This window comes from Amia ocellicauda, chromosome 12, assembly GCF_036373705.1.
Source record: "Amia ocellicauda isolate fAmiCal2 chromosome 12, fAmiCal2.hap1, whole genome shotgun sequence".
Lineage (NCBI taxonomy): Eukaryota > Metazoa > Chordata > Actinopteri > Amiiformes > Amiidae > Amia > Amia ocellicauda.
In genome coordinates, this window is record NC_089861.1 from 21232226 (window position 1) to 22267500 (window position 1035275).

At 42.5% G+C, this 1035275-nt stretch overlaps 15 protein-coding genes and 2 non-coding genes across 19 annotated transcripts in view; 7 read left to right on the top strand and 10 right to left on the bottom strand.

Annotated features, from left to right (window-relative positions):
* Positions 1 to 7745, bottom strand: part of LOC136764105 (probable polypeptide N-acetylgalactosaminyltransferase 8) — a 52523-nt gene extending 44778 nt beyond the window's left edge. Inside the window, exon 1 of the mRNA XM_066717926.1 lies at positions 7463 to 7745. Coding sequence (XP_066574023.1) covers positions 7463 to 7655 — 193 coding nt within the window. The 5' untranslated portion in view covers positions 7656 to 7745. The remainder of the gene's footprint in view (positions 1 to 7462) is intronic.
* Positions 7746 to 16616: 8871 nt separating this feature from the next.
* trnak-cuu (transfer RNA lysine (anticodon CUU)) lies at positions 16617 to 16689 on the top strand. Its single transcript has one exon. It is a non-coding gene; the product is annotated as a tRNA-Lys (tRNA).
* Positions 16690 to 17086: 397 nt separating this feature from the next.
* trnam-cau (transfer RNA methionine (anticodon CAU)) lies at positions 17087 to 17158 on the bottom strand. Its single transcript has one exon. It is a non-coding gene; the product is annotated as a tRNA-Met (tRNA).
* A 12328-nt stretch (positions 17159 to 29486) lies between these two features.
* On the bottom strand, positions 29487 to 36877 carry LOC136764561 (stonustoxin subunit beta). Its single transcript, XM_066718725.1, has 6 exons — positions 36846 to 36877; positions 32344 to 32638; positions 32005 to 32037; positions 31533 to 31613; positions 30964 to 31023; positions 29487 to 30515 (listed from the first exon to the last, which is right to left on the bottom strand). The coding sequence occupies exons 2-6, from the start codon at positions 32621 to 32623 to the stop codon at positions 29989 to 29991; spliced, it is 981 nt and encodes a 326-aa protein (XP_066574822.1). The 5' UTR covers positions 32624 to 32638; positions 36846 to 36877; the 3' UTR covers positions 29487 to 29988.
* Positions 36878 to 41411: 4534 nt separating this feature from the next.
* LOC136764016 (adenosine receptor A1-like) lies at positions 41412 to 43658 on the bottom strand. Its single transcript, XM_066717846.1, has 2 exons — positions 43468 to 43658; positions 41412 to 41865 (listed from the first exon to the last, which is right to left on the bottom strand). Exons 1-2 carry the CDS (start codon positions 43656 to 43658, stop codon positions 41412 to 41414), a joined length of 645 nt encoding a protein of 214 aa, XP_066573943.1.
* A 5965-nt stretch (positions 43659 to 49623) lies between these two features.
* On the top strand, positions 49624 to 72343 carry LOC136764017 (protein mono-ADP-ribosyltransferase PARP14). The gene is made up of 13 exons (XM_066717847.1): positions 49624 to 49760; positions 54367 to 54551; positions 54649 to 54816; positions 54918 to 55652; positions 55945 to 56184; positions 60170 to 60394; positions 61624 to 61681; positions 64026 to 64172; positions 64782 to 64841; positions 68621 to 69256; positions 69509 to 69645; positions 70348 to 70525; positions 70894 to 72343. Exons 1-13 carry the CDS (start codon positions 49646 to 49648, stop codon positions 71178 to 71180), a joined length of 3171 nt encoding a protein of 1056 aa, XP_066573944.1. The 5' UTR covers positions 49624 to 49645; the 3' UTR covers positions 71181 to 72343.
* A 13733-nt stretch (positions 72344 to 86076) lies between these two features.
* On the bottom strand, positions 86077 to 95227 carry LOC136764562 (cytosolic phospholipase A2 gamma). Its single transcript, XM_066718726.1, has 5 exons — positions 95175 to 95227; positions 89874 to 89972; positions 89388 to 89542; positions 87623 to 87791; positions 86077 to 87171 (listed from the first exon to the last, which is right to left on the bottom strand). The coding sequence occupies exons 2-5, from the start codon at positions 89950 to 89952 to the stop codon at positions 86993 to 86995; spliced, it is 582 nt and encodes a 193-aa protein (XP_066574823.1). The 5' UTR covers positions 89953 to 89972; positions 95175 to 95227; the 3' UTR covers positions 86077 to 86992.
* Positions 95228 to 95794: 567 nt separating this feature from the next.
* LOC136764018 (cytosolic phospholipase A2 gamma-like) lies at positions 95795 to 115345 on the bottom strand. The gene is made up of 10 exons (XM_066717848.1): positions 115267 to 115345; positions 111460 to 111498; positions 105153 to 105295; positions 104547 to 104745; positions 104000 to 104111; positions 101981 to 102121; positions 101056 to 101121; positions 99433 to 99474; positions 96308 to 96415; positions 95795 to 95955 (listed from the first exon to the last, which is right to left on the bottom strand). The coding sequence occupies exons 4-10, from the start codon at positions 104739 to 104741 to the stop codon at positions 95795 to 95797; spliced, it is 825 nt and encodes a 274-aa protein (XP_066573945.1). The 5' UTR covers positions 104742 to 104745; positions 105153 to 105295; positions 111460 to 111498; positions 115267 to 115345.
* A 16887-nt stretch (positions 115346 to 132232) lies between these two features.
* On the bottom strand, positions 132233 to 157074 carry LOC136764563 (cytosolic phospholipase A2 gamma). Of its 2 annotated transcripts, none has more exons than XM_066718729.1 (15): positions 156989 to 157074; positions 156019 to 156041; positions 152336 to 152447; positions 151834 to 151976; positions 151510 to 151708; positions 147004 to 147115; positions 146499 to 146639; positions 145344 to 145397; positions 144763 to 144834; positions 143937 to 144056; positions 143233 to 143346; positions 141358 to 141462; positions 140648 to 140796; positions 137487 to 137655; positions 132233 to 133376 (listed from the first exon to the last, which is right to left on the bottom strand). In XM_066718729.1, exons 1-15 carry the CDS (start codon positions 157001 to 157003, stop codon positions 133216 to 133218), a joined length of 1689 nt encoding a protein of 562 aa, XP_066574826.1. In that variant the 5' UTR covers positions 157004 to 157074; the 3' UTR covers positions 132233 to 133215. The 2 variants fall into 2 exon arrangements, with proteins under 2 accessions (XP_066574826.1, XP_066574825.1); XM_066718728.1 differs by having other exon boundaries at positions 143215 to 143346.
* A 26341-nt stretch (positions 157075 to 183415) lies between these two features.
* On the top strand, positions 183416 to 208457 carry LOC136764019 (cytosolic phospholipase A2 gamma). The gene is made up of 13 exons (XM_066717850.1): positions 183416 to 183496; positions 189009 to 189151; positions 189372 to 189570; positions 193533 to 193644; positions 195537 to 195677; positions 197996 to 198049; positions 199084 to 199152; positions 199662 to 199781; positions 205011 to 205115; positions 205382 to 205477; positions 205993 to 206147; positions 206542 to 206710; positions 207455 to 208457. The coding sequence occupies exons 1-13, from the start codon at positions 183416 to 183418 to the stop codon at positions 207631 to 207633; spliced, it is 1623 nt and encodes a 540-aa protein (XP_066573947.1). The 3' UTR covers positions 207634 to 208457.
* Positions 208458 to 227697: 19240 nt separating this feature from the next.
* Positions 227698 to 286900, top strand: LOC136764020 (cytosolic phospholipase A2 gamma). Its single transcript, XM_066717851.1, has 17 exons — positions 227698 to 227900; positions 234553 to 234612; positions 244083 to 244113; positions 244769 to 244797; positions 249638 to 249749; positions 251506 to 251648; positions 251863 to 252061; positions 255191 to 255302; positions 260307 to 260444; positions 260908 to 260961; positions 262245 to 262313; positions 264675 to 264794; positions 265444 to 265557; positions 266625 to 266720; positions 269550 to 269698; positions 270667 to 270835; positions 285806 to 286900. Exons 1-17 carry the CDS (start codon positions 227698 to 227700, stop codon positions 285964 to 285966), a joined length of 1959 nt encoding a protein of 652 aa, XP_066573948.1. The 3' UTR covers positions 285967 to 286900.
* A 37930-nt stretch (positions 286901 to 324830) lies between these two features.
* On the bottom strand, positions 324831 to 327643 carry LOC136764106 (ADP-ribosylation factor-like protein 13B). Its single transcript, XM_066717928.1, has 2 exons — positions 326354 to 327643; positions 324831 to 325256 (listed from the first exon to the last, which is right to left on the bottom strand). Exons 1-2 carry the CDS (start codon positions 327477 to 327479, stop codon positions 325201 to 325203), a joined length of 1182 nt encoding a protein of 393 aa, XP_066574025.1. The 5' UTR covers positions 327480 to 327643; the 3' UTR covers positions 324831 to 325200.
* Positions 327644 to 333825: 6182 nt separating this feature from the next.
* On the top strand, positions 333826 to 347638 carry LOC136764564 (IgG receptor FcRn large subunit p51). Its single transcript, XM_066718730.1, has 6 exons — positions 333826 to 333936; positions 341235 to 341301; positions 344144 to 344416; positions 344561 to 344830; positions 345464 to 345658; positions 346143 to 347638. The coding sequence occupies exons 1-6, from the start codon at positions 333901 to 333903 to the stop codon at positions 346208 to 346210; spliced, it is 909 nt and encodes a 302-aa protein (XP_066574827.1). The 5' UTR covers positions 333826 to 333900; the 3' UTR covers positions 346211 to 347638.
* A 2602-nt stretch (positions 347639 to 350240) lies between these two features.
* On the top strand, positions 350241 to 356551 carry LOC136764566 (uncharacterized). The gene is made up of 6 exons (XM_066718733.1): positions 350241 to 350401; positions 351659 to 351836; positions 352433 to 352588; positions 354017 to 354153; positions 354432 to 354586; positions 355172 to 356551. Exons 1-6 carry the CDS (start codon positions 350392 to 350394, stop codon positions 355244 to 355246), a joined length of 711 nt encoding a protein of 236 aa, XP_066574830.1. The 5' UTR covers positions 350241 to 350391; the 3' UTR covers positions 355247 to 356551.
* Positions 356552 to 357071: 520 nt separating this feature from the next.
* Positions 357072 to 384821, bottom strand: LOC136764565 (pecanex-like protein 3). Of its 2 annotated transcripts, XM_066718731.1 has the most exons (36): positions 383764 to 384821; positions 382953 to 383387; positions 380603 to 380802; positions 379823 to 379928; positions 379400 to 379439; positions 378829 to 378924; positions 376701 to 378482; positions 376232 to 376367; positions 375799 to 375968; positions 375398 to 375455; positions 374999 to 375134; positions 374561 to 374718; positions 374289 to 374442; positions 374070 to 374102; positions 373746 to 373917; positions 372805 to 372915; positions 371979 to 372070; positions 371679 to 371788; positions 371408 to 371513; positions 371101 to 371193; positions 370703 to 370853; positions 369491 to 369635; positions 369140 to 369317; positions 368755 to 368863; positions 367185 to 367314; positions 366927 to 366985; positions 366240 to 366455; positions 365698 to 365951; positions 365352 to 365582; positions 365075 to 365178; positions 364843 to 364990; positions 363971 to 364201; positions 363549 to 363823; positions 363168 to 363343; positions 361675 to 362129; positions 357072 to 360435 (listed from the first exon to the last, which is right to left on the bottom strand). In XM_066718731.1, the coding sequence occupies exons 2-36, from the start codon at positions 383103 to 383105 to the stop codon at positions 360298 to 360300; spliced, it is 6906 nt and encodes a 2301-aa protein (XP_066574828.1). In that variant the 5' UTR covers positions 383106 to 383387; positions 383764 to 384821; the 3' UTR covers positions 357072 to 360297. The 2 variants fall into 2 exon arrangements, with proteins under 2 accessions (XP_066574828.1, XP_066574829.1); XM_066718732.1 differs by having other exon boundaries at positions 369140 to 369314; positions 382953 to 384821.
* A 2183-nt stretch (positions 384822 to 387004) lies between these two features.
* Positions 387005 to 420312, top strand: LOC136764567 (mitogen-activated protein kinase kinase kinase 11). The gene is made up of 10 exons (XM_066718734.1): positions 387005 to 389086; positions 401904 to 402084; positions 403816 to 403964; positions 404617 to 404792; positions 405174 to 405414; positions 407880 to 407993; positions 408868 to 409009; positions 409764 to 409849; positions 410148 to 410777; positions 414248 to 420312. Exons 1-10 carry the CDS (start codon positions 388330 to 388332, stop codon positions 414856 to 414858), a joined length of 3087 nt encoding a protein of 1028 aa, XP_066574831.1. The 5' UTR covers positions 387005 to 388329; the 3' UTR covers positions 414859 to 420312.
* A 46336-nt stretch (positions 420313 to 466648) lies between these two features.
* Positions 466649 to 963316, bottom strand: nrxn2b (neurexin 2b). Its single transcript, XM_066718736.1, has 19 exons — positions 963303 to 963316; positions 868341 to 868642; positions 852522 to 852545; positions 828888 to 829049; positions 817513 to 817951; positions 815761 to 816144; positions 813992 to 814195; positions 809247 to 809273; positions 785676 to 785795; positions 784565 to 784946; positions 782327 to 782517; positions 757361 to 757534; positions 755472 to 755591; positions 573844 to 574025; positions 516746 to 516917; positions 506725 to 506814; positions 492373 to 492695; positions 478321 to 478399; positions 466649 to 467879 (listed from the first exon to the last, which is right to left on the bottom strand). The coding sequence occupies exons 2-19, from the start codon at positions 868512 to 868514 to the stop codon at positions 466975 to 466977; spliced, it is 4152 nt and encodes a 1383-aa protein (XP_066574833.1). The 5' UTR covers positions 868515 to 868642; positions 963303 to 963316; the 3' UTR covers positions 466649 to 466974.
* Positions 963317 to 1035275: the final 71959 nt, after the last annotated feature.

Here is a 1035275-nt window from a genome sequence, read left to right on the forward strand (position 1 = left end):
AGGGTGCTAATATACACTCACCTAAAGGATTATTAGGAACACCATACTAATACTGTGTTTGACCCCCTTTCGCCTTCAGAACTGCCTTAATTCTACGTGGCATTGATTCAACAAGGTGCTGAAAGCATTCTTTAGAAATGTTGGCCCATATTGATAGGATAGCATCTTGCAGTTGATGGAGATTTGTGGGATGCACATCCAGGGCACGAAGCTCCCGTTCCACCACATCCCAAAGATGCTCTATTGGGTTGAGATCTGGTGACTGTGGGGGCCAGTTTAGTACAGTGAACTCATTGTCATGTTCAAGAAACCAATTTGAAATGATTCGACCTTTGTGACATGGTGCATTATCCTGCTGGAAGTAGCCATCAGAGGATGGGTACATGGTGGTCATAAAGGGATGGACATGGTCAGAAACAATGCTCAGGTAGGCCGTGGCATTTAAACGATGCCCAATTGGCACTAAGGGGCCTAAAGTGTGCCAAGAAAACATCCCCCACACCATTACACCACCACCACCAGCCTGCACAGTGGTAACAAGGCATGATGGATCCATGTTCTCATTCTGTTTACGCCAAATTCTGACTCTACCATCTGAATGTCTCAACAGAAATCGAGACTCATCAGACCAGGCAACATTTTTCCAGTCTTCAACTGTCCAATTTTGGTGAGCTTGTGCAAATTGTAGCCTCTTTTTCCTATTTGTAGTGGAGATGAGTGGTACCCAGTGGGGTCTTCTGCTGTTGTAGCCCATCCGCCTCAAGGTTGTACGTGTTGTGGCTTCACAAATGCTTTGCTGCATACCTCGGTTGTAACGAGTGGTTATTTCAGTCAAAGTTGCTCTTCTATCAGCTTGAATCAGTCGGCCCATTCTCCTCTGACCTCTAGCATCAACAAGGCATTTTCGCCCACAGGACTGCCGCATACTGGATGTTTTTCCCTTTTCACACCATTCTTTGTAAACCCTAGAAATGGTTGTGCGTGAAAATCCCAGTAACTGAGCAGATTGTGAAATACTCAGACCGGCCCGTCTGGCACCAACAACCATGCCACGCTCAAAATTGCTTAAATCACCTTTCTTTCCCATTCAGACATTCAGTTTGGAGTTCAGGAAATTGTCTTGACCAGGACCACACCCCTAAATGCATTGAAGCAACTGCCATGTGATTGGTTGGTTAGATAATTGCATTAATGAGAAATTGAACAGGTATTCCTAATAATCCTTTAGGTGAGTGTACATTCATAAGTTGTATTCAGTTTAGCTGCCTTCAGTTCACCTATTCAATGCAAAATAATAAAGAAATCAAACATTAAGCTGTACATTTACTTGCAGAACAAATATGCAGTTATACATTATGCTCTGTGCTGTCTTTGAAATTGCACAGTTTAAGAGTGCCCAGGTTACATTCAAGTTTTTGTCCCTTTCAATATGAATTGGCTGTATATTATTAGGGGGCCAAGCAACGAAGTTGCTGGAAGCCTATTGTTATTGTTAGGATTATTATTATTAGGGGGCCAAGCAATGAAGTTGCTGGAACCCTATTGTCATTGTTAGGATTATTAGGCTTCCATGCACGAAGTGCTGGAAGCCTATTGTTTCTGTTTTTATTATTATTATTATTATTTTATTTTTGTCCTTCCGCCAAAACTTCTAATGTCCCTAAAACGCTCATACACGCTCTGTGTTTATGTCTGTGCATAACTGATATACCTACTGATACAACATGGAAGCCTTAAAAGTTGCATTCAACTTCTAGTTATTATTATTATTTTTCCACCGTTTTTTTCAAACACCTATAAAAACCAAACCGCTTGACAAAAAATCATGAAACTTCATACAGTGATAGATGGCTATATGTCAAATGGTCTGGTGGCCATAGTGGCTTAAGTGACACATTTTGGAAAATCTACAAAAATCTTCTTGTCTGAAACCGCAGATGGGACAAATGTGAAACTTGGTGTGTGGTGTTATGTTATGGCCTATATTCAGATTTGTTCAAGACAAGTCGATAAGTCACATGGTTTGGCAGCCATATTGGATTGGCCAAGAATCTTCAAAGATCTTCTTCTCCGAAACGGTTGGTCTGATTGATACGAAATTTTGTACAAGTGACCTTGGCTAGCTCCTCTATCAGATTTGTTCAAAACAACATGGCTGCCATGAGCCAATCAAATTTCAGAGATGGTCAAGTTGCAAATAAATGCATATAGTGCAGTATGGAACTATGTTAGAATGTATTGGACTGATTGTTACTTGACAGGGTTCACCCCATAAGCAATATGGTGGTCACTGGTCATTATTATTATTATTATACTTATTTTTTCTTCTCTTCCACCAGAATATGTTCACATGCCTATAACTATTGCGCTTATGTTAGTACTTGATTTGGCTATTTCCAAAAATGTATAAGTCACATGGTGTGGCAACCATCTTGCATTATGCTGAACACTTCAGCCTCGATTTCTCATAAACCCTTAAACTGGCTGATGTGTGCTTTAGTATACAGTATCTTTGGGCTGTGTTCTACACACATTCTAAAAGAAAAGTTCCTACATGATGAAACAGCAGTAATGAACAAAAGATTTAGACTTACTGTACATTTTGTTCAATTTTAAGCCTGCAATGACACACTGTCACCACTGGTAGCAGCATATACCACAAACAGCTCTGAGATAAAAAAAAAAAAAAAAAAAAACGAAGCGGCTATCTTGTGCATGTACATCGTAACAACAAAACACTATCAGTCACTTGCAACAGTATTAGAGTGGAAAATATAATTTTAAACACAGACACTTCTGCCTGCAAATACAAATAGCATAAACTGAGATGTGTTTGTAGTGAGGGTTGTTTCAGCTGTAGAGAAAACGTGAAGAGAAGCAAGAGAAAACAAAAGTGAAACTAAAAAATAGGATTCAATGTGATTCACAAGAAATATGAATACACGTTTTATAAAATAAATACATGAAAATGAGCAGTGGTACAACAGCAATGACGTTGCTGAATCTTTAGCGGTGGATTATTGCTTTCAGTTGAAAGTAATTTCAAACTGAGATCACAACGAGTGCATTACTGCCTGTTTAAATAGTTAACGATGCAACACGGGGGGAATAACTTTGTCCTCTTCTCTTTCAATGAAATCGTAACTTATGGTGACATGTTATATACTCAACTGTGCAGGATCTCTGGCTCTATAAAGTAGAGTTGAAATTGTGAACATAAGACGTTTACTGTGGGAACTACACCGGACAAAACTGACCTACTAATTGAGGCGATTAGTATTATTAACTGGAGATATTTGCCCCTTTATAAAAAACATTGCATTTACAAGCTGTAATTATATATAACGTGCACATCGGTAATCAATGTGACAATACAATTAAACAAAGTAAGCAACTAAATGAGGTTTGGAAGGTAACTGTGAATTGAAAAGCTGCAGCAGTTCTAAGCTATACAGGTTTTATATTGATGTACACAAACGAGACCTGTAGATTAAAGTGTTTACTCTTTTATTATGATACCAGAGCTATTCATATTATTACTAATTTAATTAAAAATGATACATTGAAATCAAATCAGGGTTGTTGATTTTTTGAGATTAATACTGGCTTGTACTTTAACATATTTGACCACAAGAGGGGGAACTTGACCATGAAAACTGTGCCGATTTTGTCACAATTTACCTTCATCTGATTTATATTATTAGGAGTCTGAAACCATACATTTCTTGACTGGAATCACCTGGAAGCCTCAATAATTGCCTGCAACTAATAGATTTTATTAGTAATATTAAGATATTGTTTCTGCCGTTATTTTCAACAGCTTATAGAAACGATACACTTCATACAGTGATACACAGCTGTGTAGAGCGATGCCATATGTAATATGGAAGCCATATGTCACATGGGCTGGTGGCCAGATTGGTTTATGTGACACATTTTGGACAATTTACAAACGTCTTCTTCTCTGAAACCACAGCTACAATTGATGTGGAATATTGTACACATGCCCTTGGCTAGATCCTCCATCAGATTTGTTAACGGCAATATGATTGATGAAACTAGATGGTTGCTGTTGGGGTAAAATTGCCTTCTATGTATTTGTATATACCCACTGTATAACTGTTAGAAAATATACGAAACTTGCCAGTAAGTTACTAGTTAGGAACTGTGAGTTATTCATAACTTTACTTATTATCTATGTCTTATGCACACTGCTGAAATAGCTTGCAGAACTGCTTGTAATCCCTGAAGCTGTGGCAGACACAAAACATGTTGTTCGTACAATATGTGCTACACTTTCCCCTTCCCGAAATACACATATATTATGGGTTACACACATCCTCGGACAATAACATTCCCACGAGGCATGACGTGCACCTGCTTGTGGGAACACTGCAAAACTTTTTCTTTCCCAAACGCCTTAGCCAATGAATCAGTACTATTATGTTGTGTAACTATGTATCGGGACTGCCCCGTAACTGTCACTGAAGTTGTTTGTTAGACTGTATAAAGGCTGTGTGAAACTTTCAATAAACTGAAGATAAACAAACGGACTACTTCTGTGTCTGTGCATTTTTCTTCCCGAGCACTCGTCTCCTGCTGAACAGTCTCTCCTGTAGCTGAAACACTGACTGGCCTGACTGCCTGATTCACTGGGATCCGAAGGGTTGCTTCACCTGAAGCGTTGTACCTTAACAGTTGCCATGAGCCAATCAAATTTCAGCAATGCTTAAATTGCATAAAGTGTCATAAAGAGCAGGTCTGAAGTACATTAGAATGTGTTAGACCATGTTAGTACTGTGTAGATGTGTACGTGGCCCCCTGCATTGCTGCTTGCAGCTATATTTATTATTATTGCTGAATGAATGGAAGTCAATGGAGAGGGAATTGTCTCTATAGCCGTATATAAGGAAGGCGGCAACCAAAAATGTTGAGAGCTTGGTCATTAACTTATACAGGGGTAATGAAGACATACAGTCAAAGGTTGAAGGAAGATATACTGCCTGACTGGATTAAAGGAGCCCTTTTCTTTTTTGTTTGTGTGATTTAACAGGATGTGGATGGTGAGAGGACTTCTCTCAACACATTTTAAAGATCTTTGTGATCAACAAAGAACGTGCACTGGCGGGTGACAGCCTAGAGGACATTGGTGTCATATTTGAGGGTGAAGAAGTAATGTCCAGTATCAGTAATGTGCCACAGGCATGCTGCACTCTGTTAGGCTTTATATATGCCTTAAATCTGCAGTACCCAAAAGATCTGAAGTTTACATTTTAAGTGTTTCAGCAGGTTTTTCTGGAGCTGGATAATGGGAAACTGTCTCCGAAAGTGCTCTTGTTAGCTTAAGGATCGTAGTGAAGCCTGGTGGATAAAAATTGTCTGTGCTCTGACGTTTCCTGAAGTTTTATGTAGAGGTTAAAATTTTGTGCTGTTTTGAAGCAATGTGGTGGCTTTTTTTGTACCTTTTTTTAGTTTTGTTACTTAATTTACATGGCGTTTATAGTTTCTTGAACATACAGAGGGGTAACAAATAATGAAAACAGTCATTTCCTTTTGTTTTTTTACTTAAATTACATTGACACTGGTTGTAAATGGACAATGTCAGAACATACAGAGATACAAAATAATAGGGACACTTGAGTTTGAGACTTTTTGGATTCTCGGTTGGATTATTATATGAGCAGATTACATAAATCTGTCAGAAGCATACTTGTTTGTATTGTAATTCAACAGTCACAAAAATGTTTGAATAAAAACTTTCCTCTGAGCTGTTTGGAATAATTGATTTATTTGAGCTCTGAGGAAATTGCATAATTTTTAGTAGTGTTAAAGCAGGAAAATTAAGGCAACTGTTTGCAGGGAACTTTTTTAGTTAAAACAACTCAAAACACTTTTATTGTAGCCACTCATTATTCCTAGTTGCATTGACTAGGAAATAGAGATAATTCAACTTTATATTTTAAGTTGTCAGAACAAAATAAAATTAAGTTACACCAACCAACACCACATTAATATATGTTGTTCTGACATAACTGAATTGGGTAAATTGTAAGTTGGTTATATAAGTCCATTGTACTTAAAAAACACAGCAAGTTAAAACAACTCAAAAAGATCCATGCAAACTGTTGCCTACATTTTTTTAAGTAATTTGAACACTTCATTTTTTACAGTGTATCATTAGGATATTGACAGTGGAAATTGTCTCTTACAGAGCTTATTTTATTTCATTTTGATAATGTTAAGAAACATGAATAAACAATAAAGAGAAATGGAAAAACAGACCAACTAAACTTTAATCTTTGTAATCTGGGCTGTTGCTCCTAAATTAAATTCAACTTTAGATTTGAGTCACACAAATAACCATGGTGACTCAGATTCGGACTCGAACCATGGTTGACTGACTCAGATTCGAACCATGGTGACTCGCATTCAGACTCGTACTCGAACTATGGTGACTCGACTACAAGTCTGATAGAGATATTATAGTTTGCATGATTTATTAGTATATAACTTCTGGCAAATGTGTGACAATAGTTAGCATTACAAATGTCACCAAAACGTTGATCGTTTGGGGATCTGGCTTCCGGGATTAAAGGCTGAATCACATTCCCCTTGTGCTGTTTATGGTTCCTCTGGGAAGAATACATCTGTTGTATGAAACTTTCTCTTTCTTAGTATTTTGTGTTTTATGTAGCTGGTGAGTCCAGATAGCTATCACTAATGCAATATTTATTCATTTTGAGATATCAAAACTTATTTGGAGATATTTTATATTATATAACATATAATGTTGTGAACCCCTTGTTGACCTTACTTGCAAATTAAATGATATATTTGGCATCTGTTTTTCTGTGTGTTTTGACAACTTTTCCTCTCTCCATTATGAATTGATGTGATCCCTATCTGTTCATTAATGTCTACTAATTACAATCAAAATCATATTATCTGTACACTTTACTTAACACAGTTTTTCAAAATAATGTTGCCAAATCCTCCTACATATCAGTAGGTTGCTGTTCTATTCTTATAGCCCAATGGTAAGTGATGGCTTTTTAATTTATTATACTTTGTAACGTATAGTCAACCTAGACTATACTAGACTAGTCAATTAAAATTGCAAATTACATTTAAGCAATATGAATTTTAATTCCAATGGCACAGTAACACATTGTATTCACTGCACAGTACTACTTTGGTGGGTCGTCTCCAAGCTTCACATTGTGTGCAAATGTGAATTAAGTGTATAGTTTCCGAGAGGGTGGCTTTTACAGAGACTTGTTTTGATTCTGAACTTTTTCATGTTAGTAGCATTTGATTGTATTTTTTATTTAATTGCGCACTTTATTTTAAATTACTTAGATTTGTATCCATTAAATGGCCATAGTTAAAGATTCACCCAATGTCTCATTACTCACATTTAAGAAAGAGAGGAAAAAAAACCTCAATACATTTTTTAACTTACATGTTTTGTTGATTAATAGTTCCATATGAATCAGTCTTTGCAGGATATCAGCATTCTTTGCTCTGCCAATCTGGTGACTTATCTGCAATTCTTTCTGAAGAAAATTAGCCTCTTGCTTTGTAGTTATTATGTAAATTAATAATGCTGCTATGATCAGCAGGCTGGCTACACCTGTGTGCCAGCTTCTTCTCATTTTACCTGTTCTCACTCTTTCAATAATATTCCCTATACTGCTGTGTTTAGATATATGTAAAATAGCATACCTATATTCATTTGACCAACAAAAGGCTTGTTGTTATTTTATGAGTGTTGTAAAGAAGTTTAAAAGGTCAAAGTTTGATTCTATTAATCTAGGGGCAGATATAGTATTCTCACCACCTTATAAGGTGGGGGCTACCCGAGTCTCATACAAATAATGGCTCAGCCACAGTAGCACTCGGTGCAAGGATTGCACTCAGCACATACCCCAAAAACTCAAGGTGCAAAAATATTTACAGGATGAATAGACGGCTCGATTAAGTCAGCACATATGCTGACGCACGGTTTGATCCTGTGTGAGCGCCATATCCAGAAGTCAGAAATAAACAAACACAGATTCTAACAGACAGACAGACATTTTGAGTTCCTCTCAGAACACCCTCTCTGCTGGCATTGGGCTTTGGCTGGCCTCTGGAGCAATGCCAGCAGATGGAGAAGGTGTCTTGGATGGCGGGATGGCAAGACACCTTTTCAATGGGGGGATACCGGGTCTCCCAGGGCAGGAGTTTGCAGCTCAGGTAAAGTACAGGCCGTTCTTCTCCTGTCTTCCCCTGTGCTAACATGGCTCCAATGCCTGTGGCTGAGGCATCAACCTGCACCAAGAACTGCTGGCAGAAATCTGGGCTCTGTAGAACTGGAGTTGAACCTAGGTCTCACAGTCCTTGTTCCACGCCACTGGGTTCTTGGCTGCCTTGGTGTTGAAATTGGTCAAGGGCACAGCAATAGACACAAACTGGGGAAAGAATCGCCGATACCACCCATTGAGACCCAAGAAAGACCTATTTCCTTCTTGGTGTGGGGTATTGGGCTGTTACGGATGGACAGTGATATTTTGAAATGTACCTATTTCCAATGAGAAAATGGGTGAATTGATGTCTTTTCGTTCACATAAAGTCAGAAAAAAACAACATATGAATCCAAATTAACATGTATTTATACTAAAGTAATACAAAAATGACTACAGAAGATTTAGAAGTGAGTAGTTTTTTGAGATTTATGATGATACTGTAAATCACTTTCACGAATCAGCCACCAAATGTAGTCTCCCATCATATTATCATTATACTGACCTTGGTAGCGGCTGTTCAAAGTCCAGTATATCCAGGTGGAAGCACTGGCCTTGCTCCTCCGAGTACGCTCTCATGTTCTCCTCGAATTTATCAAGATGAGCATCAAGGATATGGACTTTGAGGAACATCCCATAGCCCATTGTGCATTAGTTCTTCACCAGAGTCTCAACCAGCTCCACATAGTTTTCCGCCTTGTGATTGTCCAGGAAGCCCCGAAACACTGCGACAAAGCTGTTCCAAGCCACTTTCTCCTTATTAGTGAGCTTCTTGGGGAATTCATTGCACTCCAGGATCTTCTTTATCTGCGGTCTGACGAAAACACCGGCTTTGACCTTTACCTCAGACAGCTTAGGGAAGCAGTCTGGAAGGTACTTGAAGGCTGCCGACTCCTTATCTAGACCTCTGACAAACTGTCATAACGCCCAATTTTATGTGCAGTGGTGGCATCAGCACCTTCCGGGGGTCCACCAGTGGCTCCCACATGACGTTGTTCCTCGCCACAGAGAACTCGGTTCGTTACTAAGGATGAATATACTTTAAAACCTGTTTTCATTTCACTTTTCACAATTGTATTTGTCCATTTAAATTGGAATCTCTCTATGAATTAACCTAGATCAGGTGAAAGCATATTATATGATATACTTGGATTTCCAGAAAGCTTTTGGTAAGGTTCCACACCAAAGACTGATCCTCAAATTGGAAGCTGTAGGCATTCAGGGTAATATAAGTAGATGGATTATGAACTGGTTGATGTATAGGAAACAGAGGGTGTTGATTAGAAGAGTTGCTTCTAACTGGAGTGAGGTTGTTAGTGGAGTTCCACAGGGATCAGAATTGGGGCCTTTGCTTTTTCTAATCTATATTAATGATCTGGACTCTGGGATAGTTGACAAACTTCTCAAATTTGCAGATGATACCAAAATAGGTGGCTCAGCAGATACAATCTCGTCGGCACAAGCTATTCAAAGGGACTTAGATAATATTCAGTTGTGGGCCGACACCTGGCAGATGAAATTTAATGTAGACAAGTGCAAGGTAATACATGCAGGTAACAGAAATGTCCACTATAATTACACTATGGGAGGAATAGAACTAGATGAAGTATCGCATGAGAAAGACCTAGGAGTTTATGTGGACTCCTCACTTTCTCCAACAAAACATGCTAGGTTATATTGTCAAAAGTGTAGAATTTAAAACAAGGGAAGTAATGTTAAGACTGTACAATGTGCTAGTTAGACCTCATCTGGGATACTGTGTACATTTCTGAGCACCACACCCACAAGAAAGATATCGCTGCTCTAGAGGGAGTTCAGAGGAGAGCAACCAGACTTATTCCAGGTCTGAAGGCAATGTCCTACTGAGATATTGAGGGACCTGAACCTTTTCACCCTGGAACAGAGGAGACTACGTGGGGACTTGAACTAGGTCTTCAAAATCATGAAGGGCATCGACCACATCAAACCAGAGGAGCTTTTCCAGATCAGCAGGGACACACGCACCCGGGGACACAAATGGAAATTGGGTTTCAAGGCATTCAAAACAGAAAACAGGAGACACTTCTTCACAGAGAGAGTTGTCACAATCTGGAACAAACTCCCCAGCGATGTGGTAGAAGCTGAAAGTTTGGGAACATTTAAAAATAGACTGGATAGGATCCTTGGATCACTTAGTTATTAATGGACACAAAACGAGCACGATGGGTCGAATGGCCTCCTCTCATTTGTAAACTTTCTTATGTTCTTATGTTCTATTCTTACTCCATCTAGTACAGATGAGCCTGAATCAACTTAGTTACAGAAGTTAGTTAGTATTCAATAGTTAATAATAATAATAATAATAATAATAATAATAATAATAATAATATTGATTTTATTTTAAAGCCTGTATGGTTGATTGGCTCTTAATGTAGCTGTAATGAAGATTGACGGGAGGGTGGGATGTTATTTCTTGTCTGTGATTGGCTGACAATGACAGATCTGACACCCTTCTGCAAAACTAGCAATGACAGAAAAGGAAAGAGGAGCAACAAACAAACTAATATCATTAAAACACACACAGCCAGCTATTGCTAAATATTTTGTTTTCACTGAAACTTGAACGCACAGGTATGTTTCCGAATTTATTTAATAACGTTGTTGTGTTATATGAGTATTTTAAAATAAAGTTCAGAACTTTTTGCAGTTTCAAAAATTGTCACATTGCATTTAATGTATTTTTTTTTAATGCGTTTACAAAATATTGCAGCAGAGAGTCCTGACGAGCTCGTTTACCACCACTCGATGACATTTTGGAGCTGCAAGTTATTCTTATGTATTTATTTAATGTAATTATTTTACCATAATTATCACATCATATAAACTGCTGTGTATTTTGATCTGAAACTACCAATTAGCAGCTTTCACAGACACTGCTCCCTGACAGTCCTCTATTCTGATTGGCCAGGATTGGATATGGAAGAATCCAGTAACTGAGACCCAGTTTCCACTCTTGTGAATCTCGACAGTACAGTTTGTTTTTAATGTGTGTAAGTGTACAAAAATATATCAGTTTATTTTGTGCAATTTCAGCGGGGCAGCAATCAACAGTTGTCAGATGCCCTCTGGGATTTCTTGTGTCTAGTCTTGACTCAGCTCTTTACCCACGCCCCCCCATAAAGGGTCTTGCGCCTCACAGTTTGTGAACCTCTGATATAGGCTACTGACGACTGTCTCTAAATGGTGGTGATGCAAACAGCACCAAGGTTTGAGTGACAGATAGAAAGTGGCCAAGTGTGTGCATCAATGGTATGATTTCAAATGTGTTTTCAAAGTAAGATAACAAAAGTATGTATGATTTTAAATGTATATTATTGTGTGCTTCCGCCCTTCCAGTTTACAAAATCATGATTTGGGGGCTCCCATGGTGCTACAGCATGGCCCACTCTGAGTTCCACAAGGAAAGCTGTTCAGGTATATGTAATAAACTTAATCAACTTTATCATCGCTCTTTGTTTGTTTGTTTACCTTAAACATGCTAATCTATGTATCCTTTCTCACAGCCCCACTCCAGCCCCTTTGCTAGGGCCTCTGTAAGTACTGTCCTCTTTGCCGTAGATGGACTTTTAGTGAATACTGAACTTCAATATCCATGCCTTGTCTGAAACAAACTTGTGTCAATTTGTATCTGTAATCTTTTACTGTTTTTTAATTAGACTGAGCTTGTTGCCTCTGCTGCTCCTGCCCTGGCTCCTGCCCTCACTCATGCCAGTGCCCCGGCAACTGCCCACCAACCACCAACCACTACAAGCAAAAGTGTAAAAACAGTAATCTTATACATAAAAACACATAAAACAGCAACTCAATATAATGATGCCAACAATAAAACATTGGGATAAGGAAAAAAAAGCATTTTGAAAACATCATATAAACAACACTAAAACACCCCCTTCCACTTCACACAACACTTTATTTACACACCACAGCAGCTCAAAGCTGTCCAAATCCTGCATAGCACAGTAGAACTGAAAATCTACCCTGAATTTAGACCGCACTAGATGTCTAAAAAGATGCACAGGATCCTGAGCGATAAAACCTTTGACTTTGTTCTTCCGGCTTTTTAAAATGGCAAACTTGGCCTCAGTTGAAAAATGCTTTGCCTCGTCTTCCTGTATTTAAAACCAAAAATAAAACTTGCCTCAGTAAATGGCAAACCCAGACCCCCAATCAGCATCTTCATCATCCTAAACAATGACCTCAGTCTGGCACAGAAAGAAAAGCAGTGAAAAACAGTTTCCCTCAGAAAACAGAAAGGACAATTGTCTGTAACTCCAGACTTAATGATGGATAGAAAAGAGTTGATGGCAATGATGGAATGCAAGATCCTCCACTGCAGATCCCCCAACCTTTTCTGCAGTGGAGGTTTGTACAAAGTACGCAAAGCTGGTTCAAAATCCTCCCCCACCCCTAACTTCCCTAACTGTCAGTTAACTGCTGGAGCTTCTGCTGGTGATGAACCTTCAAGCAAGCCCTGTACACATGCTTCCCCTCCACCTTCAGTTAATGCCCCAGCACCTCATGCCCCGTTTCCACTGGCTAAGCATCTGGACGCGTCCGTGTTTTGTGGAGGGTTAACAATCTGGTGCTGGACGTGTCCATAAGCATCCGTCACCCACTGAGGACATGATTTGCTTTCAGGAGAGAGGTGTGCGCTTGACTTGCAGACAGACAGGGAAGAGATCAGATACATTGTGTCGGAAGATATAATCTCAAGTGCCGTGTGCGATCACGAAGAAATTCGTTTTATTAGCAGCATGGAGTGAAATCCACATACAGAGACAATGACTGCTTACAGTTAATATCTGAGTGCATTACATTTCACAGGACCGGTGCAGTGCCGTGACAAGTTAAAAATAAATTGAAGGATAATAATCGGATCGGTAGCAGACAATTTTATTAATATTTTATGAACAGCTGGATGGTGTTTCAGGCTGTGTTTTGTGAATGGTGTGCAGGACAATCTGTAGAGACAATCAGTATGAATGCGAACACGATTTAGTTAACGTGCCCATTTACAAGTTAAATTAATGAATAAATACAGCAGATCTGGGTTTCCCTCTAAAACATTAAGGACTGGTTTAATAAATGCGTCCATAAACGCATGACTGAAACGTGCACACTTTAGTTAAATTATAACCTGCTATATTTTATCTGGATGATTAATCGTGAAATGTGTGTGACTGTTAAGTAAATTATAAATAATTCAGCAAAAAGTATTGTTTGCAGTTACAAATCTGCAGAAAGAGTAATAAGGGAGTCACGCTGTGCCGTTTAAAACACATATATACTAGCACAAATGATGACGATAATAATAACAATACATATTTGCTATTTAGTATTATTGTTGCACATGGAAACATTTTCTTACAGTAATATATATGAATATAATGTTGTCTATACACGTTTAGCTCTTCCTAATATCTCTTAACAGAAACGTGTATTTATTACGCTGTCTTCAATCATGTAAAGCAGAAATAATAAAACAGACACACAAGTCCTCTCCACGTCAGGCTGTATCGCTCGTAGTGTTGTTCTCTGTCTATGTTTTTAAAACGAAACACAAACGAAACCCACAGTTGCTGCTCCTCCCATCAGAGGGACGGACTTCACAATGGCCTGGTTTTGCAGAAAAAGCTCTGGGACGCGTCTGAGGACGGACGCGTCCGGCATGGCATGGCACGGCACGGACGCTTAAGCCAGTGGAACTGAGGCATTAGTGTGCTGACTGAGTGCTGGGGACACCGTTAACAAGGGGAACTCAGAGTCAGGCTGTGGGGCCCTCCTTTGCCTAAGCATTCTCTCCACCAAAACCAGTCCCTCTATTGGCAGCGCATTACGGACGTGGTTTAGAAACCACTCCACTACACAAGTTAATTGCCCAGCTCTGCAGCCAAAACCTCAGGCACCTTCCACCTATAATTACTCAAGTCCAACAAGCAGTGGTGATTCTAGAGTCTGTAGGGGCCCTAGGCAAAATATTTCCTGATGGTGCTTTCTCCGGTGAGACCTGTGGGGGCGGGGCTGACAGTGTTTTATACGGTGAGAGTGGAGGGGGGTGCTGATGGTGTTTTCTCTTTGGGAGCCCCCTTCCAGCTCGGGGGCCCCAGGCAATTGCCTGGGTTGCCTACCCCCTTGCGACACCCCTGCCAACAACTGCCCGACTTTCACCACTCCTGGTATGAATAACACACTCGTGAAATGCGACCGCTACACTAGCTGTGTTTGGAAAAAAGGATTCAGAATCAGAGGCTCCTCCAGTACACCATAGAAACTGAACCTCTCTGAGCATCTCTGCTGACAATTCTGAACAAGCTCCAGGCCTTCAGGAGACTACTGTAGTACAGAGGCAACAGGGTCACCCTAAGGCTATGCAGTTCTATTTGAAAAATACTCTTTCAAAAAAATACTCCCCCACATGTATGAACCCCAGAGCACTTAAAATGCCATTTATCTTCAGTACACCAAAAACATCACCATAAAGCAGCTGGATTTTCTCAATAAAGCCGACACTAAACCGAAAGGCACCGAGGACCTTCAACAAATACAATTGATCTACTCTATCAAAAGCTTTCTCTTGATCTAAAGCCATGATACCAGCTTTAAAACAAAAATGTTTAGACCCGAATCAAAAATTTACAAAAATGGACCTGTTAGGTATACAGTATGTCTGATTTGGATGCACCACCTCACTCATGACAGTCTTTAAGTGATTGGCTAGGACTTTCGAGATGATCTTATAATCTGTACAGAGTAGCGACACAGGTTTCCAGTTTCTTATGCTGGAGAGCAGCGTGATCACAGCCCTCCGGTAACTCAGAGGCAGTTATTTTCTTTGCAGGCTCTGCTCCAACACCGTCCCAAAAGAAAGTAAACACTTTCCTAAAGTTAGAGTGGTCGAACTTTACTTCTCTGTTTTCATCCCTGGAGCAGCGCCTCCACACAACAAGAGGGCGGCACCTCAATTTTCAGCTCCTCCATTCATGAAAGTGCTCAAGCCTGGTTGGGCCTTCACCTCTGACCTACAGCGACGGGGGGATCTGATAGGCTACAGCCTCAGGTAGCTGAGGTTGCTGGAGCTCTTGCATCTGATGTCAGGAAGTTTTAAAGAATCTCGTTTGTTTACTTTAGTGTACGTGCAGCTAGCCTGAACCATAAAGCTCCACTGTGCCACTGATACGAGTGGTACCTATATCTGTCTACATTACATTTTTAAAGAGACCTAAGCCCTGTTTTTTTTAAATAAATGTCTCAACCGTCATTTTGAGTGGCATGCAAACGTCTGGCGCACGACACCTGGCCCAATGAGCAAAACAACGACTACATCCGTGTTTTGACCTGCAAATGCTGATCCCCAAAAGTATCCTTTGCTCTTATCCTGTATCCAATGTTGCTCGTCCTCGTCCTGTAGCCCGCAGTGTTTCCAGAGTCCGTTCTTGCTGTTGTAGACATATATTGCAGAAGAGCAGAGCTACAATCACACTTTATCAATGCTTCGTTTTCTCACTCCCTGTGAGGTATGGATGCAGGAAGCTTGAGAGAGTATTTCTAAAATGTGTATTATGCAAAACACAGTTATTTAAAAAGCTGACGTCTTATATGTGGTCAACAGAGTCAAGCCCAATTAAAAAACGCATTTAATAATAAATAAGTAAATATGCAGTAGCCACTACAGATCCCCAGATCAAAACACAACAAAAGACATATATATAAGATCGTATACTCAAATCACTCAGCAGAGCCATTAAGGAATAATAAGCATCAATTGTATTCACAAATCTTGCTTCTAAGTGATCGAGTTCCTGAATCCTCTGGACACGTCTGGCTCAATTCTAGATAAACATAAAAAACTAAACTACAAGGCATTCAATAAGCCGTATTAAGTCTTATAACTGTAATTTTAATTGTCAGTATTGACAACTTTTAAAAAAGTTATATGAATGTTCCCTTCTGTTCTGTAGCCATTAAGTTACATTTGTGTGTTACATCGACCTCTGGGTTATGGGCTCAGCACGCTTCCGCTGCGCCACTCTGCTCACTTGTGGGAACTGGACTTCACGCAAAAGTGCCAATGATGTGCTCACGTCGAGCAGGCGCTCGTAGTTCGGCATGAACTGCAGCCTGTAACCCTCCCAAGAACTCTTTGGACCAGAATAGACGATTTGAGCCGAAGCCTCCGGATGGTGAATGCAGGCACGGAAGTCGGAAAGTATTGGACGCCCGTGCGTCCGTCAAGTGGCCGCATTTCCCCTTGCAGACTCCAGCGGGCTGTTATGCACTGCGGCCCCTGCAGAGGCCCGGGTAGCTCAGTCGTTAGAGCATGAGACTCTTAATCTCAGGGTCGTGTGTTTGAGCCCCACGTTGGGTGCCTCCTTCTGCTTGTTGCCTTTCTTTATGGTAAGGAAGTGTAGAGTGGCGAAGGGGACGGTAAAAGCCTGCTGGTTCAGGAAGCAGGCTGATGTGTGCACTTGTTGTCAGTTGAGACCAACGACTGTCAATGCTAGCTTCTCCCAGAGCTGTGATTTGCCTCGTCCTAGTGTTTCGCAAGGGCACGAGTTTGCAGGCTACATTGACATTCACAAATGTTGAAAGACAGAAATACAGATGGATGGATGGATAAATATTCCTTCAGTCAGCGTGAGAAGCCTTTTACGATTGCTTAGAAAACGAACTTGCTGCTGCAGTTTTTAAAGTCCTCAAGTGCAGGTGAGGTCTCTGAGAGCATATGGCTTTCTGTTACGCATCGCAAAGGAATCTAAAAGTCATAGCAGAGAATGGTTTCGATCCATCGACCTCTGGGTTATGGGCCCAGCACGCTTCCACTGCGCCACTCTGCTCACTTGCGGGAGCTGGCCTTCACGCAAAAGTGCCAATGATGTGCTCACGTCGAGCAGGCGCTCGTAGTTCGGCATGAACTGCAGCCTGTAACCCTCCCAAGAACTCTTTGGACCAGAATAGACGATTTGAGCCGAAGCCTCCGGATGGTGAATGCAGGCACGGAAGTCGGAAAGTATTGGACGCCCGTGCAAATCAATTTATAACTTTTTTGAAATGCGTTTTTCTGGATTTTTTTGTTGTTATTATGTCTCTCACTGTTAAAATACACCTACCATTAAAATTATAGACTGATCATTTCTTTGTCAGTGGGCAAACGCACAAAATCAGCAGGGGATGAAATACGTTTTTCCCTCACTGTAGTAGCAAACACACATAAACACACATATATACCTATATCTCATTGTTATATTTTTCAATAACTAAAGTCAAGTACACTAATTATCTTAGAGTGACACAGTGAAGCACCATTTGTGAATAGTTAAATGTATGAAATAATATATAATATATGTATATATCATTTGTTCATGTTCAAATGTATAGAGTTAATAAATACATACACACACACGATGGTGACTTTATGGTGACCATCATACATGGAATGTAGTCAGAAGTGGAAAAAGACTCCAAAGAAATGTGTACAGATACTTAAATAATAATTAATAATCATTAATGTCTGGTTCACAACACCAACATTGGACAGAAAGAAACACTGACCTGTATGGAGTAATGTCATTCCATAACATTTCCAACATATTCCATATATATCCTAGTCTTTTACTGTTGGCTTGAATTAATGTTCTTCCATCAAAGTTATACCAAATTCTTGCAACAAAGTACATGAGGTAACTATTGTAAATAAAGTGAGAAACACTTAAGGATATTGCAAACATTGCAAGGAAACATTGCAAGGATATAATAACCAAAAATGGTATATTCCTGCAAATTTTAAGTTTCATAAAATTATTTATATGACTTCTAGGAGTAATCTGCGAACTACATAGTGATGTAGAACCGTGTGGGAAATAAGTGGAGAAGTCACGGAGATAAAGCAAATAGAGCTTTAATCAAGCCGGCTCGGAAGATCCACGTCAGAAATAATTCCTTCAGTGAGACTTAATGTTTACAAACATGAGTACAACTTTATAGGAAAAATGACGTAACATCTTATGGCCGTTCATCCAATCAGAAGATACAGGTCCGGGTCCATTTATGATCTGTCCTCCCGTGAAGAGGTGATGGATACAAAGCAGATGTCCATCTTTGATGTGCACTAGGAAGATGCGATCCCACGGTCGTCATTTACCTAGTGTCAATCGTTCTTTAACAGAACCGGGCTCCCTTTGATTAACGCCTGTATCGGACCTGTGGCTTGTGTGAAATTAGGGATGAAAGTGCGGCAATAATTAAGGAGCCCCATAACTTTACGCACAGCCCTAACATTATGTGGTTTTGGCATATTTAGAATGGCTTCTTGCCTATTTTGCGTCATAGATTTTTGTCCTTGTGAAATGTTGTGTCCGAGATATTGAACCTTAGTTAGGCCTATTTGTGCTTTCTTAGGGCTTGCTTTAAATCCTGCCTTTTGTAAGACATCGAGGACTGTAATTAATGTGCCCAAGTGTGCAGTCTCATCAGGAGATGCAATCAAGAGATCATCCACGTACTGGATGATTAAACTATTCCAGGGTGACAGATCTATTCCTTCTAAAGTCTTGGCCATTGCCTGGTGAAAGAGTGTCGGGCTGTTGTGAAATCCCTGTGGCACTCTAGTCCATGTGTACTGTTTGTCACATACAGTAAACGCAAATTTATCTTGGGAATCGGAGTGGAGTGGCAGGCTCCAAAATCCATTGCTAATATCCAGGACCGTAAAAATAGAGTGTTCGGGTTTCAAATCGTTTAATATAGTGTTGGGATTGGCTACAATCGGGTGTAATCGGGGTGTAAATTTATTCAATTGTGTGTAATCAATTGTAAGTCGCCATGAGCCGTCTGGTTTTGCCACTGGCCAGATTGGAGAATTAGTGGTTGAATGCGTTTCGTGTATTATTCCTTCATTTTGCAATGTTTGAATAATTGTCTGAACTGCAGTAAAAGCTTCTGGTTTAATAGGATACTGTTTATGTGCTTTGTGTACTGGGCCTTGGATAACTATAGATTCAATTTGTGCCAGACCACAATCTTGTTTATGTGTTGCCCAAACATCAGGAAATGCCTGACATACGTGTCCAAGTGGTGTGTCTGGCCATATATGAGGTGCTGACGGTGTGAATGAGATACTAGCGCAATTTGTTGCGTATCTTTGTGTATCCTTTTTATTCCCTTGTGTATTGGTCCATATTATGCGATTATTATTAGCATCCACTAGTGCGCCGGCTTCTCTAAGGATATCTATGCCTAATATTGTCCCCTCTGGGTTTTTACAAACCCAAAAAGACACTGGTATTAGGTGATCGCCTATTTCTAGAAGTTGAGGTGTGCTGAGTGTGGCTGTGATACATGCGCCGCCTACACCCAAGGTCTGCGTTTAGTCAGTGGGAGGGGAAGATCGGTTATCGAGACAGAGGCGCCTGTATCCACCAACATTGAACACTGCCGACCCCCTAACAGTGTGGTTATGTGGAGGCGGGGATCTTCCCCTGTACCGACCTCGGGGGCCGAGGCGACCTATTTCCTATTTAGTTTCTCTGTCAGATCTCGGATGATCTGCAGAAGCTCAGCGTTTCCTCTGGGCTGACCGGGGTTTGTCTTGGTCTGATTCCAGGGCGCTTCGTGTTCGCCTGGAGCGCCTGCCTTCCAGCACTTGTCCCCCGTGTGCCCTGTCCTCCCACAGAAAGTGCACTTAGGGCGGGTTGATTTGGACTGACAGTCTTTAGCGACATGTCCTATTTTTCCACAATTGTAACATTTACCTCCGTTTTGTGTTATGGCAGATATAGCTGCCACAGCATTTATTTTAGCTTTTGACTGCTTGTTTTCTACCTCTGAAGCCCATTGCACAATCTGCTGATATGTGTTTCCTACAGGCACACCCATATTGAGGATGTCTTGGTGTGCTTTACTAAACCCTTCTTTTAGTAATTTTAAAAAGATCGCATTATCACGTTCGGTGTCCGGCATTCCGGAGTGTTCTCTAAAAGTAGTGTATTTTCGTTCCCCATAATCATAGCAAGTCTCTCCTGGCTTCTGTACGAGGCCACAGACTACACCCCAATTTCCCTGTCCTGCTCCGTGAGCTGTCTTTACAGCCGTGATGAAGTTAGTGATCCTTAGATTATTAATATCATTTCCAGCTGTTATCCAGGTACCATCCTGCTGGGCGGCGGTTAACCCGTCCCAGATTGGCCTTGGACATTTAGTTTTAATTATTATATGTACGTCTCTAGCGTGCATTTGGTGTACATCTAACATCTCATTAAATTTTTCCCAGAAATCCAGATTCCCATGATTGGGTTTAAGTTTTGGAAGATCGCTTAATATTGTGTGTTTCTCTCTGGGTGTGAAGGGGCGATGCACCGACGTTGTTAATGCATAAAATTGTCCGTCGGCATCGCGGTGTTGCCTAGTGCGCGTCTCTATGGGTGCTAATTTTACTTTCTCTGACTTGAATGAACTCAAATCTGGGTAAAGTTTAGACTCTGCTCTATTATCAGTGGGGTTGTCTGAATGTTTATATGGTGGAGGGGCAGAAGCACCAAATCCACATCCCCCATATTTTTCGCATTCATGTTCCCAGGCTTTTCGGTCTAAATCGTCCCAGTCGGGTTTATCGCCTTCTATATGTGCCCCCAGGGCGCTTGCGCATCGTTTCCCTACATTATTAGTTCGTTCTTTATTTTTCTCTTCCTCATTTCTAATTATTTTCTCATTATCTATCTCTATTTGCATCTTAGTGACTTTCTCTTTTAATTATTTTATTGTTGCTGTATTTTCCTCATCCATTGCGATTAGTTTCTTCTCTAATTTCGCACTATATTGACAAAGGATTATGGAAGCTTTATTGGTTTTCTCTCTCTTTTCCTTATTCCACCATTCTCTATGCTGTTTGGGAACCCAGTTAGGATCCCATCCTGCCTTTTCCATCTTACGTTGAAGTTTCTTAAACTTCTCTTGTAGGTATTCACATATAGACACGTCTTGTAATGCCATAATGCCAACCCTATCTTTACCAACGATGGGGCTATATCGTTGGACTTTACAGTACCTCCTGTTCCGTCTGGTTATTGACTGCCACTAACTCTGGCCCTTGCTTAACTTGGGGCTCAGCAGGCCTCGTCGTACCTTTTGGTTCCTTTGGTATCTCTCCCCGCAGATCTGTCTTACTTGGAGTTCACCCTACTGTGAACCTCCGCTGTACAGTCAACCTTTCTATTTTTTTTACCTCTACCTCTCCACAGGTTCTCTATAAATTACAATCTGATAGCCAAACACAATCCTGAGATCAAATCTAAATATACAGGGTGGTAATTTTTAAAGGTACTCACCCTTGCTTTGGTCCCGGGAGTGGAGGCAAGTCCAGATCCTCGTTCGTGACGCCAAGTTGTAGAACCGTGTGGGAAATAAGTGGAGAAGTCGCGGAGATAAAGCAAATAGAACTTTAATCGAGCCGCTCGGAAGCTCCACGTCAGAAATAATTCCTTCAGTGAGACTTAATGTTTACAACTTTATAGGAAAAATGACGTAACATCTTATGGCTGTTCATCCAATCAGAAGATACAGGTCCGGGTCCGTTTTATGATCTGTCCTCCCGTGAAGAGGTGATGGATCCAAAGCAGATGTCCGTCTTTGATGTGCACTAGGAAGATGCAGTCCCACGGTCGTCATTTACCTAGTGTTAATCGTTCTTTAACAGAAACAATTCCGGCCTATCTGGAGAAACGATTAAGTCATAAACAAATTCACAGCAGACATCTGTAGGCTATTTCGGCACTGTGTAATCTTTCATTACTGACAGGAGTTTCTAACAAATCGACCTTGTTGACCCTTTACTTGTCCTGCTAAATCGAATCTGCTCAGTCTGTATACAAAACTACTTCTAATGCTAGTATTAATATAAAACATTATATAATAATCACAAAACACTTTCTTCAACTTCCTATACAGAGTCTTCAGTGACAAATGCAATCACTCTTCAGGAAACACAGAACAGACAGAAATAAGCACAACATTGTATTTATATGACCCAAGACTAAACCCTGAAACCCTGAAAAATCACTACAAACTCTACATTTTTTAAAATGGTTTATTTTAGACACAGAAAAAGATAGGCTCACCCTCAACATATTCCAACAGTTACAAAAAGTATGATGTAAACTTAAAGGTTTACCAGTAGCACACGGGTATTATTAATCTATTAATCTATTAATGCAATTTTTAGACTCTTGTCTAATAGAGAGCCAACAACTGCATTGACGGCGCATAGCAGGGCTTAGACAATGCTGGGATTTAAAAGGATTCTGTAGGCCAGGGCTTAAAAACTTTACTCTCAAATTTGGCTCCAACCCCTAAAATGCTGGGGCATGTTTTTTTATATCATAAACATTGTAATAATATGTACATGGTGTGTTTTATACTTTTGATTTAAGGTGATAAACATAATTTTATTGTATTTTTAATTACAAATTAATATATGCAAATAACAAATACTATATAATAATAATAATAGTAATAATAATGCAAAAACATATTAAACAATCATATTTTTAATTACAACATAATATATAAAAATAACAAATAATAATGATAATAAATAAATAAATAATTAATTAAATAATTAATTTAAAAACATATTAAACAAAACTCACCCTTACATTGTCACGACCCCAGGATGGGGAACCTCTGCTGTAGACCCTCATCCACTCTTTCAACAGTTTGTATGTAACACAAGGGCAGAAACACGAATTCTCAGTCTTGGTGGTTGTTCCTGTCCAGTGGTCTGATCTGATACAACTGCGGCCATTAATTGTGCTATTAGCAGTCCTGTGTGGGAGGGAGGGCCATCCTGACCAGCCTTGTGAGTTTATTGTCTAATACAGTTTAAATTAGCCGGTGTGTTTGTGTCGTTGCCTCTGGACACTCAGGCAAGCCAGCTGAGAAGTTGCTCAAGTCGCCACAGCTAAGTATCGATTTTTCTCTTGCGTTACCTAGTTCAGTTAAGTTACATTGATTGTTTACGTCGTTTGTTGTTTAGCTACACATAGTATGTACACAGCGGGGTACAGGCAAGACGCATGCACCACCGCAACACAATGTAATAATATACTGGGTGGCCTCGTAAGGCAACGTACCGGGAGGCCACGTGACAGACCGTGGGAACACATCGACAGGGCAGTCAGCAAGCCCAGGAGCAGCTCCTGTGGGTGCTCGACTGGAAGGCATAGTCTGGTAGGAAGGTAAAACGGTTCAAACTAGCTCCATCCAGGATGCGCTAACAGGGGCAGACTGGGAATAGAGACCAGGAGCCAGAGCCCGCAGGCTACTGGGGCTCGACTGAAGCCAACACCAGGTTCCCAATGGAAGGGACCGGGCCCATCACATCCAACTTGTAGAACTGGACAAATGTTAGTGGTGAAGCCCAAGCTGCAGACGCACAAATATCTGCCAAGGGGGCTCCTTGAAAAAGGGCCCATGATGTGGCAATGCCCCGAGTCGAGTGGGCCACCAGGTGTCCAGGTGCTACAGGAAGACATGCAGAAGCAGATGCATAGTAAAAGAAAAGAGATAATGAAACTGAATTACTATAAAATAAAATCTGCAATGGATGGTGAACAGAGCTTAAGTGTGGCAGACATGGTTAGGGAGTTAAATGAAGAGGTGCTGTTCTGGCAGGGTGAGTATGAAGAACTGAAGGGAGAGTTTGTCAAGTTCTTAGAGAACAAGACCAAAACATACATGGAAAATAGAGACATGGATGCTGAAAGGGAAGTGTATATGGACTTAGTTGCTAATATGGGAGTTAGTATGCATAAGGCATCTCAGGTTAGAGTAGTTTTAGAAAAACTGTCTGGTACACAGATAAAAATACTTCCAGTAGACACTTTCTGCAAATATATGGTGCTGGAAGCTAGGAATGTATCTTTGCAGCATGTACAGAGTAGAATTCTTACAGGACAATGATTTGACTCTCTGCACAGATGGGACAACATAAATAGGTCACAAGTATGGCACTGCTGGCATCTTTTTTAAGGATGGTACAAGGATGCATTTAGGACTTAGGGAACAGGCATCAGGCTCTGCTCAGTGTACATTTCATACTGTCAGAGAAATGGTTCAGGACATAGTCAGACGTGGGGTGTGTGACTTGAATGTACATTTTTGTGGGAGTGAAATTATCACAAAACTTACAAATCTTGTGGGGAACAGAGCTGCAACTGAGAAACAAATCAATGACATTTTGTCTCAGTACAGATCAGATATTCTTCCAGAGATTGTGGAAGACTTTGAACAGCACAGTGAGGCTGATAAGGGGAAACTTAGACTTGTAAATGAGCTTTTCTGTAGTTTGTATTTAGTTGATGGGTTGGCCCACCAAGTTCATGTAACACTTTCTATCTGGGAGTGATACATTTTTGATGGGGACAAAGTAGGTAGTTTGTGCTTACATTGGATACACAAAACAGCAGGAGAACGCGGGACAGTTAGATTGATCAGAACTGTATGCAAGGCAGTGCAGGATAGAGGCTGTGAAAAAAGTGGAAAACCAGTACAATTCAAGACATTTCTGTTAGGCAAGGATAAATCTGAATTTGTGCCACTGGTACCATTCAAAGGTAAAATAATCAATGTTACGTTTTTCAATGCAGCTGTTTTTTTTTTGGTTTTTTACCTGTACTCTGATTTGCTGGAATTCAGTATATAAATTCAGCATGAAAACAAATTGTTGGAAGCTGTTTTTGCTGATCTAAATGTTAGATAGTACTTGAAAGGGAAGTAGGAAACTTGGATTAAATTTTTAAAATGGTGACAGAGCCCCTTTTGAGAGCTTTGTCAAGGAAGGAGCATATTCTTGAGATGAATGACAGGTATCAGGAACTTGTCCACCAACTGAAGGCAGTCAGATGGCCAGAGTTTTGTTAGAGGAGATGTTCAATTGTTCGTTGATGTAGAAGTGAGTGAGAAGTGCACCAAATGAGCACGATGGGTCGAATGGCCTCCTCTCATTTGTAAACTTTCTTATATGTTCTAATGATGGTAAAGCCTGTCCTTCAAAAACTTACAGGAGACTGCAGATTTTGACAGCATGACTGTGCAGGTAGTGGAGATAATTCTAGCTAGTCTTGTTAAAGTGTGCTGCAGGATGTTAGATGGTCTCCTAGAGCATGGGCGTTATGCTGAGGTATCAGCAGAGCTGCACAGTAAGCTGCAGTCCACTCCAAAAACCAATGCCAGCTCTGAGAGGGATTTTGGGATTTTTGACCAGTTGTTGAGAGAGAAGACGAGAGTGACAGGAAATGCTATTCCTTATTTTGTAATTTGACAAAAAGAGGTCAAATTACATAAAGGCAGAACTACATTAACTTTAACAAATGTGATGTTTGTTATTCTTTCAGAAAACTTTGAAATAAAGTGTTGATTAAATGAAAAGTTTCCATGGTTGATTTTTATTTTCTGGGAAGAATTTCCTGCTGTTTTCAATGTATGTATTTGTGTTTAATATTATTTTCTAAACTGTTTGCAATTACATTGTAAGCTATTTACAATCAATGTGATATTTATAAAACACTGATATAATTGTTTTGTTAGTGGTATATGAAAACAGCCTTGCAGTTATTTTTCTTGGTACTTGATCACGTTACAATAATGTGCTGCAAACATATTTCAATTCTCCTGGCAATAGATACGCAGTTTTAACGGGACATGATTATCATAAATGTCTTTGTAGAATCTCAACCGTCATTTTGAGTTGAATGTGAACGTCTGGCGTGCGAGACTCAGCATTCCACAGGAATAGCAAGGATCCTCTCTCGATAGGGGATTTTTACTAGTCTCAATCCAGTATGAACTACTGGTTATAATATCTGGTTTTCACTACCAAATACATATGACTAGGTATTATAATGTACTAATACAATATTAGATCTTCACTATATAAACACTATGGCACCATTCTGTGCCGTCTGTGCCCTGGAGGTCCTGCTGTACGTCAGTTTCAGTTTTGGTTTTAAAATACATCACACAAGGTTTATCTAGTCATTTTAATATAATTATCGTGATATATTATATTATTTACAGACTATTCGCTGTGTTGGTTTTTGTCCACAGGGCTTTTCCTCCACAGCGAGAGTATTAGCAGTGGCAGTAAACCCAAGCCCCAGCTGCCCAGCATAAACCTCGGTCTGTCCACTGTCCGTGTGAGCAGCCTCAGTTCTAGGCTGATTGCCTACTACCCTCGGCCCCCTCGGACCCCGGACCCCACTTCACCCAGTGTCCCTGGAAACCCAACACACGTGGTGTGGTTAAACCTACGGGCCTACTTGGCGCTTGTATTACTGTTTGGATACACAGCATTCTGTCCGGCAGCAAGGTTTGGTTGTGATTGCAGTTGTGCATTTGCCCCCGTTGTTGGCCAGTGTAGTGTTGCCAGGTGGAGACGTGCTTACAGTGGCCAGTCCTGCTAGGCACTCCACCTTGTCGCGAGGGTGTCCCAGTTGCTGTGTGCCTCTGGTGCCTGCACTGATCAGCGCCACCGCTGCATGCTCCTGAGGCACTCACATCAGAGCATGGAGAGACTCTGCTCCTCCTCTGCTCATCCGCGCTGTTGTGCTGCTTTCAGCCATCAAACCTTGCCCCTCCCTGGAATGGGAGAGGTCATCTGCCCTGTCTGTTTGCCGACCACAGGCACAGTTAAAATTTGGATCCTGACCCTGCTACGGCACGCCTCTGCTCCCAGTCATGTACAGAAAGCCGCCGCCATCACCTCCGCGCACTAAGACCCTCCATTTAGCGAGCAACAGTAGGGGCCCAGTAGATCAGAGTTCCACCTCTCCCTGAGCCCCCGTCTCCTCCTCCAGGCCAGCAGCCTTGGAAGCAGCCATGCATGATGCACCTGCTGGTCCAGCTGCGCCTGCCGTTCTTGCTGTGCGGACTCCTGTACAGGCAGCAGAGCAAAGAAGGAGATTATTGAAGTGGCACCTCTGAGCCCCCTCCTCTTCCTCACTCCTACGCCTTAACAAGGCTCCTCCGGAGCATGGTGCTCATTTAAAGGACTACACAGGGCTTCCTTGTTAGGACACCCTTGTGTATAGTTAGTGTTGTTTCAGCGGAGGCCACCCAGGCTGGCCCTGTGTAGCCCACTGTATATGTTGTCACAGGTGTGCATGTGTATTACTCTGCTACCCTGTTGTATACAGTTCACTGAGCCCTGTATTAAGCGAAGGACATGGAGCTGGTCTCCCTTTGCCCCGCTTTGTGTATTCTTCTTGGCCACAACACAGTAGAGGTTGCTGTTGCCCACTCCTTGCTGCGCTGGTCAGGCCAGTGGGAGCTGCTCCTGTGGTAAGCGAGGGCGCATGAGCTGGTCTCCTGTTGCCCCACTTCTTTATTTAGCCTTGCTGTCACAGTAGAGCTTGCTGTCACCCTGCTCCTAGCTGTGCTAGTCGAGCAGGAGGTGGCTACGCCTGTGTTAAGCGAGGGCGCAAGAGCTTTGCTCTTGCCCAGCTTTGTATATGGGGAGCAAGCTAGGTTTTTGGTGCTTGCTGTTTTGTTTGGTTTGGTGTTTTGTTCTTGTCCCACAGTGAAGACTTGGTCCAGTCTGTGTGTAGTTTGATTTGTTTGTTTTGTGTATCTTTTTGATTGGCCCTCGTGGCATTACTCTTCAGGGGTTGTTTCGACAAGATGACCTTCTTGATGAAGAAATGGCAGGCAGCAGCTCAGGAAACCAGGGTTATGATAATAAAGTAAAGATATCATTACAATTAAGACACATGATGCATGATACAAGTTAATTTAGCTTATTGCTATGTTGGTGATGCATTCATTGTAATTTTCTTTTAGGAGAAAATCCAGAGTCCTACAGAGATACCGAGGTATTCTGGCAAACCTAAGCTATCAGCACTTTTTGTGAACCACCACTAATTTGATATTTATCCAGGAAGTGGTACACAGACACAGCTCACAGAGCTTGGAGTTCTTACTGAAGTCAGATCTGGCATCATTGATAGAAAAGAGCAGAGAATTATTAAAAAACACCTAAATGTATTAGAGTGGTAATCAGTACAAAATTGTTACTCTTGGTATCTTATAAAATATATTTGCAGAATCATTACTTTAGTTGCCATAAGGAGTTAATAAAATGAATCAACCTTATTCATAATATTTTGAGGATCTCATTTTTGTCTTTCTCATTAAATCTTTGTCAGTTTTACCTTAATCTTAACCACTGTTAAACCAACCTAATCTAATTTAGACATAGTGTTTTGTTTATCTACATACATGTATTTATGTATCTACATTAATATTGTTTTTACTTTCTGACTAATATTTCAAGGTTGGTATTTGTTTTCCTGTAAAAATAATTAAACACTTACGAAGCATTCTATGTGTCCTTTCTTGTTAAAATGTAGACATATGGCCTGTTAAGTTTACGAAAATACACTTTTAAAGTGCTGTTCTAGATTAAAAATGTGCACTACTTTAGTTTAGGTCTTGCAAAATTATTTATAAAAGATTAACAACCGCTTATTAACAGTTATTTGAATCACCTTGAATTTTAGTAATAGGTCTATATAGTTATGTTTGAGTTTAAGTTTGTATTTACTAATATAAATAAAAGCAAGTAGTTGCAAGTTGGCAGCAGGCAATCCCTTTGCAGAGCTAGAAGGTTTTAGAGTTGAGTTTTCAAGTGTATGTTTTGAATGACATGGGCCAGAGAAGTTTTAGCTGTTCTAATAGGGTTTAAAATGAATCTTTATAGTATGGAGAAGTGCAACCTCCATAGTATGAAGATAATTTTAAACCCATAAGGGCTACAATGCAGGATGTGCTCTTAAGGAATCCAACTATGTAAAACATGTTTGATGACTACTAGCAAGCAATAGCAGTTGTAATAGGGGTATTTTGTTACATTATAATGATAGGTGACTTACCAGGGTTATGTAGTACCTCTCACAACATGTTCTAATAGGATATAGAATAAATTATACTATTCAATAGCAACTGAATTCACATGGTTATCAAGTATCCACAGGTCTGGGTGAAAGATATGGACACCATCTATTCACTGGGATAATGTAATGTTTTTATCCCAGTTGCATGTTTTGCAAGATATAAAAGACAAAAGTTACTGACTCTTTTTATTTTATTTTGTAATACATCAGAATACCTGGCAATGTAATGAGAAATACAAATAGATCACAATGATTTACTATATCATAATTATATCATTAGAAATTAATAGGAGCAAAACGTATTTATAAATGGTAATTATACGCTGATATTATAGGTAGAGCTATAGCATATAAAGCAGTATTCTTATAATATATGTAATTAAATAGAATTATAAGATGTTTTATAGCAGCTAATAAATGGCATGGCAAATTATAATAGATTGATGTTGGCATGTAAATGACATGTTATAATACATGTTATAAAGTATGTTGTTAAATATATAACAGCAAATAAATGTCTAATAATATATTTATAATTTGTAATAATAACATATAATAATTAATAACATAATTAATAGCATATTATAATGGATACCTAAACTAAAGTGTTACTAAGAAATTTGAATTAATATTTGGAGAAAATTACTTTTCTCTTAATGTATTTATGTTTCATGTGGTATACCAGGTACAGTACATTCAATTAGATCATATCAGGACACAGGAGGCTATTCCAACTGGCAGAATTTCACACTGCCATTCAATGAAAACCCAGGAAAGAGTGGCTTAGTGAAGGTGGTCTGAAATTTGTATAGGAGAGTCATGGTATCAGTGTCAGGAATTGTGTAGAAGGACAAAGTTCCAGCCTCATGATCCAGATACACTCCTACTCTGGAGGAGGCTGGAGAAGTTACTGCAGTTTCTTCATCATTGTGCCGGACAGAGAAACCAGAATCATGGCACTCCAAACTCCAGGACTTGTCATTGTATCCAAGGCGACACTCATCACCCCAGCCTTTCCTGCCAATTCCTTCATATGTGACACCAATATAAACCATTTCCCCTGTCCACTCAACCTCCCAATAACTGCGATCAGACAGAGCCTGTTTGCACAGGACTTGGGGATACCAGTCAAATCTATCTGGGTGATCAGAATATGTCAACTTCTTATTTCCCTCTGTCACCTCTCTGTTCCCCTCAGACAGACAGAGTTGTTTCTGAACTGTGTTGGGGTCCAGTGTGAGGTAACGGAAATCTAATGGGAGATTAGAGGAAAGGGTGTAGTTAGAGGCCAGATGGAAAACAAACTGTTTTTCAAAATGTCAGAAAACTTCTTCAAGTCTTAGAAGTAACATTAGACCTCTATTTTTCTTTGTTGCTATAGCTGAGTTTATTTTGGCATATCATTGTGCTATTGTAATTGTGGATTTGTGCATGGGGTCCAGTTGAGTACCATGTATGGACTGTAGGGGCCAGAGTAGAGCCAGCACTGTCTAGTCTATAAGGCCAAAATCGGGTTCAGGAAAATCTAAATGATATACATGTTCAGTTAAAAGCAATATTCTTTGTAAGATGTAAAGATGGGACCTACATAGAATGTGATCATTCCAAATACATGTATACAGGGAATTTGAAATATGTATTGAGAACTTTTTTCAAAATGCTGATTGTTACAGTGTGGTGTTTTGGTGAAACAGACTCACATTTTGCAAACTCTGATTTGGTCCTGGGCTGTGAGAACGGTTGACTCTGCACTACCGTAACTGAGGAAAACAGAGAGAGAAAAATATTTAAGTCTTCTGGATCAGTCCTGGACACAAACAGTACTCTGCCACATTGCTACTGACTCCAGTATATAGAGCCTTATGGCATGCAGTAACTCAACATTAAAGGCAAATCAATCATTCTAACTCATCATTTTATGGTTGTAGTTCTCTACTTTAAAATGAGTATTCTACTGAATTGTAACTATGACTGATATTGTAATCCTGCTTTATAGTAGAATGTTTATATATATATATATATATATATATATATATATATAATATGATCATTCCAAATACATATATATTTATTCTTTATCATACTCAGAACAGTGTGTGACAGCAACATAATCTGACATCCTATGTGATTATAGAGTCTGATGGTCTGATGGTACTACTTTGTTTGCTAATGTTGATGATTTTTGTTTTTCTTAGTGCTGTGTTGTGTCAGTTTTTTCTACAGGGAGCCGAACATCTGTAAGAAGAAAGTTTCAGTGAAACAGACTTACATTTTGAAAACTCTGCTTTGGTCCTGGAAGAGTCTGTTTCACTTAAACGTCCTGAGAACTGTTGACTCTGGACTTCCGTGACTGAGGGAAACAGAGACATTTCATGTTTGGGGGGATAAATCCTGCACACTCCAGTATCTATAGCCTCATGACATTTAGTCATTCAAACTGAAGGACAAATCAGACATTCAATCTTATTTTATGATTGTACTTTTCTACTTCATCATGATTATTCTACTGTATTGTAACTGTCCCCTATTGTAACATGACTGGTCTAGTGTACTCCTGCTTTACAGTGGAATGTTATTTTCATATTGTTTTTTATAATTTATGGTACTGCTATATATTCATTGTTGAATTTTAGATCTGAAGCAGTGGGCTACAGCAGTCCATAGCTTGTTTGGTTTACTACAAGATATACCAATAACCCTGTTTACCAAGATACTGAAGAACAGCCTTTTAGGAATGTTACCTGATTGAAATGGTGGCTCTAGTTTCTTATTTACTGAAACACAAAATAACAGAAGGTTAGTAGTTTATTAGTGCAACACACAATATTTTTTACAATGCATTTGATCATTATTTCTGAAAACTTAATAGGCTTTTTATGAAGAATGTTGTGGTTGCTTTTTTCTTTTGACACTATTCATAAACTTGTATAAGGGGACCAGGGCAGCAAACTCTACAGAAAACACTGTGTGTAAAAGGAAATCTGTGATGCATCCTCTCTGAACACTGTTTACAAGCTTGCACAAGTGGATCTAGTTTAGCTGTCTTATTAAATGTCTTGTATTTTTTTCTTGATCCTCACTTTTCTCCAGCTCTTGCTGCAGTCTTTGGACCAGATTCATTCTTGGAATATTCTTCAGGGTATCCTCCAGGATCTCTTCAACTGTCTTCATGTCATAGTGCTTCATCATCTCACCAATCATGTCATAACCCTCTTTGAGATTTTCCAGCTTGTTGTAGGGGATGTTGCCAAGATCTAAAGGCAGATTGTTCAGTTCATACTTGAATTTGTTAAATTCAAACTCTGTCAACTCATCCAAGATCTTCTCAAAGACTTTTCGCTTCTCGTAGTTCTCAGTCATTTCTGCTCTATTTACCTGAAAGTATAAGTATTAGTAGTAGTAGTAGTAGTAGTAGTAGTAGTAGTAATATTAGTGTAAATCATATACACAATTCTAACATTTTTCTGGAGAAATCTCAATTCCCAGCAACCTAAAAAAGAAAAAACTGCAAATAGTTAACTACTCTGCCACAGATCAAAAAGGTTACAGGCAGGCAAGACACCCATCTGCAGAGGTGCTGATCAGGACCATCACATCTCAGGAGGAGCCAGCTCCACAAATCAAAGAGGATCTTGGAAACATTCGTCTCTGGACAGATGGCTAAACAACAAAGCACCCCTCTCCAGACACCTTTGGAATGCAAGAAGGACAGCCATCAAGGGGACAGAGAGTAAGATGAGGCTCACCAGACAAGCCATTTGACACCCAGCACAACCCTGTCTTCTCTGCAAGCATACCAACTAAAACCTTAGAAACAAAGAATGGATAATTTCATATTTTGTAGCAAAACACCAAAAATCATACAATCAAACAGGACACTGGACCATGGCACTCAGACCAACTCCATTCAAGACTAAATTAACAGTGACAACAAAAGCCAAACACTATTCAAACACATCCACATATGTAATGTTTAGTCTCGATTGAAAAGGCATTCAACCAAATGAACGACTAAATAAAAGTTCCCACATCTATATCTTAAATAATGGACTAAACAAACCATAATGCTAGAATGCAACAGAGGCACTCCCTCTTAAGAGGACAGGAGGACACCTAGTGCCCAAGAGAAGAAGGGCACTGTGACAGCCCTTAAATGGATAGAAACAGACTTTCTTTTTAAATTCAACGATTACAATTTACTGAGATTGAAACCCTGCCTAGCACGTATATGTCTGAGGTCCAAAAGGGGGATTCTAAAGGATAACACAATCCAAAACAGTTAAACAACTACAGCAGCAGGAAACTTAAAGGTAAACCTTTATGATGTCAAAACATGCTACCTTGTTTAATATCAAATTAAAGAGGATAACTTAAGGATCTCAAAAATGTGAATACTAACCCCACCATACTTATACTAAGAAAGTTATCCATAAAAAACAATTTAGGGACAATATCTAAAACTCATGAAGGCTGCAACTTTCCAATACACATTTTAGCAAAAGGTGGAGCAGACAGCCCAGCAACAGGACATCTGAATTTTACCACACACGAACCAACCAATCAGAATTTGGAGGGACAAAGATTAGAATCTCTTTGTCTAAAACATAAAAACCATGGTTAGAAACTAGCAATTTGGAAAAGAACCCAGGAAGATTGGAAGACACCGAAGTGGAAACCCAGGAAGGAATCCTGACCAGAACTTCTCTACCAACAACCTGGAAGCTTTATTCAGCAAATATTATTTCTTCTGAAATTGATACCAGATAAAACGGAAACTCTAGTTTAAAGTCGGACAATCGAAAGTACTTACTAATAAAACAATAACCGTAATGATAAATTAAAACAATTTGTCCATTGCAACATTTTGGCTGTATCTTATCAGATCAGCACCCTTTCATTTAATTAAACTATTTAAAGGAGTAATCCCAAGATACTTACTTAATTACTATGTACAGCATTGAACTGAATAGCTAATCTCTAATCTTGAACATACTCAATTAAATCACTATTACTTGTTTGCACCAGAGAGAACCAGATTTAACTACCGTATTATCTCATTGAAGATAATGTATTAATATATGTATGGCCCTGCAAGCTAATTAAGGAACAATTCTTAATTTAGCAAGGGTAAAACACTTGATTTTAATGTACATTTATTTCCATGCCTGGCCTATCTTGTGCCCCAGTAACAAAAGAGTCATATGTTTCTGCTATAGATAAGAGCAGTGCAGGACAATCAGTTTTTTATGATCTGCTTTCAGTTTGAGCTGCCTGACTGTATTTCACATTATCCTGTCTTATACCCTGGAATAAAGAGATTTTGAACTTGCAAAAGAGTGATAGTGATAGCTCTGTATTCCATCCATCCATTTTCAAAACCACTTATCCTGGTGAGGGTCATGGGGAAGCCATGCTTTGATCTGTAATTCTAGACTGTATTGTACTTTTATAATGCTCTTATGTTTTGTAAGTCACCCTGGATAAGGGTGTCTGTTAAGAAATATAGATTATTATTATTATTATTATTATTATTATTATTATTATTAATAATAATAATAATAATAATAATAATAATAATAATAATAATTATTATTATTATTATTATTATTATTATTATTTATTGAAATCATCACAAAAAACTTAGTCATAATTCAAGGGTGAAATGTAGTGCAATGATGTGTGACGTGTGAGGGAAATATTAGATTTTTTAAATTAAGTCTCGCATTCATATATAATTACACATATACATATATGTAATGAATTAGCAAACAATGATATTATGCAAACAAGGATTCTCCAAAATTAGAATCCAGTATAGCAGAGTTTAATATTTTTAAGGAGCTCAGGAATGTATGTTTAAAATGCAATTGTACATGTTCTAAACAGCAGTTGAAATAAATGGGGGTTATGCAAGTGCAAACAATTTGAAATATTACAACCTCAGCTTACTGCTGTTCCCCAATGGCTCGCTCAAGTTATTTTCTTGCACATAGAGCTTCCATTTATGACACTCAAAAACAGAAGTATGTTATTACTAAATAATGCACATAATACACCTATTTAAGTGTATCTATATAACTATTAATAGTCATGTAATGATACATGTTTTTCACCTTAATCCGTGGACTGTAAATATTAACTATATCTTTAATCATATCCTGTCATCACTGTAAATAAATCACACTTTCACTTTCAGTTTTATTGCTGGTTGTCTATTGCCACCTTTTCATTCTCCCTGGACATCTTGTCACAACTACCATTAATAATAAATCCAGAACTTTAAAAGGATAAGACAAAAATGAAATAAAAACGACAATAAACATAAATGGATAAATAAGTAAATAAATGGTGTAAAAGCAAACAGAGACCTTCAACTATTAGCAATAAAGGAAATAACAGCTTTAGACATTTACTCCCTCTATTTCCAAAGACCCCACTCTCTTTCCACGCAGAAGCATTCGGCTCTTGGACTGGTCCAATTGTAAATATTCAAGATGTAAATCCCAATTAATATAAATGTATGTAAAGTACAGCAGTATCAGTTGTTTAAACATTTATAATTATGTTTCCAATGCAGGTATTAAAGCATTGAACTATAAACATAGTAAGAAACATACTCACTTGATGATGTAATAAGCCCTCCGACCTCTTTTTTGTCTGTTTTTTTATTATTTCTTTAATTGTTAGTTATGTTGTGGATAAAACCCAGTGATCATTTGTCACACAAAATCTATCCAGAAAATTATAAACTCAGTTATTCTCTTGTAAAGACCCAAATATTAAATCTGTCAATTTCAATTTACTTGACAGTGAAAATTAGACACAGCCCACCAGTTCCAGAAACAAGAGCTATGCTATGAAATACATTTCAACAGCAATAAAACAATTGAATTTGTAAGTAATGCTGTTCACCTTGTAATATTATCCGTATGTATAAACCTTTGTTTGGTAGTGATTGTTAAACTACAAAATCAACAACAACCATATTGTTTTAATCTCCCTGATCCACAGGTGGCCAGACAAACAACAGAATAAAATAAAATATACCTCTGCTCATCAGTGTCTTAATTGGACTGGAGATGTAACTGCTCATCTGTTTGAAAAAAACCTGTTTCCACATACACACTCTCTCACACACTGACTCTCCCTCTCTCAGTTATCATTGACCATTATGACCGCCTCGGGTTAAAGTCTGACTTATTTTACAGCCAGGCTGATGTAACAAACCTCCTCCTCCCTGTTCTCGCCGTTTCCTCTGTGTTCTGTGTTCCATATGTAACACTTTCCAGTGGATGAGCATTGTAGCTGACTACACCATTGGAGGAATACTCCAAACTAACACATAAGGACATGTAAACTCTTTTAATTGGGGGGCTTCAAAGTGAGTCACTTTCTACAGGCACAATATCACAAATTCATGGAAAATAATCTTTTATTAAAATTCAGTTTTAAAATTAAGTGTTTCTTAAATAGCAGCATTATAAGCAAATAGAGCACAATAAGCAGTGAAACCTCAATAGATATCTTACTAGCACATTAAATCAAACAAATTTACAGCAGAGGTATTCTATCACTTTCTTACCCCAACCACGGTAGGGCCAATTCCAACCTCTGAGATCACTTTAATTTATTTAATCTCGTCTCTTTCGGTTTTGTTCTCAACAATACAAGCTTCAATCCAGTTCAACCGGCACGTCCACTTATAACCACAACCCACCATTCACAGAAAGTCTGCCTTTTAAATCAATCAACATAACTAACAATCACCTACAGGTGACATGATTGATCCCTTTGCTGTCCCTTGATCCAAGTAACCAGGCTAACTAACGCACCAGCTAGAAGGATAAAGTTTATCCAAAACACCCGTGTTACACCTATGATCAGTGTTGGTGGTTTTGCAGACATGAAGAAGAAATCTCTTCTGAACTCTCCATTCCAGAATAGGGCTATCAATCAGATTCCCACTGCACAGTGTTTTAGTTCAATCTCCTCTCCACGACATAGCACTGTGTGAGTCTCTATTGTATCTAAGGACTGTCAGTGGAAGGGTGGGGGGTAGACAGCTTTTTATTGTTTGGTTTCAGTTTGAGCTGGATGACTCTCCTGACACACCAAGCTGATTGATAACCAGTAATAAAGATAAAAAAACTGCTCACCCTGTAAGATCTACTGAGCAGCATTTCACACGCACAAATATATATATATGTATAATCTCTCTCTCTCTCTCGCTCTCTCTCTCTCTCTCTCTCTCTCTCTCTCTCTCTCTCTCTATATATATATATATATATATATATATATATATACAGTAACCTCCAAAATAATTTGCATCCTTGATAAATAGCAACAAAGGCTGTATAAAATGAACAACTCAGATATATTGTTTTACATACTTACAGACAGACAATTTGACCTTTAGTGTTGTAATTATTGAGCTGCTGTCTGATTTACAAGATAACTGTCATCCAGAGGAGTCACAATGTCCTTGAAGTGCTCAAATTTTTATCGTGCACAAATTATGATTTGGTCTCAACCTGTGGGGGAGGGGGTGGGCATTTTGCCTATCAGCAGCGTGTTATGAAGCTTCAGCATTACCTGATCATGAGGTAATATCCCATACTCCCTTTTTGGGAACAATTTTATCTTTCAGATAATCATTGCCAATCAAACCAAAAAGTGAATCTATGTAAGAGAGTTTCACATTTTAGTGGTGTCATCTACTTTCCCTTAATCACCTGCGATTCTTGACTAGAAACACAATGTCCCTGTATATTCTTAAAGTGACAGCACACAAAGAAAGGATAACACATTTAAGAGCTATAGAGATAGATATTGTGATACAAATTACAAAATACAGAACAAAGCCAATATCCACTATCACATTTTATATATCTTTAAAACATGTTTTTTTTCTGGCCAATAAAGATCTCTTACACTATTTATCAGTGTGAGGCTGATGTGGGATCATCCCAATTTAAATTGTTGGGCAGCTTTACATTTTTTAAATAGCAATTTTAAGCACACGTTAATGAAAATTTGAATGATTTGATTTTTTGAAATATATATTTCCTTTAACTTTAACTTTGAATAAAAAGACAGATAAAGCAATCTGAGAGAGGGAGAGATAGAGACAGAGAGAGAGAGAGAGAGAGATGTACAGGTACTCATTTATTTAATTTTGATTGGCACATTGCCAATGTGTACCTTTCCATTTAAATGGGCGATTTCAGCATCTTAGTAGAGAAACACAATACAAAACCAAACACTACCACTACCACTAAAGATAGATGAATGAATAGCAAAATGTATTATAACAAATGAAGTTGCCAAAGAGATATGAGTTATCTTTCCTGCTTCATTATGCGTGTATTTACTTATCAAATAAGCACAGACCATGCTATCACCTTCTGTGTAGGAAGTGATATAAGGAAGTATAGGAAAAATAATATTCCTAATGGCATTTACATGTATGTATGTGTATTGTATATACATAAAAAGTCAGGGGTGTTACTTGAATTAAAGAATATAAAATGTGTTTCACACTACTTAAAAGGCAGAGTTAAATACAACAATGTATGTATTTGTATTTACAGTAATGTCAATGTACAATACATCTCAGTTTGACAGAGCTATAGCTTATTATACTCAATAAAAATACAATTTTAAAGAACTAGAATACCTATGTTGAATAATAATATGACTGAAATTAAATCCTGAGTCCTGAAGTAAATTAGCTGTGTTAATTTAAAGCTTGAGTTCTACTTTAAAGTAGACTTTCAAAAAAGTTGAATAGACTTTTTTGTTATTTTATTCAGTCTAAACATCAAGATTTTTTTGTTTCAATTTTTGTCCTTCTTTGAGATCTGCAAATTTAACTTAATAACTCTACCCAGAGCATTCATTTTTGTAATGTACAGCCTGATTAAATCAAAACTTTGACCACCTTATATATATATATATATATATATATATATATATATATATATATATATTAGGCAGCAAGTGAACATTTTGTCCTCAAAGTTGATGTGTTAGAAGCAGGAAAAATGGGCAAGCGTAAGGATCTGAGCGACTTTGACAAGGGCCAAATTGTGATTGGCTAGACCACTGGGTCAGAGCATCTCCAAAACTGCAGCTCTTGTGGGGTGTTCCCGGTCTAACAAAAGTGGTCCTAGGAAGGAAAAGCGGTGAACAGGTGACGGGGTCATGGGTGGCCAAGGCTCACTGATGCCCGTGGGGAGCGAAGGCTGGCCCGTGTGGTTCAATCCAACAGACGAGCTACTGTAGCTCAAATTGCTGAAAAAGTTAATGCTGGTTCTGATAGAAAGGTGTCAGAACACACAGTGCATCGCAGTTTGTTGCGTATGGGGCTTCGGAGCCGCAGACCAGTCAGGGTGCCCATGCTGACCCCTGTCCACTGCCGAAAGCGCCTACAATGGGCACGTGAGCATCAGAACTGGACCACAGACCAATGGAAGAAGGTGGCCTGGTCGAGTTCAAGTTTGGGAGTTTGGCCTCCAAATTCCCCAGATCACAATTCAATCGAGCATCTGTGGGATGTGCTGGACAAACAAGTCCAATCCATGGAGGCCCCACCTCGCAACTTACAGGACTTAAAGGATCTGCTGCTAACGTCTTGGTGCCAGATACCACAGCATACCTTCAGAGGTCTAGTGGAGTCCATGCCTCGACGGGTCAGGGCTGTTTTGGCGGCAAAAGGGGGACCTACACAATGCAGGTATGGCAGGTGGTCATAATGTTATGGCTGATCGGTGTATATATATATATATATATATATATATATATATATATATATACATATATATATATGTGTGTGTGTGTATTAATTGTTCATTTAAGTAATCGAGAGCTTGGTTTGAACTACTGCTTTCTCTCTCTCTCTGTCTCTCACTCTCTCTCTCTCTCTCTATGTGTTTATGTCTGTCTGTTTTAGTCTCCCTCTGTCTACATAAACAATTATATTACTAGCCAAACCTGGTAAAGGGAGATAAATATTTTATTATAATAGCCTTTGAAAACTCACAAAGATATTAACATCATCAGCTGATTCCTTTATTTATCTGACAGACCTTGTTTTACAATGTTGTACACTAATCAATCATTTTTTATTTAGTATAGCACCTTCGCAAGGTTGTCTGCAGAGTGCTTTACAAATTTTAAATAAACACATAGACAAATATTCAAAATACAAATAACCATTAGGCATGGAGGAAATAAACAAAACATATAGGATGGCAGATTGATATAGGACTTAAATCTGGGGGGTTAAATAACAGACTCAATGCAATGTAATACAATACATAAAAGACACAGACCACAGAACACAGACAAAATGTAGGCAGATATACAGAAGAGTTACAGACACAACAAGGAGACATAATCCAATACAGAGCATCTATACAACACACAGACAATGAGATACATCCACACATGTACACACAACAGAGTCCAGCCACACTTGCAAATCTATGGTGAAATATATATTTGAGATTATTGCAGTCCAGTCCAGTGAAGTATAAGTGTAGTCCAATCCAGTGCTGACAGACCAAAACACTCCACTTCATGTTACTCCAGTCCAGTTCAATTAATTACAGTCCAACCCAGTCGACAGAAATACAGGCCAGACTGACTGATTCCAATTACTTGCATTCAGTTCATTACACTCAACAATGCATACAATCCTTGTCCAGTGTTAAAAGTAGTCATGGAGTAAAATTCTTGTTTGCACATTTTTCAATTGCATAACTGGAAACATTTTTAGACTATAATTGCTGCATTAGACAATTTAAATTAGGATTTTTTTTTTAGCATCTGAACATTTAAGTAGACTTCAGTAGAACATTTATGCAACTTCTTAGAAAAGGCATTATTCTAATTAAAAACTGACTTATTGAATGGTTGATTGATTGACCTGGAACTCTTAAAAATAAAAAAATAAACAAACACAGGTGGTGCTCCAGGTTCAGCTTTGAAAATCACAGTTTTAGTCCAGTCAGCTTCACTTCCCTCCACAGTCCAGTCTGGTACCTTGCAACATGATCAGTTTAGTTCACTCCACCTCACTCTACACAGTATGAAGTGGTGGTACCTAGTCCCTTTCTCCAGTGACATCAGAGATGACAAGCCTCTCTCAGCGTCCCCCCCTTCTCAGCCCACCCTTCATCAGGTACAGCAGGGGGTTGGAGGCAGCACTAAAGATGGCAAACAGTATGGCGAGTGGGGGAGCCCAGGGTGGCAGTGGGCAGGAGGGACAGAGCAGCAGGAACAGGTTAAGGAGGTTGAAAGGTAGACGGGAGACAAAGTAGAGGGCAAAGAGTAGCGCAGTCAGCCCAGCCACCCGCTTCTGACGGCGAACAAATGGGGAGGGCCGGCGAGGGGAAGGAATGGAGCAGGGGAAGCAGAGGGGGGATGGAGGAGTAAGGGAAGAAAGGGCAGGAGGTGAGAAGGAGGGAGAGGGGGAGGGGGAGAGGTGGATGGTTGTTTTACAGTGTACCCGGATTGCCCGGAAAACCTGGCAGTACAACACAGTGATGGCAACTAGTGGCAACAGAACCCCGCACAGGAACACCACGTAGGTGAGATAGCTGGGAGACAGAACATTCAGGTACACACAGGGGATACGACAGGAGTTGGGATTACCATGGCAACCCATGAAGAGAGCAGGGGCAATTGTAGAGATAGGGGTCGGAGAGGGGGTAGAGATAGAGTAGGGGGTAGAGTTTGGGGAGGGGGCAGACACATGGGAGGGGAGAGTAGTGAGAGACATTGAAGGGGAATGGGTTGATCTCCGAGGGTCAATCCCCAGTCTCTCTAGTATAGTGTCAGAGTGACTCAAGGGTTGCCATATAAGGATTGATTTGGGGGGGCAGCTGGAACCCAATAATGCCTGATTTGATCTGTCCTTAACAGCAGAGGTCACTGCACGGTCTCTGTCCATTGTGCTGTTGTCATAGTTTGGTGTAGGCTGGGGGTAACCAGGTGTGTTGATTGTAGGTCTCTTCATCTTTTCAGACACAGGACTGTAGGTGGTCATATCTGTACTGGTGGGATGTCTGCAGTGGGCTGACACTCTGTATCTGGGTGAAGTTGTGTTAGGGGTTGGGGATTGGGTAAGGCGCACTGTAGTTTTGCTGTAAACTCTTCTAGGGCCATAGCTGTAGGTTGATTGATCTGAGTTGACAGGTAAAGTGAATTTCAGTCTGGGTCGCTCCTTGATTGTGGGGCTCCTGTTTAAGATATAGACTAATGTTGACATGCTGAAGTTAACTATGGGACTGACTGTGGGATCAGGTAGTAAGTCATCAGTTTTAACTCTATATGTATCAATATATGTATTTCCCTTTAGTGAAGTATGTCTGTAAGTTGAAGTAGGAAGGGATGTTGGGCTGTGATTGTCTCGTTGTGGGAGCTTGTAGACTAACACTGGTGGCAGATTTGTTTCCATGCCTATGTCTCTAATTATGGAGCTGTGATTTCCTGTAGTAACAGGTATTTCAAGAAGTTCTGAGTTGGAATTGGTTTTGGAGTACAGGGAGGAAGTCTGCAGAGCAGGGAAGTTGTTGAATCCAAACAAAGGCACGGAGCTGATGGCAATTCCACAAAACCAACACAGAGAGAGAGGGAGCAGTGTAGAACTGAGAGACACATTACTTTGGCTCCTAGAGAGAGAACAAGAGAATGAGGGGGAGAGGATGTGAGAAAAATTCCAGAGGGAAGAGAGATAGATTTCACATGCATAGATAAACAGATAATAACAGCCTAAGACTCCTCTGTCCATATACCTTCACCTTCTGTCTCCCTGCTCAACTGTAGTCCACTGATTACCATGATATAATGACAATACGTTGATATTGAAGTAAGAAGATGGTCATGTGTCTCTCTTTCTCCTCTTCCTCTTCCCTTCTCCCTCTGTCTCCCCATTGTTTGTGTTCTGCTGTCTGGTTCTGCCTGCACCCTTCCTCTAACTTCCAGCTGTGTCTACTATATAAAGACAGCCTATTCATATTGATGAAAGATGGTCTCTTTCTGTCTACAACCTTCATCTTCCTGCCCCTCTCTCTCTCCCTCTTTTTTCCTTTCCTTCTCTCCACCTGCTTACTCTTTGATAAATTAAGACCATCAATAACCCCTCCAGTTCTCCTCTATCTCCTCCACTCTCCCACTCCTCCATTCCCTCCCTCTCTTACCTGTGTGGATGAGTGACCAGCCTCCATCTATAGTAGGCCATCAGAAGGTGATGGAAGGAGGAGACCATGGCTCCAGCCAGAACAAAGCAGCTGAGTAGTAGACATGGGTAGAAGGGGACAGGTGAGCCCAGGTCCGAGAGCAGCGTAGCGGGGACAGCCACCACACAGAGCCCCGTGTCTGCTAGGCCCATGGAGAACAGGACTCTATCTGCCACCAAACCCTGACCCCTGTACACCCCCCCTTGACCCCTACGCCCTTTCCCTTTCCCAATGACAACCAGGATCCATACATTAAAAGCTCCAAGGAGAAACAGGATAGCCAGGGAAAGAGGGAGAGCTAGGCCAACAAAGAGGTCAGAGAGTTGGGAGCTGTAAGGCAGAGATCCCCCTGTTTGGTTAGCACTCCAGTTCTCTCTTTCGCTTCCTCCTGCTTTACTCACTCTCCCATCCATCAACCAGTCACAATTTTGTCTCCTCTGATGTTCAGTCTGATTGTTGACACTTCCAGTGTCTCTGTCTCTTCCTTGCTCTGATCCTCCCCAACTCTCTCTCACTGTCCAAGCAAGGAGGGAGTGATTCAGAAAAAGTTGCAGGCTTTGGATCTGACTGTCTAACTGATGCAGAAAATAAGACATGTTATCTTGTTTCTGATTTGGTTTATTTTCTATGATTTGCATTAGATTAATGTTTGAATTTCTCTTTTTCTCTCTCTCCCTTTTTTCTCATGCGCTCTTTATTTATTTTTTGCTTGTTTTATTTCCCCTCTCTTTATCAGTTCTGAAACTGAACTTATATACTACTCTTCCTCTTTCTCACTCAGTTACTCCAGTTACTATTGTTTCCCCACTTTCCCCACAAGCCCAATTTTCCTTTTCCTAGCTGAAGTCATCATTAATAATATAATAATAACAATAATAATAGAGAAATAATCCTCTAAAACAAATCCCTCACTATCAATTACTTGTAATAGGAATGTTATTATTTCCACATTTTCCTCAAGAATTATATGTATCTTAAAAAAACACTACTTACGGACTCGAACATGGATTGCAAATAATGTCCTTTATATAAAAAAAATACAACGTAGAACTGTAAAAAAAAAATAAGAAAGTTAAAATTTCCTTTGAAGAATATACATGGACATAAAGGAATAGATTAATTTGAATTCCTTGGGTCAAGTCCAATAAGAAAGTATTAATCCAGCAGGTATTCACCTTTACGCGCTCTCTCTGTGCAGCTGTCAATATCAGTGCTGCATGCTCCTTTGAGCACAAGGATACAGATGTAATGGGAGGGGAGTCAGAGACTATTTAGACAGGGCTGCCGCACCGACTACTGCTACAGTGATTACAACACTGCTACTGGGAGCTAGACCAAATGAACAAACCCTATCAAGTTTATTTATTCACCTAGAAGTAGTAGAAAGTGGCTTTGACAATACATTACATGATGATTTGGGTACTGTTTGTAGTTTGCTTTTGTCGGGTAAGGCAATTGTTTTGGGAGCATTTTCTTTAATAAGGCCTACATTCTAGTTTGTATTGTATGTAAAAAGGTTTTACAATATAAATCACAAATAGTTAATTCTACTAATCAATTACTAATTCTGCTGATACTGGTAATTATATATAATTATATAATATATTTACAATTATATATATTTTTATGTATGTCATTGCATATTAGCAGCAGGTCTTTCATTACCCATCCATCTAATATCTTAGATAAGGTGATTGATTGCACAACCTCTTAGAAGTCAACACACAAGAACAATGAGGGAGACGTGACCCGAATATGTCGAATAACTTTTAACACGGTAGGATAAACATAAAACAGAAACATTTTCTTTCTTCAAATATATATTTGCTGTTCATCTCTTTTTGTATTGTGCTTGTGTTTGGTTTTATATTGTGTTTCTCCATTCTGACCCGAAACTCACACATTTAGCTGCACTGGTTTGCGTTTGTATTTCGTGCAGTCATCAATTGGTAACCTATACGTGACTGACTCTCCCCCCCTCCTCCCACAATTTAATTATTTCCATCTCTCTCTCTCGCTCTCCCCTCCCCCCAGCTCTACTTTGCTCAGTACCTAGGTTTTGGTGTGTGCATCTGTGTGTTTTCTTTTGCATTTTTGTTGATAACTGTATGTGTGCCTTTTTTACTTGCACTAGCTGCGTGTATATTTAATCGTCTCTATACCCATTATGAGTACAGAATGCAGCAGTATCTGTAACTTCTTTGTTTGGGGAGGCAAGATAACTTTTCCAAAGAGAAGGTCTATAATAGTGTAGGCCTAATGTAATATAATGTATTGCTAATGTTGTATCCTGGCCTTTACAGACGCTATTGTAGCGTAAGGTACACTTATAAATTTCAATTAAAGAAGTGAATTTATAGTATCACCTTATCACGAATCCTGGAATCTTGTAGAACTCAATTTCTGTAGTAATTGGACGCAGACACCAATTCCAAAGATATAAATTGTCAAATGTATTCAAAACAAAGACTAAATGTAGCACTACACTAATTATACAAAAGGGAAAAACTAATTAAAATTCAACTCTAGATCAACAAATCAAAGACAAATCACTTCCGTGACCAAATCAAAGACCATGGGATCACATATGATAACACACAAATCGTTAAACAAAAAAGGTTATAAACACATTGACTACAATACCGGTTAGTAAGACGAAGGTGAGTCTCTCGTTACTATTATTAGTCAGACATTAAATAACTACGCAGGTTAGTATTTATGTCAGGTAACTTCTCGTTATATATATATCAGTCTCATTTACGTTTAGGTGCCGAGAAAGATCCTATCATTACTTGTTACCACAATTTCCCTTAACTGATTATTATTCAATGATTAAGGATAGGCAGGGCCACCAATAATCTAATGTCTATTAACTTGTGTCAATTTCAGACTAAACAGTTAAACAGGAATGAGAAGATATTTCTCGGCGTTGACAGATTTTATTTCTACAATTATCAACAAAACAGTTTAATGCAACACACATTTATATTTAAGAAAACTAAATGATATTACACATTCTAGAGTTATGAATCACAGATTAACATTTCTAATTGATTTCTCAAATGTCATGAATCATGAACTCCAAACTGTTAAACTTATCTGAACTTCGTCACAGAGAGGCCTCTCTGTCTTCGGGCTCAGATAACAGCACACGGCACGAGGTCCGTGTGGTTTGGAACAAAGGCAGTCCGGTTCGGCTTTGTCCAAGAACTTCCACTCAGTCGATGCACCTGGAAGTTGGGGTTTCGCGAAAGTAGAGTCGTTTCCAAACAGATTTTCCACTGGTTTGAAGGCTCCAAGGTTGTGCACAAAATCTTCTTTGTAAGCAGGGGTTCCACCGTAGTTACTTGAAGACGAAGTCTTTGAGGAAAGCAGGGCCCTGTTCGTTCCAAGGGTCAAGTTTCTTAAGACTCAAACAGCTATTTAAATGACTGACACTTTCGTGTACAGTCGACTTCAAAGTCGGCTGTAAAACCCCACTGATCAGGTGGGCACAGGCGGGCAGCGCAGTCTGTAAAGTTCTTTATTTAATAAAGTCCTTTAAAAGAATTTTTCGTACGGCTCAATCTCCTTCTCCCAGTTTAACTCTTCTGTTGCCGGCAAAGACTTGGTTGGTTTCTGGTTCCGTTTCTGGCAACAGAGCTACAGGTTGAGCTGTGGCAGCGAGTTACTGGTTCAGGTGAGAGAGAGAGAGAAAGACTGTCCGCTGTTCCTTATAGTCTGTCAGATCAATAGGTGATTGGTCCCTGAGTTCTTGAGATTGGATTTCGGTTTCAGCCCCCAGTGACCTATTGGAGGGGGGCTTGATTTATGACTGATGTCAATCCATGCCATCTTTTGGAAATGGCAGTTGGCCTGGGTTCGTAGCTCTATGTCGGGATTTCGGCTCTCATTCACTTCAAAGAGTTTTTATCACCTACAGGCCCCTTTCTCCAGATATCTCATAGCAGAATTCCAAACTATTTCGCCTCTTCTTGGTGCCATCCTCCCCAAAACTGTCACTTTGATGCAAACCAGTTCCAAGCTGATGAGCTAAGGAAATCTGATAACTTTGGGGGGGGGAGAGGTCTTCTTTAGATCAGTGCCTCAGCTCAGAGCCCAAATGCTCTTGTCCAAATACACCCAACATAACGCTACACTATGAAGCACATTTTATTTTCAGAGGCATCAAGTGATAGCCAAAAGTAATAACTTGTGTTATAATTAAAAATATTTTAATGAACTATTTATTGAATATGAATAATTATAATTAAAGAATAATTAAAAAATATACAATTTCATAATCTGATCATAATTAGTAAAAGTTATATTAGCACGAAGGTCCCCTTTTCAACTACAATAGTTTCATTCTGGGGAGCTATTTTTGGAACTGGAAATAGACACTGAAACTGCACCCCATGTTTCACCCCCGAGGCTAGCTTTCTAATATTTTAAAAAATACCTCTAAATAATTTTAAGTCTTATTTATCGTATTAAGAGTCCCCTTTTCAAATACAATAGTTTCATGATTGGAAGCTATTTTTGTGACTCAGAATACAAAGTTGTGTACCATATGCCCACATTTGTCTTAAATTGGGTTGCAAGTGTTCAGCAGCTATTTTTATTATTTTTAATGGCAGTTGTTAAACTACTGCAGTTTTATATAAACTCATGTCTGAAATTGGTTTAACCTATTAATTCGTTTAATTTTTGTTGTTGTTAACTTTCCAATATATTAAGAATTACCATGAATATCCTAAATGTTTTTCACATCATATGTTTTTTCCTCTAATGTTCCATCTTACTTTTATAGTGTAACGCTCCTGCTGGTGTGATCCAGCAGTGAGTGTTGGAGCCCAGCAGCAGTGTAGCGCAGGGTCTTATGGGAGTCGCCCCTGCTACTTTGAATGGATTGTGCACCCAGGGCAGCGGTCAGCACCACCTGTAAATAATTGTGTGAAGGACTATTGTATGTGGAATTGCCATACAGACAGTCCTCTATTCCCCATGTGTTCCTGTGTTTGTCTGCCCTAGCTGTGTGGTGAGTGACCATCACAGTATAGCTGCTAGCACTTTGTGGCAATAAATGTGTTCCCGTTTTTGAAATGTAGAACCTGTCGCCCTTTTCAGGCACACCCTGGTCAATCACTCCTATCCTGGAAACTACTCCGATGACTCACGGGAGCCAGGGCACCCCAAGACCAGCTCCCCGAATCACGGTGTCCATCCTGTTCCCGCGTAAGGTTAACCCATAATCCCTGAAACATTGTTTCACCACTGACAGATCCCCAAACGATCTGCCACACTCCTCAACACACAGAAACGACAGACACTGCAGTCCCCACACACAGTCCCACATTTTTAATTATTTTTTTATTCAAGTTTTGTATTTAATTGTATTTAATAATTACGCTATTAATAATATTATTAACTACTACTCCTACCACTTCTACTACTACTACTACTACTACTACTACTACTACTACTACTACTACTACTACTACTACTGCTACTACTACTACTACTAATAATAATAATGTATTGGCAGACACCTTTATCCAGGATTATTTACAGGATACACTAGCAAAACAAAAGTTCCAAAATACAGAACAAAATTAAAAATCAGGCATAATATAAACAACAATTACAGTTTCACAATTACAGAAGTGTAGGTAAAATATACAGTAAATATTGAATACAAGTCATACATTTCTGTTTTAATAGCTTGTGCTGGTGGACTGCCCTAATTATAAACCCCAAAGCCAGGAACACAATTTATAGGCATAGTTCACCTGAAAGTATTTATGAATTCAAATTTAAATCCCCTCTTACTCATGCACACATTAATTACCCTGTGCTATTTTTCCTCTGGGCCAGTGTAGTGTTACTTAAAATTGTTTGGTCTAAAAATACATACAATATACATAACATTGAGCATTCAGCCATGGCTACATTGAAAGTGAAAGTGAATGTAACTTCTCCAAGGAGAACAAAATACAAACAAACAGTTTCAGGGAGTGGTGTAAGCTGATTTGTTTAGAAGGACATGTGTATAGACTTACCTGGAGACCATTAACATGAAGCTACAATAAATATTGAAGGCACATATTAATAACAGAAAATACTTCGCTGTTCGCTGTTCAAACGGTTTTAGAGAGATATGGATAAATATCCGTTCTTTGTGTACTTCAATGTCCCACACCTGGAAGAGAAAGATAAGTTGAAAATCAAGGCATATTTTAACATCAAGAGAAAATCACAAGGAGGCGAGTGTGGTGAATAGAGGAAATTGGTGGCAACTGCTACAAGATTGGTTTCAAGGAAAAAGATGGTGGGTTTTTGTTTATCTTCTGATTTAAACACCCTTAACTACCTATGTAACTTATAAGGCAATTTATTAAGTGTATTGTAGAAACATCATTAATTGTCAGGCTATGGTGGTAAAGTGAAAGCATGTGTTGTAGGCTTACCTAATGATAGTCATGTCAAATGTTATGATTTGCATTTTGTTGTTGGTGAAATATAATGTTGGAAGTAGTAGCAGAAATGGTAAAGTAGTAGTCTAATTTAAACTTTTATTTTTCATTAAAGCTCAGTCCAGGGTGCTGGAACAAAAGGATCACAAGATCACCATATCTAGCGGGGTGCTCAGTCTGTCCGTGCGAAGTTCCCATGCACAGCAACAGACGCCGACGCAATCTTGTCCTACTCACACGGTAAATAAATTGAATGAGCGGACGACAGTGATATGGCAGAAGCACTGGTGCATATTCAAAGGATTTCTATTGAACATTTTGCATACAAGCAATCACAACATAAATTGATATGAAACTACTTTGGAACTTGTATATTGCAGTAGTCGTGTAATCACATGTTAAATTCATGATTATATTTAATCATACATATATATATATATATATATATATATATATATATATATATATATATACACTCACCTAAAGGATTATTAGGAACACCTGTTCAATTTCTCATTAATGCAATTATCTAACCAACCAATCACATGGCAGTTGCTTCAATGCATTTAGGGGTGTGGTCCTGGTCAAGACAATCTCCTGAACTCCAAACTGAATGTCTGAATGGGAAAGAAAGGTGATTTAAGCAATTTTGAGCGTGGCATGGTTGTTGGTGCCAGACGGGCCGGTCTGAGTATTTCACAATCTGCTCAGTTACTGGGATTTTCACGCACAACCATTTCTAGGGTTTACAAAGAATGGTGTGAAAAGGGAAAAACATCCAGTATGCGGCAGTCCTGTGGGCGAAAATGCCTTGTTGATGCTAGAGGTCAGAGGAGAATGGGCCGACTGATTCAAGCTGATAGAAGAGCAACTTTGACTGAAATAACCACTGGTTACAACCGAGGTATGCAGCAAAGCATTTGTGAAGCCGCAACACGTACAACCTTGAGGCGGATGGGCTACAACAGCAGAAGACCCCACCGGGTACCACTCATCTCCACTACAAATAGGAAAAAGAGGCTACAATTTGCACAAGCTCACCAAAATTGGACAGTTGAAGACTGGAAAAATGTTGCCTGGTCTGATGAGTCTCGATTTCTGTTGAGACATTCAGATGGTAGAGTCAGAATTTGGCATAAACAGAATGAGAACATGGATCCATCATGCCTTGTTACCACTGTGCAGGCTGGTGGTGGTGGTGTAATGGTGTGGGGGATGTTTTCTTGGCACACTTTAGGCCCTTTAGTGCCAATTGGGCATCGTTTAAATGCCACGGCCTACCTGAGCATTGTTTCTGACCATGTCCATCCCTTTATGACCACCATGTACCCATCCTCTGATGGCTACTTCCAGCAGGATAATGCACCATGTCACAAAGGTCGAATCATTTCAAATTGGTTTCTTGAACATGACAATGAGTTCACTGTACTAAACTGGCCCCCACAGTCACCAGATCTCAACCCAATAGAGCATCTTTGGGATGTGGTGGAACGGGAGCTTCGTGCCCTGGATGTGCATCCCACAAATCTCCATCAACTGCAAGATGCTATCCTATCAATATGGGCCAACATTTCTAAAGAATGCTTTCAGCACCTTGTTGAATCAATGCCACGTAGAATTAAGGCAGTTCTGAAGGCGAAAGGGGGTCAAACACAGTATTAGTATGGTGTTCCTAATAATCCTTTAGGTGAGTGTATATATATATATATATATATATATATATATATATATATATATATATATATATATATATATATATATATATATGAAGATTATATTTTGAATTTAATATAATTATTTATTTAGCACTGCTGTACATTGTTTAGGAACACACAACTTCCTGGTAAACATAACAAGAATACAGTCCTTTTTGTTTTTACTGATAATATCTCTGCTTATGCAAAAGAAGCAAAAAGTTGCCATACCAGTCTGGGAGTGACATTTAAAATTTACAATCAAAGTAATTTGAGATGTCGAGATTCCTACCATTCCTGTGCAGTCTTATCACCTCATAAAAATAGTGGGAGAATTTCTAAATACTCTACTGTATTTTTGCACTTGTATTGTATTGCTCTTATGTTTTGTATGTCGCCCTAGATAAGGGCGTCTGCCAATAAATAAATAAATAAATAAATGCAAATAAATACAATCCTGAGAATCCAGTACAAGGCTCTGCAAACTCAAACCTCTATTTATATATGGGATGTTTTGTTATTTAATTGTGTTGGCTGCCTTACTGGAAAGATGGGTCACATGTGAGGGAGAATTCTTTTTTGTAACTTGGCTGTTTGTATGTTTTTTTGTTTTGTTTTATTGCATAAAGCAGGTGCATAGCCTATGTATATTTAAGGATGGCTGTTTGTGTTCACAGCCATGGTGCTGGTCTTTTTTAATAGGTGGGTTCTAGGGAAACTGATGCAGAGAACAGTAGATGTGGTGTGAGAATTGATATACCATACCAACAAACCCTAGCTCCTAGTGGAGCTTATCCAGGGAAACAGAATATCAGACAAGAGTGAATACCCCTTTAGTTTGGAGAGTTAGTACTCTTGCAGTATTTCATTACATTTCCAAGTGCCTATTTAAAATTGAAAGGTGTTTCTGGGTGATTTATTTTAGCAATTGTGATAGGCTTAGGTTTAAGGGGGGACAGTGGGGACAAGTCCCCACCAATGTTGAGAGAACATTGAATAGTCCCCCCCAATAACTTTTGCCCAGCTCCATAGGCATAGTGGACACATTCCCACCAATTCTGAAACCAAACCTACCAAAACCCTAAAACTCTTAGGGTAAGTTCCTGTTTGTAACTTGGAGGTGGTGGTCACATGATCATTGCATGCAATGAAAGACTGTAACATCTTATAATAACAAGCAAAGAGGAACTGATTTATGTGAGTGATTTCAATTGTTGTTATTGGCCTATGGCTATTATTATAGGTTTTAACATTGTTATCATGATTATCTTTTTCAGAAGAAAATATTAATTAAAATATTTATATTATTATTTCGTCATCAGTTTCATATGATGTACACCTGGGAATGTCTGTAAATCAGGATTATTATTATTATTATTATTATTATTATTATTATTATTATTATTATTATTATTATTATTTTATTTTTTAATAACATCTGATTGTGCCCCAGTGCCCATAATTTATCACTAGTTGATTAACTAATTAATCCCTGGTGGGCCATCCCTATAGTCAGTGAAATCATGATCATAGTAGCCTACTAAGATTTGATCAGTTATAGTTTGTTACTTCGTCTCCTAATTAAGTTTGTTTTTGTTTTTTCCCAGGCCAATGAAGTTCCAGGATTTCTTTCAAGTAAGGTGTAATTAACACATTTGAAGTAGACAGTCCAAATGCATAAATGTATACGTTATTATCATTATTAATAATAATATTAGGTTAAGTAATTATATATATATATATATATATAAATGGCAACACATTTTCCATTTAATTTTCAACCTTTTAGAGGTTCTGTTAATCCATCTTTCACTTTAAACAATGAAGGACTACAATAAGAACAAAACACCAACACAAAAAATATGGATCACTGGTCTCTGAAAAATAACAAGAGCATTTCACTTTTCATTTTTTAACCTGTAGGTACATTTAGATTAGACCCAACATGTGAATCTGCTACTGACATAGCATTTTCTCTAGCACCTAAGAAGGTCTTAAAACTGGACACTTATCTCCTGCGCTACCTGCAAGACTGTCCCCAGGCTTCCAGAGACTTGCAGGGCCAGCTGTCCTCTCTCTACAAAGCTGAGTGTGGACACAGGAGAGGCGTTTGTGACTTTAGAAGGAGAACTACCGTCTTCACATTGGGAGACCACAGTGGAGACAGTATTCAAAGGCATTGATAACAAATACAAAATTCACTTCGAAGAAGAACCTGCTAAACAACAAACCCTACTGAGGACACCTTCCTTGTGCTCTGAGAACATGAGGATCTACCCAGAAATGGTACAAGGCTTCACAGTAATCGTGGGGATGCATACAGATGTAGATAAGTGCCTCAGGATTCTGGAAGCCCTGGTCAGGAGGACCATCCGCACAGAATTCAGGGTTTCCCAAGCTCAGTACAGTCTGGTGGAGAATGACTTCATGCAGGCACTGGGAGTAGAGTTTCCCAGTGTTGTGGTAACCAGGAAAGACATGCTGTCTTAATTCTTGAGGGCTTCACTGATGACATCAGAACTGGGCGGCTTAAGTTGCAGGAGCTGGTTAAACAAATCCAGGAACGGACAGTCCAGTTATGCCCTTTGTTGGTGTCCTTTCTGGATAAAAGTGGTGGTGCCCAGAAATACATGGACATGTTCTGCAGAGACTTGAAGAGCCCCATGACAATGGAGGTGGACTTGAACCTGACATTGTTCAGTTTCTCCCAGGAGGCTCTGGAAAAAGCAGAGAAGAAGAAGTCATGGGGATAGAGGGGAAACTGACATACCCTGATAACCTCTCAGAGCTGAAGGAATCCCTGTTGAAAAGTGAGATGCAGATGAACCAGGCAAAGATGAGAGTGCAGGTTGATTATATCCAAGATGCTGCCTCTAGGAAGGTCAATGTCCAGATAGTAGGCTACAGGGACCACTTCATGCAGAATTAAAGAGGGAGTCCTCAGCCACATTCAAAAGAAGGCTGTGACACAAGAAACACTTGCTCTGCCCAAGCCAGAAATGGTAGAATACTTCTATGACCTGTTGCATCAGCTCAATCTGGACAGTTCACAAGTGGATATTTCTACAGAGTGCTTGCCCTACCCTGCTGTCCACCTTGCAGGACCCACCCGCATAGTGATGGAGCTCAAGACAGCCCTGAAGAGAGCTCTAGATACTCTGGTCTGGGAGATCCTGACCATTAATGAGCCTGGGGCTTACAAGTTCTTCAAAGGAAATGAAGATGTAGTTGCTGTCGGTAGATCACACCACTGCTTAATTAGACTGACAAAAGGAGAACTCCAGCTGCTCCTGCTATAGATGCCACAGTGCTCTGGTGCAGCATGCATCTGGAAGGAGGGCTTACCCTCATGGTCCGGCAAGGAGATATCACCAAGGAGAAGGTAGATGCCATTGTGAACGCCGCAAATGAGAACTTAGACCACATTGGTGGAGTGGCTATGGTCATCAGCCAAGCCGGGGGCCCGTTGTTACAGAGCGAGTGCAGAGAATGGGTGAAGAGAAGGGGGCAGGTGCCAGCTGGCAAGGCAGTGAAGACAACCGCTGGCTTCCTGCCCTGCAAGATGGTCATTCACGCAGTGGGGCCCAGATGGGAGGGTGAACAAGGAGTGGATAAGGTCCGAGGCCTCCTGGAGTGTGCTGTCAGGGAGTCCCTGGAGATAGCCGAGCAGGAAGGCTGCCAATCCCTGGCCATTCCCTGCCTGAGCTCGGGGTTGTATAGTGTGCCTGTGCACATTTCTGCTCAGACCATTGTGGAGACGGTGAGGAATTTCAGCAGGGTGCCTCGTACCCTCCAGTCTGTCACCCTGTTGGATGTTCGCAGGGACACCGTCAGTGCATTTCAGACTGCCTGTGTGTCAGGGCTGTGGAAGGATGACACAACCTTAAGGTCACAAGGAAACCAAGACTACATGTTGTCTTCAAGACCCCATGATACTTTAGCACCAGATGTCTGTAGCAGATTGGAAGTCGTGCTGGGAAACCTTGAAGACCAACAGGTAATGAACAATTATTATATACCATTGGTCTGAATTTGTGACTTTTCTTTTCTTGTGCCAGTCTATTTTAAATGATAGACATAAGTATAATAATGTTCTAAGCATTATTAAAGTATTTATAATCCACCCCTTTATATATATATATATATATATATATATATATATATAGTTGTTTGGTCCAGCTACATGTAAAATCATTTTATTGTGCTTTTCATAGTAAGGTATGGTTCGCACTTTGCAACATAGATGTTGAAGGAAATATAAATTCTTGTTACTGGTTTGTCATCGGCAGGTGGATATTTTGGTGGCCCATATGATCAATACAGAACTGCGTTCCACCAAAGTTGGAAAATCTTTTGTTCAGAAAGGAGGGGACCAGCTCAAGTCCAGGTTTGCTCACACAGTTCAAGGGAAACAAATTCTGCCTGGGGATGTGATAGAAATGAATGGGGTCACTGGTCTGGCCTGCAAACAGATCTGCTTCATTCAGTGTATCAGGTGGGATGGGCTACATCAAGGAAAGGCTGTGGAGGTAAGCACATCCGAGTGGATTTAAGCAACAAAAAAAACATTTAGCTTCAATCTGGAATACAATTTACAATACACAGGTGCATGTGCATGTGCATAATGAGAAACATCCTGTAACATGTATGTATATATGCAGTTAATGCACAGCAATGAAACAATGATTCAGAAAAGTTGGGCAAAATGGTTATTTGATTAAATCAAACATAATGTTCTATCAACTTAATACAACATAAAACACTTCAGTTGCAAATACTTTTTAAAATTACATTAGTAGATTACATTACAGATGCATACAAATGCCTGTCTGTAATAGTCAATATATAATCAAACGATACTGTCATTAATTATTAAATATTAATTACTGTTACTTCCGGTAGGTTATAAATATGAATATTAAACCAGCTATATGCTTCATTCTGCAATTCCATAGCACCATTCATACATCAGTCACACACATTTTACCATTTGGGAAAAAACATATTTTGATTGGCCTTCACACAGTAGAAAGGTGGGGTCAATTTGACCATTTAGGTTTGTTTTCAAAGTAATATATATAATAATATAATAATATATAATAATATAAAAAAGTTTCACCACGCAGCTGCATGAAAAAAAAAAATCTAACGTTAGTAATGGGTATGCAAAATTAATAGTTTAGCAATTGCGTGGAAAAACATGCCGGTGAGTTTGATGAGTTATGGGAGAAACAGAAGGACATGGAGACCCTGCTCCAAGCACACGGCAAAGAGAAGTGAGTATTGATCTGAAAGGGCATGAGTACCTGTGTCCGAGCTGCAGTGCACCAATAAGTCGTGGTAGTGCAGTGTACAGTATTGTTTGCTTTCTACGATTGGAAATGCATTGTATTGGCATGGGTAAGTGTTATTTTGGTAATTAGCAACTGTTGTATGTTGCATTAGATCGATGGGTATTGTGCATGTAGCTGTGCATGTAGCTGTGTAGCATTGTCATAATGTTTTTTTTCAGGCCGGTTATGAATTGTCCATGTTGTAAAGCAGTGCAGTAACCTGTATTCTTGTGGCAGGTATAAGTCTCACACATTGCCCCTAAAATCTGCCCCTACAATTCAGTGACCACAAGGATTCATGTGACCTGATGGAAGTGCGCATGCACCAGCAGCAATCCCCGCTATCTGCCTACAGGAGCGCGTGATCACTCGCTTGCAGCGCAAAGCACGTCATTGTCAATAGAGAACACGAATGGGGTCAAATTTGCACCATAAGTATCGCATTAAAAAAAAAAAATTGTAAATTGTAAACAATATAATGGTGAGATCAAAAATAAAAAAAATTATGCAAAATGTATAGAATTGTAAACAAAAAAAAATCGAAAGCAAAAAAAACAAACTTCAAAGCAAAAAAGTGATTGTCCAGCTTTTGACTGCAGGTCTCTGCACACACAAGATGTTTAAGGAGTCATTGAATCGGGTCTGCTGTTGATACCGAGACAATCGAGTCCCATCCCACACAGAGATCACCAGACCAGCCCACCCTGCTCACTGATTAGGTTAGGAAGAACCGTCACTCAAACCTACTGGACCAATGGAGACCCATGATCCACGCCTCCCTGTAAATCCCGCCCTCACGGCAAAACAGCGCCAAAACTCGTTATCGAAAAAAAAAAAACGAAAGCAAAGAAACTGGCAGTGAAAACAAAAATTGCAGCATTGCAAGCAAAGACAGCGGCTGCAGGCAAGCGTGTCAGAGTTTTGCTCTTGATTTAACATTTTTTGCTTTCGATACATTTTTTTTGTTTACAATTCTAAAAATTTTGCATTCGATTTTTTTATTTTTGATATCAGCATAATTTTTTTCTCGTTTTTGTTTTGTTTACAATATATATATTTTTTAATGCGATACTTACAGCGCTAATTTGAGCCCATACTTGCGCTCTGCTGCAAACAGGAGCGAGTTTAGTGCTTCTGCATGGTGCATGGTTGTCTCATACAATTGTACATGCTGAATGGATTGTTTAAAAACAACAGCAACTATACAAATTGTTTATTGAGATGTGTGTACATTAGCTACACTTACTATATGTAAGTATATGTACTCTTACTAGGTTACTTTATATGCATAGTTAAAGTTGCAGTTCTTAGTACTTGAGTAAATCTGCTCTTACTGTAAAATTGTATTTTGTGTAAGTTGCCCACGGGTAAGGGTATCTGCAAATAAAAAAAGATAACCTAATGCAACGGATTCATGTAGGCAATTAAATTAAGTATTGTACAGTCTTATCAATCTACCGTGATTGAGAATATACAGCTTTCTTTTTCCAACTTGAAGTTAAACTATGAAGTTTTTAAATTGTTACAGTGTTAAATATGAATGTGTGGCCATTTCTCCATTTGATACACGAGATAACTGTGTATCAAAATGAACTACAATCTAGAAAATCTACTTTTAATTATATATTTTTGCCTTATTTGGGCCAGCACCTCATGGGAGTGAAGATACTGCAGTGCACAGATGCTTTGAAGTTATATACACTCACCTAAAGGATTATTAGGAACACCATACTAATACTGTGTTTGACCCCCTTTCGCCTTCAGAACTGCCTTAATTCTACGTGGCATTGATTCAACAAGGTGCTGAAAGCATTCTTTAGAAATGTTGGCCCATATTGATAGGATAGCATCTTGCAGTTGATGGAGATTTGTGGGATGCACATCCAGGGCACGAAGCTCTCGTTCCACCACATCCCAAAGATGCTCTATTGGGTTGAGATCTGGTGACTGTGGGGGCCAGTTTAGTACAGTGAACTCATTGTCATGTTCAAGAAACCAATTTGAAATGATTCGACCTTTGTGACATGGTGCATTATCCTGCTGGAAGTAGCCATCAGAGGATGGGTGGTCATAAAGGGATGGACATGGTCAGAAACAATGCTCAGATAGGCCGTTGCATTTAAACGATGCCCAATTGGCACTAAGGGGCCTAAAGTGTGCCAAGAAAACATCCCCCACACCATTACACCACCACCACCAGCCTGCACAGTGGTAACAAGGCATGATGGATCCATGTTCTCATTCTGTTTACGCCAAATTCTGACTCTACCATCTGAATGTCTCAACAGAAATCGAGACTCATCAGACCAGGCAACATTTTTCCAGTCTTCAACTGTCCAATTTTGGCGAGCTTGTGCAAATTGTAGCCTCTTTTTCCTATTTGTAGTGGAGATGAGTGGTACCCGGTGGGGTCTTCTGCTGTTGTAGCCCATCCGCCTCAAGGTTGTATGTGTTGTGGCTTCACAAATGCTTTGCTGCATACCTCGGTTGTAACGAGTGGTTATTTCAGTCAAAGTTGCTCTTCTATCAGCTTGAATCAGTCGGCCCATTCTCCTCTGACCTCTAGCATCAGCATGGCATTTTCGCCCACAGGACTGCTGCATACTGGATGTTTTTCCCTTTTCACACCATTCTTTGTAAACCCTAGAAATGGTTGTGCGTGAAAATCCCAGTAACTGAGCAGATTGTGAAATACTCAGACCGGCCCGTCTGGCACCAACAACCATGCCACGCTCAAAATTGCTTAAATCACCTTTCTTTCCCATTCAGACATTCAGTTTGGAGTTCAGGAGATTGTCTTGACCAGGACCACACCCCTAAATGCATTGAAGCAACTGCCATGTGATTGGTTGGTTAGATAATTGCATTAATGAGAAATTGAACAGGTGTTCCTAATAATCCTTTAGGTGAGTGTATATATAGTAACATCCTGGGGAGTTTTGAGATTCAAACCCAGTCTCCTGCACCACAGTGCAATAGATTACATTATAACAAATACATTCATTCAACTCTGTATATCACAATCAAGTTCACTTTTCAGCAATGTTCTTAAATGTTGTCAGAAAAATTAGTACCTTTTTGTATATCTATATTTGAGGAACAGATAAAAAAAAAACATTCCTAGCTACATTCAGGCATTCAGACATGTGGTGATGAAATTTGAATAATTTTTCCATTACAGGCGCTCCGCAAAGGGTTGAAGAGAGTCCTGGAGGTCTGCGAGAATCAGGCCCTGAACTCTATTTCCTTTCCAGTGATGGGTCCAGGAATCGCTCTTGGTTTCCCTCATGATGAAGCTGTCAGGCTTCTGGCGGATGAAATCGCTCAATTTGAACAGACATGGCTGACTAAACATGTGTCCACAATACGCATTGTCATCAAACCAAGTGAACAGGAGTCTGCAGAAGTGAGTGGTAGTTTGTGTCTGCTGCCTAGCATATGAAAACTGTTACTTTGTTCTATCACTACAGATTTTCACTCCTTTTCCGTTTCTATGCTCACACTTTGGCATCTATGATTTTCTGAGATTCATTTTCTTAGCATTAATGCGAATGCCCAGATCTTCCTCTCTTTTCCCTCCCAATTCCCACTTGCATCTTCCTGCCACCTCATCCTGGATGGATTTGCATCAGCTGGACCTTAACTAAAATTCAGCCTCCTCTACATGTCCCCTTCCTCTCTGTATGTTCTATTTTCAAATCCCTTGACCCCACCACCCTCTCCCCTTCTTCCTAATATACCATAAATCTTGTTTTACCAATTGATTCTTCTCTTTCCCTCTCAGCATATATCTTGCTTGGTACTCTCACTGTATCTTTCTGAAGAACACATGTCAAAAGTTGCCTGCTGCAACTCTGAGTACTTTCTCTTCACTCAAATGGAAATATGTAAAATGCTACACTGGCTGCTCATGCTGCCTGTATTCAATTTAATAACCTTGTCTTAATTCATTGCTCTTTTCACTAAGTGTCTGTTTAGTGTCTATAGTCTTGTGTTTCCTCATATATACCCACTGACCTACTCCACTCCTTTTCAACAAGTTGATTTAGTACTGGCTTCCCTCAGGTGACTAACTGCTCATTCTTTATCCTCTTGGTATGGAATTAGTTTTTCATAAGCCTTAGAACTGCAGAACTTTTTGATGCCTTCTAAAGATGCATCTATTTAGATTAAAGGCTACCAATAGACTATTCTGATAATCTCTAATACTTTGATTTAATTCACTCTAATATGTAAATTAATTATATAGTGATATAATTAACCTTTGTAATGCTGTAGAGCATTATATTAATTTTAATATTAATGTTCATGTAGAGCATTGCTTCTTAGTAATTATATAACCATGAAAGGGACCATAAATAAAAGCTATATAATCTATTATTATTATTATTATTATTATTATTATTATTATTATTATTATTATTATTATTCATAATAACTTCAAAGACCCCTTGTAACAACTGCATTCCCTAAAATCCCGCAGCCCTACATTAGAAATATTTTGTATGAATCTCTTTCTGTTCTTGGCCAAAGCAGTCACCCCCTTGTTTGCCATTTCATCAATAAATTCTAAGGCATAGGATTAAATGTGTTTTCACTACATAGTGAGTGTTTTAAGGTGATTATGTCTTACAGGCAATCCAAGATGCCCAGGAAGGACTTTTCTTAGATTTGGCAAACCAGTCAGGACCATGTAAGTGACTGAACTATCCACAATTGAACCAGGATCTACTAGGGGCTTGTGTTAGTGTGAGCTTCTTAATTTTGACATATAATTCGGCTTCGCTGACTTGACAGTGGAGCTGTGACTGTGGCTTCCTGTGAGCTGGCTATTTCCAAAGCAATCACAAACAGGAGTAGGTTGCCTAGCCTTAGTGGTTTGATTTGTGCTATATTCATTATAGCATACCATATCCCAGCTAACAACATATGTGCTGAGAGAACAGAGTGAAACGCTGTTGTTGCAAAACAAATGCTGTCACCAAACCTTCTCAACATGAAACTCCTAACACTTGGTCACCTGGTGAAGGCTGTGGTGACAGTGCAACTATATTGATCTTTTTGTGGATGAAACAATGTGTTACAACACAACACAAATGAATATTCTGAAATCTTACGCTGAAATTAGACTGTCTGAGGAAGCAGGTTTAGTATGCACTGTATATGTATATGTATATACAGTATATACAGTGGCTCTCAAAAGTATTCACCCCCCTTGGACTTTTCCACGTTTCATTGTGTTACAACATGAAATCAGAATGGATTTAATCAGGAGTTTTTGCCACTGATCAACACAGAAAATGTTCATAATGTCAAAGTGAAACATATAATCTGCAAATTGTTCTAAATTAATTACAAATACAAAACAGAAAATAATTGAATACATAAGTAATCATGCTCTTTGCTATGCACAACTGTCTTTAGAAGTCAGGTAAGAAGTTGAATCCACCTCTGGTCCACCTCTATGCAATTAAGGTGTGCCACATGATTTCAAGTTAAATATACCTGTCTCTGGGAGATCCCATAGTTCCTATTAAAAACTGTATCATGAAGAAGCAGGAACATTCAAATCAAATCCAGAATAAGGTTCTTCAAAGCACTAATCAGGGGTAGGATATAAGAACATTTCCAAGGCACTGAGCACAGTAAAGTCCCTTATTAAGAAATGGACAGAATATGGCAAAACTGAATCTGCCTAGATCAGATCGTCCTCAGGGAGGCCACCAAGAGGCCTATGGCAACTCTAAAGAGTCAGCAGAGTCCTTGACATCATTCCAGTGCTTACTCAAGACGCATCTTTTCAGACAGTACTTATAATATTAGTCCTTTTAACCTCCGTCAGATAGCACTTCACAGATTGTTATTATGCTTCTTGTGTTTTTAATTTGTTTCCTGCTTGATCCCTTTCCCGTAGCCCCTGACTGTGACCCCACATCTTGACAGCACTTAGCTTTTACCGTCCAGAATGTAGGACCTCACTTACTGTACTTGCCTGTGTAAATTGCAAATTAGAAGTTGTAAAATGTATTTTATTTTGAATTGCTATGTTTTATGTACATTGAATTTGTAATGATTGATGCCTTTATTGAACTGTATTTTTGCACTTTGTTTTGCACTTATGTTGTAAGTCGCCCTGGATAAGGGCATCTGCCAAGAAAAAAATAAAATAAAATAATAATAATAATAATAATAATAATTATAATTATAATAATAATAAAGGAGTTATAGTCTTCTATGGCTGAGCCGGGAGACACTGTGCATACTGCAACAATAGCCCAGGTGCTTCACAAAAGTGGCCTTTATGGAGCAGTGGCAAATCAAAAGCCATTGTTGAAAAAAATTGACATCAGATCTCGGCTAGACTTTGCCAGAAGGCATGTGAGTGACTCTGATACCAAGTGGAGGATGATTCTATGGTTCTATTCTATTCTATCCTGATGAGCAAGCCTTTTTTGGTGCATGCCTAACACTGCACATCATCCTGAGAACACCATCCCTACTGTGAAGCATGGTGGTGGCAGCATCATGCTATGGGCATGCTTCTTGGTGTCAGGGCCTGGAAACCTTGTAAAGACAGCGGGCAAAATGGATGCAGCAAAGTACAGAGAAATCCTGGAAGAAAACCTGCTGAAGTCTGCAAGAGACCTGGGACTTGGGAGATGATCCAACAGAACAATGAACCCAAACATACAGCCAAAGCCACACTGGAGTGGCTTAAAAACAAAAAAGTCATTGTCCTGGAGTGGCCCAGTCAAAGCCCAGTATAGATGCACATATTTACCTGTAGGGTGTTTATGGTTATATAGATAGTTTTTAAGTATTTGCATGTTAATATAACATTGTAAAGTATGAAAACAATATTCAACCATTTCCTTTCAGTACTATTGTATACTCAGTTAGTAGCATTCCTGCAGGGCTTTAACACCTTATACTGTACTTGTTAGAGCTGAAATGCAGACCATTGGACTTCATGCAATGTTGTCAGAAGGTATTGTGTTACCTGTGATGCTACACTGACCCATCGTTATCCTTCACAGCATCCTTCTTCCACTCCATCACCTCGGACCTTGATGAGATCACTGTGGCTGTGGGCAGGGTGCGGGTGCAGTTCGTGTTTGGCAACATCTTAAATGAAACCACAGATGTTATCGTCAACTCCACTGACTTCTCAACCAACCACGCAGGTAGACTAGTGGGTGATTGTACAATTACACATCAAAGTTCTGATTTTCATAATCTGAATTTTATTAATCCATATTGTATGTTTTCTTTCTTACTTGCTTTCTTTCCTTCTTTCTTGTTTGCTTTCTTGTTCACTTTCTTTCTTACTTGCTGACTTTTTCTTTTTTCTTTCTTTCTTTTTAATATAGGACAATCCCCTTTTGTTGTTTCTGCTTAGAATATCACATGCCATTTTTAAATTGTTCTGGAAAAGTAATAATAACAATTAAATGTTAATATAGTAATAGGATAGTAGTAAGTTATTTAGTCCAGGAGACCAAAGTGAGCATGTTAAATTGAATCCTGCATAGGAAATGATAATATACAGTAGCTTTATATTTGCCCTAGTTGCATAGGGGTTTGACTGTCATATATTCTTACACACCAATACATAATTACATAGAAAACATAAATATATGCCAAATATTTTTAAATTGGGTGAGATGATCTATATTCATGTTTTTGGTGCTGTTGATATTATGTTAAATGTGTTCAATGTAATATCTTTACTTTCTCTTCATGGTTGGTCTTGTGGGTTAGAAGTAATTGTCATTTTGTTTCATTCCCTATAGGTGTGTGCAAGGATATTCTGTCTGTAGCAGGAGTGACTGTCCAAAGGGAGGTGGAATCAGGTTAGTTTTTGACAGATTGCATATCAAATGGCAGGGGAAAGAAGTTTAAGCTGAAGTTTTTCAGAAAAAAGATAGTAACTGTATTATTATAAAAAAAAACTGAGGATTTGTCTCATGCAATTTGGGTCTCAGACACTCTCATGTATATTTTACAGATCACTCTATATCACCAATTGCAAAATGGGAACATATGCTAGGTATTTGTTAATTAGGTAAATTAATTTAAGTCAATTTACAGAAATCTGGGGCAATATTAGAATAATGTCTTAACTTGCCTTCCTACCTTATCTTCTAGGATAAGATTTTTCCTATATTGGTATTACAGAAGCACTTCCTTTATCTCAAGTAGCCACATTTTCCCAACTTCTCCAGTCTATCCTAAACTGATTTAGAAAATCCTATGTATCTCAATATGGGGACAAACCTGCTTTAACTCACTCACCACAAAGTACTTAAAACATTTCAGTCAGATATATTCCACTTTCCTGTTATGGTTGTCCTACAACAAAACCAACCACAGTTATCTGAAAAAGAAAACTCCCAAAGAGGACTAATAGACATTGCCTACAATTGCCTTTCAAAGCTGCCAATAGGCCCCTGTGCATTTGTCACCTGTACAGATGCATCAAGTGCCAAAATGCACTGAGCATTGTGTGCCTCTTCTTGAGGTGCACTGACTGGGGAAGGTGCAGCAAGGCACTGACTGCACCAAGTGTGTGGAAAGCACTGAAGTGGCTATGACCAGTATCAGCACCGAGCTCAGTGTCAGGTGAGACGAATACAGTATAGACTTTACTCTAGGCACTTTGTATTGTCCTTATTTTGTGAGTCTCCCTGGATAAGGGTGTCTGCCAAGAAATAATAATAATAATAAAATAAAATAAAAAATAATAATAGGCATTACGTGGGAGACTGAAAAAGCAAGGTAATGGGGAAAAATGATCAAGAAATATCTGAACTTAACCTACAGCTTCAGACTAGAATAGGTAACTGACGGGGAAGAGAACCCTCAACCAGGCTTGGGGTATTAATAGACCAGCTAGTGATCTCAAAGCAAATAATCTCAAAGCAGGCAAGGGGCCTGAAATCAGCAGATTTGAAATGCAGTGGTTTTCACCCATTCCCATTGTATAGGCAATTTCCCATAGTCCCCTTTGGGAGTTATGTTTCACTTGAAAGATAACTGTATTATCATTATTATGTTTATTATTCATATTTTATTAATTCTCATTTTGGACCAAAATGCAAAATTGTGTACACAACGTGAAGTGAATATTTTGTCTGGAATTGAAACTTCATTGTCAGTTTGTAACATTGCCATTTTATCTGTGTTCATAGGCTAATACTTATTTACTGAGTTGTTGGTGTTAACTGCATTTTGATTTATATTGTGCTTTAAATGAATGTTGAATTTACATGCATGATTGTGCAGATTGGAGAGTCTAAATCCTTGATCAAGGCTATAAACTAAATCTTTTGTATAACCAAATCTCTCTCTCTCAGCCAAAGTGGATTCTGGTGACATCTGGCAAACCAAACCAGGCAGTTTCCCATGTAAATCTATCATGCATGTGTGTGGGCAGAAGAATCCCAATGTGATAAAGAATCTTATCCACAAGATCATGTTGCTGTGTGAGCAAAACTATTTCCAGTCAGTCGCAGTGCCTGCTATTTGTGCTGGTGAGTTCATATCTTTGTCCACATTGAACATCAATCATCAACAAACGTACAGCAAAATAAAATACATAAATACAATAAAATAAAATATAGACCTGTAAACATTTTACATGATCTAGAATAAAGTGAGTGAACATTTAAGTAAATAAACCATTTAGGCACGGAGGAGAGAAAAACTAAAAAACTCCTATGGATGGCATGTAGGAGAAAATTTATCTCTGGGGGTCCACGGCTTAGGGCCTAGGCCTAATGGTTGCCTCTCCTCCAGGCAGTATAGTTATTACAGCAGCAAGGAGATCAGAAAGTTATTTATCGGTGCTGCTGGCTGTGGTCTTCCCTCTGGAGGAGGCCTTTCGCTGGCCATCAGGGGTGGGGGGGTTGGACCATCAGCAGACTTTGGGTTGCGATGGCTCTTCAGACCTTGGGTGTGGATGCCCCTTCTACCCTCCGTGGTGAGGTGCCTCTGGGGTGGGTTGTGCCTCATCAGACTTCCATGGTGGGGGACGAAGTGCCTTGTTGGACCCTCGGAGGGGGCTGTTGCTGGAAGACAAGAGGGCAGTCGTGCTCAGATACTGGTCATGCAGTGCAGGACATTTCCAAAGACAGTTGTGCAATTGCATGTCCACGGCACACCGGCGGCACTATGGGCTAGAAAAACGGAGACTGAACAGATGAGTCTTCATCATAAGAACATCATAAGAACATAAGAAAGTTTACAACGAGGAGGAGGCCATTTGACCATTTGGTGTCCATTGGTGTCCAATGATCACATCTAGTCTATTTTTGAAGGTTCCCAAATTGTCAGCTGTGTGAAATAACAACTCTCTGTGTGAAAATAACTAAAATAACTGTGTATCCTTCTTCCTCATCTTCTTCTTCTTATGATTATTATTGTTATAAATATTTTGCAATTATTTGAAAGATGCATTATTCAAGTTAAGTTATAGAGTTGCAACTACAAAATCATGAAAGATCATGACAGTACATAACAAATAAAGAACTATTAAAAAAAAAAAGGTCTTAATCGAGGAGATATTTTAGATTTGGATAGGAATGGAGCTCCAATAGATACATATAGGGCCCGATATTTGTAGGGTTTGCGCACCTTGCAGAGGGGAATGCACTTTACAAATGGCTATCAAGCAAAAATGTGCATTATTTGCAATATTCTAAACCCTGTTTAGCGAAGCACAAACAGATTTGCGAGGCACATGAAACAAAATCTTAATTTCAATGTTGCCCTTAGACTTTGGGCAATTTGTTTTGCAAGGCACACATTTTTTGTGAGGGAAATGCACAAAGTTTGAATATCGTGCCCGTAGTGTGCTTCCAATACATAAGTCATCAAGAATATATGTTTTCAGATTAATTTATCCATGTGTAAAGTTTATGTACAGTGAAATGCAGTCTGAAACTGGTTTCCTAGTATTGTTTTCTTACAGTTTTTGCCTAGAGTTGTTTTCATTCAGAGTTTTATACCCAAATTTAACTCTGCCCATTACGGTGAACAGAACTAAAAATTAACACTACACTTTTTTTTTTGATAGGCACAGGTGGACTGGATTCCATGGTGGTGTCTAAATCAATCCTTGATGGGATCTCTTCAGCAGTCAGCACCGGATCCTTTAAATACGTCTCTAGTGTTCGTGTCATCCTTCTGAAGATTAATGTGTTTAACGACTTCAAATCTGCAGTACAGCATCACTTCATGACAGCAACCACCAACACAGCAGTTTCTGGTAGGCTCAATACAGTGAAAGTATGAATGATCTGCACATACTGGACCTTTATCCAAATTGTATCTTTCAAATGTCCTTTAATTATCATACATTTTAACAGTAGTGATGTGTCAAAGGACCAGACTGGAACTTCACTAAAGAGAGAGTAATTATAAGAGTAAAATATAAAAACTGTTACAAGCTAGGATAGCAAAAATTGTTGAAAAAATAAAGAGAAATAGTAGATAGAAACAAATTTGAAAAGTAATGGAAAATGGGTCTTTGTATTGTAAATGTCCTAAAAATAAATGTATATTTAATATGGAAACAACAAGTCATGGGTAGGGACAGACTCTTTCTTTGATACTTTCCTTATTTCTGCAGCCCAGTCCAAGTTTCAGATGAAGCATGCTGTGCAAGAAACAGCTGTTCCTGCCTACACAGAAAATCCAACAATTAATCTCTGTGGACTGTTATCCGCCACACAGAGACCTTCCACGACAGCTGTCTTTGAAATCATTGGGCAGAAGGGAGACAATCTGAGAAAAGCTAAGGAGAGAGTGCAGTCCTTGTTTGACAGCCAAGTTGACAAACAAGAATTTCCCAAAGAGGACCTGTCCAGACTTACTGAGGAGGACATCCAAACCATTGTGCAAAGTGCTTCTAGCCTAGATGTGCAATTGGAACAGAGATCTGATGGAACAGTCATTTTAAAAGGGCTGAAACCCAGAGTCAATTACTTGTTGCAACTGTTTCAGAGGACTCTTCACGAAGGCCTGCTGAGGGAGATGACAGTGAAGGAGCAGAATTGTATGTGGTCCAGAGTTATGTGGTGCCTTGAGAAGAATGGAGATTGGGAACACTTCCCCAGAGAGGCCAACTACCTGCTGGAGACAGGGGGGTCATCAGCAGTTATGGATGCAAGTGGGGGAAAACTCTGCATAGATCTTCAGAAAATGGAGGCCACCAATGAGAGAACGGCTCAGGCCATGAGAATAAAAAGGCTGGAGAGCCAGTCAGGTGGGCAAAAGGAGGTTCTTTCTACCAACATGTTGTGTAAATTAATGCATTCATGTGGACTTACTCTATATTGCATTTACTGTACCGTTAATTTTGCAATCTAAGAGCATTTTAGCATCTTACAGGTATAACAATGTTAACAAGAAGCAGGATATAGGCTAGACATGGTCTGTTTTGGTATTCTGTGCTTTGATCATCCTGTCATGGAATGGGTCTATTTTTTGGCTGAATATTATTACTGTCCCAATTTAGATTTTACAGTCCCACTGTACTGGGATAATATGGGCAATAGAGAGACCTTAAAGAAAGTGGAACTACAGCCCAGCTCTTCAGAGTACCAAAGAGTGAAAAATGGCTTTCTGAAGACGGCAGGCAAAACTGTAATAAAAGTGAGTACCTAGCTTCAAGTTAAACACTATAGAGGACAGTTTCCAGTGACTGGTATTCTTTGCAATTCAATATACTGGTAATAATAAACTAAAAAGAAAACACAATAAGTTTTAAATATTTCAGTTTCTGCTCTTTTCAGCATCACACGTTGAAGATTTTATATTAAGTTCAGAATGTAATAAAGGTACTGTTCAGACCATTTTGCTAATCTGGTTCTGAATGTTACCTCTCTTATATTGTAAATTTACTATAACATTTTTCAACATGTAGTTGTTAATTAATGATATAATTCCATTACTTTATTGAAAGAACCCATAGAGTCAGCTTGAACTACACAGCTGAGGTGTGTTGCTGAGGCCCACACATCTTTGAAATAGTGATTAGTGTATAATAAATTATAATACAGTGTAATGTAATATAATTATAATTATAGAATAGAGCACTCCAGTAAAAGCAAAAGTGAGATGACTCAAAAGGCAATCTGTAAAGTGTATTAAATCTATTACAATTAGGAACAAGTATTTTATCTTTGAACATCAAATCAAAGGTGTTGGTTTTCAGTCTCATCTTCCTTAGAGTCCATATTACAACCAGTACATAATACTAAGGTAACATCAAAAGTGGTAATTTGTATTTCAATAATTACATTTATGTCTTATTACCTGCTATAGATGTAGCATTTTTGTTTGTCTCTGTTTCAGATCGAGAGAGTGCAGAATGTGCGTCTGCGACAGAGCTATGAAGTGCAGAGAAAGCGGTTTGAGGATAAGAACGGTGTAAGTGCTGTCTTTGAGAAGAGTCTGTACCACGGCACCACACAGGAGGCCTGCAGTTCCATTGAGAAGGATGGCTTCAACAGGAGATTTGCTGGACAGAATGGTAAAATAGCATACAGAGGGATAAAGAGGGAAGGTTAAAGGGCTAGTTTTCGGCTGATTTTCCCCCACAAGGATCCCTGAAAAGGAGAAAATATATGATTATTGTGTAGTCAAGAATCACAAACTTATTTTCCAGCCTCAAGTGGTTTTTACACTTAACCACCATGTAGTATATGTATCAGTACTAGTCTGGATATTAGACTGCATACGAGGATGAAATTATGATTGAACAATCACATTAAATATTCAATGTAAATATTCTGATAAAAACACTACAAGACAGACTTCTATTATCTAATACTTTTTGTATCTTGGAGAATGGATGTTAAAATCCCTGGTCTAAAGTCTGTTTTACTTTTCTTTTCAAAGGGACGTATTACGGCCTCGGAGTTTACTTTGCAGTACATGCCAGCTACTCCGTCCATGAGAGTTATGCGAAACCGGATGCCGATGGCCTGCAGCACATGTATGTAGTCCGGGTGCTGACTGGACACTACACCAAGGGGGAGGAGGGCATGAAAGTTCCCCCTCCACGCACCCCTGCAGACATAGATGACCGCTATGACAGCCTGGTAGACAACCTACTGAAACCAAACATGTTCATTGTTTTCCACGACAGCCAGGCTTACCCAGACTACCTTATCACATTCAAGTGACCCCAGAATACATCAGGAGGGGAATGTGGGCATTTATATAAAGAACTGACTTTTAATTATACCTATCAAAAGGTATATAAGATATATAATACCTTATTAATCTCTGCTGCTTACAGATCTGTGGCACAGTTCTTATTAGGCAATTGATGTTAGAATTGGTCTTGAGAAAAGTCTTCATCTACTCTTTTCCTTCTTCTTGGAGTTTTAAAAGATGAAATTGACCAATCACAATTATACACGTCAGTATGAGCTCATATAATGTGTGCATTGCATAAATTTCTGGCCTCCAAGAATGTTCAATGACATCACACAGCAAACCCCAATGTACAAAATTAGAGTGATTAGGAAGTTCTTTAGTCAGTAGAGCCTGGTTTATTGAAATATATCTAAACACAGCTGCATGAGCCTTGATTACCTATTTTCCAGATACACTTTTGACATGATAACCCCAAGACTACAAAAGCAGTATATTGCTACTTTTACTTTAATTTAGCTTTGTTTGCATGTTCCTTATATGTGGTTGTTTTTCACCAATCTTTGTCTATATATATCTGTCAAATTATGGTCTAAATTCAGAAGTAGGAAGATACAGTGGAGTGCTTCTGTGTCCTGGCTCTCTGAAGCCCTTCACAATAAATACAGTGAGAAAAATTTACTGTTTCTGAAAGTAAAATACTTTTTCCTAACTGAGAGAGAGAGACATAAAGATGGATGCAGATAAACAGAGAAGACTACAACTTTTTACCTTTTTGTTTAGACTTAGACTCTGATTAAAGTTTTGGGAGTTGAACTGGTTACTGTATGTCTTTTTATATTTTATATTGCTTCAACCCTCCCATAACAGTGGTCTGTGATTAAACAGGCACACACATAGAGTGCATGTTCATTATTGCAGAATAGGGGGACGTGCCTAATGTTAAATCTATGGGAAGGGTAGTGATTATGAAATGAGGGGAGTGATTATGAGTGATTTATAGTGATCATGAAAATGATTTTCATATTCTGGTCAGTACTCCAGCCTGGACTACATATGGTACAATCAAATGTAATGATTGGTCATGTCTGCATGGTATGAATGTTGCTATTGTTGTTTTAATGTTTTTTTTTTTTTTAATTACTGATACAATGGGGGAATAATATGGAATCTTCTAAGAAGTGATGGAGCCAGGTGCTGGACTATATAAAGCAGGTTAGAAGGGCTTCCAGGAGGTTAAAGTGAGGGAAAAAAGTATTTGATCCCCTGCTGATTTTGTACGTTTGCCCACTGACAAAGAAATTATCAGTCTATAATTTTAATGGTAGGTGTATTTTAACTGTGAGAGACAGAATAACAGCAAAAAAATCCTGAAAAACGCATTTCAAAAAAGTTATAAACTGATTTGCATGTTAATGAGGGAAATAAGTATTTGATCCCCTATCAATCAGCAAGATTTCTGGCTCCCATGTGTCTTTTATACAGGTAACAAGCTGAGATTAGGAGCACTCTCTTAAAGGGAGTGCTCCTAATCTCGGCTCATTACCTGTATAAAAGACACCTGTCCACAGAAGCAATCAATCAGATTCCAAACTCTCCACCATGACCAAGACCAAAGAGCTGTCCAAGGATGTCAGGGACAAGATTGTAGACCTACACAAGGCTGGAATGGGCTACAAGACCATCGCCAGCAGCTTGGTGAGAAGGTGACAACAGTTGGTGCGATTATTCGCAAATGGAAGAAACACAAAATAACTGTCAGTCTCCCTCGGTCTGGGGCTCCATGCAAGATCTCACCTCGTGGAGTTTCAATGATCATGAGAACGGTGAGGAATCAGCCCAGAACTACACGGGAGGATCTTGTTAATGATCTCAAGGCAGCTGGGACCATAGTCACCAAGAAAACAATTGGTAACACACTACGCCGTGAAGGACTGAAATCCTGCAGCGCCCGCAAGGTCCCCCTGCTCAAGAAAGCACATGTACAGGCCCGTCTGAAGTTTGCCAATGAACATCTGAATGATTCAGAGGAGAACTGGGTGAAAGTGTTGTGGTCAGATGAGACCTAAATCGAGCTCTTTGGCATCAACTCAACTCGCCGTGTTTGGAGGAGGAGGAATGACCCCAAGAACACCATCCCCACCGTCAAACATGGAGGTGGAAACATTATGCTTTGGGGGTGTTTTTCTGCTAAGGGGACAGGACAACTGCACCGCATCAAAGGGACGATGGATGGGGCCATGTACCATCAAATTTTGGGTGAGAACCTCCTTCTCTCAGCCAGGGCATTGAAAATGGGTCGTGGATGGGTATTCCAGCATGACAATGACCCAAAACACACAGCCAAGGCAACAAAGGAGTGGCTCAAGAAGAAGCACATTAAGGTCCTGGAGTGGCCTAGCCAGTCTCCAGACCTTAATCCCATAGAAAATCTGTGGAGGGAGCTGAAGGTTCGAGTTGCCAAACGTCAGCCTCAAAACCTTAATGACTTGGAGAGGATCTGCAAAGAGGAGTGGGACAAAATCCCTCCTGAGATGTGTGCAAACCTGGTGGCCAACTACAAGAAACGTCTGACCTCTGTGATTGCCAACAAGGGTTCTGCCACCAAGTACTAAGTCGAAGGGGTCAAATACTTATTTCCCTCATTAACATGCAAATCAATTTATAACTTTTTGAAATGCATTTTTCTGGATTTTTTTGTTGTTATTCTGTCTCTCACTGTTAAAATACACCTACCATTAAAATTATAGACTGATCATTTCTTTGTCAGTGGACAAACGTACAAAATCAGCAGGGGATCAAATACTTTTTTCCCTCACTGTATGTGAGTCACTCAAAGGAATTGGAATGCTGATTGAAAGACTTATGGTCCAGGAGTGTCTTGTAATAGGACACTTATGTTTTTTATATATTGTTTAATTCATTTTTCTTTTGGTTTTGTGACTAGCATTTGTTATGTTTTCCATTTTAAGGCTTACATTTTCCACAATTAAGCCAAAGTAACAGATTGGTTTGGCAAAAATATATTTGGGAAACCTGACCTTTAATGTGAAATCCATAATAAGAAATTTGGGGTATTTTTTTATTCTGGAATAAGCTTCAAATTGTATATTATACACATTACTAAATTTTCCTTTTATCAGCTGAGAAGTATTTTTACACAATGGTTATCTAGAACTGTTTAACACTGTTGATATTTTCTTCTTTTTATGTTTTTAGTTTTCTCTGTATTTTAGAATGTGTATTTAATTCTCTTTTTGTATGTTTTAACATTCCATTAATTGTATTTTCTAACTCTTTGCAGCTGCTTGTAGTTTGAAGAGTGCTATATAATGTTTATTATAAACAAATTAAACTCGATTTCATCAGCCTCAGAGCTGTTCTTGTTATTTAATAATAATAATACTAATAACAATAATAAACTCTCTAATTTGCAGGTTTAAGTTAATATTTGATAAGTATACAATTCCACCTGAGAGACAACTAAACCCAGACCGCAGTGGAATTGGCATTGACGCGGCCAGTCCTATTCACAAAGCGTTACTGAGCACCCAAAAAGGGTTTTGCAGAATCCTACTGATCCCATTGGTGGAGAAACGCAAATCTGCGATAAACCTATGGGCTCAAATTAGCGTCATAAATTTCGCATTAAAAAAAAAATACACTGTAAGCTGTGATTATTTAGCATTTGTTTAACATTAATACGAGCTATTGTTCAGTGCAACTCCGTGTGTCTGGCACTGTCTTTGTCTGTATTCAGATATTAAGCGGCCATTAATTGTGCTATTAGCAGTCCTGTGTGGGAGGGAGGGCCATCCTGACCAGCCTTGTGTTATTCAACGCAACACAGGTGTGCACTGTCCTCATTAGTTACAGGTGTCATATTTAACCGCCCCCCACACCTCTGCGCCAGCAGCCTTCAGTGCCCCCCTTCAGAAGGGCCACATCTCCAAAGGGCAGGGACTCGAGCTGCGGGGACTCCAGCGAGGAGAAGACTGCGAGGAGACACTGCACAGCAACAACAGGCAACCATGCCGATCTCTCCGATTCCTGTCCTGCTCTCTCCGTCTTTTCGGCATGCACCTGCATGCTATTGTTTCCCTAATCCCTCCAACCTCATCTCTCTGCCTCTCCCCTCCTCCTCCCTCCCCTCTACTCCACTCTCTGGGGGCCTGTGGAACTGCCACTCAGCTTCCAACAAGGCCGACTTCATCTCCGCCTTCGACTCCCACCAGTCTCTGGATTTCCTCGCTCTCACCGAAAAGGACCAAACTCCCAGCTGCCCTCGAAGTCTACCGCTCTCTACTGTCCACATTCTCCTCCTCTCGTACCTCAGCCAAGAAGTCTTACTTCCAATCTCTCTTCGAATCAACAACCCCCGCAAACTCTTCTCCACCTTCTCCTCCCTCCTTGCCCCCCCTCATCTTTCACTGCCTCCTTCTTCTCCTCCAAGATTTCAGACATCCGCATTCTCTTCAACAGTCCCCCCTCCTCTCCCATCACACCCAAACCTCCCTCCGATCAAGCTTCCTTTTCTTCATTCTCGCCTCTATCAGATGCTGAAGTTTCCGCTCTCCTCCTATGTCACAAACCTACAACGTGTGCCCTGGACCCTCTCCCTTCTCGCCTCTTCCAAGCAACCGCTCCTGATCTTCTCCCCTTCATCTCCTCCCTCCTCAACTCCTCACTCCTGTCTGGCTGTTTCCCCTCTGCATTTAAACAAGCTGCTGTCATCCCACTGCTCAAGAAACCAACCCTTGACGCCACCTCTCCTCAGAACTACTGCCCTGTCTCCCTACTCCCCTTCCACTCAAAGACTCTCGAGCGGGCGGTCCACCGTCAGCTCTCTGACTTTCTGTCCCAACACTCACTCCTTGATCCTCTGCAATCCGGCTTCCGCACAGCTCACTCCACTGAGACGGCTCTCCTGGCAGTCACTGCCTCAGCTGTGCTCGGGCAGCCTCCCTCTCCTCAGTCCTCATCCTCCTTGACCTCTCTGCAGCATTTTACACCATTGATCACTCCATCCTCCTCTCCTGCCTCGCTGACCTTGGAATCTCTGGGACTGCTCTCACCTGGTTCTCCTCCTACCTCAGTGACCGGTCCTACCAAGTGACATGGCGAGGCTCCTCATCCACCCCCCAACCTCTCACAGGCGTTCCCCAAGGCTCCATCCTGGGCCCCCTCCTGTTCTCTCTCTACACTTGCTCCCTGGGCCTCCTCATCACATCCCATGGTTTCTCCTACCACATCTACCACTTCATGGCTCTCCTACACCCAGCACATCACCACGCTGACACGCACCTGTAGATTCTTCCTGAGCAACATACACCGGATCTGTCCCTTCCTCACCGACTACTCGATTCAGCTGCTCGTCCAGTCACTGGTCCTCTCCCACCTGGACTACTGCAACTCCCTCCTGGCCGGCCTGCCTGCATCTACTACCTTCTGCTCCAGCTCATCCAGAACTCTGCAGCTCGTCTGGTATTCTCTCTGCCACGATTCGCACACGCTACTCCACTGCTCAGCTCCCTCCACTGGCTCCCGATACCGGCACGCATTCAGTTCAAGACTTTGACCCTCACCTACCACTGTCTCGACCACACTGCACCAAGCTACCTTCAGTCACTCGTCTCTCCATACATCCCCTCCAGACCACTGCGCTCCTCCAGTGCCAGAAGACTAACTCTGCCTCCTCTCCACTCTCCTTCCTCCAGAGCCGCTCCTTCTCATCCCTGGCCCCTAAATTGTGGAATGACCTGCTCACCAAAGTTAGAACAGCGAAGTCCTTGACCTCATTCCGGTGCTTACTCAAGACGTATCTTTTCCGACAGTATTTGTAATATTAGTCCTTTTATCCCTGCTAGATAGCACTTCACAGTTTTATTATGCTTCTTGCATTCTTTATTGTTTTCCTCCTTGCCCCTTTCCCGTAGCCCTTGACTGTGACCCTACATCTTGACAGCACTTAGCTTTCACCGTCCAGGATGTAGGACCTCACTTACTGTACTTGTGTAAATTGTAATGTGGAATTTGTAAAATGTATTATTTTGTATTATGTGTTAAATTGAATTTGTAATGATTGGTGCCTTTGTTTTGCACTTATGTTGTAAGTCGCCCTGGATAAGGGCATCTGCCAAGAAATAAATAAATAAAATGAAGGTGATGATAATAATAAACAACTGCAAATACTTTAGTAGAAGAAAGTTGTGTGAAATTTAACATACATACACATCTAATGCAATATAGCTGCCACACCAGGTAACCAATCACTGCAAAACTCACCCAAACATACATGTCATAGGCCTCTACCATTGTAGCAATTTAGGTTACTTTCAGTGTAACAATTATAAACTTTTTCAGTGTTAAGTGTTTGTGTGTTAAATATTCCAATTTCTATATGTCCAATCAGATTAGCTTCTGGTAGCTATGTTTTTCTGACACAGCCACTTGCCTTGTCTTGCCTTAGACAGATAGCCTTACCAGTATTATTTATGTAACGTTTGAGCATGGTGAGCCTGGAGATTTTGAAAAGGTAGATGTTTTAGTATGTGAATTTGTAAAATCATATAATCCAACATGTCTGCCGAACCACATGCACCATCAGCAATACTCTTGTTGCAGGTTTATGCAGTGGACTTAACATTACAAAAACACACCAAACGTGTACAGTTAAAACAGTTAAAATAATAATGGTATCTGTATTTGTGATTTAAGACTAACAACCATACAGGTTGTTACTGTGAATTTACAAATGATGATGGTAAAAAGAAATATATCTGTGGGGACAGTAGTGCTTCCATTTAATATGTGACCAAGTTTGTATACAAATGTTTTCCAAATGAGCGTATACAGTGCATCCGGACAGTATTCACAGCGCTTCACTTTTTCCACATTTTGTTATGTTACAGCCTTATTAAAAAATGGATTAAATTCATTATTTTCCTCAAAATTCTACAAACAATACCCCATAATGACAATGTGAAAGAAGTTTGTTTGAAATCTTTGCAAATTTATTAAAAATCAAAATCAAAAAAAGCACATGTACATAAGTATTCACAGCCTTTGCCATGACACTCAAAATTGAGCTCAGGTGCATCCTGTTTCTACAACTTGATTGGAGTCCACCTGTGATAAATTCAGTTGATTGGACATGATTTGGAAAGGCACACACCTGTCTATATAAGGTCCAACAGTTAACAGTGCATGTCAGAGCACAAACCAAGCCATGAAGTCCAAGGAATTGTCTGCAGACCTCAGAGACAGAATTGTATCGAGGCACAGATCTGGGGAACAGAAAAAGTACAGAAAATGTTCTGCAGCATTGAAGGTCCCAATGAGCACAGTGGCCTTCCAAAGAAGTTTGGAACCACCAGGACTCTCCCTAGAGCTGGCTGCCCGGCCAAACTGAGCGATCGGGGGAGAAGGGCCTTAGTCAGGGAGGTGACCAAGAACCCGATGGTTACTCTGACAGAGCTCCAGAGTGTCTATGTGGAGAAAGGAGAACCTTCCAGAAGAACAACCATCTCTGCAGCACTACACCAATCAGGCCTGTATGGTAGAGTGACCAGACAGAAGCCACTCCTGAGTAAAATGCACATGACCGCCTGTCTGGAGTTTGCCTAAAGGCACCTGAAGGACTCTCAGACCATGAGAAACAAAATTTAAACAAAGATTGAACTCTTTGGCCTGAATGGCAAGCGTCATGTCTGGAGGAAACCAGGCACCGCTCATCACCTGGCCAATACCATCCCTACAGTGAAGCAAGGAGTGGCTACAGGACAACTCTGTGAAAGTCCTTGAGTGACCCAGCCAGAGCCCAGACTTGAACCCGATTGAACATCTCTGGAAAGATCTGAAAATGGCTGTGCACCGACGCTCCCCATCCAACCTGATGGAGCTTGAGAGGTCCTGCAAAGAAGAATGGGAGAAACTGCCCAAAAATAGGTGTGCCAAGCTTTTAGCATCATACTCAAAAAGACTTGAGGCTGTAATTGGTGCCAATTTGTGCTTCAACAAAGTATTGAGCAAAGGCTGTGAATACTTATGTACATGTGCTTTTTTTGTTTTTTATTTTTAATAAATTTGCAAAGATTTCAAACCAACTTCTTTCACATTGTCATTATGGGGTATTGTTTGTAGAATTATGAGGAAAATATTGAATTTAATCAATTTTGGAATAAGGCTGTAACATAACAAAATGTGGAAAAGGTGAAGCGCTGTGAATACTTTCCGGATGCACTGTATGTGCATGCCAAAAATAAACAACAGGCCACACAAAAACTTAATGATGCGATGAATCATGTCACACAGTGGCTAAATCTATCATGCCATCAACAAAATGTGACAAAAACAGTGTGCATGTTTTTTAAAGGCATTTTGAGTAAAATTATAGGTGGTGCAGGAATTTAAATATATTGGCATTGTGAGTGATATGAATCTATCTTTCAAATCACAAATAAAGAAAGATGTGAACGGAGCTAAAATTCAATCTTTCCAACTTCCGATTCATTAGAAACTGTCTCTCAACTGAGGCAGCCAGAATTTACATGAACACCATGAGAATTTCTCACATGACATATTGCTAAACAAGCTGGGCACAAACCACCTAATCTGTACTGAAACCCCTAGAGTCAGTATATAAACAAACACTGAAGACGTTTGACAGAAAACCAACCAGCCATCATCACTGTAATGTGCTAAGGAAGCACAAATGACTTTCTTGGGGAAATATATTTAAGTATACAAATGTATGTCTTGTTTTTAAAATCCTACATGGACTGGCTTCACCTCCACTTGGGGCTTTCATAACACAGAAGTTATAAAAAAATCAAACAACCAGAGCTGTAGCTAGGGGGGATTGTGTCATACCATTCAGAAAAAGTGCCTTTAGTCAATCAGTCTTCTCTGTAAGAGCCTCTAAGCAACAAAACACTTTACCAATAACCATAAGAGGTCATTGCTGGTCATTCAAAACCAGTAGAAAGTTTAGCTCATTGAGAACAAAGCATGTGAACACTAATAACAGCACACCAATGATAATTTTCCATGCAGTTGTCTAGTAATTTGTACAATATCTCGTTAATGGGTTTGTTTCTGTAATGTTAGCATTTTGATGGTGTTGTTGTATCTGTCTTTGTCTATATGTCTGTTAAGAGTTGTGTTTTATTTTAGCTTGTATTGGTGTACGTCTAGTGTCATAGTATTGTCCTAAGTTTGTTTTAAAGTGTAATGTTATGTCATTTTTTGTGTGTTAGTTTTAAAAACAGATGAAAACAGATGAAAATTAGCCAATTGGCTAACTCTGACACATTTAAATGTATTAAATGTTGATTAATGTGCATTGTTCCTGTGAAAAAAGATTTTAAAAAGTAAAACATAAAAACTGAAGGACAATAATCGGAGCGGTAGCAGCCGATTTTATAAATATTTTATGAACATCTGGACGATGTTTCAGGCTGTCATCCTGTGAATGATGTGTAGCTCTGTTGTACAACATCTCCACAGAGACCATCACTGTGAAGTTGAACACAATTTAGTTAACGTGTGCCCATTTACAAGTTAAATTAATTAATTAATAAATACAGCAGATCTGGGTTTCACTCTAAAACATTAAAGACTGGTTTAATAAATGTGTCCATAAATCCATAAATGCCATGACAGATGCAATGTAATGCAATGTGCAAACTTTAGTTAAATTATAACCTGCTATATTGTAGCTGCTGCTACTGTATGATTGATCATGAAACATGTATTTTGTTCAACTGTAACTTGCCCTGGTTAAAGATATCTGTAAATTAAACATAATATGGCAAAAAGCGTTGTTTGCCGTTACAAACCTGTAGTAAGAGTAATAAGTAAGGGAGTCAAGTTGTATCATTTACAAGACATATCTACTAGCACATATCTTAACATAAGAAACATAAAGTTTACAAATGAGAGGAGGCCATTCGACCCATCGTGCTCGTTTGGTGTTCATTAATATCTAAGTGATCCAAGGATTCTATCCAGACTATTTTTAAATGTTCCCAAACTTTCAGCTTCAACCACATCGCTGGGTAGTTTATTCCAGATTGTGACAACTCTCTGTGTAAAGAAGTGTCTCCTGTTTTCCGTTTTGAATGCCTTGAAGCCCAATTTCCATTTGTGTCCCCGGGTGCGTGTGTCCCTGCTGATCTGGAAAAGCTCCTCTGGTTTGATGTGGTCGATGCCTTTCATGATTTTGAAGACTTGGATCAAGTCCCCACGTAGTCTCCTCTGTTCCAGGGTGAAAAGGTTCAGTTCCTCAGTCTCAGTAGGACTTTCCCTTCAGACCTGGAATAAGTCTGGTTGCTCTCCTCTGAACTGCCTCTAGAGCAGCGATATCTTTCTTGAAGTGTGGAGCCCAGAACTGCACACAGTATCCAGATGAGGTCTAACTAGCGCATTGTACAGTCTGAACATTACTGCCCTTGTTTTAAATTCTACACTTTTGACAATATACCCTAGCATTCTGTTTGCCTTTTTTATTGCTTCCCCACATTGTTTGGATGGAGAAGGTGAGGAGTCCACATAGACTCCTAGGTCTTTCTCATGCGTTACTTCATCTAGATCTGTACCTCCCATAGTGTAATTATAGTGGACATTTTTGTTACCTGCATGTATTACCTTGCACTTGTCCACATTGAATTTCATCTGCCAGGTGTCGGCCCACAACTGAATGTTATCTAAGTCCCACTGAATAGTCTGTGCTGCCAAGATTGTATCTGCTGAGCCACCTATTTTAGTATCATCTGCAAATTTGCTAACTATCCCAGAGTCCAGATCATTAATATTGTAACAATTGTGATAATAAAAATGAAACACACTTTCAGTGCTTGGTATTCTTTGAGGTGATTAAGAAAGCCAGGAACTCTTATCTATAATGTATTCTCACTCTTAAGTTTCATTTGAAGCATATTATCTTAACCTTTCTCTATGTGCTCACATTTCTATTACTCAAAGACCACTGTAGTTCTTTCAAGCAAGTGATATATTAATTTAACTATGTTAGCAAGTACATAAAGTAAGTAAATGATAAATAAGTACTTTCATTTCTGGAACTTATTGGAAAAGTTAAAATGGAAAATGTGATGTTTCTTGTTCTTGGGACAGTTGAAAGAAAATCACAAACCACTATATTTCATACCCTCCCGTTTCGGCCAGCAGGAGGCTCGTCATTCTGAGTGTGTTGTCTGTGCTGTCGAGAGCTTTGTGCATCCGCTATTGTTATACCTGCGGGTTTTGTGTATATTGTTTGTGTTCATCTTATGTCACTGGTGTGCAATAACACTGTAACACAGTTTTTGTTCCTGGGTAGTAAGTGTTATTTCGTAATTGCTTATGCCTCAAAAGTATAGAAAATGGCTATTATTCCCCACAAACTTTGCTTTTGTGACCAGGACAGTGATATTTTGAAATGTGCCTATTCCCATAGAGAAAACGGGCAAATTTGTGTCTTTTCGTTCACATAAAGTTAGAAAAAAACTACATGAATCCAAATTAACATGTATTTATACTAAAGTAATACAAAAATGACTACAAAAGATTTAGAAGTGAGTCGTTTTTCGAGATTTATGATTATACTGTACGATTAGTTTCTGGGGAATAATAGCCATTTTCTATACTGTGAAGAGGCACAGGTTCCCATGGAGAAATCCTACATTGTAGAAAATGTGCTGTACTAATATCTTACATAAGTACATAGTAAAATGTACTATTACATGGTAAATAACTACATTTCAGAGTCATTGGAAAAGGTAAGATAGAGAGTTTCTTACATTGTTTTTTCCCCCCAATGGACAGCTAAAAGAAACCCATTAGAGCACTCTCTCTGTGTAACAACAATTCTGCATATTCAAAAAAAAAATTGTCACTATATATACACTCACCTAAAGGATTATTAGGAACACCATACTAATACTGTGTTTGACCCCCTTTCGCCTTCAGAACTGCCTTAATTCTACGTGGCATTGATTCAACAAGGTGCTGAAAGCATTCTTTAGAAATGTTGGCCCATATTGATAGGATAGCATCTTGCAGTTGATGGAGATTTGTGGGATGCACATCCAGGGCACGAAGCTCCCGTTCCACCACATCCCAAAGATGCTCTATTGGGTTGAGATCTGGTGACTGTGGGGGCCAGTTTAGTACAGTGAACTCATTGTCATGTTCAAGAAACCAATTTGAAATGATTCGACCTTTGTGACATGGTGCATTATCCTGCTGGAAGTAGCCATCAGAGGATGGGTGGTCATAAAGGGATGGACATGGTCAGAAACAATGCTCAGGTAGGCCGTGGCATTTAAACGATGCCCAATTGGCACTAAGGGGCCTAAAGTGTGGCAAGAAAACATCCCCCACACCATTACACCACCACCACCAGCCTGCACAGTGGTAACAAGGCATGATGGATCCATGTTCTCATTCTGTTTACGCCAAATTCTGACTCTACCATCTGAATGTCTCAACAGAAATCAAGACTCATCAGACCAGGCAACATTTTTCCAGTCTTCAACTGTCCAATTTTGGCGAGCTTGTGCAAATTGTAGCCTCTTTTTCCTATTTGTAGTGGAGATGAGTGGTACCCGGTGGGGTCTTCTGCTGTTGTAGCCCATCCGCCTCAAGGTTGTACGTGTTGTGGCTTCACAAATGCTTTGCTGCATACCTCGGTTGTAACGAGTGGTTATTTCAGTCAAAGTTGCTCTTCTATCAGCTTGAATCAGTCGGCCCATTCTCCTCTGACCTCTAGCATCAACAAGGCATTTTCGCCCACAGGACTGCCGCATACTGGATGTTTTTCCCTTTTCACACCATTCTTTGTAAACCCTAGAAATGGTTGTGCGTGAAAATCCCAGTAACTGAGCAGATTGTGAAATACTCAGACCGGCCCGTCTGGCACCAACAACCATGCCACGCTCAAAATTGCTTAAATCACCTTTCTTTCCCATTCAGACATTCAGTTTGGAGTTCAGGAGATTGTCTTGACCAGGACCACACCCCTAAATGCATTGAAGCAACTGCCATGTGATTGGTTGGTTAGATAATTGCATTAATGAGAAATTGAACAGGTGTTCCTAATAATCCTTTAGGTGAGTGTATTTGTGCTATGCAGTTAAAAAAACTTAGGAAATTAAAAAACAATTAAAACAATTAAAAAATATGAAGTTGTTTGTGTTTCATTATACATTATTGTTGAGGTTCGGAATGACATATGTATATACCCCATAGGCGGGAATGGCAGGGAGGTGTCAGTTTTGGGCAACCTGTGGGCTATTCAAAAGCCAGCAACACTTACAATGACGAGAAACTGGGCCTTCTAAGGCCATATTCTATTCAGTAGGTGTCTGTACATTACATTTCACCCCCCTTTGCGGGGTGCACAGTCCTTGGTTTTTTCGGGAATGACATATGTATATTCCCCATAGGCGGGAATGGCAATACTTTTATTTTGAAACGACAAAGCCTTCTAGCTGTATTGCTTACCGGAAGTAGAACTCTTATTGTTGCTTAATGTTGCTAGCGTCACGTTTCTATGGTAAGTTCTAATTGTTCACCAAAAACAATCATGTTTAAATATACACATTTATTATTTGGATTTGAAGAACAAATTAAAACTATTTTAATATAAATTACAATAGTAGTAAAACCAGCAACACATATAACCTCAATTGATTTTACAAATATAGTTTAATGTCCACTGTAATGTTCTCCTTTTGTGCCATTCCAGAATGATTTCTGTATCAAATTTAAAGTATTGAGATTTCAAAAAACAAAAACAAAATTTAAGAAAAGACAACAAATATATTGACATTTTTGTCTCTCTCTCCTATTTATCCTTTCAGTTAAATTTTTTATATGATGCTTCAAATACACAACATGTAATGTCCTCTGTCGTGCTCATTGCCACTATCTCTCAAGCATTCTGTTTAACTTTTTGATAAATTAAATGCTTCCGGTGTCTCCTTAAATAACCTAATAGTCCCTATCAAAACTTCACAAAAATTCCATCCAATTTTATTCAAATCCTGTGTACCTGTGTGATGTCAATAGCATGTTATATAAAAATAATGATCAATTGGATATAATTTGTTAATTAACTATTATACAGTGTTTTACAGGTTGTTGATAAACTATTTAATCAAAACAAAATTAATACAATGTAAAATAGAAACAACTATTGTGGTTTCACCACAGCTCAATCAGATGTCTCAAGGGATGATTACTGCATTCAATTATTTTCTGTTTTGTATTTGTAATTAATTTAGATTATTTGCAGATTATTTTTTTCACTTTGACATTAGGGACATTTTCTGTGTTGATCAAAGTTATTGATTAAATCCATTCTGATTTCATGTTGTAACACAATTAAATATGGAAAAGTCCAAGTGGGGTGAATACTTTTGAGAGCCACTGTCGTTAATACAGAAAATAAAAAAAATATTTTCATTTTTTTCAGATGACCTTGAGATTAATGGCTCGAGCTCATGGTCTAATAATCCAAATCATTAACACATGAAACAAACTATACAACAACAAAGGGAAGAAACAAAAAATATTCTACTGTGTCTCAATCTCCTCTCTTTTACTGTCGTAGTGCAGGTGACTTTGTATCCTATCCTAGATTCAGAGTCCTCTGAAGAATTCTTTCCTACAGAGTTTACCCCAATCATGTTTCCTTAGTGGAATTCAGTTTACACCTCTGTATTTCCCTTGGTTAACATGACTGAAAATCTACAAAAGAGAGATGTATGCAGAAGCTAAGATATAATTTCCTTTATGTTATTATGGAATTACCATCCTTGGTCATGGTATTTTACAGCAGCCTGCTTGGTGCCTCTTAATTCATTACCAATATTCTGGGTTGCCTGAGTGAACATAAAATACATACAAATCTCACATGTAGACAGTTCCAATATGTGTAAATTTAATGCAGTTAAATTGTACATGTGGTAATAAAATGCAAAAACATGAAAAAGCAAATGGAAAGCAGTGATTATGTTGAAATCATTGTGGCACAACAGTTTCTCATGCAAGCAGGCCCAGAGCCAGATTCAAACAATAATTTTCCCCACCCACTAAAAGCAAACCACCTGTACTTGATAGCAGTTATATTTCTAAGCAGAAGAAAGAAGCATCTGATAGAATATTACGTTCAGATTAATAATCTGTAGCAGCATGACACTTGATTAATTAAAAGCAAAAAGTCCCATCACCATGAACAAATTATGAATGATATTTGATATAGCGAAACGAGCATATGAATGAGTTTGAATTCATGTTTCCATTGAGTTCATAAATGCTCTAATTTGTTAGCTAGAAAATGGTTGAATGATAATAATAATAATAAAACGTTATTTAATTAGTTCATGTTAAATGATATCACTTTTTTATGTCTTTTGTGTAGGGGTATTGGTAATCTTTTTGATAAATGAAGGGAACTATTAAGCTGAAACTTTAAATCTGAAATGAGTAATACTAGAGTAATACTTTTTCCTGTGGAATTCGTACAAATATGGTTTGGTAAAATATTTTAGATTTTTGATGTAATCAAAACAACAAATGTTGATGTTTTAAATATTTTAACTATAATCAAGAACTAATAATTAATTGATACATATTAATTACTTTGATAGCACACCAGTATATTGGAGACATGTAATAAAGTGGAATTAATAAAATGAAGTGCTTTCAGTGTCAAATTTTAAGCCAAAGCTATATGAAAAAATTAAAATAAAAGGTTTGCTGCAAAGCAGATCATTTTTGAAGCTAATTTCAGTGTTGCTGATGCCTATTATGTGCAGATAATCCGTGGTGCATTTCATTTCTGGTTCTTCTTCCATTCTGCCTCCACAGCCTTCTGTATCTCGGCGACAATCTTGTCATGGTTGTTCTGCACGTTATGCTTGCTCTTGTTTAATAGTGCTTGTATCTCATTCTTGCTGTAGGACGTTTTACGTGTACAGTATGTTTTCCCCATTGCCTTGATCTTCTTTGAGTCTGAGGGAAGATGGAATAGAAGTCTTTTTGTTTTTGAAGCCCAAAACGGTTTGATAGGTTTGTTCTCTATCTCTGTCATCAAAGTGCATTTAATTGTAAGTTTTTCTGTGTGATATATAAGCGAAAAAAACGTTTTTTTTTAATACAGGGACATAGGAAGAAGTTTATCCAGCTGTGTGTGGCAAACAATGCTGTTCATGTGATAATTAAACACCTGATGTTAATTAAACAAGTGTTGAAGTTTGTTACATTGAATGTTTTTTGCACCTTATGCCGTCATTCACTCAACTACACACTCTGTGACATCAGTAAAGGGTAACACACAATGCCTAAAATTGCCTTTATTCTGTGTACCTGTATTACATATGCTGACTGACTATTCTATGAAAGTCTCAGGGGACAAACTATTACTTTATTATGAATTTTCTACAGTCCTCATATCATGACTAACCTCCACAGTTGACCCTGTTGAAGAGAGGGAAATGCATCACAGTGGGCGTGTTCTTCCCTCTGTAGATGTAGCAGTCTGAGGGACAGGCCTTCTCCTCCTCACTCACTGCTGGGATGTCTGGGAAGGGAATGCTGTTCTTCTTACAGTACTCTGCTGCTTGATGGACTGTCTGTAGGACCAGAGATAGCAGGAGAATAAAGATAGATAGAGAGAGAGAGAGAGAGAGAGAGAGAGAGAGAGAGAGAGAGAGAGAGAGAGAGAGCTAGCTAGCTTCACACTCTTTCCAATCTGTCCAAATATCTTCCCATACATAGTGTTTCTACAATCAATTTGTCTGGCATGGACTATATTGTTCTCTTTGTTTTCATTTGATGCTGATGGACAGACCCTATGAAAGTATTTTGCTATGTATTATGTTGTGCTGTGCTGCTCTGTGTTGTTTTATATAGCTCTTTATATATTTATTATAACTGGTTTCAAAAACTTTGATTAATGCTAGGGTCACACTACATGATTTTTACAATCTGACCCAATTTTGAAAACGATTAGCAACTCACACTTAACGACCATTTTTCACAGAATTTGTGTCTTTTGCGTCGTGCAGGAATGCACACTACATGATCGTTTAAAAAAACTTAACGACTGATCTGAAATCGTTTGTCATGGGGATCTCCAACACAGCCTCTAAATTCCCCACACTTCGTGGAAACACACGTGATCCATCCAGAGACAAGGTAAACAAACACAGACCTGGACATTTACAGGTCACGTTCATGTAGCGCAGATGTCTGCAGTTCTGCGCAGATCTGCGCTGCTCCACCAATGGAATCAGTGGATTTCTGCAGATCTGTGCAGAACTGCAGAAATCTATGCAACAAGAAAACGACCACAAGCTCACCGCTGTTGTGGTTTGCGTTCACCTATGCAGACAAACACAAAAAGTGTAGCAAAAAGAGGATGTGGGCAAAGACATGGCTGGGGAGGCGAGGCCAATAGCCTGTATACTCTGCTGTGAGAGCTGGAGCTGAGTAACAGGCTATATCCTTTTCATTGTATGATCTATCGATCTATTGATTGTAGGTATCTTTATTTTGTGTCAATTACAGATACTAATTGGTATTTGTATGTGAAAATATTATTTTCCCTGTATTTGAGTATTTTTAAATAACCTGCCCCGAAACAACCATTGGTATTTGAAGTATTTTAAAAAATACATATGAAAATCAAATTCTTCTGTCATATTTAATCTTTCTGTTTATTTTTTCTTCTTCAGTCAGCTCTTATTGCTTATCTGATATCGATGCTGATCGAGTCGTAAATATTAAACGTTTTGAAAAATCGTAGGGGCTTTGACTAGCTTACGATTGGATCGGATTGCAAGCGATTGCATCGGACCGTCTCTCACTACTCAACGCATATCAAGCTGCTTGTCGTGAGGATCACTGCAGATTTATCGGGAGTGCCAAATCATGCTAAAATCGGGCTAACATTCGTGTGTCCTTAGCTTTACTCTAGTTTTGGACTACCCTACCTAAAATAATGGTGTTTTCTAAAACTAGAGCCAAACTGAGTGAAACCAGCTCCATATAATAATGTATTATATTGCGCTCCCTGCTGTACTATATATAACATGCCTTGTACTTCTCTGTATTTTTGCACTTATGTTGTAATTCGCCCTGGATAAGGGCGTCTGCCAAGAAATAAAAATAATAATAATAAATAATAACAATGTGTTGATCTTGGCAGTTTTATTAAGTATATTAACCTCAAATGGGTCTCCGGCACTGAAGTCGAAGGACAGGATGATCTGCACTTGTCTCTCTGGCCTCAGGACTAGCGGGTAGCCACAGTTATTGGACAGTCCAGCATCTATCAGGTAAATCTTCTCATCTTGGACCAGGTCGCTGGGGAGAATATTCTCTGAAGAGGGATTTATCAGAACAGGCATGTGTAAGAGCAGCATGGTGCTGTGGAGTCACTACACCAAACCTATTCACATCTCTACAGTTGACAGTTCTGTGTGCTACTTTGGTGCTGAAGGGAATTATACTGTATTACACTGTTCTTTGAGTCATTGTACATAGTTGTATTGTACTGTAATATATTATTGGTTTTATGGATTTTTTACAAATTGTAGTTGCATTTTACTTTTGATATTATTATTATTATGATGATGATGACTTTGTTCATGGGTTGACTTTTCTTATTTCTTCAATTGCTTTATCTGCACTGCAACACAATATATATTCACCTGAGTTCGGATACTTGTGCAGGAAGTTGTACTTGGTTCCCCAGATCCATTTGGAGAGGAGGGGGAAGATTTTCTCCATGGCATGAATAATACATTTTACTAAACACAAACAGCAGGTTAAAGATCAGCTTTCTAACTTAGCCCACTCTATATTTAGAGAAACCCTTTCTCTAATGTCACCCCTCCTCCCTTCCCCCAGCCCCCTTCTCAGGCTCAGTGCTGTGTTCATAAAGTGTGGAGTCCATACAGTGCATGTTTATTCCTTTCCCCATGTCCCTCTGTGTCTACAATTGACTGCTGGCTTGGAAATTTGCTTGGAAAAATTATGTTTGAGTGGAAAAGTGACTTTGTACGGTCCATTTAACACGTACATATAACTGAGGTAGGTTAAACAGTAGAGGTACTTACAGTCATTAGTGGATTTAGGTGTGTCAAGGAAAATTAGAAAGGGAACAAGTTTAACAAGAAAGAAAGAATACTGTTATTTTGCTTTTCTTGGAAAACTAGTGTTAAAGTAAGGAAGTGACATTCCCTATTAAACATAGTCAACAATAAATAAGGAATGCAATTTTAACAGTCTACTAACACTGAATTTAAACAATAAATGTACATATAATAAAATAATTTCTAAAGCTTTTCTTTAGTAGTATCTTTTTAACTGTAAGTAAAGGTATACAATTTAGCTGTGTGTGTTAATAATGACAGACATGACAGCTAAGAGAATAAAAACAAGGGACATAAAAAAAATCCTGCTTCAATATACTCCTGTTATCTCATTTGAGTTTTATTGAATTTCCTTTTTGACGAATGGCAAAAGTCACATTCTCACTCACACTCACTATTACACACCCAATCACTCACTCATATTCACTGATTTCAAGCCAAAAAGAGGCAAAATGAGGAGCGGGGGGGAGGTGCAACTGCCACCAGAAGGGATATCCTCCATCTGTTGCCGCAAAATAGATGTGTCACCCTTGTTCTTATAGATGGTGACAATTTTTGTATCTCGTCACTGTTGGGTGATGATCTCCTAGTCCCAGACCTCAGTGATGTACCGGTGGAGTATTCTGGGGCAGAAATTACCTCCGTGCTTGAAAGATTATGCCGGGATGCTGTCAATGGCAGGCGTCTTGTTATTCTTGAGGGAACCAAATGCTAATTAGACCTCTTGAAATGTTGGCGGATGGTTGAGGCCTTGGATGGGTTGGCGCATTGGCAGTTATCTTTCCAGTCAGAAGAACTGCCCAAGGGGGAGGGGTTTCTGCACACTTCCATAGGAACCTCATCGAAGCATCACATAGCTGATATTGGCCCCTGTGCCCATCACTCAAACGTCCCTTCCCAGTTCCTGTTTGTATAAAAGATTACGTCTGCACAGGAACTTCCTCTTTTGCCTCTTCACTGGACCCGAGATGTGAGACTCTCTGCGTCTTTGTGTTTGCAAATAGACCCTTTCCGCCCCATCTTGGATCTGAGGTGCCTGAACCGCCACCTCAAGGTGTTGCGCTTCAAGATGCTCAACCTCAACTAATGGTTTACCACAGTGGATCTGAAAGATGCCTACTTTCACAGGAAGTTTCTCCATTTTGCCTTTGAAGGCTGAGCTTTTGTGTTTTCTGTTCTCCCCTTTGGCCTGCCGCTAGCTCCTTGCATTTTCTCCAAGTGCAAGGATTTCGAGTTAGCCCTGTTGCATTACCAGGGAGTCCACGTCCTCAATTATCTAGACAACTGGCTGGTCTCTTCTCACTCCAGGGAGCAGGGTTAGAATCACGCTCATCTCTCCAAATTGGGCCTTCGGTCAATTGAGAAAAGAGCCGCATGACGTCAACACAGCAGACACAGTTCCTCAGATTGTTCCTCGATTCCGTTGCCTTGTTCGCCATGCTGGCGCCAGAGACAGTTGCCTCCATATTCAAGTGTCTCTGCCTCTTCCAGTTGAGAGCCCGCATCAGGGTGTCCCTCTGCATCACAGACCCTCCCCCTCAGCCTCCTCCAATTGAGGCCACTGCGGTGATGGTTCAGGTCTCTTCGGATACATTCTTGCTGAGATCACACACGCCAAGTCACAGTCACTCTGGTGTGCTGGAAGGCACTCCATTGGTGGCGGAGCCCTCATAATTTAACCCTTGGTGTTCCCCTGGGGCTGGTCTGGTACCGAGTGGTGATGACAATACATGCCCCCTAGGAAGGTTGGGGAGGAGTTTGTAATAGAGGTGGAGTCCGAGGCAGATGGATGGCGTCCACATGGCCCCCTGGGTCTTATTTCCTGGCTGAGCAATTTCTGAAGGTAGCTCATAGGCTGCAGTCTCCCTTCACCCCTTCACTGCCCGCATTGCACCTTGATGTAGTGCTGGACGCACTTTCCCAAGGACCATTTGAGCCACTACAATCAGCTGATCTGAAGCTGGTGTCACTTAAGACTGTGTTTTTGCTGGCAATTACCTCTGCAAAATGTGTGAGCAAGTTACATACCCTGTCCGTAAACCCATCATGTGTTCGTTTTGCTGGAGATGACTCCAGGGTTATGCTCTGGCCTAATTCTGCATTCTTCCCGCTGTATTTACTGTTGTGTCAGCTGTGGCTACTCCAATGTCTGACTAGCCAGCTGTGTATTATGTAGAATTACATTGGGTTTGTGGTCCCGCTCATGCGGGAGCAGGGGTCCACTGCCACGATGACGCACAGAGGGTGCAAGAGTTGCTCTGATTGCCCCACACTGTACGTATTGCAAGTAGATCTATGGCCTCGCTCCTAGATGCAGTAGGAGAGCAGCTGGCCTTGCTATTGTGGAGGGCGTAAGAGTTGACGTTGAGGATCCTGCAGAAGCATCTCATCTCTAGAGCTTGTATTCTCCTTTCCAACTCAGCTGTCAGGGTCCATGTCTCACAGGCATACAGAAATATGGAGCTAATTTAAATGCTGCTGTCCTTCCATATCCTGTTCTGTCTTTCAAGGGCAGAAACTTCCAGGGGACTATGGAAAATTGTGTAAGCTGCGGGACTTTTTGTGAACACACATACTCACACACAATAATACACTCAACCTGGCACACACAAACACACATTCACACTTCCACTTCCTCACCCTGACACTATCTCACTTTCACACACACCCACACTCACTCTCACATGTAGGCACTGTTGGCCAGGCTGTAAGATGTTGTGTGGGGGTGTGTATGTGATAGCCTTCTTTTTCTTAGGAGCAGGCCTGGGTAAGAGGAAGTGGGCAACACAGTACTTAATGGTTTAATTCCTTTAACTGCATAACTTTTGTTTTATTTAATACCATTTAAACCAATTATCTATACAGTACTGTGCAAATGTTTTAGGCAGGTAAAGTAAGTAAGTAAAAATGCTGTAAAGTAAGAATGCTTTCAAACATAGACATAGACAATTTCTAAATTGCAAACTAAATGCAACATTGATGATGTTGAGATCAGCATGACAACGACCCCAAACATACAGCAAAAGTCATTAAGAACTATCTTCAGCGTAAAGAAGAATATGTGATGTAATGGCCCCGACAGAGCCCTGATCTCAACATCATCGAGTCTGTCTGGGATTACATGAAGAAGTTCTCCAAGATGTTTTGGCCAACCTACCTACTGAGTTCCTTCGAAAACTGTGTGCAAGTGTACCTAGAAGAATTGATGCTGTTTCGAAGGCAAAGGGTGGTCACACCAAATATGGATTTGATTTAGATTTTTCTTCTGTTCACTCACTTTGCATTTAGTTAATTGTTAAATATAACCTATTAACATGTCTATTTTTGAAAGCATTCTTACTTTACAGCATTTTTTCACACCTGCCTAAAACTTTTGCACAGTACTGTATATATACACCAATCAGCCATAACATTATGACCACCTGCCTAATATTGTGAAGGACAGCCCTGACCTGTCGAGGCATGGACTCCACTAGACCTCTTAAGGTGTGCTGTGGTATCTGGCACCAAGACATGAGCAGCAGATCCTTTAAGTCCTGTAAGTTGCGAGGTGGGGCCTCCATGGATCGGACTTGTTTGTCCAGCACATTACATATGGCGGTGGCGGCGGCGGAGGCAGCCGCTGGGATCGGGATCGGGACCTCTGGTTCGGCGGCGGCCGGGATCGGGATCGGGATCGGCGGCGGCTGGGATCGGGACTGGGATTGGGACCTCTGGTTCGGCAGCGGCGGCCGTGATCGGGATCGGGAGCTCTGGTTCGGTGGCGGCGGCCAGGATCGGGAGCTCTGCTTCTGTGGGGGCCGGGATCGGGACCGGGATTGGGACCGGAATCGGGACCTCTGGTTCGGCGGCGGCGGCCGGGATCGGGACTTCTGGTTCGGCGGCGGCGGCTGGGATCGGGACCGGGATCGGGACCGGGATCGGGACCTCTGGTTCAGCGGCAGCGGCCGGGATCGGGATCGGGATCGGGACCTCTGGTTCGGCAGCCGGGATCGGGACCTTTTTCTTTTTCCTTCTTTTCTTCGGGACCTCTGGCTGGGCAGCGGTGGCCGGGACCTCCTCAGTCTCTCCCACAGTGAACGTCAATATACGCGACCAGGGTCCAGCTGCACTTGCCCTCAGGCAGCAAGAAGGCTATGGGCTCGTTTAGCCCCCAACGAAAAAGGTCCTTAAGGGAACTTTTGTTGAAGTCCACCTCGGAAGCCAGAGCGCAGAAGTCCTCCACATACTCCTCTATGGGCCGGTTGCCCTGGCATGTCTCAAAAAGCAGCGCAGCTGGGTCCATTTTAAGGCGAAGTTTTCTGTCACGTGTGCCTTGGGGTCTCGGGAACAGGGGACCCAAGTGCAGTGCTGGATGGTCGGACAGGCATGGGTCTGGTACCGGTAAACAGGGCAAACAAGGGCTGGGCGAAGACGTGGTCATGGTCACGGGCGATGGTCGAGAGAACAGGGCTCGGTGGAACAGGGCTCGGAATCGCAGGCAGTGCTGACGAAACTTTGCCCCGACTGAGGGAAGTGAGGGGATTATAAAGGGGAACAGAAACCAGGTAGGGAGGTGCAGGGTGAATAGGAACAGAGGGATGGAAGCAAGAGTGCACATGGTTGACCAGAATGTAAATAGACTGATTGATGTGAGCAGGGAGAAGGCAGGGAAATGATGACCCCTAGTGGGGATAGAGGGGGAGCGCTAGGGGACCATGACACCAATAAATCGACCCCATCAATCCGGGAATGACAAGCAGAAATGTTCACCAAATAAACCTTGAGCATGGATGGGAATGGGGATAGTTCACAGTAAGCAATGTTTTTTTTTTAAACACCATTGTTAAAAACTAGGTTAAACAGTAGGGTACTCACCTTCAGTGAACCTCTCGAGGTTGCTATCCTGCAGAGAGCATTCAGCTTTCTCTAGAAATGTACAAACAGGATAATATTTAGTTTATCTTAATAACACAAGATTTAAAGTCATATACCTCATCACCTAATAACCTGAATTAGGTGAAACAGTACTGGTACTAACCCAAAATACTTCTCTCAAGGTTGGTCATGCACTTTTCATCACGCACATTTCATCACCATCGTCAGTTCATCACCATTTTGCATATTCATCAGCAATATGCATATTCATTTACAAATTACACACAGTCTGTCTCTTTTGATTTAGATTGAATATTCCATTTAGAGCTAGACTCTCCTTCTGACTTGGCATCGATATTTAATCCTTAAAGGAATTTTAATGTGTTTTTGTGTGTCCTTATGTATTGATTGATTTCCTGCTAGTAGTTATATTTTGTTCCTGTGTTGTGATCACCCAGTTTATGCTGAACTGCCAGCTTGCTCACAGCTCAGTACTATCAATTTCTCTACTGCCTCTCTTTTTCTTCTATATTTTTTTTTCTTTATTTCATTAAAAAACAAACAATCAAACAAACAAAAATAACAATTTTCCAGTAATCCAAAATAATTCTGATATAATTCTAAAATGAAACCCCCTGCCTTTCTAGTGAGATCCACTTGCCTATAAATGATGAGCTCATTTCCTGGCAGAGGTCGGAGAGCAACTTCCTTGGTGTATCCTTGCTGTTCAGGTCCCATGTGTGCAGCACCTGTTGCATGAGTTTCTGTGCCTTCTTGTGGTCTTGGAGTTGGAGAAAAAAAACACACACAACATTACAAATAGAGCCACATGCAAACACAGAAATACCCATACGAACACAATCCCCCATATTAGCTATTCTAAATTGTAGGTAGTTGTGTGTTTGTGTGGATGCGATATACTGCAATGGACATGTAACATGGTGGACATGTAACACCCTGACTCACTCCTGCATAAAAGGAGGAAGCCAGTACACCTTTGTTGTATGTATGTGTGTGGGGGGGGGGGGGGGTAGTTGAAGGGTGAGAGTGTTTCTTTGGTGAAATATTTGAATACATTGTATTTGTATTACAAGCATGCATTTTAGTTATGTAGACTATGCATGATGATTCACCTTTCTGGTGGACCATTAAAGAGCTTAGAATGTGTTTGCAGTCTGTCCCATCACTGAGGGCCTCATGCAGGTCCAGCAGTAACAGCAGACATTCCACAGAGGGGTCCACTGTCAGAGAGAGACGCCAAAGGTACAATGTTAGATGCACACAGTGCAACATCATATGACATTCAAAGCACCAGGACACCGTTCACTCAGTCTGATCACTCACAGGCCATCAGTGCATTTTTCACAGCTGGCACCATCCACAATCAATCTCTACAGTCATGGTACCCATGCCAGTACTTTATTTTAATTTTCTCCATTCACTTCACATGTTTTCACTTCTGTATTATTAGGCACTGTGTCACAAGTGGTTAACAAGCCCAGACCTTATTGATTTGATTTTTAATTATTTATTATCATGTATATGGTTAATTACTTAATTACTTAAAGACTGGTTCCTTATGGGAAACGGCCGTGAGCAGCAAAGTACACATCTAGTTATGGATTATGATGGGAAGGGATTTAGGGGAAGTCTAGGCTATGGATGTAAACTTTCTCTTTAATTTCTGCAACACATGGATGTCACCAGCCCTGAGAAGAAAATGTTTGTTCTGCCATGTTGCAGGTGATCCTTTCGAGAGGGCTGGGACTTTAAAGAGGACATTGGATTGCTATTTCTCCCATTATGTATGATCTGTGTAATAATGGGGATCGATGTCCTGTGAGTATTTTAGCGAAGTGTTAATGGTTTAGGGTATTCTTTGGGGTTTTTGTATTTGTATTTTTCAGTTTCTTTGCTGCTATTGTAGGGCTATATGTAATCCGCGTTGCAGAGAACATGGACAGAATCGTGGAATTCAGGCACTGAAACACATTACAACAAAGTCATTTAAAAAAACCTATATTATATATGATTGGAACACATTAAAAAAATATTTTTAGCACCTTTCAGCCACCTTACACGACTTGTAAAACAAATTACAGAACAGCAGAACAGAACAGCAGAACAGAAAAGCGCCGCCTGCCTCTTGTGCCGCTTCACTCTCACTACTGGAGCTCCAGTATCGATTAAGTGAAATCAACAGCCAATAACTGAATAAGAGTTATAATGGTGGGTCTCGGAAGGATAAGAATCAACATTTTCATCCTTTATAGTCATACAATGTACATTTGTAAAGAAAGGACACAGCATATCAGCATGTGGCCAAATAACTTTTATGTAATACAATTTAAATTATATTTAAATATATTAGTATTTACAGGTTATAAAGTTTAAAAACAAAACATGACACTCATAACTTGAAGTCTGTTGAAAGATTGTTGTGATGGGACATTGAAAGCAATTGGTATGTATGTATGCATATAATTATTATTATTATTATTATTATTATTATTAATAATAATAATAATAATAATAATAATAATAATAATAATAATACCATTATTATTACTACTACAATGTATCAAAGGTGACAAACATAATTCATTTATAATTTAAATAAGCAAAAATAATCAATAATTTGTCAGAAATACAAATTCGGTGCACCGAAGACACTGTCTGTCCCTCTCCTTTCCAGGCTTTTTGTTTGGTTGTTAGATTTTTTCTGCTCATTTTGTACAGACTGTGGGTACAGACCTAGTTTTTAATCCACATCGCAACTTCCGTGGCATGTGAAAGCTGTCGGGGTGAAGTGAGCCCCAATCACAGAATCATCTATTGATCAGAGAAAATCCTTTTTACTTTTTCAAAAATGTAACCTGAACAAATCGCTTTATCTATGGGATTTTTTGTGTTCCACTGATGTCAATGCCAAAAACTCTTCCTGATTGCTGTTTCTTGGCAGTGCAACAAAAAAATGGTTTCAAATGCAATTGTCTTATATGTATAGCGCAAAACATTACATAAGCTTATATATATATATATATATATATATATATATATATGTGGGACCATTATACCAGGTCCCATTTGTCCAGAGATTGTATAAGTCAAACTGAGGGAGGATCGTCATGGAGTTGAGGCAAGGGAACCAGCAGGACTGAGAGACTGGCCAAGGACACAAAAGAGATTTTGACTCTTGATCCAGGACTGGGTTTCCTGATGTCTGTATACGTAAACATAAATGCTTTTATAGCTTGCTGAGCTTCAGAAGAGGGAAAGATAGTTATATAGACAGGGTTTTTCATTCCGTTGGTTTTGTTTGAGAGCTTTTTATTCTTCAAGAGTTTTCAGGTGCTGAGTGATGTACATGCAGTACTCCAGCCAGACAGAGGAGATGTGAGGCAGACACACATAGTGGAGGCCAGCGAGGGGTTCAGTGTGCTGACTGACAGGACTGCAGGGCCCTAAGAAGAGAAGTGTGGGAGACCAAGAGGGGTCTGAGGGGCCCAAATTCCTTTTAAGTGATTGTTTGAGTGAATGAGAGATCTCTGGCTAGGCGGAAGCAGCTACAGAATGGCGCCCACACAGACACGAGGCCCCTCAAATTACTTTTTTCAAATGTGACTTTTTAAACCAGTACTGTTTTACTTTCTACTGCGTTGATGAGGACAGTTAAAATCATTGTCATAGTTAGTATTTACAGTATTTTTTAGATTTTTCCCAACTTAAAAAATTGTAACCCTTGGGAGAGAGTTGAGTCATTTATCAATAAAATATATCGTTTAATTCCAAATGTCTTTAGTTGTTGTATAAGGTTCTGATCCTGCCAAGGTAATACATATTAATAAGGACATTTCCAGAGTTGCTTAAGCTCTCTTACGTTAAGGAAGTGTAGGTCATGACTACATAAGAAGTGTTCAGTATCAGAACCTACCCTGTGACACTGGTACCATTTATTCATTTGATGGCTGAAAATCATTACATAATTTGAAGTTATCTTACATTGAAAACCAATTAAATATTCAGCTTCATTGAAAGTTATGGACAAGGAAGACAGTATTAAATAAATGTTCATGTAGTGAACTATAATGTACTTTTCGTGTTTACAATATTTGAAACATCTAGAAATGAGTATTTCAATGAATAGCATTGACCACCACATCTCATACTAACACAAAACAACACCAGCACAAAGTGTGGAAAATCTGCTTGGCAGAAGACAATGTCATATGTGAAAAACAACATCACACATCCTCACCTTTAGATTTATGTTTGAACCAGGGGATGGATTTAAGCCAATCTGTAACAAGGAGGCTTCAGATTAGAACACAGGCTAAATTAAACATATACTTTAAATACACTTTCACATCTAGTTTATTTGAAAATAATTTGAATCATGATTCACTTGCAAACATTTTAAAAATTATTTTCAGTTCATTTTGTTTCATTTTGTTTTACACCAGGAAAATATAATCAAATTTGAATTTCATTGAATGTTAATTGACACTTGTTTGTGAACTGAACTTGCGGCTTCATGCAGACCAGAATTCTATTGGTTTCACATTGCACTGTTCCAAAATGCTCAGTTCACTTGCAGTTTACTGTAATACAATTTTCTACCACAAAAAAGAATATTTTACATGCTTTCATCTGCCTCTGTCTTTCCTTTATTTGTTGCTTTCCTTGTATAACCAAAGACAAAACTGTACATACTGAGAGAAATATTAGCAGTTTGTTGGGCTTCAATGGCATGGAAAGGCTGTTCCATCATGTTTGAGTAAGTCTCTTCCACTGTTTGGTTCACTATTTGGGGAAGTTAGTTTCCAAATGAACCACAATGCAATGCTTTCACAAACTTGGCATTGTTCACTTTCACTTTCAAACTAACAAAGACTACCTAGTGGTGCTGATTTGATCCACAGCTACATGTGATTATGTCACTAACAAAGATTTAACATATACATCCAAACAAAACGCACTTCAATTCACAACAAACCTAATAATGTTATATAAAATCTCCGAGATGAGGGGTTAGCAGTGGGACTTCAGTTGTATAGTCAGGTAATCAAAGTGTTGTTGAAGCAAATTAATTGGTGTTTATCATAAGAAAGAAATAGCAAACTTAAAACATCTCGTACTTTGGAACAGACAATTGTTAAAGGAATTGCCAAAGATTACATACATCCTCTGAGAAGTTGCCAGGTACACATGACAGTTCCTGAGATCACTACCAGGGGTCTCCAACATTCCAGCTCTGATATCACCTTTTCTGGTTTTGTTTTTTTCCCTGCAACTCATCATTGAAAAATTGCCCAATTTCTCCTAATCATTTTACTCACACCTGTCCCCAGTTAGCTATCCCCTTCCCTAGTATATATACCTCTCTGTTTGTTAACTTATTCACAAAGTCTTGTTTGGCAAATATAGCAGCATTTCTGAGCCTTACTCCCAATGTTTAACTTCTACAGTTTGCCATCACTTTGACTTCTTCGACCTTGCCTTTTGGATTACCTCTATTGTCCAGTTTGTCCAATCACACAACCTCCTGCTAGTGTCTTGACCTCGCTTTACGGATTACCTTTGAAATAGTGATTGCTATCCCCAGACCCTCTGCCTGTTTTCTGACTTTGTCTTCCTCTCTGCTACTGGATCCTTCACCCCTGTCCACTCAGGCGTAACAGAAGTATACCAATTGTTTTCCCAAAACAAGGCCACAAAGACTTGCAGGTGCCAAACAAGGAATGAGTTGCTGACATGGTGCCCACCACCTTGGCTAACCGTCTGTCTGAACTTTTGGACTGAATGTCCAAATGAACTGAACAGAGACTTTAGTGATTGACTAATTGAACACATTGGTAATATAATGAGTTAAATGCTGTACCTTTGATATATGTTATCATATATTTCTTGTCTTCAACCCAGCTTCCTAAGGCACTGCCACACAATCCTAGAGAAAGAAAGACAGCAGTGAGACATAAGGGAAAGAGTTGATGGAGAGTGACCAGTTCGTTAGAAGATAAAAACTGTCCAGAACAAGAATGTAAGAATATGGGTGGTGAAGAGTTAATATGAATAATCAATGCATTTATTCAATATGTACACCATTGCTTGTATTCTGTATAACTGTATAATTGTATTAGTGGCTGTCTACTCCAATTGGATAGAAGAGGACTGTCCTTTCCTTTTTTAGAATGCCTCTTCTGGTAGATAATATAACCACTTGTAAACAGGAAATCAACAGGCCTTGTGGCCTGAAACAGATGCAGGGTCTCAGTGTGAATTTATTTGAAAAAAAAGCTGATTGACTAAAACTCCTATCCCAATAATTAGTTAGTATAGTGTAGTCTATCATCAATTCTGGGGAATTCCATGTTTAACCCAAATGCACAAGAATTGTGGAAACAAATTTCAAAGATTAATTTTAAATGAATATTATCATTCTTAGAAAGGGGACATTTTGCCTGATTAAGACCCACAATTGGTTAAATTAAGCAGTTAACGATCTGGACAGAACAAAAACCTGTAGGCCCTGCGGATCTCCAGGACCAGGGTTAGCCCCCCTGCTATAGATAATATAGATTTTGAGCAAAACACCTGCTCCAATCCCACTCAATGTAAAACAATCAAAGTGTCAAAGAAATGTACATGAGTAAATTCCAGGATAGTTTAAATGGAAATATGAGATACGATCATTATGTCCTGTTTTGCAAAAACACCTGCTGTGCATTCAACAGAAGAAAAAGTAAAGAAAAGAGAGAACTTGCAAGAAAGTTTGTGGTATCAGCATGTTTAAAGGCAATAAAAACCTTGCAGGTACAGCAGATCCATCTCATCTTGCTGCTGAAGGATTTCCCCTTCTTTGAAAAAGCTGCCAAACTTTGATGTTTCTACGAAGGCACCACACCCAGGGTAACCTGATTTGTGACATGTAATCTCAAACCAGATTCCTTTAAGAGAGAGAGAGGAAGAGAGCATGTTTTAAACCATTGCAAGCAGCAATAATTTCAATGGAAATGTGCTTTTAACCCTAAAAGCATACTTGAGCCTGATATTTCAATTATCTAGTTTCCCCAGCATGTTGTGAGCAATAGACTGTACACATATGCCTCTCAACCTCCCGTGTATTCTGAGCATTTCAATACAAATAGATAACAATTTTGTGACTGTCCAAGTGAATTGTGATTCAAACTTAATAATCACAAATGTTGTAGCAAAGCATAATTATTAGCAGTTATATTTGTACTCTTATATATTATATTTGTTCTAAGGAGATAATGTTTTTCCTTTTACATCCATTGCATTGCATGCAGGATAGCCTAACCGTGTTTGAAAACCTAATCAACCAATCAGGAAAGATTATGGTCATATCTAAATCGCTGTGATACTATGCATGGCAATGTTGAGATTTTTTTCAGAAACCCTGTCTGGAACCTCTGTGATATGAGTATTGCGACCTTGATTGAATTGTCTCCACGATGGCAGCCGACAAGCCTAAGGCCTTGATTCCATCCTGTTCATGGGCCAGATACAAAGTTAAAGCAGAGCTGGATCCAGACACCACAACGTGCCTCGTGCTTGAGACAGGGGATCCGCTCACAGAGGGAGCTGACCAAGCTCTCGGCATAGCAGAAGAATGAGGGCAGAGAGTGTCACAAATAACACTGTCACTCTCTGTCTCCTGATTTTTTTCCAACACTGCTGGGAGTACTGGGAATTAGGGTTGTGCCTATAGCCAATATTATCGTATATGATCATCTTTGAAAATCTGTTTAATTTGCACTTTGCATCTTAGGGGGGTAAGCGCAGTGCGCTTCCTTGGTTCCGAGGGAGCGCATCTCTGGGGGAGATGGGGAGGCTCAGCTAAGAAAGTTGCCTTGATTGATTTTCTCTTCAACCTTCAAGCACAGCTTTATATTAAAAAAAACCCCACAAGATTGAAGATTTTCTCACCACACAAAAATAAATCAATAAATATAAAACATGTAATGTCATTAAAAGATACAAATAAAAGTAATATAAAACATATAGGCTTGTACATGCAACACTTTATAGGCGGTGGTGCACTTCTGCTACTCCCCACCAAGCTCACACCTGCGCAACTGCGCAACGCGCACCTCCCCATCTCAATAATATTGGATATCGTGATGTTTGCACATCCATCATTGGCAATATGTAATTGTGGATATCGCCCAACCCTAGTGGGCCAGCACACTGATCCCCAACACACCTGTCTGGTCTTGGACTGAGAACCACAGAGGGCAATGAGCAGACTATTGTGAGGTGAAGAGATCTACACTTGCCTTGCCGTACCTCTTGCAGATGCACTGCACCACCTGTGGATAAAGATGAAATCCTACTCTGACCAAGAGCTCTGTCCTTCACAAACGTCCATTCCACGCCCCGGAAGGGGGGGCTGGGGTGGGAGTGAAATTTTGGGTGGGTGGAGATTTGCCATATTGATAGTTTGCTGTGATGACATTTGGTGGAACAGATGCTGCTGGAAGCCTTCAGGGCCTGGGAGCTTTGGAGGAGGAGGCTTGGGCTAACCATGTGGACGGGAGAATGGGCTATGACATCTCTGACGTCTCTGCTTCGTAGTTCCCTCGGGTGGCATACCCTTTGTCTTACTGCTGCACCCTTATGAGGCACAGCAGAGGGAATGCAAAGGTACACCTGTGCCATCTGCTTTGACTGCTCTCGAGATCTGAAAGTGCAGTCAAGCATGGCCTCAACTTTTCTATATTTTATTTTTTCCAGGATCATTGCAGTAATATCTACAGAGGTCCTCGTAATTCTGAGCACTACTGTAACAATGTATCGCTTACCTTTGTCATGTTGATCTTTGTTCTCTAGTCTCCATCTGTCAATGGCAGCATAGATTGGGTAGGGATTCACCATTTTCTCATCTGTCTGCTCGGAAACATATTTTGTTTCTTTCTGTAACAAAACACAAAAATCTAAGATGAATAATGTTCTCTCCCAGAACAAAATGGATGTGTCATTACTGAGAAATATGTCCAGCTCTCTTGAATCAGCAGAATGAGAGAAAGGATTAAATTAAAAGTGCCGGGATAGACTTCTTCTCTACAGTCTTGTGTTCTGCTTCTCTCTACTACTTACATACTTTACTCAAACTGGCAATCAGACAGAGAGAAAGAGACACAGGAAGACACCTAAAGTAAAATATGGATACATAAACATTGACAAACAGACACCTGTATTGAGACAGATGCACAGACAGAAACCTAAAGCAAAAGATGGACACACAGACACCTACAGTGATACAGACACATAGACAGGCACCTATATTGAAAGATTGACACATAGACAAACAACTACAGTGACAAAAACACACAGGCAGAATGTTTTTACCCATTTCACAGCAGGATAAACAAACAGGGCAGTCCAGACATCTGTCAGAGAGAAGTTACTATCGTTGGATGCCTTATTTATCCTGGTCAATATGTCATGGAAAGAAATATTTTCATTTGTGAGTGCCTGTACCATCTCAGACTCTTTCTGCCCCACTTGAGTTGACCAATTCTCATCGCTGTACAGAGAAGACATACATCTGCAATGACAGAAACACACACACAATGGTACATTATTCCTTTTCTCTTTGTTACACTTTGTTTCTCAAGTTACACTTGAAGGATAGACTCAAATAGAGAAGTGGCAAGGTTGTCTCATCTTCTCAGGAATGAAAGAAAGAACCTGATCAGTGAATATACAGTAAACATTTATTTCAATTAGGAACAGCGAATACACAATCTGAATTAAACAGTAGTGAGAGAGATTGTTGTGTTGCTGAGTTAATGAAGACTCCACTCCACTCCACATATTTACAAAAAGAACCCAGTCTGCAAAAATTACTCCAATTCTTTGCACTGCAGCCTGCAGACCCTTGTCCATTGCCCTGGTACAGAATAACTCCACACTGTACCCCTCTGTCCATACACCCCAGGGCTGCAGACTCACCAGGTGGATCCTGACACTCCACACAGGTACATGATTGAATCCAGCAAGTCCTGGGCTCCCAGCTCACTTAGCGTACCCATCAGAGCCACCATGGCACGCAGACCCCCCCCAGAGCCCAGCAATGCGATCGAGGGCACGTCAGCCTGTAGGATACAATAGTTCCTGATGTGTACTTCCAGTCCCATTTTCATTTTTTTTTTAAATAAGTACCATATCACAACATATGCCACACAACATTACTTGACATTTATGATAATGCATTCCAATTGACAAGGAATATTCAATTTCTGCAGGGACTTTTGTATAGTGACTTTCCTCTGCTCAATGGCCTTTTTTTCCTCCTCACAGAGAGTGTGATGAGCTCGAACAGGACAAGAGCTGAAAAAATGTAGAATTTACAATGGGCACATTAACATGTGAAAGACGTACAGACAGTGACACAGACACACATAGCGTCACCACTGTTGGGATCGGATGTGCACACTATCATTTATTTCTGTATGGATGCAGTATATGAACACCTTTGGGAGTTGTGGGATTCAAGTTAAAATCAAGGATCCTCAGTTTTAGAAACATCCTTATTTTCAATGTATAAAAAATGTTGAAAAAGATATATTGTTTTATGTATGTACATATTCCTTTATTTTAATTCTGAATAAAATAAAAAACAATTACCCCTGTTATAAAATAAGAAACGATGTGCCCTGTTTCAGAACATGAGCTTAAAGATGCTCAAAACATAAATGGCAATTTTCATAAAAAACAATGCACTTTTTCTCAAAATGTCACTATCTTTTCTGGATTGTTTGTAGGACAATGGGAGGCAACAACATTCTGGTCTTAATTAGAACACACATTTCAATATTGTTTGTTTAATATCTGTTTTTACATATACTGTGAGACCTGACTTTGCCTTTCCAGTAGGACAGGATTCTTAATGGTTAACATTTCACACACCATCAAAACAGTTAGAGAATGAATGCAGGGAAGACAAAAGTGTGAGCATTTCAAGAATAGACAAGCTTTTCTGTGTGAAGGTGGCATTTCAAATATTATTAATGATCTCTGTGTGTGTGTGTGAGCTGATGGCCCTTGTAGCTACAGGATGATCAATGAGTCTAGTGCAGTTTTTAATTAACCTGCTGCTGGCTAGACTTTCTTGGCAAAACGGGAAGCCAAGTGTGTAAGTCTTCTATGCCAGTAAAGATCCTCTCCTTCATCAAGACCCCTACTGTGCCTCATGGTAATTGGTGTCTTGCAGCTCCAGGCTACATCAGTAGGGGAGCTGCAGTGGTCCCCAGAGGTGTATAACATCTTGCCAACCACTGTCCTACTGCCTTTTGGGTTATCTCCAGGTGGACTAAAGGCTAGGGAAGTAAACCCCAACATACAATTTATGGCTGGGGACCCGCACAGGCAGCATAGATATACCAGATCGCCGGCAGTCCCCTGCAGCATCGACCGGCTGAAGGTTGTCTTGAGTTCTCTTGCCACCCCTGATGGGGAGGGCCCTAAAAAATGTGGTCTAAACATTGCCTGTTCCACACTCTCCGGGCAGTTTACCGCAGCTGTCAGAGCATCCCCCTTATGCAGTCGAAAACCAAAGATCTATCATCCACTACAAATAGCTTCATGGAACGTCTGTACACTTCTCAACTCACGCGAACACTCCAACCACCCTCGTGGCTCACAAGCTGCAAAACATTGACATTGCAACTCTCAGCAAAACCCAATTCCATGGCAAAGACTATCTAACCGAGGGTTAAAACTTCTTCAGGAAGGCTGATGACCTGGCATATACCGCTAGCTGAGGGATGCTGCACAACCCTTATCAGCACATATGCCCCAACCTTGGACTCCGACAATGACAATAAAGAACCCTTCTACAGATCCTTGGACATCCTCAACCCACTAAAAAATGATAAGCTCCTACTTTATTGCAAGAGTCGGTTCAGAACACCTTATTTGGCCACGAGTACTAGGCAGATATGGGGTAAGGATGCTGAACAACAATGGGTTGCAGCCTCTCACCCTCTGCTCTGAACATCGCCTAGTTATAACCAACTTACTGTTCCAAGACACAAGTTCAAGACATTGTGGCAGCATCCATGTTCCAAGCACTGGCACCTCTTGATTACATTATCATTCATCAGAATGTCATTACCAAAGGTCTGGTCCTCATTATCAGAGCCATGTGGGCAGCTGACTGCTGGACTGACCACAGGCTAATCAGGGCTAAGCTCAGAATCACAATACCCTGGCAATACAAAAAAAACTCTCTGCAGTCCCTGAGGACTCTGACCCAAACACAATGTGGTCTTAGCTGAGCACTGCCATCCGTGATGTGGCCTGAAACAGTTGGCTTCTCACACAAACACCACTAGGACTGGTTTGATGATAATGCCCCCATCATCCACACCATCCTCAAGGCCAAATATGCAGCCCTTTTGCCAAACCCCACCTCCCTCACTCACAAACACCATCTGTATGCTGCCAGAACTGAAACTCAGCAAGCTCTGCACATCATGGAGAACAACTGGTGGGCCGAAAAATCCAGAGCCTTGTGGACTCCAACAAACCACAAGGGTTCTATGATGCAAGCAAAAACCTGTATGCCCCACTTAAACCAACCCTGTCCCCAGTCTGGTCAGCAGATGGCAACACCTTCCTCAAGGACAAGCAGAACATTTTAGCTCCCTCCTCAACCACACTATCCCTACCAACACCTCCATCTTGGATATACTCCCAAACCTCCCTCCCTCCATGCACCTTGATACACCTTCTCTGAGGTCTCCCTTTCAAGAACAACAAGAGTGCAGGGCTCGATGACATTCCGGACGAGATCCTAAAACAAGGAGGCTACCTTCTCACCCGCAGTGTATTCAAGCTCATTAAGACCATCAGGCAGACTGAGACCATCACACAAGATTGGAAGGATGCCAACATCGTAATCATCTACAAGGAAAAAGGTGACCGAGCATCCTGTGGCAACAGCATCATGCTCTGCCGGCAAACCCAATGTGGTTTCATTAAAGGCTGCAGCACCACAGACAAGTTATTTGTGTCCAAACATCTACAAAAAAAAATGTGTGAGGAAAACCAGGACCTATACATCACATTCATCGACCTTGCAAAGGCTTTTGATTCCTTCAACTGTAAAACCCTCTGGCAGCTCACTAAACTTGGGGTACGAACCAAGTTTCTTAACATCCTTAAGGAGCTCCATGCCAGAATGCATGCAAGAGTTCTGGTAGGTGGCCTCCAATCAGAGCCCTTTAGCATTGTCAAAAATGGGTGCATCTTGGCTCCAGTCTTCTTCAAAATTCTCCCAGCTGCTGTCTCCCAACTTTCCCACATCTCCCTCTGCAAGTCAGATGGCGTCAACCTCGGGTACTGGTTAGATGGGAAACTGTAGGCGTCTCCAGGCTAAGTTCAAGACAAAAATCCACCAGGTCTTTGAGCTGCAGTACTGTCAGGGTTCCCACTCGATTCAGGGTTCCATTTTCCATGACTTTTCCATGACTTTCCAGGACAATTTCCATTATTTTCCAGGAAAAAAGTAAAGTTCAAACTAAACATTTTCTATATCGCAAATATTTTTTCCTCTTTGACATATTCAGCCAATGCTCAAAAATAACATTAATAATGTGCATAATAACAGTCAGTGTGCATAATGATCATATTTGTATGCAGATTAACGGCTGCCATTACTAAAGGTCTATGTAAATAGTTATATGTAAGGTGCATGTTACTGAACTGATGCCATACTAAATCTCTCTACTCTATCTCCACCCTACCAAACTACTTCAGAAGTACAGTAAATGGGTCATTCCATGTCAAATGAACACAGAAAAGTGGATTTTGACCCTCATCATCTCAGAGTTATGAAATCAATGTTATAGTTAGTAACAAATATGGTAAGCACTCCTGCAATATTATTTTGTAGAAACAAAATAATCTCCAAGAAATTAAACTAATTGATGCTTTCATTTCCTAGAATTCATACAGTTTTCACTAAATATAGCTCCCAACATTGGATCTAAATCCAACATCAAATCTGGTTGGCGAGGGTAACCAGGGAACTCTTAATGTTGAGCCCTGTCCTGATAATGTTTCAGAAGATGAGGAACCAAAATAATTGGTTAAAGTCTACCACCCTTAAAGCTCACAACCAATCTCACCATTATGGACAGTAGAACAATAAAATTATGAAATGATGCAATCTCAAATTTTCACATTTAACATTGTTTATTAAATCTCAAAGTATATAAACTGGTAATCAGTTATTCAATCTTCCTTTCAGCCAGTCAGTAAGCACCAGTTAGTCAATCAGTACCAGTCATTTAGTAATTCTACACCAGTCTCAGTCCATACAATGCTGTTTTTTTTCTCAGCTCAGTGAGCTGATTTTCAAGAGTGTTGTACTCTTTCATTTGCTCATGAATTTTGATCCTGAATGCGTTTTGACTTGGCTAGCAATGTAAAATTATGCTTCAGCAGTCTTTGCCAACTTGTTGGCTTCTTTGGACATTGCCTCAATGCTGCTGTTGAGGATTCTTTTCTTGTAATCTATTTTTTTAATCTGTTCTTCCACAGCCTTTCTCTTCATGGTGTGCATCTCTGTTGTCTTAGCATTCCTCTGTTCCTCCAGATGCTGGTGGTACCTTGGTCTTGCTGCCCGGACATTAATCTTAAACTTCTGGGTTAGCTGGATCTCAGTAATGTGAGGCAGAGACTCGATAGCATCATAAACCATTCTAATGCCCACAAGGGTTCTCTCTTTTAATTCTCCACAATAACGTCTTTATTGACTGAGAAGCCTCTCTCTACAGATGCCTGACCATGTAACAAAGTGAGAAGAATCTTTACCAGATCCCATAACTTCTAGTATTTCTTGTACCCCATGTATTTTTGGAGGAAGATGTCCAGCCGGTCTTTCTTGTGTTCAAAGGACAGGAACTCTGCTGAATGCTCAGTCATGTCAGTGGAGAAGGACTTGTAGGGGGACAGCAGTTTATCACATTGTTCACCACAAAGCCATTTGCCATTTAGCAGTGTGGTCAAGAGCTTTCAAAACTTTGAAGAAAGGTCAGCCTGTTGGCTTGACAATTTGCTGAGGATCCACACAGGTAAGCTGGCCTAAAGAGGATATTTGAGTGCACATTTATCCAACATGATTTTTGTTTTTGGAAATATGATGATTTTTCCCTGACTTTTCCAGGTTCAAAACATTTTTGACCTTTCTCCCTGATTTTTCCATGACTTTCTAGGTCAATGTTGTTTTCCCAGACTTTCAGGTTTTTCCATGACCATGGGAACCCTGGACTGTGCCCTTCTGGCCTACACCCCTGAGGCCATGCAGCATGCCCTCAAGTAGGCCTCAATTTAATATAAAAAATAAAATGAAATAATCACCCAGCTCTCCAAATCATCAGTTTCAACCCCAACCTTAAACAACAATGGAACTCCCCTCAAGGTAGTTCACTTCACCTACCTTGGTGATCCATACCCATATCGCTAAAGCCTCTGCTGCTGTCTCCGCACCAGAGTCTTCAGCATCAACAATATCAAAACCAGTACCAAAGTCTCAGTTTAAACAGCAGTCTGCATCTCCACTCTCCTGTATGGCTCAGAAACCTGGACCCCTTACCACCACCACATCTCCTTCAGGCCTTCATCAACCGCTGTCTCCAGCATATCCTTGGCCTGTCATGCAAGGATTGTGGAGCCTGCACAGACATACAGTACTGTGCAAAAGTTTTAGGCAGGTGTGAAAAAATGCTGTAAAGTTAGAATGCTTTCAGAAAAATACATGTTAATAGATTATATGTATCAATTAACTAAATTCAAAGTGAGTGAACAGAAGAAAAATTTAAATCAAATCCATACCTCAACTCAGGAGCAGATGTCATCATTGATTTCGATGGACAGCCAAGAGAGGGTGTGTGTGTGTGTGTGTGTGTGTGTGTGTGTGTGTGTGTGTGTGCACTGCTCTGTAGGCAATATTTGTAGCTATAAAATAATTGATAATGAATTGTTTCTATTGGTGTGTCCATTCTATTGTGTAAGGAAATGTTCGCTCAAATTCCACTGCCCTTACTCTATCTACCATGATGATTGCACTCCATTGACTTGAAGTAGGCACATTAACGAAATGTAAATATACGTTACAAATAGGAATACTGGTATTCTGGTTTTAGACAGAGTACATACAGCCTTCCTCAAACGTAATATAAATCATAATTTGAAGCCTGTTGCTGATCCCTGAATATGGAGATCATCTTAAAATAGAAGAAGAGATACTCACCTGCTGGTAGGACTTGTCATTTTCAACTGTAAGATCAACCTGGAAAAGGAATATACAGACATCCAAGGTGCAGTGAGTACTATTCACCCATCTAAACTATTAGATTAGTTAGTTAGTTTTTTCTAGTAATTTCAGTTAGTCAGAAACTGAAAACAATCAGCATACACCTCATTAGCTATTTACTAGAAGCACCAGTACATGGGACACACAGTCCTGAATGGTAGACATGCTTGATTTCCTATTGGAAATTACATGTTGAATAGGGATATTGAAAACACTTCTTGTGCTTCTACCTCTTTCAGGTCATCATTTGTCCGTGGATTTGTGTTGAGCACATCCTAAAATGTACATACAATTTTCTATCAGTTCAGAGACTGCAGGGGTTAGCAGTACAAACAATCCCCTTGAACCCATAAGAATTACCAAATAATGGTGGGGTAAACCTTAAGTGAGTATGCTCTCTCAGTTTATTTGGATGTGTGTTGTCATAACTTCTTGGATAGCAACTTAGGAATCACCAGATTTGCCTTCTCCAGGGCAACTATTATAAAGTCAACCATGGTTAGCTTCATGGTCTTACTGCTTGGAAGTAAACTTATTAGGTTTACATTTTTAAAAGTGTGTAGTGAGTGGTATGCAGTGGCGGAACTAGAGTTTTATACATGGGGTGGCCAGAGGGTGGCCAAGGCTACTTCAATGGGTCCATAGACCATGACAGAAAATGTGTGTGTAACCCTAACCTGGCATCTAAGGAGCAAGAATGAATCCTATGATTGCTGATTAGAGGTAGAAGTGATAATTCACTTAACCCGGAGTTCTTCAATGTGGCAGATAATGTGGTCCAAAAGGGTTACTTCACTAGAACTCTTTAACATGCTATGAATAGTCAGTGTCTCTACCTCGGAACTGCAGCTCAATTTCTTTCTTTATCTCACACACACACACATCATCTACCAGCCTAAGTTACTAGTTAGATCATGGCTAGCCCTACTCTGCAGTAAGTAACTGAGGTAGCTATAATTTCTTACACCTTTACAATAGCAAACAGGCTATCTGCAAATTGTGGGAATCTTTTGAGTAATGTTAAAAGATTTCAAGTTCTGAGTTCAAGTATGAAAATCTAACTGAGTCAATGTATTTCAAATTGCTAAATGTTAACTTGCTGAACACTGACAGCTGTAGCCTACTAGTTACCACACATTATCTAAACATGCGTATACTGTAACTTACGACACTGCACTGTTATATGCGTGTATTACTAGCACAGATGTGAACATAATGTTAGGCTAAATTGGGAACCGATCTCTCTTATCTGATTAACTGTCTGTTAATGGAGCCAAAGGTCTAACATTACACAGCGACTCAAATTGTTCAGGAAACATAAACCCGATGCTAAACCTTAAAACTTCAAATATGATGTTTTCGCAAATCGCGAAAAGAGCTTGTGGAGCTGTGGAAATATTCTCTCTTCTTCTTCTTATGTTCTTCTTATTCTTATTTTTCTGTATCTTGCAACAAATGTTAAAATTCTCTTTTCCTCGTCTTCAATTTGAAAAATGTGCCGCCGAACGTCAAAATAAATTCTTCTTTCAACAAGAGGTGAAACGAAATGTCAATCATCATCAAACTGCCAGTAGCCACTGAAATTTTGGGGTGGCCCCAGGGTGGCCAATTAGATGTCAGGGGTGTCCAATGTGACCCCAGACACCACTCTGGCTCCATGATACCATAATTTCAGAATTACTATGATGTTTCCTTTAAGGACAAATTCATATACACCCAACTCACTTAAAATTAAACATATTCACTGCAAATTAGTTAGATCAAGCTTGTGTCTGATCTGGCCCCTAAACCCTATACCCCTGTGCCCTACAATCAAGAGCCTATTCTCCAGTCCCTTATACCCTACACATCAGACCTGCAAATGCATATATTTGATCCTGAAAGAGTATACTTAGGCATAGCTGTGGTATCCATGCCATAACATGTTGAGTTAAACCTGCGTAAAAACTATGGGCCCAATATTCAGAGGGTTTGAGCACCACACAGAGGAGTATGCACTTTCCAAATGTCTTGAAAAATGTTAATTATTTGCCATATTCAAGACCTGGATTGCGTGGTGCAATCCATTCTGTTCACCAAATAAATGTATTAATGGGGGACCAACACACAGGTGACAATGGAAAGTGTAGAACTGTCTCTGTGTTTATATGGTTGTATGTGTGCTGTACTAGAACAAGTTCCTAACAGTCTTTTTTTTTACAGAACGGCAATACGTACAGTTAGGTCCATACATATTTGGACAAGGACACAATTTTCATCATTTTGGCTCTGTACATTACCACATTGGATTTGAAATGAAACACTCAATATGTTCTTTTAGTGTAGGATATAAAGATATTTTTTATGATTTAGATATATCTCGAAATATTTGAAGATATTTTGAAATGCATTTAGAGATATCTCTACATGATAATTTGGCTTGCCATATGCCTGTGCTGCTGGCTGTTAAATTTACACACTTGCACTTGATTCCCTGAAATGAGCCCTGGAGATAAAGAGGGAGTGGCAGCACAACTTCAGAAAGGAACACCAGCAGAGAGAAAGACCAGCAGCAACAGCAGTCTGAGCAAAAGAGGCAGAGGGAGAGGAGAAGTGAGCAGCAGAATGGGGAGAGAGAAAGCCAGTCCCACAGCTCCAATGGCATGGACATGTTGACAGTCAGGGATATTCCCAGAGGAACCAGACATCAGTGAGGACACTTGGAATAGAATACATTACTTCTGCATGTTTGTTCAGAAATGCCCATAATTTGGGATTATATTTTTTTTCCAGGAGAATATTAACATGAACAAATTACTCAAAATGAAAATTACATTGTTAGCATTCAGTCATTTCTTTCCCTTCTGTCAATCTCACTGTTTTATTCTTTTAATGCATACATGTATTAAATTACCATTTATACTAATTGTTAGGTCAATACTAATGAGCCTAATTCGCAATTAGCATATTTCTTAATTGTGATTTAAATTACCATAACTGGGGAGGCTGCAGAGATATCTAGGGCATAACAGTTATTTAAAAACAGATTTGCAGAAAACAAGGGGCCTTACATATAGCATCCCATGGAAAAAAACTGTAAAATGGGCAAAGATATAATCAGATTCAGATTGCTAGAAGATCCTCTCTCTCATTGGTACTGTAGAGAACATGCCACTATATAAATGTGGATTATCTTAATTATCTAGTTAGTTAGTTAGTGCAGTTATCAACTTTAAAGGGTGGGTGGCACAGTGGTATGTTGGTTTGTGCTGCTGCCTCATGTGGGTTAGGTTGATTTGTCTCTTTAAATTGCCCTGTCTGTGTGTATTGCCCAGCAATGGAGTGGTGTCCTGTCCTGGGTGTATTCCTGCCTTGTGTCGTATGCCTGCCTGCTCTGGCTTTCCCACAACCCTAAGAAGGAAAAGTGGTTTTGAAGATGGATGGAACTTTGAAGGGCATTTTTCCCACAATCTCTTCTCTTCATATACTATTGTAAATCTGTTTTCTGGTAAGAATAATGCTTTCCTCTCCAATCATGTTAATATTACTTTAATTTGGGGACTGTTCTAATTCAGTGCCATAGGACAGTAACACATAAAAATAAATAAATCAGATGCACAACTGTACAATGAAATTAATGAAGCTAAATCACTGACTAAAATTAACAGAAAACCTTGGTTGCAATCTCTGTGGCTGAATCTGGTGTGGTTAGATGATTTATTTAGCTCTTGATAGTTACTTAGGTGTTAGAAAAAATAATCTTACCGTCTTAAACTTCTGCTTTTATTCTTCTTCTCTCTCTCTCTCTCTCTCTCTCTCTCTCTCTCTCTCTCTCTCTCTCTCTGCTGGCCTAGCTGCAATGATGCCAATACACTGACCTGGGACATTGAATTTATATACTTGATAAATGTTGGATTGTTTGTGTTTTTAAGTCTGAACCATCCCTTTTTTGAAAGGCGGAGCAAAGCAGATGTGCATGAATCTGGAGGACATTTTGGGACATTTGCCAACAATGGGCAAATATCTATAGGTGGAACTGCCTCCATAAAAATGTGTTTATGTTAATATCTGGTTAATGCTTTGTAATATTAGTCAAGCCCAAAAAATGTATTAAATAGAATGCTGATAGATTTTGCACAAATGGGCTTTGTAAAATAAGATATGATTTGGAATTCATAAAAAAAAAAAAAAATTGGTAGCAACCGAAATACTATTTTGTAAAAAATCTTATGAAGTTTATGTATAATTTATAACCAGAATGAATAATGATTCCTAACTGTTTTATAATTTTTTTTGCATACTTCTATTAAACCATTTTGGCCAGTGTTTTTTGATCTCCAATTTGCTAAATTTTGGTACGAATTTCTCCTGACTAGAGCCCTGCATTTCAGCCCGAGCCCGACGGGCCCCGACTTATTTACACCCCTCGGGCCAGGCTTCGGGCCAATTTTCACGTCATAGTTCACACGAGGGCCGGGGATCGGGCCTGTTTTAGGCTCCTCCTCCTTTTTTATATTTGAGATATTAATTGATGAAAAGAAACTATGAGAAGTTGATGATGGTAAAACAAACATATAAAGACGTTTTATAACCTATCACACTGACACGCATGAGAGTCTGCTCATGCACACACACGCACACAGGTTTCCCATGGAGAGCATGCTACGCACCTGCGCAGACCGGCTCGCACGGTGTTAGTGTCCCCGCCAGCGTCTTCAGCGCAGCTGGAAGAGTTAGAGAAGAAACACGACTGGACTGAAACCTCCACTGTGGATGCTGTGCTTGTTCTCCATGATGCTCTTTAAGAGACTGTTCTTCTGGCTGTAGCCATGTTAAGACTAGGAGGCTGTCTTGTTTTTCATTTGATTGGACTTTATTTTCATTAGTCTAACTGTTGGCAACTACTGGAAATAAGAATGGCCATGTTCTGTGGTGATGCCTTGATTTGAGGTAAGATAACCTGCGTGTTTTATTGTATTTGTATTTTTCCTCACGCCGTTGCGAGCAGCAAAGCAGCCTGGTCAGCTTGTCAAAAATGCCTTTTTACTGTGGTGGTGATAATGAACATTTAAACTAACATTGCGTGATATGCTTGAAGTGTTTTATATCTATGGATTTTATTATAGGCAAGTCAAGTGTTGATCAATTGTGATCAACTCACTGTCAGCCGCTGGCCGCTTGGTCGTCACTTTAAAAAACAAAAACTTTAATTTAACAAACATAAAATGCTCCAAACATTTTTCTAAATTAACTTAATAAAGAAATGAAAATAAATATAAATACTTTGCCATTAAAAACAAAACTGAGCTATTTTAATAGCTGCAACAATAGGATAGGCTGTGTAATGGGAAAAAAAAGGGCTGGGCTGGGGACTGAGCGTCTCGGGCCAGGGCCAGGGCCGCGCTAGGGCCTAGATTTGAGGCCCGTGCAGGGCTTTACTCCTGAGTAGTATATTCTTGAAATGTAACCAACAATTTTCGACTGAATCTGTATTCAGTGTTCCCCAATCTAACTCCTTCTCATACCTTCAAGGTTTGCTTTTCTAAAATTGTAGACCATTGCTTTAGACTTGGTCCTTGATTTTTGAAAGTATTCCTCAAAGCTAACCATATTGTGATCACAGTTTGCCCATGGTTCTCTGACTACTGCCCTTCTGACTCTATCTTGGTTGTTTGAAAATATATTTCTCTGGTTGGTTCCCTGACAAATTGAGTTAGACAGCAGTCATTTACCATCTCAACCATTTCTATTTTTGCTTCTGTAGTCCCAACTGAGCTTTCCTAGTCTATGTTTGGGAAATTGAAGTCCCCCATTAAAACAGTCACATCCTTGCTACATGTAGTCCTGATAACACTGTACAATGCAACATATTTCAACACAGTTGGGTGGTCTGTAACACACTCCTACCACTAATCTTCCAGATCTTTTATTCAAACGTTTAACCCACAGATATTCTGTTTCATTAGCATCTAATTTGAGTTCTTCTGCCTCAATATAATTTCTGATCTATAATGCTACCCCACCACCTCTTCAATTTTGCCTGTCTCTCCTAAACTGTGTATTCTTTCAACTTTTATACCTCCCCATCATTTTCTGTAAGCCATGTTTCTGTCACTCCTACAACATCATAGTCACATTCCAACACTGTGGCTTCTTGTTCCTTATACTCCTGGCATTGAGGTACAAACATTTCAGGACTTGTCTACTAGCAGTTTCAGTTTGTTTAAAGTGCAGGAGTGTAATCCAATGAAAATAAAGCTCTTATATAGCTCACTAAACTTGTGCAACAGGTACCTCTATAAACAGAGACACTAACAAAATAGACAGACAGAGACAAACCCAGCACAGCAAACAGTGCAAGTCAAACTCTTATGTTACTCATTAACTTAATTCAAATGTTGCAGTGTTATTGTCCCCTTTGCCTAAAAAAGGGGGGGAGGCCAAAATGGGGGTGAAGCGGAATGAGGAATTCACTGTGTGGGGAACTGCCCACATACTGTGATTCCACCTTTAGAGAACGTGCATGTGCTGATTCTGATTCCCTCTGTTGACCTCTAGCAAAGCAGCTCCAGAGTTTACACTCCAGTGACGTTGATCTCTAAATTCTGGGACATAGAATGAGCTGGACATGAGAAACTCACACCACAGAATATGTTTCTACTTATAGAATAACCTGAGAAAATACTGATTTTCTGTGCCACTTTCTGCCATAGGGGAATCTGCTAGGTGTTCTGAACTACTTGTGCCAGCAAGAAATTCAGCTGACATGTTGCACTCTGGGATTGAGATTGACAAACATTGAAAATGTTAAAGAAACTGTTACCCTTGAGAACATGGTGTCGTTCATGTTCCCTGATGGTGGCAAAGTGATGCTGTGTGTTCATGTCAGAGGTCCATTTCTGGAATGCCAATGCATTTAAATTGCAATTCAATTGTCACATGCAACAATACAGTATATTTTGGTAATTTCAATTTAAATACATTTTTGATGCTCTGTTTTGTTTATTGTGAATACTATATTTCTGAAGTGTAGTGTCACTAATGCAAATACAAATACAAATATTGACATTGATGTGGCCACAATGGTATTTGGTTAGCTGGGACTTTCCTCATTTATGAACCACAATGTATTAAAAAAATAAAGAAATGTCAAGCCATCAAATATTTACCAAGGAGGCTTGGCACTTTGGGCAAACTGACGTGCTGTTATGGGGCTCCTCATCACTGGATTACTGCCTGGCCATTGGAGTGAGACCATTCAGGCTTTTACATCTGGATGAAGGACTCATTTCGATCTAATTTGTATGTTTTGTAGCTGTTGTGTTTTGCCTTTATGTGTGAATTGTTCTTTAAAGCACACAGGGTTTTCTGTAATCAATTGCACTCTGCAAAATAATTGTCTTGATTATTATTATTAATAAAAGAGAAATAATACAAGCTAACAAAGGAAGTCAAAGTGTTGTGAAATCTTGTCAGGGAAACCACATCTTTAACAAAGGGCAAAATAAGCTAATTGCAAGTGAATTCTAAAACCTCCTGTCGGTCATTATATGAGGATTGCAATGTATTGCATCATGTGTCCATTGATGGCAGTTCCTAGCAGGTTGGAGTCCAGGGGGAACACAGAAGAGCATGGCAGGTATGGAAGGTGGGGTTAAATTCAAAGATGAATACATTGGCATGCAGATCCTTTATGGAAAATAAAATACAAACAAGCAAGTAAGAGAAACTCAAACAAAAAGAAAGCAGAAGCTCAAGATCTGATTATCCAGCCTTCTTAGGAAAAAAGCATTCCACAGGTTCTATTCAACCCACACATTCTTCACATTTTAACTAAGAAAATTTTGCTTTCTCTTTCTCATTCTTAGTAGACACCCTCAGCAAGGGTGACTTACAATTGTCATAACCAACACTTTAGCTCAACCAAAAAACATTAGGTTACATATTAAAGTAAGTGCAATAAAGAACATATAATACGCAGTATACACTCACCTAAAGGATTATTAGAAACACCTGTTCAATTTCTCATTAATGCATTTATCTAACCAACCAATCACATGGCAGTTGCTTCAATGCATTTAGGGGTGTGGTCCTGGTCAAGACAATCTCCTGAACTCCAAACTGAATGTCTGAATGGGAAAGAAAGGTGATTTTAGCAATTTTGAGCATGGCATGGTTGTTGGTGCCAGACGGGCCGGTCTGAGTATTTCACAATCTCCTCAGTTACTGGGATTTTCAAGCACAACCATTTCTAGGGTTTACAAAGAATGGTGTGAAAAGGGATAAACATCCAGTATGCGGCAGTCCTGTGGGCGAAAATGCCTTGTTGATGCTAGAGGTCAGAGGAGAATGGGCCGACTGATTCAAGCTGATAGAAGAGCAACTTTGACTGAAATAACCACTCGTTACAACCGAGGTATGCAGCAAAGCATTTGTGAAGCCACAACACGTACAACCTTGAGGCGGATGGGCTACAACAGCAGAAGACCCCACCGGGTACCACTCATCTCCACTACAAATAGGAAAAAGAGGCTACAATTTGCACAAGCTCGCCAAAATTGGACAGTTGAAGACTGGAAAAATGTTGCCTGATGAGTCTTGATTTCTGTTGAGAAATTCAGATGGTAGAGTCAGAATTTGGCGTAAACAGAATGAGAACATGGATCCATCATGCCTTGTTACCACTGTGCAGGCTGGTGGTGGTGTAATGGTGTGGGGGATGTTTTCTTGGCACACTTTAGGCCCCTTAGTGCCAATTGGGCATCGTTTAAATGCCACGGCCTACCTGAGCATTGTTTCTGACCATGTCCATCCCTTTATGACCACCCATCCTCTGATGGCTACTTCCAGCAGGATAATGCACCATGTCACAAAGGTCGAATCATTTCAAATTGGTTTCTTGAACATGACAATGAGTTCACTGTACTAAACTGGCCCACACAGTCACCAGATCTCAACCCAATAGAGCATCTTTGGGATGTGGTGGAACGGGAGCTTCGTGCCCTGGATGTGCATCCCACAAATCTCCATCAACTGCAAGATGCTATCCTATCAATATTGGCCAACATTTCTAAAGAATGCTTTAAGCACCTTGTTGAATCAATGCCACGTAGAATTAAGGCAGTTCTGAAGGCGAAAGGGGGTCAAACACAGTATTAGTATGGTGTTCCTAATAATCCTTTAGTTGAGTGTACATCCTATATAAAAAAGTTAAAATCAGTGCAACATGTGCAATTAAGTATGATAAATGACATCTATCAATCTATCTATTTATCTCTCTACCTATCCTTCCTTGACATACATAGACTGTAGTTGAATGGGGTGTTCCATCTGATAAGAGGTGTGTAACACTTTTTTCAAGCAGGTGAATAGGACAGACATAAAACAAAATGAACGCCTAACACTGCATGGAATTAATGGTTTACAAATGCAGTACATTTGCATACCAGTTGAACACCTTTGGTTTAAACATGTTTAAACGGTCATGGTAAATGTTTTGAAAAACTTACATTAGCAGTAGGTTTACCTATAACTAGAATAAGTAAATGTTTACACTGTATATGTAAACTTTATGCAAATTCTTAAGGTTTACACACTGTTTACACACACCCCAAACTGAAACTGAAAAATGTTTTGCCAAAATGACAAAAATCCTTATTCAGACTCTTAAAGAATACAGGTAAAAAATAAAATCAGTCCATCAAAACTTGATCATCTAATGAAAAGTTCTCTCCATCAGTCATTTAACAATGGCACAATAAACACTATGAGAAGCAATATGACATGGCCAGCATTGAATGCATGCTCTCTTTGTCCTTTTCTTCTTGTTTGTAAAATAAAGCATAAATAGTGAGTAAACATTTCACCTCAGCATGATCTGTACTCATGTTCTAATTTCACTCAACTAAAATACTTTACTATATTCAGTTACAGTAATGTTCTTGATACATTGAATGAAGCTGAAAATACTTCACAGTAAATATAAATCAAGTCCCCTGAAGATGCTCAGGACCAAGCTGGTTACGATGAAAAAAAAGAAAGAAAAAAACATAAAAAGCAAAAAAACTCAGTGTAATTGTTTCAAAGTTTGCCATATCAGGTCCATCTGCTCTCTCTTCAGGGTGTAAAATTCTATTGTACAAGAGTTCAGGGAATGCAGTTAGGTGTGCTTAGGGCTGGGCGGTATACCATAAAAATATGTATACCGGTATTCATTTACGGACCGGTTTGGACTTGTACTATACCTTCATATCGGTATCGGTACGTTTTCTATGCTAAATTGAATAATTTACTAATTACCGTGTCATTCAGTCATAGCATTCAGCTACCAATAAACTTGATCGCGTTCGTGTATCCCACAACTTCCTGTGCCGGCTGCTTGAGACTGCGCGGTCTGACATGAGACGCATCTGATCAAAGAACGCTGATAGTGTTCGTGTAACACACATTTCTGCAGATCTGCACAGAACTGCGCAAATGTGCGCTACAAGAACGCGACCACCTTTCTTCACAAACCCTGCAGAAATCAATGTAATTGGATGAGTTAATTTATTATTTTTATATTATTTTACTTTTTATTTAAAAAAATAGAATTGCCTATCATTTTTAAGTAACAACTTAATTATTATGCATCATAGATTTGCATTATATTTTTAAAAATAATGTATGTAATTATTTAATAAAGCATTGACAATGTTAAAGTGTTGATGTAGAATTCTATATCTATGGTTTTGACAGTAACTGTTAACAGCTTCATTGTGTAATGAAAGTTGACATTCGCCTCCGCTAACAAGGGGGCAGTAGTAGTTTTCATTCAACACGTCCCTCTTGATTTCTGCATAATCTTTTGTCTCAGCCACAGCTCGCCTCCCGCAGCAGCTTGTCAGCTGCGCAGATTTCTTGGGCGGGGCTTAGTGGTGGCACACAGAAACTGCAGTAACACGCATCTCTGAATCTGCGCAGAACTGCGCTTCTCAGCGTGACCCTTGAAAGGTGTGTTGTTGATAGTTTGGACATGATTTGGTTTCAAGACAACTGACACAGAACAGGGGAATGTAATTCAATGTAAGTTGTGTCCCATTATTTTTGCTTTACGAACAGTATAAATAAATAAATAATAAATACCGTCATACCATCGAAAATGTAAAAAATACTGTGATATTGTATTTTGGCCATATCGCCCAGCCCTAGGTGTGCTGTATTGTACGGGCCAACAGTAAAGAACACCTTCTCTTGAGATGGCCTTCTCTCTGGCCAGCACACTGACTGTGGCTTTTATGATCAATGAGGCTCCTCCCATGTCTGCTTACTCTGGGCAAGTTAAATCTCGCTTCATCTACGTACATGAATACACAGAGAACTCTCTGTGTGAAGAAGTTTATCCTGTTTTCTGTCTTGAATGCCTTAAATCCCAGTTTACTTTTGTGTCCCCAGGTCCGTGTGTCCCTGTTGACCTGGAATACCTCCTCTGGTTTGATCTGGTTGATGCCTTTCATGATTTTGAAGACTTGAATTAAGTCCCCAAGTAGTCTCCTCTGTTCCAGGGTGAAAAGGATCAGTTCCCTAAGTCTCTCCCAGTAGATTGTGGAGTAAAGCACCACAATGTATAGATGTGGTAACTATATATGTGAGTGTGGTCAGCACAGTGACTCCACAGCGCCAAGTGCTGCACCCTGCTGCTCCGACACCTGTCTGTTTTATGCAGTTCCTCTCCAGAGAGCAGTCTCCCCAGTGACCTGGTCCAAGATGAGAAGATTCCCCTGATCCATGATGGACTGTCCATTAACTGTAGCTACCCACTGGTCCTGAGGCCAGAGAGACAAGTGCAGCTCATCCTGTCTTTCGACTTCAGCACTGGAGACCCATTTGAAGCCAATATACTGACTTTTATTGCAGTGCAAAACAACTGAAAAGATCAACACAGTGTTATATATAGTATAGCAGCGAGTGCAATGTAATACAGTAATATATAGAGCTGTTTAAACACACTTTGTTTAGGAGGGGTAGATAAAGACCTAAAGGCTGATTTATACTTCTGTCTCTGTGTACATCCACGGGCATCGTACGCAGACATTTGGATAGGTGTCTGCCAACATACTTGCATATAATGTTAACGCGTCTAGAGGGGCAGTGTTGCATAACACATCGGAATCTACTGAAATCGAAACCCGTGTTCTATGGTGCACCTACGATTGTATGGATGTAAATCAACACATACTGTTAATGACGTTATTTGATTATATCACAGAAACTAGACGCACACACACACACACAAATACAAATTGCATCCTGTATGTGCAGATCTATACTGTCTTGCTATAGTTGACTAGAGACTTGACACTAGAACATACATACACACATCTCTGCGTATGTGAATTTATCCTGCATATCCATTCTTATATGTTACTAAAAATTGGTAATTAAATGCATATATGGCATTTCAGCTGTTAATCTCCTGAAAATTAATGAGCTATCAATGTTCTTCTCCAAGTGCCAGACTGGTAGTTTATGTGATAGGCTATCCTACTGAATACAATAAATATAGCCAACAATATGGGCTTTGTAATCAAATTAGTAATTGTGAAAGTTGATTGGTGATACACGCAATTTTCTACAAATCATATATTCCTTATTATAATTATTTATTGTATTAGATTTGCACTTGATATAGCTCTCATCTGATCGGCTCATCAATTTTCTAACTTTCCTTTGGAATTCAATCTTGAACATTGAAGAGGCTGGGGCTCAAAGGGTGGAATATTTTTGAGTGCTAAAAATCCTCCATATTGAGGAATTTAAGATGAGGAATGCTATGTGACTAACCCTGTCCTTGTCTATACTTAATCTTGTAGTTACTTGACCCTCTTTAAATCCTCCACCTTGAGGAAGTTAAGATGAGGAATCCATGTGACTAACTCTGTCCTTGTCTGTCTGTGGTTCTCAATCAAAATATTCTCGGACTGCTCCTCATGGTATGTGTTGTGATAACGGACTATATCTTGGTCATTTGGAAAGATCAAGTCAATACATGCACTCTCCCTGGTTGGTTCCCTGACAAATTGAGTTAGAAAGCAGTCATTTACCATCTCAACCATTTCTATTTCTGCTTCTGTAGCCCCAACCAGGCTTTCCCAGTCTAAGTTTGGGAAATTGAAATCCCCCATTTTAACAGCCACATAATTGCTATAAGGAGTCCTGATTACACTGTACAATGTAACATCTTTCTGAATATCTGAGTTTGGTGGCCTGTAACACACTCCTACCACTAATCCTCCAGATCTCTTGTTCAAAAGTTTCAACCACAAAGATTCTGTTCCATTACTGGGACCTAATTTGAGTTCTTCTGCCTCAATGTCATTTTTCACATATAATGCTACCCCACGCCCTCTTCGATTTTGCCTGTCTCACCTAAACTGTGTGTATCCTTCCAACTTGTATTCATCCCCATCATTTTCTGTAAGCCATGTTTGCGTCACTCCCACAACATCATAGTCACGTGCCAGCACTGTGGCTTCCAAGTCTAACATCTTGTTTCTTATACTCCTGGCATTGAGGTACAAACATTTCAGGACTTGTCTACTCGCAGTTGTCAGAGCTCCCTTCCCCCCTGGTCCCTAGTTTAAATGATTCTGAATTCTCAATTCTCTGCACATACGCTCTCCCAATGCATTAGCCCCCCTTCTGTTTAGATGTAGACCGTCCGGTTTGTACAGGTCCCATCTATCTCAGAAGAAATAGCAATGCTACATAAACCTAAACCCCTCTTCCCTACACCAAGATTTCAACCACGTGTTAAACTTTCTAATCTTAGCCTGTCTCCCTGGCCTGGCACGTGGTACCAGAAGTATTTCAGAGAAAACTACCGTGGAGGTTCTGCTCTTTAGTGTTATTCCTAACTCTTTAAATTTGTCTTGCAGAACCTCTGTCCTACCTTTTCCTATGTCATTGGTTCCAATGTGGACCATGACCAGTGGATTCCCCCCGGCTTTGGCCAGTAACCCGTCTACTAGTTTAGGGAGATCTGCAACCTGAGCACCAGGCAGGCAAGATACCATGCGGGTCTCCTTATCACTAGAACACACTGTGTGATCTACACCTCTAAGAATTAAGTCTCCTACTATAACTACCTCCCTCTTTTGGGGGGGAGTGGGCACCTTGATGCTCTGGTGCTCAACTGCCCTCCCATCATCCTCTGAGCTGCCACTGTCCAATTCGTTGTCTAGCACTTGGAACCCGTTGGGCATTTCTATTTCTTGGGGTGTCTCTAGGGGTTGTGCACGCCCTTTTCTGCAGCTACGACCTACTGTAACCCAGCAGTTCTGTACACTTTCCTGCTCTAAAGTCTCAACTCTCCTAGGTTTTGGCATGCATACCATCTCTCTCATGGGCTGATTGACCAATTCTTCCATATCACTAATATAGTGCAGATCAACAAGCTGAGCCTCAAGATCAAGGACCTTGATCTCTAGGATTTCAACATGCTGACAACGTTCACAAATGAAATCTTCTTCGATTAGTTCATCCAGGAAATTCTGCAAACATGACACTGTAGTGCTTCTACTTTTTTTTTTGGGCTCGTGGTTTCTGTACCCTGGTCAACTGACTTTTTTTGTCACCGAGAAACAGAACCGTGCCCGATGTGACGTGGGGTCCACCAGGTGATCATCAACGTGTCCCATGGCATTCAATTATATTATTTTTGTTCCTGGGTAGTAAGTGTTATTTCCTAATTTCTTATGCCTCAAAAGTATAGAAAATGGCTATTATTCCCCACAAACTTTGCTTTTGTGACCAGGACAGTGATATTTTGAAATTTACCTATTTCCCAGAACATTTCAGATAGATTCAGTGCTGAGTAAACTTGGAGTAACTTCTAGAACTGTCTAGAACTTTCCACTAATATAAATAGTAGTATAAATACAGGGGCCTTAAACCAACCAATTCAGTTTAGTTCCAGCTGCCTAAGTGGATACATATCTGCATTTTTCTGAGATGGCATCAAGAGGCTGCAAGCATCCGGCAGACACATTTTGCTATGTTTGTGACCAATTTATCAAGACAAGATTGAAAAAGTACTCCTTGGAAGCATGCCTGTTGGTGATCAAGACAAACCCTGGGCAACTCATTTCACCTGCGAGCACTGCAAAAAAAAAACTCCGGAAGGTAAGATAGACAATTCTTGATCAGAATTTTATGTTATAAAATTTTAATTTGTAAAAGTTTTTAATTTTAAAATGTTTTACAATTTTCAATGTTATTGAAAAAAATTGCAATTATTACAGTAAGCAGGAATGAAAGCAGGGCATTGAAGTCTGCAGTGTGAAACAGTGTGCAAAAATGGCCTTCAATTAAAATGGGCGATAAAAGAACTAAAACCCTAACCTAATGGAAAAGAAAAACAAATGCTAGTAAAAGACAATAAAAATAGCTATATACCACGCTGTTCTTAATAAGTATTAATAAAGATCCCAATATCTTTCCACAGACAAAAGAAACCAAATATACAATCATGGTAAGTATTTATCTAATCACTAAAATAATACTTTGTTTGGGGAGAAACAAATTTACTTGTAACCAACAGTGGAAACTAGAATAACTGTCTTTATCCTCCCTTGTATAGATGCTGTAGAAGGAGCTCTTGTCAGGTAAGTGGACAAGTTCTTAGATGAGCTGTACACGGGGGAGTACAATGTTAACCTTCTTCTCAGTTCCTCCGCTTGCAGGTTCCCAGCTGCCCTGCCGACTGCACGGAGAAACACCCCACAGCAACACAGCCTCCAGGTTAGCAAGTCCAGTATGTAAACAAACACTGTAATGTTCAATGTCTTTCCTCGATAGGTTGTAATCCAGGGAGGGGAGAGAGGGGGGAGGACAGCAGGAAATCAACCCACAGCTTGGCATCTTGAACTTCTCTATGTTTCCACACTCCTGAAGGTGCACTCACTGTAGCCTCTAGAGCAGGGGTGGGGAACCTTTTCCTATCAAGGGCCATTCGAGTGTTCACAAATGTATTCACGGGCCACAACCTTAATTAATACACCTACATCAAAACACTAATACAGATGCAATTTACATTCTAATGCGAAGGGGGATGTCCACTGAACATGAGGATGTTGCCACACGCAGGTGGTTTTCCAGATTGGAGTCTGTGAGTCTTGAACGGAGCTGAGTCTATGCAAGTATAAGTTTGGAAAAAACTGTTTGCAGCAGTAAGTCATTCCGAACACAGACGCCACTTTGAAAGCATGGTTCCTCAAAACGGGAAATTTTTCAGGGCTTACATACAGTTTATAAAATTCAAGCAAAGGGAGGCTGTTATACTTTGCTTTCAGTTCATCATTGTTTTGGTGTTCAATTATTTCAAGTTGGAAGGTGTCAGGCACATCAGCTGGTTCGATGGTAAATGGTGAACTAAATATATTCAACTCCTGTTGTTTGATTCGGACGCTGTGAAACCACTCACCAAATGTGTCAATGAGTTTTGCACACTCTACTGCGTACTCTGTTGTTGTAGCAGGCTTCTGTGGTTGCAGACTGGGAAAATGCACTGTATTGCCTTTCTCCAATTGCAGTAGCCACAACTTCAACTTGGCCTCGAATGCCTTGACATTGGATTCCAACAAACTGAGAAGCTGGTTGGGACCCTGAAGCTTAATATTCAGCTCTGACAGGTAATTGGTGCTGTCAACCATGAAAGCTAAATCACACAGCCACTTACTGTTGCTGAGATCTGCGACAGGCTTTCCCTTTATTTCCATAAACGTTTTGACCTCCTCTCTCAACTCGTAGAACCGCATCAGCATGTTCCCACGGCTCAGCCATCACACTTCAGAGTGGTAAACCAGGTCCCCATGCTCTGATTTAAGTTCTTTGAGAAACCTCTTGAACTGGCGATTGTTCAGTCCTCTGCTCTTGATAATCAAGTTTATGGTTGACACTACAGTTGACATCACATTGTTGAACTTCAAGGACTGTGCACACAGGTTTTCCAGATGTATGATGCAGTGGCATATGATTAAATCATTCACATCCAGACTGAGCCGACTCATCTTATTTTTTACCAATGCCGTCAACCCTTTTTGCGATCCAACCATGGCTGGAGCGCCATCGGTAGTAAGACCACTTAGCTTGTGAAACGTTAGCTCCAGCTTGTTCATGGCTGCGGTAAGTTCTCAAACATGTCCTCACCTCTGGTAGTGTCATGCATAGCTTCCAATGACAGCAAGTCCTCTCGTGTGTCAAACTCTGTAGTGATCCCGTGCATAAAAATGGCAAGTTGGGCTGTATTAGTTATGTCAGTCATTTCATCACAGCGCAAGGAAACAAATTTGAAACCTCCTTCAGTGATTTTTCAATATCTTGTGCCATGTCTGCAATCCAGTTGGAGACTGTTCTTCGAGAAAGACAGACACTCTGGAACAATTTATGTTTCTCTGGTGCTAGCAACAGTGTGGCTTTCACGATGCAGTCTTTTACGAATTCTCCATCTGAATGAAGTTTCAGGTGCTTCGCAATTGCCTCACAGTTCATAGCTTGCCTGGACAACTTTGTCCCAGTCACAGAGAGGTTTTGTTGAAAACATTTTGCTGAGCACTCAAACACTGCCGTAGGGCACTGATTTTATCGATGCGCATTTGTCCTTGCTAATCGTTAAGTTTGCCATGTTTTGAGCTGTAATGACGTTCTAGACTGGCCTTTTCCATCACAGCCAACGCATCTTCACAAACTAAACATACTGGCTTGCCTTTTACCTCAACAAACAATAAATAATTCGTCCATTTCTCCTGAAAAACATGACATTCAGCATCCACCTTCCTTTTCGCATATGAAATCTGATACATTCTGTGCATGTAATGTGACATGCAACGTGGGAAAATAAATAATATTTCGATGGCCCTTTGTTATATTTTGTTATATCATAAATATTTTAAATATTATTTTACTTTAATTTTAGGTGTCAGTAAAAAGAATTAAGTGTATGTCACAGAAATTATTTTTTTCAAATTGACTTTTCCTTTTTTGTGGAGCCAATGCTGTGAATTCTGTTTTGTTGCCCCTCGGGGGCCCCACTTAAGTGTTCGGGGAGCCCCCTTCCAGCTCAAAGCCCCAGGCAATTGCCTGGTTTGCCTACCCCGTTGCGACCTCTCTGGTGGTGACACCAGGAGAGCATAATAGGCCTCACTGCTTGACCCCTAAAGTGAAGGGGTCCGGAGGCTCTGTTATGCTGTGGGGGGCATTTTCCTGGCATGGTTTGGGTTAATTTGTCCCCTTAGGGACGGGTCACTGAAAATCATTACAAAGTTATTCTGAATGATCACCTATCCTGTGGTGAAACATTCCTATCCTGATGGGAGTGGTCTTTTCCAGGATGACAATGGCCCCATCCACAGGGCACGAGGGCTCATTGAATGGTGTGATGAGTATGAAAATGATGTGAATCATATGCTATGGCCTTCGCAGACATACAATTGTAAACAGTTGCGGCTTATTTTTATTTTTTTATTTGCTACTTTCTTCTAATGATAAATGTACAGGCTTGTAGTTTTGTATCAGCAAGGAGATTAATGCTTTCGATTTACAACACAGAGTGCCAGGTTTCTGTTATATACAGTTAAGACTGTACAAGGCACTATTAGAGCTCATCTGGAATACTGTGTACAGATCTTGGTATCACAATTCAAGAAGGAAATCACTGCTTTAGAAGCAGTTCAGAGGAGAGCAACCAGACTTATTCCCGGTCAACGGGAATGTCCTACTCGGAGAGACTAAGGGAACTGAACCTTTTCACCCTGGAACAGAGGAGACTACATGGGGACTTGATTCAAGTCTTCAAAATCATGAAAGGCATCGACCACATCAAACCAGAGGAGCTTTTCCAAATCAGCAGGGACACACGCACCCGGGGACATAAATGGAAATTGGACTTCAAGGCATTCAAGATAGAAAACAGGAGACACTTCTTCACAAAGAGAATAGTCACAATCTGGAACAAACTCCCCAGCGATGTGGTTGAAACTGAAAATTTGGGATAGGATCCTTGGATCACTTAGATACTAATGGACACCAAACGAGCATGATGGGTCAAATGGCTTCCTCTCGTTTGTAAACTTTCTTATGTTCTTATCCCTTCATGCACTGTCACTGTCTCTTGCAGGACCATTTGCAGCTTTTGCCCTTCGGTTTCTCTTCAATATCAAGCACTGTGATTTGCTCACGGTGCTCACGGTGCATGCCCATTTCGGAAACCACGCCAGCAAAACATGTCTCCTCTCAGTTTGCAGTCCTCATATTTTAGATTTAATGAGAAGCTGCACTGTGAGATTTCCTCCTCTTCCGCAACTTTTCCGTTCACATCTTGTGAACATTTTTGATTTAATACTGCTCGAAACTCTATTCATTCGTATCAGGTATCGTGAGTCAAATATCAAACATCAAGCTAGTTTTACTGCGGTCGCACACCCTCATGTTTTTATTCCAGGTAATACAGATGTCCGTTTCCTGAATAATTTCCCTGTAGTTCCCAAACCCACTTGAAGTAATTGAACAAAATTGTTCCACGATGCGGAAAACCTTAGTTTAAATTGCATACGAAAATATATATTTTTTAAGTGTTAACTTTTCCCACTCCACTAACTACACTGGAACGCACTAAAATAGAAAAAAAAAAGTTAATGTCTTGAGCTCGTGGATGAAAAATCCAAATGATTAAAAAACAATAATGAATGTAAGACACAAACCACTATTTGTAACTGGGTGTCCGTCTCCTCACTTCTACTCCCACAGTACAGAAATAAAACACTGCAGAGCTCACAAATTCTGGGGGAGCAAGCTGACTGATTGATGATTCACCAATGATTGAAGTTTGTTTTGTTAATCCAGAATACTCTAGCCTTTTGATTTTGACCGTTGCATAAAATTACATGAACTGCTCATAATTTCATTCATGTTTACACTCTATTTTTCCCTCAGGTAATATGACTGTAAGATCACATTAGAGAGAGGTACACATAGCAGTTAAAATTTTATGAATCAAAAAAACCTCATATAATGTCCCAATATATGGAAGGCATAATGGAAATCCAATACTAATGTACACCAATCAGCCATAACATTATGACCACCTGGCTAATATTGTGTAGGTCCCCCTTTTGCCGCCAAAACAGACCTGACCCGTCGAGGCATGGACTCCACTAGACCTCTGAAGGTGTGCTGTGGTATCTGGAACCAAGACGTTAGCAGCAGATCCATTCAGTCCTGTAAATTGCGAGGTGGGGCCTCCATGGATCGTGACCCATGACCCTGTCACCGGTTCACCGTTTTTCCTTCCTTGGACCACTTTTGATAAGTACTGACCACTGCAGACCGGGAACACCCCACAAGAGCTGCAGTTTTGGAGATGCTCTGACCCAGTCATCTAGCCATCACAATTTGGCCCTTGTCAAAGTCACTCAGATCCTTACGCTTGCCCATTTTTCCTGCTTCTAACACATCAACTTTGAGGACAAAATGTTCACTTGCTGCCTAATATATCCCACCCACTGACAGGTGCCATGATAACGAGATTATCAGTGTTATTCACTTCACCTGTCAGTGGTCATAATGTTATGGCTGATCGGTGTACATGTATGTGAAAAAGCAGACCGAAATCTATGAAACAGTTTCACAAGGTTTACCCAAAAAAAGTAAAAATAATTAATTCCAAAAAGCAAACATCAGAGTCTGGAGTCGAGCATATGTATCAATGCATATTTTATTTTGAAGGCTTCCGAAGACACAGGATACAACACAGAGGGCAGTCCTCGTACAATATCTCCTTCCCTAAAGCCTCACAGCAAGCCTAAACTATATATGCTTAAAAGAGTACCTAAGCAGTGTCTAAAAGGAAATAATCTCTGTATCAGAGCACATGCAAGGAAAGCAGAAAAACAGAAGCTGGAGAGATATTCAAGTTAGTAAAAGAATGTAAAAATCTGTGAACAATTAACTCCTGAATGACCTGAAGACTGGCTTGGTTTGATACCAGTATTGTGTTGCCTGTTCACTGTTTTCAGTTGAAACAGAGTACTGCTCTGGATCAAAACAAAAGTCCCAAATAGCCAAATAGAGCCAAATACAAATTCCATTCTGCAACCACACACACTTTGGGATATTTTATGAAACAACAATTGTAGTAATAGTACGGTAACAAAAATAACAGTAGGCATTTTAGTACACAATAACCATTTAAATAATTATAAGTCATGACTTGAGGCCAGGAAATATATTTCAGGGGTATACGTTTTCCATAAAGCTCTGGACAGACAATGCTGTGTCAACAGATCTATTTAATCGCATTATTTTGTTGTGTGTACACAGTATTATATTGCAGAAGAGTTGAGTTTCACAAAATTCTGTGAAAAATAAAATTTTGCTGTGGATTTGTAGCATTAAGATTTATAGATTTAATCAAAACATCAAATGTGGATTTCCCAGACATGTTCTAACAATTATTCAGAGCTTCCATTTCCATTTTATTTGTATTATTTATTGATTAAATTGTTAGCAACCAGAATGTGGCAGATATACTATAATGCATTATATAGTAAAATGAAGCATGTTCATGTTTCTTCCTTTGGTGCTCTAAATGCAGAAAGTTAAGCAAAAGCAACAGTAAAATCCAAAAAGTAAGTGTTTGGACTTATTATCAAAGTTGTTGTTGCCTTTTGTGTGCAGATGTCACAAGGGAAGCTGCTTCTTTATCTCAGTGATGATCTTGTCTCGGTTGTTGCGGACATTGCTCTTAGAAGCTGCTAAGAGAACTTCTATCTCCTTTTTGGTGTAATTCTGTAATCTTGCTGTGGTGTAAATTTTCCAAGTCTTCTTGATCTTTTCTGCATCTGAGAGAGGAGCAAATCAAAGAGAGGGTGGTTAGAAGAGTCCTTCTTTGAAACCTGAGACAATGCACTAGACTAACAAACCATAAAATTGCATTTATATTTAATCAACACATAATTAAAGAACTGCTACCCTTCTCTCTCAACTTTTCCATTCTGCAAGAAAAGAAAGCTTTTTCCAGAGGTTTCCTTCCAGCACCTCCTGGAAATTAAACTTATGGCCCAAAACCCTAGTATTTAAAAACATAAAATCTAACTATATATCCATACATAACTATGTTATAATACATTCAAATATATATATATATATACACATCATTTAATGTTTTGCACTATAAATATAAGAAAATTGAATTTGTAAAGTTGTTTTGTAAAGAAGTTGTGTACGTTCTTTTGCTGCGCTGACAAGAAACAGCAATTAGGATGTGTTCTTGACAGTGACTTCCCAAGCAGAACACAAACTAAAACCTCACCATTAACAAAACACAGAATTTCAAATATTATATAATTAATGATTATGGTTAAACCATGTGTGGTGAATTTTTGCCGGAACTCCAGTGTGAGTGAACATAGTATCCACGATCTCACAAAAGATCCTATAAATAAGGCAATTTATTAAGGTTAAATTTGTAAACAGATTATCCTGTGATTTGTGGGGATCACTTCACCCCCAACAGCTTTTCAAATGCTGTAGACGTCACTATGGAGTTTACCAAGAAATGCAGATTAAAAGCTATAACTATACAGCCCATATAAAATGAACAGAACAAAAATCTAACAACAACAACAAAATGCCTGGAAAGTAGAGGGACAGGCCGAGTGTCACTTCAGATTGCGCGCCACTGCACTCATTGCCCTCTGTAGCGTTAAGGGGGGGTGTATTGTGCTTTCCTCAAAGACTTTGTCTTCAAGTAACTACGGTGGAAAATCCTGCTTGTATTTTCTTAAATATCAATGAGTGCTGCATTAAACTGTTTTGTTTGACAATTTTAGATATAAAATCTGTCAACGCCGAGAAATATCTTCTCATTCCTGTTTAACTGTTTAGTCTGAAACTGACACACGTTAATAGACATCTTACTAACCAGTATTGTAGTCAATGTGTTTGTAATTTTGTTTAATGATTTGTGTGTTATCATATGCGATTCCATGTTCTTTGGTCACAGAAGTCTTTGATTTGGTCTTTGATTTGTTGATCTTGAGTGAATTTGAATTAGTTTTCCCTTTTTGTATAACTAGTGTAGTGCTACAATTTATCTTTGTTTTTAATAAATTTGAGAATTTATATCTTTGAAATTGGTGTCTGCGTCAAATTGAGTAGAAATGTAGTTCTACAAGATTCTAGGATTCTTGATAAGGTGATACTTAAATTCACTTCTTTAACTGAAATTTATAAGTGTACCTTACACTACACCTCTTTACCACCAGCTGCCAACAAGAAGCCACGTACAACAGCAAAGCAGTTCATAAACTGGTTATCCCCTAAAGGGGACTGGGTAAAACCCAATTTGATTTATAATTAAATAATTATTAAAACACTGTACTGTACTTTGGGGGTTTTCAGGCCATGGCAGGGAGCAGGGACTCAAACACAGACCTCCCGCACCACACTAGGCCTCTTAGCAAGGCTTCAGAATCGCTACACTACCCCGCTCAGTATTAACGCATCCTCGCCAAGGGTAGATCTTAACTTTTTTTCCCACTAGCCAGCATGACTAGTGGTTCTCGAGTTGTACTAGCCCGCACAAAGTTTCATTAGTCCGCCAATTCAGATCCAGGCATTATTTTAAATTATTAAAAAATTATTTTAAATATGTAGATAATGATTAATCTGCTGCTTCTTTGTGCTCACATTTTGTACGATTTTCTGTTGTATGTGATTGAAATTGACCAGTCCACCCTTGCTTGCCTAAAGTACATTGTGTGACAGTGTGACTGGCTGTAGACTCCCTGCACAGTAGAAAATATATTCAATGACAATATGTTACACTGAAATGTATACTATAATGGGGGCGGGGGGGGGGGTCTTTTCCCACCAGTTATAGAGGGGTAACCAAGATATTTCTCTCAGATCCTTTATCATCCCCACCACAGTTTAGGCCTGGTCAGAATTTTTGTTGAAGTATTTAAGGATTTATAGTTCTCTTGTTTGTGGCTTTGTTTGTACCCCTCCCCCACAATACCACATGTTCCACTGCAACAAACCTACCCAATACCAAATGGCCCATCCCTAACTTGCATAATTTATGGTGTATGCAACTGTGTTAAAGGATTTATACACAAGTTTTCTTCAATTTCATCCAGTACCCCGCCAATACCAAATGGCCCATCCCTAACTCCATAATATCAATCTCTATATCAGGGGTAGTCTATTATTTTGTGTCAGGGTCCACATATCTTGGTCAAGTTATATTCAAGGTCCACACATAAGAGGGGGAAATCACACATTGAAATTAGCCTTTTTGGAGACCTGAAAATACGCAATTCTGAGTCATTTCAAAGTCGAAAAAACATAGCTCAAAATCTCCATGATATCAGGCAGACTTGGACTTAAACATATCTTTGCTTCACAACCATATATCACTAACGCAAACTCACATATCAACCGATATTATGCAGGCAAATTAGACACGGTTTTTGGTGCTTGTCAATCACAGATCTATTTCGGTGGGCCTCTGTAATTGCAACTGGTGAGGTTGCACAACTCTCGATTTGTGTGCCTGCTAGAAATATGTGTCTTCATTGGAAATCAGCTGTTTCCACCGCTGATGTGGGAGTTTCTAGGTGAATACAAGCAATGGCACCGTGCACCCCCCCCCGGTCATGTGCATGCACTTTTATATTTTGGAGGCGAGGTTGAAATGTGTCCACATGACAAACGATCTGCAGTTTAGCTGTTCATTTATAGCAATCAGGAAAACAAACCGAATACAAGTGACGCTCTTGCCCCAGTCCAGAATGTGTATAGAGACGCCAAACCAGGAATCTGTGAGCAACCAACTAACTAATGGGAACACGAGTTCTATATAGGACATCCCATATTAATACGTAACATCCTATTGGCTAATAACCAGGAAGGGCTGCTACTGGGTTCCACACAATAACAAGCACTGAGTGCAACAAACCTCCATAACATTACATAAAAAAAAAAAAACAATCATGATAAGTTAATTAAAATTATCCTCACGGTCCAATCAAAAACGTCTGGCGGTCCAGATTTGGCCCGCGGTCCGCCTATTGACTACCCCTGCTCTATATAATATATAAGTTTGCTTATATCTTAACTTACTGTGTAGCTTATTAATGGTCTATGCAACTGTGTTTAAGGATTTATACACAAGTTTTCTTGTTTTCTGGCTTTGTTTTAGGATTATACTCACGTTTAATGACGCTCTAGTCACACCACAGACCACCTCTGTCATCTGCTGCAAGTGGTATATTTGATTAGATCTTGACGTGCGCGAGTAGTGATTGTTTCCAGTACATTTCTATATAAAATACTACCAGACTAAGGCAGGAGAACACAAACCAAACGCGATTGCTAGCATGTAGTGTACTGAGGATGAAGTTAACGATGTTTCATGGCACAAATCGCAGAAAAATCTATAAATTTCAATCATAACAGCTCTAAAACATTAGATAATATGTACTAATCACACAGACCAGTTCTAGAGAATCTGTGCAGGCTGACAGCAATCTGCACTAGCTATTGGCTAGCAGGCTAGCGTTAAGATCGACCCCTGCTCGTACTACCCATATCTCCCCACTCGAGATGGGTTGCTTCACGCTTGTGGATCTCTGTGGCTCCTGCCCCTGTCGCAGGTTCGGCAAACACTTCTGACACCATTGTAACACTTCGGGGGTTTTCAGGTCACGGCGGGTAGCAGGGACTCGAACCCAAAACTCCCATGCAACTACTTTACCACATCACTAAAAGGCCTGGATCCTTTAGCTTCAGAATACCTTGAGTACCTTGATCAACTAAAAGAAGTGCAATCATCAATCGGTCATCAATTTTACCAGGAAATAAACATATTTTTAAGTCTTTATAACTGTGGAAGAGGAAATCACCATTAATGGTGGCCTCATATCAGAGAAGAAGTGGTGACTGACCTCCACAGTTGACCTTGTTGAAGAGAGGGAAGTGCATCACAGTGGGCGTGTTCTTCCCTCTATAGATGTAGCAGTCAGATGGACAGGCCTTCTCCTCCTCACTCACCTCTGGGATGAATGGGAAGGAAATGTTGTTCTTCTTACTGTACTCTGCTGCTTGGCGGACTGTCTGCAGGACCAGAGAAAGAAGGAGGGAGTGAGGTGGAGAAAGAGGGATAGGATGGGAGGGGAAGGGGGGAGGGGCCATGTGGCTCTTTCACCGCAGATGAGATCACTACTCTGCCTGATACAACACAGCGCAATATGAGCAAAACTGTGAGTTAAAAAAACACCATAGACTCAGTTAAGGCTATGATAAACTTAATGTGATCAACATCAAGCCTGCAACATCACTTGTTTCATAGTCAATTGGTTAATTTATCTTGTGATCTGTGCCCCAAACAAATGCTCCATTTCCCTACATTGTGCAACTATATCCAATTATCAGCACAAAATCAGTCCCATACTATTGGAGTTTTCAGATAAACTGTGAACTAACTTTTCAATTAGATATGACAAGTTTAATCTGCCAACAGATGTAATGAAGTTCATTAGGGACCCGTTCTCTACTGATCCAAGTGGAGACTTCACCATGAAAGCTAAACAGGTGCTGATGCCCCTCAATGAGGGATTCCTCCAGTTGGAGCTGGTGGACATGCAAGTATCAGCTGACCTGATCAGCTGAGTCATGCATTTCAGTCTGTGGGCTGTGTGACATTTTGGACTGAGCATATTATTGCAGAGTGATTCCCAAACATGAGATCTTTGGCCTTTGGCCTATGTTTGGTTCAACATACACATGTGAATCCAGCTTCTCTCATATGAATGTCATAAAAACGAACACTCATTCCTCCTTGTCAAACGTGAATCGTCATCACTGCTTGCGAGTTTCACTGACCTTCTACAGTGAGGGAAAAAAGTATTTGATCCCCTGCTGATTTTGTACGTTTGGCCACTGACAAAGAAATGATCAGTCTATAATTTTAATGGTAGGTGTATTTTAACAGTGAGAGACAGAATAACAACAAAAAAATCCAGAAAAACGCATTTCAAAAAAGTTATAAATTGATTTGCATGTTAATGAGTGAAATAAGTATTTGATCCCTTATCAATCAGCAAGATTTCTGGCTCCCAGGTGTCTTTTATACAGGTAACGAGCTGAGAGAGTGCTCCTAAACTCAGCTTGTTACCTGTATAAAAGATACCTGTCCACAGAAGCAATCAATCAATCAGATTCCAAACTCTCCACCATGGCCAAGACCAAAGAGCTGTCCAAGGATGTCAGGGACAAGATTGTAGACCTACACAAGGCTGGAATGGGCTACAAGACCATCGCCAAGCAGCTTGGTGAGAAGGTGACCACAGTTGGTGCGATTATTCTCAAATGGAAGGAACACAAAATAACCTCAGTCTGGGGCTCCATGCAAGATCTCACCTCGTGGAGTTTCAATGATCATGAGAACGGTGAGGAATCAGCCCAGAACTACACGGGAGGATCGTGTTAATAATCTCAAGGCAGCTGGGACCATAGTCACCAAGAAAACAATTGGTAACACACTACGCCGTGAAGGACTGAAATCCTGCAGCGCCCGCAAGGTCCCCCTGCTCAAGAAAGCACATGTACAGGCCCGTCTGAAGTTTGCCAATGAACATCTGAATGATTCAGAGGAGAACTGGGTGAAAGTGTTGTGGTCAGATGAGACCAAATTCAAGCTCTTTGGCATCAACTCAACTCGCCGTGTTTGGAGGAAGAGGAATGACCCCAAGAACACCATCCCCACCATCAAACATGGAGGTGGAAACATTATGCTTTGGGGGTGTTTTTCTGCTAAGGGGACAGGAAAACTGCACCGCATCAAAGGGACGATGGACGGGGCCATGTACCGTCAAATCTTGGGTGAGAACCTCCTTCCCTCAGCCAGGGCATTGAAAATGGGTGGTGGATGGGTATGGGTATGGGCATGACAATGACCCAAAACACACAGCCAAGGCAACAAAGGAGTGGCTCAAGAAGAAGCACATTAAGGTCCTGGAGTGGCCTAGCCAGTCTCCAGACCTTAATCCCATAGACAATCTGTGGAGGGAGCTGAAGGTTCGAGTTGCCAAACGTCAGCCTCGATAACTTAATGACTTGGAGAGAATCTGCAAAGAGGAGTGGGACAAAATCCCTCCTGAGATGTGTGCAAACCTGGTGGCCAACTACAAGAAACGTCTGACCTCTGTGATTGCCAACAAGGGTTTTGCCACCAAGTACTAAGTCGAAGGGGTCAAATACTTATTTCACTCATTAACATGCAAATCAATGTATAACTTTTTTGAAATGCGTTTTTCTGGATTTTTTTGTTGTTATTCTGTCTCTCACTGTGAAAATACACCTACCATTAAAATTATAGACTGATCATTTCTTTGTCCGTGGGCAAACGTACAAAATCAGCAGGGGATCAAATACGTTTTCCCTCACTGTATGTGCCTACATTTTCTACTCTTACCCAATCAAAAAATTGCAATGTCTCCCATTAGTTGTTAAACACCAGTGTGTTAAAAATAAGAAAAATAAAATATGTTTAGAAGTCCGGTTACAAGGAAAATGTGTGATACATTTTCCTTGTAACCTTTATAAAGCACAAAAAAATTTAAAATGTTAATTCTCCCATTAGAAGGGAAAGACATGTGCATGGTTGTTACCAAAGTGTTACCAATAATAAGTGTAATACAGGAATAAAGGTGCATTATAAGCTTATTCTATTGTTTGCACTGTTTTTTATACTGGTCCTATGAAGAGAAATTATATGTAGAAAATGTCTGGCCTTCCTGACAATAATGTTTTTCAAATCTAGCCCCCGTAAGAATATAGTTCAATAGCCCTGCTGTAAGACATCATACAAAGGTGTTCCAGTGTATTGAACCACACTCTTCAGTTTCATAATGCTTCCTGTACTTATTTGGCATTTTTTGTATGACTATTATTTCAAACAGACACCTGCTGGTGTTTCAAATATACATCTGGTTGCAACAGTCACCATGGAAACAACACCAGCTGATCTTATCCAGGGCAACATATATTTAACATGGTGTTGATCTTGGCAGTTGTTTTTCACTGCACTAGAAGTCAGTATATTAACCAGGAATGGGTCTCCCTCGCTGAAGTCGAAGGACAGGATGAGCTTTACGTTTCTCTCTGCCCTCAGGACCAGTGGGTAAGCACAGTTATTGGACAGGCCAGCGTCGATCAGGTGAATCGTCTCATCTTGAATCAGTTCATCAGGGAGCTCTGGAGAGGGATTGATCAAAACAGACAGGTGTAGGAGCAGCACGGTGCAGAATCACTGTTCTCAGCCCATTCACATATATAACTGCCACATCTATAGGAGAGACAATTGTGCTTTACACTGCATGGTACGTGGACTGGGAAGAGAAATAGAAACCTTAAAGATGTATTACTAAGAGTCCACATTGTTCTAATAAGACAGAAAGTTAACCTCCCCCAGTTTGAGCTATTCACTGTGGTGTTTGAATCCCAGAAATCTGTGTGTGTGTGTCATGTACCGTCTTCTGCCTATTTGCTGAGTTTCTTTTGGGGTTATTCAGAAAATAGCATTAACCTAAATATTCAGAACCCTTCATTATTAGATAGTTTTATACTTTTGGTGTAATATATTTGTCTGTATTGTATGGTACAGTATAAGATAAGATAAGATATAACTGTATTAATCCCCAAAGGGGAAATTAGATAAACAGAGAAATAGATTAGTATAGCACTGTACTGTATTGTATAGTGTGTTTAATATTTCTCTTCTGCATGTAACATTTTATGGCATTATAATGTACTCACCTGGGTGCAGCAACTCACGCATGAAGTTGAACTTTGTTCCCCAGATCCATTTCGTATACAGGGTGCACATCTTCCTCAGTAGCTTCCTACCTTCAACATCATTATCTTGAAAAGTGCCCAAAAACAGTGAGTGAGCTATATTAAGTGTAATCACTTGAATCCTCTGACAAATTGTGCCTCTCTTCCCCTCAATCTTAATCTCTTAAGGTCTATTTAGGACATTATATATATATATTAAGATTGAGGGGAAGAGAGGCACAATTTGTCAGAGGATTCAAGTGATTACACTATATATATATATATATATATATATATACAGTGGTAGCAACACCGGGCTATGGTAGAGCCACCCCCCACCCACAATGAAGAATGGTATGTGCACAAGTGTTTTCACAGGTTTATATTATATGTATGAGGTGGAAAATACACAGCTGTATACTATGTTTCCCTGTACTGCATAAGACACAATTGAAACTCACTCCATTATATAAACCTGTGTTGGTGTGTTTTGCCCTAGAAATCACAGACGTAGGTATAGGGGGGACACGTGCCCCCACCCCCAATGTTGAGAGAGGTGAAATTGTCTCCACAATATTGTCTGTTCGGTAGGGGTGGGCGGATCGATCCCAAAATATCGATACTACAGATACTATGTCTCATTTTTGAAGATCGATTCTAGCGTCAACGGGATCGATACCAGTTTCATTTTGTCTCTTCTAGGTTGTACCCATTTCATCAAAGAGTAGACCTGTCACTAAGCGCAAACAATGCTCCGCTGTCTTGATGCATCTCAGCGCTTCTCCAGCTGCGCTGCTGCTGCGTGTCTGCGTACTCAAATAACGCGCATGCGCGGCGCACCCTTACGACAGGTGTTCAGTCGAAACATCCTACCCGTCAAGTTGTCCTACGTAGTGCTAATATTTGCATCATTTTTGTTAGGATTTTGGGTGAGTTATTACATGCATTTGTTTTTGTTAAACTTAATTTTTAAAGCATATATGTATAATTGCAAAAGCATGATATTTAACATATGTCATTGGTATTTAGTTGTTTTGGTTCTAAATCTAAAACAAGAGCGGATTATGTGAACAAGTAATCTGGTGAGTAACTTTCTACATTTGTATAATTTGCAAACTGCAAAATAGTCAAACTACTGAGTAAAGCTCGGTTAATGTTTTGTATTCATATGCACAGTACATAATGCACGTTGCAATACAGTGTTTCAATCCAAAAGTGTCAAATCGCGGTTTGCGCCTCTTCCCCACTCGATGTTGTCGCCACTGTTTGTGTTAGAACTGCCTACCTGACATACAGTATACAATGAAAGCAATATCGTGGGCTCATTACAATATACTAGGTTAAATGATTTAAGATCTGTTTGCACCATGTTTATCTCTGATGTCAAAAGTGATTTGCCACAAGGGCTGACATTTTTGCATTCTATATTAACAAGTAGGTCTTGTTTGGGATATGAAATTAGCGCGCAAACCCCACCCCCAGACCCACCCCCCGCTCCTCCCAAAATCTATGTCCCCCTAAACCCTGAAACCAAACCTACAACCATGCTAGAAATATAGACAAAGGAAAGAGTTTAACCCCCTAGCTTGCACAGACACATGTGGCCTACAATTTGGGCAAGCATTTAACCCCTTCCTATGAAATACAGCTGCCCCCCTAGCAGCACATTACTCCTTGTCTCTGTCTATCTTTTAGTGATGGTGTTTTGTTGGTGTTCATAGTTCAACCTATTATCCTATCTTTTAAGTTGCTTTGCTGATAGATCTATGAAATCAATAAAACAGATGACAATCACAAAAGCTTGAATATAGGCCCACACACAATGTCCCTTTAAATTACCTTTTTTTATGTACTTGCCTTGGATTGTTCCACACACAAAATCTGTGATTTCAGAGACTAAAATGTTTTGCTCCTCATCGATTTTCTCCTCCCATGTTTCGAAAATGTCCGACATCAGTTTATAGCCTTCCCCTGTACATGGGGAGGGGGGCAATATCACATCAAACAAACATTTATAGAGAGTGACAAATGTATACTCAATTAAAATAGAATCATTAAAAAAACACTAACGAACAACACAGTTGGAATTACACCTAATGTAGCAGACGGCAAAACATAAAAAACACATTATTAAAGGTGAAGAAGCGTTGTGATGCATCTGAAGAATATAGCCACTGATAATGCTACTGTGGTTGAACAGTAACATTGTCACCATTGTCTACCCATTACCTGAAACTTTAATAAATATCAAGTGTCACTTATTATTTTACCTGCATAACCTGCAGTTCAGTTTCTTGAACCTTTTGTTTTAATTATAATACTTTTCTCAATTGTTTTACATTTTAGACAACATCCTGTGAAGGTGGAAAATCATCCTGTCATTGTGTGGTCGCTTTATTACCACAACATAATTTGGTTGGCTGGATTAACACTTTGCAAGGGAAAAATCTGTGAAATAAATATACATGTACAAACTGTCAAAAGCCATAGCCTGATATCCCCTTGGGAAAAACAGAACTGAAGGATCCATTTTGGTTACAGGTTACGTGATGAGTTCTTACCTTCCTGGGTGGCCATTAAGGAGTGGAGAATGGATTTGCAGTCTTTCCCAGAATGAAAGGCCTCATGTAGCTCGAGCAATAGGAAGACTGCAGTGCAGTGCTTGCAATCACAGTGAACCCCTGTCAGTGAGAGAGGAGGGTAGAGGTACAAATACACTAAAACGACACTTTCAATGCATTGAGTTTGATTCAAATTGAGCCAAGCAGTGGATGCCATCAAAACAAACAGCCTTGTCTGGCAGTAAATAAAGTCATGTTTTGTCAGAATTAATTCAGTGACTACTGTTTGGACATCTGCTAAGAAATAAACAATAGTAAATGAAATCCATATTGTCCTGTAATCGCTTTCTACAGCCATGGTAAAGCAGGGTAGTCTTAATCTACAGTAAGCTCACAGATGTTTTATACCATTTGCTCCCTCCCTCTGCCCACTTTGTCCTTCTTTGCCTTTGTCCCATAATGGATGAGAATTGTTAAGTCATTTGTAGTAATCTGCATGTGAAAACTTGATTAAATGTACAGCTTCTTGGAAAGTTATGCACACTGAAGACTCCATCTTTGCTGTATACCTGAGGGCAGTATCCTAAAGCTAGCCCAACAAGCTGTATATGGAGAGATCCAGCCCTGTGTTATAATTTTTGGACACTGACCCAATTGTTATTTGTGTATTGAATTAGTAAATAAAAGTTCCTTTCCTGGAGCGTCCCCTGTCCATCTCATTCCATTTCATATTTCAGCTGAGGCCCACATAACAATATAAACCACACCAGCACTAAGTAAGTAAGGTTTTCTGAAGAAATGAAGCTTCATCATCCCAGAGCCTCACCTTTCTCAAAGGACATGATCCTGTTTTCTAACTCAACTGTTCCCCCTCTGAAGATGGAATGGATTATCCAATCTGTAACAGGAAACCTTTCATTAGAACACAGGCTAGCTACACCAACATATGCTTTCACTTAGTATAACATACCTAAATGAGGGGTTGGACTTCGGGCTAGACCAAATCAAATTTTTGACCTAGCAGCTAAGCACAAACTTATGTTTAATTTATTGTCAGAAACCACTTTCTACTAGATATAAATTAAGACACGATAGGGTACAAGTTTGAAATATTTAGGATTCTTGGCAAGGTCAACGTTTTGATTTGATCTAAACTCATAAATTGGCTTATCAGAGCTTTTTCACTGTTTTAAACAGACGAAGATCAAGTTAAATACAAAATGATATAAATCACTTGAATTCTCAAGCCCGTAGGAATAGGGCTGAGAAGTACTGAGCTTTATCACAGACCAGATTCAAAACACTGAAGTCTATACCAAACATGACCTTTATGTGTTGGAACTCTTAGGAGGCCCAGATTTGTTAATGTTTTTGTATTATTTTAACATTGTTTCTTAGAATCAGTACCTATCATAAATTTAATGTTGTGTCTCATGTTTCCTATGGCACTGCCACACAGTCCTGGAAAGAAATAGAAAGAATAGTGAGAAAACAGTGATGGAAATAGCCAGGGCTGAGCAAAATCTTCTATTAAAACATCACTATATTTTTTAATATAACAATCAATAAATCGATCTAGAACAAGAACATAATCTTGCATTGTACCATGCATTTTGTAATATCAAAACAGAATTCAAAATGACATTGGATTAAGTTTGAATCCTACCACTGCCACCAACTGTAACACAAATAAATAAAAAGTTGGTAAGGCAGATTTGTTTAATTTATAGAAAAATAAACAGAAATATTGTTAAAACTCTACATTGACAGCATGAACACGATAAGGGGAAAAGAAAAGCGTTAAAGGCAGTGATTGTTATAGTCACAGTACTACCCCTGTTATCCCAGTTCCTTCCTTTTATAAATTAACCCCAACAACCAAATTACCCTTGGTGCTGTATAGCAACATAAGGCTCTGTAACTTCCTGCCACAAAGGAACTGATGGTGCAGGTGCTCAAGGAGACACAAGGTGTAACCAAACAACACTATTACAATACAACAAACAAAATACCAACAGAACACAATCCAAGGGTACAAACACAACAAACACATTTAAATGAACATGGAATTCACTTCTGAATACCGCCTCATTTTGAAAAAGTGTAGTCTAATACATTGTCCACCTCATTCCTTTCTCTTCTCCATGTTGGCCTGGACATCACATCAGGTAATTCATGTATTCCTCATTTAATTCATTCTAGTAATGAAGGAACATTATTCTGTTACGCCTGGAACAAGACTGTTGTCCTGACCATGTGACAAATCAGCATCACATACTGAATAGAAGGGTGATGCAAAAGTCTATGTTTGCAGTATAGTGTGTTTCTGCAGCAGAGTGTATTTTGCTACATATTAAGATACACAATATCGGGCTGGCCAAGTGTCAGCACATATCAGTTCATTAGGCAGAACATTTTGTAGTTAAATGTGATGGCTTAGGACACTGCACTGACTAGCAATGATTTTGGACTGCATTGTTGGTGGCTATTTTCCAATTTAAACGTTTCACAAGTTTGTATTTCCCCTGATTTAGATACATGAGTTAGAAAAGAGGTAGAGACCTTGCAGGTACAGCATGTCCATCTCCTTTTTCGATTCAGTTATTTCTCCTGCCATGAGGCGGCTTCCAAACACTGATGTGTCTACAAAGGCACCATAACCAGGGTACCCAGCTTCATGGCGTGTGAACTCGAACCAAATTCCTTTGAGGAGCAGAGAGAGATAGATAGAGAGAGAAATGTGGCGGGGAGAGAGAGGGACCAGAGATAACATGCACATGGATTACCACTTTTACTGTCTGTCTGTCTTGGCTCTCTCTTTTACCCTTGTTCTCTTTACTCTTTACTTCTGATTGGGCAGGGAAGATGCACTGGTTCAAAAGTCAGTAAAGCCATAGGAATAAAGGGTCTGACGTGACGATAGCTGGCATGTACTGCCATATATTTTTTAATGTATACCAACATATACTAACCTATACATGCATCACTGCCTTATTTCTTATGAATACAGCAGTAATATTTACAGGTGACTTTATCCCCGGGGACCTGCTAACTGTGTGGGTTTTACCTTTGTCATATTGATCTTTGTTGTTCAGTCTCCACTTGTCCACAACTGCATAGATTGGGTAGGGATTCACCATGGTCTCATCTGTGTTACTGGAGAGATGCAGCTTGTCCTCCTGGAAAACAAAAAAGACATATCCATTAACAAGTCTGGAGAAGCAGGTCTTTCGGCCTATATTATTTTATTATTATTATTATTATTATTATTATTATTATTATTATTATTATTATTATTACTACTACTTCTAATTAATAATACATATATGTGTAGTTTGCATCCTTGTCTTACTCAATTTCAAAACTTGGTCACATGATGGCGTTAGAGGTCAATAAGGAATTGCATAATATATGTGGTTCAATGTGAAAAGCTCATATTCTGATTGGTGTAGAGCAGTTTTGTATCCCATCCACCCTAAAAGTAGGACATGGGTCAATAATGCATACAACATTTGGCATGTACCTTGGTTTTGGAGAAGATCATTTGTGAAAAACATATACAAAAATGCAATATGCAAAACCGTAAAAGCGGTTAAAGTTTTGTTCTGGTGTCAAATTTCCTAGAATGAAAATATGCAATGTTTTTGTGCATATCCACATGCCTTTTGCAGATTTGATAAATAACTGTTCCTGTGTCACTTTTGCAGAGTTTCAGTATACTGGGCTCTATAGTACCAGATAAGTAACCATTTTAACATGTTCACATGTAGAATGATCTAATATGGCACCAAAACCATGAACCCCATCATAAAAAAACATGAGAAACATCAAGTTTATAAATGCGCACTGCGCATCTCCAACCAGCATCTACACCACGTGACTTTGGTATATATTTTTTTTCTGCTATGTGAAATATTTTTTCTGGTATATGATATATCCACTTTGGTATACGATTTTATTTCCTTCTATGTGAAATATCCACTTTGGTATATGATATATCCATTTTGATATATGATTTTTAGTTTTTCTGCTATATGATATATCCACTTTAGTATATGATATATCCACTTTGGTATATGATTTTTTTTCTGCTATATGATATATCCATTTTGGTATATGATATATCCATTCTGGTATATGAATTATTTTTTCTGCTATATGATATATCCACCTTGGTATATGATATACACATTTTGGTATATGATTTATTATTTCTGTTAATTTTGAATTGAACGGCCCCTCATACTGAACTGCCTCTAGAGCAGCGGTATCTTTCTTGAAGTGTGGAGCCCAGAACTGCACACAGTATTCAGATGAGCTCTAACTAGTGCATTGTACAGTCTGAACATTACTGCCCTTGTTTTAAATTCTACACTTTTGACAATATACCCTAGCATTCTGTTTGCCTTTTTTATTGCTTCCCCACATTGTTTGGATGGGGTAAGTATTGAGTCCACATAAACTCCTTAATCTTTCTCATGCATTACTTCTTCCAGTTCTATTCCTCCCATAGTGTAATTATAGTGGACATTTTTGTTACCTGCATGTAATACCTTGCACTTGTCCACATTGAATTTCATCTGCCAGGTGTCGGCCCACAACTGAATGTTATCTAAGTCCCTTTGAATAGCCTGTGCTGCCAAGATTGTATCTGCAGAGCCACGTTTTTTAGTATCATCTGCAAATTTGACAAGTTTGCTAACTATCCCAGAGTCCAGATCATTAATATAGATTAGAAAAAGCAAAGGCCCTAATACTGATCCCTGTGGAACTCCACTGACAACCTCACTCCAGTTAGAGGCAACTCCTCTAATTGACACCCTCTGTTTCCTATACATCAACCAGTTCATAATCCATCTGCTTACATTACCCTGAATGCCTGCAGCTTCCAATCTGAGGATCAGTCTTTGGTGTGGAACCTTATCAAAACTTTCTGAAAATCTAAGTATATCATATCATATGCTTTCACATGATCTACAGCTGCAGTTGCATGTAATTGCAAATAAATTAGTAAGACATGATCTGCTTCGTCTAAACCCATGTTGACTATCTCCAAGAATATGGTGTTTAATGTATAATCATTTTTTCCAAAAGTAGTGCAGATGAGACTGATTGGTCTGTAATTTCCTGGCTCAGTTTTGTCCCCTTTCTTGTGGATTGGTATGACATTTGCATTTTTGCAAACAGTTGGCACATCCCCTGTTCTGAATTTCAATTGGACTATTTTAGTTAGCGGCCTATAAATAATTTTCCTAATTTCTATTAAGTACTGTTGGAAATATATGATCTGACCCATTTTTTTTTGTTTTTAATTCTGCTAGTCCCTTTAGTACCTTCTCCTAATTTCTCCTGATATATCTTAAACTTTGACTGGACTGATTGTTAACCTGTGGCATGTTATCTGTTTTTTTCTTTTCTAAAAACTTCTGTAAAATACTAATTTAGAACATTTGCCACATCTTGTTTGTTTTCCAAGATAATTAAATGTTTAGCTGTTTCACTTCTTCCTTTATTGGCCTATTGTTGTCATAGTATTGAAAAAAGCCCTTTGTATTAGTTTTAGCTCCAAGAGGTATATTTCTCTCAATTTTCCTCTTTGCTTTATTGATTCCTCTCTTAACATGTCTTTGCAGTTCTATATATTCTTTGCATTTTGTTTTGTCTGTATCCCTTTTGTATGCCCTATACAACATTTTCTTTCTCTTGATATGTTTTTGTATATTTCTATTAAACCATTTGGGCCAGTGTTTTTTGGTCCTCAATTTGCTAAGTTTTGGTATAAATTTCTCCTGAACCTCTAGTAGTATATTCTTAATATATAACCATTCATTTTCTACTGAATATGTATCCAGTGTGCTCCAGTCTATCTTATTCTAAAATTGTAGACCATGGTTTTAGACTTGGTCTTTCTTTTTGGAAAGTATGCATCAAAGCTAATCATATTCTGATCACAGTGTGCCATTGGTTCTCAAACTAGTGTCCCTTTGACTCTATCTTGGTTGTTTGAAAATATCAAATCAATGCATGCGCTTTCTCTGGTTGGTTCCCTGACAAATTCAGTTAGAAAGCAGTTATTTGCCATCTCAACTATTTCTATTTCTGCTTCCGTAGTTCCAACCGGGCTTTCCTAGTCTATGGGAAATTGAAATCCCCCATTATAACAGCCACATCCTTGCTACATGCAGTCCTGATTACATTGTGCAATGCAACACTCATGTAGCTTTCACATTGCACAGGAGCAGTCACCACCTGCCCAACCAATACAGCTAGGAGCGGGTAACAGCAAGCTCAACTGGTGCTGTGAACAAAGGAACTATATACAGAGTGGGGCAACACAGACCAACTCGAGTGCCCTCCGCTAATGACAGGAGGAGAATCTCTCACTCACTTAACAAAGTAAGGAGCAGACAGCTCTACTATACAGTAACAAACTATATATACAGCAGGGGGGCAGGAACCAGCTCTTGCACACTCCATGCAGCACAGTAGCAGTTGCCACCTGCTCTCTTAGCACAACTAGGAGAGGGGGACAGCAAGCTCTGCTATGTTGTAACAAACAAACTATATACACAGCAGAGGAACAACAGCCAGATCGAGTTCCATTCCAAACAGAATGTTAGGGTATATTGTCAAACGTGTAGAATTGAGAACAAGGGCAGTGATGTTCAGACTGTACAATGCACTAGTTAGAGCTCATCTGGATACTGTGGACAGTTCTGGGCTCCACACTTCAAGAAAGATATCGCTGCTCTAGAGGCAGTTCAGAGGAGAGCAACCAGACTTATTCCAGGTCTGAAGGGAATGTCCTACTGAGAGACTGAGGAACTGAACCTTTTTGGGAACATTTAAAAATAGACTGGATAGGATTCTTGAATCACTTAGTTATTAATGGACACCAAACGAGCATGATGGGACGAATGGCCTCCTCTCATTTGTAAACTTTCTTAATGAAATGCTGTTTGATTTATATATTTTTGACTCCATGGTTAAATCCTTTGCAGTTTCTTTTGAACACATCAATTTATAAAAATTACCATTTGTCCTAATCGTAATTCGTTTTTATTTTTCTAATTAGTCAAAGTGGGATTTCTTGATTTCTAAATTGCTAATTTAGTTTGAATTGCTGTGCGGACATTTAGAGCATAGCAGATGAATTACAACAGATTTTTTTTTTTGCAGAAGATGCAGGGCACTAATGATTACACGTTGAAGAGAAGCAGTTACAGAATAGTGAAAGTGACAGAAAAGTCCCATCATCATTATTTTAAGTTACTATATGTATTGTAAGATGTTTACTAGTTGAGAGGTGTTTGGGTGCTGTTGGACAGATATTCATGGACACAGGATTTCTCATTTAGTTTCCTTTTCTGGAGTGTGGCAGGCAACAAAAGAAACAAAACAAAGTCTTACAATCTGTGGATATAATTCACTTGTTTCCCCAAACTACAAACAAAAACAGGTTGTACCAAATAAACTCTGGGCAATTTACTATTCAAGGACCTCGCAGAGAAAAACAGACAAAGAGACACATCTAGGAAAAGACGTGTGACCAGACTGACAGACAATGTTTTACCTTTTTCACAAAAGAATAAACCAAAGTGCCAGCCCAGAAATCTGTCAGAGAACAGTTCTCATCCCACGCGGCCTCCGTGATTCGCCCCAATATTTTCAAAAATGAAACTTTTTCACTTGTGAGTGTTTTCACCATCTTCTTCTCTGTCTCCTCCACTTGAGAGGACCATTCCTTATCCTTGTACAAAGCTGACATACACCTGTAACCAAATGCACAGGCACACAGAGAAACACACCCATCAGAGCAGATCTTGTTCATGTGACTGTAGGCTGCACACTCTGCTACACATGCCATTGCTCAGTACAAACCCCCCTGCCGACTCACCAGGTGGATCCCGACACTCCACACAGGTACAGAATTGAGTCCAGCAGGTTCTGAGTCTTCATCTCACTCAGCGTCCCCATCAGAGACACCATGGCACGATTCCCCCCCCCAGAGCCCAACACCGCGATTGTGGGCACGCGAGTCTGAGGAAGAGACAGCAAGAAGAAAATCACTGGGAGTCTCACACACTCAGGTTACATACATACATATATACAAACTTATACAGACACTTGTGTGTGCAATGAAAACGTAATAAAAAATTAACATTATAAACTGACAAACAATACTTTTTGGATACACAGACCAGTGGTATATTTGGTAAATAAACAAAGAGAAGTTTGGAGGCAGATTGGGATTGCTTTTGGTCTGTTTTTCACAGTAGTTTCATAATCACATAGAAATTCAGTTCCCATTTTCAAATGCCCATCTACACTCCATCACAGAAAGTACCAGATCACACCACTCCACACAAAAATGTAGACGTGTGCTTCACAATGCATACCGCATCACAAGGAATAGATAGTTTCTGTAGGCACTTGATTACTGTGGCTTGTCTCTGCTGAACAGATGCCACCTCCTTCTCACAGAGAGACTTGGAAACTCTGACAGTTTTTCTGAAAGAAAGAGTATCTGATAGTAATTACAGGCATATGGCAACCCCCCCATCCCCCACCCTCTGTAATCTCTGTAATCCAGTACATTATCCCATAGAGAACCAACAGCTAAATTAAAACAACAACACAAACAAGCTAAATATGTATAATATTTCAGCACTACAGCAAACAGTATTCACTGTTTTCCTTTAGAGAGACAAAATGTTTTATGTAAAGACATTTTGGGTGCTACTGAAGTAGAGCTGTTCATGTTTGAATTTGCATCTTCTAAACGTTGGCCACAGAAAATTATATTAGGCATTGATCACAAGAGGATGATTGTGTGCAGGAATAACACTCAGTGGTAACTAAACAATCAAAATACATTAATTAGCATAGTTGTTCATGATTTAAAAAAGAAGATAATGAAGAAAAAGGAAATTCTCTGAAATTTTCAACAATTATGTCCTTTCCCACCCCAAACAGATTTCCAGGAATCTTGTTTATTACACCAGAAGCATATATACTTTATTTATATACTTTCCCTCACTTTCACTTCTTCTTAGGCTTTCTTCAACGCCCATAGTTTTGATACCTGTGCTGATAAATGGCCAGGTAACCGACCTGCTCAGACCACCTGACAGCCCACCAGTGGAGACTACAGCCCGGCTGGTTGCTTACTTCCTCAAAACAAACAACTAAAAACAACTTGATATCTGGATCCCTCAAATCTATGCCAGTACATGTCCAGAAGAACCGTTCCTAAAGCGAGATAGAGCGGATCAATAGTTTATCTCTTACCTACACAGTGTACTAGGGGTTGTGTTTTATTAATAGGGACAACAAAAATGGTTGACATTCAAATAAATTACAACTAATGCAAATTACCAAATTATTATCTTCTGACGAACTGGGTCATCTGTTTATCTCATATATAGAAAATTAAGGGCTTAGCCTCAGCAATGTCATTTTGTATTTAGTATTTAGTATTCTGTATAACCTGATACATTTACAGGCTTCCAGCATTCTCCAAAGCAGACAAGCAGTCAATGTCTTCTGATAGCTGATACAACCAATATCCCAGCCCTGCTGCTTTAAGACATTCTCTTGCCTTATTTTTGAAACACAATGACTCAATTCAATAGTCTAAAATATCTTCTCTTTTAAGGTTTGGACTTTTCTTGGACCTTTTTTTCTGAGCTTTTACCAATTCTTCAGTATCACTCCATGCTTCCAACAGACCTTGAAGGTCTCCCCTTTTTTCCTCATGATCGTAATTCACAGAGGAATACAATCTGGTGATTGTCTGGGTTCTGCGGTCCCAGAGCTCAATTGTGGGTAGGCCAACCCATTCTACAATATGTGTCTATATGTGAGTGGATAAGTCCTGGCCGGTTGCACAAAAGGTCTAAAATGCTTTTAAGACCATTTTGTAGGTCTTAATCTTAAATTTAAGCCCAAAATAAATAGGCCTGTTGCACAAACCAAATTAGAATCAGTTTGGTCTTAAATTTAAGTAATTTTTAAGTCTACCCTACACCAGGCTTACATGGGAAAAGGTATCTCTTGCTATAGAAACTGACATGAAACCAACATGGCAGCACATATGCCAGGTAATTTCGATTTTTTATATGAAAGGGCATTTCATCGAGAGATGAATAGCACAGGAGAATGCAAAAGCTCTAAAAAATAAATAAATAGATACTTAACTACATACAAAGTAATGGAAGTTTAACTAATAATAATTGCAACTAATTTGACACTGAAATGTTTAATGTAATTAATAAAAACTGTATTAATACTTTAGGTGAACTATTACAATATCAATTCAAATCTATTATCTAGTATCTATTATAACGAATGACAACTGTATTAACAACCAACAACTCTTATTAAATTACAATAATACTTTTCTCCTTCCCCTTTTAACTCGAATCTTGCCATTTTTAACTTTAACATTTTCATTTCTAGATCACGTTTTTCCCTTTACAACAAAAGATTTCCCTTCTGTAGCTCCAACACTTCAACGTAAAGGTCCTCTTTGAACCTAGTTTTTCTTTATTTCGTTTAAATGGGGCTGACGTGTTCAGAATCTGCAATTAAATAAGTACATGTCCTGTTGTTATGTAGTCGGTAAAACAGCTGTAAAATAATCAATATATATTAATAATTGTAACTATACAAATAGGCATACGTTAAAATGGGTATTTGTATTAAACACCACTCCAAAACAATACGCATTTATGTGATGCATTTATATATTTTTAATATAACAACTGTGAGGTTTGCCGACTGGGTTTGCACAAGCTGTCACTATCTAGAGCAAAAGCAGAACGTGTCGCCCCCTCGACGTGCTTATTAGACGTAGATGTCAGCCAGTGGTGTGTATAAAAACCACTTGTTGAACTCGTAAAAACGTAGTATACACTTTCCATTTAAACATAACATGAACAGTGACGCAAAACAAAGTGCCTTAAAAAACTAATTTTAAAATACATTTACAGTGCGCACTACATTTGCGTTTTGTGTTATTTCATTCCAGGCTTTATTTTTGTCAGCATTGCCCCCCTCATGTGTCCGTTTTCGTATGATTAGTATCTCAACTATCGCAAGTTATTCATCTTCTGTGAAATTTGTATTTTTCACTTTACAAGCAGCCATTTTTGTTTACGTTCTTCACAAAAATAATAAGACCAGACTGAAGTCTGATTTCCTTTGTGAAACCATTCCCACCATTTCCCCTTGAGAACCTGACAATCAGTTAAGACATGGTATGAATTACATGACACTGTGTAATTATCACCATCAATAATGTCACCCAAACTTCCTGAAAGCTGCTGATTGAAAAGACATGCTAAAGAATTATCTGTCTGTTTTTTTTTCCAGAGCAGATTCACTTCCTTGATCTTTTCAGAATCAGACTTGAGTCCTGATCCTGCTCAGGGGCACCATCAGAAATCGACCCATCTTTTAAACCAGCTGAGCACTGATCTGATTCGGACAACACAACTTGGCTCAAAATCAAACTCTGATCACAGAGCCTGGATTTAGTACAACCAGTCCCAGGAAGTGTGCAGAGTTGAGAACCATGGATTCAGTAGATTATTCTGTAACCTTAGAGTAAATGAACTACAATCCCTTTCCTTAATTTCGGTGTGTACTCTCTGCACTTTTAGTGAAAGCTAAACTGGTTGACACTGGTTTGAGCTATTAATGAAGAGCAAAAATAAGATATAAGTTTACCAATAATAACTTTATATAAAAGTATATGCCAGTTAGATTGAAGCCATATCTTAAAATTGTCTTTAAATGTATTATTATTATTATTATTATTATTATTATTATTATTATTATTATTATTATTATTATTATAAACAACAATCCTGGACACTATTATCACAAAACAATGTTATTCAGAATGTTATTATTTTCTAGGATTATCTCATTTAAAAAAAGCAATAGCAGACATACACACCACTATATAAAACATCATAATTTGGATCCATACTGTACCTCTGAGTTTGAACATTAAAACAAAACACAATCAAACAAACAAGTATTTCTTAACAATAGATCATTTAGACATACTCACCTCCTGGAAGTAGGGCTTTTCTCCTGTAAGAGCATTCAGAAAAAATAACAAATCACCTTCCAAACTGTCATTCCCTGTCTACATCATTGTAAACATATATATACAAGACCTGCCTTACTGTTATAAATGAAGAAGGCAAAAAAGTGATTGACTAGCATTGCCTGCAAAGCAATTGGCTCCATAAAAAGTGTTTGACAGTTACTCTAATTATCAATGCCAGCACTTCAAATCCTGTGTGGCTGTAGTTTGCCCGGAGAAGGAGCAGGTTTAGAAATAACGTGAGTGGGAGCAGTGCATACGTATCACATTGTGACTTAGGAGTGAAGGCTGGCTAAATGATGGTCAAGTGTCTATCATATGGAGCCATTTCATGAAAAGAAATAATGAAATATAACAAAATACGTGATGCACACAATTAATTCCTTTATAACAATATAAAACTCAATTTATGGCCTATGCAACAACGATTCCGTGCCAAATTTCAATTTGATGATCAATGCAGTTGAATTGTTAAGAATTCTGATTGATCCATCAATAAAACAAATTAATTGTTACACCCCTAATAACCAGTTTGCTACAGTTAATATTTAATTCTCAAAGTTTACTTACACTTAGTAATTATATCTGCTTTGTCCCTACTGCTCATAGCTCATCAGCACACCTGTGCTCATGCTACTTCTCAGCTACCCCAGTACAGGGATCTTCCACTGAATTTTTGACCATACCATGTTTTTTATAACATACTTTTTAATATATATATATATATATTGTGACAACCATATTTCTGCCACAAATAAAATAACAATAATCATACATTAATACATGACCAGTCCTGAGGTTTTCTAACATATTTTGCACAGAACTGCACACCAGGAAAAGTAGCAATAAAAAATACATCTGAAACTGAATTATCTATGATATATCTATGATGTATCTATGATGGTAATCCTGATGTTAAAACCCCAGCTACCTTCTGGTTGTCCATTTCATCCAGTGTCAGTCAAGAGCTTCTGCTGTTGCCTTGCTTCAGTGGACCTGTTAAAGAGATGGTACAGGACAAATACGTATGGTGTTTACATGCCACCTGTTGTGCCTTAAATTATACATTGAATGGGTGTGGCTACATTACAACAGTGATGTCAAACAGATAAGTCCTCACCACTTTTGGACATATATGGAAACTTCAGGAGCAACCTCTTAAGATGCCTAGTTTCAATGCCCAAAATCATACTGAAATATGCTAAGATCAAAAAGAAAGTCAGAATGAGAAAACAGGCACATTTGGGAGGAAATGCTGACAAAAATAAAGCCTGGAATGAAATAACACAAAATGCAAATGCCATCAACCCTGCTGTAGTGTGCACTGTAAATGTATTTTTAAATTAATTAAGGTTTTAAAAGTACTTCGTTTTAATTCACTGTTTATTTTATGTTAAAATACAGTACAATCAATAATAGAAAGTGTATACTACATTTTTATGAGGTCAACAAGTCGTTACCACACTATAAAAGCACTTTAAAACGAAAACACAGATGTACATACAAATCACTGACATCTAGGTTTAATATGCACTTGCTGCTATCGCTCATTACATTTCTTAACCCTCTAGTTACCGTGACAGCTTCTGCAAACCTACCAAGAGCGACAAACCTCACTGTGCATCATCTGATATAATTCTTTTAATTGATGTATTGTTTTGGAGTGGTGTTTAATACAAATATTAATCTTAGCATATGCCTATTTGTATAGTTACAATAATTAATATATATTGATTATTTTACAGCTGTTTTACCGACTACATAACAACAGGAAATTGAGTTATTTAATTGCAGATTCTGAATATGTCGGCCCCATTCAAACTAAGAAAAGTAAAACTAGGTTCAAAGAGAGGACCTTTACGCTGAACTCCAGAAGGGAAATCTTTTGTTGTAAAGGGAAAAACTTGATCTAGAAATGAAAATGTTAAAGTTAAAAATGGCAAGATTCGAGTTAGAAGGGGAAGGAGAAAAGTATTATTGTAATTTAATAAGAGTTGTTGGTTGTTAATACAGTTGTCATTCTTTATAATAGAAACTAGATAGATTTTAATTTATATTGTAATAGTTCACCTAAAGTATTAATACAGTTTTTTATTAATTAAATTAAACATTACAGTGTTCAATTAGTTGCAACTCTTATTAGTTAAACTTCCATTACTTTGTATGTAGTTAAGTATAAATTTAAGTCTAAGACCTAATAAATGGTCTTAAAAGCATTTAAGACCTTTTGTGCAACCGGCCCCAGGTACTGTGAAATTGTATTACCCAAACCTGATCAATTATATGTTTGGAGGGAAAGAATATAATTTCTTTGTAAGAGAACTTGATATGCTTGGATTTTCAGTCAATCTAAATAAATAGTTGAACTGAACACTCATAGGTCAATTTATTTATCTTTTATGACTCTTTTTAGAGGGAAGATGCAATCAAGTCACAGATGTACAATAATAATTTATTTATGACAATAATAGAAAACTAATATCATTCAATTATATTACTGAAAATAAGTCATATTAAGCTTCTACTGGATTACAGAAAGAAACAGTCTTCTCTTTGTTTGTCCCTAGTTTTATAATGTTTCCTTTCAACCAATCACATCTTGCCACCACCATGAGTTGGGTGCTTGATGCTAATGTAACTTAGAAGTGGGGGGTCTTTGGAATTTGGCTAGGAGCCAATCAGAGGACCGGTACCCTGGACTTTGTTAAAAGCTAGCCATTTGGATTGGAAGAGCCTGGGAGCAGAAAACCCAGGAGCAGAAATCCAGCAAGATTGGAGGACAGAGTAATAAATCCAAAAGGTACCAGTGAACCACACAGGTTGTATATTCCTGCGCCAGGCTCTCTCTATGTGCTGTGTGTGGGCACCAGTCACAGGATCCAAAAACACTCTGAATAGTGACTGGTTAACTGAAAAGTGCCTGTACCCCAGACTGTCCAAGACTCCTCTCCAAGGGCCTCATGTACAAAGACTTGCAATGAATTCATACTAAAACATTGTGTACGGACAAAGCTGTAAATGTGTGTACGCACAAAAAAAAACTGATTTATGAATCTCTGTGTATGCAGGATCCCACGCATATTCTCTTTGTACATCCCAATTAATGTGAAATTGAGTGCACATGCACGAGCACAACACCCCACCCTGTCTCCTCCCTTAATTAAATACATTTTAATATGGTAATGAGTCCACTGTGGCAAAAGCAAGCAGCAAGAAAATGGCAAAAGCCAGCAGCAAGAAACTAAACTTTATGGAAAGTGAATTGGAGGTGCTACTATTGGAGGTAGAAATGAGAAAAAATATTTTATTTGGAACTTTGTCCTCCAGAATTAATAACAAAAGGAAAAAAAATGAGTGGGAGAGTTTGCCTGACGCCGTCAATGTGGTGGGATCTGAAAATCGCACTGTAAATGACCTTAAAAAGAAATGGTCTGATATAAAGGTGGAAGTTAAGCGGAGAACTGCTGCGCACTGACAAAGTGTGGGCAGAACAGGCAGTGGTACAATTGGTCAAAAAATGAACTTTGTCTCTGATTACCATTTATATTGTTGCAATCACATGTTGATGGGCCTGAATAGCTTGTTGGTTGGGCTGCACATACATTGGTCCTGGGTCGGGGTCATCTAGCGGTGCCGCCACCTCAACAAGTGGTATGCCATGCCTGTGCGCGACATTGTGCAGCACACCACAGGTCAGCACGATGCGGCATACCTTGTCAGGGCGGTATAACAGCATCCCCCCGGTCCTGTCAAGGCAGCGCCACTGACATTTCAGCTGCCCAATCGCCCACCGAGTGCAAGAATGGGCATCATTGTAGCTGCGCTCTTGGTCAGTTTGTGGGTTGGTGAGGGGGGTTAACAGCCATGTCTTTAGTGGATAACCGCGGTCTCCTGATGGGCAGTTGAATAATTAAACGGCAAAAACAATAATACAACTAAAATTAGATAGAACCATAACTTTAAATGCATCACTCACCAAGAAGCCACCCATCGCACACCCTGCCAGCTTGGATCCTCATCCCAACCATGCTGTTTTTAAGGATGTGTGAATCATGGTTTGACCCAGGCCACCTTGCCACAATATTTGTTAGGCGCATTTGTGCATCACATATTATCTGCACATTTATTGAATGGAAATTCACATAAAGATTCACATATGCAAATTCTTCTTCAGATGGCACCTTTATAGCAATGTGTGTGCAGTCGATCGGTCCGATTACATTAATGTTTGGCTGGTCAACTGCATCATATGGGAACCTTATATACCTGGTAGACATGCGGATGATCCCGTCCCATACAGCTGGCATTGCGCAGCTCAAAGATGACTGGCTTATTCCTGAGCGGTCTGCCAGTTCCCTTTGGAAAGAACCAGTTGCCAGGAAACCAAGTGTTGTCAGCACCTGTAGGGGAACGGGTATTGCGTGACTCCTCGCTGTCTCTCTCTCCAAATTCGGACCCAATCAGCACAGAGCTCCAAGAGGATAGCGCTTGGAAATCTGAAACGGCTGATAAGCCAGTCAGCATCGTGGGCCAGAAAATCATTGTGGTCCCTAAAAACTCGGATTCTGCCATTAGCAAAGTCCTCTAATAAGGCCAATGCTGCCATTGCTAAGGACTAAGGGTTGTATCAATCTGTGCATGCTTTCATATGTTCTTACTTACTTCCATAATTGATAGAATATTCCCATAAGGCTTGTGTGACAATAGTATTTTAATTATTTTATAAATTGCAAATTAATAGCTATGCTTCTCACAGGTGGTGGTGCGATAGACTTGTACAACAATTCGTAGTGTAATGTTTGCAACTTCACTTCATTGCCTGTAAGAGTCGCCAATGGACAAAAACCATGAGAAATGTACGTACGCCAGACATGAAGTTGGCGTGGAGGAACGCACATTCTTGCGTTCATTTCACTGTTCGTACATCCGACCATGAGCGTGAAAGATGGCGTACGCAAAGTCTTTGTGCATACGCAGTGTTGATACATGAGGCCCCAGGCACGCTACACATTACTTATGATTGTTGTTGGCTGTTGGACACAATGTGCAATAAGGCACTAGGTTTTGCCTACCCCTCAGATAATAGGATTGCTGTCTTGTGGCCTCCTTCTGATGCACAGCATCCCAAAAACCCACTTTCATCTTTGTCATGTGGGAGCAAAGCTTCCTCTTCCAGTCTGATAAAACAAGAACAATTCTTGAAATGTTTTCATTATATGGATAATACAGTTTAACTGAATGTAACTATGAAAAGAGTCAAATAATTGATTTGATACAAAATAGTAAAATAAAGGTATTTATTACAACAATAGAACACTGACTTTATATTAAGTTTACTCCAAGCCAGATTGTTCTTGAAAGTAAGAGCTATAGAAATCACATTCTTTCCTTTTCATTTTGTGATGAGAGATTTTACACTTAATTTTCCTTCTCCGAAGCCTTTTGCTTGGAAGCCATTTGGTGAGTTTGAAACATTATTTTTGTATTTATTTTTTGCTGTGGGAGCAATAAACATTGATAACTGCATTTATAAATGCTTATAAAGTGGTCATTAAAGTATCAATAATGGGCTTTATAAACTATTACTAATTTCATTAATAAGTATCCCCTGTCAGTCCATGACTCCTTTCTTTTTAAGAACAGTTACATATTAAACCAGTTGAAATAAATATGGAAATGTCTGGCTATTAGGTAAGTATACCTGCTTTAAATAGCTGATGTGTAATTGATGGGACGTACAGTGATGCCCCTGATTTATGTTTATGTCGTTTTTGTGCTTATTATTAGTTACATGTGTAGAGAGGTGTGCTGTATGTTTGCACTGGCATCTATAAGTACATGTAGCCCAAGATGTCTGTTGCAACTTTCTGCTGTATCACAGCATTAGCATCTTTCAACAATCATAATGATAAAGAACAGCAGCATTTTATCAAAATGGGGAAGCTGCAAACCACAGAGAGGTGTGGAGTTACACATCCTGTCCAGAGAAGGAATAATGGTAACAGAGTCATTAATACATGATTGCTAAGTAATATATAAAACAATTAGGAACCATTAATAATTAAATTTAAAAAGCTTTATAATATGTGATTTATCATTTATCAAAAAATGTTTTTAACAAAATTGTGTTTTGTGAGCTGCCCAATCATTATCATTATGCTAGCTCTGCCTGGTTATTTGCCTGCCAGTGGTCTGATGTTGCACAAGTTCCTATCACATTTTGTATTCGATTTAAAAGAAAAAGGAGCAAATATAAATCCATTATTATTATTTCTTCAAAAATATGTCCTAATTGTCTTGCGTATCTTTACAGCACCTTCATTGAACACTTACATCTCATTTAATTGATCAGAGCAACTCATAAACTAAATGTCATTCAAAATAAATAATAGGCAAATAGACAAAAGTAAAGTACAACAAACTGTTTTCAGTTTCAGTTTCTTTGTAGAATGCACAATATTGTTAATCTTAGTCCTGGTAACATGAATGTAAAGAGAGACACAGCCGAGCAGAGCACAGAAAATTAGCAGCCATCTGCTGAGATGATCAACTAGTCTGTGGATACCAAAATATTAAAAACAGCTGGGAATCTGGCCCCATATAATTTCCACAGCCAATCTAAGTTCAACAAAATCAGCAGCTTACACCATGTAACAGGCCGTAGGAAACTGTAGGATATGTTGTAAAAAAAAATTAAAATAATATTACTTTAAAAGGTACTTTACAAAAATTGTAGACTTTTTATTACAAATAAGATAGTTGAAGATTCACCATCTACTACACGTTTAGAAAGAAAGGGTTTTGGTGAGTTCTTAAAACAAACTAGGCTTTCCAGTTGTTGGCATTATACATAACTAGGTTGAAAGTGTAAAGCTTGCACCTAACAGCAGTTAAAAATTTATGGTTTCTCTGTAAAAGATTAGTAAACCAGAATAAGTAGCATCTAAATGTTTAATGTAAGAACATGGTGACAGACGTGTTATGGCCTTGCGATGCTATTAATCCTAATTGAACCTGAATTTCAATATAATAAAGCCCACAAATAAAAAAGTCCATTATTCTACATATGGCACTCGGTATATATCTCCAGCACCTGTTAAAATGTTAAAATTATGTTAAATGTTAAAAAAGCCTCAAACTTATCTTATCAATATACTGCATACAATTAAATAGAAAAAAGGCTAAATGTTTCTCTTGAAACAGAGTAGGAAATTAAGAGGCTTCTGAAGATGCCTTGGCTCAGACCCTACCCCTGCAGAGTCACCTATGCTCCTCTTGAGGAAACCTCATGAGGAAATATTTAAAATTAAGTTATAGACAACAAGCCCACAAAACATTTTACAAAATTAAAAAAGTGCAATGAGATATGAATACAATGTAGAATCCCAGTTTCTGTTTGCTGTGTGTGTTTTGTTACAACTGTAAATTACATTGCTATAGAAAATATATTTTATAATGCATTTCACAATGCTAAACATTTGAGGAGAGTTTTTGACTATTGCATTGATACAATGTTGTCCCAATTTCTGTTTACTGTGCATGTTTCATTACAAGTGGAAATCACTAAGATATGACAATAAGCATTATAAGGTGAAAATGTGAAATGCAGTTTATGTCTAGAATATCTATATCGTATATGCCCTATTTCTGTTTGCTGTGCATGTTTCATTTGCATCATGACATTTTGACTTCTGTATTTGGTGGTTTGATTAAGATCTTTTCCAAGAATTGGAAACTTAGAAGTGTTTCTCACACATTCAGAAAACTGTGTAAATTGGTAAAAAGGAGAAGTCAGTCAAATTGTGAAAGACATAGAATGTATGCAGAATGTATTTTGAAAATGGTACAGAATTGAATAACTCAGGCAGGTAGCTGAGAATGACCACTAGGGTGTAGATGAGAGTCCATGGAGTTTTTTACAGGGTATTTGGTACTAAAATACTCTTCCTTATGGAATCTAGTTTTGTTAGGACAGTACAGTTCCCTGGGGCACTGAGACACTGGACATCCTGCTCCAAAATCCTTTACATTCTGCTTGATTGGTGTCAGGGTCTTATGACTCTTGTCTGTTGAATTTATAACTCTCCCTTTTCATGTCTTAGTATTTAAATTAACTAAAAATACATTAAAAGTCCTCTCCTGCATAACTCCTGCATATCTTTCAGTGTCTCCCTCATTACCTCTGTTCTCTATATTTCTCTCTCTGCCTGTTGCAGAAAAAAAACAACAGCAACAAAATGTGTTATCATATCTTATTAAAAACATTTACACCCTCTGTACTTATCTTTCACTGTTGCCACTGCTGTTGCTGCTGCTTGTTGTGTTTATGTTTGGTGCACTATACTGAGACTTAACTATAAAAAGGTTTAAAAAATCTTATTTTGTCCTTAAATTTTAAAATATTTTGTGTTTCCTAATTTACTTTAGTAGTATTTAATGTATTTTACTTAACATCATGGTGTGAAATATTTGAAATATATATATATATATATATATATATATATATATATATAGATGGACTGTATAGATTAAATATGGGGAGCCAAACAGGCCATAATACATCAGATTCCGTGAATTCTGTATTGGTTCACAACTTTGCATGCATACTACACTACCAGTCAAAAGTTTTAGAACCCCAAAATTTTTTTAGTTTTTATTGAAATTTAAGCAGATCAAGTCCAGTGAATAACCTGAAATGGTACATAGGTAAGCAGTAAATTGCCAGAGGTTAAAAAAACTGTTTATGTTACCAAAAACTGAAAATACATTTCAGAGTTATATACTGTTACTACACCCTCTTAAGCATTATTTGTCAGTGTTACGCGCAGCTCCTGTGCATAGAAGTTACACTGTATTCTTACAATGCACACATCGTTTGAAAGCTTTTTCTCTTGGCTACCAGCACATTTCATTCTCAAACACAGTTTCCATGTCACCCGCCCAGGGGTAAATGCACAATAGTGCCCAGGCACTATGTCAAACTCCCTGCAATGTCACATATTAGACACAAGAGGGTACTGGGTTTCGACCTCGGAATAGGTTCTTACATCAGGCATCTGAACTAACCCCATGTGCAGATAACATACAAGATCTTGCTCAATTTCAATGGGTGTGTGTTTTTATATACTTGCCACTTTTCTGTACACTGTGTAGATGTGTTTGATGAGCATTGTGTCTGTACTAATTAATAATAAATGCTTTGTATAATGTAAATTTGAATTTGTAATATTTGCTGCCTTGTACTTAACTGTATTCTTGCACTTTGTATTGCACTTATGTTGTAAGTCGCCCTGGATAAGGTCATCTGCCAAGAAATAAAAATAATAATACAAATAATAATAAGCAGCTTGAAGTACATTTGTGGAGTGTAGTTCATCATATCATCTGAAAGCTCCTGAGGTTCAGCACATTCAACATTTGGGGGTGTAAAGCCTACTTTCCGCCACCTGAACTGTCTATCCTTCCCCTTCTGCAGAGTATCTGTGGTTTTATCCTGCACTTGTGTACCTTCCTTCTCTACATTTTCAGTCAGTAATTCTTCCTTATCATTAGCTAAGCTGCTTCCTGAACTTTCTAAATTTTTTGGCACAGAAGCGTCATCACTTCCTGGACTTTCTGAATGTTTTTCACATCTCTAAAATTCACAACACAAATGGAGTATTGTAAATCTCCAATTTTTATTCAAAGAGACTGAATTGTCAAAAATGTATTTAAAAATAACGTATTCAAATATATTGTCACACTGTGGGGGGTTGCCATGATGCCGGGGCGTTGTAATAGGTGAGGCCTATTAATTATGAATATTATTTTTGAACATTTTTATTATCATTGTTTTAAAGTTATTACATTCTCCAATTGTTAAAATGTGTGTATACCAAATTTAAAACATGCTTAAATTTCATCAACTAAACTAAAACTAGGTTACGAGGTCTTGGCGCTTTATTTTACATTTAGTGGAAACTGACAGCTTGTCTTGAGTGGATATTTTTTTAATAGCTAGCTAGCTTATGGCTTCCAAAAAAAGAAAAGTGTAGGATGAAAACCGAGGATTCAGTCCTACGTGGACTGATTTGTTTGCTTTCACCACCAATGCTGCTGGCTTGTCTGTATGTTTGATACGTGTCGAGAAATTATCAAACAACAAAAAATGCAACGTCGAAAGACATTTCCAGAGCAGGCACACTGCATTTACAGAAACGTATCCTGTTGGGGATGCAAGGGAGAGAGCCCTTGAGGAACTGCAGCGAAAAACAGAGAAGAGCAGGGGTACTTTTACTAAATGGATGCAATCTTCAAACACAACCACTGCTGCTAGTTTCATGGCTGTCCAAGAGATAGTACAGTTTGGCAAGCCGTTCACGAACGATGAATATATTAAAGAATCATTTATTAAAATATCAGAGCAGCTATTCTCAGACTTCAAACAAAAGTGAAATAGTTCCGAAAATTAAAGTTATGCCACTCTCCGCAAAAACTGTCAAAGACAGGGCCATAAAAATGGCAACAAACATCACCATTCAGCAAATCCAGGATATCAATTCAGATCCATCACATTCAATTGCGATGTGGATGATATTGAGCAGACAGCGTTGCTCTGCAGATACGTGAACTCGGATGGGCCGCAGGAAGAAATCATTGAGTTGATACCGCTGAAAGGCCAAACACGAGGGGAGGACATTTGTGAGGCTCTTGTGTTGTGTTGTTTAAAAGACAAAAAAATAAAAACCAGCCACATGGTATCAGTGACAACAGATGGGGCACCTAGTAGTATGAGAGGGACACAAAAGGGGTTTGTGACTTTACTATAGAAGTCGTTGGATCGAAAGCTGCTGACGTTTCACTGCATCTTGCATCAAGAGGCTCTGTGCACCCAAACATTTTCCCCGAGTGTGTTGAAGTTATGAACCTTGTTATCCAGATCGTAAACAAAATAATGGGAAAAGGCCTAAACCACCGCCAGTTATGTGCATTGCTAGATAAGGTCAACAGCGCATATTCTGATGTCCTGCTCCATAACAAAGTCCGGTGGCTGTCAAGGGGGAAGGTGCTGAAATGGTTTGCCACTTGTCTAGACCAGGTAAAACTCTTCTTGCAAAGCAAAGGCCACATGTATGCAGAAATCAAAGATCCCAAGTGGCTGGAGAAATTGTACTTCATGGTAGACATGAAAACTCACCTAAACGAGCTTAATAAAAATCTCCAAGGAAAGGGGAATATGGTCCAGCTGCTGCTAGAAGAGGTTTTAGCATTTGAGCGCAAGTTAGCAGTGTTCGCGAGAGACATAGAGAGAGACACACTTCACTTCCCCTCTCTTAGAGTGTTTCAAGAAGGAAACAATCAGATTAACATTGATTATTTACAACGTGCAATTACTGGTATGCAAGACAGCGTTTGGTGAATGATTCAGCGAGTTCTGAAAGGAGAAAACAACATTATCCTTCCTTGTCACACCCCTGGCCATTGACCCATCCCTGTTGAACATCTCTGCATTCACAGAAGTTAGTCAACCAAACCTTGAGATGGAACTGGCCGACATTGCCGAGAAGGAGTTATGGGTGTCCGAGTGCATTTGGAGTCCTGTCCATCTTTGGATCCACATACTTGTGCAAGCAGGTTTTCTCAAGCATGAACTATATAAAATCCAAACATCGCTCCTGCCTCACAGATGAGAGCCTGAAGTCTTGTGTGAAGATCAAAGTAACCTCTTACAGCCCTGATATCCAGAAGATCTGCAGTGAAGTTCAGAAACAAAAATCACATTAAACTGGTGAGAAGTCTATTCTTTAATATTCTTTAGGCTACAATATATTGTATAAGCTATAATGTATAGCAAATTGCAATAAAGGCTCTGCTGTAGCCAATTGTTATTTAGCATGTTTAATAGGCAATAAAATGTTTTTAAATGTTTTCGTCATTAATTGAGCTGATATCGTTGTGTTGTATTGTCACCGGGCCCAGAGGTGACATGCTATGGAGCGCTATGGAGCGCCGTTTGTACCATCCGTCAATTTGGTAGTTCACTATCATAGCTTCTGGAGGTACTGGATACAACACAGAGGGCAGTCCTGTACAATATCTCCATTCCTAAAGATAGCCTCACAGCAAGCCTAAACTATATATGCTTAAACTAATACCTAGCAGTGTCTAAAAGGAAATTGTCTCCTTATTAGGGCATATGCAAGGAAAGCAGAAATACAGAAGCAGGAGAAAGATGCAAGTTAGTACAGAAATGTAAGAATCTGTGATCAATCAGCTAGCTCCTGAATGGCCTGTAGCATAAGGCTGGCCAGACCCGATATCTGTATTGGGTTTCCTGTTCACTGTTTTCAGCTGGTACAGACAGTACTGCTTTGAGCAAAGCCACAACTAAATTTCCAAATAACCAAATAGAGCAAAATAAAAAATCCATTCTGCACTACACAAACTATTGAAACTACGATTGTAGTAATACAACGGAAACACAAAGAACAGTTGGCATTTTATTACACAATAACCATTTCAATAATTAGGCATTGACTTAAGGCCAGAAAATGGGTTTCAGGGCTGTAAGTTTTCCATATATGCTATGCCTGAGCTTAGGACTGAGATCACAGGACTGAGTTATGTGTTCACTGCTGACATGGACATAGACATTATTACTTTCAGTTGAGGCCAAACCACTATGAGAAATCCCATTCTGCAGTGGATTCATAGCACTATTATTATTATTATTATTATTATTATTATTATTATTATTATTATTATTATTATTATTATTATTATATATTTATTAGCAGACACCCTTATGCAGGGACTTGTAAATGTATAGTTAATCAAAAGTTTCACAGAAATGCTCTAACAATAATTAAGAGATTCCATTTTATTTTAATTTAGTAGAGCAGCCAGCCTTGCTATTGTAAGCAGAGGATGTAAGAGTTGACCTATGTAGCCCTGCTTTGTATATGCTGATTGCAGAAAGTTCCCGGTAGAGCATGACAGCAGTCCTCGCTTCCTGGGCAGCCCAGGTGTGGCCCCAAGGGGCCTTTGTGGCTCCTGTCTGAAGTTGTGTTGCCGAGGCCCCCTAGCGGTACACCTCGGGGCAGGCTTCCTTATCACCTCGCTTGCCTCCTCCCTTACAACGGTTTTGTTATACAGTAACCCCTCCCCCTTGGGCAGTGCTTCCGACTTTAAAGATTGCAAATGCAACCCCGGTTATCTGAAAAAGGAAGCAATGCCCAAGGGTTGCAAGGTTGCGCGGGAGTCCTAGTTCCTGGCAAAAGAAGATGAACCTGCACAGACTTCACATTTTATACAAACAAGAAGTGGAAGGGGCCTGTTTGAGTGATGTGCACAGGGGCTGATTCGTGAATCGACTTTGCTCCCTTTGTTTTGGGATTGTGCTGTCTCATAGGTGGTCCGTAGGTTGTCCCTATTTTAATTCCAACATAAATGGCTGTAGAACAGTCGCTATTTTGAACTGGAAGTTTGATGAATCACTCCCGATTTCACTGTAAATAAGGAACTGTTGCAAAAAAAATCCTTAAACAGGTTGAAATAACAACACTTTGATGAATAGGGCTCACTGTCACTGATGCTGAGAGGTGGAGCCTCCCGCTGGCTCACACACACACATAAGAACATAAGAATGGATGGAAGTTGTTGATCATCGTAAGGGGTGGGATTTAAATACTTCAGGGCATCATGGATATGCTTTCTTCCTCAGCATCTCATTACAAGTGCATGTACACAGAATAAATAGGAGTAAACTGTGGTTAAAGTGGGACAGCACCAGTATGCATACAGTCAAACATATGTAATATGTTTTTATTAATGCACCCTGCATGCATATCTTGCATTTGGCATCATAGCCCATTGGGGTATCAACACTTTACCCTGTAAGGACGATTTTTTCATTTATTAACGAAGGGAGAGAAAAAAACTCCCACGAGCCCTCACTAGAAATATGTCTTTATGCAAGTGGCCTATATATTATCATTACAGACCCTCGGAAACAGTTTTGAGGTCCACCACCTACACAAAATGGATTTAAATATACATACAATAGCAACTCATTAAAATGAAATGAGGAAAACTACAAACCAGCATAGGTTCCTTTTTAAGCCTTCCAAATAAATCTAAACTTTCTAAAGATGAGCAACAAATATTGTTAACATCGACAGGTACATGTGAAGGTTTGGATGTTACAGAAGTACAAACTGCATTCAAGATGGAAAACAGGAGACACTTCTTCAAACAGAGAGTCGTCCCAATCTGGAACAAACTCCCCAGCAATGTGGTTGAAGCTGCAAATTTGGGAACATTTAAAGTACTGGATTGAATAGGATCCTTGGATCACTTAGTTATTAGTGGACACCAAATGAGCATGATGGGTCGAATGGCCTCCTCTCATTTGTAAACTTTCTTATGTTCTTATGTTCTTATGCTGTTGGCACCAGTACCAGTCCCGACAGGAAACGGGTAACTTGTACGTCCATTTCCAGACAGAACAGAAGTGATTCCTCTGGGAGGTTCACGTGATTACCCTGATTGTTATGAACAATGATATATTAATTACAGAGGGCGATAAGTCACACTATGTAGCTAAAGAGAACTTATTCCTGTTAATGGTACTTTAGGCAGCAATCTGAGTGAATAAACAGTAGAGGGCAGTGGCATCATATCACAACAGTGCATGAACAATATTAAATGTGTGAGTTTGTGATTAATCACTTGTGCTCAGTATTGTCTGCCTGAATTAAAAAGGTATATGAGCACCAAAAATCCTCACTGACGAAACAGCAGGTGTGCTCTTTTGTCCCTCTCTTTCTCTCCTGCTGTTTATTCCTGTTCTCAGTTGCCAGGGTGAAGCCATGATATCAAAGATTTAAAGCAGAATTTGAACTCCTCCAAAAGAAAGTACGCTACAGGAGTACTACACATGCATAACTTAATTCTCTCTCTTTTTACCTAATCTCTAGAAAAAATGTAAATGGACAAAGTTGAACCGTGTGCTGCCTGGGGCTCAACCTAAATGACCTGGAGCTTTTTGAGTATGAGGTGAGACCCTGATCACTGCACTGTACACTGCAGGCCCAAGGCTATGGGAGTTGATTGCAGTCTGTGCAGAGGAGAATGAAGAGCTGGTGAGGTCCCCTCTGGAGTACAGTACAGGGTTCAGCAGAAAGATCTCTGCTTTAGTCTACATCAATTACTTAGATCCCTGATATAAGTAGAGCATTCACTGCAATGTTTAAACATGCATTTTTCTATATTTTAAGAATAGATCCCTGAAAAGTCCAAAATTATGAAAACAGAGATGCATGGTCAATCAAAAGGAATTGAATACGAGCAGTTGCGCAGATGTTCAGGAGAGTATTATTATTATTATTATTATTATTATTATTATTATTATTATTATTATTATTATTATTTTCTCAAGAAAAGTCTAAGAAAAGTTGTGAAGTACAGGCACTTTTATGCAGACCTTCAGTTCTTCAACCCCAGAATGAGTCAAATGAGCCACACAGTTTCCCTCTCACCAATAATCTCCCTTCTGTTCCCTCTCTGTCTTTTCTTTTTTGTTTACTCATTCATGAGCTGCATGTGAAATGGGTCCAGACTCCGGTCTAAGGAGGTAACCTTCCTGTACTGATATTACAAGTTCCTAATTTTCCTGATGTCTGTCATGGTTAGGTTTGGCTTCAGTTTTTATATAAGACCAAAGTAAGTAAACACTGACCCTGGTAGGTTTATGGGACAAACTGGGGGGAATTTGAAGCAGAATCCAGATGGGGGTCTGGCATCACTGAGCTCCTGACAATTATGTAAGTGTGATATAAACAAGATGTGTACACAATTGTATTTGGCGTTGGTAAATACTGTTATAAGTGTATTGAAATGATAACTTTGTTTTCTTTATATACACGTTAATGTATATCATATATATATATATATATATATATATCAGATATCACATACAACAACGTGTGCAGGCAGATAGACAGTGGCCAGCGGGAGGGCTTTAGCGAGGCCAACATTGTCAGAGGGGTACTGTGAATCATCAAGCCAGGGATTTTTAAAGACATGCTAATGAACAAAGACGACTTGACTGTAGCTGAGCAAAAAGGGTTTTTACAATCACACCTGGGGGACCGAAGTAGCACAGAACTGTTCCAGGAACTGATGTGCACAAAACAGAGTGAGCATGAAACATATCAGCAATTCCTATACCGAGTCATGGGGTTGAAACAGAAGATACTTTTTGCAGCGAAACAAGCTGACTCAGATAGGAAGTATAATGCAGTAACAGTGTAGGATGTGTTTAGGTGTAAAGATATTCGTAGCGAGCTAAAACCCTTGCTAGCTGATAGTGGTGTAACCGATTATGCTATTCTCAGACACGTTATGAGAGTCACAAGTGATGAAAACGAGAGACTGCGACAACTAGGGCCACCAACCAGAGCAAAACTGCCTGTAGGTAGTATTGCCCAAGTTAGTGATGAACCAGACAAGGACGTGAGTGTTGCAAAAGAGCCCATTACAAAAAGGTGCCAAGACAATCCGATCAAACAACTTACCACCAGGATTGATGCTCTCACCTGTATGGTAGACGCCATGCAACAATCCAGGCCAGTATGAACTGAGGGTGGCTGCCAATGCTCTGCCAGCCAAACAACCACCCACCAAGTGAGCCGGTTGAGGTGCTGCCCACGGTGTGCGGAGGAGGGGCGACAGGGCTGTACACACTGTTTCATCTGCGGTGAGAACGGACACCGGGCAGTTGGGTGTCTACAACGACCACAACGGCAGGGAAACGGGAACCAGTCACTGCAAATGGACTACCAGTGACCGTAGTGCGAACATCCCAAACAGATGTTACTCGGCCACAGCCGGTCAGGCCGAGGGAGGGAGAAGTGCTAGAACCGAAACACACCCATCAGAGACTAAAGAGCAGATCGATGAGTAAGGAGGAGAGATCCAGGGATCAAGGGACAAGTAGTCAGGACCCCTGTAAGATCAAAAATGACACAATAATAAAGTTGATTGGAAGCAAGGCGCTGACCCAGTGCAACATGAGCAGCATAACAGCAAAGGCGCTTCTCGACACAGGCGCGCAAGTCAGTATGGTGGACCGTGCATGGAAGGAAGAGCATCTGTCAAATGCAGAGGTGAGGCCACTTTGGGAGCTCCTTGGATGTCAAGACGATCTAGAAGTCTACGCTGTAAACAGAGACCTCATTTCGTTTGACGGCTGGACAGTAATCACAGTAATGTTCCGAGCAAAAAGGTACAAGCTCTAGTCAGAGTGGTCCAGGCTATGGAGGAAGATTATGGAAACGGACACTTGAAAGTCGGCCAGAGAGATGCAGTAGTCCCGGCAGGACAGGTGGCCTGGGTGAAGTGCAGAATTCCTTTGGAGATGGCGTAGTTGAACTCAATGGCCTTGTTTGAACCTCATGAAGATAGTGCTCACTTAAAATGCTTGGACATTGGAGAAGGTCTCTTAGAGATAAGTCCCCAAAGAGACTCTTGTGTCTCCATCCCCATCGGGGATAGCAATGGGAACAACGTAACTTTGCTGCGAGGCACAGTAATTGGAACATTACAGCGTATTGAGAGGATAGTGGATTCTGGGCAGGTGAATGAGTCGAGGCCCACGACAAGGATCCAAGCTGCGACCACCCGAGGAGACAAGGAGAAAACATTGTTATGGCATCCACCTGTCAACCTAGAGCACCTGAGTGAGAGTCAGCGAGAGACCGCCCGGAGGATGTTATGAGGGGCGTTCAGCAGAGACGACGATGACATCGGGTGCATACCTAGCTTGCAAATGCCAATCACTGTTAACGACGGTATTCCAGTCCAAAGGGCGTACTCGGCAGTACCAAAACCCCTGTTCAATGAGGTAAAGGGCTATATACAAGACCTCCTAACAAAGGGATGGATTGTTAAATCGAAGTCACCCTATGCTGCTCCAGTGGTCTGCGACCACAAGAAAGATGGCAAGCTGAGGCTCCTGAACAGGAACACCGTCCCTGACCGACACCCACTGCCTAGGATACAGGATCTGATCGACACACTTAGAAGATATTCTGGTTCAGCATCCTCAATCAAGGCAAAGCCTACCACCAAGGGTTTATCGCAGAAGGCTCCAGACACATGACAGCATTCATCACACCCTGGGGGTTATATGAGTGGGTCCGTATCCCATTTGGATTACCCAATGCGCCTGCTGCCTTCCAACACAGCATGGAGGAAATGCTTGACTCACTCAGGGACGAGTGTTGTATCCCATACTTGGACGATGTCTTATGCTATGCAAGGTCATTCGAGGAACATGTTGAGAGCATCCGTTCTCACCAGTAGCCTATATAAAAAGCTGAAGTTTTTGTTTTTTTTTTACAAAAAAAAGGGAACACCCAAGCAAAGTTGGACAGCATTCTCGCTTTTGCAACTGGATCCAATGTAGTTCCACCAGTTGGATTTTGTCCCAAGCCATCTGTGGAGTTCCTTCATGGACAAGACATTGATATAGTCACTCTAGCCAAGTTTCCCAATTCAAACACCTGTGTGAACTGTCTGCGTTGGTCTCTTCTTGACAGATATGAAGATTTTAAAGCCAACATGGACTTTGCTCTTTGCAACATCCAAGGCTTTGGATTGGAGTAGTGGCATTGCATTGGGAATCTTGTTTTCAGTTTGTGTTTATCAATGCAGACTTTCCTTACATAAACTCAGTACTCGGCAGTGTTACTTTTATGGTTATGATTTGATTAAGGAAAAGTGACTTTTGCAAAACCTTGCTGGGGGAAAAAATTGTTTAAAGAAACCATCAAGCTGAAAATAAAGTAAACCACATTTGGATGCAGGTTTGCTTGCTGTTCCTAATTTTGAAATAGGTTTTAAATGTAAGCCTTGTATCAGAACATTTAATTGTTCTCACAAGAACATTTTGAGACAAGCAGTTTATGAGATAAAATAAAATGTATTGAAAAAAATAACCATAATTCAGTTGTCAAAAAAGCAATGAATGTAATTGTTTTACTCAATACTGCCTTAGCTTATTTTCTGAAGTATTTACTTTTTTACATGAAATTATGAAAATTCCACTGCGATACAAATTCTGCTGCTGCCCTTTGAATTCGAGGTAAGTAAATGTAATGAAGACTAAACAAATGCAGCTCATTTAGAGAGTCAAGTATGTTGTGCTCTTCCATGAACACAAATAAGCTGATGACGTGGGACGAAACTACTCTTAAGCTCAGACCACAGCCTTTCAATTCTCTGGTTGTGTATGCTATGCTGTCAATTATCTCTTTATTCAACTCGTTGTCAGAAATTGTTGAAAATTATCATGGAAAAGTCCCAAAAGGAGTCTGTGTCTATAAAGAGTACGTCGATGTATTCCAAAGATAACTGGCAATACTTTGTCATCTAAATCCAAGTGATACACAATGCTGAATTTGTTCATATGAAATACTATATTGAGGTCGACCCACAGTACCAGGTATACGGAAAGGATGGTTGGCAGGAAAAAGTCTTGCATTGTTCCGATTTAGGAGGAGAAGAAAATTGCTGTAAAGGCTTTCCAGAATCCTGAAAACTTCTTGTGTGTGTCCAGATTCATCATTGAAAAAACGGCACATGGAAAGAACTGAACTTATTATTCTAGTATGGTCTTCAAGATCTCTGTTGAGATGCTCGAAAACTATGTCTTCCTCGTTGATCTCATGTCTACTTAATTGTTCAAGGCAATGGAGTACTCAATATTGCTTGGCAGTAAAGTATTGCCTAATATCCTCTTCGTGTTTGTATTTTCCAACAAGGTATGTACCACAACAAAACTTAAAAGTACAAGCTTCATTTAAAAAAAAATAGTTTTAGCTACCATAAAACATGCCGACTAACTGATCTCCAGTCACAGTTTTACGGATGTTTACACATTTGTAGTGCATCTATTGTCAGATAGTGTAGAGAGTGCAAGCGTTTTCAGTGTAGAGAGAGTAAGTGTTTTTCAGTGATAATGTTCCTAACGGCGCCTCATAGGAGTGGCTGAAATTATGCATGATTCCTGCTATATTCGTAGCTGTGCACCATGCAAAAAACAGGTTTGCGACGCGCAATATAACACGTTAATTAAGTTAGGGTGGCGTTAACTCCATGCAGGGGACAGCGACTGGACAGCCACATTTCAGCGCACAGTCAACAATGGGTCTGTTTTTGTGTATGGTTGTATGTGTTCTGCACCAGAACAAGTTCCTAAAATTTTTTGTTTGTTTGTTTTTGACAGAATGACAATATGCATACATGCTTACATAATTACATACATAGGAAACATAATTAGTAGCATGCAGCGTGTCCGTGGTCATTTCTAATACTCGTGTTGTTTATATTGATTGCCCCTATGTCCCCTTCCCCTGAGATATTAACTAAGACTTCACATCTTGTCTACAATTATTAGCTCACAAATCTAGGATGTAGGATTTGTATGAACTGTATTCTCATGCACTCATGTAATTTGGAACTTGTAATTTGTACAGTTTTGATCTGTAATTTTCGACTGTATTGCACTTTTATAATGCTCTTATGTTTTGTAAGTCGCCCTGGATAATGTCGTCTGCTAAGAAATAATAATAATAATAATAATAATAATAATAATAATAATAATAATAATAATAATTGGTACAGTAATTCTGCAGTGTACACCCTGCAACAGCAACCCCGACATAGGCGAGGATATGCTGCAGGGTGAGCAGCCTCACACAGACATAATTTGCCCCCTCATACGTTCTCCACATGAGCAAATGTAACCGTGAGTGCATTCACTTATCATAGAGCCATAGAACATACACAAAGGTATATATGGCAACACTGTGGAGTAGTGGAAAGGGCTCTGGACTCATTACTGGAAGGTGGCAGTGCTGTTGTACCCTTGAGCAAGGTGCTTTGCTTAGATTACTCCAGTAAAATGCCCAGCTCTGTAAATGGGTACAAATATAAGATGCCCTGGATAAGAGTGTCTGCTAAATGACAAAAATAATACACACACATTTCTTATTATTTCCAAATAACCCTTTGAAAGCCCTGGAATGTTTACATTATAGCTTATAAACAATATGCTTTGCTATATGCTATGAACCACAATGTTTGTTTGGTAGCTATGGATTCAGAACAACTTCAACTGAAACTAGTATGCATGTATAATGTACTCATGCAAGGCAGTATTTGAGTGGAAAATGTGCCTCCGCCCCCCTGAGACACAAAGTGCAAATGAAACAGATTGTTGTCGATGATGTGCATCATAAAATAATGCAAGTGCAATACACAAATGTAAAATTACTGAAACATTAATTGTTTGCCCGTTTAAACCGATTAACTCTGGGTTTAAATGTTTAGTCAATTACATTTTGACTAAAATGTACAGCCCTAATTCCAATGCATTACATTGCAGTGCATGCACCCAAGCAGAGTAATGTGTAGGACCCAGTAAACCTAGCCTGTCTTTTGGCATGTGGGGGGAAGCTAGAGCACACCCACATCAACAAAGACAACAGACACATTGCACACATGGAGACACCCGTGGTCCACCCATTGAAACTCAGCTTTTAACCACTGCACCACTGTGCCACCCACACAGACCTCAGAAAAAATGAAATACCCAAAGAAGATAAACAAAGAAAACAACAATAATGCTGAATGCATTGCAACTGTTCATTTTGCAAGATAATAAATGTGTTTATGTAAACCCTAGCTGGGTAAAGGTTACTTCTGTGTAGGATCATCATTCACCACTTCAGTTTATCAATCAGACTTTTCTTCTTTGAAGTGATTATTTCTGATCATTTAGAACTGATTTTTTATGTTTTTCTCGTGTTATAGTTACATGACATAATTCCCCCCTGAGCTTGCAGTGTGTTCAAACTGTAGTGGTTTAAGTCAATCCCAGGAAACACAGATGAAGAAGTAACAAGTTTATTATACAAAACATAAATACAGGTTAATCCGGAGCTCTCCTCTCACATGAAGAACTCATGAGGAAAATAATTAAAGATGAGAGCTGGAAGAAGCCTCTTTGTATCTTTGATAGACAATAGGTTACAGCAAATCCAGTTACATCCAGCTGTATGAGTCCAATTTACCCCATGCATACTAATACAGATGTGTAGATCAGTATTCAAACTATAGACTATAGCTGTAGACCTATACATTAAGCAACAGTGACCCTTGAGGCATTGGTAGAGTGACATGAAGACAATTGTTTTGTATACAATCCAAGAAACCTTGAAGCGGAGGCAGGGTGACTTCTGTAGCATTCTTGCATGTAAACTAATCATTAAAGTAGTTCCCACGAAGGGCTAAATACAAACAAATGATTGGTGCATAGATACAACTGGAACAATGAATACTTAACAACATGAAACAATATATATAATATACAGAAAAATAAAAAAGTAAATTTTCCCACTACAAAACTCCCCCTCTTGTGTCAGGGCACATTGTGAAATTTTGTTTTTCTGGTGGTGAGGCTGTGCAGATCAGATTAGCACTTGGAGGTGTGCTTGATGGGCAGTATGATGGCACAGTGGCATCATGGTTAGTGCTGCTTCCCCACAGTTCTAGGGGTCCTGGGTTCAAATCTTGGCTTGGGGTGCCTGTCTGTATGGTGATTACATGTTCTCCCCATGTCTGTGTGGATTTCCTCTGGACACACCAGTTTCTTTCCACTGTCCAAAGACATGCTGATTGGCTACATTAAATTGCCTTCCCATCCTGGGTGTATTCCTGCCTTGCACCCTATGCCTACAGGGATTGGCTCCAGTGTCCCCACCACCCTCACCAGGATAAGCAGTCTTGAAAATGGATGGATGGTGTGCTTCAGATGGCTGGTTCAATCTAAGTGTGCACCTACATGCACATATCTATATTGATTATATTTACATGCATTTGAAATGAGATGCTGAGGGAAAACACATATCCATAATCTATGATGATGTATTTAAATCCCACCCCTTACAATAATTAACAACTTCCATCACGCACTCATTCCAATTCTTTATTGCTACAAGCAACATAATCAAAACTGGTTGGTCTGCAGTTACTTAAAAGAGGGATTCATAATTTTTAAGATTATGTAATACCTTTACCGATAGGAAAGACTTGAGTGATTCTCCAGAAGTGTATAAATATGCCAGTTTGAACAGACCTGTTGCATAAGTGTTGCATAAACCTACAACTGAGTCAGGTGAGTCTGAGCTGAGATTAACAGATGCTTTCTCTTTGATTGTCTCTTGTGTTTAGTATTAGAGATGTTAGAATCAGACTGGATATAATAGAGAGCTATTTGCAATGCAATATACTGCAGGGATGTTTCAAACTATTAATGGGATCTAAAGGGAATTATCTTGTACTTATTGTGTACCTGTTCTGTAGGTGACTTAGTCATTGATTATGGGTTGTTTCTGCTTATTATTACTATTATTAATATTATTGTTGTCATTTTAAAATTAGTATTTGTCTGTAGATATTTCCTTATATTCAACAGAAAAATTAGGCCTGAGCAATAATTTCTTGTTGCTCATGTTGGGAATTTTGCTGTATTTGTTTCTTATTTTCCAGTGATTGTTTTGTACTTTGCTTTGTTTTTGTCCTATTATAATGTTCATTCACAACAAAAATACATAATTCTGTTATATTGTTAATATTAATTAATTACTTGATCTTTACTATTAGCAGTTTAAATTGATCTGTAACTTCAAGAATGTCTTAACACTACCTCCTTCAATACTTTACATGTCTTCCATTTTAATCTATTATAGTATAGAACAGGTGGATGTCCCCCATTCTAGAATGGGTCAGTGGCGTATTTAGTGGTGGGGGGGAGCAGGGCCATGGCAATATTGAAAAAAATAAGTGTGAATGGAGCTCCTCTGGGGATTCAAACCACACACTGCAGACATTCCAAGGTCCCGAGTACTGTCCCAGCTAACACACAACGTTGCCACTTACCTTGCATGTGTTAGGCCATATTGTAACATGTACAGGCTTAACAATATATAGCTTTTTCGGAGGGTTACGTCACTTGTGATGTGCTCATATATTATACCAGTTATCACAGCAATAGGGGAGCGATCATTCAGTGCTCTAAAACTACTCAAAACATATTTGCGCTCCACTATGACAGAAGAAAGACTTTATCGGCCGGCACTGGCATGGTTGTGAAACAACGATATGTTTGATGAGTCAAAATCTGCCTGATTTTATGGATTTCATTAAGTTTTTCGATTCTAAAATGACCCAGAATCTGACTTTTCAGGTATTTAATTTTCAAAATGTTCTAGGGAGTGGGGACCCAGATGCCCCACCATTCAATAAAAAATTCCTCTTCACCCTCATTTTGCCCCTCCCCTCTGTGAATTCCTGGCTGTCACTGCTGGCAGGGTAGTCTTTCTGTGTCTGGGTGATGTGGCTGTGCTTTGTGGTACCATTGGATGGGTCTGCAGCTATTTCTGTTAGTGGAAGTAAATGAGAATTTCCTCTTGCCTCTTAGTAATGGCTGTTTTCCCATTTCATTTCACTATTACGGAGTTTTTTTTTTTTAAATCCACTGGAATGTGAAGCACAACACCAGGGAGCAACATGCATACATTGCCACAGCTGTGAACAAAAGTAGAAGATGGGCAGGGAAGGGAGCCCTCTACCCACTGGCGATATTGCTAAGGCTCGAGGTTCTTGTGGCCTGTGGAAAAAATCTTTAAAAACATACTCAAGTTTTACATATCAAGCCCAACATTAACATAACACAGAAAAGCAGTATATATAACTTTAAACATCTCACAACCCCATGCCGTTAACACAACAGAAATATGAATAATACACAGATTAATGGCAAAGGGATTAAGGTATACGATTTGTAAGCGATATGGAAAGGCTTCTTTTACTCACCAAAATGTATTGAGGTACTCACCAACCCAGTGAAAGGCAAATGAAAAGCAATATCTCTGCATTGGGATGAATAAAGCAAGCGGATGACTTGTCTGAATGACAGCACATAGGGGCTTCTCGGCAGCTTTAATACAAAATGATTTCACCAAATCCATTACAAAAGCACAATGTACACATACACTCCTGTGGGTTTTATTCTCCAATTATTCCAGAGCATTAAAAGTAAAGAAATACATAGAATCATGGGTGTCATATCATGGACAGAACTTTTTAAATATGGATTTCTGTCCTGGTGAAATTTTTGTCAGGGCTTGAATTGCTATGCTGTGTAATAGCCTACTTTTGTTTTGCGTTTTCATTTTTTCCCCAACACTTGTCAACTCTCAGAGGAATGCCCATGCATCTGAGGATTGACTACTGTCAAATAAATTTTTAATATATTTTTTAGACAATTAAATTGCCTAAAAACTTATATTACTAGTGTAACCAGGAGAGACCTTTTGATTTGTTTTTCTTTTTTTTTTTGGTGTGCAAGTATGTTTGATAAGTCTAAATCTGCCAGATTTTATGGATTTCATGGACATTTTTTTCGACTTCGAAATTACTCAGAATAGTGTATTTCAGGTCTCCAAATTTCAAAATTTTCAGGGGGAGGCCCCCCAGACCCTCCACCATCATTACCTCATTCCACTTCACTGCCAGTTTTCCCTCCTGCCTCCTGCAAATTCCTGCCTACGCCATCTAAATAAGGGACATGACTCCCTGGGGCACATGAATGCAAGCCTCAAAACTGGGATCGAGGGGACGGTATTTTCATTTTATTTCAAAATAAAAAGGCAGTGAGCATGTCAACAAGCAGTACCAGAAAAACAAGTTCAGATGTCACCTTTAAAGCATCCACGACCAAAACAACAAAAAATAAAACAATACCACAGAAGAATAGGCCTACTAGTAGTGAAGTAGAGAAGGGTGCTAAAATAGGAAACAGTAGCATCAGTGTAAATTCTTTGTATATAGCCAAAAAGTTCACCACCCCATCTAGCTCTTGTGTTAAAAAAACATGGAAAGAAAGCACCTTATGTTCAACTTCACAAAAGACCAGCACCTAAGAGAAGTGAAAATGCCAAAATACTATGTACAAAAACTGCAGTAAACATCAATAGTTTCCTAGTTATGTCTTTCCTCTTAGTGACAAATTAGTGTTTGTAGTATTCCAGTTCAGTTTTTGGGAAAATAAATGTATGTTCTTTACTTAAGAGCATTGTTAAAAAGACTATGTATTGACAGTAAGGTGCAAGTTATACCAAATGTGTTCAGTCCTGGAGGTGCTAGCACCCATGTATAATGCAAAGATAAATTAACTGAAAAGTAAAGAAAACAAAATGTACTGAATATATTTAAGGTACACAACAGAATTGCAGTTTATAAGAATTGAAGTTCCAGACTTGTGAAATGTTTAAATATTAATGACATACTGTGCTTCCGAGGAACTTGTTTCTCCAACATTTTTCTCCGGTCTTATTTGTCAGGTCCAAAATATAACTACAGACTACAACAAGATGTTAGATGTAGGGTGCTGGACTGTAGAGTGTAGGAAACCAGTATGCAGGCAACAGTTATAAGCTCATGGAAATCTTTATTGTCTCACTGTTCTAAATTGCACGTGTATGAGTTTCAGTGTTGTAGACAAGGAGTGACACTCACCAAATGATTATTGATTACATTTTCTGAATGATCTTACAGGATAAAATGACAAGTCTTACTTCCAGAAGGTGAGTATCTCTAATATCACTTTGCATTTCAAAATATTTTTAGAATTCAGGGTTACATCACATAGCTCCAGTTTGGCACCAAAGTTGACAAACATGTCAATTGTACTCTTTAATAATAATCCATGTACAAATAATTTTAAGATCAGGGAAATACACTTTTGTATATATACAGTAGTATGCAAGTTTTAGGCAGGTGTGACAAAATGCTGTAAAGTAAGAATGCTTTATTTGGTATTTGGTGTGACCACCCTTAGCATCAAAACAGCATCAATTCTTCTAGGTACACTTGCAGAAAGTCAGGGATTTTGTAGGCATATAGTCAGGTGTATAATTTGTATGATTTGATGAGCTGTGTAGGAGGAATAAAACTGTGTGAGGAACAGCCAAACTTGGCTAACAAGGTGAGGTTGCTGAAGACAGTTTACTGTCAAAAGTCATACACCATTGCAGAACTGAGCACAGCAACAAGACATATACTGCATCCGCAAGGTCTCTCCCAGGCAGACATTTCAAGGCAGACAGGGGTTTCCAGATGTGCTGTCCAAGCGCTTTTGAAGAAGCACAAAAAATGGGCAACATTGAGGACCGTAGACGCAGTGGTCGGCCAAGGAAACTTACTGCAGCAGATTAAAGACATCATGCTTACTTCCCTTTGGAATCAGAAGATGTCCAGCAGCGCCATCAGCTCAGAATTGGCAGAAAACAGTGGGACCCTGGTACACCCATCTACGGCCTGGAAAATTCTGGTCAGAAACAAAGAAACAAGCCGTGGAAACAAGGCCAAGCAACTCAACTATGCATGAAAACACAGGAACTGGGGTGCAGAAAAATGGCAGCATCTGCTCTGGACTGATGAGTGAAAAATTTACAATATTTGTCTGTAGCAGAAGGCAGTTTTTTCGCCGAAGGGCTGGAGAGCGGTACACGAATGAGTGTCTGCAGGCAACAGTGAAGCATGGTGGAGGTTCCTTGCAAGTTTGGGGCTGCATTTCTGCAAATGGAGTTGGGGATTTGGTCAGAATTAATGGTCTCCTCAATGCTGAGAAGTACAGGCAGGTACTTATCCATCATGCAATACCATCAGGGAGGCATCTGATTGGCCCCAACGTTATTCTGCAGCATAACAACCCCAAACAGCGACAGTCATTAAGAACTATCTTCAGTGTAAAAAAGAATAAGGAGAACTGGAAGTGATGGTATGGCCCCCACAGAGGCCTGATCTCAACATCATCAAGTCTGTCTGGGATTACATGAAGAGAGAGAAGCAACTGAGGCTGCCTAAATCCACAGAAGAACTGTGGTTAGTTCTCCAAGTGTACCTAGAATAATTGATGCTGTTTTGAAGGCAAAGGGTGGTCACACCAAATATGGATTTGATTTAGATTTTTCTTCTGTTCACTCGTTTTGCATTTAGTTAATTGATGAATATAATCTATTAACATGTCTATTTTTGAATGCATTCTTACTTTACAGCATTTCTTCACACCTGCCTAAAACTTTTGCACAGTACTGTATATACAGTGGATTTCAAAAGTATTCACCCCCCCTTGGACTTTTCCACATTTCATTGTGTTACAACATGACATCAGAATGGATTTAATCAGGAGTGCTTGCCACTGATCAACTCAGAAAATGTCCATAATGTCAAAGTGAAAAATATAATCTGCAAATTGTTCTAAATTAATTACAAATACAAAACAGAAAATACTTGAATGCGTAAATAATCACCTCCTTCAGTCAATATTTGGTAGAGGCACCTTCGGCAGCAATTACAGCCATGAGTCTATGTGGATAAGTCTCTACTAGCTTTGCACATCTGGACACAGCACTTTTTGTCCCTTCTTCTTTGCAAAATTGCTAAAATTCCATCAAGTTCGATGGGACCTTTGGTGAACAGCAACTTCCAACTCTTTCAACATATTACATTATTTGTCATTTAGCAGACACTCTTATCCAGGGCAACTTACATTTGTACCCATTTATACAGCTGGGTATTTTACCAGAGCAATCTAAGTGAAGTATCTTGCTCAAGGGTACAACAGCACTAGCCCACCCAGGATTTAAACCCACAACCTTCCAGTCATGAGTCCAGAGCCCTTTACACTACTCCCCAGTGCTGCCATATACACTCACCTAAAGGATTATTAGGAACACCTGTTCAATTTCTCATTAATGCAATTATCTAACCAACCAATCACATGCCAGTTGCTTCAATGCATTTAGGGGTGTGGTCCTGGTCAAGACAATCTCCTGAACTCCAAACTGAATGTCTGAATGGGAAAGAAAGGTGATTTAAGCAATTTTGAGCGTGGCATGGTTGTTGGTGCCAGACGGGCCGGTCTGAGTATTTCACAATCTGCTCAGTTACTGGGATTTTCACGCAAAACCATTTCTAGGGTTTACAAAGAATGGTGTGAAAAGGGAAAAACATCCAGTATGCGGCAGTCCTGTGGGCGAAAATGCCTTGTTGATGCTAGAGGTCAGAGGAGAATGGGCCGACTGATTCAAGCTGATAGAAGAGCAACTTTGACTGAAATAACCACTCGTTACAACCGAGGTATGCAGCAAAGCATTTGTGAAGCCACAACACGTACAACCTTGAGGCGGATGGGCTACAACAGCAGAAGACCCCACCGGGTACCACTCATCTCCACTACAAATAGGAAAAAGAGGCTACAATTTGCACAAGCTCACCAAAATTGGACAGTTGAAGACTGGAAAAATGTTGCCTGGTCTGATGAGTCTCGATTTCTGTTGAGACATTCAGATGGTAGAGTCAGAATTTGGCTTAAACAGATTGAGAACATGGATCCATCATGCCTCGTTACCACTGTGCAGGCTGGTGGTGGTGGTGTAATGGTGTGGGGGATGTTTTCTTGGCACACTTTAGGCCCCTTATTGCCAATTGGGCATCGTTTAAATGCCACGGCCTACCTGAGCATTGTTTCTGACCATGTCTATCCCTTTATGACCACCATGTACCCATCCTCTGATGGCTACTTCCAGCAGGATAATGCACCATGTCACAAAGGTCGAATCATTTCAAATTGGTTTCTTGAACATGACAATGAGTTCACTGTACTAAACTGGCCCCCACAGTCACCAGATCTCAAACCAATAGAGCATCTTTGGGATGTGGTGGAACGGGAGCTTCGTGCCCTGGATGTGCATCCCACAAATCTCCATCAACTGCAAGATGCTATCCTATCAATATGGGCCAACATTTCTAAAGACCTTGTTGCACCTTGCAGCACCTTGTTGAATCAATGCCACGTAGAATTAAGGCAGTTCTGAAGGCGAAAGGGGGTCAAACACAGTATTAGTATGGTGTTCCTAATAATCCTTTAGGTGAGTGTATACCTATGTGTATGTTCTATGGCTCTATGATAAGTGAATGCACTCACGGTTACATTTGCTCATGTGGAGAACGAATTTTGAATTTTGAATTTTAAATTAATAATTTATTGGTTTATTTAAGGTTAAATAAAAAATATAGTAAAATGATAAATTATATATTTATTTCCTTGCTTTCACTATATTTTTCATACACTGTGTAGAAGAGAAATCCACTGAAGATATTGAGGAGGAAGCTTCTGTTTACCTAGTGGGTGTGTGTCAGTGGGTGTAGGAATGTCATTGTTGTAAAGGTGTGCTTGCGTAAGTCATAGCATAGTTTCAGAGAGTCTATGACCATAGTGTGTGTGTGCGTGTGTACGTGTGTTTGTGTGTGCGAGTGCATGTGTGTAATATACTTGTATTTCCTATTTCTTTCAGTAAACCTGTCCGAGTTTCCCATTCTCTCTGTGAGAAGGAAAAAGAGGCTGTTCAGCAGAGAAATATCAAAATACAGAGGAGCCTGCAGAAACTGAATATTCCTTGCAATATGGTAGGCATTGTGATAAAGGCTTAAATTGGCTTTCACAGTGTCAAAACTTGTTTGATTGTTTCAGGAAGTGGTTTTGTTATAATCTTTTGTTTAATTAAATACAAATAAATAAAACATCTATTTAAACAAGGGCTCCAGGCAGGGGCGGAATGGGACCATATAATGGCTCTGGCCCTGGCTGCTGAATTCTGGGTCTCAATAAAGTGTGGTCCAGGGGGGCTGGCAATGTGTGGTTCTGATTGCAGACAAAGTGCAGTCTTGGGGGGGCTGGGATTTGGGGGTTTGGGTAGCTGGCGGTCTACAGTACACACTATGCCAACATAATGCGGTCCAGTAGTCTAAACGGGGTGATTTGCCAGAATTGCCCGATGGCCAGTCTGCCTGTGACTCCAGGACCAGTACATACAAAACAACCCCAAAACATAAGAAAATATGAAAGTTTAGAAATGAGAGGAGGCCATTCGACCCATCATGCTCGTTTGGTGTCCATTAATAACTAAGTGATCCAAGGATCCTATCTAGTCTATTTTTAAATGTTCCCAAATTTTCAGCTTCAACCACATCGCTGGGGAGTTTGTTCCAGATAGTGACTACTCTGTGTGTGAAGAAGTGTCTCCTGTTTTCTGTCTTGAATTGTCCTCCTGTTGTCCTCCAGACGTCTGTGCTGGATTTAGAAGGAAGATCAACCAAAGCCTATCTCTGTGTGAAGAAGTGTGTCTTGTTTTCTTGAATGCCTTGAAGCTTAATTTCCATTTGTGAAACCTAATATTTTACAGTAATCATGAGTCTTTCCTCAGCTTGAGCATCACCTTTTCAGACCGAGAATAAAACTGCTGAGCAGGTCCAAAAAGCTAATCTTTCCTTTCATGTGACCGACATAGTTCCCATTGTCATTCAAATGTAAGATGAATGAAGCCAAATTCATGCAGGTGACTTTGAATAGTAGTTTTCAACATTTTGTATCTTTTCTATTTCTATCTTTCTAATCTCCAATTGTCGCCTTTTGATTAACTACCGAAGCATTTGTCTCACAGCCTATGATGGGAAGATACACGTGTGCTTTTCCTGACAGAGTTGCTACTGTATAGATAGCCTTCATTTTTTAAATAATGAATGTTTCAGTGGAAAGTGATCAATTAAGTCCAGAATTTTGTTGTAGATGTTATATTTTTGCTGGATTTTTTTAATGGAATATTTGTGTGAATAAATGTGATCATCCTATTGTCAATAAATAATTACATTTATTATGGTGCAGTGGTTAGCGCTACTGCCTCACAGCTCCAGCAGTCCTGAGTTCAAGTCTTTGCTCAGGGTGCCTGTCTGTGTGGAGTTTGCATGTTCTCCCTGTGTCTGTGTGGGTTTCCTCCCACTGTACAAAGACATGCCAGTTAGGTTAATTGGCTATGCTAAATTGTCGTGTGTGTGCCCAGCAATGGGCTGGCATCCTGTCCTGGCTGTATTCCTGCCTTGTGCTCTATGCTTGCCAGGATCAGCTCCATATGTCCCACATGGATAAGTGGTTTCAAAAATGGATGGATGGATGTATTTATCCATCTGCCTGGATAAGGGTGTCTGCCAAGATATAATAATTTATTATATATTTTTTTCAGTGGGACATATTAACCACTACATCAGTCATTCATTCTATCTTAAATTTGGAGGACACTAGTGACAGTTAGCAATGGGAGGTATGTGAGGTAAAGTGAGGCACCATCCTCTTCATGCCTGCTCCACTTACTTATGTCTAACAAGCTGCCTGTTCTACACCTGAAACCGCTTTGCAACAAAGCCCTGTATAGAGGCATTTACCCTGCTTTACTGCATGGTACCGTATGGGAAGTGCAGGAAGGCGAAAGCAGTGCTACAAAGATATTTTTTGGATTGATCTCCTGTCTCCACCCCCATTGTCTGAGACCGCTTCTAAATCACAAACCCTGGCCTGGACATTGACAATGCTCACGGACAAAGACCCCTCCCTTTCAGGATAACGACAACAATACTGCCCTTTTGCTCAAACCTGCTGCTCTGTGTTATTGATTGGGAAATTGTTTAGTAGCCCCACCATAGGCAGGGACATAAAAACAGTGTTCTCAAGCGCCCAAACACGTGCTAGGTTTTACTTTTGTGTTTTCGCCTCCTTAAAGTTGCCTTTGCACTTTCGACTAAAACTAATCAGCATTTTCCGCAACTCCATGGCTGCAGCTTATAAGCAGGTTCCTTGTCCTGTGTCCTATGTAGTGTCACAGTGTCAGAGTATATTTATATATGTATACATATATGTATGTCTATACGATGGATGTGTGGATGGATGAATGTATAACCTGTATGTGTTTGGACTCCCAGTGATTTTCTCCTTGCCCTCTCTTTCTCAGGATGATGTGCCCCCAATCGCGGTGCTGGGCTCTGGGGGGGGTCTGCGTGCCATGGTGGCTCTGATGGGAACACTGAGTGAGATGAAGACTCAGAACCTGCTGGACTCCATCCTGTACCTGTGTGGAGTGTCAGGATCCACCTGGTGAGTCTGCAACCCTGGGGTCAGAGGTCAGGTGGGCACAGCATGAGCCTGGGGATTCAGGGCCCATTTTGAAATATGGAGCACAGCAGTGTCAATGGCAGTGGTAGTCTGCAATCATATGAGGTAAAGGTCACCCTGTGAGAATCAGTCCTGATGTCTCACCTGCTCTGGTGTGTTTTACTTTGTGTACGTGTTTTTGTGTGCCCGTGTGTGGTTATAGGTGTATGTCAGCTTTATACAAGGATAAGGACTGGTCCTCTCAAGTTGAGAAGAGAGAAGAAGAGATGGTGGAAACGCTTACAACTGGAACAGTTACATTTCGGAACAAGTGGAAGAGAGCCTTGGAGTCCGTGGATGATGAGAACTGTTCTCTGACAGACATCTGGGCTGGGATTATTGTTCATGATATTGTGAAAAAGGTAATACCCGCCTCTTTGTCTCGTCACATCTTTTACTGTATGTGTCTTTTTGTCTGTCTGTATGTCTGCCTGTCTGTTTGTCTCTTTGAGGTTCTTGAATATTAAAGTGTCTTGTGCAGGAGAGCTCATTAAAGAGCTCTTAACAAGGCAAAGGGGATTACCCCTGGCTATATGTTACTGACTTTTGCTGTAACATGAGACCAGGTAAACGAGTATCTGAAACATAGGTTGCCATGCAACACCAGGAATCTGAACAAGAGAATAACACCTAGAGGGGAATATGGCAAGTTGCATAAGCAGCAGCTTTAATTAATAATTCATAACAAAGCTTCTGAACATGGCACTGTCAAGCCCCTCCCTTGCATGGGTAAGGAAATAAAACTGCCTGGAATTAGAAGTGCAAGACAATAAACAATGTATTAATTGCACAGTTCTACAGAATAAGTTAAGCAAAGCAATTACATACAAAGACTAAATTATCAGGAGATGCACCTAACAAAATCCTGATATAGGTCTCTTGGGAAAAAAATATCTATATCCCTTTCCTTTCCACAGGAACCAGGAAATTAAATGTAAAGCATAATACACCACATAGCCATCATACTGCAATGGCCTAGAAGGCCAGGGCAGTGAAGCTGTAAATGAGAAACATGTATCATTTCAGAAAAAGAAAAGGGAGAAGGCACATAGCATGCAGATATATCCATTTTAACCCAATAACTGCCTAAACCTGTTTCAACTATCTCACCAGACAGAAACCCCACCTCTTTTGATTGAACCAGAAGTTCATGAGTGACCTTTGGGTGTTATTCTCTCCAGGATTGCATGCACAATGTATAGTTAACCCTCAGAGTATTACAGGGCCAAAAAATGACCCACGCTGTCATGTTGCTAGAGGACTAGAGGGACAATTTTCGTCCCAAACTTCTGCCCACACTTAAAGGTTTTTATTGTAAAATTCTACATAGTAATGAACTGTCTCAACCAATAGCAGAGAGGTTTGTTGTGGGTATTAACCAATCTTTTTTTTTTGTATTGGTTAAATAAACAAACTCGTCTCTTAGGGGAGATAGGGAAAATGGCAATACTCTGAAAGTGCTCATTACATGAAAGCCCTTTTAAAGGAGTCAAATGGGGGATGTTTTGAACATTTTACTGCTTCAGTGACCGATTAAAACTAAATTACACAAACTTCTTAGTATTGTAAACTTTTAATTAAGCACATTGTTCAGTATTGTAAACACTTATGACAGCGATTTGGAAGAGGGGAGGCAGAAGTTTATCACGAGAATGTAAATTCAAGGGGGTGAAAGTACAGATTAAGACATATCTAGGTTATTTCAACTGGTCAACCTAAATATCAGAATCCCCTTTTCATCCAAAATTACAGAATTCACACAAAGGAAAACCACTAAGAAATACACAGAAGTAATAGTTCGAAATGTATTCAACACGGCAAACCTGACTGGCTGATTTCTCAGTAAAGGAGAAAGAACACAGCTGCACCGAGTCGAACATACGCATTTACAATCAATGCAAAGTACATTTATTATTATTATTGTTATAAATAAGTATTACTGGTAGTAATAATGACAACAACAATAATAACAAGTACATTTGAAGATGCTTTTATATTTATTCAACAACGCACAACCCAACTGGCTGATTTAGTTTGTTTTGTTTCTGTTGTTTTTCTTGTACTTCTGATGGGCTTCTAGACCATGCACTGTGATTTGTGTGAGAGCGCTGTTGCCCTGTGAGCTAAGTGTTCTGAAGGTTAACTACAGATATCCATGAAGTCGAGAAACCACCCAGAGGTGGAGGGCCTATGCATATACCCATGGAAACTCTGTGAACGTATGCGTTTCAAGGCTGTCTACTGGACCAGGGGAGTGTGTCACTCCAGCAGACCCCTATAAATAGTGACACACCCACCCATACTTCCTCTTTAACTGGAGCTAGACTTCCACGTGACAACCAAGCTCTGGCCAGTTAGTAGCATGTTAGTAAAAGGGGCCCAGGGTGAAGCCATGTCACAAGTACAATGTGCCACTAGGTGCTCAGGCACTGAAAGTCCCTCAGACCTGTAGGCCATAGCAATCACATTCACAATCCAGTGGAACAGGCATTGCCTAGACAAGGCCTGTCCCAGCATCCTTGTCTCATTACACAGACAACTAGTCGAACATATGACGAAACCCCAGGTATGATCTATGTAGCACCGCAGTGCCAAATAGGGCACAGCAAGTGCAAACAGCGTTCCTGATCTGAAGAAAAGGCAGGAGGATGGAAGGCCATCAACTCCACTGGCCAATTGACATGGAAGGGCAAGATCACCTTCTACAGAAGGAGGAAAAATCATAATGAAACCCTGGAGCTATGATGAACTGCATTTCTTTCCCTGTGTGTCTGTGTAAACAAGGTCACTGTCTTGCTGTGCTACGGTACTGTGCCATAGTGCAACCTTGGTACCCAGAAGAACAGAGTCTGATAAGAACCAGTTTTCTCCAGCAATTTGGGGTTGATACATCTTGCAAACCCCCCTTATATTAAATATTACATATGCTTTAATTTTCCCAAGTTTAACCATATATGGGCTTTCCTAACAAGTTGTCAGGCAGAAACCGAACTTGCACTCATCACGGGACAGACATGTGGGTCCTGTTATCTTTCTCTCCTGTCTGGTCTGCATTAAAGTGCATCTAGTTTGTAGCTTCAAGACTGTTCTTGAGATTGCCTCTTGAACCTCTTCCTTGCAGCTGCTTGTAATAAAAACCTTTGATTGGAAATATATATCTCTCTCTGGATTTCTACGACTCTTCAAACTTTTCCAGAAAAGCAAGCACTGGAAGGCTCAGCTCATTCATGCATTTTGCAGACACAAAGGGTAGCAGAAGAGTGTCCTTTAGTAACAGAAACTTCAACTCACCCAAGTGAAGTGGCTCAAAAGGGGCCTTGGAAAGTGCCTCCTGCACTACATCAAGACACCAAGCGGAAGGGATACCATCTTGCTCCCTTTATAAACTGTGAGGCCAAGAAGAGGGTCAAACTCAAAACTGGAGCAGAGCCAGATTCAGATGCCACACCATCCCATGCACCTGAGGCAGGAGGTCAGCATGTGGAGGAAGCTGCCAAGGTTCCCCACACAGCAGTAGAATCAGGGCAAAGAACTAAGGTCTGCAAGGCCTTTGGAGAGCGACCAACAACACTATTACTGTCTCACTCCTGATTGTCTTCACTATCGCCTGGAGGAGCTGGAATGGGGGAATTCCATGGAGGAAACCCCTGAGTCAGCACAGCGATTTCCAGAGCGCCTGTCCGGTTTCGGAGAGAAAACCTTGGATGGGTAATCAGTGACCAGTGAATCAGTTTTTCACTTACTGTAAAAAAATTGTAATAGAAATATTTTGCAAAAATATCTTAGGTAAAGCTCAAGGGTGTTTCTAGACTAAAATTATTACCGGGCCTTTGAAATGGTGTACAGGATCTAGGGGGTGCTGATGATGTTTTTCAGGTGTCAGTCAGAGTGGGGGGAGGATTTGCTCACAGTGTTCTGTGCAGTTACTTCTTTGTTCTTGGATTCTTTTGTTGTATTATTTTTAGGGAGGCTGAGAGAAAATACAAGGGGCAGCTGACGGTGTTTTGACGGACTGTTTGATTGCACCATTCATTCATAATCGTGTTATTTTTAGGGGGAAAATACAGGGGGGCTGAAACCTAGCGGCACCCCTGGTAAACATGTCTGTTGTTGGAAAAAAAAAGAAAATAAAGCATGGTGGCATTGTGGTTAGTACTGTCTCATGGCTTCTGATACTTGGGTTTGATTCCGGACTTGGTTGTCTTCCTGTCTGTATTGGATGAAGCAGTTGAATACTAAATAAAAAAAAATGACATTGTCACTCCACTCCTTGCTTCTCCATCTTTGAAGGAATTAAAGATGTTCTTCCCCATTTTTTTCCCAGGAGGACAAACAGCATCTTTCCAGTTACACAGGAAAGTCAATGGTGAATCCTTACCCAATCTATGCAGCTGTAGACAAGTGGAGACTGGACAACAAAGAACAACATGACAAAGGTAAGGCACACAGTTATGACAGTGCTACAATTTTGGGGATACTGTTAAATTCCACTGCTATAATCTTGAGGACAGAAAGTGTATGAATGAAACACATTTATATGACATTATTAACTTACTTGGAAACAGTGCATCCTCCACAGCCAATCAGAAGGCTGCATATAACATTCATATCCTGAAGAGGGACATGTGTAATTGAAAGAATCCATCTGATTGGCTGAAACATATGTAGATGGTTCTTCTAACTGAGGAGTCAGACAGGTTCTGGAAGGGTGTACAAGAGTTGACTGACTATTGCTGTATGTAATTAATTAATTAATTGTCCCCGGGGGACAAACACTACCCCCAATTTTCTCAATAATCACCCCGCACAAAGCAACCTTTAATATAACTCCTGAGGCTATGCCACTTTCAGGTTTATTATGGTGAGGGGAAGGAAGCCTCATGTCACCCCTTACTATCCCCCACACAGGTTCCAACCAACATGCAGTCAGTCACCCAGGAAGCCACCATGGACGAGCATAAAATACAAAATGTTTTTTAACAAATACACATTGAGACAAGATCCACATTTAGCTAATTAAAGAAGGGAAAGCAAATACTTAACACTTAACTAAAATACACTAGATAACACAATCATAAATAGAAAACAAACCCTATATTAACTAAAACCACTTACTTTAATGAGACACAAGACAAAGACACAAACAAAAGAAAGCTAAAAAGATCCCATTTCTCTTAAGTCCCCTTCCTTTTCTCCCTAATAAAAGTCGTTTGAGCCATCCTTCCTTCGCCCCCTCCATGACTTCCTTTAATATTCAATGTTCACAAACTCAGAAGTCCATCTCATTCTGCCAGTGCAACAAGATCCAGGCACACCTATCCCCAGTTACTCCTTCTCATCAGAAAACCACAGGTCAATACGGCACTTATTTCCCCCCCATCTTCTAACAGCCCGATAACTATAAAATGTTCCAATAGAAATCTTAAAGTTACCATGCAGTGCCATCCAACTACAGCATGTAGAGGCCCAAGCTTAACCATGGTACTGTATTCCAGTTCCAATAGATCTCCTTAGAGCCCCCCGCCGACTTTCTGGAATACAAATGGCAATGTCCACTTAGCTCTTGGACTGTGCATCAATCTCTAGATAGGCTCTTGTGTCTCGTGTCTCAGGTCTCGGGTCTCATTCATCCATAGCACACGGCAGCCACCGATTTCTCCCTTGCCTTACAGCAGGACGCCGTACCTCTCCCTTCCACACATCCCGATCTCCCCAACTCTCTCTAAGCCCCTCCTTTTCAATCCGGGGCTCTCCCAAATCAAAAAAATGCTCAGTTATACTAGCTCCACAATAAAACAAATCTGTGAGAATTTTACCAAAGGAGATTTATTTAGATTCTCATCAGAATCTGGTAACAAGAATGATGCTTAGTTATTCCAACTGCACAAAAAGTATTGATTTCTCTTAAGAGGAACTACGACCATTTGATCGAAAGTACAAGGTTAGCTGTTCTCAAACAATCAATTGCAACTCTCAATTCAGCATCCAATTCTCCCCACACCAGATTAAATATTATTGAGATATGACTATAATGGGGAGATTTTCAGTTTGAAAATCTTTGATCAGACAAGTGTTTTAAATCCATAACCATAATAAAGAACAGGAGAATGATGATATTGATATAGCTGTGATTTAGATAGACCGTTTCAGTGTTAACTTTTTGTGAAGTGTTAACAGGTGAGAGATTGTCAGCAGTGGTGATGTAAAGGTTTTAAGTTTAAGCTGGAAAAAGCCTGTCTTGTCCTGTCATATCTGTAAAGGTACAATCAAATTTCTTCACCTGTATGCAATGCCTTGCAATCCACCACCCCTCTCTCTCTCTTTAAAGGAGTGTGGTTTGAGATCACATGCCATGAGGCAGGGTACCCCGGTTACGGTGCCTTTGTAGAAACGTCAGTGTTTGGAAGTCGGTTCCATGCAGGAGAAATTACAGAATGGAAAGAGGAGATGGACATGCTGTACCTGCAAGGTTTCTAGCCCTCTTTAAACTCACTGATCTAAAGTAGGGGAAACACAAACCTGTGAAGTTGAGTGACAGACTGTTTTAATAAACATGCCTAACACACATTGAGCATGCTATATCATGGTATTCCCATGGTCTAGTGTAATAATATAATGAATGCATGTTGAACACATACAGTGAGGGAAAAAAGTATTTGATCCCCTGATGATTTTGTACGTTTGCCCACTGACAAAGAAATGATCAGTCTATAATTTTAATGGTAGGTGTATTTTAACAGTGAGAGACAGAATAACAACAAAACAATCCAGAAAAACACATTTCAAAAAAGTTATAAATTGATTTGCATGTTAATGAGGGAAATAAGTATTTGATCCCCTATCAATCAGCAAGATTTCTGGCTCCCAGGTGTCTTTTATACAGGTAACGAGCTGAGATTAGGATCACTCTCTTAAAGGGAGTGCTCCTAATCTCAGCTCGTTACCTGTATAAAAGACACCTGTCCACAGAAGCAATCAATCAATCAGATTCCAAACTCTCCACCATGGCCAAGACCAAAGAGCTGTCCAAGGATGTCAGGGACAAGATTGTAGACCTACACAAGGCTGGAATGGGCTACAAGGCCATCGCCAAGCAGCTTGGTGAGAAGGTGACAACAGTTGGTGCGATTATTCGCAAATGGAAGAAACACAAAATAACTGTCAGTCTCCCTCGATCTGGGGCTCCATGCAATATCTCACCTCGTGGAGTTTCAATGATCATGAGAACGGTGAGGAATCAGCCCAGAACTACACGGGAGGATCTTGTTAATGATCTCAAGGCAGCTGGGACCATAGTCACCAAGAAAACAATTGGTAACACACTACGCTGTGAAGGACTGAAATCCTGCAGCGCCCGCAAGGTCCCCCTGCTCAAGAAAGCACATGTACAGGCCCATCTGAAGTTTGCCAATGAACATCTGAATGATTCAGAGGAGAACTGGGTGAAAGTGTTGTGGTCAGATGAGACCAAAATCGAGCTCTTTGGCATCAACTCAACTCGCTGTGTTTGGAGGAGGAGGAATGATCCCAAGAACACCATCCCCACCGTCAAACATGGAGGTGGAAACATTATGCTTTGGGGGTGTTTTTCTGCTAAGGGGACAGGACAACTGCACCGCATCAAAGGGACGATGGACGGGGCCATGTACCATCAAATCTTGGGTGAGAACCTCCTTCCCTCAGCCAGGGCATTGAAAATGGGTCGTGGATGGGTATTCCAGCATGACAATGACCCAAAACACACAGCCAAGGCAACAAAGGAGTGGCTCAAGAAGAAGCACATTAAGGTCCTGGAGTGGCCTAGCCAGTCTCCAGACCTTAATCCCATAGAAAATCTGTGGAGGGTGCTGGAGGTTCGAGTTGCCAAACGTCAGCCTCGAAACCCTAATTACTGGGAGAGGATCTGCAAAGAGGAGTGGGACAAAATCCCTCCTGAGATGTGTGCAAACCTGGTGGCCAACTACAAGAAACGTCTGACCTCTGTGATTGCCAACAGGGGTTTTGCCACCAAGTACTAAGTCGAAGGGGTCAAATACTTATTTCCCTCATTAACATGCAAATCAATTTATAACTTTTTTTAAATGCGTTTTTCTGGATTTTTTTGTTGTTATTCTGTCTCTCACTGTTAAAATACAACTACCATTAAAATTATAGACTGATCATTTCTTTGTCAGTGGGCAAACGTACAAAATCAGCAGGGGATTAAATTATTTTTTCCCTCACTGTAGGACGCCCCTGTAAAACTAAGGTAAAACCACAGTGCAAAAACCCTATTTAAAATCTACCTTAAAATCTTAAAGGTAAAGTTAAGTCTGAAAAGCAATTATATTCTTTTAAAAGTGTCAGTAAAACAGCAAAAATATTTTTTATTTTTTTATTTTTTGGAGGTACCTCAATGTGAATCAGAATTCAAAGCAAACTTATTAGAATGATGCAATCTATGTATAATGTGCATATTAATCATGAGAAATACTAGATATTTTGCAGCACAAGTTTTAAACTGCATATATCAGGCAGCCCGATATTTTGCTACTTTAATGTGTCACATATACACTATTCAGTGTGTACAGCCTTGATTTTTCTTTCTCAGTTTCATCACCATTCTATCCAGGTGTAATTCTGAAGTTGTTTGAAAAAAACAGATCCCTCATTTTCCAACCATGGTACAGAATGCAAGGAGGTTCTGGTTTGTTGTAGATTATTTTATTTTTATGTTCTAATGGGAGCTCTTCCTTTGTCCAGGCCATTTCCAACACTGGTGTCTCACTACTCTTTCTTTTTTTCCAGGACTATGTGGCAGTGCCATAGGAGACATGAGAGAGAACATAATTGACATCATAGGTAATTGCTTTTAAGTAATAATATTAAAATAATATTTCTATGGGTGCAACAAGTAAAGGGCATTTTTTGTATAGACATTTGTTTTGAATCTGGGAAATGGTACAGTTGACTGTAATCACAATTTCCCCAGATGCAACACACATGTATCCCTGCTTCTGCTGGCATAAATAGGAATTTGGTTGGGCAGCTGTGACCCTGTGGTGTGTTCAGTATGAGCTGTATATGTCCTTCTGGCATTGCTATGGTTTGTTGTTTGTTGCCATGTTAAAAGATTTATGCAGCCTTACAGTGACCGTTTCAGAGTGGTATGTTGTTGAGTTAGACAGCTGCACTCACTGAGTGTGAATGAATTCACAATTGTCAGCTCCAGTGTGGGACCCAGTTAACCAGATAACGTTGTGACGACATCGTCATAAAGTGACCACAGAACAAATGTGACATAGTGGTGAAAAAACATGACAGTGTTAATATAGATAAATGAAAAAAGAACACTGTGTAGACAAATGAAGAATAATAGAATCGATATCTACTGACTTTCCAGATATGAGCCCATGAAATGTGCAGGCAGTTTCGCAGTGCAACAATAAGAGACCAATAACACAATACAACATTTTAAACCACATTTGTCAAAATCAAAATACAATCAAACACCTTTGCTCAGCAGCCTGATTCACTTTCTATACATATAATTGTCAGGTTAATGGGTAGACACGAGACAAGTCAAATTAACTGTGTTTTATTTAGTAACTCCATGTGCACATTATCGCTATTGTTATTTCAGCGTGTTCTCTCTTATTCTTCCTGTGACCTCCGACCTCTCTTTCCAGACCTTAACTTTACTGGTTACGTACTGTTAAAGGCACAGTAAATAATTATAACAACTACATGACAATAATCACCTGACAGTACAAGTGTACAATCACCTGTATGCCTGACAGCCAACCATTGACCTTATATAACTGATCTTATATAAAGTAATTACCTTTTTATTTTAGTGTAGCCTAAATTCTAATCTGAAGCCTTCTTTTTTACAGAGTGGATAACCCATCACATTTTTAGTGGATCAGAAGTGTCAAAGGACATAACTTCAAGCTCTCAGAAAGGTGAGGGTGAAAGCATAAAAGCTGAAGTGTGAAAAGCATCATGCTATATTTCTTAAGCCAAGCAATGTCTCGCTACTTTGGGCTGGTGCTGGTGCTGTGTATATTAACCATCTGCAGGTGAAGAGATCCGTCCTCAGTGAAGAACTGCAATTGTAATTTTCACCTAGAATTTGTCCTAGATTAGCACTGCCCTGTGCTACCATGCCTGTTTATAGAGTTTACAGACATTGCTAGACGTGGAAAACCACTGCGGGAAATAACCAGTGGGTGATTTTAATGGAAACAAATATATATATATATATATATATATATATATGATTCCCAACTGCTCCACGACCAGGTTGATTTCTATATATTGCCTTATTGTTAACAATGACAATGGGAACATAGTGTGGACACTTTGTTCACTAATGTTTACTAACTTAATTTAGCACAGTGAATCTGATTTTTAAATGTAATGATTTTTTTCTCCATGTCTTTTTCACATTACCCATCTCTCTCTCTGACAGGAGATCGCTGTGGCTGCATGCACTGCACTAAAATCCTGTTACTGTTTGACCTACAGAAGGCCTTTTATTGTGACGAAGACTGTAAACCCATTCTCCAAAAAATAATGGCCACCCAGGAGGGTAAAGCATCATGTGTTCTGCATATAGCTATAACTGCTGCTTTCAAATGTATTACTTGTTTTCAAATAATACAAGGCTGTGGTTGTTGATGGTTTGTACATACAGTGGGGGAAAAAGTATTTGATCCCCTGCTGATTTTGTACGTTTGCCCACTGACAAAGAAATGATCAGTCTATCATTTTAATGGTAGGTGTATTTTAACAGTGAGAGACAGAATAATAACAACAAAATCCAGAAAAATGCATTTCAAAAAAGTTATAAATTGATTTGCATGTTAATGAGGGAAATAAGTATTTGACTTAGTACTTGGTGGCAAAACCCTTGTTGGCAATCAAAGAGGTCAGACATTTCTTGTAGTTGGCCACCAGGTTTGCACACATCTCAGGAGGGATTTTGTCCCACTCCTCTTTGCAGATCCTCTCCAAATCATTAAGGTTTTGAGGCTGACGTTTGACAACTCGAACCTTCAGCTCCCTCCACAGATTTTCTATATGATTAAGGTCTGGAGACTGGCTAGGCCACTCCAGGACCTTAATGTGCTTCTTCTTGAGCCACTCCTTTGTTGCCTTGGCTGTGTGTTTTGGGTCATTGTCATGCTGGATTACCCATCCATGACCCATTTTCAATGCCCTGGCTGAGGGAAGGAGGTTCTCACCCAAGATTTGACGGTACATGGCCCCGTCCATCGTCCCTTTGATGCGGTGCAGTTGTCCTGTCCCCTTAGCAGAAAAACACCCCCAAAGCATAATGTTTCCACCTCCATGTTTGACGGTGGGGATGGTGTTCTTGGGGTCATTCCTCCTCCTCCAAAGATGGTGAGTTGAGTTGATGCCAAAGAGCTCGATTTTGGTCTCATCTGACCACAACACTTTCACCCAGTTCTCCTATGAACCATTCAGATGTTGGCAAACTTCAGACTGACCTGTACATGTGCTTTCTTGAGCAGGGGGACCTTGCAGGCACTGCAGGTTTTCAGTCCTTCACGGCGTAGTGTGTTACCAATTGTTTTCTTGGTGACTATGGTCCCAGCTGCCTTCAGATCATTAACAAGATCCTCCCATGTAGTTCTGGGCTGATTCCTCACCGTTCTCATGATCATTGAAACTCCACGAGGTGAGATATTGCATGGAGCCCCAGACCGAGGGAGACTGACAGTTATTTTGTGTTTCTTCCATTTGCGAATAATCGCACCAACTGTTGTCACCTTCTCACCAAGCTGCTTGGCGATGGCCTTGTAGCCCATTCCAGCCTTGTGTAGGTCTACAATCTTGTCCCTGACATCCTTGGACAGCTCTTTGGTCTTGGCCATGGTGGAGAGTTTGGAATCTGATTGATTGATTGCTTCTGTGGACAGGTGTCTTTTATACAGGTAACGAGCTGAGATTAGGAGCACACCCTTTAAGAGAGTGCTCCTAATCTCAGCTCGTTACCTGTATAAAAGACACCTGGGAGCCAGAAATCTTGCTGATTGATAGGGGATCAAATACTTATTTCCCTCATTAACATGCAAATCAATTTATAACTTTTTTGAAATCCGTTTTTCTGGATTTTTTTGCTGTTATTCTGTCTCTCACTGTTAAAATACACCTACCATTAAAATTATAGACTGATCATTTCTTTGTCAGTGGGCAAACGTACAAAATCAGCAGGGGAACAAATACTTTTTTCCCTCACTGTATATATTTAAATGGGATTTCTTAGTAAACAAATTAACCCAACTATCCAAATAGCATTGCAGAAACACTGAACATCACGTCATGGGATGTTGTCTAAATGCTGCAAAATAAAGTTATACAATTATAAATCAAGTATATAGCTACATTCCGGAGAGAGAACATTCACACTAATTACAAAACACAGAATTAAATATATGGAGGAAAAATTAAGAACATTTGTCACAGTTGGTATGTAGCACAACCTTTATTATTGAAGTGTCTACGCCACTCAAAATAATTACAGGGAGGTTGGGGGACCTCACAACCACCCTCCCCCAGGCAGGTTTGGTCAACATCGCAGGACATACCACAGGTTCAGGTACTGACAGATATTATACAGACTATGTGTAGAAATCTGTAGTGCTACAACCCCCTGGGGAGTGATAAATTACCTAATCTAGAGTACTGTTAAAATATATTTTAATATTTTAATAACAATTGGCAAATAAAAATTAAACCCTACCCTAATCACAAGCAATATATATATATTATATATTATATATATATATATATATATATATATATATATATATAATATTGTTTTGAAACTGAAAGAACTGAAAGAATCAAAAGAATCGAACGAACTGAAAGATCTGGAATATGCGAAAGAACCAAAGTCTCCAGAAAGAAGCAGATCTTAACCACTGTCTAGGGGGATGTACTGTTACATCTCCTTACGAAGCCAGATGCAATGTCACTGCATTTTGAATTTTTTGTGTGAGATCCCATACGAGATTTCAACAAAATATGGGCATACAGTTATACTTTTACAAACTGGATTATGTTTAAATACAATATTTACATTGAGTTGTCCAATCTGATTTGCCGATCTGCTAGTTTAATAAATAAATTTACTTGACTAAAAGCAACGCTTATATGTATTGTTTATATTATTAATTTATTTATTAGCAGATGCCCTTATCCAGGGTAACTTACAAAACATAAGAGCATTATAAAAGTGCATAAGATAAATATACAATTAATACAAGTCATACTGGCAATGATAAATATGCATTGTTATTTATGATGTATTTGAAAGATTGCAGTACATATTTGGTTGTTTGCTTCATTGTCTCAATTGATGTGAAGTGATTAATTACATGGTTTAAAAATAAAGTCTGCCTGTTTTAGATTACGGGGATGTCATTTACATGCATGCTTCTTGTCAGTCCTTATATTCTCTGGACACTGTTTACCATGGTGCATTACTAATTGTAGAGCGCTCACTCATCACTGTGTTCTGTACAATAGAGTGGGCTGGCCTTCATTGTCAACACATAGGCTCTCTCTTTGGTACTTTTTAATTTACAAAGGTATTCTTGGTTTGACACCATCCTACCTTTGTGAACTTATCTGCAAAAAAGTTCTACGATCACAGGATCTGTATTTACTGGCAGTTCCGACAGAGATGGGCAGAAAAGCTTTTAGGGTTGCTGCTCCCACTGCATGGAATGGTCTTCAATCTGGCCTAAAAATGCAGGAGCTCGTAACACTGGGTGTGTTTAAAGCTAAACTGAAAATAATGTAGGAAGGCCTAGCTGGTTGTCAGTGCTTTTGAAGTCTTTTCTTGAATTGTGGCTGTGTTGTTTGTTTTTTTGTTGGTGCTGGATGGTGTGGTTGTCAAAGTCTATATATATATATATATATATATATATATATATGTTGCTCTGTTAAATGAATGTATTTGTTAAACCAAAAAATCAGGTTTGGAGAACTCAATGTAAATATTGCACATATCTATTTGAAATCACCAGGGTTTCATTCTTTCAGCAGCACATTCAAGATCTGTGTCTTTCTCTTTCAGTTCACCAAAGAATTGGAGACTTTGGTTATTTCGGTTCTTTCAGTTCTTCTGATCTGTCAGTTCACTGACTCAGAAGACACAGTTCTGGTGGGCAGTGGGCACCTGCACCATTGATAGGCTGATAACGTGAATTCAGCCAACCAGAAGTACTGAACGAAAAGTTCTTGATCTGCATACAGAACTGAATCAAAAGATCTCTGAAGAGAACTGTACTGTAATTCCCATCACTAGTGTGTCTCCCTCTGAGCTTCTCAGCTCAGTCTTTATAGGAGGCTTCTTATCACAGTGATTATGGAAGCCGAGGGGTCCAAAGCCAGGAGCTGCAACCACGGGAGTAAAAGGGGTGGTAATATCAAAATCGGAGCAGAACATCAAAGAGAAAACATCTGCAGGTGTTCTGACAAACTGAGCTACTTGTCAGGATGAGCTGCCTAGCGAAACTACGCATGCTTAGTGAACATGCCTCTAAATCTACAGTTATGTACAGTTAAAATGATTTTGACTTGTATTAGTGTTATTTCATAGTGACTAATTTGCTATTTACACATAGATGACAGGATGAGCTACCTAGGGTTTGAATGGTTAAAATACAGTTAGAGTGTTGAAAAACAGCTGGTAGCCCATGTTTTCAGTCGGGGCAGCTTATTCCCACTGGTAGCCCATTTTTTCAGACTTCCGGGCAGCTCATCCTCATAGGGAAGCTCAGTTTGACAGAACATTTAAATTAAAATGTTGTGCCAGAAATGATCGTACACAATTCCGTTTTCGTTCAATGTCAATCAAATCAAGAAGATGAATTAACTTGTAAATAAGTAATCATTCAGGAAAAACGCAAATGTCAAAATAACAAATGTTGGATAATTTACCAAACTCGCAATACAAAACTTTTATCTAGGGCTATGCCTTTGATGTTTAGTGCACATACAAGCAAACTGAATAAAATAAAGATTTATAAGTGATGTGCAAATGATTCCATTTCAAATTGATTGTTTGTGTTAGCGTTAAAATCTCGACTTTAAAAGCACTTTTTCAGATTCCAATACATATTCAAAAGAATGATGTGTATTTGACTTTTACATTTCATTTTAGAAACCTGTGCTTTCTGTTATGTTTGTATGGGATTTTTGTGTTAGAAATGCCTACGAGTCATTTTATTCCCACCAGCACTTGCCCATACACGACCGTAATTATGTTGCTAGGCCTATTTTAGGGGAGATTTAGGTATCAATAAATCCCCAGTCTTACCAGAGAACACCATCAGCAGCTCCTGGGCATCGTTTCCTAGCCCCCATAAACCTGAAGTCTAGCAGCGTTCCTGCCACTAATGTGCACAGGAGAACATTATGAGGGCAGGAGCTGGCCCGAGAGCAGGGCTAGAGAAGTGCAAAAATATATTTTTTGTATCAATATATGTGTTAAAACCAAGCTGCAACCTCTTACAACACTGCCAGAACTCCATGAGTTCGCCTAGCATTGGTGAATCTGTGGAAAATGTTTTCTGCAGCACTAATTTTGCTGTTTGGGAACCATACAAACCCTAGGGCGAGATTATATTTATGTATTATTATTTATTTTACATTTGTTTGTACAGTCCATTGCTTTAAGTGTGATTGTGGATCTGTGTAGTTTTGAATGATTGTGTTTTGTGTGTGCACTTGTCATTCTCCATGAATGTCTGTTTCATGTGTTTTTTCCTCTCTCTGTGTTCAGGGGAGGAATACAGACAGTTAAAGAAGACTCACAAAACATGGGATCTGCAAAAAAAGGAAGAGCAAAAGATTTGCATCACTGAGATGATTTTGCTTTTATTCAATGGCAAGTTACTTAAAAGGAACAGCCTTGTTATCTTAATATTATAATTAGTATTTTCTTACCTGACACATATGTACAAAAAATAAGAGGCAGTTAAAAATTAAACAATTAAGAAATTTGATAGTTGAGAACTGCTGCTGGAACAAAAACTAGAAGAGAGGTCAACTGCAGTCTGACACTGAGAGATGAAGATGGATATAAAGATACACAGGCAGAATAAGAATTACATTGGTCACTATTAACATGGCTCATTTAATGTTTGTGTTTAGGGAAAATGTGTAAACTATTGATGAAACTTTTGCATCTGATGATGAACTGGACCTGGGGAACCAAGTTCAACTTCTTGTATCAGTTTCCCAACACAGGTGAATATATATTATGTTGCAATGCTGTTCAATGCACTAATCAAATTAAACACAATACATAATATAGTACAATGCAGAACATTATCTTATAATAAAAGTATAAAGGTATCTTATTAGGAGTTCTGATTTCAGGATTTTAATCTATTTTATCCACTTCTGCCCCTCTGAATGCTATTTGCACAGCTCACTGTGGTTCAAATGCAACAGTACAGAGCTGGAGTCAGGGAAAGTAAACTGACTCGATAGAATCATGTACATACTGAGTATTACAGCTTTTAAGACATTTGTTTCTCTTCCCAGTAATGGTTTATCTTATCTCTTTGTAAAATAACATGAAGTGAGGAAGTTAACTTTTGTTTCGGGAAAAATTATAAAACATACAAAAAACATCTGAGAATTAGTATACAGCGTGGAATAAAACCACACAGTGCAAAGTAATGCACAGTGACTCCACAGCCCCGAGTGCTGCACCCTGCTGCTCCTACACCTGTCTGTTCTGATCAACCCCTCTCCAGAGAGCAGACTCCCCAGTGACCTGGTACAGGATGAGAAGATTTACCTGGTAGACGCTGGACTGTCCATTAACTGTGCTTACCCATTGGTCCTGAGGCCAGAGAGACAAGTGCAGCTCATCCTGTCCTTTGACTTCAGCGCTGGAGACCCATTCAAGGTTAACATACTAACTTCTAGTGCAGTGCAAAATAACTGTAAAGTGTTAAATATATGCAGTGTAATACAGTAACATACAGAGTTTGTTTCACAGGCATGGCTCTAGGTTTAAAAAACAAAATTTTATTTAGGGTAGAGTTAATCAAAGTTTTGAAACCAGTAGATGTACTAAAGAGCTCTATATAACACTAAAGAGCAGAACAGCACACCAGAATACATGGCAATAGACTTTCATAGGGTCTGTCCATCAGCATCAAATGTAAACAAATAGAGAACAATACAGTCCTTGCCTGACATGTAGAAAGACTTGCAAATATATGGAAGATGTTTGGACAGATTGGAAAGAGTGTGAATCTCTATCTCTCTTTCTTCTCCTGCTATCTCTGGTCCTGCAGACAGTCCAGAAAGCAGCAGAGTACTGTAAGAAGAACAGCATTCCCTTCCCAGACATCCCAGCGGTGAGTGAGAAGGAGAAGGCCTGTCCCTCAGACTGCTACATCTACAGAGGGAAGAACACCCCCACTGTGATGCACTTCCCTCTCTTCAACAAGGTTAACTGTGGAGGTAAGTCACTGATATGAGGACTTTTAGAATATTCATAATTAAGTAATAGTTTGTCTCACTGAGGCTTTCTTAGTAATACAGGAATTCCACCAAATGAAGGTGGTATTGGGCTGGGATTGGAATTCCAATCCCTGACAGCTATGGTAAATACCAGAATCCCTTTTCACTGTACTTACTTTTCTAACCATATTTTGAAATATTGATGATGAATTAATATATGTTAATTGTATTAGCTAAGTAAACCCTATACAACACACTGCTCTTCCACAGAAGTGTGCTGTTTTATACAGGGTGCCTTGCAGGGCACCTTCACTTGTTCCCTAATTTGGACATCCTTTAACATGGTGAGTTTTGCACTTCTGCTCCACAAAGGAAGGTAACAATGGAGCAAGGGAGCAATTTGGGACACCACCCTAGTTTGAGTCACAATCTTCCAAGAGGCGCAAAAGAAAACAGACTAAGTAGATAAAGGCACAGCTGAGGTGAAGGTGCTAATCGCAGTCCAGTCCATCACGTAGAATCTCACCAACATACAATCATAGGAATGGCATGTGCAGATACGGCAACATAGGCAGATGGGTTACCTCAAGGTTCCAATTCCAGTTCAAGTGCTCTCCCTCTCGGACCACTGTGTCCCACATTCCTTTTCATCCCCTTAGATTTATTATCTAAGTACTAAAAAAATTGGTGCACCTAAGAGCAATTTGATTAAATCAATTCCTCTTTCATTCCATTTTCTCTCAGATGCAGAAGAGATCAAAGCTGCGAGAAGTACTTTCCATACGAATAAAATGTCCTACAGCAAAGAGGAGATACAAGCTCTCTTAGCAGCCTCCAAGAGCAATGTCCGCAAGAACCAGGATATTATTATTGCGGAGATAAAAAGCACTGTAGAGTCAGTACGGAAGAAGAAACTGAAATAAAATGCTTCCCCATCTATACAAAAAAGATATCAACAACACTTCTATTAAGTTCAATACTGTTCTTTATTCCAGGAAACAAACTCTCTGATATCAAATCTACCTAAATTGGAAAAGTGCTTTAATTGTTAGAAATACATACAATTTGGTTTATTTTATGAAACCAAAATCACATTAATTGTTTTTGTATTTGTTAGTACACAAATAAGTTCAACATGTAGTGGATTTTAGTATTACACCCATTAAACACAACATAGCTTAGCATTTAATCAAATCGATCACACTTTACAATAAAGTACCGTGATTCATCATGAATTAATATATGAATACCACAGGATAAATGCATGAATATGTCATGCACTTGAGTTCTTCTGTTAATCACATATATAACAGGGTTAGGGTTAGGTTTTGGGTCAGGGTTAGGGTGAGCGGGTTCAATGTGCTCAACATCAGAACTCTGATGATGATCATGATGTATTGATGTTTAAATCCTTTGGAATTCATATATTTATTAATGAGTAAAGTGTTACCATAAAATAATCTCTGCAGCTGTCTTTAGTTGCGGCTTCATTTTTAGTAAGATTCCACTTTCTTCTAATCAGAAATGTAACCGCTATGATGTACAGGTTTGTAGTTTGCTATTAGTGGGTGTGTTAAAGTTTTGATTTAATCCGGAACGAGGTCTGCCAGCATGAGAAAGTGCTGTGCCACAATGTTCCAAATGTTATCCGAGCTTTGTACTTCCTTTTCCACTGCAGTTAAATAGGTCTGGGTGTCTTGAGTGTTAAGCTGCCAAAATAATTCTGCTTTGAGTGTGTTTAATAAAGCTGGGCAATTGAGAACTTGGCTGTGCCTCATGAATACCACAATAGCTCAACGTCGACCATTAGACTCAGAGGAGACACACTGATGTTTTATTTAAAGGGATACATGCACAGTTACTAGAATGATTGTTATGGGTAAGACTTTGGGGTGTCATTAATAAATTAATGTTAAATATTTTATAAAACAGTTAGGAACCATTCATAATTCAATTCATCAATGATAAGATAAATAAACCTTTATAAAATGTGATGCCAAGTTACACTGATGTGTTTCTGAACTCTATAGGTGATATATATATATATATATATATATATATATATATATATATATATATATATATATATATATATATATATATAATTTAACTGGATGTGAATGTCCTGGGAATGAAAGAGCATGCTGTGGGGAATTAGGTATGAGAGATTCATCTCATAAAAAAACGTAGACAATTGACAATAGTTCCTCTTACATCCCAGGGTGCCACGATTTCAGAATGCAATGTCAGCTGAATTTCTTGTTGGCACAAGCAGTTGAGAACACTTAGCAGACCACAAATTCCCTTTAGCAGATACAAGTACAACATGTCTATAAGAGATTAGATTTCCTTGCAGATTACCTTATCATGGGCAATGTACAATATGTACAAATACAATTATCCATTTATACAAATGTTTTACTGCAGTAACCAGGTACTGTTCTCGAGGATACAACAGCAGAGTCCCCCACCTGGAATTGAATCCACACCCCTCTGCTCAAGAGTCCAGAGATCTAAGCATCACTACACACTGGTGTTACAGCCTTCAGAGTCAACAGGAAGTCATTTGTTTACTGGCAACCAGTGAAGAGATGCTAAGAGTGGATGTGTATGACTTTCTTGTTCATGTAAAGACCTGTTCAGTACTCTTTTACACACACTCTCACTTCTGAATTAGCATTTGACAAAGTCCAGCAGGTGAATAATTACTATAGGACACACACACCCTGAACTCATGATTGATCAGACCAGGCCACCTTCTTCCATTGCTCCGTGGTCCAATTTTGATGCTCACGTGCCCATTCTATCAGAACCAGCATAAACTTTGTCAGCAATTTGAGCTACAGTAGCTTGTCTGTTGGATCGGACCACACAGGCCAGCCTTCGCTCCTCACGTGCATCAATGAGCCTTGGCCCCCCATGACCCTGTCACCGGTTCACTGCTTTTCCTTCCTTGGACCACTTTTGATAGGTACTGACCACTGCAGACCGGGAACACCATCACAATTTGGCCCTTGTCAAAGTCGCTCAGATCCTTACGCTTGCCCATTTTTCCTGCTTCTAACACATCAACTTTAAAGACAAAATTATCACTTGCTGCCGTATACGGCCCCTGAGGCTGTTTGCTCTGGCCCTAGAGTCCATTTGAAAAAAATAATTTCTATGACTTACACTTAACACTAGAATTGCAGAGCTTATGTAATAAACATCTCTACCACATTTTAAATGCATAAACACAAAAATAAATAAGTTATAAACACATTTACCTAGAACAGCCAAAATGGGGTTATTTTGACTGGTCATTAAAATACATAACAACTCAAATATAACCCAAAATCCTGCCTGCCCTTTACAAAAGAGTCAGTCTGGCGCTCAAGTGGCAATCTCTACCTGTCTACAGTCTTTCATGTGCTTGAAAAACACGCATTGTACAACATTACATGTGTCTTCTTACAACTGTAGTCAGATTGAGTGGATACAGTGATTACCCACAAATAAACATGGATTGGAAACGGAGACTGATGAGAGATCGTTTTGGACATGTGTGTATATGAACATGACTGATTCAGGGCATCAGTGATACTGCGAATGACAGATCATTCGTGGGTTTGTACCAGTGTTGTGAAAACATTGCGAGTGAAATGCCAGGTCCAAATGGGACCGAGTGCTTTTACTCCACTGATCAATACACAATTGCTACTACACATAGTACAGAGTGCAATAGCGCAGCACATCGCACGCAAAATAATGATTCATGGACATTATCAGCAGAGGAGCATTTATTGCGATGCTAAATATTCGTAAAAGTGTTCACCTGGAGAGGACTGTCAAAATGCAGTGTGAGGTATGAGCTCCTGCTGGGAAAGTGCTGAAACGTGTCCTGTGTGGATTGTCCCGAGCTGTCAGGTATGCAGACTAAATATATAGTAAATAGTTTATTGAAATACACTGATTTTATTCAATGCTGAAAACAAAGTTTACACAGTTTTGAAAATGTTTACTTTTGTCTACAATTATGTTTTGATAAATGCAATATAAATGCAGTAATAAAATATTGCTTTTGAGCATTATCCCAATATTTACATTTACACTTGTTTCATTCAATTATTGTATGCTGTTTTGAGCTTTTTGCCTGTTGTGGTCTTTTTGCTTAAGCATGGGCCACAATCTTAATTCATGTCTTGATGTTTAAGGTTGTGGCCCGTGAATACATTTGTGAACACTCAAATGGCCCTTGATTGGAAAAAGGTTCCCCACCCCTGAGCTTGAGGGACTGAACTAACAACCCTCCACTCCAGACTCCAGAGCCTTAAACTCTACTCCACACAACAATAGGACAGGTAACAGGCTCATGTCCTATGTCCAGTCTGTTATTTGGGTACTGCAACCTTGTAGAGGGAGCTCTTGCATAATGAATAGTCACCATAATGGCTGTTGACAGCTCCAGGGACACAAGCCAATCCCAATCAGAAACCAAACCCACAGTTGGTACAGAGCTGGGTCTGTGTGCCACAGCTGATTTTGTTCAGCAGTGCTGGGAGGAGCAGGAATGGGGGAAATGTGTAGAGGAGACAGCACAGCCACCTGTGGCCCTGTCCATCCCCAACTGGCCAGCCAGGTCTCAGATTTTTAGGTGAAGAGACTCCAGGACAGTAAGTACCAGATTACAGAACATACCACACCACAGTAATATTTACACATGTGCTTTATGCATACCAAATTATACGTAATATCCAGTTCCTGCAGACACTTGTGTATTTTGATTGTTCTCTGCAGAACAGCCTGCTTTTCCTCTTCACAGAGTGATGTAAAATTCTGAGAGATTTGTTGAAATTAAAAGTATATGACACACACACAGTGACACAGACACACAGTGATCATAGGATGATTGTTACTCATGCACACCTCTAGCACACTGACACTCACACACACAGACACCCACTGTGAAAATAATACTGTCTATATCTTCAATGGATTTTTCTAAGTTGAAAAAAGAGGAGAAAAAAAAATTAATATACCATTGATACTGTGGAAGAAACTCAGTCTTCAATCAGGTTAGTGTGTTCATTGCAATGCCTTTATTTCATGCAGCATGGAGAGGAACAGCGGATCAGAGTTACACAAAGATACAGAAAAGATAGAGATATGTATACACTAAAGTAAACAAGTAAATAATTAACTATAATATAATATTCACTTCCATCTTTATACATTCAGACTATTTGATCAAAGACTATATACTATATACTAGTATATACTATATACTAGTATATACTAATACTATACTAAAATAATGGAGACATAGCAATTATTTGGAATAAAATCAGGATGCTTCGGCCTAACCCTGCCTTACTTCTGACAGTTATATCTCCTTTCCATGTCAAAAAGCTGATAGAGTTGATGGCGTTCCATCCTCCTCCCTCTTCTGAGAAGGAGAGGCCGCTGCACCTGTTGTGCCCTGTGCACATGCTAAGATGCTACATGCATTGCACTTGGAAAATTTGGTACACAGACCAGCTATTTGTGTCCTATGGAGCATGGACACAGGGCCAGACATTGTCAAAACACTGTCTGTTACACTGGATCATTGACACTATTGCCATGGCCTATGAACCTGCTGGCATCCCAGTGCCTAAGCACTTGGTGGCACATTCGACTCTAGTGGTGGCATCTTCATGGTGTCTTTTTGTGTTGGCTTCAGTTGAGCCCCAGTAGCCAAACAGAAGCCACAATTCTTCACACAGAGAGTTTTTACAATCTGGAACAAACTCCCCATTGATGTGGTCGAAGCTGACAATTTGGGAACATTCAAAAATAGACTGTATACGATCTTTGGATCACTACATTTTTAATGGACACCAATTAAGCAAGATGGGTCAAATGGCCTCATTTTTAAGCTTTCTTATGTTACTTATGTTTCCTATGTAGCACGTGCTCCTGGCCTACCTGTCTGCAAGTGGTGTCTGCGCATCCTGGTAGGCCTGGGTCTCAGATGTCATTCTCATGAACCATTCTCTTCCTTCACTTATTCCTGAGACAGTTGAGCTCATCTTGGCTCCTCACATAGGTTGGACTGCCTGTTGAGCATTACTTTGTCCCTGCTCCCATCCCTGCTGATTGGGATCTGGTCACTGTTAGTTCCTGTCTTTCCCTTTGTCATCTCCAATGTACTTGTTGTTTTATTCCCAATGATGCTCTATTGGTCTGCTCCTGCTTGGTGAATGGTGACCAGTTGAGTTGATCTTTGTTCTGCTCCTGGGCCTGTTGAGGGTGGTCATACAGGTGCTGTTGCCCTGTCCATTCCACATTGCATATAGTTAGTTAATTAGTTAATGTCTTCAGTAGAGTGGATGCCTGTCTCGCTTCTGAAGTTTTTCAAGATATTTGCAAATTACTTCCTGTATGTTGGCTGAGATTACTTCCTATTTCCTCATTCAGTACCATATAAATTAATTAACTGAAATGATAATCTTGGGCTATATACAGGACGTAATTTGCAGATATCTCTAAATGAACAGGAAGTAATTTACAGATATCTTTAAATGATTTGCAGATATCTCCAAATTATTTTAAGATATCTCTAACTCCATTTTAAAACTGAAAAAATCTCATGACCACAACATATATATATGTAACGATGCACTCCGAGCCGGATGAAAATTGATGAAAATATGTGATGATTCAAGTTGGTCGAGATGTTAAACGAATCGCGATACACATTTTAAACAGTGGGGCGCTGAAGCTGTACACTTTGACCTCGCTTTACATACACAATGGAGCGAGCAAGTTGTAACGTTACCCTAACTACGTTTTAGTTTTGTCAACAGTAAAATGACGGCAAACCTAAACGCACAAATGGGTTGCATTCCCACCAAAAATAAACACTCCCGGAGCTCCATCTTTTCTTGCTCTCCTCAACTTTTATGAACAAAAAAATTGTTCACCTCAGTATATAGATTTCTTTCTGTATGTAATGTCAATATAATAGTGTTTGTGTGTATTTCTACATATAGAGGGGCTAAACATTCTCTTGGAAACTAAAATGCTATCACATAATAAAATGGTTCAGCAGCTCCACTCATTAATTTCACATTGATTCACATGTGGTCTAACCATCCTATTTGTGCAATAACAGGCAGGGATCAAGTAGGGATGTACTGTTCATGGTTATAGTTTCCACTGCTATCTGAAAATATAGGGGAAACATCAGTCTCTGCAATTATTAATAAGTATTTGTTATTTGTGTGACTCCACTACTAAACATGTATTACATATCAACATGATGCCAAGCAAATGATTTGTCAATGTTCAAATAGCAATTTACTTCGTTACGTTATGCATGTATCACTCACCCATTACCTCAACGATCTCTGAAACATTCTTCCATGCATCCATTTTTAGAATTGTATCTCTGTATGAAGAAAGAGACACATCATAAATAATGGGGATACCGGACACCATCATAATAAGTTTCTTGTCCATGTTTTAAGCCAGCGAGTAGAAAAGAGAAGGCACTTCCAGATGCAGAGAACATATGCCTGCCATCGGGAGTCGCCGAACTCCATCACTGCTGCTCGCTGGAAAGGAGCATGAAGTTGAACATGCTCAACTCTAAAGGTCCGGGCACACTGCCCGCTCACTGGCGCTACACAGCGACTCGCTCACATTCATTTCCAATGAGAGCAGCGCATCCCGGCGACAGAGGGTGGGGCTACATGTGGAGATGATCTGTTCCAGTGGCAGCGACAGTGGAGTTGAGCATCTTCAACTTCCCTCAATACCTGTCCACTCAAGTGGTGGAAAGAGAATGCTAGGCTGTACCCACTGCCTTCCAGTCTAGCAAAAGCATGTATCTCCATACCAGCCACCTCTGTCCCTAGTGAAAGAGTTTTTTCATCAGCAGGGGACATTGTGAATGTGAATAAGATCTCAGCTTCTGCCGGAAAATGTGGATATGCGGATATTTCTTTTAAAAAACATGTAATAGAAATTCCAAGCTAGGAAGAGCACAGGCAAAGCTTTAGTTTGTTTATATGAAGAGATGTATTTGTATTATTCATTTATTTATTTATTTGATTTGGGATTTGTTTTCAAATTTCAATTTAGTTTTGTTATTAGACATAAAATATATTTCAATTTCACAAGGAAATGTGCAGCATTTTGTTTGAGTGGGAAATAATAATTTGTCAAAATTTCATTTTGTTAAAAACAATCATGAGAAAATCGCATTGTGAAACCAGTATTGTGAATTGTATCGCATCGTGAGTTGAGTGAATCATTACATGCCTAATACATATATATAGCTCTGGAAAAAAGTATGGACTCAAAAGTATTTGGACAAATTAACATAATCATTAATTCAATTGTGAGTTTCAATACTTGGTTGCAAATCCTTTTGACTGCCTGAAGTCTGGAACTCATAGACATCACCAGATGCTGGGTTTCTTCCCTGGTGATGCTCTGCCAGGCCTGTACTGCAGCTTAGTTCCTGCTTGATCTTGGGGCGTTTTGCCATCAGTTGTGCCATAGAAATCAAAACCAACCAATCAGAGAGATAGCAAAAACATTAGGTGTGAAAAAATCAACTATTTCGTACATTCTTAAAAAAATAACACACTGGTGGGCTCAGGAACACCAAAAGGCCCAGAAGACCACAGAAAGCAACTCTGGTGGATGACAGAAGAATTCTTTCCCTGGTGAAGAAAAGCCCTTCACAACAGTTGGCCAGATCAAGAACACCCTCCAGGAGGTAGGCATGTCTATGTCAAAGTCAACAATCAAGAGAAGACTTCACCAGAGTAAATACAGAGGGTTTACCACAAGATGTAAACAGGAAACAGGAAGACCAGATTAGAGTTTGCCAAAAAACATCTGAAGAACCCTGTACAGTTCTGGAACAACATCCTATGAACAGATGAGACAAAGATCAACTTGTACCAGAATGATGGGAAGAGACGAGTATGGAGAAGGGAAAGAACTGCTCATGATCTGAAGCATACCACCTCATCTGTGAAGCATGTTATGGCATGGGCATGTATGGCTGCCAGGGAACTGGTTCCTTGTATTTATTGATGATGTGACTGCTGACAAAAGCAGTAGGATGAATTCTGAAGTGTTTAGGGCTATATTATCTGCTCAGATTCAGCCAAATGCTTCAAAACTCATTGGACGGTGCTTCACAGTGCAGATGGACAATGACCCAAAGCATACTGTGAAAGCATCCCAAGACTTTATTAAGGCGATGAAGTGGAATGTTCTGCAATGGCCAAGTCAATCACCTGACCTGAATCCAGTTGAGCAGCATTTCACTTGCTGAAGGCAAAATGGCCCAAGAACAAGCAGGAACTAAAGACAGCTGCAGTGCAGGCCTGGCAGAGCATCACCAGGGAAGAAACCCAGCATCTGCTGATGTCTATGGGTTCCAGACTTCAGGAAGTTTTTTGGATTTTTTGGATTTGCAACCAAGTGTTGAAACTCACAATTTAATTAATGATTATACTAGTTTGTCCAAATACTTTTGAGCCCCTAAAATTGGGGGACCACATATAAAAATGGGTGTAATTCCTACACCAATTTGGATGTAACTACCCTCAAATTAAAGATGAAAGTCTACACTTAAAGCACATCTTGATTGTTTCCTTTCAAATCCATTGTGGTGGCGTACAGAGCCAAAATATTGACAATTGTATTACTGTCCAAATATTTATGAACCTAACTGTATCTCTAAATGTACTTTTAAATAAGATAACTTTGTAGATTTCTCTAAATGATTTGTAGATCTTTAAATTGAGATCTCTTGAAATATTTGAAGACATCTTGAGATATTTGTAAATTAAGGCCAGACAACACAGTCAAATTGGCTATTTTTTCATTTCATCATATCACAATGAAACTGGTTGAGAGTATATAAAAATGTTTTTTTTTTTAAACAAAAGTTATATATATATATATATATATATATATATATATATATATATATATATATATATATATATATATAATTTTGATAAGCAAATCAGGCAGAACATAATTAAATATGCACTAATTTGCATATCACACAAATATATAGCATTGCAACTACATAGTAAATGACCATATAAGAACTAGATAATATTTTACTCCAGAAAACAAGCTTTTGAACAATATATGATTCAATATGGAGAGTTATAAAAATATCGGTCGAACTTCTACTTGAATATGCTAGCAAAGACAAATTTTATGTGAGATGTAGTTGATGGAGTTGGTATAAAATTATTAACAATATACATATTTTTATGAATTATAAAAGGTTTATTTGTACATTTCATGAAAGTAAGGAAGTCATAGTTACTAAATACCCTGAAATCTTAAAATTGATAGATCGAAGCAAAATCATAATTTTTTACTGTGGTGTCTCACCTTAATTATAGATCATTTTCATTTGGCTTGCTATTTTGCCCTCTAGTGATGTGTGTGTATGTGAGAGAGAGTTTTCTGCCCTGCGAATTACTGGCACTCTGTCCAGTGTGTACTATGGTGATTTACCAATCATTGAAGTTTGTTTTCTTAATCCATAATATTCCCTTGTCGTACCTTGGTCTTTGTGACAGTTGAATAAAATCTCAAACATCAGTTGACATGATCTGCTCACAATCGGGTTCATGTTAAAACCTGATTACTGGTTTACCTCAATAACTTGCCCTTAGTGGAATACAGTTTACCCTCTGTATTTCCCTCGGGCAACATGACAATACTGAAAAGCACACTAGGGAGAGTTATACAACAATTACAATTTAATGTGGAGAACAAACAAATGTATTTATCTTTATCAAACCTGTACTTGATAGTGGTTATATTCCAACCAGAAGAAAGAAGCAGCTGATAGAATATTAAGTTCAGGTTACTAGTTAGTTAACCTGAAGTTCAGTTTCAATCTGGCCCCATATCTAATATCCAGAATGATAAATATGTTGGACAATTGTATATAATGTCTGCCTGATCATACATACACTGCTGTTTTAGTGCTTTGTGTGTTGACTGCAGAGAGCTGGACATAATTGTATCACAAGTAATGCTGTGCTTTCTGTGCTGGTGAAAGGTACAATACAGTACATGCTGAAAACCCTGTGCTTGGGTGAGTTCACTACAATAATCTGTACCAGTATAAGATTTAAATTAAAGCAAGAAAGCCCCCTCACCACAAACCACTTAATTAAAACACTGCATGAATTACTCCTACATAATTCAAACTAATTTTTGTAATATGTTTTAATAAAACATTTTACAGATTTTAAATTAGATTTAATAACAAAATTAGCATATGATTGGCTTTGAATTTGTGTTTTTAAACCTGTTTACTTCCTGTGACTTAATTTAAATGCTTTCACTTTTTAGATAGAACATGTTTGCAAAAAATCTAATTTTGAAAAATCAAATATTCAAATAATTGAATATTTAAATTGATTTAATATTACTTTTGTTAATGCCTTTTGTGGAGGGGTACATTGCAATCCTTTTGTTAAATGAAGGGAAATACTAAACTGAAGCTGCAAATCTGAAAAGTGCAAAACAAGAATCCACTAAGTGTTGAACTGATTTTTGTAGTATAAAATGCTTAGTTTTTTATTTTTTTTTCCTGTGGAATTTTTACGATTGTTTTTGTAAATTATCTTAAATTGTATGTGGGTTCATAGCACCACGTGCATTATTCAATTTTAGATTCATAGACTTAATCAAAGGACCAAAGGTTGATGTCAGATAAATGACTTAACTATAATTAAGAGTTATTGCCTGAGTTATTATTATAATTATTATAATTACCTATTAAATAAATCAGTAGCAAATATTGGAGACATGTAACAAAACAAATGCTTTTCATGTAGATTTTTAAGCCAAAGCAATTTTGAATTAATATCAATATTGATGGTACCTGTCATTCACAGACTTTTTATTTCTTTTTCTCCTTCTGTTCTACCTCCATACCCTTCTGTTGTTGTTGCTCTAGAAGGCTGCCAAGAGATCTTGCATAATCACTTTGCTGTATGATATTTTATGCATAGCAAAATTGCTCCCTGTCACAAAGTGGGCACTGTATTTTATCAAGTGCAATCTGACTATGCCACCCCATAATTTCTGAGGTTTGGGAACCAAATTTGTGTACTGGCCAAATTTGACTGTAAAATAAATTTTCCCACTCAGGTTTAGCAGATTTCCCACACACTTAGATAACAGTTAAGTAGGCCTAATAAAAGGTGATATTTAAAGAATCAGTAACAGAATGGAGAGAAAAATAAAGAATTAATGCTTATCAGTCATGGTTCCATCTCTTTCCAACTTCTATAGTCCCGGTTTCTCTCCTGATGGATCTCTACCAATTTTTCATAGTTCACCGTGATGCTCCACAGGCGGTAAGAATCCACAGCCCACTTGACTACACAGCACTTTCTCCATGGGCGACCAGCGTCTAGAATCAGACTGCAAGGCAACTGCGAGGTGACAAGGTGCACAGGAACTGGGACCAATGCCTAATCCCTCTCTCTCTTCACTGGTGCAATAGCAGTATCTGTAATAGAAGAGCAGAGGATGCACCAAAAACACAAACATAGATCACTGTTAAATTAATGAAGTGCATTCAGTGCCTATCAATATTATTATTGTATCGATCTGGGACTGTGTATATGTGGAACTACACTGTGTTTGGGAGAGGAGTAGTTCATGTTGTTGTGGTTTGTTAGTCAGCTGGAAATTGTGATTTCATGGGTTAGCCCTGTGTGGGAACAAGGAGGTTGCCATGATTGGGGGAGTCACGGAGTGCAAGGACATAAACAGGGGTGCCCCAGTCCACACAGCAGAGAAGTAGTACAGTAGTGGTAGGGGAAGTAGTGCAGGGTAGTGGGAGGTTTTGAGGAATGTTGCTCCAGAAAGAATCTGTTGCACTGAAAATACGTCTGTAGCAGTTATTTGTTGTTTGAGTGGTGAACCCACATATATAAAAGCCCAGTACTATTGTGAGAGGGGTGAAGTTTTTTGTCTGGCAGTGCTACTGAAATTGCACAACTACACCATCTAGTGTTTCATATTGAACTGATGATCATCAGCACCTGTTTGGTTTAATAGTTTAATCATACACCTGACTATATGCCTACAAAATCCCTGACTTTGTGCAAGTGTACCTAGAAGAATTGATGCTGTTTTGAAGGCAAAGTGTGGTCACACCAAATATGGATTTGATGGAGATTTTTCTTCTGTTCACTCACTTTGCATTTAGTTAATTTATAAATATAATCTATTAACATGTCTATTTTTTTAAAGCATTCTTACGTTACAGCATTTGTTGACACCTGCCTAAAACTTTTGCACAGTACTGTATATATACATATACACTATGCGCCTTGAAACATCATTTACAATAGTGTTTTATTTTTATTTATTTTTTTACAGTAATTTGTATTTCTTTTACAAAGAACATTTTGGCAAATCACAATGTATTGTTTTAATATACTTTCTCACCATTATTGACTCAAAAACTGAATACCAGTAATGCATACCTCGATGTCATCTTCCCTCAAAGACCACTTACTCTTTAAACTTGTTTTGTGTTCTTTTGGGAAATGTATCAACTGGGGTGCAAATAAACATTATGTTACACATGTTCATAGCTCTTTTCGTGCCAATTTTGATGTAACTACCCTCAAAACAGACATACAGAAAACGGGGATAAGCAACACAACTACACGACAGTATCTTGGTTGCCTTATTAAAGAAGTATGTTATTTTACTTTCCTATGTTCTTATATGTTGTGGTTTATTGGGTTAATGGTTTATTGATTAATTGCTTTTATTGCCAAGTGCGGCCGAACAGACTTGTTTATATCCTCTGAGGAGAAGGGGGATCCTTCCTGCATTACTGCACTTTCCTGCGAATTGAGACTGTAATACATCGGTTGCTGCTATTTATATTTTATATAAGGGAAAGCTACATTTATTAAGTATTTGATTTAAAGTAAAATATACTATAATTTAAAACATTAAGAAATGTAGTGGGCTACATCGTTAATTAAATTCACAAGATGAGGTTAAGTTTATATTTTATTAACCAACAGTCTTTTAAATTATCTTTAATATTCTGAATTAATTTTCTTTGTATGTATGTATGTGTGTGGTGTTGTGGGTGTAACAGTAATAAGCAGTAAATTAATGCCCAGCACAGCAAAAAGGATAGTTTAAAGTACAGTATTATAGACTGCAGCACAGATAAATATGAATAATTGTGTGACAGGAAAGACTATATAGTACAGAGCAAAATTACACAGCAGTGGAGAGCATACAATAGCACATACAGATGAATGATCAATTCAAGAGGTGCATAAAAGCTAAACTTACTGTTTTGCAATTTCCTGCTTCCTGTAAGAGAGCACAGAGAGTCAAAGTAAGTGGCAGGCCTCCAGATGTAACACGGGCCTGGGGGTAAGTGGTAGTGGATCCAGGCGCGGAGCAGACACGGGGGCAGGAATCAATGTCAAGGGTGAAATGAGGTGGTCAAAGAACAGGCAAACAGGGCAATGTAGGGAATCCAAAACCGTAGGCTTACAGGGTAGAGAGGGCAATCCAAACAAGACAACAAAAGGAGACAGGGTCAGTACACAGGTTATCTTTCACTGTGTTAGACTGGCTCGGGATGTCACTTAAAGAGCACTGGTAACCATGGGGTTTAAATACTCTGCTGATGTGCTGGGGTGAGAGACAGGTGGGCTCCTGGGTCAATGAATTAAGTAAATGACTTGTTAATATACTGAAATACTGTTTTATTGGTTTAAGTATTTTACATTACAAAATAATAAAAACATTCAAAATTTTAATAATTTTTAATGATTTTTTTTTTTAAATCAAATCCAATCCAATTTTAGTTGATATACTGAAAGTCAGGAGGGAGAGGAAACTAAAGGAGGTGTACACTGCCATCTGGCGCAGAAAACTGGGAATGGTCAGGAGGGAAATGTAACACCAGGGCTGCGTCCCAAATCGCACAGCACAACGTCAGCACAACGTCACGTTAAGTGTACACTTGTCGAAGGGTGTAGGAGCAAGTGTGCGATTTGGGACGCAGCTTAGATGTGAGAAGCTCCAGGGAAATTTAACCTCAGTGTCTTCCAGTCAGCTGCTCACAGTGTCTAATCTGCACACTGACGGCACAGCTGGACACTGGATCAGCTAGTCTCCGCCTCTTTTAGTATGCAGCTGGGGATTATCCCAAGATAGTACCGTACTAGCTAGTATGCAACCTAGTACAGAGCTCCATACTAACTCTGCAATTTCATTGAAAAAGACCCATTATGATTATCTATATTATTATTATTATTATTATTATTATTATTATTATTATGTTGATTACTATTCATAATAATTATAATATTAATAGTAGTTTTCAATAATAAAGTAAATAAAGCTGTCTTAAAAAGGGATATTGTCCTGGGACAGGATTTTAATAGGACACTGGCATTCACTGTTATTTTCTGTACTGTAATTCAATGCACGGTAACATTGTCACAGTCTTTAATTCGCTGTAATGTTGTATAACCATGCAGATACATCTTATCATATTGAAAAAAGGGATTATGTGGATATATACAACATTGGTGAGAACATTGCTGTGTTGCAATATGGAGTTTTATACTAATGTTTTGGATGAGAAAAATCCCAATCTCAAGATAGATGTCTGCCTGCCCAAGAATAGGTATCACCCCTTCCTGGTATGTATTGCTTTGTCTCCTTCTCTCTACCTAAACCTCACCTTTGCAGAAGCTCCTTGATGTTTTCTGTTTGTCCTTAAGGCCAAGTCATCGTGCTCCCAGTCAAAGCAAAAAGTGAATCTATTTACCTTCTACTATAGACATGTATTTTACTTGTTTCCCCTATAGGAATGACTCTGTGGGATGTTGAAATACTACAAAAATATATTGATGTGAGTCCACAGCCAAATACAGATCTGAAGGTCAATGCATCACTGGAAGCAAGCTTTCTGGGTGGGGGGCTGGTCTCTGTGAATGGCTCAGCCAGCTATTTAAATGACAAGAAGTCTTGACTGCAGGCCACCTTGCAGTAGTGTACCACCACCAGGTTTGAGCAGCTCACTGTGGACCATTTAGGAGCCGGAAATGAGAAACACTGCAATGTCTTTGAGGAGGGATCGTGTGGTGACTGCTGTTCTGTATGGCGCCCAAGCCTTTTTGTTTTTGACAGAGAGGTGTCTTCACAAGAGAACCAGCAAGATATCCATATCCATCAAAAAGCAGCAATTAGAATGATTCTTTGTCTATCAATCAAAGGTGAAGTATCTTTCAAACTGATGAGGATGCTGACCCCTGTCCACTGCCGAAAGCACCTACAATGGGCACGTGAGCATCAGAACTGGACCAGTGAGCAATGGAAGAAGGTGGCCTGGTCTGATGAATCATGAGTTCAAGGTATTGACTTGGCCTCCAAATTCCCCAAATTTCAATCCAATCGAGCATCTGTGGGATTTGCTGGACAAACAAGTCCGATCCATGGAGGCCCCACCTCGCAACTTACAGGACTTAAAGGATCTGCTGCTAACGTCTTGGTGCCAGATACCACAGCACACCTTCAGAGGGCTAGTGGAGTCCATGCCTCGACAGGTCAGGGCTGTTTCGGCGGCAAAAGGGGGACCTACACAATATTAGGCAGGTGGTCATAATGTTATGGCTGATCGGTGTGTATGTATATATATATATATATATATATATATATATATATATATATATTATAATTTAATTGGTTTAATAATTAACTTTTAATACAAGCAAACTCATCATGCATATGCAGGTAATGCTCAAAAGCACCACCACAAGCAGAGAAATAGGCAAAAGATATGACTTCGAACTTAGGGTCAAAAAAATACACAAATATAAATATATTGGCGGGTAAAGACACGTTTTACACTCAAACAGTAATTGCTTTACAATAATGAATATTTACACAATAATTAAGAAAAAATAACACAATAAAACTACCACAATGCATTATGGGAAAGTTTAGTTAATTGGTTTTACACCAGTACAATGTTAATTCAACACTCTTTATCCGACCTCTCTCATTAGCAAGGTGCTTCGACACACAGAACTGACACTCACTGAATGTTTGTTGTTTATCGCACCATTCTCTGAGACTCCAGAGACTGTAATGCATGAAAATCCCATGAAGGCAGCTGTTTTTGAGATGCTGGAACCACCAAATCTGGCACCAACAATCACACCACGGTCAAAGTCACTTAGATCACGCATCTTCCCCATTCTAATGTTTGGTGAAACAACAACTAAACCTCTTGACCATGTCTGTATGATTTATAAATTGAGTGGCATCCACATGATTTGCTGTTTGGCTATTTCCGTTAACAAGCAGGTGTGCCTAATAAAGTGGCCCCTGAGTGTATATATACACATCTATATCATACAGCAGAAAAACATGCGCAGTACGCCCAGTTGGTTAGAGATGAGGGTAGAACCTGTACAGGGTCCCAGGCATTAGAGCCGAATGAGGGACACATCGATGCTAGCGTTTAGTAGCAGGAGAGGATCATTATCGCTGACTGTACATATGTACATTAATATGCACATATTATATTACAATTATAACAGTTTTTAAATTATTGGTACTGTATTTGTTATTTGTGATGTATTAATAGCTCTATTTTTTTATGTAATTTGGTGGTGACCAATGTGATGCTGTTCAAGTTTATAACAAATGGAGACAGCATCACATTGGCAAAACATATCGGTTAATAATCAAAAGGCAAACCAATCTAGACTCATGATTGCACAGTACTGCCCTTACATATGTATTGTAGTGCCCAGTGCGCTGGCGTAGTAAAAGCAGAGGCAACAATGCTCTTTATTTAGCTGCAAAAGCAGCACTTCTACACATGCACTTACTGTTTTATTGGTAAAGTATTTTACATTTTCAAAATTAAAAACACTCAAAATTTTAATACTTATTATTAAATTTAAAAAAACAACAACTCTAAAAAAGTGAAAACCCAAAATACAGTGCTTTTAAATATACTTTAAACAATCAAATAAAATGTGCTAAGATGGCAAACTGCCAAATAAACCTACATTAAACAAAATAGTCAAATGCATTGGAATGAACTGAAAATGCACCAGATAAATAAAATAAAAAAACAATTAAAAAAATAAAATAAAAACAAAACCAAAACAATGTGATGCATTTAAAATTAAAATCATAACGGTCAATGCATTTGACAAAAAAACTAAACAAAACAACCAAACAACCAAAACAACAAGTGGTTTTAAAATCAATACACTTCTATAAAAGCAATTAAAAATCATTATTAAAAGACAATCATTAGTCAATAAAAGAATAAAATATCTCAGACTCGGGCTCCAGCAGGGGGTTATGGCCATCCCCGGAGGTGGGGTCCCATCACGGGATCCTAAGCTCCCCCAGATCTTGAAGATGCCAGTTCTTGAAGGCTTCCTCCTTGCCCCTCTGATGGACCTCCAGATTGACGTAGTCCCTGACTAGGACCATGCCCTTCCGCGCGATGACGACTGGGTCCAGCTCCTGCTTGTTGAACAGACAGATGTTCCGTCCTTCCCACAGGGCCTGTTTCGCTGCGCAGATGACACAGCACCTCAAGGTTGGAGATGTAATTCCCTATGCTGGTCCATACAGGAATCAGTGGGCAGTTGCCCGCGCAGGAACGGCAAATCTGCAGAGGAACAGGAAAAACAGGAGCCTCTGTCTCCCTTCCCAGGCAGCCCTTGTAGGGGCAGGTGTCAAACAGGGCCAGGCCCCTTCTGTACATGAACACGGGTGGGGAGACATCGACTCACGTCCATCGAGGAGACATCTTTCTGCGTGTTTGTGAGGCAAACGTGCGTAGCTTTAGCACAGATAAACCGGCAGGTTTTGGGAGGGAAATCTTCTATTCGGCTGGTCTCCTGGGTAGATCTCATCTGACTACAGATGGTCTTGTAGACCAGCACGACTTTATGGAGGCCTACTTCGAGCGCAAAGGCTCGGAGCGCCCTGTAGAACGGCGGGGGATCCCACAAGTGTGGCCTGGTGTTATCCATGGCGCAGAGGCCAAATGGTCTCAGGCTGCTGGCAAAATAAAAGTGGTTCATGAAACTCACTTTCTTGCCAGCAGCCTGGATGTTCTTAAACACATATGCCAGCCCCTGCGCCTTAATAAGCCACACAACGTCTGGGACCCCCCTACCTCCATCCAGGGCACCCTTCATTGACAGCGGCCCCCGTTGCCCTGCAGAAGCCATCCAGCAGTTCCTCAACCCTGGCAACAATGTGAGTGCAGTGTTGCGGGTCCGGTCCCGATGTGTGGATTTTACTTCTTATGTACAGATTTTTGTATTGTTTTATTACATTTTTTGAATATATATCCCTGTGTTTAACTGTATCAGAGTAGAAAAAATAATTATAATAATTAATAAAGCGTTGACACAGCTGGTTTGTATTGAATGGCGTGTCAGTATCATGGCTCAGGGATTGGCCCTACACCACAGAAATAAACACATTGATGCACTAGACTTCCCACCATCCATCTTTAATTCACTGCGAGTGAGATTTTGAGTCTGCCACCTTGGGTAATAATGACCCTTCTTCTGAAAACACCAACATGATAAAAATATAGCCTATTAATAATATTAAGTACAGCATACAATAAACCATAGGAAGCAACATATACACTAGCCTCTAGCCACTAGTGTACACCTGTAAACTTTAATGTAGGCTTCATCGTGATGAATGCCTGGGCATTTGTTTTGGCATATATATATATGTGAAATATTATTTCTGCTATATGATATATCTACTTTGGTATATGATTTATTTTTTCTGCTATATGACATATCCACTTTGGTATGTGATTTCTTTTTTCTGTTAATTTTGAATTAAACGGCCCCTCATAAGTATTACCACAGAAATTAATAAACCATTTGCTGTTGAATTATTTAACATGAATAAGCACCGATCACGTTTAGTAAATATATCAATAATTTCCTTTATGTTAACAAAGGTATTTAATGCTATTTCATAAGATCATTACATCACTGTGGAAAATCTGGTGACTATTTTGACCACTCTTAAGATTAACAAACATCTAAATATGTTGTCCTTGAAATGAGTAATGTTTATACATGTTAACTAAGTCATCTGTTTGCATTAGTCTCACAGCCTCACTTCACCCTACATCAGTTCGCCATCAGAGGTCCTTCTCATCTGAGTACTAAACCCTGTCTCTCACATTCCCCAGCACCAGGATCAATCATCCTATTAACATTCCTCACAACCCATGTGCACTTGTTCCGGATCCGGTTGAGGCGGAGTGTGGAGAACCCAAAGAAGGTCTGCCACCTCCCCAGTACTATACAGATTGGAGAAGCTAGGGGGCTGGTCTACTATGACAGGATGCCAAAACTCTGCAGGCGGTATCAGGGCCAAGACCACGTTGTTGCCCAGTGCACAGCGGTGGTCTGCAGCAAGTGTAAAGGAGGTCACCTGACACATGCCTGCAGAGAAAAGATACTCTGCAACCTCTGTGGCTGTGGGGGCCATATTTATCAGAACTGCCCCCCGTCATACGCAAATAGAGTCGGGTCTCCCTTCTCACGAATTAGCAATTCCATTCCGGACCCTGAGCCGGAAGAGGAGGTAGGCCCAGCACCAGAGGAGGAGGGAGAAGCAGAGGAAGAAAAGCTATATGCCCTGGCTCCAGAACCCCCCCCCCTTACTCCAAAGGAACCGCCAAAAAGAAAGGGGGAACATCTGGAGGGGCGGGGTTGGGTGAAGGTGAGCAATAAAAAGAGAAAAGTGGTGGACAGAGAAGAGAATACTGCCAAGAACCCGAATAATGACTCCTCTCTGGAGGAAGCCCAAGATAGTCGAGCTCCTCCAGTCACCCTCCAGAAGTTCCATACCTGGAGGAAGGAGCCGTGGAGAAATTTACAGAGATGTTGGGGGCCAAGGCCTTCGTGACGGAGGAGGAGTCGAGAAAGAAGAGAGGGGAGAAGAGATACACCTACTCCCCCCCTAAGTCTGAAAAGGAGCTGAAAGGTACTCCTCCTCCTAACATGTCTGGTCCAGGGGTCCTAGGGCCCCCACCTCAGGGCCGCTCCTCAGGAGCAGAGCCCAAACTGACACGCTGGTCTCAGTGGTACAGACGTGAGTAAAGCTTCCCATGTGCACCCGGACTGGCTCTCTGTCTATCTCTCTCTCTGCAGGTCTGTGAGGAGCCAAGACGCCGGCGCCTAGACAATATCCACATAACGTTAGTGCGCCGGCGAGGCGACCACGGCCTGCGGAGACCGGAGCCAACCTGGAGTGAAACATCAGCACTGGGAAGCAAAGGAAGAATTTCTCCATCAGGACTGTGAGGGCCTCCTCTGCAGAATTGATTTCTTGATTGATTTAAGTATGTGTTTTTAAAATTGATAAAGAAAGACTGATTGTCTTTGTTTTAAATGTTTTTAAATGCACATGGTTTTGATTTTTTTTTATGTTTATGGTTTGTCTGATGTGTTATTAGACAGTTTTGTTTTAGTGATATGTTTTGGTTTATTATTTTGTCTAATGCATTTACCGTTTTAGAAACAACACATCAGATTGTTTTGTTTTGGTTCTATTATAGTCATTTTGGTAGTTTGTCATATTAACAGATTGTTTTGATATTTAATGCACTTTTGAATGCACTTGTTTTGTTTAAAACTTTTAAGGATTTTAAAAGTTTTAGAAATTATTTTAGAATTGTATTTAATCTAGTTTAATAGTTTTTAATCATAAGTATTAAAACTTTGTATTTTGTATATTGTAATGTAAAATAATTTACCCAATAAATAGTATCTTTGGAACCACCTGTGTTTTGACCTTTGCCATCTTTTCCTGACTACCTCTCTTGGATCTCCCTGTATAGCCTGTTTGCCTAATTGACTGACCCCTGGACTGTCCTTGTTTTTTGCCATTTGGATTCCCCCTTGTTAGATTGTTTGCCTTTTTCCCCATCTAAATAGTGAGCCTGCAATTGGATCCACCATCCTTGTCCTTGAGGTCATTACAGCCAGTTGCTGCCTCTGAATAGTCAGACCTTAAGACAGACAAACCAATGCATTCATTCATGCAGTAGTTCATTAATTACATTAGTTCATTAGTTACCATTAACAAATATGTTTCATGACTTGATGCATTACCTACTGGCTTGTTCATGTTAATTAACTTATTAGTTAATGTCTCACAAATGGGACATATTGTAAAGTGTTACCATCATTTGTTGATTTAATGAACAAGCCACATATCAAATGTTAAAAGGCTTATGACATTGTGCTTCCTAGTTAAATGTATTCCTGGTTTTGTACTGACTAATTAATATTCACAAACCTAAGTCACCTGATTTTAATTAAGAAAGAAATTAACAATAAAATGCAGGCTATGGTAATACAGTGATACAGGCTACAGTGGAGATGAAGCTCTTTTATAACAAAGTCAGAAGGTTCTTTTTTCCATAGTTGTGATGGAAGTGTAAGAGAATTTGACATGCTTGGTTTTTCAGTCAATCTAAATAAAACTCATAGGTCAATTGGTTTCTCTTTTAAGCTTCTTTTTAGAGGGAAGATGTCACATATGTGCAATAATCATTTATTTGTGACAAAAATAGAAAACTAATATCATTCAATTATATTACTGAAAATAAGTACTATGCTTCTGCTGGATTACAGAAAGAAACAGATAATACCCGATTTCTCCTCTTCTCCTCACAGGGCAGCTTAGGTCAGTCTGGTCAGGCAACGGGTGTCTCTCTCTCTCTCTCTCTCTCTCTCTCCCTCCCTTCCTCCTGCTTTTCTCTTGTTGTTGTCTTCTCTTTGATCTTATTGAACTCACTTCTCTTTGTTTGTCCCTAGTTTTATAACATTTCCTTTCAACCAATTACATTTTGGCAGCACGACACCATGAGAACTTAGAAGTGGGGGTCTTTGGAATTTGGCTAGAAGCCAATCAGAGGACATGTACCAATGATTTTGTACTAGTCATGTCAGGGCCTCCTTTGATCTTAGGGAACTAGATCAAAGGGGAGAAGTCTGTTTCCTCAAATATACAGTCTAACAAATAATATCTTACAGAAGTTATTATTTAAAGATACTAAGATGATGGAACAGAACAGAGGAATCACAGATCTGTTCTGTATACATTCCTACTGTCACATGAGTACACCTACACCTGTGGTGAGATCACTAGTTCCCCTTAAATGTCAACAGGCAATGCAACAAATAACCTTTTACACTGAATACAAATTTAATTTGTAACATCGATGATAGATTAACAATCAATTTGCACACAGTAAAGAAAAAATTAAGATAAAATAACTAGTATAGTACTAGTACTAGTTTATATAAATATGCATTTTAAATAAATAGGCAAGGTGCCAGCAAAGCAGCCAAGAAGCTGACAGTGGCAAAATCTTTCCAGCATTTTCAAGCATTTGAAATTTTTTGGACAGTTTGCATAATTGGCTACTGTTGGAGAGGGTTCTTGCTGGGTGATGCCCTGCAATGGACTGGTGTCCTGTGGGTGTATCCTGCCCCATGCTTGCCAAGTTCGGCTTTAGTGCACACAGTGACATTGTACTGGATGAAGTGTTGTTAGTATTGGATAGATGGATGGATTATTCAGGTCATCACTGAAGTTTTTATTGAGAGAACTTCAGAGCTGCTTTTAACGTTTTGAGAACCTTTCACTTGGCCTTCAGCAGCAAATAACGCAGCTTGTTTTCCTCTCACAATGACAAGAAACCATTGGCGTAGCCAGGATTTTGATTCAATTTCTCGTGGTGAGCATTGTGCACATAGTTTATTGAAAAGAAAAAGACAATCAATGTATAATAACATAAAACAATTGTGTAATTTTTAATTAGGCTTAATGCTAATGGCAAAAGAGACACCTTAATCTTAATGGGAAAGAAGGGAAGAACATGTTTCCACAAAGCAATCCATGCCCATTGAGATTGCAATGATTTAAACATTGAATTCAAATTTAAACTTGTATACAAGCACAATTATCATAAAATTGGATGCACCCCAGGCTACATCACTGCAAGGAACCTGTTTAGATATTTCTAGGGAAAAATGTTGATACACATTTGATTATTTTAGACAAGATTGTGAAACACACACCAATGCATTAAAATACACAACCTTTCTTTTTTGTTTGTTTCTCACAGTGATTTTTTTTGCTCCATTACCTAAGAAATACTTAAAATGATTAATTCTGTGACTCAGCTGTGTAATTTCAGTTTCTCCCATGCATTCCACTGTTGTAATCTCTTCAGGATAATTATGACACACCTCAGTGTCTAAAATAAGAAAATCGCTGCATTTCACCTAAACATCCAAGGCTTTTGCCTGGAGTTGTACATGGTTCTGTAATTCTTGGTAAATTTACTGTTTCTATTTCATATTTCATTCATGTCCTCTTGTGTCAAGCCTGACGTTTGGCTACTCACCCAAACAGCACATACCGTGGCATTGTGACTGCAATCCTTCATAACTGAACAAGATTGTAAAAGAAAGTTTTTGTAAATATACCTTTCTCACCTATAATATTTGAACGATTCCTAATGAATTACAAACATATCATACAAATCTTTTTTTTGTGTGCTATACAATTACCTGATTTACTTGAATTTGATGAAAGACCAATATAGTTAGCATAGCATAGTGAAGTCCTTCACGGGAGTATTATAAAGTTCCTAACTAGAGATGGAGCAAATGCAGGACCTACAATCAAAACACAAATCCGGGTGCTCTGTCAGAAGGGTTTAGGGTGTTTTCACACTTGGTTCATTTGAGCCGATTTAAGTGAAGAGGAAGTTCCTGTGTGTGTCACCTTTTATACAAACAGGAAGTAGGAAGGGACATGTTTGATTGACTGACACAAGGGACAGTGACAGCTCTGATAGAGAGATGTCTCGATCAGGTTACAACATTCAAAATAATCATAATTCCAGGAGCCGTGTGATTTCCGGGTCTGCATCAATACTTATACTTGAAATCGAGCGTTTCTCTCATGAACAGAGACCTCAGAACAGAAAACAGAGACGGCTGACCAATGACAGCACTTCAGTCCTCTGGGCGTGTTCAGAAGTTCAGAGGTCAAATTTAGAGGTCGGTAGAGCATGATCATGTATTTGCAATAATGTTTGCAATTGCATTTACATTTTGTTCACAAGACAGCATATGAGGTATGACATGCATTTGCAAAGAGGGGCGCTGTTTTTCTCATGTCACAATGGCATTCTCAATTTAATGAAGTCCATCTTGAAGCGGGGTTGATCATGCATTTGTAATAGCAGTCCTTGACCATGCATTTACAATAGCATTTCAATTTTGTCCAGAAAACTGCGTAAGAGCTAGGACATGTATTTGCAAAGAGGGGCCTGTTTTTCTACTTTCACAAATACATAATCATTTGAATAAAGTCCAGCATAAAGCGGGGGACATTTTTGAAAATGCAATTGCAATTGGCTTTTGTATTTACATTTTAATATGGTCTGCGAATGTGCATACTAGTGTATGGAAATGAAAATGCAAATGGGATTATTGCATTTTCATTTTCATTTTGTCCCAAATAATGCGTGCATAAATGGAACATCATTATGCAATTGTGGGATTGCATAATGATGTTCTATTTTGCATTTACATTTTAATTAAGTCCTCTATATGCTTCCATAAATAACATATGCATAAATACAAAATGAAAATGTAATTGTGGGATTACATTTGCATTTGAATGAAGTCCACTATATGCTTCCATACTGTTCTTGTAACCCATTTTCTTATTACAAAGTTTCAAGAGAGACTTTAATTTGTGACCATGACATTTACAATAGCACTTTGCGATTTCAAATACATCAATCAATCAGTCAATCAATATGTTTATGTTTTGCATCCGTCCACTAATTGTAGTAAACATCTGGCATCAGACATAATGCATAATGGTGTTAAGTAAAAAAAAAATACATGGAAAAAAATTTGACTAAAACTAGACTAAAACGTTTTTGTCAACTAATATTAACTAAATCAAATGAAATATTAAATTACTAAAATGTGACTAAAACTGATAAGCTTTTTAGTCAAAATAGTAAGACTAAAACTAGATTTAAAATAGTTGCCAAAATGAATACTGCAGAGTTCATTAATCTGCAGAGAGTGTGATTACCGACAGAGGGAATCTGCAACCTTGTCTTCGGAGTCTTCTCTCACACCACCCCTCGAACCACAACTCTTCCTCTTAGTCCTAGATCTTACTTCGGGGTCGGGTGGTCTTTTTACTTATTTTCAGGCAGTCCTCAGGCAGATTAAAATCCAAAATGTCAGTGGTGGAGGGACAACACTTGCTCTCGTGTACAGGCAGAGCTGTGGTCTCTCCCTGAGCAGAGCCCCCACCTCATTCCGTGCCACTTTCTGCCACAGGGGAATTTGCAGTCTGCAAAGTGTTCTGAACTGCTTGTGCCAACAAGAAATTCAGGTGACACCTTGCATTCTGGGATTGTTTTTGTTTTTGACAAACATTGAAAATGTTAAAGAAACAATTACCCTTGAGAACATGATGCTGTTAATGTTCCCTGAGTGGAATGCTAATACAGATCAAGAGTAATTAAATTGTTTCACATGCAACTATGCAGTATGAATTGGTAATTTCAATTGAAATAAACTTTTGATTCTCTGTATGAATTTGATTATGAATTCTGTGTTTCTGAAGTGTAGTTTCACTAATTTTGTTACATTATTTTACAATGCTTTCTGAAAGTGCCCATTTACACAAATATGTCGCCATAACCCTAAATCATTCTTAGTTCACTCATTTATTACAATGTGGCTACAACAGTATTTGGTTTGATGGGACTTTCCTCATTAATGGAGCACAATGGGTTAAGTATTACAAAATCAAAAAAAAAGTCATAAAACATCTACCATGGAGGCTTGGTATTTTGGGAAAACTGTCCTGCTGTTCTGTAGCCCCTCAACACTGGATTACTGCCTGGACATTGGAAGGATGGTGAGACCATTCAGGCTTTTATATCTAGATGAAGGAGTAATTTTTATCTAATTTATGTGCTTTGTAGCTGTTGTGTATTGCCTTAATGTGTGAATTGTTCTGTAAAGGTTTCCATAATGAATTGTGATGTCTTGCAATATAAATGTATCTTGATTATTATTTTCACAAGCTAGGGGTGGCCAAATTAGCTGTGCACTTACGCCACTCTCAGTTTAGTGAGTGAGGGAACTCGTACCACCAACTACCCCACATGTGCAGGCTTGGATCAGGACCCCAGATCACCACAACAGGACCAGGTATGAATTGAAACAGTTTATTTTTACAGGCAACCAACACAATTGCAGGGTTTGCAATTTGAAAACTGTACAAAATCACCTTTAATAAAATGCAGGGTAATAAAAGAGACTAAAACCCTAACTTAACTTCAAAAGAAAAACACATATAATGAACAAATTGTTAACAAAATAAATATTTTTGTGCCGCCACACTGTATTCAATGGTATTAAGAGAGATCTTCTCTTCTTTGTTGCAGAGTAGAATACGCAGTGCAGGAAATGATCTCTTTTAAAATACAACATTGTTCTAACTATCTTAGGTGATGCTTGGTTACTGTGAAGGAAAATGCAGATGCAATTAACAGTCTCCTCTTCTCTTGCCAGCTGCCAGCTACAGGATACACAGTCAGGTAAATAGCAGTATTCACAAGAAGTACAATGGTAATGTCCCAAATCTCATCCCTTTCTTTGTTTTTTCTTTTCCAGGTCCCCTCACCATGCTGCTAACCCACCAGGAAGTGGCACCCAGAAAGACATGGAAAGCAGGTTTGTAATGTCAGAAAAAGCTTCTTGAACTCTCTTCTCTTTAATGCCTGACTGCCTGCCTGCTAATTTGCTCAAAGAAAACAACATAATCAAAACACAAATGTAATCAATACAATAAGTGATTAATAAGTGAAAAAAACAACTACACAGTGAAGGAGGAATCTAAATATAATAGATACAAATAGATTTCAAGAAAATAATATACCAAAAATTAAACCAAGTGAAAATACCAATATAAAGTAACTAAAATAATTAGTGATCATTAAGCTTATTAAAACCATCCATGACATTATTCTGAGAAATAATACAAGCTAACGAAGAAAGTAAGGAAAGTAGTGAGTCACTGTGTTACACAGTCCAGTCATGAAGGCAATAATGGAAGGACTTTGATGAAGTGCAAAATAATAAGCTCATTGCAAGTCAATTCTAAAACCTCCTGTGAGTATGTTTATTAATAACCTGTGTCCATCGGTGGCACTTCCTAGCACAGATGTGCACAATTGGCGGACCGAGTCAAGGTTCTATCTGGACCTCGCCACATTTCTCATAAATAATTGTTAAATACTGATGAAGCGACGCTTTTTTTTTTTTCTTCAAAGTACACATACTGCGCTGGCTCAGCATAGCTGGGAGGGTCCCAGACAGTGCCCCGTACTACTGTGTGTTTTCCAATCACGTACGTTATTTAAATCACTTCACAAAACTCAGCCAATCAAAGAGAGTGTTTAAATGCATGTGAGAGAGAGAGAGAGAGAGAGAGAGAGAGAGAGAGAGAGACGGCGCGAGGAGCATAAGCGGGAGTGAGAGGAGAAGCTTTAGAATGGCGTGCGCAAAAATCTGGAAAGTCGATGCAGAAAATTGAGCTTTCAAAGAGGAGTGGACAGACAAATATGCCTTCATTCTTCCCGTAGCGAGTGTCAAACCACTCTGCCTGATTTGTTCAGAGACCGTGGCTCTAATAAAAAGTGCCAACTTGAAGCGCCACTACGAGACAAAGCACAGATCTTTTGAGCAATCACAGCAGTCTGAGGTGAGGGCATGCAAAGTAAACGAACTCAAAGCCCAGTATGATCGGTCCACCAGAGTCCTCTCCCATGCATTCACTGCCCAACAACGTGCAAATGAATGTTCACTAAAAATAGCTTGGATTTTGGGTCAACACCAAAAGCCATTTACTGACGGGGGAGTGGTGATGGAGTGCATGAATGCTGTTGCTGAAACTTTACTTGACGGTAAACAAAAAGACGAGCTGTGTGAAAAGATTAAGCAAATCCCAATGTCACGTTTTGCCAACAACAGCAAAAAAGAGTGAAATACTAACAGAGGATGTATTAACACAGCTTGATGATGCTATTCAGAGTGCACCATGCATAGCATTAGCTGTTGATGAATCTACTGATGTGAGTGATAATGCCCAGCTTCTGGTGTATGTTAGATTTTACCATACAGAGAAGAAGGCATTCTGTGAAGACCTGTTAGGTGTAACACAATTCGAGACACATACAAGAGGAAAGGACATATACATGGCCATAAAGGAGATGCTGAGAAAGAAGGGGATAGATCTAAAACAAGTGGTCTCTATCACCTCAGATGGGGCCCCTGCCATGATAGGAAGAGAGAGAGGAGCTGTGGCACATTTGAACCCTGAACTCACAGCTTATCACTGCATCATTCATCAGTCTGTCCTGTGTGCCAATCTGTCAGAAGAGTATGCTCAAGTGATGAATACAATCATGAAACTCATCAACTTCCTCAGGGCATCCTCATCTCATCAACTTCTGAGAGACTGCTGAGAGAATTCCTGAAAGAAGTTGAGGCAAATGCAAATGACCTACTGCTGCACAACAATGTAAGATGGCTCAGTAAAGGCAGAGTGTTGGAACGCTTTTGGTCCATTTGGAAGGAAATAACAGCTTTCCTAGTACAGCTAGTACAGAGAGCAAAGAGCAAAATGGATATTGTTGCTTTTTTTGACATCACATCACACCTTAATGAGCTCAATGTAAAACTACAGGGCAAGAACAATTCAGTTTGTGATTTGATGACAGCTGTCTGCTCCTTCCAGAGGAAAGAGATTGTGCACACTTCCCAAAAGTGCAGGAACAGATTCAGGGTGAGAGAGATGTTTCTCCTCATGTTGACTTCATAAATAAGCTGATTGGAAACTTCTTTGACAGCTTCAACCTCGGACAGCAGCTCCTTCTTCTCATTGTAAATCCATTCCTCATCACAGATGTCAGAGGATTTTCAATGGAGGTGACACAGACTTTCAAGTGGGCACATGCTGGGTCTCTACAGATGGAACTGATCGATCTGCAAGCAAATGTTGCACTAAGAGAGCACTTTCAACTAACTGATCATGACACTTTCTGGCTGCAGGCTGTGTCTGACACTGTTTTCCCTGGTAGCACTACACACCTTGACCATGTTTGGCTCCACATACAGTTGTGAGTCTTCTTTCTCCACTATGAACATCATTAAAAATAAGTACCGTTCTAGACTCAACAATGAGCACCTACATATGTGCATGAGAATGGCACTGACTCCATTCCAGCCAAGGTTCAAGTTACTGGCAGGGCAAGCAAAAGCCCATTTCTCTCACTAAAGAAGAGAGATGTGAAGAGTTCAGATTTGTTCAAAAATCAAAGCACTTTTTTCAGAAACAGGTACTTTTGTTATTTTGTTGTGAAAAAAAATAGTTTTGCTTGAAATGAGAACATTTGTGATAGGCCTACTTTTATTTATGATTAGGCTGCATATTTATTTTACCTCATGTTTAATGTGTCTGCATTGAAAATGTGCAATAAATATTGTTGAAATGTTATTGAAATGTAGTACTTTGTTTATTAGCTATACATATACAAGAACTACATATGCCCCCAAATCATAGTGCACGTTAGAGATTTTAATGGTTTGGACCTTTGGGGAGAGAAAATGTTAGTCACTGGACCTCTTTGAATTCTAATTGTGCACCCCTGTCCTAGCATGATGGAGTCCAGGGGGAACACAGAAGAGCATGGGAGGTGTGGAAGTGGGGTTAAATTCAAAGATAAATAAATAGGCATGCAGATAATTTAAAGAAAATGAAACAAACAAACACAATACAAGTAATAGAGAAACAAAAGGAGCAGCTCAAGAACAAGGTATATCTGATTATGCAGCCTTCCTAGGAAGAGGAATCTGTATGAACCTGTAGTAAAAATGTAAAACATGCCACAGGTTCTAATCCACCCACACGTCTTTTTAGCTTTTTGTTCTCTCTTTCTTAGCCAGGGTGACTTACAATTGACATAAAATAACACTTTTCTTCAAAGAAACATTACATATCACAGTAAGTGCAATAAAGAGCATATAATACACAGTATACATGTTATTTAAAATCTTAAAATCAGTGCACCATGTGCAATAAAGTATGATAAATGGCATATATCAATATATATATTTATCTATCTTTCTTTCACATACAAAGATTGGAGTTGAATGAGGTGTGTGAGGCTTTAAAGTTCCATCTAATAAGAGGTGTGTAACACTTTTTTTCAAGCAGCTGCATAGAACAGACATACAAGACAAACACCTTAGCTGCATAGAATTAATGGTTTACAGATGCAGAGCATTTGCAGACCAGTTGAAAACCTTTGGTTTACACCAGTTATACAGTTGTGGTAAACTACTTGAAAAACCTTATATTTACAATAGGTTTACATATAACTACAATAAGTAAATGTTTCTTTACAATATTGTGCTGTGTATGTAAACGTTGAGCAAAATATTTAAGGTTTACACACTGCAGATGTATTTCAAATGCCTTGTAAAATAGATGTTTGCATAATATTTACATGACCCTTATGCATAGTAAACTTGTTTTTTTACATGGTTTACACTACATATGTAAACCTTTTGTATTCCAACAATAAAATATGTTTAAACAATGTTTTACATGCATTTTTCTTATGAAAATTGTGTTTAAAATACATGTACATGTGACTTTAATAACCTATGGTATATGGTGGCTGACATAACATGTATGTGAATTCTTTATGTGTTAACCCCACTTAATAACTATAAGTATTAATTTTAAGGTAACATTAAATATTTTAAACAACACCAAAAGCCAGAGAAAAAGAGGTAAGAATGTTAGTTTCTTCAGCCACAAGGCCAAAGTTATATTTAGTAGTGCTACAAACTCCTTTTGTTCTTTGTTACCTCAACTTTTGGATTTGCCTTTGAAACACCTGTCTGCCTGATATTCTGAGATTGCCTGTGTACCTCAACCACACCCTTTATCTTCGTTTGCCCTGTCTTGCCGGTACATTGACTCCAGCCTGTTTCTGACCTCTTCTCCTCACCCCGCAACTGGGTCCTCTACTACATTGTGCACCCGAGCTCCACAGCCATGACAGCCGGGTAGAGAATTTCTATATAATATTTGTATTTTAATTTAATCAGAAGACCCATAGGTCCACATGCTCTTGGCTTGTGCTCCCTGCACATATTTTCTAATTACATTTTGCAATGGATAACATATGCTATTATTAATCAATTGTGAAACATTAGCTATGGACAATCATGTGCTGTATTTTGAGCAAACCCTATCAGTTTTAGGAATACAGTACAAGCATAGAATATAGCCATTACTTTACTAATTACTAAACCTAATTAACTTCTCCGGAGCAGCGGCCCCTAGCGGCGGGAGGTGACAAGGACCTTAGCGACGTCACCATTTACATTCTTCTTTGTATTCGTTTCTCTGCGGTCCACAAATTAGTTTTAACACTTTCCTTTTCTACCCTTTTAAATGACCAATCAGTGGGTATGCAAGCTTCAAACCGTATAGAGCTTAATAAGTTTATACATACATTAATTAAATCTAAATACAACACAAGGAAACTAAACTACAAGGAAAATAACTCTATAGCCAAATTTACCACTTGGCTACATTTACAAAGCAGTTTATACACTGTAAATTTAGTACGTTTGTAGGTTACTTGGGTTTACAAAGAGTTTGCAGGTTTTGTAAACTTTTGATTTCATGCAGTGCTAGTTTGTTTGAGTCTAAACTACACACACAATGAGTCCCTACACAAAGAACAAATAAAACATGAACACAACAAACAAACAACAGTCCAATCTGTTGCTGTAGTGGGTTTTTTGCTCTACTGGTGAGGCTGTGTGGGTCAGACAAGCAAAACTGGTTGATCTAAAATTACTTCGAAGAATATTTGAAAAATAGATTGTGTAATATGTACCTGTGCTCACATGCCCCAGCAGGGGTTGTGTATATCTCAGAGAGTGTATAAATACACCAGGTGAAACAGGTCTGTTCCATGGGTTTACAGCTGAGACAGGTGAGTCTGAGATTACATTAACTGATGCTTTCTATTTCATGTTCTTTTGTGTGTGATGTTAGAGATGATGAAATCAAATTTGATATGATAGAGGGTTTTTTGCAATGCAATATACTGCAATGATGTTCCCAACTATTAAAGACCTCTGAAAGAGAAATGTTGTACTAATTCTGTACCTGTTCTGTATGTCACTCATTAATTTGCATCTTCTAATTACAAAATTATGTCAGGAAAAGGTCAGGAATTTCACTGTATGTAATTATTATTTTTCAGTTCTTGTTGTTAAACTTGGCTTCATGTTTGCACTATAGTAATGATCATGTGCGAGACAAGTACATTATTCTGTTTTTTATTAATCTTAACCTATTCCTTATTTCATTATCTTTACTATTCACAGCTGAATTGATCTATAACTTCAAGAGCATTTTAACACTACCTAATTTAACTACTACTAATTTTAAGGTAACATTAAATATTTTAAACGACACCAAAAGCCAGAGAAAAAGAGGTAAGAATGTTAGTTTCTTCAGCCACAAGGCCAAAGTTATATTTAGTAGTGCTACAAACTCCTTTTGTTCTTTGTTACCTCAACTTTTGGATTTGCCTTTGAAACACCTGTCTGCCTGATATTCTGAGATTGCCTGTGTACCTCAACCACACCCTTTATCTTCGTTTGCCCTGTCTTGCCGGTACATTGACTCCAGCCTGTTTCTGACCTCTTCTCCTCACCCCGCAACTGGGTCCTCTACTACATTGTGCACCCGAGCTCCACAGCCATGACAGCCGGGTAGAGAATTTCTATATAATATTTGTATTTTAATTTAATCAGAAGACCCATAGGTCCACATGCTCTTGGCTTGTGCTCCCTGCACATATTTTCTAATTACATTTTGCAATGGATAACATATGCTATTATTAATCAATTGTGAAACATTAGCTATGGACAATCATGTGCTGTATTTTGAGCAAACCCTATCAGTTTTAGGAATACAGTACAAGCATAGAATATAGCCATTACTTTACTAATTACTAAACCTAATTAACTTCTCCGGAGCAGCGGCCCCTAGCGGCGGGAGGTGACAAGGACCTTAGCGACGTCACCATTTACATTCTTCTTTGTATTCGTTTCTCTGCGGTCCACAAATTAGTTTTAACACTTTCCTTTTCTACCCTTTTAAATGACCAATCAGTGGGTATGCAAGCTTCAAACCGTATAGAGCTTAATAAGTTTATACATACATTAATTAAATCTAAATACAACACAAGGAAACTAAACTACAAGGAAAATAACTCTATAGCCAAATTTACCACTTGGCTACATTTACAAAGCAGTTTATACACTGTAAATTTAGTACGTTTGTAGGTTACTTGGGTTTACAAAGAGTTTGCAGGTTTTGTAAACTTTTGATTTCATGCAGTGCTAGTTTGTTTGAGCCTAAACTACACACACAATGAGTCCCTACACAAAGAACAAATAAAACATGAACACAACAAACAAACAACAGTCCAATCTGTTGCTGTAGTGGGTTTTTTGCTCTACTGGTGAGGCTGTGTGGGTCAGACAAGCAAAACTGGTTGATCTAAAATTACTTCGAAGAATATTTGAAAAATAGATTGTGTAATATGTACCTGTGCTCACATGCCCCAGCAGGGGTTGTGTATATCTCAGAGAGTGTATAAATACACCAGGTGAAACAGGTCTGTTCCATGGGTTTACAGCTGAGACAGGTGAGTCTGAGATTACATTAACTGATGCTTTCTATTTCATGTTCTTTTGTGTGTGATGTTAGAGATGATGAAATCAAATTTGATATGATAGAGGGTTTTTTGCAATGCAATATACTGCAATGATGTCAACGATGAGGTCAAAGTTCAGTTCATTTGAACTCTCAGTGACGCGACCAGCGACTGTCACCAGAAAGTATAAACTGCACAGCGACACATTAACGATGATTGCTGGTCGTTTTGCTCTTCAGTGACGGTCGGGTTACAGAGTGTAAACTGGCCTTAAGTCTAGCAAGTTGAAATAAGCAAGTTGAAGCAAGTTGACTACACACTGATGTGTAGTCCTTCAATTATTGAAAGGCATAAAACCATTTCTGTCTGCATTAGCCTTGATGAAAATAAAACCAAACGTGTTTACAGAGCACTGCCCCAGTCTCAGCATTGTCTCATGAAAATGACAACACTTTTGTTTTCTCTGATAGCGAGAGATAACGTTATCTCGTGATCATGACATAATGGCCCGTTATGTCGTGATCACGAGATAACCAGGTGGGCTGTTTTTTTTTCATGTTCTCAGCGAGCCACTGTAAGAATTGCTGAACACTGCAGTATTATCAGAAAACTATCCTGTAGCTGCTCACTTTACCAATGCACAATACTCTATCTTGTCCCTTAGATAATATGGTATTGAACAGGTGTAACTCTCTAGGAGGGGTGGTGACTTCTCTTCTTCTTAAAATATAAGCTTTTTGGATACATAATCTCAGAACTCTGATTCCTAAGGGGATGAATATTGATTTTGATTTAAGACCCTTTCTATAGACTAGTCTTCCATGCAATTGGCAAAAAATATCTAGATTTAATTTTAATTTTTGAAACTGTTTTAAATTCCATTTTGTAATTTTTGTATTTTTTTGGATGACTAATATTGGTGTATGGGTAGAGTAGATTCATATATTGATTCGTAGGGGCAAGGCGTGTCTGTAGTTGATTGCAGTGTTTGGTTTGGGGACAGTGTGTGGTTCTGCTTCAACTGCAAATTGTTGGTGGTTTTGGTATTGCCGTGCATGGTCGCTAAACTGATTATGGTTTACTACGGGGTCCTTGCTGGTGCTGTGCCTCTTCCCGCTGAGTCGATTTGCTATTGAGACATTACTAATTACATTTATTTATTAACAATTACTGAATTTACTTAATTACAATTTACATCCTTACTTCTTTATGGACAGTTATATTGAATATATATGGCAAGCCAAATTATCATTTAAATTATCTTCAAATATTTCAAGATATCTTTCAATGCTTTAGAGATATCTGCAAATATTTCAAGATATCTCTAAATCATTTAAAGATATCTGCAAATCATTTAAATATATCTTATTTAAAAGTACATTTAGAGATATCTTTAAATGATTTAGAGATATCTTTAAATGATTTCCTGTATGTAGACCAAGATGATCACTTCCTGTTCACTTGTTCATTTATTTCTATGTAACTGAATGAGGAAACAGGAAGTGATATCAGCCAAAATACAGGAAGTCATCTTTAAATGATTTGCAGATATCTCTAAATTATTTAAATATATCTGCAAATCATTTAGAGATATTTTTAAAAACACCTTAATTAGGTATCTGTAAATTATTTGCAGATCATTTAGAGATATCTCAAAATATTTAAAGATATCTTGAAATGCATTTTGAGATCTCTCTAAATGATAATTTGGCTGTTTGTTTTTGCCAAATTACATTTATTTGGATTGCTAAAGGAGTTTGTGGCTTTTATTTTCATTTGTGTTGAACCCATCTCGGAAATAATTGGAAAAGTTGTTGAGATAAAGCAAATTGAAACTTCATTAACTAGCTAGCTTGATGGCACCACGTCAGGGAATTCCTTCAGTGAGAACTTAGTTTTTACAGACACAAGTGAAGCTTTATAGGAAGATGACGTGGAATGTTGTGGCTGTTAATCCAATCAAAAGGTACAAGCCCGAGTCCGTTTATGATCTGTCTTCCCGGGGGGATATATGGGATCCGCAATCTTTGATATTTTGCTGAAAAGTCCGATCTCACGGTCATCTTTTACAACTGTCCATCAATCGTTAACAAAGAAAGTTCCTGCCAATTTGGGGAAGCAATTAAGTCCTACAAACAGACTTTTAACAAACAGCTGTGGGCTATTTTGGCACTGTGTGATCTTTTATTACTAACAGGAAGTTCTAACAAATGTACCTTGTTGAGCTGAATACAAGCTATTTCTAATGCTTGTATTAATATAAAACATTATATAGTTATCACAAAACACTTTCTTCAACTTTCCAATACAGGGTCTTCAATTTGTAATTCATGTTTACCCATTTAAATGTGTCACTTAAGGATTTATCTTGTATTGTCTCTTCCACAGATCCACTGAAGCAACAGGAGAAGCACTTGAGGTAACATTGTAATAAAGTAAACATCTCAAATGCTACCAACATAGATTTGCACCAGGTGATGTTGCCTAAACATTGCAAAACAGCATTATAAAATAAAACATATAATACTATATTCCCGAGTGGCAATAATAACTAATCAGGAAATACACAGACTGAACATTTTAGTTCAATGAAAAGAAAAGAACACATAAATTAATACATTACATTAATGACACTGTGTGCTCAGGGTCAATCTGTTTCTTCAACATTTTTCTCATAGCAGATGCAAAATACAACCTCACTCAACTCTTCCAGAACTAAAATAGTAAGCTGGCATGTAAAGAAATTATATAGTTAGAGAAAAAATAGTAGTAGAGCATGAAGTTGGAATGTAGGGTGGAAGAGATGCTAATTTATTGTTTTGGGATCTGCTGTACAGGGTTTAAAGAACTGTGGAATAGGGTATATAGCTCTGGGATTTGTGGCAAAGGATGTTGGATGTAGGGCACTAGACTGTAGAGTGTAGGAAACCAGTATTCAGGCATCAGTAATAAGCTGATGGAAATCCTTGTTGTCTCACTGGTCTAAATTATATGTGTAGGAGTTTCCAGTGTTGTAGACAGAGAGTGACACTCACCAAATGATCATTGATTCAATGTTCTGTTTGATCTTGCAGGTTAAAATGACAAGTCTTTCTTCCAGAAGGTCAGTATCTTTGTTCATTTTTATATGTTACATACATGTGTATATTTTCAATCGATGCACGCACATGACAGATCATCAGCACCCTCCACCACTATACCTATTGTCAACACCCCCCTCCCACGCTCTATCTTATATCACTATGAAAAATTCATGTTAAAGCCATTTATCTGAGCAGTAAATGTTTATTTGTTTGAAAAAATATATATAACATTGGAGTAAATGCAAAAATCATTATTACAATGAATAGTAACAAAAACGTAATATGTTTTTATTTTAACTTCGTAAGTCAGTATTTTGTGTGGCCTCCCTAAGAATGCAAAACTGAAGCAATTTGCTTTGGTAGACTGTCATGTCATTTTTTTCAAGTAGTCCCGTGGTAAATTCCTCCAAGCTTCTTGCGGAATTTGCCATAACTCTTCTTTTGACTTTGGCTGCTTTTTGTTATTTTCCCAGTCCAAGTGATCCCACACAGCTTCAGTTATGTTGAGGTGGGGCTCTGAGGTGGCCAATCTAATACTGTGAGTGTTCCATCAGCACACTTCCACTTTAAGTAGGTCTTAATCGTGTTTTCAGAGCGTTTGGGATCATTATCGAGCCGAAAGATATAGTTTTTGCCAATCGGTAATTTTCCCGAAGCACAGCATGAGGAATCAAAATCTGTTTATGTTTCTCAGCATTCATGATTCCATCGATTTTGACCAGATCCCCAACACCATAAGCTGAAATGAACCCCCTGACCATTACAGAGCCACCACTGTGTTTCACAGAAGGCTACAGAGAGGCATCAATGTACCTCTGGCCAGCTCTTCTTCTGACTGGCATCACTGGTTGTCACTCCATGCTTTATGGTCTTTCGTGTAGTGCAATTTCTTCTACTTAATGCTTTTCCGCATCAATGGTTTCTTAGCTGCAACACTCCCTACAAGACTGTTTCTTGATCCTGAGCAAGCACTGGATTTCCTTCTGTCCCTCGAGGAAGTGACCTTTAAGTATTGTTCATCAGATTCAGACAGATTTTTGCATCCTCCAATGACAGCTTGAATGCCACATCTTGAAAATCTGTTTAGGTGGGCTATTGTTCTCTGAGAATTTGCTTTATAAAAACAATGATACAAAACTATGACTTTGTCTGTCAAACTGTATTAGTTTAGCCATTTCCAAACTCTCCTTGAGGCATTCAATTGATACCCATGCACAGAGTTCCAGGAGGGCCAAAAAAATTATCGACCAGGGGGGTTGTGGGGGGGAGATCTATGTCAAGCGGGAGGGGGAGGTCCTGGCGATCTGTCGAGCATGGTGGGGAATTTGTCAAGTGGGCGCACAGACTAATGAATTGTCATGCAACAAGACAGCACTTTCTGAGTGGCAGGTCAAAAGAAGCAGGGGCCATTGACCCTTTCACCCCACCCATGCACGTGCCTGATTCCATGTGTTTCTTAAATCCCACCACTAGCAGAAAATAAATAATAATTATTATTAATTATTCTACTGTTATACAGTGTATACAGAGCAAATTACAACCCCAATTCCGAAAAAGTTGGGACAGTATGGAAAATGCTAATAAAAACAAAGAGGAGTGATTTGTAAATGTACTTTGACTTGTATTTATACAAAAAATGTATAAAGACAAGGTATTTGATGTTTTACCTAATCAACTGCATAGTTTTTTGAAAGTAAATATTTATTTTGAAATTTGGGACAGGGGCAATTTAGGACTAATAGCGATGTGACAAGTTGAAATTAGAAGGTGCAGTGAAACAGGTGAGGCAATCGTGTAATCACTGTATATAAGGAGCCTCCAAAAAAGGCCTAGTCCTTCAAGAGCAAGGATGGGTCAAGGCTCGCCAATCTGCCAACAGATGCGTCAGTGAATAATCCAACACTTTGAGAACAACATTCCCCAAAGACAAATCGGTAGGATTTTGGCATTTCACCTTCTGCAGTGAACAATATAATTCAAAGATTCAAGGAATCTGGTCATATCTCAGGGAAGGGAAGGCCCGAAAACTACTTCTGAATGCGCATGATCTTCGATCCCTCAGACGTCACTGTCTTAAAAACCGTCATGAGTCTGTAATGGATATCCTGACATGGGCTTGGGAATACTTTGGTAAACCTTTGTCAGTCAACACCATTCACCACTCCATCCACAGATGCAAGTTAAGGCTTTACTGTGCAAAGTAGAAGCCATACATCAACACTGTCCAGAAGCGCCACCGACTTCTCTGGGCTCGGTCTCATCTGAGATGGACAGTAGCACAGTGGAATCATGTTTTGTGGTCCGACGAGTCAACATTTCAAATAGTTTTTGGACAAAACAGCCATCATGTTCTCTGGGCCAAAGAGGAATAGGACCATCCAAGCTGTTATCAGCGTCAGGTCCAAAAGCCAGCATCTGTCATGGTATGAGGCCCATGCCCATGGCATGGGTAACTTGCACATCTGTGAGGGCACCATTAATGCAGAAAGATATGTACACATTTTGGAGCAACATATGCTGCCATCCAGACGTTGTCTTTTCCAGGGACGTCCCTGCATTTTCCAGCAGGACAACGCCAACCACATTCTGCCCGGATTACAAGTGCATGGTTCCGTAAGCAGAGAGTGCAGGTGCAAGCATGGCCTGCCTGGAGTCCTGACCTGTCTCCGACTGAGAATGTGTGGCACATTATGAAGTGCAAAATAAGGCAACGAAGACCCCGTACAGTTGTGCAGCTGAAGAAATGCATAATGGATGAATGGGGGAAAATTCCACTTACTAAACTTAATCAACTGGTGTCTTCAGTGCCCAAATGCTTAATAAGTGTTATTTAAAGAAAAGATGGTGTTACACAGTGGTAAACAGTCGAATGTCCCAACTTTTTTGGAATGTGTTGCAGTCATTAGATTTGAAATTAGTGTATATTTTCAAAAATAAATTAAATTCACTAAGTAAAACATCAAATAATGTGTTAATAATGTGTTTTCAATATAGCCCTTAGCTGGAGCTCTGATCTAAAGAAGACTTCTCCCACAAAGTTACCACTTTGCGAACTGACGAGAGTCGATACCTAAGAAGTGACTATACTTTTTTTTTTTTTATAAAGACTTCGTCATCCAGATATGGTTAGATTTCTATTCATTTTATTTATGTAAACAGTAAACAGTAAAAAATATAAACACATTGACTACAATATCGGTCAGTAAGACGAAGGTGAGTCTCTCATTAGTATTGTTAGTCGGACATCAAATAACTACGCAGGTTAGTATTTATGTCAAATAACTTCTCGTTATATATATATCAGTCTCATTTATGTTTGGGTGCCGAGAAAGATTCTATCATTTCTTGTTACCACAATTCTCCCTAATTGATTACTGTTCAATGATTAAGGATAGGCAGGGCCACCTATAATCTAGTATCTATTAACGTGTCAGTTTCAGACTAAACAGTTAAACAGAATGAGAAGATATTTCTCGGCATTGACAGGTTTTATTTCTAAAATTGTCAAACAAAACAGTTTAATGCAGGACTTTATATTTAAGAGAATACTAAATGATATTACACATTCTAAAGTTTATGACTCACAGAATAACATTTCTAATTGATTTCTCAAATGTCATGAATAATAAACTCCAACTGTTAAACTTATCTGAGCTTCGTCGCACAGAGGCCTCTCTGTCTTCAGGATCAGATAAAAGCACACGCCATGAAGTTCCACAGGGTGGATTGGAACAAAGGCAGTCTGGTTCGGCTTTGTCCAATAGTCGATGCTCCTGGAAGTTGAGGTTTCGCGAAAGTAGAGTCTCTTCCAAACAGATTTTCCACTGGTTTGAAGGCTCCAAGGTTGTGCACAGGATATCTTCTTTGCAAGCAGGGTTTTCCACCGTAGTTACTTGAAGACAAAGTCTTTGAGAAAAGCAGGGCCCTGTTTGTTTCCAAGGGTCAAGTTTCTTAAGACTCAATAGCTATTTAAATGACTGAACACTTCTGTATTACAGTCGACTTAGTCAATTGTGCAGCTGTATTAACTCCACTGATCAGATGGGTACAGGCGGGCAGGCGAAGTTTCTAAAGTTCTTTACTTAATAAAGTTCTTTAAAAGAATTCTTCATATGGCTCAATCTCCTTCTCCCAGTTAAATACTTCTGATGCCGGCAAAGACTTAGTTTCCGGTTCCAGTTCTGGGAACAGAGCTACAATTGAGCTGTGGCAGCGAGTTACCGGTTCAGGTGAGAGCAAGAGATCATAGGCGATTGGTTCTTGAGTTTGCGAGGTTGGATTCCGGTGCCAGCCCCAAGTCTCCAATTGGAGGAGGCTCGATTTATGCCTGATGTCAATCCATGCCATCTTTTGGAAATGCCGGTTTGCCTGGATTCGTAGCTCTGTTTCGGGATTTGGCTCTCGCCCGCTTCAAAGGGGTTTATGACCTCCAAGCCCTATTCCCAAGATGTTTTCACAGAAGGGGTTCCGAGCCATTTGTCCCATTCTAGGTGAGCCGACTCCCAAAACTGTCACTTCGATGTAGAACAGTTCCTGGGCCGATGAGCTGAGGAATTGTGGTAACTTTGTGGGAGAAGTCTTCTTTAGATCAGAGCTCTAGCTAAGGGCTATAATGCTCTTCTCAAAATACACCCCCCCCTTAACGCTATATATATATATATATATATATTGGAAGAGAAATCCACTGAAGATATTGAGAAGGAAGTGTCTGTTTTCCCAGTGGGTGTTGGAGTGTCATTGTTGTAAAGGTGCTAATTAGAGTATCAGGGTGTCTATGACCACGGTGTGTGTGCATGCGCGTGCATGTGTGTGTGTGTGCATGTGTGCATGTTATATCCTTTCATTTCCAATTTATTTCAGCAAACCTGTCCGAGTTTCCCATTCTCTCTGTGAGGAGGAGAAGGAGGCTGTTCAGCAGAGAAATATCAAAATACAGAGGAGCCTGCAGGAAATGGGTATTCCTTGTGATATGGTAGGCATTGTGATAGCACATCCTGATTGTCTGTCACTGTGTCCAAACTTCAATCCGGTCACAAACATTCTGAGGCTATTGTCTGTCTGTATCTATACCTATGTGTAGATTTAAATATGTGCTGCCTAGACACTTGAATTAACTATTAACCAGTACGAGAACGTGGCAAATTGTTTCTCGTGTCAGGTTGGCCAACCAGTTAGTACTCCCAGGAAAACCGGGATAGATCCTTCTTCACAGAGATGGGGACTGAGAGGAGCAAAGCGGAGCTCAGAGCAGAACCACAGTTCCTCCTGTTGCTTGGTGGTGACTTTGATTGTTTCAGGCCCATGTGGTTTTGTTTTAATCATAATATTAATAAATAAGATATCTATTTTAACAACCCAAGCATCACCGTTTTCACCCCAGATATAACTGCTGAGTGGGTCCATAAAGCTAATCCTTCCTTTTATGTGACCGTAAGAGATTCCCATTGTCATTCAAATGTAGTTTGGCAAATTCTAGTCTCCTCTTTCTGTGGTTCGCCCTCAAAAGAGGCTTCTTCCTTGCAAACCAGCCATGAATGCCACATGTTACCACATGCCACAGGTAACTTCCAATACTAGTTTTCAACATTTTTAATCTTCTCTATTTCTATCTTTATACTGTGTTCAACTGTGGCCTTTGGATTAACATTTTCCTGCTGAAGCAATTCCCAACCTATGGTGGCGAGACACCTGTTCTTTTCCTTCCAGACTTGCCACTGTTCCAGTAGGCTTCATTTTTTTTAATAATGGACGTTTCAGTGGAAAGTGAATACATGTAAATGTATGACTTTGCTCTGTGCAATGCTAATACGATGACAATAACAAGCTGCCACCTGTTCTACACCTGAACCCGCTTTGCAACCAATCCCTGTATAAAGCAGTTGCTTCCCTGGTTCACTGTATGGCACTGTATGGGAAGAGCAGTGCTACAGAGAGAAGTATTTGGATTGACTCACCGTTTCACCAGCCCCCATTGTCTGAGATTGGCTTCTAAATCACCAACCCTGGCCTGGTCATCAACACCACTCACTGACAAAACCCCCCCCTCCTTTCTGGATAACAACAATGAGGTTGCCCTTTGGCTCAAGCCTGCTGCTCTGTGTTTGTGATTGGGAACTTGTTTAGAGGCCTGACCATAGGCAGGGACATAAAAACAGTGTTAGCAACAGTGTTCTGCTGTTGTAGCCCATCCGCCTCAAGGTTGTACGTGTTGTGGCTTCACAAATGCTTTGCTGCATACCTCGGTTGTAACGAGTGGTTATTTCAGTCAAAGTTGCTCTTCTATCAGCTTGAATCAGTCGCCCCATTCTCCTCTGACCTCTAGCATCAACAAGGCATTTTCGCCCACAGGACTGCCGCATACTGGATGTTTTTCCCTTTTCACACCATTCTTTGTAAACCCTAGAAATGGTTGTGCGTGAAAATCCCAGTAACTGAGCAGATTGTGAAATACTCAGACCGATCCGTCTGGCACCAACAACCATGCCACGCTCAAAATTGCTTAAATCACCTTTCTTTCCCATTCAGACATTCAGTTTGGAGTTCAGGAGATTGTCTTGACCAGGACCACACCCCTAAATGCATTGAAGCAACTGCCATGTGATTGGTTGGTTAGATAATTGCATTAATGAGAAATTGAACAGGTGTTCCTAATAATCCTTTAGGTGAGTGTATGTATGCATATACGGATGTATGTGTGTAGACTCCCAGTGATTTTCTTTTGCCCTCAGGCTTATGTGCCCCCCATCGCGGTGTTGGGGTCTGGGGGGGGTCTGCGTGCCATGGTGGCTCTGATGGGAACACTGAGTGAGATGAAGACTCAGAACCTGCTGGACTCAATCCTGTACCTGTGTGGAGTGTCGGGATCCACCTGGTGAGTCTGCAGCCCTGGGGTCAGAGGTCAGGGGGGCACACCATGAGCCTGGGAATTCTGAGACGAGTTTGAAATTTTGAAGAACAGCAGTGAAAATGGTAGTGGTGTTTCACATGAGGGAAAAGGTGACCCTGTGAAAATCAGTCCTGATGTCTAACCTGCTCTGATGCATTCTTCTTTGTGTGTGTGTGTGTGTGTGTGTTTGTGTTTAAAGGTGTATGTCAGCTTTATACAAGAATAAGGACTGGTCCTCTCAAGTGGAGGAGAGAGAGGAAGAGATGGTGGAAATGCTCACAACTGGGACAGTTTCAGTTTGGAAAAAGTGGAAGAGAATCTTCAAGGATGTGGATGACGAGAACTACTCTCTGACAGACCTCTGGACTGGCATTATTGTTTATCATATTGTGAAAGAGGTAATACCCGCCTCTCTGTCTGGTCACATGTCTTTTGATATATGTGTCTTCTTGTCTGTTTATCTTGCTGTTCATCAGCTCATTAATGGCCTGTTGACAATGGTAAAGTAGATTACCCATGGCTGTATGTTACTGATATTTGCTGCTTTGCTTATGTGGATTGAAAATGTATTGCAACACTGGAATGCAGACAATGCAGATATTGGAATCCCATACTGTGAAACATTTAACAGTAGCCATATTCAATCTGATATATTTATCATCCATTTCTTGCTTTGAGCCCTGGTAATCTATAGTGTGCAATGCTGAAGAAGGGAGATTAATGTGCATTTATATAGTTTGTTTATTTTCAGGGCACTGCATTGGCAAGCACATTTGTATTTGGCAGATCTTATATAGCAATATGTTTATATTCAGTGCCAGAGTTAGGCATACATTATGTAAGATACAGTTTACGTTTCAAATTATAAGGAGCCTCTAAATATACAACAAATATTATTACATTTTTCATAATCTAATGAGAAATGAAAGAGACGCAAACAAATCTTTCAAGCTGACATTTTCCTTCCGATCTGACAAAAATATACTTAAGCTAGGTTCACACTACAGGAATTTTAAAATCCAAACTGATATTGGTAACAGTGGGCAGCTCACACTTAAGGACCCACTTTCACTGAATTTATGTTTTCTGCATTGTGATGGTGTGCACACTACATGATTATTAAAGAACAGGGGGTCACACACTTTTCATACTGATCTCCGACACAGCTTCAAAACTCACATCTTCAAATCTCTCAGAAACACATCCATCCAGAGAAACAGAAAACAAACATGGATCAAGACACTGATGAGTTTGCCACCCTAGCTGTTTGTGTGTTTGTCTGTACAGACAATCAAAAAAGCGTAGAGAGAAAAGAAAATGTGGGTAAAGACATGGCTTGGGAGGCAAGGGCAATAGCCTGTTAACTCTGCTGTGAGAGGTGGAGGTGAGCAAGTCATAGGCTATATCCATCCCACAGTATGTTCATCGCATTGTAGGTATCGATATTTTGCGCAGACTTGGGTAAATTACAGATACTACTAGGTATTTGTATTTGAAAGTATTATTTTCTCTGTATTTGAGTATTTTTAAATCTGACCCAAAACAACTGTTTGTATTTGAAGCATTTGAATACATACTTCTGAAAATCAAATACTCCTGTCATTTTATTTTTCCTGAGTATTTTTTTCTTCTTCAAATCAGCTCAACTCTCAAAGACTGCTAACAGTTTCCGTTCTCAGAATGTGTCACTGATCATCTCACCCTACATGACCCGTGCAGATTGTAGTTGTAAACATTATACATCTTTGATATTATCGTAAGGGCACCGATGAGCTTAATTTTGGATCAGAGGGAAAGCGATTGCATCGTGACATCGTGGTTTTTGTTGTTATTTTAGAATATTTTAGAAAATTAAGCATAATAAAATAATATTACAATACCTTTCTCTTGTGCTAGTTTTTCCTTCAGTTTATTTTTAGGTTAGGTTGCATCGCAATCCTATTTTTTATTTAATTATTTTAATCTACTACACTGAATACACACAAAAAACAGATTGATGACAGGTTTCTAGAGCATAACTTATGTTTCATTCCATGATCAAAAATAAAATCCAATCTGAAAACTGATCACTGTGAACAATTATAGAAAATAATTGAAAATATATTATTTATTAATTTTTAGTTTTTGCTAGGGGGCCCCATAACGACTGGGGGCCCTAAGTGGTCAATTATGTCGCTTATGCCTAGAAATGGCTCTGATAAGTAATAAAGGTTATTTTAATAAAGTGGGCTACAAACTTGCTGTTGTGTACCACATATTATAAGAACCTGGCAGAACGGTTTTGATCAGTTTTGAGTGTGTCTAATTTTGATTATATGTGTTTATGTTTGGTTTATAGTAAACACTTTAGTTTGGAGTTATTTTATCGTATCCAATAGTCAAAGTTTCCAGTTCACATTGCATGAGTTGGCAGACTATTGAGTAATAAATACAAGTATTGAGAGTCAAACCTTGGAGGACGGCGGTTTGTGAATTGGAGAATTAATAAGTCAATTAAGTCATTTTATAAGGGGAATTAATAATTTGTTCTTGGTGATTTTTGGAGGAATTATGAATTTGGCAGGTTAATGAGTGGTGGATAAATGAGAGTGGATCTGTAATTTCCTTGATAGCAGAAAAACTACACATTCACCAGATTTATCATCCCTGCACCATCTCTAGTGATAATTATCAAATCAGCTGAGTGTCAGTGTTTCTTTCTCCATATTCTTACTCCTTGAAATTAATTACAGATGAGTCCATGATTTGGTTTGGACCAGGTCTTTAACTGTGAATGGCTAATTCCCAATTAGTACAGAGTGGACAACTATCGAAAGCCGTGTACTGTGAGTCAGAATGCTAGGAAAAGGTGAAACTCAGAGGCAAAGCTCAGTATCTCCATTTACATAGTTTTTTTAAGACAAATCCAGCGATATTGTAGCTGTCCCACTCTCCAGGAAGTTATCATACAACACATCCTAAAACCCCAAAAGAGCATACATGCTTGCTTTTGACCCCTGTAAATCTTTTTTTTTTTTTTTTTTTGTTCAATGTATTATCCTAACAAAGATTCCTTCACCCACGTTGAGAGATTGCTGTTGACTTTAAAATACCTCAACATCCTGCCATCTTTACAAAATAAATACATATGATAACATAAAGCAGTGGTTCCCAACCCTGGTCATGAAGGACAACCTACCCTGCAGAATTTTGTGCCAACCGAGCTCTCAGTTACTTGATTTACTTTCAACTTGTATTGAATCTTGCACTATATTTTGTACTGGATTTACCTTAGATAGGACTTATTGTATAGAAAGAGAGAAAAGGAAAGAAAGAAAGTTAGCGCGGCCTCATGACTCCTAGTACCCAAGTTCTGCCTGTGTTTATTGGATGAAGCGGTTCGTGACAATGGAATAATGAATGAGTAAATAAATAAATCACAATCCTGATGATTGAAATGGCATATGAATCTCTGTGAAGAGGATGATGCCACTCCATTCCCACCCTTTGGGAAGAAGATATTGAAATCCTTCCATTTGTTTTTCCAGGAAAACAAAGAGCATTTATCCAGTTGCACAGATGAAACCATGGTGAATCCCTACCCAATCTTTGCCGCCATAGACAACAGGAGATGGGTCAACAAGGCACAACATGAAAAAGGTAAGAAACACCTGGGTCCGTTTGTACTAACAGGATCAGAAACAGGATCGGATCCGGGCTCACTGGATCCAGATCATGTCAAGGCGCTATATGAAGCAGATCATGATCCAGCTCTGCTGATCAGGGTGTTTGATCCGGTTATTGAGCTGCGCTGCAGTGACTCAGCAATTTCCTCTGGACGTGAACCGGCTCATCAGTGTCTGAACATCTACCGATCTAATGACTCAGTACAATCATAAACCTTTCACAAAACTATACTGTGCTGTATTGCTGACAGGTTTATTAATTAAACATTAAATTAATTAGTACGTAATCAGAAAAGTTGTCCGTCAAGGACATTGCCCTTGGATCCGTTAAAACTGCACTAAGTACACAACCTTTCCAGTTTCTTGCACTGGTGTACATCTCACAAGCTACGCCACTGTTTCTCGTCAACTACAAAAATAATAATATAATAATAATAATTTGCCAATAATCAATTGTATTTATGTAATGTTGGGGTCCGGGCGGTGGTAAAGAGATCCCTCCTTTAATAATAATTAATCTGGTTTCCAACTGGTTATTATAAACGGGTTTTATTGACACTTCTCTTCCCCTCATACATTTCCTGTCTTACCCATACTGCCCTAGCATCAACTTAAATAACTTTATTTATACCTATAGCTAACAAACATTTATCACACAGTTTAAAGGTATATCATATAGTAAACATAAAGCTAAAGCTTAAAACAGGTGTTCAGTTCTTTTAACATATTAGTAAAATATATTTATTCTAAACAATTACTGAAACAATCTTACATTTATAATGCGCTTTTCTCATACCCAATAACCCAATAAGTCAGTCAAAACAGACAAGATCAAACAGGCAACACCGCAGTAGCAGCTCAAGAGTATTTAAAAAAACTTGCAACTAACAGAGATCCTGAACAGCTTTTTAAAAAGGTGAGTTTTAACAAATGTCTTAAAACTGTGGAGTGGCGCTTCTCAGAGCTGTGCAGCCGTGGAGCTGTCGTGTCGGCTCGGTCACCTTTCGTCTTCAGTCTGCAATGGGGTGCTGGAGAAATACATAAGAACATCGTGCTCGTTTGGTGTCCATTAATATCTAAGTGATCCAAGGATCCTATCCAGTCTATTTTTAAATGTTCCCTAATTTTCAGCTTCTACCACATCACTGGGGAGTTTGTTCAGATTGTGACGACTCTCTGTGTGAAGAAGTGTCTCCTGTATCAGTCTTTGATGTGGAACCTTATCAAAAGCTTTTTGAAAATCTAAGTATATCATATCATATGCTTTCACATGATCCACAGCTGCAGTTGCATGTTCAAAAAATTCTAATAAATTAGTAAGACATGATCTGCCTCATCTAAACCCATGTTGACTATCTCCAAGAATATGGTTTTCATTAAGATGCTCCTCTATTTTCTGTCTAATAATTTTTCCCAACATTTTACACGTGATGCAGGTGAGACTGATTGGTCTGTAATTTCCTGGCTCAGTTTTGTCCCCTTTCTTGTGGATTGGTATGACATTTGCTGTCTTCCAGTCAGTTGGCACATCCCCTGTTATAAGTGTCATTTGGAATATTTGAGTTAGAGGCCTATAAATAATTTCCCTCATTTCTTTAAGTACTGTTGGAAATATCCCATCTGGCCCAGGTGATTTGTTGGTTTTTAATTCTGCTAGTCCCTTTAGTACCTCCTCCTCATTTATCTCTCTTAGGATTTGACTGGACTGATTGTTAACCTGTGGCATGTTATCTGTCTTTTCTTTTGTAAAAACCTCTGTGAAATACTCATTTAGAACATGTGCCACATATTGTTCATTTTCCAAGATACCTCAATTTTTGCCCTTTATCTGTTTCACTTCCTCCTTTATTGACCGCTTGCTGTTGTAATATTGAATAAAGCTCTTTGCATTAGTTTTAGCTCCAAGAACTCTGTTTCTTTCTATTTCCCTCTTTCCTGATCCCTTTCTTAAGATCTCTTTGCAGCTCAACATATTTTATGTATTTTGTTTCATCACCATCCCTTTTGTATGCGCTATACAACATTTTCTTATACTTTATATTTTTTTGCATACTTCTATTAAACCATTTTGGCCAATGTTTTTTGGTCCTCAATTTGCTAAGTTTTGGTACACATTTCTCCTGAGCCTCAAGTAGTATATTCTTAAAATATATCCATCCATTTTCAACTGAATCTGTATCCAGTGTGCTCCAGTCTACCTCTTCTAAGTGCCGCCTCATACCTTCAAGGTTTGCTTTTCTAAAATTGTAGACCATTGTTTTAGACTTGGTCCATGTTTTTTTTTTACATAATTCTCAATGCTAACCATATTGTGATCACAATTTGCCATTGGTTCTCTAACTACTGTCCCCCTGACTCTATCTTGGTCATTTGGAAAGATCAAGTCAATACATGCACTCTCCCTGGTTGGTTCCCTGACAAATTGAGTTAGAAAGCAGTCATTTACCATCTCAACCATTTCTATTTCTGCTTCTGTAGTCCCAACCGGGCTTTCCCAGTCTATGTTTGGGAAATTGAAATCCCCCATTATAACAGCCACATCATTGCTATATGCAGTCCTGATTACACTGTACAATGCAGCATCTTTCTGAATATCTGAGTTTGGTGGTCTGTAACACACTCCTACCACTAATCCTCCAGATCTCTTGTTCAAGAGTTTCACCCACAAAGATTCTGTTTCATTACTCTGATCTAATTTGAGTTCTTCTGCCTCAATGTCATTTTTCACATATAATGCTACCCCACCCCCTCTTCAATTTTGCCTGTCTCTCCTAAACTGTGTGTATCCTTCCAACTTGTATTCATCCCCATCATTTTCTGTAAGCCATGTTTCTGTCACTCCTACAACATCATAGTCACACACCAGCACTGTGGCTTCTAGGTCTAACATCTTGTTCCTTATACTCCTGGCATTGAGGTACAAACATTTCAGGACTTTCTTACTAGCAGTTTCCCTTGGTTTTCTTTCCTTAGAGGAACATCTCCCATTGTCAGAGCTCCCTGCTTTAAAATTATTGTTTATCTGTGCTTAACCAGACTTGTCTACATCAATAATATTACCTATTTGCTGAAACCTGCCAGTTGCAAAATATCTCAACGCTAAACGCAGCTTCAGATGTTTTGGTAAGGCATGACTGCGCTTTGATGTAGGTCCTAAAACAGGATCAATTATGTCTGTGAGGTTAAATATGCTTCATGCTGTTAATCTATACCACTTTCAGATGTCTTCCTCCCAAAAAACCTCTAAAGGCTTTTGCCTGTCTTTAAATACCCGGGTTTGCGTGTTTGACGCCGGCGAACTAGGTGAAGTATACAGAGCTCCTGCATTTTAAAAAGTCGGAACAAGCTCTGATCCTGATCAAAAGCAGGGTCAGTTTTGAGCTCGGATCTGAGCTCAGATTGAGCCCTGATCCGTTTAGTACAACACAATTGAGATCAAGATTGGGATCGGATCGCGTTACAACCCGCCCATGGTTGCAGCAGGGCTACAAATGATGGGGGGACCCTGGTAAATACTACTGCTATAATCTTGAGAAAGAAAATGTATAAATAAAGTACTGACTTATGCAAAACTATAGAATTTATTTCAAATACATGACAGTACATATTTAATACAGTCACCCTAGTCCCTTTATTAACTTACTTGGAAACAATGAATCCTCCCCACTGAAACACAGTCTTCATTCAGGTTCTTGTGTTTATCAAACAAATTCCATATTCATGCAGCTTGGAGAGAGAAACAGTACCCTAGCAGTGTAACATTCCTCTCTGACTCAGTTCCTCTGAGCAGGGAGTTTAAGACAGTCAAATAAACAGTTATTAGATAAAGATTAAACATCTTGCAGAAAATAATCAACCCCCGTTTGAGTTGACAACCTGACTTGAAAAACACAAATCTTCCTAAACTAAAATGGGAAATAATGCTTCCTTTATATTTAGCAAACAAATTAACTTCCATACTTGTAACTATAAAAATTCAAAATTAGATACACGAATAAAGAATACAATTAGATAAAACAAGAATATGTAAGTCTTTCAAAATGTACTTCTGCACCACCCAATCAGAAGGTTGCATACAACCTTCAGATCCTGAGCGGAGTAAAGAAGCATCTGCAGGTGGTTCTTCTAACTGAGGAGCCAGACTGGTTCAGGATGGATGTACAGTAAGTGACTGACTATGGCTGCATTTCATGAATTACCCTTCACAAGGAAGTGTATTTGGGAACATTGAAAGCAAAGTGCCATTCCCATGAAGAGGTACAGAATAAGTGGTACCCTTAAGCAGATGTATACAGTCAAACTGGCTTTACACTGTGGCAGAGGTTTGGAGTGATTTTCCTATAGGTTTAACATTGCCTTCACTGGGCTTTACTACACTACACGCTGGGAATACCATGGTCAACATTCCTATTGTGACTATTGTAAACCAGGGTTTATTCATGGTAGAATGTAGTAAAGCACAGTGTAGGCATGTTGAACCCATAGGAAACCATTGTAATACTATGGTAAAACCACAGTACAAGCATGTTAAAGATACTATGGTAAGATGACCAGGGTGAACTTTCCTAAGAGCAGCTACATTAACAAAAGTGGCAAATGAATGCAGAGGAAGTAATATCAGCTGATCAAAAGTACAAGGTTCGCTGTTCTTAAACAATCAACTAATGGTCTCAATTCTGCGTCCAATTCTCCCGACACCAGATGACATGTTATTGAAATATGGGTATAATGGGGAGATTCTGAAAATCTTTGATCAGACAAGTGCTTTAAATCTATAAGCATAAAACACTGGAGAAGGGTGATATTGATATAGCTTTGATTTAAATTGAGATTTTCAGTGTTAACCATGTGAAGAGTTAACAGGTGAGAGATTTTCAGATCCCCCACACCCACCACTCCTCTCTCTCTCTCTCTCTCTCTCTCTCTCTCTCTCTCTCTCTCTCTCTCTCTCTCTCTCCCCCCCCCCCCTTCAATGAAGTATGGTTCGAGATCACACGCCATGAGGCCGGGTACCCTGCTTATGGAGCCTTTGTAGAAACATCAGTGTTTGGAAGTCACTTCAAAGCAGGAGAACATACAGAAAAGAAAGAGGAGATGGACATGCTGTACCTCCAAGGTTTCTAGCTCTCTTTAAACATACTGATCTAAAGCAGGGGAAACACAAATCTGTGAATTTGTGCATATTAATCATGTGAATAAGTAGATATTTTGCAGCAGAAGGTTTTTTTTTTTTTCAATTTCAATTAGGAAAATAGCTACCAACACTATGTATCCAAAATGTCCTAGGCCACCACACTTAACTTCTGTTTATTCAACTAATATGTGCTGACACCTGGGCACATTTTTCCACTATGTAAAAGTTACACTATTCTGCAAGTATAGCCTTGATCTGATTTCTGTAAACGTTCTGTTTTGTCATAATTCTGAAATTCTATTTGGAAAATACAGATCGTTCATTTCCCAAGCATGTACAGAATGCAAGGAGGTTGTGGTTTGTTCTGGGTGATTTTTTGATATTCTGATGGCAACTCTTCCTCTGTTCAGGACATTTCCAACAATTGCTATTTCTTTTTCTCCAGGACTATGCGGCAGTGCCATAGGAGACATGAGAGAGAACATAAAATGCATCATTGGTACTGGCTTTTACATAATATTAAAATAATGTTGCTTCAAAAATTAAAGTTGTCATTTTGAATTTGGGCTGTGGTACAGCTGACTGTGGCCCTAATTTCAACCCATATGTATATTTCCTCCTGCTGCCATCATGGGCATTTGTTTTTGTATTGTGTTCAGTAAGAGTTGTATATGTCCTTCTTCTATTGCTATGGTTCATTGCATGTTGAAAAGATTAAGGCAGCCCAACGGTTCCCATTTCAGATATGCATGTTGTTCATTACCAATTGTTAGTTCCAGTGCGAGACTCAACTAGATAATATTGTGATGAAATTGTGACCACAGAACAATGTGACATAGTGGTTACAGAAATTGTCAGGGGTATGTTATCAAATGTGAAATCACGTTACAAAGTGACATAGAATGAAAAAGCAAATATATGTAAAGTAAAAAGATTAAACAAAGTATATTGGGTAACACTTTATAATAGGTCTTCCAAATTACAGTTTATTAAGATAGTAGGTACTCATTAACTACACGTTAGTTACTCAGAAGAACAGTGTAATTAAGCATTAGTTAACATGTACTTAATGTGTAAAAATGATTAACGGTAAGTACACATTTGTCTGGTAAGGATGCCTTTGGAGCTATACCGGGCATCATAGGCATTGGTTTAGGGGGGGACATGGGGGACACGTCCTCCCCAATGTTGAGAGAACCTTTAAATCCCCCCCCCAATATTGTATGCCCAGCTCTATAGGCATAGGGGACACATCCACCCAATATTGACAGTGTCCCCTCCCCCAGTTCTGAAACGTAACCCAGGCCCCTGCCATGCATGGCCCACTTTTTACACATGAAGTACATGTTAAAAAATGCTTAATTACACTGATCTGAGTAATGAGTAATGTTCTTATGTAGTTAATAAGTACCTACTACGTTAATAAACTGTAAGTTGGCAGACCTATTGTAAAGTGTAACCATATAGGATGTATATGCATGAAGAATAAAAGATTTGCACTTGATATGTAATGACTTTCCAGAGATTTCACAGTGCAACAGTAAGAGAACAATAACAAAATACAACATTTAAAGCCACATTTGTCAAAACCAAAATACAACCAAATGACAGTCTCTAATGTGTCAGCTTTAGAACACTTTTGCTCAGCAACCTACTTCACTTTATACATATATAATCACCTGAAAGTACAACTGTACAATCACCTGGGTGCCTGACAGCCAACCACTGACCTTTATGATGTTATATATAGTAATTTTCTAATCTGAAACCTCCTTGTTGCAGAGTGGATAATCCATCACATTTTCAGTGATGCAGAAGTGATAATGGATATAACTTTGAGCTCTCAGAAAGGTGAGTGCCTGTAAAGTTGTTTTCTGAAGTGTGAAATGTGCCATCTTACATTGTTTAAGCCAAGCAATTTCTCCCTACTTTGTATTGGTGCCGTTTACTTTATATGAATTATCTGCACTCAGTGTCTAGAACAATTGTTATTTCCACCAAGACTACAAATGATGGAATGATTCTCATCCATCATGAGACAAAGACAAACAGCCGCAGGGCAGTGGGCAGAGAGCCAGAACAGAGCCGCTTCTAGGCATAACCGACATAAGTGATCGCTTTGGGTCCCCAGCCTCTAGGGGGCCCCCTAGCAAAAACGAATAATTAATAAATTGTATATAATTGATTACAGTGATCAGTTTTCAGATTGGATTTTATGTTTGATCATGGAATCAAATGTAAGTTATGCTCTAGAAATCTGTCATAAATCTGTTTTTGGTATGCACTAGAAAAAAAAAATTGTGCACCGAGATTATAATGGTGGAAAGAAGACCAAGAATGCACCAATCTGGCGCACAAAATCATAAAAATAAACTAAATTAAAAACAAGCACAAGACAATGGTATTGTAATATTATTTGATTATTCTTTGTGTTTACTGATGTACAGTAGCTTGCTTGCATGCTAAATGTTTTAATGATGATGACATTTAATGTGTAGCTAAACCTAGCTGCCTGTATGTTTTTTTTCTCCTAACTTTAACTGGACAGTCCGAGCTCACCTTACCTCATTGTAGCTTGGTTTAGGTCAAACTTTGCAGTGCGTCTTCCATGGGGGGTGCAGGAGTGTGTCAAGGAAGGCTCGAGCTAGTTACAGTTAAAAAAACCATTATCATTACAATATATACACCGATCACAATATATACACCCTGCGTCTTCCCACTCCCCTGCTGCGACCTACAACCCAGACCCACGTACGTAAGCGGCTGACATTGTGTCACAATATATACACAGATCAGCCATTACATGACCACCTGCCTAATATTGTGTATGTCCAAAACAGCCCTGACCCGCCGAGGCATGGACTCCACTAGACCTTTGAAGGTGTGCTGTGGTATCTCGCACCAAGACATTAGCAGCAGATCCTTTAAGTCCTGTAAGCTGCGAGGTGGGGCCTCCATGGATCAGACTTGTTTGTCCAGTACATCCCACAGATGCTCGATTGGATTGAGATCTGGGGAATTTGGAGGCCAAATCAACACCTTGATTAATCAGACCAGGCCACCTTCTTCCATTGCTCCTTGGTCCAGTTCTGATGCTCACGTGCCCATTGTAGGTGCTTTCGGCAGTGGACATGGGTCAGCATGGGCACCCTGACTGGTCTGCAGCTACGCAGCCCCATATGCAACAAACTGCGATGCACTGTGTGTTCTGACACCTTTCTATCAGAAAACAGCATTCACTTTTTCAGCAATTTGAGCTACAGTAGTTCGTCTGTTGGATCGGACCACACGGGCATCAATGAGCCTTGGCCGCCCATGACCCTGTCGCCGGTTTGTAAAACACTAAACCTATGTCATTGTTACAAATGCTTATGGACCCCAAAAGATTAGAAACTGCCCTTAGCCAGAACATGTGTGTGGTGACAACAAAGTAATGTAATGGAAACAATTTAACAATGGAAACATAAAATGTGATTCTCGACTGCTGCACAGCCACCTTAGATACTATAAACTGCCTCATTAACAACAAGTATAGTAACATTGATGGAGAGTGTGATCCTGGCTAAACGTGATATAGCCCATATGTAGTCACCTTGTTCACAGATGTTTAGTAATGTAAATAAAATCCTGAATAAGAACATAAGAATGTTTACAATCGAGAGGAGGCCATTCGTCTCATCGTGCTCGTTTGGTGTCCATTAATAACTAAGTGTTCCAAGGATCCTATCCAGTCTAATTTTGAATGTTCCCAAATGTTCGGCTTCAACTGCATCGCTGGGGAGTTTGTTCCAGAGTGTCTCCTGTTTTCCGTCTTGAATGCCTTGAAGTCCAATTTCCATTTGTGTCAATTTTTTTCTGTTTCAATACAATCCTCTTTAATGACACACACAGTGTGTGTCATTAAAGAGGATTGTATTGAAACAGAAAAAATAAAGAATACCTTATTTCATTTTTTGTCTATTCAAAACCAACATGACATGATTTGAGACACTTTAGTAAAAACCAGCCTACCAGCCATAGGTGCAGGTAGTGATTTCTCTGCAGACTGGTGAAAAAATGGCAGGCATGATTTTAAATGCTATATGCAAAAACTTCGGCAAAACAACACCAATCTTTTCTAAATGCCTCCATTGTTTGGTTGACTTACAATCCATTTAAATGTTTTTTTCTTCTTCATGTATTCCTCACATTACCCACCTCTCTCACTGACAGGGGATCACTGTGGCTGCAAGCACTGCACTAAAGTCCTGTTACTGTTTGACCTACACGTGGCCTTTCATTCTGAGGAGGACTGCAAACCCATTCTTCGGAAATTAATGGCCACCCAGGAGGGTAAAACATAATATGTTCTGCATATAACTATAACTGCTGCTTTTCAAATTAATGTTTTTTTTTACATATTTTAAATAGATTTCTTAGTATATGACTTAACCCAGCTATCCAAATAGCATCATAACAACATTGAACAACATCACATTTAAATAAAATGACAAATCAAGTATATAGTTACATTCCAGAGACAAAATATTGACACAAATAAAAAATAGAATGAAACATTTATTGAAGAAAATATTAAGAATAATAGGGTTGCTCTTGATATGTATTTAAGCTCCAGAGATGGACCTATGAATGTGCCCACCATGTAACTGTGCCACAATTGGAGAACACTAACACCATGTGCTCAGGGGTCAAAGGTTTCTCCCACATTTTCCAACCAAACTACAACAATGCCTGAACTACATGAGTTAACTGGGGTGAATCTGGGAAAAGTGTTTTCTGTTTGCAGGACAAATTATGTTGTTTGGGAAGCATATAAACCTTTGCCTCACAACACCAGTTTTTTTTGTATATTTTTGGACATTCTATATGATTGTGTCCCTGTGTATTTTTCAACAATTATGTTTTTTAATCTGTGTGCACTTTTCTTCTCATTATCTGTAAATGTCTGCTTGATATGTTTTGTCCTCTCTCTTGTGTTAAGGGGAGGAATACAGACAGTTGCAGAAGATACACAAAACATGGGAGATGCAAAACAGGGAAGAGCAAGAGATGCACATCTCTGAAGTCACTGAGATTATTCTCGTTTCAATCAATGGCAAGTTGATGTCACTTAAAAGGGACAGTCTTTATCTTATTATAATTATTAATTCCTTACCTGACACATTTACCCTGGGTGGTGCCACAAAAGCAAAAAGTATATCTATTGCCCTAGCTGAAGGGGTAAGGGCATCACATAATAGTTAAATAAGTATAATACTCATAATACAAGAGCAGCACACAGAGTGGGATTCTAATACTGGGGTCTTCCAGAGGTAATGTGAGCAGAAATGTGATAGTTATGTCACTGTTATAAGCACTGGGAACAAGCAGGCATATGTACACAAAATTAAGAGGCGGTAAAAAATTAAGAAACTTTAGACTTGGGATGTTACCTTGAGATTCCATATGTGGTCCCTCAGCAAAGCAACTGCAAGGAAAACATAACAGCTACACTACAAACACTGACCTAACATCACTGTTAATTTAGTTTGGTTGATTTTAGTCACAGTCTCATTCAAGAAAGTGAATATTTTGTGGAGCTGTAGAGTCGTGTCAGTGTGTGGAACCACATTGCCTTCAGACTAGCGTCAGTTACAAAGCACTTTTGTTCACACACCAGGATTACAAAGCACTACAATTTGAGTAAGATAGGTAATTTATTATTGTTAATCAGATATTTTTTTTATCAAGCAATCTAAAACAAACTAATCCAGATGTGGCACTCACTCTGCCCAGAAAAGTCTCTCTCTCGCTCTCTCTCTTTCCTCTGCTCTCTCAGCTGTGGCTCTGGCGCAGCGCATATCCTGACACCTGCCATAGCATCACCCACAGGGTAACTTAGATTTGAAGTCCCCTTTAAGTCACCAGACTCAAATGTGTTGTGGGTACCCTATCTCAAAGAATCACCTTACTTTCATTTAGCAGCTGTAAAAATAAAATGTGTAAATCTTAGTCCCAACTCCACAAATGTAAGTAATTGGATAGTTGAGAGATATTGCTAGAAAAGAAACCAGAGATCAACTGGATTCTGACACTGAGAGCTGAAGATGGATATGTAGAGACAGGCAGAATAAGAATGCCATTGGTTACTATTAACATGGCTCATTTAATGTTTGTGTTTAGAGAAAATGTTTAATCTATTGAAGAAAATGTTGAATCTGGTGATAAACTGGACCTGGGGAACCAAGTTCAACTTCTTGTATCAGTTTCCCAACACAGGTGAGTATATATTATGTTGCAATGCTGTTAAATTAACTTGAGTAAAATTAAACACAATAAATAATATATTACAATGCAAAAAAATATCTTATAATAAAAGTATAAAGGTATCATAATTAGGAGTTCTGATTTCAAGATTCTGCCTCTCTGAATGCTTTTTGCACAGTTGACTGTGGTTCAAATGCAACAGTACAGAGTTGGAGCCAAGGAATGTATTACGGAGTATTACGGCTTTAAAGACTTTAATTTCTCTTCCCAATTTCGTCCACATTACATGTAATGATTTATCTTATTTCTTTGTAAAATGACATGATGTGAAGAAGTTACATTTTGTTTTGAAAAAAACAAAACATTAAATAATTATATATCTGAGAATTACACCCCCTCCTTAGTATACAGCATGGAATAACACTCACACAGAATAAAATAATCATGTAAAATAATAGCGACATATTTTTTGTGAAGAATAATCTGCCTAACTAAGGACAAACAATGAAGATGCTATTTATGTTAATGTTAAATTATTTGAGTTACATTCTACATTGAAAAGTTTTTTTTTTTTTACTGGAAATGCTTTTATTTTTACATGTATATATTGAGGTTTCAGTTATTTATATTGTCATCTTTTAATCCAGTGTATGACACTATAATCAATATAATCAATGTTTAGTGGTCTCTTAATTTTTTTCCGAGCTGTATATATTTTGTGTTAACTAAATGTTGTGATTTGAATTTTGCACAGTTGTACAGTGATATTTCCGTTTTCATTTTGAATGTTTAAATGCTGCTTAATTTTTTTATTTATTTAAGAGTTCCACTAAATAAATGGAAGCAGCATTATTGCATAAGTCGTTGTGGGTTTGTATTATTTCCTTTAGGGAAATAGAGAATTTGTTTCACAGTTTGAGCATGATGTTTTTTAGACGGCTATCAGAAGCAAAGTGCATCCATACATATGGCATATTAACAGCTTAGTATTAAAAAACAATATCAGATCGGTAATGATATCGGCATCGGCAGATAGTCAAGGTTGAGGTATCAGTATCGGTAAAGAAAAAGTGATATCGAGCCATCCCTACAATACAGGGTGGTACATTGCATTGCAAATGTACAGTGAGGGAAAAAAGTATTTGATCCCCTGCTGATTTTGTACGTTTGCCCACTGACAAAGAAATTATCAGTCTGTAATTTTAATGGTAGGTGTATTTTAACAGTGAGAGACAGAATAACAACAAAAAAATCTAGAAAAATGCATTTCAAAAAAGTTATAAATTGATTTGCATGTTAATGAGGGAAATAAGTATTTGACCCCTTTGACTTAGTACTTGGTGGCAAAACCCTTGTTGGCAATCACAGAGGTCAGACGTTTCTTGTAGTTGGCCACCAAGTTTGCACACATCTCAGGAGGGATTTTGTCCTACTCCTCTTTGAAAATCCTCTCCAAGTCATTAAGGTTTCGAGGCTGACGTTTGGCAACTCGAACCTTCAGCTCCCTCCACAGATCTTCTATGGGATTAAGGTCTGGAGACTGGCTAGGCCACTCCAGGACCTTAATGTGCTTCTTCTTGAGCCACTCCTTTGTTGCCCTGGCTGTGTGTTTTGGGTCATTGTCATGCTGGAATACCCATCCACGACCCATTTTCAATGCCCTGGCTGAGGGAAGGAGGTTCTCACCCAAGATTTGACGGTACATGGCCCCGTCCATCGTCCCTTTGATGTGGTGCAGTTGTCCTGTCCCCTTAGCAGAAAAACACCTATAAAGCATAATGTTTCCACCTCCATGTTTGACGGTGGGGATGGTGTTCTTGGGGTCATTCCTCCTCCTCCAAACACGGCGAGTTGAGTTGATGCCAAAGAGCTCGATTTTGGTCTCATCTGACCACAACACTTTCACCCAGTTCTCCTCTGAATCATTCAGATGTTCATTGGCAAACTTCAGACGGGCCTGTACATGTGCTTTCTTGAGCAGGGGGACCTTGCAGACGCTGCAGGATTTCAGTCCTTCACGGCGTAGTGTGTTACCAATTGTTTTCTTGGTGAGTATGGTCCCAGCTGCCTTGAGATCATTAACAAGATCCTCCCGTGTAGTTCTGGGCTGATTCCTCACCGTTCTCATGATCATTGAAACTCCACGAGGTGAGATCTTGCATGGAGCCCCAGACCGAGGGAGACTGACAGTTATTTCATGTTTCTTCCATTTGCGAATAATCGCACCAACTGTTGTCACCTTCTCACCAAGCTGCTTGGCAATGGTCTTGTAGCCCATTCCAGCCTTGTGTAGGTCTACAGTCTTGACCCTGACATCCTTGGACAGCTCTTTGGTCTTGGCCATGGTGGAGAGTTTGGAATCTGATTGATTGATTGCTTCTGTGAACAGGTGTCTTTTATACAGGTAACGAGCTGAGATTAGGAGCACTCCCTTTAAGAGAGTGCTCCTAATCTCAGCTCGTTACCTGTATAAAAGACACCTGGGAGCCAGAAATCTTGCTGATTGATAGGGGATCAAATCCTTATTTCCCTCATTAACATGCAAATCAATTTATAACTATTTTGAAATGCGTTTTTCTGGATTTTTTTGTTGTTGTTCTGTCTCTCACTGTTAAAATACAACTACCATGAAAATGATACACTGATCATTTCTTTGTCAGTGGGCAAACATACAAAATCAGCAGGGGATCAAATACTTTTTTCCCTCACTGTATCTGCAGCACCACAATGCATAGATGACACAACTATATATGTGAGTGTGCTAAGCACAGTGACTCTACAGCACCAAGCGCTACACTGTGATGCTTCTACACCTGTCTGTTCTTATCAATCCCACTCCAGGTCTCCCCAGTGACCTGGTCCAGGATGAGAAGATCCACCTGATAGACGCTGGACTGTCCAATAACTGTGGCTACCCGCTGGTCCTGAGGCCAGAGAGACAAGTGCAGATCATCCTGTCCTTCGACTTCAGCACTGGAGACCCATTCAAGGTTAATATACTAGTGCAGTGCAAAACAACTGCCAAGTACAGCACAGTGTTATATATAGTACAGCAATGTAATAAAGTAACATATAGAGCTGTTAAAGCACACTGTTAGTTCAGATGGAGTAGATGAAAACCTAAGTCATCTCACACTGAACCTGGCTGTTTATTTAAGGAGGTTCAGGGGTTCACATGGGTTGTTTTTATTTTACTTTCCCGGTGTATACATTGAGTTCTGGGGAACAAAGATTACTGGTTGTTCCAAAGACGAGGCTACGTGCCTCGTCTTTGGAACACGATTCCCCTTGCATTAAGGAAAGCTCTGTCCCTTCAATGTTATCAATTAGCTATTAGCAATTAGCAAATCAATGTTAATTAGCTATGTTTGCTGTTTTCTTACCCTATTTTATTGATTGCTTATTGTGTAAAGCACTTTAGATTTTGAGATGGGCCTATTTTTTATTTTGCCGTCACCACGACAACATGCAAATAAAGCGGGCGGAATTCTGACAGATTCTGAATGTGATTCAATGGATAGATTATGGTAACAGATGACACCAAGGTTTCGTGCCATCTCCTTAGGGGTGAAACACTAGTAAATACCCCTGCACTCTTTTAAAGATACAGATGATACTGTTCACACTAGTTTGCAAGTGAAATGTGGGTTCATAGTAGATGTGGATCTCCGATCTCCGACCCTGTCCTTCTCTGTGGACGTTTTTTTCCATTTAACTGCACCCATCCAAAACACTGTAAACTCCACTATTGATGAACATGCATGGAATCCTGACTGATTGGTGAATTGGTGATAAGATCAATCTTAGATATCTCATCAGTCTTTCTCTTACTCCAAACTCACTCACTCACACACTCAATCTCTCTATCTATCTCTCCCCCTCTCTCTCTCTCACTCTCTCTCTCTCTCTCCTACTGCCCCACCCCACCCCCACCCTCTTTCTCTCTCTGGTCCTGCAGACAGTCCGCCAAGCAGCAGAGTACAGTAAGAAGAACAATATTCCCTTCCCATTCATCCCAGCGGTGAGTGAGAAGGAGAAGGCCTGTCCCTCTGACTGCTACATCTACAGAGGGAAGAACACGCCCACTGTGATGCACTTCCCTCTCTTCAACAAGGTCAACTGTGGAGGTCAGTCGCTGCTCCCTCTCTGTTACCAGAACACCTTTACTGATGATTTCCTGTTCCCCAGTTGCAAAGACTTAAGATGCTTTTTTCCTGGTAAAAAAATAGAGTGATATATGTTACAGAGAGATGATCCCCAGAATCAGTGAAGGGTTTGAGTCCTGAGTTAATCCAGGTGTTGTCAAGATGGGAACAAGGAAAACCCCTAATTTCATCACAGAAAGTAATATTTGATAAAAAATAATTTACTGTATATCCATGTTTTGTTAATTAATATGCAGATCTAAGAGACTATGGGCCCGTTATTCATAGGGTTTGCACACTGCACAGAGGGGTATGCGTGGCACAAATGACTACCATGCAAACATGCACATCATTTGTCATATTCAAAAATACATTTTGAGCAGTTTTCCTCCTATATTTGTACGGATGCTTCAAAACTGATTTGCGACATGCAAAATAACACATTGAAAAGGTTGGCATTAATTCTGCATACAGCACCATTCCAGCGAATTTATGGTTGTATGTGTGCGGCACCAGAACAAATTCTTAAACTTTTTGTTTTTGGCTGAGTGTCAATCCATACATCCATACATACATACATAGGAAACATGGTTAGTAGCATGCAGCATGTTGGTGGACATTCGGACAGTACCCTAATGCTGCACTGTACACCCAGGACCATCAACCACGACAAGAGTTGAAGAGTGTACCCGCCTCACACATACGACAATTCGACCCCCTCATATGTTCTCCACATGAGCATACCATGAGTACATTAACTTATCATAGAGCCGTAGAACATATACATATATAGATATAGGTGTATAAATATAAATATTAATTTATATTATTAAAATTATTAAATATTGTGACACTGAACGCAGCGGCTGTGCAATCATAACAAGCTGCAGGGCAGATGTCGGGAATAGCTGCCAACCGACACACACCAGCAGCCTATAAAAGGACCCTGCTTATGTTTAGACAATGCAAAGTACCTGAGGGGAAACGCGAGCAGGGTGGTTGGTTTGCGATCAAAGAGACAAGGAGAGATGCGAATTGATTACCCGGATTTTGACTGCGTGTGAGACCCCGAATATCAATCCTGACCTGGACCGGCTGACGACTACGATTCCTGCATTTATCACTATACCGACTCCTAGACTGTCTCTTCCTTTGTTTATGATTTGTTTTGTATCCGGGAAACCGAGTAGTGGCCCGAGAGTATTTAGGGACGCGATCACCATGGTAGTAATGGCAGATTAGGATTATTTTGTTTTAAAGCATTTTTTCAGGCTTCCCTGCGTCTTCCCACTCCCCTGCTGCGACCTACAACCCAGACCCACGTACGTAAGTGGCTGACATTGTGTTACAATATATACACAGATCAGCCATAACATTATGCCTAATATTGGGTATGTCCAAAACAGCCCTGAGCCGTCGAGGCATGGACTCCACTAGACCTCTGAAGGTGTGCTGTGGTATCTGGCTCCAAGACGTTAGCAGCAGATTCTTTAAGTCCTGTAAATTGCGAGGTGGGGCCTCCTTGGATCGGACTTGTTTTCCAGCACATCCCACAGATGCTTGATTGGATTGAGATCTGGGGAATTTGGAGGCAAAATCAACACCTAAAATGGGCACCTGATTCATCAAACCAGGCCACCTTCTTCCATTACTCCGTGGTCCAGTTCTGATGCTCACGTGCCCATTGTAGGCGCTTTCAGCAGTGGACAGGGGTCAGCATGGGCACCCTGACTGTTCTGGGGCTACGCAGCCCCATACACAACAAACTGCGATGCACTGTGTGTTCTGACACCTTTCTATCAGAACCAGCATTAACTTTTTCAGCAATTTGAGCTATAGTAGCTCGTCTGTTGGATCGGACCACACGGGCCAGCCTTCGCTCCACACGTGCATCAATGAGCCTTGGCCACCCATGACCCTGTTGCTGGTTCACCGCTTTTCCTTCTTTGGACCACTTTTGATAGGTACTGACTACTGCAGGCCGGGAACACCCCACAAGAGCTGCAGTTTTGGAGATGCTCTGACCCAGTCGTCTAGCCATCACCATTTGTCCCTTGTCAAAGTCGCTCAGATCCTTACGCTTGCCCATTTTTCCTGCTTCTAACACATCAACTTTGAGGACAATGACAGGTGCCATGATAATGAGATTATCATTGTTATTCACTTCACCTGTCAGTGGTCATAATGTTATAATGATCGTATATGGACTAACTCAAGTACATTAGTCATATACATAAGAACATAAGAAATGATAGGAGGCCATTCAACCCATCAGTCTCGTTTGGTGTCCATTAATAACTAAGTAATCCGAGGATCCTATCCAATCCAGTGAATTTATAGTATCACCTTATCACGAATCCTGGAATCTTGTAGAACTCAATTTCTGTAATAATTGGACGCAGACACCAATTCCAAAGATATAAATTGTCAAATTTATTCAAAAACAAAGACTAAATGTAGCACTACACTAATTATACAAAAGGGAAAACTAATTAAAATTCAACTCTAGATCAACAAATCAGAGACAAATCACTTCCGTGACCAAATCAAAGACCATGGGATCGCATATGATAACACACAAATCGTTAAACAAAAAAGGTTATAAACACATTGACTACAATACCGGTTAGTAAGACGAAGGTGAGTCTCTCATTAGTATTGTTAGTCAGACATTAAATAACTACGCAGGTTAGTATTTATGTCAGGTAACTTCTCGTTATATATATATATCAGTCTCATTTACGTTTGTGCCAAGAAAGATCCTATCATTACTTGTTACCACAATTTCCCTTAACTGATTATTATTCAATGATTAAGGATAGGCAGGGCCACCAATAATCTAATGTCTATTAACTTGTGTCAATTTCAGACTAAACAGTTAAACAGGAATGAGAAGATATTTCTCGGCGTTGACAGATTTTATTTCTAAAATTATCAACAAAACAGTTTAATGCAACACACATTTATATTTAAGAAAACTAAATGATATTACTCATTCTAGAGTTATGAATCACAGATTAACATTTCTAATTGATTTCTCAAATGTCATGAATCATGAACAAAATCTTCTTTGCAAGCAGGGTTCCACCGTAGTTACTTGAAGACAAAGTCTTTGAGGAAAGCAGGGCCCTGTTCGTTCCAAGGGTCAAGTTTCTTAAGACTCAAATAGCTATTTAAATGACTGAACACTTTCGTATACAGTCGACTTGTCCAGCTGTAAAACTCCACTGATCAGGTGGGCACAGGCGGGCAGCGCAGTCTGTAAAGTTCTTTATTTAATAAAGTCCTTTAAAATAATTCTTCGTACGGCTCAATCTCCTTCTCCCAGTTTAACTCTTCTGTTGCCTGGTAAAGACTTAGTTGGTTTCTGGTTCTGGTTCTGGCAACAGAGCTACAGGTTGAGCTGTGGCAGCAAGTTTCTGGTTCAGGTGAGAGAGAGAGAGAGTCCTTTATACGCCTGTCAAATCAATAGATGATTGGTTCTTCAGTTTTTGAGATTGGATTTCGGTTTCAGCCCCCAGTGTCCTATTGGTGGGGGGCTTGATTTATGACTGATGTCAATCCATGCCATCTTTTGGAAATGCCGGTTGGCCCGGGTTCGTAGCTCTGTGTCTGGATTTCGGCTCTCGTCCATTTCAAAGAGTTTTTATTACCTACAGGCCCCCTTCCCCAGACATTTCACAGCAGGATTCCAGACTATTTGGCCTATTCTCGGTGCCATCCTCCCAGACTGTCACTTTGATGCAAACCAGTCCCACACTTTAAGGAAATCTGATAACTTTGGATGGAGAGGTCTTCTTTGGATCAGTGCTTCAGCTCAGAGCTAAAATGCTCTTATCAAAATAACCCATCATAACGCTACACAGTGTATTTAAGTGTGGAGCCCAGAACTGCACACAGTATCCAGATGAGCTCTAACTAGTGCATTGTACAGTCTGAACATCACTGCCCTTGTTCTCAATTCTACACTTCTGACAATATACCCTAACATTCTGTTTGCCTTTTTTATTGCTTCCCCACATTGTTTGGATGGAGAAAGTGATGAGTCCACATAAACTCCTAAGTCTTTCTCATGCATTACTTCTTCTAGTTCTGTTCCTCCCATAGTGTAATTATACTGGACATTTTTGTTACCTGCATGTAACACCTTGCACTTGTCCACATTGAATTTCATCTGCCAGGTGTCAGCCAACAACTGAATGTTATCTAAGTCCCTTTGAATAGCCTGTGCTGCCGAGATTGTATCTGCTGAGCCACATATTTTAGGTATTGTGGGGGAAATATATATGTATATATATTCTAGTCTTTCTTTGTATTTTGTGTGCCATGACTCTGGAGTTCGCGTTAGTAACTTTGATGGCCTGCATTCATGTCTTAACTTCTCTATCACTCCCTTCTTCTGTTACCAGCAACTCACATTCCTTTCTTGCAATGTATTATCTGCAAATTACCTTCTTATGCAATTGGCATTGTAGAGGTTAATGATTATTATTCAGAGTATTGATTATAATATTGATGAGATGGGAAGACTTAGTTTAGAATGAGAATTAAATCACTGCTAGTTATTAGAAATGACCATTCAGACAATGATTATAACATATTAAACATATTAAAGCCCCTTGAGGGTATGTCCCAGAGGGGATATAAAAGCTTTGTATTACCTCAAAACTTTTGAAGAACATTGTTATGCTAGCCTAAAATCTAGTTGCTGTTCTTCCCATGCACGTAATAAATTCTTATTAGAACTCCCAACTCCAAAACTTTATTCTTTCTTCCACCACAGTATCATCTGCAAATGTGCTAACTATGCCAGAGTCCAGATCATTAATATAGATTAGAAAAAGCAAAGGCCCTAATACTGATCCCTGTGGAACTCCACTAACAACCTCACTCCAGTTAGAAGTGACTCCTCTAATCAACACCCTCCGTTTCCTATACATCAACCAGTTGATAATGCATCTACTTATATTACCCTGAATACCTACAGCTTCCAATTTTAGGATCAGTGTTTGGTGTGGAACCTTCTCAAAAGCTTTCTGAAAATCTAAGTGATAGCACTTTATAATATACAGTGAGGGAAACATGTATTTGATCCCTTGCTGATTTTGTATGTTTGTCCACTGACAAAGAAATGATCAGTCTGTAATTTTAATGGTAGGTGTATTTTAACAGTGAGAGACAGAATAACAACAAACAAATCCAGAAAAACATATTTCAAAAAAGTTATAAATTGATTTGCATGTTAATAAGAGAAATAAGTATTTGACCCCTTTGACTTAGTACTTGGTGGCAAAACCCTTGTTGGCAATCACAGAGGTCAGATGTTTCTTGTAGTTGGCCACCAGGTTTGCACACATCTCAGGAGGGATTTTGTCCCACTCCTCTTTGCATATCCTCTCCAACTCATTAAGGTTTTGAGGGGCAACTCGAACCTTCAGCTCCCTCCACAGATTTTCTATGGGATTAAGGTCTGGAGACTGGCTAGGCCACTCCAGGACCTTAATGTGCTTCTTCTTGAGCCACTCCTTTGTTGCCTTGGCTGTGTGTTTTGGGTCAATGTCATGCTGGAATACCCATCCACGACCCATTTTCAATGCCCTGGCTGAGGGAAGGAGGTTCTCACCCAAGATTTGACGGTACATGGCCATTGTCCATTGTCCCTTTGATGCGGTGCAGTTGTCCTGTCCCTTTAGCAGAAAAACACCCCACAAAGCATAATGTTTCCACCTCCATGTTTGACGGTGGGGATGGTGTTCTTGGGGTCATTCCTCCTCCTCCAAACACGGCGAGTTGAGTTGATGCCAAAGAGCTCGATTTTGGTCTCATCTGACCACAGCACTTTCACCCAGTTCTCCTCTGAATCATTCAGATGTTCATTGGCAAACTTCAGACGGGCCTGAACATGTGCTTTCTTGAGCAGGGGGACTTGCGGGTGCTGCAGGATTTCAGTCCTTCACGGCGTAGTGTTTTACCAATTGTTTTCTTGGTGACTATGGTCCCAGCTGCCTTGAGATCATTAACAAGATCCTCCCGTGTAGTTCTGGGCTGATTCCTCACCGTTCTCTTGATCATTGAAACTCCATGAGGTGAGATCTTGCATGGAGCCCCAGACCGAGGGAGACTGACAGTTATTTTGTGTTTCTTCTATTTGCGAATAATCACACCAACTGTTGTCACCTCCTCAACAAGCTGCTTGGCGATGGTCTTGTAGCCCATTCCAGCCTTGTGTAGGTCTACAATCTTGTCCCTGACATCCTTGGACAGCATTTTTGATCTTGGCCATGGTGGAGAGTTTGGAATCTGATTGATTGATTGCTTCTGTGAACAGGTGTCTTTTATACAGGTAACGAGCTGAGATTAGGAGCACTTCCTTTAAGAGAGTGCTCCTAATCTCAGCTCATTACCTGTATAAAAGACACCTGGGAGCCAGAAATCTTGCTGATTGATAGGGGATCAAATCCTCATTTCCCTCATTAACATGCAAATCAATTTATAACTTTTTTGAAATGCGTTTTTCTGGATTTGTTTGTTGTTATTCTGTCTCTCACTGTTAAAATACACCTACCATTAAAATTATACACTGATCATTTCTTTGTCAGTGGGCAAACGTACAAAATCAGCAGGGGATCAAATACTTTTTTCCCTCACTGTAAATGCTTTATGAAGCCTTAACAGATGATGAAGAACTAATTTATAAAGATTGAACAAATAAGTTAGAATCACAAACAGATGTGTTACTAATGCCATTATTTCTAGTTTATAAAACACATTACCATGGATTTAATTATCACTTTATAACCATTAATAAATGCAATTGTCAATGTTACTAAAGCCATTTATAAATGAGTCTATTAATTGAACAAGTACATAGTTATAACTGTTATAATTAACGCTCTATAAATGTAAGAAATAAACACTTTATTAACCGTTTCCTTCCAAATTAATACTTTGTACTTTGCTCTAGGCATTTTATTTTAACCTAGTGCTGAAATGATGCTCCATTAGATTCATTCATAAATGCATGGCTTTAATCCACCAGTATGCCGTAGAAAGAATGTGATTGTGACTGGATAATATTACTGCCCCGTGATGAAGCGGCTTTGCCTCTCATCCCTTAAACAGGAAATGTCCTTGCATACTATCATTATTGTTATTGTTTTTATTTGCCATTTGTTTTGCTGTTGTGTTTGATCTGTTCTACTGTTCAATCTGCTGAAAGTGTTCGTTAGCATTATACATCACTATGATAGCAGTATGGTATTTAAATAATCAATACTTATCTGGTTTGGTTACGTGGGAGAGGTTTTCCTGCCCTGAAACCATATGAGGATCACGTCTTAAACAGCATTTTCCTTTCTTGCATTGTTTAATCTGGTAGGGCATTTGTTTTGTTTGCTTTTGTTTTTCTTTACTGGTATGTGTATTTTCTTCAGTCTGCTAATGTTTCCTCTTGGTTATTCCTTTATGAATTTGTTGCAGTGAAGGGTTTCCTTTGATATGAGAGCGATTTAGATCTTGCGTGAGGACTATTTCCTGTTTAAATGTCATGCTCCATCCAGGTATCGTGTTGATGTGTGTTTTATATAATAGAATTGTACCCAACTCTCATTAATGGGAATAATGATACTGGTTTTGTGTATGTAGTTTGTAATTCTACAGTTTAAACCAGTGTATTTGGTATAATGTGGATTATTTATTTTTTGCCTTGTTGTTAATAGCAACTGGGTATTCCTTAATATAGATTGATTGGTTTGATCCAAAGCTATAAAGGGGGGATGAAAATAGAAGGGGTTGGTGTGGTTTTTACTCTAGACTGATCACTATTGGGTGGATTTGAGCTCCCAAGCAAATTGAATATGTTTTTCTATGTGTATAGGAGACTTGATTGATATACATGGACTACAAATAAAATTTGTTAGAACAGGAGTACATTGGAGTAAAGGTGGTCTGAAATAATGCTGATGCTTAAAGTAATTTACTACTAAACATGGATGTCCTAATAGATCTATAAAGTCTCAATAAGGCAGTTATAGAATGTTCGTATATCTTAGTAGACATCTATAGTCTATATGTAAATCAGCTATAGTGTTTTGCAGTACTCCATCTAAAGTGTGCAACTCTTCATATCTACAACCCCAATTCCGAAAAAGTTGGGACAGTATGGAAAATTCTAATAAAAACAAAGAGGAGTGATTTGTAAATGTACGTTGACTTGTATTTAAAAAAAAAACGTATAAAGACAAGGTATTTGATGTTTTACCTAATCAACTGCATAGTTTTTTTTAAGGTAAACGTTTATTTTGAAATTGATGCATGCAACACGTTCCAAAAAAGTTGGGACAGGGGCAATTTAGGACTAATAGCAATGTGACAAGTTGAAATAAGAAGGTGATATGAAATAGGTGAGACAATCATGTAATCATTGTATATAAGGAGCCTCCAAAAAAGGCATAGTCCTTCAAGAGCAAGGATGGGTCGAGGCTCGCCAATCTGCCAACAGATGCGTCAGCGAATAATCCAACACTTTGAGAATAACATTCCCCAAGACAAATCGGTAGGATTTTGGCATTTCACCTTCTGCAGTGCACAATATAATTAAAAGATTCAAGGAATCTGGTCAAATTTCGGTGTGTAAAGGGCAAGGACGAAAACCACTTCTGAATGTGCGTGAACTCCAATCCCTCAGACGTCACTGTCTTAAAAACCGTAATGAGTCTGTAATGGATATCCTGACATGGGCTTGGGAATACTTTGGTAAACCTTTGTCAGTCAACACCATTCGCTGCTTCATCCAAAGATGCAAGTTAAGGCTTTACTATGCAAAGCAGATGCCACACATCAACACTGTCCAGAAGCGCTGCTGACTTCTCTGGGCTCGGTCTCATCTGAGATGTACAGTAGCACAGTGGAATCATGTTTTGTGCTCCGATGAGTCAACATTTCAAATAGTTTTTGGACAAAACAGCCATCGTGTTCTCTGGGCCAAAGAGGAAAAGGACCATCGAAGCTGTTATCAGCGTCAGGTCCAAAAGCCAGCATCTGTCATGGTATGGGGGTGTGTCAGTGCCCATGGCATGGGTTACTTGCACATCTGTGAGTGCACCATTACTGAGTGGTCCACGAGGCGTCCCTTCTCTTCTCGCCTGCAAACACATTTCATTGGGTCCCTACTCGTACTCCCGCGCTGCCGCTCAAGGACCCGGACGTGATTGTGAACAGCATAGCGCAACTATAACTGTGAGGTATATTAGATCTCCACTTATCAGAATTAAATAATAAAACAGCGTTTTAATTTGTTTTGTGCATTAACTTTAGCATGCGGTATGTATTTATCAATGCAGTTTACTACAACTGGTAGCAGTTTTGACAGAGGAAGGAAATGTACAGTCATTTAGCTATACTGCATTTCGTTCTCCAGTTAAATTTACATGGGTTGTGGTGGTGTTGCAAGTGGTCCCAAGAATTGAATTAAACAACCTAATCACTCACTGAGAATGTTTTGCAAGAGAGAAATTATTAAAATATCTGCAACTTTAATACTGTACACAGTTTTAATCCTTGAATATTATTACATTCGCTCAGGTTACCATCCGTAATTGGGTTTTATACAGTAAGCAAGTTACCGCTCACTGACAATATTTCATAAGAGTGTGTCTGCAGTGTTGATACAGATGGAGAATTGCAATGGCTTTCCATTGCAAATGCACTGGCAAAACAGAAGTCACACATCTGTGTGAATTGAAAAACGTAGAGTAAAATATTTTTAAAATGTTTTACATATATAAATTATTCCCATTTAATATAATTTTGACTAACATAAGTTGTGTGCTAGACATTCTGAATCCATATGGCTTCTAAAAAAGCTTTAATTAATTACTTATATATTTTGATTATAGAGTTTACTACTGTATATGGTTTGATATTTAAAATATGTGCACACTATCTTCTGTTTATTTTTGTATATGAAACCAGAGGATTTGAATATTGACTGGGCAGGACAAAATCATTGATGGGCAACAAAAGACGAAACAAAACCTAAGGTCCCTGGACCACTGACACGCAATAACGGAAACCTATATATTTTTTAAAAATTAACCTAGGGCTGCAAAATCAATCTAATATTTATTGCTATCAGAATTTTGCTATACTGATAATTGACCTGCTTTTTTGTGTGCAACAAATTAAGGGCTCAAAGTACATAAGTGAAGGCAATAGGCAGCATTGAATACACATGGTTTTAAAACACTATGCCATTCAAAAACAATAAAATGAAAACTGAATTACAACAGTTTTAATATTTATTTCAAACAAATGATTTATTATGCTACAGGTTAAACATTGTTTTAATTCACTCAATTCTCTTAATGGTTTATGCAATATGTGGACATTAGGTAATGGCAATTACTTATAACATGAATCATAATGCCATGTAGAAAATGAACTAATTAATTTTGAAATTTTGAAAACCTCACTTAAATGGGTAGTGTTAACCATTTTCAGCAGTTCCTGAATATATGGATATTTTAGTAGTAGCCTATGAATTAAGAGAACATATCCGTTCCAAACCCAAATGTACTAGTCCTAATAATTGCTACTAAAGCGAGGCTTTGTTTCAAAAATGCCTATAACCTTATCATAATTTAAGCTGTCCATAAGGTCCCTCTCGAATGTCAACAGACACAGTGAGTTCAGGCGCCCTGTGAGCATGGAGCCCCTACCTGCTGTCTTCATATGGTTGATGCTGGAAAAGAGTTGCACAACAGTGCATGTAGTCATTGGAAGGGTAATAAGAACCTTAAGCAAATTGTGTATGTTTGGCATATTTGTATTATTAATAATAACAATGTATTATTGATTTCTTACATTTAGGTTGTCTGAATTTGATTAATGATCCTCTCTAACTGGATATCAATGAGTTAATTTACCTTGCTTGTCTTACATTTGCCAGGTGTATGCATCAGATTAATCCTAAAACTATGTAAAGCTAGCTCAAACAGTGGGAATAGTAGCACACTGTAGAGTGCACAGGCGGGTTTGCGAGGCCCAGGAATAAAATGTCACGAAAAGATTTGTGCCATGTTAGAATATCGCAATTTTTGGGGGCAAATTGCATTTTATTTTGTGAGGAAATTGCATGAAGTTTGAATATCTGGCCATATATTAGCAATCATATAATCAACTATGGTAGAGCCAATTGGCTTCAGAAGTCACATAATTAGTTTAATAGAGTCCACCTGTTTGCAATTAAAGTGTTCACATGATCTCATACCAGTTTCAGGAAGCCCCCAGAGTAAGTCCGAACTTTCAAAACAATTCCAAGTCAAAGTTCTGGAAAAGCAACAGACATATATAAAAAATATCCCAAACTTTTAACATCCCCCAGAGCACATTTAAAACATATATGAGCTATATAGAAGAATGGCATGGAGAAAGTCATTTGGACTGTGCCATAAGGCATGTGGAAGACATGAATAACAATAAAAAAATATATATTAATATATATATATATATATATATATATATACAATACCCCAAACCCCAGCAGCACTGCCTCAATGACTCAAACTGTTTCATAAAACAGCTCAGAATTATTCCTAAGAATCACACTGACAACCCAAGAGCTGCTGGATACCAAGTTGGATAGTGACAGTGCGCCCCCGCTGCACGTTTCTTGGTTCCAGTGCATGTGTGCTAGGCGATGAGCTCCTCTCGTCCCCGCCATTGCGCCGCTTGCAGCCGACGCACCTTGCTCGCCTGGAGTGGGGAGGTCCTCTGCCCCGTCTGTCTGACCCCGGTTTCTGGGTCCGCTACGGCGCGCCCAGAGCCCCGGCCTCTTCCTGGACGCCACTGCAACTGCCACTGCACCCAGCAATCTACCATTCCAACGAGTGACGTTAGGGGCTCGGTGGCTGTGGACCTCCACCTCTCTCTGAGCCCCTCCGTCACCTCCTCCAGACACGCAGCTTCGGAGACAGCCGTGTCCCCCGCGCCCACTTCTGCTACGGCAGCTGCTTCCCCCACAGCAGCTTCGCCCTCCCTGCCTGACGTGCCTGACGTGCCTGCAGTGTGTGCCGTTATGGCTGCGCCCGCCACTGCGCAAGCACATGAGCAACAGGGAAGAGTGGTGGAGCGACGCCCACGGCCTCCCTCCCCCTCTTCTGAGTCATCGCTAGCCTCCTCCCCGCCGTGCTATTGGCGTTGGAGGTCCGCTCATGCTTAGAACAGCAGGATGGACCAAATCTGCACTCTGCTGGCGGTGCAGGCAGCACACGCAGCACACGCAGCACATGCAGTGCAACAGGTCCCGACCCCCCCACACCATGATGTTCCACTGACGGGCCCACACCGCGCCACTGAAGTCTGAGGGGAGTCTGTCTGCCCCATCTCCGGATTGGGCAGCAGACAGGCCACCTGGGAGGAGGACCACCTGTCACTGGGTCTGTACGCGGAGCAGGAGAGTCGGCTTCACCAGCTCTGCCCTGTGCGGGCCCTCAGGTGCTATTTGGAATGCACTAAGGACATTAGGCACTTGGAACAACTGTTTGTGTCCTATAGAGCGCAGACACAGGGCCAGGCGTTTTCAAAGCTATGCCTCTCGCATTGGATTGTGGACACTATTACCATGGCCTACGAGTCCACCCAGGACCCCGGTGCCTGATCACCTGGTGGCCCACTCGACATGAGGCGTTGCCACATCGTACGCCCTTTTTCAAGATGCCCCCTTGGCAGACATCTGTGTGGCTGCAGCTTGGGATTCACCGCTTACATTTGTCCGGTTCTACAGGTTGGATGTGATGGGACTGGTCCCTTCCATTGAGAACCCGGTGTTGGCTTCAGTTGAGCCTCAGTAGCTTTCCCTTCCCAGTCTGCCCCTGTTAAGTGCATCCTGGATGGAGTTATTTGAACCGTGTCTTCCCTTCCACCAGACTATGCCTTCTAGTTGAGCACCCACGCAAGCTGCTCCTGGTCTTGCTGACAGCCCTGTTGATATGTTCCCAGGGTCTGTCATGCGGCCTCCAGGTACGTTGCCTTACGAGGCAGCCCTGTATATAGTTTGTTCATTATTGAATAGTGTTGCGGTGGTGCATGCGTCTGGCCTGTATCCCGCTATGTGTATATAATGTGTAAACAAGATAACTGTTCCCAGCTGATGGCATTCCAGCTGTTCTCGCTGCCTCACTGTGTATATAGTTCCTTGGTCAGCAGGTCTGTGGCACGCTCTGGCTGTGTGCCATAGAGCAAGAGAACGCTGCTGCTGTCCTCAGCAGTAAGCACTTGAGCGAGCTCTCATCTTCTGCTGTGTACATAGTTCATTTGTCAACACATTAGAGCTAATGTTGCCCTGCGTTAGCTGGACTAATCAGCAGGCGTCAACTGCTCCTGTGTTCCGAGTGTGGTGCATCAGTTGGTTCCTGCGCTCCGTGGTGGCCTTTGCTTTTACTAATCTATATTAATGATCTGGACTCTGGGATAGTTAGCAAACTTGTCAAATGTGCAGATGATACTAAAATAGGTGGCTCAGCAGATACAATCTCGGCAGCACAGGCTATTCAGAGGGACTTAGATAACATTCAGTTGTGGGCGGACATCTGGCAAATGAAGTTCAATGTGGACAAGTGCAAGGTAATACATGCAGGTAACAAAAATGTCTATATAATTACACTATGGGAGGAATAGAACTAGATGAAGTAACACATGAGAAAGACCTAGGAGTTTATGTGGACTCCTCACTTTCTCCATCCAAACGATGTGGGGAAGCAATAAAAAAGGCAAACAGGATGTTAGGGTATATTCTCAGAAGTGTAGAATTGAGAACAAGGGCAGTAATGTTCAGACTGTACAATGCACTAGTTAGAGCTCATCTGGATACTGTGGACAGTTCTGGGCTCCACACTTCAAGAAAGATATCGCTGCTCTAGAGGCAGTTCAGAGGAGAGCAACCAGACTTACTCCAAGTTTGAAGGGGGGAAGACAGAAAACAGGAGACACATCTTCACACAGAGAGTTGTCACAATCTGGAACAAACTCCCCAAGCAATGTGGTTGAAGCTGACGATTTGGGAACGTTCAAAAATAGACTGGGCGTGATCCTTGGATCACTTAATTAATGGACACCAAACAAGCATGATGGGTCGAATGGCCTCTTCTCATTTGTAAACTTTCTTATGCTTCTTAATTAACCTGTATCCAATAGATTTTTTTTTTGATACAGTATAATCCAAAACATTCTAATTGCAGGTAAACCATTTGTATGTTTATCTTGGAGGCGAAAGGCCCCCTCACTTCGATTCTTTGAACTGGAAGAAATAATGTCTTCAAAAAATAAACAAAAGTGTTAAAAGTAGAGGTATTGATCAGTGATTAAGGCTTTGAAGTTATAACAAGGGGATCAGTAGTTCAGATTCAAGACACTGCTCTTTAATTGATCAAGGAACTTTACTCAAGTCACAGTAGTAAAATCCTAAACATATAAATGGGTAGCCATTGCCATATCAGACAAATACAAAATTATATTTCTATATCTTCCATTATAACCTTGCAGGAGTGTTTTAACACAGTTTCAACATAAATTGAACTGACAAAATATATAATAATAACAGTATCAAATATGTCAATAGTCAAAGGTAGTTAACCTGTATTTTTACATATGGTTAAATGTAATTATCAGGAAAACCTCTTTTCTACCAGTATAGAAAAGTTGAGAAAGAGTAGGGTGATGGTTCCTTATTTAATAGTTTAATAGACTGCCTCACTCCATATCTCCAGTTGCAGAAGGTCTCAATGAAGTGAGGCGAATGTATTACGTCAGGTGTTTCACTTTACCCATCTAGAGAAAAAATCCAATGAAAATGAATTTAATATGATGATTTGCTTATCTAGCAAAAGTGTCTTGGGCTTCAAAACACAAAAGGACTCCTCTAACCACCTCCTCTTTCATTTTCTCCTCTCTCAGATGCAGAAAAGATCAAGGAAATGTGGAAGATTTATGGCACAACTAAGACATCCTTCACCGAAGAGGAGATACAAGGTCTCCTAGCAGCTTCTAAGAAAAACGTTCGCAACAACCAAGACAAGATCATCGCTGAGATAAAGAAAGCTGTTAAGGCCCAATGAAAGAAGTAGCTTCCCTAGTGAAATCTACACACAAAAGGCATCACCAGCTTTGTTAATAGGTCCAAAGCTGTTCTATATTGCAATTCTATATTTCACTTTTTCAGATTTTATGGTTCCTTTAGCTTAACATTCTGCTTAACATTCTGCAGCTTAATATTCTGCATTTAAAGCACTTAAACAAGAAACAATAACTTGCTTCATTTGACTATATAATGCATTATAGTACATCTGCCATGTAGTGTTTGCTAGTAAAGAAAGCTAATGGAAGCTCTTCATTATTGTTAGAGAATTTCTGTGAAATCCACCTTTGATCTTTTAGATTTGATTAATTTGTCCCTTTATTGCTACGAATCCACAGCAGAATGGTATTTTGCACAGTAATTTGGCCTCAACTCAAAATAATGTGTATGTCAGCAGTGAACACAAAACACAATCCTGTGATTATGCCTCAAGTAGAGCTTTTGACATAAGCTCAGGCATAGCATTGACTGTCCAGAACTGTATGGAAAACTTACACCTCTGAAGCATATTTCCTGGCCTCAAGTCATGCCTATAATTATTGAAATGGTTATTGTGTAATTAAATGCCAACTCTTATTTTTGTTTCCGCAGTATTACAACAATCATGGTTTCATGAAATATCCCAAAGTGTGTGTGGTGCAGATTTTTTTTTTTTTATTTGGCTCTTTGGTATTTTAGTTTTGACTCAGACCAATACTGTCTGCTACTTGCCATTCAGGAGCTAATTGTTCACAGATTCTCAAATGTCTTTACTAACTTGAACCTCTCTCCTGCTTCTGTATTTCTGCTTTCCTTGCGTATTTAGGCTTACTGTGAGGCTTTAGGGATGGAGATACAGTATGAGGATTGCCCTCTGTGTTGTATCCTATCCCTTCGGAAGCCTTCATAATAAAATATTCCTTGATGCTTGACAACAGACTCTGATGTTTGCTTTTTGGAACTCATTAACAAGGTTAAGATTTTGTGTCTTGCTCAGCTAGAAAATCTGCCTCCAGAGATTTTAAATTATCTTTACATTAGTCTCTCCTTACAATATACAAGACCACCTACACTGCATTAAATTAAAGGTTTACAAAACCTGCAAACTCTTTGTAAACTGAGTTAATCTACAAGTTTATTAAATGTGCACTGTGTAAACAGAAGGATGGCACTGAGAAGGATTACAAGGTTTATTTACAATCACAATCCAGACAGGGCATTAATTATTTTTACTCAATTTCTTACCAGACACCCTTATCCAGGGTGACTTAAAATTGTTACAACATATCACATTATTTTACATTTGTATCTATTTATACAGCTGGGCATTTACTGGACCAATCTAGGTAAAGTACCTTGCTCAAGGGTACAACAGCAGTGCCCCCACCTGGGAACCCTCCACTCCAGAGTCCAGAGCCCTAACCACTACTTTACACTATTGCTACACTCCACCCTATTGCCACTGTTCTGGAATAACAGCTGTACAGGAATAATATTATTTATAAGTAAAACCTAACTAAAACTTTTAAGACCTCCTGTCTGTGCAGTGTCCTCCCTCTTATCCCTGCTGTTTTAAAGTTGTATCCTGATAAACCCAATTATTTTAAATTAACTTCTCTACCCCCCCCCCCCTTAATTCTATATTATACTATACAAATGTATATTGTAAAGAAATACACATCAACGATTTTCCAAAGTCATATAGCAATTAAGACTGATTAGTACCTAACCTATATAATGGTTTAATACTATTTTTATTGTATATCTTATTGTTCATGTTATATTTATCATTATCACTTACTATTGTGTGCATTTTATTTGAGTTGTATATGGGAGTTTTGCTTCGGCTCTGGTGTCCCCGTGACCCTCACCAGGATAAGCGGTTTCGAAAATGGATGGATGGATGGATGGATGGATGGATGGGAGTTTTGCATTGTGTGGATTAAGTTCTATATTTATGGGGTTATATTTTGAAGACCCTGTGGTACTGCATATAGGGGGAGCTGTTGTGATCTGATTTATGCTGCTAGTATCTTTCCTACTGAGATAAAGGCTGCTAAATACACTCACCTAAAGGATTATTAGGAACACCATACTAATACTGTGTTTGACCCCCTTTCACCTTCAGAACTGCCTTAATTCTACGTGGCATTGATTCAACAAGGTGCTGAAAGCATTCTTTAGAAATGTTGGCCCATATTGATAGGATAGCATCTTGCAGTTGATGGAGATTTGTGGGATGCACATCCAGGGCACGAAGCTCCCGTTCCACCACATCCCAAAGATGCTCTATTGGGTTGAGATCTGGTGACTGTGGGGGCCAGTTTAGTACAGTGAACTCATTGTCATGTTCAAGAAACCAATTTGAAATGATTGGACCTTTGTGACATGGTGCATTATCCTGCTGGAAGTAGCCATCAGGGGATGGGTACATGGTGGTCATAAAGGGATGGACATGGTCAGAAACAATGCTCAGGTAGGCCGTGGCATTTAAACGATGCCCAATTGGCACTAAGGGGCCTAAAGTGTGCCAAGAAAACATCCCCCACACCATTACACCACCACCACCAGCCTGCACAGTGGTAACAAGGCATGATGGATCCATGTTCTCATTCTGTTTACGCCAAATTCTGACTCTACCATCTGAATGTCTCAACAGAAATCGAGACTCATCAGACCAGGCAACATTTTTCCAGTCTTCAACTGTCCAATTTTGGCGAGCTTGTGCAAATTGTAGCCTCTTTTTCCTATTTGTAGTGGAGATGAGTGGTACCCGGTGGGGTCTTCTGCTGTTGTAGCCCATCTGCCTCAAGGTTGTACGTGTTGTGGCTTCACAAATGCTTTGCTGCATACCTCGGTTGTAACGAGTGGTTATTTCAGTCAAAGTTGCTCTTCTATCAGCTTGAATCAGTCGGCCCATTCTCCTCTGACCTTTAGCATTAACAAGGCATTTTCGCCCACAGGACTGCCGCATACTGGATGTTTTTCCCTTTTCACACCATTCTTTGTAAACCCTAGAAATGGTTGTGCGTGAAAATCCCAGTAACTGTGAAATACTCAGACCGGCCCGTCTGGCACCAACAACCATGCCACGCTCAAAATTGCTTAAATCACCTTTCTTTCCCATTCAGACATTCAGTTTGGAGTTCAGGAGATTGTCTTGACCAGGACCACACCCCTAAATGCATTGAAGCAACTGCCATGTGATTGGTTGGTTAGATAATGGCATTAATGAGAAATTGAACAGGTGTTCCTAATAATCCTTTAGGTGAGTGTAGTTATATGGTTTACCATTCACGCTACCCTGCTACCTTTGGTGGTAGTGGTTTAGTTATGAACCCGAGTGGGCAACCTTCTTAATTGGGGGTTACGCTACACAACTAAACATCAACACACAAAGAGACCATCAACACATTTCCTTCTTGAAACCATTTTAATGTCACGTCCTGGACCAGCACCCCGTTGGCTGAACAGGACACCGGCTGCTAATTAAGAAAATCAGCAGCCACTGACAGGTGAAGTGAATAACACTGGTAATCTCATTATCATGGCACCTGTCAGTGGGTGGGATATATTAGGCAGCAAGTGAACATTTTGTCCTCAAAGTTGATGTGTTAGAAACAGGAAAAATGGGCAAGCGTAAGAATCTGAGCGACTTTGACAAGGGCAAAATTGTGATGGCTAGATGACTGGGTCAGAGCATCTCCAAAACTGCAGCTCTTGTGGGGTGTTCCTGGCCTGCAGTGGTCAGTACCTATCAAAAGTGGTCCAAAGAAGGACTGGACCACGGAGCAATGGAAGAACGTGGCCTGGTCTGATGAATCGCGAGTTCAAGGTGTTGACTTTGGCCTCCAAACTCCCCAGATCTCAATCAAATCGAGTAACTGTGGGATGTGCTGGACAAACAAGTCCGATCCATGGAGGCCCCACCTCGCAACGTACAGGACTTAAAGGATCTGCTGCTAACGTCTTGGTGCCAGATACCACAGCACACCTTCAGAGGTCTAGTGGAGTCCATGCCTCGACGGGTCAGGGCTGTTTTGGTGGCAAAAGGGGGACCTACACAATATTAGGCAGGTGGTCATAATGTTATGGCTGATTGGAATAGGTCAGATAAAAGGAGCAGGCAATAACATTAAAAACTGTTTAACACTAGAACCACCATAGCCGCTGTGTGACTTTTGCAATTTAAAATTAAATATCTCTGTATATGTGATTTTCTCCCTCATATCCATTCCTACATGTTAATAAATATTTGAATTAAATACATATAGTGCGTTTCAGCTGTAAACACCTCAAAATTAATAAGTTATAAATGCTTTCTCCTCCAACCGCCTGACATGCAGTTTATCCAGTAGGCTATAGCCTACTGAATATAATATATACAATCTGGGTTTTGTAATAACAATAATCATTGTGAAAGAATTATAATTGTGTTGATTCCTGAAACACGTGATTTTCTACACATCATTCATATTATTTAGATAATAATATTATTGGATTAGCAGATTTGCACCTGATCTCTCTTCTACCTGTCCTGTTTGGCTCAGCAAGTATCTAACTTTTTAGAATTCAATATTGATCTCATTGCAAACCCAAGTCTCTGGATCAATGCCTTGATCAGTTACTGTTTGATCATGATGCTAATTATTTTGTATTAGTGTAGGGCACTGTAGATTTGAAAAGCGCGTTTTCTGCATTAATGTGTCACACCCCAAATTGAGTTGAGGAGGGGAATCCCACTGTCACCCTTTTCCCCATGCAGGTTCGGCAGGTATCAGAGATGCACCACGGACAATCCAATATAAGCAGATATTTAGTTATACAGTGAGGGAAAAAAGTATTTGATCCCCTGCTGATTTTGTATGTTTGCCCACTGACAAAGAAATGATCAGTCTATAATTTTAATGGTAGGTGTATTTTAACAGTGAGAGACAGAATAACAACAACAAAATCCAGAAAAACACATTTCAAAAAAGTTATAAATTGATTTGCATGTTAATGAGGGAAATAAGGATTTGATCCCCTATCAATCAGCAAGATTTCTGGCTCCCAGGTGTCTTTTATACAGGTAACGAGCTGAGATTAGGAGCACTCTCTTTGGCCAAGACCAAAGAACTGTCCAATGATGTCAGGGACAAGATTGTAGACCTTAACAAGGCTGGAATGGGCTACAAGACCAAGCAGCTTGGTGAGAAGGTGACAAAAGTTGGTGTGATTATTCGCAAATGGAAGAAACACAAAATAACTGTCAGTCTCCCTCGGTCTGGGGCTCCATGCAAGATCTCACCTCGTGGAGTTTCAATGATCATGAGAACGGTGAGGAATCAGCCCAGAACTACACGGGAGGATCTTGTTAATGATCTCAAGGCAGCTGGGACCATACTCACCAAGAAAACAATTGGTAACACTACGCCGTGAAGGACTGAAATCCTGCAGTGCCCACAAGGTCCCCCTGCTCAAGAAAGCACATGTACAGGCCCGTCTGAAGTTTGCCAATGCACATCTGAATGATTCAGAGGAGAACTGGGTGAAAGTGTTGTAGTCAGATGAGACCAAAATCGAGCTCTTTGGCATCAACTCAACTCGCCGTGTTTGGAGGAGGAGGAATGACCCCAAGAACACCATCCCCACCGTCAAACATGGAGGTGGAAACATTATGCTTTGGGGGTGTTTTTCTGCTAAGGGGACAGGACAACTGCACCGCATCAAAGGGACGATGGACGGGGCCATGTACCATCAAATCTTGGGTGAGAACCTCCTTCCCTCAGCCAGGGCATTGAAAATGGGTCGCGGATGGGTATTCCAGCATGACAATGACCCAAAACACACAGCCAAGGCAACAAAGGAGTGGCTCAAGAAGAAGCACATTAAGGTCCTGGAGTGGCCTAGCCAGTCTCCAGACCTTAATCCCATAGAAGATCTGTGGAGGGTGCTGGAGGTTCGAGTTGCCAAACGTCAGCCTCGAAACCTTAATGACTTGGATAGAATCTGCAAAGAGGAGTGGGACAAAATCCCTCCTGAGATGTGTGCAAACCTGGTGGCCAACTACAAGAAACATCTGACCTCTGTGATTGCCAACAAGGGTTTTGCCACCAAGTACTAAGTCGAAGGGGTCAAATACTTATTTCCCTCATTAACATGCAAATCAATTTATAACTTTTTTTAAATGCATTTTTCTGGATTTGTTTGTTGTTATTCTGTCTCTCACTGTTAAAATACACCTACCATTAAAATTATAGACTGATCATTTCTTTGTCAGTGGGGAAACGTACAAAATCAGCAGGGGATCAAATACTTTTTTCCCTCACTGGAAAACTACATGTTACTACATTTAAACTGCCCTCTATTCAATCTCTTTTTACTACTTCTATTACTACTACTAGTAGTAATATTACTATTAATACTAATAACAACTTACATTTACTTATACTAACTTAAATACTATGACTAAAAATATTAATGTATCTGCCATATACAATTACTAAGCTGCATACTTTTACACACTATTAATGATGCTCCTCCAAATTATTGTGGTTACAATCATAGTTTTAAATATGTCTTTGTCATACTTACGAAGTCCAACTATTACTACTACTACTACTACTACTACTACTACTAATAATAATAATAATAATAATAATAATAATAATAATAATAATAATAAATCATACGACTTTATATAGTGCCCCATAACATTTCACATCATTTTTTCATTGTCAATAATAATAAATGTAACCTAAACATATGAATGATAGTCTACTCTAGTACCTTGTCATGTACTACAGTATAGTATAACAAATACTACAGTACTACAGTTCTACAACAAATACTATGGTAGTGTCTAACAACTAACAAGGTACAATAAATGACAATATTTATAACCAACACTCTTTTTGGAATGTCTAGGTACTTGAAGTCAGCAGTTTAAACAGTTCAACACAGTTGAAAATCAACTCTCTTTTCCACTTAAACTGTGTGAGTTTGTTTGTAACCCGACAAGATTAGAAAAAAACAGTAAACAATATTCTCAACCAAAATATTACATTCAAAAACTTGGAACTTCCGGGACAAGTAAGTATAAGCTTGGTCTCCGCACAATCAGTAATGGTCATAAGGAGTCGAGGCACCAAGGGGGCCTGGAGCCAGTGTAGTCGGTTCGGAGGTTATTTTGCCCAACAGTAATAGTATAACTTGTGTTAATATGGATATCATAGTGGTGATTCCACAGGCAGCGAATAAATCCTAAATATGGACCAGTAGAGTTGGAGTAGAAACAATCATGGGGCGTGTCTGTGAGTGAGGCCACAGCCACAGTGGCAGGACGCTGCTTAGAGGGAGCTGAAAATGTACGGTGACACCAGGGACCACACTCCTTAGCGTGACTGTGAATACTAAATCCTCCAGTGGACAATAAGTCAGGAAACCTGTTTCGGGCCTGTTCCCGAACCTTGCTGCTCTCGTTAAGACCAACTGCTGCTACAGCAAGGACTGTGGTACATTGACGGGCCGGATTGGATCTCAAACCCATAGGTTGCTGCTGGAGCACTAACAAAGCACATACAAGCGAGGTCCCCTACACGGGCTTAGGAATTAAATGCCATGGGGAGTCTACAGAATGGGGAACAACAGTGCAGACATAACATGATTCATTAGTATATTGTCTAGCAGTGAAGTTACATATTGTCCACCATGCATTTCTTGAATGCAGCAAACGGTCATCAGGCTGAAAGTCTTTGTGGATCTTCGAAACTTCTCTTCGTTCTCTCTTCATGGAGGTGGAGCAGCTGTTATCTGGGTCCCGGCGTGGGACAGTGGTTGAGTTGTTGGCATTCAGTCAAGCTGGACCGCTCCAGTAGAGAACCATCAGGGCGATGATCAGAAGGGTGAGGCCGACCATCATCAGGATGCAGCGCTGTTTCTCGATTGGGGTTGTAGGTGTTTCTTCTGGTCAGATGGCTTTGTCGTTGCTGCCGAATCCTCAGTCGTATTTGATCTGTGTAAGTGTTAGTGTCTGTGGTGTCAATATGTGAAAAGGGAGAACACTAGCACATCAACTGGTATTTGTGAACCCGTGCGTCCGGCTGCTCCTTGTGGGCCACTGCTCCGGCCCTGTGCTGGCCTCGTTATCTGGAGGCTGATGCTGATGTCAGCTGCTTCTGGACTGATTTCCTCAATCAGCGATGATCCCATTGGCTGGGCACCAGAGACGTCCTCTTCCCAGGCTGTTATGGTGCAGACGATGGTCCTGCAGGCAGCGAGGAAGAGGATCCAGGTGAAAAGGAGAGCATCCCTCTGGTCTCCACCAGTGTCATTTCCCTTTGGCACTTTACGGCTGTGTGGGTGGTCAGGACCACCTGGTAAGCCCTGTCCACCTGGGCTGCAGGGAGAACTTTCTCTTGTGTGCTCTGACATACACGTAGTCACCTGGTTGAAATGGGTGACAGTCCTGCTGGGCAGGTTCAGTCTGGGCAGCTTTTACCTGTGAATGGACAGCTTCGATTGCATGTGTTAGTCCCAATCAAAAGATAAATAAATAAACAACATAGCATCTTCCTTACAGATAATGGAGGAGTGACAGAGAGGCTCAAAAGTTATCCCATAATAATCTCATTCGGAGAAAGGTTTTTTTTTTTCAATTTACTGTCAGTCTCATTGTCATTAGGACTATAGGAAGGGCATCTGGACATTTAAGCCCTGTTTGTATATTTTAGCCAATTTATTCTTTAGCATCCCTTAACAGTACTGTACTGCATCAGCCTTCATACAGGGATAGGCTTAAACCCATTTTAAAAAAACATATCCATTATTACAAGTATATACACTCACCTAAAGGATTATTAGGAACACCATACTAATACTGTGTTTGACCCCCTTTCGCCTTCAGAACTGCCTTCATTCTACGTGGCATTGATTCAACAAGGTGCTGAAAGCATTCTTTAGAAATGTTGGCCCATATTGATAGGATAGCATCTTGCAGTTGATGGAGATTTGTGGGATGCACATCCAGGGCACAAAGCTCCCGTTCCACCACATCCCAAAGATGCTCTATTGGGTTGAGATCTGGTGACTGTGGGGGCCAGTTTAGTACAGTGAACTCATTGTCATGTTCATGAAACCAATTTGAAATGATTGGACCTTTGTGACATGGTGCATTATCCTGCTGGAAGTAGCCATCAGAGGATGGGTACATGGTGGTCATAAAGGGATGGACATGGTCAGAAACAATGCTCAGGTAGGCCGTGGCATTTAAACGATGCCCAATTGGCACTAAGGGGCCTAAAGTGTGCCAAGAAAACATCCCCCACACCATTACACCACCACCACCAGCCTGCACAGTGGTAACAAGGCATGATGGATCCATGTTCTCATTCTGTTTACGCCAAATTCTGACTCTACCATCTGAATGTCTCAACAGAAATCGAGACTCATCAGACCAGGCAACATTTTTCCAGTCTTCAACTATCCAATTTTGGTGAGCTTGTGCAAATTGTAGCCTCTTTTTCCTATTTGTAGTGGAGATGAGTGGTACCCGGTGGGGTCTTCTGCTGTTGTAGCCCATCCGCCTCAAGGTTGTACGTGTTGTGGCTTCACAAATGCTTTGCTGCATACCTCGGTTGTAACGAGTGGTTATTTCAGTCAAAGTTGCTCTTCTATCAGCTTGAATCAGTCGGCCCATTCTCCTCTGACCTCTAGCATCAACAAGGCATTTTCGCCCCCACAGGACTGCCGCATACTGGATGTTTTTCCCTTTTCACACCATTCTTTGTAAACCCTAGAAATGGTTGTGCGTGAAAATCCCAGTAACTGAGCAGATTGTGAAATACTCAGACCGGCCCGTCTGGCACCAACAACCATGCCACGCTCAAAATTGCTTAAATCACCTTTCTTTCCCATTCAGATATTCAGTTTGGAGTTCAGGAGATTGTCTTGACCAGGACCACACCCCTAAATGCATTGAAGCAACTGCCATGTGATTGGATGGTTAGAAAATTGCATTAATGAGAAATTGAACAGGTGTTCCTAATAATCCTTTAGGTGAGTGTATTCATAACCACAACATTTAGGCATTTTAACACAATCTATTTGCATATGAATAAAAGTACACCAAGGGGGGAGATTTGCATTTGGTTTAAACTGTTACTATGAAACCTGGGGCAAACCAATTTAAAAAGACTACTTCACAGATCCCCACACATATCTCCCCCCCTTGCCCATGTGGCGAACAACATGCACCAGATGGGCAAACCAGGGAAGGAGTGCCCGTGGGGCAACCAATTTTCATAGTATTAGTAACAATTTCCAATTGAATTTAAATGTTATGGTATATATATGGTATATTCAGGGGGGGGGTTCTTATTTCTTCTGTCTGCTTGATACTTTCTAAACCTGATTACTGCCAGACAGTTTTGTAACTTTAATCTTACTATGACTGTCTCATTCAATTATTTATAAAACATTGCATGAATTTACACCAAGTAAATTCCTTATTTTCCTTCATATTCTCTTTCAATTACCTTCAGAACCTTGTGTGCTGAAAACAGCAGCACATTATTATTATTATTATAATTATTATTATTTTCTTATTTTTTTACGAAACTAACTTTTTCCTTTTCCAGTGTCTCAAGCCTTTACTACTCTCAAACCCTCGTCAACTTTTTTTTTAACCTCGTTCTGCATCCTAACAGCTATTCTATCCTCCTTTCCTTAATTTCTTACTAGAAATATACTGAAGTTATACATACAAAATACAGACATTTACCTTGCGTAAACTCTGAACTTACAAACATACAAAGAAACACATACTAATTTATATCCAAAGTAAATGTGGATACCAGTTTTGTTGGGCATGTTTTCTTGACCTGCAGTGTCTCAAACTACCCTTATTTATTATTATTTATCTTTTAATCTCCCAAAGAATCTTCAGGGCTTTCACTAATACTGAAGACTTACTTTTCATTTGTCTTTGGGGCATTTGGCTTAGACTAGATTGTATTTTATTTTCCTAATGAAAGTTTTAAGCTAGTTAGCTTTGGTTTCTCATTTCTTAATTTGTATTAATTGGTCCGTATCCTAAATACTTTCCAGTTTACTTTTCCTAGCTCTGTGTCTCTATTTTGCAAACTCCCCCTCACTCCTTTTTTAAAATATATTTTCTCCCAAGACAACCTGGCCTTGAAAATAACATAGAGGGTAGGGAGTAAACGTAGGCCTCAACTTTGCCAGGAGACAACCTGACTACCTGCTTATCAGCAATACTGGTTATCAGCACAGATTTTTCACCAAGGTCTTGCTTTACAACTAATTTACTTTTAAACTTGCATTTATAAAACATACACACTGGGTAAAATACAATGATTAATATTGCAACATTAATATTCAAGTTGGCAATACATCACCGTCTCTTTTCGACCGTCTAAATTTCTCTTTTAGACACTCCAACAATATTCCCAATTATCTGCCTCGGCATTAAAACAATCAGACACAAATTATATAACTTAGACAAACATAAACACACACACACACTCACACTAGTTTCTTTAGGGATTAAACTATAAAAACCTGCAGGACAAAAAATTATAAAAAAAAACCTGTGGATGACAGTTACATATAAACACTTAAAATATTTCACTAATTAGAATTTCCGACTCACCACTTCTCTTCTGAGAATTATGTCTTCCTTCACGGGTGAGCAGACCTGTCTGGGATCAGCGAGGGGAGCAGGACTCTTAACTCAGTTTGGAGAATTTATAGTTACTTGCCAGAAACCTCCAGGGTCACAGCACACAAAGCACAGAAGCACAAAAATGATTTCTATTTTCCTCCACGACCCTTTCCTACCTTTATAGGGACTGGGTAAAACCCAGAACGCCGGAACAGTGGAAAAAGTTACAAAGACGTCCAAAACTGAAAAATACTTATTCTGGGCTTTCAGAAACTTCAGAAAATATTATATTACATAGTGTTAATAATATTAATACTTAACTTTAATACTACTAATAATAACAACAACAATAATAATAATAATAACTAGAATGCTAAAGTTTCTGGAGAAACTTTGTCTGCATGTGAAAGTATGTTTGAGTATAATAAGCAGTATGTTTCACTGTACATGTAGTAGTGTAGTAAGTACAAGATACTACATGTACTGTACTATAATAGTGTATTATGGTATAATAAAGTATAATACAGTATGTGTTGTACTACTTTAGTAATAACTATAATACATCACAAGGTAATACAGTATACTATAGTATAAGACACTACCATAGTATTTGTTGTAGAACTGTAGTACTGGTTATACTTTACTATAGTACATGACAAGGTACTAGAGTATACTATCAGTCATATATTTAAGTTGCATTTATTATTATTTACAATGAAAAAATTATGTGAAATGTTATGGTGCACTATATAAAGTTGTATGATTTATTATTATTATTATTATTATTATTATTATTATTACAACGTTTTGTTTTTTTGGTTCCTGAGTATTAAGTGTTATTTCGTAATTGCTTATGCCTCAAAAGTATGGAAAATGGCTATTATTCCCCACAAACTTTGCTTTTGTGACCAGGACAGTGATATTTTGAAATGTACCTATTTCCAATGAGAAAACTGGCGAAATTTGTCTTTTCGTTCACATGAAGTCAGAAAAAAACAACATACGAATCCAAATTAACATTATTTATACTAAAGTAATTGTGTTAACACAAATTAACATGTATTTTAGTAGTTGTGTTACATAGTGTTATTATTATTATAATTATTATTAAGTTGGCCTTGTAAGTATGACAAAAATGTATTTAATGTATTTAAAAATATGTAATACTATGCAGGTTAATATGGTTGTCACCACACAGCAGAAGTATAATAATTTGGAATAGGAGCATCATTAATACTATGTAAAATTATGCAGCTTAGTAATTGTATATGGCAGGTGCGTTCATATTTTTAGTCATAATATGTAGGTTAGTATAAGTAAATGTAAGTTGTTGTTATATTAGTATTAATAGTAGTATTAATAATAAAAGTAGTAATAGAAGTAGTAAAAACATTAAAAAGAGATTGAATAGAGGGCAGTTTAAATGTATAAACACGTAGTGTCAGTACTTATAGAGTGGAAATTGTCAGAGGAGACACGTTTCGTGTGCTTTAAAATACCATGACTATTATTACTGGACTGGCACTTTAAGGCAGTGCAGACTGGGAAGATGGGCGTGGTTTAAGTAGGAAGTGAAAAGCCGTTTGTTTTGCGGGCTCGCAACAGCGTATGACTAGTATCGTAGGGGTTTTCATTCGCTGTATATATTGATATTGTTCGGCTATACTCTGCTGGATTGTGAAGGAAAGGCTCTCTAATGTTATATTTGGCACTATTTTGTGGGAGCTTTATTTTAAACTATGGACTTTCTAATACTATGAATACAGGATAAATATGTTCTGACAAACTATAGGATTACGATCTGCATATATTCATATATAATATGAATTTAAAAGGCAGGTATCTACCAGTATACATTGAAAAGAATAAGCATTTAAAGTTATATTAAACAAATGTTAAGCTCCATGAACACAAAGCACAAAGGGATATCATAGGGATTAATCGTGTAACAGTTTTGTTACCTTAGTAGGTTCACAAAGGCTCGTAGACTCGGCTGCACTTTAAACAGCACGGCGCTCACATGTGCGCTAATAATCGGTACTAAAGTCTCGTATATACGAGTTTAATGTGCTGTTATTAATATTAGTAAAATAAGTGGAATATGTGTTAGTATATAAACCAGTATTTAACGAATGTAATGTAGTATATACGTAGTACAGTGAATAAATATGAGTATATAAAACCGTATTAAACTGTTATAATGTAGTATACATGATACTGTAAGGAAACCTGTCCTAGTAAGGTTGTGTTCTAACTGGATTTGACAGAGTAGCGTAGCTGCCACCAGCTTTGTTTTACCGGGATGGTCTGGTCAAATAAACCTGGAAGCTGGAGGTAGTTACGTGAAGAGAGTGAATTGCCAAGAGGAAATATATAACAGTCTTTTTAATAAACAATTAAATAAGCTGGGTACACAATGTGCAATTTAGGCAAATAGAATAACAATCACAGTATCACTAAACAATCCATAAAGTCAGTATCCATTAAATAGTTCAGTTAATTTCTCCCTCAGATCAGTCCTCATACATAAAACCAATTGTTATAATCCACCAGCAATTATCCTTCATAAAAATACTAAAACCATACGATAAACGCCAATGTAAGTGAAAAGGAACCACAATATTAAGGTCAGATAAGCCATACAATAAACATCCCAATATAGGTAACCACAATTCCAACACAGCAATTTCAACTATAAAAAACCAATACAAACTCTTCAATATAAAGACAAAATTCACAGCAAACCAGAAATAGGTTAATTCCAGTTTTAGATGAATTGATAGGAATACAGCTAATGGGATCCAGAATCCACGCTCTGCAGGCACACTGGACACAGGGATTGTGCTAGCAATCTTTCCCAGCTTTGCCCAGTCACATGAGGATTGATTCAGTCACATGACTAAACACTCAGTAATCTCTTACTGTGACATCAAGTGGAGTTTGTCTTGGCAACATATCTTATAGGTCACACAATATTAGACTATGTAATGCTATTAATCAAATTATTTAATTAGTTGGCATATTTCCCACCAGACATTTTGGCCGTTGATATTTTCATCTGCCGCACAACTACATGTGATTCCGGCTAAAAGCTGGCATTTGCCCTGGTCGCTACAGGTAAAAACACAATTTTAAAATTGCCCTCCAAACCCAGACAAAGGTGCCACTAGTCTTGTCTGAGAGCATGGTGGTTACTTTTGCCCAAATCACTCTAGTATAGAGCAGACAATCTACATCAGTAAACTACCACTCCCAACCAATCTCAGCACATTTGCTAGGTTTGCAGGTTAAAGTAAACTGATGGGTCTTACCACTCATGTTCACAATCTCTTGACCAGGTACCTCCACTCCCTTTGTTTGACTCACAGGCCATATTCATACACCTGGGTCTATTTGACAATTAGACCTGCTACTCCCCCAATTAACCTATGCTTATTCAAAGGGTCTATCCTATATTTTCTAAAAACTTATATAAAACGACATATATAAAGTAAAACCTTTTCAGTTATATAAAACATTCCACACCTATTACACCATCGTAGCATAATAAAGCCTGTAGTGTATATGAACAGTCTGAAAAAGAGTTCAAAATGTTGATTACAAGAATAAAATACAATGTCTAAAAATGCATCTGGTGTATATTATAAAAGCTGATTAACTGATCTTAGATAACGTTAGAATCATTTAAAATCATGATTGTAAATCTACCCCAATATAACCAGCTTGAACATCTGCAGTACATTTAATCAGCTCTGAATCTGTCAACCCCTGCTCTCCCCACTGCTTCTCTCCATCGTTTCTTCTTCATTTTCCACCCTGAAATCAGACAGAGAGCAATATTAAGAGGCATCTCATCACACACTGGCTGACTGATACACTGAGCTCTGCAGTTAACCAGAAATGTAACAGTCCGAGAACATGGGAATGCACCCCACAAACATAGTAATACACCAACACCTAAACAGCGGTGATCAAATCAGCTGTAGCTCCACACTGCATTAAACAATAAGCCCTCATTTGCAGACAGTTTGGGGACCAGGTTTGCATAAACACAATAAAACATAAGAAAGTTTAAAATTGGGAGGAGGCCATTCGATCCATCATGCTCATTTGGTGTTCATTAACAAGTAGTTGTGATCCAAGGATCCTATCCAGTCTATTTCTGAATGTTCGTTAATTTTCAGCTTCAACCACATCGCTGGGGAGTTTGTTCAGATTGTGACGACTCTCTGTGTGAAGAAGTGTCTCCTGTTTTCTGTCTTGAATGCATTGAAGCCCAATTTCCATCTGTGTCCCCGGGTCCGTGTGTCCCTGCTGATCTGGAAAAGCTCCTCTGGTTTGATGTGGTCGATGCCTTTCATGATTTTGAAGACTTGAATCAAGTCCCCACGTAGTCTCCTCTGTTCCAGGGTGAAAGGTTCAGGTCCCTCAGTCTCTCAGTAGGACATTCCCTTCAGACCTTGAATAAGTCTGCTTGCTCTCCTCTGAACTGCCTCTAGAGCAGCGATATCCTTCTTGAATTGTGGTACCAAGATCTGTACACAGTATCCAGATGAGCTCTAACTAGTGCATTGTACAGTCTGAACATCACTGCCCTTGTTTTAAATTCTACACTTTTGACAATATACCCTAACATCCTGTTTGCTTTTTTTATTGCTTTCCCACATTGTTTGGATGGAGAAAGTGAGGAGTCCACGTAGACTCCTAGGTCTTTCTCATGCGATACTTCATCCAGTTCTGTTCCTCCCATAGTGTAATTATAGTGGACATTTTTATTACCGGCATGTAATACCTTGAACTTGTCCACATTGAAATTCGTCTGCCAGGTGTCGGACCACAACTGAATATTATATAAGTCCCTTTGAATAACCTGTGCTGTCTTCCAGTCAGTTGGCACATCCCCTGTTCTATGTGTCATTTGGAATATTTGAGTTAGCGGCCTATAAATAATGTCCCTCATTTCTGTACTGTTGGAAATATCCCATCGGGCCCAGGTGATTTGTTTGTTTTTAATTCTGCTAGTCCCTTTAGTACCTCCTCCTTATTTATCCTGATCTCTCTTAGGATTTGACTGGGCTAGTTGTAAACCTGTGGCATGTCACCTGTTTTTTCTTTTGTAAAAACCTCTGTGAAATACTCATTTAGAACATTTGCCACATCTTGTTCATTTTCCAAGATACTTCCATTTGTGCCCTTTATCTGTTTCAATTCCTCCTTTATTGACCTCTTGCTGTTGTAGTATTGGAAAAAGCCCTTTGCATTACTTTTAGCTCTAAGAGCTATGTTTCTTTCTATTTTTCTCTTTGCTTTCCTGATCCCTTTCTTAAGATCTCTTTGCAGCTCAACATATTCCTTGTATTTTGTTTAGTCTCTATTCCTTTTGTATGCGTTATACAACATGTTCTTTCTCTTGATATTTTTTTTCATACTTCTATTAAACCCAAGCAACAATCACCACAAAAATCAATACTTATTACTAATGGATTCAACAATGTCATTATTTTTACTGTTTTCACAGGACTGGATATTAAGCAGCTACCATGCAACACTCAGTTCTCTCCCTGACTACAGTCATTCTGTCGGCTCTCACCCTGAAATGCTGTGCGGTGCCATGGCCCTATGGGAATCAGAATTTTCATTTTAATAATAATGTAGTAGATAATAGGGAAGTGCAAATTCACTTAGTCTTGGGATCACCTTCTGCTCTGCAAGACGATGATGCTTTTATCAATTATAAGAATCTTTATTTCCCTCATAAACATAATTATGACCAAATATTTGTTGTGAAGTTTAATGCAGCTCCTGACCAGAACAATCAACTAAGGTATGAATTGATAAGACTGACAAATCCCCCTGCAGAAATACTTCAGCATGCAACAAAAGTCAAAATCACTGTGATTTCTCATGGATACAGAGAAGTGTTCCTGATGCCGAATTATCAATCGGGAATGGATTATAACATCAATTCCATGAAACCAAACCTTCTTGCTTCTGCAGTCAAATATCTAGTTCAGCAAGTACCAACAGATCCTGAGGTTCGGATGAGATTTATTGTTTGCAATGCTGGAACAGATGCAGCTAAAATATACATGGAAGCCTTCATGAGAGATGTAGTAAATCAAGGTGTAAAGCTTTGGGAAATAGTAGCTTACAAAAGCTTTGTGGCAACTGGAAATATACATAACAGGGCTATTAAGACAAAAGAAAGAGATAGAAAGGCAATACCAACAAAACCAGAATGTTTTGCACAACTTGTCTTCTCCTGATGCCTATTACAAAATAATTGCAAAGGATGGGAACTCAGGCACCATTGATCTAACAGAAGGAATGTTCTCCCAGTACGGGGGCTTGATAACAGTCAGACTGTCAGATGGTGGTAATGTTACGATTCAGATAGGGGGAGTTGATGATGGACATGGACGTGTGAAGACCATCATGAAATCTTTTTACAACCCAGAAATTCAGAGCATTGTTCTTGGCGTGGGAGAGTCCCAAGAGTTCCTGTACACAGAAAAGAAAGCACACCTGTGGTGGGTCATTCCAGTCTACTCACAAAAGGTCATCTGTGGTGAAATGCTGCTGCAATCCTCTCTCTTTGGCACTTATTATGGGAACAACAAGGATAATTCATTCTTCTCTCCCCAGTTTGTATCAACAGAAAATTCCTCTCTCGTTACTGATCCCTGTGCTTATGGAGGCCTGAACCTGGAGCACGTCATCCACAATTACCATTATACAATTCACGGCCATGCCGGAGACGACAGTTTCTTTCTTGGGCCGCATATTTCATTACTGTCTGGAGGGGAAGGGAGGGACTTTTATGTTTTTCCAGCTACTGGAGGTGTTGCAGAAATTGACAATTTTGCCTATGATTTGTTTGAGGATCATCTGTTGATAAAAGCACCTTTTAGTTGCATTGAATGTATTCGGCGCTATATTGATCTTATCATTATTTATGGAGAAAAGCATAAAATAACTATCAAGAACTGGTTTTCTCACAGCAACATTGACTACTACCAGCACATGTCTTTTCAGTCTATGGATGGTGTCAGCTTTAAAATTAAAGACAGGGGACTTCTTGGCCACAAGTTCCATGCTATCTGTGTCCCAGAAACGGTGGACAAAAGTCAATCGGAGGCTCCAGTGGATATCAAACTGATATCAGAATATCAATCTGTCATCAGGGTCTTGGGTAGCAATTTCAGTGACAGCATTGTGGGCAGTGAGAGGGACAATGTTCTCAATGGAGGCCCAGAGAGCGATGTTTTGGAAGGAGGAGAGGGAGCTGACACGTACGAGATATTTCCAGGGCAAGGCTGCGACATCATCAACAACTATGCCATGGATGAGAAAGTAGACGTGGTGATATTTCATGTACCATTCAAGCAGATTCACGCAACTCTGTTAGGAGATAATCTACAGTTAACAGACACAGAAGATCCTGAATTGACTTGCTTTCAGATCAATAAATGGAATGTCAATAGTACATTTCAACATACACTCACCTAAAGGATTATTAGGAACACCATACTAATACTGTGTTTGACCCCCTTTCGCCTTCAGAACTGCCTTAATTCTACGTGGCATTGATTCAACAAGGTGCTGAAAGCATTCTTTAGAAATGTTGGTACAAATATTGATAGGATATCATCTTGCAGTTGATGGAGATTTGTGGGATGCACATCCAGGGCACGAAGCTCCCGTTCCACCACATCCCAAAGATGCTCTATTGGGTTGAGATCTGGTGACTGTGGGGGCCAGTTTAGTACAGTGAACTCATTGTTATGTTCAAGAAACCAATTTGAAATGATTCGACCTGTGTGACATGGTGCATTATCCTGCTGGAAGTAGCCATCAGAGGATGGGTACATGGTGGTCATAAAGGGATGGACATGGTCAGAAACAATGCTCAGGTAGGCCGTGGCATTTAAACGATGCCCAATTGGCACTAAGGGGCCTAAAGTGTGCCAGGAAAACATCCCCCACACCATTACACCACCACCACCAGCCTGCACAGTGGTAACAAGGCATGATGGATCCATGTTCTCATTCTGTTTACACCAAATTCTGACTCTACCATCTGAATGTCTCAACAGAAATCGAGACTCATCAGACTAGGCAACATTTTTCCAGTCTTCAACTGTCCAATTTTGGTGAGCTTGTGCACATTGTAGCCTCTTTTCCTATTTGTAGTGGAGATGAGTGGTACCCGGTGGGGTCTTCTGCTGTTGTAGCCCATCCGCCTCAAGGTTGTACGTGTTGTGGCTTCACAAATGCTTTGCTGCATACCTCGGTTGTAACGAGTGCTTATTTCAGTCAAAGTTGCTCTTCTATCAGCTTGAATCAGTCGGCCCATTCTCCTCTGACCTCTAGCATCAACAAGGCATTTTCGCCCACAGGACTGCCGCATACTGGATGTTTTTCCCTTTTCACACTATTCTTTGTAAACCCTAGAAATGGTTGTGCGTGAAAATCCCAGTAACTGAGCAGATTGTGAAATACTCAGACCGGCCCGTCTGGCACCAACAACCATGCCACGCTCAAAATTGCTTAAATCACCTTTCTTTCCCATTCAGACATTCAGTTTGGAGTTCAGGAGATTGTCTTGACCAGGACCACACCCCTAAATGCATTGAAGTAACTGCCATGTGATTGGTTGATTAGATAATTGCATTAATGAGAAATTGAACAGGTGTTCCTAATAATCCTTTAGGTGAGTGTATAGCCTTTGTCTCCTCAGATTACCTGACTTTTTACATATCAAAAAACAAAGATGAAGAGCTAATTATAACACCTCTGATGATAGACTTAAGTACAAAAAATCATGGCAGGAACATCAATCTCACCAAAGCAGATGGATACCTCCACAATGTGGTGTCTGTCTTTGACTCCCCCTATGATGACAAAATAACAGGTAACCTGCAGGGAAACTTTCTTAGCTGTAGCGGGGGGACAGACTATCTTGAAGGAAGAGGGAGCAGTGATAAGTATGTCATTAACAGAGGGTGCCGAAGAGCTTATATAAACAATTTTGAGAATGACAAAATCAGTGATGTTTTGTTTATACAGCATGCCTGGGAGACTATTAAAGCAGAGCATAGGTCCCCTGATATTATTCTAAAAGTCATAGGTAATGACACAAACATTCACCTGCTGAAGTGGTTTGAAGGAGAAGCATTCCAGCATCTGGCAGTGCACACTACAGATGGAATTATCTCAACTTTGGCAACCAAGTCATCTGAATCGGAGGTCATGATTCCCTTTGAAATAAACCTAAGCGATGATCAATGCACCGACGGAAAAAAAACCTTTGACTTAAAGGTAGATCCCTGGAAGAATGTACAAAGGTTTCAAGCAAAATCCAAGGAATGTTCATACAGTGTAATTGGAAATCAGATGGATAACTTTATCGACCCTGGCATTGGAAATGCTGTCAACTACCAGTATCTTCAAGGTGGAGATGGTTCTGACACCTACATAATGGGCCATGCTTATGGTTATGAAAATGAAATTAATAGCACAGCAAGAGATGCAAAGACAGACTACCTTTTTCTACATGTCCTTTACAAAGATATTGAGGTTCTCATAGAATCACCCCACATTGTTTTGTACTACTGTTCCAGAAATTACTCTGTTCAAGTCCGCATACTGAACTATTTACTTGGCCCAGAACATCAGCATCTCCTTGTTCATTCCTCGGACGGATTCTCTTTCCAAATCAATGCTGATTCTTATCCATATAAATTGGTCTTGAGAATCAACAGTGCCACTTCTTCCAAAAGCTGCAACATCTCCTGTGCCACAGAGTATGAATATGTTAATGTTTCTCACATTTATGGAGCAACTGATTCCAGTAACCACATAACAGCAAGCCCTGGTAGTTCTTACTTTGCTGGGGGCAGCATGGATGACTATCTTCAAGGAAACCATGGAAATGAGAAAATTGAAGCCTTTGGGGGAAATGACATCATAATTGGAGGGGGCGGGGATGATATTCTAATTGGTGGTGAAGGAGATGATGAAATTTCAGGAGGTGATGGAGATGACATCATATATGCAGGGGCAGGGGCTGACTGGATTGATGGAGGGGCGGGAATGGACATTGTGTTCTTCAGTGGAGATGTAAGAACATCCAGTGGTGTGAAGGTCGACCTGCGGTCAGGCAAGGGCGAGGGAGCAGATGCCCAAAATGACACCTTTACTAATGTGGAGAGTGTGAGTGGGACACAATTCAATGACCTGCTCATTGGAGACGATGAGGGCAATCAGCTCATTGGAAAATTTGGGAATGACACGCTTGTCCCATGTGATGGATCAGACCATCTGTTTGGAGGGCCAGGGAATGACATCTATATCCTAGATAGCAGCAGTGGCTTGAAAACCATTGATAATTTTGCCACAGATGGAGCACAAGATTACATTTTCATTCGCAACTTCTCACCCCAGGCAATGTGCTTTTTTATACAAGAAGGGAATCTTATAATTTCCCTGGACTACAAAACTCTCTATTACAACTAATCAATAAAGACTTACTTACTATCGTTTTAGAAAACTGGACCAGCAACCAATCACTTTACCAGCACATCAGTTTTCTCTTTCAAAGTGAAACCGTGATTGAGTCTTCTGATTTCAGCTCAGAAGCTGAGATCAGCACTTTCCTCAAGAATTTTAATTCATCCAACTTGCCCATCCACCTAACACATCTTAATGAGACTGCAGTGGAGTTTGAAGGCACAATGCCACAAACCGTAGACACAATTGAGTCAGCGTATTATTTTTATTATTTATTATTTTTATTATTATTATTATTATTATTATTATTATTATTATTATTATTATTATTATACTGTGGTCCATATCACCCACAGTAGTGTCATGCTAAACTGGACAGTGCTCTTAACAGACACTGACCCTAACAGCGAGCAATACAGCTGATTCGTGTGGGGGAGCAAGGTGGCAAGCAGTGGCTTCCTATTAACACCAGCAACACTCATTTGGAAATTGATCATTTGAAACCCAAATCAACATATTTCGTGTCTGTGTCCTCTGTCATTGGAGGGGTTGAAAGTCATGCGATCTCATTTCCTACCATAGAAACCAAAAATATATGCCTGGACATCATAGCTCCCAGAGGCAGCAGAATCATTGATGAAAAGATTACCTCTAAAGGACCAGTGGCTGTCATTGAGTGTGAAGAGGGCTACGAATTGTCAGTCATCCCTGAGATTAAATGCAGAGGAATATCCTTTCACGATGTCAATCCGTGTCTACCCAGACACTGCATAAATGACTTTATCTTTATTTCCCATGGTGATGCTCTATATAGTTCTTGCTTTGGACATCGTATCCTCAGCATTTGTCAATTTGGCAGGTTGGAACCAAAGACTCCCGTCTGCTGCTCTGTTCCCCCAAATATCACAAATGGACAATGGCATTCCAGTCGCAACATGGTCTCAATTGAATACAGCTGCAACATGGGATACGATCTTAAAGGGAGATCCAGATTTTATTGTAACACAGAAACTGGAGAATGGTCTCATTCTATCACTGAGATCCTAAGCTGTGAACCAATTCCATGTCCGAATCCCCCCAGATTTCTCACGGACACTTTTCACCTTTTTGGCAGACTTCAGAGTTAAAAGAAGGATATACTCTGTTTCTGGTATGCAATTATCTATACCATGCATCACCTGTGGACAGTATAACCTGTCGCAGTGGCCATTGGGGATCAATACCATCTTGTGAGCCTAGTGTTAGACTTCATATAATACATGAAGACGTCTATAACTTAAAAGGTATTCTCCAGTTATGGACATCAGGTACTTGGACAGAAGTCAAAGAAAATATGGAGTATTCTGAGTTTTCCTGCAATGTAAGGCAGCTACAGTTTATAAGACAAGTGTGGCATCCTTTGGGGATAGAGGTTCACTGTAAAAAGCTGAGATTGCAGACCTCAGAGTATGTAGGAATAATTCAAGCAAACCAGAATGGGCATGGCTGGAACAAAGTGTGCATTGAAGATTCAAATGGAGCTCAGACTGTCTGCAAGGAGCTGTTTCCAGATCAGTGTAAGTAAATCAGAAAATCATGTCTGTACCAGTTTCTTCAGTTATAAGCAAATGCGGGGGGGGTATAATAATGAAGAATAATAATGTGTCTGTGTTCTTCCAAAAAAGATTGCGATAGTTTAAAAACTGTAAGGGTTTTGCATTTTAGCATGGGAAAACTACTCTGATTATTTGGTTGAGTGACATGCCCTTACACTGTCCTTATGCGGACAACAGGCTGAACACTGAGACACAGACAAAGGGGAGGGATAGAGATGCTGTGGTTTTCAGACCCAGTGGACAGACAAGTGTTCACATAGAGTAGTCAGGGCACATGAATTCACACATAACTGTATCTCACACAACTATTGACAAAGCTTGACCACTCTCCCGAGAGGACATCTGACATCTGACCAATGCCCTTCTTACCCAGCTGCTCAGTTTGCGAGCACTATAAATACAGTTAGGTCCAAAAATATTTGGACAGTGACACAAATGTCATCATTGTGGCTCTGTACGCCACCACAATAGATTTGAAAGGAACCCATAGACATCACCAGATGCTGGGTTTCTTCCCTGGTGGTGCTCTGCCAGGCCTGTACTGCAGCTGTCTTTAGGTCCTGCTTGTTCTTGCGGCGTTTTGCCTTAGAAATCAAAACAAACTAATCCGATAGATAGCAAAATATTAGGTGTGGCCAAATCAACTATTTGGTACATTTTTAAAAAGAAAGAACGCACTGGTGAGCTCAGGAACACCAAAAGGCCCGGAAGACCACAGAAAACAACTGCGGTGGATGACCGAAGAATTATTTCTCTGGTGAAGAAAAACCCCTTCACAAGAGTTGGCCAGATCAAGAACACCCTCCAGAAGGAAGGCATATCTGTGTGAAAGTCATCAATCAAGAGCAGACTTCACCAGAGTAAATACAGAGGGTTTACCACAAGATGTAAACAGGAAACAGGAAGACCAGATTAGAGTTTGACAAAAAACATCTAAAGAACCCTGTACAGTTCTGGAACAACATCCTATGGACAGATGAGACAAAGATCAACTTGTCTCTTCCCATCAACAGAATGATGGGAAGAGAAGAGTATGGAGAAGGGAAGGAACTGCTCATGATCCGAAGCATACCACCTCATCTGTGAAGCATGTTATGGCATGGGCATGTATGGCTGCCAGGGAACTGGTTCCTTGTATTTATTGATGATGTGACTGCTGACAAAAGCAGCAGGATGAATTCTGAAGTGTTTAGGGCTATATTATCTGCTCAGATTCAGCCAAATGCTTAAAAACTCATTGGACAGCATTTCACAGAGCAGATGGACAATGACCCAAAGCTTACTGTGAAAGCAACCCAAGACATTTTAAGAGCAAAAAGTGAAATGTTTTGCAATGGCCAAGTCAATCACCTGACCTGAATCCAATTGAGCAGCATTTCACTTGCTGAAGGCAAAACTGAAGTCAAAACACCCCAAGAACAAGCAGGAACTAAAGACAGCTGCAGTAGAGGCCTGGCAGAGCATCACCAGGGAAGAAACCCAGCATCTGCTGATGTCTATGGGTTCCAGACTTCAGGCAGTCATTGCCTGCAAAGGATTTGCCACCAAGTATTGAAACTCACAATTTAATTCATGATTATGTTTGTCCAATTACTTTTAATTATGACAATTGTGTCAATGTCCAAATATATAACTGTATATTATAACTATAGATACATAGCAATAATATTACTGTATATCTCCCCTTAATAATTAAGTCTTCATCACACCTCAAAGTAGTAAATAAATCAAATATATACATGAATGCCGAATCAATGTGTTTAAAATGAACATTTGGAGTAAAAGACTTGCAATTGATTGCTTTGACAACATTATTTTCACAGGATACATGTTTTGTTTCCTAATCTGTGAAGAGCACAGAATCTAACTGGCAATTCAGGATAAATAAATAAATAAATTAATTAACCATGGGTATCAAATAAGAGAGGTTTCAATTTTTGTCTTATACTACATTAAGCCATTTAAACCCTAAAACAGGGATGTCAAAGATACGCCCCCCCGCCAGCAGGTTTCATCTGTCCCGACATGTTTTGGGTAAAAAAAAAAAAATCGTTTGCATACAGTTATTATCAACCATTTGTAATAAGCAAAGTAACAGGTTTCTATGATATGATACATTAATTAACACTAGAAGCGCAGACATTTCGAACTACCTAAGCGCCAAAGCGCTTTGTAATCGATAGCTCTTTAACAGGCAAACCATAGTATAAAAAACTTTTAACTTTAAAAAAAGTTTTATTCATGAATATCAAATCCAACATTTACATTTACATAGCACAAATAGAGTATTTAAATTGAAATATGACCATACAACATTAATATTACTGCTATAAATAACATCAATACACTTTGTTTTCCTAAACGCACACACTGCAGTCAAAACATAAATAACTATATAGCCTACAATAAGCAAAAAGCTCAAAAACGGCATACAACAAGATAACGAAGCAAGTGCAAACATAAATATTGGAATAATGCTCAAAGGCAATATTTATAGTTAAAAATAACTATTGCATTTATCAAAACATAATTGTACACTAAAGTAAACCTTTTCAACACCGTGTAAACTTTGTTTTCAACATACAAAGCTACAGTGAATAAAATCAGTGTATTTCAATAAAGTATTTACTATATATTTATCCTGCATACCTGACAGCTCATACAGTCACACAGGACAGTTTCTGCACTTTCCCTGCAGGAGCTCGTCCCTCACACTGCATTGTGACAGCCTCTCCAGGTGACACTTTTACTCCACGAATATATAGCATCGCAATAAATGCTCCTCCGCTGATAATGTCTGTGAATCATTATTTTGGTGGATGTGCTGCGCTATTGCACTCTGTACTATTGATCAGTGGAGTAAAAGCACTCGGTGCCATTTGGACCTGCTTTTCACTCGCAGTGTTTTCACAGCACTGACACAAACCCACGAGTGATCTGTCATTGCCAGTATCACTGATGCCCTGAATCAGTCATGTTCACATACACGGCACGTCCAAAACGAGCTCTCTTCAGTCTCCGTTTCCAATCCATTTATTTGCCGGGTAGTCACTGTATCAGCTCAATCTTAGCTCAAACCAGCGAGTGAAAATGGCAGCCTCCCTATAGCGCACTGGATTATAAATCTACTGATCACAGGGCAGCTGCATTAACCACGGTATCCGAATCAGCTATTCTGGACAAAATTAATCAATTACTCAGATATTCAAACACAATATGTAATTATTGGTTTTAATAGTTGCATGAAATTCTTTATGTGGCACTTATAATAGGCAGTTTTGTTACACTCTCTTCTACTTTTTGTAATTTTACATTTTGGTGTTTTCATGTGCAATTTCTGATTGATTGTACAGCTATTCTGGTCAGACATTTGGCATTTTATAACTATAACCTGCATTCTTTCAAATGTATAATTAATGCATAACACAGATATTCAAACACAATATGTAATTATTAATAGTTAACATTAATAGAAAACATGCTTTCTATGGCACTTATGATCGGCTATTTGTTGCATTTCTCTCTTCTACTTGAAATGTATTCTTGTCAGTGTTGCATAGGAAAATGCTTTCTGTTCAACATGTATTTGTTGCAGTTCTCTCTTTTGTAATATGTAATAATACATTGTGTGTTATTTTCATGTGCCAACAATGCATTGATTGGTATCTGTAGGCCTTCTTCAATGATTTCAAATAATAAATCCCTAAGCAGCCTAAATATCCATGTGTAGAGTCAAATAGATTTTAGCAAAAAATTATCCGGCCCACATGAGGTCTCATTTGAACAAATCTGGCCCACTACCTAATATGAGTTTGACACCCCTGCCCTAAAATGTCTCTCTGTGCTCTTGTTTTTGTTCCTTCTCCCAGGGTGGACTGCGTCTGTTATTCAAGCAACAACTTTCCACGCTGTGCAGAAATTTGCATGTGGGTTGAGCTGTTGGTTCACAGATGAGCCTGTGTGGTGTAACACACAAGAACAATGCAGATGGCAGTGTGATCCCTACGATGTTCCCAATGGCTTCACTTCCTGCAGCTCCCACTTTGAAGGAGACTGGTGTACAGTTCACTGTAACCGTCTCTATAGACTGGAGAGCAATGGACACATCCAGTGCACGAGTTCAGGGTGGTCAAGCTTTCCCTACTGTATTGGTGAGTGACTTCCAACAGCACCATGACTATTCTGTTCTCTCAGCTCAGGAGTGCATAGAAAGTTACCCAGCATGCTCTTCATCATATTGGAATAATTCCAGCTGAACTAAGACATTTTTTAGAGTGAGCATAGTCACAAAAAAATCCTTTAGCAATACAATTGTGTTCACCTGGTCTATGATTCTGCAGTTCCCGCAGGAACTGTTGGACACTGGCAAGTCTCTGTCCATGCTCAATGTTTACTTTCTGTGTTTTATGTCCAGATCAATAGTGAGTCACCAGGAGCCCATTTTCTGGCCTCCCAGTTTTTGAAGGGTGCAAATAGACTTTGGCCTCCTCACCCTCTTTCTCTACCTGCTTGATGCCTTCATGTGGTGATGGACACACTTTCCAAGCCCCTCTTTGAGCCACTTCAATCGGCTGAGCTGAAGCTGATCTCTTTGATGACTGAGTTTTTGCTGCCATTGTGTGGCCAAATGTGTGAACGTGCTTCATGCACTCTCAGAGCATGCCTATTGTGCTTTCTGTGCTGGTGTTGGCTCCAGGGTTACATTCTAGCCTAACCCTAGACCCTAACCCTAACCCCCCCCTCTTCCAATGGTTCTCTCCCCCTTTCATGTCAACAAGCCAGTGGAGTTGATGGTGTTCGATCCTCTTCCCTTCTCTTTCAGAGGAGGAGAGCCATTTGCACTTGCTTTGCCCTCTATGTGCATTGCAGTGCTACATGGACCATATCAGGGGGGTCCTTCATACTGAACATGCAATGTCTTAGTAGGAGTGTGTTCTGGTCTTACCCAATTACCTGGTAACCCACACTGGATCACTATCAGTAGCGTACCGCTGCCACCACCAGGAAACAAAGTATGACCAATCTTAGCTAGACATCAATTTTAAAGGAGAAGACGCAAAATAAGCATTAAAAGTACAGAGCTTTTTTTGACAATTCAAATATGTACACAATCAATCACTTCATACATAGAACATGTACTCATTAAGTCATCTAACCACTAACCACTATACCAGTATAATTACATCCCTTATTCAGACAATTAAAAATGCACAATCATGCCTTTAAAAGCATGTAATTGTGTGCAGAGAGTGGAGCAGGCCCTATACAAACAGCACCTCTCCCATTGGATTAGTTTGAAGATTGAAGATTGAAGATTGAAGATTGAAGTTTACACTATTGCCATGGCCTATGAGTCTGTGCATATCCCAATGTCCGAGCAACCTAGTGGCACACTTACGGTGGCCCTGAAGTGCAATCGGTGAAAAAATAAAGCAGCGGCTGTGAGATTTGGAAGTTCTGAAAAAATAAAACAGCAGCTGCGACATTTGCAGCGGCTGCGAGATTTAGAAGTGCTGAAAAAATAAAGCAGCTGCTGCAGCATTTTCAGAAGCAATTACAGAAAGGGAGGATACATTGTAAAATATATTTGATGTATGCCATTGGACAGCAAGCAAGTCACGTCGGCCAAGCCATGTCCTGTCCTGTCTGTCTGTCAAAACCAGGAACCTTAACCTTTGTTGTATTGGCTACTTCAAATAAACCATTTACAAATTTGCCTGCACAATGACCAGACATTGTAATTTACATTGCATCAGGACTACTTTACTTTTAAATTGTAAAATCTTTTAAATGCAGTTAACAGAAAATAAAGCTTCTACATTAAATTAATAACGGTAACAGTAAGTGACAAAACACAAACCGAGTACATACTACACTCTAAACATTGAAAGTTCTTCAGCAGTTCTATTTAGAAGCTTTGGGTTCTTCGTGAGTTAAAGGGTTCGTTTAAGAATCGTGAGGTCCGTGGTCAACACAAGGGATCATTTAATAGCCCTTTTTCATCATGATCGCGATTGATTTAACATACATTTAAGGTGCTTTAAGGATCGTTGTTTGCAAGGAACCTTGGTAAAGGGTTCTAATAGGAACCTTAAGGATCCTCCACAGTATCAACCCTGGGAATCCAAAAAGGTTCTTATTACAACCTTCACTTCTTAGAGTTTACATATAGGCTGAGTACTGTAATTGTATAAGGAAATATACATGTTTAGGTATAGTTGTGTTACCATGAGCTTTAATTCATTTATGATACATTTTAGGACAGCCCTATAACTCTATTAATATGTCACCACAAAGTGGATAGAGATCAGAAGATCACAAAAATATTAATATGATACTTGGTACTCTGCGCAGTTGGTGCCCCTTTCTCACTCTTAAGGAGAAGCAGGCCTGGTCGACGTGACTTGCTTACTGTCCAATGGCAAGTCAAATATATTTTATAATTTACCTCCCTTTCTGTAATTGCTTCTGAAAATGCTGCAGCAGCTGCTTTATTTTTTCAGCACTTCCAAATCTCGCAGCCGCTTTTATTTTTTCAGCACTTAAAATCTCACAGCCGCTACTTTATTTTTTCAGCACTTAAAATCTTGCAGCCACTGCTTTATTTTTTCAGCAGTTGCACTTCAGGGCCACCGTACACACTCTACTCATGACATGACTTTGTCCTAGGGACTTTTTTTTAAGGCACCCCTTTACTTGACATTTGTGCAGCTGTAAGACTGAATGTGACAGCTCCAATGCCCAGGCATCCAGTGTTGGCTTCAGTTGAGGCCCAGTAGCCTGTAGACTGTTAGACAATGCATAGGTTCATAATGCATAATATCCCATCCCCCTTTTCTCAGATAACTGTGGTTGCATTTGCAAACCTATCAATTTATTTTACTGAATAAGCTAATATCTATTATAACACATTATTAATTATTTATGTATAATGTTTTCATGAAATACTGCCAATCTGAGTGTCATTAACATGTTGTTTTGCTATGATTCTTCTCTTTAGAAACTGGAGAGTGTGGCTACGGCTTTGAAAGTGGTCCCCATTCCCTTACATGTCTGACACGGATCTGGCAGGAAGTGGGCTGCAGTGTTAATACTGAGGGGTCCCCCACCAAAAATCAGGCTTTAGTAAACTACTGGAACAGCCTGACAGTGGATGAGGTGAGGAGAGACATGGCTGAGTACCCAAGAACAGATGGCGTTTCTTATAATTCATACTGTCAGGAGGATGAGGAGTGCTTCCCTGCACATGCCACTGTCCTCACCAGCAACGGCTCCAGGAAGCCCATGGCAGAGCTGGAGCTCGGAGACAGAGTTCTGGCTGTGGACTAGGCCGGCCAGCTGACCTTCAGCGAGATCATAATGTTGCTAGACAAGCGGACGGCCACGTGGGAGAAATATATCATCCTGGAGATGCAGGGATCTGCCAACCCTCTCTACATATCGCCTGACCATGTCCTCTTCATCTCCCCTACCAACACCTCCACCGCCACCAGGGGCATCCCCGTGTTTGCCAAGGACCTGCGCCCCGGACACCTGGTCTATGTACACTGTGCAAACACTGACACGCTGGTGCCCAAACGTGTGACGGGGATCCTGGAATCCATAAGCTGGGGAGCATATGCTCCAATGACCATGGAAGGGACGCTGGTCGTGAATGACCTGCTGGTGTCCAGCTACACGTTGCAATGCAGGCAGCACCTCGCCCACCTGTCCTTTGCACCCTACAGGGTTTTCTACAGTCTGTACTCCACCCTCGCAGGTTGGATGCCTTCTCTCAAGGAAACTGCCAGCACTACCGTGTCCGTTGAGGTGCAGGAAGGCATCCATTGGTATGCCAATGCCCTGTACCAAGTGGGCCTGTGGTATGGATATCTGTTTGGTGAAACATGCTACCCTGAGGATCTGCAGACCTACTACTATCCCAGCCTAGCTTTAGATCACATGTGACAAATTACCAAACCTTACCTTGAAGAGGTTATGCTACAGTGGTTGGAATGTAATATTGATTGCCAACACAAAGTTGAGATTCAAATGTTAGTGAAATGCAGTGCCTTGTTAACCATTAGTCTAAGGTGATCGGTCTGTGCTTGTTTTTGATAAAGAATACCTAGATTATTAAAAATATAATTAACAACTTTTTAGTGCTTTTGCTTTTCAAATATATTAAAGCAACATAATAAGACATTGTGTTTCTGCTTCCATTTGTGTGTTGTCTTGTTTGGTGTGATTTATTTTTTTACAAAGGTGACCAACTTACATGGAGAAGATTCTAATAGCAAACCAAACATCAAGTCAGACAAACAAACAAAATGGATACTGGATATACTGGATATACTATTGATGGCTTAAGCTGAAAGCTGTAAAATATATAATGTAATATATTCTAAGGTACAGCATATTTCTCTATTCACATTTCTTGGGCATTTAATAGAGTATTTCAGAATATGTCAGTTAACTTCCAACATTTGCCTGCATCTGACTCAAGGGACTTACATTTTTTGTGCCTTTACTTTTCAGCCCCATATTTTCCAAAGCTGAAGCAGAATTGCTTTGATATCTAACTACATGAAGATCTCATGCCTCTGTCACTGTCAGAAGGTGTATATGTGTGAGGGAAGGCGCTCTTCTGACACCAGGGTAACGAGTTTTGGTTTTTCCTTGTAAGGCAGCGAATAATAGAGATGACACAGGGTTAAACTAATAGGAACTTTTACTCTTCAAGCACACAACCCTCACATGCTCTGTGCTCTCTCGCTAGAACTCTGGAACTAGACTGGCTCTCTAACTGTCCTCACTAACTCAACTAACTTGTGCGTAAACCAGGAACCAGGAAATTTCCCTCCAGCCCTGCGCCTTGCTCAGTGTCTGCTGCTCAGTAGTAGGTTGTGCTCCCGACTGAACATGTCTCTATGTTTAAATACAAACAGAGAGAGGTAGGGGTACAGGTGAGGGCAATCAACGAGATGACATAAGGGTCAGTCCATATGTTGTGTGCTGTACCCTGTTGCCATTTAGAAATAATTTAAATTTCTGTTCTTGGCTTTTTTCTGGAACACCATGATTCTGGTCTTGTCCAGGTTGGCTTCCAGGGCCCAGTCCTGGCAGTACTGCTCTAGTATGGTCAGGCTCTGCTGCAGCCCCTGCTGTGTGGGTGAGAGCAGGACCAGGTCATCAGCGTACAGCAGTAGTTTGAAAGTGGCCTGGGTCTGAGGACTGCTCCAGCACTGAAGCCAGCTCATTAATATAGACATTAAAGAGTGTAGGACTCAGGCTGCAGCCCTGCCGTACTCCACGACCCTAGTGGAAGAACTCTGTCCTTTTGTGGCCGACCTTCACACTGCAATGGTTTTCCTGGTACATGTTTTTGATGATGTCATAGGTTTTCCCTCCTATGCCACTCTCCATCAGTCTGAGGAACAGTCCGGGGTGCCAGATGGAGTCAAAGGCTTTTTTGAAGTCCATGAAACAAGCGAAGACTTTCCCCTTATTGGTGCTGTGTACATGTTTGTTGAGGAGGCTGTGCAGAGTGTAGATGTGGTCGGTGGTGCGGTTTTGGGAAGAAAGCCGATCTGGCCTCTGTGCAGCACACTGTGCTTTGACAGGAAGCTCAGAATTCTGCTGTTCAGGATGCTGCAGAAAACCTTCCCCAGGCTGCTGCTCACACAGATCCCTCTGTAGTTGGAGGGGTCCAGCTTGTCGCCACTCTTGTGGATGGGGGTGATGAGCCCTTGGTTCCACAGAGCAGGGAAGCAGCCCGCAGTCAGCACCAGGTTGTACAGCTTCAGCAGGGCCTCCTGTAATGCCAGGCTGCTGTGCTTCAGCATCTCAGTGGGGATACAATCTGCCCCACTGGCTTTTTTAGATTTCAGGGATTTTATTCTTTCCTTTAGTTCCTGCAGGGTAATGGGGGTGTCCAGGGGGGTTTGATTGTCTTTGATCATGTTTTCTAAATCCTTTAGTTTCTTTAGGGTGAAATTTTGTTCTGGTGTTGAAGTTTGCACTGGTGTTTCTTGGTATAGATTTTCAAAGTAATTTTTCCAAATGTTGCCATTTTGAATTGCCAATTCTCTATTTTGTTTGGTGTAATTTAACTGGTTCCAAGTTTCCCAGAAGGTGTTTTGATCAATTCATTCTTCCAGTTTTTTGGTGATATAATTGTCTCTTTTCTTTCTCAGGGTGTATTTGTAGTGTTTCAGTGTGTGGTGGTAGTGATGTCGTAGTGCGGTGTTATCTGGATCTCTGTGCTTCTGGTTGGAAAGATCACAGTTCCTTTCTGATTTCTTTGCATTCAGCATCAAACCATTTTTCTTTTGACTGTCCCTTTTTATTCTGTTTTTTATTTTAATTTTTTCTTAGGTTAGACTTGGTGGCTAGGATTTAAAAGACGTCATTTAGTTCTCTTATTGCTAAATTTACTCCATTTGTGTTTGATTCTTAATTTTTATTTTGAAAGTTTTGCAATAGATTTCCAACCTGTGTATTGCAGACTGCTTTCTCATACTCTGAGAGGCTCTGCTGTGTCCACTTGTAGGAGGCAGTGAGGTTGAAGAGGTTGGAGGCTGTCTGCTGGCTGGGGTGTGGCTGGTCTGTCCTCTTTATGTACAGCACTGTTTGACAGTGGTCAGACAGGAGGGTTTGCTGCTTGACTGTAAATGCATTAAAATTGTTTTGGTCCATGTCAGTAATTGCGTAGTCCACTACACTAGTGCCAAGTGCTGAGTTGTAAGTGTATCTTCCTAAGGAGTCCCCCTGATCCGGCCATTGATGATGTACAGCCCCAGGCCTCGATACAGGCTCAGCAGCTCTTTGCCACTCTTGTTGACCACGCTGTCATAGCTGTTTCTCTGGCGGGTCACACTGCTGTGGTACCATGGGGCATTTCCAAAGACATGGTTGTTTCCCTCTGTGGAGATGAAGTCAATCTCTCTGCCTGTTCTGACGTTGAGATCTCCACAGTTCAGCACACTGCCCAGTGTCTGTAAGTATGCTGCCTCTGACTGCAGAGTGGGGAAGCTCTCAGGGTTGTAGTAGGGGGAGTCCGAGGGGGGGATGTAGGCTGCACACAGGTATGTGTCACATTGGGCTGAGAACAGTGAGCCTTTAATTTGTATCTCTCTCTCTCTCTCTCTCTCTCTCTCTCTCTCTCTCTCTCTCTCTCTCTCTCTCTCTCTCTCTCTCTCTCTCTCTCTCCTACTGGTTTGGCTCTGCTAACACATTTTCCCCATCAGATACCGCTAGCTTGGCTAATCCATTCAGGTAATTCACTACTGGTTTTAAATTATGACATTACAGGCAGGTATTTAACATCCTTCCATTTATTGACCTTACATTTCAAACCACAACAACGAGCAGCTCATACATGCACCTCTATTTTTACATGTTTTGATCCTGACTTTCAGGGTAGGTAATAAGTATCTGAACAGTATAGTTCAAACAAAGTTTAGACCATACCACTCGTGGGGAAATTATATTTGTATGTTATCAAAAACTTTTCTGTCAGATGTGATGTAATGCAGTATGATTAATTAGAAGACGTTTAAAAAGCAGTTTGTTTATTGCAAAATTCATATCAGTTAGCCTAATATTTGTTTAATTTATGAAATACATTTGTAAGCTATGTTATGGTTGCCCCTCCTGGGTTTTATGTTACTGAATGTCTGCATTCTTGTATGTTAACCAGAATGTATATAAGGGGCTCAGTCTGTTCATGGACAGGGGGGAGTACAGTAGACTGTAAATAGAACAACAAAAATGTGTGTCTGTTTTGTATATATTTTGTTGTAAATATTTTTTCTAAATTTTTGCATTATTCACTGTTGACACTGTGCACTTAAATAAACACCCTTGCACTGGATGTTTTATATAAGAAATTAATGTCTTGTGATCCTCACCAAGAGCCAAGGTGTGACAGACAACAAGCTTTGATTTAATGTCAGCCTATTTGCACAATGTGTGTTTGCACTCTGCAAAGAAGTAATATTTTACCAACTTTTTTGTTATTCTCGCCTAAACTATATCATCCTTATTGTATCACTGTGAGATCTAGGAAAATTACAAGCACCAAATTTAAAAATGGTAATCACTGTCAAGACCCTAAAGATTAAAATGCAAATGTCTTCACAGAAATGGACAAGGAAAATGGAAAGAGGAGAAGAGGAGGCTGATAAAAGATATTTACCCTTCAAAAAATAATTTATCTTTTTCAGTTCTGTAGTTTTAAAAAGGTGGTTCAGCAGTGAATGTTTATGTAAGATATGCAATCAAAGCCACATGAAACATACACTGTACAACATATTGGTATGTTATTTATTTATTGTAGAGTCCAGCCTAAGAGGAGTGATAGCAAAGGTCAGACCAGTAACAGCAGCTCACTTCAATATTAGGGCAGCATAGACAAGTGGCCTTATTGCAAGGCTCAAGAGAGACTACCCTTGCCTGGAGAGGGTCCACTGCCTTGCACACAGGCTTGAGATGTCCGTAAATTATGTATTGAAGTCAGTCATAAGGTGCAACCACTGTGAGATATTGATATCAAAGTTGTCATCTAAGAATACCAGACAACTCACAGAGACTGCCTCCCAGGTTAACAATAGGATTGGGCAAGTGTTTACCATCTGCTGAGTAGCAAGTAGTTTTACAACTGTGCAAGCTGTTTGGACAGATTTCCCTGCTTTGGCTGAGCAGATGGGGAAAGCCTCCGAAGATGAGACTCACAGTGATGTAGAACACAGAAAGTTCAATGGCCTGCTGAAGCGCCTCACATGCACAGGCTTTGTCAAGCACCTGGCAAACATAAAAGATGTGTTACGTGAACTTCAGAGCTTATCTCTCAAAATTCACATAGGTAACCATGCCTTTCTTCAATAAAAACAAGACAAAGTGACATTATGACATTGAGCAAGACATTTGTGAGTCCGGTACTTATAACAACATTGTAGTTCATAGTTGTCTTCTTATTTTCATTCAGAGCAGAGGCACTTCTCTGACAGATGCAACTCGAGACATCAAGATGACAATAGAGGTGCTGGAGGCTATGAAGACCACCCCAGGGAAGTCAATGGAGAGAGTGGAAGAGAGTCTCATGGTAGGAGAATTCAAAGATGTGCCGTTGGATTCCAGCAGAGAACATGTAAACCAGCTAGAGTTTCTCCAAGCCATCACTGACAGTCTCTCCTCACGAATGCCTGACTGTGAGCTTACAAAAGGGGCACCATGGTAAAAAATATAAGTGCCATACCAGTTACTACAGCAACAGCAGAGCAATCATTCAGTGTGCTAAATCTACTCAAAACATATTTGCGCTCCATTATGACAGAAGAAAGACTAGCGCAACTGTACATAAATAAAGTATGTTGATGTTATTGATGGTGTGTCAAAACAGGAGACTTGCAAACACCTAGAACCTCCTACATCAGTGGCAGTAACAGCTTATTTCCAATGAAGATGCATATGTCTAGCAGGCACACCACCGAATTAGATCTGTGATTTTTTTAGTTCCGGTGATGAGGTGATGTTGCCACTGTCCCAGAGAAAGTCTGTTTACACCACTGCCTTGGGGTATATGTTTTCATGCAATACAGAGGCTGTTTTGTTCATTGTTGTTTAACAGTTTAATTATTTTTATTAATTGTATTTTTATTTTATCTTTACTACGTCATTGTGTACATTAAGGATAATTACACCATGTGTTTATAAGGTCAATGGTCAGTTCTGAGGTGGTTTCTCCATGTTACCACTGTGAATTAAGGGGCCATTGCAGCACCATAATCTGTACTGATCATTTAATCATCAATTCTTCATCTTAATATATTTTTTTGTGATGGGGGGTGGGTGGAAGTTCTTGCTCTGGTTCATGCACAACCCCACATTACACTCGAGACACATCCATTTTGTGCGATGGGACTCCTTCTTAGTGCTACATTGAGCGCAGCATGTTGATTTGCTGTGCCGTGGGAGGTGAGCAGCCCCAGACCTGTGTTTTTCAACTGGCACATGAGGTTTATACCGCAGTCACAACAGTGCAACATACATCCCTGTCATCAGTGTCATTTAATCATGTGGAAATTGCTGGTTGTCAGTAATAGCATCACAAGATCAGATCCATTAGCCATTTTGTGATGAGAGATATATGGTAGCACATTTTCATTCTGGAAAAACATTTACAAAGATTTAGCCTGATTTAGCCTTACTATGAAGAATAAGTACTTTGAAAGATCAGAGGCCAAACATTTGCCAACAGTACATTTGAAAGAAAAGAAAGGCAAGAGGCTTTCAAATATGTATTTGGGTTTAAGGACATTGTAGGAAGTTGACCATGACATTTAATCATGCATAAGAGTTTTCTGCTCTCCAAAGCATCTGCACACCTGTATATAGTTTTAACAGGTGCATACTAAGAAAATATAAAAACAAGGAACTTCCACACAGGCTCCTTCTTAGTGCTACATTCAGCGCAGCATCTTGATTCGCTTTGCTTTGTACATTTTCTTAGTATGCACCTGTTAAAACTATGTACAGGTGTGCAGATGCTTTGGAGAGCAGAAAACTCTCATGCATGATTAAATGTCATGGTCAACTTCCTACAATGTCCTTAAACCCAAATACATATTTTAAAGCCTCTTGCCTTTCTTTTCTTTCAAATGTACTGTTGGCAAATGTTTGGCCTCTGATCTTTCAAAGTACTTATTCTTCATAGTAAGGCTAAATCAGGCTAAATCTTTGTAAATGTTTTTCCAGAATGAAAATGTGCTACCATATATCTCTCATCACAAAATGGCTAATGGATCTGTTCTTGTGATGCTATTACTGACAACCAGCAATTTCCACATGATTAAATGACACTGATGACACGGATGTATGTTGCACTGTTGTGACTGCGGTATAAATCTCATGTGCCAGTTGAAAAACGCAGGTCTGGGGCTGCTCACCTCCCACGGCACAGCAAATCAACATGCTGCGCTCAATGTAGCAATAAGGAGCCCATTGCACAAAATGGTTATGTGTTGGGTGCAATGTGGGGTTGTGCATGAACCACAGCAAGAACTGCTTTCCGCCCCCCCAAATCACAAGAAATTTAAAAAGCTGATGAATTGATGGAAGTGACTGATTAAATGATCAGCACAGATTATGGTGCTGCAATGGCCCCTTAATTCACAGTGGTAACAGGGAGAAACCACCTCAGAACTGACCTTTGACCTTGACCCTAACCAATATGATCCTAAACTTATGATTGATTTTTTTCTCATTGATGTCAATAAAATTCAACTTTTGAAAATGGGTGTGTGTGTGTGTGTGCCTGAAATGGATAACTAAGTGTGTACTAAGTATTATTTAAAACATCTAACACATGCTTTCATCATCCCCATTGTCTCTGCATGCTGCATTGTGTACAGCCTTTCAAATGTATCTTCCTCCTTCATTTGTCTTTCCCTCCCCTGTGTCTGTTCTCTTGTCAAAGGTGGACTCATCTGTAGACTTTCATGTGTTTGAACACCACAGGCTGGATTTCTTCCGATTGCGCTGTTAAACAGAAAATACATTTCTTACAGTCCAACTGCTTATGGCAATAAGTAAGCTTGTAATAATATGTTTCTAATCAGGTTGCAATTTAACTGATATACATACAATAAAGATACAGTGCAAATAATATAGGGTGGAACATTGTAGGAGGCTGTTCATTTTGAAACCTTGCAATTATGTACAATTTTGCTGTCAGTTAAAGAAATAACATATTAGGCTGCCTGAGGCCATTGATTTAATGGTGCTTGATGCAGCTTTTGACTGTCCAGGTTGTTCACCTAACACACAATGTACAATGCACTTTTATTTTCTACGGGGTCATGTAGACTAATCATAATTAGAATAAAGTTTTTGGATTGGCTCCTCATGGATAACTAAATTAAACATTGTTGTGAAATGTTATTTTTTTTATTTCGTTTGGAGCACCTGGCAAATGAAAGAAGCTGGTTTTGTTTGAGGGATGTGGGAGCGAGAGGATTTGAAAAAATCCTACAGGCCTTGGATGTACTGCAGGTTTTATTGTCACCTGTTTTGATATTGAAAAATTACATATTAAAGTGGTGGTTAATAACAGGACAATACTGTTCTGCTTGAGCTCGTGCATGAACACTGGCGCTACTTACTTTAATATACGGATTCAGAAGGGCTCTGAAGAGGATCTGTGCGGTTTCCTTACAAAACAAAATAACCGGAGTGTTTTTTGTGTGTCGCCTCCCGAGTGGTCCTTTCCTACCCTCGGATGCATGAGTAAAACACTGACTGTAAAAACCGTGTTTGTTTCTCAAGTTTGTGCACCACCAGAGCTCAAGACTTTCTTTATTTATATTTGTGATAATAACATGCTAAATTATATTCCTGAATGTAAGTAGTGGACCCTGCGGCTTCACGTTTCTCTAGTAATCGCTCTGACCTGCATCTTGGATTTAGGTGCGTATTGCTCAATATTCAATAGTCAGATCTATGGGGTTTGTAGTGGATTTCACCAGCTCAGTGCTACACCCGGGATCTTGCAGTGTAATGAGTCGAATCACTAATTTGGGAATGTTTATTCCACCAGTGTGTGGTTGGTGTAGGTCAACTACCCAGAGTGGGGTTACCTTTTGGGGGCTCGTCCAGGATCTGCCGCTCTCTCTCTTCCTGTCGGCTCTGTGTCGCTGTGAAGATATTGTACACAGCGCTGTGGACCTCCCGGGGGCTGCTCTCCTCCACCACGCCCGTCTTCAGTGGGCATGTCCTCTGCCAGCCCCGGCGCCAGGGGAACCGCCTCAGTTTCTTCTTCTTCTCCTTCTCTCTACTCCTCTTGTCCTCATTCTCACTGCTCCCCTCTGCCGCGCCTGTTGTCAGTGGGCATGTCCTCCGCCAGCCCCAGTGCCAGGGGAACCGCCAACGGCTTGGTTCATTCTCCATCTCTCTTTTCTGCTTGACCTCCTTCTTATTGATAATGTCAGTTATGGGCTGGAAAGGGTTAGACATGGTGCCATCCTCCGCCTCCTCCTCCGGCACGGCCCTCCCCTCTCGCTCGGCCTCCTCCCTCTCTCTCTGCTCCCGCTCTTCTCGAACCTGGCGCACTCGCTCAGCTCTCTCGCGCTTGTCCTGCTCCTCCAGGGCCCTCTGCTCGGCCGTGTCTTTCTCCACGCGCTCGTTCAAGGCTGCATAGTCCCTGTCGATTCTGCTAAGCAGCCATGCCAGCCCCTTCTTAATGGACTGGTCCTGTTTCCTCACGTTGCCTGTCACAGCCGAGCACAGCTGAATCTGACAACACTTGTCCTCATTCATCAGCTTCTCCAGAGCGAGAGATTTGATGAGGTCTGCCTCGCACAAGGCCCCTTCACAGTCCTGCTTATTGGCCAGCACAAGCACAGGCTTCCCGGCGATGCGCGGGTGTCTCAGGACCTCGGCCAGGGTGTTCTTGTTCTCCTGGATGCGCTCCATATCGCTGGAGTCCACAACATACACCATGCCGTGCGACTCGGCGTAGTAGTTTTTCCAGATGCCTTGGATCCTCTTGCCCCCACCCAAGTCGAAGATGGTCACCTCAGACTTCCCCTGCTTCACGCAGATTTTGGAGAAGCCCACGGTGGGGGCCACGTCTTCTGGATTTTCGCCCAAAATGCATCTCACAGTTGCTGTTTTTCCAGCTTTGTCCAGACCCAATGTCACTAAGGTCACTTTCCTTGACGGCTGAATTAACCGTGTCACCCAGTTGCAGCAGTTTGCCATCATACTGAACGAGAATGTGTGACTGGCTACTCTTTACTCACTGCTGGGCTGTTCTAGCTACTCCAGTTCCTCCTCTCTATGCTGAGATGGGTGATAAAAAATAAAGCAACTAGAAAAAGTATGCAGATCCTATTGCAGTTGTGCTCCAAGTGTGTCCTGACTCTCTAGCACGAGGGGATGTGATATCTGCCGCTTATGATGTCATAATTGCAACCGGAGGCAGACCGTCAAGCTGTTATTCATCCAATGATTAAAGCTGCTTATGATGTCATAATTGAAGGAAAAGGCAGGGTGTCAAGCCTTATATGGTCATTACTGAATCAAATGTCCAGAAGCTCATAGTTATATAGAAGGGATGGCAAACCTTTTTTTGTCTGGAGTGCCCAAAGTCTGGTTTGTTCGCGTCGCTAAGTGCCAAGGATGCCAATGATAAATTAGGGATTAAACAGCCATTTTTAAAACAATATTTATATATTTTTTTTTTTAATCAAGCAAACATGCCAACAAAACAAACATCAATGCACAATACAAAATCATCAAAAACACTATGGACAGATGGAACCCCTCCATCCACCCTCCTGCCACCTGCATTGTGTATTGCATTCCTTCTTGAAAGAAACTTGACGACAATAAAGCATTGCCTGATTTGCCATCAAACCATCTAACATGAGACCAATTAGCTGTAAAACATCAGACAGCAGAATTTCACACACATTGCTTCATGATATTTTCACCCTTGGATTTGCAACCCTGTTGTCTGTAGAATTGTAGATAATGGTCAAATTCTTCCTTGGATTACTAGTCTGCTGTATTCTGAAAAAAAGCTGGGAATATTTTCTCCCCTTTATTTTTTCATATGAGGTCAACCAACCCCTCCTGTTACTCAATCCATATGAAACCTCATCACAGTCACAGCTGTACCAGTGGTTAGAACTGCTATGTCCAGGCCTGGAGCTTGATGGGACTGTGCTCTTGTTTATGGCGAATGTAGAGGTCATTCACTCCCTGAGGTAAACAATTCCAGGACTGAGCAAACCAGAGACTCTCATACAGTATTATCATTGCTATTATTATTTATTTCTTAGCAGACTTCCTTAATGCAGTTTAAGTGAAAAGCAAGTGGAAGAATATTAATTTCCATAATTGTATGTGTGTGTGGCTTATTTTGAAATTAATTTAGCATGTTTATGTGATTAGAAGTGAAATTATTACAGCAATAATATTTTTATTTACATAGTCATATTACCAGGTGTATAGTTCTTATATTTCCTTAGCTCTTCTGTAGCTAACAGTTTCTCTACACTAAAAAAACAATAAAACCGTAATTGCAAAACTTTAGGGAATTTTACCAGTTCCAAACAAATGGCACCTCACAATGTATTTCTCTATTATTTATGTTTTCTAAAAGTGATTTCCTAAGACAGCCGGAAACATGAAAATAGATTTCAAATCTAGAAAGTGAAACCATAGTTCTTTCAATCACTAACGTCTGAACACATTCTTGAACAGAAATAATTTGCTTTTCCCCTGAAATGCTGAAACCAGTGTGAAGATAACAGTCCAAATAATGACAACTCATTGGAGCAGTTTTTCAGGTGGGGCTTGTTTCGTGTTTTCTTTCTGTGATTTTTATTTTCCAGGATTTTACCTTAGAGTAAAACAAACCAAACAATTATTGGAGACAATCTGAATGCAAATCTACAGGAGAAGTAATGTGTTTGGTCAAAGAAGCTTATACTATTGAGAGAATAAGTTATTATTTTTGTAATGCACATGATGGCTACACATGATCTACTGTTGAAAGTAATTTGTAATTGCTTTGACAATAGTGTTAGTTATAGTCATGCCATAACAGAGACTTTTGCATTTAAATGAGGGAATGGGAGTACAACTAAACTATACAGACAGATTTACAGTGAACTGGGACTGAATTATTGAATTATTTGAATGGAAGTTTTTCTAGAGGAAATTGGAGGTTGTCAAATGGCTGGAGAGTGTCTGCATTTATACCTGGAGGATTTAATGAGGTTTGCTAGGCTGATACACTGATGCACCGTGTCCTTCCATCCTTCGAATTCTGCACTGCATTGTGAATACTTTGCATTAGTTATAATTGCACTGGGCAAATGAGAGAATGCAGACCAGAGCTCGGCTTTTAACCACTAATGTATTGCAAGAAACCTGCTTGTTTCACCTCATATAGGGATAAGAGGAGCTGCAAAAAACAGGACAGTTTGTAGGATCTGCCGATAATAACGACTTGCATTGTTTTCGCTCATCTGCTTGGGGAAATGACAAGGATTGGCACTCTTCCCTATCCCTGTCACGGTTGCCTCGGGGGAGGACCACAGAGCTTAGGGAGTTAGGGCCCATGTGCAGTTCACGTAGAGTGGGCAGACAAGACAAAGGGGCTAGGCAAAGACGTGGTTGAGGAAACAAGCAATGGTCGTGGGATCAGGCAGACAGACAAGCAGAGGCGAGACGTAAACAGTAAACCAGGCAATGGCGAGGCGAGGCGAGGCGAGGCGAGGCGAGGCAAGGCAAGGCTTAGAATCATAGACTGGGCTGATGAGATTTCGCCCCAAGTGAGGGCAGTGAGGGGTTTAAGACAGAGAGCAGGAACTGGAAAGAAAGGTGCAGATCCAATGGAAACAGAGGAAGAGTGAACAAGTGCACATGGGAGACCGGAATGTTAATAATAAGCTGAGAAAAGAACAATGAGGGGAAAGGAAAGACAGGGAGACAGCAGCCTCTAGAGAGAGGGTGATGGCTTAAAACCATGACAATCCCGTCTGCATTTTCTGTGATTCTAATAATCAGCTGCTTTGATAGACTAGAACAAAGTTTTCACATTAGATAATCATGCCTATAATTTGAGTGTGAAACAATTATTTACAGTCATTTATTTATGGAAGCCATTGCCCTATCTCCCTTAGAGTGTTTTATGCTTTCCAATCTCGAGACCACAGTATTGTCGAGGGATGGTCAGAATTAATTAGCAATCCTGCTCATCTCTGCCTTACTCACCTCTTGCCAAACGTCTAAATACCTTGTTATCTGTGAATATAAGTGTTTTAAAAAAGGATGGAAAGAACATCACCTTCAATCCATGATGGCACACAATAACGCCAATCTTCTTCCCCAGAAACAGTCAAACTGCAACATTTATATAAGAAGTAAGATTCACAAGCCCAACCCTCTCTTCCCCATTAGAATGAGGGCCTACCTCCTGTTTCCACTCTTCACTTCTGCAAACTTCTGCAAACTTCTATCGGGACTACATATCTCTGTGTACAGTAATGCGAGTATTGTGTGCCCCCCCGAAGTTTCCAGTTGCTGTGAAACCAATGTGAATGTGAGAGTTCAAGTATTCTTGAAAAAGTAGTGATTAATACAACCAGTACCTGATCCATTGATGACGCTATCAGGACAAGGTAAAGAATCCCATACAAAAAAACAAAATAAAAATCATTGCCACATACGATGTTGTAGATGTGTAATTTGTTTATTTAGCGACACTTATTGTAATGGATTAGCTTGTGTGGAGGTTATCTGTGAAAAACACTGAATTTGTGAAAAATATGAATTTGTCTGTCAAAGCTGCCATTGGCCCTTGTGCCCATCACTCGAACAGGACCCTTCCACCTCCTGTTTGTATAAAAAGTGATGTCTGCACAAAGACTTCCTCTTTTTGCCCTTCGCCTTCGTTCGTCACCTAAGAGAGCCTTCTATGTTTGTCCAAAACAGAAATCTGTGAAAGTGTAATCAATTAAACTCCAATTAGGGTAGTTTGTGTTCAGCTGCATCCACATGCTGTGTTGCAAAACGATATATGACATTTCTCTAACCTAGCTATGCTATTTTATACAAAGTTTAGTTTAAACTCCAGCAGTACAGTACAGTACAGTACAATGATACCACAGTCACAGACATCATTCAGAACTGAAGGATTATTAGAAATGTGTTTTGTATTACAGCAATTTCAAACAATAAAAAATTTACACAAATAAACACAGCTTTTCATCCTGTTTTTCTTCCTCCTAAGCCTGGCACAAGTAATGAGTAGTCTTTGTACACATGTTCTCATACATACACACATCCATACATATTCAGGCTTACATACATGCCTACATATATAGACATATACAAAAGCCGGTGTTATGTCCTCTCTGCTTTCTCTCACCCCTTAACCCCCCTCTCTCTGTCTCTCTCTCTCTTTCTCACACAGACACACTAATGCACAAACCTGTATAATTGCACAGTTTCATCTAAGTTTTTTTTGTTTTGTTTTGTTTAATGTATTCAGTTTATTGGATTTTGTGACGGTTGCAATTAAGCAAAAACAGCAAAGTTTTTATCCCAAGAGTCCTTGCACTGGCTCACCTGCACTCCAGTAACTCTCACTTATTTTCTCTTCGGTCTCATTCAAGCAGCTGCAGAGGAGAACTCTGCCTTAAAATGCAAAATAACAACCATGATCCTTTATAGAAAGAATTGGCTTTGTATTATAGCAGTAGGTCACCTGCCCCTCTTAAAGGCCCATAAAAATCCCCCTATTAAGGAGAAAAAAACCTGTACACAGTGGGAGCCTGCATAGTGTGTCTTTGAGTATGTATTGACGTAGGAACTCCCCCCCACCCCACCCCACCCCCCTTCACAGGAAGTATGAATCACTCTTTCCCCTGTCGCCTTATGCAATCTTTTCATTCTTTCTTTTATCAGATAGTACAGTTAAAGCACTGTGGCCAACTGCATCCTTAATTGGTGACACGAGTCATTGGTGTTTTGTAAGTGAAATGTTTCTCTAGTTTGAAATTAGGCTTATTCTACCATCGGCACAAACATCAGTTACACTGTGCTGTTAAAAACAACATTATTCAGGCAAAATAGGTCCTAAGCATTTCTGCATAATATGAAAACAAAATATTTCAATTTCAACTGTTTGCTTGTTTGCTCAGAGTCCACAATGTGAAATTTAATGGAAAGGACAATCATGTACGTTTATGTGGAGCTGCTCCTGTTGTGGACTCCCGTGTTTGTGTGTGTAAGACATTCAACTATTGTTACGTATCCCCAAATGTTTTAATGTGTGGCCAGCAGGATATGATGTTCACATGACTGTTGTATTAGCGGTGGTGTGTTGCAGACTTGTTTGTGTTGGATTTCGTTTAAATGAAAACTTAGAGATGTAAATGAATGTGACCCTCCTGTTTTCTGGAATGAAATGTGTTATTCACGATGAATATGACTTTGCTCTGTGCAGTGCCAATACAATAGCAATATAACTTTTTAATTGAGGACACATTATCCAATCCATAATTCTTAGATGTATTTTGTTACTGTTTATTCAGGGGTATGAATTAATCTGGAGAGCACTGTATATAGGCTTTGGTAAATGGTGGGTCCGAGTCTGTCTGTCTGTCTGTGGTGCTGCTTTTCCTTGTCCTGTATGGTTTATATTTGACCGTCTGGATGCTTAGTCTATCCTGGTTAGGGCATAACTCTCCAGACATTTGGAAGGCATTACACAACAAATGTAGGGTCACCGACTCAACACTCGGTGTGTGTGGCAACTTATTTGTCACACAAATACTTCTCCCAAAAGCATTATATAATTAACTGCAATAGTGAGTGTGAACTGAAGACGAGAAATGAACACAGTGTAGCTTCATCCCTGGTGTGTGCAGTGGGGTAGAGCAGGGTTGGGGTTGATGCATGAGAGACAGTGCCATGCAAACAGTCTGTATTACACGTGTACACTCCGTAGTATCATTATTGGCCCAAAATGCTTTTCCTCACAATACAGGGGACTTTGCTGCCATATCACAAAAAAGCATCATATCTGAGGCACTGCTTCAGCTCTGGGCACAGACTGCCCTTAAACCTGCCTGTAGATAACGGCAGTGAGGAGAGTGTGTTCAGAGGCTGGCTGTGTAAGAGGTCAGCACCCTGAACACCAGGCTGTGGGGAGCTGCCTGAACATACCAGGCTGACCAGCTGTGCTTTTCTAGCAGTTTCACCGGTAGACGCTGATCGTACTGCAGAAGTGTGCACTTTCCACTTTCAGAGCAATCATAGGACTGTTTTGTGGTGAAAGCCCTGACTGAGACCCAGTATTTCTCAGAATTGGCCACTGTTACACAAAACAAATTACTCAGGAAATCCTGTATGTTAATACAAAATTGTAATTGAAAGAACTTGAGAGAGGGTTAGAGACACATCTTTTTTTATTTTTTATTGAGACACTCCCCTCTGTCACCATCTGTTCTGCCAAAGCCAATGAAGTATGACATATTCTAGATAATACACGCCCAGGTGTATTCCGTAGACTGAGTAGAAGACAGTTTGAACCAGGAGGGTAGAGACTGCTGTCTGCGGCTCCCTGTGTGTGTGTGTGCCGGTGCTGCTTCCTGTGTTCTGCATTATGGCACTGAGCTGCCAGAGCACCGCACAGGCTGAGGTAGGAAATCCACCATGAGTGTTGAACGATTTAAAGTGTTTTGATGTAATCGTGAAAATAATCATGTTTTTATAAGCAGTTTAATCTGTCTTAACCAGTTGTATTTAATTATTTGTTCATGTATGTATTTATTTTTCATTTATTTCCTTCGCTGTAATTCATGACTTGGTCTGTTATGCAAAATAAAGATTACAATTATGCTCAAAGTTTTGTCAAGGTTTCTGAATGCCAGACTGCGCTTAAGACAGTATTGTGACTGTTCAGGACTGCTTTTCTGTGGCCAGCCTAAAGATAAGAGATCATGAGCATCTTTGTGGTATGTGTCTTCTCCTCGTCTGAAAACCCAGCTGATAATTGTGTGTGTGTGTGTTGGGGCGGGTGGGGTTGCTGTCAGCGGTCTCCTTTTCCTGAGAGGAGGCATGCAGGGCTGCTGTGGGCTGCTCCTCTTTCTGTGCACCTGCAAGCGAGTCGCTGCCCCACCCTCAGAGCTACAGGTTTCTCAACAGTAGCTTTGCAGCCAGTGACTGTTCAGATGCCTGATTCCTTAAATCCCAGATAGTGACTGTGGCTCTGACTGTCTTGCACTGCAGACTGTCTCTGAGTACAGAGGTTACATTGCCTAACTGATCGAGAGCGGTCATAAAATAAGTACATTTTTAATCAATATTACATAGGCTGTCTGCTGTGTAGTGCTGTATGGAGATAGGGTATTGAGGGTCTGTGTGATGAAATGCAGGTCACCATAAAAAAATGCACCTGCTAATTAACTCGACATCTGAAGTTCAGTATTTGTGCACTTTGTATTGCTCTTATGTTTTGTAAGTTGCCCTGGAAACGGGCTTCTGCTATAACAAGGGTCAACATAATTAGGGTCTGCTAAGAGTGCTCTCCTGTTTTCCTTTCTTAAGGATTTTTACTGCTCAGTTACTGTCTGCCCATCTGTTTGTTCAAACCCGTCCCACTGCTGGGTTTGAATAAGTGGAATGGAGAGGGAGCTCATTCTGAACACTGTTGTGCTTAAAAGTCAACACTTTGATTTCCCTCTTTCTTTATACACCGGGTTTTATTTTGGAAAACTCAATAAAAGAAGATCCCAAATAGATTGTGTTCTGCTCTTGCCTTCTATAGCACATTCAAATTTAAAGAGCTACTATACTTAATCATATTCATTTTACACTGCTGAATCATCACTGTATATTTAGGGATTTTTATTTTTAATAAATGCAGTTCAATTACAAACCTGTCCCCTATTGCGCTGTGATGTAGAAGCAGTGGAAAGTGACTTCTGACAAATTAAATGGGATACAAGTCTGTGCTTTGATATTTATGGGCAGGTCTGAGTTTTGATTTGGTCTGGCCATAAGGGTAAGTATGTGTTTCAAGATCTATTTATTAGACTGATTCAATATAGTGAGTGTTTCTTGTTTTTAAAGAAGCTTCCTGTGGATTTATTCATGATTTTTTATTGAATTGGATATTTTACACTCATTACTTTGTTCAGTAATCATGAATGGTCTCAACCATGATGGTCACTGCAGTCCAGCATTTAAAGTCCACCCTCAAATCTGCAAGCATTTATTTTCCACACAGAACCGGCTGCAGCAGAAAAGCTCAGTTTTTAACTGCGACTATGTACTGAGCAATTGGGTTAATTTGTTCTAAGGCACCTTTGACAGTTTGGGAAGGCTTGTTTGCTCATCACTCCTCCGTGCAAGTTCACCTGTATGATGCAACATAATAAGGAATATCCATCAGATCTGCATATGTGCTAAATAACCTCTAAGTGAAGTGACACTGGGGAACACAAGTTAAATGCTTTGTCTCTCTTTACTCATCGCTTGACAGCTACAAAAGTGCAGCCCATAGAATGTGCTTAGGGTCCCTGCCAGCATTTGCACTTAACAGGCATTGTTTATTATTATTATTATTATTATTATTATTATTATTATTATTATTATTATTATTATTATTATTATTTCTTGGCAGACGCCCTTATGCAGGGCGACTTACAACATAAGTGCAGTTGTTTAGCCATGCTGGAGTGGATAGAGAGTGGGTATGGTTATGGGTATGGGTGTGGCGTTCTAGACAGGTTTTGGCAGCTTTCCCAGAACTGTTTGGTGCAGCTCCTTCGTCTGTATAACTTGTGCTCTGAGTCACTGGTTCTGTTGTGCATTTTCTGTTTGTTCAATCTCACTGCAGTGAGAAGCAGGTTACTGTGTGTTGGGAGTGACCCCACTGGTCAGAGCATACTGTGGAAAGCCCCCCCAGACTGTCAGTAGCTTTGCAGGGAGTGTCTGTTCAGATACTCAACTTCCTTAAAAATAAAATCTTACTGTGACTCTGAAATTAAACTCCTAACTGTGTGCCTTGGTCTGTGTTACTCCATCTCCTGTGGCTGCCTTAGTGTCGTGAGAGTGGTCCGCAGCACTAGTCTTGGGTTACACAGGGTTACTGTCCATCAAGACCACTGCTAATCGGGGGCAGTGAACCCAGACAAAAGTGGCAACATAGATGTGTGTTGGGCTTCAATGTTTTAAAAACCTGACACAATTAAAACCAATACTGTGGCTCTGGTTCGAGTATGTACATTAGTCTAATGAGTGAAACGTTGCTAGTCTCTTATGATACAGCGAAAAAGTTGCAATGGACCAATTTGTTTTTAATGTATCATTTTGCAGTAATTGTTTTAATTAGCAAGTACATTTGATTGGCCTAGGTCTGTAAACTGGAGTTTGGCTTGTTTACCTTGTTTACCTTGTATCAATATCCGAGGAAATAAGAATTGCTGAATAAAGTCCTGCTATCTAGTGACCCCCAAACACAGAACCCACAGCAGTCAAGTCCTCTGAAAATAAGACTGGGTTGATACTCAAGTTACCACAATACTTTACTAGTATATAGGTTTATTAAAAATGTAAATAGACAACATGTATTTGCAAAGATAGGATAGAGACAAGCAGGGTGGATAATATTAACAGTGAGATAATACACAGGTTTTGACTCGAGGCACAAAACATGTAAAATGTTTTATGTAAAACTAGGTTTAATGTAATTGTGATTTACCTAATCCTTGAATAGTACACAAAATACTACCTGTGTGGTTTACTGAGATTCAGTTAAGCAGAAGTCCAATAGTGAGGAGGGCTGGAAAACTGGGTCAACTTGAGGTTGCACTTCGGTTCCTTCCAAACTTCCTGGATTTCATCTCCTAGGCTTTTTCACTCCCAGGTTGTCCCACTCCAAATTGCTAGTTTTAACTTTGTTTTCATATGTTTAAGACAACTTATCTCTATCCCTCTAGACTTCTGATTGGTCAGGTTTGGGGTAACTGAAATTCAAATCAAAGCAGTCTTTGCCATTCCTCTGCCTTGATTCCTGCAGGATGTGTATTGGGATGTGATGACTTTGAGGAATGTGAAAATGATACAAATGTTACCTAGAGTGTCTAGCTCTATATTTTTCACATTTTAGTTCAAACAAATATGAAATGAAAGTCCCTCAAAGCATGACATTTGATACCAAACAAGCCAGGTGTTTTGTGGTAATGTTAAATTTGAAATTAGTTGATCACAACACTCTTGTGGTTGATTTTGTTAATGTGTTGGGCACATTTCTGTTCTTCAATTTGATTATAAATGGTGGGATGACATAGTGCATTTTTGTTTTGTTTTTAAGGGGAGGGTTCATCTGTACTTTGATTCTTTAGTTCTGGATTTGAGATCTTGCCGAGGCTGCTAGTAGTTTGATTCTGCAGCAGTCTGGGGTTTCCCTGGAATTCCAGGGAGGGGCTGATGTCCAATGTTAGTGGAGGATAATTTAGGATGCATCAATAATTCCCTAACCAAATGTACATTTTGCATTGTATGTGAAATGTAAATGGTCCAGTGGCTTGAGCATGTTTTGATTCTGGGGTAGAATTAAATGTAATTAATTTAGTTTTAAGTCCCTCAGTTTGATAAGTGAAAAAGCTAGCTGAAGCTTCTGTTACTAGCCTGTCATTTGGATTAGGGTTTATTATCCTGGTTTGTGGAATATATAAAGTACCTTGAATGTCTTTCACAAACAAAATCGTTGATCTTGCCATTGGAGGCCAGTGTCCTTTGTTAGGTAATACAATCTAGAGCAAGCTTCTTCAGTCTTCAAGCAACACCACTGTGACTCACCGACAGTTAAGAAAAGAAAATAAAAAACATAAAACGTGTAATATTCTTGAGAGATCGGGAAACTGATTACCACCCCTTGCAGACAGTGCTCTCCTCCAGTCAGAGCAGTGCTGTGTATTGAATGTGCTGGAGCAAAGCCGAGGAAGACCTCAGGGGAAGGCGGTTGAAACTGAGAAACTACCCACACCGAGGTGTCTGCCGCTCATTTTCTTTTGTTCTGCGTGTTTTATCTGTCACCCATCGAGCCCACGGACTGAGGGCATGCCAGCGATTTGGGTAAGAGCCGGCGAGTTGGTGTCTGTGATGGAGCCTCTTTCTTGGCGTGCCTGTACAGTTAGCGCTCAGTGTCTCAGTTGTATCTCGATGCTCTTAACAGTTGTATGTAGTCGAATTGGTTACTTCAATGCTGGAAATGAATGGGCTTGCCGTGTGTAGGTAGTGAGAGGCATGCGGTTTACTATGACTGCAGCGCCTGCTCTTAAAAGTGTGTGCAGCAAGTTTACTCATGACTCTGCATCTTTGCATGTGTATTAGAGCTTTATAATATATAGTTTTGTTTTTTAATCCTAAAAATAATGTAGTAATTTAAGTATATGTAATGGCATCTAGGGACGGTTGTCCCTCTCTGTCCACACAGTTGGGCTGCCGTATCCACAGCACAGCTTTAAATGTGCAGCTGGACACTGAGTTTGAGCTGAAGTGCTGCGGGACATTGTCTTGCGAGCTGCTCTTCTTGCACCAGTAACTTCACTTCATGGTGAAACACGTTTTTGCCCCAAAAGACAGAGCAGTGGTAGAAAAGAAGCATGTGTTTAATGGAATTGATCTGAACCTCAGTCAGCTTTTCCTGTGAGGAGGCATGTGATGCAGGGCTGCCCTGGGCGGCTCCTGTGTCCATGTACCTGCAGGAGTGAGTTTGTGACACAAGCTTCATGAATAGGCTGCAGGCCCTTTCCCCTCTCCATCTAGACATGCACACACACACACACTTTAAAGATTTCCACAAGCCGTAAAGACGCGTGCATACACACAAATTCAGTTTTTCTTTGTACAGTTGCTGGGTGCATTGTGATATTTAAAAAAAATAACGGGGTTGCATACACTTAAGATACTGTTCAGAGTAATTATTTTATATAAACAAAAAATACACTTCATTACAGCTAATGTCTTTTTTTCCTCTCTGAAGACTGTGGTTTGTCTTGCAACTCTCCCAGAATCACCCAGGCTTGCCTTCAATATGGTTTCAAAGTCTTCAAACTGAGGGCAATTTCCTCTTTTTCTTTGTCTTATGGGCTTTATTTTTTTAAGGTGGTTTTAAAAACATTGACTTGATTGTGGAAATGGATCCCTTCCCCAATATTTGTTATAGGTAACAAATCAAATGTAATGAAGCTGTGTGACCCTGCCACTGTAACAATGAACTGTATTTGAGACATGAAAATGTGGTGTCAGTGCTGTAGCCTCTAACCGGGTCGCCAAGGCTTTCAGCATCCAATGTTCTGAGGTGGGAGAGGAAGTGGTTAAAAAATTGCTTTTCTAAGAATTAGCTTATTGCCATCATATTTGCTTATGCCTTCCTCACATGTCAGTGATAGGAGTCTGTTTAGCACTTGTTTTAACTCATTTGCACTATGATGAATGCTTGTTGTATTTTGCTTTACTTTTGTAATGCTTTAATATATTTTCTAGAAAAAATTGCAAATCACCCTGGTAAGGGCATCTGCTACAGAATAATGTAGCAGTTTCAAATAGCCTAGAACAGAGGGATCAGGGTTGTCTATCCCTTTGCCTTGAATGACTGGGGAGACTTTTTTGCATCTCAGCTTGCTGCTTTTTGATTTTCAATCCATTCAACTTATTTAAATGTTGAATTTAACATTTAAAAAAAACTGCTCATAGCTAGTGTGCTCCTTCTTGGCCTCCATGAACTCTTATGGTCTAACCAGGGCTGGGCGATATGGCCAAAATAGATTATCACGGTATATTTCACATTTTTGACGGTATGATGGTATTTATTAATGGCCATTTTATACTGTTCATAAAGCAAAAATAATAGAACACAGCTGACATTGAATTATGTTTCCTGTTCTGTGTCAGTCTTTTCCCAGCCTCTTTTTCTTATTGTGCCTCTTAGCAATGGCTTCACAGCTGACACTGAGACTTGCTCACACGTTCAGTAAACGCTGGAGAAATGAGGGTGTGCTAAAGCTTGTGTGTTAAACAGGACCCTAACGGCAGCTGCTTCTGCAATGTGCGGAAGATCACACGTATGTAACGTTGCGCGCGTAAGGAACGTGTTTGTTGTTCACGCCCCGGGTTGCGGGGTCAGAAGCGCACCGGCTCACACAGCAGGGTCAAACCCACAGACCCGGCACTTGATCTCCGGTCATGATGGCACATCTCTGGGGGGGACGGGCCGAGGGACAGCTGGCGAGCTGGGTGAGCGCAACCGGTCTAGAGCTGCTCTTCTCCGCGGAGGATGCAAGTGGCTGGGCGTGATTGCTCCGGCAGGATTGCGTCCGATTGACGTCCGATTCACGGATCTTTGTCTTGGATATCTCGTCCTCCTGTCATGTAGCACCATGTGAGCATGAGAGAGCTAGCGGGTTTATACGTCTTTTCTGTGAAATGGTGATCTGACTCTGGCTACAGACTGTAGTGCTGCTGAACTCACTTACAACACAATGTGTTTCTGATCTAAAGTAACATTTTAACTGCACAGTAGCTGCATGAAGCGCGGCTGCCGTGGACAGGTGTGTCACTGATCTGCATGTTATTATCAGTGATGGACAAATGGAAAAGTTATTACCTTATGAATGAATACATCTCATCAGCAGTATGCTTTAATTCCCAATGTGAAATTACATTTGCTCAGGAATGTGGCTCTGTTGGCCATGAACAGAAATGTGTTGATTTTTGTTCAGATGGCAACAGGTGGGATCTGCTGTCCTTTCAGAGCAGATCTACTAGTTTTTCTAATACTTTAACAACCGGACTGACGACTTCCTGTTTAAGTGATGAAACTGGGAAAAGCACAGCTAGTAACAGTGCAGCGTAAAGGGCTTGAAGTTGCTTGATATTGATTGTGAACTCGTTAGTGAGGAGTGAGTCACACATGCCATTATCTTGCAGGTCTTGTTGGCCTTGAACCTGTTTGTTGGTGTGTGTCCCCAGTGTGGAGCCCAGGACAGCCATGCTGGTGAGTCTCTCCTGTCTTTTAATGTTTGGACCCTACAGTCAGTGTCTGAACCAGAGCCGCAGATAGGGTACCACCAGGGATGGAAATGAAGGTCACCTGCTCACCCCTGGTGAGTCTTTTGAAAATATGAATTACTAGCCCACCTGGTGAGCAGCATTTAGTCATTAAAAGCAACAAATTCTCACATCTGAATTAATGTGAGTTGATAAATCGACTCAAAGAGTGGATTCTGTACAGAATATGTGATCTGTATATAATATAATCACACACTACACTGGTAATTATTTGTACATCACTCAATCTGCGCAGAATCGACACAGCACCTTGACTGCAGAGCTCGCCTGGTCTTCCTATTGGGGATTCTTGGCTTGTGAGCGGAGTTAACTTTAACTTAAATTAAATCCTGAAAGATGCATAGTTTTTACCCCGAGCACCTCTAATCCACCTGCGAAAAAGACTCTCGTAATATTTTTAGACTATTGCTGGGCAGTAGTAGTACCTGCACAGCGATGCCTAAATGTAGAGGTTTTTATATTGAGGACTGGCCCAGGGCTGGATTAACAGATTCTGGGCGCCTGGGCACGAATGTCTGAGGCCCCCCTTCCCCCAAGACTGCTGGTGCTACAATAGTTTTAATAAACTTTAAATGCACAACAACCCTGCCCCGCTCGACCGCCCTGAACACATTCGTGCCCCTTTTTTGTTTGAGCCCCTGCCCCCCCCATAAGGGTGTGTGTGTCAGACCTGGGTCAAAAACATTTTCTGTATTTCCAATGACTACTAATATTTGTATAAATTATAAGTTGTATCCTGTTTCACAATTACTAGTTGAATGTATTTGAAAATACTTTTCAGGATACAGGATAAATTACAAATTCTTTCAAATTCAAGATTGAAATTGTGTGGTGCAATTAAAATACAGTAATGGTATTTGACCCAGGTCTGGTATGTGTAAGCGTGGTAATGAATAAAGAACTGTGAATCAACATAACTCGGTATAGTGGGGTTTTACTTAGACAGGAATATTGTATTTTTATACTTCGCTATTTTAGCGCTCTCCCTCTACGACCTGAGTGAAATACAAAACAAGACTTCTATATTAAACACGGACTACTGCTTTACCTTTACATGAGATAGACAAGCAAAATAAATGTATTTACTAACAAACTGCATTGCTGATGTACATTATTCTAAAATAAATGATCCACTATACAGAAGTAAACTATAGAATTGCAATGATTGCTTTTAGGCTACAGAAGCCAATGGAAAATGAGCAGCACTGTAGGGTTCATTAGCTCTGTACAACCGCAGGAAGAAATAATGTGCCAGAACAACACACAACAACCCCCAGAATGCAGAGTTTTGATCACAAGAAACCCATCAATTGCAGCACAAACAATCTGATCAGCTAAATATACTTTACCCATTTGTCAAGCACCAATTAACACAAGTACCTTGGCAAAATGGCATTTACCAGGCAATGATGTAATCACTTTAACCAAGGCCAGTATCGCTATTGATACAGAACTTCAACAGTAAGATCTATATCTGTGGCAATCTTCTCAACCCAGCCTCGCCGAAAAAAAGTAATTGTATCATACAGTACATACAGCAGAGAGCATTAGAGCATGTTAAAATAAATACATGTACAAATGTGGTTATGCTTGTTTTTTCTTAAAAACAACACTAGTGAAACAACTGTAGCCTAGTTGAGAACTTTTTGTAAATTATTATATTGACATTTATTTTTTGTCATTAAAATATTTTTTGGGTAAACATTAACAAAGACAAATGATCCTAATGATTTCCCCTTGTTTGTATGTTTGTCTGTAAGTGTAGATTTCAGATGGAGAGTGTAAAGTATGGTGAATAGCCCCCTCATTTTTTATTTGTGATTTTGCGGTCTTTTTGCACTTGAAAGTGTTAGTTAACTTAATTGCAAATTGTGCAATTTGCTTTCTCTCATGATGTGTTATCAGTCATTTTGCAACCTAAAAACGATGCGTGTTGACTGACTTTAACACTATTTCTTAAATATAGAAAACCGTGAAACATGTAATTGTTGTTTTAATGGAATATGCTGCTAAATATTCAAAGTAAAAGTATTTCAAATTTAGCAGGAACTCATTACTGTTCTGCTTCAGGTTCAAATTCTGGTCGTACCCTGACAGTATTGAGTATCAAATAGAGCAGTGGTTTTCACACCGGTCCTGGAGTACCCCCTGCCCTGCTGGTTTTTGTTCCAACCGAGGTCTTAATTACTTAATTTAACTGTGTATTGCTTTGTTACTTCAATTAAGGATTCAATTAAGCAATTAAGACCTCGGTTAGAACAAAAACCACTGATATAGAGCATTGTGATACTAAAATTAGTGTTGGTATCAGCAACATTTTTGTATTACCGACCACATGAGTCAACCCGATTGTGATCCACAAAAAGGGACCAGGAAGTTCTTGCATCTTGGCAAAAACAATGGGAAGATTAGCGAGGATATGATGGGAAAGTTGTGTGGCGTTCTGTGTATAGAACACATTTTAGTACATACTAAAAACCAAGCTGTTTCAAATTGTAAATTGAAGGGTTTGAAAAATAAATCACCTAAACCTTTCTTTAACAAATGCACCAGTGTAAATGTATTTATTTTACATAGCTTTTGTCACAATGTGGTGAAAATAATTTGGGCTAGTAATTTCGTTTGTCTAGTAAAAATGTCAGGCTACTAGCCAGCTGGGTACAACCCTGAATATTGTCCTGGGCCTGAGCTCAGGGGTGGATTTAGTTTTAGGAGTTAGTCTCGGTGCACAACTTGTTACGTCTGCATTGTCTCTTCTCTCCCCACAGACGGTCAGTCCAGCTCCCACTCTCTGGTTTACCAGTACACAGTGAGACAGCCCCCCCAGTCTGCCCGGCTTCCCCAGTTCCAGTTCTCCAGACTGCTGGACCAGCAGACAGTGACTCAGTGTGACACCCTGTCTCAGCCCCGCTGCCTACCCTGGGTCCCGCAGACTCTGGAGTGGCAGGACAGAGCAGAGCACTCCCACTGCCACAATGAAGAGATTTTGCACAGAAACCTGCTCAGACAGATCACACACACACTAAACTGTACTGTGGAAGGTCAGTCTGGGGTTTGCTCTTCATATCTCGAGTGTTTGTATGGGGGCTAGTAAGTGTATTTACCCCCCTCTCACTTGCACTGGTGAACAGGCTCAGTGCTTGTGTGTGCCATGCTTGTATTTACCTCTCTTTTCCTCTCTCCAGTTGTGCTCCAGAGGGACAGTGGCTGTGCTTGGGATGGCAGCAACAGGAGTCTGAAGGTGTCTGATGTCATGTCCCTCAATGGACAGCCTTTCATGAGGTTTAATGTGTCAAACGGACGCTGGGAGGCGGAGACTGTCTCTGCCCTTGCTCAGCACTTTCTGAGTCGCCTGAACTCACAGGTGGATCCGGTCAGGAGAACCAAGCGCTTCTTAGATCAGGAGTGTGAGCAGTTCATGGAGGAACTGCTGAGAGCCAGACCCAATGACACGGGTGAGTAAATGTGGTACATTAACACTGCACTGAGAGAGAGAGGGTTAATACAGTACAGACACACTGACTGACTGGACACTACAGTACATTAACACTGCACTGAGAGAGAGAGGGTTAATACAGTACAGACACACTGACTGACTGGACACTACAGTACATTAACACTGCACTGAGAGAGAGAGGGTTAATACAGTACAGACACACTGACTGACTGGACACTACAGTACATTAACACTGCACTGAGAGAGAGAGTTAATACAGTACAGACACACTGACTGACTGGACACTACAGTACATTAACACTGCACTGAGAGAGAGAGGGTTAATACAGTACAGACACACTGACTGACTGGACACTACAGTACATTAACACTGCACTGAGAGAGAGAGGGTTAATACAGTACAGACACACTGACTGACTGGACACTACAGTACATTAACACTGCACTGAGAGAGAGAGGGTTAATACAGTACAGACACACTGACTGTATAACACACTGATGAGAATAATACGCAACCCCTGTCATTAAGGCATTGTGTCTGTCACTCTTTGCCCCCTCCACCCCCCCCCACGATTTTGTCGCCCTGCTTGACCCTCTATACATTAGTCATATTCTCCCTCTCCCTCCCCAGCCCCAGATGGAAAGGTGAGGAATGACACGCAGCCCCCAGTGACTGAGCAGACGGAGGTGTGTGTGGGGTTGGACTGTGCTGCTGCTGCTGCGGTTGCTGCTGCTGCTGTTACTGCTGCTGTTTTAGTCATCATTTGGTTCAAGTGTAAGAAGAGGAAAAGTCCAATTGCTGTAATCCTAGAATATTGCAGGAAAGGTAAGACTCCCACTTTCTCTATTATAGCAGCACTATTGTACTGTACGGTTACTACAGCCCCCTATTGTAACAGCACTATTCTACTGTACTGTTACTACAGCCCCCTATTGTAACAGCACTATTCTACTGCACTGTTACTACAGCCCCCTATTGTAACAGCACTATTTTACTGTACTGTTACTACAGCCCCCTATTGTAACAGCACTATTCTACTGCACTGTTACTACAGCCCCCTATTGTAACAGCACTATTTTACTGTACTGTTACTACAGCCCCCTATTGTAACAGCACTATTCTACTGTACTGTTACTACAGCCCCCTATTGTAACAGCACTATTCTACTATACTGTTACTACAGCCCCCTATTGTAACAGCACTATTCTACTGTACTGTTACTACAGCCCCCTATTGTAACCGCACTCCTGTGCTCTGAGACTCTACTGTCCCTGTAGCCCGGCTGCTGACTGTCCTCTCCTCTCTCTAGAGACTCAGCTCCAGCCTGTCGCCAGTGCTGATCCAGACCCGTCAGCTGACATCCTGCAGTCTGTGTGAAGAGCAGCAGCGCCTGAGCAAAGCACTGAGTCCAGCCTTTAAGAATGGAGTTCTGTGCCCTCTGTTGGGGAAAACATTCACTGCGCCCTGATTCACCAGGGCAATAATTTATTTATTTCTTAGCAGACGCCCTTATCCAGGGCGACTTACAAAATATAAGCTCAATACAAAGTACAATAATACAGTGCAGTTCAAGACAAAATACATTTTACAGATTCACATGTACACAAGAGTCCAGCCTTTAAGAGAGGAGTTCTGTGCCCTCTGTTGGGGAAAACATTCACTGCGCCCTGATTCACCAGGGCAAGAAGTCTCTTGATTATGCAATATATAAATAAGTTCACTGTGAGTCTAGAATTCACCTTCGAAATAGAATGTATTTATTGTGTTGAAGTTTTAGTTTTGTTTATACTGCTTCCTAAATTGTGAATTTGCAGATTTTTAATGTGATAAAATGCATATTTATATTATTTACTGTGTACTAATCTTTTGTTAAACAATGATTGCTATTGCAAACTAACTGTATGTTTGTTTTCATTGAATACTGATGCTTATAACTGTGTTATTTACACAGGGAGAATGTTTAATTTTAAACAAAATTGTGTCTGAATTGTTAGATTGTCATCCTCCTTTTTAGCACTTTCTGTAAACCCCAGGTCAAAGTGTTTTAATTGACCCATTCTGTCCATATTGGTTGCTCTTCTGTTTACACTGTAGCACTTATCCAGTGTCAGACCTCTTTCTAGGTCAATGGCTGCTCACTCAGCACTCGGTTTGTCTGGGGATGTAATGCTAGGCAGTCCCGAGAGATGAGTGGAATACAGCGGAGATCAATTATAGATTTTATATATCAATTATAAATCAAAATATTGAATGTATTGGTGTATGAAGCCTGTGAAAATCTTGTACATGCAGCAGAAGCTCGATTGTTGTTGTCTGTCGATGAGGAGGGGGAGTGTAGCGATTTTGGGAACCTGTGATTTAATGGACAAAAAATGCATTTCTGGAAATCATCTGAAGAGACTGCACCTCAACAATGAGATGAACGCACTCCTGCTGCCTCACTTGGCACCAGCTCAGGGAAAAGTGCCCGCAGATCACAAGCACACACTCTGGCATAACGGCCTTAAAATGTGGGGCCCAGGCTGGCAGTAGTGTGTCTAAGTGAACGGGGACAGACGGTCTGTTGTGATGCTCTGATGTGCAGAGACGCAGATGTTACGTTTCACTCGAATGTTGTTTGCTCTCTTGTGGGCTTTGTGTGGCTGCATCCTTAAAGGGTGAGATCCGCTGTTCCTGGTCTTTGTTTTTGTCCAGGGCCATCGTTGTGTTTTTAATCCGTTTGTGCTTTATAATCATGTTTTGAGGAGATTCATTCATTCATTCATTCTTTCATTGAGTGTTTTTAAAATAAAAGAAGCCACGTTGTTTGTTGTGTTTTTTAGATTTTTAAGAACATGAGCTGAGCACAACACATTCTACCCTGTGCTCTACAGTCATGGCATTGTTTTCACAGGAATTGCTCTGTAAATTATGTGCTCATAATTCCTATTCTGGTGGTGAAACGTAACGGATAAATAATACATAAATAATTTGTTTGGGCACCAGATAGGTAACAACACCTACCACATAAAGAGGTCCACACATACAGCCTACCACCAGCACACCATCAATATTGCTTCCTGTAACACAATCAGATTTACCTACACAACCGGTCAAAAGTTTTAGACAGCCTCTATTTTTCCAGTTTTTATTGAAATTCACGCAGTTTAATGTCTCAGTGTACTCTATCATTAAAGCATAGAACAACTAAACAATTTGAGATAAAGGAAATCATGGAATCGTTTTGTTAAAATGTAACCCCTTAAGCTGACAAACCCCTCTGGTACCCTTAAAAGGGCACCAAATCCGTGTGCTTCTATTTAATCCCATGTGTACTCTTCACTATTGTGTTGTTTGCCACGTTTTTGGTATCCCATGAAAGCTGAGACTCTCAGCTTCCTAATGATGTGAAGCATAAATCCTCTGTGATTGTCCCTCCCCTTGACTGTGTTGTATATGTGTCTGTTCATTAATACACATCCAGTCAGTTTACTGTAAGTTTAAGCCCATTAATGGATGTTTTGCCTCAGAGGAGGGTTGTTGTCAGTGCTACATTTTTCACATTTCTGTTCATTCTCAGCATATGTGTGTGTTGTGTGAGTGACACTGGGGCTGCTATATACTCTACTAGACTATAGAGCACTGGACTGTAACTTAATATATCATAATGGACTGGACACACTACTGTAGTGGTGCTGTCCCGTTGTGCCGTCTCCCCTGCTGTCTACCTGCAATCGGCGAGCTGGCTCCCCTGCTGTCTGGTTTCCAATGTGGGGAGATCTGCCTGCTCAGATCAGATGCTCTCTCTTATCCCCCCCAGGCAGGGTGATTAGTGAGGAGGTGTGGTGCACCCAATCCTCTTGATTCTACACGCATCGAAGTGCCAGTAGAAGAAATGTTTCTGCAATCGAGGCGAGGGGGGCGCCCCTATAGCTCCCGGAAACAAAGGCATATTATTATTTATTTATATTATTTATCCAGGGCGCAATACAAAGTGCAAGAATACAGCTCAGTACAAGGCATAAAACATTACAAATTCAGATTTAAAAAATACAGTGCAATTAAACGCATAATACATTTTACAAATTTCAATTTACACAAGTGAATGCAATAAATGAGGTCTTACATCCTGCATTGTAAAAGCTAAGTGCAGACAAAATGTTAGGTCACAGTCAAGGGCTACGGGAGAGGGAGCAAAGGGGAGATCAAAATAATACGAGTACTAGTAACGCAAGAAGCATGATAAAACGTTGTAAAGTGCTATCTTACAGGAGCGTAAAGGACTAATATTTCAAGTACTGTCTGAAAAGATGTGAGCCTTCACGATATAGCTCCCATTGTAGTGTGGGGAACAACTACCGCAGGGTCCCGGTATTAGCACAAAAACGCTGCTTTAGCCTATGCTTTCCCGGCCCCCCAGAAGCTGGCATTCACTTGCTTTAGCCTTATTCTCTCAGCTCCGTGTGTTACGGTATAGGCGGTGTGGTGGGTCAAGCATAGAGAGGGAATAAAAGAGAAAGGAAGCGGAAGCAGAGGGGAGAGTGTGGCGGTGTAATGGTGTGTGCAGGACATGTGAGTAGTGGCGCATTAAGAACATAAGAAAGTTTACAAACGGGAGGAGGCCATTCTACCCATCGTGCTCGTTTGGTGTCCATTAATAACTAAGTGATCCAAGGATCCTATCCAGTCTATTTTTAAATGTTCCCAAACTATCAGCATCTACCACATCGCTGGGGAGTTTGTTCAGATTGTGACAACTCTGTGTGAAGAATTGTCTCCTGCTCTCTGTCTTGAATGCCTTGAAGCCCAATTTCCATTTGTGTCCCCGGGTGCGTGTGTCCCTGCTGATCTGGAAAAGCTCCTCTGGTTTGATGTGGTCGATGCCTGTCATGATTTTGAAGACTTGAATTAAGTCCCCACGTAGTCTCCTCTGTTCCAGGGTGAACAGCTTCAGTTCCTCAGTCTCTCAGTAGAACATTCCCTTCAGACCTGGAATAAGTCTGGTTGCTCTCCTCTGAACTGCCTCTAGAGCAGCGATATCTTTCTTGAAGTGTGGTGCCCAGAACTGTACACAGTATCCAGATGAGCTCTAACTAGTGCATTGTACAGTCTGAACATCACTGCCCTTGTTCTCAATTCTACACTTTTGACAATATACCCTAGCATTGTGTTTGCCTTTTTTATTGCTTCCCCACATTGTTTGGATGGAGAAAGTGAGGAGTCCACATAGACTCCTAGGTCTTTCTCATGCGTCACTTCATCTAGTTCTATTCCTCCCATAGTGTAATTATAGTGGACATTTTTGTTACCTGCATGTATTGGCCCAGCACACCCCAATTGAAAAGGACTTACGTTACATCCTGAAATATGAGTCTGGCTCATCTCTTGCAAAACCCAGCGAGCGCTGCAATAGTTTAAGGGGTAAGTATCAGTTAAAGTAGGTGTGACTTCACTTGGTAAAGGTTGAGAAATCTCTGCTGGAGACAACAGTAAATCTTGTCCCCTTTGAGTATCAGGACGACCTCTACTTCTGATTCTGTTTTTCTGATGTTCTGATTTTCTTCAGAATTCAGTGAACCATGGAAAAAGGTAAGATAAAAATGGTACTTTGATTCAATATTGTATTATGTATTTAACCCAACAACTAGCATATATATTGGACTGTGATTTTTAAGACAGGTTTTTCAAGCTGCAACATATTCACTTGGACAAAATGTTTTTTTAGTCAAGTTTATTAATTGATTTCAGCACCCACAGTTTACCTACAATATACACTGACCTGTGCAGGCAGCTAGAACCAGGAGGATAGGACACGAAATGGCAGCCCACCAGATGAGTGATCAGACACTGTACCCCACACTGGACTCCTCCAGACACAGTTTTACTTGTAGAACTAAATAAAAAATTAAACATTCAATTTAATTTCAAAACCTAAACATTTTTTGTTATGAAATATATAAATCCCCCAGACAATATTACAAATGACAATAAGGACATTAATACAATATACTAATAAAAGTAAAGTGAAATTATATCCAATACAGAGTAGAGCAGAATTCAGAGCAGACAATAATTCCCAATCGTACAGCTGCAGTTACAGTACAGTAACAGGATAAATTCAGAAACTATGTAATGATACATAATCAGGTTGACATTAGGTTTGAAAAAAAATACAAAATCTTAAGTATGTTGTTCTCTCTCTGACTGTTTGTGTAGTCCAGGGCAGGGCAACCCTCCTGCCGGTTTTACAGGTTTCACAGGTCTCTCGCAATCATCAGTCACTGGAGACCTTGAATGCGTGGCAGGTACTCAATAAGCCCAATAATTGTGATTTCCATAAAAACCCTGAAGGCACTGCCTCTCTCCATGATCTGGGGGGGCCACCCGTAATATAAAGTTGGCCTTGGTTGGCTTGGAGCATAACTGAAGGGCTATACACCTTTCATCATTTCATGACTTACATCTATGAACTACACGTGTGTTGCATCTTATGAGCTACTGGGTGATAAGTGTATGTATATATGTTTATGGGAATCTGTATATGTATGTCTGTATCATCATCATTATCATCATCATCATCAGCCTAAATTGATCCCATGCTGGGTGAAGGCCTCCCCAAGATATTTCTGCCTGCTTCGATCTACAGCTTCTCTTTTCCATCTCACGCCTGCAAAGTGTATCAATCTTCCCATCTCTTATGTTGTCTGTACATGTGCAGGTATATGTATGTATTGTTGTGTACTGTTTGTTTTGATGCCGCTGTGGGGAAAAGATATCTTACAAGGATGATAAAGCTGAGTAACAAACTCACTAACTGCATTTGTGGCTTTAATATGTGCTCTTAAGGCCAGTTTCGGTGTGAGATGAAGGATATGTGGAAGGAGTTTTCCAAGGAGGCCACGGTGGAGGAAGTGATGCTGGACTCCACTGCGCAGCTCCTGACGAAGCATGAGCTGCCCGAGATCATGGCCCTGGTGCCTAGCCTGGAGGGGCTCACCGTGCTGGAGCTGGGAGCCGGCATCGGGTGAGACTGGAGTGGGACTGCCTGCACCTCCAGGCTCTCAAACCAGGGCCACATGGTCTTCTGGCTTTTTTTTCAACCCACCTAAACCCCTCCCACCCAGCTCCTCACAACTCAATTGATCAGATAAAGAGGTAAAATAAACAGTGGGTAGTTACTCCCGTTACTCCATGCCTCTTCATGGAGTCATGGGGAGGGACAAAGTGAGCAATCCATCCTCCCAGGTTGGAGCAAATACCTTTATCTTCTTTGCCTGTTTGGTAATTTCTAGATTTTGCAACAGAGCAAAACAATATTTAATTAAAGTTTTCAGGACAAACTCCAATTGTTCAGGGGGTAGAATTAAATAATATTGAGAATGAGCATAATGCATATATAGAACATTCCCATCTCTTCTTCTTTAATAGGCAGGACCTAAGCTGCCAGTCTGTCTATGTATTTTCTCAGAAAAGGGGAGACAATTTGGCCCCAGAAAGTCATATAGCACAAATAATAGGATACACCACATATAAAGCATGGTCTTGAAATATACAGATCCTGCTTTTCCTCTCTGGGCTGCTACTACATTGGGTAGTACAAGTTTATTTCTCTTCCTCTAGACGCTACACGAGACAACTGGCAAAGATGGCACGTCACGTGACTGCTGTTGACTTCACTGCCAAGTTTGTGAACAAGAACAGGGAGGAGAACGGTCACCATGACAACGTCGACATCATTCAAGCTGACGTCACCGTGCTGGACTACCCAAACGACAGGTAATCACTTCACTTCTCGAAAACAGGAACACAGGGTCACCTTATGTCACTCCACAATTAAACACCTCCACTAAGAGCATACACCGATCAGCCATAACATTATGACCACCTGCCTAATATTGTGTAGGTCCCCCTTTTGCCGCCAAAACAGCCCTGACCCGTCGAGGCATGGACTCCACTAGACCTCTGAAGGTGTGCTGTGGTATCTGGCACCAAGACGTTAGCAGCAGATCCTTTAAGTCCTGTAAGTTGCGAGGTGGGGCCTCCATGGATCGGAGATCTGGGGAATTTGGAGGCCAAGTCAACACCTTGAACTCATGATTCATCAGACCAGGCCACCTTCCTCCATTGCTCCGTGGTCCAGTTTTGATGCTCACGTGCCCATTGTAGGCGCTTTCGGCAGAGGACAGGGGTCAGCATGGGCACCCTGACAGGTCTGCAGCTACGCAGCCCCATACGCAACAAACTGCGATGCACTGTGTGTTCTGACACCTTTCTATCAGAACCAGCATTAACTTTTTCAGCAGTTTGAGCTACAGTAGCTCGTCTGTTGGATCGGACCACACGGGCCAGCCTTCGCTCCCCACATGCATCTATGAGCCTTGGCCACCCATGACCCTGTCGCCGGTTCACTGCTTTTCCTTCCTTGGACCACTTTTGATAGGTACTGACCACTGCAGACCGGGAACACCCCACAAGAGCTGCAGTTTTGGAAATGCTCTGACCCAGTCATCTAGCCATCACAATTTGGCCCTTGTCAAAGTCGCTCAGATCCTTATGCTTGCCCATTTTTCCTGCTTATAACACATCAACTTTGAGGACAAAATGTTCACTTGCTGCCTAATATATCCCACCCACTGACAGGTGCCATGATAACGAGATTATCAGTGTTATTCACTTCACCCATCAGTGGGCATAATGTTATTGCTGATCGGTGTATGTTGAGCCCTATAGTTCACACAACACTGGCAATTTGGGCACTTAAATTATGGCCCTGCATTTTATGTGACCAACTTTCTTGGACTACATTTATTCCTCCCAATGCAAGGTGGTCAGATAGTATTGAAACAATACTGAATAAGATTTATTTTAATAAAGGTTAAAATGACTAAATAAGTGTCCGGCGCTGCTCTACCAGATGGAACTTTAAACATTACATATCTGAAAGAAGCACAAGTTGGGACTGAGGGCACAAGTTCTCAAACTGCAGTTTCCATTTAGGGGTGATAAAAGGGGGCGAGTATTTGACTATTCCAAATCCAAGGGAGGAAACGATTCCACCTCTAACTGCTGCTGGCCTGAATGCCTATCCTGGGTAGATCTCAGGGCAGTAGATCACAAATGCAATACAAGAGCAGCAGCACAGCAATACATATAGTCTGCAGCCCTGTGCCACACAATAGAACCAAACTGACTGTCTGTCTCCAGCTTTGACCTGATCTTCTCCAACTGGCTGCTGATGTACCTGACTGACGAGGAGCTGCTCTCTCTCACCGAGCGCATGCTGAGCTGGCTGAGACCCGGGGGATACCTCTTCTTCAGGGAGTCCTGCTTCCACAAATCAGGTCTGCCTAACTCTTTTTCCTTCTTTCTTTAATTGTGTTGATGACGCTTTTCCTCTATCTGCAATGGAGAGGTTTTTATAGAGTTGAGCACCTTAAAGTACAATACAATACCATACAGTGCAACAGAACAGACCTGTCAGTCTGGAGACTTTGGGCTTCATTTGACATTCTACACACATGTGATGATGAAAGTCAGAGGGCTTTTGTTCTTGTATGCTATTCAAAGCCCAGCCATTATGGGTGAACTAGTTTAAGAGACACATTCTTCTCTCCCATAGGGGACATCAAGGTGGCCTCTAACCACACAAACTACCGAACGCCCGCAGTTTATAATGACCTAATGATGTCAGTTGTGTGGGAGGAGCCAGAACCTGGGAGATGGGTCTATAGGTTTGATGTCACCTTGACAAAGGCTGTGGAGACTTACATCAAGGTGAGGAAGGCACACTGTTACACGGATCCCAATGGTGCATGTAGTTAATGCAATCCAATGAAGTCCAGGCTGTGTGCTATAGACTGGTCTCCAACTGGCTGGGAGCTAGTCAATTTTCTGATCTCCCAGAGATATAGGCAAAACAATGCTTTGTTTTTTTTTTATCAACGTGGAACCAGAAGTCAACCTTGGAGATTCTGTTCACTGTTCACAAACACTCCTGGCTTTGACAGTTTGTGACTGTGGCTCCTCAGGACCAGGGTTGGCTGGCACTTGTCAAAATGGACATTCTTTGAATTCAAGCCTTTCTTATTGCTCCTCTTACAGTCCTCTAGTTTGTTTTGCTCTCAGATATAAAATGCAAGACTCTACCTCCTTTGCCCTGTTTGTAAGCTGCATTTGTAAACCCTGCTAATGCATTCTATGAATGTATTATTGTTTTTCCACATTATTGTACATCTTTTTAGCAACATCCCCTGGGGGCCACAAATTGGTGCTGCTGCAACGTCATTTGTAATGTAATTACAAATGTAATTTGACAACTTGGGGATTTGGTCTTGAAGTGGTTTGTCTTTCCACCTACAGCTGAAGAACAACCACAATCAGATCTGCTGGCTGATGCAGAAAGTCGTGAAGGATGAGAAGACCTTTGTCCAGTGATAGATAAGCACAAGAGGACTTGAAACCACCATATTAGGCCTAATCCTGCAGCACCATGACTTTCTAAGAATTAAGGATGATGTAATGTTCAAATTGGTAAAGTTCTCATGAATGTCCAGTTTTTACATAAAATCCTAGGTTTTTATGTAATGCATTACATGCAGAGATAACACTATATTCTGTTTAAGACTAAAACAAACTTCTCACCCCTTTAAGAACCCAGGGTGATGTATAGTTAGGTCCATACATATTTGGATAGTGACACAGTTGTCATCATTTTGGCTCTGTATGCCACCACAATGGATTTGTGAAGGGTTTTTCTTCAACAGGGAAATAATTCTTCTGTCATCCACCACAGTCGTTGTCCGTGGTCTTCTGGGCCTTTTGGTGTTCCTGAGCTCACCAGTTCATTCTTTCTTTTTTAAGAATGTACCAAATAGTTGATTTGGCCACACCTAATGTTTTTGCTATCTGGTTTGTTTTGATTTCTCATGATGGCTTGCTTCACTCGCAGTGGCAGCTCTTTGGACTTCATATTGAGGGTTAACAGCAAATGCCACACTTGAAATCAAATCATTTTATCTGCTTACCTGTAATTGAACTAATGACGGAATAAACACACCTGGCCATGGGACAGCTGAGACAGCTGAGCTGCCAATTGTCCAATAACTTTTGAGCCCCTAAAATTGGTGGGACCACATATAAAAATGTGTTTAATTCCTACACTGTTCACCCAATTTGGATGTAACTACCCTCAAATTAAAGATGAATGTCTACACTTAAAGCACATATTGATTGTTTCCTTTCAAATCCATTGTGGTGGCGTACAGAGCCAAAATGATAAGTGTATCACTGTCCAAATATTTATGTACCTAACTGTATATGTCATGTACACACAAGAGGCTTGGCAACAATTTACTGGGTGGATGGATGAGTTTCAAAAGATGTCCTTCAACTGAGCGAAACATCTCACACCCCATAGTCAGGGGGAGAAATCCAAGGACACTCCTGTGTATCAATAAAAGAAAACTGCTGTTCTTGTTGTGCTGCCAAGAAACGGCAATCAGGATTTTTGTCAGTGACATCACAATTGGAAGACAAACTAAACATCACCATTACCAAAATGCACATAATTTCAAATTCTGTATTATTATGATTTAAGATATGGTTAAACGTTGGGTTGTGAACGTTTGTGGGAATTCCAGTGTGATTGGACATAGTATCCACCATTTCCCAAAAGATCCCGTAAGGAGACGTTGGGTTAAATTTGCACAAATAAAAATAAAGCATTCTGTGAACACTTCACCCATGACAGCTTTTCAAATGTTGTAAAGTCACGATGTGGTTTACCAAGAAACTACCCACTATACAGCCTGTACAAAATGAACAGAAAAATCTAACAAAAGATTCACAGAGACAGACTGGGACTAAAAATGGCCCTGTGGATGTAATTTTAAAATACAGATTTTCTGCCTAAATAGATATACCCAAAATGATGCATCATGAGAGGGTCATACACAATAAACATAGTGCTGCATACAAGAAATACTAAAATCTCACCTTTCTGGTAAAAATAGTTATAAATTGCTCAGTTGTACATAATAAGAATATGATGAAAGTATGGAATATATATGGTGTAGTTTCTATTTAACAAACATTGAGAAATAGGGCTTAAAATCACTGATAGGACTGGCCTGTACATTAGTAAACAAGCCATATATATATATATGTATATATGTATGTATACACACACACACGTTTTAAGTGCAAATAGTATATAGTGACAAAACAACCCCTTCCATAATCCCCCAATGACACCAGCAACCAAAGAAATAGGTTCTTTTTTTATTTTGTGTGTTTTTTGTGATTTCTCTTCATTTCCAACTAAAACGCTGGAGGTAGTAGTAGAAACAGTAGTAGTAATAGTAGTAGCAGTAATTATAGTAGCAGTAGTTGCAGAAGTAGTAGCAGGTTATTTTACCTCTCCGTTGCTATTGAAGGAAACCAAAGTCGAAATTGGGAGCTGTGATGGCACTCTTCAGAACTGGGTTTTGGGAAGGGGTTGGAAGGGATGCAGGGCTGGACACTGATCTGGTCTTGGGCCATTTCCATCTTCCCAAGTCCAGGGGATTAAAGCCACACCCCTTTATCCCTTCCACCTCCCTTGCCCAATCCCATTTACAAACCCAGATTGACGTTAGTCAGCCAAATCGGTAACAAAGCATTCTCCACCAAGCTAAGAATACTGGGGGGAACAAAATTAATCTTCACACAATCTGTGGGTTCAAGGGTCAACTGGCTGTATCCCGTGGAGGAAGGGATGGGCTGAACTATGAATACTTACATACGAGTGCTCTTGGATTATTGTATCCCAAGGAACGTCTACTGAAATAGTTTTGAAGGTCTGAACAAATAGGAAATGCACCCACTGAGAACTGCAATGCAGAGCCCTGTTAGAGAGAGGACAGTAGAAGTCGTCGAGAGAGATCACAAAATTAAACAAAAACAAACTGTATTCCATCCATTGTCTACTGCCGTATCTCAGAAAAAAAGTCTGAATTGTGCTCCACAGACACAGATGATTGCATATTTGGAGATCCCTCAAATATGCAGCCCCGGAGGACAGTATTTTACAAAAGCAGCACAGGATAGAGCATCACGCACAGACACTGCTAACTGCTAACAATTTAACTTTGGAAACAATTCTCGTTTGGAAATCCGCACCGGTTTACAATTTATTTACCCTTTCTGTTTATTATACCCTCCAAATCAATGGTGGTTGATGAACCTGGCTCCCAGCTGTGGCTTATGCTGAACAGAGGGAGGGATGTTGGCAGCTGACACACACGCATACACACACCGACACAAACGCGTCCTCCGAAATGTGTGCTTTCTCCACCCTGGGAGTCGCAACACGCAAGCTGAAGGACCACAGCACTGCAGGGAGGAGTGGAGGAGCTCTCAAGCCCACTAAACCTCGGGCTCTGACTACTGTGGGGAATATCAGGGCCACAGTTGGCCAGAAGCCACTGCGGTCTAAAATACAGGGTCAAGACCCGAGACGCTGCTGTCTGGACTACAGGGTCCCACCTGCGCTCTGAGCAGAGACTACTACCTGTTGTGAGACCCTGGAGAAGGTTTGACATTGAGAAGCCCTTAAAGCTTTAAAAAGCAAATACAAGGGATTCATTTTTTTTAATCCTATAAGATTTGTGCGATGCTTTAAATCTTCGGACTGTGATTTTCTTTGTACAAAAAGAGAGTGAGCTTAGTGTGATGGACAATGTTTCGTTACAAACCAGCTTGTATTGAAAGCAACTCAAGAACCATCCTAAAACACTGGAATACAATTAAACAAATCCCATTTTTCAAAGCCCGTCTAACATGTTGATGAGCAGGTCCTCTACCAAACTTTGTTTTCCCATTTATTTACTTAATAATTGCATTTTTTAATATTTTTTTTTGTACAAAATAGTTGTGTAATATGATATCAGTTCCTTTCCCTGAAGGCTCATATTGCTACTCCAGCTCCTTCAGTAGTCTTCGGTCTCCCTGCCCTGGTCTGTGTGTATTGCACGTCCCCCCCAGTGGCAGTGTAGTGTTAGAAAGTTGCCCACACGGTCAGTCTGTCTGACGTATCTGCCTTTGCGCAGCACAGGGCCTGAGCTTCATCTGTGCTGTAAAAGGCACATACAGGACACCACCCATTCCATACCCCCCCACCCAGCTCTGGGAAAAATGCCCATCTCTGATTGAAGCAGGTTTTTTAGATTAAGTTTTTTCCGCCTCTTGCGAAAATTCCAATTTCCTCATCTGTGGTTTCTGTGTATCAAGAGCAAGTTCTTTCACCAAGCAGGTTCAGTCAAGAAATCTGATCTCTGGAGACCGAGAATCGGCACAGAGGGGTTCCATGGTTCCCACCACCCCCTCAACCTCTGGTGCCAAACCTCAGATACCCACTCCCCAACCCCCTCCCAGGCCTCCAGGGCATGGCTAATAATAGGTAGAGAAACAGAGAGAATTAGAGAGAGAGAAAGGCCAAAAACACACCAGTTTATGCCCCTGTAAATTCCCTTGCTGGAATTCATAGATGATAAATCTGTGGTGTGCTGCTTTCATGGAGATCACAAATATTTTAGAGAAGGAGGAAGCTGGTTTTGCAAATACCACTCAACTCCACTCCCACCCTCCTCCTGCTCCTGCCACCTTTCTCCACCTCCTCCTCCTACAGCAACTTTTTACATCTCCGAGTCCTGCGAGTCTGAGGCCACAGCCCTGTCCAGTTTCACACAATCCTGACCAGCTCCAATACCAGATTGGCATCAGAAGGCCGTTTCCAGCTTCCCTTCCTCCCTCGCTCAAGCACCTTTGTCGGCTCTCAGGAGTTTCCCCCCGAGCGAAGAGTTTAATTTGTCAGTTTCTTTTCCTTTATTTTGTTTCCAGACCCGTCCAGTCCAGTTTGCTCCAAGTCAGTCCGAAAAAAATTGTTACAAGTTATAAAAACTGGTTCACACCACCTGTACCCACCCCCTACCCCCAAAGCAAGAATCACAATCAAAATAAATATATAGAAATATGGGGGGAAATTAAGTTTAAATTAAAAAAAGGAGGTTGGCTTATCACAGGAATGAAGGCTTTTTCTGTGTCTGTTTGTAATGAATGGGCTTTGACAAGAGTTCAGATGCAGAATCTCTCCTTTAAATAAAATTAAAAATCAAGAAAAAAGTGTGACCATGAAAGATCAATAAGGCAGATTCATCTTCTTGACCCGTCATTGGAAAAAATAAAAACAACAGGCTTGGTACTTTTGACCGCTGACAAACCCCAGTCCAGTCCAGTCCAGGCTGGTTGAGGCCAGAGATTCTTTCTACTCCGGACGGAACGCCCATCCCTGCTTGAAAGCTCTGCGTTGGTGTCTGCTGTGGTTTGGTGCCCCTCCGAGAGCTTTTCCCCTGCCCGTGTCCCTCTCTCCATCTCACACCCTTGCCCTTCTCTCACTGCGGGGAGCACAGGCTGGGCAGTGAGTGCTGGCATCATGGCGCGCCGTCCCCTCAGTGCAGACTGTCCAGCAGAGGCAGCTCCGTCATCTCGTCCCGGGGGGGCAGGGGTGCGCCTGAGGGGAGGGGAGGGGTCTCATTGGGCGGCTCAGTGGCCTGGCTGAAGTCGAGGGGGTGTGTTGGAGGAGCAGGCTGGAAACCGACAGAGAAAACATTACTGTTTGGGCACCCGCGTGAATTAAAACGCAGATTTATTTTTACATCCTTCGATCAATTGTTCAATTATTCGGGAGATATATTTTTTCAAGGCAACTCACATGCTGACACAATGTGGTACCTATACATAACATCACTGTAAACTATATACACAGCAGTGCGTAAAGTGAAGGTGCAAGAGAAGAGAAGAATGGCGTCCTATGGAGGCAACTTAAGCCGGTGAGAGACTGTGCTCCTCCACTGCTCAAGTGTCCCAGGAGCTTCACAGTGTACAGTATACACAGCACACTTGTCTGGGCTCAGTGCGCCAGGCTTTTCTTGTCTGGCTGCAATACAGTGCCATCTTGTGGCTCACAGGGTGAGTTCTGGACTCAGTAGAAAGCCACTGATATCTACAGATATTAAAAATATATAGTGTGATAAAAGTGCAGTGCAGTTAAAAGTGCTTTAGATACAGAACAAAAATCAAGTATTTATAAACAAGTAAAAAAAGTCTCAAGAATAGACAAATAATTGTTAAGAATAAGTAAGGAAATAAATATTATATATCCAATTAGCCATTATTTAGCTATAACAGTAAAAACATCCAATTAGAAAAATTAAGCCAACACATTAAAAAAAAAAAAAAAAACTATGAATTACATTAAGGTTATGATAATAAATATATTGATTTTTCCAGAAAGCAGGCCCTCCCTTCCTTTTGTAATTCACCCGTGCAATGGACAACAGGCTGGTGTCCACAGACTGAAGAGCACGATTAGGCCGCAATAAACGTATACAATGATGTCAGTGTCTGCTGTCAGTCTAGTCAAGAAGACTTTAAATATTAACCATAAAGGCACTGGAAGCCAGTGTAGTGATGGCAGCACAGGAGTCTCACAGGGCAACTGTTTTGTAGTAGTAGTAAAAGTAGTAAAAAGATGCGGCGATCCGTGATTCAAGTGAAAGATTGGAACTGACGATTACCCCCAGATTTCTCCCCCTAGCCTGCCTTCATTATTTCAATCTATTTCTAAAACCTTTGATATTACTCTACTCTATGGATTTAGAAGTTCAATGTCACTCGTTAGATCAAATATATTTTAAAACAAAATAAAAGACAAAATATAAAAAAGGTAGAGTGTTTTCCCAGGGCATGTACTAGGTCCACTACCTTTCCTCCAGGGCAACACTTGTCCAGAGCTTAAGAGTCCCTGACGGCCGCCTCTCTCTCACCTGTGTGCGTGGTGCTGCCCCCCGCGCAGGCGTCCCTGAGCTGCTGCTGCACTGGACGTCTGCCCCCTCCGCCCCTGCAGCGCCACTGAATCCTTTCCTCCCAGAGAGGCTCCACTTCCCATACAGCCCCTCGTAGCCCAGGCCAGCCCCACCGCTGCCCAGCCCCATCCCTGACCTGTGGGGCCCTCGCTGGGGAGGGGGCGGCCCAGGGCAGTCCTGGGGGGCAACTGTGCAGAATCGCTCAGCAGGGAGAGGGGGGAGTGTGGCGGGGCTGCCGAAGGAGAGCTGGGAGCTGGAGAGGCGCTGGCCCAGCAGCCCCTGGATGGAGGAGGTGCGCTGGAGGGAGGAGCCCATGATGGCCTCACGTCTGCCCTCTGACTGACTGAGCAGCGCGAGGGGGAGGGGCTGGGGGCGGAGGGGCCAGGCCTGCCCGAGCAATAAGGGGGCGTCGCCGCCTGTCAAGTGAGGTCAAAGCAACCAATGAAACAAATTTTACAATTATTCAGTTTGATATCCTTTTTGAATATGTAGCTTCTTAGCTCGGCTCCCTTCTGCACTAGAGTACAAACAAGTGGACAATAAGTTGACAAACTGATTCATAAAGTCTAAATCTAATATAATTACACTATGGGAGGAATAGAACTAGATTAAGTATCGCATGAGAAAGACCTAGGAGTCTATGTGGACTCCTCACTTTCTCCATCCAAACAATGTGGGGAAGCAATAAAAAAGGCAAACAATGTTAGGGTATATTGTCAAGTATAGAATTGAGAACAAGGGCAGTGATGTTCAGACTATACAATGCACTATTTAGACCTCATCTGGATACTGTGGACAGTTCTGGGCTCCACACTTCAAGAAGGATATCGCTGCTCTAGAGGCAGTTCAGAGGAGAGCAACCAGACTTATTCCAGGTCTGAAGGGAATGTCCTACTGAGAGACTGAGGAACTGAACCTTTTCACCCTGGAACAGAGGAGACTACGTGGGGACTTGAATCAAGTCTTCAAAATCATGAAAGGCATCGACCACATCAAACCAGAGGAGCTTTTCCAGATCAGCAGGGACACACAATTAAAAATAGACTGGATAGGATCCTTGGATCACTCAGTTATTAAACGAGCACGATGGGTCGAATGTCCTCCTCTTGTTTGTAAACTTTCTTATGTTCTAATATAAATCAATCAAAGCAAGAAAACCAAAGCAAGAGTTTACAATTGGAAGTTGCAGAGTAGGATTGGGAACAGAAAACCGGAGACGCTTCTTTACACGGTTGTTGCAATCAGGAATCAAACTACTTGACCAATCCAGGGCTAACCGAGTAACCAGGATGCTGTGGGTCTTGTATCAATATGCAAGTTGAAACCAAATCCAAAAGATGGGTTGAAGAGCAAGTAGCGCCACTCCTAACAGTTCAGATGTGTGTGCGTGTTGTAGTGGATAAATAAGATACTGTTTTAGATGGATTCTATCATATACACAACTTTCATTTTACCTGCCAGGGGCTGGACGGTGGTAAGGGGCGTCTGCGGGGGGTTAGTAGAGCCGGGGCCCTGGATGGCGCAAGGGTGTCCGGGTGGGTTGTTGGACACGGACGTGGAGCCCCCCCCACAGTCAGAGTCTTCGATGTTGCCCCCGCTGTTGCAGCCGGCACCACAGCCCTTCTGCAACCTGGCAGGGGCAAGAACAGAGGCAGACTCGGATGTTAGGCCGAAAAAAACAAAAACGCTGAGAAGAGCTGCAATACAACTTGTTCTGTGGCTTCAAACATTTGGGAAACAACCTAACAACCTAGAGCAAGATCTAGGACTGCAAATATTCTGGAGATGCATCAGGAAACCCCCAACTCATGCCTGGCGACGTGGCGCAGGGTTACCTGTCCCAGCTGCTGATGAACCAGTTGTAGATGTTCTGGGGGCTGACGGGGCCCCCCCACACGGAGCGCAGCTGGTCATGGCCACCGGCGTAGGAGGTGGTGAGGGGGGACACGTAGATGGGGTAGCCGATGGGCTGGTCGCAGGAGGAGTTGATCATGTTGCGCAGGGCCTGCTTGGCATTCTGGATGCTGCCGCGCTCGGGGTTGCGGTTGCGCAGGAAGACCAGCTCCTGCTGCTGCCCAGCCCACAGCCCACGCACACACTCCCGGTTCACCTGAGAAGAAGGGGGGGGGGGGATGTGTGAGTACTGATCCAGCAGAGACACAGAGAGACACAGAGAGACACAGAGAGACACAGAGAGACACAGAGAGACACAGAGAGACACAGAGAGACACAGAGAGACATCTTGTGCAGGCCTGACCTTGATGACCCTGAAGCTGAGGAACCTCTTGTTGAGCATGATGATCTTGTACTCGTCGCTGCCGTCGTCAGTCACATGGCGCAGGGCCAGCAGGGAAGGCATGTTGGCAAGGATGGCGCTCCGCCACACCGGGTCGCCCTCGTGGGAGATCAGCAGCTTCTCCTCGTTGGCCGTGATGGCGTCGTACAGCACCACTGGGTCCTCGTACTCGTCCGGGGAAGTGAAGTGATCCTGGGGGAGAGAGCAGGAGGAGGGACCGGAGGAGAAGAGGGATAAACAAGGAAGGTTTGGACTGGAATATCTTCCTTTAAAATCTCTTTCAGCTTCGAAAATATTGTATATTGTATACTATTGTATACTAAAAGTGTATACTTTTCTAAAGGGCAGCATAATTCTAAGGGTTGTGCAGTCTGAATGCAGTTCAAACTTCTTTAAAAAAAAAAAAAAAAAAAATGGAGACACTGAGGCAACGCACACAGCCCTCAAACATTTTTCCCCCCCTCCCACTAAGTTTTAAAGCGACTGGCAGCCTCAAGGTGAACAGAGCAGTTCAGGATGCATTCAGGAATCAAAGTTGCTTCACAGCTGACCAACAGCAGGGACCAAAAGCAAAAGCTGCTTTATCACTGTCTAATCTGGGTTGTCAATGCACAGATTATACATTTATTTATTTCTTTGCAGACATCCTTATTCAGGCCAACTTACAATCGTTACATGCCTGTATAAGGGTGTTTAAATGCATTGTTTTTGTCTGTGTATAGAGGTTTGTATTTTACTGTAAGGTTTCCCTGGGTTAAGTGTCTCCTTTCAATTTCCAAATGCTTGTGGAGTCTCATAGCAACTTCCACAGTGCGACATCTCAGTGACCTCACCTGGTGGAGTTTGAGAGACATCCGCACCCCGGGGGCCACCACCCTGTTCAGCAGGTCCATGTCGGCGAACACCCACTCGTCTCTGGGGGAAGTGATGCGGAAATCCCCCTTGAAAAGGGCGTGGAGGCCGTACAGAAAGGGCTCCAGGCTGGGGAGGGAACGGTGAGACAGGCAGTGAAAGACGGGCACAGACAGAGTTTGCTCCATGATGGTGGCGGTGCCGGCCACTTACCTGGCGGACAGGCTGTGGGAAGCGGTGCCCAGGGCCCGGCGGCCCAGGATGCACAGCCCGAAGCACAGCGTGACCAGGGGGGACTCCGGCTCGCAGTCCACGGGCTGCAACACAGACACGCACGGCCCATCAGTGACACACCAATCACAGCACAGGGGCAGCGGCGGGGAAAGTGTGGTGTCAAATAACGGAAGTGTATAAAGCAACTTCAAAAAGTGTCATTTATATTTCTACAACATTAAAGGCCCCCCAGCCCTCACTGCTCCCTCTCCTGTACCGTTGGCCGGCGGCCGTTGCAGTACCGGATCCAGTCCAGGTACACGGCGCAGAAGGCGGCGGGCGTGATGCCGGCTGCGCGGTGGTCGTAGTCCTCGTCGATGTTGAGGTTAAACGTCGGGTCGCTGTCCACGTAGCCAGGGGCGTGGCAGGGCCGGAGGGCCTCCTGCACCGCCTCGTTGGCCAGCCACTCCTCCAGGCGGGGGGAGCGCGTCACATAGTAGATGATGCTCTGAGGGCCGAAGACAAGGAAACCGCCGGTCACCCCGAGAGCTCGGCTAAGTCTCGCCGGCTTGGCAAACACACCAACGTCCCACGGCAGCCCCCCCAGCCAACTCCTTCGGTACCTTGACGTAGTAGGTGATTAGGATCTTGCGCAGGTCGAACACTTGCAGCATGGAGGCGGCATTGTTGTCACTGATGCTGTAGCCCTCCAGGACATACTTGGTCGCCGCCACCTCCCAGGCCAGCCAGCGCTGCCCGAAGGCCGCGTTAAAGGACAGGATGTGCGGCAGGTGGCCCGGCTCACAGCAGCAGCAGCCCTCGTCCTCCTCCACCCCCTCGGTGATTGCCTCTACCTCACGCTGCTGACAGTATGTCCCTAGGTGGGAGGAAGACAGGGAGAGGGTGAGTGAGAGTGAGGAGAGAGAGGAGTGATTGAGAGCAAGTTCAGACTTCGGTAGCAGAATTCAGGACTCCACTGGCTGGGGAATCATAAGGGTCAACACAACACATGAGGGACAGTCACTGGGCAAACAACACCTGGAGAAAATGGGTGAACTGACGCAGCCCCAATCCGTACCCAACGCACGCCACCCCAAGACAGCACCCCCCCACTCCACTGCCACTCCTGACCTCCATGGCCCCTGCACTGCTCTGCCCAACTCACCCCTGAACTCCAGGCCGCGCAGCTGGAAGGTGACCAGGCCGTTGCCAATCTCTATGACGTGCACCAGGGCGTTGAGGTAGTCGGAGGCCAGGATGAAGCAGTCCCCGGTGCTGTAGTTGCCCCAGCGGCCTAACAGCAGGTCCCCACACAGGCTGTGCTGCAGCGAGCGCGTCAGGTGCTCGTAGAAGATGGAGTTCAGGTTGTTATCGTCTGCCCCTGAGTGCCAGTGAGGGAGGGGAGAATTACATCACGATTGTATTTACTGTTAATGTGGATACTGCCACCATTATAATGCTGGGTATATGTAGAAGATGTGATGTCAGGTTTTGTAAAAATCAGAGAGAACTGAACAATCATTATTTATGAGAAGACCCTCTTATCTAGGGCATTGTTACACTACATCACAATATTTTTACACACAATTTCCCATTTCTACAGCTGGGTTTGTACTGGAGCAATCTAGGTACAGTGTCTTGCAGCAGTGTCCCCCACCTGGGATTGAACCCACAACCCTGCACTCCAGAGCCATATTACACTACACGGCCATAGTAAACCACACCCTATGGCTCTCCATTGAACAGCAGTTTACATACATTCCCTGTGCGAAGAAACTGGGGGAGCTATGAAACTAGACTGGGTCTCTGCGAGCAGGCTGTGAAACCCCTGACATGTGTGGGTGTGTCTGACCTGGGTTGCGGTCCAGTTGCGTGGCCAGTCTTGTATTGGAGTGATCCACCCGTTTAGTGCTGCAAAGTAACAGCAAACACACAGGAGTCAATGTAAGGCAAGGAGAGGAGACTTAAAAGAATAAATCTGTAAAGAAAACGTCAAATAAATAAATCAATAAATTCAATTTCTTCCTTACTGTACTGGCACCAGTACTCCTGTACCCTTCACTGTATCCCCTCTGCCTGCTAGGTGGGCACTCCCCACTGTCAGACTTACTTGTAATCTCGTTCCCAGAACTTGACCGGACGGGTGTAGGAGGTGACGAACACAGCGCTGCCCAGGACAGGGTTGAGGGGCGTGGAGAACAGAGCGGAGAACAAGGCCTGGGCGAAGAGCATGGCCGAATCTGAGCACACGGGGGTTAAGGACCTGGACGACGGGGGGGTGGGGTCCTTCACATTAAGGTGCGTCTGATTAGATTAACTTAAGATGTATAGTACAAATTGCAACCTCACTCTCATCACCAACACCAGCAAACTGTGAAGCACTGCTGAAAGTGAGGAAAACACTTTACAGGGCCACATATACATACACTCACCTAAAGGATTATTAGGAACACCTGTTCAATTTCTCATTAATGCAATTATCTAACCAACCAATCACATGGCAGTTGCTTCAATGCATTTAGGGGTGTGGTCCAGGTCAAGACAATCTCCTGAACTCCAAACTGAATGTCTGAATGGGAAAGAAAGGTGGTTTAAGCAATTTTGAGCGGGGCATGGTTGTTGGTGCCAGACGGGCCGGTCTGAGTATTTCACAATCTGCTCAGTTACTGGGATTTTCACGCACAACCATTTCTAGGGTTTACAAAGAATGGTGTGAAAAGGGAAAAACATCCAGTATGCGGCAGTCCTGTGGGCGAAAATGCCTTGTTGATGCTAGAGGTCAGAGGAGAATGGGCCGACTGATTCAAGCTGATAGAAGAGCAACTTTGACTGAAATAACCACTCGTTACAACCGAGGTATGCAGCAAAGCATTTGTGAAGCCACAACACGTACAACCTTGAGGCGGATGGGCTACAACAGCAGAAGACCCCACCGGGTACCACTCATCTCCACTACAAATAGGAAAAAGAGGCTACAATTTGCACAAGCTCACCAAAATTGGACAGTTGAAGACTGGAAAAATCTTGCCTGGTCTGATGAGTCTCGATTTCAGTTGAGACATTCAGATGGTGGAGTCAGAATTTGGCGTAAACAGAATGAGAACATGGATCCATCATGCCTCGTTACCACTGTGCAGGCTGGTGGTGGTGGTGTAATGGTGTGGGGGATGTTTTCTTGGCACACTTTAGGCCCCTTAGTGCCAATTGGGCATCGTTTAAATGCCACGGCCTACCTGAGCATTGTTTCTGACCATGTCCATCCCTTTATGACCACCATGTACCCATCCTCTGATGGCTACTTCCAGCAGGATAATGCACCATGTCACAATGGTTTCTTGAACATGACAATGAGTTCACTGTACTAAACTGGCCCCCACAGTCACCAGATCTCAACCCAATAGAGCATCTTTGGGATGTGGTGGAACGGGAGCTTCGTGCCCTGAATGTGCATCCCACAAATCTCCATCAACTGCAAGATGCTATCCTATCAATATGGGCCAACATTTCTAAAGAATGCTTTCAGCACCTTGTTGAATCAATGCCACGTAGAATTAAGGCAGTTCTGAAGGCGAAAGGGGGTCAAACACAGTATTAGTATGGTGTTCCTAATAATCCTTTAGGTGAGTGTATATGCAGTATATACAAAGACAACAATCACAAATACCCGGCGGGAAGGATACGCGGCACGGCGAAGGGCTGTGCGAAGGCGTGGAAGGCAGAGCCCCAGGTGATCTGCCAGGGGGCGATGTAGGTCAGCACGAATCGCAGCTTGTACAGGAGGTCCCACAGCTGAAAAAACAGCAGCATAGGTCAGCCCTCCATTCTCACCCAAACCTGGAGCGTCACCCCTCTAACCTCACCCGGGTTTCACTGTGTTTACATGTCAGTCGACTTCGACGGTCTTCGAAATTACTTATCAGCATGTGAATGGTTCGTTACTCGCTAGTGCAGAGCTACACTGTAAATCCAGGAAACGGGGAAGGAATGGGAGGAAGAGGAGAACGAATCGCCACGTGTGCGGAAGCGCCAAGTGTGCGGAACCGCCAAAGGTGCTTGGCCGCCCACCTTGTTGAAGAGGATGGACACGAAGTAGTAGTCGAGCAGGAAGGTCTCGGAGAAGCGGGGGTAGTCGCAGTGGAAGAACAGTACGGTGAAGCCCAGCGTGACGTACTGCATGGACGGGGTGCACAGGGACGAGCGCAGCAGCTTCATCCCCGCCACCGTGATGAACAGAGCTCGGCTGCTGCGGGGGGGAGAGAGAAGGTTAAAAATGAAGAGTTCTTAGTTTCCTGACTGTAGTGTGTCTTATCATCTACCAAACAATTCCCCTCCAGTCTGACTGACGGCCGTGCGGCGCAGTGCAGTGTTGTGTACAGTGTGGCTGTGCGTCTCGGGGCTGCATGTGCAGGTCCTTACTAGACCCCCAGTTTCTCTGGTTGGGCGCTGATGGCGCGGGCCTCTGTGGTCAGGGAGTTGAGGATGACCGCCGGGTAGATGAAGTATTTCTCCACACACTGCAGCCAGGCGTACAGCTTCTCAAACCACATCAGCTGGGCAGCATCTGCAAAGCAACAGCAGCAACAATTCAGGAATGACATCACAGCCAGTAAAACACCAGCGTGGCAGAACTGTGACAGACCAAGGGCGGCTGTAACTGAACACCAAGCCACCGACCCCAGCGTAGTACACCTCTACACAGATATAACACCGACCTCTGGAGCCAAGAACTCTGAAACCGCGTCATATCGAACTTGCTTTGGCCTCGAGCATTTCCATCATTAATATTCAGCAAACTGTTTGTTAGAGTTAACACAGTGTATGCAGTAAATAGATCTCCTCTACAATGGTTAGATTGTATCTCCATATTATTATTATTATTATTTATTTTTTAATTACAACACTTCTTTTATAATAGACAGTGTATTAACAACACCTCCAGCACTAAACACTGCTAAATGTGGGCTCGGTTTCATCAATCATAATTTAGTGGTTATTAAATTGGAAAATTCACATAAAATATCAGAAAATTATTTTAATTACACATCCTTACAAACTGATGTGAAAAAAGGATGAGGGTATTTTAGCAAACAGAAGCCTGGGCAAATCAGCTAACTATGTTACACGTACATTTTGATAAGTAAAACAGTATGAAAACATTTTGGAGAAGTGAGTTTTTACTTATAGGAAAGGTTCAAATCAAACTAAAAAAGGTAAAATCATCAACGGTTTGGAGTGAAAGTTTAAAAATGCTGTAGATGTGCTCAGATTTGTTTCGACTTTCGAAATCTTTTGCTTTACCGTGTTAATTCGAATTTGCATTATACTGGGTTAGAGGTGTAATTTATATCCCTCCGTGCTATTTTCCTGGAGGAGTCTGGGTATGCGTTTGATCTCAACAGGGTAACAGTTGGTAATACAGCAGCAGTTTAATCAGTCAAGTCTTCAGTTCCTCAAAGCAGTGAACTTTACGTGACACCTATAAAAGGGTTCATAGACACCCGTCAATATACCGTGCAACACCTTCTTTTGCTTCTCAAGATCAGAAATGAAATGACGTTTCCTTGGGGTGCAGAGCAGTGCGGTGACATGAGCCGCTACACCGCGATACCCCGAGCCACATCAACTCACCCCGGACCTCGAACTGGCTGTACTCCCGCGAGCGCAGCACGGGGTGCGCAAAGCAGAACCAGGGCAGCTGCTTGCGGAGCTGAGGGACCAGGTAGTGCGTCAGAAAACCGACCGCCCCCGCCAGAGCGTACAGGACGAAACTCAGGGCAGGCTGAGGGGGAGAGAGTGAGGGAAGAAAGAGAAAATTTGGGAGGGAAGAAAAAGCATGAGTGGCCTTGTAGGCTGTAAATGCAGACCAATTCAATGGTTTTTAAATCTCCCGATTCTGGAAACTTAAATCTTTGCTTTATAATGTTGAACTGTGCGAAATGTAAGTCTTGTTTATACAGAGAGACAGACAGGGGAGGAGACAGAGAGAGAGAGACGGACAGAGAGACGAGTGGCACTGTGGAGCAGACCTGCAGGGCGATGAAGACGGTGCTGGCGCTGATGGCGAAGGTGATGATGGCGATCAGGGGACACATCACCAGGTCTGAGTGAAGGGTCTCCTTCTGCAGGACAGTGAGAGAGAGGGAGAGAATGGAGAGAGCAAGCAGGAAGAAGAAAAGGAGAGAAAGTGAGAGGAACAAAACAGAGGGAAGACAGACATTAGGGTTAATGGCCTATCATCATAAAACAAGAGAACTTAAGATGGTAAAACCCTAACGAGAGAGAAGACCAGAATGTCCTCATCTTGTCTGAAACAGCTCTGACTGACAGCCTTACCACAGAGTTGCGCAGTTTTTCAGGGAGGGGGTCTTTGATCTCCAGGGGTGGCTCCTCCGGGCTACGGCTGTCCAGGTCGGGGAGGAATCGGGAGCGGATCAGGGACCTACAGACAGAGACGGGGCCATGTCATAAACCCATCACAAAATAAACTGGGCTCCAAACCTGCACCTTCCAAGGGGAGGGGCTGGGGGGCAGGTGGGGTACAGGGGAAGAGACTGAGGGTGACGGGGGGGGGGGGCAGAGGGGCGCTGGTCGAGGGGACACTGACCACAGGACAGTGGGGTCGCTGCTCTGGCGGCTAAGGTGGTAGGAGAGAGCCAGCAGCAGCCCGCAGAACACGGAGAACAACACCGGGACGTGCAGGTCATCCCAGGGAGCCTGGACACAGGAAGAGAGAGAGGCGGGAGACAAAGGGGTGGAAGAGCAGAGAGAGAGAGAGAGAGAGAAAAACAGCTGGATGTTAACCGGGACTGAAAACCACCCTCCCTCCCATTTTTCCTCTTCCCATTCTCTCCCCCTCACACCTCTCTGGAGATATATATTCCCCCACCCCCGCCACCTCCCTCACCTTGATGGCCCCGAGGCAGAAGCCGTAGAGCAGTGCCGCCACCAGGACGCTGCGCAGGACGCTATGCAGGGCCGACAGGGGGCTTGTCGTGGCTGGAGAGACGGAGACGGAGGCGGCCAGCGCAGAGATATATACAGTGACGGCAGATTGGCAAGAACAGAAGACAAAAAAAAACTGATTAAAACGGCACCGGTGGACAATTTCCCATCTAAGAAAGGTTCTCGGGACCCTAGGCAGCAAAGGTATACAGACTTAATTTAAACATTCAGCGTAATACAGAGCGTAGCATAAATTTTTACTGGGGACAGCAGCGGCAGAAAGCCAGACAGCCTGGGAAGGTGTGACGCCCTCGTCCGGAGACTGAAGGAAAGTGGCATCGGGTGGGTTTATTGTTAAAAGGATTTTACCACAGCGTTCAGCGCCCCCGCCCCTCCCCCTGACTTACAAAGACCACACTTGGTACTAGTTAGGTTGGGCTGCTGAATTTCAAATTGTTTTACAGCATTTCTTCCACACAGTGACATGAAACCCGATTCAAATTCCCTTTCCGCGTCTGTAGCTCTGACCTGTACTGTAGTGGAGAAATCCTTGAGAGATGGCAACACAGCCGGAGGTAAGATGATTTTGATGAGATGAAGATGAAGTGCCCGACTGAGCAGACTTCAATTGACAGTGTTTTTGGTGGTTGGGGGGGGTCATCTGTGGAAATCTGATCAGGCTATACCACAAAAACACCCTTGGGATTTCTCAGGGTTTTTGAACGTTCAGTTATTATAATGCACAGTCTTCCTAGTAACTTCACATTCGTTTTTGTAGGGGACTATACCTGTCCCCCCGAAGATGTGCGTGTCCACCTGCTCCAGGAGACACATGATGAAAGTGTTGACCTGGGGCAGCAGCCCGAACAGAAAGATGAGTGGGAAACAGAGAGTGAACACTGCAACGAGAGAGAGAGAGAGAATCATGATACCCCAAAGGAGTGCTTTTCGTTGATTCAAGAACTGTCATTTCCACGCTCACTAGACAGCTGAAAAGACTACAGCCACTAGAGCACAGCGGCTTGGATAATAGTGACTCACAGCGGTCGTGTGACCGTACGGCTCTGTGCTCAACCAGGACAGTCTGACACTCTTACTGACCCATGAATACAAATAAACCAAAGAACCCATCACTTTAGGGACTGCGCTAATTCCCCTGTAAACGCAGTCTAAACAGAAAAATCTAAAATAATCATGAGTGGATTTGCCCACTCATAACATTGACACGTTTAAAATGGGTTGAGCACTGGAGATGCTACAGAAATGTGTGTTTTCTGCCATCCTCCGTTATTTGGGGAGTTTTACATTTTGAAATATGAACAACTTTACAAGCTAGAATCAAACTGGCAGAGTGCTATACATCTTACTTACGCATTGTATACGTTAATATGCATAAAACCATAATGTTAGGAACTGTGCTAGTTTCCCCTTTAAAATGTAATATTTTATTAACATAAATCAAATGATTTTCACACTAAATCTGTCCTAAATAAATTATTTCACACTTCTCAGAACAGAATCCTGTTGAGATGATCACATCAGCTTCACTTACACCATCTTGCAGATTATCTAACATATACGTTCAAAGAATTCCTCTTACATTTGTGTGATGGAAGAACCACACAAATGAAGGTTAATCAAAACCATTAGTGTTGGATAAAGCACCCCCGCTCTAAGGCTTCGAGCACTCAAGCTGTTCTCCTCCGCCAGCGGCTCTTCGAGGACTCACCGATGACCACGTCCCTGGCGCAGAGCAGGAAGTGTGCAGAGAAGAAGGTGACGCCGTACAGCGAGATCGGCTGCAGGGACTGGGAGTTGCCCCCCAGGTCAAAGAGCCAGATCAGCACGCAGCAGATGCAGAAATACACCGGACGGCTGTACACGATGATCCAGTTGTGTCCCTGCGGGTGACAGATACAGAGACACTGGCACACACCATCGGGCAGGGCAGAGACTATAGACCGTCACAAACAATACAGAAGAGGTGTTATGCAGAAGAATGCGTTAAACAAAGAACACGTAACTGACACCACAGATAACCGAGATTACTTACGTGCATCGGGGAGGCTGCGTCCGGCTGCACACTCTACAAGAGAGACAAAGTTTAAAAAGTTGTGTTGAGGTCAGTTTGAATCATCCAGGTCACAGGGTCACAGAGATGTACATTAGCTCAACACCTCCTCACCCACACTCACTGTGGGGAGTAAAAACACCGCAGACACCCGACTCCACATTCACACCCCTCCGGTCCCTCCCACCCCTCGCTCAGTACCTTGAGGAGGGAGTACTGGCAGCTGGCGATGACCAGGCAGAACTGGAAGACCCAGATGTCCCTGAAGAAGCCCTGCAGGAGGAGCAGAAAGCCCAGGAAAGCCACCAGGCTGGCCAGCACCACAGCAAACACGTTCTCGCCCACGCGCCGATTCCTGGGATACAGGACAGGGGGAAGATAACACAGGGCGAGAGCGACAGAGTGAGCTACTGTCGTAGAGTTGTTTTTTGCAGCCGAACCATCCACCAACCCCTCCAGCCCAGCACCCTCACCTGTCCAGCAGTGCCAGCAGGGCGAGACGGTCGTAGCGCACGCGCAGCCACCGGCCCGGGAGCACCCAGAAGCGGTAGTACTGCTTGGGCTTGACCTTCTCCTCGATCATCAGGGTGTTCTCCTGCGACTCGTGCAGAGACTCGTGGTCCAGGTCGAACTGGGGGGTGGGAGCGAGAGTAGGGGACGCGGGGCGTTAGGATGCTGGGCTGGGACAGACGCACACACCTCTTAGAGAACAACTGAACTGCAGTGTCGGCACAATGCAGGGTCCAAAAAACACAGTGGCTGCCTAAATTCCCACAGAGTACCGTTTCAGGATGTGATGTCATCTGATAGTAACCAGAGACATACACCCAATTTTCAAAGAGGGCCACACTTTGCAGGATTAAAGGTCGATATGACAGAACTGGACTGGGTACAGGGAGAGGGGGGCTCACCTCGGGGATCTCCAGGGGCACCCTGCGCACCTGCATGCCCTGCAGCACCACCGGGCGGGGCTGCAGCATGGACAGCACCGGGGCCCCCTCCTGGACGTCTGTGGAAGTGAAGCTGGAGGACTGAGACTGGCGCTCCCTGCGAGGGAGAGAGAGAGGCATGGCAGGGTGATCACGGGCAATTCCTATCCTGCAGGGCCCCAGGGGGTTCTGCTTTTAATTCCCCCTTCGTTGCATAACTGATTATGTCCTTATTGGGCTAAGAAGTCAAATCGTAAATGATTATGTTGTTTGGAAAAGGATCACATCATATTAAGTCATTTGGAAGTCCTGACAAGTAACCAAAGGTATTTGACATGAGATGGATAGGTTTACATGAGCCCTTCAAGGGAAGCGTCTTACTGTACTGGGTCTTCATAGCCTCCCCCTGACGGACCAAAAGTGTAGGATCTCCGCACTCCTGTAAGAGAAACAAACACTGAAACCATGGGAAAAAACGTCAGTGTTCACAATAATCTAGGTTTCTTTAGGAAAGCTTTATTCCACTCTGTTCCTTCACACATCCAAACAAACAGATAAACTCGTGAGACAGTCTGTTTCTTGCTCGTTTCTTATTGTTTCACTCTATTAACCGCTGCTTATTAAGACCAGCTTTGCAAGATAAAATACGTGGGGAAATAAAATAAATACTCTGATATAATTAAAGGCTATCACACACCAAGATAAGAGACTCCCAGGGCAGAGGGGGTGACAGGCACAGCGAGCGATTTCACCGTTTCCGCCCCGCGCTCAGTCAGACTCACCGCTCTCGTCGTAGAAGTAGTGCACGGCGCCCTCAGACGTGTCGTCGAAGGTGGAGGCCTCGTGGACACCACTGCGCGGCAGCAGGAGGGAGGAGGCGAACTGCAGCGCCGAGGGCAGTGTCAGGGCACGGGAGTGAGAGGCCGCTCGACCACGCTGGATATCCTGCAGGCTGGGGGGGGAAAGAAGAGAGGCAGGCATCAGAGAGAGAGACACACAGATAGAATGAAGGAGCAGGGGAAGGATATACAGCATGGAAGAGAGAAGGAAGCGAAGGGAGAGAGAGTACACACAGAATGAGAGGGAGATAGAGCGCAAAAGATAGAGCGAGGGAAGGATATACAGCGAGAAACGGAGAGTGGAAAAGAGAAGGATGCGAGAAACGTACCCACAGAATGAGAAAACAGACAGAGGTCAGGGGTCGGGCTGCTGTACCTGGGAGGAGAGCCCATTGCGGAGGGCGGGGGGGTGGGGTTGCTGCCTGCATTGTGTCTGCGGCGGATGGCCTGGGTCCTCTTCACGCTGCCCACGGAGTCGCGCTTCCCTCCCTCCTCCGGGGCAGCCACCGCCGCTGCAGGGAGGTGGGCAGGCAAACAGGCAGCCACACATTATAATAATTATATAAATCAAGAAGACTTCATCACAGGACTAGTCTTACGGCTTATGAATTAAGCTGAAATAAACTGAGTGGTACAACAGCAGTAACGAATGATGGAAACACTGTGTGACGCTGCTCCCGAGAAGATACGCTCTTCTGACAAAAACTTAGTTCGGCCTCATTTTGCGCAGTGTGAGAGGACAGAAAAGACTGATGATCGGATTATCACTGGCTGGTATGGAGGAAGTGTATGTAAGCATCATGTATCATGCGTGACGGTGTGCCACGGTGTGCATCGGTACTCACCTCCCCCCACAGCGCCCTCCTCCGCCAGCTCCCCTGCTCTCCAGCCCGTCTGGTTCCCGGCCCAAGAGCTGCTGAGTGAATCCAGCCGGGGGTGCGGTCCGGGGAACCCGTCCATGTGACCGGTCCGAGCCTCTAGGTCCGACTTGGAGATGGTGAGGGGGCGGGAGGTGGGGGCCGTGGCCTGGGGCGGGGGGGCTGAGGGCGGGGTTGCGGGATTGGCTTGGCCCCCCCCGGCCCCGTCCATGCTCAGCACCCGGGCGTGCGTCTTAGCGCTGGCCGTGCTGGCCGACCTGTGGGCGGGCCGGGGGTGGGCGGGGGGCGGGGGCTCGGACTGCTGCGGGTCAGGGAGCTGCTGCTGCTTCTGCGGGGGCCCGGGTGGAGCCGGGGCCGGGGGCTGCATGGCCGAGGCCGAGTCGGGGGAGTAGCAGGAGGTGGAGGAGCTGGAGTCATCGTCGTCTGAGCTGTAGCGGCGCTGGGAGCCCAGGCTGGAGCCGGCGCTAAGGTCGCTGCCCTCGCTGGCGTCGCTGCCCTCGTCGCTGGAGTCCTGGAACAGGCTCTGGCTGTAGGCCTTGGCACCCAGCCGGCTGCGCACGGGGATGTAGTCGCGGTGCTGCCCGTGGCCCCGGTGCCGCCGGTACGAGCCGCAGTCGAAGCTGCTGCTGCCTCCCCTTGCCTGCTTCCGAGGGGCTTTCCTGCGGCCGGGCCGGTGCCGGGCCTCCCCCCCAGCTGGGCGCATGAGCTTCAGGTCCTTGGGCCGCACCACCTGCTGTGAGGGGGGGGGCGGCTCCAGGAGCAGGAAGGGGGTGGGGGCGGAGGGAAGAGAGGGTTCAGAGCAGCCCAGCCCCAGCGCCATTCCCACCGCCACCTGGCTGGCCTGCCTTGGTGGGGGCAGTGGGGGCAGAGCGGGGTGGGGCAGTGTTTTGGGGGTATCCCCCGCCTTCCCTGCCTCCCCCACCTCAGAGGGGCCGCTGCTGGAGGGCGAGGAATCTCGACGGCGGTGGCGGGAGCAGGGCGGGGGCTCCATAGAGGGGCAGGGCGAGGACGTGCCCTCCACTAGTGTTCGGTCCAGCCCCAGCCCCGGGGACAGCTCTGCGGAAGGGGACTTCAGGAGCTCGCTGTCAGAAAGGTTGTCTGTGTCACTGCCCCCCCGCAGCGCCCCTCCCAGGGAGTCTGCTGGACAGGTGGCTGAGGCTGCAGCAGGAATGGGGAGGGGGAGGGAGCGTGGGAGGCCCAGGGAGGGACTCTCCAGCTGGGTGGAGTCAGTTTTCTCACTGCGGTAGCTGCTGACCGTGCTGAGCGTCTCCCGGTCCGTGGCGCCACCCCCCCCGCTAAAGCAGCTGTCGGTGGAGCCGGCCGCTTTGGGTACCACGGCCCCGGCAGCCTCGCACCCCCGCGGCAGGGCGACACTGGGCCGGAAGGCGGACGGACCCAGGCCCAGGCCCCGCAGGTTCTCGCTCATCTCCTCACTGAGGCTGCTCTTGATCAGGGGGCTAAGGGGGGCATCACCCAGGCTCTCCGACTCCCCCAGGGGAGAATACCCGGTCAGGCCCTCCTCCTCGGGACTCCTCTGCTGTGAGGAAGAGCCTTCAGGGGACAGCTGCTCCTTCCCTCCGCCCATATCCTCTTCCTCATCTTCGCCCTCCCCTCTGCTGGAAGGGGAGGGGGGGATGGCGGGGCACTCCCCAGGTAGCACGCGCCCAAACCCCCCTGCCAAGCCCATCAGGCCCGGGAGGTCGCCGGCCAGAGCCGCAGCCAGGCAGGCCTGCACGCCATTGGGGCCTCCTGCAAGGTGACAGAGGGACCATGTGGTCAAATTTTATAACTGGTTTCCCTGTCTCGTACTTGCAGTGCATTGCTAGAGCATTATGCTGGTTATACTGGTTTATACAGGAGAAAAACAGGCATGGTCTGCTAATTTAGTGGTAAATAAAAACATCACTAACCTAACAAGAACACTGACCACATGTTTAAACTGAATAAACGAGAGGGCAGCTCACCTTCCTGGCAAGGGCCATGGGAAGGTTTTGAGGAATTTCTAATTTCAACTGCAAATCTGTGTTATTTCTGTCATTAATGAACCAAGAATGCAGAACCTTGTTATATCATTTGAATCACAGAAGTCACTGACCGATGGTGTCCTGAGAGCTGTGCTTGAGGATCTCCCTGTGTGCCGAGGTGACAATCACATTGTTACTGCCCTGCTCCCTCACAAGATCCCTGATATCTGTGAGAATATAAAGATAAATAAACAAACATATCTTGGAGCACCACTTAGACCTGTGATGTTTAAAGGAGGACTGTACTACATTTAAAAGCAGTTTGCTGTACATTGCTTGGTCAATACCTTATACAAATGACACTGAATTGAGAGCAGGGGTGTCAGACTCCAGTCCTGGGGGGCCACGGTGTCTGCTGGGTTTCATTCCAGCCCCAGTTCCTGTCTCCTTAATTGCTCTAATTAAACGATTAATTAACTGGATTCATTGAAAATTAACTGTTTTGAGTAAACAAATTGTATGGCATCAGCTTTAAAAATACACAAATTTTAGATAAGCCTACCTGAGTATACAATGACATTAAGTAATTGTTAGCCCCTTTTGGAACATAAACCAGCAGACACTGCGGCCCCCAGGACTGGAGTCTGACACCCCTGTCCACAATACAGGAGCAGAGACATGTACAGCGGGGCATAGGGTTACCTTTGGAGCCGGTTGTATCGTCAAGCTGGGGAAGAAACTCCTGAAAGAGCAATGCAGAGGAAGAGAGAGAGACAGAAATTAGACATTAGGGTCTCCTCGCTCTGTGGGACTATAAACTGTACTGCATGGGGTACTATTTGTGTTTTTCTCCCCCGGAGTTGGAGAAATCTAAAGTTTCCCTGCAGCTCTTTTTACAAAAGGTCAGATTTTCACATAAACTACAGTTGGATTAATCGATTAACAACAGCAGATTCCATAATACAAGAAAAGGAAAGCAGCATCATTACAAATCTAGATATTGTTCAATAAACTAAACAAAACAGTTTTGCGAAAGAAAAAGAAAAACACATAAAAGGGTTTGGGGCATCAAACTCCAAAATAAATATCCGATAGCGTCACAATGTGGCAGCGGCAGGAACTCACCGACACCTGGTTCAACCCAAACAGGGAGTGCTGGGAGCTGCAGCGCACGGGTGGCGTGGAGTTCACCTTCCGAAACACCGTCATCTCCACACCCCCCGCACTGTCCCTAAAAGAGGAGAAGGGAGCATGAGGAGGGAGAGAGGAGCAGAGACAGGGAGGCAGGGGGAGAGAGGCAAACAAATGAAAAGCAGTACAGAGAATTTGAATCTTACTCAGTGCCTGTTCACAGTCCTTCAAGACTGATGCAAATGCAAAAAAAAAAAAAAATTCTGAAGCTTCCCCTTGATGCCTTGATGCACTGAAATAAGCTACTGCAGGGAAGGTCTGCCAGCTTTCTAAGATGACTATATGACCAAATACAGGCAATGACTAGAGATGCTTCAAAAATAGACGTTTTCCCTTTCAAGATTTGCAAATACTATCATCAAGGCTAAAAGAAAATGATTCCAACCAGCTCACAATTTTCTAACAGCAGAAAGGATATTCCCTACAATCTCTAATCCCTCCTGTTATATCCTACAAATCCACCCCCTCCTCCCTCTGCTGGTAGTAATATCGCAAATCACCAAAAATGACAATAGTGCAAAGACTCAATAGGTGGTTAATGAGAGGGCAACATCGGCCTTTTGGGGCTGGAGGCCAAAAACTCAACTCGAGCAAAACTCAGGGCCCTAGCTATCATTTTTGAAGTCTGTCTCCTTATCTGTCCCTTATCAGACTTGACGTTAGTAAAGCTTTGTGAACACTTAAGACGGGCAGGGAAATCCGACTGGTACTAACCGGGCCTGGCTCCTGTCGTGGCCCGAGGACCCGTCTCCTTCGCCTGCCCTCTCGGGGGTGAGCGAGGCCTGCCTCTTCTCCACAATCTCGCCCTGGTCAAACATGGCATGCAGCCGGAAGTTCACCGTCTTGATGGCCGTGAAAAAGGTTGCCACCACCAGGCAGTACACCCCCGCCACCAACACGCTGGAGGGCAGAGCCTGGTGGGGGGGGGGGGAGAAGTGAGAGAGAACAGGGGAGATAATGTGAAGAAAGAAGGGGAGATCAAGGAGTAGACAGAGAATGAAGGAGAGCAAAGAAGAGCAAAGAAGAGAATAAAGGAAGAGAGCAAGGAGAATGAGGAGATAGAAAAAAGCAGGGGGGGAAAGAGCGTGAATGGAAAAGGAGAGACACATAAGGAGGGAATGAGGAGCAAAAGGGAGGTGGCATGGGGAACAGAGAAAGATGAAAGAGGAACAAATTGAGGTAGAGAAAGTTTGAGGAGAGGGAGGATGGGGGAAAGACAATTGAGACTGAGGTTAGACATTATAAGTTCACATTCAAATTAAGGTATAATAGACAATGAGCATGGGCTACAGGTGGTAATCTAATCAACCTGTAGACAAGGACAGAGAGGATGAGATATAATCCAATTTTGCGGTTACAGCGAAGAGTTGTCCTACCAACTGTGGGACTCTGACCAGGCACCCCACTCTGACACCCCACCCCTGCTGTGTGAAACGGTAAACTACCTGTAGACAAAAATATTGTACTACAGTATCGGCTGGTCATGATTCCCCCTTCACAACTCCACTTCCCAAACCTCTACACAGCACATCTACTACAGCACAATCTAAGGAGGCTTCACATATTACCCAAGAGGACAATTTACAAAAACATCCCTCCATTTAAACAGCACCTTCAAATCATCTCCCCAGCGATGTGGTAGAAGCTGAAAGTTTGGGAACATTCAAAAATAGACTGGATAGGATCCTTGGATCACTCAGTTATAAATGGACACCAAATGAGCACGATGGGTCGAATGGCCTCCTCTCGTTTGTAAACTTTCTTATGGTCTAAAATATGGCGTCATCAGATGGAAATTCGATAAAACAAATACAAACAAAGAAAAATAAAATACCCCAAAACTGTGTATTTTGCTAAGTCATACCCCAAAAACTAGATGTTTGCACTTGATTCAGTTCACTTTGCATACTCTCTACCAGCAGTGTTTTAACCGGCCCTTTAAAATGATCTAGAGTGAGAGAGCAATCTAAATTCAGCAGCACAAATGGGAGTTTAATTATACAGAGCATTACTGAAGACTAAACAAAATGTGAAACAAAAATATTAGTCAGGAATCCATCATCTTTTCACTAATTAAGATGGATTCACAGTACTTGAGCCTGTTGGGGTTGAGAGCAATTCTTATTCACGCTTTACTGTATGAAGCACTATTTTAAATAGACTGAATGACCAGTATAGACGTAGGTATTGACACACTGCACTGCTGCTGAACTTCTCGGAGTGATGTTCTGCCCGACCACAGCCTCGGACAGAGCTTGTGATTTAGGCTGAAGAAACCAATGTAAACTGAACATACAGGAAAAATGTTTCTTTTCAGAAATGGATTCAGACTGACATGCCTGGTGTCCGGACAATATGTCGCATGTGTTGTACATAAAGTATAGGGCAGTCAACCAGCCACTCATTTTTAACTTTCGAGCCTCTCCCTATATCCCCTGTTGGCCACTCCATTCCCCTTTCACAGGTTGGTTAGTCAGACATCCCCACCGCAGTGGTGGGATGAGCTGCCCGAGAGCACTAGGACTGCAAAGTGTATCATCATTGCCAGCTACTTAGGACACCTCGGTACAGATGAACCCCCCTAGATCACTCTGCTCTTCTCCTACAGCAGTGATTCTCAACCCTGGTTGGAGGACCCCCTACCCTGTTGGTTTGTGTTCTAATCGAGCTCTTAATTACTTAATTGAACCCTTAACTCATAATTTGCCTACATTTTACTTTTTAAATTGTGTAACGAATAAAAAGTTGGTTCCTTTATAAAATTGTATCAGGAACTTATCTTATTAACTTAAAACTCTACGGTTTTAAACAACCGAAAGGCTCTGATTTAGGACATTATTACTTAAATTAAGGGTTCAATTAAGTAAATTAGAGCTCAGTTGGAACAAAAACCAGCAGGGCAGAGCTGAGAACCACTATCTCAGACCTTCATTTTATGCACGGTGTAGGTGTCCAGGTTGTAAGAGGATCTGCAAGACTGGGCTGAGGACACAGGGGAAAGGACACAACTGTAGGTTATACCTCATTCTTTCTTGTGGTGGCCGAGAACTACAGATCGACTTACCATGTAGAGCAGGAAGGGGAAGGCGAGGAGAAAGATCCAAATGTAGAGATGAAAGCAGTTGGAGAAGGTGCTCTGGTGGGGGTCGACGTACCAGCCACCAGTGAGGGAGGCCCACACCCCCTGCCTCAGGATCTGAAGCACCTGGGAGCCCATCTTTCTGCCAGCCGGCGATTCGATCCGGAGGCCTTCTGCAGTCTGCTCGGGTTGCCTCGCCCCCACTCGCCTCCACTATGACGTCAGGTCCTCCATTGTCAGGGGGTTTTAGTCCAAACGAACCCGGGGGGGGGATTCTCTACAATTGGCGGTGGAATTCCCAAATCTGTTTCAGACTTCCTTCTTAAAAGTTGAATAATATGAACAGGGTCCAGATGTTGATAACTTCACTTTCCAAGTTGGGACTGGCTTTTGTGTTTGATTCACAATCCTCTTAAATGACTGATTGAAAAGAAACACTACATGTCAGTTGGCAAGCTGATGACCCCAATATAAAATGGAGAAAACATTAAATTCAATAGTAAACAAGAGTAAAAAAAGTGTTGTGCGTTCTCTCACGTCAGTATAAACAGAAAGCTGGCTGTGCAGTGACTTTTCCGTTTTCAGCACACACAAATAAATACAGATAAAATGCAGTTGGACAAGACAAACGATGGAACCCAACACTACGTCACTACGCGTCACTGAGGGCGGCGAATGGGGACAGCTGATTGGCTGCTCTATCTGTATCTGTTGACGCCTGATAGTGTTGAACAACGAGCAATATTTATAGACACCTACTGAATTACACCAAAGCCTGTACAAAACACTACCGTACCCGTGCTCGTTTTGAAAACCACCGATGATATGTGTTTGCACTCCAGTTTCGATTTGAACTTTCAAAGCTGCTGCATCACGATGGGGCTCCTGCATCCACTAACCCTTGAATAAGTTTGTCACGCCATCACACTCCTAGTAAGTCTGTAGCTTTGCATGCCCACCATGTTTGAGCCCTGAGAGAAAATCAGAAAACCACCATCATCACACTAACAACACATGTAAACCATACATTTCCCTGGACTAGATATGTTATCCGCCTTTCAACTTAACGTCCCACCACCAACAACAGCCGATATGAATGAACTACTGATGCACTACATGTGAGTCGCTTTTCGGTGAGCTCTGAGTGTGTTATTGGTATTTCCAGCTGTGCTTCCCCCATGCGGACTCTTAAGGTGACGTTTTCTTTGGCTCGGCGAAGAAGTTAAAGCCAGTCGATAATAATAATATCCAGATCATGGTGCTCGGCGTGGAAAAAAACAATATACAGCAGCCCTCGCCCGCAGTCTACAGCCGGTCTGCAACTACTAATCATCATTATGAATGGGTTGGGGGTTCACTTGTGCTCTTGAGTCTTGATCAAGCCCTGCCGCAGAGGAGTGCCAGTCGCCCGGCTGCCCATCCTGGGGCTGCCCGCTCTCCCCTCCGCCCTGGCCGATGCTCTCCAGCCCAGCGGTGCGGGGCCGGCGTGCGTGAGGGGACGTGCGGGTTACGTCACGCACTTGGGGATCCCGCACTGCTCGGCTCTCATGCTTCCCCCCCTTCCGTGTCCGAGCTGGAGGCTGGTTTTATCCCCCTGGTATCCACGAGTGGAGGCAACTGCGTCCTGCTCCTGTTTTTTTCTCTCTTACTTAGAAGGGGGGGGGCAACCGCTTCTGCTCGGGTCTTCGTTGTCTGGGGGGCTTAGAAAAATATATACAAGTCCGTCGCTGCCTCGCACGGCGCAGATCCGCGGATTGGAAGAAGCCTCGGCTGTTTCCCTGTCTTTTGTTTTAATTCCTGAACACAATCCAGTTTCTCTCTCCTCACCAACTCCTCCTGTCGCGTTCGCCCCTTCACACAGGTAGCAAACGCCCACCGAGAGGAAGAGGGGGGATCTGGCGCCGTGGTTGGCTGCGTGGCCTGTCGCTCATAAAGTCGACCTCTTTGATTGGAGGAGGGCAGACTCAGCCCTGACTGGCTCTGACCTCATTCGGGATGACGAAACTCCCATTGCTTATTGGCTGCTGCGGCTGCCTGTCTTAAGAAGGGCGCCTTCTGATTGGCCTAAAGTGGAATTGGAGCAAACGACGGCGTGTTAGTCTCAGTAGTAGACAACGAGACATCCCTATTGGATAAGGCTTTTGGCACCTCAACCGTGATTGGTTAGGAGTCAGAACTGTGATCTTAGATATAGCGCATAAGCATGCACAAAAAAACTTCCCGTGCATTGCCCCCCGATTGGACGAAACACATTTCCTGTCCTTACCCCCCCAGCTTCCGATTGGCGGGATCGGTTAGGTGTAGACGTTTCTCACAGCCCTGGCAGCTCCCGAAGGGGATGATTGCTGTATTGATTTGCTGGTTTAATACAGCTATGGCCAAACCACATGAACACACTGGCATTTAATAAGGCATCCCAGACCACTGACATATGTAGCAATGCAAACCTGCTACCAAATTATTTTATTTCACATTAGATTAGTAAAGGGTTTGACAACATTTAGTTTCACTGTCACAGCACACAGCAATACATGGTGAAATGCATGGATTTAAGTTTTTTGTCCATATTTGTTTATGGAAATAGTTTTAAAACTTTGAAGATCTGCAGAGACAGTGCAGTATTTTAGTCCTTCCGTGTCTTCCTGTGGCAAGAAAATGGTGAACTGGGAAAAAAAAAAAAGTTCAGTGCATTGTAAGCCATAACAACTGAACGCAGATCCTTTGCATTTTCTCTACATCCACCCGAGTCAGAGCAGGGCCTGGAAGTAGCAGGGTCGGCCCGTTCTTCCAATCTCCACAACAACAATTGTATCCTTCCTGCAGGAGAAATGACTCAGCTCCCCGAGTGTGTGTGTGTGTGTGTGTGTGTGTCGGGAAGGTTACAGGCAGAGTCGGGAGGCTGGGATGAGGGGTAGGAGGTCCCCAACCGTATCAAAACAGGGCAAGCCCTGCAGACGCCAAGAGCACTGTGTGGGTGCATTATCATACGCCACCCCAGGGGAAATGTACCATTTCCTCGCCTGGCTGATGGAGCGTGTATCAGACCCCCCCCCCCCAACCAACCACACAAACACACACACACATTTAAAAAGCATTCTTAGGCAGGAGTCGGTCCACATTGCATTACTCTGTAGAAACCAATATATACTATTGGATATACCACTTTTTTTCTTCCTGCGAACGTCTTAATTACTAGAAATGCCACAGAGGCCTCTCTTTTTGAGCTCACTGGCTCATTCATCCCAGTGGAAATTAAATAGTCAGTGCATTGATTGACTGCAAATAAGAGTCACTACTTCATGCTACTTCCTCTCTGGGATGCTTCAGAAATCAAAAATGAAATTGATTATATAGCTACTCAAAACCAAACAAGCATGCAGGGCAAGCACAATTTCTGCCCTACACTTCTCTATGTGTCTCTATGTGTTTCTGTGGAGTAGTGGTTTGTGGTTAGTAGTGGTTAGGGCTCTGGACTCTTGAGCTAAGGGTTGTGGGTTCAACACCAGGTGGGGGCACAGCTGTTGTATGTGTGTACAAAGTACTTTACCTAGATTGCTCCAGTAAATGCCCAGCTGTATGAATGTGAAAAAATGAATCATAAATCACTCTGTAGAAGGGTGTCTGCTAAGAAATCAAGTCATAATAATTAATCGAGTAATAGTACTAGGCACTTAATCCACTCTCAGTTACCGCAACAGTCAACAATCGTGTCCCCAGGTAAATGCCAACACATTTCTAAAAGTGGTATCAGTTTTAGGGTTTCCTCGTTCACTGGCCATATGGACCTATATATAAATGGTTAGTATAAAAGTGTGATCACGTTCTGACAGCAAAAAAAAAAAGCACGATTTTGTTCCCCCTCGACAAGTCAATTGTTGCAAAAAATGTTATTATTGGAAAAAAAGGTCGGGCGAACAATGGCATTCTAAAAGGGAGTTCCGGAGTAGCCCTTTCCTGGAGTGAATGTGTGTGTGTGTGTGTGTGTAGAGAAAGAGGGACTCGTTTCGTGTCATCTGATTCTTTTCCTGTTTAAAAAAAAAAGTTACGAAACCCCACCCTCTTTTCTGACTCTAAGCGGAGACGTAGAAGAACCAAAATACGGGGGAGAGAAGACGAGAGGAGAGAGAGAGAGCGAGAGGGGGGAAGGAAAATGAAAAAAAAAAACCAATATGAAAACAAAAGTAGAGAACACTATTAACACGCTCCCGGGGTCATTTTAAAAAGGCAAGAAATCTATCCATTTTAAAATGGCCCGGCCTAAAAGAGGAACCAGCGACGCGTGACGGAGCCAGTGGGGCCGAAGTGAATCTGTTTAAGCTTTTTATTTTTTCTTGGGATTGCAAAAAATTCAAATACACCTTTGGGGCCGAGGAACTTGACTCGGTTCTTGCGGTTTAATTGCTTGGCTGAAAAGAAAAGAAAAAAGAAAGAAAGGAAGAGTTCTAGAATTTGGAAAAAGAATAACAGGAAGACAGCGACGTTCCATTTCAGCGGAGGCAAACTAATCGTGGCTATAATAACGTGAAGACATGGATATGGGAGAAAAGCGGCAGCTGTACAACAGTGGCAGGACTCCTTAATGGGGTGACGGAGTTTTAAAAGCCGCCTTTACAGAGATCAAGCCTGTAAACCCGCTTTTGCGCAGCCCTGGATACTTCTTTCCTGCTCTATTCTCTCCTGCGCTTCCTGCTTACGGGCGACTGCAGCACATCGGTGAGCTAAAAATACAGGCTCATGCACAACTGGGAAGGCAATCCTGAAATCGCCTATATCTCCACGGCATAGTCCATGATTATTACATTAACCCCCCCAGCACCACCTCCTCTCCACGCGTCCCCCGACCCCGGCGCGCAAACTTCGTGCATTCCGACTGCGGTGACGCGCGCAACTACGGGGATGAGTTTTTATGAGCATTTATTTCTTTGTATAGCTACAAATGTGCCTTTTCGGGTTGGGTTCGTCTGCTGATTCGGCTCGTACCGGGATGCACGCAAACAGTGCGTCTCCGTCCGCGGGAGAGAAGCCCGTTTCTGCAGCCAGTCCGACCCCACGGGGCGCACAAACCGAGCCGCCCCCTGCCCGAGTGCAACATGTCTGTGCCCAACACCAGTGCGCCTTCGCTGCCAACTAACATGGAGACGTAGTCCTTATTATGTGGCGGTTGGGACTTTTTTAAAGCGTCTGTTGTTTCTTTGCTAGACTGTTTTCACACGCATAGAGAGACGGCCTGTATTTATTGAACTGGTTCCTAATGAGACCCGAGCGGAAGAGGAGAGAGGCGCTTCAAAGTGCCTTTTGTCCCTTAATTGACTTCAACTACCGCACCGAGGCAAAGTACTTGAAAAGAGCGCCGTGAGGTGCCATGGAGCCGCTGAAAAACATCTTCACCCGCGGCCCGCTGTCCAACTGGAAAGGCCTGGACCAGTCCCGGACGGGCAACTTCACCAACCCGATATGGACCGCGCTGTTCGACTACGAAGCCGCCGGCAAGGACGAGCTCACGCTGCGCAAGGGAGACCTGGTGGAGGTGCTGTCCCTCGACTCGGAGATCTCCGGGGATGAGGGCTGGTGGGCGGGCAAGGTGAACAACAAAGTGGGCATATTCCCGTCCAACTACGTCTCCTTCAAGCCCAGCGGCTACAACCAGCTGCAGGGGCCGGCCGTGGTGGGGGAGCTGGGGCCGGCCGTGGTGGGGGAGTTCGAGCCGGAGGAGGTGGACTTTCGGGAGCTCAGCCTGGAGGAGGTGATCGGAGTCGGCGGCTTCGGCAAGGTGTACCGGGGCGTCTGGAGAGGGGGGCTGGTGGCCGTCAAGGCGGCCCGACAGGACCCGGACGAGGACATCAGCGTCACGGCCCAGAATGTGCGGCAGGAGGCCCGGCTCTTCGCCATGCTCACCCACCCCAACATCATCGCCCTGCAGGGGGTTTGTCTGCAGGAGCCCAACCTGTGTCTGATCATGGAGTACGCGGCCGGCGGCCCCCTGAGCCGGGCTCTCGCCGGCCGCCGCATCCCGCCGCAGGTGCTGGTCAACTGGGCCGTGCAGATCGCCAGGGGCATGCTGTACCTGCACAGCGAGGCCATCGTGCCCGTCATCCACAGGGACCTCAAATCCAACAATAGTAAGTGTGCATTTCTGTTTTGTCTGAGTCTGGTATGCAAAAGAGAAACTGAATGAAAACAGTCGCGCAGAAGCAACACACTGTGCTGTGTTCACAACTTGTGTATGTGTTTTATCTGTGCATTTTGAAGCATGAGTCTGAGAGGCTTCTCCAATGGGGCTGTGCACGGGTGCAACGCTCAATACCTTCCCCCCTGCAACCGCTCCCAGCTGGTTGCGTCTAGAGCTGCCACACAGCTGGGCAATCAAAACAAGACAGAGAGGAGCTTTACACATTGCCGTGACACTGTATGAACAGACCATGATGGCAAATTACAAATTGCACTTTTATTATCGTCTTGCCGAAATTGATTTTGCCTGTCTTGATCTCTGAGCTGTTATGAAACGTACCAAAGCTGCAGAATTCCAGTCTTGATTCCCACAGCATCCGGACAGTTCAGCCACTTCCCATGTCACGGACTGGCTGCATATTTGAAAGCAGGCCACTTGTATGGGTTTTCGGGGATTCGCTCTTCTCCTGAGAGAGCGCATCCTGGGGCCTTCTCCGGAGCAGTCTGCTGTATGGGGTCCCCTGCTGTGTTTTGGTATGTGTCACCTCAGGCCTTCTGCTGGTCACAGGCCAGTGACACCCAGGGGTCAAATCCTGTCTGGACTGTGATGCATCTTTCTGCCTGGGGGTATATTTTTGTGAAAACCGCACCTGTTATTTCGGGGGCTTGTTTTGCAATGTGAAGGATCTCGGAAGGCCCTTTGATGTGGAAGTCTGTGTCTGTTGTGCAACGTTACCAACAATGCACAAGGAAATGGAGGCCTGTTCTTAGTCAGCGTTCAAGGAAGTTTTGTCAAAATCTGTTTCGTTTGTAGGATTCTCAATGGATACAGAAGTGAGTTAAAATAAAGATAAGATAGCGACCCTAAGACTCCTGGTTCTCTGGGCCACTTTCAGATATGACTGGATTTAAAAATATCATGAGGGTCTAAATCGGGCATTAGTTAGACCGCTGTTAAATTAAATCTTTTGCGCTTGAATGCAAAAAAATAAACCACTGCTGTTAAAGCTGTTAACACCTTTATATAGCAATGTATTCGTCTGTCTAATTTATTGTGTGTTGATTGCCAGTATTAAGACCATCAACTTACTGTTTACGTGCTCTCCAGTGAATTTATAATAACTCTAAAATAACTAACCTATATAAACACTGTGGTGCCAGTTCTCTCCAAAGAGACCCAGACATGCTGATAGGCTGTGCGCTGTACAGTAGAAGCTGCTGTCTGCTGTGCTCCATAATTACGCACTGATATTCATCTTGGCAAAGGTATGTAGCTTGATTTACGGGTTAGTTGCATTAAGTGTAAGAGCAACTCTTCATGTGTATGGTGGTCCCTCACATATTAGCCAGTTTCGGATGAGTAGAGTACTTAATACATTAATTTTTCATATTCCACCTCCACCACAGAGCAGAGCACACAAGCCTTCCCTGTGTGTGTGCTTGGGATGTTATCTTTCTTGTCTCCTGGTCTCTCTGAGGTTTTTTGTTTCGTTGTTATTATTTCTTTGAATCTCAATCCTAAAACCTGTGTCGGCTTGTTCATCTTACAGCATGTCTAGCAACATGCACAATATCCTGTTGTCTTCTCAGTGTTTGGGGGGGATGGGGGTGTTAGTATAGTCCCCTGCAAATGTATTACAGGAAACCCCCCCCTTGTGTGATTAACACAGATGCAAATATCCCTCAGTAGTTATAAGAAAACTAAGAGTGTAACTTCAATGCTTAGGCTACAAAGGCCTACCCTGGTCCCGGAGAGCTACAGTGTCTTCTGGGTTTTTGTTTTATTCACACTTTACCCCACTTAACTGATTTGATTATTTGGCTTAATTAGCCACAATTACCCACGGGTTCACAAGGTATAAAGTTAAATAATGAAAATGGAACAATACCGCTTGGGTTTGTGGCTCTCTCTTGAACAAGATTGGCCACCTGACTCAATCAGAGGTATGAAACTTGGTATGAACAAGGTATGAAGATACCTTGAACAGTTAAAGATCTCTGAAATTAATTTTTAGCAGATTATTATACAGTGTTACATGAGCAATACAAAAGTGCCACAATACAACTCAAAATCAAATAAAGCATATATAAGTACAGTTTAAAAATTAGAAGTGCAGCAGTTAAAATAGAGATTATAGTTATAGGTAGACTGAGATAGATCAAGTAAAAAATGTTTGGATGCAGAAAGTACAGCATGGAGAGAGAGCAGTGGATGTGAAAGGTACTTTTCTAGTGGACAGTATATGAAGTGTATGACATTCGTTTTGGATGTCTCTAAACCACTCTGTATTTTTTGCACATCGACTCTTTTCAACATTCTCTGTCAGTTTATAAAACTCAGATGTAAGCATTGTGTTTTGTCATATTTTATTTTAACACATCTGGCCTCAGCTAATCATTTAATGAGATCAAAATGAACAGTGCCTGTAAGGCAAAGAGAACAGGTTGTCTTGTGTTTGGATGTTGCTGGTGAGGAGGGCTGAGGCCTTTTTCACACGTTAAGTCATTGGTTAGCACAGAACACAGACCAGGCCTTTGTCTGCACTGTGATGCCAGACGGGCTGTTACGTTCTGTCTTCTGATCTGGTGTTGATTTGAACCACATGTTCGCTCCCGGGATCCTGCTGCATAGGTAAATTAGACCCGTCCAGGCAGACAAACCAGTCTTCGTATTGCCAGCGAGAATGTTATTTGTGAGCTGCGGATGGAAAAAAATAAAGATGCGATAGTGGATGAGGGTGTCAGAAGAAGGAAAAGACAGGATGATCTCGGCATCATATGCATAGCAGTGAGGGGGCACAGAAAGTGGGTGTAGTGAGAGAACAGGAGGGGGCCCAGGACGGAGCCTTGGGGCACACCTGTGAGGAGAAGTTGAGGTGTGGATGAAGATCCACTATCGCCGTGTCACTTGGTAGGTGCAGTGGTTGGAGGAGAACCAGGCGAGAGCAGTTCCAGTGATTCCAAGGTCGGCGAGGCAGGAGAGCAGGATGGAGTCGGAAAGCTAGAGAAGTCGAGGAGGATCAGGGCTGCGGAGAGGGAGGTGACCTGAGCACAGTTGACCGCTGGAGAGCAGTTTCAGTGGAGTGAGCAGTGTGGAGGCAGGATTGCAGAGGGTCAAGAAATGAGTGATGGAATGGAAATGCAGAGGGCTGGTGGGGAAGAGCCAGCTGTGTTTTCTAGAGGAAGGGGAGAAGGGAGATGGTGGTAATTCTAAGGAGAAGTATGGTTGAAGGTGGGTTTATTGAGGAGTGGGATCACAGCAGCTTGTTTGAAAGCAGCCAGAGAGGAGGAGATGAAGGGGAGTAGGGCCCAGAGGTGTTCCGTCTGTGTGACTGAGGTCATCTACCTTGAACCCACCTGTGTGGCACCAGCAGCCTTGAGAGATGTATTGGGTCAATGTGAAGGACCCTCACACTGCATTAACGCAGGCCGTTACACCGTTGACTACCATGTCATGATCTCAATAATATACTAGCTGTTCGTAGTGCAATTTTATAGTACTCTGTATTAATATTACCAACTAATATGGGCATAGTCAACTATGTAACAACATTCTAGAACAGCCCGACACACAGTAACCACACTCCATGAAAATCAAACTGCCGGACAGACGCACAGTTGCTCCTCTCTATTTCATGTTCCGCAGTTTTCTCATTAAACACACACACTGTTTCACCCGCTGATGTCTTTCTCTTGATCTCTCTCAATCTCGGCTCTCCCTCCCTCTCTCCCTCGTTCCCTCTCTCTCTGTCTGAAGCTCAGGCTGCCAAACTGTCCCAGGACAATGATCTCCTTCATCCTGGGAATGCCCCTGCCCCTCCTGGAATGCTCTGCTCGCCTACGGGCAGAGAGTGAAGGGGGGGGTGTAACTCTTCTCCCTCTCAGTGCTATTCCCTCTCTCACTTCCTTCCCCTCCATTCCTCTATTCTCTCTCTCTGTTTTCTCTCCCTCTCTATCAATCACCCCTCCCTCCATGCACACACACCCTACTGAACGTCTGGGCACAATGCGTGGCACGTCACCGCAATCACATTTTTCCAGAATCCAACATGATTGCATACAATGGGAAGGCGTTTTGTGACCCCACAGCAGCCACAAAGCCAAAAGGCTGAACTGCAGCACCACAGACCCGGGTCAAGGCCTGTTTGGGATTTGAGATTCGGCAAAATTGAATGTTGCAGCTGACAAAGACAAAGTCAATCGGTCTGCCTTTTTAAGGGAATCTTATAATAATTAGGGTTCAATTTGGCACTCCGGGTACAAGAATCTTAGTCTAGGCCAAGGGAACAATCCCCTCTCAGTTAAGCTGGTGTTCTCATTGTCATTGTGTCTTTGTTGGTGTGGGGATATGCTTTGTTGCTCTAGTCAGATGGTAAGCCATACAATATATATTTTTGTATTTTTTAAAGCAAAATATCAAAAGTTTATTTGAAAACAAAAACCAAAACAAGGATCACTTGTGCAGATCATGTGGCCCACTCTGAGGTATTTCTTACTACCTCTCACCACCCCAGATGCCTCATATAGAGGTCTTGTGCAGCCTGGTCTCAGTAAGATCCCTCCCCCCAAATCGTCCATTAAAACGACTCTACATGTATACATATTCCACATGCCCACAATAAATATATGAATCATATTAAACAATCACAGAAATACACAAATAGCATTAGCTACCCAGGAACCATAATTACACAAGGCAATCTTTCTGAGATGCTTTATATTCCCCTACAGGAGAGGTGAGCATGTCTCCATTAACACAGAATATAATTACACCCCTCAGAGAAAACAGATGGGCATACCTGACCAAGCCCCTGTTACAGATTCAATCCTACATGTTGGAAAAAAACCCACTTTAAAACTGTCTGAATATACATGGAATTGATAAGGTTAGGTAACAGTTACTATAATTGTTTTTTGTGGACAATCATACAAATACCATAATTTAACGCCCGCAAAAATGAAACATTTCCCCATAAATCAATAACTGATTTATGCCTTAGAGTCAATGATCTCCTCTCTGACTCCTGAGGCAGGAAATATAAATGAATAGCACATTACTGTGAGTGAGGGAGAAGTGAGGCCTCATGTTATTGAGGAGATCGCACATGTCTCCCTCACAGTCGGGCTGATGTATTCGTAAGGCGATGGTTTTAAAAAACACCATCACATGCATTCTGAGGATGCTGGTGAGCAAGTGTGGAAAGCCCTGTGCTATAATAAAGTACACACCGGAGCAATATGCAGGAAGCAAGTATCACACATGAGGTGCAGCTCATTTACTATACACCCACAACAAATGCTCTGAGACGCTCGTGGTGAGGGGGCTGAGCTCTTCTGTGGGTTCTGAATCAAACTGAATCAAAATAGTAACAGAATTGCAGCGCATAAAAATCTAAAATCGTATTTGGGAAATGACCTGTGTGACCTTCACAGCAATGGCTTAGAATATTTAGTTCAAATGTCCTTCAACTTCAGTAATAATTTATAATAATGATAAATGTCAGTCACTCGTTTTACTGAAATCTGCACAGGAGGTCACCAGGTGGTTTCATGACACCTTTGATTTGCTTAATTTGATACCCTCTGAAATGACAGTTGCATGACTAGATCTACAGCAATTTAAAATTGACCTCCACAATGGACATGTGGAAAACAATTGAAACCTATTCAATCCTTATGGGAAAGTAATCTTTAAAAAAGCTTTTAAGAACATAAGAAAGTTTACAAACGAGAGGAGGCCATTCGACCCATCGAGTTCGTTTGGTGTCCATTAATAACTGAGTGATCCAAGGATCCTATCCAGTCTGATTTTAAATGTTCCCAAACTTTCAGCTTCTACCACATCGCTGGGGAGTTTGTTCCAGATTGTGACAACTCTCTGTGTGAAGAAGTGTCTCCTGTTTTCCGTTTTGAATGCCTTGAAGCCCAATTTCCATTTGTGTCCCCGGGTGCGTGTGTCCCCGCTGATCTGGAAAAGCTCCTCTGGTTTGATGTGGTCGATGCCTTTCCTGATTTTGAAGACTTGGATCAAGTCCCCATGTTGTCTCCTCTGTTCCAGGGTGAAAAGGTTCAGTTCCTCAGTCTCTCAGTAGGACATTCCCTTCAGACCTGGAATAAGTCTGGTTGCTCTCCTCTGAACTGCCTCTAGAGCAGCGATATCTTTCTTGAAGTGTGGAGCCCAGAATTGTCCACAGTATCCAGATGAGGTCTAACTAGTGCATTGTACAGTCTGAACATTACTGCCCTTGTTCTCAATTCTACACGTTTGCCTTTTTTATTGCTTCCCCACATTGTTTGGATGGAGAAAGACCGAGGAGTCAATGTGGTCTCCTCAACTTTCTCATGCATTACTTCATCTAGTTCTATTCCTCCCATAGTGTAATTATACTGGACATTTGTGTTACCTGCATGTATTACCTTGCACTTGTCCACATTGAATTTCATCTACCAGGTGTCGGCCCACAACTGAATGTTATCTAAGTCCCTTTGAATAGCCTGTGCTGCCGAGATTGTATCTGCTGAGCCACCTATTTTAGTATCATCTGCAAATTTGACACGTTTGCTAACTATCACAGAGTCCAGATCATTAATAAAGATTAGAAAAAGCAAAGGCCCTAATACTGACCCCTGTGGAACTCCACTAACAACCTCACTCCAGTTAGAAGCGGCGACTCTAATCGACACCCTGTCTGTTTCCTAGACATCAACCAGTTTATAATCTATCTACTTGCGTTACCCTGAATGCCTACAGCTTCCAATTTGAGGATCAGTCTTTGGTGTGGAACCTTATCAAAAGCTTTTTGGAAATCTAAGTACATCATATATGCTTTCACCTGATCTACAGCTGCAGTTGCATGTTCAAAAAATTCTAATAATTTAGTAAGACATAATCTGCCTCGTCTAAACCCATGTTGACTATCTCCAAGAATATGTTTTTCATTAAGATGCTCCTCTATTTTCTGTCTAATCATTTTTCCAACATTTTACAGGTGATGCAGGTGAGACTGATCGGTCTGTAATTTCCTGGCTCAGTTTTGTTCGCTTTCTTGTGGATTGGTATGACATTTGCTGTCTTCCAGTCAGTTGGTACATCGCCTGTTCTAAGTGTCATTTGGAATATTTTAGTTAGCGGCCTATTAATAATTTCCCTCATTTCTTTAAGTACTGTTGTAAATATCCCATCTGGCCCAGGTGATTTGTTTGTTTTTAATTCTGCTAGTCCCTTTAGTACCTCCTCATTTATCCTGATCTCTCTTAGGGTTTGACTGGACTGATTGTTAACCTGTGGCATGTTATCTGTTTTTTCTTTTGTATAAACCTCTGTGAAATACTCATTTAGAACATTTGCCACATCTTGTTTGTTTTCCAAGATACTTCAATTTTTGCCCTTTATCTGTTTCACTTCCTCCTTTATTGACCTCTTGCTGTTGTAGTATTGAAAAAAAACTATTGGCATTAGTTTTAGCTCCAAGAACTATGTTTCTTTGTATTTCCCTCTTTGCTTTCCTGATCCCTTTCTTAAGATCTCTTTGCAGTTCAACGTATTTTGTTTAGTCTCTATCCCTTTTGTATGCGCTATTCAGAATTTTCTTTCTCTTTATATTTTTTTGCATACCTCTATTAAACCATTTTGGCCAATGTTTTTTGTTCCTTAATTTGCTAAGTTCTGGTACACATTACTCCTGAGCCTCAATTAGTATATTCTTAAAATATAACCATCCATTTTCAACTGAATCTGTATCCAGCGTGCTCCAGTCTACCTCTTCTAAGTGCCGCCTCATACCTTCAAGGTTTGCGTTTCTAAAATTGTAGACCATTGTGAAGACTTGGACCTTGTTTTTTGAAAGAATGCCTCAAAGCTAACCATGTTGTGATCACAGTTTGCCATTGGTTCTCTAACTAGTGTCCCTCTGACTCTCTTGGTCATTTGAAAAGATCAAGTCAATGCATGCACTCTCCCTGGTTGGTTTACCATCTCAACCATTTCTATTTCTGCTTCTGTAGTCCCCACTGGGCTTTCCCAGTCTATGTTTGGGAAATTGAAATCCCCCATTATAACAGCCACATCCTTGCTACATGCAGTCCTGATTACACTGTACAATGCAGCATCTTTCTGAATATCTGAATTGGGTGGTCTGTAACACATTCTTTTATTCAAAAGGTAACCCACAAAGATTTTGTTTTTAAGACCGCACTTGTACATATTTTCCACCAATTTAAGAAAGGACTGAAGTCTGATGATTACCTGTGACCCCTGCTTGAGCCTGTTAATTTGCGGAGTTTAATGTTTAGTCGGTTTTAAGAGTATATGGTGCAGTGTTTTCATAAACCAACAAACCACACTGCCGATACCTGACTCATAGAATATGTTTGAACTGATTGGTACATTTTCTTGCAGGATTTAGCCCTGATTAACTGCGTATCACGCTTCATTGAGTTCTGAACTCGTGTGGTTACATGCTTGATGGATTGACACCAAAATAGTTGTTTTTGCTCAGTTTGTATAATCATGGCACGGCTAGGTGCTGGTCTTTTTATGTAGCAGCATTCAGTGGCGGCTCTTAACAGTCTCGCTAAACCAGACATATTAAAAGGCTCCTGACAACCCGAGTTTTTCAACATGTGTATTTTCAAGTGCTGAGCTTTTCTTTTTGGATGGTGCTTATATATGGTTCAGTACGGTACCTACTGCTGTGTCTGTAGAATCCCCGGAGAGCTGTTGTACAGTCCCTCACCAGCACAGTTACCACGTCTGTGTTTCGTATTCTTTTCAATCTGGGGTCCAGTATGCGATTTAAGTAAATAACTGCAACAGAATCACAGTACTGACAAGGAAATTGAGTGTTTAATGGCGATGTCTCAGCTGGAAACTTAGGGTTCTCGGGAGTCGTTTAAGGCGATTGTTCTTTCCTTGTTATTCCATTACTATCCTGCCTCACATCCTGTTGTGTGTGCGATCCTGGCCCCTCTCCATTGTTGTTTCTGCCCTGACTGACCGACAGGAAAATCAATTATTTGAAGACTCCACTGCGTCCATTATTTAGGAAATGTTGTGGACGAGTTCTGGACTTTAGATATGTTGTGTGGCATATCACCATTATTACCCACTCCCCCACCTCCTTTGTATCCTTAAATTCCACGCTGAGGAATCTCTTACTTGGTTTTGTTTTGTTTTGCTTGTTTTTTATCATTGCTTTCTTAGTGTATAATTTTTGCAATAACTGCCATTTCTTTTTATATATATACTATGTACTATGCTTATACACATTATTTAAGCAGAAGAGTATATTGCCCACAGTGGCAGCGGCACTACCTGGATTATAGGCCCCAGATTGAAGTCAATACTGTCTTGATTATTGGGCTCAATTTCCTATTGGTCCCCTTTTGCACCATATTACCTTGCCTGCATGTATAGGTCCTGAAGACCCCACCTATCGTTGAACCCAGTGAAAGCAACCCCCCATTGTGTGACAATATATACATTTTCTTTTGATGGCATGCAGACTATTATTTTATTGTCTTTTTTTAAGTTTCAGACCACCAGGTTTGTTTTTGTCTGTGCCTTCCAGCGTTGTCTGGACTGTAGGGCCCAGATTGGAGGCAGAAATGGACCATAGGTTACTGAATCAATTTGATTTTTGAAGACTTGCAGAAAATAGTAAGAGACTCGGTGTGTAGTAGAAGGTTGATTCTTTATTCCGGCAGCTGCAGGGAAGCATGACCTGAGAAGTTTCCTCAGCCAGTCTCAACAATTCTAATTTACATTTGGTATTTTATGGGTTGTGTTCAAGGCAGAGAAGACAGTTATTTCCTTCTTGATTGGTGTAAACAAGCTTACTAAGCAAATTGTAACTAATTAACAAGTGACATTTAAATTACTTACTACATAGACTTTATGAATGAATAACCTCTTGGTCAAGGATGCCAACACAGCAAGTTTTGTTAAACAACAAGATGTAGTGAAACAACAGAATACAGAGCCTTAGAGATAAGATATCTATATTTGAAATGAGAGAAAGAAACTACTCTTTGAGGGAGGCTGTGTCAGCTTTAACCAGGTCCAAAGAGTAACAGAGAAACAGAGTCAGCTTTAAAACTCTAGGAATGTGAAATGTATCTAGAAATATTAAATTTAGTTCTAAAAATATAAAATGTAGATCTTCAATTCTGTATGCTCCACATACTTGTAGTTCTAGTGGGCTGTTCTGTTGGATCTGCCCACTTCTGTACATTAAGAAAAACTCAGAAAAAAGACACACGCGAAGCCAGGAGTCCTGAAGAGATTAACGATAGATCTGTCTTCTTACTGTCATTCCTACAGAGTTCTGGGAAAACTAATTCCTCACTTTATGGTCCTGCGGTGAGATTTTAGCACTGGAGTTAAAGATTTTTCCCCCCCTATTTAAATGGCTGTGCATTAGTCTCCAAGAAGGTCTGAATTTCACACTGCCTATTCCTGAAACTCTGATTGGATGAAAGGGAGGGGGAAGGAGGCAAAGATATGACACTTTTTAAAATCGCTCTCTTGCTCTCTCTATGCCTCCTGTTCTCTTTCTCTCACTGTCATTTCTTGCCTCACTCCATCTTCCCCTTATTTCTGTTGATCATGCTCCTTCACTTCTCTTGTCTCTCATCCCGCTCTTCCTTACACCTCCCCCTTTTTCCCTTTTCTCCCTCCCTCCCACCCTCCATTCTTCCATTCTCCTTTTGCCCCATCCCCCTCTAATCATGCTCTTTCACTCTCCCTTTCTCTTTCTTTTTTTCCTTTCCACCCCCTTTCCCTTCTGGAGCAAGGCCCATCCCTTCGCTAAGATGTTTGGAAAAACCTTCTGAACAAACACTTACCTGGGGTGGGGTTGTGGAGTGGCCATCTTGGGGAAAGTAGGAGAAGGTTATGGGGGCTGTCTTGTTAAGGGACTTCATAGACCCGAGTCACCTTACTGCAGACCTTGGGATGGGGTTCATGCCATTGTTTAGAGTGGTTTTGATGTAAAAGTTTTTAATGCTTCTTTTGTCATCCTTATTTTCTAATGGTTGGGTCTAGGGGGTTGGACTAAGCTGACCATAGTATAAGAGCCAGGTCATGGAGTTCAGTAGGAGAGAGCCGGGTGGAGGTTAACACCTGCCCATTTGTGGTCCTGTTTTGAGGATTTGTTTGTTTGAAATTATTTAGTCAGTGTGTTGGCTGTGACTACACTTGTTTTGTTCCGGACTTTTTGGCTTTTTTGTCCAAAAGACATTAAATGTCCCTGTTCTCGAAGCCTTGCTGTCTTTGTTCGTTACTGCCTGGCTTTGGGACCACCACACCTTCCATCCCTGTCTCCCCTCTTCTACCTCTTTGCTCCCTCCATCCCCCTCCCTCTCTCCTGGTGCACTGCTATCTGCTGTTTGCACACAGTTGCAATCTGCCTGCTGCACTGTCAGCTGCACTCACCCCATCTCAGCCCCCAGGGGCCCTTCCTGCCCTCTCTCTGCCTGGGAGCTCCAGCGCCATTTCAACACAGCTAATTATAATAGCAATAATGCAATAGTTTTTCTTCAGAAGGATTTAAAAGCACTCCATAACTACATCAAATGACTTTGCTAACACACCACACTCAGATAAGGCACAGCTTGGAGGAGTTAAAGAGGCACTTTAACACCTAATTTAGAGGAGGGGGGGGCAATAATATTCAGAGAGAGAGAGAGAGAGAGAGAGGTGTCTTTGTTACTTGTGGTTCTGCTATGCAATGCACTCTGATGTTTTAGCCCAAAAGCAGTGGAATCAGTCCTGTGTGCTAATGCAGCTGGCAGCTAAAATAAATTAACAATAGCCTAAATTAAAAACATAGGCTACTTGAAGTTTTCGTGTTTTAAATCAATTAATTTGTATTTGTATAGTGTCCTTCGCAGGGTAGCCACAGAGTGCTTTACTGATTGATAAATGGACAAGAAAATAAACTACCCTAAACCATTTTCAAAACAAACTAATTCATTAAGCACAGGGTCAGTAAATGGTGAAATGGCGTCACGAAGATAGTTTTCAACAGTTTTGATCCTTATTCATTTTTTACGTAAAAGGATGCAAATAGGTGAATACAGAAGGAACTGGATACATCACAGCCTTGGACAATGCTGGCTGGTCTCCTGCAACTCTCTGACGGACAAGAAAGTGGGTTCGAAACGCTGTCTGGATAGAGAGGCCAGATAAATTTGACACCGATTGACCCCCGCAATTAAACACATTCGTAACTAATAGCGGTTCATTTGTGGTATAGTAGCTTCTGTCACACAAAATAAATGTCATCAGAGGTGTTTGTTTTGATCAGCCGGTGGATTAGTATTTTTATATTATTTATTTTTTAATTTAACTTGAAAACCTGCTTCTTGTGCGTAAATGTTTATTCATGCCCCCCCATTTGAGAACCACTGTTTGAAACAAAAAGAACAGCAGCAGAAGTGGGGCAGTTTACATTGTGTTGGGCCCAAGTTTTTCTTGTGGAGGAAACCGTACTGAAATGAGGTATGGGGGGGACAATGTCCTCTCTCTCCTCTCCCATTTCAGTTGCTCTCCCCTCTTTCTCACCCTCTCATCTCTTGTGTTACCCTGTCCCCCACCTTTCTCTCTCTCTTTCTTGCATTCTCTTCACTCCTCCTTTTCTCCTCCTCACACTTTCTTTCCCTCTGTCTTGTCACTCTCCCTCACCTTCCTGATCGCTTTGTGTCTCTCACACCCGGTCTCTCCTTCTCATCCTTTCTCTCTGTCTGTCTCTCTCTCTCTCTCACTAGTCCTCCTGGCGCAGCCCATAGAGAATGAAGACATGGAGGCCAAGACCCTAAAAATCACAGACTTCGGGCTGGCGAGAGAGTGGCACAAGACCACCAAGATGAGCACTGCGGGCACCTATGCCTGGATGGCTCCCGAGGTCATCAAGTCCTCTACCTTTTCGAAGGGCAGTGATGTATGGAGGTAAGGGCTGGATAGTGAATAGTGAAGGTATTTTAAACCCAAGTGAAATGTTGTCCTGCACTTTCAACCCTTGGCCTTCTCATCATGATAATAATAATAATAATAATAATAATAATAATAATAATAATTATTATTATTATTATTATTATTATTATTATTATTATTATTATTATCTGTGTGTGGCTTTTGATGATGATAGGCATTGATCATATTTAGCTTAGAGCTTTATTTGCTATAAATGACTAATTACTTTTCATTATACAGATGTCATTGTGCACAGCCTGTACTTTCTGGCGCATATTCTATATTTTAGCCAAGAAGTTTAATAAATGAAGAAGTTATTATAGTTACTGCTTGTAAAATAGTAACTATACTATTTACCATTTCCTTTACATTCTACTTGTAATATGTACCACTCTTTCTGTGGACCACTAAGATTTTATTTTGGGTTGTACACTTTCTTGGCTTATATAAAATGTTTTCATACTCAAACTGAGCCTGGTTGTCTTACCACAGATACCCCAGTATTGCTCCCACTTGCACCCTACAAAATGTATGTGTTTTTTATATTAAATGTCACATTAAACAACCATTTTATGGAAATCACATATTATATGTAGGGCAAGTAACAGTTACAATCGCTCTGCAACTCCAGTTTAATTTGTGTTCTGCACCCTCGGACCCAGATTAGACCTGAACAGATAATGGTCCTGGCTAAGCCACTTTTTAAGAGCTGGGAGGAGTTAGAGGAATAAATAAGCTTGGCGTGTATTGGCGTTCAGCTGGAGTGCGAAGCAGAAGGCTGCATGATCACGCTCCTGCACTGGGAGCGTGGCAGCAAGGGCGGACTTCAAGTAAATTGGTTGAATATAATTACACGTTATAGATCTAAAAAAACAGAAGCGTATGCATTGGTTACGAACGACTTCTAACATGCGATTCCAGCCCAACTCGGAATTCACGTTCAAGGTCGTCTCTTTCTTTATTTTAGCTTCCTTTTCTTTATCCTCCCCGGTCTCGTTAGTCTTTAAAAAAATAATTGTAATTGTTTTTGTATTACTTTTTGTTATATTCGGTCCGCGATACATTGTAGGGCTCCTGTAGCTCCACCCCGGCACGGAAAAGAGAAAAGAGCTGAGCTGCTGCCGAGCCATAACACCCAGGCCATAATTAAATCCCTGTATCCGGCACCAGAAAAAGCTTGCCGGTCTGCAAACCCTACTTAAGAAGTTCCTAATTTAAACTGGGCCACTTGTGTGGTTTTGCTGTTGCATGCTGGGCAGTAATTGGCAGTAGCTCTCACTGCACTATGCTAGCATGGTCAGTCCCGGGATTACTGTCCAAGACCCCCCCTTCTCTCATTCTCTCTCTGTCCTTTTCACACTCTCTCTCCTTCTTACACTCCCTCCGACATACAGTTTGGTTTTTAATATTTGTTCTATTTAAGCCTTGTTTTACTAGGTCGCTCTGAGATTAAAAACTTCACAAGTGAGACCTTGCCTGTAAAACGTTGGTCTCTTCAGACGCACACCTGCTCACCACACATAGAAATGAGCCTTAACTGGATCAGCAGGAGTGTGTGTCTGGCGTTTGTCTCCGTCCTGTGTCTCGGCGTTGTTCTGTATTTCGGTGCTGGGTTCTGTGTGTCTCTTGACTGTGTGTGTTGTGAGTCTCAGTGCCGAGTCTTAGTGGTGTCTCCTGCATCTCAGTGCCGTGTCCTCTGTGTTGCAGTTACGGAGTCCTGCTGTGGGAGCTGCTCACTGGGGAGGTGCCCTACAGAGGGATCGACGGCCTGGCTGTGGCCTACGGGGTAGCCGTCAACAAACTCACCCTCCCCATCCCTTCCACTTGTCCCGAGCCTTTCGCACAGCTCATGGCCGGTAAGACTTCGTTCACCCATCCATCCGTCCATGAGTTTCATATACTTCACAATGCATTGTTTTGGATAATTCTACATGTTGGGGGCTGCTGCTTTGAGATAAATATGCCAATAAATCCATCAGCAGCAGCAGCAGCACACAGACATTGAGTGGAAAAATCTAAAGTTTGTTACAAAGTAATTTCTCAAACCTCGTTCAAGTCACTTCATAAATTACTATGAAGAGATTTATTTTTGTATTTAAACAAAAAGTATAAGATGTACACTTTAAAAATAGAAACTACGCGATTCTGTTACATAAATCACGCTTGAGAAGGGTCACAATCACTCCTGACCTCCATTGGCTGAGTTGAGTGGAACATCTTGAGACTGAGTGTCTACTCAAGGAAATGTCCGCTGGGGGGGGGGGAGGGGTTGTGAAAAGACTGGTTTGTGATCTATTGCATTAACAGCAGTGTGGAGTATCGGTCAGGGCTCTGGAGTCATGAGCGGAGGGTTGTGGGTTCAATCGTGGGGGACACTGCTGTGGTATAGTTCAGCCTTGTTTTACCTAGATTGCTCCAGTACAAACCCAGCTGTATCAGTGGTTAATTGTATGGACAATGTGAAGGGTTCAGTGAAATGTGACCCCTCTGTGTCTTTGTTGCGCACAGAGTGCTGGGACCAGGACCCCCACCGGCGACCCAGCTTCGCCTCCATCCTGTCCCAGCTGACCACTCTGGAGCAGCAGGTCCGCGACGAGATGCCCCAGGACTCCTTCCACTCGCTGCAGGACGACTGGAAGCTGGAGATCCAGAGCATGTTTGATGAGCTGCGTGCCAAGGAGAAGGTAGGAGAGAGGGAGACTTGAAGAGTTATTTGTTTTTATTTACACCTGGTAATACTGTCTTGATGTAGGACGTTGTTTGTGAAACAATGGAGTTTGCGTTGGCTAAGGTCTCTGCTAAGTGGTTTAATAATAATAATAATAATCATAATGATAATGGTTCACTTAGAATCTCCAGTAACCCCCATATTCCCCCCAATTTGGCAGAAGTAATATCCAAGCAAAGGCAATCTTTAATTGAATCTTAAATTAATCCATCTCACAATCTGTCTGTATGTCTCTGTTGGTGTCTGTGTCTTTATCTCTGCATGTTTGTCTCTGCCCGTGTCCTTGTCTCGTGTGTGTGTGTGTGTGTGTGTGTGTGTGTGTGTGTGTGTGTGTCAGGAGCTGCGGTGCCGTGAGGAGGAGCTGAAGCGGGCCGCGCTGGAGCAGAAGTCCCACGAGGAGTTCCTGAGGCAGCGGGAGCAGCAGCTGGCGCAGTGGGAGCAGGACGTGTTCGAGAGGGAGCTCAGCCTGCTCATCCTGCACATGAACCAGGAGAAGCCCAATGTCAAGAAGCGCAAGGGCACCTTCAAGAAGCACAAGCTTAAGGTCAAGAACGGGGAGAAGATCAGCATGCCCCAGGGTGAGCCCGGTGTGCCTTTCCCCTCTCCTGCTCTTTTCTCCCTCTTCTAAGGTCTCCCTCTTCTCTTTCCTGAATTCTTAGCACACAGCAAAGCCACAGGTTGCGTTGTGGGTTCAGGGGGTTAGTTTGTCACAGGGATGAGAGCGAGAAGGAAAGGGATGAACATCAAAATGCAGCTCGGCAGTGATGTTAGAGGTGCCGTGCTCTTTTCAACCCTGGTCCTGAAGTGACTTGTGTCTTTTGGGATATTTGATCCTGAAAGGGGCCTTCAATTACTTAAATAAATCATATTCAGTGTCTATGGAAAGTCTACACCCCATTTAAAAATGTTCACCTTTTGTTACCTTATAGCCTGAAATTAAAATGTATTAAAAAAAAAAAAAAAAAAAAAAAATCCCATTTATCTACACCTCCTACCCCACAACTTAGAAATGAAAAAATATTCTTGACAATCTGTAGAAAGTTAATTTACAATAAAAACTGAAATAGCTTGGTTGGATAAGTATCCACCCCCTTGTAATCGCAATCCTAAATTAGCACAGGTGTAACCAATCACCTGCAAAATCACACACTAAGTTAAGTGGCCTCAACCTGTGTCAAACTGTAATGAGTCCCATGATTTTAGGGAAATGTAATCAGTTTCTGTATATTGAGCATCAAGAAGCTTTCAAGAGATTATTATTATTATTAAGAATTGGAAAGTTTGGTGGCACCACCAAAATCCTGCCTAAATCAGGCCGTCCCTCCAAACTAGATTACTGAGCAAGAAGCAGACTGATCAGAGAGGCTACCAAGAGGCCAATTACAACTTTGCAAGAGCTACAGGCTTTTATGGGCAAGACTGGTCTAATTGTGCATGTGACAACAGTGTCCCAAGCACTCCACACACCTGGCCTGTATGGTACTCAAGAAAGCCCACCCTGAATCCTGTTTGAAGTATGCAAGAAAACACTCTGGAGATTCTATAGGCATTTTGCAAAAAGTATTGTGGTCTGACAAAACTGAAATGGATATTTTGGCCTAAATACAAAGCTTTATGTTTGGCACAAACCCAACAAAGCACATCACCCAAAGAACATAATCTCTACTCTGCAGCATGGTGGTGCAGCATCATGTTATAGGGATGTTTCTCATGAAAATGTATGGAGCAAAGTACAGAAAAGTCCTTGAGGAAAACTAGCTACACTGAAACTGAGACAGAAGTTCACCTTTGAGCATGACAACGACCTGAAGCACACAGCCAAAGCTACACTGGAGTGGCTATGGAACAAAAAAGTAAATGTCCTTGAGAGGCCCTGACCTAAACCCAATTGAATATTTGTTTCATGACTTGAAGCTTACGGTCCATCAACGCTCTCCAAGGAATTTGACAGTTTGAACAATTTTATAAAGAAGAATCTCAAATATCGCCAAATCTAGGTATGCAAATTTCGTAGAGACCTATCCCAGTAGACTCACAGCTGAAATTGCTGCCAAAGGTGCTTCCACCAAGTATTAACTCGGGGGTGGAAACTTATCCAATTTCAGTTTTGTAATCTTAATATGCTTTTTTTTTTGCCTTTTTTCAAAAGTCCTCATTTAAATGTTTAATTTAGGCACTATCTGAGCTCCAGCTGCTTTTACAGCTGACAATCAAGAAGGTCCAATTAAGACACAGAATAGGGGAATTTTTAACACCAGATAATCAATCGGACCATTTGTGTCCCTGTCTGGTGCTTTATAAGATCTGAAAGCAAAGCAGAAAAGAAAAGCAAGGCTGCGTGCGGCAGGCCAGTGTGTGGCGAGACTGGTGTTGGGGTGAGCGCGAGTGTGTGTGTGTGTGTGTGTGTGTGTGAGTGAGTGAGAGAGAAAGGTGAAGCGCATGCGTGCGTCTGTGTGCAGAGCAGTGTGGTGTGGGGCTGTGGCCCAGGCCACAGAGGTCACAGGGTTAATAGATGGGACACGCTGGCTAGCCCGCCCGCTGCCCATCCTTACAGCTTCCTGTGTGGCCTCTCTGGCACAGAGCCGCCACCCTCGGACATTAACCTCCAAACTCCCATAGCCGAGTCAGCAGAGCGAACTGGGCGGCTACAGGCCATCAGCCCTGCATACAAAGTTTATCTATATCTTTTCTTTTCTTACCTCCTTCAGGCTTCATTTTGGATACTTTTTTTTTTTTTAATAATCCTGCTGGGCCACCCAGGGTTAAAAACCCTGCCCTATTGAATAAGATTCAAAGTCGCGCCCAGCAATCATTTTTTTCCCTCTTTCTCTCGCTCTCCCACTCTGCCTCTCTGGCAGTTGTTCTTGGTTTTTCTTTCTCCCTCCCTCCCTCTCTCTCTCTCTCTCTCTCTCTGGTCTGGTTTCTTTGCGTTCTGTCTTTCTCTGTGTCCCAGTTGTCTCTGGTTTGACTCTGTCTGTCTCAGTCACTGTAGTAATCCCAGTTTCTCCCCCTCTCCCTCTCCCTCCTCTCTCTCTGAATACAGACTTTATTCACAAGATCACAGTGCAGGCGTCGCCAGGGCTGGAGAAGAGGAAAAATTGCCCGGACCTGGGCTCTGGCTCGCCCTCCATTGGCCCTCGCTTCAGAGCCATACAGTGTGAGTCTTCCCCTTCCTCTTCTTTCTGTCCCCCCATGCCCCTCTCCCTCCCTCAATTCTCTTTGAACCCCATGGCCACTGCCCTCTTCTCCAACTTCAAAAGTTAATTTGCCCTGGCTGCATTATTTTTCCTCCAGTAATGGTGCAGTTCCTCTACAAGGACCACAAGAGGGGGTGTTTTCCTCAATTTCAGATTTAAATATTTTCCTTTTGAGATCCTTCAGTCTCACTCATTGAATTGTCATTATTTTCTTAAAGAGCAAATTCACACCTTTCTAATCAAGTGATTGATCTGTCAAACACCAACTTCTGACAACTTTTTTGACTCTCTTCCAGTCTTTCAAGCTAAATTAATCCACACAATGTCCTCAGTTATTATTATTATTATTATATTTATGATCAGGAACCCTTATCCAGGGCGATTAAAAATTATTACAGTATATCACCATTATAGTTTCTGTACAATTACCCATTTATCCAGCTGGGTTTGAACTGGAGCAATCTAGGTACAGTGTAGCTCAAGGGTACAGCAGCAGTGTCCCCCAACTGGGATTGAGCCCACAATCCTCCACTCCAGAGCCCAGAGCTACACACTGCTACACACACTGCTGCCCACAAATGCAGATCTGATAACAAATCACATTCAATGGTTTCTTTCCATTGAAAGGATGCTCTTTAAACTAATCAGTTAATGCAGAGCAGAGCCAGTGTGTTACAGCAGAATTATTTTCGAGAAACGAAAGAGTGGTTGAGAGAAAATCCACCTAATTGCATTTTAATTAGAAATAAATAAATAACGACTTGCTCTCAGTGATTTTTATCACACAGGATTGTGACAGCATACTGACTGACTGTGGCCCTTGACTCTCATCAGTAAGCCCCAGTGAGAACAGCAGGATGTGGGGTCTGAGCTCAATGTGGCCCCTGGACACCCAGTCCAATAAAAACCCCAATGGAGAGCGACGTCTGATCCCTCAGAGCTCCAAACACCTGCTCCTCAGCCCGCAGGACAGCAGGTAATCCCTGTCTGACCCCCTGGGTCTTCCTTCTAGACATCGGGTTGATTTACACTTGTAATTAGTTCATATAATTGATCTATTAAAATTATCAGTTCAATGACAGTCCAAAAGTCATTAAACATTTGATCCTTTGCAGCCTAGTACGCTGTTTTTATTGTAATTTGAATCATACTTGACCCCAGGTCCAGTGGCGGTTCTAGACCCTTGGGGGGACCTGTCTGGGGCCAGTTGTAATATTAGGGGGGCCATCAATTTCTCTGCGTTGCTGGAGTAGGGGGGTGTATTGTCCGATTTTTTTAAGTTGGGGTGCTGATCCTCGATGTTGGTGGCGGGGCTGCCAGGGTTTTGTACATGGTGCTGTGGGGGGTGCAGCGTGGGCTGTTTTGTACACAATATTAGCGGGGGGAAGTATGGTCAGTGTTTTGTCCATGGTGCTAGTTAGGAGGGCCCTGCCCAGGTCTGCTTTTTTGCTTTTTTCATTCACTGATTTTTGTTTTAACATTTTCTATTGGATGAGTACTCAGGACTTGCTGACCAATCACATGGCTTGCTTCATGGAATGTAATTGGATGAACAAGCTAGAAGCGGTCTTGTCATTGGCCAGTTTGAGAGTCAGGGCCTCATCACGTTAGACATTAATGAGCTTGTTTTTTAGTTTTTTTTTCCTTTTTTAATCCATTGGTTCTTAATCTGGTCATGTAGTTACTCAACATAATGATGATTAAAAATAAAAAAACTGTCCGTCTGTCAGGACTCGGCTTCTAGAGGAGGATAACTGCCATTCCAGAGTGGAGGCTGAAGAACACCGACCCCCCGCATCCCCACTGGCCCAGAATGGTATTATTCCTAGTTAAAGTGCACTCCCACTAACCGTCATAATAGTTATAATTAACATCGGAGGAAAGCTGTCATTACTGTGACAATACCACTGCAAACCCCAGGCTTCCCTTTGTTATATAATATACATGTGCATACCCATATTTTTCCCATGATCCCAAGTTGTGCTACAACAAAGTGCCAATATTCTGTGATTCGGTATTAAAAGCATTTACACACACAAGTTTTTTCCAATTAAAGTCCTTGATGTCTTGCTTTCTCCCTCTCTCCCTCCCTCTCTCTCTCTCCTCCTGCTCAGGCTTCTCTGGGAGGGACCACCTCAGAACAGGTCAGTCAGACTCTGGCTCGGAGGACGGCTCCTTTTTCCGTCACCCCCACCCCCCCACCTTGGGCTCTCCAAGGCTGGACTGGGGCAGCGGGGCAGTCCTGAAGAGCACTCACAGGGCTCTGCTGGGTGGGGGCAACCTCCTGGCTTCCATCGCCCTCGGCCGCTCCCTGGAGGCTGCCCCCAAAGTGCCCCCACGGAATCCCCCACCCCCAACCCTGGAGCCAGAGGAGACGTGTGCCCCTCCATTGAACCCCCCCACGGTGGAGGACCTGATCACGTTCGCCTTGCCGGACCCCCTCCCCCCGCCAGCCGCGATTGACTTGACTAAGCCACCAGCCGGCCCCTTATCCCCTTCCCCCCCATCATCCCCTCCCCCTTATTCTCCTCCTCCTCACCCTCCCCCACTACCGCCGCCCCCCTATCATTGGGACCGGCAATGCCATGAATACCCCCAGACCAGTCAGGACCTGCTATGGACCTCTGAGGGCGAGGGGACCAAGCCAGAACCTCCAGCCAATGGGGAGCTTATGTGTAGCCCATGTGGTCAAGGGTCAGACCGGAGGAGGAGGCCGAGTGAAGATCTGATGTCTTCTCAACTAGGTGAGAAACTATTAACTATCTATTATTATTATTATTGGTTACTGGGTAGTATAGGCAATATTAAACACTAATCTCAGTTAATTTAAAATTGTGTTGAGTGTTTGCGGTATAACCCAGAAAGCACTGGTTCCAATCAAATGCCTGGTCTAATGTGGGCCAAATGTGACCAGGATTCCCCACAGAGGTGGTGCTAGTGCTGAAATATACCGGCCTGCTGAAATATCAAAGGACTGAATCAACCAACCAGGAAAGACTACAGTCACATTTGATTGGCTTTTTTTTTTTTTTCCTTATGTTAACAGTGAGAGACAGAATAACAACAAAAAAAATCAAGAAAAATGCATTTCAAAAAAGTTATAAATTGATTTGCATGTTAATGAGGGCAATAAATTTGACCCCTTCGACTTAGTACTTGGTGGCAAAACCCTTGTTGGCAATCACAGAGGTCAGACGTTTCTTGTAGTTGGCCACCAGGTTTGCACAAATCTCAGGAGGGATTTTGTCCCACTCCTCTTTGCAGATCCTCTCCAAGTCATTAAGGTTTCGAGGCTGACGTTTGGCAACTTGAACCTTCAGCTCCCTCCACAGATTTTCTATGGGATTAAGGTCTGGAGACTGGCTAGGCCACTCCAGGACCTTAATGTGCTTCTTCTTGAGCCACTCCTTTGTTGCCTTGGCTGTGTGTTTTGGGTCATTGTCATGCTGGAATACCCATCCACGACCCATTTTTAATGCCCTGGCTGAGGGAAGGAGGTTCTCACCCAAGATTTGATGGTACATGGCCCCGTCCATCGTCCCTTTGATGCAGTGCAGTTGTCCTGTCCCCTTAGTAGAAAAACACCCCCAAAGCATAATGTTTGGCGGTGGGGATGGTGTTCTTGGGGTCATTCCTCCTCCTCCAAAGAGTTGAGTTGATGCCAAAGAGCTCGATTTTGGTCTCATCTGACCTCAACACTTTCACCCAGTTCTCCTCTGAATCATTCAGATGTTCATTGGCAAACTTCAGACGGGCCTGTACATGTGCTTTCTTGAGCATGGGGACCTTGCGGGCGCTGCAGGATTTCAGTCCTTCACGGCGTAGTGTGTTACCAATTGTTTTATTGGTGACTATGGTCCCAGCTGCCTTGAGATCATTAACAAGATCCTCCCGTGTAGTTCTGAGCTGATTCCTCACCGTTCTCATGATCATTGAAACTCCACGAGGTGAGATCTTGCATGGAGCCCCAGACCGAGGGAGACTGACAGTTATTTTGTGTTTCTTCCATTTGCGAATAATCGCACCAACTGTTGTCACCTTCTCACCAAGCTGCTTGGCAATGGTCTTGTAGCCCATTCCAGCCTTGTGTAGGTCTACAATCTTGTCCCTGACATCCTTGGACAGCTCTTTGGTCTTGGCCATGGTGGAGAATTTGGAATCTGATTGATTGATTGCTTCTGTGGACAGGTGTCTTTTATACAGGTAACGAGCTGAGATTAGGAGCACTTCCTTTAAGAGAGTGCTCCTAATCTCAGCTCGTTACCTGTATAAAAGACACCTGGGAGCCAGAAATCTTGTTGATTGATAGGGGATCAAATACTTATTTCCCTCATTAACATGCAAATCAATGTATAACTTTTTTGAAATGTGTTTTTCTGGATTTTGTTGTTGTTATTCTGTCTCTCACTGTTAAAATACACCTACCATTACAATTATAGACTGATTATTTCTTTGTCAGTGGGCAAACGTACAAAATCAGCAGGGGATCAAATACTTTTTTCCCTCACTGTAACTTCACCTTTCTTGCGAGTGACAAGTGGTGGCTTTTGGCTGAGGATAGATTTTTGTATGCATTTATGCATTATTTCAAACAAAGTATAAGAAAAATTTGGCTGTTTTGAAAATGTCAGTGTCACAGCTTATCTTTGAATGTATTATCCCCCCCATATACAACTGTTATAATTTGTTCTGTAGTCAATGGCAATTGAGATTTGAATATGACATTTTCAAAACATGAAAGATTTTTTGATTTATAATGTTTTCCAACATCTAATATGTTGGTGGTCCATAATTTCCATCTTACATCATGGAGAAAGAAGGGCTAGCTTGGCCTGTTTTCAAGTGCTTTAATCACTCTTCTATAGTCTATAATATAGAAAAAAGTATTACAAAAGGTAGTCATTAAAAAAAAAACCTAGTTGGGCAATATTGTCTTTTTGTATCACTTTTTTCCCCACCGTCTAAATTATCAAAGAAAGATAAAATTGAAAACAAGACCAAAACAATGAGCATAGGCTAAACATAAATTTCACAGTATCTAACATTTACTTAGTGTACGTTTTCCTTTTTATAAGTTTTATACTGGTCTCACACTGTTTAGACTGTATATTGTACAGGATATCTGTTGTTTATATTGTGTGTTTTTTACACCATTATTCCGACTTTTATATTCCCAAAGAAACAAAAGAAGAACCATATTTGAGACCGGATTTAAACTGGTTATTACTGTACTAAAATACAGTTTAATTATGGGATATTGGTATTTCATCATGGCAAGGTATTTCAGCATGCCACACCGGGATTGGGTGGGTTTGAGCCAGCCAGGGGGTCATTGGCTTGCTGGGCAACATAGCCTCCTGTGATTGGCCAGGGGCCTGGGAGCTCCTCCACGGTCTCGGAGGGCTGCTTCTGGCCTTCCCACGTTGCTGTTGCTCTGCCGTTTTCTCAGAATGATGAACAAAATGGGATCAGGGCCCGCTAATTTCCCTTTTATGTATTCGTTTATCCTGATTCATGGTACTACTTTAAAGATTACAAATAAAAAGGAAAATTAAGTAATAAAAAGTAAATCAATATAAAGAGCCGAAGAGGGGGGGAATCAGCTTGCTTTGTGTGCATGGCCTGTCTCGCTCATCCACAGGAAATGCACTGAGATTCTTAGCTGCCATGAACTGTAACCAAAGAGTGCTGACTGCTAGAACACACGGGAGCTGAGCCCCCCGACATGGTTTTATAGCGCATAGAGATTTCATTATGTGCCGCCGAGTCCCCCAGGGCCGGCCAACTGCACGCTCATGGAACACACATACCGAAACCACCGCCAACTTTTATAGCCCAAACAGCTGCCCGATCAACTGTTCAGCATGTGTCCAGGATCTCTCTCTCAGCCCTACCCTACTCCACTCCTTGCCCTTTCTGACTCCTATCCCCCCTGGCCCTGTCTCACGTTCTGAACTCCTTGGTCTTATTCAGTCACACACCATTTCTCCCTCCCTCTCCCCCACTTACTACACCTCTCACTCTTTCCTCAATTTCCAGCCTATTCCCTTTGCTTAATATCTCTCTCTCTCTCTCATATACCTTTTTTTGCCTCCTTCCTTTCGCACTCCCTCTCTCTCCCTCTCAATTCCAGCTCCTTATATATTTCCCTTTGTGTATTTGTTTATTCGTCACTATCTGCTGCTGACTTTTTGTCTCTTTGGTCTGTCTGCAGTCCTGGACCTCCCTCTTTGCCCGGCTGCTGGCGCTGAGACAGAGGGCCACAGGGCCCCACTGTTCCCCCTGCTGCCCGACCCCCGGCTCTGGAGCCCCAAGACCCGGCGGCTGGAAGTCAACGTCATCCCGCGGCCCCGTCCCTCCCCAGTGCGGCCCCGCATCGATCCCTGGAGCTTCATCTCCGCCGGTGGTGGCGGAGGGGTGAACTCGGCCACACCGGGACCTTATGAGCACTTCTGCAACGCGCTGGGCTACCAGCCGTCCCCCACTAATCCCTTCACAAACTGCGACCCCTTCCCCTCCCCGGACTGCGACCCCTTCCTGAGGGAGGGGGACCCCTTCTGCACCCCCGAGCCCCCATCCCCCTTCGACCCCTTCGCCACCCCTTTCCCCACGTCCCGCTCCGCCCCCTGCTCCACCCATGGCAGCCCCTCCCTGGGGGCTCTGAGGGTAGCGCCCCCCCCAGCCGAATCACCACTCATTGACCTGGGCTGGGGGGTGGGGCTGAGGGACCTGGCCTCAGGAGGCACCAAAGAACAGCGTCATAGGAAGAGGGGCCAGGATCCCTGGAGCAAATCCCCAGCGCAGGTCAAGAAAGACAAGTTCTGAAAAACATAAAACAAAATAACATCTCTTAAGATGTCTCGGAGATTGAGGATTGCCATTCATCCGGCCCCGGGGAACCTGGGAGGGCACGGGGGAGGTCTGGGTGAGTCCTCTCACGGAAGGGAAGGGGGAAACAAAAGAAAACGAGAGAGCCTCTTTGCCTTTGTGTTCATAGACTCTGGACTTCCACCTGAAACGCACATGTCCAAGCTAGAACTGCCATCAAGGGGCTGCACCATAGGAAATCCATCCATACGGGACACCCACACACTTGGGGGCTTGCTCACCTGAAGTTTTCTTTTAACAACATTTTGGATGCAATACCATCTGAAGCTCGCAGGCCCATCCCACAGCTCTTGTCAAGGAAGAGCCGCAAGCCATCGGGAGGCAGAAGAAAAACAAACAAGGAATGTAACTCCTGGCGTTTTGATTCGGTCTTGTTTATGGGAATCAAACTGGGATTTAAGAATCTGACGCTCTCCCGCCTCCCCAAGTTGACCCCTAGAGGTCAGACCCATCATTTCCCTATAGGGCTCCCTGTTTGTTTGAACCCGCCTCCCGACTGACTGCCAGAGCACGTTTCTGTATGATTTCTGAATATTCCAACCTCTGTGCCCGTGTTCTTGAAATCTGTCCCTTCTGGAATCCATTCTACCCTCAGCTCTAATTAGTAGCTTACACAAAAACAATTAAACCTTTCTTTTGCTAGGTCTAATGCAGATGACATTTTAAAGTTAATTGTGATTCCCCGGGACTCGATTTGAAGAACACTGCTCTACACTTAAGTGCTATACTGCAGGGCTGGTCTGCTACTTCACATCACTTTGGCACTCGCTCCCAAAACGGGTCAAATTCCTCTTTCCTTTTGAAATAACATGCCGTGAGTGAAGTGCGTCCGATAAAGCTTGCACTGCTCCCCTGCTGTGTTTTTTTTTAAATCCCAAGTTCCGGATGCTCACACAAAAACAAAATCTCCATTAGGTGGTCACATGACTACTGCTTTGATTTGCACTAGTTCTGTCACTGCAGGTTGCTCTCCTCGTGGAGAATCTATACTTTTTCCCTCAAGGCTTAGCATGAGAGGCAGGAATCGCTGGGTCAGAGAATAGATTTTGTAACGTCATCTGAGCAGCGTTACAGCGTGTGGGTACGGGGTGGTGGATGGGAAGGGGAGCATTTGCATATTTTGGAAATCGTTCAGCGTTGCACTCCAGGGTAGACGTTTTTGAAAGGCGTAAAAAAAAAAAATCTCATTAATGTCCCGAGACAAGCTTACGATCTTTAAATCGGTTTCCTCTACAGTACTGTTTTTTTTTTAATTATTATTATTTTTATTTTTAGATGCAGTTGTTTCATTGTAGCATTTCATCCAGTCTGGTGTTTAAGCTGCTCTTTTTTATTTTGTATTATTTTATTATTTTTGGGATGGGGGTGCACTTAAAGATCAGGAGACAGGCGGGAGTTTTAAAAGACCATTGTGTTTTACGACAATGGGAGAATGTAAAGGCCGGATTAGGACAGATAGTGATCTTAACCAAACCATGGAGAAACGTTCCTCGGTTTATTGTCATTCATCTCGTTGTTCCACAGGGGAAAAACTAAACCGGGTTTCCAAAAAAGATAGACCCTCAACACACTTGCATGCAATGTTGTTTTGACCCCTGAGGAGTCTGTAGAAGTGAACAAATTTCAGTTTAAGGTGCTCTAATACAGTATACTGCATGCTTCTCTCAAACTGCACGTCTGTAAAATAACAGCGAGAATATCGCTGCGACCCGAGTGCAGAAGGAGCTAACGACGGATCGTGTTCTGACTATTGTGAAAAGGATCACGAAAATAATAGTCAGCCATTTTACAAATCAAAGAACATCTATGTTTAGGCACAGTGGGCTACAGCTGGAAGACAACTCCAAACATTTGGTAAGCTCTTTGGAAAGCAAAATAAGTAGGTAAATCATTGCGGAGGACATATCCGATCCATAGGTAAATACGGCAGAGGATAAAGGGAACTCGGCAGCAACAGGAATACATTCATGGAAGTTAAACTCCTAGAGCGAAGATGCAGTTTGTGATTCAGTGCTTGTTTGGGTGTGTAAGAGCCACCTGTTAAGCCATTCTGTGCTACCTCACACATTTAGAAAACCGATGGGAGCAACCTGTTGAGCGGCACTGGTCCAATTCGGCCTGCGTACTTGAGACAGTCCTCCACTCCACCTGTGGATGACCAGGGCTGTGTTTACTGCGAGTCATTTGGGAGTTGAAAAGAGAGTAAAGGGAAATCCCTAATGTATTGAAAATTGGAAACGTGCACCTGCTTTGGGAATTTCAGAAAAAGGTGCATGCGTTGTCGCTGGGGTCGTGGCTTTGTGGGATCCACAGAAGTGACCGTCTTTCCTCCATTGTCCTTGTCCTCTCTCTGTTCACTCCATCTCTTCGGGGTCTACCATTTCTATGATTTCTTTTCCCTGTCTTAGCTTTCTGACCTTCGTTAGAGGCAGGTGGTGACATTTCTGTCTCGCCTGATCTGGTATGTAAGCTAGAGGTAGTCAAACACTGGAGTGTCCAATCCGATCGAGAGCAGGTCTGTTCTTAAGCCAGCTCTTTACTGATATAAAGGACTAAAAAGATGGTGCCTCAAGATGTTTGAAACCAATTTCATAATCAATAGATACTATTAATCAAGTATAATACAAGTTCAGATGAAGGCACACGTCTCGTATCAGAATCGGTGAGTACCTGAAAGCTCTCTTTGTCCACAAAGGTGAATCCGTCATTAAGTTTGGGAGGACGAAGCAAGCAATACGTGTTCCCTTATTCCTATTCTGTTAAGTTCAGGTTGCTCTTTAATGGGTGTTTAAAGTTATTTTCAAAGTCCCTGAAACTTAACTGATTATTTACACTCCAAAAAGGTTTCAGTGTTTTAATACATTCCAACAGATTTCCAATGTCTGGCCTATATAACTGCTTTTGACATTTTCACGACTGCCTTTCTCAAAATTCGAAGCCCCCCGGTCTGAAAAGAGAGAACGTCCCCAAAAAAATCAGGAAAAATCATTTCATTTTTGGATGGCTGTTTTATTTTTTTGTATTTCTTATTATTTCATAGATTTTTGACTTTGTATTTTTCTCTCTCCCCGTGGTTGCTTCTTAAACCATCACTGTGAATAACCCTGACATTTCACCACGCTTGGAGCTTCGCCGGGAAGATGAAATTGATCTTCCAGACAAAGGCAGAGTGTTGAATGGTATAATTGAAGTCATCCATAGAAAAGAAAGAGAGGAATATAAAAAAAAATATACTGAAATCTAGGAATCCTAAATGTGCCGCGTGGCGCACTGACACCGCAGCGATGGGTAAACGTGTCAGAGAACAATGATGTCTGTGCTCTACTGGAATCCGTTCCTTTATGACTTAAACTATCCAGCAGAGTTTGATCATATAAATGGCATTTGAAAGAAAGATAGCTATATACAGATTCTTATTTATTTATTTTTTTAAGTCAAAAACATTATTTTTATTCCTTTTTATAGACGCACTGTAGTCTTGAGATTTCATCCGTCAGACCGGTCAGTTCTTATCTGAACCACTAACCGCGGTAATCAGCTGGATGTCTAAATCCCTGTGAACCAGCACTAACTGACCAGGCTGCTCCTGCATCCCCTAATGCGGCACTATTCCAACTGGGCCGATTTACCTCACGTGAACGGCACACTGGGAGACCCACAGCTCTTAACTCAGATACCACAAACCGTAGATAGCTAGATAGATAGATAGTTTTAAATAAATTCCACAGTGTTATGCAGCTGGTTTTCCGGTGGAGTTGGGGGGTTAAGTCTGTACGTGATTCATAATTCTGTGACCGTTCAATTTTAGACATTTTAAAATGAAAGACTTGTGCATAATGCAGACACAGCCTGTTGGTGCACAAACCTGAGCTGAATATAAATGTCTTAAAGCCAGGCAGCATGTTGTTGGCATCTCCACGTTGTCAACCTTGAACTTGGCTAATTAAGTCCACCTCATTTGTTGACTTAATCTGTAAGTGCAGTTGTTTCTGTCCCCCACAAGGGGGTGATGTTGAACAGCTGGCATTGTCTATTTTAGCCTTTTAAAAGCTGTTTTGCACCTCTACATTAAATCTCACTATTAAACCAACTTTTAAGGTCCAGACAGAATTCACAGTTATTTGTACAGTGTCACTTTAAGAGTTTAATTCTTTCTCTTGGTCCTGGAGACCAGCAGTCATACTACTTTTCTAGGTATCTGAAGCTTCGCGATAGCTAAAGATGGGAGCTGTTCTAATTTAAGCCATTTAAGGTAATGATTGAAATTAAAGAAAAGTTTTAAATGTTTAAAAAGTACAAACTTCTCTATCCCAAGGTCTACATTGTGGGGGGGTGGCAGGTTAGAAACCTTATTTTAGAAATTCATTTTTCATTCTTCAATTGTTGTGAACCGTAGCATTTTTTGTTTTTGTTAGTAAAGTCTGAACAAGGTATTATAGACTTTTCACACTGGACTACAGCTGTGGGTTTGGAAAAGGGAGCGGGAGAGTGCAATCAGGATACTTGTTTTTGTTTCACCCCCCCTTTGGTCTTCACTGGAGTTTCTAACACTGAAGTATGGGTGCTTGTAGGGGACAAATGTTGCCAGGTTTAGACCTGCTTTTTTTCTATTTTGTTTAATTATTTTACTTACTTTTCTTCCTCCATAGCTCCAAGATGCCAAAAAAGTAAATAAATAAAAATACTGAAGTCTAATAGATGCATCTCTCTCCACTGTTAATTGTCCTTGTTTCCCATCTTTTGGAACTACAGAAGCCAAGATTGACGTTTGTGTTACATCATTAATAGGATCATTAGATTTACTGTCTCACTGCTGTACCAGACCTAAACAAAATACAAAAATAATCCCTTCCTGGCATCCCTACTCTAATGTATGTGACTGAGGTATCCTCCCAGATTGAAGTGTGTGCCAAGAGCATCATTCTCGCTCGGAGGCCAATACCAGACTGTAGAAGCCCATTGATGGGAGCCAAGATGGCTGCTATTGGTCGACGGTTTCTGTATATAACCATCGATTTTAGGGAATTACAATATTACTTCTGTTGGTAAAACATTCCATATATATTTTTTTCTCTCTTATTCTAAAGTCTAGGCTATATAAAGTATATATGTTGCAACTTCTCACAGCCTGGTTAATATGACTCCATTAATTACATTCCCCCCCCACTCATGTTTATGAATAAAATGTGCGTAAAAGCTTTTTGGAGGAGTGTGTCTTCATCGTGCATCTTGATGTTTTTTGTAAATAGCGCACTGGGCTGGGCCTAAACAACTTTATTTCTGTTGTTTTTATGTGTATTTGTTTTAAAATATTTTAATTGGTTATAACCTGTGGACCATGAGACAAAAGAAAAAAAGAAACAGACCAAATAAAATTTAATACAACCCTAACTTCCTGCTGTCTGTCCTGTTTATTTTCCTTTATTTCTCTAAAGAGAAAATAATAACTTTGAATTTAAAAAAAAATAAACTCTACATACCAAAATGTTTCCGTTTAATCCCAACATACCAAATCAGAAGTATAAATCTAACCATAAATGGTCATTTTGGCCAAGACAACCCTCATTCATCAAATGATTGCATCATAATATAGTTAGAACTTAGAATTCTCTAGAAATGTTCTCTGCTGTGAATAATGATCATGTTAAAATTTTTGTAAAATATTTCCCATGCACTCTGTAAGGAGTTAGGAGCCAGTTGTGCATATGGCATTTGGGAGAGGTCAGGGGTCATGGGTCAAGGGGACTTCACAGGGTTCATGCATGGCTTCCTCCACATCTTCCCACCATACAATCGCTGCTGTAGTGTGTATGGAGGTCTGATCTCAATTTGACCGATAGAGATTTTGAAGGCTTTTGGATAAAGCACATATGAGTCTAGCTATCCTAAATATCGCTTTGATATTTAAACAGAGGTCAAAGGTGAAGGTCAAGGTGTTGAACCGTTTCATCAGTAAACCCTCGATGTTCTCCGCCCACGTTTCCTGAGCTGGCAGCTCTCAGCCTGCAACCTGGGGTTAAGCTACACACGCACACCTGTGACTTTTACCTGCGCTACCATCACTGCGATCTCCGGCAAACTGTTACCTTAAAATCCCCTGGTGTCACATGTGGCCTCCACTTTTTCCGTTTCTGGATTGGGTGTATGTGTGCGTTCTACAGGGACCATCAGCCAGTAAGTCAATCTGAGCTTCATCAGACGGGTTTCTGTTTGACTATTCTAAGGTGTGAAATGCCGATCTGCATTTAGCATTTAGCATTTAGCAGAAGAGCATTTTCAGAAAGGTCATACATAATTTCCTCCCAGTGCTCCATGTCAATATTGCCTCTATTTGCATCCTGTTAGGCATTATACGCTGTTGGAGATGTGACGGTGTTTTGCAACAACACTGATACGTTTGGTAATGACAGGTGCAAAGCTATAGGAGGGAATGCATTTTTCTCTCTTGTTATTCCAAGCAGAAATCTTTCCATGATCCTTTGTGTTGTCTTGATCAAATACCTCTCTCTTTGGGCTAGTGGGTAGATTTCCTTTCAGCAGTGTGCTGTTTCTTCCAAATACACCCCATACCATTTCTACTCTTCTTTTGATTTTTTCCCTAATATCTCCGTCTGTGCTGATTTGTTGTCCAAGGAAGACAGCTTTATTCTTCAAGTATCCATTGATCTACTTCAATTTACTTAGATGCAACAAAGCTGTTAAATGTGACTTGTTTTGTTTTGCTCAGGTTCATTTGAAGTCAAGTTCTCTTGCTTGCAGCTGAGAGTTCTTGAATTTGAAGCTGTAGGTCTTCGGGTGGTTTTGTTCATGCTGATGTCATTGTTGAAGCGTAAGTTGTTCAAATAAGTTCCATTTAATGTGATTCCTTTTTCCTCCCAGTGCAAAGTCAAGAGTTGCTTGAAGAGTTTTGGAGAGATTGTGTCTCCTTGACGTACTGCTTTACATATCTTGATATTGTCAGTGTTTTTGTGAAGTTGTAGCATTATTGTAGATATATTGAATAGGTTTCCTCAGTGTTTTGATTTCTTAGAGCTCTGATGACTGAGTTTGTATATATTGAATCAAATGCTTATATTCAACAAAGCCCAGGCACAGAGGAAGCTCATATTCTCTGCATCCATCCAATACTTCTCATACAACTGGTATATGAGCTGTATCCACTCCTAAATCCTGCTTGTTCTCTTGGATGGGTGAGGTCCAGTGTGTCTTGAAGCCAATGTTTGAATATCTATGTAAGTACTTTGCATGAGATGGGAAGTAGACTAATGGGCCTATAGTTCTCCTTTCTTCTTTTCAATGTATCTGTTATTTGCTTATGTCTGACACACTTTGTCAAAAGGTTTGCCATTTCTTCTCCAACTTCTTTTAGGATCTCCAGGTGCTTTTCCATTTTTCCTGATTGATCTTTTTGTGATGTCATAGTCCCTCCAAATTCTCTTGCAGTTTCATGGTGTCACTCGATATTTGAAAACATAGCTGTGATGCATCTATACATATATATTTTCTATTATTCCAACCCAACCTTCTCAAGCTGACTTCCTCAACAACACCTCCACGCTGGTGTCGACCGCCGTGGCCCGGAGATGACAAGGTGATGGGCTCTATCGTGGAAATCTATGACAGCTGCCCCGGCCGGTGCGCTCCTCTCACACCTCGCTGTCAGAAGTGCAAGCCTCACCCGCAACCGTCCTCGATTATCTTGTCACGATATTTTCCCCACAATTGCACAAACAAAGCAGCGAGGGATACTTCTTTCAAGAAATTTCGTAAACAACTCTGCTCAGCCTCTCCTTGTCTTGTTGAATGAGTTGATGCTTCATTTACAGCTGCAGCAAACTCTTTAGGGTGACCTATTTAAGATGCACAGACACTGGTTGGGAATTGGACTGTGCCAGACACTCCCTCAATAAGAATTTTCTGCATTGCATGGGCGGCACACAGTCCAGACACCTCTGAAACAATGGATCGAAATCAGGGGATGTTCGAAAATCCCTCACGTTGCAGAATGAGTGCCAATTTCTAAATCCAACTCCAACATGAAAAAAAAAGTGTTATCTACTAAATAGTTTAATTAAAGCGTTCTGTAAGATTTAGCAATTAAGACCTCAACTGGAACTGAAGCCAGAAGACAAACTCTGAGGGGGTGGGAATGTAGTACAGTCTGTTAGGAGACTTAGGTATCATCTATTTCTTCCTCTTGAAAACAAAATATGAACATAGTATTTCAAAATTATTTGTTCAGATGGATACTGACTAGTCTAACCAATATTATTTATCAGTAACCAGAACAGGCAGCGTTTCAGACTTTTTTTCAGACCCGAACCACTGCAGACAACCTGATTACTAACTCTGTGTCACGGCCGTAATTACAGAGCTGTAACTTTGTCGGAAATTCATGGGCATTTGGACGGGGTGAAGCTTGGGGTCAAACCTCATTTACCCCAATCCGCAATCACGCTGAATAATGGTTACAGCAGGTGGCAGTCAGACCAACAAGGGAGTGATGTCACAGAGCTGAGAGCCTTAGAAACAGGAAGTTGTATGACTCAATGAATCAATTAATTCAAGGCAGGGAAATTATTATTATTATTATTATTATTATTATTATTATTTACATTCAGAGCATTGAAGGGTATGAAACACAGCAGGCTGTTATCAAGCCGTCAGGCCGTGTGAAATCGGAGGCCTTCAGAAGCAGCATCAGTCTGTGGCAGGAAGTGACTGCGAAATTAGCTGCTACAGGATGTTAAAAACACACAGCTGGATAGAGAGAAGGAAAGAACTGAAAAGAAAAAAGACACGAGGCAGAGCTTTTGGCAGCACCGGTATCCTTGCTCCAGAGGGTAGGCCCAAACATTACCGGAGCTATGTTTTTTTTATTAATGAATGCAATCCCTCCTAGATAAAGAGGGCCTAAGCACTAAAGCCCCTACATTATTATAAATTACCATCGCCCAGATCCTTTCTGTACACGCTTTCCCTCAGAGGAAAACGGTGCATTCAGAGCTTCCAGAGTAAACAAGCGAGCGCGGGGGCCAGCTGCTCCGTCATCCATTGTACAAGCAGGCGGCGACGCGATGAGTCCTCCTCACACACAGCGGGGCCTTGTTACCTATTTATTTATTTGAATCGCACAGTCTTGTTAGGGCCGGAGATTTATTGGAGGCCTGTGCAGTCAAGGGTGCAGAACCAGACTCATCCAGCAGGTGGCAGCACTCAAACACTCAAATGTTTTATCATTGTAATAATAATAATCATAAAAATGCATTAATTTAGATACACATGAAATTAAATATTAATCGCAACAGCCCTTTTAAGATACAGCTGTAGGTATGTCATGTTTTTAAATGTTATGAGCTTGATTTAGAGGAAACTCCAGAGACCATTGATGTCCTTGGAGCTTCTGAGTCTCATTTAGGCGTAAATAAGTGTAAGTGGGAATTAACCACATTTCCTGAAAGACAATGTTCATAATTAAAACAATATAGAATATTAAAATACTCACATTTTACTCCAAAGGTGTTGGGTTTATAATCTAAAGATGAATAGTGCTGTGACAACAACTGCTCCATGTTGTCTTGTGCAATACAACTTTTTTTGTTGTTTTTTGTTTTTAATGAATCAGTGAAATTATAATCAATATGCATCAGGGCATGGGCTGAAGGTGATGCAGGGCAAGGCCATATTGCCTTCTGTGGGAATAGAAACTCTGGGTTACGGGGGCAGTACTAGCGGGCAGATGTAAAAAATCCAATGCAAGGGCAACAAGGGCAGCAACATAATTCAAATAAACAGAAATATAATGTTTTGAGTGATTTACAGACAAATGACATATTGAAATACAATATTTTTTTAACATGGGTGTTTTAGGAGAATAACCCAGCCACAGCCACTGAGGTACCATGGAAATGATCAATGTACATATAATGAAGACAAGACAGGAGATGCGTTTTAATGCATTGTCATGTTAAGTATAGACGGCAGATTCCCTGAGTGCTTTAATACATCAAATTACAAGATCCTTGTTTCATGGTTTGTTTATTTATTTATTTGTTTATTTTTTGTTTGTTTGTTTTCAATCTGTGACTATCCTGCGAAGGGCACTATACTAAGTAACAAGTGATTGATGGATGATGATTTGAATGCAGTAGTGGGAGCGACATCATATATTGAGGGGAATTATTTAAAAGATATTTTGTTTCAAAAACATGAATTGTTCAAATTCGGGAGCCATGTTTCAGAAGAAAATCAGTCCATCGTAGCTTCAGAGCACGGAGTATGAAGCATGTATAACAACTCAAAGAGGGCATCTGATGCTGATTAAAAGTTTAATCCAGTCAATAACGTTATATTAGCTGGGGGTCCTATTGGACAAAAGATTGACTTTCATGGAAACAGTAGAGAAATAGTTTCATGTTGTGGATTTGAACTCAGTGGCTGATTGGCTGGGAATCACAAAGGTCATTGTGTGCGAGGCCCGACCCTGGCTGCAGTCACTGCGCTCCAGGGAACGAACGACGCTTCTGATTTGGAGTCGCCTGACATTTATTCACAGGCGCCGGGTATGAACGATTGCCACACAAAATCCATATCAAATTAATAGAAGGACAAATAGGCTTCAAGTCACTGCAAATATGAATTACATTATAAAATGTAAGAGAAATGTATAAATAGTTGTATTATTATGAATATTATTGTTAGTGTTATTGCTAGCGGTGCTGTTCAGATTTGCTTCTTCATCTTCGTTATTCGTGTCACCTCTTAATCTTTCACTGAATAATGTTTAATATTCAGGTCTGTTGTGACTGACTGCACTGTGTTATGACTCTATTCTTTCTGTTTATTAATCACAATAAGCATTTGTAGAATATGTATAATTATATCTAATAGATTAGAAACCCTGCCTTATAAATAAACAGCACCGTGTTTAAAATGTGCTACAACATATAAGCATGTCAACAGGTTTATTTGCTAAAACTGATCCATGTTTATGGTATTAACACATTTATAATATTACATGCCTCAATGTGTTTAAAAGCTGTTACAGAAAAGCATTTAACACTCAGGTTTACTGTGTACACAATGAAGGATATAGAAATTGAAGTTATTGAGTAAAGAAAGAAAACTGATTTATTATTTTCTCACATCAAGTCATTACAATCATTACACCCCAGTTTATGTGATTATGGGTTACATAATCATACAATTGCATTGGAATATTTATCCCATACGAGATAAAACGTCCCAGATTGGAACAAACAAAGGGATAAACACGTCTCTTTATTTCACTATATTGATCACAATTGCTTTTACTGGTTGCATTTGCTATATAAACGGGGTGTCTTAGGAGAGTTGGGCGTGCAGGGAAATGACATGCCTGGGCAGACAGCCAGCACAAACCCTGTCCTCGCGGTCGCCTCTTCCATGGGTAATGAGTCGGCTAATTTACATCCATTGATTAGCCGTCCGGTTCACAACACCAAAGGTGGTACCATGTGTGCAGGACTTAACCCTTTCTTGTCTGGAAACCCGGGTCATACATAGGGGAGTTGGGGGGGTAACCCTTTTTGGAATTATGCCTGGTGAATCCTCGGATGAAATGCCACAAATAAATTAGGCTAGACCGCTGAGTGGAGCTTCAGACCAGCCTGAAGCCAGTGTTTGAGACCCATCCACAGGCGTTTCATTTCATCCTTCCGTGGACCAGAATATCATCTAGGTAGACCAGGGGCTGGATTAAATCAAAACTGTGACCCACCCGCTAATAGAAAACTACAGAACTGTACTCAGTTGCGGCTTCATTTTCAGTAAGATGACACTTTCTTCTAATCATAAATGTAACCGCTATGATGTACAGGTTTGTAGTTTGCTATTAGCGGGTTGGTCAAAGTTTTGATTTAATCCGTCCCCAGGACTTCCTAGACTAGACTATCGACTAGTAAGAACTGCTCCGGCCACCTCTCTCAGGTCACTCGGCTTCTGTTTAATTGGTGTGGCCAATTCTGCATTGCTGTGATTCTTGTGTAAGCAGCTGTCATCTGTTGTCGTTGCATCATGGGAGGCTGCTAAACTTGCATGCTGAGCTGTGCCCTTCACTGGCAGACTGGGCTGGTAGTCAACAGGATGACTGTTTTTACTTCATTGTGCCCCGCTTCCTGTTCACACTTTCACTCACTTCTCATTTCTCACTTCTGATGTTGGCGGTCACTTAGTTTCAGCTGCAGCTCTGTTCACAGTGGCGGCCACATTTTCAAGATCCGCACACACACGTGGTTTCATTACAGCATGACTCTTTTCTCTCAGTCCAATACACAGTCTTGATCTGAATCTGGGGCTAACAGGACTTCTTGCAATGTTTTGGGGTATTTGAGTTTAACTTGGATGTAGAGGTCAGTGTTTCCTAATCTTTCAATAAACTGCTCCATCACCATCTGGTCTTGTCACTCTGACTCCATGCCAGGTTATGCGATAACAAAAAGGCATGTGAGCTCTAGTGCAAATCTCTCTCTTCCTCGCTCTAAACTGCGCTGTGGTGGCCCGAGGCAATCGTCGTTGCTTGCACCCTAAGACTCGTAGCTAAACATGCCCCTTTATCTTCCTCACTCCAATTATGTAGTTGACTGGCAATCTCAAACGCAGTGCACTAACTCTTCCAACTGGACTCATTGTTGAAACCAGGGGCACTGTCTCTTTGAGTAGAAACCAAAGCCCTGGGCCTGAAACTAAGGGAGAAAAGGAGAAGAAAAAACATGCAAAAATACTGTGGAAAGGATAGACACCAACTTGGGTTTTTTAACACAGAATATATAATTATTATTAGTCAAATTCAGTTGAATCTTACAACTTATAGTGTCCCTCCTATTATCAGTCAACCAATTTTTTTTATTTTATATAATGACTTTCACAAGCAGTTGTCATAAGTCACTTTATCAGTGTCTGATTTAAATCAGACAAGGACTATTACAATGCACTCAGGGTGAGCATGAGAGTCAATATATAACCATCAGACACCAAGGAGAGAAAAACAATAAAACTCCACAGGAGAAAAATAAATTTAGGGGGGTCCAAGGCCCGATGTGTTGCCTCCCCTCCAGGCAGTTAATGGGGAGAGTAGTCATCGGGGTGTCTTTACAATGATTAAAGGGGGTGAGCTTGTCTTTAAGAACAAAGTTACACTATGTGTTCTGTATCAACACAACAATCAAAGCAGCAGGAATAATTGCTCTCTCTCTCACACTATATATATATATATATATATATATCACCATCGCCATATTCTAGGTTTCTTCCCTTTTGATGCTCTGCCAGGCCTGCACTGCAGCTGTCTTTAGTTCCTGCTTGTTCTTGGGGTGTTTTGCCTTCAGTTTTGCCTTAGAAATCAAAACAAACCATTCAGAGAGAGAGCAAAAACATTAGGTGTGGCCAAACTATTTGGTACATTCTTAAAAAGAAAGAACACACTGGTGAACTCAGGAACACCAAAAGGCTTTCCCTGGTGAAGAAAAGCCCTTCACAACAGTTGGCCAGATCAAGAACACACTGCAGGAGATAGGCATACCTGTGTCAAAGTCAACAATCAAGAGAAGACTTCAGGTAAATACACAGGGTTTACCACAAGATGTAAACAGGAAACAGGAAGACCAGATTAGAGTTTGCCAAAAAACATCTAAAGAACCTGGTACAGTTCTGGAACAACATCCTATGGACAGATGAGACAAAGATCAACTTGTACCAGAATGATGGGAAGAGAAGAGTATGGAGAAGGGAAGGAACTGCTCATGATCCGAAGCATACCACCTCATCTGTGAAGCATGTTATGGCATGTGGTAGAAGCTGAACATTTGGGAAAATTCAAAAATAGACTGGATAGGATCCTTGGATCACTTAGATATTAATGGACACCAAACAAGCACGATGGGTCGAATGGCCTCCTCTCAATTGTAAACCTTCTTATGTTCTTATGTTTTTATGTTCATGGTGGAGGTAGTGCTGTGGCATGGGCATGTATGGCTGACAAGGGAACTGTTTCTCTTGTATTTATTGATGATGTGACTGCTGACAAAAGCAGTAGGATGAATTCTGAAGTGTTTAGGGCTATATTATCTGCTCAGATTCAGCCAAATGCTTCAAAACTCATTGGACGGTGCTTCACAGTGCAGATGGACAATGACCCAAAGCATACTGTGAAAGCATCCCAAGACTGTATTAAGGTGAAGAAGTGTAATGTTCTGCAATGGCCAAGTCAATCACCTGACCTGAATCCAGTTGAGCAGCATTTCACTTGCTGAAGGCAAAACTGAAGGCAAAACGCCCCAAGAACAAGCAGGAACTAAAGACAGCTGCAGTGCAGGCCTGGCAGAGCATCACCAGGGAAGAAACCCAGCATCTGGTGATGTCTATGGGTTCCAGACTTCAGGCAGTCATTGACTGCAAAGGATTTGCCACCAAGTATTGAAACTCACAATTTAATTAATGATTATGTTAGTTTGTCCAATTACTTTTGAGCCCCTAAAATTGGGGGACCACATATAAAAATGGGTGTAAATCCTACACCATTCACCCAATTTGGATGTAACTACCCTCAATTTAAAGATGAAAGTCTACTTTCCTTTCAAATCCATTGTGGTGGAATACAGAGCCAAAATGTTGACAATTGTGTCTCTGTCCAAATATTCATGGACCTAACTGTATATATCACCATCAGACTATATCCTCCCCAAGATGTTTCCACTCTTTTCCACACCATGCCTGCACAGTGCATTATTTAATCTTCCCATCTTCTATTTTCATCTCTTGGGATCCATTCATTAGCTTCCTTGGTCCATCTTTCATCTGTTCTTCTTGCAATGTGTCCAGCCCATTTTCACTCTTTCAATGATATACATATAAAATAGAACTGAAAAAAGACTGTTTTGATATTGGGTCTACAATGTGAAAAATCACTTGTTTCTGTAGTGACTTGAGGAACACATTGTTTAGACTGCATTCTTCTCTAAGACATCATGATAGAAGAGGCGTGTCAGAGTGCTAAACTATAGAAACCAAAAAGGCACAGTTTCAACTCATAACATTTACAGATCATGGTAAAGTGTTTATTTCTCCACTATATTTCTAGTGTCATCCTTTAAAGTCTATAATGGGGGTATATTGATATAGTATAACACTGTGCATCAAATCTGAGGAGTCATCTGGAAACATTTTGGAATTCCCACTTTTAAAGGAAGAACATATGCTGGAGATACATCTCTGTGATGGGTAACACTCTTTACAATCCCTCCCCTGCCAAAACAGCTAAGCAACAGTTGCTGTCCGTCGCAGACTCAGACCGACCTTATTAGTGTAAGGACATTCTTCTTGCAGGCAAGCTTGATTGAACACCAAATACAAATATAATAAGCGTAGCGAAATGCTACTTTATTAAATGACCAATATATTTTTTATGGGCCTGGGGTGTAGTTAAGAAGCGGAGTGGAGAGCCTATTCTAGTGCATTATGTTGTTCCCTGAATAATATTAATAATAACAACAACAACAACAACAACAATATAAATAATTATGATCAGTTATTTCAACTGTACCATTCTGGCTGAGCATGCATTCGTGACAATAATTTTTACAGTTTTTGCTTTGCATTGCATACACACTATTCTCTGAATAATACCCCAATACCCCTACACTGTTAACACAATGGTCATTATAAAAAGTCACATCTACTAAACCTTACACACATGGTAAATATGAAATTCTGGCCTAAAAACTATATACACGGCCCTCAAAATCAAATAATCGAGTGCTGTGTTGTAAGGGCCAAGTGTGACATAGCGATCGACAACCCCTGCTGACTGATAGCAGCACACATGGTTGTGTTTCCACCCCTCTGGCCAGGGACCTCCACCCTTGCTCGGTGGCCAGTGATGTTCCTTCCCCGGCATCACCTCTTGGTCAGATTAGGGCTGTGCGATATGACGATATATATCGTCTGACGATAGAAAAATGTCTATCATTTCATATTATGCTCTATCGTTTATATCATTGTGTTGCAAATCCCACTCTTTACGGCAGTATTTTCGTCATTTGAACAACGCTTTGCATTCTTCCTGGTTCTTCCATACATGCTGGTATAGCAGGCAAGAAATGTGCATTCAAAAATGCAAACAAACATAGAGGAGAGTGAACTGGACACAGAATAACCAAAATAACCAAAAGATATTTTAATGCACAAGCGCACACGTTGTGCCCCATTCTCGTCACCAGGCTAAACTCGATCTGCAAGCACCCCCCACCCCCGCTAATTTAGATGTATATAATTTGTATAAAATTAAAGAATAATGAAGTTTGTTTTTAATAAATTGGAAATCAATGCAAACACATGCAGAAAGTTTCATTTTATTTTTATTAAGATGGTGAAGTGGTACAACAGTTTATTATTATTATTATTATTATTATTATTATTATTATTATTATTATTACTTTTTTGTATGAACACGTGCTGGACCAGTAAGCAGAATTGAAACGCGACAGTCAGAGAAGAAACGTACCCCTTTAGCAGATGCGCCACTATAAACCCGGATGTGGTAAATCTGCCTGAATCTATACAATTTTACAATTTTTTGCATGATTACTATTACTTGTGTTATTGTTGTTATGTGACAGTAAATCATACTGTATATATGTATTTGTGTATATATATATATATATATATATATACACTCACGTAAAGGATTATTAGGAACACCTGTTCAATTTCTCATTAATGCAATTATCTAACCAACCAATCACATGGCAGTTGCTTCAATGCATTTAGGGGTGTGGTCCTGGTCAAGACAATCTCCTGAACTCCAAACTGAATGTCTGAATGGGAAAGAAAGGTGATTTAAGCAATTTTGAGTGTGGCATGGTTGTTGGTGCCAGACGGGCCGGTCTGAGTATTTCACAATCTGCTCAGTTACTGGGATTTTCACGCACAACCATTTCTAGGGTTTACAAAGAATGGTGTGAAAAGGGAAAAACATCCAGTATGCGGCAGTCCTGTGGGCGAAAATGCCTTGTTGATGCTAGAGGTCAGAGGAGAATGGGCCGACTGATTCAAGCTGATAGAAGAGCAACTTTGACTGAAATAACCACTCGTTACAACCGAGGTATGCAGAAAAGCATTTGTGAAGCCACAACACGTACAACCTTGAGGCGGATGGGCTACAACAGCAGAAGACCCCACCGGGTACCATTCATCTCCACTACAAATAGGAAAAAGAGGCTACAATTTGCACAAGCTCACCAAAATTGGACAGTTGAAGACTGGAAAAATGTTGCCTGGTCTGATGAGTCTCGATTTCTGTTGAGACATTCAGATGGTAGAGTCAGAATTTGGCGTAAACAGAATGAGAACATGGATCCATCATGCCTCGTTACCACTGTGCAGGCTGGTGGTGGTGGTGTAATGGTGTGGGGGATGTTTTCTTGGCACACTTTAGGCCCCTTAGTGCCAATTGGGCATCGTTTAAATGCCACGGCCTACCTGAGCATTGTTTCTGACCATGTCCATCCCTTTATGACCACCATGTACCCATCCTCTGATGGCTACTTCCAGCAGGATAATGCACCATGTCACAAAGGTCGAATCATTTCAAATTGGTTTCTTGAACATGACAATGAGTTCACTGTACTAAACTGGCCCCCACAGTCACCAGATCTCAACCCAATAGAGCATCTTTGGGATGTGGTGGAACGGGAGCTTCGTGCCCTGGATGTGCATCCCACAAATCTCCATCAACTGCAAGATGCTATCCTATCAATATGGGCCAACATTTCTAAAGAATGCTTTCAGCACCTTGTTGAATCAATGCCACGTAGAATTAAGGCAGTTCTGAAGGCGAAAGGGGGTCAAACACAGTATTAGTATGGTGTTCCTAATAATCCTTTAGGTGAGTGTATATATATATATATATATATATATATAACAACCTAATACACGTAATAGTAATCACACAACACTTGCGCTATAATGTGTTGCATTCTGCATATATTTACCATGACAGCCTGCATGTAGTATTTGTTAGTTTTGCATATTTAATGATTAACTAAATACTTGTAGTTTGAATGACTTTAGTCTTATTTTGTAGCTTGATTGGATAAAAACAAGAAATATCGAGATATATATCGTGTATCGCCCAAACCTATACAAATATTGAGATATTATTTTTAAGTCATATTGCCCAGCCCTAGGTCAGATTGAATCCAGCCTTGTCGACATAGATGAACTCAATGTGGTCATCACTGGCATCAAGCTCGAGTATTCTCTGACCATGTAGGAGCAGTGACTAGAACATGGTGCATTAGTGCACTTCCTGTACCTTTGTCTCTAGTACTGTAAACGGATTCATACTCACCTGCACATACAAGTAGCGCATCTCTTTCACACGAGTTCCTCTCGAATGGTACACGATATATTTGCTTCATGCTCATGCGTGCCTTCTCAGCAAATGATCAATAGTGGATATTGAAACACGGTGTATTTTTTGAAACATCCCATTGTCCTCTTATACTCGTTTGGATTTCTCTGAGTCTAATCGCAATATTTGCCAACACCACATTGACTATTTCACCCTCTTGTTCTTGAGTGAAGAGATGGTTCCTCCCACCAGCAGCTGGTCTTCTCTCAACCCTGTATGCAAACAATACAATGTCATGTACAGACATGTGGCACTCTTGTTGATATATGAAAGCCAAATATTGTGCATGGTAAATTCATACCCACTCACCAGTTCGTAGTCCTGAATGTCCTGATGATTCCACCCACAGTGAAGCGACTCAAATTGGGCTGCACTCACTGCCCAGCATCCCGCATACTCATCCCATGGTTGATTACACTATCAACCAGTGTGGCTCTAATTTCATTTGAAATATTCCGTCGCCTTCCTCGTTCTCTGTGTCTTCCTCTACCTCTTCCCATTCCTGCTCTTTGTAGCTCAATTTTTCCTGTACAGTCATGAGTCCTCGTGTGACCTTTTTTATTCTTGAAAGAATGAGGAGAACTGAGTGGACAATTTGGTTAATTGGGTTTGCACAGGTGAAGTGTGTTGTAGTGCATTAGCACTTTGAGTTTTGTCTGGTGACTCATATATTCACACAAAAGGCACAGGTGTTCTCTCAATGGCAACTGTGCTAACACATTGAGAGTTGTGTGTAGTGTTTTGCAACATGAGTGAACTGGACTTGCAAACTGCGTTGAAGCAAGTAGAATTGGTTCTGCAGAAATGGTTCATGGTTCTGGGATGTAAGCTTGAACATCTGATCACTCTGTGTATGCTTTCAGTCACAGTGTATGAACGACTGGGAAAAACTGTAAATGTGGGAGAGGGGAATGTACTGACATTAAAAAGCAGGTGTAAAAAGGAGAAAATGAAGTTATTAAAACAAACGTAGGATCGGCCCTGCCATCACACTGCAGGTATGGTTGTGAAGGTATGTTTTTGTCTTCACAATGAGCAATGAAGCCCATTGAGCTAATTCAGTGTGAGAGGAGAGCAGCCCCTCAGTAGACTACTCAATGGCTCCTGATAAAACTTTAAACATGTTTAAACTAGAGTGATCCAGGAGCACAAGACCTGGATCCAAGTGACAGATGCCATGAGCGCAGACTAGCAGCCGACGATGCGGAGGCAGTGGAGACAATACAACAGTAACAGAAAAATCACACAAGCAAACAAATCCCACCCCTCCTACTGCTAGTTGCTTTTTTATTAAATGAAAATGAACAGCAGCCGGTGATGATGTGGGGCGGGGGGACATCAAGATGTGCAATCCTACAAACGAAAGCGAATGAGTCCTGCCAAATTAAAATGGGCAGCCTCTTGATGTGCCGGTAATACCACGGCAACAAAACGTCAAGCAGAAAGCGAACCAAGCACCGACGTCAGCATTGTGTGCCTAGTGCCGGTGGAAACAAACAGCAGACTGATGCCTGCCCACAAGGTGTAGGAAAACTGATGGACGTAGTGCCCTTTGAGTCTCATCTGATCTCATATCAGTGTGATAAGGTTCTGAACTTTTAGTGTTACAGGAGCACAATCAGAGCAATGACCACAAAATGACCAATTTATATTCAGTTCCATTGACCATGGGGATATCTGATGTATTTACTTAGTCATTTTTAATTAAGTACTGTGGGGTGATGGTTACAGTACAGCCAATAAGCCAGGTATAGCTGACCTCATTGGTTGATGTAGAAAAGAATAAACCTTCGCTGTATTCCCGTTGCTAGTTTGCATTTAATCAAATTCCATATGGTGGTGGATGAGTCTGGGATAATCAGTTAAAAATAAATAAAGAAATCAATGCTTGTGGTAGTGAATTTAAGTCCTTGAAAGTATTAATGCTGTGCTGTGTGAGATAAGCTTTTTTTTCTAACATATTCTGTAAAGGGGGGGTTGCTCTAGGTACTGTTAGTTTGTGTTTGTCACTAAGAATAGCGCTCTGTGGGATTAATTATTCTGCTGTTGGTAACAGCTTCCACATTCTCTCATATGTGTTATGTTTCCTTTTCCTCTGACCCTTTTTTCCCCAGTACAGTTTATTTTATTTCTTTATTGTATTAAATAAACTGGTAGAAACAGTCAATAAAACTTATGTAAATATGATTGACAGAGTCCTAAAAGTTGTATCAAGCAAGCACAGATACAAGCGTCCATAAGACTCATCATTTAAGCAAAACAGAAAGGGGGGGCTAAATCTATGACTTTAAGTTTGCATAGAATTATCACAATAGTACTATTTGCTGTTGTTCTGCGGGTCTTGTATCATGGCGTTGGTCCTGTGTTTGTTCGAAAGCTGGGAACGCATGTACCACCATTAGCAACTACAATGGCAGCAGGATAATAAAACACGGATTGCAATGTGACACGTTGATCAGAGACAGAAAGGAAAGGCACGCCCTGTATTACAACAACAACAATAAAAGAAAATACCAAACGCCGTCCTCAGTCACCCTGCTAATCCGTTCTGCATTCTTCTATGGCACATAGCCCCGCCGGGCCCTTCAGACCGGACATAGTGTCCCCCTGAGCTACAGGTGATGATTATGAATGGAAGAAAACAACCATGATTGTGTGTTCGAGGGATGCAGGAGAGCCAGGGAGTTTTCCAGCGGGTTTACCTCGGCGGGCAGGGCGTTCCACCACTTAGAGGCGAGGGTGGGAAAGGAACGGGCCCTGCAGGGGAGAGGAGAGGGGGAACAGCGAGACTTCTGGCGCAGGAGGACCGGAGAGGACTGGAGGTAGTGTAAGACGAGATGAAAGTCTGTGGGTAGCTCGTGCAGTCTGGTCTGGACAATGGCAGGCCAGAACCAAAGCCTTGAGCCAGCCACAATAGCTGTAAATCATTATTAGCACTATTATTAATATTACCGATATAATGTATCTGTCTTTACAAGGAGGGAATTTAATTTATTTCAGTGTTTCTCAAGAGAGGGCTGTAGGCCTACGGCTATGCTTATTGTTCTCATTGTAATTTCAACTATAGACAAGCATATGCACATTTTTTATTTGTTTCACCAACAAGTAATTTGTTACTGCTTTTGTAAGAGTTAATTATACCTTTTCAGCAGGATAAAGTTGACTTACGTTTTTTGGACTAGAGAAACATGTTATAGCTAGTATTTTTACAGAAACAAATTTGGGAGGGCCAAGTTAATTGATAGAAAGTTTCAAAGAGACCTATTAGAGTAGAGTACTCTTACCTGAATTTGTCTATGTATTCACCGGGGGAGTCTGGGGGAGGTGGCAGGTGTTGCAGCTCCAAAGCATCTTCAGGAACCAGTTTGTTCAAGTGGCTTCTTCCGGGCATTTCACGGCATCCGAAAATGGGAAGTCAGATAAAAGACAACTGTCTCTCTTGAAGAATAAATTTGAAACCGAACAGGTGGAATCCACAGATAATCTCAGAAGGGTTTCATTAATGTAGATTTGGTTTCACGGGCTGCGCACCGAGGTGAAAACTGCGCAGTACTGGAAGCCAACTGCCTTGGCAATGACAATCATCTGTAGCAGCACGATTTTGGCAGAGCGATCAAGCTTCCTTTTGTCTGTTTGTTTGTCAGTTTGTGTACCTTAAAGGCAGTTTCACAGTAAGGGTATAAACCGTACTTTACTGCCAAAAACACTGCACCCCGGTTGGCCTGGTTTTCATTGCTCCCAAATAATTAGTCCTTATCTGTAAGGGCGAAACTGAGAAAAATTAATCTTGTTTGACGCTGACAGCCCTGTATAATAATAATAATTTTGATGACTATTTATATATATATATAAATAGTCATCAAAATTATTATTATTATACATATATATATATATACACATTTTCTGGTTATCAGACCCCCTCCCCCTCCAGGTCGTCAAAAAACAGGACACATTTACAACAAAGCAAAGGGTACACTGTGTAAAATATAATGTAACTGAAACTAAACTCTGATGGGTGGGTTCAAGAGCAAGCAGAAATGTCAGAGCAGGCATAATCAATAAGAGTAGGCCCGGCTCCTGCACAGCCACATGGTCACATATTTTGCCGTATGTTTCCTACATTAGTCAAAGTTAATGCGATATGACCCAGAACACTTTAGGATTGGGGCCCTTCAGGACCAGGGCTGGAGAGCACTGCATCATTAAGCTACCCGAGTAGGTTTCCACATCTCTCATCAATAATTCAGACTGGGAGAAGTAGTTAAATGCGGTCCAATCAAAACCAGATATAGTTTAAATGATTTGAATGCGTTTGACTTGGTGTCAGAATGATCTATCGTCTGTGGGAGGAGCTAGGCGGCCGATCAGAGTCCATCTCTCTGCTCTGGTGCGGTACTCAACAATCAAATTAATTGCACGGGCATCATTAATGAACGCATCAAAAAATATGACCAAGGGTCGAATCTTGAAGAGCTGATACATTAGCAATCGTCTTTAAAAGTTTCCGGGAGCAGTGTGTTTAGGAAATAAGTAAAACTAAGACAAATCACAGTCCAGTGTTAGCTGTGTAGACTTAACAGTTTTGGAATCGAGCGCAATCCTTTCTTCTTAACTGAGCCGAGCTCCCAATCTGTCGATTAATACAGTCTACCCACGTGCGTGTGAACATGGAGTGCATTCAGCACAGAGAAGCTCCATAATTTATCAAGGCGAAGACCAGGTCAGGGCAAAGCAAGGGAGGGTGGGGGGGAGGGGTGAAGAGAAGGTACCTAACCTTTTCCTTCCTTTCATCCCAGCACTCTGCTTCCATTACTGTTCCTCTGTATTCCCCAGGTTAGAAATTAAGAACCTAAATAAGGCTTTCTTATTCACTCAGCAAGAGAGCTTAATACACTTAACTGGGCTTTAAAACGTCACAGCATTTCTGGTCAGGAAACGAAACACTAAAACACACAGGGGAGCTTAGTCTTCTAGGAGAAGGTGGTGTTTGTGTGTGCGTTGGTGTGTGTGTGTGTGTGAGAGAGAGAAGTGTAATAGAGGACTCGTTCTTTAGTGTTGGGTGTTCTTAAAGCAAAAAGAGCACAGTTGCTGCCAGAAGGATTCACACTCATCATTTGACACCAGGTTATTTATGGAGACTCACTTAATGGGATGAATATTCAATTCCTATCAATCAAGTGTTCTTTGGTACAGTGCTGTTCGAGGAAAGTTCACCAGAGAACGCTTTAACAGGAGCAAGGAAGTCCAATACGGCTGGTTGCAATCTGGAACAAACTCCCCAGCAATGTGGCTGAAGCTGAAAATTTGGGAACATTCAGAAATTGACTGGATAGGATCCTTGGATCACTTAGTTATCAATGGACACCAAATGAGCACAATGTGTCAGATGGACTCCTCTCGTTTGTACACTTTCTTATGATCTTATGTTCTTATGTAAAGACTAAGGAGGAAATATCCTAACTAAAAGAATAGCCTTGGTTTAAAGAAGACCAGGAGGGGCAACCCACCTCCTGCAGGGGCAAAAGGGCCCTTGAATTCCAGCGTGTGCCTTCGTCCTCCATACTTTCCAGAGATGCCCCCAGCTGTAGCTGTTAAGCCCCCCTTCCCCTCTGCCTGCCTACATTTTTTCCTTTCTCGTCGCCTCTGTTTAGTTTTTCTTTTTCTCGCTCTGAGTTAATTTCACGCCTCAGAGAGAGGCCGGGTGAGGAGAGCCATTAGCGTCACTGACGGCGCTCTGGTTAGGAGCGCAGAGAATTTACACACCTGGAGACAGTTGCCACATAATTCAGCTCCCGGGGGTTGTTATCGGAGGGGGGGGGGGGGAGTCAGTGAGGAAGGCAGCCCTCCATTGTTTAGTCTCTCTGTCTACCAGGACTGGATGGAGTCTGAGTGTGTGTGTGTGTGTGTGAGTTGGTGTCTGGATGGGGGTATGTGTGTGCGACTGTGATTGTGTGAGTGTGTATTCAGATTCCCACCTTTCTCTCCCAGCTGGACAGAAACACAGACTCTGCCTGCTCCCTTTCCATCCTTACTTTTAACCTTTCTTATCTTCTCTGATATTTCTCTCTGTCACGCCTACCTGCTTTCCTTTCTGTTCTTCCTGACTCCATATTCCCATTCTTAGGGATCATCCTTCCCTGCTTGATCTTTCCTTCTGTTTGATATCTTCACTTCTTTCTCTCATTCATATTGTTATATTATCCACCTTTCATCCTGGTTTTCTTTCTTTAAAGCAATGTTTCTCCTCTCCTACAGCAGTGGTCCTGGTAGGATGGGCTGGCTGTATTCCACCCAGAGGGGCTGATGGAGGACAGGGAGACGGGAGAGCTATAATCAATCAAGGTAAAGACAATGGCAGTAGCTGTGTATTAATATCGGTGCTGTTGTGTTGGTATCTTTGTATGTGTCTCTTAACTCTCATTATGTCAGTACTAGAGAGGATGTGATCGTGGTGGAGTGATCTGTATGTGTTTTGTCAGGACTGGAATCGGTGTCAGTGAATTCTGCATGCCTATCAAATGCAGGGTGGTGTGGACTGGGAGCTGTCCGGGATCATCTGCAGAAACCGAAATTGATAAGGACACATTTCTTCTCTGCCCTGGAGCTGATACACTGAAGTCATCATCGTTTTAAGTAGCTGACTTGGTTTTAGAAGAGTTGGGTTGGTGGATAAGTTTTATGCATAGTTTTAGAGATTTCTTTTCCATATCCAGTTTCCATGTGGGAAGTTTCACAGGATTTGATTCACTGGGCTCACTAAAGGCGATTTCTGGCCTTTTCGATTTTTAGATTAACTTGCCAAGACTTGACTCTGGCTGGTTATAGACTTGGGCACTTAACACCAGTGCTTGTAACTTGTGTTAAAGACAAAATCATGGTTGTTTTTATGGCCTATCCTGTGTGGGGTGCCTTAAAAACCCCACACTGCCCTGGGTGAATGAAATTCGTTACCAGAGCAAAAGGTATCCAGTGGCTCTAGCCCTCTCCACTTTGGTGGTACAGTGGGCTATAGCCGCGAACCCGGGCTGTTGGTGCTCACTGATTGTGACAGTAACAGTCGAATTACATAGATTTGTTCTTTTCACACACTTTTTGTTTCCTCTCTCCCCAGTGGAAAGCGGACTCTGGTTTTAATGCATTGTGACAGGAGCAAAATCTGCCACTTAACAAGTGAGGCAGACCTGAAACAGAGTTTTTGCTTAAAAAGGATGTGATTCACAGATCCTATTAATAGTCCGGCCCCGAGGCTGCTGGTGACAATAGATTGCATTGCATTGCTCAGCCTGTCTCTTATCCAAATGAGATCTAAGCTGCTCATTCATCCCCCTTTTACAGTTAATGAACTGGGTCGGGCTCTGAGTGTCTGAACATCATTAATATAACAGTCCCGTCCCCCATTCCCCCCTCTTCCCTTCAAACCCTTGTCCTCTTTATTGTTATGTTTTTCTTATTCCTTTAATGCACTGATGTTACTTTTATCATGGAGGGCATACCGCTTGGGAAAAGGGGGCTGCAGAATTTGCAGTGTGGGCGCTGTAGTCTGGACAGTGCTGTCTGGGTTCTGGCCCAGAAATGTCTGGTTCCCGCCTGGGTCCAGTGCTATAGTACACAGTTCCAGTCCAGATGATATTATTGTCCACCGTGTCTAGAAATCCCCAAGGGGTTCGGGGAGCTCAAGTTGGCTACGATTTCCATAGCCTGACTGTACAACATGAACCTGTATGATGTTCCTCTGCAGAGTTATCGATGAGTGTTGCATCGGGTGATTCTCAGGGCATCCCTGCTGTTGGTGTTGCGACAACTACAAGAAAATGCTTTATTTATTCTGACGTAAAGACATCATGGGGTAGTTGATGGAAAACCAAATCAGTCAAGCTCTCCAGGATTCATATGCTACACACATCCAATTGCTCTGCGCCTCATATACGGTATGAACCATTACACACTGTATGGCATCATATAAGATTCATAAGACATAGCTAACTCATGAATGCATCTGTGAATAATATATCAAGATCCGTGATTCAAATGGGTAATATAAACAGTGAGTGCAAAGCATTCGATAACCCTGATGTATCTTCTTCATAATTCACAAGTCTGTTCCATAAGAGTGGACACACGTGGCGTTTAATCAGGAGCTTCAATATCACATTGTCTTTCACTACCGGGCTGTGCTTTAAGGCCAAGACAGGAACTTGAGTTTTGTACGGGGCTCTCACGTTTGGAACCTATAGCACCAGTTGTAGTACAGATACTGCTTTCGATTCCCAGTGAGGTCATCGAAAACAGACCCCTTGCCCCGGACCTCCCGACTGCAACGATCAGAAGAAGATCATTAAAATGCATTGTGTGTCGAAAATACTCAGCATGTCACTCAAGGTTAGATTAGAGATGTTCCAGATATGCAAACTCCCGCAGCTCCGTCAAACGCTACCAACAGAATGACGAGTAAAGGGAACAAACAATCAAATGTGGTTCTACCCTTTGAAATCTAGGCATCTTTGAGAGTTTTGTATTATTTTTACCAGCTTCAGTGCAGGTGGGGTATATTTACATATGCAGGTCATCTGAGAACACATTTTGTTAACTTCATGAATTGAAAAAAGTAGGCTCTAAAATCCGATAACTGCTTTTTCCAACGGCATCACTCTCTCTCTCTCCCTGCAAGCATCTAATTTCTTGCTTATTTCACAGTGTGTTACTGGAGTGCTCAGAGATCTGGTTGCCTCATTTATCATTCTTCCAGAGCAACATACCCTTCCTCACTGAATACTCATCTCAACTGCTCGTCCAGTCCCTGGTCCTCTCCCACCTGGACTACTGCAACTCCCTCCTGGCCGGCCTGCCTGCAACTACTACCTGCTGCTCCAGCTCATCCAGAACTGGTATTCTCTGTGCCCTGATTCACACACACTACCCCACTGCTCCGCTCCCTCCCTCTGGGCACACATCCAGTTCAAGACTTTGACTCTTACCTACCCCTTGTCTCGACCAGACTGCACCGAGATACCTTCAGACCCTCATCTTTTTCCTCACACTCCCTTCAGAACCTCTCTCCATACATCCCCTCCAGACCTCTCTAACTAGACACCTCCTCTCCACTCCCCTTCCTCCAGAACCACTCCTTTTCATCCCTGGCCCCTAAATGGTGGAACGACCTTCTCACTGAAATCAGGACAGCAGAGTCCCTGACCACCTTGTGGCGATTACTCAAAACATAGCTGTTCAGACTGTACCTGTAATTTAGCAGCTTATTCTCCTGAGCACTTTTGTTATGAATATGTAACTATTCCTTATGTTCCTATTGCGGAACCACTACTGTTTTACCGCAACTTCTCCTACACCCCCCCACCCCCTCATACCTGGGACTTCACTGTATTATGTGCACACTTGTTACCTCGTTGGACTACTATCTATGCTTATTGTATTCGTTATCGATTGTCAGTCTGAACTTAGATGGTATCAGTATTGACACAACCTAAATCTTTGATCAATTGGAAGCTTTAGAGTCCTGCAGACATTCCGAAACATCCGAAACATCCCGTGTGTGGAAGGAGCCCGTTACTGCAACCCCCTGCGTCAGGGGACCTATCTTCTGGGTCGGTCACTCTGCTGGTGAGGCCATGAGGATCTGGAGACTTTTTCACACTAGCTTTGACAGACAAACAAGCATCTTTAATAACATAAACACACATATAACTACATCTTTGCTATTTCTTTCCCTCGGCCTGGGGGCTGATGGGACCAAGTTGCTGTGACAATGAGGTGGAAGGAGAAAAAAAGAAAAAAGACGGAGAAAGGGAAAGAAGTAGCGAGGCTTTCATAAATTGATCCTTTGTTCTCATAGCTGACAAACCTGGAAAGGCAGGCGGGGCTGTAGACCTTCTCTTCTCACACTGCAGGTAGGATAAGCCCCCCTCGCCTGCCTTTCCTCTCTCCCAGCATCACATGGCCGCATGCCGGGGTTCAGACTCTGTGCGCAGGGTCTTACACTCGACCGTAAGGGGGTCTTAAGTGTAATTCACAGTGCTGTAGTTTTTTTTCCAAGACTATAAACTCAGCACACAGTTGTTACTCTCTATATATTTCTGATTAATGTGGTCTTTCTATCGGTTCATCTGTCTATCCGTGTCTGTTTTTGTCTATCTGATATAACAATTATCTGTAATTTTGTATGTGTGAAAAAGAAGACAATGCGTATTGTTTTTGTCAGTATTCGTAGACGGTAACACGTTTCAGTAACACACTTTGCCCCTTTCAGTACAGGATGGGAATAATGCACCCACACACACACAATGCTATATTGAGAAAGACCTACACCTTCTGTTTCTGTCTTTGTTTGCAGAGGAAACTATTATGTTATGTGAATATAGTGAAGTGTGTTTAAACAGTAGACACACAATCCTCAGGCACACACACACACTCACACACACCCCTGCATCCCTCCCCGATTGCTCTCTCTCTCCCTCTCTCTTTCTACTCAACTTCCAGACCAGGAGAAGGGAGGGAGCGTTCTGCAGTGAGGGTGTTTACTTCACACTGGAGAACAGCAGCACCCGTTCTTTCCTCCTCCAGCAGAGGCAGGCAGGCGGGTAGGCAGGGTGCTTGGTAGGGTAGGGGGCTCAGCTGGACATCTGGACCCTAAATTCCAGCACACTTTGACAGCGTATTATCGTACGATCTCTAAACTGAAAGCACAGAATGTGTGCCTCGAATGTTAATGCTCTGATGAGTCTCTATTGCACCAGGACGCTTTCCGACACCGCAGTAACTGATTTTAGACTTTTAATAAAAATATTCCACAACTTCCAAACTGTCCGTGGTTAGAGTGCCCTGGAAGCATATAAAACACCTCAACATTCTTACAAACCTGGTTCAACAAAAGACATTGGTTATTTTCCCCAAACACTCCTATCCTGCATTGGCTGGCACCATATAAGACATGAGGATCTCACAGGTGTCTCAGTCAGTTACATCCTGTGTCCTTTATATCTCGCAATCTACAGATGGAAACGCAAAAACAAAACCTAAAAGCAAACATGACTATACTTTGCTGTTATAATTTTGTGGAAACTCTTATTTTGCATCCATTTCTCTGTTTTCCCGAGGGGGAATGGGTTTCACAAGCTGGAGAGAGCAAGCAGGCCTCCCTGAGGACCTCTGGGCCCTGCAACTCTGCCCCGTCTATCCGACTGCAACATATTGCCTCTGGTCAGGACCTGGGAGACGACTTCACTTTTGGTAATTAACCCAGAAGACAGACACCGATCTTACCTCCCCAGAGATGAATCATAGATCTTAACTCACAGCTTTGGGAGTCAAGATGGCAAGGCAGGGATTATACAGAAACAGCTTTGGACTTCAAATTTAGTCTTGGGCCAAGGAGAGGTGAGAAAGAACAGCTGGTATAATTTCCCCGGGATGAATGATGAGTCCTAGAAACAAGACTACAGCGTGTTGATGTCAGTGTGGATTCCCCATCCAATTTTTCAACTTTCATGGTTTAACAAACACTAACGCACAATATTCGACACACACAACATTACAAGCTGCATCACGGACAGCTGTGGAAGCTGGAACAGACAGAAAACAGGAGACACTTATTCACACAGTCATCACAATCTGGAACAAACTCCCCAGTGATGTGGTTGAAGCTGAAAATTTGGGAACATTTAAAAACAGACTGGATAGGATCCTTGGATCACTCAGTTATTAATGGACACCAAATGAGCACGATGGGTCGAATGGCCTCCTCTCGTTTGTAAACTTTCTGTTCTTAACAGGAAACAGGAGTCCTGGACAGCTACTTTCCCCAGGGTTAGTCACAAGGTCAATTGGGGTTTTCCTTCAGTGGGTCTTGGCCATTGTAGGTCGGCTGTGAGGATCGTGTTGGCAGGGAAGGGATAGGAAATCACCTGCCATCACAGCAGAATTCCCCAGGTGACCTGTGACCTCCCTGAAGTGACCCAAGGACTGCACAGGTCAGAGGTCACCATCTTGGGAAGAATCCACCAACAATAAGATGCGACTTTTTAGTTGTTTTTGGTTCTTACAGGTGACTGAAAACTTTGAAAGTACTGGATTGTAGTTATTATTATTATTTTTATTATTATTATTATTATTATTATTATTATTATTATTATTATTAGTTGTAGCAGTAGTAGTACAACTGATAATGTCTTACATTATAATGTCTTAAAATAAGGATAAGGAACTGGTCAACTGGTTAACAATTGTCTATGGCTCGGAAAGATCTACTACAGCTCTGGAAAAACTTAAGAGACCACTGCACATTATCAGTTTCTCTGGTTTTACTGTTTATAGGTAAGTGTTTGGGTAAAATGAGCATTTATGTTTTATTCTATAAACTACTGACAACATTCCTCCCAAATTCCAAATAAAAATATTGTAATTTAGAGCATTTATTTGCAGAAAATGACAACTGGTCAAAATAACAAAAAAGATGCAGGGTTGTCAGACCTCGAATAATGCAAAGAAAATAAGTTCATATCCATTTTAAACAACACAATACTAATGTTTTAACTTAGGAAGAGTTCAGAAATCAATATTTGGTGGAATAACCCTGATTTTCAATCACAGCTTTCATGAGTCTTGCATGAGGCATGCTCTACACCAGTCTTTCACATTGATGTTGGGTGACTTTATGCCACTCCTGGCGCAAAAATTCAAGCAGCTCGGCTTTGTTTGATGGCTTGTGACCATGCATCTTCCTAGACACTGTGGCTTGTAGGCCTCTCCAGGTCTCCGTCGAACCATTAGAAGACCAGGTGTTGGGCAAAGCTGAAAATACCGTCCTCTACGGTAAAATCCTTATGGTCTTTTGCAAACCTCAGCCTGGCTCTTCTTTGGTTCTCATTAATGAAGGACTTTTTTCTAGCTTTGCATGACTTTAGCCCTGCCCCTAGGAGCCTGTTTCGAACCGTCCCCGTCGTGCACTTCACCCCAGCTGCCGTTTGCCATTCTTTTTGTAGGTCACGTGATGTCATCCTATGGTTGTTGAGTGACTTTCAAATGAGTTGGCGGTCATCCCGGTCAGTGGAGAGTTGTTTTCGCCCTCTGCTGGTCTGTAGCTTTGTTGTACCCAATGTCTGCTGCTTGACCTTGTTCTTATGAACCGCCGTCTTTGAAATTTTAAGAATGGAAGCAACACGATGCTCACTGTATCCCTCTGCCAGTAAAGCCAGAATTGAACCCTTCTTTTCCTCACTCAAGCCTTTCCTTTTCAACTCTTTTGGCATGGTCAATAGTTATTATTTGTTTCCAATTACTTTTGAGGTACTACTAGCACTGTTTTTGCCATCCAAATGGTTCTATTGCAAGAGGATAGTGATGACCACAGCAGTGGTTTTTATACTTTTCCTCGTTAAATAAGATTTGGTTCCAAGGCCGCCGCCCTTGCGACGGTTTTGTTATACAGTAACACTGCCCAAGGGTTGCAAGGTCGCACGGGAGTCCTGCTCCCAGCAAAAGAGGACAAACCTGTGCTGACATCACGTTTTATAGAACAGGAAGTGGGAAGGGACCTGTTCTGAGTGACGAGCGCAGGGGCCAATCGCAGCTTTGATAGACTGACGTTACGATTGGGTTCCTACGGCAGTGCGCAGAAACCCACTACCCCTTGGGCAGTGCTTCCTTTTTCAGATAACCGGGGTTGCATTCGCAACCTATCGATTTACCTATACAAATGTACATACTATACATAAACTTAATATACCTGCTATTATACAACATCAACTAATCTACTCACTTTTACATACTATAACTTATGCATACTACTTCTAGAGTAACCTAAATGATATTACTAGCACTTTGATTTCAAACTATCGCTGATATTAACCTCAATACTACCAGTAAAACAATACATATCCAATTATATATAATGCAAGTATTGCCACATGCAGACTAAATATCTTCAGATACTTTCAATTCTAGTTCAATTGTATTATTATTAAATAATTAAATAATATTATTCATATTATTCTATGCCAAATTTGAATTAATGCCATGGAACTGACACATCAGTTTAGTCCGGTTCTAATCTTATGATTTCTTTTGATTAGGTGAATGTAGAATGAAATAATACATTCATTCACACACACATACATACAGAAATACATAAAATGTCTTTTCACTGTCAGCAGGTACTTTGTAATTTTCTTTTTAATGCTAAAACAGAACATTTAGGAAAATAAATACAAAACATGAGTCATCTTCCCATTATGAGCTACAACGACCAATTTATTTCGCAACCAATTTAAAAGTTTTATGTGAAACAAGGTGGGATGTATGAGATGACAATGATCGACCAGTAATTAGCAGACAACGTGTTTTACAAAGCACAAGACTGTGGGCAGCAGAACCCAATTATATGATCTGAGGACTGAAACACAGTCAATTGCGATGTGTAGGTTCAGATAAAGACTTGAAGGAAAATTAATCAGAAAAATAGCTGGACTTCTGTCAGGTCGGATCTATATTTTCTTCATTTGTGACTGACATGTAAAACAGTAACATTGAAGGTAAAACAGCCAGGGACAAGGGAAAGAACCATGACATTCATTTTGGGGGAACGGTATGAATAAATGAAAATATCCAACCCACAACGTTATGGATTATGTTAAAATACTAGAATGAAGCATTTCAGAAATAAATTGATTGGAACTTGAGACCTTAGTGCATAGGTGTTATTTTTTATTTATGCATATATTTGTGTGGTGGGTTTTGGTGATTGTACATTTTAAAGATAAACAATGAGAAAACACACAGGTGACCTATATAGATATAAATAATATATACAAATAGAAATAAGAATCTTTCAAGTAAAACAAACCAAAACATCATGAGATATCGTAAAGTCGTGCTGGGCGGCATGTTGCGGGACCACTGCCCTGCATCTCCCTGGACCCCGGAGGAGGAAAATTACTGGGGGAACACCAGACATGCTGTTCCCTCCATACCTGACTTCCCCCTTTGATAAAGCAGGAAGCAACAGGCAGGATGTGGAGAGACAGGAGGAGCCAGTGAGTGCAAGTGAGTGAGACAGAGAGACAGAGAGACAGGAAGACAATGAGACAGTGAGAAAGTGAGACAGTAAGACAGAGAGAGAGACAGAGAGACAAAGACAGGCCTCTTTGGCCTTGACTACAGCTTTGGAATACAGACATGACTGTTTGCTAGTGTGTTTGTCTTTGCTTAGTTACTTGTCTCGAGTGGGACCTATTTCTGTGTTTAGTTTAGGCTTGAGAGAAGTTGGAGTTTTTGTCTGTCTATTTACTTTGATCACCGCACTGTGTAAGATAATAAAAGCACGTTCTTCCTTTCACTGGAGATCCCAGCCCTATTGTATCCCGAGCCCAGATTCCGTGTCCCAATATATATTTGTACGTTTCACACAACATCTTGAACAAACGGTGCAAACCATATTGCCCTTTTAAGTTGAATGATCACACAGTTCAATTGCCTTCTTTTACTTTTTATAAGAGCTTGAGGCAATTAGCTGAACGTCTTGTTCATTTGCTCGGCAGACAGAGGAATCTATTTGAAGAAATCTTTTTGCATTATGATCACCTGCTGGTTTGGGTTGTGTTTTTTCCCCCCCAGGACATTTTAAGCTAAAAGCATAGCTGCTCCTTAATGATTGAAAGACATTTCAAGGGTGTTAGTGTACTGAGTCAGTTACCTTTTCTAATGGGGCAAACAAACGTTACAATGGGGTCTGCACAAAGAAAGGTTACAAGTGAGAGAAAACTATTCAAGATCGTATGGGCGCACTAAATTATTTAAGCTACCAAAAATTATATATTTATAAGATAGTATCCTGGGGTGTTAGAAAACATTAGGTGCCTTAGTTTCTCCCTATCGTTGTGTTTAATTATGCAAGCATGAAGAAATGGACTCTGATCATACTGCCTTGAGTATGGTTTCTGTGAATGGTGCCATGACCAACTCAGTGAGGACAAGAGAGTATTCTTTTACACAACATTTTATAGGCATGATTGATTACAGAAATTGAATTAAAAAATCTACTCCGGGTTTCAGAATTGATGGAATCAAAATTCCCATTCTTTAAAAACAACAATAACAACAAAGGTGTTCATCATATAGATCATCAGGCCCGTCGAATCGATTAGTTTGAGTAAATTAGTAGACTTGCATCATGTAATGCTCGTTTGATTTAGACTTTAGACTAAGATATATAGTATCTCTGACCAGTTATAGGTTTACTAGATGGATGGAGAGTTAAAACTCTCCAATTACTTGGCTTTCTAAGTGGGCTTTTTGAGCGTGGGCATTCGTACAAAGCTTGCTGCAGAAGATTCACAGAGTTCAATGATCTGTCTGCGTACATTAAACCGCTCGGCTCTGTGTTGTCCACAATGATTGAGATGCTGGTTTGATTCTGCGTTGAATTAAATGGATCAATTCACTTGATCAATTTAATCGATTCAGTAAAATTAATTCATCGATCTGCCCATCATGGCACGCCACTGCTTAATTGGTTACAGAGAGATGAAATGAAAGGAAGCAGACTATGGTAAAAAAAGGTAAATCATTAAAAATAAACTGCTCTCTTGGTGCTCCAAACAACTCTGAATTGTTTTTCAAGAACTCGTGAAAGTCTCCACAGGATTGAAGTTCATCTGCACCCACAAATCAGCTTTCAACAGCACCATGAAATGCATTCTTCCGTAATGCGGTCAAGTGTGCAATCCCGATTTTTGAATGCAATTTCGGGGCACCATTTGTGGTTTAAACTGTGTTACCGTGTGGAGGCCTCACATCACAGTCATTCATTTTTATGTGTTTAGTTATTTGCTCATCTATCATTTCAGCTGATTATTTTATTTTATTGAATTTTATTTGTGTGTGTGTGTGTGTGTTTGGTGGGAAGTCAAATAACCGGCAGAGTTCAAGAGCATATGTGCCGCTTCATGCTACGTATTATGTCATTGTACTGCTGAAAAAGTTTTAACTAAGCCTAGTTTGTAGTTTCTACAGAAGTCACCAAGAGGAAGATTTCAGTGGTCACACAAAGTGGGAATACGTGTGCCCCTTTCGGTCCACCCATGAAAAATAGCTCTTCCTCTCTCATGTATGCACCCACCTCTGCTGTATGTCTGCTGTATGTCATTTCTATCAGGAATTTCAAGCTGAGTTCCTGGAGACTTGAGGTGTCTTCTGCGTTGTGAATTTTTGTGTTTGCTGAGCTTCAATTAACCATGTAATACTGTCATCTTGTTTCACAGACCTTGACTACAAGTCTTTGACTACGCTAGCTCAAATAACTTTGGGGAGTCCCAGACTGGTGCTAATCAGAGCCAACGAAACAACCCTATAGAATTCTAATAGATTTTCTTGGCCAGTGTCTTGTGCAAATGGTACAGCTTAGTGGAAGTGCTTTTGACCACATCTTTAATGATTTTATACATCAATTTCATGGAACACTTAGAACAGTTGATTAAACAAAACCAAAATAATAACGTCTTTATAGATAACAACCAATAAAAGCAGACTTCAGCCAGCAGCTAGTTCTTGATTTTAATTGGGCAAATGGTGTTCTAAGACCCATCTCCCCACGATGGCAGAAAAAGTGCTTTGATTTCCCCCCTGTACTTTTTGAGGAACAGAACAGAGCAATTCAGATAGTGACCTGACACTCTCAGTACAGATCTGTGATTTGCCGCTTGTTCCTTGGTGGCAAATTATGTCACAATGATTCCACACAGAGTGAAGAATTACTGTTTGACGGTCCACACCAAGGTGTTTTATTTCAGCTTAATCCTTGGTTACTGTTCCCAGATGACGGTTCTCTCTGGCACTTTCATTGCAGTGCTCTGGGGTGCATTGGCATGATTACGTAACCTTCATGCTGCGGTTTTTGTTTGCTCTTGTTTTTTTCCCCCGAATGGCAACCACAGGAGTTTTAAACAATCATGAGCTAATCTACACAGTTACCGGCTTATTACATAAGCAGCCTCTAATAAGGAAGCATTCCAACTTAAAGGCTGACATAAATGGAGAAAAATATAGAAAAAAGAAAAGGCTCATAATAAAAATATCCATAATAAGAAGCAGAAACATGTGGTATACTGTGAATGCTGACCTGCAATGTACAAACAAAAGCAGTGTGATTATAATGTTTCTCTTGTTTCTTTGAACTTTCCTTGCAGAGACAAACAAACAAAACAGAAAAAAACCTTTGTCATGTTAATGAGGTGTGGTTAATGAACAAAAGTTGTTGTTTTTTCTTTTGTCTTCCTGTAATTAATTTATACACTTGTTTCTGGATTGATGACCTGTCATTGTGAGAGCATGAGAGTGTGTAATCAGTAGCCAATTATGAGGTGATTACCCCTTATTGCTTAATTGGAATAATGACTTGATGGACAGTGTGAGATTTTAGATGGGGCACCTGAGCGTCCCGGTTTTTATCAGAAAAAATGAGATACATTAAAAAGCTATTTTAGCAGTACAACAGCATTTGTTTCCTCCTCGAATATGTTACCAACGCTTCACCTGCAGAGCCAGAGGCCAGACCACTGTTCCTGTCTTTGTAGGCACACGAAAAACTCTGTAATGTAATTTTGCTAGCAATAATAATAAACAACCACAAAAATAAAAAATAAAAACAGAAGGTCTCCTTGTTAAATTATTCATCATTCCACCTCTATGTAAGTGAGATTGCAAGCCATACTTTTTATGAATAATAATGTCTATTTTTAAGAAATACATTCATTAACTGCAGGGCTATCCATACCACGGCTTACAAAAACGACAGCCTTAGACCCATGGAGAGAGTCTAATAAGTGAATAAATCCATAATAGGTACTTACAGCATTAATTACATAGCAACATCAGTGCCCTGGACTTGTGTATTTAACCATTGGCAGACATGCATGTAAACTGAGATTAGCTCTCCACCGTCTCTCCGAGTAACACGCAGCGGCTCCGCAGCTCTGCAGTGGACATTACTGACTGACTGGACTGTATTGTAATAACTCCCACAACACAACAATATCTCTCATAATCTCCCTTTCCGATAGAAACAACAATCCTGTGATATCATACCTGTCTTGAACATCTCTTGTATTATTGAATTTGATCAACCCTCAGAATCCAATTATTTTTCACCCAGTTTGGATCGCTAATTAAAAGCCATCTGTTACTTTCCTCACTGCAGACCCTGGATGCCCATAGCCCCAGCTATGAATCCAAGTTGGAGGATTTTGATGCTGACAATCTGAACCTGCAGAAACCTGATCAACCACAGGGAGGCGCTGCTGAGCAAGGATGCAAGGAATCAGGCTCAACTGTCATAGTTTGCTACTTTTTTCAAATTTTACCAAGTAGGTTGGTAAAACTCTCGAAGCTGCCCAGGCTAAAGACAGAATTACTCAGAATCATGTGACAAACTTGACTTATTCAGCTCTCGGGTGGAGGTTCATATGGGAGTCCTGTTTGTTTCAGTTTTAGTTCTGATGCTGAGACTTTTGGTTCACAAAGATGTTTCTCCGCACTGGTTTTGTGGATCTTGGCACTGGGACCAGGGAGCACGGGTAATCGCTTTCGGATCAGTGACTTTGTCTGAGCAAATCTGGAGCCTGTGCTGAAGCCACATTCGAGAGGGAAAAAGACAGCAGAACATGAAAAGAGCAACTCGTGCCATCTGAGAGGAGTTTCTAATGCCAGAGTAACTGCTTGCTGGGAGCTTGGTCCTAAATCCATTACATCACTCCACAATCCTCCCAAACAGATATTGTTTCCAGTCAGTACCCCCCTCCCCCCTTCACTTCCCAAATATCTGCTGTCTGTGGTGTGAAATGTTCTAACGAGCGATACAAATTGCTCCGTAATAAAAGAGGCCGGCACGCTTCACTGGGTGAGCGAGACAGCTCCCCAGACCTGATCAGGTGTGAAAGAGGCGTTCAAGTGGTAACAGCCTTTGCTCAGAGCGTTGGCTGGGCCCTATAATCCGCACAGGGCTTTCTCCCATCCTGACATATATATGGAGCAGATCACAACAAGACGTGATGTTGCAGCATAACCAGGTTAGCCTTCCTGACAGGGGGGTGAATGAATGGAGGCATGGCGCTCGTTAGTGGTGGTCCGTTTCGGATATGGGTGCGTAGAATCGGTGGATTTTTCCTCCTTGCGTCATTACTCACACAGCCTTCTTTTCATATGCTCACAGGACAGGGGATAATTATGGAGGTGCCACTTTATGGACCAAGGACTTTGTCAAAGCAATGAAAACACCATGAGCAGTGAGGTAGTGGCAAAATAATGAGTGGATATACTATACAGGGCTAATGATGAGCAGCTACGCCAGCTACAAGGTCATTAATTGGTTAATCTCAAAGCAGCACTGTGCCGGCCATGAAGACGCACAGCAGTCATTGTGTTTTACATTGCAGTGTGCGATATCACAAGCAGTAACATGATACAATCATACAACTCAATACAAGACATAGGAAGTCAATGCTATGGTATGATCAAAGCTAAACATCGCTAAATATAGTAATGGTACAATTTATATGCGCATAAATATATCCACAGGTCTGCAGAAGCAATGTCAAAGCTGTAAATATACATGTATAACTTGGATTATAATGTAAGAACAACACCTTATACTGTATACTTACTTCCTATCGCTGAAGGTATAGAGAGTTAGTGAGTGCTGCCGAATGCAATGTATGCAAAGTCATTATTCTAGGTCACGATTTGCTTGAAAAAACTCCCAACTTTCATCTGACAGAGCCGATGTTAAGGTCTGTAGTTATCACATAAAAACAGAACGACGGGAGCGAAATAAAACCATGTATTCCATTGGAGGCGAATGGTCGCTTTGATGCACTGTGACCAATCCCAGCCCGGGGCTTATGCACTGGTCTATGGAATTATGATTGTGACAACCATAAACATTGCACTGTCTTCCCGCGTTATAGTCATACATAAGCACAGAGAGATTTTTTTTTGTTAATGTCATGAAAGTGTGTTGCTCAGCTATTAAGCTGAACAAATTAAGCGAAATATACACTAGATGTGCGCTGAAATAAGTAGGCAATACAAAACCAGCACTCTGGAACCCCATGGAAATGAATATATAATATCAAATTCCTAATTTCATTGTCCGATCTTATATGTGGTCTTCTTGGTCTTTTCAGTTCTCCTGGGATCCAGTCTGCAGCTTCATTTCTCCATCTGTGCTCCTCTGTTCTTGCGACCCATTGCCCTTTTAAGACCTTCACTCTTTCAATGACATCTCATACCTTTGTTGGTTCTCAGATCGATGTATGTGTATTTCAAACTCTTGTTATTCCAAGTATACATTGTTCCGTGCTTCTTTGTGTTGTTTGCCGTTTCTGTATCATTTGTGCTTTTAGAGACAAGGTTACAGGGTTACATGGTGATAGGTGCACACTGGTAGTATGCATTGGTTAGTAACTCTTCTTTTTTGAACTTCCCATGATATATTTATTTATGGTTCGGTGCAGAATTCATCTTAATACCAAAGTCGAAAGAAGAAAAATAATGAAGAAACCAAACAAGCGTGAACCTCAGCAATCATCAAGCGGAGTACAAATTAGAATTGAACAAGTGATTTAGTGTGCTTCGTGACCAATGAGAAGACCAAGATGAATCAGAAGATTGTGATAAAATAACACACCATGGAAATTGCAAGAGAATTTGGAGGACTCAATACATCACAACAAAATAAAATAAAAATCTCTCAAGTATACAGGAGAACATATGAAGAAAACAGAAATAAAATTCAGTCAAGTTGTGCAAACCACTAATGAAACATATCTCTGAAGATGAACAACAATAATTAAAGAAACCATTGAAAAGAATGGGGAAATAAAACATGCAAAACAATGCCTCCAAGAATCAGATAATTGCCATGAAAAATAGTGATGGCTCAACAATCAAAAACAGAGATGCAAGTATCAGATGAGTGGAAGAATTCTACAAAAAAACTATATAGTAGTAATAACAGCAGTGAAGAAGAAGACGTCTCAACGAGCACAAGTGAAATACCTGATCTGATTGCAAAAGATGTAGGCTATGCCATAAAGAAGACGAAAAATGGAAAAGCACCTGGAGATGATGGAATCACAGTGGAGATCCTAAAAAGCTGGAGAAGAAATTGAGACGATTCTGGCACAAAGTGTCTCAAAATGAAAAAGTGTCTGATAAATGGGACAATGAAACTGTCATTATCCTTCACAAGAAAGGAGAACTATAGTTCTTCCCATCTTATACAAAGTATTTACATAGATATTAACACATCACCTTCAAGACACACTGGATGTCACCCATCCAAGAGAACAAGCAGGATTCAGGAGTGGATACAGCTCATATACCAGTTGCATGAGAAGTGTTGGACAGATGCAGAGAATATGAGCTTCCTCTGTGCCTGGGCTTTGTTGACTATAAGAAAGCATTTGATTCAATATACTATATATAAACTCAGTCATCAGAGCTCTAAGAAATCAAAACACTGAGGAAACCTATATAACTCCTATTAAATATATATACATCAACAATCCAACTCCACCAAGACACTTACAAGATCAATATCAGCAAAGGAGTATGTCAAGGGGACACAATCTCTTTTACACATCAGTGCAGATGGAGGTATTATGGAATAAATCAGGAGAAGAGTGAAAATGGGATGGAATGCATTTGGAAGAAATGGCACACTATTAACAGGGAATCTCCCCAATCTGCCTGAAGAGAGAAAAGTATTTGATCAATGCAGTGCCTGGTCACTGAACACACAAATGTTACAGAAAAGGTGGATGGCGCAAAGCAGCAGAGAAAGATGTCTGCTTGAATTAACAAGAGAGAGAAAAAAATGAATGGATCCAAGAACACACCAAAATGAGTGACAACACTGAGAGTGAAAATGTTAAAATGGGCACATGGCAAGAAGAACTGATCTAAGATAGACAAAGGAAGCCAATGGATTACAAAAAATAAATAAAGACCTAAAAGATGACAACAATATGGAAAAGTAAAATCATGTATATATATATATATATATATAGAGAGAGAGAGAGAGAGAGAGAGAGTAACACAGGGTTATAGAGGATTGCTATATACCTGCCCGTGTGCTCAGTTCCATTTCTGCTAGGCCTACAATACCAGGGATAAAAACTACAGTGCCCACAAGCCTGGCACTTCCTGTTTGGCTGACAGCTGACCAATCAGCAATCAGCTGACCCACAACCAGGAACAGATGGCTCAAGGCCTGCCTGTATAAAAGGAGGAACCAAATACTATTCCTTTGTCTAAAAGGAGAAGATAAATAATACATGTCTTTTGACTTTCTTTTTTTGGGTGGGTTTAATGAACCCCCTGTGGAATAGACCCTGTGTCTGTATTCATAAAATATTGCAGAAATACTCATAGGAATCATGCTAAAAGGTCACACTTTACAATAAGGTGGTGTGATTCCTCATGAATTAATATATGAATACCACAGGATAAACAAATGATTTTGTCATGCACTTAATCTGAGTTCTTGTGTTAATCACATGTATAACAGGGTTAGGGTTAGGTTTTGGGGTCAGGGTAAGGGTGAGCGGGTTCATGTGCTCAACATCAGAACTCAGATGATGTTCAAGATGTATTGATGTTTAAATCCTATGGTATTCATATATTAATTCATGAGGAATCACTGTACCTGATTGTAACCCGCTAAAAGTTAGTTTAGGAGTAAAATTACTCCTCGCTCAGAGTAGGAGGTATGAGTTAGTTATAAATTATTTAACATCTACTTATAGCTGGGAGTAGGATCCAGTCCTAGGAAAAAATTTAGGTACATTTCATGACAGTTTAGGTTAGAATACGGCTCACTGTGAAGTATTTTCTGCATTTTGGAAAAGAAAAAAAAAAGAAAAAACGATTCGAATATGCTAAACTAACAGCCTTTTATTTGTTTATAATCTGACACAAAATAAGATTATAGAGTGTAGAGTTTCCCCGTCATTCCTTCATTACTAGGATATTAAGATGATACATGGAATTAAAATGCTAGATTAATTTCTCATTGATAATCCCAATAAAATATACATAAAACATCTTAAATTTAACACTATTTATCCTTCCGTTGTACATTGGAAATTGTCCAGAGGTAGAAACAATGAGGCATATTCATGAAGGGTTTTACAGACACTTTTTCTGTACTGAATAAAATACAAATTAAAGTTAATATGCATATTTCACCCTGCATACAGTTTATTATGAAGATGAGTGGATCATTTTTCATTCATTTTGTGGCTTATTTTTACTTTATTCATATTAGAAAAATAGTCGGATATAGAATCCCTTGATGAATATAGGCTAGTACTGATTATGAATTGATCAGGCTGGTATTGATTATATAGGCATAATCATTAATTATGAATGCAGATTGTTTTGGGATATTTGCCGCGCAGTGGTGGGGAAATCAATAAACTGTTGAATTTTCTTGGGTGCTGTTATTGCCACAAATCATCACTGCTACATTGCTGCATTTTCCCTGTGGCCAGACATGCAACATTGTCACCACATGTATCTCTGCTGACAGTGCTGCATTTCTGACAGAGGAGGAAGAAACTCCATTTCTGACTTGTTCAGTAACAAACAATATTCCATTTCTGTCCAATATATATTGCCACTATAACTGTTCATCACACTGCTGTAATACCTTTCCTTTCATGGAAGCCACGCTGATGACATCTTCTCATTGCTGCCATCAGCCAACTCCGCACTAGTTAGGGGAGCTCGTGAGGTCTCCTAAATATCGGTCGAGTAATTCTAAAGAATCTGTATGAACAGCTTTTGGTGAGACAACATCAAAGACAATTTTCATTGCTTTTCTATTGCAACCGTGGTGCTTTCCCACAGCCACCACAGAGCTGACCGCGGACACCTGTCCTGTCCGCCTCCTCCAACAAGGCTAAGGGCTGTGACTGGAAAACATGGCCGCCATCCAGAAGTGATGAGGTTTTCATCACTTCATCACTGTGCTCTCGGGTTGCTGTTTTCCACAAGTGCATCAGAAATACTTTGGTAATTCTTCGTGTTTGTGGTGATGGTGAAGCTGTGACCTCATTAAAATTGGGGTCCCAGTCCAGTATTTTATTATTATTATAATTATTAAGTTAATCTGCACAGCCATACCAATGCTAACATGCCAAGTTCTACAGGTGCCTAAGAATTCAAGGGAATCTAAACTGCCCTACATGTCCCCGAAAACACAATTATGAAAAATGATTTGAAATATAAATAACAATTTATCAGCCGGGGGAATCACTGGTCTATGCATCTGATCCAACTAAAATCATTTTCAACTCAAAAAAACGTATTATCAACCCTAAACACGTGCAATCAGTGACGCCCCTGAGCAGGGAGCACAGCCAGACCCCTGATGCAGCTCTCTCTGATAGCCAGTGCTGTTGGCACTATAGGGCCAGATTGGAGTCAAGAGGAGCACTCTCGCCCATGGAGGGTCAAGGGTACAACAACAGCAGCACAGCAGTTGGTACTTAACCCAACGACCTTCCAGTCACAGGTCTAGAAAGCTGAAGAGTGCTTCACACTGCTAGGGTGTCCTGATTATTCTATTCTAGCATTGCAAAAAAAATGTAAACATAAAAATAGGACAGGCAATTCCACCCAGTAAACTAGTCTTTGCATGCTTGTGATGTTAAATAAAGAAGGAGGTTCATTATGATGGGAACATTTCAGCAGAGTTAGGAAATCGAGGCACTGGGAAAGCATGCTGATAATTGCAACTTCTAATGGGATCACTCTGCATTTAAACAAGCTGCTGTCATCCCACTGCTCAAGAAACCAACCCTTGACTCCACCTCTCCTCAGAACTACAGCCCTGTCTCCCTACTCCCCTTCCTCTCCAAGACTCTCGAGCGGGCGGTCCACCGTCAGCTCTCTGACTTTCTGTCCCAACACTCACTCCTTGATCCTCTGCAATCCGGCTTCCGCACAGCTCACTCCACTGAGACGGCTCCCCTGGCAGTCACTGACTCCCTCAGCTGTGCTCGGGCAGCCTCCCTCTCCTCAGTCCTCATCCTCCTTGACCTCTCCGCAGCATTTGACACTGTTAATCCTCCTCTCCTGCCTTGCTGACCTTGGAATCTCTGGGACTGCTCTCACCTGGTTCTCCTCCTACCTCAGTGACCGGACCTACCAAGTGACATGGCGAAGCTCCTCATCCACCCCCCTACCTCTCCTCACAGGCGTTCCCCAAGGCTGTGTCCTGGGCCCGCTCCTGTTCTCCCTCTACACTCGCTCCCTGGGCCCCCTCATCGCTTACCATGTTTTCTCCTACCACTTCTACGCTGATGATGCCCAGATCTTCCTGTCTTTTCCCTCTTCTGACCCTCTCATCCCCTCTCGCATCTCTTCCTGCTTGTCTGCTTGGATTTCCGCCTGGATGCACTCGCACCACCTCAAGCTCAACCTCTCCAAATCGGATCTCTTGTTTTTCCCACACTCTTCCTCACCTTCTGCTGACCTCCCCATCTCGATCCCCTTGGAATCCACCACACTCTCTCCTTCTTCTTCCACTAAAAATCTAGGAGTCACCCTCGATCCTGCGCTCTCCTACACCCAGCACATCACCACGCTGACACGCACCTGTAGATTCTTCCTGAGCAACATACGTATCGTGCCATAGGTTGGCTCTGAGCCATCGAGTTGACAAAGAATATAGATGCTGCACGAAAAGTCGAAGTACACTCAATGCAAGTAACTTAAGTCAACCCTACTGACTGGAAGTAGACCCCACAGCAGAGTTAACCAGGGCATCATCGTGTCTGTGTGCTTGCTCGTCACGTCGGTAAGGTCCGACTGTGTGCAGCTCTCTGCAAAGCTCCCCAAGAACTATACTTATGTCTTGTGTACAAAATTCATAGGGCCAGAGCACAAGAGCAGGGGTTACCACCTGCCCCAGAGCAGCTACACCCTACTCGATCACAGCCCTGCTCCTGCTCCCCTGCCCTCAGTCAAAGCCTCATATGCAGGGTTCCTAGCAACAGCTGAATGTTTTAATTTAGCAGAGAATTGCTTTATTTATATCTATGCTGATTAATGTATTTTGCATGTTTAGCTTCCCACCGAGTGTAATTTCTGCATAGTAGGCAACATCGTCCTCTTGTGATCAGTGCTTAAATGTACTTTAAGAAACTAATAACCTTGGGGTTCTTTTCTGTATTCGACACCAACATCTGAATTAAAATATGTCTGGAAAGCTGCAGCTCTACTTCAATGAGTTCCAGAACCTCCTATGCAGTGAATGTCTCTTTGCTCCTAAATCAATTAGGAAGCAGAATTCCATTTCCGGAAACATCATGGAAGATAATGGTTCCTTGAAAGGTCCAGCAACACCACCAAGGTCTCCTCCAAGTATCTGCAGAGTTCTCAGTTCTGCCAGTCTCCCCCCGGTCTAAGTATGGTCTAAATACCAAGAGTGGGAATTGAGCCGCATTGGCCAGGGTGAACAGGCTTTCACATCAAATCGACCTTAGGGGTACCTGCTTTCATATCCCAATCCGTCCATTGAAAAGAAAATATCTGTGCTTCACCTGTCGAGACAACTTTTGTATTCCGCTCTTTGGCCTCTCAGGTCGGAGATTACATGATGAAGTTAGGACTCGAACGGTAGGGCAAATGCACCCCAAGTCTCAGTCCACTTAGTGTTTCTTAGGATCAAACTGAATGTAAACATGCTAGCTTGCTTGCAAACCACTTGTAAAAAATAGAAATCACCCATGCTCTCATCCCATCTCAAGTTCTTCAGATGCTGGGAGTGATGGCAGCCACCTTGAAAACCCATCCTGTCCCTGGGGCTGCTGCAAATCCCTTACAGACTAAGGTCAACGCCGCCCTATTCCATGAGTCTCTGAAAGATTACATTGGAATTGTTGCTACAGATTAACTACACTACTGATATATCTCAGCATGGGGGGCGATCTGGAATGAGAGAAGTCTTCAGGGCCTGTGTCATCAGGTTAACATAAATGACAAATAACTCGTGGCAATAACCCTCATACTCTCACATGTCAGGCACCATTAAATGCACATTCATGTGTGTTCCTCTCACTGTCCCTTGCGGTTTGTGTGAGGATACCAGGGGATCCTCCAATCACGCATCAAGGTTCAGCATAACCCATTTCCCCACTGGCACCGACAAGAGTAAACTGCTGATCAGAACTTGGTAAATAAAAAGAAAATCAGAAGTGGGATGCCTGGCTTTGGAACATTACTGTCCTGTAGTCGGGACCTACATTTTGGTAGTGCCAGGTGTCTGGACTAATAATTCATCCCCCCCGAGGGTTGATCATTTTCAAAATGGAGATGTTTATTTAATTTGTTTGTGGATGGGTCAGTAAATGGGAGTTAAGAAACCACTAAATTGCATAGCTCCCTGTTTTATTGAGCTTTTAATTTATGGCCCTTATTTGTGCATCTCAATTGTGTATTTTCACCACAAACTGCCAGGTTGCGTCATCCCTTGTGCAGGCCGAACCTAGTCATGGTTCTCTGACCATTAACGAGCCTGACAGCTAAATCATGTCCTGCATTTTTATTGTGAACTCTGCTTTACAGTATTGTACCAAACAGACAGATTTGTCATTATAATACTGTTGTACTACACCAACATGGTACCTACCTACGGCATTATTCGCTTTAAAGCAATCCTGAAATTTAAGGCTATCCCTCACCTGCATCTACTCTACTGTAGGCTTAACCTGAAGAGATACATTCCTAACAGTAATGGAAGTCGAAGAGTTTACCTGGGACCTGAATCCTAAACCTTATTAATGAATTCCAGCACAGAAGGCTGGCTCAATTCGTCCACATCTTCCAACAACCTCTGTGTCACGTCAAAACCATCCCTCCTATGGTCTGTAAACCTCTGCTCTGTTCATTTTAAGGGTGTATTGTAATGTTTCTATAAAGAGTTTGTGTTGGTCTCCAGACCATATTGAAATAAGCAGAGCAGCAGTGAGGGGCAGTGATTAGGACTCAGGTCTCATCACTGGGGGGTTTGGGTTCAAAATCCAGCTGTGATTCTGCTGTTGCACCCTTGAATATGTCTCCAGCTGTATAGTTGTCACCCATGTAAGCTGTTTTGGATAAATGTATTGTAATAAATGCATAGCTATGCGTAACAATCACCTAGTTGAAAGAAAATACTTACCCTGTGAAAGACCCTGAATGAAACTATTGTTTTTAACTGCAGGATGTTTCTGTAAAAGAATAGCACTTACCTCAACAGCAAGCCCGTTTTTTCCTCTGCAGCTCTTCCATGGCATTGTTGAACTTCTCTTCCCCTCTCAGCGGTACAGGGTTGCAGTCGCAGTGTGGGCTGTTAAACCACATACCAACTGCCTACAAACCCCTGTGCCGATAAAGCATTCAAACCCACCATTAGAACAGTTTTCTCTTTATGTGTGTAGGGTTGATGATCAAACACACTAACACTCACACCTCCTGTGCACTTAAATATAATTTGGTTCCTTGCCAATTCCTTGTTATATCTACAGCTGCAGCTGCAATCAAAAGTTGGTGAACACTGATTCGGCCTAGAGATCAAAACTGTAAAGACTCTAGTATATCGATCCGCCTTCAAACTTTGGTCTGCCGGCCATGCGAACTAAGATCACCGGATTACACGGGTGACAGGACGAGTTTCCACCAGGTCGAATCAGTGTTCAAACACATTCTGAAAAGAAGAGAACATATCTCTGATGAATCCCTTTAATGAACGATATGTATAAATCTAAAGGAATTTGTTTCAGATGGAGGTTGTGAATACACACTTTCCCCCACAGCAGGTCTATTCCATGTTCCTCTTGTGTGGGGCTTTCTGACGAACAGCCAGGGCAGTGTGTTGAAGCAGTTTATGGTGATATTGTTTCTGTCAGATCAGTCTCCTGTGCACAATGCATCAGAGCTTCAGTATGGGGTTCTCCGGTCCAATGGCACAACGGGTGTTATTGGATAGACAGTCACAGACAAATCTTGAGGTGATATGGGGTTTCTTTCACTGGAATGGACTATACTGCTTGAGAGTCATGGCAATGGCTGTCGGCAGTTAGCAGGACTGGTATGAACACGAGCGTGGTGGAAACAGGTCCAACTGTACAACTCTTGCCAGTGCTTTTCAGGGGGCCCAATTATTTGCTCCCTCTCTACTTGTGTCCACCTCACATTTGAAAATGTTTTTCTTTTGTTTGTTGTTTTTGTATTTGAAGCCTTTTTTAAATTCAGAGTTGAGGCTGCTCACCCTAAAGAGAATCTCACTCTGTGTTATGTTCCTGCCCTCAGTTAGACTGTGTTGCTACAGTTGCATATTGGATTGCATTGCTCTTACAGTGTTATGTGTCTTGAAACATGAATAGCTGGTGACAGCTGGTAAGAAGTTAACTATATATTTCTAGACAGAAAGAAATGTCATTCCAGGGCAAAGTGCGAAAAGGCGTATATTAGTGTTGCACATCCTTCAGTAGACTATACAGAGAGTTTCGAGGGGTGTAATATTATGATTTGCTCCCCCACTGGTGCTTAGAAGGCTGTGAGACATTACCTCCAACAGGGCATCTCAATCAGATGGGACACCTGCAGCTCTGAGGCCCCTGAGGACCAGATTGTATTTTAATAGTTTTTCACTCCAACTCAGTCTCTTAATGAATTGAACTGATTATAAACTTGAAACAAGAATTGTAAAGCAGAATGTGATAAGAATAAAGCAGAACACATACAGGAGCAGAGCGTACAAGAAAAATGAGCTGGACTTGAATTTCCTTCTTCTGGAACCCCCCCTTTACACATTAAAATAACACACAACGCTTAGTGTAAGAAGTATATAACCAATTGTATTTTCCCTCTGTTAATGTACACATATTTAGATTCATCTCACTGGTAACACTTTACAATAACATTTAAGAAGAACAGGAAGATACTGGGAGTAGCCTTATGTGTGCACTGTTTGTCCAAAAAAATAAAAAACTCAAACAGAAAACCAGATCGAAAAGAAAATCAACAACAACAAATAAACAGATCATGAAGAACTCCGGTGAATTAAACAGAACAAGTTGGTCGAAATGGAGAAATCAACTGAAGGATAACAGCTACCCTCCTGAAAAATGAGGTCAGCTTTTTGATACAAAATAAAGTAACTGGTCACAAAATGTAAACCTCCCCCCGGCCCCCTCCCGCTCCCGCCCCACTCCCGCCCCACTCCCGCCCCCCCACTCCCTTTACTGTGTGGCTCAATGGTTGTACAATCAGTCATGTCCCAACGATGCTGGAAATAAAACAAAATCTGGCAGGTAAACTGGGAATAAAATGGAAGCAGAGTTTGAATGAAACCAAGAGCTGTGCTGTGAATCCTCTTTATAGACAAGAGAAAAACACACTGAATATATGTTTTTAAACGCAAATCACATTGCTCAGTTAGGAAAAAGAGCATACAAATTTGCCGTTTACCAGACTTTTTTTTTCTTGCTTTTTCTTTTTTTTTTTAAACAGGAATGATAATAGGGAAAACACATTATCCGCCGTAATGGGATGAGAGATTCAAATATTTAGACATTTCACAAACTTTTTTTTTTTTTTTAAGATTTTTTTTTTCTTTTCTTTTCATGTTAACAGTTTCTTTTAAATGGATTCAAGAAAATTGGAATACTAAGAGTTCAGTTTGATCTCTGAGGAACCATTTGTTTTTATGTATTTGAGTTTCCCTCTCATTTTGTATCTCTTCAAAAGTTTATTTCGACCCGCGGTTCCGTTCCTCCGTCAGATTTGTTCCGTCTCAACTGATGAAAACGAACCAAAAAGGAAAAATCACAAAAAGGGGGTTGGGGGGGTTTGCCTTCCCTGTGAAGGATGAGCAACTTTCCCCTCAAAGTTGTTTGAAAGATGTCAACTCTCCACAGATGTGTCCTTTGACAAACAAGAAAACAACCTTAACAAAAAACATTTTTTTTCCTCCTTTCTGTTGACAGAGAAATGGCAGCATCTTCCATCGATACCTTGTTCGCCGGGAGAAACGTCTTTTAATACAGAACCTGTCGATTTAGGGAATTGTGTTTTTCCTCCTTGATAGTTCCCAGTAAATTAGTATGTTTGTACATACGCACTTTGTTGTTATTATTATTATAATTGTATTTTTCTTTCTGTAAGATTCCAGGTAGTCCATAGATTTCTGAAAGTTCTATACATATATATATATATATTATATATACTGAAGTCTTTGTCATTGTTAGGTTGGCTTTTGTGTTACGGTTTAGTACTGTATACCATGTATCCATTTCCCATCGGACTGGCTGGTCAGCTACACAGCCTCCCAGCAGCGCAAAGAAAAGACAAATTCTGGGGGAAACGGACACTCAAGTGTTTTGGCCGCAGTGACAGTGGCGTTGGAGCATTTTGTTCACCTTCTCATGTTGTTGAATGTATATCTTTTGAAATTGATTAATTGTAATTTTTTTTTTTTTTTCTTGTACTCAGACAGCGTTTTTCTTTTGAACATGAATACTACATGCTTCAAACACAGCAGAATAATGTTGGTTTAGCACCTTGGTTAGACAAGGAGAGAAAAGAGAGAGTCAGAGAGAGAGTGAGAGAGAGAGCAATCGAGTAGGAAGGCAGGATAGAGAGAGAGAGCGAGATGTCAAAAAAAAAATCCCCAAGAAAGAAGAAAACAAAAGTGGGGATGATCCAATATTTGTTTTATTTACATATTAATGTCTTAGCTAATGATTTTAAGTAAGTTTTTCATACAAGACGTGCCTCTTGCAGACTTGGACAAGGCATTTTGTCTCTTTCTTTTACTAACTGTTGTGCCAGCAGTCTCCTCACTTTACCGCATCAACTAGCCTCTGATAAGTGTGACAGCAGTTGGCACAGAGAGCAAAGCAATGTATTTTGCTTTATCTCAAAAGCGTTATTTGACATGACTCTCTTCATTAAAAGAGTCTTCTTTAAACAGACAATGCTTCCAAGTATGTCTTTTTTTTAATGTATGCATTGTTATTTTTTACTTTTATCTAGGATAAACCAGATGAGGCCATCCTTACAGGGGAAAAGACGGGGAACAAAAGGGTGATAGAATCTGATGGGGTGAAGACAAAGACCGACATTTTGAAGGGAGAGGGTTGAGAGAGAATTGCCACATGAGGAAAAAGCAGAAGTTTCCTCCCTATTAATCTTCCCTCTGCAGTTGGGCAGGGGTGGGGGGGGGGGCATCTGTGTCTCACTCTCGACTGGAGAGGAAAGAGCCAATCAGACGCGGAGTTTGGAAAAGCAAGGCACAGTAAACAAAATCATAATTTAATACAAAAAATTAGCATCAAGACAGAAATGGGGCTGAAGAAGGGAAAAACAAAAACAACACAGAGCGATGTCAGAAAGATCTGGAAAATGTGCAGCCGGGAAATTCGGCTCTGTGGGGCGGAGGAGGTGGGAGGGGGGAATAGGATTTCCCTTCCAACAAGCGTCCCTCTTTCTCTCTCTCTCTCTCTCTCGCTCTCTCTCACTCCCTCTCTCTCACTCCCTCTCTCGCAGGCTCAGACGTAGTACTCCTTGTCTTTGTTCTTCTTGTTCTTGGTGGCTGTCTTGGCCGTGCCTGGCTGCTTCTCCTTGACCACGGCGCCGTTGCTCTGCGTGGCCGAGTTGCTGATGTAGTTCCGGCTCTGGTCCACCTGGTAGGAGCCCTCGTCGCGGTTGCGGTACTTGTACATGGCGTAGAGCAGGATGAGGATACAAAGGGCGGCCGCCGCCACGATGCCCACCACCATCCCCGTGGTGCTGCTGGACTCCCGGATCACCTCCACCGCGCCGGGGGGGCCCCTCTCCCCGGGGCCCGTGGGGTTGGCTGTGGGTAGATTATGGAAATTGGGGGGGTATGTTATACCAGGGTGGTGCTTGTGCCGCCCGCTGTGGTCCAGGTCGAAGGACGTGGGCGCTGGGGGCAACAGGACCTGGTCTCGGGTGTTCATTTTGCCTGCTGGGATGTGCCCGGCCTTGGGGCGGTGGTGCTGGTCAGGGCTGGGGGTGGGAGGGGAGGACGAGGAGGAAGAGGAGGAGGAAGGGGCTCTGGAGTTGGGCTTGGAGAAGAAGTGGCGGTCTCTGGGGCTTTGGACGCTGCCTTCTGCGCCCCCACTGGCGGCCGGTGGGGGGGGCAGCACGGTCCGGTCAGTGACCTGCGGGGAGTTTTTGTAATAATCCTCGTCGTCTGACTCGGTCATCTCCCCTGAGCCGTAGGCCGAGACGTCGACAGGGTCCTCGCAGTCCTCCTGGTCCAGGGGGCAGGGGGGGCGGGCGTTGGGCAGCGTCAGGGACTCTTTGGTGGTCTCGAGCAGGGTCAGGAAGGGGCGGTAGGTGGGGGGAGGGGGGATGACAGGGTAGCGAGTGGCGATGGAGGGGGGGTCTAGAGAGTCCACTGTAATTATGGGCAAGACTAATTCGCCTCCTAGGATACGAAAGAGAGAAGGAAGGAGGGGGGGGGGAGAGAGTGTCAGTAAAGCTTGCAGAGACCCCCCCCGTAGGACAAAATAAAAAAAACAGAAGAACAACACATCCTCAAATCAGAACAGCACTAAAATCTTAGCAGTTAGTTAGTTATATAGTTAGATTTCTTTTGTTAGTTAGTGGCTAGTGTTCTATTTATAGATTTGTATAATCTGACTACCCTCCACTCATCTGATATATATATATACGTATATAGCTCTCAGTATAGAAAGTAAAAAAGGAAACAGATTCAGAGTCAAACCTGCGCTGCGCTCACTCCCTCACTCAACCTACGTAGTTAACATTAACAGAAGTACATCATTACCGTACTTGCCAAGAAAAGGCTTAAAGGAAAAAAAAAAAGGTAAACAACAGTTCTAGCGCTAAAACAACTTTCTCTCTCTCTCTCTCTGCCTGTCCTCTCAACTACTCTCAGCTATCAATCTTTTATATATTTCTCTCTCTCTCTCTTTTTTGTTTCTTTTTTTTGTTTAAACAAGATAGCAAACCACGGAGTTCAAGGGTCACTTACATCAACAAATTGGCCGCATGATTTTAGCATGAAAAAAAAAATTACAAAAAGAAAGCTGTGTAAGATTGTTCTCGGATAGTAAAAAACAACTTTTTTCCCCCTTTCATTTATTTATTTTTAAATGATTATTTCTTTTATATCTATATATCTATATATATATATATATATATATATATATATATATATATATATATTGCTCCCTGTCTTTGTGTATCTGTTTTTGTATAGTAAGTTTAAACATTTTGCCCCAGTTTCACAGAAGGGGCTGCATTGACAGATTGTTCTAACAGCTGATTTTCTAATTAGGTCAGTTGTGGTTCATTCAGTAACTTTCAGTTAGTAATAATTTCAGAATAAGTAAGTAATTGGAGGTAGGGGATTGCAGATTTCCGCATTTTTTACCCCTCCCACCCCACTACCCACTGTCCCAAAACATTGTCACTTCTTATTCAAACATAAATAATGATAAACTATCTATATTTAACTTCCCTCCTTTCATCTCTTACCCCCACAAGCCTCCTCTCTAAAGAAACGTTATCAAACACTGTCTCGCTCCAACAACCTTCCCCATCCTATTGAACATCTAGGGTTTGACATATTCCTCTATTTGCTATTTCCACCTCAGGTTTTATTTTCTTAACAACTGTTCAGTTTCTTGTCTCCACTATCAGATGTCACATTTCATTTTCATTTTCAGTGAAAGTGGAAGCCATGACAATCAAAGAAACAAAATGAAACAAAAATAAACGTTAGCATCTGTCCTAGAGAAGATCAAAACCAACATAAAAACAACAAACTGAACATCTGTATGCTGTTCCCACACTGCAGCAGTTTAAGAAAAGCCGTATCCTTCCTAAACAGTTTTTCTTGTGAGTAAGAAAAGAAAAAAAGATGCAGATTGTTTTCTTATTAGGTCTGTGCTCTATTTTCTCCTAATTAAGGAGGAAATCATTTCCAAACGAATGCAAACGAGGCTCCCTATACAGTCCTGAACAACGCATGCTATTAAACACTCCCGCGCTCGCCAAGAATGTCTCTTCTGAGAGACATCTGCGGTAAAATCATTACATTTGAACAGTTTGTCTGTTTTTGTAGCCTTTATTTATTGATTGATTGATTGATTTTATTTGTTTGTTTATGTATTTTATTTATTTTAGGTGGGTGTTGAGTAGTGAAGGGGGACAAAAAGGAGGAAATCTGCAGAAATCTCCAAAAATAGATCTAGGACAAATTTGACATCAGGTAAAAGACAGTAGACTGGGTTCACTGTTAGGCAAGAGACAGCATATTTCACTCACACGGCTCATGACAGGCAGACAGGCTGGGGCCGGGGGGGGCGTTGCAAGGTTCTGGACAGACAGACAGACGGACAGAGACAGTCTGTCCAGGGACCCATATGTACGTTGGCACGATGGGGACTGAATCTAAACTGCACGTTTACCGCTTTATTAGTGCAATGGCTTAGATTAAACTCAAAGTTCATTGGTTGACAGCTTCAGTGAGTGTATGCAGCTGTTTGGCGTCGGGTCCTTGTGTACAACTGTTTATGTGATGCTGTCTTTGTGCGTGCCTTCTCTTGGCCATTCTTCGCAGCGTGTTAGAAAGCAAGGACAAGGACAGGATTATGCACATTGTCTGAATTATGTCATTTTGAGAAAACAGAATAAAAAAAAAACATACAGTGCAGAATGATTTGCACCATGAAGTGATTTATTGGGTATCTGGTGTTAGTGAGAAATAACGATGACCGCCATCGGCAAAGCGACCTCAGATCGTCCAACGATCTCGTCCTCATAGCAACAACTCAAGATACCAGAGTGCCCCTTCCTTGGGCCAAATAATGTACCAAATCAGTCCGAGATTAAGAATTCTCCATCTGAATATTGAGGGGCTTTCCCAGACCGACTCATAACATTGACATCCTGACACTGCAACCAACCAACCAACAGGGCTACTCATTACTATATCCATAAACACCCTTACAACTAGCCACTATCACCTGAAATGTGCTCTGGCTATATATACAGAAGTCAAAGTCTCCTCCCAACTTCGACGTCAGCTACATCACCTCCAGCATGGCAGGGGAGCTCTTCCTCACTAATGTGTATAAAGTTCCTACCTCAAAATAGTGAAAGCCAGCAATCCCAAGTGCACCCATCCCAGCTATGTACATTGGCAATTTCAACAGTCATTACACTGTGTGGGATTATGGGAAAAATAAAGTCAAAGGTCAAAGTCAAAGTCAAAGACCTCACAGATTGGATGTCTGCAGACAAAAATACAATCTCTCTTGGATCCCAAAAAGCACACAACTTCCCACTCTGTTTGCTGGCACCGACACTATAAACCAGACCTCTCTATCGCGTCCTGTGACGAAAGCGGGAGCATGCTACACACAATCCACAAAAAAAAGTACTCTCCGACTTCCCCAACAGCATACGCCAAATCCCACAGGGAAACTTGGCCAAAGCCACCTGGGACTGCTGTGACCCAGACTCAGCCTGACGTCGGCGATGGATTGAGTGTCAAAGACACACTCTAATTGGCATGTCTGGGCGCTCCTACAATGTCTCAGAGCTGCAGATGTGATGTGATCGCAGACTACAAACGTCCAGCCTAATTTCTCGGCCGGGCTGCCTTCTTACGTGAGTGTGTGTGTCTGCAAATGTCTCATGACTGTCCATTCTGTGGATTGCTCAAGCTTTGGATGAGATGTTAAGTGAGGAGCCTGCTCCTGACACAAAACATCAAAGTGACGGCCAAAGTCAGAAAGAAAAGACAAGAAATTATTAAATATTATACTATAGATAATAAAATGGCAATAACTGAAAATGAGTTCAATTAGAAGGACTAGCAAAGCAAGAAGTCTGTCAGAACCGAGCAATGATTTGAACCCAGTGTCAAGAAAGAGAGAGGTCATTGTGTAACAGTGTGGGGGTGTGTTTGGGTGTGGAAGAGAGGGTTGAATAGGGATTGATTTCAGTTTTTGAATTGTTTTCAACTGCTTGCCCAGTCTGTACTGTCAGTCATCACATGTGTGAGATGAAGCTGTCTCTTTGTGGAGGCTAAGATTTGTTTTGGCAGTTTGTCTGGTCTCAGTGTTGATAAGGCGATTTAAGTAGACTTGTAGTGAAGGGGGTGGCTTTGGGGAAAGGGGACAGGGCCTGTCATGGGGGATGGACGTGGAGGACTGGAGGACTATTGGGACACCAGTTTGTGGCTGCTGGGGTGAATTTCACAGCACGATCCCCCACACAGCCACAACCCAACCCTTTGCCAGCTTTCACTACACAGATATTTATATATATATATATATATATATATATATATATATATATATATAGGAAAAAAAAACTGCTTTGGACCTGTTTAAAGAAAACTCTCTAAGAGCAGCTTTATCATTTGGATTTGTGTCATCCAAAAAAAAAAAAAAATCAAACAAAAAAGAAATAAAAGAAACATTTGGCACAAGCAGATCAAGGAGTACAATGTCTTGCAATGCATGTGTTAGAAGTGAAGCATTTGCTATTGAATCTCTAACGAAGTCATGTTAATTATGAGGAAGAAAACAGATAGTTGTGGTTCTTTATTGTAAAGAGATAAAAAAGATGCAAAGGAGCATTAAACACCTCCCCCATAGTAGGGCAGCCACGTTTCTTCACATCTGCGTGAGGAACGAAAGGAGCAGAAATCTCTGTGCGCGTCTGAGAGAGGGACTGTAACCGTCTGCCAGAGCTGGCATAGCATTAGGCAGCAGTGGCTTGGATGGAGGATGATAAAACAAATGCAAAGAAATAGGCTGCTCTGAGAAACTTTCCACAGAGAGGCAATTGTGTGAGAGTCCTGGGCGAAGACCAACGCTAAGATCAGAACTCGGATATTCAGTTAGTGGAGATATCATTGATATAAAAGTACAGTTTTGCAAATGATCTTTCTTAAACTACTCAAACTGGTGAATCACTGAGCTAATTGGTGTGGGTGATTGCTGTATGTGTCTGTATGGGAGGCAGAGTCTAGCAGGCCTTCTGTTTATCTGTGAACTAACATGAATCGGGAGATAAAACTCAGGTGAGGTGGGGTCTAAGACATTCACACTCCTACAGGTTTATTTACAACCTCCCCTACTAACTCCTAACCTCCTAACAGTCAATTCACTGAGCACTGCCACCTCAGATATCCCGGGAGAGTGAAATGAAAAGCCACAGCTGCCCGCCACGCAGACGTCACAGTTCCTCAAACTGGCAAACCCCGTCCCTCAGACACAGCACAGAGACACCTGCTTGGGATGTCCGGGACAAGTCACAGTAAAAACAGTATTAGGACATCACTGCAGAACCAGACGTGTGTGTGCATTTTTCCCTGGGAGGAGGTGTGCAACGTGGGGACATTGGCCAAATCTTTTGGGCCTCTTCTGTAGCACAGCAGCGATTGACCAAACTGGGACCACATTGTGTTTTCCGTGCAAAGCGTAGGGTGATAGCAAACACTGTCCTGGGAACAGCCACGCGCCCGCTCCCCTTCCGACCCTGTGTCTCCCTTGGGTGCCCTGGTTGCTCCGCTGCTTTCACCAGTTTCGATCACAAACGTCACACCCCAATTCTCTACAGCTGTGAGGTGACTGACTCGTCAGTGCAACCGTCAGTTTTGAATTCAGTTTATGACATGTTGCAGTTTTTATTTATTTTTATGTTATTGGGACTTTCTGCAACCCTTCTGGGTGAGACAGTAAGCTGTCAGTGTGTTATCATAACTCTCATAAACATGCTTACTGCTCTGACTCATTAGTAAATCCGGTACCAGCTGTGGAAAATCGGGCACTCAGACTCTAAGACGTATTGCGTGTGCGTTCGTTTAGCACTGACGATCGCAACAAAGCTGTTGTGATTTCTGTGTTGTGCAGTGTGGTGTGTTATCATGCAAGAGACGCCCAGCACAAAACAGGAGAGCTACTCCTTTAGTCCTACAGGGTTGAATTGTGATGTACAAAAACCTATATAGCAGCCTATAGTCACCACACAATCTTTATTTAGCAATTTGCGCATGCATTCTTGATCAGTCAGTTGATCTTAAATCATTTGACATCTTGCAAGAGCAGGACTGACACTGACTGTAAGGCCTACCTTCAACATCAAAACCATTTGGGCTGTTAATATTGTTTTCTTTTACCTTTAAGGGTTGAGGAGAGCAGCATTCCACTAATTTGGACACCCGCATTTTTATGTTTTTGTTTTATTTTGGTGTATGTGTGTATGTATTGGGCTAGGTGTCTGAGGAGAAGAGTTTAAAATCGGGTTTATGGAGTATAAAGTGCAGGCCCGGTCTGCAGATATATACATTCAGGGTACACAAGCTTTTGTGGGGTAAAATGACCTGAGAGAGAGCGATCCAGAGATGTGCTAATTTCAACAGGTAAGAAGAAGCACGGAGGAGTTGAAGGGGACCCCAGAAAACCTGTCCACTTGGGGACCCCTGATTACACTGATATTGATTATACTAATATTGGTGCTTCACACATACACATGCACTTACAGCCATGGTAGATTTTAAAGACGTCACAAGTTACCTTGCTATTGTCTTGCACTAAATGTTGTGTAGCTCTTATGCCTTATGACAAATAAACCAGATATGGTAACTTAATCATTCTTACTATAAACACTAGAGGACCTGTTTTTATACTATTACATCCATTCAGTGTTATAATGGCGGTTGAGATGTTGTGAAGTTTCTCTTTAACAGCAGGCCTAGAGACGGGTCAGATCCCGCTGACCGTTAGAGCTCAGACACGCGTTTTCAGGACAGAAAGCCAGCGCTCTCTACACAAAGTCACACTTTAACACGACGGAAGAAGGGGTGCATGTTGAAATGCCTGGATGAAAAGCCTTTACTTCATAATTAAACAGGATGTTTTGGCACAAGAGAAAATAGTTGAAATCCAACCAATAAAAGGTAGACTAGTCGTGTGGTAAAATAATCTCAAAATGTCAGTGTTCAAAGGTCAGTATTTTTTATTTTACTCAATATTAGTTGTTTTCTATTTTTCTATCTTTCCTTCATTCTTTAATAATGTGTGCTGTGGGCAAACTGCACACAGAGGACAATATTTAATGAAAACTCGAATTTTCGGAACTAGTTTCGAAAGCGCTCGAAAGAGAGTAATACCGTTGGCATATAATTAGTGAACTAAAAAATACATTTTGAATTTCAGAGATCAGCACCTAATAAACTGATATTCTATGTATCATTTTAATCTTAAAAAATGATGAAGACTCGCTCTCAAGCATCTGCCACCCAGCTGCACCTTCGCTAGATTGTCCTGGAGCTTTCCCAGTCACGTTGTGTGTCACAGCACGGGGTCAGTTCAATACTTTTCAGGAGCGATGCTTTGCAGAGGCACATGAGTCAAGAGCCCATTGCCCTCTGAAATGGCGAGGTTTCATTAGTCAGCACTTTGGAGTTATCGATGAGCTCAACTGGCTCTTCCTTTATTACTCTGTCAATCGCATTAGCACGTCTGACGTTGTTTGAGTATTAATGCATTCTGAGGGACCTTTACTGTATCAGGAGAAGCGAGAATTGGTAGTAACAGTCAGGCAACTCAGATTAGTTGTTGAGTGAGGAGAACTAGAGACACATTCTTCTTCTTCTTAAGTTACTTAGCAGATGCCTTCTTTACATGCTCTCTCCCTCTTTCTCTCCCATATATCTTGTGTATCTATATAGATAGATAGATAGATAGATAGATGCGCTTTTATAGGTAAGCCCAGGTTGCTGGATTCACATGCAGTTGCAAATCACCTCAATAGTCATAGATTGGTAACTATCCTCCACATTGCGCTGCAACATGATCTGCTTTTCTGTAGTTTTATTTTTCGGTACAAATGTTCCAGATGCCCTTCACGGTTAAAATCTAACCTCCGTGGGTGTGAACTGAGCAGGTCGGTCTCGCAGTCAGGGACAGAGTGGAGGACCTGGAGCTGCCTCTCTAGTGCAAGATCCTCATATATATTCTTGTGGTTCCAGTTAGGGGTTCATTAAATCAAACAGGCTACAGTTGCAGGACGGGGAGTCTAAAAGAGGCGGACAAAGTTTAATTAGTCCCACGGGACACTCCCACGCTCCACTGAGGCAGTTTTAAGATCATTAGAAGGTGTGGAGGAATACACAGATCCCAGATACCTGAGCAGAGTTCAGATTTCTTATATCCACGTCTTTTTTATTTTTTGAATTCCTGATTGAGAGATGTGATGCGCATTTCAACAAAAGCACGTTTCCACCTTGTGAGCTTTGTTTCAAAGCGCCGGCCTCTCTAATCCCCAAGGACAATTTGCTCTCCAGCAGATAATGAGAAAAATCCCCAATTTGTGGTGGCAGATCTGAGTCTGTGATTTCAAAACCCCCATGTGGGTGTGAACTTGGCGGAATACAAGAGAAGATGGGAACTAAAATGGGAAATGGCCAAAAACAACAAAGTTTTGTGTGGGGTGTTTTGAGTGTTTTTTAAGCATCCCCTTTTTCAAAGCTTATTTTGACTTCTGTCAGTGCCAGATTCTGAAACAGACGTGTATCTCAGAGGTTGAATGTAAATCGCAGAAATCCAAAGAGATTAACATTGTTTGCAGAGAAAACGCCGTCTTGCCTTAGGCCCCGACTGCACTGCATTTAAGCCGGGTTAATTCCTTTTCAACTGACCTAAAAGTGCCGAATAAGGTTTTGTATCCCTTCTTCCCGGACTGAAAACTACCTCAGAGGTGGTCTACAGTTTGATCCTAAATCAGGTCGTATCACTTAGTCCGTATTATCAGATGTGTGGACGTTGTAATACCCATTTAGATATTTAGTAAATCACCTAATATACGTAATATCACCTAATATATATAGCTGTAAATTATAACCAGACAGTGTAGAGTACGGTTTTCAAGACTGGTTTTGTAGTATGGATAAGGCCTTAGTTGTCTGTTTGCAATGTGAAGTGGGCAGACTAAAACATCATGCTGTTCCATCCATTCAGTTGCGACATTGATTGAAATCCGTATGATTTTACATCCTACAGGTGGTTTATTAATGCAATCAATAGCATAGACCATCAGTCGTTCCTTTCTTTTGTATTGAATTCCTGATTCTTGATATTCAGACTATGTTGTATGCCTTTGCAGAAAGTTACAGCCGTTCTTTGGATGGCATCTGCAAAGCAAAAATACGACAAAAGCGAAGGGGGACAAACAGGCCCAATTTCCTAGGCTGTGATGTCCGCCGACAATTAAAAGAAAAAGCTGAGAAGCAGCAGGAGTATGCAAATGGCTGCTCTCATTTTCAAAAAGGCTACATATTGTCTAACATAATTGGCGGCCCTTAATGATATTGTGGGAAAGCTAAACACCTGTCACAGCGTGTTGTTAATTACACACAATCTGTGCCGCAGTGGACTGCTAAGCTTATCTAAACAGGCATTGACTTGGCCAGCTTCATTGTTATCTGAACCCGTGTGCATCTTCGCAAACAAACTTGCACGGGCTTCTGGCACCTAAGTGATAATTGAGAAACCTGAAATTTAAACCACAAAATGCGCATCGCATGTTATTGAAAGTCACACTGCTTGACACTGGGGCTTAATAAGGAGATACAATCGGTCCCACCTACGAGGATCTTTCACCTACTTACAGCTGTGCAGTTTTGGTGCGAGATTGTATGATTACATTTAACAGCAGCACTCCCGATATACAAGTTCTGATCACTTAAGACCAATTAAAACAAACCAACACCAGAAGGTATTTATATTCAGATCTGTGTTTTCTTAGGTCTAAACCAGAACTTGCATTTGTGATCACCTGGGTTCAATTAAAATAGAACATCCCAATGTTTTTTTATGTTTTTTTTCCAGAGTTGCTGTGTAATATACCAGTTGCATCACACTACCAGATTGTACCCTGGTTTGTAATGTGTTTCAATATGACTTTGTCACCTCTTGCATATGGGAAAAGTAAATGTATCCATTTGTGCCATGCTTATGTGCTTTACGATAAGATTCATGAGATCCCTGGAGGAATCTGTTACAGGCACTTAAGACTATATTTTCCATCTGTACCTGAGATCCTCTTGTTTTCAGTGAGACAAATACCTGTGTCAATTGTATACAACACCTTTAATAATGTCGCCCCCTAGTTTTCCCCTTTCAGTTTTAATTGGGTTTCAAAGTGTGGCACACATTGAGTCAACATTATCTTAATATCTGAATTAAGGTATTTAATTCTTCAGGTCTTTTATACACTGTGGACACTGTGCATTAACTGTCCCCATCTCTGTCTCGCTCTCTCTCTTTACATACACGTGTAGCTCAAAGTGAGTCTGAGGAACAATGATTCAATCCATAGAGAACTGTAAACACCATATGGAAACCTTGGACTGCACAACTGTATAACAATGTGTGTGTGTGTGTAAAAACACACTGAAAATCTGTTCCCTTAAACTCTGGTGCAGATGTAGGTATCTTGTGACTTTATTTATATAAACGACTGAACGGACTGAATGTTATAGAGCACAGGTTGGTGGCACTGTACGGTTTTCAGAGGTGTCTGGAAGCGATGAACCATTAGAAGAGAGACGGCTTGACTCGGGACAGCGGAGTTGACCCACAGAACGGACACAGGACCAGGAGGCAGGGGCCGGCTCCCTGAAAGGGTGTAGCTCGGGTAGGAGTGTGGTCGGAGGCTGGCCAATTGTTGCTGTGCGCAGAAGAGGAGGTTGAGGAAACACACACATGGGCCAGACGGAAGGGGGACCGGGCTGGTGGGCGGGGACTTGGGTGCCGTGTCTCAGGGTATCCGGGGGGGGCCTGGCCTTACAAAGGTAGACAGAACCACACGAATGGACTCACCCGTTCCTGGCTCACACTCTTCTAGGTCCTCGTCGTCGCTGGGGCACTCCGCCGACGCGACCAGCAGGTCATCGGTGTTCTGTCAGAGAGATGCGGGAGAGGGATTAGTACCGGTCAAACTACAGGCCATAGGTTTGCCCTCAATGGGTGGAGGTCCTTCTACAAGTCAGGTGGTCTAGCAGGGTCGCATCACAGTGTGTGGATATGAGTAAATTCAGTTTATTATGGCATATCTAGTGTTTTCACCTAATTTCAGAGGATCTAAATGAGTTTAGTTGCTACTCCAGTCTCTACTGTTCTTGTAATTAATTGTAGATAGATAGATATTGAGATAGATAGAGATAGATCATATATATACACTCACCTAAAGGATTATTAGGAACACCATACTAATACTGTGTTTGACCCCCTTTCGCATTCAGATCTGCCTTAATTCTACGTGGCATTGATTCAACAAGGTGCTGAAAGCATTCTTTAGAAATGTTGGCCCATATTGATAGGATAGCATCTTGCAGTTGATGGAGATTTGTGGGATGCACATCCAGGGCACGAAGCTCCCGTTCCACCACATCCCAAAGATGCTCTATTGGGTTGAGATCTGGTGACTGTGGGGGCCAGTTTAGTGCAGTGAACTCATTGTCATGTTCAAGAAACCAATTTGAAATGATTCGACCTTTGTGACATGGTGCATTATCCTGCTGGAAGTAGCCATCAGAGGATGGGTACATGGTGGTCATAAAGGGATGGACATGGTCAGAAACAATGCTCAGGTAGGCCATGGCATTTAAACGATGCCCAATTGGCACTAAGGGGCCTAAAGTGTGCCAAGAAAACATCCCCCACACCATTACACCACCACCACCAGCCTGCACAGTGGTAACAAGGCATGATGGATCCATGTTCTCATTCTGTTTACGCCAAATTCTGACTCTACCATCTGAATGTCTCAACAGAAATCGAGACTCATCAGACCAGGCAACATTTTTCCAGTCTTCAACTGTCCAATTTTGGTGAGCTTGTGCAAATTGTAGCCTCTTTTTCCTATTTGTAGTGGAGATGAGTGGTACCCGGTGGGGTCTTCTGCTGTTGTAGCCCATCCGCCTCAAGGTTGTACGTGTTGTGGCTTCACAAATTGCTTAAATCACCTTTCTTTCCCATTCAGACATTCAGTTTGGAGTTCAGGAGATTGTCTTGACCAGGACCACACCCCTAAATGCATTGAAGCCACTGCCATGTGATTGGTTGGTTAGATAATTGCATTAATGAGAAATAAAACAGGTGTTCCTAATAATCCTTTAGGTGAATGTATATACATGTAGATAATAAATAGACATACTGAGTAATAAGACCACAAGAAAACACCTAGATCTCATATTTTGTAGCATCAGGAATATAGCTAAAAAATAAATCTGATGCCCAGATTCTCCCAAACCTGAAAAAGCTCCTGCAATCCTTAAGGGGATTAAAAACAGAGACGCACGGACCGCACATCCGGGGGCTTTTAAAACAGTCATTATCTGAAGTAAGGAAAGCAAGGAGACATATATATATTTCATGCGCCTCACTCGCTTCACGCTGAGATTCTCAACGTGTTAATTTATTAATGCGCTGTGATTAATTACAAACAGCCTCCGCCTGGGGATTTGCGGAGCTAAATCATAGGCTGCGATTCATCTCGTGTCAGGGGCGCTCAGCACATAAATGCTTGCGTCTGCACAACAAACAAACAAGCCCACCAATGGCTTCCTGTGCTGTTACAAAATCGAAGGTAATTTCTTTTTTATGGAGAGTAAAGGATAGTCAGCCTGATTGACAAATCCCTAAAGCTTTAAAGGTCTACCAAACAGTAAGAAAAAAATGTCATAAAATACATAAGCACTCAGTACTCTACTCTAGGCAGACATATTGCATAGACTTAATGAGCGATGGGGGGAGAGAGAAGGAGGGAGAGAGAGATTGGAGGGAGAGAGAGAGGGGGGGGGGGGTAGAGACCTTGGACCTTTAATGCTTAATCATTAAAATATGAGCTCCAGAACACTGTACAACAATATAACAATCAATATAACAATATTACAATATAACAATCAAACTGCACATCAGCTTAATACTAATAAGTGAATAGAGACATTCCTGTCGATACAGATGTCTGATGAATCTCACAGACAATATAATGGTTTCCATAATAATAAAAAACACTTCTCCCTGCTTGCATGACAAGCCAGTGAAGAGATCTTTACCGATTGTGTTTCACAAACCACTGCAGCAGCAGAACTGAGCTGCTTTGAAGACCAGTTTGCACGTGTGCTGTTCAGTCTTACAATGTGTTTTCCCCCGAAATACATATTTCGTGGTTCGTTGTCTGGATAGAAGCCAACATTTTGTGATGCTGTTCTCTGCCGAAAACTGACAATGGGAATGTTCCAGCACATTTTCCCTGCTCGGGGACTTTGTACATGGGGATTAACCGTGCTGTCCTTGCTCGTGTACCAGCCAGTGCACCCCCTGCTGCCTCAAACTGCTCCCCAAGTCCAGGTCAGACTCTGGCTCTTGTTGGTACCATGAATTCCAGCTGCCGGTCTTGCCACTACCACGCTCATCCCCTTACTGGGCACTTGGGTGTTAGTGCTGCAGATGCCCAGAGCTGGCACCCAAACTGGCACTTTTGATTTCCACTGGCAAGCCAATCCCCCCCTCCCCCCTAGCTGTGATGTGGCACAGCAGACACAGGAGACGCTGTCTGAAGCACCAGTGGACAGCGGATCAGGGGTAGGACAGTCTTGACAGCTGGGGTTGGAGCTGAGGGGCTGAGAGACAGAGAGGGACGGAGGCAGTGTGGGCTGGTGGTCAGTGCTGAGAGGCTGTATATCTATAGATCATCATTGTGAGAGGTATACATACACTGAGTGGCCACTTTATTAGGTACACCTCCCCTTTCCATGAGAGAGACTGCGTAGTCCGTGACAGCATCATGTGCTATTTAAAGCAGGTAGGTGGGCACCCAGGGATTGTGTTTGTGCGATTCAGAGGAAAGTGACTTTGAACGGGGCATGGTAGGTGCCAGATGCACTGGTATGAGTATGTCAGAAATAGCAACCCTGCTGGGGTTTTCACGCATGACAGTGTCACGGGTGTTTCAAGAATGGTCCACCACCGAAAATACATCCAACCAACGGCGGTGCTGTGGTCAGAAATGGATCATTGATGAAAGAGGAAGACGGAGGCTCACGTGACTTGTGCAGAGTAACAGATGGGCTAGTCAGCCAAACCGCACCCCCCGCATTGTTTTTAAATGTGGTCTGAAACCGTCAACCCCCTGCTCTCACATGTTGTTGCCGTCGCCCCCCCTGCTCTCACACGTTTTTACTGTCACTCCTGCCCCCGCTCTCACACGTTTTTACCATCACGCAACGCCCCCCTCCCCCGCTCTCACACGTTTTTACCATCACGCAACCCCCCCCTCCCCCGCTCTCACACGTTTTTATCGTCAAAGCCCCCTCCCCTCCCCCGCTCTCACATGTTTTTATCGTCACCCCCCCCCCCTTTGATAGGAGGGGGTCCTCTATCTAGGCGGCAAAGGGGTCCCTGGGTCAAGGAACATAAACATTGGGCAATGGAGGATTGGAAAAACATCGTCTGGTCTGATGAATATTGGTTCCTGCCATTTCACGCTGATGGAAGGACCAGGATATGGTAAAAAAAAAAATCCAGGGATCCGTCCTGCCAGTTGTCAACAATGCAGTCTGGCGGTGGCAGTGTGATGGTGTGGGGTCTGTTTTCATGGCACAGATTTGATCCCTTGATATGAGTAGATCAACATTTAAATGCCACAGGATAGTTGAATATCGTAGCCGAGCGTGGTCATCCCTTCATGAGTTCTTTTGCAGGACAATGCTCCATGCCACAAGGCTAGGATTGTCCAGGATTGGTTCTGGGAACATGACAGTGAATTAATCTCACTGCAGTGGCCTCCTCAGACACCAGTTCTCAACCCAATTGAGCATCAGTGGGATGAGGTGGAACGAGCTATTGGGAGTAGAGATCAACCTCAAGCCAAGATGCAGCATCTAAGTGAAGCATTGGAGTCGACAGCATTCCTGTGGCACGCTTTCAACACCTTGTTGAGTTCATGCCACCCATGAGATCAGGCTGGTCTGAAGGCAAAAGGGGGAGCAACTCGCTATGAAGTCAGTGTACCTAATAATGAGGCCACTCAGTGCAGAGTTATAGATAATGCTTTTTTTCTTTTTCCCACACATTTCAAAGCCCTTGTAAGGCAGCTTTGATAAAGTATAGAGATTAATAAAATAAAAGATGAAGCATTCTTTTACAGTGTTAATGATCAGTGAATAACTATATTAACTTACAGATTTTTTTGTCATCAGTTGTCAGTTCACAGATCAGATCATTATTATTGGGTTATTATCATTATTATTATCCCAGCTGTATTTTAGAGGCTTAAGATTTGGATTAAGATCTAGGCATTGCATTTATTTCCCAATAGATGTCTTTGTGTTCTCCTAGCAGATATTGCTAATAAACGCCATCGTATCTGTAAACATAAATCTTAATAGATACCATTCATAAATTAGCAATAATAAAAAGCTTCCTACTTGCTAAGAATTCAGTGAAAAGTAACAGAATTGTACAGTGTCCTCACTTTATGAAAGTTTAAGTTTAAGATTAGATTTTTACAATAACGCCATAAATGTGTCCATGTGCCTTGCTATTTTTCATTTCAAATTTACACAATTTCAAATGGCCCATAATGTATTTTGCCCAGCATCATAGCCTCCTTGCACCCCATTGTGTTTTTGTAGATATTGCAGTGCTCCATGATGTTGTGATATATTGCATATTTATTTTGTGCATCCTTTTAGGTGGCTTTAAATCACTGCAGCATTTGTAAAGAATGCACTTCTGAGAAATCCCAGTGAACTAGGAGCATAATATGAAGCTGGGGAGGTTCCTCAGGCTAGTTATATAAGTAGAGATGCAGACGTGTGTAGAGGATTCTTGTTGCGCAGTTGAAACGAGTTGAATTGTTCTGCGTGAAGGAAATTAGCATTTGCAAAGACAGTTGGAAATAAAACGTTCCTCTTGTTTGATTTTACCAGAGAGGTCTCTGCCTTTTCCATCTGTTCAGATCACTTCCATCCCAATCAAGCCCGGAGTCATCCACGTAGGAATATTTTTAACCCTATTATGCAAATAAATACAGATAATGGCCCCTTAAGATAACAGACCAAATAATTGCTGCCGCTGTTACTACTACTACTACTACTACTACTACTACTACTACTACTACTAATTTAGAAATTGAAATCAATTGCCATTCTGTGCATTGCTGCTCAGGCCTCCGTGTCAGACTGTTTATCAGGTGCAGCTCTGTCTCTGAGTGGATCCTGTACAGGGTGCTCTCTGATCTCGTCTGAGCGCGCTCATCAATTGAGCTGCAATCATAGTTTTTGTCTGATTGAGTTATATTCACTCTCACTCACGCTGTACCAACCCCCCCCCACACACTTCTTCCGCTCCTCTCTCGCCCTCTCTCTTTCCTTCACTCTGTCGCAGGACACTAGAGACAGTGTTTTAATCACTGACAGGCAGACTGGCTGGGAAGGCTGGGGGGGGCTCCAAAATTGAATTGGAGAGCGTCCGTCAGTGTAACACGCCTGAGTGCACTGAGCTGTGAAAATGATATATTATCTATTTAAAGGGAAGAAGGGAAAAAAGGGGAGACAAAAAAAAAATATATGATGTTCCTTTCAGAGGAAAGCGGGAAGAAAATGAGCATCGGGGGCTCTCTCAGTCGGTGACTCATAGCAAGAGCACGATGATGATTGTCACGAGACGGGGGGGCTTCATTCATACTGAAGGGAAATCTGTAACAGACGCATGTCACTGAGTACGGGGTCGTCTTTACAGCCCAGACAGACAGATTTTCTATACTGGAATATTTATCCCCAATTAGTAACTATTTTAAAAGCTATAGTATACTGTTTTACATGTTTGTTCATGGAATTGGATGCACCAATTAAGAGAGAAGTAGCTAGATCAATTGGGAACAGAATCCATCCTGGTTGAAGCCCTACACAATGAGGGCAAAACAAACTAATGTTGTGTCCAGTCCTGGTCCGGCAGAGTCCAGTTTTATACCTCACCCCCTAAATCCACAGTTTCTAATCATGGGCTAGTTTTTAATCAATGAAGTCAACCATTCAGTAAATAGCTCTCTGGTCCTTGAGGGTCTGAAGGACATGCAGGAGTTTGTTTCAAAAGTTCTCTAAATGGCAGAGACTGCAAAACTGATCAGAGTTCAATGTGTCTAAGACTTCATACATTGATCATTTTAGGGAGGACCTATTAAAACCTGCTGGATCCGGGCATAGGAATGGGCACCCCAGTCTCACCTCTTCTCTGCACTTTCTTTCATCTCTCTCTCTCCCCTTTCTATTTCCTCTCTCTCTCTCTCTCCTCTTTCTCCTCTCTCTCTCCCCTCTCTCCTCTCTATTTCCCCACTCTATTCCCTCGCTCCTCTCTATTTCCTCTCTCTCTCCCCTCTCTTCAGGGCAGGGGTGACAGAGCTGTGGCAAGCGGCCGTTCCCTCAGTGCCCCAGTCTGGGATTATCCCCGGGTGATTGAATGATATACATTCTGTAGACAGCTTATCAGATACTAAGAAGAATTGCGGCTCGGGGTATATTCTGCTATTACTGCTGTAGTTATCATTTATATGACTCGGCGCATTGCCGGCAACAGGCTCGGAGCAAGATAGAGGCAGACTTACCCCAGATAACTGCGCTGTGCTTTAGGCTCTTAAACTGCGCGTCACATACACACACACACACTACCTACACACTACCTACAATAATCCCTCCTCCAACACGGCTGTGGTGCTGAGCTATCTCATGCATTTAGAAAGAGGTGGTGGTTTGACTGGACAGGACTGAGGGACACCTGGTGTGTCTTGTAAGGTTGAATGCATGGCAGGGTAGTACAATTAGGCAGGATTATTTGATCTTTTCAGTCTTAGGTGTAAACTAGTGATTAATTAATTATGATATCTCTTAGCAAACACCCTTTTCCAGAGCGACTTACAATTGTTACACTTTAAAACATAATTTTTCCATACAGTTACCATTTTCTACAGCTGGGTTTGTACTGGGGCAATCTAGGTACAGTGTAGCTCAAGGGTACAGCAGCAGTGTCCTCCACCTGGCATTAAACCCACAAACCTCCACTACAGAGCCCAGAGCACTGCTCACACTGCTAGTAGCCTGGATGGTGTGTTTGTGTGTGTGTGTGTCTCTTACTGTCCAAGCCACTGTCCATATGTTCCATGGAATTGAGAGACAGGGCTCTGAGACTGCAGATCTGCATGTGTGTGTAAGTGTGTGCATGTGCGTGTGTGTCTGTTGTCTGTACGGGTTTGTGCATAAGTGCTTATGTGTCTGTCGCTGTGTGTGTGCATTTCCTTGTGTAGGTGGGACTCCCCGTCCTGCGAGGAGACCATGACAAAAGCTTGCGAGGAGACGTCTCTGTGTCTCAAGATCTGCACAGTTCGGTCGTGGACCCATGGAGGCTCAGCTTTTAAAACAAACCAAACAAATCAATGATTTTGCGCTCCAGTTGCCCTTCGAGACACCACACGCCTGCACTGACCTGGGGCAAACTCCAAACAGCATCCTCGGAGAGAAAAAAGCCATTTAGCTGGCTATCCCCTGCCCTGCAAGCCACAATTGAAGGATACAAAAACACAACAACACACAATAAAAACAGTTTAAAGCACAGTTTAAGTGGCATCTAGGGAATCCAAAAGGGCAATGTACAGATGCTGTATGGCGCATAATAAGACACAAGATCTCTCTTCTTTGACTTCCACAAGCTGCACTGAAACACATTTAACTGTTGTGGTGCTAATGCCAGGGGACTCGAAAACAGAGAGGGAAGCTACCGAGGTATTATATTGTTCTATTGTCAGAGGCTGACTGGCGCTTTAGATCACTAGCACACCAGCCGTCCAAGAGCTGCTAGGCCTGTTGTCTTCAATAATAAAGCCCTGATTTGTATGTTCACAAGTGCTTTCTGATTAACACCCTCAGCAATGACAGCCATGCACTCCCAACCCAGAGCTATTAGTCTGAGAGAGTAATTAGCGTGAGTCGCGTTGGATGAAACAGAGTGCCACCTCCGATTTTTGTTTGCTTGTGTTTAACAGGTTTTATTTTTCTGGCGTTCAGGTAATGAAGGGAACGAGAATCTCGAAACTCGATAACAGGGCGGCTGTTTAAGTGAAGCTGCTCTTAGCCGCAGTGTTCCTGCTCTTAGCCGCAGAGTCCTGTGGCGGCTTCTACTTCAGGCTGCCAACACAGCTTTCATGACGACGGCTGTTAACTCAATTTGGAGACGCAGAGAAATAAACCAATCGGGGGAGTCAGTAGATCAAACTGTGGGGATGGGCCCTATTGTGGTGACATAACAAGTCCCAGTGGGCAGATTAAAGAACGACTGGGGCCCGGGAGGGGTCGGGCACATCTGGGGTCCCTGGCACATGGCCAGCTAATTCTGCCTTGTTGTGCTCGAGGGTTTGCCGTGGGAGGAAGAGAGTGGTACAGTCCATCAACGGCATTGCAGCTGTCATTAAGACTGATCGCTGTGTTAACTACAGCAGGAATCTCTCACCCTGGCCCCGAGCAGCCCTGCTTCTCTTCAAGGTCAGTCTTTAACACATTCAATTTAGAAAGGCGTGGAAACTTGGAAACGTTCAGCTCCGATACAGCGATGCAGGTGGTGTATTGTTTGCTGGTGCTGTTCGATCCAGGCCTGCAGGGATCGTTGGGAACAAACACCTGAATAGTTGAACAAAGGGATTGGAATTGCTTAATTGATCAATAACGAACTAGTCTTTGCAAAATGTAGCGATTGAAAGAGTGTGTGTGCGGGGGAGGGGTATCAACATCTTAGTGAATGTGGTACCAAGACTAGAGCGTCAGTGAGATATATAAAAAATTGATGTTTATTGGATGTGTGTTGCCCTGATACTTTGGCCGCACAGGGTGTAGGTGTTGAGACATATCTATGCTATAAAACGGCCCCGGGCTGTCTGTATCATTGCAGTGGGAAAAGTGAACACAGAACACAATTGTGGATATCCCAGCTTTGACCCTGTGTTGTGTGAAGACCTCAGACTGGTGACTGAACCAGCTTAAGGCTAACGACCCCCTTCACTCAGAGAAAACAACAGCCAGACCGCCAACTGACTACCGCAATTTATTCAGGAAACTGCTTAGTGGCCTGACAGTAGATTTGCGCTGGTAATAGGCTTTTTCTCCCAGCAGCCACTGCAGTGTGACACTCAAACTCGACTGCACTGGACCATAGGACAAGACCAGATGTCAGTGATGCCCCCTGAATCTCCTCTCTGAGACAGAAAGCTCTTATCCACGGGTCTCTCCACAGGACTGATCTGTGCCTTAAATTGGCATCTCCTGCTGACCAGTAAATCTGCCGCCCGTCTGTGCCAACACAAAAAATAAAAGCTTTCCCACCATAATTTCTCCCTCCCCCTTTTCGACTGTTTTCTCCTGTTCCTAAACTTGTTGCAGCTGTGAGTTTATCCATTACATAGCCACCCCCTTCCTCACCTTCTGCTGACCTCTCCATCTCAATCCCCTTGGAAACTACGACACTCTCTCCCTCTTCTTCCGCTAAGACCCTAGCAGTCACCCTCGATCCTGCGCTCTCCTACACCCAGCACATCACCACATTGACACGCACCTGCAGATTCTTCCTGAGCAACATACGCCGAATCTGTCCCTTCCTCACCAACTACTCGACTCAGCTGCTCGTTCAGTCACTGGTCCTCTCCCGCCTGGACTACTGCAACTCCCTCCTCACCGGCCTGCCTGCTACTACTACACGCTGCTCCAGCTCATCCAGAGCTCTGCGGCTCGTCTGGTATTCTCTCTGCCACGATTCGCACACGCTACTCCACTGCTCCGCTCCCTCCACTGGCTCCCGATACCGGCACACATTCAGTTCAAGATACTGACCAATCACCTACTGCTGTCTCACCACACTGCACCGAGTTACCTTCAGACACTCGTCTCTCCATACATCCCCTCCAGACCACTGCGCTCCTCCAGTGCCAGAAGACTAACTCTGTATCTCATATACACTTGTGTACATTTGAATCTGTAAAATGTATTATGCCTTGAACTGCACTGTATTATTGCACTTTGTATTATGCTTATATTTTGTAAGCTGCCCTGGACAAGAGCGTCTGCTAAGAAATAAACAACAATAATAATAATAATAATAATAATAATAATAATAATAATAATAATAATAATAATAATAATAATAATTACAGGAAAAACTTTCATGGATTTGTTTTTAGCTGTGATCGATATTATTATTAAATCCTATACAAATAAAACAAAAAACAGATGGTATTTTCAGTGCTTCTGAGAGGAGGGGAAATGAACATTTTGAACAATTTGATTTTTTCCAACTAGTTTAATCCAGAAAGAGCATCAGCACTAAATATAGTTACACAACTTCACACAATCTTATAAAAAAAAAAAAAAAAATACTACGAGAGGGTTGTGATGCGCAGTATTGCACAAAAGTAGACAAGTGTTGCCACTGATACAGACTATTTGGATAGTGATACAATTGTCAATACAATTGGCTCTGTACGCCACCAAAATGGATCTGAAAGGAAACAATCAAGATGTGCTTTAAGTGTAGACTTTCATCTTTAAATTGAGGGTAGTTACATCAAAATTGGGTGAATGGTGTAGGATTTACACCCATTTTTATATGTGGTCCCCCAATTTTAGGGGCTCAAAAGTAATTGGACAAACTAACATAATCATGAATTAAATTGTGAGTTTCAATACTTGGTGGCAAATCCTTTGCAGTCAATAACTTCCTGAAGTCTGGAACCCATAGACATCACCAGATGCTGGGTTTCTTCCCTGGTGATGCTCTGCCAGGCCTGCACTGCAGCTGTCTTTAGTTCCTGCTTGATCTTAGGGTGTTTTGCCTTCAGTTTTGCCTTCAGCAAGTGAAATGCTGCTCAATTGGATTCAGGTCAGGTGATTGACTTGGCCATTTCAGAACATTCCACTTCTTCACCTTAATAAAGTCTTGGGTTGTTTTCACAGTAAGCTTCGGGTCATTGTCCATCTGCACTGTGAAGCGCCATCCAATGAGTTTTGAAGCATTTGGCTGAATCTGAGCAGATAATATAGCCCTAAACACTTCAGAATTCATCCTGCTGCTTTTGTCAGCAGTCACATCATCAATAAATACAAGGAACCAGTTTCCTTGGCAGCCATACATGCCCATGCCACAGCACTACCTCCACCATGAACATAAAAACATAAGAACATAAGAAGGTTTACAATTGAGAGGAGGCCATTCGACCCATCGTGCTTGTTTGGTGTCCATTAATATCTAAGTGATCCAAGGATCCTATCCAGTCTATTTTTGAATTTTCCCAAATGTTCAGCTTCTACCACATCGCTGGGGAGTTTGTTCCAGATTGTGACGACAACAAGAAGTGTCTCCTGTTTTCACTTGTTCACATTGAATTTCATCTGCCAGGTGTCGGCCCACAACTGAATGTTATCTAAGTCCCTTTGAATAGCCTGTGCTGCCGAGATTGTATCTGCTGAGCCACCTATTTTAGTATCATCTGCACATTTGACACGTTTCTAACTATTGCAGAGTCCAGATCATTAATATAGATTAGTAAAAACAAAGGCCCTAATACTGATCCCTGTGGAACTCCACTAACAACCTCACTCCAGTTAGAAGCAACTCCTCTAATCGACACCCTCTGTTTCCTATTCATCAACCAGTTCATAATCCATCTACTTACATTACCCTGAATGCCTACAGCCTCCAATTTGAGGATCAGTCTTTAGTGTGGAACCTTATCAAAAGCTTTCTGAAAATAATATCATGCTTTCATTTGAAATCATGCTTTCACGTGATCTACAGCTGCAGTTGCATGTTCAAAGAACTCTAATAGATTAGTGAGACATGATCTGCCTCATCTAAACCCATGTTGACTATCTCCAATAATATGTTTTTCATTAAGATGCTCCTCTAATTTCTGTCTAATAATGTTTTCCAACATTTTACAAGTACATGCTTCACAGATGAGGTGGTATGCTTCGGATCATGAGCAGTTCCTTCCCTTCTCCATACTCTTCTCTTCCCATCATTCTGGTACAAGTTGATCTTTGTCTCATCTGTCCATAGGATGTTGTTCCAGAACTGTACAGGGTTCTTAAGATGTTTTTTGGCAAACTCTAATCTGGCCTTCCTGTTTTTGGGACTTACCAATGGTTTACATTGTGGAAACCCTCTGTATTTACTCTGATGAAGTCTTCTCTTGATTGTTGACTTTGACACAGGTATGCCTATCTCCTGGAGGGTGTTCTTGATCTGGACAACTGTTGTGAAGGGGTTTTTCTTCACCAGGGAAAGAAGTCTTCCACCACAGTTGTTCTCCATGGTCTTCCGGGCTTTTTGGTGTTCCTGAGCTCACCAGTGTGTTCTTTCTTTTTAAGAATGTACCAAATAGTTGATTTGGCCACACCTAATGTTTTTGAGCCTCTTAAACTGGGGGGACCACATAACAAAATGGGTGTAATTCCAACACTTTCAAATCCATTGTGGTGGCGTACAGAGCCAAAATGATGACAATTGTGTCACTGTCCAAATATTTATGGACCTAACTGTATATATATATATATATATATATATATATATATATACACACACCACATATTTAAGCTCTCTATGTGTGTCTGATGGGTTAGATTTCAAGAACGTGATTTCTAAATATCTATTATAATAATATTTTTTTGCGGACTCCTTTATTCAAGATGACTTGCATGGTTTCTCAAACCTAAATGCAAAATTTACCACATATACACAACATTACAAGGGTAACGCCATCACTATATAGGGATACTGAGAGACAGAGAGAGAGAGAGAGTGAGAGAGAGAGAGAGAGAGAAAGAGAGAGAAAGAGAGAGAGAAAATGTATGCATTCTGTAGTGGGTATAAATAAATTATAGGGTTTCATGGACTGCCTTACAGCGCACCATACTACATTACATTAACCACTACCCCAAGAACTGAAATTTGAGTGAGAGAGAGGACGGGAAAGCCATCATTCACTGGGGAATCTGTAATGAAATAAGAGGGGAGTTTCTAGCTACAATGCACCATTAGCCATCTGTCCCTGCTGGTGCTGCAGCTCTTCTGCTCGATTCAGCTTAATGACATCTCCTTTCTCTCTGTGACTCTGCCTCCTCCTTCCCCTTGCTGCCTGATTGTTTTTTGCTCCTCCTTCTCAAAGTCCTTGACCTCCTTCCTCCACCTCCTCCTCCTCCTCCTCCTCCTCTTTTTCTCTATTACACTCTCGGCACACCCCAAATCCTTCCTCTCACTATGCTCATCTTTCCGTTTTGTTCTCTCTTCCTATCACGCCACTCCCTTCCTCTTTCCAAATTCCTCTTTCTAACCTCTGTTCCTCTCTCTCTCTCCGACCCATCCCTGCCTCTCCCACTCCCACACCTGTCTGCCTCTTCCCTGTCCCCCACTCCTCGTTTCTATTCCCTCTCCCTGACCACCTCTCCCTACTCACCACCCTCTCCCTTCTTTCTGCTGACCCCCTCAGCCTCTTACCCTTATCCCTATGCACCATTCTCTCCCTACTCTCCCCACCCCTTTCTCCTTTTCCTTCCTCTCATTTCCCCATCCCCCTCTCCTTTTCCTTCCTCTCATTTCCCCATCCCTCTCTTCTCCCACTACACCTCCCCCTCTCCCATTTCTCCATTCCTCTACCTCCTCACTCCTCTTTCAACCCATTCCTCTCCTCTTCCCCCTTTCCCTCATTACCCCACCCTTCTTCCACTCACCCCCTACCACCACCCCACTCTTTCCTGCCCCTCTCCCTCTCCATCTCCTCCCCACCCAGCCCTCTTCCCCTTCCTCTGCCCCCACCCCCCATCCTGCCTCCCTCACCTGTGTGACGCTGTCTCTCATGGTGGGGGAGCGCTGCTTGCGGGTGGTGGTGGTGGCCATGGTGGTGGTGGTCTCCATGATCGTGGTGGACATGTCGGCCAGCGGGGTGGTGGAGGTGGTCTCGGTAGTGAGGACCGAGGGCACGTCCCCCACTAGCCTCAGGTTCCCCTCCGCCTGGACGTTGGGGTCCCCCTCGGCTGCCAGCTTCAGCACCTGCAGCCCGTTGTAATAGAGCCCTGAGATCTGGCCCTGAAACGGACGGCCCCGGTCACGGCCCCCGATCTTGATGGATGCCTGGCTGTTAAAGATGGTCAACTGACGACCTGCCACCGCGGAAATGGAAAGGAGAGAGAGAGAAAGGGGGAGAGGCAGAGAGAGGAAGAACAATGGAGTCAGTCTTTGCGTATGTCACCTAGAGGTTCTTCTCCAAACCTGATATGACTGGATGCAAATCGACCACATGAACATCTGAGATACTCCCATATCTCCACTTTTAAACTTCTGAACAGAAGACAAAATCCACCCCCACTGGCATATACATCAATATACATCGGTTCAACGGTCCAACAAAGGTGGAGAGGTCATCCCTGGGATCATCCAAATTGTGATCTAGGGGTGAACAAACTGGAATCTCTCCCCACCCGTTTGAGCAACGCGGTCTTCCTGTCAAATTCAGAAGCATCAGAGCGAACAGCTATCCATTGGAGAAAGTGACGATCGTCAATCCCGATTCACACACAGTGTTTTTTAATAGTCTTCTTTACACTCTCCGCTATGACATCGTGATATATTAACGCAAAGACCTAAAGGCATCTCTCTGAACTACAATCAGAGGCAGCCCTGTCAGGAGAAAGTGCACACCAGAGCGCGAGTGAATCCTTCAAAGCAAGAGCCGTGTACACGCGTGCATTTTCAGCCGCTTTGACATGTTACACCTTTTTACATTATAATTCCATTACCCCCTGTTGACAGATCCATTACGGAACAACATGAAACATTATGGATTCAAACAAAGAAATGTTGTACTATTTTTGTATGGAACCTGGATGCTCTCTGTACAGTTTAACGAGCTGGTCTCACAGATCCAAGTTAGTGCCAAAGACAGAATTGCTTGCCATATACACACAGGGTACATGTGGGTCTTTGTCTGAAGGATTCGAGCGATTGTAGTGTATTGATTCACCTTTAAAAAACTGCTACATAGGACACAGTTTCTGAGCGACACACAACACAGTTGACATGCACGCTTTCATATTTCAGTCCCACTTCACAATAATGGGCACCCATTCTTAATCAATTGAGGTATGGATACCCCAGGAATCACACAATAATATCTCACACACTTTTATTGAGTTCTGCTGTGGATCGCAGGTATGACAAGGTGAGGGTCAGGGTTTGGGGAGACAATTACAGACTAGGTGTGGGGTTAGGGCTTATATGTGTGACATCAAACTCAATGAAAGCGCATGATGCATTCGTAAGCCAATCCTGTGGGACTCATCCTGGGATTGAAGAATCGGTGCCCGTTATTGTAAAATGTTACCCACATTTAAACTTTTTCCAATGGGATAGCCATTTTTTTTCAGCGTCTGAACCGGAGCTTCTATTTCCCCAAACGTGAAAATGCAAACCCCTTCAATCTTGAGATCGATCCAGAATCCAGGTATGGGTCTCAGGTTTGAAATATAAATTGTAATTCCTATTATTATTATATTTGCAGGTCTTTTGGGAGTACTTAGACACTACAGAGAACGTCTTGGTCTTAATCCTTCATTAGATATAACACACTTCCAACATTTGTATCTTTTTTAACACTTTCTTTTTTCTCCATCCCTTGCTGGCCCCACTCTTTCTCTCTCTCTCTTTTACTCTGGGATCCATTTCTCTCTCCAGATCAATGCCAACTATTTCACTACCCTGTCAGCTCCCATTTCAGATTAACTCTGGCCTCTTTTCGCAGGACATTTAAAACGTGACGGCTAACTAATGTATATGATTTTTGCTGGCATTTGTGGGTAGAATCTTATTCTGCCACATGATCAATATATTGTTTAAATGTAATGGACAAATAGTTATGTACGTGGCCCAAAATGAGCCAAGGGTGTCAAAATCAAACACACTACAGCAAAATGGGCCCCAAAGAGGTTGAGTGTTGAGTGAAATGTAGAAATCCATTTGGGTTTGTGATAAGCATTCAAAAGAGAGAGAGAGTCATCAAGGGCTGGCAGGAAGGGATAGAAAACTAGGGGCAGAGACAGAAGCCAACAAAACAAACAAATTTCAGATATCCCACCACACTGTCTCCTACTCAACACCGTTCAGAATTCACTGAATTGATTTCCCCCTCAACACACACTGGTTTATCGGGGATGCAGGGATAAATCACCCCTTTTGCGATGCACTCCTTGTATTGTATCTGAACCTTAAAATTAACACATTATTTCGTTAAAAATGATTGTGTTGTAATTTGATCCATTTTAACACAAAGTTGTGTTGCAAACACAGAAAGTGTTAAACTTAACACATTAGTTCTGAGAGTGTAGGCACAGCATCGTTGTTATTAGTGTTATTCTTTAAAATGCATATTGGTTGCTTAGCATTATATCATCACCATGTGTGTTATAGTTATTAATAGTAGTTGTTTCAGGTTTTTATTATAATTATCATCTTTGTCTGAATGTAGGCTGTGCTGGAACGTATGCCTCTTATGAAAGCTTTTCATTACCGTTGTGTTCAACTCCTTCTATATGGTTTAATAAAGAGAGACCCCCCCCCCGAGCCCGGAGATAATTAAAAACATGTTTTAGATTATATTGGGTCATATCTAAAAAACATTTACCACCACCTTTTTCTTCCTATGAATGATCATTTTTCATCTGTTGGCAGTGGAAACATTCATTTGCGGTAGTAGTTTTTTGTTTGTTTAAGTTTAATTTCCTGTTCGATTCGCCACAAAAAAAATTATTTGCCTTACATAGTATGCGTACGCAGGGGACTTCTTCCAGTCGCACTGTACAAAGTCTTCTAGTGAAAGATTTAGTCACATTGTGTGAATGCAGGTTTATTGATTTAATTTAATAAAGGCAGAAAAAATATGCTATTCATTGTAGACTGATGTAGACTGCATGTATTACTTTTCCTTATAAATATATCACTTGGCAATTTCCACTTAAGCAGTCTGGAATAAGGGCCGGATTAATTCAAAACTTTGACCCACCTGCTAATAGAAAACTACAAACCTGTACATCACAGTGATTACATTTATGATTAGAAGAAAATGGCATCTAACTAAAAATGAAGCTGCAACTGAGTATGGTTCTGTAGTTTTCTATTAGTGGGTGGGTCAAAGTTTTGATTTAATCCCAGCATAAATCTATGTGCTTCTAAATGCACCTTCTATTGAATGCTTTTGCTGCCCTAAATGACACAGTTCAAATTCATACTGAGATGTGTAGCTCGGCTCCTGTAGTCTGGGTTTTATTCCAGTGAGAGCTCAAAATAACTCAACTGGTGTAACTGAACGCCAAATTAGTACCGCCTTTCCGAAGCACCACTCCTCGGCTGCCTACAGACTCCCTGTGAAAGGTTAGAGTGTCTCTCTGGGAGCAAGGCTGTCGGGCTTTTACGTTCAGTCCTCATAGTGTAATGGTGTCAAATGAAGTTCACCCCAGCATGTTTTTAATACTCGCTGCATGGGATCCTGTTCTTAACGTCATCTGCTTCAGTTGAACGGACTCATATCTGATCCGATCGCAGCACTATAGACTTTGGCCCAACTGCGTGATCACACTTTACAGTAATGGAGTTGGCTTGGAGATTATGGGTTATAGAGCAGGGTTTGGGTTCGAGGCTTATACAGTACATGTGACCAGCATTAGAGCTCAAAGGAAGGTGTATATGGCAAGACAAATTCACATTTAGAGATATCTTACATTGCATTTCCAGATATCTTAAAATACTGCTAGATATCTTGAAATGATTTAAATGCAGATGAATGAGGAAGAGGGAGTGAGGATCTGTATATGCAGGTGAGACACTTCACTGTTTTTGGCGGAGGCTCCTGCGCTTGAGATCAAGGACTCGGGGGGGGCGACCCTCTTCTCCTGCAGTTTTATGCCCTACTGGGCTGTTGGAAGCACTGCAGGTAGAACTTTCCCCGGCGTTGTGTTGCCTACCTTTAACTTTGTTTAATTAATTTAATGGTGTCTGATTGGAATAAACCGTAACACACACACACACACACACACGCATTTACCAATCATAATAATAATATCTCATCTGTAGTGCACTAGTGTATGTGGCGTTTAGGATTTCTGATCTGTGGGACATCCAGAAAATAATATATACATCTAAAATCGACCTCTGATCTGATAGAATGGGTGGAACTCGTGTTCAGAAGTTGATAAATATCGGTCAGCAGGTCGATAATCTGCTCTCGATTCCCAGTGACCAGCTGCTACACCTTCATGTTTTAATCCCAATGCTACTGACTCGATCGTCAAAGAACATGAACAGTAGCACATATGATTAGTTATTGATTAACAGCAGATAAACAAAGCTTTCAAATAAAACGAGGCACGCGCTTCAAAATCGATGAATACTTTGCAATGGGATTGTGTTTTCGTTTCTTAATTTGATTATTTGTATTGCAAAGCAACGGGACTCAGTTTAGGGTAAACAGGGTAAATGCAGCCTGGTGTCTCAAAGGGTGAGGAGATTGAGGAGGCTAACCCACGTGTGTAACTGTCTGGCGTTGGACTGTCATTTACGTTTAGTGCTTCGTCATAACGGATTGTGTCCTTCCTGTGAAGCCCTTGAATTTCAACCTGAGAGAGAGGGAGGGATGGAGGCAGGGAGATAGAAGTAAGAGAGAGAAAAAAGAGAATGAGAAAAAGATAGAGAATGTGAGAAAAAGGGAGAGGGCAAAAAGAGAGAGAGAGACAGCGCGGAAGGTACAGGTAGGAGGAAAAGAGATGGGAGGCAACCACAAGATACAGATAAGAGAGATGTAGGCTGAGGCAGAGGAAGGAACTGAGAATAAGGAAGAAGCAACTGGAGGCAGGCGTAGAGGCGAGGGAGAGGCAGGGGAAGAGAAAGAGTGAGAGAGAGAGTGAGAGAGGAAGAATCAGAGATGACAATGTTTGGGAAAGAGAGCAAAAGAGGAAGGTCTAGACTGATTAAAGGTGTGCTGCGGTAAAGCTTTTAAATGGCCCCAGTGCTTCCTCCTGCAAGCTCATTCCTCAGACGTCTCTGTGGCCCAGCGCAGTGTCAGAGCTTGCGTCTGGAAATGTCAAAGAACAGGGTAACAGCAGAGGCAGGGGGCTGTGAATTAATAGTGACAACAGCAGCTCAGCATTACTTAATGCCGCTGCTCACAGAGGGACCTATTACACGCATTCTTTATCTATTTCCGCATGTTTTCAGCACAAAAGGCACCAAATAAAGACTTGTCGGTGGCATATAATTTGGGGAGGAAAAGAATGCGTCAGCCCTCCAGACGACGGACTAAAAGTTGGCCGCCCCTGCAGCAGGCACCCTCAAAGGGGGGTTGGAGTTAGGATGGGACCAATTAGGGGTATAATCACATCTTTGTTGAATCCTGAATGGTGTCCTGCGAGTGTCTGGCAGGCCGGGTGGGTGTTGGGTGCGAAATTGGCAGCCGACGCTGAAGATTTCACTTCAAAGGCCCCTGGCTAGAGTGTAGGATGAGTCGGCAGATCTGGATTCCGTCTAGACGGCACTGGATGCCATAGACACATGTATTGCCGGAAATAGTCCAGGGTTTTATTTTTGGTGCCTTGTATTTTGGGAAAACTATTGCCCGTCTTAAATAGATGAATTAATTCAAGACTTGTGCTGCGTCGATGTCTGATTGGTTGCTTTCCTTTGTGTTATCCTCACACGCCTTTTGCTTTGTGTGGAATCATCATCACCGCTCCTGTCCAATGTCGTTTCTTCTCTGTTGACCATCGAAGTTCATGCTGCGCCGGTGTGACAGAAAAGCGTGGGAAATCATGTGCCGTGTTGAGTGTGTCTGTGTCTGTATTACACATTTGTTAAATATTAATGTTCCATGATCTTTAAACTGTGTGTTTGCCCAGGATCATCTACATAGGAGTGTGTTTGTGATCATACATAATATATACAGTCTTACTGTTCTTAGATGGTCTGAGATTGATTTTAGAATGTTCTTAATTGGGATTTGTTGAGACTATTGAGATACCAATCTAAATACGGCTATGTAAATGAATATTTTGTACAGAAAGCGCAGCAGGGATTCAGTGTGAAAAGAGATGTGATGTTTACCCAATTCTATTCAGTATGCACGGCAAATATTTAGTGTTTAATGCCCTGTTCAATATGTATTCAATATAGCAATGGTTTATATTAGTGGGAGTCTGCTGTGATTACTTATTTTAGTTTTTGACATTTTAAATGTAATGGTCTGTTTTATGTTTCTCTTTCATCATTATTGTATTTCAGTTATGGAAAGTAAATAGTACATTTTTGCTGAAATAGTTTGGGGGGTACAATGGTCTCACTGCCACACTGTTCTTTGTTTCTAAGAGAGGGCGGTCGGGTTGCTTGACCTCTCCAACTTGAAAACGGATGGCCGCTTTGTTGAGTCAATTTAGATGAATTAATTAGTTTAGTTTGTTTTTTTGTGAGGGGGATGTCCGGAAGTCTCACCAAGGGAAACTGAAGACTGGGGACAGGAAGGGTGGTGAGGGTGAGAGAGAGAGAGAGAGAGAGAGAGAGAGAGAGAGAGAGAGAGAGAGAGAGATATGTACAGAATGAAACCAAATCTATGCAGTCTGTGTTTTTTTCCCTTTGTGGATGATTAGGGCAAACATTGACTCTGTGGGCAATGTGTAGTACTGTGTGGTGCGTGAACAGCTATATTACAGGGGGCTCTCCTGCTATTACACATGCAGGAAAAAAATTGAATAATAAAAAAAAAATGATTACAATCCACTGGGTGTCTACGTCCGAAAGTGGAAAATATTTATGCTGACGACTGAAGCAATAGGGGAGCCCGGTTTGGGAGCCGATTTGCCGGAGCCACTCGAGGGAAACATAACAACAAAAAACAAACCAGCAATTGGATTCATCAGCATGCATATCATATTGAACAGAAGAGTGGATTTCTATTTATTTTCTCCCCCCCCATTCATCCTGTTGAGAAGGACCGGACGTAATGTGTTTTTATTTTTTTGTATTTTTTCACATTGGCAATTACTGTATGGTGGGAGAACTGAGCACGTCTCGAGAGCGAGGGACTGCGAAATAAAATCAAAGGAGAAAAAAATCTGATCGAATAAAGAGGTTTTTTTTCCATGCCATGAGGTGACTAGAGACGTTTTAGAGTCTGGAGTCGTTTGTTTTTCTTAAATTATCATTAAATAGCACTTCATCAACCAGATGGAAATGGAAGGCAGGCCTCTGTAGACGAGTTGCATCTCCAGACATGACAGCCTGAGTTCACTGCATTCTGAGCTGGATCTCGTACACAGAACTGTTTGGATGAGAGGTCTGGAGTCTCACAGTGCTCATTAAAGCGAGTGATTGGCCCGCACTGTATACCATACTATAGATTCCTTCATGTTTTCTTTAATTCGACTATTATTTTTCGCGTTTAGAATCGCCAATTGTGCCAATGCATCTCGGCCCATCGCCACTACATGTGCGGAGGGTGAGGAGGTAGGCCTGAGATCCTCCTATCCCAGAAGCCCTCGAGCAACCCATCATTTTACACACTGTAGTGACAAAGCCCACTGAGAGGCTCGGCACCATTTGGAGGAGAGGCATGTCCACCCAGATAACAGGTAGGGGATGTTCGCTAGCAATGAGTCGAGATAGACCTGGCTGATTTAGCCCTCCCTAGTCCGGGTGGTGCTTGGCCAATGGTGCATCGCTGCTGAGCGCTCCCAGACACATGACACGAGCTGGCATCAAACCAGCGAACCACAGCTCATAGGGCTCAGTCTGTGAGTTTACTAACGGGGCCACTCTGGAGGCTGCTATATGATACGTGCATTACATAAAACAGCATTACACTTTGGTGTAAGTGTGCCCAATCTTATTAAGATCATTCTCGTATTCCACTGGCACCACGCCTAACTTGATGTATATATTTTTTCCTTTTCTCCACCGAAATCTGGCCTCTTTCGTGGATCTCGGCAAAACAGAGGCGGCTGCCTGTCTGAGCCCAGACTGTTCGCAGAGGAGTAAGATAAGGGTTGGGGGGTGCTCATAAGTCTTGATTAGAGAGCACACGATCATCGAGCCATTAACCACTGAACATTACCGGTCCCTCTACAACATTATGCTCACTCCAAGAACCATGAGTTCTCCGCAACCCCCCCTTCCCCGCTGGCTGTCGTCCCTAAACAAGACATAAAAGTTTCATCCTCCGCTCTTCTGTATCCTGATGAGTGCGCAGCGCTCAATTCCCCGCACAGCCGTAACGCAGCCTTCTCGCATTTAACAATCTGGCGATCACTTCGATGAACAGACTTTATCGGTATTTTGAGAGGAAAGAGGGAAAAGAGAATGAATTCAGACTCCTCCCCTGTTCAAAGCTGAGAAATCATTTGCTGGGAAATATTCAGATTTGCTTTATTCCCACGGGGGGAGTTGGGTTGGTATATTTGTACATGGCCATGTTGTCTTAGGGATGACATTTTAAATCGCATTTTTTTTTTTGTTTTTGTTTTTTTAATTTAGAGTCTTAACACCCAAGTTGTCTTCTCCCTTATGTGTTCCTTGAGTTGAAGGGTTTCACACAAAAAGTACCTTCACACTTTGAAGTCAGTAAGTACGCTGGGGGGGGAGACATGAATTTAGTAAGATATTCCACATTTTCCTGAATGCAGCTGGCCCCTGACCCTGGGGGAAATGATCTGAACTCAACATACATATAGAGAGCACGATGCAATCCACCTCCGCTCTTCAAAACAAGCATTCGGATATTTGGCCGTCGCCTCAGAGGAAGGCTTCTTTCAACAGTCAACCAGGTGGACTGCGACCCTAGGAGACAGCTCTGCTTCTCATAATTACACTTTAATCCCATAGACTGAACACTAGCCATCAAGGCCTACTTCACAGCAGAAGCTGGTCCGATCTGCCAAGGGATCCACAGCTCACCGAGTATGATACACAGCCCCAATTTACAGTGTGTGTTGAGGGGAAACACAATTTCAGCACCACCGAATCCTGGACCCATTTGCAACACTTGGGTTGGGCCACCAGTTCCAGTCTGTTCCCATCCTGCCCCATCTGAAGTGACCACTGTGGGCAAACCTCTTACCAGGATATTGTTCTCTTCCCCCCCTTTTAAGAGTAATACAATTATCCCAGTTGTTGACCAAAAATCCTATAGGGGGTCCTAATAAACTGGCTGGACTGGGCAAATTCATATTAATGAGAGTGCCACCCTCTTCAGCCAATCTGCTGTGAGAGGGAGGACTCAGTGGTCAACCTGCTCTTTGTTTGTTTGTTTTTGTTTTTTTGGCCCAGACAGCAATCCACGCATTTCGGTACACACAACAACATTGCAATCCCTGAAAAACAAAAGCAGTCAATCCAAATTAAATCAACCATCTTGTGCTACAATAAACGTTAAAGGGACCTTTGTAAATGTTCTCTGTAATCGGCATCCCAATTTGCCTTAAAAAGGAGTTTTTCAAAATAAATAAATAAATAAAAGTGTTTTTTTTTCAGTTTTTTTTTAAATTGCGGGATAATTTGATTTAGTCATGTAAGCTTTTTTTTAACCCTCTGAGTTTTTTTGTTTTTTTTGCTTGTCTTTATGAAAAGAGTTAGCATTTATTTAGCTGTTTATTGTCTTGGTTAGTTAAACTTTTTGTTTGTTTAATTATCATGTGAAAATCACATCTGAAGATTGAAACCCAATTTCTCTTTTCTGTTAGGACTTTTTTAATTATACATATACATATATATACATATACATATATATGTATATGAAGAAAATTCAGATAAGGTTGTGATTTCTCTCGAGGTGTGGGGTGGGGTGAGGGCTTGGCAGGACATCATTGCAATTGCTAAGGGGGGAATTCCCTCTTTTTTGTACACATTTGGGCTGGTGGGGGGGGGGTGCAGTAGGTACAAAACCACTGGTCAGGAAGCAAAGAAGCAAATCTGGAGTTCAACAGGATCAAACACAGTAATAAGCAATTCCTCTGACTGAATTGAATCCCAGCTTAAATGCTAACTGAACCTGTCAATTATGGGATTGCCTCAATGAAGCTGGGTCCAGACTGAGGATTTTGATGTTCTGTATCAAATGATTCAGGACGGTGGTTCTCCAGAACAAGGGAGATCCCTAAAGTTGTATTATTATTTATTTAAATGGAAAGCAGCTCCATCAGAGTTCAAACTGGTCCTCCTGCCCTGCAGCAACACAGGGAGGCGAGTTGCAAAAATAAACCCACTGATTTCAGTGAGATATTTAAATCATGACAGAGGGGAAAACTTCTGCTCTTAATGCCATGTAATAAGATACAGTGTAAAAACATGCACCTTCAGCCGGAAAAGAGAGCTGACTCTTCTGCTGTTGAGGTATTAGATGTATCTTGGAGTCCTGCGGACTAGTGTTTGAACGCACACCAGCAGGTACCCTAACGAGGATTTTTACTTCTACTACCACTAATTATTATTATTATCAGTAACAGTGATGGGATTTGCTAATGATAGAAAGCAATACAATCTTCCGCGAGGGGTGGAGGAGAGTCAAATCGACAGGGGCTTTTGTGTTTGCTTGTAGAGGAACCGAGGAGATGAAGCCGGAGTCAATTTTTCATTTTGTTTGTTCTTCTCCCTGATGTCTAATGGATAGAAGAGTTAGGACAAACCGGGCGCCATTTCTTTGATAATGAAGCGGATCGGTCTCCTCTGGTGGGTGAATGCACCCACTGTGCCAAAGAATAAAAAGCAGAGAGAAAGAGAGAGACTGGCAATTTGGAAAGTGCAGATTGGAACAACGCCTGCTAGCTGCCCAGCGGTCAGATAATCCAGATTCAAAGCAACATATTTAACTGCTGTTTTACTACATAACTGGGTTTAACATTTAAATCCCTCAACCTCCTACAAGTCCCCATCGCCTGACACAGGGATCAGTTTTAGGTTTCCTTTACCAAAAAGAAGGGGAAAAGTCATGTGTTTGACAGTTAAGCTCCAAACAGGTTTTAGGAAGCTTTTGTATCCCACTGGCACACACTGTTCCCTGGGATTAAGCTCACTGTGACTCCTGTCCAGTGTCCTCTACCATTTCTAGAGACCGTGTCAGAATTAAGATGAGTTCGGCAGGCACCTGTTGAACCCCAGACATTCCATTTGAGATTGACTGTGGGTAGGGGGCAGGGAGAGGGGAGAGGGGAGAGGGGAGAGGGTGGGGGTGGGGGTGGGGGTGGGTGGTGTCGGGATCGGCATTCATCTGATCCATGTTTAGGAGATTCCCCTTGTCCTGAAACCCAGCTTTCCCCTGCCCACTCTCACCTGCACCACCACCCCCGTATCACAACCAGATCATTCGCAGCTCCACGTTAGGGTCACTTCTGAGGAGTCTTTCCGTGGTTTTAGCAATCGAGTTTGTTTTGCTGTTAGGTGGTTAAATTCTGATTAATTCCTGCTTTGCTTAATTCTTCATTTTTTTTTGTCTTTTTGTTGTTGCTTTTTCTTGTTTTAGATTTTTTAGAAAAAAATAAAATAATACAAAAACTTTAACCCTTTGAGTTCAAAAATGCCCCCTCCCCTCTCTGCCTGTGAGACCCCATCCCCTCTCCCAGATCGATATGCGAACCCATCTACCCAATTTTGATTTGAACTGAGCTGCTCCCTGGTTTATAGTGCTTTATAAAGATATCCAAACAGGGAGGTCCTAATCAATGTGCATTTCGGTCTCGTTCTTCAATTCTGCTTTATTTTATGGCCAATTGCATGTTTTCTTCATTATTGTGGGTTGAAAACAATTCAGATTAAACACTTTAAACTATAGTGTTATCCTAAACAGAAGAAAATATTGAATATTGTTCATTAACCTACACCTGTTTATCAATGGTATATTTTCCATCTGATCAACGTTGATCTGGGCAAGAATGAACTGAATTGGAGGTCAAGTTCATTGAACTGACAATGAATATGAATGGATTTGGCTAAATGTGCACCTCAGGCTCAAGACAGAGGGCGCTACACTACTGTTCGTTTCTCTGAAAAGCACAAGACACATCTTAAACTGGTGCTTTATCCACTGCCACGGTGATTTCCTTACATGAGACGCCTGGATTTCCCACACCGGTCCAGGAGGACCCCCTGTCCTGATAGTGTTTGGTCCAACCAAGCTCTCAGTTGGAACAAAAACTAGCAGGACAGGGGGTCTTACAGGACTGGTTTGGGAATCCCTGTTCGGTGTAATTAATTTCGACCTTCATTTTGACCGTCTATGTAATTTTTAGCTAGTAATTGAACTAAACATGCTGATTTAATAGACACGGCTCAGGCTAAGCCATTCTAATGCTACAGAATAGCGGCTGTGAACGTCTGTACGACAGAACTGCATGAAATATGGCCTTGTATTTTGCAGTTTTACTTTTGCAGTGTTCTACTGTTCCATGTACATACGTAGTGCCATCAATTTACAACACCTTTGGAAATAGCCGTCAGAATAACCGGATAATAAGAGTTCTCGTAATTGTAATCATTATAATAATTTTATCAGCTCAGTAGTGCAAATAGAGCTGGAGAGGATAAACTGGTGAGAAAGATTTATTCTCTTTACATTTTTAGGGGGATGTTTTAATTATGTAATTAATTATTATACTATTGTTATTTCACTTTCACATTTTCCACTGTAGTAAAAAAAAAAAAGCTTTGATTGCCATTCCTGTTGCTCAACTCCGCCCCTGCACCCTCTAGTGGACGAATGCGGACACGGGGGGAGGGGGGGGGGGTTAAGAAATAAATAGAAGACCCATCCTATTTCCACGAAATAGGAAACAAAGAAAAATAAACCATATTAAAGAATCAACCACCTTCAGCATCCCAAACACAGACAAGATTAAACAAGTAATTGGAACATTTAGCACTCAAAGGGTTAAAGAAGGCGACTTTGATTATGCCTTGTTCATTGTTTTGTTTTTTTCAATTACATAAAACCAAAACAAGCATAAAAATTGGCAATAAAAAAATCAGTCCCTTTAACTTTTAAAGATTTTCTGGCTGCTGCTGCTGTTGCTTGGTTATTACTTTTTTGTGGGGAGTGGAGAGGGGGATGGGGAGGTTGTTTGATTTGTTTTTTGGGTTATTAGAGATAAGCATAGTTAGAAAGATCCACAGAGCAAACAAAAGACACAGTCAGAAAAGCATGATGACCCAATCCTCTCTATTTACAGACATGGTTATTGATAGCTTGTTGTTAGCAGGTTAAAGCGAAGGTTATGTTGGGGTTATTTGGAGGAGTTTAGGTCTAAAGAGGTGCAGCGCCCCAGGTTTAGCACGAGGAAGCAGAATGCCAGTGTTGAGGTGTTTTTTTCCGACCCCTGGACTCATCTCTTCTACAGAAACTGGACATGTCAGTCCGAGGCAATCTGGAGGATAGGAGCCAAGGGAGGAGAGTGGCTCTAGTAGGGAAGACATTCATTTATCTTCCTGTTAGAATCTGGAATGGCCAATTACAGATGAGTTCAATTTGGAGGGCGGGGCCAAGCGGTCAGGTGATAGAGGTCAAGGGTTTACCGAGGGGAGAGATTGGTGGAGGGGCGGTGCTTTTGAGATGTTGGCGAGACATGAACGCTGTGTGGCGCAGGTCTGGGAGTCGGTGTGCGGAGGGTGGGCTACTGTAGTGGAGGTCTTTTGATCTATTTCCCCCTGCTCTTTTCCTCAAGCTTGGGAGTTGACATTTCTGGTGTAGATGCTGGCTTTTTCCCTCTTAAGGGTGAAAAAGTTCTTGGACAAGTCAAATGTCCACAAAGCTGCTCACTGACTCCCTGAGGACCTTAAGGAAGCAGTAGATTGAAATCTGTGCATCAGTGGAAGCGTGTTTGTGTGTGTGTGTGTGTGAGGGAGGACATCTTCAAGGGATAGCACAGATTGTGAAATATTTGGGATTATGTCCATAACCCAGTTTTGCTTACTACCCTAAACAAAATTGTGTACTGGGGCAGCAGAAAGGGTGTGTGTGTGGGGGGGGGAGGGGGGGAGCCAATAGCCAAAGCCAATAGTTCTGCTTCTCTGGACATCAGAGACGGGAGGGGGGGCGCTGCACCTCTCCTAAAAGAGAGCCGTTAACTTAATTAAGTAGGTTAAGTCATTAATTAATTAATTGATTTTTATTACCTTTGTCGAGTAGCCACTCATCAACTACCCGACCGAGTCTGTATGGTATTCTTTGTCTAGCAATAGCCAGCCGCTCACTATCAAAGTTCCCTTTAAAGAATTTGGAAAAGACAGATTCAGAGGTTAACATCTGGAAGTTCAAAGGTGACAAGGTTAAAGGGCAACAGGTCAAAAATGTTTAGCAGGTTATGATCTTTAAATCAGCTTTAGATCAACTATGCTTGTATTATTTTGTTGTCGTCGTCGTTGTGGACTGGTTTTAATTTTTAGAACTTTAACAGAAGGCTAGTTACCATAGTTTTTAGTTGTTTTTTTTTCTTGTTAAATTAAGACGTAGGGTTAAAAATATTTATGAATAAGTTAGAAATTGCATATTTACTAAAGCATTATCATTATGTTTTTTTTTTTGGTTTGGATTTCTTTTTAAAGTTTCAACTGATTTAAGTGGAAAAAACAAAAATAAAATAAGGCATAGCAATAATAATAATAATAATAATAATAATAATAATAATAATAATAATAATAATAATAATACAACAATGTCAATCATAAAAGCTATGAACAATAAACAAGAACAATAAAAACAATACTAACATTTGCAATAGCAGTAGATCTCATTCAACATCATTAATCCAGCATCATTCCAACATCGTTTAAAACAAAACAGTGCATCAGAAACACAATGCAGTGCGGAAAGAGGAACATATTTATTGTGTGTTGATGAATTCCCCACTCAGAGTGCCTTCTGGTTAATGCCGTTGCTTTTTTCTCCTCCCTGATGAAGACACCAAAAAGACAACACAATCTTTTTCAATGCCATGTCCACACCTGCAAATACTTCCAGGTCATAGGTCGCTGTAGTCCACACTGGCCCTCAGTTCTGTGGTCACTTACCCTTCATTCTGCACCTTCCACAGTGACACACAGGCCAAGGGGACACAACTGGCAACTAAAAGCCCTTATTTTAGATCACAAAGAGTATAGATTACTGGCCATTATATGCACGGGAGTCCTTTTAAATGATCTTTTGGACTCTCTGTGCTTTACACTAAAAAATAAGTCTGGGTGTCTTAGCAGGCAAACCTGAAGTGCACCACCACCGAGAGCCTTCCGGCACAGGGTGACAGGCGGACCAAGCACACACTTTTAAGGATGTGGAGTGTCAACATATCAGCTTTCAGTCTCACACTACGGGTCTCTGAGCACAAACAGGACTGGAAGACAAGGAGGGAGATTCCTGACATGCTTGTACTCTAGCATTATGGCATCATATGCAGCTCTCACTGATACAATGGTGGCACCATAGTTTTGCAGACTTCTCACCCTTTCCGTTGTCTCTTTGCCGGCTACACTGTTGTTCTCCCTCCCTCTCTCTCTCTCTCTCTCTCTCTCTCTCTCTCTCTCTCTTTCTCTCTCCTTGTTCTTTTCTTTCCTACTCCTGTCAAGGCCGGGAAATGAACCAGCATTCAAATAAACAGATACATAAAGAAAGAAGTCTTGTCACATTTCATTTACTGGTGTCCAAATAAGAGCTAAGTCCCAGTGTAGGGAATTATAGACTCGGTCTCACTGTACAATACACTGAGGAAAAGCCACTGGATGTCTGACAGGCAGGCCGGGCGCTGCTGTCAGCTCCAGCGATTAGAGGGCAATTGCTTCTCTCATGCTCAGCTCTACTTATTTATCTGATTTATTTTAATTTATGGCCCAAAAAAAGAGACAGAAAAAAAAGGCTCAGATATTTTTTACTGAAATGAAGGAAGCTTTTTTCGAACACAACCCACCACAATGTCCTTTTATCTCATCTACAGAAGTGCAGAATTTATTGAGAAAAAGAGGGGGAGAAATACTATGTTTATGCAACATGATACCTCAAATGGATCTACATGTAATGCAACTAATTTCCTTTAGAGAACATTTTAATCAGCAATAATTTTCCTCAGGACTTGTATTTCAGTCCTCCAGCCCCAAGACGGCGATATAGCCTCCTTTTCAAGCCACGTTTATATTATCAATCATTAACCATCTTTCATGTCAATTAGTAATATTATTACCTCAAATTATGCACATTAGCACAGAGATTTACAGAGTTGATGTGCATGACTTCTGACACTTATTTAATCACACCTCCATTTTCTGCAAGAGATAATGGACACCTGCAGGACAATACATTAATTGCCATCTTTAATAATGCAGTCTCATGAACCACCCTAAGTGTAGTATCCGGCCCACATTGAAGCCTGGCCTGCAGGGCCCAGTTTGGCGAGGGTGATAAAAGGGTCAAGCAAAGATTTCCAGTTGTATGATCTAGCCAGTGTGCAACACGTGCTGAACGCTCTCCGTTTGAGAAGACAAGAAATGAGCTGCCATTGTTCTCCCCCCACCCCCCAAAGGACAATAAAAACCTGTGCCATCCCCGCTCCTTCCCTTAGACTGCCTTTTGTAGAAACCAGCTGCAACATCATTTTCTTTTGAGAACGAACAGGCCTTAAGCCGTACCTATTGTGTTGGGAAAAAAGTGCTGAGTCTAGGAGGAAAGGGAATACATTGTCTCCTTTTTTTTTTGTCTCTCCATCTCCCCCCCAACCCCCTTCACTATTTCTCTCTCTCTCACACACACACACACACTTAGGGCTAGACCCAATCAAAATCACTAAGGCTCTGGGCATACAAAATTATTTGAATTAATCCAGAATGAAACAGAAAGTACGCTCTACAAAAAATCTAATAGGTGGTACAAGGAGACCTTCACATTCAAAATGTACTGAAGTGTGATATGGATTATTTTATCTCTGTACTTGCATAATAATACACTGCATTGTGTTGTTACTGACCATGTTCCTGACAATCAAATTCAATTGATTGGCTTTGCTTAATGGCATTTTATAAACTGTTGGTTTATATCTGAATGATTGATTTAATAGTCACACCAGTTATGTCTACTTTATATATAATGTTAATGTATCTATTTTTAACATCAGCAATAGAATTATATGAATGTTACAGACTGATCACGGTTGTTATTATTATTATGATGAGTGATCATTTTACTTTGAATTATTCATTTTAATTATTAATTGATCATTTTTTTATTGTGCCAGCCCCTCACTGATATATGATGTTAAGGAAATGCCTTCAGACATTTTAAAACAGTGGAATTGCAAAAGACTTGCAAATCGGCATATGGCTCATGTTGGTTTTATTTGGTTTGTTTAATTTCACTTCTCCGCCAAGTGAAAGGGAACATGCAAAACTGATGTTTTTTGTTTTGATATTATTGTATTATTTTCCTTTGATACAGAAAATATTTAACCGATCTAATCAAGCCCTTTGTTTTTATATTGATGGCATAATTTAAAAAATCCTGGGTGTAACTAAATTGGTCAGAAACAGTGAGCTGCAGTGTGTGTGTGCGTGTGCATGCATGTGCGTGCATGTGCGTGTGCCTGTGCATGTGAGTGTGTGTCTCTTCCCCCTCCTTCTCTCTCCTCGTGTCCCTCTCCCTGAAACAACTCTCTTTCTCTCCTCTCCTCTCTTCCCCTTCTCTCCTCACTCCTCGTCTCCTTGACACTCCCTCTTCTTGTCTTCCCTCCCCTCATTTCTCAAGTCTTCTTGTCTTTTCTCTCCACCCTTTTTCACCCCCTCCTCCACCTCAATTAATTTCCCTGCCCTTCCTTCTCACTTGAAGCTTCCCCTTCCTTGCTCTCATTCACTTTTCCCCACATTGTATCCCTCTCCATCTCTCCGTCTTCCCACCTGCATCAGAGACAGAGGACTCTTCCCTCCATCCTTGTGCATTCAGTACACACACACACACGCACACATGCACACGCACACATACACACACACATGGCTCAGAGAGGCAGCTGAGGAGCCAGAGCTCAGACCAGTCAAGCACAGGTAACTCAGCACTGAGGAGCAATGGCAGAATGGCAGCCTTGTGAGCTTAATAAAGTGAAACACAGCAAGTAAAGACTTAGGGAGGCTGAGAGAGAAAGTGAGAGAGAGAGATTGGAAGGGGGGGATGCTGATGTGACCACGGGAGGAGGGAGGAGGGAAAATGAGAGAGGGAGGAACGGAGGAGAAAGGGGAGATTATTTAGTACGATATAGAGAGAGAAAGGAACAGAAAGGGAGAAGACTGGAGAGAGAGGAGAAAGGGGTGGACGAATGAAGGAGAGGGGAGACAGAGAGAGAGGGGAGAGGAATGCTATGGGGTTGGAGGGGTGGATGATGGGAGGAGTGAAGGATAGGACAGGGAGGAACGGGGGAGTGTGGGAGAGGGGAGAGAGAGAGAGAGAGAGAGAGAGAGAGAGAGAGAGAGAGAGAGAGTGAAGATGGCAGGTGGACTTGTATGAGGGAGATGCTGGGAGCTGTCCACAGTCCTGAAACCCAAAGGCAGACACACAGACCCCCCCCCTCTCTCTCTCTCTCTTTCTCTCTCACGGTGGATGTGTCGGCCGTGCGGCTCATCGGTATTCTGCGGCGCTCCGGAAACAGAGCGGAACAGCATGCGGCGCCTGGGCCCCTCACACCCCACGGCACCGCAGCGCTCAGCACAACATGGCCGGGGGGGGGGTGGAAAAACAGAGCCGCGCCAGAGCTTCTGCAAGGGTGGATATTGATTCTCGGGGCTTGGCTGCAGGGGGAGGAGGGGAGGGTATGCTTGCAGCGCTGGCAGGGAGCCTCTGGCCTGGCTGCTGGGAGGAGGAGAGCATTGGAGAGGGTGGTGATGAATTACAATGACGCCTCAGCCTTCAGGGGCAGCGGGGGGATACAACCGGGGGCAGGAGTCAGAGCCAGGCTTCAAGGCTGGGGGTTTGGAAATGAGGCCAGTGCTACAATACTGTGCTGAATATATATATATATATATATATATATATATATATATATATATATATATATATATCAGGGCAATACTATACTACACTACACAATACTACACAAGTGTAGACGCCAGAGGAAAGTAACCCCTTACTATACATTATTATAGTCCCCACAGCGCTGGCTCTATTCTGGGCCCCTATACTATACTATAGACTCCACAGCGCTGGCTCCAGTCTGGCCCCTATACTATACTATAGTTCCCACAGTGCTGGCTTCAGTCTGGCCCCTATACTATACTGTAGTCCCAACTATACTATACTATTCAACACTACACTATACTTTACTATACTACACTGCAGTATACTATACTATACAATACAATATGATATAGTATTCTTCACAACTGAGGTTATCAATGCAGTGCTATAGGGAGACAGGCATTGATTCCTCCGCTTCGCTCTACTTTTCTCTTCCATTGAGAGCCGTGGTCTGACTCGTAACACTCCTGATCAATAACGGGGGGGTTGACAGAGTGAAGGAAGGGGGGTGTGAATGTGATAGATATACCCACTCTCAGGAAGAAAGAATGAGACCAGGGATGGAAGGGGGAGACAGGAAAAAAAAATAGATGGAGGGAGGACAAGACGAGAGGTAGGAGCTAGACAGAGCCCAAAAAAAGGGACAAGGTGGCTTGGGGGAGGAAGAGTGTGAGACAGTGAGGAAAAGAGTGGGGGGGAGGGCAATATGAAAGAGCAGAGAGTGAAAGATAGAGAATAAGAGAGCAAGAGAACATGAGAAGAGTAGAGAGAGAGGAAGAGAGAAGGAGAAAAGCCGAGGCAAGCTGCAGGGCAGATGAGAGATAAGCCAAATAAAGGAGAGAAGCCCACTGGCTGGCGTGGAGGGGAGGGTCGTGGTGGTGCACTGTCGGGGCATCTTTTTGTGTTTGATCTGTGACATTTTCCTTAAAGGTCTTTCAGTGCGAAAAAAAAAAAAAAACTAATACGAAATTATTGTAACAATCCTATATATCCCTGCATTGGTGCTGCTAATGCTGTGGAATCAGTCGCCAGCCGCGGAAGAAGCACTTTCTTCTTCAGGTTTTGTTTCCACCTTCAGCGAGAGTAAGTGAACCACCACTGGACCTGATCCTAACCTTCTGTAACGTAAACTACAGCTTGAGGTCTGTTTTCGGGGTCTGCCATGCTTGCATTCTTGCCTTTTTAGAAAACTAATTTTAGAAAACAAAGAAACAAAACACAAATCCATATTCCTGTTAGCCTGGCAGGGATCAGTGAGAATTCCAGGTGAGAATACAGTAAAATGGCACTGGAGAATAACTCAGCAATCACTCCGGACTCCTGCTTCTGCACCCTACATCACCCTACTTGTGATGCACCGTGGGCGCTGCGGTGACTGACCTTGAGAGACCCTGCGCGCCTCTCCGGAGTGTCAGAGCAGCAGCAGGTCCATGGCGTGATTGTCATTCAGGCCGGCGCGCCGCTCACAGGCGGCGGAGGGGGACGGCAAGAAGATGACTCATGCACCGTGGCCGTGCTCTGGAGGCTGCCAAGAGCATCGCACAAGGACACAGTGGGGCTTCTAAACTACACCCTCACACCTCCGTATCCGAGAGGGCGGCTCTGGTTTGCTCTCAACCATAGCGTGCCGTGCGTGTGGGCTTGTGTTTTGGACAGAGTGCTTTCTCATGCTCATCCCTGCCCTCTGCCCACCCCTCACCCTTCTCTCTGTCTCCTTGATTGGGAGCACTTGTCTCCCTCCAATGCGGTGCCCTGCTCTCTAAATCACCAGTCGGGACTTGATAAAGAGACCCCATTAGGTTGGGCGGACTCATCTGTGGCCACAGTGCGTCGAGCGCAGTACCGGGGGTTTGAGAGCTCTTAGCACTGATCACCCCGGATAATGGCAGCTCAGTCCAGCAGAAAGTACCCACTGCAATCGAGAGCAAATGTTTGCAATTTCACAGGCAGCCGACTTAAACGATGGCTTCTCCTACTAATATAACTCCCCCCTTTTGCACCATCACCAGAAATGAATGAAATCAAACAAAAATAAATAGCACAAACAGGGGCTTGTCAACTGTGTGGTTAAGTGGGAACAAAACACAGAGGCACAGACAGACCAGGATAGCCAAGAACAGACAGACAGTCAGGCAGATGTGCCCAGGCATTCTTAAATACAAGGGAGGCACAGGGTTTGTCCTGAAAATTTCTTCTGTTTTGGCTGCAGCGACGGGCGTGCTCATAGTAGCAGGGTTCTCCAAAGCGCCTCAATTAGCTCACATTAATTACTCCTCGGGTTTCTGCAGGGATGGCAAATGGGATTACCGTTACCTGTGGTGATTTATTTTTATTTATTCCCAAGCAGATCCTCAGGTAAGCTGCAACACTGCCTCTCTCTATCTAGGTCATTGCTGCACTGTGGTGGCAGCGGCCTACTTTCACTTCCTCCACTTCCTTGCAGCCAATCGGGACGGCTTCAGCCTGTATAAACCCCTCCCTTCTCCCCGAGAGCCAGCCAGTCAGCACACAGATCCCTGGCCGCTATCCCAGAAAGTATTTTTTGTTTGTTTTTGTTTTTGTCTAAATATTCACACTTTTTTTTACTCCCCCCCCACCCCGACAAAGAGCAGATAAAGACTCTTCAAAGTGATCTTGAAACAAAATGCAGGTAAAAAAACTGCAGGGGAAGAAATATATATATATAAAAAACTAACCACAAACAAAAGAAGCAAAAAAAAAAAACAGCACAAATCTAAGAAAACAACCTTCATTTTGAAGAGACCACAGAATAAAGCAATGCTGATGAGAACATGGCATTTGTTGTCTGTGCGTTTTTTCTCTGACAACTGTGGTGTACAGACTGTTTCTTTTATCACCAAAATGGGTGATAGAAAGTCAAATACCGACGCCTTGCAGTTTAATCCAGTGCATGATTACAGCACAACCAGTTTGGTCATTTCTTGATCGATCCATAGTTAATTCAACTGTATAACTAGCTGGTTGCACCAAAAACACAACACACAATGCAGCATCTTCAAAAATAGTTAAATCCAGGTATCAAAGTCATTTATCTCTGTTGGTCTCTGGTTTCCACTATTTCTATCCCAATCTTTTCTCCCGCCTTGACCAACTTGTTTTTAAAGCCATTTAAATTGGTACTGGGAGGGACTGGTGAATGTAGAACTTTCCAAAACTGCACTTTTACTCTACTTCATTGGGGTTTTACCTCCCTCTGCAGTGTGTAAATGCAGTAAGCATACACATATATACACATACACAGATTCATCTCTCTGCCATACAACTTATAGATTGATAGATAGTACCAGCATGATATTACTTCTTTACTCCCTGCTCCAAAAGATCAAAACACCTTTCCTATTCTTCTCTGTCAGTGTGAAGGCTACTGATATCTTTTCTCAACCCGCAGAAGATAAAACGAAGGAGAAGAAAATGCGCTCTTCTACCCAGTAGATTCCATTCAGCCAAGCTTCGACACAAAGCTTAAACTTCCCAATCCAACCACATCATTGATCAGTCAGTATTCCATGTTGTGTTAAAGGAAAGAAAGCCCCTGAGCAGGAATCATCAACACACAGAAAATATCTTCCTCCTTTCTGAGCAGGTGCTGGCTGGAAGACTCGAGGAACACAGTGTGGAGAAGATGGTGGAGAAGAGAAAGCCTCTGATTTTGCGACAGCCAACACTGGGTGTTCAAAGAACCCACCGGTGCATTATGGTACCCGACTCAATTACTGTCAAGGCAGGCTGGTGATTAAAAGCTTCAGGGAAACCAACTCGACCTGTTCCCCCCAATATAAGAATTATTATTGGATGCTATTTATTCAATTATATATTTAATCTCTTCTGTCAATGACCAGAATTCACATTTGCTCTTCGTAGAGGAGTTTCACATGTTTCAAGGCAACCTTTTGCTGAGGTGAGGACATGCTGAGAAGAATTCAGTTTGCTTGGCGTCTTGGCAGTAAACAAAATAAACGGATTAAAACCTCCGTATGTCGACACAATTAAGAGTTTGTCTCTTAAACCTGTAACAGCCACTCCTGGCAGGTTACCTATAAATGATGCACAAGACAGTAATTATACTGTATCAGATGCTTCTATAACGAGCAGTTAATTCTGTATCGGTTCAGTTGGGTACATTCTAGACACCCGGTCATTGAAACAGCTTGCCTGGGAGTTTGGAAAGCTCACACTTGGCACAGCACAGGGTTAACGCTATTCTTCAGCAAGCTTATTAAGAACTGAGATGTTTTTGATTAAAGGTATTATCAAGCAAATAGTCGCATTAAAGGACTCAATTAGCCTAAGTGATCAAGATCGAGGAAATCAAAACAGGGATTATAGTACAGAGATTGGAGAAACCCAATTTTAAGGAAAATCAGTGGAAGGGAGATAATGAGAGTCCCAGTGAGCTGGGGGGCTTCCCAATCTCCCATCCCCCACCCCCATCGCCCTCACAGATGCTTCTACCAACACGTTGAACACAAGGTCAGCAGAACGCCCACCTTTTGAATTTCGGTGACTAATGGGAATTATTTTTAGACACTGCACTAGGTTGGTCTGCAGCGAGAACTCCTACACTTCAGCATTTCTGTGTGTTAAGTTTATCTGTTTGGTTCTTTTTTTCTTGTTTGTTCTTCTTTTCTTGGGGTACATCGAAATCTGAGCACAGCTTTATCTCTCCTCCACAACCTGGTGCAGCTTCAGGTGTTTTAGTGGAAGGGGAAAAAACGAATCAGCCCCTAGGAAGGTTAAATCTGGGACGTTTGTGAGAAAACAGGGACAATTCTTTTGATAGGGGATGATTCAGATTGGGGCGCCGGTGTACTTGTGTTTTGAAATATCCAAAGAATTTAACAAAAAAGGGTTCTGAGATTTGAATCGAGTGGGATGAGTGCAGAACCATCACAGATACTTTGATTTTTTTAAAGTTAAGCATTATGGTCTAAAGTGAAATTTTTGCTGAACATAGCATCACAGACTGCGTTGGCATCCCTGAACCTCGGGCGTTTCAGAAGCAGAGATCTCTCTCTCTCACTGTGTTGTTCCTCAAAGTCTTCCAGTCCCCACAATCACCCCCCTAACACCCCAACCCCCCAAAAAAACCTTTCCCTTCAACCCCACTGCCCCACCCTCCCCCCAGCGCTGTCCTACCTGATGGGTAACGCTCAATGACCGGCTGGTTGTCCACCTGCAGGGTCGCGTTCCCCCCACTGCGGGTGAAACGCACCACGTGGTACTTCCCATCGTTCACCGTGACCGCGCTCTCGTCAATTGTGATGTCGTCCGTGCCCACGTTGAAGATCACGCCGATTTTGCCCCGTTCCTGCAGAGAGTGAGAGAGAGCAGTTAGGAAACACCTTAACAATACTAACAATGAGTTTTTATTTTCTATTTTTTGTTCTTCATTCTGTCTAGCTAATAGTCATATCTAGCACAGTGCTGTGTGAACTATGCAGTCCAGATTGGAGCCAGCACTCTTTGGACAATGTAAAGCATTTTGAGGCTGGAGACGAGTGGGAAAAATCAGCGCGATCAGAGCAAAGATTTCAGCAATTATCTCACAGCAGGCTGTGTTATACAATCAGGAAAATACAGCAGGAGTGCCAGACCCCTGATCTAGCATTGGAGGAGAGAGACGGAGAAATATTGAGAGAGAGAGAGAGAGAGGAGATGATCTGATGTGTTTATTCTTCTGTGTTGCTGTCAATGGCAGCAATGATCTGAAGAGAAAGAGAAGAAAAAAACAAAAAGGAAATAGGCCAAAGACTACACTCTACATCCCCCGTCCCCCCTCCAAGCTCCTGCTGCTCAGGGTGTATTGCCTCCACACACGCGCCCTCTCACACTGCAGCCGCCCAGCAGCCCTTACTCTCCTGAAAGGTCAAAGGCATTTGCAGAGGCAGGAGCCTGAGTCTGACTGGAGAATTAGCACAAAATCACACATTACACAATTACACATCAGCCCCAAGACGCCCATGGTGCCCACCTGACCCTGTTAGTAATGCAGCAGCAGAGGCAACCCAGGACTCGTCTGGTCTGCAAATGCACAATTGGCTACAACAAGCAAACTCCCTCATCAGCCCAGCATCGTTAACTATCAGCAATCCCACAGTCAACCATGATACGGCGGCCGCCCCCGCCTCACACCATCCCCCTTCCTGCTCTCTCCTCCCTCGCCAAGTGGCCAATTTGAGCTCAAATTGGTTCCCTTTCAGCAGCGTCTGGATTATCGGCGTTGGGTTTCTAAGGCGATGGCAGCAGGGGTTTGATTCAGCTACTGGGCCCAGAGATACACACAGAGGAAGAGTGCAAAGAGCCCGTGTTTGCGATATTAGTCAACAGGGTGTAGTACAGTGCAGGGGCACCTGGGGCAGGCTGGGCATCCCTGGCACTAGATCTTGTACTTTTAAGATCACAGCTCTTGCAATCACCATCCACACAAATCATGACGTATGTGATCCTTTCAACCACTGCCAAACTGTGCCCCTTCAGAGGTGTATAAGATCTGTAACTTCTGAATGAGGAAGGGGGGGAAGCCATTTTGAACATATCTGAAACTGCCTTGGAACCCCACTGGGTCCTTTTAGCTCTTCAAATGGATGAGATGAGACCGGTGTGGTTTCAGCAGCCTCTGGACAGTAACCGGTTATTCAATTATTAGACAGGTCTCAGACATAGACTAAGATTAAGTTATAAGATGCCTCAACAGGAACTTGTAATGCCAGCCTTTAATAGTCTGCCTGGTGGAGTGGTGTCTGCTGGGAGCTGGTAATCTGATTTGATTGGCCGGTGTGGGGCGGTGGTTCTTGGAATTGCTCTCACTGCCCATCCAGTCAATCAGTGGGCTCACCCAGGTAGACACCACCATCTTTAGAGCTGTATATAGCAGTGATTTTGTGAGCTTTTATGCTATTCTCCTGTGTCCCTTGTTGGTCTTTAATGGCAGTTACCCTCTCTGGTACCCTCTCTTTGGTTGGTAATTTAGTACACATTTTTCCAACACTCTGAGACACTTCCATCTTGTTGACTCATTACCAATCTTTTTCTCCTTCCTCCACATCCCACAGTATGCATATTGTGTTCATTTACCGAGCTCTTGAAAATCAAATATTTTCCGATCATTTCTTATCATCTTGTGCTGCCAGTCGTGTCCGTTATTTTAATTTGTATTCTTATTTATTTTTTTACTTAAATAAATAGGTGCGATTAGAGGAGAGCTTATGGAAAACACGTGAGCAATTTGGAGATATTTACTCAGTGATTAGCATTAGTGTTCCGCAACATTAAAACGCACTCTCTTTTTTTCCCTATTTCTGAGCAGGGGGAATGGTTTAATAATATATCGACCCCATTAAAACGCAAGAGCCTGGGGAATCTGTGCTTTTTAAAGATGATTTCTGGGCTGGAGTAATGACATTTTAATGGCTGTTCCCATAAGCTAAGTGTCTCTTTAAAACAGCACTTTATCTTTATGGTCGATGGAATAGGGAGGGAATGTGAAATCAGGTGATAGCTCCTGTGAGGTTTGGACAAGATGGAGGGGTTTTGTGTGTCATGGGGGCCCTGATTGAGAATACCTTGTTTTCGTTTTAATTGACCCCATTTCTGTTGCGCTCCACCCTTCCACCCCCATTTTGTACACAAAACACCGATATCTAAAATATCTAAAGCGCGGCAACAAAAAAATGTGTCACAGAAACTTGTGAGTAAATAGGTCTTTGTAGGGATTCAATTACTGAAGAGTTTGAACATATGGATCTGCATGTATAGCAAGAGAGACCATTACTGTGGCCAAAATACCGGTATCTCTCAGAAAAGGATATCTATTTTTTATACATCATTTATAAGTACCTTCTCTTGCCACTTAGTGCTTAATACAAGATCGATGGTCCCCGATTTAACTGCCTAGCTAACACATTTTGCCCCGTGTGAGGTTGTAGCTCGGTTGCATTTTGGTCTTGACACATATGCCAAGAGAAAAATGTTGTAGCGATGTTTTACCCCTGAGGTTCTCAGATTGTGCAGCAGTAGTGCTATCTTCACATTTCATAGGTCCATCACCGGAATGTCAATACATATCACGCACAATTGTGTTACATTGTGGCGTAGTGCCGGGCAGTACAATGGCATTACATCCCCAAGAAATGCTACAGGGGAAGCACATGATCGTCAGAGCTTTCCTGATTGGCCGGCTCCTGCATAAAAGCAGGAAGTCAGCAACCTTTGTTCATAGGAGAAACGGAGAAACAGAGGTGGTAACTAATTGTGTTTATGGGTCTGGACCTGATTCAGGAATATGAGTCAGATTCAATAGTACAGTCCTAGAAGGCTCTAGTAGAGTAAGGTTTTGTCTTGGATTTTGCATGTCTCTTTGTTTTGACTTCACCTGTGCTGTAGATATAATTAATCACCTCAATTTGCATCATATTTCCCTGCGTTCACCTGCCTTGACGTAGTATGTGTTTGTATGTTAGATTCTTTTCATTTAACTAAAATAAACTTTTCATTCTTTCATTGTATTACTTGTGAACATTTCCCCTGTGTCATTTAATGTTATTTTTCGAAATATTCACAAAAACCCCATCCCCATACTATTATTTATCAGCAGCTCATGCAAATCGTGCTAAAAGTTCTTCCCAAACTTGGCAACCTCGACTGAAGCAACTGTTTTCTTAATGGGAGAAAACAAAAGATGGCAATTAAACATCATCCGCAGTTGGGAAGCGAGTTGCGCTCCGCTGTAGTTCAGTGGTTTCCACTCCAAAACATTAAGCACCTTTTCCAGCTGAGGTTGGAGGGGGGGTTCAAATAAAATATGATTCCATTGGTCCAATTAAACATCTCATTAGTGCTTTTAAAGCAGTAGTTAATGCCAGCTGTAGTTTACCTATGGTTCGTTAGCTCTGTTTAATGTATTTTTCCAAACTGCATTGTGCCCCTCAGAGCACGCTGCTGCTGCGCAATTTCCACAGCTCCTTCTTCTGAGAGGGTAGAGCGCTGTGTGTGTGTGTGTGAAGAACTTTTAATTGTTACAGTGTTTAAGGCATGCGTTTCCCATGTGGATTTCTGAACACATTCACTTTTAGAAAATGCAACCTCATGTAAAACTGCACAGTACTGAACTTAATATGCGATTGACGAAGAATCTAGGATGGTGCGAGCTCCACACGCTGGCATTTGCTTCTTAATTACATTTTGTCTTCCTGCGGGAGCACTCCCAGGAACTTAAACAAACAAATGAGCAAACCCAATTAAGGTCAAAATAGAGACATGACCCATCAGTGAATATCTGACTCAAAGCTTTTGAACAGGAAGAGGAGGAGGCAGAGAAAAGAAGATGATCTATTAGACATTACCTCACATTTTATGTCTCTAATATATCACACATTCTTTAAAACCCCAGGACAAATCACAGTCTCCAAATGAAGGCTGTGGTTAACTGAGATCCGTATCAGTCTCTATTGTGTGTGTGAGGATTCCCCGCAGTCCCCCCTGTCTATCTCCAGTTCATCCCTCTGTCACGAGCGGTTTCTGTGGCCCTGCGTGACTTCGGAGGTGTGAGTCTCCTCACTGCAGCTCTGGCCCCATGGGTTCGAATGTGTCATGCCAATCAATAGTCACCTCATCTGACTGCACAGACAGGGGTTGGAGGAATCAGACAGGGGTTCATCAGATCACTCTTCTAAAGGGCATCTGGACGGGGGGAGGAGAAGGGGAGCCTATGGAGGATCTGTCTATTTCTTCCTATGAAGCTCGTATGAAGTTTTATTTCTTTTTTGAAGCTCTCCGAGATCAAATGTTCCTTCCAACCTTTTCTTTTATTCCTCTCTAGGACCAGCAATCTGAACTGAACACATCACCCCAAACAAAACAAACAACCAGCCAGCTCTGGGACACAGACAGCTCCGTCCCCAATAAGACCCCTGCCCTTGAAGATGCCACGTGCCAGGTCAGTGGGACTGAAGCTGAGGGACAATCACAATCTGCCTCAATGAATCAGGATACCTTCAGCCGCACGCGCCGAGAACCAAATCAGAGTTGACAGGAGACCCTGACGAGGCAGCTGCCGAGGCACTAGGTGTATGAAGCAGGGAACCGAAAGGCTTTGGGGTTATTGTTAAAAGGGCAGATCGGATCGCTAACTTTTCCACCCGCCCTTCCCCTTTCAGATCCTTTCACATCTTATCTTGATCTTTCGAGAGGACACTGTCCTGAAGCCTTCTAGACGGGTGACATGCCATTCCCAGGGAGGCTGAATTCCTCGTAAGGGGCCCGAGGGGTAATGGGGCCTTTCGTGAGAGCGGTCGAGAGCTCCAGGCCGCCCCCAACGGGCTCTGGCATCTTGGCTGTACATTTTTTTTTTTTACTAATCCATGACACGCTTTTGCAGAGACCCTAATTAATCATTGGCGTGTACGGATTACAGAGCAGCGCGCCCTAATGAGGAAAGTGCATGCACATGTGGGAAAAAATCAGCAGTGCCCACAAAAAATACATACACCATGCCCAGGGGTTTAGAGGAAAAAAAAGAGTCAGGGGTTCTTTTGCAGTAATTCATCTCTCATTATTGGGATGCAGTAGGATAGTGTCATAGCTGACCACAATAAATTAAAAAGACAACCTGTGCACAAGGAAGATTGTGTGTGTGTGTGTGTGTGTGTGTGTGTGTGTCTGGGTATATAAAACAGCACTTATCTCGTAGTAATGCTTTCCCAGCTGCCCAAAATGTTTTTAGATACATAGAGAAATAAAGGATTTCGAATGGTTTCTATACTGTAACCAGATATAATGGAAAATTGCAAACAATGAGAGCAGAGACACCTAGTCCGTATATTCTTTTGCTGCAGCACAGCACTAATTAGCCGGACACGTTGGGGGGACGACCCGTCATGCTCTGTAAGCGCTGAAGCAGCAGATTGTCCAGCAGCCTCCCTAACAGGTAGCTCTGGGTCTTGTAATCAATACAGGCCTGTCTGGCTGCACAACCCTGGGGTTAAATGAACTGGAGCGATCGTTTCTCATAAGGTGACTCCATCCCCCCCCGGGGTTTCTACAGCAGCTCGGAGCAATTGATGTATGTGTCTTTCAAGTCTCCGCCTGCTCCGCCTGGTCACACTCGACCAACCTCTAATTTCCCCGTGCGGTTGCGTGGGCTCAGACCCCGGCTCAGACTCCGACCGCTGTTTGGAGCGCACCTTGCTGGGTGCCTCTGGTGTCACAACAACCCCACGCCACCAATGGTGCATCAAGACACTTCAACACAGCACGTAAAAAGCAGAAATCCTTTCGAACTTTGAATGTTGATTTTTTTTTTTTTAATTTGTCTTTAATTCAAAGTCTTTCAGTTTTAAGCTTGAGCTGCGTTTTTGGAAATTGATCAACAGAAAATACATATTACTCGGAGGAAGATTACTCGGCAAAACCTACTGACAAGCTGTACTTTGTAAGAGAAAAGCGTCATCCTATCAGCTCTGTTCTGGCTTCCTTCTCTGCATTGTTGCTAAAGACAATGATTTGTGCCAAAGAAACGAACAATAAACACAACTACAACAGTCAAAGTCTGTAGTCCGTTTCCAAGTTTCGTAGCCAAGTTCAATACGGTGATTCACTGTTCTTCTCTCACGCTCTCTCACTCTGCCATTTGCAGGGATTGTGTGTGCGTGTGTTTTTTTGTGTGTTTTCATAAGCAATTTTTGTGCTGATTGTGCAAAATGTGCCAAGTAAACGGAATCTGGAGTACTGACATCTTACACCCAAGAGACCCAAGTACAGTTCCTGATCCGCATTATGTGGCAATTTAAAGCGGTTTAAAACGGAAGGAAATGATTGACCCCACTCTTAAACACATGCCAAGGGACGTCCTTTTGCTTTAGCATGTGAAACACGTACGATGCGCTCTCTCTAGGTTGCAAACTCACAGCTGTGCAGTCGGTTTGCACAGATAAACCCAGACAATATGTCCTGCTGTACGACGGCTGATTCCCCGTTTCCAGAAACAAGAAAAGATGCTCAGTAGAGCACCTACTTCAATAAACATCAGTGGGGAACATTTCATTCTCGACCTGCCAGAGGAGAGTTCATCGGTCGCATAACTGTCCGAGATGATGCCTTTCAACAGCAGATAGAGATGTGAGGAAGCCGGCTGTAATTAATTCTTGTACTGGCCCGCTGTCGGATCATGTCCGTTTGAAGTGCAAAGCAAAAGAGATGAAAACTGAAATATTATGGGGAAAAAACACGTCAGACTTGAGGGAAAAGAAGAAACTGATATTTCACTTGTTCAACAAAAAAAACGAACAAACAAAAAAAGAAAAGTAGTTAGGCCTGTGCCTTAGGGCTGAAAAGCCAGGATTGCAAAATTGATGTACACGCAACTTATTAAACCAAGGCCAGCTGCCAACACAGAGACATCCCAATCAACTGGACTCCCTCTCCGAACGAGGTGATCTGTCCCTCCCCGCCATCAATCAAAACTCCCTTTCTCCCCCATAACCTCTCTCTCTCTCCAGGAGGGAATAATAGGGGGGTGGGGGTCTGATATTTACCTCTCCATGCTCCATTTGTTCTCCAATGGCCTGTGTCGCCTGAGTGCTTTGCCATAAAAAAATAAAATTGTTGGCAATTTATTGGCAACACTTTACAGCTCCGAGAGAGAGAGAGAGACAGAGAGAGAAAGAGAGAGAGAGAGAGAGAGATGGCTGATCTGTAATGCTTTACTAGATGTTGTGATTAGGGGGGATCCATAAATCCCGTGTCCTTTCCAAGCCATCATGAGTCCTGATCATCCATCCCTAGCTTTTGTTTTTTTCCGGTGAGATGGGTTTTTGTTACTACAATTTATAGCCCTGATGCAATAACAGTTAAGGCTATGGTGTATGGTATTAAGACATCTGGTGCTACAATCCACAGCAGGGTTTTGGAGATATAAGCAGGCCACTCTCTGACACAGCGACTATGTGGTTTTATAAACTGTACTCTACTGTATTGTGACGCTGTGTGGGGTTGAACACATCATCTGGGCTCTACAGACGGGCTCTTCAGAGGCAGTGATGCACGGGCAGGGGAGTACGGTGCAAGTAGGCTTCTGGGGGATGTAGTGCCATCCAGGGCAGCCTTTCCCAACCCTGCCCAGCACTGTGCCACATCTAGTCTAGTAGATTTTCCATCAGAGTTTAACACATCATACATGGTGTTACTGAGGTTTTATCCTACTTTTTCAGTGATTTCCTACGAGTTGAACATGCCTTCATGGAGTGTTACAACACCAGACCATGGAAATACCAAGATTTACCATGATAAATATAAAGGCGTGTTTTCTAGGGTAGACTAGGGTTTATTCATGGTAGAGGGTGGTAAAGCAAAGTGAAGGCATGGTAACACTGTAAACTTATACAACCACAGTCAAATTGCTTTAAATGTGAAAAAATCAGTGTCCCCCACCTGGGATAGGACCCACAATCCTCCACTCCAGAGTCCAGAGCCCTGACCGATTCCCCATGCTGCTGCCTTTACCAGCGTAGACTTGCAAAATTGGTGACTTGATTTGACCGCTATTGATTATGAGTCTTTATAGGGAGAGGATTTAGCAGCCCTTTGACTGGACTCTAAGACGATTTACTCCCTCAACTTCAATTGTAAATGTCCAAACAAAGCAGATTCGTCCCATCTTGGCATCCTCTCGACCTTAGAAACGCATCGACAAACGGCATGGCACGGCTGGGCAATCGGTGGAAACGTGGGCCCAAATCCACCTGCCGCATTCTGTCTCTCTCTCTCTGTCCTTCTCAACCAGGATTAAGTGAGGAAACAATGTATGGCGAGGGTGACGGCTCGATATAAGCACATGAACAGCTGCCAGGATGAATCAGCCCCTGCGACGAGATCCGATCAAGGGCGTCTCGCTGTCTCTGCCCTCTCCGGCGGAGTAGCGCTCGAGTGTCGGCACAGCGCAGAGCTCGGATCAAAATAACGGCGACTCTGCTCTCGATCTGCGTCTGAACAATTACTGCTGAAACATCTCTGTGTTTTTTTCCCCCCCAAATCCAAGAAAACTGAAAGTAACACTTGAGATGTGTCTTGCTTTCCATTGAACTTTGACTAAATTGAATCATGTTCTGCTGAGAGTAGATATGCATTTTGTTTACTTTTTGTCCTGAATCAATTACTTCCCCGGACTAATTATGCAACTCAACACAACAGCAATAGTGCTGCCACTGTCCTGCCTTTCTTCTGTGCTTCCCTTCCTTTCTCAGTCACTTAAATGAGCTGTGCAGACTCAGTGCTGTTATCCAGTTTATTTTGTTTGTGTAACTCCCTTTTACCAACTCAGGCAAAAGCTACCACATATGACTTAATGTGGTTCTGTGCAATGTGTTTCGGATTGTTGTTGTCCTGGGTACATACACCACTGCCCCCTGCTGGCTGGCACTCAGACAGACCAGCGAACGTTCAGGCTGAGATTTTATGTGACAGCGTCCCTTGTTTTCTCCCCATTTTATTTTATTTTTAGCTAACACTCTGTGAGCATTTGGATTGGTCTGAAACAATCGCCCTCCAGCGAGCTGCAATTTTATAAAATTCTAAATTGTCTTCTTTTTTTGTTTGTTTTGTTTCATTTTTATTTATATTATTATTATTACGTTTTCTCCTGGTCCGGCCACAGGAGGAGGTGGGGAGGGGGGTGGGGGGGTGAGGCGACGCAGATGGGAGATGACTGCCCGCGTCTCAGGGCATCAGATCACGCTTGGCTGGCTGTAAAATAGTTGATGGTCTGGGAGCCGCGGGGAGGGAAGTAGGGAGAGAGACAGAGAGAGACGGAGGAGGGGGAGCGATGGGAAGGGTTGTGCTATGCCACGCTTGGGTGAACCTGGCATCTCCTAGCCATTCCTGCAGGCGCCCAAAGCAAGCTGCCACAACAGTGTGGTAACACACCTCCCACCCCCCCCCCAACTCAAACCTCGCCAACCTGACTTTATCGCCAGTCTATCGGGATGACACTTATATTTTCCATCACGTAGCGGGGAGACCAAAGACACTGCTTTTGTTTCGCTTGCTGTACCGCTGCTTCATAGACCTTGGCATTCATATTCTTTTCACCCCTGCATGAAAGGGGTTTCCGATTCATACACACCCCGGTTGCCAGGGACCAGGAATAATTCATGGTCCATTGTCCATGAATTTCAGGGTTACCTGCTTGATTTTGAGGAACTAGGGAAACAGGGTGTGTGTGTGTGTGTGTGTGTGTGTGGTGACAATAAACTATTTGTGAGGTTTGTTGGAGGAAAAAAAAACAGCTTCCTTAGCTAAAGAAAAACGACGGAGGTTCAGAGAAAATGAATAACAAAATGTTCCTCCTCTTTCAACACCCTCCCTCTCTCTGTCTTCTCCCTCCCTCCCTCCACACTGTTCTTAGAAAATAAAACTAACTGCAAACCTTTCAAGTTCCTGCTCTACACAACATCAATTCATCATAATCAAATTAAAAACTAAAAAAAAAACACAAATTAAAATTGCCTCAAAGACTAATATGCCGCGCCTAATAACACAAACTCTTCCTTGCGCCCGGATTTAAGAACGGAGTCCCAAGGCCTGCAGGATCGCAATTTATTCTGGCTGCAGTAACTTTAGTGTGTAGTTTTGTTTTACAATAATTTAACAAGGAATATTACAAGAAACATTCCCAAGGGTTCTGATCTTCTTCCAACTCTTATTACATTTTTTAATTTATTACTATCACGATTTTTTTTTTCTTCCGTCGGTCTCCTTTTGCAATTCGTTTTTTCAGTTGTTATTCACGACATACAAAGTCCAATACTGCACTTATCCAATCACAAAGCAGCAATAATGGCTGTCAATCATATTTGTTCTGTGCTCTTGTGTAAAGTAGTGTTAGGAATGTTGGTGGGATGGTGTTATAAATTGATGACATCCTACTTTATAAATACATAAATATGTATATAAATAACAAAAGCAATGGCACAAAATCTATCCACACATCTACCTAGCACCGCAGTACAGAAAGCGGGAGGGGAGAAACCGGGCTCCAGGAATAGCTACAGCTCTGTAATTAGTTCCTAGTTGATATTTGCTGTGCACGAACTGTGCAAACCCTGATAAACTCTGTGCCCGTGTGTGTGTGTGTGTGTATGTGTGTGTGTGTGTCGCTCTTGCATCTGAGGTCCCTGCACTGCAGTCACATTACAACCAGCTGGTTATATAAAAGGGTGGTCAAACAATTGTGTTCTTTTTTTATAGAAGCAGCCTATTAAATGTAACTCAGTGCCCAGGGGCCCACAGAGACTCGTTATGTGTGTCCTCCGGAGCCTGGTGCACGTTGGTGGCTGGTGCCCTTGCGGTGGAGGCTTGGGGCAAAGATGCCAGCTTGACCGGTGACTCTGGCAATGTGTCAGAGACTTTGGGGCAAACACCTTTAATGCATACATACACACAGGGACGCTTGGAGAGAGACACACACACCACCAGCAGACCCCGGGGCACACACAGACACAGCGAGTCTACACAGACCCTCGGGCACACAGTCACACTCACAAACTGGGGGCCCATGCACACGTGTCCATATAAGAACAGTACGGTCCCCTTTTCCTCCAGGTCCCTTACTCACTCTCTTCCAGTCTCTGTGTCCCCTGCTGCCTTGTCCGCCTCTGCCCCAACCCCGTCCACTCCCTCTCTGCTTCCTCTTTCTCTCCCTCACACCCTGACACAGACATTCAGTCTTTCGCTCTCTCTTTCCCTTCGTCTCCCTGTCGTGCCCGACGGGGTTGACCTGTCTCTCTCTCTCTCTCCTTCCCAGCCGACCGACCGACGAAGGGGCGAGACTGTCAACGCGGAGTCTTCCTGGTGTCACTCAGACTGCGCCCTGTGCCCACATCTCTCGCTCACCTCCCCCTGCACCCCTCTCATCTCCGCCCTCTCACAACGTCCTCTTCCGAAGCATTTGGCACTCTGACAGCTTCACGTTGCATTATTATTGCTTGCTTTGTTTCATACTGTCAAGCAGGCAGGAGACCTGAAGCAGCTCCGATATTCACATTAGCATAATGATGCGATTGTTTAAAAAAAAGATGTCCAATCAAATAACTGGCTTTGAAATGAATCTTCTATGAAGGCACCCTCCATATCTATCAGATTATCTTAACACTGAACCATTTTACTGGTTTTAGAGTTCATATTTTTTACTTTGACCTTTAACCTCAAGGAATTGCAAACGCCGACCTCTTTAAGCACTTGAACATTGAAAATAAAGAAAGAAACACAGCTGACAGGCATTTCTGACTGCCCCATGCCAAGAGCATCGATTCTGCATTCAAACCAGATGGGTTTTCTGCTATTGTCTCTCTCTGGGGCGAGATCTGCCCATGGTAAACAACCCCCCGCAGGAGCAAAACACAGACTAAATTAAAATAAAATAAAATCAGAAAACCTCATTCACACTCAGACAATACAATACTATATAGATTTCTCGAGACAACATCACGAGGAGGTAAAAAAACAGCACCACCACAACATAAAAATGTCAAATCAATGAAAAAGGCTTTTAAAAACATCCGGACACAGATTGGCACAATTTGCCAGGAAACTCGATACTGGGCTTGGAGTGGTCAGTTCACAACATCGAACGATGGTATACTGGGGAGGAAATGGTCATGATGGGAGATAAACTGGAGAGGATTAGCAATTGATACGAGTTATTGTTACATCAGGGTACACCTAGTGATATCCTAATTGAATGTCATGGCTATAGCATATTTCAAGTGTCCTGTTTAAACCTGATTACACTTCAGTGTGGGACGATCTCGTCTTGTAAAGGAGCTTCGCTGAGGGGAGGCCATTCCCTCTGGACTGGGAGAGGGTTCAAACCCCCCTAATACCAGGCTTAGCGGGTTTATCGGCCAGTGCAAATCGTACCTGTGCTCAGAGCTGGGACTGCGATGGGGGTTTCAAGAGTTCTTATGAGTTTCATGATCAGAGGTGAGTTTACAGACTTTTGGTGGCGGACGCCGTTCGGAGACAGACTCAGCTATTCTCTCCCTCCTCCTCCCCCGCCATAACTGGAGAAGCGGGTGTTGTCAGAAGCACAATTTGAGCCTAACAAGCTGTGAGATGGGATGTTTTTGCCAGAAGCTGCTATAGTCTCCCTGCCCTCGAGTTCACCCTTCAGATACTCAAAATAGCAAAGCTTACTTAGGCACCGGCCCGCCCCCGCTCTCGTAGCGCAGCAACCAGTGGACTCTGGAGCCCGGACGGCACACGTCTGTCTGTGTGGCGGCACGCCTCGATCGTGGCCTTCCCCAATCCTGATCCGCTGTGGACCACACCGGCTGTGTCTTCTGGTTTTTCATCCAACCAAACTCTTAATTGCCTACTTATTGAGCCTTGCATGGAACCGTTTTTCTTAATTAGCTCCTTTTAACCCCTAATCGGTTATTCTGTCTGCGGTTCCACTTGCTTTAGTGTGTTGCTGCCATAATACTGACAAACACGCTTCTCTTCGGTCTCTCCTCAACTTGTCAAACTGCCGTTCTCTTAAACCTGTCTAAACAACTACGAACGGGCTACTAATTAATGTCTGACAGACACTCCTGCAGTGAGCTTTGTTCAATCTGTAGGGGCTCAGCTGGTTAAGAAGCAGACATCTAGTCACCGAACCTGCCCACCGACATGACGAGGAGCTCTGAAAGCCAGGCCTCGGTACAGTGTAGGGTGCATGCTGTTTTCCACTGGTGAATGATGTCATGAAAAGCTAGAATGGCAACAGCGTTGTGGTGCAATGCACAAAAGGCGTGAACTGGGTAGAGCAGACTGAAAAGGAAACGGAGGCTTGAGAGTGTTTTGTACAAATGCCAAGTACGAAGAAAAAACACGGATGCTCACGGAGCCGTTGTAACTCCACGTCTGCATTTGCAAACGCACTTAGCGTTAGAGCAAAAAATATGTTAAGAAAACAGAAAATAAGGAAAACAGCTCCAAAATCTGGTCTTGGCGTAGATACAAGAAGCCTGCGGCACAAAGGAGTGGATTGTCATATTCACAGTCTGAAAGCTGTGTGCGCGTCTGTGTGTGTGTGTGCGCGCATGTGCGTGTGGGACATGTTGAAGATTTCTGACTGTGCTGTGGGTCTCTCTTCCAGATCTGCAAAAGTCAAAGGAGAGTTGTGAAACATGGCAATCATGGAGATCCATGATCATCCACCACAAATAAAGTGCATGGTTACTGCTATATATATATATATATATATATATATATATAGCACTTCATTCAATACACAGTGTGTTCTCCAGTCTTTACAAACTGATATCTGCCAAAGGTTTGAGAACTTGGTAGCCAGATTGTTCCTTGAAGGTGGGACATTGTGGGAGTTTTTGCTAAATTACTCGTATCTTCCTTAGGGTCGCTGGGTGGTATTGTAGCACAGTGGGCATGACATTCCCTTCTCATGAGAACCATCGTAGGGTTTGATAGCATGTGCCAAAGTCTTGGCGAAGTGGGCTGTGATAAGACAGAACAATAGCCTTTGCTGCCAAGGAGAGAACGAGTCTTGACTGTGCAATTTGCAGTGTAACACTTTACGGCAGCTCCGGTGTCATTGTGATAATTAAAGTATCTCAGTGGCAACTCCTCCTGCCAGCAAGTTACTGTCAATTTTACAGGAACCTTTTCGCAGTATAACTGGATTGGGGTTCTAGTTCCTAATCACCCACACCAAGGTTCGATCGAGGCGCTATATTTACTGGAACTGTTCCTCAGCCGTGTGCATGTGTGCGTGTGCATGTGTTGGCTGGCCCGGGCACGCAGTGGACATTATGCAAATTCCACGATCGCCTGGAAGCTAACGACCGCACTGATCATTTCACCACAAACCTAGTTGCTTTGTAACTGCCTCCCCATTTAGTTAACTGACCCCAGTGATTAGTGGACATTAGTGTGAGGGGGGAGATTACAGATTTGCCCCTCTGGCTACAGCGCCGATGAATGGCTCTCCGGGTGCATAGTAATAGCATTTATTTGGAAACCATTGAAGCTAATAGGTTTCCTATAAATTCTGACTTAACGTGAGATATTTAGTCACTTCCATAAGAGCGAGACATTCCCGACGTTGGGCACATTGTTCAGAACAACAAAGCGACGCCTGGATTCATCGAAAGAACTATGACCTCCCTCATTAGGAGAGAGTACGTCACATATCTGCAGAGAAAAATTAACATCTGAGAAGAAGAGAAAGGGAGAGAAAGAGCAGGGTGAGAGTGAGAGAGAATTTATTTGAGTTTTTTTGTCTTTTGCTGGCCTCGTCCGTAGCAGTAGCAGTAGTGGTAGTGTATGATTAGTTAGCAAATGCTAGTACAAACCCAGCTGTATAAATGGGTAATTGGATGTAAAAAGAATGTGATACAATTGAAAGTCACCCTGGATAAGAGTGTCTGCTAAGAAATATAATTATAATAATCATCTCCACATTACAGCACAGACCTACAGAGCGATCTACTGGTCCAATGCTAAGCAGGGCAGGATGAGAAAAGGAGAAAAATAAGAGAGGGAAATGTCATAGTGTGAAGGCGCAGCAGTGGCTGTGATACGAATATAATGTTCCCAATAGAGCTTGATGCAAACTGACTCTCTGTCCCTGAGTGCATTGCTACAACGCATTTGTCCTCCTTTTTGAGGACAGTCTTTTGTGCCCAGTCCTGTTGGTGTCTCACTCCCAGACTGCGGGACGTAGGCCAGCTGAAGACGATCTTGTTCAACCAGGCCTATAATTAGTTTGAGAAATATATATATATTTTCTTTTTCTCGTTTGCAAAGCGCCTTTTACTGCTGGGGTGCTACATTCGAACTATTTCATTGATTGACTGACCGATTGATTGAAAAGACCACCACAATTGAAATGTCCATCTCCCTTCACTCAAAGCACAACGGAGAATCACACACGACCAGAAAAGCCAAACATGCGGCGCCTGATTTTATCGAAGACAATTAAGCAATTCCTAAGGAGTGAGGGCAGCACACGCGTGTGCTCCACAGCTACCGCAAACCACTGACAGCTTTCCTTCTCACTCGACACAGAGCGTGCATAAATGATCTCAGTTGGAAAAATTCGGAAAGGCAGTCGACCGAAAACAGGCTGGTCTGAGCATGGGCAGTGTGTGAGTGTGAGCGTGTTTCGGTGCTGAAAACGAATCCCTTATTTTCCTCCCGGCGATACGGAGAACATCTCCATCCACTCCTGCACTCCTCCCTTGCACATCTCCCCTTGCCGACGGACGAGCTGAGAAACGGGGCGAACTCCTGCTGTTTCAGGCATCTATTCTGCGCACACAGCACTGCCAAGCCGAGCCCATCTCTCCCACCCCCACTCCCTTCTTCTCCGCTCGATGGAATCATTACCTACGATCTAAAGAGAGATGAGAGCGACCAGGCAATCCCATCTGACCGTTGCGATGAGAAACTCTCCCGCAGTCTCCGGCAGCAATAAGATATTAATAAATAACAGGTCCACTAGTGCTCTTAAAGGGCATCTTTCACACTAGTATAGCCTTCTACATCAGAGTGCATGGCCACAACACATTTTGACTTTCCACAGGCTGTGAAATCTACCCTTTTCCTTAGTTTTCTTCCTTTACAGTTCAGGGTTAAAGGCAAATCTCTTCAGCCCCGCACAGTATAGTGTAGGTCAATCCATCAGGGCGTCTCTCAAGACTCTCAAGGAGACAATCTGGGGATCTCATGTGGAAGGAGGAAGACGGTATGCCAGGAAGGAGGAAACGGGAGGGACGACTTTGCACAAAGAGTGGCGGGGGCCGTGGACTAACCTTCTCCACTGTGTTGTCGAGGCCGACCACAGAGGGAGCTGCCAGACGGGGCTGGGCTGAATCAGTAGTCTCCGGCAGACCAAAATAGTGGTCTTGTGATGTTTATGCCGAGATTTATTCAGTCTCCTATTCAGACTGCATACTCATTTCAAGCCAGTTCCACCCCGAGTCGTGCCGCTACAGCGTTAGCCTGTATGGCCCCTTCTCGCCCGCTGGGGACTAGTCCATTTCCCTGAGAGGTTCATTAGTCTTTGTAACCAAATCACACCCCTCTAGTGCAACGCTGCAAACATTTCTCTACAGTGTTAATTCTGTGCATATGGTACTTGCTCAATGAATAAACATCACCGACCGCTAGAATACGACGGGGCACTTCACCACACAGAACATTTTGTTCAAAGTGTTGCTTTTCCTGCATAGTCATTCTAAGCTGTGGCAATTAAGAAAGGAAATTGATTTATCTCTCTCTCTTGCTCTTGCTCTCTCTTTCTCTCTCTCTCTCTCTATCATTATCAATTTCTTACAGATGTAGACGCCACTGGGCTACAGTGGGGCTGAAACCGGTGTGGAGACTTGCAGCCCTGCTTGGCCACAGAAGCCAGTTCAGACACATTGAACCGCACTCGACTCCCGACACTCCTTTTCAGCGGGATCCAACCAGCCAAGGCCCGGATCGTCTAACACACAATAAACCGCCGCCTTCCAGATAAGAAGTCTTCGGCGAAAGCAGTGGCGTCACTTGAACTTAATTGGAAACCTGCTCTTGTGTTCGGTCTCCCTCCCACGCGCCCACTGTCTCCCGGCTCCCAGCGGCGCTGCGTCTGTGTGCAGCGGTAATGGACCAGGTGAGAGAGATTCTAATCTACAACCAGGAATCTGTTAATTAAAATCTAATTACTCCGTGCTCAGAAGTACGGAATTGCGACCGGACTAATTAACTGAGAGGCAATCTCTTGGCTGCAGGAATGTTGTGCAAATATTTTAAAGGCACAGCGCTGCAATGACTGACAGGCGCTGGTATGAAGCACGTGTCGTACGGAGCTGCGTTTTACCCTTGACAAAATGAAAAGAACACCACAAAATAAAAGCTTGTGAAAGTGGAGACAGCAGCGTGTTATTAGGGTCTGGAGTTTGATACAGGCAGTGATAGGACACCTGTGTGGAGAATTACATTTGTAGAGGTAGAGCGAATACAAGCAGTAGAAAGCGAAGAGGGAGAGCAGGGGGAGCAGGAAGGCCAGGCGGAAGAGCTCTGAACCCAGTCCAGCTGACAGCACTGCAGCGCAAATAAAGATGAGCTACCCTTTGCTCTGGGCACCCTTGTTAGATCATTGCTGAGAAAAAGCTTGAAATAAAATAAGAATAATTCACGTTCCCGATGCCGAGCTTTGCTTTAACATTAGCGGGGTGGCAATATTGTGCTGCGCCGGGGAGATAAAGCGCGTCTAATTGAATAAGGTCACCAAATGACAACATAATCACAAGCAATAATTACTTCTGTTTCATCTTTTCTTTTCAGTTTTGGACGACATTTAGCTGCGCTCCTGACCGCCCCCCCAACTCCAATCCTCCCCTTAAACGAGTCTATTAAATTAAATGAGAGGGCTTTTCCAAGGTGGTCGACAAAAAGGAGAAAGAGAGGAGATAACACAGACATGGGAGAGAAATGGCAGAGAAATGGCAGAGCTGATACAGATCTATAGGGACTTCACACTCAAGTGCACCCATTCCTTTGCAAATCGGGTCTTTAATCCACAAATTCACCGATTCACTTCTGAGGATATAAAGGCCATCTTTGTGAAACCCCCCTGAGACCGTCCCCTTCTCAGCAGCATGTTTAACCCTTAGCAGCTGTCTGCTCAATTGAGATAATCTAATCTAATCTAATACTACCTACTACTACTACTACACACACAATTCTTTAAGCATTAAGGGGCAGGGGGGTCTTCTGACAGCTCATCATTTTGGTTACACTAGTTTCTCACTCAGTCTGAGAGTTTGATGTAGTCGGAGCAGCCAGTCAGCCTCCTAGCCTCGCAGGAGCTCGGACACGACACAGGTGGGCACTGGACTACAGAGAGACTGCTCTCCGTGGCACTCAGCCAATCATGCACCACCCCTCCGGGCACCCCTGGCCCAAGAAACCAGTGGCACAGGAGGGATTGAGGGGGCGGCCAACTCCAGTACAGAGGCCTGCACTGTTCTTCACGCCCGGGGGAACTCAAAGTCTCGCTTCTCTGAGAGCTTGTTCGGCAGAGTCTACAGCGGATCTCACCAAGACAAGTGTTTTATCTTCCCAGGCACAACGATATATGAGTAATCCGAGGAGTAGAGAGAGAAAGAGCCAGCGCTGACGTGCTTTTCCCTACGCAGACTGTGTACCTCTTCTGTCTTTCAGGCTTCGGACCTACACTGTATCTATAACGGCACACAGACAGGACCGTCTGAAGTCAACGGCGCTTCAGCAGTCAAACGCAACAGCACTTTAAAAAACGGCTTTGCCTTTCTTCAGCTGATCTCTCCAACGCGTCACCAGATCAAACCCATGGCGCAGATCCGTCTCCAAGAAAAGATCTACCACATACACAGATAGATAGATAGATAGATAGATAGATAGATAGATAGATAGACAGACACATAGATAGATAGATAAATAAATACATATATAAATAAAGCCAGCCAGCCAGCCGAGGAATGTGTCACTGCCTAGCTATACTTAGACTGGCGATGGTATGAAAATAAATAAATAAATAAATAAAGACACGAAAAAAATCCAAATCCCAGAGGAGAGAGATCCTTTGTGCCGTCCTTCTGAGCCCAAGAAAAAGCTGACAAACAGATAAATCCACTCGGAATCGTAGCACACAGAGAGGGGAAGGAAGAAAAAAGGAGAAAATCTGGGACAGTGAGAGATATGCTGCTGCATTGGAATTAATATTGTATCGCAGGCTTCTCTCCCTCCTAAATGCAGCACCACGACTATCTATTGCTGAGACTATCGCTACCTGCTAAACTCCAGCCCTGTGTCCATTATATGTGCGGGGGGTGGTCAGTGTGTTGTTACGTCTCCAAAACTAAGCATTGTGAGATTGTGTGAGTGCCCACCGTGGACTTTTACCATAGCCAAACTTAAGCTGAAGAGAGAGAGCCCAGTACCTTAAGAAATAAAACACTGGGCACTATTGCTGTGCACAAAGAGTGGTGGGGGCATACAACTGACTAGCCATACTACTCCACTCTAAAGGTAGCAGCAATGTTTACAGAATCTGTGAGTGTGTGTGTGTGTTTGTGTGTGTATATGTGGGATTGCACAAATGTGTGTCTGTGTGTGTGCTGACTCAATTAAAATGTAAAACTTGTTTTCTCCTTCTCCTCTCTCTCTCTCTCTCTCTCTCTCTCTCTCTCTCTCTATCTCTCCCGCTCTCATTCTAACATTTCAGTGATTGGAAGAGTCCTGACCTGCAAAAGCAGACGGATGCTTTCCCCCTCTCCCCTGCCTCTCTCTCTCTCTCTCCCTCTCCTCACTAGGCAGATCTGACAGTTAATAATGGAAGCACATCGGGGTCCTATCAGCCGTCCCTCCCCCGCATCTCACAGCCCTGACACCAATCCAATCACACAGTCCTATACCTCCACACTCCTCTGCTCTCCCAGATACCATCCACCCACCTAATCCCCACAGCATCACACACCACCCCCCGTCTTTCCAACCCATTACTCCTCTGCCAATGAGAGCACAGAAGTCTATTGCTCTGCTGTGCAATGTCCCCCACCATGCTTGCTCAGAGTCTGTCAGCTCATTAGGGCTGGATCCCACCATTTCCCATTGACACCCTCACCGCATCTACCTTAAATGGGGTTTAATACTTTTTTTGTGTTACCTGTGCACTGCAGGCCCTGAGTTCTGGGTCATAATGTCACTTTTGATCATATAAGCACAGTCTACACTTGAAAGTGGTGCATTTTGGGAAAACAATTATGTGATGCTGTCTACAGTAGTAACAACAACCATAATATTAACAGCAACAGATTTGCACCTGTAGCTCTTGGGTCCCTCTCTACACACATAACTAATCGAGACATGAACACAAAACACAGCAACCAGGTCAGATCCATAACCCAACTGCAAGGGCCAAAATCAAAGTCTGGGTTCATTACCATGATCAAGTCTACTGTGTACCCTCTCGCTCTCTATCTGGTTCTCTCTCTGGCTCTCCTCTCCACTTCATGCTTTATAATTCATGGAGAAGCAGCACGTCAGGAGTTTCCCCTTGATAATTGATAAAAATGGCAGCAGGTGCTCTGGACTGATGAGTCAAAATGTGAAATATTTGTCTGTAGCAGAAGGCAGTTTGTTTGCCGAAGAGCTGGAGAGTGGTACACGAATTAGTGTCTGCAGGCAACAGTGAAGCATGGTGGAGGTTCCTTGCAAGTTTGGGGGCTGCATTTGTGCAAATGGAGTTGGGGATTTGGTCAGAATGAATGGTCTCCTCAATGCTGAGAAGTACAGGCAGATACTTATCCATCATGCAATACCATCAGATACCAAAATACCAAATTAATTCTGCAGCATGACAACGACCCCAAACATACAGCAAAGTCATTAAGAACCATCTTCAGCGTAAAGAAGAACAAGGAGTCCTGGAAATGATGGTATAGCCCCCACAGATCCCTGATCTCAACATCATCAAGTCTGTCTGGGATTACATGAAGAGAGAGAAGCAACTGAGGCTGCCTAAATCTACAGAAGAACTGTGGTTAGTTCTCCAAGATGTTTGGGCCAACCTACCTGCTGAGGTCCTTCAAAAACTGTGTGCAAGTGTACCTAGAAGAATTGATGCTGTTTTGAAGGCAAAGGATGGTCACACCAAATATGGATTTGATGTAGATTTTTCTTCTGTTCACTCACTCACTTTTAATTAATTGATAAATATAATCTATTAACATGTCTGTTTTTGAAAGCATTCTTAATTTACAGAATATTTTCACACCTGCTTAAAACTCTGTATATACAGTGAATGCAAAACAATTCACCCACATTTTGTTGCCATCACACATTCAAATAGGACTTTATATTTAGAATCTACACAACCTACTCCACACTGATAAAGCTTAAAAAAGATCTGATATTATGGAAATGCATTCGTTTTCCAAAGAAAATGGGAAGATTCTGAAATGCAAAGGTTTTCAACCCCTTTGCACAAGTACCCCCTAAATCAGTGCAGGTGCAAAAGATTTGTTTGAATGGTTACACAATTCTTGTTATGTCCTCTGTCCCCATGTGGTTTAACTTGACTTTGACAGAGTAGATTAATCCGGTTCTGTAAGTTTCCTCAGTTAAATATTGAATTTCAAGCCACAGCTCACATGGTGATATGACAAACCAACCATGAAGACCAAGGAGTTTTCTAAATCAGGGAAAAAGTGGAAGAGAAGCACAGATCAGGAGAAGATTATAAAACAATGTCCAAGTCACTAAATGCGATGAAGACCAGCATTAAGAAGCCAGTCACTGCCCAGATCAGGCCACCTTGTCACACTGAGCAACCGGGGAAGCTGGGAACGGGTTAGGGAGGCCACTGTGGAGCCAACAGTGACTTTGAAAGATTTGCTAAGCTCTCTGTCTGAGATGGGAGTCAGTGTCCATAAATCAACAATATCTCAGTCCCTACACAGAGCTGGCCTGTGTGAGCGAGTGGGAAGAAAGCAGCCATAACAGAAATAGACCCATCTTAAATCTTGTATGGGGTGACAAAGCATTTAATGATGCTGCAGACTTGTGGTGGAAGGTTTCGCAGATAGACGAGACAAAAATTGCAATTCTACGAGGAAGAATGGTCAACAACATGATCACTGTGCACTGAGCTGGTAGAGACCTATCCAAAAAGACCCACAGCAATAATTGCACTAACTTAAGTGGCTAAATACTTAAATGTATAGATTTTCTTTGAAGGTTTTGGTGACATTCGAACTTCCTTACAAAATGACACTGTAAAGATCATTAGAGTTTCGAAAAAGAAAGAACAAATAAGCTAAACGGTTCCTAAGAGGTGAGAAAAGACACAGACGAATTCCACGTAAAAGATGGGAAACTGAAATATTTGCTGGTGTGACCTGCAAATGAGGAATCTGTACATCAAACACAAGTGGAAATATCTTGGGTAGGGCCTTCATTCAGCAGCAGATCGATAAAGGCTGCTGCTGAGGATATAAAGAAAAAGGAGATATGGGAAATGGCAAAGAAAAGAATAATGAGGAGAGGAGAGTGAGCCTCTGTGAAGCTGAGTAAAGAAAGGTGGTTTAAACAAAAACTAGAACTAGGTGGAGATGACTCTTTCTACAGCTGTGCTCACATCTGCAGATGACAAAACTGTTGCTGAGGCAAAGACACTGCTGATGGGTGAGAGGGACAGATGGATGAAATAATGGACAAAATAAAATAGCATAACCCTTTTGAGCAATAGGAAAACTGGTGCGTTTTGAGTGTGCAAAATGGTTTCAAGATTTCTCATGAATGTCTGTAAGCAAAATAGTGTTGCTTTGTCAGTTTTATTGAAAGAAAGATAATAATATCTATTCACCATTTTGTATCAAACGTACATTTCTACGGTTATGTTATTAATCCACAGCACTTAACTGCGAATTGGCACTTGCCTGCCTATTAAAATACCAATTACTGCATCCGGGAAAGAATGTTAATTAAAAGAAGAGTCACACAATGAGAGATCTCAAACAATATACCTCCTAGAGACAGATCATTTGACTACGTATTGACACTCTCTCTCACACACCTGTCCAGAAACCAACTGGCCTGTCATTCCAGCAGGTTTGGAGCTGTCAAGCCTCCACTTTCAGCTCCCGTGAAGTAAAGTCTTATTTTGACACTAATTATCTCAAAGGCGACTGACAACCAAACCTGACAATGGAAGTTCGGGAAGGAGGGAGAAAGGATGGAGTTGCCAGGCATAAATTAAGAGCAGCGCGCATCCAATTATTCAAATTTTATTTACTTATTTATAAGGCATCACATTTGTTGACATTTAGAAACAGCTAACACATGATTGGCTCAGTGGTCTCTATAGAAAGTACACCAAATCCCCGAATGGAGTCTCAAATGGAATCAGTTGGGATTGTGGTCAATTAAAACCGCTCAGTTTGAAGGACCAACGCCAACCCAAGAGATTCCTAAGTCAACGGATTCAAGCGCGTTTGCGACGGCTCTGCAAATACATCGACGATGCAGTGCATCCCCTATTCAAGAAGATCGTGACCTCATCTTCATGACCGCTCTACCAATCACCATGCCATCAGCTCAATAAAGCATGTTCATAAACCTTTCACCACTGCAGGAAAGCTGAATTGAATGGGCAGAGAACGTGCTGAAAAGGTCTCACCTTGATAAACAAGTGGAAACCACTCACAAAGGCATCTGAACACAAGTCCCACCCTGCATCTCTTCCAGCCTCCCAGCTCCAACCACAACACTACAGATGATATTTCTATTTTGACAATATTTGACATTTTTGATCATGAATGGTTTTGTCCTGTTGGCAGAAGACGGCCAGACCTTAAATGTGTTGCTCTGGCAGTGTTTTCTCTTTTTCTGAAAACTGTGGTTTGTTATATACTCCTGTACTTCAATACTTCAGAGTATTGATTCATTACTCGGAAACAATATTATATTCATCCTATAATCAATTGGAGACTTTGTGTTTTGTAGATTTGCAGGCTTTTTTCCCCAGTCTCTAGATTCTAACCACTTCACGTCTTAAAACCCTCACATCATGTTTTTCAGATTTGTTTCTTTCTAAATGTATGGCCTGGACTCGGAGATAACAGATAAAATGAGACACTCCAGCGCTGGATCATGGTGTGCAGCACGCAGAGTGTGTGTATCTGTGCGAGGGAGTCTTTCATTACAGGGATTAGGAAATAACGATCCTTGCAGATAGGGAGGAGGGGAAAGGAGAGAGAACCGACTGGCTTTCGGAGCCCGAAGCCACGTTTGTGGTAAATAAAAACCATCGTCTTTTAATTTGCGCGTGGAGTGCAGGAGAAGCTGAGAGGCCCCCCCGCTGCCTCTCCGCAGACCCAAGACAGAAACGCAAGCTGCGGTGCGGACCCCCGCTGAGGGAGACGGAGAGAGAGAGTTGTGTGTGTGGAAACACAAACCCAGCCTCTTCCTTAACATTAATCATTGCCATAGCCCTACATCCATTAATGGGACCACCACTGTGCCCAAGGCTATGGTGGGGGTGAGGGGGGTGGGGGGGGTGATTGATGAGCGGAAGAAGAAAAGAAAAGAAAGGAGAGTGCAGGGAAGACTGCCCAAGTTCAGCAGCTCACTTCTGATCTAGTGGCAGCTGCTGCTGAGGATCATGGGATAGCTCCCCGAACGCAGGGGCCAATAGGTCTATGTTTCAGGTACAAGATGAAATAAAAGGTAGCCTTTTCATCATTATTGTGATCATTACTGTAATTAAGGATGTTATATTGACTGTTCCTTCCGCTCTTTCTCTACTAACTTGGGATTAGCGAACGGCAGGCAACGAGGTCAGCACTTATTTAAAACACCGCAGCGAAGCCATCTTTCCATCACAGAATCACCGAAAACACCGGAAAAGACGAACACTGACAGACTGACCAAGGCGAGGGGTCAGAGTAAGAGTGTCCATCTCACAGTGTGTCTGAGAGTCGTCTCCGTGTGTTTGAGTGTGTCAGATTCTGTCTGAGCGTGTCTGAATCGGCCCGAGTGGGTCCGAACATCTCTGGATTTGTCCGAGTGTGTGTGAGCGTGTTCCTTCTCTCCCTGGGAAGAATAAACTTCCAGACACATTTCCCTTTTTTCTTATTCTCGTTCATTTCAAAACAAACCAACGGAGTGACCAGCCAAGGCTTATACACGGCTGTATTAACGCGGCTCAATCAGCTGGAATATACCATTTTTCCTCTCTAGGACCGAATCTGTGTGCAACAAACTCTGAGAAGACATCGCTGAGGGATAAGCAGAGTCTCACGTATGATATGCCACATTACTGCCAAATGAAGTCCATGGGAATGTGAGCGAATCCTATACGATGCATTTGAAACACTATCCATGTACCGGGGTGGGGGGGCTGTACAGACGCAGAGGGGGAGCAGGTGCTGCAGGGAGCTGGAACAGGGCAAAGGGGGCGATTTAATTTCCCCGACACAATTAGAAAGAAAATGGAGAAAACAGGAACGGGTGTGAAGGGGGCTGAGGCAGCAAACACGAATGCAAAATGGATTTTCCTTTTTTATTTTTTGTCTTTTTTTTTCTAATGCCCCTCACTAATAACCTTCTCTGACACAGCACAGTGAATTTAACATCCACCTTGGAGAAAATGCAGCCGCCGAACGCGCTGAGAGTACAGATTTGCAATAAAGACGAATCTGGCCATCCAATACGGGGCTGAGAGAGACAGAGAGAGAGAGAGAGAGAGAGAGAGAGAGAGAGAGAGAGAGAGAGAGAGAGAGAGAGAGAGAGAGAGACGGAGAGAGACAGGAGAAATAAAAGTGCTTATTCTTTATGATCCAAAGGAAAAAAGTGGCATCCTATAGAGACCCAGTCTAGAAGGTTTTACGGTCATGCATTTATTAAGATCCCCCTGTGATCAGGTATGCTGTGGATACATTCATTCAGGCGGAAAACACACTTGACTACCCTCCCACCCCTGAAGGTTCACAGTTACGTCCATTGATTGAACAAATTGCCAGACTTTGATGAATTGTTCAAAAACTAACTGCATGGCCCACGTAGTAGTGATGTAGCAGGTTTTAGTAGCTGGTGATTTAGGGTGACCTATAAATACTGTACATATATGAAGAGCTTTTTAAATTCAACTGCTAAACTCTACGCCATTGATTTTGTTCAATTTTCTCTCTCACTATGTTGGAAAGACCAAACTGGCAAACTGTGGGCAGACGCAACATCCGAGACAGGACCATGTGACCCGGCCAGGGTTTTACATTCAAAATATCTGATAGACTAGACTAGGCTTAACAATGAATCGCATCAGACCATGAGACTAGACTGGTGTATGGATTGTACCTGGCCACTAGATCTGACTTATCAATGAATGATTTGTGATCACGAGACTAGACCTTATCAAGGGATTCAGATCTGATCACAAGACTTGACTTTTCAATGAATTAGACCTTTGATGACTAGAGTAGATTAATTATCTGACTGCTGGACTAGATTGATAAATTGATTATGTCCTGATCAATAGTGGTGACTTATCAAATAACTGTCTGTTTCATAACCCACACTTCATATTTGTGGTTTAAATAGAGGAATAAATACAGTTGTATGGTGTCATCTTTAATTTGCTTTGGGTGGATGACATATCTGGAACAGAGGAGACTACGTGGGGACTTGATTCAAGTCTTCAAAATCATGAATGGCATCGACCACATCAAGCCAGAGGAGCTTTTTCAGATCAGCAGGGACACACGGACCCAGAGACACAAATGGAAATTGGGCTTCAAAGCATTCAGGACGGAAAACAGGAGACACTTCTTCACACAGAGTCGTCACAATCTGAACAAACTCCCCAGCGATGTGATAGAAGCGACAATTTGGGAACATTTAAAAATAGACTGGATAGGATCCTTGGATCACTCAGTTATTAATAGACACCAAATGAGCACGATGGGTCAAATGGCTTCCTCTCGTTTGGAAACTTTCTATGTTTTGCGGCAGCACGCGAACAAAAAAGGATTCCGGTTACAGAAAAATACCAGAGAATGGCAGAAAACCAAAAACCAAACTAAAAGAGCGACTTTTTTCAAAATGTTTAATTAAACTTAATATGACATGTTTACAATCTATGGCCTAATATGTATTCAGTTGTCCTCTGGTTAGCCGGTCCTATGGATATAGACAGGAATGGAAGTGATAGCACCGCCTTGCCCCTGGAGGATTCTGGGAGTGCGGCAGCAGATCCCTCTGCTTGAATAACAGCCCTGCTTGAAAACCACAGGGGTCCGCATTACTGGAGTGTCTCACTGGATGTTTGTTTACGGTCTCCGTGTTTTTGTCATCAAAATGCCTTTCCAAAGCGTGGCCGGGGGTTTAGAGATCCCATTTGGTTTCGCCGCTGCTGAAAACACTTCAGGAAACAGACCCGCCATTCCTGGATGTCAAAAGCCCCCCCTACTGGGTGTGTTATAAATAAGCTATCAATCCCGTTGTTGCCAGATATTCAAATTGAAATGGACGTTTTTGTGTAGGTTTGCACATTCTCTCCATATTGATCTAAACAAAGAAAGACAGGGAATTGTCCTTCAGAAAAATAGATTGGGCTAGACTTCCTGTGCCTGTTTTATGTATTTATTTACTAGTGTCTGTCTTCATTTAAAACAAAATTTGTATCTCAATACCAGAGTTAAAACACGAGGAACCCAGGGACTGCACAACGAGCTGCAGATCCCGGACACAATCTCTCCTGATTGGATGAAAGGAATAGGAACCGGAGGCGTCTGAACGCGAGTACATCTTTTCAATCTGCCATTACTGTTACTGCACAAGCGTTGAGTTTGTCATTCGTGTGTGCGTGTGTCAGGGACAGATGCAGCACAAGGGGGAGAGAGATGAAAATGAATATTCATAAGTGCTATTATCTGTGCTGTAATACTCTCACACTCAACTTATTTTCTGGTCCCCCAGTTGGTTTACAAACGTGTGGGAGCTGGAGACAATGAAAACATTGGCACGTACATCTTAAGAATTATTATGTTTTTTTTTTTTTTCATGGTGTACAAAACCACATCATTACTCAGTGCAATGGATGAGGTTTACTGAGGACTAACAATATCTGAACACTAACCCTAGCCTGGAGTAAAATGTAACCCCAATTTGCTGACTCAATTTAATTTTCAGACAAATTCAAAGCATTACATCTGGCTCAAACTCAACAAAATACACCACCCAGTCAACAGCATGCCAACTGTCAAGCACGGTGGTGGCAGCATGGTTCTGGTCAGGGATTGGGAAGCCTGTCAGGATTGAGGGGGAAACGGATGGAGCAGAGAACAGGCGGATCCTAGAGGAAAACCTGCTGGAGGCGGCCAGAATCAATATGGGGTCGGACACACTCATATTTCAGCAGGACAGTAACCTGAAGGCCACACTGGGATGACTGAAAATGAAGAAAGTGAATGTCCTTGAGTGGCCCAGTTAAAGACCAAACTTGAATCTAATGGAAGATGTATTGGTAGACTTGCAGATTGCCATCCATCAATGATCCCCAATGAACTTGTCAGAACTGGGGAAATTCAGCAAGGAAGAATGGGCAACAATTACACCATCCCACTGTGCAGAGCTGGCAGAGACCTGTCCACCAAGACTCACCGCCATAACTGCAATCAGTCGATTTCAATTTATATGCTTTCATTGCAGGTTTTCGTGTCATACAACCTGCTTACCATATAACATGGTTTGATAATTAGAAAGTTAATTAAAAAGTTTTACATTATTTGTAATTCACGAAAAACTTTTCAAAGGCACTGCAAATGTGTGGTAACTTTAAATCTCTTTCCCTCCAAGTCCCAAATAGTCAGCAGTTTTAACCATTTTGCTCTTGACCAAACTGTGACATCCTATACATAAGAGGTCCTCTGCCCGGTGATTGTTGTAACTCACTCAAAACAGACAAAAACAACCTGACAATTAGGTTCGAAGGCCTCTATTTGCATTGGATAAGGACAGGTGATTCTACAGACGCCATCAACTGTGATTGGTCCGGTTCATCTTCAAACACCCCAGAGGAAAAGAAGAGGAGAAAGATAACCTGCAAAAGTGCTGACTAAAAGACTACTTTTTTTTGTTAATAGAATCTCATATTAGTTTCCCTGTGTCCCTGAATTAAATAACTGAGAATGGCACACTTGTGGTGGAGAGTTTTCCCCTCACGAAACAACCATATGGAGAAGTGTGAGAGATTCGGTTAACCCTGTAGGGGTATATAGCTGGAAAGTGGGAATGCGGAAAATATACCCCCCCCACCCCCGATTTCAAACCGCAATGCACAGGCAGAGTGAATGCACCGCTGGTAGTCTCACAACCTCTGCAGAAATTCAAGGTGATGCTCAATAAATAAATAAATAACTTGACAATTCCTTTCCCAGAGACATCTGCCACTCCACAGCGCTTTTCTTCTCTCCTGCAAAAGAAGCCTGGGCTCATTCTCTCCTCGCTTTAATTCCCCGAGTGTGCGCACACACTGTAGAGAGAGCGAGAGCGGGAGAGGAAATCACTTTCTTCTCTAGTCACGTAATCCGCTCTCTATTGGCAATCACTCGCTCCCACACCCCCCCTTTTCTCCCTATTAAGAATGTCTGGTATCCATTTTCACATCAGTCTTCCCAGTTTTTTTGTTTCATGTCGTTTGAGATCCTTTGTTTTAAAATGCTCAACTCCCCCCCCACCTCCCAAGATAACAAAAACACGACGACAAATATGTCAAGCAATCGCATCTCGAACATCATTTGTGATTTAATAGCCGGTCTGGTCTTTTCTCCACAGACAAGGAGGTAGAATTCCCTGACAGTCAATGTATAGCTGGAACCAAAAATGAAAGGAGAGAATCTTTCATGTTACTGCTAAGCTTAAAGATCCCGATCACTTAAATCAAGTTAAGGCAGGGGTGTGTATACTATAGCCTTCCTACCCCATAGATATCAATGTAGTGGCAGTGCAAGTTTAAACCCCCTATCTGAACTCACTGCAATCCACTGAATTCAGTTATCAATGACCTACACAGGATAACCAATACCAGAGTCATCAAAGAGCCTGGAATCAGCAGGGGAGGTATTCCACCGCTAGATATGATTTGCAATTGATTATATATGAGCGCTAAAGTAGACTTCTATACCATCCCTTGGCAGAGGTTTAAATCTGAATCCCTGCCCCTCTTCAAATGACCTCTGAAACCCATAATACATTACTCCCAGATGCACCACAGAGAGAAGATGAATCTGTGCAAATCTCTCTGGATAAATCCATATGTATTATTATTGTTGGTATATTTCTTAGCAGGCCACTTCCTGTCCTAGGGGAGTTTGAGGCGTGGAGAGCATGAGACGGAGAGAGACTTGGATGACCCTGGCCTTGTCCTTCGGGACTGGGACTCTGAGTGTTTGTGTTGTTGCTTGTGTGGTTGTTAGGGTTGGTGTGTAGAGATGGACCTGGAAGGAGTTTAGATCTCCAGGGAAGCTAGGTTTTAGGTTTAGGATCTTTTGTTTGTCCTCTGAGCATTTCACCAATGGATCATCAATGCTCACTTATGACTCCGAAAGCTGGTTTCTGAACATAAATGAATGACGCAGAAACAGGAAGCATGGAATAGATGCATGCTGGGAAGAACAAGAAGAGAAAACATAATTGAAGGAGAGAACATGTTAGAATGGCAGTGGGTCAGACACACGGCAAGAAGAACAGATCAAAGATGGACAAAATAAGCTATAGAGTGGATCCCAAGAGATGAAAAAAGCACATACAGTATAAGATGAGAAGATTCAACAAGCAGTGGGTTGATGAAGGCTGATGACGAAGAGATTTCAGTCCTTAAAAACATGAGCATTCCAGGCGTTGTGGAGTACTAATGAAACACAAATGGGCTGGGCTGGAGAACGAGGCTTGGTCAAGCAGCCTAATTAATCTCAGTAGGATCTGCTCACATCTGCCCTTTCACTGATCAGACTCTGGGGCTCCTCTCCTCTATCACCCTCACAGGCACGGAGCAAAAGAATGGAGAGCTGGAGAGGCTATGTGTGGCTGATGAGGGTGATGAGTGAGGTGGTTGCCCAGGAATCTGAGTGGGCTATTGTAGCCAAGATTGTACCCACAAGACACCTTGGTTTGACACACAGATAGTGATCATCCAATCCAGTTCTAGTGTTCATTACACCCTGAGCCCATCACTAGTTAAACTTGAACTTCTTGAACTTCTGGAAGAACCCTGCACCGGGGGACGGACCCTGTCAAGATCGAGAAGCTCACTGTGCCACAAAAAGTAGTGCTGGATTTTTACAGCTTCCGAGTCTCCAAGCTTAATTCCTGGATAGGCAGCCCGTCTTAACGGTTTCAGTCGCTCACCCTTAAAATTGTCAGTTTCGTAAAGAGCGAGAACACACGTGAGTTATTGATGAATTAAGCCAGCACAGTCAGTCGTTAAACGAAATGGAACTCAGGGGGTATTCATGCGTTTGCTCCCAAGGATGCCCAAATAAATACATTGAATCTTGTAGCGTTTAACTCGGCTATTCCAGTCCTTCAGAGCCTTGATGGGTTTGATGTATTAATTCAACCTCCAGACTTAATTACTTAATTAGACTATAATTACAACACAAAGTCAAATAGCATATTTATTTCAAGTCTTTATCAGTTGCTAATTGAAAGCTACCTTTAAGACCATTCGGAGTTGTAAAAGCCCAGTTTTGGTTTAACTGGTCAGGGAGAAGAGGGGAGGGTGACTTTACAGTAAAAATAAAAATAAAAACATAAATACATAATTGCTTACTGGCTGGTTTGTTTCCGGAGGTTACAATGATCTGATTAAGGTTCTTCTCCATATAGGATGAAAGCTAGATTGTGTATTGAAACCTTGTATTTATTTAGTTATTGATTGATTGAGTCGTTGATGTCTAGAAACCAAACACATCTGAAGTGATTAAGAACAGTTATGGAAGTCGTTTTGTGTGATTTTTCAATTTTGGCTTAACTGCAACCCCCACCACCCCTCCCCCCAGAGCGAATTACATTAGCTGCAGTATAACCCTGATCCCACTGGTGCTGCCCTGCACAAACCCCAGCATTAATACCGTGTTTCCATTAGGGACGGCAGAGGAATACGGAGAATAAGTGACGGCCAAGTCAGCACATATAATGAATGTATAATGAAAAGGAAGCCTGCTTTTCAAGTATTCAGTTCTGGATGAATACAAGCTTTCACTTATCTTGCTGGTGCCGGATATATATACAATGCAGGTAGGGGGGGCGTGACTGAGACTGAATGGCATTGCGTCCCACAGTCCAGACCGGCAGCTCTGCCCCACATTATCACTATCTTGGCACTTTGAATAAAAACACAATAGACAGAACAAGAATGTCCCAAAACACAGGGACTGCGACCGCATGTTTTCCTTCTCACAATGAAATGGGTTCCAGTCCTTACAGAAAAATGCTGTAAGATTCATATTCATATTCCATTAACCGAGATCCACAACAAAGCCATTAAGCAACAGAGAAGGGAACGTGGAGAAGGACATAGTGAAACCATCGGCCACTGTTTTTTTAATCATGATTAATTGGAAGAAGAAAATGTAGATCTGCAACATGTTCCTCCAATCAAGAGAGTCCATTCTGCCAGAACTCTTCATTGGGTATCTGAACTAATTAGTCAATCAACTGAACCTAAAGGTCTTGCCTAGGTTTACCGCAGGTCATGGTTTAAAGCTGGGGTCCCCGGACTGTGGTGTTTTATAGGTCAACCACTGAAATCACCAGTTTCTAAAGGCTGAAAAACATCTGACGAATTACCTGCCGATGAGCAATAAAACCTCCTGGATTGTGGCTCTCCAGAACCAAGATGGAGGAGACTTGCTTTAGAGAGACCTAGGACACTACTGGGACAGGCTATTCTACAAAGTACAATTCTCTTCACTGGAGTCTACTGAACTATAGCCCACACACAAACCCAGAGACTTCAAGACCTTATGTTCCTAGACTACACCCTAAAAGGTTATTTACTTTGAAATTCAGGTTGCAGGACACATTCTTGTATATGGATCCATATTAACTACGAATGCATTATCAAAAATGAAAGTCACCTTGATTTTCAGAAGGTTTTATATATCCTGATGTGTAATCTTGTTTATTAAAGAGTTGTTGTTATTGTTTTATTGTGTTTTGTTTGTGTTTGATGTTGCCAACCATACTTACACGTTAATTTCAAAGATAATTGATAAAAGGTGCATTGGGCATAAGCATACAAATCAATGCTGGCAATGTTATTTGTGTGTGTGTGTGTGTGTTTGTGTGTTGTAAAGTAAATTATAAAAAAGAAAGGTTCTTATATTAAAATCCACCCTATTCCAGGACAACAAATGGCAACTGAGGCAAGGAAAATATAAATTTAACTTCTGGGAAAGTACTCAACCGCTGGAAACAGACTAACTTGGAGAACCATAGTAATTAGATTGCGGGTGCATCAGACTCCTTGTTTCTGTCTTCTTGTATTTATGTGTTTCAGGTACAGGAACTGGAGCGGAAGGAACACAATGCAAAAGTTTTGTATTTTTTTCCCCCTCTCTTGTTGTGAAAAGATTATTTCCCATTAGGCTCAGTCAATCAGCGTGGTACTCTGAGAAGATGAACTGTGATTCTACATCAGCATGCCAAACAGGCTTGAAACCACACACTTACAGTCTACACTATACAGCTCATATCATTGGGCCTGGGTTCACCCGTGTCGTTAAATTGGAGATGTTCTCTAGATACCGAAGCCCCTGATTTGTAAATCTGGCTCTGCAATCTTTGGTTGAAAGTGTATTGGTGTATAACGGGGGTTGACAAAGAAACTAGTTGTTTCACTCTTTGGTTTTGCAAACATCCAACTCAAATCTCATGAAGAGTAGAGTTATTTCATTCTCTCTTTGTTCTTCATGACAATCTAGTGATATACACAAAATATAAAATGACAGTTCCTCAGCAGCGGTATATTGTCTCAGTGGTAAGACTTGTCTCTATGAAACCTTCACAAACTGCACCATCCACCACTAACTGGATGCACAAGCCATTTTGAATCAGTTAAAACAGGCACCCATGAACATAAGAGATAAGTGAATCATTAATTATTTTTAAAATCTCTACAAATGTAACATTGCTCTACCACAGTCTCATACTCTTACTTGTGGATGAATGGGTTTCAGCTGTTCAAATACAATCCATCAACAGAGGGCACTATCAACTCCCAACTATTATTCAATCTATCTATTTAATCTATTTATTTAATTCAATTACATTTATTCCAGCAAATTCCAGGTACTCCATACAATCATGTTTGTAACACATCTATGACTGAATATTGAATACTAAAAATGGTAATGGTAACTGGCATACAGTACAGACGTGGTTTCGCCCAGCTTTTAAGGATGTAACGTATTTAAACGCTCAATACCATAACCACCATGAAACTAGTGGAAGTAATATTGCTTCTGTCTACTGATTGAATGCGGTTACATTTGTAAAACAAGCCATCAAACAAAAGCTAGGGACTGAAGGTAATTTTAGTCTTCCTTGCGGTTCAGCCTATTTATATCCGTGCCGTATGAATGTGCTGTTATGCCAGGCTGTTTAAAGTACTTATATAAGCAATCCAATTACCACCAAACCAGACAAACATGCAAATAAAAGTTTTGGAATAGTTCACTAGCCAACCCTATAAATAATTGAGTTTTAATTTCATTTTCTATTACATTTTAATGCCATGCATTATTTAAACAAAATGTGGTGCTGTACATTTCATTCCATAAATAAAAGACAACCAAATTTTGATCTACCAACAGTTCATGATACCAGAGGAAACACCAGGAGCTGAGACACTGTAGTTTGAAAATAAAATCACACATTAATTATACAACCCCAAATCCACAACTCACACACCATTTGATAATCATTTCCTTTTGAGCCATCTTGCATATAACTTTGTTCCCTCGTTAGCGGTCTATAAATAGGAATCGCCGGAGATTACAAACTGTGAGGGAAGCGTTGGATTCGAGCCTTCGTGAGTTTCCGAACAATTCCCACATGATCAATTGCGATCCAGCAGCTAAAAATAATGCCAGCGTACAAACTGGTCAATACTCCGAGAAGCATCACACATCATAAAGCAGCGAGGATGGCCGGGCAGTGACGTGAACCGCATCCGCCCACGACATGAACGTGAACCGCAGGACTGCAGACGTACAGTTGTGTGTTTTCTGTTCTCGAGTTTTTACTCAACGGCACGGCAGCACCATGCTCTCAGAGCTCCTAGGGAACTAAATCGGTGTAGCAATGGTGCATCAGCTGAACCAACCAAGCCAAATCAGAAATCCTTACAGCAGTGCTTATTCCAGCGTATCCACAATACCTCCCCAAGGGAAAAGCCAGACTTTCCACTTTGCTTTTTAAAGACAAAGGTGGGGAACAAAAATCTGTATTAAAGAACTGCTTATCAATATTCAGAAGTCATTCATTACTCCATTAATTATTATTCATAATGCGCTTTATTCTTGTAATGCCGGGTTCAGCGGTACATTGATGCTGCACAACCAGTCGACCCCCAGCTGTCTCTCTCATCCCCCCTCTCCCGCCCCCAAACAACTGGGAGACATGTACAGCACAGTACAGCAATGCCAGAAATTGGCACTCGTCAACAGGGTTAGTTAGTTAGTTAATTAATTATCAAAGCAGGCGAAGCTTCAAAACAAATCACCCGCAACCAGGAATAAGCTATTACACTCCTAGAGAAAAGAAAGCTGACAGGAAGGAAGCAAAAGTAAACTGTTCAATGAGAACACGCTTGCTCCACTCAATGGACCCTCGGTTTAAATCCCCACTCTTAACTGCACCCTACAGCTCCTTCCACGCTGATTGTGGTGGAGGAGGGCCAATGGGCAACCCCCACCTTCTCCTCTCCATAATTAACTACATAGCTTAAACCTATGGGTGACCAAATACGCCAGAGAAATGATAATGAAGTTGTCAGGACTTGGATAAAACAGAAACCAGAAGACACTCTCCAGGTTTCCACTGGACACGACTGGCGTATTGCATTGAGATGAAGACAGAAGGGAGCTGGGTATTTAGAGCTGGTCGACTATAGGTTTCCCAATGACCTACAGGTGGAAAATGACCAAAGCTTGGGCTTCTGTGCTCCCTCTATGGACGGAGTAAGGAGTAATCCCACTGCAGTTAAATTCCTCAATGCTTGACGAGTCTCTCTCGAAATGTTCTTGAGTGGTGAATCCTGAAGGTGGTCTGTGAATGTCTGGAATGAACAGTATATGAAGTGTCGTGTATTTTCACATGTTCCATGGGTAACATGTTTACAACCTTGCAGCCTGGAGCTGGATGCAGCCATGGAACAGTGGGAGTCTTAATTCCCTCTCTGAGTCCCTGCCAGCTGTCACTCCACCATTCCCCCTTTAACTCCACGTTACTGCACTGTAAGTGATAATACTTTGATTTACTGTGGTCTTAAGCCTCTGTAAACTAGCTCACGTAACCCCTGAAAAGTATTTACCACGGTAAATTAGGGGATTATTCCTGTGTAGTGAAGGGGAAGATGCAATAGAAAACTTTCAAAAGCAAGAGGGAATGAGTTTAAGATGTTGAGGAACACGGAGGTACAAGGGTCACATTGCCATGCAGATTAACCACTTGTCACTGTAATTTCCTGGGGGACCCAAAACGGATTTCGACTTGACGGTGTGTTTGTTTGATTCTCTTGGGAAACAAGTAACAGAGAGGGAGGGAGTGAGGAGGAAGGCCTATTCCCTGAGGCTGTGTCGGCACATAGCGGTAACCATAGCGGCATCTGCCTACTAAGTTCTCCAATTCAATTAACAAGACTGATTAACAAGACAACCCCCTTCCCCTTCTCTCAACATACACACACATACACTCGTTTCCTTTTTATCCCTGCTCGGCAAGCCAAATAATTTCCAGCGGCAGAATTGCTCTCTGTTCCCAAGAGGAGCCCTACGATATTAATAAAATATTAACAAACATGTTGGCAAGCACAAAACAGCAAGCTGCTGGGTCTTGGTTGATGGATACCAGAGTCCCTCTATTATGTACGCTTATTAATCAACTATCAACAGCGACGGGGGAAAGTGGTCTACAGTTCAATACACTACAACACAACACAATACACTACGATCCGAGCTGCCATTCGCTGACAGTGCCGGGGCGGTTGCATGGCGGCCACATGCAGGCATTGTTTTCCTGCAGGCCAAATCATCTGCGCCTGGATCACCTGTCTGACAGCTACCTTAGGGCGAAAGTCACCACAAGTTACAGCACAAGACCAGTTCATCACAGAGGGGAATGAAACAAAGTGAACCGAGAGAGAAAAAACACAGCGAGGAATTACAATGCCTTTGACTGATCTCGCAAATTATTATTATAATGAAGTTATTTAAGCAATTCCGCTCTTATGCGAGGTGACACGGCGGTCTGTGGTTGTCACAAACATGACCTTGCAGCGCTCTCTACATTCCTCACTCGACAGCCACTCTAAACCACAACCACACCACAGCGAAATCAAGTGGAAGTGCGAGGGAAAATCTGGGTGATCTACAGGTGCTGATCCAAACCGACGTGTCCGGAGAAGGTGCCGAGCCTCATACTAACTGACCTCGACTTAAGTGTATTACTCTAAAGACAAGCCTAGTTGTTCTTATACTAAACTGTCCATTTGTAGGCTAACTAAAGTGTTATTGGGACAAAAATGAACAAGCCCCTGAATGCTGCAGAATAAACAAGGAAAGCCATCGACTACCATGACCATAGCGATGTTGTTGTTTTCTTACCAGGAGAAAGAAAGCTTGTGAATCGATACAGTGTCATCACTTGCACGGCACTGTCTGATGCTGCCCACGGCCGCGGATCACAACACAATCTGTTTCTTGTTTACATCTCAGCTGAAATGGATGGTTCCCCATCCAGGCATACAGCATTGTCACATACCTGGGACTTTGAGCTAGGATGTGTGCTTTGTATTTTACATGAACTGTATATAGACTCTCCATTTAACATCTGCACTTTTGTCATTTTTTAATTGTACTTAATGTGCTTCATTTCAATCTTGTATTGTATGACTGCACTTTTGTATTGCTCATGTAACCTGTACGTCTCCCTGGATAAGGACGTCTGCTGCCACTACTACTGAGAATACGCTGATCCGCAAAAGCACACAGATGTGATAAACTACTGTGCCTTAGAGGCTAGTCGGCTAAGAAAGGGTTAAACAGTTTGCAGGGGTATTGCATCATCCAGTAGAAGAGTGCTACACTGAACGTGCCCTGCTTCCCAATGAACAACAGGCTTTACAGATATCTGCAGATCAGTTGGCGATGGTGCAGCCAAATGAAACTTTAGTGGTGTCTAGGTAGATATGAGCATGAGGAGGTGTTATTGCCAACCGAACACATTCCTGGCCTTTGTCTCCTGGGTTAACTTAGCTCTAGTGCTATGACTAGACATCTGTGCACCTGTATAGCTTTAGAGTAATAACAGGTCAAGAGACCCTTCCCAAGGAGGAATTGATATTTTATGAGGTGTTGTTCTCTTGCCATCAGTTATCCAGTTGTTGTCCTTGACAAGCACAACCAGCTGCAGTGCAATAAGACACTAGCAATATTAATAAGAAAAAGACAAACTGCATGAAGTAATTGTTCGTGAGGGGGTGGGAGAGCAGGTGCATTAGCATCAGTCCACACACCACGAGTTCATCATTATGATCAGGCTTCTGAAGGAGAAGACCCGGGATCAGCGATATGGGATAACTAGAAAGATTCAAGCGCATGGTTTTTCATGAGCTTTAAGCATTTGCTGCACAGCCAGATTGAAGGAACTGAATCTCATTAGTCTGTAACAGATATAGATCTGTTAAGGGGGACTCGATGCAGAGATACTGACAACCCAGGCCACTTCTTTGTGATCAACAGGGAAACAGGAAGTGCTATGAAGACTGGGAACAGGAAACACCTCTCTGCACTGAGGTAGCCATGTTGTTGAGGCTGACACCGTCCTGACTGAATGAGTGAAAGTCCTTGGACGAATCAATAGATCATTATCTAGATGGGCAAAGCGGGCTTGTCTCATATGTTTTTAAATTATACATTACACCTAATGACTTACGGTAATGCGTTTTATCTGGGTCGCAATTACTCAGAGGAGTGGCAGTGTTGTATAGGAGCTCAGGTCACTTTTGAAAGCACATTGATTTGTCCCTCGTGGCTTCCCGTCCCTTTAGTTTTTTCCCGACGTGCCACAGCTCTTGTTAACCCACCCTCTCTCCCTGACCTGGTGGTATGATTGAGGAGCCGCTGGGTACAGATTGTATTCGGGAGGGGTGGGAGTGGAATAATGAATACATTGTAGTGACATATCCCCAGTCATTTCTAATCTGGGATTCCTGAGGTATCCGTGCATTAATCCATACCGTGGAAAGCCTTATTGGCAGCCTCTTAAATCCCACCTAGCCCCTGACAGTTTTATATGCGGCTTGAATGCCTGCTAATTGTGCAAAAGTTTTACAGTCATTTAAAGCAGTAAAATAATCCATCCATCACCCCTACCTAGCCTCCAGGCCATTGCTCTCCGCCTCCCCTCGGCCCCGGACTCTCAGCTAAAGACTCCCGATGACTTCAACAGCATCCGCACACACCCTAAATATGTGTTACTGATTCCAATCTCTCTCAAACGCCGTGGCAGAGTACAATGCGACGACGGACAACACAAACTTAACTCATGCCATATAACCGTGGAATACCACAACAAAGTATTGGAAAGGAAAATGAATGCATAGTACGACATTGGGGACACTCCCCACATTGGCCAGTTAAGGTAAAGGAAGGAGCTGCTGACAATTGCGGGATCACGGGATCAGAAACTCAGGGAACTGGGGAACTCAATTGAATCAAACCTCTGGTAATAACAAAACACAGTACTTTATTGTAGCAGCCACGTTGGGTAGAATCAAGCCCTCTGGAAAATAACAAATCTCTACGCAATGCTGGGTTTATAGTCTGTGTCTGACATTTGGAATCGACCTTTTGACTTGACCGGTTCAGGTCATGGATTGGCTAAAAGCTTTAAGATTTGAGGTCAAGCTTTGGGCCCCATTAAATGGCCGTTTGAGATGCTAAAGAAAAGCAAGAAACATAGGGTAAACACAACAACCGCCTCATGTGGGCAGGGAACTCCTGAAGGGTCTTTGTCCACACAACAGCCCTGACCAGGAGGCTAAGACAACCACACAATCCACTTCTTCCAGCTGGTGAAGCATGCAGTCTCCCAAGTGCTTTGAAATAATGAGGGAAGCACTGCTAAGTTTATTGCAGAACTACAAATCACACATGCAGGCAGAACGCTTTGGCAGGGGGGCAGCACAAACACATAAAAAATAAATATAAAAATCGCAGTGTGATGTCAAGAATGAAAGGGGAATCTGAGTCCTCTGTAAGCCGAAAGCGTTTTGTGCGGCTCCTTATAGACGCGTCTTTCCTCATATACCCCTCCCTGAACACCCAAAGCAATCTGTCTCCATTTGTGTTCTCCGGCATCTCCAAGGCAGCACAGTCATCTACCTATTTTTTAGCTGCTTTCCACACCAAAGGGAGCCATGATGTTTACAACGAACTTCACATCTCCTTTAATAAGTGCTCTCCACTCCCCCAAAAGGTTGGCAGGGACAGATTCTCTCTCAACTCACTGGGGCTTTCGAATTCTGTTGCCAATTAAAAAAAAAAGAATTAAAAAAGGGAAAGAAAAGCTCTCCTGCATAACCATGGATATCATTATCTCCCTGGGTCTTTGGCTTTAATTCAGACTGAGTTCAATTATCCATCTGTAGAAGTAAAACGGGAGGATAAATGTAGGCAAGATTTCAACGTACCCCAATGCATTCTGGAAATACCATCTATACTGGCCATATCAGATCCTGAAGAGATCCCACCCAGATTTAGAAGTCACCCAAATTATCAGTTCTAAATACTGGGAATTAGTCTGAGACATTGAACAAGGAATTTAAGTCCAGTCACTTGTTCAGTCAAGAAAGCCCGGGTCCTTGAGAACTGAGGAGTCTGCAGCGGTTTTGGTTTCAAATTATGTTAATTTGTTCTCTGCAGTTACTGAACCACTTCCTGCTGCCAGGATCTCACTGAAATGAGTCTGAAGTGATGATTAAAAGATGACCAAGACAACCTGCTCAATTTAGGTGCTCTGCAGGACCAATGTTATACAAATGGATCTCATCCAGATTCCTGGTTCTAGTTTCAACTAGAATCTTTTCATTTGCAAAATTGACCAATCGGTGAGAACATAAGGTTATGAATGAGATGACGCCCCTTAGCACATGTAGCTTATTTGCTAATAACCGACAGATCCAAGGTTTTGATTCAGCAGTTTCAAACACTTCCTGACACACTTGTGTCCAACTTGGACAAATTTATGGCCAGAGCTGAGCAACACCAGTCCAAAATCCTTCACAATAGTAATGAACCGATTCAAAGATGGAGAACAGTGAGTGACACCCAGACAGATGCCTCCTCACCTAACTAGTGAACCTTCTGCGCAATGTAAATGAAACGTCAATAGGCACATTCCTCCACACCCCCCTGCCAAAAATAGGCAGATCGTAAAATCATATCCCGTCAGACTCATTTCTCTACCCATTGGAGACTCATAACCCTATGATATTATTTATTAGCTACCAGCGTGCCTGTTGACAACTGATTTACACGCTCTGAAATTGCATATTTACGAGCTAATTAAATCTGTTAAACCTCTTCTTTGTGAGGATCTAGATACAGCACAGCCCCCCCCCTCCACCTCTAAAGACTGAGCTCTTGCTAAAGGGGATCTGAGGAGGATTGTTCTGCCAAATGGCTTCTTCCAAGCATCGTTTTTCTCCCGCAGTGGTGGACAAATGCAAGGGGGAGGGAAGGCAGAGTAGAAATTGGATTGTGCCTCCCAATCTCGCCCTGCGTCGTCTAAACGACCCTGCCACAACATCTGCCTCATTCTTGCAGGCAAGCAGGCAAACATTGTGTGTGCCATATTAAATGCATATGCCATCGCTGTACAGATTTCAATTAGCAATCCAAAAAGGCACGCTAAGCTCTCGTGTCAACTGTCATAGCTGTTCTGTTTACCAAAATGTGATGTTTTCATCAAAGTTGGGGACTGTACAGAGATGACTTAAATCCCAGGCTTTTATATTTTGTTCTTCTATTTTTTCCTTATTTTTGTATTCGTACACAAAACGATCAATCAAAATATACACAGAAAAAAAGACCCACACATTCATTTTCAAGGTATTCTTTTAGTTGAAACTGAGGAGTTTCAGAAAGGGCTTACTGCTGAGTCATGTAATGTACTTGTGAGCGACATGGTGAGTCTCTCCAGAGAGTCATTAGACTAAGCCACTTATTGTAACCTACGCACTAAATTTGTTTGTATAAGCACTATATCAGTTTGCATGCCTACTATATTGGTTTGTGTAAACACTATATTGGTTTGTGTATGCACTATATCAGTTTGTTTATCCACTATAGTGGTTTGTCCTCAATGAGCCTAGGTGTGTAATAAAATCTGAACCCTGTCTAGTTTATTACATTCAGTAACCGCTGCCACCACCTTTGGTAAACTCAGAAGTCGGGTACTTTCCAGTATGTGGGATCAGGGAGCGAGTGGGGGGGGGTAAATTCTCATTTAATTAAATAAAGTACATAGTGATCAAAATAAGTTCCAAACTCATTGCTACTTAAAATAGCACTTGGGTCCCACCCTTAAAACCATGAATTTAAACCCTCCATTCAAACACTCGTATTAAAGATCAAATAGAATATGGGTGATAAAAGGAAAACGCATAATACATCTTAAACAAGGTTAATTAAAATTCAATGTGATACAACCCAGGGTTAAGAACTATTAAAAAGGGGGACCTAGCCCTGCAGCAACTTACATTTAAATTAAAATTAAAATACTATGTGTGATAATTTGTGTGTGTGTGTGTGGGGGAGGGGGGCTTGCTGGTGGGTACTCTAAGGTTGGGATGGGAAGAACCCAAAACAGCTTGGGGCAGATGGGAGGCCTTGCTCACTTGCTGGCTGGCTCCCAACCCCCTTGTCACTCCCAGTACGATGTTGGACTGTACTCCTAACTATATATATACACTCAAACCTGCACTGCACCGCCTTCGTTAAAACCAAGGTACTGCGTCCAATTACGCAAGTATGGAAAAAAACGCAATTCAGCGCTCATTGCCAGTGAATTATTTTATGAATGAGTGTATAACTCATTAATACACGTTTGTAATTAGCTTATCCTTCCATTGATAGTAGATATAATTAAAGGCCCCTGGAGAGTTTATCAACAGGGAGCTGCGTGAGCGTGCGAGCTGCAAAGGTAGAAGTAGACTGAGGCTGAGTCCGTGCCAAAAAGCAGAAAGAGTAAAACATGCATTTGCTGTAGTCTTCTGGGTCACTTCCTGCTTTGCAGCGTGGGACCAGCCTCTCCGTGTTCCTTTGTGTGTCCCTGTGCCAATCATTGTGAGGCCGGTTGATGCTTTTTAAAAATGAATACAATACAGAAGAAAGGTAGAATTCATCAGATCAGATGGTACGTGACCTGATTGTTAATTCATTTGACGGATATTGTGGATGTTCAGCCTTCACAAAATCGCAGGCTACTAACAAATGCGAGATACATTGATGATACAGTCCACTAAACAGTCCAGGCTCTTATATGAATATCTACTATTGAGAGAAGGATATTTTAAATCACAAAAATGGTTTAAGAAATTAGTAATTAATTTAAGAAATGCACACCCTGCTACTACTGAATTGATTGGCATTGTTCCTGTAGTCCTGACCCGCCCACTTGGGTCATATGACCAACCAATGTAGAACACACACAAACTAATACAGTACACACACAAACTGATGTATACATAGATACATTAAAAGAAACACTGCTAGGGTGAACCTCAGTCATTCCTTTTCCAGATCTGATGTTCTTCAATCAAGCCTACCTTTAAGCTTCCATCTACCGAAGCCATAACAGTCAGTTACTTGCAACTCCCTCCAGACTCCTTACAGCGTTCAGCTGCTCTTTCACATTGACCTCTCCTTGGAAAGCCTTGACGAAACCAGGCTTACAGCAACAATGATAATCAATCAGAGGTATTAGTTAGCAAAATAATAAAGTGCATCATTCCGTACAACGGACCCAAATGGTTAGACCCTCACTGCGTTTCTGTGTTACATCTGCAGTTCATTAATTCCCAGCGTTTCCATAAGCTTCGTTTCATCTCACCTCAGTCACCGGGTGACAGTGTGAATTGAGACCGACTCTATAATTTTTTTTGAGTGGAAAAGGCAAACGTTTAACGTTCATACGTGAGGCAACCCAGTCAAGGACAGGAAATCACAGTGGAAATACAGTCCATTCTCACTACTGGGATAGGTGGTGACATCAGCAGGGAGTAGGGTTGGTGTCACTGAGCGCACCGTCTACAGACCAAAGTAATTCAAGTTGGAGAAGTGGCCCTGTCATTCAGTTATTCTACTGTACTTATTTATCGATGTTATCATTTCAGCCTTTGATCACTACCTAGAAAAAAAACTATAAGGATTGCAGCTGATTGCGGTTGAGGTCTAGACAGTGTAGACAGTGAACAGCTATTTTTTCTTATGAGGAAATGTCAGATAAAACTTTAAAAGAGTGCTAATTGAAGTTAACAGCAAATTAAGTCCCTCAATTTTATATATTTCTTATTTTGTACAATCAGGTGTCTTTTTTTTAAATAACAGTGATGATTTGAACACAATATTAAAACTTTATTTATCTGGGCAGGGCTATTTTTGTCCATGGGATGGCAGTCAGAAGAAGATCATAAGAAAGTTTACAAATGAGAGGAGGCCATTCGACCCATCGTGCTCGTCTGGTGTCCATTAATAACTGAGTGATCCAAGGATCCTATTCAGTCTATTTTTAAATGTTCCCAAATTGTGGCTTCTACCACATCGCTGGGGAGTTTGTTCCAGATAGTGACTACTCTGTGTGTGAAGAAGTGTCTCCTGTTTTCTGTCTTGAATTGTCCTCCTGTTGTCCTCCAGACGTCTGTGCTGGATTTAGAAGGAAGATCAACCAAAGCCTATCGAGTCCTTTTCACAAAGACAGCCTGGGTTAGCATCACGTTTGTCTCATGTCACCCAGTTCAACAGGCGTCTGCCAGGCAAGCACACATCTTCAATGCCGACCAGCGACTGGAATGGGAGCTTGACCCAGAAAAAGTCAAACACAATTAATAATGCAAGCAGAGCAAAATAATGTTTTAACTTTCAAAGTCCTCTGGGGAAAGTACTGCTGTAATGAGCAACATATGGCCTGTGTGGATTTGGGTAAGACCCCCTCCAGTCTCCTTCATGGTTTCCTTTTCTCCTTCAGGATCAGAGAAGAGGTCCCTATTGACAAACGTCAGCGCACTGGCATCATGAACAGCTACCCAGAACCCTCTCTGCTATCTGGGAACTATTCACATGGCACGTCGTAGGGATTAATCCCATTATGCTGCAGAATGTGTCAAGAGCACAAGCCATTATCTGGTCCATAGAGATCCTGTAGACAATGTACACAAAATGAACCACTGCTTGGGGACCATGATGCCACTGCACAATCCCAGATGTGAGGTGGGCAACTTCACTACCATCTCTGTTGCTCTTTTTCCATCATCGTTATCTATCAGCCCTTGCTCATGTTTCTTTCTTTCTTCCTCTCATTCTCTATGGTCATCTGTTCTGTCATTCCTTTTCTATTTGTCTGTTTCTGCTCGTTTCATCTCCATTCTTCACCTCTTCTTTCCTGTCCTTCGGCATGTTTTGCTTCCTTCTTTTGCCATATTCACAGAAGCGAAATTTTTCATTCAATCTTCAGTTTCTTCCTTTGCCTTTATATATATACATATATATATATATATATATATATATATATATATATATATATATATCAGTTTACCCATTTCAATTCTTCCTATCTCCCTCTGTTTAATTGTGTGCTGATCCCATATGCCCCAATAGCAGGATATCCATTTTTGCAAAGAGAAATGAGTGAACAGGCGACAGTGCCTCTCTGATCTGGGGCCGCTGCTCAAAGACATCGTCACAGTGATCAAGAAAGAAAACTGATTAAAGTGTACCAGCTGTGTCCTTAATCAATCCGACTCATGGATTCAAAAAATCAAGGCCTGCATTTCAAGGAGCTTTTGAAATACATATCATCTGGGCAGCGTTGTCGTGTATTACGGGAACAGATTTATCCCGAGGGTGGCCACAGGCATTCAATAAACTCATAAACATGTAAATTTGACCGTCAATGGGTATGAAATATCAAATCGATAACATCTGAATGGTACGAGGTGCGGACAATGTAAATCCTTTGGAAGTGACTTTTGTAAAAAGTGAATAAATTGTGAAGCACCCAGTTATGCACAAGATTGATGCTCTGTCCCAACCTGGCGCTAGTTACAGAAAGCCCTACCCTGGATAATTACGTTTGATTCACGTGTTCTGGACAGCAGGAGCTGGTGTCGACCAGTGCAGCAGTTCACACGAAGCGTACGCAGATAACTTTCACATCGACTGAAAGTCGTGCTTGTACTTTAAAGTTGATGGTCTTTATTGTGATGTACTGTATGTGCGTGTATGTGTCATCTACAACAGCCCTGCACTTTGTTTCATATGTTGTGAGTGCTGATCACAGGGGGGACCTTTTCTGTCAGGAAAGATGAATTCAGCGAACTGATCAACCTACACGGCTAGATAGAGCCCAAGACTGATGCACACGACTGATTTTCTTATTCGATCGTTTGTTCCCTTTTCTCCTTCTCTCCCCCTTACAGGAATGATTCAGTCAGACAGCCAAGAGGACGGAGTGGTTGGTGATGACCCAAATAGCCACGATGGGCTTTTGCATCTCTGAAATCTCCTCTGCGTAGAGCGATGGGCGGCCTTGTCAAAATGGAAAACGAGGTGGTAACGCTGACGTGATCCGTCTGCAAACTGGAAATCACGCGATTTACGGTGTTGCATTCCCCTCAGCCGCCCCGCTCTCAGTTTTCATCCCGGAGATAAGAACGCGCTGCTAAAAAAAAAACTGACGAGTGAAACGTTCCTCCCGAAGGAATCCCGTGGTGAGTGTCACCTGTTAACATGCGACACACAGCTTAGAAAATCTGTGAGACAAACATTTTGAAAGCTTGTGAAATACATACTCTCCAAAGACCCCCCCCCACATCCCTACACACATGAGCTAATCCAATAATCCAGTAAGTAAGATTTAAGTAACAAGAGACTCTTAGAAGCTGACAATCTCAAACATCATGGGAGTTTCCGCAGTTATACTCATGTTGTAAGTCCCTTTGTCTACTGAGAAAAAGACTCCAGATTTGGATCTCCCAATTGTTACTTTTTTTGGATTTAGCATTATTTATCTGTTTGTTTGTTTGTTCTCCCACTGGCCCTGCAATGCGAATCCACTACACCCTTCGATCTAGAGCCTTTAAAACATGGCTTTTATTTATCGAAGCCCCCGTAAGTGTCCGCGCGTCTATGTTCTCCCTGCCCGTATCGTCTTACGCCTCTCCCTTTGAATGCTTTGTTTTTTTTCGTCTCTTGTCTTGAGATGTTTGCAATTTTGTCAGAGGAAGTCGACTGATTGATTGATCCATCTGTCCAGAAGACAAACATTAGCTACTCAGCCTCAGGGGTAGGGGAGTTAATGGATGGATAGATGGAGGGAGGGAGGGGGTATCGTATATTGTTAAGGGGGGGGGGTGCTTTAGCAATCAATCTGCCTTTCCCAACTTCTATTTTCCGAGGAAGTGAATCTCAGATCAACATCACATCTGCAGACAGTAAATCTCACCAGGAGAGATGATCTACTTTCAGTGTGTGATAAAAAAAAAGAGACTTTTTCTCTTCCGCGCTAACAACGTCAAAACTCCCCCGCTTGTGACACGCAGCACGTCTCAGCCCGGCCATCCCTATCCACTCCTCGTCTCACTGCACCCTAATAAGCCAGCTGATTGGCAGATCGGCAAAGAAAAACCCTGGATAGTGGACCCCTGGGATGGGTGGACATCATTCGACCTTGACTGGATTGCACTGGATTTAATGGAGACTACAAAGTAAATAAAACAATACCTACAGACATAAAATCATTCCCAAATCCATCCCACTCATCCCATATCGCTTGTCTCTTGGTTTTCTGTCGTGGAGCTAGCATACACACACACGCACACGCACACGCACACAATCCGTCCTATCCCTCAGCCCCCAGTTGCCCTCTAGGAGCCTGTGTGAGAGAGAGCAGCTCCAATTAACAGTGCTGGGGCCTGCTCTGTGCCTGCTAACCTTTTCATCTTCACAGCCTCTGAGGGCCTCAGGGACCCAGAGCACACTGTAATGTCACACGCGGCAACTCCTCTCGCAAGGGCAGAGAAGAAAATAAACGGAGAGAGGAGAAAAGGAGAAAAAAAAACAGGAAAACAGGAAGGTGACAGGGTGGAATATTAAAGAGATCCACTAAGTGTAAGAGAGAGAAGTGAATTCCTAGCCAAGCATGCATTGGTCCAGTCAGTAAACCATGATAGAAACGACGGAGACCACAGCCACACAAAGTACATACGTGTTATAGCCACGGAAATGTGCCAGCTCATAGTGACAGTTTATAGTGGTAAATGTCCAGTGGAGACGAGAAAGGAAATAACAGTTATGCGCTTCCTTTGACCTGTGACCTATCCTGTTTGTTTGGGGGGAATTACGGCATAGTGATGCTTTCGAGGAGTATTTTCAATACTTAAGTGCTTTGTCTGTATTGTTAGCTATTGCATTGAATGCACTCTTTTACACACGATGGATACTAGCGTGCGCTTTTTCACAGGACTCTCCCCCTGTAATTTGTTCTACTATTGTACGATGACTCGAAATATCCTTTGAAGAAGAAGAAGGAGAGGGAAAAAAAAAGTTTTAACAACAGGAAGTGAATGGGGGGGGGATTAGCATTGCCTCATGGCACAAAACACATTCATATATAATATTATTGACGGCAGCTGGAGCACAGTCTGCTACTGAAATATTTCAATATTTACAGTCCAATTTTCACCAGCAAAACCTTTTTCATTGTGGCTTTTCCTTTCTGAATCTCAGGAGGAAGCGTCCTTAATTTTAAAGCACAGTGGCTCCTGAAGATCATGCCTATTCAATCAAATCAAAAAGTTGAATTCATTATTATTTCGGAATGGGTTCCTTATGACATCTTTTTCTTGGGCAGAACATCTCGAACGTCCAGGAAACAATCATGGACAAGAGACGAACTACATCACAGTGACGGTCGTACTTGAAGGGAATTTAAGAGCCGGGAGTGGTGGTTCAAAACGTGCCTGTTGTCTAGATAAGCTATTTACTAACAAAAAATAGAAAAGGAAAGAAAAATCGTAATCATTTACGCCTTGAGCCAAATATGAGGAATTATCAGCTATCCGCCCTGACTAACCAAGTCAGTAGGGACCAAAATAAACTGCTACGTAGCCAACGGCTGGTAGATTGCCCTCACTCTTCTCCTATCCCCTTCAAATGCAGCAGAAGCAGACATTTCAGCCCCCTCCCCCTTTAACTCCACCCTGGATGCAACGATGTGTGAAGATGAAACCACGCGAAACACACTCAACATCCTCAGCTTTAAATCTGGGCTTTCAAACAGGCTGTCTGTGCTGCCCATGATGTGGTCTAGGGGTAGGAAGAGCAAAGTGAAGAGTGTATAGACATTGACATTTATCTGTGCAGGTCCAGATACACCTACTGAGGTTTTAAGATGGTCTGTCGAGATGCTGAAGTGGTCTCAAGGTTATCAGTAAGGTCGAGTGGAAAAAGAACAGAGACTTGACCTGTGTCAGGGGCCTGGCATTAACTACCTGGACAAGAGCTGGTGATGTTTTTATGTATAGATATTGTATAAGGTAAGAAGATAATGCATCAGGACTGCTACCATGTTCTCTCGTATTTTTGATAGAAAGAAAGAAGTTGTGTTTCTTAAATATAGGGCACTGAATATTCAGCGCAATGCAAACACTGTGAATAAACTTAAAATTATATATACAGTATATATATTATAGATTTACATATATATTAGAGATGGGCATTTTCAAATTTTTTCACTATTCAAATGATATCAGTATTCAAATATATGGAAAAAAAAATCTGTGAGAAAGCGTGGAGTGGGGGGGTTTGGCGCTGTGCTAGTGGTACCTTGTGAGACTGGGGGGTGGAGGGGGATGGCTAGCGGATACAGTTAGTTTATTTTTAGATTTTATTTATACAGAGGTTTTTCTTTTTTTTTTTATTCGCCTACACTTTTTTTCTAATTGAATATTAACTAATTGAATACTCGTGACCATGCCTAATATATATAGGCATTTACCCATCCAGTTAGGTATTTATACTACTTTAGTTTGATAATGTTGTAAATGTTAAACCCTGCTATGTGACAATGCATTCCAATTATACATAAATCAATAACCGTAATTCACTGCAGTTGAGATTAGCTCGGTTCACTGGAGTCGTGTCTGACCGCTCTCGTTTGGACTCTTCTCCTGTGGCCCTGTGACCGGGACTAAACACAATCCTCCCAACGTGGCCTGACCAATTCAAACTCTCTGTGCCTCAGCGTCTGCCTGGGGGACAAGCTGGAGCAGAGGTTGTGGAATAGCTGGCTTTTCTGGGGGTTTCTTTAAAGGGTGAGAAAGAAGCGCTTCAAGCATATACAATTAAAAACACAGCTTCGGCCCAGACTCCTCCGGACTCTGGGCCCCGGTCCTCCAGTCGTGCTGTGCTCTCTGTGCAGCGCTGCACTGTGAGAGGCTGTGTGTTTTGCCGCAGTCAAGGTAGTGTGTGATCGTCTTCCAGCGATGGGAGCTCCCCGAGGAATGCTCCCTCCACGCACACTGCCGCATAAACATATCAAACCGCCCCATCTAGCGCCGGCACGCCATCGCCAGGCCTCTCTCTCGTGCCTCTCTCTGAGCTCACAACTCCAGGCCTCCTATAGTCAGCCGTCCCTCTGTGGGATGGTGTGTATGTGTGTGTGTGTGTGTGTGTGTTTGTGTGTATGGGGGTGTGGGGGTGTGTGGGGGGGGGGGGGGTCAGGGAGGGGGAATATGAGGCAACATTGTGCCTTTTGTTATTGTCTGCTTATCTGTGTGTCTGTCTGAGCCTCTGCATTTCTCTGTCTGCAAAACAAAAACAATGCCAAATAATACAAACAAAACAAAACAAATAAAACAACCACCATGTAGGAATAAGTGAAGGTCAGCTGTATATGCAATGAAGTCAAGGCTACATTCCTAATCTAGTACACCCTCCCCAGTTTACTTCCCTGTGTGGGGCCGTAGTTCTGTCAAAATGACCATGGGATGCTTTGGTGATGCTTTTAGTCATATCACTCAGTGTGATACAGTGCCATGCTACCAATATCGTTTGGCACCACGGTACTGTCAAAAAATCACCATCACAAGACGACAAAGCAAAACACGGAGCCGTTGCAAGCAACCAGAGCGTGAAATGAAGGCACGCATTGCACACGCACTGAGGTGTCAATTTGCCAGCAGTCCATCACTGAGGCAGCTGTCAGATCCTAGAACTTGATATCCACACGCAGACCCCCCCCACCAGAAGAAAACCAGGCTCTATTTCTCTGTGCTACTTTTCCCGTGCGCATCCTGTGTCCTTCCCATCCCTGTCTATTTTAGCCCTGTTGATTAATGACCCGGTTAGAAACAAGAGCGGAGAACACGCCTAAACACGCCGGCGGTCTCGGTGCGTGTGTCCGCTGCGCCACCAGGTGCGTTGTTTAAAGCAGTGCACGCGCTCTGTCCACGCAGGTGGATGGGCCTTGTGATAATCACCGATCCGGAATGGGAACAGGGGACAAACCTCACCGACAGCTCCTTCTCCCGTCCCAATCACTTTAATCTGTTCCGATTGATTTGTTTTGATAGATGTATCATTGGATTTCTTCTGGTGACGGGAGCCATCGCAAAGGTGTCAGAGAGTCGGCTTCCAGAGTGAGGAACCAAAGATAGTGGCTCTTTATTCTGTGTGTTATAAATAATCATAAAAGGTAGGTCTCATTTACTGATCCACTACTTTCTGTCACATACACGTTGAAAGTCATGGACTCTGCTATAAGGGTGCTTCGGTATTTCCCCTATCATACTAGAAAGTTCAATTCTGAGCATTGCTACGATTTTCTTACACCAGAACATACAAACAGATTGTGTGTTATTTTCTGTCTATGGGGAAATCATGATTCCAGCTGGAATGAACTGCAGAAGAAGGGGGGTTGTGTTTAGTTCTGTCCTCTAGTGTTGTCAATTGAGAACACAACCAACACTACCTAAAGCACAGATAATTATTCTACATCTCTAAAGAGAACTGCTGATATCAATTGGCGTCCAACCCTGGTTCTTGAGAGCCCCAATACAGGCTGTTTGATTGGTCTCCCCTAAATCTGGACTGGAAACATTTATTGTCCCTTAATGGGGTGCAAAACCCTACTGGACTGAGCCCCAGGCCTGGTGTTTCACCATATATAGGCATGACAGGAGCATTAAATATTGACAGCTTCATATCAGAGTACATGTGAGTGACCGCTGGGTGGATATCCAACCACCAGGCACACCACGGCCAACAACAACACAGACACTCAGACCTGTAAAGACTCCCAGCAATAACAGAGCGCTGGTCTGTGACGATACACGAGTGGTGTGTGCAGATAAGCCTGCGTGACAAGCAAGGTGGTGCACAAAGTGCTCTTTTCTGAGAAGTCGGAGCTGCACGCTTCAATCAGACACCGCAAATATGCCTTTACAGTCATGTTCAAGTCACCCAAATGGGCTTTGGCATCAGTGGCCGTGTCTCTCCCCCACACCGAGCTGGCATCTTCAGGTATGGAGGTGAAGACACCCACGGACGAAAACCAGAGAGAGTGATTTAAATGGCTCTGATTCGGTTTATTCACGTGGTACACTGGGACTGGGACGTTGATGCTCATCTGAGAGAGGAGTCCTCCTGCAGAGAACGCAGTCGGCAGCCGGGACTACAGTGATGCGCGGGTCTCGGGCAATTTAAGCTGTACCCATCACACTGACTGTGTAATGTTTCCAATAATGACACCGATACAATGCCAGTGAAATTAGCCTCTCCTTCATACAAATACTGCGACTTTTATATAGTGTGGAAGCGACTTTACTGAAATCTGTCCTTGAATGCACTTCTGGGGTTTTAAACTCCGGTATTTAAAAATGGCATTACAGAGGGTAGGCTGCAATGTGAGAATCAGTGAGTTGTACCGGCTGTATCTTAAATGACGGCATTGTGTGTGGGGCTGCCTACAAAAACACACCAAGAACATTTGCAGGGAAGAAATTAGTCATCTTAAGTTGGGTGTTGATGGATAAAACTAATGTGGAGAGAATTTGAAAAATAGAGCACTTTTGTGTCCAGCGCTTGAGTGCGTGTGTGTGTGTGTGTGTGTGTGTGTGTGTGTGTTATGAAACCACAAAGCCTGCTGGTAGGCGAGCTTGAAAGGATTCACCTGCAGGTACAAAAGAAATGCTCACTCACTTTGTATCTCCACCATCCTTCTCCGAGACAAACTAAACAAATACATACATACCTACCTACATGAAAGTGTCGTATTGAAGACTCCAGCTGGGGGGAGAGATAATGCCATTGCACTGACAGAACTCAACGCATTCCTCATCGCGGCACAGAACAGAAGGCTTTGCCATCAACGATTAACCGCATTTTGTGCCATTACGCTTCACAAAGATTGGGAGCGGTAATTTCTTCCAATACGTCTGCTCTATTTATTGCTTTATTGCATAGTGGGTTGCATCGCTCTTTTGCTGAGTAATTATTCACGTACCCCAGTAGTAGTTACAGAACAGTTCTGCCTACAGACAATGTAGGTCAGTGGTTCTCAACCCCGGTCCTGGAAGACCCCCTACCCTGCTGGTTTTTGTTCCAACAGAGCTCTCAGTTACTTAATTGAACCCTTAATTGAACTAATAATTTCCTAAATCAGAGCCTGTTCATTATTTTTAACAGTAGGGGGTTTAAATTAAGTATAAAATTGTATAGGGAACTTATTATCTTATTAAGGAACCAACTTTATATCAATTACATAATTTAAAAAGTCAAATGTAAGCAAATTATTAGTTCAATTAAGGGTTCAATGAAGTAATTGAGAAGAAGGCTAGAACAAAAACCAGCAGAGCAGAGTCCTCCAGAACCGGGGCTGGTAACTACTGATGTAGATGATGTGTAACTGTGAATGCTGTGCTGTAATGATATGTGTAAAACTGTAATTATCTAAGTACTTTCTACACTGTAACTTTAAGTGCATAACAAATAATTCAGGCCAGATTGTTCAAGTTGGCCACGCAGCCACCACTCTTTGTGTAAAGTGCTTCCTGTGACCAGTCCCGCTCTTGGCTCTGTAATCTGTGTCTGCTGTCCCAGAGCCTCACACAGATCACCGAGCCCATCGTGAGGAGCAGGTGTCTTGGGAAAAACTCCCCCGCTGTGCCAAGTCGCTCTCAGCCACCGATACTAGAGGCCTGGGCAGCAGCCGGATGCGCCGCCGCCTTGCTTTGAAGCGTGCCGCAGCGAGCCTCCAGAGCTGACAGCCAGAGTAAACATCTTTAACACCAATTTATTCATTAAGCAGACACGGGTGAGGAGGAAGAGAGAGAGGGGGAGCTGTTTGAGGCAATCGGAGCCCCCCCAGGCTATAAGGAAGGTGGGGGGGGGGGTCCAGGTGGAAGCTTTGCTCTGACAAGTCGCAGCCCCGTGTCGGGGAAATTAATTATTACCCAGTGCTGGGATTAATCAATAACGGAGCGGCCCCTGCATACAGAGAGCGCCTCCAGACGCCCGGCCCAGCCTCATTAATGCCCAACACTGGGAGCCCTTTGATAACGGCGCATTCATCAATTTCAGCTCGCGGATCTGCCTCCCATCTCTAAATGTTGGAGATGGAGTGCAGCTTTGAGCTCACACCAACGCTCGCTCCACGACCAACATATATATATATATATATACATACACACACACACACAGTTAGTGAATGTGCAGAGAAAAGTGTAATAAACGCTCATTTTGCCAATTTGCTCAGATTCTGTGCTGGCTCTTGGTTTATTTAACTCCCTTATTTGTGCATCATCAACGCCGGCCAAGAAATTGACTACAGTATGACTTAATGCTGTGCTCTGGATATAATAATAACAGACTGTCCCAAAAACACACCCTGGTAAATGGGGAATTCTCCACAAAGCTATCAAACAGCAGTGGATATCGATACCAGCACCAGAATGCGACCGTCGGCCCATCCTCACTGGCGGACGGAGTTCCTCAGCAACCACTCAACGCACTGAGTCACCCCGCCGCCTCCTGGTCAGCCCAGCCCGGCCCGGCCCGATGCCTCCACCAGCCGCCGGGCCCCTCTCCTCTCCTGGACAACCGCCCGCCACGAGCTGGGGTCAAGTGAGCTCATAATGCTGAATGTCACTTTCTGCCCGGCAAGCACACTTTACTACAGCTCTCACACAAAAGAGATTTGAAATATATTTATATATATACGAGCAAAAGGAGGTCAGGCTGCCAGTCTAATTGTGTGTGACTGTGCTGTCACGGCACGAGCAAAAACACAACAAAACCCCTAGACCGACGTTCACAGAGTTGCAGGACAGACAGAGAGCGCCAGAGCTGGGGGTAATTACAGCTAAATACGCGGATGAGAAGTGGGACAACAAAAAAAGCTTGAATGAGCAGTCAGTAAGAAGGCTTATACTACGGGAGAAAAAGGTCACTAGTACTTATTATCTCATAATTAATTGAAAGCTTGCCATGAAAAACAGTTAGCTTTTTAAATTTGATTCCAAAGTAAGAGAAAGGGGGTCAATGAGCAATTTGCTGGCTGGATTAATACTTCTTTTTTAGTTTAGATTTTTTTTTTTTTTCCCCAATAGCATTTTAATTGACGTACTAAATTGGATTTTTTTTTTTTCCTGCGCTTCAGTTTCATAGCCTGATTCCGGTTCTGTAATTAAAGTTGCGGGATATTATTACCTCTAATACATCGCCACACGGGGGGCGGTGGAAAAAATAAATACAGATCCACCGGTTTTGACTAGTTATTTCTGAGGAGGCAGTCAAAATTAATCCACAGCTCCCAATACATACAAAATCAATAAATACATGAATTACCTAACCTTTTTGTCTCTTTTGTTGACATAGATTATTTTCAATCTGTTAAGCGCTCTGTGGCTACCCTGCAGAGGGGCGCTATATTCAATAAACACTGATTGGCTGATTGATTGATCTTGCTTATGCTCCGTTTACACATATATCCTCTGACTGCTGTTGTTTCGAACTCCACATCATCCCCCCGATAGCGTGACTGAAAATAAACATGATCACGCCCACAAATACAGAGAAACACAAGCCGCTTTGTCAGGGTTCTACCTCAGCAGACCCCCGTACCCCCCCAGCCCCCTCAGTTCTTACTATGTGTAGCTCTAGGTAGTCCCCCAGTCCCGAGGCGCTCTCCACCCGAACCAAGATGGCTTCCTTGAGTTGTGTGCTGAAGCCGACCGCCAGCCGGTCCGCCCTCGTGCTCGGACGGTCATTGGGGGGCCAGGTGTACGTGATGAGTGCTCCTCCTCTCCCGAAGATATAGGTGGTCCCCGCTGCGGACAGAGAGAGAGAGAGAGGGAGAGGGAAGTTAGAGAGTGCGTGGGATCCCGTGAACCGTTCAACCATAAATCCCACTGCAGTGCAACACTATAAAACACTGCACAACTGGTATAGGAGTCTTTACATTTGGGGGGCCAATGAGAAACTCCCAGCTTTTGCCGAGTCATCATTGCCTTTGCATAAGACGATGTAGCGCATTGAGGGAGGTGGTGTGGGTGGGTTTATTTTGGCCTAGGGACACAACTGGGCCCTAATTAGTTTTTGTTTGGTTCCGCGGCATTGCAGGGTGGTTTTTAATCAACACGAGCACCAGCAACATTGTCTTAATGAATGCCTCTTCACTCTAAAGCCAGCATCTGTGATGCCTAATGATGCATAATTCCTAGCAAAGGGCCAGAACAGGTCAGATTACAAGTTACTTGAAGACTGTCCTTTTTATTATTTTCCCCTTATGCAGTCTTTTTTTTTCCCCTCAACATTTTTTTTTTTTTTTTTCTTATCGTAATAAATTATTTATCCCGAGTTACAAATTTAGCTGACAGGTTTTAAGGGGCTGCTCTGCATTAGCGATCTGATTCATGGCCATGACGTAATGCAGTGTTTTTTCTGTGTTTTTTTTATTTCTGTGCTGGAGGCAAGGTTACAGAATTCGAAAAATCTGTCCAGACAAAACAAAAACAATTCCTCTTATCTCTCCCGGAGTTGTTTAAATCACCCTTCTTTTTTCCTCTTATTTATTTGTGTGCCGTGTCCGTTATCGCGAACTCTGTGGAGTGGAGACATATTTCTGCGATTTATCTGCCGAGAGCACCAGAATTAAGCTCTGATTGTCCGCCGAAGCCCATCTCCTTCCTCTAAAGTCCTATGGAGAACAGGCACAGGTGAAACACAACCTAACACGCTTGTTCCCACAGTCAGTACACTACCATGTGTGTAGATTCACCTCCTTCTCATACATTAAAAACCTAGCAACTGGGCAACAGTTTCATTTTCAGTACTTGACATCAAAAACAAGAAAAGAACGGACAATTTCCAGTATTTTTCTGCACTCCTCCAGCTGCCGTCACCTGCAGCCAGCTATCTGAGAAAGACAAAAGAGATGACTGGATCCTAATTTGTCTATCTGGCTCCAAAAAAGGTGGTGCGGTGACAGTAATGGCGGAGCACCTGTCAAAAAAAAACCCTGAACCTGTTGCTCGGAGCCTCACTGCCAAGCCTCGTTCATCACAACCACCAGGAACACCTGTTACACAATTACTGTGCTGCTCTGGGCAACACCAGCGTCCCAGCCGGGGTCGTGCTAGAGCCGACCACCTCCTGAACGCTGTAATTGAAAGGGCTCACAGCGTACATCTGAGTCAGCAATGGGTTTAGCCAAATATCGCTTATTCATCTGTACTTGTTTATCAGGGACGTCCAGGTGAGGACGGGGGTGTAAACTTTCAGAGAAGGAGCAGATAGGAAGGTACAGATATCCAAAGTGGTTTTTATAAATTGTATTCTTTACAAAGGTCTGTCGAACCTCGAGTGTATCTCGCCCAACACGTTCCAGTCCCTGTGTTCAATCCATCCTCATTTCTGGCCAAACGTGTTTCATTATGAAACATTCACACACATAACTAACGACTGATCGATACGGGAGTCAATTCCATCCGGTAAAGGGGAGGCAGAGAGAGAGAGAGAGAGAGAGAGAGATAGCATGCTTTTACTGAACAGAACAATACAATATAAGCATTAGGATGGGCCTTTTCTTTCCATTCCTTCTCGTTTGATTTCGTGAGGACGCACTCTTTAATGAACAGAAAACGAGAATGTTCGCATACAGTCGCATACAGTCCAGACAGACAGAAAACAAACATTGGCTATGCAGAACGGGGTATCTGTTTATTCCTTTTGAATTGGGATTGTATTGTATTATTTAAATTAAACCTTATGTAACATCTTGCTGTGGAGAAAAAAAATGCTTTAGGTCAATGTCTTATTGAATTATGTGCCTGCTTTACAGTGGCAGTCTGAAATATAGCAAAGACATATCATAAACAAAGAGTCTAAAAAGTCTTTCATTTCTTACTTGTCTTGTGTATTCTAAGATGTGCTATTACTCTTGCTAGTAATGCTTCAATTTCTCATTCGACAAACCTACAGCAAAGGAGACGGTTTGGAGTTTAAAATGCTGTTTAAAGTGTCATTGTTGCACTATTCATTGGCTGTGCCCCCCCCCCGAGCCGTACTCACTTCGATCTATTCACTTCCAGGAGAGAAAGAGAGCAGGGCAGGCAGGGGGGGACCAAAGCATTTCAGCTGGAACACACTTCAGTGTTGCCAGTCAAGGCTGGGAAAAGGTTGAACTTGGGAAATTTATATCTTTACTTGCCTGTGTAAGAGACGCCATGCCGTTAAATATTGATGTTTCAATTAGATATGATGTAGAAAGCACTAATGAGGAATTATCATTCAAACCATGGTGCAATATATCATGTCCCTATTTTTAAATGTCGACACCATCGTATAAACCAGAGCAATTTCTTTAAAAGCCTGTTTCACCGCATCTCTCCCGCACATCAAATTAAACTTTTTAATTAAGCTTTGTATGTTCACTATGGCTTGGAAGACCATTTGACTTTGCCACCACCGTAACTCCACCCCTCCCAGTGCACTGCGTAGTGAGTATTGTCTTGAACTGCAACACTGCCCTCTGTGTGCCCTCATCCGGTCAGTTTTGATTTTATAAGCCATGTCTTCCTTGCCTAGTAAAATGTAATAGTAGGAGAGATACTAAAATAAATTGTACTTGTGCTCAGCAGGAGCAATGCTAAAAAAAAATAGGAAATACAAGCAACAATGCCGAGGAACATTTTGATTAGATCAACTGCTCATTTACAGTGACACAACGGAGGGAAAAAAAGGCCTTTTCCTTCATCAGCTATTAGGATTTTACCTCGCCCTAGGGCCTCATCACCAGGCAGGGAAATCTGGACTGAAGCAATGGGAGACAGAGGGGGGGTGGGGAGGCTGTATTTCCAGGAAAACAATCTATCTATGGCCAGCACTGGAGTGGAACAAACACAACCTATGTTTATGCAGCACTTCATGACTAAACAATTGTGATGCCCAGGCAGAGCGTAACATATAGACACGCGTGCGAACGTACTTGGAGGTGGATAATGGTGGATAATTAGGTACCACCATAATGGAAATGATAAAGTATAGATGTTGTATAAACAGTGGTGTACAAATATGACCTGTGGGGAGCTGGATTTAAAATGTACTTCTACTAAAACTACTATTACAACCACTACTGCAACTACTAGTAGTAGTAATAATAATTAATCTCTTTATCTCTCCATCTTTCAAACACAGAGAATTCTGTCCTCATTTAGGTCAACCCATCATATGAGTCCGTGAAGTGCCTTTGGTAGGATCACCGACTTTTCAACACAATCTCTCTCTCTCTCTCTCTCTCTCTCTCTCTCTCTCTCTCTCTCTCTCTCTCTCTCTCTCTCTCTCACACACACAGACACACTCAAAGAGTCAAGCTGTGCAAACGGACAGAAGCCTTCTCCAAACACCTTGGCCCAGAGAATATAACGGTTGGTAGATCCAGCTACATTTCAATTGACAGATTAGCTATAGAAAAAATGTATAATAATAAACACATTAATAAACATCTATACTGCCGCATAGCCAAGGCAGAAGAGATCAGGGAAGGAAGACCAACTATACTGGCTGATGACGCAAGCCCACAGATGACCACAAGATGCCAGGGAAACAGCCCACAGACACCAGTATGTGCCCAATCCTGACCTGGGAATGAATTTGCATGCTGATATTGTCTATAACGCTTCTCTCACCCGAGTCAAAACAGAGACGGAGAAGGCACAAACGGACGCACTGACAAACTGGATTATATGTGCTGTCCCATTTATCAAGATGGGACACCACTGGCGAAGGGAAACATTTTAATGGATCGGAAAATACATTATTTTTATATTATATACAAGTCTATTAGCAAAAACGATAACAGATTACTTTCTTAGAGTTTGGAGCACCATTTTCTTTCTGCGGAATAAATGACTCTGAACGTTCGGATCGCGCGAAAACGCTTTCCATTGTGTCGGACTGATGACGCATAGCGCGTCTTCATACATTATCGACACCCTGTACAGGAAAGACATTATTCCTCCCCTACAATAGCTGCCAGTCAGAGAGGTCTTTGGTCAAACAGGAGCGGCACTCAGAGATAAACACTCGCCTGTAGCACTGCCGCAGAAGTCAAGAGAGACGCCTACTGGAGCTGCCAACTGCAGCAGACAGCTGAATAACTTAACTCAAGGGCCCTTATGTGTTTGCCTGTTTTTGCATTTTGCGATGCTCTGGTTTTCTTTAAGCTTCATGCCGGCCGTGCTAAAAGATAAACAAGTGCAGTTGATAAACAGCTTCCAATCACCAGGACACGGGAAACAACGAGTGATCGACCATAAAGCAGTGTGTCGAGCTGTTTGCACATCCTATCCTCATTCAGAAACATTAACCGGTAAACGGTAAATGATGAATTATAATAATTATATGGATCAAAATATTGTTATGGGAGCTGCCAAAACACTATTTTGTTTCCAATATTTAATATTTGTCAATAATATCTTATAAAGGGTTATTGATCATTTATAAATGGCTTTGTTAATGGTTCCTAACTGTGTTATGAACTAGTTACTAATAATTTATTCAGGGCAACGTAATATCAAGTGTTCCCCATGAACCTTATCAAGATGAACAGGCCATACGCCCTCCGCTTCCATCACATTGTCTCGGCTCGATGAGAAGAAGGAGCCAAGAAATTAACAGAAGCCAAGCCAAGACACATTCGGTATTTTCAGCCGCATAACACCCGATAAAAACACAGCCGTAAAAACGGTTTTCAAAGTCTCATGATTAGTCCCGCTCAGCTCTCTCTCGTTAGCTAGCAGTACAGCTTTCCTGGTCCGAGAGAGAGAGAGAGAGAGAGACAATCCTCTTCCAGCACAAGCTCCGAAGATGAAGCCCCGCGCCGCACAGCACTGCACTCCTGCGAGTCTCTCCGCGATTCGAAACATCACAAGACGTTAGCCGGGCCGGCCGACTGATGGAGGAGGGCCATTCTCTCCGCAGCTCATCCCCCGTGAAGATGGCGTTTGGAGACACAGTGAAATATCCCCAGTGACAGGCCCGGCCGCCCGCAGCCCGGGAGGCCTTGGAGAGGAGACAGCGGGTTGCTCCCGACAGCTCCGTGCCGTTGTGAAAAGGTTCCAGCCAGGTGGAGTGGGGTAACAAAAGCACAAATGTCAGGCAGTGAAAAGGTAATCGGGAAGGGAAGGGAAGGTAGGGAGAGAGTCGGCACCAATCACTACTATTGTACCCTTCAGCTAGCCTTCTGTCGATCGATCTGAACAGTTTTTTGGTGTGGGTGTGGGTTGTGTGGATTTGTATGGAATGTACAATGTATTGTTTATATGTTTAATCTGAGTATTACAATTGATCAATTAACTATTTTAAAACCTAATATCTGTTTATCTATGTATCTACTGTATATCCTTCTCTTTGAACTCATTATGAATTTGGGATTTTGAGGACATTTTCTTTTCCTCTACCGTGGACGCCCATGCTTAATACAGGGATGTAAAGAAATACACACACGCATGCACACGCAGACGGGCGCCCTGTGTAATCTGGACCCCAGCTCCACGCCACACACACCCCAGAGCTTGCCGTCTCTGCTGCTAGCTTAGGCAGTGCTGCGTGTGCTCGGGATTCACAGCAGTTTATCCACGTAGACAGTCAATAGAGTGTCCCGTCAGACAAACCCCCGGCTCCCTCCAAAGCCCGTTTTGACTCAGCTGTGGAAATGCAAAGTGACGATCGAAAGCGACCGTGAAGGCGTCTGGCGACAGCAGATATGTTTCCGGCACTCTGGAGACGTGCTGTTCGATCCGGCTTTGTGTTGGAGTCAGAGCAGGTATAGCCAGCCGACTTTGGCTCGAGAGAAAACAACCCAAAAAGTTTTGTTGTTGGATGGGTATGCACACTCTGCAAGCATGATCGGTAGAATTCACGCGTTTCAAAAGCGGAAGTCACCGGGAGGCCGGAATGGGGAAATATAAAGCGGATTTCCAGAGAGTGTCCTCAGATTGCACTGGCACACGTATGACTGGAATAGCTACATGTATTTTCACATGTTAAAGCTTACGATAGCACTTTTATTATTATTATTATTATTATTATATAAACATATCTGTTTAATTATGTTGATTACAATATCGACAAGTCAAATACCAATATTGATATCATTGTATTTGACGGTAATAACAATAATGATTACAATAATCTTCCGACACTTTTTTAATTGGAGCAGTGGAAATGACAGAGAGAGAGGGAGTAGAGAGAGAGAGAGAGAGAGAGAGAGAGAGAGAGAGAGAGAGAGAGAGAAAGAGACAGAGTGTGTCTGTGTGTCAGCACCGGAGATCAAGTCCATGCATTTCCCTTGCGATTCTTATCAGGCGGTCAAGTCACAGATCACATGTCCTTCAGTGGAAACTATGGGAACCCCAATCAAAGCTATTTTTGCCAGTCTGTCTAGACCAATGAAGAATCCCTATTCAGTGCTTCTCTTTGTTAATGCAAGGATTATTGTAGGAGGGGTGAGGCGGGACTCGGAGATATTAACAAAACATCCGTGGTCTATATGCTATCGACTGACTGTCCATCCCTATCCACTGATTACAGCCGCGATAGCTTTCAGCTGCCAATGAGCAGACAGTGCCGTGACAAGGAACGGGGTCCTGCCTTCTGATTAACCAGCCCTGGCCACCAGTCCTCTCCTGCAGGAAATCAGCGGCGAGGTAGCTGGCCACAGTGCCGGTGCAGCTGGTGCGAAGACTATTACAAGACATGCAAGGCTTTAAAAACAATCTAAATCAATTTCTGTAAACTAATGAGGCATTCACCACCGAAATATATTGCCCATTCTGGATAGTTACGATTCCTTCCCGTCTAATTTGGGGGCAGGTATTGAGAGAAGGAGAGACATTATGACATCTACTGAGCAGCGCATCTATATTATCATCACTAAGGATCGTTTGGTTGCATAGTCACTAGCTCATCTTAATGTAAGATGTAAGTGTAACTTAAGAATGAGAAGTGGCAGACATCTAATTGACCACTTCTAAGGCATTTGCATCCGATTTGTACGTGTGTGAAAAGAGAAAAAAACGAGTGTGTGCGTCCCCTATTCAACCTTGCACACCGAGTCCATAATTATCGTACGGCGGTGATGCGTCAATTTTGGAATCGAAATGAGTTCAATTCGATCCGATTTTACGAGCGTACAAAATGACATTGACGAATGAAAAATTTGAGGAAGACGAGGATTGATGGAAAAGCTTATCATCTGCATGTCTAAAAACGAAGATGTATACAGAAAAGCAAATCAAATCGAGAAGAAAATAAATGGCAAGCTAAGAAGCTGGGCATGAACCTATTAATGTAGGTAGAATTCTTCTACAGAGTCTGGTTACGCACAGATAAACAACAAAAATAGAGACTTTCAATATTTACAAAGATTTTCACTTTCAAATACCTAGTTTAATGCTAAACCATGAAGGCTGCACCTGCTTTTGAATCTTTATGGTAAGGTGCAGTTTGTGTGCAATATGTTTTTTCAATTTACATATCTTTGTAGTTGAGGAGGTAAAGAAACAGTGGCACATCTTGCGAGACTCACACTAGAAGGGGTAAGGCTGTGTACCAGGTTTTAATGGATCCAATGTGCAATTTCCCTGATCGACAACTTTTCAGATGTCGGACTACAACCGACGTTTCGGACCCACTGTGCGACAGCCTAGTCAGTGGCTTCTAGGTCTCTATGTGAACAAAGTCAACAAAGCAAAACAAGCCCCGCCTTACGGTGATATATTAATGACAATTCGGTGATTCATAGTCTTGGATTCTTGTTCTTTTTGATACTTTTCATTATATATTTTTATTTTACTATAACCGGACAAATAGGAAGATCAGCATGTTATGACCTACAATCTAGCCTAACATATCAAACCTAGCTTTTGATAAGATCATAAAGCAGTATTCAGTAATAAAGGCAGAAACAGCTGGAGTTTGGACATTGCCAAGTATTGGGAGTTTGGAAAAGTCCAGCTATAGAGTCTTGAATTATATGGAAACTGAAAAAGAGCAGTGCGGACCAACGGGGGACAGTTCTACAAGGAGTCTGAGGAAATAAGCGGCAGTAGTTGTGGTTGGCAGTGCTGTGGTATCAACCCTGTTCGGTAATCGGTGTGTGCCATACCTCCCAGTACAGCACTGCCATCCCATAGCGACAGCTCACCACCTCCCAACAACGGCGCAAAGAGGATCACAGCAGCAGGCAAACCTGACCGAATCTCTCTCTCTCTCTCTCTCTGCAGCCAATCGCCACACACCCCAATCCAGTTTCAGCGCATAATGCTATCTGCCTCTCCCCCCCTTATCTCCAGTGTGTGTCGGTGTCTGAGGCTTCATCACAGCCAGCTAATCCTGGCACTTGGGAGGAATCCAGCTCAAGTGCCTAATCAACTCTGCGCCCCCCGCACCACCGAAACCGTTCACATTTCTGTCGCCGCTTCCCAGCTGTAGCCTTGCCCACTCCCTGACAGCTCAGGCGAGGGTGGATTAACCCTGCTTTCCGGACAATGGTGCCGCTGTACGTTGTGGAGGGATTCACTGCTAAATATAACAATAGAGACAGCATTTCGGGGGGTGTTTTGGTATTCCAGTTAAGATGTGCGAAGAAGGTCAATTTGACCCCCTGCACCGCACGGCTCAATGAATCCTACTTGAATAATCTGGTATCCACAAACAAAATACCTCACTTGATTATATTATATTATATTTACTGAGTTCTGCTAGGTGAACATCTGCAAGCACAGAAAGTGTAGTACTGTTAGTCCAATCGTTACATTTGCCATTGGACATTCAAACCCAGTGGAACACATTCTCCAACGTCAGTGCCAACATCAGTTACGAGCTTTAATGAATGGGGAAACCCATGTAAAGCATCTCAATGAGTGTGTGAGGAGGAAAGGCGTGAATGAAGGTGAAACGCTGTTGACAGCAGCACTGCGTTAGTGACTTGCACCTGTGATTTGTTATACAGCATCAGCACATACGATGTCATCATATTATAAAAGAAACAATATGGAGGAAATTGGACTGAGCGTGGGCAGGAAGACTTCAGTATATTGTGTTACTCCGATTTTAATTCACACAAGCCCTTCAAGCGGGCACTCTATTGGTGGATGCAGGCCTTGTTCGGGCAGAAGCAGTGACTGAGGAAACGGTACACAACTCTCTGCTGATTCCCTCAGACAGGCCAATTATGAAGGCGAGCAAATAGAGATAAATTATGGTGAGATGGAACAAGACAGACACGCGACTGTACTGCACATACCAATAGCTCACACGGAGAGGTTTTTTTTTCTTCACACCCATAATATGGCAAATCTGTTTCGCAAGGACTCTGAGGATAATGTATACAGTTAGTAAATAATGAGACTGTTTGTCAGACAATTGGGAAAAGAATAAAATGATACACAGATTGGTGACCGGTCAAGTGCTCTGTGTGTGTTTATAGATACATATATTTATCACCATCGTCACCATCATCATCAGCCTATATCGATCCCCTGCTGGATGAAGGCCTGCCCAAGATGTTTCCACTTGCTTCAATCCATAGTTGCTCTCTTCCATGGCTCCCCCTTGCAAAGTGTATGAGTTCATCTTCCCCTCTATGTGGCCGTCTTTAGGTCTTTTTCCATCGCTTGGAATCCATTCAACATCTTTGATCTGTTGTTCTTGCTACGTTTCCGGCCCCTCACCCTTCTAACAGTGTCACTCCTTCACCGCCGTCACATATTTTGGTTTATCCTCGGATCCATGCGTTTCCTTTCCTCTCGATTCCGAGCAGGCTCTCCAGGCAGCTCCGTGCCGCCCACCGCTTCTGCAGCACTCTCGTGTTTAGTGACCAGGTTTCACCGCCGGCTGCCGTGGTGTCCTGCTGTCATCCTGTGAGCACTGGCGGTCGGCATTGATCAGCTGCTTCTCTCTTCAGGCGAACGGGTTGATTTCCTGTCAGCAGCGTGCTGTTTCTTTCAGACGCTCGCCATCCTATTCTCACTCTGCCTTTGATTTCTTCCAAAATGTCTCCATTTCGCACTGATTTGTTGTCCAAGGTAGGCAAACTTTTGGCTTCTTCGAGTATCCCTTGGCCTACTTCAATTTTAGATGTTAACAAAGCTGTGATATATATTTAAACACATACACCTACACTCACAATCATTCTTTTTAAAGCTTATTCACAACCGTCAAATATTGCAATCGCATTTCTATTGCTCTTCTCCATAAGAGAGTCAGTGCTCTTCTGAAGGTTTCCACTTTACCAGCCATTGAAAAGGGTAGCTCTCTCCTGCACTCAATAGACACTAAAAGGTTTTCACAGATGCCACAAGACATTATCTACTCATGAGGATATAGGCAAACTGTATAGAATTTCCTTCCTTGTTATTACCAGGCTGAACAGCGTACCCAGTGAGTTATAAAAAGCTCACGGATATCTCTAAAATTATTTAATCAAGCTGAGCATCTGTGGGACTGTGGGATTCTCATCGATATGCTGGGATTGAATTGCCTCATCTTGTCCACACGCGGTGTAAAAGGCCTTCTAAGCTGACTTGCACCACAAGGGTTTGCCATCTTTGATTCTGTTCTGTTGTGAAACATTTCAGTCTTTTTTCCGTGAGGTAATGCAATATCCACCCTGGGTTTGGGCGCATCTGTGTTGTGTTTTTGCTACGCTGAGTGACTCCCGTGTCCACTGCACAGCGCCGCACTTGCACTGTGTGGGTTGACTGCAGGAGAACAATAACAGCGGGGGGGCGCCAGGGTTGTCAGAAGGCATCGCGTCACTTCGACACCTTTTCTGATCTGTTCGCACATCGACGCGAGGCTTGCTGACACAACAACGGACGGAGAGAGTGCTTTTGACATCGCGGCGGACTCGCGTGCCTGGAGTGACAATCTGGGAGTGGTGATTTTCACAACGGGCAGGTAGCTGTGCGGGAGTTATTTTTGTGCCTTCCCCTCCAACTCACACGATGCGCACCTCATTTTAGACCTACCATCCTCTGACTGGACCCTCTCTCATATGACCTGGAAACGCAAAATAACATGATACGGTTCAACTGTAGTAGAAAAACATGTACAGCTACTTTAGTCATAATTTGCCGCATATGACAAGTAAAGGACTATTAATAGGAATGGCAAAATTTGGGTTGGAGTAGAAAAAAGAAACCTGCTAGACTTAATTCCTTTAATTCATTAATGGCCACTCTGGTCTACGAAAGCCGCAGGGGATATTGTTGATCTTATAAAAAGGAATCCACCTCATCCCCCGAGTTATTTAATTGAATTAATTATGGACGTAAGTGGTCCAAATCCCCATTATTGCCAGGGATTAAACAGATGAGAAGGTGTCTGCCCGAAAAATAATAATAAAAACAACCTGCAGCCCAGGAGTCAACTGGTCACTGAGATTAAAAAAAAAAAAGCTGAGTCTTTTAATTATTACTTCATATCTTACTACGACTACAATCTTACTAAATGCTCAGTCGGTTTCTCCAGGGATAGTTTTCAGGAGACTGCTCTTGATCTTGATTGGCACTGGGGGGAAGGGGGTATTACGTGTCCTCTCCTGTATATCCTACGGTATCCCTTTCCCCTGGATTTTCAAAATGGAGATGGAGCAATATTGGGCTTAGTGGGGGGTTTGAAGTTGAGACGTTGTGTCGCTTATTAGAAGTCTATCGGTCTTTCTCTCCCTCTCTCGCTCAACTTTAAACCCGTCTGCAATCCTCCTGGCACAATCTCCTTCTAGTTTAAGAGGAAGCTACAGTCCACTAATGAGAAGCTCTCGGGTCATATTTCTCAGAGTGGCTGTCTGACGTTCTTCTGTTTGATGGTTTGGGGGGGAAATAAATAAATAATCCTAAACAGATATTAAAAACAAAAAAGAAAAAGAAAGAAACATCACTGGCAGCTTCCCTGAAAACACCCTGCAGCACTGATTTCTCTTCCCACCCCCTGTCTCTTTGTGGGTGTGAGTGTGTACATGTGTGTGTGTGTGTGTGTGTGTGTGTGTGTGTGTGTGTACAGGTACGCGTGTGTGCGTGTGTGTGTGTGGAGGAGGGGTTCAATGAATCGAGCGAATCTGTGTTCCGCAGATTATTTCTCTGTAAGGTTTAGGTTGCTATTACTCACTTTGGGAGCTGTTCAATTGGGTGTAAAGCTTCACAGTGTATTCTGAGGGTGCAGATGTACCATCATAAAATGCTGTTAAAGATGTTTGAGGAAGGCAGGCCAAAAAGAAAAAAAGGGGAGCAGTCAATTTTCCAAGCGGTTTAATTCCTCAGATGAAGCAGGGAGTTTGGGGGGAGCTGTGGGCTGGGGGAGGCAGGGTAAGGGAGAGGGTTAAGACCTGAAACGGCTGGGTGGGACGCTGTGTGGACTATAGGGCCCAGACTGGAGCCGGCGCTGTGTGGACTATAGGATCCAGACTGGAGCCGGCGATGTGTGGACTATAGGGCCCAGACTGGAGCCTCGCTGTGGGGACTATAGGGCTGAGACTGGAACCTCGCTGTGTGGACTATAGGGCCCAGACTGGAGCCGGCGCTGTGTGGACTATAGGATCCAGACTGGAGCCTCGCTGTGGGGACTATAGGGCTGAGACTGGAGCCTCGCTGTGTGGACTGTAGGACCCAGACTGGAGCCGTGTGGACTGTGTGTACCTGCAGTGCATTAGCTACATCTGGGAGAGGACGTACAAAAGCACACCGGCCACTTTGAAACCGCGAGTCGCACAGCGCCAAAATGTGGCCTGACGACAGGACCAGCTCCGGTCACAGGGACAGCCCGGGCAGCCCTAGAGGAGACTGTGGCTGAAAATCCAGACATGAACACGAACGGAGGCAGTGGGAAGCAGATAAAAAAATAGTTCTTTATTTTGCTCCCTCCAATTCAATACAGCCCGCTGTTACTCATCCTGACTTAAGCCTGCAAAGATTGTCTACCCCCCCGCTATACTCAGCCCTAACCATCCCATATGGACCCCCCGTCTACTTTGATTTCATAACAAGTGGTATAACTAGTGCTTCGGTAACCAGGGATGCAGGTAAAGGAAGAGGCTGCCAGTGCTTTCAGATACAGAGTTCACACAGGAGGCTGCGTTGTGCGGCACGCCTTGCTATGACTTAGAGGACGCAACATATCTCACTGCACTCATCTAACCTACCTACCTACACATCCATCTGTCCGTCTCTTCTTTTATATTCAATACATAAAGTACAACTTGAGTCCAAAGCAGGCTTCTTAAAGGGGAGCTGCAATGGTTCCTTACCTGTCCAAAATGTAACATTTAAGCTACTACTACTACTATTACTAATATGATTACTACTACTATTGCTACTATTACTACTATTAATACTGCTACTACTACTCATACTATTACAACTCCTCCTACTACTAATATTATTACTATACTACTATTGCTACTACTAATACTACAACTATTACTACTACTACAACTACTAATATATTAAGGATGTCCAAAAGGGAGGTCTTGTAGTTTACTTTTAATGGTGTCTTACAAACCTTGCCTAGATTATTATTATAATTATTATTATTTAGTTCAGTTATTCCCATTCTCCAAGGTAACTTACAGAGTATTCACCCCTCTGCAAAGTTTCCACATTTTATTGCCATCATGAAACTTTCAAGTAGGACTTTATATTTAGAATCTACGCTATCAACTCAGATACAGCTGGAAATACTGATATTATGTAAATAACTCTGATTTTCAAAGAGAATGAGAAGATTGTCAATTGCACGCAGGTCCAACCCCTTCGCTACAGCAACCCCTAATCAGTTCAGGTGCGGAAGATTCATTTGAAAGATAGCAAAATTAGTGTTCTGGTCTCTGACTCGGTGTAATCAAAAGTGGTTGAACTCGCGCTCCAGAGTAAATTAATCTGTACATTTCCTCCGTTAAATATTGAATTTCAAGCCACAGCTCACAAGATGATACGACAAACCAAGCGTGAAGACCGAGGAGTTTTCTAAACAAGCCAGGAAAAGTGGAAGAGAGGCACAGAGCCGGAGAAGGTTACACGGAAATGTCAAAGTCACGGAATGCGATGGATCTAATTGAACATTTACGGGGCGACTCGAAGACTGACGTCCATCAACGATCACCACCACATGTGTCAGAACTGGAGCAATTTTATGAAGAAGAATGGGCACAGATTACACCATCCCACTGCGCGCAGCTGGTAGAGACCTGTCCAAAAAGACACACCGCCGTAACTGCTGCCAAAGGTGCTTCCACCAAGTATAGTTCTAAGGGACTTTATGCAATCAGTAAATCTAAATGTATATATGTCCTTTGCAGGTCTTGGTGACATGCCACCTTCTTACTATATAACACTGTTTCACAAAGTTTATTTAAATTGTTGGTTTACATTATTTGTAATTCGTCACCATGTGAAATGTGTGGCAGGGGGCTTAATATCTTTGCAAGGCATTGAAGACGGGTTACAGCTGTAACACACACAAATATCTCACACATATAAGAATACAGTGGAAAGTCTTAAGCGGTAAGAAGTTCTGCAGCATAATAATAACTCCATTTCACTGAGGGCTTAGCCTGAAGGACCAGGGTGACCTAGTTTCGGTGGCAGAGAGAACAGACTGCTTTGAGTAACACACTGCGGCTCTGATACCGTGCTACCATACACACACACACACACCATTCAGTTCTGAACAACGCTAGACAGCTCTCCGTCCCCCAGTCCAGTTTGTTGGCTAGACTTCCCTACATCGCGCTGGCTAAAGATGGAGAGCACGTGTTCATTATTAACGGATAAGTCCGGCGCTCGTTTGTCTGCGGCTTCTGGACATCATTGCACCCGGATCCCCCTTTTTAGGAGACAAAGGCCAATTTTTTCTGGGCATCCCGCGCCGAGGTTCCCCAGCGTCTCCTCAAAGCCCTCCCGCCCCACTGCCTGCACACGTCCCCACGAAGCCCCCTCCTCACTACAGCAGAGAGCTCGAAGGGGAAATCACAGAGGATCGCTCTGAATGTATGCAAGAGGACAAGCAGGGAAGCTAAATCAAAGCTCGTGCAGATGAGCGAAATTGCTAGTTTAAGAGCAAACAAGCCATGCTAGGAAAACAGCTCTCCTGACCCCTTCCCAGTGAGTGAGAGAGAGAGAGAGAGAGAGAGAGAGAATGGAGAAAACCCCCTATTTGTGTTTTGCTTTATGATCCAAATGACACTCTTTTCTCCACTGACCGAAGCAGGTGTTTTAATAATATCCCATATTCGATACAGCCACAATTGATAAAAAGAGGCTTCTAAGAAAGCACACCCTACAGAGAGGGAATCGTTACCTTACAGCCCATCTTGAGCACAAATACATATATTCTGCAGGGTGTAATTTTAACTCCATGTCTGCTCAAGGAGGCTTGTAAAGAACGCATTCAAGTCATTTTCCAAAGCCCATTCTTCGACACAAATACATAAATGAAAGAATAAACCGTAAAGTGGAGATAATGCCTTAATGCATTCGGGCAGCTTTAATTAAAAAGTAAAATCGCCAGTGTCCCAATACAATAAGGGGGATTTGACTGATAGACAGAGAGTCTTGGGGGGAGGGAGAGATAGAGAAGATGGGGAACAAAGAAGGGATGCCGCCGGGTGGGTCAAATTTGGAAGTGGGAGGGAGAGAGCAGAGACTGCCGTATCTTCAAACAGGGCTGTCAGAATATCATCAAAGCCCCTGTCTCTTACTGATGCGAAACCCAAATGAAAGATATATATATATATATATATATATATATATATATATATATATATACACTTTTTAATTATTCCTTTCAGAGGACAAAGGAGAGGGCAGCCTGTACGTAATTCATGCTGATCTGAGCATAAGAGAATGGTGAAGGCTTGCACGCCTCCAGGCCCTGAGAAGATAGATTTTTCTTTTTTCTTTAATGCAATATAGATATCAGGGTTCATTAAGCTCGGACTGCGAGTGAAATCTGGTGACACGGGAGTTAATATGGCCGCCGGCGATGAGTATTGTGTACTGTGCGATTAGCTTCTTTAAAGAAGGGTGTTACTTCGGAACGTATTAGTCTTAGGATATTTAAACCAGCCACGACCACACGTTTTTCGTTTTTTTTTTCTCTTTTTCTTTGTTTCGGTGGCCTATTTTTTTTTTTTTTTTCACGCACGCGGAGAGGGGGAAGCGGCAAAATCTCATCGAGGTAGAGAGAGGTGGTTTGCTGACGTGTTTTTCATTTTATTTTTCTTTTCAAGTCGAAACATTTTCGCGACTGCGGCAGCACTCCTCCCGCAAAAAAAAAAAAAAAGCAACGAAAAAAGCAATATTGGAGGACGTGTGTGTTTGCACCACTGTTTTGTCATTGAAAGAAATAATGTGCCTCCCTGAATTAACTTTGTACCCCCCACCCGTCTCTTACTCCACTGCTACCACTACCTCTACCACTACTACTATGAAGAAGAGGAAGAAGAAGAAGTAGAAGAAGAAGAAGAAGCCTAATGAAGAATGAGAGCGTGAAAAACCAACAAAAAACAATGTGGCCTTGGTGATCTTTAGGTGTGAGAGAGAAGAGTAGGGTGGCGAGAGAGAAGCGGCAGCATCTCCGAGACACGAGTGTTGACAGACGAGAGCCGCGCGGAGGGGACCAGGGGGACGTGTGATGATGTTTGTATGGGGGATATAAATCACTGACAGTGACGGGTTCACCAGTAGGTCGTTGGTGCTGGCTTTTTCAGTTTCTTTTTCTCTCGCTCTGTCTGGGCAGCGGAGACGGCTATTGGCGTTATCTGAATATACCCAGTGGCACAGTGAGACACAAAGGGACACTGAGGGGACACGGAAGGAATACAGAAAGACACAGCGAGACACAGAGGGACACAGAGGGGACACGGAATGGATACAGAAAGACACAGCGAGACACAGAGGGGACAGGGAAGGGATACAGAAAGACACTGTGAGACACAAACGGACACAGCAAGACATTGCGAGACACAGAGGGACAATTTAATATCTAGGTACATTTTCTCCTTTTTTCACACTAATTTGTTTGGCAGCTGTGGATACAGTAATTCAGGGGCTTCTGGAAACCTGAAAATGCACCAAAAAGAGAGAATCAGCACACGAAAAAAAAAAAAGATATTCTCCCCTCTGGAGCCCGTTATTCTGCTTTCCCCCTAAATCAATCCTTTTGATGTTGACAAAGGCTTTATTAAACTGCGGTGTGAAATCCGTCTCGGGGGGGTCTCCTGCTCTAATTGGGATGTGTATGCGTACGCAGGGGAGAGAGTGTGCGTGTGCGTGTGCGTGTGCGTGTGCGTGTGTGCCCCACAAGCCCTCGATTGCAGTTGCACACTCCTCAAGTCTGAGATCGACTGGATGTTAAGCTGGCATCTCTCACTACTCTCCTGTCCACACTGTGCTGATGAAACAAGAAGACCACCGTAGGGAGAAATAGAGAGAGAGAGGGAGAGGGAGAGAGAGAGTTGTAGGAGGACTGGAGAGCTGAAGTAGTGAACTGAACAGAAGGTACTGAAACTCCACCCAGAATGGGCAATTCCTGGCCTTGCTAACATCTACTGTTAGCTCAAAGGTCAGTTACTTGCAGTTGCCAGATGCACAACTTTTTTCAATGTAGATTTAAAAGAATAATTATGTATATATATATATATATATATATATATATATATTTACCACAGTAAAGCCATAGAGAGAGAGAGAGAGAGAGACTGTTCTTTTTCTGCTGAAGTCGTTTTTTTTCTTTTTTCTTTTAGTTCTTTTTATCCCCAGTTTCTCTTCCTAACTGGGTCAACTAAGAGAGTAATTGAGACGGTGAATTTTCCCTGCCTCTCTGTAATGGAGTGTCTGCCAGAGAGATTTGGGGAGGGGAGGCAGACAGAATTGAGGGGGGGGTGGTGGTTTCATCATGTACTTTAAAGATTTTAAACAACTGCCATACGGACGCTGACAGGATGTCAAAACGGTGTTCTGACACAGCGGCTCTTGTGTGTTTATCTGTTGGTGCCTCTTTGGTTATTTCAGTGACAGACAGCTGTTGATGCAAGGATATGTTACACAAACACACAATCAAACACAAACTCTCACACACACACACTGCTCTCAATCTCACACTTCTACACACTCATTCTCAGACACGTACGCCCTTCTTATCAGAAAAACGAAAGAGTAAAGCACCCTCCACTATCCACCGATCCTTTCTGCTTTTTGAAACCGAAGCCCCTTCTCAAACTGATCCAAAATCATGGCGGGAGATATAGAGCATCTTCTTAAAGCCTTTCTAAATATCTGAAAGAAGGTCAGATCGTCAGGGCGCCACGACCCACGAGATTGTGCGACACTGCCACACTCAAACCATCTCCAGCAGCACAACTAGGAGAGAGGATTCCAGCGGCTCGCGTTAATTGAACAATCAGTGCGATTCGGAGCCCGGCAGCACCCCGGGGCTCAGGGCTGAGACAAGACCAATTCTCGGCACGTCCTGGTGAAAATAACTGACACACTCAGGGCGAGGGAGCCAAAGTCTAGCCGTGGAAACATTAGCTGCGCTAGTATGCAGCATTGAGAAATCCTAGTGCTGCATGTAACAGAGTTAATAAACTGAAATCCCCCCCCCCACTCGTCTTTCATGACCCAAAGGTGATTCATCGTTGCTCAGCCCAGATTGTCACAACAAACTCTCCTCTCCGCTCCATTAGGTAATACCTTCGGAATCCACCAGTGAAAGTGCTGCGGGAGGTGTTAGCCACGCACATCGAAAGGTTTTAACTTCAACCATGCCAGCCCCCCTTTTTCCAACTCATTTTGCAGTCTGTTAAATAATGTGCATTGTGCGAAAAAAAAAAGCAAGCAAAAGCAAGTGTGACAGCTACCCTCCCACCCCACGGTGCACAGACGCCAGCCCTGAAAAGGACAATCTAGTTGGGGAATGTGTGAGTAGACGTCCCTTGCTTGTTGCTTAGTGGTAGTTGCTTAGTGGAGGCAGTGAGAGATAATTAATAATGAACATGTTGTCAGGTCATTTACCAAATAAATACTCATAATCCACTTCCGAAATGGCAAGAGAGAATGCAGAGAGGGATTTCAACTGTTCTTGGTGGTCGATGTCGGTGTCACACACTCCCACGCCGACCGGGCTGTTCTGAACCCTTGACCGCACTGAATTATTTGACTGTGTTGTTCTGAAAGGGTCAAAGAAACCGTGTTCAATCTGACCTCCCTGAGACAAAAAAACAAAATGGATCCCGCAGGGATCTCGATCAACTGGCTTCCGTGCCGTTGTCTTAAATGCTACACTGAGGTGCTGCCATGAACAGCAAAGCAGAGCTCATTAGCTGAGAGAGAGGTCGGGGCGGACGCCTCGCCGACCGGCTGGCGAACACCGTCCTAAGTCAGTGGGCTTCAGCACTCATAAATGTTTAATTTCGCTATTGATCCCAAAGGGACGGTAGCGGTGAAAGCCTGACATTTTTCAACTGCGGTACTCATTCACCCATCCCTCCGTCGCTCTTCTCCTTTCTCCCCCCCCCCTCGCTCTCTCTAGTCTGAATGTCAAGAGTGACAACAATTATCAGCCAAGTCCCCCGAGCCCCTGACGACTGCACGCCGAACGCAAAAGCCCAGTGGCCGCGAGACATACGCACAGCCTCGTTTACGGTAATCAGGGATGAAATCTCTGTTTAGACTCTCTTCTTCTGGTTTCAGTAAGGAGCTTCAGTATGCGATTAGGAGTTACAAGTAAATGCAGGCAAACTGTTGCATGGTGCTTGTCAGTTCCTTTCTTATTTTGTTGCTGTTGTTTGTTGTTGTTGTTTTCCCCTAGCATTCAGGGCCAGACTAGCATTAATACAGCTGGGGATCGGTACACGTGTCAGAATAAATTGCCCCTGACAACGCACACTGATGGCATAAGATACGCTGCTTATGCTTCCGACGCCAGGCTTCTGTAGAACAATAATCATATGTCCCTTCCTTTTATTAAAACATTCGGCCTGTTGCATTTTTTTCCCCCCCGAACCGTTTCCAATTTGTCATCCAATGATACCAGGCCAAGACTCGAGTGCACAAACAGAGCCAGAGCAATTTCCCCGAGACACAAACTGCGGAGTGTAAAACTGTTCAGTGTTTTCTTCCCTCAAGGAAATGAGGAATCATGGAGGAAAGCCAAACATACATAAGACATACTTTGTCATTTAAACACACGTCTCGTTTGCCCATCTATAAAATCTCCAGATTCAAATACAAAGATGCTACACTGGCCTGCACTGCTATTGCCTTGCAATAAAAGTGCCGACATCCAACTGTCCCGGTCAAGCAGAAAACAACAAATATTTCTCATCGGGATGGGATTTGTTCTCTTCCTTTCTACTTCCTTATTCTGTTTTTGGTTCTTCCCCCTCACTCCCACTAAGATCCCTTTTCCAGTCGCTTGTCAGACTGAATGCATGTTTTCTCCTCTCTTCGCCTGCTTAAGCAAAATAGAAAAAAACCCTCAAAACTGGCAAGGAGGAAAAAAAAGAAAAAGGAAAAACAAGCTTCACTTGTCTCCCTCTAATAGTCTTGTCATGTGCATTGCTAATCTGAATTATTAATTGGTGACGCTGTGAGCGAGTGGGCCGCCTGTCTCCCCCTCTCTGCTCTTGAGAATCTGGCAGCCTGATTTGATTTGCAGCTCAGCAGCCGCAGCAGCCGCCAAATGCATTTATGGCTTTCCAGTTTGGGGGGGAAGGTAGGTCTAACAGATTGATAACTACGTGTTTTGGGGGCTGGGGCAATATTCTGCATTCAGATTTGTCCATACTTGGCGAGATTCCCATGTCAAATTGTATTGGTTTGCCTTAAAACCAGGACAAGGACCACCTGAAGCAGATCGCCATTTCCCAGCAGTCCCAGTTGCTGTCCAAGCCACGTGGGGGGTGTTGTGGGGCCGATGTATCCCCGCCTGGCTTGGACAGCCCCCACACTCCGGTTCGCAGTGATACTTTCTGGATGAATCCAAAGTTTGCTCCTTGCTGTCTTTACCCCAAGAAACACAGGGCATTTTAACATTATAGGACAATGGGAGACTGGGTTTGCTCTTCACCACAGACAAGAACATCTGCAGCCCACGGGGAATGCAACACTGCAAAAGTTGGTCACAGGTACTGACATTTGACCGGAGGCAAAACTCCAGATGCACCAGTCAGTCTACTCTCCGGTCGTGAATGTTGCGCCTCCCCATTTCCAGAAGGATCCTCAGCAGCTGGAGCTCAGCAATAATAGTGCATTTCCTTGATTGTGGTGCAAGGCTCGACACAGACGTTTGCTATAGATTAACATATATCCTGCCAGCTGCAAACGCTAAGCAGAGGAAAGAAGGAGCGGGGAGGGAGAGCAGAAATGGGAGACAACTAATTGGTATAAATCAGTGCCGGAGAATAAACTGTCCCCTTAGGAGAGACATTACTGCTCTCTTTTCCCTCCGTCTCCGGCCACTCTCGGATCAGCTCCCTGGTGTCATAACAATAAGAATAATGGCCGTGTCACTGTGTTATTAATAACACATGTGCGGCCCGCTGATTTATTTGCATTTGCGCAGATTACTAACATAATAAATACTGAGCGACAGCTAGGCTGCCCCCCGCAACCCCCCAACAAATTCCATTCACACTGCACTGCAATTTAGTGCCGAGATTTTTCTTTCCTCTCCCTGTTTGTGTGTGTGTGTGTTGTTGTTTCCTGAGAGTTAATGACTCAGCGGGAGACTGATAGCTCGATAATTACGCTCTCTCTGCAACAGGCGCGGGCTAATGTGACTCTTAGAGTTCACTATGCTCGACCGATTCAGTGTGTGGCCCCCCACCCCACAAGCATCCCCCCGCCAAAACCCCACCCCCACTGAGACAGCTCCCTTGTCAGTCACGGCAGCCCCCCGGGGGGATGCCTGCACGCGCTTTGTGTGTGTTTGGGTACAATTTCAGCACAGCTACCCGCTGTGCGAACTAAGCCTGAAGTCATGCCATCTCCAAGTCTGCTCCCATCAGAACCAACCCCAGGGACAGGGGACGACTGTGGGGAATAAAGTGGACTCACAGCTCTTATCACCTGCGGAAAACATGTTACTCATTTAAACCCCTCCGCCTCTTCGCCAAGAGACAACACCAAAGACATCTGGACAACCGAGGACAAGATCGAGAAGTCATTTTCTGACTCTCCAAACTCTGAATAAGTTTCCTGTATATTTAATATATATGTGAGGCACCTGTTTCCATCAGTTGTGCTTTTCTACAAAAAGGCAACAGTCGCATGTGTGTGTATGTGTGTTCAGGATCTAAGCTTAGAGTTTGTTGAGAAGGAGTCTGTAAAGAGATGGATGTGGGAATATGGCTCGTTCCTTTCGACTATGAACTGACCAAACAAACAAACAAACAATAAACAAACAAACTAAAGTGGAGGCACTTGTTTATTATCCTGAGTGCACCAAACTAACAACCCAAAAGGATTCTTTCAATATATGAGCCAGGGAGACCCATTGCCCAGGCACTGGCTTAGGAGAAAGAAATCACTGACTCCACAATCAGCACAAGAGGGATATATCTCCCCCAATAGTAAAGGCAGGGCATCCCCTGACACAGTTTCTCTGCCCACTGCTGTTGAATCGAGAGGAGGACGTGAGAGAAACATGAACCCTGGCTTCACTGTGATCGGAAAAAAGCGCAGCCAAAGATATCTGTAAATACCACGATGGCAGTATGGATGCAATGAGCCGTGAGAGGTGGGGGGGAAGGGGATTGGACTGGGGAGAGAAAAGCTCCTCACTTCCAAGCCCTTCCTGCTCTTTACACACTAGCAGTTTCCCTTGCCGCCCCTTCAGCACTAAAACAACATCCCCCCTTCTTTTGGCAACACGTCGCTCCGGACAGCTCCCGGTGGCTTTGGCCCAGATTGCAAACAGTACACTTGACATAAACAAGCACACTCTGGCTTGGGCTCCCTGCTTCAGCACAGCTCAAGGCAGACATAACCTAAACATGCTCACAGAGGATGACAGGGATCTTCCATTAAGAAGCCCAGTGCCAGGAGAGAAGTACACATGAAACCTCGGGGCTGTCGCACTTCAGACAGAGACACCTATGAGTGGGTGTGCAGCAATAGGGGGTGACAGGTTATCCGGGGCGGCTTTTATCCTGGGCAACATCCCACTGTCCTGGGGAACGATACCATCTTTATTGGGCTTCCGTTTTACTAAGAACGAAGGCATCCATTCACTGCATATTAATTCACAACGGAGACAGAGTATGTGTGTGTGTGTGGGGCAATTTACAAGTTGCATTCAGCTGAGGTTTGTAGTGGAAGGACACGCAGTCAGTTCCAGGGAAATTACTTGTTACAAACAATTTGCTCTCTTTACCGAGCACTTGGTAAGAGACACGTCCCAGGGCACTTCACAATAAAAACATGGCGCCACTCTGAAGAGCTTACAGTTGCTCGCAAATCCGGGCCACAGGCTAGAGGCGAACGCAGACACATTTGAAAGGCTTTGAAAGATTCAAGAACGCCGGCGTCCGTGTCATAATCACTCTTGGGGGCGAACGAACGCGCCCAACTTCTCAAGTAGGGGCGGCCCGATTCGGAGCTCTTCGGTTCAGGTTTTCCTAGAACTAAAGTGGGTAATGATTTAAACAGGCTGGCACATGCTGAGGAATTGTGGGGCCCTCCAGGACCTAATTTCAAAGTACAACTGCGGAAATGAGTTTGGCAACAGAAGCTACGAATCACATTTCAAAACTCTTCATGAGCTGAAGTAGACGGACACAATGCTCCTCGAGTGGAATTCACCTCGCATTCGATGGCCTGACCTGCTGCTACGACGCGCACGGTCAAGCCTCCATTTGTGAATGAATTAAACTCTTTGATACACGCTGACAAAAGCGCTTGGTTTCCCTCACACCCTGAGAAAAGGTGCCACCCGTTCGTTTCATGCACAGATACGACTCAGGGACAACCGACACTATAACACTGGATGCGCGTGTGCTCTTGAGAGGATCAGAGACGGCGAGAAGAGGAGGAGGACACACAGGTAAGACCGTACGGAGCACCCGGGCCTCAGCATTCCCCCGCCACATCACTGGTTACCTTCACGACGACCTTTTTCTGTCATCAGCTCTTTCCCATTAAAGATCAAAGCCATTTATAAAGCGGCGGTCTCCCCGTCTCTGTCTGGCGCTGCGTGACTTTCCTTTCAATGTTCTCCTGCAAAGGTGAAGAGCGCATTGTCCTACAGAGTGCGAGGGGAGGGGGACGGAGAGGGATATGAACGCAGCACAAAACACACTCGACTCCGGAGCCATGGGGGTGGGGAGATCAAAAAGCTGTTTTCCTCGGCAGCGGGGGCTGGGGGGATCAAATTATTTTGAGATGCACAGATCCGCATTCGCACCTTTAATTAACTGTCTTATTGTTACGGTTATTGTTATTTTGATCAGGCGGATAGTGTGGCGACAGACTGAGAAACAGATGGAGTGAGAGCCAGTGACATTTGGTGTGCTAATAAATCATAAGCAGGAATCAGGGAAATCTTCAGTGCATATAAAGCTCCTTCATCCCCATATATTTAACCTATTTATCTTGTAACTGTTGCAGGCTGATGCATGGGCCACGCCGACACGTTTGTGAGTGAAGATCAATGCCTCTCCTCGCGCTCTCTCGTGTTGAGGGATCGGAGAGAACCTCCTTATCACGCGAGTCTAATTCGCGTGTTGAACCCGGGAGGTGGATGAACAAGGCCATCGTCTGCTCGCAAAATTCTATCGCTTCACTGCCGTTTGTGGCAGACATGGACCGACTCCGCGATACAGATTGATTCGGGAGGGGATCAGTCTCAAGCCCACTGCCCCTTTGAGATGAATTAGGACATTGTCAAAGCAAATCCTGTTTTTATAAGATGGCCCTGCTTTACAGAGGGGAAAACAGACATGCCACACGTATCAGGAATAAGCTGCTGGCATCGATGTGTCTGATTACCCTTGATCTCCGTGTCCCCTTATGGTCTTCAAGAACACTAAAACATCATTTAACATGCAGGAACGTGCTGCTCAGAGCACAGGTGCGTGTAGCAGACTTCGAACCATCTGGGAGTCCAAACGGTACAGCTTTAAGACCAAAGTCAGGCAAGTCCGTCCTGCTGCGAGGATCTGAATGCTGGAAAACAGTGAAGACAGACGGGACATAATGGTGGTCTCCATCGGATCCACAACATCTAGATCAAATGTCCAATAAAGACCTGTCCGGGAAGACTGCATGGTACGATAAGATGGCTTGGGCGCGTCTTAAGGATGACCCATGAGAGAATACCGCAGGTTGTTCTAAGATGGTCGCCAGCTGGGGGAACGTAAACCACAAACAATCGGGTGTAGGGCTGAACTGGAAGTGATGGGGCGAAGACTAAACCAGAGACAGACAGAGCAAGATGGAGGAACATATTCACGGCCAGATGTTCCACCCTGGACAAGGAGGACTAAACTATCTACTTCAATGCAATCCAGTTCACACCGTTAGTCTATTGCTGTTCTCGCAAGTTGAATATTTCATTATGCTGTTCTGTGGAGATGGCAGATTGTCAGACTCCTTCTGATAGAGGCGTGCCCCTTTGATTGCCACCAAAATTGGATCGACCCACTATTAAGAGTCTCCAAATGGTGGTTCCACTTCACTGCAAAGCAACATATTAAGTACGTCTGACTTTTACTGCTGTGTTTTCGAGTTATATTGCCAAGCATGCCTCTGTGCCATTGAAAGCTACTTTTCTGAGAAGCCACCATAAGGGCGTGGTGAATTGCTGTACAGGATTCAAGCTCTTGCAGTTGCATAGGGAAAGCTTGATGCCACATCCACCGTCAACAAATGGCATTTTAGAAAGTCCTCGTGCCAGGAGCTGCTGTGTTAATAGAGAGCTGTGACTTTGTCGTCTGTGAACAGTTTCCAGGGCCAGCAACTCCAAATAAATAATATACATAAATTGATAAAAGAGCCACTTGTGAATAATGACAAGTGCACATTGCTCGGTAATTAAACTCAACAAAAGCTCTTTGCACTCCACGCCAGGCGGACAAGAGGAGCCGACACCTGTGTGAATCTCAGCGCCTGGATGGGTTTTCAAACGGCTTTAACCCCTTCGAGCACAAACACAGAAACACTGTGTGCTGTGAAAAACAACAACAACAACAGAAACAAATCAATTTTATCACACCGCAGCAATGTTCTCAACTCGATTTTGTTCCTGACCTATGGCTGATTGTTGCAGGAGCAGGTGGTCACCGCTAATGTATTCAAAGTCAAGACGGCGTACCTGGGAGAGAACGGGGGAGATGCTACAAGCGAGAGAAATTGTGAAAGGAAGCCATCTGTCTGGGAATAGACTACTGATCCCAGGGACCTGCTTTTTCTTGCTGGTTTTTGTTTGTTTTTTCTCTCAGGAGATAAAACCAATTCCTAAAATATGGCTACCTTGCATCTCATTAGGCAGAAGAAGGTTGGGAAAGCATAAGAACACTAACATGTTAATGCAAGAGCATGCAAGGTTCATACATGTCGATTTGGCAAAACAAGCTACACTGTGGAGAATGTATGAACTGTAACAATCCTTTGTAGGTGTATTTAACCTAAACACAAGTACAGATAGAGCCATACTACACCCAAGCTACAAAAGACGAACCCATATTTTTCACACGGGACATCCATAATTGTTGTCTTTCTCTTTGCAACACACAGAATCACAGTACCACCCCCAATGACTCTCATTTAACACTCAATTTCACACCTTGGCCAAGTGGTATAAATGAGATGATTTGTTAATTAATTACAGCATATTTACAGTGAACTTACACACTGTCATAAATGCAGGTAATGTGTAAGTCTTAAAGTCTTAACAATCAGGATACATAATGATGCATCACCTACCTTATAGCAGTGCATAAAGTGTTACCCTCTGCACCTTCTGCAAAAACAGGTATGACAGTCAGCTATTAAATTGCACTCCCTACTGAATTACTGAAGTCTCTACTTATAGCAGAGCTTTGAACCACCAGGCACAGTTTAATTTTGGTCAATCTGTGTGTCAGGTCCTGTTGTGATCTTATGAGAGCATGTGGAAAGTCTAAACTACAGCCTTTCAGAGAATCTATACAAGTTTCAGGAAGCACCTGCGCAGAAGCAGAGATGGCCTCCACTTATGTAAGCGAGTTTCTGTTCTCCCGGGCTGCACACTGAGACCACCGGGGGGGAGGAGTCTCCTTGCCTGCAACAATTCAGAGATTTCCCAATGTCTGTGCATCTCCGAGTGCTGCCCATGTCCCAGACGGGTCCCCTCTCTCAATAATTCAGCTCCTGCACCACAATAGTGGAATGGGCTGCGTTGCACACTGATGAATAAAACAGCAATCGCCGAGAGCGGCTTATTAATAATCGCGCGCATTAATACCCACAACGGCCCCCACGCTGAAATATTAACAAAGCTGCTGTTAATGTCAATTATATATATATATATATATATATATATAAAGAAAGGGAGAGAGGCTCGTGTCACTGGAATAACGGCTCTCACCACAAGACTCCGAGTGGAGAGGGACACCTTATTACTCACAGTACCGTGCTTTCTAGACTCCAAAGCTAGAACTTTGTGTTTAATATTTCAGACAAAAATTTTAGTGTCATATCTTTCCTATTCTTTTTCTTTTCACTTTATGTCAAGTGGAATTAGACTCAACTCAGAACAGCCCTATAGTCCACACAGCGCCGGCTACACATCAAATGTAGATGTCAGAAAACTAAATAATGTCCCTATGGTCTAGCAGTTGACCAATTAACGGCTGATTAAATTTCACTTTTTTTTCTGAAAGCACAACGCCTCGAAGATTTTGTGTGTGTGTGTGTGCAAAACTTTTAGACCCAAACAGGAGTTACAATACATGGATGTTATGACCATCAACAATTTAGTCAAAGCCACCACTATGATTTTCTACTATTATAACAAACTTTGACTGTTATTAATACAGCTTAGTTTGGCTGAATGCACAGACACAAACAGACATAAATTATATATATATATATATATATATATATATATATATATATATTTATATAATCATTAAAATCAATTAAGTTAAATAATAGAATTTTGATTAGCAGGGGTAATGAGTTTTGGTGATCTACGCCTTTGTAATGGGTGACTTCTTTACTCTGAAAGCCTGTTTATGTGCGACTGTAATGAAGTTACAATTTCCAATTACTGACTCTCATTAAATATTATTATTATCACCGTGGTTATTATTGCTGTAACTGCCACATTTCACTGGATCCCCCTGGGCTCATTCCGAGAAGCAAACAAAATCTGAAGCCTTCAAAAAACTGACAGTGAGGTCTGCATATTTATTTCACACATTCGGTAATTATGTTTTTTCATTTTTTTTTGTCCATTTGTAGAACCACAAAGAGAATTAATCCTACTGTTCATACTATCCCCAGTTCTTGGGCAAAATGTACTGAAAACAAATGTGTATGACGATATATATGTGACAAATGAATGAATCCAAGGTGACTTTCTGTTGCATTTATAAACCTAATAAGAGCCTCCTACATGCCTAACAGAGTTGAACGTATTCTTTGAGAACACTGAAACAGCTGCGGGGAAACAGATACCAATCTCTTTCTAGAAATCTCATTTCTATATTGAAAAGGTGGCAGCTGGTTTACAAATGAGACGTCCCGGCTCTAAAATGGTTCCATTGCTCGCCTGCGCATCTGTACTGTACCTCAGCACCGAGGACCAACAAAGGATCCCACAGCAGAATGTTGATATACTCAAATTAAGTGAACACGATTCACTCACAGACAGTGAAGTCCTATTTCCAGAGCTGACTAGACTTGATGTGATGCTCCGTTTAGATAAGGCCGCAATACATCACTGCACCTCTCTTCTGAACGCTCTCCTCATAGACTGAACCGCTGTGCAGTGTGTATCCAGGAGAGATCGCTCCAAAGCAACGCCAAGCTCAGGACCCTTGGACTATTCGATGGCTGGATTTCAGAAAGAGCCGTTCTGGAAGCCCAGCTGTTCTGGTTGGCCGATGTGCGTGGGTTTGTGCGTTGTTAAACAAAACCTTTTACACACCGATCACGACCGTCCTTGACAATACAACCGTGAGGCGCCAATTGACTGACACAGAGCCTAGTCAAACACGCTGCTTCTCGGAGTCATTAGAGTGCAAGGTTTAGATAGCTACCTATTTAATCCTGCCAAGATCCCCTGGAAAATGACTGGCTCAATCTGCTTAAAATAAGAGGCAGTTTGGCTGTGCGCACGTCAGCGGATCTCCTCAAACACGTGTCAGCTCCGCGCTCCCTGGCATCAGTGTCGTGTTTCAAAGTCAAAGCATGAAGACGGAGTAGATGTCAACTGAGAGCAGCCCGACACACCGCTTAGCGAAAAGATACACCGCTTGCTATAATGGCAGTCCGACAGGAAGTTGTCATTGCTGGGCTTCTCACCCAAACATATCTTATATATACACTCACCTAAAGGATTATTAGGAACACCATACTAATACTGTGTTTGACCCCTTTCGCCTTCAGAACTGCCTTAATTCTACGTGGCATTGATTCAACAAGGTGCTGAAAGCATTCTTTAGAAATGTTGGCCCATATTGATAGGATAGCATCTTGCAGTTGATGGAGATTTGTGGGATGCACATCCAGGGCACGAAGCTCCCGTTCCACCACATCCCAAAGATGCTCTATTGGGTTGAGATCTGGTGACTGTGGGGGCCAGTTTAGTACAGTGAACTCATTGTCATGTTCAAGAAACCAATTTGAAATGATTCAACCTTTGTGACATGGTGCATTATCTTGCTGGAAGTAGCCATCAGAGGATGGGTACATGGTGGTCATAAAGGGATGGACATGGTCAGAAACAATGCTCAGGTAGGCCGTGGAATTTAAACGATGCCCAATTGGCACTAAGGGGCCTAAAGTGTGCCAAGAAAACATCCCCCACACCATTACACCACCACCACCAGCCTGCACAGTGGTAACAAGGCATGATGGATCCATGTTCTCATCCTGTTTACGCCAAATTCTCACTCTACCATCTGAATGTCTCAATAGAAATCGAGACTCATCAGACCAGGCAACATTTTTCCAGTCTTCAACTGTCCAATTTTGGTGAGCTTGTGCAAATTGTAGTCCTATTGTCCTATTTGTAGTGGAGATGAGTGGTACCCGGTGGGGTCTTCTGCTGTTGTAGCCCATCCGCCTCAAGGTTGTACGTGTTGTGGCTTCACAAATGCTTTTCTGCATACCTCGGTTGTAACGAGTGGTTATTTCAGTCAAAGTTGCTCTTCTATCAGCTTGAATCAGTCGGCCCATTCTCCTCTGACCTCTAGCATCAACAAGGCATTTTCGCCCACAGGACTGCCACATACTGGATGTTTTTCCCTTTTCACACCATTCTTTGTAAACCCTACAAATGGTTGTGCGTGAAAATCCCAGTAACTGAGCAGATTGTGAAATACTCAGACCGGCCCGTCTGGCACCAACAACCATGCCACGCTCAAAATTGCTTAAATCACCTTTCTTTCCCATTCAGACATTCAGTTTGGAGTTCAGGAGATTGTCTTGACCAGGACCACACCCCTAAATGCATTGAAGCAACTGCCATGTGATTGGTTGGTTAGATAATTGAATTAATGAGAAATTGAACAGGTGTTCCTAATAATCCTTTAGGTGAGTGTATATGGCACACATGTGTGATACTTAAATGCATTTATATCACCCCTCACCAAAAATAGTGGACCAAAGTCTCTTGCTTCATTCTCTCTCGCCATTTTGGAAGCGGATTACAAGTATTTTTTAAGGTAAACATTTGTTTATTATGAATTTATGTTTTACATACATTATATATAAGGCTAATATGTTTTTTCTCACCCATTTCCTACACTTATTTACCATTATTATTTCACTGGCTTCCAGTGGAACGTATCTTCTTTCATGACAGGTCTTCCTATTTAGAAATGGGTTTTGTTTGTTTTGTTACAGTAGCACGGCCAATTTCAGGAATGCATCTACTGTGGTACAATAAATATATGTATTATAGAATTTTAAATATGCAAAAAAAAATCTAAATATGCAAACAAAAAGTTTAGCATATGCAAAACATAAGCATCACACATCTCTACCAGAGAATACAAATATATGTTCTGTATGTGTTTTGTTTTGTACGAACACGTCCTTTTCCTCAGCCCAGCAGGCTTGAGCCAATCAACGCGGGAACTGAGAAAACGCTGAATGTACGCGGAACAGCACTACATAAATAAATCAAAACGTGCATTCACACATGTCAGGGAGACCCTTAAGAAAGCCCAGGGAGGGACTGACACCGAACCCATCCCGACTCCCTGTGGGCGCCGATGCCTTGTTTCCCTGTGTTTTACACAAGCTCAGCACTTTCACAGAGCCCCTCACTCCAGCCCCGTGCTGCAGTGTGAGAGAGCAGGATATTGCACTGCTGCTCGGAGCTGTGTGTGTCTGTTGCTGTAGAGGCACAGTAGTGTGTTTGGGCATGCATGATTATGTGTAAGCATGCATGCGTGTGTGTGTGTGTGTGTGTGTGCGCAGAGAGTGCCCCGTTTTTCTGCATGTCTCGCCAGCCATGCTAAAGCGGCTGACATCACTGATCATTTGCATGTATAATCCACCACCTGTCTGCTCCAGTGTCGTACTGTATCTATCTTCCCGGGCTGGTGGGGACTGCTGTCCTTTAGAAAATGAAATAGCGCTCGGCCCCTGAACGAGGAAGGGAGAGACTAGCACACCTTCAGCAAGAGAGGGGGGGGGTTGCATTACAGGGCGATGTCTGTGTGGGCGGATGAGAGAAACAGAGAGGACGGGAAGGAAGGAGAAGGAGGGGGTGGCTTGGACTTTGGGAACAAGGGAAGGGAAAAGAGGCTGAGGAAGGAGGGATGAAGGGGGATAGGAAGAAAGGGGTGGCCATGAGAGAGAGAGAGAGGGAGGGAGTGAGAGCTAGAGCAAGAGGGAGAGAGAAAGGGAGAGCATGTGAGTATGCAGCACTGGAGTGGGTGGAGAAGACAGAGAGGCAGAGGGAGGGAGGGAGGGAGGGAGACAGCGAGAGAGAGAGGTTGAGCATGAAGCAATGAAGCAGACAGTGAGAGGGAGCCTAGAGGGAAAGAAGAAGATTGACATGGGAGAAAAGGGAGGTAGGGAGGGAGAGAGAGAGAGATAGAGAGAGAGAGGATGGGAGAGATGGAGGGAGAGGAGCTGCATTTTGATGTGTGATATAATCCGTACTCAGTATGAGCCCTGAAATATGTAAAGCTGTTCAAATCATAATTAAAGATTAGCCATTAGAAGTCACTGCTTGGACTGCCAAAAAAAAGCCCTGCAGAGAGACCAGTGGGTTATGTAATACAAAGCTGAGAAAACAGCTGGGTGAGCGGTGTTGCGCTGCTCAAAATACGGGTCCGTGGGTCGGACGGACTGCAGGGTTTGACTTGGACCCCCGGAGAGTGAGAGAAAGGGACAAAGTGCTTCAAGTGGTGATATTAAACTGTCACCATAAAAACAAAGCAGCACTAAGCACATACATACGGACAGGAAAAGAAACAAAATCAACATTTTCATCATGCATTCTTATTACTCTATTATCAAGTAGGCCCTGTTCAAAGCACAACAGACTTCAGTCTCCATTTGGCACCTGAGAGTTCCTCTGAGCAGTATGGCAAGCCCATCGGGACAAAAAGGTAAGGCCCTGTCTCTGTAACATGACTCCATTCAGACTCTCAGATTGAAATATGTCACGATAACAAAGCATTTGCCAAGATATGTTTCTCACGCCGAGGGACTTCAAAAACACACACAAAAAAAATGAATAAATCAGAAGAAGAGGTAGGAACATTCCCAGCTTGCCTCTTTTGCTTCATGGTGCAGCACACATAAAAAAAAGAAACTCTCTTTTAATGATGTCACTTCATCTCACATTTGGGTCGATAGGGCACCAGGACTGATCATTTCCTGCCGTGGTATTGGAAAACCTGGACTGATCGCTGCTTGTGCCAGCCCCCTCTCCCACCTTGCAAAAGCCCAGCCTGCGTATGCAAGACCATATCACCGGTGCGAGGGATGAGGGAAGCAACAGAGAGCCAAAAGCAGCCCCAGAAATATACTGTAGTATTTGGGGACTTTTCACATGGTTTTACTATGCTGTACCATGTGAATGCAATGCTGTACGGTGATACATATTTATATGCCTTGTTTACTGTTGTAGTCTCTGGGTTATTTGCCAAGTAAAGCATGGTGAAGGCTTGTTAAAACCAAAGAGAACTCTACAGCAAAATCCTATAATCGACGTACCACGGTAAACCTTCCCAAGGGTGGTCCGGAGATAAACACAAGAGTCAAGAGACTGCTCTCATCCCACCACGGTTTACCGTTCAACCTCCTCAAACGACCGACGACAACGTCACCTCGGATCTCTTTGAGAGACCCCCTCCCTCCCTCCCACTCCTGTAACATCCTATTTATCCTCGCTGAGGAGAGGGGGTGGGGGGGGACGCTCCGTTAAGACAAGCCAACGGACGAGAGAGAGGGTCTATTCAGTCCTTTTGAATTTCCCAACTTTCCATTGAGCTAAACTCTCACACCTCGGGGGCTTGGGGGGAATTAGGTCGCGAGCACTGCTGGCTGAACAAATGCACAGAGAATGAGAGAGCGGGAGAGAGAGAGAGAGAGAGAGAGGGAGGGCACTTGAAAAGAAATAAAGAGATTAAGAAAATAGATATTTCCCTTTCTTTTTTATTGTGTATTTTACAATCCCCTTCTCTAGCCATTACCGGCCCTGCTCTTTGGCGTATAATACATCATAATACACCTGCAAGATCAGACAACAGGTGATTCCGCAAGCTGTGCAAAGGCCAGGAGAGAGAGAGAGAGAGAGAGAGAGAGAGAGAGAGAGAGAGAGAGAGAGAATATGTCTGCATGCTCGTGGGATGTTTAATTGCTGCCATTTGCTGATAAATAACACAGCCTGCTCTGAATACAAAGAGAGAACAGCACCGGGAAGCCGGCCGTGCTTCCTCACTACTTATCTATGAAAATAATGAGAGCTGCTCGTAGTAACACTGTTTTAATGGGGTTTGGAGACCTCTACTTACACCGTCTTGTCAAGTGTGTCTGTTTGCTTCTGTCGTCACTGACCTAATGTTCTTGCTTTTGGATTCAAGCTCTGGACAGGTTTTCATCACCCCCACCCTACAATTCTACACTAAGGGCAGTCCATTGATTTTAACTTTGAGTGCAGAAATAATACGAGTAATGGTAATAAACAAAATGACAATCTCTAACAACTGCTTAGCAACGTCGGTGTCATCTCTGAGCTTTTTACTTTGAAGTATGCAAGCTACCAAAAGAGGCAGATAAGGTCGTGCAATTGCCTTATAAGACGACTGCATTTGAAATCAGACTGGCGGAGATAAGAGTTTGAGGCAGATAGAGGGGTATCAAAAGTGGCAGGAGAGAGTGAGCAGATCTCTCTACTTGAGCTGTTAGTGAGACGTTTTAGACAACAACGTAATGAAAAAAATACTTCTACTGAACTAGAGGGAGATGTTCATTAAAAAGCACCAAAAGAGAAGGAAAGCAGTTTTTACAGAGGTGTTAGAATTGGCTTTCTTGAAATGGCAGACTGTTTTTTTCATATCAAATCAACAATACATTTCTTGGAAATGCTTGGGGGGGGTGAACAGAAACAAAAACAAACAAAGGCAAAGAGAGAAACCCACGCTGACTCGCTCGCTCCAGTCGCTGAGTCTCATCGCTTCTCGTCAGCGGTAAGACTGATTAGTTGCCATGAGTCAACTTAGGGAAAAAACTCGCTCAAAAACAGAACATTAGGTACAGCGGAGGAACACAGGGGTCAAGTCTTCAAAATCATGAAAGGCATCGACCACATCAAACCAGATGAGCTTTTCCAGATCAGCAGGGACACACGGACCCGGGGACACAGATGGAAATTGGGCTTCAAGGCATTCAAGACAGAAAACAGGAGACACTTCTTCACACAGAGAGTCGTCAGAATCTGAACAAAGTCCCCAGCGATGTGGTAGAAGCTGAAAATTTGGGAACATTTAAAAATAGACTGGATAGGATCCTTGGATGGGTCGAATGGCCTCCTCTCGCTTGTACACTTTATGTTCTAAAGATGGCGAACAAGAGGACGTCCTCAGCCCTTCTTCCTCGTTTGGTTGCTGGCTAATTTCTCTCATGAAAACACCCAAAGGAGTGAGTCCGCATCATGACTGGAGAGTGTGTGTTGGCCCCTGTGATGAGAGGTGTCCTCTGTCTGCTGTCCTGTATGTTCCCACGCCTCTCGTCCCTGGGGCCTGGTGTTATTATTATCGATCTTAAAGAGATCTCTTTGGCAGCTAAACAAGACTGTGCCGTCATCACTCTGAACCGGCAACGGATAGGCAGAATTTATTCGCCAACTCAGTCTGTACACATCAATAAATACCCCCCACTCGATTTTATGGAACAGCATAGCGGCTGGATATTAATAAAAAATAAAAACTGTGTGTGTGTGTGAGAGAGAAAGTGCGGTCTGAGGGAGATGTGTCTGGCCTGACATTGAGAGATCTGCGCAGTTACAGACGGCCCGTGAGTGACCTCTATTCCAGATTGAGGTCAAACTGAACTGCTTTCACATTACTGCCTTTTATTGCTAATCTCAGTTGTTGAGCAATAACAGCCCACCCTCCATTTGCCGCTCTGTCTTTTATTTATTCATGTCAGGGTTTCCCGCAGCTATATTCAGGCCAGACGGCCAGCCTGGCCAAAAATCGGGCCCACCTGGCCAAAGAAATGCGTGAACGGCGAAAAGTAAAAAAGTCAACAAATCTGAAACATGCCTACGCAACTTTCTGGGAGAAAGCCTGCGTTTGTTAGCTTCTGTTCAGTTTTTGTTGTCGTCGTCGTTATTGTTTTCCCGGATACATTTTGCGCTGCTGTTTCTAGATCAACGGATCAGTCGGACGCTTCGGGCGCATCACAAGATCAAACCCAGAAAGCCGACACACACGCCGAAAACAGAATGACGCAGACGGATGCGCATATTGGGAGAAAATACATATCCCAATATCATCATTTGCTTTGCCTTCTTGAAGCAGGACAAGGAAGGATGACATTCCCAAAGGCTTTCGCCGAGGCCAGGAAGAGAGAGGCATTCAGGGATGACAAAGCGGGATGTAATTATCGCCTCAATCGCCACAAATAGTGCCTCTGTGATTATCAGGGTGAAGCGGGGGGGATCTTAACAATGTGCGCCGTTACTCTGGGACCCCGGCCAAGCAGAGGATAGATATATAAGTGCGGACGAGTGCTTATGGCGCTGGGGTGGCTGAAGAGGACCAATCAATCTCTGGCTCCTATAGGCCATTGCAAGCGTCCCTACGCACTACAGCTGAGGGGGTGTAGTAGCAGTGCTGGGCTACAGTGCAGACAGTTGTCTCTCACTTACAGACTCCTGTACCGGAGCGATATAACGAGAGAAAGAGAGAAAGAGAGAGAGTAGAGAGCCACGTTTACACTGGGAAATTACGAGTTTATCTGGAGTGTCACAACACAGACACAGTACTGGAATTTCCAGTGGCTGCTACAGTATTTGTTCAAAAGCTATACGGCACCCATCTGAGTTTTTATGACTGTATGGGCTGAAGGTGCCATCCAATGAGGTATAAAGTATTAATAGTGGGGTTAACTTGATTATGCAAATGAGGTGTACCCGGGCGTAGACAAAGCGCTTGATTGGGAGAAAGTGTGGGTACCGGCTTGCTGGTGCATGTGCATGTGTGTCAGGTAATTGTGTGATCAAACTGAAAATCACGTCTTTAATTAGACACAGTTTTGAACTTTACCCTACACTCCAGATGTGCAGGTAAAGGCATCCTGCTTTGACTCCAATTTCAAGTGTGAAAAAAAAAAAAAAAAAAAAGCTGGCGTTAATTACAGCTCTGCTCGCTGGTGTGCAGCACATCCCAGCCATAATGTGTCGCAGATGTAAGCTTCCCATGCCGTCTTGTCATCGAGAGGCTGACAATGCTGGCTGGCTGGGTGTCGGGAGATGGAGGTTTTATTATAAAGTCTGTTTTTGATGATCAAATAGAGAACCCACTGTTTCTTTCTTCCAGCCTCTCATACCTGTTCAACCACACTCTGGCTGTGGCACCCTGGGGTCTAACAGCGAGAGTCTTTGTGCTGCACAGGGGCCATTGTAGAGTGAGACTAATCCGCAAAGGGGGGGAAGGGTGATGGCAGAGGACATACATAACCAAATTGATTTTGACAACAGCAAATCAGATTTCAAGTGCCTGACAGGATACAGGACGACACCATCGACTCTGGACAGTCGGTCTGTCGTGGCGCGGCGTCAGCTACCGCAAACAACACGGGAGCGGCCCGATCCGCCTCTCTTTATTTCCCCCGGAGACTTCATTTTCGATTTCTCTCTCCTCTTTTTTTTTTTTTTTTTTTTTTTTTTTATCGCAGCCCGAGATAAAACGGCCCTCAAAACCTGTCGGATTTCAAACGCCTGCTTTGGCGTTCAAAGCCCCGAGTGAAGTCTGCAGGGGAGTCAGTCGGTCTACGTGGCGCCTAATTGCTGCGGTAATAATGACAATCACAAAAGGGACCGCGGCGTTCCGGGTTTGCCGTGGAATGGCATCTGTTCGGGGGCTTTCATCTTCTTCGAAAAGGACTCGAGGAACACCGGCGAACCAATTCATTTCGCAAGCCTAGATCTCATGAGAACAAAGGAAGTGATTCGGGTAGTTAAGATAAGTTTCCTGGTCTTTGCAGCGCCTTGCGTCGGGGGACAGTGTCACTACTGGGATGTGCTCTTCAGGCGAGAGGCGTATATATGAGCCACACTGACTGGGGCTTAGGATCGACCGCGTGTTTATGAAGCTCTACCGTCAGTGCGAGAAGAAAAGAGAGGGAACAGACACAAAGAGGAGTCCCTCACTAGACCACTCTTCCCTGGATTAATAAGCATCTCTCTCTCTCTCTCTCTCTCTCTCTCTCTCTCTCTCTCTCTCTCTCTCTCTCTCCAGGTAAATCACACTCATGTCTTATGATGCCGACTGTGCTGTCTGATCGATACGAATCCTCGGCGCGGTCATCACCTCAGTCATTGTCATCCTAAAACCCTCCCACTAAACGGTCCCCCGATAATCAAATAATAATTTTCTGATCAGCACCTGTTGCCAATGATATCACAACTGCAGGGGCTATGACTACACATGGCAATGCATACTAATAACAACGATAAAACAGTTCCCAGGACAGTTTTTTTTTCCCTTTAGCTGACACATGGAACCGAACTGTTTAAATCCGCTAAGTTGATTTGATTTAACGTGACTGGATTGAGTGGGATGTGATTTGACGTGATCTAGTCCCATTACTATTCCGGCTGTTCAGCGCTCTCTGTGGGAGATGTATAGTCGCAGACAGTGTCGGGAGAAGTTTCAGTCGGCTGAAGATCCTTCGGTGGGATTTCAGCCGCACCTGCTTACAAACAGGAGCGTCCATTCGCACACGGTCCAAGGTGTGAAACGAGGCGGGGTGGTGGTGGTGGGGATTGAGCTCTGGTCGGCTGTGTAGGTAGAATACACTTCTGATCCAATCTGATGGAACCGGCACACTGTTGTGCGTTTGTCAGACTTTGCGCATTGCCAGGCTTTTTGTATTTATTCGATTTTCTCTCTGTGTCTGCAGGACCTTTCCCTGTGGTTTTCGTTTATAATCATTTATTTCCATTGATGATACTGAACATTTTGTTATTTTTTCCCTATGGTTTTGCATCGTGAATTTTAATTTGGCAAAGCCCTTAAAAAGTAATTTTTGCTCAGCTATATATACATATATTTATTTATTATCATCATCATCATATAAGCATCGTTGGGTGTTTTTTTCAGTCACAGATTTGTATTTATTTATTTATTTTAAAGAGAGTAGAGGTGGGGTGAGAGCAGTAACAGTCTCAGTTTACGCTAAGAAAAAATGCCAATCCCCACAATGCAACGCTAAGAAACTCATAGAACCCCAGACTGTGACTCTGGTATGTAATTACCACCATTGACCGGGAATTGATTACAATGCCTGGCTATTAATTAAATGCTACCTTAGGCGTGCATGACTATTAAAAAAAGAAACACTTTGTAGGAAGAAAGTGAAAAACTGAAAACCACAGTAATTTGCAAATTGATTAAATAGCAACTACTGGAAAAATGTTTAGAGGGAAGTTTTCATTTATTTATGTATCTGTGTGCTTTCCTCTTTGCTTTCCGTTGACAAGTTATTTATCATATGAGCCGGAGAGCGAGGAAAGTCCAGGAAACATTTTCTCTCGGACGCAAAATGGTGGACACTGCGAAACACAACCTGCTATAAAATCCTGCAAACTTTGCGTCCTATCAAGACAATTGTATAATAATAACTCCGGTGCAAAGGCAGAGACACAGAACAGTATCTACTAGTAGAAATCAATCTCACTCCCTCTCTCTTCAAACCCTTTAGTCAGCAAGTACCCCTGTTTATGTTGATTTCTGCCACTTCTCTCAATGTCACCGTCTGATTCTGCTGTCAAAATACACCTCCTTCTCAACGTGGCGGCGCACAGTGTTCAATTGTGATTGCTAATCCTGCTGTCTAATTTGCAAATTCCTATGATGCCAACGAGAGTATTACTGTGCCTGCTCTGAAGAAGTATGGTACTCAGACAGACAGACAATTGAAAGGAGCTACATCTCTTGACTCTAGTAGAGGAGATAACGGTTGGGTGTCGGGGCAGGGTTGAGCCTGGGAAGCGATCAAGGAGAGTCAAAGCAAAGCAGGCAGGTTGTTTGAATATGATAGGAGACTCTGCTTTACACAGAGAGTGGTAGGGGTCTAGAACAAACTACTCAGCCAGGTCCTCAAAGCTCACTGCTGGATATTTTGAATACAAATGGTGGGTTGAAATATTCTGAGTGGTCAGGATGAAAAAGTACCTTTTAATTATAATGGAAGCACCAGTTTTTCTCTTGTCTCTTTACTGTATATATATATATATATATAATCAAAGCAAGTGGGAACATCTTCATCTGCAGTGGATCGATACGGGATGAAGGTGATGGAGATGATGATGCTGATATGATATATATGACAGGGCAACAATTAGCATATTTTGATTAGAGTGAGAATTCCAATCTGCCTGCTCTCTTTCTCTCCGCAGATGTGTTAATTACAAGCTGTGGATAGCGGATCTCTCTGGGAGAGGTGTGTGTGAAGTCTACCACGCAGGAAGTGTGTGTTTGTGCGCGTGGTGACCTAGGGGAGGTGGAGTACAAATTAGCAGGGGTCTCATTAAAGCCAGAGGCAGGGTGAGACACCTGGGAACCTCTGCGAAGGTGCTGGACTGGCATTATGGAGGAAAAAACTGGCACCTAGTGCTTCCAACATCTCATGTCCCAGAGGTGTCAGGATAACAGATGACAGCACAGAAAACAGAAAAGCCTGATTTTTTTTTAAGGTCCTGAGATTCTATCAGGTGATGAAGGGTAAGGGCTGTTTATTTATTCGGGGGGTTAGGATCAATCTGAGAAGCAATACTGGCCAAGTGTCACCTTTGGCACCTGACATTCTGACGTCAATGTTCCCAGAGAAGTGGAGGAGGAGGTCATTACCGCCCCTCTGTTTCCCGAGTAGCCCATCGATCCGTTCGCCCAGTGATTTCTCAGGGGAAGCCAGTGAGTTGCTTCGAGCGCACGGCTGGGTGGTCTTCTCCGGACCCCGGACTCTCTGTGTGTACCGAGGAGCCTCAATGCCTGAACTGACGCCATTGGCTTTCTGAATGGATTAATTGCTGAACTGTGTGTGTGGATTAAAATCCGTTCTCTGTCCTTAATTGACACAAATCATTGATCCTCTCTGTCTTTGAGGTGGACTCCCACCCAGGAAACGATCATTCAACATTTGTAATCAGTGCCAACATGTGAAAATTGACTAATTTAATCAGGCTGTGGTTGCTGACCAATAGTAATGCAAGTGGGAGGAGCCTAACCACAACAAAACGGGTGGAAATATAAATACATGCAATTTGTTGAGCATATCGTTTTATGTATAATGATGTCTTTTACAAAATCAGAAGTGAAGCTCTGCGGTCTGGACTCGAAGACAAATGGAGATCTTACTCTAGTTATGCTGCCCTGGAGGCCGACAGGCTAGTTTTGTGATGATAATCGTAATTGTGTAGTGGGGAGGAGGCTTAGACAGACTCCTCTTGGACTGATTGACGACTGGCTTGGGTTCAGGTTCTGATCTGGATGATCCAGAGGGTTGGATCAGGTTTGCCACGCTCTGCGGAGAAAGAAAGCAGCTTTGTAGGACCTCATTGTCCGTGTGTCTGTTGATTGTGTTTCAGACTCAGCCTTAAAGCATGTTTATAAACCTTGAAAATAATGGAAAACTGCCTCTGCTGCTATACAGGACGGTACACGGTTTCCAACAGGGAACGCGGCGCAGAGCTAAGCGTTTGACTCGTTCGAACCGATATCTCGGTACAAAACGGCCGGCACAAGCAGCACAATGAGTAATCTGGCTGCTTAGAGCTGGATTTGTATCCCACACAGAGGTTAGGAGGGAGAGACTAGAGAGAAATGAGGAATGAGGCAATACCAGCTGTGGCAAGAAAGGGAAAAAAAAAAAGAAAAGTGTTTTGCTGTATCTGGGAGAATTAATTGTTTTGCCGGGTAACTGAAACTGAAAATGAACACAGGTCACACTTCACAGAGGTATTCTCTGGATGTGACTTGTCACACACCGCCCCCAGACGGAAAAAATCCAAAAACAAATCCCATAAAGACTAATTGAATGAGTGTAATCACATATTTAAGGTGATAGTACAGTGTCAAATCACACGTTCCCTGGCCAACATAGGAGCCTCTCTCGTGTAACAGGCATGTTCCTTCCCAAACACGCATGACAGATAGAGTCGGCACATGCTGGAGTGTGGCCCATTTTATAACCCACTACATTTTTAAGGGGGAATGATGCACAATACAATCAAAATTAAAATAGCATAGATTTTGGCACCGGAGAATGATCAAATCACATAACGAAGGCTCTCCCTCTCTCTCTTTCTATCTCTCTCTCTCTCTCTCTCTCTCTCTCTCTCTATATATATATATATATATATATATATATATATATAACAGAGGGATGAATCACAGTTCCAGGAAGGAGCCGGTTGGTCGCGAGGCCGTGCTCTCTGCTCTCTGCACACTGACCTCTCCCCATCACAGCACGCTGTTCACGGTACCGCTGCTCGACCTAATCAAATCAGGTTACCCATTTCTAGCGTTTGCTCATTAGAGTGTCCCAGACACCCCCCACTCCCCCGTGTCCCCTCATATTAAACACGGCTGGCCATGACTAAGAATCAGCCCGAATAGGTCAGGCACAAAGTATCTGATTTAAGCTGCTGCAGTGCACTGTGTCCTTTCCCACTTGTCGCTTCGGCTTTTAAATGTGCTTCCTGTTAATTATCGAACGCTATTTATTGATTTAATGTATGCATGTTTGTGTGTATTTATTAGTTTGTTGCGTAGGATGTAGCGTGCCATTTTAACAAGCAGATTCAGTTCGAGAAGAGCCGCTTTTCCGCTCGAGAGAGAGAGGATGTGACACGGGCGCGCTCCTCCCTCGATCGTTCTATTTTTACTGGAAGTGCGCCGCTCTCTCAATGGCACAAATGACTCGACGCAATCGGATGCTAAGTCGCATCACATGAGACATTAGCGCCGTTAGGAGAATATACAGCCCTTTTGGATTTTGTTTGCGTTTTTATGTTTGTTGCAGGGCCTGCAACTGTCAACTGCTGTAACTCAGGAGCAGCCAGACAGAAAATTAAACACACACGACCAGGAGAGGCACGAGTGCAGAGTCAATCAGCTGCGAACTGGGAAATATGAAAACAAACAAATTATTAGCATATATCTGATGTCTGTGTGGCATCGGAGCGTCAGGGTTGTGCGCCTAGAAGGGGTGCTCGGTAAACGGGCTGGATTGCGCTGTCGCCGCGCATCATTAAGCAGACGTCTTTATCCCGAGCAAACGAAGGAGATGACGTGGAAGTGCAAGTGCTGGGTGAGCTACTCATTAACAGACCTCTTTGCAGTGCAGTCACCTCCCTGCAGGGGGCGCACCCCATTACTCTTGGGTCTCCAAGCAAGCTGGTTTGCATGCCGTTCCCCCCACCAGCGGACCGATCATGTGACCCGCAGCCTTATTTATGTGCTGCGTTCTTGTCCGTATGAAAATGAAATGTATAATTTATGAAACGCTGATTATATTTCGGGGAAGAGTAGAGGAAAATCAATTTTAATTTCGAAGGACAACATTTCTCTTCCCCCCCGCTCACTGCAGCTGCACAACAACGACCAGAAAGAATAAAAAAAGAGTAAATAAATAAATAAACAAAGGCAGCTGCTGAAACACCTTCAGTAGGTTGTGAGAGCCAAGCACCTGCACTGCTGGTCTGAAAGGCAGACCTAACCTGATCCGAAAACGCTTAGAGCACTAAACAAAGAGCAAACTTTGATTTCTTTTCTCCCCAACCTGCAATCTAAGCCTTGTTATTAGCCCTGAGCTGCACCACACCCTTCAGTTAAACGCAACTCGAAGATATGATAGCAAATTAGGATCGATATGATCATGCAGTAGGAATAGCAAGCAGCAACGCAATAGAGCCAACCACAAACCGTCCTCCTGAGCTGAGTGAAGCCCTTTTGACCAGGGCTTTCTGGTACAGCAAAGACAACTTTGAGCGATTGTGTCATGAAGACTAGCTCCACAATGAACAATGCTTTCAGCCAAGAATGATAAAACCTTCATCGTTTTTAATCAAGGCAGTACAATGCCAACGAGGCCAGTGGACTCCCTGCCTCCTGGACTCGAGGGCTGACCTATGGAGCCAGTTATGGCTGTGTCAATTAGTGGCTAGAGCTGTAGGGACATTTTAATGAGAATGGCCCATCATTATTAGACCCAATGGGTGTACCTGGGCGGTGACTGATGACCTGAGATCACATCTAACAGTACACATGAATGGATCGTTCATTTACAATTGGAGAAACATGCCCGGCTGTAGAGGGGTTATCCTTGTGTAATTTACCAGTCAGGTCAACAAGCTTATTTGGACTACTGTAAACGCTGGTGGCTCCTCGGCGGTCGCATGCAAGTGTTTCTAGACATGTCATATCTGTGTCCTGGACTCCATACACGTGAACTTAAGTTAATCTGTGATCGTTTTAAAACAACTAACTGACAAAGTTCAACAAAAAACTGAAAATGTAGCGTTGGTATTTTAATGAACAATATTGAAAAGACTCCATTAATCAGAAAACTGTTTCAAATGCTGCATATAATAAAGAATATGTTACTGCATACATGTATCTCTATGTGAACATATGCATCCAAATGTAAGCCCACATGTACTTACTAGTTACAGATAGATTAGTAATCCATTCATTTGAATTAGTAACACAGCACTTGAATTTAGATTTAGCAACATGATTTTCGATGACAGCAACTTGCCGAGGAAGCTTAAGGACTGAATGCAATGTACACCGAGATGACTACCAGTTCCCATGGGTCAGTACTCCGCACGCGTCTCCGACACAGGCGGTGGGTTCGCCACCTGGGCGCCTGTCTTACAATGACGGCGATAACGAGAGAGGCACAGATTGGAGAAGAGCGAAACACAGTCCACAGACTCTCTCCCGAGAGGGATGGTACCAATGGTGGAAGCGTCTTCCTTGTTTTGTTTTTCTTGCTTCTTCTACCCGTTTAGTTTTCCAACAGCCCCAATTAAATAAAGTGCCAACGGAGGAGAAGAGAGATGAAAGGAGAAGACGTTGGCTGCACCAATCATCAGAAAACTTGAAAGGGAAAATAATATATAGGTTATAAAAAAATGAAGAAATAATAATAATAAGAAAAGAAAAAACAGAGAGCAGAATTTACAGTTCAGAAAGGGGGAAGGACTGCCACAATGGCCCGTTTTCAGGCTTGCCAAAAGGACTTCTTTATCAGAAACTGCTGCCTCATCAAAACCCGCTTCTGTCCCCCAGAGCCGGTGTTGTAATGCAAATGAGAAAACGGCCCTCAACGCCCCGACCCAGATTCGGTGTCCCGGCTCAGGCTGGGAGATATCGGTGTTCATTTACTGCATCGCCAGCCCCCAGAGACTTAAACTAAATCAGGAGACTTGTAGGGAATTCTTACTAGGGGTTTGTTAAGTCTCTGATTTACCTGGACAAACTGAACTTCAGAATGAAAGAAGTGTTGAGATCTGCTGTCTAATGACCAAAATGAGGACGATCCCGTGATTTCCTCTGTCTGTTTTGGAAAAGATGCTACACAGGCCAAAGATTATAGATGAGAAAGATATATATATATATAAGAAAGTGCTATTGAAAAGCTTCCAGGCATCTCAGGTGCATTCTGGGCCCACAGATCGATGCCAAGAGTAACACAATCAACCAGCAATTTATTTTAGTTTGAAATGCCAAACCTTTGCTCTCAATGATTGAACCCTGAGGAGGAAGGAAAAAACCAAGACAAGAAACCAGATGCTCCAGAAAGCTCGTGTTGTTGACGCAAAGACAGACACACACTGGATCCCATTAACAGAGCAGGACTGCGCTGGTTAACAGCAGGCCTCGGCTCGGTGACCTCTGACCCCCTCCCCGCGGAGCGGAAGCCGCCAGTGGGCGGACAATTTGCTCTCGATTGTGCTGGAATCACTCGAGTACACTCACAGCAAATTGGACCTGACCCCTGGCCTGCTGCGGGACGGTCTATCAGCCAGAGAGAACAGCGGAGGTGAAGGAGTCAGGGCTCCACAGGGATCCACGGGCTGTGACTCCGGCTGGAAACGACGTCCTTCCGCCACACTGCTCCTACGCTGTCCCCGCCAGCTCACTACATAGTAACCACACGATTATTATTATTATTAATATTAGGGATGCACTGACACATCATGTGGTTATCGTCTCGGGGACCTGTATAAGGCTAAATTACATGATCGGCTATCGGCCTAGAGTTTAGCAATGCTGAAAACTTTGATAACTCTCTCGATCTGTAAGATATAAACATGTCTCAAAGGAGAGCTGCTGGCAGTTTTAGATTTTACAGTGTCTGAAAAGAGCATCAGAGCAGCTGGTTTGCAAGCGACACAAGACTACAACACGCCTAATGCAGTACATGACCTGAAGACACGCTGTGCTACTGAACACAGAGGCTACTTTAAGGTGGAGAAAAAAGAAAGACAGCACAGCCACAAGCTGCTGTCACTTCATAAAGCAGTTAAACGATCACATATAATGTGAAGTGGAAATATGAGGGCTAAAGAAATTATACATCGCTTGATGGCAGTCATTGCTCTGGTGACCGGCCATTTTCCACAGACGCAGGTATCAGATTCTGCCCCTGATTGAACACCTCTGTTACTCTCTCTCTACACAGTTTATGTCTGAGATGGCACAGCCAGAGCTGGGCACTGTGGCTAATACAGAAGACCTAAACTGGGCCGAGCCTAACCAGGCAAGGTCCGGTCTCCTCTCCGATGGAGCACAGCTGGGGAACAACGGGGGCGCTACTGTCGACGCCATGATGGGACCATTGCCAGGGCCTCCACGTTTGCCCCCTAAACCCTGGCGTACGCAGCTGGGCGGTGCGCTCCTGCCAGCCTGGCAGCGCCGCGGCCGCATGAACTCCATACGTCGCCCCATCTGCTCCCACGGCGACCGGATGTCGGAGTCAGGATGGCTGTGAGTCAGCGTGGCGCCGTGGGCGGCAGAGAGAGGCAGAGGACTGGAGCGAGAGCAGCGGCGTCTGTTGTTTTGTGTGGCTTTTCGTTGTCATATGTGGCACTTCCCATGTTGTCGTTTTTTAAGGAGAGAAAGTTATGATGACGCCCTCTTTTGGCATCTGTGGGACCGGATTCCGAATGCTGCCTTGTGATATCAAATGAATTACTACCGTATATTGTGAACAGTATGTATTGCAACAAACACAAATAAAACACAAATAATCCTGTTATTGAATATCAGTATTTGATTGGTATCAGCTGATATGGGTTAGTATATATCGGTTAACGATATCAGCCCAGAAAATTATTATTGTTGTTATTATTATTATTCAACAGCAAAATATAATAATAATAATAATAATAATAATAATAATAATAATAATAATAATAATAATAATAATGATGTACAGAATGGCTTAAGTATTTTTCCCCAGACAGTTTGCAAGGGTAACGAAACACAAATGAGCTTACAAGGAAAAGCTGATGGTCTGATGGAGCCAGATGTGGAATGAGACACCTTTGAGGAACCCAATCTGATCTCCCGTCAGACACACATCCAGCTCTGCAATTCTGAAGTGCCCTTGGGAGCGCATTCGCCAAGCAGCACAGCATCAGTCATGCACAGACACACCTTTTATGACGCCCCACCCAGCCCCCACGCCTGCTGACACCCAGCGATGTCGTGTTTTAACCCAAACAGCACCACAGGCCTGGTGTGAACAAGAGGAGATCGCCCGAAATCTCTGTTACTATATAATAAAGCTATGATGGGTCTTGCTCCCTCTGGTAGGTATCTCTGCACCCCCTATTCAATAGCAACTGGAGTAAACACAGAAATGAGTGCAGACAGAGGGCACATTTATAAACCAGGTGTTAGTAATCAGGAGTGAAGTATATTTTTGAACCTTGCTCAGACTGGGCAGACTCTTAAATCGCAATGCTTTAGTAGACATCACCCACGTAGGTTAAAGGTTGGCCTTTCAGGCCCTTTTCCCCGCTGGGCACTGCCGAGAGGAAAGGCTGGGTGGACACAGATAAAAGTCTTAAAAGCACAATTGAGTCGGTTCATAGAAGCCCCAGCCTCTCGATTCTCTGCTTGATCTGTTATTACTAATCTCTTTTCTGTCCGTTTCTGTTTCTGGAAATCTCTCAGTAGTGAGAGCCATTCCCCCCTCCCTCTCCCTCTCTCTCTCTCTCTCTGTACATAGAGAGAAAGAACACTTTGGTATTCAGCACAGCCGTTTCCCATCCACTGTGCAAATCTTACAGGCTTTCTTCAGCAAACTAGGAAGCCAGTGAAAGAGGAGGGGTTACAAAGAGAGAGAGAGAGAGGAAGAGAATGCAAGATGCTACATTGATTTTTGTATAAACTTCATTAGGAATTAGGCCCTGGACCACAAAGATTAATTTACTTAATTTCGAGAGAACAACTGCGACTGTACTTTAAAGTACTAATTGCCGTTATTGAAAAATCACACCAGAGTCTCTGGACGGCGCGGTGTGTCCGCCGATGTGAGCCGCCTCTTTAAGCTCGGAGTCCCCCCCCCCCCACCACGGCCCGCCCTGCACGAGTCGCAACGGCCTGGCACAAACTTGCCCCGATGTGGACCTGCATACTGATCGGGGTGCGGAGAGAGAGCGTTGGTAGGATACAGGTGCAGAGGGGGTGGTGGCCACAGTCCAGATGCTTTTATTTTCATGTAGTAAACAGATTGCCTCAACATATAGTCCCCCGAGCAGCCTCCAGTCCAGCCCACTCACTCCAGGCTGCCCGTAAGAGGTGGAGCTGCCCCTCTGACCTACGGAATCCCTTCGCCTCATCAGGAGAGAGGGTTGAGCAGATGAAAGGCACCCACGACAAGATTGGTCTTATCAAGGAGCTGTGATGACACCTCGACACGCACACGCCACACACCTGCACAGCCGCCGCTATGCTTCCGGGTGCCCTGTGGTTTAGTCCAAAGGCGGAGGAGGGTTTCCCCAAACCTCTCTCTGGAAGCTGTGGAAGGGCCCATCCAATGGCCAATCACAGCCGGCTCCATTCAGCACACCCTTGGCACCCTCTTTCTCGACAACACAGAGTCCAGTGCCGCTCTCACAGAGCCCGGGAGCGCGCTGGCACAGGGGCAGCGCCGGGCAGTGGGGTGTGGACAGTGGGTCAATAGGATGTGACAGCCTGAGCACGGGGTCGCCGGATGAGCTGTGTCCTGGACTAATGGGGGCGATGGCAGGGGAGGGCAGAGGGGACGCTGATAAGCGGGGAGCAGATAAGGCAGAATTAACACGGCCTTATCTTGACAGGAGCTGTCCGCCACTGCAGTGCTGGAGCGCCACGCCGCCGAGCGAGGAGGGGCCGGCGCCGCCATCGCTGACCTAAATACCAGCCCTGCCAAGAGCATAAGAATGCCCAGTTGAAACCTGGTGGCCATAAAATACACCCTGAATGCTGAGAAACAGTAGCTTTTCCCTTAAAGGCGTACGTGCACAACTTCAGGACATAACTCAACAAAAATAATTGTCAAAATAATTTTAATTTGAAATGTGTGGATTTCCGCTAAAATACATCGTATAGGTTGGGAGAAATGAAAATATAACAGGTATACATGGATGAGCTGGTAATTATAGAGCCACACATTTTCTGAAGGGACTTTCACCATTTATCTATTATTATTATTATTATTATTATTATTATTATTATTATTATTATTAATAATATTAACAGTACTTTTTCTTTGTCTTTTAAAGATTCGTGCTGAAACCACACTCAACGTCTGCACAGAGGAATCTATTTCTCTTTCAAATCAGATATTCGGCAGCTGTCAGCAGTTTTACAATCTACTGGAAAAACTCAGATTGCTTTACTATAGACTTCATCTTGGGGGGGTACTATCAGTCTGAAAGTGTCTCATTGTTACACACTTTGAGTTTCATGTGTCCTTGTTGTAATTTCTTTATTAGATAATTGTGATTTTGGCAGTGGCCTATAAGTGAACCAAGTGTGCCTTTCTTTGCTTTTTGAACAGCTCTTGTGAGATGCAGCCGGGATAAGGCCGGCTATCAATAACGACGTATTAAAATGATGATTTACAATTCCTAACCGTGCATGAAGTGAGAATGTAACCCCCAAGTGTACGGATTCAATGGCTTTTGATTGCGGTGACATGTTTTTTGTATTTCTTTTTTGTGGTGTATTTCTTATCTTCTGAATAACCATGCTCATAAATAAACATCAACTTTTCTAATCCCCCCCCCAACACACACACATACACACACACTCTCCATTTAAAATCCAGGCAGCCCAATATATGAAACGGCTGCGCCCGCAGTATATGCCTGTGATGGCGTTCTGCGCCAGACGGAGGAGAAGCAACGAGATGCATTCAATTAAAGCGGCGCGGGTCGGCTCTCCTGTCTTCCCATTCTCACGCATCACATTTGGGTTTCAAATGAGTCCTGCAGGAGCTGACGGTTGTTGAATCGGCTTAAAATACCATGTGTCACAATGAATAATGATTGTGCTGGAAGTAGAATCTGCAAAATCACCATCACTAGCAGGAGGTATGTACGCATGCATCTATATATCTATGTATGTATCTATATGAAGTGGAGATTATAAACAAGGCTGGAAATCCCGATTCTGTTTTTATTTGAAACATTTTGCCAGAGGATCTCCAAAAATCCTATTGAATGTGTCTCTTTCTTTTGTTACAGTCGGGTAGCACAGAGGATGTTTTTGTTTAAAGTCCTCCAGTAAACCACGGTGTGCTGGCTAGATCACCATAAATCTGCACTGCCACTCGAGAGGGGGAAACACGGACACACGAAACTCAAGTGCAGCTTTAGGAAACTCACGAGAGGAGACATGGAGATGCCTGTGATCTTTCTAATAAAGACAGCAGGCAGGCAGGCAGTTAGATAGACACCCTCGACCCACTGTGCTCCTAAATCAGCCAGCGCCGCTTACTGGAGCTTCCCGGGCCCAACACCAGGGTCAGTGTCACAAACTGAAGATCCAAACTGTCTCTAAATTAGCAGAGGACAGACACAACGACCCCTACCAACATGGCATCCTCCAATCACCAGTAAATTGAATAACCCGGTATTACAGAGACTAGGGGAATATGCTTTTTATATATTATTATTATTTAATTCACACTTTAATTTCAAGATGGATTCCTTTAATTAAAGCTACGCAACCGAACCACCACCCCCCCACCTCAATCTCAGCCCCAATCTCGTCCACATTCCCACTAAAATGCTCGTTCACCTTCCCGTTCGGAGACAGTAATTGGTGGTGGGCTGCTAATGGGAGAGCTATTACGGGTGATGAGAAATTTTCAGATTGCCACCAAATTGGATGGGAGATGGAGAGGGTGAGGGTGGGGGGGGCGGGATTACAGCAGGATACAGGGCTCAATGTCTGCGTCTCGAGCCGCATTGATAACCGATGTGAGGAGAGAGTGAGTAATAGCAGGGTGCATTTCTGAGGCAGGAGAGAGTGAAATAACGGGAGCTGACCTTTTCCACAACCTTCAATTGAAATGCCGACCGTTCGGTGCTTCGTTTAGTTGAATAAATATTGTTAATTAAATTCTTTGTTATTTTTCTTTCTAATACCCATTCAGCCCAGAGAATACCACAGAGACAGGGAGGGGGTGTACAATCCAGTGTGAAAAGATATCTGCGAAAAATGTGTAGTTTGGAGGAGCAATACGTATTCATCCGTCTGAAACACAGATTAACCCCTTCATATTTAAGGCCAGCAATCTTTTTCCTATGATATGATATTACTATGATATTCAACTCTAATATATTATATTATCATATAATAGCCATGGTAAAATATGTAGCATTTACATGGAAAAGCAAAAGGATCATGGCAGCTAGTCACATAAGAGTTGCCTTCCTCTACCACTCCTTCCACCATTTTATGATCTATTCCATCTATCTCTCTCGCTGTCTTCTCGATTATCTCCATGCTCACAGGAGACGCATTGGCAAGTGTGTGTAGCGCTCTACGTGGCCCCCGGGATCGTATCAATCCTCAGCAGGACCAGGCCTTTCCCTTCTCTTGTTCCCGGCACTCCCGTTGGCTGGGAGATGGATGTCCAGGGAGCCCTCGCTGTGCTTTTCCCGGGTGTTCGTCCGCCCAAATCCCACTGCATACACCTGCCTGGTCAGGAAGGAATGCGCTTGTGGATGCGCTTGATCACAAACAACCCCCACCAACACCGCCAAAAGAAAATAAATCAATCAGATTTATTCTGTACCGTCTCACACATTGCGGTACAAAATGGTAATCAAGAATCACAGAATAACACAAGCAGACATCTTTGTTGGAAAGGTTACAATACCAGTTGCCAGTAGCTTAATCTCACCCTGACTTCAACAAGGTGGCTGCAGAGAGTGAGTGTGTGTCCGTGACTCCTGTTTCTCGTGCATGAGTCTTGAGTACAACATTTCATAAGCTTAACCAAACCCTGTGTGTGCTCACCCGGACCGATCTGGCTTCGATTTCAGGACATGAGCCGAGCAGGTGGCGTTTTAAAGAGAACGTTTATGAAATCTGTGACCCAACCAGCTTTCCGTAGCCTGGCGCCATCTCAAAAGCATATTCTCTCACTGAACCCCCCCCCCCCACACAAAAAAAAGTTCAGCGCACCACACATGCAGTCTGCAGCCGAGTGTCTGGTGTTTAGGCAGATGAACTTATATGATTGCATTACATGCTCGCTGGTTCGCAGCAGAGCTCGGATAATCAACTCGATTGTTTTTCACACTTCGTTTTGTGTCTTCAATTGATGTCGTTAATCATTCTCTCCCGTCGAGTGCGCTTAGTTCTTTGTCCTCCAGTTTTTTTTTATGTTATTTTAACCAAGAATCATCATCAAAGGAGCGAGAATTAGGTTACAACTGCCGGCAGCGTCTTTTGTGAGAACGGCATGTTTTCATGTGACTCAAACTTGGGCCATTCGATTCGTTTTATTCCATTTCTGCTTTTTACAGAGACTGATAACATTACATACGATGTGATTACTCAGTACATATAGCACTCTGGGGGGCCACTTAAACAACTACTCCAAACAATTACTTCCAACTCCGCATGCAAACCAGGACCAACAGATGCAAATTATATTATTATTATTATTATTATTATTATTATTATTTCTTAGCAGACACCCTTACTCAGTTTTCACAAGAGACATTTCAAAAACATGGAAGTTGAACAAATGTATACAATAAAAACTCTCTTTACACAGAGAGTAGTGTGTGTGTGGAACAAGCAAAGAGAAAAAACGAAACCGGAAAGGCTTATTGCATTAGTCACCCTGTGTAAATTAGTCACACTGTGTCTGTAAACTCTGATATTATAGCCTAAGCTGACAGATGTTCAATATTGTCAGTTCGGCTAGTAGACCAAAAACAGATCTAATGCGGTTTTCTGATGCAAATGCGGTATTTGATCAGCACTTTCATGATAAAAAGGTTGATCTGACCTTTTTTAATACAGGATTGACATAGACAAAGAAGTCGCCACTCCTTTATTTTGACTCGTCGTTAAGTGATAAATAGACAGCTGATGGCCTCATAAATCCACCCTTTGTGCGGCGTATGAAATGTCTGCAGAGACGTGATAATTACAACGCCATACATTTAGGCCGTGAAGGAAATTAGTCAGAGGGGGATGTTTCCAACAGTCACATTGTGTGGACGTTTCTGCCGCACTGACTGATTGAGACAGAGATCGCCAATTTAGCACTTAACTGCAGATCATTTAATGCCCTTATTAATGATACTGGAAATAACATTGCCGCTAAATCCGTGTGAAATACCGATTCACGGCATGGCAGCCGGGGGAGCAGGTCTTACGGGTTGCCGGGGGAAATGTCCACGGTGAACACGGCACTTTGACAAAGGCCCACATCCCCATTTCCCCCTCGTTAAAGGCAGATCCTAATTTGAAAGGATTTGACGATTATAAACTCAAAGAGTGTCATCGCTGCTTAAAACCCTCATTTCAATAAAGCGGGAGATTGGCCATCTAAAAATAAGCCTGGATTAAAAAAAAACAAGAAAGAGAGAAAGAAACCACTGCCCACTGCAGCATTTTGAAAGACAGGATATAGCATCGAGTGAGCCGCAGTGTTTAAGGCTCGGATCGTGTGTACTTTCTTTTCATCTTGCACTGGTTGCCTGGGTGAAGCTTTTGACAAGATAAGACACCGGGGTGGAGACCTCTTTTTGTAGAAATGAAGATGTGCTTTCGTTTTTTTTATTTTTCCCAGTCGCATAACTCGGGAATTGTAAGCAAAATTGTGAGTCGCATTAAGAAGACGTTATTGATTGAGTACCCTCATTCTCCAGTGCATCGCCATGGTGTTTTCCGTATAATAGGAGCATGTGTAAAGTGGAGGTGAGGGGTAGTTAGCATCACTAACGAGGCCACACTGATCTCCAGAGGAACATCCTTCTGGCTCACTGCGTTGAGATTCACTCACAGGGGAGTTTTCACCATGACAAAGCCTTCCAAAAATGAATTTAGTCAGGAAAATGGATTCGGAAAATTGCGTTTTCTGCACAAATTTGGGGCACATTTTCTTCCCTTTTTTTTATAATATAAAGTCCTAGTAGCTTAGCTGAGAATTAAATTAAATTCTGAAGTTACAGGATCAGCATACATTATCCTAAAACTGTTTGCATGATTGCATTCTGATGATTGTTCGGATTAGAAATGGAAACGTAAAAATCGTAAAAATTCCAAAATCGATTTTCCTGAATATTCAAATCGACTCTTCCTGAAAACGGTAAAATTGCGCACAATTGTGAACACACTGATTGTGGATATACTTCCCGCCTAACAGTGGACAATGCATGGTGAGCTGCAGACTTTTGGGTCCAGATGCATTTGCACATATTTCTGTGATTGAATTCCCCCCCGGGTCAGCAAGGTGAGCCCTGCTAATCACACCTCTCGACATTCAATTCAACTCAATCAGACCTCGCGATTCTCCGCCTTCGAGGAAGACGCTGCTGAAGTGGTGTGAGGAGAACATGCACAGGTGAGTTTGACTGAGTCGATTGGATGGGAAATCAGCCGAGTGGTGATTAGAGAAAGACCTCCCCTTGGAAATCAGGGCCAAAGCCGCCGTAAAAGTCCTTTGGCAGATAAATGGGAGTCGGGGTGTGTGGAGAAGAGATTAAGCATAAGATCTCTCTCTCTTTCTCTCTCTCTCTCCTTCAGAATTATATTTACTCTTCTACAGAAATGAAGCATCTCAGCACTCGGCAGTTGTTGAGTGTCGGAGCGATACACAATGCAGTTCCTGCTCCCACATCCCTTGCTGTGAAGCAGAGCGTGCCACAGATGCTACAGTAAGCGGGTGACCTTTGCAGAAATCGTAGGGGCTATTCAGCTCTGCTCTTAAGGTGATAATAAAACAGGCCAGTTTGCTTCACTACAACATCCCTGCCATCCGAGACGTGTCTTATTTAACGCTCTCTCCTCACTCTCCATCTCTACATCCCCCCCCACACAAACACCTCAATGTCTCCCTGTCAGTCTTCTTCTACCCCCCCCAAACCCTACACTGTTTCCTGACCCCTTCTCTTCTGTCTTTTCCTATCCCTTCCTTCCTCCATCTGTGTCACTTTCACTCGCAAGCCATCCATCTCAATTCTCACCCCATTCCTTTCAATTGTCTCCCGTCAAACGAAGACAGGGGATAGGACGGCTCCAGAGCCATACTGGGGATTTAACCCCTTATCCCAGCGAATACAGAGGAGGCTCAGCCTACTGGAAAACACAGAATGGATCTCAGCTAATAACCACACCCTTTTAATTTATTTTGCCTAAAAGTGATTAATGCATTGCTTTTTCATGTAACCACACCATCGAATGCAGCATAATAGTCCAGTGTTTCCCAACCAGCATGCCGTGGCATTTTGCTGTCCCATTAGGCAGGAACAAAAATACAATAACAAGCATCAACAAATAATAATATAATACATTTCCCATGCATTGAAATTAAATATGTTCTTGAGAGTTTAGCCCCTGGCTGGTTTGACCCACTATTATTATCAACAACTTCATGGCCTAGTTTAATAGTAAAATTACAGATATTGGGAGACAGGTAGACCCCAGTGAGTTCCCTACTATGCATAATATTTACACACTTACCCCTGCATCGTTTCCACTGGTGAATCACCATGAAATAACTGCATTTCCCTCTAAATTAAAACCAACCATATGTGCACTAGATCCCTTACCGACTAAACCAGTAAAAGCATCTCAAAGACCGCTAATCCCACTGTAAATACAATAAACACATCTTTGTCCTCGGGTGCAACGCCTCACATATTAAAACATGCGGCATTTAAACACTACTTAAGAAATGTAACGTATGGTCCTTAATCCTCAGACTCTCAGATCTCCCTTTCCTCTCTAGGATGTGAGAGAACGTAGTTTCAATTGAGCTGGATTTGGTCAATAACATTGATGAAAAACTCCAATCAGGTTTTTCGCTCTCTGATCTATGTGCAAAGAGTGATGTACTCAATCACAATCCGAATGTCGAATTAAAGCATGATCGGTGTGCCTCAACACATTTGAAGTTAAGAAAGTGTGGCTTATTGTGAGACATCAGTAGGTTTCCTACCAACCCGAAACATCACAATCTCCACGTTGTACATAATGAACCCAAACACTGAAATAATAAAGCTGTAGCTAATTTGAAAGATGGAAAAATGGTGTGCCATCAGGAGGTAACCTGACACTGTAACGACCTCCACTGGGCTTACTGTATTTACTAGGGACTCCTGCACCGCAGACATCACCCTAATTCTAACTAAACACCATCAAAATGGAAAACTATTCAAAATAATGCTTAACGCTTTCCAAAAAATGAAATGGCACAGTATTACTAGTGCTAACATGATATGTATTCTTAATTTAAACTCAACTTTCAGATTTTTTCCCCTGCTGTGAAATAATTCTTAAACATTCAAGTCTTCATTCCGTCCAGAGGTCAATTCATTAGCCTGACTCTGACATCACATTCAAAACCTGCTTCTGGACCGAGATACTGCATGACGGCACCGATGGGAGAGATCTTACACTATACGGAGACACCATGAACGAACCACAACCCTGCTGCAGGACAGGGGGCTGAACATTTGCCCAGTGTAGGCGAGTGACACTTTCACAGGCAGACAATTCTAAAGCTGTTTAAGCTGATCATTGTAACGTTTCATGTTTTCCAGGGTGACCCTTATTCGATTATCACCCTGAACGTGTCCTCGTGCAGATGTTCGGACTGTAATGTCACTAAAGAGCATTCATGGTGTTTCTTTGACATCTGCAGCAGTTTGACAGGGTTGGTCGGGACCCTCCAATCACAGCAGCCCCCGCTGTTTTGGTGACTAAACCCACTCTCGCTGGTGTGGTTTGAGGGATCACTTATGTGACCTGCTCGAATGCTTTCCTCTGAAACATTAGAAATTAGAAAAATGCATTCTGTGGCAGTATGTGAATCGCAGATCTTAAGCAGATGTGTTTTTAATTTATTTTTAAATAAATATATCTCTCACACACACACTCACATCCTTGCTTTCACCGGGATGCAGCATTTCAATTAATAAGAAAATCAGAATTACAGGCTTTCCAAACCATGTAATGCAGCCGCCCTAATCAGGTTAGATGGGTGGTGGAAGAGGACGCTCTAAAATCACATTAGTTTAATAGCCGTTTCAAGAAAACACACCATCCTCACACTCCTACGGAGAGCTGGAACGTGACACACTGCTAACCTCGCACCGACTGGAAGAGATCCCTTCAGAAAAGAAGAGTCACACGCTGATGAATTGAACCAATCCATATTTTGTACTGTGACATATCTACGCGGAGTCCCGAGGAAATTCAATAAAAGGAGGATTCAATACCATCCTCTCGTACTAGGGGGCTCTTTCAGTGTTTCTTGGCTGTTGTTTAGATACTGTGCTATGTTATTTAAACTATGTCAATCCAATGGGCTACCAGAAAATACACATATTTTAAACTTGACAAAGGTATGTGACACTTGGCAGGATGATAGATATGGCAAGCCAAATTATCATTTAGAGATATCTTTAATTCATTTAAATATATATTCAAATATTTAAAGATATCTGCAAATCATTTAAAGATATCTAATTTAAAAGTACATTTAGAGATATCTGCAAATTACTTCCTGTTCATGTAGAGATATCTGCAAATTACTTCCTGTTCATTTAGAGATATCTTCAAATCACTTCCTGTTAACTTGTACATTCATTTCAATGTAACTGAATGATGAAACAGGAAGTGATAATCTCAGCCATAATACAAGAAGTAATTTGCAGATATCTCTAAAATAATTTGCAGACATCTGTAAAGGAACAAGTAGTAATTTGAAAATATCTCAGACTGATTTAGAGATATCTCTAAATGAATAGGACGTCAATTTAAATGATTTAGAGATATCTCAAAAGATTTGAAGATATCTTGAAATGCTTTTAGAGATATCTGTAAGCGTTAATTTGGCTTGCCATAGATAGACGCCCATGGAGGCTTGCTATCTTCTGAAACAAACTCTAATGATCACCTGATACAACCTCCAGACTGTTTGGAGAAATTGTGATATTGTGCTATGTTCTTCTCCAAAGCCACTGGCTGTGAAGATTTGAAACTTGCTCTCCTACATCCTAGTTTTAGATTCGTTCCAGGGAAGTCGATTGGCCACATGGTTGTGGTGGCTGTCTTGTGTTCTTGTGTGTGACCTGACATAAAAGAACAAGTCCATAACAAAGTGAAGCCTGTGTAATCCATAATGGCGACCATTTGGAAGTTCTATGGTTTAGCATGCTCAAAACTGGAGGGCTCACTTTGGTGAAAATTGCATACAAACATAACACTGTTAGGGTTGTTCAACAAAACAGTTCAATGTGAATAGCTACATAAAAAACAAAAAAAACAAAAACAAAGAAACAGCCACCCAAAGCCAATCAAATGAATATATGCTAAATTGGTATACTTTCTGTGCTAGATCTATCTATCTATCTGTTATATCTATCTTTATATCTGTAACACAAACCACACGCACACTCCACTCCTTGTTTTTGTGGTAATTATTATTACAATCATTGTTATAACATACTGCATCCCTCTGGACGCCAGTTCCGTTGCATAACTGTACACAATACTACTGTTTCACCTCTGGTCAGTGAAGGCTTTATTCTGCAAAAACATCCCAAGGAACAGGGCAGTCCTGCAGCAGGTAGAGGTGAGGATTTTGCAGAAGTGATTACAGATCTTCCTCCGCCTCAAATGGGAGCAATCTAGCCATCATGCAGAGAAGGAGCCACGCGTTACTGACAACTGATTGGGCTGGCTCAAAAGCTTTCTCCTTCGCCGACGTCACAGTCTCATCACACCCCGGCAAGGCAGGCGTAAGTGCCCCGCGCTTGTCGGGGCGGAATACAAACGCCAGTCGAGAAACCAAAGAGAAACAAAGATGGGGGCTGCATGAGTAATGTGGCAGGGACTGGCTGTTGTTCATCTCCTTGCAGATGGCCTCTTGCCCAGGGTGAGTCACACACGCATCCACGTCTCCCCAAAATGTCCCTCAAAAGAGAGTAAGTTATGTCATACATGTCCTAATTGAAGTCATTTAACCTTCAGCCTGGTCTGGAATGAACTATAGTGCAAAGTGGAGTGGAGCTGTGGTAATAGTTACATCACTGCTATGTGCAATATAGGTTGCTAAGACTGAGGATAGAAAGTGTTTGCCTACGGATTTGCTTGGAAGCAACTCTTGAGAGAATAGTCCAACACAGGCAAGTGCCTTCACCTCCAACAACGCTGATGTCTTTTTGTTTTTTGTTTTGTTTTTGAGCGCGTTTATGTCTTCTCTTTTTCTTCAACAGCAACCTCGTTCACAGATCAAGACTGAGCAAACGAAAAAAAAAAAAAAACAACAACAGCCCGGAGGTGGGGGGTGGGATAAAAAAATAAAGAAATAGCTTAACACATTAAATACAAGAAATGCCTGTTCTGGGAAAGATCAAGCCCAAGCGCTGTAATGTATTCGGATCTGTCTTCGGCAGCAGAGATATGATTTCCCAATATTATGCAGGATTAGGGGGTTTGAGGGGGCACGATTTATCCTGGTCCGGGAGAAGATCTACAGCCGGTTCCCTGAAACACCTTAAGGATTGAATAATGTAAGAATTATACATGGCAGCTTTTCTCCTAACTAGCATACTGACTTCACATTGTAGAAGTTGCTTAAAACAACACCCCTCAATTCGAGGAAAACAGTGCTGTTTTGGGCAACTGTATTTTGTCTTAGGAGTTGGGGGCTACAGAGCTATCCAACTATTCTCCTGCTTAATTTGATCTGATACCATAGATTGGTCCTTAATCAGCCAATGGACTTTAATGTTTTGAGGTATTTGTGCAGCTCCCTTACATCCGATGACAAAACCGATGGGTTCTCGTGGTGTTTCATTCAACTGGCCCAGACTGTTATATTAGCCCCCTCTCTCTCTCTCTCATATATAATCTTTTTGTTAGAAATCCTTCCCATTTTCCCTCTCACCCTCTTTTTCAAGGTATTTAGCCATGGATGATTTAGGCATGCCCATAAAACCTGTAGGACCTTGACACTCTGGGATTTATACCATTAAAATAAGGCTCCTTCCTTCCCCCCCGCTCTGGCGCTCTCTCCCTGTTAAGAATGTCACCTATATATTTTGCATTCCCGGCATCGAGCTGGCACTAATAGCATTGCGGGGCACTTCTGACGCACCCCTGGGGATTTAATTAGAAGAGTCCAGCGCGCTGGTGACAGCTGCAGCACTTCCTCTACAGATATAGCTTTTAGCATTCGTAGCTGCGGGGGGGTGGGGGGGCAGAGAGGAAAAAAAGAAAAGACAAACGGATGATCAATACACAGAGTTCTCTAGCAGTAAAACCTAATTCAATTTAAATGTTCTGTTTAGCTGAGGCTCCTAACACCTCCCGGTGAGGAGGGTATAAATGAGTTTCAGGAGACATATAGGGGCTGTGGGTTAGGTGTAGATTCAATGTGTGTGTGTGTGTGTGTGTGTGAAAAAGAGAGAGAGAGAGAGAGAGAGAGGGTTACTTTGCCTCAGCACAATTTGCATCACAAGATTCTGTATTTTTCTGAAGTCACACATCAAACAAGCTGCACAATGGATTGATTAATTGAAGTATACTGGGAGGAAGAAGAGGAAGGAGAAGAAGGAGAACGAGAAGACGGAAAACTGCTTGGCATAAGGAGACCGTGCGCTGCAGGAAAATTAGATTTTAATTTCTGGTGCAACATTCTTGATAAATCTTGCCTAAGGTACTTAAAATTGGATTTTGTAGCATCTGCATTTTCCTGTTAATAAGTTCTCAGCCTTAATGGATATTATTAGATGTCTCCCTGGGGGAACTCAGGGAGTCTGTTTCCACGTAGGTTGTTGTTCCTGCCCGCAGTCTGATTATTGTCCAACACATTAAACTGGTGCAACTTGAAAAGCCTTCCCCTCCACTTTCCATTCAGCACTACCTGCTGGAATTCTCAATTTTATTCCGACTTGCCTTGATCTCAGTTCGGCACGGCTAACTGGCGACCATCACCATTTTGCCCTTGTCACACTGGCTCATCGAGAGTCTCCATAGGACCGGCTTAACTCCGCTTCCTACCGCCGGGCTTGTGCCTTCTCCAGTTTCAATCAGAGAGGTGGGGCAATAACACCGATGGAAACAGCATGCTTTTAACGAGGTAGGAAACTGGTAATAAATCAGAATTAAATACAGATCAGATTCACTCCCTTCATGCACCGATGTGTTTGAAGGACTTCAACAATAGGTGCTAGAGAGAACTTGGTGTTAGATGGCACATAGACATGTCAAATAAATTAATCATCAAAATGCATGTACTAGTCTCTCAGGTACCACCCGCCATGGAGTCCTTACGGTCTCTGAATATGAGGCAGACAAGCCAACAGATCACACTGGAAGGACAGGAAGAAAAAACCTCCCGTCCCAAACAACACACCTCCTGCTGTCACAGAGGCAGACCCTGAAAGCTTCACATCAGAGGAGGCGAACGACAGGAAGCGTGTCCCACGAGCCCTGGGGCAGCCGTGGGGGGCTCTAGTCCCTCTCCCTCTACCCTTTGTTGACTTTGAAAATTCATATCAGTCTTGACATTCAGAGCAGCAGGATGAAGTCACGCTGCATTGGTAGTAAATGGGAAACGCTGGGTGTGCTGCAGCAGGGTAGCCATGAGGCTTCTGTGCTCAAAAAAGAAGAAAAAACGATTACGGGAAGAAAGAAGACAAAAAAAATCCCTTTTTTCATGCGGTGCAGCGGAGCCCGGTGGCTCGAGATTCCCCGTCCGTGTGCGCATGTATGTTTCATGAGGAGATCGTGAGTCCAGCCATAGGAACACTCCTGCTGGCTGCACACTGATCGGGTCAGGGATGTGAGCACAGGCTGTGCCCCGTCGAATGCCAAGGCCGCTGCCCTGTGTAATGTAGTCTGCAATGCATAGCCTGGGAGCTGCAGTCCTGGGGCAACTGTGTCCACTCAGCTCAATCGAGTGGAAACTTTTGCAGTTTTCTCTCTGGGCGGCTCTCTGGGCACTCGATCCACACTGAGGAGATCTCATTGAGCATTGCGAAAGGGTTAATAAACACCATTTATTTCACTGACTGAGTCCCTAATTAAGATTGTGTGAAACAGTAAGTGTGTAGAAACACTCTGCCATGTGAAAGTCTTATACACGTCAAAGGGTGTCAATATATATATGGACGCTGGTCGCACTGACAATGCGCTTGTGTGGTCTGCTCCCGTAATAACTGTGACTGCTATGGAGAAGAATCGAACCTCGAGTGCAATACTCTCGAGCTAGCAGGGGCCTCTGGGAGCGTTGTCCATTCAGACACCACACTCAGGTCATTAGGATCTCACTGAAGACTGCAATGCGCTCACAGTGAAGCACAGAGGAGGGTCAGTGCTGTTGTCTGGAGGTGCAGATGCTCAAGTGGGGTTGGGAAATGGTACAGAGTTTGCAGCAGGGTAAATAGACACTTAAATCCACTATCTAAGGCACTTAACCTTTAAAACACAGTTTCAGCTTCCTCAAGCAGCAATGCACATTGTCTATGAGTTTTGCACAACAATCCATATTAAATGTCCACAAAACACACACTGTAATAGTCCCCAAACTTTCTGTTCACAGGAGCTGTCCACAGAAGAGGTGCTGAAATCACATTCTCTCCTTGTCATTCACTCTATCTCTTTTCCGCTCTCTCTCTCTCTCTCTCTCTCTCTCTCTCTCTCTCTCTCTCTCTCTCTCACCTTTGTATTTATTTATTTCCAGGGTGGGCCAGCAAGAAACTGGCAGCAGGAATCGCAATAATAAAAACAGCGCCGGGTGCGATGATGATGCAGGACTTGAAAGGAAAAATCTCTGCGAGTGGACGGGGGGGGGGTTTGGGGGAAGGGCAGCGAAAGCAACCTCTGTCCTGGCCCCTGTTTGCTACCAGACGGCTGAGACGGCCGTGATGGAGTGCGCCGACATTGCGGATGCACATTAATGAGGTTTTAAGGGCCGCTTCCTCTGTCATCCACCACTCAAACGAGCACTAAAACATCCCATTTTCTGCTCTCAAGCCCCACACCTTAATAAGCGCCGGAGCGCATCATCCGCAGCGAGAGGGGCTGAATCCATCACTTCAAACGCAGCGCTTCAGAGAGGCTCTGGTAATGCAGGGAGCCAGATCAACAGCTGTATCCAGAGACGGCGGAGGAGAAGGAGAACAAGGAGAAGGCCTTTGCAATGTGCTTTCTAATAGTATGAACCTTCTTTAGTATAATCGCTGCAGTCACCGCCCCCCCCACCTGACTCCCCTCTCTCTCGGTGATAACAGCAAACAGAACAACTACCTAACCTCTCCATTTTGAATTCTCCCTGTGTAGTCTCTCCAGAGTCCCATAAGGAAGCACTACACTCCCATTAGCCCCTGGCTCTCAGACTCGCCACCGAGTGCTGGATCTCGTTAGCGTCGCGTGCGGACGTGTCCAAACCGGACTCGGCTCATTCCAGCCGCCACGAGTGCAGACGCCCCTGCGCTCTGCCGATTGTCCTTCCCCAGCCATAGCCTGGATTGACCTCCATGCCTGCTGTGTGGGGGTAGTCATTAACGTTTGAAAAACAGAAAGTGCCACCTGGCCAAGCAGCCCACATTCTGCATTAAGCTTTCTGTGCCTCGTTCGACTGCGTAAGCAACACCTGCCTTCATTTGCAAGCTGCGGGTAGGTGGGCAGTGAGTGTGTGCGTGTGCGTGTGCATGTGCGTGTGTAATGTAAACCAGTACAGAAAACTGATTCCGAAAGTGCTGTTCATACAAAACAGGTGTGTTGCTGCTGTAGCTCTCTATTATCACAAACATGGCGAGCTGGGAGCCGGCTTCATCTCACGTTATGCAGCCCCGTCACTCTGCACACTAATTCAATGAGCCGCAAGCACTCCTTATCCACCCCTAATGCAGGGAGACGGGGAGAGAGGATTTTTTTTCCCTTCTCCCTCCTCCTCTCTTTGTAACTGCCTCCCTGCAATCTCCTGCCCTCCCTCCCTCTCTCTCTCATTTCTCTCTACATTCTGATCAATTTTCCAGACCTTTCAGAACAAAAAAAAGTAGATTTCCAGTCCAATTCCTGGGAGATGGTTTCTCTTTTTCTGTGCCTAACTGTTTCTGACAATCACCCCTACCTCCCTCCTTTGGGAGAGGAAGAGGGCTAATGGAGGTGTAGTGGGGTGGGGGTGGGGGTGGGGGTGGTCTCCATTTTACCTACCGACATGATTGCTGCCTCAAGCAGAGACAGTGCTAGCAGACAGGTAAAGGTTTGAGAGGAGAAATATATATATTCCATTACTGAAGGAGAAGTTTATTACTTGACTTGCAAATTCCACGTTAGAAAGATGTTAAATGTTAAAATGAAACCTCCCCTCCCATGATAAGTGTAGCTACATTGGGGGTGGGGGGGGGGCTTTTAATCAATCTCAGACTCTTTCAGCTAGAGCACTGATCCCAGGACTTCAATGTCACCTTCCTAGTTCGCTCGCTGTGGGACTTTCTCCCCCGCACCTCCCTCCAGTCAAAGGACGAACAGGTTCAACTCATTTCCGTCATGATTTGGGAGACGGGGGTCCACCGAAAGAAACTGCGTCCTTAAAGTGGACGGCATGTTACTTTTATGGGTTCTGCCACACTGCACTCTCCTCCTCCACATCTGTCAGGACTGTGAGAGTACATGTCCCACACACGGTGTTTAAACCCCTACGCAGGACACAGATCTCAAGAGAACAAATATCGGCGTGATGTTGTTGGCGTACCCTTCGGACCGGTTGGCCGGGGAGTTAATACCACTGTGCCTCGGAGCGTCGTCCCCTGACAGGCCTGCCAGGGCTCACTTTGGATTGGATTGGATCCTGTTACTGCACTTTTTATACATCAACATCAACTGGGATTTCATGTCAGGAGCCGTACTTACTGCCATTAAGGAACGCAGGGCAGTGTGTATTTATATATGTGTGTGTTTGTGTGTGTGTGTGTGTGTGTTAAGAGTGTGGCAGTGCGTTCCTGTCTGTATCACACCTCTCTGATAAACACTGCAATAAACACAAGCTTCTGAATGACTGAAGGCTGTTTCCTCATTGGATTGTCAGGATCCTATAGCTGAGGCATCTGTGCAATGCTCTATATTGGAAGAGAGTGTTTTTAATAAGGTGTGGATTGACAGGGACTGCAAGGTTAAGTGTAAGAGAGGGGTTGATGATTGAGCCACTGGCAGGAACATAGCTCAAATCAAGACCCTTTTCAGATTGCTAGACCTGTGACCTTTGGATGTGGGATCGAAGAGCGTGCTATCAGGCATCCTAAAGAGTGAAGCATGGAGGCTTAATGATCTCGCACTTCAGTCCAGTTAATGCCGTGTACCTTCCCCCGTGAACTCGCTGATTAACACGCCTTGGGGTGTTAGTTGCTGATAAAGGGTGCCGGGGCTGTGACTCTGAAGGACCAGACCTTTCCTGGCTGGGAAATAGACGAGTCATTCGTGCCAGGCTTCGAATGGGTTGGGTGCAGTCAATAAGGGGACAAGTAGTCCCTGGCGAGATGAAGTCTAAGTGGTGGTGTTTTCGTTCAGATCTACGGCTGGTGGGATCATTACATAAGACCCCATGGCACTGAGGGTGTGATGAATGTACATATTTAGCGGTGTGACCCTACTTTGAAGTGCGCACCAGCCCAAACGCCTACCTGATTAATAATAGAGACAGGAAATGAAAAGCAGGGTAGAGAGTTATGAAAATAGCCTTCTGTTAAATATATATGTCATTTTAGAGACATGATTACACACACACACACAAACATGTATTTTTCTCTCCTCCACTCTACTCCCAGAAAACGCAGCCGCGAATACAAAAATATTTATTACCAAAATTGTTTTTCTCGCTCTCGTCGGCACGACGCGCATAAAACTCCATCCCCGTCTGGGACGGATAGAGGGAGGGGGTAATGGTGTGTGACTTTCTCTTCATATTGCCAAGGTAGAGGTCACCCCAGCGCACCGGGAAAAGACACCAGGCAGAGAGAAAACACTTGGCGCTCCCGCGTGGTTTGTGCACAGCGCATTAATCACACCTTGGCACCGGCCTCATAGCGCCGAGAAACGAATGACGATACAGCCGGACTGATCGGCAGTGACCTAACACCAATATTGTACAGTACTGGAGTAGGTGCCCAATAGTAGCAGCAGTAGATCGCAGAAAATGCCACTGGCGGGAGAGAAATCATTTCTTTTTACACCATAAAAACTGTCAATAAAACAAAGACAATAGGGAAACCACATACACAAGACTAACACACGAGTGAAATGCTGCTACAACCTCGCACCTTGATTGCACTTTCCATGTCAAAGACAACGCCTCTTACACCATCAAGTGATGTGATTAGCAGGTATTGATATCTTCCTCAAGTAAGCTGTAACGAACTTCCCATCGCAACATGATAGCAGACAGCGCTATGATTAGCCATTGTAACCCGAGCTAAAGAGTCTTCAAGTGGCAGCAAAGCCAGGCTAGAGAGTCCGATATCACGAGGCGGTCCAGGTACTCTGGCACTCACTGTAGGGAAACCCTCCCTCCTTCACAAGAGAGCCGACCCAAAAAAGACGGCGCACAGTTTCATTCAAAACAACCGTGGGTGTTATTATATAAAACCACCAGTGGGAGAGCTTTCCGCCAACCTCCCGCAACTAAAGATAGAACCAGACCGCTTTTAAAACTGTATAGATCGTTCTATGTGCATATCTTTCATTCATTTGAAACCTATAGGAACAAGTCAGCAAATATTGCACCCTTAAGTGACATTATGGATTGGGAAAGGGTTGGGGGTTGATGTTTATAGGATCATTACAAAAATAAACCACAAAAAAAGACACACATGCATGAGAGGGGGGAATCAGTCAGTCAATATTCAGATCTCTTTACAGCAATATGCTGGGGTGTGCTGGAGGGAAGCAGAGAGGGAGCGCGTTCACACACGGGCGGGCGCATTGAAAGGGTACTAAAAGCCGCGCGGCGCTTGATCGGACACGGCGCAGACAAAAGATGGCCTGTAAGAGACGGAGCTCAGCTGAAAGGAGGAGCATTAATAGTCGTAAACATCATAGCCTGGCGCTTCTGAAGACATTGTAAAAGCCCTGGGGTGTCACCGGAGCGGAGAAGAGCATTATAAAGAATGGTAAAATAAACAAACAATCAAACAAACACACAAACAAACAAATACATACATAAAAGGAACAGCTGCTATTTAAACCTGCCTCGGTGCTGCTGTTGTTGTTGTTGTTGTTGTTGTTTTGTGTTGCGGACGCAGGGCTGAATTTATAAAAGTACGTAAGGCCCGAACCCCATCCTACTGATTTATGCCGGCATTGTACTAATTTCAAATAAGAGAGTCTCGTAGAAACAACACCTGAAGCGTTATTATTATTAAAATGATTATTATTAACCTGTCAAAAGTCACTCCCCCTCGTTGACATCCAATCAGACAAATCGAATTACCACGTGCATAATAATGACCGTATGCCTGAGATTATGTATCATGGCTGTAGTTGTGTGTGAAGTGCTGAAAGCTGCTTATGGGGCACTGGTCAAAAGGTTTACTGCTGGTCAGCATACTCCAGGCAGCGAATGTCATTATCAAAGCCTGGGAATACAAGCCCCCAACCAAATCCCTGTGTTTACAAGCCCCAAAACACAGAGCCATTACACTGCCTGTGCTGGCTGAAATAACCCAAAGACAATAGCTCTCTACATCTCCTAGAGACTAACAATTCAAGTATCCCACTAATGTAAGCAAAGCAGGAAGTCACGCTTGCTTAATCAACAAAAGGAAATTAACCACATGACCCGTATGAAGGAAATAATAAAGGTACTCTTTCTGACTACAGTGTCTCTATCCCTCATAACCTTACCAAAACAGGACAATCGCACACACTCCAGCTGTGACGGATTGTTCCCGAGATCGATACGCTGTGTGTTCCTGTCTGCGCGGGCTGCTCCGATCACCTGTGGCTATCCTGACAATGGGACACAAGCGCTCCCTGCCAGCAAGGATGTCATTTAACGTGGAGAGAGTGAGAGAGAGAGAGAGAGAGAGACAACATCGCACAATGCGGTAACGCAGGCGGCCCCCGCGGATTCTGCGATTCTGACCTCCGTGTCAAAGACAGGACACCTTGTGCTATGTCTCCGTCGTCCCACTTGTAAGTATTGCAACTAAAGGACCCACGGTTATTTATCACCCTACTGAAGAACAGGCGGCTGTCAGTGAGTGTCTTTGAGTCTCCGTCAGTCTGGGGCTGCTGAGAAATGAGGGATCGGAGTACAATTGCATGTCTCATCTGTGCCTCTAATGCATTTTTAGGAGGAGGGATAATGTCACCATGCTGGGAAGTCTCCGGCAGGACAGAGACGCTCTGCCCTGCATTAAGAATGGGCGTGTTTGAGACAGTGAGAGAGAGAGATACAATCTGACGCCATGTCCAATTAATACGGACAGATAGAGAGAGAGAAACAAATCATCTGAACGTTTAAAAAGTCCTTCAGCATCAACACATGACTTAAGACTTGGTACGAGTGCAGACTGCCAGATCGAGCCCCCCAGCCAGGCCTGCCGGGACCCACAGGGATGTGATTGTGTTGAGGGATATGTCTACTCTTCACAGGGAACACAACCATCAGCTCAATTAACCCCCCCACCTCCCACTGTCCCCCTCACCCCCTCGCCCCCCACCCCAACACGAGAGCAGAGCGCTCACAGGAGGGAGGTGGCAGCTGAGCGCATCTCTGTTTAAAAGATGAAAGCCAGACACGGGAGGAAAGTCATGCACCGCTTAATCCGCGATTGATTTATTCGCCATTATGAAAAGCAGCGCATAACTTTGCATGCGCCGTGTTCCAGCTTCGCTTCCTGGCGTATCTGTGTGTTGTTGTGTTTTTCCTGCTGCTGCTCCTCTTTCTCACTCCATGCTTTACCAGTACTCGACATGCTCGTTTCGCAGGGAGCCCCTTGCATTTTGATGAGACGTGACAGCGTTGCAGGGCTTGGGAAACATGCGGAAATCCATGGGCGGGTATTACTCACAGCCGGCGTAATTGCAGACAATGGCTGCCCGAAACAAAGCAACCAGTTAAGGATCCGGGAGAAAAACAAAACAAAAAAACATGAAAAATAAAAACATTTGTAAGGCGCTCAGTCAACCAGCAGGCCCAGATGTTCGTGCAAAATCATTTTAACCAAGACAAAGACAGGAACAGGAATGGCTGCACATTATAATCCTTCTACTGTTTGGTCATCTGTTTATCGACTGTCTGCGTACATGGCAAAATGGCAGAGGACACAAATATGAACAGATCTCACGGTGCAAATTGCCACTAGTCATTTCCAAAAGCACATACAGTGCTGGCAAATTAAACCAATATGGATAAAGATGAGACAATGAGAAATGTTACTTTGAGAAGCTCAGCTTTGGTTCTGGATCACACTGTACTTAAGTACAAGTACAGTGCGCTGCGTTTGTTATTGGTGTATTTACTTTACAGATCAGGTTCTCGCTCTGATGGCTGGCGATTGCTGAACCGGTTGGCCCAGTGGTCCAGAATCCCTTTTATGGGCACAGGGTTGACACCACAGAGCCAGCGCACATGTGACAGAACCGAGCTCCACCGAGCGAGAAAGTGCTGGAATCAAATAACATCTGGACTGGCTCTGCTGAGATACCGATTCAGCACAGCGCGCTTCCTCGTCGGCCACCGAGCAGATCATGTGACGTCGAGTGCAGTGCGCCGCACAGGATCGCTCGCCAGCCACCCAGCGCAACCACACACACTCTGGTGGGCCGCACAATCTAGCATCATCTCTGTGACAACACCACTGTTCACCCCGGGACCCGATCTTGACAACAGAGGAGAAGAGGCCACATGCCTTCATTTGCATGGCCTTATCGCTGCCTCCTGTCACCGCTGTGTCAGTCTCTTGGTTATTTCATGAGGCCGCACTCCCTCTCCCTTCCCTTTCTGTCTGGCGCTGCCCACTCTGATATAACGCTTAGGACCACACTTCCATCTCTCTCTCTCTCTCTCTCTCTCTGTCCTGGTCTCAGTTTCTTTCTCTCTCTCTCTCTCTCCTCTCTCTCTATCTCTGTCTCTGGTTTCTCTCTCTCTCTCTCTCTGCCTCTCTCTCTCTCCACCGCGCCCCCCCATCTCCGTCCGGTGGAACCTCAATCTCTCCTGTGATGCCAAGATTGATATCTGCCGCAGCTCTCACTCCTTGCCAGCCCTGAGCTCCTAGTGGTTCAGCAATATAAATATATAAATAAATGCACACATCAATAAATAAAGCCGTCTCTAATGCGGTACGGGAGAGATGTGCCTACTGGGAATGTCCGATTCAAAGCAGAGACCAAGGAAGAACACACACACAGACTCACACACTATCCTTCCATCCACCAAGCTCTCTCTCTACCTCCACATTTGAAGATTGACGATGCACTTTGTGTACCTACACACCCAGGGGCTACAGAGACATACGTGTTGACGTAGAGATCCAGCACTAGTTTAATTTGATTCGTTTATTCACTTTGAATCCCTTTTGATCAGGGAGAGACATCATTCGGGGACGTCCTGTTCTCCACTGACGTCTTTCGAGCACCGTACAAGTCAGCGAAAGCCGCTAGTGTTGACTTTTACTAATCCCACGTCACTAAACATCTGCCATTGGTTTTGCTATTTAAAGTGGATTGCAATAATGCTATAACTTGACATGCTGGAGTGATTTGAACATGCTCATCTGAACTGATTGAGAAGGGACTGTTTGACGAGCAGAAGACGCACACAAAGACCCTCGAGTGTGACGTCACTGCAGGCCCCAGCGGTATCCTAGCAGAGTCTTGGCTTTAGGTTTAGGTTTTGCAAAGTACCTGAAATGAAACCACCCCCTCAACCCCATCTCCCGTCCGAGCTTCCTCAGACACTAAGACCCAGGTCTCCCCCCCAGCGGGTCCCCTGGACACAGGAGAGCAGGGCGCAGAGAGCCATAGCGATTTGCAGGAGGTAGAGGCAGCCGCTAAGTCTAAGCGTCTCCCTGTGAAAGATAATCGTGTGCCTTTCAGTTATTACCCAAGGCAAATTAAAAGCACATACAGAATCGCGCTTGTGGATGCACTCAATTTACGGAGAGATGCACTTCAAACGCTGCTCATTCGCCACTGAAAACAAGCTGCTAATTGTGTTGATGTATTTATTTTTTTGCGTGTTTGTTTGTCTTAACGGGCTGGGGGAGGATTTTTGATTTCCCTGGTAGCTTTTAAAGGCGCCTGGAATAAGCAAATGGCATTATATTCTCTCTTTTGGGTAAATTTCATACGCATGGCATGAATTAAACCGTTTTTTGTTTTCATTATATGTTGTAAAACATTTAAGATATATCTTTTTTATTATTATTATTATTCTGATGGCTGGTACTATATTACTAATTCAAAACATTACCCGATTAAGTTCCTGGAAGTGTCACACAACTCATTTAAAAATGGGAAACAGAAATACCTTTATAATCAACATCACTGGCCAAACTAATAATCAAAGCTTGAAACAAGTAAAAATGTAACTAAACTTCTTGACTAGTTTGCTTGACACAAAGGCCACTGGTGTGAATAAGATTAATGTGAAAATCTGAGTCTCTCTCTCTCTCTCTCTCTCTCTCTCTCTCTCTCTCTCTCTCTTCCTCCTTCTCTCATTGTTGTACTGTCTACTGGGAGTAGCTGCTTGTAAGAACATGAAAGGCAGCAAGCAAGGCGTTTAATGTGCTTTTATTTATTTATTTGATTATTTCTTTAACTCTCTCGCTCTCTCTGTGGCAGTTAGCTCAAGAACACTCCGCAGGTCCTGCCAGTATAACCCGCGTTGGTGTGTGTGTGTCTGTTTGTGCTAATGCGCGCTCATGTGTTCAAACTGCTTTCTCTCCAATTCCACCACCCACACAGCCCGAAAACAGCAATGACAGCGAAGGGGGGAGAGCCCCGAAAATAGACTTCAACACCATTCCTCTGCTTGAAAAAAAGCCGCCAGATTTGAGTCTGATTTGGAAAATGAAAAAGCTACATTCTCCCGCGGAGTGGCGGGGCGGCACATGCAAAAAGATGTCTGCCGCGAGAGTTGCGGTGCCAGCTGTGGTCCCAGCTGCCTGGAGGACGGCAACAGTCACCAACACACACTGCGGTAATCGCCTCCAGAGGACGCAGTACAGCGCAGTCAGCGAGGGACTACCCAGCTCCCCTTCGTCTCCGCCTGTGATGCAGCGCTGCACGGGGACGAACCATCTCCCCTTTGAGGCCTGTGCCAGCGTCCTGCTTCCACTCTTCCTCTCCTCCTCCCCCTCCTCCAGAGAGTCGGTGGTTTTAAGAGGCTGTCTTTACAGCAGTGCCAAAGTGGAGAGGGAGGGGGGTGCTGGCAGCAATAGCTGGGCTCTTAAGGGGTTGAAATGAAGATTGGGAATCAATTCAGACAGAGTGTATTGAGCCCTGATTGCTGTCTCAAAGACTGGTCCTTGCTTTCATGGCTCCCTCTCCTCTCTCTCTCGTTTTCTTTCACACCACCCCTCCCGGTTCTGGGTCTTCTTCCTTTATCATCCAAAAACCACTCCTTTCTCTCCCTCTTTTCCTCCATCCCTTGTAGCATCTAGCTTGTTCTCCCGTCCCCTCCTTCTCTCCTATCCCTCCTCTCTGGTGTTTCCTTCCACTCCCAGGTTTGGTCCATCACTCCTCTATCTTCTCCTTCTAAGAAACCCTCTCTTTCACCCCCTCTCTCCCTCCCACTCTCTCTCTCTCTCTCTCCCAATTTGAAAACAGCCTCTCTCTCCCTCTCTCCCTACAGCACTACCAATCACGCTCTCCACAATTCAAAGCTTTACTTCAAAGTCTTCAAAGTAATATCAACAGCAATGTTTCAACCAAAAAAAAAGAAAAGAAAAAGATTACTTCAGCATTCACCAGGATTATTCAATTTGATTTCTAACGCATGCATCTTTCTTTCCACCCCTCTGCAAAGGACCCTTTTTCTTTTTGAACAGTTAATAACCTCGTCAGAAATCTAATATTTTCTTGTTTCTTTCTTCGCAGCTAATAACACACCGGGCCCGAGCGATATTGAACCACCGGGCCAAGAGCACTCTGAGGAAGGTGTTCAATAGTGGGAAAGTACATTACAACTCATTGAGGGAAAACAAAGGCTGCCTTATTAGGCCCATCAAGATGCTTTCACCAGTTTCCAGCGCTCAAGCCGTGACATCCTCGCCAATGATTTATTTCATTTCAGTTTTTAGTCGGACGCCCATTACGGCCCAATCTGAAGCGGCCACCCGTGATTATCCGGAAAAGCCGGATTCATTAGCACTCAGTGTTCTGTCAGGTACGGCACTTCCCCGTCTGAGCCACGCTGCCTGCCTCGGCACATTGTGGGCAATCAGGTGTATTAGTGTCTGAGCGCTGGGTTTCAGTGGGCGATCATAAGGTGGCTTTTTGCCCGAAAAATCTCCCATAAATTCTCTAACAGCACGGGGATTAGAGGTTACAAACAATATCTGCCATCTTAGTTTTGATTCCGCTGGAAATGCATTTGTTTTAGTTTTTTTAGGAAACGGGCTTTGCCACTCAAAAGCAAGCTGATTTGTGCCAGAGGAAGAATATAAATAAATAAACAAACAAACAAGCAAGCAAGCAAGCAAATGAATAAATAAATAAATAAATAAATAAATAAATAAAATCTGCTTCGCTTTTAAGCTCCTTCGCCGTGGGACGGGGACGCTTCTCAAGGCGTCTGCATAATGAAAAGACGCTCTGTCTATTAGTGGCGAGGGTCCCAGCTGAGCGCCAGGATCCCACACAACACAACCAAGGAGTTGCGGTGTTTTTAATATCTTCGCGGATAAATAATTGAGCGGCTTACATCACTCCAGTCTCTGAAGAGCCAGCCCTGATTTTCACATGGCTGCTACAAAGGGAGGCCGCAGAGATGGTCACGTGGTGGTGGTGGCGGCGGACACTGGCTTCTGATGTGATCCCCCCCACCCCCCAGATGAGGATTTGAGGCATACCTATACACCAGATCAATTCGTTTCTAAATCAAGCATCACACCTTCAACACCGATGGTTAATTACCATACGAGTGGAAAACGAGCTACACCTGATCGGTAAGAGAGAACCAATCAATGTCACCGATCTGATCAAGAATTAAATTACATTCTGGGTTTTATATATGCAGCTTAGTGTCCATTGTAACCAGGTCAATTAAGACTAAACGCCAACAAAACACAAAATACTTTTTAGGTATTTTTATTACTACTTTCTTATTATTATTTTCCAAAGTCTACCTGAAAACCTTTATCGTAGTGATCTGGGTGTTTCTAGACTTCAGGTGAAATAGGGTTAAGGCCTTTAAAGGAGGGGACAGTTTGTCGTCGTCCCACCCACACACACATACTCAGAAACACACAGCCAACCGGAAGCCCGGGCAGAGAATGACTCCTACTATCACATGGAGAGAGAGAGAGAGAGAGAGAGAGATAAAATACAGAAAAAAGAAAGCAGCAGCACAATGCAAATAATATGAAGCAGTCTCCTGGCTGCAGTTCGATAGGTATCATAAGACCGGGGCTCAATGCGCTACGCATGAACGTCCGCTGTCTGACAGGGCCGATTGGCATCTATTGAAGTGGCGACGGAGCGGCCATTGATGACAGAAATGGGAGCGCGAGGCATCGCAGAAAGAGACGGAGTAAGAGAAAAGGAGAAAGGGTATTCATGCGGCATTTGCTGTTTAATACTTGACCGTGGTTAGCGTCAGCTCGGGCCTTTTGATCCGATGTGATGATACACGTTGCTTTTTTTTTTTTTTACGGTACAATGCATCAGTACAATGGAAGCTTATCATCCACTGATGCTCTGCTGCATCCTTGCACACAGACACAGCTCTGCCAAACTCTTACACACTCTTACAGACCCGTTTCAGAGGGCATTATGGGAGGTTGATGATGTCAGTTACAATCCCTTTTCATTAAACCTCTTACTCGAGTGCAGGGGGCTGAGAAAGACGCATAGTGTACTTTCACAGTTTCAGAAAAAAATAAGAATGCAAAGAAAATGCAAACTTCTAAACTTGATAAAAAGGGACTGCCAGCTCAAAATTCAAGTCACTGTCATCTCAAAGTGCGTCCTGCACATGGTTTATGGCCACCCAGTGCCTTTCAAATCAGTTACACTGCACACATAATGATCCAAACCTGCTGTAGGGCTGCATTGTGCACAGCACTGTTCCCCGGCGCAGGGAGACCATCTCCAGACAATGGCTGCCACTCACACAGTGCGGAAACAACCCTAGGAGCTCTCATCGCCTTTGACAGCATGCTCAATCACACATGGTCCCAGACAGGCACGGCATAGTAAAGCACATACAGCAGAGGGGCTGAAAAAAGGCTAAAATTATCATTCCAAATGGGGAGTGATACTGGGAAGAAACTAGACTCAATAAGGTGGTATATGAACACAAACAGCAAACTGCCCAGTGCCCTAACTATCATAAATGTACTATTGTTCATGGTTCACATTGGCTCGAATCTGGGCCCTATAGTTCACACAGCGCCGGAACATGTCTGCCTGCGTCTCTTCTGTGTCAGTGCACGGGTTAAGTTAATTAGCAAACCCCAGAATCCAAACTGGGAGGGTAGAACACATAACAATTGGTGATTCCCCCCGAATTACGATAAACACCAACATGAAACACAATGCTCGTTTCCCACAGACTGCTCATTTCCCCTGAAAGCCAATTAAAACATTATTAAAACATAAAAAATATAAAAAATGACAGGGACCTAAAGAGGATCAAAACACCCATCTAATATTAGCTTTGCAACAGATTTTAAATTAGAAGCGCGTGTCTGAACAGGGAATTCTAGTGCCGCTCGTTTGAAGTGTATGACACACCATTTGATGTCAGCGTATAGGCAGAGGGGAGGGGATTGACACCTAACAAACACACACAATCCACTGGAAACAAGAGCAGCAATCCACACTGTCGAGATCCCAGTGCGGACGGAACACACGATTGGGCTCAATCCTTCACACGCTGTGTTGTAGTGGCTCACAATGGCTTTACGAGACGCTTGTGCACGGAGAATAAGCACCCACAGGGTTAAGAAACAGGTCAATGAGCAGCTGATTGGGACCGATCACGCAATGCTTGGAATTGAATATGAGGGTGCACTACAGTGGAGAGTGGGCCCTCTGAATTAAACTACACTACAATGGACACGTTTTATTGTATTGCCTTTTAGTGAGAGAGAGAGGGATTTTTTAAAATTTTGTTATGAAACTGTAAACATTAAAAATATACATAATAATAAATTAAGTTCAAGATTCATTCTCACACCATAATAATAGGTCCTGTCTAGTGGCTCTGCACAGCGTGGCAGACCCCGGACTGATTCCCCACTGCTGGCCACCGTGTTATACTGCACCGGTACAGAGACCGGCCTACTGCAGAGCACGTCATCAATTATGGGGGGAGAGAGAGAGAGAGAGAGAGAGAGAGAGAGAGGGAGGCAAGGAGGGAGAGTGAATGTAATTTCAGCACCTGATCAGTGGAAAGCTCCTGTGAGCAGAAAGTTTGGGCTTCTTCACAAATGCCAGAAAGCTTCAAGGCCCCATAACACCAATCTCCCAAAGCTTCTGTACTTCAACAGAACAGCTACAAATGCAGAGAGGACAATCCGCATCAAGCTCATCCGGTCCAGTCCGCCAGTCCAGTCAGTCTGAAAGCTCCACCACTTGCAGTCCTGTATTGTTAGTCAGGCAGAGCAAGAAGGGCTTCAAGGCTTCATGGGAGGGAGGTGGGGCTTGGTTTGAAATGTGTTGGGGAATAACCGAGAAAAATAAATCATAAATAAATGTACATCTGTAAAAGCAGTGTGTGTGCGTGTGTGTGTGTGTGTGTGTTGTATATAAAGAGGCGGGGCTTACTGCCCTGACGGACCCACTCTTTAATTGCTCTCTGTGTTCGACAGCTATTGAGCTAGTGCACTCAGCCACTGCAGAAAGTCCAATCCTCCCCAAATGTAATTATTGTTGTTTCTATTGATTGACATCTGCTGACTGTCTGCCTGTGTTTCAGCTAAAAAGAAACCGATAAGACAGTTTGCCTCTGCTTAACCTATAATCTAATAAACCCCGTCAAAAGGGTCCCTTTACAGTATTTATATAGCCAACTCAGTTTATTATTGCTGGTAAGTCATACTGTCAAACCATACTGCCTTAATTAAGAGCTGGGAGCAGCAAGGGTATCCAGATAGGATTGCAGAGAGAATGAAAACCAAGCGTAGCCGGGCAGCAGTACAGTCACGGCAGCATCCACAGGTCTTGTTGGCAGAGAACAGTGTCCAGTTGACTGGCAGTCTCTGACAATACTTGATCTGTAATGGCCAAGTGCTTTTAAGCAAAAAGCCACAGTCTCATTGACTCCGCAATCCTCATTTGGCAAAAAATCTAATCACATCAGCTGTATATCATTTAGATAACAAACCTGCAAACCCATTCCAGTAAATGTTGCCTTTTTTAAATAAATGCATTACCATAATTTGTGTTTGTACATTAACTACTACATTTTAAAAACAAAAAAAAGATGTCTTAATACACAGAAATATGTGCATACATGCACACAGAATATACCTAAGTATAAGATTCACATACCGCCTTACACTATTATGCAGATGATCATAAAATACCTGTGTGGAATCAGATAGTTAATTTCGTTCCATAGAGAATGGATCGCTAATTGATATCAGGACGGTTTGAACAAGTTGCAGTGATTCTGAGCATATCTTATCAGCACTAAAGGAACAAAACAATATCAGTGACAGGCCATTATACTTCACAAATTAGCATGTATGTTGTTATTTACTCACTGTTAAGTTTGCCGCCTAAAACTGAGACTTTATTGTGCCGATCCGTTCTATTCCATATAATTTTGTTTTCAGTTGCTATTACTGAATGACACACGATCTGTACATCCTCAAGTGTGATGTTTGAATAAGACTATAATTATCCATCATGCATACTTATGCACACACTGCATTATGCACACACGTCTGAGCTAATTAAGATTCTCCGAACCCCATTCCTCCCTTCTTGTCCTCCCGCTCCATTCATTCCTCCATCCTGGCATTGACCACTGGGATGAGGTCATTATCTAAAATGTGTCTTTGCTCTGCCCCTGCCTGGACAGAAAGAACAGTCAGGCTACACCAATGCATCCTGGGTACCCTGAGAAGGGATCCGTCTGCCCTCAGGGTCAGTCGAAGGGATAGGCATTTAGGGGAACAGAGCACTGTCGCTTTAATGAGGCTAAAATCTGAGAGCGTTCCTCGGGACCTCCATTGCACAACAATGGGAACACGTCAGCCATATTCTCTCCTGGCGAGTCGTCGCTTACTCAAAGAACCGTCCGACTAATTGAGTTTCCTCTCTCTCTGCCACCGAACATTAGGCACCTCAGGAGGGAATCTGAGAGCTCGGGTTGAGTCGGGGGGGTGAGCTGTCAGCAATGCGCACGGGCGAGAGCACTGCTGTATTTATCAGCTTTAGAGGACCTTCCGTTCTTATGGCTCGGAGAGCGCGGGACGTCTATCACTCTGAAACCCCTGACCACCTCGCCAGCACACAATAGAGTCCAGCATCTTTAAGACAAGGCTGTGGATCCGACAGACAATAGAAAGAGGGGAAGAGTGACAGAGAGAGCGAGGGAGAGGGGGGAGGTGGGAGGTGCAGAGTTGGTAATCAAAATGCAAAAGCAGGCTTAGCAGAATAAACAGGAGAACTGGTGCACTAATACAGTAGTTAAACAACAGACTCCCTGTGGTGCTTCTGTACTGAAATCCAGGCCTGGGTATTATTGGGCGGGGGGGGGTACAAGCATTTCACTGCATACAGATAAGAGCAGGCAGAGAGGGTCTGGAGGAGTAGCGAGGCGCGCAACATTAATAGTGTAGAGCAGGGCGAGGTTGAGCGGTTGTCACTGGTTTTGCCATGGGGCGGAGGGCTCACTCAGCACGGAGGCATATGCCTAACCGTCACCACAGGAACGCAGTTCTTGGGGTTGGGTTCCAGGGCATCACGATTACCGTGGCAACATCAGGCCCAGGGCTCGAGGGGGAATGCCAGCAGAGCACGAAAGGTTCGGTGTAACACACAATATCCGGCCTCCAATATCTTTTTATTATTAGCCCGTTTCCTCCGCAGGTTTCTAGCGAATCAGATAAAGGAGAGGACCTGCCAATCACCTGTTACTGTAGGGGCGGGGTGGATGGGTGTGGTTATAGAGGCCACACCCCCTAATTATGTGCGCCACTAAAGAATACACTGCAGATAATTAGAAATATCGTGCGCCCATTTCATCTGTTTCTTTTGCCACACCTACTGCATTATACCCTGCTGAAATTTGGCGCACTTTGTCTACAGCAGAATGGATGTATTGCTCATTTGATTATGGCGGCTGTTGATTTTTATTTAAAACCAATTCAGGGAGCGAATCAATCCTGGATGGTTCTTCATCTGCAGACTGATAGCAAAAGCAATCCCCACACCGCCACCCCCCCCCCCCCCGGAGCTCCCATTCAAGACAGTAGCTCTACTCACGCATTACAGGAGATTAGGTCTGTATTGCATTCTCGCTGTTTACCAAGTCAAGTGCTATTGAGCTGTTTGGATTCATCAAGTCCAGGTCGGCGGAGAGAAAGCGGAGATGGCAGAATTTCCCTAACCTTAATAACCTTCATTTCTACTTTTACAAATGCCGCTGAAGAAAGGGATTACACCTTGTTTTGTTTTTCTCATTCACGGCTTTTCAGAACCGCGCTCATCAGAAACATGAGGTGGCAGGGGTTTGCGACAATTAAAAACAAAAAAAAACAACAATGATTGATCGATTTCGCTCATGGTTTGATTGACTAGTAGAATACAGACTCTATCTGTGTCTGTGTGTATATGAAGCAGGGCTTGAATCAATACTTATACATATAAAAATAAATGAAGGATTCTTTAATCATAATTGGGGAAAATGGGGCAAATTAATTCATTAGCTGACATCATTAAAATGTAAAACCTTGTAAAACATAATATTATTATTGTTAGTAGTAGTAACAGTAAGAGTAGAAGATTGTTTATGACCAGGGGGCTTTTTATGCGTTTCTTTACATAACATAGAAATGAAGATTACACAGTTTGATGTATTCCTTGGGCTAGCAGGAAGAGCCATTTCATTGCAGCGTTTTTTCAAACTAAAATGACTTGATATTACAGTGTCATTAATAAATGATTGCTAAATAGCTTATAAAACAGTTATGCATCATCAATAATTCCACTGATGAACGATCAATACATCTTTATAAGATATGATGTATAATTTATAATTTTGGTGGGTTTTGGGAGCTGCCAAATTTTGTTTCAGATCTCTGTTATAAATGTTAAATCATATCTTATAAAGGTGTGTTGATCATTTATTAATTGAATTATCAAGGATGCCTAACCATTTTATAAATGATCTACCAATACCCCAAAACGTCTCATTTGAAGCTGAGAAACGGGGCCTCTCTTATCGAGCTTTCATTTCTTGCACTCTCAGTCCACAACACTACACTGAGCAGGGCTTGTAAAAACTCTGCGTGGTGCGGAGCGGTTTAACGGAAACACGGAGATCAATAATGTCTTCAATCAGTGCTCTCTAGTAGGGTCCCCAGGCAACAAGATGCGTTATAATTCTGTCTGCCTTTCTTTGGTAATCGGTTCTGTTTGCTCCCTTACATATTTTTGCCTCGTCTTCTGGCGGAGTTTGGCTTCCGCTTTATTTCAAGCTCAGTTCGGCATTTCATCTGTGTTTCTCTGACTTCAGAAGCACGGGGACATCGAGTATTGAGGGGACTATTCAAGGCCACGCTGTGAACACTACCATCATTGCCGTCTGTTCTGCAATATAATCACCACTAAAACACATCCTGTTCAGCTCAACCAAGATGAGCAACGCACTTCACAAGACCAGTACGCTTCCTGCGAGACGATGTGGTGCGAAACAAATCCGGCAGCTCACACGCTTTTCTGTTGCCTTGACAGACTGCAGGAATTCACTTTGAATTAAAAACAGAGGGGAGACTAGTAACTCGGATTTGCTGAAACAATTGTTTTTTTAAACACTGCAATGGAGCTGTACTTATATAATGCTGACCAAAATTTTACAATCCTCCATATTGTCTGTTCTGAAGCCATGCTTTGTGTTAACAATACCTTGATGTTAAAACCATAGTTTGTACTGGAGCAATCTAGGTACAGTGTAGCTCAAGGGTACAACAGCAGTGTCCCACCTGGGATTGGACCCACAATCCTCCACTCTAGAGTCCAGAGCCCTGACCACAACTCCACAATGCTGCCCACATATGTATTCTCTTTCTGCTCATGCCACAACATCCCCAACTGAACTGAACGAGTCCGCCGACCGTCACTCCACAACGCACTGCATTGTGCTAGGCTGGGAGTTGCACATGCTGATCCGAGATTCGATAAGTGCCAGACATCACTGAAGCTGTTTACATCGGCACCGGGTAACAAGGTCTACACACACTGGCATTCATTTGCAGGACCACCACTGGGAATAGGGCCAAGTATCCGGGAGAGTAAATAGAAGAAGAACAAATATATAAATAATAATATATGTTTTTTCAATAACTATACTCTGAAGAACACCATAAGTCGAATCATGTACGATCCTTTGCCTACCATTATTAAAATAAGAACTATTTTGTGTCCAATAAAGTCATTAGTAATCACACCACGTTAATCTGGAACTCCGTATGGAATCTGCAGTCGCCATCTAATTGCTTTCTCCTTCACCAGAGGAACTATTTTTCCCAGGACAAGGCACCCCAAACTCACTAAGTGTATTTCAGATATTTGTGATGCACACACACACACTGACTGAATGCTGAAGCCCAAGGATGACCATCTCCAAACATGTGGATGAGAAAAAGGCCAATTGCTTGTTGCTCTCAATCTGCCGTTGTTGACACAGCAGCACCACGGGGCTGGCTGTAATGACTGCGGCGCGCGGACCGACTCACACACACATCCAGACAGCGGCTCCGGCTCCAGGGGGGTTGTGGGTAGTTAATTGGAGCCCCCAGGCGAGACAGTGCTGGTTCTTTGTCTCTGGGAATTAGATGTCTGTGTCAGTCAGAGCCTCCTCCACCGCTCGGGTTCGGCTTGGTGCCCGTTGTGTGATTGGAGCTCCTGCACACAGGGCTGACCTCGGGCCGTTTCAAGATACAGGTCTAATTTGCACCCGTTTGACGACGCTGCTGTGACAGACCAGGCTCTTGTTTCTCCACAAACCCTGACAGCGTGGCAGCCACCTACACTGTGGTTTTACATTCGCCTGCCTCAGACAAGGGTGAGTAAATGCGTACCTAGGATCTCCGTGTGAGTATAAGTCAACGCGACACTGAACAGCCACACATTTGGATCTGTGGTTCACTAGTTACCAGTGTGACTGGGAACAAAACAGAGCAAAGCAAACACAACCTTCTCCAGAGCAGAGAGAGCATAGTAGGGGTTACACCGCTAATCCTATTATATGACTCGCTCATCTTCCTGGGATGGCCAATTAAAGATGATAAGACATGCAGGCATCTGTGTGGACGCTCCCCTGAGACACCGTTGCGTCCCCCACTCCAGTATGGATGGGAAAATGCTCAAAGCAGGTATGGCCCATCACCACCCTGTATGCCACATCCAAGCTGAGAGTGCAGATATCTGCCTTTGCTCTGCTCTGTCTTACTTGTAAGGGATTTCGTTTGTTCTTGTCAGCTGCCCAAAATATGGGCCGTGTTCAGATGCCCCTCTCCATTGCCTGTGTGTGTCGGCAGTGTTTCAGTGTACTGAGATCTACTGTGTACTGCGCTGCAGCCAGGCATTCGTCAATTGTCAGGGAGTGTTTTCCCAAATCACTATAAATCGGAATTTCTCACTGTTCCAACACCTTCCCTAGTATATAGATGCCACACTGACACCTGGCAAGGAAACCCCTGCTCTCATTTACCCACTGAACCAGACATCTATCTATTTATTGGACACTTCTTGATAGATGACAAACACGCCAATGGATTTTCACTGGAGGTCCTTATTATTGCCAACCAAATTCTCAGTCAATACAGTGTGTCGAGCTTAGAGAGGGTGTCTATTGCAGTGGGATTACAGGCGGTGTATAATAAGCAGGCATGCGGCCGGCTTCTGTAAGATCTGGCACACCGCGTACACAAAAGCGACATGTCAAACTTAAATAGGCGGCTGCAGCTCCAAAGAAAAGGGAAAAAAGGGGGAAAAAAATCGTCCCTCCGTGCACATGGCTGACCAGACGACCGTGCGCCGAGGCACTGCTAATAAAACTGACAGAAACAACCGATTCAAGCTGAGCAATGCCTTGACAAATTGCCACCGCTTCTTCCCAAAAAGAAAAAAAGAAAACTCTGCGATCCCTCGGCGAGGCAGCGCTCCCGCTGCGAGGGAAGCGCGCCCAGATCCGGCTATCTTGATTAGGCTGTGAGTGCGTGCTTTTTCTTTTTTCAAAACAAAGTCTGCAACCCAGAAGGTATGCATTTATTTATCTATTTATTTTGTATTTGATATTATTTTTGGGCAGCGTGCAGGAGAGTGACTCACTCCCTGCACCACGCTTTCACTCAAACCTCCGCTCACCAGACCTACATTGCACTTCATGCACACTCGCAGCCTTTGCCCTGTGCAAGAGGCCGTCTTCCAGATGTGCCCTCTGCCAATGGTCAAGACTCGCGGTTGTGCCGTACGAGAGGCCTGTGAAAGCTAATGAAGGAGCAGGGGTCCTACAGGGCCACAACAGGGGGAGATGATCAATGACACAGGCAGGCTACTGAACAAGCTCACTATACACGATGGAGATCACAGAGACTGTACTACCGCACAGCGCGTCAACTCAACCCAGTAGAGGTCTGGTGGCAAACACCACAAGATAGCCTTAAAAAAGACACTAAACAACATACAAACCTATGAATAAATACAATTAAATCAACAGCAGCCATTTTTTCAGCTTCAATGTTAGATTAGAAAGGGAAACATTGAGTTAAATGGAGACTAAACTAAAATGAACCAGCCAGGCAAGTAGGTGTAGTACTGTACTGCCGTTTAAATGCTGCTGGAGACCAAACCTAGGCCACAGGACAGGGCGGACCTAGTGCTGACTCTCCATATTGATCCACAGCCGTCCAAAAATGGACCCTGTCGCCTTAATCCAACCCAGCATGCAATGGGGGGCAGACCTGAAGGCCAGTCGAGACCACTAGCGCTGAGAGCAGTGGGAGTATGAAAGCAGACCAATTTGCAGGCCACTGAATTTGGGCACTGGAAGGACACAGGAGTCCCACAATGCACTGCAGCATTGAGCACGAAAAGCTAACTAAGATATTCCCATTAGACCATGCATTCGACAGATCCTACCGCCACCCATTAGAAACAGAGGCGATAGAGATAATTGGAGTGGACAGAGAGACATCATGGGTTTCTGCCCTGCACTGGCAGCCTTTGAAATGAGATTAGATCATTACAGTCAACACAGAACAAAAAAGCACTTTCAATGTGAGGATCTGTGTCCGTACAGCATGAAACAGGGTTAAGTAACAACAGCAATATTTTCCTGCCAACACAGAGAGAAATACATTATCTATCTATCTATCTACCTATCTGTCCATCTATCTATCAGTGAACTGTGATCCAAGATGTTTCTTGTGCTGCAGTGTAATATTCCCTACAGACGCCACAGATTAAACACCGAAGGGGATATCTGGAAGCAAGTAAACTTGTTTTGGCAGCACAGACGTCAAAGGATGCTGTTCTCAAGGATGCCAAACAAATCCAATATGGTCCCCTCAACCCCTAGCTGCCCTCCCCCCCTTCACAGGACGCTCCGCCACAGAGTGGGGCTGCCATGCCACCAGACCTGCGGTGGGACTCGCATCTCAGTGAAGGATGACCCGGGATCAAACCGAGTCAAGATAATCCGGAGACGAGCAAAGGATTCAGGCTGGCAAACTCCACACAGGTCCCGCGGATCCGCCGGACAGCAACTGTGCACACATTCCTACAAAACTGACCACAATTTTTTATTGTATTTTCTGAAAGGGGCCATAAAGAGAAGTGCATTATTAAAGCTATGAAGGTAATGGCATTTCACATTGCACAACCCAATAAACCTGGAAGAGCCCGGAGATATATCCCACAAATCAGGATCTGAGGAGCCTTGAAGCTGAAGCTGTCCAGGTTTATGGCCTTTAGGCTCTGACAGGGTAACTTAGATCAGATCCTATCTGTGTGTGGCCAACAGGGACACTTTGATTCTCATGGCACAGACAAAATAGACTTTCAGAAGTTCGTTACAGAACATAGGGAGCCACAAAACCCCAATGGACCTCAAAGCACATAAAAACACCAAATCCCATAAATACATGAAAAATGTAATAAATAAATCACACATGCCATTGGCCAGAGAGAGGAGGGGGCAAAGATTGACCTACCGTGGCCCCCGCGAGTTAGGAAGGGCATGCGGTTGATGGCGATGGGCACGGTGCCGTGCTTGCTGTGGAAGTGGTGGACGTGGTGGGTGGTGCTGAGGCTGGAGGACACGCGTGCCGAGTCGGCGACTCCAGGGAAGGCCAGCATGGCCAGAGAGAGGGCCAGACACCACCAGCCACCCAGGCCCACCCAGCTGCCAGGACCCGAGGAGCCCGGATGTCTCAGTGCCAGCATGGTGGCCAGAGCGCTGGGGGTGGAGGGGCCGTGGCAATGGGCACCTCTGGGCGATGCCAAAGGCCCAGAGACCCTGTTGGTCACTCGACAGGCGCAGGAAGGAGGAAGCATTTTACAGGTCCCCTGTGCCCATATCTCCTGTTATTTTTGTTGTTGTTGTTTGTTGTTTCCCCCACGGAGTTGTAGAAATATATATACGGGTGAAAAAATCCTTTGAAGATGATGAAAAATCCAGGAATGAGGAAAAAATGTATATATATATATATATATATATATATATATATATATATATATATAAAGACTTCAGCTCAGCAGAGCAAGAGCACGAATGAAAAAGATCCTCAAAAAAATAAGTGTTAAAAATCCTGCATGCGTGCCTCTGAAAGAAAAATCCGAGAAGGATGTCACCACGCCACCTCTCCCTGGGAATCTTCTGTTTGGGATTTTATACAGCAAGGGGAATGCCGTCAGGAGTTTAGAAGAGGGAAAAAAATGAAAATAAATCAAATAAAAATATATATTTAAAAAAATAAAAATAAACTTGGTTCCTTAGTGTGCTTCCCCCCCGTAAAAGAAAGAAAATGAACGAATAAACCAACACATAACTCCCAAAACAATAATAAAGATTAAAAAATATGAAAGGAAAAAAAAAAAAAAAAAACAACTTCCGACAATACAAGCAGCGTCTTGCAGTCACTGCCCAGAAGTGCGAGGATCTCTCCCCTCGGCTCGGGCGCTCGGTCCAGATGGGTGCTACGATAATTTCCCTTTCAAAGGCAGCCCCATGTTTGCAGCAGAGCACATCCAAAACATCCCAAACGGTGGCAGGACTCCATGCACGGAAACGGACCGAAAAAATCAAAAATCCACCCCAGCAATGACAATTATAATAATAATCTAAAAGGCAGAGAAACCCCAGTGGAAGATAAAGCAGTGACTAATCCAGTTCCCAAAATATTGCATCCCTTATTTTTGTACTGATTGTGCGTGTGTGCGTGTGTGTGAGTGTGTGTGAGTGTGTGTCCCTCGGTTTCCGATCTCTGGAGGAATGCACGATCAGATCTGCAGCAGAGGAAAGCGCCGAGCGCACAGACTCGCTCGCACAGACGCGTCGCTGCCTCCCAGCTTCCCGTCTGCTTGCAGAGGAGCTCAAGGCAGGAGAAGGAGAAGGAGAGCGGGCTTGTGCGTTGAACCGATCTCCCTATTTCCTCCCGTCCCTCTCCATCCCTTGTAAACGCTCAGCTCCTATTGATTCGGGTTACCATTGCAATTGTTTATTCTAAGGGTGGGTGGTTGTTGATGTTGTTGCTTTTCTTGCTCTATTTGGTGATTTTTGTTGTGATTATTCCCCCCCCCTCCTCTCTCTCGCTCTCCCGGTATCAATCCGTTAATTCCCACAGGCATGTCAAGCAGGAAGGTGCTGATGACATTTTCCTAGCCGTTCCTGGTATTTTGTATTTCTCTGTTTCAATTAAGGAATAAAGCGCACGCAGGGAAAAGAAGAAAGAGGAAAAAAAGCTGCAGTCATCCCTTTTTGGCTGGATTAGCTCCTGTCTGTCTGTTTATTGTCCCGTGGTGATGTTCCTTGCCTTCCCAGATCCACAACAGCAGTGCCAACAACAAAATAAAATAAAATAAACCACTCCTCTAAAGAACCAGCTCTGTGCTTCTGTCTGTACACTGCTCTTTTGAAAGCACAGCCGGAGACTGTGATATAGAGAGAGAGAGGGAGGCAAAGGCAGAGGGAGGGAGGGAGGGAGAGAGAGAGAGAGAGAGAGAATGGGAGAGCAAGCGCAAGAGAGAGAGAGAGAGAGAGAGAGAGAGAGAGGGAGAGCTGGCAAGCATAAATGCGCACACACACAAACACACAGACGCACACACGCACAGACACACATAAACCACGTATTCACAGCAATGTATAGGCTGAAACCCATAAACAAGAACCCACCAGGGTAGTTACTGCAGAGAAACGGATTGCTTCAGCACAACAGGAACATAATGGAAAGGGATGTGTGTGTGTGTGTGTGTGTGTGTGTGTGTGTGTGTGTGTGCGCGTGTGTGAGAATTGGGAGAGGAGGGGACTCTGGCTTTCTTGAGCATTCAGTCCTTCAGCAGGTCTAAGAACAGTATCCACCTGGCAGCATATCCAGTGACACAAACACCCCCCCCCCCGCGCCGGGGAGACAAATGGTTGCTCCCTCGATTGTGCTGAATAATTTACTCCCAGCCAAAATTAATGAGGGACCTCTTCTCTCTCATCTGTGTAGTTACACATGTGTGGTGTGTTTCAGTCCTTCTCTTCCCTCTCTCCTTCTCCCTCTTATCCCTTTCTCTTGCCTTCTTTCAAGTTTCTCTCTCTCCTCAGCCCCTTCTCTTCCTCGGTCGAGCCAATCTGCGTCGATCTGCGTTTCTGCGCGTGTTATTATCATCATCATCATCGTTTTCTTCTGCTTGTATTCTTTTACAGTGTGACATAGAGGGGGGGACAGCTGGAAAGAAAGGAAGCTGTACAGGAAGATAGGTGAAGAGAGGGGAGGGGAGCGAGAAAGAGGGAGCGAAGGAGAGGGAGGTGGGGGGGCAAAGCAAGCGGGAGCGAGCGAGCGAGACATAGAAGGAGAAAGAGAGAGAGAGAGAGAGAGAGAGAGAGAGAGAGATGGAGCGAGATCGCATATCAGATAAATCACGGCTGATAGAGATCTCAGTTGGGACTGCCTTCTGTGCTGAAGGAACGGGCTTGAAAAATAGAGAAAGGAAAAAAGCTCCAGCCACACTTCACCGTGACACACAGCAGAGGGCCGGCGAATTCGTCACAGAGGGAGCCGGCCAGCAGCCGATTGGATCGGGCAGAGGCACGGCGAGCCCTCAGTCACTGACGGCCCCCCCGCGGGTGTAAAGAGGGAAGAGAAGAGGAGGGTGGCGGAGTGCACACAGGCACCTAACAGAGCACAGAAACGGTCTGAGAGATCTCTGGAGAGGGATTTGCCAGGGAAGATGCAAGATCAACGCAACATTTGAGAGTGAAACGGGCATACGGGCTGGATGCGTGCAAACGATGGGACTGGGATCATTATTTCCATGAATAACATCTGGAGACTTGTTTACTGTCGACACTGGGTGGTCAATGAGCTGAAGCCATGGTTCTCCAGGTCTCAGGAGAGATCAGGTGACCTGCACACCTGCAGCCTGGGTAGGTATGGCTCTTAGGTGCTGGGGCAACCTCCTCTCCTGCCAAGTCCAGCGTGCCCAGTTATGGCAGTCCAGGCTGTCCACAGACCTCTCAAACCTCCCAGTAAAACCGTGACCACCAGTTAAACTCCAATAGACATGATGGGATTGATAATTTAGTACATGTTTGAGTACAGAGGGAGAGAGTGAGAGAGAGAGAGAGAGAGAGAGACAGAGAGAGAGGGGGCAGAGAAAGAGAGACTACTACTGTACTACTACTACTACTACTACTACTACTACTACTACTACTACTACTACTACTACTACTACTACTACTACTACTACTACTACTCATAGAGATGTAGGTGAATTTGGTGATGGGAGGGGGTGCACTCAGGATGCAGGATTATCCTTCTAACAATAGAGGATCAAAGCCTCCTGGAGGACCAGCCCCGGCCCCCTCGCTCTAATCCTCACTTGTCTCCCAGAAAACATCTGAAGCACAAAGTCAGTTCATTAGGGTTAACGAGGATAGAAGGGGAAGGGGGAAAAAAAGAAAAATACAGGGAGGATTGCGAGGAACGGAATTTCAAAATCCAGGGATTAGACCCCCTTTCATTGTCCGATTCAAATGAGTGGCAGCGAAGCGGTTCCTCTGAACAATTGCGTGTCGGCTGTCCGCAGCCGGGCGAACCAGATTAGAGTCCGGAAAAGTGGCGGGCAGCGTCCCGCAAAGAGAGGGGTCGCGTGTGTAAGCACTCGTATTCATCCGCAAAAGATTTGGCTAACGTGTAGCCTTCGGCATTTTCGTTTGATTTTATTTCATTCTCCGAACCCGGGTATCACAGGACGGTGCCATGAAAAGAGCACGAGAGGACATCAATAAACAAATGAACAAACACACAAACGCACAAAGGTTTGCTTGTACTGTCAGGCCCTGGCTGTTCAAATGTGCTATTTAGCATCGCTGCTATCTGCATGTGAGCGCGTTCTGATGCCAGGGCTGCATTCATCAATTGGCAGGCCTGCTTGCCTTAACATAAACGAAACCCATCTTAACAGCAGGCCAGGGCACGGGAATAATAAGATAAGTTTCTTATCAAGTGCCGGTGCCCCACGCGCCACTCTCAATCAGCACCCTGCCACCCCCCTCCGCCCACTCCCCCTGCCCAATCTACCTGGCACTCACATGCACTGAGGGCTCGAGTGCCGTTTCCACCGCCGCTAATCACTTTAGGATAATGGCAACACTTGAAGTGGCCTCAAGTCTCAGGTCTGGCAGAGGCCTGTCAGTTCACACGCAACTTTAAAACTGAAAATCAGACTGTTTGCTTTTATTTGTGCTTTTATCCGTGTGTGAATTCTGCAAGCACCACCTCAGAGCACTATTCGGCGCAACAGTCACAGTGCAACACCATGCAATAATCAGAATAATATGTCACAAGTGGAATACACTAATTATATATATGTGACAAATATTTTACATTAAGTTAGCAAGATTTATTATTAATCTCTTAGCAGACACTCTTATCCAGGGCAATATCCATTTCTACAGCTGGGTTTGTACTGGAGCAATGTAGGTACAGTGTAGCTCAAGGGTACAACAACAGTGCCCCCCAACCTGGGATTGGACCCACAATCCTCCACTCCAGAGTCCAGAGCGCTGCCCACAACTCCACACTGCTGGAGTGGGAACAGGAAGAAAAATAGATCTGCTATTATAAGCTCATTCATGTCTCTCCCATGAGAAGACAGTGCAGTTGTGGTTTTTTTTTCACCCCTGCTTGTCGCAATCGTTATTCCATAGAGCGGCACTTGGCCCCCAGGCCCCGATTGGTCACGGTGAACTCGAGCGACCGTTTGCATCCAACGCGGTCCTCGGGGTTCAAGTTGTAAATACAGAAGCATCAGGGCTGTCGAAGGAAATCTGTGTTTTTTTGTATTATTATTATTTTATTTTAAGTAAAACTCGACCAAGAGTGTCTGCTTGTCACTTGCACTATCACTGACACTATGCACAACAAAAAACAACACAATCCATCAGCACTCAAAGCCCAAGGTCACAGAACGGGAACGTGTGTGAGACAATCCCACAGAAACCGCGTATATAACCAGTGTGCATTTCCCCTACCTACCAAACTAAATGCCACTGGAACTAGAATAATAAAAACACTTAGTGGTTAATGAAATTACTGGAGGTGGAGGTTAGGCCTCGAGCTGTAACTTTGTTATATATATATATATACATCATTTAGTCTATTAATATATTCAATGAGTTTATTTTTCATTATGTAGAGAGCATCTGTGATTTGTCATTACATGTTTACATACACACTGTGGACACCACATGTTCAGAGCAGAAGAGAGGGAATATCAGCTAGAAGACATTTTCTAGGTGGTAGGTGTTTTGGAGCTGTGGGACAGACAGACGTGGACACAGGATTGGGCTCCTTGAGCAGGGACTGTTTATCTGGCACACAAGAGACAAAACAGCAACTTGTACCCTCCGTCAGTCTGACTCGTGGGTCTAAATTGCCATTCTGTGGATATAGCTTGCAATATAGTACAAAAACTCTAAGACCCTCTCAGCATTTGACCTAACCACACAATGCCAATTCTTGCATCATCAAAGGTTGGGGACAAGTTGGTTTAGGATCTGTTTAGACATCTCTTACTAGTGGAAAGTGGTAAAGGTACAATGCTCAGAAACTCTTCAAGACCCGAGTAATCACACGGATAGCCGCCAAATCCGGACGGGGATCCACAATCTCGCTCTTCACTACAACACAGAGCTTGCATTCAGTGCCGAGAGCTGCCCCTGTCAGCAGCCTATTATACTGTCTTGGGCTGCCAAAAAAAAAAAAAGCTTTATGACACAGATTCCGGGGAGAAAATAGATGAGAAAGCGTGTGGGTGTACTGATATGTACATGCGTGTGCAAGGATCTCAGCAGCGATGCGTGTTGGGGGCTATTCTGAGCTCATTGTTTCAAGCTGACCCAGAATGGGATATCAATGACATTCAAATATATGCATTTTACAACCTGGATAAACACAACACTCCCACAGGTCATAAACAACCAAACATCTGTGTGAGAAGTCTTCTATGTTTGTTTTGCCCTGGATCAGCAGAGGTAACGTTCTGAATACTCCATGTTTAATCACGTTGTTGTTCCTGATGGCATCGAATGGTATACAGGGAGAGCAGACTGTACAGAGACTGCCACACCTTCTAGAACTGCTGGCCAAACTTCTAGCGCTGGGAATGCAGCACAGACGTGACTGAAGAGAGTAATGGAACGGCAATACGCTGCATGCCATTTGAATAAAGAGAGCTGGATTATTGAATCTGGGGGATTATTAGATGCCTATCATGCTCATGTTAACACCACTTTCACAATAGCTTCCCCCACCAATCCGCTGCGATGGCGGCCTTTTCTCCGACTGCACAGGCTTAAAGATGTTCCTGCATATCTAGCCTCCGTGTCAGTTCCAGTAAGTGAAAAGAATCGCGCTGTGGCATTTTTTTCACCGGCTCTTTTCTCTCTGCCATCGGGGTTTGTTGCCGTTCAGACTGCGACATCAAACCGGGTGCGGACTGAACCCCACAGAGAGCTCTGCCCGACATCTCGAGCGGAGAAACGCCTCACAGCAATGGCCGGCTTGTTTAAACAGGCCGCTTCGATTGAAGTCTCCCCCAGTATGGTGACCCTAGTCCTGCCCAGAGGGAAATGCTCTTTGCTTTGTATTAAGCTCACAGTTTCTTATTTCCTTATAATCTTAAAATAATTATGAGTCTGAAACAACTGCACCACTTGTTAAATCCCTTTTCTGTTCTTTGTCAAGTGACTGATCTGTCAAAAAGCAGATTAACAAATATGGTTGGCTAGTTTAATCAAATAAAATTGACTTAAATGCCTATATAATACTACTTCTACTATTAATACTACTATTACTTATACTACTACTACTTTTACTACTATCATTAATTCTACTACTACTGCTACTACAACTACTACTACTGATAATAATAATAACAGCAGTAATAATCATCATAAACACATTATTATTACTATTATTCCTCATACTGCATTCTTTTTCCAGCTGACGAAAGATCATTTTTGATCCGATAGATTGGTGTCCAGTTGCAAAACATCTTCTGTTGAATTGCCCTTCGCTCTCCCCCTCGAGAGTTCAGGGAGTTTAAGGGTGTCAGACAAAGCACAGCACACTAATGGAAAAGCTGCTGTGTTTATTCAATACATAAAGTGCTTCCTGCAACTGGGCACTGATGTTTTGGGATCTAAAATATAAATACAAAGAGTAAACCCTGCACCGTTCCTCTTACACTTCTCCCCGGTCTATAGATGCATTATTCAAACGATTTCACTCAGGATCTTTCACAGTGTGTCTTCCCAGGAACCTTGTTGAGCTCTGACGCTGCGCATCTTCAGATACTAAGCACGGCGAAAATAAAGATCCTCATCGTTCCTAATTTAGACTGTGCCACCAGACACTGGACACCAGCCATGGCAGGACATGACACAGGGACCAAGAGGCGGCAAGCTGGCCCAAGATCTGTCTTTAGCAGCTGAGATTGACAACTTAAAAATCTTAAATCATTTCATTATCTACCGTATCTTAGCATACTCCAACCAGAATGTGTATTTCAGCTGAGCAAATAACTACTGGGCACAGGTACTAGTTTGCCATCGAGCAGCAGACGCTTTTGCTCTTCTTAGCACCGAGGCGTTCGATGACCCAGTACGATAGGAAACAACTCCCTGGTGTCTCGCCTCCTGGTGCCTGCGTGTTGTGTAGATGAATTTCAAACCATCAACCTGACATGCTTAAAACATGACTATATCTACAGCGCGGCGCACACGTAAACGATCTATCACTGCGATGCGTGTTCCACTTCTCTCCCCACCTCCCGCTCGCCCCGTCCATCAATCAACCCACTCGACAGCTTGCGATAAATCTGTCACTCTCCCTCTATCGCTCCCTCCAGCTGTGCATCCAGCTGTCTCCTTTGCAGACACGGTAGCGGGGGGCAGATGTGCCCAGTTTCCCCTTTGGCACTTTCCCTCTTTTTTCGGGTGGCTGATTGGCATTAACTCAGCGGAGGGGGGTGGGGGGTGCAGTTGGGAACCGGTCGGAAAGGAGAGACGATTATTGACAGGTCAGATCCCTGCGGCCGTCGCGGACAGCGGAAGCTGCAGTAACCGCGGTGGGTTTATTGATAACGTCTTGAACCGATTGTCATTCTACAAGGCACCAACGTGAGGGTTGACCCGTGTCTTGAAGCCTTGTCTTGCATCAGCTCCTGAACTCTCGCTCGACTCATGTTTCCATCCGTGTCCCAGTGCTGTGCTTATCGTGTTATTTTCCAGCATCCAGAAGAGAAGATGCACGCGATCCCTCCGTTTCTATTTCAGGTGTCTGTGTGTGTGTGTGTGTGTGTGTGTGTGTGTCCCCGGACGAGCTGGCAGCAGTCCCTGTGCAAGCGGAGTCAAGCTCTCAGTCTACTGGGAGCCAACTGGCTACACAAAAAGAGAGCCCGCTTCCTTTGTATTCGTTTGTCTTGATGTTGGGCAGATGAGCTATTTCTTCAAACGCTAGGTCTTCGAAAGACTTGGGAGTTATGAGTCACCGCTTTGGCAGCCTAATTGCATCATCACTGGACCAGAGGGCTCTCTCAATATTCAAACAACGACGCCGGCACAGACGACGAGGACAACAACAACAGTATCCACAGCGACGGAAACGAGGAGAGAGGCAAAAGGTGAGACGTTCCCTACAGTGAGCTCTCCGTGCTCAGCCGAACAAGAAGGTTCAGCGCTGAAGAGCAGCATGGGGGCTGGTCCGGCCTTGGTGGCCTGCTCCAATCAGCTCTGATCATTCCCAGCCAATCCCAGAATGAGGTGCAAGGGGACGCTCAAAGACAGCAAAGTCTGACACTGGGAAGGCACCAATCTGATTGTGTTTTCACATGGTGTGGTCTTGAAAAGCTTTTGCAGCCTTTACTGATCACAGACTGAACATTAAGAGTAGGGGGTTGATAATGCATTTCATTCAATTATCCCACCGGCTCTTTAGTTAAAAGCACCTGGCCGTGGGATTTGCACACAGATACACAGCTCTGTAAAGCCATGTGTGTCATCGCAGACTCTCTCCAGTCCTGGGCCTCTGGGCTTTACTGGAACACCAGCGAGCAACTCTGTCTCAACTTTATATATCGAGATATATCAATTATTAACTCCTGGCTCCATAGCCCACCACTCTCAGGCAAGAAGCGCAATATAATTTAGTTACAAGATCTTGTGGGGGTTTTTCCCCGACTTTTCGTTTTTATTTTCTTGGTTTTTTTCCTCTCCCTTTTCTGAAAGCACTGCAATAAAGTTTATTAGTGTTCAGCTATTGCGCCTATATCCCACTTTAATACGTTCACAGGATCCGTTATTAAAAAGAAAAGCGGCACCCAGGGAGACGGTAACTGCAACAGGCAGCCTGAAGTAACACCAAAGCCGGCGGAGAGAGACCACGTGCCGGTGGAAGGGGGCTGATGTGTTTTCGTAGCAGAGAAGACAAGGGGAAAAAAATACGTTTTCCAAGACTTCAGACTGCTTTCCTTGGCAAGATGGTTGAATGCCACCGAGAGCAAAGATGTGAAACCGCGAACTGCAAATGTACTCAAACACATACAAATGTGGTTGTTTTCCAAGATGCTTTGGGCTCTTTAATTGGGGAATTTGCTAAATTAAAAAATACAACAAAAACCAAGGCTGTAAAACCCAAGTTAAAAAGGTGATGTGGGGGCTGAGCCAAAGCTTCGAGACTGTGAGGAATCTCATTATGTTTGCCTGCAGCTTCTTTTTAAAATAAAATGTTATCCTAAGAAGAGGTTTTTTGGAGACTTCTCCCAGAACCCTTTGGTAAAACACACAATAAGACGAGGGCCATTATTTTTTCAGGTCTAATTTTACCTATTTGTGTATTTATTCAGTGACATTTCCAAGTAAGGGGGTATTCAGTCAGTATTCACAGGAAGCTAGATTTCCCAAAGCTGGTTAAAGGTCTGCTCATTAGCAGTTTGAGTTCAGTTTATTAAATGTTGAGGTTTTGCGAATCCTTTCATGGGGGCTTTTGCAACCGCTTCTGAGAGAGAAGACATGGCGTATGCATGTTAGAATAACTTTAATGACTATATTTACCGCCCTTCCTCCTTCACCACCTCGGCCGTACGGGTCATTTTCTTCTCAATCTACATGTCTGCTGATACCATTACTATTTCAAACTCTTTCCCCGTTCTGCCTTGAATGTCAGGGTAGGTTCTCAGTGAGCAACACCCAACAGCAGGTTTTACAGATAAGTCAGGAGATATACAGCACTGATAGGAGCAGAAGTCTTCTCCGAAGCCAATGGACACCTAGCACCAAGCTCACTTTGCAGAGAGGTGTCAGTTTTGGAGAGAGAGAGAGAGAGAGGGACAGAGGGAGAGAAAGAGAGGCAGAGGGAGAGTTTCGCATAGCAAATGCCTAGCAGTTTGTAACAGTGTGTTTTATTTAATTGGGGAGAAACACAACTTTACAATTGAAGGAATCCTTTGTCGGACATATCAGGTCGAAACATTAACCCCTGTCAGTGTGTGTTAAAGAGAGCTTCATTAAGCAGGCCTCTGCAATTAACTGAGGAGGCAATAGAAACCCTGAACCAGACAGAACCACATTAAAACATTCAAAAGCATTGAAAAATGTCTCTAAGCATTAGACTCCCCAGACACTACACCCACTTTTATTTATGTATTCATTCGTTTGATTGTTTGTTTGTTATTAGCACACACCCATGCATCCTGTGGTCAAGGTGGCTGAGGACTGTGTTGTGGTGCTGAGGAGGACTGAGGGGAATGGGGAAAGGGAGAATAAGACAAAATGAGGCAGATCCCTCAGGTTTCACTCCAGCTGAGCTCTTGGCCGCTTCATCTAAAGCTGGGCTTCCCAATCCTGGTCCAGGAGGATTCTCGTGTCTGCCGGTGTACATTCCAGCTGAGCTCTTCACTGAACTCATGATCGTTTGAGGTGTTTTCAGATCTTGACCCAGGTGGGGATGGTCCGGGCAGGTGGCTGACGGCAATGCTGGCATGAACACCAGCAGACACACAGAGAGAAAGACCAACGTTGGGAACCAGGGATTTAGGGAATTATACTGGAGTTACTTAACACATGCCTCTACCCAAAGTGAGCTCAAATGGTTTTACAAACACGGACATACAATGTTCTACCTATGGAACAACATTACAAGTGTGACTTCACCATTTCAAAAAAGCAAGACTGCTTTGTTCTTAGCTGGTAACAGGTGTAAAAGCATTAGAAAGAGTTAAGCAAATGGACGCGTCAATGATGCTCAGCTTCGTGAGGATGTGATTGTTTGTTAATTGGCCAAAGATGCACTGCAACACACACACACCTTGAGAAAACCGTCACAGAAGAAAGCAGACTGATAAAGAAAGAAAGAATCTTTCTAAGACTTTACCCATCCGGCGGGCTTTGGACAGGTTACGGTCTAAGCTGGAGTGGCAGGTACCTGCGTGTGACCGGGTGCGGACGGATGTGTGCGGAAGCCGACTACCACCTAAAGGAGGCAGCTGCTGTTCGGTGACCCTATCTGTCTCCCCAGAAGGAGACCCATTTATCAGGGACGCCGGGGTCAACAAATCCCAGTTTGATGCTTCGCACCATGCCGTTGTGAGGAGATTGCAGAACTTCTTTGTAGGTGGGCTTGGAGTATTTTTTCTAAATCGGGCATTACTAACTGCATATGAACACCCTTGCCAACACTTACTCTCTTGGCTGACCAGCCTAACCATCCACAATCACACATCGACAACAATGTGTAACTCCCCTGTGAAGTACAGAAGTCATTACTCAAACCACTCTTCTCAAAAGACCACTGTGATGGTCCTCACTCAGTTTGAAAACACAACAGACAGGAAATGAAACCCTACTGTCCCGAAAGCTCATCCCAAACAGGGTGATCTACAGCACCCTGCATCCAAACTCCGGTTGTCACTGACTGCAGAGGAGGCAGGGGCACTGTGAGGAATGACAGTTATGGTATAATTACTCAAAAAGCTGGCTTCCAGGGGATTTAATGACCTAGAGTGGAAATATCAGTTTGATTTAATTATGCTTAGAGAGGCAGCATCGTGCCAAGCTGTCACAGAGAGAGGGACACAGAGAGAGAGAGAAAGAGAGAGAGAGGGAAAGAGGTAGAGGGAGAGAGAGAGAGAGAGAGAGAGAGAGAGAGAGAGAGAGAGAGAGAGAGAGAGAGCTCACACAAACACACACACTCGCTCTCACACTCACTCGCAGGCCAAGAAAGCCTCAAGTTTTCTCTCTCCGAGTGGCGTTCATTTATATTAATTATAAAGGTGAAGGAAAAACAGGATGCATCAGCTCAGACGGCAGGCAGTCATTAGCTTGCATCTTTGCTTCGCGTTATTGCTTCCCGCGCTAGCCAGGCCACACACCATGCGCCCTTCCCCACCCTACTCCTGGCGCATCGCAGGCTCTTTAATCAATGGATGGATTGGCCCGTCAGGTGGCGGCGTTGCTAAGCTGACTTAGCAGACTGTGTGCCGCATCTGAATTCATGGCACTTCTTGCTGCCTAATCCCACTCCAGCCAAGGTAGCCCAACTCACAACCCACACCAATGAGGGGCTCTGCAGGCAAGCCTAGCACAGGGCAAGAGGCCTACTGGGAACACAAGGTTAAATATCGATGCACGAAGCAAGGATGGGCATTGGTTCCCTATCAAGGAGAGCTGGTTTCCGAGGGTCCGAAGTGTATTCTCCACCAATTCTCTACTGTTACCAACCAAAACACCTTCTCCACAAACCGTCTGCAGGGCTTTAGAAATTAATGTTTACAAGCTCAGCAATAACAGTAACACAGTGTCTTCTGGCTTGTGTTCCTGCCCACCTGGCTCTCAGACACATGATTGGTTGGATTAGTTCATGAACTGGATAATGTAAATAATAATAAAGAGTAAATAATGCTCTTTTTGTGATAACGTAACCAAGTTAATTAAGTAATTGAGCCTCCAAAGGGGAAAACAAACATCCTCCAGGAAGTGGATTTGACACACTGCTCATTCCAAGACCGTCACACAACGGTGCTACAAAAGTTTCAGAAAGGTAACCTAAGCCGTATTATATATATATGAGAGAGAGAGTGAGATAGTGAGAGAGAGAGAGAGAGAGAGAGAGAGATGTAGAAAATCCCGCTACTCCACACAAAAGATATTTTGCTTTGATACTGATTAGATCACAGCTACTTGATATTATTTTTTCTTTATCTTTCCATGAATAGGTGGAGAAAATGCAGCTTTGTAAATCGGTGCTTAGTGACAAAAGCCGAGAAGGGATTTCACTCACAGCTTAGGATAACATCATATAGGGACAACATAGCTGAGCACTGCTAGGAAAATAAATACGTAGACTGCCATCAATCTCAGTGGAAACAGAAGGAAGGGGGATAGCTCCTAGATTTAAAATGTGTCAGGAAAAAGCATAGACACACTCCCTCAGACACACACGTACTCTCACACATGTACACTTGCACACAGAGAGGACGTGTCCTGCGCTGCCTCATATCTGCTCATTCAGAGGGAAGGTGGAGAGCAGACGAGATACGGGGGAAACAAGCTGGCAATTACATTTCAATTTAGCCCGGTAATACCTCCACCAGGTCTGTGCGCAATCCCTGCAATCAGGCTCAGGGGCGGCGGCGGCCTCTCGCACGTTCTCCGTCTGGGCAGCATCGGGTCGCGAGGCGCAGTTTTAACACTTCACCCCCACAGTGGCTCGGTGGTTTGTGGTTAAGCAACATGTAAAAGGGAGGTGTTTTAAAAGAGACGTCTCCCAAGCTCTCCTCACACTAGTAGGATCACCAAGGATTCTTTAAACAATTCAAATACCATGGAGTAAGATCTTTGATTCCCACAGACAGGGAAAGAACTGAATTTACTTTACCTGGGGACTTGATTAAAGTCTTCAAAATCATGAAAGGCATCGACCACATCAAACCAGAGGAGCTTTTCCAGATCAGCAGGGACACACAGACCCGGGGACACAAATGGAAATTGGGCTTCAAGGCATTCAAGATGGAAAACAGGAGACACTTCTTCACACAGAGAGGTGTCACTATCTGGAACAAACTCCCCAGTGATGTGGCTGAAGCTGAAAATTTGGGAACATTTAAAAATAGACTGGATAGGATCCTTGGATCACTCAGTTATTAATGGACACCAAACGAGCACGATGGGTCGAATGGCCTCCTCTCGATTGTACACTTTCTTATGTTCTTACTTATTAATTTACTTATTGTACAATGTGTGTTAGTTCATTTAATTTTGATCTCCTTGTCAACTGCTTTCTATCATGCTTTCTTTTTGTCTTTTCAAGGGGTTTTGGTCACATCCCTTGATGGTCCCTGCAACCCTAACGGGAAAATAAACCGTCATCTGCAGAAGCTGATAGCCCAGGTCAAAGCATGACACAAAGGCCGTTAAATGTTGTTAGAGAAAATAAATGAGGATTGAAACTGGCAGAAATCTGGCAATATCCTAGACAACGATGCGGCTTGGATACCAGATGAACCTTGCAGGTCTCCCAACTCCAGATATCTGTTGATTTTCTACACTCTTCTCTGATCAGGCACACATATTATACCATACTAGACTGCAGTAAAGTGATACAAACTGGATTAGGTCCAATCCTGCCCTCAATTAATTAATTAAAGCTTAATTAGCCCAGATTAACATGATCCTCAACCACTAATTGAATAGATCTACTGCAGCAGAAGGACTGAAGAGCAGTGGGTTAAATCAATTTGCACTCGTTATGGTAAGAGGAGGTGCCTGCTATTATTTTTCCTTTTAATTCGCAGAATTCGCAAAATTAATATGATCTGTTCTCTCTCAGATAGAGACCCAGGGATTTGTGAAATAATTTTCAACCTGTAAAGAGCACGGTACTAATTTCATCAGGCTTGGAGTCATCATCGCGCTGAGCCTAAGGGGGGTATACATGATTGTTCTGTTCTTTGAAGTTGAGACAATTAAATCAACTTCTAGAGGTTTCTTTCTGTGTGTGTGTGTGTGTGTGTGTGTGTGTGAAACAGTGGGGGTGCCTTTTCTTAAATGTTGAAAATGACGTCATTGGTTGTGAAGGACTGAGCCAAAGCACTTTGTTTCCATTAAACAGCGTACGTCAAGGTCACCTGCCGTGGCCTCATGCTTCACATCAGTCTTGTCCATAAAGCCCACCCTATGTGTGTGAACGAGAGCAAGAGCGCTTGTGCATGTTAAATTCCACTTAATTAAACAAAGCTTGTTGTTTATTTCCCATTTCCGCAGCCCTGTAGTAGCAGGTTTGCATGTACATTTCTCTCGATGCGCCCACATTTGTTTGGCCAGGCGGCACCAGTTCTTGGCCTGAACGGAGCTGCGAGAGACCCTGCCAAACAACTGTAAAGAAGGGAATTCGCGGTCTCGCAGCTAGATGCTGTACAGAGGAAATTCTGTCGCTGATCACGTAGCCGCGGACAGGTGGAGGCGGCAGATGAGAACCAATGCGACTCTGATCCGATTAATGTCATCTCAAGGATGGGAGGCCTGCACAGGACAAATGGTGACCATATTGATAACATATTAGTGCTTATAGGTGCTGGCACTGTCTACGCTGCCCATATGCTGCGATCTGTGTTCTTGCCACGGCATCCAGTGCGCATACTCAGTCACTAAGCTGGAGACGGGAAGACATCAGACTGAGCACACGATCGGTGCCTTCTGAGGGAAAAAGACTGTGAATGTTGAATACTATACTGTACACATGACCAGTCTGGTTATAAAGGGACCATCTTCTGTGCCACTGTGTCTCTTAACCCTTTATCACCCAGCATGGTTTCTGGTTTCCCCTCAAACTCAGCTAGGAACTACTTCTTATTGGATGTCTTATTGGACGTAATTTTCCGTCTTTGTCCGTCTTTCCAAAGAAACCTACTTTAACTGTCGTGTTGCTGATCATGGTAACAAACCAGGTACAGGATTTTTCAGTTTTATGACAATAACCATCGATACCACTCTTAAATTGCTGCGCAAAACATTTCATGATATCAGGTAAGACACAGGTAAGATGAGCACTGCATATTCTAGACACGAGGCATTGAAACACGCCAAAATACTGGAACACACCATTTTCCAAACACAGGATTAAGCGTATTATTATTGTAATTATTACTGATTTTAATTTATAGAACGACCCCTTAAAGAGACACTCTTTAAACCGGGCTGCGGAGACTTTCCTCAGCACTTGATCACTGTTTACCGCGCGGCGTCGCATGGCACCCTCATGGCCAGCCACCACGAAATTGCAATAATCTGCGCTGACAAGTAATTCATTTCAATTAGAAATACTGACGACTGGAATTCCAGATTAGCGGTGGAGGGAGTGGAGCGGAGTGGGAGGGATGGTGTGTGAACAGGCCGGGAGATAGGTAAGAAGAATGAAAAAAGCAACCAAAAAAGCACGGCCTTCGGTTTCCTAGCTCGCTCTCCCGGCACAAAAGCAGCCGTGGCACAACCCCTGACATGTTTCCGTCTACTTGTCTATTGTGAGAAACAACTGGGGAATTTGTTCACACTTTTTTGTCGCTGTTGCATTGTGTGCTGTCGGGATGCTATCAAGGCCTTGAAGTGCGTCAGCCACCCTGCCTGTATTGTGTTACTTTTGTGTGTTTTTGTTGTTCCTGTCCTCAAACCACAATCAAAATGCAATTTGCTACGGTAACAGAGACACACACAACCCCGTGTTTCCAATCTGCTTCCACTGGGGGCGGTTCTTGGGCATTTTCTCAGCAGCCCAATATGAAAAAAATTAAATAAAAGAAAATCAAAGTCAGGTTGGGAGCGTAGAAAGCGTAGCCCATGGCTCGACACATGGAGATCGTTTTAATGGAACCGGGATGTACGTTTGCAGTTAAAGCAGTTCTACTCTTTGCAAGTCTCCAGACGATAAAATACATCTTTTTCCCCCCTCTTTTATTCCTCTCCAGTTTTTTTTCTCGTGGCGCATAAGTTTGCATAATTTCATTCATGATGCCAAGCTGCATAATTAAATATTTCTTTCCTTGCCAGTGCATCCATTCCCTAAAGTCATCCCCCACCTCCCTTCTCCCAGAAAATGTAGATGCTTCACTTTCTTTTTTAACACCCCACTCAAATTCCCCCATCCCTCTCTCTCTCTCTCTCTCTCTCTCTCTCTCTCTCTCTCTTTCACACACACTTTCTTTGTCTTGCAAAAAAGCAGGAGACTGTCACTCTATGGTGCATGAGGCTGCAAGCATCAGAGAGACAAGATAGTGTTCGAGTTTAACACTCATCTGGCTTTGAAGAGACAGGAGTGCACAGAGATCAACTGGTCAAGAACTTGCTATGTCTACGTGTGTGTGTGTGTCTCTGTGTGTGTGTGTGTGTGTGTGTGTGTGTGTGTGTGTGTGTCTGACTACAGCACTGACTCCTGAACAGTGTGGTGGGATACTTCGCTTCGCCTCGAGGCATGCACGGGTGTGTCACAGAATTAATTAATGTGTTAATTTCAATTAAACGAGTTCCTGAATTAAAAAAGGAAAAAAAAAGTGGTATGCCTCAAAATATTGTTAGTTAAGCATTTGTGTCAATGTATTAAATCAATAGGCAACCTAGCTACCTTAGGGATACAACAGTATATTAATGCCACCCCTGACCAAAATCAAACCCTAATTTGATCCATACATTTCATTGTCAAGGAAAATGTAACTAAATAACTCCAATAATACTGTAAACCACTGTAGAGTAACCTCAAGACTAGTCATTCCTTAATAAATACATAAATAAATAAACACAACATCTAAATATTCAGTAAATAAAGACATGGCGATTAATAAACTGGTAACACTTCATAATAAGTTGCTGCTTATCAATGTGTTATTAATGATTTATAAATGTTTGATATATGAGTAATATATACTTTTTAAAGCATTGATAAAACATTATAAATTAGTTATAACTCAGTTGTAGTAATACATGGAATGGCCACAGTCGCACAGGTAGCTAAAAAGTGTCTCTCCTAAAGAAAATAATGATCAAAACTGAAAGAAATATTGATTACGAATGTGTCAAAGCAGTAGTGAAAAGGGTCACTTTTTAGCTAACTATTAAACATTGTGACCATTCCACGGAGTGCTAAAACTGCAGTATAACTAATTTATAGTGCATTGTCCCTGCTTTAAAAAGTATCTGTTAATCATTTAATAATACTTTATAAATCACAAATAACACATTAATAATTAGCACCTTAATCTAAAGTGTAACCAATAAACCTAAATCTAAAATTAAAACTATACTGTGATTGTGTGTTACAGTGCTTACAGGAGAGACCTTTCCCTATAAACTATTGTGTTACATCAGCATATACAGCATTTAATACTTTCTATTTCAATTGTTTTGTAATTGTGAGTTTAGAGGACAACAGGTTGGACACACCACAAGAAGAACGGATCAAAGAGGGACAGAGGAAGCTATCGAATGGATCCCAAAAGATGAAAACAGACCTAGAAGACGACCACATACAGAATGGGAAGATTAACTCATACATTTTGCAGGCATGACGTGGAAAAGAGAAGCTGTAGATCAAAGCAAGTGGAAGCATCTTGGGGAGGCCTTTACCCAGCAGTGGGTCGATATAGACTGATGATGATGATGTTGCTGATAATGATGAATATTCTTTTAAAACATAAATGTAACTGTAAGTCCTTCCTTTATCTGGATCTTCAATTAATACTTAGCTTGGGCAAACATCCTAATTTCAGATTGTTCTCTTCTATTAGCATATTTGTCTTCAATGCCAATATCCTCATTCCATACAGATGTGACAATGGATTAGCTTAACACCTAATCTCTTTACTCTAAACCGCGGTGCTGCATTGCAGTGTCGACATGAGACTCCTTACTTTATATGTCATTGTATTACATTCATTGCAGTGTTTTAAGCCCTAACTGCCACCTGAATCCCAACTCTAGTCAACACCAAAAATGCTCTCTAAAACAACATAACTGTGAAACTATTCCTACCCTCATCTGAAGACATTTTGAAACTCCAATTATCTCTCAGGATGGAGACTGTGTCATTTCATGTGTCCCCAGATTGTACACCCTACACATGCTTCAAATCCCTGGTTTACAGCGAACAAGAAAGTGCTAAACATTTCAAGCAACGAACAAGGGGTTCAAATCTCCAGCCACCACATCTCCACCAATGGGCGCCTCTGTAGACCGATCCAACCCTTCCCGATGGCTTCCTAAAAATGGTACTGTATGGGATTACATTCCAAGCTGCAAACAATAACAGTTTGCTTTCCAGAGAGAGAGAGGAAGCAAGTGCAAAGTGGAATTCCCCCCAACAGGCCCACCATTGAATATTTAACTCAATTAAGGGACAGGGGGGTTGGGAAGCAGTCCGGGCGTTGTCTTGCCTCTCTTGTCTCCCGCTAATTAGAGGGAGCGTGGTGCTCTGTGGTGCGTCTCCTCTCCCCTCTCTCAGCCATCGCTTCCCTCCATCAGGGGAGCTGCTGCTGTTTACTATTCCAAACTGCTTCGGGGTTGAACTGCAGATTTTGTCAGAGGTGGCTGGATCCCGGCACCTCTCTCTCTCTCTCTGTGTTTCTCTCCTCTTAGTCCTTCATGGTTGAGCTCCCCTTGGGCGGCAGTGCGCACCGTGCAGCCGGAGAGATGCCCCCGAGGTGAGAAAACACGGCTAGTGGGGTTCAGGCACTAGACAACGCACATCTGAAGGGAATGTGAAGTACAAGTGTAGCACAGGGGAATTAAATTGTAGTCGTTTCGATAAAACACCAACATCTGGTTTTGGCCAACAGATGGCTAGGGAGAGAAAGAGTGAGAAAGAGAAGCATATATCAGGCCCTGCTAGAGAGCTGAATGTAAAACTTAGGACTGTCACTCTATTAGTATGTTCCCTAATACGGTTACTGTAGTTTAACCATGGTAAAAGTGGGGATGTCACAACAAGGTCCTGTTGCAAACAATTTGGCCTCACTTTGAATAAAAGCTACATGGCTATGTGTGATCATTGTGCTTTGCCTTTCCCTCAGTAGGCAGGGGATCAATACACATTTTTAAGACAGCCTACTCCAGTTTGCCAGTTTCTCCCCAGGTGGGAATGTTCGCAAGATAAGGAAGGGATGATCGTACCGCTTTCCTTGCTCCCGGGTGGCTGCTATCTCCTTGTCACGCATTGACAGATCCCTACATTCACACACTTCCTGGAAGCAACTTCCTGTTTGTTTACTGCGAGATCATTTCACTTCAGAAACACGGTTAACCTGTAAGGACGATCACGATTGGGGCTGTAATGGCGGACTCAGTCAAGGCCTCCTCAGGCACAATGTAAAGGGGAACGGCGATCGATACGCGGCACGACAACCCAAATGCGGGGTTGTGAAGAAGTGATTTAGTGTATTTAGTGTTTAGTCATAATTGCTGTGTTTTCTGGACAGCCTCCTCGGCTCCGGAGATGCAAGCAGTGCGGGGATGCTTCGAACGCCAGCGATCTGCTCCATTCCTCCCACAATGTCAGGCTTGTTAGTGAGAGAGGAGTTGTGGTGTGTGATTCAGGTAGAGCGCGTTCCCCCCTCGGGGCGGGCGCCACGGAATAAGCCAGATTGAGCCAAAGCAGAGCAGACAGCGCGCTGCGTTCTCCAGCCCCCGAGCGCCGAGCTGAGATCAGGGGGTCCGACAGGGTGACGGACTGACGTACCGAAAATAAACAACGGTACCTGCGGGGGCAAGGCAAGCGGTGTGCAAGACAGCCGTCAAAACCAGCTCCCATCTACACGCAGTGACACACACACCCACGCACACAAACACGCAAACACACACACCTGCGGATAGAAGCACACTGAAATATCTTGGGGAGGATCAATATGAGCTGATGGTGATGGTGATAAACATACAGTGCCTAAAGAAAGTCTACACCCCCTTTTACAATGTTCACCTTTTGATACCTCATAGCCTGGAATTAAAATGCATTGAAATAGTTTATGTTCTCATTTATCTACACCTCCAACCCCACAACTCCCAAGTGAACAAAACTATTCTAGAAAAAATTCTAGAGATGTGTAGAAAGTTAATTAAAAATAACAACAGAAAATAGCTTGGATTGATAAGTGTCCAGCCCCTTAATCCTAAATTAGCTCAGGTGTAAGCAATCGCCTTCAAAATCACACTGGCCTCCACCACCTGGTGTTAAATTGTAATGAGTCACATGATTACAGGAAAATGTCAGCAGTTCCTGTATTATTATTATTAATTGATTTATTAGCAGACACTCTAATCCAGGGTGATTTCCAAAAGGTTCCCTCTGATGGCTAGTGCATTTCAAAGCAAAGACTCAACCAGGAGCACCAAGGAGCTTTCAAAGGAACTCTGGGCCAAAGTTGTTGAAAGGCACAGATCAGCAGATGGCTATTAAAAAATCAAGACCTTATAATATCCCTTGGAGCATGGACAAGACAAGTATTAAGTGTAAGGTATGTGAAACCACCAAGACCCTGTCTAGATCAGGCCATCCCTTCAGACTGGATGGCCGAGCAAGAAGCAGACTGTTCAGAAAGGCTACCAAGAGGCCAATGGCAACTTTGCAAGAGCTACAGGCTACAGGCTTTTATGGCTAAGACTGGTCAAAGTGTGCAAGTGACAATTCCCCAAGCACTCCACAAACCTGGCCTGTATGGTACTCAAGCCCACCTTGAATCCTGTTTGAAGTAAATCTGTATCTATGTGGCTAAAAGTTGTTTGTCTGATGAAACTAAAATGGAACTTTTGGGACAAAATGCAAATGTGACAATGTTATTTTTGGCACAAACCCAACACCGTGCCTCACCCAAAGATCACCATCCTTACTGTGAAGCATGGAGGTGCAGCGTCATGTTATTGGGATGTTTCTCATCGGCAGGAACTGGGGAACTTAGAGGGGAGAAAAGTATAGAAAAGTCCTTGATGCTGAAACCGGGACAGAAGCTCACCAGCATGACAACGACCTGAAGCACACAGCCAAAACTACACTGAAGTGGATGAGGAACAAAAAAAGGGACTTGGAGATTGCTGTCCATCAACGTTCCCTGAGGAACTTGGCATTACTTGAACAGTTTTGTAAAGAAGAATGGTCAATAATTGCCAAATCTAGGTGTGGAAAGTTGGTAGAGACCTATCCAAACAGACTCACAGCTGTAATTGCTGCCATATCCAGAGGGGGTGAATATTTATCCAATTATCCAACACAAACACACACATACTAAACTGAGAATGCTGCATTAGATGGACTCTTTTGCATGGTTTCTGTACTACATGAAGTAGCTTGGAAAATGCCTCCTCTAAGAATTAGCAAGCTGTTTTTATTTATTTACTCATTCTTTTTTTATTTTTATTTTTCAGATTCTTAATTACCTTCTGCATACCAAGAGACGGGATCCCCCGTGCACATCCAAAAACCACAAGCACACGGGCAAAATACGGAAAGCGCCGCTGGATGATTCCTCCCGGACCGGTTACGATTTCACTGTATCTTATCGAGCGGCGCAGGTACGCTTCTGCTCTGGGTATGGAGGCTGGAGGAGAGCCAGGTTTGCGCCGACACAGGGGAGTCCATGTCCAACACGGAGGGGACCGGAGGCTGGGAGAAGGAGACGGGAGGCTTAATTCCCCAGAGGTTCGGCTGCTACGGTGTAATCCTGCTTATTGGCACTTGTGTGGGACAAAGGCAAGAGCACCTTATAAACGCACACTCAGAACACATGGCCAAAGGTAGGGAAACGAGAGCCAAGACAGGAGGAGGGAACTGCCTGTGAACCCAAGCACTTGTAATGCTGGAAAGCGGGGTATAATTAGGGTGCTTCTTCCTAGGGTGCCAAGTTAAAAGATGAGTTCCAAAGCTGTTGGCTATGGCCCAATCAGATCAGCGATGGAGATGACACAATAACTGAGATCCCACCATGTCTTTTACCTCAATGCTCAGTTCCACCAGCTTCACTGGAGGCAATTTGTGCGATTTGTTTAGATCTACAAATATTGTTCTAACAATTCTACTTATCTATCCATGTTTTCTTTCGTTGGGTGCCAATTTAGTCTTGGGCAATCTGTAAGGATTCCAGTATGTGGATTAAGACGGGATGGTGTTATAATATGAATAATATCCACTGGACTAAATGAAACCCAGACTCAGATTGTTTCAAATGAAAGATGGGAATACTTTCAACTACAATTGTGTACATATCTTATACGCAGCAGCGCCAGTAACCCACACTCTGGCAGAAAGGCTAAGTCACGTCTACACAGCTCTAGGTGTTTGACTCATCCCCCTCCGACTGACTAATAGAGCGCTGAACTATGGGAAGTCATGTTACCGTGCCCGTATCAGGAACATGGACATGTCTTCAAGGTAAGCAGAGCATTGAGAGGATCATTACACGCTGCACAGAGGGAAGAATATATATATATATTTTTGAAATGTGTAGAAGATGTGTGTGAGGCAAGAAAAATAAATAAAAACACACTACTAAGCCGGTACTTCCTCCAATACATTGTCTTTCTGCTATTGTTTAAGTGCATCACTGATGATCCCGGACAGTATATCCCCATCCGCAGGACTTGAAAACCTCGTATCCGTCCCTTTTACTCAGAGTCAGCTATCTTCTTCGTTCCTCATTTACACGGCTGATTCCTCCACTTATCCCCCTTTGGCTTTAATTACAGCTGAGCACAAGCACATTATACTCTTTCCAAACCATTTGCACCCTTCCCCGTGCTGAAGCTGCTGTGCTGTGTATGCTGCAGGGTCTTCTGAACTGAATTCGGGTGGTTCAAAAGACATTGGCAATTCAGACCCCAAAAGCCATCTTTGTGAGCAGGTTACGAAGGAAAAGAAATGAAACAACGGATGGGAGGGAGGTGTTGAGAGAGTCTGTCTGGACACTGTAGTCTTAGTGACTTACATCTGTGTCTTGCCTAGACTGAGACGGGAGGGTAGAGGTGAATCTGTCCACGTGGTGAGACCCAAAGATGTTTGCGCTTCATTTCTCAACAGTGAGGGGAGACTGGATTCGTGGCAGTTCCCTCGCAGACGGAAATACCACAATGCCCCTGATAAGATCGTCTTTGATTGGCACCTCAGGGCAAGACAGTGGGGGGGCACTGTAAATGCAGACTTGGAGGAGATCTTGAGGAGCACGCTGCCATCAAAGAACTCACAGAACAATGCGATCAGATAAAGTAATCCAATTAGTAATAATTATAAGGACAGTGAATAATCCTAAATTATGGGTGCCACAGCCTGACGTTGGCAAGCCATCAAACCAGGAGGTTTTTTCACACCTCAAATTGGTAAATTTGCAGACTTGATTAATGAAGCAGGTGTTTTGCTCAATTAGCTAATTTAGAGATCTGGAACAAATACTAAACACATTATTTGAACTGAACCAGAGACTAGAGAATTCATTCACAGCGAACACCACTCTGATTCTTGGCAAAAGTGGCCATTAATGGGGTGACCGTTCAACCAAACTGGATGGGGCAGCACTCTCCCCGGTGAGAACAATGCGAATGGGGCTTTGCGCTCCGAGTCCCTCCTGATGGGAGGTGCAATGGTCTGTAAAATGATCCCAGGAGGATTGCCCGACTCAAAGCAAAACCTGGACACTGTTCAGCACTCGGCGTGTCCTTGCCCACTCTTCGGTTGGACAGCCACACTGCCACACAGCTACCAGATTCAAAAATGCTGAATGTGGACCAAACATGACCGAAGCAAATACTGTCAACATTTTTAATGAGGGACTGAAATGGAAGTGGCAGGTGCACAAATTATAACTATGAAAATTACAAATTAGAACGTAAAGAAGACAGGCAGATGTATTATATTCCTATAGAACAGTCTTTTATTCACATAACTTTAATTTTTTTTATCTTCCTCTATGTGGCTGTCAACAGAAAGCGGATAAAACGATGAATTAAAGACAATTGCCAAAGAAACTGTATAAATTATGACTTGCTACAGATTCATCACCATCCATAACATTGTCGCCAAGCTGGGATAACACGGAGCCACTTCTGCCTTCATGGCTCAGGTTCGAGTCCTGTTCCGGCTGAGAGGCGGGCTGAGCTGATCGCAGATCTGTTCGCCACGACGCCCCTGTGCGATTGGATCATTTACCGAAGGTCTGAGTGCGAGCCACCGCAGGAAGCAGACGTATGTGCGTGTGTGCGTCTAGGGCACGGACAGACAGACAGCGGCGCGGGGCCGAGTGGGCCGTCGCTGCTCTTGTTAGGACGCCAAGCCAAGCGGAGGGAATGCAAGCAGACAGGTAGTTAGTGCAGCTCAAGAGGAGAGGAGAGCGGGAGAGAGGAGCCCCCGGGAGAAAGACTAGACCCCCCGGTTAGAAAAGCCAACATTTCTGTCCTCCCTTTCAAAGGAAATGGCACAGATAGAAGTGATGCGATTATTTTCTCCTCCCGACAGCCTGCAGCGACAGGAGCACTTTTGACTTCACGTCATGTTTCTGTATATAAATATATATGTGTGTGTGCGTCTATTTACTCATTTCCACCTCGATTTTTCAAATTATTATTATCGTCAAGGACTCTAAACTGTTAGGAAAGATAAACCCCACCGCTCACTCCCAACCTCGACACACACCGTTATTTGTCCACTTAAAATAAGAACATCTCCTGCTTGTTTCCATCCCCACTTTACCCCATAATCAGATACTGCTCTGCTGCACTTCAAGTCAATCCACATCTCGTCCAATCTGAACGGGCCTAAAATGTCCTTCCGCTATATCTGCTTTGAAGGCCCTAGCCTCTATCACACCGGAGCAAAGACAAGGCCCCTCTCTCATGGACCGGCACGAGAAGGACGAATCGATAACACATGTAGATGAATGCCATCACATTTTTATAGTGTATCTCTGTATAGTGTTTTTTTTTTTTTTTGGGGGGGGGGTGGGGGGAGAATGCAGTGGGAGAATGGCTTTATGCTTATATGATTTAATAAAATCAGTTTTTTTTTAATAAGCTCTTACAAAAATGAATCTAATTCAGTGACTGCTTTGGTTCAGTCCAGGGTTTGATTTAATTCAATTAGAGCCCCTACCCTGCTGGTTATGGTTCCAACCGAGCTCTCAATTACTTGATTGATCCATTAATTAAAACAAATAATTTCCTAAATCAGAACCTTTTCATTATTTTAAACAGTAGGGGTTTTAAGTGAAGTATAAAATTGTATAAGGAACATATTATCTTATTAATGAACAAACGTGTTTATCAGTTACACAATTAAAAAAGTCAAATGTAAGCAAATTATTAATTCAATTAAGGGTTCAATTAAGTACTTGAGAGATTGATTGGAGCAAAAACCAGCAGGGTAGGGGCTCATCCAGGACCAGGGTTGTGAATCACTGAATTAGAGCGTGCATCGAAAAGCCTTAAAGACACTCCTTCCACAGGACCTGTGTCATAGTGCTCTGGAATAGGTGTTTTTCTTGTCGTGTCCAATCCTGGTTCTGGAGAGTCACAGTGACTTTTGGTGATTACATCATCTGAATCGTTAACTGGTTAATTGAGCTAATTAGTCACAATTTCCGTGGGTTCCAGGTATCCAGAGATTTATAATTTAGAGAGACCTGTAAACCTTTAGGATTATGGCTCTCCAGCACCAGGGTTGGCTGATCGATACATTTGGGACAGGGGATTAGATGCAGTAAGCCCCCAAAGAATACAGAGATCTCAATTGGGAGGGAGGACGCACTCTGTAATTGGGGAGGGTCTGCGGAAGAAGACGTCCTTCAGGATGTGAGAAACACTGCCAGAAAAAATGATTTCACTTTTTCTATCAGGCAAGGGCACGGGGTTATCAAAAGAGTTGTGATATACTGATTAAGTGGAAGCCTCGGGAATAATCAATCCCGGAGGTTTTTTTTTTTGTTTTGTTTCCCACCTTGGTATCTCTATTTGGCTGCGGTGTCTCGAGTCTGGGGATGGGGGGGGGGTGGGCAACACCGGGTGACTACAGATTTGCAATGATAAGCAGATGATGAATCGGAGTGAGGGCAGGGTTATTTTTCTCTGTCACATTATCTTTGGCGCTTAATATTTCACGTCTTTGGATGGCCCAAGGAAAATGCCCCCCCCTTCCCCTCTCCTCCCCCCGATACTTAATTACTTTTCTATCCCTTACCTTCTTTTTTCCCTTTTTCTTGATTTTATATGTTTGCATTTGTGGCCAATAAAATGTAAAAGCAGCATTTCTAACAGATCTGATCTAAAGACGGCTCTGACAGGCGCTGTCAGGACATCGCAGCGGGCTGAACTGTCTGAATATGTATGGCGCCGGTAAGTTTTGTGCTGTCTTAGCATCACCTCTGTGCCCCACACTGTCAGGGACAGATAACGCCCCTCTGGCATACGGACTTGCCTGTAGGGCAGACAAAGTAGAGAACAAACCACAGTTCAGAAGTTCATTGTCACTCATGGTTTGGAAAAGAAGGACAGTAATGAGTTGGAAGATACCAGGGCAGTCCAGCACCAGGACTGGGGGTCTTTTTAAACGTCCAGTCCTGCAGCACCACTGTCCAGCAGGTTTCCTAGGTCTCTTATAATTACCAGCAATTGCAATCCCATTCAATTGCTTAAATATTGTAAATAGGTATTTCAATTAACTAATTAATTGCTTTGGAAATTCGAATAGGTATTTCAATTAACAAATTGCTTTGGAAATTTAAATAGATATTTAAATTAACTAATTGCTTTGGAAATTCAAATAGGTTATTTCAATTAACTCATTAATTGCTTCGGGAATTCAAATAGGTATGTCAATTAACTAATTAATCGCTTCAGAGCTTTAAATGGGTCTTTCAATGAACTAATGGATTGCTTTGGAAATTGAAATAGGTATTTCAATGAGCGGATTGGTTACTTGACATACCTATTTACCTATCTGAAGCAATTGAGCCTACTTCCCCAGGTCCCCTGTCATTAAGATAACGAACTAAGAGAGGGGTGGAACACGCACCAGAGGATGCCGGAGCTCGAGAAACGCCTGCTTTTACATTCTCCTCGGGAGCAAGTCGACGTTTCCACTTCCAAAACTCTTCTGACACTAAGAGATACCTCCTATATTCCTCATCGGAGACTGTGCCGCTGCCTGCCTTGTCTCACTTTCACGGAGCAAGTACGGGAATAGCTCTTGACCAGGTTGTGATGGAGAACTATATAACCTCCGACAGAGTATAAAGACCCAGCTTTCCAGACAGTTAAGCCCCGATTCACTCTGTTCTCCTCGTGTATTATGATGTACAGTACTGCAGTGCGCAATGCTGCTAGCAATGCATCTCGCCGTGCATTACCATACAAAACCGCCACCGGGCTCCAGACTCCATCTCTCCACCTTCACAGCTGTCCCCAGTTAGGCAGGACGGGTGTTTGTATTGAGGCATTTCCACTCTGCTTTTGACACACAACCTAACAACAGTCGGGAACTGCTAGCTGCATCTCAATTGCATATGTCTTTAGAAAGTCATTGGAGTTTTCAATCACAGTGTTTCTGTTCCCTTTCTTTAATCCACTAACACAGATATATAACACACATTGTCTACGGACCTAACTTACTCTGCACACCCTGTGGCTCCCTCTCTACACTGTTTAAGATCACAGTGAAATTAAAATGATACTCTGTGCCGCAGGTATTATTCCTTCCCAAAACTTCTGGAGGTCTTTGAAGCCTATACGATCACTGATATTACTGTTTTTCTTTGCCGTGCTTACAAGAAAAAATCAATATATAAAGTAGACATTATTCTTAAACAGACGAAGGGCGGGACCCCTGTCGCCTTTAATATCCTGTCTCTGTTTGGTTCGGGCCACCAGACAGCGTCTTCATATTAGTTCACAATGAGTGCGTCTTGTACGACAGCTGCCGCGACAACAGGGCTATTGTGTGTCTCACCAGCGGCCTTTGATCCCGCCTGCAGGAATGGGGATGTTGATACGGCCCTGGCCAACGCGGGGGCATCTTCTGCGCTCCGTGCTCAATTTTCTCCCCACAATAGCCCAATCCCACTCCTCTTGCGTCTCCCTTTGTTCGCCCCAATCTGGCCATTTCACTGCGTCTCGTTCCTGCTAAACCCCCCCCCGGCTCCGATCCTCAACAGGTGGAACGGCACGAAATCCATTGATTCCAGCTCTCGTGGCCCTCGAGAAGTAAATTATTATTAACTACCACTGATGTGTCTATTAGGACTCGGCTTCTGTTTCTCTCTCATATCCCTCATTACCAGAACCGTCTCATTCAGGGTCCCAGGTCTGCATTATTTATCTCCATATCTACTCTGCGCGTAGCCCTGACCCACTGCTGTCCGAGGCCTTGATCCGTGGCGCCGGCTCGTGAGATATTCATACTTCTAAAGCAATGCCTCGCAGGCAAATACAGATTTCCAGTAAAGAAAACAACCAGCAGTGACAGACGAGTGAATACATAACTAGATTAGATCAACTGAAACAAAGATGTCTGTCTGTCTGTCTGTCTGTCTGTCTGTCTCTCTCTCTCTCTCTCTCTCTCTCTTTCTATCTCTCTCTCTTTGCATTTTTTCTCAACTGCTGAACATCCATGTGGTCCAGGTTTGAATTAGCCAAATCAAATCAGCGTATTGCACCGCAGCATGGGAAATAAGGTAAAAGAGACACAAAGGATTTGCAAACAAAACAGGCAAACAGACAGGGAAATGTCATGGTTTGCAGAGGATTAATTTTATTTTGAAAAAGTTTTTAAAAGTTGTTAAAGAATTAGGCACCCCTCCTCTCCAACAGCTTTACCCACAGCAATCTCTGCCCCCACCCCCCAACCACACGTCATATTGTTTTCACTCCTACTGGTAATGCAGAGATTAAAAAAAAAAAAGCAGGACTATGATTGGATTTTATTGCTAGGCTTTTATCAGCCTCTAATTTGCAAGTATTTACGGAGATTGGATCCCTGCGCAACACGGTATTAGTGCCACACGCTGAAAGCACATAATGACGGCGTTTAAAACGTTTCCCAGTTTCCCACACCGACATCACCCCATCATTAGAGGCGGTTCCTGCCTTGGCCTGCCGCGGAGAGTCTGACTCGGGCCCGAGGCAGCCTGCAAATGGGGCAGGGCAATGGTTCAAGCTAATGGCAGGAGATGTAAGTGCCGGGGGGCGAGATAGGGAGTCTACTGTGCTTTTTATTTGAATGGTTTAAACACTGAAAAGCACAGGGAAAGATGGAGCCTAAATCAAGGGCTTAATTAGTCATACTTAGACTAAATGAAACATATATCGGTGGTGCGGTTGGTACTAATGAAGCCCGAAGTCAGATGCCAGTGGCTGAAGGCGGAGCACAATGGCGGGAAGCTCACTACCTATATACTGTATGTGTTCGCTTTTAAATCATATTTTTCCCCAAACCAATGTCGAGATGACCCAGAAAACTCACTACCCTGACAGGGTGTGTTTTGTGCCGTGCTTTGCGCATCTCAACGCCAGCTCAGTGAGGGTAGTTAAAACAACAACATGGCATCGCTGCATAGTGAAGTGCAGTACGAATGCATTCTTCAGCTCTTGTTGTCTTCCTTCCCTCGCTTTCTCGCGCCCTCCCGCAATTAATTCCACCCCCCACCCTCTCTCCGCTTTCCTAATTTGGATTTGAAAAACAAAACAAAATAACCCCTCCTGTTCTGCGCTGCTGCGTTGTGGCCATGAAATGCTCTCTGTTCACATGTGGGTCTCTGTGCGTTTCCAAGGCTCAGCGCAGATGCTGCTTCATTTCTTGTGTTGGACAACTGGGTCTTTTTTTTTATTTTTGTTTTGCACCTCCCTCCCTCCCCCTCTCTCTCTCTCTCTCTCTCTCTCTCTCTCTCTCTCTCTCTCAGCACGGTTTTGTCGGATAAGAGACGCAGATGACTGAGCAGCAGTGAAGAACAATGCACCATGTGCGTAGTGCATGCAAAAATCCCGAGCCGAGAGCCCTGTCCCTCCCGCCCCCTGCCCCGCCCCCCGCTCAGAGCTACAGAGGCGCTGGATGCCAACACAGTAAGGAGTGGTGCGAACGCGAGCGTACGGCACCCAGGATCGGGCGCATCTGGACGGCTCCACAGGCTACAGCCGGAGAAAGTGGGAAGGGCAGCCGGGACCGTTCCTCGGGAGCTGAGCAGCATCGGCAGATTGCAGATTACCCGTCTCGTGGAACAAAAAAAAGGAAAGAAAAAACAAGAAAACCTTTGAAGAAGTTTTTCTGATCTTTAAGTGGATAAATGAAGGTGACATCAAACGCTGTTTTAAAAGCAAGTTCGGCACATGGAGACGTGCGTGGAATTGAGTCACTTAAGAGATCATGGGGAATATACACCTGAATATATTCCAGACCCCCTGGGACCTGGCATCCCTTCACGGCATTACTGTTCGATGACTGACACACATCGCCAGTCTGTAACACGTGGGCGGGTGTCTATAAAACTGACCGGACTGGCGCTCTCCAGGGCTTGAGTTGGACACCACCCTTTGCAACCCTGGGTATCTCCTGCATGGCCATCCAAGACACGACCTTCAGCCGGGCCCAAGAAGCCGAATAGAAACAACCTTGACAACTGATGACAAATCTCCCCTTTTGTGTCCAGTGTGTGTGACCTTCCTGTGTCACGTCTGGTCCCCATCCCCTGACTGCCTTTTTTCCATTCCTTCCTGATTTTCCAAACACCCACCCTGCAGAGGATTCATACAGGAGCTCGAGGAGGAAGAGAGAGTGAGGAACTGCATTACAGATCCTGCGCTACACCCCCAAGCCCACCAGACTCCATTACTCCAAGCCGGACAGAGCCAAACAGCGCTGCCCTGCCCCCTTGGTAAAGGGAGGCATCAGATACGAGAACTCCGAGGGAAGAAAATCAATTAGACGTTATTGTTTGGAATAAACGGGGCGATATCTGAAGCCGGGCCATTATTCAAGCGCTGGGATGCGGGGAGAGAGAGACACGCGATCTGGGCCTCCACAGGCGACGAACATATTACAGCCATACATCTTCTATAGGCTGCGGCGAGTACACGGGAAGAGAAGAGGAAAGAAGAGAGAGGGAGGGAAAAAAGGATTCAGGCCTTGCAAATTGATAGTAATTCATGTCTCTTCGTTTATTGAAATAGCTCTCAGTCCAAAACCGGCAGCCAGGAGAAAAAAAAAAATGAAATAAATAAATAAATAAATAAATGGAGCCAATTCACACGGCACCCTGCACGAAGCAAAAACCCATTACCTTTCCAATTAAATAAAGCCGAGTACACGGCCACCAGCCCTGGCACGGAGAATGACATTGGACAAGCGGCGTCTGGTGTTGTAGGAGAACCGGGGCAGGAAAGGAGGAGGGGAGGCAGGTAAATAAATAAATAGATGGATCTTTGAGGTAATCATAACGCATAAAACATGACCGGGTGACTGATTTCGGTGGGAGATGAGAAACAAGCACCTGCTTATTCTCCGACTTCCCACTTCCCAATGCCAGCGTGCGTCAGATGTCGGTGGATCTCTTTGTTGTTGTCCTTGGACCTCCCGAAGCCGCCGTAACAGCAGGGTTGTATTGTAAGCGTTCCGTCTCTTTTTGTTTAGAATTGATTGCAGCTGATTGCTCAATTACTTTTTCATTATTATTTTTTTGTGTAGTAATCGTGCCAGTGATGTACACGCATATACAGAAACACAAACACCTAAACGCAGGCGTTCAGTGGAAGACAAAGCTCACAAAAATACAGTCTGGTTTGGGGACGGCGAAGGACATAGTATAAAATAATCATGTAGCAGACTGGGCAGCTGGATAGATAGTACAGGAAAGAGAGAGGGGGAAAAAAAGTGCAGCAACCAGAATCAGAGAGATCTTAGATAAAGAAACACGTTGAGAAAAGAAGAATAAAACATCCTGAGGTTCTCTCTCTATGCTTTGCAGGCAGGCAGCCACACACACACACACAGAACTAACACGCCTATACAATCGAACTCCATCATGTATGCACTCCGGCCTCCCCCTGCCTGGGAACAGACGCACTCTGAATACCAGAAACCTTTTCTCACGGCCAAAGCAAGCTACCCCCTCTACGATCCCCACTGCCGCCACCACGCACTGACACGGCACACCTGAGACCTGCCAACGGGAGCAGTCACCATCTACGCAACACATGGCCCTGTTTCTCTGCAACTGCGCTGTGGACCGGATGAGAACTGCCCAGAGCCAGCGATGCTGTTGCATCACGTTCTCTCTCTCTCTCTCTCTCTCTCACACACACACACACACGCACGCACACACACACACATGCACACACACACACACAGCCCTCTCTTCTGGATTGCGGGCTGCGCAGGCGAGAGCTGGCGGGCACGGAGACAAATGGGGATTCCATGCTTTGCCTGTTTACTTTATCCAGCTTGGTCCTCTCACTGGCCGGAACATGTTCTTCTGCCTCAGTATGTCTTATAAATGCATTTACATTTCCAACACAACGACTCGGGTTGCATCCAATGCAGAGGACTAGCGGGGTTACATGTAGGGAGCAAGGGGGCTGGTGACTGCAACACACACACACACACACACACACACACACACAAGCGTTGGCTCGTTGGCTATTTACCTGAATTAAATAAAATGAGTTGCCCCACCCACCTTATTAAACCTGTAGAATCCATTTATAACAATTGCATGGGATGAATTAACACATAATAATAATAATAATAATAATAATAATAATAATAATAATAATAATAATAATAATAATAATAATGTAAATAGACATGCCGTTCTAATGCAATGACCAGAGACAGCCATGCTGGGGCAAACGATCCAGTGAATGCACTTCACCGGGCTCTCATTTGATTAGCTTGCCTGCCTTGTGTGGTTTAGCAAGGCAGCCGGTGAGATGGCTTTTACAGCGCATTGCTTCTGGGTCCTGGGTCCAAGCAGCTAAGAAGCTCATCCAGGCGACATGTCAGCCAGGACCGGCAAAGGAGACACTGAGAGGGGTGATTTCATCAGAGCACGGCATGCGACACAGCGGTGCGTATCACACTGACGGGGCGAGGACAGGAGACCATGGGAGCAGAAGGGATTTGACAGATATTCCTGTCATTCTCCTTCTTTGCCGTAACCTTTATGCTAAGATCAACTTGCATGTTGTTGATCTGTTAGACACTACATTACAAGGGCACCCACTATAAACATAATCGAATCCTGAAGTTATTCGACCGACCCCTGGTGAGAAGGGTCAACATTATTATTATGTATTATTTTATTGATTGATTAATTGATTGATTTATTATTAATTGTACAAATAATGATAATACTTTCTGTAGCAGGAGAATATAAATATAATTTGGGTTATTGCTTTCCATTTCTGCACAATACCAGTCTTTCAGTTGTAAATAACCTGTAAACTGTACATCAGCTAGTTCAACTGGATTGTGAGGGTTAAAACGTGAAGTCTCATAAAGTAAACACGTTAAAAAAGTGTTGATGGTATAGCGGTTTCATCCTGGCTCTGTTTGAAACAATCAGCTTGTTAACACCTGAACTCAGTGGATGCCTGTACTGGGTGTCCTCATCAAAGTCTCATTAAGCAACACAGTGCAAAAAAAATAAGATAATTAATAGCCGGCTAATTCTCATTAAAAGAAAAAAATAACTTAATCGTCTTTAAATCTGCTGAAGGGCGAGCTGATCAAACACAAACACCAAAGACTCACAGAGCTACTGATAGAATGGGAGGCACCAAGGAGGATACAATAAATAGAGATAATTAAATAAACATGCGAGAGTAATCAGTGTCCAGCTGTGGACGGGGGTGATGGACACGAATGCACAGAGAGCGGGAGAGGAGGTGAACGAGGAGGAAGAGGAACTGAAGCGATTTACCACCAATCAACTGGCAAACGGCTTCAGTTCGAATACGGCTACCTACCTACTAATCCTCCGAACATGACCCTCCTAGCACACTGTACTGGCCCCCAGTGTCAGTTATTTCGAGGAGCAGGGGTGTTTCGCTGAGTAGATTCCCTTTCAAGCCTGTTCACTCGCAGGGCCAAGCACACACAGCAAATACACCTAAGCTGCCTGCCAACGTGTGAAAAAAAAATGCTGCTCGTCTCCCAGCATGTTAATTAATCACCAAAATAATCCACGTGCTTGCAGTTCTGTCTCTCCTGTTACTTAAATGGTGTTGAGTCGGTTTCAATTATTGCAGTTCTCCAGGAACGGAGATTTTTGTGTTACAACGTGACCCACACCTAGACAATACAGTCTCAAGATTTGCAGGTTGTAAATTCCCTGTCGCTCTCTCGCTCTCTGATGCCCATCTGCAGAAATGGCACTCCTGTAGTCACTCTGCAGGGGATACTTGTCCCACTCTCATGTGTGTGAGAACAAGCAGTTGTGACACTAAAGTCTTTCACACTTTTAACATCCGCACTCAGGCAAATTAACGCACAAAAGATCAACTTAAGTCTCAGACCGCGACTCTTCCCTGCACAGGGTTCAGTTTGATATGTATAGATATATTTATTATCAATTAGAAAGTGATGCTGGGAAAATCTACTCTTTAAAATCTACTCTTGATATATTATATACATACAGACGGGTAACAAATTAAACGAAAAACATCAGAAAATGAGTGGGGGAACATAACGAATGCAAATGCCTTCAAACAGGTGTACTGCATGATACAATTAAGCAATTAACATCCTATCATGCTCTGTGCCATGTATAAAAATGCTGAGCAGGACCAGTTGACCTCGATTTTGGATCAAGCTGGTAAGAAGAAAAAATCTAAGTGACTTTGAAAGAGGATTCATTATTGGGGCACGAATGGCAGAAGCTTCAGTCCTGTTATGCAGTGGGAGGCATTTTCCTGGCACGGTTTGGGTCCACTTGTCCCCTTAGAGGGACAGTTATTCTGAGTGATCACCTTTATCCTATGGTGAAACACTTCTATCCTGATGGGAGTGGTCTCTTCCCAGATGACAATGAAATCCACAGGGAACGAGGGTCACTGAATGGTGTGATGAGTATGAAAATGATGTGAATCATATGCTATGGCCTTCGCAGTCACCAGATCTCAACCCAATTGAACACCTATGGGAGATTTTGGACCGACGTATTAGACAGCGCTCTCCACCACCATCATCAAACCCCAAATGAGGGAATATCTTTTGGAAGAATGATGTTCATCCCTCCAGTAGAGTCCAGAGACTCATAGGATCTGTGCCAAGAGCATTGAATCTGTTCTGGTGCCCAACACCTTACTGAGACACTGTATGTTGGTTTTTCCTTTAATTTGTCACCCGTCTGTATATCTATCTATCTATCTATCTATCTATCTATCTATCTATCTCTATATATATATATAATTAAAACCAACACCTAAACACAACAAACTGTTAGCTGTTACATAAATGCAGATACACACAGTTCCCAGGGTTATACTAGTGGCTTCATTTCACTGGCAGTGCTGGTCGGTTCTTTGCAGTTTTGTTGTACCCAACTTCAATCGAAAACTAGAGCGTTTGATACATTACCCAAGATGCCCAGCCGCTGATTTAGGAGCTCTCCTGTTGGTAGCTGAAGGAGAGAAAGATCAGCTCTCCTAAAGGAGGCTGCCGAGACAAGAACATGCTTTTTCTACACTTCTGCAAAGGGACACAAGCAAATAACTGCCTTCTCAATAAACACAATAAAGGGATATGTGAGGCCGCTCAGAAACCCTGAACCGTTGCCGTGCATCTGTGAAATTCATCTCCACACTGACCTCTGTCCCCCGCCGCCCGCCTCTACCAAGGCACAGCAACTCGGGGGTTCACTGCCATCTCCAACCGGCACCAGCAGATCAGAGGCAAAGCTAAACAACCCGCTGCGCCAATCGGCACAGGGTAATGTTTTTAAGCTTTCTTTCCATACTTTCCCCTTAAATTAAAGAGAAAAGCACTTAGCATCTGCACAGTACAGCCTTCCCCGTTTATTTGATATTTCATCTTGTTGCCTCTCCCTCGCTCTCCCTCTCTCTCTCTCCCATCCATTAGCCCCAAGCTTTTGTTGCAGCACTAATGGGTGCCTGATTAATGTTGGGGACTTGATGTTTCGAGTAAAAGCCGGAGCATTAGCTCACAGATTCCCGAGAGGTCCCCCTGGACACTGGCCTGCACTCCATCACACGGGAAAGGCTTTTGTTTTTATTTTATTTTACTTTGGTCACTCAGTCCACATGTTAGCAATAATACGTCTTCGATAATTACAGCACACTCAAAGAAACCCATTACAGTGGAGCAATAGTACAATCATAAAATCGTGGGCCTACTTGACCCGAGTCATCTTATTGTCCTGTATTATGTGACCATGACGCAGCCTTAGAGAACAGAGCGTCGCAATTAGGACATCCGAGCGTTTGTTTGGCCCATGTGAGCGCATCATTGTGAGTCTGTAGTCTTGATTCATTCACCATCCAATTTGGAAAGTACGTCTGTGTGAAAGGCACTATATAAATAATTGAGTTGATCTGAGAGTGGGGTCTGCAGACCAATCACACATTTTGTATCTCTGTGAAAGCCCTTCCCTAAAATCAATTATTATTACGTTTCTTAGCACACGCTCTTATCCAGGACACTTGTTATGATACACAAAACCGAGCTCTACTGACACACAAAATGTATTCTCTTAGATGAGCCGAGGAGTAGTGCTTTGACAATCACAGGAATGGCAAACGCTCAGCAGTTACAAAGCCCCAGATTTTCAGGTTGGGATTATAGTGTGACATCTTCACAATCCCCCCAGATTTACACCCCAAGACTGTGCCAGGGAAAATAAAGACCCATTAGACAGCACTGTCTGTGGAGTCACATGAAAGACAAGACCGTGAATCTGGGTTCGGTCGTGAAGCTGTGAGCTCCGGGCAACACTAGGCCGTCTTGAGTCAAGTACTCAGAGAATAAATCACTCACTGCATGATAAAATAAATAAATATTGCAACTAAGTGCTGGGAATATGAAATCTACTGGCAAGAACGAGATTGTCTGCTCTCTCTCTGCTTTTGTGTGAGTCTTAATAAACCGGGCGAGAAAAAAAGTGAAGGAAATGAAATAACAGTTCACTTACGACGCAAAAAGTTTTTTTTTTTTTTTTTTTGCTCTTTGGTTTTAGACACAGGTCTGCTCTTTTAACCGAGCAGACTACCTCACTTTTCATCGAAGCCATTAACGGTCACCAGGATGTAGCGGGGAAGGAGAGGCGGCAAAAAGTGAGGCAGACGCAAATTAAGTGAGATATATTTGATTAAATTAAAAAAAAAAAACAGCACTCAAAGGCACACCGAGTTATAGGACTGTGAAGGAAGGATTTACAGCAAGAGGAAAACCTCAGTCCCATGTCTTTGTAATTACAATTGACCCCGGGTCTGACAGTAGGAGTGTTGTGAGGGTTATTGGTACTAGTAGTAGTAGTGCTACTAGAACTGGATCATCCCTACTAGTAGACTTCGTAGTTACTGAAGCACAGCCCAATCAGCTGCTTTTTAGCAATCCTGGACCCTACTCAAAACACTCACTTACAAACAGATTGCACAGTTGCTCGCGTGTTGAATCTGCTGCCCACAAAAAAATTAAAGAAAAAGGAAACATCAGATGCCAGGCAGTTGCTTTTCTTGACTCTCTCAAGAGTGTTCTCAGTGACAGACATCACAAACAGGACGACTGTGGCCTATGTGCCCCGTTTTTGAAGCTGTTTCTTAAGAAGCAAGAGAAAACTGCAAGCACGGAGGGCCACTGGTTATTGTTCAATGCATCTGCCTCAGAAGAATATGTACGCATCCTCAACCTGATGCACAATATCCATCAACAGCTAGGTCTAGATCTCGGACAGCCACAATGGAGAGCAGGTTTTGTAATTCATGATAAATGATCAACTCTCCTTGACCAGGGCCTTAAAAACATGTCCTTGACCTCACCTAACCCAGTGTCTACCTCCTGTGATCCACCAGCACTGTCTCTTCCCACAGAAGCACGGCGGTATTCTTCGGTTTAGCAGCACTTTTCAAAGAGGACACCAAGACATCGTTTTAATAAATATAAATAAGGAGCAGGAGGATTCATCTTCCGTTCCTGTGAGGGGACGCCATCAGTCTGTGCCTTATTATGTGGTTAAGAGCCAATTCCGGGACAAGGAGGGCCATTAAAATGATTTAGCGTGATAGCTTCACAAAGGTGCAAGAAAGTGCTACAGTTGTGGATCAGAGTGCCACTGGAAAATTACATCAGCTGGCCCACTGTGACTTTAGAAGGGGAGAAAGAAATAAAGGGAAAAACAGAAACGTGTCCATATCCAAACACTAAGCCTCAATACTACTAAAAGTCTTGAAAAGGCCTTTTTATGGGCCTAGCTACACAATGTCACACACACTACAGAGATCCTGTTTTTGTTAGGCCATTATACTAAAGGGTCAACCTTCTGAGACTCACAATAACCAGCAATTGATTGGCTGCTCCTTCTTGTCAATTCTACAGCCTCGCCCTCTGCGTCCTTTATCTGCTTCTTGACTCTTTGTACTGTCCTTCCAGCCAACCAAGAGGAAACATCCCATATCCCGTTCCTGGAGGAAAAGTCGGAACTGGCATGCTGAGAGGATGACGTCAAGGATTCCTCACACGCCCAATCACAATCCACCCTGTATAATTCTTAACCATTTAACACTGAGTTCCAAAAACCCATAAAAAAACATAAAACTAGCGAGAAGGTAGTATTAATAATTATTCAGTTATGTACTGGTCATCTGTAAACTCCTAGCTGAGAGGAAGATACAAAAGAAACAGGGCTGTGAATTCCAAAAACTCCTGAAATAGTTAAGGGTTGAACGCAAACATTCTAATTCTAATCTATTTTTCAGACACCTACGCTCGTGTTAAATTTGCACCTTTAAACTTTTCACCATTATTTGCAGAGCAATGGGATTAAATGTTGCTCTTGGGGGCAAAAAACAAAGCTTTCCAAATCACCTTGCAAAAGGTGCTAAAAACAGCAGAGGACAGAAAGAGCAATGCAGAGGAACTCGGATGGGGTTTGATACACTTAATGACTAAATGACTCCATTCCGCAGGCAGTGACAAAAGCATTAATTTAGAAGGAATGAAAAGGGACAAAAACGAAAACACAGACCACTAAGTGAAGGATCACTTAGGCTTTTGGGAACACAAAGGATGCAGCACAACTTAATGTTAAACAGGGCATGTTCAAAAGTTACTTTAATAATCTGCTGTTTTAACACGGATGACTGATGCTTTCAATTCATGCAAGAAATGCTCCCCCGTGTTTAGAATAAGTGGTTCAGACAAAGTTATTAACATCAACTGTTCCCGGCCTGCAGAATCCGCTACTGGGAAACACCAACAGAATCTTGCTAGGCAGCTGCTCAGATCTGAGGGAATAAGGCTTGTTGACATCAGACACGAGCGGATAATTTAGAAATGAACACTTTCATAGCCATGCGAGAGAAGATCCGTCCAGTGTAGATGCAGCTATACATTTAATTGGAAGGGAAATACTTTGTACTTATGAACTGTTAACAAAAATGGTTATACGTATGTTATTACAAACTGAGAAAAATACAACAATCGCTTATAACATTGTAATAAGCAATTTACACGTGCTTATTTGATGTGTTTACAAAGATGTACAGATATTCCACTATTTTTTATGTGTTTATTGATGTATTTACTTAGGTTAAGGTCAATTCTTAACCATTAACCCCAACAAACTCACTATATAGTGGATTTGGTACAAATTCTATACAACGTGACACAGAGTCTGGTTGTATAATTTAATAAAATCTACATAAAAGTCGCAAAAGCAAAGCAAATAACAAAATGAACCAGGACTCAGGAATACATATTTCATTGGCAGTAACAGACACCTGTGATTCCTTGAAAATCATATTATGGGGATCTGCCGAATGGCAAACTTGTCATTAACCAATGCCGGTAGGAGCCTGGATGTGCACACACACAACGAAGTCAAGGACCACTCAATGACTCTCAATGTCTCTGCCAGGCTCTGCTAAGAATCGTATCATCACACAGTCCCAGGATGAGCTGCGAAAACCAAAACGCTTCCAACCACAGAAGGCAGTCCTCTGTCTTCCCGATTCGGAAATAAAGACATGTTAATCACCGAGGCAATAGAAGGGATCCAGGCTGACTCCGCAAGCCGTGATTATCGCCTGCCGCCTCGCTGGGCCCAAGTCACTCTTGATGAGTTTTGCCATTAAGAATAACCTTCAACCCTGACAGTTGTTACTTAGAGAGCCGACGCGCAGCAGACAGAACAGAGTGCCGGGCATATGCCTCGAATCAAAGTCATGCGTTTGCAAAGTAATGACAATTCAAAGATCAGCGTGTCACAGATTGGCGTTAGGGTTGGGGGCCAGCATAACAGTAGGCATTTTAGGGAAAAATTGCTCCCCTGTAATAGCAAAGTGCATCTTGGCTCCCTCCTTCCCTCCCACTCTTTCTGTCTAGCTTTACAGACTGTCAGTTCCCTTACAGTAAGCTGTGAATGTATTTAGCGCTGGCGACACCGATAAAACACGTCTGCAAGGACAGAAATGTGTCTGTAGGAAGAAAGCTCACAAGCAAAGCTATTAACACCTACAGCAGAGGTCTGTGCAGTAGTCTGGGATGAAGACCTACAACGGAGATCCTCGCTACACTGGCTCGGCCTACTCGATAGGGGGGATGAAAGGGCTCTCTCACTCCGGCGCGGTCGGCAAAGACACTCACAAGCTGGAGCCCCGTGGATATCAGGTAGGGTGAGATGGATCGATAGATGTGACCTCACCACCGTGATGAAAACAAACGGCACCCTCATCTGAATCAGAATCCGGATCCCCTGGCAGAAAACTTTTTTGGAGGATGCGTCGATCTCTCTTTCTCCCTGCCCCTCTGGAATGTACTTCTTTATGGATGTATTTCTTTATTTTACCCACAAAATACCGATGAAAGGGAATGAATAGAGATTGTTGTTTTTTTGGCAGCTGTGGCAGATACCGGGCCCATGTTGGCCTGCTATTGCTCTCCGAAAGGTACAAAGGGGCTGTTTTTCCTATTCCCGTGTGGTGCATTGCGTCAGATCTGAGCGCCGCGCAGCCGAAACACAGTCTACCTCTTCGATAAGGCAGAGCAGGGGCCGACTTCAGCGCCAGTGCCGTCACCCCCAGACACACAGCCAGGCACAGTGTGTGTTTGTGTATCTACTGTACTTACTGAACGCAAACTGAGTGCACATCATAAAAGATAAAAACCATTCAAGCTGGTCTGTGTGTGTGTGTGTGTGTTTGTTTGTTTTCTGTTGCTCCAGTTCCATGTTAGTGGCGATACATTTGCGATGAAAAATTAATTTTCGACGGCTAAATAAATAAATAGATCCTGCACCCTCCCCCTGTGCCCTCTCCTCCTTGGCAAGTCATACACACTCATTAGGGCCTGTGGGTTTTTGGTTCGCAGCTCGTTTACGGAGACTTTACAGGGGCTGGGAGGAACCAGATGCTCCTGCGCTGATAAGAGAAAGACAGAGAGAAGATGCTGCCGCTAAAAATAACACCTGATCGTGGAGGCCAAGCCTGCAGTTCCCTCACGGTGGCTGTCACAGGCTGCCTGATACACCCCCCCTATGCCATTCTCATCTTCCTTTGCACCCTTCCCATTTCACATCTCCACCTTTGCTCTTTTTTATGTATGAAAGATGGCAGGTCGATGGATCCCCTGGGGAGCAGGTTTTGAGAGCAAACGTCTTTTTGAAATGCAAGAGCTCCAATTGAACAGCCCTGTGAGTTAGAGCAAAGGAACTGGGGGGAGGCAAGAGGGGTTAAGGAAACGAAGGAAGGAAAGGGAAAGGGGGAGTTGGAGGGTAGGAGAGGAGGGAGAGGAAAGCATGGGAAGGTGAGGAGGGGAACGGGGGATAGAGAAAGCAGGGGAAGAAGATTGGGGGGATGGCAGAAGAAAAGTAGTGAGATTGAGGGGAGGAGTGGAGGAGAAACGGAGTGAGATTGAGGGGAGGAGATGAGGAGAAACAGAGCCAAATTGAGGGCAGGGGCAGGGGAAACGGCGAGATTGACGCACCAGAAATAAAAAGCCTGATTCCTCCTTTGCTTCGAACACACACTCAAGGTGTGTAGGCAGCGCGGCCTTGGCACACACAAACACCACATTAGCGATGGACCCCTCAATCAATCACCGCCATGCTGCTATTGTGCGCTACGCTGGCCTGCATCACACAGGAAAACAGAGAGAGCGACGAGGAGCATCTGTGTGGCAGCCAATAGGAGGATATTAGATAATCTTAGGGTCCCCGCTGAACTGCATGGAGTCAATACCTCGGTGCTTAACTAGGCCAGACTACTCTGAATACAAACATGGCATTTTCCAACTCTACAATCATGGCAGCTGCTGGAATCTGTGCTGTGAACACAAACTCACACGTACACCTAGACACACACCTAGAAGACAAACAGGGAAACACATATTCCAAGGCATCATGTACACATTGCATAGGTTATGATTCCTTTAATAGACACGGGAAGTAACAGGATGCAAACACACTAAGTAAAGATTTCAACCTATCTATCCAAAGATGTGTCCCATGAGCCTCATTGTTTAGCCCACATTCAGCCATAGAGGCTTTCTGACACAAACAAAACACGCAAGGCCAACGGACATCACAATCGCCAACTACTGGGTTTTCCTGCTTCTGATGTTATTCTAAGAGTAACAGCTGATATCGATATGATTTGGGATTGTCATGATCTCGTCTGCATCGGTCCTCTCTCTTCCGTGGGACTGTCTACACTAATTATACCGCTATATTCCTCCACCAACGCTGCCTTAATTTTCTGTCTATCCGCTTATTGACTGCTATTATCTCACTCGTAGCACCGCATAGAGCTCTTCGATACTTTCTATACCCGGGCCTGTACAGCACTAATCTCTCTAACTGGCAGTTATCTATATAACAAATTAGGTTGTCTTTTTCTCCCCCCCTCATCTCCTTAAGTGTATCTATTTATCTCACATCCTCCTTCCCTCCCTCCCTCCCTCTCGCTCCCTCTCCCTCGCTCTCTTTCTAGGCTAATTATAGACCCTAAGCAAACAAGGATCGAAAGAGAAGCCGCCGTTTCATCTGTTTCTGCAGTCACAGTGAAGACTGCCGCGGCACCCGGCTCCTTCTACGCCGCGCTGTGCCGTGCAGACCGGATTTCATTAAAGCGGGAAGAAGAGAGAGAGAGGGAGACAAAAAGAGTGTGAATGAAGAAAAATCTGGACTTGACAAGTATCAGGTTTTCTGCTTTCCCTACCCTACCCATTAGTGTGCCATCAGAGAAGTACATGTCAGAACTTCGCTCCGTTCCTTCCTCCGTCACCTTGGAACCCCCCCCATGTTACACTCAGCAGATATACTTAAGTCTGAGCCGAGCTCTATTAATGGCATGATGACACAAGCTTCGCACTGCTACTGCATAGCTAACTTACCTGATTTTCCTACGTGCGCACGCCCCAAAAAACCTTACTTCGCATGAAGATGACATTGATACAGTACAATCCCTGCATAATTACCACAGAGGGACACAGACAAGGAACAGGAAGAGAGCAACAGTAGTAGGGGAATGTGTTTTAATACTCTGCTGTACTGTCTCAGGCCAGATCCGTCGATGTGGCGTATTGTGTGATGACTGTTGATCATCAGGCCTGCACATTAATTACTGTCTCGACTGGGTAAACTTTTTAATCAAGGAGATTGTTGTCAAATGTGACTCACTGTCAGCATGAGTTGAAGCCCCCCTCCCCTGCCCTCCCACTAATTAGTCAATTAGAAGTCTGCTTTTTTCTCAGTTTATTGCGGAACCAGCTTTTTGTAGATTATGTTGCCAATCTGTCAAATATTAATTACTTTATTTGTGCGCAGGGACTGTTTTAACACCCCACTCGTACACATTCACACTACTGAGTTGATAGGTTTTGTGTTTATCTAAATATTTACAGGTATATGTATCAATGGTTTATTTCTACTTATAACTCATTATCTAAGTAGTGCTGTACAGGTCAGATATAACAGTAATCGTCTCTTCTAAAGTAACGTTAGTCTCTATAACGTGTGGGTGTATATTCTAGGTCTGAGCAGGTGGCGGGGAGGTAGGGGCACCTCCTTCTGGTCTGCCAGCGTTACTGCAGACCGTTCCTGTCTTATGTGGAGGTCTTGCACACAAGGACAGAGCTGGACCGCTGTGGGATTACTGGGTTTATCTTGGGAGATCTGACAACAGACATGAGAGGCACTGCGCTGCACAGACTGGACTAGACTAGGCTGGACTGTAAAATTATACCCTACACAGCACTGAGCAATGCAGCAGCAGAGCAGAACAATGGGCATGGGAAACAATAGAAAGAGAGAGAGAGAGAGAGAGAGAGAGAGAGAGACAGGGTGACAGATACAAATGTAAACGTCCTGCCAGATAAATTATTAACCTGTCATTAGAGACAGAGAAAGTGCACTGCACCAAAAGAGAGGTAACCCTCACAGAGAAAGAACCCCCCCCAACCAACCCCAACATCTATGCCTACGTATTGAATTACCACCCGCTGTCTGCAAGCCAACCTTGGTTCAAGTTGGGGAGAAGTGCAATGCATAAATAACTAAACAAACCGAAATGCCCGTGCGAACATGGCAGGCGGGTGGCTGAACGGAGGCTGGGTTTAACGGCCGCGCTATAAAAATGATTCATCTCTGTTTGGACCTGCACCTTCCTCTGGAGGCCGATCGATACTGCTGTACTCGGTGCGCTGTTCTGGTCATGACTTGTTAGTGAGGGAATATTTACACCTGGCTTGCCTTGTAAACACACACACACACCTCTCCCTGTAGTATGTGCTTCCCTGGAAAAACGAAGTGCAAACCTCCCCCAATCACAGCAGGCATGGTGGCACAGTCTCTCGTGGAGAGTCTTGATGCACTTACACCAGGTGCTGCTGTCATGACAAACCCGTCCCCCGGAGGACTCCCTTGAGTCAGGCTTTAGCGGCTTATGCGCTGATTGTCAACAAATATATTTGTTTTGTGTTTTTAATTTTATTATGTACCAGGATAACACACCCCACCCTGGCCCAGAGGTCTTCAACCCCAGTCTGGAGGATCTCTCTTACAATCGACAGTTTATAAGAACTGGGAACATGTTAGACATTGATTATTTATAATGGTTTAATGAAGGGAACTTTGGTTCCTCGAGGGGCAGAAGGGCAAGTGTGCATTTGCTCCAGGTGATCTCAAAAACAACTGCGTTCAAGTGGTGGCTTAATTGATTTGTCACTCCACAGCTGTGCGGAGGAGCAGTGTGGGCTCTGGACTCCGGAGTGGAGGATTGTGGGTACAATCACAGGTGTGGGACACTGCTGTTGTACCCTTGAGCTACACTGTACCTAGATGGCTCAAATAAAAACCCAGCTGTATACATGGGTAATTGTGAGTACAGCCCAGACATTTTTCTAAAAAAAAATGTGCATGCACTGGATGCAATCCAAGGTGACCCACTTTCCTGACAAAATGTAATTTATATTAATGACTGAGGACATGCGTGTCGATGATACGCAGACCCTTAGTGCCGGTAGTCTGTGGCTTTCTTACATGGGAATGCAGCTGTTGGCTAAATGGACAAAACATTTACACACACGTGTGCGCAAGCAAGTCAACATGCATGGAGCATGGATCGTACCGATGTATATGCGTAAGGCAATAGACAGAAGAAACTGAGGCACTGAGGAGCTGCATTCGAGGCCTGAGAAAGGTGAGACACATAGTGTGGGTGGAGCTCAAACAGTGCACCTCCCTCAAGACAAGGAAGTATCTTTCATGAAACATGTGATTTAATTTTTTTAATGAGTATAACTGGATGCAGTGCATGTTGGATCTGCCAATGACTAACTGTTCTACTTACTTTCATGAATAGCACAAAGAACTGTCTTGGGCTAGAGGATGTTGCAATGGGGGTGTCAGATTTATTCTGCTATGCGATCAGATCACACTACATATCGGTAAAGATTTTTAATTCTGAAACGGCCAACACAAGCTACACAGAGGAGCCGTGGCTTTCTGGGGCAGAGACCGTGGCGTCAATCTGTGTTCTCACTGCAAAAGTTTTCCTGAAACCCAGAGCAACATCCGAACCCTGGTCTGGTCAGCTCCACCTGCTTATCCTTTTTGGGCACCTTTCTGCCTCTGTCTATGTCCCAACCCCCCACAGCACATACTCCACTGGCGGTGGAGAGAAGCACAGAGAAAGTGTAACTGATTTGAGAGCACTCTTGGCAATAAAATTATACAGCTTGAGAAAGGTAGATTTTCCACATCTCCACAGACGATGGGAAGACTACACACACACATCCACGCACACGCTCCTTCTGCTGTGTTGTTTCAGGCCCCTGTGCAAGTGTTTTTTTTCTGGGAGTATTTAAATAAAAGTATTTGTATTTCCCCTACTTCTGTTTCCGCCTCCTGCCTCCTGGGTGCCAGCTCACCATAGATATCATTTTTGAATTTTAAAGATCTTCCCTGCCCTTCACAGCAAATAAAAGAGAGTTACCCCCAGCTTTAGGATGCTGCCACAGTTGCCGCAAAGCATCGCTGCAAACTCGCACAACAGTGTGGCTGTGTGCCCTTGTGTGTCGGCCAATCCGCCATGCCACTAATAAGCAGGGCTGAAGTCACACTGAGATTCAATCAGGACGTGTTGGCCGCGGCACGGTGAGGGAGGGTGGGGGGGATGGGTCGTCTGCGGAGCATGCTGGGTTCAGCTTTGCACCCGTCAGCGCGATCAAACGTTTGGCTAAAACGCGGTGCCTGCTGGCTTTCTAATGGGTAGGGTGTTACTGGGGAAAGGAAAGTAGCAGATCCAAATGAAATGTAATTTTATAACACAAAGCCTATCCAAGTGTATTTTATTTTTAGAAAACAACAATTTTAATTGTGGAGCATTGTCAAAGTGCTGTGGATCAAAACGGGGACTTTTTGCTTGCATTTACTCTTAATCTCTGATACAGATCATTTATTTTTCCTTCATAAACTCAGTAATAACCAATGCACATCACAGTTAACATTCTCTATGTTTCTCAAGGCCAAGACAGGGATTCTGTGATACCTGTTCCTGTCTGAGGATTGACCCTCCCTGCCTGCCATAGTTAAAGCCATATTTCTGGCAGTGCCATCTGCTGCCATGGAGGCACAACATCATCAAAGGACATCCCCATCTTTGCTCCTGTAGTGCAAGGCCTTGCCGTGGTTAGGGGATCGTGCCAACGAGTCTTCTAAGGAGTCACGCCACAGTGGGCGCTTGAGCTACACTTGCTTAAAAACAGATCCCGTCGATTTCACTGACACCACCGCGTCTGTCTGCTCAATGATGCAGCAGGGTCTATGTGCGTGTGAAGGGCTGTGTGAAGCTCATCTTGTGCCGTACCTGAGCTCTGACTGACTGACTGACGGCCCGAAGCCCAGCTGCGCGGAGACGGCGAGTCTCACATTTCACAGCCTGACACGGGCCATGTATTTCTGGGGCCTCAGCTCAGATGAACAGGATGGCTGCGTTTCGGCGTGTGAAATGTGATGAGAGGAAAAGCAGTTTAGAGACTGTGAAAACAGAAGTGGGGCATCTGGAGAGATTTTCTATCTTCCATCTATTTTTTTCACGACAATGGAAGAGGTGAACGACTGAGAGGGTGTCAGTTGGATGTGAGAGGTTATAATGAGACACAACATTCTGGGGGGTAAACTCGTGCCACATGAGAGCTCCACATCTAGCGATCAGATTAGGGAGTATTTATATATAGCGCTCAGAGGAAACCGATTCCCGATTCTTTGGGGCACGTGAGATGGTTTAAGGGGGACCGGATCTGAAGGAGGACATGTGAGAGCATTTTTTTGGCAGGTGGATAAGACACGCTTGTGTAGTCTTTGCCAGCATTGGGTACATGCTAAAGGAGACTATAAACAAGGCGGGCTGCCCACAGTCAGAGAGAAAGGATGTCTTCTGACGGATTTAAAAGCTCTTGAAGACATCTGCTCAGACTGCACTCGTACACCTCCCAAATCAGGTTCCCTGCCTCTGACTGCTGCGCGGCCCTGCGTGACTGATCAATCACACAGCTCTTGTTTGCCGTACATTACAGCACATGTGCTTTATTCATACACGTGTGCTAGTGTACCAGCAGGGTAACATGATGTTGTCATTGTGTTCTTGTATGCCTTGGATACAGGCATCTGCCCGGTGGAAAACAAATACAGAAAATAACATGAATCTATTTAAAACCTAGTAAATTGCACCTAAATAATGAATACGTGTTATTGTAAATGACTGTGAACATTATTTGCTGCCTGCTACTTCCCCGGCACCCCTTTAAAATGAGACGTTACACCTCATAAGGTTTTATCCACATCCTAATATGATGATGGTGATTATTATGATAGCCCTCTCTCCGTGGTACTAAAACACTGCCGTCGGAGCCCTGAGGGATCCCTGAGAGATTAGGTGTATACAATATCTCAGGGCTGACTCTGAACAGAGGGTGCAGGAAGCACATCGCGACAGACTCCATTGCCAGGGATCAGGGATCTTCAAATGAGATCTTAATGGAAGTGGCGCACAATACAGAAGACGAGAGCACTGCGCAAAGCCCGACTGACTTTGAGTGCTCGGATGGAGGGAGTGGGGAGGAAGAGAGGGAGGGAGGAGGGGAGCGGGGAGCGGGGGGCTTGAGACAGAGGTTTCAGTAATCCAGTCTGGAGCGCGCCGCGACAAGAGCAGGCGTCCGGGCAGCAGTGATGTCTCTGCCACGCCGCTGTGAGGCATCAGATCAGAGCGCCAAGAGCCCGGCCTCCTGATTGGACCAGACAAGGAGGAGGGAGAGATGCTAATGTTACACAGGACAACAGGTGTCATCTGAAGCATTGTGGTTCTACTGTAACACCCTGGGTGTTCTCTATCACAGATGATCAGAAAATGGACAAGAGAAGACTTGGACAGCCCCTAATGCAGGACGTTTTAAAAGTCACCCCTTAATTAATCCATTTCTAAGCAGTTGGAGACATTTCCTTCTGATCAATTAAAAAGGCAGTATTTTGGTGACTTCATGTGGAGACTCGGAAGAAACACATCCACACCCTTCAGCTCTTCGAGGTCCAGCATTCCCTCAACTGAACAACTACAACTGGTACTCACCCAACACATCCATGAGCAATCAATCAATCAATCATTTTTTATTGAGTATAGCGCCCTTCACAGTGCAGCCGCAGAGTGCTTTGCAGATTGAAAACAAACAGACCAATACAAATAAACACATTACGCACAGAGGAGAGAAAAACAAAATGGCAGATAAGTGTTGCCAAATCTTATATGTAGTGGGACCTTCAATGCCTGCTGGATTGGGACTCTGAAGGACCAGAGTTAGGTAGTGGTGGAAGGCAAATAAACCAGTCCAGTGTGGCCACAAGCCAGCAGGTTTTAAGGTCTAGTTAAATCACTGACTTGCTTTTATACCTGGGGCAAGCGTTCATGGGAGTCCATTTAAGTGCATAATTATTTCCAAGAACTGATTAAGCAGTCGGGTGGAATGAACACCAGAAGACTGATGACAAGAGGAACCTGGACCTCTCCTCCCAGCCGGGCCATGGCGTTCTTTTCGCTCGTGGATCGCTCCAATGCCCCACGATTGCTTAGACACGACCAGCTGGTGTCTGAAGACCAGGGAGGCACAGGACCGGTTGAAGTCTTCTGTGCCGGGGCGGAGGTCAAGCACACAGACCCGTCTCATGTGCCGCTCCCCGCGGTTTGAGGAACATACGCGCCGGAGAAGCCCTGAGTGTTTACAGATCACAGCAGAGTTTATCTCACGCCTGACGAGGCATTCTGTGTGTGGTTAAACACAGCAGATTTCATGGAAAAATGCACTCTTTAAGAATACAGGAAAATAAACAGGCTCAACATGGTGCATTTAATTCCTGGAAAACAGACAAATGGGGTACGTGTAAAGCAAACTGCCCGTGCTAATGCAATTTTCAGTATCATGCTGGCCATTTCCCTGTTCTAATTGCTCTCTAATGTATGATTTAGAAATACCCACGACTTCTGTTTGTTTCTGCCTAAATGCAGAAAAGCACGTGACAGTTGTCTCATGAGCTGAATGCGAAAAACAACAATACGTATACATTCCTGCCAAAAATCACACAACTGGGTAATGCACCTGGGCAACAAACGGCTATGCATGATCAACACAGGGTGGGTTGTGTTCAGTTTTATTCTGCTGCTTGTCACAGGTAATCTGGAATCAAATATGGTTGCACAAGCGATTATGTTATCCAGGGGGCAGCAAGTGTAAAACAACCCACTTTGTTTCCCTCCGTATCTATTTTTCATGGATTCAAAAATCTCGTGTGTTCTTTAAGATGTAAGAAATAATTCAACTCATTTTCCACTTGTATAAACATTGAGATTTTAAAAATAAATACTTAAATGAATGCTACATCTCGGATTTAAACACATCTTTGCATTTTCCCTACACTAACAATATTGTTTACATATAAATGCATAAGCAAGAGCCCAGAGGAATGAATTCCTTGGGGGAATAAAAGTGCATGGGTGCCCAAAGTTAATTTAACTGAGCCGCGCTGGGAGAATCCCCAGGCGCCACTCCGCAGTGTGCCGCTGACGCCTGCTGAGAGCTTCCTTTCCAGTGTGGACTATCAACACCAACGGGTGCATATGAACACCTTGATGTGTTTTATAGCAAACATATATCTCCCTCTGCTGCTGTGTCAAGCAGCGTCAATAATCCCCGCTCTGAAAGGAATCTGATGAGCAGAAACGATAGTCTTTGTTTTGGGAAATGGGGATAGGATGCTGTAAAGTTGCTTGATTTTATTTGGTTCATTTTATGCTGAGATCCTTGTTTTGATTCGACTGCAAGCTTCATTTGATGTAATTGCAGGCACGGCTTCAGTGATTGAAAGGTGTGAATGTGAGATTGCGTCAATGTTACCGTTCATGTCTTCGTTCTCTATTTAAAACGATACAATAAAGTCCTCAGATCATCAGGATGTGACAAGCTTGTCTCACTTCTTTAAACAATAATACCAGCCTCGTGCTGAGATGGGTCGGGCGTCCCCTCACGAGACTCGGCAAGCGCACCTGTTGCCCGATGGGACACTTGTTTGTCAGGGGTCTGGGGGTGGAGAGGCAACGCAGACGATATCCCACAGCAATGCCATGTCACCGAGCACCATCCAACTCTGACGGAGGTTAGAGATTAGTGCGTCGGGGAGGGCCGCAGACCCCCCAAAGGAGCCAAGTCAAATACGAGTATAAAAAAAGAAACAAATGATGATATAAAGACTCCACAAACTCGCACATACGGTTGGGTCGGCCATCAGCACATCGGGGCCTCGCAGGAGCCGAGGCCGACAGATGCCTTCCCTCTGCTTTCCTCGCTCTGAGAAATGGACAGCCTGCTCGGCGCACGAAAACACAAAGGGGGCACGACAGCCCGCATTTATCTTCAATCCCTCTGCGGTTTTCAGGATACAAAGAGACGCTCACACCGTGCCTGGGTCTACTCTGAAATAACAATCCCTTGCTGGTCCGGGGAGGACCAACGGCGATGATTTACACAAACCGGAGAACAAAGGGATGCTCAAAAAGGATGGAAATGAATACATAAATAGAAAAAAATACATTCATAACCAGCATCTTTCTCTGGTGTGTTGGGAAGGGACTGAGTCATGGCAACTATTTTCTTCTTCTGTAAAGACACATTGTGAAATCACAGGAACACTGCCCTGTGCTGAACCCACTCCGCTGCCAGTAGAGACGGTATTGACTGGACTCCAGTGACAGCCCCACCGGCTCTGGCGTTAAGGCTGATTAAACTCAGAGTGGGGGAGATCAGAAACCGTGATAATCCCCTGAAATGGATAATAAGTGACAAATGTGGACCGTGGTGTTTTTTTTTTCTTTTTGTTTCCTCTCTCGGGGGGTGAAATTATGGGATACGAGAGGTGCGAATGAGGAAGAGAGCAAATTTGAAGAACAAGCAGGCCTGATTTTAAACCAAACCACAGAAACATCAGACTGGAGGAGAGCAGTTTTAATTGGCACCGGAGCTGAACAAAACATCAAGAACTACATTTCGTTAACAATGCCTGTGCAGGAGTATGTATTTGCTTGTAAACATGTCATTAAGCACAATTAGAGGTCTTTTAATACTGACCTCTATTACTGACATTTTTTTATATTGCGGGATTGGGACTGAGAGACTGAATTGGGGGTCGGAGATTGACGAGACATGGGGGGCTGCGACTAAAGCCCGCACCACCCTGGTACAGCATCCTCAGAGGAGCGAGTCAACCACCAATCCTGTCCGCCTGACCTTTGGGTGCCCTGCGGGGAGAAGGTCGGTGACACATGACAGACGGACATGTCACAGTGATCTAAATGTCAGGCGCAGGAGCGCCAAGTCTACCCAGTAGCACAAGCCCCCCAGGACCAAGCGATGAGTTACGAGGCGAACTCCGGCAAACTCGGCAACTCTGTTGTGCGTTATTTTGCGGTGAGAATCCAGCGCCCCCTCTCTCAGAAGCGGAGAGGATGCCCAGCTTTTACATCTTGGATCCAGTTGCCAATATTGAGATAGATCCTCAAAAACGAAGACAGAATGGCCTTGTTATAGAGCTACAGAGGGCTGGGCCATTTCTTGTTTTTATTTGTATTTACTTTTGCGACGCCAGCGAGAGGAACGAGTCAGAGCTGCCCTCTTAGCCGAGCTCAACACGATAGGAATCGCTCTGTGTGGAAAACACACAGTTTGTTTGTGAAGACTGGTGATGGGCGGGGGGAGGGGGTGTACTAGCCCAAACTAGCCCGGCAGTTATCTCAGACGTCTCTCTCCAAGACTCGTCTTTTCCGCTGCCATGGCTGCAAATCAGGAGGGAGGGGTGAGAAACGTTTGATGCGTCTATTTATAATACAGCGCTGCAGCAGTCTCTCCAGCATATATTCATAAGTGTACAGTAGCGCTGGCCACGGGTTTCTACAGCCTGTATACCACACTACACAGGGCGGCCCAGTGCACGGCACAGACCAGTGTGGGCAAAAGGCGAAATTCAGGCACAAATATCAGCCTCATGGCCCCTGAACACAGCTATTCTGTCGGGGGCTGGACCGGCTGAGCAATTGTGAGCACTGCAATCTTAAAGAAGGTGGCTTTCTTATCTCGGATTGGTGGTGAACTGCAAACTAGGGGACTAGTGTCACAGTGAAAGACAAGACCGCTGGGGAACTCAAATCCAGCCTCTCCGAATCTGCTTTATCTGTTACTAAACCTCCAGCTACTTCAAGTTGCCTCCAATTCCTCTGCTCTCCTCTGGGGAACGAATCCAGTCATTCCCCTACATTCTGCTTGTCTAATATGCACAATTCATACACAACGGCTTGAGGATGCTGGGAAGGATCTAACAATAGTGTACAAACGGGCCAAGGAGGAAACGGAGAAGAGTTCTACCTATCTCCACAGCTGAAAACTATGTGTCAAAGTCCAGATATTGTACCCACTGAACACGCTGGAGTCTGGAGAGAAGTTTTGAATTCACGCTCAGTAGGGCAGTGAAGGAGTCAGAGCAAGAAGACCTGGGATGGAACCAGGACACTCATCGTATCTAAGGCCGTCCACACTTATCTGAGAAAGGGATTGTGTCCCAAACAACCTGGCCCGTGTTGTGCCAAGTCTTGCTGCGCTGCAATCACCAGAACATCGAAATCGACCAGCTCCCGGCTTTGCTACAGACTCCACCTTAATAAGTCTCAGTGAAGGGAGAGCCATGCCTCGAGACAGATCCCCTCTGTGCCCGGCCCAGCGTGCCGCTCTGGAGACGGGGGTAAGCAGAAACGAGTGGAAACACCCCGCCGCTTATTTAAAGCAGCCGCTTGACTTCTGCACTTAGAGCTTGATCAGGAAAGCACTGAGTCGGGGGGGTGGAAGGACTGTTCATAGCTTACATGGGGAAGAAAGTGTGATTTGGTGGTTGTGATGGTTATCCTTTAGTGTTAGCTGTGGAGTGGTCACTTTTCCCAGTATGAAACGCACGCACCTTAAGGAGAAGTTCTTGTTTGCGGGCGCCACTCTTCTTACCACAAGAAAACACCACCGCGTTTCGGAGAAATACGCCACAGCGGACACGGGACGCCACGGGGTCGGAGGGGACGCGGTCTAATCGACACAATAAGGGACAACGAATTGGCGGCCCCTCACAGCGCCGCCGCGCCGTACGATTGAGCCCACATGCCAATGCTCAGCCATCTGTCTTCGTCGGCGCGGTTTATCAAGCAGCACTGATCAGAGAAAATGACGAGGCAGTTATTTCAAACCCAGTGGAAGGGTGAGCTTTTTTTTTTTATCTCCCACAAATCCCAACCCCCACCTCCCCTTCCCTTTTTTTCTCATTAGCACTAAAACGGCCATGTAAATGTGATTAGCTTTTATAGTTCCAGGACATTACTTACAGAGGTTGACATGACATTAGGAGGCCATGCTGAAAATTAGACCCTGAAGGAAGATTCCAGAAGAGGAGGGTGAACTGTAGGAGACGGTGAGCTGCACAAGTCCTGACAGACTTGTTTTTTTTTTTTTCCTGTTTTCCCTCGTGATTTCAGTCCCACGTGATGTTTTAAAAAGGGTTAAGAAAACACAGACCTGACTCCAAAAAACAGCTTCTGTATTTCAAAATACCTGTCCCTGTTCCCTCATTCCTGTCAGGGCTTCAAACTGATACGGATGTGGCTACTGAACCTTAGTGACGCTTCACTGCGTTTAGTAAGGTGTCGGGAGTGTCAACACGCAATCGGAGCATACTGCATTTCTTTCCTTTTCAAGATTAATACACACATCATCGAGTGTATTTAATCGAACTTCAGCACAACGCATTTAGGTATTGACTACATGACCGCATGATGTAATAAGTGCCAGGGTCCGGTTTTGATGTCTAAGATGATCCATAAAATCAAATGACAACATCAACCCCAAATAAGTAAATAAGCAAACATCTTATGAAAGTTCTTGGCTATAGTAGCGCTGAAGCTCTTCTGGTTTGTAGTGTCGCCTTCACAAGCCAAGGAATGCTTTTTGTAATGTGTTAACAGAAATTCACATTTTATTAATAAAGTTGGATTTCAGTATAGGAGCACATGTTTGTGTATTTGTTTAGCATTTTTTTTTCTTTCTTTCTACAGTCGGCAGGTGAATGACTTTTTCTTGAAGAAGAAGAAGAAATATAAGACTAATAATGCATCGAAAGCATATAGAAAAACAATGTCAAATTTTGAGTTTTTATTCAGTATGCTTTCTACAATTAATTAGTTAATCTCTTTAAACAGAAACTTCCACAAACAGTCCCTTTAACATCTCAGTGAACGCTAGACCTGTCATCTCAGGGTGTGGGTCTCAGGTAGTAGCCTATAACTAGCCTATATCTCAGGCACAATGTGGCCCAGGTCAGAAATGTGGCGACGAGATCGACTCCCTGCACCTGTGTGAGAAAGGCGGGCGCGTTATTTATTGCCGCGCCTTAATGGGACGTTATAATTCTCTCATTTGTAATAATATCAGAAAGCAATTATGACGCCGTGGAGGAAAGCTGCAGACACAAAGGCAACCATCAATCAGAGGGCGAGGGAAGCGTCAAACATGGTTTATTTCTTTATTTTTTCCCTTCTAAAATCAGCGGCTGGAGTCTGCCTACTTTGCAAAATACACGCATTACCCTGTTGCCCAGGCTTTGCAAAATAAGCACTTTTGGGTTTATTATTTTCTGCGTCTTTTCAGGGAAAAATGATATCTCCTGTTTTTTTTTTTTTTGCCTGTTTTACACCAAGGATGCTCCCTGCTGTCTGCCTTTAAGCTGAAAAAAAAACATCATCAAAATCTCACATCTGTTATGCCGCTCCATTCTTTTTTTTCCCCACAGATCTATTATTGAATGCGGTGACGAATCAGCCGCCTGCCATACTCACTCCCCGTTACCTTGTGCTGCTCAACTCGAACTGATTTTTAGTAAGAAAATGATCTTATCGTGACATTGACGGGAGACTCCCTGCATCCCGTGAATCCACAGTTTTTATCTCACTCCTGTCTTTACTCATTTGCAGTCCTACCCTCCTCTTGTTAGAGATCTTGGCTAACCAAATAACGTAGGGTCCGAATTAATAGAGTGAACACAGAACCGAAAGACGATGCGGTGCAGCATGTGCGATCACACACTGGGACAGACCCTCGCAGCGTCCGATTCACGCAGCCTCACCAGTTTAAGAGACCAATATGACGGGGAATTTGTACACTCTACCAAAACGGGTTATATCACTACTACACTGCTACACTGTAAACGCCTCACAACATCCGCGACTAATAAGATCATCAATCTGCTCCATCCGGGTCACGGCACCATTGTCACAAGTGCGATTGGCCACCCCAATTGGACCGGCACTGCCACCGATCAACGTAGGCACTCCAGCACAGCGACAAATGCGTTAAAAGACAATTCCCCTTGCGTGAGGAGTTTGTACACTCTATATTAGCGCTGGATGATGTCACGGTGATAAGCTTATGCCGAGGGAATCCCGTTACAGTGGTGATCGTGTAATAACATGAACACAGAATCTAGAGAGGGGATCCTTGCTCATATGCCAATGGGATAATGCAAAATTTTTTGACTGTGTGGGATGTCGTCAAAACACTTGAAAACAGTCCTATACAAATTACACCTATGCAACTGCATTTCAGAATTGAAAAAATGTGGATGCATATTAGAATACAGAGAATGAAACGTTTAGGGTATTTAAGAAACAAAACAAGATATTGAACCGAAATATGCTGTAATTATGCATGGAAAATAACAGAATGGCGGCCACAAATGTATTGAAATACAAGAGGCGGATGGTGGGGAATGTGCCAAAAACATATTAGTGCACCAATCGGAGAACACAAATGACAGGGTGTGGTCAGGATAACACCGTCCTCCACGTCTCTCTCTCTTTCATTCTTCGTCCAAACAGAATTACAACCAAATGTTGAAGCTCACACCACGCTGCTGGAACGCAATGAAAATTTGCGTCAATCCGTATGTGCCATCTGGGTCTGGGCAAAGGTGAACTTACTCTAATATATATAAGAATCAGTGCCTCGAATCAATTATCACAATCGGTTGGCATTCTTGTCGCTCACTGAAATATTTAAACACACGTTTGGGTCGTGTTCATTTAAATGAAATGACAAACGCAGTTATTGTCCTGTATCTATGCTTCATCCCCCTTTTCATTGACTGCCTGTTTATCATTTGAGGTGGACAGCCAAAATGAGGGCTGGCTAACCGCACAATACTCCCAACTGATGTAGCCAAAATGTAGACAAAATAAAATAGACACATTTGTTATAGAATCAAAAGAGCCCAACCAATTAAAACGAAGAGAGTGTTTCTGGATGTGTTGGGTAAACACAACTCTGCGTGTCTCTCTGAACTGCTCTAGCTTCAGCGCTCTCCTCTCGGGGCAGCTGTCAGGGATGTGGTGTCATCAGATTTTTCCCATGGTGAGTTCATGTGATAAAGGTTAATAACGCTCAGACTCCCATTTGCCTGTAGATATGTGGAGGAAACAGGGGAGGGAGTGACGAAATAAGAGAAGACGGGGCAGATGAAGATAAAAGACGATTGGATGACAGGATGTCAATGTTACGAGCCGTGGTAGCAGTGCGCGGCTGGAGTGTGTGTGCGTGTGCGTGTGTGATTAGATAGGGAAAGCTGTCCTTGTTTATGCTGAATGCACTTCTACTACACTACAACATCATTGTCAAAATAAAATAGAAAATTCTAATTCAATGAAACAAAACAGGCTTCCGTTGCTGGTATCCGAAATTGCTACTACTAAGTTCTCAATGGTCTCATCTCCTCTATCAATGGACATGTCAGAAGATTGCCTCTGTACAGGAGGTGGGGGTTGAGAATGGAGGAGATGCAAGGGTTGTGCTAGGGAGTGAGACAGCTCTCTCTTTGCTGGCACGGATTTGGAGAAAGACTTTCTGTTTAGGCAGGAGAGTGGCAGTTGGAGGGGTGATTGCCTCAAGAAATTGGATCCCGTCTGTGTATTTAGTTCAGGAAGCTAGAAGTCTGTCAGCAGTAAAAAAAAAAAAAAAAAAAAAAAATCAGTTAATCTTAGGATTGGATATCTCGGTCACTGAAATAGGCTTAGCTGGTTCAGATTTGAAAGCCCTTTCCTCTCTCACTTGTCTTCAAAATTGTGTCACATAATGAAGACAATATTGCATTTGCATGTGGATGTGGATATATATATATATATATATTCATACATGCACAAGCCAGAACATTTATTTATGCTTGTTTTTTAAAATTTCTGTGTCCTAAATATGCAAAAGCCTCCATCTCTGCCTGAAACTCGCTAGAGAGATATATATAAACAGCAACGCAACAAAAAAAAAGCAAGAAAGCCAAAGATCCGGCAGCTTCTCAACTCCTCTGAAGCCACACAAAAGGTCTGGTGATAATTCCTGCACCGCTGATCAGCCGCGACCTGCGTCTGCGAGTGAGCGAGTGGGGTGGGTCAGAGTGGTTAATTGGGGTGGCAGGACTTGGCAGAGAATCACATACGAGCTCCGCACAGCTCATTTCCTGCAAATCACTGTCTCTCGGTTCCTAACCCAGCCACCGCTTACTCACAAGACCAGAGAGAATCATCAGAATAATAATAATATGTACATACAGACTTTCCCCAACTTACATGAGGGCTCTATTCTGGAAACCCGCAATGTTTCTACCCTATCCTGTCCTAAGCCACAAATTCACTGTGTTGTATGTACAAAAAATAAAAAAAGAATGTATTATGAAAATGTTTTATTTTTTATTTTTCACGTACTGAGACCTTTCGCGTAAAGTCACATAGGAATCAAGATAACTGGAGCTTATTTGAACGCTGAGGACATATGTGCCAAAGCACTTAAATACCTGACACTGCAATTTCAAGACCTCTCCGATGCCAGCAAGAGGAATGGACCGAAAATGAACCCGAGTAAAAACCAAAGTCATGTTTAACAGCTTTGTTAAATCTAAGAAAATTTAAGTAGATCAACGGATGTTTGAAGAGGTCAAAAGGTATGTCTCCCTGAGGCAACACATCAGCGCCGACGCAGATATTGGAACGGAGTCAAAAGAAGAGTGATTGTGGGATGGAGTGCATTTTGAAGAAACAGTGCTCCGTTGAAAGGGAGTTACCCGCTTGCCTGAAGAGAGATGTCTTTGATCAATGCAGACTACCAGAGCTCACTCATGGCTGTGAAACCAAGTCACTTAACACACAAATGTTACGGAAACTGCTTGGAATGACAAGAAGAGATACAGAAAGAAATGAATGGATGCGAGAACCATTGGAAATGTGTGACCTCGTTCTTCATATATCTGTAATGCTTTCTGACAAATACAAATACTGCTGTAGAGTCACCTCTGCCGACTGTTAATGAGATTTCAGTTAACATTTGTCACATTCATATAATTAGTGCAGAAAATTAGCTTTCATCTGGGGTAAGAATCCATTTGTTTTCGTCTCTCTATCTCCATCCTTGATCTGGGATAACTTTTCTCTGTACCCTTCCTCCGCCCCCACACACACAGGGACTTAAAGCCCCTCACCTTATCCCCACAACCACACAGACCCTACTGCCCCCAGCTGTGGCTTCAGTAGCAGCTCAGGGATTGTGTGCAGCTTGTCTGGGCAAGAACTCAAAACCAGACATCTCTGTCGGGAGTTTTTATTTTGTATGTAATGATTGCATCATATCTCCTCATTGAAACCATAGCCTGAGTCTAGGTTTGATCTGTTGGACCCCTGGACACAAAACAAATACACACGCTAAGCAGTCCATTCACCGTGATGGATCGCACGCAACAGACCAGACGAACATCGCCTCCCACTATAACCTGCCACTGGAGCCAAATGCTGAGTTCTCAGGTTCGGACGACACAAAGCCCACCCCTGGAGTCATCAGCGCAGATGATTCATGCTTTGGGGAAGACAGACACTGATATAGATTGGCACGAGCCTGTGTGCATGTGTTGTGTGCGTAAAAGTGTAGCGGGGAAACCCAGGTGCAAAGAGGGTTGAGAAAGTCAAGGATAAATATTTAAACCGTTTGAAAGAAGCGCTGGCTGTGGCCATCGCTCTCATTAATCAGAGTCGAGTCTTGCTTCCTTCTCACAAGAGCGAGATCGTAATTACCACCCGCCGCGCACACCAGCAATTAGCTCGGAGAAGCGGGAGTGCGGGGTCAGGGAATGTGGCAGGACTTAAGCAGGGGGAAAAGGGGTCCCAGCAGCTTTCATTAAGAGTGGAGTCTGACATCTATTTCTCCGTCTATCCACCGATCTTACTTTCCCTCCCCCTCGGCTATTTCCTTCGCTCCCGATATAAACATGTTCAGAAGTCACGGCGAGATATAACTGAAACGGGGGGGCGGGGGTTACACAAACAAGACAAGAATAGAGTGAGGACTAAAAGTGAAAGAATAGAGTGAAGGAAAACAGACAAACAAACAAGAATAGATGAAGAATGGGTGCTGCTTGAGATCTGAACAACAGTGCATTGTGGGTCTGAGACAACGGAGGAGCTATAAATACTGCGAGATTAGGGGGGATGATCTGAGGACTGCAACAATACTGGGGAGTAGTAACAAAAACTGAAATAGCAAGAGAATGAAATCCGCAGTTGCCCGGAGAGACACCTGCATGAAGGGATCTGGGATACGAGGGGATGAGATCGGTGTCGGCACTGCGCCGCACCTGCCCGTCCCTTCATCCGGACTCCTGGTGTCCTATAACTGAGCAGCAGGGGGCTATGAGTGTGAGCATGAGAACTGGTCAGAGGCTGTAATGAATCCACACGCACACACATGCTACTCATTAGAGATGCTTTTTATTTCCTGCAAGCCAGACAGCAATCGGTAACAAGGTGGCAATTCATTTTTTTATTATTTTAGTAGTGGGGCTGCTCTCAACAGCCCCCTTCCCTACCCCCACGCTGACCCAACACACCCTCCCCCACTGCTCTCTCTTCAGTCCACAAAGCAGGCAATTACTCACCAATGCACATGCTGTCAGCCCCCTAAATCAAGGCTAACACACAGCCTCATTTGGGTAATAATTTATACTCCACTCGAATACCCCCCTGTGTGCCACCGGGCACGCCCCCCTTCAGTATTGATCAACAGCGACTGCGAGGGGTAAAATCTCATTTCATGCAAGGCATTAAAAGGCTCTGGTTTCAGTCAGTTCTCACGGCACGTGCTTTTCTGGGAGAGGATCTCATATTAATTCCTGCTTATATTGCTAACGTCTTTCTCCACACCAGGAAGTGTGCAAAGGCGGCCCGTTAGACCGGTGCTCTCCTGCCATCACAGAAGGGGCATTGTGGGTAAAAGTCACACACCTCCCAACAGAGGAAGTAGCTGCCTGGGCAGAGACAGTTCACCCTGAAATGTCAACACTAGCATTGAGACATGAGACATTATGGACAAGTGCTATACATTATTTAGCAGCTTATTCTCCTGGGCTGCTCAGCACTCTGTGATTTGGCACTTTATATAACTCTGCAACATTACACTCCTGATCACTTATACACTGTCAGATCTCCTGTCGTTCACTGCATTTCCCTTCCTTCAGCTCAGACCTGGGACCTCACCACGTCGTGTCCGCACTGGGAACCTCTCTGAGCTGGGGTGTGTGCTTTGTGTTTTATGCTAACTGTATGATCTACATTTTAACTGCTGCACGTCTGTCATTTTAAGTCTGTTATTGTGAATTTGAATCCTGTATTGTGTTATTGCACTTTTGTATTGCTCATGTAACCTGTAAGTCACCCTGGATAAGGGTGTCTGCCAAAAGAAAGAAATAAACAAACAAATGAAATAATACCCTTCACCCAAATACAGTCTAGAGTGGTGAATAGAGGATACCTAGAAAAAGCTCTCGTGGTGGAAAAAGCCCTGCACAGATAATACAAAACACCCTTTCTCCCTCCCTCTCTCCTGCTCTCTCTCTCTCGCCCTTGCTTTATCTGAAGCTCTCCTCTGCTTCTACACAAGAAGTTTCCTCAAATGTGTAGTCAGGAATTAGATCACTTTGTGGAAGCAAGGGGGAAGGAAGGGAGAGAGAGAGAGAGAGAGAGAGAGAGAGAGAGAAGGCAAAGACGGTGGGTACTGGTAAATAAATAGAAAATAAAACGTGTAATCCATAACGTGACTAAATTATCCCTCTGCTTGACCTGGACTGCTGCTGGGCCAGCTACACATGGGACCTCTACAATGCAGTGATCTCCTCATGAAATGTCTGGGGAACACTGAGTGAAATACGGGGCTCACGGCAGCAACCCTCACACTCATACGACTGAGGTAAATACGGATAAGGGTCCTCTAAAGCATTCGAGCAAACAATTGCTGCCTCTACCAACTGGAAAGGACACCATTATTATAAAGTCCACGGGAAGAGGTGAAGTATTATTAGCAGTATATTAGTGGAGCTATCAGTGCAGGATGGGAAACATCTCTTCAAATGGCTAATGACAATTAGATTTATGTCTCCTCCCTGTCTTTCCTATTAGGTTTGAGTGCAGTGCACAATGGTGCTGTCCTGAATGATGTGCAGGAGATGTGTGTGTGTGTGTGTGTGTGCATGTGTGTGTGTGTGTTGTAACTTCGAGCCACTTATTGCGCTGGACTTCTGCTGAATGCGCTGTTCGAGGTCTCAGCCCCAGGAGAGGAGGCATTTACACATGTATTTGTTCCTTCTTGCGGATTCCTTCACTTTTTTTTTTTCCCCCGCCCTCGTGTGCTGCTTGTTAAATTACCATCGCCTGGGTAAACCACGCCAAGATGGTTCAGCCCATTTGACAGTCGAAATAAGGAGAAAACGACCCTGTTACGTGCCCATATGTGTGTGTGTTCTTGCATTTGTTTTCTGTGCTCTGTAATCTTCCTATCTTTTGTACGCAGGTGTCCAGGCTGTGATTGGTTCCCATCCCCGTCATTCATGTTCCCATCCAATCAGACGTCCTTTGTTCCAGCAGAGTTACTAGTTTGTTTATTGTTTGTTTGTTAGTTGTATCCTACCCTTGTGATTGCCATTGTATTTCCATGTGTGATGGCCTACTGTTGTTCTCTCCTTTTGTTCCATCACTTTGTTAATTCAATTTTCTCGCTCTCTCACTACTGCTGTTTGTGTGTTTTATCTTATGTCTCCCTTATACCCTTAAACCAACTGCTTGGGGTCGTAACAGACCCAAAGACCAGTAACCAAAACTAGGAAAAGTAAGCAGTGTGGCAAAATAGCGCACTGGGATCCACACAGACTCGCGGAAACAGCCGTGATGGATGCTCCGACATCGGCCCCCTGCTTCCTGCCTCTTCCCAAGAGAATAGACACGAAAAGAGGAGAGTCTCGGTGCTTACTTTCCCGTGGATCTCAAAACTGAATAGAAAACATCTAGTAAGAGCGTTTAACCTCCATCACCATCACCCTCCTGGAGAGATGAGAGTGATCTTCCAAAAGGGTTTATAGCGCGAACAAATAAGCCTGAGCTTTTTCTGGCAAATGAGATTTCACACCCAATTAGAAACTTTATTTTTCAATGTGTATTTAACATTTTCACAGATTTCGTCTTATGGGCTCAGGACTTCTTGTGATGATTTACAGACGACCTGCGTAATTCTCCAGAGGCTAGACTTCCATCAGAAGTCAAGGCAGGAGTTATTGTGTTAAAATTGGGAGTTTTGACTTTATGTCAAACTCTATCATAAAAAGAATGTGAAACTAAAACTATACAGTTATAAGAAGAACATAAGATAGTTTACAAACGAGAGGAGGCCATTCGACCCATCGTGCTCGTTTGGTGTCCATTAATAACTGAGTGATCCAAGGATCCTATCCAGTCTGTTTTTAAATGTTCCCAAACTTTCAGCTTCTACCACATCGCTGGGGAGTTTGTTCAGATTGTGTGAAGAAGTGTCTCCTGTTTTGAATGCCTTGAAGCCCAATTTCCATTTGTGTCCCCGGGTGCGTGTGTCCCCGCTGATCTGGAAAAGCTCCTCTGGTTTGATGTGGTCGATGCCTTTCATGATTTTGAAGACTTGGATCAAGTCCCCACGTAGTCTCCTCTGTTCCAGGGTGAAAAGGTTCAGTTCCTCAGTCTCTCAGTAGGACATTCCCTTCAGACCTGGAATAAGTCTGGTTGCTCTCCTCTGAACTGCCTCTAGAGCAGCGATATCTTTCTTCAAGTGTGGAGCCCAGAACTGCACACAGTATCCAGATGAGATCTAACTAGTGCATTGTACAGTCTGAAACATTACTGCCCTTGTTCTCAATTCTACACTTTTGACAATATAGCCTAGCATTCTGTTTGCCTTTTTTATTGCTTCCCCACATTGTTTGGATGGAGAAAGTGAGGAGTCCACATAGACTCCTAGATCTTTCTCATGCGTCACTTCATCTAGTTCTATTCCTCCCATAGTGTAATTATAGTGGACATTTCTGTTACCTGCATGTATTACCTTGCACTTGTCCACATTGAATTTCATCTACCAGGTGTCGGCCCACAATGTGTTGCCTTCCTTCACAACTGATAACTAAACACAGATGAGACTATTTGTTTGTCCAGGAGAGAGACCCTAATAATAACTGAACACAGATGAAAATGACTTGGCTCCATGAAAGTATTTTCTTGCAATCTTTCTAAATGACAACATTATATCATGATGACAATATTGTAAAGTCAGTTGCAGACAAAACAGTAAAGCTGTCACTATGACCCTGAAACATAACTGAAAATAAAGAATATTTTGGAAACGATTTACCAAATTGGTCTATTTAGGTATGTTGATCTCATTGGGACTGGCACCATTGGCACCTTGCACCTGTTTAGTTTCTTCCCTGGGATGACGCCAGAGATATGCGTTTGCTGTGGGGCCTATTTTGGGTTTTAGGACCAACCGCCATAACTGGTGTCTCAGCCAGAGACGAGGTGTGCTACCTAAGCTGTCACTGTTAATTAGCAATTCACTCCTTTCTGCCTACAACACAACAGATGGAAAAACTGACAGAGAGAGACGGAGAAAGATGTGCCAATTGAGAAAGAAAAAGGGTGGTGGGAGGGGGGTCCTTTAAATAACTCATGAAGTAACGCTTTGAGCGTCGGGTCGGAGGGGGGTCAATCTTTCTTCTTGAAGAGGAATAGCTAAGGAGATAGATGAGAGATGGATCGTGGTCTGGACCTTCAAACAAACAGGAGGAAACGGTGATGCTGAGTTGGGTTGTCAGACAAGTGGAAAGCTTATACACAGAAGTAATAAAATTATGAGCTACAAAAAGCAAACAAGGGTGAAAATACTGGAAAAGCATTTTCAGAACTGTCACTTTCTACCTTTCAGCTGTGGCAACATACGTAGTCTCACCCCCCCCACAGCCGACCAGGTGATAAGGATTAAAAGGTGTCATTTGTTTTCAAATTGACTTTCCCAGGCATGGGGAGTTCCTGGGCTAGGCCGAAAGATGCCCTTATCTGCACTGTGTCAGCCAGCAACATCAAATGCATAAATGTGTGTATACAGACACTGTTGTCTGTGGTAGCTTGCCTGTCAATCAGTACATGACCATATAGCAGCTGTCATGAATCTAGCAGAGAGAGAGAGAAAGAGTGGGGGAGGACTGAGAGCTAAACTGCACTTTCTGTCACAGAAATTGCATATACAGGGATGCGTGCTTATTTACAGTGCTTATTACAGATTTTTTCCCCTACCCCCCACCTAGGATCTTTATTTTAAATAGACTGGTGTTGCTGCTGCCCCATTTCCTCAGTGACACATTTTCCAATTTCCAATTTCCAATTTCCAATTTCCAGTTACCAATTACCAATTACATGACAGACAGCGAACATCACATATTACATTTGGTGCGATTTATGCAATGACAGCACCTAATGTAAAACCAAACACACACAAAAAAGCCTGATTTTGATTGCTTATTTATGTGCCTACAACCATCAGGTGTAGTTTAGTAGCTTTGCTGGGTTTGACATCCCTTTCAAACCGAGTTAATCTTTTTCCCAACCATCGGCGCATGCACCGTATATTTCACTCTCTCTCGATTTTGGCTGTGGTGAGAGAGCGAGGTATCCGTTCCTCTTATCCGTTGTGACAGCCTAACGCACTGCGCTCATGCCCTCATTCAGCAGCGATCCAAAGCGCAATATGCGGTCTGTTTTTTGTGGGAAGGACTTCAATTGCCTCTGACTTACCTCCCCTCCCCTCCCTTCCAGTCTGGACTAATTAGCTCGCAAACTCCGACACGGCACAGGAGCCAAACTACAGACCTGTCACTCAGTATGTGTGCGTGTGTGTGTGCACGTGCGTGTGTGTGTGTGTGCATGTGTGTGTGTGTGTGCATGTGTGTGTGTGTGTGTGATCCTTTCTCTGCCGTCTTGGTCTCTGTCATGGCAGTGAATCAAACACTGGCTTATCCAAGCCGGTGAAGACTCAATTCTGCACAGACTGAATAAAGGTACTCCTTGCATTAGAAACCCTCACCGTAAGGTCAGTAGGTTAAGGCTGGAGTTGTAGCCGATCTAAGGGTGTTAAGGGTTCGGAGTACGAACAAGGCTTGTGTTAGAGAAAATCAAATAAAAAGTGAGTGAAAACAATCGGGAATCTGTTACGGCAGGGCTTAACTTCTGGTTTTCATTCCAGCTGCAACTCTCTCGCTAAATGTCTTAATTGATCGAGTTATTTTATCAATTAGACCCATATAACATTGCCTTTTCCAGCTGAGAGCGTCAGATTCTTTTGATTCAGGGTGCCACTACCTGTAACGCGGGTTGCTGCCCGTGGAGAAGTATTCAATTAATCCAGATAATCAATTAACTGGATTGCAATTAGGTGGCGAGTGAACCGGAACCAAAGCCAGAAGACACCGTGGCCCTCCAGGAATACCACTCCAGGCATCTGTTTTAGCACACCGCCGACTTTTAATTCAACGGCTCTGTTCTCGTCTGGTCACGTTCCACAAACACCTTCCCCATACAGAGTGCGAACTGTAATTCCGGAATCTTTCGTTTCTTTGATAGTATGGACACAGAGAGGCTTGCATCTGCTCAAACTCGGCCCGAAGGCTCTCTGATATTCAAAGTGAATCATCAATGAGAGAAAGCTTGTGCGGGGGGTTGGTTTTAAGCAAGGAATGCATGTTTGGGTTCCCTTTGTCCCTAAAGATCAGACAAGTGACTCTTTCATGATAATGGGTTTCTTTTACTCCTGGAGATTACAGACTTTCCACTCTTTTAGATAACCCAGTCATTGTTTCATTCTGGTAAAAGCGGAAGCACCGGCTGTCTGAACAAACAGCTAAATATGTCATGACAGTAGGGGTGCACTGTCATGACTTATTTAAGGTGGCTATGGGCGGTTTACCAGTTTATATCATTTAGGTTTATGTATGAACAAACATCAACATACCTAAACACAAAGGCTCACAACAGGAAGCTTTAAAATTAATAAAATATTAACTAACACACTTTACTGCTGTAATCCAGTCATTGCCAGTTTAAAAGTCACAACACTGCCTTGACGGTTGCAACTCTTTACAAGCATTTAAACCCAGGGAAATGTAGTGTTACAGACCTCCAAGACCCAATATAGGCCACTACTGTCCAAACATCGGTCAGGATCGGGCCAAGATGTTTTGGGGAGAAAGTATAGCGTCCCCTGCCAATGGATTTCCTTTACATTTGAGTTTATTTTTACAGCAGCTACTCTTGTTGTTGTCATTGTTTTTGTCCTCTACTTCTTCTTAAGTGTAAATTACATTCCTTGTGCTTTTAATTATTAATTTTCAAAGCGCCTCGGTTCAAGAGGTGACCAATTCACATTAGATCTCTCTTTCTAGTCTTGAAAGATTCATAGTGTGTTTGTGGGGTCTGTACAGAGAAAAGAGAAGAAGACAAACAAGAAAAGGAATGAAATAAACAGCACAGACGGAGAGTCGGGGAAATACGAACATGCATTATTATTTTAAAATGAATCGCATTAAAGTTTCAAGCTTTTCGGCGAGAACAACCGTAAAACAATTCCGTTTCCTTTCATGTCAGAACGATGGGTTGGGGACAAAAGGGGAAGTGGTATTAAAAAATTAAGAGTGTTTGAATCCCCTCAAGACGTCAACACTATAATGGTCAACAATTTTGGAAAACAACATCATAAGCTGTTCCTGAAATCCTTTTATTTGCGTAAATCACAACAAAAGGGGCAAACAAAGTCAAAATCGCAATCAAAACGCCTACAATTGATGAAATAGACGAGATATTTCTCAGCCCGTCTGATCAAGTGTTCCAGCGCAGCACAAAGAGCAATTTCCCGGAGTACAGAGAGTTGTAAATTACCCCCGATAGAGCGCACGTTTTTCTTCCTCCATCTGCAACACAGAAGGCCCATCGATTATCCTTGCGTTGTAAATTCATCGCTCAAACGGCGCTCCGTACCGGGCCATGGAGAACGCGGGGAGGTGAGGCAGTTTGTATCGGCTGGGAAAAAGAGCTGCTAAACTGAAGGACGGGGCCTGCTTATTGAGGCTAGATCGAAATTAATTTAATGTTGGCAGTTGACCCACTCAGGCAGATAATCTTGCTCGGAGAGAGAGAGCACACTACAGTGGCGTTTACATGGTTACTTAAGGATGAAAGAAGAAGCGACAAACAAAACAAAAATCTATGCTTCCATTAAACTTAAAACCCACACTAGAGAAAGGAAAGAGGAATAAATTATATATATACACATTGTCCGCATGTGGTACTTGATGTCTCATAAAAGGAGAGAAGAAAAATTGATAAAAAACACTCAAGCCTCTGATTTCCTAAATGCTCGTCAGTTGCCGACTGCTGCAGTGCGTCTCTATTATATCACGTCTGTGAGTGTTTTGGACACGGTGACGTTGTTTCTGATTGTTGACGTATCCGAGTTTTTATATAGGAGAGTTCGTATCACTTCACCGTACTGTTTTCACATATAGGTTGTGCTGTGTGTGCGAGTTCGATCAAATGTGTGAGGGATCTACTCAATCTACTACTCCTACTCCTACTCCTACTCCTACTCCGAGATTTTATACCTATATATTTTATACCTTTTATATCTACAGTCAGCCCAGATGCTTTTTATTTCCTGCTTTGCTTCGGCCTCTTTCCTGTTAAGTGCCCATGAAGGCAATGAATGAGAGACTGAGAAAAAGGGGGGGGGGAGGAGAGAGAGGGAGAGGGGGGGAGAGAGAGATGGATAGAGGGCGAGAGAAAAAGAGAGAGGGGGAGAGGGAGGGGGGAGAGAGGAGATGGAAAATGGAACATATTAATTATTAACTTAATTATTAAAGTGGAACACAAAGGGCTGACTCTTGCTGTACGATTACAGGCTAGAAGTGCAAGAGAGAGGGAGGAGGGGAGGGGCGGGGGTGGCGCTGATAAAAGCAGAGGGGGATTTTGGCTCAAGAGAAATGGCCAGCAGTTTCTAATTACATGCTACTGGCTCTCTCTCTCGAGTCCCATAAACACGGCCTGTCCTGCTGCCACACTGATATAACTTAACCACTTCACGGCTGGCCCTCTCTTATTAGGATTCAAACCCACGGAATGCAATGTGACAAAATTAAGAATTAAGATCGATTAAGGTCTGTGAGTTCTCAATATTTACTGCATTCTTCACCTGTGTGCAAAGCCGTGATTGAACGCTTTCAAAACTGTGTCTTAACTGAAACAATGAACACTATAGATTTATTGTTACAGTAAATCAAAGTAAGGCAGAGATTGTCACTGCATGAAAATATCCATAGCGAAGAATAAAATCAGTACACCACCAGTTAGGTTCAATTGCAACACACTTTGTATGCAATACAAACATATCTATTTGCAGAAGGAGTTGCTGAGTGTTTGCCTTCAGGGACTGCATTTGAAAGCACCTGTTGGAGCATAGAAAAGCAGCTCAGTGTGTGGGTCAAATCTGATCAATGACCGTGTTGATCAGTTTGATTTGCCAGCTCAGGATTAGTGTACTTTAAGCAGGAACAGACTGTGCCCTATATATTGTGTTCGATATGCTCTCTGCACAAACTCAAAACTGTTCAGTATGATCATATCTCTCTCTCTCTCTCTCTCTCTCTCTCTCTCTCTCTCTCTCTCTCTCTATATATATATATATGAATATTGTAAGGGAAGGTATACATATATATATATATATATATATATATATATATATATATATATATATATACCTTCCCTTACAATATTCAAGTCTCGGGTTTGGTCCACACACAAAGCGAGGGGAAGGTAGACAGGAGGTCCGTGAGAGCCCCAATCTATCATGTTTATAGGCACCTTCCATCAGCAGATAAGAATCGTGGACATCAGACTAATTAAGTCTGTAATGGGCTCAAGGCTGTAATTGAGAGAGGAACGAAAAACAATAAGCCACGTTTAGCTGCACCTCAGCGTGGCTGTGCCGGACCGGGGGGTTTCCACTGGGGCTCAGCTGCACCTTCGCCTGTGCTGGACTAGTTTCAGGAGCGCAGTTTCGCACATCGTACCGGCTGACTCCCGCACTGGTCCGGGTCAGTACTGTGACGTCATGACGTCTGCACTCTGACATTGTGACTACAGTCGATGTGAGAAATGCGCTAGAAACTTTTCACAAGAAGCAATATGTGTGTTTACCTTGGGAAAACAATTAATCTGGAGCAGTTATTAATGCATGGTGGAAAAGCTTGGAGCAGAAAGACATTTAAGACATTTATTGAAAAGATCACGAATATCCTGCTGGAGAAAGGACCGCATCGGACTGCAATACAATGTGCCCTGACGAAATACATTGCTTTTTTTGTTATAAATACATGCAAACATGAAATATTCATCCTGGATTTAAATTAAATGTCCCGATGTCTTGTAAATTCTCTCAAAATTATTTAAATGTAACGGTTTTTAGCTTCCCCCTGTTTCAACTATTTTAAAACTATTAAAATAGTTAAAACAGAGGCACATTTTTATGTGATTTTAATTATATTTGTAATCCCTCCTCATAGCAAAACTATATGTTAATGGTAATCCAAATATAGACGCTTTACCAACTGCAGAAATACAAACCCTACAACCTTACAAAATGTAGTGATTAATACAACTGATCCATTCATTACAGTGTCAAAGGTGTTTTTAAAGTAATCCCATTCACAATAAAAGCCAATGCCCGGCGATGTTACTGATGTGACTCTTTTATTTTGCACATTGATGAAGCTGCAGGTATACAGAGAAAACACTGAATTTGTCGAAAAACTGTTCCAGTAAGTTATGGATCCCAGAGTGTTGTAGCCGTATTTATACATATATTAGTTTTTCTTAAGAAACTACATATATACATTGGTAGAAAAAAGTATTTGATCCCCTGCTGATTTTGTACGTTTGCCCACTGACAAAGAAATGATCAGTCTATAATTTTAATGGTAGGTGTATTTTAACAGTGAGAGACAGAATAACAACAACAAAATCCAGAAAAACGCATTTCAAAAAAGTTATAAATTGATTTGCATGTTAATGAGGGAAATAAGTATTTGATCCCCTATCAATCAGCAAGATTTCTGGCTCCCAGGTGTCTTTTATACAGGTAACGAGCTGAGATTAGGAGCACTCTCTTAAAGGGAGCGCTCCTAATCTCAGCTTGTTACCTGTATAAAAGACACCTGTCCACAGAAGCAATCAATCAATCAGATTCCAAAGTCTCCACCATGGCCAAGACCAAAGAGCTGTCCAAGGATGTCAGGGACAAGACTGTAGACCTACACAAGGCTGGAATGGGCTACAAGACCATCGCCAAGCAGCTTGGTGAGAAGGTGACAACAGTTTTTCTGGATTTTGTTGTTGTTATTCTGTCTCTCACTGTTAAAATACACCTACCATTAAAATTATAGACTGATCATTTCTTTGTCAGTGGGCAAACGTACAAAATCAGCAGGGGATCAAATACTTTTTTCCCCCACTGTAGGCTGTGACTGTATATGTCATACTGTATAATTCATGATATATAGATATGTAGCGGCTACATGGGACAGATTTAAACCCAGCGCACTGTATTTAATAATGCAACGCAGTTCATTCTCCCAAAGATAAATAATAAGGGAGAATATCTAGGATACTTAAGCTATATTGTCAATGTTAATCAGATCAAGATACAGGGAGAAGTAACACATTTATTCATTTTTTAGACGAGCTGCTCAACAAAAGAAACTAGATGAAACGGGAAAAGATACGTCAAAATTAACACTTCAATTTCTAACAAACTCTATCGTATTTTAAGTGATGTCATTTGTTTTATATATATATATTTCTCTCATTTTCCTTCCTCAGTTAACACTTCAGCAGCCCGCCTTTCCAGAGATGTGTTTTCTCTGTAGCACAATACAATATGAAAAACCGACTGCTACGACAGAACATGCAAATGAGTGAACCCCGACTCAGGCCATCGCTAAACACAACATGATATAAATCAATGGGGGGTGGGGGGATAGGACCGTAATCCTTATCAATGCCTCGCCGAGCCGTTCCTCATTTCCCTCCTGCATTGCGAGGTACGGAATTAATAACAGGTGTTCAAATTACAGTGGGCTGAAGACCTCCCTGATATAACAGCCTAACGATGATATTTAATAAAAAGAGGGATTCAAAATAATAAAGGCTTCATCTCGTGTTCCAATGTTGTCCTCACACCGTTCTGCCGAGACCCCGAGAGGACGGGGGGGGGTTAAGAAAGAAAAAAGAAAAACATCAGAAAAATTTGAGAGTGTTTTTATTACCATAGTGAACAGTTTTCAACTAATAACCGCTAGTATTATGGCCGTAAAACATCTGCTTTACAAAACGAGCAGTCCTTGGCGGCGATGCAGGGGTGTGCCTAACTTTTGCTTTTTCACATCTCGGACGGGCTCAGAAAGGAGCTGAGATTCTGTCCGCACAGGAGACGGCCAGTCTCTCCCCGCAAGACTGGAGAAGGCACAAGTGTCTTCTGGCACACACATATAAATGCAACAGGATACTGATCTGTACTGCAATCTGCCGGGAGGTCAACGTTTTGATTGTGTCTCGCCCTTTGTCTTGTGTTGTATGTAGAATTGTAATCTGGGTAACTGTAGTATGTAGGCCAGGAATTGTACATTTGCATCTAATTTGCATTCCAGCTGTAATCTTTAGCACGTAATTGAGCTAATAAGGTGGAAAGGGTGTGAAGGCGTTAAAACAGCGATCTCCTCCTGGTGTGACTTGTCTGCCAGTTCAAAGGTTTCACACGTGCAGATGGCGATGGATTTGTCTGTTTTTGGATACAGTCTAATCAGTGTTTCATCTAGAAACTGATATAGGCATGTTTCTGATCTGTTCAGTAGATTTTTACACCCTCATTTTTGTTTTTTCATTTCGGTAGCCCCGGAGGCCCGCATGCCCTGAAGAACAGCAGAGGAAGAGCGATGTTTTCGGCCCCAAAACTACCACTTCCTACCGCCAAGGAGACATTTTTTTTAATATGGGTTCATGTGTACATTTCTCTCTATGTTTACGCATTTGTTTGGCATGGTGTCATGGTCTCATCTGCCTCAGACCCTGACTGACGCTGTGATGACACAAAAGTCACCCAGATAAATCCGCAGATCCCACCTCCCGCCTGCTTCACACCACACGCTGTACCCAGCTGTTCCCAGGATGCACAGCATTACCCCAACGACGTGCAGGGAAGCACATATGGCCACGGCTCAATCACCGGCGCTCTTCTGGGCGCCATTATGAACGCACCCACCTATTCAGGTCGCAATTCAATCACGACATCGAGCTCGGCTGCTGAGAACTGGAAGAATATTAATTAACTCCATGAATTAATTAATTAACCCAGTTGAAGAGTCCTTAGACGTGCGTTTGGGGTCATTAACCTCTAGGAATATGAAATTCTCCCTCAGCTGCTTTCTTACCCCGGCACGATGGGTTGAGATACTTGAGTAATTACACAGGTCCGTGATTACATCAATTTACGCTGAAGTATGTGAAGCTAATTACAATACTGTCTGCTTTAACATTATGTTTCACTTCATAGACTAATCAAATCTAGCTTCAACCACGGAGGGATCTGTTCAACTCGCACCCGTCTGTAGATCGATGCGCAGGCCGACTGAGAGATCTCCACAAGGTGAGCGCAGAGAGACATAAAGGGGATTGATGGTCTTTGCCCCGGAAAGGCGGCGTTCTCATTCGAAATCCTCATAATACAGTTACCAAACCAGATCATTAAAACAAATTAAACTAATCCTCAATGCAATTAGACCAGGCGGCGAGACACTATCTGTAACTCATGAAGGAACCAGTCTATAGCCCGCCTTAATGGAAGCTTTACATTTTCTGCTCCGATGGCTTTTGTGGCTGCCCTCCCGCTGAGGCGGTCGTGCCGGCGGAGACGGTGGATTTTTTAATTTCTGTACAGACACCAGAGAGTAGATGCAATCCAACCGAACATCGGACCTGCACCGGATCGTCAACCGACTCTGGTATAATGCAACGATCTGAGTCTTTCAGAGGCCTAGAGTAAGAACAGGCTAGATCAACACTGGACAAATTGCACGGCCACTCGTTTATGTCAATTTTTCTATATAATCTAGATCTTGGCATTTCAAGAAGAAGGAAAAGAAACTGAATATCCTTTATCTTTCATTACAAAGAAAAGTAGCCATATTTCAGCCTGCATTAGTTCATGACATGAGGAAATAATGCATTAGGGATGTATTTATGTTTCTTTCATTGTGTGCCGTGCAGCAGTCATTGAAGTACTCGATCAACACCAGTTGAGATTGCTGAATTGAGATTGTAATGGGAAATAACAGCCATTCATTTCAACGTACTGTTGGAGATTAGGAATCAGCAGCACTTTGCAGCTCCAAACCTTGGTTTTACCACCCAACGCGAGACTGCTTTCTAGCACAAAGTTAATTCACGTAATTAATTAATTAAAAAAATAACAACGATAGTAACAACAACCATATGCAGGCCCCAGCCAGCTGTGAACAGATGCTTTCCAGCAAAATCTGAACTGCACCAGCCATCCAGGAACGTGAAGGTAGGAACTTGTCTTTCAACCCAAGGGTTCTTTATGATAACATAATTGAAAATAATTTTTGTTTTCATTATAGACCTGATCTCAACTGACAGTTACATTTTAGCGCTTTATAAATCCAACCCCCAATTTGATTTAATTCTAAGGCAATCTACTCTCCTTGAGACTTAAAATATGTGTGCGTGTGTGTGTGTGTGTGTGTGTGTGTGTGTGTGTGTGTGTTATTTTCACATTGATTGGGAAAGGATACAAGATTTTAAATATCATTCAAGGTAATCAAACAAGTCCAACCCCATAGGAGAGAATCTGAATACAGGAATCAGCTCGGCAGGCAAAGCAGAAGAGGAAGAAAAAGGAATCTCCATCTCAAAGGCTGAATACGTTAATCAAATTGTACAGCGCACTTTCGGCGGCATATCCCCAAACATTCAGTGTTTACTGTTCCCAATTCTGCTTGTAAATATACAGACTCACACTGTGCTGTAGGAGAGAAAATATCAATAATGCTCTTGGCAAAAGCACTCAGACCTACTCACAGAAACAGCACAATGCCATAAAAATATAACAGAGCAGGGGAGGGGGAAAAGAAATCTATTAAAATGTCATTTCAGGCTATATGCCCTTAAATATTATACAACATATTTTAAGCCTGTAGAGATCAATGATTTATCGGCTATCACAGGCTAAATAATGATACTGAATAACTGCTGTACGGCGCTGAGCTCTTATTCTCATCTGCGGAGAGGCCGGTGGGCACAGGAGTCCCGGGCTGTTTCCATCCCTGTGCAGAGGGGTGAGGGCCGAGCTGGTGATGGGACACAGCATCACAATAGCAAGCCGTCACAAAGATGAATGCCATCCTTTTATATATCAGTAAAAAGAAAAGGCAGAATATAAATCAAGGAAGCCAGCAACTAATCCATTCAAAGCTCATCTGGAATATTGCTTCCCATTCTGAGAGTGTAATACATGGGAGACTTAACTCAACATGCTGAAATAGATGGACAGAGCCAAACCAGGGGACATTTTGGGGGATCAGCAGTGAGATGACTGATGTGGAGGAGCGTCCAGGAGAGAAAACAGGTAGGACAACCTCTCCAACCTCATGGAAAACCTTCCCAAATCATGGCTGACCAAACGCTGCATTTCCTTGCACTCTGTCGATGCCGTCAGATCCACTATGTGCTCCCCAATCCAAGACCCTCTTCTGCCATATCTTATCTCGATGGGTTTCAGAAGACATGCCTGTGAAAGTGTGTAACTGCGATAAGCCAGCACCCACCTGTCCCGTCCTGCGCTCTGCAGTCACGGTGCGATTCATCCAGATGCTGGGATAATAGGGAACAAGGCTTGAGAAAACACTGTGCTTTTCAACAGACTTCAGATATGATCTGGCAGTGAAAAGTTCCTCACATACTGCAGCTCTGTGGAGCGAAGGTGGCCAAGTAGAGGCTCGAAGAAAAACAATCAACAACACCAACAACAAGAAAAACTGGCTGGAGAAATCGATCCAGCTCAATTTCTCCAAAAGGTATGGAGTGTCAAGTTGTGTATTTTAAAGGAGCCAAGCTCAATCTCAGACAGCCCTCATAGTGGATGTTTGATCGCAGACTTGATTTTGTGACCCCATGTGACCAAGGTGAATTAACAAACTGAAGCCACCTTCTGCACTGCTGTGTCATATATGTAGTCGGGCTGCTCTGTTTAGCTCAAGCTATTCTGCTGCTGTTCAGCCCTATAAAGACAATTTTAGGAATCGAGAGTCATAGACCGAGAGGGAAAAATGTGCACACAAACACACACACAAATACACGCACACACGCACGCACTGCAGGCTTTTTAGACAGGAACCCACTAAGACCCGGGGGGGGATCTGTAGCATCTGTAAAAGCCTGGACGCATTCTTGTCACTTCACTGCAGCAGGGAGGGTGTGAGGTCCCCAATTTGCAATTACTGCCGAATTTAAAAGCGGTTGTTTATCTCCCAATGAGGCGAACACCTACGGCAGGCATTTGCTGAAGAATCTGGAGTAAACAGGTTCTGCTGAAGGAAGATGTGTTTTTTTTTCCTTTCTTTTTCTTTCTTTCTTCTTTTTTTAAAAGCTTGTTGTATGCTTCTCCTGCAAACACACCAGCCCTGGCTGAGGTTGAGCTGCAGTCTTTCCTACAGCAGCTCCCAGACTGCAACTCATCTCAGCGCCCACTCCTTTAATGCAGCTGTCACCGGTCTCTCGCTCGGCCCGGCCTGTTGTAATATTTATCAGCCATTGCTATAGCCACATGGGGCACTGCCTCTTTTAACCGGGGCTTTGGCAGAATTAAAAGAGACTCGACTTCACCGCCACCTTTCACTGGAGGGACTCTCTGAGGGCTTTGTGCTGCACCGCCGGGGAGATGTCCATGCCGGAGCAGGTATCCGAGCTGACTGCGCCGCCGGGAGGTCTTGGCAATAAAATGCCAACGTTAACTCTCACAGACCTGGGGTTTGTGGTGCATCATGTCCACACTAGGATGGACTAGTGTGCTTTGTATTTTATAATGGAAACACACACACACATTAAGCGTCCCTAATGATTGTGTATTAACACTGTAATTACTTGGTAACTACCATTGCAATTATGCCTATTTACACTGTATTTGCACTGTAATTGTGCATGGTTACAATGTTTTTTACTGTGCTAGGGTAACATTTTACATTTAGTGTCCCTAATTACTGTGTATTTATATGGTTACTACCAGTGTAATTATGCCTATGTACACTGTAACAAGTAATTACGGTGTAAATACACAGTAATTAGGGACACTTAATATATAGTGTTATCTAAAAAGGAATGGCTATCCAGTTTACTTGCTCATCTACCAGAAGGGCATTGGACAGAAGCAACTGGGGAGTCTGTATGTCCATGCAGCCGCGATCCCGGTTTGTGTTTCCATTTGTCCTGCAGGACCTGCGCTCACGGCAACCCGTTACAGCACGACATGCACTCACGTCAACAGATTTGAAGGTAATCCCACACAAGCACTGGCCTGCAGGTAAACATATATATACATGTACATGCCAAGGTGAATCCTGCCTTAAGAGTCAAACAAAAAACCCAGGGAAGATATACAATCAGCATAGCACATGGCAGGGCATTATTACTGTACATTAACTGCAAAGCCCGGGCTCTGCCATGGATGGAGATGACACGCGTCTCTTCCTCTCAGCTGCTCCGGCTCTCCGGTAGGTATTTCAGTGATGCTGTGTTTTGAGGGTAACGGATAATGATGGGAGTAGATTTCGCAGAGAACTCCGAGACTGCAGCCGTGTGTCAAGCGAGCCACTAGTGAGAGGATACGCAATATCTGGTAAATAATACCCAGGGGCTGCGGGCTGCAGATGGACGGTGGATGGAGTCCAGGAATGCGGTTTCTATAATTGCATTTTGGGGAGGAGGGGAATGAAAACTATTTTATTATCTGTATCCTCAACTACTGCCAGTCATCCGGATTCCTGTATGTTTGGTCCAGCGATGAAATAGGGTTGCAGCTAATCCTTACACAAGATATGTGTTTGCTACTCTCTCACTCCCACTACTGACTTAATTGATGTGGTTGACACAAATTAAAGCAAAAGAAAGTGGGAGCCACTATTGCAAGGCAAAGGAGGGTTTGTGATTTTCATTCTACCTCAGGTTTTAATTATTTAATTGAAGTCCAATCACACTTTATTCTAAGTCTTAATTGCTTGCTAATTGAAATGAAATCTGCACCGAAAGTGTTCTATTCAGGACAATCTTAAGACACCTCCACAGTGACGCACCCACTCCCAATCATGCCGTGCATGTGGAAGTGGGACCTCAGAACTTCACCACGAAGAAACAATTGTGAGCCGTCAGCACTTTCAGCAGCGCCGAGCGAGTCTCAACGCAGCCACCGACTTAGGAGCGGCGAGAGACACCGATCTCAAACACCAGCATCCCCCCAGTCATCACAACAACTACAGCTACTACTATTTAAATCATCAATTACTCCTCAGCTCGCCGGGCTGAGGGGAAACAGATTCCGCCCCTCCACTTTACTGTCTATCATCTCCATCTGAGATAAGCAATAAACTGCTGACACGGACGGAGAGCAAACAAGTAATAATGTTATGAAAGGCTTCTCTCGCCCGCTTTCTTCCGTCAGCTGTACTTTATAGCAGCACCATTCAGAGCAGGAAGGCAGACGTGCACCGTGCTAACCACCTTCCAGCAAGCGTGTCTTCTTTTTAAGGAGAAAAAAAAACATGATTTTTTTATATATTTTTTTATTAGGATCTTGCTTTGATGTTATCTCTTCTACAAGTCCTGTCAATCACAGCGCCGTGGTTCACTGGAGGATTATACACCTCCCTGCTCTGGCGCTCGGCTGAGGAAATCAAAGCAACCAAAATAGACCGACTACATGCCGCCGTTTAATTGAAGAGGCGATATTCAAATCTGTGGACCGTCAGCTGCAGACCAGCGTTAACCCCTGCGCTGCCTCTCACTGAAACAGCTGATCATCAAACAGCAGCCAATTATAGCAGTAGTAGTATAGTACTAATAACAACCAAAGTAGCAGTAGTAGTAGTAGTAGTAGTAATAAAGTGTAGTAGCAGTAGTAGTAGAGTAGTAGTAATAACAGTAGTAGTTACAATAGTATTATTATTAGTAGTAACATTACTAATAGTAGTAACAGTAGTAGTCATATTAGTAATATCAGTATAGTAGTAGTAGTAACAGTAGTAACAGTAGCAATAGCAGTAATACTAGGGGTAGTAGTAGTAGTAGCAGTAGTAGTAGTAGTAGTAGTAGTAGTGCAGTAACAGTAGTAGCAGTAGTATTAATAAGAGTAGTAGTAGTATAGTAGTAGTAGAAATAACTATTGCAGTAGCAATAGTAGTAATAATAGTGGTAGTAGCAATAGTAGTTGTATTAGTATAGTAGTATTAGTAATAACAGTAGTAACAGTAGTAGTAGTAGTAAAAGTGGTAGTAGCAGAAGCAGTAATAGTAGTAGTATTGTTATTCATAGTAGTATTTGTATTATTATTTTTATTATTAGTATTAGTATTAGTATTAGTAGTAGTAGTAGTAGTAGTAGTAGTAGTATTAGTAGTAGTATTTTATTATTATTATTATTATTATTATTATTATTATTATTATTATTATAGTTGTTTTCAGGTATTAAACCTTTTGGGGTTTGAAGTCACACCTTTAAGGAATTCTCATCTGCTACTCGTTAGGAGCTTCAAACAATGAAAAACATTTGATCCACCAAACATTTGATTCCACCAAAGGCCCAGTTGAGTAATCATGAGCTCAACTGGCATGAAACCCAGAAGCACGACTGACCCGGGTACAGACATGCGGCCCTGATGCCCAGCCCTTCCCCTTTCAATCATCAGGACAGCAGCCTGTAGAGAGGTGACCAGATTCAAAGTCGCCATGGCGGAAGGCAAAGCGGGAGATCTGCATTGTCACGGGCTCCGACGAGGGGAACAAGCAGAGAAGCATCTCAGCTGGGACTTTCACTGGGTCTGTACCAGGGAATCATTCGACAACCTAATCACACTCACAGGGACAGGGGCTCTCAGCTGGAACCCGGCAGCAGGACAATTTACTCAGAATCAGACGCAGACAGACTTCACTGGGATGTAATTGCTTCCTTTTCCCCATTTGGTTGCTGTTTGTCTCCACATTAAATGAAACAAGTGGCTCCTGATAACTGTTTAGTATAAGTGGCAGTCTTGAAGCAATTACTGCATTAATTAATTGTGCTTTAATATATGTTACAGTAAAGAAGCAATCAGCCAGTAATGACTATATAATTACTTGGAAAACATTCTGGCAATCACACTAAAAAAGTCTGCGTGCCCTATTAATTAGGTCGAAGAAACGATCCCCATTAAGTCAGAAGACTCTTTTTTTACCCACAGTGCAGTGTTGTTCAAGATGGCAGCTTGGTAAACCACTCACTGTTATCAAAGCTGGATAACCGGCTTGGGTCTAAGGAAATCAAGTTTTAGTTCTGTAAATATCCATGACGTAAGAGGGTGTTTAGGATGTGGTAATGGATGGGTCATAGGTGTACATACATACAAACACGCACATGCTACACCAGACCTCACCCCGTCTCCTACCGGCATGGCACCAGCTTGGCATAACGGCGAGTGTCATCGTACTGTCACATCAGCGTGGGTGGCACATCTTAACAAGGTGTCGTGGTCTCAAAAGGATTGTAACACTTTATTGGGAAGGGAGAGCTGGTCAATCATATCACTTATGCTGAATACTTAGCAGGTTTTATAGACCTGACTGGTGGAGATCATAAACAAGCTGACAGTTATGAGTCAGCCGTGGGGCTCACACTGCTGGGTAAATTTAGTTTTAGGAATCACAAGCCCAATGACTTTGGCAAAGCCGCCCATGCACCTGGTCTTTACACTGGGTGTTCAAGTCCACGAGGGAGCCAGTGGAGAGATCCCTGAAGCAGCTGCTCTGAAGGAGTCTAACACTGACACTTCCAACTGCATTCACAGCCTCTACTGCTGGCGGGGGGGTGAGGTGGGGAGGCAGCTTTGATTTTATTTTCAGAGAAATGCCACCTTTCTGCACAAAAGCACACGGGCTCTTATCTCCTTCTCTGCAGTGCCTTTTCATTTTCTCAGCCCTGGGTCTGGGCAGATAGTGACCTTTCGACAATAGGGTATTAAGAGAAGTATTTATAGCCTTATAAACCCGGGCAGACAATTACAGCAGGTTCATGGTTTGTTTCTGGCTTAATGAAGCGTCGTTTAATTACGCCCGCGGCCACAGCGCCTTGGTCTCGTTAGCTGTCCGGACGCAGGGAACGAGGGAGAGCCAGGTCAGGAAGGGAGGAGGAAATACGGGAGGAAAAACAATCTGGGGGCAGTAGAGGAGGTGTGTTCTCTATACAACAGGATTCAGCTGTCAGAGCTCACACTTAACGAGTCACATTCAATCACCCATTAATTGGCAGAACCTGACCTGCAATCCTGCAAATCCAGACTTTAAAGACTTCCTCAGCCATGTTCAAGAGGCAAGCAGCTCTATGAAAGATTCCCACAGTGCTACCATTTGTACCAATGTAAAGAGCATTTGATTGCCAGGGGTCTCCAAAGTTCTGGTCTTGGACATTTCATAGATGCTTCTCTAAACAGCCAAGATGTAAAAACCTGGAAAGCTTTTGTTCAGATCAATTCCAGCAGGAGCTTTCAGAGGGATCATTTAGGCCACTTAAACACTATTCAGCCCTAAAGATTAGTGTATCCATGACAAACATGTGTCCCCAAGTGCTTATGTTTTCCAGGGGTGGAAAAGTCAACCTTTTGGTTCTATGAAGGAAAATCTGGAAGATCCAAAAGCTTCAGCAAGTCTTTTGACTATATTTGTTTTCAATTGGTGAAGAGAAAGTTTGCTAAGAAGATGATCCTTCCGTAAATCAGAGTGAACTGGTACTTTGCTTTGCCATTTAAACAGATATGCAAAGGACTGCCTAGAACAGACATGAACCCAGTCTTGGCGGTTGAAGGCTGAAAGGAAAAGTGAACTAAACCACAGCATTAACACACACACACACACACACACACACATGCACACACACTCTCCTATTCTCCTGTCCATAGAGGAGTTGATAATCTCATGCAGGAGTCCCAGTACAGACTTGGCAAAGGACCACAATCCTCTCCTCCCACCAAACAGGCGATCTGGAATGTCTCGGATTGTCTGCCCTCACAAAGAAAAACTAAGAAAAGGATGAGAGAGAGTAAGAATGATGGAATAATCAATTAACGGGAAAATATCCACCGGTGAATTGTGAACCCCGGGGGGGGGGGGGTGCTTAATCCATCTATTTGAATTTTTAGTTGCCACACGGAGGAAGCTAAATGGCAATGGGTTGTTGTGGAGGTGTGTTGAGTGCTCATCTGCCCCCTTCCTGTAATAGGAATTGAAAGCCAAAAGCCCTCTTGAGCTTGTAACCTGAGTTAACTAGAGGCAGATCCCTCCTATTTTAAAAGAGGGTGGAGATGAGGAGAGAAGGATAATCAAGGGAGGGAAGCAACAGAACATCCATCCCTTCATTTTAATACCCCCCACTTCCCCGGGGGCCTCTCCTCCACCAGTCAACACGCTCCGGCATCTCAGCACGATTGCTTGCGGAGGAGAACCTAAACGGGGCTGAAGAAACCAGTTTCATGCAAAAATAAACAACCAGATGCAAGAGGAAAACAACGACTACGGCGACAACAACATTAAAGTTAAACAAGACTCTCAACTCTGCTGGCAACAGCACACAGAACTGCTGTGAATTATGGCAGAATTATTCAGCGCGCACGAGTAAGCCCAGCTATGACCACAAGCACTATTACATTGACACACACGGCAAAGACACATCTGTGCAACACAGCCCACCCACGCACACACACACACACACTCATTGTTCTAGCACTTTCCTACTTCCATGCTTCAAAACGGCTTTACAATTATGTGTGATCAATAACCGATGTAAACACGATGGCATTGTTTTGTTATGTAGATGCGTTTAATATTTAGTTTTGTTACCCAATGTGCACAAATATATGAATGCAATCTGAAATATTTTTATAAAAGGATTTTGATTGAGTGACGGGCACGAAAAAGCAGGAAAATAAATCACTACACCCAAACAACACACACACATCAAAACAATGCTTTTGGATCAGGAAACGTTGATAAAATATCATCCGTGTTGAAGAAAAGGAAAGGGCAAAGGGAAAAAAAAATCAGAGAGTGAGACTTGATAGGGAAGGACAAAGGAACAAACAGGGAATTCATCACCGAAATTGAAGCGAACGAGCGCGCGCTGGAGAAGTCTCTCCGACTGTCAGAAAGGGTCCGACACAGCACTGTCCGACGAGAGATGAAAAATGGAGCACGGAAAAGCGTCTAATATAAACACACCGGCAAGACGGTGGGCTGGTGTGACAGCACGATGAAAAGTTTATGTTCATGGCAGTCCTCGAGGGGAGAGCGCGCACGGAAAATAATGCGGGAAGAAAGGGAAAACAAATGACATGAGTGAAAAAATATCAAGCCCTGCCGAGGCAGACAAGGACAGATGTATTTTTCAAAGCACTAATGTAAGCAGTCTGGGCAATACGGGCTCCATTATGATTTAATAAACCACGCTTTAAACGGAAGGGGGGAATCATAAAAAGCACACTTCGCGTCAGCACTGGACCCCCAACACACCCCCCACCCCCCACTCTCACTCGCTCCCACACAGACTGAGGAGCTGTCCATTACCAGAGTGCTGAACTGGCATATGCTTTAAATACACATCTACTCTGTGGCTGAGAGCACTGTTAGACCGGCAGACCTAATCTCAGAGGGCAGTTAAATAACAGACCGATAGACAGATAGACAGATAGGACCAAGTTGGATGCATACTTCTTATTCAATACCCATCAAACACATGCACTGAATAATGGTGTAATCCCATAGCGATCAATGGTCATCTATCCCTGCATCATATTTACAGTAATTATTTCCTGCTGCCAGACAAGTCAAATAACCGAACCAGAGTACAATCCTTTATTGCAGTGATGTATTATTATTATTGCCCGATTTCTTAGCAGACACCCATATCCAGGGTGACTTACAATTGTTACAACATATCACATTATTTTTACATTTGTACCCATTTATACAGCTGGGCGTTTACTGGAGCAATCTAGGTAAAGTACCTTGCTCAAGGGTACAACAGCAGTGCCCCCACCTGGGGACTGAACCCACAACCTTCCACTCCAGAGTCCAGAGCCCTGTATGTGTTTGTGTATCGACTGTATGCAAAATGTAAATCTTAGCAGGGCCTCCTCTTTTGTCAAAGCCAGCCCCCAAACCCCAGATCATTTTGAATCATTATAAGTAATATGTGGCCCATAAGTCATGTGTGGGAATGAACACCGCAGTCGGAGCTCAGATCCCATTAAGCCCTGGAGACTTCACATTCCAACACTGTGTTGTTGGCCATAAGCCTCTATGACCGCTTGCTAACTGTGAGGCCTGTACCAGGTTCTAATACTTGTCATTGCCACCATGACTTTTTCATTGATGACTGGTTTTCTCCTTTTTGATATTGGTTTCAACAATATTAATAGAGCAACACTGCACAAAACAGAGAGTTGGAAGCCATGGTTGGCAGCCAAACCGGCGCTACATTTCAAAGCATGGATTTAACGCATCACCCACCCAAGATTTTGCCTTCAATTGCCACTCTACCCCTCCTCCCGCTCCCCCGTTAAATGAAACATGGCAACACACCGCTGTCAATCAAAGATGGCCCTGTGTTAGAATCCAGGTGATGGGCGAGAATAAAAACACACATACTCAGCTTAGCAGCCTTAACCCTACTAGGTGAATTGCGTGAGTCAGTTTTGAGAGATTGTTGTTTCAACCGGGGGGGCTGCAAAACTGGCCTTCAACGGCAACAATGCAGCGAGGCACTCGACCATACAAAACCTGAACAAACTGTGCATGTTCTGTTGGGTTTACGCAAACAAAGCTCTCCAGTTATTCCCTGTAACAGCTAGTGCGTTTGACCCCTTCAGATCTCTCTGGAAACTGACAATGGTCTATTGACGGTTGTAAAACCAGCAAACCGTTTAAAATGTCTTTTCACCACAACCTAGAATCCTACACAAGAAGGTCTGAGGTGTTTCTCATTCCCTGAGCCTGGATTTACAGCAAAACAATTCCCCTCAAGAAGGCAGACAAAGCCCTCGCTTGGCCCTTATGTCCACACCAGCCAACCAAAATGGCACCGATGCCTCCATGATGGTCCAAGAAGGTTTCAGAGCTTAGTGGCACGAGTTCTTATGTAAGACCAATCTTGATCGGTTGAGATCAGGCTTACGGTTCTTCACACGCCCAAATTCAGTTCATTATTCGAAAATTAGCTCATCCAGCAATCGAAAGGCAAATCTGTCAAGGCAGATCCAGGATAGAGACCAGGCGGGGCATTTGTATTGCTCGGCCCATAGCTTGAATCAGATTGCCACTGGGGTAGAGTAGGGGAGGGATCCTTCAGGAAGCTGAGGAAGCCGATTAGATCACAGCCTCAAGCCAGCTCGACTATTGGCTGATGGATATGCTTGTAGCCTTTTAAGGCAGGTCAGCAAACCCCTTGCAAAAACTGAAAAACTGAAAATGGCAAGCAATTCTCACTTTCCAACTATTCAACGCTGACATCACATACAGCATAATCAACGTTCATCAGCTCGCCAACAACTGAAAACAGACTCTGCACGCTCCCCGTAATTAATTCTAAAGCAGGCCTTCACACTCTGACCTTCTCTCCGTACTCCAGGAGCCGACAGCATGTCATCTGGCGACTGTCCTTCTCCACGCAAGTCATCGGAGTGCGGAGACGGACACGATCTAAAGACTGTGAGGAAGGAGTATCGCTAGGCGCCCTGCTGCTGAATCTACAGGCCCAGCTGTTCTGCACCCCCACCCCCAGGCTGATGATATAAAGGTATTACACAGCAATGGCAGTCTCCAGCCCTGGGCCATTATGTTGTCTCAGGAAATATATAAAAGGTCTTACCAAACAGGAAAAAAAAAATGTGTTAAAGTCAATTACAGTGCATTTTAGTGCTACAGCTGGAACATCTGTCTGTGCTTCTCTCAGGTGCAGCAGACAGCAGTGCAAAATATTAACCTAGAGTTGTTTTCTGCTTTATATATAGAGAGAGATAGATAGTTTAGTTTTATCAATTAAACCTCATAGTTTTCTCAAAGTCACTGGAGGTTTACTTTCACAGGGATTTGCTATTTCCGTGCTAATGTACTAATATTATTTATATATATATATATATATATATATTTTTTTTTTTTTTTTTTTTTTTTTATTATTTAAGACACAGAGCCACACCAAAGGCAGGCAACAGTCCCTGCCTCTCTTAATTAAAAAAAATACCTCTTCTATTCTCTCAAAACCTAAGCCACTGTTCTATTTCCAATACCGAGATCTTTCTTAAGCTACCCCACTCTGTGTTAGCTTTCGCTGTAATTAAGTGTATTTTTAAAGCATGAACACACACACACACACACAAATTACTGTACTTTCGGTAAGATTAAACGCGGGAGGGGAAAACTGGTTACCATTTTGTTTTTATTCCTAACCCCTTACTGACTAAAACATAACTATCTGGCAAAACAGTGGCATTGTTATTATGGATTCGCCCCCCCTCCACTTTGTATTGCTAAATTATTAATAGTTTCATACAACACACCAAGCACAGAACCCATTACAGCTCAGATGTGGAAAAAAATGGAAAAATAAATAAATTGAAACGAGCAACAAAAAAAGCACTGGGGGGAACACAGTCTTTTAGAAAATTAGCCCTTTCTTTAGCGCAGAAAAAGTTTGCTTGTTTTTGGGGACTACAACTTCCTTTTTCTCACTGGTCAGTTACCCCCGCTTCCTGACTCTTGATTTTGATTAGTGAGGGGTTTATTGCTTCCTTGGAAACTGAACAAGATTGAGAAATAAATACATAAATAAAGCACATAAAACCCCAAAAGTTGAGAAAGACCCGGCTACACCTTTCAAGTGAGCAGAGACATTTAATGGAACGCCAGCTGGTTGACGAGATACTGTAACTTAGGTCACACAACCTTGTAGCTAATTAGCATATCATATACAAATATTATTATTATTACTAGTAATACTAATAGGCTACTGAAGCGTTGGGTGGGAACTGAAGAAAATCCAGTATGGAACAATAATTATGTTAATTCAAGATGTATTTTCTGGAAATTAATGCAATTAATGCAATACTGTACACTTGTTCCAGGAAATTGAAACTGATTGTATTTGGCTTACTTCCCTTTTAAGTCAAAACCCCTAATATAAACAGGGATTATTAAATACATAAATAAACACACACACACACACACACACACACACACACACATACATACATGGGCACAGCCTTTTGGTTATCTGTAATTAGACCTTCTTTCTCTCTCTCTCAACATATTTAACACCAACTGCTTAAAATGTCTCCCCTCGGTTATCAATCCTATAATCTCCTCCAGACTCACTCATCCCTGGATCAGCCCTAGGGGTAGATTAATGGAAACTGGCACTATGAAAGCACGGAGAGCTACAGAATAGGGATGCCTGCTAACCTGCAGCACACACCCCTCTGTAGCCGTCTTATAAATATCATTGGGCAAACTTCAAACGCTTGAGCCGACAGCCTGCAGAATACCAAGCAGGGCTGCAGCCCGGGAGCAGAGACAGTGACACCTGTCCCTGTTTTTGGGGGGATCACAATGAAACGAAAGCTGAAAAAGAATGATATGAGTTTGAGACATCTTTAGGCACAGTACTGGGGCACTCACATGATATACACGATGGGCAATGAAGTGTCCTGTTTAATGCATCTGTCTTCATCAAGGTGGTACTCAGCCAGAGCTTAAATCACCTGGAAAAAAAGTTTTCTAAGAAAAAAAGAACTAAAAAACTTTCCTTAAAAGCATATTTTTCCCTGCACCGAAGTTATGACGTGGTAGTAGAATTGAAGACCATTCAAATAATAAAATACATGTGCAGATTAGTTTTTATTCTTCTATGCATTTTGCTTTCAGGTGTAGGTCAGTGGCTTGTTTTGGAGATCCAATCAGATGTCAACGCGATATGAATCTCTCGGCTCTGGGCAGCTCCCAGTCAAACAGCAGACAAGACCAACTTAAAAACAAAGGAAACTTGGTGAAGGTGGTGCATTTTGGGAAGGGCTTGTGCTGAGGAATTTTTTCCACTACTGGCCAATGTGAAAAACAGAAGGTGTCAGAAACGTGTACACAGAGCCTCAGAGTGTTGCCGCGGCTCGTTAGCGTCACAGCCATTTCAGCGCCGCGCTCCGACACGCAGCAATTCTCGCACCGCCTGTTGTTATAGAACCGGATGTCTTATTACGAGGCTGTCAGAGGGAAAATTACCACAACTGTTTCCCAAACGCCCTCGGACTCCCCCAGGCGCCGCATCAACATCACTATGGTTCGACGTCAGTGCTGGGGAGAAGTACTGGCACCCCCCTACGTTACTGAGCCGGCGTCGTGCCCGTAACGTTGCGGCGGGGCAGGAGGACTGGGGCAGGTGCGGTCTCCTGTCGGATCCCTTTCACGTGGAGCACGGCGAGGCCGAGAGACGAGGACGAGGGCTGACATGTTCATGAGTAAGAAAGTATTGCACTCAGAGCAGTGGCACGACCAACAGAGTGCGTTACTTCACTTTCTCGTTCCTGGAAGTGATGTTATTTGACACATCTAGGTTTTGTTTTATGCAGTTTGATGCCAGTTTAAAGACTCTGCCACCTCTCTAGGCCCATCGTACGGAGGATCAAACTTGTCTGACGTGACTCCATTATTGTCGAATGCAGTGCCCTTGCTGGCCAAGCTGATATGACCTTGTACTTCAATTTAGCAGCTCCAGTTTTCTGTGTACATATTTCCTTTAGCTGTCTGCCTTAGAAAAATAAATACAGAACAGTCTGACAGAATCACATGTACCTCAGAGCCTAAATAAGCCCACATTGAGTAATAAATGAATGACAAGAAAAAACTAAAAACCCCACACAAAATGTTACCACTGTATTCAGGTAGTAGTTTGCTCTAAGTGGATGGGTCAGATATGTGCTTTAACACAAGCCTTAATCCGAGTGCGTCTGTGTTGTGCATCACTGTCAATTAAAAGGAGCAAAATCAAATTACCCTCGACTACAATAATCGTTTTATCAGAGTAACATGTTTTAAGTTAATCAGATTCATTAACGCCCCGAACTAGATGACAATAGATTTCACAAGAGTCTACAAATTAAATTATGTTATCTGATGAGGCTGGAAAGGCTGGTAGGTGAACCCAAAATGGCGGTGAAAAAAACGGAGGGTCTATCAATGGTATATTATACCCTGACCGCCCACCTTCTTCCACGCCCTTCTTGTGAGAGAGGCTCACATTTGATCTTGACTGTGCCGAGATCTGACAAAACAAAGGGGAGTCAAAATGCCAAGCTGGAGCAGATATGTCAGAAGAGACGCTGCCGGTCTCTGTTCTGGGGATCTAATGGGATGGGATTGTGTGGAGATAGGGGTCTGGTTGTGTATTAGCAAAAGGAAACTTTTTTTCAAACTACAGGATTTGGAAGAGGGGTCAAGACCACAAAATCCATCACTAAAGGAGGAAGTTACACAACCTAAAACAAACCAAAAAAAGTTCTACAGACGGATGATAACCTAGGTGCTCTTCAGTGTGACAATATAAAAACCTGGCCTGGAAATGTCTGTATTAAATAATTAAGTCCCTTAAAAGACAGATTATTATTTATTTCTTAGCAGGCGCCCTTATCCAGGGCGACTTACACATGAAGTAAAGATGTACGTCAATTAGCTGGTGTGCAAACATCTGGTGCGGATTTGGAGGACTGGGTCCATTCCACCTGCATGTTGCCGCATCTGCTGTTTCACAACCACAGTTCCTCCCAGACTCTGCTCTGACCCATCAGAATTGCCTTCCAATCCCAGCCACATGAGCCCAACGCCCGTTCAATGCCAGGGTAAAAGTGGGGAATTTGCCCCAGCTGTACTGATAGGAGGGGAGAGAGTGTGAGGAAATGGGAAAAAAACAGCAATAAACCCAGAGAAATAATACAGAGAAGAAGACAAATGCACTGTCATAGCTATAGTGACCATCAGCCAAATCTGTAGATTTACTTTTAGTTTCTACCAAATGATCTGTCTTCAAGTAGCATTACAGTGAACACTTCCTGTACTTACACACAAGAGCATCAGTCTTAGCTGCAGCTCGGAATTTGCAGGCAGCGCAGTTTTAGCACAGCCCAGTCGAAGTTTACAGCAAGTATCCAAACACATTTTGTTCTGTTGGTATAGTTTATACCCACTCTTTTTCCTATGCTTCCAGAATATGGGCCACAATGCTTAAATTCAGCTGATTGTTTGTGGGGAAAAATGTACTAGGTATAATAGTATTTTTATAGCTCAGGTTCATACAGTGTATATATATATATATATATATATATATATATTGTTGTTTAGATTTGGGATCATGTCCAGTCTTTTCAAAACACTAGACACTTCATTTCAGACATCTCTTCAGAAAATACGGAAAATCTGAGGTAAAAAAATGTATTCCAACAAACCTAGAAGCGACAGTTCCGTGACAATCAGTTACAAAATGTACCCAGCGTACACCCCCCCAATCCATAACAAATATAAAAAACGTACAATGTTTCAAAGTTTCTTTCTGAACATTTGATTGCTCCGTCCATCGATGAGAAGGGGAAACCTCGGAGTTTCAATTCAATACCGTCAGCCTCTTTTGGCACAAACACTGAAACACACACACACTGCAGCTGCCGCAATTGAATTCTGCGAGCTCATTGAATTGAGGTCTGCGGTTTTCTGAAGAACGTGGCTGGCACCAGCGGATATGGGGCTTAACATTTTCACAGACCGGAGACACTTTCAAGGAAGGAGCTGAGCTGGACTTCAGACCAGCCTAAGACTGGCCCCAGACTCCCTCCCTTGTGTACCGCCTATCTCACACACACACACACACACACACACCTGCAAACCCTGCGCAGGTGACGTGCAGTTCCAGAGAAGCTGGGCGTCTGCGCTGGTGAGCAGACATCGCTATCTGTCCTATCTAAAGAGATAAACATGGTGACTCCCCTGGGGAAAGTATAAAACAGGATTATCGGCGTTCTGGTTTAATGGAGCATTGCACATCATATATTTATTGAACAGTTGTGCTGCTCACACACCAGCATAAACAAACACTTTGGCCCCTGATTTTAAATGTATGTATGTATGTGTTCATTTACCACCTTAACTTCAGCTGACGGGAGGCAACGAGCACAGCACCGACACAGCGTGGGCAACACCGCAACGCTCACAACTTTGAAGGTCTCCTTCAACCGAACAGCTACACGGTTTGTATAGACTTAAATACGGGGATTAAGATTTTGCAACAAAGGTGGGGAGATTAAAAAATAAATAAAAAAAATAAGGCTACACACATTTCAAACGAGCACCACAGAGATCCACTTTATGTAGCTCATTAGTACGGTCCCTAAAACATTCTCTAGCTCAGAACAGAGTCTGGAAACTAGAGCATGCTGGGAAACTGCTACCTTGTGACCACAAACCCCACTCTTTGACAACATAATTAATTTTCATCCATATAGACTATACACAAATGTGTGTATATATATATATATATATATATATATATATATATATATATATATATATATATATATATATATAGTCTCTGCATTCCAGTTATCTTTCCCAGTTTCAATAACATCACACACCACTCCCTCCTGCAGTGTGAATATCGATTCCCCAGCACCTGAGTGCTGGTCTGAGCTTTTAATATTCGTAACAGATTGTGCTGGGAAAGAGGAACTGTTACAGTATGGCCACGACACACTTGTAAAATTCAATCATTTTAATTGGGCGCATTAAATCTACCTGAGTTTTATATCCCCAGCCCATATATTCAAGTGTCACATGAGAGGGAAACAGTTTGGTCCGTGTGTCAGATAACGCGAGGACACTTGTAACCACCTCACGTCTACACCAATGCCGGCGCCTCCACTTACGCACTTGCGGCTAATCAGTGACGGGGTACTTACACTTCAGTGAAACATCGTAGAACAGATATTGTTCGATATAGAGGATGCCAACATCAAATCCCTGAGGAGTTTTGGGTGTGAAAGTATCTGCAAAACGCCACTACTCTAACTCCTGCAGGTGTTCCCCTGGGGAGATCTAGAAAACCTCCTTTGACAGGTATAAATTTCTGCACACATCTCGCTATAGGAAGCAGTTTGAGTGCCACATGCATCTGTCCTTTAGTCTTTGCCTTGTGCGAGTTGGCAGGAGAGATCGCTGTGGGGTGGGGGGATTGGATACAGTGGCAGCAGTTTCTTAAGTTACTTTTGCCAGCCTGGCAGCCAGCCGTTGCACCAACGCCCCAGCGACAACAGAGAAGGAAACCTGGGTCACTCACGGTCGCTGCAGAACGATCCCCCATACGACGTCATGCTGCAGTCACAGGAGAAGCCCTCCCACTGCTGGAGACACACGCCCTGGTTGTAGCAGGAGTCCTCCGTACAGGTGGTGCTGGGGCCTGTGGGGGGCAGACACACAACCAACCGCTTTAGACACAGATGCACGGGCAGGCAAACACACATGCACAGAAACGAGCAAACACACTCGTACACGTGGAGAACTTCTGCTGGGAAGTGAAAGGGGTTCGAATCCCAGAGAGGCCTGACTTCATGTTACACGTTTCTCTCATCGTTATTCCAGCGTGCATCTGTCCAAACTTCTCTAGGCCACTCATAGCTTCTGTCATAATCGGGGTATTATTTGGCGCACAGGATTCACAAAAAATGTACTGCAGGTGTAATGAACGCAGAGTTGTGAGTCCTTGTACAAATGTGTGCTTATGCAATGGGGAGGCCGAAACGCTCCCCTCACAGTCTGCAAGATACATATCATAATGGCTAGTGTCTGTAGCGAGCTGTAATCGTTTTAAATCAGGCAAGGCATTGAACGAAAACAAATAAAGAAAAAAAATGTCAAAGGGAGCGGTGGTGTTTGGGATGGGGAAGATGTTCTACTTTGCACAAGACAAACTGCGGCATTGTGCATGTGTAAGACACGATTATCACAGATGTAATACAGAGGGGTATTTATTTTCATTTTCCGGTGTAACCTGTTCCCGATGCTTCGCGGTGACCTTGTTTTGTGTATTTTCTCCTCTCCGCTTGAAAAGCCTGTCTCGTATTTCAATGCACTCAGCAGTTTCTTTCCTCCTAAGCTGGATGGCTCCCCTTGGATTTGTGTTTTAGGTTTAGAATAGGGATTCTTCGCAAGTCTTAATGTGGGAATCCTGGTTTTGTTTTTGTTGGTTCCTTTTTTCTTTGTTTGTTTCTTTTGTTTGATGCTTTGTTTCTTTCGTGAAATGCATTTATTGAGATTTACTGTTCTGGGGGAAACTTGCTCAGATCTGCTTTGTGCAGAGAGATGCTGGGGGAAACAGCATGCACAGCTTTACATATCAAGCTCAATGCACTTATAATAGAAACACACACACACACACACACACACATCATAATCAGTATTGCATACAATCACAATAGGAATATATACCTTTTGCGTTTTAGAACCCTTCACACACATTCCAAGCAACAAAAAAAAAATGAATTTCAATAAGGCACATTATCTTGAAAGTCTTTAAACTTTCACCCACCGAGCGGTAAATCTATTTCAGAATGGTCCAACCAAATCCCATTCCAATACTTACGCTGTTTCCTCATTAACAACTCTGAATGTGCGACCGCACACTCACAGACTTGCTTGAGATTGAATCCCATGGAAGTTGAAAACCCCATAATTACGAACACAATGTCTACATAAATACAACTGTGAAGTACTTGTAGCGATAGAATATGTAGCTTGTTTGTTGTAAATAAAACAATACTGAACCTGTAAGTACTGAGATAACTACATTTGTGTGTTTTTTACCCGTAGTATACACCTGGCACCTGCAGCAAAACCAGAGGGACCTAAATGCAACTGCCGTTCGCACTTTTGAACAACCATTGATTGTTCATTATAAACTGTGTGCTTTGTAGCAAACGCCTTGATGGTAAAGCTGTTGCAAGTCAATACACAAGGTGTTTCAAGAGGTGTTTCACCAAAAGACCAGTCCTTCGTCAAAGGAGTCTGAGCGTTCTGCCCAGCCCAGGGGAGTGACATCACAATGACATCACCATGACATCACCGTGACATCATCATGAATCCTCGAGAGCCCGTGCGTCCCGCAGCGCTGCGCTGAGAAAGACCAAGACCAAGGCAATGCCAGGTCGATGGCATTGTTTTCCGACTCACCCTCGCAGCCCCTCTCCACCTGGCCCACCCTGTGGAGGGCGTCCGCTATCAGGTCCGGCAGTCTCCCATTCAGGTCCACAGAGGCCAGGCAGCCTTGGAACCCGTCCCGGGATGCAATAAGCTTGGGCAGGTTGTTATACATGTTCTTACTGACGCCGCCGATGTACAGCTCTCCTGCAAGACAGAGACATGCAGAACAGAGAGAAAAAAAAGAGTGTGCAGGTGAATGGTTGGCTAGCTGGCAATCAATGCATCTATCTGGACATTTTTTGTGCAGCTGAAGACAAACTACCCCCCTCACTCCCCACACAACAGTCCTTATGACACAAGAACTGCGCTCAGATCACGCTGCTTTAGCTATACATATTTAGAAAGGCACTGTGCCCCCACCCTGACAAAATGGTCTCCCCCTGCCTGCTTCCCCTGAACAGAAATGTTCTCCAATAATAGAGAGACATAAAAATATGTCATATGTCAAGTTGGTTCATGATGCAACTGTTCAGGTGTCTGATTGGTCCACTGTTCCTTTAAAGTGAACCGCCCTCCTCCACAGCCTCAAGGTTAGCAGGGCTTCCCGATCACGTGACCAGTGCAGCTCTTCCATATCTGTTTTCAAAGAGGTGAAATGTCGCCCTGAGAGCTTCTGTTAACTTTGTTAAATCAAAATGCATCACTAAATTAACTGAGTGCTAGATCTATTATTATCACAAGATTGCTTCCACAGAGGGTTTGTGGTCTCAACCAGTTGTTCTCAACCTGGGGTCCACTGACCCCTAGTGGTCTGTGGGAGCATCTTAGGGGGTCTGTGAGAGGGCAAAATAGCCCCAAGCATAAAGAAGACCCACATTTTACAATGCAAATACAAGTAACATTAAACTATATCAGTGTTTGAAAATCAATTAATCTGTAACAATATATCACATTAATTTTACATATATTTACACATTTATACAGCTGGGTTTGTACTGGAGTAATCTAGGTACAGCTTGCTTGTTGGATGGAGGTATGAAATCCCAGACCTCCTAGTGAAATTGGTGAAATAGGCGAAGCAGATAAGAGCTCAGAATAAACCGAATGAAAAATAAAAGAATCTGGCGGGAGTTTCTGGACCTGGCTTCACTACCGACTCTATAGCTGCCTGAATAAAAACACGCAGATCGATGTTTTTTTTGTGAGGCAAAGAAAACATGATTCACTGGTGGAAATAAAAGGTCAAATATCTACGTGATGCTAAACTAGTGAGTAATAAAAACGTGTCACAGTATTGTGTTTATTTGCAAATGGAAACTGATAGGTAAGAAGAGCAGAGAGCTGGATTAAACCAAACAAATGAGAAAGAAAGACACAGGATGTTTTTTTACAATGTGCAGGTGTGTTGGGGGCTTTGAGCAACGCCATCTTTATTTCCCTGATTGAAGGCTGAAAACCTGAAAAATTGATGAATGACACTAATGGATTGTTACTGTGCGCAGCCCTGCTTTATACCCCGTGGAAATGGGTGACGTTAGGTACATTTTCTATAAAAGCTCCAGAAGCTTCCGATTAAACCCCTCGACAACAGAACGTTTATGCAAGATTGTTCTTGTGGGATTTTATTTTGAGACACTTACTGGTGTGAGTAAAGGTGATCTTTGTGTTTTTTGTGTGTTTTTTTAAATAAAACATGCTGTCATTTGTAAAACCTATTTTATGTCCCGTTGCAGTGTCCTTAGTTTTACAATTGTACACATAATTACACATAATTGCCACACTGCACTGCACTGTTGCAAACCTTTTTGCTACAATGGATCAAGGGTATGAACACTTGAAGCCATGCCACTGCAAGTTCAAGAACTGTGAGATGCCAGGAAGAAGACTGGACTGAAAATGAACCTGAGTGAAAGCAAAGTCATGTTTAGCAGCTTTGTTAAACCCACGGATACTCGAAGACATCAAAAGTTATGTCAACCTTGAACCACACATCAGCTCCGGCAAAGGTATTATGGAAGAAATCAAAAGAAGAGTGTATGGATTGCAGTGGGAAAAAATATCTGATCAATGCAGACTACCAGCTCTCACTTATGGCTGTGAAACCTGTTACGGAAACTGAGGATGACACAAAGGAGCATGGGAAAATGTCTGCTTGCAATAACAAGAAGAGTGAAAAGAAATGAATGGATCCCAGAGCAAACCAAAAAATGTGACAGAAAACACTTTGGGGAGGCCTTCACCCTGCAGGGGATCGATACAGGCTGATGATACACACACACACACACACACACACACACACAGTCTCTCTTGCTCTCTCCCTCTCTCTCTAAGTAGGGAGAGAGAGAGACCCACGATTATATATTAATAAAATAACTCAAACAATACAATAAAACTAACTGTATGCTACATAATTACTGTCATTTCAGCAGTAAAGGTAATGCATAATACATCTCTCGACTAGAAAGTGAGGAATGTGTTACATTTCACAAATAAGAGGCATGAACTGCCTGCGCAGACAGTGGTTTCCCTTGCAACTGACAGTCGCACGATCTACGACTTTGAATACTTTGAGTACTCTTTTAAGGTATCCTCTTAAAACTAAGAGCATATCTTTATGCCATGAACCTAATATTTTATTTTGTCCTGTTTCTGAGCCGTGTTCTTTAATGTTATCTAATCTCACTTGGTATTAGTGTACAGCCATCTTCTTATCACACCGAATTTCTCACTCTCACTCGGCGGGTGGCAGCTCTAGCTCATACGTCCACGGCTAGATCCTCAACCTTGATCTACGAGATAGTGCTGTGATCTATGTGGGACGATATTATTATTTTTCAGCGTTACACAGACTTAACATTAATCAATTGATCGTGCGTGTCTCTTGCTGCTTTGCACAAGGTGTCCCTGCCAGGATTGCGTGCCTGTCAAACTAGAGAAGAAAAGCAGATGTGCTTGCAGTAGATTCAGCTGGATGTATATAGTGTAGATATCTAGATATAGACTGACCAGTGTTTGATACAGACACTGTAGCACTGTAACAACAAATTGAAATGTGACGGATCTAACCTCATGCACGTCTGGATCTATGAGAGCTGTGATGGTCATTTATGAAATTAAGTTGCAACCATATCTGTGTATCTATTCATATCTATGGCCAGTTCGTGTTGCACTTGTACTAGTGTCTAAACAGTTAATATTTTGTCACACTTCCCCTCCCCACTGTCTCCCTCAAACACAAACACACACACAACTATAAGTGTGAGTGGTAGTTCAACGATTATTGGAAGTTGGAGGCAGTTGGAGATTTCTGATAGCAGACATACCCGTGCGAGAGAGCAATCGATCGCTGCTTAATTAATTCGAATTTGTTTTCCTGAGGGTGACCTCATTCGTGTGGGATGCCACTTCTTTTTAATTCTTGGCTGCTCTGAAAGGCAGGGGGGACCGGGGGAAAGGGAAATAAAAAAATAACGAAAGAAACGGCAAACCAGGGAGCGATCAATCCCGGCTTGGATCAATTGTGGGGAGAACAAACAAAGGCTAGGAATTATGAGGCAGTCATTAGCACATTAGAAAACAGCATGTGTCCAAGGAAGATAGATAGAGAGAGAGAGAGAGAGAGAGAGAGAGAGAGAGAGAGAGAGATACAGAGAGAGAGAGGTGGGGGGAAGACACCCAAAGAAATAAGGATTAGTTTGCCTGTCTTCCTCTAGCTTTCTGGTTAGCAACTTTAGCACATGTTTAAAACGACTGCCATTCAGTTTCTGCTGCAGGAAATGAACCCTACTTAAGGACACTTAGCCATGATGCCATGGAGACAGAAAGGAAAACCCTCTCAGTTCAGTCTGGGCTCTGAAGCTGCTTTCCTCCGCAAGAAACTTGCAGTCGGGGTCAAAAACTTGATCATCTCTGCTGAGTGTGTTGCACACCGGTGTGTCTGTGTGATAAATACGCTGCTGTAACGTAGATGGATTGCAGATTAGCAGCACGTTGCACGGAAGAGTGCGTCGAGCTGAACCATCATGTCAGCAGAAACGTGTGGTTGGCAAATTGGGACGTTTAGGGATAACAATAAAATGTTACAGTCGTTAAGGACAACAAAGTGGGAGAACGGCCCTAGTGTTATATTTAAATCGTAATCGGATACATCCCTGTGAAGCCTCCTTCCCCATGCAGCTTAAAGATATTGTGTTTCCCTGTTTCTGCGATGAAAAAGCTCTTCTTTACTGTTTGAACAGACTCAGCCATGTCACGTGGAAAGATACCAGTATAGAGAGCATCTCCCTGTGTTTTATAATATGAACACTTCCCTTTTGGAGGATTTTGTTGTTGCAGAAGACATTTCCTACCTGATAGATTACATTCTGTTTCCATTCTCCGCTTTGTTTTGGTCGAAACTTTTTTAATTGAAATATTAAAAACACTATTACAGTCCTCTGACTGGAATCTGGGAAAGTTCTCTCACGGTGTAATCACAGTGGCACCCCAGCTCATAAAGCCAGGAACTCCTATATATCACAAGCAAGAGAACTAATCAAACACATTTGTAGTTCTAAATGAGTTTTGAATTTGCCAAGCACTTTATCATTCAGGTATGTGTATGGGAGATAAAGTCCACTAGGAAGGGTGCAAAAGCTGCATACAACACTCAGCTGTAAAGCGCCTTTGAGGATCAGACTGAGAGAGACAACACTCCGGGAAGGAAAGTCTGTGTGTAAGATGCCTTTTATCAGCTGTAAGCTTGTGAACGAGACTAGTTCTGCTCTATGAAAAGGAAAGAAAAAACGAATCATTAAAAAAGTGCCGCATATAGAAACCCCCCCAGTCTGTTACTGACACAACCCTTCACTGCCTCGTCTGCTATGCGGCGCTGACCCACGGCACTTCAGACCGCCAAGATGGTTTATTGCTCAGCCTGTAGTCATGTATCGCGAAAGGGCAAAACAAGCGTCTGAGAGCTTCAGTCCGTACACCGTGTTTGTGAGGCACGCCTCATTTGAACTCCCTCGGGTGTTTATCCGAGAGAATCCTTGCGGTAAAAGAAGAATAAGATATTTAATTTAACGCTGCCTCTTTTTTTATAACCCCCTCTGGCTTAACCCGTCTCAAATCTCCCCGCCGATTGAAAAAGGGCATCTGAGGAATATTTATAGCTTTGTGCGCGTTTCAGGCTCTCTGCCTCTTTTGTGAAAAGGGCCACACCAGGACTTCGGGGACCGGCGATGTCTGAAACGCGGCCGGTCTTTAACGCAAGCTCTGGAGTTCAAACGCCCTGGGCGATGGATTGGTAATCAGATTCTCCACACAAACTGCTTAAAAGTGGACTGCCTCGCTCCCCCCCACGTCCCCAGCCGGCCCAGCAATGTGGTCAAGAGATGAGAGGCAACGAACACTAAAAAAAACATCCATTTAAGTTAATAAAATCAATCAAATTGCAGGCAGCCTGAAGATACCCAATTACTGGGTGGAGAAAACAGTGAAAACTAACAAGAAAACAAGCTAAATAGACATGGTGAAACAGCTGAGGTTTTGAATACAAAAATCAGCAAACAGGCAAAACAAAATAAAAATACTAAATGAAAAACTGTGTTCTGTGGTTTTAAATATGTTATTATTATTAATAATAATAATACTAATATTAATATGTGTTGCTGTCTGGCTATATAAAAGTCCTGTGAGAGCCCATAATCTGATCCCCACACAGAGGCATCTGTCTTCTGCACGAGGCGCCTGGGATAAGATGTCAGGCCACGACTGTTTGCTTAATTCCACTGTTTTCTCTACTCAATTAAGCCCATTAGGGTCTGAACACGGGGTGGTGCACTGCTCCCCCCCGCCACTGCCCTCCCTCTCTGCCGACTTGTCATCCCTGGTTTAACCTTCCTGGCAAATTAAGACTGGTAAAACCCGCCTTGCCATGGCTAATTGCTCCTAATTTGACGCTGCCTCTCCAGACAAAAACACCATCTGATGGATTCTCCCAGCGCCAGGTTAGAAAACCAAAGCTGCCTGGCACGAGCCCAGCGAATCGGATCTCGAAGATGACACCCACAGCACTCAACCCCTACTTTATATATTTATTCATATATGAAGAGATCGGTTTTAATCTAAATCTTGTCTCCTGGTTCTAAGACCAGTTCCCACAAGAACCACAACCACCACAGACCGATGGCATAATGTTCAGATGCAGGAACTTAAGGAGCTGCTTGCAAAGCTCATTTTGAAGTAAAGAAACTAATTCAGGTACTATGATACAATCCTTTCACAGCATTGTATCACTTTACACCCCTGCGATCACACCCCTCCAAGCGATCCACACACAAATTATTTCGAAACGCACTGAGCACCCAGTTTGTGATCTTGCTGGAAGTCTTCGAAATGAAAGCGATCAGCGGTTTCTATTTTTCATGTCTCCTGTCTCACAATTTTGCCTGACGATTTGTTTTAAACCTGATCTTCCGACAACTGAAAACTACAGGTGCTGGAATGATCACATGCACAGCCAGGCAGCCTGCATCTGTCTCTTTTTGCACGGGAGAGCTGGGGAGCGGTGCACACGTGTCACAGACTTTACACGCACCCTGTCTGCAGATCTCGGATTTCGCCACAGTCGCTCCACAGTCACGGGGACTCCCGGGATCTCACACGCAACACGAGGGCGTCTATGAAGTCTGCGGCTTTGTGCTTTGCAGGTGGTGGTCTGGCCAAAACCAAGCACAGTCTAGCTGGAGATTTTGCCGTTTTGCTCTAATGTGACAATCTCACATGACGGCTGACTCCTCGGCGTTTGGAGACGAACACACACACATACACACTCACTCAGAAACCCACACACTCAGACACACCGATGCAAAGAGACAGACACAGACGAGGTAAATGAAGCCAGATTCCAATTAGCACCCCCTACCTCCATATTATGCTGTTATAATAATAGTTTTGGGGGCTGATGTATTAAGTGTGCCAGTAATTTTTACATTTACTTTAACCTTTTACTTATTACCTCCCACTCTAAACTGATTTTGTCTGTGTTGATCCTACAATGCTGCTCCCACAATGAACAAAGACTAAATACAAACATCGAACCATGACTGTATCTGAGACAGACGTGATATCGTGGCTACAGTAAATCGGAGGTCTGGTGTTCTCCATGAGCCTCTTGATCCAGCAAATAAGCTCTCGGGAAACCACTGCATCAAAATGACAGATTATGATCAGGATTAAGTGCTAGGATTTCACTGCAGGTTGGAAGGTCGAGGTAAAACAGTGGGGCCAGCTGAGTCACGGCCTGTAAGCCTGTGCTTTTGGGGAAGCGAAACGCAGACACGGCTGATCTCCTGATACACAGAGAGGGAGCGTTTGGACACACCTAAAGGAAAACACAGACACTGAGCGACGTCCATCTGGGCTGCCGAAGACCAAGCCGGGACGGGAAAGGAAACGCTTCCGTTTGTAAACATATCTGTGAGAGCTGTCAGGTGCTGACAAGAGAGAGACAACACGGAGTGTAAAAATACAACCGCGCCAGCGAAGCCTGTCCATTAGCGTCAAGGAGCGCCGAGGACACGCTGAAGCATCTGTCAAAACGCAAGGCTGTCACATAACTCTTAGGTATTGTTGCACCGTGGAGAGAGCGCCCTGTGTTTGTGTTCTCCGCGTCGTGTGTGACAGGACACCCGAATCAATCACTTCCACGGCTCCTCAGCGCTTTACTGATTACAGCGCTCACTGTACACAATCTGCCATCAATCTGATACGAATTGCACTGTGTGTGTGTGGGGCAAACATGTTGCACCCCCAACCCCCCCCCCATCTTTTAAATGAAGAACATTCAAAACCTTTATTCATCATCTCCTGATTTCTCCAAAGCGCGGAGATATGGAATCAGATCAGAGATCGGTTGTGTGAGCATCGTCTCATCGTATACAAGTGCTACCAATCACACCTGATTGAACGTCTTCCTCTCGTCTCGTCTGCGTCTTTCTATTAACCTTGCGTTTACGGGGGGACTGACATAGTTCGCCAATTTCCCCGTTCCGCGAGCATCCTCTTGTATTATAAAACTGGTTTAAAGCGGAATTCGAGATTATTTCCTCTACGTGAGCAAAGGGTCAGTTTGAGACATTTGAAAAGAGGCAGGGCAGGGGCAGGGCAGCGGATTTCCGGCGCAAATAAATTGGCCGTCTTTAATAAAGGAAAGCACATCATCGACGTGGATATTCAGGAGTCATCTCCCACCCTCTCCCTCTCTTCCCCGTCTCCTTTTTCTTCTTGAGAAAAGAGAAAAGCTGCAGCAGTCAGCAGAAGGAGGGAGGGAGGGGAGGGAGGGAGGGAAGAGAGTGGGCCCCGGCACTGAGTAATCCCACACTAAATTCTAATTGACTATCGCTCTGCATCTAGGAGCAGAGCGGATGAGAAGAGCGAGACGATGGAGGGAGAAGAAAACGGGAAAAAAAACAAGAGACTTCCTCGCTGGCTCTATTAGGCGCTCGGGCTGTTATTTATTCAGAGGGGCTGATGGGGGAGAGAGGGGAGGCCGGGGAGTGCTTAAATGGAGGAGAGAGTCCGCTGGCTCTCCCTCAGGTGCTATATAACATGGCAAAGTGGAGCGGGGAGAGCCAGCAGGAGGCAGGCCGACACTCAGCCCTGCGCCATAAATCAATGCTCATCAGGAGATGCGCTCACATCATCCTAATGTCTCTCTCTTTTCATTTTAGGCAAAGGAAGGAGGGGGACTAGAAGAGAGAGAGAGAGAGAGAGAGAGAGAGAGAGAGAGAGAGAGAGAGAGACAACAGGGCTGTAGACTTCAGATAAGACATATAACCTCCCCCCAACCACCTCCCCCCACAGACCAAACCACAATTGAGAAGCAAACACCTTTTTAAATCAGCATCTAAATTAATTCTACTCAAAGTCGCTTTCAGAGCAGAGCTGTGTGCATTTTAAGGCAAAGAGGCCTTCAAACCCCCCACCCCTCTCTCCCTCTCTCTCTCTCCTGCTCTCTTTATATAACAGGTGTGCTTTCCAAAGACCTTCTTTTCAGAGACGCATCTAATCGGTCTAGGTCGCCCGGTTCATCGCATTCTTCCACGCACACAAGAGGTCCTCCCTGCCCTCGAATTCTTTGCCGTTTTGAAGCGATGCACTGAATTCTTTTCCGTCTTAAACAAACACATCGCGCAGTTCAGACCGAAAATGTGCAGCATCTCAGGAATGTCTTTGCATCTGTTCTCAAAGTCACACCCGCACTAGTTTAAGGCACAGAGAACAGGAGGTTTCGGCACACTTGACCGGAGGAGTGCAAAATAGAAGGGTAAGACGTTTTTTATTTTCACTCTCTCTCTCTCTCTCTCTCTCTCCCCAACAATTATTCAGCGGCGACGGCACATTTTTGATAATTGGATTCGAAGGTTGCCATCTGTAAATTCAAGCCCAGCATTTTGTTTTCACCATGTGAGCATACTCGGCATATTTGTTTGAGTTTGTGGTGACTGGAATATACACCCAATGGAAATCTGCAGTGTGTCCTGTGTAACATTCAAATCAATCTGGGAATTGAGGGGCCGCAGTGTGGGGTAGTGGTCAGGGCTCTGGACTCTGGAGTGGAGGATTGTGGGCTCAATCCCAGGTGGGGGACACTGCTGCTGTACCCTTGAGCTACACTGTACCTAGATTGCTTCAGTACAAACCCAGCTGTAGAAACGGGTAATTGTGTGTTTAAAAATGTGATGTAGTGTAACAATTGTAAGCGGCCTTGGATAAGGGTGTCTGCTGAGAAATATCATAATAATAAAATGTGTCTGTGAGGATGTAGGTGTAAGGGCAATTTTTCTCAAGTATGATTGCCAGATAATCCTCAAAGAATTATAACTGAATCTCTTTCAAGTATTTTTTTTTTCCTCAAATCAAAAAGTGTTCAGTAATCTTGTTTGTAATACAGCCAAAATTTTAAATGAATAACATATGATTATAGGTCTGAATTACAGCATCTGTCATGACCGGGCAGGATCGGTGTGGATTCGAGCAGCCCGTTCATCCCTCCTCCTCCGGCCTCCTACTTCCATTTTCTATCCCTGTTTCAAATTGACCAATCACAGCCGCCGCTCACATCTTGAGCATCCCGAGAGCTTGTCTCATGTACATATTGCACAAGCATCTGGTCCTCTAAGCAGCAGATGTCCTCACGTACTATAGGTCATTAAACAGATACGGCCCCTTGAGGTCATGTTGAGGCCAATGACTCAGTGAACCCTAGTGGATAGGATTCAAATCTACGAGAGTGAAATTGTTGACAAAGACCAGATTATAACCTGTGGATAATATGTGTATCTGTATAAATACTACAGCTACCTGTATTCTTACAATATAGAGTAATAGCCTCAAATATAAATTACAAATAAAATACACACACACACACACACACACACATAAATAACTATTGATCTCCCCTAGGCTTCAGGGCTGACCTGTAATCACTTTCATATTGTAACCCTCTGTCTCTTATTCAGTGAAGTAGAATTGAAATGTTTAAAGAAGTCAATACAGAGTTGCGAACTCCATTGTGCAGAAGGGTGTGAGAGAGATGATTTTGAAGGCCCTGCGGTAAGTATCTCCCACAGATTAGGCAAAGCACATTTGGTTGATCCCAAGCACAAGCCGAAAGCAGGGCCCCTCTGTGTGGTCACTGTGCCAAACCCACGACATGCGCCATTATGGTTACAAAGCACATTGTTGGTTATATTTCCACAGGGAGATATAGGGAGTGTGAGAAAAAAGGGACTGGGTTCCTTTAAAAACATGGCAGCTGGGCCAGGACACTGCATTGTCCAGAATCCACTGCTCTGGCATTAGTGTGGAAGGCAGAGCCAGGTATATAAAAAAAGCAGTGCAGAGCAGTCAGGGCGGTGGCTGTGGGGAAGGAGTTTATTGTTAGTCTGCGCTAAGAACAATGGACTTTCCCAACATTGCCAGGGGTTAGATACACAACCCCATGTTCAATGTAAGAACAGTAGAGGTGAGGAGTTAGATTTGTGTTTAGTTTATTGGACTGTTTGTAGTTTATTTTTTAATTTACTTTACTTAAAAGTGTGTGTGACTGAGAGAGACAAGCAGGGATTCCAAGTCCTGCACTCTCCTGCTCAAGACTCGTACTCCAGCAGGGGCGTTACATCCTGCACTCCCCTGCCTAGTCCACACTCACCAGCAGGGCCGCTACTTCCTGCAGTCCATGCTATAAGCAGAGCCGATTGTGAAACGAGTGACTGCTGCTTTGATCTGGGAGAAGACGCACCCTAGTGGCGCAACTACTGGTGGGGTCAGTCACAGGAGGTATCGCGCAAACAATATGATGCACCACAAATGAAATTACACAACAAAATACATATATTTCCAGTTCAAGAGCTATAAACCATTTTGATTTACTGTACTGCTTTCGCAGGATTCAACTACACCAGTATCAGGGAACGGGACTGGTCCTGGCACCCTGACTGTGCCGTAATTCTTCGTAATTCATCTTTTATGCAATTTGGAAAGCTAATGACTGGCCAGGTAGCCTCCCCTCCCATACGATAGATATGCATTACACTAGTGCTGTCACAATACAAAAATTTGCATTTCGATACCGATACCAGGTTTAGTATCACAATACGCGATACCGAAACGATACTCGATACTGAAAACGATACCACGGCACAATAACAAACAAAAAAATGTATCAGCCAAAGGCACAGAATAACCATTGGGCTTTTTTTTTCAACACTGAACAATATGTTGAAAAACAAAATATCTAACTATAAAACTACAGCACTGTAATAAATAACAGAATATAATATTTCTCTCATAAGCAGGTCATTTGTTACAGAACAGCAGCATAGTTTTTTCAAGGAATTATACATTATAATAATTGAATACAAAACACAAACCTTCAGCATGTCTGCATACCGGTGAAAAATAAATACTTTTTAAATTCCATGAATCCCACATGCTGAAGCATTACTGAAAACTGTCACTGCTTCCGCCCCTGCCCAATCCAAATGACATTTTGTAAATATTTTGGTGTGGAACCTTATCAAAAGCTTTTTGGAAATCTAAGTATATCATATCATATGCTTTCACCTGATCTACAGCTGCAGTTGCATGTTCAAAAAATTCTAATAAATTAGTAAGACATGATCTGCCTCGTCTAAACCCATGTTGACTATCTCCAAGAATATGGTTTTCATTAAGATGCTCCTCTATTTTCTGTCTAATGTTATGTTGGGGTTAAACACAGGCCTCATTTCAGAAGCTCAGGTTTTGTGTGTGTGTGTGTGTGTGTGTGTGTGTGTGTGTGTATGTGTTTCATATCTTTTTATCTTGCTTGTGATCATTTTTCAAAACATTGTGTTTATTACTGTGCAAGTCTGAAAAAGCTTATTCTAGCAACTCTCTTTCTAGTTCTTTAATTGTAATCAAAAAATGTTTATTTTGTCTGTATTGTGTTTACAGTAATCATTTAAATACACATAAGCACCGTTATTATTATATTCTTTCTCTTGGTTGCACTTGTTCCGCGGATGTGTTTATTGCTGTGTGGGTTGGAAAGAAAAAAAAAAAAAAACTATACATCTATCTTTCTAGTCATTTTAATGTCATGATTTATTTTTAATTTTGTCTTTTTTTACAGTGATAATTTAAATACATAAAAGCAATGTTATCATATTCTAATCTGCTTGTACAAAAGTTGAACTTGCAGTATTAATAATACGCAGAGAAAAGTTAAGTGCCTGAAAAAACTCCCTCTTGCTGATTCACAGAAATCACTAGACCAACTTTATTCTCTCGATCATTAAGACTTGAGACATTTGACAGAGGTACCGAACGGAACAAAAATTCTAGTATCGAACTGTTTTTTTTTTCTGTATCGAAACAGTATTGAATTTTTGCTATACCATGCAACACTACATTTCACACAAGTGGTCTGATCAATCTGTCATCAACAAGGATGCAAAGGGGGAGTTTGTGCTGCTGTTTACAGTGCAAGCCTCTATTTGGGTAACACAGGCCAAACTCTGCTCCTGTATCCAAAAATCACCAACTGGCATCGTTCACCCCTTTCCTGTTTACTGTTATTCACCCATGACTCTGATATAGGCTTGACTCCCCACCGTCTCATTGCATCACTCAGTTTTCCTTGCTGTTGCGATTGTGTGCAAAGAATTTGTCAACCTTGGAGTTTTTAATTATTTCCATGGTCAATTAAATGGCTGCGAGGAACTGAAGACCAACGGAGTGAGAAGGCCCTCTGGACACAGAGGTACACTACTAGAAAAAGTCCAATATAGGGGGACATTTTAGATAACCCGACACTAATAACGAATTAAAAACGCATTGCTAATGCCATCTCCACTGTAATATATACGCTTCACTCTACACAGGGCCTACCTGTGTAACAGCCATTGAAACCACAATTAAGCCATCAATCTCCACCTGATTTCAGTGCAGCAGCGTTTATTAGTGGAGCTGGGAGTGCCATTGATAGATTGGGATATGATTAAAGATGGTGCACAGTGAGTAATTACAGTATCTCTTTCATATTGCAGTTCCATGATGCAAATGTCTTTTGACCAATGCGGGTCGCTCGTAGTGCCCAATGACCTAACAGAACGAGATCCAAACGTGGGTCAGTGGGAGCTCTAACCCCACTGCACATTGTTAAATTAAACAGGAAGGCATAACCTACAGCACAAATAAAAAAAAATCTAAATTCATTATGACATAATTGGATTTATGTGCACTACAGTTCTCTCACCCATGATGGCATTGGCTTCTCGGGATGGCCTTTAATTGGTTTCTAACCCCTTGCTTAATTCCGATTAGCGGAGAGAACATTATCTATCTATTTATATAACCTTCCTCTACAAAAATGTGAAAAAAAGCTGAAAAAGTTGGGATATTTGGAAGACAGAGCAAACTATGGCCGATTCTCAGTAGAGTTATCGGTGGTTTAATAATGTTGTTCAGCTTCCTGCTAATTAATTTATCATTTTTCACCCTACTTCACACAGTCTCTAGTCTGAGCTTTGTGTCACCTAGTCTGATTGATGGGGGCAGGTCTGTACCGTCTAGTCCTCTGATAGTTGCAGCGCACAGGAAATAAAAATATAAATATAAATACATACGTACATAAATAAATAAATAAATACATAAATAAATAGGGAACAGCAAGCTGCATTATTCGAGCAGTTCAGCTTCACAAATTACTGCAGCCTGCAAAGCTGATTGAGATCAATTAATTTTTCACTTCAGAGGTAAGCCCAAGACACCGAAATGTTGTGCAGTACGCTGCGGATTTAGATGCTCAGACAGCAATCCCGCACGTGCTCGAACAGAGTCGACACTAGAGCAACGCAAGTCGCTCGGGGTATTAACATACAGGCACCGGGAGAAGTATACTAACTAGAAAGCTCTACTACTCTGCACACACGTATAAACAGACACACGGAGGGGCGCGCGATTTCCCCCTCACAGTTACACAGAGATATCGTCTTTCACCTGGATATCTAAGAAATGAACGCATATGAAAACGATTAGGTCAGTGATGAGAAGGCTGGCTAGACCAGAATGTTTTTATTCCAGCTCCACCTCTTTAAGATCTAAAAGCAATTTACAGGGTTGAAATAATTAGTCTGAATAAGTGTTCAATTAAGCGCCCAGTTGGAATAACAAGAAACAGCAGGCCCAGGGGCATTGGTCTAGTCTGGTCAAGACCTTCATTACTCCTGTTAATCAACAAGCCTCCCAGTCTCGGCTTCTCAACAACCATCCTGACCTGTATATATATATATATATATATATATATATATATATATATCCATGCCCTTGTCAGTGTTAGACAGACTGATCCTCTGCATTTGTAGAGGGTGCTGCAGCAAAAGGCGCTATAAAACAAGTTTGCACTGGTCCCTGTGGAGACGCAACCCACAACAATCTCCAAAGCCATCCCAACCCCAACCAGAATAAGAAAGATGGCCTTTGCCAAGACAACCCAGCTCTCACCCTTACAGAGAACCTCTTACAATCCTTTAAGACACAATATCTTAAATCACAATATCGCAACACACTTAAAAAGCATATTCCCACCTCAGCCAGCTAACGCTTGAGACAATCCAACTTGGTCGGAACCCCTATGCAAGTTAGCAACTTACAAATCATGAGCTCTTATGTGCCAAAACAAACAAACAAACAAACAAACAAACAAACAGAAAACCGTCCATTGCCAAACCCAAGTCATTTTGGAATCTGTTGGAATATTTCCTGTGTACTGGAACAGAATGATTTAAAAAAAAAAATACAACACGACAGGCTGGACGTACTCCAGGCTGGCATACCAGATTGTCATGTGAAGAGCTGCGAATCCTGCAGGAGAGTTCGCCCAACTTGACAGTGATCAGAGGTTAGTTGACAGCTCAAGTAAGTGACACAGTTTGATTAAATCTGTATTGTCAAGTGGAGTTGCCAATAAAAAGAAATTAAAATATGCTTGTGAATATCAGGTGAAGGCAAGCATGGGCACATCAGCCTTCCACTGCCGAGCGAAAGTGGGACAGGCTGCTCACTGAGATAGCTCTCAGGGTTTAGATCAGGGTTGTGTCTGTTAGGTTCAGTCTGACACTCCATTGATTTCTTTTGGGGCGGCCATACAGCTCCGCGGTCCGGGGGTCACTTCCAGACAGGACTTTCTTCTAATCTGCTCTAAACAGAAAGACATTAACATTTAAATCGGGGGCATTACTGACACCGTCGCAAAACTGCGTCCTGTTTGCATGGCAACCACCATAAATCAAGGCTGATTACACGTTTGTTTCCTTCAAGTATTCATCTGTCTTATTCATTTTGTGCCGGTTTTTCACGGCTTACCTCCGGTTAATTCTGAACAAGTTGCGCAGGAACGCTGACGTGATCGTTCTCTCCCGCTCCAATCAGTGACGTTGATCAGGCAGCAGGACTGGAATAGCGAACAGCTGATCTGTGTTTCCTGTCTGCTGGTCCCGGTAATTGAGCGCTGATATTCATCTCCGCACAGGAGTGAGGCCTATTATGTTAATTTCTTCCTGTTTATGGGCCACTCTCGAATACCATCCTGTCTCAAAGAGTCATGGTGACCCTGGAGACTTAAGGTCACCCTGATTTCCATGAAAGGCAGTCCAGAGTCTTGACCCCGGTTCAGTCAACTGGAATTAGTGCAGTTTTCATTAGCCCGCATCGATGTGCCAATGAAAACATGGAATGATATCGCTGATACATACAGTGCAATAAACAATATGTATTAAATCGCTGCTCTAGAGGCAGTTCAGAGGAGAGCAACCAGACTTATTCCAGGTCTGAAGGGAATGTCCTTCTGAGAGACTGAGGGAACTGAACCTTTGTGGGGACTTGATCCAAGTCTTCAAAATCATGAAGGGCATCGACCACATCAAACCAGAGGAGCATTTCCAGATCAGCAGGGACACACGCACCCGGGGACACAAATGGAAATTGGGCTTCAAGGCATTCAAATTGGAAAACAGGAGACACTTCTTCACACAGAGAGTCGTCACAATCTGGAACAAACTCCCCAGCGATGTGGTTGAAGCTGAAAATCTGGGAACATTTAAAAATAGACTGGATAGGATCCTTGGATCACTCAGTTATTAATGGACACCAAATGAGCACGATGGGGCTAATAACTTTCTTATGTTCTTATTAAACACATATTATTAAATAGCAGAATTTGGGAAGTTACTGGTCTCAGAAGGTTACATTCTCCAATCGGACACATGGGGTCTACCTAGATAAGACACCTCAGCACATGATGGTCTCGGTGGTCGGAAGACATGCGTTTGGGAGAAACCTCTCTTCTCTGACGATTTTTCCCTTTTAAGACAAAATGGCATCTGCCGCACTTAGAGTAATAGATAAAACTGCCTTTTCCGTAGTCAGCTCACACTCGCTTAATTAATGATTGCCTGGAGGCTGCCACAGTAAGTGCTATTAAGATCAGGTGTAACTAATTAGGCCCTCTTACTGACCCCAGATCTGTTGATGGAACTACAGATTTTCATTTTGAAAGTGCTAGGTTTATACAAACACAAAACAGTAATTATTTGTTCTCAAATTATTATTAATACCAGTTCTTTAAAAAAAAAATGAACCAAGGCTTAGATCCTTTCCTCTTGCCATCTTGATCCAAAATCGAGGTCAGCTGGTCCTGCTCAGCATTTTTATACACGCCACACAGCATGATAGGATGTTAATTGCTTAATTGTATCATGCAGTACATCTGTTTGGAGGCATCTGCATTCGTTATGTTCCTCCACTCATTTACTCAGGTTTTTCCTTTTATTTGTCACCCGTCTATACATACACATACATACGTATATATAAACCCAGTGATGGTACTCCAAATCATTACGTTTCTACTTCCAGGATTTCTGTCTGTTTAGTAGCTTTGAAGATTGCGTCCTAATGCCTCAACACACTCAGTGCAAGAGAACAAAACAAGGTGCACTCTGGGAAGGGCCAGCCCTTTACAACTGCACATCACGTAGAGACCTTCACCAGGCTGCCAAGGTAACAAGCTGATGGTTTTCTGGCTGCTGGATCTATTATTTACCCCATCCTGAGTCCGTAAGGCGTTTCTGCAGATATTTGTTTTTAAAGAGTAATAAAATAAAGTCTGCCGGCGCAATAATGAAAGATCACAGAAATTATTATTTTTTTCTTCTTCATCTTTTCCCTGGAATAATGTTTAGGTTTATCCTGTTTATTAACCAGTATTTTTAGTCCAACTATGCAATCAACTGACCATTTTTTGCCTGATTCCACCTTAAAGCTCATTAAACGGTATCAGATTCATCCTGCATCGTGGGGTGGCACAGATGTGCCCGGAGGCAGGAATTTAGCAGGAAACACTTTCAGTTCAATTTGTTTCAGGTTCTGTTCAACAGTTTCCCCACCAACAATCGGTTTGCCTCCATTTCTCCCTTGGTTTAAGACATGGCGAGATAAAACCGTCGCCTACGGGTTTTTGCTATTAAATCAGAAATCAGAATTTAATAGCCGAAATCTTACATAAGACCAGTAGAGTAAAACTTAACTGTCCTCAACACTGATTGGCCTTTTCTTGCTGTGGCGCTGTGCTGTGAACCACCCCTGTCAATTGCATCGCGTCCGTGCTTTTTTCTGTCCTGGCTCTCTATAGCTCTACCTTGTTACATTTTCCTTTAAATATCAGCCAAGTAGCGTAATGAAAACATTATATGTTATATTGCAAAATATGTTTTACACAATTGTTTAATATGGATCATATTAAAATACAGATATCATAATGCTGCCTAAGCAAACTATTTCTTATTGTAATATTTTGTTAATGTTAATAGTCCTAATTACAGTGTGAACAGCCGGATGATTTCTCCCTTTTGAAATCGCGCTTATTCAGAGCTGAGTTTCATTATTGTGTAGTTGGAACTGTTCATGAAGTAGCCTGGGCTAAACAAGCCAGTTAGGATGTTTTCGTGCAGAAAAGCCTAGCCTGCCTGTACCAGATGGAAGTGTGTTACTGAAACAAGGCTATATAAAAGGTCCATATTTGTAGGCAAAATGGTGCTTTTTTCACCAATTCATATATATATTATTTCATGGTTTCATGCTGGTATATTTCCCATCTGTCCAAACAAATGCGTGAATGTTTAGGAAAAAAGTTAAAAAAATAATAAAAAAACAACCCCCTGCACTCACATATGTATCCCTCCCCCTCTGTTTTTTTAACAAAACGCATATATATATATATATATATATGTGTGTGTATGATTTGTGTCTGTGTGTGTCGGGGGGGAGGGGGTTTTACCTGTATTCCAGAACATGCAGACACAAATCAGTGTTGCTTTGATCAAAACCATTGACCGAGAGCAGTTCCCAGCATCTCCAGACACTGATTTTGTTATTGTGACACTTCCCAAACAGCTCCCCGGTAGGAGCGCGCGGTGCAAAGCCACAGAGGGAGGAAGCATCGCTGGTGAAATTAAAAAAGACGAGAGCCACCTGGCAGCTGCGAGACTGCTATTATTGTTTTCCTATTACATTTTAATCACCCTGGTGCGAACAAGACTTCTCCAAGCCCCCCCAGTTGGCTCGGGACTTTCTTTTTCTACCCCCTTTATTATTTCAGTTTTCTCTTTTCTCTCACTAGGTCCTGGGGTCCCAGAGATCATCAGGACTGTTCATGCATAGTCAAAATCCCGCCATGTTCACCAGAACTTTGAAGTAAACTTCAAAGAGCTTAACTCTGTAACTTTGCTGCTTACCCTTGCTATAAAACTCAACTTTTTTCCCCCAACCAGCATTTTGCGATTCTCTTCCTCACACCCAGAATCTGAGTAGTACAACACAACCGGTGTGGGGAAAATCGCCATCTGTGATTGTTGGGGGGAAATACAAACACGTCATCGCTCAGTTATGTATCTGGAGCATATGCCTTAGATCAACACATGTCATTTCTGCCCGTCAACTCCCACGCATCACCGCGTTCAACATATTTAATCGCCGACTGTCTTTTCTTGCCTCTCAACCCTGAACCAAAATGTATTCTGACAGGAGGAGGAGACAAACATTGCACATGTAGACGCGTCAGATTATCAGTTATCAGCAAATCTCGCCAGTGCCACCGCAGCTACCTAGATAATTGATTGGTGCAACAACAGCAGTGTGACAGGCATGCGTTGGCATCAGGGCTTTTGTCCGTAGAGAGTTTGCAACACCTCTCCCTGCAGTGAACCAGTATAACACAACAAGCGACGGCAGGAAGTGCCATCACCTAAGGAGCACTTCAGGACAGTTAGTTGTTAATATTACATGGACATGAATGTGTGCTTTAGATATTCTGAGGTCCAAAGAGCAAGAATTACTCTCTTTCCCCTTCAGTAGTCAATTAGCTTTTCAAATGCAAGCCTGATCCATTAATGCACCAACCTACCACGGCCATTTCAATACAAAACTTTGTCTTATTAGGATTTTAATAACATACTAAATTCAATTTTTTTAATAAAAGCTTTTCTATTACATAGTCCGTCACAGAAGCTACTGAATGTCTCTGCCTAGAGAACAGGATAGATATTGTGGTCAACAGACCAACATAATCCACACAAGTTAGTCAAGTGTGATCAATTTTCCAAATCGGGCCCTTGACAGATTCGAGGTCTTCTGTTTTGTTTTAGTTTTTCTCTGGTTTTCCAAATTATATAATTTAAACTTCTACAGTCTCAATTAGGTAAGAAAAGCATGTTTAGTTGCCTAAAGAGAGCCCAGTAGACTGTGGGGTCTCCGGGACCATTCAGGGGTCATGCAGTACGAATTCAAACTGTATGCGGGAGAAAAGCTGGTGGGGGGAGCGAAGAAACAGAGCAAATTACCTGATATAAATAACATTTTCAAAATTATTTTCTACTTCAGAGTTCTTCGGGGGCCCCTTTTATTTCGAAAGCTACGCATGCAGTCAGTCTGGGGAAATTAAGCATTGCGAAGGGCTGACACAGGAGCCCGGTGCTAAACTCCGTTCCCTCTCAACCGTTTTTTCGAAAGCCTGTTCTCTAACGATTATTCTCTCTTGCAGGAGGCAGGGGGCTCGGTGTACGGCGGCGCGGCTCCTCTTGAGGAGTTTCAGCAGAAATTAACAAAGCAAAGCTATGTAAATAAATAAACCTCTATATCGATAGCTGCAGATCTTGCAGAGCAAAAAAGAAGAAAGAGAAAACTGGGGAATAGTACAAGAGAGGGGAGCGGCTACCGAAACAGCGACAAGACTCATTTCAGTGTTCCTCTCAGTACTGAGTGGGTTTCTCTGGAGGGAGAAACGCAACTCAACTCAACGTGATTATACATAGACAAGATCCAAGTTTAAGTTCTGTGGAAAAGAGTTCTTGATAGCCTCCATACGGGCTCATACCTGGGCTTTGGGGCCCCACTTCCAGAAAGCTTAAATCCCCAGCTGGTTTCCATGGCTGACAAACACCTCTTTATGATCTTGTAAAACTGTCTGATCTATTTTTGGCGACGAGAACAACAGAACTGATAAAAACCCTGTCATTTTCCTAACAAGTCACTCCAGAGCGGAAACCCTTCTCACCGTCTGGACAAGATGCGAATGGGACTGAAACACCCATGTTTCCCAGGGGGGGTAGCTCAGCAGCTGCTGGAAGTGAATGCGCAGCGGGCGTTCATGTACAAACAATCGTGCGGGTAAATAAACTGAAGTGCACACTTTTCGTTTCATTTCATTTTTTTCTCTCCCTTGAGCTCTGTCCATAAACTCTCTGGTTCACATCGGGCTAATTCCCACTGCCTGCCTCCTTATTGACAGCTGCCAGTTGTCTCACAGATGACTATTGATTAGAGAGATGGTGCCTAAATTGTTCAATTTAGGCCAATTATCCCGTGGCGGGGCTTGTGGTGGAGAGCTAAACGTCAGGGAAATGAAGCCAGGGGACCTTGGCTTTTCAGAGCAGTCTCCACATCAGGTGATTAGGAGTCAAGATATGATATTAAAGTTTAGACACTGCCTTTATAGATGGTAAGCTCTCTGTTATTAACACTGGAGAGGAGTCCATAGACTGAACAACAGTCTCTTAAGGCTGTGTTAATGGACTGAGGACTTGGACAGACTCTCCCACTAAAAGGGGCCGGCCAACGTCACTCAATGAGTTCACACAAGTCCGTTTTTGGTAAAGAATATGTCGAAATCTCTGGAAACTGACATTCCACTATAACTACCCCCACCCTCGCCACCTCCACCCTTCCCCCCTCCACAATCGTTAAAGAGAGAGTGAAAATACATAACTAAACACAAATCACACGCTGTTACGCTAGTGGTTAACAGCAGGGGTCGGAGCTATTTTCTACCTGATTCATGAACTGGGGGAGGGTGAGTGCTTATACCGCGATAATGTAAGAGATGGACAGACCATGTCTCTACTGACAGCAGCAAGTATGCAAAGCTTTTATCTGCACCCCCCATATATTTCCCTGACTTCTTTTCAGTCATTTGGTTGGATTGTTGTTTCTCCAACACAATTATCCACACCCCTGCACCACATTCAATTTGCCTTCAATGCACGATGCTCCGAAGAGCCACCGTATGCAGACAATGTCATTTCAGCCGGCAAAGCACAGCAATTTCTTCGGGAGTTAAACAAAAATTGCCTTTGCATTCATGTTCAGCGGTGTTTGGCTATAATGGGTGGCTGTGTGTTCAGAAGAAGACGAAAAGTTCACACGTAATCAGGAGTGTTGTCGTTTTTTTTTTTTCCTGTCGAGGTAATAACCAGACGTTTATGTAAAGTGGAGGAAAAAACAGAGGGTAACGTGGTTGTGAAATGACGCAGCACAAATAGCCGCCATGGGTTTCTGTTGCCCACTGTTTTAGCCCTGGCCACAGCATGCCCCCTGTGTCTCTAAAAGCCTGCAGCGTTCATTCACTGAGACACAAAACATGTATGTTGCAGTTGTGTGGGTCCTTGTTAAGCAGACTGCATAGAGTAAAACAACACAGCTGAACGATTGAGCCAGTTAGATATCCGTTCTTTAGAAAGTGAACCTAACACTCTGGATTTCTGTTTTCACTTAGCAATGGTGCTTCGCTTCCCTTCAGAGTAGACCATCACTTAAAGCTATAATCAATGAAAGATCATTCACACAAAGCAAGTGAAAGGTGTTGCTTATATTGATATTTATTGATATATTATGATTGGCATAAATACGGACAACAGTTGCCACCAGTACAGTATCTCACAGTAACTGAGACCCATCTGTGCTCCTATCTTATGTCCCTCTCGGGGATTGCGAGGGCACCTTAACCGTTGGGTACTAGGACGGGGGGAAAAAATAAATCTGCTAACAAAACACATTACAGAAACACAGGGAACTTTGAAAGAACAATAGCAGAGCAGCGCTGATGCTCCTAAGTGCCTCTTAACTGTCGCCATTATTTCATGGGATTCCGCTGAGAGGTATTTAAGAGCAGTGCGCTGAGAAAGACCTCCTTTTCATCCCGACGGTGGGTTTGATTTGGGCACGCTCGCGACAGTTACAGCCCCTGCATTTCGGATCAGATTGATTCAGAAGCAGACCCAGAAGAATAGCAAATAGAGGTTTTTATTTATTCTTTGTTTGAAATGATGTGCTCTGTACTTTGGGTTAAGAGTGCTTTGAACAACCTGCATTGTGCATTTCACTGTAGGAATAATATATATACTAGTGAGAGAAGAGACTCTTGAGCTGTTCAAAGTCTTGGAAAAACTCAACATGGAAAAGTCCCATGAAGACACAACAGTAGAGCTATGTATCTACACTATAATCAGAGCAGCAGAAGATTTTTTGATAAGGTACTAACAATCTGGAGATTCGCAACATGCTCCCTAATCATGTGACCACACCATGTATGAAATTAAACTGGATTTCTTTATTAACAGCAGATAGAGCCGATACCTGAGTTTCATCAGGTTATTATTCATAGATCACAGAGATATAGAGCAATACATGCAAATAGTGAAGCACTGGATTTTTATTTAATGTTGTTTCTTATTGTAGCAATTTCATTTAAACAAACTTGAGTGATCATATGACCTGTTTCAAGCACACTTTTCTTATTATTCGTAATTTGAATCAGACAAAGGGATTCAGAGAAGAAATCATTATATAGGTGGTTGAAATTACATATTTTGTACAAGTGGAAAAACAGGTCAGTAAGGCAACACTGTGCACTAAATTTCACATCTTTATTTATGAAATTGTCTGCCTCACCGTGAGATCGAACTACAATGGATTCAGTTCTTGACGGATTTAACTAATAATTTCCAGTAGTTAAGTATAAAATTGAATAAGGAACTGATTATCTTATTAAGGAACAATTTGTTGTATGTTACACAATAGAAAAAGTAAAATGTAAGTACATTATTTGTTCAATTAAGTAATTGAGAGCTCAGTTGGAACAAAATCCAGCAGAGCAGGGGCCCTCCAGGACCGGGGGTTGAGAACAACTGATGTAACAACTCCTGCACAGGACTGAATGTGTGAGCAATCTACACTGGGATGTCTAGATATATTCATACGATTGAGACACGATCTCAGAAAGCATTAGGTTGTATGCCTCCTGGACGTCATTAAACACAATCTCCTGCACAACATACACAGAGAGGCCAGGCACAAGTCTGGGAGCCGATTCCAAAGCCTCTCCTCATCCGCGTTTGAACGGTGGCCTGTGGCGTAAAACAACTTTGGAAGTTTTTGAAAGTTTTCCTTTTAGCGTTCCTGGATTTAAAGTGTGTTGCACTACCCGTGCGAAGGGAAGAGCCACTAATATACTACACAACACATGCACAACGTACATGTGGCTTCCCACTGGATCCTGTCTGCACTTTAATAACCAAGTCTCCTTCTGTGCCTCTGATTGAGAGGAAAGATAAATGCTCTTCACGTAATACTGTTATTCCTCACCACAAGCATTTTGTAATTTGTTTTTCAGGACCCCACAAGAAATACTTCGGGCCAGTTGTGTGTAACAACTTAGGTAGAGTTTCCCCTGAAGCGTTCTCGGAGTTGCAGGGAGAAGCACAAAAGCACAAAATACTTTTAATAGGTTTTCGGTGCCTTAGGAGGAATCATCACAAAATGTTTATCAGCTTTAACACCCTATCTTGCTAATGAGAAAATCCAAGACATACAAAGTCGTGGGGATGTATTGCATACTTTCATAGAGATGTCATTTCTTTCAACGCAAGTGAAAGTGAAAAGCTTTGTTTTAGTAGGGATGGGATATAAACACAATACAAGGCTAGGTGTTTATGGAACTGGCTACCAAATCTTGTCTGCACAATCTTAAGGGGAATTCTGGCCACTTCACCGGTTCTCTGCCCCTGTGGTTAAAAGCCCAAGTATAAAAATACACGCAGACATTTTCACTTCGAGGAAGAGAGGAGCCCGTCTCCCTACCTTTGAGATCGAGGTTTCGGGCGCCGTTGGAGTGCTGGGTGACGGTGCGGAAGTCGATCTTGAGGGTGTGGACGTTGTTGGCATCCCGGGACACCACCACGTTGTGCCACTGGTTGTCGTTGAGCTGTTTGTCGGAGTTGCCCTTCATGAGCGATGGCCCGTTGCCCAGGTCAAAGACATAGTGGATGTACCTGCACAGAAAGCAGCATGGCATGGAGTCAGTGGGAGATAAAGCACATTTCTCCCTTACAAGTTCCTGCAGGGTGTGGTGCACCTCAATCAGGCTGAAGTCATATTGATTCAATAGTTATATGAACCTGGACATTTAGACAGCACCTTAGACAAACTTTACTCTAGATGCCAAGGGGAACCACAGAGCATTGTGGTCCATGTGAGCTCTCGATCTGTCTGATTCATTTTATAGGTCGCCCTCTAAAGACATCCAATTGTGAACACATGTCAGTCAGTGTATCCAATCACTTCTGCATGTCCTGGAGGTTGAAGGTATTCAGGTGAATGATCTCAAAGAACCGAATTTACCAATACCACCGCCAGCTTGAAGTGTTTTCAAGACTTTTGGTTGATCTATAAAACCTGCTGGCTGGAGATGGGGACAGGGGGGTTTCTCTGGGACCAGGACTGGATGCTGGCTGCTGGTGGCAATATCTGCTTCTGAACTTAAATAAAGATCTCTACTTGCCACCCATGTAAAGGAATGGTTTCAAAAGAAGCATGAGAGTACTGCGGTGATGACTGTTTGGCTTTGATTAAAAATACATATATCCATGCCTTTATTTATGGTACCAAAAATAGAGCAATCCAAAAACAACAAGAGCACTGGCCTCGCTTCCCGTTTCTCCCCTCTGGAGCCCCCGAACACTGCAGCGAAAGCACCCAGCAGTTTTACAGAAGAGGAGATGGTAGATTTTCCTTTGTTTGTTTGTTCTTTTGGCTGTTGTGTTTTTAATCTTAAAAAAAAACATGCGGCACGGTTCACAATCTGGGATGTAATTCCTTTGGTGTTAATACACAGAAGGCAAGACACAGGTGGATACATGTGGCGAGGAAGATCCGTCAGCCACCGTCTTGGTCGAAGACTGGTAGTTTGGTGGAGGTGTCTGGCTTCCACAGGCCAATATTGCTGCCGCTGCCTTTTCTTCACCCCTCCCCCCGCTTTGCCTTGCTGGACATGCTGGGTGTTTACAAGCACGGGAGAAACCAAATAAAAATAAACCGTTTAAGAATGTGCATCTGGTATTTAAGATTGCAAGATGCCTCCTGCTGCTTAATTGCTCGCTGAACAACTGTGTTTGTGGGTGAAGGGAGAGAAAAAAAAGAAACCGCATTTGCAAGATTTCCTTGTTATTTTTTTTTTCCCAAGTGAAAAGGCATGTTGCTTTTTTTAAATATATACTTAACTTTCTTTTTTTGTGCACAGTATGAAGAAATACATTCGAGTCTCTTTCCTTGAAGCTGGCCATGTTGTATCGTTCCTCATTACAGACCGTGATTTTTTGTGGAGTGTTTTATGTATTTATTAAGTCACGTATTTAAGGGACAGTTTAATCCTTTCAACGTTTGCTAGGGGCATCTAGAGGACAAAGGAAGCTCTGGCATTTTCCCTGACATGAAAAATAATGACCAATCCAAATGTCAGCTCACATTTCGTTAATTTACAAATTAAAGACAAAGGGAGGTTTTACAGAAAACAGAATAGAAGATGATAAATTAACAATATAATGTGTGTTTTTTTATTGTCATATGAAACACCATTTCCACAGTTCTGCAGATTCCTTGTGTAATCCATGTAGGCAAATTAATTTGTTTAAATGTATTCAAGAAAAATCTCAATTAAGGTCTAACCTAATTTGATAACCTTCTGGGTGTATTTAAACATGGTACTTTAATATTAAAAGATAACTGTAATAGCGCAGTAGGAGCCTACACCATCTCATTGCATGTTTTTAAAAGCGTAAAGTGTGTGCAATTGAGGGGAGCTGCGTCTGCTGCAAAACACCATCCTGACACCACAGCTGTCATTAAATATCTGTCCAGTATTGAGCACCAGAAGTTCAGCATTTTGTTTTAGTTTTTTAACCCCAGATCAGAATAATTGAACTAATTATTGGAGTAATAAGTCAAATCTTTCAAGGTAATAATCAGATCAGAAACCTACACACTCCGGCCCTTGAGGCGTGACGTTCCCTATCTCCAGAAACCAGGAGCGCAGAAACCCACCCTTTGACCAGCTCCACCACGATGAAGTCGCTGCCATCGCCGCTGTTGAAGAGCAGCAGGCCGTCGGTGGCCGTGGTCTTGAACTGGAAGAACAGGTGCATGGAGGCGTAGGCTTGCAGCGTGGCCAGTGCCAGGTAGCTGCCTTTCGAACGGAAAGTCACGGGGTCGGCGATGATGGTCCGCATGCCGAAGCGGGCATTCAGCTCGCAGTAGCTGATGTCGCCATTCTTGCACTGGTCCAGGTAGGGCACCCCGTTGAAGGCGAGCCCCTGCAGGTGCCCCACAAAATTGGAGGGCACCACCGAGATGTAGCGCCGCTCCGTCATGATGCCCGTCTCGATGTTGTGGAACTCCAGGCGCGTGTGGGCACCCGTCATTTGGCCTGGGGGGGGACAAAAACCCAGGCAGAGGTAAAAAGCAATGAATCACAGAAAATAAAACAAGTGATTCCCAACCCCTGGCCTCAACCTCGATGCTGCTGGTTTCCACACCAACTGGAGTGCTTATTCGAATCCTGCATCGCACTAATGGTTGTCTTATTCCATTCTTGTTTTCAGCTCTTAGATAGGTGGACATTTTTCATGTGAATCGCTGCCAATCGGGCAGGGATAGAAGCCAGTAGATGGAGGGAGTACAAAAGTTGGGATTTACTGTACCATCCCAATGGGGCTCACACCTAAAATGACAAGCTTGTACCCGGCAGCAAATGTATTTATAGGTGATTGAGCATACATGGGTGTCATTAATGGTCTCCGACTGTTCCTGCCATTCCCGCACATGTCCACCTCACTTCTATTACTCTGCATTCAGAAATACAGAGGATTATGTAAAATGTTCTTAATTAAACTTGTTTTTATTTCTCTGTATTTTGTGATTTGTCAAGATTCTTTTCCCTGGGATACAGCTGTAAATGTAATTGTATCTCTCCGTATCACAATATTTTGACAACATCCCCCGGCGTCTGCAATTTGGTGTTGACACAGTCTCATATTGTGCTGTGTGCACTTTATTACAGCATTGCCACAGTGGCATACTGTTCTGCGTTCACTTTATTACAATCTCGAACACGGCATTATTGGGTTGGTTAAGAGGGGACGGACAGCGACATTACCTTCCACGGTCACATTGTCCACAGAGAGCTGCAGGCTCTTCCCCCGGCGCACCACCTTCACTCCGTGCCACTCGTTGTCATTCAGCTTCTGTCCTGCGAACAGCGTTTCCGGTCCTTTACCTACAAGGGACAGAGAGCCCCCATCACTCCCTGTATGGAGAGCCAGGGCCAACACGGCCTCCCTACCACCCTCCCCTCACCCAGGGAGGAACAGGTAAGACCCAAGACCAGACCCAAGACCTCCATTCACTTGGGAACCGTTCATACCAGCACTGCCCCAAAGAAGCATTTGACAATTTCCAGGGCACTTTTCATGGGATATGGCCGTGTTAAGGTGACATCACTCCCCTTGACACGGAAAGGCCTTCAGAGCCCTCCACCCCCACCATTATTCAAACAGAGAATTGTCACACTCTGGAACAAACTCCCTAGCGATGTGGTTGAAGCAACAATTTTGGAACATTTTAAAATAGACTAGATAGGATCCTTGGATCATTTAGTTATTAATGGACACCAAACAAACTTGATGGGTCGAATGGCCTCCTCTCGATTGTAAACTTTCTAATGCTCTTAAGGGATGGAGAGTGTGGGCGGCTGTGTGGTTTGGGTGCTTGGAGGACAATCTGAGAAGGGTCTGACCACACAGGTGACAGTGAATGAGCAAACTGACACATCTAGGAGTGGAGAACAGCTGCCCGAATCAGAGATGAATCAGCAAAGTGGGAAGACATTACAGAGACATCTGAGAATGAGAGGAATTCTTCACACAGCCTTGCTCTCTCTCTCTCTCTTTCTCGGCAGGTGAATCAGATTTCCCTCAATCGTACCCACACGGTGCTGATTCATCAATACGGGCTCCTGGAGTGGGTGGTCAACCGTGAGCACCCATCGCCTCTTTCGGCATCACTCTTCCCCCCTCCCAGAATGCTCCGCAAGAATTGTCGAATAGTAATTGGGGGCAGCACTGCACATCACAGACGCACATCGCAACAAAGGCAAACCACTTCTTTCACACACGCACATACATATACATCTGTAAATCCGGTGACCTTGTTAAAAGATCTGCTTTTTTTTTCTTTCCCACACCGCACGGTCACACTCTGGTTGAACACAACTGTGCATTCATAATGCGCTACACTTCCACAGCTCTTTGAATTGCAATTGAAAGCAAGTCACTCTTTGTTTCCTAAAAAAAAAACATTCCTTCTGTGTGTAGCTATAGTCTAAAACGGAGGGATATTAACTGCATTGTGCTCCACGCTTTCATTGTAGTGTTTAAGCCGTCTGTAATGGGATCAATCTTGGCAGATGAAAGGCACATTTCGCTATTCACCAGCCAAAGAGCGCTGCAGACGGGGCCGAGCATTCCAGTTCAGTCCGTGCTGCCTGTAGTTCAGAGGTAGGGGGCTGCTGGATGACTGACTCTTAGAGTACGCGCCAGCTTTAATGGTCTGAAAGAGTTTTTGTTCACGCAAATGCTTAGGTCGGGGTTGCCAGCTGAGTGAATGGCCTACACAGTTCAATATGGCTCCCACAGAAGTCGTTATTGAAAAAAAGATAGACAGCAACTACTCTAGCCCATGCTGAAGCGCATGCATGCATTTTTTATATACGAGAGAGAGAGAGAGAGAGAGAGAGAGAGAGAGAGAGAGAGAGAGAGAGAGAGAGAGAAACGGATCTAGATGTGTGTTTTTTGTTCTCATTTCTATATTCGGTGCCGCGGCTTCATTAAGCAGTGAAGGCTGGTGGTGAGAATTTCAAAAAGCTACCAGCTGATTTATCAGGATTTATCATGGCCGAAACTTCGGAAAGTGCGAGAGAATGACAGAGAAGTGTCCAAACCCGGGCAGAGCAGGGATACAACAATCTGAACATACTATATTTGCCTTTTTTTGGTTCTTTGGTTCTTTGGTATCTTTCAGGCCCAAATTATCTTCATCCATTTTTAAAATAGCCCTGCAATCAAAAGGTTAATGAGGTTCTTATCTACTGGCCCGTGTGTCACCATTATTACTGCGCTCATATAATGATCTGGAGGGCAGTGCTTCCCAAATTAATGTGCTGTACTGGCAGGGCCACATCAGAGGAAGGGTGTTACTAATGAACTCAACAGGGTTTATATGGAAAGTGTATGTGTGTTTATAGAGTCACGAAGTTCAATTTGTATTATTATTAATAATAATATCTCCTGTAATTGAGGAGGTCTAACGATATTTTAAACACAAATTTAAAGTGCAGGGAAAGCATCAGTCCTTGTCGCTTATCGTCCCGTTGAACTGCCTACTCTGTTGGATTCGTCTGAGCGTGTTAATGTGATTACAGCGAAATAATAACATTAATTTTAAAAACAATACTCGCCTGGGCAGTGGACAACGCTGAGTAAATACACATCCACCCCACAATCACAGAAGTAGGTGCAATGCAATGTCCCCAGCTGCAGATTAAAATTAAATTTCAATGACCAAACAATCAGCTGATCGGCGGGTCTTGCTTGTTTTGGATGATGACATTTCTAGAACCAGATAATTTCTCTAGCCATAGGTCAGGGCTTCTTTTACAGAATCTAAAAAAACGAAATATGACCATATCCATATTATTATCATTATTATTTGTATTATAAGATCAAATAGGCTTAAATGTAAATAATAGCCAAATAAGGAAAATACAGCCCAGGTCTGATACGGGAAGGGGGAGCTGTGTCCGGAGAGACAGATACAGGAAGCAGTTGAAGTAATAGCGTATTTACAGAAGTTGAATTGCTAGAGCCAATATTTATATGCTGTAAAGTATTTTAATTTTGTGTTTCTGAGCTTGTTTTTGGTGGCTAATAGTTCCTCTTGTTTAACGTCACTGAAGAGTCCTCTGCCTATTTCATCTGCCTGTCTCTCCAGTCCATATCATGTCTGTATGTTTGTTTCTTAAAATCGCTGTTATTGAATGCCAAGTACTTATTATATTAGTGGTCAGAGTCAACAGAAACACACACACAAACTGAGTATTAATTCATTCCTGAAGATGATTTTCTAAACTGGAGAATGCCATTACAGGCTATGTTTCCAGAAACTCATTATTATACAATGAGTAGAAATAAAGAGCAGAGAAGTAGAAGCAGATTTCAGCCTTGTGTCCCATACAACCCCGGGAGAAGGATACACCGGCAGTAATAAAATCATACACACACTTGGGTCTATGCTTTGCGAAAGTGTGCCGATAGAGTCTGTTCATTGTGCTCTAAGTGGATTTGGAGTGGCGTGCTAAAATCTAGTCTTGGGTATCCTTTGTACCACCTATGCTACATGTATTGGGTACTTAAGAGTTGTTGACACAAGTTGAAGAGATCAACAGATTATGAATGAAGTGGGGAGGCACAATTGAACAGAATTCACTTTGCTTAGTACCTTGGTAACAGCACAGCTAAAACAGGGGGATTTTGGACGTAGCACAGACAGAGACATCCTGTTCAAAACCCAGCTGTGCCCTTAGCTTACAGAGAATTCTGCAGTATTTATAAGATGGCGTGTTGTAGCCCTGCAAGACTGGAGAAATCCAGACTCTTCTCTCCTTGTCCGCAAGTACCCGATGTCTTCCACTGAAGGAAAAACAGCAGGAACACTGCCTGCTTTAATACAAGGCTGTTGTGTAGAGATCCAGCAGTCTTTGTTTGTTTTAAGGCGGCCTGTGAAAGTAGGTCAGCGAGCTAGCGTGGCGCGGCGCACTGTCAGTGCGATACGAGAGCGCCAAACGGGGGCAACAGAACAGTTGAAAAGGAGTTCTGACATTACTAGGAAAATTAATTGGCTGTACCTAAATATGTGCCCCTCTAGGACACAGTGAGGCTAATTGAGCTCAGGGTGAATGAGAAAAACACATACAAATCTCTGGGTCTGTGGCTTGTGTTGTGATGTCATTTGAGGGGCATTTCGGAAATGTATTCGGACATGTTCTGGAAACAGAATGGCATTAATAGTATAGTTTCACCCCTGGGTGGGTGGGGGACAAGGGAGCAAACAGGTCAGTTTATTGCTCATAGCGTAGTCCACTAACCCTAGGCAGAGCCAATGGAAACAATCATGTTTGGGAAATAGCCAGCGTGTTACAAACATAATGTTGTTGGGCAAGGTCCGTAGAAGTCTTCCAGAAGAATGCTCTAGTGATGTCACAGATCACTCGTGCGCACTCTGAACCCCATCTAATTGTGATAGAATTAGTGTTTTTGAAATGATCACAGCTCTCAACAGTTGGAGTCTTTTTGCTCAATTGCCCCCCTCCCCCCAAAGGGTTTCCTACAATATACATTGGCCAAAAATCAGTGTCACCTGGCCAAACAAATGCATGAGCGTCGAAAGAAATGTATACAAATACATTATTTCGGTTCATTAGTGAGTCTACTAACAGCAGGTCCTAACAGTACCTTTTTGCGATGTTTCTGAAGTGTCCGAACTTGCACCCACACAGGTAAATGCTCCACAAACAAAAGGAAAATGCTGCAACGCAAACCATTTCACATTATCAAAACGCCTCATGTTAGATACCTCAGCCCATAGATATAGGAGGTCAAGAGAGGACAATAGGTCATTTCAATGTGTGAAGCAATCTCCTTTTTGGGGGTGCAGCATTTTCCTTTTGGGGGTGCAAGGGTTTGTATCTTTCGGCATATATTCTTCCCATGGAGAGACACCGTAGCATTTTGCAGAGCTGGATGGCAGTTGAATAATGAATCACTGTTAGCATGGAGTCCCCCAAGTTACATCACTTCCTGATCAAAGCAGAAACCTTAACCAACCAAAGGGGGAAAAATAGAAACTGTTGCTGATTCTCTACAGTAAAGTACCTATACAAGTAATTTTATGTGGCTCAATACATAAATAACAGCCCAGAGGCTCAGTTGCAGACTTCAGCTGAATCCTTATATAGTTTTTAATGTGGCAGCATGAATCCTGCATATACACCAGAAGTAAAAGTATTCATTGATAAATAAAATGGTAATTAAGAAGGGAAAAAAAAGGACCTGCCTATAAGCATTTTTATACTATTTAAAAGGGAAAATAATCACAGGCTTTGTGTTGGGGGGGAAGTTGGCAGATATGCTAGGGCAAGCATTCTGTTAATTAGTAAAAAAACAAAAAACTTAGCAGTTTAATAAAATGACACAATCAGCTTTTTGGCTGCCTTTCTCATTATGTAGCCATTTAAAAACCTGCACAAACTGCCACTACACAATTAATCAGTCTTGCACTATTGAAGTAAAATACTGCCTTCATTAGGATGTATTAATTTATATATACCCCACCAATCTACATCCTACTGAGTTAAGTCAGTACTCGTGTCAAGTTGCTGGGCACTCAGAGACGAACCCCAGCCTAATGCAAATTTGATCACGACATTTAATTGCAGTGCATAATTTAGCTGCATTACTCTCATTGTAAGACCATTGCAACCAGGGTTCGACTCCTACAGATATGCATCCCAAGGACGCACTGAGCCAGATGACAAAGTCCTGTTTATTTAATCAAATTAACATCTCTACTTGGATTAACTATTGCTCTACCCCATTGATCTGGGGCTTCAAATTGTTGTAAGGACCCCCTGCTTATTTATTTCTGTACTGCCTTATTTTGCTTTAGGGTCGTGGGGACTGAACTCAAAAAAGGTTTGAACCTTCGATGGTGCTAATTAGCATAATTTACTGATGACATCACCACATCGTTTTATATGTTATTGGAAACCCTTTTAGATTAATCCAAATCAATAACATTGGCATGTATCTTAAAAGGGTTTATATAAAACGGTATTAGTGCTTTTGCAAAACCATCTTGGTGCGGCTAAAGGCTAAAATACAGTGAACTAAATACAGTCACAAACAACACAAAGTTCAAATAATTGTATTCATTGCTTTTTCAAATATGCGGCACGGTTGTCAAAAATAGAAACTCAATGATTAGGCAGACACTATGGGGAGTATTCTTCATACTCTATACTCTAAAATAACAGCACCCATTCCCCATCAGGGAAGTACCGTTGTGCACTTATATCACACAGGCAACAGTGAGACACGTGTGTTTTGGTCAGCAGTGCAGCAGCATGCTGTCTCAATGCCATGTTCCTATTGGTCAATAACAGCGGTGCAGTGGCTTCTGGGACGTGAAGTCCTTTAGGAGGCGAATAATACAGGGACAAGGATACACCTATATGCATTTATACAGGCAGAATAAAAATGAACCTGTTCCGATTAAACACAACTCCCCTAAACCCTGCTCTGCAAATCTCAAATTGCAAAAACACAATTTTAGTAATAGCAGAGAACAAAACTAAAAAATGCTGGCCTGTTGTATAAAATGTATAACTTCAACTGTCTCACACAATATACAAAAAGCAACACGAAATAGATCAACTGTGCTAAAATAATGACAGTATTGAACACACTGACCCCTACAAGGCGGTGAAGGTCTTACGGTTGACAAAGATAAACTAAAACGGACTGTCAGTGGTGGTGGGGGGGGCGAGTTCACTCTGTCAAGACATACAGCAGTTTGAAGTTATTTCTGGTGAGGAATACACTTTATATAGTATTTATATATTTTATTAATAGATTTTTGTAAAAAAATAAATGTAAATGTACTGTATGTGGGTGGCATCAACCTGCGTTCTCACTCAAGTCTAACCGGTCTTGGTCACAAGTTTAAATTACCGATTTGTTTTCTTTCTTAAACATCCAAATCTTCATTAAATACACAAATAGCCTAAATCTAAACACCAGTCAGACTTTTTATTCTGAAGCATTTTAGTGTCAACAGGAAACATCTTCCCCTATAAACCATTTTAATACATCAGCAGGATACTGGCCCCATTTTCAGCCCTAACAGCAGGCTAAATCCAAGCCAACAACATTTCCAGCTACTGAGTTGTCAATAATAAAGCAACCGTAACCTTAACTAAAGCCTCAGTCTACTTGGGACTCCAATTCTAACCCTAGCTCGGAGCAAGATTCAATCCTAATTTGTTATGCTAAGTTATGCTAATAATGCTAATTTGTTCACTACATTCCATTTTAGTGCATAATTTAGCTACATTACAAAAAATTATAATGTTCTCTAAATGTTCTCTGCATACGTGTCCCTAAAAAAAATTCCCATTGAAAAGATTTTCTCTTTCTGGCTTTTCAAGTTTATTTCCTTTTCATAATTGTATTCCTCTACACTGTCCAAATCTCCATTTAATACAGATATAACACTGAAATAATATGTAGACTATTTATGTTACACTGTGATATTGCAGTAAGGAGAGATTTTTGCATTTTATCAGGAGCTTCCCCATTTTAAAGCTAAAATAAACCTTGAACCCCAACACTGGCCAACAACACAATTTAAATTTAGGCCCAAACAGATCTACACCGAGATGAGCTAATCAACCCAGTCCAGTCTATTCAGAACTGTAACCCTAACCAACATCCTAATTTGATCATCTAACCTTAAAATGCACAAATGTAGGTCACTACAGGACCCAGCTTTAACTGTAATGCTGTTCTTGTCTTCATCACAATAGATATGCCAATACAACACCCTAGCATCTATATTAATATTCACAATATTTCTCCTGAGCTGTGCTACTGCATTGCAGTATAGCACGCACTCTACCGCACTGCATGGCTCCCCGTGTCAATACCATTTGCCAAATCCTCTGACTCGAGGTGCACCACGGCGCTTTGGAAGACACTCAGGAGAAAAAATACAGATGAAATAATCAATCAAATCCTTACCTGAACTACACAGCTCTGTGCATCGGGACCAGCTCAGGTTTCCCACGGAGAGTCGTTTGTGTTTTTAATTTTACAAAGGGTTGGATGGGAGGGGGTTGTCGTGCCACACAAGGAATGTGTTAAGAAAGTGTGAAAAGGTTGGGAAGCACTAAACTAGATCTCTATCTATCTATCTACCTGTGTGTGTCTAACTTTGCAGCCCCAATAATGGGCTCACGATGAAATATGATGCTCATTGTCCTCCTTTGTTGACGCTGACAATGACTGCGTCCCATTCATCTCCATTAGCAGTGGTTCTGGGCGCTCATGGAGCCGGACAGTCAGCGTGTGTAAGAGGTGCTTCTCTCCGCAGGACACCGGCTGGGTGCTGCTTTGACCCGAGGCTGTTTTCTGGGACCAATTCCCTCTCAGCTCTTATCTTTCTTTTGTTGGCCCCCAGATTTGATTTGCTCCCAGCTTTAGCAGTCCTGTCATAAATCACATGAGATTTTATCTATCTATTATAGATATCTTATTCACTGCAGATTCCAGTGTCTGGAATTATCTCTCTCTCTCTCTCTCTCTCTCTCTCTCTCTCTCTCTCTCTCTCTCTCTCTCTCTCTCTATATATATATATATATATATATATATATATATATATATATATATGTGTGTGTGTGTGTGTGTGTGTAGTGTGAGTTTGTGTGACATGAGGAAACTCTTCAGTGACAAGGTAGGCAGGGTACAATTCTATTTGATTGATTGACTGATTGTTTAAAGTAGAGCTTCAGAATACAATGAAGCAAACAAGCAAGAGATATACATTTTTTTAAATAGTAATAAGGAAATACTGTGTGGGTGTGTTTGTTGTCGTTACGAAATACTTAAGACAACCGATCTGGAACATTTTTGCAAGTCATACAGATGTCCCCATTTGCCAATTTAGTATGGATATCATACAACACCCTTGAGCACTTTTGTGGCAGCCATCTAAAAAGGAGCTATAATTGCATCTATCAATCATATTATCCTGGCTGACCTGCTGAAGTCCCTGTCAAATAGGGATTATAAGAAAAACAATGTCAAACTGTAGAGCGGTAGCGGTCTGTTCCAAGAATCCAAAATGTCTCGTAACGTATTAATATTAGTGTATAATAAAACACTTCACAGATTAAAAGCGTGTTCTGTCATTGTTGTGGTTGTTGTTTTGCCTAAAGCTGCGGGAGGATTTCATTGGGATTGCCAGAACAGGCGAGACAAAGTGTTGACAATGACTACAGCTTGGAAAAGTGCACACGTTAAAAATAGCACTTTCCTTTCTCGTCCACATTCGGTTCCTACTGTATTGTCTGCCGCTGTTCGGGTGCTAAGCAAGTGATGAATTTAAGTTGAGGTTGTCCTTTATCTTTCTTCCTTTTTTTTTGGAAACGCTTTTTATGTGAGTTTTATTCTCTACCTAATTGTGTTTTTTCCCTCACCAGCTTAGCTGTCTTGACAGCTTAGGCTTCTTGCCTGATGGAAAATTTCAGTTACCATCTAAGGAGCAAATCAGTATTGCATGATGCAAGACCTATTCTCACTGCTCTTGTAAAGAATTGTCTTGTGCTGCATATTTATTATTCTTAGTCAAGACTTCAACCCAAGACTTGTTACCTTGTTACTAAAGACAAGACAATATAGTGGGTTTGTGGTCAATACAATTATATATATATACATTCATATACAATACATACAATACTATGTCACAATGGACGTCTTATACAATGAACAGTAATGGGAAATATTACCTAATAAGGTTTCAAAAATAGAAGTTAATTTAATAATAGTCTATACAAGCTATATAGGTATATGTAGTCGTTAACCGCCATTGACAAAAAATGGATTATAACAGATCTGTTATAATATGTACATATTAATGCTTAGGATTGTTCTTAGATTGTCAGAAGACTGTCTAATCTGCGCAGTGAGTGACAAGACAAATGTGTAATTCTTTATTACATTGTTATCCCCCGCTTATTACAAGTACATTCACATTTTATAAACTTATTGAAGCTTATAAATGCTGAGCCACGATATATATAATGCATCACTGTGTCGGCTTGCACTTCTTCATTAATTAAATGTATCGGGGGAGGTTTATTGTCGTTTCTTTGAACAGATCCCAGGTAACGGACAAGATTGGACAGATGGCAGAGCAAGAGAAGACAGCTCAGTGGTGTTACTCCACAGTCCGTCTTTTTAAGCTCCAAGGCAGATAGGGAGATAAAGTTGACTTGTGGGCTATCTACACAATACAGGGGAATTTATTCAAGGAACTTAAGGGTGAACTGCAATGACCACCTCCCTGACACAACTCTCTTTCTCTCTCTCTCTCTCTCTCTCTCATCCGTAGGTGCATAATCTCCAGTAAACCTCCCTCCCCAAAAAAGAGAAGAGATATGTGGGTTGACAGACACACAGATATTCAGATTTATATGTGTAGCACGCATGCATTTAGGCTCACTGCCCCGTATCGGCTTAGACAACAGCTTCTCTGAGTGCCCCATTTGTCTGCTTGCTGTGATTTCCTGCCTCTCCCTTATGCACAGGCCTGCAACTCGGAGCCCCCGGTTCCAAGAGAGAGATTTTCCAATGCAGATACGAGGCGCTATGAAGTGCATGACAGATGAGCATATATTCAGGCTGACAGATATAGATTTTGATGTTATATACCAGCGATCCATTAAAAACTACCCCTAATCTATACTGACTGAGCCTCCGTCTCTTTGAATGGGGGATATGTCCTGAATACAATGGGTCCCTGCGAGATTCATTTCTTCCATCTATCTACCTATCTATCTATTTACAGAGATTGACGGATAAACCTCCGCAGCAAGCGAGATGAGAGAGGAAAGAAGGGAGGGGGTAGGCAGTTCAACAGGCAGAATATCACAGGATCACAGAAGATAGATACAAGAAAACAAGCTGCACACACACACACACACACACACACACACACACACAGTATCAGTACACCGTGCCCGTGATAGAGCACACAATTTTGTCTCAGCTTCCACAGAGGCAGCGGGGCTTTAACATCAGTGCCGAATTAAGGCAGGCACTTATTGGTCGATCAGCCTGCGAGGGGTAATGCGACAATCTCTCCACGTACACACTCCCACCTACACGGGGTATGGGGGCCACAGGAAGCAGAACAAGCCATTTCGCTCTGCGCTACAGGGATTGTGACCGAGCGTAGCCCTCCCTCTCCAGACAGAGCTGTTGTTGACGTCGTTTGTGGTTTCTGTTGGTGTAATTAATTCCGATCGCACACTACGCAAAGCCCACATTCGCCAGCCTGCATTATAAATTCATCAGTGACCGGAAACAATCCTTCGCCTTGAAATTCCCTGCGGTACGGTTCTGCTCCGTCTGCGTTCTGTTCTATTCTGGTCTGTTTTGTTCTGTTCTGTTCTGTTCTGTTCTATTCAGTTCTGTTCTGTTCTATTATTCCGTGTTCTATTCTGATCTGTCCTGTTCTGTTTTGTTCTGCTCTACAGTTCTCCTGCTTTGTTCCTCCACAGCTCTGAGACCCGTGAGCTGCATCCAGCCAGTGTGGTCCGATCAATACACCAACAAGGGGTCTTGTGCCATAAAACACAGCATCCAGACAAAAAGCCACTGCTTGACAGAGTGCAGGTCATTTGTATCTTCTGGAAAGCAGCCCCCCCCACCCCCCACCTGTGTGTTTGATCTGTATACCACAAGCGTCAGGGCTCTCAGCAGCTTGCTTTATTTGCGTTCCCACGCACCAGATATACAGTAAGAAAGTACAGCGATGCTGACAGGGGTTGAGATAGCAAACCAGTAGGCTAGCAGTTAAAATGCATTATGCATAGGTTAAGGTAAAGATCTATGCAGGGGAGCATTGCACAAGAGCTACACCGTGTGGATGGAGGCAGCAGGGTTTGTTGTTGGGGTTTTGCTTGTTTAGTTTTGTTTTGAGGAGGAAGGTCATGTGATCTCCACCTGCAAGGTCACGTTTGCTTTGTCTCATCGAAACAAAACGCACAAACAAATACAACCTGCCAAAAAAACTAAAATCAACACAAAATGACACCTGGAATGGGTATAAGATGCCAATCTATTATAGACATCATTAGGCTATTTTTATTTATGGATGCATTCGTTCATATTCTACGTTCGTACACCGTTTCTCCTGGATGAGACATTACAGGAGGGCAGCCCAGTGCTAAACCGGCATCACAATATACCAGTCAACGCCCACCCTCACTCTCCCTCCCTCCGGTGGAAACGACTAAATATAGATCGATAAGCAGGTTCTATTGCATGAAGACGGTGGTTAATGGTTATGTTAAATGTATGCTAATCGTGAATCAGCTGTAGCTCGTGCACAGGCCGGAAAAGCCCTCCGTAGACCTGCTGTCAAGCCTTACTCTCCCCACAGAATAAACAGTCGAGCTAGAATACGTCTACAGGGGTTGCTTTTGAGTGTCAAGCTGTGAAAAACTGGGGTCAAATCAACCTCACATCCTGGCAAACATTTACACAGCACCCCGGTGGGAATCCCAGTCACAGTCGGCTATTAATATTATATGCTTTAGCAGACACCCTTATCCAGGGCAATGTACAGTATATCACATTATTTTCACATATAATTACCCATTTATACAGCTGGGTTTGTACTGCAGCAATCTAAATACTACTCCACACTGCTGCCCACAGCTATGACATAGTGGACTATAGGGCCCAGACTGGAGCCGGCGCCTTGTGGACTATAGGACCCCGACTGGAGCCGGCGCCGTGTGGACTATAGGACCCAGACTGGAGCCGGCGCCATGTGGACTATAGGGCCCAGACTGGAGCCGGCGCCGTGTGGACTATAGGACCCAGACTGGAGCCGGCGCTGTGTGGACTATAGGGCCCAGACTGGAGCTGGCGCTGTGTGGACTATAGGGCCCAGACTGGAGTCATAACCCTGCTCTCATTGTGAGGATACAGAGAAAGTATTTGAAAGGCATCTGATACATCTGGTATGATTACACTTTCGGTGGCTGGGAAGTGTCTCTATCTCCTGACTGGCTTCAGTAATGGGATCAGATAAAAAAAGAAAAAAAATCGTATTACACTCTCTCTCATCTCTGTCTACTTCTACCTAAGATTTTTGGTTCCATGTCAAGGAGAAGTGACAAAGGTTTTTTGACTGTTCCATTCCCCCCCCCCAATACCCTTCATGCACAAGTGAGTTTGGCCCTTTTGTGAAATCAGACTTTTATTTGGAGTGCATCGATGCGGCAGTGTGGTATACTGCAGCTGAAGTGAGGTAACCACAGTTAAATTATGGTTTGCAATTTTTAATACAGTAGCACATTCAAATAAAGGGCAATCCACCACTGCTCATTGGAACTGTAGGGCTGGTAGTAAAACCATAGGAAAACAACTTTGTTCTGCTCGTATTTGCGTTTCCAATTAATACATTTTAAATGTATTTCAGAATTCTTAGGAAGTATTTTAAAGTTCCTATTTATTTGGCAAACAAACTGCTTTGTTGGGAATATCTGGAATATAAATGATTGCAGTGAACAAGAGACTGCTCCAATGTGTAAAATGTATCCAAGTCTTTTATGCAAACAGTAAAACAAGACCAAACAAATCTGTGTTACTAAGACTTGTCTTTGTCTAAGACAAATCCATGAATTGTAAAGTACAAACCTGGACCCTGTTGGAGATTCATATCAAAGTAGAGAACATGTATTTTAAATTAAACCAAAAAACAGGGATACAATATACTGAATATATGAAAAATAATATGATTGCACTTGATAAGTACTGTATGAGTTCTAGAGACTGACCTGACTAGTGCAGCACGACGCTAATGACACGGCAATACGTTTCAGCACATTTTTAATATTTCTAAGCATCAAAACACAACCACAAACTGGCACGTGTAGTCGCCTCTCTCCCATGGCCCTGCGATGGCACCAGCTAATTGCGCGACAGTTTCCAGATGCTTAGCTGCTTCATTTGATTGAAGGTGAGCGAAGCCACAATTCATTGCTTGTCAAATTGAACAGAAAGGATCACGCCACACCTCACTAGCCAGGAGAGGGGGTAGGAGGGGCTGAACAGGAGGCTCACCTCCCCACCCCCCCACCCCCCAGTCCTAGACAAAAAAGCCAAACCCGGGTCCCGTCAGAAGTGCTGTGCAGCAGAATACAAAGTTATTCAAAATACTTGGCAGCGCCCCACCTCTATTGAGCTAGCTTTGAAACAGCTCAGTGGCTGGCTAATTTCTTTCCTAATCTGGCTACCCACCATTGAATCTTGGATTACTATGCAAACTGTGATGCCATGCTGGGCAAAGCAGTGTGAGACCGTCCTCAACTGCCCCACACCTCCCTAGACCTCGAGGGAGGGAAATTACATGAGGGGAGAGAAGAAACTGATCATGGCATCAGACTTTCATCTGGGTTTGTGAACTACAGATACAGATTACGGACTTGGTTGTTGGTGTTTGAGTTCAGTAGTTATGTTTAGAGAGGGAGCTATGTCCATGGGTTAGGGTAGGCTCCACAAGGATCTAGGTGTTTATTCGTTTTATTGTATGTCTGTTTTGTTGTGGGCACTCGTGCACGGTGTGTATCAATAAACATTTTTGCACCCCACGCCTGCCTACTGTTTCCTGAGCCCCAGCTTTAGAGCCCAGATGGTGTGTCCAACCCCCCACGGTAAATAAAAGCGATCTTGCTTACTTACACAACTCTGCTTTACCGAAGCTAATAAAGTGCTTGTCCAGACTGTGGCTGGCCAATGACAACATGAGAAAAGAAAATTGAAATGTTAGGGACCTGAAGGAGAAGTTATGAAGTATTTTGTTTGTGTTGTTGTTGAACTGTAACCAACCGACCAAGTGAAACAAGATTTCAATTAGAAAAACACGAGCAATCAAACAGACAAACAAAAAAGCAGATATGGACATTTAACTATAACAATGACACTGTACGTCACTGAGACGCAGAGAGTCGGCTGTGATGCAGAGAGATCCGTTTAGGTTTTTCATGTTTTTACTATATTACCTCTAAATTCAAGATACGTATACCTTTCTTTAGAAAGTGAAGGGACACCATGTGAAGCCAGGATAGATGGTGGCCAATCGTGATGCGCCAAACAAGCTTTTTTATTTTAGTTTTTAGGATGAAAAATAACTAAATGAGATTGCAAAATGGATATGATGAACAGGACGATGCAAAAGAAGAAAAGAAAAGCATCTACTGCAACTGGAACACAAACTCTTAATGGGCATTCAGGGCAATTTCCCTGGCGTGTGCACACGGCTTTTCTGAAAGGATTAAAAACCAGATCAAATGATTCTAAATCAGATCAAATTGTCGGGGGTTGATGAGTGTCGGATAACGTCAGGCTCCTTATCGGTCCATATCATATTTATTATCGGAGCGTGCAGAAGACACTGTATCCAAAGCAACTAATTAACTGGCTGCTGCAGAAGTGGCGTCCCGAACCCTGCAGAGCGCGCCGCTTCCTCTGCGCAGCCTAACTCTCTGTTCCTGGAGAGGAGAAGATGGGGGGAGATAAGAGGTGGCTGATAAACACAAGCAGACAGCCAGATCCAAACTCTGCGACTGATATTTTCCGGTCCCTCTCATATTTATATCTATATATCTATCTATATATATATATATATATATATTTAAAAAAGAAAAACAAGACTTCCGCCGCAAAAGTAGGTTGAGACACAGTCAAGTAATGATAAAGTGTGTCAGTTCAGCAAACTGCCTCTGATTTCATAAAGGGGTTGGCAACTCAAACTGTGCACAGGACTTTTCAGTGGAAATGATCAAAATAAGGGCCCTATAGTCCACACACCTCCGGCTCCAGTCTGGGTCCTATAGTCCGCACAGCGAGGCTCCAGTCTGGGCCCTATAGTCCACACAGCGAGGCTCCAGTCTGGGCCCTATAGTCCACACAGCACCGGCTCCAGTCTGGGTCCTATAGTCCACACAGCACCGGCTCCAGTCTCAGCCCTATAGTCCACACAGTGAGGCTCCAGTCTGGGCCCTATAGTCCACACAGCGCCAGCTCCAGTCTGGGCCCTATAGTCCACACAGCGAGGCTCCAGTCCGGGCCCTATAGTCCACACGGCGCCGGCTCCAGTCTGGGCCCTATACTCCACACGGCGCTGGCTCCAGTCTGGGCCCTATAGTCCACACGGCGCCGGCTCCAGTCTGGGCCCTATAGTCCACACAGCGCCGGCTCCAGTCTGGGCCCTATAGTCCACACAGCGAGGCTCCAGTCTGGGCCCTATAGTCCACACAGCACCGGCTCATAGGTGCATGTATATATATATATATATATATATATATATATATATATATATATATATATATATATTCATAAAAGGAAAGAGTAATGACACATAGTGAGGCCTAGCCTTTATCTGAGCTCCTCTACTCTCCCTGCAAGGCGGAGCACAACAAACCGCGTCTTCACCGATCAATACCTCACAATATATCAGATCCCGTCCCATCGATTGCAATGAACAGAGAAATGTCAAGTCAAGCTGAGGTCCATGATGCCGAAACACATCCATCTATAATAATATAATTTAATAAGATCAGCTAGGGAGTAAACCAAAGAAGTGCTCTCCCTTGTTTCTGGTCAAAAGAGTTTCCTTTATTTTAAAAAGAATATCAAGAGCAATAATGCATACATACGTAATAACATAAAATGACTAAATGAAGCGTGGCTGTACGTCTAAGGTCTGCAGTCTGATCTGCTGAGCTGGTTAGAAACAGGAACGCTCCCAAAATACATTAGAGTCCCCGTGTGGCGCCAGGGCTCCCACTCGGCTGATTTATGGGCAGGTAGTGGATCAGACTGGAGCACCACAGCGCAGATCGGGAGATGGGCAATGGGCAGGCAGGCAGCCAGGCGACACTGAGGGGAGGAGGGGGGCACAGAGCCGCATACTGACGCCCAGCCCCAACACACACAGGAAAATATACAATAATAATAACAACAATAATATTCACACAAATGCAGAGGTGACCTGTTTTGTGCAATACATTTTGATCAATCTCAGATCATGACATGTATACACGCACACACACATGTACATCCACATGCATGCGTGCCCATCCCCCCACAAGCACGTCCAAAGTCCGACTGAGGTGCAGCCTAGAAACGGGCCTTCTGTAGCCCCTGTTGCCACGTCCTCCGCGGAAAGCACGATGCTCATTTCAGCAGCCTCTACGCTTTTTACTGCGGGTCAGGGGCAGGGGCAGGGTGAACCTGGCGCACTATTGAGAGCCTAACAGTGCAGGTGGAAGAAAAAATAAAAGAAGGATAAAAATATACGGAAGAAATGGCCTCAGTGCTTTCATGTAGGAGTTGCTCCAGCACAGCTCTAGGGCAGCACCTGGTGGAATGCATGGAGAACTGCAGCTGTTCCTGTGCAGCCATGGCAGGAAAGGTCCACAACCAAACGCAGCCGCCGATAAACGCTGTAGACATTGTGACCAAAACTACACGCACACTTTGACTGTGTGGTTTGCCCATTAGGCATGTTTTTGACCTTGCTATAGCACACCTTATTCCCCTTGCCTTATCCTAACTGTGTATGGTGTGTATTTGAAGGAATTCAAAGTTTAATCCTTGGTTGCCAATCGAGAAAGGCGTTTCCACACACAAAGGTAGGGGTCTGGGAGTCCAGGGGAGACTCTTGGTCAAGCTATGAGCAACCAGGCCAGCAAGACGGGCCTAAAGATCCTTCAGTCCTCACTTGCTAAAGTCCCTGAGAGCTGGCTGCTCATCCAGCATCGCCCTAATTGGAAGATGAACAAAGATGCTACAAATAGGAGGTACTTCATCCAGAAGGCAACCCAGAAAGCTGTCACTTAATTTCCTTAAATACAACGCAGGAACGCTGTGAGATATTTCTGGTTTTCTAAAACGAACCACTTAAGCGGGAGACGTGACTGTGGCTACCAAAACCCAGCGTTAAAGAGCTGGCTCCTCCACATTCATCTTCAAGACGCAGCTCTGGTAGGTTAATTGGCTCGGGATGCATTTAAAAGTGAAATTCAGTGTTTTTTCCTGTGCGTGCATTCGGCATAACCGGCCTCCTTCCTGCCCCATCGCTTATGAATAAGTCACTGTCTTTATAGCGAGTGCCCGCAGTCCATTTCATAAATATTCAAGTCTACAGATTTTAAAAATAATGTCTATATAAATATATATGAAGTGCACTTTTAGTTAGAAGTTTTAGATTGTTTGTGCTGCCTGATTCTTTATTTTATTATGACTCTAATTTGCATTTTGATTTAAGATGACAAGTGTGAATCTCTCATGGGCCGTTGCAGATGAAGTATGCTGTGCACTTGAAGGTACTGGCATACTGTTTAAACAGCGTTTCTAGTAAATCAACATTTCATGAAGCTTAAACGAATACATTTACTGTACTCGGAAGACAGTAAATGTCTCCCCCTGGTGGCCAGTACTGGTAGAGTTCAATTATTCCAAACTGAGACCTATACCGGGAGCACCTGGTGGCCAGATGAGCGAATGGCAGCTAATTCCCGAGACCCAAAGTAGGGGAGAAAACGAGATTAATGGCTTTACTGAATCTAGGCCACACTCAAGTGAAAAGAAAAAAAAAGTTTCTGTCTTTCATGATTTAAGATCACACACGCAATATACTGCAGCTGAGGGAATCAATTACTGATCCTGTGCATTCACTATGTACAAATTGCAGTATTTCCATAGCATACAGCCTCTCCGGGCACAAGAACATATTCAAGGTGAATTTTTATTGAGATTCTCAGAATTTCACCAGCTAAGATGTTCTCCCTGACAGCTGTTATGAATAGTCAACACATTTCCTTTAATGAGGACTTGAGTCCTATATTGTGTTTATTAATGTGCTTATTACAATATGCCGACACCTCAAGCCTCACGTATAGGTTAATCTCACTCTCACGCAGTCACTTCATAAAACCATACGCACAGCATTATTCCCTAGCTAACACTAGTCCCGGAGAACCCCCTACCCTGCTGGTTTGTGTTCCAACCGAGCTCACAATTACTTAATTGAACTAATAATCTCCAAAATCAGAGCCTTGTAATGATTTTAAACAGTAGGGGGCTTCAATTCATTATAACATTGTATAAGGAACTAATTATCTTATCAAGGAAGCAATTTTGTATCAGTTACACAAATTATTAGCTCAATTAAGGGTTCGATTAAGTAATTGAGAGCTCGACTGGAACAAAAACTAGCAGGGTAAGGGGCCTCCAGGATCAGGGTTGGTAACCACTGGTCTAAATACATAATTCAAAGAAGGAGCAGGAGTTATGCTTGACCGAGCTTGATGCAGAGGCGATCGCAGTTAAAACGATCCTCGCTGCTATGAAGAAGATGGTGATGATAAAAACGATTGATAATGATGGCATTACTTGTAATGTGATGATTAGTTGTTCTAATAAGGGTAGAAGTGGTGTGTGTAAAAACAGCACAGCAAAGCCCATGACTGCCAGGTTTCCTTCGGCTATGTAATAAGCTCTACAGCTGCTGAAGGTTAACGGAGCAGGAGGGATGCTTATATAAAACGAATTGTACATCCACACATGTCCAACTCCGAGCCACTATATGAGGAAGCAAGCAACAGTAAAGCAGGCTTGGCCGTGTGCCTAAAGCATGCAGTATTATTCCCAGCAACACAAAATGCACGGCTTATTTCCGAGAGTCACGGTTGAGGTATTGTTAATTTACTTTCTAAGGAGAAATGGGTTATTTCATTAAAGGCTTGCCATTCTTTTTAAAGATACAGAAATCAAACGCTGGCAGTGTGTTAAATATGGGGGAAAACAAATGTGTGTTATAACCTGTGGTGTAGCAGCAGTGGTAGAACAACAATCCCGACCACAATCACTCAGCGTAGTTAAAGCAGATAGAGTAATGACCTCTTTCTATTGTACACGATTTTATCAGCTATTAAAAAACATATTATATAGTGTTTAGTTAGAAAAGGATTTAATATAATAAACTTCTGCAGTTGCCGACAACTAGAAACACGTCTACACACACAACACCCCAGATCACCATCTGCACGATCGAGGGGAGTGTAACGTGTTTGTCTTCCCCAACTCTGAACTGCACTCCAGCTGCAGGGCTGTCGTCTCTTCACTATCTGTGTCAGTTGTGGCTGATGTCTAACTACACAAAAGGTTAGGCCTATTATTTATTTATTTTTGTTACTGCCATTTTATCTATTTGTTAATGTCATTTCCAAAATATTGCAGCACAGATTCCTGGTGAGTTTCCCACTCGCTGGCATATGGACCTGCAAGTTATTCGTTTGTATTTATTTCACCATAAACTGTCTGCAAAGTATCTAAACAATATTTTGCAATTAACTCGCTGAAAACGTTGTGTTAATCATTTGCATAATACTTTGAAATACGTTTGGTTATATTTACAACACGACTTTTGAATGATTTGAATGCACTTACTTGGTGTTGTGAAAGTGCACCTGTCAGCCTCAAAAATTAGTCTGAAACTTGAGAAGACATTTCTAGATGTAACGGTGAATACAATAAAACACTAACACATTTGCCTGACTTGTTTTTATTCTTTACACTTTATTTTCATATGTTAAGACCTATAAGGGATATCTCCATATTAATTTAAAATGCCAAAATCACTATAAAAGCTGTACAAATGTTGCTGAACATCATTGAGGAAAAGCATGACCCTATTATTGCCAATTGTTAAATTATTACAATTTGAAATTTCCTTTGTTTATCTGTTATCTGTTTATCGTTCTCAGTCCAGCTGTCTTGAACTGTCAACCAATGACTTGAAATGACTTGAGCCAGAGAGGGGACGGAACCTTGATCTAGGAAAGTCAAAGACTCGACTCGAATCAAGACCCAAATGACTCGTTACGACTCTGATATAAACCCTTAGTAAGTCATCAATTTGGTGTTAATAGCACTGTTATTATATGCTTATAAACAACCGCTTGCATATGTTACTTGAGAATGATAACATGGCTGCCAAATACCACACCTCCCTGTATTTTCCCTGCAAGTATTTACACTCTTCCTTCAAAACAGTATTCTGTGATTCTTTTAGTTTCATGTATTTATATTGTTCGTGAAACTCTACTTATTTATCAGTGATATCTGTTTTTTCACTGCTAGTTCAGGACTAGAAAAGAAACTGCACTGGAATTAGTTCAATGGATGGTGTGTGTGTGTGTGTGTGTGTGTGTGTGTGTGTGTGTGTGTGTGACTGACTATTTGGCGATAGAGAAGCTTCTTAAAACGTGCCCTTTCATTCCCTGGACACAGAAGTGTATGCCCGAACTGTGAGGCAAATCACTCAGACCCAGAGCCTGGCTTTGCAGACTCAGCAGCAGAAACAGCCGGACAGCACTTGGCACTGAGCTCTGGCGGTAATATCGGCAGCAGGCAGGTGGGCGGGCAAAACAAATATGAAACAAAGATGGCTGTGCAGATTGTTGATACGTGTGATGATGTCTCCTGCGATTCGTGTTCTCGGTTACAAAAATTGATAAAAATGAATACATACTCACATACGTATATAAAAATGTTAACAAATAAATGACAACTTGGACTGCCGAGACAAACACAAAGGAAAAATATATTAATGATTTAAAGACGATTTTACCGAAGACTGCGTTCAAATCATCAATCGGGCCAAACTGAGCGGCTTGTTTGAGCCACTGCATTGCCAAACATGCCATCATCAACACACTGGATTTATGTCCTCATTCTCATTCTCCATGGATCCATTATCGGTGTTTTAAACCTGTTTCCTCTTTAACCCACACAGACGTACAGACCGAGACATGTGAGGGTGCAGATAAACTTTTATATCTATTCCATTGGAAATGTGTGCAAGAAACTGTCCTTAAAGTGGAGCTGGAATGGCTTTCTAAAACACACACACACACACAGGCACACGTACGCACACATTCACACTCCAAACCACTAAGCCCCTTTGAACATTATTTTCACAGCACTTACCTTAATGCGCCCATCAATTAGGAATAAGCATCTTGTAGACAGACATTGTGTCAGACAGTTCTGTACCCAATCTATGTCGAGAGCTGCTTTCATATAATTACATTCCTACTGGATTTCACCCAGAGCGGACAGTCGGCACTCAGGTGGGTTTCAGGGCGGCCTCGGGGCGTCTCCAGCGCATTGCAGAACACGGACCCAGACACTGTTTCCACACAGCACTTCAGTATCGGCCACAGCCCGAACAACACTCCCGTCCGTAAGGGCCTCTCTAATGCTATCTGAGGACTTGGAGAGTTACAGACTCTGTGTGAGATCTGTGCTAACCCATGGCTAAAATGCAAATTCACACTAGGGGGCCAAATTAAATCAAAACGTTGACCCACCTGCCTATAACCAAACCTGTACATCACAGCGGTGACCTTCATCATTAGAAGAAAGTCACATCTTTAAAAAAGGAATCGTTTAGTAGTTTTCTATTAGTGGTGGGTCAGATTTGAGATTTCACTCCAGCCTAAGGCCTATATCAACGCAAAATGTCGACCTACCTGCCTGCCAATCACTGAACCTGAATACGACTGCGTTTTCCCATTTGAAGTAGTGGCACGAATGTAACCCTCAGTTTGCAATATGCGATTTGCAGGTAGGTCAAAGAAAAAATGGTCTGAATTTGAGGAGTCTGAGTTTCAGTTTCTAGTTCCTCCTTTGGTTGTCAGTTTGCTATTCTGCTACTGTCTTTGATCAGATTGAATCGGTGGAATAACTGAAATGCTTACCTAAATGCTATACTTGTCCACACCCTTCATCTGCAACACGGTTACTCATTTTGTTTAATCAATATTACGAGATAAACTTTAAACTAAACTACCCTCACAAAAGAACAAAAAGCGAAAGTGACTATATAATGTGCTAACGGTCACTGCATGTTATGTCTGGGTAGTATAACTCATTTAATTTGGCTTTTGCACCCTTATTTTTGGGCTTGTGTGAATTTACACTAAACTGAAGGTTCGGGAGGAAGACCACCTCCAATCGTTCGCCCTACCAAGCATAAGTGCTTGACCTTGCCTCCCGCCTCCGGATCAGGTTTTTTATGCTATTGTCAACATACAGGTACATACATCCTTCCTTTAGTCTAAGCCAAAATAAACTCTTTATTCAGCTTCTCCTATGTTTACTGGGGCCGTCTGAACTCCTGAACTGGGAATGGTGTGGGTCTGTGAGTGTGTTTGTGGAAACAGTGTCATGGAAACCTTCCCAAAATCCCACCTGAACACACACTCTAGGCCAGTGCATTCACCGACACTGCCTGAACACATTGTGAGGAGGGAGCAAGAAGACAGAGAGACAGAGAAGAGAGGGGGGGAGATATCAGGATCGGAGAGACTTTGGAAAGAGAAGAACAAGAACATCGAGGAGTAGAAAGCGGCAGAGGCAGACAGAAAGAGAGAGACAGGGACGGACAGAGACGGGAAGGGAAAAGGCAGGGTTAGAATTGAATGACAAATTGAACTGAGAAATAAAGGGGGGGAAGGGAGAGGGGAGAAGTAAAGTCTGATGGAGTGATGGAGGGATGAGGGGAAAAAGGCTTGTGAAAGAGGGGGAGGCAGGGAAAAGGAGCGATTGAGAAGGAGTGAAAAGAAGGGATAAAGAGAAAGCAAGCCAGAAGTAGGCAGCATAGAGGATCAGGGAGAAGAAAGTGATACAAACAGTAGAAGTAGCAGATATTGAAAGTAAAAGAAATAAATAAATGCATAGGAACCACTTACTGAGGCTACAGTCTATCCTGATACAGTCTGGTGGGAGAGAGATCGAGATGGTGAGAAAACGGAAAAGAAACAAGGAAGCAGAACAAAACAAAAAGGAAACCAATATCAAAATCATAAAGAGAATCGTAATAATAAGAGAAGAAGAATAAAAAAAGATACATTTTACATCCTTCAAGGTACATTCTGCAGACAACCATAACATTTCATTGCCCACCATCCGGGGACAAGCAACGAGTCAGAACAACCTTTTTCCTCTCCGCCCCCCCCACCCTCCCACCCACCTGCCACCCGAAAAACACACCGGCCGGCAAACCCTTCTGTCATGCTGCTCTCGGGCTGGGGAGGGACGCCACACACTGACGGACTTCAAAGACAAGCGTGTCGCTGATTGAGTGCCGGCAGCGTCTGGTTCTTTTAAATCCTAGGGTGGAGTGTATCATCCGAGTGCTTATTTGGGGAGGGTTGTTAGTTGTCGATCAGATCAATTATTTAGCTCTTTCACGGCAACACTCAATACAAAGTGTAGAAATAAAGGGACAGATAAATCTCAAGAGAGAGTTTATAGTTCTGATTAATTTGATGAATTTCCAACATAAACATGTTTTTTTAAGGACATAGTATGTGGATTTATTCTGTACATTTTTAACTACTGTAAGAATACACTTTCTACCAATAAGCGCAATACTAGAACTATAATTTCTGCACAAAAACTGTACTATATTATGTGGCTGTAGTCCAAAACCTGTATAACAGGTGACTATATGAAGAGTTTGAATCTTTTTGTTATCCTACAATGAAACTAAATCGTGATTCTGCCTCAGGTTGCTACAGTAAAAACACCATTAAACACTTCAGACAAGTGCACATTAAAACTGTGTTGGCCATAGTGTTTAAAGCTGTTAACTGTAAACAGTCCCTTCTGGAGTGAATGCTATAATTGTTAAAGTATAGTTTTCACCAACAATACCACGGAAAAGCCACTATGGTGGTTAATTCCTTCTTTCCAGGGTGTTATTAGAGTCCATCAGTGAGGCTCTTGCTCGGTGCACCAGTACCTGTAACAATTAGTGGGGCACCGCTCAGGGGATGATAGTTTATATGGAGTTGCACACTCTGCCTCCCTTTCGCTTCAGAGAATGCCGCCTCCCAGCGAACGAGAAGGGCAGCTCACGAAGGGTTTACCTGTTTTGTAATCCTGTGTGTGTTTTAGGGCTGGGACCCAAAGCAAGGATTCAGGAAAAGGTGAACTGCACACCCCAGCCACGCAGCACAGCACAGCAGCGAAGAATGCAGGGTGAACGCTGTCACCCCCGCCATGCTCTCTCAGCCCTCCTGAAATGTCCTGTCCTGTCCTAACATCACTGCACTACTGTGGTCATCTGCAGAAAAACAACTATGCTGGGCATTCGTGAAAACCATGCCCTATACGATATATTATATCCTGACGGCTTGTGCTCTGAGATGGGTGTTTTGGGGGAGGTTTAAAGTCTCCTGAAGGGAGAAAAAATCTAAACAAGAAAAATCATCCTCGGCCATAGAGCCAGACTTTCTACAAGTCCTGGTGTGCACAGACAGAACTCCTCCCTGTGTGTGCTGTGCATTCAAAGTCAAACTCACTTCACAAGCAATACATGACTATATTTTTAATCTATTTAATCAATTCAGGAAATAATTATAATGCTACAAAAGTAATAAATCATTTGAGGACTAATCTTGTGTGTGTGTGTGTGAGAAGAGCCAGATATTGGTGTTCCAGTAAATCTGCCCGGTGCTATACAGGGCTGAGGGGGCACTCAGTGGAGGCCCCTGGTGGCCACAGGCCGAACGTGCATCTCGCTGTGGCTAAGGTGTGTCTCGCGCTGTCAACCGCTACAGAATAGTGGACGCAAACAGCCACAGACCGGTCTCACTGCTCAGAGAGGAGGGCAGACTGGAGGTACCAGGTTTGCAACTCTGTATCAGGGTGTTCTCCCAAGGAAGGACAAGGTGGTGCAACATTATCTGGAAGGCACTAGGTAGCACCCCTCACACACACTTTTGTACTTTTAAGTTTAGTATTTTTAAATGGCATCCAAATCCCATTAATGCAGATTTATACCCTGGCATGAGATATGATGCTGCACCAAGTTGCACATTTCACTCAGGGGAGAACCCTGTGTACCTTCTCATAGCTCCCATCATCCTCTCTTTCTGCTATCTACCCAGGTGGATTGTGGGAAACTGGACCGCACTGACTGTCCTGTAAGACACTAGGGGCCGGTGAAGCCTAACTCTCCAGTTCCTTCCCAGTTCAGTTCAATAACATGTCCTTTCCAATCTTTTTCTTGAACAAGGGATTATGAGTTAAAACGTGACCCCTTGCTCTCACTTACATTAGTATTCAACTTAGATCTGCAGTAGTGACATAGTGTGTGTGCGTAGCCAATCAAAAAGCAGCTGATAGATGTGTTTGTTGGCAAATGTTGATGGTGCTCAACAATGAAAGAGGTGTGTTTAGTGTGTGTCCAGTCATTTATTATTTATTATGCAGTTTTCATTGAACTAGCTGGCCATTAAAACATATTGGAATCACAAGTCACTGTTAACACTGAGTCCTTTATGTCTCCTCCCGATCTAAGTCTTTCATTTATTCTTTAATCACCATATTTAATAAATAAATAAAGAAACATACTGAATTTCAACTATAAACTACGTGAAGCTAGTATTACTGTCGCTCGGGGCTACATGCATTGGCGGGTGAACTGTAATGTAAGTGTTTTTTGTAATTACTGCAAACCGAAGTTTTACTGTTTACTGTATAGTGTACACAGTCAGGGGTCAGTACTGATAGGTTACTTCAGGTGTACACATGGTGCGGGGGGATGGCTGATACAGTGAGCCGGTCTTTATGGCTGTTCGATCCAGGGACCGCAGATACAGGCCGTTGAAGGGATGAAAAGTTCCATCTTCTGAGGCCGTGATGAAGAATGAACGAGAGAGCAAGAGAGAGAGAGAGAGAGAGAGAGAGAGAGAGATGGACAGCCACGGAGACAAAGAGAGAGATTGAGGAGGATGTCTGATGAGAACCTTGAGCAGGAGACCCCCCCCCCTTCCCTTTCCAACAAGACCACCCCTCCCCCCCAAGAAAGAACCCATTGGGAGGTCTCTCCATTGGCCCTGCGGTGCTCTCCCTTCAAAAGATGGAACATAAAGCGGCAGGGGCCCAGGGCCACACATTCTTCTAGTCTGCCGGGGTCTGACTGCCAGTAGGTCCAGAGATGTGTCTAACTCAGACCTCCCTGTTCCACACTGCAAGAGCAACAACAGTCCCCAGCTTGGTGGGTTGATTGAGTTCCCTCAAAACCTGCTGACCTCAGTCCTGCTGGGTGTTTACTGGGCCCTGTACGCAAACATGTGGATGCTATTTTATGTTTTACAGTCTTTTAGACACTGTAACTCGAGGAGACGTCTCTTCTGTTTGCACCAACGCAACCAACATCCAATTCTTTATGGGAATCTCTGTCTGAGCCCCTCATCAGAGTGATTTAATCATAATGAATCGTGGTGAAGCAGGTTATTTGTCTCCTTTAAGCCAGATCTGATTACTGGGTGGCCGTGGGACAACATATTTCACAATCACAGCCCAATGGTTCTAGTTTCCCATCCCTAGTTTGCAAAGTCTGCTCGCTGCATTAGCTTAAAGTCGGCACCAACCGCTGTGCTTTCATTTATCTTGACCTTTCACTCCTGTCATAAAATCCACTAAGTGGTTGGCTTGTCTATAACTGCGTACTTCTATAGTTTGATAATTATTACATTGACGAATGATGTGAAGTCAATGGTAATAATGTGCACAGTATGCCAAATATACCTCGTATGCCGATTGTGTTACCTCTCTTGGCATGTCTGTGTTATGAATTATTATAACGGTTCAATTTGTTTTATTGCTTTTTCTTCCCTCTCCATTTACGTTTTGTTCCCACTTTATCTTAAGGGGATGTGTGTTCACATTGCAGTTTTCTGGTTAGAGTTTGGTCTGTTAGCAAATACAAGTATTAACTGATCAATTGATTTCCCTGTTTATTGTGGTACCTTTGGTTTGCACGTGTTGTTTTCAACTCTTTGTTCCTTTACACAAGCACTGTTCATTACATAATGTTGTAAATATAGTATTGTTTATTAATCATATTTTACTGCTGTAAATTGTGTTAAATTGCCATGGATCTGCCAAATGAATCAATAATACTAATACTACTAATAATAATTAATACATATGTAATTACATATGTATAATCTAGTTATATAACCTTTAGCAGATACCATTAATACATTAGCAATAACACATCTATTAAGTAACACTACTGTATTCATATCTTAATATAGTTACTGTGAACAGTTAACACACACAAACAGTGCCCCTAAAATAAAGCCTGATCACGTATTTTAATGGCTGCTGTTGTTGTGCATTTCGCTGATGTAAAAACACAGACCTGGCAAAACCCTTACAGCCCAGAACAAGACCCCAGCAGACTCAGCACAGTGGCCAGACCCCTGCCTCTTTATCTTCAAGTAGGATGTTACTGGGAGCAAGAGGTGGGAAGGATTAGGGTTGCAGGGCGAGGGGGATATGGGGCACCAGGCCAGTAGAGGGGGAGCAGGGGTTTTGTTGGGTCAGGGGTGAAGATCTTCAGACCACAGCTTGCGTTTTCTGATTCATGTCATATCGTTTGTCTTGTGCGGGACAGGAGCTGGATGCTGGACGTTACCTAGGTTGACGGTCAGTTTGACCTTCCCACCGTCTAGCTCCAGCCGCAGGGTGTCAGCCGACTCCTTGGAGGTGGTGGCCATGAGGAGGCCGTAGGCCCTCTGGGACATGAAGCGCAGGGAGACGTCCTCCGCCTCCGTGTGCATCGTTCCGGGCATGATGATCTTCAGGTACATGCTGCCGTCGTAGCTCAGCACCGTGGCTTCTGGACGCGGACAGAGAGAGAGACAGAGAGAAGCTGTGCATTAGGTGTCTGTCGGGGTATTTCTCTTGGAATTTCACAGTAACGCACAGATAAACCTGCAATATACTAGACCCTTTCTAATGATTTATTTAATTCCGATTATTGTATTAATTAGACCTACATTCCATCAGTGTTTTAGGGTCTCTTCCAGTCAATGGCTTAAAAGATTATTTTGATTCAAGGTGCCACGACCTGTATTCAGCTGATCTACTTAACTATTTGAGTGGGTCCGAACACAAATGAGAGGACGCCGTGGCTCCTGCAGGAACTGAGTTAGAGAGCTAGAACATCTGTCGCCCTCCCTTCAACGCACTTCCAAGGGCCTATGTTTCCACAGTCTGTCAAAAAACGTACAGCTCCATGGCACCGAAGACACTTCCAGATCAATTCAAGATCATATAAGCAACTTGTATAATGTACCAATCAATGGCAGATATCAAAAGCCAGCATGTTCGCTGCTTCAGTTTTTCAGGCTGTAACTCCCTGGACAACTGAAAAACATCACCAGATTTGTCTTCCCTGCAACAACCTGAGGCATTGTTATGAAGTTAACCCATCCTGAAATAATGGTATGCCACTTATAGCTTACTTAGACACATAATGTCCGGTTACCATGGCTTTACAAAGGTTGGGTTGTCTATTGATGCCTGTACTACACCTTCTCTACACTTGGTGGCACCAGAGAATCACTAAAGACTTATCGAGTGTCACTCCACAATGCTGTCACTGTTTCCAACTCATACTCTAGACAACCTGCTGTGATCCCATAGCAGTTGTGTACCTTTACTATACCAGAATTCAACTGAGTTTAAAGTGACGGTGTAGGTCTTTATACACCCTGGGGTCATACACACATACTAGTAGAGAGAGAGAGATCTCTGTAAAGATTGAGCACCAGTGTTTTAATTTCGCACGGTAAGGGAATTTCACCCTTTTCATAGGGAAGAGGCCTAATTTGGGAACTTCATGCTCCCAGCAGCTCATGATTCCAACATCTTCGAACTGTCATCCAGCTCAAAAGAAAAGCTGCTTTTGGGGTCTACTTGTATTGACCTCATTTAAAGGAACAAAATGACACAAACTTGCAGGGCAACTCTGCTATTGTCAATGAAAATCAACATCTCAATCAACAGTGTCGTTTTTAAGTTGAAGTACAATCTATTTGAGGCTCCAAACTCTCAAAGTTCCTGGAGGACAAAAGTGTCTCCTGACTTTCATTCCAAATGGAGCTCTTTTTAATGCATTATTTAATTCCAATTATTGTATTACATACCATTCAGTGATTTAGGGTCTCTCCCAGCTGACTTAAACGATTATTATGATTCAAGGTGCCACTACCTGAAGTATTCACCTCGAGAGTGCTTTCCCTGACAGGTTCAGATGGGGTCACTGTATCAAGGTCAAGAGCCCTGAGACTGTAGTTGACTATAGTTTAATTAGTTAACGAGCGGCACTGAAGACACTGAACTACCACCCTCCCTACCTCCTGCCCCGGTCCCTCTCACACCCCCGCTCCCTGCTCTCACCGGTCTCGCAGTTGCGCCCCAGGTACCCCGTCCCGGTGCAGTCGCAGATGTAGCGGTTCCAGCCCTCCCGGCACAGGCCGCTGTTGTGGCAGGGGGTGCTGGCGCACTTCTTCTGCAGCTCGCGGGTACAGAAACTGCTGACCCCTGGCACGCTCTGCATCTCGGCCAGCCGGCGCACGTCGCGGCTCTTGCCGTCGATGAACAGGTCGCGCACGCAGCCCACATAGCCGTAGTTGAGCAGGGCGGTCCACACCTCAGGGGGCAGGATCAGGCTGCCCCGGCTCTCCGGCAGGCCCCCCAGGTACATCTCGCTGTCCAGGTCCAGGATCTCACTGCCCTCATTGGAGTTGAAGGGGGTGCTGCGGCTGTTCACCGAGATCGAGCCTGGCAGGGGCCGAGAAAGGGATTTTAAAAGCTGCCCAGTGCAATGTTTATTAATTGACATCTCAAAGCCATCTCAACACTTTACACTATGTATGTTTGTTCTACAATGCTCTGTGTTTTTTGTTAATATGAAAGGCATTATATTATTATTATTATTATTATTATTATTATTATTATTATTATTATTATTATTATAATCAATACACGATCAAAGTGGACCAAGCATGGTGTTGACTTCAGGTTAGCTGATTCAATATGGAGCCAAACAGGGATCTCCATGTGAGGACGTTGACAAGGCAGGCCACTCAAGCCCACGGTCACTACAGTAACACCGTCGAGCCAAAGGTGTAATGGACCCTGAGAGCAACTACAATATAACAAGGATGGGGATTTGTGGATGTGTGTGTGTGTGTGTGTGAGAGAGAGAGAGAGGGGAAAAAAGACAAGGGAGACACCGCAATACACACACACACACACACACACACACACACACGCATACACACACACACAGACAGTCCGTATGTCAGTTAGAGATGCTCTGTGATTGGAGGAAGGGGGATGCTTGGTGTGTGTGTGTGTGTGTGTGTGTGTGAGTGCGTGTGCATGTGGGGGGGGTTGTAGGGCGCCTCTCAGCAGGAGGCTTCTCTTGAGATGTCTCCACTTGATTTACGACTCAGTCTTAATTATCTATTAAAATGCAATTACAGCAGGGTGTAGGAGCTGGATCTGTGCGTCTCCCCACAGGATGCCTCGACAGTGATTAGGTAGAGAAGGCCTCCTACACAGCCAGAGCCATACACACACACACACACTCACACACTCCAGCACACGCACACAGTGAGATGAGGATGGAAAGACACCACTACAGAGCCCAGAGAGAGGGAGGAAGACAGGGGGGGGGTGGCCTCCACAGATATAGACTGACAGATAGAGTGAAAAATAATACAAATGAGAGAGTGTTTCTTGGAAGGCGTTGGGAGTTAGTAACAGAAATGTAGGGTTAAGGACAAGCGTAGAGAAGGGGCAATTAGACCTAAACAGCAGGTGAGAGAGAGAGAGAGAGAGAGAGAGAGAGAGAGAGAGAGTGGTTAGAGAGAACTGAGAGGAAGATGAATGCAGAGATGGAGAGATAGAGAGTGGGAGACAGAGAGAGCAAGAGAGAGAGCCTGAGAAAGAGAAAGAGACAGTGCAACAGCGATAACGATAGAGATGGAGATAGAGAAACACGTGCAGTGCAAGACCAACAGAGAGATAGAGGGAGAGAGAGAGAGCAGGAGGAAGAGAGACGGGGGAGGGGCACTGCCAATTTAAGGCCTACAACCAAACACCTGCACTCAGGAAACAGGAAATAATGCTCTGGCGGCTCACCCTTGCGTCCCTCTCTCTGGAAGTCCACGTGGCACCACTCCCCATCGTTGACCTTCTTGCTGCTGGCCTTCATCTTGATGCTGCCGGAGCCCATGTCCATGAGGAGGTAGAGGAAGCCATCCAGCAGCTCGATGGCAAAGTAGTCGGCCTTGAGGAGCCGGTCGGGGCGGCTCTCCTTGGGCCCCTGCAGCCGCCCGTGGCTGAAGAGCAGCAGGCCGCTGGGCTCGGTGGTGCGGAAGTCGAAGGAGATGGAGCCGGTCTTCTTGGTGTTCCACTTTGGCAGGGCAATGTAGGACTCGGGCGTCTCGAAGGTGACGGGGTCCAGGGCGGCCACGTCCTCGCAGCGGAACACCAGGTCCCCATGCAGGCTGACCTTGGGGTCGCCCTCAATGGCCAGGCGCGACAGCTCCAGTTTGAAGTCATTGTTCTTGTATACCACCTGGAGAGAAGAAACCCAAGATGGCATGAAACAAAAGAGGAGAAGCATGTGGATACTGTCACTGTCTTCCCCCTCCTCGTTTCTCTGGTTAGGTAAGACCTGGGCATAGACCACATCAGAACTGTTCCCTAAACAGTGAATCTCAAACAACAATCTTGTCCTGCATCGAGGGCAACTTTGTGTTTTGCTCTGGGGCCCAAGACAACCTGTAGAACCAGCGGCCAACTGCATCATTCAACATTATGTGATGATTCCCCTTTAGCATTCCCTGATTTTAAGGATGTTGCACAAAGGATCTCAACACAATGGAGTCGATGCACCTTTTAAGGGGGAAAAGTTCTTACTATTTAAGTTGTTTTATGCAACCCGAACCAAGCAACCTTACAGTTTACACAAGCAATGCAAAAGTGCAGTCGTACAAATCAATACAAAATTAAATCTTAGCATCACAAAAGTGCAGTAGTAAAATCAACACCAAGTACAGCTCAAGAATTACAGAGTTGTCTTATAGTTATACCAGGTCAAACAATACTGTAAACTGACCGTCAGATTGAAAGCAGCCTCAATTAAGATCACACAGTATGTGATATTATTAAAGGTAGTAAGAACAATAGATGAATGGAGTACAATGGATTTCACTGCAGTGACTTTGTTCCTCTCCTCCTCTGAGTTTTTAACGCAATGTGACAAGTCTGTCTCTGGTCTCTCTCCCTGGCTTGCCGATCCAGCACTTCCCAGAGGATTCTGGGACTGAAACTCAGACTCAGCACTATTGTTCTTAAACAGCTAACAGCTTTGTTGTTTTCAGTGACACTAATGCACACGATATATCCTCATCATTAAATCCAATATGTTGGCAGCATACTGGCAATCAACATCTCAGTACGTACTGGTGGGCATGGTTCTCTTAAAACACAGAAGAACAACAAACACAAACGTCACATACAGGGTTGCCAGATTTTAGCATTGTCTTTGGTTTGGTTGTGTTTCTATTTTGCAAAATTCAGGTTAATCTTATTTACATATATATATATATATATATATATATATATATATATATATATATATATATAAATGGGTGGGTGTCTTCCTGTCTCTTCTTGTTATTCCCAGCATGCATTTTTCCACGGTTCTTTGTGCTGTTTTCAGTTTTTTGCTTCCAAATAACAAGAAGAAAAAGAAAGACATGGATCCGAGAACAACAACATAGAAAGAGTGTTAAACTGGCAGTGGGTCGGACACATTACAAAGAAGAACTGACAAACGATGGACAATAGAAGCTATAGAATGATCCCCAAAAGATTAAAAAATATATCAGTATATAGTGTGCTGCCAACATCAAATCAAATATATATATATATATATATATATATATATATATATAATGCATAATAGATAAATAGATAAATTGCCTGTATTTGTGCTTGTCCCTTGTCATTCCATGTGGTTTGTGAGGCCGAATACAGCTGCATTTGTTGAGGGATTTGAAGGGGTTTAATGCTTTTCAATTAAACAATTCCTGTCACATTTGCCTTCCATTGTGAAGACTTTAACAGCTCTAGGTTTACTCATGAAACACTCATCCAAGCGTGGCTGCATTGTTCCCTATATTACAGGATATTCATTTCATATTCATATTTAGCTTTGAACCTGCCAGGGCATCTGGCAACCCTGCCTGCTTAACACATCCCAGCTCAACGTACTGGCAGTGCTGTGTCTCGGCATGCGTTTCATTCAGGAAAGTCAAACACTGGACTGTGTTTCGGAACGTCTGCTTGATACACAGTGTTGTTCAGACAGTCCCCCCGAGTGTACTGATCCAGTCGTATCGGAGTTGTGCATACCTCATTTGGTCCATTTTGTAGAAATTCAGTTCTGCACCTTATTGAGCACAGTTCGATCAGTGAGGAAATTGTCTCACTTTTGTTCAATGTGTATTTAACATCTGTGTGGCAAGGGCAGTCAGAACATAAGTTGTTCAGAATAAGACAATCAATTGATTCCTGAATACGAATCTCAAAACTGTAGACCTTCTGAATGAGTCAGAAGGAAGTGGCATATTAGCCCTCGAAAAAAATTATCTTCCACCCTAAACACCTATCCCGGCGCATAAAGAGGTCCTATGCACTCTGCTTGGCTGGCTAAACTATTGCCTGCATTTACCACTGTGACATAAAAAGTTATTTTATTTAAAGTCCCTGCATTCTCTGGTATTAAGCTTCCGTTTACCCCTGTGGGTTATGTTTAAATAACTAACTTTGAAGTAATACCCTTCTTTAACATTGTTTACTCCATTCAATGTCCTGAAGGATTCAATTAGATCCCATCTTACCAACGCCAACTGCTAAGGTTAAAGAGATTTGGTTCTTTAATTTCTTCTTGTAACTCGTTGTATATATTTATGAAATGAAGGGAAACAGTGCAGCTACCCTTTTGCTGTCCAAAAAGGGCAACAAAAGGAAAAGACGAGACCAGAGCATTCTCATATGGCCACAGAACCTCCTTTGATTTGATTTTGACACTGTCCTCTGCGATACTGTTCCCGAGGCGCTATGCGTCATTCTTCTTTGGCTTCACTTATTTTGGAAAAAAAGGGAGAAACAAGCAAAAAAAAGGCCTACGGGGACTCTTAACCTAGCATCCAGAAAGATTTACGTAACACAAAAGTTAACCGTGCGCTGTTCTGAATCGGAAGAAAAAGCTCTCTTCGTTTCATTTGTGTGTGCGTGTGTGTGTGGGGGGGGATTATTCCAAAATTTGGCCTTGTCAAGACCCACACAGAGACAGATAGACACACGTTTGTCCAGGCACACCCTTTTGAAGGACGGTGGGAAACAGTAGACTAAACTGTACTGAAAAATGGCGGCAAAAATGGTACAAAATGGGTTAGACACACCATTAACTAAAAGTCTTGTGATGCACGCCTACAAAGTATAAAAATAAAGTTAAAAAATACACTGTTCTCAAGACCAGATCTTGGTCATGTGCTTCCTGATCCCTACATTTCGGTAGGATTCTCTCTCTTTATATAAACATACGGTGCTGCCATACACAGTACGAAACCTGTGCAGTTAAACTCCTGAACCAGGTCTTGAAAGTAATTGGCAGTTTAATCACCCTCATTAAACCTCCTTAACATTGCCCCTGTACTCAACCCCAGCGCAGACCTGGTATGGAAAGATGCAGCTGCAGAAGCTTTTACAGACTCCTGTGCAGCCCTTCAAAATAATGCATCTTTTAAACACTATGTATTTGTAAAGTTCAAAACTTGTAAACCGCTGTAATGCGTTACACCCATTGTATGTCACAGAAAGGATATTGTTTAATTGCCGGATAACATCTCAGATCATCACTTCAATAAATATCGTGCACAATTATATCATTTCGCCCACACATATTTATAGCACATCTGTATTGTGGGATCTATAGAGGGGTCCTCCTCTGTGTGAAGCTGTTTTTCATTCAAGCAGGTAACACGACGTTGGGTGGCGTGTTCCCATTATTCCTGTTTGTGCTTGTGCCAACTTCATTGGCTCCCAAGGAACAACAGTTTGCAACATAAACGTGGTCAAGTAAGATCGAGTAATTTCATAAATACTCTATATTGTAAAAAAAAATTATCGTTAACCAAAATGGTATAACAAGCCACATCTGCATACCACCTACTCAATGACTGGAAATAACTTGGTTGAAAACTACAGATCTCTAAATAACATACACATATACACCGATCAGCCATAACATTATGACCACTGACAGGTGAAGTGAATAACACTGATATCATGGCACCTGTCAGTGCGTGGGATATATTAGGCAGCAAGTGAACATTTTGTCCTCAAAGTTGATGTGTTAGAAGCAGGAAAAATGGGCAAGCGTAAGGATCTGAGCGACTTTGACAAGGGCCAAATTGTGGTGGCTAGATGACTGGGTCAGAGCATCTCCAAAACTGCAGCTCTTGTGGGGTGTTCCCTGTCTGCAGTGGTCAGTACCTATCAAAAGTGGTCCAAGGAAGGAAAAGCGGTGAACCGGCGACAGGGTCATGGGCGGCCAAGGCTCATTGATGCACGTGGGGAGCGAAGGCTGGCCCATGTGGTCCGATCCAACAGACGAGCTACTGTAGAAAGGTGTCAGAGCACACAGTGCATCGCAGTTTGTTGCGTATGGGGCTGTGTAGCCGCAGACCAGTCAGGGTGCCCATGCTGAGCGCTGTCCACTGCCGACAGTACCTACAATGGGCATGTGAGCATCAGAACTGGACCATGGAGCAATGGAAGAAGGTGGCCTGGTCTGATGAATCATGAGTTCGAGGTGTTGACTTGGCCTCCAAATTCCCCAGATCTCAATCCAATCGAGCATCTGTGGGATGTGCTGGACAAACAAGTCCGATCCATTGGAGGCCCCACCTCGCAACTTACAGGACTTAAAGGATCTGCTGCTAACGTCTTGGTGCCAGATACCACAGCACACCTTCAGAGGTCTAGTGGAGTCCATGCCTCGACGGGCCAGGGCTGTTTTGGTGGCAAAAGGGGGACCTTCAAAATGTTAGGCAGGTGGTCATAATGTTATGGCTGATCGGTGTATATACTGTATATAAATATATAGTTATTTCTCCAAGATGTAGTAACAGAAACAAGTTCTTTGCAGGGATTGAGTCAAAATCCCACCCTTGATCGACTCTAGTTGTATGAGAGGAAGGGTCAACAAAATAGAGGGAAACATGAGCTCAAACCCTGGCCAATCGATTAAATATCTAAACCCTCACAGGGCTCCACAAGCATTGTCTTACTGGGTGTGCATTATTGATAAGCAGTGGAGCCACAGTTTGCTCCTTGATGAAAGGTTTCCATTTGTCTGATAGTGTTGGGGATCAAACGACTGCACACACAGCTGGCTTCTGTTCTCTTTGGACACAAGAAGAAAACATGGATGCAATTTGCTTGTGTGGGGCAGGACTGGATCCCCCAGAGTGCTTTGCTTCTCCAACACCAGGCTGCAGATTGATCTGCCTCTTCTTGTGACATAAGCATGGTGTCTCAGAGCGGCAATGCACGGATAAAGGAAGCTATTTTTACTTTGTTGTTATTTTTTGGGGGGGGAGGGGTGTCAGAGAGAGAGAGAGAGAGAGGGATGGCAGGAGGTGGAGGTTTGGGGGCGTGTTGGAGGGTTAGGTCTTGAAAACAGTCGAAGAAATCAATTTTTAATTTGGCTGTCAGGATGCTAAAGCTGGCCGGCTAACCATAGTGGCATGGAATTAATTAGACAAATGCCCGGAGAGAACGAAGGAGAGAGGAGAGCAGAGAGAGAGAGGCAGAGGGAGGGAGAGAGAGAGCGCAAGGTCACGGGGAAGATAAAGGGTGAGGATTGTCAGAGGGAGGGAAGATGGAGAGGGAGAGAGACAAGGAGAGACTGAGGTCAGTGTGTGTGTGTGCGTGTGTGTGTGAGAAGAGGGAGCTGTGAGAAGCCACCGAGTTATGAAATGAGACACATTTTAAAACGTGATACGGGGCGCGTTCTCTAGAAGGCCGCTGAGCTTTGTGTGCCGATGGCTGGAAATCACGGGCCGAGATTATCCTTGTCACTGTGGCTGGCTGGCAAGGAGAGAAATGGTCTGAAACGTGGCTGGGCTCTACAAACAGACGGCGAAGCCCTGGACTCTCTTATCTCTTAAGCTCGGATGATATACAGGAACGTACTGGGGAAAATGTGTTCGTCCCTCCAGGATCTCCGGCGCTGGGGGAGGGGCCTTCAAAGTCTAGAACTGAAGTGTTTCAGGCAATGCTTTATATAAAGCTGACATGAATGGCCGAAATTAAAAAGTGCTTTGAAAAGCTTGTTGTGGATTCATAAGATATACCATGTTCCTTAACTGCTATTCATGGCCTTTTTGAAACATTATCACCCCTTTTCCTAAGGGAATCGGTTTCACGGTGGCCCATCCAGTGACAGACTTCGCCCGGAATGCACAAGGTTTGCTATAGCCTACTGGTCTCCAAACCAGCTCTGTTTCTGACAGTTTTAGACAGTTCAGGACTCGGGCTGACACGTTTAGGGTAGCAGTTCCCAGCTGTACGAAGTCTTACAACTGGTGGCATAGCTGGACTGTGGGGAACAGGGGGCCGGTAGTGAGAGGAGACAGGATTGGCTGGGCTGTGTTGACTAACCGGCAATTCCAAATGATGAAAACAGAAAAAAAATACTTAAAATGTGTACGCGCCACCCCCCCCTCACACCGCGTCTGGGAATAGTTTTTTTATGCATCGTACTTTAGCGACTCGTTTAGGGCTTTAATGGCGGGTCACATAAGCAGACCAACGACATTCATTACACAAAGACAAAGCCTAGTGTTCTGTCTTCATTATACTAATACAGGTGCTTATTTACACCCTCCAGACTAGCAAACTGGGAAAATAAACCTTGACTGCGGCCAGATTGTGCCACAGGGAGTTTGCAAAATAAGATGGAAAACGTGATAAAGGCCCTGCGATTGTTACTGACAGCTAACGGTGATAGATCCCTCTTTGCCGAGGATCAACACTTAATTAGTGTGGGTTGCAAAACATTTTTCGCTATAAACTAAAGCCAGGGTGTTTTAATAAAATGAGATTAATGCCTTTGGTCTTTCTTGCCGAACAGATAAGCCGAGCTGGGAGTGCGAGGAAAGCTGCAGATGGTCGTCTTGCATCACAACGCCCTGCTGTGTTCAGACGTATCCGGCAAGGTAAAAGAGTGGCCAAGGTTTACAAGCAACAGTTATTTAAAGTTGGGAGAAGGGATGGCAAGGCGGGGTGGATTCTTTTTTTAACAGCCACTTAAATAATGAAAATGTAATTGACACCGTGTAATTATGTTCCACCAGACGAGCGATTATTATTCAATTGTAAATGAGAAACAAACAAAAATAAGAAAGTAATTACTTATTTAATCCCGTTACCTTAGAAAGAAAGGGCAAACTGCAGCCTCCTGTTCCTCTGAAACAACTTTATATTATTAGTATCATTTTTAAATGGGGTTCGTCAAGGTTCTCTTAGCCCCAAGCTCAGGAGAAAAGTCTATTTAAAGCAAAGCTGATAGTGACTAATTTATGTGTGTGTGTGTGTGTGTCTGTGCATAAGCTAAATAAAAAGAGGCACCATGATAATACTACTACTAGTACTACTACTACTAATACTTCTAAGTTTCATTCATGAAAGGTGTGTGACACTTCCCTGCGCCTCGCTAACAAGCATTTCTTATTCTTTAAATGTAAAAGGGCTATGTTGCTCAGATATACTGTACAGCTGAATTAAGTCTTTGAAAAAATGAATAAAGAAGAAAGCTAAACTCTTCTGTTGCCAAATTGTAACAGTATGGAATAAAATGGGCCCATGATTATAATAGTGTCCGTTGCCTGGTACATCACAATGCTCGAATACCCCTGCCTGCACATATGTTGTAGTAATAAAAACAACACATTGAGATGATTAAGGTACCGCAATGGGATGATTTGTAATGACTACGAAGAAGAGATGCTCCTATCGGCCTGGTGGTGCTGGAAGACAAAACAACACGCAACAACCTCGCTGTAACGCATCATATCCCAAAGCTTATACTGTCACAAAATGTGTCAATAAGATAAGAGGAGGACACTTGGGCCAATTCACTCTATTGTTCACATGATAGGAACTCATCAGTCCTGAGGTTTCATCCTGCTGTTTCTGGAGGGATTCTAGCTCCACCTTGACCTTGGCCAATACTCCCAAGGAAGAGAATCATTTCCCCTGAATTCCCACACCAAGACCAAGTGTTCTAGTACAGCATGTGGCCCGTCTCCTGTGGACAGTAAGAGGCCGTGCAGAAAATGCTGGGGAGACTGGGAAAGGTGTGGACTCAGGATGAGCGGGCTGGTGATTAAAGGTCAAAGGGGGGATGATGTGAGGGACACATCAGCGCTAGAGGGATGATCATTCAATCACCCAGCCACCTCCACTCCTTTCTTCGGCCAGGCTGCAGGGTGGGGGTAACTGGGCGTCATCTTCCTCTGTGAAGGCCACAGTGTCCAGTTGAGGACCTGGAGGATTTCTCTTTCACCTTGACTGGGCATCTGACACCCACAGCGAGACACCTGGCAGTGAGTGTCCCTGAGCTGTAGAGCAATGGTCCATTTTATCATCACCCACCCCGCTAACCACCGGCAAGTGCAAAGACCCTCCATTCTCCCCTTCCTGCCCCTTTGCACTATCAGAGGAGCAGCTCCTAACACTCTCACCATATCCCACAAAAGTTCCTGAGACAATTCAGATTGATTTGCAGTATGTCTTTGTTTTTGTTTTTTCCAGTTAAACCTGCTCTCTCCCACTTGTCAATCGTCTTGGCGTGCTGCTGTAACTCATGCCACTTGCTTCACCTGATCACTACATGTCCGTAACTGAACTATTTGTGTGACTGAACTAGATGATTCAAGATTGAAGGAGTACCGTAGAGAGGACGGATGCAGCTTTCACTGGTTACACTCTGGCGGACACGGGGTGCACACAAGCGGAGGAAACCGTGGCTGACCAGAGCCCATCCAACCCTTCCCTGCACTGGAATAGGTGTGTGCTGCCCAAGTGGGCAATCATAGTCTCAGGCAGCCCAGATTTGAGCTATCATTTGTACAATGGGTCCCGAAAACCCCAGGCCTTAGGCTTGAACTTCTCTTCAAAAGTACTGGCATCTGCATCCCATTGCAACCCATTACTATTTAAATCCCTGGCTATTACAGATACAGGATGAACAACAGATGAACCCAGGAAATATAAAGGTAAGACTCAGGTAGAACTATTTGTTGAGTACCCTTCAATATATTCTTGCTGTATCTTAAATCTATGTATTTTTTATCTTGAAGACAATAAACAATTTGATATTTGTCTCCATCTTTAGCCTTTCCTGCCTTTTTACTGATTAGTGTTTTTTGTTTGTTTGTTTTCTTTCTTAAAAAATTGAAATCCCTAGGAACTTTTTATTTTATAATACACTGTTGGGGTATCTACTTCCTTTCACTGGGCAAACTCAAACACTGGAAGGTCACAAATGCTCAGGCAGCCTCGGGGACATGGTATCTAACCAGACCTGGCAGCATTTGGCCAATCTTAAATGTCCTCTTGGGGATTCCCAGCCACAAATCCTCATGACAAGACAAAGGCCAGCAGTCTGTGCTCTGAGCGGGGGACCTTGTTTTGGGGCCACGGGGGAGCACACCTAATGCCTACCAGAAGGAAGTTGGAGGCGAGTTTACGGGCATCAACCCTGCAGTCCTGGAAGATGTCAGTGTCTCCAGGCTTTTCTTCACCCAAGCTCCCATTCATCATGTTTTTGTGAACAGCTGATTAACCAGATTAATTGAATTGCTGAAGTTTCTGTAGGCAAGGACTGGGTAATTCCAGGCCTCTGGGAATGAGTTCTAGCAGGCTTTTGAGCTACTTTTCCATCAGTTAGCCAATTGAGACCTGGAATAAACAAGTGATTGGACTTCTTATCCTGATAATGACTGCAATTATGTCATCTCATCCTGAGGCCAAACTAAAACAGGCAACCCCTGCAGCCCTTGAGGACTGGAATTGTCCACCCCACCTTTAGGCTGTCAATTATTTTATACAGTATATAGTGGCACCTTGGATAAAAAGTACTTTAAGCCAGTGGTCTCCAGTCTTGTGAATTTGTGGCCAACACAGTTAATTTTACAGGTCACCCCTGAATCACTAGTTTCTAAAGACTGGGAAACCCATCTGATCATAAATCGATCACAAGTTATTGATTGTTCAAATGAGACCAGGCACGGCAAGATCCTTGAGTGGCTGAAGAGTGTTCAGGTGCTTGTTTCTCTAATTTAATCTAATCTCTAATGGTCTGAATTCCCCACAACGCTTGTTTAGTTGACCAGAATAAAATATCCCCAGTTCTTTGTGAACAGATGATGTCATTGTGAGCCCTGGCCCTGAATTGTGGTTCTGTGAGACCAGGAAAAGAGACCCCTGTCTTATGCCCTCAGCAGTAGAGAAACTTCAACACCACATTATATGGATGACTGATAAACTAAAACAATTACACTGATTTAGTAATCAAGGACCCCAGGAGACAAAGGGCCACACACTGATGTTGCTGCCTCATGATCTAGCAGCATAAAGAGATTGTATTAATGCCGAGCTCTGTGCTTTCTGGAAACCCTGACAGTCTATCACTACTCCAGAGGCCCACGCTTTTTCTAATTGGCATTTGCCTGGGCAGCAGTTTTCAACTCCGGTCCTGGAGTACCCCAGTGTTTATGTTTTGATGTTGCTCCAGCTGAGGTCTTAAATACTTAATTGAGCTAATGATTTGCCTAATTAGACGTGAATAAATTACGTGCCGCCCTGAAACAGTGGGGATAGTTCAGGGAAGTAATCTGTGCAGCAATCAAGAGCTCAGTGAGAATGGAGACCAGAAGACATGGGTCAGTACTTCACGTGTGTCTGCATTTCCATCATCTCCCAATTCCCCAATTATTTATTTTTAACAACATAAGAAAATGCATAACTGAGAGGCGGCCATTTCTCCCATTTATTCCCATCATTCCCCTTTGCTAGCTACAGTAGTAAATTGGTAACTCAAGGATTACGCCCGGTCTATTCTACATGCCAAGTAGTGGTCTTCAACATCATGACTTGCTCTTGGATTGACACGGTCAACACCCTTCCTGAATCTAGTTCCCTCAATCTGCTATTCTAAGCATCTGTTAACATCAGGTCCTCAGCATGCCAGGAAAGACATATGCTAGAAAACAAACCTGGCAGTGGCTAAATTGGTCAATGTGGGGAAACTGGACATTGACTGGTCTCTCCTGAAGACACAGAGAGTTGGAGTGGATGGGACCGAACCTGACTAACTTGGCAGGCCCAAATAGGGGGTGAAAAAGTAAGATAACCGAAGTTTGTAGACTTACATCCTTCAGACAGCCCATGAAATTGTTGCTGACTGGAGAGCCGGGCAGGTCGGCCGTGTTGGGACTCCCCCCGATGTAGAAGAAGTCATCTGAACCCAGCATGGTGTAGTCCTCTTGTGTGTAGCCCGTTGTGGTCAAAATCCCATCCACTGAGATGGTCACCTAAGCAGGCCAGAGTGCCAGAGCGAGTTACAGAGAGAGAGAGAGAGAGAGAGGGAGAAAGAGTGGAAGAGGACAAAGAGGAAAAAGGAAGAGGCTGGATTAAAACTCAGGGGCAAGACATCGGTGGGGCTTGACCCCTACAGAGCTGACTGATTGGAGTATACGCCTATAGTCCTAACGCAACTCACGGGAGGGGGAGGGAGCAGGATCGCTCACGAGTGCAGTTGGAGAACCCGGACACTCTGCGGTGCTGTTTTGTTTGTGGTTGTTGTTGTTGTTGTTGTTATAGATAATGAAAGAAAACTATTAAATGATGCTTAATTGCTCATGCTCTTGGAAATCTGTCATTGAGTTTCCCTCTCTCGCTACCCCATTTTATACCCTCAGGCCTTTTTTTAGCTTTCCTCTTTGGAATTCACGGAGCATAACTGTTTAGGCTCAGGTTTCCCCATATAACATTTTTTTCTGTATCACTTTGTCATATGCCACTACACGATCTACCTGTATCTATCTTTGATATCTGCCTAACCGTTCATGGGTACGTGCAGATGCATCTCTGGATCTATACGTATGACATATATCCAGCTATCCAGGTGTCTAATTAACCAACCAATTATTTCTCATGTTTTTGCACTATCTACAGAAACGGGCGATTTGTAATTAATCTCTTCCTCTGTTTCCTTGTTGCGATGCAAAGCCTGTAGCTCCAGAATCCGTCTCCAATCTTATCATCATTAGAACTTTATCTGCCTCTTCAATCTGTCCAATCTCACCCTAAAAAAGCATACAATTCATTATTTTGCGAGTTAATTTAACAAAGTTCCCTTATTTAATTATATATATATATATATATATATATATATATATAATCTTTCCTTTTTTAAAAATTGTCTTGTGAAAGGTCTTTGATCGCTACCACAGCACTAATATCCAAGCATGGTTCGAGTGCGCAGAAACACAGATAGGTGGAGATATGAATTCGCACAGCTGCAAGGTCTGTCTTCTGTTCGAGGAAACCATAATTTCTGCTGTAAAAAACGTCTGAGAGCTGCCGGAAGAAGGCTGTCAATTTACCATAATCTTCAGAAATAATGAAATGCACATTAAGCCTGCCTACATTATACAGCACGGGTCTAATTCACTAGAACCTCAAAGTGACACTAAATTATTCCACGACACACAAGTTATTGTGAGTCGAGACTAATTATTTTAATGCTCGCACAGATAAAAAGAGCAATTTTCTTTATTTTTAAGTGGTTAAAAAGAACGAAAAAATAATAAAAAAAACAATTCGACTGCTTTGTAAATTGTATTTGCCACTGAAAACTACAAAACCTGCTGGGTTAACCAATTTCTCACAATCGGCTGAGATTAAATATCCCCCTTCTCATGGTTTCAGCTCCAGTGCAGTGCACCATGCAATCCTCCCTTGGAAAAAGACCTAAATACATCTCCGAAATGGACGCATCTATTATGCACCCCCTGTGCCACTATCTTTGCACAGATCTTCACTAATCCATTAGACTTACTCGTTAATAATGAACTATTCTTAGAAAACTTCTACAGCTTTGCCCACGTGGTGATTAAAACAAGTACATTCTTACAGTGCATTTATATATGTAGACCTGCCTAAGCTAACAAGATACAGTCTACTATATCAGTGTGTGCCGCTCAATACTGACACATGCACATATAAAACGTAGAGGTAGAAATACCTTTTTAATCATTATTTTTGTATTATTTTCTTAATTGCCATGAAAATAAGTGTGCAGCTTCCACATTTAATCAGAAGGCAGCCCTGTGTCTCTTTCCACACTCTTGACATTAGAATCCCCTTAATGTTAAACTATTAAATCCCTTTGCCAAAGAGAAGCTCAGGACTCTATTGGGTGAATGCTTGGTGTCGGCACACAGGTCTTTAATGCTTAAGAGCATCACGAGGAACAGACACTCTGTTGACTTCCTAAGAGGTCCTTGGCAAAAGCCTAGAGAAAAACGTCACATCCAGATGACAGGAAAAAACAGCTCTTGCTCTTATAATCTGAGCGCCACTTCACAAATTCAAAAAAGCCACGGATGGTGTATTACTGTTCACACTGCTATCGCTATGCCATAAGCTGGTTTAAACTCGCCATCCTCTATCGAAAGCAATTCGGACACCGTCCTGGTCTACAGCAGGATCTGGATGACAAATACTGCTGATTTCACAAAACACAACCGAACAAAACAGACCTCATTAAGTCTCAAAAGAAGCCAGAGTGTGTGTTCAGGATCCCCACAACTGCACTCGCAAGCAATTTACCCCCCGAGTTGAGATTCTGAGATTTGATTGGGTTTGGTTTATTTTGGTTTAAGATTTTTTTTGTTATCCGTACTTCCCTCAAAAACAGGGCAATCCATTTTTATGTCTGCTTTATGTATGTTGGGATTCTCGCTGGGCTCGCAGTTTTGGGGATTGGGGGTTGGGCGGAGGGGAGGGGACATGGGGGGATTGGTAGTGGTGCTTGTATCGGTGGAGAGGAGGGGTATCCTTGATCATCGGTAGGATGCCTTGACTTGTGAGAAGTTGCCTTGGGAGTCCTGCTGGAGAGAGAGGAGGTTTGGGACCGCGGGGGTACGCATGTCTGTGTGTGGTTTTATCCGTGTTCGTGACTGGTAGAGCCGCTAATCCCGGCGATCCTAAATCCCTCTTTTAACACGACCTCTTCACGGAAATAGACATTCATGTATGCTTTCATGAAATCAGAACCGGAAAAAAGTTGTTGTCTCACTTTTGGCACAGTTGTGTCAGTCACTGAAATAGGCCGATTTTTTTTTTTTAAATGTTGTCCAATTACCGCGCTATCTGAGTGCCCCGCCTGTGCGATGAAGACCCCAGCTGCCAACCACTTTTGAGAGGATTCCACACTGGACCAATTCAGCGCTTACTGTCACCACGTTTGGCCGTTTCTTTGCAATCCCAAACATCCCCGTTTAGGAACATTTTTTTCCGATTAAAACTAGCCATCTAAAATAACTCGTTAACATGTTCGACTGTTGCATGCTGGTAGAATGAAAGTGAACATTGTTCTCAAACCCCTTTAAACTTGTCATTTGCAAGACTTTTCTTTATGTTAAAGGTAGAAAGTTTGCTCGTGGTCAGATTCTATATATATTGATTTTTGTTTTGTGATTTTCATGGAGAATGCTTGTCTGATGTCTTGGAAATTAGCCCGGTCGAAAAGCATTTTGCAGCGCCTCTGCAGCAATAAAACAAATAACGGAATAAATAAAATATCTCCGTCTGTTAGAAATGTGGGAAGACATATTGATCAAGTGGATGTCCACAAAAATGATTTTCTACGAGTTGCTTTGTATTCCTCATTGGTGCTTACTTGGAGAAAACATGCTTGTTTTCAATGCCCTGTGGCACTTATTCCAAATGCACTATGCTTCAAATTTAAAAAAAGGCAGTAGAGGGTACTCAAATGAAATATTTTACACAACGCAGCTCCTAACAGTCCAGTAACAGCAAATCCCACATACGCCCCAACTGCAAGCCCGGCCTTGATTCAACGCAGCATCCAATCACACAGAACATTGTTAAGTAATTCGCCCTAATCTATTTTTCATATTGTGCCTTCTAAAGCCATTTTCTTTCATCCTCTCTCCCTCCCCTGCCTTGCACAGACACGCACACACTTCCAACCTGTCCATCCGGCCTGTAAGAGAAAGAATACATACAAATCTAGAGAAATAGCTGTCATTAGGACTTGGGAAAGAACACAGGGGAGTAGTCTGATGTCGACCCTCCGAAGTGCTAGAAATAAAAACATGACGGAGATAAAGAGTGCAGACTTCTGATTTCAAAGCCGAGATATGATTTCTTACAGAGCGGTGGAGTTCACCCAGAAAAACTGTGCACAGCCCATGCCCGGCTAACCTGCTACACCCCCCCTTCCTGACATCCATGCATGGCTCTTGCTATAGTAACATGATGGCATGGTTTGGCCTTACCTTGCCATGACTTCTAGCCACATGCTCACAGATTGGGTCCCTGCCCAACAACAGTATGTTAGCGTGGCAAGATTTTATATAAAACGTAACAGAGAAATCGATGGAAAGCGAAGTATGAGAAGAGACAGACACCCCAGGAGTCTCTGATGGTGTCGTCAGCCAGCCCAGAGGATAAAGTACATTTATTACATTAATACAGCCCGCTTCTATGTAGAGGCCCTACAGAAGTTAACGACTGCACTTGGCAAACCAGCCAGTCCTATAATCCAGCAAACAGCCCTTGCAGCTGAGTCTTATCTACTTGGTCTGGGCCCAGTCTTCCTCTTAGGTAGCCCTCTCACTACTTATCCCCTGTAAAAAGGTTAAAATCAACCAGTTACAACTTCTCGTTTCCTACATCCGTTTCCAAAGTACAGGTTTACCCTGGTAAATTCACCAGAAGATGTTGGTAAATTGGCACTTTTAACTGGTTTTATTCTTAGGCTATTGCATACTTTTCCAATGATTTCTACAGGTCCTACGATTCCTTTGTTGTAAAGCACAGTGAAGATGTGTTGAAACCACAGGAAATGATTGTAAACCACAGCACAACCATGTTAAAAGTGTACAATATTGGTAGTTTACCAGGGTAAACTGTATAAGAGTTCAGTTGACTAGTTGCTATGTATCCTGCATTGCTAGTAAACCTTCCATGCAGAGTTTGACACAGACACACTCACGTCCTCTGAAACACCTTTTGTCGGGCAATTTTTAGTTCTGTATTTATTTAGTCATGTGTAATCTTTCTAGGTTTAGTAAATCAATTCTGCCTCCCAGGCACATTTTCCCCGAGACACAATCAACACATCTGAAATATCACTCAGATGTGTTTGCTTGTTGTTTTAAGCCCCAATGTGGTCCAGAGATAGAAGGAAAAAACGAATTGTTAGTGAGTTTCCTGTCTGGAGAAGAAAGGGGGTATTGGGGGAGACAGTCTCTCCAAAGGATAGAAAATACACGGTCATGTTGTCATTGGGCATAGGAATAGGTCAAAGGTTAAAAAGTGGTTGGATGACAGATCTGAGATGAACCTATGGTATAGCTGATTTCCACGAGGCAGCAGTGTGGAGTCGTATTTGTTTTTGTCACCTTGCATGTGGATGCTTTATAGACGCAATATAACATATCTCCCCATTTAACTGTGTTGAAAAGCTGAATGGAGACTTCAGAGGCACGGTACAAGGAAGTCTTCAAAGTGCCCATCTTCTTAAGCAGAATCTGTGCCATTCATGTTGAGGCAGAACACCATCCTTTGTATTGAAAGAGAAGGGATGAGAGATATCTGAAGGCTGAAAGTGGATATCAAAAAGTCAAAGGAGAAGGTTAAAAAAGGCAGTGTTTGCGCTTTGTCAAATATAGACCTTCAACAGGCATATAAGCCTTATTCTCCATGGATACATTGTGCTTATGATGTCATTAGCATGAATGATACACATTTGAGTCTTAAATACCCATGCTAAGTATTTCAAACAATTACAGTGTGGCACAGTAGGGAACACACGATTTTCCAGTCCCGGCTACGTTCAACTGCCTGACCTTCGACATTTTAAAGATGTTTTGCAAAGACCTATCAGGGTTTAAAAGAATCAATTTGCTGCGATCAGCAGTGAAGGTGGGTGAAATGAATACCATTTCTGACCTAAGCATTATAAACTTCTGCGCTGAAACCTGCTCTTTCTCTTTTCACAAAGAAAAAATCTAAAAGCTGTGGTTGAAATATAATGGAGATGCTGTCAAGTGCCCTGGAATTATCATTGGTAAACCATGGGGAAAAGGAAAAGTCTAGCTAAGGAGATATTAGCAATTCAAATATATGTTTATATTTTTTCTTCTTCTTAATTACAAGAGCGTCACGGGCACAATGCTCAGTCGGGTAATTGTTGTTGCAGAGGGGCATTTGGGATACTCCACCTACTTCATGGAGTCAAAGGCGGGGGGGCGGCACCATGCAAAAAGCCCAGGTAAATGCATGAAGCGTAACTGCCATTTCCCATCATCCTGTTCCTCTCCTGCACTTTAGAACATTAGAGCACGACTTCAAGAGGCCATTTCTATCATTTCTCCTCATTTCGCTCTGCACTCGGGCTGTGTGTCGGGTGCATTGTGCAACACTCTGGGTGCGTGTTGCTCATAAAGTGCTTGTCATCCGGCGATTCCATTCAATTTGTCAGTGGGATTTATATTTGTTCCCTTTTATTTTATTTTAGCTGCACTGCTATGAAATCCCATGGCTGGGCACGTGCCGAAATGTTTCATCGGTGACAGAAGATTAATAATAATCCTATTGTGTCCCACAGAATTCTCTTTACCTCGAACCACAATTCAACTCGGTTTGACTCTCCAATTGAAAACCTATAATTGCCACCCCTCGAACCCGCATCTCCAGTTCTTCCACCCTCTCTCCCCTATTATCCCACAATTATACAAGCCTATCAAATTCACATCATTCGCCATGGAGAATGATGAAGTTTGAAATTGTTCGGCCTGCCGATTCACAGACACAGAGCCCAAGCTGAACAGGTTGAACGATCGTTGGGATTGTATCTAGAGAAAGGTGGGGGGGAGGGTGGGATTGAATACGAGTCCATATTAAACAGACAATTAAACTGTAAAACGATCAAATACACCTACACACAAAACAAGCAGATGCATGTCTTTTTGCACAAGGCGAGAACGAATTTGGTTTTAAGAGCCAGTACACTCTAAAATGTAGTGAGAAAGATTGATATTTGGTTTTCCTTAAATACCACTAGGACCGTAACACCATTGTGTGGCCTCATTAATGAGTAATTAATAAAAATATCCAAATGCCTTCCGAAAGCTACCGAGTAGTGACATCAGAGGTTGAACAATGGCACATCGTTTGATACCTCCTGGGTTTGAACCTACATCCTGGAAGACACAATGTTATGCACGTTGTAAAGAGATATACATCTATACATGTTTATAGTGTATTATTGGCATCTTCGGCTTAAAATGATCTAAATGGTGGATGGCAAACCAATGTCAGTGCTTGCAATAGTATATTATATATGCTATAACACAGAGACACCACAATGCATACATGAAGACTCTATTAATGATCAGTAACAAAGTTCTACTGTTGCTGAATACAGTACTGCTGCATTATACAAAAAGAGGTGGAGAGCTATGACTACCGTTGGAAACTTTGTACACGTATGCTTATGAATCTCGCAGAGAGACACGAAACCCCGTTTGCGGGCGGGTTGCATGTGGGTGCTGGGGCATTGTGGGTACTTCATGTGTCATTTCAAAACCCATGGAGGTCTAACATGAGCGTTGCAACCAACCATTATGGTTATGAATATTTGCTTTGTGTACATAGAGCACATTGAATAGTAGTCATGTATCACACATTGACTCCTGTGGAAATCCTCCAGTGCGTGTAGAATACTTATACTCTTGGTAAGTTGGCCACTTTAGATAACTACAGCGGGGGAGCTTTTTCAAAGGCGTCTATCTACTACACTCCACTCATAATCAAGATATGTTTGTGTTTGTAATCATACACTCGTGAAGTTATCAAGGTTGACTAGGCATAAGCGGCCAAGCATTAACGTACGAGTGATAGTCTGGCACAACCAGCAGCCATTGTATAACCACTGATCAGAATGCTGTTCGTGGCACTTGAAAAATACCAAATAACATAATAACACGACATGATCTGATATATAAATTCACTTGAACTAAGGGTAGAGGATTCTGAAAAAAAGAACAGTAAGTAATCCCACTAACATCTTCATGGCGCATTTGTACTGTAAGGTACAGTCTGCAAAAAGAACGACAAAATAAATCACCATTGCCTCTGGCTTGTTCCTGTCTCTCTAAGAGGTGTGTTCCTAAGTGTGTCTGAGGGTCCGGTGGTCGCGGTGTAACAGAAACAGCACCCCATTGCAACTGTCTTTCCACCACTGCGCTCCAAAACAATCACCATGATCCCAAGTGACACATTCAGTTAAAGGCCCTGTCCGTTTTCCAGGATGTGTCCTATAGCCTGTAGGGATCCAGCTGCTTTCCAATCCTGGCTCTGTCCTTGTTCGCTTTAGCCAGGAGTTCGTGTGTGTGTGTAGTTGGGGGGACAGGGCAACGGTCCAGGTGTTGCTGGGCTGGGTAGAAATCCAGTGGGGACTCTGTTCACCAGCACCGCCCTGTGGCTTATCGGTTGCCTGCAGGATCAGACTGGGAGCAGTTTTCCAGCTAGGGTGAAGGAATCGAAGGTTGTGGGGCCTTCTGGGCTGGCTGTGTGACACGTAATGGGCAGCTTTGACAGTGTGTATGGGAGGACACAATTTAATGTATTAAAAAGGTATGTATCAAAGATTATAAATGCATGACTTCGTATCTCCATCACCGTTTGGACTTCAAATTGTTTGTCTAGACATCGGTCAAAGATTAATCAGTAGTTATGGAGATCAGCTTGCAAGGACTCAAGTGTATTAGTATACAAATAATACTGTTACTCTTCCTTCTAAGAATAAGAATAAAATGCATGGTGTCCCAATCTCTATGCTTCTCCATCTGCCACACTTGCAGGTCTAAATCCAGACATATTTCAGTACAGTTCTTGGCATGGGGAGAGTCAGACTGTTAAGTGAAGAGGCCCACGTTGACACAGAGAAGGACAAAGGGAGGATGAGGGAGAGAGAAAGAGTGGAAGAGTTTGACCCCAAAGCGTGTCTGACAGGGTGAATGGTTTGTGCTCTCGGGTGAGATGACCTGTCACTGTCTAACTCTGAACTACCAACTTCCGCAGAGGCGTTAACAGATGAGATTTTAACAGACCTCTTGCCTTCACACTCACTCACTCGTTCTGACAGGCAGAGCACAGGCGATTGGCCCCTTGACCACATGCAGAGAACTCACATTATTCTCCACCTACACAGTGTGGAGTAGTGGTGAGGTCTCTGGACTCATGAGTGGAGGGTTGTGGGTTCCCCCCCTTGTGGGGGACACTGCTGTGATACAGTTGTACCCTTGAGCAAGGTGCTTTACCTAGATTGCTCCAGTCCAATTCCCAGCTTTATTAATTGCTATTTAAAAATAATGTAACAATTGTAGGTCGCCATGACAAGACAAAACATGTCTGCACTGATCTCTAGTAGCATCACTAGCTAAAACATTTGGAAATGTAGTTTAGTTGTATTTTCATTATATATTTTTTTGCAGAAATATATTACTCCCAGAAAGTGTAATGAATGTTTTCTGATTGTCATATGTCAGTCCGTCTCTAGAATTTCAATACATATCAAGCTCCACATAATTATATGTCATTATATAATGTTATTTTACAACATTCCTTGAAGTCTACAAATCTGTGTTGCCACAAAGTCACAGTTCTGTATTCCCTTTACGACAGGGTTGACGTGATTTGGTTGGTCGGGTCAAAATCTAGCTCAGTAACTTGGCAAGTGCGATTGACAGGTATTACAAATAGTCCCAGTCAGTCCTTTCTCGTGGACATTCGAGATATAAGTAGAAATGTTAAGTCAAATAACCATGCTGAGATATACCAGACTGAATTCAGATATTGAGTTAACTCATAATGGCAATAATGCATTAGTTTTCCAGACACATAACCCACAGATGAAATCCTGCTTCTGATAAACCCATGTCCAAATTCTCCTTAAACAAGATGTTATAATGAAAAAGTGAGAAGATAAAAGATCAAATTGTATTCAGGCGCCGTTTGAAACAAAAGTACATGTTTTTAAACCTGAGAGAATCACAAAGCAAAGAAAGGGTAGAATAAAAAAGAAAAGAAAAATAGATGTGTGGGAAAAACCTGACATGTACTACATATCATCAAATATACATTTTACTATTTATCCAATGAAAATTGCTCCCGGTGAATTTGATCTAAACTGATTACAATTTCAAACCATGCTCTCGCTAAAACCTTGCTGTCATGGAAATAGCTTCCATTAGCTTCAATCACCAGTCCGGAGAAAGAAACAGTTGGTAATTTCTCTCTCTCTTGTTTCTGAATTGCAATGGGCTACTTCAAGCATAACTGCAACTCTTAAAGCAGTACAGACCCAAATAAACAAAGGCTAGGGGCATAATTTGGGAAGGGATAAAATAATGAAAGAACACCCAAAGATCTAGACTTTTTTTAAGCACTCTATAGCCAGTCCAGCTTAGGCCCATTGAAACTCCTTAGATGGCTTAATAGGCCCATATACTGATTACTTTTTTTCCTCTTCCATAATTTGGAATGGCAGCTTCCCAATTCACCAGTATTCACCAAACTAATCCCAATTCACCAGTATTATTGTTAAGTCTAAAATGGGAGTGGTGTAGCCAGCTAAGACACACAAACCTACATTAATGTGTTATTAATGTTTATTAAACGTTTAATACATTATTAATATGTACTATGTGAAGCATTACAGTGCACTATAATTTAGTTATAGAAATATGTGGAATGACCACAAAGTCGAGCAGGTAGCTAAAAAGTGTTCCTATTATACAACAATTATAATCAAAAAATGTAAAATTATTTATTAGGAATGTGTCAAAGTAGTAGTGAAGGTAGCTTTATATCCTTTTCATAAATTATTTGAAAGAGGGATGCTTTTTAGATACCTGTTCGACTTTGTGATCATTCCACATATTTCTATAACTTAGTTATAACTAATTATAACTATTAATCATCTATTAAACATGTATAAATCATTAATAATATATTAATAAGCAGAAATGTATTAACAATGTTACCCACATGACCTCCAAACCACACAATGCCAAGCCCTCAGAGTCTCTCCACGAGTCCCACAGTCCCACAACAGCAGACCTGAGCTCTCTAGCGAGGACCGATGCAGCTCCCCCTGGGACCTTTACAGAGCTCACAGGGGTCAGGTGGTCCGCACAGCACGAGGCCAACTCCAGCATGAAATAACTCATCGTAACCTGAATGAGAAAGGCTTGAGGGATCTTAAGTGCAATTCTGAGACAAGACAACAGCTGTTTAAAAACACTTAACCCCAGCCCAAGCAAGGAAAAGATAAAATCCCAGGCCCTCAGTGTTTATGACCCCTAACCCCTACACAGTGTGGCTGGCAAAGAAGTGCAACATATGCACTCTTTTTGTGTTGATACTCCACTGCAATATCTAAATGTCAGTTAAGGGCAACATTTCAAAAGGGTCTAAATATCCTAGGATTGAGTTGCTAGTAATTTTTCCCACATAAGGACAATTTGACCCTAATAATTACTGAGCCTCCTATTACACATGAGTCCTCTGTTTTCAAGATGATAGACAGACAGTTGTGGCACCACACTATTTAAAAAGGTAATGTAAATATGTTGTCACAGTTACAGATGTAAGCCCAGAAAAGTAATTTGTTCCTGAGAATGTTCCTAAAATACACTTAAAACATAAATAAAATATACAGATTATCTTTGTTATACTACAGCTAAATATGCCACAGTAATAATAATAATAATAATAATAATAATAATAATAATAATAATAATAATAACATATTACTCACTTAATATGAATATATCATATATCATATCATTTTAATCACATTTTCAATATCTTTTAAGCTAATTTACTTTATACAATTTTTTGTTTTTCTAAAGGAGCTAAGCTACATTTTAATTAATTCTGTCCATGTATTTTATTTTTAATCAAAGTGTTTTTCCCACACAAAAAGAACCTCGTAGATCTATACAAACAAACAAACCTTAAAAAAAACACATCTCTCTGTGTGGTCAACAATTCGTCCTTAAAAATGCATTATAACACATTAAGGAGAATAAAAAACATGAGAAAAAAGATAATTGCTGTTCTACTCTTTAGATTTAGAAAACAAAGTAGAATATGCCAATCAGGAATAACAAACATTGTCACATTTCCTTTTCTGCAGTCAGTGTAGTTTTCTGTCTTTCATTGATAACAAATAGGCTTTGATCAATATATTCAATTTAATTTAGGCTTCGAATACGCTCTTTGGTTGACAGATTCACAGCTGCCTCAGCGTTTACAGCGTTGTAAAAGGAATGATGTGAAAGATTACATGTTAATGGCCCTTTTTGTGTGTGCTATATATTTATATAGTCTTCCGCATTTCTGTTTACATGACATGTATATACAATATTCAGAGATATGGGTATCTATGTATCTATGTCTATAGGATAGAGATGCTTAATCACCTTCTCATGTCCTTACTTAATAGGTGTTCCTGTTTCCTATATATATATATATATATATATATATATATATATATATAACACCCATCTAAGGCCTGGCTTTTTTATTATCCTTTAAATCCATCTTGGTTCTCAATAGCTATACAATGACACACAGTATATCCGACAAGATTCCAAACGTGAGAGAGGGATTCTGGGTTCTTATGGACAGATAAAGGAACTTGTACTTGAATGAGTATTTTCCAAATACTGGTTTTAAAAACTTCTTGACCAGATAATGAATATACCCAACAAACACAAAAGCTCAAAAGCAGTTTAAGACACGTGTTTTGTCATTGTCGTTGTTTGACTAGATGGGTTTTGGTGGAATCAAACACGGTAACAATGACCTGGACATGAGCCAGGTCTGGGCATTCTGTTGCTGACATTAAATCATATCTTTATAGCCCATTTTTTTAATTATTGCTAGCGAGAGATTAACCGTACCTTAATTATACCTATTAAAGTCACTGGAAATGTCTGATACGTACACGTCGGATCCAGCCCAGATAGTGCGTTCACTATGAAATGTAGTTTAAAAGTAATTTAGAAAAACATGAATCACTAGCTTCTAATTGATTCAGCATAACAGGAGAATCATTTCCTGGGAAAAACTGTGGATTTTATCCCAATGTTATATGAGTGAGCTTTAAATCAAAGCCGAAGCCTAATTTGAGGACCGTGAAAAATACATCAAGAGTCTTAAAAACAGGAGAAAAATCCCACATGATCCTACCACATGCTCCACATGACCCAAACATGCAAGGCTTTTTCCATTGCCCAACTGCTTGTGGTTGAACTACCAGTGCATACTAAGCAACTATATACACTCACCTAAAGGATTATTAGGAACACCATACTAATACTGTGTTTGACCCCCTTTCGCCTTCAGAACTGCCTTAATTCTACGTGGCATTGATTCAACAAGGTGCTGAAAGCATTCTTTAGAAATGTTGGCCCATATTGATAGGATAGCATTTTGCAGTTGATGGAGATTTGTGGGATGCACATACAGGGCACGAAGCTCCCGTTCCATCACATCCCAAAGATGCTCTATTGGGTTGAGATCTGGTGACTGTGGGGGCCAGTTTAGTACAGTGAACTCATTGTCATGTTCAAGAAACCAATTTGAAATGATTACACCTTTGTGACATGGTGCATTATCCTGCTGGAAGTAGCCATCAGAGGATGGGTACATGGTGGTCATAAAGGGATGGAAATGGTCAGAAACAATGCTCAGGTAGGCCGTGGCATTTAAACGATGCCCAATTGGCAATAAGGGGCCTAAAGTGTGCCAAGAAACATCCCCCACACCATTACACCACCACCACCAGCCTGCACAGTGGTAACAAGGCATGATGGATCCATGTTCTCATTCTGTTTATGCCAAACTCTGACTCTACCATCTGGATGTCTCAACAGAAATCGAGACTCATCAGACCAGGCAACATTTTTCCAGTCTTCAACTGTTCAATTTTGGTGAGCTTGTGCAAATTGTAGCCTCTTTTTCCTATTTGTAGTGGAGATGAGTGGTACCCGGTGGGGTCTTCTGCTGTTGTAGCCCATCTGCCTCAAGGTTGTACGTGTTGTGGCTTCACAAATGCTTTGCTACATACCTCGGTTGTAACGAATGGTTATTTCAGTCAAAGTTGCTCTTCTATCAGCTTGAATCAGTCGGCCCATTCTCCTCTGACCCTAGCATCAACAAGGCATTTTCGCCCACAGGACTGCCGCATACTGGATGTTTTTCCCTTTTCACACCATTCTTTGTAAACCCTACAAATGGTTGTGCGTGAAAATCCCAGTAACTGAGCAGATTGTGAAATACTCAGACCGGCCCGTCTGGCACCAACAACCATGCCACGCTCAAAATTGCTTAAATCACCTTTCTTTCCCATTCAGACATTCAGTTTGGAGTTCAGGAGATTGTCTTGACCAGGACCACACCCCTAAATGCATTGAAGCAACTGCCATGTGATTGGTTGGTTAGATAATTGCAATAATGAGAAATTGAACAGGTGCTCCTAATAATCCTTTAGGTGAGTGTATAGTGGTTGTGGCTAAACAACTTCAGTTCCATTACAGAAATCCATACACTCCATATCCATTTTACTACTGCTCTCCTGATTGCCCATCGTGTGTAGCACAGCTCTAACAGATGAGTGTCTAACAAAAGAGTAACACTGTTTTCTTTCTTTTCCCCTTTAATGGTTTTGACAATAACTTATGTTGTCTAGGATCGGAAGAAATCACAATTCAATATTTACTCCATAAAATGCACAACACTGCAAAGCTTCATTTGGTGTCTCTGGCTTTGTGCATAACTCCTCATATGTTCAAGCAATGCATTCTCCTACAACTAAATCTATGGACTGTGGGAAGTACCAGGGGGCTGACAATGGGGGTTAAATGAATAGATCTCTATTTGTCTGCTGGCTCTTTCTGGTTTCGGCATACATCTGTGTTCATTCTTTCCAATTGTGCTCTGATCTTACAATGTCTGATCTTACAAAGCTACTTCCGGGGCTCCTGAGGGCTAAATGGGAAAAAGCTCTTGCTCAGAGTGTCGCACAACAGTGAACACCCCCCCCCCCCCCCCCCAATACCACGTGAATCATTTATATTTCAAAGAAAATTAATCTGAGCTAAATTACTGGGAAGACCGGGCCCTTCTGAAAGGCAAGATAATCCCACCTTGCAAAATGATTCCCATTCATATTCTGGATGTATCTCACATATAAAAAACACCACCCAGGTGCTCAGAACAAGATGCAGTATCGATTCTTATGTTGAGACACGTGATTACATACTGCAGCATTTACCCCTCAGTCTGTCTGTTGCCCATAAAAAACCCAAATCAAAGAAACACCAAAGCAGATTGAATGACACACACAGGGTGTCATTGACTCTGACCATTGCCCTCAAGGAGCAGAGTAACACAAAAAGGCATGGTCTGTTTTGTGTGACAGTCTACGAGGTGTATGTTGAACCCTGTTTGTCCCCCGGTAGTCTACCATTGACAACAAACACTGTTTAAAGAAACAACATCATCTTCACCTAAAATCCCTTGGCCTTACCACCAAAATGGTTAATTGCTTCAAAAAGGCCTCCTGACTCCAGGCAGTATGAAATAAATAACTGCGGCAGACAGCTTTGGCAGCAACTATGATGGGGAGACACATGCTGTACTTAACAGGCTTACAAAAAATGATACCAAAAAAATACTTACAGGAACTCTGCAGAACTGGGAGTCAAAATTTGTATAGTTTGGGCTGTCCCGATTCTGAACACAATAGGAAGCAAGAATTGTTATATATAAGTTATTAATAAGTTATAAGTCGTTTATAACTTATGGAGTGTTTTTAAACGTTTTTTTTCTTTTACATGTCCTTCCACATTTATGCTGGAATGCTTAAAATTCACAGATCCACGAATCCTATAGGATTGGAGAAAGCATCCTGCAAAATGTGTGTGTGTGTGTGCTACACTGTGGGTGTACTGCAAATATTATGTTTCCAGAAGTTCTTGGCTTTGCATGGAGTCCAACCTAAGTTACGGTCTAGGAGGAGATGGGTGTTTTACAATTCCCCTTGAACACAAATCATTCAATAAGTCACTGCCCTGATTCCTAAAAACACATTAGTATTGAACACCGTAAGTATTAAACTGCAGCTTTTCCTTGAAGTCAATAGAATTGCAGTTTAATACATACGGTATACAATACTATGGTGTTTTTTAGGAAACTGGACCATGAACACTACATTTACTACTGAAACGCTTTTGAAAAACACTCCTTTCTAATTGCAACATTATCTCAAAAAGATGCAGATGAGTCCTGTACACACATTATATGAACAATCCAGTACTTTATAACCGGACGATTCCCGTTCAGTGCTCTAGAAAGAGTCGATCTTTCTTACCTTCTCTTCAGCAGGGTACTCACCTGAAAGCCAGGACACCATCAACCATATGGAAATCTGTCTCTGCTTTCTGTTACTAGTATTGATTTAACTGAATGCAATCTCTTGCTAAGGTTTAGTGGAAGGTGAGGGGATCTGTAACGCGACCCCTGACATCCGAGATGTCAGACTGCTCTATCGCACTGAGGGGTTGTCAATACTTACCACACACTCCCCCGCTGTTTTGTGTCCCCCCGCGTCAAATAGTCGACCAGCACAGCGCCAAGCGATACTGTACGGGCTGGCTCACGGGCCACCTTGTATTTATGTATGTATTTCCCATCAAATCAAACATCTATATCTTTGTCGCACACAAGGACAATAAAACTGGTGATCAGATGTTCTTGCGTGTTGCCGTTTCTCGCCATTTAAAAAAAATCGCCACCTTACGCGATGACTTGAGTTGTTATTTTATTGAATTGCAGATTTGCCTACAGTCGGTCAGAGATTACACAAGACAATGGGCACATAGCATCAGACGCTTCTTTGTACAAATTGCACTGACACATTGTAGGATGTGAATTGCTTTTGCCTGGGAATCCTTGGTACAGTAAGTGGTTGGCAGCTGGCATGCGGTACGACTGGGCTGGGCGAGATGGGGGGCTTTTGAACAGCCGAGGATCTCAAGGAAGAGGTGAGTGTAGCTGAACCCCAAAGCGCATCACGAAGGGGGCTCCTCGGAAGATGTCGTCTGTGATTCCCTGCCGTATCTAGGCTTGCAGCCCAGGGGCTGGGTCACGAGAGAGAGTCTGTGAGAAGCTTTGCCAGAAGGAGAGTGGGGGGGGTGGTGGTGGTGGGGGTTGGGTGTTGGGGTTTTTGGATGATTGTTTCAGTCCTTGTGTGGTGACAGTGTTAAGGAGTTGGGGTGGGGGTGGGGGTGGGGAGGTTGGGGGTGGGGGGGGTGAAACGGAATCTGTTAGTACTTTGAGAGTAAGTAAGGGAGAGTCAGACACAAAAATGGTTGTTAGTACAGTTACAACAAAGGTTTGATTCAAACAGTAGTATTAGTAACAGTTTGTTTTAGTAAATTTAGTAGTAGTAGTAGTAGTAGTAGGAGTAGTAGTAGTAGTAGAAATAGAGAAACTTAAGGATTCTTAAAAAAAAATTGGCAGCAATTGGATTTGGTTGAATAATTTGTGATCAGATTTCTTTCTGAGTACTTTTACGTTTGGATTTTATGATTCGTTCGGTTAAGAAGAAATAAAATGATACATTCCCGCTAAGAGGACCCGAGCCATGCATGTTAATGATGAAATGGATATTGATTACAAAAAACAAAACAAGAAAAACAAAATAGAAATAAAAAACTACCCAAAAGAAAGAACCAAGTAAACAAAAAGAAAAAGAAAACCGCAAACAGGGGAAAAATAATAGCTAAATAAAAACAGAATGAGATTAACAAGGTTTTAAGACGGGAACGCAAAAAAAAAAACACACGCGCGCGCGCTCGCGCCGCACACACTTAGGAGCAATGCGAAGGCACTCTTGACTCAATGCAAGATGTTAGAGATGCTTGCCAAAGCATGCAACAAAATGCAAAGACCAGAAACGAAAACCAATAAATGAACAAAAAACAATTAGAACAAAATTAAATAAAATTACAATGGAAGAAAGATATAATAAATAATACAAAAATTATATATATATAGAGATTTTTTTTTAAATGACCAAAGAAAGTCGTTCTCAAAAATGATGGAAACCAGAAAAAGAAAAGAAGGTCTTCAGTTCCAATGGAAAGGAGGAGCAGACACATTTTTGACACTTTTCCATGAAAAACATCAACTTCCATCAATTCGGATCAAATTTGCTCAAAGCAGACCCCTTTGCAGAGTCTATTTTATTTCCCTTGGGGACACCCCTGCACATTGCCTTCCCCTTCCCCCTTCTCTCCCCTCCCTCCATTTCTTCTGCTGCTTTACAATAGCCCTCTCTTCCTCAGCCACTCAGGCTAGACCTGGCCATAGTTTTCAAACTAATCGTACAGGCAACTGTTTAGCCTCAGTTGATGGAATAGTCTGAGGTGCACAAGAGGAAGCTGAGAGGAAACATTACCATGCTGGGCAAACCTAGCAACAGTTGATGGTACGTCAATTGATTGATGGAGTCCCTCCCACTCCTCTAACTGTAGAAGCATGTGGGCAACAATATTTATATTTCATCATGTTGAAGAAGACCCAAACTGTTTGTTTCAACTGTGACCGGGAATAACTTAATGATTTTTGTGCTTGGCAATAACATTGATAGTGCACATTCCCCAAAGCTACTTTCCTGAAAAAGGACACTCACATTAAAGAGCTCCCTAAAGAACTGGGGATTGTTGTGCATCCCATGCCTGGAAATGCAGTTATCTGTGTTTACTACACCACACATGCCCATCCCATTCACAGATGTGTTGTGGTTCTAAAATGTATCTGTGCGTTATAAAGATAGAGATCTGCCTCCATTCATTCACTAGCACTTGATGACCAGTGTTTAAGAGTTAGACCTCGGTTTCACCTCCCTCTCCCAATCCTTCCCCCTGTCTGCTAGCTTTCACTCCCTGAATCATGTTCCATGACTCTTCCTCTCTTATGGCTTCTCCTGGCATCTCCGATCTTACTGAAAGGCTAGACTAGCTCTTAACATCCCATTCCTGGCATCTCCATTAGACTACAATTCAACTACCCTCCTCACCAGTCTTTTGGATCTAACCATTAGCACATATAACTGACCCATCTCAGTTCAGCTTATCTTGTTAGGATCCGGTTGTCCTCAGGTCAGAGTGTGACATTTGACCTCTACCAGGGCGCTCCACACTACACTGGACAGGAAGTGGAGTTGCCAATGTGCATCCTTAGCTCCAAGTACTATTCCAAACGTCCTCCCTTTCTCTGTTCCTCTCGGTATCTCTTTTGAGTCTTAGTTCTGGCTAAACCAATTGTCCATTTTGCCTCCCTTTCTCTCTGAGCTGTAACAACTAACCCTCTCTGCCTCTGTCTTCCATTCCCTACACTCTCTCAACAATAGGGCTGATGGAGGGTTTTTTTGTGCTCATTTAAGGGAAAAAATTGAATAAACAAACACAAAATTGACACAATGCTCCTCCACTCACCTTGCAAATGAAAACCTTTTTTTTTCCTTTTTTTGTTGTTTTTAGTTGGGTAGGGTGTGAAGTTTTCGTTTGTTTTAGTAAATTGTTAACGTTGCTTGAAATCCAAAACCAAAATATAAAAAGAACCAAGAAAGTGAAAAAATTAATAAAAAGTATTTTTTTATAGAGGTCTATAACAGAAACATACATATGTATATATTCACACACTGATATATAGATATGTATTCTAACCAAAAGAAAACCAAATCAAGAAATAAAACTCCAAAATAAAGTCAATAATAAGCATGCAGGAGTGAGCTTTGAGTAAGATTTGGATAGAGTTAGTGTGTGATGGAGACAGTAGGCTGCACAGTTTAGACATTCCCAGATAAGTCCCTACATGCCATGCAGAAATAGAGAGAGGGCTGGGTGGGGTGTTGGGATGTGGGCTGGAACGGCCAAGAGATTTTAACAAGGAGCTCCAGTGACAGGCAGTGAAAGATCAGGCTTCTACACAAAATAACCGGAAAAAAAGAGCTAAAATTCGTTACCGGAAGTTTAATTCTCACCCAAGGACGTGATCTAAAAGTGGTATGGCCCAATTTGCGTGCGTAATTCTACAGAATGAATCACTGGTCTTCTAAATTTTCTTTTCTACCTCGGTGATCCAGTACTAGTGGTCACCAAGGCCAGTCGTATTGAGACCCTGAAAACTGTTCCAAATGAAGCTCATAATTGAACTAATGATTTCAACCTCCGGGACCAGGGTGGGGAACCACGAATCTAGACCGATGATAGTTGATTGCTCCGACCTGATTGCATGCGATGGACTAATACAGAACGTTTTTAAGGGCTGTGAAAATGTGAAGTCTAATAAGGGAAACGGGGGGCAAATGATCATTTAACCGTGCTCCTCAAATGTAGTCCATGGGAGCAATGTGTCCCACCAGAGCGCTTCATTAGTTAATTGAAGTTGGTTATTGACTGGATTGGACACTTTTTTGGAAATGGATTTTAATATGTTCTCTCTTTGATCCAAATGGGGAAGGCGTACATCAGGAGAGGGTGTAGGTACACTGTGTACCCCATAATGATGGCACCCAACCAATTTATGCTGTGGGCGGAGGATTTTTCCCTGGTTATGGCACTCTGTAATTGTAATGCTGTCCATTTTAGATCACTAGATTCCAACAGTCTGTTGATTACTTAAAAGGGCCATCTCAGAGGGTACCAACACTGCTATCGGAGAGCACACAATGCAGGAGATAATCAATAATCATCCATTTACAAAACTCAGTTGAGCTATTAAGCAAGTGAGATCTCCAATTTAATGGCTTAATAACTTAATTGAATACTAAACTTCTAACTTGGCCACAGCCACATTGGTCTAAGTCTTTAGAAGCCGGTGCATTATAGATAATCTATTAAACCAATTGGATTGTGGATCTCCAGAACCAAATTGCCCACCCCTAGTCTCTCTCATATCTAGAGAGTGACTTCTGTAGTTAATGATGTACGGCATTTCTAATGCTGGCAAGGTAGCGATGGAAGTGAAACAATTGATCTTCTGGCGGGCCTAGGTGTAATGTTACTGTATAGTTTGCAGATACCGTTATAAGATATGCAAGTCTCCCAAAATCAATACTCAGATTAGCTTTAGGCCTTAACACCCAGTTATTCCCTCTAAGCTGCGGTCAGGTTCGCACAATTCTTCCATATTATTAAATGCTAAGTGACAGCATGACTTAACTTAATACAGAATACTACAATTCAAAATCTATACGCAATTGGTATTCTGCGGTACGGCTGTATAAAGTGGCTACAATAGCACGGACTAATCATTTTCCCCCTTTTTGTCTCAATGGATTAATTCTGAAAAATTGTGGGACCGTGATTCCCAGTCATTGATTTAAATGGCGTCCTTGGATGAGTCCAACGAAAAACCAAAAGAAAAAAACAAAACGTTTAAGCATCTTGTCTGCTTTGATCTCGCAACACCGACGAGTAATATGAAATGGCTTACTCATCAGTGCTTTAGTTAGTGCTCAGTACCTGAAGTCTACAGCCCAGGGTTGCAGAGCTGCAGTCTGGGAGTTGAATCGATGGTGTAAAATGGATTGGCGCACGTGTGGAAACTTCTGAACCACGGAAGAGACAAACTTTCCTTCAGACGATTGAAGTATTAATGGCTTTGAAGTTCTACAAATAAAACAGGTTGACTCCTGGTCTGCCTATATCAATCCACCTATCTAGCACTCAATGTATCTAAAGTGAACTGAGAGTTGTGCTGTTTGTTCTCAGAGTTTTTGGATGGGGTCTACTTTGTCTGGGGCAGTGAGGGGTGTTGTCTCTGTCGTTGGTGATGCTGACACCTATGGAGTGGTCGCACTAGTCTATCTATTTATATATCCATTTATATTTGTGATACATTATTGGGTCAGCTTAGTTTTGAGGGCAACTGTTTCTGTATTTGTATTTGTTTGTGTGTTTACGTAAGTCCTTATTGATTGATTCATTCACAAAAAATAATATACCAAAGAAAATGTGCAGGAAAGAACAAAAACTCTAAAATGATGTTGTCCGAAGCCATCATGGGCAAATGGAAACCCTCCAAGAATTCCCAAAGCCAGTTGTCATTAAGGATGGAGCACATGTGCAAAATCCCATTTACAGTGATGCCTGCTGAGTTATTGGAAGTTGTGTAGAACAATGTGGTTTCAGTCATAGGCAAGGAGGCAACTCAAGCCAACCTGAGGTTTTAGGTCTGTCTACCCAAGTTCCTACACTGGGGGGATCAAGGCATATCTCCTTCAGACATCACATTGTGTGGAAAAGGGCTTGTATGTATGTATATCTCAACAGGGCACCATGTGTGCAACTATGTATCATGGTTACTGAAATCAAGTTCAATTTAACCAAGACAGCTGTGGTCATTCTTTTATGCTCCCTTGCATTATTTCTGTATCAAATGTCTTGACTTCCTTAGTGAACAACTTTCACAAATTACAGGAGAAAAAAAAATCCATTAATAAATGTTTAAATGAACCAGGGATGGGAAAAACAGTTTTCTGAGATGACTGCCAGAGTTCTCATTGTGGGAACATATTTGCCTTTTTTCTGTAGTTTTTTGGCACTAAACTTTTACTGGGCACAAAATGCAGCGGCCAACACTGAACTGTAAGACTGCAGCGCCGCAGTGTCTTTTCATGATCAGGGGCTCCGTGGATCAAGAGCTCAATAATTAACATATCCTATTGGCAGATATTCCTTCTTAAATAATACATGTTATTTATTTTGTTTTTCAGCATCTGCATCAGTGTGATAATTGTGTGTGTCCTCACTGGAGCACAGCGATAAAATAAGCAACGTATCGTTACATTATGGAGGGAACGTGTGAAGGAGAGGAGAACAGAGACGCAGGATGTAGTTATGCAAAGCACTGGACAAAATGTGATTCTAACATTTTTAGGGTTAGTTGTAAAGTTGAGCGCAAAATAAATATTGATGCCTCATTCAACTGCCTGCCACTGGAGTTGGGATCCAAGTAAAACAACATCTGCCGCTGTGTACTTTTATTTTGAGGAAACAGAGAGAAAAATATAACCAGAAGAATTAAAAAAGGAAAATCCAAGAACAATTTAACTCGCTTTTGCTTAAAGTCAAATTGAGTAACTGTTGTCTTTTGTTGAAGATATTCCTTATTTAGTTTGATGTTATGGATACCTAATATATTAGAAGAAATATGAAAACTAATCTATAATCTATAATCTATAATCTATAGTAGAAAAGGATTTAAGCCAATTCTTTTAAAAACAGTGTGTTTTACTATGGAGAGTTGAGTGGGGGGGAGGGTGTGTGTGTGTGGAGAGTTCTCTGATGGAAACAAAAGCAATAAAGGAAAGAGAAAAGCAACCGAAAATTCAAAACCTCCATAAAAGAAGGAAACCGAGATCGATAAATAAAAACAAAATAAAGGTAAAAATGCTGTAATCACCATAATAGTTTTTTTTTTTCACTTGCTACCGTTGAACTTGGTTTGAAGATAATTTTGCTGTTGTTGTTGTTGTTGTTGTTGTTGTATTTTTAAAATAAAATAAAATAAAGAAGTATAAAGAGAAAAATAAAGACCCTGGGCAAACCAAACTATAAGACAATTAGAATGATATCTACCATATAATGCAGTTTGTTTACCATAGCGTGTCCAATTCCTGCGTGCTTCAGGAGAAAAACAGGGGGAGGAGAAAGAAAAAAAAAGAATGACAAACCGTGAACTCAATAAAAGACACTTCAACTGAAAGAAGTATGAAATCTAGTGTTTACAGCAAAAACAGGTTAGTAAAAAAGGAGGCAATAAGAAACCAATCGGTCAATCTTAAAGTATTTTTCTCCGTTTCAAACAAAAAAAAAAGTCAAACGAAAAGTTTATTTCTTACAAATTTTGTTCCAAATAAGATCAAAAATCCAAATCATGACAATCAAATGAAACGGAACCTAACAGATAACCAAAATAAATAAAAAACTTAGAACCAGGAGAAAAGAAACTGTTATTTTTGTTAGTAAGTAAGTACGCAAGTTAAGTAGAAAAACAACAGATGGGTCACATTCCTTGATGAGACAATGTTAGTTGTTTTAAAAGGAAAAGGATAAAACTGAAAAATAAAATAAAGAAAAACAAAAGAAACGACCAAAGTAAACTTGAAAATTCTGAAGCTTTTTGTTAGTAAAAAAGACACAAGAGTTAGCAAATCAATTTTCACAAAGGGGAAAGGGGGCGTAGAAAGAGGTGGGATTAGGGGTGTGGCTTACAGTAGAGTGGGAGGGGAGTGGAGGTAAAGCAGACCAGCGCAGTATTAGTAATCACTTCTGATAGGCTAGTCCTGGCAGTGGGCGTGGCTAGTGATGGGGATTGGTGACTTTTTCTTTCTTTCTTTAGTTAATGAAAAAGGCCAAATGAAGAATAGCTTTTTGTTGTTTGGTTTATGTCAGTCCAAATGCTCGGTAGTTTATAGTTTGAGTCAACTTGTATTTCTTGCCGTGAGATCTTGTAGAAAAAGCAGATTTGGGTTCATGAAGAAACCAGAAAAACATAGCAAAATGCAGATGGTCAATACATTTCAGTACTCATTATTCCAATAATAATAATAATAATAATAATAATAATAATAATAATAATAATAATATATATTTTTTAACTAAACAATTACATCATTAAACTGAGATGGTGTAAGAATTATGCATGCATAATTTTTCAAACATTTCATTGTATTGCAAGAAAAAAGCGTGAACAAAATGCATTGCACTGCATCCACAGTCAGAGCCTCTAATGGAACCTGGAGACAGAAAAGTGTTATTCTATGTTTACATGGTATTTGCACATTTCAAATTCAGAGATAACGACCTTTGGCAATTTCTTAACCCCACCCCCCAAAAATGAAAAATATAAATTAAAGGACAAATGGAATGTAATAACCAGCTGCCGTATTTTCTGACTAAAATCACTTTCCTTTTTTAAGTAGGACATTGTAGTCATTAGCCACTCTTTTCTAAGGGCCAGACCATATTAATGTGGCAAAAGTTGATGCAAAAGCCCCCCCACCCGTGCAAATTATCCCAGTATGTCAACAAGCCCCAATCTGCTCTTTTGCAGGCCCCTTCCACTGGGAGGGCAAGGGGAATAGTTTCAGAAAGTAACTGCAGGAGAAAGCAATAAAAACATACAAAATTAACATCCTGACAGCTGCAAAAACCCTTGTAATTTTCTTGTCCTTAGCATCATATATCAATGAGATGCACACAAGGCATTAATAACTAACACTAGAAAACATATTTAATAACAACAACAACAATAAGAAGAAGATTAAACTGTAAAATTCACATAATGTTGTTGCTGTTGTTAAAAAATACATCAATGACATGATAGCTCATACTTATATAACTTTCCACAGTCTGGATATTAAATACAACCAACACAGTAAATATTTATTAGCTACATTCTACGACATGTTGAATGCACACATATATTGTGCACATATTACCCTAGCCCAAGGCACAAAAGCCATAACACTCACTTGCGCTTCCCTCTGTGTAAAGTACTGTATGTATACATGCAGACATGTACGTATGCATGGATGCTTTTATAGCTTTTTCTTGGAAACCTGCTTTGTGATAATCATTATAATCATGCTAATTGGGAACGATTGCAATGAGGAAACAAATGGATATTGCACAGCTGGACCTCAGAATAATATCCGAGTCTCCTTGTACCCTTTATGCAGTATTGCATGGTGGCCATGTTGCACAATTATTTATAATGCAACAATTTGGGAATTATGCTTTTTTTACTGACCCTACACTCCACTCTATGCTCAGTTTTATACATTTCATTGAACCCTTCCCCAGCTCTAAAGCAAAGGGTCTAAAGTGATTTATTTGCATCTCTCTCTCGTTCTCTCTGCTATCCTGTTTCCAATGGGCAGCCACAGTCCACACAGAGAGAGAGGAACTGCACTTGTGTTTCCCTTTGAATTCTCACGTGGCTGTCTTTCTCCAAAATAAACCCATGAAATCAGAGGAGCATCCTGACTCTCTGTGCCCCTTTAAGCCCTGGAGGCTAGCAGTCATTTCTGGTCCATTTGTTCATGTGTTTGCTTTGGATTTGAATCGTGTGAACTCTGCATATTATTGTGTGTTATTGAGAGCCCGGGATAGGGGGGAATCCTTAATTATTACTAATTAAAAATTAAGAATGTAGGAGAGAGAGAGAGAAAAAACTTAACTGAATATTAAGGACATGCATTTGATGGTGTGCTTGGGTCTTTTAAAGTACTGTGACACCACTTCAGCGCTGAAGAACTGAATGCTGCCAATTTAGAGCTTGCTTGTTTTTAACCGAGCTCCCCATGCAGCCGGGTTCAAAGCTTCCACTTAAGGCTGTAATTGCAAACTCGTTTCTCTGAAGAGGCAAAGGCACACACACAATGTGCTGCGTGTCAAAGTACTGTGCATCAGGTTCCTCTGACTTGTGTGACTTGAACTGAATCAGAAACGGAATACTAGACTAATTAACCAATTATCGAAAGGAGCATGGCGGGATTAAATATTACTATTATGTATTCCATTTCTGTAAAATTGTTCCCATTGTGGTTCGATAATGAAACCAGCAAGTGTGTGTGTGTTTTTTTTTTTTTTTAATGAAACCACTGTAAATCTCTGCAGTTTTGTGTTATACTTTTTAGAAACCTTGAAATCTGCCTTTGATATGGGCTTCAGACAAATGAATCCATACATCTAAAGGCACTCTCAGGTAGTCATCTGTGGAGTGAGAGAGTGTGATTAGATCCACGGTTTCAAAGGGAGAGTGGGAACTCTTTCAACTACATTTGTGTATTGCGCTCTCTTGCATTCACCTTACTTTTTCCCCGCTTTCACTGCGCATTTACCCGTATGCAGCAGTCAAACTTTTTTCTCAGAAGAGAGCCAAATCACAAGCAAGCAGTACACCAGGGGGGTGATTAGCCAGCTCTGATGAAGCAAGTGCAATTAAGACACTGACACTGATTTCACAGCGGGAAGTGGTGGTGACTTTTGACAACACCAAAGCATTGCATTGGCTTCTTGGTGTTAAAGAAGAAGAAGAAAGACATGATAGTCTATCGGATCAGTCAATCAGTCTTTGTTGATTTAGAGGGAAGAATGACAGGCCCCTGTGTCGACCATTTGTTGATTTGTTTTAATGTTTATTGAACGCTGGATTATAAAGGGGTCTAATTCCCACAACTCTGTCAAGGCCATGCATTCCACTCTACTGTGGGTGGCTGTGCATCTCCAACAACTGAATGTTGTCTTATTTTAACCAACACAGAGAGGAGGGAAAGAGAGGGCTATAATATAATCAGCTAAACTACACTTTTGCTGTTAATGGAGCTGGGGGGTCATGGTAACAACAAATTTTCTTCAATGCATTGCTGTCTGTCCCAAGTAAGGATACTGTAATTCTTTCATCTGCTCAAGTCATTCAAATGCTCATTGGATCCAACCTATGACACATTCACAGACCTAATTTCCCCTTGGCAAAATTCACAATATTCTCCGGAAAATGTTATAGCATCTATTGCCCACAGGGTGGCACTGTGTGGTATGACAGAGCCCCATAGTTAGCCAGTCAGGCTGTGCAGTTTATTTATTAAATGAAACCTGGGGCAAAATCAATTTATCAGCTAGAAAAGACAAGTTCATGATAATAACAATACTCATAGTAAAGTATAAAGGTAATAACACATCTCATTAAAGCAGAAAACATAGTGTCACAGCCTGGAAGAGAAAGTGATTTTAGCCACATTAAAGATTGAATGAGACATGAGTTTAAACAAATCAAAAGCTAGTGGAAAAAGTGAAAATGTCTTTTGTCTTAACATTAAATAAAGAAATACATAAAAATCAAAAACAAAACATGGTAATACTCAACACAAAACTGCAGCTGGCACTATAGTGGAACAAATAAAACAACATTATATATGTGTGTGAGTGTGTGTGTTTTGTACATTTTGTATATATTATCTCTGTGTAGGAAACATACATAGATCAATTAATACATACCAAGACAAACAAACAAACAAACAAACAAACACACAAAAACAGAACACAAGAAAAACATGGAGAAGTGGGTGGGGCGGGGTCAGTAAATTGTGTCTTCGTGTGTTGTTGGGAGTGGGGTATTAACAAACATAAACAGTTTAATCAAATCTGAATCAGGAACTGGACCAAATCGATCAATGGTCAATGGCTAGCGTGACTCAGGGCACTTTCATTTGCTACCATGTAATCATAGAAAATGAGAGGCGTAATGCAGCTGTTCTGACAATATAATAAAATAAAGAAATAAAAACATTTTTTTAACAAGCACACCCGACACACGGAGGAAAGAGAAGAATCCGTTAGTGGAGATATCTGCATCAGGGTGAAAGCAAGTGGGGGGGGGGGGGTGGGGGGCGGGTGTCGGGGAATGGGATATGGCTCAGAGTGGTGGAGGGGAAGTGAATCACATTTTTAATTTAAAATAAAAAAAATATGTAAAACTATCGTGGCACCCCCCCACACACACACACCACCCCTCTGATTTTAAGGAGCTGTATTTTGCGGGAGATGAAAGGTCCTTTATTAAAGTTTGGAGACTGCATTTTAAGCAGCATAATGCCGCCCACAAGCTCAGTGTTTCTGGAAGTTATTGCTTTGCCTGTAATGTTGAAATTCAGGGCGTTTCTTCCCCGTGTGAGCGACCTGTAAGGGTATAAACAAGCAAGGCTGAGCCTGGTTCCCTGGCTCTGAGGTCCCCTGTGGTCTCAGGACTGGAATGAAAAATAGCCTACACCTGAACAGTAAGTGTGACGTCAGACAGAGTTTATATCAGTGAGAGAGAGATAGTGTGTGGACACCATGCCGGCTGGAGGGATGGAGGGGACCTGCGCTCTTTATATTTGAGGGTAGGGGGGCAGAGATATATATGTAGCATCTGTATCTGATATTGTTTAGATGCCAAAATGTTGTTTCTTGCATCATTTTATTCTGTATCGTTAAAAATCGTGTTCAAATATAGGCACTTAAACGCGCTTTAAGCAACACTGATAATGTAAAAGCGGTTGGAATCGCACCAGAATCCAGAAAGAAAACCTGGCAGGTACCGTCACTCATGTGACATTTTTTGGATTGGAATTGAGCTACTGTGTCTTCGATATGTGGGTAGAAAACACGTGGGGATAGGGATTGCATTGCATCTTACATTTACGATTATTTTCCATTCCACCAGGTCTTTGGAGTTGGCGTTTTTCCAAGGAATGAAGACCTAGGCATTATCATCATGATTTAAAATGAATAAACATCCCCGGTCTAACACTCTTCACTGAATGACTATCGCTGACAGACTTCATTTCATTCATTTCTCCATGTGACACTGCACCCACAAATGACAGGACGCAGAAAAATCAATACAAAAAGCTTCCAGGTATTTAGTTTTTATGTATTGTATCAGAACCACCTTCCTCCAAGACCACCTCCACACAACACACACACGCTCAATTTACACCCAGTCTCCTCTCACACACACTCACACACACTCTCCCTCTCTTTCCCTCTCTTCCCCTCTCTCTCTCTCTCTCTCTCTCTCTCTCTCTCTCTCTCTCTCTCTCTCACACACACACACACACATATCTCCCTGTCTATTGCAACGGGGCTTTCTCGAATTGAAATTGACAAAGTACCTCCAGGTGGAAATATAAATGTCAGCGCAATTACTGGAATACAGGCGCTTTACAAACAGATGCGTTTTGTGCCGCTACAATGGAGCTAGTCTCTAATATTACCTAAGTAGACAGCGCTCCGTCTTCTAATGCGGCGCTTATTGTGGATGCGCCGAATCAGACTGCGGGCACATTAACATAATCTGCCCGTTTATGCGGCGTACTGCGTAATTTAATTGAGACCCCCGGTGAAGAGAAAAGTGCATGAAAGCTGTCAACGGCAGTTCTCGGGAGTTACTGCGGTACGCTGTGTTGTGATTAAGGGGAGAAAAAAGAGAGAAAAAAGCTAGCCAGCTATAGACAGACCAACCGTCAGAAAGAAAGAAGTCAGAAAGAAAGAATGAGTCAGAAAGTAAGTAATACGAGAAGAAGGAGAAATCAAGGAAGGGAAAGTAAGAATTTAGAAGCAAACAGGGTAAAGCCAATATTAAAAAAAAAAAAAAAAAAAAAAAAAAAAAAAACAACTATAATATAGTAGGGTACAAATCAATAAAACAGGAGAGTAGAGAGAAAAAATATAGAATAGGATGTAATATCTAATCTAATGTTGAACACGGGTGGGAAAATGCTAGTAATCGTGTTTTAAATTAATAGCACTCATAAATATGGGGTGTCGTTACAATAAGTCAGGGTAACCCTCAATCAGAGCGATTCTCTCTCTCTCTGTCTCTGTCTCTCTCTCCCTCTCCCTCTCTCTCTCATATCCGTGTCAGGTGCTAGTGAGGACAGGACAGCACACTCAAAACCGGGGAAATGGACACATTTGAGTGCACCCAACACACCTGGAGGAAGACTCATGTCTCGCTCTGGTGGAAGTCAATAAATGAAATCAGTCATCTTAAACCTCAGTCCCAAGGTTAAGTTTAACACATAATCATAGCACCTAAGTAGTTATTTGCTACACTTTCACCTGTAACTTTACCTTTAATGTTAGATTAATCTTCTCTTCTCTTCTTCTCTTAATGTGAATTCATGTAAAACACTTCAGTATACCACACCCCTTGTTTGCAGAGACAGAAGTGAACTAAAACCATATTGACCATAAACTGTAAACTGTAAAGCTATTGTTCCCACAAATAAACTACAGTCCTCCACTATAGTAGATGTTTATTTTTTTAAATCCTAGGAATTGTGAACTGGGAACACAGATTAAGAGCGACCCAACAAGAGAAGATGCTAATTCTGGTGCTCTTGCTCAGATCTCTGGGACGTTATCAGAGCTCGAGAACCATTAGTAATCAGCAGAGAGCCATCTGGCATCTCCCTTTGCCACAGAGCAAGATCTGATGACTGCAAACCATAGATATCCTTGAGCCACTGAAAGAGTTAAGAAGTCAGTGCTTACTGCTAAACATCAAGTCAAAAGGGATGATGCACACATATATATATAACTAATTTCACCCCCAAGAAAAAACACTGGTCAAATGTGATAAGGAGGCAATATATTTTCCCATTATTTATTTACCTTGCTGTGTACATTTTTTTGGGGGGGAAATGAGAGAACGCTTTCCCTCCTGAGGTGATAAGACTGTTTTAATAAACCTTCCCCTCCCACATGCAGCTAGAGTGATGGCTGGCAGAATGCAAATTGACGTTTTATCCAGTGTACGCTGACCTTACCAATTCCCAGGCAAACACACGCTCTCACACGCGCACGCACACACACACACACATATTGACACGCTGACACTGACACGCATGCAGATGTATGCAAAGAACAAGGACATGCCAAACAAACAGGCAGCTTAATACATGCTGGAGCTGTCCACTGCCATAGTGCTGAAATGGAATCCATTCTCACTTCTTGTATATATCGTAGCGTGTTGTCACAAACACACATCTATCCACTTAATCAAAGACATGGCGTGTGAAGACAGACACATGTTGTACTGTGGAGCTGTCCTTTGTCACAGTTCTGAAAGGGGATCTATTCACACACATGAATATACTTTCTCTCTCACACACATACACAAACTTATTTTCTCAAGGACAAACCACATCAACAGACCGACACATACAGCACTGAGGAGCTATCCATTCCCAGAGTACTGAAATTCAACACACATTGTTAATATGATTATGCATACACACACACACACACACACACACACTGAAGGACAGACACACTTAATGAAAGACACATACTTGGGAGCTGCCCATTGCTAGAGACCTGAAATTCGACAACTTCTCACACATACAGGGTGTTAACAAATATACACACACACAAGGACGAGTCACGTACACACACAGACGCACACTTTGGATTTTTGAAACGTGATACACAAGCGCACCTACACACTACGAACACGCGCACAGGCACAACCAGACACATTTGCAGAGTATTTGTATGGACTCTATTTATAATCCAGAGAAAAGCACATCTGCCTTCCTGTGTTTTTATTCTTCAACCCCCACCTCTCCCATCACACACACACGTAATTTTTCCCTCACTCTCTGCTAACACATAATTTCTGCTTCTTGAAATACATGCAAATGACCCCCTTATCATTACCCCGGTGACTGGAAACTATCCCCTTTCCACGCGCGGAAAGCTCACTAAAGAAAAAGAGATTGCTGCTATTTATTGCGCACAGGAAAGAAAGAAGAAAAAAGAAAAGGCCTTGAAATTGGCTCTCCTCTTTAGAAAATAAAATAACTAAATCGCTGACAGACAATGTTCATATTTGCCCCCCCATGGCACTAAAGACCCCCATTCCATCCAGTTTCACAAGTGTCTTCACCATCTTGTAAAGATTACATTAATCTTGATCAGTTAAGCCTGCAATTAGTTAAAACGTGATCATTGAGAGCTTGCTCACAATGAAGAGCACTGTTCTGCAGATCTCGGGGACCAATAAAGCCTCAGCCAATTCCTATTTAATTCATCCCCTTTAGAGAAGAAGGGGGGGTCAACATTGATGTCTCTCAGAATCAAGAATTCGCCTGAGGTCTGTGTCTCCATTGATGCAAGTTTACTCTGGTGAATTTCAAAGGTGTTTGCCCTTTTAACAAGGTTTTACTGTGTTTCATGAGTAAAACATGGTCTCCCACAATAAACATGCCATAGACATATGTATCCTGTTATCTCTGTGTATTCCCATGGTTCAGGGTAGTAAAGCATCGTGAAACCCAAAACAATCCACTGTAAAACTGTGGTAAAACCCCAGTAAAACGAAGTGAAAAGTGCAACAATCCTGTGGCAAATTTACCAGAATAAACTCGTATAAAGGTTCAAGGTAGTAAAGCATTGTGGAGGCCTGAGGAACCCATAAGAATCCACTGTAAAACTCTGGTAAGATCCCAGCAAAACCAAGTGAAAAGTGCAACAATCCTGTGGTAAATTTACCAGGATAAACTTGTATAAAAGTTGGCTTAAGATAACATGAACGACAAAAAGGAGAGTATAATCTTCTTAGATGGAAATGGGACATTGCCTTGTGAGTATAGTTTGAATCTGTTCTAAATCCTTCCCAGTATCTCAGGTGAAAAAGGGGATATTATGTACCAATATGTTTCATTATCCCTCCCTCCCCCTGTTTGGGATTAAAAATGGACCCTCCCTGTGGAGTGCAGAAGCCGAGAGCCGCGTGCGAGATTTCTGTTGCACAGACACCTCGTGGGGAGAGGGTGAGGTGTGAGAAGGGGCTGAGCAGCAGTGCAGGGGTTAATCACACCCCATGGCTGGGGCTGAGCAGGAAGACGAGGCTGGTTGCTAGGAGACTAGTTGCAGGAGGAAGGAGCGTGCGTGTTTTCTGGGGGGGGTAACGGGGGGTGATTGATTGGGCTGCAATTCTGCACTTCAACTGGACTGGGAGAGAGAGAGAGAGAGAGAGAGAGAGAGAGAGAGAGAGAGAGAGAGACTGAAACAGGTAATTGTGGCTTTTATTTTCAAGCAGGCCCCAAAAAATTGGAGACCGGTATATATATATATATTATATAACCCTGGTAATTAATGTTTTGGTCTCTCTCTCTCTCTCTCTCTCTCTATGTCTCTCTCTCTTCCCCCCCAGTCTCCCTCTCTACCCCCTCGCTCTCCTTCTTTCTCTTTCCTTCTCTCCCTCTCATTCTCTCTCTCCCTCTCCCTCCCCTTCTCTCTCTCTCTCTCACATTCTTTTCTCTCATCCCGGTATGTGCGTTCCTCCCAAGTTTGTTTTCACAGCTGAAGACATACTTAGCCCCTTCACTGATCTTTATTCATCGAGAAGCGGCGAATTTGTTAAAATGAATTCCCTATTTTGGGTGCCATAGTATACAGTGTTACCGTTTAATGCCTGTGTCAGGCGTGGGGGGGGGGGGGTCACTAAGCACTGCTGTTCAGTAAAGAAGTAACTGCTCTGTCTGGATCGCAATTCACAATATACAATTCTGAACGGCTGCAACTGTTACATCTGAAATATAGGACACGATTGAAACGGCTGCCGCGTAATCTAATGCTTTCCACTTTTGGTTCAGCTGAATGGTCCCAATTGTGGTTCTGTGAGTGACGCCAGTTTACCTGTGGTTTCCTGTGGTTGCCTTCCCTAACATCCCACTGTTTGAACGAATACAATCCCCCAATCCCGTTCTACCTGAGCAAAGCATGTCTCCTGCAAACAGCCAGCCCTGCCAAGTCAATTAAAAAAGAAATAGAGACAAACTGCATTCTCCTCCTCGCTCTCCGGCACAGTCCCCTTCCCCTCTCTCTCTCACGTCTCGAACAATAGACCCCTGGGTAAATAAAAGAACGGTTCACCCCATCCAACAAAAGACTGACAGGTACTATTAAAGCCCTTCTATGGTTACTCTATACTGTGTGCCCTGCTGACCACAAGGTGGAAAAGGAATAGATGGTCTTTCCCTATCGTGGCTCACAAGTAAATCTATAGCTGCTCTAATCTAATTAAAAGCCCTATCACTGGGTGTACAGGGGCCGTAGTCCTTTTGTTATTTGGTTGCCACAGGAAACTCGAGGCAGTGGCAATAGTCACACCGCACATTGTATGTCATCCTTTATCCCTTAAATTGAATTTTTTCCACATACCAAAGGGAGCATACGGCACACGCCAGCGGATCTCACATGGATCTCACACCCCTTCACACAGCGGTGGCGGACACACCGTTGTCACGCTAAGCCACCTTCCTAGCGTGTGCTGTCCCCGTTCACCCAAACATGTCCCTTGGGGTGCTTTTTGACTGCAAATGTCCAATCCTAGATGGGGCAGACCGTCCTGAACGTGGAGAATCCTCATTAGTAAGCTTCTCATAGCGGCTGCTGTGTTGTTTTTCTTATGCCACCCGTGGTATTCGTCAACAGAAACCAGCTGCCAAGGGTCTGACATTAGTACAGCTCCAGTCCTCCTCCCTGCCAAAAGCGCCAGGCTTGGTATTAAGGATGTGAGTCCCCGAGACGGCTTGTGGAGGGGCGGCCGGGTTTGTCCGTGAGCCAGACGGAGGAAGGGCATCAGAGATCTGGGCGCTGGGAATAACCGGGCCGCCGTGCCACACACCGATTATCAAGGTCAATTGCACCTCCTCCGAGAACGGCTGCAGCAATCAGTGCAATATGGTTAAGGAAAAAGGACTGGGAAACTCGTCTGTTAGCATTTCAGAGAGAATGCATTTTCTTCTCTCTTTTTTATGTTCGTGACCCATACATTTTTCTGGTGAGATCTGGAAACTTGTGGTTGCAGTCGAGATGTATCTGCTACCTGGGACAAGGCGTTAATACTTTCAATTCAATTCCCGTCTCTAATTCCCACCCCTCCAAATGGAAAAAAACAGAAGGGCTTCACAGTTCATAAACTATCAATATATTTTTAAATATCCTCGCCTGCTTGTCAGGATCACCCATTGACTCAATGTGATTCGATCGCTTTCAGAACGTGCGTGGCGGAGGTCAATTTTACATGTAAGTGCTCGCCTGTTACTGCGGAGGCGGACGAAACTCAATCTTCCTCAAAGCAGCGAGAACGGCATTGGACATGACCTTGTGATCTCTAGTGCAGATGCATCCACTGAACCCTTTGGGGAAATATATATATTTATTATTATTATGATTGTGATGATGATTATAATTATTATTACTGCAGCTGAAGGACCCAATTCTGTGTCTCCCTGCCAGGCAGTGCCAGTTCTACTCAGCAGTACCTCAACTGGGCACAGGGTGGAGATCTTCCTCTCTCAGTCCTAAAGGCTCCACAGCTTGACAAGAGAACGCTGTAGGAGAAATACTTTCCCTTTTTTTTGTGTGTGTTTCTGAAGATATATATACTTTTTTTTTACGTTATTGACATATATATGGTTCTGGGAATATTGGAAGACTTTCTGTTCACCAAAAACACCCTTGCTTTTGGGTTCTACAGGGGGCAGTCCTGACACCTTGGAGCCCTAATCTGATTGGCTGGTTGGCTCTCGTGCGTGTACGCTAGCCCAGTTTCGACTCGGATGCGAAGGGATTTCTTTCTGGGTTGCCAATTGAAGAGAATAACGTCTCGACCTGACTTCTGTGTTCTGGGAAAAAGTAGAAAAACGAAAACACCGCGAGCAGTATTCTGAGAAGAGGGGTCAGATCCCTGCGTGCAGCTGCTGCAGCGTGGAGCGGCTCACTGATAGCATACAGGCAACTGTTTTTTTAAAGGAATATGAATAAATAGGGAAACGGTCATAAAACTAGGGCTGTCATCCAGAAAAACATGTCCTTAAATTGGGGGTACAGAGATGGGGGAGAAGGACAACTACCCCAGGACTGACTGGCCATTTAAACTCACATTCAGTTTGACTTTGTCAGATCTGTTAGCCATCACACCAGCTATTCAGCATTCATTAACAATAATTAAAATTGCATTACATTAATTATCTCAATTCATAATTATACCAGGAATGGGCAAATCCCAGCACAGGTCTGGGTGGGTGAGTACTCGAACTGAGCACGGCATGCTGTGGAGTCTAGGAGCGGCAAGACTGAACTGTCAACGGGATTAGAGTGTGTCGGGGCTCTTCTATCAATAACCGTCTAACAACCAGACTGAGAGAGACGGGTCAGATGCTCTGCCTTTATCTATAACCCCCACATATGCTGTCCTTCATATGCACCCATCAGCTTCGAACACACGGAATAGAGTGCAATGCAAAGAACAGATTGCTGTTTTGTTTTTTTCTGGCTGCATTAGTCAACCTAAAATCTAAAAAATACAAAATAAAAACAGATAGTAAACAAAATAAAACAACTCCTTGACTTTGTAATAGTATGGGGTGTCTTAGCATACAGTAAATGGCTGAAAACAACATTAAGATCTGATCTGTAGAATCAGGGAATCTATACGTACCCCTGTCTTGTTCTACTCTATCAATAACAATCAAAATATCTTTGTTGTCTTGTCAGGATCCCCAAATGATTGAAAATGATTGGATCGTTTTCCCCAATCCCATCCTGGAAGGGCAGGGTTAACTGATTTATAAATGTAAACACGCACTGGCAATTTAAGAGGCTATCGCCCATCGCTCTACCTGGATGACCCGAGAGTAGCATAGGAAGTGACCTTGTGGCCTCTTCTGCAGATACAAGCATTCAGCCCTTAAGGAAAATAAACATGCTCAGTTATTATTATTATGTGTGTGTGAAGGGCAGGTGTTTTCAGAAATGGGTCAAAATTCCCTTCCAGAAAACTAATATCGACATGTGCCGATATAAAGTTTGAAGAGCGATCAAGGAATGAAATGAATGTCTGTTAGATGCCCTCAGCACCTGCAGAATGGTGTCATATACACCACCTCACAAGGGGTAACAACATCACACTTAACACACTCGCCAACACATGACGGCGAATGACAGGAGGGCTGTACACAGTATCTTTCAAGGACTGGCGCAAAAATAAGTGAAAACAGCTGGTACATTTTACCGATTGAGGCAAACGCGTGCAGGTGCATCACATACAACTGCGATGCAATTTTTTTTTTTACGCGTTCGTTCTCGGATGGTGGCCATGTTAGTGCAGCTCCCGCTTGTGTGTGATGGACTGCATCCCCTGGACTGGGCCCTGCTGGGTGATTGCAGGTCATACAGAGACGGTCCCAGGACGATTCCTTACACCGGCAATCTGCATTCGCAATCCTCGCACTGCTGTGTCCCGGGCACTACAATTACAACCGACACCATTATCTACAGCATCATCTCCGCAGCCCTCTCTCTCGCCGGGATACTCACCCCCGTTCTGATTCACATGATTTATTAATTTCTCCCTCATATCTGCCCAGGGGAAGCCGATAAGCCCATTTAAGGTATAGTGGCTGCATATAAATGGGGCCTGCATACAGTGTGTGTGTGTGTGTGTGTGTGTCTTCTGTGTCTCGATCTGAGTGTGTCTGTCTGTCTGTGTGTATCTGTCTATGTGTATGCGTGCGTGTCTGTCTGTGTGTATGTGTGCATGTCTGTCTAAGTGTTTGCATGCGTGTCTGTCTATGTGTATGCGTGCCTGTCTGTGTGCCTACCCAAACACCCTTTTAGTATTATCACAGAGATAATGGGGTGTTATTTATTTTATTTTCAATGCAGGCTGATCTCGTAATTGCTACCCTGCGAAAGAGGGTCTTGGGGAGGAAGGTGAGTGTGAAAATAAGGCCAATAAGAGAGAAGCCTTTGTAGGGCAGCGCTATCTAGAGGACTCCCACTTCTGTCGCTATGGGGAGGTTTCATTCTTGTTTGCTTGGTTTCGTTTTTTCGTCGGCTGCATTTTTACTACGCTTGCCCACCTTGTCTTTCTCGGCAGGCAGAACGGGACTGTCGGATTCGCTGTAAAAGAAGGCCCCTCAATATAAAACAATGTAATACATTTCACATGGACTGCTCTCAGTTCCCACGTAACAGACACTAGGCCGTGGAAAAATCAATAATGTCTCTGTCAGTTTTGAAGCTCAAAATGCAGGTTTTTGTTCCTTTCTTTTTTCTTTCCTATCAGCGTTTTGTAAACGAGCCATTCACCTCAGGGCATTTTTATTTTAGTTAGGTTTTTCTGGTGTTGTTTGTGTGTGTTTCGGTCGGTAGTCAATTACAATTGCTATTACCAGCACTGACAAGCCATTCATTCCAATTACAATTACCAAAACCCTGGGAAAAGTAAGCAAGGCGATCGTAACTGAAATTGATTGTGTCTCGGCACTGGAATCTGTAACTGCCATCGACTATCCCTGATTAAACTATGCTGTGGCTGCGGTTCTTCTGGTGTGTGCGTGTGTGTGTGTATGCAATCATACGTGATCATAGTCTGCCCCGTCGTTGAAGGAGACAGTTCTGAAGTGGCTGCAAACTTTGAGTTGAGTTTTAGAGAAGGGTAACTGGTCGAACTGTGATTGGAAAGTCTGACCTTGATGAATAGTGAGGGGTTAAACCAATCCACCCAGTACCTGTGTTGTGGAAGGGCTTTAGACCCAAATCTAACAGCCATGAGATCAAAACTGGGCACAACCAAGAAAAGAATGGTTACCCACCAGGGATAGACTATAATTACCCACCCCCTCTCCACACCTACACACAGATAAATAAACATAAAATCAAACAAAAGCCTGTGGAGGAAAACGTGAAATAAATTCAAAATGGGTAATCCAATTCTAGGGGTATAATGAAGGGGAGGTCAAGATGGCAGGGATGAAAGGGAGGGTGGGAGAGATGGAGATAGAAGGCGGGGGGGAGAGAAGTAGCTCTGGTGCCAGCAGCAGGGGGGACAGAGCCATTGTGGGGCGTTACCTGGCGCAGGTTTCTGGTGACGCGGACATCGTGCCAGGAGTTGTCGTTGAACTTGCCGTTGACAGGCTCCACCAGGGCCTCGAAGGCGCCGGAGCCCAGGTTGATGACCAGCCAGACGGCGCCGCTCTTCAGGGACAGGTTGACGTAGTCGGCTGACTTTCCTGTGTGCAGCATCAGCCCGTTGCGCTGCAGCGTGCGGAAGGAGAGCGTGATCTCGTCCGTGCTGCTCTGGATGGGCGTCAGCGACAGGTCGTAGCAGAAGAACTCGTTGCCCTTGAAGGTGGCCACCGACTCTTCCTTCCCTGGGCGGAGAAACAGACAGATAGAGCTTAGAAGTGGCAGCAGAGACCCGAAGAGCTTTTTGGGATACCTGTCAAGTTATTTGTGTTTTGGATCTAGCCCCCATAAGGGCGAGCGGACCTTCTTTTTAAGGGAGACACAAAGAAAGCCGAGTTGGAACGGGTGGAAGGTAATTTTAGCCACTAAGTAATAGTGGCAACATCTATGCAATCCCTCAGATCTCCGGGGAATTCATCCAGGCAAGTCTGACTTATGCGCAGATAGCTTGAAGCGATTTGCTCTCGAATTACAGGGGGTGAGAATCTGAGCTCGGACTGAGTGTTGATTAGTTTGGGCAAGATATAGGAGAGGGTTTTCATGTAGGGTGGGGCTGGGGGGGAGTTGAAAAGGAGTATGAGAATATCAGGTTAACTCTTTAACAACCCCAGTTGGACACAGTTAACATGTTTACTTTTGGATTTAGGTGGATGTTGCTGCTCAGTCACGTTGTCTGCACATTTTGACAATTCATCTTCGGAATATCAATACATCTCAGGCACAATTGCATAATTTTGCATGCACTGTATTTAGTTAGTAGTGATGTTTTATTTTCTTCTGAATGTCATTAGACACATAATTATACAGCGTTAATTTACCACAACCTCACAACATCATTCTGAGTTCGCCTCTTTGCCGCGTGTCATACGGAGAGCTGGCAGGCTGCAGATTGGGGCTCAGTCCATAGGACAAAAAGACGAGTGAAAAAACATCCCGGGGTGTTTCGTCTCCCACGTGCCAATTTATGAAACGTTAAGCAAAAGTGACTCAAAGCATTGGAATATTGAAGATCTGTAGAAGCTCTAACAGGGCTGTGCGGCTTAAAGATCTGCTGGTTTGCAGAGCACAGAGAGCTCACTTGTCTGCCCATACATGATCTCATATTTTTTCTCTCCTCTTAGTAATAATTCCTAGTGGGACCAATTTGAAATCAGAGTAGTTTTACTCCCCACCTAAGGAGTGTTGATAAGGGAGCTTAGAAATACAGGCTGTAAGAAATCCCTTGAAGGCTGGTAAATAGTCCTCTTACGTTCTCCTTGCTTCTAATGTCGGAAGAACCCAAAGAAAAGCTAAATCCCACCGTAGCCATTTTCAATACCCCCCTCCCTTACTAAATGAATGCAGTGTGATTGCTTCTATAAGCCAGCGGCAGAAGACAGACATCTTATTAAGCTAAGCCAGATTCCAGATGTCCATCTTTGCAGTGACTCTGTCTGGTCCTCAACTATTCCTGAGTGAAATAGATTAACCGGCCTTGTCCAAGTACGAGCAAGAAGAATTAAAAGGGGGACACCAAGCCATTCCCCACTGGACTCAAAGGCTTGGAATCAGCTGAACTTGATTTGTCGCCTCAGCCAACAGCATCCTGGGAACAGACATTCATCCTGGAGTTGGCCTTGAAAGTCTCCAGTTTTGTCAGGTGCTCCAAACCAACCTACAGTCCCTCCCATCTTCACTCCTCAGACATTCACGTCCTTGGTCTCAGCTCCTACATCACAGAGCAGCTTAATGCAATCACATCTAATAGACTGCCTCTTTGAAAATGCACTTGCTGAGGAAATTAGGAGCCTCCGTCGCTTTTTCATTCCCCAATTGGAAACTAAGATGAAGATGTCTCCTCTCTCTCTCTCTCGGTCTCTGTCTCCCTCTCATTTCTCCCGTTATTACACTGAGAGTGGAAAAAGGGGCCTGGGGAAAAGAGTTTACATTTATTTTATATTTTTTAATCTTGCAAAATCTCCTTGTCTCCTTATCCTCTCTCTGTCTCTCTCTTTGTCTCTCTCTCTCTTCTGTTTAATAGGCTCCTATTCTTTCCATTCAAACACTAGGCTCTCTCCTCTGTTCTTCGCTGTCCCCACCCCCCCAGTCCTACAATTCCTGACACCTGTGCTAATTGCTATTGCCCCCTGTATCTATTGTAGTAGATCTCTCTCACACAGTACTTATTTTTTCCCAAAATAATTTAATTCTCCTGCCAGTCCCCTCATTGTCTCAGAATCTCACATCATATAAAGGTGCCATTCTACCCCCCGTCTTGTGATTTCAATATACAGAGCAGCCCAAGAACAAAAATCTACTGGCAACCTCCAGTTGAGCTGGCCTCTACAAATGACTTCCTTTGCCTGTTATATGAGTCTCAACTAATGGTCGTAATTGCGAGGGGAATTGTTGCGCCTTCTCGCCTCTTGGGTTGTTTATTGATCCCAGGATCTCATTCAGTCATTAATTGAAGGATCTCAGGGAAGTGGCATCGTTGGGATAATGAAAAGCCTCCTATTCTCCCTCTTAAACACATTTCCTTCTTAATTTCCAGGTGTGTTGTTAAACCCATCTTCTTGGTAATGGAAATGCTGAACAAATGCTTTATTTATAACTGGCAGAGTCATGGGTTCTTGGAAATTAAATCATGCATAGTGGTTTCATTGGTGCCAAATCAAAGCCATCAATGAAATGTGATCAACAACCAACATGCCTGTTTGGACAATATCCCAGTGACACCGGTTTTCAAGTCATACACCCCCGCTAAACTACAGAAGCAGACACCTCATCAAATCTTTTCTGTTGCACAAACGTATCTGTTTTTCAATCACCATCTAAGCCTGCAGATTTGGACTTCCAGAGAGAAAGCATAAATAACTCCCATCGCACAAATCAGTCAATCTGCACTTGGGGGAGAAGAATACGAAAACTGATTTGACAGAAAGCAATGGAGTACGCTAGTACCGCTCACCTTAGACTCTGAGCTGCGGTTCTGTCTGTCCTTTTCTAAGTGATTCACAGTGGGGGTCAGGGAGGTTAGAGTTACCATCAATGGGCGATCAATGATATTGATTAGTGTTAATTGCGCCACACTCACTTTGCAGGAAGTGGATGGAAGTGTTGCTAATGGCAGGAGAAACAACAACAATGCAAATAGGTGAATCTAATACCAACATATTGAGTTTCGGCTTTATACAATGCAGACTGGTTAAAAAAAAAAAAAAAAAAGATTGTCTTCTGCATTAATGTGCCTTAGATGATGGTTTCCAAAGATACTTCTGTGAGGTCCCTTCCATAAAAAATGAATCTGTTCTGCCCATTGTGTTGCTGGATCACCTATCACCCAAACAGCATGGGAACTGGTTCTTCAAAGTGACTCACAATCCTTCAACACACTAAGACAGAGGTTTCACAGTTTACATCTTGACTGTAGTAAATGTACAGTATCAGCCTATATCAGTCCCCTGCTAGATGAATGCCTCCCCAAGATGCTTCCACTTGCTTCGATCTACAGCTTCATTCATCCAGTTCATGCCTGCAAAGTGTATGAGTTCACCTTCCCATCTTCTATGTGGCTTTATATGTGGTTTTATATTCTATAGCTTCCTCTGTCCATCTCTGATCTGTTCTATTCACCACCTGTCCGCCCATTGCCATTTTAATAGTGTCACTCTGTCGATGAAGTCACATATTTTGGTTTGTTCTTGGATCCATTCATTTATTTCTCTCTCTCTTCTTTCAATTCCAAGCAGACATCTTTCTCTTTTCCTTTGTGTCTTCCATGATTTCTGTATCATGTTTGCATTAAGTGACCAGGTTTCACGGCCCTAAGTAAGCGCTGGTAGTAAGATATATATATGCTGGTTTTGTTGTAAGATCACCTAAACGCTTGTTTTGTAAGCCGATGGAATTTCACAGGTTGAATGAAACAGATTCAAACAGAACAGAATACAAAAGGAATGATCCATATACAGCCAGTCCTTCTCTGTGAGGCTTGGGGAGTTGAAGGGCGACAGCCAGTTCCTGGTAGACCCAACACAGGCATATTTGCTCTTGGGTTAATCTCACCAAATCGACTTTGCAGCCACTGAAACGTCATTTCTCCCCTTTGCTCCCGGACAGAGAGAAATTTCACAGCACGCCATGTCCCAAACTGTCTGGTGTGCGCAAATAAAAGCCCAGCATGGCCCACTTTGAACAACAAAGGAGCAAGCATCATTCATTATATTCAGTTTCCTTGTTTTGTAACCTTCTTGTCTCTTCTTCGTTGGACACTTTCAAAATGTTTTGATCATTAAAAGGTGAACCTCCAAATCACAGCATGGCAATTCAGCTTCAGACTAACAAGGAAGTAAAATCACTCAGTGTTGCTATTAATTTCATTTCTGAAATGCTGCTGCTACATCCTGTTCCACTTCTGAACCACTTGTATTGTTTGAGGATCACTCTGAAAGAGAGCTGAAGGCATTCAAACACACTATAAGACAATTTCCCCCTAATTTAGAGTTATAGCTGCAAGCTATCTAATACAAAAACTAGCCTTTTAGTCTCTAGGGCCAACAAACCTATTGATTTACTCCATCAGGACTGTTTTCATGGTTCATTGCGAGGCCAGGTGTGTTGTTGTAGAGCCACTATGTTATTTTAATGCTTAATGCTTATTTAATGCTGAATCTGTTAAACAGTCCCTTTACCTCCAGGCAAAATCTCTCTCTTTCATGGAGAATCAAGCCGCACGCGGTTACCGACTCGTGAGGTGATCACTTTCCTTTAATGAATGTACAGCGCGGCTCGGAAAATGCACAAGTCCCCGCTACAGCAAGATCAGACGGCAGTCGTCTAATTAAGCAAGCGGCTGCGGTTTCACAATGGCTAATTACGGATTTAAACATAGGTGCAGAGGATGGAGAGAACCCACGAAAAGCTGCAAGCCTTAATTATATTTAAATAACTCTAATGACTCGCTAATCCGGCACGGCTCAAACCAGTGCAGGAACGCTTGGGAACAAGTTGTGGTTTAAAGAAATTGACTTATTTGCACAAGACTGCCAGCTGAAATGGGTCCTGTATAGCTACCCAGTGTCACTGGTTTCAAGTCATACACACAAGATTAAACTGCACATACTAACTCCTTGTTTAGATGACTAGAAGCAATGAAAAACATGTCATCACCTCATGGAAGTTTTTCATATTTTTATCTAACTCTTAATCAATCAAAGTTGAACTCCAAAATGCGATAAAGCACACGAACGACACACAATATATGCAACACACATATATAAGACACATTGCAGGAAGAAAGGATCAGAGATGGAGTAAAGAAGAAATGGAATGGGTCCCAAGAGGGACAAAAAGAACCAAGAAGAAAAACATATATCAGTTGGGAATATGAGAAGGATTGCTTGAATAACCTGGGCCAGGAACACTGTAAATCTATCCAGCCCTGCATCAACAATGGACGATAATAATGATTAAGATACATTTCATGAAATACTGCTCAACAGCAGTGATTTTACAACCCCATTTCTTGCCATGAAGCAGAAAGAAGAGAAGCAGAAAGAGAGGGAGTAGGTTGCCCAGTCCTGCAGCACTTTATAACCCCTCATCTCTCTGAATTCAGACGCTGAGAAATCACCACTGCGCCTGTCTTGCCCCCTGCAGGAATCACCCACCTTAGCACGAAGTCCCGAGAGCAGCAAAGCACAGCCAGCCCCCCGCAGAGCACAGACACAGAGCCAGTTTGATGTTGGCACTGTGCTTTACTCCCTAGCTGCATAATCAGTTCCTTGTGATGTGAATTATACTGGTATCAGGGACCGAAAGATTCATTTATGTGCTGTATATGTACTTTCCATTCTTTCCTTTTTTCTTGGCACCCTCCAGCTACTGCGAAGTTATTAAAAAGAAATAGGTCTGGCATAGCAAGGTCTTAAACCATTGCTTCTGAAATGCAGCACGTGTGCTTTTTGAAAATCATTTTGCTAAAAAGTCATTATTCGTAATGGGCGTCTATCTTGGTTGACTTTCAAAATGATCAATGCAGCGTATTGATCAGCATAAGTTCCTCCAGTTATTGATATGTGGGCAGGTGACCAAATGCAATGTGTAATGCAAGGGTTTTTATGATGGTGATGATGATTATTATTAACTACTTGGAATCTGTAGATGTTTTATGCCATCTATTCCCAGAAAAAAAACATTCTAATATAATGTAGCATTTGTATGGAAACTATAGATTTACAATTTACTAAATGCCACCTCCAAGTTAATATCAACGTATATACAGAAGAACCATTTTAAAAACTGCAGTCACCACATTTTTGTATTCATTTATTTGAACAGGTAATATGCATTACTTTAGAGCAGTTTGTACTGCAGTCCGATTATAATTATTTTAGTTTCATTACACTTCTGAAAGGTCAATAGAGTTGTCCATTGCTGAACATGCTATATTATTTTTGTAGGAAAGATTGTTTCTGCTTCTCTTTTCTTGCCTGGGGGGATATTTGATAGTCATATGAGTTGGGAGAGTCATATAATATTACTACCATGTCTTTCGGCCAAGTTGTTACTCTGAACCGGAGCCTGGCTTTGTTCTGCATGAAAATAAAAACAAACAAACACACACAAAGAGTGTTTTATGCCTTTTGATTGGTCACGGCTTCCCAGGCTTGAACACCAGGCAATGAAATAAACCAGAAAGACTCCCTGGGTATCTGACAGGATTAGCACACATTGTGTGACAGGATCTGGACCTCTCTGAGGCCTACAACAGAGTCTCCTCTTCCAGGAGAGGAAGCAATCGCATTGTGTCTCAGACAGTGACGGAGACAGTCTGTCTCTCTCTTTGTCACTGAGAGGGAGGGACAGTCTATGACAAAGGTCTGTCGGTTTCGTTAGTGAAAGCGGGACAGTCTTTTAGTCTGACGGCCTCTGGGAGTTACTGTCTGGTGCAGTCTGGGTGTCTGTCCCCGAGAGGGGTACTGTCTGTCTGTCTGTATGTCTGTGTGTAATCAGTGCAGTCTGTGAAACTGTCCATCTATGAGAGAGCCACAATCTGTGAGTCCGTCTGCCTCGGAGCAAACTTTTTGTCTGACCTGTCAGCACGTGGGCTGCCTCTCTATCTGCGCGTCTGTAACAGGCTGCAGTCTGTGTGTCCGTCTGTCCCCGAGAGTTACAGTCTTCTCTCTGTCTATCGGGGACAGATCCAATCTGCGTGTCCCCCGCTTGTCGACAAGAGCCGACCTAATAGAGACGGCTTCAATCTGTGGTCATCCGTCTGTCAGCGCGCTGTTTTTGGATCCATCCCCCAGAGGTGCGGGGCGTCTATCTGCGCCTGACAGATAAAGTCAGCGGTGCCGTCTCTCTGCCTCTCGCACGGTCTAGTGCGGTAGATAGACGAAATTGCCGGATACCGAGAGGTAAAACAGCATGGCACATTACAGGCACCGAGCTGTAGGCCGGGTATGACTTAATTCGGGGGGCTGGCAGGCAGTTGAAGAGAGAATACGCCTGCCTGGTCATTTTCCCTCTCTCTCAAGGCTCTCGAGTATTTCAATTTGCGGTAGATGATTATATACTACCCTGGGCCTGCTCAGCCTTAGGGTGCGAGAGAAAGAAACAAACAAACAAAGGAAAAAGACAGAAAGAAAAAGACCGAATCCATTATCAGACACCTTCCATTCTATTCCTACAGACCCTTTCCATTAGTCTCCTGAGCTGGCCGACAACAGGGCCGGAAATGCATCCTCTTCTAAAAAAATAAATACAAAAATCTAATTACACAAAACTATATACAGTATTGGCGCACTTTCCATTGCTAACCATAAGGCAGGAATCGCTTGAAAAGCCATAACACCTACTGCTTCTCTCTCTCTCTCTCTCTCTCTCTCTAGATTAGCATATCTCTGTTCAAACGCCCTTCAACTTCATCATCATCATAAGAAGATGAAGAATAAGCAGAAAAATATGAGTTGAGAATAGGAAGGAATGAAGAGGAAAGCAACCTCCAGCCTGTCAGGTGGATAGATATATACATCATTTTGGAAACACAGACCAGAATGGACATTGTGGAAAATAAATTGGCAAATCAGAATAAATAATTAGCGAATCTGGAAAGTAAGCAAATGAATTTCATATTGATAGGTTGATAGGGACACTTAGCAGTCCTCAAATTGCTGCCAGAAGAGCAGCCAGCACCTGGTGTGCGCTGCAGGTCATCGGATTCTGCCTCCGGACAAGCACGGCCGGGGGGTTGACAGTCCAGCTAGAAGATCAGCACGTGAGAATGTTATGCAAAGGGGATGTCATCTCTAATCACGCAGACGGGCTGCTCCCAAAATCGATAGGTGTCGGACAGGGTTAGCAAACCCCGCCTGACACAATCTGGCCGCTCAGACGAGACTCTGGGCTCAAAACAACAGTCATGCTTCCTGACTGGCTTCAGACCATGTCACGGTGGATCACAGCTTCAGATCGAGAGTCGAATGGCCTGACTGGAGAGTCTCATAGCCCCAGAGGACCGCCCCCCACATTCCCTCTGCCTTCTAGTTGTTATTTTAGCCTCAGTTCTACATTTCCTACCCTTGCTGACCCTCCGCAATTGAGCTTAGTCACCAGACCCTTTAAGTGTTTTCTCTAGAATGCAATAGCCTCAAAAGAGAGGGTTAGAAAATCAGCACTTTGGGAATTAACATTCTTTGAGTTCTACTGCATCTTATTGGCTGTTCTGTGTGAACTGATATTTTAATGCATATTGTATTAATGTACAAATAAATGATCAGTCTATCATTTTAATGGTAGGTGTATTTTAACAGTGAGAGACAGAATAACAACAAAAAAATCCAGAAAAACGCATTTCAAAAAAGTTATACATTGATTTGCATGTTAATGAGGGAAATAAGTATTTGACCCCTTCGACTTAGTACTTGGTGGCAAAACCCTTGTTGGCAATCACAGAGGTCAGACGTTTCTTGTAGTTGGCCACCAGGTTTGCACACATCTCAGGAGGCATTTTGTCCCACTCCTCTTTGCAGATCCTCTCCAAGTCATTAAGGTTTCGAGGCTGACGTTTGGCAACTCGAACCTTCAGCTCCCTCCACAGATTTTCTATGGGATTAAGGTCTGGAGACTGGCTAGGCCACTCCAGGACCTTAATGTGCTTCTTCTTGAGCCACTCCTTTGTTGCCTTGGCTGCGTGTTTTGGGTCATTGTCATGCTGGAATACCCATCCACGACCCATTTTCAATGCCCTGGCTGAGGGAAGGAGGTTCTCACCCAAGATTTGACGGTACATGGCCCCGTCCATCGTCCCTTTGATGCGGTGCAGTTCCCTTAGTAGAAAAACATCCCCAAAGCATAATGTTTCCACCATGTTTGACGGTGGGGATGGTGTTCTTGGGGTCATTCCTCCTCCTCCAAACACGGCGAGTTGAGTTGATGCCAAAGAGCTCGATTTTGGTCTCATCTGACCACAACACTTTCACCCAGTTCTCCTCTGAATCATTCAGCTGTTCATTGGCAAACTTCAGACGGGCCTGTACATGTGCTTTCTTGAGCAGGGGGACCTTGCGGGCACTGCAGGATTTCAGTCCTTCACGGCGTAGTGTGTTACCAATTGTTTTCTTGGTGACTATGGTCCCAGCTGCCTTGAGATCATTAACAAGATCCTCCCGTGTAGTTCTGGGCTGATTCCTCACCGTTCTCATGATCATTGAAACTCCACGAGGTGAGATCTTGCATGGAGCCCCAGACCGAAGGAGACTGACAGTTATTTTGTGTTTCTTCCATTTGCGAATAATCGCACCAACTGTTGTCACCTTCTCACCAAGCTGCTGGCGATGGTCTTGTAGCCCATTCCAGCCTTGTGTAGGTCTACAATCTTGTCCCTTACATCCTTGGACAGCTCTTTGGTCTTGGCCATGGTGGAGAATTTGGAATCTGATTGATTGATTGCTTCTGTGGACAGGTGTCTTTTATACAGGTAACGAGCTGAGATTAGGAGCGCTCCCTTTAAGAGTGCTCCTAATCTCAGCTCGTTACCTGTATAAAAGATACATAGGAGCCAGAAATCTTGCTGATTGATAGGGGATCAAATACTTATTTCACTCATTATCATGCAAATCAATGTATAACTTTTTTGAAATGCATTTTTCTGGATTTGTTTGTTGTTATTCTGTCTCTCAGTGTTAAAATACACCTACCATTAAAATTATAGACTGATCATTTCTTTGTCAGTGGGCAAACGTACAAAATCAGCAGGGGATCAAATACATTTTTCCCTCACTGTATATATATATATATATATATATATATATATATATATATATATATATAGACACACACTATAATACAATTTTATCATCTATAATACATTACTATAATACATCAACATCAGCCCATATTGATCCCCTGCTGGATGAAGGCCTCCCCAAGATGTTTCCACTTGCTTCAATCTACAGCTTCTCTTTTCCACGTCACGTCTGCAAAGTTTATAATTTAATCTTCCCATCTTTAATGTGGTCTTCTGCTAGTTTTTTTTAGTTTTTTTGTTCATCTCTTGGGATCCATCTTTGATCTGTCTTTTTTGCCATGTTTCCAGATCATCTCCACTCTTTCAATGATGTCACATATTTTGGTTTGTTCTCAGACCCATTAATTTATTTTTCTATCCCTTCTTGTTATATAGATGTGTGTGTGTGTGTGTGAGAAATGCATTCTTTCCTAGTTCCTCTCGAGAAGACGATGGAGAAAGGGCAGGAGGAAGAAGGAGGAGAAGAGGAGGAGAATGCAAAAGTAAAAGAGCTAATGATGGGAATTTGTGATAATATATCCCTACGATTGTACTCTGTACACACTATGGGTACACAACTATGGAAACCACAAGACAGAGGGGGTATCAAGGAGAAGGCCTGGCACCCCAACAGTAAGCGACCGAAACTCAAAACTGAGTTACAAACGCGGGGGGTCAGTTTAGACCAATCAGCTGGTTGGGTTTGTAGCAGGTGACCAAGCCCAGAATTTCAACTCCAGCCCGTTGTTAAAGGACCCCCCAGTGGGCTTCAGCCGCAGTGCGTGGCAGGGGTTGCTTGTCGCAGACTCCCACCGCACTTTAGTCTGGAGAGAAAATAATAGGGCCAGAGACGCCATCATTACAAAACCATTCCCCGCCAGATCACTTTTTGTAATTACACAAGCGATATAAGTGTGTAGCGAGTGTGCACCGCCATTCCAACAGTGGGCAATTAGAATAGAAAGCTCAATCACTGGTGCGGATCGCTTACATCGCTTCAGCGCGCCACAGAATATACATAATAAACGCAATTGACGATTAAAGTGCGGTGCGGCTCGTGAACTTTTTTCCAAATGGAGCCGCCTACGAAAAAGGACTCTGTAAAATCATATAATAATAATACTAATAATAATAACAATGCAATTGTTTTTTGTTTTTTTCCATTAATAGATTTTGGTAATTCAAGTCAAGGAATGTGTGCAATTTGGATGTTGTGTTGCATTGCAGATCAAATTTCACTCAATTGGAGGAAAATGGGGAAATTTAAAGATTGGGGTTTGCAGCATAAGAGCATATTAGAACCTTTTCCACATGTCACCTGTACATTACTGACATGCATGCTTGTAGATTTACACCCCCCACCACCACCAGCACATGATGAACCCATATAAGAGACACACCGATGTCTATTAATTGACAGAATCAGGAGCTTCCGGATGTATTTATTTTCTCTCCGTATGTCGGCGGTAATTTGCAGCAGCTTGCCCCATGCGGCCGCATCTTAACGAGACACACAAGCACCGAGCGGGGAAGGATTAATTGACGGTTGCCAGGGAAACCGGCAGCGAGCAACCAACTGCCAGCACCCCCCACCCCCCCAACCTCTATACTCTCTCTCTCTCTCTCTCTCTCAAGTCTTTCGCAAGGTGGTGCGATTAAACAGGAGACATTTCCTCAGAGCTCTTGAAACTTTTTCTGTGTCCTTTACTTTGGCCGTGTGTGTGTGTGAGAGAGCGAGTGTTTTACTCTGAGTGTGTCAGAGAGAGGATTTCAGGTGGCCAGAGCCGTGGTAGGAGAAAAGGGGGTGATGGAGAAGGAACTAAGAATCAAGAGGCTTTGAGGGAGACTAAAATGACTCAATCTGACACCAAAGAAAAGCAGTAATCGTTGCTCTGCTGTGTGCTGCATCTGTGGTAGCCAGCATTCGGCACGATGTTGGGTCTGGCCTAATACGGCATTCCAAAACAGGGCTTTACTATGTATTAAGACGCACTCTGAGATAAACCAGCACATTTACATAGCCCATAACACGTGTTATGATTAATGATTGAGATTGACAGATGTACAGCCCTCAATCAGCGACTGGAATTGAACTGTGAACGAGGCCTGTGACTGCAAATGAAACAAACTGCAGATAATTAGATTGGCCAATTAGCAGATTATTAACAGGTTCTCCCCCCATGGTAAATTAAGTGATAGCAGTACAAAACACATGGAAAGAGGGAATATTCCGGAAATCCCAGTGCTGTGAGCAAGAGAAGGCGGCTGTGAAACAACCCTGTGTGCCTCGCCCTGACAGCACTGAAGTGGCATCGGCTCACTAATACTTCTTTGACGCGTTTTATTTCTTAGGTCGGTGTGGATGCTGTCCGATTTCACACATGTTGCAAGTATGCACCGTTCCTCTGGCTTCTCCTCCCATCCGATCATGCATAATTCAGATCACGTCTCCGCCATGTGTCTGCAAACAGGGTGATCGGACCTTGCGTCAAAATATCTTTATTATCATTTTTACTATTATTATTATAATTATTACAGTGCTCCCTCATTATAGCGCTAAGTCATCAATTGAAACTGACAGTAAGTGGGATTTGCGTGATCATATGGGGCGGTATACAAAGCCGATGGATTTAAAATGATTGCTATCATTGTTTCAATCAATGTGAAAATGTCATGCTATGAACCTAATACTCCAGTGTGAACACACAAGGAGTTACAGGGCATTAGTATTCAGCCCACACAGGAGCCACACAACAGACACTCCACATGTGTCGTCATTTATTTATTATTTATCTTTGACAGGATCTGGATTTACTGCAGCTGTTTTTGGGGTGGTTGTACATACTGTATTTTACATTTCTGATACCCAACTATAGAGCGAGACCCTGATGATATTATAATTATTATAATTCCTGCTAGTAAATATATAATTGTCAACATCAACATAGATTTTTAAGTAATTCATATGAAATAATTGGCTGTAGTCCTGTACGGGGAGTTTGCATGTTGGAGAAGCGAGTTAATGGAAACCTCGGCCCCTGCTGCCCGAGTCTGTGACAGTGAGTGCTGTAATACAGAGGGAGCAGCAGGGCTTCACTCCCACAGAGAGAGAGAGAGAGAGAGAGAGAGAGAGAGAGAGAGAAAAGACATGCTCACACATTCCCCCTTTCCCAGCCCATCTCCCGCAATCCGGGACAAACTGATCTCTTGGAAGCAGTCAGACCGCGGCTCTCCGAGAGAGAAAGACGGTTCACCTGTGCGGAAGGTGGCAGGCCGTCCGCAGTCAGGTAACGTTGCTCATAGAAAACTACTGACAAGCCAGAAGCACACACACCGTCATGGCTGAAAGGCTTCAGACCTGCCTGTGGACACAATGGGACTCGGTGGCAATGCGTTTCATTAAGGAGAAACCTGTGGAGGAGCAGGCCACAGTTCACACTTGAATGCCCTTTCCAAGTTGCACGAATCTGATCTAATACAGGTAATTAAGCCTGCTCTGACCTCACTGCACACGGCACTAATGCAACTTTTGCCACATCACTGCTTGTATATAAACCCCTTAACATAATCTTCCACTGGGTTCTGTACTGGATTTTAGTTTACTGTGTTTAGGACGCTTACTGTTTTGTAACATGTCCACTTTACTTTACAGAGCAGGGGTTTTCAAACCGGTCCTGGAGTACCCCATGCCCTGTTGGTTTTTGTTCCAACTGAGGTCTTAATTGCCTAATTGAATCATTAATTGACCTAACAAAGCAATATACCATTCAATTTAGTAATTAAGACCTAGGTTGGAACGAAAAGCAGCGGGGCAGGGGGTACTCCAGGACCGGTTTGAAAACCCCTGCTCTATAGTATGGGAAGGGTGGAAAATCAGGGCTCAACTCCTCAGGAACATCCATTATGGGTGTCTGTCATTTCTTATACCAGTGTAGAGGAGTCTGAAGAGGAAATAAAATGAATCAAAGCAGCTTTCCTGCAGTATAGATTAATAAACAATACATATAAAGCAAACCAAATCTAAAAAAAAACTGAATTACATCCAACTTTAGTTCCCTGGGGTCAAGGGATCTTCTAAGACAATCAAGGGCCCTACCATCCACACTGAGTTAATGGTTTCTTGACAATCAAGTCCCATTTTTATAGTTTACACACACATTCATTTCAAAGCGGTACAATTATGCCATCTGACCCTAGTTCTCAATCATTAATACACATTAACAATGGATGAATCCTGTCCTTGGCAACCTCAGAACCCAGCCCACCAAACACGGGCTGCAACTACACCATTAGGTAAGGTTGTCTACAATTCGCAGAACTGAATGAATCGATTCCACAGAAATCCTAACCAAGGGATTGAGATGTGTATGATTTTCACAATGGGTAAAATAAGCAGCTGGTTGCAAAGTAATTTGGAGAACCTTATTGGGGGCCACTTAGTAAACTCCTTTTCAAAGTGTCTATATCAATCCTAGGTAACCCTTAATCAAGGCACTGTACCTAGATTGCTCCAGTACAAACCCAGCTGTAAAAATAAAATGTATGTAAAACAATGTGATATAGTGTAACAATTGTAAGTCACCCTGGATAAGAAATATAATTATGAATTAATCAGAACAGAACAAATAAACATTCTTTATCTGCTCTGGGTGTCACAGTGAGAATTATCCATCATGTTAAATAATGCCAAATGGCCTGAATATAAACAGAGCCGGTGGATCTCATTACGGAGACATAGGGATCTTCAATTGTAATTAGCCCATAACAATATGCACTGGACTAGGCATTAAAGATGGATTAAAGACACACCTCCTGACATTTCAAGATGCAAACACACGAAGCATGATACAAACAAACAAGCAAATCAAATCAATACCTGAATTACAGTGATTGGGGAGCATTGTACAACACTGATGAAAATTAATAACTAATCAGACGCCAAATAGGAACGAACATGGAGGATTTATGTGGGGATGGAAATTAGGACTCGGATTCCAAAACAAATGACTACTGACTTTGCTCTTTAAAAAGCTTTGAACACAAGGCAGTAGTTGCCTGACAGCAAAACAGCAAGCTGTAACACAACAAATTAAACCGCGCATTACCCACTTCGGTTAATTGCATTTTCGTTCACTCACACTCATTGATTCTTACCTCAAAGGTCAAACAACACGGTTTGTAACAAATAATAAGGAAAAAACACATTGCTCAGGTGTCAACCCCTGTGTTGTTTACTTTATCAATGCATTTATATCTGCACCCGTGTGGTGTAGTGGTAGAAATAAAGTACCGGAGGGGTCCCTACCAGAATCACTCAACATAGTGAGCGTCTCTGGGAATAGAGTTGGGGACTTCTGACTTCCTGTGGTTTCTGTGGTTCCATGCAAGTTCAGGTTGCTCTTATGATTGGAATAGCTGGTGCTGTGGGGGGGAATGTCGGACTTCCAATGTGATCAAGAGCAGGCAGCTTTGATCTCCGCGTTTTGAAGGATGCTGACTGGCTCATTTATCTGAAGGAGCACAGAGGGGCAGCGGAGGGCAGGCTGAGGTGACTAATTGGCAATACCGAATTGTGTGTGTGTGATGGGGGGGAGGTGGAAAAATAATTGGCGATTCCACATGCAAAAATGAAAAACAAAATATGTTTTAAACATTCGAGGGAACAAATCGTATCGTCTGTAAGACTCTAACTAACAAGCCAGCGAGGAGGAAAAGTTGAGGATTTTAATGAGGGCAGCCTAGCTCTTACTACACGGAGACCAGCATGCTCTCTGTTGTCTCCGTCGGTTTCACCAAACAGCCAATTTCCATCTCATCTCGCCAGCGAGATTGCGAAACAACATTACTGCCGCCTATCAGGGCAGCCTTGTCCAGCGGGATTTTTTTTTCTGTTTTTTGTTTTCCCTTCCACCTCTCTCTGCGAACGGTTTTGCTAAACATGGGAGCAATCTAAAAAGGTTAATGGTGAATCTAGCGCAGGGGTAAAAAACTGATATATCAATAGCAGCAGGGAGACAATACAAACTCCTCCGTGCTATAACCCTCCTCTTTCTGCTGGGAATCTCCACCGGGGTGGACAGCTGAGCGGGGCTTCTCGTTCGGCATTATGTTCACCCTTCAACACTGCAGTCTGCTGTAATTATTCACTGTGAGACGCCATCAGGCGATCGCCAGGACAGAGGACAAGGGGATTGCACAACTGTAGAGCTAATGCAATCAGAAGGCTGCTGTGGCTAAAACCTCTTTACCCACAATTCCCCTGTGATATTCTTACTTAATACCAAATCTGCGACATGTGACATGCATAATAATTCTACGACTACAAATAATAATAATGTATTATTATTATTATTATTATTATTATTATTATTATTATTATGTATTCACATAAGTATTTATTTTTTTGTCAGTAACTCTGGCCCTCACCCTCACCTAAAAAACAAGCTGACATAAATACAGATATTGTTTTAAATGCTAAAATAATCAATAATTAATAAACAAATACACACACGTGATCGAGCTGCTGTGTACTTTGTATGTTTTGGTGCGAATTCTAACATGGAGACGCCGCTGTGTTTACAAAATAGATCCTGGAGCCCCTGGTCACCCTTTGAAGTGACCTTTGAAAGTGAAATATTCCTACCTCTAAATATCGTTTAGTGCTCAACTCCTGGGAGGTGTAGAGAGTTGCTTTTCTTGCCTGAACTCTGTACTCATGGTGTCTAAGCTGCATCCGCCTTGGTTTCACATTGAAAGACTGAAACACATCTTGAAATGGACACTGGCTTCACACAAACACACACGCACACGCAAACGCACGTGCACGCACACACACACACACACACTCTCTTTCCCTTCCCCACCCCTGCTGGGCCTCCCACCATGAAGTCATTATCCGTTTGGATCTTCAATGTGACTTTCCTTGGTGATCCCCTCAGGTGAAGCTAGGCATGTGTGTGTACGTGTACGTGTGTGTGTGGTGGGTGGGGTAATTACAGAAAGATTCCTGTTACCCCCGGCGAATACCTAATTAAGAGCTACATGCAAATGCACGCAGTAAGTCTGCACTTTCTCTTCGCCTCTCTCTTTGTTGCTCCTGTTCTCTTTCCTCCCCCCTTCCCCATTGCTTCCCCTTGCTCCCCCAAACTTGATCTCTCCATTCGAGTTTCACAACGAGACCACCAGTAGTCTATATGTTTGCGGGAAATATGCAGACAACCTGATAGCACAACAGGACGCATCTTTGACACATCTCCTGTGTTTTCCAGGATGGCGGTAATTGAATTTAAATACGACTGAACCATTAACCATGACTCTTTTAAAAGAAAAAATGATATCGGGGTAGTTTAGTTCCATTGTCATTCTTATTGACAACACATGTACAGTATGTACACATATTGTGTTGTAATTGCTTTTTAATGGGTTGTTTTCTCTGGGGACCAGCACGAGAAAACTACCTTTCTCTTGGTGGTTTAGAAGGGACAGGAAATGCTGTGTTGTTTTCTTTCTTTCTTTGTAGATTAACTAATTAATGATTTAGAATTTGACAGAAGGAAGAGGTACAACTTGGGACATGTGTAACCATCTGAGACAAAAAGCTTGGGTTACTAGCTCTGTTGATCTTGCTTTGAACAACCGAGATGGTGGAGCAAGGCGGGGCTGATAAAAAGTGGGATGGTTTTTGAACTGGGAAAAATCTCGGAGCATCCTGAATCTTACAATCTTATTCAAACAATAGGGAAGTGCTCCATTTCTTTGCTCGGTTTTCCCCTGATGGAATGGGTCACCCCCCTTGCTAATGAATGCAAGTGTCTCTGGTAAAACCCTCTTTGGTAAAGAAGAGGGGGATACAACCCACACCAATTCACACAGACAAACATCTACTAATAAGGATAGTCCCAGAGCGCAGAGATAAAACTACACTGTGCCATGCCCAGCGAAAGAAGGTCATCTTTGTAAAACACAGAGAGAGAGAGAGAGAGAGAGAGAGAGAGAGAGAGAGTCTGTCAATGTGGTGCTCTCTTTTGATTCTTATTTTTCTTACTGAAGGCTTTTTTCTTTCCTTTTTTCTTTTACTATTTGCATGTGTCTTGATTTCGACTGTTCTTCTCCAGCCTACGGGTTCGAGGGACAGGTAGCTGTGACTGGAGTCAACAGCACAGGGGAGCAAAGGGGACTAAGGGAGTATCTGTGTAGCGCACTGTGATGTGGGTTTCTCCCCAGACCATTCTGAAGAGACCACTCGGTACACAACCAAAGCAGGTGGCAAGGCAGTTGTGGAGCTCAACAAGGCAATGGTAAAATGTGACCATGTGACCTATTCACTTTTTTTCAAGAGTTTTTTGAGATTGTGTCCAAAGGAACTCGAAACCAAGGGTAAAGAAAACTAAATTCCATCAAAGAACCACAAGCCATTTAAAATACACCCAATAGAACTCATTTCTAAACTTTTATTGTTATCACTGTAACACTGATTTTAGAGCCTACATTTTGAGACAATGTCTCCACGTCTCCACAATTATCCAACCTCAAATCCCAAACTGCACTTCCTACTACAGTTCCTACTACAACCCCCTTTTTTGTTGTTGTTATTAATCTAATCAGAACAGAAATATGTTAAATAAATGAAGCAGAATGTGTTGGCTCGAACCCTGGCCCTGGAAAGCCCAAGTATATCACATTTTATCAGGTGTTATGGGCTAATTAAGACAATCATTGATGATAGTAATTCAAATTGGGCTAAAATAAAAAGTAAAATTAAAAAAACACAATACCCAGCTGCTCCCCAGGGCCTGGACTGGAGACCTTTTCCATCAACACATTCAGCTTTAGATAATTACCATCTACAGCAGCCATCTTTCATTTCAAGCCTTGTTACAATATTACATTCACACACCATATGTCACTCTGTATTATATCACTGCCACCGCTCTCCTTTCCTGTGCCAGCCAGCACTAATGGGGAATCCAGTTGTTCTTTCGTTCCCTTTCTTAAAGCTACACGGAGATGTTAATAACATCTTCTAATTGAGAGGAAGGAATCAGAGCGAGCGATGACTCCTAACGACGTGCTGAGAATCCATCGGCGGCCGAGAGAGGCGAGAATCCAATAACCGCATTTACTGCAGGAACAGTGAGTTGGAGAAAGTGAATTCTGCCAAATTAAAAAGCAAGAAGGACAACAAAGGCAGTGTTGGAAAAGTAGTCTTCACTACAGGCAACTGCTGAGTACTTACTCAAGCTATCTAAAGATATGTCAACGGGGTCGACCTTCAAACAGCTGCTTCAGGCGTGGAGGCAATTAGAGTGAAAAACCTTGCACGCATTGTTTTTATCCTCATGATTTGTAGACCAAACTTCAAAATTATTCGGGGTACACCGGATCCAATCTGTCTTCTGCGGGTCTGCGAGATGCAAAAGGATGGGCTTGGTGATAATCTGAAAAGCCCACCCCCGTGTAATGTGGGTTTATCCAAATCAGGAACAGAACAACGCTGCAGAGTGGCCCGCAGATGTGCAGTCCAGGGATGCCTGACGTTACAAACAGGACGAGCTCCAGTACACGTGTGTGAAAGACTCGTCCCTGCAGGGCGCTGCTGATTATAACAGCAAAGCATACCGACGGCTATAGTAGCTCATTAAGGCCACTTGTTGTGGTTAGAGTTCGCTCAAGACTTCCCAGAGAACCTCGAGATTCCCACTTCTCACATCAAGATGTCACAAGATCTGGTAAACCCTTCAACTAGAGATTTCAAGATCATGGGATAACCATGATAACTAAATAGCATTGTGGGAAACACTGCAATGAAGTGGACACAGAACAATGTGATGTTGTGGCAACACACACTGGTAGGCATCAGGGTATGTGGTCAAAACCTGGAAGAATAACCCTATTAAATGGTCGTTATGCTGGCCAAATAATAGAGGCAAGTATTGAAATACCAGCATAGACAGACAAGTGTACTGTGCAACATCTCAAGGACATTATTGACACCCTGTGGTCATGGGCAACAAGTCATGTTTGTCAACTACAACCTGCAACAATGTTAAGTCAATGATAAAAATCCCGCGATCAGTATTCTTTCCAGGATGATATAGTTACTGTGGTTTGATTGCAGATGTATTAGCCCTAGCCTGCAGAAACAAGAGGACTGTTAAATCCATCTCCCCCGTGCATCCACGTCTATGAATAACGAGACCCACAAAACACATAAATACCTAAACCAGTGAATTAAATTCCTGCTCGTCGCATTTGCCTCTGCACTTCCCCCATTCCCTTACAGCTCAAGGAAAGCTTGACTTTGAAAGAGCAGGGGTCCATAAGGAGGCCCGTGAATCTTAGCCCTGATTGGGCTACGCAGAGAGCCCCAGACATGCTGGGGCAATATCCCAGCAGGGGAAATGCCTACAGTTGACAAGGGGCTTTAATCAGAGGCGCAGTGGATATTGAAGAGACATTCATGGACTTCCCTCCTTGTCTGGTCTCTGTGGCCCACGGGAATAGGCCGCTGCTGGACTGCAGGTGACACAGGTGACGGGGAGAGTCATAGTGTGTGTGTGTGTGTGTGTGTGTGTGTGTGGGGCGGGGGGGGGGATTATATAATTGTTGCTGGTGGGCACTGCTGAGTAATCCTGTTATGCAAAAGCACAACCCAAACTAACTAGATGTAATACTATGGCAACACAAATTTGAATACTCCAGAGGATAAGATGGCATGTCTACACAGTAACTACATCACACATAACAACAGGGGAAAAAACAACAACATATGCAGCATACAAGCATGCAAAATAATACCTATGAAATATGCCGACGACACTGAGCAACGATCAACACAACATTAATAACACTGTGTGGTTGGGGGTAATATGTTTCTGCAACATACGTTAGGCCTATCGTTTTCAGAACCAAAATAAGTGAATCGCAGTGCTGTGTAGTGCAGCTGGTACATCTGGGTGAGCATGTCTAGTGGAGAAAAAGCAAGAGAGCGAAGACACATCAGTGCGCTTCAGACTGGGGGCGGCTGGGCTCGCTGCATCTCTTTATACAGGACTTAGACCACATGCTACCTTGCCTGGGGACCTGCAACCCCCTCTGCACACATTCCCTACTTCTGGGACACTAACTAGCACCTCACAACCAGGGATCCCCTTCTTTGAAGTTCCCAGAGACCACAGGCACCATCAATATTTGATCAACCCGGCCCTGTCAAGCTCCTCCGTCCACCCCCTAAGCATCTCCAGCCCAGCAGGGAGAAGAGGAGGCGCCCAAAGTCTATCACTCTTTTAAAATAAGCTGTAAGTGTGTGCAAGTGAGGCTGGAGATCGTGAGAGAGGCTGTAAGTGAGATGTACATATTAGATCACGGGTCTCCAAACTCTGGTCCTGGGGAGACCCCCCGATCCAGTGGGTGATATAGGTCACTGAATGAATCAATTAATAAAGACCTGGATCAGTTTCATTCAGACCAAACGAGCTGCTGTTTTGCTCAATGCTAGTTTTCGCCCTGAAGGACCTGAGTTCCCTTAATTGAATGATTGATTTGGTTCATGGTACGATACCTGAACTGGTGCCCCACTCTTTACAAATTGGGGATTAGGGGGAGGGCTTCTGGGCTAACGAGACGTTTGGGTTGATCAGCAGCAAACTCCATCCATTTCTCTAAGGTTCTTGTTGGACTGTCATTAACAGGACAGCAAAACATCGCCTTTTAAGTCAAAATAATAAAAGACAGCAGTTGGGAACAAATAGATGTTTGTGTTGTCTAAAACCCAAACTTACTTATTGAATGGAGTCCATATAAGGACTTATGGACCTACACATACATGTGACACTGCTTGATTGATTGTTTCTAAGTCCGGAGCAATAACTGGTCAAATTGTTGCTGATCGCGTTGTCTTTTAAAGACTGGTTAATGCTAGTTATGGATGCCAGAACACACACAGACAGACTAGATTCCTTTATATCCTATTCAGTTTTGGGTTGTGTTTTGATAACTGTTTTTTTTTTTTTTGTATTGAAATAAATTGCCAAAATACCCAGACTGATACTCGAGAGTTTTAAAACCAAACCACAATCGTCTTTCTGTATCAATAGCAGAGGAAAAGCACGTACAGGTTGGGCGAGGGTCCAAAAAATGGGTCCAGTTTTGACAGCCTCCATCTCACGCACGTGCACGAAAGCCTCACATTTGCACTGTATCCAAAATTAAACTCAAATCAAAGGAGGCTGAGTGTTTGCTATCATACGGAACGACCCTTTCGTTTGTCTCAACTTTCCATTCAGCAGAGGAAATGAAATAGCAGATAGCACAGGTCTCTGGCCTCTCTGTTTTTTTTAAGATGAATAAGACAATATGTTATTGTCTCTAACATTTAGCTTAAACATGTATTTAAAAAAGTCCCGTGGTGCGAAATAGTGTTTTGGTTGTGTTACAATGCACAGAGAGAATAGAGCTGCCTGACTGGTTATAGACCGGGATTACATTGTTGACATACACGCAGATTACGGGAAGGTCAAGGGTTTTTACAAGGGCTCCTGGGACAGGATTAGAAAAGTGGATCGTGGAGAGCAGAGGGGGAAGTTACAGAGTATAGATCATTTAATTATTATCATAATGAATTGTGGTGAAGCCCACCGATTTAATGCATGGTTAAATTAATTAAACACCTAAGTGACAAGAATGTGAATGTGAATGGGGATAGAGACAGGGACAGGGAGAGGAAGAGGATTAGGAATAGGAATAGGAATAGGAATACAAATGTAGTTATTTATTAGCAGATGTTCCAAAAAAGGAACAAATACAGTTCTAATAATAATCACGGGCATTTGGTTCACTGCAACTGCACATCAAAGAAAGTGCCTGGGCTCCACCACGATCCTCTGAACCTCTCTGACTCGGCCCAGACAGCCGCTCGGAGTCTTGTGCTTCCCGGAGAGATGGGAAAGAAATAAATAATGCCAGTAATAATTCACCCAGAAAAAAGAGAGCTATTGAGCGGTGAGCAGGCCGGTGACAGGAGCTTCGCACTCGCCTTTGTTCTGTGTTTCTCCTGACAGATCTCAAGCAGGAAAGCTGACAGCGGGAGCAGCAGGGGGCATGGAGAGCCGCGGATGTGCTCTTAAGAGTCCCGCTTGTCGCATCTGCACACGTTAAGGACCCATAGAGGTCTCGGCAGTGGCGCCGGGCCGGGCTGCCATTTTACCTCGTGGGATTTTCTACAGCCGATGGACTTTGCTGCCTAGCTATAGTTTATGTATATATGGCCTCCATGTATATTCATACCTGTGATAAAGTCAAAACGAAAACAAAAATAGATGTTACGGAAGAAACGTATTCGGGCCATATTTTTCCAGGGCTGGAAACTATCTTAGATCAGGTTTTGTATGTCCATGTCCCCACAAGGCCGCACTCTCAATCACTCATACAAAACTTGTTCCTCCAGACCCAAATAACAATAAAGCACCGGTAATCTGGTCACTTAGCTAAAAAGTGAAAGAAAAAAAGACATTAGAATCTCTTTGTCTAAAATGTATAAAAACAGAAAGCTAAAACTAGCAATTGGGAGTGGCACAATTAGGAGCGTGGAGCGGAAACAACTTGGAAGAAGAAACCAAGGAGACGAAATCCACGAATACGGAATGGAACCAGAACCAGAACTTCTCCACCAAAAACCAGAAAGCTTTGCAACCGTCCTCAAGTCGATGCAGTCTGCCAGTCCTCCCTGCTATCGAGCGTCTGCATAACTGAATCTCAGTAAACCACACAGGTAGTATATTTTGTGTACTAGTCATTAATTAGGTAAACCACAATTACATAAAACCTAGTTGTGTATGAGATCTAAATTGTAGGAACGGGTAGGGTAATCATAATACTTGTTTGTTATTTTACATGTTTTGTGCCTCGAGTCAAAGCTCGAGTATTGGGTAGATCTCCTCTCACTCTTACTTTTAATATTTTCCACCCTGCTTGTCTCCATCCTATCTTTGCAAGTACATGTTGTCTATTTACATTTTTAATAAACCTATATCTATATAAAACAAAACAGCCTAAAGGTCAATTCAAGCAGCTCAACCTCACCGCTAATCTGAAGTCGTATTAGTAAGGTATTGTGGTAATTTGCGTATCAACCCGGTCTCATTTTCAGAGGACTTGATCGCTGTGGGTTGTATGTGTGGGGGGTCACTAGATAAAAGTACTTTATTCAGCAATTCTTATTTCTTCGGATATTGATACCAGATAAAACGAAAACTCTAGTTTAACGTCCTAAGACAATCGAAAGTACTTACTAATAAAACAATAACTGTAATGATAAATGAAAACAATTTATCTATTGCAACATTTTGGCTGCATCTTATGAGATCAGCATCCTTTCATTTCACCAAACTATTTACAAGGCTTTGAACACAGTGTCAATCGGGGCCCTGTGGAGGTCTGGGACCACAGTCACGGTGCATCGCTCTGATTTTTCCTCGAAGTCACGGAAGCCAGCTCAACGCTGAAGGACACGAGCCTCATGCACAGTGGACTGCGGACATGAAAGGGACGTTGTTCAGAGAGGGGAAGATAGTGGTAAACAGCATTGTGTTTGGGGGTTGTCTGGATCACGTTTGTGACGGTGAAGGTTGGGGTTAGTTTTAGAGTTCGGGTTAGTGTCAGTTAGACCCCACTCTGGGACTTTCCCCCTTGTGTTTAGGGCAATATGTGTGTGTTACTGCTGGGCCTAATTAAGAAAACAGTCCAATTAAGGCCTCAGTCATTCTAAGCCTTTATTGAAAACCAGCAATCATGGTGGGTCCCCGCCCCCCCGACCAGGAACAGCCCTAGGGGAGGCTGTTTGAGGAATTATTAGAGCAGTGCCAAAATCGTCAGGAACCTCTCCGTTACGCCAAACAAGCTTCGTTTCAATTCCCCACACAGCCGTCACCGCGTCTCGGAGTGTGAATGCGATTATGCACGTAGTCCGACACGGCGCCGGTTCAGGAACTCAGCCCGTCTTTTGTGTTTATTTATTTATTGATTTGTTTGTTTTCGTTTGCACAGCCAGTGCGATACGATGTCATATTGAAGGACTTGGCAGAGTTTGGCCAACCCCACAGGTGTAGACAACTCACTTCGAAATAATAACGCTCTGCAAAGGAGTGTGAGAGAGAGTATGTGTGTGTGTGTGCGTGTGCGTGTGCATGGGTAGGTGGGTGTGCACGAACGTCGGGACAGTGTCTGGCTTTCCCCTGTCTGTTGCCATGACAATCTTGCGCTGGAGGATACAGCCACAAGGTGGTCTACAGCTCTCCCTCTCCATCCTCCTCTTCTCTTTCACTCTTTCCACTCCTTCTTGCCGCTCTTTCCATCTCTACTCTCCATACCTCACTGCTTATTTATTTCTATTTTGATTTGTGCAGGGACCGGCAGACAGAGTGTGGGAGGGAGGGAGAGAGAGATAGAGAGAGAGAGAGAGAGAGGGAGAGAGGGAGAGAGACAGAGAGGGAGAGATCATTCTTTCACAGAGACAGTGGAGAAACCTGTAGGCCCCATCCAGGGAGCTTATTAAAATGAAGAATTTTGAAGAAACCTCCAAGTTACTGGCCAAGTGTGAGCTGGCACCCAGGAGGCTGAATTAAAGTACAACCAAACACTAATTTAAAAAACCTGAGAGGGGGTTTCACAAAACACAGCCGTAAGCATAGGAGGGGGGCAAAAAATGGCAACAGTTCTTTATTTTTTGCAAGTGACAGGAGAAGGGGGTTGAAAAAAACACAAAAAACTATTCCCGGTAGACTGTGTGTTAGACAACCTCAGCACACACCACACAAATCAGTGGGAGATACAAAATATCAGTTCATATCAGGGGAGACCGAAGCCGACAAACCCTAAACGGGAAACTCGTGGGTCTGACTGCCAGAGTTGACAAGCCATGCAGCGAAAGGGGAGAACTTTTGCTGCAGACGTCCTGATACTGTTTCACCAATTCACTGCACACATTGTGGGTGGGGATCGTGGCCACCAAATTTTAACAGAAGCAGGTATAATTAGGCACTCAATTATTGCAGTACTATTTTCAGGCAGTGGACTATACCTAAAATGAGGGAAGGCAAAAATAGCCCAGTGCAATTGAATTCAATTATCCAGTTGTTCTTCTTTTCCATGAAACACACACACACACATATATATATATATATATATATATATATATATATATATATATATATATATATATATATATATAAGAGCAGTAAATCACCTGAGTTTAAAATGTGTCTAAAGAGGGACTCAGCAACCAACCAACCTGTCTGGAAAACATGGCTACCTACATAATATATGTATTATTTAATCTTTCATATTTAGTCAGATGCTTCTACACAGAACGCTGATGGGAGTTGGAAACCTGGTCTCCATTTCTGAACCCTTTTGTCCTTCCCTCCTTCCTCTCTCTCTCTCTTTTGTGAACCTCTCTCTCACTTGGAATATGTGGGTGCCATTTTTGAACGTCTCTAATGCACTCACTCTCTCTCCTCTCCTGCCACACTCCATTCACTTTTGCCAGCTGTGCCCGTGTGGCCCCCACTGTGCCAAGTGGAATTTAATTAACCGTCTCCCTGGCATCACTGTAATTCTATAGAGTGGCTCCCCTGGGTTGCATTTGTATGTCATTTTTTCCCTGCTTCCCTCCCTCTCTATTTCTCCATCCTGCTTGCTCTCCCTCCCTCCCTCCCCCCCACTCTCTCCCTGTTTTTCTCTCTCTCTTTCCCCCCCTCTCCATTCTTTAGAGCTGTTGGCTTTTTTTTTCCTTCTTCTCGACTGTGAAATATCTATATTTGATTAAATTCAGGCCCCAGAGCTGAAACAATTTGCTTTGCAGATTAAGTGAGTGTTGGCGGGTTTTTTTGCACGCCAAGAACAGATGGGGAGGGGGGGGGGGTGTTGAGGGGGTAGATGGGTGATTAGAGGCTGAGCAAAATGTCCCAACTTTCAGGAACAACATGCCTTTTTTGGGGGGGACAAAAGGTAGGAAAATTAATATCAACAGGACTAAATCAAAGACCCGGAACAGACTGAGAGAGTGTTTGAAACAGACTCCTCACAAGATCCCAAACACGTGCTTCTGAAAAAAGTACAAAATATCAAACAGCTTGACTGAATACATTACAATCTAAAATGTACTACCCCACCATCTTAATTCCATTCAATTGACTGGATTTTTTGAAGATTGGTCTATGCTGAGTAACTGCGCGACACACTCTGAAAACGTTACTGACCAAGCTGGGTTTGACCAGAGCCAAAACTCAGGAAAAATACCTTTACTGATCAAGCAAAGGTCAACAATAACCATTTGGTAACTGTTAATTGGGTGGTGTAGGTACTGAGTAATTACTGCAGTTATGCATAGTTACAATGTAATTACAGTCTCTGTGGTGTGATCATTCACCCTTAGAGTGACAATATAATGCTTTAATAACTATCTATAAATACACAGAGTACATTTGCTCAGTACATTATACACTTACTGTCCGATTTTCCAAAGTTGCTGAAGGCTTAAACTGTAAGGCCAGGATGTATGTTTATCCTAGCTATCATGACATCCCTGCCGCTTATAAATATTCACACACAATCAGTGTGAATAAAAACCACAACATTTAAGAAATTGTATTAAATGTGCTGGTCTTTCTTGTGTCTCAAATCTTTTACCAAGTTTAAATATCAAACCCTAATTGCAGAGTATCACTGTATACTTATTAAACGGTAAAACTTTACAACAGGTCTCCCTAGTTACTGTGTATTAACAGTAGGTACTCTGTAACTACATGTTAGAACAGTGTAAGTATGCAGTTGTAACCTATTGTTACCAATTAATCTACACAAATCACTGAAGGACGGGGCTGCAGATGGAGAAAGAGGAGTACAGTCCACGACATGCCAGGTGAGTTGGAAAGTTGAAGGTATTACAGACCGAGTCCTAACCTCTCATCCTATCGGCACTGCCCTCAACTGTGCCCAAGTGAGACCGCCAGCGCCGTATGCACCCATAGTCCCAACAAGCAGTTTGGCATTCATGTACAGTAACGCTGTGACAACACATGCCAACAGTCTCAGAACTCTGTAATGATATCCCGAGGGCTCCAGCGTTGCTCCTCCTCAGCCCCGCACCCCTGGGGGCGGGGGGGGGGGGCGGTGGTGTTATCACGAACCCGCTCTCCTCTCAGCACAAGATCTCTGAATGCCTAATCTGTCTGGTGTTGACAGGTAAACAAGCCGGTTTATTTCATTCATTATATTCATTCATTTTTGATTTCCACTCCTGAGGCCTTGGAACGCAATGAGAGCGAGACGTTTCAAGGTGAGGCTTCCCTTGGGGGAGGCTGTCTGGTCTGTCAAGCGATCTGGGCTGGGATCCTGCTACAATCCAGCACGTTTATGCTAGTGTTGGCATTTTGGCCCCAAGTTTTACGTTCCTCTCAATGTGTATAAAGTGTATAGATGCATTCTGTCACTTCCCAAGTTTTCCCACTTGGAGAAACCATCCCTTTTGATATTGAAGAGCTTTAAAACGTCAAACATCAGACTGCCGTATGAAATAGGCTCTGCCGTGTTGGGCCACAGTTTCAATACAAGACACTGACCACGTGTAGGTGACACATTGCCTGACAAGACAGTTAAAGATACGAGTTCTTCTGATCACTTCATACACGCATAACTGCCCTGAAACACAATCTGCATTCTGTACTCACAATCCAACACCCTGCTTTATAATTTGCACTGCCCACTGTTTGTTGTTGTAATTTGGTAGGCCTAACATTTGAGAATTACCCATGTTCTCATCCCCCCCAAAGCTCCTTTTCCCTACGCGAACCAGGGATAACCATAACTGTTCAGCGGGCTGTATTGAGTGAACCGGGGAGTAATCCACTCGGTAATCCCTCTCTCTTCCACTTCTCTTTATGTGACATTTGATTTTAATTAGAGACCGCTTTGACAGGCACTCCTGCCAGGTTCCTAATGGAGTCATAGATAGCAGAAGAGGGAAGGGGGAGCTGCAATGACATTGAGAGGAAGCTAAAGAAACACAGTTATTCATCGAGTGGATGGGAAGTTGTATTAATAGCTGGGCTTGGAGTTAAAGTCGGGGTTTTGAATTAAGGTTAGGAAGGAGGCTAGGATAACTTAAATACACTGAAATGACTGGAAACATTGTTATTAATATTATATGAGCGGAGTATTCGTCAGGCGTTATTCTCCTAATATTAGAATGTGTTTTGGGACTCTAATAATAAGAAGAAGTGCAGAATTTCCCAATATATAAGGTTAACTGTTGTGTAAAGGGTTAAACTAAATAATATGCAAAATGGGAACAGCGCTCGAATAAAGGATTCAATTTCCGCTCAGCGATGGCTTCTGTACATATCTGAGAGACTGTCACGGGTACACCACCTGTCTGTATTGGTTTGCAAATGAAACCGAACCTCATCTGTAGTTATCCAGTTACCTGAAACCAACTGTTTCATTCCTTATTATTATTTTATGTCTCAAGAACACTCAATTTCAAACAGATTGTCAGGGGCAACAGAGCGGCTGAAAGCTGACTCTAAGCTGGCTCACGCGTCACGACGAGAATTACTGTTTATTTATTTATTTATTTATTTATATACTGACAATAACTTCTCCCTTGTCTGCAGGGCTGACGATGACTGCCTTATCTTCAAATAGCTCATATACTGCGCTATCGGATATAAGTTCGAATAACAAATGTGTTTGTTCCGAGGTGGAGAGAAGATGCGTGGTGTTGCCTCCACATTAGGATGCAAAACATTACGTTTCTCACCCCGTGATTCAGTGAGCCGGGGAATGTGTGGAAGTGGAAGTAAGTTGAAGGGATATATCTCACACGCAGGTATTGTTATTCTTACTGATATGATATTGTTACTGTTACTCAAAAGTAATTGGACAAGCTAACAATCACATGTTAACATAAATTGTGAATTTCATTACTTGGTGGCAAATCCTTTGCAGTCAATGACTGCCTGAAGTCTGGAACCCATAGACATCAGCAGATGCTGGGTTTCTTCCCTGGTGATGCTCTGCCAGGCCTGCACTGCGGCTGTCTTTAGTTCCCGCTTGTTCTTGTGGTGTTTTGCCTTCAGTTTTGCCTTAGAAATCAAAACAAACCAATCAGAGAGACAGCAAAAACATTACGTGTGACCAAATCAACTATTTGGTACATTCTTAAAAAGAAAGAAGGCACTGATGAGCTCAGGAACACCAAAAGGCCCAGAAGACCATGGAGAACAACTGTGGTGGAAGACAGAAGAATTATTTCCCTGGTGAAGAAAAACCCCTTCACAACAGTTGGCCAGATCAAGAACACCCTCCAGGAGGTAGGCATGTCTGTGTCAAAGTCAACAATCAAGAGAAGACTTCACCAGAGTTAATACAGAGGGTTTCCACAATGTAAACCATTGGTACATCTTGATTGTTTCCTTTCAAATCCATTGTTGTGGCGTATAGAGCCAAAATTATGACAATTGTGTCACTGTCCAAATATTTATGGACCTAACTGTATTTGTATGATGGGTCGATATCAGAGCATTCTGGGTAAAGATTTCACACCCAGTCCATTTTCTCATGAAGAATCCAGGTTTTTGTGTTTCGAGTTGTAAGCACCGATCTTTCAATGTGCAAAAGGTGTAAAAGTGTGGATAAATGTTGTTGAAACAGGTCCTTGTATGAATTGTCTGTTCCTCTCCTGCGCTGATGCTGGAATTGCACCCACACAATAATAATAATGATGATAATAATAGATACAATAATCAATCTTTACACTGGATTGCTGAATCCAGGAAACTACAACAGACAGGAAAAGATGGGGGGGGTGATTAAGCATAAAAGCCACAGTGATGCCAACGGACAGTTCTCTGTACACACTAATGAGAGTGAGTCATCCTCAGAGCCGGGGTGTGGGAAGGGGCATGGATGGGGGGGTGGGGTGGGGTTGTAAGGAAGCCTTGGGACTTTGACGACTTTCAGTGAACACCCCCCCCCACCCTGTTCTGAGATGGAGCCTTCTCTGGGTCATCCCGCTCCTACAGCACGCTTCAATTATGCTGGCAAGACAACAGACACAAGGAGACAAGGCAACAGTGTGATGGGCAGCAGATTTGATGGGGCTCTTCAGAGAGAGAGAGAGGGAGAGAGAGAGTGAAAGAGGGAGAGGGAGGGAGAGAGAGATCGAGGCAGTGAGTAAGCACATTCTATTTTTATTAACACACAATGTCACTCCTAGCCTGGAGCCCTCATTTTCCCTCCTTCCCTCCCTCTGGTGCACTCCACCGCATCCACAAACACACTCCCCCGCCCCCGACATCCATGGCTCACTCTCGGGGCGGCTGTCCGGCGTCAGGGGGTGCTGAAGGCAGACCTCCGACACCACAGCCATGGAGACCATTTTCCTTTTCCCCGTGAAATGCAATGCAAATGAGATCCAGCTCTGAATTACCGGCTGATTGTAATGATAGCCTGTCTGGACTGTGAGGCTTCAGAAAGCCCGCAATTAAGCCAAGGCAATTTGGTGCATTAGGTTGGCTTTTTGTGTCTGCGCTGTCAAAGGGGGCAGCCCCCCCGGGTCATATATTGGGTTTGCAGCTCACGCACTCCCCCCGCAAGCTCACTGTGCCGTGCTCTGCAGACACCATCTACAAATCAAAATTTATATTTTATATTTTTATATGTATGTATGTATTTATTTATTTATTTATTTATAATCAGCACCCCAGGCTGCTGTGGTATACAAACAATGCAATCCACATAATCTCCAAACTAAAATTTTCTGCTATCTGTGAATGAAAGTGTTTGGCTATATAGCTGGATCACAGGATCAACAGGGAAACTCTATACGTCAAAGACATATTTAGCATTTAAGATGGCCCTGAGGGTTAGACAGGAGTCTGATTGACCTTGACGTTACTAGTGGATGTACACATACACACCCACATATACAATGCCCCCCCCGCCCCCATGGACAAACACTGAGTCTCCGAGGCACTAATTAATAAGAATATAAAAAAAATGGGCCAGCCGGGAAGGGAGACCAAAAAGAGGACAGACAAAGACAGAGCCGGCTCTTAAAAGGATAGGCTGACAGAAGAAAGTAGGAACACGAGAGGAGGAATTGGGGAGAGGGACCAAGGGGGAAGAGAGTTTTGTGTTTGTGTCACGGAGTGATGATGTCATCACTGCGTTGCATGCGGAGTGATGGAAAAACACTTCACTGTGACACCAGGGCACATACATCGGATTTGACCGTTCAGACTCAAGTCGGGCGGTCAGGAATCGGATTTGAATCGGACTTCAACCCCATCTGAACGTGGTTTGAAATGTGTCTGGAAATATCTGACTCCATGTGGCGTATGCCTGTTCAGACTGCACAAAGTCAATCAGATTTGAGTCAGAAAGGAGTCACGGATAGGATCCAAGTTGCAATGGAGAAATAAAAGGGGGATCTGCTCGTGAGATCTGCGGTGACTCCACAATATGCAAAGTGGGACGGCTTCAGACATCTGAACCAGCAATTCAGCGGGAAGAGACTTGCCTCCCTCTCGCTTGGCTCCAGGCCACAGCCGCTCAGCAATCCCTCTCCACCAGACACTCACCACAAAGGTCACTGAACAGCTGGCGTCAATATCTGCAAATGTCTTTTCTATTACTGAAAAACGCTGAGGAATGCGATTGGCATAATACCATGCAAGCAATTCTGCATAACTGGAGTGAAAAGACGGCTTTTAAGGGCACTCAGATCTTTAATAATGACTTTGCTGGCATTTTTGTCTTCTGTTTGGGACTTGCGGCCTTGCGGATCCAGAGAACAGAAAGCATCCGTTTTGCTTGGGTTGGGAAAAAACAACAAACGGCAAACCACCAGACACAGACAACATTTCCTTCCCTACTGAGTAGCATTCCACAGAATAAATGATGATATTAACGTTAAACAGTGTAAAGCTTTAGTCATATTAGGCTAACGTGCCATTTGGTTGCTTTATGGCTCAGCTTTTAACGATGAAGCATTAGAAAGCGACTCTCTTCCTTGTGCAGTCTTTGTGAAGCATCTAGGTGAAGAGTCAGTGTGACATCACACCATCACACCTGGCAGCCCAGGCTCCTCCCCCTGATATAACTACTCCCTCTCGCTGTTTCTCACCCTCTCTGTACACACTATGGAGTCAGGGATTAAACAGAGTGACAACTAAAATGAAAGAGTCAGGCCACTATGTAATTCTCCATCATTAATGTGTTGCATCCCAGAAAAAGCAATCAAGGCACTCAGCATCTTAAAACTACTGAAATGATGAGCAGGTGTTGGCTACCTGCAGATGTTACCACCCCCATCAAACAAAACAAAGCAGATCTGGTTACCAATGAGCCATACCCCCCCACCACTGAGAAATGTGCGTCTCACTTTTCAAGGGGAATTAGCACGCAGGTTTTTCAGGGTCTGGAATACTTGATTTTGCTCAAAATCCAAATCAATGTGTCTGGGGAGCCGAAAGAGGCCGATCTGTTAACACGGAATCGATTCGTGATGTCACGGTCATTTCTCCTCATCCTCAGCGTCAGGATGGAGGTGAGGACGCGTCGGTGGAGTGAAGGACAAGTGTTAGGGTGGGGGTGGGGGAGGCAATCTGTGCTTGTCATGGGGTTGCAGAGAGGTCCTCTACACAACTTCATATAGCTTTGAGTCTTCACAGCAAAGCAGCAGGGGCTTCTGGGATTTCTGTTCGATCCAGAGCCCTTAACGACTTAATCGATGCAATTATTGAGCGGCATTAGTCAAAACGACCATATTCTCAAGGCATCGACCGATCGATTACCTCTAACAACCGGCGGCACCGTCTCTCTCTCCAGGAACAGGGTTGGTCACCACGCTCTTCATATTTGCAGGCGTGTTTTACTAGTTAGCACATGTAATCAGCACAGCTACTAGAGAGCAACGGCACGGGGGACAACCATATCTCCTTTCACATCGTGTATAGAGACACCGCTTTGTGACAGACTCATGCAATACACAACGGTCTGCTCCCGCCTCGGCCTGGCTCATCTCCCCCCCTGCTCGGTGCTGTGGTCGTAACAGTTTCTGCACACGTTTTGTGTTCATTTTATACCCGATTTCTGCATTATGTAAACTCCCCTGCTGCCCATTGTTTGCTATGCCACTCCATATCTGACTGGATTTGGTTTCTCTCTCCAAATCTCCTGTTGCATTGGGTTTAATATTGTGTTCTGTTTAACACAGTGGGCAAATGGCATGATAATAATACTAATAATTGTCTTCAGCTCCCTCTTTATTTGCTGTATTTTCCTCTTGTAGCCCTTGTAAGCGATCTCAGCCAATACATAAATAAATCAACTGTTTGATTTTCAATGTCAGCACAAAATAAAACCCATAAATAAAACACACTCTCACCCGGTAGCGCACATACTCTCGCGGCTTGTTGTGCTTTTCCGAAGCCAACATATATAACCCACACAATCGCGCCCCTCGCCGCTGTTCCCGCAGTGGCAATATCAGCACCGGAGCAGCGTGCCATAAGTCCCGGCCTGTAATAATCCTCAGCATTTAAATATTTATGCTTCATCATCCACACGTTTTTTTTTCCCTGTTGTTTTTTTTTATATCTGTCAGCGGAAAGGCCATAGCCCAGAGACAGACACCGCGCATCACACCCCGAGTGCATGCATGGGAAAAGATTAATCATTTCTGACACCGACACAATTGCAATTTATTTAACACCTTTACCTAGGCCCGAGACCCACACAAACAGCCATTTACTCACCCTAATCAGCATGATAGTCCCTGTAATAGTCATAAGGTAATCTTGCAATAACGATAATGCCGGCTGCTGCTCCCAGGACTACTAATGAGGCCCGTCTTGTCACTGGGGGCTCCGCAGTGGCTCCAATGGAAAGAGCCTCCTTTCAAAGCATCGTTTCAGCCCTATATCAGGGATGCTGCTGTACCCTTGAGCAAAGTGTTGTACCTAGAATGCTCCAGTGCAAACCCAGATGTATAAATGGGTAACTGGGTGTAAAAATAATGTGATATAGTGTAAAATCCTGGATAAAGGCGTGAGCTAAGAAATGTAATAATCTGTCAACAGGAGAATTGTTTTATCATATCAACGACACGTCCAACCTCCACGTCTCGCTTATTGTTTCACGAAAGACAAAGTCTTTCGATTTTGAGGTAACACTTTACAACAGGTCTCCCTAGTTACAGTGTATTAACAAAGTCAGTTCTCAGTAACTACATCTTAGTTACTCATAAGAAAAGTGTAATTATGCATTTGTTAGCATGTAACATGACGCACAGAATAAAAAAAAAGGTTTCGATGTGCTCGTATGATTCTGAGTGAGTAAGCAATCAGGCTAAAATGCCAAAATACTGAAGTATCCCTTTAACCCGATCTTCGTGGGTTGGCGTCGGAGTGTGAAAACGTGCCCAGAGGAAGGCGTGTGGCATTCAGCATCAGCGCAGTTTCAGTGTCTAGAGGATTGGTGACAAGTGACAAATATATTCTCCCTTTGTGATGAATTGTGAAATCAATTTTCATCTTTAATCCAAAGCGCAAACTACACCCTTGTGTTTTTCTGTTATTCTTTCCCCCACAGAGAATTTAATCATATTTATAGAAAACATGTTCACTTCAATATTACAATTTACTATTAACTGCAAGCAAATATTTGACTATGAAGTCTATAAACAATGATTAGTAGAAACACCTTATTGCAATCACTATGCCAGGTATAACAGGTTAGCAGATACATTACTATTACTAATATTGCTGTAGGGACAATGTAAAAATGTGTATAAATCACATTGTTAAAATCTTGCCTTATTTCCAATATTGCTTTAAACGTGATGAATAGTTGATGTGTTAATTCTTTTTACATGTTTTACTTGAGAAGCAACAGAAACACCTGCAGGGTAACACATTGACAGGGGTTGCGATTTTCAGGTTTTTACCCAATTTGATCCGAGTTCTAACCCCCATATGCTATGTTTTGGATGCAGGTTTCACCCCAAAAGTGCCCGGATCTTAGAACAGTCACCTGCTCACTCGTTGGTGATTCAATGAACGTGCACTGGCTTCTAGTTATAGATAATCTTTTGTCTATGTGTTTCAGATATATAACAAGGACTTATAATTTTCTTGTTTTAAATCTGTTATTTGGGTGAAACCTGAAAAACTCCCAGAATCACCAGATCAGGTGTTTTATGTAAATAAAAAATGAGTACCACCCCAATGAGGGAAAGAAAAAACCTAGTCAAGTTGCTTAGTTCACTGCTGATGTCATTATAGCAAACCTTTGTGTTAGCTATTGCAGGTGTCTTGTCACCTGTATCTCAGTACTGTCACATCGCTCTTGGTTTGACTCAGTTGCTGTGTCTCCTGTAAACATCGGCCCTAATTCCTGCTATTTTTGTTGTCAATACACTGCTTTCCTTGTGGGCTGCAGACGGCTGAGTACTCAGACGCCCTCCTGCCCATTACAGCAGGGACGGTCAGCTGCTGCTCAGGCCGGGGAAATCTCACCGCTTACAGGAACCGAGGCATTAAGGTTGATCTCTTCTCCTGGGAGGCACATCATCAGACAGGCTTAAGGCAAACTCTCCCCAGAGAAACAGGCTCTGTACGGATATGAGCCTGTTACAAAGACGTCACCGCCCTAGTCTTCGAAGAGCCAAACTGCCCCAGCTGACTGACGCGTTTAATCATTGTGAGGTCACATTTTTAGGAATCTCTTGTGAACTGTGAAACTGCATCACTTTTCAATATATTACGTCAGTAGGGCTCCTGCCTCATTGCAAGGCCTAAACTCCATCCAAAGTAAACACTCACATTTGAAGCTACCTACCCTAATTTCATGGCTAAATTATATTTTAGGGCACAATTTAGCTGGCTACACAAAATACTTCTCTGCAAGTCACCTAATCATATAACCGTTAGACCCTTCCTATCTACACAGATATCAGCATGGTCAGTTGACGTCCCCTGACATATTTTAGCAGACATTAAATTCCTGACAGTTGCCTAATGTGTAAAGTCAGGTGTTTGTCCCTATGTATAAATATGTTTCTGCTGTATTGTACATATATGCATACATCAGATCCCTACAGTACTCTCCCAAGTCTTCTATTGTCGTCCCAGCTTGATGCTAAGACCTAACTACCACACAATGATGTGTTTGTGCCACATCCATTTTCTGCTTGGTAATTTTCAGCACCTGTGCTAATATGTAGGTATAGACTGACATATATGTTATTTGAGCAGAAACACACCGACACAACAGTATAGACTTTTGCGCAGAGGCTGGCAAAACATCCGTCGTTTCAAAAACAAACAAACACGGTCACAAACACCTGACTTAAGCACATAAATTCCAAGCTGACGCCAGTTAATTATCGGAGAAGACAGGCGGCGGCGAGCTTTATTAATGTAAATGGATCTGATTTATTCGAGTTTCGTTATGATGCCTGGGCCCCTCGTTTGTAACACACTCCCGGCCAATATTTCGCCCTCAGGGGGGAGGGGAGGGGGGGGAGATATAAATAAATAATGAAATAAATAATGAAATAAAGAAAGAAAGAAACGTTTCTCTTTAAAGTGGCCGAGATTAAATTACTTTCACCGTGGATGGAGAAAATGGAGAAAATGATTAAAAAATAAATGGAAAAATGATTTCCCACCGCAGCACCTGTCACAATAGGGAGAGAGCCAGGGAGCTAACTGTATGCTTATTTGCAAGGGATGAACTCCGCAGACCTGTGTTATTTCTCATTAAATGGCACCACATTCTTGCCATTTTCATAACAGTTTCCCCGGCAACTTCCTACATTCAGGGCCCAGATCGTACCTGTGCGTCCCGTCCGAGGAGAGCCTCAGGAGGAACAGTTGTAGGGAGGAAATAATGACGGGGGAACAATTTCAGTGCGGGACAGGGAACATGTACAGGTTGGTATTCCCGTAGAAACATGGGCCGAAGTAAGAACGAGCAAGTGAGATAGTTGGGTACTGTTGGCTTGTCCCCAAAGTCACCATCAGTCATGCTTTTGTGAGCCCACTGCCACAAAATAATGCCCCCTTCAATGCAAACATTTCACACATTTTTGAGCACTTGTTAATTTTGCACTTTGCACGTGTTACTCGCGAACAAGAGTCTAACATTCACGTGAATAACCGAAGAAGCACAGCCCCCAACAAAAGCATGTGTTTTCACAGCTCTTTAATCATCTTTAATCAGGGGCTTGTTTTCGTCATTGTTTCTGTATCGTTTGTTATTAAGTCGTAGCAATTAAAGCATGAAATGGATCTCTCTCTCTCTGTCATCCTTTCTGTCTCTCTCTCTCTACATCCCTCCCTCTGCCTCTCCCTCTCTCTCCCTTCCCCCCTCCCTCCCTCCCTCTCTGCTCTTATCTGTTACCGATTTAGCAACCGCTTTCACGCGCTAGGCCAGTTCCAGACTGGAGCGGGAGTTGAAATAAAATAAAATAATCTCAGATGCCTTTGAGTACAGAACCCCACAACATGAACCCTAACTCCCTGTCACAAGTCTAGTTCAATACAGGTTGGACTCACAATGGAAGTGGCCCTTCTTTCCTCTGGGCCACCTGGGAGTGTAGGTGAGACCAGGGCTGGGGTGACAGTGGACAAGGGATTGAGGCAGATCATAGGACAGGGAATAGGGAGGAGGTGGAAACAGGAATTAGTCCGGTGCCCAGCTTGCATTGCTCTATGTAGCACATGCTCACGTTTTACCCATTACTTTTCTGTATTAATTTCTATCTTTCCCTTTCTATTTCCCCTGCCACCTTTCGACAGTCGCTGCTTTTCTCACTCCATCTCACAGCTTGCCTTTCGCGTCTCCCACCCGGCCGACAGGAGCGTGGCTGAAAGCAAAGGTAGGCAGAGGTGTTACTGTAATCATTCAATAATGAGCGCCTCAGAGGATCCAAAGGAAAAGCAACAGGTTCCTCCAAAGTTGTGCATTTTGAGGTGGGTTGGAGTCAAATAAATAAATAAATACAGTAGATAAATCGATAAATAATCACATCCTCGCACCATTAACTTTTTTCTTTCCACAACAAGTTAATAACTCAAAATAAAGCTTTGTGGGGTAGCGATCTAGACTCCAGAGTGGAGGATTGTGGGTTCAATCCCAGGTGGGGGACACTGCTGTTGTACCCTTGAGCTACACTGTACCTAGATTGCTCCAGTACAAACCCAGCTGGATAAATGGCTAATTGTGAGTAAAAACACTGCAATATAGTGTAACAAAAAGTCGCCCTGGATAAGGGTGTCTGCTAAGAAATATGATAATAAACACAGCTGCTAATCAATGTGTGTTGAGGTTTAAAAGACACGCAGTTGGAAGTGTTAAGTTTGCCGGCAGTGGAATCGTGTGCTTCGGTAATCCAAATGATTATTTGTTTGGGCAAGAATCACAGTACAGATCCTGACGCGCCGTAGGTGTTTTTCTGTACATAGCTGCAAAACAGACCGATCCCTGCAGAGCACAGCCCCCCAATCACACAGCACAGATGGCCACCCTCTCTCTGCCCCTCTCTGAGAGCGGCCTTGGATGGGAGGCGGCGACGCGCCATCTATTAGGCTAATACGGCCATAAATTACCCCTACACTTCAACAAACGCCACATAATTACTCCTCAAAGCCGCCGCCTGCTGACCTCCGACTTGTCAGGGGACAATAAATTCCAGGGCCACTAAATCTCAGCCCCTTGCCCCCCTCCTCTCTCTCTTGTAGGCTGTCACCTGTGGGGGGGTGACGGAGCGCTTGTTTGTCCGCTCCGCTGCTCGGCCGCCCTTGTGTGCCGGGAGCAGGTTTCTGGAGCTGCCGGTCCCTCTGAGAGACAAGGGCAGCCGGAGACTCCCATTGAGAGATACGGCACGGAGATGGTTTGGGCTACGCAACCACATATTGACTCATCCTGACTTTATTAGTGGTATATATATATTAAAACTATTTTCAAGTTACAGTAAAATACAACAGATGTGCAAAAATTGAATGATGAACCTAAACTAAGTAAAGATACATTCCTGTAATACAAGTTTTGAAAATCATTTAGGGGCCAGAGAGTAGTCAAGATGTGATCGTTATATCCCTGGACTCTTGATATATAAAGTGCAGTCATGAGTCTTTGAACACACGATGGTTCAAAACCTTGACGTTTCTCACTGCCTCATGGGAAACCAATGGCGAATCCCAACGGTCGCTATGTGATCTTTAATACTTTTGCTGACTTTTGATTCTCCTCACAGTTCCTGTCCTTTCTATAATAACCATGGCAAAGGAGAAGGCCAAAGGATCCCGATTAGGATCTAACAAAAGAAGGAAAAAGTTTGGTAAACAGTCCATCTTATGTTTCTTACAACTTTCAAAGGTTGTCTAACTCAAATGATGAATACAAAAACATGAATATAGCTTATATTAACTGTGTACTATGCTGCACAAAGGGTTTATTTGAGTCTTTTGAGTTATATGAATTCGTACCAGACACTAAAGTTTCGAAATCCTCACGTGTTTCGAGTGTTTCACCATTTTACTTTGATCGGTCATAACTGTGCCGTATATAAATAGGGACAGAGAGACAGTCTTCAGCTTTCGTTCTTTCCACATCCCGGAAAAGAGCATTTCAATATTCGAATAGTCTCTGTTCCAAGCGATACATGGGAGCTATCACCCCCCATCATACCAGCACGGAGTTTTATTACTGCCTCTCCAAACCAGCACAAAACAAATCCAGACTTCCAGCAGAGCCCAATATATAGACTGACACACGATGCCACAATACACATACACAGGAAATCTAAGCGGATCTTTTTTGGGACCAGTCATGTGTGAAATCGGCAATAACCCGTCACTGAATTCTCCTACAAATGGTCCTCTAATCTCCATCTTCTTTCATAACACTACAATATCATATCGTATCAAATTGCCATACCTTATCGTAGGCACATTAGCTTTCAGTGAGAATGAAAAATAAAATTATAAAGCCGAATAAGCAAGCATCACGCACATGTATAGCGGTGCACAGGACTGTCGAAACGCGCTTTGGGGGACAGCGTGTGAGCCGTGTAGCCGGAGTGGCTCCCTGCACTAGCCTGGGCGATTTCCAATAAATTAACATGCCATAAATCTGAGGAGCAGAAGATTGCTTCATTGCCTTATAAATGGAAGTCCAAATCAGATGCTACATTATTTATGTTTTAAGAGATTTAATGTAGCCTGGAAGCTTTTTTTTTTCATTCTTCTTCTTCTCTGTCTCTCAGCTAAAATACATCTGAACGTACACATGGCTGCAAGTCCTGAATGATATTTATGGGTATTTACACGCCAAATAATGGGGTCACCTGAAGATTGAATTGAAACACCGCCGAGGAAGGAGGGATCGGGATAAATTGATTTGCGAGGAAGTGTATTAATGTGAGAAACGCCGGCATCGTGCTGCAAACCTCTTTTGATAAATTATCACAGCACAACATTTGAGCTAGGTTAAGGTCAAATGACATCTGCTTTAAACCTTGCTGTTTTATCTTATGATATATATACATATACTGGATGTGATTGGAATCACAATATTCTCATTTCAGATACAGATAAACTAGCGTGACGGCAGACTGCTCACACATCTATACACAAACTCATATCATTTGAAACTGACATCCATATGAAGACCTGTTGTGGAAAGCAATAAGAGCAGAAGTTCATTAAGTTCAGAACCCAAAGAGCACTGATACGGCACAACAGTTTTGGCCTCTCTTTGGCCTTAAGAAGTCTTCTCAGCATATTGTTCCTGTTCCAGTAAAAAAAAAAATACCAGGCCGAATCTGACCCAAGAAAAACAAACAATCAAATGAACAAAAACACAAATAAATAAATCATCCCCACAAGGACAGAGCTTCGCAAGTGACAGCAGGCGCCATGAAAACCGTGCCGTTGAGGGGTGACACACAGAGCAGTCAGGTACAGCGAGAGCGATGGTGGGGAGCGTGCAGGTCTGGCAGCGTTCTGGCACGAGAGGGAGACATGTTGTCACAGCAAACCCGCTCCCTCTCCACGGCCATCCATCACAGGAAGACAGGTGTGACCAAACAGGAAGTGGATGTCCCAGTTCCGGTAGGGGTTGGTGGCAGTATAGGCACAAAGGGATGGTGGTGTGGGGTAAGGGAGTCCAGGGGGTGGAGGGGCAGTTTAGTTTAGTTTATTTAGATCAATCTACACGCACACGCAATGAACTGTGTTAAGACATCGCGCGTTGGTTACTGTAACAGGCCTTGTTGTGTATAAATATGATTGTTATTGTGTCATAACACCCTTAGACTTGGAAGAGCATAGACTTGTTCTCTTCCCACAGCAGGGTACTGGCTCAGACGATGTGAGATCTGGCATGCTCTGCTGTAGACCCTGACCATGGCTTCAGAAAACGAGATACCCTGCGCCGTCTTTTCACGACACATCGAAGAGCACCGAGCAACAGGAGCCTTGTTTGCTGTCCACGCAGATTCTCCCGGACACACAGAGACGCACCGAGGGATCTGCACGACACCTGACTCAGCACCAAACACAGAGGCCCGGCAGAGGACAGTGATCCCACACACGCTCTGTCAGCTCGGCAACACCAGTCTCTCCTGCCTCTCGGCCTCAGAGGCAGAGAACATGGCTTGTCAAACAGATTTAGGAAAACATGGCAAAACTTGCTCAGGCACACACACACACATACATATGCATATACACATACCTATCATATACATATAATTTACATATACATATGCATATACCATTTACATATATCATTTATATATGCAGATGACATTCCCCTACAGCAGAGTTGCCTCCTGAAACCTAATCAGCGAGGAGGGCTACGGAGAGATAATGAAGACGGCACTGGGGTTATTTCCTTGGGAGTTTCTCGCACCAAATGTCGGGCTTTAACTGGCCAATTGAAATGGGCAAGACCAAATTACACCAGGCATGAGCAGAGAGAAGTCCAGAACAGTTTTGACATATGATTAGTGTCAATTCAACACAGAAGACTGAGGAAAATGTAGCCAAGATGGCATGGTTTCATTTGGCATTTAAAGTATTGGTTAAGAGTTGTTGGAGTGAATGCCAGCTAAGACCGGGCCTTTGTACCTTTGAGTCAGATCTTTATAAATGGGAAGCCATGCCAGTTGCTTTAGATCAAAGCAGTCAAATAAATTAATAGTAATAATTATAAGTGGCAGGCATTTGACTACAAACTTCTCTCCAGTCGTTTATTGAAAAAGCACATTGCAGATCTTTTATATATAAACTGTATAAACATACAAGGCTTTTCTTCCAGCCATGAAAACATTGTGATCCATGTATGTTGGATTTGATATGTTTATAGAACAACTTTTAGAAGTTAGATTGCCGAATACTCCACCATACTTCTACGGCGACGCTTGTATCATCCCTGTGTGTTTCTTAGTCCACAGTTTTCAACCCTGATACACCCAGCCCAGACCCCGCACTGGGTCACAATACATGTATATACATACGTAAAGAGGGAGAACTGAATATATTTCTCTGCAGGAAGTCTCTGACATAATTTGGACATCATTTCTTCGTCAATGCTGGTTGCGAACAACAAAGCCCGTGCTTACAGGCGGGTAAATAAGTCAGGACAGTCGAAGTCCTGCCATGACTTATTTAAGATTTAAAAATGCTAGGACACTCTTTACTAATGAGTGGACAGTAAATCCATCCCATTATGTGGCTTTTCATCATTTATCTTTTTAGTTTTTGCCATGCAAATGGTCCTAGACACATTTCTCATTCTATAATTTATTTCATGTTGTGCCTACGGTCCAGGCCCCCGGGGGAGGGAATCTATAAACCTGTGTTATAATTTTCAAATCAGCATGCCGTCATTACAAGTAAAAAGTACGGTGATTCTGAATTGCGCACCACCCTGTGACCGAGCTCTTTTGTTCCACGTTCGACTAAGAGCCACAACGGAGCCACTGCCACCGTGGATTGAGGGCCGATCTCAAGTGCTCGATGAAAAGGGAGCAATCCATAACAGGCACACAGACCGTTTTAAGAGGAGAATGGAGTGAGGTAATTGCTACTGTCCCCCCGTCCCCCCCTTTCTTGCATTTCAGCATTTCACCTCTGCATCCTCGCTGGCTTTATACACTGCAGCTGAAAGCGCCCATTAAACACAAAGGTTTATTGTAGTGAGGGCTGAGAGGCTATCACATTCGATTCCTATGAGCACAGGGCTTGCTGGCGGTCAAACTCAAAAGTATAAGCAGTTCTAATCAATCTGCTGTTTTCAATATATTTATATTTGGGGATCAATCAATAGTTTACGGTGTTCTGATTGGATGCCGTTAGCCTTAACAATGAGCTTCACAACAAGTCAAAATGAAGACAGGCTTTTCTTGGAGGTCGCAGAAGCAGTCATTCCCAAATTGGCCATTGATCCAGTCACCTTCCGGTTTACTTATTTATCTGTGTACTTATTTGTCCTTAAAGACACACTTCTCATTGTGCGGCTGCCAGCTTTATGACAGTCACAATAGCGGATTGATCAAGCCCGAGCCGCGATTCACAAGCTGTCGTCTTTTCCACGACCGATCTGCTGCGAAAGACACCCCAGATTTTGGAGGGCAGTCTCTACATCAGTCAGTAATTATAGAAAGGATCCATGTAAAGATTTTACTCCTCAATTTTTTTACTCCTCAGTTAAACCCATGGCGACTCTACTTAAGTATGCGCGTTTTCATTTGAGTTGTTCTTTGTAATGGTTGGGAGAATTATAGCTGTAATTAGGAAGAATAGATTGTACACAATTCTGGACTGGCTTTGCAGAGTAAAAAGAAAAAATGTGACTCTGGAAATCAATGGACCGGCAGTCTACACTCAGTTCGATCTGCTGGCGTGTTCATTGTCCTCTCCAGGCGGACTTGAACATGCTTATTAAAGTAAGACAAACTTGTTTCAAACGCAGGGTGTCAATACTTATGCACTTCTGCCAAGAGTGCTTCTGCACATGTACTCCTACAGCCAGGTGTATAACGTGTCTCTGTTTGGTTTGGGGAGTGTGCCACACATATAGACATTTCTTCATGAAGGCATGACTCTGATCTACGCAATCCCCTGCTGTGCTTAAGGATGCCACATATGCACATTTCTGCATAACTTAAAATACATATCTGTGGGAAATGTGGCGCTGTGGGGGGAAGTGTCCCTGCTGTCTCTCTCCACCCAGGGGAGCAACACGGGAGTGCCAGGAAACAACCAAGCATGTGCCTGCAATCAGTCAACAGAAACACACAGTTCAAATACGAAAACAAATAATTAAATAAACAATCTTTTGTGCCTCTCGTGCAGAGAATACTGCTCTAGCAAGTCTGAATAAAACGCTGACAGACACACACACTTGTGCACACAGCTACTTAAAGCAGAACTCTACTGCTGTTGCCGAGGTTGATGAAAACTAATGTTGTACCCTGCGTTGAAGCTGATGTTGCCGCCTTCCCCACCCCGATCCCCATCACAACCCCGTCACATTTCAAGATTTCCCTGCTATATATTTTTCAGTCTGTTTTTTCAGCTCCTGCCACTGGCTGTTGGAATAGCAGAGTTATATGGACGTGGGTTGAAATACATTCTTCGCCACATCTTTGAAGTGAAGCCTAATCCCACCTCCACCAATTCAATCCAATCAAGCTCACCTCTGGGTGGTCTTCTGAGCCTTTGGGGGGCACCGTTTGGCAGTGCCTCAAAAGAGCAGGAACAGGGGAGCTGATCTGAATGGTCTACTCATAGGGCTGTGATTCAAGTGTCATTGATTTCTTTAATACATAAGGGGTAAATACGATCGTCAAATTATTCTAGAAGCATCTGCAAAGACACGTGAACCCTAGTCGGACCCACACATACACACATGCAAGGCCCCTGGTGTGTAATAAGTCAGACTGTGTGTGAATTATTAGGGCTGTGAATTAAGTCTGTATTGACAAGTCACATTAACACCCTCTACTCTTCTGTACACAAAAGATAATGCAATTTCAAGTTGTTAACCATGAAACAATCCTGTGTGATTCCGGCCACCGCAGCCTGCAGTTTTAATAATCCGGAAACATTTCCACAGGTATTGAAACAGCCATCGCCCAGTTTCAATTAATTGGGGTCGTTATTAAATGATTAAATGAACAATCAGGAACAGACCACCCTTTGCGATAATTTGCATATGTTCGTGGATTACAAACGGAGATCAATGCTGACAAGACGGGCTCTTCAAACTACCACTGAAGTCTCAAACTAAAGTAGGAAAAAGTAGGAAAACATGCCTTCAATATGGACGCAACGCCCTGCGTGTAAAGAGTGCAATATGGCATCCTCTCATCTGACCACAGCCCTTATTGCGGCAGATCGCAGGTCGTATCTGCATGGCTCAGTGCACTGGTGTGGTTATGAAAGAGTGACATTCGCCGTGGCCCAGGTGACTGTGTGAAAGTCAATGCTTCGTTAAGCAGCAGGGGCTGCGTCATAATGGCCGCTGTGCGGCAGGTATCGGCTAACCTAAACAAGACTCAGCGGTGGGAGAAATGAAACTGTGATGAGAATGCCTTACTGTCTGTCTGAGTGACTTCCTGACAGCGCTCGTCACTGTGCCAGCAACAGGACAGAATTCGAGACTAGACACGGTCCAGTCAGCCGATGGATAAAGACTTCGACCTAGTTTAACAAAAACTTGTTATTATTTTTATTTTTTTACTAACTGTCTATTATATTTCTCAGCAGACACTCTTATCAAGGGCAACTTGCAATTGATACACTATATCACATTATTTTCCCATACAGTTACCATTTTCTACAGCTGGGTTTGTAGTGGAGCAATCTAGGTACAGTGTAGCTCAAGGGTACAGCAGCAGTGTCCCCCACCTGGGATTGATCCCACTCCACTCCAGAGCCCAGAGCCCTGACCACTACCCCACACTGCTGCCCTCTTACTCTTAGTATACACCATCAACAAACAGGCAAATGTAGCCTTGATTTTAGTGGGCATATATAGGCACAACCTCTCCCGCTGATGCATCATTGCCTGGGATCAGCTGACCGAAGCCGCTCCCACGATTGGTCAGGACACGGTTTAGAAAATGGGAGGGTCTACTTCCTGGTGATACAGGAGGGAGACAAACTTCAGCTATAAGCACCCCAGAGCTGGATAACGGAGAAGACCCTGGATTGGGGTCAAGGATTTCGATTTGGACTATTTGTTGTGTTCATTCTCCGTGCGTTTTTGCCACTAGCCACTAAACTGCCGGGCTTGATAGAGGAGGACACCTTTCCCAGTAAAGGCAGGCTCAACAAAGGGTTAAGTTGTGTAGTGATTTTTCTTTTCTTTTTTTATTGGTGCCACCAATTGCAAAAAAACAGGAAGAACACTCAAAATTAGAAAATGGCTTCGGTTTAAAAAAAAAAAAAAAAGGATGGGGTTGATAGTTTTATCCTCACCGGGTTTATAGGGCTGTGTATCAGTCAGACGTTTAAACTTTCTCATCCGTGGGATTCGGCTAAAGCGATATCGACGTTCTCCTGTCCTGCGAGGATTGACAGCCCCTATATCAGGAGCCGGGACTTCACCCTCAGAGAATGAACACAGTTTCAGAGAGGAGTGGGTAAGAAATGAGCTGTGTGCTGCTACACTAAAACCAAGACCGCTCACATGCAGAAACACAACTCCTCTGAACGGATTTGCTCATTGAAAAGCACCCCTTGCGGTCACAATCAGAGCTGTAATGGATGCATTACCGTTTTCGGAGACAGAAATTGGGTATTCAGATCACAGCGTCGGTCTGATAGATGTAAGGAGGGTGAAAATAAAGAGTCAGCTGGTACCATTTTAAGCATTTAGGCTTAAAATGGGATCTCTCCATGGTCCATTAATGGAGAGACACGCCGGTGACTGCGCTTTATAATTCATTTATTTTTATGTTTCTGCACCAATCTGAACAGTTATGGCAGCGGAAGCCGTCCCAAAACCCTGATCTAGAAGTGGTGCGCTTTCACACTCACACGGGTAACATCTCGGATGACTCTGCCGCGCCACATGCAAAATGTTTTCATGCTTTTGTCAAATACCATGATTACAATGGCTGTTTTTTTTTGTCTGTTTGTATTTTCAGGCTTAAGGGGGTGCACATGGAAACAGCTGACCCCGATCCATCTTAAAGTTCAACCACCTCCAGCAGCGACCAACAGCTGGCTTGGAGCAATCCGAACTGCAATAAAAAATGCGAGCAGACCTTTGCTTTGGAGAACACATCTATGAGAAACAGAAACTGACAACAATAAACAACAGTAAATAATGCATCTGTGTATGTGTCTGTAGAGTCTTATAAATGTCTTTAATCCTCAATGAGGTGGGCTTAGATCAGATCACAGTTTGAGCCCTATATTCCTCACAGCACTGGCTGCAGCCCGTGTGACGCAATATCCCAGAGATGATGATTGCATCTCAATATCAAAGGAGAATTGCTTCACCCCCCGTCCACTCAGCACTCAGTGGGTCGGAGTGGACATTAAATTATGGGCTGCACGGCGGGAGAGACCGTGGCGCGGGAAAAGGATTTTCTGCCCGGGCTTAATTAAAGAATCCCATTCACTTGAAAACATCCTGGAAGGATCACAAAAGCCGAGCCCCTGTCCGTCTAATTGGAAAAGAATGCGCTTTTGTTCGGGGAGCTGTTCAGGATTTGGCAAGTGTGAAACTTTACAGCACTTGCCTTTTAAATATGTTCCATTTGCTGTTTCTTTTGTACGAAGCGTGAGTCTGCACGGGGCTTTGCTGACTCCCGGGAGAACATGTCCCTTTATTTGGTTTGAGGCAGCTTTTGAAGTTGCTATCAAACAAATCAAAAGGCCGGCGATTGTGATGCATATTTGTTTTCAATACGCGTTTCACAGGGAATTTCCCGTTCATTTTGATACACATCCCAGTCTGGCTATTTGAATTAAACTCATCGTTCCCAATGATTAAATGCAGCATAATACTTAACTGTATATGACAATATAATCCATATGTGTGTGTGAGAGAGAGAGAGAAACCTGGAAAATTAATACATGCATGGCAGAATAAACACAGATGATCCTAACAAGTCCCACAGGAGAGAAACCTGCTTGGAATAACAAGATAAATACATGTAATATAACAGGAAATTACACTTCCAGTCGGATAGGCAGGGCTCCCTCCAGACCAGATTACTACCATTCACTGTGGGGCAGTTAAAAAGCGCGGCGCCGGCTGCCAGGAGGGGAAGGGTTAAGCGAGTTAAGTGAATTGTGCGGCAGGTCTGCGCCCGCCTGTAGGTTTCAATTATATCCCTTCAATATCTGTGGCTTTTGAAAGCGCTTTTAGACATGCAGAGCACACGGCGCGGCCGGCCTCTCAGCACAAGCACGGCTAACACAGACATATGGGTTAAATGGACTTGGTAATGCCCTGCAATGAACCAACGCATCGGGTTTGGGGAAATGCAGAAGCGAGCAGACGCCTAACCCGGTTGTGTAGAGCCACAAGCATATGGAGCAGTTTAAACTAGGTCTTCTAATGCTAGACTTGCTAATTGTTAAAAGAAATCTGTTTTCTTTTTTCTTTAGGGTTATTTTTATCACTTAGGAACCAAACGGCCTCAACAAAAAGCCGGATGAATTGGGATACTATATGTTTGCATGTACGTCGCAGTGGATGCTTCAGCAAGCTTTCCGTTGCGTCTCTCTCATCCGCAGTCCATAATGTTTCTGCGGCCCTGAGACACCGCGGCGGATCGCTTAACCTGACCTATTGTTTGAGGGAGAATTACTTGGAACCGGTAATCGTGAGCAATCAGCACCTTTGTGAGGCAGTCAGCTGTTGTCTGTACGGTGAGGGAGACGGGAGGGGTGTAGGGTTTTTAATCAGACGACACAAACACATCAATCAATTAAGAAATGAACACAATAAGTAAACTGAAGGCAAAACAAAGGACTTCGTGTCTCTCTGCTTTCCAAAACCAACACCAACCAACTTTTAATTATATTCCTTTTTATATATTTGTTAATTTATTTTAACCAGGAAGACACTTCCGATGACAAATTTCACTTTCGAAAGAGTCTTGCCCAAGAAGGTGCCAAAACAAAAAGACATCCACATCCCCGTGACTAAGATGTACATTTCATGCAAATCCAACCGGATGGTCTTTCAAACGGCAGTATCCTGGATTATTTCAGGACACACACATCACCTTTCATCTTGAACTGTGAAATAAATGCAGCAAAGAAGCTGACTCGATAAGTCTGTCAGTTGTGCTTGCAGTAGATGTGTGTTTTGTGTTAAAAAAAAAAAAAAAACACCAATCTGGAATCCCATAAGAGCAGCTTGTGTTAGGCTATTTTGATAGGTTTCTCTTAACATCTTTCTGCCTCAACTCTAACAGGACATGGATGCATCTGGAAGCAACCTTTCAAAACATTGATCTAGACATGAAATCCTGGAAGATATGCACTGTTCTTAAGGAACGGATGACTTTCAAGCTCAGAGGTGACTATAAATGTACTTCTCCCACAGCACTTGCAGAAGCTCTAGGTTTTTCCACTAGATGGAGTAAACCGCAACTCAAGCGCAAATGGTAAACCACAAGGTAACTCCTCAGACCAAACTGAGACTTCCCACAGTCACGCCAACGCAGACACACAAGATTAAAACATGCATTCGAACAGTGGCCACCACAAGTTGTGAGTTGCAATGCCCCGCACTAACTAACCATGTTTAATGCTGAAAATAAAAGACAATTCTGTTGGTTTCTCAGAAAACCCACTTCATCACAAACAATTGAGGCAATTAGTCTGTGACAAATGCTTGTATTTCCTTCCAGTGTCTTTGTTCATTATTGTTTTAGGCATATTTCCTCCAATTTGTGAGAAACTGTCACCCAGAAGACTTTGCTCTTTCCCTTCCTACCTTCCCTAATTGGAGATGATGAAGAGAAGACAAAGGCATCCATTTAAGAAGTAATCAATTATGATGTCCTTTATTAGCACATGGCAGGTCGTGTTGTTTCAAAGTTCCATCTCAAAGTTTGAGTTTAACTAATCAGTTAAGTATTGAGTCACTATAAATATCCTTCCCCTGCCTTGACAGAGCAGACGGAATAGAGATCGATCAAACCTGCAGAATGTGACACTGTAAGACACATTTTCAATCAATTTGCAAGGTGAGGCTGTGTCTGTCCTTTCTTCTACGCGTCTTTCCCACCCCCATCTGCCATATGTATGTCGGCTATAGCAGCATATCCCAAATGTCTCCCATTGTTGGGACAGCTATTGCGGATATCAAGTTATAGCTCCTATAAACCAAATAAGGGTTGCATTTTTCTTGCACCAAAATCTCTCATAATCTACTTTGCCGTTATATTTTAATCTAAATCAGGTTTTGGTTTTCATAATAACATTATATTACTATCATTGCATTGCCGAAAGGAGAAAAACAACAAGATTTCTGGTGTTTTGATGTGTAGTAACCTAGTTTTTTATCTGAAACCACCACAGAGAAGCTGGACAACAGCACAATTAAGTTAGTCATTAAAGTTTAAAGAGGTATTCTATCTAATAAACACTAATAATTTCTGTGAAGCCTTCAAAACGGGTTTCTCAACTCATGATACACTCACACACATGGGCAGCTTGCAATGCTGCTGGTTCATAATGTATCCTGTGCATTCACACTGCACTAGGAGTCAAACCAGGTTTGAATACATGGTTTGATACATTCACTGAGCGACAAACTTGCACATTTAAGGGCCTCTTTCTAAATGGGCTGCCCCGGTTTATGCCTGTAGGACCCAACAGAAGAAACACTTTACACATGCTGAACCAAACTAAATTAAAGTACATAAAATATACACTATATATATATATATATATATATATATATATGTGTGTTCCCCTTTGTCTCACAATCCCTCTCCCCTTGAAAAAAACATGACATTTCTCTGATATATCAGATTCCTATGTATATACACTACCGGTCAAAAGGTTTAGAACACCTCCATTGTTCCAGTTTTTTTTAATGTATGCAGTTTAATGTCTCAATGTATTCTTTCTACAATGGAAATCAAATATTGTTCTGAAAGTTCTTCCCAACACTGTTGCAGAAGTTCTTGCACTTGCTTTTTCTTTCACCCTTCTGTCCAGTTCATACCATGTTTTGGGTCATTATCTTGCTGTAGGATGAACCCCTGACCAACTAGGCGTATACCAGAGGGTATTGCATGGCGCAGCAAAATGATGTGGTAGCCGTTTTGGTTCAGGGTGCCATTAACTTTGTATATAGCACACAAAAACCCTGCGTGATGAACCCAAGATTTCAATTTTTGATTAATCGGTCCATAAGACCTTCTTCCAGTCTTCAGTAGTCCACTGGCAGTGCTTCATGGCCCAGGTCAGCCTCTTTTTCTTATTGTGCCATCTTAGCAATGACTTTCTTACTGCCACTGGACCTGTCAAACCTGCAGCTCCAAGTCTTCTTTTCACAGTTGAAACTGAGACTTTCTCACTTCGACCAGTGTGAAGCTGTGCTTGAAGCTGTTGTCCTGTGAGCCACCTCAAGCTGTTGACTCTCAAACTTGTCTTCTGATTCTGTTGTGGCTTTGGGTCTGCCAGACCTCTTCCTGACAAAGTTTCCTCCAGTTTCCAAGTGCCTTTTGATGGTGTAGGAAACTGTACTTAAAACCTGCTTGAATTTCAATAAAAACTGGAAAAATGAGGGTGTTCAAAATTTTTTGACTGGTAGTGAATATGTGTAATTATATTTATGTTCTTCCTTTTTTTTCCGGTTGTTTCCCTGCCAAAGCTGCCTGCTTCCTTTAATATGTTTCATCTCCCAAGTGTAGAGTCTCACATGACAGACACGGCTGCATTCCCATGGAGACAGGTATCGTCTGTAAGTGAGGAAGGCTGCCTAGAATCGCAGATGACAACGCGCCACAAGACGCCACCACTGGACTGACACAAAGGGAAGGAGAGAGAGAATACGAGTGGGAAAGATGGAAAATAAAATCATAACAATAATAATGATTATAATTAGGACCTGCTTCCACCGAGCCAGAGAGCAGACAGCTTATCTTTATAACTTCAAGTCTTCAGGGAATTCCTTGTCATAGATATAGTTAGTTCTGGTTTCAAGTCTAACTCACTGGACAATAATCAATTGCTCCTTAAAATATAATATTTTAATGAATCTTCACTCCCCTCCTCCTGTTCACGATTCAGTACCACACAAGGCTTTGATCTGGGCTAGGTCTGGCTCACACAACAGAAGCCAGTCTACATCCCTGTATGTCGCTATTCCCACCGCTAAATTGACGACACCAGTTCCTGTTCAAGAGCAACTGCAGCCGGTAGTGACCTCCAAATAATCTCCTTGAATTTCAACTGAATTGCTACTTCTTCATTTTCCCCCCCTATTCCGTCCTGTGTGCCAGCGAGCGAGGCTTTTCAATAACTGCTCAGCCTAGCATTGAAAATGACAGGCTCTCTATAAATCTTCTGTGGTTTTTAGACCTGCTTTCTCAGTGTCATTCTCTTCATACGTTTCTATCCGGCACTAACCTTGTGTCTTGAGTGGGAAGAAAAAAAAATACATATATATAAAACACAGAATTGTGAAGAACGGGGAATGAGAGAGAGAGCATAATTCACATTGCCGGGACTTGCTCTGTGCATACAGTGAGGGAAAAAAGTATTTGATCCCCTGCTGATTTTGTACGTTTGCTCACTGACAAAGAAATGATCAGTCTATAATTTTAATGGTAGGTGTATTTTAACAGTGAGAGACAGAATAACAACAAAAAAATCAAAAAAGTTATAAATTGTTTTGCATGTTAATCAGGGAAATAAGTATTTGACCCCTTCGACTTAGTACTTGGTGGCAAAACCCTTGTTGGCAATCACAGAGGTCAGGTGATTCTTGTAGTTGGCCACCAGGTTTGCACACATCTCAGGAGGGATTTTGTCCCACTCCTCTTTGCAGATCCTCTCCAAGTCATTAAGGTTTCAAGGCTGACGTTTGGCAACTCGAACCTTCAGCTCCCTCCACAGATTTTCTATGGGATTAAGGTCTGGAGACTGGCTAGGCCACTCCAGGACCTTAATGTGCTTCTTCTTGAGCCACTCCTTTGTTGCCTTGGCTGTGTGTTTTGGGTCATTGTCATGCTGGAATACCCATCCACGACCCATTTTCAATGCCCTGGCTGAGGGAAGGAGGTTCTCACCCAAGATTTGATGGTACATGGCCCCGTCCATCGTCCCTTTGATGCGGTGCAGTTGTCCTGTCCCCTTAGCAGAAAAACACTCCCAAAGCATAATGTTTCCACCTCCATGTTTGACGGTGGGGATGGTGTTCTTGGGGTCATTCCGCCTCCTTTTAAGAGAGTGCTCCTAATCTCAGCTCGTTACCTGTATAAAAGACACCTGGGAGCCAGAAATCTTGCTGATTGATAGGGGATCAAATACTTATTTCCCTCATTAACATGCAAATCAATTTATAACTTTTTTGAAATGCGGTTTTTTTTTGGATTTTTTTGTTGTTATTCTGTCTCTCACTGTTAAAATACACCTACCATTAAAATTATAGACTGATCATTTCTTTGTCAGTGGGCAAACGTACAAAATCAGCAGGGGATCAAATACTTTTTTCCCCTCACTGTAGGTTGGTGGACAGATGGATAGACAGACAAGGACAGAAAGATGAAGAAGTGGACAGCTATGGCACTAGACTGAAAGAAAGACACAGATCTGACTTTTCTGTGTTTACATTGTGGATATGTAACAATACGGAATGTTTTTATAAAAGTCAACAGCCCTTTTCAAACGAGCGTATCATGAACACTGAGCAGGGAATTGTGCTACACGTCCACATGGGACCACATGGCACATTTTCCTACAATGGTCCTCATACACATACACACACACCTAGAGAGAGTGGAGGGGGGGGACAGCTCCTGTGCTGTAGTTACGTATTGTGCTTTTTAGTAACTCAATTCCGGCTCCTGCTGTCTGTCATTTACCGATCGCCACACTTCTCTCTGCCGGGCCGTGTCGAGGCAGCTCCATACATTCAATGGATGCGGGCTGTCACTGTCTCCACCGCCTCTTCACCTGCAGAGTTCCGACTACTGCGTTGCCCATCGTCTGGGACTGGGACCAACAGCGAACGGAGATTAATAAAAACAAAAACTTCTGCTCGTATCTTGTATCATTTCCTTCTTTTTTGGCGCGCTTCATTCCCTTCCTTGAATATCGAATTACTGTGCCGACTACGCAATAGTTCGGAGAAAGGGCTCTCGGGAAGTACATGAATGAAACAGGATGAATCAGGTGTCGTGTCGCTGCGCCCAAACTCATCCTCGCTGCCTCCTTCCTAGGCTTACGGGTCAAGTCTTTCGTCCGAGCTGTCTTGTCTCCCCGTGGGCCTGGTTTACTTGCGCAGACGCAGGCCTCCCTCTCCCCTTGCATTAATACTCAGTGCAAATTAATTAATTAGATGTCCAGCTGTGATTCCCCTCCACAGGGGCGGCCCGGAGAGAGCTCTAATTGGCTGGCCCCAGCCGTGCGGTTTCCATGCCAACGGACCCCTCCCCAGCCCTCCCCACACCCACCCACCAACTCCAGCACACTCTCTCTCCCGCTTTCCTCGTCTCTAATTTCGCTCATTACCGCTAAATCAGATATTGATAAAACGAGGTAGACTCATACATTTTTAATAATGCTAAACTAAGGATGCGATTTCTCAAAGTCGTACCCCCCCCCCCTCCCCGGTTCCCTTTAATGCCACTTCTTTCACTTCAATTAGACGCTTAACCCTTGCCGAGTACATGCAAACATCCTGAACTTGGTAAAAATATATCTTCTCTCCGATAGAAAGATAAAGCACGCCACTTCTAAGCTTCAAAAGCATTGTTCTGCCAAGAAAGTCAACCTTGCAAACTAACACTACCCAGCTAACCCAATAACGCTGCCAGAAAGTTAATCTGGAGCAATATGGTGTTGACGACATTACATTCTAGGGGGTGTCGTCGAACATCTTAAAACAATGTGATGAAATGACACTGATAAAACTACATCCCAGAGAAACACTCTTCACACAAACCAAAAGGCAGAGAATGAAAATAAATAAATCTGTATATATACGCATGCCAAATAAAATAATAGCTTTTGGTACATATTGCAGTTCCAGGGACAGACTGTAAAATGTGCCGACAGCGTTACTGTGCTACAATCAGAGGACGATAACCACTCGTTGTGGTCAAGAGTAATATGTTACGACCAGATTATTTTCTCATATTTGTCGGAAACAAAATACAACCAAACCACAACTTCACACAATGTTGCCAGAGAGCAATGTGTTTTGTGGGAAGACCTTCTGTCAATCATCCTCCCCAGCCAACGAACGGGGGCACCACAGCTTTCGCACCATGCGGGCAATCGCAGAGCCTGTATACTATATATATATATACACACATATGCAAGGAAGGACTTTTACTATTAAAAATTTTCTTTCCAATTCACTTATATCAATTTGGAGATGTATGGTACCACACCCCCCCCACACACACACACACTCACACTCACAAGCACACACTCACATCTCATGATTCGTATCTACTTCTCCTGCACGACGGTGGCTCTGTGTTTGTATACGACTGCTGTCATTCTGTAGAAGGCGTCTAATAATTGCATTTATCGAGACCCATTCTTGTGAACTGTAAGTCGTTTGTCATCCTACTTGTGTCTCTGTGGGCAATCCGCCTTGTAGTTGAACCAATGGCTATAAACAGACCAACACATTCAACTCTGACTAATTAGAAAAAGACAAAATAATTGTGATTAGTGGTTTGGAATAAAACAGATGCGTGACTGAGTGTAAGTCGCCGAAGTAATAAATTTACTAATTGAGTACCTCCATGTGATGACAGTTAGAAATTCCTCAGATTAGCCTATATGAGCCTCTTGGCACTGGAGGACTGGAATACAGGCTACAGCACAAGGTGAGACTTTGTAACCTGGTAAATAACTATGGTAATAACAGTACAGTTCACTTTCCATTAACGTGCATGCTTATCCACTCCAAGATAATTTCCTCTATAGGGGTTTTATACAGCTCAGGGGCCCTTGCAAGTTCTCATTCGGATCCGACAAATGCCTTGCGCGGGTCTCTCCTCTAAAGCAGAGCCCATACGTTAGCCATATAGCGAACGACAGTAATGGAAAAAGCAGTCCACCGCGATTATATGAGTTTATATATTGAAGTGCTGTGTCCGACAGCAATAAAGTCCGAGCTGATGTAGCTGTCAGGGCGCATTTCCTTTGAATTCGACCGCGGAGGTGAATTCTTCCAAGTGTGCCGCTTCCCTTCTGGCGGCCTGAGAGAACAGGAGTTTCCCCCTGCATGATCCGAGAGCTCTGCCAGATATCCGAGTGGGCAAGAGGTGAAGTCTGAATTCAAGCTTCAATTGCAAATTGGAGACATACAGGCAAGACTGTACTGTACTGTTTTTTTGGATGCAGTCTATGCTAACGCGTACTAGAGCAAAAAGCCAAAAGGGATGCCTGAAGCAAAATGTCTGCCGTGAGATGTGTAAAGATTACGTTCTTGGGACATCTATGTAGGTCATGTTTTACCTAAGTGGGGTCTTAAAAATACAAATTGTTTAGGGATTCATTCAAATTCACTAAAGGAATACGGAAATTAAAACGTTTATATTTAATACTACTCATATGACACATGGGTGGGGGAAATGCAGCATCTTACATGTACTTGTTTTCTAATCATTTTAAACTTTTCCCCAAGCGTAATTGCAGACGTCTCCCTCTTAACTCTACTGTCATTACCTTTACTAGAGTCGTTCTCACACCTTGACGTCATGGTTGAAGGATAACTTTGACAAAACACCAACAAATTCCTCAAGATTATGAAAACATATAACAGAAATGATTTACACATGTACACGAGCGGAGAAGTGAAACTAGGCCATATCTCCAAGTTTACACATGTCGCAGTTTACGAATCTTGTGGAGTACCTGTATTTTATTGAATCATGCTTTCATTGGGGCACCACAATACTCTCATGGGGTAATTATATAACCTCTTTGTCTGCAGCACTGTAGTAGAGGAGTTCCCGTACATTAAATGTGGGGACCCTTTTAGCGATACCGCGAAACTGCTTACGAATTCCAATGCCAAACCTAACAGTAAGACACTGCTGGGTAAGTGGACACACTCTGCAGTATGAATCAGACCTCTCCGCCCCTGGTCCTGAATGGGCCCAGCTCCAGTCCGTTCTCCCATGAATCATCATTTTACCAAACCGCTCTTTGGTCTTAGAGCAACTGTTTCTCCTGGAGGGCAGGAAGCTTTTAGAAAGTTGTTCCCAATTACATAGACTCTAAGTAATTTAATTTTTCCCAAAAAGTGCTTCACGGATCTGCACGAAACTCTGAGTCCGTGTCAATTCATGATCACACCGGGTGACTATATACAACCTGCTGCATCTGCGCTCTCCGGCACCAGAGTTCGAGCACCTGCTCTGTGAGCCGACATGTCCGTCTGCGAGAGGAGCTGAGGGAAAGCGTGTCATTCGACTGTGTGTGTGAAGGATGTGCGTGTGCTCTAGCGTGTGTGCTCTAGCATGTGTGCTGCAGATGCACACAAGGGGCTGCCAAGCTGATGGATCGGGCCCCTTTAAGCACAGGTTAGATGGTGTCAGGAAAAGGCACTCGAGTGCTGATGGGTGCAGTGGCTGTTCATCAGTCACATGCATGAACTGCGCCAAGGTTTGCGCACCCGTGAATGATGGCCCTACAACCCCCCCTACACACCTCCCCACTCCTGACACATCTCCTCTCCCTCCCTCGTTCTCCTTCTCCTCCCCCATCGGCCCATCCATCTGTTTTTATTGCAAGCCTGACTCCATATTCCTGATAGGATGGACTCTTATACATTTCTTGTCCCTTTTTACATTTTCTCTGTAGCACTTCCCACAAGCCTATTCCTTCACAAAGCAACTAAATCCCCCTCAGGATGATCACATCTTCATCTTTTCTTTGGCCGATTTTCCTTGTCACAGCATCCAGAAAAAATAGGGCTATCGTTTGACCGTACATAACCCCGACCTTCTCCTCACTCTCTCTGCGTCCACATTCTGCAGATCAGCCCATGCTGTTTATTTCACTTTGTGCCACACCAGGCTAAAGAGACCAGATGTTTGTGCTTGTTCGTTTTTGTTCAGTGTTGGCACCATCTGCTCCAGATCCGTACCGTACCAGCTCCGCCGAATTCTCCGCTTTCTCGTTTCTCCCAGCGGATCCTACCCTCTCTCCAGACCATGCAACTCTCTGTGATGATCTTGCACTTGTTGTAATGAGTAGCGGCAGAACAGGTTCTCCCCTTGACCCTGTACTACATGAAGTGGTCAGTCAAAATGGCTGGAAGTAATATCTTCCGTGGAAAGTGTATTTTCTGTGACATCTGTAAGGGGCCCTGGTTACAGGTGTCTGCTAATAAATAAGTAAATACATAAGGAAATAAATAAATAAGAAGAACAAAGACGATCCTTCAGATATTCCACAAATCCATCACCTGACAACTGCTAACAACAACCCCCCCCCCCAACAATGAAACACACACATCTGTCTTGGGCCACGCGATACACAGGGTGGCACATTGCACACTTGTGTAGGAGAGACAACACTCCCCAACTGGGAATCCTCAGTGTTCGTATCTCTGCTCTAGAAAGAGACAACAGGACAAATAGCGCATGGGGTTTTAATAATGGTGACCATTATTAAAACCCCATGCGCTATTGTGGCCACAAATAATAATATAATAATAATGTTACAGTATATCATCTCTACTTGACTTGACATTTATTTTCACACTTAATGGAATACACTTTATGTCACTGTGGGTAACAATTAAAAAAGTACATAAATAAACACAAATAATAATCATATTAATAATAAATACTACTACTACTACAGTACTAAACTGCTTTAAGAGTCTAACAATAGTAACACCTCAGCTAATAATAACAGCTTTTAAACCAACAATGTCATATTGGTTGGAAGTCAAACATTCAACTGGATGCAATAAGGGCAGTTTACAGTTTATGTATGCATGTATGTACTGATTTATTTATTCATGCATTCCTTGTCAATTGTCTTTTACCAATCTAAGGCAGATTTTCTCTCTTATACTGAGGAGAATACAATCCCTCCCTGTTTTTCTTCTATTCCCTCTAATATGAGACCGTCCTCCCTTGTTTCTGTCCATCTATCTGTCCCTGCGTCCGTCTGTCTCTGTCTCTGACAGTTCACAACACTCATTTTGGCCTGGTTCATTCACTGAGCTTATCTGAGAAAAAAATATAGAAATGTAGATAAAATGATATAATGTTATGGGAGTTATACTATATATACAGCTCTGGAAAAAATTAAGAGACCACTTAACATTGATTTGTGAACTTGGAGTGGTCTCTTAATTTTTTCCAGAGCTGTATATATACACTCACCTAAAGGATTATTAGGAACACCATACTAATACTGTGTTTGACCCCCTTTCGCCTTCAGAACTGCCTTAATTCTACGTGGCATTGATTCAACAAGGTGCTGAAAGCATTCTTTAGAAATGTTGGCCCATATTGATAGGATAGCATCTTGCAGTTGATGGAGATTTGTGGGATGCACATCCAGGGCACGAAGCTCCCGTTCCATCACATCCCAAAGATGCTCTATTGGGTTGAGATCTGGTGACTGTGGGGGCCAGTTTAGTACAGTGAACTCATTGTCATGTTCAAGAAACCAATTTGAAATGATTCGACCTTTGTGACATGGTGCATTATCCTGCTGGAAGTAGCCATCAGAGGATGGGTACATGGTGGTCATAAAGGGATGGACATGGTCAGAAACAATGCTCAGGTAGGCCGTGGCATTTAAACGATGCCCAATTGGCACTAAGGGGCCTAAAGTGTGCCAAGAAACATCCCCCACACCATTACACCACCACCACCAGCCTGCACAGTGGTAACAAGGCATGATGGATCCATGTTCTCATTCTGTTTACGCCAAATTCTGACTCTACCATCTGAATGTCTCAACAGAAATCGAGACTCATCAGACCAGGCAACATTTTTCCAGTCTTTAACTGTCCAATTTTGGTGAGCTTGTGCAAATTGTAGCCTCTTTTTCCTATTTGTAGTGGAGATGAGTGGTACCCGGTGGGGTCTTCTGCTGTTGTAGCCCATCCGCCTCAAGGTTGTACGTGTTGTGGCTTCACAAATGCTTTGCTGCATACCTCGGTTGTAACGAGTGGTTATTTCAGTCAAAGTTGCTCTTCTATCAGCTTGAATCAGTCGGCCCATTCTCCTCTGACCTCTAGCATCAACAAGGCATTTTCGCCCACAGAACTGCCGCATACTGGATGTTTTTCCCTTTTCACACCATTCTTTGTAAACCCTAGAAATGGTTGTGCGTGAAAATCCCAGTAACTGAGCAGATTGTGAAATACTCAGACCGGCCCGTCTGGCACCAACAACCATGCCACGCTCAAAATTGCTTAAATCACCTTTCTTTCCCATTCAGACATTCAGTTTGGAGTTCAGGAGATTGTCTTGACCAGGACCACACCCCTAAATGCATTGAAGCAACTGCCATGTGATTGGTTGGTTAGATAATTGCATTAATGAGAAATTGAACAGGTGTTTCTAATAATCCTTTAGGTGAGTGTATATATATAAATATCTGATTTCATTTTATTGGATTTCACTGTAAATGTATTCGTGCATTTGATGTATTTTTTGCTCCCCCAGGTTTTTGGCTGTTTGCTTTAAGTGTTAAGTTTTCCGGGGGTTTTGTCAATAATGGCGATTAAAAGTCTCTCTCTCTCTCGCTCTCTTATGGTACGATCCTGTCTGGGGCTTTCAGACCTCTGCGATCTATTATACACCTGGTATTGTCTACCGATCTCTCTTGGGGTCTCTGACCTAAGACTTATTCTCTTTCTCTCTGGCAAGTAATAGGAAAACAGTTTAAAAAGGAGCCGTGTTGAATTACAGCCTGACAAACCAAGATAGTGATTAATATCCATTAGTGCCCCCACCCCCTGTGGTATTGGATGGGTGGGGGTTGACATACAACTTCTCAAATTCAGTCTCAGACACACCTCCTTTGCATCAGTACCCTAGTAATTTAAATTCGCATTTTTGCATATTCCTTTGCATAAACATGGGGCCTGAAATCTTGGTCCTGGAGGGCCCAATCCAACAAGTTTTTCAGGTCACCCCTTAATTCAACCCTTTAAAAAACACTTGCAACATTTCATTCTGATCAATTAAGCAGTGTCGTATCCTGGTCAATGAATTCACGTAGGTATCCTCTGGGACAAACACCCAGCTGACCTTCAGCCGTCAGCCCCCAGGGAACTGGTAATTAAACACGGCACTTGCTAAGTTAATCAGTAACCAGCATGTGTTTCAAGTCTTCAGAAACCGGTGACCTATACAAGTAATTGCACTCGGGCTCTCGGCCACAGTGACCATATGGCATCACAGATACGGAGACCCACGGAGACAGGTTGGGATTACAAAGTTACCTTTTAAACCTGAAGTGACATTTTTAAATTAAGCATTGCTGTGGCTTAACTCTGCACAGCAATATTTCAAAAATAGAATCAACACACTCGTGGTATTAATTCATTGTTTCGGTTGTAATTTGTAGTTACCAAATCATTAATTGACAGCCCCACAGAAATCAAACCAATCTGGGCTAATCTTTGTAATCTGTGCGCGGCTCCTAACAGAAAGTCTCTTGACTTTCACGTCCGCGCCGTACAGGTGAATTTGACATCTTGTTCAGCTGCGGTCTCAGGCGCGTCCCGGTGTCGTGTGTCTGAGCAGGAGCGATCGGTGTCGAGGCGCGAAGGAGACGAGAGGAGCATCTCTATTAATAGTGCAGACTAGTTAAATATTGAAAGGGACTAATTTAGCTGGCTGAGGGGGAGGGCAGGGCTGGGAGAGTAAGGGCAGTTAAGGAATTGATTAGGTTTGCAGAGAGAGAGGGAGAGAGGGAGGGAGAGGGGAGGAGAGGGAGAGAGGGAGAGGTAGAGAGAATGGACGAGAGGGAGAGAGAGGGGAGGAGAATGGGTGAGAGGAGGAGAGAGAGAGAGGGGAGGAGAGAGAGGGAGAGAGAGAGAGTGGAGGAGGAGGAGGAGGAGGAGGAGGAGGGGGGAGGAGAGCAGGAGATAATTCTTGGTCATCTTGTGGATGGGAATGAATCCTGCCCATAGCAGCCAAGGCTCAAATCTGACTCAACTTCAAACAAATATTTTTTGTATTATGCTTTAGACTGAGAAGATGACATCAGACTCCAAAAAGCCGTTGCAAGAAACACTCCAAAAGCCCCAGTAAATTAACTCGCTTCTTATAAAGAAAGAAAAAGAAAGAAAGCAGAGGAATACTAAAAAAACACTTCTTTTAAATTGTAATTCTATTCGTTTTTTTCACAATTCTGTGCCTTGCCGAATCTTGATGCAAATTGGACTCACCTTCCTGCCATGCTATTTTAAGAAAGCCATTTGAATTCTCCTACCTTCCCTTTTTCTTATTATTATTATTCCTCTTAAGTTAATGCAGGATACAGAAATTGCTTTATTACAGCGAAAGAAATCACCCTTCAAACAGGCAGCTGACCCCATTAATAATGTACTACATGGAGAGCTATTGAAATCAATGGAGACGGTCCAATTAAGATTCTTGTTTATCGTTCTGTCATTTTCGAAGCGAAAAATGTGAGGACGTCGTGTTTCTACAGTGAGCCGAAAGCATTTCTGATTCAAAACAAGGACAACATTTTTCATGTTAACCCCAAACAGTGATATACAGCACACAGCATAGTTTCGTCATATCACTCATTTAAAGACGAGGCTGGGGTGACAGTCTTTTTTAACCGCAAATGCAGGTAAGGGGAAACACGCAAGAACAGGAGGTCGCTGAATACCATCCTCTCAAAGGGTTTTATATCTCCCTGGATAAGGGCGTCTGCCAAGAAAGAAATAATATCAGATACATGTATGTATCCTCTTTCCACACAACGGGGTGATTGGGTGACATCAATCGGGATTTAACGACCACTTTGCGATTAATATCTCACTTGTCTTCTGTTTTGATGTCAATGTTATTGTCTTTCAGGCCTATTTTCACCTCCCAAACACCTGTAAATCTCATATTATTCACGCTACGGCTCTTTCACTGGTTTATATAGCCCTGTCTGTAGGGTCACACACACCTGGAGCAATGAACTGATAATGTGTGCCAGAAGGAGATGTGTGGGTGTTCTCTCTGCATTTCGTACACGCGGGTGGGACTGCATACCGTTCAACAGGAAGTCTGAAAAAATTACGCAGGAGACACTGCACTGTATGTATGTATGTATGTAAGTATTAATTTGCAGACATCCTTACCCATGTTCTCACAGTACATATTATTGTAAATGCAAAAACATCCACATAAGTCAATGCAAATATATCATAAAACTAACTAACTAAATAAATAAATAAATAAGATCAAGTACAAAATACAGTGCCAAATGCTGTGGCGGGGTCACTGAAGTCAAAGCAGAGGTATGAGGTAACGATGACTTCGTAATGAGGTAATGATGACATCACAGCAACAGGCAGTGGCGACAAAGGAGACCATTAGCAATGTCAGGGAACACAGCTTCGACACAGGAGCTGTAAACAAGAGACCAACTGACGGGCGGGTGCGAGGGGGCGGGGCCTATGAGCAGAGGTCTCTATCCACTGTCTGTAAGCCCTGGGAGAATTGAGCTGAAGCCCCTTCCAGACCCCATTCATACTGTTCTCCTGCAGTCACCGTCACTGCAATGGGGTGGGGTGGGGGGGGTTCACAGATCAAACTTGACTGACTACCGTTTGCCATAACAGCAGAATTGGGGAATTGGCGAATAGCTTGACGAGCTCACGCTGCTCAATCAGCGAGCCTGGGTGTTAATTAAAGGAGCAGCGGGGAGCCGGGGGCTGAGAGAGAAAGTGAGAGAGACTGAGAGAGAGAGAGAAAGGGGAGAGAGAGAGGGAGAGAGAGACTGACAGCAAGAGAGGGGAAGTGGAGAGAAAGAGAGGGAGAGAGAGGAGAGGGGGAGAGATTCAGACAGCGCTGTCTTGAATAGCACAAAATCAGCAGACACCGCACTTTTGTAGTTAGCCAGTTTGGACATCCAGGAGTATTTGATGAGTCAGTCCACCTTCGCCAACTTTCCCCGAATTCACCCTCTCCTAGTGTGACTACCCCCCCTTAGGAGCTCTACAGATCTAATGTCTGGTGAAACCTCCCAAAATCTCTGCTGGGCTGCAGTCAAAACTAATTTGGCCAGAGTCGCAATGGACTCTGTGCCTCTGGTCCTGGTCACAGCGCTCTGTCCTCTCTCAACAGATGTCTCTTTGTGTCATTTCAACGTGTCAAGTCAATATTTCACAAAAAGAGCCACAAGTCACCCAGGCAGGGGCAACAATTAGTTTAAAAAATATGCATATAAAGACAACACACACACACACACACACACACACAGACACACACACACAAAGCCTCCAAATCACATCTTCCAAGCCCACTCCTTCACGCCTCTCTCACCAGATACAGTGAACACAGGACACTATGACATTGGGGCAGCTCAACCTTGTAGACTCCAGAGGAAGCTGCCAAAACTTTGTAATGTTATTCTATTACCAAATAATAAGAATATAAAAAGTAATTGAAAAAACAATAAAATAAATATCATAACATAATATAATAAATATGTGTACAGAGGCGGACTTTCGACAGGTGCAGACAAGGTTATGGTGCCCCAGTCGGATCATTAGGGGAGAATATGTTTCTGCAACATGTTTTTCTCGTGACTCAGTGGCACAAACTTCCTAAACTTCAAAATTCAATCTCTCCTCTCTTGTCTGAATGTGTGATTATTAAAGCGATTTAATGTGAGGATGGCCCCTAGGGCTTTCTCAAAAGTCAATTTATGCAGCTGTGCACGATGTAAAATTACCTTTAATTGTTGCATTCACTATGAAAAATGAATGTCAGACTATGGATGCTTTCAATCAACCTGCAACTCACTTTCGGCGAATTCAGACTCTGATTTCCTCAATCTGAGTGTCGATGGCAGCCCGGGGGAGATGTGAGAAGAATTATCAACTATGTTAACGATAAGGTAAAGGGGAAAGCAACAACAATAGGGATCAAACTCGACTTTCATTACACCATATAGGACTTGTATAATGGTAAATGCGTCTGTTGGGGAGTTTAATCACCAACGCCCATTTAAGATCCTTTGGAGAGTTTATTTACAACAAAGTTACATTTGCCCTTGAGAGAGAAATCGATGGAAATTCACGATCACACCAGCTGAGGGAGCCAGTGAGCTAAACTGAGTGAGGAGAGTCCAGCGGAGTTTGGAGACGTTTAAAAAGACGCCATGTATCTCAACGCTGGCCCTCAATTCGAAATGAACACAACAGATAGAGAGATAGAGAAGACAGATGTATGAATGTACGTATGAATCGGACCTGATGTTGTGACCAGTCAATCAATTTTGGATTACCTTGATCCACTCTTCCCAGTATCTTTTGCCACAACATGAAACCAATTAAAGATCTATTAACTATAACGAATGACTAAATAACAAAGTCACCTCTGTTTTGATTCATTTCTATGGAGTGCTGTCCAAGGTTTACACGTCCCCCCATTGATTGAAACCAACAATTGTCTCTCAGCCTAAGCAACAAACGCCAAAAAGATATTGGTGATAAAAAAGTAGAATGTGTGGAAGGATATTCAGCAGATTAAATCAGCTGGAGGATAACTGGGAATATTTTCGAGTACAACTGTGGAAATATAAACCGATGAGTGCGAATCGCTGAAATGGGCCTTGATGGTTATGCGAGATGTTTTAATTTTGTCTACACTGCTGCAAAAACCTGCATGTTACTGCCGCGCAAGCTCCAAAATGGATGTGGTTAATTAACACAACTTTTAGAGTCTGTACACTAGACTGGGTGGTTTGGCCATCACGCTACTTTGTTTAGATCCCGCCTGAAATCAGAGGGATGTCAATAGTACCAACATGGACAGCTGACGGGAGAAATGAAATTCCCCCTCTTGTGACTCTTTTATTCCCTTGAAAGGGTTTCTTTCTCTTTTCGATTCCTTGCTTTTTCCCTCTTTCTGTGTCCAAATGTCCTAAGAGTTTTGTTGTACTACATGATATACAGCACATCACATACAATGAAAAAAAAAAAATAATAATAATAATAAAAAAAAATATATATATATATATGTAAATATATGCATTCAATTATTGGCAGGTGATTTGTGGTACAGTAGCATATCCAAATCTTTTCCTTTTCTCTCCCTCCAGTGCCCTGCTTCAGCACTCCCTCAGCAATTAGGAAACCTTTTTGCCCGAATCCAGCTTCGATTTCCAATGATGTTCAGCTCTGGACTAACCTCAGTCTCCTATAACCATACAGCCCTATTCACGAACAATCTCCGGTCAGCACACGTTAACTCCTTCCCTGCCCTGTGTAATAGGAGCTTTCATTCTGGTCTTGGAGATTGCTCTTCTGCACGCAGTCCACATTTCATAGTTCACCACCTATACCGCAAATGTCTACAGTCTGGCAAAAAAAATGTACTTATTAAGTCCAGGCGCTCATTCAGTTAAGGGGAACATGGCTCCTTGAGGGGTTGGTGGGTATTCAGATGTGAGACCGGCATGACCTTGACATGACCGAACTGAACAAGACCCGTTTGATACGTTTCATAGCTCAGAATTAAATGGCTTCAAATTTATGATTTAACAGTAAAGGCCATGACCTATAAATCACCCTGAAGACACCTGGGGAAACTGGAACAGCATCTGGAGAGCTTGTGTACAACAATGTGGTAGATGCAAGATTACAGGTTGCTTCTGACAATGTATTATTAATATTATAATTATTTCTATTGTTATTTTAGCAGAGTGTTTAATGTCGCTGACAAGATACTGATATTTTAATTTAAAACCAAAAAACTCTTACATTTTTTCTCCTTTGAAAATGTTCTCTGTATCTCAACAGTGTCGGCACTAAACAAGATATCTGGCAACACACCGGCTTTAAAATAAAGTTTAACACCCCCTCTCACAGCCTCATTAGTGTCCTAACCTGACATCTCGTTTGCTTCCCCTAAGAGGCCTACATAACTACCAAGCAACGACCGACGTTTGTACAAACAAATCACGTTTCTGTTTAATTTTCTCCCCAACCATCGTTGTCCTCTAAGACCGGTCCACATTGAGACCTTTCGCTCTTGGCAGTCAATCGGATACGGCCGCAGCAGACCACTCCCACCGACTTCAAAATCCCAAACGATCGAGAACAAAGCGGCAATACGGCGTACATCTAATTTTTACTCCGAGGATCTGTTAGAGATTTATATTTATTCAATTTTCTCCTCCATTGACAAGGTCCATTAAGAAAGTGTAATAAGAGTATTTTCTGTTTGCCCGCCTTTGATATATAATATCGAACATCTCCAAATGGAAATAGAAGGAGCCTGGACTGGTGTCTGACGTGCCAGCAGACCAAAGGTTGCTTGTTCAACCACATATCCCAGCAGGGAGGCGGTATCTGTTTTGTATCTGTCGGAAAGAAAACGATCTGTACCCCTACCCCCCCAGCCGAGTCAGCCAGCGACCCTTAATCAACCCAAACGAGCACCAATTCTTAATTTCCCCTGCTGTGTGTTTGTGTCTCTGCGCCACACTTTGTCATTGTGTTCTATGTATCCTAGCGCTGTTTTTCTCTCCGTCTCGGGGGCCGGAGCCACACGTTTGCGTCTGTTTCCTGTGTGATTCACTTCGCAAAGGTCACTTCTATCATTACCTCTACCACAGATAATCAGCAATATCATCATCAGGACAATACACAGAAAACAGGCTATTCAAATTCAAAGGACTGTTCAAGAAGTAGTGTTCAGTATTTTCTTGGTAAATGAAAGATTTATGTGCTATGACGATTTTACCAGTGGGTGCAACGAGTTTTACTATACTTCACTGCACTGCACCTTGATACCATGATAAATATGCATAAGAACTGTTTACTATAGTAGACAACACAGAGCAAGCATTGTAACACCAGAGAAAAACAGTAAAACTACAGTACAGCCATAGTAAAGTGGCTTATGAACAGTGCAAACATCCTTGTGGTAAACTGACCAGGGTAAAACGTGCATAAAGGAAATCTGGATAGAAAAAAAGGAAGAAACACAGCATACTGATAAAAAATAAAAAAACGCCATTACAAAACAAAGCAGATCCAGCAGACGTCCCGACAGATGGAACGTGCAAGTTCTGTGAGAAGTTGTTGAACGTAATGACTAATTACTGGAGCAACACAGCGACAGGCCGGCCACCGAGCCTGGCAGACTGCTGGCCAGACACTGCTGCTCCAATCAAGGACGTATCTCCAGCATCCGTACAGCCGAGCGTGTTTTTTTTTGGCGTACAATCACGACAGGGAGTCAGACAGGGTGACATATTATAGGAGGTTCTTTCTTTCTCCCTGGATCCTCTAACAAATTAGGAATCAGATGTCTTTTCTTCATGCCTTTCTCTTATTGTGTTCATCTGCAATTGTTTTTTTTTTTTTATTTCACCCAACGTCCCGCTGCTATTTCTGTTTTCAGACTGTAATATCAGTCTCAATGGACTCAGCCGTCCCATTCTGTATGCCTGTAAAACCCACATCTAGTGTGGAAGACTGTAGGTTGCAGAATTAAAATTGTTAACTGTTTGAAAACTGGACCGAATTAGTGACTCGTGGAGATTGATGTATTGATGAATAGTGGGATGGCTGGGCCTGAACAGACACGTCCTTTAGAGAAATCTGAATAAAACGAGCATCTTAAACACACTCCTATTGGCACCTCTGCCTCCGACACTGCATATGTTTACAATAAGCAAATACCTGGATAAAGAACAGAAAGTATGCAAAATCGTGGGTGAGTAAATCAGGAATTATAGTAATCTCAGCTAAACAAATATTCAAACACCTACAGAGCCTCATGAGGTGACCACACAAAGTTGTGGACTCTGGGGTAGGCTGTCCATACTTTGCACGGCAGTGTTATACAATCACAGTTATATAACTGCATTCCAAAGAGCAAAAAATATTCACTAATCACACAGTACGGAAGAGTGAATGTAAAGTAAATGAAAGAGGTAAACAAAAACAAACACAAAAATGTATGTATCACTGAAACATCATTGAATTGCACTTGGTATGTACTGACATTCCAGAGACAGACCTTTTGAAATGAAAGACAATGTTGCCGTACAGCAGGCAGAGGACATCCATGCTCAATGCATCGTCAGGGCCGATGCGTTTCTAACTTTTCTTTCTCAAAGCTTTTCTTGTCCGGGCGAAGTCACAACCGAGATATGTGATCTCACCCAACGATGCCGGCTTGAAAAGTGTAGGTGGGGTAATCGCTGTACTCCAATACATCCCCGTTCCTGAACAAGAGAGTGGCCAGTCTTAGGCTGTTACTAATTTATGTGGGGAAACAAATACATTCTCCTCCTTCTGTCCCTTCTTCTGCAGAATGATTTTCATGGTGCGTAAACAAAAAAAATCTAAATGTTGGATATTCCAGGCTGGGAAAATGCAACGCTATGACATGACTTAAACTTGGTGTGTTTTCTTTGTATTTGCTTATTGTGTATAAAAGCTCTCTCAGGAGATTACTCCCGGTGAAATCAGTTCAATTTTAAGAGGCAGGGACAGGGACGCAAACTGCCACATCTGCAGTGTGGGGAACTCTCTTCGCACTAAGACCTCGGAGAGCCGTGCGGGAGGGATGTGCTCAAAACCAGGAGGCAGACAAGTAAACCATGATGAAACAGAATATACAAATTGCATTGTTTCTTGTTTTCTTATTTGTGTTTTATTTCCTTTTGCAGCGGAGGATCCAAATGGCGGCTGATTGAAATAACCATCTGTCTGCACCAGTGAGCTGGGGAACCTAGTTTCTTGTTCCCTTTCTTTTGTTGATGTTGTTGTTGTTGTTGTTAACCTTCCTCCACAGACTGGTTTGTATCATTTCACTGCGCACATCCTAGACAGACTGCTGCGTGTGTGTGTGTGTGTGGATGGGGGGGTTACCTGTGTGTTATCCCTGGTATTTGAATCCCTCAGTATTCAGGTGAGAGTTGGTTTAATCCACCAGGGCAGGCATTTTGGAGCAGAGTTGGTTACTTGTAACCAGACGGTTCTGTTTTCAATGCTCTGATTTCTTTTACCCTTGAGTGAGATACTTTACCCAGAATGCTCCACTGAAATCCACACTGAAAAAGTGGGTACCAATATGTGCCAACTTAGACATGTCAACCACAAATAGTTGTAATGAATGAAGGTAACTATACAAGCTGTACATGATTGGAACTCATAATTATTACCAATAACAATTTACCCTTCATACCAAAGTTCTGGTATTTTACGAAAGGCATTCCCAGAATATATGTATAAAGCTTTTTAAACTTTATACATCCTTTGTTCAGTTACTACACAACATGTACATACACCAGTGAAAGAATAGGCAAGAAGAGGTCAATATAATAAGTGATCTGCCGTGAAAGAACAAAAGGACACTTCCGTGCAAATTAATTAGACTTTATCATGGTGTATGAAATGGCTGCCTGATGAGTGTTTATTAAAAAATTCCACCACCAATTCCTTTATGTAGAAACGAGACCATCTGCTGTTTTAAAAAAAAAAGTGTTTTAAGTACATACTTTTTTCCTAACCTCATCTGAACTGCCAAGGACCCTTTGTTAAACACTCCCACTGAAAATCAGAAAATCAGAAAGTCTCAGATTCTCTGTGCTTGAGTGCCAAGCTGGTATTTAGCTCACAGGGTTTTATGAAGAAAATAAATACAGATAAATAAATGGATCAGAAAAAAAGAAAAAAAAAGCGAATCATGACACCCACACACGCAAAGATTACTCCCACTTCAAACACAAAACTTGTCCCCCTGTGAGCACTCTGAAACGAAAACAAAAATTGAATCCCCTTCACCGCCGCGAACACACAAAATGCCTCCTCTCGACTGTACTCCACTCTCCCACATGGTCTCTCGAAGTGCGCGCTCGTTCAAGTTCAGTGTCTTTTCACAGCTCCCCCAACCCCTCAAAAGATAAAACAATCACTAAGCAAAGATCAAGTGGGACTATGAAGCACATCCAGATCCCTCTTTCTACCCCTCGCCCAAATGTGCCAGTGTTTACTGAGGTTCCTCTGCTTGACGGCTCTTCTCTCTCCATGTCCTTCAGGCGGGTTCTTTGGGAAGCAGCAAGGGAAAACTGGGATGAAGGATGAAAGAGAAGATGGAGAGAGAGAGAGAGAGGGTGGAGGAAGGAGCCAAAGTGCAGAAGAAGGAGAAATGATTGGAAACACAAACACGAGATTCCCAGTGTTCCCATGAATATGGATATATTCACTAGATAATGGGCATGCATTAAAGGCTTTCAGAGAAGACTGATTGCTGATGAACAGTGGTTTAAGTAAGATTAGATGAAGAAGGAGGAGAAGAAGAAAAAGTGGCTCTCCAACATTTCCTATATCCGACTGCTTTAAACTCATTAAAAAAAACAGATGACACTGAATAACAAAAACAACACAATCCCATTGTAATGGACAGCACATAAAGCTTGCCATTAGGACCAGAAATATACATATATTCACATCAGGATGGCGGTGAGTCATAATCGCATATGTGCAGAGCGTAAGGGCTACAGGAAACCCATTCTCCGCCAGTTGCAGATGAACCAAGTTCAGGCGCCGCGACTCTCGGAGCAGGGAAATAAATATATAAATGTAGAAATAAATAAACACTATGGAAATATTCAAACTTTAACACTCCAGTGCATCGCCGGAACCCGGACGCCTAATTGCTGCAGAGGTATGCATAAATCACGGCCCGTGTTTACCCCGCCAAGTCCGAATTTAATCAAACGTGGCTGCCTGCAATTACTCATGCTGAATGGGAGGCTGCTAACTAGCCACCAAGCTCCTGTGAGCTGCCAGGGCTGCGTAACTAGGTAATGGATGTTAATGGGGAGATCTGGCTTGGCGGAGAGACTTCCTGTCCCCGGGGTGTGGGGGGGCCCTGTCAAGAGGAGCCCCTGCGAACTCAAGAGTGGAGAGATGACCGCCTTGCACCGGTGCCACAGCAGCCTCTGAAGAGCGGGGTGTGCTTTTGGAGAAGCGCTTTTTAGTGTCATTTTAAAATGCATTTAGATCTCACACGCCAGTGTAGACGCCGATTGCAGTACATGGGTCACAGCTACAGAGTTCAATGCAATATTTAGAAATTACATGCACTCTTCTACTCCCACTCACACCGTCTCCATGAAACATAGATAGACACCTCTGCAAGAAACCTTGGCATTCTGCTGTTCCATTTTCTTTTTATTTCTTGAAATCTTGAACAGTTTGGGATACACTGAGTGTACTTGACACATTCCTTTTACAGATGCACACTTTAGGCCCCTTAGTGCCAATTGGGCATCGTTTAAATGCCACGGCCTACCTGAGCATTGTTTCTGACCATGTCCATCCCTTTATGACCACCATGTACCCATCCTCTGATGGCTACTTCCAGCAGGATAATGCACCATGTCACAAAGGTCGAATCATTTCAAATTGGTTTCTTGAACATGACAATGAGTTCACTGTACTAAACTGGCCCCCACAGTCACCAGATCTCAACCCAATAGAGCATCTTTGGAATGTGGTGGAATGGGAGCTTCGTGCCCTGGATGTGCATCCTACAAATCTCCATCAACTGCAAGATGCTCAATATGGGCCAACATTTCTAAAGAATGCTTTCAGCACCTTGTTGAATCAATGCCACATAGAATTAAGGCAGTTCTGAAGGCGAAAGGGGGTCAAACACAGTATTAGTATGGTGTTCCTAATAATCCTTTAGGTGAGTGTATATATATATATATATATATATATATATATATATATATATATATATATATATATATCGTAGTCTTCCCATGGCTGTTTAATCATTTGAAATGCAAGATTGCCAAGGCGCTATAATTCTTGGCAATATTGCGAGACTCGTGCTGCCATTTTGGTATGTACAAAGGCAGATGTCGAACAAAGGCTTCTGATTGGCTAACGAGCAAATCACAATCTCCGATAAAACATGGTCGCCCCATCCAACAGGACCCCCCGGCTGCCCACAGAAACTCTTGCGCTTACAGTATATCCTGGGGAAGACACTGTATATCTATCTATCTATCTATCTATCACACACACACACACGCAAGGGAGAACAACAACGAAAGTCTTGATGATCTCTGAGTATCAGTCAGGCCTCAGATTGCTTGAAGTAGTGAAGGAGTGTGGAGTGATCACATGACCCAACCAGCTGTGCAATTCCCAGCCCAAGCCAGTGTGAACAAGTCTGCTTGGTAGAGTAGCCTAAACTCCCATTGCTCCTCTCCTCCCTGTCCTCCCCTTCCCTTCTTGATGGAGGCTGCTGAGACGGCCGCTCAATCAGGGCAGAAAGAGGGTAGCACAGGGGTGGCCATCAAAACGGGGGGTGCGGGGGTGTAAATTGAGCAAGGTTGGCATACACAGTGGTGGGCTGGCACAATGAAGGAGTCTGTGTTGCTCAACTGCACTTACTGACAGCCTCAGACATAAAAAAGGTCTTAACTCACTCCATCCTCTCTCACAAAGAAATAAAATGCAAGACAGCTCATCACACTTCCCCCCCCCACACACTCTCTCTCTGCCTGTCAGAGTCTCAGCTTTAATATGAGGCTGTTGTTCTCCTGGCAAACACTGTAATTCACTGGTATGGTATAAGAATGCTATACTATCCGTCATCCTTTGATGCAGTGTGATATAATTCTTACCAGCGTGTTTGGGTTGCTCCGAGGATCTCCTTATCTAATATCTAAGTGTGATCTCTCTCTCTCCCTCCTCATCTTGCTCTCTCCTCCATCTCTGTATCCCTCTCCCCTGCTCTCTCTCTCACCCCAGGACTCACTAATCTTATGCACATCAGGTCTGTAATTTGGCTCATTATACAAACCGAGTCTAGCAATCAGGTATGTAAAAACCATCTCCCCCTTGCCGTTTGGTTCCATTAAATCCCTTTTAATTCACCTTCATTAGCCAGTGCAGGGGGTCCCAGCTCTCTCTGAAATCCACCCCCACCCTCCCCTCCTACTGCAGGTTCACTGTATTAAGAGAGGAGAAGATTACAGATTTTAACCTCGTCTCTGCCTCTCCGGGCTGACGGACTGAATCAAGGACTTTCTAGAAAATGTTCTTGGTATCACAAAGTTATTAACATGGCCATCGGACATGTAGAGGTGGTGGTACTCTTACACTCTTGAGTTCAATGGGCAATGGAAAAAGTCCCATCCATGGTTGCTACTACAACAAACCCTGCTGCTGGAGAGCAATTATTCAGCAGGCCTTAAAGGCCACCTCAAAATCTGACAGTTACAATCACATGGCCCACTTCTAATTACACCTGAAGATCCCCCTTGTTGTTAATGGATGTTAAGAGTATGCTGTAAATTCATAGTATTGTAATCTGGGACTACACATAATTTACTTTGTAATTACAGTCCTGTAATTGGGCAATTAACATGTAATTACAATGTAGTTAGCGGTTCTGATTATAAAGTTAACGTTTCATAACATTTCACACGTTCTAATGTACTCTCGTCACTTCAATCAACTCTTAACTGAATCCAGCCCACTTAATGGTTAAAAACACTCACTGTGCCCACCGTGCATTGAATTGTGTGTATTGCATGTATTGGTATAGAGGTGTCCCAATTTGATGGGTTGTGAAGAAACCTATAAAGTTACAGCTGTACAAGACGGAGAAGAAGGACAGGAGGAAGAAAAGAGATGGCACACCAGGCTGCTGCAGACCGAGACTGACCACCGGTGTGTGAGAAGCAGTGAGAGATATTGGGTATTATATGTTTCTTTCCTGTAACTCAACAGAAGCTTAACATAGCATATTTTAGGAATGTAATCAAATGATTTCAGTTTCTTGTTCATGCTGTCAGAAATACATGATTATTGCACACCTGTGACGCATCTTCCCTCAGAAAATAATATGATTGAGATGATGCTATGAGTTTCAGTCAAACTGTTTCAAAGATTGGTTGGAAATCAAACCTAGAACAATTACCGGTATTACCTCTGTGTGTGTGTGTGTGTGTGTGTGTGTGTGTGTGTCTCAAAACCATTTAACTAGAAACAAAGAACCTGCTTTGAAAGGGATATTCACACAACCTGATAACCAGACTGGCTCACCATCAAATGTCCATACCTAGCCTTCCATATAGAAAAAAGAAACAAAGAATGAATCCCCTGACAAACTGTACACCGCATTACCCAACTCCTGTAGAAAGGAAGGGGTTAACTCCGCCCAGGCTCGGAGCTGTGTATAACATGCAGCTCCCTGGAGACATGCAGGCCTGTGCAATTGTAACGGCACCGCAGTGATTTATTAACCCATCTGCCTTCTCTCGCCAGCTCGGCAATAAAACAGCCGCACCGCCATGGTCTGCAGTGCTGCCTGGGAAGGGCATGGCTGATTTATACCGGCCCGGTGTTCCTGCGTTCAGGTCCCTGTCGCCGGCGATCTGTGCTCACTTCCCAGGGCAAAAAAAAGATAAATGATCACCCTAACATAGCTTACTGTAGTATCGATGCAGAAACTACAGTTTTACAAGGTAGTTATCCACTTCAAAACACGCTGTTCATATAAGACATTGCAGCGTTCACAGGAAGTATAGTTCACTGACGCATTGTTGTTGAGTCTTTCCTGTGAGGTTAGCGACACATAAACACCCAGTTTTCTCATTGTACAGCTTTTTTTTTTTTTACTTGCTGCTGTGGTTGTTTTGCAGTTCATAAAAAGATTAATCTCTTCTGAAGTAAAACAACCATAATTCCCCTGCTGAAGACTTGGGTTTGTGTGCTAAAGCATTTGCGCGCACGACTTCCTCTCGGAGCGGGAACATCCACAAAAGCGGTGACTTTTGTCCTGCTGTACCTGTGCAGCGATTAAGATGCAATTACAAAGTGATAATGAACTTTTACCGCGTTGCCTCGCTCATATGCAAAGCTAACTACCTTACCTACAGTGTTCAATTAAATCTAATGGCATAGTAAAATAGTCCTAAACCTTGATACGCAAATCTGATTGCATTCGAAATCTCTTTATGTATACTAATCGCATATATCCTCTAATCATACATCGACTTGCATTTCGAATACCACCATTTTAAACACAGAAACTGCAAAGCTTTTTCAGAGATTGGTATTTAATCTTAGCTCGTCAAACCAACTGACCTAAAGCAGGATGCTAGAGATTGGTGTGTTTTAGAAAAACATCACCGGGTAGCCAGCAAAAACGACAACACTTGATGGAAACGAACGCGGATGTCTTTTAAAGGGTGCTTTGGAGAGAGATGGAATGAGAGTGAGGGAGAGAAAGAGGTGGGGGTTTATTAGACCTGAAGACAAGAGTCAGTGCTAATTGGCTGGTGTGTGTATTTTTGTGTGGTTTTGTAAAGAATAAAACAGCCATAGGGAAGTGACAGGAGCCAGGCCAGTGTGGTACGGCTCCTCTCTCCTCCTTAACCTCTCGTCGTTTCTACAGAGAGGAGTCGCGGACTGCTGTCGGGTCCAATATTGAGCCAGCTGGTCTTCCTGGGCTGTCTACAAGCTGCCAGCGGGGTGCCAGAGGGTGACAGGTGAGCAGTGGTGTCCAAAGCCTGGTGTTTTTATATATTCATTGATATAGATATTCACTATTATTCTTTTCCTGTCTCATCGCCCCTGAGCTGCAGATTGCATTTAATAAAGTGCTTGTTTTAATTAGTTTATGAAAACAAAACAAAAACAAACCAATATAAAATGTTTAGCTTTTACAGGCATTCACACACACGCACGCACACACACACTCATAAACACGTCATACACACTGATGGTTTAAGAGATGCTATATATACTGGACACTGAGCTGACATTCTTGCACAAGAGGCTATTCATAAAAAGGACAGCTGCCTCATCAAAACATCTCAGTCACATGAAAGCTATTTTTTGAGCAATCAGGTAATAAATACATTCATATATAGATTTATGTTGCTGTTAATTGTTAGATGAACAGATTGTCAATTATCTAGGATTGTTTTTATTTCGGTTTAGGATTAGCACATATGTAATGTAAATAGTAGATCCTATTCATAAACATGTACTACATAGTTTAACATCTGGAGATATTAATAGACACCATTAAAAATAAAATTAAACATCACAAACTGAAGTGTGCTGCCTTTTTCCCCAAGTACAAATCTTAAGAAAAGGCTCTTAAAAAACATCTACATTAATTGGCTGGGCATTTTTTATCCTGGAGCTTATTTGTAAGTTTAAATTGCACGCCTCAAAGAAATAAACAAGGTGACAGTATTTCGTTAGATCAGAAAAGGAGATTCGATTGTGTCGGTTTATAAGCACACACCTTGATCCCAGTATCCGTCTATTCTGGCTGGTCCAATAATGAAATCCATTTTGGCGACAGAGAAAATGATTGCTAAGTGCACAGCCATTTAAGACACAATTGACAGCAGATGCTTCCTCGTTATATTCGACTGGGGCTGCAGAAATGGCATTTTGAGCCTAAAGAACAAGACGGCAGAAGCGTCCATTATGCAATTCAAATGGTTTTGTTTTAACCTCGGCCTGAAAAATGTCAATAGGGTACATGTATAAAAAATAAAACACAATAAAAACAGTATTTACAATAACTCAGAGTATTCAGAGAACTCATAATATCACTTATGGCATTTGTATTTATAAAACCGGCAGCCCAAGGGATGACAAAATCAACATACAAACAATGTAGTTCCCAGAAAATCCCAAACCTTAGTTTTCACACTTAAAAACTCTTCTATTAAATAAACCACATCACTGACTGTGAGTTACAAAATAATTGTAGACCAGCTGCAGTAAGTCAATAGCTAATCAATAATCAACTCAACTGGCTAACTGAATTACACAGCAAGTCTCTACATTGTTATAAAGCACAGAGAGCAAGACCATTAATACTCATTTTGGCGCACACAACACGCAAATATCCACACGCAAACTCCCACTATTCAGCTTACATGAGTGAAGGTTAATTAGAAGGAACTTTTACTTCATTTTCTATTAAACAAAAGCAGTAAACACATTTCCAAGCTACTGGGAATTTATACAAAAAAGTAGCACCATAGAAATGTTACTTTAAACAAATCAAATGTAGAATTGATGATTGAGAGCTGCAGACTGAGACTCTGTCAACCATCTGACAAACCCAGTTTATCCACAGGCACACACACTCGCGAGCGCACGCCCGCACAGACACACGAGCTTCAGTAGACTTCAATTTCGCTGCCGCTGAAGGAGATCCCATTGTCATGGCGCAGCCCGGAGCGCAATATACAGTGGGATGCTGTGAAGAGGTAATGAAAATGTGATTATTGCAGATCGCAATCAGCGCTGGGGAGAGATGGAGCCGATCCTGCCACAGATGTAATAAAACAAGAGTACGTTGGCAATGGAGGCCCGCGCTGTGATGTTCCCAATACCGCGGCGCCGGGCAGAGCTCGGCGGAGGCAGTGATGCTATCTATATTAAATGATCTCAAGGGCAGAGTGTCTGAACCTCATCATGACTGATCATGTTTCTCTCCCCGACATCGCGGTGACCGCCGCATTAACAGCGGCGCATGCAAGACGCCGCGCTGAGGAGCAGCTTGGCGGAAAAAGGGATGCTATGGGGAGAGATATCGGGCCGATAATGGTGTAAGAGACAGGTGTAGGTAAACTGGATCCCATTGGTATAAAGATGGTGTTGAGTCAATAGCGGAGTGGAGAGTATCTTAAACAGCAGGTAAATGGATTATGTTGACGGCCACACATTCGGACAGTGACTCCCAACCCGTGTGTCGTGCAGATTCAAACACAAGTAAAATATGTCCCCAGTACAATTAAACAAATACCTTATATGTGCCTTGTACTACAGCAGTAGCTTATCTACCTACCAACTCCAAACTTCAAAATGTCATCAATACACCATAATTAATCTAACATCTAAATAATAAACAGAGACACTATTCTGAGCTGTGATATGGCCTTGCACCTAAGTTTAGCCTAGCCTGGACCAAAACAAAACTCTAATGTAATTGATGAAGTTTCATTTAAGTATAAATATGACAGGTTAATTAACCTGATACTTAAATAATGCTCCAAATCGAAACTCTGCATTGCAGTGTTGATAGGAGAGTTTGTACTATATCCCACTGTATGAGTAGGTTCCCTCTGCCTAACTAAAACTTATTTCAGCAACTTCACCATGTCAAACAGAATGACCAATTCTGGTCAGGTTTCCCACTGCTATCATGGTGTGTTTTGAGGTTTATAGATAGGTGGGTGGACAGAAGTGGCTGCTTTCTGTGAAGAAGTATGACTTCAGTTCGAAAGGGTTGTGAGACACTAAGGTGTGTGACTAAAGCCCAAATTGCCCCCTCGCCCCTGACGTCCTTCGCTAAGTGTACACTTTGGGTGACGTCTCACTAACGTCACAGAGCGTGTGCTTGAGAGAGCGAGGCAATAAGAGGAGAGAGAACAGTTCAGTGGGACATAGTCCAGCATTGCCAGCCCAGGTTCATGCTGTGTCTTCTCCTCACAAACAGGCCAGATAATAAACTTTAGAGTTAATTCCTAGTTTATCTATAAAATAAATATCTTGGAGTGCATTGCTTGCTTTCACAATCTCCTGGTTTTGTTGCTAGGGAGCATTCCTTCCTCGTGAGCTAATTTGTAATTCCGATCCCTGACAGACATCCAAACGTACCGAGATGCGTTTGTTGCTGTTTTTTTTCTCACCGTTTACTGAAATCCTGGCTTAAATGTCACAAAAACCCGAGTTGTTAACTAACTTAACACTATCTACAATTTTCATGTTGACCTTCAAAGCAATTTGAAAGTTGTGGGACCAAAATCCTCCCGCAGAAGGGTGCTGTTTGGTACACGCCATCGAAGGGGGCGCTGGAGGGCACATAGATCTCCCGTCACTCGTTCCCTAAGGGACTGGGCAAGGGAGCGGTTTGGGACGCGGCTTCAAAAGCTTCAAAGCTTAATACTGTGGGGAAAATTGAAAAATGTTGCCCCCCCACCAAAAAAAAAAAAGACTAAAAACGAAAAGGCATCAGAGCGTGACAAACACAATACTATAATCTGCCATCTGAAGTAGGCACTGTAGTAGAAAAAAACATTCAAACGTGGCAAAAATGGGAGCATTTGAAATGTCAGGTAATCTGTTTCATGTTTAAAACATGCCGGCCTGGGAGACTTGCTATCATCCTGTGCACATAATAACAATATTTATCTATTCCTCTGCGCGGCAGTGCTTTTCCCTTAGGCTGTTATTGCTCGAGATATATTAAAACCAGTGGACAAACGGGAACAAAATTGACTGAGCGCAAAGCGGGAGGAAGAAAATATGAGGTCGGCCACACATTTATAACTCGTTCTAATTAATGAATGTAATTCCCATTTATAAAGGAAATAAAAACACAAATTATGTTCAATTAACTTATGTATTGACTTTCTCTTCTCCAGAAAAGACAGTGACGTTTGAACTGGCGAAATCACCTTCCAATGGAAAAGCTTGTCTTTTCGGATCAGGTCTGTTTCGATATATTCTTAGGGGCTTCACCTATAAAATGGGTGTTGAATGGAGTCCTGGTGCCAAGATTGCCACGGATCACGACAACTTTCCATTTCATATGTCAAAAGGCTTCCCCAAATCTAAATCACACGAAGGATGGTATTAGTGGAAAGAAATTACAATTGTATCACATCAAAGCCTATACCCGCCTCCCGACACATTGGCCCCCTTCCCTCGTCTTTCTCAGAGACCCATGAAACAATGTGCCCACGTCTATACAAATACAATGAGGGTAACAATGCTTAGAAACACGGTACATTGTTCATTTGTTTAGCGTTAATTGGGATTGCAGCCGACAACTATGTATTTATTGTTGTCTGTTGTTTGTCACCCTATTTATTCTCACACCTGACTGGCTTAGTCTGATGGATAAGAAGTATAAATGTAAAAGAAATGAATGAAAACCAGATTGTAGACATGACTACTCGGGTTTCACAAAGCTTAAGGCCTATGAATAGAAAAAAAAAAACTAAATTACAAATCAAATCACATACAGTCCTTCAGAATTAAAACAACAACAACAACCAATCTTGCATCAGGTTATTATTATTATTATTATTATTATTATTATTATTATTATTATTATTATTATTATTACTATTATTGCGTCAAAGCAGCCCTGCTTTGCATATTCCCGCAGCCAGAATCATGAAACAAATCCATTTTTGCTTTATAATACCGCATGTAATACTTTAAAGGTTCATAAAGCATTAAATGTATTAAAATCCCTGTAGACTTAGCGATTCAATAACTTATTTTTATAGTACTTCTCTTTGTCTGAAGCGGTAGCTGTAGCGCTGGACTAGGGTAATAACCAGCACTCCGGGGTTTGCTGCTAATGTCAGTATATATCATAACGTTTGAGGCAGTATGAAAAGGACCACTTAATCTTGATCACAAGCACTGCAAAATTTACTTTTTTTTTTTTTCGTACATGAATGCAATATTCTGTGTGCCTACTGCAACGCACCAGATAAATGCCTTTCCAAATGCATTCTGCAGAAGCCTTCTTGCTGAAAATGGGGACGATCCTTTGGTTTTAAACAACCGAACCTTGTTTCCTTGACAAAATAATTGTATATAGACCACCACAATACCAAGCTTACCCCCCCACTGCCCCCTAAAAAAGAAAAAAGCAGCAACAACAGAAAGATAGCTGTCGTGCTATCTGGTTATTTTTTAATGTAAAATCGGGAAGTGGGTTTCCAAATGAAGGGGGAAGGAGAAACAGACTGTAAATGATTCAGTATCGTGCAAAGTGCGCACAGCGTCGGCTCCAGTCTGGGTCCTATAGTCGCTGTCCTACAGTCTGGGACTTAACTTCACATAGTTTTTGAGCTACAGTACCTACATCTTTTTTTTCCTCTCCAAAAAACCACTGTAAACTTGGGACATGTACCTCAGGAACTTGCACGTCAGTACACCGCATCTCAGCGGCTTCATTTCACAGCACTGCTCCCCCTCCCCACCTGCTCCAGAGACACAAGTTAGCGGGTCAGCTGGCACCATGGAGACGCTGTAGTGGGTTCCTGGGAAGCCCAGCGCTGTGGCGGGGGAGCTCGATGTCTTTCACACTGTCGCCAATGTCAGCGGCTCTTAAAAGCCCCCATCTCCCTTTGGAGTAACGTGCCGTCTCCCGAGCAGGAAAAAGCTTTTACAGCCAGAGAGACCTTCAACGTCACCTTGTGCTCTCCTTGCTGCTGCGGCTGACACAGTCAAACAGTGACCCAATAAAAGGAAAAGCCAAAAAACTACTCAATACATACATTTACAAACACAATTAAAATACAGAGTAACACAAATATCACCGAAGAGCCCATCGAAGACACGATTTCGGTTTTGACCGCCCCCCTCCTCGTCTGATGCCGATATCTGTGCATGTACACGTGTGTGTGAGTTGAAGACAAAGCTTCAAAGCTAGTACATAAGTCCAGCATCTTAGCTGTGTATATTTTGGGTCTCTCTTTTAACACTTCAATAGCTCCCCCAGGCCTTTTTTTTAGCCCACTGGCTCCATTTACCCCAGGCAGTCTCCCTACCACCACTTTTTTACACCACCAAGTTTATATATTCAAATATCATACAATTGTTTCTTTCTTTTCCTGTTTCTGTGTTTCTTCTTTCTCTTGTTCTTCCTGTCTTTCTTTGTATCTAATTGCACATTTCCAACACCTGAAAACTTAGACTTAAACATTATTCTCCCAAATTAGCATTTTCTGCTCAGAAACTAGGTTAGCAACTAACTGCTGCTGGAGACGTCTGCTTGCATTGTGACCGACCTGAACTGGGATAACACCTGAACTTGTTTTCACACCTAACACCACTTTTACATTCAGCCCTGCTACATACCCCACAGCACCCCCCCCCCATCCTTTACAAGCAATCTGGAGTGAAGGCAAGCATGTGTTTGGATTCGGCGTCTCCTCTCCCTGTTGGCATACGCAAGCCTTGCCCTCCAGTAGCAGGCGAGTCTTGCCTCAGGCGCCACTGTTCAACCCAGACTCCCATCTGACTGCCGCGCTCGCCTAAAACCCATAACTGCTTTTAATTATAGCCTGCTCCTCCGGGATGCTCTTCACAACAACTTCTGCCACACATCTGGCCAACCCCACTAACACGGCGAACAGCAGCACGGAATCCAGCCTTGTACATGAAGTGGTTCGGTTCAGAATGCGGGTGTGAAAACTTTTTTTGGATGACGTTCAGCTCTTCCTAGAAGGCCTTCAAATCACAACCTTTCAAAACTCACCCATTCCAAGAGGACAATTTTGAAGTGGCTGAAAGGATCACGAACAGACAGTCTGACTGAGTTGATGGGAACATATTTGATTATGATTATTATTATTTATAGATTAGATGATTAGATTATCAATACCACTTCCAGTCCGGTACATTCCCTTGGTCTCTAAATAACGCCAATTTTAGCAACCACGTTTTCAGGACATACATTCTCTTGCCCCATCAATAATAGAACGGTGAGTGTATTAAAAATGACAAGTTAATATTCGGGGGAAATCCCTCAGAAGGTTTGAGGAGAGACGCTAGCTTACGGGTCAAGTACCACGACTTACTGTCATCTGAAGGCGAAGCTACAATTTCATTCTTTTGCTGCACAAACGTGTGTACAGGGGGGGGATGAATGGTGTGGATATCTGAAAAGGGTATTTGCTGTCCTACAAAAGAAAAGTAAGCAAGATCTTAAAAGGTATGTGTCACAGAGACGGGTTTAAAAATACCAGAACCTCTTGAGTCTGGAGCAGAGGGAACCACGAGGGGGTTTGAAGGAAGCATGTGAAAGATATACCTGAATACCACTCTGGGATACAAAAAGGACACCTATGGAGATTAAAACGGAAAGTAGAAGTCATTTCTTTATGCAATTTAAGTTCGGAGGTCTGGAGCAAACTCCCCAGCCACACAGGGATCCTCCAATAAGCAGCAGCTCAATAAGCCAGTAGCAACCAAATGTGCAAGATGGCGGCAATGGCTTCCTCTTGTTTGCAACCTGTCTTAAATAAAATAAAATTGAATGTAAGTGTATGTTGTCTGATAATGGACTTTGGTAATTAAATAGCAGACTCAAACTATCTGTCTAGAAGAAGAAGGAAAAAAAAGTATTTTGTTGGAGAGAAGTGTATGATTTGTATATGTATAATTTGGGGATTAGACATGATTTGGATAGATGTTTCCTTTAGGGAGAAGATTCTCCCAGCGGTTAACTGAATGCATGTGGACATTTCATATTCAGTGTGGGAGACACACCAAGGGGAGGCAAGGTAACACAACGATCACATGGGTGTGCGTCGTCTTTCTCTCAAACGCATTTAATATTGTCGATCGATTTCAGATGCAATAAGAGCAACAACTGTGATTAATCATCTTGTCAGGGGTTTTTTTGTTTGTTTGTTTTGTTACGCTTTCCCTGGTTCAGAGCGGATGTGTGCGATGTATTGTGCTCCTGGGAAAGAGGAGGAGGGAGAGAGGAGTGAGGAATCTATGGGCAATCAGTCTATCCACCTGTCTTTCTGTCTACAAACTCACACAGCTGGCATTCGTACACATGGAGGAAGAGGGTTGAAGTCGGCTCGGGTCTCTGTTGGTTTCAATAAGACACAACAGTTCAGTCAGGGCAGGACTATAGCTAGGTCCTGCTTCCCTTATTATAAGCATACGTACTTATGCTTACATACTGTAGGTTTTTTCCCAAAGCCTGGAGGCTCTTACATCAAAAGAGAAAATCTGCTTTATAATCTGGAGAAACAGTGTGCCACGAAGGATGTGTTTGATTCCTCTGTTATTCTGAGCATTTGTGACGTCACTTCACAGCAGCCAGACTTTCTAACAACCTTCCCAAATGCAACAGAAGTACAAAGACATGTAAGAACCCTGAAAATGCGATCTGAGGAAAGGGGCACTCTATGATGCGAGGAAGGGGAGTTCTATATTTTTAACCTCTACGTGCATTTTCTTCCCACCTCCAAACAATCTCACTGAAATGTCCAAAATATAATTATATCCCAAAGTGAATTTGAAGACTCTTGATCTTAAACGAGGTCTGCTGTTTCGTCCCAGGTTTTAAGGTGTGCAATCCACGCGCTACACTCTGATGTCATACTGGCCGGGAGGAAGGAGCTAGAATAATCCCTTCTCGGCATGCGTCTCTGTGCGTACGTGAGTGTGTGTGTACGTCCTGTGCGAGTGTGTGTGTCTGTGTGTGGGTGGGAGGATATGTGAAGTAGCAGGGGAGCTGGAATCCTCAGTCTACACAATCTGTCTCTCTGTATCCGGAGGTATGCACTCTCAAACAGGAGCCACACGTGAACACACACACTGCTTCTATGAGCATCTGGGAAGAGAAGTCAGCCTCCTACAGCATAGAATAAATACGTTCCCACAGACCTGGCTCTGCATCAGCACCAGGGACAGCTCCCTCCCAACTCTCTGCTTTGCTGCTCACAAAGAAACAGCAACTGGACCCCCCCCCCCCCCCCCACCTCGCCTCTTCTGTCTGAGACGCAGCATCAGGACCGAGTGGCCGTGCATCTGCTCGACAATTAATTAGGCATAACCTTCTGTTCACTCGCAAACACATTAGAATAAATAGAAGAAAAGAAATGAAACAATCAGAATGCGTGTCCCGACTCCGAACAGAGATGGCGGGAGCGCGCGGTCGGTAACCGATTCCCCCTCCGCAGCTCTGCTCCACGGATCGGTGGGCCATTGTGGTTATTTCCTCTATTGTGCCTTTCTATGGCCTTCGGCAGGGGTAAGCATAAGCCAGCGTTCAAATGCAGCAGCAACATTTCAGATTAGCGGTGCTTTCTAGCAAAGTCCAGCAACACCCAGAAGGACAGTGCTTTCTGAAGGCCAGACAATGCCTTGCAGAACAGGGAATGAATATCCCTACCGGTGATGGGATTTGCGGGGACTATGTTTGGGATATGTCATCAAATACACAGCTGTGGAAAACATTAAGAGACCACTGCAACATTATCAGTTTCTCTGGTTTTACTATTTATAGGTATGTGTTTGGGTAAAATGAACATTTTTGTTGTATTCTATAAACTACTGACAACATTTCTCCCAAATTCCAAATACAAATATGAATGGAATAGAATGGCTGTCATACATGTAGAGATGCTGATTTAAGAAACTTGTGCAGTGGTCTCTTAATTTTTTCCAGAGCTGTATGATTGTAATGTTTTACACAGAGAAAACCTAATTCCTAGGAGATGTTATTAAATGATCTGGTCGCAAAAAAGAAAAGAAAATGGCTTGAAGTCAGATGGCTTGCCAAATCCATTTCCAATGACTGGGTAAATGTACCACAGGAAGGTTTTTTAGCATTGTCACTCTGCGTTTACACAGCAAGAAATGTCTACAAAAGCAGGCCCCATGGTCCAGCGCATAGGACACCAATATTAAAAGTGTGATTACCTTTCCCAGATGAACGTGCTTATAGGATTTCCTGTTTTTCCATCTACCGCCTATCTGTCTCCTCACAAAGATGACGCATGTTTGAATTGGCAGCTACTGCAGATCAGATTATTGGTACCATGTGTCCGCCAGGAAGCTATGACTGGTCCAGTAGATACGGTTTACTGATCCTAGATGCTTCGAGCCACAGGTGGAACGGTGTTTTCCAAAATCAACAGGCTCCTGGAAACCAGATGAGTGAGCTTTTGTCTGTGTACCTTCTCTGATTTGTCACCCTGTTGTTATTTTTGATGTTTTTTAATGCCGAAGTAAAAAACATTTTCAGAGGGAATCGGGGTCAGGGACCTGCAGTCATGTTTTGAAATTTCTGAAACGGTTCAGGGAAGGTTGCCAATCGCAAAGTACAGCACTTTCTGCCTCTTTGTCTCAAGGTTGTCCAGGGTAATGCTGAGAAAAAAGGAAAAATGCTGCTCGGCCTACTGTTTCTCAGAGGAATGCTTAACCTGTTTTTATTGCAGTTTAAAGCAATACTACATTGTGCGTTGGATTAGACGATCTGTTATCTGTCTCCTAATTAATTCAGTGTCCAGCAAAGCAAGACAAGTTTTCTGATGAAGCTGCCCAGTTTAAATATATACAGTAAATATCTGTTTTTTCCAAAGTTGTATGCATTTCAAAACCTATTTTGAGTCTTTTTGCAAAACAAGCCAAAAAAGGAATGTTAGATAAACAAGTCTCGCAGCAGAATCGCAAACACAAGCCCACACACAATCACACGCAGACCTACACACACACACACGCGTGTACACACCCTGCTGTGCACACACAGTCACACAAATCTGCAGTATTCCCAGTCTGTGATAATATTCCCACTGGGGCTCTATCAGGACATGTTTGATAGCGAAGCCCCCATGTAGCCCTGCATCAAAGCCGGGGATAAACACGATCCATGGAAGATTACTTCCCCAATCGTTTACCAAGGCAGGCAAACAAACAAGAACGAAGGGGACAACATCTGTGGATGCAAAGATTTGAAAGCTACTAAAACAAGCAGGTTCTGTCAACAAAGATATATATTTATCTATAAAACCCTGTAGCCTTCAGACAAAATATAAAATTCAGAACTTAAGGAGATGTGTGTGATTTTAGGCCTGTTTTTAGTTTTTGCAGTGAAATAGAACGTACTTATAAGGGGTAAAGGTATAACCAGTGTGTCCTCCTATTGTCTACTCTAAGTATTTTTTTTGCCTGAAACCTTTATTGAGTAGACACTCTATAATGTTTGTGAAGCAAGTAATGCTGTTGTAATATACACAGTATATTTAACTTTTAAGTCCTTTAAATAAGCCATTATTTATCTGGTCTAAAAGGTGATTATAACAGTACTTTAAGAACCGATCCCATAATCCAGTGCATAATGTCTCCCTAATATACTAAAAAATGTGTCTGGCAGAAACTATCTGAAAATAAATTAATAATTAATTACATTAATACAATGCTATACTATTAAACCTTGTTCTCACAATCTGGATATCTGCAGTAGTTAAACAAATCAAATAAACATAGCTGTGTCTTTAATAGAGGTTTAAAAATTCAAGCTATCGTTGCAGATCGATAGGCTAGTTCATTAAAAAATATGTTTAGAAGCAAATAATATAGATGGTTCTTCAACTTAAAACCTTATTTCAGGCATTTAATAGTATTATACAGTGACAAAAGCTACTTATTTTGTCCACACAAATTGAGTTTTTTTGTCTCTTAAGGTACGTTACAAAACAAATATATACAGCCCTTAGAAACTTAAATTTTGATTTAGTATATATCTGCTAATGCTAATGGGGGAAATTCTGTTTCTGCAGGGGTTCCTAAATAACTAGGGGATTGATCTCATTTCAAATGGACGATCTAGTGGCTCAAATTATTTGTGTGAACGTACTGCCTTGAATGGAAGATCCAACAAAAGCCTGGCAATCAATGTGAAGTTGGGGTTTCTGCATTTTGTAAGCACCCTTGCAGAGCGTTTTTTTCTTAAAGCATGCATTTTACAGACTGACATTTCATACTGGAAAAGAAACCCAGCATTTCAGAGACCTTCTGAATGCTAAAAAACAAGACTTGGGCCTCGTATTTGGCCTCAGCTATCAACAGAGGTCCTTCTCATCTAATAAGAACAATAATCATAATAATATTATGGTATTCCACGCTTCTTTGAAACTGACACTAAACTTTAACTCACACTGTACCTTACATGTAATGGTAAAGTTCTTATGCAAGAACAAATAGTGGGGATACAAAATGAAACTGTGGACCGCGATCAGATTAAGATGTTTCGGTCTTGTCATTTTCAACTTTAGCTTATTCTACATCCTGATGGGTTTGTTAGCCCAAAAGTGAAGTAGATTTAAAGAGATTTCCTATTCCATTCCACAGTGGGAAAATCTGTACTGTAGTATAATCTATAATATAATAATTATAAAAGGTAAGAAAGTCAAGTGTAATTGCAACAGAGCAAAGAGAAATATAGTAAGCAAGGAAACAAACCATAGAAAACCACAGAAAAGCAACCTACATAAACGCAATCCTTGGAAAACTAACAATACACCATGTAAATGTACTGTCTTCGGTTCAATCAACTGGAATCTTTATCCGTGTTTTTTTTTTTTTTTCTAGGCTGAATCAATGTTTAACAAACTCTGAACAGATATCACTGATAAATAATTATAGTTTAATCAAAACTGTGCATTAAGCTAATTGAATCACTGATTTAAATTGTATCAGCAGAAACCAGTGAGTGGTTTCTCGCCGAAAACTGTGTTTCCACACCCCAGATACTTCAGTCAAGTTCAAGCACAATGCCTTTGATAGAATCAAGACATTGATTACCAAAACAACAACAACACCTGGTGGTCTCAAACAGGAACCAAACAAGAAACATAAGACGATACCCCCCGACTTTACAGCGTTACATAACTTCATGTCCCGTGCGCGAGGAACAGGCGAATGAAAGTCAGACGCGGGATGTAATGATCCCGTGGGATTGCGGATCTGATCATTTCTCGAGTCATTAGGAGATGGCAGGAGCACAGGAGGAGGCAAATGACAAATGCGGGCGGGCGGATGTGCTTTCTAATTGAAGATAGCTGGGGTGTCTTGTGGACTCAGCCTTTTTCCTCCGTGTGAACGTAGGGGCTAGGGATGTCATTATCGGGACCAAATGAACCCTAGGTGCCTGCAGCTAGTCTGGAAGACAATCCACCCCCCCCACCCCCCATCTGGCACTCCTGTCATCCCACCCCATCCTGATCTGCTGATCACACAGTAGAACGTAGGCGATCGCCACGTCAGCAAGTTGAGGCACCGTGGGGCATAGTTTAGATTTATATGAATATTTAAACAATATTAAGCTTCAGCAAAAATAAATAATCAAATAAGCCAACAATGTAATCTTGTTTGCTGTTCTGATACATATAAGTATGTTTGTGTTGTGTTGCCGTATGAATCACAGGTTTGGCACTTCAACCTGACTGCTGGTAAATCACACATACATAAATCATCATCAACTCAAATGTACATTTTCCTAAAGGGCTCTACAATTACACTGGTTGTGTCTATGCAAGAGGTCACAGGAAAAGCAATTCTCCACAGTCTCAGACCTGACAATGTGTAACAACTGCCACCCAGAATGCACCTCTTCGGAAAACAGGTGTTCGAGTGTTTAGGCACAACTGAGCGGCGAAAGAAGCCGTGCAATTCAGCATCAGCTGTTTATTCCACCAAATGATGAAGACTTGCATTTTGTTCCACCGCCCCCAAAAAATTAAAAAACAAAAAAAACTTATTTCACAGCATATATCAAGAGTAAAAATCAATTTCACGGCTAAATGTAAGATTTACTAAGGCAGAAACACAAGCACATTCAAATTCCGTGTGGTATGTTCTCCCTTGTGTTACATGTCACACAATCCTCGCTCACAGCACTTTGTGGCACAGGAGAGGTACAGAGAGGGGGCTAGATGCTTAGAAGCCATTCCAAAAGCGAATGCATGTATTTCTCTGTTTTCTCAAGGCAAAATTATATCCCCCAAACCACTAAATGTTATTTTCAGTCATTTACAACCATGATTGTTGTAGTTAATTAGTTAGCACACAAAGTTAATTGTGTAGATGTTTCGCTTTACCTGCTTGACTGAGGGAACATTGACCTCCCCGTCCTCCTTACAGGGAATGAGTCAAGAAGCTGCTGCAGAGACAGGGACTGGGGAGGAGGGGTTTGTGAAGCGCCCAATACTAGTGGCGTGTTTTGGACAGAAGTGAGTGGCCTGAATCGGGGGTTGTCTACTATTGAAATGAGGCCTTGCTGTCTGTGAGCTTGGGCAAGGCACAGCACAGCTCTACGCTACATGTTCAGGCATTCACAGGAAGTCAATATATCGAGTAATAAAATGGTCCTTGCATGACTGGCAAGGTGTGTGAGTGTGTATGAACCTCATGTAGGTGGCCATGGAGGGCTATAAATCAACACAAAAAAGTGTATTTCCTTTCAGAAAAGGGGATTTTCTGGGAATGACGTATCATACGGCACTGAAAAAACTGAGGATAACTGGAAACCAAACCCAAGTCTTCATGGTATTTGAATTTACAAATCCCAAACCATCCTTTGTCATTGTTTGTGCTACGCAATGGCCTGATATTGCGGCTCTGAAGCTGCGATCTTTCCCCGATTAAACACGGCAGGGGAACGGGCCCGCGTGGCTATCCCTGTGCAATGAAACTGCCCGACAGGCTGCTTCGGCTAGGCTGCCAGGGTAAATCAATCTGTCTTCTCGGCTTGCTTCTCGCCTCTGTGCTGTGGCGGAAGGCAACTAGACAGTTAACCGCAATTACTCTCCCTCGGCTCGGCTGTTTACAGCGCGCTCGTGAAACCCGGCTCTCTGACTTCTAAGCTGTTGCAAGAAAGGTGAGCAGGCTGCCACTGGTTGCTAGGCTATTACTGACGGATGCGACACGTCCAGCCGATGACAGCTCTCGTTAAAAGGCCTAATCTCAATCTCTGTATGGCTATGTGTGTCCCGTCGTAATGAATGGCTTCCCGTTTTTTTTCTTTCCTCCTTTGTTTGTTTGTTTGTCTGTTTTTTTTAATGAAAGCCTGTCCATAAATCCTGTCACTTCCTGGCTGTTCTTTCAAAAACACAGCTCGGGTGCATGGCAACTGCCCACAAAGGGATATATATATATATATATATATATATATATATATATATATATTTATTTAAAGATGGAGACCGTGTGTAAGTAGAGCAGGCCCCTTTACAGAAAATTCAACATGATCTAGGGCTGCAAATGCTTTTTAAGTATGTTCATTCCCCCTGGTGAAACTGCCTTTTGCTCTACTATCCAATGAAAGCAGAAGGTCACGTACAGGGGAGTTTGTTTGCATATAAACAGATCCGGTACCAAGATCACAGTCAGTACAGTGGGGTCCCATCCAATGCGATCCTTGAAAAATGTTGTGTGGGTCTGCGGGTCCAAACCTTGCTGCTTAAACTAAATACCTCATGGGCAGAAACGGGATTATGGGAACTTGGAAGTATTACATACTTTTGCGTCATGAAAACCTCGAGAGTGAATAATGCATGGTGTGTGTACATGACTCTAAATGTACACCCTGTAGTCAAACAATATTCACTTAAAACACTTGAAATAAAAGCAACAATAAAATCAAGAAAAACATTTTTGCCGGGGGGAAGAGGGTTATTGTACTCACCGATCGGAGATGATGAAGATGAGGCTGGTGCTGGTGATGATGAAGATGGCCAGACCACACAAAGACCATGTATACTCAAATGCTATCAGTGTGAAAGACATGTGTTGCATGTATTTTAAAACCTACAATAGATATGCCTTAGAGGTGTGGTTTGCCAGCAGTCTTCCTATAGGAAAACCATGATGGCTTTACGGATTAGATGCTTTTGCTGAATCCAACCAAAACTACAGAGAACTCTAACCCGTAATGGATCAATTACTGTCTTCCACCCACACTGACACAGATTGGAGCCGCATGCAATTAGAATCCCAAAGGGAGTCCAGGGGCACCTTAATTAGTGTCAGAGAAGTCAGCGGCATCACAATCAGGTCAAGGGAAAGCACTTCTCCTAAAAAAGAGCAACACAAGGCTCTTATCGGTTTGACAAGTGCGTCCAGTTGCTTGAGTCAGATATTCTGGGATTGCTGAGATGGGGGGCTCGTGTTTTGTCTGTAGGCCCCACCTGGGTGAACTTGGTTTGTGTTTCAGAAGTGTAAGGAATCCTAAAATCCTTATTTCTTCCACATGGATACTTCATATGTCTGGGTGTTGTGTGAATGTTTAGGCAGTGATTTGTGTTCCCCAGGGCCTCTTAACGGGACTTCAGGGACCATGAACCACCTTACCTTTTCGATGGAGACACAGGCATTTGTCTGAGCAATTATTGGATCTGAGCGAAGGTTTTTGTAGGAGGGGTCTCTACTGAATGTGCCTGAGAGGTGTCTGAACTAAGCCAAGTGTGAGAAACTGTGATCGATTATTGATTAGCCATGCCGGTCGCACAGTTTTTTTGTGTATCAACAGCAGAGAGACATCTTACCGGTTTGTGATGATTCACCTGCAAAGACAAAAGGAGATCTTCAGTTTGCTGCTCAGTGGGACATTTTGGTTTCTCTTGAGAGAACATTTCCCATGAAAAAAATAATGATAATAATAATGGGAAGAAGAAGAAGATTAGGAAATCACAAAGACACAGATCACGATTCCTGAGCACCCCCCACCAAAAAAAACGAAAAGAGCGTCATACAGCTCTCTAACAATGGGAATTAAGACATTTCTATCTATGAGGTAGATCTGAATTGGGTCAGGCTGAACTGATAGGTTAGTTTGGCTGAAGAATTCTAATGCGGATAAATAATAAATACATCACAAATAGCCATTTCCTGCAAAATACTGTCCTTCTCTGTATCTCCAAGTGCCCTTCTATGCTCTTGTGGATCATTAGTAGAGTCAATTCATAGGATTCTTCCGCGCACCCGCTATTACACATAAATATATATAAATAAATATATAAAATCTCAAGTGTCAGTTAAAATGGTAAGCTTTAAAAACTATTATCAGAAATTCATTGTTGTTTTCAATATGCAAAATGATGGCGGTACAGGTTCAACCATAATCTAACCGATCTCCTATCCATCTCAGCTGATGCGTCAGTCCTACCGCAAAGAGATCTTCCTCTCCAACATGCTGTGTCATTTTAATGGGACTGCTGAATGGGGAATAACTTGACTGATAATTATCTCCACAGAAGCGCCATCTATGTCCACCGAGATTGCCCCCGCTCCTGCGCTGTGTGCCGCTAGATAGGGAGAGCACGCGAAGCCCATCGAACACCGCAGTGTCTACTTAAACATATCTGCAACAAGCAAGCGGGGGTCTTATCTCACTGCTGGAACTGCTCCACGTGTCATTTAAACCCCCAAGGTGGTCTGGGTGAGCTAATGTGATCTGAGTGGATTTTATTTACTGAATGCTGAGTGTATTCATGCTCAGCCACATCGGGTTTAGTACTGGATAGCCACTGTCAGCAGAAAAAAAATGTGCAGCAGTTTCATCAACACTGAAATAAGTGGGACTACTTCCTTCCCACATTTCGTGAGACCAAAGCAAACTTTGACCTTCAGGTGCAGTGCAACGTACAAACCTATAACTCATCCTGTGCCTTCGGTGGAACCTTCTCTCTAACCTTATATGTAAAACTGTCTACATCAGTATAAACAACGAGTAATTATACATCAGAGATCAAAGCAATGGCATAAAATCAGCAACTGATTTACATGTATTGCCAAACCCGGTACACCTCATCATGCTTGTGGAAACACAATCGAACCTTAGCCTCCTATGGATTTACTACGGTACAACACTGAGGTAATTACACGAACAAGGATATGCATTGGAGTCCATATAAAAAGCAGAAGGGACATTAGAAAATGTACAGCATGGTTCAATTTGTTAAACACCACACAATTCTGAGCACAAGTTCATGACCCTAAGCACACTGCCAAGATGGCACCTCGGTTATTTAAATCGGAAAGCAAAACTGTTTTTTCCTTTTCCTTTTTAATGAGTGCCATAAAAGCCTTTTTTTTGCTTTTACCCCACTGTTATGTTGTCGGGCGAGATTGACATCAGAGGGATAAGGAGATTGCAGGCAGCCCACATTAGCTCTAGGAGATGATGAGGAAGTCAATGGATGACAATACATAGTGACAGACTACTTAACTGGCCTCCAGTGTGTGCAGTGCTGCTTGCTAATGGGAACGGGTAGGCGTTCGTCGGGAGAGTAAGTTAAATGATGGCAAAAGCACGTCCTCTGCTTCTGTTTCTCTCGAGAAGGTTAATACATGTTCTCTACATCTGAAATCGCTGGTTTCCAGCTGCATCCAGTTAGGTTCTCCAGCTGACCGCACTGTTTGCGTGCACAACTAGATGCATGCACGGATAGACTGACAGATCTATAAATAGAGAGAGAGAGCTATACATATCCAGGCAAATAAAACAAGCATGCAGGTAGCTACATAGATTTTAGACTTGTCGAGAAAAGAAGTTGAAGGAGTGAGTAAAGATGCATCAGTCACTTAAAGAGAACGCCAACTTAGATTACCTAGGGGGAAAAAAATCAATGTACTCTACCGCACTTCAATTGAATTTCACCACGCCTGCGAGCGCGCGTGTCTGTGTGTGTCTAACTCGGTTCATCTGAGGTATGGCGCTCATGTGTTCACGTTTCTCGACTTCAAATACAAGGACAGCGCCTTCCTCAAACTGGCAATATGAATATCATATCACTCATGTCATGACGCTACACGCTTCTAATGTGAAAAGGTTTCGGAAGAGGCTTTGTAAGGGGTTGCACAATTGCTCTGCTTCTGTCGACGGGGAATTAATACTTGATTACTTTTCAGACCTAGGTTCAAGCCACTTAAAATATTAATTAAAGGTTTACCGTATACATCTAAGCCGCGCGGACTTAACTTTGTAAGAGTAGGATGTTTCGCTTGTGCACAGAATGAGAATGAAACAGAATGTGCTACCGATACATCGACGCAAAGGCTTCTGCTATGGGAATCGCAGCGGCATACGTCTGAATTTCATTGGAGTAGATCCAGCAGAAATTGGGGGTTCTGCAGGGCCATAGTTAGTGCCCTGACATCCCCATCTGATCACAACACTGGTGTCATTGGTATTTTCATATATTCATGTTCAGACTAGTATGATCCTAAAAATATGATCCTCTTCAGATTATTTGGTAACACTTTACAATAGATCTCCCTAATTACAGTGTATTAACATAGTAGGTACTCAGTAACTACGTGTTCATTACTCACAAGCACAGTGTAATTCATTTTTTTATTTTGTACTTAATGTGTAAAAAGTGTGCCATGCCCTGCAGGGGAGTAGGTTTCATTTCAGAAATGGGGGGGCACTGTCAATATTGGAGGGGGGAACGCTGTCAATATTGGGGGGGATGTGTCCCCTACACCTATGGAGCCCCACCCCCGCCACCTAAACCTACACCTATGATACCCGGTATAGCTCCAGAGGCATCCTTACCAGACAAATGTGTACATACATATACCGTTAATCATTTTTACACATTAAGTACATAATCACACTGTTCTTATGAGTAACTAACATGTAGATACTGAGTACCTACTATACACTGTAAGCAGGGCGACCTATTGTAAAGTATTACTGATAATTTGTTGTCTGATGACAATGACAATAAACAAGTATACAAGTTGATCTTGCTTTATATATTACTTGTCATGTCTTGGCAACACTTCAGCATCACGCTAATTGAACCAAAAAGACAACGTAAGGACCCCCCCCTCCCCACCCCAGCACTGCTGTACTAGATAAGCTTCTGAGTTGGTGTGCATCTTGGGTGTGATTCCAGAGGTGTCTCAGCAAGGTATGTAAGTGCGAAGACACGTAGGTTCACATGTTGACACCAGTAGGATGTTTTCAAGTCTTTACCTATGTGTGTGTGACATACATACATATATATCACCATCACCATCAGCCCACAGCAACCACTGCTGGATGAAGGCCTCCTCAAGATGCTTCCACTGGGATCGATAGGAATGCATGTATATATGGACACAAAAAACTATCTCCCCCCAAACTGTTGTGCTTGAATAATAGAGAATTACTTCCCAGCCCCAGACTGCGGAAAATGTGCTTCCCTTTGTTCTCCTCCACTAAGTAAAGCTGCATCACAATATATTATTAAGTATTATGTGTTGAATTGTCCGTCTGCTGCCTGAAAGTTTAGCCAGAAATAACCCTGTCTCTGGCCCCTGTGAAACCTCTTAATTTATTTTTAACAGTATAATTTCATACCAGTCTCCTCTATTGCTCACCCAGCCCCCTTCCCTCCCTGCCCTCAGTAAAGACAGCCACTCCGGGCGTAAGCATTACATAACCAGTCCGACGGTTTAAAAACAAGCACAGCGTATGTAGAGAGAGAAGCACAGGTCTTCAGGGGTTGGTACTAAAGCACTTCACCGCTCTCCAAAACACAAACATCCCAGCGCAGCCCTAGCCACCCACACTACACTACACATCCACTAACTGCAATCAGACACCTTCCGACATTAACTGAAAGGCAGAGCTATATGAAACACACACACACACACAGAAAATGGCTGATTTTGAGATGCACTACGAGTGAAACCTGGTGTACATAGATATGGGACAGGCCGTGTAGTGAAGCCAGGAGGGTCAGGGCCTGAGAGAAGCAGCCGGCCGTGGTGAGGTCAGTAATTAGGAAACTCTGAGCGCCTTCATTCTTTCTCTTTTTTTTCTCCCTCGCCAGGGTGATTTGCCTTAACCTTGCCACTTTTCGTTATCTCCAATTATCCTTTCAACTGCCCCCTTTCACTTGCAGGGTCTCCAGCTCCTGTCAATTTACTGTGTCATCGATTAGAGCTTCTTCTCCCCCGTTCTCTTTCTCTCTCTCAGACCGATGGATTTTCTTTGTGCTCTGCCCTGCAACCCCTGACAGTACAGGAGATGAGATTGAGAAAGGAGAAAAAGAGAGACGCTACAAAGAACAACATTCAAAAATCATAGTAATTTAACTGCATACTGACTGCCGTAAGAGAAGCCGGAGAGAGACAGGGGTGATGGAGCTAGAAATGTACGTTAAGAAAGCACACTTAAGATAGTGTGAGAGAGAGAGAGAAAACTGTACAACTGTTTTGAGAAAAGTATTTCAACCTTCTTCCTGCATCTTCAGTGTTGGACTGTATTTGATGTGTTTCCAGAACGGTGCGGGAGAGACAGAAACAGCAGACAGAGAGAAAGAGAGAGACAGACGGAGAGAAAGGAGCAAGAGACAAGTTGGGAGCAGGGTGAGGAAGAAACCGACCAGGAAGAGGGGAAGAGAGAGAGAGAGAGGTAGAGAAAAGGCAAACGAGAGACGAGAGAAAGACTTTCTTTCCAAGGTCGAACGGGGCGCCGGAGCACGGCAGCAGAAAAGAGAGACAGGAACATTTGATCCTCACTGGGATCGCCACCTCCTGCGCTGTTGACAATGCCCGTCTGACCAGACAATGCAAAGCAGGCCCACACAACCCAGAAGCACGAAGCGCCCCGATTGTGAGGTTTCGATCGGCCGAGGACGAAAACGTTCAGGACCGGGCCTCAATGGATTGATCGTGAGTCTCATAAACCCAGGGACGAGTCATTTTTAAACCGAGATTGTCTTGCGGCGACACACTCTGCGACTTCAATGCTGGGAGCTCAGACGGACGCGGAGGAATTCAATCATGTCTGCTGCCCACGCTCGTGACACAAAGACCTCAAGGCTGGTTGGTTGTCGTCTGAAACAAGCGCAAAACACTCTCTCACTGCCTGGGGGAGCACAAATTGCGTGGTCAAAGATAAGAGGAACAGGAAACAAAACTAACTCAATGTTCTAGGTGTTGGTTTCAGTGGTTTGTTTTTGTATTTTGCGTGTGTGTTTTTTTCCAGTGGCCTTTTTTTGTGCATTCATAATCAAGTGGTAGTCAAAAGCAGTTAAAGCTCTCAGTGTTGAAATCCAGAGGCTGGGGGCAAAACTCATATTGTACTTTGAACTGCTGAAGTCTTAGACGGAATGGTTCTTTTCACGTGTTAACTAAATGGCTAGATCTGAAATTACTCCCCTAACGCAACAGCCACTGACTATTGACTCAACTATTATCCACACGTGTCACTTAAGTGTTACACACTTGTGTATTGAGACATAGACAACAGAAACAGCTGGACAGCACTTAGAAACTACTGAACATTTTGATGTAATTCCTTAATTTACATTTTGTTCCTTGTGTTAATCATGATATGCATATGATAACCTTTGTCAATTGCCTTGAAGAAAGGTCAGTGATATAATCATATTTCTACTACTACTACAATATTTTAAATAATGGCTCATTTCATTGGTTCATAATTATGGTTAATTACATAATGGGGCCCTGCAGATGAAACCAAAACCCACACATCAAAAAGACTACCAGCTACTTAAATAACATTGTGGCAATATCGTAATAAAGTGAACTAGGAACAATACGACACTGTGGCAACGCACAATACGTTGACACCAGTGGATGTTATCAAAACACTGCAAACTGATTTCATATCATTACATTTTTAAAAATACAGTCCCTAGAAACAACATTCACAAATTACACGATACAGAGACAGAAAAACATAATGACAGAACACAATGTCTTTGCTGGGACTCTACTTGGAATCGCCATATTTTAGGCCAATAGCTGTTACAGCCCTTGACACAATGTTTAAACTTCTCCAAGTGGCAACAGCAGTCTGTTTATTACACAACCGAAGACAACACAAAACCCAGAATACACTGCGGCCTTCAGCCGAGTTTGAGATCCCTGCTTTCCAAACCTCAAGCTCTTGAGGTCCGATCTGCATCCAAACCATAAATGGGAGACAGAGACATTAAACTCACTTTGCACTCATTTGTGTCTTTCAAATCACCCAAACAGAGCATGTATTAGACACTCAGTCGGCTTGCGTTACAGCTATTTACAAAGGCACAGCGCTGGGGGGATATCAAAGCCAAGAGCATGCAGAATTCAGATATTTTGGTTCCTGTGGAAATCTCAGCTCTGAAGAGCTGGAAGATTTGTTTCATGAGTCTCACTGATGTATTTTATTTATCTTTTTAACTGTAGTGAGCCTGCGCTAAGATTGATGTGAGAGCGAAGGCCTAATTTCAATCACTGGTTTAACTGTGAGTAAGCTGCTGAAGTGCCAGCAAGGGGAAAAAAGAAGTCGTTCATTCATCAAAACACAGAGAATCATGAAAGTGTCTTTAAAATTGAGGCAAGGCATCATTTTTTGTCTTTCCCTTACTATCTTCTTCTTTCTTTGAATAAACAGCGGTTCATGCTTGGAACAGCTTTCAAAGCCGTGTCATTGAATAAGATACACTGGGATCCTTCTGGAATAAGTCACATGTATTAGACTCACTGCTTTCTCAAGACTCCGTTCTGATGAGGTGAAGGGTCTGTTTCATTGCCTTGCCATGAACACCTTTATATAAATGGCCTAGAAAATAAGATGGCTGCACAAAGGGCCAGGGTAACCCTTAGGCAAAGTAGACCGTCGCCTGGGGTGACACCATTTTTGGTGGGGGTGGGAGGTTGACAAAATGTCTCAACAATAGGGCTCTTTAGTTTAAGGTGTCATTACTGTTATTTATTTCTTAGCAGACACAAGCTGACTAACCTAAATGTTGCAACTGCTTTGCTGGGAGGTGGCATGGGGGTGTGGACGCCCCAGGACACTGTCCGCCTAGGGCATCACTTACCCTTTCTCAGACCCTGTGTAGGGACAGCCTGAAACCATGGTCAAAGCGTTACAATTTGCAATGTGTGTCGTTACAATTTGCAATGTGTGTCGTTTACCCTTGCACCTGTCCTACATTTAGAAATATTTAGGGCTAATATAGATACAGATGATAGATATTTATATATATATATACAGTACAATATGAAATGACTCAATGCATATTTGTACAGAACATTTATTTGCATTCTGAATATATCATGCCTTCATGTCAAGAATTGGCCTCAAGGCACTCTACCAAAACCGTGAGTTTAATTTCCATCTCACAGAGGTAAATTCCAACTCAAAGATTAAAAAGCATCACTCGGAGAGAATCTCTTTCATACAGCTGGGCAGGGAGTTCCATAAATAGGACTCATTATAGGCTACATGTTCAATGTATCATGTTTAATACCATTTTAATGTTCATTTTAAATAAAATTCTACTTAAGTTGAAATAAATGAACAATACGTGATTAAAACATGAACTGACAAATGAGCATTTCCTGCGCGGAAATGCAACACTGGTAAAAATCATGCACTCAGAAACTCACACATCATATAGTTGCAGTACTGCCTTCACCAGCACCCGAGAGAGAGAGAGAGAGAGAGAGAGAGAGAGAGAGAGAGAGAGAGAGAGAGAGAGAGAGAGAGAGAGAGAGAGAGAGAGAGAGAGAGAGAGAGAGAGAGAGAGAGAGAGAGAGAGAGAGAGAGAGAGAGAGATTCTCTTTTTTCTTTCCAAAGTACCTGTTCCTCCGAGAGAACAGAGGAACCAAGAAAAATCTGACATCCCATTACTGGCGCTTGTAAGCTCCTGGCCAAATTCAGCCTGTCAGTCAGGTGTCTGAATAGAGATGGATAGGCTGCAGAACGCACACTCTCCCCAGTGCCTCCTGACCAATCAGACCAGGGTAGCGATCGGGCATAGGAAAGACCATCGCACCTGCTTCGGGGGAGCGGGAGCAGGGTGCGAGACATGGCACGCTCTACCCACTCCGAGAACAGCCCGAAGGGAGAAGTGGAAATGAAGCTCAACTCCTGTAGATGGGAGAGTGAGAACTGGGAGCCCATCCTGGCACAGAAATGGAGAGAGAAAAGTGGGGACTTCTGACACTAATTGCCAGACCAATCTCAGTGAGCTGATCGGCTAGGATATAGCAAGGAAACTTAAATGGATGCCAGTGGAAATTGGAAGCACTGCCAACAAATGTCCTCTGGTATTTTCACAGAATCAAAGCCCAATTATGTACATCTCTTTCTCTTGCTATGCCTCTCTCTCTCTCCACTTCAACAGAAAATGTCAGTTTGATTTAAAAATAGAAAGTGGCTTCTGATAGTAAATTAAAACACAATAGGATACAAGGTTGTACTGTGGGAGTCACAGGTAGGTTGTTTTTGATTTGGCCTTTAGTGTTCAAAAGGAAGGACATTCTCCGAGGGAAAACGTAACAAAAGTAAGGTTTACTTAATGGAGCACAGACTGCAAATCAACACAGAACATCCAGTAGCTATGCAAACAAGGGAGGCAGAAGGTGAATGTAGTCTGTATGGGATAGACTTGCAGTAAAATAAAGGTGTTCAATGAAATGCTAGCAAAATAATACCCCTGATGTATTTTCTTCTGAGAAAATTAAGCAACATTTTCACCTAATTTGCACTCAATACCCTTTTGTAGTGTGTGTGTTAATAGGATTTCCAGGTGATGTTCAGTGTGACTGAAAGCATTTATAACATGCTTTTATTGATGTAGTTACATCCTGGATTAGGTTCAGGTATTTTTTATAGTGAAAATAAACCATACCTCTGTTTTTGCACAAAAACAATACAATGTCGTTAAGAGAGAGAGTTTAACAGCTTCAGTAAATGGGTAGCAGAAACTCCAGCCTCTATCACGCATTGCTGTAAACATCTTTTCACTTCTCCGCTCCCTCCAAGCTTTCCAATCCGTTCATCCTCTACACAGATGTTGTATTTACAGTTAATAGTAAAAACATAAAAAATTTAACTTGAAAACAATTCAAGAGAAGCTTATTTGAGCTCAAGTGGACTACCTGAATCTTAAGACCGCGGATTATAATATCTGACTGTGCTGCTTATTTCTCCCCACTGCTTTCAGTGCATAAACATTGTTATGAGCTCATGGGAAAATATCAATTTAATTAGAACTGCTATCACTTTTTATAGCAGATTTAGCAATCACAGCAGCAGATCAGTTTTCAGCCATTCTATCATACCTTTAACAATATATTTCACCAGTATGGTCTATTAAGTTTTGCACCACTGACTGTCTTTCTCTTTACCACCTCATTTATAATGCTATACAAGTACAGTAGAAGTAACTATTGTATGTTGTGACAGCGAGAGAGGTGTGGTATTCGAGGGAAGGTACTTTAGGACCACACGGTTTCTTCATCAACCTTTTTTCCACCAAATTATATTAGAGTAGAGGATGCAGCGACCGACATCAGACTGGCAACTCCCATTGGAAAACGACCCCAGAAAGGACAATAAGGACACTATTAAATCCTCCAAAACGACCTTGTATCACAGCAAACCAAAGCCACGACCCAAACCACACCCCACACCGTGCCACTATATAGCTGTTTCGGTCAACAGCTGCCCTATTCCATGTCACGCCTGCAAAGTTGATGATGTCATCTTCCCGTCTTTTCGGAAATGATGTTGTATTGATATAAACTATAATACTGGTTATTGGTTCTCTCTCTCATGCCATTATCAGGGACGAGACTGGAGACTAGGCCTTCAGGGCTAAAGATCTTCACATTGAACAATTCATTGCCTTTCTGGAGAACGCTAGACTAGCCCTCCGCTACTATAGCTCTACAAGTTCCTGCCAGTTCAGCACTCAAATTAAAATATGGCAAACCATGGGATAGCAAGGGTTAACTACTAATGATAAAGGCAAGAATACAATGGAGTGGACCATTTAATTGGCAGTAAGGGAGGAGTTGAGATAGTAGGAGCACAACCTCTCCTCAGCTCTCGATTCTCTTTTATCACTCCTTTTGCCAACCAACAAATCTGAATGGAGGCACTGCTGTTTACTTGCACAGGGTTGCACTATCGAGCCAGTTACACACATTAACTTGTCAGAGGTGCTCAATACACAATGCAGGCAACTACAGTGAGGGAAAAAGTATTTGATCCCCTGCTGATTTTGTACGTTTGCCCACTGACAAAGAAATGATCAGTCTATAATTTTAATGGTAGGTGTATTTTAACAGTGAGAGACAATCAGCAAGATTTCTGGCTCCCAGGTGTCTTTTATACAGGTAACGAGCTGAGATTAGGAGCACTCTCTTAAAAGGAGGAGGAATGACCCCAAGAACACCATCCCCACCGTCAAACATGGAGGTGGAAACATTATGCTTTGGGGGTGTTTTTCTGCTAAGGGGACAGGACAACTGCACCGCATCAAAGGGACGATGGACGGGGCCATGTACTGTCAAATCTTGGGTGAGAACCTCCTTCCCTCAGCCAGGGCATTGAAAATGGGTCGTGGATGGGTATTCCAGCATGACAATGACCCAAAACACACAGCCAAGGCAACAAAGGAGTGGCTCAAGAAGAAGCACATTAAGGTCCTGGAGTGGCCTAGCCAGTCTCCAGACCTCAATCCCATAGAAAATCAGCTCCCTCCACAGAAGGTTCGAGTTGTCAAACGTCAGCCTCGAAACCTTAATGACTTGGAGAGGATCTGCAAAGAGGAGTGGGACAAAATCCCTCCTGAGATGTGTGCAAACCTGGTGGCCAACTACAAGAAACGTATGACCTCTTTGATTGCCAACAAGGGTTTTGCCACCAAGTACTAAGTCAAAGGGGTCAAATACTTATTTCCCTCGTTAACATGCAAATCAATTTATATCTTTTTTGAAATGCGTTTTTCTGGATTTTTTTGTTGTTATTCTGTCTCTCACTGTTAAAATACACCTACCATTAAAATTATAGACTGATCATTTCTTTGTCAGTGGGCAAACGTACAAAATCAGCAGGGGATCAAATACTTTTTTCCCTCACTGTATATGTTGTGTATGTGTGTTGTTTTTCAAGGACTACACTGTGTTGTATTTAAGCTGGGGAAATTAAGCAACAAGAGCGGCTTCGCTTGCTTATTACTGCCCGTGTGTTTCCTCATTTAAGGGCGAGTTAAAGCAGCGGATCTGATTTAGCTTGACTGGGAAAAAAAACACTCAGACCAACGGCAGGAGCACGACCAGCAGAGAAGCTGCGGCCGTAGTCATTAGGGCAGATAACTGCTTTAAGGGGCAATAATTTGCATTGATTAACTACAGAATCAATTTCCATATAAACATCCAATTATCATTATTGTTATTATAAATTGGCCACCATATATTTATTAGTGCTCATTCGACAATAGTTCCCCACTAATAGGCCTCAAACTATTTAATACCTGATTAACCATGGCTAGGACTCATAACTAACAATTACCAAAGAATTACATGCTTTAACTGATTCATTACCTCGTTGTTAACAATTGATAGACCGGGGGTGGGGGTGAGGGTATTAGGAGCTGCGTTGGGGAAGTTTCATTAGCAACAGAGGCAGCATGGAAAAGTGCGTATGCTAAAGAGTGGCCTGCTCTCTACGGACGCAGAGCCGTCTTCAGGACTCGGCGGCCGTCCCGCAGTCGTGTCTCGTCGGAGCCGCGCTCGCCGAGGCTCTTAAAGAATCCCTCCCTCTGCTCCACTTCCCTATTTAGCAAGAGCGCTTCCCGGCAGCTTCTGAAGCCTCGCAAAGCCCCTCAAGGCAGCTGAACAGTGAAGGAGATAAAACAAGACCCAGCTGAGATTTAACTAACCGTAATGCAAGACATACAAATGCGCTCCTAACCCAGATTCTCTCTCTAATAGGATTAGGGTGAGACTCAGAAAGCATCTTGAGCAAAGGAATTCCACACTTTTCGGTGCATAAATAAAAGGAGGGGTCTGTGTCGAGTGTGTGTGTGTGTGTGTGTGTGTGTGTCTGTGTGTGTGTGAGAGTGTGTGTCGGGAGGGTGGGATGGAAATGAGATGGATTTGCCAGATGACAAGAGCTCAGGAGAGGAGACCCTGGTAGGGAGAGGAGTGAAATCAATTCAATTTGCTAAGCCGGGCTCTGTGCAGGACTCGGTGGCACAGCGGCGCCCTGGTACTCCACTGCAGACGAGTCGCTCTAATTCTTCTCTTTCCTTTTGTCAGATTTCAGACACTTTAACGATCAAGCTAGGGGTGGTTCAGATGAACTTGGATTCCAATACATTTTCTTATACAGTTTATTGTGGTACTATATATATACAGGAGCTACTCAACTTGGTAATGTTAGTGTCGGTCACAGACTTGGCAATACAATATGTAAAAACAGTGCATGTCTGTGCATATATACTGTATATAAAACACCTATATACATATTTATGGGTGTGTAGGGAGACAAGACAGGGACATACAGGGAGAGCCAGACAGAAAGCAAGCTGGAAATTGAACAGTTGAATAAAACATTCAAGACCATAATGCTCAGAGTGTAGCGGAGTGTGGGATTTTTAACCCGTCCCACTGAAAAGACAAACATTGATTTGGGGGCCACAGTCCTTATGGGTTTCTACAGAAAATGTACTGATTCTGTGAGATGTCCTGAAGGCCCTGTTTTGTAGGGATCCGGCCTTCGATGTCGTGTGGCAAGTCAAGTCTCGGAAAGAGTAAAAAACACAAGCTGCTCTGCCTGCTGTTGCTAGAGACACCATCAGTTAGACGGTCATCCCTGCTGTACAAATGAAAATAAATAGCACACTGATTAACGAGGTTTCAGTGGCTGATCCCTGACTCGCTCTCCTCTGGGATGGATTTCAGTTTTCATTGTTATCTAAAAACAACAACAATAGAAGGCTCTCTCTCCAGAGCTTGTGTGCGATAACTCTCCGAACCACCACAATATCGTGTTACGTACACGGAATACCCACAATGCAACAGCGTGCGTCTCCCCTGCCTCTCTCGTTTACTCAGAGGCCAGTTCAAGGAGTCTGTTCACTCGCTGCAGTCTGCGATCTCCAGTCGTTACATACCTGTGTGTTTTTTTAAGTTTATTTTACTTATTTATGGTTTAGTTATGGGTTCATATTGTCGGTTTGTGTGTTTATTTTCAATCTGTACTTCACTACATACAAATTGATTGATTGATTAATATCCCGGACTCTAGAGAGAAAAAAAGGCTAACATCAATTCGAACCACACCGTTTAGATCAGCACAGGACCCCTCGGTATCAACACGCACACTCTGAGTAGCCTTGAACACACACAGTATACTAACTCAAATGGGACATACAACACCTTAGGTAATAAAGTGTGTGTGTTTTTTACGGGAGGCAGCAGCCTAACCCACATATTTTCTAAGCTTTCTTCTTGTTCTATCAGTTTCCACAGCTGCCACTGACTGTAAAGCATCCCTGCAGGTTCGCCGTTACGAAAACAGGCAGTAAGAGGAGTTGTCCCACCGAAGTGGCGCTGGGACTCTGGAGAGAAGAGTCCGCCAAGATATACACTCCCAGCCACTTAGACACAGTTCAACACACCTCAATTTATTATGATGACGATGATATTGATATTATTAATATACGTTTTATTCATATTATTATTATAACTCACAATATGCGGGGAGGCAATTCATTGTAGTACTATTATTATTATTTAAATATTGCCAAGCACTGTGATTAAAAAAAAAAACTACGGAAGAAAACAAACAAACAAACCCCCCAAAAAATCGCCGTTTCGTTTTTTTTGTCAGCCGCGAAGGAGTGGCGAGGGAGAAGTGACAGTGCCGGCGCGGTGATAAAACGATCGGAAACATCACACAGCTGTGAGGGGATTGCCTAGGTGATCCATCAAAAAAGGCAGACTGCTTCGAAGAAAGAGAAAACAGCCAGCACAAGAAAAAATATATATTGTAATTATGCAGTGTACAGTTCAACATGAATGCATGCTAATTACCAAGACACACATCGCCTCACTAGTTTATTTACTGGTTCTGTGTATTTTTCATTGTTTTTGTTGCTGCTGTTGTTGTTTTTTTAATTTCCTCTCTCTCTCTCTCTCTCTGTCTCTCTCTCTCTCTCTCTCCCCTTCTCCATTGCATTTGGTGATAATTAGCCATTTCAGGCTTTCTGTGCATTGCATTACTGGTATCAGCACACAGGCAACTCTCGCAGTTTAAACTGCTAGCTGTGGTGCGAAGGGGAGATAATGAGAATAAGTTTGGCTTCTGCGTTTAGGCAGTGCGCTCTCACCTCATCAGATCTCAGTTCTTATTAGTCGTTATATATATTTACTTATGTATTTGGCTGGTGCTATTTTCCCTGACAAGCTAAAAGGGTTGCAGTAAAAAAGAGAAACTACTGATTATAATGCAGATGGGGGGGGAAACGACCTTATCTGAGATTGTATTTTTCCCATTTATTACCCATTATATTTTTAAATTATTGTCATGAGGAAGTATCACTGATTGTATGACTGTATTATCCGGGAGGCCAGGTTAGGCGGATTTTGACTGGCCAGTGCTGTGGGCAATATGAGCTCACGGCAATTTGCCACTGAGGAAAATATAGCTTTTCCCAGAGAATTAAACCTTTTCACTGATATTATCCCTGTGGAATGTGGAAATGTGGTAAATTAGGTGTGCATAAGTGACAGAGAATATTGTCTAAATCACAGCAACTGCTCAACTGAAGACTAACACACACAGACGACAGTTTTGTGATGCACATGTATTGTGTGTCCAGACGGTTTATATTTAAATGCATTAAATTGAATAAAATAACACAATAACTATGTAAAATAACTCTCAACCTCCACTGTCACATTAGTACCTCAATCACATCGCCTTGGATTGATACGATGCGCTGCAGGTCAACGAGTTCAGTTTTCCTTGATTGATGTGTTCGATAAAGTCAACGGGACCGGAGTCAGAGGCGAGAGAGAGAGAGCGCATGATCCCCGGCCTGGAGGGGAATGCTGTATTCAGACAGGCGAGGAGAGCTGGGTGTCTCTGGTCCTGAAAGGGTATTGATCACGTCAGCCCATATCAAAACCTCTTCGAGATTGACAATCGTACGAGGGCACCAACCTGAGTTTACAGGCCATCCAGACAGGAAAAAGGAAATGCATCTTCAAACAGAGAGCGATTGTCCGAGCTACATTATTAAAGCCGGCTCCATGGGATCATTCAGAAATAGACTCCTGGATCACTGAGTCACTTGATTGTAAACTTTCTGATGTTTATATATATTCAGGGCAAAAAATGTTTAGGTTTTTTTTTAACACAAAAACCTATATTCAAACATTCTTCTCCTCGGTGCTATTAAGTGGTTATGTGTACAATTAAACAGAAAGAAATATACAAGCAACCTTGCTCCCACTCCACCCCCTCGTTTTCTCCTAAACACCCCCCCCTCGCTTTTCTAGGGGAAACACTGATATTTAAAGATATCCAATGTCATCACAAATTGTGATGACATTTACCAGCTATGCGAGAAACAGATGGATGAAACCGATTAGCAACGAGAAGCCAAATAAGCAAGGAGGGCTGTATTCATCCCCATGTATTTCCAACCTTCATTACGATGTTAAATCGCCACCTGCCAATGTGTCCCTGTAACATCCCGGTCATCCTCAGCGCCTGAAACTCTCCAGCTGGAGGGAGGACCTCTGTTTGTGTTTTTTGTTGATGCCCCTCTGTCAGATGCTTGTTGAAGTCATGTTTATGCAACCCCAATGACATCATGCTTAAAAACCATCTTGAAGACTTCGGTTGATATCGAGGGAATGGCATACGCTGCTGTATCATATTTCCGAGCAGCGGGAACGACATACAAGATGTGGCCAAGAACGAACAACACGTGAAAACACACTGATATTGTGTGGCCTTCCTATACACTGCCGAGGTGTATCACCACACTAAACGGACTCAAGTTCTGGCTATGACGTAGAATCGGTTCGCTGTAGAACACGTGAAGATTTCTGGAAGACCCTGTAGATTTATGCTCCAGTTGTTCACCTGGAATGGTCAAGAGGGGTCATGAGGTTTTAAAGCAAGGTCCCTAACACTCCTAAGAGTCCATGTGCTCAGTAAAGACCCAGGAACACTTTCTGAAAGAATTTGGAGGCCCTAACCCCAGTGTCCCCATTAAATTCCCAATCAGGCCAACCTAAATCCTACCTACCTACCTAAACTATATCTCCAGTGTGCTTAGCAGCCGGGGCACAATGGCTGCTGGACTTCACCCTGGTGGGGACCAGCGACTCCCCCCCCCCCCGATCTCCGCAAGGTCTCAGTCCTGACGCAAGAGCCAGACATTCCCACCAAACCCAAAACCCCAGCTTCCCAATCTGGCTCTCAATCCTGTGACTGTGCCACTCAGAAGGGCTCCTGTCTTCTGAATGACAGCGTGCGCTTCCTTTTAGCATCACTGAATATTTTATGACTATGCTCTATACGAGAGCAAGAGAGAGAGGGAGAGAGAGAGATAAAGAGAGGGGCGGGATCCTTCATACAAAAAAAGCAAACCTTAGAGCAAAAGAAGGAAGAGAGAAGGAACTTGCAGCGACTGAATTGATGGGATTTTAAGTTTTATCTCCCGGTCCCGGGGGTGTGGGGGAGTAAAAACGGCTTGGAGAATGGGGGGTGTCCTGAGGCTGCGCGAACGAGCCGTATCTCAGGACCCCAGCCCTGCACCGGAAGGGAGGGAGAGAGCGTGAGAGAGACAGAGCAAGGGAGGCCTTGTTGCCTGGTAACAGTGACAGACAACCCGGCGCCTGCCGAGCTCGATGTTAACCTTTTCGGTGGAGACTTACAGTAAAATAGCAACTTGAACCGTCTACGGGCTGGGCGGGGAGCGAGGGGAAGGGGTTTCAAAGGGCGAGAGTGAGAACCAACCCACTGCCTGATCCAAATGGGCTGGAGAAACACACCTAGACACACAGGAGGGATTCTACCTGCCCTTCAGCTAAGACTCGGACAAGAGGGAGAAGTCTTCCCTTCATTTCAAAGCACCACTTTTTAAAATTGAACATATTGTGCTACATTTTTTTTCTTTTTTAAATATACATATATATATTTACAGTTGACAAATCAGAATATAATACTCAGGCACATCCTGACTGATTGCAAATAGCGATGGCGCTTTGGAACATAAAATACAGGCGAAACATAGGAGGAGTCTGAACGAGCACACTCGGTTGCCTTGCGGATAAATAATTAATCTAAAGATTTCAACTGCTGTTCCTTAAAGGATCCCAGCGGCTGTTTCTGCTTCAGAGTCGCAGCTGGGGGTAACTTGTTGCAGACCCCCACAACACTCTGTGTAAAGAAATGCCTCCCTTTGTCTGGTTTAAAAGCTCCCTCTCTTCGCTTTCTCACAGATATCGACGTTGATTGTGAAGAAGTGAGCTGGGGTGAAAAAAACTCGATCACGTTCCCTCGTAAACAATCTATGTTCTAGATTGTAGATTCGGTTCCTTTTAACTTTTCTGTGTAGTCCAATCACTATTCAACATAGATAGATGCTTTTGGCATGGTCTTTTCTTGGGGCTCTAGTGACCAAAACGGCATGCTTTAAAGGTGAACCATATTGCACAATCTTAATGTTGATTTCAATTAAACGCTCAACTATAGATCTTAACCTTTTATCTGCCTTTGGCGTTGGTATGTCTGAAAGCGGAGAATTACTTGATTTAAGCATGGAGATTGCTCACAGATTAAAGCTTCCCCTTGATCAGCTGACGTGCTCAAAACCATCGCTATCTACGGCACAAACGCAATGATGCCAGTGGCTGGGGCTGGAAGGCAGATCGTATTCCTCTGAGTCTCATTTCCACAACAGGCACACGCCGCACACACAAACCCGAGACCCCACACCATCTGTTAACGCATTACAGATAATATCCCCCCTGACGTTCAATATAAACTGCTGGTGGAGCTGGTCTGTGACCCAGTGGAGTTTTAATTTATTTCAAGAGATTTGTTTCAAAGATAAGAGCCGAGGCCCAGAGACAGAAAAAAGACAAGGGGAGGGGAGAGAAAAAGGGGGGAAAAAAGCAGACTAATTAATCAGATTGCTGAAGCAAGTGATAAATATGCAGGCCTTGAGATAATGAACTTTTGCCTCTCTGATCGAGGGCTTACCAATTAACCCATCACTCAAACCTGATTATTTAACCAGCTAAGGCAGACGGCAAAAACGGGCACTTATTGATATGTTCTTGTTCACCGTAGCAGAGGGTGGGAATTAACAAAAAACAAGATCAATTAAAGAAATCTGGGTCTAAGTTGAGCTCCCCTCTTTCCTTGTATTCAGTACAGGATTTTGGACTTTAATCAGGACTTAAAGTGTTCACTGGTGTATGTATATATTTATTTCCTGCACTTCTTGTAATATGCTTTGTGAAATTAGTTGTTAGAACTGTAAAGTATCAGCTCAGAAATAAATAATAATCACCGGGATGTACCCAAGACAGCGTACTGTGACCCTCTGCATGCCCAAGAGCTGGTCCTAGCAACTGGCACAAACAAAAAAGAGAAAAATACCTTTAAAACAATCTATGTACCCTTCAGTACAAGTATCGGATATTCAGTGCCTCGTCAGGCAAAAGAAAGATCAAGTGAAATCTGTGTTTTCAAAACTATATTATCCTGTGTTATATTCCAGAACACACACACACACACACACACACACACACACACATTATATATATATATATAAATTTCAAGAGACAGATTTCTCTCTCTCTCTCTCTCTCTCTCTCTCTCTCTCTCTCTCTCTATGCTGAAAGTGCTAGCGAACCACTGTCACGCTGCAATTACTGTGCCAGTGCTGGAGAGCTAAGTGTTTAAATTGCCAAGGCAGGGAAGGGATATTATTTGTGGAAAGGGAAATTTATTCCCACTAACAGTGACACACACACACGGACTTAAAAAAAAAAAAAAAAAAAACTGTGTCTATTACTGTCACCGCGATCAATACGGCTGAAAATATCCTCATTCATATTGCTGTCTGTCACAGTTACTCCGAGAGGGTTGACGTAGCGTCCTGGCACCGAGCTGATCCTGCCGGCAGCCGGTTCCTGGGATTCTCAGTTGCGGCGCGTGTCACCGGCAAGACAATGGCGAAGGATGTTCCTTCTTTGTGCTTGTGGGCTGGGGTTATAAAATCACATTCCTCTCATTTGTGTGACTGTAGGGGTGCACGTCCGCCCTCAGCTCACCCCTGCCAAAGCAGCAGTGGTGAAATAAATAGATCAGTACCTAGAGCTCTATTGGTAAAACATTTACAACACTACAATGATTATTATTTATTTTACTTAATAAGAAAACATGGCGAAGCTGTAAAGTATTGCATATCTTCCATGATGCTAATTGTGAAGTCCTTATAGGCCTTTTAAATGTGTATTTTAGGCTTTGTATTATGATGATGATTTATATTTTTTAATACATAAGGAAAACTCAAAGCAGCGTGGACATTGAGTGTCAACACACATTTTGCTGATGTGGTAAAAGTCTAAGTAAGTCTACAAATGGTAGTAGGACTTTCTTAAACACTTAGAATCCTTGCTCTGAACAAAGTGGCCCTGTAGAGCCACAAGGTCCATTTAAATCAGCACTGTAATAGTGTTTTATTTAGGCATGGTTGGTTGGGCATAGAAATCTGAGGACCTGAGCAATCTGAGCCCTCCGGATCATGAAGCTCGGCTTTGACAGAACGTGCCGGGTGTTCGGCAGAAGAAAATCATACGCGGAAACAGATCGACAGCAAACGACTGCAGTCAGTGCAAAGACGAATCGAACGTATGCAAACGTCTCCCTCATACTGATGTAAACCATTAGATCTCCTGTTTTTATTTGTATTTATTCTATTTTTATGTATTCTACTTCATCAGGAATGCATTGATAGACAGATAGATAGATAAAGATAGAAAGAGAGAGAGAGAGAGAGAGAGAGAGAGAGAGAGATACTGATATATCAAAAAGACTAATTGATGCTTGGCTCCAAACCCCAAATGTGCACATAAATAAGTTGAGCCTGCAAGGCATGATTCATCTCTGACAAACAAACACGGCTGCAGTACATCTGCATACGTGTTTAGAAGGGACACTGCGATCATGAAGGTTTCCCTGTGTCTCGGCGGTAATGCCGGGCCACTTTTAAAGTCAGAGACTGGGCGAATGGGGCACACAATCTGTACCATAAGGGATCAAGGGGCGGCACTTTACTCTGCCAGAAGAGTAGTGGGAGTTTGACCGGTATCTCACCTTTATCTTGGATAAACCATATACAGGCTGCCTTTGATACGATATCAGGGGTTCGGTGCGTATAATACACTGAATTAAACTACGCTGGCCGATATCTTTTCAAACTGCGTAAACACTGATCATTCAATTGAGAGGAGAGTGCAAGATTGCTGGTGGATTCAAATGAGTCAATTGAAAGAGAGGAAGGGGGGGTGGGAACTACTACTCCAAAGAGATCAAAGTCCAATGGTTGGAATTTAACCAGTTGAGCCCAGACACAATGAACTATTCTCATAATGGGAGTGTCTAATACAATACACTTGTCACTGTCATACTGAGTATCATTAACCTGTAACCTGTTCAAATTTGAGAAGTGGGTTTAAGAGCACAGCAGACTATTAAACTCAGTGAGAACACACAGCCAATGACAACTGAGGACTGCGGGACTGCGGGGAAAAGACGAGCGAGAAAATGAATTAAGGAAAGGGTGCAATTACATATTCAATAATTCAAAGCAATTTAGAGTTTGGTTGGAATAAAAACTCAGATATACTGGGTTGTCTGCCCTGTGCTAAACATATATTTATATATGTATACACACACACATACACACTGTGGTGCAGTGCCAGATGGGACACAAAATGGCGCTCTGGAATGGGACTACATCCCCAGAAGCCCTGGAGGACGAGTCAGCTTAGTGGAGCGGGACTTCCCTGATTGGTCAGGCTACGTGGTGAGGGACCACCCTGAACTAACTTGCACCTCCACCAGTGTGTTAGAGAGAGAAGGTCGAAAGAGGGACAGCATTTGGGTAACGATAACGAACGTGGAATTTGAACTTGACTACGGCTTGGATTACGGACTTTGGTAGTTTGCGAGGGTTTGTGTTTTAATAGGTTACGTGTTTAGAAATGGGACCCGTGTTTGTGTTTAGTTTAGGCTGGAGAGGAGCTAGGGTTTTATTTGAGATTTTGTCTTTTAATTTGAGCACTCCATACCCATGCTTGTTGTTTCGTTAGTGGTGCATTCAGAGCCCAGATGTTGTGTCCAACCCCACATGGTGTCACTACTGTTTACTTTATTGTTTAACCAGGAAGTTACCCAGCTGAGGTCAACGCTTCTTTCAAAGGGTATCCGGGCAAGATGACAATAGGCAATAGTAAATACCTCAAGATGGCATCTTGGTTAAGGCATGAAAAAGGTAATTTTACACCAATCAGTTGCCAAAAAGGGATCGGGAAAGAGATTTACATATTGGTTTAGAGAAGGAGCAATTTCTCTCTCTTGGGGCCACAGTTATATAAGCCTGGGCTCAAACAAGACCCCAATAATTCATATGAAGCTTGTACACTGCAATTATTTACATTCACAAACATTTGTTATATCCCATTGCTGCTGACTGGTTAATCATTGTGTGTGTGCGTGTGTGTGTGTGTGAGTGTGAGGACCGAAGGTCCTTACTGAAGCAGTCAGTCAGTGCGCAAAGCTGAGATGCAACTGTAACAGATGTCCATGCCGTTCGATAAGGCAACAACAAAACTGGGGTTATGTTTGGCGGACAAGATACATGACGAAGTCACAATGAAATAGGCATTATGGCATCTCTGATCGTTTCCGAGACATGTGGCTACATCCAGTGCTTGTCAATGAGAGGATTTGTTTGTTGTGAGGATGTTTCAAACACAGCAGAAGAAAACTTGACTGGAATGCATTCAGGATTTAGTTAACAAACTTCGTGATGATACTTGGTCTGGGTGTTATTATACTATTTATACTATGTCAGGACATAGTGTTAAATCAGAAAGTTGTGTTCCTGATCAACATATCTTCCCATTCACAAAATCTGCACTTTTTTTAACTTTCTACCAGATGCCTCTGTAAAAGTAAAAGTGATCTGGCATTCCTGTTTCCTTTTTATTTACATAGTCTATACGTTATGAAGTGAATGTTTCTTTTAACTTCTCTTAACTTCAGCTATTGACGTATAATGGCATATAATAGCCTGGGGGAAAAAACAACAGAGAATGACTGAAGACAGCAAATGCCACTTGGAAAACAATGGAAGAACTGGGAATAAAACTGGTCCATCTGTACACCATATCCATTTCAAGTCAGACGAGTGAGGCCAGCTCTCTACTCAACATCACTCAACATTTTCTCGCAGGCAATTGTTGGGTTCCCCTCTCACTGTTGTGGCGAACGTTGGCCATTGGATTCCCATCAGAGTTTGAGGGACAGATGCTTTTGAATTCCAAATGCCTCCATCTCGCTCAGTTTTCCTCCCTAATAAAATCAGGCTGCAAAATGGATGGGCAACAGAGAAGCACTATAAATCTTGTTGCTAATGGTGGCGTCTTAATTCCCTTAGCAGCTTTTTTTCACAGGTTAAGACTTGACAAATTAACCAGTACACACTAGGGAAAAATAATACTGCCAGAGAAGAAAGATGACCAAGTTCTATATCGCTTTCATATGAAAATAATGAAATATGCACTTGATCTTTATTGCAAACACGTTATTTTGGATTTGTATTATAATCCTCTCATTTATTGTATTTGTGTTCCTAAGTGGGATCTTCAGTGAGTTGTGTGTTTTTAGTTTTTCGTTTGGAGTGTAATTCTTTTTGTTGAACTCAACAAAAACCTGAAGCGAACTTATAATGTGCTTAATGAGTCCCATTCAATTGTTTTCCCGGTCCTTAAAAGTTGCAGCTTTGAAGTTATTTATAAGAATGAGATTCCCTGAAAATCTCCAGCTGTATAAGAGCAGAACAAAAACAATTAAAGTGGGCTAATTAAGGCCATTATTAATCTAATTAAGGGTTCGAGAAAGTAAACAAGAGCTTGGTACTAAAGGAAATTGGGAAGCACAGGGGTACTGCAGGATATAGGTTTGAAACCGGCAGTGGTTAAAGTGCTTTGTTGAATGGGCACGGCGAAGAAAGACGTCTGAAGACAACAGACAGCAATATGTTTGGAGCAGCAGGAATCTCTCTCTTCACCTTTATGTATCTATCCAGGCAGTGGCACTCTGATAACCCCCCGGCCCCTCGAGGATACATTGTCAAGCCCACATAAGCCACCTCTCAGTCAGATTCCCCTGCCATCCTCCATTCGCAATTTCATATTAGGATCTGGGAGCTAGTCGTCCCATATATCGCGAACTCGTTTCACAATTGGACGTTGCCGTTTCAGCCTAAATTATGTCTGTTGACTTCTCCAGTCTCGGCTTTGTCAAGACATGAGAGTAGGTCTCAGGGTAGATGCGAGCTGCACTACTGATATTTTCTTTCAATTAACTATTTTCTTGATGAGCTAGCTCCCTTTTAAGGCTGTTCCCTTCGATGAATTTACTAAATAGGCTAAATGCTTCCCAATAGTATTTACCTAGGACAGAGATATTGTTACATACCGCGGGCATGGGAAAAAGGGAACCCAGTTGCGGTGCTGGTGGGATGGTCAATATTGTCAGGAAAGGGCTATCAGTGGTATGGCAATGACGTGGTGGTGGTCACGGGCAAGGGTCAGACGATCAGGCAAACAGGCAATCGGGAAGAGCAAGGTCATGGTCGGGATGTCAATCAGGAGGTCAGGGAAACAAGGCTATAACAAGGCATGGGAGAATACTCAGAGAAGCTAACACTGACAAAACTGGTTCCTTGCTTTGAAGCAAGGAACCAGGTTTGGGAGGCGCATTGCAGCCGGGTGTGCGCTGCTTGCCAGACTGCAGCACTGCGGCGAAACCAGTCATCCAGCGCCAGAATATCTGTGGATTCCTCATCACAGTGCAGGCTGGTATCCGAGGGTGCACTGGAATGGGGTGAGGCCGGAGGAAGAGCTGGTGAGGGACTTCTGTGTGTACTCGGCCCAGGGCAAGAAGTGACTCGAGTCAGTCTGGGACGTGCTGCAGTAGGAGCGCAGAAACCTACCGATCTCCTGGTTCAGGCACTCAGTCTGTCCATTAGGCTGGGCGTGATATGCAGACGTGAGGAGTTGGATCAGAGGAAAGTCTGCGCTGAATCTGGTCCCAGATGCTCCACTGAATTGGAGCCAGAATGCAGGAGGGAGACAGGATGGGTTCCACAGACTGAGGAGCAGGAGAGGAGTCGAATTGGTGAGAGAGGGAGTTCACCTTGACGTTCTTTGATCCTGGGCGGTAGGTAAGTGTGACCTGGAAGCAGATGAAGAAAAGCACCCAGCGTGCCAGATGGTTGTTGAGGCGCTTGGCTGATTGGATGTATTCCAGGTTCCGGTGGTCCGTCAGAACCAGGAAGGGATGCGCAGCACCCTCCAGCCAGTGCCTCCACTCCTCAAAAGCCAGCTTCACAGCGAGGAGCTTACGGTTGCCGATGTCATAGTTGCGCTCCGCCGACAACTTACAATAGAAGAAAGCGCAGGGGTGAAGCACAGGCCCGACTCCAGATTCTGAGGTGTCCACTTACACGAACAGGAGAGAGGGGTCCGGGTGTCTGAAGATGGGGGCTGTCATGAACAGTGTCTTCAGACGGGGGAATGCGGCAGTGGCGGAATCTGTCCATGTGAAAGTCTGGGGGGATTCCTTTAACATAAACCGCCGATAAAACATTGCAAAGCCCAGGAAGCGCTGCAGTTCCTTCACAGTGCGGGGCTGCGGCCAGTCAGTGACGGCGCTCACCTTCTCCACATCCATGCACATGCCGTGGGCGTCGATGACGTAGCCGAGGAAGCGCGGTGGAACTCGCACTTCTCTGCCTTGATGTAGAGTCCGTTGCACAGCAGACAATGGAGCACCAGCTCACCTGGGAGACGTGCTTGGAGAGGGAGGAGGAGTAGATCAGGATGTCATCTATATAAACGATGACAAACTGATGCAGGAATGATCTCAGAGCCCCGTTCACAAATGCCTGGAAGACAGAAGGGGCATTAGCGAGACCGAACGGCATGACCAGGTACTCGTATTGGCCGGAGTGTGTAATGAATGCCATCTTCCATTCATCCCCCTCTCTAATCCGGATGAGGTTGTAGGCGCTGCACAGGTCCAGTTTGGTGAAGTAGCGGGCTGCTCTGAGTTGCTCCAGGGGGCGAGGCTGGTAGGCGGACGAGACAACAGGAGTGGACTGGATTCCTCTTGTCTTCATCCGGTTGTCCATCCTGACCACCAGCTGGATGAGTTGCTCCAGGGTGAAAGCCTTGTCTCGGCTCTGTAAGTCCTGATGTAGTCCCCGACGTAACAGCGAGCAGAGCCCGAACTCCCCATCCGCTGAGCACTGCCAGTCCGGAACCTCAGGGCGTAATCAGCAGCAGATGAGGAGCCCTAGCGCAGAGCAACGAGCTGTTCCACAGCGTCTCTCCCTTCCGTCATCCAAGTTTTTCAGGAAGGCACTCGGGGACCTTGTCACCTCACCGTGTTGCTCCCAGACAGCGGAAGCCCATCTGAGCTCTTTCCCAGTCAGGAGGATTTAGTTGAAGGCAATCTTAGCCTCCTTTGTGGGGAATGATGTGGGCAGGTGGGCACTGCAGTACAAAGCCCTTGCAGTGGTCAGGGGAGCCGTCTTATTCCCCAGAACAGCAAGCTGTACCAGCTGGACAGGAGCTGCAGGGGCGGCAGCAGGAGTTGGATCAGCCATCACCAGGGAAGCAGGCGGTTGCTCTGGTAGGTGTCTGAGCAGCTGAACTAGGTCTTGACGTGGCGGCGAGGGTGGTCAGCACCGCTGGGTCCATTAGTGGCAAAGTTTTCTGGTACGTACCGCGGGCACGGGAGACTGCTCGAAGATGTAGCTAACACCGACAAAACTTCGCGACTTGTGACAGACAGTGTGGGGTTTATATGGGGACCAGAGGGAAGCAATTAAGCAGGTTTGGGAGGTACAGGGCAAATGGGGGCAGATAGTACAAGTGCATATGGTGTTTGGGAATGTTGATTGATTGATTGACTGATTGAAGGGAGCTTGGGGAAGTCACTGGTAAGGAAGGTTGATGGTGACATCTAGCGGGGAAAAGTGGAAGTGCTTGGACTGGGTGAGTGCTGGTCTGTAGCTTTGACAGTTATTACCACTGGGGGGATTTTTAAAGAGTATATATATATATATATATATACACACACACACACGTTGAGTATGTATATAGTATGTTTCAGATTTGATCATTATTATTATTATTATTTTTGTCATTTAGCTGATGCTCTTATCCAGGGCGACTTACATTTGTACCCATTTATACAGCTGGGCATTTTACTGGAGCAATCTAAGTGAAGTGTACAATCAAGTGTACAACAGCACCTGATAACCAATTTAACTGTCCACAGCTTCAGGCAAACTGCAACAAAAGGCACCCCTCTATATCCCCACCGCGCCACGTTTAGGCAGTTTAGAATTATTAAGAAAAGAGAAAATGCTGACTTTTTCGGAAAAGCATATGTTGGCCGGGATCATCCCAGCATGGGGGAGAAAGTGCTGAGAGAAGTGGGGGACCAGAATTATTACCCAGGTGCTAATGTGCTAAGAAACATACTCTGGCTACTATCTTTATTAGATTTTTCTCGCTTTTCTCGCATGGAACTGCAGGGCCTATTTATCAAATTTATGGAAACGCACTGCACACAAGTCAACTGCAGGGGTTATTTCCCCCCTGCTCTATTTCCTGAACAGAACCAAACAAATGAATTAAACACAGATGAACCCTCTAATACACAACAATTTCAGCCATTGTGGTTTAGTTTTTTTTTCCGCAGACCTGCAGGGTTTTCAATTTCGCGTCATCAGCGGAATTTTTTCTTCGTCGAGGAAGGGAAAGTGCAAATTGAACTCAGGGGGTAACCGTGATGAATTGTACTGTTGCTGGCACTGTGCTAATGTACAGCTCTTCTTGACATGTGAGTAGAGTCATGTGACACCTGTCTGTGCATATAGCGTTATCTTTAACCTCCTTTTTCTTTTCTTTTGTTGTTGGTAATGTATATTCTGTTGGTCCTGCAGCTCAGTGGAGCTTTGCAACTTCTAACAAGCATGCGTTGCGGTGACTGTCAACACATTGTATTGGATTACTAATGCCCGGTGCAGACCAAAAACAAGAGTCGGGGGAGGACAGTCTAATAAAGAGAGAGGAGTTGCAGAAGGTTCTCGTTCCATACCACTACAGTTTTAACGAAATCTCAATTAGCTCGGGAAAGTGCTGGCGGAATCGCACAGGTTTTAAAATGTTATCAACAAGAGCAGAATTCTGTGGGAATGTAAAAATAAATGCCCAAATTAATTATCTTCACACAAAAATAATACATTTCATGGTGGGGGTAGGGGAGAAAACTTTTGAAGACAGATGTCTTTAGAGTTGTAAAAATCTGATCTGAAGTGTTTCGGAATCAAAGAGCATCGCACATTTCTTCTTTTCATCTTTCTTTTATTCATACAAAAAAAATCCACAAACAAAATCTGTTGTACTTTGCTGGAGGGACTTTGTAACTCTTTGCCGGTTGGTTTGTTTATGTGTTGGTTTGTTTGTTTGATTTCTGTAATGCGATTAAAAAAAAAAAAGACAAAACTCACCCCGTTTCAAATGCTGTTACCAAAACAACTGTGAAACCTTGATAGCCCGAGGAGAGCACGGGAATATTGATCAGTGGAGTGTGGTGGAGAAAGGAAGCCATTAGCGGATAGTGGACCCTATGCAACACATCTGACTAAGCACAAGGCAGGAATAATATGATTAATAAGCCAACCTGTGTCGACTGCATTCAACGGAGACGAATGCCTTGTTGGACATTTGCTGTTGTTCCTTTTAAGACAGTGAACTGACTGAATAACGCACTCCACAACAAAGTTAAAAAAAGTACACGGAGGAAATGTGTAAGTGCACAATGCTTTTAACCCTGTTGAAGCCAAGTAGGTCAGCTCCTTACATGGCTTGATTTTAGGCAATATAAGCAAGTTTAAAGTTCTAAGGAGGAAAGAGACCCTGTTTTCTTGCACACCCATTAGCCAATCAATCAGTCAATCAAGCCTTTAATGAAGAGGACAATGACCAACATCCTGCACAAACCTCCACTTCCTCCAGATGGCATCCTAACTTAATTACACTTGTAAGGGTCCCTGTGTTGGGCGAGCACAAGTCAGCCAGCGTTTGCTTCGCTTGTAACTCTGCCCACTGTGTCTTACCAGGTGCATGAGAGTCTCAATGAGAGCTCGGTCTATCTTCTGTATTGTGCTCAAATATCTGCTGTTTGTGCAGGTGAAAAAGAAGCAGGTGGGTTCCTGTCAGGTGGTTGTGTGTGTGTGTGTGTGTGTGTGTGTGTGTGTTTGTGCATGCATTAGCTGCCTACATGCCTCCCACTTTTTGTAGCGGGGGGGTAATCCTTCATGGTGTTGAGGATGACATCCACGTTACAAATCTGAAAATGTACAGATTTCAGATTCACAGCACACGTACAGCAATGTGCTTCTCTCCACATTATACATCAACCCACAGATCGTGTCCCTACTCAGTGGCGTGGTGTGGAAACACTCCTAATTAATATTTCCCATGAGTTCCTCTAAGTGCCTGTGTTTCTCACCTCCTTCTCTGCTGACATTTGCGCGCCGGCAAATCGTTCGCTCTCCCTTTGACAAAGTTGCTGCGCTCGCTACCTGTTCCTGCACTTCGGTCGCGTGGGAAATGTAATTCCGTCCGCCTCGTTGCTCCTCATGCGCTCAAGCGAGCACAAAACAATGGGAGCCCCAGACATAAATTGGCACGTTGTCTTATGCTGGCTGGACTCCTGTCTGGGGTAATTGTCCTACGTCTCTTTTTAATTTGCAGTGGCATTTAAAAAAAAAGAACAGTACAATTCTTTTAAGAAGGCAATCAGGTCAATTTGTGTGTGTGTGTGTGTGTGCATCTGATCATGCTTTTAATTTATTTGGAAAACTTAGTCACTTTGAGATTGAAGGCAAAGCCACTGAGGTCTTATGCCTCCATCTATTTAACTAACTATCTAGACGTAGTTTTTGCTAGATATTTCAGATATTGACATAACATTAGACAATTAGGCAAAACAATATATCTGTAAGTAGTGGGTGGCTGAAACAATACACATAATAACTATGATTATAAATATATATGTTTTTAAAAATATAAATCCCAATAACAATCCTGTGAATCACATCCACCCACTCCCTGTTTATTTGTGCACTTCTGTTCACCAATCTCCTCAATTAAAACCGTGTTTAGTAAACTGGAAAATATCAACTTTTCAATCTGTTCATTCAGTGAGGGCATGCTTTAATGTGGAGGGGTAAATATAGTTTAAAAGCTGAACTTGGAAAATCAAACTCTTCTAAGAGGTGGCCATATATCCCGAAGAGGAAACGAGATCGAAGGAAGACTTAATGGCTGACGATCCTCTCCTGATGCCAAGCACGGTATTTAATTTCATTCCTTGAACAGTTATTTTCATTACAGAAACTACAGAAGGTTCAGGTCTGTCAGTTTAAAGAGGTGGATTTGCCTATCTTAGACAAAGCATTTGGCAGTAAGAAGAAAATGAAATATAAAGTTCTAGGAGATTTTCCCTCCTTGAATCCCGGCCAATGGGATGGGAATGACACTGGAGCGCAACCAATCAGATTCCATCAAAGTCTCAGAATAAACAGAACATCACAGGATGTTTGCTGTGCAATCAACCGGCACCCTTTTATGACAAACCCTTCACACTTCTGATCAAAGTGCTGCTTTTGTACGTCATACAAAATGCTGAATTGTTTATTTACTACTTATTCATACTTCTGTTTTTTGAATCCTACCTATATGTACTGTGATTCATAAATGCGTGTGAATGGCACACTTTTAGCATTGTTTGAGGACATTGCATATAGTATACAGTGAGGGAAAGTATTTGATCCCCTGCTGATTTTGTACGTTTGCCCACTGACAAAGAAATGATCAGTCTATCATTTTAATGGTAGGTGTATTTTAACAGTGAGAGACAGAATAACAACAAAAAAATCCAGAAAAACGCATTTCAAAAAAGTTATAAATTGATTTGCATGTTAATGAGGGAAATAAGTATTTGACCCCTTCGACTTAGTACTTGGTGGCAAAACCCTTGTTGGCAATCACAGAGGTCAGACGTTTCTTGTAGTTGGCCACCAGGTTTGCACACATCTCAGGAGGGATTTTGTCCCACTTCTCTTTGCAGATCCTCTCCAAGTCATTAAGGTTTCGAGGCTGACATTTGGCAACTCGAACCTTCAGCTCCCTCCACAGATTTTCTATGGGATTAAGGTCTGGAGACTGGCTAGGCCACTCCAGGACCTTAATTTGCTTCTTCTTGAGCCACTCCTTTGTTGCCTTGGCTGTGTGTTTTGGGTCATTGTCATGCTGGAATACCCATCCACGACCCATTTTCAATGCCCTTAGGCTAAGGTAAGGAGGTTCTCACCCAAGATTTGACGGTACAAGGCCCCGTCCATCATCCCTTTGATGCGGTGCAGTTGTCCTGTCCCCTTAGCAGAAAAACACCCCCAAAGCATAATGTTTCCACCTCCATGTTTGACGGTGGGGATGGTGTTCTTGGGGTCATTCCTCCTCCTCCAAACACGGCGAGTTGAGTTGATGCCAAAGAGCTCGATTTTGGTCTCATCTGACCACAACACTTTCACCCAGTTCTCCTCTGACTCATTCAGATGTTCATTGGCAAACTGTACATGTGCTTTCTTGAGCAGGGGGACCTTGCGGGCGCTGCAGGACTTCAGTCCTTCACGGCGTAGTGTGTTACCAATTGTTTTCTTGGTGACTATGGTCCCAGCTGCCTTGAGATCATTAACAAGATCCTCCCGTGTAGTTCTGGGCTGATTCCTCACCGTTCTCAAGATCATTGAAACTCCACGAGGTGAGATCTTGCATGGAGCCCCAGACCGAGGGAGACTGACAGGTATTTTGTGTTTCTTCCATTTGTAAATAATGTGTTGTCACCTTCTCACCAAGCTGCTTGGCGATGGTCTTGTAGCGTATTCCAGTCTTGTGTAGGTCTACAATCTTGTCCCTGACATCCTTGGACAGCTCTTTGGTCTTGGCCATGGTGGAGAGTTTGGAATCTGATTGATTGATTGCTTCTGTGGACAGGTGTCTTTTATACAGGTAATGAGCCGAGATTAGGAGCACTCCCTTTAAGAGAGTGCTCTTAATCTCAGCTCGTTACCTGTATAAAAGACACCTGGGAGCCAGAAATCTTGCTGATTGACAGGGGATCAAATACTTATTTCCCTCAATAACATGCAAATCAATGTATAACTTTTTTGAAATGCGTTTTTCTGGATTTTTTTGTTGTTATTCTGTCTCTCACTGTTAAAATACACCTACCATTAAAATTATAGACTGATCATTTCTTTGTCAGTGGGCAAACGTGCAAAATCAGCAGGGGATCAAATACTTTTTTCCCTCACTGTATATTGAGAAAGCTTGTTGGGCTAAATCATTTAAATTATGTAGCATTACCATTATTGATCTAATACTGATAGCGGAATGAGTTATAAAAGCAGCAGGAACAGTTACTATATTTTGAATAATATTTGAGTTACCAAGGGATACTACAACGTGCCCTCGGCAATAGTGCCATTTCTTCTGTCTGAACAGTGCTGGAGTCATACAGAAGAACACATATTCGTAGGTCATTAGTCAAATTAGATAACATGGTCTTTTCTCTTTGGCTGGCACTGACGCCAAGAGAGCAGCAATTCACAGGAATAAAGTAAATTCCATATGAATCAATGCAATTGCTCTAGGATACGTGCTGTTCGGATTGTATTACTTAAATTCGTGAGGTATCTGTGCGAGTGTCTGTTCTTCTCTCTCTCTCTCTCTGGAACACACGTCTGCATTTCTGATCTGTGCCAACTCAAGTGCATGAGCCCTGAGCGGAGAGAACGGGATTTGGGAGATTGGGACGACCCCATAAAACACGGTGATGAATGCTGAGTGAGGCTTCACGGGAGTATTCGCTCTTCATGGCCTGGTCTGAGGATCTGACTTTAGCGCAGTGTAGAATGAGAAATGTATCTGCTGGCTGCCAGTCAGCTGGACTGGTTTAAGAAGAGACGTTTTCTTTTTATAGCAGGTGTAATCGGGGTCTTGTCATGGTGACATCATCCCTCCAGACTTGAGGCATAGCGGGGCTGTGCACTGTGGGGGGCTGTGTGGCTCAGATGTGGCAGTTTGAATCTGAGCAGGAGTGCAGATCTCCTATCCATTTGGTGGTATTTTCAACGACAGCTACAACTACGGCTGTTTCATGCACAACTCACTGTGTATCATGAGTTTCTTAATACAGGGCAGTTCCCCACTTTCACAGAACACCTGACCTGCTGTTCCCTCCCTGATTGCCCCCCCCAGGGAGTGACAGACGAGGCAAGGAGAGCCAGCGGTTGCGAGTGAATGAGCAAGAGAGACAGAGAGAAAAGCTTTTGAATCACAGTACTGAACCTGGCGATTGAACTTGGATTACAGATTGTAGATTGGGCTCGGTTGTTGTCTGTTATGTGTGTCATTATATGAGTTACTTGTGTAGAGAGGCACCTGTCTAGGCGCTAGAGGAGCTAGTGTTGTGTTTTATGTCTCTATGTCACCATTTGTTTTTATCACAGTGCACTGTAAATAAAGAAGCGCTCTTTTGCACCGTTCCCCTGCCCCATTCAGTTAATACAGGCAGCTGCTTCCACCCCTGTAGGTGCCCGTGGGAGCAGGTGTGACGTGGGTGCATTCAACGGCACCTATAAGCCCGCAGCAGTGGCGCAATGTCATAAAACCTGCACACTATCTCTTCCAGTGTGCCCTGGTACTGTGGAATTGAATGTGTCAAGGTCAGGGTAGCGTCGGACTGAGTGATGCCCACTGTGTCACCTGCTTCGGTCTGGAAGGCATAGGTGTAGGTTTAGCCCCCAATGTTGAGAGAGTGTGAAATGGTCCAACCCCCAATAATGTATGCCCGGCACTATAGGCGCATACTCACAGACAGACACTATGAGCTGTTTGGATAATGCAGTACTACAGGTTTGTTCTGGCCAGGGCATCATGCAGCCTGTGACAGAGATAATTCAGCATGTCTCGGCTGAGATGATACCTGCACACAATTTGCTCATTGCTGAGCTCCTCATATGTGTATAAAGTGCATCATTACTGTCCAAAAGTAGAGGGACACGATGCATGCTATTAGCCAGGTTTCCCTTAATTTATGTATGTAAGTATGTATTTATGTATTTATTTATTGCCATTCAGTCAAGAAAAGACTGTTAGGAACTTGTTCTGGTGCAACACACATATAACCACATAAATCAGAGAAAGCTGGAATGTCGCTATTTGCTGGACTGGTGCTGTGAATTAACGCCGTCCTTATTTTCCCCAAACCTGTTTTTCGCAAATATAGCAGGGATCAAGCTTAATTTCAGCCACTCCCCCCATATTGCGCTTTGCATAAAATTAATTGGTGAATGGCGAAGAATGGATTACGCCATGTAAAATGGGTTTTTGAATATGTAGAATAACGCGCATTTATGCGTGTGACATGCATACCCCTCTGTGCTGTGTGCAAACTCTTTAAATATCGGGCATATTGTATTCAGAGTTTGCAGATTACTGATTAAGCCTAGCAAAAACTATACACATTGTCAAGATGTAGTTTGCGTATGTAAATGTAGTGCCACTACTAGTTGACTGAATAGTCCAGAAGTGTTTCCCAACCAGTGTGCCTGTGCCATCGTGCATGAACGTGCGCCACAGCCTTTCTGTTTGTGGTTTCATATTAATATGTTAAACATCAAACTCTTCAATTGAATAGGGTTAAACAAAAAGTATTGAACTACACACAGTTGTATGGAGTTAGTGAGCACACGCAACATTTTCAGCATACTAAAAGTGCTGAATTGAGATTTAGTGTAACAATTGTACAATGACCTAATTTAGAATAGGGGGCGTACTGAGGCCCGGAGAGAGATCAGAGCAGAGTAGACAAGACTGGAGTAATCCCTGATCTCAAAGGATGAGCCCACATGAACTGAGACAGGGAACTGGGTCTCTTTAGTCTTAAACAGAGGTGATTACACAGAGACGGGATTGGATTCAAGGACTCAGAATACAGAGTCGACTCCCGGAGGAAGACTTCGCAGCTCCGAGCTTCAGAGCTCATTCATAAGAGGGGAACACAAGGGGGAGTTCAGAATATGGAAAACAGCGGCAGTGGGCGTCTGGAATGGGCTACACACAGACCATGTAATTGAACCCGGGTCTCTGGGGTTTGCTCAAGAAAGCACTGAAGGATATCCGTGGGTTAGGTCATGGATTTAAAACAAACATGCAAGATGGTATCCTTATAGTTTGTAATTTTTCGTGTGTGAGAATTGTATTATTGTTATTATTACTATTATGAGTAGCAGTAGTAGCAATGTCATAAATAAGGAGAATAGTTTGAGTTCTTTCAAATTAAATTGACCTCCTGTGGGAGCACGAGACAGCCTCTGTACTTTGCTGCAGTAAATAGATCTTCATTTACTTGCGTTCATCAAAAACTGATTCTTCCAAAAGTCCAACAGTACTTAATTTTAACTGAAGCTTAAGTCCATATATTCTATACATTTTTATAAAACTATTATTTAAAATTATGTATGTATATATGTATATATATATATATATATATATATATATATATATATATATATATATATATATATATAACTGTAAAATAAATGCATGCAGACACTTCTCTACAGCTGCATTTTGAACATATGCTCATCCTTCACTGGAGATAATGTAATGCAGTGATTTATTTAGTTGAAAGAAACATTCTCCATCACATCATCATTTATTGATGATATCTGCTCAGGGTGTGTTGAACACGGATTCAGCCTACATTGAAAAATCGCACAGATTCCAGCTGATTGAACGGAGCTCAAACAAAGGGGTGCGAACCTGCGCAGCCCCCTCTGTGAGAAACAATGTGGTGGGAGTCAAATATTTACCACCCCCTGTCTTAAATTAGCTCAACAAGCTGGAATCTGTAGAGTTTTCTCTAAACTGAATAATAGCTTCATAAACAAACCTGATTAAACTAAAAGTATTTGAAATGAAGGACTTTAATGACTTTTGACTACAACTATTGTATGATTGAATGAGTAATTTACCAGTGTACTTATTTAAGTGTTACTCCTATCTGATGAGCACGAGAGTTAAGGTCTGAGTAAGAGAGTGTAGGATGAACGATTAGGAGGAGAACAAATATTCTGGGCCGCTCATTTCTCCTACTAAAGGCAACGCACTTTCTTTCTCCCTGTTAAAATCTGCAGTGCTGTAGACGTGTGGAAACTCACATTTACCCATCGGAGTAATGCTGGTTGGGAAGCTAAACGTTCCTGAACACACATTGCGTTAACAAATCCTGTGGCTTTCCTTTCTCTTTTATGTTTTTGTGTTTTTCAAAAGCAGGAGAGTAAAGCCCTGGCGATTTCGCTAAACACATAAACACAATTGAAACAAAAACCTTGTCTTAACTTTATTCTGGATCAAAATACACAACCCCTGTGGTCGTAGATATTGATTTTAATTTTATTTGAGATCCCTACAATTGAATTTCATAGGAACTGGGACACTTTCAGCCGCGGTTCAATGTTTCTTTTCTTCCAATATTTCCACCGTTTGTAAATCTAGTTTGCTTTTCACAAGATGCTTTACCATCACAGATAGTTAGGGGACTGCCTAGGACTAATTTAATAATAAAAAACACATTTTTCCATGGTACAGTTTTACTTATTTTTTGCAGACATTGGTGTACTTTCCGCTTGTTGTTTTAAATGCCCGTTTATTTGATCTCTGTATGGGAACATTTGTGTGACGCGCAATATAATCGTAACTTCCTGGGAGAAGGATGTTATTTCCCTTTAAAAGCTTTTGCAGGTGTTTGCATTTCAACACCAGTGTTAAACCTACGGGCTGGGCAGGTTAAAAGACTAGAGAGCCTCATTGCAGTCTTTATAGATTACAAATCCCCAAACTTTCGCCCAACGCACAACCCCAGTTGCTCTGGCCTGGATTGCAATTGTTATCAGCAGTTAATTCCGCACCGTAAGTGGTTTCCCAACTGGAGCAAAAAGCTGAGCAAATCCGATGCGATGTTCGGTAATTCTTTAATATTTGAGCATGCAACTCTAACCCTGGTAATTAATGGCCTTTGGCTGAAGTGATAATGGCAAAATTCCTTGGTCACCCAATACCCCGCATTAAGCGTGATCTTCAATCTATATTCCGAACCTCGCTCGCTCCCTGGTGACCTTAATTACAGGATATAAAAACCTGACCTGTATCCAATTTTCAGGCATCGACGGGCTTTCCCTTAAGATTAATGCCATAGGGCCCAATTCAATTACGATTATTTTTTGTATTTTTTTAGGAGGAGGAAAAGAAAACAAGAAACTTTTAGGGGAAGTGATGATCTTTTGCAATTAACGCACTGACTGTGTATGTGAAGGATAACAATTATTAGTATTCCGGGATACATGGTGAAGTTACATTTTGTTTATGCAAATATGTAAATTCTGTTAAAAGGGATAACCATTTAGTTCTGTATAACCTATATAACAGTTGGCACAGTGTTGGCACTGTGCTGTATATGGCATGGGCTGGTTTGTCCGTGCTGCAGTAGTTGGCGCAGATTTTGGCGCAGTAAATGACTCATGCCATTTTTGCGCGTGCTGCAAGAGGACATGTGGCGCAATCATTGCGCTCTTTGTTTCGCTCTCGTGTAACCATTTATTAGCTTGAGTATCTGTTGTGGTTTTAGTGCGTCCACGGGTCCTGACTGGTTTACGTTCTACAGCTATTGATTTTAAACTGACTTTGTTTATTTTCTCTAATTGCAGAATGCAGCATTTGCATTCACTCTGCTCAAATGCCCATTTAAGTGTAAAGTGAATGGATGTATGAAGAGTGAAGAGCATTATTCTAGGGTTAAAATGAATGTGTTGTAATTAAGGGTAAAATGTGTGTAACTACTACCATGACACCATTTGTGTAGCTTTTGCACTGTCCGTGTAGGGTACTGTTCTCTCCTAAAACAGTAAAAGTGTGTTTAAAATCTTGTAATACTAAACTCCCCTATAATATTTATCTGGGAGTTCAAATTAAGTTGTGTCCTTCTAAAGAAGATGAACAGTGTATATGACTAAGCTATGGGGGGATTCTGTTTAAATGTTATTTATGTATTTTTTGTTGTTGATTGTATCTCTATCTATATCTATATTCTATTTCTTGATGTATAAATTGATTCTACACAGATAGATAGACACAGATAGACGATCAAACCAGAGGAGCTTTTCCAGATCTGCAGTGACACACGCACCTGGGGACACAGATGGAAATTGGGCTTCAAGGCATTGAAAACGGAAAACAGGAGACACTTCTTCACACTCAGAGTCGTCACAATCAGAACAAACTCCCCAGCGATGTGGTAGAAGCTGAAAATTAGGGAACATTTAAAAATAGACTGGGTAGGATCCTTGGATCACTTAGTTATTAATGGACACCAAACGAGCACGATGGGTCGAATGGCCTCCTCTCGTTTGTAAACTTTCTTATGTTCTTCTTATGTTAAGATGAACACTACATGTGTTCCTCCTTAAAATCATTAAGTGCAGTTTTGTTTTTAACACATTTGTTCAATGTAAAGGTGAGAATGTAAAGGCGTACATTTTCTATTTAACTGTGAGCTATAAACTGTAACTGCATGACGCTCTCAAACGGGAAGTTCCAACACTGGTATGACTTTTCAACCAACCTGAAACAAAGAGTTTTATAATGGATTTATTTGGATTTTACGATGATGAAACCCATGTCCATCTTTAACATTTTATGAAGGATGCATGTGTCCGTATCTGAGCCTGTGTTAAGCAAACCCACATCAGAAGAAAGAAACCTGGAGGCCCGCGCATCTGGGACACTTCACAACTGGGCTTCCGACACTTTTAAAAGGACAAGGCAGGAAGCAGAGCCGATCGATGCAGGCTTATGAAGCTGTACCTACTAAATACTGATTATTGGACATGTAATGCTGAACAGTGACCTATTAATGACTGATAGTGTGAAATGAAACCTAGCCTCCTTGTCAAGACCTGTATCCATTAAACAGGGTGCTGCCGTTCTCATTGGGAGTTCTCTCTGTCTTATCTCACTTCCTCTCCTTCTTCCAGGGATCTCGAATGATTCAGCTCCTTCCTCTCACTTTCTCATATTGAAGTCAGTGACACCACAGCCCGCCCCGCGCGTCACTTTCAATGGATGGCATTGCTTGACGGTTAATGAAGCGATGAAGCATTAATCTGACGAAGAAATTGATTCTGTTTCTTAATTAACCCCCTGAGGTCAGGGAGACTGTTCATTTTTCTTTTCCTTTTCTTTTTTTAGGTGGATGAGTAATAAAAACAACAACAGTGATAGTACTTATGAAACTAATGATAGTGTGTAAGGTGACCTTTTTAGATGCCGCATATACACACATTATATAATATCTATATATAACCAGGGTGATTATAGAGTCATAAAGTCATTGCAATCACCTCCAAGACAAATATCTCTGGAGCTGTGTATACCATTAACTGTACACATCACAAGGTACACACGTGACCATTCGTACCACAGCCAAGCAGAAGAGTCCATCAGAATCGAGTCTTTGTAATGGCATAAAAACAATGTGTGTCAGCATTTCCATGGATTTGTGGTGAAAACACAAAACTGTCTGTTTTAAAAAGCAAGTATTAATTACTGTGCATTAAGAACAGCGTGATTTAATCACAGTTATGCCAGGCTGGTCAATGGCGGGCCGTGCCATTAAACAAACTCCCGGGTCAAGTTCTTCATGAGGAGAAAGGACCTCACTCATTTTCACTTCGGGAGTTGTGCATGAATTTCATCCAGATCCTCTTGGCGCAGGATATTTTTGTGTGTCCACAACCCCAACCACCTAAGCTTGGACAGTCAAGAACATTTCCAGTCTTCTCGGATATATGGGCGAGACTCTGATCACTCCCGAGATGTTAGGAATCCAGACTCCGGTGTCTAAACCAGCACTGTTCTCGGTTGTAAACGTGTGTGAAAGGGATCCGTATCTAACGTCCTTCCATATAAAAGGAATACCTTGGCAAAGCGCTAACTCACTTGGCAGAGCGCTTGGTGTTTTGTTGTCTTTTCCACAATGCCATTTGCAGGTCCATTATGCCAACTGAATACTCTGCGATTTCCAGGAAAATCTGAAGCACAGTTACAGACATATTGTGTGTATGTACGGCCGCGCGCTGGTGTTGCAAATTATGGAGTTACCGAAACAAGTAAGGCAGGAAGAATCTGAATAAAGTATTGATTTTCTGAGAAATCAAATCTTGCAATTTGCTTTCTCAAGACAAAGTGCAACAGAATATTCATTGCTCTTCAAAAGAATTTTCTTTCCCCCTGGGGTAAAGGTCATGTGACTGAGGAGACCAGCACATACATTTCAAGACTTCTGTTTTTAACACCTACTGTCTTCCTGGCTGTGTGTTTAGGGTCAATGTTGTATTGCAGCTAGCCCTGACAGCATCATGCAGCATCACACGTCATTAGAGAATGGAGTGATAATTACCCTTTACCAAATGTCTTGCTTATGCATTAGTTAAACTATTCAAAATATTTTACTGTAGGCACTGTACAACATTTCGACCATTCCTTGCCTGGGTATTTCACATTCTGTATTTTACATTATCATGTATTTTTTTCTTCATGTTCACTTATCCAAATATTTTTGCTTCTCTCTATTTTTGCACAGATTTTTTGTTCACCGTTAAAAGGGGTTTTCAGCTGCTATGACGTAACTGCCCATCATCTGTCTTCTTCGTTGGATATAGAGAGGTTTGATGATCAATTCAATTCAGCATCAAGTCTGCGTCTGATATTTACTTATGATGTTTCTCTTTACTCTCGACCGCCTACCTCTGCTTGGATATCGCACCGTTTCTATGTGATAATTGTGGCCCATATTTAATTTAGTAAACTCGCATTTCCTTCACAGAAAAGCCATGCTTGTGAAGCATAAATATGCATATGCACTCATTACAATTTAACACATTGTTTTGATCCACGCTAAGCAAGAAAGAAAAAAGAAAAAAAGAGAAAAATCCCACATGGGAGCGCAGTTTAGAAACCACTGCTAGATTTAAACTGTTCTATCTGCTAATGTGTAGCTCTCCTTTCTAAGCGCCTGATTAAATAAAAAATGTTTGCACTGCGAATCGTTCGCAGAAGCATTAGTGGCATTACTGCAAATGGGTTTCTCCTGCTAAACTTCTGCGGTATGCAATCTAAAGATGATTTGCGGTTGCCTAACGAGCTTCTCGCAGATCTCGTCTTGCACAACCACGCTGTGGGAGTGGCGCAGCTCCTCGTGTTTGAGACAACTTTGAAGGGGGGTTAAAGGGATTCAAATGTTCAGTACGACGTCTGGTGTCATTGCTATCAACAACACGGCTACAATAAACTAGCTGGATGTTGCTGATCTGAAGTCACTGGTGGACGTGAGAATGTCCCGCAGGGTTGGCAGTGAGAATTTCCGACAATCGGGGTAAATAAGTATTATGTTGTTTATTGCAAAAGTTTTATTAGATATGAACTGCTCCACACACATAATTTAGGTAAAGCATATAGAGAGGTCTTGATGATATTTATGGGGCCAGATGTTTAGGACTGTATATCCGTCTTTCTTCCTTTTTAATGTGTCTCATTGTTATTTTCTGTATGTTTATTATTATTATTATTATTATTATTATTATTATTATTATTATTGTATGTATACCATTTCATTACCAATCTCACTGAAACACAAACTATGCATTCACATGTTCATGATCAACAAAATTCCTTACTAACATAACTAAACACATAACAAAAAAATACAAGCACGTACAATACAGTGAGATGCTTCTTTCTCCTACTCATAAATAAAACCGCTTTCATTCTATTAAGTTTGTGTCTGTAGTTTACAATAAGCGGATTAGTAAATGTTTTTTATTTAATTTTTTCATCTGTGTAGTCTCTTGCCAATCTCTTGCAGCTTCCACCATTCGTTTTAACTGGAATAATGACCGATGTGATTGGCTGGCTGCCCACCCAGTTCAGAAGCCACTTCGGCAGCTCGTGTCTCCTCGCGGTTTGCAGTTTGAGATATTTTTTATTTCATACATCCAGCCAGAAGAGGCGCTGCGATATTTGGACCTGAAATTCTCTTGCAGTTTCTCGTGTTAATGGCATGCAAACATTTATTTATTTAATTGGGCCTTAAGTGATTTGTCTAAAGCGGAGTTAGGCTGATTAGGAATCTTTTCAGCAGTAAAATTCCACAAAACGTGGCTTTTTCTTTTGGAAAGGTTAATCTTGTTTCTCCCATAATAAATATATTATTATTATTATTATTATTATTATTATTATTATTATTATTATCTGTATTGCAGTACGATTCCAGTACGATGTCACACAACCAATGATGACATAACAACTGTCTTATGAAGATATACAGTGATTCATTTCGGGGCTGTATGTACTGGTTTCCCAAGAGACCACAACTTTTCTTTTTAGATATTGGAACGGGCTTTGTTCCATAAATGTATGCAGTTACTGATAAGGTTAGCCTTAAAGAAAACAATGGAACGGATTTAATATGTTTAAAATAGACAGTCTATTTAATATGTCTTATTATAGCCACAACTTCCTGAGCCTCAGCCCTGATCATGAATCAAATTACCCTTCGGCGAGCACAGAGGGGATCCAGCCCAACACGTGTAAGATGCTTTTTCATGGCTGGATTTGAATAAAAAGATGTGGATTGACATGAATCCGCCAAAGCGTGAAATCACATCTTGCAATTAAGTTTGATTTCATTTAGTACTGATTGTTTTAAGGGATACCTATCTGTGTCAATGGTTTTAAAGGACGAATTCAGAGACACCAATATTGAGAGAGAGATTAAAGGGAACGGCTGCTGGGTAACAATTAAAAAAATCAATATACATATATTCAGGGCTCAATATTATAGGGATATATGCATTTAAGTATTATGCAGTAATACTTTTTTCTTTTTAAATGTTAAAATAATCATCATCATTACATTAATAATATATGACACTGCCCATCCTGCCTGGGATGCAGAATTATTGCTACACAATGTATAGTATGCATCTATCTGTCTATATACAGAAATACTCACACACAGATACACCTTGCTTTGCATGAGAGAGAGGTTCCAGAACAATCCCTGCTAAACAGGGTCATAACCACACTGAGCAAATGAGGAGAGGTTTCATAAATGAGAAAACGAGCATGAAAATGAACTCAATACTAATATAAATGCACTGTTAATCAGAAAATTGGTTTAAATATATTAACAAAAATATAAATTATAATGGTAATAAGCTCACCATATTTACGGGAATGTTAATTTTATTAAGGACTGATGCCCTATCGCTTCGTTTTAAATTCTTTCACTCCTGGCCCGTTTTGGTCCTGTTTATAATTATATTTCATTCCTCTTTAACATTCTCTCTAACTATCTCTTTCTCTCGTTCTCGTTTTCAAATTTAAGTTTTAAGTTTCAATTTTGTTAATATTCATTTTGGAATTTCATTTCAAAGCACGGTATACCTATATGTGTGTGTATGTGTGTATATATTACTGTATAGGCCATATATGTATAAGCCAAATAAAATTCAAATTTTTGAGCATTACACGAAGGGGACCCTTCAGTTTCTAAATCCCTGCGCTCAGAGTGTCTACCATTGGATTCATCTTATTTAGATGTTGCCGTCGCTAATTAAAAGCGAACATCTCACTGGAGGGGTCTACTTTTCTGACTCAAGCAGGTACATCATCTTCAAAAGCCTTCAGAAACAAGATTTCTTGACAATTACAGATTCTTTTTAACTTGCAGTATTTCCCGCGTGGGTCAAATAAATACTGGAAAATAAGTTAAAAATAAGCTGTAATTGTCAAAAAATAAATAAATCCTGATTCAATGTTAACCTTTTGTTATCCAAAATCAAAAGACGGGAAGGAGAAAGCTTGTCTATCACACAGTTTGATAAATAAATATATACAATTATATGTCCCAAGCCAGGCTAATTAAGCTGATTAAGGAAGGCAGTCTTAATGCACTTGATGCTATGGACTTCCTTACCGAGAGATACCAGAGAAATCCACACCCTGTCTCTTTTAAATCTCAATCGAAATCTTTGATCAGGCTTTACTTAAAAACTATTTAAAGTACAATGTTTGTATAGTTAAAATGTTGTTGTTTTTAATTGTGCAGTGCACTGAGATGCTTCCCGGCACTATATGGTGCGCTATAATAGATTTAAATTGATTGATTGCCTAGGGAGGCTCTCTTCTGTAATGCAGTATTCTCCCACAAATGAAGTTAAGCAATCAATGTTATGTTTGATCAAATTGCTTCTATTTTTCACTAAACTCTTTTATTAAAAAGAGAGAGAGAGATCGAGGCAAGTGAGTCTCATCCCCCTTTCACAGGCTGGAAATGGAGAGGTGAGGGATTTCTTGATGGCAGGAATACTCTGAAGCCTACAGTTGAAGATCCACAGTGAATGAAAAGAACCACTTTTCTTGCCGTTTGAATACAGGGGATGACTTACATTTGATTTTATTTTCTCTGTGACAGCCTGTTTCCATTCTTTGCTTCATCTTCATTCGCTATCAATTACATGTAAACTCCTTTGTGTCATGAATGGTTGTGTGTGTGTGGAAGATTTATTTTCTTCATACGCTATAGAATCTCACATTACACTTTAACTACTGCAGTACTCTATTCATCCTCTTTATCCCTATGCTCTGGCACGGCAAACGTTCCCACTGCTGCTATCTGGAGTGCTGTTCCTTGACTGGAAGCCACTACTGCAGATAACAACTTTTTGTGATGAAGTGGATACGGCAGTGAAGCCCAGTGTCATTCAATTAAGGTGCAGAAATGGCAGGAGCATTGATAGGCCCCCATTACCGGATGCCATTTGATGTGTAGGGCGTCTCTGGGCATTGAAATGAGGAAAGACTTGAGATTTGCAGGAAGCGCCTTGGCATATGCCGTGGCTGAATGGGAGACCCACAATGCACTGCAGCAGCCGAGATGCTACAATGGCAGCAGCTTGCCTTTCAGAGCAAGACCGGCAAAGGAGTCGGGTGGCTTTTGAGCAGAACAATTCACCGATTTAAAAACCAACAGTTCTCACAGTATGAACGTGAGGGGGTTTGTCTGGGGCCTGGAGGGTGTGAAGAGATGGATGGGTGCTATCTCAAACTGCGGGGGGTACGCTGCTCCCACGTTTTCCTTGGCAATTCAATTCCACAGTTCAGCTCAACTCAAGAACTGAAATGTCAGTCGTTTTGAAGATACGTGATAACGTGTTTGTCCGTTTTGTGAGTTCTCCTGAAATGTATGTATTAAATTCCCGGATGACTTTTCAATATTAGAATCTCAAATAGAGACCGGCAGCTATAACTAGTGCTGCATTCAGTGAAAAATGCTAAACAAAAGAATGGCAGGTAGCTCAACACGATAACATCAAAAACCTCTGATAAATGTGCCCGGTGTGAATAACGTCTGTGTGGTAAAAAGCACAAGAAAGCTGTAAAACATTTCACCCGTGTGGATTGAGCTGCTTGGGTTACTTTGAAGTTTGTTTACATGAAAGTGTATTCACATTACATAGAGGCACTTTCGGAATTTCCTTTATTGTTTTTGTCTAATAAACGTTATGTATAATTAGTAATTTCGGTGTTATTTCTGTAACGATGCCTGATTTCACGCGCCTGAATGAAGCTTTCAAGAGTTGTTCTTGATCGTTTTAATTTATTTTTAAGACCGACGTTTAAAAAACAGTAGTGAAAGTGTAGTGTGGCAGTTCTAGGTATTATGATTATCATATTTCATAGCAGATGCCCTTATCCAGGGTGACTTACAATTATTACAATATATCACATTATTTTTCCATACAATTACCCATTTATACAGCTGGGTTTGTACTGGAGCAATCTAGGTACAGCACCTTGCTCAAGGGTACAGCAGCAGTGTCCCTCAGCAGACCCCCTGGAGCTTCAAGTGTTAATGCGTCTGAGAAGGAGAGGTGTGTGTAAGATGTTCCCGTGCATAAATGGTTTATCTCACTGCAGTTATATTTACTCCTGGCTCTGAAAGGCTCTTGCAGCTGAAGGCACTTTAAGTGACTGAAGAAAAGAGCTCAAAGCAGTGGTAATTTAAACAAAATGAAGTCATTAAGAGCTCAGATGAAATAAAAACCCACAGACTCTGCGGCTCTGCAGGACCGGGAGTGATCATCTCTTTCTCACCTCCTGTATTCTGGGCTTGTTTCTAATGATGAGTATTTGCCAAATTAAACTTTGGGCAGACCCCTACAAATACAATAGCGCAGTGCAGGTGCTGTCTGCAACTTGTGAATAGATAATGCCTGTAAATGAGAGTGACTTTTTTCTATGTCTTTTGTGTGTCGAGGCGTTCAACTTTAAAAGAAGCCTTCATTAGAAACTAGCTTTGTGAGACTACATAGAGGGTAATGCAAAATAAAAATAAAATAAAAACGAACCGCCTCTCAACTAATTGTTGTAAATATGAACCACGTGCGGGAGATGACGCAGCGGGGGGCGGTGTGAGGTTAAATCTCGCTGCTGACTGCTGGAAAAAGCCAGCATGCGAAGATTTAAAAACTCCCCTCCTGCTGAGATAGAGGTGAGTTGAAGGAGCCGGCCGGGCTCTCTGAATAGAAACGGCCGCAGCCTCGCGCCGCTCCGTGAGATACGGATCAGGATGTTACAACAGCATATCCTTCAGCATGGCTAAGGACGGCATCGGAGAATGAGCTGTGTGTTATCGTTTTATCTCACGCAGCTCAGTGTGCTCTTTTCAAGCTTTGGACCTGCCCTCAAACGTTTAACCTGCCAAAAAGAAGACCTTTCATTTCCATTTTACCTTGGTGTGTTAGGATTTTAGCATATTTTCTCTACATAAGGCTATGATTTGATATCTACACCAAGTTAACATCTGTATGGATTATACCATTTACAATAAGCATGTTACAACAGTTCCTGTGACAGCTGTGCAGTTATAAACTTGGTCTTGGCACCATAAATGTGTGTTTGAGCATCTAACTGTTTAGTCCCAGTGTACATCCTTCTGCTCACTTTGTACCGTATTGATTCAAACATCCTTGCAGGGTATTGTCTTTGGCTACCATGCACCTGTGGATGCTTGTGTCGGCCCTTCGTCCCAACGGAGAGTGATTGATTTTAAAGCGAGGGGCACAGATCAGACGTAGACTAGATGCAAAGGCGCACACGCAGGGTTTCGGCATGCAGGTCACTGTGGATCAGCCAGGATTTGCGTTGCTCTCAGAGAGCTCAGAAAGTAATACCGACTTAAGAGTTTGCAGTGCTGCAACAACATTGAGGACCGGAAATTACTAACCAGACCAATACAAACAATGTATTTACCCCACCACCCATATATATAACAATTTATATATTTGTATTATTAATTTTTGCAACGAAATACAATTCTGGGATCCCATTGGCTGAAGTCATTAATGTTAGTTAAGTAGACACTAGATCCCGGTTGAGCACTTCAGTCAGCGAGCAGAAATAATCTGTAGAGCTGCCTCCAGAAATCAGACCTGGCATCCGTGATTTTTGACATTCCCTTTCACGGTAGCAAAGCAGAGGGAAGGGGATCCGTTTGGTGGCCCAGATTGCCGTGCTGCTATAGAAACGGCACTGAGGAGTTTACTTTGCCTGCCTGACTCATCCGTGATGACTAATGCTTTTTAATGATTTATTTTGAATGCCGTCACCTGGTGCCAGGTGGGACTTCTTATCGCAGCGATTAGCAAGATATATAGATGCATCGCCACATGCATGACAACAGGGGCAGGATTGGGACAGTCGAGGGTTCCAACCACCCCCGACACAGCTTGTGCCGAAGTTTAGCAGATGGCGAAAGAGCGAGAGAGTCCGCACAACTTGGGGAAGCGCTTCTGAGGAAATCCGCTGGGAAGTTTTACAAGAAGCCCAACACAGCACGGCAAGGCATCCACCAGAGCTCGCCATTTTCCAACAGCGATGCCCATCAAAGCTGCTGTCGTAAATTAACACAACGCAGTGGTAAGTGTAACCCCTGCAAGAAAACCCCCTCCTTGGAGTCCTTGTTCTGTCTCGCTTGCGTTTGGTGTGTTTGATTCAATAACCGTTGGCCTGTGCCTGACCAACATCGGCTGTACCCCCTTCTAAAACGAACTCACACTTGTTAAAGTCCATTTCAACCCCCCATGATTTGTGGACGCAGTTATCTAAAAAGGTTTGGTTTCCTCCGCAAATGTTAAGATTGGTCCAACAGGCCAGGCAAGTGTGACCAAAGGTAGCCGGTGACAGGAGTCTATCAAAGGCACAACATGTGGAGCACTGTTATAAATCGCGGGATTTCATTCTGCTTTGCCCCCTGACACGGGAAATCGATCGCTTAAAAGAGTGTTGAAAGATCAGTCTCAGTGTGAAGGGGCTTTTACGTCTTCCTTTCACCACTGCAATTGCAGGGCTTCCAGGTACGAGTGATTCTTGATGCTTGCAGCCATTATTTCAATACGAGCCAACTGCAGCAAACCACGGCTTCAAAGGAGCAGCAACTATTGACAGGAATGGAGGCCAGGCGTTTTCTATTCAAGGTATTCTTTGAAAAAAGGTCAGAGGGAAAACAACTGTTACTGCTGCTCGTAATCCATGTCAAGGAAACTCAGGCAGCCAAGACACACTACACTGGAGAGTGCTGTTATTTTATAGTTTATTTATATGCAACGGTGGCAGTATGGAATGATTTGAAATTAGAACCGTAAAAAAATCTGTGCCTCAATCCTGTAGCGTGCCTAAAAAAAATAATCCGTACAATATCAGTATGGTAAAATATCGAACTGTAATTCAATACTTTGTGTGTCACTTTGATATTAACATGTTTTGCATCCATAGACAATTTTCTTGCAGTGCAAATTGCTGCCGTAAAATAACCTGCATGCATTCAAACGCACTGGCAAATTTGACCATTCCCATTTTTAATGACGTGTCACAAGAGCGTGACGGCATCAATGATCTTGTCCTTTGGTCCTGGATCAAATTAATCTAGGATACAGCACAACTTGCAGACAGGAGGAGTTACAGCTTGTGTCTGTTGTGAGAGTGCTGCTGAATAAGTACAGGCTGGAAGAGTGAGAGAAATGAAAGACCCTCTGATGCCCAGACCTAATGTGGTTGGCTTTTAATCTGAAACTTGAGATGCTGCAGTAAAATTCTCCAATGTGCTTGGTGTAGAGCGTTTTATTTTTTGAGGAATGCTCGCAAACTTTAGGTCCGTGCTTGGACAACAGTGGTGTAGTCAAAGGCCCTATATGCCCACGTAATTTGAAAGGAACTTTGCATTTGGCCACGTAACTTTGCGTAAACCCACAAAAATGTTGCATATACCCTGCTATAATTCTTATAACGAATTCTATCACTCGTCTGCTATTCCCCGGTGGACAAACCTACAGCACCCAAATTCAATTCGTCAGGAGGCGGGGTGGTATTTTGGTTTTACAGTATACCCTCTACTTCAGTAACTACTATAGCACTGTTGGACATTAAAGAGCTTATGTATTGTTTTCCTGCATCTCTGGGAGTAAATGGTGTCCTCTTTGCCTATTTTAATATATAGTGCCTGTGTTGGGTCTGCAGCAAGCTTGGCATATAAGCAGATGCTCTACCGCTGTGGCGTACAGTCAATAGGCACCAGGGATGTGATTTTTTAATAATTTGCTATTCAGATTCTCTGGGCTAAACGTTTTATGTATTCAGTAAACCTAAGGCTAGTCCCTGCTCTTATGCTCTCAAAAATAAAAGGCATATGTACATACAGGCCTACAATAAATTTACATTATGATACTGTAACATTACTAGCCTACCAAATACATTAAGTACTGACATCAGATTAATTTAAATCAAAAATATGTATTTATGCCATAGTATTTATTAAAAATAAAACAATACTTGGTTGTACTAACAGAAATTGTATTAAGAACTAAAAATCTCAATGCCAAAAAAGCTTTTTACAAAAATCTTTACTTGTTGTTAATTGTACATATATGACTTTGTTTGCATGAAATTAAAAATGTAGCGCATTTACCTTTATTGTGATTTTATTAAAAAACTCCGAAACTCCATAACAAAAGTATTTATACTTAATATTAAACCGTAAAAGAAAAATGTATTAAGGCAGGTGGCGCCAAATCTATCCCTGTGTTTTCTATATTTTTATTCAATTGACTTATTTTTGTTTAAGAATATTAAAGTGTCTACGTGTTCAGGTGAGAGACGATTTGCGTAGCCTGTTTATTGTAACTCCAGCAGTTGAAAAAACTTTCTCTATAGGGACTGAACTTGCAGGAATGAACAAATATGCCTTTGTTAATGCTCCAAGCGTTTTGATTCAAAATGTGTTCATCCTCCACCAAAAATCCAGTGAAATGCATGGTTCCCTGTCAAACTAAATATTAATTTAGTCATTCACCAACGTTTTTCTGAAAACCTGCTTCTGAAATGTCTGTGTTCGTTGATAGGCTGGAAACAAGTTCGCCTAATTTGGCTCTTACAGCCATCTGTGTACTGGAATTAACACATTGTAGGTGTTCATGTCGTGGGTCCAATTCTGTTGCAGTCAGTGCTACTTTTTCAACAATTTCTAAACCTGACACTACCATTTGTCTTTCAAGTGATTGTGTAACTATTGTTTTGAACTGTATCTCCTTGTGGGATTCGCTGGGCACACTTCTCAATGGCTTTGACAGCAGTGTGGCAGTAACTGGCTACACCATTGAGAATGACACATCCGATTCCCCGGAAAGGGCAGTTGGCGCACACATATTTGTTTTAGCCAATTTTTATACCTGTTTCTCTAGCTCAGGAATTACAGCTACTGTTAATAAACGTCAGTCGCAAATTATATATATTTTATCACAAATGTATAAGATGTACACGAATATGTATTTTTGTATTCATATAGTTAAATAATTTTCATGTAGTTGTGTAATCAACTGCAATATCTCATCCCTAATAGGTTCTAGGAGATATAAGGTGCTATAAATATATAGCTGTGTAGTGGGAAAATGTACTTGTATTATTTTCTTTATATTATTTATATTAATTGTTTTAATATAAGGATGCTACAGAAATCTACCAAAGTCATGTTACCCTGCCTCCACCTTAAGGTTAATTGTTTCTTGAATTGTATACAGCTATTGCCTTTTGAATACTTAATCAAAAACTGTATTAGTATGCATGGGGTAAGCTGAACTAGACTAAACTTCTACAACTGGATTGAGCTTGCACAACTGGATTTGATTGAGAAGGCTATTACCTGATATCTATCAAACATACAAAGGGGCTTCTCCCAGCTCTCATCTTTAGTTGTTTAGTTCGTTAGTGAGAGGAGAACTCCAGGTTGACCTGTATTGTCTTCTGTAATAAACTTGTTAATTCTTCATCTGTGTATCCTGGGATTTACTCAAACCACTACAGTTCCATACTTTCAAACTGTCCAGAGGGCCAAAAGAATCTCGTACTGTAATTTAGTGCCATACCACCCTTGGTCATAGGTAGAAAAGAAGAGATGCTGAACATCTAACAGTGAACCAACGTTTTAGTTGCCAATGTTGGATGCCAGATGATGCCACACATTAATTTGCGTATGCGTGTAGGAAACATTCTTGGGTGACAAAAATCCAGTGTGGTGTACCTACAAATAGAAAAGCAAGAAGGAACAAAGCAATCCAGGATAGTGCAACTTGGTTTCTTGGAAGTCAACAGACATGGGCTATATCGATGACCAGACATGGAAGGACGGTCTCGTGCATCCCTTCCCGGAACGTTCATACCACCCCTCGGACAAACCAGACAGAAAAGGAGGCCAAACAATGAGAATGACCCGAGATGAGGCAGCAGACATCTCTCTCTGGTCATTCTGGTACCCCCCCGCGCTACACCCCCCTTTTGAGGACCCTGCGAGTCCTCTCCACTTTCCAAAAACCCAGGCAGCGCCAGTCGCCTCAGAAAGGTTCAAACCCCAGCGGAAAGGGAGAGCAGAAAAGGTTACCTGTGGTGCGGAGGGGTGTGGAGTCTGTTGGAGAGCCCCCCGGAGCTGGGCACGGGCGTGACAGGACAGGGTGTGACGGACAGTGAGGAGGCACAGAAAGCACAACGACATGGCGGGAAGCAGAACGAAAAGAAAGAGAATGAAGGGAGGGGGGGGGGGGAAGAGGGGAAGGGGACGGGGGAATGGGGGAGGGGCTTATGAAAGTTTACTGCGGTAAGTTTGCATGGTAATTTCGCACATTGTAGTTTGACGTCCTCTGATTTTTATTTATTTTTCACAGTGCCTTAGCATACTCAACTGTACCTCCTGTTCGTGTTTACAAAGAGAGGTGAGGTAACCCTTATTGACATCCACCGTCGTGAATAGTGGCAGCTGCGTAGTCTAAGGCACAGGAAGAGCACTGGCAAGCGTAGTGTAAAAAAGAGAAGCCAATAGAGGAGGTAGTGGGAAATTACCATGTACATTCGCCATGGTAATCTTACATAAGGGAGGGAGGGAGTTAAAAAAAAAGATCAGTTTTTTTCCCAGGGCAGGTAGGATTGAAGTTGGAAGGAGAGACCGTAGGAGGTGGGGGGGAGGTGGGGCGGGGGGTCAAGGAGAAAAAAAAAACAATGAACCCATACCTTGGCTGTTTAACGTCAGGTGCGCCAGACCTTGAAGGAAAAAACATAAAAAAGAAAGAAAGGAAAAAGGTCATAAAAGGCACGGGAAGAAAAAAAGCATTGTCACAACGTTGGACTGCAGTTTGTGACAGACATCCCGGGGCAGACACGGATGTCGGAGTTTAAAAGAAAAAAGAAAGAAAGAAGAAACAGAAAGAAAGAAAGGAAATAAACAAAAAAACACTTCTTGAGTGGGAGGGGAGGGGGGGAGAGAAAAAAAAAAAGCATTTAAATCGGCGCAGCCCCCGGAGAAGATTGCGCTCACAAATGCTTTTTTTTTCCAAAAAACTAATGGAACACACACATAACTGTTTGGCAGAGAAGAGATTACATCACTTCAATTGTGGTGGGGGTTGCTTTTGGGTTTGTTTGATTTTCGATTAGGGATTATTATCAATGTATTTGTTTTGGGGGGATGATCCAACGTGTCTCTAAAGGAAAAGGGACAGAGGTAAAAGCAGACAGATTCATTAAGTCATCACAGTCCAAGAAAACATTCCCATGAGCACAGGCCCAGCTTGCCTTCGATGGAGCCTTCTAGCAGTGGGGTAACAGCTACCGTCCAGTGCAAAAACTGAGCCACCCCCAGCGTTCAAACACAGCGCGACAACGACACACCGCAACAGCGTCATAACTCTGTCAGCCCCGGAGTGCATTTCACCAATTAATTCACAAGTAACGTAAAAGACTATTACCCAACAGTCACACGCCATAATCACAACACAGCTGTGTTTCTTTGTAATATATACATCTCACTCGATATTTATTTATTTTATTTCTTCCCCTTGGTGATAAATACCACGATAAAGTAAAGAGATCACACGCACAACCTGAAGCAATTACACAGCACAGACAACGCGGCATTAAATAGTAATCAGCCTACAATGAAAGTGCACTCCTCTGAGTTGCCGTTTCAGCACAACCGAGCTCCTCCAATGAGTTGTAGGGAAGCATACAGATACCTCCTCACTGGGATTTCCTAATGAGCTACACTGTGGGCACAATACAAATATAACAGGACACTAATGTGCTATGAGCGGAGTTCAAACTACCCTTGAGTAAAGCTTAATTGCACCAAATAAGCAGCAAAGCAGATCCCTTAAAACCAGCACACATTTTTAATACTAATAAAAGAGGATTCGATAAAGAAATTATGACCAGACTGAAGTAATACCGCAATTATTTGATTGGTTCTGCTGCTTTATCCTTTCTGCACATTTGTTGAATCTGCACCCCCTGATTGGATCAGGTTCTCCAGAGGACAATTGTGTCTGTTCTGTACCTGCTGTGGTTTTACTGGCCTGCTTTCATTATTCATGCCCACAAGATGTGATTTTATGAGTTCCTGTTTACTTCGCCTACAGTCCAGCCGACCACAAGCTCGCCGATCGCACGAGTTCCACAGAGCAGGTCTGTTTCCTCACGTACGCCACACACCAGACAGTCCTGGATGCAAATCAAACACACACACACACACACACATTCGCGGTCACACCTTTTCACACATATCTGCACCTTCCAAAATCGAATTCAAGTAATTCCGTTTGCAAGCAAGACACAAGATGTTACTTCAATGTATCTGTATAATCCTTTTTACATCAGAATCAAAGGAAGGAGAGTACATCAACCCTCATGGAAGATATAATATGTGACACTGGTTAACTGGGCCCTCTATTGTGAATTGCCAAGATGGCGAGAAGGACAGCTTGGACTGGTACCTGTCCACTCCAAACTACAGAGGACAAGGAGTTTATAATTAGGAAAACCACCAAGGACTTTTCCTTCCCAGCTCTTCAGTACTAGGGATGAGGTGAGAAAGATCAAAGTGGGCGCTAAAGCACAAAGAGACACAGTCTGGCTGGGGTTGTTTACTGAAGCATGCGAGAATGAACGAACTCCCTCTCACAATCACTCCCTCACGACAAAGCAGACACTTCTGTTGCAAAATCACAAGGTTTCAACCTTCAATCTGCACAGCAGCCCATTAATACCCTGATAAAATCTAAAGCTTAGCTGGGAATTCGTGAGGTGATACTAACAAGAGTTTTAAACCAAACAGAAACAGTGTCAGATAATCCTATCATTATTTTATTAAAATTACCTTGGCTTAGTTGTTGGGATCATCAACTGAATAGGATTTGATCATTAACAAAACCTTGCATTCTGCAGGGCAATTTAAAACATTTGAATACATTAAACAGGCACCTGTCAGACTGGAGGCTACTGAAACTCACTCTCCCTGGATATACAAAAAGCATGGTTATACATTCCTTTAGACAAATACATAAATATTATTATTGATCATTATGTTCAAAAGCCTCCGAAATGAATATGTTCACCAATAATTTCTTGTTTTGTAAGGTAAGCAAAGGCATTTCATATTATACTGATAAGTTAATATGAACCCGTAAAAGACCCATTCTTTCATTTGAACAATGGCAGTTACATCACCAGCTATTAAGACAGAACGAAGCGATCGCTGTGCAGATTGAATGTCAGAGCCGCAGAGCACCCTGCCAGGGCCGAGTCTGACAGGTGATGTAAGCAGTGCAACACAATACCGCAATAATTGCCTCTGAAAGCTTTCAATCCAGAGGACCGCCAGGTAACCCACTGACGTCCTCTCCAGCCACGGCGCAGCATCGCCCCCGACATGGCCAACGTACTCTAATGAAACGCAATGGCTTTGTACCACAGGAACGTGTTCTCCCCTGCCCGCTGAAGGACTGCACAAAGTACAAAAGTGATGCACAGTTTCAAGGCAGACCTGTAACTGTGATTGTCGTTTCCGATCACAACCACTCTGCAGTCTTATCGGCAATTCCAGTTACACCCTTTGCACTTTGTGCGGTCCCGATGGCGCCGCGCGTCGGCCATACAGCAAACCGGCGCTCCAGCTGCGTCCGTTTTTGTTTACTTCTCTGGATCCGGCCAGTACAGGTGATCCGTTGTCACACTGGGAGAATATGGCTTGCTGCCTCTCCAATAGCAAATGGCTGCCTGTATTAATTTTGGGGGTTATAATTGGAATTCTAATTGGAATTACTGCGGCATAATTGAACAACAAATCCCCCCGCAAATGTAATTAGAATTTCCGTTAACAATGCGGTAATTATATCGAAAGCCGGTTCTGCGATGCGGCCTCTCTACTCCCATACCTCATTCGATTCTTCTGCACAATACAAATGAGTATTAAAGTCGTTAAAAAAAGAAAAGCAAAGATCGAACTGCTGGAACAGAGGATACACACTGTATTACAGGGGCTCTTCTCTCCAGGTAACTTGCTGGTTATTTTAGCTGATTTTGGAAAGCGGTCAGACATGTTGGCTTGGCTTTAGCTACACACTGATGGTGTTTTGTGGTTTTTACGCAGACACCCAGACAATTGTAAACCATAGATCCAAGCTTACGGTTTCTCATCAGATGTGGTTAATCCACAATACATCAAAAGTCTCACCTACTCACACTCTCTCTCTCTCTCTCCTCCAACTCTGAGATGGGCACATCTTTGTTTCTGGTCAAAGTACCCAAAAGACCAACTCTGCCCTGCCTCATCAAAGCAGAATCAACTTCCCCAACACTCCACCCCACCCCACCCCACCGCACCGCACACACACACACAGTCACAAATTCACATAACAAGGAATCCTGCAGGTCTCTTGTGGTAGTTACAAGATCTGGTCTAGTCAAGAGATGAAAATAAGCCAAATACACCGTGAAGGCAGACAAAAATTAGCACCTTCCCCATTCGATAACACGCCCACAATGCACTGCAGCTTAAGTCGGATTTCCAGGGTGGGTTGATAGAATCAAACCTATTGATTGAATCAGTTTTAAACATGTACATGTAGTGTAGTGTTGTTGTGCCTTAATGACTGAGAAATTAAAATCAGGGAGGTTGTGTCCCCAATGGCATCATTCATTTCAGAGGTGCGCGTTGGGGTGGAGGAAGGGAGACATTGTCCGTCTCCTGCATTGAGAGTAGAGGTCAGCAAAGCAAAGCGACAACTGCCATGCATGCACGCTGCCATTCCTGAAGCAAAAGAGAGGGTGCAGCTACACAGTATCCACAACAGACAGGGCTTTGGCACAGGCACACTGTCAGACTGTCATGGAGCCAGAGCGATCCCGAGCAGGATATGGCAGTCTCCGAGCTCGGCCCCATATGGGCAGCAAATGGGAGGAGGCCAGGCTAGACACTTGGGGGGGAATATCCGGTTCAATTTCACACAACGCGATGCCAAACGTAACGTGTGAAAGGCAATCCACAAAGTCTGGCACCGACGCGTTACATTTGAATTAGCACGAAATGAGGCTAGATTATTCACAAGACGAGCTGAGAATTTAACACCTCCATCTTCCATTCATTGTTTCTCACGCGGTTGTGTTGCGTGAGATGGGAGACGAGGTTAACTCTTTGAAAGTGACATGACATTAAGGGATTTTTCACGCTGTCGTCTTTTCTTCGGATCAGATCACGGAGAAACAAGCTCTTTAGTATTGAAGTTGGGAGCTGCAGCTCAGACGTCAATCATTTTAATTACACATATATAGGCCTACTTATGGAGGTGTGCCAGTTTTCTACAGCGATAAACTGTACATTAAATTACAATTGTGGTTGGAACCTGAGCTGGGCTCCCTTTCTTTAATTGCGATTATTCCACGTAAGTCATATAATTGATCTATTACGCTTCAATTAGACGGTTATTTATTATGTTTATTTGATTTGCGGATTTAACAAACGGATCAGAGTCGTTTTTTCTGCGTGACAATTACGGGCGCGTGGTGAGAGCCTGATTTCAGAAGCCTTCACAAGCAAATCAGACCTGATTGCATTTAGCCAACTAAGGCAGAGCAACACCTTGATCAGAGACCAGCTACCCGCATTGATAATGCTCAAATCTACATACTATTTGAATTGCTGATAAGGGCATGCCGTGGCAAGCTTCTTTACCAGTTCGAGGCTGCTTTGGGGATATTGCAGCCACTGTATCATCACCAGATCACATTTTCAATAGCCGAGGGATTTATCCTGCCGCTTCGGTCAATTAATATTTGAGCACCACTATGGTTATTGATTGGTTGTGTAGGAATGTTTGTGTGTACAACATCTAAACGAATCAGACGAGTGAAAGGCCTCAAAGCGCCTCAGAATGACTGACATTGGTCGACTTATTAATACAAATTAGAAAAAATAAACATCTGCAATCAAAATAACAGGGGCCCCCCTTCAGAAATCAACTCTCAATTCATGTCCACAAGCGCTAGGGCTTTGTGGAAGACTCGTGTAAGTGAAAAAACTTGGCCCCATATGGACAGCTTTGGGGATTGGTCACAGTTGATGAAATACAGACTCTAGCACAGGGGTGTCAGGTTGGGGGTCTTGGGGGGCTGTGCAGGAGCTCTCTAATTATTGTCTCACCTAGTTTAAGATCTTCATGTTGGACGTTTGCAGGCAATGACTCTGATAGATGTTGCTTAAGATATCGTAGCCAGTAACTATCTTGAGTCTGGAGAGAAGTGTTAAATGAACAAATCGCAGAGGACACTACTGGTCAGGAATGGCGTTTGACACTCCAGCTCTGCTATGATCACATAAGACAGAAGAAGGCTCACCAGGTTGATAGTACCAGGTGATTGTGGATGCAGGTCTTCCCCATTAAGTCTATAATCTATATTCACCTGAAAAAACATTTTGTAAGCGTAATTATTTGTGGTGTTGTTGTTGAGCTTGATCATCTTCCAATAAGATACGCAAACACATGAATCACTTCTCCAACCTGTATCAGTCCCTACAGTACAAATATCGATCTTCTACCTTCCTCACGATCGTGTGAAATCATCTTAATCCTTCACACAGCCTGACCCACATCCCAGACTGCCTCGTTTGTAACTACCCCCCCCCTCACTTTTGGATCCACAGGCCTTATTTACACCCCCCTCTCAGTTCAGTGAGTGTACTCTCTACTGTTTTGTGAAATGCTTTTGTGAAAAATATGATTCGTGACAAGTGTAAGTAGGCCTGGGTTTCAGTTTCAAAATAAATAATACTAATAGAGGTTGAGTGTTTGGATGTATTAATCTCCCCGTCTTCACCCCACTCCTCTGTCAGCGCCGGTATTGCATGTGTGGCTCGACAGATGGCCCAATGGAGTATTAATAGCCAAGGTGTGTTTGTGTGCGCAGGGGGAGGTGGGATAGTGGAACCGAGGAGACAGGATGGAGGCTCAGCGGGATCTCTCGAGCTCATCGCCGGGCAGATGGCAGCCAGCCATTATTACGACATCAAGGCACGTGTGGGCGGCGAGTCGTACCCGCTCCAAACGTCTGCAGCCACGAATGCTTTCTTGCACGATCTTCTGTGTTTGAAGAGTGCCGTGGGAGTTTGGGTGATCTCTATTTGTACTCTAGTCTCGGAACCTAAACGATCGACGACAAATAACACTGTATTTCCCATTTTTAATCAAGTTATTTTTCCTATAAAGTTTGGAAAATGCTCTTTATTGCAGAGAGCACTCCCATTTTTTTTAACTCCCATCTGATTTGCAATATTTTCAAAAGCGTTTAAACCAAATAATGCTCTTGGCTCTTTGTCCTTTTCCCCCCTACCAGCCGGCTGGCTCATTCATCACCATGCATCGGTGGCAGGCTTCAGCGCGGCGCAAAAACAAACGCTGCTACCCATGGTGACAGAGGGCCGCTCATCTGGGAGCTTCCTGTTGAGTTAAATCTATGTGTACAACAGAGCCGGCCTCTCCAAGGACTGCACACAGCATATGGCAGTTTCTGAATCAATAAACAAACATAATGCACCGCTATGCAAAGAGGAAATAAATAAATAAAGACACCGGCAACTGCAGAGGAGTCACGCATTGGAGCGGTGTTCGGAATTGAAGGCAGTGACATGATCGGCTGCTCCCGCTGCTTCTGAAATGTAGGTTTGAAACGACGCGATTCGGCGCTCTTGCTTAGTTGGATGTGTCTTGTTTATTGAACTCTCCTTATTCATCAACGGGGGCTTTTTCCAACGTTTTGCTGAAACCGCCGATGAGAAAATAAACTGTGAAGATTCCAGGTCATTGAATTGAGTTAAGATGTGTGTGTGTATGTGTGTGTGTGTGTGTGTGTGTGTGTGTGTGTGTGTGTGTGTGGACCAACCTTCATTAGACATTTATTTTCTAGATTAAATATCTCACAATAACATTGATAAGTTTAGTTTAGCGAAGGATATGTTTAATACTAAATTAAGACACTAAAAAGTGGGTTTGAATAGATTCAACTACAACTGTATATATGCTAGACCTATTTGTGTGTGCGTGTTTGTGCACAATTCAGGAATTTCCTTGTGCAACATGGGATGTAGATTCATAATGCTTTTCTTCCTACTAGGTCAGTGCAAATGGATGAAAATGTTTTTCTTTAAGAAAAAATCCTCTTGGATGATAAATGCAAAGGCTATATCTATTTTCAGCTGCCCCTGCCTTTCAGGAACAAAATGCAGATTCTACACACACACACACACACACATACACACACACACACACACACACAACCCAATAACCTGCTTTTGATCTCTTGATTTATTTGGAACTGGATCTCTCTCTCTCTCACCATATGCTAAATAGATGACCCCCATCAGTTCAATCATCCACCTCTCGAAGATCAATTAACCCATCGCCTTGCTCATTAACAGCCAGTCCCACTGCAGCTGTCAGACAACCATTGATGAAACACTTACATCTATCAAGCAGCACCGGGGAACTCCATCTCCACAGATCTCCCTGCCCGAGCCGGGATAGACTCAGGAGGCCATATCCGCAGCCTGGTCCCATCTGCTCAACACCAGACTACACAACTTAAAAAAACACGCACAAAGCAGCAGCTATATCTCTATATTTCCCACTTATTGGCAGCATTAATCCTCTCTACAGCCCTGTAACAGACGTCCCAAAATAGCTCATTATGTCTGAGGGAAAGATTGTGTTTTCCCCCTTGTCCACCTCATCTTGATGTCGGCAATTACTGAATCTCAATCTAAATCATGCTGCTGGAGGAGGGATGACACAAAGCATGCGTGCACACACATGTCAGAGGAATACAGAAATACAATTTGTAAGTGTCAAGTGTCAAATAAAAATGCACTCTTAATCTGACCATTTATTTCAGACTTTAAATATTCTTTTCACACCTGAGACTGCCTCCAACATTTACAGTTCAGGGCGCACATGAACAAAACAGTCTACGATCACAGCTAAGGCCCTGCATACACCCAAAAACATGGTCTACGATCACGAATCTGCACAATGGAGCGCGCTCAACAGTTTGGACAGAGTTTTCTCACACAAAAACAAAAATTCAGACCTCCTAGATGAATGACGGCACTAACTACGACCAATGAAATCTATCACAGCAGTTTGATGCCAACTGTTTCCCCTGACATCACAAACAGGAAGTGTTTTTTTTCCTTCAGTCTTCACATTTATTGGTATCATTACTAGTAGTAAGAGATGAATTGTTATTGCTATAAGAAAATATGGTTATTAGGTGGCAGAAATCAATGCCTTTAATATGTAATGCCTTTAATTTGTTTTAAAGTCATAGGGCTTTGATCATTTGGCAACTGAAATGGAAATCACAGCATGCACTACTCCTAAAATTACGATTTGAATGTTTTTTTACGGGTTGCTTCAGTCTATAGGTAAGAAGTATTGCACTCGGCAAGTTTGATTTTAGCACATTTTTAAAATGTAACAATTAAAGTGTACCACATAACGGGAGAAATTTTGGCATTGTATTTCAGGATGTGTCGTGTCCGGAGAGCGGAAATATACAAAAAAGGACCAGAATTGTCTTCCCCGCTGCAACTGGAGTCATTATTATCAAGTCGGCCCAGTGTTAGCACTTCACGATCTTACTTCCTGATAGTAATGATAGTTTCCACGGACAACGTGAAGTGTCACTGTGAGATGAATGCGCGGTGGAGGAAATAATCCCACACTGGAGAAATGACTTTTTTAGGACACACTGTAGTTGCTATTGGTATCAGCAGCGACACTAGAAGACGGTTGTTGTAATGTAACCTTTTAACATAAATTCACATTGTAAACTACCCTATATGGAGATGAGCTAAGATCATTAATTTTAGACGTTTTGTATATTGCTTATTTATATTCTCCCAGACTTTTAGCGTAGTACTGGCAAAGTGCTAGGCTGTATAACCATAACGTTTCAATGTACTTGTCAATTTTTATAATAACTCATGTGAAACATTTTAAGATGTCTCTATATAAGTAAAGTATGGGCTCGCTTAAACTTCCATTTCAATAGTGCACATTGAATATACAGTTAGGTCCATAAATATTTGGACAGTGACACAATTGTCATCATTTTGGCTCTGTACGCCACTACAATGGATTTGAAAGGAAACAGTCAAGATTTTGACACTTTACAGTAATAGATACATGTGAGACAAAATGTGTTAATTGCTTTTTTCATTGGAAAGAGCAATTAATAAATGTGTAAATTTTCTTCAAAGGTGTAATTCCACTTCTAATGAGAGAAATTGGGTATAGCCCGGCCATGTTTGATTTCAAATACACATTGACAGCTTTGCAGATTTTGATTCCTGTGAAAACACTGTCAAAATGTCAATTGTGTGTGTGTGTTTGTGTGTGTGCGGGGCAGTAGGCCTAATTGCAGACTGAGTTTGGTGAGTGTGCACACAGAACCGTAAATGTGGAGGGGGTGCCGCGGCTCTCAGGTGGGTTTAAGGAACACAACAACAGGTATGTGGGGAAATCAGTGCGTTTATTTAACTGTGCTCGAAACCAAAAAGACATACAAAAAGGTAAGCAAATCCCTAGCTCTTCGTTGAGCCTAAACTACACAACACTCCACCCAATGCAGCGTCACAATCTGTTTACATGAATTTAATTTCTGACTGCGACTTCACTGCACACTATGACACACCGTTCACCTATCTCATCGATCGGAGGATCTGACGCCTATGAAAGCACCATAGACATCACAGATGCTTGCACAGACATGCTAGTCTCTCCCACGGGGTGAAACTCATTTCCCCACAGCTACGCTCTTCCCCCAGGCACCCCGCAGTGGCGGCATCTGGCAGATTGCACACAGGCCGCCTCCTGATAGTGCCCAGACAAACCTGGCGACGGCAGAGGCACGATTGATCACCGGCACCTCCTGCCAACAGGGTGCGTGCGAGACCCTGGCGAGAATTGCCCCCGCTACAACAATCGGGCCCTGACGCATCCCCTGTGATTCCTTCTGGTGCATAAACATTTTCAGGTTGCAATTTGTCTTCTGCTGGATACATTATGGCTACTACATAATTTTCTCTCACAATCAGCGTATGCCCATTTCCCCTTCGCACACAGAGTTTTCAAACTGTTGTATTATAGGTTTGTGACACGGTTATGTTCCCCACACTTCCAGCAGGAAAGTATTTTTTGATTGTTGCAGGTAATGTTGTGTTCCCACCTTTCACACTCCAGTTCAAGCATGATTTCTCTCTATCGGTACCGCATACAGAGATGTCAGGGCATCACGCATTGTCTACAAAGCGCTCTGGACATGCCTCGAGCTCTCACAGAGCCATTTGCAGCGTCTTTCTGCTCACACACACACATGCAGGTGAACAAAATCTGAGGAAAAGGAGAGGCTTTGCAAAGGAATCGCACATCAGGACAGCTAGGCACTTGAGATGTTTACCCCACCTCCCCAACAAACAAAACAATAAATCACAACAAAACAAAAAGATGGGTGACTTCCTGCCAAGACTGAACCGCATTGAACAAAGAGGGGATTGTGACGCGAGGCCTCCTTTCTGAATCCATTTCAAATCTCCTCCTGGATTTGCTCAGAGTGATGGATTGGAAACCTAAAAGGGCATTTGCCCGATTCATAATGGCCGCATCCCACTGAATTATGAAAACCGTCTCTCAGGATATGAGCAGCAGCCTGACATGCCGTAGAAGGAGCCACACATGTATTTGTTTTAATGACTTGTTACGTAGCACACAAGGAGAAAACCTCTTGAGATCTACACACCAAACTGTCAAGTCTGTAACAGTCTGTATTTTGAACAATGCTGGCCAGGAGGCATTCTACAACTCTTTATCCACAAAGCATGTTCTGATACTAAGCCTCAGATACCACAAGGAGGAACAAAAACCCTCTACTTATATAAAAACAACAACACACGTTTATAGAATGACTTGAAGTTATATAATGCCCTTCAAAGACTTACAGGAACACTTATTTCTTATTAGGAGAACAAATGAAACAGGAGTTTCCAGCTGTGGTCCTGAAGAGTCCCAATCCACCAATTAAACAGGTGATGACTTGGAACCTGCATATCCTTCAGTCCTCGATGCCCAAAGTTTGAAGTGCCGTGATTCACAGCTCCATGACTAATAGAAGTCTTCAGCAACTGGCGATTTAGGGGTGACCTCTGAAGTGAATCAGACAGATTCCCCTGCAACGAGGTTCGAGAGCCCTGGTACAAATAGGAGGCATGAAATCTGGCCTAGACGCACACAAGGCGGGAATAAAGTCGACTGCAACATCTTAACATCATATTCCCTTTCCTCTCACGTGGCAGAGCACTCTGTCCACCTGACCATGCGTGGTCCGCTCACAGGCAGACGCCGGCATCAGGATGACAACTCTCGAAGCATTGAAGGGACTTAGAGTAACATATGAAAATCCAAGTACAAGGACGGGCTGCAGAAACTTGTTATTTCCTCACTGCACTTAGTGCTTCCCCAGTAGCATCAACCAGAATATGGATAAGTCTCGGTGTGTACATCTGGAAAACATGACTTTGCCATTTATTTCATGCATTAATGATTCTCACGGTATAGACACACGCTTATTTCCAGTGTGTATTTGCACAGGTGCAGGACGTAGTGTGTTTCGAGTGGTCTGCAAACTTTTCTGACGCAGTGAAGGGGAAAACCTGAGCTACAGTTATTTTAAACCTGTCATTTGCTATACAGTGATTTAAGTGCAACAGATTGTTTTATAATCAATGCCTCCACTGTGCAAATAAATATATTAGACTGCTCTGCCCTTCAGCATTAACGCAACACAGCCCTGGACTGAGTGAAACATCTGACTGGAACATCTGACTGGAGTTTGTTGTGCGACATTCAGACGTGGGGATGGACTTGAATGGCGCACAACAAACACGTCTGTCAGCCTTCAGCTCCCCGCCTCGACCCGAACGCTGGGACCGATCCCGGCTCCACCGTTTCTGATACGCGGCCCGCCTACGTGAATAGAGCCGGCGCTTCAGTTTCCGGCCGGGCTTTTAATTATTTCCTTTCTTTCCCTTCAGGTTGCTTATAATCCCAGCTTCTGTAGGGGATCATATTCGGACTTTTGGGTGGCCATTCTAAGGATTTCAAACATCCAGCTGTTTCCTGTATTGATTATTCCAACTTAAGTATGTTTGCTAGCTTTTTATTTCTGTTATTAGTACCATTTTGTTTCAAGCTTGGTGAGTGTATTTGTGTCTCCTCCCTTTTGTGCTTGGTATTGTGATGTGAAGGTAAAGCAAAGCAGACTTCAAGACATAAGCTGCCACAGCTGAAAAGTAGTATTTCTCTCTCCCTCTTAGGAAAAGCTTCAGCTCTATCATCTGGTGTTATTATTATATATTTTTTCATTATTTATTTGTTTTAGCAGTCACTTCGCCCCCGGGCTCTTTGGCTGGCACTTCCATCTTTGCCATCTGTCTGACTCCGGCCTGTGATATCATGAACTGACCTTCTTGAAGCACAGTTGACTAAGTCTGTCTTCTGCCCCTGTGCCCGCGTCAGTGGAAATGGCAGTTCTGCGTTCTGTGCCAGCGTCTGCCAGCCAGCAGTGAACTTAGGCAGTGCAGTAGCAGAACGATGACCCTAACCTCTGTGAGCCACAAGAAACTGGTTTTAATTCCCCTCAGTGTAAAACTAGATCCAGTGCCCTGTTCTTCTGTAACTGAACGTAACAAAAGACAGGGATTTCCAAAAGCAGAATCCAAGTAGAGGCCCAATAACTATATGAGGAGACACTAAAATCAGTTTGATTACTTTTCCTTGAGAGTCCAGATTGGCTTATGTCTGGAAGTGGGATATTTCCCCCCTGGTTGAAAGCAGAAGGAATTTATTTGAGTTCATATTAAGCAGCTGAATGCATTACTTAAAAGGCACTCTGGTCATAATTAGAATAAGAAATAAAAACATCACAGATGATTCAGGTCTCTAAACGTTGCACCCAGCACAATGTGAGCGAACACTACTGATATGGAAAAGAAGCAAAAATCGTTACATCATCATGATGGTCGGAGATGCACAATTATTTCCCTGTGTGTGTGAGTTGTACAGAAATGTGTGTTCATTTGCACTCGTGAACGATTGAGCAGCCATCCTACTTTGTAAACATTCAGCACCAGTTTGCTTTCTTGAGGTATAATGTTTTTTTTTTTTCCCCCCGGCAGAAAATCTGACTTATTTTGTGTTATGACAGCGTCACAGCGTGTCGCCCCGCCACTTTCACAGCACTGCTGTGCGGAGCTGTCGCACTCAACTGCTTTTCAGTCCAGAAGAAATGGAGAGGAAGTCTTGAAAATCTGGTCGCCTCAAAATAGGAAAGAAAAGAAAATGTAATATGATCAGTGATTTGGGAAAAGAAAACGTGTAAACACTGTTGATGGGAAGCAAAGATCTGAAACCCTGGTCAGAACCACAAAAAAACACAAAACCCCTTTTCCCGTTCACAGAAAAACTAATTTGAACTGATTAAATGTCGTGTTTTCAATAATGGTTATTTGATTACACTGCTTCCAAAAGTGTTCTAAGCAACACAGGCAGCTGAAATGGCACAATCCCCGTTTCCCCAGCCGCAGACACATTTGGCTCCGAGCAAGGTGCAAATGGGCTCGAGAATTGAAATAACCGGTTGCGACTGCAATGCGAAGATTTCCTGCTCCCAGCGCTTGTTGCTGCTCAGGATTTCATCTGACTTATTACTTTCTGGTGGCATTTAATAGCTGTACTGATACTAATGACATTAAGGGTTTGTTCGATCTTCCTGACTGCGCACTATAATTCTAAATGCCTTTATACTCTAATTGATAATACAGAGTTTGTATGTATGTATGTCTTTATTTTATGTATTTACTTCTGAATTCAATTCCTCATCTTCTATACAGAAATTGATAAGAAGGGAGGTGTATATTTGTATAGAGATAAACAAACAAAACATGCTGTGTGTGTGTGCGCGTGTGTGTGCGTCCATAATTAAAAGGGGCCGATACAGGGGACTGAAAGGGTGCGGGGTGTGAGTCTTTAAGCTCCTCAGATCACGGATGCACACCAAAAAATGCTTACAAATACATAAATCGATCAATGTAACGTCGCTAATGAAGTTTAATGCTTCCCTACACTTTTTATCAAGTCAACTAAAACCCTGCTGAGTCAGGAGCCAAATCAATTCACGTGTCACTGTGAGTATCCAAGAGCACAAGCAGTGACATTTAACTCGGCTGTGTCTCCACGTTAGACTGGAAACCCCTTTATAGAAGCTGCTTTCCTTCTTTTTTTTAAGTATTCACTGAAGGATGAGTTAAAGAACAAAAAATAACATTTTACTTTGTGCCACAACATTCTAAGCACTTCCTTGGATATAATGAATATGACTTAACATTAAAAAAAGACTTTACAAAGGTTACTTTTTATCAGAATAACTCTGTTATGGCATTTCACTTCCAAGCAGTGGCATCTGAAATAAATCCAACAACCGTTCTGCCAGACTGACTTACGTACCCCCCCCCGTTTTGCAATTGTCAGCCCCCCCTCCACGGCTCAACAATCACAATTACCCAAATTGAATAAATAGCTGAGAGTCTGGCTGCACGTCAGCTGTGGAGAGTTTGTATCAAAAAAATAATAATAACAATAATAAAAAAACATTAAAAAAGATGATCACAGGAAAATTAAACGCCACTGAAGCTTGTAAACAAATATTTCAAACAATGTTTAACACCATGTACACGGTGGCGGGGTGTTCGCCTGTGAAATGGCAGTCGCGCCACACTGCAGCTGCATTTCACGTGGAGCGACTCCGGAGAAAACGAGAAACGCGAAACCTGCCCGACATCCTACAGGAAGGCAGGGAGAGTCAGCCCTGAGAGCTTGGCAGCCGAGCGGCATCTCTTTCAATGGGTTGGCCTCTGCTGCCTGTGTACCCCCTTCTCTGCCCACCCGTCAAACAGTGTTTTATTTTCCCCAGCGATAAGACACCTGTCCACTTGAAGTGTCTGCAGTATCCAACAGGGATGGGAAGATGAGCTTCATGTCTGTTTTTCTCCCCTCTATTCACAGCTAGAAAAAACCTAAACAGAAAAAGCCTGCCACAAAGTCAGTTTCCCTGACGCAATACAAATCTAACGGCTGGTTTTTGTTGTATCTCTTCTTTTTTTGTAATGAAGTACTTGTCGGGTTGAGGCGCGCTGAAGACGGGCACATTGCAATGTGGCTCCCCGTCCGTGTCGGCATAGCAACCGGCTCCTGTGTTCCCTCTAGCATGACAGAGGCCATATTGGTACCGCTGCAAAATACTGCTCTCTCTCTCCTCCTCTCTCGCTCACGCTCTCTCTCTCTCTCTCTCTCTCTCTCTCTCCTTCTCCTCTGCTCTTTCTTCCTATGCCTTCCTCTTCAAACATACATTCCTTCTCTTCTCCTCTCCGCGTCTCCTGTCTCCCTTTTCCGTTTCTCCATCTCGAGTCACTCTCTCGGTTTCACCCCTCGCTTTATAGTTTTCTGTCTCCCTACTTCTTCCTCACCCTGTTCTACCCTCTTCTAATGTTCCTCTCCCCATCTCCTCTCTCTCTCTCTCTCTCTCTCTCTCTCTCTCTCTCTCTCTCTCTCCCTCCCTCCCTCCATCCTTCTCCCTCTCTGCTTCTCTTCTCCCTCTCTCTCCAAATAGCATATGCTTATCTGACAGCGCATCGGATGTGTCTGTATAGTGTGTTCAATCGGTAAAGAAAGGAATGGCTTCACACTGGAACTGAGCTGCATGCAGAAATAAACACATTTAGCAACATCTGAAACATGTTCCGAACCTGCTTCAGTTCATGACTGGGTTCTGGAGAATGTGGGGATAATAGGTGGGTCATAGGTCAAGAAATACATCCTCTTGCTTTCCATAAATTGGCTCCAGCCTGTGCAAACCCACTGCCTGACAACGCCGGGTTTGGCCTGGGAATCGGAATAGATTAACAGTGACCGAGAGAGTCGTGATCCGGTTTACAGACCCCGACAGGCAGCGGTGGTTTGGGGGATCCTCCAGCAGCTAGACATGATCCCAGACTGTCTCCAGCTGATCCCGAAACACGACACGCAGGAGATCAAAGGCCCGACGCACTCCCTCCAAGGAACCGATCTAATCTGCTTCTTCTCGGGATTCCTGGCTCTCAGAGCGCGAATGCACCAGGGGCAGGTTTGTAGTCTGAATGCTAATGTGTGCGCCTGTGTAAGAACACAGCAGCCCCCTGAACCCTGTATGCAAACAGACTTAAGCTTTTGATGCCGCATGCAAGCCCCACTAGAGGAGGAATGAGCGGAGCCAAGCGACTGCGTGCCAAACTAAAAGAAAATAATTATCAAACATATATCTATATTTTTACTCAGATGAATGACTCGTGTTGACAGCCAGAGTTTTAACAGACATGCCCCTTCACAGCGACAGTGGCACAATGCGGACCGATTGCAGGTGTTCTGTTGGGCGACCTGTGCCACACAACACCACCCCCTGCCGTTTGGCACCTGAACTCTTCCTTTGCTACCACTGGGCACCCTTTTTTAAGAGCGGTCAGTGCGGGGGGGGTGTAGTGGACTTCCGGTTTTGGTCGCCAAATTCCCAGTTGGCGAAACGGATTTCCACAAACGACACGGCACTGGAATTCAACTCGTGCAGGAAATCTGACACCGTGTCGGGTGGGCCACGTTCTCTACTCTCTACGCACCACTACGCCCTGGGCCAGGCCGAAATGAGAGTCAAGGCAGAGAACTGCAGAGATTTAGGGACACTTTCTTTCTGCTCATGCTCGGAAAAACGTTTCTGGGGATTTCACACGTCCCCGGCAACTCGCGACTGTGACATCTTTTGGCCGCCATCACGCTCACCGCACGAATCCTCGAACACCAGGGGGGCAGGAAGAAAACATGTCAGCACGCACCCTAACCATGTACCATGTCATAGCGTTTAAAACATTTACAGCAAGTACATGTTTTGTCCCATTTAAGAACCGTCAGTTCTTGATAGCTGTGGCTTTCTCCCCTAAGGCTCAGTCATTGTAACATGGAAGGGAGTTGGAAAAAGAAAAACAACAACATTGGATCAGATCAGTTATGGACTATAACATATGTTCTAACATCTGTATTGGGAGTAGGCTGAGAAGAGTGTCTGTCAGTTTGTGAGCTGGCTCTTGACTAGCAGTAGAAATGGCCTCTTGCTATTTATACCACACGCCTGTCCTCCCCGTTCATTCCACGTTGCCGAGTCTCACGGTTTTCTGCTCCTAGCTCACACTCTAGAAGAACGGGAGCACTAGAGTTGATGCTAAGCCGTCCGAGTCGGAATGTTTCCTACAGTGGGTGCCGGTCCGTGGCATATTTCAACGGGGGCAGAAGTGCTTTAGTTACTCAGGGGAGTTTTGGGCTTGTATACAGATTTTGTTTCGAGATTTCTCTGTTTTCTCGTCCCTCAGTCACTCCGTCTTTCACTCCATCTCTTTCCCTGCCTTCCTCACTCACTCTCCCCCTCCCCCTCCCTCTCCTTCTCACTCCTTCTTTCTCTCTCTCTTTCCCCCCTCCCTCTCCATCTCACTCCTTCTCTCTATCTTTCCCTTCCCTCTCCAACTCACTCCTCTCTCTCTCTCTCTCTCTCTCTCTCCAAATCTTCCTCTCTCCCCCTCTCCTTCTCCACCCTTCTCCCCCTATCTCAATCCCCATCTTCTCTCTCTTCTCCCTCTCTCCTGCTCCCTCACTCAACTCCCTCTCTCTCTCCCTCGGTCTAATTCTCTCCCGCTTTCCCTCTCCCTCTCCCTCACTCCCTGTCCCCTAATCCGTTTCTCTCCCCATCCCTCCCTCTCTCCTCCTCCTCTCTCTCTTTCAAGTTTTGGGGGCATTTCTTTATATATATATATATATATATATATATATATATATATATATATATAAGGTTTCATATGTTTAGATTTTGCTGGATTAAATGCTGTGCTTTCCAGTGCAATTCGTGGCAAAGTCCCACTGGGAAATTCGACACAAGAGGAAAAAGGTCCTGGCAAACCACACAGACACGGACAGATTTATTTGATTGTATTTATTTCCTTGTTTGTTGTGAGCAAAGTCCCAGAGCAAACCTCGCCAGCTGTGCATTTCATGTCTGACAATGAACTCATAAAACGTGACATTTGTAGAGGTCTGTGATTGCACCGGTGCCCAAGTCTGGTTCAGCTAAGAGGGCGAGTTGTTATTAAAACGTCTCTCTAAATATCATGCCTTCCTCCTTTATAACTGTACCTTCCTAAGTCTTTTTAGTGTGCAGAACAATCCAGCACTGCTCAAATACCCAAGCAGCAGTGTAGTTTCTGCAACCACAACACAAACTATAGTATGTTACCAAAGTCCAACTTATCCATTATGTATTTTCAGGGTTTTCAGCCCATCCTAGGAAAAAATAATATTTAAAGAGACTGATTGCTGTGTTAAGACAGTAGGGCATTATATGCAGCGAAACACAAGCGAGATACAGCAACTGAGGTAAAAGATTACAATCCAATACACTTGGACAGCTAGTGTGTAAGTTCAACAAAAGCCGGCTGCTGATCGGATCTAGTATAGTGGGCGCTGTCAGGGAGCAGAGAGCGGCCGATCGTTCACAGCGTGCGAGGGCCGACAGATCGGCAGCACAGGGTGTGTGTGCACGGCACCGCGGAAAAGGATCCGCGCAGTTAAAATGACATGAAAAGAGCGTAGCAAAGACAGTGACTCCTGTCATTCCTGATGGCGCTCGTGGAGAGAGAGATTCCATTGAAATGGAGATGAGATAGACATTAGAGATTTCTGCATAAAGCAAAAGCAGGAAATGAGGGTGAAAAATGATACGGGTTGAGACAGAAATCGATGGAGGGGGCTGGACAAAGTGTACCCCCCCCCCATACACACACACACAGTTTGTTTATCTAACTGTTTATCAAATCCTTGATTAAGTAGTATAGTTTAATATACAATGTTGATTTGTAGGGTCACTACAACGGCTCTCCTGAATGTGTGTGTGTGTGTGTGTGTGTGTGTGTGTGTGTGTGCGTGCATATTCTGCAGTGTGTGTGTGTGTGTGTGTGCGAGTGTGTGTGTGTGTGTGCGTGCGTATTCTGCAGTGTGTGTGTGTGTGTGAGTGTGTGTGCGTGCATATTCTGCATTGTGTGTGTGTGTGTGTGTGTGTGCGTGCGTATT

Bases quoted from the DNA above. Each gene is read 5' to 3' on its own strand.
- LOC136764566 (XM_066718733.1), top strand. The intron at 351,837-352,432 runs GTGAGACTGGAG...CTCTTCCTCTAG, and splicing joins GAGCTGGGAGCCGGCATCGG to ACGCTACACGAGACAACTGG. The intron at 354,587-355,171 runs GTGAGGAAGGCA...TTCCACCTACAG, and splicing joins CTGTGGAGACTTACATCAAG to CTGAAGAACAACCACAATCA.
- LOC136764016 (XM_066717846.1), bottom strand. From the start codon at position 43,658: ATGGGCCTAGCAGACACGGGGCTCTGTGTGGTGGCTGTCCCCGCTACG. The intron at 41,866-43,467 runs GTAAGAGAGGGA...TCTGTCTCCCAG, and splicing joins CTGGTCACTCATCCACACAG to CTATCTCACCTACGTGGTGT.
- LOC136764563 (XM_066718728.1), bottom strand. The intron at 151,977-152,335 runs GTATGCATTGTG...TCTCTTCCTCAG, and splicing joins TATCTATTCCTTGTGATGCG to ACTCGCGTGCCCACAATCGC. The intron at 147,116-151,509 runs GTAAAACATTGT...TTTGTTTTCCAG, and splicing joins TTTATTCTTTTGTGAAAAAG to GAGGACAAGCTGCATCTCTC.
- LOC136764018 (XM_066717848.1), bottom strand. From the start codon at position 104,741: ATGTCTTCTCTGTACAGCGATGAGAATTGGTCAACTCAAGTGGGGCAG. The intron at 102,122-103,999 runs GTAAGCGATACA...TCTCTCTTAAAG, and splicing joins CAAAGATCAACATGACAAAG to GAATCTGGTTTGAGATTACA. The intron at 95,956-96,307 runs GTGAATCATCAT...TCCAACTCCAAG, and splicing joins TTTAATGGTCCACCAGAAAG to ACCACAAGAAGGCACAGAAA.
- LOC136764561 (XM_066718725.1), bottom strand. From the start codon at position 32,623: ATGACTGAGAACTACGAGAAGCGAAAAGTCTTTGAGAAGATCTTGGAT. The intron at 32,038-32,343 runs GTGAGGATCAAG...TTTGTGTTTCAG, and splicing joins GCAGCAAGAGCTGGAGAAAA to TAAATAAGAAACTAGAGCCA. The intron at 31,024-31,532 runs GTAAGTCTGTTT...TGTTTTCCTCAG, and splicing joins CAAAGCAGAGTTTTCAAAAT to TTACGGTAGTGCAGAGTCAA.
- nrxn2b (XM_066718736.1), bottom strand. From the start codon at position 868,514: ATGCTGCACACAGGAAAGTCAGCCGACTACGTCAACCTGTCCCTGAAG. The intron at 574,026-755,471 runs GTGAGTGACCCA...CTCTGTCCGCAG, and splicing joins GGGATCGTTCTGCAGCGACC to CGGGGACCACCTATATCTTC. The intron at 492,696-506,724 runs GTAATAAAAATC...CCGCGGTGGCAG, and splicing joins TGAGTGGCTACTCGACAAAG to GTCGTCAGTTGACCATCTTT.
- LOC136764564 (XM_066718730.1), top strand. From the start codon at position 333,901: ATGGCACTGAGCTGCCAGAGCACCGCACAGGCTGAG. The intron at 333,937-341,234 runs GTAGGAAATCCA...ATTATCTTGCAG, and splicing joins AGAGCACCGCACAGGCTGAG to GTCTTGTTGGCCTTGAACCT. The intron at 341,302-344,143 runs GTGAGTCTCTCC...CTCTCCCCACAG, and splicing joins AGCCCAGGACAGCCATGCTG to ACGGTCAGTCCAGCTCCCAC.
- LOC136764562 (XM_066718726.1), bottom strand. From the start codon at position 89,952: ATGGAGAAAATCTTCCCCCTCCTCTCCAAATGGATCTGGGGAACCAAG. The intron at 89,543-89,873 runs GTGAATATATAT...ATCCCTCTTCAG, and splicing joins GCACAAGTATCCGAACTCAG to AGAATATTCTCCCCAGCGAC. The intron at 87,172-87,622 runs GTTAGTCATGAT...ATCTTCCCTCAG, and splicing joins CAACAGGGTCAACTGTGGAG to ACTCAAAGAAGATCAAGGCA.
- LOC136764565 (XM_066718731.1), bottom strand. From the start codon at position 383,105: ATGGGCTCCCAGGTGCTTCAGATCCTGAGGCAGGGGGTGTGGGCCTCC. The intron at 375,135-375,397 runs GTAAGACGCTTC...TCTCCCTCGCAG, and splicing joins GGCTATGAAGACCCAGTACA to GGAGCGCCAGTCTCAGTCCT. The intron at 373,918-374,069 runs GTAAGTAATCTC...TGTCACCCGCAG, and splicing joins ACGCAGCCTCCCCGATGCAC to GGACACAACTGGATCATCGT.
- LOC136764020 (XM_066717851.1), top strand. From the start codon at position 227,698: ATGTTGGGGGCCAAGGCCTTCGTGACGGAGGAGGAGTCGAGAAAGAAG. The intron at 266,721-269,549 runs GTGAGTATATAT...ATCCCACTCCAG, and splicing joins GTATCAGTTTCCCAACACAG to GTCTCCCCAGTGACCTGGTC. The intron at 270,836-285,805 runs GTCAGTCGCTGC...CTCCTCTCTCAG, and splicing joins CAACAAGGTCAACTGTGGAG to ATGCAGAAAAGATCAAGGAA.
- LOC136764106 (XM_066717928.1), bottom strand. From the start codon at position 327,479: ATGATGGCAAACTGCTGCAACTGGGTGACACGGTTAATTCAGCCGTCA. The intron at 325,257-326,353 runs GTAACCCCACTC...TCTGTTTAACAG, and splicing joins CCTGGACGAGCCCCCAAAAG to CGCAATCGGAAGAAATCCAG.
- LOC136764017 (XM_066717847.1), top strand. From the start codon at position 49,646: ATGGATAAATATCCGTTCTTTGTGTACTTCAATGTCCCACACCTGGAA. The intron at 64,173-64,781 runs GTAGACTAGTGG...CATTCCCTATAG, and splicing joins CTTCTCAACCAACCACGCAG to GTGTGTGCAAGGATATTCTG. The intron at 64,842-68,620 runs GTTAGTTTTTGA...TTATTTCTGCAG, and splicing joins CCAAAGGGAGGTGGAATCAG to CCCAGTCCAAGTTTCAGATG.
- LOC136764019 (XM_066717850.1), top strand. From the start codon at position 183,416: ATGTCCAGCAGCGCCATCAGCTCAGAATTGGCAGAAAACAGTGGGACC. The intron at 183,497-189,008 runs GTCAGAAACAAA...TCTCTTTCTCAG, and splicing joins CTACGGCCTGGAAAATTCTG to GATGATGTGCCCCCAATCGC. The intron at 199,153-199,661 runs GTGAGGGTGAAA...TCTCTCTGACAG, and splicing joins AACTTCAAGCTCTCAGAAAG to GAGATCGCTGTGGCTGCATG.
- LOC136764567 (XM_066718734.1), top strand. From the start codon at position 388,330: ATGGAGCCGCTGAAAAACATCTTCACCCGCGGCCCGCTGTCCAACTGG. The intron at 405,415-407,879 runs GTGAGCCCGGTG...CTCTGAATACAG, and splicing joins GAAGATCAGCATGCCCCAGG to ACTTTATTCACAAGATCACA. The intron at 410,778-414,247 runs GTGAGAAACTAT...GTCTGTCTGCAG, and splicing joins TCTGATGTCTTCTCAACTAG to TCCTGGACCTCCCTCTTTGC.